At 42.9% G+C, this 1,152,876-nt stretch overlaps 1 protein-coding gene and 2 long non-coding RNA genes across 4 annotated transcripts; 2 read left to right on the top strand and 1 right to left on the bottom strand.

The window, feature by feature from the left end:
* Positions 1-197,859: 197,859 nt before the first annotated feature.
* Positions 197,860-1,093,614, bottom strand: PLCB1 (phospholipase C beta 1). Of its 2 annotated transcripts, XM_040429862.1 has the most exons (32): positions 1,093,441-1,093,614; positions 1,039,406-1,039,483; positions 837,503-837,571; positions 637,244-637,384; positions 604,886-604,965; positions 563,509-563,562; positions 558,053-558,128; positions 539,965-540,065; positions 537,445-537,611; positions 510,483-510,629; positions 496,259-496,416; positions 486,813-486,895; positions 469,259-469,343; positions 465,168-465,345; positions 415,534-415,607; positions 390,399-390,495; positions 382,421-382,505; positions 376,784-376,908; positions 374,128-374,282; positions 373,283-373,447; positions 372,726-372,825; positions 370,355-370,459; positions 366,656-366,765; positions 358,028-358,160; positions 347,506-347,568; positions 334,713-334,932; positions 330,776-330,956; positions 325,385-325,461; positions 325,204-325,293; positions 322,941-322,998; positions 303,016-303,102; positions 197,860-199,440 (listed from the first exon to the last, which is right to left on the bottom strand). In XM_040429862.1, exons 1-32 carry the CDS (start codon positions 1,093,537-1,093,539, stop codon positions 199,204-199,206), a joined length of 3,678 nt encoding a protein of 1,225 aa, XP_040285796.1. In that variant the 5' UTR covers positions 1,093,540-1,093,614; the 3' UTR covers positions 197,860-199,203. The 2 variants fall into 2 exon arrangements, with proteins under 2 accessions (XP_040285796.1, XP_040285797.1); XM_040429863.1 differs by lacking the exons at positions 197,860-199,440; positions 303,016-303,102; positions 322,941-322,998; positions 325,204-325,293; positions 325,385-325,461 and having other exon boundaries at positions 330,841-330,956; positions 334,709-334,932.
* On the top strand, positions 931,208-938,446 carry LOC120998988. Its single transcript, XR_005778501.1, has 3 exons — positions 931,208-931,387; positions 937,304-937,313; positions 938,435-938,446. It is a non-coding gene; the product is annotated as an uncharacterized LOC120998988 (long non-coding RNA).
* A 15,300-nt stretch (positions 1,093,615-1,108,914) lies between the features above and the next one.
* Positions 1,108,915-1,109,747, top strand: LOC120999637. Its single transcript, XR_005778578.1, has 3 exons — positions 1,108,915-1,108,999; positions 1,109,530-1,109,586; positions 1,109,672-1,109,747. It is a non-coding gene; the product is annotated as an uncharacterized LOC120999637 (long non-coding RNA).
* Positions 1,109,748-1,152,876: the final 43,129 nt, after the last annotated feature.

Here is a 1,152,876-nt window from a genome sequence, read left to right as displayed (position 1 = left end):
TATAGTGGCGGGTCCGAAATACACGGGCACCGGCCTGTGTGCACTCCTCATCATGGATGTGGACCCATTCACTTGAATGGGTCCGCAATCACGGAGATGCGGAACGGAAGCACGGATCGGAAGCCCACGGAAGCACTACAAAGTTCTATTTTTTTGCGGTGCGGACAGATCACAGACCCATTCAAGTTTAATGGGACTCGATTCATCCTGGCCGCCGCACGGATGTTGCCCGTGCATTGGGGACCGCAAATTGCGGTCCCCAATGCACGGAACGCATGCACAACGTTCGTGTGCAAGAGGCCTAAACCAGATAATCCCTCAGTTTTTAGGTTCTTAGGCTTCAAAGGGGTTTCAGAGCCTTTAATACTGATGACCTATCCTCAGGATAGGTCACCAGTATCTGATCGGTCAGTATCTGGGGGTCTGACACCCAGGACAACCACCGACCAGCTGTTCAAGAAGGCAGCGGCACTCGCAGTAATGCCGCAGCCTTCTTTAATCTTTTCCTAGGCCATTGATGACACTTCATCAGAAACTTGGCCTAGGAGCAGCTCAGCCCCATAGATGTGAATGGGGCTGAACGTGATACCAAGCACAGCCCTATACAATGTAGGTTGGTGCCTGGTGCCTTCTCAGACATCTGATTGGCAGAGGTTCCAGGTGTTGAACCCCCCACAGATCAGCTGTCTGTTCTGTCCACTAACAGAAACTTTCCGTTGCTTTGATTGATAATTATTGTTTTTACATTTTGAAAATAAATCTATTTACCTTTCCAAACTTTTGCAATCACATTGGTGAACTGTAAAGATGGCTCAGTGGTTATCATTGGTGCCCTGGGTTCAAATCTGACCAAGGACAACATCTGCATGGAGTTTGTACAGAACAGAATATCCTGCCCTCTATAGAACTTTTCTATCCTTGTCTGTAAAACGGACAAGAATCTGACATGTTCTATTTTTTTGCGGGTGCCACGGAACAGACATACGGATATGGACAGCACACAGTGTGCTGTTCACATCTTTTGCGGCCCCATTGAAGTGAATGGGTCTGCATCCAACCCTCCAAAAATGCGGGTTGGATGCAGACCAAAAATGTGTGCACGAGCCCTAAGAAACATGCCCTTGTCGGTTGAGTCTCAAAAAATGTATAAAAGTGTATAACAGTTCATAAAGTTGGTACAAAAGCACAGATGTCAGTTTTTTGGCACAAATTGTGTTAGAAGTTTGCCACATTTTGAATAGTAAATCTCCCCCATTAATTAAAAAAAATAAACAAACATAATTTTTTTTTTTTTATTACACATCAGTTAGGTCAAACGGCATGTCAGGCAGTGACACTCTGATTTATCATAATAATATCAACAATAAAATAGAGTAAACCATTATAGGTTAGAATTAGAGATGAGTGAGGTTTTTTTTTATTCGATTCAAAGCGCATTTCTTTATAAGTAGTGGGTGCAATGACAGGAAGTGGTGTCATTGTACCCCTCAGATGCTGCGTTCATACATGATTGCGGCATCTGATATACATAAAAGGAAAAAAAAAACTTGATCCATTTGCTCGTGGCGGGCTGGAGGCCACCATCTTGCTTGAGGGTCTGGCGCGGCCTGAGATGACGCCATCACTCTGGCCAGCGCGGTGATATCATACCGCGCACAGGATTTCGGCCGAGTTCATCAAGCAAGTTGTGAGCAAATGGATGAGGTACTTATTATTATTATTATTATTTACACTATTTCAGGTTAAGTGGATTTGCAACAGCAAAACATGAGGACATTTTGACTTATGGATCAATAAATAAGATGATTGGGCATCAATCAAAATGATCGACTGAGCTACTCATCCCTCTTCATACATCACAGCTAAATTAACTTCACATGGGCCATTGTATCAAATTTGTACAGTAAGTATCACATGTTCAGGATTCATTACCTATTTTGGAAGTGTACATGGTAGGTGCATTTACTTCCAAACACATTATTGCCTGGAAACAAAAAAAAGCAAATGCTTGCTGGAAAGTAATATAATATATTCTGACAGACAGCCATTTAATTTGCATGATATTTTGCAATTAGTTTTAAAATAGAAAATGGGGCTGGGGGTGGGGTGGGGATTCAGAGAATATATTTGCCATATCCTGTTTTCCAATGCTGTAACGAATGCTCGTTTACACACACAAACACACACTAGAAAATAGCAAAAAGCAAATAAATTGTAAAAAAAATGGAACTGTTTTATCAGTTCTCTGTTCACACTGGTTTCATTGTTTCAGGAACCATAGCAAGACAGTTGGATCCACTGTGTAAATGATCCTAATAGATCCTGATAGATCTCGTTATTTGGTCCGTCAGGTTGTAGTCTTGTTTCTGTACCTTACAAGAGAGAACACTAGAGCAGACTGACTACTCCGAGCATTGAAGCCTATAGCCTCTTTCAGACGGGTGTCCCGGATTTGCTCTGGATGCGTCCCAGGTGCATTGCGGAAAATCCACGCGAGTGCGCACGCAATTTCAGTCAGTTTTGACTGTGATTGCGTTGCGTTATTCAGTTTTTATCACGTGGGTGCAATGCGTTTTGTACGCGCATGATAATAAACTGAATGTGGTACCCAGACCCGAACTTCTTCACTGAAGTTTGGGTTTGGGTTTGAATGTCCATGCAAGCACCATGCGACCACAGATGTCCAAGTCTGGAATGGTGGCCCGAAAAAAGGTGAAGAGCCACAAATTAAATATCTTCATAAGAAGCTTCGGGCGTCGGCTTGACTTTGCAAAAAAGTATGAGGAGTGGACAGTGAGACGAAATGAGACGAAAGTCAATACACTGGGCTCTGATGGGTGCAAATGGGTCTGGAAGAAACAAGGGAAATGGATGCTAACATATTGAGAAATTGAAGGAACTGTCAAGTTCGGTGGAGGAAGCCTGATGATATGGGGTTGTTTCACAGCCAAAGGCGTTGGATACTTGACTAGGATTGATGGTGGTCTCGATGCTACCCTATATGTAAGTATTCTACAGGACGAGTTACTTTGTACACTCAAGTACATAGTGTTCTAGCAGGACAACGGCCCAAAACATATGTCGAGATTGGCAAATAAATGGTTCAATGAAAATGAAGTAGTGGTGCTGGATTGGGCCCCACAGTCCTCAGACCTCAGCCCAATCGAACACTTATGGGTATAGTTGAAGAAAATTCTGTATTTATACCTGAGTTAACCAGTATGCACCAATATTGGGAACGTGTAGAAGAGACCTAGGAACAGATTTCAGTCGAGACATGCTTGAATCTGATGAAGTGCATGCCCAGAAGGATTCAGGCAGTGTTGAAAGCCAAAGTTGGAGTTACAAAATAATAAACATTAAAATTTTGAATTTTAGAAGCAAAACAGTAACAAGGCAGTTACATGTCAAGAATCTGCATAACTGATCATATGCTAAACAGTTGCAAGTCCAATTTATGTATGAATGAATTAAAATTAGTGGCTTCACCTGTATTCCTCAGAATACGCTGGTGCACACCCCATAACCTACCCAAGGTCATATGAACCGTGGTAAATCTGTAAATAAATATATATCTATAGAAATAAATATATATAAGTGAGGGGCACTCAGTCTTATGGTAGTATATGGACACTGTTCAATAGTTAAAAAAGGAATTTATTTATAGTGCAATAAATAACAAATTGAAGTAAAGTGTGTAAGGTATGCGTCCTCAATAGCACTAGATAAATATATGTTGGAAAAGGACGCTAAAACAAAATAAAAAAATCTTTATTATATTGTTAAGATAAGAAAAAGGGGGTATCTACCCACACTGCAATGAGCAGCTAAATGAATCAAACGTCACTGATTTGTGGGACCTACCAAAATTGTGGAAGGGTGTACATATGTCGGTAGTATGATAGGTGAGTCCCACAAACTAAACCCACCAACACTAGGGGGTCATATGTATAAACCTAAATGGGGTATTAAAAAAATAGATAACTGGTACCATTGATAGCGCCAGATATCACATTGTTAACAGTGGATGGCAGCGCGCATAAATCCACTGCACTGAACAATATCGGGTGCGGGACTAGGCACAATAGAGAGCTGCTCAGTTTGACTGGTGTGCCAACAACGACTCATCTGCCACAGTCCAATGTGGTATGTGCTCAACGCGTTTCCGTGCACGAGGTGCACTTCATCAGGAGCAAAAAGCACCGTAACGTAAGCCCCAAGCCTCTGATATACGATTTCACTTGAGGCTAGACGGAAGGACCAATGTAGGGTGACCTGCCTGTAACCGAATTCCTCTAGTGTGAGGCACGGCATAATCACTGGAACCTACAGCCCTGCCTGAAGCCGTCCACCTCTAAATTGAGGGGCAGCGTGCTGGTGTGCAACACAATCGGCACTATGATGGCCGCAAAGCGGCTCACAAGGCGCCGAAATTAAAAGGGTGAAACCCCGCCCAACCGGACAAGCCCCCGCACTGACAGCCAATCCGGCCAGAAGGTGCGGTTAGTAATCAACCCTCAATATTAACCAACTAGGGCTATTTTTTACATCTGATATCAATTCCACATACATTTCCTTTTTGGATCTCACCATTTCACTGGATGCATTTGGTCATCTCATTACCAATGTGTTTAGGAAACCCACGGCCACTAATAACCTGTTAAAATGGGAGAGTGGGCACCCTTTGGCTCTGAAAAGAGGGATCCCGAAGGGACAATACCTAAGGGTGAGAAGGAATTGTTCTCAATTAGGTGGTTTCAAGGTGGCTGCGAAAGATATACAACAGAGATTCCGACGACGTGGTTATCCACAGTGATTCCTGAGACAGGCGTATCAACATTCGCTTAGCGCGAATAGGGATCTGTTGTTGTCCCCTAAAAGTAGGGAGGTCAGTGACAACACTGTCAGATTTATTGGTACCTACGACAGTGCACATGAGGCTGTACGTCAAGTCCTCATTGACCATTGGGACATACTTAAATCTGATCCAGATGTTGGGAATCTGATTTCATCCAGACCATCTATCGCTTATCGACGTAGTAACAACCTACGAGATATGTTGACACATAGTCTATATCAAAGTCCAAAACAACAGACCTGGTTGCGCAGTTCTTTTACAGGGACATTCCCCTGTGGATCTTGCAAGTTTTGTGGCTTTATAGACAAGACCAAAAGTTTTGCCAACAGCACATCTGACAAAACCTACTTTATTAGGTCATTTTTCAAATGCAAGTCAGTGGGTGTGATCTATTTGATGACATGTGTTTGTGGCATCAAATATGTCTGCGAAACCATCAGCGAGTTTAGGCGACGCATAGGTGAACACGTTGCAGACATTACGAAATTGAAAGATACCCCTATTGCACGCCATGTGTCTGATTGTCACAGTGGCATCTGTTAAATTTCAGGGGATCGATTTAGTTAAAATGTCATCAAGGGGCGGGGATTGTGACCGCATCCTTTTACAGAAAGAGGCGCGATGGATTTTTTCTTTAAATACCATTAAACCATTTGGCCTAAATGATGCCATCTCATTTGTGCCATTTATATGAGTATGTACCGGGCCTCATAGACATCTATTGCGTTAGTTGTTACCATCAATTGTCAGCAATTTTTTGGACACTGTTTAGCTCCCTACTGTTTTGTGTTAATATGTGTTTATCTTCATTTATCCCGCTCCACGTGTAATACTTTACAGATATCATGTTCATACAGAGCCGTCTTGAAGTTCCCTGTACACTGCGGCGCATAGCGTTTTCCCAGAGACTGATGTTGTTCCGCCCGCCTGTCAGCCATTGGTTGATTCCTAACTGCGCCTTCTGGCCGGGTTTGCTGTCAGTGCGACGGCTTGTCTTTCACCCTTTTAATTTTGGCGCCTTGCGAGCCGCTTCGCGGCCATCATAGTGCCGATCGTGTTGCACACCAGCACGCTGACCCTCAATTTAGAGGTGGACGGCTTCAGGCAGGGCTGTAGGTTCCAGTGATTACGCCGTGCCTCACACTAGAGGAATTCGGTTACAGGCAGGTCACCCTACATTGGTCCTTCCGTCTAGCCTCAAGTGAAATCGTATATCAGAGGCTTGGGGCTTAAGTTACGGTGCTTTTTTCTCCTGATGAAGTGCACCTCGTGCATGGAAATGCATTGAGCACATACCACATTGGACTGTGGCAGATGAGTCGATGTTGTTGGCACACCAGTCAGAATGAGCGGCCCTCTATTGTGCCTAGTCCCGCACCCGATATTGTTCAGTGCAGTGGATTTATGCGCGCTGCCATCCACTGTTAACAATGTGATATCTGGCGCTATCAATGGTACCAGTTATCTAGTTGTTTAATACCCATTTAGGTTTATACATATGACCTTGTGGTGGTATGCCCCCTAGTGTTGGTGGGTTTAGTTTGTGGGACTCACCTATCATACTACCGACATATGTACACCCTTCCACTAGTGGTGTCACGATTTTGGTAGGTCCCACAAATCAGTGACGTTTGATTCATTTAGCTGCTCATTGCAGTGTGGGTAGATACCCCCTTTTTCTTATCTTAACAATATAATAAAGATTTTGTTATTTTGTTTTAGCATCCTTTTCCAACATATATTTATATAGTGCAATAAAAGCTTAAAGACATAAGTGTGATGGGTGGGCGTCACCCTGTGAGAGATGTCCGTCCAACCTCACACTATTACCATATATATGTGATGTTGTCATACATATATACAAATTTTAAAACAAATGTCAAAAGAAGCGTTTAAAATGACAAAATGTAATAAAATCATAAAAACAAATACTAGTGGAAACGCCAAAAAAATGGAAAACTCCAATAAAAAATGGGAATAGTTTTTAGACCTAATGGTTGAGGTCCTTTCAGATGTAAGCGTTCCATAAGTTGTTATATAGCTGTCTAAAAGTGACGTTGTTTCCAGTATGTGGTGTTTTATGTTGTACAACCACTGGTGGTATTGGAAGGTTTTGTATACAGGTGTTGTCACCATACAGGTATTCTTACCCAAAGTTATTGAAAATGTCTTTACAGCAACAGTACTTCTAGTTTTCACTAGTATTTCCCACGGTGTAGAAATATCTATTCTGCACCACTTTAGTAAGATTTGGAATTTGTAACTATATAAAAGGAAGATCCATCATATTCCTGTTACAAATAAAAGTGTATACTGCATCTACACAGAGTGACAAACACTATTGGAACCAATAATTTCTACTGGTGTGATATACTAGTTGCCCCCCAAAAGAACTGATTGAGGCAGGGGTGTGATATACCTATAATATAATTTATATATAGTGCATTTGTATTGTGCAGCAGTTGTGTGCGGTTCTGCTGAGATACCGCAGCTATACAGAGGGACAAACGCTATTGGAACAACTAATTGCAACTGTTGTGATTAGAGATGAGCGAATCGAAGCTGACAAAGTCGAATTCGTTCCGAATTTCAGGAAAAATTCGATTATGAACTAATGTGAATTTCCTCACGCTTCGTGTTAACGAATCGCATTATTAGCAAGAGTTTAAAGTGTCCACATATAGCACATAGTGGGACACTGCATCAAGATAAATCAGGCGTGGATCAGCCAGGATTTCAACACACCAATGCCTGATGCATCAGACTAGATCAACCATGGTACCAACATTTTGACAAAAGAGACAGTTTTCTTCTGGCTACCTGCCTCAGCTACTATTCTGATGCTGTCACCCGCCTGATGCCAAGCATCTGATGCCAAGTGCTCCTTCTTTCACCCACCATCTTCAGCGAGTACTAGTATTGCCACCCACCTCCACACTCTGTCACCTTGCCACTCTGTGGCCTACTGATGCTGCCATGTCCACACTATGTCACCTTGCCACTCTGTGGCCTCCTGGTGCTGCCATGTCCACACTATGTCACAGTGCCACTCTGTTGTATCATGCTGCTGCTGCTGCCACCATGTCCACACTATGTCACCTTGCCACTCTGGCCTCCTGATGCTGCCATCTCCACACTATGTAACCTGGCCACTCGCTGGCCTCCACATGCTGCTGCCAACTACATACTCAGTGATTGCGCCACTCGGTGGCCTCCTCATACTGCTGCCACCTCCACACTGTCATTGTGCCACTCTGTGGCCTCCTGATGTTGCCACTACCTCCAGACTTTGTCATTGGGCCACTGTGTGGTCTCTTCATGCTACTTCCACCTCACCACTCTGTCATAGGGACACTCTGTGGACTTCTCATGCTGTTCACACCCTCCCCACTTCATGACTGGGCCACTATTTTGGCTTTCGGCCTGGCTGACATAATAATTTATTTGACCTTTCTTCTGATCTGTCAGAAGGAAGGAAAAATTAGATACACAACAGATCCTGTCTGTCTGAGTATCAGCTGTAAGGGCTGTATGGTCCCATCAGAATTGGCTTATGATTTGGTAAACAAAAGCAGGAATGGGTACAAAACACAGAAGACATGCAAATATTCCATTCATGTGTCAACTCTGTTTTAGATCCACTCCTGTTTTTATTGACATTAGCAATACTGAGCAAATGCTGACTGGGTGAAGGCGTATGGTCCAAAGACAGGATTTTTTGTGGGTTATTATTCTGACGGATCAGAGGAAGGGCAAATTAATCAGTGACGTCAACACAAACTTACTGCTGACAACCTCTCTACTCTGTCCGGGGGCTCTACTTGTATAAGCGTGTAATAGAACAGGTTATGTAGCCATCTATGTGGAATCAGCTGACAAGGGTATAAAAGGAGTGCACTGTTTCTTGGCGCTAACATCGACCTATATGGCAGAGTTCATACTTGAGTTATTAGGCCAGTTTTGGCAAATTTAAGTATACTTTCTTATAATTTTAATCAAGTTTTGGTTTAATAAAATCAATATTAAAATATTTAATAAATTTAATAATAAAAATGAAATGTTGTGTAAGACAGGAGAGAATCGGCCAGTCTTCTGTTTATTTAACGACGTGGTGTTGCTATGGAGAAAGCATTCCAACCAAAAAATTACTCTCCACCTGGAGTCGAATCCTGTCAAGATTGATGCAAGTGCGGTATTGGCTGCTTATCCAGCAAGAGCTCCCAAAGCAGCTCCTGGGAAGATCATGGAGCGTCCCGATCATTTGTCATCTATTCGCCCCACTTTATTTTGGCAATGTGTAGAACCCGTGTGGGACCCCCACGCTGCAGATTGATCATGGAGACACCAAATTTTATAATATATATGGAATAAATTTCATAATAAAATGTTTAATAAATTTTATAACTTTTCATTTTTTTCTTCGGAGAGAATCACCTAGGTTCAGTTTATTCAACGACGTGGAGGGTGTTGCGATGGAGAAAGCATTCCAAAAAAACTATTGCTCTACACCTGCTCATCCAGCAAGATACTTCTGGGGGAACCTGCCTGGCATGCTTAGGCCTCTACTAGTGACAGACAATGAGAAGAAGACAAAGCTTCAAGATTGCTTGGAGCCCGGAAGAGTTGCGAATTTAATCACGATTCAAATCAACCAGGGCCCAGTCTCTTCGTCAGGGGTTCCCAGTCATCATGGAATGGAAAGGAGGGCATCCTTATTATATTTAATACATTTAATAATAAAATGTTTAATACATTTTCTAATAAAAATTTAATTTTTCCTAATACAGGAGGAGGAGGACATCCTGTGGTGCACGGAGATGGAGATGGTCTTCGGATTCCCACACAGACGTCTCAGAAATGAAAGGCGGCTCCCAAAAGCAGCTCCTGGGAAGATGGAGCGTCCCGATCACTTGTTATCTATTCGCCCCACTTTATTTTGGAAGTGTGTAGAACCCGTGTGGAACCCCCACGCTGCAGATTGATCATAGAGACACCAAATTTAATAATATATTTGGAATAAATTTCATAATAAAATGTTTAATAAATTTAATAATAACATGAATTTTTTTTCTTAGGAGAGAATCGGCCAGTCTTCAGTTTATTCAACGACATGGAGGGTGTTGCGATGGAGAAAGCATTCCAAAAAAACAATTGCTCTACACCTGGAGCCGAATCCTTGATTGATGCAAGTGCGGTATTGGCTGCTCATCCAACAAGATACTTCTGGGGGAACCTGCTGCCATGCTTAGGCCTCTACTAGTGACAGACAATGAGAAGAAGACAAAGCTTGTTCTTTTCTGTACATTGAATGAATAATTTTTGGGGCCTGTACTCCACTGGCCTGCAGTAAAATTGATATTTAATGACCGTCTAATATACCTCCAGCCAAATAATCACTTGATGTTTTCTGTCCGGTGAATGCCTAATGTTTGGGGCCTGTACTCCACTGGCCTGCAGTAAAATTGATATGTAATGAACGTCTAATATACCTCCAGCCACATAATCACTTGATGTTTTCTGACCGCTGAATGTTTGGGGCCTGTATGCCCGTGGCCTAAAATAACATTTTTCTAGGCTCCAGCAGGGCACATTTTTGAGAGTTTCAATTTAAGACGCATAAATATGGCCCCTGATTAAAATACATATTTTTGTGGGAATTTTTGCCATTGATCCCCCTCTGGTATATCACTGTCCATGTTGTAGGACGATTTGTGCACTTCTTGTAAGTATTTGGTGGCTGCAAATATGAGCTGAAGGTTTTTCAGGTTCGCCTGCCATTGAAGTGAATGGGGCCCGCCGCGAACTTGCGGTTCGCGAACATTTGATCGCGTTCGCACGATTGTGTTCGCGAACCGTCCCGGACGATGTTTGTCAATCACTAGTCACGATGTTACCAATTCATAATATAGGCCAACTGCACTGCCATGTAATATAATTTAACTTCTTTATGCTTAACGCTGTAATAGCATGTCACTGAAACTGGTAGTTAATGTTCAGCAGTGAATTATTAAAGAGGAGCAGTCACCTCTCCTGACATGTCTGTTGTAGCAACTGCTTGCATTTCCCATGTAATCAGAATTCTGGGGCATGTGTTATTATGACTCTATGTTGTGCCATTCCTGTGTTATACCTGCTAGAAGTTTGCAAATAAATTTCTGGCAGTCTGCAGTAAAGGTACTGCTGGGTGTTACCAGTAGTGGGTGTGTCTGATGCTGTCCAATCAGTGCTGCTGGTGTCAAACTGTGCAGGAACACCTCCCCAACTGCTAACACCCATCTGTACCTGTACTTCAAACTGCTGACAATTCATTCATAAACTTCTACAGTAGCTGCAATATTAAAGGAATGGCACAACATTGAGTCAAAGATAGAGGCTCCAGAGTTGTTCTTACATGGGGAAAGCAAGTAGTTACTGATACAGACATATCAGGAGAGGTGACAGCTCCTCTTTAAGGCACTTGCAGGTGGCAACTGTATTTTACAGCTGGCACCCTGCATTCATCATCAGGATCAGAGATAACACAGATCCTTGCAGTTTAACCCCTTACAGTAGATACCATATTGTTAAGAGTTTGCTATTTATTATTATTGGTCAAAGACCATTAATCATCATCTTTCCATTTGCCTTTTACTCATTAAAAGGCAAATAGAAAGACGGCAATTAATGGTTTTTGACCAATAGTAATAAATGTGTACATAACACGCCACCATTTTGTCATTTTGCTAGGGCCACTTCTAAGTATAGAGAGTTTGCTATGGCCCCATGTACAGATGCCTATGGCATAATGTCAGTTTTTATAGTAACTGTTGTAATACACAGCAATATGGAAGTATTGCAGTGTACTATATGGGCGATCAGAAGATCATATGTTCAAGTACCCTGGGGAGAATAAAAGTAAAAAAAAGTGATAAAATAAAAACCTCCCAAAAGTAGCCTCTTTTTTGCATATTAAATTTTCAGATAATTTCCATAAAATAAAATAAAAAACATAATTTTTATCACAGCATAAGTAATAACTCATAGAATAAAATTATCACATTTTATATCCAGTATGGTGAACATTCCAGAATTGCAGTTTTTTTGTTCATTCCATCGCACAAAAATACATTCTGATACTGGTCCAGTCGCTGGAAAGGTCACGAAAGCCCCATTCAGCCTATCACTGGCCTTAGCAGTGACCTGCCTCAGGCATTGATTGGCTGAGTGGATGATTGGCATTTCCAGTATGTCGAGCAGGGACAGGAAGGAGAACAGTGGGGGCCAGGCCAGCGTCAGAACCACAGGGCCAGAGATCAGTGGAGGTAAGTAATCCTTTTTTTATTTTAAACATAATTTTTAATCTTACTTACTGGAAACCTCTTTGTAATGTCATCAATTCTGTTAGCTTTTATTCACATTGGTGTCATGGCTTGTTACTACATGTGCCATTGTGAATGTGACGGATACTAAAGAATAGCACAGGCACAAGTGGCTAAAACAGAAGATAATGTTTGTGTTACATATCCATAGGGTCTGTTCACATCTTTGTTGTTCATTTCCATTGTTCTACCCTGTCATGGGAGCTGAACAGCAAAAATGACGGCAGTGGTGGAATGGTCACATGACATGCACCAACTGATCCTGATAGACCGCCTTGACTATATTGGGGTCTCCCAGGTTTCCATCACAGTGTTCACCATTTTACTGAATGAAATAGCTCTGCATGCTGTGTTATTCTGTCCCCATAGCAGATGTGAACATACCCTTAGATACACTCTTGTGTTCTTTTATACAGGCTGTGTTCCAAGCAGAACTTTTTATAGTTCTCATGCATTCCCTGGCTGCCCTGCTTGATTCTGTCTCTACAAATAATTTCAGACAAGATTCTATTGAGGATTTCCTTATTTTTACTTTTTGAAAAAATGCCATGTCTGTGTCTGGCATTTCTGGTCTTTGTCCTGATTTAAAAGAAGTCCTGATTGGAACCCTCTCTGATTGTTATTTTTTTTTTATGGAAAGGAAAAGAGATATAGAGATAGATAGATAGATAGATAGAGTTGTGTTCAAAATTATTCAACCCCCACTGAAATTGAGTGTTTTGGCCAGTTTGACATTGATTTTGATCATTTCAGTCATCTTGTTTACAATTAAATCAAAGAGGCACTTGTAAGTCAGACAAATATAACATAACATTTATAATGAAATAACCACAAATGTTTTTTCTGTGCTCACATCATTATCAGTTTTATTCAACCCCCAAGTGACATTCAATCTTAGTACTTAGTACAACATCCTTTTCCAGTTATAACAGCTTTTAAACGTGAAGCATAGCTTGACACAAGTGTCTTGCAGCGATCTACGGGTATCTTCGCCCATTCTTCATGGGCAAAAGCCTCCAGTTCAGTCACATTCTTAGGCTTGCGCGCTGCAACTGCTTTCTTTAAGTCCCACCAGAGGTTCTCAATCGGATTTAAGTCTGGTGACTGCGATGGCCACTTCAAAATGTTCCAGCCTTTAATCTGCAACCATGTTCTAGTGGACTTGGAGGTATGCTTGGGATCATTGTCCTGTTGAAAGGTACAAAGTCTCCCAAGCCTCAGGTTTGTGACGGACTGCATCACATTTTCATCCAATATCTCCTGGTACTGAAGAGAATTCATGGTACCTTGCACACGCTGAAGCTTCCCTGTACCTGTAGAAGCAAAACAGCCCGAAAGCATGATTGACCCCCCGCCATGCTTCACAGTAGGCAAGGTGTTCTTTTCTTCATAGGCCTTGTTCTTCCTCCTCCAAACATAGCGTTGATCCATGGGCCCAAACAGTTCTAATTTTGTTTCATCAGTCCACAGAACACTATACCAAAACTTTTGTGGTTTGTCCACATGACTTTTGGCATACTGCAGTCGACTCTTCTTATTCTTTGGAGACATCAAGGGGGTACGCCTGGGAGTTCTGGCATGGAGGCCTTCATTAAGCAGTGTGCGCCTTATTGTCTGAGCTGAAACTTTAGTACCCACATCTGACAAATCTTTTTTCAGTTCCTCAGCAGTCACACGGGGACTTTTCTCCACTTTGCGCTTCAGGTAGCGCACAGCAGTCGAAGTCAGCATCTTCTTTCTGCCACGACCAGGTAGCGTTTCAACAGTGACCTTTGCCTTGAATTTGCGAATGAAGCTTCCTATGGTGTCTCTTTGTATGTTTAACATCTTTGCAATCTTCTTATAGCCATTTCCCTTCCTGTGAAGAGAAATCACCTCTTCTCTTGTCTTCCTGGACCATTCTCTTGACTTCACCATGTTTGTAAACACACCAGTAAATGTCTAGAAGGAGCTGAGTATCACAGTCCTTTGAAATCTGCCTAATTGGTGCTTATTATGCTTGATTGCTGCTCCTTGACATCCACAGGTGTTTTCAATACCTGATCGAAAACACTTGAATGAACCTCTGTTCTTAAGAGTGGTAGTCTTTAAGGGGTTGAATAATTGTGTCAATGAAGAAATCACAAAAAAAAAACATTTAATACTGTATTACAAAAACAATTGATGTCATTTTAGTTGCATTTGGTTCTTTAAAAAGTCCTTGTAAGATTTCATTCTGAACACAATTACAAATGTACACTAAATTCCCTAAAACCCTTTACAGCATTGGGGGTTGAATAATTTTGAACACAACTGTAGATAGGTGCACTGTATGACCACTTTATTCCTACTAACCTAGCACACATCTAGTAGCTTACAGTTGATCTTGACACATGATCCAATACGTGGGAAATTGGCAGACTGGCAGCTGCATATGAATTGGCAGAGCACATGACATCACAGCACCCCATGACATCACAGTATTTAATGACATCAAAATGAAAAGAATACCAGACAATATTGGGGCTGCTCATTCCTTTGCTGGTATGTGCAGAGACTGGGTCACAGGGGTGCTCGTAAGTGTGGGTGGCCAGGAAGGGTGCGCCAGTTCTTCCCTTCAGGGCATCCTCCAGTTCTTGGGATCCTCCTGCCTGATGGTGGTCAAGATGCCCTTGATGTTTATGGTTTTACGGTGTGAGGCAGGGTCCCTGTTGTCATGACATCAGCACCGTGCAGTGCAAAATGTAGTGCAGGAAGCAATGAGGAGACAGTCTTTCAGCAAAATGGTTTCTTTACTGAAGGATTCAAATGTAGACAATTCAGGACAGGTCTTACTTGTAATGGACTGGCTGATGTTACACAGAAATACAGCATCCAGATTTCAGAGCTGCACAGGTTATCATAGGCCAGAAAGGTGTCTCTTAGATGGTTTAAGCAATCTTCCTTACTCTGCACTTTACTAACTGACTTGTACTTTAGCTCCCAGACGTAGGGTGTAATACTTTACTTTAGGCAACCCACAGGGCGGTTCTCCCTAACTGCAGGCAAACTCTTCTGCTCCATTCTTTGAACAAGTTCCTGTACTTGCACTACACTTCTACAAAATCCACCTTGGGTTGTAGAGATTCTCACAATAGGCCAAATTGTAATATGGTCAAGCACTGGAGGCTTCTCCTGAACATGGGTGCCATAGAGTCAAATAAAAGAGAGGAATAGACTAGGGGTCTCCCAAGTGTATTACCCTTAGTATTGAGCTGACGCTGCAAAGGTAAGTATACCTTACCATATGGTGTTGTGCTTGCTAGCACAACACTAGAGAAGAGAACAGTGGAGGGGTGAAGTGCTGCTGCGCTCGTCTGCCGGTCAGACCTCCAGGGACCCCGGAATAAACCACGTGTAGAAGGTTGCTTGCAAAGCAGAAAAGAACGGCATGTCTGCACTCATAAAAGAATAAAAAAAACTGTAATTTTATCAGAGCTTCCGAGGGCAGCCACGCTGTTCTTTTCTGCCTCTCAAACAACCTTCTACACACAGAGTCAAATATGTGCTCTGTATGACATCTCACCTCTGCAGGTCTTTCTCTACACCACTCTATCATCTCGTCTGCTTTAGAGATGTTATCGCTCTATCCTGAGAGGGTCCAAGTCCAGGATGAGCTGGTCTGTTAGCTTCACAACTTTGAGCTTCCTTTGTCTCATTACACTCTCTGCACTACACTGACTGAACTAGTTTAGACCTGCTAAACTGGATTAGAATGGCCTTAGAATGTTCCTAACCCAGTGATGGGCAAACTACGGCCCGGCTGACCTTTTTATCCGGCTAGCAGAGCTGTCTGGAGGCAGCAGGAGTGGAGATGAGCGCTTCCATTGTGGAAGTGCTCATCTCCATATTCATCTGTATCGCCGTCCTCAGGACAGCGATACAGATGAATGGTGCGGAGGAGCAGGGGAGAGGCGTCTCCCTTGCCCGTTCCTCTGATAGGCTTCAGGCCTAGTGCCTGTAGCCTATCAGAGGCCGGTGCAGGAGGCGCGATGACGTCATTGCGCCACCTAAGCCGTACAGAGCGGTACACAGGCCGGAAGAGGCCTACATCACATCACTGACAGCAGCATAAGGTAAGTATATGTGTTTATTGTTTTTATTATTTATAGTATACTGTGAGAGATAGCCAAAAATGATAATACATATATAGTATAAGCTCAATCTTTATTGTTTAAAAAGAAAAATGAAATACATATTAAAGTAAAAATACGTGTAGTGGTAGCAGTGCAGGACAATACTGCGACAAGTATAGGACCACCATCCCTCTAACACCAATAACTCCTATGGTTCGTTTTGCACAGTCTAATACGAGATTATTAGCCAAAGTCTTAATACAAATATTGTGTAACAAACACATATAAAATTCTAAATAGCTCACATATCTCATACCTTGACCTCATGCCATAACATCTTCCCATATCCATAAAGTACCATTGCATGTTAACTAGACATGAATTTTCCAAAGGCATACTCCAAGTGCAACCATGTATGTGCAAACCTAGATGCAAGAGTGGCTAATGGAAGATGGTAGGCATGAACCAAGCAAATAATAACCCGGAGTGGAGAGGGGATAATGGCACCAACCCTACGCGCGTTTCGCCTCGCTTCTTTAGGGGGCGTGTCCCTCAACCTCACCTAACAGTCATATATATACCCCCCACATACACCGATCAGGTTGAATTAGTAGGGCCTTTGATGCCCTACACCTGTGTTGATTTAACATTTTCTCCTATACGTGCACAGAAACATACCAGGATGGCCGTCAGAGTCTCCCGGGATTTTTCATGTGACGCAATCGCGCCACACCTCTCTCCTGCAGCCGCCCATCAAGAAACGATGCCACGCCCTTATTCCTGCGAGATCCCATGAGGTCATGTGACTGTGTGCACTCCTCCCACTACGTATGGACACTGCGCCGTGATCAACGGCGCATGCCCCAACGAATACGCAATGGGACAGGTGACCACACACAATCGGCAGGAGGAGGGAACAGAGGGGCGCGTCATCACGGGAGGCACTCTCCAGCTCCTTCCCCCAGTTGGAGTTGTCATGTGAGCGGCCAGGAGATACCACCCACGCCATCTTAGTTATGGGCAAACCTGTCCTCTAAGCGGACACTTACAAGTAGGAGAATATCAATATGTGGCAAGGCTATCATATTACTATAACAGACCTGTAACACGGTCCAATAAGCTCATAATCAAAACAGGGACATAATTGTTATATCTTTCCAATCCAAATGATAAAGTGCATATAGTTAAAGATCAATCAATGAATTTACAACAGTACTATGCGACATCATAATAAAGTGCATGAAATCAGTTTAAAAATCTATAATTTAGGCAATTCATAATGTTGCATTCTACACATTACAATACTAAAAAGCAATACGTGTTACATCATAAAAAGTAGTTCATAATCACAGCACAAAACAAAAAGATCAATAAATAAATAAATTCTGTACAAGAATATTAGACAGAGTGAACGTTGAGGTGTAAAGTGCAAAACTGTGACATGCAGTGCAAGTGAGACATAAGATATATATGAATCAAAATATCAAAGGTCCTGTAGGAAACATTCAAGGCCCACTGGGTCTACACTGTAGCCTCTGTCTATCGATGTTTGCAACCCCTGACCCTATGTTACTATGCCCTCCATATCGACAAGAGAGATCAAAATCATTTCTCCTCTTATGGGCTGACTGATCATCATACAGGATGCATTGGTCCCTTTCCAAAGATTTCCCTTCATGGTTCCAGGGAAAGTTAGAAAGGTATAAAGTCAGATAGTCCAATATTCTAGAATAAAATCGTATAACACATGGCTGTTAGTGAAAGAGGAACATACACAAGTAAAACACCAGTTAAAATCCCATTTTATTACTCATAATAACAAAGAAAACTGTTAAAAATAATGTACATATGCCGGCTCCGAAGACACCAGGCCAGGAGGGACACTACAAAGGCCAGGGCAAGCCACATGTGCACAGAAGGAGAGTGTCTAAACTATTTCAATTTAAGAGAATGGGGGCAAAACTATTCCCCCCATTGAGTCCAAAGGGGGAAATAGTGTTCAAAGTATGGATCAACTTTGTTTCCTTTTGTCCCAGTATCCTTTTTCAGTCCACTCCCCTTGGAGAGATGATGAACCGGTCAATTCCCCTAAAGCATAAAAGGGATCCATCACAATTATGTCTTTCTTTGAAGTGTCTTGCCACAGTCTTAAGCTGTGTCAAGTCATTCTCATCCGTTCACATGGACACATTACCCAGTAAATAACCCCGATCGTGGTACATGTAATCGGATACGTGATTTTATACTCCTTATTGTGGGCAGAGTCCCAGAAATTTGTGGCTCTGTCCATGTTAGTACAGGCCACACATTTGCCGCATTCCCTATTTCCCCAAGGTATACCCTTAGTGCCAAAGAGACCCGGAATATTCTGGACATAATGGCTCTGAACCAAATGGTCCCGAATGTTCTTCGCTCTCCGGTATGTAATGCATGGATACTGTGGCACCATTGTTTGTAATTTGGGATCCACTCTCAGGATCCCCCAGTATTTGTTAAGGGCCATCTGTACCTCTTTCCATTTTTTGTGGAATCCAGTGATCAGTCGTATTTCTTCAGTCTCAGGCTTCTTCTCTCTTTTTATAGAGGAGAACAGATCTTTTTGAGGACCTTGCTCTTTGGTATGCCCGATCAATGCAGAGCACCCCATAGCCTCGCTGTTGGAACCTATGGCGCAGATCCTCTGCCTGTAATTCAAAAGACTCATCTGTAGAGCAAATCCTCATAGCATGCAAAAATTGACCAACCGGTATGCTCTTAATGAGGTTACCAGGGTGCGCCGATTGCGCACTTAGAAGGGCATTTACTGAGGTCTCTTTTCTATACAGGTCAGTCCCCATCAGTCCCTGTGAATCCACCCGAAAGATCACGTCCAGGAACTCCATATTTGTTTGACCCACCTTAAAGGTAAGTTTGATGTTCTTATTGTTTTTGTTCAATTCACGTATGAAAAGCCCAAACTCTTCCTCAGTCCCCTGCGAGATGATGAGGACGTCATCAATGTAACGTCCCCAGAATTGGAACTTACTCATCATCGGCAGGGGATCAGTCTGGAGGATCTCCTGCTCCCACAGCCCCAGGAACAAATTAGCATATGATGGCGCACAAGACGCCCCCATTGCTGTCCCCTGGAGCTGTAGGTAAAAGGATCCCCCAAACATAAAGAAGTTGTGAGTAAGAACATACTCCAATAAAGATAACACAAATGCGCATTTTGCCTTACCCCAATTGGTTGTATGTAGAAAGAATTGCACCGCTTCAAGTCCATCCAAATGTCTAATAGATGTGTAGAGTGACTCTACATCCCACGTGGCTATAATCATGTCGGACTCCAGATGGATATTCGCTACTTTTTTCAACACATCCATTGTGTCCTTCAAATATAAGGGTACCTCTTCTACTAATGGGTGCAGGAAATGTTCCACATATCTACAGATGGGATCATTCATTCCATTGGTTCCTGAGACAATCGGTCTCCCGGGCGCATTCGACAGGTCCTTGTGCACTTTGGGAAGAAAATAGAGTGTTGGAGTGACCAGGTGGGCAGACAGAAGGTGGGAACACCGTTTCTCAGATATGACACCTGACTCCACCCCTGTGCGGAGTAGACATTCTAGTTCACCTCTGAATTTAGCGAGAGGATTAAAGGTCAGTTTTTTATAACAGTCACCATTATTGAGCTGTCTATATGCCTCCTTCTCGTAAAGCCTCACTGGCCATATCACAATGTTCCCATCCTTGTCTGCTGGCTTCACCACCACATCCTTCCACTGTCTAATCTCCCCAAGTTCTAGTCTCCCACCCCTTGTACAGTTATCCCTTCCACCCCCATTGGAGATCTTCCGCAACTCTCCCTCAACCAGCTCGACAAAAAGCTCAATGTTGGGGTATAGGGATAGGGGAGGAAATTTTTGGGGATTTGGGGATCAGACTCTTTGGAAACTCACCAGATGAGTGTGTCTCCTCCTGCTCCTCCAAAAGTGCAGTAAGTGTGGCAAGGGTCTCCTGTTCGGATCGGGTGGGGAAATTTAGGTCTGCTCTATCACTAAAAAGTTTCTTAAAAACAAGCTTCCTTGCAAAAATATGGATGTCCTTTACTGTAGAGAAAAGATCAAAGTTGCATGTTGGTGAAAAAGAAAGGCCTCTCCCCAAGATCATAATTTGATCCTGGGTAAGGACATGATTCGAGAGGTTAATTACCTGCAACTGTTGGTTACCATCCGGGCGTCATTTTTCCGCTGGTTGGTGGACAATTCCCATTTTCCGTTTGGTAAACCTCTTCGGGTATCTGTGTCCACTTGGTCCTGGAGGGTTACCATCTTCACTCAAAGGCATACTCCAAGTGCAACTATGTATGTGCAAACCTAGATGCAAAAGTGGCTAATGGAAGATGGTAGGCATGAACCAAGCAAATAGTAACCCGGAGTGGAGAGGGGATAATGGTACTAACCCGACGCGCGTTTTGCCTCGCTTCTTCAGGGGGCATGTCCCTCAACCTCACCTAACAGTCATATATATACCCCCCACATACACCAATCAGGTTGAATTAGTAGGGCCTTTGATGCCCTACACCTGTGTTGATTTAACATTCTCTCCTATACGTGCACAGAAACATGTGACGCAATCGCACCACACCTCTCTCCTGCAGTCGCCCATCAAGGAGCGATGCCACGCCCTTAGTCCCACGAGATCCCGTGAGGTCATGTGACTGTAGTCATGTGACCACTCCTCCCACTACGTATGGACACTCCGCCGTGATCAACGGCGCATGCCCCAACGAATACGCAATGGGACAGGTGACCACACACAATCGGCAGGAGGAGGGAACAGAGGGGCGCGTCATCACGTGAGGCACTCTCCAGCTCCTTCCCCCAGTTGGAGTTGTCATGTGAGCGGCCAGGAGATACCACCCACGCCATCTTAGTTATGGGCAAACCTGTCCTCTAAGCGGACACTTACAAGTAGGAGAATATCAATATGTGACAAGGCTATCATATTACTATAACAGACCTGTAACACGGTCCAATAAGCTCATAATCAAAACAGGGACATAATTGTTATATCTTTCCAATCCATAATGATAAAGTGCATATAGTTAAAGATCAATTAATGAATTTACAACAGTACTATGCGACATCATAATAAAGTACATGAAATCAGTTTAAAAATCTATAATTTAGGCAATTCATAATGTTGCATTCTACACATTACAATACTAAAAAGCACTACGTGTTACGTCATAAAAAGTAGTTCATAATCACAGCACAAAACAAAAATATCAATAAATAAATAAATTCTGTACAAGAATATTAGACAGAGTGAACATTGAGGTGTAAAGTGCAAGTGCAAAACGGTGACATGCAGTGCAAGTGAGACATAAGATATATATGAATCAAAATATCAAAGGTCTGGTAGGAAACATTCAAGGCCCACTGGGTCTACACTGTGGCCTCTGTCTATCGATGTTTGCAACCCCTGACCCTATGTTACTATGCCCTCCATATCGACAAGAGAGATCAAAATAATTTCTCCTCTTATGGGCCGACTGATTATCATACAGGATGCATTGGTCCCTTCCAAAGATTTCCCTTCATGGTTCCAGGGAAAGTTAGAAAGGTAGAAAGTCAGTCCAATATTCTAGAATAAAATCGTATAACACATGGCTGTTAGTGAAAGAGGAACATACACAAGTAAAACACCAGTTAAAATCCCATCCTTCTACTGTCTAATCTCCCTAAGTGCTAGTCTCCCACCCCTTGTACAGTTATCCCTTCCACCCCCATTGGAGATCTTCCGCAACTCTCCCTCAACCAGCTGGACAAAAAGCTCAACGTTGGGGTATAGGGATAGGGGAGGAAATTTGGTAAACCTCTTCGGGTATCTGTGTCCACTTGGTCCTGGAGGGTTACCATCTTCACTCATAGATGTATTTGATGAGATAGATGTAGAACGCATCCTTGTTTGCTGTGTAATATTCCTCCAGCGATACACTTTATTGTTCTCCATGTCTTGGAGATCCCGCTGGAACTTCTTCGTTTTGACCACCTTACTCTGTCTCTCCCATGTTAGGAAAGCATCATCTAGCTCCTTCTTGAATTCTTCCAGTTCCCCTGTGGATAGTTTTTGAGCCAGATGTTACTCATTGATGCCAATTTCTGACTCCAACTGTGTTAGTGTTTTCGTATTTAATTCAACAATCAAACGCATAAGGGAAACTTAACATAAACCACAGATCACCTCCAATTTTTTTTTCAAAAATCTTCATCATCTCTCCAATATGACGGGAAAGTCTGGACCCGTAGACCCCTCGGTATCAAACATAGAAACATAGAAACATAGAATGTGTCGGCAGATAAGAACCATTTGGCCCATCTAGTCTGCCCAATATACTGAATACTATGGATAGCCCCCGGCCCTATCTTATATGAAGGATGGCCTTATGCCTATCCCATGCATGCTTAAACCCCTTCACTGTATTTGCAGCTACCACTTCTGCAGGAAGGCTATTCCATGCATCCACTACTCTCTCAGTAAAGTAATACTTCCTTATATTACTTTTAAACCTTTGCCCCTCTAATTTAAAACTGTGTCCTCTTGTGGTAGTTTTTCTTCTTTTAAATATGCTCTCTTCCTTTACCGAGTTGATTCCCTTTATGTATTTAAAAGTTTCTATCATATCCCCTCTGTCTCTTCTTTCTTCCAAGCTATACATATTAAGGTCCTTTAACCTTTCCTGGTAAGTTTTATCCTGCAATCCATGTACTAGTTTAGTAGCTCTTCTCTGAACTCTCTCTAGAGTATCTATATCCTTCTGGAGATATGGCCTCCAGTACTGCGCACAATACTCCAAGTGAGGTCTCACCAGTGTTCTGTACAACCCTTTTGTAATATATTTTTCCAATGTTGCTTTTTCCACCATAACTTCATCCTCCTGTGCAACATGTGTTTTAACTGTGCCCTAAGCTCCATAGTGCTCCTCCAGCCCGGGTCTCCTCCCGCCGCAGCACCACCTGCAAATACTGCATCAACCTGGGAAGACCAAGATATATCCCGTGAACGAAAATCCATTTGCCTTGTCAAGGACCAACCTTCTGTAAAAATACATTAAAGAAAATTAGATAACAACTGATACAAATACCAATAGTTGAATATGTGTGTCACTAAACAGATAACCAAAAATGATAATACACACATATAGTATAAGCTCAATCTTTATTGTTTAAAAGGAAAAATTAAATACATATTAAAGCAAAAATACTTATATAGTGGTATCAGTGCAGGACAATACTGCGACAAGTTTAAGACCACCATCCCTCTAACACCAATAACTCCTATGGTTCGTTTTGCACAGTCTAATGGGAGATTATTAGCCAAAGTCTTAATACAAATATTGTGTACCAAACACATATAAAAATATAAATAGCTCACATATCTCATACCTTGACCTCATGCCATAACATCTTTGCATACCCATAAAGTACCATTGCATGTTAACTAGACATGGAGTCTCCAAAGGCATACTCCAAGTGCAACCGTGTATGTACAAACCTAGATGCAAGAGTGGCTAATGGAAGATGGTAGGCATGAACCAAGCAAATACTACTAACTCGGAGTGGAGAGGGGATAATGGCACCAACCCGACGCGCGTTTCGCCTCGAATATGACACAGCAAACAAGGATGTATTCTACATCTATCTCATCAAATACATCTATGAGTGAAGATGGTAACCCTCCAGAACCAAGTGGACACAGATACCCGAAGAGGTTTACCAAACGGAAAATGGGAATTGTCCAACCAGCGGTAAAACGACGCCGGGATGGTAGCAAACAGTTAAAGGTAATTAACCTCTCGAATCATGTCCTCATCCAGGATCAAATTATGATCTTGGGGAGAGGCCTTTCTTTTTCACCAACATGCAACTTTGATCTTTTCTCTACAGTAAAGGACATCCATATTTTTGCAAGGAAGCTTGTTTTTAAGAAACTTATTAGTGGTAGAGCAGACCCAAATTTTCCCACCCGATCCGAACAGGAGGCCCTTGCCACACTTACTGAACTTTTGGAGGAGCAGGAGGAGACACACTCATCTGGTGAGTTTCCAAAGAGTCTGATCCCCAAATCCCCAAAAATTTCCTCCCCTATGCCTATACCCCAACGTTGAGCTTTTTGTCCAGCTGGTTGAGGGAGAGTTGCGGAAGATCTCCAATGGGGGTGGAAGGGATAACTGTACAAGGGGTGGGAGACTAGAACTTGGGGAGATTAGACAGTGGAAGGATGTGGTGGTGAAGCCATCATACAAGGGTGGGAACATTGTGATATGGCCAGTGAGGCTTTACGAGAAGGAGGCATATAGACAGCTCAATAATGGTGACTGTTATAAAAAACTGACCTTTAATCCTCTCGCTAAATTCAGAGGTGAACTAGAATGTCTACTCCGCATAGGGGTGCAGTCAGGTGTCATATCTGAGAAACAGTGTTCCCATCTTCTGTCTGCCCACCCGGTCACTCCAACACTCTATTTTCTTCCCAAAGTGATCGTCTCAGGAACCAATGGAATGAACGATCCCATCTGTAGATAAGTGGAACATTTCCTGCACCCATTGGCATATTTGAAGTACACAATGGATGTGTTGAAAAAAGTAGAGAACATCCATCTGGAGTCCGACATGATTATTGCCACGTGCGATGTAGAGTCACTCTACACCTCTATTTGACATCAGGATGGACTTGAGGCAGTGCAATTCTTTCTACATACAACCAATTGGGTTAAGGCAAAATGTCCATTTGTGTTATCTTTATTGGAGTATGTTCTTACTCACAACTTCTTTATGTTTGGGGGGTCCTTCTACCTACAGCTCCAGGGGACAGCAATGGGGGCGTCTTGTGCGCCCTCTTATGCTAATTTGTTCATGGGGCTGTGGGAAAAGGAGATCCTCCAGACTGATCCCCTGCCGATGATGAGTAAGGTCCAATTCTGGGGATGTCTCTTTGGCACTAAGGGTATACCTTGGGGAAATAGGGAATGTGGCAAATGTGTGGCCTGTACCAACATGGACAGAGCCATAAATTTCTGGGACTCTGCCCACAATAAGGAGTATAAAATCACGTATCCGATTACATGTACCACGATCAGGGTTATTTACTGGGCAATGTGTCCATGTGAACTGATCTACATAGGTCTAACCTTCAGAATGTTTAGGAGAAGGATTAGGGAACATATCCTCTCAATTGAAGTGGCTAGGGATGAGAATGACTTGACACAGCTTAAGACTGTGGCAAGACACTTCAAAGAAAGACATAATTGTGATGGATCCCTTTTACGCTTTAGGGGAATTGACCAGGTCATCATCTCTCCGAGGGGAGGGGACTGGAAAAGGATACTGGGACAAAAGGAAACAAAGTGGATCCATACTTTGAACACTATTGCCCCCTTTGGACTCAATGGGGGGAATAGTTTTGTCCCCTTTCTCTGAAATTGAAATAGTTTAGACACTCTCCTTCTGTGCACATGTGGCTTGCCCTGGCCTTTTTAGTGTCCCTCCTGGCCTGGTGTCTTCAGAGCCGCCATATATTCATTATTTTTAACAGTTTTCTTTGTTATTATGAGTAATAAAATGGGATTTTAACTGGTGTTTTACTTTGTGTATGTTCCCCTTTCACTAACAGCCATGTGTTATACCATTTTATTCTAGAATATTGGACTATCAGACTTTCTACCTTTCTAACTTTCCCCGGAACCATGAAGGGAAATCTTTGGAAGGGACCAATGCAGCCTGTATGATGATCAGCCAGCCCATGAGAGAAGAAATGATTTTGATCTCTCTTGTCGATATGGAGGGCATAGTAACATAGGGTCAGGGGTTGCAAACATCGATAGACAGAGGCCACAGTGTAGACCCAGTGGGCCTTGAATGTTTCCTACAGGGCCTTTGATATTTTGATTCATATATATCTTATGTCTCACTTGCACTGCATGTCACCTTTTTGCACTTGCACTTTACACCTCATCGTTCACTCTGTCTAATATTCTCGTACAGACTTTATTTATTTATTGATCTTTGGTTTGACTTTTTGTTTTGTGTTGTGATTATGAACTACTTTTTATTACGTAACACGTATTGCTTTTAAGTATTGTAATGTGTACAATGTAACATTATGAATTGCCTAAATTATGGATTTTTAAACTAATTTCATGCACTTTATAATGATGTCGCATAGTACTGTTGTAAATTCATTGATTGATCTTTCACTATATGCACTTTATCATTATGGATTGGAAAGATATAACAATTATGCCCCTGTTTTGGTTATGAGCTCATTGGACAGTGTTACAGGTCTGTTATAGTAATATGATAGAGGAATTTTATGGAGCCTTGCATATAGATATTCTCCTACTTGTAAGTGTCCACGTAGAGGACAAGTTTGCCCATAACCAAGATGGCGCGGGTGGTATCTCCTGGCCGCTCACATGACAACTCCAACTGGGGGAAGGAGCTGGAGAGTGCCTCCAGTGATTACGCGCCCCTCTGTTCCCTCCTCCTGCCGATTTTGTGTGGTCACCTGTCCCATTGCATACTCGTTGGGGCATGCGTCATTGATCACGGCGCAGTGTATATATATAGTGGGAGAAGTGGTCACATGACTACAGTCACATGACCTCATGGGATCTCGCGGGACTAAGGGCACGGCATCGCTCCTTGATGGGCAGCTGCAGTAGATAGGTGTGGCGCGATTCCGTCACATAAAAAATCCTGGGAGACTCTGACGGCCATCCTGGTATGTTTCTGTGCACGTATAGGAGAGAATGTTAAATAAACACATGTGTAGGGCATCAAAGGCCCCACTAATTTAACCTGATTGGTGGGGTATATACACTGCTCAAAAAAATAAAGGGAACACTTAAACAACACAATGTAACTCCAAGTCAATCACACTTCTGTGAAATCAAACTGTCCACTTAGGAAGCAACACTGAGTGACAATCAATTTCACATGCTGTTGTGCAAATGGGATAGACAACAGGTGGAAATTATAGGCAATTAGCAAGACACCCCCAATAAAGGAGTGGTTCTGCAGGTGGTGACCACAGACACTTCTCAGTTCCTATGCTTCCTGGCTGATGTTTTGGTCACTTTTGAATGCTGGCGGTGATTTCACTCTAGTGGTAGCATGAGACGGAGTCTACAACCCACACAAGTGGCTCAGGTAGTGCAGCTTATCCAGGATGGCACAGCAATGCAAGCTGTGGCAAGAAGGTTTGCTGTGTCTGTCAGCGTAGTGTCCAGAGCATGGAGGCGCTACCAGGAAACAGGCCAGTACATCAGGAGATGTGGAGGAGGCTGTAGGAGGGCAACAACCCAGCAGCAGGACCGCTACCTCCACCTTTGTGCAAGGAGGAACAGGAGGAGCACTGCCAGAGCCCTGCAAAATGACCTCCAGCAGGCCACAAATGTGCATGTGTCTGCTCAAACGGTCAGAAACAGATTCCATGAGGGTGATATTAGGGCCCGACGTCCACAGGTGGGGGTTGTGCTTACAGCCCAACACCGTGCAGGACGTTTGGTATTTGCCAGAGAACACCAAGATTGGCAAATTTGCCACTGGCGCCCTGTGCTCTTCAAAGATGAAAGCAGGTTCACACTGAGCACATGTGACAGACGTGACAGAGTCTGGAGACGCCGTAGAGAATGTTCTGCTGCTTGCAACATCCTCCAGCATGACCGTTTTGGCATTGGGTCAGTAATGGTGTGGGGTGGCATTTCTTTGGAGGGCCGCACAGCCCTCCATGTGCTCGCCAGAGGTAGCCTGACTGCCATTAGGTACCGAGATGAGATCCTCAGACCCCTTGTGAGACCATATGCTGGTGCGGTTGGCCCTGGGTTCCTCCTAATGCAAGACAATGCTAGACCTCATGTGGCTGAAGTGTGTCAGCAGTTCCTGCAAGACGAAGGCATTGATGCTATGGACTGGCCCGCCCGTTCCCCAGACCTGAATCCAATTGAGCACATCTGGGACATCATGTCTCGCTCTATCCACCAACGTCACGTTGCACCACAGACTGTCCAGGAGTTGGCAGATTCTTTAGTCCAGGTCTGGGAGGAGATCCCTCAGGAGACCGTCCGCCACCTCATCAGGAGCATGCACAGGCGTTGTAGGGAGGTCATACAGGCACGTGGAGGCCACACACACTACTGAGACTCATTTTGACTTGTTTTAAGGACATTACATCAAAGTTGGATCAGCCTGTAGTGTGTTTTTCCACTTTCATTTTGAGTGTGACTCCAAATCCAGACCTCCATGGGTTGAAAAATTTGATTTCCATTTTTTTATTTTTGTGTGATTTTGTTGTCAGCACATTCAACTATGTAAAGAACAAAGTATTTCAGAAGAATATTTAATTAATTCAGATCTAGGATGTGTTATTTTTGTGTTCCCTTTATTTTTTTGAGCAGTGTATATATATATATGACTGTTAGGTGAGGTTGAGGGACACGTTCCCTGAAGAAGCGAGGCGAAACGCGTGTCGGGTTGGTGCCATTATCCTCTCTCCACTCCGGGTGAGTATTTGCTTGGTTCATGCCTACCATCTTCCATTAGCCACTCTTGCATCTCGGTTTGTACATACATGGTTGCACTAGGAGTATGCCTTTGGAGACTCCATGTCTATCAATTCACAGCCTGAAGGAACGTTACTAACAAAAACAATAAATAATTTATTAGGAATAATTCAATGGGTATAGATAAAATCAGGCGTACAGGAAATCAGTAGTGTGGAGAGGGGCCTCATAATATACCATCCACCACTCTGATAGCCTGACTAGATCACCTATGTATATATGGCAAGAATCCAGTGTTGGGACACACTGATTGATGTCTAGCCTGTGTATACACGGTGTGGTATATGCAGTTTACATGTCTAGTTAACATGCAATGGTACTTTATGGGTATGGGAAGATGTTATGGCATGAGGTCAAGGTATGAGATATGTGAGCTATTTATATTTTTATATGTGTTTGGTACAGAATATTTGTATTAAGGCTAATAATCTCCTATTAGACTGTGCAAAACGAACCATAGGAGTTATTGGTGTTAGACGGATGGTGGTCTTATACTTGTCGCAGTATTGTCCTGCACTGCTACCACTATACGTATTTTTGCTTTAATATGTATTTAATTTTTCTTTTTAAACAATAAAGATTGAGCTTATACTATATGAGTGTATTATCATTTTTGGTTATCTGTTTAGTGACACACATACTGTATTCAACTATTGGTATTCGTATTGGTTGTTATCTTGTTTTATAGTATACTGTGGCAAGAAGGGGGCCCTATATACTGGCACAATATAGGGGTGTCAGGCCCCCACCGATCAGATACTGATATCAATAATAATCTTTATTTATATAGCGCCAACATATTCCGTAGCGCTTTACAATCAGGGGGTTCAAGTACAAACAGAGTCATAAGTAACATAGCAGCAAACAGGTCAACAATTAAAACAAGATGAATAAGCGAACCGAACGTTCGGGGATCCGAACCCGAACCGAACTTCGTCCCGAACCCGAACCCCATTGAAGTCAATGGGGACCCGAACTTTTGGGCACTAAAAAGGCTGTAAAACAGCCCAGGAAAGAGCTAGAGGGCTGCAAAAGGCAGCAACATGTAGGTAAATCCCCTGCAAACAAATGTGGATAGGGAAATGAATTAAAATTAAAAAAATAAAAATGAACCAATATCAATTGGACAGAGGTTCCATAGCAGAGAATCTGGCTTCACGTCAGCAGAGAATCAGTCTCTTCATGCCATAGCAAAGAATCTGGCTTCATGTCAGCAGAGAATCAGTCTATTCATGCCATAGCAGAGAATCTGGCTTCATATCAGCGCAGAATCAGTCTTCATGTCATAGCAGAGAATCAGGCTTCACGTCACCCACCACTGGAACAGGCCACTGTCACACATTTTGGCCCAGGCACCCAGGCAGAGGAGAGAGGTCCCGTTACAGAGAATCTGGCCTTATGTCAGCGCAGAATCTGTCTTCATGTCATAGCAGAGAATCAGGCTTCACGTCACCCACCACTGGAACAGGCCACTGTCACACATTTAGGCCCAGGCACCCAGGCAGAGGAGAGAGGTCCCGTAACAGAGAATCTGGCCTTATGTCAGCGCAGAATCTGTCTTCATGTCATAGCAGAGAATCAGGCTTCACGTCACCCACCACTGGAACAGGCCACTGTCACACATTTATGCCCAGGCACCCAGGCAGAGGAGAGAGGTCCCGTAACAGAGAATCTGGCCTTATGTCAGCGCAGAATCTGTCTTCATGTCATAGCAGAGAATCAGGCTTCACGTCACCCACCACTGGAACAGGCCACTGTCACACATTTAGGCCCCGGCACCCAGACAGAGGAGAGCGGTCCCGTAACAGAGAATCTGGCCTTATGTCAGCGCAGAATCTGTATTCATGTCATAGCAGAGAATCAGGCTTCACGTCACCCACCACTGGAACAGGCCACTGTCACACATTTAGGCCCAGGCACCCAGGCAGAGGAGAGAGGTCCCGTAACAGAGAATCTGGCCTTATGTCAGCGCAGAATCTGTATTCATGTCATAGCAGAGAATCAGGCTTCACGTCACCCACCACTGGAACAGGCCACTGTCACACATTTAGGTCCCGGCACCCAGACAGAGGAGAGCGGTCCCGTAACAGAGAATCTGGCCTTATGTCAGCGCAGAATCTGTCTTCATGTCATAGCAGAGAATCAGGCTTCACGTCACCCACCACTGGAACAGGCCACTGTCACACATTTAGGCCCAGGCACCCAGGCAGAGGAGAGAGGTCCCGTAACAGAGAATCTGGCCTTATGTCAGCGCAGAATCTGTATTCATGTCATAGCAGAGAATCAGGCTTCACGTCACCCACCACTGGAACAGGCCACTGTCACACATTTAGGCCCCGGCACCCAGACAGAGGAGAGCGGTCCCGTAACAGAGAATCTGGCCTTATGTCAGCGCAGAATCTGTCTTCATGTCATAGCAGAGAATCAGGCTTCACGTCACCCACCACTGGAACAGGCCACTGTCACACATTTTGGCCCAGGCACCCAGGCAGAGGAGAGAGGTCCCGTTACAGAGAATCTGGCCTTATGTCAGCGCAGAATCTGTCTTCATGTCATAGCAGAGAATCAGGCTTCACGTCACCCACCACTGGAACAGGCCACTGTCACACATTTAGGCCCAGGCACCCAGGCAGAGGAGAGAGGTCCCGTAACAGAGAATCTGGCCTTATGTCAGCGCAGAATCTGTCTTCATGTCATAGCAGAGAATCAGGCTTCACGTCACCCACCACTGGAACAGGCCACTTACACACATTTATGCCCAGGCACCCAGGCAGAGGAGAGAGGTCCCGTAACAGAGAATCTGGCCTTATGTCAGCGCAGAATCTGTCTTCATGTCATAGCAGAGAATCAGGCTTCACGTCAGCCACCACTGGAACAGGCCACTGTCACACATTTAGGCCCCGGCACCCAGACAGAGGAGAGCGGTCCCGTAACAGAGAATCTGGCCTTATGTCAGCGCAGAATCTGTATTCATGTCATAGCAGAGAATCAGGCTTCACGTCACCCACCACTGGAACAGGCCACTGTCACACATTTAGGCCCAGGCACCCAGGCAGAGGAGAGAGGTCCCGTAACAGAGAATCTGGCCTTATGTCATAGCAGAGAATCAGGCTTCACGTCACCCACCACTGGAACAGGCCACTGTCACACATTTAGGCCCAGGCACCCAGGCAGAGGAGAGAGGTCCCGTAACAGAGAATCTGGCCTTATGTCAGCGCAGAATCTGTCTTCATGTCATAGCAGAGAATCAGGCTTCACGTCACCCACCACTGGAACAGGCCACTGTCACACATTTAGGCCCAGGCACCCAGGCAGAGGAGAGAGGTCCCGTAACAGAGAATCTGGCCTTATGTCAGCGCAGAATCTGTATTCATGTCATAGCAGAGAATCAGGCTTCACGTCACCCACCACTGGAACAGGCCACTGTCACACATTTAGGCCCCAGCACCCAGACAGAGGAGAGCGGTCCCGTAACAGAGAATCTGGCCTTATGTCAGCGCAGAATCTGTCTTCATGTCATAGCAGAGAATCAGGCTTCACGTCAGCCACCACTGGAACAGGCCACTGTCACACATTTAGGCCCAGGCACCCAGGCAGAGGAGAGAGGTCCCGTAACAGAGAATCTGGCCTTATGTCAGCGCAGAATCTGTATTCATGTCATAGCAGAGAATCAGGCTTCACGTCACCCACCACTGGAACAGGCCACTGTCACACATTTAGGCCCCGGCACCCAGACAGAGGAGAGGTTCATTCAACTTTGGGTTGCCCCGCAATATAATGGTAAAATGAAATTAAAAATAGTATTGAATGAGAAAGTGCCCTGGAGTAGAATAATATATTGTTAAGGGGAGGTAGTTAATATCTAATCTGCACAAGGGATGGACAGGTCCTGTGAGATCCATGCCTGGTTCATTTTTATGAACGTCAGCTTGACCACATTGGCTGTAGACAGGCGGCTGCGTTTGTCTGTAATGACGCCCCCTGCCGTGCTGAATACACGTTCAGACAAAACGCTGGCCGCCGGGCAGGCCAGCACCTCCAAGGCATAAAAGGTTAGCTCTGGCCACGTGGACAATTTGGAGACCCAGAAGTTGAATGGGGCCGAACCATCAGTCAGTACGTGGAGGGGTGTGCACAGGTACTGTTCCACCATGTTAGTGAAATGTTGCCTCCTGCTAACACGTTCCGTATCAGGTGGTGGTGCACTTAGCTGTGGCGTGTTGACAAAACTTTTCCACATCTCTGTCATGCTAACCCTGCCCTCAGAGGAGCTGGGCGTGACACAGCTGCGTTGGCGACCTCTTGCTCCTCCTCTGCCTTCGCCTTGGGCTTCCAATTGTTCCCCTGTGACATTTGGGAATGCTCTCAGTAGCGCGTCTACCAACGTGCGCTTGTACTCGCGCATCTTCCTATCACGCTCCAGTGTAGGAAGTAAGGTGGGCACATTGTCTTTGTACCGGGGATCCAGCAGGGTGGCAACCCAGTAGTCCGCACACGTTAAAATGTGGTCCACTCTGCTGTCATTGCCAGGCACTGCAGCATGTAGTCGCTCATGTGTGCCAGGCTGCCCAGAGGTAAGGACAAGCTGTCCTCTGTGGGAGGCGTATCGTCATCGTCCTGTGCTTCCCCCCAGCCACGCACCAGTGATGGGCCCGAGCTGCTTTGGGTGCCACCCCGCTGTGAACATGCTTCATCCTCATCCTCCTCCACCTCCTCCTCATCCTCGTCCTCCTCGTCCTCCAGTAGTGGGCCCTGTCTGGCCACATTTGTACCTGGCCTCTGCTGTTGCAAAAAACCTCCCTCTGAGTCACTTCGAAGAGACTGGCCTGAAAGTGCTAAAAATGACCCCTCTTCCTCCTCTTCCTCCTCTTCCTCCTGGGCCACCTCCTCTTCCATCATCGCCCTAAGTGTTTTCTCAAGGAGACATAGAAGTGGTATTGTAACGCTGATAACGGCGTCATCGCCACTGGCCATGTTGGTGGAGTACTCGAAACAGCGCAACAGGGCACACAGGTCTCGCATGGAGGCCCAGTCATTGGTGGTGAAGTGGGTCTGATCCGCAGTGCGACTGACCCGTGCGTGCTGCAGCTGAAACTCCACTATGGCCTGCTGCTGCTCGCACAGTCTGTCCAGCATATGCAAGGTGGAGTTCCACCTGGTGGGCACGTCGCATATGAGGCGGTGAGCGGGAAGGCCGAAGTTACGCTGTAGCGCAGACAGGCGAGCAGCGGCAGGGTGTGAACGCCGGAAGCGCGAACAGACGGCCCGCACTTTATGCAGCAGCTCTGACATGTCGGGGTAGTTGCGAATGAACTTCTGCACCACCAAATTCAGCACATGCGCCAGGCAAGGGATGTGCGTCAAACCGGCTAGTCCCAGAGCTGCAACGAGATTTCGCCCATTATCGCACACCACCAGGCCGGGCTTGAGGCTCACCGGCAGCAACCACTCGTCGGTCTGTTGTTCTATACCCCGCCACAACTCCTGTGCGGTGTGGGGCCTGTCCCCCAAACATATGAGTTTCAGAATGGCCTGCTGACGTTTACCCCGTGCTGTGCTGAAGTTGGTGGTGAAGGTGTGTGGCTGACTGGATGAGCAGGTGGAAGAAGAGGAGGGGGAAGCTGAGTAGGAGGAGGAGGAGACAGGAGGCAAAGAATGTTGCCCTGCGATCCTTGGCGGCGGAAGGACGTGCGCCAAATAGCTCTCCGCCTGGGGCCCAGCCGCCACTACATTTACCCAGTGTGCAGTTAGGGAGATATAGCGTCCCTGGCCGTCCTTACTGGTCCACGTATCTGTGTTTAGGTGGACCTTGCCACAGATGGCGTTGCGCAGTGCACACTTGATTTTATCGGACACTTGTTTGTGCAGGGAAGGCACGGCTCTCTTGGAGAAGTAGTGGCGGCTGGGAACAACATACTGTGGGACAGCAAGTGACATGAGCTGTTTGAAGCTGTGTGTGTCCACCAGCCTAAATGACAGCATTTCATAGGCCAGTAGTTTAGAAATGCTGGCATTCAGGGCCAGGGATCGAGGGTGGCTAGGTGAGAATTTACGCTTTCTCTCAAATGTTTGTGAGATGGAGAGCTGAACGCTGCCGTGTGACATGGTTGAGATGCTTGGTGACGCAGGTGGTGGTGTTGGTGGTACATCCCATGTTTGCTGGGCGGCAGGTGCCAACGTTCCTCCAGAGGCGGAGGAAGAGGCCAAAGCGGCGGCAGCAGCAGAAGAGGCCGAGGCGGCAGCAGCAGAAGAGGTAGCAGGGGGAGCCTGAGTGACTTCCTTGTTTTTAAGGTGTTTACTCCACTGCAGTTCATGCTTTGCATGCAGGTGCCTGGTCATGCAGGTTGTGCTAAGGTTCAGAACGTTAATGCCTCGCTTCAGGCTCTGATGGCACAGCGTGCAAACCACTCGGGTCTTGTCGTCAGCACATTGTTTGAAGAAGTGCCATGCCAGGGAACTCCTTGAAGCTGCCTTTGGGGTGCTCGGTCCCAGATGGCGGCGGTCAGTAGCAGGCGGAGTCTCTTGGCGGCGGGTGTTCTGATTTTGCCCACTGCTCCCTCTTTTGCTACGCGGCTCGGTCTCACCACTGCCTCTTCCTCCGAACTGTGAAAGTCAGTGGCACGACCTTCATTCCATGTGGGGTCTAGGACCTCATCGTCCCCTGCATCGTCTTCCACCCAGTCTTGATCCCTGACCTCCTGTTCAGTCTGCACACTGCAGAAAGACGCAGCAGTTGGCACCTATGTTTTGTCATCATCAGAGACGTGCTGAGGTGGTATTCCCATGTCCTCATCATCAGGAAAAATAAGTGGTTGTGCGTTAGTGCATTCTATCTCTTCCACCCCTGGGGAAGGGCTAGGTGGATGCCCTTGGGAAACCCTGGCAGCAGAGTCTTCAAACAGCATAAGAGACTGCTGCATAACTTGAGGCTCAGACAGTTTCCCTGATATGCATGGGGGTGATGTGACAGACCGATGGGCTTGGTTTTCATGCGCCATCTGTGTGCTTTCTGCAGAAGACTGGGTGGGAGATAATGTGAACGTGCTGGATCCACTGTCGGCCACCCAATTGACTAATGCCTGTACCTGCTCAGGCCTTACCATCCTTAGAACGGCATTGGGCCCCACCAAATATCGCTGTAAATTCTGCTGGCTACTGGGACCTGAGGTAGTTGGTTCACTAGGACGTGTGGCTGTGGCAGAACGGCCACGTCCTCTCCCAGCACCAGAGGGTCCACTAACACCACCACGACCATGTCCACATCCGCGTCCGCGTCCCTTATTAGATGTTTTCCTCATTGTTCCCGTTCACCACAATTTTGAGAATGGCAAATTTGGGAATGCTTTTTCAACCCAGAACAAAAAGTCTGCTTTTACGGTCACTACAAATAACTTGACCAGCTAAAACTGTGCAGATTTGGTTTAATAGAGATGTGAGACCTGTTTTTTTTTTGCGCTGTGTGACAGGTATAGGTTTAATCACAGAATGACACTTCTATCAGCACGCTAGCGTGTGTCTTAGGTTTTTCTGAATGACACTATCAATACCTTCAATGTAAGATTTTCTTTTTGGGATAGATTTCAAGTAGGCCTCAAATACCACAAACTAGTTATTTTGAGAATGGCAAATTTGGGAATGCTTTTTCAACCCAGAACAAAAAGTCTGCTTTTACGGTCACTATAAATAACTTGACCAGCTAAAACTGTGCAGATTTGGTTGAATAGAGATGTGAGACCTGTTTTTTTTTGCGCTGTGTGACAGTTATAGGTTTAATCACAGAATGACACTTCTATCAGCACGCTAGCGTGTGTCTTAGGTTTTTCTGAATGACACTATCAATACCTTCAATGTAAGATTTTCTTTTTGGGATAGATTTCAAGTAGGCCTCAAATACCACAAACTAGTTATTTTGAGAATGGCAAATTTGGGAATGCTTTTTCAACCCAGAACAAAAAGTCTGCTTTTACGGTCACTACAAATAACTTGACCAGCTAAAACTGTGCAGATTTGGTTGAATAGAGATGTGAGACCTGTTTTTTTTTTGCGCTGTGTGACAGTTATAGGTTTAATCACAGAATGACACTTCTATCAGCACGCTAGCGTGTGTCTTAGGTTTTTCTGAATGACACTATCAATACCTTCAATGTAAGATTTTCTTTTTGGGATAGATTTCAAGTAGGCCTCAAATACCACAAACTAGTTATTTTGAGAATGGCAAATTTGGGAATGCATTTTCAACCCAGAACAAAAAGTCTGCTTTTACGGTCACTACAAATAACTTGACCAGCTAAAACTGTGCAGATTTGGTTGAATAGAGATGTGAGACCTGTTTTTTTTTGCGCTGTGTGACAGTTATAGGTTTAATCACAGAATGACACTTCTATCAGCACGCTAGCGTGTGTCTTAGGTTTTTCTGAATGACACTATCAATACCTTCAATGTAAGATTTTCTTTTTGGGATAGATTTCAAGTAGGCCTCAAATACCACAAACTAGTTATTTTGAGAATGGCAAATTTGGGAATGCTTTTTCAACCCAGAACAAAAAGTCTGCTTTTACGGTCACTACAAATAACTTGACCAGCTAAAACTGTGCAGATTTGGTTGAATAGAGATGTGAGACCTGTTTTTTTTTGCGCTGTGTGACAGGTATAGGTTTAATCACAGAATGACACTTCTATCAGCACGCTAGCGTGTGTCTTAGGTTTTTCTGAATGACACTATCAATACCTTCAATGTAAGATTTTCTTTTTGGGATAGATTTCAAGTAGGCCTCAAATACCACAAACTAGTTATTTTGAGAATGGCAAATTTGGGAATGCTTTTTCAACCCAGAACAAAAAGTCTGCTTTTACGGTCACTACAAATAACTTGACCAGCTAAAACTGTGCAGATTTGGTTGAATAGAGATGTGAGACCTGTTTTTTTTTGCGCTGTGTGACAGTTATAGGTTTAATCACAGAATGACACTTCTATCAGCACGCTAGCGTGTGTCTTAGGTTTTTCTGAATGACACTATCAATACCTTCAATGTAAGATTTTCTTTTTGGGATAGATTTCAAGTAGGCCTCAAATACCACAAACTAGTTATTTTCAGAATGGCAAATTTGGGAATGCTTTTTCAACCCAGAACAAAAAGTCTGCTTTTACGGTCACTACAAATAACTTGACCAGCTAAAACTGTGCAGATTTGGTTGAATAGAGATGTGAGACCTGTTTTTTTTTGCGCTGTGTGACAGTTATAGGTTTAATCACAGAATGACACTTCTATCAGCACGCTAGCGTGTGTCTTAGGTTTTTCTGAATGACACTATCAATACCTTCAATGTAAGATTTTATTTTTGGGATAGATTTCAAGTAGGCCTCAAATACCACAAACTAGTTATTTTGAGAATGGCAAAATTGGGAATGCTTTTTCAACCCAGAACAAAAAGTCTGCTTTTACTGTCACTACAAATAACTTGACCAGCTAAAACTGTGCAGATTTGGTTGAATAGAGATGTGAGACCTGTTTTTTTTTGCGCTGTGTGACAGTTATAGGTTTAATCACAGAATGACACTTCTATCAGCACGCTAGCGTGTGTCTTAGGTTTTTCTGAATGACACTATCTATACCTTCAATGTAAGATTTTCTTTTTGGGATAGATTTCAAGTAGGCCTCAAATACCACAAACTAGTTATTTTGAGAATGGCAAATTTGGGAATGCTTTTTCAACCCAGAACAAAAAGTCTGCTTTTACGGTCACTACAAATAACTTGACCAGCTAAAACTGTGCAGATTTGGTTGAATAGAAATGTCAGGTCTATTTTTTAGGCGCTGGGTGACAGGCTCAACTTGCCCCTGATGTAATATATGGCCAAAAAATAACCACACTGTTGATGGTTAAATGCACTTGGGTGACACAGGCTCAGCCTGCAGCTGATGTAGTATATGGCCAAAAAATAACCAGACTGTTGATGGTTAAATGCACTTCGGTGACACAGGCTCAGCCTGCAGCTGATGTAGGATATAGCACAAAATAACCACACTATCGATGGTTAAATACACTTGGTGATAGCTCGTGCTGGCGCACCACAAGTCACAAAATGGCCGCCGATCACCCCAGAAAAAAAGTGATCTAAAAACGCTCTGGGCAGCCTCAAAAAAGTGAGCAAGTCAATAATAGCACTTCAATGATCCACAGCTGCAGATCGATCACAGAATGAAGTCTTTTGGAGGAGTTAATCTGCCTAATCTCGCCCTAACGTCGCAGCTGCAACCTCTCCCTATACTGATCATAGCAGAGTAACGTGCGGCGCTACGTGACTCCAGCTTAAATAGAGGCTGGGTCACATGGTGCACTGGCCAATCACAGCCATGCCAATAGTAGGCATGGCTGTGATGGCCTCTTGGGCCAAGTAGTATGACGCTTGTTGATTGGCTGCTTTGCAGCCTTTCAAAAAGCGCCAAGAAAGCGCCGAACACCGAACCCGAACCCGAACCCAGACTTTTACGAAAATGTTCGGGTTCGGGTCCGTGTCACGGACACCCCAAAATTCGGTACGAACCCGAACTATACAGTTCGGGTTCGCTCATCCCTACTTACAATCTTTGAGGAGATGGGGGTGAGACAATAGTTAGAGGTGCTTGTTTGGTCCAGCCATCTTAACACAATAGGGGAGTAGATATAAGGCTACATGAGCCAGTCCCCAGCCGATAACTATAGTGCCTCTGAGTGCATGGGGTGTGATGGATGCTTATAAATCAGAGGATAGGTCATCAGTTAAAATTTCTCAGAAAACCTCTTGCAAAATCTGTTTTCCTAACATATCTGTTTGAACGTTAGTAAATATATTTATTATTTCATATATTTAGTATTCCTCAAAATATATAATTTGCCAAACCAAAAATGTATAAAGAAATTGACATCTGGGTGTTACCAATCAGTGGCTGTCCAATCAGTGCAGCCAATGGCTGACCATGTAGGGACATACCCATAAGACTAGGGAAATAGTAACACACATTTGTCAACTTGAACTTATTCATACATTTTAAGGAATTACAGAGAAACTGCTCAGCATAAATCACTAAAAACATTATACAGAATTGATATTCTATGTACAATACAAACATTACTGTGACAATCCCTACTCTAGGGTCACGTCACGGGGGTGAATTATACTAGTGAGCTCATCAATTTAACACATAAATTCCCACCCACCTATTCTAGAGGACGGAATTATGCTAACTTACTCTCCTAGATTCTAACACCCCAATATTTTCTATCGCAATCGCTGCCACCACCTATACTATAAGGCAATAGGGGCCTAAACTCATATATTCTATCAACCCAAAATTAACACCGTAACACAAGTTATCTATATGGAAACACTACCGATAACGTTATTCCCTTCGAAAGAGCAAGTTCTGTAAGACCACAAGGAAGGGACTTATTAATTTTAATTTAATACACAATAGTGCAGTGCAATCCAAAAGAAAGTGTCAGATAAAAGATAAAAACTAAATATACATACAATAACAATGCAGTGAACAGGTAAAATAAATAGGATAAAATACAGAATATTGGCTTACTGAGATGCAGCAGTTATATTCCGGCTGTGGGGACAGCTGAGGATACAGGCAGTCACTCCAAACGATGTGGATCCCCAAAATGGCTGACAATGAACTGTTCCCTACCACCCATTTTTATCGCCCCTCTGCCGACGGGTGGGTTGTGATGGAACCTCCCTCCTTTCAGTTCGCCTTTTGGGACGTCTGAGATTATTCAGGTTTTTGCCCCCACCTTCCCAAACGGCTGACCGATGTGGCAATATGAATCACAGCGATTCCTCGCCGTATCACAGGGACTGCAGGTACAGGTAAGATCCCATAATCTGAGACGCCCTGTCCCGGTCATACAGACACCAAATATGATCAGGTTATGATTTTCAGAAGGCCAGATCCTGAATACCGAGAAATGCCTCATGTCCAGTACAGGGTGTCAGGCTGAACACAATTACCAGGGTTCTGAGGATGTGGGTGTTATGAGGTCGGAGTTATGGCTTCTGATATTATTTCATCCACCTACTAAACAGCTTATACCACCTGCTGGGTTAGCAGTCACCATGCCTGGAGTTTGTTCTGCATTTTAATTTCATTAGTATGCCCATATGGCTTATAAGTCACAGGCCAGTGCTAAATGAAGTTTCCTCTGAGAATGTGGAGTGTCTTCACCTTTTGCAGACAGATTGGCACCCATAGGCACAATCTGCACAAGTCCTTAATAGAGCAAAGACATTGACATACAATCAGCTATTGATAATGCAAGTTTAGGAAAATCTAAAATCTATCTATCTACCTCAGATTTTGTTACAAATACTAAAACAGACATGTCAAGAGAGCCGAAAGGTCTCTTTAAAAAACATAAAAATCTGACTTCAGCTGCCACTATGGATAGTGTGCATAGTTTGGTTACTTTCGTCTACAGTATTCAGTAAGTTCCAAAGCTCCCTCTAGTCTAGTGGTATCTACAGTCAGCCGAAATGTAAAACGGTTGCCCACTAAGGACCCCTGCTAACTCCTGAATCGGGCCCTGAAAGAACCCTTTGCATGTGTGGCATCCTATCCATCCACATCAGGATCTCATTCTTGACGTGGAGAGCCCAGAGTTGGCCATATTAGATGCCATAAATGTCCAGATGTTCGACCCCCTTAATTGTTTGACTATATCTGTGCATGTTTTTACATCTGTTTTAGAAAAAAAAGTGAGCTCTGACTCCTTTGAGATCTCGTAAAATGGCTTTCCCTTGAAAACACCTTGGAAAATTTTATGCTAAACCAAAATTTGCAGTTATTGAAATCGACACCTGCACTCCAGTTATTACAATATCCTTATATGCTTCATTGTTGTTTTCTTGCCTTTTATTTTGACTTTTATTTTGCTTGAAATGGTGACTGTTATGTGAGAGTGTAGTTCTGCAGCTGCATCCCCTATAGTTACAGTATATCCCCAACGCTCTTTGCAGATGGTCTAATTAACAGATTTTTCTCTCTATATTGCAACAGTAAAAAAAAATTCTATTGAATTACAGTGTCTAGCTTGCTGACAGCCCTCGCTTTAATGTCAGGGAACTTCTAAAATCTTTTTTAGTTATACTCCAGTCTCTGTGTTTATTTGATTCCTTTTTATACTCAGTCGTCTCGAGCACTAAGCATCTTGTATTAATGACTGGTTTCAGTTCATTCTAGTCTTTGTGGTGACAAGAAAAATATCTCTGATAAGGATGAGAATGCATCGCAGATCAGAGATAACCTTCCAGTGACCATCCAGCAGTGTCTAGATGTTTGTGGGGGTAACATTCACATGATTAAGGGATCTTGTAGTCCATGTAATTATACTGCCCTCTGACTGTGCCTGATTCAGCCTCACTCGTTATTGATCTAACCAAGCAGCTCTATCAGAGTCCAGCACTCTGGCTTTATAATATATTTTGAAGAGCAAATTAATGACCTCTCTTCTTCTAATATAGAAGTAAAGTACTCAACACCAGCATTGTTATCTAGTTATCTTTTTCCATGGTAAAACATTAAGAGACAATTATGGAGCTACTCATAATGTTGTGACTATCTGAATGGCTTACTGTTTTTCAAAGGTCAGACTGAGCTATAAAAACTCTTGCCAACTCTTAGAATGACTCTTGCCCAAAAACTTTATACATAAATGTCTGCTTTATAGCTGCAGATATGATATGAATTGATTCAAAAATAAAGTACAATAGAACGCACTCACACACATATTACATGATAGAGATGGGAGCCACAGAAATCAATGGAACATCTTCTAGAATGAGAGGTTTTTTTGATTACTACTAGAGATGACCGAATCGAAGTTGACGAAGTGGAATTCGATCCGAATTTCAGGAAAAACTCGATTTGCAACGAAGCCAAATTTCCTCACGCTTCGTGGTAACGAATCGCATTCTTTCCTAAAATGGCTGCTACATGTGTGAGGACATGGAGCAAGGAACTCCGGGATGGCGGGATCACCCATAATGCCATGCATGCAGCCAATCAGCAGCCAGCCAGCCCTGTGATGTCACATCCCTTTAAATAGCCTCAGCTATCTTGGATTCTGCCATTTACCAGCGCACTTAGTGCAGGGAGAGACGTCTGCAGGCACTAGGGACAGTGATAGGAAAGACTTGAATGTGGTAAAAAATTATTTATAAGTGCAGGGAAAGGATAGGGAGGAATCATTCCACAGCATTTATGTAGAACAGGGTTCAGTAGGGGAGGTTACAGACTGGCTAATAGAACAATCCTATTACACCTTGCTGCCCAAATTGCCATTATACAGCTCTGTCATTCCAGCAAACCTATCTTGTTATTGGGGTGCTAGTGCTGTTTGATACAGCCATTAACAGGGTTTATTACAAGGAAATATTTTTACAGTGCGTCTTATTTTCCCTTGTGTGGTGCAGTTTTATGTTATAAAGCCCTTTTTGCCTTGTATTATTGGCAAAAGAAAAACATATTTGCCCTTGTGCGGTGTAGTTATATATTCTAAAGCCCAGTCTGCCGTATATTAGTGGCAAAATAAAAATCTATTGCACTTATATTTTGAAAAGCCTTTTGTGTAATGTAAAAGTGGAAAAAAATTAGGGCCTAATTGCCGTGCAGCAGTGCAGTTATATATTCTAAAGCCCTGTTTGCTGTGTCTTAGTGCCAAAATAAAAATATATTCGCCGTTCAGCGTTGCACTTTATGTTGAAAAGCCTTTTGTGTATTGTAAAAGTGGAAAAAAATTAGGGCCTAATTGCCGTGCAGCAGTGCAGTTATATATTCTAAAGCCCTGTTTGCTGTGTATTAGTGCCAAAATAAAAATATATTCGCCGTTCAGCGTTGCACTTTATGTTGAAAAGCCTTTTGTGTATTGTAAAAGTGGAAAAAAATTAGGGCCTAATTGCCGTTCAGCAGTGTAGTTATATATTCTAAACCCCTTTTTGCCTTGTATTAGTGGCAAAAGAAAAATATATTCGCCGTTGAGCATTTCACTTATATGTTGAAAAGCCTTGTGTAGTGCAAAAGTGGAAAAAAATGAGGGCCTAATTGCTGTTCAGCGGTGCAGTTATATATTCTAAAGCCCTTTTGCCCAGTATTAGTGGCAAAAGAAAAATATATTCGCCGTTGAGCGTTGGGCTTATATGTTGAAAAGCCTTGTGTAGTGTAAAAGTGGAAAAAAAATTAGGACCTAATTGCCGTTCAGCGGTGCAGTTATATATTCTAAAGCTCTTTTTGCCCTGTATTAGTGGCAAAAGAATTGATGGGTGATTGTAGACCTCCTTTTGCTGTATGGACCAACTTACGTAGTGGTGAAATTTTTAATGTGAAACAGGCTTTTTTTTGGGAAAATTGATGGGCAATTGTACACTTTGTTCTGCATGAACTGAATTCCATTATCCTTTCATTGGTGAGATTTTTTTATTGCAAACATGTTTTTTTCGGGAAAATTGATGGGTGATTGTAGGGACCAAATTACGTCGTCATGGGTCCTGCAGTAAACATAATGAAGACGCTGATGACAGCACACCAGCAGACTTTTGCACACAATAAGAAAACACGAGACGGCACTCACCAAGAAGGTCCAAACTTTACTTTATTTGGGTAAAAAGGCATGCGGAGCAGGCAATCAAAGTGTGGTGCTCCACACAGACACCATAAGACACCAGCATACTTTGCCTTTACCATCTATTCACAATTAAATCAAGCAGCTTAAGTAAGTTGAAAGTATTCATGTGTTTTTATCTGCTCCGTCTGCATTCGATCTCCACAGCACACAAGACATGACAGGAGAGCCTCTGCTTTGGAGTCCAAGTCCAGTTTCTTAAAGGGCTTCTGTCAGCCCACTAAACCATTTTTTTTTTGTTTAATAATAATCCCTACACTGCGATCTCTGCATACATAAGTAAAATAATAATTTTCGTTCAGTAGAATTTGATAAAACGCTATTTTTATAATATGTAAATTACCTTGCTACCAGCAAGTAGGGCGGCTACTTGCTGGTAGCAGCCGCATCCTCCGATCCTAAAGACGCCCCCTCCGCATTGTGATAGACAGGGCCAGGGAACGGAATCGTTCTCTGCTGGCCCTGCCTGTTACCATTCAATATCTGGCGCCTGCGCCGCGGCCGTACCTATCTTTAATCTGCGCAGGCGCACTGAGAGGCGGCCACTCACTCGGCCGCTCCATCCTCAATGCGCCTGCGCCGATGACGTCACATCTACACCCGGCGCAGGCGCATTGAGGAGCGAGCGGCCGAGTGAGTGGCCGCCTCTCAGTGTGCCTGCGCAGATTGAAGATAGGTACGGCCGCGGCGCAGGCGCCAGATATTGAATGAAAACAGGCAGGGCCAGCAGAGAACGATTCCGTTCCCTGGCCCTGTCAATCAAAATGCGGAGGGGGCGTCATTAGGGTCGGAGGATGCGGCTGCTACCAGCAAGTAATTTACATATTATAAAAATAGCGTTTTATCAAATTCTACTGAACGAAAATTATTATTTTACTTATGTATGCAGAGATCGCAGTGTAGGGATTATTATTAAACAAAAAAAATAAAAACGGTTTAGTGGGCTGACAGAAGCCCTTTAAGATCAGGAGCTCCATCAGAATTGAGCGTAACATTCTTGCTCCCTGTGCAAAGCCACAACGAAAGGACTCCGTAGGCATACACATCAGAGGAAGCTGAAGCTGGTTGCCGCAATTTTAATTCACAAGCAGTAAACAGCGGGAAGCAAATAGAGGTGGCTGAACTCCACTGCTATCTATCTCTTGTGAAGTCAATGTCTCCAACTATGCCCCTCTCGAGAATTACAGCAAATACATTATTTTCATGTAGAGATCCAAGAATTATGTTGGAGGCATGTAGTGTATGCAAGCCATGTGCGACCCCTCTCATCACTCTCACGCTGTTCTGCACCAGGTTTGCTTGGGCAAACGGAGTCACACAGGGGAGGAACTGCTCCGTGTCCTTCAGCAAGAAATCGAATCCTGACTTTTTCCATGGAAACTCAAAATCGGAACCATGGTGACCGACAATGGGAAGAACATGGTGTCGGCGCTGCGTCAAGGAGGGCTGAGCCATGTGCCCTGCATGGCATACGTGTTCAATCTGGTTGTCAAGTGGTTCCTTAAGTCTTCCACCCATCTGCAAGACATCCTAAAAATGGCCAGAAAACTTTGCTTGCACTTCAGCCACTCGTACACCGCAAAGCACACCCTCCTTGAGCTGTAACGGCAGAACAGCATCCCCCAACATAGGCTGATATGCGACGTTTCCACCCATTGGAATTCCACCCTCCATATGTTGGACCGACTATACGAACAGAGAAAGGCCATAAACGTAACTTCGATGTCAGCCAGTGGCAGCCTATGTGTGACACCTGCCATTTGCTCAGGCCCTTTGAGGAGGCCACGTTATTTGTCAGTTGCCAGGACTACGGGATGAAGAACGTCATTCCACTTCTTCATGTCCTGGAACAGAAAATCTGGCTGGTCAGGGGACTGGAGACGTGGCGCCTACATCTCACGGCCACATGAGCCCTGTGGGGGCTCAACTGGAGGAGGAAATGGGTCATTTTTCTACACAGGTGACAGGAGAAGAGTAGCAGGAGCAGCCGGAGGAGTTACAGTGCGATGAGAAAGACGAGGCAGAGGACCCAGATGCACCGTGGCAGTATGCAGTGGAGATGGAGGCAGGATGTCCCTCCGAGTCACTTGCATAAATGGCCTGCTGCATGCTCACCTGCTGGCGTAGTGACAGCCGAATTGTCAATATTTGGCAGAGAGATGAGTTCTTGCTCTCCACCTTGTTAGAACCTTCCAAAATGGGGACCTTTTTTACACCCACCGAGAGGGAGGACAAACTGAAATACTATAGAGACATCCTATTTAGTCAGTTGGCCGCTGCCTACCTGCACCATCGTCCATCCCCTCTGCGCTCACGTTCCACTGCCATGGTTGCTGGGGAGGGGTGGGGTGGCAGGAGCATTACCAGCTCTATCAGCAGCAGCCTAAGTCTAGAGTCACAAATAACCCGGAAACGCATCAGACCGCAGGTCTGAATTGACCTGCGGTTTGCTGCGATCGCCTACACGGGGGGGGGGGGGGGTCACAGGACCCCCACTCGCATTTAGCCAAGGTGCCTGCTCAATGATTTGAGCAGGCACCGGGTTCCGATCACCGCCCACCGAGCGGCAGTGATCGGAAAAATATAGGACGTACCGGTATGCCCTGTGTCCTTAACGATCGAGAAATCAGGGCATACCTGTCACGGCCATGGCTATGACCGTGACTCCTGAACCGCATGCGGTTGTCAGCGGTTTTCTTTGGTTTTCAATCACAGGTGAGGGCTGTGGTATTTGCCTCACCTGTGGTTGCCACTGGCAACAGTATGTATGTGGCAGCGTAGCAGTCTGAGCTGTACCATTGCAGCTTGCTATGTTGTGCATGCGGTTTTGTGTGATGTGTGTATGTGTGCACCTGCTTTTTATGTTATTGTGTGCACGTCCCCTTTAAGTGGTGTTTTCCCTTCCCTGGTGTTGGAAGGGTTAATCTCCTTCCTAGTGTGTGTGTGCACTGGGTGTGTCCGACTGTGGGGTGTGGCTTCTTGGCCTATAAAGCCTCACTGCTTTTGCAGGCCTGCAGGTTGCTTCAGCCATGCTTAGCTGAAAGCAGCCTCCTGTCTTTTCTACCTGCCAGTAAGAGCCACCCCTGTGGTCATAACCATAATGTCTCATTAAAGTTATTTCTAGTTATGTGTGATGTCCGTTTGATGATTTACATGTGATTTTGTGCAGCTATGGATCTGGGTCCCTGTGTGGGGATGCGTTTGTGATCTGCACCCTGCTTACACAGGGATCCAGTCAGCAAGGCTGTGGCAGGTAGGTGGAACTCTTTGTTCACCTGCCATATCCATAGAGCTGTTTATGTCTCCCCTTTTCCAGCAGCTTGGCCGTTGAGACTCCTGCTCCTCCGTGTCTAGGAGGAGTGGGTTGTCTTACTCAGCTCCTAGTTTAGGGCCATCTTGAGGGCTAGAAGGGACTTCTAGGTTCCGGAGCATGAGCCCTCCTACCATCAAGGTTGGCTCATGTAGCTAGGAGTCAGGGTCAGGTTAGGGATGCCTTTAGGAGGTGACCTGCTCCCTAATACTGTCTTCATGGCCAAGCAGCCATAACATCACCGGGCTCCACACGGCTGAGGATTTCCCCCATCCTCAGCCGTGACAATACCGGTACGCCCTATGTCCGGAACAGGTTAAGGGTGTGCACACTTATGCAACCATATTATTTTATTTTTATATTTTTTCTTCCCTCTACCTAAAAGATTTCAGTTTGTTTTTCAATTGAGTGGTACAGTTTATAGGTCACATTAAAGGTGGAAAAAGTTCTGAAATTATTTATCTTTGTCTCATTTTTTTACATCACAGAAACCTGACATTTTAACAGGGGTGTGTAGACTTTTTATATCCACTGTATATATATATTACTTGTTTTATGTGGGGAGGCGGGATCCAGGGGGCCCAAGTAAATTCTTGCCCAGGGTCCAATCAATATTAAAGACTGCCCTGTCTAGATGTACCATCTCCTACGGTCATCTCCTATAGTGTATTATAATGAAATATGGTGCCAACAGGCATTCGGTAGGTGAGCAAGAAGCAGGAAGCAGATGGAAGAGAGTAAGACAGCGGGATCAGACTACACAGGGTTTGTTTGTAGTCTGAAACCATGGAGACAAATAGATTTACAAAGCAGCTGAAGGCACTTTGTAAATGTTTTAATTGAAGACTGTTTAAGAGCAATTAAAATTGGTAGCTTTTAAGCCTATTTTAAATGGAGCTTAATAAACAAAAGGGACAGATGTGCACTATGTCTAAATGTCTAATGCTTTATTTGTAATACACCATACTGCGCATGTGATCCGACAATTCTGGGTCTAAGTTTCAATCCATAGCAAATGAGAGGATAAATGAAGAATTCAGTAAATCATAAATGATGACAGCATTAATAATCTCTTGTATTGTAAATCACGTTCAGACGGGCTGTTAAATGGAGACTGTAATATTGATTAGCTATCCTTAGGATGAATCTTGAATATCTTGAGAACCTGACCTAAGGTTCTCACTCTTGGAGCACCAGCTGAATAAAGAGGCCTCGGTGCTCCAGATGGTGCTGTGCCTTCGTTATTTAGCAATGCATTTGATGACAGTGTTTTTACTATTCATTTGATGATGATGATGATTTTGCCATGCATTTGATGATAAGGATGATGATTTTGCCTCATAGTGTAGTATAGTACTGTTCACTTGAATGGGTTAGCTGGTGTAAGCTGCAGTACCAGGCAAAGCCAGAGCCAAAAATATAGTGCTGTGGCTGGGTAAAAATAAAAAAAATCTGCTAGGAGAGGCTACCGTGATATGGAGCCCCACTGGTATCGATGGCCTATCCCTGTGATGGCTAACCTCCGGCACTCCAACTGTGGTAAAACTACAACTCCCAAGATGCACATTTCCTTGGCTGTTCTCAGAGCTCCATAGAAATGAATGGAGCATGCTGGGAACTGTAGTTTCATTTCAAATAGAATTCACAATATAAACAGATGCACAAATCAACCATAACATTAAAACTATTGACGGGTGAAACAAATAACATTGATTTGTTAAAATTGTGCTATTTGGAGGGTAGGACATATTAGGCAGCAAGTTGGTTGTATAAGTGGAGTTGTTGGAATCTCTGGAATCAATTGAAACATTCAATGTGTGAATGTAATAATGATATATGTAAGTTTAAAAAAAAAAAATTATAGGGTCAGTGGGGGAAGCACTTTTTAGACTACTTCCACACTAGTGTTTTTCCTGGATCCGGCAGGGCTCAGCAAAAATGCTTCCGTTACTGATAATACAACCGTCTGCATCCGTTATGAACGGATCTGGTTGTATTATCTTTAGCATACCCAAGACGGATCCGTCATGAACTCCATTGAAAGTCAATGGGGTACGGATCCGTTTTCTATTGTGTCAGATTGTGTCAGAGTTAAAAGGATCTGTCCCCATTGACTTGCATTGTCGGTCATGACAGATCCGTCTTACTCCGTATCCCGTGACGGAAAGAAAACTGCAGCTTGGTATGGGAAGTTTGGGAACGCAACCAAATGTAATGGAATGCTTTTTGGAGCACTCTGTTCTGTTCAGTTACGTTTTGTCCCCATTGACAATGAATGGGGACAAAACGGAAGCGTTTTTCTCCGGTATTGAGATCCTATGACGGATCTCAATACAGGAAAATAGAAACGCTAGTGTGAAAGTAGCCTTACTCCCTGTCTTCTGGCAAGAGTGTGTAATCTGACTACACATTTAATCACTTCCATATCTGACTGAGATATAACTGCATGCCGAGATTTGCAACAATTCAACATTTCTGTCTGCGTGCGTTATGTATTTATTTATTTTTGTCAAAGAGTATACGGTATTAATACACAGTGTGGTATATCTATCCCGTCATCTTAATCCTCTGCGGTCTACTCCCATATGTCCATTGTATCTTCTATGTAGAGAGTTTTGCATTTAAGTTCTCCAATATTTTGTTAATAGTGTGTCCCCATGAGAAGTCTTAGCTGTGTTTGAGTTATGCAATCTTCTGCCTGCAGGGCTCTGAGATGTGTCACTTCCACTTTATAGAATTATTTCTTAATCACTGAATTCACACCATCAGGCAGTTCAGCATCCCAGTGGAGAGACTGCATGAATATTGCATTCCAGGGTTGCTTTGAAACCTTACATTCATGTATGTATCTTTACACTACCAAGCATGCATGTAAGAGAAGTGAACTGATAGATGTTTCATTACTGTCGATAGGTAGAGAAACATTCATAAAGATAGATAGACAGACAGATTGATAGATAGATATTTGAGCTATATAAATATTAGATAGATAAATATATAGTTATAAGATAGATAGATAGATAGATAGATATACAGTGCTGCCCATAATTATTCATACCCCAGGCAAATTTTGACTTAAAGTCACTTTTATTCAATCAGCAAGTAATTTGTTGACGGGAAATGACATAGGTGTCTCCCAAAAGATAATAAGACGATGTACAAGAGGCATTATTGTGGGGGAAAAAAAACATTTCTCAGCTTTTATTTACATTTGAGCAATAAGTGTCCAGTCCAAAATTATTCATACCCTTCTCAATAATCAATAGAAAAGCCTTTATTGGCTATTACAGCAATCAAACGCTTCCTGCATGTCTCCAGCTTTTTGCATGTCTCCACAGGTATTTTTGCCCATTCATCTTTAGCAATGAGCTCCAAATCTTTCAGGTTGAAGGGTCTTCTTGCCATCACCCTGATCTTTAGCTCCCTCCACAGATTCTCAATTGGATTCAAGTCTGGACTCTGGCTGGGCCACTCCAAAACGTTAATGTTGTTGTCTGCTAACCATTTCTTTACCACTTTTGCTGTGTGCTTTGGGTCATTGTCATGCTGAAATGTCCACTGGTGCTCAAGGCCAAATTTCTCTGCAGACTGCCTGATGTTGTCGTTGAGAATCCTCATGTATTGCTCTTTTTTCATAGTGCCGTTTACTGTGATTAGGTTCCCTGGTCCATTGGCTGAAAAACACCCCCAAAGCATTAGGTTCCTACCACCATGTTTGACAGTGGGGATGGTGTTCTTTGGGTTGAAGTCTTCTCCTTTTTTATGCCAAATAAAGGAAACATCATTGTGACCAAACAATTCAAATTTTGTTTCATCTGACCATAACACAGAAGACCAGAAGTCTTCTTCTTTGTCCAGATGAGCTTTTGCAAAGGCCAAGTGAGCTTTTGTGTTCCTTATATGGAGAAGTGGTGTCCTCCGTGGTCTGCATTGTGCAGTGTCCGTTGGATTGTCTGCCTTGAGACATTGCCACCAGCAGAGCCCAGATTCACCAGGATTGCCTTGGTGGTGATCCTTGGATTCTTTTTCACCTCTTTAACTATCCTCCTGGCCAGCACAGGTGTCACTTTTGGCTTCCGACCACGTCCTCTGAGATTTTCCACAGTGCGGAACATCTTGTATTTTTTGCTCAAATGTAAATAAAAGCTGAGAAATGTTTTTTTTTTCCACAATAATGCCTCTTGTATATCGTCTTATTATCTTTTGGGAGACATCTATGTCATTTCCCGTCAAAAAATTACTTGCTGGTTGAATAAAAGTAACTTTAAGTCAAAATTTGCCAGGGGTATGAATAATTATGGGCAGCACTGTAGATAGATACTGTATAAGATAGATATATAGACAGATAGATAGTAGTGTTGAGCGAACCCAAACTGCAAAGTTCAGGTCCGTACCGAACTTTGTGAGTTCGGGCCCCCAGACCCGAACCCGAACTTTGCAGCAAAAGTTTGAGTTCGGTGTTCGGGCATTTAATAAAGCTTGTTGAAAGGCTGCAGGGAAGCCAATCAACAAGTTTTTAAGATGTGGGCACTTAGAAGCCATCACAGCCATGGTTAGTAATGGCATGGCTGTGATTGGCCAGTGCATCATGTGACCCAGCCTCTATACAAGCTGGATCACGTGTAGCACCGCCCATCAGCTCTGAGTAGTGCGGGGACAGGAAGCAGCAGCTGAAGTGAGGGAGAGTGTCAGGAATCTCATCTGGCTATTTATTCTGTAGGTGACCTATAGTGATTTTTTTGTGGGTGCTATACACCAGCTTTGCACCCTTGACACAGAAATATAATAATTAATCTGGCTTTTAATTCTGTGGGTGACCTATAGCAATCTTTTGTGGGTGCAATGCACCATCTTTGTACTCCTAAAGATACACTAAAATTAATCTGTCTGTTAGTTCGGTGGGTGACATATACCCATTTTTTGTGTGAGGTACACCTGCGCTGTATCCGTGACAGGGAAATTAATATAGTTAATCCGTTTGTTAGATCGGTGGGTGACATATACCCATTTTTTGTGTGAGGTACACCTGCAGTGCATCCATGACAGAGAAATTAATATAGTTAATCCGTCTGTTAGTTCGGTGGGTGAATTTATACCCATTTTTTGTGTGAGGTACACCTGCACTGCATCTGTGACAGGGAAATTAATATAGTTAATCCATTAGTTAGTTCAGTGGGGGACCTCAAAGAATGAGGAGAGCATCAAATAAGGGATATGGCCCTGGTCCTGGTGCTGCTGGTGTTGGTGGAGCTCCTGTTGCAGGGAGAGGACGTGGTCGATCTGTGCCAGCTACATACCCAAATTAAACACCTTCCTCAGGTGCACGTAGGCGACAGAATGTTCAGCGTTATTTTGTCGAATACCGGTGTATGAATGGTGAGTCCAGAGCAAGTAGAGGCGGTAGTAGATTGGGTGGCTGATAGTGCCTCAAGTTCCTTCACATTGTCTGCCACCCGGTCCCCTGCTGAAAGAGCATAATTGGCACCTGCAGCCCATGGGCATCTGTCTTTTACCTCACCCCCTTGCAAATCAGGCAAGCAGTCTGAGCCCCAAGTCATTCAGCAGTCTCTTATGCTTTTTGATCACTCTGCTGGCAAGGTTTCTGTGGGCCATTCACCTAGCCCTGCCCCAGAAGTGGAAGAGATTGAGTGCACTGATGCCCAACCACTTATGTTTCAGAATGTGGACATGGGAGGACCACCACAGCACGTCTCTGATGATGACGAAACACAGGTGCCAACTTCTGCAGCTTTCTGCATTGTGCAGACCAGCAAGGAGGGCAAGGGTGAGGAGTGGGTGGAAGATGATGTGGAGGATGATGAGGTCCTAGACCCCATATGGAATCAAGGTAATTCGAGTGACGTGTGCATTTTGGAGGAAGAGGTGGTGGTCACACAGCACCAGCTACACAGCAAAAGAGAGAGCAGGGTGCAAAAGCAGAGTGACCATCCCCTAGCCAGTACGCCTGCTACTGACCACCCTACCCAGGGACTGAGCACACCAAAGCCAGCTCCAAGGAGTTCCCTGGCGTGGCAGTTCTTCAGACAATGTGCTGACAACAAGACGCGAGCGGTTTGCACGCTGTGCATTCGGAGCCTGAAGCGAGGCATAAATGTTCTAAACTTGAGCAAATGCATGACCAGGCATCTAAATGCAAAGCACGAGCTGCAGTGGAGTACACACCTGAAAAATCACAAAAAGTCTCAGGCTCCTCTTGCTCCCTCTTCTGCTGCAGTCTCGGCTTCTTCCTCCCCCTCTGGAGTGACAGTGGCACCTGCCACCCAGCAAACAGAGGATGTGGCAGCAACACCACCACCGTCACCCAGCATGTCCACACTATCCCATGGAAGCGTTCAGCTGTCCATCCCCCAAACACTGTAGAGAAAGAGGAAGTACCCCCCTACCCATCCACGATCCCTGGCCCTCAATGGCAGCATTTCAAAATTCCTTTCCTTTGAAATGCTGTCATTCCGTCTGGTGGAGACAGAGACTTTTAAAAACCTTAAACCTTACAACCAAGTGGCGGACAAAATCAGGTGTGCACTGTGCAAAGCCATCGGTGGCAAGGTCCACATAACTACTGATACGTGGACCAGTAAGCACGGGCAGGGACGTTATATCTCCCTAACTGCACACTTGGTAAATGCAGTGGCGGCTGGGCCTGAGGCAGATAGAAGTTTGGCGCATGTCCTTCCACCACCGAGGATTGCAGGACATTTCTCGTTGCCTCCTCCTCCTACTCTGCTTCCTACTCTACCACCTCCTCATCCGGTCAGCGTAACCACCAACTTCAGCACAGCCAGGGGGAAACAACAGCAGGCTGTTTTGAAACTCATCTGTTAGGGGGAAAAAACACACACTGCGCAGGAGCTATGGACGGGCATGGAACAACAGACCGATGAGTGGTTGGTGCCGCTGAGTCTCAAGCCTGGCCTCGTGGTGGCGATAACAGGCGAAATCTCGTAGCAGTTCTGGGGCTAGCCTGTGTGACGCACATCCCTTGCCTGGCGCATGTGCTGAATTTGGTGGTGCAGAGGTTCCTGAAAAATTACCCCGATATCTCAGAGCTACTGTAGAAAGTGGGGGCCGACTGTGCACGCTTTTGGTGTTCTCACCCTGCTGCTGCTCGCCTGTCTGTGCTGCAGCGTAACTTCGGCCTTCCCGCTCACGGCCTCATATGCGACGTACCCACATGGTGGAACTCCACCTTACACATGCTGGAGAGACTGTGTGAGCAGTAGCAGGCGATAGTGGAGTGTCAGCTGTAGCATGCACGGGTGAGTCGCTCTGCGGAACAGCACCACTTCTCCACCAATGAGTGGGCCTCCATGTGGGAGGTGTATGTCGTGTTGCGCTGAGTACTCCATCAACATGGCCAGTGCCGATGACACAGTCCTCAGCATTACTATCCCACTTCTATGTCTCCTTCTATGTCTATGTCTCCTTCGGACGATGATGGAAGAGGATGTGGCACAGGAGGAAGAGGAGAAGGAAGATGGATCATTTCCACGGTTATCAGGCCAGTCATTCACAAGTGGCTCGGTAGGTGGGTTCCTGCACCAACAGAGGCCAGGTACACAACTGTCCAGCCAGGACACAGTTCTGGAGGAGGATGAGGATGAGGAACCGTGTTCACAGCAGGGTGGCACCCAAAGCAGCTCATGGGCATCAATGGAGCGTGGCTGGGGGGATACAGAGGACACAGACGATACACCTCCCACAGAGGACAGCTTGTTGTTGCCTCTGAGCAGCCTGGCACACATGAGCGACTATATGCTGCAGTGCCTGCGCAACAACCGCCGAGTTGCCCACATTCTAACTAGTGCTGATTACTGGGTGGCCACCCTGTTGGATCCCCGCTACAAGGACAATGTGCCGTCCTTAATTCTGTCACTGGAGCGTGATTGGAAGATGCGCGAGTCCAAGCGCAAGCTATTAGACGTGCTGCTGATGGCATTCCCACCTGACAGCAGCGGCTCAGTGGAAGCACAATGCGAAGGCAGAGGAGGAGGAAGAAGTCGCCAACGCAGCTGGGACACTGCCAGCACCTCAGAAGGGAGGGTTATCATGGCCAAAATGTGGAAAAGCTTTGTCAGCACGCCACAACAACCAGCACCACCAGCTGATACGGAACGTCTTAGCAGGACGCAGCATTTCAGCAACATGGTGGAACAGTACGTGTGCACACACCTACATGTACTGACTGATGGATCTGCCCCATTCAACTTCTGGGTCTCCATATTGGGCACATGGCCTGGCTTGCCCTTTACGCCTTGGAGGTGCTGTCCTGCTCTGCGGCCAGTGTATTATCCGAATGTGTGTTTAGCATGGCAGGGGGGGTTATCACAGTCTCCTGTCCACAGCCAATGTGGACAAGCTCATGTTCATTAAAATGAACCAGGCATGGATCCCACAGGACTTGTCTATACCTTGTGCTGAATAGACAAGTATACCGGCCGCACCCAGCCATTGTTATACTCCAGCGCACTTTCTCTTTGCGTTCTCTTTTCCATTTCCCAATGTTTTGGGGCCTTCCTAAATTTATAATAAATAAATAAATAAATAAAGGAAAAAAAACAAAAAAACAAAAACAGTCTTGGCTATCTCCTCCTCCACCGCCGCTTCCACCTACACTGCCACGTCTACCGCTTCCTCAACTTCCTACTCCACTTTGACCTCCACCTCCTAGTTCAAGATTATTATTTTTAATTTTTTTTTATATTCTACGTTGTTTTAAGTCATTTCCCTATCCACATTTGTTTGCAGGGAAATTGTCCTCCTCTTACCCCCATTTTGCTTCCTTTTGCAGCCCTCTAGCCCTTTTTATGACTATTTCACAGCCATTTTAGTGCACCAAAGTTCGGGTCCCCATTGACTTCAATGGGGTTCAGGTTTTGGTTCGAGTTCGGGTCACGTTCGGGTCCCGAACTCAAACTTTGACCCGAAGTTCGGCCGAACCCGGCGAACCTGAATATCCAGGGGTCCGCTCATCCCTAATAGATAGATATGAGATAGATAGATAGATAGATAGATATGAGATAGATATATAGATAGATAGATAGATAGATGTAATTTCAAATGTGTTTATGTTTTTTATATCTTACTAAAGTTTTATAAAACATATTGATAGCTCCTTCTACGGCACTGGCTGTTGCTACATTAGAACCAATACATTAGAGGGAATTTCAGCCATTAACCGTCCTATTCATCAGTTCCAATGAGATCATGTCACACATGTTCCAGTAAATTCTTCCTAATTGAATATTCTACTTCAAGGCTTCGAAAGATCACGGCCTTCTAGAGCAATCTTTCTCCCACAATGAATTGTGGTTGAAAACATTTGCTTAATTTTGTGAAGGTTTTAGAGCTATTCGGTCCATCAGCACAAAATCAGATAAAGCATCCCAACAAGGACAAAAAAAAATAATGCATCTTCTTTGAAAAACATTTGTACTTGCGTTTTTACAGGTCAAGCAGAGCACTTTGCAGGGATAATGTTCATAGGTTGATATTACCCTGAAGAGAAGCAACACTTTGCTAGGCTCTAAACCACAACTTTTTCAGCAAATTCAGCTGTACAATGTACAGCAGTCATTTGGGCAATTTTATTCAATATAAGATTCCGACTGCACAATCTGTACTGTCTACTAGAGATGAGCCAAGTTTTCAAAAATTCGATTCTGTCGCTTCACTGAATTTTCCCCCAAAAATCGCCTCAATCCAAATTAATTTGTCACAAAGTGCTTTAATTCAGGTCTATCTCCCTAAACTTTAGAGAGAATGTATCCTGGTGTACATAACTGCAGTGCAGCAACATGCATAGCTAGTCCTTTCTTGCTAGCGAAACAGTTAGGCCTCTTGCAATTGAGCATGATGGATTAGGTCTGGATGCGTTCAGGGTGCATTCAGTGATAATCACGCAATTTTGCTTGCGTGTACCATCAGTTTTGTATGCGATTGCGTTGCGTTAGGGTCCATTCAGATGAGCGTAGGTGTTTTGCGATCCGCAAAACACGGACACCGGCAATGTGCGTTCCACATTTTGCAGACCGCACATAGTCAGCACTATAATAGAAAATGCATTTTCTTGTCCGCAGTTGCGGACAAGAATAGGACATTTTCCATTTTTTTCGGACCCAAGTTGCGGACATGTCAATGGACCCTTATTGCGTTTTTCCCGCGCGGATGACATGTGGATTGCATCCATTTTTAACCCGCGTGAAAAACACATATAAATACCCCCAGCATGCATTGGCTTTTTGGACAGCTCCTTTTGTTTGGGGAGATTTGGTCGTTTGGCTGGTTTGTGTGTTTGGTTTTTGGATTTTCCTTTGCAGTATGTCCACTTTCACCGTATCATCCACTGACCATGTGTTCTTGCACTGACTGATCTTCCGCTGTTTTGGAGAGCAGCCAGAAATGATAGAGGAGGAACCGCGGAGGAAGCAGATGTGGGTGCGTCCTATCTTTTTGCAGTGGGCAAGCAAAGGGCAATTTGTTCGTTTGTACTCTGACCTCCGCACCCTGTGAAGTTCTTTAATTATTGCCGCATGTCGGTGGCTACCTTTGATCGGCTGTTGGGGGAGTTGCGGCCTGCCTTGACTTTCCAGGACACCAACATGCAGCGGAGTGTGTCACCTGAAGAACATCTCATTATTACTTTAAGGTAAGACGATATTATCAGACTCAGACATGAATGACGCACTGTTTGCTAATACATAGCAGTTTGGTCTATGGCCTGTGTACTCTGAACTTTACCTTTTCTATGTATAAGTACTTAATAGTAGTACACATGTATTGTATATTGTACATTTTCAGTAAGAAACTGTGTGTGCTTTTGCCCCGACCATTTTTTCTACAGTCATTTGGTGTACTACCAAGTCATTTATTAGTCACACCAGATTCAACTTCCGTGTTTTTTTTTCTTTATAATCCTTGCTGTAATGATGAGGATACGTCACCTGTGTGTATTTGGTAATGGTCTGGCATTTCATGTAGCTAAACGTTTTTCCATACCTTAAACTATATTTCAATTTAAATATAGAGTCCCAATCTTGTCGTATGGTTTAGTTTTATTTCAACTTGCCAGACACCTTGCCATGAAATTGTTGAAAGTAATGTTGATGATTTTTAAACATGTACGATATTTTGGGTATTAATGGTGCAAATTTTTCATTTTTTTTCATTACAGATATCTGGCAACTGGCAATTATTTTTCGTTGTTTCATTTTGAGTTTAGAATGGGGACCTCCACAATTGCTGGCGTGGTACGGGCTACATGCGCTACCTTTTGGTTGAGACTGAAAGCTTCAGTGCTGCCACATCCAACCAGGCAGCAGTGGCTTGATATAGCCCAGGGTTTCCAGGAGAGGGCTCAATTCCCAAATTGTATTGATGCCCTTGATGGTAAGCACGTACGGTTTAAGAAGCCTCAGGGTCCCTATTCTAAAATTATAAACCGTTTTACTCTGTAGTTTTGTTGACCTTGGTTGACACAAACTACAGGTTTACAATTGAAGATATTGGGTCCTATGGAAGTACTGCAGATGCTCGCATCTTCAGTGCTTCCAGAATGGGTCGGTGGCTTCAGTCCAACCAACTGTACGTACTGTACCACAGCCAGCAAACCTTCCTAGCTCCTCTGGTCCACCAGCGCCTTTTGTGGTTGTAGGGGACGACGGTTTTTCCCTTTCTACCCACCTCATGCGTCCCTTTCCTAGACGAGGTTTGGATGCAAAGAGGCGCAATTTTAATTATCATTTAAGTAGGGCCAGAAGGTGTATGGAGTGCGTCTTTGGTATTTTTTCTAGCAAATGGCAAGTTTTTCTTTTGGCCATACAGCTGGCCCCCGAAAATGTGAATGTGGTCATCAAAGCATGTGTAGTGCTGCACAACTACATACGCACCTATGAGTCGACACCTGATGAAGATGCGCAAGTATATAGTCCGCGATCTGGAAGAGACACTTTCCAACTTGGAAGATCAGGATCTGCTGGACTGAAAGTGAGCGAGTTATTTTATGATTATTTTATGTCCCCTATCGGTTCATTCCCTTTCCAGCAGTAGGACTCGACTCATGGAAGGTTGTATTTACCAGTTTGTTTGTTTTTCACAACCTGGATGTTAAATCTTTTGTTAGTTTTTGTATTTTTTAGTTAGGGACTCGCAAGATAATGAGGACCCTTGACGTGGGTTGCTAGCTTACTTATTTTGCTTACATATATTTTTTCGAACACTGTATGTTAAATATGTACTAATACCTCATTCATAGAAAGTGTAAATTTTAGCACTAAATGTATGCATGTTTCCCCATCATCATTAATAAAGTTGTCGCTGGCCTCATTCTGATTGTAATAAAACTGTATTGTGTTTACTGTCATGTGCATAATGGTCATTATATTTTTTATTACAGGTTTTGTAGATATGTATTCTAAATAAAAATATGTTGAATAAAGTGTATAAATTTGTAGATATTGTTTATAACCACATTAATATTAGTGTGTAAAAATTATTGAGAAATAAAGTTTGTATAGTAAGTGTATTTGGGCGATATTAATGTATAGTAAATGTTTACAATTATTAATGTGGTCTCTGTGTTTGTGCTACATAAATATAATTATGCACTGTATATAATAAAGAGAACAAACTAAATTTTTGAAAACAAAACTCTGTTTATTATAGCACAGAATAGTCATCTTGACTTTTTGTTGTAAAAATAATAAAATAAAAAAATCAAATAAAAAACTATTTACAAGTTAAAGAAACGCCCAGCTGGCAAAGGGAAACCCTGAAACTGGGGGCCATGGTATGTTTGTGAAGGGGGGCCAGAATGGTGAGATGAGCCAGGTTGAGAAGAGGCGGGCACCGGCTGCCCATAGGAAGTTTCCCTCTGATATTGTGGCCCATATGGCCGAATAGGTTGGCCATAATTATCCCTTGGAGGAGGAAACTGTGGGGGACCCTGTGGAACCTGGGAAATTGGCATTGGGCAGGGGCCAAACATGTGCCCATGGAGGCGCCAATTTTCCAGGGCCACAAACATCTCCGTAGGGTCGTTCGGGGGAGTGGCTGCATCCAGAACGATTCCAAGAGCCAATGTGGTTCTCAGTAATCGTTCTGGAGGCAGCCTGCGCAAATAATGGGCCAGACTATGGGCATAGAGGTCTAAATGATCCTCCTGCAGGGCTCTAGATAAATACTCCAGAACCTGAGTATTTATCAGAGATTTGGCAGGAGGCATGGCCCGTCTTCTGGCCTGGCTGGGTAGAGCCAAAGGGGGGGGAATCCCCTCTGGAAGCAGCAGGACGACCGGATGCTGTCGTGATGGGTCCTGGGGCACTGTCGGTCTGAGCTGGCCCAGAGGGAGTGTTGTCTACGCAGGCTCTTGACTGCTGCGGAGCCGACTCTACCCCTTTTTCCTCTAGGTTGTCCTCCGTTCTTCCCAAAATAAAAAATAGTACATTAATATATGAACACAATTTTGTATTATAAATATTCACGTCACATATTACTATCATCAGCAAAATACATTTAGCACATAGTACTACATGAACTAACCAATATATTACATATGGGGTCCTTTAGCAACATTGGGGAAATTAGAAGTGTCATTGCTGGCCATAGCAACAAATCCAAATCCACTTGTAATGTTGTTCACCTACTTTTGCTAATGAAGGGAGGAATCGGAATGGTTGCTATCGACAATTATGACATTTCTAATTTACCAATTGTTACAAATCACAAGTCAGTGTTTATAATTAACTTACGGACGCAGCTCCATGACCTCACGCAGGAACATGAGTTGTTCCTGGAACATATACGGCCTTTTCTTGGGGGGCCCGGAACCACTACGCCCTGGTGCTAGATCTTTTTGTGGAACTGGTCCCTGCAGCTCTGCCAACAATTCTTTACTTCATCAACTTTTAATAAAAAGACAAGAAAGGAAAATGTAGCCAAATATGCAATCCTACAAGGACAATCTATCACATGTGCTATGCTAGGGAGGATAACATATGACATGGCCTATGCTAGGGAGGATAACGTATCACATGTGCTACGGAGGAGGACAGCAAGGATCACACATATATACATTGGCTACTTGCCCAAAGTCTGGGGACTTTGCCTTTTGGTTTTCTCCCAGATGGTGGCAAACAGCTCCTGGGTTATCTCCACCCAGGCTGTGTCTTTTTTGTACCGCCCGTGGTAGTCCCCCGACCTGGTATTCCAAATGCAGGGCTTCTCCTGCACGATAACAATGAGCCCCTCAACATCCATTGCCCTTGGTGTTTTCGGCATGCTGGAAAAAGGTCCACAAGGGCTGAAAACTTCACTAGCAAACTCCTGTCTCATGTGCTGCCTGGTGCCAGACGCTGAGAAACTCAACTTCATGTCTAAAATACTTTCACTGTTGCTAAGTTACTTGCGTTAAAAACGCAATGCAATGCATTGTATCCGGATGCGATGCAATTTGCACTCAGCCCCATTCACTTTTATGGGGCCAGCGTTGTGTGAAAAACTCTGAAAATAGAACATTCTGCGATTTTCAAGCAACGCACAAGTGATGCGTGAAAAAAAACGCTCATGTACACAGATCCATTGAAATGCACCCGCACGGAAAACTCGCTTGTCTGAAAGGGGCCTTAGAGAGCGACCCAATGCCTGAATTTATGGGTCTCTGTGGGGGAAGGAATATCCTTAAAGACCTTTAGTAGTCCATGGAAAATTGGAATTATCAAATATTCCCCCTTTAAAAATCTATATGGTGCATTAGACAAAATCTAAGACTAATCTTTTCTTTCAAAAAATTGTCAAAGAGTCTTATAAAATTAGTGGTTGGATCAGCATGTAGTTTTGGATAGGTTGACTGGTTATTGATAATGGTCAGTGCTGTTTTCAGCTCCTCTAATGACAATATTAAAAAGTGACATTTAATTGTCAAAAATCAAAAGAACCTGTTGAAATCCAGTAATGTAAAGAAAATGAAAAATCAAAGCTGAGTAATCCCTTTGCCAGGATCTCAGTCTGTTCAATGAACAGATGTGAGGGAGATAATATGAGCACACTTTCAAGCAATTCCTAAAAAGACTTCACTTCTCCTGTCGATTTGGACATCTTTTTATGATTGGGATGTAAAACATCATCTCCACTTTGCATATTATTTTCATTGCATTTATGACCAGACAAGACATCTGTGTCCATGAACTCTGAATTGGAATCTGAGGTTTCGACATCAGTGGACGTGAAGCTGACTCATAAACTTCTATCACATACATTTTTGCTGTGTTGTTTCTTTTATTTATTTTCAAGAATCGATCTATGAGTTTTGTTGTATCTGTGTTGTTTCTAGGTCTACACTTTGGCATATAATTTCTTAATCTTTTCTTAAGTTTGCTGGTGGAGCCTTTTTAAATATCTATTAGTAGTTCATTTTCTTAATCTGCCTGATGGACTTTTCTAGTTTTGAAAAGTTATATTTAATTTTCCCATATGCCGAATCAAAGTGCAGTGAAAACTCCTTAAGAGAATCGTGAATGTCGGATATATATTTTTTTGATGTCCAGCAATGTTTATTCCTCATGAATAACAATAAGATTCATTAGCTTAGTTCAATAAAATAGACCGATTTTTAAGAGATCTTAAAATTAAATCGTGTTCTACATACCTTCTGAGTGTATATTACAGTAGGGTCCTGTCCCAAGAATCTATATCTCATTTACTATACAGCTGTATCCTGCTGGCCTTACCGACATTTTAAGCTGTTATTTAGGCTATGGTAAACTTTTACACCCATTTCCTTCTAACATGTGACTCTGCTAGTTTACTCCCCCTAGGACATATGGTGTATGCATATTATTAGTATACAGATGCATAACTCTACATTTGTTCAAGTTGAATCTCATTTGTTACAGATGTATCCATCTTTATATTTTCCAATTTCATTTAGGTCTATTTCTCACAAAACAAATTAAATAAATTATCGAGACATGCTAGCAATACCCTTAACAGGCTGCCGCTCTTATCACAAACATTGGGTCACAAACATTGGGTGGACACATACAGATACATAAATCATGAAAAACTCCTGAAAAAGTATTTTTTTTTAAATTTAGAAAATGGTTGCTATTCATCTCAGGATATGTCAAACGAAGATGAAAGGTAAGGAATGACACATTTGAAACTTCACTTTAAGGTTATATTTGGTTGTATGGTTTCCATGTGTGTTGCCATGTTGCTCACGTTTGTGCTCTGGCGTACTGGCTGCGGTGGTTTCCCTTGCCTAGGGCAACGTGTAGTACGTGTGTGTTTTCCTAAATGTTGATGCATCCTGCCTTCCCTGTTCGGTTCTGATGGGGTTAATAGTCTGGTCTGGGAGTGGTCACTAGGTGCTTATATTCCTGTGAGCTGTGGTTTGGGGTTCAGTCTGTCTCCAGCCTTGCTGGGTGCAGGAGCTAAGCACCTTACCTGGGGTTATTCCACCTGCCCTGTCTGTGTAGCCACCTAGTAAGATCCCAAGGTCACCTTGTCTGGTTCCTTGTCTTGTCTGTCAATCAAATGTGTCGTCCTGCATGGGGTCCAGTCTTCTGCCTGTCTATGTCTTGTGGACTTCTCGGTCTGATCTGTATTTGTTCAGTTTTTAGGTTTCTTTGTTAGCCTGGCAGTGCTTCTGATGGTCTTGTGTATGTTCTGCCTTCGGTGAGAGGGCTCCTGGGTTCTACGGAGGGAGGACATCTTGTTTGCCTGTGACTGCCAAGTGTCGTTTTGCATGGGGTCCAGGCATCTGCATTTCTGCCTGGTTGGGTAGCTCTGCCTGAGACTGCCATACATCCATTCCGCATGAGGTCCAGGCAGCTGCTTGTGTGCTGGTTCTGGTTTGTCTTGTCTATACTGTGTGTCTTGTCTATACTGTGTGTACAGTTTGTTAAGGTTCCAGTATGTGTTCCATGTGTTCCAGTCCTTGTTTGTGTAGACTGCTGGTGCTCGGCCCCTAACAGTTTGCCTGTTTTGCCTGAGCTCCGCAGTAGAGTGAGAGGGGAGGGCTGCTTTTACCATTCATATATCAGGCTCTGTAGGAGTAGGAGATATGGGCCTGGTCTTGTTTAAAGGCTGACCATCTTAGCTTTAAAACAAGCAGGTTTCAACTGCTTTCACTCCTGAACCGATTTTTAAGCTATATTTCCTGATATAGAAGCTTATGCTGCAATCTTGGTCTTGTTTTAAAGCTTAGATTGTCATCTTCCAGGCATATATCTAGCTCCTACAGACCCCAATATATGAAGGGTTAAAACAGCTATCCCCCTACAGCTGCCTATGATGTCAGCTATCCTTGGAATGCAGCCATAAAAACAGATGTTTTTATTATAATACAAACTACATATATTTGCCATCATTGTAATCGTAATGACCCACAGAATAAAGTTGTCGTACTATTTACAGTATAAGCCATAGTAAACATGGTAAAAATAACTCACACAAAATAATGTCAAAACTGCAGTTTTTTATTCTTTCTCCCCAAAAAAGACATGACACAGGTGTTACCTTAGTTTAGTTTTTCAGATCCTCCAAATTGCCAAAAAAGTAGTTTTTATAATATGCCAATGAGCATCTCAGGTGTCCAGGGGCGGAGAGTTTTCTGCAAGTACCCAGACTTATTTGCACCTAAGGCTACCCCACAGTGTTCTCCGGCCAGCCCTGTGTCTGTGTGACTTCATTTTTCCCTGTAACACCAATCCTGCGCCTTTGGGCATCACCGCCAGGCCTGTATATGCGCAGTGCTTTGCCCACTGTGGGCAGAGGCAGAGATATGCAGTGCCATTTTGTACCAGTAACCAGCACATGCGGCACATGCATGAATAAGGCAGGGGGACCTGGGCACTTGCGATGGCTCATTAGCATATTATAAAAAGTACTTTTTTGGCGATTTGGAGGTTCTGAAAAACTAAACTAAGGTAACGTCTGTGTCATGTCTTTGTGTCCCACTGAACTATGTGATTGGTTTAAAACTGGACACATTCCATGTAAAGGAAATGTGTCACCAAAATTATTTTTCTGCTAGTTAAAACCAGATACAACACATTTCCTGAACGCGATTATGGGGGCGGCCATCTTGCCTGAGCTGTTCTTAACAGCATTTAGAAAGCATTAAGAAAATTGCTCATTGACTTCTATAGGAGAGTTTTCTCTGCATGCTCTGTGACCTGTTTAGAGGTCATTGTACAAGGAAAGAATAGATAAGCTGTGACAATCACCTATTGTGAATGGTGGATCCTGTCTTATCTATACACACAGGTGATATCATTATAGGCAGGATTAGAATGACAGATAAGCTGGTATCTGCAGTAAAGGGATCTGTACAGACTAAGGCTGGGTTCACACGGGCGTTGCGGAAAAAGGTGCAGGTGCGTTGCGGGAACATGCGTGATTTTTCCACGCGCGTGAGAAAAATCGGCATGTTTGGTACCCAAACTCGAACTTCTTCACAGAAGCTCGGGTTTGGGATCGGGGTTGTGTAGATTGTATTATTTTCCCTTATAACATGGTTATAAGGGAAAATAATAGCATTCTTAATACAGAATGCATAGTACAATAGCGTTGGAGGGGTTAAAAATAAATAAATAAATAATTTAACTCACCTTAATCCACTTGCTCGCGCAGCTGGCATCTCTTCTGTCTTCTTCTTTGCTGTGTACAGGAAAAGGACCTGTGGTGACGTCACTCCGGTCATCACATGGTCCATCACATGATCCATCACCATGGTGAAAGATCATGTGATGGACCATGTGATGACCGGAGTGATGTCACCACAGGTCCTTTTTCTGTACACAGCAAAGAAGAAGACAGAAGAGATGCCGGCTGCGCGAGCAAGTGGATTAAGGTGAGAAATTTTTTTAAATTTTTTTTTTAACCCCTCCAGTTCTATTGTACTATGCATTCTGTATTAAGAATGCTATTATTTTCCCTTATAACCATGTTATAAGGGAAAATAATAATGATCGGGTCTCCATCCCGATCGTCTCCTAGCAACCGTGCGTGAAAATCGCACCGCATCCGCACTTGCTTGCGGATGCTTGCGATTTTTTCACTCAGCCCCATTCACTTCTATAGGGCCTGCGTTGCGTGATAAACGCACAATATAGAGCATGCTGCGATTTTCACGCAACGCATAAGTGATGCGTGAAAATCACAGCTCATGTGCACAGCCCCATAGAAATGAATGGGTCTGGATTCAGTGCGAGTGCAATGCGTTCACCTCCCGCATTGCACCCGTGCGGAAATCTCGCCCGTGTGAACTCAGCCTAAAAGTGGCACCTATTATTAGGATTAGTGGCCAGTGAGAAAACTGCAGGATTTTATGGTTTTTGTTTAAATACAGATAGTGACATGGAAAATTAAAAATAACACCAAAAATTCTATAAAATATGTTAAGGATAAAAATGGGATTTAAACAATAGGTCATTTTCTGATAACACATTTCCTTTAAACTGATTCCAAACTGAAATCTTGTTCTTTTTTGTGTGGTCTCACAGAGGACAGTAATATGTCATGGCTGGACAAGCCCTGTAAGTAGTCATCCCTCATGTACAGTAACTTGTCCGTATATTCTCTTTTTATAGAGTCATGATTACTGGGTCGAATACAGCCCATTTCACAAATAAGATAAATCATAAATTCATTTTGTATCGGGCTGGCTGAGACCCTGGTGAATCTATGTCAAGATCTTGCCAGATGTTATTTCTGCCTGTTTGCTGTGTGTCCCCAGACGACACAATCCTGCATTATTTTGGAGATTGTCCATGAATTTATTTAAACTCAAACCAAAGAAATCTTTTTAGTTCCTATAAACTCTTAAACCATTCCGTTCTTTGCAGCCAGAAGTAATGTCCTGGGGATTTTTGTTTCTTTTCTTAACATTTCAGTAACCCTGACATTTCAGTGGGAATCCTCGTCAAACTTCTTACTAAATGCTAGATAAGATTATATTCTATTATCTGTCAAGGTCTAGGCCGTCTTCACAACATTTTGAAAGAAAAAACTAAAATAATTTTTAGCTGATATTAGGTGAATTATTTGCATCACGCAGAGAATGAACTGCAAAAGGGAAGAAAAACTGACACGAGAAAATACAGTATATTACTGAATAGTAGGGTTGTCCCGATACCACTTTTTTAGGACCGAGTACAAGTACCGATACTTTTTTTCAAGTAGTCACCGATACCGAATACCGATACTTTTTTTAAATGTCATGTGACCGTTTTGGGGGATCTGTGGATGACGCACTGTCATGTGGGGGATCTGTGGATGGCACTGTTATGGGGGACCTGTGGATGGCACTGTTATGGGGGATCTGTGGATGGCACTGTTATGGGGATCTGTGGATGGCACTGTTATGGGGGATCTGTGGATGGCACTGTTATGGGGGGGGATCTGTGGATGACACTGCTATATGTCATCCACAGATCCCCCTCATAACAGTGTCCCCCAATACACCGGGCCCCGCCGCTCACCGAAGTATTTATAAACGTGAATCCTTATCCTGTTATTAAGTTGAACTAACGCTGCGCTCGCCCATGTTCCCCTGTATCCCCACAGCACTTACGAACAAGCTTCCATAGCAGGCAGAGCGGACGGCACCAGTAACGTCACTCACTGACGTCGCGCGCCTGCTCCGCCTGCTTCACTCATAAAGTGGGCGGAGCAGGCGCTCTACGTCAGTGAGTGACGTTACTGCTGCCGTCTGCTCTGCCTGCTATGGAAGCTTAAGTAAGTGCTGTGGAGATACAGGGGGACATGGGAGAGCGCAGCGTTAGTTCAACTTAACAACAGGATAAGGATTCACGTTTATAAATACTTCGGTGAGCGGCGGGGCCCGGTGTAAGAGTACAGTGACTGCACCGGGCCCCGCCCATAGTATTCTATTTATGTATCGGGGCGGGGTATCGGCGGCTGAGTACCGCCGAGAAAACTCGGAATCGGTCCCGATACCGATACTAGTATCGGTATCGGGACAACCCTACTGAATAGTATAGAATGGTATGATATAAAAGTATAGGGGATGACCACATCTGCTATGTAGTGTTTGTTATTTCTTATATACGATGTAAGGGTTAATTCAGACTACCGTATACTGTCCGCAAAAATGTGAATCCGTTTTTTTGCGGACATGCTAAAAATATTGTATTCTGCATTTTTGTGAAGCTATAGACTTCAATGGGGCCATGTCCTGATTTTCACTGACAAGTATAGGACATGTTTTATTTGTTTTGCGGAGCCATAAGAAGAAAAGGGCCCCATAGAAGTGAATGGGTCCGCATCTAAACCGCAAAAAAACAGATCCGCATTTTTACAGACATCATACAGCTGTCCTAAAGAGCCTTAAGTAGAAACTTTTTTTTCTTAATTCACACCAAGAGCTGCATTTAAAGGGAACCTGACAGGTATTCAATAGTGTTGAGTAAATTGAAGCCAAATCAATTGACTTCGATCTGAATTTCAGGAAAAATTCGATACGCTACGAAGCCGAATTTCCTCACGCTTCATGGTAACGAATCAATTTTTCCTGAAATGGCGGTTAAAAAAACAAACAAACATACCTCATACATTTGCTTGCAGAGAGGCCATTGCGGCCATCTTGATTGAAGATACCTTGCGAGATTTTGCGCGGTGTCTTCAATCAAGATGGCTGCGAGAGCCTCTCTGCAAGCAAATGGATGAGGTGAGTAGGTGAGTATGTAATTTGTTTAACCTGTTTAACCCCTGAAAGGCCTTAATTTGAGGGGTTCAATGACGGGTGCAGCGCGATCGATGTAATATGCTAAATTGTTACAGTGAAATGAAAAACCCCGTAGTCCGAGTAACAGAAAAAAAATGACACTCTGCAAACCAGATGGTCAGGAATATATACATTAAATAAGTGAGATCTAGCAAAAGAAAAATTTTATTTATGCACATACCTAGTACTGCTCTGGCCCCTTTGTTTACATGCAGTTGCAGAACTGTGGGGGCGTGTAACAACATTCTATGACGTTCTTCTCATGAATATTTGGGGGTGTCAGCTAAGACTGCCTTTCCCTTCCCCCTGCCCTGTCTTCTGGTTGCTCTCCTGGCCACTTACATATTGCTGCTTCTTCCATTTATATAGTCCAGTAAACCATCCCCCCACCCTGTTAGCGTTCACTGTGACTGGAATTCCTTTTCAGCTAATTGGGTTGTAAAAGCTAATGCTAAGCCATTCTGCCTCCAGTAACGTGCAGGGGGCTTGGCTTTTTGCCAACAAACTCCACCCAATTTTTGAAGCTCGGTGCTGTTGGTCCTAAGGCCCATGTACACTGGCAGCTGGCAAGGAGGTCTCTATGAAGATCCCTTCTGAAAGGACTGGACATGACTGACAGCTGTCACCTAAGGAGGGATCCAGCATGTGTGTTCCCACAGATGAGTGTGGGTTGTCCCTCCAGCAGTGACTTTCTGTGTACAGGGCAGGACTGCTCTTCCTGGTGCATGGAACTCCATCATAGCATGCTAACCAGCTGATGTCACAGGTCACAGGGGCCACTGTAGAAGAAGATAATTAGTTAAAAATCCATTAGTTTTGTTTAGATAGAAAGCTACAAAGAAATAAAGAATAACTCGGGCAACCCCTTTTAATCTGTCACATGATGTGATTATAAATACACCAGCTCTGAGTGGCCCTTCTGAGTCTGCAATACTAGTAAGTAAGTGACATGAAGACCAAGAAGCTCTCTAAACAGATCAGAGAAAAAGTTGTGGAGAATTATAGATCATGGTTGGATTATAAAAATATCCCAAACTTAGAACATGCCACACAGAACCATTAACCTCTTCCCGACACATGAAGTACTATTACGTTATGGAAGCCAGTGCATTCCCACATCATGACGTAATAGTACGTCATGGTTAACTCCGGTCACCGCGCTGCATTGTGCGGTGACCGGAATAAGATGGCTGCACTAATCGGCAAGCAGCCATCTTAGCTGAGGGCGAGGAGGAGTTTTTCCGCCCCTCTGCAGCCCAGATCGCTGCGATTGGCCGGTATGGTGCTGCAGGGGGGCTTCGCTAGAGGTGGGTGGGGCTGATGACATCAGCCCATATCACCTCCTAAGTCAGGGAGGGGACACCAGACACAGGTGTCCTTTCCCAGCACTGCGATTGGCTGGAGCAATGCTATATTACTATTAGCGAAACTGTGGTGCTGCCTGTGGCTGGGACAGAGGTGATTGCAGCTAATTACATCAGCCCATGTTACCTCCGAGGTCAGGGAGGGAGCATCAGACACTGATGTCCCCTCCCAGCGCTGCGATTGGATGGAACAATGCTTCCGCCAATGGCAGCGCTATGCAGCTGAAAGAGCAGTTGGTTCCTCTCTGCAGGCAGCCAGTCTAGCTTGGTGACTGCTTGTAGAGAGGACTTGTTCCCCACTGTGCTGCTGGTTGTCGGCTAGGACTTGTGGTACCACCACAAATCAGTGCTTTTCACTACTTTCAGAAGAAGAACAACATCTGGAACAGCTGTAGTGATCGTTGGCTCATCTGCAGCAGTTTCAGGTCCCCATATTCCCTGTCTCTGTCCTTGTCCTTCCACCCCCACTCCAGTCTGTCCTTTTTTTTGGCTTTTCCATCTCTGCACCACTTTTTCTGTGTGCGAGCTGTGATTGGCAAGTGCTGATTAGCACTTGTGTTTTTTAAGTGCCAGCTAGCTATATATATATATATATATATATATATACTATATATATATATACACTCACCTAAAGAATTATTAGGAACACCTGTTCTATTTCTCATTAATGCAATTATCTAGTCAACCAATCACATGGCAGTTGCTTCAATGCATTCAGGGGGGTGGTCCTGGTCAAGACAATCTCCTGAACTCCAAACTGAATGTCAGAATGGGAAAGAAAGGTGATTTAAGCAATTTTGAGCGTGGCATGGTTGTTGGTGCCAGACGGGCCGGTCTGAGTATTTCACAATCTGCTCAGTTACTGGGATTTTCACGCACAACCATTTCTAGGGTTTACAAAGAATGGTGTGAAAAGGGAAAAACATCCAGTATGCGGCAGTCCAGTGACCCAAACAAATTTATACGCCCAGCAGTTTATAGCTCAAAACCCGACAACCTAATATGCTAGACCTCTAGGTTGGACCCCAGTAAATGCAGCCGACATTGACATTTGCTACATATGGGCCTGGTAAACAAACCCGAAATGAGACAATATTGGAGTTCAGATGTCTTGTACAACACTCCAATTTACAATATGGCCATGTCCCGCTCAAGATTTGAATCCATTTTGAAATTTCTACATTATAATGATAACGCACAGTGTCCCCCCCAAAATGATCCACAATTTGACCGTCTATTCAAAATAAGACCCCTCCTGGAGCACCTCAACTCCAAATTTGACAGAGGTGTTCACCCCAGAAAAAGAAATTAGCATAGACGAGTTAAATTCCGCCAGTACCTGCCTAGCAAGCGGGCACGATACGGAATAAAATGTACAAGCTGTGCGAGAGTACCTCCGGGTACATCTACAGGTTCTGGGTTTATGAGGGGAAAGATTCCCGGATACAACCCCCTGAATGCCCCCCTTCGTAGGAGTTACTGGGAAGATCGTGTGGGACTTACTGCACCCACTGCCGGATAAGGGTTACCACCTCTATGTGGATAACTATTATACCAGAATACCCCTATTCATGTCCCTAAAGGTACTTGTGGCACAGAACACAAAAATCAGAGAGGCCTCCCTAGATCCCTGGTAGGGCAACTACTCCGAAAAGGCGACAGTAAGGCTCTCTGCCATGAGAACATCCTGGAGGTTAAGTAAAAGGACAAGAGGGATGTCCTTGTACTGACCACCATTCACACTCACACCAGTTCTCCTGCCTGAGTGCGAGGTACCACTACCACTGTCAACAAGCCAGACTGCATCCTTGATTACAACAGGCACATGGGAGGGAATGATCTGTCTGATCAAGTTCTGAAGCCCTACAGTGCCATGCGTAAAACTAAGGTGTTGTACAAAAAGCTGGCTGTATACATTGTACAGATGCCACTGTACAATGCGTACATTTTACATCATACTGCAGGCCACACAGGAACTTTCCTTCAGTTCCAAGAGGTGGTCATCAAGGCCCTAATTTTTCAAAGTCAGAAAGGGGAGGGCCTGAGTACTTCAGGAGGTCATGGTTCCCGTGTTGTACCAGGACAACATTTCCCTGGTGAAGTCCCACAACCAGCGAAGACAGGAAAGACTTAAAAAAGATGTCATTTTGCGGGTCCGCAACACACCAGCCCGGCAACCCCATAGAAATGCCTATTCTTGTCCGCAAACTGCGGACAAGAATAGGACATGCTCTATCTTTTTGCGGAGCTGCGGACCCAAAGATCGGGGTCGCGCACCGCAAATGCGGATGCGGACAGCACACTGTGTGCTGTCCGCATCCATTCCGTCCCCATAGAGAATGAATGGGTCCGCACCCGTTCCGCAAAATTGCGGAACGGATGCTGACCCATTTTGCGGACGTGTGAATGGAGCCTAACACCATATGGTGCTCCTTCTACTCTGAAGCTTGCCGTGCGCCCATACATAATTTTTTGAGCACATATGGGGTGATGGCGTATTCGGGGGAAAATGGGGAACAAAATGTGGAGTGCATTTTGTCCTGTTACCCCTTGTGAAAGTGAAAAATGTGGGTGTAAAGCAACTTTTTCTGGAAAAATGTTTAATTTTTAATTTTCACAGCCAAGCGTTCCCTAATTCTGTGAAATGCCTCATGGGTCAAAGTGCTCACTACACACCTTAATATATTCCTTGAGGGGTGTAATTTCCAGAATGTGGTAATTTTTTGGGGGTTTCCACTGTACGGATACCTCAGAGTCTTTACATGCGACATAGCTCCCAATTGCCATTCCAGCTAAATCCACTCTCCTAATCAAAAGTCCAATTATATTGCTGCCTCCAAACAATAATATCCCACATTACAAACTGATAATCAATTCATAAATTCTTTCAATTCAGTAGATAAAATATTTAAACATTTCCCGTTACTTCAATACATAATAAGTTTTCATTTGTTTGATTTTAATTCCTTCCATTCTTTCTCTCGAAGGGGGTTTCCCATCTTCTGAATGTTGTGGCATTTTGCATAAATATACCGTAACATTATGCTTGGTGGGGGGTCTGATCTACCGATCCCAAGATTGGTGGGACAGAGCAAGCTGGTGGATGTGACTGCCATATTTTTGAAGACTGCATTAAACTTCCCTGTACAGCAGATTGAAAGTGCAGTGCAGTGAAAGTCTGTGAACAGTGGGAGTTCCAGAAGTTAGACCTCCACCAACTAGGAAAATAAACAGCATAGTTAGAAGTTATGTGTAACGGCATACAAGGGAATGCTCCAAACTCCGAACGGAACCTCATGAATAGCTGCTAGCAGACGAATAGGAAACGCACCCAAGCAGCTTACACTCCTAGCAATCAGTCTCTAACAGCATACAGTGAATCCCCCCAAGAACGAAACAAGGCTCCGTGTTGAGGGTCAAGCAGTGGTCACCCAGAGCTGTGCGTTTATTGATCTTATATAACATTGTTACACACTAGTACCACCCCACAGTCACAATGCAGTAAAACACTCCCACACAAAATCCTCCCCTCTGCCTGTGATACAATTACCTTACACAATGGGTTGATGTAATTATCACAGGCAGGAGAATACACAATGTCTTCTGTCCTGGAGACAACCGAGGAGTAATTCAATTATCTCTCAGGACAAAAGGAAATCGCCAATACACACGTGGGGACAATAGGACAGACATCACTATCTAAATATACAATGTCCCAACCATTACAGTAACATAGACATTTAACATATCCCCAGATGGCTTGGATCTGAGAGCTCAAAATATCCAAACAGCGCTCAGATGCCACAAACACAGTGAAATCGCCATGGGGTTTTAGTTTAGCATGGGCTGATGAGAGGGCCCATAATCCTGGGGCAAGAGGCTGTCAACCAGGCCCCTCCAAAACACAGTGGCGAGGTTAGTTTCGCCACATTATGTATTACCTCAAGGTATTGACCTACAGTATTGTTGAGGAATGAAGATACTGTACTTTAAAGGAACTTTCCCACAGGAGAAAGTGATGGCGTATCTTAACTTAGTGCAATGAGCTGCATTATTCCCCTTTAAAGATGGTCAATAATTTTTTTTTCAACTGACTAATCCTAACAAATATGCATACATCCACCATCAAGAATAGAACAGCACTTCTGTCACGGGGTTCCGAAGGTGCACTCGGTCCCCCATCGCCCGCAGACTTGTTGCTTAGCTTTGGGAATGAGGATCTGTGTTTGACCTCATTCCCAGGGCGGCTTTACTAGCTGGGTGGCTCCCTGCTCCTAAGTCTGCCTTGAGCGCAGAGCTGATCACTCGGTGCTCGACTGGTTGGTCTGTTGGTCATGTGACGCTGGCCACGTCACATGACCCTCACTCCCCACTATAAATACAGGCAGCCTGCTGGCTACAGGTTGCCTGTTAATTTCTATGTTCCTGGCTATCTGTTGGACTGCTGAATACTTACCTGATCCTGTTCCTTGACCATCCTTTTGCCTGATCCTCCTGTACTGCGCATCCGTCCTGGTATTGTGACATCGGCTCCCACCTGACTACTCTCTTAGGACTCCTCTTGTACTTCTCTGCTCTCCTGGTATTTATGACCCCGGCTTCTCCTGACAATTCTCTGCTTGCTCCATTTGTACTTTGCAGCTTTCCTGGTATTAACTCGGTCCGTTCACGTCCTGTTGTTTGTCTGTCTGTCATCCCTGCACTTACTCCAAGTTAGGGATTGCCGTCCAGTTGTCCCCTGTCATTAGGACTCGCGAGGCAAGTAGGCAGGGCCAGGGGTAAGGGTGGAGCGCAGTGGTCACTTCCCTCCCCCCTGTGTGTGTGTGTACGCGACCGTTACAGATTAACAGGCCCAATAACCACTGTATTATGAATCCTCTGGTGACCCTGACTGACTATGTCTCTAATCTGACGCAGATGGTGCAGGAGTTAGGGGAAAAACTCAGCTCTTTTGAGTTAGGGCAAGGCTCTTCCACTCCTCAGGCCTCCAGTCCGCATTTTGAGCCCCAGATTAAGCTCCCAGAAACCTTTTCTGGAGACCGGAAGAAGTTTCTCTCTTTTAAGGAGAGTTACAAACTTTACTTCCGTTTGCGCCCCGTGTCCTCTGGGCCCGAGAGTCAACGCGTGGGCATTATCATTTCCCGATTACAGGGTGATCCCCAGGACTGGGCGTTCTCTTTACCTGCTGGCGCCAGTTGTTTATATTCTGTGGAGGGGTTCTTTCAGGCCCTAGGTACCCTCTATGATGAACCAGACAGGGCTCTAGTAGCCGAGACGGCTCTAAAGGCACTGGTTCAGGTCAATTTACCAGCGGAGGATTATTGCACCCAATTCAGAAGGTGGTGTGTCCCCTCAGGATGGAACGAACCAGCCCTGAAGAGTCAGTTCAGGTCAGGTCTGTCTGATAAATTAAAGGATCTTCTGGTCAGTTATCAACTTCCAGAGACCTTAGAGGAGATGATGACCCTTGTTGTCCGACTTGACCGACGGGTTAGAGAGAGACGACAGGAACAACAGTTCTCTTCCGAGATGGTGGTCCAGCCAGAGGCCTATCCCAGAGACAATGCTGAGGTCTCCACCGAGGAACCCATGCAGGTTGGCATGACCAGAGGGAATCTTCGCCGCAGACGTGGAGAATGCTTTTACTGTGGAGATTCTGACCATTGGATCAACCAGTGTCCTAAGAAGGTCCTCTCTGTCAAGTCTCCTAAGGCAAGGCAACCTAAAGACCAGGTACAACCTGAATTTTCTAAATGTAAGCTTTCGGTACCCATTACGATTTCTCTGGGAGTAGATAAATGGCCGGGTAAAGCCTTTATTGATTCTGGCTCAGCGGCTAGCTTTATTGACTCTGAGTATGCTGTTAGATTGGGTATTCCTATGTTTGCCTTACCAACTCCTATCCATGTCATGGCTATTGATGCTACTCCTCTTATTGGTGGTACGGTGAGCTTATGTACCTCGGAGATTTCTCTAACCGTGGGTGTGTGCCACTCAGAGAGATGTTCACTTCTAGTCCTGGAGAACCTACCTGCTGAGGTGGTACTAGGGTTGCCTTGGCTCCGACTACATAACCCCACTATAGATTGGTCCAATGGGGAGTTGGTCAGATGGGGGCCTAAGTGTGACTCGTGCCTGTCCGTGTTACAGGCTGGGGTCTCAGTAAAGTCTGGTACTTTACCCTCTGTTGTTAGAGAATATTCTGATGTATTCTCATCACCAACCCCGGAGGTTCTACCCCCCCATAGACCTTATGATTGTACCATAGAGCTAGTAGAGGGGGCCAAGTTTCCTAAAGGACGAATTTATAATCTTTCTATGCCCGAACGCAAGGCCATGGAGGATTATATTAAGGAGAGCCTTGGTAAAGGGCATATTAGACCTTCTGTCTCTCCTATGGGGGCGGGGTTTTTCTTCGTTAAGAAAAAAGATGGTGGTCTTAGGCCATGTATCGATTACCGGAGATTAAATAAAATCACTGTCCAGAATAGATACTCCCTCCCATTGATTCCGGATTTATTTAACCAGGTCCTGGGGGCAACCTGGTTTTCCAAAATTGACCTGAAAGGGGCATACAATCGAATCAAGGAGGGAGACGAATGCAAGACGGCGTTCAATACTCCGGTAGGACACTTTGAATATCAGGTGATGCCTTTTGGACTCAGCAATGCCCCAGCTGTGTTCCAAAACTTCATGAATGACATTCTTAGGGAGTTCTTAGGTAAATTTGTTATTGTCTATCTTGACGACATTTTGATATTCTCTCCTGACTTCGAATCCCATGTGTCTCATGTTAGACAAGTATTAGAGGTGTTGAGGGAGAATCAGTTATCCGCTAAACAAGAGAAATGTGTCTTTGGTGTGCAGGAGATTCTGTTTCTAGGGCATGTTCTGACTCCTCACGCCTTCAAGATGGATCCTGGTAAGGTACTAGCAATAAAGGAATGGGTAAGACCTTCATCTTTAAAGGCCTTACAACGGTTCTTAGGTTTCGCCAATTACTATCGTAAATTTATTATGAATTTTTCCGTAATTGCTAAACCGTTGACCGACCTTACTAAGAAAGGGGCGGATTTGGAGAATTGGTCTACTGAGGCCATTTCTTCATTTGAAAAATTAAAAAAGGCATTTAGTAGCGCTCCCATTCTGATCCAGCCTGATCAGGAGAAACCTTTTATTGTGGAGGTGGATGCGTCCGAGGACGGCGCAGGAGCAGTCCTTTCACAAGGTCCTGCTAGCCTCACTAATCTGAGACCATGTGCCTTCTTCTCCAGGAAATTCTCTCCCACGGAGAGAAACTACGACATAGGGAATAGGGAGCTGCTAGCCATTAAATGGGCATTTGAGGAGTGGAGGCATTTTCTGGAGGGGGCAAGGCATTGTGTAACTGTTGTCACTGACCATAAAAACCTTATGTTTCTCGAGTCTGCTAAGAGGTTGAATCCCCGTCAAGCCAGGTGGGCTCTGTTTTTTACTCGTTTTGATTTTTCCATCACGTTCAGGCCGGGAAGTAAAAATGTGAAGGCGGACGCATTATCTCGGAGCTTCCAGGCTTTTCAACCTACTGAGGTACCACCTGAATACATCCTACCAGCAAAAATCTTCTTAGCAGCTCTTACCCAGGATATCTCGGCTCGCATTAGGTCGGAACAACATCTGGCACCGGTATCCACCCCAACAGATAAGTTGTTTGTTCCCGTACAATTTCGTCTCCAGCTGTTGGGTGAGTGTCACGATTCTGCCTTTTGTGGACATCCGGGTGTTGAGGGCACTAAGGATCTGGTTTCTAGATCTTATTGGTGGCCCACTCTAACTAGGGATGTCAAGTCCTATGTGTCAGCCTGTGAGGTTTGTGCCAGGTCCAAGACACCTAGGACTCGCCCTGCTGGTAACCTACGACCCCTACCCATTCCCAGTAGACCCTGGTCCCATATCTCGATGGACTTTATAACTGACCTACCGCTGGCGGAGGGTAAGACTGTAGTGTGGGTAGTGGTGGATAGGTTTAGCAAGATGGTCCATTTCATTCCCCTGTCTAAACTCCCGAATGCCAAAACCCTGGTGTCTATTTTTGTGAAAGAAATTGTTCGATTACATGGTATCCCGGAAAATATTGTTTCTGACAGGGGTGTGCAGTTTGTGTCCAAATTCTGGAGGGCCTTCTGTCAAAAATGTAAAATTTCATTGTCTTTTTCCTCTGCCTACCACCCTGAGAGTAATGGGCAGACTGAACGCCTTAATCAGTCTGTCGAACAATTCTTGAGGTCGTATGTTGCTGATGACCAGCAATTATGGGTGAAATTTCATCCATTGGCTGAATTTGCTTTGAATAACCGTGTCAATTCTTCCGCTGGGGTCTCCCCTTTCTTTTGTAACCATGGTTTTCATCCCCGTTTTCATTCTGGGTCGTCCGTCTCCTCCTCTAACCCTGAAGCGGATAAACTCTCCTCCGAACTGTGCACAGTTTGGGCCCGGGTTCAATCGAACCTAGAAAAGGCTCAATGTTCTCAAAAACTCAAGGCTGATAGGAGACGTTCAAGGGGGGTAAACTTTCAGGTTGGGGATAAAGTATGGTTGTCCTCCAAGAATCTATCTCTCAAGGTAACTTCTAAAAAATTTGCTCCTCGTTTTATTGGACCATATAAGATCACGGAAGTGATTAACCTGGTATCTTTTAGGTTGGAGCTGCCCGAGTCATTCCACATTCATAATGTGTTCCATAAATCTCTGCTTAAAAAATATTTTGAACCGGTAGTACCATCAAAAGCCTCGCCTCCGCCGGTTCTTGTTAATGATGCTGTCGAGTATGTGGTGTCTAAAATAGTGGATGTCCGGAAGGTGCGTAATTCCTTGCAGTACCTGATTCACTGGAAGGGGTATGGACCTGAAGAGAGATCTTGGGTACCTGCCAGGGAGGTTCATGCTCCTAGACTTGTTCGTAAATTTCATTTAGAACACCCTGAAAAGCCATCGCCTGAAGTCTTGGGTCCGGTGGCCCCTCGTAAAAGGGGGGGTACTGTCACGGGGTTCCGAAGGTGCACTCGGTCCCCCATCGCCCGCAGACCTGTTGCTTAGCTTTGGGAATGAGGATCTGTGTTTGACCTCATTCCCAGGGCGGCTTTACTAGCTTTACTGGCTCCCTGCTCCTAAGTCTGCCTTGAGCGCAGAGCTGATCACTCGGTGCTCGACTGGTTGGTCTGTTGGTCATGTGACGCTGGCTACGTCACATGACCCTCACTCCCCACTATAAATACAGGCAGCCTGCTGGCTACAGGTTCCCTGTTAATTTCTATGTTCCTGGCTATCTGTTGGACTGCTGAATACTTACCTGATCCTGTTCCTTGACCATCCTTTTGCCTGATCCTCCTGTACTGCGCATCCGTCCTGGTATTGTGACCTCGGCTCCCACCTGACTACTCTCTTAGGACTCCTCTTGTACTTCTCTGCTCTCCTGGTATTTATGACCCCGCCTTCTCCTGACAATTCTCTGCTTGCTCCATTTGTACTTTGCAGCTTTCCTGGTATTGACTCGGTCCGTTCACGTCCTGTTGTTTGTCTGTCTGTCATCCCTGCACTTACTCCAAGTTAGGGATTGCCGTCCAATTGTCCCCTGTCATTAGGACTCGCGAGGCAAGTAGGCAGGGCCAGGGGTAAGGGTGGAGCGCAGTGGTCACTTCCCTCCCCCCTGTGTGTGTGTGTACGCGACCGTTACAACTTCTTTTGTTGGTCTGTTTCGAGTGATTTTTATGGAGGCAACCTAAATTTCCAAAAAACTGCTTGTGCACCTAATATGGGTCAATATGGACCACTTTGTCTTGCCACCCTTCATCAGGCTTCTGGTCAGTAGAAGTCAGAACTTGACAGCTGGGTTCCAATACGAGGGAGATCTTTCTTCCTGGAGTAGAGTGGCATGTGGCCACTGTTAGTTACTCTGGATGTCTTTGTGGAGGGGGAAGTTGTCACCCAACATACAACACATGCACAAGTACATGAATACTGAGAGTTGTGCTGCCTAGTCACCCTGTTACCAACATTATACAGTACATAAGAGTCCTATTAATTGTTCATCTTGACCATATTTCCATTGTACCTGCCTAATATATCAGTCAAATTCACTGATCAGTTATAATAATAAAAACACTAACAGTTAAAATGACCAATAAACCTGTCAAAAGGTGGGACAGCGAATGGAAAGTCAATGCTTGACGTTGGGTAAGCGTAAGGATCTGAGCAACATTGACAAGGGCCAAATTGTGATGACTGGGTCAAAACATCTGCGGAATCACTGGTTTTGTTGGGCATTACTAAAATGCTGTTGCTAGTACCTAAAGTACCAATTGAGGCTCACTGATGCACACGAAGAGTGACGCATGGAGAGTGGAGAGTTTGGACATGGAGAGTGAAGACTTTGTGCTGCTGTAGTTCTTGCCCAGTCCTACAGCAGCACAAATTGCTGTTAATGTTGGTTATGATAAAAAGTAGAGATGAGCGAATTTTTAAAAAATTCGACTCGCCAGTTCGCCGAATTTTTTGGGAAAAATTTGGTTTGATCCGAATATATTCACTGCGAATTACATTAAAAAAATGGCTATTTGCTGGCTGCCTTTATAGTGGTGTAGAACACTGTGCCTTGCATTAACACGCATAGGGAGTGTGCTTTGGTAGTGAAATAATACTGTGAGTCCATATGACATGCAGATGACAGGCGTCGCTCTTAGAATCACTGCACACTTCACTTATTTGGGCAGTCACGGTGCCAAAACTGACCAAATAACTCAAGTATGAACTCAGCCTTACAGGTCAATGTTAGCGCCAAGAAGAAGCGCACTCCTTTTACACCGTCGGCAGCTGATTCCACATAGATGTCAACAGAATCTGTTTTATTAAATGCTTATATAATTTGAGCCCCCCCGACAGAGTGGAGAGGGTGTCAGCAGTAAGTTTGTGTTGAAGTCATTTTGCCCTTCCTCTGAACTGTTAGAACATTAACCCACAAAAAACGGATCCTGTCTGTGGAGTATCTGCCTTTACTCGGTCAGCATTTGGTCAGTAATCCATCAGTATTGCTAATGCCCAAAAAAAACAGGAGTGGATCCAAAACAGAGATGACATGTGAACGGAATATTTGCTCAAGGAGGGTGTGCTTTGCGTTGTACAAGTGGCTGAAGTGCATGCAAAGTTTCCTGGCCATTTTTAGGATGTCTTGCAGATGGGTGGAAGACTTCAGGAACAACTTGACAACCAGATTGAGCACGTGTGCCATGCAGGACGCATGGCTCAGCCCTCCTTGATGCAGCGCCGACACCATGTTCTTCCCGTTGTCGGTCACCATGGTTCCAATTTTCAGTTGTCGCGGAGAAAGCCTGGATTCGATTTCTTGCTAAAGGACACGGAGCAGGTCCTCCCCTGTGTGATTCAGTTCGCCCAGGCAAACCAGGTGCAGAACAGCGTGAGAGTGACGAGAGGGGTCGCACATGGCTTGCATACACCAACAACATAATTCTTGGATCTCTACATGAAAATAATGTATTTGGTGTAAATCGCGCGAGGGGCATAGTTCGGGACATTGATTTCACAAGAGATACAGAGCGGCGGCGTTTGCTTTGAAATTAAAAATTTCACCACTGCGTAATTCGGCCAATACAGAAAAAGGAGGTGTACAATCACCCATCAATTTTCCCGAAAAAAGCCTGTGTCACATAAAGAATTTCACCACTAAGTAAGTCGGTCCATACCGCAAAAGGAGGTGTACAATCACCCATACATTTTCCAAAAAAAAGCCAGTGTCACATAAAGAATTTCACCACTAAGTAAGTCGGTCCATACCGCTAAAGGAGGTGTACAGCGAATCACCCATACATTTTCTGAAAAAAAGCGAGTGTCACATAAAGAATTTTACCACTAAGTAAGTTGGTCCATACCGCAAAAGGAGGTGCACAGTCAATCACCCATACATTTTACGAAAAAAAGCCAGTGTCACATAAAGAATTTCACCAATAAGTAAGCCAGCCCATACCGCAAAAGGAGGTGTACAGTGAATCACCCATACATTTTCCCCCAAAAAAGCCAGTGTCACATAAAGAATTTCCCTACTAATTAAGTCGGTCCATACCGCAAAAGGAAGTGTACAATCACCCATACATTTTCCAAAAAAAAGCCAGTGTCACCACTAAGACCCTCTTCACACGGGCTTCGCGGGTGAGGTCCGAATGCGTTCAGGGTGCATTGTGGGAAACCCGTGCGAGTAGGCACGCAATTGCTTTAAAAAGGGCTTTACCACATACAGTTGCAAGAAAAAGTATGTGAACCCTTTGGAATGATATGGATTCCTGCACAAATTGGTTATAAAATGTGATCTGATCTTAATTTAAATCACAACAATAGACAATCACAGTCTGCTTAAACTAATAACACACAAAGAATTAAATGTTACCATGTTTTTATTGAACACACCATGTAAACATTCACAGTGGAGGTGGAAAAAGTATGTGAACCCTTGGATTTAATAACTGGTTGAACCTCCTTTGGCAGCAATAACTTCAACCAAATGTTTCCTGTAGTTGCAGATCAGACGTGCACAACGGTCAGAAGTAAATCTTGAACATTCCTCTTTACAGAACTGTTTCAGTTGAGCAATATTCTTGGGATGTCTGGTGTGAATCGCTTTCTTGAGGTCATGCCACAGCATCTCAATCGGGTTGAGGTCAGGACTCTGACTGGGCCACTCCAGGAGGCGTATTTTCTTCTGTTTAAGCCATTCTGTTGTTGATTTACTTCTATACTTTGGGTCATTGTCCTTCTGTTGAGCTTCAGCTGGTGGACAGATGGCCTTAAGTTCTCCTGCAAAATGTCTTGATAAACTTGGGAATTCATTTTTCCTTCGATGATAGCAATCCGTCCAGGCCCTGACACAGCAAAGAAGCCCCAAACTTTGATGCCCCCACCACCCTACTTCACAGTTGGGATGAGGTTTTGATGTTGGTGTGCTGTGCCTCTTTTTCTCCACACATAGTGTTGTGTTTCTTCCAAACAACTCAACTTTGGTTTCATCTGTCCAGAGAATATTTTGCCAGTACTGCATTGTGCAGTGTCCGTTGGATTGTCTGCCTTGAGACATTGCCACCAGCAGAGCCCAGGTTCACCAGGATGGCATTGGTGGGGATCCTTGGATTCTTTTTCACCTCTCTAACTATCTTTCTGGCCAGCACAGGTTTCACTTTTGGCTTCTGACCACGTCCTCTGAGATTTTCCACAGTGCGGAACATCTTGTATTTTTTGCTCAAATGTAAATAAAAGCTGAGAAATGTTTTTTTTTTCACAATAATGCCTCTTGTACATCGTCTTATTATCTTTTGGGAGACACCTATGTCATTTCCCCGTTGTAACGGGGTTCCGAAGGTGCACTCGGTCCCCCATTATCCACAGACCTGCTGCTTAGCTTTAGGAGTGAGGATCTGTGTTTGACCTCGTGTAGTGTCCCACTAGATAGGCGTGGGCACTACACAAGGGTCAATTGGTGTGCGTGTTACTTCTACTCACAAGGGACAGAAATGTTATATTTTATTATGCATTTAATGTATTTTCTAATGTGTTTTTATATGCAATGTTCCCCTGTGTTAATGCTTAGCAGGCCTAGTTAGGGTGTAGTTAGACATCCCAGACACTAGAGGGAGATAGGGAGCCCCTAGTATAAATGTCCAGGCCCAGACAGGGAGAAGGAGTTCATAGTCAGGAGTCTGTGCAGCCAGAAGTCAGAAGGCACCAGCCAGAGATATGCTGAGGGCCTCCTCCTGACATGCAGCTTGATAGCCCTGGCTGCTAGCTATGACCAGGAGGCTAGTGAGGAACCCTAGCCTGCCTGAAGATCAAGAGAGCCTTAGTTAGCTCAGAAGACACCCCAGTAGAAGGACAGGACCTCCTGGGAGAAACTTGCAGTCATTCACGAGACAAGTAAGGATATTTCCAGCCAAGATAAGTACATTAATAGGCAGAGGAACTATAAAGCAAAGCAAGGATTTATACGGGAGGAAGATATATATTTTACCAAGGATTTAAGGCACCATTTAGGCATCCGGGCCTTGGGATTGAAACCAGACAGGAGTTCTAAAAGAACAGTCTACACTATTTCTGAGGAAAGGTACAACCTGATTCTGAGTGTGTTGTGGATTTACCCTCTGAGTATCTTGCATGATCAATACCTGCCATCTTGTGAAATAAGCCTGCTTGTGAAGCTTGTGATCTAAAGGACTGTATAACTATCTTGCTGTACAAAGTTGGACTGTTTAAGTAAAGCAACGTTTGGTTCACTATACCACCTGTGTACCTCACTTATTCCAACTATAAATCGGTGTGCCACCGTTACAGGCACTGGCGTCACGAATCCAAAAGGGACCTTGCCCCAGGCACTCAAAATACCTGTAACATCCAGGGCACCTCATCCACCATCAGGCCTGGTCCCTACATACTGAGTGTGCCCCAGAGGAACTGTGTCTACCTCTCCTTCACTGCCGCATGCCTGCCCAGGGTTCTCCAATACAGTGAGTAACCCTCGATTGCCCATAACCGTGACCTCACTTCGCAATACCCTGCAGGTCTAGCGTGCTGCATAAATTGGCATCACGAACAGGATTACGAACATTCCTGCGCCATTGCGGATATAAAACTGTGTGCTGAAAATTGCCTTAAAGTGACCAAGCCCTAATTGTTTTATTAAAAATTACTGGGCCAAAGAACTGGAAAATTAGCGGTGTGAAGATAGTATTTTCTGGACTGTTTGCTGCTTATTTGAGCCACCGCTTGCTGTCCGTGAATAGGCAGCATTTTGCTAAAGATGGCCGCTCAGCTTGCTTGAATTTACTGCTGCGTCATCTTCATACTAAATTGGCGGTAAAAGTTGGCGCCTGTTGCTGAAAAGAGCGGGAAAGGCTATCTGTCTGCGCCACCGCCCTGTCTGGACATTTGCATGTCAGCAGTAATGAACTCCGCCTCCCCCATACTGGAGTACCTGGGGGGCGGCCTCCCAGTGCAATGGGAGGATCTGTCTGAACTTATTGGCGCCACCCTGTCGCTCTCCAGAGAAGGATCGAGCATGTTGAAGAGTGAAGACTGCTCTGCTGGGATGTCCGCGCCTGATTTGTTAAAGATGGATTGTATTGGTGTAGAGCCAGAGGACGCTCCACCGGCCTACTCTCCGGGAACGGAGAAACCCACCTGCCCGCCACCGAGGACGCAACCGGAGAATTATTATGGCTCCTGGAGAGACTTCTTCCAGCCCTCATTCAAGTGGTCAGCATTAATGGCAGAGATACGGGAGGCCGCCATAAAGAGGACGACCAAGACGAAGATATATTATGAAGAACTGGCAAAGACCGTTCATGAGCGCCACACTGACACCCAACCCCGCCTGGAAAGGAGAAAGGGGTTGGTTGTGGCCTTTGACAAGAACCGTGGCTACGGTTTCATCCAGGACTACACCACCGGCAGAGACTTATATGTAAACCGGAGGTCCGTCAAGCGGAGTTACCTCTCTGAATATATGCACAACCTCCGCGAGGGAGAAGAGGTAGAGTTCACCCCTGCCGAGGGCCTGCGAGGGCCATATGCCACTGCCGTGACCCGTCCCAAGAAAAAAAACGGAGGACTGGGAAGCAGATGAGGACTATACTGGCTGCGAGCGCGAACCAGCGCGCTCTCCAGAACCGGCCCATCATGCGTTTCAAGAGCGGGGCTCTTTCATTGGCCCGAATGTTTTCTGGCAGCCAACTGTATTGGAGAAATGGGTGAGCCCCTATCCGTCCCCTGAGCTGCCTCGCCGGGAGAAGACTATAAAGGAGATGGAGAACTTGGAAAGACTTCATGTGACCCTGGACAATATCCGGAAGGGTAAAAGACCAGATGCGCCACCTGAGCCTGCATCAGCTGCGCAGGATGCACCCTCTAGGATTCCAGTGCCGGCGGCGACATCGGAGGACAGCGATCCTGAGACCGAGAGCCTAGATGACCAGATCGTCCGTCTGGAGGAAAAGTTGCAGGAGTTGCGCCGAATTGCCACCGCCAGAATCCGGACGCCACCTAGGAAGGAAGAGGTCCGCCTTCAGCCCTCGGACGTTGCTGGGTCAGAGGTAAGGGTACCTGTCCCTACCAGCCGGCCACCTTCTGCTACTGCGGTGGCAATTCGGCTGCGTTGAGGCCCCCAAGAAGGCCCTCTCACACTGTGACTTGCTGCGCAGAGCCAGTTATTCCAGAGCCCACCGGACCGCTTGCGGCGGCGGTACCTAGGCCAGCACAGCCTACAATAATTATGCCTGGACCGGTGCGGTCCCCAACTGTAATCACCCCTAGGCCTATGGGGCCCATACCTATTAGGGGTCCATTTATGTTGCAGTTGCCCCCCAATACCGTGTTGTGGGCACATCCGCCTGTGGAAGCTTATTACAGGCCTCATCTACAAGCAGAGCCAAGGAGCACCCTTGAGATGCAAAGTGATTATAACATGCCCTGTGAATTGGCCTGCTAGGCCATTGATTTCTTTGATTTGCTTTCATCAAGGGACCTCATTGCTGAGAATTTAACCCTTTCAGGACAGGAGTCCTTTGTTTTGGTCCTTTGTTGCTGCTGCCAGTTACCCACGGCTCAGTGGTGGTGGTCAACCACTGAAATACCAATTTCAGCAAAGCCATCTTGTTTACAGGACCTCCTGCCTGCTTCTTCTAAATTGTGCCAAGTTGTGCCTGTTTCTATGTTGCACCTTTAACCCTTTAACCCCCTTTTCAGGTTGATTAAGGGTATAGCAGCACTTATTTTTATATATATATGCCAATGGAATAATGTGGGCTATTTTATTGTGCTGTCTTTTATTGTGCAACATTAAATTTCAAGGAAACGTGCCCGGAGATAGACTCAAAAGTACATGAGCCTCTGAGATTTTGCTATTTTAAAGAAATGTGCCCAGAGACGGACTCAAATGTACCTGAGCCTCTGTGATCTTCTACCTTACTTGGCTCGAGGGTAACACTTGCTCTAAATAAGAAAGAAACCTGGGTACGGACTCATATTTGTTCCTTGAGCCTCCAAGAACTTCTAATTGTTTTTATATTTTGTCTACTGTTCTATTATGGACAATTTGCACTTATGGACTATCCTGGTATCATTGATACGCTGCACCAGGTCAGCGCCCCCTGTTCCCTCACACTATCCTGAGAGAAGAGAACGACGCCCCTTTTCACCGTTACTTGTTCCTAAGCCAGCGGAACTGCCTGATTTATGCATATAATGTATTTTTGCAAATGTAGATGAAATTTTCCTGCTTTGCATTATTTTCTCTTTTTCAGGTGCAGTATCCAGCTGGGCAGGGCCCCTCCATGTTGCCCCAAGGACGGGCAACGTTATAGCGTGGTGGTATGCAGTGTCCCACTAGATAGGCGTGGGCACTACACAAGGGTCAATTGGTGTGTGTGTTACTTCTACTCACAAGGGACAGAAATGTTATATTTTAATTTGCATTTAATGTATTTTCTAATGTGTTTTTATATGCAATGTTCCCCTGTGTTAATGCTTAGCAGGCCTAGTTAGGGTGTAGTTAGACATCCCAGACACTAGAGGGAGATAGGGAGCCCCTAGTATAAATGTCCAGGCCCAGACAGGGAGAAGGAGTTCATAGTCAGGAGTCTGTGCAGCCAGAAGTCAGAAGGCACCAGCCAGAGATATGCTGAGGGCCTCCTCCTGACATGCAGCTTGATAGCCCTGGCTGCTAGCTATGACCAGGAGGCTAGTGAGGAACCCTAGCCTGCCTGAAGATCAAGAGAGCCTTAGTTAGCTCAGAAGACACCCCAGTAGAAGGACAGGACCTCCTGGGAGAAACTTGCAGCCTTTCACGAGACAAGTAAGGATATTTCCAGCCAAGATAAGTACATTAATAGGCAGAGGAACTATAAAGCAAAGCAAGGATTTATACGGGAGGAAGATATATATTTTACCAAGGATTTAAGCCACCATTTAGGCATCCGGGCCTTGGGATTGAAACCAGACAGGAGTTCTAAAAGAACAGTGTACACTATTTCTGAGGAAAGGTACAACCTGATTCTGAGTGTGTTGTGGATTTACCCTCTGAGTATCTTGCATGATCAATACCTGCCATCTTGTGAAATAAGCCTGCTTGTGAAGCTTGTGATCTAAAGGACTGTATAACTATCTTGCTGTACAAAGTTGGACTGTTTAAGTAAAGCAACGTTTGGTTCACTATACCACCTGTGTACCTCACTTATTCCAACTATAAATCGGTGTGCCACCGTTACAGGCACTGGCGTCACGAATCCAAAAGGGACCTTGCCCAAGGCACTCAAAATACCTGTAACATCCAGGGCACCTCATCCACCATCAGGCCTGGTCCCTACATACCGAGTGTGCCCCAGAGGAACTGTGTCTACCTCTCCTTCACTGCCGCATGCCTGCCCAGGGTTCTCCAATACAGTGAGTAACCCTCGATTGCCCATAACCGTGACCTCACTTCACAATACCCTGCAGGTCTGGCGTGCTGCAGGGCAGCTTTACTAGCTGGGTGGCTCCCTGCTCCTAAGTGTGCCTTGAGCGCTGAGCTGATCACTCGCTGCTCGACTGGTTGGTCTGTCGGTCATGTGACACTGGCCACGTCACATGACCCTCACTCCCCACTATAAATACTGGCAGCCTGCTGGCCACAGGTTGCCTGTTAATTTAGGTTCCACCTGTGATTTGGTCTTTCCTGGCGTACTTACCTCCTGCTGAATTCCTGACGATCCTCTGCCTGCTCCTTGTGTACTTTGCTGCTCTCCTGGTATTTGACCCCGGCCTCCTCCTGACTAGTGATGAGCGGCAGGTGCCATATTCGATTTCGACGAAATTCGCGAATATTCGATAGAATATTCGTTTAATATTCGTCGAAATCGAATATTCGTCATTATTATAATATCTCGATTTATTAAGCGATTTTAAAGAATCGCGATTGCGATTTTAACTTAAGGCTACTTTACTATTGGTTTGATATCTAGAATTAGCGAAGATGACGAATATAACGAATGTATTCGTCATATTCCTCAAAACGAAGATAACGAAATATTCTCCATCTTCGTTTTAGTTAACTATTCGTCATCTTCGCTAATTCTAGCAATCAAATAGGAAAGTTGACTATAGAGACAGCTAAATATAATTCGCTATGCGATTTTATTACTTTTTTTTTTTTTTTTAAACAAATTGAATAGTTAACTACTTCATTATTATAATGATTATATTTATAAAAAAAAAGTGATATAATCGCATAGCGAATTAAACTTAGCTGTCTCTATAGTCAACTTTCCTATTTGATTGCTAGAATTAGCGAAGTTGACGAATAGGTAGCTAAACCGAAGATGTAGAATACTTCGTTATCTTCGTTTTGAGCAATATGACGAATACATTCGTCATATTCGCTAATTCTACCATCCAACCATAGTAAACCAGGTTCTAGTTGAAATAGCAATTCGATTAGTTAAAGTTAAAATAATCGAATTTCAATTTTAATATAGCACTGCTATATTCTTTATTTGTTAATTCTAGCCTAATATGGACTATAGCAGTGCTAAGCTTAAATCACAATTCCATTATTATAATTTGAATTAATCGCATTGCTATTTCTACTTGCACATGGTTTACATTACTATGGCTAAATATTCTTCAGCTGCCTCAATTTAAGTTATAATCGTATTACGCGATAATGACAACAACGTAACTTTCGTGTAAGGCGATTTATCTTTGTATGTTCAATGCTCCCCAAAAGTTAGCTTAATAACACCATATTAAAGTTACAATCGCATTATGCGATAATGACAATTACGTAATTATCGATTAAGGCGATTTATCTTAGTATGATTTTAATGCTCTCCAAAAGTTAGCTTAACACCATCATATAGTAACAATCGTATTACGCGATAATGACATCTACGTAATTATCGTGTAAGGCGTTTTTTTTTTTTTTAATCTTCCCATATCTAGTATAGCGTGTTGAATCTTTCAATCCTAAAATTCGCTTTACATACAATTTATTAAACAGTGTTGGATATAGTTGGTAGACTACACATAATATTAAATTAGCTAAAATGTCTATAGAAAAATAAATGGCGGGACATTTACCTCAGCAGTGGCCATGAAAATCGAAATGCGATTTTCAATAAAAGCGTTAATAACGATAAAATCGTATTTTTTTTGCCCAAATGACAGAGCAGATTTGTGAACCCTCCCTTCTCCTAGCTTGAATAGCCAATGGGAATGGCCTGTCACACCTTAGCAACATCCATAGCAACCAATCGGTTAGTAGCCTGCCCCTTCACTATATAAATAAAGACACCGCCCGGTTGCCATTTTGTGGGTTTAGTTGTTGTAGTGAGAGGAGCAAGAGCATTTGTCAGTCGAAATTGTGCAGAAATCGAAATTACAGTTTAAAATTATTAGATAGATAGATAGGGTTTAGGACAGTGAATAATTATATAGTTTGTAGGGTGCAGGGTAGGTCATAAAGTTAGTTTAGGCAGTGTTAGGGCTCAGTTTATTATATAAAGTGCAGTGTAGAGTAGGGACTAGTTAGTTTGAATTGATTAAATACAGATAGGGAATTAGATAGTAATTTCAGGATAAATTAGCTTAGTTCTTAGGGTTTAGTGTAGGATCAACTTTATTATTTACAGTAATAGTTAGGGTTTAGTGTAGGATCAACTTTATTATTTCCAGTTATAGTTAGGGTTTAGGTTAACTTTTCATATAAAAGCTTAGTGTAGGGTTTTAGTTTAGTGTCCTTCTGTGTAAATTCGTAGTCTTTATTGTCTGTTCCGAGTTTGTTCATTTTGTCCTAGTCCGTCCGTCAGTCCGTCCGTCTTTGTCTTTGTGCCGTTGTAGGTAGTTAGTAGAAAAAAACAAACCTTTAGTGTTACTTGTCTTTGTTTTGTCTTAGTCCGTGTTTTTGTAGTTAGTTTAAAAAAAAAAAAAGCGAAAAAAAAAGTTTTAGTGTTACTTGTCTTCGTTTTGTATTAGTCCGTGTTTTTGTAGTTAGTTAAAAAAAAAAAGCCAAAAAAAAGTTTTACTGTTACTTGTCTTCGTTTTGTCTTAGTCCGTGTCTTTGTAGTTAGGTCACAAAAAAGCCAAAAAAAAGTTTTAGTGTTACTTGTCTTCGTTTTTTCTTAGTCTGTGTTTTTGTAGTTAGTTTAAATAAAAAGCAAAAAAAAACTTTTAGTGTTACTTGTCTTCGTTTTGTCTTAGTCTGTGTCTTTGTAGTTAGGTCACAAAAAAACCAAAAAAGCATAAAAAAAGTTTTAGTGTTACTTGTCTTCGTTTTGTCTTAGTCCGTGTTTTTGTAGTTAGGTCACAAAAAAAACTAAAAAAGCAAAAAAAAAGTTTTAGTGTTACTTGTCTTCGTTTTGTCTTAGTCCGTGTCTTTGTAGTTAGGTAAAAAAAAAAAAAAAAAAGTTTTAGTGTTACTTGTCTTAGTTTTGTCTCAGTCTGTGTCTTAGTAGTTAGTTTAATTTTAGTTATTAGTGCAAAATAATAAAAAATAAAAAAATATATATATTAATAATTAATCTTTAATTTCTTTTTGGTTTCTATAACTTTAAATTTATTTTTTTTGGTATTTTATATCATTTGGGTTTTTTTGTCACCGGCCCAATAAAGTTTATCCCCTATATTTATATATATTTTATTTTTGGTTGGTTCTTCCAAAAATGAGCCACAAAGGCGAGGCACGCAGCCAGAGCAGTAGGGGCAGGAGAAGGAACGCTGCTACGCAGCCAGCAGTCAGTGGAGCACGCCTGATCCCAGATTTTTTTGCGCGTGGCAGCCGCACAATTGGTTCAGACGAGGCGGATGCAATTGTGGAATATGTGGCACAATCCAGTGCCACAGATTCATCTGCCCAGGCTCGCAGCAGGAGCAGCAGCATCAGCAGCGGTGGGGCAACTCCTCCTCCTGCTTCACCACCCCCCAGTCCCCAATATGATACCCTGCTCCTGTTTAGCGACAGTGAGAGGGACATCTTGGGGGACTTAATGCAGGAGGGTGAACTTGAATTTAGTCCACCCGATTGTCAAGACCTTATGGAAGGGGTAGAGGAGGAGGATGGGGTACCTCCTGTGAGTACCCCAGTGATATCCCTTCCAACGGGTGCGGGTGGGGTAAGCCACACTACTCCGGCACCTAGTCAGACTCAGGTGTCAGTGAGGGGACAGCAGAGCCATGGCAGGGGCTCCCCGTTAGCTGTTCCTCTCGGTCCATCACATGGGGGCCTTGAGTCTGAGGAGGAGGGTGACACAGAGTGTGTGCCACCTCCTTCGTCACGTGACAGCAGCACTGACGAAGGTAGGCAGGCGAGGCAATTGGTGCGCCAGGTCACCAGGGAGCCCAGTGTCAGGGGCGCCACTGGTAAGAGCGGCAGGCAGCAGCAGCCAGCTCCTACTGTGCGCACCGAGCCTGAACAGGCGCGGGTATCCTCTGCCCCATCTGACCAGAGGTTTGGGCGGAAGTCGCCTGTTTGGGCCTATTTCACCCTGGCAGCAGATGATGTCACAATTGGCATCTGTCAGCTATGCCATGCCAGGGTGAGGAGAGGGAAGTGTTTGGCTCGGCTGGGTACCACTGCCCTGACCCAGCACCTTAGAGTCAATCACTGGCGGGAGTGGGAAGAGATGCGTGGTGGTCGTAGCAGCAGCGCCACCACCAGTGTGCAGGGGCCAGCACCTCCTGCCACTGTTCAGCATCAGCAGCAACCGCAGACTCAAATTGAGTCCCACTCCACCACTCCCCTCTCCTAGAGGTACTGGTACCGGCAGCCATACCTCTGCCTCCACTGCACCCTCCTCCAGGTCCTCCTCCTCTGCCGTCCGGCGCCAGCCCTCAATTGCTGAGGCTTTGATACGCACCGCGCCCTACACCCCCGGGGACAGACGCGTGCGTTCTCTCAATGGGCTCCTGGCAAGGGTTATTGCCCAACATCTGCTGCCCTTCAACCTTGTGGATAGCAATCCATTCAGGCAGATGTTGGAGCAGGCCCAACCTAGATGGCGTGTCCCCAGCCGCCATTTCTTCGCCAGGACCGGCGTCCCTGCCCTCCACCAGCATGTGGTGCAGAATGTATCCCTGTCGCTGGATCACGCTGTCAGCGACAGGGTGCATCTGACCATGGATGCCTGGACCAGCAGGCATGGGCAGGGGCGCTACATTAGTTTTACCGCCCATTGGGTTTCCCTCCGAGGCGCCGGGGAGGGAACAGCGGCATCAGAGTTTGTGGTGCCGCCACGGGGTGTCCAGGGTGGAAACACTATCCTCCCTCAAGCTACTGTCTCCACAGCTGCTGAGCCCCCCAGCAAGCGTCCCCGTAGCTATGCAAGTGTGGGGCACGTCCGCTGCCAGGCCGTGCTCCAGCTTGTTAGCTTAGGGGAACGGAGACACACTGGACCTGATGTTCTATCAGCACTACAGGATCAGGTCCAGAAGTGGCTGACACCCCGAAGGCTCCAGGCAGGTAGGGTTGTATGTGACAACGGCAGCAACCTCCTCGCCGCCCTCCATGCTGGCAGTCTGACACACGTCCCCTGCATGGCACATGTCCTCAACCTGGTTGTCCAGAAATACCTACGTACATTTCCAGGGTTGAGTGACATTGTGCAACGTGTCCGTCGGATTGCCAGCCACTTCCGACGCTCCCCAACTGCCTCCGCGTCCCTGTCCAGACTGCAGCGGGACAACAGCCTGCCCCCTCACAGGCTGATTGTCGACAGCGTGACGCGGTGGAACTCCACCCTCCACATGCTGGAGAGGTTGTGGGAGCAGAGAAGGGCGGTGAGGGAATACCTGCTTGACCTAGGCACTCCAGGGCCAACCAACACACTCCCATACATCACTAATGCGGAGTGGGGGCAGATACAGCAGGTCTGCCACGTGTTGGCCCCATTTGAGCAGGCGACCAAGATGGTCAGCGGGGAGCATGTCGGCCTCAATGACGTGCTCCCCTTAGTGTTCCTGCTGGACAGGACACTAGATCGCCTGCTCGAGGCTGGGGAGAGTGCCTTGGTGGAGCAAGATGAGGCGGCCTTGCTCCACCAGGACCAGGCCCAGGACGACGTGGAGGAGGAGGAAGACATTCATGACGTCCAGGAGTCTGCGCCTGGTCAGGAGGGAGAGACGGTGTCGGGGGCACCGTTAGTCCGGGGGTGGGGCAGCAGCAACAGGGACCATCATGAACAGCATCAAGAGGACCAGGAAGTCATGGTCCCTGGCAGCCATGAGGAGGCACAGCAGGCTGTCCTCTTCCCTATGGCTGCCCACATGCTGCGCTGCCTTAGGAGGGACCCCCGGATCAGAAACTGAAGGAGAGTGATGATTTCTGGTTGGCCACCCTTTAGACCCTAGATGCAAGGGGAAGCTGGAGCAGTTCATCCCAGCCAGCCGGAGACAGGCCGGATTGAAAAACTGCGGTCCTGTCTCATCAAACGGCTGGAGGAGGCTAACCCGCGGCCTCAGGCTCCAGTTCTCCCCGCCCATCTCACCCAGCCGACGGCTGGTCCCAGCAGCACCAGCCGACCTTGGTGACCTTATGGGTGAGATGAGGCAGTTCTACCAGTCTGCGCGACCCAGTAGCAGCAGCAGCAGCAGCAGCAGTCACCACCAGCGGCTGGCCCGCATGGTGGCTGACTACATGGGGTCAGTCGGTGCTTCCGACAGCATGAGCACCGACGACCCCATGGAGTACTGGGTTGCCAGGCTGGACACCTGCCGTGAGCTCGCTCAGTATGCGCTGGAGCTATTGTCTTGCCCCCCCTCAGCGTACTGTCTGAGCGGACTTTCAGCGCGGCAGGTGGGGTGGTCACGGACAAGAGGACCGTCTGTCCACTGACTCCGTGGACAGACTCACCTTCATCAAGATGAACGAGTCCTGGATCGGCAGTGACTTCTTGGCCCCCGCTGTCGGTTCAGGACGTTGAGACGTCCCTTGTCCATCACTCTCCTTTTCTCTCCCTCCAAAAATCCGTTGTTTTTTAATCTTTTTAACTTACTTATTGATATTTTTATTTATTTATTAACTTATTTATTTATTTATTTATATTTATGAATTTATTTATTAATTACTAGTTATGAATTTTTTGATGAATTTTGAAATTTATTTTTCTATTTATTATATATATATTTATTTATTATTTTGCATTATATTTTATCTATTTATTACTTTATTAATCATGGATTTTAAAACTTATATATATATATATGTATTTCTTAGTTTTTAAAAATGTAATATAATCATGTATGTTTGATTTCAGTAATAGTGTGTATTATTTAATATTTTTATTATTTATATATTGATTATCGATTTTATTTATTTTAATGTATTGATCATGTTTTAATAAATATTTTTATTGATTTTTGTTAATTTTTAATATATTTATAGTTATATTTACATGTATATTATATTTTTTAATTTATTTAATGTATAATATGATCATTTTTAAAATTATGAAATGTACAGTTGGGTTTTATTTATATTTATGTATTGATTAATTTCAGTATTGATCCATTTTTTAATAATCACACATTATTTTATTTTTAAGTAATTAGTGTGCATGACCACACAGCACACAATCAGACCTAAGTAGTCTGCTCCAGGTTTCCAGATCAGGCACATGGAAGATGAAGCAGAACACTGTGTTTTCGCTTACAACGACATCATGTGTTTTCTCGAAGGCAGAGTGCTGTGGAATTGTCGGTGTTTAGCAGCGGCTCTTTTGTTCCTCCTCATGTCTGTGAGGAGGAATGTGTCCCGACGCTCCACCCACCCATACACGATCAGTATCGCACACACGCTAGTCTACATCCAACTCCTACACCCATCCCTCATGTGCCTTTGTGAGCACCAAGGCAGTGATGAGCCAAGTTTCAGCGGGCGGAGTCTGGAAGCGTTCCGCCGTGATCCAACGGGGGAAACGCAATCTCCCTTAGGTGATGAAGCAGCGTTGTTCCAAAGCTGATGAAAGGGTCCACATTGGGGCTTCCACCAGTGAGCAACCTGCATGATCTCTTGACGGTCATAGGGTCTAACGATCCATTTAAAGTGGCTATTTTGAACAACCGGGGTATTGATGTCAGGCGCAAAGGGTGCATACTTGAGCATGGCACAGCGGATCGCCAACACTGTCATCCAGCATAGTGCATTTTTCAAGCTGTTTAGAGGGAAACATGTGTTCTTCAGTTACATAGAACTGACAGTAAACTGTTTGTGCTTTATTAATCACGGTTCTGTTTTTATTATGTTTTTTATATAATTATAAAAAAATTCAAATATACATTGTATATCTATGTGCAGTAATACGGTCCAATAGAATGTTGATTTCAGCCTTATTAGCAAATTTGATTGCTTCCAGGGTGAAATGGGTGAGATTGATATATTAATATTGCATTATAGACAAAATCTATATATTTACCTACCACATCAGATCTATTTAAGTGCTGTTTTTTTTTCCTTCTACATACAACTGCATTTTAGAGGAGCGTATTACTGTAAATTTATATAAATCCTCAAAGAATAAAAATTTAATAAAACTAAAAAAGAATTAAACTTCTTTCTCATGGTCAATTGAAACACACGGTAGGAATGCGTGATGTCAACGCATAGCACACGCACTGAATACTGAACCATAAATTTTTATGGGTCCGTGTACAGGAGCAAACTGCTAATCGTTATGCACAAACAGTTTACTGTCAGTTCTATGTAACTGAAGAACACATGTTTCCCTCTAAACAGCTTGAAAAATGCACTGTGCTGGATGACAGTGTTGGCGATCCGCTGTGCCATGCTCAAGTATGCACCCTTTGCGCCTGACATCAATACCCCGGTTGTTCAAAATAGCCACTTTAAATGGATCGTTAGACCCTATGACCGTCAAGAGATCATGCAGGTTGCTCACTGTGGAAGCCCCAATGTGGACCCTTTCATCAGCTTTGGAACAACGCTGCTTCATCACCTAAGGGAGATTGCGTTTCCCCCGTTGGATCACGGCGGAACGCTTCCAGACTCCGCCCGCTGAAACTTGGCTCATCACTGCCTTTGGTGCTCACAAAGGCACATGAGGGATGGGTGTAGCAGTTGGATGTAGACTAGCGTGTGTGCGATACTGATCGTGTATGGGTGGGTGGAGCGTCGGGACACATTCCTCCTCACAGACATGAGGAGGAACGAAAGAGCCGCTGCTAAACACCGACAATTCCACAGCAGATCTATATGTACATGTTAATTCCTTTATATATTTACATACATTTTATCGATATCTATAATGTATAAAATTAATATCAATATGTCTCAGTTGAGTATGGTGTTGCCCGGGTCTGGTGGGGGCCCATTCCCGGGAACACACTGCTGCTGCCCACATGTTCACATGCTGTTGCTGCTGCTGCTGTCGGAGATGTCTCAGTTGAGGTATGGTGTTGCCCGGGTCTGGTGGGGGCCCATTCCCGGGAACACACTTCTGCTGCCTACATGTCACCTGCTGTTGCTGCTGCTGCTGTCGGAGATGTCTCAGTTGATGTATGGTGTTGCCCGGGTCTGGTGGGGGCCCATTCCCGGGAACACACTGCTGCTGCCCATATGTCACCTGCTGTTGCTGCTCCTGCTGTCGGAGATGTCTCAGTTGATGTATGGTTTTGCCCGGGTCTGGTGGGGTTCCATTCCCGTGAACACACCTTTGCTGCACACACATTGGCTGCTGCTGCCTGTCCCGCGGAGTTAGGCCTAGATATTTATAGGCCTTATACTGCAATTTAAATACAAGCTTCTGATGCTGCTGCTCATGTACCTCACGTTGAATTGTCTGTATGACTTTTAAAACAACGTTGGCTAGTGAAGCCTCTCCTGCCAAGTTAGGCCGAGATATATATAGGCCTTATACTGCAATTTAAATACAAGCTGCTGATGCTGCTGCTCATGTACCTCACGTTGAATTGTCTGTATGACTTTTAAAACAACGTTGGCTAGTGAAGCCTCTACTGCCAAGTTAGGCCGAGATATATATAGGCCTTATACTGCAATTTAAATACAAGCTGCTGATGCTGCTGCTCATGTACCTCACGTTGAATTGTCTGTATGACTTTTAAAACAACGTTGGCTAGTGAAGCCTCTCCTGCCAAGTTAGGCCGAGATATATATAGGCCTTATACTGCAATTTAAATACAAGCTGCTGATGCTGCTGCTCATGTACCTCACGTTGAATTGTCTGTATGACTTTTAAAACAACGTTGGCTAGTGAAGCCTGTCCTGCCGAGTTAGGCCGAGATATATATAGGCTTTATACTGCACTTTAAATACAAGCTGCTGATGCTGCTGCTCATGTACCTCACGTTGAATTGTCTGTATGACTTTTAAAACAACGTTGGCTAGTGAAGCCTCTCCTGCCCAGTTAGGCCGAGATATATATAGGCCTTATACTGCAATTTAAATACAAGCTGCTGATGCTGCTGCTCATGTACCTCACGTTGAATTGTCTGTATGACTTTTAAAACAACGTTGGCTAGTGAAGCCTGTCCTGCCCAGTTAGGCTGAGATATATATAGGCCTTATACTGCAATTTAAATACAAGCTGCTGATGCTGCTGCTCATGTACCTCACGTTGAATTTGTCTGTATGACTTTTAAAACAACGTTGGCAGTGAAGGCCTCTCCTGCCAGAGTAGGCGAGATATATATAGGCCCTTATACTGCAATTAAATACAAGCTGCTGATGCTGGCTGCTCAATGTACCTCACGTTGAATTGTCTGTTATGACTTTTAAAACAACTTTGGGCTAGTGAAGGCCTATCCTGCCCAGTTAGGCCGAGAATATATAGGCCTTATACTGCAATTTAAATTCAAGCTGCGTGATGCCTGATGCTGCTGCTCATGTACCTCACGTTGAATTGTCTGTATGACTTTTAAAACAACCGTTGGCTAGTGAAGCCTGTCCTGCCCAGTTAGGCCGAGATATATATAGGCCTTATACTGCAAGTTTAATACAAGCTGCTGATGCTGCTGCTCTTGTACCTCACGTTGAATTGTCTGTATGACTTTTAAAACAACGTTGGCTAGTGAAGCCTGTCCTGCCCAGGTTAGGCCGAGATTATATATAGGCCGTATACTGCAATTTAAATACAAGCTGCTGATGCTGCTGCTCATGTACCCCACGTTGAATTGTCTACATGACTTTTAAAACAACGTTGGCTAGTGAAGCCTCTCCTGCCCAGTTAGGCCGAGATATTTATAGGCCTTATACTGCAATTTAAATACAAGCTGCTGATGCTGCTGCTCATGTACCTCACGTTGAATTGTCTGTATGACTTTTAAAACAACGTTGGCCAGTGAAGCCTCTCCTGCCAAGTTAGGCCGAGATATATATAGGCCTTATACTGCAATTTAAATTCAAGCTGCTGATGCTGCTGATGCTGCTGCTCATGTACCTCACGTTGAATTGTCTGTATGACTTTTAAAACAACGTTGGCTAGTGAAGCCTCTCCTGCCAAGTTAGGCCGAGATATATATAGGCCTTATACTGCAATTTAAATACAAGCTGCTGATGCTGCTGCCATGTACCTCACGTTGAATTGTCTGTATGACTTTTAAAACAACGTTGGCCAGTGAAGCCTCTCCTGCCAAGTTAGGCCGAGATATATATAGGCCTTATACTGCAATTTAAATTCAAGCTGCTGATGCTGCTGATGCTGCTGCTCATGTACCTCACGTTAAATTGTCTGTATGACTTTTAAAACAACGTTGGCTAGTGAAGCCTCTCCTGCCCTGTTAGGCCGAGATATATATAGGCCTTATACTGCAATTTAAATACAAGCTGCTGATGCTGCTGCTCATGTACCTCACGTTGAATTGTCTGTATGACTTTTAAAACAACGTTGGCTAGTGAAGCCTCTCCTGCCCAGTTAGGCCGAGATATATATAGGCCTTATACTGGCAATTTAAATACAAGCTGCTGATGCTGCTGCTCATGTACCTCACGTTGAATTGTCTGTATGACTTTTAAAACAACGTTGGCTAGTGAAGCCTGTCCTGCAGAGTTAGGCCGAGATATATATAGGCCTTATACTGCAATTTAAATTCAAGCTGCTGATTCTGCTGATGCTGCTGCTCATGTACCTCACGTTGAATTGGCTGTATGACTTTTAAAACAACGTTGGCTAGTGAAGCCTGTCCTGCCCAGTTAGGCCGAGATATATATAGGCCCTTATACTGCAAATTTAAATACAAGCTGCTGATGCTGCTGCTCATGTACCTCACGTTGAATTGTCTGTATGACTTTTAAAACAACATTGGCTAGGTGAAGCCTCTCCTGCCCAGTTAGGCCGAGATATATATAGGCCTTATACTGCAATTTAAATACAAGCTGCTGATGCTGCTGCTCATGTACCTCACGTTGAATTTGTCTGTATGACTTTTAAAACAACGTTGGCCAGTGAAGCCTCTCCTGCCAAGTTAGGCCAAGATATATATAGGCCTTATACTGCAATTTAAATTCAAGCTGCTGATGCTGCTGATGCTGATGCTAATGTACCTCACGTTGAATTGTCTGTATGACTTTTAAAACAACGTTGGCTAGTGAAGCCTCTCCTGCCCAGTTAGGCCGAGATATATATAGGCCTTATACTGCAATTTATATTCAAGCTGCTGATGCTGCTGCTGCTCATGTACCTCACGTTGAATTGTCTGTATGACTTTTAAAACAACGTTGGCTAGTGAAGCCTGTCCTGCCCAGTTAGCCGAGATATATATAGGCCTTATACTTGCAATTTAAATACAAGCTTCTGATGCTGCTGCCTCATGTACCTCACGTTGAATTGGTCTGTATGACTTTTTAAAACAAATGTTGGCTAGTGAAGCCTCTCCTGCCCAGTTAGGCCGAGATATATATAGGCCTTATACTGCAATTTAAATACAAGCTGCTGATGCTGCTGCTCATGTACCTCACGTTGAATTGTCTGTATGACTTTTAAAACAACGTTGGCTAGTGAATCCTATTCTGCAGAGTTAGGCCGAGATATATATAGGCCTTATACTGCAATGTAAATTAGAACTGATGATGCTGCTGTGTGTCTTTGTGCTGTTGACTTAGTTGTAGAACTTGAACCACTAAAGTTAATCTTCTAGTGGCATTGCTTTTATTTAGTCTGAATATTTAGTCCTATGTATGTGTACAACTTACACTATAGCGTTGACATTATTACGATTGGTTGATTATTGATCATGCCTGCGTAGTTTTATTAAAACTTTGGTAGTACTTTAAGTGAAGAGTTATCATTTATAAGCTGATGCCTGTCATGGCAGTGCTGGGTTATGCAGATCGATGGGTAGCCCTTGTTCTGTAGCTTTAGTATTTTAATTCTACTGTCTGCCATTATTCTGCTAAATTTTGATTGATCCATGTATTACATTACAACAAAAAACTTTTTTAAGCAATATTTAAAAATTGTTTTGAGGACAACCGGCATGGAAGACTATTTTTCAATACTAGTTACTCTAGTATATAGTATTTGAAGTATCAGAAATTAGTGTTCATGTTTGCTATTCTGACCTGTGATATGCTCAGAGTCATATATATAATCATTGATCAATAGAATATTATTAAAATAATTAAACTTTCATTAAAGTGTTAATAATAAACATTCACAAATTTTTTATATTTTGATTTAATTTTTTATTTTGGTTTATTATTTTGAAAAAGTTGTGTTTGGTTGAGCCTTGTTGTGGTTGTCATTGTTAAAGGTGGGGACTGCACCTGGCCTTCCATTGTCAGCAGTTGTTGTGCAGTTAAAACTGTACAGGACTGATTGATAAACACAAAAATATTGTTTTTTTTATTATTTATATTTTGTTTTATATAAGGATCGAGGTTCGAACATGGTGTCGTCAGTCATCCTGGAGGGATGGTCTGACTTCCGTGTTGGCCCTCTCTCTACATGGTTTTGTGTGACTGGCGTCATATGCAGCCGTGTGGTAATCCGGTTTTGTTGAATGTATAATTATTGGCACATTTTGATGTAGATATATACATTATTAATTTTGCTAATGAATATATGTAATGAAAATTATCACATGATTATTATAGATATCATGTCACGATTTTTGGAAAGATTAAAATAAATTCATCACAGTCTTTGTTTGTAAATGAGGATGAAATTCTCCAAGAATTAAATTTGTATAATCACTAAAATTATTTAAAATCCATGCAGGTTTTTTCTTAGAACAATCATTTATTTTTATTTTAGTAAACTTATAAATTTTTTAGTAGATAATATATGTCATTTTTAAATGAGATGAAAAAATTCAATGCTCATACAGTTTTATAGTTAATAATCTCTACACTGTATGTATTAAATTTTTTAATACTAATTTTAATATTCAAATTTTGGATATATTGATAAATTAATAATTTAGCAGAATTTTGTTCACACACATAGTAATATATATTTTTTTTATTGGACAAATATTAATATTTAACTAATTTAATTTGTACTTGGCACTATTACTTTTTTACACTACTTGACTGCTGTGTAATTTGTAACAAAATTGCTTACGGTTCATGAAAGAAAAAAAATTTAAAAGTAAATTCCTACGCTTAGGAAATGTGGTCATGAAATTTAAAAGCTGAAGGGGCTGTCATTTGAAACTTGCTATCTGGAGATAAATTGGGAGTGGATAGATAATACTGTATAGTTAACCTGCATGTAGTGAATTCAAAAACTCCCAAATAAATTTAAAAAACATGTGTAGCATAACTGAGAAATCAAAGTTTGTAATGCAACTGGTTTATTAGTCTTGATTTGATTAAAATCTGCCTGTGGTAAAGAATAAACTGACACCTGTGTGTGGATAGTGAATAATTTAAGAAATACACTGCTAATAATTTTAAACCATGACGGAGGTGTTAAAAACATCGTCCTCATCCTACTCCTCGACTTCCTCGAGTGACTATGAGTGTAATGAAGGTGGTTGGTGAGAGGGTACTGCTTCACCTCTTAACCACAACTGGTGTGCTAGAGTCAGAAATTTATCTAGATGAAGGACCATGATTGGCGCAGGTATATTTCATATCTTTTTATTAAACATGTTTCAATGGGTCATGAAATTAAATCAACAGTATGCTATTAATAGTGAACGTACAACAGGCTAATTTTCTTGAATTTAACAAAGATGGGCCATATCTTTAAGTGTGCAATAGTAATGGAAAATTCGGCGCTTGTGCTGGGTCCACCAATAATTTATGAACAATTACACGCCACATCTCGGCCTTACAGGAGACAGTCACAACATTTCTCGTGTGAGTGGGGCCCCAGCATTTTCATGTCTAGGTTCTACCTTCTATCCTCGATACAGGCTTCATTTTGTGGTGGGTCTCATACCGATACCATAATAACGTCCCAAAATTTTTTTTTTTTCAAGGGTGGCTATTGGCTAATAGACTGTCCTTACATGTCTCATTATGCTAATCCTCCCTTAACAGCTCTCTGCATTTCTGAGGTGTAAATTAACCTGGCATAAAGGTAGGGGAAATTAGCATGTGTTTAGCTTGGGTGCCTAACAATAGCACCAGTAGACCTACGGTCTAAGGTTTCCTTATGAAGCTGCATGAGGTGTGAGGTGATCTCAGCAGATGGTTATTAGGGTCTGTTGTCTTCTGAGTCTAAAGGTGCGGCCATATGACATCCTGCTTCCTGGCTTAATATTCTTAATATTCTTATTTTACATTACAAGTTAGCCTGATTATAGTCCTTTAAATTTTTATGAGTGAGATCCGGATAGGGATATGACATTGCGTAAGACCTAAATCATAGCATATCGCTGTGTGGTTGTGTCATCATCCGTCATATGACTGAATATTTCAGGAGCTGAAAAGTGGTCAAAAGTTGTGATCAGTGCTTCTTGCAACTGGGGATAGGAGCTGAAACCATTTATTAACTAATAATACAACATGTGTATGGCTATTAGGATTGTATTGGCTATCATAATGTTATTTATTTTGGTATGTATCTAGATAGTACGTCCAAGAAAAATTAGAACACAGCAAGAATTATTTCCTGTTAGCAATGGATCTGTATTCAAAGTTTCATTTAAATAAATTTTTCCTTTTTGGAGTTTTTGAGTGACATACATACATACATACATATGGTACATTTGATATATATATATATATATATATATATATATATATATCAGGGCCGGTGCAAGGATTTTTGCCGCCCTAGGCAAGATAAAAATTGACGCGCCCCCCCCCCCCCTTATCAGATGATCTGCCCACTCAGTTTTTAAATTAAAAGAACTGCTATGTTTCCCTTAGGGTTAATCCAGCTTCTTGTAGCTGTCTCTTTTTTGCGGAACGGAATTGCGGGCCCATACAACGTGCGGCCCCGATCCGGAACTGCGGACCCAGATCGCAATTCCGATCCTGAAAAAAATAGAATATGTCCTATTCTTGTCCGCAATAGTGCCGGCAATGTGCGGTCCGCAAAGTGCGGAACGCACATTGCCGCTGTCCGTGTTTTGTGGATCCGCAAAACACACACGGATGTGTGACTGGACCCTAAATATGAGGTAAATTAGTCTCCAATGTAGTATTAATAACTAAACAATTAAATAATAAACATATTGCATTGTTTACTTACCACCAGGACAATAAGATGATCTGGTCTCTGGCTGCAGTCTGGCTCTGGGGACTCCCTTGTCACTCTCTTCTCCCCCCCCCCCTCCCTCCCTTGTCACTTATTATTGCCACCCTCCCCTCCCCACTCATTATTTCCCCCCCATGTCACTCATTATTTCCACCCCCCTCCCCCCTTGTCACTCATTATTTCCCCCCTTGTCACTCATTATTCCCCCCCCCTTGTCACTCATTATTCCCCCCCCTTGTCACTCATTATTCCCCCCCCTTGTCACTCATTATTCCCCCCCCTTGTCACTCATATTCTCCCCCCCCCCTTGTCACTCATTATCCCCCCCCTTGTCACTCATTATTCCCCCCCCTTGTCACTCATATTCTCCCCCCCCCTTGTCACTCATTATTCCCCCCCTTGTCACTCATTATTCCCCCCCTTGTCACTCATATTCTCCCCCCCTTGTCACTCATATTCTCCCCCCCCCCTTGTCACTCATATTCTCCCCCCCCTTGTCAGTCATATTCTCCCCCCCCCTTGTCACTCATATTCTCCCCCCCCCCTTGTCACTCATATTCTCCCCCCCCCTTGTCACTCATATTCTCCCCCCCCTTGTCACTCATATTCTCCCCCCCCCTTGTCACTCATATTCTCCCCCCCCTGTCACTCATTATTCCCCCCCTTTGTCACTCATTATTCTCCCCCCCTTGTCACTCATTATTCTCCCCCCTCCCCCCTTGTCACTCTCTTTTCCCCCAACTCTAGTGTAGCGTGGCCGAGCTCTGTTCGATCCGCGGTACAGGAGCATTTGTTTCCTGTACCCGACCGGACTGACAGGAAGTGCACACTAAGTAAGCACTTCCTGTCAGTCCGGCCGGGTACAGGAAACAAAAGCTCCTGTACCGCGGACCGAACAGAGCTCGGCCACGCTACATTAACAGCACAGAGCAGGATTCTTTAGAGCGGCAAGCGCTCAGCCTCAGCCGCTCAGGCGGCGCCGCATGAGGGGCGCCGCCGGCCGCCCCCAACTTATATAAGCAATTTTTTTTATTTATTTTTTACCGCAACAGGCGCCGGGCGCCCCCTGCTGCATGGCGCCCTAGGCGACTGCCTAAGTCGCCTTACTGGTGGCGCCGGCCCTGATATATATATATATATATATATGTGTGTGTGTTTAAGGAATGATTTGCTACGTTTCTAACCATGTACAAAGTAAACAATTTGAGATGAATAAAAAAAATTACTTTCATAGGAGAACATGTACATTACTGAGTGTTGGTGATGTTATGTCAGCATTGTACCGGAACATTGTTTTCTCTCGTATCTACGTGATCCATTTAAATGGTCCAGCATATGGTTGTAGCAATTATTCACGATGACTATTTTATTGTGCCGGTGGTCATGTGTATGCCACAATTAAAAACGATTACTGTGGATTTTGGCGCTCATGGCAGCACGCGTGACGGGACCAGGTACAATCATAGACCTTGTACAACATGTATACATTTAATGCAAAAAATGAAAATACAAAGGTTAATTAATTTATGTGATCATGTCTCCAAAATAATCCAATTTTTTTTTATATCAATGTAAAATTTAGGATTTGAGGTTACCGTTGTAATATTGCATTCTATGGAAAATGTATGTTTGTGTTGTATGAAGAATGGTGTATTAGCCATCTGAGGAGAGGTGTACCTGTCTAGTGAATTGACGGTACTGTATGGGGTGTACGGCTGGTTCGCCTCCACGTGGTGCACCCTGGGTAACGCAAAATGAACCAGCATATACTGAAATACTGGAGGTCGATCATTACTTCTTCTAAACTGTGTATGTGTGTGTGTGATTGAGGAGGTGGGGGGTGGATTAATTGAAGGAGGTGGGTTTAAGGCGGTGAAGTGTTTAAGGGGGAAGATGGGGTTGGATGTGGGTTTTATAGCGTGGGATATACAGTGTGTATATCGTAAATTGAGGTGCTATTTGCATATGAGAGAAATTTGTCTGCTATTCAAACATACATTATACTGACATTGTAGTGTGATGTAATCGCTTTAATTTGTGCAAAAATCATTTACCACTTCAAACACAATGACGTAGCTATACTTCTTCGTCTGATGTCTGTGACCATCAGTAATACTTATGGTGGACATTTAACCCATAAGATGCAGTGGTAACTTGTTAACTGTAACAATACAAGCAATATGGAACTTTAAACAATACTGTTGGATTAGCAATGCAACCAAAATTATATCATTGCCAATCCAGCTTTGGCAAATTTGTTATAGGGGGTATTGGTAGACTTAACCTCTTCAGGACACATGACATACCGGGAACGACATGTTGTCCTGTTACTTAAGTTTATGGATTTACCTGCGGTTTTTTCGGCGGAAATCGGCGGTTGCATCGGGTCCCCATGCGGCTGTGGGGGGGACCATATGGCATTGAAGTCACTGGCAGCACGATGCCTAAGGAAGGCATTGCGCTGCCTTCCGTTGATGAGCCTGTGAGATCCAGCCCCCAGGATCTCCCAAGCCCCGGGAGCTTTATGAGTAACACACACAGTATTACTCATACAGCCAATTCATTCCAATACTAAAGTATTAGAATGCATTGTAAAGGGGATTAGACACCAAAAAGTATAATTTCAAAAAGTGGTTAAAATTTATTTTAAAAATAAAGTTTAAAAGAAAGAAATATTTTTCCACAACAAAAAAAAAATTATTGTAAAAATCTATTATTTTTTAAATAATAAATGTAAACAAAAAAGCTAAAAAGGACTGTGATAAAAATAAAATAATATTAGGTATGGAGCCAATTCTAGTGCCAATAAAACCGTCATCTCATCTGACAAAAATCATACCCTACCCAAGGTATTAGCCCCAAAGATTAGCAAATTAATTTTCTCAGACTATGTAAACACTAAAACATGTTTTTTTGGTTTGTAAAAATAACTCATTGTGTAAAAATTACAGGAATTAAAAAGTAAACCTATTAGGTATCCGTGACAACCTAGTCAATAAAAATATCACATGATATAACCTGTCAGAAGAATGTTAAAAATATTTAAAAAAATGGTACTAAAACAGGTTTTTTTTTTTTAAGCGGCCTAACGAAAAGTAAAATATAGAGCAAAAAAAAACATATTTACCCTGAACTATTGCCAACAATACTGCCACCCTATCCCGTAGTTTGTAAAATGAGTCTATTTTTTAAATTTTGTACTCTGGGGGTGCATCAGGGGGGCTTCAAATGGGACATGGTGTCAAAAAAATAAAGTCCAGGAAAAAGTGCCTTCAAAAAATCATATGAAATTAATTTCATTCTGTGCCCTGCCGTGTGTCCGTACAGCTGTTTACAACCGCATATGGCGTGTTTCTGTTAACTACAGAATCAGGGCCATAAACACTGAGGTTGGTTTGACTGTTAACCATTGCTTTGTATCTGGAAATAAATTAATAAAATGATAAATATAACAAACAAGTGAAATTTAAAGATTGTATCTCTATTTTCCATTATTTCTTGGGGGACACCAAAAGGGTTATCAATTTTTTTTAAATAATTTTCAAATACCTTGAGGGGTGTAGTTTATAAAATCGGCTCAGTTTTAGCATGGTTTGTATTATGTAAGCCTCACAAAGTGACTTCAGAACTGAATTGGTACCAAAAAATTTCTTTGGTGAAAATGAATGAAAAATTTAAATATTTGCTTCTAAACTTCTAAGCCTTGTACCAACGCTAAAAAATTATATATCATTCACAAAATAATCCAAAAATTAAGTAGTCATGTTGGGTATGTAAAGTAATAACAAAATATTAGAGGCATTAATATGTATTATAGAAGTTGAGAAATTGAAAGTTATAAAATTTGCAATTTTTTACAAGTTTTTATTGAATTTGGTGTTATTTTATAAAATATAAATCATTATTTAGAATTCATTTTAAAACTGTCATGAAATACAATATGTAATTAAAAAAACTAAATCACAATGGCCTGGATCAATTGCTATTTTAATTTACAACTATCCAGATTGAATAAGTTTTAATCGCGTTCGAATGGAACATTAGAGCTATTAGTCTGATTTACTATTGTCTGACTCAATAGAATTAAGTTTCATTCGTAAGCGAATATAACTTAGAGCAAGTTAACAATATGAAATAAGTATCATTCGTACTCGAATTAAACTTAGAGCAAGGTAACAATATGAAATAAGTATCATTCGTATGCGAATATAACTTAGAGCAAGGTACCTATATGAAATTTGCCTGCCTATACAGTATACTATGTGTGGTTTGTTTTCGCGAAAATACGTCATTAAAAAAAATCGTTTGCGTGCATCTGTGCGTGCGTGCGTCTGTACGTGCGTCCCTGGGATTGCAAGGAGAGTGGAGAGAGGTCGATTTAAGTGACGAAAATGGCAAGAAGCAATTTCGATGCTGAAGAGCTTGAATATTTGATCACTGTAAGTAATTCTAACTGGAAAAAGTATGTCACTGTGCTGTTGTCCAAGTCCAAGGTGCGGTCAGTGTTCAAAGTCACTCTTAAAGGGCCGGTCCCAGTTAAAGTCACTGTGCTGTTGTCCAAGTCCAAGGTGCGGTCAGTGTTCAAAGTCACTCTTAAAGGGCCGGTCCCAGTTAAAGTCACTGTGCTGTTGTCCAAGTCCAAGGTGCGGTCATTGTTCAAAGTCACTCTTAAAGGGCCGGTCCCAGTTAAAGTCACTGTGCTGTTGTCCAAGGTGCGGTCAGTGTTCAGAGTCACTCTTAAAGGGCCGGTCCTAGTTAAAGTCACTGTGCTGTTGTCCAAGTCCAAGGTGCGGTCAGTGTTCAATGTCACTCTTAAAGGGCCGGTCCCAGTTAAAGTCACTGTGCTGTTGTCCAAGTCCAAGGTGCGTTCAGTGTTCAATGTCACTCTTAAAGGGCCGGTCCCAGTTAAAGTCACTGTGCTGTTGTCCAAGGTGCGGTCAGTGTTCAGAGTCACTCTTAAAGGGCCGGTCCCAGTTAAAGTCACTGTGCTGTTGTCCAAGGTGCGGTCAGTGTTCAGAGTCACTCTTAAAGGGCCGGTCCTAGTTAAAGTCACTGTGCTGTTGTCCAAGTCCAAGGTGCGGTCAGTGTTCAGAGTCACTCTTAAAGGGCCGGTCCCAGTTAAAGTCACTGTGCTGTTGTCCAAGTCCGGTCAGTGTTCAGAGTCACTCTTAAAGGGCCGTTCCCAGTTAAAGTCACTGTGCTGTTGTTCAAGTCCAAGGTGCGGTCAGTGTTCAAAGTCACTCTTAAAGGGGAGGGCACTGTTATAGCCACTGTTAAAGGCGATGTCTTTCTCAAAGTCACTATTAAAAGGTGCAGACTCTGTCAAGGTCACTGTTACATGGGAGGCCATTGTTGAAAGTCACTGTTAAAGAGGCGTCCACTGTGGAATTTAATTCTTATATTTGCTTTTACTATAAATGTTTGTATTATTACATTACTTTCATATAGTTCTAAAGAGAACTATATAAAAATCTACTATTTTAATAATTTCGTATAAAATTAAAATTTTTATTGGTTTTGATGACTATAATTACTAATAATTGTATTTTAGTACTTTTGCATTACATCCTCTAATTTTTATCTGGTAGACTCTATTGAAAAAAGGTTATGACGACATAACTAGACGCGAAGAAAAGCAGGCCATTTTAAGGAGAATGGCCAGCGCATTAAGTTTCAAGAATGGAAAGAGGCATTCTAAACAGGCATATCTGAAGAAATGGTCTGACCTAAAAAGACACAATATGAAACTAGTGAAAGAGGTCAGAGATAAAAACTGTCCAGGTACGATGCTTACATTAATTTTATAACTAACACCTATTTTTATTTATGTGTTGAGTTATGCAAATAAGTATTTCTATCCCTTTACAACATTTTACTTACTTCAGTAGTGTTGAAACGATGGAACGGGTGCTAGAGGCGGCACTCAAGCACTCTCTTTGGGCCGCATACCCTTAAAAATGTCTAATGTGTACTAATCGGCTTTACACATTCCCTACCATACAGCTTCGCAGGCACACTATTAAAAGCACAGTCAGCATATTGAATGTAGGCAGCTGTTACAGCAAAATGATAATTGTGTGGAAGACAGACTATACTGGTATTCTGGTACAATGGTAAAGTCGGAAATTCGCAATAAATAATTTAGTTGGCTTGCTCTTCTGCCTAAAAGTTCTCCAGAACGGATTTAGTAAATGCTGATTAAACAGTTAAAATATATACATTCACTCACAGTGAGAAATAGATATATGATGTAAACCCCGAACCAATGTCAAAACAGTTGACTTTGTACACCTCTTTCCAATAACCATGCAACAGTACCTTGCGAACCAATACCCCCTTCTACCTCATCCGAGATATAAACGTACTCAACTGTAAAACATATGAAAAACTTCATTCATAGTTCCATCTAACACCAAATCATGTGAAATCAAACATAGGGGTAATGATTATGTCATCCAGATCCCACCATAGATTAATTTTGTGTACCGTTAAGTTTTGTTTTTTCTTTGCTTGTTTATGTTGGTATTTTTGAATAATTTGGTCATTACAGGAGTGCCTCTTCCAAAATTAAGACCGAAACGCCCTAATAAGAAGAAGGTGGTGGAAGAGGAGATGATGGAGGATGAGGAGGATGAGCAGGAAGAGGAGCAGGCAGGACCATCAGGGCATCAGGCCCATAGCCCACCTGAGGGAGAGGAGGGGACGGTACAGGAGGATGAGGAGGATGAAGAAGACGAGCTGGTGACCACCCCCCGCCAGGAGGGTAAATATATTCTGTTGATGTTTTAATTTAAAAAATGTCTCAACACACATAGAGGTGTCAGTTTAGTCTTTAATTACCACAGGCTGATTTTATTCAATCAAAAAATTATAAACAAGTTCAAGTTCAACCTCAAAATTTTATTCAGACTTCAGATATTGCATAACCTAAAGTACCACACTTTGCGTTCATTCCAAGAAGTGTAGCTAAAATATTTGTATTTCACCACTCTTCAGGGTCTGTCAGAGACCATGCTCATTTATCTGCAGGTTATTTTTTCACATCTTTTGTCCACACTTGAAAAAAAATATATATTTATTCCAAACTTTATTAAAAAGGGTTGATGGAGTACGGGAGTGACCTGTGCCACTATATCTGTCTGTGCACTCAGTCTAAAAACCCAGACACAAATTAAATCCACGTAAAACATTTTTTTTAAAGCTAGCTGATGTTACTGGTGTACTGATTTCAGTAAAGTATCTCAATGAGGCATACAATTTAATTAAGATGTAACTAGCATCCAATATATAAGAATTTAGTTAAACTAAAAAAATTTAAGTGCACAAAACAATATAAATAATTATCTACAGAATGGGGTAAAAACTATGAAACTGTGAACAAAGAACGTACAACACACAACAGTAATATAAAACATGAACAGTATAAAGTAATTAATATACAAAAAAACACAATAACTAAAATACTAAGTCCATAACCATAAATTCAAAAGAACTATTATTAATCCTAAATAAAAGAATATATAATGGATTAACATAGTAACATAGTACAGAAGGCCTAAAAAATAGATCTCTCCATCCAGTTTGGCCTGTTATCCTGCAAGTAGATCCAGACCATGGAAAAAAAATAACTGTGACTTAGAAGCCAATTTTCCTCACTTTAGGGTAATAAATTATTCCTTCCCGACTCAAATCAGCCAATCAGAATAACTCCCTGGATCAACGACCCCTCTCTAGTAGCTATAGCCTGTAATATTATTACGCTCCAGAAATACATCCAGGCCCCTCTAGAATTCCTTTATTGTACTCACCATCACCATCCCCTCAGGCAGAGAGTTCCATAGTCTCACTGCTCTTACCGTAAAGAATCCTCTTCTATGTTTGTGTACAAACCTTCTTTCCTCCAGACGCAGAGGATGTCCCCTCGTCACAGTCACAATCCTGTGGATAAATAGATGATGGGAGAGATCTCTGTACTGACCCCTGATATATGTATACATATTAGTTAGATCTCCCATCAGTCGTCTTTTTTCTGAAGTGAATAACCCTAATGCTGATAATCTTTCAGGGTCCTGTAGTTGCCACATTCCAGTTATTAATTTAGTTGTCCTCCTCTGAACCCTCTCCAGCTCTGCTATGTCAGCCTTGTTCACAGGAGCCCAGAACTGTACCCAGTACTCCATGTGTGGTCTGAAAAAAAGATTTGTAAAGTGGTAGGACTATGTTCTTATCACGGGCATCTATGCCCCTTCTCATGCAACCCATTATCTTATTGGTCTTGGCATCAGCTGCCTGACACTGGTTTTTGCAGCTTAGTTTACTGATTATTAAAATTCATAGGTCCTTTTACATGTCAGTGTTAACGAGTGTTTTAACATTTAGTATGTACGGGTGACTTGCATTATTCCTTCATATGTGCATAACTTTACATTTGTGAGTGTTAAACCTCATCTGCCAATTATCTGCCCAAGCCTGCAATCTATCCAGATCCCTCTGTAGCAGTATATTATACTCTGTAGTATATATATATATATATATATACACAGTATACTGTCCTCTTCATTGTTAATTCGTTTACACAGTTTATTTTCATCTGCAAAAATTGATATTTTACTATGCAAGCCTTCTACAAGATCATTAATAAATATATTGAAGAGAATAGGGCCCAATACTGACCCCTGAGGTAACCCACTATTGACAGTGACCCAATCTGAGTGTGTACCGTTAATAACCACCCTCTCTTTTCTATCACTGAGCCAGTTACTTACCTACATAAAGACATTTTCTCCCAGTCTGAGCTTTCTCATTTTATATACTAACCTTTTATGTTGTACAGTGTCAAATGCTTTGGAGAAGTCCAGATAAACGACATTCAGTGATTCGCCGCTGTCAAGTCTAGAACTTACCTCCTCATAGAAACTGATTAAATTAGTTTGGCATGACCGATCCCTCACGAAGCCATGCTGATATGGTGTTACTTGCTTATTTTATTTGAGATGCTATAAGATTGCATCTCTCTGAAAAAATTCAAACAGTTTAACCACAAGAGATGTTAAACTTAACGGCCTATAGTTTCCAGGCTCTGTTTTTTAACCGTTTTTGAATATTGGCACCACATTTGCCATGAGCCAATCCTGTGGGACATTCACTGTCAGAATACAGTCCACAAATATCATAAATAAGGGTCTGGCTATGACATTACTTAATTCACTTAGGATACGGGTGTGTATGCCATCTGGTCCTGGTAATTTGTCTATTTTAATATTTTTAAGTCGAAGATGTAACTGGCTCAGACAGCACTTTATCTGCTTTATACACCAAACAATGATTGTCTTTTAAAGTACATTGAAAAATTATATTTCCTTTACTTTTACAGCCATAAAAAATTTTAGTAAAGAAATGAAAATTGTGCAGCGGGAGCAGTGCGAACGCATGAGAAAGTTGAGGGCACTGCACATGAGAAGAATGAGGGAGCAGAAGCTACAACACTCCCATGAGTTGGCACAAGCAGAGGAGGTCAACCAAAAAGCCATGGATGGGCTGCTAAAAAAGCTAAAAAAAATTGAAAAATTGCCTTAATTATTTTTTTTCATTTGTTTTTTTGGGCCTTCCTTCAGTTATTGATGTTAATATTTTTCTTTATTTAAAAATTGATTTATAAAAGTTTATTATTCTATAAAATTTGTTGTGTTTTTTTTTATTGTAACCAATGGGGTTACAGTACGGACAATTTAGTCAGGGCCAATGTAATAATTCATTATCAGTACATAAAGCAGACGCCGTTACATTGAAACTGGGTAATAGACATGGCGCCGCTTATGCTCGCACCACTTATTCACTATGACTATTTTATTGTGCCGGTGGTCATGTGTGTGCCACAATTCAAACCAGAATACTGCGAACTGTGGCGCTCTTAGCAGCACGCATGACGGTACCAGGTCCAATCATAGACCTTGTACAACAGGCACACATGTAATGCAAAACTTTCAAAATAGAAGTATTAGTACTACAAGTTATTAGTACTTAATGTGATCATGTCATCAAAATTTCAAAAAAATTAGGCCTATAAATGGAAAATATTTGATTTTAGGTTACCGTTATAATATTACATTGTATTTAAATTGCATGTGTGTGGGGTATGAGTAATGGGGTATTGGCCAATGGCCATCTGGGGAGAGGTGTACCTGTCTAGTGAATTGACGGTACAGTATGGGGGGTATACAGCTGGTTCGCCTCTACGTGGTGCACCCTGGGTTATGGTAAATGAACCAGCAAATACTGAAATACTGGAGATCAAACATTACTTCTCATAAACTGTGTGTGAGTGAGGAGGTGGGGGGGAGTTGATTGAGGGGGGGTTAAGGTGGTGGAGGGTTTAAGGGGGGAGGGGGGTTTGGTGTGGGTTTTATAGCGTGGGATATACAGAGTGTAGCACGTAAATAGATGTGCTATGTGCATATGAGAGATATTTGTCTGGTATCCATACATACATGTTACAGACATTGTAGTGTGATGTAACCTCTTTTATTTTTTGACTAGAGTTGAGCGAACACCTGGATGTTTGGGTTCGAGAATTTCGGGCGAACTTCACGGAAATGTTCGGGTTCGGGATCCGAACACGACCCTAACTTCGTCCCAAACCCAAACCCCATTAAAGTGAATGTGGACCCGAACTTTTGGGCACTAAAAAGGCTGTAAAACAGCACAGGAAAGAGCTAGAGGGCTGCAAAAGGCAGCAACATGTAGGTAAATACCCTGCAACAAATGTGGATAGGGAAATGAATTAAAATAAAAATTAAAAAAATAAAAATGACCCAATATCAATTGGACAGAGGTCCCATAGCAAAGAATCTGGCTTCATGTCAGCAGAGAATCCGTCTTCATATCATAGCAGAGAATCTGGCTTCATGTCAGCAGAGAATCAGGCTTCATGTCAGCAGAGAATCAGTCTCTTCATGCCATAGCAGAGAATCTGGCTTCATGTCAGCGCAGAATCAGTCTTCAGGTCATAGCAGAGAATCAGGCTTCACGTCACCCACCACTGGAACAGGCCACTGTCACACATTTAGGCCCCGGCACCCAGACAGAGGAGAGGTTCATTCAACTTTGGGTTGCCCCGCAATATAATTGTAAAATGAAAATAAAAATAGGATTGAATGAGGAAGTGCCCTGGAGTAGAATAATATATTGTTAAGGGGAGGTAGTTAATGTCTAATCTGCACAAGGGATGGACAGGTCCTGTGGGATCCATGCCTGGTTCATTTTTATGAACGTCTGCTTGTCCACATTGGCTGTAGACAGGCGGCTGCGTTTGTCTGTAATGACGCCCCCTGCCATGCTGAATACACTTTCAGACAAAACGCTGGCCGCTGGGCAGGCCAGCACCTCCAAGGCATAAAAGGCTAGCTCTGGCCACGTGGACAATTTGGAGAGCCAGAAGTTGAATGGGGCCGAACCATCAGTCAGTACGTGGAGGGGTGTGCACAGGTACTTTTCCACCATGTTAGTGAAATGTTGCCTTCTGCTAACACGTTCCGTTTTAGGTGGTGGTGCAGTTAGCTGTGGCGTGGTGACAAAACTTTTCCACATCTCTGCCATGCTAACCCTGCCCTCAGAGGAGCTGGCCGTGACACAGCTGCGTTGGCGACCTCTTGCTCCTCCTCTGCCTTCGCCTTGGGATTCCACTGATTCCCCTGTGACATTTGGGAATGCTCTCAGTAGCGCGTCTACCAACGTGCGCTTGTACTCGCGCATCTTCCTATCACGCTTCAGTGCAGGAAGTAAGGTGGGCTTATTGTCTTTGTACCGTGGATCCAGCAGGGTGGCAACCCAGTAGTCCGCACACGTTAAAATGTGCGCAGGCACTGCAGCATGTAGTCGCTCATGTGTGCCAGGCTGCCCAGAGGTAAGGACAAGCTGTCCTCTGTGTGAGGCGTATCGTCATCGTCCTGCATTTCCCCCCAGCCACGCACCAGTAATGGGCCCGAGCTGCGTTGGGTGCCACCCCGCTGTGAACATGCTTCATCCTCATCCTCCTCCACCTCCTCCTAATCCTCGTCCTCCTCGTCCTCCAGTAGTGGGCCCTGTCTGGCCACATTTGTACCTGGCCTCTGGTGTTGCAAAAAACGTCCCTCTGAGTCACTTCGAAGAGACTGGCCTGAAAGTGCTAAAAATGACCCCTCTTCCTCCTCTTCCTCCTGGGCCACCTCCTCTTCCATCATCGCCCTAAGAGTTTTCTCAAGGAGACATAGAAGTGGTATTGTAACGCTGATAACGGCGTCATCGCCACTGGCCATGTTGGTGGAGTACTCGAAACAGCGCAACAGGGCACACAGGTCTCGCATGGAGGCCCAGTCATTGGTGGTGAAGTGGGTCTGATCCACAGTGCGACTGACCCGTGCGTGCTGCAGCTGAAACTCCACTATGGCCTGCTGCTGCTCGCACAGTCTGTCCAGCATGTGCAAGGTGGAGTTCCACCTGGTGGGCACGTCGCATATGAGGCGGGGAGAGGGAAGGCCGAAGTTACGCTGCAGCGCTGACAGGCGCGTGCAGCAGCAGGGTGTGAACGCCGGAAGCGCGAACAGACGGCCCGCACTTTATGCAGCAGCTCTGACATGTCGGGGTAGTTGTGAATGAACTTCTGCACCACCAAATTCAGCACATGCGCCAGGAAAGGGATGTGCGTCAAACCGGCTAGTCCCAGAGCTGCAACGAGATTTCGCCCATTATCACACACCACCAGGCCGGGCTTGAGGCTCACCGGCAGCAACCACTCGTCGGTCTGTTGTTCTATACCCCCCCACAACTCCTGTGCGGTGTGGGGCCTGTCCCCCAAACATATGAGTTTCAGAATGGCCTGCTGACGTTTACCCCGTGCTGTGCTGAAGTTGGTGGTGAAGGAGTGTGGCTGACTGGATGAGCAGGTGGAAGAAGAGGAGGAGGAAGCTGAGTAGGAGTAGGAGGAGACAGGAGGCAAAGAATGTTGCCCTGCGATCCTTGGCGGCGGAAGGACGTGCGCCAAACAGCTCTCCGCCTGGGGCCCAGCCGCCACTACATTTACCCAGTGTGCAGTTAGGGAGATATAGCGTCCCTGGCCGTGCTTACTGGTCCACGTATCTGTGGTTAGGTGGACCTTGCCGCTGATGGCGTTGCGCAGTGCACACTTGATTTTATCGGACACTTTGTTGTGCAGGGAAGGCACGGCTCTCCTGGAGAAGTAGTGCCAGCTGGGAACAACATACTGTGGTACAGCAAGCGACATTAGCTGTTTGAAGCTGTGTGTGTCCACTAGCCTAAATGACAGCATTTCATAGGCCAGTAGTTTAGAAATGCTGGCATTCAGGGCCAGGGATCGAGGGTGGCTAGGTGGGAATTTACGCTTTCTCTCAAATGTTTGTGAGATGGAGAGCTGAACGCTGCCGTGTGACATGGTTGAGATGCTTGGTGACGCAGGTGGTGGTGTTGGTGGTACATCCCATGTTTGCTGGGCGGCAGGTGCCAACGTTCCTCCAGAGGCGGAGGAAGAGGCCGAGGCAGCGGCAGCAGCAGAAGAGGCCGAGGCGGCAGCAGCAGAAGAGGTAGCAGGTGGAGCCTGAGTGACTTCCTTGTTTTTAAGGTGTTTACTCCACTGCAGTTCATGCTTTGCATGCAGGTGCCTGGTCATGCAGGTTGTGCTAAGGTTCAGAACGTTAATGCCTCGCTTCAGGCTCTGATGGCACAGCGTGCAAACCACTCGGGTCTTGTCGTCAGCACATTGTTTGAAGAAGTGCCATGCCAGGGAACTACTTGAAGCTGCATTTGGGGTGCTCGGTCCCAGATGGCGGCGGTCAGTAGCAGGCGGAGTCTCTTGGCGGCGGGTGTTCTGATTTTGCCCACTGCTCCCTCTTTTGCTACGCTGTTGTCTCGGTCTCACCACTGCCTCTTCCTCCGAACTGTGAAAGTCAGTGGCACGACCTTCATTCCATGTGGGGTCTAGGACCTCATCGTCCCCTGCATCGTCTTCCACCCAGTCTTGATCCCTGACCTCCTGTTCAGTCTGCACACTGCAGAAAGACGCAGCAGTTGGCACCTGTGTTTCGTCATCATCATAGACGTGCCGAGGTGGTATTCCCATGTCCTCATCATCAGGAAACATAAGTGGTTGTGCGTTAGTGCATTCTATCTCTTCCACCACTGGGGAAGGGCTAGGTGGATGCCCTTGGGAAACCCTGCCAGCAGAGTCTTCAAACAGCATAAGAGACTGCTGCATAACTTGAGGCTCAGACAGTTTCCCTGATATGCATGGGTGTGATGTGACAGAGTGATGGGCTTGGTTTTCATGCGCCATCTGTGCGCTTTCTGCAGAAGACTGGGTGGGAGATAATGTGAACGTGCTGGATGCACTGTCGGCCACCCAATTGACTAATGCCTGTACCTGCTCAGGCCTTACCATCCTTAGAACGGCATTGGGCCCCACCAAATATGGCTGAAAATTATGGCGGCTACTGGGACCTGAGGTAGTTGGTACACTAGAACGTGTGGCTGTGGCAGAACGGCCACGTCCTGTCCCAGCACCAGAGGGTCCACTAACACCACCCCGACCATGTCAGTGTCCACGTCCGCGTCCCTTACTAGATGTTTTCCTCATTGATACCGTTCACCACAATAAGAAAAATATTATTCGGGCCAATGTATTGAATTAAAATTCAGGCCTTTTTTTCCTGACACCTATCACTGTCTGGCTATGTATTTAGGTACCGTATTGCACTAATACAGGCACACCAGTAATGACAGATTTGGATGAATATAAATGTGAGGCCTATTATTTAGGCGCTGGGTGACAGGTATACGTTTAATCACAGAATTAGACTTGGACCTGCACTGTAGCGTGTGTGTTAAGTTCTTGAGAATTACCCTATCAGCACCTTTAATCTAATATACCCTTTTAGGGATAGATTTCAAGTAGGCCTGATCCAGCAGATACCACTAAATTTGTTAATTGCAAATTTGGGAATTGTTTTTCAACCCAGAACAACAACTGTGCTTTGACGGTCACTAAAAACAACTTGACCAGCTAAAACAGTACTGATTTGGATGAATATAAATGTGAGGCCTATTTTTTAGGCGCTGGGTGACAGGCTCAACTTGCCCCCGATGTAGTATATGTCCAAAAAATAACCACACTATTGATGGTTAAATGCACTTGATGAAAGCTTGACCCTGATGTAGGATATAGCAAAAAATAACCACACTATTGATGGTTAAATGCACTTGGTGGCAGCTTGTGCTGGCGCACAACAAGACACAAAATGGCCGCCGATCACTCCATAAAAAAGTGACTGAAAAACGCTCTGGGCAGCCTAAAAACACTGAGCAATTGAATAGCAGCAGTTCAATGATCCACAGCTTTAGATCGATCTCTGAATGAAGTCTTTTGGAGGAGTTAATCTGCCTAATCTCGCCCTAACGTCGCAGCAGCAACCTCTCCCTATGGTTCAATCAGCAGAGTGACGTGCAGCGCTACGTGACGCAAGCTTATATAGAGGCTGGGTCACATGCTGCACTGGCCAATCACAGCCATGCCAATAGTAGGCAAGGCTGTGATGGCCTCTTGGGGCAAGTAGTATGACGCTTGTTGATTGGCTGCTTTGCAGCCTTTCCAAAAGCGCCAAGAAAGCGCCGAACACCGAACCCGAACCCAGACTTTTAGGAAAATGTTCGTGTGATGGTCCGTGTCACGGACACCACAAAATTCGGTACGAAACCCCCAACTATACAGTTCGGGTTCGCTCATCCCTATTTGTGACATAATCATTTACCACTTCACAGCCAATGACGTAGCTATACTTCATCCTGCAGAATAATTAAACATAGATCAATCCTTATGCGGGCGCCGTGGCCACCTGCTTTGTGTGGCTGCATAAACCCTCGGCTAATGTCCGTGACCGTCAGAAAATACCGATAGTGGACATTTAACCCATAAGATGTAGTAGTCACTTGTTAACTATAAGAATACAAGCAATACGAATATTTTAGCAATAGTGTTGAATTCGAAATGCAAATAATTTTTATTGCATTGCTTGCAATTCCTGCTTAGGAAATTTTGCGATAGGTGGTATTGGTAGAATTATCTAATAAAACAAATATAGTACTGTATGTCAGAATATTGCAATATAAAAGTTGGATTAGCAATGTGGTTATTTTATTATTAATAATAATAGAAAATATTATCACATTGTGATTGAAAATTAGCAGATAGATTCAATATCAGTTAAGTTCGTTAATTCTAGACCCATCCCATTAGAGACCCATCAGCAGCCTCAAGTTGAAATCAAAGTTCGATTAATACAAGTTATAATAATCGAATTGCGATTTGAACTTTCAATATATTAAGAATATTCGAAAAGACGAAGTTAAAGCATTAGGAATATACGTAAAAAGTTGAAATCGCTATTCGATTGGTATAACCTGAATGAATCGAATTCCGATTTCAACTTATACAGTCTACCTTGTTTGATTTGTTATCGCGGAAATACGTCATAATAGTGTTTGTGCGACCGTGCGTGCGTGACTGTCTTTCTCTTTGGATCGCAAACGGAGTGGAGAGAGACAGAGAAGAGAAGTTTATTCGAAAATGGCAAGGAGCAATTTCAAGCAAGAAGAGCTGGAAGCTTTGATAACTGTAAGTGATTATACTGAAAAAAGTGTCACTGTTAAGGACGGCCACAGTTTTAGTCCCAGTTAAAGGGGCAACACCAGTTCTAATCACTGTTAAAGGGATGGGCAGAGTTCTTGTCACTCTAAGGCCTCTTTCACACTTGCGTTGTTGGGATCCGGCATGCACTTCCGTTGCCGGAGGTGCCTGCCGGATCCGGAAAAACGCAAGTGTACTGAAAGCATTTGAAGACGGAACCGTCTTCCAAATGCTTTCAGTGTTACTATGGCACCCAGGACGCTATTAAAGTCCTGGTTGCCATAGTAGGAGCGGGGAGCGGGGGAGCGGTATACTTACAGTCCGTGCGGCTCCCGGGGCGCTCCAGAATGACGTCAGAGCGCCCCATGCGCATGGATGACGTGATCACATGGATCACGTGATTCATGCGCTTGGGGCGCCCTGACGTCACTCTGGAGCGCCTGGGGAGCCGCACGGACGGTAAGTACACTGCTCCCCCGCTCCCCACTACACTTACCATGACTGTCAGGACTTTAGCGTCCCGGCAGCCATGGTAACCACTCTGAAAAAGCTAAATGTCGGCTCCGGCAATGCGCCGAAACGACGTTTAGCTTAAGGCCGGATCCGGATCAATGCCTTCCAATGGGCATTAATTCCGGATCCGGCCTTGCGGCAAGTGTTCCGGATTTTTGGCCGGAGCAAAAAGCGCAGCATGCTGCGGTATTTTCTCCGGCCAACAAACGTTCCGTACCGGAACTGAAGACATCCTGATGCATCCTGAACGGATTACTCTCCATTCAGAATGCATTAGGATAATCCTGATCAGGATTCTTCCGGCATAGAGCCCCGACGACGGAACTCTATGCCGGAAGACAATAACACAGGTGTGAAAGAGCCCTTAAAGAAACGGTCACTATTGAAGTCACTCTTAAAGGGGCAGCCAACTTTCTTGTCACTCTTAAAGGGCCGGTAACTATTCAAGTCACTCTTAAAGGGGCGGGCAAAGTTCTAGTCACTCTTAAAGGGGCGGCAACAGTTCTAGTCACTATTAAAGGGGCGGCCAAAGTTCTTGTCACTCTTAAAGGGGCGGCCACAGTTGTATTCACTTTTAAAGGGGCAGCCACAGTTCTAGTCACTGTTAAAGGGATGGTCACAGTCAGGGCCGTTTCTAGGGGCGGGCGGAACGGGCGGGCGCCCGGGGCGCTGTCAGAAGGGGGGCGCCCTCTTGTCGTTTCTCTGCCGTGGTTATATATAATTGCCGGCCGGCGGCGCCCCTCATGCTGCGCCTCCTGAGCGGCTGAGCGCTTGCCGCTCCTCTAAAGAATCTCCTGCCTGCGCCTGCTGTCTCTGCTCATGTTAGTGTAGCGTGGCCGAGCGCTGTTCGGTCCGCGGTACAGGAGCATTTGTTTCCTGTACCCGGCCGGACTGACAGGAAGTGCTCACTTAGTGTGCACTTCCTTTCAGTCCGGCCGGGTACAGGAAACAAATGCTCCTGTACCGCGGACCGAACAGAGCTCGGCCACGCTACATTAGAGGTGACAAACTGACAATAGAATGGAAATGAATGACAAGGGGGGGGGGGAGGAATGGAAATGAATGACAAGGGGGGGGGGAGGAATGGAAATGAATGACAAGGGGGGGGGGGGGGAATGGAAATGAATGACAAGGGGGGGGGAGGAATGGAAATGAATGACAAGGGGGGGGGAGGAATGGAAATGAATGACAAGGGGGGGGGGGAGGAATGGAAATGAATGACAAGGGGGGGGAGGAATGGAAATGAATGACAAGGGGGGGGGAGGAATGGAAATGAATGACAAGGGGGGGGGGAGGAATGGAAATGAATGACAAGGGGGGGGGGAGGAATGGAAATGAATGACAAGGGGGGGGGAATGGAAATGAGTGACAAGGGGGGGGGAGGAATGGAAATGAATGACAAGGGGGGGGGGGCCCGGGGGAGGAATGGAAATGAGTGACAAGGGGGGGGGGAGGAATGGAAATGAATGACAAGGGGGGGGGGGAATGGAAATGAGTGACAAGGGGGGGGGGGGGAGGAATGGAAATGAATGACAAGGGGGGGGGAATGGAAATGAGTGACAAGGGGGGGGAATGGAAATGAATGACAAGGGGGGGGGAGGAATGGAAATGAATGACAAGGGGGGGGAGGAATGGAAATGAATGACAAGGGGGGGGGAATGGAAATGAGTGACAAGGGGGGGGGAGGAATGGAAATGAATGACAAGGGGGGGGGGAATGGAAATGAGTGACAAGGGGGGGGGAATGGAAATGAATGACAAGGGGGGGGGGAGGAATGGAAATGAATGACAAGGGGGGGGGGAATGGAAATGAGTGACAAGGGGGGGGGAGGAATGGAAATGAATGACAAGGGGGGGGGGAGGAATGGAAATGAGTGACAAGGGGGGGGGGAGGAATGGAAATGAATGACAAGGGGGGGGAATGGAAATGAGTGACAAGGGGGGGGGGGAGGAATGGAAATGAATGACAAGGGGGGGGAATGGAAATGAGTGACAAGGGGGGGGAGAATGGAAATGAATGACAAGGGGGGGGGGAATGGAAATGAGTGACAAGGGGGGGGGAATGGAAATGAGTGACAAGGGGGGGGAATGGAAATGAGTGACAAGGGGGGGAATGGAAATGAGTGACAAGGGGGGGGGAGGAATGGAAATGAGTGACAAGGGGGGGGGAATGGAAATGAGTGACAAGGGGGGGGGGTGGAAATGAGTGACAAGGGGGGGATGGAAATGAGTGACAAGGGGGGGATGGAAATGAGTGACAAGGGGGGGATGGAAATGAGTGACAAGGGGGGGGGATGGAAATGAGTGACAAGGGGGGGATGGAAATGAGTGACAAGGGGGGGATGGAAATGAGTGACAAGGGGGGGATGGAAATGAGTGACAAGGGGGGGGGATGGAAATGAGTGACAAGGGGGGGATGGAAATGAGTGACAAGGGGGGGATGGAAATGAGTGACAAGGGGGGGGGATGGAAATGAGTGACAAGGGGGGGGATGGAAATGAGTGACAAGGGGGGGGAATGGAAATGAGTGACAAGGGGGGGGAATGGAAATGAGAGTGACAAGGGGGGGGGGAATGGGAGTGACAAGGGAGGGAGGGGGGGAGAGAAGAGAGTGACAAGGGAGTCCCCAGAGCCAGACCAAGAGCCAGACTGCAGCCAGAGACCAGATCATCTTATTGTCCTGGTGGTAAGTAGACAATGCAATATGTTTATTATGTAATTGTTTAGTTATTAATGCTATATTGGAAACTAATTTACCTCACATTTAGGGCCCATTCACACGTCCGTATGTGTTTTGCGGATCCACAAAACACGGACACCGGCAATGTGCGTTCCGCATTTTGCGGACCGCACATTGCCGGTAGTGATGTCGCGAACATAAAATTTTCAGTTCGCGAACAGCGAACGAGAACTTCCGCAAATGTTCGCGAACTGGCGAACCGGGCGAACCGCCATAGACTTCAATAGACAGGCGAATTTTAAAACCCACAGGGACTCTTTCTGGCCACAATAGTGATGAGAAAGTTGTTTCAAGGGGTCTAACACCTGGACTGTGGCATGCCGGAGGGGGATCTATGGCAAAACTCCCATGGAAAATTACGTAGTGGACGCAGAGTCGGGTTTTAATCCATAAAGGGCATAAATCAACTAACATTCCTAAATTGTTTGGAATAACGTGCTTTAAAACATCCAGTGTGTGTATACGATCAGGTATGATGTTGTATCGATCAGGTAGTGTAAGGGTTACGCCCACATCACAGACATTGACAGACCAAACTCCCCTTTTAATGCACCGCAAACAGTTCATTTGCACAACCGCAAACTCCCCATTTGCACAAGGTTGGATACCAAGCTAGCCACGTCCCGGTGATGTCATTGAAGGTTTCTTCCTCCACCCAGCCACGTACAACACCAAGGGTCCCCGAAAGGTCAATTGAATTGATTTTTCGAACGGGGAGATGGTTAAAAAAACGCTGGCTCCCTCCCCTTTGTTTTTATCCACGGTGACTGCGTCTGCGCCGTGCAATTTACTGTCACACCCGATATGAGTGGTATTTTCTGTAGTACTATTCTCATCAGTTTAATCCCTCTAACGTCCCCGACTCCCCAATCTGGGGGCCATTTATTAAACAGATTTTTCGGACGGGGAGATGGTTAAAAAAACGCTGGCTCCCTCCACTCTGTTTTAATCCACGGTGACTGCGTCTGCGCCGTGCAATTTACTGTCACACCCGATATGAGTGGTATTTTCTGTAGTACTATTCTCATCAGTTTAATCCCTCTAACGTCCCCAATCTGGGTGCCATTTATTGAATAGATTTTTCGAACGGGGAGATGGTATCAGTGGTTGGCACTGGCAGTGGGCACACTACAGTCAGTAGAAGCGGGCCTGACACACACTGGCAGCAGGCAAGCAACTGAAATTACACTAAAGTGTAAAAATTAAATGCCTTATTTATCGGCAAGCTACTGTGCCACCCGGTATGAGTGGTTGGCACTGGCAGTGGGCACACTACAGTCAGTGGAAGAGGGCCTGACACACTGACTGGCAGCAGGCAAGCAACTGAATTTAGACTACTGTCTAAAAATTAAATGCCTTATTTATCGGCAAGCTACTGTGCCACCCGGTATCAGTGGTTGGCACTGGCAGTGGGCACACTACAGTCAGTGGAAGCGGGCCTGACACACACTGGCAGCAGGCAAGCAACTGAATTTAGACTACTGTCTAAAAATTAAATGCCTTATTTATCGGCAAGCTACTGTGCCACCCGGTATCAGTGGTTGGCACTGGCAGTGGGCACACTACAGTCAGTTGAAGTCGGCCTGACACACACTAGCAGCAGGCAAGCAGCTGAAATTACACTAAAGTGTAAAAATTAAATGCCTTTTTTAAGCAAAGTCCTGTGCCACTCGGGATGACAGGGGTGGGCACTGGCAGTGGGCACACTACAGTCAGTTGAAGTCGGCCTGACACACACTGGCAGGCAACTAACCTTAGATTAAAGTGTAAAAATGAAGTGCCTTTTTTTTAAGCAAAGTCCTGTGCCACACGGGATGACAGGGGTGGGCACTGGCAGTGGGCACACTACAGTCAGTTGAAGTCGGCCTGACACACACTAGCAGCAGGCAAGCAGCTGAAATTACACTAAAGTGTAAAAATTAAATGCCTTTTTTATGCAAAGTCCTGTGCCAGCCGGTATGAGTGGTGGGCACTGGCAGTGGGCACACTACAGTCAGTGGAAGTCAGCCTGACACACACTGGCAGGCAACTAACCTTAGATTAAAGTGTAAAAATTAAGTGCCTTTTTTTAAGCAAAGTCCTGTGCCACACGGAATGACAGGGGTGAGCACTGGCAGTGGGCACACTACAGTCTGTGGGCCTGCAGCTCCTCACACACAGGCAGGCCAGGCAACTGCAATATGTATATAAAGGAAAAAAAAAAAGCAGACTAATGTTGCAGCCCTAAAAAGGGCTTTTTGGGGTGCTGTCAGGACGCTGTCCTTACAGCAGAGATCAGATGAGTCTTTCAGGACTGGAGTGGACACTGAATTCACTAGCCTAGCTATCGATTTCCCAATTAAATCAGCAGCAGTTACAGTCTCCCTCCTCTCACTAAGACTGCAGCTTCAGAATGAATCTAAAATGGATGCTGTGCAGGAGGTGGGAGGGTCTGGGAGGGAGGGTATGCTGCTGATTGGCTGGAATGTGTCTGCTGACTGTGAGGTACAGGGTCAAAGTTTGCTCAATGATGATGTATAGGGGGCGGACCGAACATCGCATGTGTTCGCCCGGCAGAGGCGAACGCGAACAAGCTATGTTCGCCGGGAACTGTTCGCCGTCGGATAGTTCGGGCCATCTCTAATTGCCGGCACTAAGAGAATATGCCTATTCTTGTCCGCTATTGTGGACAAGAATAGGACATGTTCTATTTTTTTCAGGATCGGAATTGCGGCCCCATAGAAATGTATGAGTCTGCAATTCCATTCTGCAAAAAGGGACAGCTACATGAAGCTAGATTAACCCTAAGGGAAACATAGCAGTTCTTTTAATTTAAAAGCTGAGAAAGGGGTGGAACATATGTGATGTCTGATAAGGGGGGGGGGGGGTGGCGGCAATTTTTATCTTGCCTAGGGCGGCAAAAATCCTCGCCGTGCAATGTGGTTCCACATTTTTTACAATGGGGAGACACTTATTTCATCGAGCAGTTTTGAGGGGGGGGGGGGGTTTTTTTGACACTCGCCCTGAGAGAAATTTTACCTAGAAACTGCACTGGTCACAGTTCTTGTCACTCTTAAAGGGACGGTCACTATTGAAGACACCCTTAAAGGGGCGGCCACAGTTCTTGTCACTCTTAAAGGGGCGGTCACTATTCAAGTCACTCTTAAAGGGGCGGACACAGTTATTGTCACTCTTAAAGGGACGGTCACTATTCAAATCACTCTTAAAGGGGCGGAAACTATTCAAGTCACTCTTAAAGGGGCGGCCACAGTTATTGTCAATATTAAAGGGGCGTCCACAGTTGTAGTCACTCTTAAAGGGGCAGCCACAATTCTAGTCACTGTTAAAGGGATGGTCACAGTTCTTGTCACTCTTAAAGGGACGGTAACTATTGAAGTCACTCTTAAAGGGGCGGCCACAGTTGTTGTCACTCTTAAAGGGGCGGTCACTATTCAAGTCATTTTTAAAGGGGCGGCCACAGTTCTAGTCACTCTTAAAGGGGCACTCACTATTCAAGTCTGTCTTAAAAGGGGAGGCCACAGTTCTTGTCAATCTTAATGGGGCGGTCACTGTGGAGTTTAGTTTTATATTTGCCTTGAATATAATTTTTTTTTTACTTTCATATAGTTTCCATAGGGAAACAGATAAATATCTACTATTTTACCGTTTCGATATTACATTATATTTTAGCTTGTTAACATGACTATAATTACTAATAATTGTATTTTAAAACTAAGGGATTACATCCTTTCACTATTATCTTGCAGACTATGTTGTCAAAGGGATATGATGATATAAAATGCCGTTTTGAGAAGCAAACAATAGTGCGGAGAGAGGCACGCCGGCTGTGGCAGCTGCATGGAAATGTGCATTCAAAAGAGGCAATATTAAAAAAATGGTCGGACATTAAACGACACAAAATGGATCTGGTGAAAAAGGTCAGAGACAAAAATTGTCCAGGTACGATGCTTACATTAATTTTATATCACCCACCTATTGTTATTTATGTGTTCAGTTATGCAAATAAGTTTTTCTATCCCTTTACAACTAATTATTTACTTCAGTGGTGTCGAACCGATGGAACGGGTGCTAGAGGCGGCACTCTCTTTGGGCCGCATACCCTTGAAAAGGTCTAAGGCGTACTAATCGGCTTTACACATTCCCTACCATACAGCTTCGCAGGCACACTATTAACAGCACAGTCAGCATATTGAATGTAGGCAGGCTGTTACAGCAAAATGATAATTGTGTGTAAGACAGACTATACTGGTATTCTGATACAATGGTAACGTTGGAAATTTGCAATAAATAATTTAGTTGGCTTTCTCTTCTGCCTAAAAGTTCTCCAGCACGAATTTGCTAAATGTTGGGACACGTAGCTTATTTTCCCTTTAAAATATATACATACACTCACAAAGAGATACAGATATATGATGTAAAACCTTATCCAATGTCAAAACAGGTGACTTGGTTCACCTCATTGGAATAACCCTGCAACAGTACCTTGCGAACCAATACCCCCCGCTACCTCATCCTAGCTATTAACGTACTCAACTGTAAACCATCTGAAAGACTTCATTCATAGTTTCATCTAACACCAAATCATGTGAAATCAAACATAGGGGTAATCATTATCCCATCCAGATCCCACCATAGATGAATTTGTGTACCGTTAGCTTTTTTTTTTTGCTTTGCTTTTTTTTTCTTGGTATTTTTTAAAAATTTGTTCATTACAGGGGTGCCTCTTCCTAAAGTTAGAGCGAAGCGCTCTAATAAGAAGAAGGTGGTGGAAGAGGAGATGATGGAGGGTGAGGAGGATGAGCAGGAAGAGGAGCAACCAGGAACATCAGGGCATCAGGCCCATAGCCCACCTGAGGCAGAGGAGGTGACGGTTCAGGAGGATGAGGAGGAGGAAGAAGAAGAGCTGGTGACCACCCCCCGCCAGGAGGGTAAATATATTCTGTTGATGTTTTAATTAAAAAAATGTCCCCACACACAAACAGGTGACAGTTTAGTCTTCACCACAGGCAGATTTGATTCAAGAAAAAAATTATAAACAAGTTCAAGTTCAACCTATAATTGTTATTCAGACTTCAGATATTACATACCCTAAAGTCCCCCACTTTGCATTCACTCCAAGCAGTGTAACAAAAAGATTAGTATATCACCACTCTTTAGGGTCTGTCAGAGACCATGCTCATTTCTCTGCAGGTTCAGTTTTCACATCTCCTGTCCACACTTGAAAAGAACAGCATTTTTAATCCTAACTTTATTTAAAAGGCTTGATGGAGTACGGGAGTGACCTGTGCCACTATATCTGTCTGGGCACTCAGTCCAAAAACCCGGACCCTAATTAATTCAACGTAAAGTTTTTTTTACAGCTAGCTGATGTTACTGGTGTACAGATTTCCGTAAAGTATCAGAATGAGGCATACTGTTTAATATTGGATGTAACGAGCATACAATATATAAAAATTTTATTAGACTAAAAAATAAAGTGCACAAAACAATATTAATATTTATCTAAAAAATGGTGTAAAAACTATGAAACTGTCAACAAAGAACGTACAACACACAACAGTAATATAAAACATGAACACTATAAAGTTATTAATATACAATAAAAAATTAACTTAACTACTAAGTCCATAAACCAAAAGTCTAAATAACTATTATTAATCCTAACTAAACCAATATATAATGGATTAACATAGTAACATACAGTCTTGTGAAAAAATTAGGACACCCTTTGAAAGCATGTGGTTTTTTGTAACATTTTTAATAAATGGTTATTTCATCTCCGTTTCAACAATACAGAGAGATTAAAGTAATCCGACTAAACAAAGAAAACTGAAGAAAAGTCTTTTCAAGATCTTCTGTAAATGTCATTCTACAAAAATGCCTATTCTAACTGAGGAAAAAGATAGGACACCCTTGCCCCTAATAGCGAGTGTTACCTCCTTTGGCTGAAATAACTGCAGTGAGACGGTTCTTGTAGCCATCTACCAGTCTTCGACATCGGTCTGAGGAAATTTTACCCCACTCCTCAATGCAGAACTTTTTCAGCTGTGAGATGTTTGAGGGGTTTCTTGCACGTACAGCCCTTTTCAAGTCACCCCACAGCATCTCAATGGGATTCAAATCTGGACTTTGACTTGGCCATTCCAGGACTCTCCATTTCTTCTTTTTCAGCCAATCTTTGGTTGATTTACTAGTATGTTTTGGGTCATTGTCATGTTGCATGGTCCAGTTCCGCTTCAGCTTTAATTTTCTAACTGATGGTCTCACATGTTCTTCAAGCACCTTCTGATACACAGTAGAATTCATCGTGGATTCTATGATGGTGAGCTGACCAGGTCCTGCTGCAGCAAAGCAGCCCCAAACCATGACACTTCCACCTCCATGCTTCACAGTTGGTATGAGGTTCTTTTCTTGGAATGCTGTGTTTGGTTTACGCCAAACATGTCCTCTGCTGTTGTGTCCAAATAATTCAATTTTGGACTCATCTGTCCAAAGAACATTATTCCAGAAGTCCTGGTCTTTGTCATCTTTATCGCTGGCAAATGTCAGTCTGGCCTCGATGTTTCTCTTGGAAAGCAAAGGTTTCCTCCTTGCACACCTCCCATGCAAGTTAAACTTGTACAGTCTCTTTCTGATTGTAGAGGCATGTACTTCTACATCAACAGTAGCCAGAGCCTGCTGTAGTTCTCGAGATGACACTTTAGGGTTTTTGGATACCTCTTTTAGCATCTTGCGGTCTGCTCTTGGGGTGAACTTGCTGGGGCGACCAGTCCTGGGCATGTTGGCAGTTGTTTTGAAAGCCCTCCACTTGTAGACTATCTTCCGGACAGTGGAATGGCTGATTTCAAAATCTTTTGAGATCTTTTTAAATCCCTTCCCAGACTCATAGGCTGCTACAATCTTTTTTCTGAAGTCCTCTGACAGCTCTTTTGCTCTCACCATGGTGCTCACTCTCACTTCAACAGTCAGGAGCACACCAAACTAAATGTCTGAGGTTTAAATAGGGCAAGCCTCATTCAACATGCAGAGTAACGATCTACTAATTATGTGCACCTGGTGTGATATACCTGTGTGAGATCTGAGCCAATTTAAGAGGGAATACATGTGAGGGTGTCCTATCTTTTTCCTCAGTTAGAATAGGCATTTTTGTAGAATGACATTTACAGAAGATCTTGAAAAGACTTTTCTTCAGTTTTCTTTGTTTAGTTGGATTACTTTAATCTCTCTGTATTGTTGAAACGGAGATGAAATAACCATTTATTAAAAATGTTACAAAAAACCACATGCTTTCAAAGGGTGTCCTAATTTTTTCACATGACTGTAGTATAAAAGGCCGGAAAAAGACATTTGTCCATCCAGTTCAGCCTGTTATCCTGCAAGTTGATCCAGAGGAAGGCAAAAAAAAAACTGTGAGGTAGAAGCCAATTTTCCTCACTTTAGGGTAATAAATTATTCCTTCCCGACTCAAATCAGCCAATCAGAATAACTCCCTGGATCAACGACCCCTCTCTAGTAGCCATAGCCTGTAATATTATTACACTCCAGAAACACATCCAGGCCCCTCTTGAATTCCTTTATTGTACTCACCATCACCACCTCCTCAGGCAGAGAGTTCCATAGTATCACTGCTCTTACCGTAAAGAATCCTCTTCTATGTTTGTGTACAAACCTTCTTTCCTCCAGACGTAGAGGATGTCCCCTCGTCACAGTCACAGTCCTGGAGATAAATAGATGATGGGATAGATCTCTATACTGACCCCTGATATATTTATACATATTACTTAGAACTCCCCTCAGTCGTCTTTTTTCAAAAGTAAATAACCCTAATTTTGATAATCTTTCAGGGTACTGAAGTTGCCCCATTCAAGTTATTACTTTAGTTGCCCTCCTCTGGACCCTCTCCAGCTCTGCTATGTTTGCCTTGTTTACAGGAGCCCAGAACTGTACACAGTACTCCATGTGTGGTCTGACTAGTGATTTGTAAAGTGGTAGGACTATGTTCTTATCACGGGCATCTATGCCCCTTTTGATGCAACCCATTATCTTATTGGCCTTGACAACAGCTGCCTGACACTGGTTTCTACAGCTTAACCAAAATTCATTGGTCCTTTTCCATGTCAGTGTTACCGAGTGTTTTACCATTTAGTATGTACGGTTGACTTGCATTATTCCTTCCCATGTGCATAACTTTACATTTGTCAGTGTTAAACCTCATCTGCCACTTCTCTGCCCAAGCCTCCAATCTATCCAGATCCCTATGCAGTAGTATACTGTCCTCTTCAGTGTTAATTACTTTACACAGTTTAGTGTCATCTGCGAAAATTGATATTTTACTTTGCAAGCCTTCTACAAGATCATTAATAAATATATTGAAGAGAATAGGGCTCAATACTGACCCCTGAGGTACCCAACTAGTGACAGTGACCCAATCTGAGTGTGTAACGTTAATAACCACCCTCTGTTTTCTATTACTCAGCCAGTTACTTACCCACATAGACGTTTTCTCCCATTCCGAGCATTCTCATTTTATATACTAACCTTTTATGTGGTACAGTGTCAAATGCTTTGGAGAAGTCCAGATATACGACATCCATTGATTTGCCGCTGTCAAGTCTAGAACTTACCTCCTCATAGAAACTGATTAAATTTGTTTGGCATGACCGATCCCTCACGAAGCCATGCTGATATGGCGTTATTTGCTTATTTCCCTTGAGATACTCTAACATAGCATCTCTCAGAAAACCTTCAAACTGTTTACCCACAACAGATGTTAAACTTACCGGCCTATAGTTTCCAGGCTCTGTTTTTGGACCCTTTTTGAAAATTGGCACTACATTTGCCATGCGCCAATCCTGTGGGACATTCCCTGTCAGTATAGAGTCCACAAATATCAGAATTAAGGGTCTGGCTATGACATTACTTAATTCCCTTAGGATACGGGGGTGTATGCCATCTGGTCCTGGAGAGTAGTCTATTTTAATCTTTTTAAGTCGCTGATGTACTTCTTCCTGGGTCAGACAGGGCTTCATCTGCTTTATACACCAAACAATGATTGTCTTTTAAAGTACATTAAAAATGTATATTTCCTTTACTTTTACAGCAATAAACAACTTATTAAAAGACATTAAAAAAGTGCAGCGGGAACAGTGCCACCAGATGAAAAGGGTGAGGGATGAGCTGACCCTAGCAGAGGAGGCCAACAAAAAGGCACTGGATGGACTACTCCAAAAGCTGGAAGCAATGAAAAAATTGCCTTAATTTTTTTTTCATTTGTTTTTTTGGGGTTATCTTGTTTATAGTCTTAATATTTTTATTTATTTAAAGATTGTTTTATAAAACTTTATTGTTCTATAAAATTTGTTGTGTTTTGTTTTATTGTAACCAATGGGGTTACAGTACGGACAATTTAATCTGGGCCTAATTTATTATACAAATATAAAAAAAAATATCAACAAAAAAAAAATAATCAAAAAGTAGTTACGCCTTTAACCCCTTCACAGATTATCAGGTAAAGGTATGTCATTGCGTGACAGGGGATGTATTGAGCGGGCCTCTGCAGTGAGCCCGCTCCATACGCACTATCTGCCGGCTATATGATACAGCCAACATCCGGCCGCACTAACAGGAAGCGACGATCGCGCCGCCCCTGCCATTCAACCCCTCAGGTACCGCGATCAAGGCTCATTGCGGCACCTGTGACATGTGCGCCTCCATCTTCCTTCCAATCGGAGCCACTGCAGTGAAATTGCGGGGCTCCGATCGGTTGCCATGGCAGCATGGACGCTGCTGAAGCTATTCAGGCCTGACATGGCTTTCTCCATACTGAGCTATGCACGAGGCATAGCGCAGAATGGAGTGTGTAAAAATCCTATTCACCGTAATAAATCTCTATTATAGTGAATAGAAGATGGGATCAATTAGCCTATGGGGGCTAATTGCTGTAAAAAAAAAAGTTAAATAAAGTTTAATAAACAACACTATATTAAAAGTTAGAATCACCACCCTTTCCCAATTTTACATAGAAAACAATTTTTTATAATACAAAACATGGTAAATTAAATGGTGTCATTAAAAAATGCATCTTGTCCCGCAAAAACAAAAAAAAAAAGACTTTATATTGAAAGTCAATGGGGGACGGATCCGTTCGAAAATTGAGTCATATTGTGTGAAATTGAAACGGATCCGCCACCATTGACTTCCATTGTAAGTCTGGACGGATCCGTTTGCCTCCAAACTGCCAGGCGGACACCAAAACGCTGCAAGCTGCGTTTGGGTGTCCGCCTGCTGAGCGGAGCGGAGGCTGAACGACGCCAGACTGATGCATCCTGAGCGGATCCGCATCCACTCAGAATTCATTGGGGCTGGACGGATGCGTTCGGGGCCGCTTGTGAGAGCCTTCAAACGGAGCTCACAAGCGGAGCCCCGAACGCAAATGTGAAAGTAGCCTTATGGTCGAGTGTTGCTAATGCTAGATATTGTTCTGACATAACAGTGAGAATAATTTCTTCTTCATCCTTTTGAAATAAAATTTTGCCCATTTTCGATCGCCGATCGATTCCACCCCGCTTCTTGCAATAATATACGTTAAAAAGTTGAAATCGCAATTCGATTATTATAACTTGAATTCATCGAATTGCGATTTCTACTTGGACCTTGGTTGAATTAGCGAATATGACGAATGTATTCGTCATACTCCACAAAACGAAGATAACGAAGTATTCTGCATCTTCGTTTTAGCTACCTATTCATCAACTTCGCTAATTCTAGCAAGCCAATCATATAGCAGTCTACTATAGAGACAGCCAAGTTTAATTCGCTATGCGATTATATGACTTTTTTCTTTTCTTTTTTAATAAATAGAATAATTATACCTGATAATTATTCTATTTATAAAAAAAAGCAAAGTAATATAATCGCATAGCGAATTAAACTTAGCTGTCTCTATAGTAAACTTTCCTATATGATTGCTAGAATTAGCGAGGTTGTTGAATAGATAACTAAAACGAAGATGCAGAATACTTCGTTATCTTCGTTTTGTGGAATATGACGAATACATTCGTCATATTCGCTAATTCTACCAAGCCAACCATAGTAAACCACTGAAACCAGGTCCAAGTTGCAGCGCTGTTAAAATCGAAAATCGATTATCAAAACTTGAAATAATCGAATTGCGATTTTACACGTAATTCTCAAATCCGACAGTACATTCTAGTATATGGAGACGTTCCCATGGTGATGGGGACGCTCCATGAGCACGGAAGTCGGCAGAAGCGGCAAAGGGCAATGACTGGAGCAGCCAGGAAGACAGGAATACAAAGGACAGGCAAGAGCAACTTTAGGAAGTAGGAAAGAAAAAAATATAACAATAAAAAAAATAAAAATAAAAAATCGAATATTCGAAATATCGAATTTATATCACCATATTCGAAATATTCGCGAACTAACGAAGTGCCGATATTCGCTAAAAAAATTCGATATTCGAATATTCGCGCCCAACACTACTCCTGACGATCCTCTGCTGACTCCTTTGGTACTTCACGTCTCTCCTGGTATTTATGACCCCGGCTTCTCCTGACAATTCTCTGCTTGCTCCATTTGTACTTTGTAGCTTTCCTGGTATTGACTCGGTTCGTTCACGTCCTGTTGTTTGTCTGTCTGTCATCCCTGGACTTATTCCAAGTTAGGGATTGCCGTCCAGTTGTCCCCTGTCATTAGGACTCGCGAGGCAAGTAGGCAGGGCCAGGGGTAAGGGTGGAGCGCAGTGGTCACTTCCCTCCCCCTGTGTGTGTATGCGACCGTTACAGATTAACAGGCCCAATAACCACTGTATAATGAATCCTCTGGTGACCCTGACTGACCATGTCTCTAATCTGACGCAGAGGGTGCAGGAGTTAGGGGAAAAACTCAGTTCTTTTGAGTTAGGGCAAGGTTCTTCCACTCCTCAGGCCTCCAGTCCGCATTTTGAGCCCCAGATTAAGCTCCCAGAACCCTTTTCTGGAGACCGGAAGAAGTTTCTCTCTTTTAAGGAGAATTGCAAACTTTACTTCCGTTTGCGCCCCGTGTCCTCTGGCCCCGAGAGTCAACGCGTGGGCATTATCATTTCCCGATTACAGGGTGATCCCCAGGACTGGGCGTTCTCTTTACCTGCTGGTGCCAGTTGTTTATCTTCTGTGGAGGGGTTCTTTCAGGCCCTGGGTACCCTCTATGATGAACCAGACAGGGCTCTAGTAGCTGAGACGGCTCTAAAGGCACTGGTTCAGGGCAATCTACCAGCAGAGGATTATTGCACCCAATTCAGAAGGTGGTGTGTCCCCTCAGGATGGAACGAACCAGCCCTGAAGAGTCAGTTCAGGTCAGGTCTGTCTGATAAAGTAAAGGATCTTCTGGTCAGTTATCAACTTCCAGAGACCTTAGAAGAGTTGATGACCCTTGTTGTCCGACTTGACCGAAGGGTTAGAGAGAGACGACAGGAACAACAGTTCTCTTCCGAGATGGTGGTCGATCCAGAGGCCTATCCCAGAGACAATGCTGAGGTCTCCACAGAGGAACCCATGCAGGTTGGCATGACCAGAGGGAATCTTCGCCGCAGACGTGGAGAATGCTTTTACTGTGGAGATCCTGACCATTGGATCAACCAGTGTCCTAAGAAGGTCCTCTCTGTCAAGTCTCCTAAGGCAAGGCAACCTAAAGACCAGGTACACCCTGAATTTTCTAAATGTAAGCTTTCGGTACCCATTACGATTTCTCTGGGAGTAGATAAATGGCCGGGTAAGGCCTTTATTGATTCTGGCTCAGCGGCTAGCTTTATTGACTCTGAGTATGCTGTAAGATTGGGTATTCCTATGTTTGCCTTACCAACTCCTATCCATGTCATGGCTATTGATGCTACTCCTCTTATTGGTGGTACGGTGAGCTTATGTACCTCAGAGATTTCTCTAATCGTGGGTGTGTGCCACTCAGAGAGATGTTCGCTTTTAGTCCTGGAGAACCTACCGGCTGAGGTGGTACTAGGGTTGCCTTGGCTCCGACTACATAACCATACTATAGATTGGTCCAAAGGGGAGTTGGTGAGATGGGGGCCTAAGTGTGATTCGTGCTTGTCTGTGGTACAGGCTGGGGTCTCAGTAAAGTCTGATACTTTACCCACTGTTGTTAAGGAATATTCTGATGTATTCTCATCACCAACCCCGGAGGTTCTACCCCCCATAGACCTTATGATTGTACCATAGAGCTAGTAGAGGGGGCCAAGTTTCCTAAGGGACGAATTTATAATCTTTCTATGCCCGAACGCAAGGCCATGGAAGATTATATTAAGGAGAGCCTTGGTAAAGGGCATATTAGACCTTCTGTCTCTCCTATGGGGCAGGGTTTTTCTTCGTTAAGAAAAAAGATGGTGGTCTTAGGCCATGTATCGATTACCGGAGATTAAATAAAATCACTGTCCAGAATAGATACTCCCTCCCATTGATTCCGGATTTATTTAACCAGGTTCTGGGGGCAACCTGCTTTTCCAAAATTGACCTGAAAGGGGCATACAATCTAATCCGAATCAAGGAGGGAGACGAATGGAAGACGGCGTTCAATACTCCGGTAGGACACTTTGAATATCAGGTGATGCCTTTTGGACTCAGCAATGCCCAAGCTGTGTTCCAAAACTTCATGAATGACATTCTTAGGGAGTTCTTAGGTAAATTTGTTATTGTCTATCTTGACGACATTTTGATATTCTCTCCTGACTTCGAATCCCATGTGTCTCAGGTTAAACAAGTATTAGAGGTGTTGAGGGAGAATCAGCTATCTGCTAAGCAAGAGAAATGTGTCTTTGGTGTACAGGAGATTATGTTTCTAGGGCATGTTCTGACTCCTCACGCCTTCAAGATGGATCCTGGTAAGGTACTAGCAATTAAGGAATGGGTAAGACCTTCATCCTTAAAGGCCTTACAACGGTTCTTAGGTTTCGCCAATTACTATCGTAAATTTATTATGAATTTTTCCGTAATTGCTAAACCGTTGACCGACCTTACTAAGAAAGGGGCGGATTTGGAGAATTGGTCTACTGAGGCCATTTCTTCATTTGAAAAATTAAAAAAGGCATTCAGTAGCGCTCCCATTCTGATCCAGCCTGATCAGGAGAAACCTTTTATTGTGGAGGTGGATGCGTCCGAGGACGGCGCAGGAACAGTCCTTTCACAAGGTCCTGCTAGCCTCACTAACCTGAGACCATGTGCCTTCTTCTCCAGGAAATTCTCTCCCATGGAGAGAAACTACGACATAGGGAATAGGGAGCTGCTGGCCGTTAAATGGGCATTTGAGGAGTGGAGGCATTTTCTGGAGGGGGCAAGGCATTGTGTAACTGTTGTCACTGACCATAAAAACCTTATGTTTCTCGAGTCTGCTAAGAGGTTGAATCCCCGTCAAGCCAGATGGGCTCTGTTTTTTACTCGTTTTGATTTTTCCATTACGTTCAGGCCGGGAAGTAAAATTGTGAAGGCGGACGCATTATCTCGGAGCTTCCAGGCTTTTCAACCTACTGAGGTACCACCTGAATCCACCCTACCAGCAAAAATCTTCTTAGCAGCTCTTATCTCGGCTCGCATTAGGTCTGAACAACATCTGGCACCGGTATCCACCCCAACAGATAAGTTGTTTGTTCCCGTACAATTTCGTCTCCAGCTGTTGGGTGAGTGTCACAATTCTGCCTTTTGTGGACATCCGGGTGTTGAGGGCACTAAGGATCTGGTTTCTAGATCTTATTGGTGGCCCACTCTAACTAGGGATGTCAAGTCCTATGTGTCAGCCTGTGAGGTTTGTGCCAGGTCCAAGACACCTAGGACTCGCCCTGCTGGTAACCTAAAACCCGTACCCATTCCCAGTAGACCCTGGTCCCATATCTCGATGGACTTTATAACTGACCTACCGCCGGCGGAGGGTAAGACTGTAGTTGGGTAGTGGTCGATAGGTTTAGCAAGATGGTCCATTTCATTCCCCTGTCTAAACTCCCGAATGCCAAAACCCTGGCGTCTATTTTTGTGAAAGAAATTGTTCGATTGCATGGTATCCCGGAAAATATTCTGGAGGGCCTTCTGTCAAGAATTTTAAATTTAATTGTCTTTTTCCTCTGTCTACCACCCTGAGAGTAATGGGCAGACTGAACGCCTTAATCAGTCTGTGGAACAATTCTTGAGGTTGTATGTTGCTTATGACCAGCAATTATGGGTGACATTTCTTCCATTGGCTGAATTTGCTTTGAATAACCGTGTCAATTCTTCTGCTGGGGTTTCACCTTTCTTTTGTAACCATGGTTTCCATCCCCGTTTTCATTCTGGGTCATCCGTCTCCTCCTCTAACCCTGAGGCGGATAGGTTCTCCTCTGAACTGTGCACAGTTTGGGCCCGGGTTCAATCGAACTTAGAAAAGGCTCAAAGTTCTCAGAAACTCAAGGCCGATAGGAGACGTTCAAGGGGGGTGAATTTTCAGGTTGGGGATAAGGTATGGTTGTCCTCCAAGAATCTCTCTCTTAAGGTAGATTCTAAAAAGTTTGCTCCTCGTTTTATTGGACCATATAAGATCACGGAGGTGATTAACCCGGTATCATTTAGGTTGGAGCTGCCCGAGTCATTCCACATTCATAATGTGTTCCATAAATCTCTACTTCAAAAATATTTTGAACTGGTAGTACCATCGAAAGCCTCACTTCCGCCGGTTCTTGTTAATGATTCTGTCGAGTATGTGGTGTCTAAAATAGTGGATGTCAGGAAGGTGCGTAATTCCTTGCAGTACCTGATTCACTGGAAGGGGTATGGACCTGAAGAGAGATCTTGGGTACCTGCCAGGGAGGTTCATGCTCCTAGACTTGTTCGAAAATTTAATTTAGAACACCCTGAAAGGCCATCGCCTGAAGTCTTGGGTCCGGTGGCCCCTCGTAAAAGGGGGGTACTGTAACGGGGTTCCGAAGGTGCACTCGGTCCCCCATTAGCCGCAGACCTGCTGCTGAGCTTTAGGAGTGAGGATCTGTGTTTGACCTCGTTCCCAGGGCAGCTTTGCTAGCTGGGTGGCTCCCTGCTCCTAAGTCTGCCTTGAGCGCTGAGCTGATCACTCGGTGCTTGACTGGTTGGTCTGTCGGTCATGTGACGCTGGCCACGTCACATGACCCTCACTCCCCACTATAAATACTGGCAGTCTGCTGGCCACAGGTTGCCTGTTAATTTAGGTTCCACCTGTGATTTGGTCTTTCCGGGCGTACTTACCTCCTGCTGAATTCCTGACGATCCTCTGCCTGCTCCTTGTGTACTTTGCTGCTCTCCTGGTATTTGACCCCGGCCTCCTCCTGACGATCCTCTGCTGACTCCTTTGGTACTTCACGTCTCTCCTGGTATTTATGACCCCGGCTTCTCCTGACAATTCTCTGCTTGCTCCATTTGTACTTTGTAGCTTTCCTGGTATTGACTCGGTCCGTTCATGTCCTGTTGTTTGTCTGTCTGTCATCCCTGCACTTATTCCAAGTTAGGGATTGCGGTCCAGTTGTCCCCTGTCATTAGGACTCGCGAGGCTAGTAGGCAGGGCCAGGGGTAAGGGTGGAGCGCAGTGGTCACTTCCCTCCCCCTTGTGTGTGTACGCGACCGTTACACCCGTCTTCTTTTGTAAGTCTTTAGCTTGCACTCTAGGATTCTTCTTCACCTCATTGAGCAGTCTGCGCTGTGTTCTTGCAGTCATCTTTACAGGACAGCCACTCCTAGGGAGAGTAGCAGCAGTGCTGAACTTTCTCCATTTATAGACAATTTGTCTTACCGTGGACTGATGAACAGCAAGGCTTTTGGAGATACTTTTATAACCCTTTTCAGCTTTATGCAAGTCAACAATTCTTAATCGTAGGTCTTCTGAGAGCTCTTTTGTGCGAGGCATCATTCACATCAGGCAAAGCTTCTTGTGAAAAGCAAACCCAGAACTGGTGTGTTTTTTTTATAGGGCAGGGCAGCTCTAACAAACACCTCCAATCTCATCTCACTGATTTGACTCCAGTTGGCTGACACCTCACTCCAATTAACTCTCTTGGAGATGTCATTAGTCTAGGGGTTCACATACTTTTTCCACCTGCACTGTGAATGTTTAATTGGGGTGTTCAATAAAAACATGGTAACATTAATTCATTGTGTGTTATTAGTTTAAGAAGACTGTGATTGTCTATTGTTGTGACTTAGATGAAGATCAGATCACATTTTATGATCAATTTGTGCAGAAATCCATATAATTCCAAAGGGTTCAAATACTTTTTTTTGCAACTGTATAACCATAAGTAGGCCCTTACAGTACATAAGGCTTTTCAACATATAAGTGCAACGCTGAACGATGAATATATTTTTCTTTAGCCTACGGAGTCCTTTTCTTATGGTCTTGTAAAAGGGAGCAAGAATGTTAAGCACAATTCTGATGGAACTCCTGATCTTAAGAAACTGGACTTGGACTCCAAAGCAGAGGCTCTCCTGTCATGTCTTGTGTGCTGTGGAGATCAAATACAGGTGGAGCAGATAAAAACACATGAACGTTTTCAACTTACTGAAGCTTCTTGATTTAATTGTGAATAAATGGTAAAGGCAAAATCTGTTGGTGTGTTGTCATCAGCATCTTCATTATGTTTACTGCAGGACCCATGATGACGTAATTCGGTCCATACAGCAAAAGGAGGTCTACAATCACCCATCAATTTTCCCCAAAAAAGCCTGTTTCACATAAAAAATTGACGTAATTCGGTCCATACCGCAAAAAGGGCTTCACCACATATAACTGCACTGCTGAACAGCAAATAGGCCCTTATTTTTTTCCACTTTTACACTACACAAGTCTTTTCAACATATAAGTGCAACACTGAATGGCGAATATATTTTTATTTTGTCACTAATACATGGCATACAGGGCTGTAGAATATATCACTGCACCGCTGAATGGCAATAAGGCACTAATTGTTTTCTACTTTTGCCCCAAACAAGGCTTTTCAACAGATAAGTGCAAAGCTGGACGGCGAATATATTTTTATTTCGCCACTAATATACGGCAAACAGGGCTGTAGAATATATCACTGCACCGCTGAATGGCAATTAGGCCCTATTTCTTTTCTACTTTTACGCAACACCAAAGGCTTTTCAACAGATAAGTGCAACGCTGAACGGCGAATATATTTTTATTTCGCCACTAATACACGGCAAACAGGGCTGTAGAATATATCACTGCACCACTGAACGGCAAATAGGCCCTAATTTTTTTCTACTTTTACACTACACAAAAGACTTTTCAACAGATAAGTGCAACGCTGAACGGCAAATATATTTTTATTTCGCCACTAATACACGGCAAACAGGGCTGTAGAATATATCAATGCACCGCTGATCAGCAATTAGGCCCTAATTTTTTTCTACTTTTACACAACACAAAAGGCTTTTCAACAAATAAGTTCAACGCAGAACGGCGAATATATTTTAATTTTGCCACTAATACACGGCAAACAGGGCTTTAGATTATATCACTGCACCGCGCAAGGCCAAATATATTTTTCTTTTGCCACTAATACATGGCAAAAAGGGCTTCACAACATATAACTGCACCGTACAAGGGCAAATTAGATGTACTGTAGAAATAATAAACCCTGTTAATTGCTGTATCAAACAGCACTTGCACCCCAATAACAAGAACGGTTTGCTAGAATGACAGAGCTGTATAATGGCAATTTGGATCCCCAGTCAGTGCACCAAGGTGTAAAAGGATTGTTCCTATTACCCAGTAGAACGATTCCTCCCTATCCTTTCCCTGCATTTATAAATCGTCTTTTCACCACAATCAAGTCTTTTCTATCACTGTGAAAAGTGCCTGCAGACGTTTCTCCCTGCACTAAGTACACTGGTAAATGGCAGAATCTAAGATGGCTGACGCTATTTATAGGGCTATGACATCACAGGGCTGGCTGGCTGCTAATTGGCTGCATTCACGGCATTATGGGTGATCCCATCTTCCCAGAGTTCCTTTCTCAATGTCCTCACATTTTTTCTGAAATTCGGATCGAATTCCACTTCGTCAGCTTCGATTCGCTCATCTCTAATAAAAAGGTATCAGAACATGCAGGGCCACACAGATTGCTGCATATGGGCCTGTGTAGCCAAAGAACAGTCTAACACATTTTGCAAATGAGCATCATGACTGGAACATGAAGCAATGGACCAAGGTGGGTGGTCTGATATTTTCTTTGACATTTTGTGGATTTAGATTTATAGAGACCCCACCTCATTACTTACAAGGCCGACTTAAAGGTGAATAGGAAATGTTTATTGGAAACAACCCTTTAATAGGATAGACTGTCCTGTTCACAAGTCGCATACACATGCCAGTGCAGAGAATGGCTACAAACAGCTTATAACCCTTTGGAAGACCCTGAAGGTTTTTACATCACACAACACATTGGTTTCAATTACTTCTGTATTCAGGGGAGCCTCTGGTGACACCTCATGCAAGGTAGCTATTTTATGAGTCAATGCTTTAAACAGACCTTGAAGCATAACTTGGGTGATAGCTAAGACAGATCCTCATCTGTAGACATATTTCGAGGTGATTGCCCCTTATTAGAGCAGATAAGAGAGGAGAGGAGAGTGAGAACTGGCTTAGCTGGATACAGATGAGGTACTGGTTTAGCTGTCATCCAAGTTAGGCCTTAAGGCCTATTTAAAAGCTAATTTGAATAATTACTGTGTAATACTTCATTTCATCTGTGATGGGGCTGCAGGCAGACTTGTTGCCGGGTTCCTCTACAGATTAAAAGTGATTGCAGCAGTGTGACATGCTGTGATCGGTTTATCTTCATGAGAGTATAAAAAAAGGAAAATCCCTTTTAAGCATTAGACTGTGGGTTTGGATCAGATGCCTGTTATCTAATAACTATGAGCTTCACTTTACATGACCCTCTGCTATAACCGCTGAACTACATCCATATAAACGTTATGTATTTTTCCACATTATAAAGCTAAAACACTCCAGGATATAAAATATTGGAGCAGAGGGACTCCTTTCTGTGGTCTGATTTAAAACCGTTGCCATCTCTATATTACAGTTTGTTTCCTGATAAAGAATAATGTATTGTGTACCGGCCAAGGTAAATGGCATTCGCAGTATTCCAGAGGTCCATGGTGTATTGCTAGGTCTAAAATAAGAACAATACAGTTCTAAAAATACGAAGATTTAACCTTTAGACACCACTTCACTTTTTTGATGCACTGATATATGGGTATCAAGCATGCATTGTTTTTTATAGGTGCACAGTTTTATGGTATCGATTTCCATAAGGCTACATGCACACGACCGTATGTGTTTTGCGGTCCGCAAAAAAAAAAACGGATGTCGTTCCGTATTGCATTTGTTTTTTTTTTTGCGGATCCATTTTTTTTGCGGATCCATTGTAGTAATGCCTATGCTTGTCCGCAAACTAGAAAAAAATAGGACATGCACTATTTTTCTTGCGGTGTGCTGTCCGCGTTTTTTGCGGACCCATTGAAAAAAACGAATCTGACACGGAAACAAAATACGGTCGTGTGCATGAGGCCTAAGACATAGAGCTTCACTGTAATATGTTAATTATAATCTTTTTTTATGAAGCAGTTTGGGTTCTCAGAATGAAGAAGGAATCTATCCTGACATGTCTTCATGAGATAACAATTAGTGTTGAGCGATTCGAAGTCAACAAATTTCAGGAAAAATTTGATTCACCATGAATCTGAATTTCCTTGCTCCTCGTGGTAACAAATCAGATTTTTTCTAAAATGACTGCTGCACATGTTACTAAAGTGAAAGTAAGAAGCCCGGGAAAGAGGGTTTACCCATAATGCTGTGCAGCCAGCCAATCAGCAGATAGCCAGCCCCTGTGATGTCACAGCCCTATAAAAAGCCTCATTCTGCCTGGTCTCCACCATTTTACAGTGAACTGAGCATAGGGACAGATGTGACAAGTGCTATAGAAAGTGTTTTACAAAGCTTTTAATAGAATAATCTGGGATAGGGACAGTGAAGGGTCAGAGTAGGGAGATCATAGGGAGAGTTTTCAGACACTGTAGGGAAGGCATAGGGACACTGCAGCACAGTGCAGGCTCTGTAAGCTGAAGGGATACATAGGATACAGTGCAGTTTGCATGAATCCTCTGTGTAGGGCACAGGGATATCTAATTGAATGGTGTCCATCTTGTTTAATAGATAAGCTATTCTACAGTATTACGCCTTTATTCTCAAATTGGGATGAATAAACAGTCTAATATGACTGTTAGTGTGTTGTTCACCTGATTTCACACATCTTGAAAAAGGAAACTGTGCATGCACTTCAGCCAGGCAGAATGGTGCTCCCCAAAATATGTGACTTTTCCATATGTTGGAACTCCACCCTCCACATGTTGGACCAACTATATGAGCAGAGGAAGGCCGTAAATGATTTCTTGATGATGCAGGTGGACAGGAGCACTGCCCTGTGTAACTTCGACGTTAGCCAGTGACAGCTCATGTGTGACAACTGCCGTTTGCTCAGGCCCTTTGAGGAGGCCACTTTACTGTATTTGTCAGTCGCCAGGAGTAAAGGGTGAATGATGTCATTCCACGCATTCATGTCCTGTAGCAGATGCTTATAAATCTGTCTGGCCAGGGGACAGGAGACGTGGTGGCTACATTTCACGGTCATCTGAGCCCTCTGGGGGCTAAACTGGCAAAGGAGGAGGACATTAACGCCCAGGAATTGTATACAGAAATAGGTGGTTTATCTTCCCAAGCAACAGGAGAGAAACAGGAGGAGCAAGCTGCAGGGTGATGAGGAAGACCAGGCAGATGACCTCAACAAACTATATGGTAGTATGGCAGTATGTGAAAATGGCCAGATGCATGCTGAGTTGCTTGCGTAGTGACAGCCGCATTATCATAATGAGAGGTGACAGGTCCTCATTAAGTATCTTTGATTATCCACCACCTAACTTGGGTCCCATTGCAGTTGTATGCTCTGCATTTATTTTACGACTGTAGTCTGTGAATGACTAGCTTTTGTTTAACTACTGTACATCTCTTACCATATCCTGAAAGCTGTGCAAAATACAGTACTTATATAATACAGAAGGAAATATTAACTGAATAAGCCCTTTCATAGAAATATGAGGATACTTGTTCTAACTTCTTGTCGGAAATTTTACTAGAAGCAAGATTCCCATTCCTAACATGATGTTTAGACTGAAAAATCAAAGAAAAAAAAACAACAACCCATGTTCATTCTATGCAATCGTGTACATTCTTCAAATATTAAGGGCTCATGTACACGACCATATGTATTTTGCGGTCAGCAAAACACGGATCCGCAAAAAATACGGATGACGAGCATTCCGTATTTTGCAGAACGGAACAGCTGGCCCCTAATAGAACAGTCCTATCCTTGTCCGTAAAGCGGACAATAACAGGACATGTTTTATTTTTTTGTGGAACGGACATACAGAAACGGAATGCAAACGGAGTAACTTCCATTTTATCTGCGGACCCATTAAAATGAATGGTTCTGCATACGGTCATAAAAAACAAAACAAAACTGACACGGAAGGAGAATATGTTCGTGTGCATGAGCCCTAAGAGACATCTATAGTGGTATACCCCTGATATTGAAAAGACCACCATAAACCTGGTGAGCCTTTTTTCCTTCCACTTCAGAAAGTATTTATTTTCCATAGGTTTCTACAGATTGTGTTTTGCTATGGTGTTTTCCATTTGTAACACAATTAAAATCTTACTTTAATCTGTTAAGATGTTTGTAATATTTTAGACACATAAGGCTACTTTCACACTGGCGTTTCTGTTTCCGCTTGTGAGATCCGTTTCAAGGCTCTCACAAGCGGCCCAAAACAGATCAGTTTAGCCCCAATGCATTCTGAATGGATAAGGATCCGTTCAGAATGTATCAGTTTGCCTCCGTTCAGCCTCCATTCCGCTCTGGAGGCTGACACCAAAACGCTGCTTGCAGCATTTTGGTGTCCGCCTGGCGATGCGGAGCCAAACGGATCCGTCCTGACTTACAATGTAAGTCAATAGGGACGGATCCGTTTTCACTGACACAATATGGTGCAATTGAAAACGGATCCGCCTCCCATTGACTTTCAGTGTAAGTCAAAACGGATCCGTTTGCATTATCATGAAAAAAAAATATATATATTATTTATTTATTTTTTTGTTCATGGTAATGCAAACGGATCCGTTCTGAACGGATACAAGCGTTTGCATTATAGGTGCGGATCCGTCTGTGCAGATACCAGACGGATCCGCACCTAACGCAGGTGTGAAAGTAGCCTAAGCGTGGGCTTGAGACATAGACTGGCAACTAGAAATAACAGTATGAAATTGTTTTCAGATGTACACAATTTGTAAAAATGGATTAAACTGATGAGAAACTCTTCAAACATACCCCAATACAATTTTCAAAACAAAGGAAACAATATATACAAACAATTCTATTCAAGGGTCTCACACAAGAATAATGTAACAACCATAAAACCTGCAAACCCTAAAAAATGGTGTGCCAAACACAAGGATATTCTCACACTCAGGTTTGTTTGCTTAGATTCAGGGAGGCAAAATATAGTCACTAATTTATTAACTTGTTTTAGAGGTTCCAAGGAGAATAAACTTAATTAAAAAATTCTGCACTTTACCACAATAAAAAAGCAGAAAACGAGCAAGCTATAGTACCGTAAATCTGTTTAGACCCAGGCAACAGGACTTAAAAATACTGCTACTAGAGATCTGGATATTGACAACCAAGACATAAAAAAATTGGGAATATTGGGAATGTGTCATCAAAAAATCACCTATTGCTTAAGTCACATTTTTATGTTTAACTTTTAGATAATGTTATATGTTTTAGATAATGTTATTTATATATATTTAAACAAAAACCATAAAATCCTGCAGTTTTCACATGAGCCACTAAGCCTAATAATAGGTCTGTACAGATCACTTTACTGCAGTTACCTGCTTATCTGTTATTCTAATCCTGCCTGTAATGATATCACCTGTGTGTATAGATAAGACAGAATCCACCATTCACAGTAGGTGATTGCCAGAGCTTATCTATTCTTTCCTTGCACAATGATCTCTGCACAGGTCACAGATCATGCTGAGAAAACGCTCCCATGTAAGTCAATGAGGTCCCATCCTGACCATTGTGTATATGGACCATGAAGCTGCCATGAAGCAATTTTCCTAATGTTTTCAAAATGCTGTTAAGAATAGCTTAGACAATATGTCCGCCCCCACAATCATGTTTAGTAATTATACATCAGCAATCAAAAAATAAAACAGATTAGAAGAAGGGATATGTGTTGATATCTTGTTTTAACTGGCAGATAACATTTTTGGTGACATATTTCCTTTAAATATTAAAGAAATGGGCCTAATCTTGGCCAATAGAGATAGTGTTTTATCCTGATACATCTCAAAAGTATTGTTGACCAAATTAAATATCCTTGGGCTCATTTTCATCATATTTCATAGCCTGTTTTGCGGTCCACAAAACACGGATACCAGTGTACATTCCGCATTTTGCTGAACACAACGTCCTATCCTTGACTGTAAAATGGACAAGAATAGGACTTGTTAAATTTTTTTGCGGCTGCCAGGGAACGAGCATACGGAAGCGGACAGCACACCGTGTGCTGTCCACATCTTTTGGGGCCCCATTGACGTGAATGGGTCCCCATCCAACCCGTAAAAAAATGCAGATTTGATGCGGAACAATACATTTGTGTGCATGAGCCCTTATTATCACATAGTATATACCAAAGTAGAAGTCTGTGTTACAGTTCTGCTTCCTTTACAATGATAATTCTATTATTTTGTCCATCGTGAGTCATGGTGACTCCATTCCTTATTTATAGGCTGTCAAGATCTCAGGAGAGATCCTTGTGTTTGTTGAGCCGTTAAAATGTTCTTGTTGCATTAATCGGTCCGTGTGCCTCTCTCTCGAGCTCTAAAACTGCTTGTTATCGTGTTAGTGTCATAGTATAATATCTGACCATTTCAAGTACGTATAAATAGGTTCTAATATCATTTTGCTTCATTCCAAGAGAGTCTTGAAGGCGCCTTTTGAGAGCAACAATCAAACATGAGGCCGGATTTAGTGAAATCTGATTGTGAACACCTGGGTTTCAATTAATCTACCTAATTACTCAAGTCTGATTAATTATTTATTTGATGGCTGAAGCATGATATTCACAGGTGAAACTCTTGTGCCTGAGAATATTTTGTACAGGATATTGGGCATTGGGGTCAAAAAAACCTTATCTAGGAGGAACCCACAGATTACAGTCACACATATAGCAATAATCACATGTCCTCTGTTTAAAAATGTATTTATTTTATCATCTTGATTAACGAAGGACTTGTTCACATCTCCGTTTGGAGATCCTGCAGGCTGTTCTGCATGCAATGGTTTTTGTTTAGCCAACATGCCGGAAATCTGCTGGATCACTGCCGTACCTCATTGCAGTCAATGGGGATCGGGCGGTGAAGTAGAAGATCCGGCAATGCCAAATCCGGGAGATGTGAACGAGGCCATACATGTTCGGCCAAACCGGGAAGTAGCAGTAGATCCACTATGTAAGCGCAGAGACACAGGTCCATTGCACAGGTGTGAGAAGACAAGGCTAAATGAGATGTCTAGCCTTGTCAATCCAGCGAAGGGGGGAGTGGCTACCACTCCTGGCCCCCCGCTGCTCGAACTATGTCGCTTGCATAATTATAGAAAAAAATCATTTTCAGACAATGGGACAACATAGAAACATAATGAAGGTATTGTCTTAATCAGCATGATCAATCCTACCAGGCAGTATGAATTGGATTGATCATGCTGTCAGAGATTTTTTTAATATTTCACGCAAGAAGAGATTTAGGGGTTTATAGTTAAAGGTTTTAGGGTTTTTAATTTGTCTTCAGGGGTGGATTGGCTATAGACCTTACAGGGAAATCTCCTGGTGGGCCGATGCCTAGGGGGCCGCCTGGGCCCTCTTCACGTCCGGCCAGTGGAAGTTTTTGGGGATGTATTTTGTGCTGTGGGCAGTATTTTGTGATGGACTGTTGTTCTGCCCATATTGTGCATAATAAATGTATCTAATGTGCTGTAAAGATTATACTGCAATGTTATGTTTGACGTTGCTGCCATCTAGTGGTCAAAGTTAGTTACTTCTTTGCCAGAACTTTACAGGAAGTGTATTTTTCAGAGGCAGTAACCTTTAACCTGGAACTGTATTTCCTGACTGTTCCTGGATCTAGCAGACTGCATGCAGAGGAGCTCTTGATCTATTCCTGGACTTATGATGGAATGTTTTATGTACTGACACATATGTTTTGTTTATGCTCATGTTGTAGTTTTACAAAGTTATTCAGAAAAAAGAATACATACAGATCTCACGTTTTTTGACTTCTGAATTATTGTTAAGCTGTCTGACTAGAGTTATACAACAGTTCAATAACGCGAAGCAGAACAGTAAAAAGACAATCCACGTGACGATCTGGAATAGCAAGTAAAAAGACAACCCACGTGGCGGTCTGGAATAAACTGAGACGTCATTACTGCAGCATGAGTCTAAGATCAGGGACAAAGTACCAGGCTGATGTCACGCTACCGCCAACACAGCAAGGCAGGGAGAACATTCCCAGTGCCCAGCAAGACGATGCATGGTCGCATGTGTCGAGATCTTCACGGGCTAGCAAGATATCCTCAGCAAGTTCTTCAACACTTAGAGCTCATGCTGAGGCAGAAGCTGCCCGCGTCCAGCTCTCGAGATCTAGGAACTCGATTTTACAAGGATTGTATGTACTTGTGAACGAGATGCCCCAATTATTTTACCTCAATGCAAATAATTGGGGCATCTCGTTCACAGGTACATAAAATCCTTGTAAAATCGAGTTCCTAGATCTCGAGATTTACACCCATGGAAATGAAATCAGGACAAGGACTTTTTTTAAGAAGGTAGATAGGATTAGTTATCTAGATTTTAAGAGTACCCATTACAGGAAATGGAAAACTAACATTCCTTTTAGTCAATTTAAGAGAATCCGGCGGAACTGCACAACCGATGAGGATTTTGTGAACCAGTGCGATGTACTCACCACCCGGTTCAGTCAGAAAGGATACCCCACAAACATTGTCTCAGGCGCTAGAAAAGAGGCTTCAGTACTCTCACAATTAGAGTGCCTAGCACCCATACGGAAAAAAGAAAAAGACACAGATAATCTTTTTCATTGTAATTTTATAACCACCTACAATTAAAATCATGATAGTGTCAAAACAATATTTGAGAAACACTGGCACATCCTGAGAAGGGATCCTATACTGAACCAAATTATCCCAAAAGTCCCCCGCCTAACCTATAAAAGCGCACGAACCTTGAAGAACATTCTTGTGCCTAGCAAATTAAGGTCAATTGATGGCCCGATTAAAAACCATAAAAATCATGACCTATCTACGTCTACGGTCAGTTATAAATGCGGTCACTCAAGATGTCTGTGCTGTAGAATGATATGTCAGAAATCAACCTTTCAGAGTCGTAGCAGTGGGGAATTTTTTCCCATTTCTAGCACCTTGAATTGCGAATCCTCTTACGTAATTTACCTACTAGAATGTCCATGTCACTTACAGTATGTTGGCCGCACCATACAAACATTACGCAATAGAGTGAACAAACACCGGTCAAATATAAAGAAAAAATATCTCAAACACAGTGTTTCAAGACATGCAGCACTTCATCATGAGGGGAGTTCGTGCGGTTTTTCAGTTACACCTATCGAGCAAATACCGGCAAACCTAAAGGAAGACACACAATACATTAGATATTTAAAATAAATAGTTTAAGCCCATACGGGCTAAATGAAGCTTTTGCGATCAATTTATAAACTATATCCGGTCTCCAATATATTTTGGTGGCCCCTTCCATCCAAAGCCACACAGAGTCTTCCCCCCTTTTATAATATTCCCACCATCCACACAAATCTATCTGCCATGATGTCCGTCCATTTGGGCTAATCGCCCCACTACTAAATTTAATGCCACTTACAGTGTCATTCTCATTTCTATTTACATCTTTTTTCATATATTCAAAATATTTATAAAATGGTTTTTTTTCAGTTTATTATTGCCATGTGAACTCTTATTGTCTTTTATTTACTTGGGGCAAAATGTCCTATTTACCTATTTAATTATCTATATTTTATTATTTTATTTTTCATTCTATTTCATCTATTGTGGTGTTTTACTATTTATTACCTGTTGTTTTATTGATCTATGAATTTTGATGATTTTATGCAGCTAGATTATGCCAGGGCTATTTTGGCATGTGACCCAGCAGTAATGAAATGAATAGGCCGGCTTATCCCCGCCCTTCCCAGTGACATAATACGTCATGTGACCCAGCATTAATAAAATGAATAGGCCGGCATATCCCCGCCCATCCCAGTGACATAACACGTCATGTGACACAGCAGTAATGAAATTAATAGGCCGGCATATCCCCGCCCTTCCCAGTGACGTAATACGTCATGTGACCCAGCAGTAATGAAATGAATAGGCCGGCATATCCCCGCCCTTCCCAGTGACTTAATACGCCATGTGATCCAGCAGGAATGAAACTAATAGGCCGGCTTATCCCCGCCCATACCAGTGACGTAATGCATCATGTGACCCAGCATTAATGAATTGAATAGGCCGGCATATCCCCGCCCCTCCCAGTGATGTAATACGTCATGTAACCCAGTAGTAATGAAATGAATAGGCCGGCATATCCCCGCCCTTCCCAGTGACGTAATACGTCATGTGACCCTACTAGCAGTCACATGACCTCTCCACTTGCTCTGTCACCATGTTAAAGCTCTCAAATTATTCATTATTATTGTCTTTATTTTTCTAAATGTCTTTTATCATATGCTAACAATTGACTTCACCATTTGTATGTGGTTTTTATGTGTCCTTTGTAAACTGGCATCAGGATGACACCTAGCACTAGGCCCTCCCATTGTGGGCGGTACATGGGTGCATTTTTTTGGTGTCTTTTGCCACTATAAATACCCACCTTTATGTATTATCACCTAACCTGATGAATGGGAACTATTAGTCCCCGAAACGCGTTGTTTACATGGCTATGCACTTTCTTTAAATAATAAAAAAAAGGAATATCCAGATCGAAGTTTCATGTCCGTTTTCACCAGTGGATTTGCGCCATTGCAGCATCTTTTCTTCTCGACAAGCACTCTCTGGAGGATTGGACCCCCTTTCCAGGAGAGATATTACCTGCGGCTGCAGCCCTGTGAAATTGGATTTTACTCCATTCATATCTACAATAGCGTTGTGCCTATCCTTAGCACAACTCAATAAGGTGAGCCTTGCTCTTTCTTTTCAATAATTCAATTTATTCGAACGTACTATCCTATTGCGCGCCCCTTTCTCTCTTTCTCCCACCACCCCACTTGTGGTTCGAGTGGAGGTTAGAGACGTCCCCTTCTACAACTACTGTGTTAACAAATGGACGCACATCCCTTCTCAGCCCCTGTCACAACAGCTTCGTTGTCAAGGAAAGCTTTGGCAGGTCAACACAACACTGTGACTCTTCTACACTATATGGTAAAGAAGAAGTCAATTCCAACATTGAGACAGACAATCTAAGGATAACAGTGTTCCAGAAAACTAAAGATGATGATAAACAGGCCCTCTCTATAGAGGATCAGATCTTATTGCAGATTATGGATAGAGAGGCTTACCAAGATGACAATCACAGTTGGGTGGCCACTCTCCCCTTTCGCACACCCAGATGTGTTTTGCCTAGTAACAGGGAGCAAGCCATGAAGCGTTTGTATTCACTCAGCAAAACACTGCAGAGAAAGCCAGAAGTGAAAAGAGATTTCACTGAATTCATTAAAGGGATGCTAGACAATGATCACGCTGAAGTTGCAGGACCACTTGAGACAGACAGGGAAATAACCATCCAAATAAACCTAACCAAATCAGAATAGTTTTTGATTTCATCGCAGAGTATAAAGGAGTCTCTTTAACCCCTTAAGGACTGGGATCATTTTCACCTTCAGGACCAGGCCATTTTTTGTAAATCTAACCAGTGTCACTGGTGATAACTTTAAAACGCTTTGACTTTCTGAAAAAAAAAAATCGTCACATATTGTACTTCATGACACTGGTAAAATGGAGTAAAAAAATTCATTTTTATTTATAAAAAAATACAAAATTTTCCAAACATTTTGAAAAATTTGCAAATTTCCAAGTTTCAATTTCTCTACTTCTATAATACATATTAATACCTACACATTTTCCCATATGTCTACTTCATGTTAGGATCATTTTGGGAATGACATTTTATTTTTGGGGGACGTTACAAAGTTTAGAAGTAAATCTTTAAATTTTTTAAAAACCAACTTTTTAAGGACCAGTTCAGGTCTGAAGTCACTTTGTAAAGCTTACATGATAGAAACCACCCAAAAATGACCCCATTCTAGAAACTACACCCCTCAAGGTATTCAAAACTGATTTTACAAACGTTGTTAACCCTTTAGGTGTTCCACAAGAATTAATGGATACAATTTCAAAATGTAACTTTTTGGGCAGATTTTCCATTTTAATATTTTTTTTCCTGTTACAAAGCAAGGGTTAACAGCCAAACAAAACTAATTATTTATGGCCCTGATTCTGTAATTTACAGAAACACCCCATATGTGGTCGTAAACTGCTGTACGGGCACACGGCAGGGCGCAGAAGGAAAGGAATGCCATACGGTTTTTGGAAGGCAGATTTTGCTAGACTGTTTTTTTGGACACCATGTCCCATTTAAAGCCCCCCTGATGCACCCCTAGAGTAGAAACTCCATAAAAGTGACCCCATCTAAGAAACTACACCCCTCAAGGTATTTAAAACAGATTTTACAAACGTTGTTAACCCTTTAGGTGTTTCACAAGAGTTATTGGCAAATAGAGATGAAATTTCAGAATTTCAATTTTTGGGAAAATTTTCCATTTTTATCCATTTTTTCCAGTAACAAAGCAAGGGTTAACAGCCAAACAAAACTCAATATTTATGGCCCTTATTCTGTAGTTTACAGAAACACCCCATATGTGGTCGTAAACTGCTGTACGGGCACACGGCAGGGCGCAGAAGGAAAGGAATGCCATACGGTTTTTGGAAGGCAGATTTTGCTAGACAGTTTTATTTTTACACCATGTCCCATTTGAAGCCCCCCTGATGCACCCCTAGAGTAGAAACTCCAAAAAAGTGCCCCAATCTAAGAAACTACACCCCTCAAGGTATTCAAAACTGATTTTACAAACGTCGTTAGCCCTTTAGGTGTTCCACAAGAATTAATGGAAAATAGAGATACAATTGAAAAATTTCACTTTTTTGGCAGATTTTCCATTTTAATTTTTTTTTTCCAGTTACAAAGCAAGGGTTAACAGCCAAACAAAACTCATTATTTATGGCCCTGATTCTGTAGTTCACAGAAACACTCCATATGTGGTCGTAAACTGCTGTACGGGCACACGGCAGGGCGCAGAAGGAAAGGAATGCGATACGGTTTTTGGAAGGCAGATTTTGCTAGACTGTTTTTTTTTACACCATGTCCCATTTGAAGCTCCCCTGATGCACCCCTAGAGTAGAAACTCCAAAAAAGTGACACCCTTTTAGAAACTACGGGATAGGGTGGAAGTTTTGTTGGCACTAGTTTAGGGTACATATGATTTTTGGTTGCTCTATATTACACTTTTTGTGAGGCAAGGTAACAAGAAATAGCTTTTTTGGAACTGTTTTATTTTTTTTTGTTATGTATAACATTCATCTGACAGGTTAGATCATGTGGTATTTTGATAGTGCAGGTTGTCACGGATGCGGTGATACCTAATATGTATACAATTTTTTTATTTATGTAAGTTTTACACAATAATTTCATTTTTGAAAAAAAAAAATCATGTTTTAGTGTCTTCATAGTCTGAGAGCCGTAGCTTTTTCAGTTTTTGGACGATTATCTTAGGTGATTGGCACTATTTTGGGGTGCATATGACTTTTTGATCGCTTGCTATTACACTTTTTGTGATGTAAGGTGAAAAAAATGGTTTATTTAGCATATATTATTTATTTTTTTACGATGTTCATCTAAGGGGTTAGGTCATGTGATATTTTTATAGAGCCGATCGATACGGACGCGGCGATACCTAATATGTATACTTTTTTTTATTTATGTAAGTTTTACACAATAATATCATTTTTGAAACAAAAAAAAAATCATGTTTTAGTGTTTCCATAGTCTAAGAGCCATAGTTTTTTCAGTTTTTGGGGGCGATTATCTTGGGTAGGCTATGATTTTTGCGGGATGAGATGATGGTTTGATTGGCGCTATTTTGGGGTGCATATGACTTTTTGATCGCTTGCTATTACACTTTTTGTGATGTAAGTTAACCAAAAATGGTTTATTTAGCACAGTTTTTATTTTTTACGATGTTCATCTAAGGGGTTAGGTCATGTGATATTTTTATAGAGTCGGTCGATACGGGCGCGGCGATACCTAATATGTATACATTTTTTTTATTTATATAAGTTTTACAGAATGATTTCATTTTTGAAACAAAAAAAATCATGTTTTACTGTTTCCATAGTCTAAGAGCCATAGTTTTTTCAGTTTTTGGGCGATTATCTTGGGTAGGCTATGATTTTTGCGGGATGAGATGATGGTTTGATTGGCGCTATTTTGGGGTGCATATGACTTTTTGATCGCTTGCTATTACACTTTTTGTGATGTAAGTTAACCAAAAATGGTTTATTTAGCACAGTTTTTATTTTTTATTTTTTACGATGTTCATCTAAGGGGTTAGGTCATGTGATATTTTTATAGAGCCGGTCGATACGGACGCGGTGATACCTAATATGTATACTTTTTTTATTTATGTAAGTTTTACACAATAACAGCTTTTTGAAAACAAAAAAAAAGATGTTTTAGTGTCTCCATATTCTGAGGCATAGTTTTTTTATTTTTTGGGCGATAGTCTTAGGTATGGGCTAATTTTTTGCGGGATGAGGTGACGGTTAGATTGGTACTATTTTGGTGGGCGTATACCTTTTTGATCGCTTGCTATGGTACTTTTTGTGATGTAAGGTGACAAAAAAATTGTTTATTTAGCACAGTTTTTATTTTTTATTTTTTACAGTGTTCATCTGAGGGGTTAGGTCATGTGATATGTTTATAGAGCTGGTCGATATGGACGCGACGATATCTAATATGTCTATATGTCTTTTCCCTATTTTTATAAACAATTTTTTTACTTTATTTTTGGAAAAGGACGCTTTTTTTTTTTTACTTGAAACTTTTAATTTTTTTAGTAAAACTTTAATTTTATAAACTTTTTTTTTTCACTTTATTTTTTGTCCCACTATGGGACAGGGTCTGATCCTTGTTTCAATACAGCACAATACATCTGTATTGTGCTATATTGAACTGTTAGTGTCTTACACTGTAAGACGCTAACAGTTGCCTAGGAGACCCAGCCTGGGCCTCTTAGGCTTCCGTTCATGACAGGTCCCAAGCCTTGGAATGGCTTGGGGCTGCCATGGCAACCATCGAGTCCCCGCCACAGCAGCGCTGGGACTCGATGCATGAGGTGAAGGAGCGCAAACCTGACCGCGGCATATGAGGGGTTAATCCACCGACATCGGCGTTATCGCCGATGCTGGTGGATGCAGCAGGGATCCGGCTGTCAGTAACCGCCGGATCTCTGCTGCTGATCGGGGGACCGCACGCAGGGGGAGGAACGACTGCAGGACGAGAGCGCTCGTCCTCGAAGCTAAGTGCCGGTGATTGAGGACAAGCATTCTCGTCCTGGGTCGTCAAGGGGTTAAATGACTTACTGTTGAGTGGCCCTGACCTAAACAATACTTTGCTAGGTGTGCTCATGCGCTTCAGAAAAGAGCTTGTTGCTTTAACAGCAAATGTGCAACAAATGTTTTATTGCTTTCTTGTCAGAGAAGACCACAGAGACTTTCTACGTTTTCTCTGGTACAAAGACAATGACATAGACAAAGAAATTGTCGAGTACAGAATGAAAGTGCACGTATTTGGCGATAGCCCCTCTCCTGCCGTTGCTATATACTGAATGCAAAAGGCTGCCCAGAAAAATGCAGAGTGCTATGGACAAGAAGCTTAACACTTTGTATTGAGACATTTCTATGTAGATGATGGACTCGCTTCTGCTAGCACATCTGAAGATGCATTTACATCCTCAGTAAAGCAAAATAAATGCTGGCGGAATCCAATCTGCGTCTTCATAAATTCGCTTCCAACAGCCAAAAAGTAATGGAAGCCTTCCCTGTAGCAGACAGAGCTAAGGACCTTAAAGATCTTTGCCTAGGTACAGACACCCTTCCCCTGCAGAAAAGCCTAGGCCTAAGTTGGGATCTAGAAACAGATAGTTTTGTTTTCAGAGTTTCCTCAGAGGTAAAGCCTTTTACGCGTAGAGGCTTTCTATCCACCGTAAATAGCCTCCATGATCCCCTAGGGTTTGTATCACCTGTGACAATAAGAGGTAAGGTCTTAGTCCAGGAACTGTCATCTGGGAAAAGTGAATGAGATGCGTTGCTTCCACAGGAGAGACTAAGTGAGTGGGTTCAATGGACAGAATCTTTGCAAGCGTTAGAGCACCTAAAGATAGACAGATGCTATGTGCCCGTATCTCTATCATCAGCTTTCAGGAAAGAACTATGCATCTTCTTAGACGCATCCACCACAGCTATTGGTGCAGTAGGTTACTTGAAAGTAATTGATGCAGAAAATGTGTGTCATGTTGGATTTGTCATGGGAAAGTCCAAATTAGGCTACTTTCACACCTGCGTTCGGGTGTCCGCTCGTGAGCTCCGTTTGAAGGGTCTCACAAGCGGCACCGAACGCAGCCGTCCAGCCCTGAAGCATTCTCAGTGGAGGCGGATCCACTGAGAATGCATCCGTCTGCCAGCGTTCAGCCTCCGCTCCGATCATGCTTGCAGCGTTCGGGTGTCCGCCTGGCCGTGCGGAGGCGAGCGGATCCGTCCAGACTTATAATGGAAGTCAATGGGGACGGATCCGCTTGAAGATGACACCATATGGCTCAATCTTCAAATGGATCCGTCCCCCATTGACTTTCAATGTAAAGTCTGGACGGATCCGTTCAGGCTACTTTCACACTTAGAAATTTTTCTAAGTTATAATGCAGACGGATCCGTTCTGAACGGATGCAAACGTCTGCATTATAGGAGCGGATCCGTCTGATGAAACATCAGACGGACCCGCTCCGAACACTAGTGTGAAAGTAGCCTTAAGCCCTAAACCAGCCCACACTATTCCTCATTTAGAGTTGTGTGCTGCCGTACTTGCAGTCAATATGTCTGAGCTAATCACAGATGAACTAGACACTGATTTTGATGCTGTGAAATTCTTCACTGATAGCAAGACTGTCCTAGGGTACATTTGCAACACCACTAGGAGGTTCTATCTGTATGTCTCCAACAGAGTGAATAGAATCAGGCAGTCTACACACCCAGATCAGTGGTTCTATGTATCTACAGAGCAAAACCCTGCAGAATATGCCACTAGGCCTACTCAAGCAGCATGCCTTCAGAACTCTATATGGTTCTTAGGCCCATCCTTTCTGTACCAACCACACTGTGAGCAAATAGACACTGCTAATGTTTATCCACTCATAGAGCCTGAAGCTGACCCTGAAATCAGATCGGAAATTACAAGCTTCAGCACCAGAGCTTCTGAAGCCACACTTCACTCACATTGTTTTGATAGATTTTCTTGCTGGAAGATATTAGTTAAGACCCTAGCCAGACTCATCCATGTCGCTAAAACCTTCCGGAGGGAAACCAGCAGCAATCAGGTCAGAAGGTGGGAAAGTTTCTATGAATAGGTCAATCTAGAAGAATTTGCTCAGGCAAAGTCCATTATAATCTCTTCTGTTCAGAACAAACCTTTCCAGAAGGAAATTGACTGCATCAAAAAACAAAAGACATTCCCAAAACAAAGCCGTCTTAGGACGCTTAGCTCCTTTTTAGACAAAAATGGGTTGTTGAGAGTAGGTGGACGTTTGTCTCCTGCAGAACTTTCAGAGGAAGAGAAACAGCCTGTCATTATACCTTATGATCACCACATTGCGACACTGCTTGTTAGGTACTATCATGAACAAGTAGTTCACCAAGGCCGACACATCACAGAGGGTGCAATTAGATCTGCAGGTTTCTGGATTCTTGGTGGCAAACGCTTGGTATCAGCTGTTATACACAAGAATGGCTGTGTATCAGTAAGGTCTGGGAATGGATGGGAAAATAATTCCTCTGACTCGAGTGGAAGGGCTATGGTGGTGGTTGTGTCTTTGGGGGTGCACACAGCAGAGAGTGAGGAGGGTGCAGATACAGGACATGAGGAGGGTGCAGAAGCGGAAGGCTGAGTGAGCCACTCAACCAACTCTGGTGCGTCCTTTGACGTAATCGCACGCACCTTCTCCAACTTCCCACTTAGGCTCCGGCCTAGTGAACCTGCCTGACCCCTACCACACCTGTGGAACGGCCTGCCTCTTCCTCTGCCTGTCATTTTCAATGCCAAAGTCCCAAGAGAGGAGCAGTATTTGTGGAAGCAAGTATATCGCAGGCCTCAATCAGTATTTGGTGGAAGCTGGTATATTGCACCCCTCAATCAGTATTTTTTGGAAGCAGGGATATAGAACCCCTTAATTAATATTTTGTAGAAACAGGTACAGTGCCTTGCAAAAGTATTCACACCCCCTTGACTTTTTTCGGATTTTGGTGCCTCACAACCTGGAATTAACATGGATTGTTTGAGGATTCGCATTATTTAATTTACAGAACATGCCCACAACTTTGAAGATGTTTTTTTATTTTATTTTTTATTGTGAAGCAAACAAAATAGGACAAATTAACAGAAAAAGTCAATGTGCATAACTATTCACCCCCCTAAAGTCAATACTTTGTAGAGCCACCTTTTGCGGCAATAAAAGCTTCAAGTCGCTTTGGATAAGTCTCTATGAGCTTGCCACTTCTTACCACTGGGATTTTTGCCCATTCCTCCTTGCAAAACTGCTCCAGCTCCTTCAAGTTGGATGGTTTGCGCTTGTGAACAGCAATCTTTAAGTCTGACCACAGATTTTCTATTGGATTGAAATCTGGGCTTTGACTAGGCCATTCCAACACATTTACATGTTTCCCCTTAAACCACTAAAGTGTTGCTTTAGCGGTGTGTTTGGGGTAATTGTCCTGCTGGAAGGTGAACCTCTGTCCTAGCCTCAAATCACGCACAGAGTGGTACAGGTTTTGCTCAAGAATATCCCTGTATTTACCACCATCCATCTTTCCCTCAACTCTGACCAGTTTCCCAGTCCTGGCTGCTGAAAAACATGCCCACAGCATGATGCTGCCACCACCATGTCTCACTGTGGGGATGGTGTTCTTTGGGTGATGTGATGTGTTGGATTTGCGCCAGATATAGCGTTTTCTTTGATGGCCGAAAAGTTCAATTTTAGTCTCATCAGACCAGGGCACCTTCCTCCATACATTTTGGGAGTCTCCCACATGCCTTTTCGCAAACTCACAACGTGCCTTTTTGTTTTTTAGCTGAAAGTAATGGCTTTCTTCTGGCCACTCTGCCATAAAGCCCAACTCTATGGAGCGTACGGCTTATTGTCGTCCTATGTACAGATACCCCAGTCTCTGCTGTGGAACTCTGCAGCTCCTCCAGGGTTACCTTAGGTCTCTGTGCTGCCTCTCGGATTAATGCCCTCCTTGCCCGGTACGTGAGTTTTGGTGGAAGGCCGCCTCTTGGCAGGTTTGCTGTTGTGCCATGTTCTTTCGATTTGGCTATGATAGATTTGGTGGTGCTCCTGAGGATCATCAAACATTTGAATATTTTTTTATAACCTAACTCTGACTTGTACTTCTCAACAACATTGTCCCTTACTTGTTTGGAGAGTTCCTTGGTCTTCATGGCAGTGTTTGGTTAGTGATGCCTCTTGCTTAGGTGTTGCAGCCTTTGGGGCCTTTCAAAAAAGGTGTGTATACAGTTAGATACATAAATATTGGGACATCGACACAATTCTAACATTTTTGGCTCTATACACCACCACAATGGATTTGAAATGAAATGAACAGGATGTGCTTTAACTGCAGACTGTCAGCTTTAATGTGAGGGTATTTACATCTAAATCAGGTGAACGGTGTAGGAATTACAACAGTTTGCATATGTGCCTCCCACTTGTTAAGGGACCAAAAGTAATGGGACATAATAATAATCATAAATCAAACTTTCACTTTTTAATACTTGGTTGCAAATCCTTTGAAGTCAATTACAGCCTGAAGTCTGGAATGCATAGACATCACCAGACGCTGGGTTTCATCCCTGGTGATGCTCTGCCAGGCCTCTACTGCAACTGTCTTCAGTTCCTGCTTGTTCTTGGGGCATTTTCCCTTCAGTTTTGTCTTCAGCAAGTGAAATGCATGCTCAATCAGAGTCAGGTCAGGTGATTGACTTGGCCATTGCATATCATTCCACTTATTTCCCTTAATAAACTCTTTGGTTGCTTTTGCAGTATGCTTTGGGTCATTGTCCATCTGCACTGTGAAACGCCGTCTAATTTCTAATTTGAGTTCTGAAGCATTTGGCTGAATATGAGCAGATATTATTGCCCGAAACACTTGAGAATTCATCCTGCTGCTTTTGTCAGCAGTCACATCATCAATAAATACAAGAGAGCCAGTTCCATTGGCAGCCATACATGCCCACTCCATGACACTACCACCACCATGCTTCACTGATGAGGTGGTATGTTTAGGATCATGAGCAGTTCCTTTCCTTCTCCATACTCTCCTCTTCCCATCACTCTGGTACAAGTTGATCTTGGTCTCATCTGTCCATAGTATATTGTTCCAGAACTGTGAAGGCTTTTTAGATGTTATTTGGCAAACTCTAATCTGGCCTTCCTGTTTTTGAGGCTCACCAATGGTTTAGATCTTGTGGTGAACCCTCTGTATTCACTCTGGTAAAGTCTTCTCTTAATTGTTGACTTTGACACACCTACCTCCTGGAGAGTGTTCTTGATCTGGCCAACTGTTGTGAAGGGTGTTTTCTTCACCAGGGAAAGAATTCTTCGGTCATCCACCACAGTTGTTTTCTGTGGTCTTCTGGGTCTTTTGGTGTTGCTGAGCTCACCGGTGCATTCCTTCTTTTTAAAAATGTTCCAAACATTTGTTTTGGCCACGCCTAATGTTTTTGCTATCTCACTGATGGGTTTGTTTTGTTTTTTCAGCCTAATGATGGCTTGCTTCACTGATAGTGACAGCTCTTTGGATCTCATCTTGACAGTTGACAGCAACAGATTCCAAATGCAAATAGCACACTTGAAATGAACTCTGGATCTTTTATCTGCTCATTTTAATTGGGATAATGAGGGGATAACACACACCTGGCCATGGAACAGTTGAGAAGCCAATTGACCCATTACTTTTGGTCCCTTAACAAGTGGAAGGCACTTATGCAAACCGTTGAAACTCCTACACCGTTCACCTGATTTGGAAGTAAATACCCTCAAATTAAAGCTGACAGTCTGCATTTAAAGCACATCTTGTTTGTTTCATTTCAAATCCATTGTGGTGGTGTATAGAGCCAAAAATGTTAGAATTGTGTCGATGTCCCAATATTTCTGGACCTGACTGTATGTAATGACATATCATATGACACTTAGATTGCACACAGGCAGTTCAATAATTATGTGACTTCTGAAGGTAATTGGTTGCACCAGAGCTTTTTATAGGCTTCCTAACAAAGGGGGTGAATACATATGCACATGCCAATTTTCTGTTTTCTATTTCTAAACAATAGTTTTATTTATATATTTTTCTCATTTCACTTCACCAATTTAGATTGTGTTCTGATCCATCACATAAAATTCAGATTAACCACCTCAGCCCCCAGTGCTTAAACACCCTGAAAGACCAGGCCACTTTTTACACTTCTGACCTCCACTACTTTCACCGTTTATTGCTCGGTCATGCAACTTACCACCCAAATGAATTTTACCTCCTTTTCTTCTCACTAATAGAGCTTTCATTTGGTGGTATTTCATTGCTGCTGACATTTTTACTTTTTTTGTTATTAATTGAAATTTAACGATTTTTTTGCAAAAAAATGACATTTTTCACTTTCAGTTGTAAAATTTTGCAAAAAAAACTACATCCATATATAAATTTTGCTCTAAATTTATTGTTCTACATGTCTTTGATAAAAAAAAAATGTTTGGGTAAAAAAAAAAAATGCTTTGGGTAAAAGTTATAGCGTTTACAAACTATGGTACAAAAATGTGAGTTCATGGAAGTTTTTATTTTTTGTCACAAGTTAGTGGAATATGAGACTTTGTATGAAAAAAAAAATAAATAAAAAATCTGCATTTTCCACTAACTTGTGACAAAAAAAAAAAAAATTCTAGGAACTCGCCATGCCCCTCACGGAATACCTTGGGGTGTCTTCTTTCCAAAATGGGGTCACTTGTGGGGTAGTTATACTGCCCTGGCATTTTCCAGGGGCCCTAATGTGTGGTAAGTAGGTAAATGACCTGTGAAATCCTAAAGGTGCTCTTTGGAATATGGGCCCCTTTGCCCACCTAGGCTGCAAAAAAGTGTCACACATGTGGTATCGCCGTATTCAGGAGAAGTTGGGGAATGTGTTTTGGGGTGTCATTTCACATATACCCATGCTGGGTGAGAGAAATATCTTGGAAAAAGACAACTTTTCCCATTTTTTTATACAAAGTTGGCATTTGACCAAGATATTTCTCTCACCCAGCATGGGTATATGTAAAATGACACCCCAAAACACATTCCCCAACTTCTCCTGAGTACGGCCATACCAGATGTGTGACACTTTTTTGCAGCCTAGATGCGCAAAGGTGCCCAAAGTCCTTTTAGGAGGACATTTTTAGACATTTGGATACCAGACTTCTTCTCACGCTTTGGGGCCCCTAGAATGCCAGGGCAGTATAAATACCCCACATGTGACCCCATTTTGGAAAGAAGACACCCCAAGGTATTCAATGAGGGGCATGGCGAGTTCATAGAATTTTTTTTTTTTTGGCACAAGTTAGCGGAAATTTATATTTTTAATTTTTTTCTCACAAAGTCTCCCGTTCCGCTAACTTGGGACAAAAATTTCAATCTTTCATGGACTCAATATGCCCCTCACGGAATACCTGGGGGTGTCTTCTTTCCGAAATGGGGTCACATGTGGGGTATTTATACTGCCCTGGCATTCTAGGGGCCCTAAAGCGTGAGAAGAAGTCTGGAATATAAATGTCTAAAAAAATTTACGCATTTGGATTCCGTGAGGGGTATGGTGAGTTCATGTGAGATTTTATTTTTTGACACAAGTTAGTGGAATATGAGACTTTGTAAGAAAAAAATAAATTAATTCCGCTGACTTGGGCCAAAAAAATGTCTGAATGGAGCCCTACAGGGGGGTGATCAATGACAGGGGGGGTGATCAATGACAGGGGGGTGATCAATGACAGGGGGGTGATCAGGGAGTCTATATGGGGTGATCACCACAGTCATTGATCACCCCCCCTGGAAGACGCCTGTATGTGTTTTGCAGATCCGATCCATCTATCAGTGGATCCGTAAAAATCATGCGGACATCTGAATGGAGCTTTACAGGGGGTTGATCAATGACAGGGGTGTAATCAATGACAGGGGGGTGATCAGGGAGTCTATATGGGGTGATAACCACAGTCATTGATCACGCCCCTGTAAGGCTTCATTCAGACGTCCGGATGCGTTTTGTGGATCCGATCCATCTATCAGTGCATCCGTAAAAATCATGCGGACATCTGAATGGAGCTTTACAGGGGGGTAATCAATGACAGTGGGGTGATCAGGGAGTCTATATGGGGTGATAACCACAGTCATTGATCATGCCCCTGTAAGGCTTCATTCAGACGTCCGGATGCGTTTTGCGGATCCGAACCATCTATCAGTGGATCCGTAAAAATCATGCGGACGTCTGAATGGAGCTTTACAGGGGGGTAATCAATGACAGGGGTGTAATCAATGACAGGGGGGTGATCAGGGAGTCTATATGGGGTGATAACCACAGTCATTGATCATGCCCCTGTAAGGTTTCATTCAGACGTCCGGATGTGTTTTGCGGATCCGATCCATCTATCAGTGCATCCGTAAAAATCATGCGGACATCTGAATGGAGCTTTACAGGGGGGTAATCAATGACAGGGGGGTGATCAGGGAGTCTATATGGGGTGATAACCACAGTCATTGATCATGCCCCTGTAAGGCTTCATTCAGACTTCCGGATGCGTTTTGCGGATCCGATCCATCTATCAGTGGATCCGTAAAAATCATGCGGACATCTGAATGGAGCTTTACAGGGGGTTGATCAATGACAGGGGTGTAATCAATGACAGGGGGGTGATCAGGTAGTCTATATGGGGTGATAACCACAGTCATTGATCATGCCCCTGTAAGGCTTCATTCAGACGTCCGGATGCGTTTTGCGGATCCGATCCATCTATCAGTGGATCCGTAAAAATCATGCGGACGTCTTATGGAGCTTTACAGGGGGTTGATCAATGACAGGGGGGTAATCAATGACAGGGGGGTGATTAGGGAGTCTATATGGGGTGATCAGGGGTGATCAGGGGCTAATAAGGGGTTAATAAGTGACGGGGGGGTGTAGTGTAGTGTAGTGGTGCTTGGTGGGACTTTACTGAGCTACCTGTGTCCTCTGGTGGTCGATCCAAACAAAGGGGACCACCAGAGGACCAGGTAGCAGGTATATTAGACGCTGTTATCAAAACAGCGTCTAATATACCTGTTAGGGGTTAAAAAAAACACATCTCCAGCCTGCCAGCGAACGATCGCCGCTGGCAGGCTGGAGATCCACTCTCTTACCTTCCGTTCCTGTGAGCGCGCGCGCCTGTGTGTGCGCGTTCACAGGAAATCTCGCGTCTCGCGAGATGACGCATATATGCGTGACTGTGCGCAGGGCTGCCACCTCCGGAACGCGATCCTGCGTTAGGCGGTCCGGAGGTGGTTAACAAAACATTAACTTTAAGGCTGAAATGTAACAAAATACGAAAAAAGTAAAGGGTGTAAATACTTTTGCAAGGCACTGTATATCGCACCCCTTAATCAGTATTTTGTGGAAATAGATATATAGAACCCCTGAATCAATATATGGTGAAAGCAGGTATATCGCACCCCTTAATCAGTATTTTGTGGAAGCAGGTATATTAAACCCCTCAATCAGTATTTTGTGGAAGCAGGTATATCGTACCCCTCAATCAGTATTTTGTGGAAGCAGGTATATCAAACCCCTCAATCAGTATTTTGTGGAAGCAGGTATATCAAACCCCTCAATCAGTATTTTGTGGAAGCAGGTATATCGTACCCCTCAATCAGTATTTTGTGGAAACAGTTATATAGAACACCTGAATCAATATTTGGTGGAAGCAGGTATATCGCACCTCTCAATCTGTATTTTATGAAAGCAGGTATATCAAACCCCTTAATCTGCATATTGTGGAAGCGGGTATATCGCACCCCTCAATCAGCATTTTGTGGAAGCAGGTATATAGAACCCGTTCATAAGTATTTTGTAGAAGCAGGTATATCGCACCCCTCAATCAATAAATTGTGGAAGCCAGTGTATCGCAGGCCTTAATCAATATTTGGTGGAAGCAGGTATATCGCACCCCTCAATCAGTATTTGGTGGAAGCAGGTATATAGAACCCCTTAATCAGTATTTTTTAGAAGCAGATATGACACACCCCTCAATCTGTATTTTGTGGAAGCAGGTATATTGCACCTCTCAATCAGTATTTTGTGGAAGCAGGTATATAGAACCCTTTAATCAGTATTTTGCAGAAGCAGGTATATGGCACCCCTCAATCTATATTTTGTGGAAGCAGGTATATAAAACCCCTTAATCAGTATTTTGTAGAAGCAGGTATATTGCACCCCTCAATCAGTATTTTGTGGAAGCAAGTATATAGAACCTCTTAATCAGTATTTTGTAGAAGCAGGTATATTGCAACCCACAATCAGTATTTTGTGGAAACAGGTATATAGAACGCCTGAAACAATATTTGTTGAAAGCAGGTATATCGCACCCCTCAATCAGTATTTTGTGGAAGGCGGTGTATCGCAGTCCTCAATCAATATTTGGTGGAAGCAGGTATATCACACCCCCCAAACAGTATTCTGTGGATGCCGGTGTATCGTAGGCCTCAATCAATATTTGGTGGAAGCAGGTATATCACACCCTTCATTCAGTATTTTTTGGATACAGGTATATAGAGCCCCATAATCATTATTTGGTGGAAGCAGGTATATCGCACCCCTCAATTAGTATTTTGTGGAAGCAGGTATATAGAACCCCTTAATCAATATTTTGTAGAAGCAGGTATATCGCACCCCTCAATCAGTGTTTTGTGGAAGCAGGTATATCGCACCACTCAATCTGTATTTTGTGGAAGTAGGTATATCAAACCCCTTAATCAGTATTTTGTGGAAGCAGGTATATAGAACACCTTAATCAGTACTTTGTAGAAGCAGGTATATCGCACCCCTCAATCAGTATTTTGTGGAAGCAGGAATATTAAACCCCTCAATCAGTATTTTGTGAAAGCAGGTATATCCACCCTTTAATCAGTATTTTGTGGAAACAGGTATGTTGAACACCTGAATCAATATTTGGTGAAAGCAGGTATATTCCACCCCTCAATCAGTATTTTGTGGAAGCAGGAATATCAACCCCCTAAATCAATATTTTGTGGAAGCAGGTATATCGCACCTCTCAATCTGTATTTTGTGGAAGCAGGTATATCAAACCCCTTAATCAATATTTTGTGGAAGCAGGTTTATAGAACCACTTAATCAGTATTTTGTAGAAGCAGGTATATCGCACCCCTCAATTAGTATTTTGTGGAAGCCGGTGTATCACAGACCTTATTCAATAATTGGTGGAAGCAGGCATATTGCACCCCTCAAACTATATTTTGTGGAAGCAGGTATATAAAACCCCTTAATCAGTATTTTGTGGAAGCAGGTATATCGCACCCTTCAATCTGTATTTTGTGGAAGCAGGTATATCAAAGCTCTTAATCAGTATTTTGTGGAAGCAGGTATATCGCACCCCTCAATTAGTATTTTGTGGAAGCAGGTATATCAAACCCCTTAATCAATATTTTGTGGAAGCAGTTATATCGCAGGCCTCAATCTATATTTTTTGGAAGCAGGTATATAGAACTCCTAAATCAGTATTTTGTGGAAGCAGGTATATCGCACCCCTCAATCTGTATTTTGTTGAGGCAGTTATATCAAACCTCTTAATCAGTATTTTGTGGAAGCCGATATATCGCATCCCTCAATCAGTATTTTGTGGAAGCAGGTATATAGAACCCCTTAATCAGTATTTTGTAGAAGCAGGTATATCCCACCCCATAATCAGCATTTTGTGGAAGCAGGTTTATCAAACCTCTTAATCAGTATTTTGTGGAAGCAGGTATATCACAACCCTCAATCAGCTTTTTTGGGGGGCAGTAGGCATATCACACCCATTGCAAATAGTTGTTCCAATAATGCTTATCCCTCTATATACCTGTGGTATCGCAGCATAACTACACACAACTGCTGCACAATACAAATGCACTATAATATACTTTCTATGTTACAAAGTATATTATAAGTATATCATACCCCTCAGTATATCACACTTATTGATAGCACACCTATCCCAGTCCTTAAAAGGAATTTTGTGGCCCTATTAGCTAGCGTTTGGTGCCCCTAACAATCTGCCCCTGCTCTACAAAGCAACCTCTCCCTACAATTGGCTTACCTATCCCACCTAATGGATGTATTATGGATCAAAGTTTGGCACAATGCAAAAGAATATGGCGCATGCGAACATAGCCATATGTTCGCATGTTTTTGGCGAATCGCGAATGAGCAAAGTACGCCGCGAATCGACATCCAGGCCATCTCTACCAGTCTGTAGCTGGTGTAGACTTCAGTTTCTGGCACACGGCAGGGTAGAGATGCACCTGATTGGTATATCACGCCAGTGCAGAGAGATCAAGAATGGCAGATGGATCTGCCAGTCTTGATGTCTTCTGTTTAATGCAGGGCATTGTTAGGCTGTTCTCTCTCAGAGATAGAAGTCATCCACTGCCCCTCCAGGCCATGCATTTGGAATTTTCCTCTAAAGATATAAAATAGGCTTAAAATAGTTCAATGTAGCATCTTAGATGGATGACCTGAAAATAAATATTTGCTTTCACACCAAACAAAAGGAAAGAACATGTTTGTCCAATTGTTTAAATGACGGGCTTTGTATAGTCACAACATACTTCCTTGAACAGCTCCTTTTAGGTTCACATAAAACGGACACATCACGTGAAGGACACTTATGCAGAAGACAGCAGCAACATAATATATTAATGGCTAATACAAATATTTTCTTTGCTTTTATGTTTGTGTTGACACATTGTCATTGTGTTTGATGTGTAGCCTTGCTGAAGTGAAGGCCTTCGAATAGTGAAAATGAAAAACGCAACAAACAGATTTGAAGTTCACAGGCTAATCTAACCTGTGTCGTACACTCATTAAGAGGGGTAGGCTAGTTTCTTATATTGATGACCTATCCCCAGGATAGGTAATCATTATCAGATCGGCAGTTGTCTGACTCTCGGCACCTCCACTGATAGGCTGTTTGAAGAGAAAGCAGTGCTTGTCTGAGCGCTACATTCTCTTCCCTTACCTGCTCACTGTCGACATTGCAGCAGTGAGCAGTAGTGATGTCGCGAACATAAAATTTTCAGTTCGCGAACAGCGAACGCGAACTTCCGCAAATGTTCGCGAACTGGCGAACCGGGCGAACCGCCATAGACTTCAATAGACAGGCGAATTTTAAAACCCACAGGGACTCTTTCTGGCCACAATAGTGATGAGAAAGTTGTTTCAAGGGGTCTAACACCTGGACTGTGGCATGCCGGAGGGGGATCTATGGCAAAACTCCCATGGAAAATTACGTAGTGGACGCAGAGTCGGGTTTTAATCCATAAAGGGCATAAATCAACTAACATTCCTAAATTGTTTGGAATAACGTGCTTTAAAACATCCAGTGTGTGTATACGATCAGGTATGATGTTGTATCGATCAGGTAGTGTAAGGGTTACGCCCGCATCACAGACATTGACAGACCAAACTCCCCTTTTAATGCACCGCAAACAGTTCATTTGCACAACCGCAAACTCCCCATTTGCACAAGGTTGGATACCAAGCTAGCCACGTCCCGGTGATGTCATTGAAGGTTTCTTCCTCCACCCAGCCACGTACAACACCAAGGGTCCCCGAAAGGTCAATTGAATTGATTTTTCGAACGGGGAGATGGTTAAAAAAACGCTGGCTCCCTCCCCTTTGTTTTTATCCACGGTGACTGCGTCTGCGCCGTGCAATTTACTGTCACACCCGATATGAGTGGTATTTTCTGTAGTACTATTCTCATCAGTTTAATCCCTCTAACGTCCCCGACTCCCCAATCTGGGGGCCATTTATTAAACAGATTTTTCGGACGGGGAGATGGTTAAAAAAACGCTGGCTCCCTCCACTCTGTTTTAATCCACGGTGACTGCGTCTGCGCCGTGCAATTTACTGTCACACCCGATATGAGTGGTATTTTCTGTAGTACTATTCTCATCAGTTTAATCCCTCTAACGTCCCCAATCTGGGTGCCATTTATTGAATAGATTTTTCGAACGGGGAGATGGTTAAAAAAACGCTGGCTCCCTCCCCTTTGTTTTTATCCACGGTGACTGCGTCTGCGCCGTGCAATTTACTGTCACACCCGATATGAGTGGTATTTTCTGTAGTACTATTCTCATCAGTTTAATCCCTCTAACGTCCCCGACTCCCCAATCTGGGGGCCATTTATTAAACAGATTTTTCGGACGGGGAGATGGTTAAAAAAACGCTGGCTCCCTCCCCTCTGTTTTAATCCACGGTGACTGCGTCTGCGCCGTGCAATTTACTGTCACACCCGATATGAGTGGTATTTTCTGTAGTACTATTCTCATCAGTTTAATCCCTCTAACGTCCCCAATCTGGGTGCCATTTATTGAATAGATTTTTCGAACGGGGAGATGGTTAAAAAAACGCTGGCTCCCTCCCCTTTGTTTTTATCCACGGTGACTGCGTCTGCGCCGTGCAATTTACTGTCACACCCGATATGAGTGGTATTTTCTGTAGTACTATTCTCATCAGTTTAATCCCTCTAACGTCCCCGACTCCCCAATCTGGGGGCCATTTATTAAACAGATTTTTCGGACGGGGAGATGGTTAAAAAAACGCTGGCTCCCTCCACTCTGTTTTAATCCACGGTGACTGCGTCTGCGCCGTGCAATTTACTGTCACACCCGATATGAGTGGTATTTTCTGTAGTACTATTCTCATCAGTTTAATCCCTCTAACGTCCCCAATCTGGGTGCCATTTATTGAATAGATTTTTCGAACGGGGAGATGGTTAAAAAAAAACTGGCTCCCTCCACTCTGTTTTAAACCACGGTGACTGCGTCTGCGCCGTGCAATTTACTGTCACACCCGATATGAGTGGTATTTTCTGTAGTACTATTCTCATCAGTTTAATCCCTCTAACGTCCCCAATCTGGGTGCCATTTATTGAATAGATTTTTCGAACGGGGAGATGGTTAAAAAAACGCTGGCTCCCTCCACTCTGTTTTAAACCACGGTGACTGCATCTGCGCCGTGCAATTTACTGTCACACCCGATATGAGTGGTATTTTCTGTAGTACTATTCTCATCAGTTTAATCCCTCTAACATCCCCAATCTGGGGGCCATTTATTAAATAGATTTTTTGAACGGGGAGATGGTTAAAAAAACGCTGGCTCCCTCCACCGATATGAGTGGTATTTTCTGTAGTATTATTCTCATCAGTTTAATCCCTGTTACGTCCCATATCAGGAATTGCCTTTTATGAAAAAAAATTTAGGCCGGGTACCTTCGACTGCCTTCACAGTGACAGACCAAACTCTCATACACTAAACTGAATTGATTTCAGGAACCGGGAGATGGAAAAAGCAGCTTGGTCGGTCCTCTTACTCCCAAATTGGGGCACTGCGCGTGCACAGAGCAATGTGCTGTGACACCCTATATGAGTGGTGTCTTAACTAGTACTATTGCTATCAGTTTAATCCCTGTTACGGACCCTATCCGGTCGAATTGATTAACCATTGTCGAATCCCCCATTGACATCCCCCTTATAAGCTGTGTAAAGCATATTTTTTAGTTTGGTTTTGAACTGCTGCATCCTTTCCGACTTTTGGTAATTTGGTAACATTTCTGCCACTTTCTGCTTATACCGGGGGTCTAGTAGCGTGGCCACCCGATCGCTTTTGGTCTGACCATAATGAAGCAACGGCCTTATCATCTGGGGTGTGGCAACATTGCCAACACACTTTTATAGAGGTGATGATGATTGCTTCATTGTGATACGCAAGCCCCTTCACCACAACAAGGTAACGATCACGAAGGGGAATTGACACTTGTATGTGCCTTTTTTTTTTGGTTTGTTTTTGCAGCCACAGTGCTGCACCATAGGACAGAAAAATTAGGCATGTACACATGCCTGAAAAATAATGGCACTGTTGCAGACGCTATTGTAGCAGCGGCCGGAAAAATTTATGTTTTCCAGGCAGAAAAGTGACTAAAACATTACGGCTTGAACCCTAGTTGGTGGTGGAGAATTCACGAAAGTCATCCGGTATGCAGACATTAAATACAGCAGCGTGGGGACCATTTTGAGGCCAAGGCATGTAATCAGGCCTTTTGTTAGTCAAACGTATCCCCCACTGTCAGTCCCTTCGGGATCCATGCCTCATTCATCTTTATGAAGGTGAGGTAATCAACACTTTTTTGACCGAGGCGACTTCTCTTGTCAGTGACAATGCCTCCTGCTGCACTGAAGCTCCTTTCTGACAGGACACTTGAAGCAGGGCAGGCCAGAAGTTCTATCGCAAACTGGGATAGCTCAGGCCACAGGTCAAGCCTGCACACCCAGTAGTGAAGGGGTTCATTGCTCCTCAGAGTGTCGATATCTGCTGTTAAGGCGAGGTAGTCTGCTACCTGTCGGTCGAGTCGTTCTCTAAGGCTGGATCCCGAAGGGCTGTGGCGATGAGTAGGACTGAAAAAGCTCCGCATGTCCTCCATCAACAACACATCTGTAAATCGTCCAGTCCTTGCCGCCGTGGTAGGAGGAGGATTACACTCACCTCTTCCCCTGTTAGATTCCCGTTGTGCTGTGACATCTCCCTTATAAGCTGTGTAAAGCATATTTTTTAGTTTGGTTTTGAACTGCTGCATCCTTTCCGACTTTCGGTAATTTGGTAACATTTCTGCCACTTTCTGCTTATACCGGGGGTCTAGTAGCGTGGTCACCCAGTACAGATCGTTCTCCTTTATCCTTTTTATACGTGGGTCCCTCAACAGACATGACAGCATGAAAGACCCCATTTGAACAAGGTTGGATGCAGAGCTTCTCATTTCCCGTTCCTCGTCCTCACTGATGTCATTGACGGTCTGTTCTTCCCCCCAGCCACGTACAACACCATGGGTCCCAGATAGGTGACAACAACGAGCACCCTGGGGTGCCTGCTGTGGTTGGTCTTCCTCCTCCTCAAAGCCGCCACATTCCTCCTCTGACTCCTCTTCCTCATACTCCTCTTCCAGCGTTGCTGCAGGTCCGGCAAGCGATGATGACAAGGCTGTTTCTGGTGGTGATGGTGACCACAACTCTTCCTCTTCCTCTTCACGCTCATCTACAGCCTGATCCAGAACTCTTCGCAGGGCACGCTCCAGGAAGAAAACAAATGGGATGAGGTCGCTGATGGTGCCTTCGGTGCGACTGACTAGGTTTGTCACCTCCTCAAAAGGACGCATAAGCCTACAGGCATTGCGCATGAGTGTCCAGTAACGTGGCAAAAAGATTCCCAGCTCCGCAGAGGCTGTCCTAGCACCCCGGTCATACAAATACTCGTTGACGGCTTTTTCTTGTTGGAGCAGGCGGTCGAACATTAGGAGTGTTGAATTCCAACGTGTCGGGCTGTCGCATATCAAGCGCCTCACTGGCATGTTGTTTCGCCGCTGAATATCGGAAAAGTGCGCCATGGCCGTGTAGGAACGCCTGAAATGGCCACACACCTTCCTGGCCTGCTTGAGGACGTCCTGTAAGCCTGGGTACTTAGACACAAAACGTTGTACGATGAGATTCAACACATGTGCCATGCACGGCACATGTGACAACTTGCCCAAATTTAATGCCGCCAACAGATTGCTTCCATTGTCACACACCACTTTGCCGATCTCCAGTTGGTGCGGGGTCAGCCACTGATCCACCTGTGCGTTCAGGGCGGACAGGAGTGCTGGTCCTGTGAGGCTCTCTGCTTTCAGGCAAGTCAACCCCAAGATAGCGTTACACTGTCGTATCCGGGATGTGGAATAGCCCCTGGGGAGCTGGGGGGAATCAGTTGATGTGCAGCCAGACGCCGCAGCAGAAGAGGACTCAGCCGAGGAGGAAATTAAAGAGGATGGAGTAGGAGTAGAGGAGGTGGCAGTAGGTCTGCCTGCAAGTCGTGGTGGTGTCACCAACTCCGCTGCAGAGCCACGCATTCCATGCTTGTCAGCCGTCAGCAGGTTGACCCAATGCGCAGTATACGTGATATACCTGCCCTGACCGTGCTTTGCAGACCAGGTATCAGTGGTCAGATGGACCCTTGCCCCAACACTGTATGCCAGAGATGCCATGACTTCCTTTTCAATGACATGGTAGAGGTTTGGGATTGCCTTTTTTGAAAAAAAATTTCGTCCGGGTACCTTCCACTGTGGTGTCCCAATAGCGACAAATTTTTTGAAGGCCTCAGACTCTACCAGCTGGTATGGTAAAAGCTGGCGGGCTAAGAGTTCCGTCAAGCCAGCTGTCAGTCGCCGGGCAAGGGGGTGACTTTGTGACATTGGCTTCTTATGCTCAAACATGTCCTTGACAGACACCTGACTGTGGGCAGATGAGCAGGAACTGCTGAAGGTGAGAGATGGAGTGGCGGGTGGTTGAGAGGGGGCAGGGAGGACAGCAGTGGTTGACGTGGCTGAAGATGCAGGACCAGGAGGAGCATGGTGGCTTTGAGTTTGTGTGCTGCTTGTACTCATGTGTTGATCCCATAGGCGTTTGTGATGTGAGATCATGTGCCTTCGCAAAGCAGTTGTACCAAGGTGGGTGTTGGACTTCCCACGACTCAGTTTCTTTTGGCACAGGTTGCAAATGGCATTGCTTTTATCAGAGGCAGACACACAAAAAAAATGCCACACTGCTGAGCTTTGCAATGACGGCATTCTAGTGGTGGCAACAGCATGCGTTGACTGGCGTGCTGTCTGGCTGACCCCAGGTGCCGATACATGCTGTCTGACTGTGCCACTAACTCCTTGCGACGACCTCCCCCTGCTTCCAACTCGTCTCCTCATTCTCTCTGTCTCCCCTTCAGAACTTTCCCCCTCTTCTTCTCTTCGAGCAGGCACCCACGTGGCATCCGTGGACACATCGTCATCATCAACCGCTTCACTTGTATCTGACACCTCAGCAAAGGAAGCAGCAGCGGGTACAACATCATCATCATCACACTGTACGTCCATGTGTGTAATCCTGCCTGACTGAGACATATCCCCGTAATCTACATCATCTGGCAATAATGGTTGCGCATCACTAATTGCATCCAACTGATGTGTAAATAACTCCTCTGACGGATCAAGTGAAGCGGCTGTGGTGGCTGTGGTGGTAGTGGCGACGGGCGGGTGCGTGGTAACTTGAGAGCAGGTGACCGAAGCTGAGTTGGAGGAGGATGGTGCGTCAAGGTTCTTAGCGGAAGCTGTTGAAGATTGGGTGTCCTGTCTAAGCCAGTCAACTACGTCCTCTGAATTTTTCGGGTTCAGGGTACGTGGCCTCTGAAAACTGGGCATTATTCCAGGGACAGTGGAAATCACAGCACCACGACCACAACGGCCCCTGCGGGGTGGCCTGCCTCTGCCTGTCATTTTTTTTTTAGATAAGTGGTACTACGCGTGCTAGGTACTGTGCCACCCGGTATGAGTGGTTGGCACTGGCAGTGGGCACACTACAGTCTGTGGAAGTGGGCCTGACACACACTGGCAGCAGGCAAGCAACTGAATTTAGACTACTGTCTAAAAATTAAATGCCTTATTTATCGGCAAGCTACTGTGCCACCCGGTATCAGTGGTTGGCACTGGCAGTGGGCACACTACAGTCAGTGGAAGAGGGCCTGACACACACTGGCAGCAGGCAAGCAACTGAAATTACACTAAAGTGTAAAAATTAAATGCCTTATTTATCGGCAAGCTACTGTGCCACCCGGTATGAATGGTTGGCACTGGCAGTGGGCACACTACAGTCAGTGGAAGAGGGCCTGACACACACTGGCAGCAGGCAAGCAACTGAATTTAGACTACTGTCTAAAAATTAAATGCCTTATTTATCGGCAAGCTACTGTGCCACCCGGTATCAGTGGTTGGCACTGGCAGTGGGCACACTACAGTCAGTGGAAGCGGGCCTGACACACACTGGCAGCAGGCAAGCAACTGAAATTACACTAAAGTGTAAAAATTAAATGCCTTATTTATCGACAAGCTACTGTGCCACCCGGTATCAGTGGTTGGCACTGGCAGTGGGCACACTACAGTCAGTGGAAGCGGGCCTGACACACACTGGCAGCAGGCAAGCAACTGAATTTAGACTACTGTCTAAAAATTAAATGCCTTATTTATCGGCAAGCTACTGTGCCACCCGGTATCAGTGGTTGGCACTGGCAGTGGGCACACTACAGTCAGTAGAAGCGGGCCTGACACACACTGGCAGCAGGCAAGCAACTGAAATTACACTAAAGTGTAAAAATTAAATGCCTTATTTATCGGCAAGCTACTGTGCCACCCGGTATGAGTGGTTGGCACTGGCAGTGGGCACACTACAGTCAGTGGAAGAGGGCCTGACACACTGACTGGCAGCAGGCAAGCAACTGAATTTAGACTACTGTCTAAAAATTAAATGCCTTATTTATCGGCAAGCTACTGTGCCACCCGGTATCAGTGGTTGGCACTGGCAGTGGGCACACTACAGTCAGTGGAAGCGGGCCTGACACACACTGGCAGCAGGCAAGCAACTGAAATTACACTAAAGTGTAAAAATTAAATGCCTTATTTATCGGCAAGCTACTGTGCCACCCGGTATCAGTGGTTGGCACTGGCAGTGGGCACACTACAGTCAGTAGAAGCGGGCCTGACACACACTGGCAGCAGGCAAGCAACTGAAATTACACTAAAGTGTAAAAATTAAATGCCTTATTTATCGACAAGCTACTGTGCCACCCGGTATCAGTGGTTGGCACTGGCAGTGGGCACACTACAGTCAGTGGAAGCGGGCCTGACACACACTGGCAGCAGGCAAGCAACTGAATTTAGACTACTGTCTAAAAATTAAATGCCTTATTTATCGGCAAGCTACTGTGCCACCCGGTATCAGTGGTTGGCACTGGCAGTGGGCACACTACAGTCAGTAGAAGCGGGCCTGACACACACTGGCAGCAGGCAAGCAACTGAAATTACACTAAAGTGTAAAAATTAAATGCCTTATTTATCGGCAAGCTACTGTGCCACCCGGTATGAGTGGTTGGCACTGGCAGTGGGCACACTACAGTCAGTGGAAGAGGGCCTGACACACTGACTGGCAGCAGGCAAGCAACTGAATTTAGACTACTGTCTAAAAATTAAATGCCTTATTTATCGGCAAGCTACTGTGCCACCCGGTATCAGTGGTTGGCACTGGCAGTGGGCACACTACAGTCAGTGGAAGCGGGCCTGACACACACTGGCAGCAGGCAAGCAACTGAAATTACACTAAAGTGTAAAAATTAAATGCCTTATTTATCGGCAAGCTACTGTGCCACCCGGTATCAGTGGTTGGCACTGGCAGTGGGCACACTACAGTCAGTAGAAGCGGGCCTGACACACACTGGCAGCAGGCAAGCAACTGAAATTACACTAAAGTGTAAAAATTAAATGCCTTATTTATCGGCAAGCTACTGTGCCACCCGGTATGAGTGGTTGGCACTGGCAGTGGGCACACTACAGTCAGTGGAAGAGGGCCTGACACACACTGGCAGCAGGCAAGCAACTGAATTTAGACTACTGTCTAAAAATTAAATGCCTTATTTATCGGCAAGCTACTGTGCCACCCGGTATCAGTGGTTGGCACTGGCAGTGGGCACACTACAGTCAGTGGAAGCGGGCCTGACACACACTGGCAGCAGGCAAGCAACTGAATTTAGACTACTGTCTAAAAATTAAATGCCTTATTTATCGGCAAGCTACTGTGCCACCCGGTATCAGTGGTTGGCACTGGCAGTGGGCACACTACAGTCAGTTGAAGTCGGCCTGACACACACTAGCAGCAGGCAAGCAGCTGAAATTACATTAAAGTGTAAAAATTAAATGCCTTTTTTAAGCAAAGTCCTGTGCCAGCCGGTATGAGTGGTGGGCACTGGCAGTGGGCACACTACAGTCAGTGGAAGTCAGCCTGACACACACTGGCAGGCAACTAACCTTAGATTAAAGTGTAAAAATTAAGTGCCTATTTTTTAAGCAAAGTCCTGTGCCACTCGGTATGACAGGGGTGGGCACTGGCAGTGGGCACACTACAGTCAGTTGAAGTCGGCCTGACACACACTAGCAGCAGGCAAGCAGCTGAAATTACACTAAAGTGTAAAAATTAAATGCCTTTTTTATGCAAAGTCCTGTGCCAGCCGGTATGAGTGGTGGGCACTGGCAGTGGGCACACTACAGTCAGTGGAAGTCAGCCTGACACACACTGGCATGCAACTAACCTTAGATTAAAGTGTAAAAATTAAGTGCCTATTTTTTAAGCAAAGTCCTGTGCCACTCGGTATGACAGGGGTGGGCACTGGCAGTGGCACACTACAGTCAGTTGAAGTCGGCCTGACACACACTAGCAGCAGGCAAGCAGCTGAAATTACATTAAAGTGTAAAAATTAAATGCCTTTTTTAAGCAAAGTCCTGTGCCAGCCGGTATGAGTGGTGGGCACTGGCAGTGGGCACACTACAGTCAGTGGAAGTCAGCCTGACACACACTGGCAGGCAACTAACCTTAGATTAAAGTGTAAAAATGAAGTGCCTATTTTTTAAGCAAAGTCCTGTGCCACTCGGTATGACAGGGGTGGGCACTGGCAGTGGGCACACTACAGTCAGTTGAAGTCGGCCTGACACACACTAGCAGCAGGCAAGCAGCTGAAATTACACTAAAGTGTAAAAATTAAATGCCTTTTTTATGCAAAGTCCTGTGCCAGCCGGTATGAGTGGTGGGCACTGGCAGTGGGCACACTACAGTCAGTGGAAGTCAGCCTGACACACACTGGCAGGCAACTAACCTTAGATTAAAGTGTAAAAATTAAGTGCCTATTTTTTAAGCAAAGTCCTGTGCCACTCGGTATGACAGGGGTGGGCACTGGCAGTGGGCACACTACAGTCAGTTGAAGTCGGCCTGACACACACTAGCAGCAGGCAAGCAGCTGAAATTACATTAAAGTGTAAAAATTAAATGCCTTTTTTAAGCAAAGTCCTGTGCCAGCCGGTATGAGTGGTGGGCACTGGCAGTGGGCACACTACAGTCAGTGGAAGTCAGCCTGACACACACTGGCAGGCAACTAACCTTAGATTAAAGTGTAAAAATTAAGTGCCTATTTTTTAAGCAAAGTCCTGTGCCACTCGGTATGACAGGGGTGGGCACTGGCAGTGGGCACACTACAGTCAGTTGAAGTCGGCCTGACACACACTAGCAGCAGGCAAGCAGCTGAAATTACACTAAAGTGTAAAAATTAAATGCCTTTTTTATGCAAAGTCCTGTGCCAGCCGGTATGAGTGGTGGGCACTGGCAGTGGGCACACTACAGTCAGTGGAAGTCAGCCTGACACACACTGGCAGGCAACTAACCTTAGATTAAAGTGTAAAAATTAAGTGCCTATTTTTTAAGCAAAGTCCTGTGCCACTCGGTATGACAGGGGTGGGCACTGGCAGTGGGCACACTACAGTCAGTTGAAGTCGGCCTGACACACACTAGCAGCAGGCAAGCAGCTGAAATTACATTAAAGTGTAAAAATTAAATGCCTTTTTTAAGCAAAGTCCTGTGCCAGCCGGTATGAGTGGTGGGCACTGGCAGTGGGCACACTACAGTCAGTGGAAGTCAGCCTGACACACACTGGCATGCAACTAACCTTAGATTAAAGTGTAAAAATTAAGTGCCTATTTTTTAAGCAAAGTCCTGTGCCACTCGGTATGACAGGGGTGGGCACTGGCAGTGGGCACACTACAGTCAGTTGAAGTCGGCCTGACACACACTAGCAGCAGGCAAGCAGCTGAAATTACACTAAAGTGTAAAAATTAAATGCCTTTTTTATGCAAAGTCCTGTGCCAGCCGGTATGAGTGGTGGGCACTGGCAGTGGGCACACTACAGTCAGTGGAAGTCAGCCTGACACACACTGGCAGGCAACTAACCTTAGATTAAAGTGTAAAAATTAAGTGCCTATTTTTTAAGCAAAGTCCTGTGCCACTCGGGATGACAGGGGTGGGCACTGGCAGTGGGCACACTACAGTCAGTTGAAGTCGGCCTGACACACACTGGCAGGCAACTAACCTTAGATTAAAGTGTAAAAATGAAGTGCCTTTTTTTTAAGCAAAGTCCTGTGCCACACGGGATGACAGGGGTGGGCACTGGCAGTGGGCACACTACAGTCAGTTGAAGTCGGCCTGACACACACTAGCAGCAGGCAAGCAGCTGAAATTACACTAAAGTGTAAAAATTAAATGCCTTTTTTATGCAAAGTCCTGTGCCAGCCGGTATGAGTGGTGGGCACTGGCAGTGGGCACACTACAGTCAGTGGAAGTCAGCCTGACACACACTGGCAGGCAACTAACCTTAGATTAAAGTGTAAAAATTAAGTGCCTTTTTTTAAGCAAAGTCCTGTGCCACACGGAATGACAGGGGTGAGCACTGGCAGTGGGCACACTACAGTCTGTGGGCCTGCAGCTCCTCACACACAGGCAGGCCAGGCAACTGCAATATGTATATAAAGGAAAAAAAAAAAGCAGACTAATGTTGCAGCCCTAAAAAGGGCTTTTTGGGGTGCTGTCAGGACGCTGTCCTTACAGCAGAGATCAGATGAGTCTTTCAGGACTGGAGTGGACACTGAATTCACTAGCCTAGCTATCGATTTCCCAATTAAATCAGCAGCAGTTACAGTCTCCCTCCTCTCACTAAGACTGCAGCTTCAGAATGAATCTAAAATGGATGCTGTGCAGGAGGTGGGAGGGTCTGGGAGGGAGGGTATGCTGCTGATTGGCTGGAATGTGTCTGCTGACTGTGAGGTACAGGGTCAAAGTTTGCTCAATGATGATGTATAGGGGGCGGACCGAACATCGCATGTGTTCGCCCGGCAGAGGCGAACGCGAACAAGCTATGTTCGCCGGGAACTGTTCGCCGTCGGATAGTTCGGGCCATCTCTAGTGAGCAGTTGTAGTTACAGCTCCTCTGTCCCCATTCACTTGAATGGGAAGGAACAGTTACACATCTGTTCCTTCCCAGTGAAGTGAATGGGGACGGTGGAGTTGCAATCACTCCTGCTCGCCACTGCGATTTTGACAGCGAGCAGGTAAACAGTGAAGATGACGCTGCACTTGTATGAGCACTGTGTTATATTCAAGCAGCTGATCAGCGATCTGATATTGAGGATAGGTCATCCATATAGGAAACTAGCTAACCCCTTTAAAGAGGCTATCCAGTTAAAAGGGAACTATATTGACCATGGACTAAACATACCATATGCACTCAATGTGCTTCCATATGGTGTCACCACAAAAATTCCTCCGTAATATGGCATGACTTGTAACTTGACATGAGTACAACATAGTACGGGTCCATAGGTATCTATTATGTAATATGATCATGTCAACCGGAATGAAATACTGATCACATACTGAAGCAATATGGATGCATCTGCATTCGGCTTTGTTCACATGGAATATTTTGAAGGCTCAAAATGACAACATGTATTTCAAGAGCAATCCATATCAGGTTTTCAATGTGTATTCCACTTTACCATTTGTATTTCAATGTGTTATAAAGAGCATTTGATGTGTATTCTGAAGTGTATTTTCCACCTCTCATTGACCTTGAGTGTAAAAAATTTAATAAACATCAAGTGACATGCCAATTCTTTCTTCTTCAGGCATGATCACTGCCTGGCCCTGTCAATCAAAGTGCAGAGGGCGTGGCAGTTGCAGAGAGCGCAGAGACTCTAGGTGTAACGGTAACGCCCCTGTTGCTCCTAGAGTCTCAATTGCCTATGTTAAAACATAATTTTTCTCAGCAATGCGGGCACATATGAACATTGGACCAACACATACAGTTGCAAGAAAAAGTAGGTGAACCCTTTGGAATGATATGGATTTCTGCACAAATAGGTCATAAAATGTGATCTGATCTTCATCTAAGTCACAACAATAGATCACAGTCTGTTTAAACTAATAACACACAAAGAATTAAATGTTACCATGTTTTTATTGAACACACCATGTAAACATTCACAGTGCAGGTGGAAAAAGTATGTGAACCCTTGGATTTAATAACTGGTTGAACCTCCTCCGTCAGGAGTAATTCTTGACCATTCCTCTTTACAGAACTGTTTTAGTTCAGCAATATTCTTGGGATGTCTGGTGTGAATCTCTTTCTTGAGGTCATGCCACAGCATCTCAATCGGCTTGAGGTCAGGACTCTGACTGGGCCACTCCAGAAGGTGTATTTTCTTCTGTTTAAGCCATTCTGTTGTTGATTTACTTCTATGCTTTGGGTCGTTGTCCTGTTGCAACACCAATCTTCTGTTGAGCTTCAGCTGATGGGCAGATGGCCTTAAGTTCTCCTGCAAAATGTCTTGATAAACTTGGGAATTCATTTTTCCTTCGATGATAGCAATCCGTCCAGGCCCTGATGCAGCAAAGCATCCCCAAACCATGATGCCCGCACCACCATACTTCACAGTTAGGATGAGGTTTTGATGTTGGTGTGCTGTGCCTCTTTTTCTCCACACATAGACTTGTGTGTTTCTTCCAAACAACTCAACTTTTGTTTCATCTGTCCACAGAATATTTTGCCAGTACTGCTGTGGAACATCCAGGTGCTCTTGTGCAAACTGTAAACGTGCAGCAATGGTTTTTTTTGGACAGCAGTGACTTCATCTGTTCTATCCTCCCATGAAATCCATTCTTGTTTAGTGTTTTAGGTATCGTATATTCGCTAATAGGGATGTTAGCATATGCCAGAGACTTTTGTAAGTCTTTAGCTGACACTCTAGGATTCTTCTTCACCTCATTGAGCAGTCTGCGCTGTGCTCTTGCAGTCATCTTTACAGGACGGCCACCCCTAGGGAGAGTAGCAGCAGTGCTGAACTTTCTCCATTTATAGACAATTTGTCTTACCGTGGACTGATGAACAGCAAGGCTTTTGGAGATACTTTTATAACCCTTTCCAGCTTTATGCAAGTCAACAATTCTTAATCTTAGGTCTTCTGAGAGCTCTTTTGAGCGAGGCATCATTCACATCAGGCAATGCTTCTCGTGAAAAGCAAACCCAGAACTGTTGTGTGTTTTTTATAGGGCAGGGCAGCTGTAACAAACACCTCCAATCTCATCTCATTGATTGGACTCCAGTTGGCCAACACCTCACTCCAATTAGCTCTTGGTGATGTCATTAGTCTAGGGGTTCACATTCTTTTTCCACCTGCACTGCGAATGTTTACATGGTGTATTCAATAAAAACATGGTAACATTTAATTCTTTGTCTGTTATTAGTTTAAGCAGACTGTGATTGTCTATTGTTGTGACTTAGATGAAGATCAGATCACATTTTATGACCAATTTGTGCAGAAATTCATATCATTCCAAAGGGTTCACATACTTTTTCTTGCATGCCTTCCGCTGCCAAGCACACTTGCAACAGGTCAGCCAGTGTCATAGGTACAAATCTGCTGACAGATGCTCTTTAAGGTAGCTATACACATTAGTATAAAGTTGATCAGAATGGACGATTTCAACCAAAAGGATCGCTCGTCGAGTGAAATTTACTAATGAACGATTGTTTTAGCTGAGCGAGTTGCTGACAGAGTTGCCTGTGTTTATTATTTTCATCCTACACTCAGACGAAAGATCTTTCGTTCAAAGAAAAATTATCTGTGGATGAAAGATTTCCATTCGAAAGAACATTCCCAGAAAGATCTTTAGTCCGTCGCCCAGTTTCATTGAACATATATGGACAGTTTGATCAACTGTAACAACCAATATGGACTAAAATGTGTATGGCCATGTCTGAGAAACGATTGTTCACATCAACCAACTTCTATCTAATGTGTATGACCAACTTTACACTGTCCATAGAACTCCATGAACAAGATGAATGAAAGTAGTGAATGCTGTGTTTTTAAAATGCCAGTGTATTTTACATGTCTATGTGAATAGATTCATTGGCTTCACAGAACTCATTGTGCATGCACCAGCTGCACAAACGGGCGCTCCACAAACATTACGTCGGCGCTGAGCAGTGAATAAATTAGCAGTGGGGCAGTGCTGGGCTCCGAAGTAATGGGAGCGGCTGGGCTCCAACTGCCGAAGGGACTTCCTCTTGGGCTCCTTATTGATGTACTTGATGTAGATTTTATAGACCAAATAAAAGACACAGGGCAGTAATACTAGTATATTTTAATGTAAATCGTGGAGACTAATGTGGTGATGTTATTAGCTCTAAGTAAAATCCAAGTGACAGTGTCCCTTTAAAAGATTTTGCAGGCGATTGTCCGCCGGAAGGAAGCTTTCCTTCACGGCAATCGTCTGCTCATTAGTGGAGGAGAGTGCTGCTAGTACATGCAACGATCTACTCCTCAGTATGGGGAGGAGTGACCGATAATGCCATTGCTCGTCCCCATAATGACTTGTTGTTTGCCGGCAGCAGTTTGTAATTAGACAGCACGATCTGCTGCAAGCAAACAATGGTTTTAAAGCCTGCTTAAAAATCTGGATTGCCCGATAAACGAGCAAACTCAATCATCAGGTAATCAGCGTTCATATTATACAGGCTCGTTTATCGGATAATCAGTGGCAGTATTATACAGGCAGATCATTGCTAACGAACATTCCTACGAACGCTTGTTAGCGATGATCTGGACGACTATCGCCCAGTGTAATACAGGCCTAAAAGGTGTATTAAACACCCCAATGCCGCAGATGATTGTCAGGAGGGAAGCGTTCCCTCCCAGCAATCGTCAGATAGCTAGAAGAGGACACTATTAGATGCAGCAATGTCCTCTGTGGTATGGGGAGGAGCGATCTCTATGCCATCGCTCATCCCCATGCAGGGCAGTGGTGTCCCGGCGTCAGATCGCTATTACACAGTGCCAATTGGGATTTAGGCATTCTTAAGAATCACAATTGCCCAAAGAGTGTTCATCGGGCATTTGTAGGCAGTATTAGACTACCAGATGATCGCTAACGAGAAAATCTGGCAGTCTAATACACCTTTAACACCACCGAAACAAGTATTGTCCAGGAATCTTAATGGTCAATCAGCCATAAAAATGTGTTGGTGTAGTAGATGTTAGTTTAGAGTAACCTAATGGTCTAGGAATCTACTGGAGTTGACATGATGGAAATAATGAAAATCAATAACGAAAATGAAAGGAGATGTCATATAAAGATCAGTGAATATCAGTGTAGACTGATAAAACCCGAACCATAGAAGATATACATAGTATTTTATTATAGTCATACTACGTCAGGGGCAGTTTTATTGAACTTTCTCATTTAAGATAGCACTATGTTAATTGTTCACAGTATTTAAATGGTGTTTTGAGATGGTTTCTTTCTTCTAAAAGAAAAGCGCCTCTCTTCTCATTTGCCTGTGCAAAATGCCCAAAAGTCTGTTAATAAAGGCCAGCATCCTTCACTTGAGCCTCTGGTCAAGAGTAAAGTTAAAGAGGACCTGTCACCTCACCTGACAAGTCATATAATAATAATACTGGAGCATCTATTCCTATGACTCTATATTGAGCCACTCATTTATTATTCCTTCTAGAAGTTTATGAATGAATTGCCAGGAGTCTGTAATAAAGGTCCAACTGGCTGTTACCAGAGATGGCATGCAGGCCATATTTGACTGGCCAAAAAAAACTCAGACTTGCTACACAAGCGCATGCTTCCCACAGTGAAAACCAGTTACGAGACTCCACTGTCTCACGTTGGCTGGCTTGCTGAGTACTGATGCTCTACAAAGAACCCATCATCAAGGCTCGCCTCTCACGCTTCCCGCCGTGCCAGCCATCTTCAGACTCCACTACCTCATGGGCTGGCTGCTGTACCACTAGTGTTCCTCGACTGCTGTTCTGCTGCCGCTGCTGACAGCATAGAGATGGGATTAATGACACAGGTGACAGGGATGGGAGTAATAGTGACACAAGTGACAGTTAAGGAGATGGGAGTAGTAGTGGCACAGGTAACAGTAGAGGGTAAGGGGTAGTAGTGGCACAGGAAACAGCAGAGGGTAAGGGGTAGTAGTGGCACAGGGGACAGCAGGGGATGATGTGCTGGGGTAGTCAGATGGAAGGTTGATAGTGAACTTGGGGAATGGGGGAAGCTTTGTGACTAAATTGGGGATGGCTTTAGGATTGTGAGCCTGCATGTGACTGCTGGGGGTTATGGGGGGACAATGTGGGGCAAGCTTCTGACACCTTTGGGCGGGTGGGAGAATAGTGAGCCTACATGTAACTTCTGGGGAAAATGGAGGGACAATGTGGAGCGAACTTCTGACAACTTTGGGGGTGTTGGAAGATGTCGAGCCTGTATGTGACAGCCAGAGGGACCTAAAGATTTCCTCATATGAACTAAAGCTGGATCGTCTTTGCAAAGAAAGTCAGGAACAAGGGTCGCATTGAGTGGTAAGTTAAAATGATTATTAGTTTTTTTGTCACATACAGTTTGTGTTATATGACTTTCCTGTATTACCCGACACGCTGAGCGCTTCAACTTAGATTTTTTTTTTCTTAAATTGTCACTCCATCAGAAAAAGGTTGCCGACCCCTGTTGTAGAAGGAATAACAAAATAATGGCTCAACAAGAGTAATAAGAACAGATGCTCCAGAACTGCTATTACATGGGGAATGCAAGTAGTTACTAAAACTGACCTGTCATGAGAAGGGACAGGCACTTTTCTCATACAACCTCTTAGAATGGGACTTGTCTGCTCTCCTGAAATACCAGTTCTAGTAAATACTTAAGCTATGGGTTGTGCTGTTCATCTACTATTCCTCCTGGAAAGGTATGAATAAACTGACAACCGGTTCTTACTATTCCTCTACTCAATAAGATGTATCCCTACACAGGCATTATTCAATCAATGCCTGCAATATCGTAGTTGACAATGGGAATGAAAATGTCCAGTTGTAATTTATTGATAGATTTCCAGCAGACAGAGGACATGAATGGCACAATGCGTCCTCCTAGGAAAAAGGGCTTCCGAATTCATATGTTATGTGGATTACAGATTGTAACTAAAACGATCATGTCAGTAGAGCGGACAGGTCCACTTTGGAGGGAATTCTTCCACTGATTTAGGTCGCCTTGGATAATCACTGCCGCTTTCCCCCCCTGTTTTAAATTCAGTTATTACATGCAATGCTAAATATACTTTTTACGTTGATAAATTAATCATCATCATTCATGCTTGTGTTAATATGTTTATTTGTCCTTTGGATCTGTGTTGAAAGCACAAAATTACAACAGGAAGAAACACCATGCCACAAAATTGCATAGAATTTTTACCCCAAAAGTAAAATAAAAATGTTGTACTATCAACCGATTGGAAATAAACCACCTAATTACAGAGGTAACTTTTATTCCTATGCCTTTGACATATAAAACACAATGTCCATTAAATCACAATATTAATACTCTGTCGAATATAACATTCATATTTCAGTTTTAGACAAGGTCCCTTTTAGTGGGTGAGCATTTGGAAACCTAAAATAAAAAAGTGAAGACCAATGAGTTCAATATGGAGGCCATTGGTTAAGGGTTTTTTGTGTGAAACCGGTTTTGACTTAGAAAACCCAAGCTAATTTCAGTAGTCTACAGATAACCAAAGTATACAATCTGGAATATTCACTGTATATATGTGTACAAGACATAAAATGTACAATTCACACATTCAACATGTAACAGGGCAAACACAGAAAGGCACAAGACTAGTACATCAGAAAGACCCTTTGTATTAGTTTAAAATCTAGTTCAAGTATTATTAAAATCTACTGACCCTTACATACAATCTAGGCGGCCATCTTGTGACGGGAATGATACCATGTATGTAATATAATGAGCTTCCCGGGAATAGACGTCTTATATACAGTACAGATGTAGTAGTACTGAGTTTGTCAATGCAGGAGAGCAGAGTTTACTGTTTGCCCCAACCCCTTGTGGTATCTCATGTGGTTTTCTATTGCATTGGAGATCATTCTATTGTACTCTTAGTCATGGGCGTTGGTAGTCTGGGGATCCATGGGGCACTGGAATCTGGAAAGGATGTAGGCGCAGTTGAATCTGGTGACCATTGGTGCCAGATGAAAAGACCTGTGGCACATGTCCTTATCACAAAAATGACAAAATCAGCACTGCTGCATTTTCACACAAACCACATATTGGCTGCCCCTGATGTTTGAAGGTGACAGGAGTTTTTGAAAATTGTTACTGTTCTCTGTTCCATGGTCATAACCGAACGAAATGCAAGATGTGTAACACATTACATTACTATTACAAAAAAGTGTCACTTCATAGATACATTATAAAAAGTTATGTACAGTATATGATTACCACCTCTGCAGTTTTAAAAGTGCAGTCAAAAACTTTTCTCATCTAATATAGTCTTTGCTTAGAAATAAAATGGCAAATGAAATTCGTGTAAGTTGAAAAACTGTTAGAAATAATTCCCAGCTTCATTACACCTGCCAAAAACATTGTAACTAAAACTGACAAGTTCCCCAATCATAGATCCCATATCGTATCGATAGATTACAGAAATGTTCCATAAGTAAAAATACAGATGTATAATAAAATCCCATTCAAAATCTGAATTAGACAGCAGGGAACTAACATCCCTGGCTGTGACGCTCTCTGATGTGATTGGACAGCGCTACAGCCGGGGAGAAGAAGACGCCCACAGAGAAAGACTGTGTCTCCTCCCCATTGCTCCGATGCTCAGTATTAGCATACTGAGCTGGGAAAATACCGGGGGGGGGGGGGGGGGCACAGCACGGCGTAGGAGCGCCATCTTAACAAAACAGGCAAGGTGGCAGCATCAGCGGGGATACCCCCCAAGTACAGGTACTTATCTCAATTAATAAAATCCGGTGAAAGGTCCTCTTTAACATACAAATCCACCTCTTACTCGGGTATTTCTTTTTTGCTAACCCCAGGGCTTGCATCAGCACCAGGCTAAGCTAGGCAAATACCATAGGCCACTGAGCCTTCTAAGGCATTCTGGATAGGCCTGCACTAGGGTTGTTAAAGAGGTTGTCCGTTTTCAGACCTGCACCTGGACACAACCTGATCTGCACTCATTCACCACGAATGAGTGGAGTATCAGAGCTTTTCGCGCTCCGATGCTCCCCCTTGACCTGCGCTAAATCGCGCAGGGCAAGGGAATTTTCTTGAGACCCTGTGACATGCCGGGATTTCCATGGGTAAGCTAGGCAGAGGCTTCAGCCTAGCAGTGAGCCCAGTGATGTCAGACGCGTATATATACCGTATATCTACAACTAATTCAGTCCATAGTCATTTGTGCGCTTTTTTGTCTACTGTCTAAGGGAGCATTTACACGACCGTGTTTTTCCTCCGCGTCCTTTCCGCAATTTTTGGGGACAATGCATGGACCCATTCATTTCTATGGGTCCGCAAAAATTGCAAAATGCTTTTGATTGTCATCCGTGTGCTGTCAGTTTCGTTTGTCCGTTCCTTTTATTTTAGGACATGTCCTATACTTGGCCGTAAATTGCGGTCCGTGGCCCCATAGAAAGTCAATAGGTCCGTAAAAAACGGATAGCACACGGAAATGCATCTGTATGTCATCCGTTTTTTGCGGACCCCTGGACTGAAAACATTCTAGGAAACCCTATTTCAGTCCCATTTCAGTTTTTTGCGGACTGTGAAAAACGGATGACACATGGAAGCACCATGTCCGTATTATACGGACTTGCGGAACGGAAACGGAAAGACATACAGAACACACGGATCCGTGATTTGCGGACCGCAAAAACCAACACGATCGTGTGAATGCTCCCTAATGTAAAGGAAAGCAATGTGGAACAGCTGATCGGCGGCATCTGCAGTATCAGATTCGTGGCGATCAGATATTGATGGCCTATCCTTGGCAGCCATTATTCCAAACCTGACAACAGGCAGCGCAGGCATATTGGTTGTCACCTTTGAATTCGTTTCTGCCATTCTGTCCACATGTTCTAGGATGATCAAAGTGCCAGCATTGCCATTAGTTGTTAAGCAGTCAGTCCACCTTTGGCTACCATCCCAACTTCTGATTCAGTAATACAGAGCCATTTTTATATTTTAAAGAGGTGTTCCCACAATTGACATTCGTCACCTATCCATAGGATCGCTGACAAGTCTCCCTTAGTTCCAAAGACTCTGAGTAGAGCAGGATACACACTCCACTCCATTCAGACTCCTCCTCACTCCGGCTGTGCAGTGAGTAGAAACGGGGGATTTTTGAGGCTTTTTGTTCTAGTGATCCGAGGACGACCTAGTGGCAGGTCCCCCAGCAACCAGACCCATTGGTGAGGAGTTTGTTGTGTAATTCATAGCGGAAATACTGGAGCTTTGCTGCAAAGGGTGGCATCTACCGCGTAAGGCCACATGCACACGACCGCATGTATTTTGCAGTCCGCAAATTGCGGAACCGCAAAAAAAACGGATGACATCCGTATGCCATCCGTTCTTTTTTTGCGGATCCATTGTAACAATGCCTAAAACAGACAAGAATAGGAGATGTTCTATTTCTTTTGCGGGGCTACGGAACGGACACACTGATGCGGACAGCCCACCGTGTGCTGTCCGCATTTTTTGCGGAACCATTGAAATGAATGGGTCCGCATCCTATCCGCAACGTTTGTGTGCATGTAGCCTTTATCTGCAACATAAATAAGCTCCGGATTTAAACTCTGCACCGCATCTCAAGTTATATGGGGATGTGTGGATGACATTTTATAAAACCTCACCCACCCACTTTGCCGGTACAGTAATAGGCTCAGGATTTTCCACATGCAAGTTCAATGGAAACTCCACTGCATACATGACATGTGAGATCAGAAATGACCTACTGTTTAAATCAGGTTTTTATGCTAAACATTTTTTTTTTTATATTTTGTAATTTTATTTTATTTTTCATTTTCCATGTCCCTATCTACCGGTATATATATTTTTTTAAATCTTAAATCAGGCAATTTTCACACTGGGCCACTAGGCGTAAAATATGTTAAGACATCCACAGACAATGGAAAAAAGTCCCCTATTTTTACGGACTGTCCAGGAATTTCTGGACGGTTGGCAGCCCTGGACCTCACTGATTTCTATGAGACATTTTTCTAGGCATGCTCTGTGCAGGATGAAGTAGATAAGCTGTGATATCACCTACTGTGAATGGTGGATCCTGTGCTATCTATACTAGAGTAGAAATCTGTCATTGTAATTCTGCCTGGGATGATAATGCGATGACTACTGTAAAGAGACCTATGCAGAACAGGAATTATTGACATATTACTAGGCCTAGTAACCAGTGAGAAAACGACACCATTTTATTTTTTTATTTTATTTTTTATATAGAATGTGACATGGAAAATGAAAGCAAAAATCACGCAAAATTCTAAAAGCAAAATAAAAAAGATGAAACTAAAAATATGTTTAACATAAAAACATGATTTAAACAATAGGTTATTTTCTGATCTCACATTCCCTTTAGGCCTCCTGCACACGAACGTGTGCTTCCCGTTGCCGTATTGCGAACCGCATTTGCGGATCCGCAATACATGGGCGCCGTTCCGTGGCCATTCCGCATCACGGATTCGGACCCATTCACTTCAATGGGTCCGCAAATCCGGAGATGCGTAATGGTGCGGAACGGAAGCACGTAATGGAACCCTACGGGAGCACTACCGAGTGCTTCCGTGGCGTTTTGTCCAGTACTTCCGTTCCGCAAAAAGATAGAACATGTCCTATCTTTTTGCGGAAAGGCCGGATCGCGGACTAATTTAAGTGAATGGGTCCGCGATCTGCTGCGGCTGCCCCACGGACGGTGTTCGTGCATTGTGGCCCGCATTTTGCAGGCCGCAGCACGACCACGGGGCGCACACATTCGTGTGCAGGAGGCCTTAAGATGAAGATAGTTTTCTGTAAAACTGTCTGAACGGCCGGGAGGAACTTCCACAATGGCAGAAAAAAAATCTGAAAATCATCATTTCACAACTAAGTAAAAAAATATGCAATATACTCCATATTAACTTGTATAGTAAAGCAATCTAGGTGACCACTTATACTGTAAAGTCTCGCTCTAAAATGGTGAAAAACACTGTTCTTGACATCTTTCATATATTTTGATGAAGTAAAAGGTTTACGTCATAATGTAGTAGAAACATAGTGATAAAATGATTGGAATCATATGTCTGCCATGCATATGGCGATGACAATATATACATTTCCTGCTCTGTTGATTCAGTTCAATGACAACGTGTTATATAGGAAAGAGGTATAAAACATGACTTGATTGTATATACAGCTGACGCCATCGCCTCAGGAAAGCGGCGTTCACGTATACACACGGTAGAAGCCTTATTTCTCAAATCGATCAAATTGGTCTCGTTGCCCATAGCAAATAAGCAGAGCTTGGAACTGGTCTGGAAAAATGATTGGTTGCTATTGGCAACAAGGCTAGCATTTCTGTTAGAACAGTGTCCTCAAAAAACGGCATGGTCGTGTGCATGAGGCCTTAAAGTGGACCTTTCATCGGTCCAAACATTGTGAACTAAGTATCATGACATATACAGCGGCGCCCGGGGAACTCACTGCACTTACTATTATCCCTGGGCGCCGCTCCGTTCTCCCGTTATGTCCTCCGGTATGTTCGGGGACTTGGTTATAGTAGGCGGAGACTTTCCTTGTTCTGCTGGGCATCTCCTTCTCCTAGGCTGTAGCGCTGGCCAATCGCAGCGCAGAGCTCACAGCCTGGGAGTTTTTTTCTCCCAGGCTGTGAGCTCTGCGATGCGATTGGCCAGCGCTACAGCCTAGGAGAAGGAGACGCCCAGCAGAACAAGGGCAGTCGGGAGACGGAGCGGCGCCCAGGGATAATAGTAAGTGCAGTGAGTTCCCCGGGCGCCGCTGTATATGTCATGATACTTAGTTCACAATGTTTGGACCGATGAAAGGTCCTCTTTAAAGCCCAGTTTTCTATAGCTCCCTCACTGAAGGCAGCTCAGCATGATCCGTCTACGTCTACGTAAATCAAAACTTTGTAATTAACATCTCAGGCCTTTACATAAATAACAATGATGTACTATAATCCTATTGGCAGTACAACCATGGCAAATCTGAGACCCCCACAGTCCCTCCGGTTATTGTCACAGCATCATCGTAACTAGCCAAAGCTTTGTGGATACCATCATCTTAGTGAAGATGATGTTGTTTATGCAATTTCCTGAATATTTTTTAAACCTCCTTTTAATCCCATTTATTATTTGTGATTTAACTTTTAAAAAGGACCCGTCAGTTCTCCTTACGTGTCTGTTTTTAGTAAATAATTGTATTTCCTACGAAATCATAATTCTGGGGCATCTTTTCTTAGAACTCTGCATTAGGGCTCATGCACGCGACCGAATGTATTATGTGTTGCGCAAAACACGGATCCGCAAAAAATATGGAACGGACACGGAAAGAAAATATCTTCGTGTGCATAAGCCCTTATGCGGTTCCTCTGTTATTCCTTCTGGAAAAGTATGGATAAATGAAAAGCTGTGTGCTACCATTCCACTTACAGTATCATGAGGGTGTGTCACTGCAAAGTCTGACACTGCTCACACTGATTGGTAACATGTACCTAAACTTTCAACTAAACTCTATTAAAACCTATTCAAAATGTGCAATTTTTTTTTTTGCAATATACTTTGTTTATTTACTTTTTTTGTTTTCCATGAAAAATAGGCACCTAAAAGTTTGGAATCCATAGAGTCGCACACCGCTGATGGTGTAGGAGTGCATGGTTTCCACTGCGGGGCTCAGTGAGCACTGTACAGGCTGGGGCAGACTGTTTCTTCTGCACAGCACATCACCAATGTGCCATGCCAGGCTTTATTGATCGGAATTGGTAAAGGCATGAGCTGCGATGTGAGCCCCTGCCCATTGCGTCGCTCACTGGGCCCAATAGCAGAACCCGTACATTTGCACACCTCTTACATCATGTAGCTCCAAAGAGCTATAGGCACCTGAACTATTTTTCATGGAAAACAATAGGATTTAATTAGGCTTATTTGAAAGTTTAAGTACACTTAAAATGCGTTGGGATACACCCCTTTAAAAAGGGGAACTGTAACATTCGGTTGTCATCTTAAAGGGGTTGTGAAGTGTCATAATATGAATGCCTAGTCCTCAGGCAGGGGTCTAACTTTTGGTACCCCACCGATCAGCTATTTGAAGGGGTGCGAGGTCTGCATCCTCTTCAATATTCTCCCTTGTAGCAGCTGTGCAATGTAATGACAACTGCTTCTCGTTGATCATCGCTCATTACTCTGCTCATAACGGACAAGAATAGGACATGTTCTATCTTTTTTGCGGGGCCGCGGAATGGACATACGGATGCTGACAGCAAAAATACATTCCTGTGAATGGGGTCTTATTCATACATTTCCATTAGAAATAACAGAGAAATGGCACAATGTAGAGCTTTATGAATCGTTATCCCATAGGGAATGCAAGTACTTGCTAAACTAGACAGCAGAGCTGACGTTTTTTTTTTTTTTTTTTTTTTTTTTTCACAATTTTACCAAGAAAAACTCTGTCGATTGAACGGACAGTGCAGTCACAACGACTAGGAACTTTATTTCCGAATACAGCACAATATGTTGAACAGACATTTCTCCACGGTTTCCTATTTGCACTGTGTACAGTTTTCAGAAAAGTTTACATAAACTATAATCGTTTAAAATCAATATTTTTTGATCCTGCAAAATATATATTTGTTTATATATCTCTCTCTATTTTTTTTTTATTTATATCCAAAGACTGATTCAACATACATTACAACACAAATTAATACCACAGAAAAACAACGCTCCTGACGCCTGTTCTGTTACCAATTTGCAGAATCTAACCAGCAAGTTAGTATTCTTTGTTCTGACATGCACACTTGACTTAATCCTTCCCCTGGGGAATCTGCATCCCATAAAAACCCACATGATCGACACCTCTGTGTTCATGTGATATGCTGTGGGTATAGCTTACATCAATAAATATTTGCTCCGATCTTCTCCGGCAAGGGACCCTATTGCCCAAATACATCATTCACTTATATTACAGATACATAAAATATCAAAACGGCAAGCAACCAGTGCTTGCAAAGGAAACTGTTTAATCTCTCAGTGCAACATAAAGCAAATATTGACTAAACAACAGGGGACACCACCGAAAACTGTCCCAGTGGTTACTGTGACCAAAGGTAGCGTCAGCCATAGAAACCAATCAGATAAGCGTTCTCATTGGAATATGCCGATGCATAAAAGATACAAGCGGATTGGTTGATATGGGTAACACGGAGTCAATTAGCCTTCCCACTGTCCTGGCCTGGGCTGTGTTAGGACCCCACACAGAATGAAGGTTCTCTACCTCCAATCTTTACAGTGTATATGGCCTGGAAGTTACTTTTTTTTTGCCTATTCAGATACACCAACAAAGAAGCATTATATGGTTATGCATGTATGTTACTTCTTCACGACAAATGCACCAAGACTCAGATTAATAATAAATACCAAAAAAAATGGACAGCTGAGTGCAATAGAAAACTGCTTCTCTTGGAAGTGTGCATTCAAAAGAGCACTGTAAGCTTCCGCCATTTGTAACACTATGCAGAGGCAGGATCAGATTGCCAAGGATAAATCACAGGCAATGTGTAAGCACCCCTCCGACAGCACAAAGACATACTGCAACCTCCGAGTCCAAGTTAAAGCGATGTATCAAATGCCTTTGCTGGAGCCTCTTCTTCACCTTCTTCTTCATGATCCAGACTTTTGTGATTTCCCGAGTTCCCCACTGGAGACTTCCCACTGTCGGGTGTTAGGAGAGAAGAGCTATGTTCTCTTTCTTCACTGAATTTTCCCTTCATGGCCTCCTGGACAAACTCTTGAATTTCCATTGGAAGTCGTTTGAATTTGTCCTGGTATTCCTGATCAAGTTCAACCTGAAACTGGAAGAAAAGAAATAAAATGTGAATATCCAGATAATTATGGGCTTAAGCTGTACATCTGGGGTAAGCAACAACCAAACATAACTGTTCGTCATGGAATGGTGCAGATACTTTGGGGGTTAAATAAGGTATTAAAGCACAGCATACAGTAATACAATGTTGGAATACCGCGACAGACCTATCTATGAAACTACTGCTGGGTCATTGCTGGACGCCCATGGTACGAGATTTTTTTTTTGGCATACTTGTAAGTGGTCTTTACTATTGTAACTATTTCCTTCTTTAAGCGGAGACCCTTTGCTTCTATATTAGTGAATCCTATTTAATGCCATTCCCTAGAATACGCAATTAGTGATGAGCAAAGTATTGGAAATTTCTATTCAGCTGCTTCGCCAAATTATACCAAATGATGAATTACTTCGTCATGAAGCACATTTCTTTATAAGTAGTGTTGACGGGCCATACCTGAAGATTGGCAGAACTACAGAGAGACTGTGGGGGTGTGGTCGCTCCAAAGTGGGGGTGGCCGACACTGAAAGACTGTTACTTGGAGGAAAGGCCAGTTAAAGGTTGGAAGGGTGAACCCGCTCCAGATTCCGTGGAGGCGGGCCATACCTGAAGATCGGCAATATTACAGAGAGACTGTGGGGGTGTGGCCACTCCAATCGGGGGTGGCCGACACCGGAAGACTTTTACTTACAAAAGATGTCAAGAAAGTTCCTGCGAGAAGGAGACGGTTTATCCTGCGGACGGAGGAGTAGGTTACGGTGAAGGGCAGGTCAGAGGAAGCTGGTTGAGGGATGTCTAGGTACCTAAAGATAGTGTGCACTACAGTTCTTCCTGAACTTCCACCAAGGATGGGGTTGAGGGGGGGCAAATATATCTCAACCCTTTTCCCCCAAGATAGTGTCGTAATTCCGACAACAGGGGGATTGTTGAGGAAGGGTTGAGACACATGCATATATATACATATATGCATGCAAACACGTGCATGCATGTATGATATATATGCATGCATTAATGGTCACTTATGGGACGATGTGCGCAGATGTGCCCAGCATCTGCCCTTAGTGGCCCACAGGGGCTCATGGTGGCCCCTGTGGGAATTATGTGGTCCCTGGTAGCTGTGTCCCCTTATAATCCCCCTTATAATATACATGCGCCCCTGATAGATAGATAGATAGATAGATAGATAGATATATTTATGTCCCTTATATTGGTGTATACATGTGTATGGACGTGCCCCATGCATCCATACACATGTATATTATACAATATCCCCCCCCCCCCCATACCAGGTGCATCAGTGTGAATGGGCCCCAAGCATCCACACTGATGCAATCTGGTTAATTGCATCAGAATGACCGGACTAAGGTCCGGTCATCCTGAGAACTACACAGGACACAGATTCAACAGAATCTGAGCCCTTTGTTGTAATTATCTCCAGTGCTGCTGGAGATAATTATGCATGATAGAAGGAAGGGAGAAGCCTCCCCTCCTTCTATTATGCGCATTCCAGCAGCGAAATTAACATCACGCTGGCCGGAATGCAGAGTGCTACAGGCGGGAGATCAAAGGCTTCTCCCGCCTGTTGGCATGTAGCGCGGCCCCGATGCGCTCGTTCAGGAGACGCACGGGCCGGCGCAGTGACGTCATCTTACTGCGCCGGCCCACGTGCCGCCCTGTGGACAGTGCGGGCCGCCGGATATAAATATCCGGCGGCCCCAGCACTAGGAGGGAGCCGACCGGACCCCCCTCCCCTGATAGGAGAGCGCGATCGGCGCTCAGGATTCGCAGCGGCAGTCTCCCCCCCCGGCAGAGAGAGGGACCCCTACGAGCCCACCCTGGAGGAGAACACGATCGGCGCTCAGGGAGACGGAGCGGTCTCCCCCCTGCTGTAGAGAATCACCCTGGACAACGAGCAGAAACATTAAGTATCGCCCCCTTATTAACCCCTATCCCACCAACGTTCCCTACACCCCTGGTATCCCCTAACCCTTCAATACCCCACTGTGCCTCACCCCTACCTACCCACAACCAGACACCCCCATTCCCTTGATTAACTACCTACCCTGTCCACACCCCCTCTCTGTACACTTGCAGGGTATTAACCCCTGCATTGCTGCAACAGCCCACACACCCCCATTGTAAACCTTTACCTACCCTGTCCCACCAAAGATACCCCCTCTCTGTACACTTGCAGGGTATTAACCCTTGCAGTGCTGTGCAGCCCTATTTTGTGTTTGTGGTCTGCTTCCCCTGTAAGACCACCGTTAACCCTCGTCGTACCCCATAGGGACAGTAAGTAGAACCAGGTGGGTGGGCTGCTAATATATATGTGTGAGTGTATTGTATAGTTAGTTTGTGGGTGGAATTTGGGAACCGTGTAGTGTAGTTTAGTACTGTGTTATAGTGCCGTATTGTTAGTATATTGCGTGCTTAAGTGTATTAGGTATTAATAAATACTGTTTTATTTAGAACTATCTGTGTAATGTGTGTTTATTAGCGATAGTTAGTTTAGTAAGGCACATGCAGCTAGCTTAGTGATTAGTGTAAAGTATAGTGAAAATATTGTATTATTAATATAAAGGTATAAATAGGCGGGGTCATCACTAGACGGCTCCTCCTATTTATGAATATTAATTATTTATATTTGCATAAATATTGGTGATTAATATCCTCCCTTTACAAGTAGTGAGTGCAACGACTGTGCAGCTCCCTGTCATTGTGCCCCTCAGATGCCGCTTTCATACATGATTGTGACATCTGATATACAGAACACGGGGTAAAATAAAGAAAATTATAAAAAAATCATACTTAACTGATACATTTTCTCATGGTGATGCCATGTGTCACCGTGTATGAGATTTCAGCTGAGATATTCAAGTAAGATGTTGATGGCCAGCCCGTCCCGAGAAAATGGAGCAGGCAAGTATGTTTTTTTTTTTTTTTGCTAAATAGACTCCGATTCGCTCAACACTATACACAATAAAAGAGCCAATAAAGGGGGGTTATCCTGGAATATATATTTATGAACTTTCCTCTGGACACCTCGGACCCCACCGATCAGTTGTTAGAAGAGGCTGGTGCTCTGTGAGCGCCACTGTCTCTTCCTAGGCCATGTAATGTCACCGTCCATCAGTCACATGGCCTACTTGTTGATAGCAACTAGTGCAACTAAATAACTTTTTAAAATGATGTCCCCTTTTTCCGTTCCAGTTGTTCTGACATAGGGGAAATGTAGTATGTATAATTTATTTTGTCTTTTTATTTTTTAATTTTACACTTTGTCGCCCCCCCCTCCCCCCATCCCCCATAAGACCATACAAAAACTTTTGGGGACATTTAAAATTTTTCGGTTTCTGACTACGTCTGTAACTGGGGCTGACAATATTAGCCCCAGTTACAGGAGGAATACAGCCTCCTGACAGGCACTGCGAGCTGATCTGGCTCTGCTAAAACCCAGCAATTCATGTGGCTGCCCAGGATCTGGTGATCATGAGATTGCTATGATCACAGCAGGAAGTGGTAACAATCAATATTATGCGAATGTGACATTTATTTACTATGCTCCCGTGAATGCTGAACTATTATTTAATGCAAAGTATCTACGCTTTTCCCTTTCATGAAATAACCACAAACCGCAACCCTGTACTCTGTAATGAATGTTTCGTCTCCCCCCCAGCTATTATAAGGCAAGAGAAGTTTGTACTATATTTAGCCTAATGAAGTATCCATAAAAGGTAACATATAAAAACTACTTCTAATATGCAAATACAGCTGGTGCCAACTGAGAAAACGCTTGTGACTGTTCTGCATGTGCGGATACAGTAGAATTAAAGTTATCGTTTAACTCTTTTGGGCTGCATCATTTCTCTGTTTTTATATAATAGAGTAGGGTTATCTGCAGTCCTATGTTATACCTCAGATAACACGTAATATCACTAGGGGTTGTGCCAACTCTGCTTCAACTGACAAACACAGCACCGCTACATTTGCTTATACAAGTAGTGAAATTTGTGATAGTGTTGATATTAGAAAAATGGGTTAATTTATGCTTCATTTTGTTTGCAGATCCTAATCCAGTAATCTAATGTCTCTAGGAGCTGCCATAGTCCTTTGATGCATTATTTTGAGGGAAAATAGCTCACAGGCCAGATTTTTCCGGTACAGTCCTATTGATTCCTCCAAGAAAATCTGCAGGGTTAGAGATGTCTGGCTGACTCACTTCTCCACAAATCTATTGAAAGAGCATGCAATTTTGGCCAAGCTGATAGCCTACTATGGCTTGCCATCTTAATAGTTCTTAGAGCACATGCTAGAGTAGCTTTTCCTATGCTTAAAATCAATCTACTGTTCCTTTTTTAACAGCCATTCAAGGCTGCGAAGAGGATCACTATAGTGCAGTATTTGTGACTTGGAGTCCAAAAAAATGTCTGCCCGCAATTATCTCCATTGCTGAGGATATCCAGGAACTCTTACATGCATGCGTGAGGGATATTACCAGCTTCTAAAAAGAGTTCAATCAAGGTGATCAAGAGAAATGGGAGGCTCCCTGAGCTTAATTTCAAATGTCATAGCAAAGGATCTGAATGAATACTCCATGTGAAATACTTCATCTCCATGAGAAATTAAACTTTTACCTAAATTAGCAAATTTAAAAAATTCTGTTTTCACTTTCTCATTATGAAGTACTGGGTGCAGATTGATGGGGAAACTTTTTTATTTTATTTTAGCTCAAGGCCGCAACATAAAATGTAAAAGAAATGAAATAAATGGTCTGAAGACTTTCCAAATGCTCTGTATATGCATAGGATGGGTCCACTCAGAGGCGGATTGGCCATAGACCTCCTCACAGCCGGTCAGTGGAAGCTTTTGGGAATGTATTTTGTGCTGCTGGCAGTATTGTGTGATGGACTGTGGTATTTGGGTCTGTTGTGGTGGTATAATGTGCCACAATATAGTATTGCTGGCCCTGCCTTCCATCAATTTGGATCTAACTACAAAACGGGGCCACTTTTTGTATTTTTTCCAGGGCCACTTTAAGTTCCCAGTCTGTCCCTGGGTCCACTAGAACAGATTCCACTCTCACAGAGCGACATCAGAGAGTTATCGAACATTATCATACATAACCTTTTATTGTACTGGAAAACAACTTATTTTATGGTGTACAAATTGTAGAAAACTAGGAGGTAATTACAGTCTTCCAATAGTGTTCAATTCTCGAGCAAATAGTGATTCAGTAAGTGATTACTAGTTCTTGTTATCCAAGACAGTTCATTGGTGGCATACACAGCATGGTCATATTTAGAGATGAGCGAATTGAAGTTGACGAAGTGGAATTCGATCTGAATTTCAGGAGAAATTCGGTTCGCACAAAATCCGAATTTCCTGACGCTTCAGGGTAACGAATCACATTTTTTCCTAAAATGGCTGTTGCACGTTTGAAGGACATGGAGCAAGGAACTCTGGGAAGGCGGGATCACCCATAATGCTGTGCATACAGCAAATCAGCAGCCAGCCAGCCTTGTGATGTCACAGCCCTATAAATAGCCTCAGCCATCTTGGATTCTGCCATTTACCAGTGTGCTTAGTGCAGGGAGAGGCGTCAGCAGGCGCTAGAGACAGTGCTAGGAAAGACTTCACTGTGCTAAAGAAAAGATTTACAAGTTCAGGGAAGGATTATTCAAGGTGTAGGGAAAGGATAAGGAGGAATCATTCCACAGCATTTATGTTGAACAGGGTTCAGTAGGGGAGGTTACAGCCTGGGTAATAGGGACAATCCTATTACACCTAACTGCACTGACTGGGTGGGCACCCAAATTGCCATTATACAGCTCTGTAGTTTCAGCAAACCATTATTGTTATTGGGGTGCAAGTGCTGTTTGATACAGGCATTAACAGGCTTCATTACAAGGAAATATTTCTATGTCTTATTTGCCCTTGTGCGGTGCAATTATATGTTCTAAAGTATTTTTTGGCTTGTATTAGTGGGGGGAAAAAGGGCTTATTAGCCATTGTGTGGTGAAGTGCGAAAATTACAGCCCTTTTTGTCGTGCATTAGTGCCAAAAGTAAAATATATTTGCCGTTCAGTGCTGCAGTTATTTGTTCTAAAGCCCTTTTTGTTGTGTATTAGTGGCAAAAGAAAAATATATTTGCCGTTCAGCGGTGCAGTTATACAGTATGTTCTAAAGCCTTCTGTGGCGTGTATAAGTGGAAAAAAATAAGGGCCTATTTACCGTTCAGAGGTGCAGTTATATGTTCTAAAGCCTTATGTGGTGTGTATAAGTGGAAAAAAAATAAGGGCATATTTGCCGTTCAGCGGTGCAGTTATATGTTCTAAAGCCCTTTTTTGAGAGTGAGAAAATTACAGACTTTTTTGGGGTGTTTTAATTTGCTTTTTATTTATTTATTTTATCTAACAGTATGTCAGACAGCGATGTGCCAGGCCCTGCACAAGGGAGCGGCAGAGGCCTAAATGTTTCTGGCGCAGGCAGAGGTCACAGCAGAGTAAGGGGGTGTAGCAGCAGGAGTCGCAGCGAGAGGCCTTAGCTCCTGATGTCATCTAGCGGTCGTATCTTGACCAGCAATCCAGCGGTTCTTTAATGGCAGGGCTCCATAGGAACAAGGTGAAATTCTCATAGACTCCTGTATAAATTTGGGGGCTGATCTGAGGTCTGTATAAATCTGGAGGATGATCTGGTGTATTTATTAATTTGGGGTCTGGTTTGGGTTTAATCTGGGGTCTGTATGAATTTGTGGACTGATCTGAGGTCTGTGGTCCTTATTAATTTTAGGATCTGGGAGTCTGTATTTATTTTGGGGTCTGCATTTAAGAAGGGGTTGTTCAGCCACATGAAATATATTTTTGAAACCTGGTTAGAATGCCACAAATAATAGTAATATCTCTCTCATTCCACTGTTCTCACCACTAAGGGAGCTCATGGAGTCATTCCCATGCATGGTTGGCTGAGGTGAAGTTCAGGGGTGGTGAGGTGACACATGTGTATTGTATTATATTTGAAATGAATGCGGTCCCATCAACTGGAAATATTTTATATGTGCGTCCCACATGTCTAGCTGAGTTTGAGATCCCTGCTCTATATATCCTGTATATTCTAACACACCTGGCAGTGATGCATTAGGCAGCTGCAGATTAGATATAGTTCAGTCACACATGTGAAAGGTTCTAGCCTGCCTGTTTGGGGTATATTTCTTATTATTCTTCCCTCTGCTGTATTATTTTAATGTACATTTTATTTTTCCATGCTTTCTGAGCTGTGCTGTGATGTCTCTGAGCAGCTGCAGTCATACAGAAATAAATAAATTCACACAAATTTCAAGTTTTCTTGAGGGATAGTTAAATAAAATTGTGCCAGAAAGGGTTAAAAAAAAAAAACAACAACATTACTCACCCTCATCAATCTAACTCTGGTGGTCTCTGCTTGTCTTCAGTTCCTGGTCCTGACCTAACCCACAATAAATGGCTTGGACTGACCACTTGCCAATTGCTGGGTGACCCCTATCCTCTAGTGATTGGCTGAGTGGGCAGTCCAAGCCATTTCCAACGTGTCAAGCCTGAGAACGGGAAGTGGGGAGCAGCACTGGAACAGCAGCTGTGAAGGAACTGGTGCGGGTGAATAATATCTCTTATACCTCACCCTCATAAACCTAACACTGGTGGTCCCTGCTTGTCTCCAGTTCCTGGTTCTGACCTAACACCCAGGAAATGGCTTGGCCTACCCACTCAGCCAATTGTTGGGTGACCCCTATCCTCTACTGATTGGCTGAATGGGCAGTCCAAGCCATTTCCGGTGTGTCAATCCTGAGAACGGGAAGTGGGGAGCAGCACTGGAACAGCAGCTGTGAAGGAACTGGTGCGGATGAGTAATACCTCATAGACCTCAACCTCATCAATCTAACACTGGTGGTCCCTGCTTGTCCCCAGTTCATGGTCCTATAAAATCAGTGATACAGTCCTAACCTCAGTATCTGAGGAAAGGGATTTAGGGGTCATTATTTCAGAAGACTTAAAGGTAGGCAGACAGTGTCATAGAGCAGCAGGAAATGCTAGCAGAATGCTTGGGTGTATAGGGAGAGGCATTACCAGTAGAAAGAGGGAGGTGCTCATGCCGCTCTACAGAGCACTAATGAGACCTCATTTGGAGTATTGTGCTCAGTACTGGAGACCATATCTCCAGAAGGATATTGATACTTTGGAGAGAGTTCAGAGAAGAGCTACTAAACTAGTACATGGATTGCAGGATAAAACTTACCAGGAAAGATTAAAGGACCTTAACATGTATAGCTTGGAAGAAAGACGAGACAGAGGGGATATGATAGAAACTTTTAAATACATAAAGGGAATCAACAAGGTAAAAGAGGAGAGAATATTTAAAAGAAGAAAAACTGCTACAAGAGGACATAGTTTTAAATTAGAGGGGCAAAGGTTTAAAAGTAATATCAGGAAGTATTACTTTACTGAGAGAGTAGTGGATGCATGGAATAGCCTTCCTGCAGAAGTGGTAGCTGCAAATACAGTGAAGGAGTTTAAGCATGCATGGGATAGGCATAAGGCCATCCTTCATATAAGATAGGGCCAAGGCTATTCATAGTATTCAGTATATTGGGCAGACTAGATGGGCCAAATGGTTCTTATCTGCCGACACATTCTATGTTTCTATGACCTAACACACAGGAAATGGCTTGGACTACCCACTCAGCCAATTGCTGGGTGCAGTGGTGACCCCTCTCCTCTAGTGATTGGCTGAGTCGGCCATTTCCGGCGTGTCAAGCCTGAGAATGGGAAGTGGGGAGCAGCAGGAACTGGAGCAGCACTGGAACGGAAGCTGTGGAGGAACTGGTGCAGGTGAGTAATACCTGTTATAGGCTTTATAGAATTATGCTGACAGCACTTTTTAAAGAAGAACCATGCCATAATATATCTCAACACATGAACCGGAAATGCAGCATTTAGTAATAACATACTCTATACGACCACTTTGTTATCATCGACATATTCATAAAAGGACAGCGTTATTGCCCTCAGGCATGTCTCCACTGTGGATTTTGCAGTTTTAATAGAGAAGGAACTCTTCTTTGCTCAGTTACTCAGAACAGGTTAATTACTCCTACTTCATTTATTGTATGCTGCCAAACTCAACAACTCTAAGACAGTCTCATCCACTTCAGAAGTCAGCAACTTGAACTCAATTAATAAATTCTCCATTCCCTGCTCTTACTAACAGCTAAGCTTTCCTGCTTTTCTGCAGGTCTTTATTAAATAGAAATCCTTTAAGTTACTCAGGATGCAGGCATGTGTCTAATTTACAGATGGTTGGTTGTCCAGGGAATGAAAGAAAACGTAGATCATTTGACAAAAAAAACTTTACTATAGTATTTTTGTCTTTTTAATACAGTATATAGAGCAGGGGTCAGCAAACGGCACTCCAGCTGTTGTGAAACTACAACTACTAGCATGCACACTTGCTTAGCTGTCCTTGTAACTCCCATAGAAGTAAATAAAGGATTCTGGGAGTTGTAGTTTCAGAGCAGCTGGCATGCCAGAGGTTGCTGATTTCTGATATAGAGAGATTGATCATTTAGGCCCCTTTCACACGGGCGAGTATTCCGCGCGGATGCGATGCGTGAGTTTAACGCATTGCACCCGCACTGAATACCGACCCATTCATTTCTATGGGGCTGTTCACATGAGTGGTGATTTTCACGCATCACTTGTGCGTTGCGTGAAAATCGCAGCATGCTCTATATTCTGCGTTTTTCACGCAACGCAGGCCCCATAGAAGTGAATGGGGTTGCGTGAAAATCGCAAGCATCCGCAAGCAAGTGCGGATGCGGTGCGATTTTCACGCACGGTTGCTAGGAGGCGATCGGGATGGAGACCCGATCATTATTATTTTCCCTTATAACATGGTTATAAGGGAAAATAATAGCATTCTGAATACAGAATGCATAGTAAAATAGCACTGAAGGGGTTAAAAAAATAAAATAAAAATTAACTCACCTTAGTCCATTTGATCGCGATGCCCGGCATCTCCTTCTGTCTCCTTTACTGAACAGGACCTGTGGTGAGCATTCATTACAGGTCAAGGACCTGTGGTGACGTCACTCCGGTCATCACATGGTACGTCACATGATCTTTTACCATGGTGATGGATCATGTGATGACCAGAGTGACGTCACCACAGGTCCTTGACCTGTAATGAATGCTCACCACAGGTCCTGTTCAGTAAAGGAGACAGAAGGAGATGCCGGGCATCGCGATCAAGTGGACTAAGGTGAGTTAAATTTATTTTTTTTTTTTAACCCCTCCAGCGCTATTTTACTATGCATTCTGTATTCAGAATGCTATTATTTTCCCTTATAACTATGTTATAAGGGGAAATAATACAATCTACAGAACACCTAACCCAAGCCCGAACTTCTGTGAAGAAGTTCGGGTACCAAATATGCGCGATTTTTCTCACGCGAGTGCAAAACGCATTACAATGTTTTGCACTCGCGCGGAAAAATTGCGGGTGTTCCCGCAACGCACCCACACATTTTCCCGCAACGCCCGTGTAAAAAGAGGCCTTAGGCCCCTTTCACATGATGTGATCGCATAGCACCCGCACTGAATCCTGACCCATTCATTTCAATAGGTCTGTGTACATGAGCGTTTTTTTTCACGCATCAGTTCTGCGTTGCGTAAAAAACGCTGCATGTTCTATATTCTGCGTTTATCACGCAGCCCTGGCCCCTTAGAAGTGAATCAGGCTTCAGTGAAAAACGCATTGCATCCGCAAGCAGGTGCGGATGCAATGTGTTTTTCACTGTTGGTTGCTAAGAGATGTTGTTTGTAAACCTTCAGTTTTTTATCACATGCGTGAAAAACGCATCAAAATGCATCGCACTCGTGCGGAAAAAACTGTACAACTGAACGCAATTGCAGACAAAACTGGCTGAGCTTGCTTGCAAAATGGTGCGAGTTTCACTGAACTGAATGCATCCGGAGCCAATCCGTCACGCTAGTGTGAAAGAGGCCTTAGGGCTCGTTCACACGAACGTGTGAAGCCCGTTGCCGTATTGCGGACCACAATACACGGGCACCGTTCCATGGCCATTCCGCATCACGGATGCAGACCCATTCATTTCAATAAGTCTGCAAATCCAGAGATGCGGAACGATGCGGAACGGAAGAACGAAACGGAACACTACGGAAGCACTACTGAGTGCTTTCTAGGATTCCGTTCCGGTGCTTCCGCACCGCAAAAAGATAGAATTTCCTCTATCTTTTTGCGGAAAGGAGGGATCGCGGACCTATTCAAGTGAATGGGTCTGTGATTCCCATGCGCCTGCCCCACGGACGGTGCCCGTGCATTGCAGACCGCAATTTGAGGTCCACAGGGCTTCACACGTTCGTGTGAACGAGCCCTTAGATTGTAAAGGTGTTTTCTTGAAAACAGCATCTCTCTTGCTCTGGAGCAGGGATGCTCAACCTGCGGCCAGCCAGCTGTTATAAAACTACAACTCCCACGATGCCCTTCCGTAGGATGATAGCTGTAGGCTGTCAGGGAATGATGGGAGTTGTAGTTTTGCAACAGCTGGAGGGCCGCAGGTTGAGTATGCCTGCACTGGAGGACTTAGTACTTCCACTGATTTCAATGTGCTTCATTTCAGCTGTGGGGGCAGTGTAGGAATACTGAACACTTAATGTCAGCACCCTTAAAGAATATATCAGTCTTTTTTATATACAAACATGTATTACCTTAAGGCCTCATGCACACAACCATTTTTTTTCACGGTCCGCAAAACGGGGTTCCGTTGGTCCGTGATCCATGACCGTTTTTTCGTCCGTGGGTCTTCCTTGATTTTAGGAGGATCCACGGACATGAAAAAAATTTCGTTTTGGTGTCCGCCTGGCCGTGCGGAGCCATATTGTGTCAACGTCCGTTTGACGTTGACACAATATGGTGCAATTGCAAACGGATCCGTCCCCCATTGACTTTCAATGTAAAGTCAGGAGTTAATATACCATAGGATCGGAGTTTTCTCCAATCCGATGGTATATTTTAACTTGAAGCGTCCCCATCACCATGGGAACGCCTCTATGTTAGAATATACCATTGGATTTGAGTTAGATCGTGAAACTCAGATCCGACAGTATATTCTAACACAGAGGCGTTCCCATGGTGATGGGGACGCTTCAAGTTAGAATATACTTTGAACTGTGTACATGACTGCCCCCTGCTGCCTGGCAGCACCCGATCTCTTACAGGGGGCTGTGATCCGCACAATTAACCCCTCAGGTGCCACACCTGAAGGGGTTAATTGTGCGTATCATAGCCCCCTGTAAGAGATCAGGGGCTGCCAGGCAGCAGGGGGCACACCCCCCTCCCTCCCCAGTTTGAATATCATTGGTGGCCAGTGTGAGGCCCCCCCGCCCCCCCTCCCTCCCTCGATCGGTAACCATGGCAACCAGGACGCTACTGCAGTCCTGGTTGCCATGGTTACTTAGCAATATTAGAAGCATCATACTTACCTGCTGCGCTGTCTGTGACTGGCCGGGAGCTCCTCCTACTGGTAAGTGACAGATCATTAAGCAATGCGCCGCACAGACCTGTCACTTACCAGTAGGAGGAGCTCCCGGCCGGTCACAGACAGCGCAGCACGTAAGTATGATGCTTCTAATATTGCTAAGTAGCCATAGCAACCAGGACTGCAGTAGCATCCTGGTTGCCATGGTTACCGATCGGAGCCCCAGCGATTAAACTGGGACTCCGATCGGAACTCTCCGCTGCCACCAATGATCGGGGGGGGGGGGGGAGGCCGCACACTGGCCACGAATGATATTAATACAATAGAGGGGGGGCCGGGGGGGGCCGCACACTGGCCACCAATGATAATACAATAGAGGGAGGGAGGGGGGGTCGGGGGGCCGCACACTGGCTACCAATGATAATACAATAAAGGGAGGGAGGGGGCGCACTGGCCACCAATGATATTAATACAATAGAGGGAGGGGGGGCCGGGGGGGGCCGCACTGGCGACCAATGAAATTAAAACTGGGGAGGGAGGGGGGTGTGCCCCCTGCTGCCTGGCAGCCCCTGATATCTTACAGGGGGCTATGATATGCACAATTAACCCCTTCAGGTGCGGCACCAGAGGGGTTAATTGTGCGGATCACAGCCCCCTGTAAGAGATCGGGTGCTGCCAGGCAGCAGGGGGCAGTCATGTACACAATTCGTAGTATATTCTAACTAGAAGCGTCTCCATCACTATGGGAACGCCTCTGTGTTAGAATATACTGTCGGATTTGAGTTTTCACGAAGTGAAAACTCAGCTCTGAAAAAGCTTTTATGCAGACGGATCTTCGGATCCGTCTGTATGAAAGTAGCCTACGGACACGGATCACGGACACGGATGCCAATCTTGTGTGCATCCGTGTTTTTTCATGGATTTATTGACTTGAATGGGTCCGTGAACCGTTGTCCGTCAAAAAAATAGGACAGCTCCTATTTTTTTGACGGACAGGATACACGGATCACGGAGGCGGATGACAAACGGTGCATTTTCCGAGTTTTCAACGGACCCATTGAAAGTCAATGGGTCCACAGAAAATCACGGAAAACGGAACAAAGGCCACGGGTGCACACAACGGTCGTGTGCATGAGGCCTAAGGCCTGTCCCTGAGGATATACTAGTTTGAATGATATTTGCAGTTTCCCTAGATATAATGCACAAAAGCTGACTCACCAATTGAACACATAGATCCATGTGCGTAAGTGACAGTGGTTGAAAGTGTAAGTTGTCCTGAGACCTGTAAATCCAGTTTTATGTGTAGAGAAAAGATAAAAGCTGAAAGCATGCACTCCCTGTCTGTAAACAACCACAGCGCAACATATGATTCATTGAATCTACAGTACAGTAAAAGAAGGCTTCCTATTATGCATGTATCAGGGGAGTGTGAAAGTCTATTCCCCGTCTCTGGTGTTGTCACAGAATTAACGTTTATTTGCTGTATCATTCTGCAATAAGTGCATAACTAAAGATGGCTTTATAGGGTACAATAGCTTCATATGTAGCAAGTCACAAAAGGTTTCATAGTCTTAAAGAGGCACTCCATTTTATATACATAAAACTTAAATGTGAACTTGTCACCATGAAAATGCAGCGCAATCTTCAGGCAGGATGTTATAGAGCAAGAGAACTTATTGTATTATAGCTATATGTTAGGTCGTTTACTCGTTAATATGTATTTTGGTGATATCTGGATGTCTCTCCATTGTGCTTTTCCACATTTTAATTTTGTGTTAGTGATTGCTGTCACCTCTTGCAATGTACTTAAAGGGAGTCTGTCACCTGTTTTTCACCAATATAACTAAGAGCACTGCCCCATAGAAGATTGCAGACACATCCCAAACATACCTGTGTGTACTATGTGTCTGTATTCCATGTCCAGGAAAAGCACTTTTATTCTGCTGGAAAACAGCTCCTACAGTGCTGCCCATAATTACTCATACCCCAGGCAAATTTTGACTTAAAGTTACATTTATTCAACCAGCAAGTACCGTATTTTTTGCCCCATAAGACGCACCTTTTCTCCCCCCAAAATGGGGGGAAAATGCCCCTGCGTCTTATAGGGCGAATGCTGACCGTTTTACATCGCAGGCTGAGATGTACGAGCAAGCGGGGAGGGACTGGGAGGAGGAGCTGGGGGCCGGCAATAGCGGCGGGGCGGTGCAGTCACTGTACTATAGCCCCGCCGCTCCAGTGCTGCAATATTCAAATATAAAATGTCTTATTCAATTAAAAGTGATTACACATGCCTCCCTACCCCTAATAGTACCGTAGATCCTAACAGCTTCTGTAGAATGCAGGCAGGCCGGGCGGGCGGCAGCGTAACTCCCTGATGTCACGTGTTTGCGCCGCCGACTTTATGAATGAAGCAGGCGGCGCAGGCAAGTGACGTCAGTCAGTGACCTGCCCGCCCGACCTGCCTGCCTGGGTTGTACAGAAGCTGTTAGGATGTACGGTGCTATTAGGAGTGAGGGGGCATGTGTAATCACTTTTAATTGAATAAGACATTTTATATTTGTATACTGGAGCGGCGGGGGGATCTGTGGATGACAGTTTTATAGGGAACATCCGTGGATGGCACAGTTAAGGGGTGGGGGGTCTGTGGATGGCACTGTTATGGGCTGGGGGGGTCTGTGGATGGCACTGTTATGGGGTGGGGGGTCTGTGGGTGGCACATACAGTACAGACCAAAAGTTTGGACACACCTTCTCATTCAAAGAGTTTTCTTTATTTTCATGACTATGAAAATTGTAGATCCACACTGAAGGCATCAAAACTATGAATTAACACATGTGGAATTATATACATAACAAACAAATGTGAAACAACTGAAAATATGTCATATTCTAGGTTCTTCAAAGTAGCCACCTTTTGCTTTGATTACTGCTTTGCACACTCTTGGCATTCTCTTGATGAGCTTCAAGAGGTAGTCCCCTGAAATGGTTTTCACTTCACAGGTGTGCCCTGTCAGGTTTAATAAGTGGGATTTATTGCCTTATAAATGGGGTTGGGACCATCAGTTGCGTTGAGGAGAAGTCAGGTGGATGCACAGCTGATAGTCCTACTGAATAGACTGTTAGAATTTGTATTATGGCAAGAAAAAAGCAGCTAAGTAAAGAAAAACGAGTGGCCATCATTACTTTAAGAAGTGAAGGTCAGTCAGTCAGCCGAAAAATTGGGAAAACTTTGAAAGTAAGGGCTATTTGACCATGAAGGAGAGTGATGGGGTGCTGCGCCAGATGATCTGGCCTCCACAGTCACCGGACCTGAACCCAATCGAGATGGTTTGGGGTGAGCTGGACCGCAGAGTGAAGGCAAAAGGGCCAACAAGTGCTAAGCATCTCTGGGAACTCCTTCAAGACTGTTGGAAGACCATTTCAGGGGACTACCTCTTGAAGCTCATCAAGAGAATGCCAAAAGTGTGCAAAGCAGTAATCAAAGCAAAAGGTGGCTACTTTGAAGAACCTAGAATATGACATATTTTCAGTTGTTTCACACTTGTTTGTTATGTATATAATTCCACATGTGTTAATTCATAGTTTTGATGCTTTCATAGTCATGAAAATAAAGAAAACTCTTTGAATGAGAAGGTGTGTCCAAACTTTTGGTCTGTACTGTATATAACAGTGCCACCCACAGATCCCCCATAACAGTGCCACCCACAGATCCCCCCTCTAACAGTGCCATCCACAGATCCCCCCTCTAACAGTGCCAGCCACAGATCCCCCTGTAACAGTGCAAGCCACAGATCCCCCCGTAACAGTGTCCGTCACAGATCCCCATAACAGTGTCCGTCATCCACAGATCCCCCATATCAGTGTCCGTCATCCACAGATCCCCGCATAACAGTGTCCGTCATCCACAGATCCCCCCATAACAGTGTCCGTCATCCACAGATCCCCCCATAACAGTGTCCGTCATCCACAGATACCCCCATAACAGTGTCCGTCATCCACAGATACCCCCATAACAGTGACCGTCATCCACAGATCCCCCATAACAGTGTCCGTCATCCACAGATACCCCCATAACAGTGACCGTCATCCACAGATCCCCCATAACAGTGTCCGTCATCCACAGATACCCCCATAACAGTGTCCGTCATCCACAGATCCCCCCATAACAGTGTCCGTCATCCACAGATCCACCCATAACAGTGTCCATCATCCACAGATCCCCCCATAACAGTGTCCTTCATCCACAGATCCCCCATAACAGTGTCCGTCATCCACAGATCCCCCCATAACAGTGTCCGTCATCCACAGATCCCCCATAACAGTGTCCATCATCCACAGATCCACCCATAACAGTGTCCGTCATCCACATATCCCCCATAACAGTGTCTGTCATCCACAGATACCCCCATAACAGTGTCCGTCATCCACAGATCCCACCATAACAGTGCGTCATCCACAGATCCCCCCATAACAGTGCGTTATCCACAGATCCCCCCATAACAGTGTCCTTCACAGATCCCCAGTAATAGTGCCATCCACAGACCACCATTAGTTCCAAACCCACCAAAAGCACACCTTTTGTTTAAAAATATTTTTTTTCTTATTTTCCTCCCCAAAAACCTAGGTGCGTCTTATAGGGCGAAAAATACGGTAATTTTTTGACGGAAAATGACATAGGTATCTCCCAAAAGATAATAAGACAATGTACAAGAGGCAATGTACAAGAGGCATCATTGTGGGGGAAAAAAAAAAATTTTACTTTTTTTTACATTTGAGCAAAAAGTGTCCAGTCCAAAATTATTCATACCCTTCTCAATAATCAATAGAAAAACCTTTATTGGCTATTACAGCAAACGCTTCCTATAATTGCAGACCAGCTTTTTGAATGTCTCCACAGGTATTTTTGCCCATTCATCTTTAGCAATGAGCTCCAAATCTTTCAGGTTGGAGGGTCTTCTTGCTATCACCCTGATCTTTAGCTCCCTCCACAGATTCTCAATTGGATTCAAGTCTGGACTCTGGCTGGGCCACTCCAAAACGTTAATATTGTTGTTAACCATTTCTTCACCACTTTTGCTGTGTGTTTTGGGTCATTGTCATGCTGAAATGTCCACTGGTGCCCAAGGCCAAGTTTCTCTGCAGACTGCCTGATGTTGTCGTTGAGAATCCTCATGTATTGCTCCTTTTTCATGGTGCCGTTTACTGTGATTAGGCACTGTAACGGACCGTTTCAGCAGACAAGGGGTTAAAATCAGTTTAGGCGATAAGCCCCTTTCTGAGAGACAGGCACAGCTACTGCAGGATACACCAAACTCCCGAACTTGATACAAAGTAGCACTCCAAACTGGAACCTCACGAATAGCTGCTAGCAGACGAACAGGAATCAGCTTACACTTCTGGCAATCGGTCTTCTAACAGCATACAGCGAATCCCCCCAATAACGAGACAAGGCTCCGTGTTGAGGGTCAAGCAGTGGTCTGACTGTACTTCACGTACAGCCTCTTTTATTCATAAACCACAAACATAGTACTGCCCACAGGGGTTTGAAATACAACCAATCAGTAATTTACAACACATACAATGTAACTACAGCAACCAATCGTTCACACCCCCAGAGGACCAGATACAACATATCCCCACAATGCATCATGGTCTCCTCCTCTCTGTCCCGGAGACAACCTGAGGAGCAATCCAATTATCTCTGAGGACAAATGGAGATCGCCAATACACATGTGAGAACAACAGGACAGACATCACCATTTAAACACACAATGGGACAATGGCACAATAGAAACACACCCAGCATTTTCCTCCCAAGCTGACAAGTTACACTTATTATAAATTGTTACAACTTTGTGAGTTTACATTGGCTATACATATAACTTACATCAATTTAAACAGTATAACTTGGGGACAAACCTATCCAAAATTCACTTGAATAGGTTCAGGGGTTTAAAAGTTAGTATATGGCCCATAATCCAGGGGCAAGAGGCCAGCAGCCAGTCCTCTCCAAAACCCAGTGGCGAGGTTGGTTTTGCCACAGGCACCATGACAGGTGTATGAATAATTATGGGCAGCACTGTAAGTGCTCCAAGTGCCCAAAGCAAACCCGACTGAAGAGGGGAGGGCTGTTTAGTTAATGTTTGAAAGCAGGCATTCCAACCTTTCAAACGATACCAGAATCACAGCATTATATCCACTATATCAGAAGATATAGCTGTTAGAAATCAAGTCAGTAAAAGTTGTTTTTACTTTCACTCCAGTGACTTTTAAGAATAAGCTGCCATATGTATACATGAGGAGTATAACTACATCTGACCATTATGACTTGTATTCTGTATTTTCCACCAGTTTTCTCCTCCGCAGCCTCTATCTCTGTCAATGTTTCTTGAGCTTGGCTCCAGAGGGGTTAAAGACTAGCTGCTAATGTCTCCCATACACAGCACACAAAGAATAGGTGATCTTGCTCCCCTATTTTTGCAGCACACCTTTAAAAGCAGCAGCAGCATGGAGGACATTGTACAGCAGTACTGAGTAGTGTAGCTGTAAATCCAGCACTGAAGTGAGACATTAAACACCTACTAGTTAGCAGCATCTCTATCTGTGTCTCTCTCACAGAATCAGCTCCCTCTTCCTCCTCTTCCCCTACCCTTCCTCCATACATTTCTATGGGCAAGCTATATATCAATCTGCTCAGTTCTTCTTGCTATATAACATGCTACTTAAACATCGGACCACATGTTGAATGTGACAGGTTCTTAAATCACTGTATCACTTAGAGTTCTTTAAAGGGCATCTGTCAGCAGATTTGTACCTATGAAAATGGCTGACATGTTACATGTGCGTTTGGCAGCTGCAGGCATCTGTGTTGGTCCCATGTTCATATGTGCCTGTGTTGCTGAGAAAAATGAAGTTTTAATATATACAAATGAGCCTCTAGGAACAAAAGGGTTGTTGCCTTTACACTTAGAGGCTCTACTCTCTCTGCAACTGTTGTGCCCTCTGCACTATGATTGACGGGACCAGGCAGTGTAAACATCACGACACCTGGCCCAGAGGGTGCAGAAGTTGTAGAGAGAGCTGAGCTTCTAGGTGTAATTGCTCATTTGCATATATTAAAACACATTTTTCATCTCTAGTTTGCATTATTGTGATGGTGTATGCAATACTGATCAGTTTCTCTTCTTTTAAATTGAGATCTTTAAAGACCTTGATATCTCATTATAGAATAATATGAGCCTATGTAATGGCAGATTATTGGGAACAAACAATTGTGTGAACGCTCACCCAATAAAATAAAAAATGCTTGATCATCAGGTGAAAACATTGTTGATGCAACACCTACAATCATTCCTGATGGTCCTATGTAAACAAGCATCTGCTACCCAGACCCAATCAATCTGTATGGTAATGAGCGATCGCTGTAGATAGTTGCTGCATATGCCGCTATCTCCTCTGCTCATGATCAGGTAATTATCAGGAACATTTGGTTTGTTCCCAATAATTGCCTGTGCATTGGCCCATGTAAAGGGGCCTTACCGTGATGAAGCTGCCAAGTCATCTCATTATAGTGCGAAGTCTTATACATATGACCGTCACTCAGTTCCTAAGTTTTAAAATCCAGACATTTTATTCATACAAAACGTGCATGAATCTTATATTACAACAGGATATGTATCTTATGGCATTTTAGACTTGGCTCTTCATCCAGTGTTTTTAATTGAAAAATCACAATACAATTGTCATAACCAATGGACTCATTCCCCATGAGGCTCTACAAGGGTACATACATAGTGTACACAGTACTCAAAGTTAATTCTCAGAACATAAAAGGCAAACTATGTTCCCAGAGGAGAATGATTTCCGAATCCACAGCTACCCTTTCCCATGGCTATACATAATACATTGCACGGTGCAATATAAGTCCATATGACTTTTATTAAACACAATGATTTATCATTTCATTTCTCACGGCTAAAAACAAAATAACACATACAGTCAGGTCCATAAATATTGGGACATCGACACAATCCTAACGTTTTTGGCTCTATACACCACCACAATGGATTTGAAATGAAACGAACAAGATGTGATTTAACTGCAGACTGTCAGCTTTAATTTGAGGGTATCTACATCCGAATCAGGTGAACGGTGTAGGAATTACAACAGTTTGCTTATGTGCCTCCCACTTGTTAAGGGACCAAAAGTAATGGGACAGAATAATAATTATAAATCAAACTTTCACTTTTTAATACTTGGTTGCAAATCCTTTGCAGTCAATTACAGCCTGAAGTCTGGAACGCATAGACATCACCAGACGCTGGGTTTCATCCCAGGTGATGCTCTGCCAGGCCTCTACTGCAACTGTCTTCAGTTCCTGCTTGTTCTTGGGGCATTTTCCCTTCAGTTTTGTCTTCAGCAAGTGAAATGCATGCTCAATCGGATTCAGGTCCGGTGATTGACTTGGCCATTGCATAACATTCCACTTCTTTCCCTTAAAAAACTCTTTGGTTGCTTTTGCAGTATGCTTTGGGTCATTGTCCATCTGCACTGTGAAGCGCCTTCCAATGAGTTCTGAAGCATTTGGCTGAAAATGAGCAGATAATAATGCCCGAAACACTTGAGAATTCATCCTTCTGCTTTTGTCAGCAGTCACATCATCAATAAATACAAGAGAAACAGTTCCATTGGCAGCCATACATGCCCACGCGATGACACTACCACCACCATGCTTCACTGATGAGGTGGTATGCTTAGGATCATGAGCAGTTCCTTTCCTTCTCCATACTCTTCTCTTCCCATCACTCTGGTACAAGTTGATCTTGGTCTCATCTGTCCATAGGATGTTGTTCCAGAACTGTGAAGGCTTTTTTAGATGTCATTTGGCAAACTCTAATCTGGCCTTCCTGTTTTAGAGGCTCACCAATGGTTTACATCTTGTGGTAAACCCTCTGTATTCACTCTGGTGAAGTCTTCTCTTGATTGTTGACTTTGACACACATACACCTACCTCCCGGAGAGTGTTCTTGATCTGGCCAACTGTTGTGAAGGGTGTTTTCTTCACCAGGGAAAGAATTATTCGGTCATCCACCACAGTTGTTTTCCGTGGTCTTCCTGGTCTTTTGGTGTTGCTGAGCTCACCGATGCGTTCCTTCTTTTTAAGAATGTTCCAAACAGTTGTCTTGGCCACGCCTAATGTTTTTGCTATCTCTCTAATGGGTTTGTTTTGTTTTTTCAGCCTAATGATGTCTTGCTTCACTGATAGTGACAGCTCTTTGGATCTCATCTTGAGAGTTGACAGCAACAGATTCCAAATGCAAATAGCACACTTGAAATGAACTCTGGACCTTTTATCTGCTCATTGTAATTGGGATAATGAGGGAATAACACACACCTGGCCATGGAACAGCTGAGAAACCAATTGTCCCATTACTTTTGGCCCCTTAACAAGTGGGAGGCACATATGCAAACTGTTGTAATTCCTACACCGTTCACGCGATTCTGATGTAAATACCCTCAAATTAAAGCTGATAGTCTGCAGTTAAAGCACATCTTGTTTGTTTCATTTCAAATCCATTGTGGTGGTGTACAGAGCCAAAAATGTTAGAATTGTGCCGATGTCCCACTATTTATGGACCTGACTGTATCTTGATACGTGCTGTCTATCAAATACGCTATCAATAATTATCTTTATTTTTCCTACCAGAAAGACTATTTGTTCTTTGGCAATCCTGTAAATGATCATTAAGGTAAACCATGACCATTTCTTAATCACTACAGGGGCCCATACTGTATGTCATCCTGATGGGTCAAGGTTTTTGGCAATATCAAGAAAGTAGCTTCAGTGCTGTAGAGGCAAACCATGCCTCTGTTATGAGGCCCATGGAGAGAAGTGGGAAGTTGTTATTGGTCCTATGTCTTTGGTACTCTGTAGCAAAGAACCTTCATGGAGGAACTCCATTGTTAGCAAACAAGACAATGGGAAATGTGCCCAAAAGCCGTAAAGCAAAGGTGTTTCCACCTCTTACTTCAGATCATTCAGAAATGATGAACTTGATGGATACGTTTTTTTTTTTTGGCAGAGAAAACCATGTTACTTGCTATATGTTTCTTAGAATTACTTCTTAAAACAACCGGGCTTCTCATCACTATGGTAAGCCGAGACTTCTCCCCAGCACTGAGCCCGATGACGTCACTGGCACACATAGGTGTTCTCTACTGCTACAGAAGGCATACAGAAGGTATTATGCCAAGTAGCCTCGGGAAGCACAAGAGAACACCCATCAGTGCCGATGACATCACCAAGCTCAGTCTCGGCTTACCATAGTGATGAGAAGTCCGGTGCGTCACTGAAACAATAAAAAAAAAATGCAGTACGATTGCAGGGTGACAAGGAGGAGCATCAGCGCAAGAAAATGGTCGTAGGCTGCACTCATATGTAGGCTCGAAAAAAGAGAAGCATATTACCAAGATCGGCCCTGGACTGGAAAACCCCTTCAACAGAATTGCTCCCTTTGCATGTAAGATGAAAAGGTTACAAATAAATAAAAGTTCCTGCGTCTGTCAGTAGACAATGACAGGTGTATGGAGGTCTGCTGCTATGTGTCTGCTGCTATGGACCCTATAATGGCTAAAATCAGAGATTGTCCTTCTGCATCTGTTACTTGTAACATCATCTGTTACTAACCACTCGGCCCAACCGTGGCTGTATTAATTTGTTGGTCAATTGAGGTATTACATAAAAAATGGTGTGACCATGGTCAGCCAGTAGCTGGTGGTGTTTTGGAAGCAACCAGCAGCCACATAGCATCCTCTACCTGGGAACCCAGCCTTAAAATGTGATTCACTATTTTTTGGTTTTCTATATAGGAAATATTCTGGATGATAACCTCTAATTTTACCATTGCAGGGTCCATAATGGTTTTTGCACTGTGGTCACTAAGTGGAAACCTTAGCCTTCACACAAGGACTTTCATCAGTGATGACATTAATACCACCTGCCAAATATTGTGTACTACATGGCTTTGTAGCCCTATATGCAGGGGCGGATTGGCCATAGACCTTAGAGGGAAATTTCCCAGTGGGCTGATGCCGCCTGGGTCCTCCTCACGGCCGGCCATTGGAAGTTTTTGGGGATGTATTTTGTGCTGCTGGCGGCAGTACTTTGTGATGGACTGTGGTATATGGCTCTGTTGGGATGGTATAATGTGGCAAAATATGGTATTGCTGGCCCTGCCTTCCATCAATTTGGACCCGACTACAAAACAGGGCCACTTTTAGTGTTTTTTGCCGGGGCTACTTTATGTTCCCAGTCTGCCCCTGCCTATATGGCTGGGCAACGTGGTGGCTCAGTGGTTAGCACTGGTGCCTTGCAGTGCTGGCTTCCTAGGTTTGTGTCTAACCAAGGACAAAATCTTTATGGAGTTTGTATGTTTATGTGTTACTCTGGTTTCATCCCACACTCCAAAGTAGTGTCGTCGCTAGGGGGGGGGCGAGGGGGGGCAATCGCCCCCCCTATGTTGTCCTTTGCCCCCCCGGTTGCCCCCCCGCTGATTCCCCCAGGTGAATACTAATGAGCGCTTCCATTATGGAAGCGCTCATTAGAACCGAGAGACCAGGAAGTGGTGAACGCTCTGTACTCACCACTTCCTGGTCCTCGGCTGTCGGCTGTGCAGGGCTGCGCACAGCGTGAGGGCGCTCTGTGACCTCACGCTGTGCGCGCCAGTTCAGAGCACAGAGTCGACTGAGGAGAGGCAGACGGCGTCCAGGAGCAGGAGAGGTAAGTGATTTTTTATTTTATAAAAAAATGTGGCTGCTGGGGGCATAAGGGGGCTAATGATATGGGGGCTAATGGAGAGGCATATGGGGGCTAATGATGAGGCATATGGGGGCTAATGGAGAGGCATATGGGGGCTAATGATGAGGCATATGGGGGCTAATGGAGAGGCATATGGGGGCTAATGGAGAGGCATATGGGGGCTAATGGAGAGGCATATGGGGGCTAATGGAGAGGCATATGGGGGCTAATGATGAGGCATATGGGGGCTAATGATGAGGCATATGGGGGCTAATGATGAGGCATATGGGGGCTAATGATGAGGCATATGGGGGCTAATGATGAGGCATATGGGGGCAAATCATGAGGCATATGGGGGCTAATGATGAGGCATATGGGGGCTAATGATGAGGCACATGGGGGCTAATGATGAGGCATATGGGGGCTAATGATGAGGCATATAGGGGCTAATGATGAGGCATATGGGGGCTAATGATGAGAGGCATATGTGGGCTAATGATGAGAGGCATATGTGGGCTAATGATGAGGCATATGGGGGCTAATGATGAGGCATATGGGGGCTAATGATGAGGCATATGGGGGCTAATGATGAGGCATATGGGGGCTAATGAGAGGCATAATAACAGTGTCATCCACAGATGCCCCCATAACAGTGCGCCTGCGCACTGACGAGAGACAGAAAGAAGGGGAAAGAATCCGCGGAAGCAAGCAGAGGACGGCTCAGCAGACGACTGAACAGCTTCTTTTGTAAGTAAATAGTTTTATTATAAATGTATCCCTGCATACCGCAATTCTCTCATATTTTGTAATCTTATTTATATATACTTATTTTGTTTTTGCCCCCCCATTTTTGACTGTGGTATCTTTGTGCCCCCCCTATATATTATTCCTAGAGTCGCCACTGCTCCAAAGACATACTGATAAGGAACTTAGATTGTGAGCCCCACTGAGGACAGCTTTATGCTAATGTCTGTAAAGCGCTTCAGAAAAGAGCAGCATTATATACGTATGTAAAACAAAAAAAATGCAGCAAACTGCAATACCCTCTGTGTTCTGACATCTTTCTATCACAACAGGCAATTACTTTTTCAGCCATTTTTTTTGCCACAAGGGGACTGGACCACTGTGGGATTGGGCCTGATAAATTCTGTTGTCTGTTCACCGGTTGTCCTTACTGGAACCACTTTTGGTAGGTACCAACCACTCCATACTTGAAAGAACCCACACGACTTGGGGATGTTCTGACCCAGTCATCTCAATTTGACCCTTACACTTGCCCATGTTTCCTGTCTCCAACACAACCGCTTCTAAAGCTGACTGTTCACCTGAAGCCTCATATATCCCACCCATTGACAGGCGCCATTGTATTGACAGGCGCCATTGTCATAACATAATATTAATCCCGTCACCTATCAATGGTTTTATGTTATAGCTGATCAACATATATTAGACCTAACTTCTAACCAGTGTCGGACTGGGGTTCCTTGAGCCCACCAGTGGAAATTATTCTGGGCCCACTATGGTATCAGGGTCCACTGGAGGATCCTCTGGTATGCTGGTGGGTCAGTCTGAGGCGGTTTCTAACGTATATTTATATTTAACTTTTTATTTATTTATTTTGTGGAGGAAGGTGTTTACAAATAATGACAATGACTATGTTTCTATAGCAAACCCTTATTCTGTAAGAGTACTTTCACACTAGTGGCAAGGAACTCTGGCAGGCTGTTCCGGCGGGTGAACAGCCTGTCGGATCCATGCTGCCGCTAGTGCACGCGTGCCCCCGGACTACCGCTCCGGCCCATTGACTATAATAGGGACGTGCCGGAGTTTCGGTGGCAGCACAGCAAACATGCCGAGAGGCGGTCGGAATAAAAGTATGACATGTTTGCTGTGCTGCCGCCGTAACTCCGGCCCGCCCCCATTATAGTCCATGGGGCCGGAGCGGTAGTTCGGGAGCACGCGTGCACTAGCGGCAGCACGGATCTGACAGGCTGTTCACCCGCCGGAAGAGCCTGCTGGAATTCCTTGCCGCTAGTGTGAAACTAGCCTAACACATCAAAAACATTCTCTGTACATTGCAGGAGCAGCAGATAGTATAAAGCTTACCATATGATGACTGTTCATTACAAACTTCTCGCAACAGGATTCTCTTGTACCATATGTAAAACAAAAAACAAGAACACAAGCATTATAATTTTCGGTTTGGTTTTACTTCTCTATTACATTTGACAAGAGTGAGTCACAAGAACCACCCTATAAATGCACATCCAGTAATAAACAGATAATACAATGTATAAACTTTATTAGACACCAACAAACACACATTTAAATTGTATACAAAATAGACAACGTGTTGGTATACAAATAAATATATGCAACTGACACATACAGAGTCCACTGAACGTCCACTAGGTGCGGACATACAATATAAACCAGCTATATATAATATATACCTGTATGAAGAAAATGTCAAAAACGGTAAGGCCACTAATGAATAAAAACAGACCAAAATGAAGTCAAATAGCAAGAGCCAAAAACTACATGAACAGCTGGTACAGTGGACCTGAAAACATGAGAAACGCCCAATGCGTATCGCCGGCGCAGTTCGGCTTCCTTAAGGGTAATGAGCTACATATTAGGGTGTCATATATATACAAGGTATACAGAGTAATAAAATGTAATAATATTCACCTGTGTAGTGGGGGTAGTGCGGCAGCATGTCAAACCAAGCAGTGTACCGAGAGCCGGAAACAGGAAGGTCACATGACCGTCAGTGAGAGACAGATGGAACGCAAGATGCGCTCCACCAGCCCAATCACTACTATTAAATGCAGACAAACATGGTAAATGAGTAAATAAATGAATCCAGAGGGCACACATCGCTTCACTATTATCACCATATTCAGTTTTCATAATTTTTCTTTATTCTCACTATTATTATATAATTCTAATAACTTTTATTATTATTCTTTTTTTCACATATCATGTACTATGTATTATATTTTTGCATCAATTTATTATTCTATATATATTTTTTTTTACATATTTCTTATGAATTCATATTGATCAATTTATGTTTTTGTCATTCAGTGGTATATTTATGTATATATAGTCATTGTAACTTAATTAATTAATTATTTAGCTAATCTTTATTGGCCCCTGCCATATATCTTTATATATCAGATGCCTACATATGGTACACATTGGTCCCCGGAATGTATAATGACCCTCATAAATCCTTCCCCATCTTTAAATTGCAGCTTGCGATTCATGGCGATCTGTTCCGCTTGTGGAACGCATCATGCGTTCCACTCTCGTCTGTGGAGCGCATCTTGCGTTCCACTGCGGCTCCCCATTTGCGGTAACGTGCTTTCTGCACATCCGGTTTACGATAACTATGGAGGCGTCCTCGTCCTCCTTCATACATTGGATTTTGTGGTCCGAGATATTTTCTTAATTGGCGCATGTGATTTTATAACCATGGGTGCCCTCTGGATTCATTTATTTACTCATTTACCTTGTTTGTCTGCATTTAATAGTAGTGATTGGGCTGGTGGAGCGCATCTTGCGTTCCATCTGTCTCTCACTGCCGGTCATGTGACCTTCCTGTTTCCGGCTCTCGGTACACTGCTTGGTTTGACATGCTGCCGCACTACCCCCACTACACAGGTGAATATTATTACATTTTATTAATTACTCTGTATACCTTGTATATATATGACACCCTAAGGCCTCTTTAAGACGGGCGTTGCGGGAAAAGGTGCGGGTACGTTGCGGGAACATGCACGATTTTTCCGCGCGAGTGCAAAACATTGTAATGCGTTTTGCATGTGCGTGAGAAAAATCGTGCATGTTTGGCACCCAAACCCGAACTTCTTCACAGAAGTTCGGGCTTGGGATCGGTGTTCTGTAGATTGTATTATTTTCCCTTATAACATGGTTATAAGGGAAAATAATAGCATTCTGAATACAGACTGCATAGTAAAATAGCGCTGGAGGGGTTAAAAAAAAATTCAAAATTTTTTAACTTTAACCTTAATCCACTTGATCGCGCAGCCGGCATTGCTTCTGTCTTCTTTCTTTGCTGTGTGCAGGAACAGGACCTGTGGTGACGTCACTCCGGTCATCACATGGTCCATCACATGATCCTTCACCATGGTAAAAGGTCATGTGATGGATCATGTGATGACCGGAGTGACGTCACCACAGGTCCTGTTCCTGCACACAGCAAAGAAAGAAGACAGAAGCGATGCCGGCTGCGCGATCAAGTGGATTAAGGTGAGTTAAATTATTTTTTATTTTTTTTAACCCCTCCAGCGCTATTTTACTATGCATTCTGTATTCAGAATGCTATTATTTTCCCTTATAACAATGTTATAAGGGAAAATAATAATGATCGGGTCTCCATCCCGATCGTCTCCTAGCAACCGTGCGTGAAAATCGCACCGCATCCGCACTTGCTTGCGGATGCTTGCGATTTTCACGCAACCCCATTAATTTCTATGGGGCCCTCGTTACGTAAAAAACGCACAAATTAGAGCATGCTGCGATTTTCATGCAACGCACAAGTGATGCGTGAAAATCACTGCTCATGTGAACAGCCCCATAGAAATGAAAGGGTCAACTCACGCATTGCATCCGCGCGGAATACTCGCCCGTGTGAAAGGGGCCTAACATGTAGCTCATTATCCTTGAGGAAGCCGGACTGCGCCGGCGATACGCGTTGGGCGTTTCTCATGTTTTCAGGTCCACTGTACCAGCTGTTCATGTAGGTTTTGGCTCTTGCTATTTGACTTCATTTTGGTCTGTTTTTATTTATTAGTGGCCTTACCTTATTTGACATTTTCTTCATGCTGTTTACAGGTATATATTATATATAGCTGGTTTATATTGTATGTTCCCACTTAGTGGACGTTCAGTGGACTCTGTATGTGTCGGTTGCATATATTTATTTGTATACCAACACGTTGTCTATTTTGTATACAATTTTAAATATGTGTTTGTTGGTGTCTAATAAAGTTTATACATTTTATTATCTGTTTATTACTGGATGTGCATTTATAGGGTGGTTCTTGTGACTCTCTCTTGGGTCAGGCGTTTCTTGTACCATTTTTTCACCACCTTTTGCACTCTAAGGCCTAGTTCACACGAACGTTTTTTTTGCGAGTGTACGGGCCGTTTTTTTGTGTTCCGTATACGGTCCGTATACGGATCCATTCATTTAAATGGTTCCGCAAAAAAAAATGGAATGTGTTCCATATGCATTCCGTTTCCGTATTTCAGTTTTTCCTTTCCGTTGAAAGATAGAGCTTGTCCTATATTTGGCCGTAAATCACGGGTCGTGGCTCCATTCAAGTCAATGGGTCCGCAAAAAAACCGGAACACATACGGAAATGCATCCGTATGTCTTCCGTTTCCGTTCCGTTTCCGTTCCGTTTTTTCTGAACCATCTATTGAAAATGTTATGGCCAGCCCAATTTTTTCTATGTAATTACTGTATACTGTACATGGCATACGGAAAAACGGAACGGAAAAACGGAAAGGAAACGGAAACACAACGGAACTCAAAAACGGAACAACGGATCCGTGAAAAACGGACCGCAAAAAACTATAAAAGCCATACGTTCGTGTGAACTAGGCCTAAGGATCATTGGTGTGCCCCCTGTCCCTTTAAATTGTTACATTTGACAAGAGTGTTATAAACTATTTCCAAGCCATAATATCCAAGGTACATTTAACCATATATACACTACTTCTATAGATTTAGAAAATAATGTTGCATTTTAACAGCAGATCAATGTACCATTAATGTAGGTAATTATTATTATTATTATTATTATTAATAATATTATGTCCTGTTGGCTAGACTGAGATGAGTGGCACTAGATAACCAGCTTTCAAATAAAAATAAAAATCTTTCGTGTTACTCACAGTGCCCAACAAGGTAATTTAACACACACATACCCTCCCCCGCCCCCAAGTGAGCTTTGTAGCAGTGATATCCTCAGTTCTACAACATATATTCAATCACAGGAATCTATGTACAACCATTATCATTAACTGCCAACCAGGGTTCCCCAAAAGTCTAGTGTTCCATAGATTTCTGCAGACAATGCCAAACCAGTCACTTATACAGAGTGGATGAAAAATTTAAGTGTATTTCAACCTAAAACATTTATTATCTATCCACTGGATGTGATAAATGCTAAATCCCCACCAATCCAGAATACAGGAGCCTAATCCCAATCCTGAAAAGGTAATGGAAGGTTCCTGGAAGACTGTAGCTAGTAGGAGATTTAAGGGAGCAGTGGTCGAGCATGCACAGCCGAGCACAAGGGCTATGATAACCGCTTCAGGCTGGAGTACCACTTTAAAGATAAAAAATGAATCTAATGACTAGTAGTAATATGTTAGACCATAAGGTGAAGACCATACTTGCTTTTCACTGCACATAAAGATTGTACCAGTTTCTCTAAGAAAAAACATCCTGACATTTTCTCGCTGGCCACTAAGCCTAATAAGAGGCTGATGGTTATTGGTCACTACATATCAGTTTTCAGCAATCAGCAGTCATCTCATTATCATGATGACAGACAGGATTACATTCATGGATAACACCTATATGTAGGCAATACAGAATCCACCATTCACAATAGGTACATAACAGAGTAATATGGTTTGTGAGGGTGAAAAAAGACACCTGTCCATCTAGTTCAGCCTGTTATCCCAGAGGAAGGCAAAAAATCCCCTGTGAGGTAGAAGGCAATTCTACTCTTTTTAGGGGGAAGGGGGGGGGAATTCCTTCCCGACTCCAATCAGACAATCAGAATAACTTTCACACTGGGATCTCACAAGCGGTTCAAAACGGATCAGTTTTGCCCTTAATGCATTCTGAATGAATAAGGATCTGCTCAGAATGCATCAGTTTGGCTCCGTTCTGTCTCCATTCCGCTTTGGAGGCAGACACCAAAATGCTGCTTGCAGCGTTTTGGTGTCCGTCTGACGAAACTGAGCCAAACGGATCCCTCCTGGCACACAATGTAAGTCAATGGGGACGGATTAGTTTTCACTGACACAATCTGGCACATTAGAAATGGATCCGTCCCCCATTGACTTTCAATGGTGTTCAAGACGGATCTGTTTTGGCTATGTTAAAGATGTTCTGAACAGATGTATGCGGTTGTATTATCTGAACGGATGCGTTTGTGCAGATCCATGATGGATCCGCACCAAACGAGAGTGTGAAAGAAGCCTAACTCCCTGGATCAACGACCCCTCTCTAGTAGCTAAAACCTGTATTATTATTACACTCCAGAAATACATCCAGGCCCCTCTTGAATTCCTTTATTGTACTCACCATCACCACCTCCTCAGGCAGAGAGTTCCATAGTCTCACTGCTCTTACCGTAAAGAATCCTCTTCTATGTTTGTGTACAAACCTTCTTTCCTCCAGACGCAGAGGATGTCCCCTCGTCACAGTCCTGGGGATAAATAGATGATGGGATAGATCTCTGTACTGACCCCTGATATATTTATACACAGTAATTAGATCTCCCCTCAGTCGTCTTTTTTGTAAAGTGAATAACCCTAATGTTGATAATCTTTCAGGGTACTGTAGTTGCCCCATTCCAGTTATTACTTTAGTTGCCCTCCTCTGGACCCTCTCCAGCTCTGCTATGTCTGCCTTGTTTACAGGAGCCCAGAACTGTACACAGTACTCCATGTGTGATCTGACTAGTGATTTGTAAAGTGGTAGGACTATGTTCTCATCACGGGCATCTATGCCCCTTGTGATGCAACCCATTATCTTATTGGCCTTGGCAGCAGCTGCCTGACACTGGTTTCTACAATTTAGTTTGCTGTAGAATAAGAAATGCTACAGGTGATGGCCGTTTTGTGCAAACAGCACTTCCTCTGGCGGTGAATAGCTGTCGCCTGCTACATTCATTTCTTATGTACCCATTTTTGACAATAAAGGATAGTTTTGTACCGTAGGGTAAGTGCCATATTTTCTGCAATTGTTGTTCAACTTTGGACGTAAAGCACCATGAGGCTTTGGGTGGATGATCCTCCTATTTGCAGATGTGTGGAGGAGTTCATGGATGTTGTGGAGGAAGTTGTGGGAGTGCCATTCTGATCTATTCTGTACAATAGGTCAGTGTTTCCCAACCAATGTGCCTCCAGCTGTTGCAAAACTGCAATTCCCAGCATGCCCGGACAGCCTTCGGCAGTGCGGGCATGCTGGGAGTTGTAGTTTTGCAATAGCTGGAGGCACACTGGTTGGGAAACACTGCAATAGGTGATAGACACAACTTATCTACTCCCCCTCCCTGTACAGTGACTTTTGCACACAACATGTCTAGAAAACTGTATTAGAAGTGAATTCACTCCAGTCTATTGTGTCTATGGCACATGTGGCTACTGTAAAGCGTGTGTTTAAATACTGTTAATAGCAGCTCAGGCAAGATGACCACCACAATATCACAGAAAAAAAAAAAAACATAAAAAAAAAAAAAACAGGTCACCATCTGGTTTTAATTGGCAGAAAAAAAATGAACTGATGCATCCCCTTTAATAGAAAAAGCAAAAAAAAATAAAATTATACTGTACGATTATCAAAAGGTAGAAGAGTAGGATCACACATGAGATCAGATTACGAGGAGTGCACTTTGAAGATATGTGTAGGTACACATTGTATTTTCTGGTTTTTACAGAACTATCTCACATACTGTCATGTTGCCATTAGTTTAATTACATGGCAGACAGCATACAGGTTTGCTGGTGATAAGGCATTAGTTAAGAGATAATGGAAGGTTAATTAGACCACGGGATGAGTTACTAATGTGTACAGTCGTCTGTAATCCATCAAATGTAATGGAGCCGGCTAATTGTCTATAGCCATTGTTGTTTTTCCACTGCAATTATGTTCTTCTGCATTAGTGTTGTAAGTTAGAAGACAATTTATGTACAGTGTATTGTACATTGCAGTCTACCTATAACCTATATAGGGCAGGCTTTTCATAGACAAGGCTGAATAATCAGCTTGGTCTGTGTTACTAGGTGCGCTCCTATAAAAAACAATCTTGTGTTAGATGTCCATCTAGACAGGCTCACTCAACATGATTTATTGCCACACTGAATAGAACACCTATCCCAAACCCTAGTCATAGGAACCGATAAGCTGCCCTCACACACAACAAATATCGGACTATGTTCCATATAGAATTACCAATGACAAATGCTTTTGCTGCCCAACGCTTAAATGGACAATTATGACCACTTTGTCCCGTTCTAGATAGAGTCCTTAGCTGTCCAAAGGAAAAGGGATGATGGAAGGCGGATTGGATTTAGTTCGTTGTCTAAGACAATTGACTATCCTTGAGTGAATGCCATAAACACTAAACCAAAAAAGAAAACATGGCGGACGGCTTACAATTTTTTTTCCAATTTCACCCAACAAATAATTTTTCCCATTTTTCAGTACAAGCTATAGTAAAATAAATAATGCCTTTAAAAAATACAACGTGTACCACATAAAATATGACTAGGATATTAAAAAAGTATTGGCGCTTGGAAGGTGGAGAGAAAAAAAACAAAAACGCAAAAATGAAAATTGTAAGACGTCCATCTATCTGTGTAGCGCCACCTGCTGTTTGCTCTTTTTCAAAATTCTTTGTCCAGCTCACTGAAATGGAAGCACATGCTCAGTGCCATCCTTCAACTTCCACCAGCTGCAGAAGAAAGAACACACCCCCTGAGAAAGGACATGCCCCCTGAGCTGCCAACTTTTAAATAAATCTAGCAGAGCAATTGGAGCAAAGAATGGCGAGATCTCTGGATCAATGTGAGGTACAGGGCTGGTTATAAGTTTGCTAGAAAGAGATTGTGATGTACTATATAATGTCTAATTTTAATATTTGATGTTTTTCATAGGATAACCCCTTTCAGGGGTTAAAGGGCATCTGACAGCAGATTTGTACCTATAAAACTGGCTTACCTGCTACATGTGCGCTTGGCAGCTGAAGGCATCTGTGTTGGTCCCATGATCATATGTGCCCGCATTGCTGAAAACAATGATGTTTTAATATATGCAAATGAGCCTCTAGGAGCAATGGGGGCGTTGCCGTTACACCTAGAGGCTCTGCTATCTCTGCAACTGCTGTTCACTCTGCACTTTGACAGGGCCAGGCCGTGAAAAATGTGATGGGCAGCATGGTGGCTCAGTGGTGTCGCGATCAGTGTGGGGCAAAAACTCCGCACTGAACACAGGAGGGAAGGGGAAATGTAACTGGGCCTGGAAACTAGGGATGAAACAGGTCACCTCCTAACCAACCCTAATCCGGGCTCTAACTATCTATCAATATGATTAGACCCTGAAGGTAGGAATATTCATATGCAGGATACCTAGGCCTTTATATCCCTATAAGGCCCTGGAAAAAGGTTAGGACCAGAGACAACCCATTCCTCCCCAGATGGACGAATGGAAGTCTCTGTCTCAGGCACAGATACAAACAACAAGGAATAATACAAAACACAAACAAACGCGACACTTAACTACTTTAGAGACGGATGAGCAGGAATACCAGAGACAAACTTACTGTCACGGATGGTGTACAGGAAACAAGACAATACCATATAAACAATGTCTCTCTGGATCCACAACTAAGGAACAAAGGGAGACCCCTGCAATAGACCTGCCGCTCTCCCTCACTGCTCAGCCTATGCGAACACCCCAAAGGTGGATGGCCGCATATCCACGTTCCTCGGCTATCTATTAGCTGAAGACCCTACAATAGTGAAGGGACACGACCACCGGCTCCCTACACTGACACGGAGGGAGTCAGGGTCACCTGGATCCAGAAAAGACAAAATCATAAATACATAAACAGCACTTATCTTGCAGACGACTGACGACTGGGAACTGGGAACTGGGAACTGGGAACAGCATGCACACACACTCCAGGAAGTTGTATCAGCCGCACACTACTGCATTATGGGGAGGAACTTAAAGGGTAGCAATCAGTCCAACTGCATGACAGCTGAGATAGACTAACGAGATGAGAAACTAAACCAAAACAAAGAAATTCAAGGAGGAGGATCTGAGAAGCTCCTGCGAGCGCTTCTCAGCTGTCTGGCTGTGACACTTACACCAGCTCAGCCAAACCCAAATGAAGCTATCTACCGCATAGTCAGAAGGGTGGGGTCAGACTATAAAAGGTAGAAGTGATGACCACTGAGCAACAGCTGAGAAAAGGGAAGTGGTATTTAACCCTATCAACACTGAATCAACATAAATCAAGGAGGCTGTTAGATTCCTCCATGCTCAGCCAACCTCCTTGATTTCCTGAAATCAATCATCTAAGGGACTGTGACAGGTGCCTTGCAGCGCTGGGGTCCTAGGTTCACATCCGACCAAGGACAACATCTGCATGGAGTTTGTATGTTCTCCCTGTGTTTGCATGGAATTCCTCTGGGTACTCTTGTTTCCCCCCACACTCCAAAGACATACTGATAGGGAACTTAGATTGTGAGCCCCACTGGGGACAGTTGGATGCTAATGTCTGTAAAGCGCTGCGGAATATAGTAGCGCTATATCATTGCAGAAAATAAATAATAACAAATCAAGCCTGTCAATCAAAGTGCAGAGGGCGCAGCAGTTGCAGAGAGAGCAGAGCCTCTAGGAGTAATTGTAACATCCTCATTGCTCCTAGAGGCTCATTTGCATATATTAAAACATAATTTTTGTAAGCAATGCGGGCCCATATGAACATGGGACCAACACAGATGCCTCCAAGCGCACGTGTAACAGGTCAGACAGTTTCATAGGTACAAATCTGCTGTCAGATGCCCTTTTAAAGGAGGATTTTTGGGGCATTTTGACATTTTTAATTTAGATTTTTTTGGGCATTTTCTATGTTTAGTGTTCCTTTAAATAATAATAATAATAATAATTATTATTATTATTATTACAATAACATGAAATGGATTCTCCCAACTGGAAAACTTCCTTTTTATATGCCCTATTAGTGCATATGGATGGAACATGGGGTGCCCAACTCAGGACTCCCTTCCATGAGCCAGAGTAGGAGCAGACTCAACGCATCCATGTACTGTATTATATAGTTGTACATTAATTCAAATGGGTCCCATGTATTACCACATTTCACCTACAGCGGCCACCACAGTGGATATGAACGGCTGCATTGAGCTTAGAGAAGCTGGCTTTATTATTAATAATTATAAAAAGGAAAATAAATGTAAAAAAAAATATTCACTGGCAAACATTTTATTCAGAAAGGCATACATTTGTATCTCCTTTTGATTTTACTTAAAGATCTAAAGACTTAAACAGAGGGTTATAGAAAAAGGGGAAATACTTATTACTTGGGGTCTTTCTTGCTTTTTCGTCTTTTATCTGTTTGATTTTGTTTCCGTATAGTTAGGCTTTAATCTGCACCAATTACTATATTACGTTATGTCAAACTATGCTCTGTCAACTTCCACCCTGAGGTCAGCAGTCAAGTAAAATAATTGCCACAATGATTATTAATAGGCAACATGTTTTATAAATGTTCAAACACACACATCAAATTCCACCACCGATCATAAAGCATAAAAGTCTCTTTCTTCATGCAGGTTTTCTATGCTGGAGCCATCTGAATGAGCACAATGTGCTACCTAGGAATTTACTGACATGGCTGTACATTTGCCATCTCCATGTCAGACAGGTGCTTAAAGCTTTTGTATATATTTTTTGTAATCCTGAGCGGCAGCTGCTGTGGATGCCACAATACACCGGGGAGGTGATAAACGGACCTCTCATTAGCACAGGCTTGCTCCTACCGCCTGTATCTGACATAACCATGGTCAACTTTCCATACTTTATTTGAGTTAATCCGATGTTACTTGTGTTGCCAGATGGCACAAGGATAAAGCACATTCAGCCTATACAATATGTGACCTACTTTAAAGACCAACAATCTGCCGCTACCATAGAGCAGTGAGTAAATGCAGTTTTTGATTGGACTTATGCAGCCGCGGCTCTAATTTCTATGTCTGACATATTACTTATCGCAAAACACAAAAATTATATAACTGTGCCAGAAATATTTCATTATCAGCCTCACAAGCAATGCAAAATTGCAATAGTAAAAGAAAAAATGTTTGCACTATATATATATATACACTGCTCAAAAAAATAAAGGGAACACAAAAATAACACATCCTAGATCTGAATTAATTAAATATTCTTCTGAAATACTTTGTTCTTTACATAGTTGAATGTGCTGACAACAAAATCACACAAAAATTTAAAAATGGAAATCAAATTTTTCAACCCATGGAGGTCTGGATTAGGAGTCACACTCAAAATTAAAGTGGAAAAACACACTACAGGCTGATCCAACTTTGATGTAATGTCCTTAAAACAAGTCAAAATGAGGCTCAGTAGTGTGTGTGGCCTCCACGTGCCTGTATGACCTCCCTACAACGCCTGTGCATGCTCCTGATGAGGTGGCGGACGGTCTCCTGAGGGATCTCCTCCCAGACCTGGACTAAAGCATCTGCCAACTCCTGGACAGTCTGTGGTGCAATAGAGCGTGACATGATGTCCCAGATGTGCTCAATTGGATTCAGGTCTGGGGAACGGGCGGGCCAGTCCATAGCATCAATGCCTTCGTCTTGCAGGAACTGCTGACACACTCCAGCCACATGAGGTCTAGCATTGTCTTGCATTAGGAGGAACTCAGGGCCAACCGCACCACCATATGGTCTCACAAGGGGTCTGAGGATCTCATCTCGGTACCTAATGGCAGTCAGGCTACCTCTGGCGAGCACATGGAGGGCTGTGCAGCCCTCCAAAGAAATGCCACCCCACACCATTACTGACCCAATGCCAAACCGGTCATGCTGGAGGATGTTGCAGGCAGCAGAAAGTTCTCCACGGCGTCTCCAGACTCTGTCACGTCTGTCACATGTGCTCAGTGTGAACCTGCTTTCATCTGTGAAGAGCAAAGGGCGCCAGTGGCGAATTTGCCAATCTTGGTGTTCTCTGGCAAATGCCAAACGTCCTGCACGGTGTTGGGCTGTAAGCACAACCCCCACCTGTGGACGTCGGGCCCTCATATCATGGTCTGGGGTCACCACCTGCAGAACCACTCCTTTATTGGGGGTGTCTTGCTAATTGCCTATAATTTCCACCTGTTGTCTATCCCATTTGCACAACAGCATGTGAAATTGATTGTCACTCAGTGTTGCTTCCTAAGTGGACAGTTTGATTTCACAGAAGTGTGATTGACTTGGAGTTACATTGTGTTGTTTAAGTGTTCCCTTTATTTTTTTGAGCAGTGTATATATATATATACAAAAAAATAAACAGCAGCACTAGTCCAATTAACCTCGGGTGCAAATCCTCAAAACCGCAGGCTCAGCAGTCAGTATAAGGCAATACGTATCCAAAAACGAGACAGCACTCCAAAAATAAACTGAAGATGGTGGACCCTTTATTGACCCCTCTGCAACGTTTCAACCGCTCAATGCAGTCTTTATCAAGCATGATAAAGACTGCATTGAGCGGTTGAAACGTTGCAGAGGAGTCAATAAAGTGTCCACCATCCTCACTTTATTCTTGGAGTACTGCCTCGTTTTTGGATACACACATATATATATATATATATATATATATATATACACAGGTGAAACTCAAAAAATTTGAATATCGTGCAAAAGTCCATTTATTTCAGTAATGCAAATGAAAAGGAATTGCATTAATGCAGCTTAAAATTAGAATTTTGTTAAAAAAGTTCAATATTCTAGGCTCAAAGTGTCACACTCTAGTCAGCTAATTAATCCATACCCCCTGAGCAAAGGGTACCTCAAAATTGTGACTTTGGGGTTTCATAAGCTATAAGCCATAATCATCCAAATTATAGCAAATAAAGGCTTGAAATATCTCGCTTTGCATGTAATGAGTCAATCTCATATCTTTTAAGTTGCATTACTGAAATAAATGAACTTTGCACGATATTCTAATTTTTTCGAGTTTCACCTGTATATACAGTATTATATATATTGCAAAACATTTACGCTGGTGTGGAAAATTGTTGCAAAGTAAGAATGCTTTAAAAAATAGAAGTTTTCTATTTTATTTTTCTGAATTAACAAAATGCCTGTTATAGGTTTACTCTGTTGCTGTGCTCCCAGTTCCATTCTGTCCGTATTGGATTGCTATTTGTTTTGATATTGGCTTGCCTTTGACCACTTTCTGACTCATGATTTGGTACTGTGACTGCCGCCTGGTTCTGACTTTGACCTGGCTATTCTGACTACGCTCTGTCTTCTGATATGGTACTGTATTGACCGCCCGGTTCTGACCCATTCATGTATGTGTTTTCTCATCTGTATGTTTGTGTTGTCTTGCACTTAGCAGAACAGGGAACGTCGATCAGTTGAGGACATGCTGCTTAGGGCTTGCGCTGCAAGTTGGCAGGGAAAACAGGCGGGGTTCCAGTCAGAGCTCACTGTGTGTTTTCTGCCTACTGTGCTGACAACTTTGCATCATTTTTTCTACACCTGCCTAAAATGTTTGCACAGTACTGTATCAATTTAGAAAATCGGTACAAACTTGGCTTAGCATATGTCCCAATGGATGACTAGGATGTGACAGTCTCAAATTATCAATTATACACTGACCAAAAATATAAACTCAACACTTTCGGTTTTGCTCCCATTTTGCATGAGCTGAACTCAAAGATCTGAAACATTTTCTACATACACAAAAGACCCATTACTCTAAAATATTGTTCACAAATCTGTCTAAATCTGTGTTAGTCAGCACTTCTCCTTTGCCGAGATAATCCATCCCACCTCACAGGTGTGGCATATCAAGGTGCTGATTAGACAGCATGAATATTGCACAGGTGTGCCTTAGACTTCCCACAATAAAAGGACACTCTGAAATGTGCAATTTGATCACACAGCACAATGCCACAGATGTCACAACATTTGTGTCTACCAGAGCTGTTGCCCGTGAAATGAATGTTCATTTCTCTACCATAAGCCGTTTCCAAAGGTATTTCAGAGAATTTGGCAGTACATCCAACCTGCCTCACAACCGCAGACCACGTGTAACCACACCAGCCCAGGACCTTCACATCCAGCATGTTCACCTCCATGATCGTCTGAGACCAGCCACCCGGACAGCTGCAGCAACAATAGGTTTGCATAACCAAAGAATTTCAGCACAAACTGTCAGAAACCGTCTCAGGGAAGCTCAGGGAAGCTCATCTGCATGCTCGTCGTTCTCATCGGGGTCTGGACCTGACTGCAGTTTGTCGTCGTAACCGACTTGAGTAGGAAAATGCTCACATTTGATGGCGTTTGGCACGTTGGAAAGGCATTCTGTTCACGGATGAGTCCCGGTTTTCACTGTTCAGGGCAGATGGCAGACAGCGTGTGTGGCGTCGTGTGGGTGAGCGGTTTGCTGACATCAACGTTGTGGATCGAGTGGCCCATGGTGGCGGTGAGGTTATGGTATGGGCAGGCGTATGTTATGGACAACAAACACAGGTGCATTTTATTGATGGCATTTTGAATGCACAGAGATACCGTGACGAGATCCTGATGCCCATTGTTGTGCCATTCATCCACGACCATCACCTCATGTTGCAGCATGATAATGCACGACCTCATATTGCAAGGATCTGTACACAATTCCTGGAAGCTGAAAACATCTCAGTTCTTGCATGGCCAGCATACTCACCGGACATGTCACCCATTAAGCATGTTTGGGATGCTCCGGATCGGCGTATACGACAGTGTGTTCCAGTTCCTGCCAATATTCTGCAACTTCGCACAGCTATTGAAGAGGAGTGGACCAACATTCCACAGGCCACAATCAACAACCTGATCAACTCTATGCGACGGAGATGTGTTGCACTGCGTGAGGCAAATGGTGGCCACACCAGATACTGACTGCCACCTAGCCCCCCCCCCCCCCCCCCCAGTGAGGCAAAACTGCACATTTTAGAGTGGCCTTTTATTGTGGGAAGTCTAAGGTGGGATGGATTATCTCGGCAAAGGAGAAGTGCTCACTAATCCGGATATAGACAGATTTGTGAACAATGGGATAGCAATGGGATTTGAGAGCAATGGGTCTTTTGTGTATGTAGAAAATGTTTCAGATCTTTGAGTTCAGCTCATGAAAAATGGGAGCAAACTCGAAAGTGTTGCGTTTATATTTTTGGTCAGTGTAGTATTATCAGTGAAATGCAGGTTGGCTATAGAATGCTAAAAAGCTGAAGGCAATGTATAGAACAGATTAAAGGGGCTCCCTGGGTACAGATATGGATGACCTATACTCGGCATAGATCATCAGATCAGTGGGGGTCCGACACCCAGCACTCATCTATTTCGGTGAGGCGGGGCGGACAGCTCTATACAGTGAATGGAGCTGAAGGCAGTAGTGGTGTAGTGGCCGTGCCAAGGTACTGTTGATTATCTCCTATTCAAGTGAATTGGAGACGACACACTGCACTGAACCTCCTGCTCTGCTCACGGTCAGCTCCCAGCACCGCGGCAGTCAGAAACTGCTGATTGGTAGGGGTACCGGGAGTTGGACCCTCACCGATCTAATATTGATGACCTATCTTCGGGATAAGTCATAAATATCTGTTGCCCAGAAAACTCTATTATCTGCACACATTTCCTAACCCTTATACATAAAAGATTAAAATGGTACAGTGTTAGGTTCAGACAGCAGTTTGTTAATAACATTTTCTCATATCTATTCTATTTTTAATTATTTCATGGATTACAATTCATTAAAAAAAGGGTCCCCTCCAAAACCGTAGCAAGGATTCCCATCACCTGGGGCAAAGGTTTTGTTTGCAGCCCTAGTCCTGTACCCTGGGAAAGGCAAAGTGGCTTGTTAGGGCACATGCTCTGGATGCCTTCCCCCGAGCTTGTCTACTATTTCTTACTTGGTAAAAGACATTCAATAAGATACATGTAGTTCACACATTGCATTTTGCTAATGAGATCTATGTGCCAATACAGCTGGTATTAATTGCCCATCTAAGAACATACATGTAAACATAGAGGGGCACATTTTTTAAGACCGGCATTTTAGATGAAGGTCTTGATAAAGCCCTAAACGGGCAGTGGATCTGCTGAAGTTATGTAGAGGTGTTGGCTTCTCCATAACTTCGGCACATCCAGCGCCAGTTCTAAAAGTAAGGTATGTGGTATTGCAGCTCAGACCCATTATTAAAAGGAACCTGTCACATTGAACTGAAGGCAGTATGTTATAGAGCAGTAGGAGCTGAGCAGATCAATATAGTTTTATTCAGTAAAACTTTTATTTCATTCATGTAACTTTCTGCTCATTCTGGGCTCTGAGGTTCAGGAGACGGTCCTAACAGTGATTGACAGCCTTCTCTCTATGACTGTATATACGGATAGCTGTTAAAAAAACTTTTAAATCCACCAAGGCTATTGGTGGTGTTCTATACGGGTTTAGCTAGGGGTGGCTGGCAGCAGGCTTGGGCTGCCCCACAGGGGAACAGGTGAATCCCCCGGGGGACCCTAGACCCCATTCCCTGCGCAAGTGACACATGGCACAATAAACTGACTGCACTACATATGCTGTAGATATGCAGCATACAGCCTCCCAAACCGGGTAGATTATGTAACAAATTACCCAGTTTAGTATTATAAATGCATCAGGTGGTTGAAATGACTTGCAGGTAAACAGGCCAGTCAGTATGATCTTTCTTTAGAGGCCTGCCCTCTTGAAGTCCTTGCAGGGACCCCCATAATCATTTGGTATCGTTTTGCTGCTGTCTGCCATAATGTGATCCAACAGTAATTTGCATGTGGTTATACAGTGGGCCCCGAGAATGAGTTTAACTGGTGGGCCCTAGGCACCCCAGTCCTACACTGTCTGGCAGGGCATATCCCAACTAGTCAATCTGCCTTGGCCAGGGTGTGTCGATAAAATATTAGGCTTTTAAGCTGAATATTTGCCCTGGGTGAAAGGAACCCTAACTACAACTCTGGTTTACTATTTTCCCTCTTCTCCTATCTCCTATTCTTTTCTGTAATCTCCATATTCTCTATTTTAATCTATTGTCTTCTCCGTCTATAAGGGCTCATGCACACGGCCGTTGCCTGGACGTGCCCGTATTGCGGCCCACAAACAGCGGGTCCGCAATATGTGAGCACCGGCCGCGTGCAACCCGCATCACGGATGCAGACGCATTCATTTAAATGGGTCCGCAATCTGGAAGGTCCGGTGCGGAACGGAGGCACGGAACCCCATGGAAGCACTACGGGTGCCTCCGTGCGGACGGATCACGGACCCATTCAAGTTGAATGGATCTGTCTGCGGAATCCGCAAGGATGTTGCCTGTGCATTGGGGACCTCAAATTGCGGTCCCCAATGCAAGGAACGGCAGACCAACGGCCGTGTGCATGAGCTCTAATGCATATTCCTTTATATAACCGCATAATAATATTCTTTGTAACATATATTCCTCAGTGTTATTGTGTTTGTTTAATGCCTGGTATATGGAATAAAAAGAAAAAAATCCTTAATAAAAAGTGAATGAAGAAAGAAAGAAAGAAAATAAAAAAATGCTAATTTCCTGCAATATGCTGATCTTCAGAATGTATTTACCATCCAAGCCTTATCAATAAAAAGCAGCGCTCCTGTAAATGCCTATTCATAAGCGAAACAATAGTTGGGTAATCTGCTTGTATTCAATTGCTAAAATACCTTCTTTCACATTAGGAATATATTTTTCCAGTCTAGTCGAGTGCCTTTTAGAATAAGTAGAAAGCTTTAAAAAGTAGGTCACACAGCACTTTCATTTCCCTCCTTCCATAAAGTGACTGGTTTTCCTAAAAATCATTAGAAATATATTCCGATGCAAAATGCTTTTTAGTTTAGTAAGAAATTGAAGAGCTTCTCATAAGCAATAAGAGCAACTCAATAAATTCTGCTCATCAAATAAGAGGATTATTTTTAGAGATGAGCGAATTTCTCAAAAATTCTATTCGGCCGGTTCGCCGAATTTTTCGAAAAAATTTGTTTCGATACGAATTTATTTGCGGCGAATCGTGTGACAAAAACAGCTATTTCCTGGCTGCAGAGAGCCTTTATAGTGGTGTAGAACATTGTGCCTTGCGGTAACACGCATAGGGACATGCAGATGACAGTCGTCGCTCTTAGAATCACTGCACACTTCACTTATTTGGCCAAAACTGACCAAATAACCATGAACTCAGCCTTACAGGTCGATGTTAGCGCCAAGAAGAAGCGCACTCCTTTTACACCGTCGTCAGCTGATTCCACATAGATGTCTACAGCAGGGCCGGGCCGACACAGAGGCTGGGGAGGCTCCAGCCTCAGGGCGCAGCTTGGGGTGGGCAGAAAAACAACCCTTTTTTTTTAAAATCACTTACTTGCCAGCAGCGCAGCGCTGCCGGGCGCCCTCCCCAGTCAGTGCTCACTCTAAGCTGCGCTTGTGTTAAGCCACAGATAGGAGCAGGAGGCTGCTGATTGGCCAGTATCAGCTAGCTGCCCTGCCATTGGTCCATCATTTCACACCCCCTTCTCTCTGGAGCTGAACACAGCAGGAGGCAGGCGTTCTCACAGTGGATCATGTGACCATGAAGGAGCATGTGACCAGTGACGTCACAGACCTCCTTCTAACAAATCCATTCTAGCATCCACCCAGCATGTATGGCAGGACTCTGCTGAGCAAAGAGCATGTGCCCAGGTGAGGTGACCACGGAAGTGCCCTGGCATCTGTCGGCTGCTGGAAGCTCAATGTGGAGCTTTATGAATGTAAAAACTAATACCCAAGAGGCTAAACAAAGCCCTGCTTGTCTGCTTCTGACCCTAATCTTAACACATAACGTTCATTTGATTGCAATTTACTTTAACACCTAAAGGGATTTTTTTAAAGCCTGCTGTTTCTCTAGATGACCTTATGTTGATAGTAGTGTTAATAGAGTCTCAAAGCCTTTGAGTCAAAGGTCTGTAAAAATAGGGTAACTGCTTTTATAGACCCTTGAGACTCTATTAACACTACTATAAATATAAGGTCACCTAGAGAAAGAGCAAGTTTAAAAAAAAAAAAAAAATTCCCTTTAGGTGTTAAAACATAACTTATTTGATTGCTTGAACACCTAAAGGAAAACAAATTAAAAACCTGCTGTTTCTCAAGATGACCTTATGTCGATAGCAGTCGTAATAGAGTCTGAAAGGTCTATAGAAGCAGTTACCCTATTTTTACAGACCTTTGAGGCTCTATTAACACTACTGTCAACATAAGGTCATCTAGAGACATAGCAGGTTTTTAAAATGATTTTTCCTTTAGGTGTTACAGCAATCAAATGAAAGTTATGTTTTAACACCTAAAGGAAAAACACAATTAAAAAAAACTGCTGTTTCTCTAAATGACCTGATGTTGATAGTAGTGTTAATAGAGTCTCAAAGGTTTGTAAAAATTGTGTACCTGCTTCTATAGACCTTTGAGACTCTATTACCACGACTTTCAGCATAAGATCATCTGGAGAAAAATCTTTTTTTTTTTTAATTATTATTTTTTCTTTAGGTGTTAGAGCAATCAAATGGAGGGGGGGAAATGTGACATGCGTGAGGATGGGGTTACATGATGGGCCGGAGACAATGTCTGTAGTCTGTCTGTGCCATGGACGGGGAGAAATATGACATGGAGGGCTGATGGCTGACATGGGGGTCTGATCTGAGGCATTGGGGCTGTGCCTGTGAGCTGAGGTCTAATTAACATTGGGGGTCTGATGGCTGGTCTGACCTGAGGTGGAATGAAAAATATTGTTTCCTATTATCCTCCTCTAAAACCTAGGTGCGTCTTGGGGTGGGTTGGGGTGGGAGATGATTAATAACAAACATGCATATCTAAATGGCGTGGGGGGGGGCTTGACTTGAGTCATCTACTGATCAGTGATCATCAGAGCATTAGAGCTGCAGGAATAAATAACATCTAAATGTCTGGTGGGGTAGATGGGGGGGGGGCACACTTGGGTAGCTCAGCCTCTGTTGGTGGTGGACCTTGTCCCAGCCCTGGTCTACAGAACCTGTTGTATTAAAAGCTTATACAAGTAGAGCCCCCCCGACAGAGTGGAGTGGGTGTCAGCAGTAAGTTTGTGTTGACATCACTGATTATTTTGACCTTCCTCTGATCCGTCAGAACAATAACCACAAAAAACGGATCCTGTCTGTTGAGCATCCGCCTTCACTCGGTCAGCATTTGATCAGTAATCTATCAGTATTGCTAATGCCCAAAAAAACTGGAGTGGATCCAAAGCAGAAATGACCGAGTTAAACATTCTAGATCCGCTGGGTTGCTGGTCAAGACATGACCGCTAGATGACACCGGGAGCTCAGGCCTCTCGCTGCGCTCCTGCTGCCACGCCCCCTTACTCTGCTGCAACCTATGACTGCGCCAGAAACATTTAGGCCTCTGCCGCTCCCCTGTGCAGGGCCTTGCACTTCTCTGCCTGACATACTGTTAGATCAAATAAATAAATAAATAGGAAATTAAAACACCCCATAAAAGTCAGTAATTTTCTCACTTCACCACACAACGGAAAAAACTTTTTTTGTGCCACTAATACACGCAAAAAAGGGGCTTTAGAACATATAACTGCACTGCTGAACGACAAATATATTTTTCTTTTGCCACGAATACATGCAAAAAAGGGCTGTAATTTTCACACTTCACCACACAATGGCTAATAAGCCCTTTTTTTCCCACTAATACAAGCCAAAAAATGCTTTAGAACACATAACTGCACCAGACAAGGGCAAATAAGATGTAGAAATATTTCACTGTAATAACCCCTGTTAATGGCTGTATCAAACAGCACTTGCACCCCAATAACAAGAATGGTTTGCTGGAATTACACAGCTGTATAATGGAAATTTGGGTCCCCAGTCAGTGCAGCAAGGTGTAATAGGATTGTCCCTATTACCCAATCTGTAACCTCCCCTACTGAACCCTGTTCTACACAAATGCTGTTGAATGATTCCTCCCAATCCTTTCCCTAAACCTTAAAAAATCTTTCCCTGAACTTGTAAATCATTTTTTAGCACAATTAAGTCTTTACTCGCACTGTCCCTAACACCTGCTGACGTCTCTCCCTGCACTAAGTGCACTGGAAAATGGCAGAATCCAAGATGGCTGAGGCTATTTATAGGGCTATGACTAGGGCTGAGCGAACACCTGGAAGTTCGGGTTCGCCGGGTTTGGACGAACTTTGCAGCAAATTTCGGGTTCGGGACCCGAACATGACCCTGAACCCGAACCCCATTGAAGTCAACTTTGGGGCACTAAAATGGCTCTAAAAAAGTCATAGAAAGGGCTAGCAAAGGAAGCAAAATAGAGTAAGAGCAGGACAATCACCCTGCAAACAAATGTGGATAGGGGAATGAATTAAAATAACATAAAAAAGTTACAAATAATGATCTTGAACTAGGAGGCGGAGGTCAAAGTGGAGTAGGAGTTGGTGTACGTGGAGGTGGAAGCGGTGGTGGAGGAGGAGGAGGTAGCCAACACTATTTTTGTAGTTTTTTTATTTTTTTTATTAATTTGGGAAGACCCCAAAACATTGGGAAATATAAAAAACAAAACAAAGAGAAAGTGCGCTGGAGTATAACAATGGCTGGGTGTGGCTAGTATACTGGTTCATTTTAATGAACGTGAGCTTGTCCACATTGACTGTGGACAGGCGGCTACACTTTTCTGTGATCACCCCCTCTGCCATGCTGAACACACGTTCGGACAATACACTGGCCGCAGTGCAGGCCAGCACCTCCAAGGCGTAAAGGGCAAGCTCAGGCCATGTCCCCAATTTGGAGACCCAGAAGTTGAATGGGGCACCATGTTGCTGAAATGCTGCCTCCTGCTAAGACGTTCCATATAAGCTGGTGGTGCTGGTTGTTGTGATGTGCTGACAAAGATTTTCCACATTTCGGCCATGCTAACCCTCCCTTCTGACGTGCTGGCATTGCCCCACCTGCGTTGGTGACTTTTTCCTCATCCTCTGCCTTGTGCTTCCACTGAGCCCCCGGTGTCAGGTGGGAATGCCATCAGCACCGCGTCTACCAGCGTGCGCTTGTACTCACGCATCTTCCGATCACACTTCAGTGATGGAATTTAGGATGGCACGTTGTCCTTGTAGCGGGGATCCAGCAGCGTGGCCACCCAGTAATCAGCACTGATTAGAATGTGGGCAAATCGGCGGTCATTGCACAGGCACTGCAGCATGTAGTCGTTCATGTGTGCCAGGCTGCCCAGAGGCAACGACAAGCTGTTCTCTGTGGGAGGTGTATCGTCTGTGTTCTCTGTATCCCCCCAGCCACGCTCTAGTGATGCCCATGAGCTGCTTCAGGTGCCACCCACGGTTACTCCTTCTCATCATCCTCCTTCTCATCATCCTCCTCCTCCTCATCCTCCAGAAATGTGCCGTGGCTGGACAATTGTGTACCTGGCCTCTGTTGGTGCAGGAACCCACCCTCCAAGCCACTTATGAATGATAACCGTGAAAATGATGCCTCTTCCTCCTCCTCTTCCTCCTGTGCCACATCCTCTTCCATCATAGCATGAAGCGTTTTTTCAAGGAGACATAGAAGTGGGATAGTAACACTGAGGACTGCATCATCGGCACTGGCCATGTTGGTGGAGCACTCGAAACAGCGCAACATGGCACACACGTCTCGCATGGAGGCCCACTCGTTGGTGGTGAAGTGGTGCTGTTCCGCAGAGCAACTCACCCGTGCGTGCTGCAGCTGAAACTCCACTATCGCCTGCTGCTGCTCGCATAGTCTGGCCAGCATGTGCAAGGTGGAGTTCCACCTTGTGGGTACGTCGCATATGAGGCGATGAGCGGGAAGGCCGAAGTTACGCTGCAGCGCAGACAGGCGAGCAGCAGCAGGGTGAGAACACCGAAAGCACGCACAGACGGACAGCACTTTCTGCAGCAGCTCTGGCATATTGGGGAAATTTTTCAGGAACCTCTGCACCACCAAATTCAGCACAAGTGCCAGGCAAGGGATGTGCGTCAAACCGGCTAGGTCCAGAGCTGCTAAGAGATTTCGCCCATTATCGCACACCACAAAGACAGGCTTGAGTGGCACCAACCACTCATTGGTCTGTTGTTCCATGCCTGTCCACAGCTCCTGCGCAGTGTGGTTTTTCCCCCAAACAGATGTGTTTCAAAAGAGCCTGCTGTCGTTTCCCACTGGCTGTGCTGAAGTTGGTGGTGAAGGTGTTACGCTGACCAGATGAGGAGGTGGTAGAGGAGGAAGCGCAGTAGGAGGAGGAGGCAATGAGAAACGTCCTGCAGTCCTCGGTGGCGGAAGGAAAACTGCTATCTGCCTCAGGCCCAGGCCCCATTGCATTTACCAAGTGTGCAGTTAGGGAGATAAAACGTCCCTGCCCGTGCTTACTGGTCCACGTATCAGTGGTTAAGTGGACCTTGCCACAGATGGCGTTGCGCAGTGCAAACCTAATTTTGTTTCCCACTTAGTTGTGCAGGGCGGGGATGGCTTGCCTTGAAAAGTAGTGGCAGCTGGGAACCACGCACTGTGGGACAGCCACCGACATAAGTTTTTTAAAAGTCTCCATCTCCACCAGACAGAATTACAGCATTTCAAAGGCCAGGAATTTTGAAATGCTGGCATTCAGGGCCAGGAATCGCGGGTGGGTAGGGGGTACTTCCTCTTTCTCTCCAGTGTTTAGGAGATAGACAGCTGAACGCTTCCATGGGACATTGTGGAGATGCTTGGTGACGGACGTGGTTGCGTCCTCTGTTTGTGGGGTCGCAGGTGCCACTGTCACTTCAGAAGGGGAGGAAGAGGCCGAGACTGCAGCAGAAAAGGGACCAGGAGGAGCCTGAGATCTTTCGTGGTTTTTCAGGCGTTTACTCCACTGCAGCTCGCCAGTGGCGTCGCCAGGGGGGGCCAGAGGGGGCCACGGCCCCCCCTACATCACGCTGTGCCCCCCCATGTGCCCCCCCCCCCAACTAAAATGCCCCCCCAAGTGATCCGCCGCAGTCGGGCACAGGGAGATGAGCGCTTCCATTGCGCTCATCTCCATAGTCATCTGCCTCAATATCAGATCGGTGGGGAGGCCAGCTGTTTGAAGAGAATGCAACACGTGCAGCAGTTTTTGTCCAGCTGAATTTTCGTCATATTTGCTAGGTTGCGGCTGGATGTTCACCAATTAGAGTTACAGGCCAACTGTCATATTTTCATCAAAAAATAAATTTTAGCATATGTTACTGCTGCAGCAGCATTATGCATAAGCAATCTTTCGTTTCTTCACTTACCACTGTTTACCTTGAGTTTTCCCCCGTTACAGCTGTTTTGAATCCTACATTATGAAGATCTTCTCAAGATGGCTCCTCTGCCAGTTCTCTGAGGCCAAAACTGCATTCCCTCAAGTCACATACAAACTTGCTGTAGCCAGCAGCTTCCTGCCAGCCAATCAGATTGGATTACTGAGAGACACGCCTCCTCACTCTGAAGCCTAATGCAGGCATGCAGTGTGAAGGACAGCCCCTCTGTCTTCCTAGCTGGAGACAGATGAGCCATAGCAACGGTCTTTTATGGGAGCAGTGGAAAGGGACAGGAGACATTAATGAAAGCTTTTATTATAAGGTAATTACAGATCTTTTAACAATCATTCACAGACTAACTCAGGTATATACATGGCTAGCTCTAATAAACTAGCAAATAAAATAAAAAATATGACCGTTATCCTTTAAAGGGGTTCTCCAGGAGTCATCGCGCCGCCTGAGGCCTGCATTGCATCGCTGACATGGAGGTAAGTATAAGTGTTTTTTGTTTTTTTTTACAATAGTTTTACAGGCACATTAGGGGGACTCTAGTTACTGGCACATTGGGGGGGCTTATTACTGGCACATTGGGGGGGCTTATTACTGGCACATGATGGGGGGCTTATTACTGGCACATGATGGGGGCTTATTACAATACTGGCACACGATGGGGGGCCTTATTACTGGCACATGATGGGGGGCTTATTACTGGCACATGTTGGGGGGCTTATTACTGGCAGATGTTGGGGGGCTTATTACTGGCACATGATGGGGGGCATATTACTGGCACATGATGGGGGCTTATTACTGGCACGTGATGGGGGCTTATTACTGACACGTGATGGGGGGCTTATTACTGGCACGTGATGGGGGGCTTATTACTGGCACGTGATGGGGGCTTATTACTGGCACGTGATGGGGGCGATGGGGGCTTATTACTGGCACGTGATGGGGGGCTTAATACTGGCACGTGATGGGGGGCTTAATACTGGCACGTTATAGGGGGCTTATTACTGGCACATGATGGGGGGGCTTATTACTGGCACATGATGGGGGGGCTTATTACTGGCACACGATGGGGGGGCTTATTACTGGCACATGATGGGGGGGCTTATTACTGGCACATGATGGGGGGCTTATTACTGGCACATGATGGGGGGCTCTTGTTACTGGAACATTGGGGGGGCTCTTATTACTGGCACGTGATGGGGGCTGGGCTCTTATTACTGGCACATTGGGGGGCTCTTGTTACTGGCACGTGATGGGGGCTCTTGTTACTGGCACGTGATGGGGGCACTTATTACTGGAACGTTATTGGGGGCACTTATTACTGGCACGTTATTAAGGAGCACTTATTACTGGCACGTTATTGAGGGCACTTATTACTGGCACATTATTGGTGGGCACTATAGGGGCATCTACTGAGGCCACAAAGAAGGGGTATTTTATATGGGGGGGGCTCTGTACAGTAGCATTTTATACTGGGCCACATTATGGTGGGTACTGTGGGGAAGGGGGGAGAGGAGTACTATGGAGTCATCTACGGGGGGCACTAAGAAGGAGTATTTTATACTTGCAAATTATGGGGGACACTGAGGGCATCTACTGGGGCACGATATATGGGGCATTTTATACTGGTACATTTTGGGAAGCACTAGGAGGAAGGGGGAGAGGAGCACTATGGGGGCATTTACTGGGGGCACTATATAGGGGTATTTTATACTGGCACATTATGGGGGACATTAGCTCAACTGGGGGCATTACAAGGGGGTATTTTTTGCATTGTCACATTATTGTCACGGAACCATGAACCAGACGTACAACAAGAGATAAGTGAAAATAAGAAGGCTTTATTGAAAATAAAGCTGTAAAGCAAAAGTCCAAACGGATGGTGAAACCGAGCAGAGTCTTTGCGAAGCCAGAGGTCAGGAACCAGAAGGGTAGTCAGACGAAGCCAGGATCAGGAACCAGCAGGGTAGTCAGACGAAGCCAGGATCAGGAACCAGCAGGGTAGTCAGACGAAGCCAGGATCAGGAACCAGCAGGGTAGTCAGACGAAGCCAGGATCAGGAACCAGCAGGGTAGTCAGACGAAGCCAGGATCAGGAACCAGAAGCAGCAGCAGTCTAGAAGCATGTGAACACAGGAGGACCAAGCAAGGAACTGAAGCCACAGACCTCCTATATATATGAGCTAGGCATCCAGCTCCTCCCAGGGGAAGGAGGAGCCGCAGGGTGGAAGGCTACAAGAAACCCAGAACCCAAGATGGCCGCCAGCACATGTCAAACGAAGGAGAGCAGCAAGCAGGTAAGACCATGACAGTACCTCCCCCTCAAGGGCCCCTCCTCCGCGGAGCACAAAACGGTTTCTGAGGGAAGCGTGCGTGGAAGGCTCGGAGCAAGGCAGGAGCATGGACATCTGCGGAGGGAACCCAGGAACGCTCCTCTGGACCATAACCACGCCAATGGACCAAAAACTGCAACCGACCGCGGACCAGGCGTGAGTCCAGGATATTGCTCACCTCATATTCCTCACGATTGCCCACTTGGACCGGACGAGGCCGAGGAACCGAGGAAGTGAAACGATTACACACCAGTGGCTTCAACAGGGAGACATGAAACACGTTGGAGATCCGCATGCCAGGAGGAAGCGCAAGGGCATAGGCTACCGGGTTTACCCTGCGAAGCACTCGGAAGGGACCAACAAAGCGAGGCGCCAGCTTGGGAGTGGGCACTCGAAGGTTGAGGTTGCGGGTGGACAACCATACACGGTCTCCGACCTGGTAGGAAGGAGCAGGCGCTCGTCTGCGATCAGCCTGGAGTCTATGGCGCTGCGCAGAGACCTCAAGGGATTTCTGGATCTGTACCCAAGAAGCACGTAGGACGGAAAGGTGATCCTCCACAGACGGAATATCCTGGGGAGAGAATACCTCCGGTAACACGGCAGGTTGGAACCCATAATTGGCCATGAAGGGAGACGTCCCAGAGGAAGAGTTCACCGCCGTGTTCCTGGCAAACTCAGCCCAAGGCAGGAGGTCAACCCAATTGTCTTGGTGATCGGAGACATAGCAACGAAGGAATTGCTCCAAGGCCTGATTGGATCGTTCTGCGGCCCCATTGGACTGAGGGTGGTAGGCCGAGGAGAAGGAGAGATGAATCCCCAACTGGGAGCAAAAGGCGCGCCAGAACCTGGACACAAACTGACACCCCCGATCCGACACAATCTCCTTAGGCAAACCGTGCAACCGGAAGACCTCCCTGGCAAAAATCGTGGCCAACTCTTGTGCAGAGGGTAACTTCTTGAGAGGAACACAGTGGCACATTTTGGAAAACCGATCCACAATCATGAGAATGACCGTATGGCCTCGGGATGCAGGGAGGTCCACAATGAAATCCATCCCCAGGTGTGACCATGGGCGCTCCCCGGTGGCTATGGGTTGCAGAAGGCCCAACGGAAGGTGCCGAGGGGACTTACTCTGGGCACAAACGGAGCATGCCGCTACATATGCGGCGATGTCGGAACGTAGGGAAGGCCACCAGAACAGACGTGAAACAGCCCAGGACAGCTGATTCTTTCCAGGATGCCCCGCGGTCTTGGAGTTATGGTAGGTTCGCAACAACCGAGTGCGCAACTCCTCAGGCACAAAACATCTGCCGTTGGGTCTCCCAGAGGGAGCACCAGATTGAGCCGCCAAAATCTGCTCACCCAGGGGAGAGGTCAGGCTGGTGCGAATGGCGGCCAGGATCTGATTCGGAGGTATGACCGAAGTCGGAATCGACTCCTCCCTGGACAGCTCGGAGTACTGCCGTGATAAGGCATCCGCCCTGATGTTCTTGGAACCGGGTAGGTAGGAGACCACGTAATTAAAACGTGACAAGAACAGAGCCCATCTGGCCTGACGTGGTGTCAATCTCTTGGCCTCAGAAAGGTAGGTCAGATTCTTGTGGTCCGTCAGGATGAGAACCGGAACCACCGAACCCTCGAGCAAGTGCCTCCATTCTTTAAGGGCCTGCACGATGGCCAATAACTCCCTGTCACCAATCTGATAGTTGCACTCCGCGGAAGACAGTTTCCGGGAGTAAAACCCACAAGGAAGCAGAGGACCCTCTGGTGTTCTACGCTGAGACAGAAGGGCGCCTACTCCCGTCTCAGACGCGTCCACCTCGAGGACAAAGGGCAACCCAGGGTTGGGATGCGACAGAATCGGAGCCGACACAAAGGCGGACTTTAGGGCCTCAAAAGCTCGGATGGCCTCGAGCGGCCAGACCTGGGAATTACTGCCCTTCCTGGTCAGATCCGTGAGAGGCTTGGCCAGCATGGAAAAGTCCCTGATGAACTTCCGATAATAATTGGCGAAGCCCAAAAAGCGCTGCAGGGAACGAAGACCACTGGGCTGGGGCCACTGTAAGACAGCCGAAACCTTCTCAGGATCCATGGAGAACCCCTCAGCGGAAATGATGTAACCTAAGAAGGTTACCTGGGATCGGTGAAATTCGCATTTCTCAAGCTTACCGAACAGCTTGTTCTCTCGTAACCGTTGCAACACTCGTCTGACATCCAGAATGTGGGCCTCCATGGATTCAGAATATACCAAGATGTCATCCAAATAGACTACCACACACTGCTGCAACAGGTCACGGAAAACATCGTTGATGAATTCCTGAAAGACTGCGGGCGCATTGCACAACCCAAAGGGCATAACCAAGGATTCGTAATGACCGGTCCTGGTGTTAAACGCGGTCTTCCACTCATCGCCCGCCTTGATCCTTACCAGGTTATATGCCGCCCTCAGGTCGAGTTTGGTAAAGACCGTGGCCCCTTTAAGGCGATCGAACAGCTCGGAAATCAAGGGTATCGGGTAAGCGTTCTTGATCGTGATGCGATTGAGACCCCTGTAATCGATGCAAGGCCTCAACTCACCGCCCTTCTTTTTCACAAAGAAAAATCCAGCCCCTGCCGGGGACGAAGACTTGCGAATGTGTCCGCGTGAAAGCGCCTCCCTCACGTACTCCTCCATGGCCTCATTCTCCGCTACCGACAGTGGATAGACTTTGCCACGAGGAGGAACGGCACCAGATTGTAACTCTATGGCACAATCGTATGGGCGGTGCGGAGGTAGGGCAACCGCGCGCACCTTATCGAATACATCCCGGTACTCCTCGTATTCAGGAGGCAACAGAGAGTCCGAGGAAGTACACAGCAACTTGACAGACCCATGGATGCAACTAGCCCCACACTGCGGTGACCACGAGAGGATCTCGACCGATCTCCAATCGAAAGTCGGATTATGCTTCTGGAGCCAGGGGTACCCCAAGACCACCGAGTAGTGTGGAGACGAAATAACCTGGAGACAGACCGACTCTCTGTGAACGGCACCAATGGCTATCCCCACTGGAAGGGTCTCATGAGTCACGTGTGGCGGCAGAAGGGGTCTGCCGTCTATCGCCTCAAGAGCCAGTGGGGAACCTCGAGCCTGCAGAGGAATGGAATTGGCGGCAGCGAACACACTATCAATGAACAAACCACCAGCACCAGAGTCCACCAACGCCTGGGTCGTCACCGAGCCCCCGACCCAGGAGAGGACAACAGTGATCAGTGGTTTGTCAACACGGGAAACCGGGGACGAGGAGACTCCACCCAAGATCTGCCCCCGACAGGATCTCAGGGTACGAGCGTTCCCCGGACGGTTCGGACATGCCAACCGAGACCACAGTACATGCATCGGCCCTCGCGTCTCCGGAGTGCCCTCTCCCCCTCGGACAGGCGAGCAAACCCCAGCTGCATGGGTTCACCCCCAGACAAGTCATCCCCAGGAGGCGTGGGAGGAGAGGGAGGCACGGGTGGGACAGCAAACGTAGGCACCAATCTGTTAGAAGACCTCCGCAGGTTCTCCTTAAAGGAAGGTCTCTCCCTGAGTCTGGTGTCAATCAAAATCAGGAAAGAAATAAGAGACTCGAGCTCAACTGGTAGGTCCTTAGCTGCAACCTCATCCTTCAAGGCATCCGAGAGACCATGAGAGAAAGCAGCGACCAGAGCCTCATTATTCCAGCCCACCTCTGCTCAATGGCGTATTCAGCTACGGATCGTGAACCCTGTCTGATGGACATAAGGAGCTTCGCAGCAGAGGCAGCACGAGCCGGCACATCGAATACCTTCCGAAGAGAAGCAACAAAACCGGAAAACTCGGCAACCACCGGATTGTTGTTCTCCCATAAAGGGCTGGCTCAGGCCAAGGCCTTGTCCGAGAGCAGCGAGATCAAGAAGCCCACCTTTGATCTCTCAGTAGGAAAGGCATGTGGCAGCAACTCAAAATAAATGCCCACCTGGTTAAGGAAACCTCGGCACTGAGTTGGATCTCCCCCAAAGCGCTGTGGAAGAGGGGCAGAACCGGTCATACCCCGAAACACCGCAGGCGCAACAACAGGTGTCGGGGTAGACTCTGGCGCAACAACCGAAGCGGCAGTAGGAGCGAGCCCAGGAGCGACAACCGACCCATCGGCAACGGGAGCGAAATAAGCCGTGCGTTCAAGCAGGGTTTGCAACGCCACAGCGAACCGACCCAACAGGTGATCCTGCTGATCAAGTCTGGCAACCAGCGTGGGTAGCGAGGATGGCCCTGTACCGTCAGAACTCATGGCTTGGTCCTAATGTCACGGAACCATGAACCAGACGTACAACAAGAGATAAGTGAAAATAAGAAGGCTTTATTGAAAATAAAGCTGTAAAGCAAAAGTCCAAACGGATGGTGAAACCGAGCAGAGTCTTTGCGAAGCCAGAGGTCAGGAACCAGAAGTGTAGTCAGACGAAGCCAGGATCAGGAACCAGCAGGGTAGTCAGACGAAGCCAGGATCAGGAACCAGCAGGGTAGTCAGACGAAGCCAGGATCAGGAACCAGCAGGGTAGTCAGACGAAGCCAGGATCAGGAACCAGCAGGGTACTCAGACGAAGCCAGGATCAGGAACCAGAAGCAGCAGCAGTCTAGAAGCATGTGAACACAGGAGGACCAAGCAAGGAACTGAAGCCACAGACCTCCTATATATATGAGCTAGGCATCCAGCTCCTCCCAGGGGAAGGAGGAGCCGCAGGGTGGAAGGCTACAAGAAACCCAGAACCCAAGATGGCCGCCAGCACATGTCAAACGAAGGAGAGCAGCAAGCAGGTAAGACCATGACAATTATAAGGAGAATTATTTCTACTGGGGGGGGGGGGGGGGGGGGGGGCATTATGGTGGGCTTTATTACTCCCCCATGGTATGACCCCCTAGAACCAGCACCAACCTCTCCCTGCTCTGTGACCCCTTTGCCCCTTCTCCAAATCCTTATTATGAAATCTTTCTCATGAGGATAAAACACAACATCAGCTCCACGAGCCCCCGTCCAAAGTGTTGAAGTGGTGTCCGAGATCCCCAAGGGCCAAGCCAAGTAATTGTAAGTTTTCATGTGAAATATGTTTATGTTATACACATATAGCATACACTGTGTCACACAATATACAGTATACCTCTACACTGTGCCACACAATGTACATTATACCTCTACATTGTGCCACACAATGTACAGTATACCTCTACACTGTGCCACACAATGTACAGTATACCTCTACACTGTGTAGTCTGTTCTATAAGCACCCTTGTTCTGTGGCGGCGGACAGAAAATAATCTGGAAATGCCCCTCCCGAGACCAGGCTCTGGATCCGCCACTGGTCTGGACCGCTCACAGGAGTGTACATTTCTTCTAAACTGTAATACGTATGCTCTGACCTGCAGAAATCAGCACTCGCTTGGTAACAACTAACAGGCAGTACCTGTAGGCTGTAGCCTGGCCCTGTTACCGAAGCTAGCCGAGTGTGTAAGGTTAAGGTACTAGTAGAGATGAGCGGCCGCTTAATCCTGATTTAAAGTAAAAGTTACTGCAGGATATGGATTACAGTTTAGAAATGTCAAATGTACACTCCTTTGAGTGGCGGGGAGGGGGATCTGTGGATGACACTGTTATAGGTAGGGGGATCTGTGGATGACACTGCAGGATAAAACTTACCAGGAAAGATTAAAGGACCTTAACATGTATAGCTTGGAAGAAAGACGAGACAGAGGGGATATGATAGAAACTTTTAAATACATAAAGGGAATCAACAAGGTAAAAGAGGAGAGAATATTTAAAAGAAGAAAAACTGCTACAAGAGGACATAGTTTTAAATTAGAGGTGCAAAGGTTTAAAAGTAATATCAGGAAGTATTACTTTACTGAGAGAGTAGTGGATGCATGGAATAGCCTTCCTGCAGAAGTGGTAGCTGCAAATACAGTGAAGGAGTTTAAGCATGCATGGGATAGGCATAAGGCCATCCTTCATATAAGATAGGGCCAGGGGCTATCCATAGTACTCAGTATATTGGGCAGACTAGATGGGCCAAATGGTTCTTATCTGCCGACACATTCTATGTTTCTATGTTTCTATAAGGAGGAGGATCTGTGGATGACACTGTTATGGTGGGGGAAATGGGGATGACACTGTCATGGGGTGGATCTGTGGATGACACCATCATGGGGTGGATCTGTGGATGACACATATAGCATAAGATGCTATATACGGTATGTGTCATCCACAGATCCCCCCCCCCCCATAGCAGTGTCATCCACAGATCCCCCTCCCTATAAAAGTGTCATCTACAGGCAATTAGGACATGTTGAAATCTGAGTAATTATATACAGTACAGACCAAAAGTTTGGACACACCTTCTCATTCAAAGAGTTTTCTTTATTTTCATGACTATGAAGGCATCAAAATTATGAATTAACACATGTGAAATTATATACATAACAAACAAGTGTGAAACAACTGAAAATATGTCATATTCTAGGTTCTTCAAAGTAGCCACCTTTTGCTTTGATTACTGCTTTGCACACTCTTGGCATTCTCTTGATGAGCTTCAAGAGGTAGTCCCCTGAAATGGTCTTCCAACAGTTTTGAAGAAGTTCCCAGAGATGCTTAGCACTTGTTGGCCCTTTTGCCTTCACTCTGCGGTCCAGCTCACCCCAAACCATCTCGATTGGGTTCAGGTCCGGTGACTGTGGAGGCCAGGTCATCTGGAGCAGCACCCATCACTCTCCTTCATGGTCAAATAGCCCTTACTTTCAAAGTTTTCCCAATTTTTTGGCTGACTGACTGACCTTCATTTCTTAAAGCAATGATGGCCACTCGTTTTTCTTTACTTACAGTAGCTGCTTTTTTCTTGCCATAATACAAATTCTAACAGTCTATTCAGTAGGACTATCAGCTGTGTATCCACCTGACTTCTCCTCAACGCAACTGATGGTCCCACCCCCATTTATACGGCAAGAAATCCCACTTATTAAACCTGACATGGCACACCTGTGAAGTGAAAACCATTTCAGGGGACTACCTCTTGAAGCTCATCAAGAGAATGCCAAGAGTGTGCAAAGCAGTAATCAAAGCAAAAGGTGGCTACTTTGAAGAACCTAGAATATGACATATTTTCAGTTGTTTCACACTTGTTTGTTATGTATATAATTCCACATGTGTTAATTCATAGTTTTGATGCCTTCAGTGTGAATCTACAATTTTCATAGTCATGAAAATAAAGAAAACTCTTTGAATGAGAAGGTGTGTCCAAACTTTTGGTCTGTACTGTATATTGTTTTAAACCACAGACAGCAGGGTTTTTCTTCCCTGTTGCGGTTTTAGGTATTGGGTAAAGTATCGCAGCATTTCTAAGCGTACTTGTGTAAATGTATCGTTGTTATAGCTTCCCCCCCCCCTACTTTTGTCCTGGCCCCCAGTGTGCCCCCCCAAAATTTGAAAGCTAGAGACGCCACTGCAGCTCGTGCTTTGCATTTAGATGCCTGGTCATGCAGGTGGTACTCAGGTTTAGAACATTTATGCCTTGCTTCAGGATCTGATTGCACAGCGTGCAAACCACTCGCGTTTTGTCGTCAGCACACTTTCTGAAGATCTGCCACACCAGGCAACTCCTTGGAGCTGGCTTTGGTGTGCTCAGTCCCTGGGTGCGGTGGGCAGTAGCAGGCGTACTGGCTAAAGGATGGCCACTCTGCTTTTGCACATTGCTCCCTCTTTTACTGTGCGGCTGGCGCTGTGTGACCACCACCTCTTCCTTCGAACTGCACACGTCACTCGCATGACCTTGATTCCATGTGGGGTTAAGGACCTCATCATCCTCCACATCATCTTCCACCCACTCTTCACCCCTACCCTCCTTGCCGGTCTGCACACTGCAGAAAGACGCAGCAGTTGGCACCTGTGTTTTGTCATCATCAGAGAAGTACTTCGGTGGTCCTCCCATGTACTCATCCTGAAACACATATGGTTAGGCATCGGTGCCTTCCACTTCTGGGGCAGGGCTATGTGGATGGCCCTCGGAAACCCTGCCAGAGGAGTCATCAAAAAGCATAAGAGACTGCTGCATGACTTGGGGCTCAGACTGCTTGGCTGATTTGCAAGGGGGTGAGGTGAAAGACAGATGCCCATGGGCTGCAGGTGCCAATTCTGTGCTTTCAGCAGGGGACCGGGTGGGAGACAATGTGAAGGAACTGGAGGCACTGTCAGCCACCCAATATTCTACCGCCTCTACTTGTTCTGGCCTCACCATTCGTACACCAGTATTCGGGCCTACAAAATAACACTGAATGTTCTGTCGCCTACGTGCACCTGAGGAAGGTGTTTCATTTGGGCGTGTAGCTGGCACAGATCAACCACGTCCTCTCCCTGCAACAGGAGCTTCACCAACCCCAGCAGCACCACGACCAGGCCACGTCCCTTATGTGATGCTCTCCTCATTCTTTGAGGTCACCCACTGAACTAACAGACGTATTAACTATATAAATTTCCCTGTCACATATGCAGTGCTGGTGTGCTTCACACAATAAATGGCTATATGACGTGCACCTAACTAACAGAAGGATTAACTATAATATTTGTGTGTCAGGGGTACAAAGTACAATGTTGCATTGCACCCACCAAAAAAAAAATAGCTGTAGGTCACCCACAGAATTAACAGCCAGATATATGATTAGCTTTCTGTGTCAGGGGTGCAAAGATGGTGCATTGCACCCACAAAAAAAGCGCTGTAGGTCACCCACAGAATTAACGGCCAGATTTATGATTAGCTTTCTGTGTCAGGGGTGCAAAGATGGTGTATTGCACCCACAAAAAATCGCACTAACACTGTCCCTCACTTCAGCTGCCTGCTTTCTGTCCATTCACTACTAAGAGCTGATGGGCGGTGCTACACGTAATACAGCTTATATAGAGGCTGGGTCACATGATGCACCGGCCAATCACAGCCATACCATTAGTAGGCATGGCTGTGATGGCTTCTAAGGGCACACAGTTCAAAAGCTTGTTGATGGGCTACCCTGCAGCCTTTCAACAAGCTTTATTAAATGCCCGAACACCGAACTCGAACTCAGGTCTGGGTACCAAAAATCGTAAAGTTCGGTACAGACCCCAACTTTACAGTTCGGGTTCGCTCAACACTAGCTGTGACATCACAGGGCTGGCTGCTGATTGGCTGAATGCGTGGTATTATGGGTTATCCCGCCTTCCCAGAGTTCCTTGCTCCATGTCCTCACACGTGCAGCAGACATTTTAGGAAAAAATGTGATTCGTTACCACAAAGCATGAGGAAATTCGGATTCGGAGCGAATCAAATTTTTCCAGAAATTCGGATTGAATTCCACCTCCGTACCCACAGAAGGATGCGTTGGGTCCAGAGGGAAAGATGTTCAGAGAATACAACCGTGTCCTCCCACCAGCCCAGGAGCAGATTAGCGTAAGTTGGTGCACATGGGCTACCCATCGCGGTGCCACTGAGCTGGTGGAAGAAGCGGGATTCAAAAGAAAAATAATTATGCGTAAGTCTGCCTTGGTCCGGCTACAGAACAGGAGAATCGGCACCTTGCGGTAGATGTAAAGCATGCTCCTACATAAGGGTGGGGAATACCTTTACTAACAGCTCAGAGAATAAAACCTTTACTTGTCGAAGTTTTGCCAACTGCAATACTAGAGGTGTAATATATTCGGCCCAGTGTCAATGCAGACTCAAATATGTAGGTAAAACCTGCAGAGAGTTTAAAAAGAGGAATTTGGAACATATTGGGGATATCCGCAATAGACGTGATAAACCAGTGGCTAGACACCTGTGGGCATACCATCCAGGAGATACTAAGATGATCCACTTTTCTGTGATTGAGGTTATCTCCATTTCCATTAGAGGAGGGGACATGGATAAACTACTTAAACAAAAAGAGTCACGGTGGATCTATTCACTTAAAACCGTGACCCCCTCAGTTAAATGAAAATATTGAGTTTGCTTGTTTTATCTAAGAAACCAGCTATGTTGCCATTGGGGGTGTCTCCTATTTATACATCATTCTGTTGAACCGACTCTTAATTAGGGTGTACTTCCCCCCCCCCTCCCCCCCGAACTATACCATTGCCAATTTCTTTTATATTAGATGTTTTCAAGGACTAAAGTATACTTATCATATCTCCAGATAAATATATCATTGTTTGAGTAACAGCATGATAATCATAATGAAACCTCCAACACATTTTATTGGATAGGTTAATACACCCCATTTAATGTTAGTATCTACATCACATGATGTATACATGGACTGCGTACCATTGTACAGCAATGTTCTGAGACGATCTGCAGGATGTGTGAGACTGGGAGTTTTCGATCACGTGGAACGCAGGTGGATCCGATCACGTGGAACGCATAACGCCTTTGGAGTTGGTGGAGCACATGACGCCTCCGGCGCCATGTGGTGGAACGCATGACGTCACTAGTTAGAGCCATTGGCTCTTTAAGAGCGGGAGGTTCAGCCATTAGGCCTGACCAGATCGACAAAGATTACATCTACCACACGGGTATTGGGCGCGGCCTCACTAAGATCCAGATGCGGGGTACAGCTTTATACAGTGGCCACGCAATACCATAACGACCTGGATATCTTTCCTTATTATAAGGCTTTATCAATGGGCTAAATACACATAAGTATTACTAATGACAGGGGATGTACTTTTCAATACCGACATTGGCCTTATGTTTATCTTTATGCCATGCGTCTGGAGGTAGTATTATTTATTTAACTGAACTCCATCCTTATTGAATATAATTTAGGTGATATACTTATATGTGTTGTGCAAGGTATCCATTTAGTCTGATAGTACCCTTTGAGCCATAGGAAATAATGTGAAATGCGTTGAGACTTCTACACTATATGAGGTTGCCATTTTACATACTGTGCAACCAGTAGGGACGGTTACATTCCTTATTGGATTAGCATTTATTGGATCCAATTTTATTATTTCTGTATCACCGACTGTACTATACTGTATAGAATATTGGCAATCTATGGGACTATGTCCCGTTTTTTTATTTTTTGATATATCGTATTCACTTATGTTCATGGTGGTGGCTATCTATCCTGTTGTCAGGGCCATCCTAGGGATTTTAGGAGGTTCCCGACACAGGATCGACACTATCGGGGCGGCCATTCCATTCTAGGCGTGGAATTACTAGAATAGGGAAAGATCAGGGTCCAGTTATTTCTTCCCCTTTCTTTCTGACCGCCCATACCTTGCATTTTAGAGTGCACTTTTGGTCATTTACATTAATAAAGGGTAAGTCTTAATGGTGGTGGTCTGTTATTTAATATATCCTTTTTCACCATTATTATTATCAAGACCCTCTGACGGGTATTTGTCAGAACTGTGATTTCTATAAATTCAATATAGTTAAATATATCTCCTCCCATTTTATAGGGAATGCATAACCTTTTTTAACTATTTAAAGGGAGTCTGTCAACAGTTTGGACCATGCTGAACTGTTGACAGCACTCGGTAGGGGAGCGGAGTACTAACATATCTTTTGTGGAGCTTTTCAAATCAGGAGTAGTGAGAACATGAACTTTTATTCTGCCAGAAGTGAAATGGAGGAAAAGCTTCTCTGTGAAGTGCTCTCTGCATTGAGTAGCTTCCCAGTCCCTTCCCTCTGCTGAGTGACAGCTGTAGCATCCAACCAGGAGATGTCTTCAGCTGTCTCTCAAAGCAGAGGGCAGGGGCTGTGAAAAAACATATTGCAGACAGCACTTCGTAGAGAATCTCTACCTCCATTTCTCTTAAGGAGCAGTACAGTATGTAGCAATGTACAAGTTCACATTCTCCACAAAATGTACTCTCAACCAGAGTGTGGCAACCAGGTGGAACAAGGGTCTGGAGACCATAGTTCTGGAGATAGGTGCATTAGTGGGTCCTGCATCTGTAAGATATTTATGGATTCATATTGATTTATATATTCAGTGGATATGTCATAAGTGTCTATTGGTGGCAATGACTCTTTAAGAGCTTTGGACTTTTACCTTAACTACATAAAACAAAACTACATTTAACAAAATTAAACCAGTGCACACAATGGCTATTCTTTAAAATCCGGAGAAAAAAAACATTCAAGGTATGTTCTTATACATTACATTAGGCACTAAAGCTATTTTTCTGAGACAACAATGACATGATCATAGCAATGTCCTTGGGTACTAAATAACATTGTTCATGCACAAAAACTGCAAAAACTTATATTCTATAAAACACCATTAGATTTGATAGCTAAAATATGACCTTTCTGTTGCTGGTAGAAAAGATTCAAAAATTCCAACCTAATTATTATTAGTCCAAAGTCCATTTCTTCATTATCTTGCTAAATCATGGGCACGTCGACTATACTTGACAGAACAACTACTAGTAACCACACAATTCTGTCTACTACTTGTAGAAGTAGAAGTGAGATGAATCAGTGGCCATGCATGCACACTACTGCTCCATTCACACAGTGGCCTCAGAGACTCCCATTCCTGTGATGGGTGGGGAGCCACCAGCGAACAAACATTTCTTTCTTATCCAGTGAATAGGTGATAAACATTGTCTGTGGACCAACCACTTTGATTTCTTGTAAGCTTTGTCAACTACTAAATAAACATGTACTATAGCTGCCTGAATACCACATATGATAAGGCCCTGTTCACATCTCCTGTATGGCAGCAGATCCAGCAGGGTGTTCCAGCAGAGAACAACCTGCCGTATTTCGCTGGATTTGGCTTGCTGGATTCTACAATTCACGACCGGACCTTTATTGACTTAATGAGTCTGGCTGCTTTCTAGCATAAATGTCAGGTTTTGGCCAGACAAAAAAATCATGCATACAGAGGACAACAATAGGCATTTGTGCCGCAACAGTCAGCCAGATCAGCTTGCTGTAGATGTGAACATGACCTTAGTGATAAAACAAAAAAAGCATGTTTTATATAGCCAACATAATAATGTAAATGGAAGAAAACATATTATAGAGTTTGGGAAAAGTCATCTTTAAACTGAAGCCAAACTGCTTGATAAAGAAGAGATTTATTAATTTTCTCGAAGAACATGTGTAGTGTGGAAATAATGAAAAGCCAGAAACTATTCAAATACCAAGCAGGGACAGGGTGGAGGATCAAGATGTGAAATCTTTAAAAATAATAGCGCTTACACTTGGGAGCTAAGTGATGAAGTAATGACAAGGCAAAGGGGAACTTTTTGTTTATGTTCTGCTCCGTTTCCTTTCCTTTACGAAGTTATTATAACTCTACCTTCAATGGTGGGAAGTTTCCCTGCTCACTTAATCTCTGCTCTGCCTCAGCCTTGGCAACACAAAAGGAAAATGCCCATAGAAAAACTAACAGCAGAAGCTAACTAGAAAATTAACAAATTAAGTTGGGTTCATTTCAACAATTTCTTTTTTTTTTTTGTGAGGGGGGGCCATTTCCAAGTGCCAAGATATGACTTTCCTTTTGATTAAAAAAAAGTCATACTTTTTCAGCGAAAAAAATTCCAAATCTGTAACATTAAAATTCGGTGCATTTAACAACTAGTCTTCACACCCCCTTATTGTAATTTTTTTTAGAACTTGCATAGGACTGCGATACCAGATAAAGTCCATATGTTACGCAAAATTGAAATAAAGTTTTCAAAGATTTATTTAGAAATAGATCACAGGAGTAAAAGGAGTCCTATTCGAGCCTTTGGCATGGTATACTATAGAAAGAGTCTCATTAGAGGATCTGCTTATCTTCTGTTCTCTCCTTAACACCTAGACTTGTATTTGCAGCAGCCATGATTTCATTAGGTCTAGAAGCTTGCTCATTCCCAAAGCCATGACTCCTGCATTTAGTGCACTGGTCACTTTGCTTATGGGCTCATCCAAGGTTCAAAATGATTCTGCTTTATGTACAGGAAGCAAGCCTTGCCATCAATTAGCGATTAACTGGTGGCGTTTGGTGGATCTCCTACCTATTAATCAACATCCAGACTAATACCATTTTCTTGTAGATAATAGTGATATTAACATTCCATATGTTAACAAAAATAACACAAGCTCCATAAAACAAAGGCAAAATCAGATGTTTGCGGGGGTGATAGGACCAGAACTACCATCTGAAAGGGGTTGTCTATAGTTAGACAATTTCTTTAAACAAAAGGTATCACCAATATTTTACCAATAAAACACTGATTACTATTCTTTTTTCTAACCTTTTATTTTTCCATTTTTTCTATTTTCTGTACATGATTATAGGGACATCTATCTTGCATGAGCTGCCATTAACAGAACTTCAAGAAATGTTTAACAGCAGCTGCAAGTACCATGGGAAACTTTAGTCTAGAGGTGACTAATTGATTTGTATGGGACAGTTTTTAGACATGCTCTGCGACCCATGCAGCAGTCACTGCACAGGGAGGGGGAGTAGATAAGCTGTAACATTGGCTATTGAGAACTGTGGATCCTGGATTATCTATATATAGGCATTTAAATGTCATTGTAATCCTGCTTGTGATGATAAGGAGACTACTGAGAACTGCCCTCTAGAGAACAGGAGGTATCAGCCTTTTATGATTGTCAGTGGTCAGTGTAAAAACTGCTATATTTTTTAATACAGATAATGACATGGAAAATTGAAAACAACCACCTCAAATTTAGGTAATTGTATGTTTTTAAAGCCTGTATTGTCAATCTTGTTCTGCTAAAGTTTATGTGAAAAAAGGACTTCCCTTTAGACCTCATGCACACATCCGTATTTTTTGTGGACATGTGTGACGGTTCCGTAAATTATAGAACATGTCCTATTTTGGTTCGTATTGTGGATGAAAATAGTCATTTCTATTAAAGGGAGTGAGAAAAATGTAGAATGCACATGGAAGGTATGCATATTTTGTGGAACCATGGTTTGCCGACTAAAATACCGACACCGTCATGTGCATGAAGCCTTGAAGTTAAGGTATGCACCCTTTCATAGATATGTCTTCGGCTTCAGCCTAAATCAGATATTTATTGATATTTATTCCCAACTGAGTTTTACCAGACACAGTCTCAGATCCATCTTTATACTATGTATCTCAGTCCCATAGTAGGGAACAGCCAATTCCCTTTTTATCACACATGAATCACTGTAAAGGCTACAGGATTAGTTAAGTGGGTATCTCTTTCAGATACTGCTATATAGCATGGCTATTTCCTGCAGAATATGTAAAATAATCCACCATACAGAATATGGGTGTTACTAGTAGTAATATTTCTAATTTTGGAACAAAGTAACATAGTTTAATTAATCATAATTTCCAGACTCATAAAATTGTGTAACCAAATGAAATTGTAATTCTAGAAAAGTATCATTTCAGAAAATTAAATTAAGGTCAGTGTCTGATGTCTTCCTTCTTGTCCTAGTGATCAGAAACAAATTAAATTGCAGAGCTAAATTACATGTATATCGATTGGTTTGTTAGGTTAGAGAGAGATGAATATACCAAGGAGGCAGATTGCGATTGGAAGAGGGGGATCATTAACAGCCTACATTAATGCAGTACTGGATATTTATAACTGGTAGTCCAAGAGGACCATCAGGTTACTGAAATATTATAAGAAACATTCATGGCATATCTACAGGTGGGACCCACACCTATCTCCAGAAGGCAACCAGCAGTTTCCGTAAATGCTATACAAATATATTGAGAGAACTCTGCGCATGTATGGTCATGTCTCAAATCATTCCCTTAATTTGGGATGGATGGGATTTGGGAATAGCTGAGACCCACAGACATTCATGGAATATTTTGTCCTTAAATGACCCTTTAAATCTACAATGCCTTGAAAAAGTATTTATATCCCTTCAACTTTTCCACATTTGTTCACATTACAGCCACAAACTTAAATGTATTTTATTGGGATTTTATGTGACTGACTAACACAAAGTAGCAGGTATGTGTAAAGTGAAAATAAAATGGTTTTTAAAATGTTTAATAAATAAACATCTGGAAACTGTGGTGCACATTTGTATTCAGCCCTCTGAGTCAATACTTTGTAGGACCACCTTTCACTGCAATTACAGCTGCAAGTTTTTTGGGGTATGTCTCTCCCAGCTTTACACATCTAGATGCTGACATTTTTGTCCATTCTTCTTTGCAAAATAGCTGAAGCTCAGTCAGATTGGATGGAGAGCGTCTGTAAACAGCGATTTTCCAGTCTTGCCCCAGATTCTCAATGGGATTTAGGTCTGGACTTTGACTGGGCCATTCTAACACATGGATATGCTTTGATCTAAACCATTCCACTGTAGCTCTGGTGTTAAGTGAAGTAATGTAGAAAAGTTCAAGGGGTATGAATACCTTTGCAAGACACTGTATCTGCCCAAAACACAATTCTAGGTATAGTAAGGGTCTGAATATAAAATAATAATGTCATTAGTATATCTATGAAATCCAATGCACTATCCAATCTGGTACATGTACACAAGCTATGTTCCAATAGAGACTACACTGTACTTTCTAAGCCTTGTTTCAATGCAGTATTATAAACCATCCATACTACTGCAAGGTGATGGTGACTTCATACCTTTATTCAATAAGAGCACATATGGTAGTCAATCCCCCATTACTGGTGCTGCAATTATATCAAGTAAGGCATGGTCTATAGGATGGCATCCAGAGAGGCAAACAAGGAGAAGTTCCTGGCTTGGGCTAGTTTCACACTAGCAGCAAGGAACTCCGGCATGCTGTTCCGGCGGGTGAACAGCCTGTCGGATCGGTGCTGCAGCTAGTGCACGCGTGTCCCCGGACTACCGCTCCGGCCCCATTGACTGTAATGGGGGCGGGCCGTAGTTCCGGCAGCAGCGCGGCAAACATGCCGAGAGGCGGCTGGAATAAAACTACGACATGCCGGAGTTCCTTGCCGCTAGTGTGAAAGTAGCCTTAGGTGGATGGAGGGAGCTGCAGCATGCGCCAGCATTTTTCTTTCTATGGAGCCCCCCTCTTCCTTTTTATCAGCTTTGTATGTCACTACACAGTTAAAAATGTGTCCTATTTTCTTGTACAATAGTTTTTCGTACAGTAATACCTGTAAACAAGCCTCAAAATGGATTTATCTAAAGCTTAGTATGAGACTATCTACACTGCAATGCTAGTTCTTCCCATATACTTTAACAGACTCCCGGCCTTGACTGCCGAATGCAGGGACACAGAAAATGTTATTTACAAGCTTCCATTTTCTATCACTCTAAGTATAATCTGCCTCGATAGTAACAAAATGACAGCCATACACAGAAATACCTAGATAGGAATCCTATAAAAAGGACATTTTCTATAATTTTCACAACTAAGCCCAATTCAAGTGATTCAATTTTCATTTCCATGAAATAACACTTTTGGAATCTTTGTTTCTAACATTGTCCTCTGTTCACTTGTGTTTTCTGAAATTCAGAAACATGGCCAATTAGCCATATGCTGCACATATATACAGGTTTTATATGTCTAATGTGCCACAATGATCACAGGCATGGTTGTAAATTTTGTATTTTGAGATGGCAAGAATCAAAGTGTTGGGAAATTTCAAAAATATGACTTTTTCTTCAGCATATAGAAATGTAGTTTTAGGTGTCAAAGATACAGCCAAACATGCTGTACACATCATATTTGAACTCTCTGTTTGAACCAGAGATAAGCAAATTTCCTAAAATTCGATTTGGACTGATTCGGCCAAATTGGACAATGAATTTGATTCGGTTACGGTTCTACCTGTAAGTGCTTTAAATGCCTGAAAAATCTTTCTAAAAAAATCCATTGAGATCAGTTTTGGACTGTCAAGCACTCTCTTATTAATTTAGAGTACAAATATTAGGGCCGAACTAATCATATACTTGTGGCATAATAAATAAAAAAAATTACATATGGCATAGCAAGAAGTGTTAAATGGTACCCGTGCTAGTATTGGCACGCTATTCTTAAACATTCATTGATCATAAAGTTAGGCCTCATGCACACAAACGTATTTTCTTCCGACCCTACAAGACAGGAAGCAGGACTGAGTTTCTTTCCCCTATAACTGTATGCAACAGCAAGTACATTTCTCTAACTTTATGATCAATAAATGTTTTAGAATAGCATGCCAATACCAGCGCGGGTACCATTTAACACTTCTTGTGATACAAGTGCATTTGTTTGACCAGTACAGGCAGTTTACCCACATATAGGTTGCCCAGCAGCGGCTCTCTCTTTCCGGTGGTTTGAGAAAGTGGCACAAGCTATTTAAGCGGTAGCGCAGGTGGACCATTATTTTATTCTACATATGGCATTGACTTTAAGTCAATGGAAAGATCAGGTGTTGATATTTAACAAAACCTACTCTCCTTTCTTCCAACATCATCTGTCAGTTGAGAGTGAGGAAGCCTCCATACAGTTAAGATACTGGTCCAGTCCTACCAACATTTTGCATTAAGCTACATGGTGCTTTCAAAGAAGGAGTTGTACCTCATGAGAGAATCTCAAAATGGTGATGTTGAGGAGGCAACATATCTGCAAGTACACTGGCGGCATGGACATTGGTAATCTATGTCATAATTTGTGCACTTAACAGGTAACTACAGTTATTCAGAAGTATGAGGTAGAAGGAACTCTGCACTCCAAGGAAGCATAAAGTGAGGCAACCAAATTTGTGATCTTTTAGTAGTTAAATAAAGGACCTTCCTAAGACACAAACTGCCAGGAATGGTTCTTAGACTAGCCAGCGCCACTTCTACAGTGACTGAGGTCACCCATCCTGCAGGGCTTGTATCTATACAATCCTACTATCCTACAATCTACTATCCTATACTATCCACCCATGGCAATCTATCCAAGAAAGTTCTGTTATTTACGGATTGAACCATTACACTAAGGCTACTTTCACACTTGCGTTCGGAGCGGATCCATCTGGTGTCTGTACAGACGGATCCGCTCCTATAATGCAAACGCTTGCATCCGTTCAGAATGGATCCGTCTGCATAACTGTTTTTTTCAGATCTGATTTTTCACTTTGTGAAAACTCAGATCCGACAGTATATTCTAACACAGAGGCGTTCCCATGGTGATGGGGACGCTTCAAGTTAGAATATACTAAAAGAACTGTGTACATGACTTCTCTGTTAGAATATACTGTCGGATCTGAGCTTCACGATCTAACTCAAATCCGATGGTATATTCTAACACAGAGGCGTTCCCATGGTGATGGGGACGCTTCAAGTTAAAATATACCATCGGATTGGAGAAAACTCCGATCTGATGGTATATTAATAGGGACTCCTGACTTTGCATTGAAAGTCAATGGGGGACGGATCCGTTTGCAATTGCACCATATTGCGTCAACGTCAAACGGATCCGTCCCCATTGACTTGCATTGTAAGTCTGGACGGATCCGTTTGGCTCCGCACAGCCAGGCGGACACCAAAACGCTGCAAGCTGCGTTCGGGTGTCCGCCTGCTAAGCGGAACGGAGGCCAAACGGTGCCAAAATGATGCATTCTGAGCGGATCCGCATCCACTCAGAATGCATTGGGGCTGTACGGATCCGTTCGGGGCCGCTTGTGAGAGCCTTCAAACGGTACTCACAAGCGTAACCCCGAACGCAAGTGTGAAAGTAGCCTTAATTCGGTTGTAAATCACTTGTAAAAAAAATGGCATACTCCCTTACAGTGCAGAGTTCATTCTACTTATTATTCCCTCTACTTATTCAAAACATCCAGTAGGATTCTAACCCTATGCTGTCCTCATTATAAATCCCTTGAGGTCAGTATAGGATAGACACACCCTCATAATGCAACCATGAAGAAGATCAAAGATAACCTGACTAACCCAAACATTGTAAAATCTGTAAGGTGCAACAGGATACATTGACTTTCATTCGACTCTTTTTCATTTCGCAATATCCTTCACTCGACATGCAGCTGTTAAAAATGGTCATATGCCAAAGCCACAGGTTATGTCCTGCAAGGGTTTCTGAAAGAATCTATAACCTAATGACATTACAAATACAAAATTTGATTAAGGGCTATAAAGTAGGAAAAGTAGGAAATTAGCTTGAGAGAGCTTTCAGATAGGAAGTAAAGTCTGGAGGTACTATGGCGTTTTGGTGCCTAGAAAACATCTATTAAGATTAGTAAAATGTATATTTAAATTATTCTGGAACATTAAAACAATTTTTGTAATATAGGCTGTATCTATTGCACAGAAAATATTTGCTGCTATTTCCATGTAATCCAATATTAGTATAATATCAACAAACTATGACATATTATACTGAATTATGAGATATCAGAAGATAATATCTATAGATGAACATAAAATTAACCCCATTTTTTAAATCCAGACAAAAAGCAGGCTGGTTTGAGATCTGCATTTATACAAGCAGGGTGTTGCACAGGGTGTTGCACAGGTGAGTAATTAGGGTGTGGCTATCCAATTAGGAGAAATTAAAAAGCTAGTCTTGAGGGCAGCTCAGTCCTGTGAATCCAAAGGGGGAAAAAAGCAGGCTGGTTTGAGAGCTGCATTTATACAAGCAGGCAAATAACGCGAGTTTGTGAGCGTTCGCGTGTTTGAGTTCAAGTGTGTGTTTTTATTAAGTGTGTGACTTTAGATTATGTGACTTTAGATTCAGGGACATTAGGAGGGGACTACAGGAAGTTTGATTCTTATCACTACACTGTATTGTATTTTCTCTTTTCTTGTGTAATCCCCATTTAGTATGTGTTCCATTATTGACAGCGCAGTCCAGTGCACATCTTGTCTAATGTATGCAGTCCTGGAATAGCCATTTGAGGATGCATATCTTTGTTCAACATGTTAGCAAATTACCCGTTTGGAACCGCACATCGAGTATCTAACCGGGCGAATTTCAACACTGAGAAGCGTTGACAATTTGGAAAAGAGTTTGCTGCTTCCTGAGAAAGCACTCTATGAGGTAGATGTGGGGGAGGTAGCTGGGTAACAGATAAAAAGCGGGGTAGAGGGAATAGTGCCAGGGAGGTTAGCCCTGATCTGACACACCCCAACAAGTTTACACAGTTGGCAGATGAGGAGGATTTCAGTTCAGGGAAAGCACTGCTGCAGCCAGACACTTCCTCTGCCAGTCAGGGGAATGTCAGCGCCAGTATGCAGGGGACCAGGGCAGCAGGGCAGGCCAGACAGGTGCTGGTAGTGGGAGACTCAATTATTTGGGGTACAGATAGGGCAATCTGTCACAAAGACAAGGATCGTCGAAAGGTGTGCTGTCTTCTTGGCGCTCGAGTTCGAAACATCGTGGATCGGGTTGACAGATTACTGGGAAGGGCTGGAGAAGATCCAGCGGTCATGGTCCATAATCGGAACAAATGACAAAGTTAGAGGCAGGTGGAGCGTCCTTAAAAATGATTTTAGGGATTTAGGTCAAAAGCTTAGGGCAAGTACCTCAAAGGTAGTATTTTCCGAAATACTACCGGTACCACGAGTCACACAAGAAAGGCAGTGGGAGATTAGAGAGGTTAACAAGTGGCTCAAGAACTGGTGTAGGGAGGAGGGGTTTGGGTTCCTGGAAAACTGGGCCGACATATTTTTGGCTACAGGTTTATCATAAGGATGGACTGCACCTCAATGGTAAAAGGGCAGCTGTGTTGGGGAAGAAGATGGCTAGAAGGTTGGAGGAGTGTTTAAACTAGGGAGTGGGGGGGAGTAATAACTTTATAGGATGGGAAGATAGGGCAGATAGAGACTGGGGGCAAGGTAATGGGACTGGAGGAGGAATGGATGGAGGGACTAGAACAGTTCAGAAGGAAAGATGTAGGGTAACAAATATACATAAAAATCTTAAATATATGTATACTAATGCCAGAAGCCTGACTAATAAAACTGGGGAACTGGAATTAGTGATGTTTGAGGAGGACTATGACAAAGTGGGAATAACTGAGACATGGCTGGATGATAGCTATGACTGGGCAGTTAATGTACAGGGTTACAGTCTGTTTAGAAAGGATTGCCAAAACTGGAGAGGGGGAGGGGTCTGCTTTTATGTAAAGTCCTGTCTAAAGCCACAGTCTGAGAAGATATAAGTGAGGGACATGAACATGTGGAGTTACTGTGAGTAGAAATACATGGAGGCAAAAACAATAATAAATTACTAATAGGAATTTATTATAAACCACCTAATATACCAGAGTCCACAGAAAATCTACTACTAAATAAGATAGACGAGGCGGAAAATCATAATGAGGTGGTTATTATGGAGGACTTCAACTACCCAGATATAGACTGGGAAACTGAAACTTGTATATCTCATAAAGGAAACAGGTTCTTGGCAATACCCAAAGACAATTACCTTTTCCAACTGGTTCAGGACCCGACTAGAGGGATGGCCATACTGGACTTAGTGTCAAAGAAACAATAAAAAACCAATTTGGATAAATAGAACTGTAAAGAAAGCAATAAATGACAAAAAAAAGCATATAAATCACTAAAACAAGAGGGTAGCGAGGAAACACTGAAAAACTATAAGGAAAAACATAGAATATGTAAAAAACTAATAAAAGGAGCCAAACTAGAGACCGAGAGGTTAATTGCCAAAGAGAGAAAAACTAACCCTAAAATATTCTTCAATTATATAAATGGTAAAAAGTATACATTTTGAAGGTGTCGGCCTTTTACAGAGTAATGAGGGGGGAGTTGCAGAGAGCGATGAGGAGAAAGCAAAGGTATTAAATATTTTTTTTCTCCACTGTATTCGCTGAGGAAAATAAGACACAAAGAGGATTTCTGTGTGATATCAGGAAGAGGTGAAGCAACAGTCCCAGAAATTGGAGTAAGTCCCTTCTCCAGAAAAACAGCCAAAGTACATATGTATGGGTCCGCGCTAGATTTCCACAGGCAGGCGTTTCCCTCACAGGAAGATTCTATGGAGATTCCACGATGTAACAGGCACATTTCCAATAACAATCCCGATACCGACCAGCAAAGTTTTTTTTTTCTCTCCTTCAGGAGAAACAGAACATAGTGCAATACCCAGGGTGTTTAATATTCAGTAAGATTTATTGTACTTACAAACATCGATTGGTAAAAAGCATGTGTAGATCCCCGACCCGGGTTTCGCCTTTGCTTCGTCTGGGGCGTTACAAGCTAATCAGGCAAAGCTGTGATCTTATACCTCCCAACTCTTATGTCAGATCCAGTTTCCCAAATCCCGATTCACATATAATCGTATACATTCGATAAACATTCGATTATTTAAATCGTATACATTCGATAAACATTAGATTATTTAAATCATATACATTCGATAAACATTAGATTATTTAAATCATATACATTCGATAAACATTCGATTATTTTAAAATCGCATTGTAAAATTGTCAACTTTTAAAACATACAATAAAATCGTATGAAAATTTTATTTTTATTTATTTATATATTTATTTTTTTCACACATAAAATCGCCAACGCACTGCTACATTATTAAAAAGATGCATGACTTCAACGAACACATTAAAGTCAGCTCCAGTGTGCGCGCTCTGAGTTGAACATGAGCCACACATATGATTTGGGTATCATACTTCATTATCTTTTCTACACATTTCATACAATAAAAGGGATTATGTTAACCCCAATACCTACTTGTATATAAAAAACACACCTATGGCATTGAAACTATTGATAAACTAGGGACTACCTAATAAATACCCCACGCTAAATCCTCTATTAGCCCACCCTGTACCTGAACCACCTATTTTCCTACATATACTAGATAAGGAGCAGCTGCTGGACACTTAAAGATATCTAAACTGGTGATCATGTTCAATACATGCTAACTGCCTTCATGTCCCATTCTATGTTAAGACCTTTGGGTTGCAGGGTATTCAGTTCGTATATCCATTTTGCCTCGATTTTATTAATCTGTTGTACCGCATCCCCACCTCTCCAATTTTTCTGCACATGTTTGACTCCAACAAATCTTAATCCGGCAGGATTCTTTTGGTAGACTCTTTTAAAGTGTGCAGATACACTATGTGACTCAAGACCTCGTTTTATATTGCCTATATGTTCGCCAATCCTAGTTTTTAATTTTCTTAAGGTTCTGCCCATATATTGTAGCCTGCAGGGGCACTCTAATACATAGAAAAAACTGAAAAAATATGTTAAAGTGAATGAAGATTATAATAACAATAAGGTTTACAAATGGCGGGATAAAAAAGTAGAAGGGGGAGAACACAAACAGGAGGATATATCAGATACCTCTGCCAATATTGGAAAAACTAGCAAACAGGTGTATGACAACAGGAGAACATAACGGGATATACCAGATCATATAACAGTGGAGCCAATGCCACCCCATTATGACACAGGGAGAGGCAGGTTCAGACATCAATATTATGGATCTAGACCCCCGTATGCACCTAAATATGGATACAACTACCATCAATATTATCCGCAACGTAATGCATATGCCCAACAATTCGATCACGGTTATGGAAACTATAGGGGACCACAGGAATATGGAGGAGGGGGTAGAGGAGGGAGGAGATATGGGAGAGGGCAATATAGAGAGACCAGAGAGGGACCATTTAAGATGAATACTGAACAAAAGGTTCCACTATTGAAAAATGAGCAGATTGGCAATATTGTAGGACCTGAACAACTTAGGGAAAAGGGGGAGAGCAGATTGGAGGAGGAGAGTTGGAAAAATACTCCGGGGAAGAAAAAAAGACCTATAGAGGAAAAAGAGGAGGAAAAAGAAAATGCAAGTCCACAGGCCAAGAAAGGGAGAGAGAGCAAATAGGGATATACAATCTAAACTCTGATGAGTTAAAAGAAGAAGAGAAAAAAGGTCTCAATAAAGGTCTCAAATTTGCCCCCACATATAAGGGTAATAAATTTGAAGTGTATTTGGACATACACAGATACATAAAGAAACTTATATCTTCAAATATATGATGTCAAAACCAATAATAGAAGCTGTGGTGACAACCACATACCTCCCTAAAAAATTCATCAAAATTCTACCCGAATAATAAGGACAATGAATGCATCGAGGCCTTCAAGAAAGGAGTAATAAAAGGAGTAGAAGGGATTAAAAACAGTAAAAATATAAAAAACCACCTTAGTCGGAAAGAGAAAGAAGCTTTAAGGGATTTAGAGAATAACTCTAATATAATAATAAAACCTGCGGATAAGGGGGGAGTGATAGTGGTTCTTAATAAGGAGTGTTATGAAAAAGAAATGGCACGAATTCTAGGTGACAAGGTAACTTACAAATGGTTAAAAAAGGACCCAATCAACGAATATAAAAAAGAACTAAAAATATTACTCGATAGAGGCCTAAAAAAAGGAGTCTTGAATAAAAAAGAATTTGATTATCTCCATAATATTCATCCAATCACACCCTTTATTTATTATTTGCCGAAAGTCCACAAGGATCCAGTCAATCCACCAGGGAGACCCATTGTCTCTGGGATCGGATCTATCACCAGCAGGATCTCAGAATATGTGGACATATTTCTTCAGAAGTATGTGCCCACTACACCATCCTACCTCAAATATACAGGTCATGTTCTGCAGATCTTGAATGAGGTTGACATGGTGACAGAGGATGTACATCTGATGACAGCAGATGTTTCATCACTCTACACCATAATTCCCAACGATAAAGGTTTGGAGGCAGTACGATATTTCATGGACAATGACCAATGCATGACAATCGAACAAAAAGAATTTATTTTAAACTGCATCGAATATTGTTTAACCCATAATTACTTCTGGTACAGTGACTCATTTTACTTACAGACGTCTGGAGTGGCGATGGGTACGAAATTCGCACCCAGTTTCGCCAATCTTTTCTTGTCCTATTGGGAAAATATTTTCATTACCCCAATCATACAGAAAATAGGAGCAGGAGGGATGTTGATTCTTTGGAGAAGATACATCGATGATTGCCTGTGTATCTGGAAGGGTGATGAGTTCTCTCTAATGGCGTTTATTCAGTACATCAACAACAATCAATGGAACATTAAATTTACGGAGGAGAGTAGTAAAGTTAGGGTTAATTTCCTTGATTTGGAAATATCTATCATCAATCAACGACTTACAACTAAAACCTTCTTCAAGCCTACAGATAGGAATGGCTATATTGATCCCACTAGTTGTCATTATAACCCATGGCTACAGGGGGTCCCCAAAAGTCAGTTCCAACGCATAAAAAGAAATTGCTCCCATCAGGCAGACTATGAGACACAGAGTGATATCATTTTAAATAGGTTTAAAGAAAAGGGTTACAATGAGGAGGTACTACAAGAGCAAAGAAGGGAAATTGGTGAAAACCAAGGTGGAACAAAAACAGTCAGAGAGAAAAACACTGATAGATTCAAGTGGGCATTTAAAACTGTGTATTCAGCCTCATGTCCTGAGATCAAGCAGGCAATCAGGAAGAACTGGAGAATATTGAAGAATAACGAGGTCATTGGTCCTCTGATCCCAAACAAACCACCTTTTATTTTTAAGAGGGCACCCACTGTACGGAATAAAATAGTACGAGGATGCTTAAAAGCAAAAACTAAAAAGTCCACCAAAAATAACTTTGTGTGGTGTGGTTCCTGTTTGGGTTGTAAAAATAGATCCATGATGGATAAAAAATTTAGTACTCAAAACACTATATCCTCCTGCTCCAATCAAAATGAATTGCGCATGAGAGGACAACTATTTTGTGAGTCCGCAGGGGTAATCTATGTATTAGAGTGCCCCTGCAGGCTACAATATGTGGGCAGAACCCTAAGAAAATTAAAAACTAGGATTGGCGAACATATAGGCAATATAAAACGAGGTCTTGAGTCACATAGTGTATCTGCACACTTTAAAAGAGTCCACCAAAAGAATTCTGCCGGATTAAGATTTGTTGGAGTCGAACATGTGCAGAAAAATTGGAGAGCTGGGGATGCGGTACAACAGATTAATAAAATCGAGGCAAAATGGATATACGAACTGAATACCCTGCAACCCAAAGGTCTTAACATAGAATGGGACATGACGGCAGTTAGCATGTATTGAACGTGATCACCAGTTTAGATATCTTTAAGTGTCCATCAGCTGCTCCTTATCTAGTATATGTAGAAAAATAGGTGGTTCAGGTACAGGGTGGGCTAATAGAGGATTTAGCGTGGGGTATTTTTAAGGTAGTCCCTAGTTTATCAATAGTTTCCATGCCATAGGTGTGTTTTTTATATACAAGTAGGTATTGGGGTTAACATAATCCCTTTTATTGTATGAAATGTGTAGAAAAGATAATGAAGTATGATACCCAAATCATATGTGTGGCTCATGTTCAACTCAGAGCGCGCACACTGGCGCTGGCTCTAATGTGTTAGTTGAAGTCATGCATCTTTTTAATAATGTAGCAATGCGATTTTATGTGTGAAAAAATAAATAAATAAATAAAAATAAAAATAAAATTTTCATATGATTTTATTGTATGTTTTAAAAGTTGACGATTTTACAATGCGATTTTAAAATAATCGAATGTTTATCGAATGTATATGATTTAAATAATCGAATGTTTATCGAATGTATACGATTTAAGTAATCGAATGTTTATCGAATGTATACGATTATACACTCACCTAAAGAATTATTAGGAACACCTGTTCTATTTCTCATTAATGCAATTATCTAGTCAACCAATCACATGGCAGTTACTTCAATGCATGTAGGGTTGTGGTCCTGGTCAAGACAATCTCCTGAACTCCAAACTGAATGTCAGAATGGGAAAGAAAGGTGATTTAAGCAATTTTGAATAAAAAAACTTTGCTGGTCGGTATTGGGATTGTTATTGGAGATGTGCCTGTTACATCGTGGAATCTCCATAGAATCTTCCTGTGAGGGAAACGCCTGCCTGTGGAAATCTAGCGCGGACCCATACATATGTACTTTGACTGAGGAAAATAAACTGTCAGATGAAATGCAGAATGTAAAAGTTAATTGCCCATTAAAAGTGCCCTGTCTGACCCAGGAAGAAGTACAGCGGCGTCTTAAAAAGATTAAAATAGACAAATTGCCAGGACCGGATGGCATACACCCCTGTATCCTAAGAGAATTAATTAATGTCATAGCCAGACCCTTATTTATGATATTTAAGGACTCTATACTGACAGGGAGTGTTCCACAGGATTGGTGCATAGCAAATGTAGTGCCAATATTCAAAAAGGGTCCAAAAACAGAGCCCGGAAACTATAGTCCGGTAAGTTTAACATCTGTTGTGGGTAAACTGTTTAAAGGTTTTCTAAGAGATTCTATCTTGGAGCACCTCAATGAAAATAAGCAAATAGCGAGATATCTATCAGCATGGCTTCATGAGGGATCTGTCATCTCAAACTAATTTAATCAGTTTCTATGAGGAGGCAAGTTCTAGACTTGACAGCGGCGAATCAATGGATGTCGTATATATGGACTTCTCCAAAGCATTTGACACTGTACCGCATAAGAGGTTAATATATAAAATGAGAATGCTTGGACTGGGAGAAAATGTCTGCATGTGGGCAAGTACCGTATTTTTCGCCCTATAAGACGCACTCCCCCCCCCCCCAAAAGTGGGAAGAAATGGCAGTGCGTCTTATGGGGCGAATGCTGCCGTTTACACTGATACACCGCCGACCGCATGCTGCACAGCGCGTTTGGCTGTGCATCAGCGAGGAGGGAGGAGGGGCTGGGGGCCGGCATCTAGTTTTGTAATGGCAGCGGGGCCCGATGCAGTCACTGTATTCTATTGCACCGGGCCCCGCTCACTGTACTAATAATATCTAACTGCAGGCAATGTTTAACTATAGAATATGTTCAATTTTTCAGTCTGTACTTACATCCGTAGCAGGCAGTAGGCTGGGCGGGCGGGCAGGCACTGGCAGCGTAACTTTCTACGTCATGTGCCTGCTCCGTCCACTTTATGAATGAAGCAGGCAGCGTGGGCACGTGACGTAGTGAGTTACGCTGCCAGTGCCCGCCCAGCCTCCTGCCTGCTATGGTCGTAAGTACAGGCTGTTGGATTGAACATATTCTATAGTTAAACATTGCCTGCAGTTAGATACGATTAGTACAGTGAGCGGAGATCAGTCCAATAGAATACAGTGACTGCACTGGGCCCCGCTGCCATTTCAAAACTAGTGTAGATGCCAGCCCCCACCCCCTGTATTGGGGGTCATTCACAGTGGATGACACTGTTATGGGGGGGGGGGGGACATAAGATGCTATTTATCTGTCATCCGCAGATCCCCCCATAGCAGTGTCATGCCATCCACAGATGCCCCCATAACAGTGCCATCCACAGATGCCCCATAACAGTGTCATCCACAGACCCCCAGTGTCAGCCACAGACCCCCATAACAGCGTCAGCCACAGGACCCCATAACAGTGCCATACACAGACCCCCATAACAGTGCCATCCACAGACCCCCATAACAGTGCCATCCACAGACCCCCATAACAGTGCCATCCACAGACGCTCATAACAGTGTCAGCCACAGACCCCTATAACAGTGCCATCCACAGATCCCCCATAACAGTGCGTCATCCCCAGATCCCCCATAATAGTGTCATTCACAGGCTACCATTAGTTCAAAGCCAACCAAAAGCACACCTTTTGGTTCAAATTTTTCTTTTCTTATTTTCCTCCTAAAAAATCTAGGTGCATCTTATGGGCCAGTGCGTCTTATAGGGTGAAAAATACGGTAACTGGCTCAGTGATAGAAAACAGAGGGTGTTTATTAATGGTACGCACTCAGACTGGGTCACTGTCACTAGTGGAGTACCTCAGGGGTCAGTATTGGCCCTTTCTCTTCAATATATTTATTAATGATCTTGTAGAAGGCTTGCACAGTAAAGTATCAATTTTTTCAGATGACACTAAACTGTGTAAAGTAATTAACACGGAAGAGGACAGTATGCTGCAACAGAAGGATCTGGATAGATTAGAGGCTTGGGCAGATAAGTGGCAGATGAGGTTTAACACTGACAAATGTAAGGTTATGCACATGGAATGGAATAATGCAAGTCACCTGTACATACTAAATGGTAAAACACTGGGCTACACTGACATGGAAAAGGACCTAGAAATTTTAGTGAACAGCAAACTTGTCACGGAACCATGAACCAGACGTACAACAAGAGATAAGTGAAAATAAGAAGGCTTTATTGAAAATAAAGCTGTAAAGCAAAAGTCCAAACGGATGGTGAAACCGAGCAGAGTCTTTGCGAAGCCAGAGGTCAGGAACCAGAAGGGTAGTCAGACGAAGCCAGGATCAGGAACCAGCAGGGTAGTCAGACGAAGCCAGGATCAGGAACCAGCAGGGTAGTCAGACGAAGCCAGGATCAGGAACCAGCAGGGTAGTCAGACGAAGCCAGGATCAGGAACCAGAAGCAGCAGCAGTCTTAGAAGCATGTGAACACAAGAGGACCAAGCAAGGAACTGAAGCCACAGACCTCCTATATATATGAGCTAGGCATCCAGCTCCTCCCAGGGGAAGGAGGAGCCGCAGGGTGGAAGGCTACAAGACACCCAGAAACCAAGATGGCCGCCAGCACATGTCAAACGAAGGAGAGCAGCAAGCAGGTAAGACCATGACAGTACCTCCCCCTCAAGGGCCCCTCCTCCGCGGAGCACAAAACGGTTTCTGAGGGAAGAGTGCGTGGAAGGCTCGGAGCAAGGCAGGAGCATGGACATCTGCGGAGGGAACCCAGGAACGCTCCTCTGGACCATAACCACGCCAATGGACCAAAAACTGCAACCGACCGCGGACCAGGCGTGAGTCCAGGATATTGCTCACCTCATATTCCTCACGATTGCCCACTTGGACCGGACGAGGCCGAGGAACCGAGGAAGTGAAACGATTACACACCAGTGGCTTCAACAGGGAGACATGAAACACGTTGGAGATCCGCATGCCAGGAGGAAGCGCAAGGGCATAGGCTACCGGGTTTACCCTGCGAAGCACTCGGAAGGGACCAACAAAGCGAGGCGCCAGCTTGGGAGTGGGCACTCGAAGGTTGAGGTTGCGGGTGGACAACCATACACGGTCTCCGACCTGGTAGGAAGGAGCAGGCGCTCGTCTGCGATCAGCCTGGAGTCTCTGGCGCTGCGCAGAGACCTCAAGGGACTTCTGGATCTGTACCCAAGAAGCACGTAGGACGGAAAGGTGATCCTCCACAGCCGGAATATCCTGGGGAGAGAATACCTCCGGTAACACGGCAGGTTGGAACCCATAATTGGCCATGAAGGGAGACGTCCCAGAGGAAGAGTTCACCGCCGTGTTCCTGGCAAACTCAGCCCAAGGCAGGAGGTCAACCCAATTGTCTTGGTGATCGGAGACATAGCAACGAAGGAATTGCTCCAAGGCCTGATTGGATCGTTCTGCGGCCCCATTGGACTGAGGGTGGTAGGCCGAGGAGAAGGAGAGATGAATCCCCAACTGGGAGCAAAAGGCGCGCCAGAACCTGGACACAAACTGACTCCCCCGATCCGACACAATCTCCTTAGGCAAACCGTGCAACCGGAAGACCTCCCTGGCAAAAATCGTGGCCAACTCTTGTGCAGAGGGTAACTTCTTGAGAGGAACACAGTGGCACATTTTGTAAAACCGATCCACAATCATGAGAATGACCGTATGGCCTCGGGATGCAGGGAGGTCCACAATGAAATCCATCCCCAGGTGTGACCATGGGCGCTCCCCGGTGGCTATGGGTTGCAGAAGGCCCAACGGAAGGTGCCGAGGGGACTTACTCTGGGCACAAACGGAGCATGCCGCTACATATGCGGCGATGTCGGAACGTAGGGAAGGCCACCAGAACAGACGTGAAACAGCCCAGGACAGCTGATTCTTTCCAGGATGCCCCGCGGTCTTGGAGTTATGGTAGGTTCGCAACAACCGAGTGCGCAACTCCTCAGGCACAAAACATCTGCCGTTGGGTCTCCCAGAGGGAGCACCAGATTGAGCCGCCAAAATCTGCTCACCCAGGGGAGAGGTCAGGCTGGTGCGAATGGCGGCCAGGATCTGATTCGGAGGTATGACCGAAGTCGGAATCGACTCCTCCCTGGACAGCTCGGAGTACTGCCGTGATAAGGCATCCGCCCTGATGTTCTTGGAACCGGGTAGGTAGGAGACCACGTAATTAAAACGAGACAAGAACAGAGCCCATCTGGCCTGACGTGGTGTCAATCTCTTGGCCTCAGAAAGGTAGGTCAGATTCTTGTGGTCCGTCAGGATGAGAACCGGAACCACCGAACCCTCGAGCAAGTGCCTCCATTCTTTAAGGGCCTGCACGATGGCCAATAACTCCCTGTCACCAATCTGATAGTTGCACTCCGCGGAAGACAGTTTCCGGGAGTAAAACCCACAAGGAAGCAGAGGACCCTCTGGTGTTCTACGCTGAGACAGAAGGGCGCCTACTCCCGTCTCAGACGCGTCCACCTCGAGGACAAAGGGCAACCCAGGGTTGGGATGCGACAGAATCGGAGCCGACACAAAGGCAGACTTTAGGGCCTCAAAAGCTCGGATGGCCTCGAGCGGCCAGACCTGGGAATTACTGCCCTTCCTGGTCAGATCCGTGAGAGGCTTGGCCAGCATGGAAAAGTCCCTGATGAACTTCCGATAATAATTGGAACGAAGACCACTGGGCTGGGGCCACTGTAAGACAGCCGAAATCTTCTCAGGATCCATGGAGAACCCCTCAGCGGAAATGATGTAACCTAAGAAGGTTACCTGGGATCAGTGAAATTCGCATTTCTCAAGCTTACCGAACAGCTTGTTCTCTCGTAACCGTTGCAACACTCGTCTGACATCCAGAATGTGGGCCTCCATGGATTCAGAATATACCAAGATGTCATCCAAATAGACTACCACACACTGCTGCAACAGGTCACGGAAAACATCGTTGATGAATTCCTGAAAGACTGCGGGCGCATTGCACAACCCAAAGGGCATAACCAAGGATTCGTAATGACCGGTCCTGGTGTTAAACGCGGTCTTCCACTCATCGCCCGCCTTGATCCTTACCAGGTTATATGCCGCCCTCAGGTCGAGTTTGGTAAAGACCGTGGCCCCTTTAAGGCGATCGAACAGCTCGGAAATCAAGGGTATCGGGTAAGCGTTCTTGATCGTGATGCGATTGAGACCCCTGTAATCGATGCAAGGCCTCAACTCACCGCCCTTCTTTTTCACAAAGAAAAATCCAGCCCCTGCCGGGGACGAAGATTTGCGAATGTGTCCGCGTGAAAGCGCCTCCCTCACGTACTCCTCCATGGCCTCATTCTCCGCTACCGACAGTGGATAGACTTTGCCACGAGGAGGAACGGCACCAGATTGTAACTCTATGGCACAATCGTATGGGCGGTGCAGAGGTAGGGCAACCGCGCGCACCTTATCGAATACATCCCGGTACTCCTCGTATTCAGGAGGCAACAGAGAGTCCGAGGAAGTACACAGCAACTTGACAGACCCATGGATGCAACTAGCCCCACACTGCGGTGACCACGAGAGGATCTCGACCGATCTCCAATCGAAAGTCGGATTATGCTTCTGGAGCCAGGGGTACCCCAAGACCACCGAGTAGTGTGGAGACGAAATAACCTGGAGGCAGACCGACTCTCTGTGAACGGCACCAATGGCTATCCCCACTGGAAGGGTCTCATGAGTCACGTGTGGCGGCAGAAGGGGTCTGCCGTCTATCGCCTCAAGAGCCAGTGGGGAACCTCGAGCCTGCAGAGGAATGGAATTGGCGGCAGCGAACACACTATCAATGAACAAACCACCAGCACCAGAGTCCACCAACGCCTGGGTCGTCACCGAGCCCCCGACCCAGGAGAGGACAACAGTGATCAGTGGTTTGTCAACACGGGAAACCGGGGACGAGGAGACTCCACCCAAGATCTGCCCCCGACAGGATCTCAGGGTACGAGCGTTTCCCGGACGGTTCGGACATGCCAACCGAAAATGCCCACCGAGACCACAGTACATGCATCGGCCCTCGCGTCTCCGGAGTGCCCTCTCCCCCTCGGACAGGCGAGCAAACCCCAGCTGCATGGGTTCACCCCCAGACAAGTCATCCCCAGGAGGCGTGGGAGGAGAGGGAGGCACGGGTGGGACAGCAAACGTAGGCACCAATCTGTTAGAAGACCTCCGCAGGTTCTCCTTAAAGGAAGGTCTCTCCCTGAGTCTGGTGTCAATCAAAATCAGGAAAGAAATAAGAGACTCGAGCTCAACTGGTAGGTCCTTAGCTGCAACCTCATCCTTCAAGGCATCCGAGAGACCATGAGAGAAAGCAGCAACCAGAGCCTCATTATTCCAGCCCACCTCTGCTGCCAGGGTACGAAACTCAATGGCGTATTCAGCTACGGATCGTGAACCCTGTCTGATGGACATAAGGAGCTTCGCAGCAGAGGCAGCACGAGCCGGCACATCGAATACCTTCCGAAGAGAAGCAACAAAACCGGAAAACTCGGCAACCACCGGATTGTTGTTCTCCCATAAAGGGCTGGCCCAGGCCAAGGCCTTGTCCGAGAGCAGCGAGATCAAGAAGCCCACCTTTGATCTCTCAGTAGGAAAGGCATGTGGCAGCAACTCGAAATAAATGCCCACCTGGTTAAGGAAACCTCGGCACTGAGTTGGCTCTCCCCCAAAGCACTGTGGAAGAGGGGCAGAACCGGTCATACCCCGAAACACCGCAGGCGCAACAACAGGTGTCGGGGTAGACTCTGGCGCAACAACCGGAGCGGCAGTAGGAGCGAGCCCAGGAGCGACAACCGACCCATCGGCAACGGAAGCGAAATGAGCCGTGCGTTCAAGCAGGGTTTGCAACGCCACAGCGAACCGACCCAACAGGTGATCCTGCTGATCAAGTCTGGCAACCAGCGTGGGTAGCGAGGATGGCCCTGTACCGTCAGAATTCATGGCTTGGTCCTAATGTCACGGAACCATGAACCAGACGTACAACAAGAGATAAGTGAAAATAAGAAGGCTTTATTGAAAATAAAGCTGTAAAGCAAAAGTCCAAACGGATGGTGAAACCGAGCAGAGTTTTTGCGAAGCCAGAGGTCAGGAACCAGAAGGGTAGTCAGACGAAGCCAGGATCAGGAACCAGCAGGGTAGTCAGACGAAGCCAGGATCAGGAACCAGCAGGGTAGTCAGACGAAGCCAGGATCAGGAACCAGCAGGGTAGTCAGACGAAGCCAGGATCAGGAACCAGAAGTAGCAGCAGTCTTAGAAGCATGTGAACACAAGAGGACCAAGCAAGGAACTGAAGCCACAGACCTCCTATATATATGAGCTAGGCATCCAGCTCCTCCCAGGGGAAGGAGGAGCCGCAGGGTGGAAGGCTACAAGACACCCAGAAACCAAGATGGCCGCCAGCACATGTCAAACGAAGGAGAGCAGCAAGCAGGTAAGACCATGACAAAACTAAGCACTTTTAATGGGGAATTTAGTTTTACATTCTGCATTTCATCTGACAGTTTATTTTCTTCAGTGAATACAGTGGAGAAAGAAATATTTAATGGCTTTGCTTTCTCCTCATCGCTCTCTGCAACTTCCCCCTCATCACTCTGTAAAGGGCCGACACCTTCAGATTTATACTTTTTACTATTTATATAATTGAAGAACATTTTAGAGTTAGTTTTGCTCTCTTTGGCAATTAATCTCTCTGTCTCTAGTTTGGCCGCTTTTATTTGTCTTTTCTATATAGTTTTTAACTGCTTTCTCACTACCCTTCTGTTTTAGTGATTTAAATGCTTTCTTTTTGTCATTTATTGCTTTCTTTACAGTTCTATTTATCCACATTGGTTTCTTCTTGTTCCTTAACCTTTTATTCCCATAAGCTATGTACCTCTCACAATTAGATTTTAGGATACTTTTAAAAATATCCCATTTTGTGGCTGTATTTTTATTTTTGAGGACTTTTTCCCAGTTAGTTAGGCCTATGGCTATTACTTTATGGTCACTATTTCCAAGGTGTCCCCCAACCTGCACATCTGTTGTTCTGTCAGATCTATTGGTTAATACTAAGTCTAGTATGGCCGTCCCTCTAGTTGGGTCCTGTACCAGTTGGGAAAGGTAATTGTCTTTGGTTATTGTCAAGAACCTGTTTCCTTTATGAGATGTACAGGTTTCAGTTTCCCAGTCTATATCTGGGTAGTTGAAGTCCCCCATAATAACCAGTGACGAGGGGCAGGGGCAATATTTGAATTCGCGATATTCCGCGAATTATTGGGTGAATATTCGTCATATATTCGCAAATTCGAGATTTTTTGATCTCGTCATTATTTTCTTGATTGCGAAAAATCAGCAATCAGAAAATTAGCGATACGAAAATTCGCAATCAACACTACCCCTAAAGTCAAAGATATTGCAGCCTTCTCATTGGCCCAAACGCAATAAGCAGTGAGGGATCATGGGTTCAGATGAAAAATATTTCGAATATTCGCGAATACGAATATATAGCACTATATTCTAGATATTTTCAAATTCTCAAAGTGCCAATATTTGCGATAAAAACTTGCGATTAGAATATTCGTGATCAACACTAATAATAACGACCTCATTATGATTTGCCGCCTCGTCTATCTCGTTTAGTAGTAGATTTTCTGTGATATATTAGGCGGTTTATAATAAATATTAGTAATTTATTATTGTTTTTGCCTCCATGTATTTCTACCCTCAGTGACTCCACATGTTCATGTCCCTCACTTACATCTTCTCAGACTGTGGGCTTTAGACAGGACTTTACTTAAAGGCAGACCTTTCCCCCTCCGGTTTTGGCGATCCTTTCTAAACAGACTGAAACCCTGTACATTAACTGCACAGTCATAACTATCATCCAGCCATGTCTCAGTTATTCCCACTATGTCATAGTCCTCCTCACACATCACTAATTCCAGTTCCCCAGTTTTATTAGTCAGGCTTCTGGCATTAGTATACATACATTTAAGAGGTTTATGTATATTTTTTACCCTACACCTTTTCTTCTGAACTGTTCTAGTCCCTCCTTATATTCCTCCCCAGTTCCATTACCTACCTCCAGGTCTCTATCTGCACTATCTTCCCCTCCTATAACATAATTAACCTCCCGCCAGTCCCTAGTTTAAACACTCCCCAAACCTTCTAGCCATCTTCTCCCCCAACACAGCTGCCCCTTCCCCATTGAGGTGCAGCCCATCCCTACGATAGAGCCTGTAGCCAACAGAGAAGTTGGCCCAGTTCTCCAGGAACCCAAACCCCTCCTTCCTACACCAGTTCTTGAGCCACTTGTTAACCTCCCTAATCTACCGTTGCCATTCTTGTGTGGCTCGTGGTACAGGAAGTATTTCAGAAAATACTACCTTTGAGGTCCTTGCTCTAAGCTTTTGACCTAAATCCCTAAAATCTTTTTTAAGGACACTCCACCTACCTAAAACTTTGTTATTGGTTCCGATATGGACCATGACCGCTGGATCTTCTGCAGCCTCTCCCAGTAATCTGTCAACCCGATCCGCGATGTGTCGAACTGGAGCACCAGAAAGACAACACACCGTTCAACGATCCCAGTCTTTGTGACAGATTGCCCTATCTATACCCCTAATAATTGAGTCTCCCACTGCCAGCACCTGTCTGGCTTGCCCTGCTCTACTATTCCCCTGCTTACTGGAGCCAACATTCCCCTGACTGGCAGAGGAAGTGTCTGGCTGCAGCAGTGCTCTCTCTGAACTGACATCCCCCTCATCTGCCAACCTTGCAAACTTGTTGGGGTTTGTCAGATCAGGGCTATCCTCACTGGCACTCTTCCCTCTACCCCGCTTTCTAACTGTTATCCAGCTAGCTAAACTCACTTTCCCAGTCTATATCTGGGTAGTTGAAGTCCCCCATAATAACCAGTGACGAGGGGCAGGGGCAATATTTGAATTCGCGATATTCCGCGAATATTTGGGCAAATATTCGTCATATATTCGCAAATTCGAGATTTTTTGATCTCGTCATTATTTTCTTGATTGAAAAGTCAGCAATCGGAAAATTTGCGATACGGAAATTCGCGATCAACACTACCCCTAAAGTCAAAGATATTGCAGCCTTCTCATTGGCCCACAAGCAATAAGCAGTGAGGGATCATGGGTTTTAGATGAAAAAATATTTAGAATATTCGCGAATACGAATATATAGCACTATATAGTGCCAATATTTGCGATAAAAACTTACGATTAGAATATTCGTGATCAACACTAATAATAACGACCTCATTATGATTTGCCGCCTCGTCTATCTCGTTTAGTAGTAGTTTTTCTGTGGTATATCAGCAGTGCTCTCTCTGAACTGACATCCCCCTCATCTGCCAACCTTGCAAACTTGTTGGGGTTTGTCAGATCAGGGCTATCCTCACTGGCACTCTTCCCTCTACCCCGCTTTCTAACTGTTATCCAGCTAGCTAAACTCACTTTCCTCAGCCTCCTTGCTAACACCCTCCCCCACATCTACTCCAAAGAGTGCTTGCTCAGTGAGCAGCAAACTCTTTTCTAAATTGTCAACGCCTCATTAGGTATCAGACATAAGAAAAGAATAATTGGTCTCCCCTTCTGGATCCTCAGAATTTAAAGCAATTTAAAGCATTTTATTTCTATCTTAAAATCTTGCGGGGATCTATAAATGTGGTAGTTGCGTAGCATGTGGGTCATACCATATCAGATCCTTCATAAATTGTAGATCTACGGGTCTGGTCTATTTGATTACATGTGTATGTGGGCTCCAATACATGGGTAAAACTGTGAGAGAGTTTAGGAGGCGTATTGGGGAACACCTCAACGACATAAAAAAGGAGGCTTATACCCCTGTGGCACGACATGTGACTGAGTACCACGCGAGTAATCCTGGGGTTACCCCTACCAAGGGGGGGGGGTGATTTCGATAGACGTGTACTACAGAAGGAGGCACAATGAACCTTCCGATTGAATACTGTAAGACCAAAGGGTCTCAATGATCATATATCATACACGTGTTTTCTATAAGTCTGCTAAATGATTCTAGTATGTCACCTTCCCCTTATCAGTAGCAGGATGACATAATTTTGATGTCGATTAATATTGCTGCAAAATTACAGCATGGGGCTGCGTTTGGCATATTGAAATGTGGGATAAATTTATTTATATCTAAAGAGCTGTGCCGGATATATTACACCTCCAGATGCCAGCTCCATTGTCTAGCACTGTGAACCTGACCTCAGGTTTGACATTTCATAAGACTGTTTGGCATTTTTCCTGTCAAGTATTACTCTCTTGCTACTTGGTGGTATTTGTCATTATGTATCTAACATGCCCCTGGTATTGCTTTGGCATATTATTGATGTTTTCTGGACAATTCTACTTGATGACTTTATATATTTATCTTTTGCAACAAACCCTAATGCATTCCTTTCTATCATGTTCCCTGTGGACTGCATCTGGAAGTAAATTCTACCTCAAGGTGTACAATCACTTCCCACTGCCCATGAATATGATCCGCCTTGGGTCCCTGCTTTACTTTTGGAGCGCTGTCTCCTAGCGGACCGCCTCCTCCTCTTTGACCGCCCCCTCCACTCCGACACTGACTTGGGTGACTGGGAGGGCGGTCCTGTACCGATACAAGGGTAGGTGGAGTTACACCGCTGAAATAGCCGGTGTTTCGGCAGCCGCTTTACGGCCATTCTAGCGCCGGAGTGCTGCTCCTATGTGAGAGAGGTTGTGCATTTCTACTGCTCCTTTATTTAATAGGTCTGCTCTAAGCATTGGGTTACATTGTACAGGTAGGCTCCTGATGAGGCAACATAGTTTGCAGAAACGTGTTGAGCCTGATATGCTTTGGATGTGTAGCAACGTTTTTAGTTAGGAACTTCGTCGGCTGCTTCCCAGCTGTATAAACCACAGCGAGGGTGGTGAATCAGCCTATATCACCAAATATTATATATTATATACACCAAATATTTTTGAGAGGTGTGTGTATACTCTTTGATAGTAGCAGCAGTTTAAGACATACTTAATTCAGGCAGAAATTTTGGATGTTAGGGGTTCAAAATCCCTATCCTTATCGTCGTCCATTCTTGTCTACCAGAATCACTGCACCATTTCTTCTTTTTTCCACTCTTTAGTCTAGGGATAGGCCTTAATATCCCCTCAGGCCAGATATGTTGAATCCCTAGAATTGATTTATTGTATCAATATTTATTTAGTGCAAGATTAACCGGTTCTTTTCACCTTCTCTTATTGTCCAATAAAGTTTTTTTGTTTTGTTCTTTTAGCATCCCCTCCTTTTGCAATTATTAGTTAATGAATCAAGGAGTTGTGTACCTGCATTGTTTAGATTCAACACGTGAGCTTTCTTAAAATCCCACAGATTAAAATAGAATAAATAATTAGATGATTCCAGGAAAATCTGGGTCAATGACCAATTATCTGGTGAAAAGAAAACATTATGTTCAGTTACAAGAACATCATAAGTGATATGATATGTTTTGCCTTCTTTTTCATATATATTCTTTTTTGTGAACGAAATTCTATATTTTAGTAATATCTCAAACTGGAATCTACATTGAAACCTCTTTCAGGCGAACATTGAAATTGTATTATAAAGCTATTCTCTAGGGGTTGGTCTTCTCAAAGAACAGTATATGAAGGAACTCAATCCGTCCCAGGAAATTCAGTCTGGATAAGGCCTCATGCACACGACCATTGTTTCGGCTCAGATGCGGACCCATTCACTTCAATAAGGGCTGCAAAAGATGCGGACAGCACTCCGTGTGCTGTTTGCATCCGTGGCTCCGTTCCGCGGACCCGCTTAAAAAAATATAACATGTCCTATTCTTGTCCGCGCTTTGCGTACAAGAATAGGCGTTTATATTGCCGGCACCCGTTCTGTTCCACAAATTGCGGAAGGCAACACGGACGGCTTCCGTTTTTTGCGGATCCGCGGTTTGCGGACCGCAAAAAATGGCACGGTCGTGTGCATGAGGCCTAAGGGAGTATTCTTCTCAAATAGGTGGTGTTTTAGAGAAGGTTCAGTGTATGTGTTACCTAGGCTACTCAAAATAAAATATATTGTCCCGACACTTAGGAACCGTTTTCCGTTTCTTTCTGCCTTTTCTTCTTCCACAGGACAAAACATAGTTAGCAGGTCTGTATGCATAGTGTGACTTGTGGTGGCATATGTACAGTATTTGATGAGAGAATGGCTTTGATACATAGTAACATAGTAGCATGAAAGTAAGACTGAAAAAGACATCTGTAGATCCAGTTGAGCCTGTTATTCTGCAAGTTGATCCAGAGAAAGGCAAACAACCCCATGAGTAGTGTTGAGTGCGAATATTCGAAAAGCGAATTTTTATTGCGAATATCGGCACTTCGAGAATTCGCAAATTTTTTTAATATAGTGCTATATATTCGTAATGACGAATATTCATATTTTTTTTTTACACAGTACACATCAGGTGATCATCTCTCCCTTCTTCTAGCGTGTGGGCCAATGAGAAGGCTTTGTCACAGCTTAGCAACATCCCTAGCAACGAATAGAAAAGTTGCCTACGCCGATTTTCGCAATCAAAAATATAATCTCGAATTCACGAATATATTTCAAATATTCTACAAAATATTCGCAAAATATAGAGAATTCCAATATTGCCCCTGCCGCTCATCACTACCAATGAGGTGGAAGCCAATTTTCCTTATATTAGGGGAAAAAATTACTTCACAACTCTAATCAGGTAATCAGAATAACTCCCTGGATCAACGACCCCTCTCTAGTAACTATAACCTGTAATATTATTACACTCCAGAAATACTTTCAGGCCCCTCATAAACCCCATCTGACACTTCCATGCTCAAGCCACCGATCTATCGAGATCGATCTGTAGCAGTATACTGTCATCTTTTGTGTTAATTACTTTCCAAACTTTAGTGTCATCTGCAAAAATGTATATTTTACTGTGCAAGCCTTCTACAAGGTCATTAATAATATATTGAAGAGAAAATGGCCCAATACTGACCCCTGTGGTACCCAATCTGAGTGTGTACAGTTAATAACCACCATCTGCTTTGTATCACTAAGCCAGTTATTTACGGTACTTACCCTCTTGTGAGCAGGGTCTTCACTCTTAGTGTTTCACTTATATATTAGCCTGTAATTCTGTGATGTCTATTTTGATTTTTACATGTGCCTTCTGAATAGTAAAGCATTGAGGAATATGGAAACCCATTGTTTACTGACCCAGTATTAGGGCCTAAGGGCATCTTAGAGGGGGTGGCCTGCCCAGGTCCCTGTATGAACAGCTTTTATTCTTAAGCTGTCATATTAATTTCTAGTGCAGCAGTCAACACATAGGAAATGTATAGTTGCATGTTATTTTCTTTGGCAAAACCAGTTGCTTGCAGGCATTACCAATTCATGTCTGTCTTTCTTGGTCTTCTGGTTTCTCTTTGCACGTAATCCTTCCTCCTCTACCCACCCCTTTTCACAGACGTCTATGGGATGATGTAATATAATCCTTCAGTGAGCAGGCAGACCGTCTTGGTCTCAAAAGACAGATTTCTCACAAATTTAAAAGAGAAAGTTAGTTAAGGATAAAGAGGAGGAAGAAAGCTGATAAGAGAATAAGGCATTTTTCTTTGATAATGTATTTAAAAAAAATTCTTATATACACCTGTGTTATAAATTTATGAAAAGTTGTGTAAAAGTACAGTGAGCATTTAACAAATCTGACAGTCCTGGAAGTTTGCTGCAATGTATTAGTGTACATAAAATATAACAGCCTGGAGCTCAAGCTGCATCATTCATATAGTAGACTGGTTATATTTGTAGAAAATGAACGGCTGTGACAAGTATTATGTCTCTAGATGTAAACATGAATGTCCCAATTTTAGTAACAGGTGACAGATATTGTGAAAATGTTCAATTACAGGCATTATCCGGGCTTCCTGAGGCATCAAGTGGATTAATAAGTGAATTAGAAAAAAAAACTATGTTTCTTTGAAAATGCTGAAACACAGTTCTAAAAAAATAAGAAAAAAGAAAAATTTAAGGGAGTTTTTTTACCCCAAATATCAGGTCTCTGCTTTGTTTTGAACTCGACTATTGACATTGACTTTCATTGAACTATACTGTTTCTTTAAGACATAATTTATCACCCAAGTGCAGAGTGACCACCTGGAGCACGATATAACCCCAAGTAAGTGCTTATTTATTTTTTATCTATATTGTGTCCTATTTGCCAGAAGTATAGTACATTTTTTTGCTATAACATATATATACTATGCTATAGAGAGACAATACCTTACCAGTATCACGTATCGCAGGTGCGGTAGCTAATAATGAATAACAGGCGGATCCAAATTCCCGACCCAGGAGTGTGTCAACAAAGAAAGCAAAAAATGGAAATGGATCCAGTGTCTTAAAATCCTTGATTCTTTATTCAGTATTTGTAATAACAAATAGGCATTGAGTGCATAATCATAAAAAGTCAATAAAGTATTGCTAAAGTAGTTATTACTAATACTGAATAAAGAATCAAGGATTTTAAGACATTTGGATCCATTTTCATTTTTTGCTTTCGCTATAGAATTGCTTTATCATATGCCCCATTAGGCCACCTGCACATAGTGCTAAGTAGAAGAAACTTTCCAAATCTCATCTACACTGTGCAGAATTTTCCATGTGAGCGGATTTTTTAATTCACAGCATGTCAATTTATATTGAGGTATCGGAGCAGATTTCATGCAGAAAATCCCCATTGACTTTAACAGTGAGATTATTTTTTCCACGGAAACCCCATGAATAATAGCTAAAGTGCGTTCATTGTCCTCTGCTCACTGTCATTTCATATTGGATTCACAGTGGAGAGTTCCTTAATCTAAGTTTTGGCTGAGGGAAGAGTTCATTATTTTATACCACACTAGAGTAGCTGTGACAATAGATCACATCAACAGATACAATATAGTCTGTGACTTAGCAGTTATATATCAGGACTCGAGTTAAATGAATTTAGTGAGTGAATCCAACAGGCTCTGCTGGCTCAAATAGCTAGTGCTAAAATGTTCCAAGAGTTCATCACAGAGCAGAAAAGAAGTTCAGCATTCACTGTGAACTGATCCCATCTAAACCCATCATGTGCTGGAAGAGGGGTCTTTGGAGTACAAATGTACAGTTTACCAGTTTCTGGGCTTCTTTAAAACAGGCCATACTTTCCAAGCATTCAAACTACTGTAAGTTTGTGAGTAAGAGATTACTTAGCCCATGTTCTATCTATATCAAAAGTCTTCTTAAATTCATACTTATTCAGCTTTTTAGCCACAATCCTAAGAAGTTGTATGTAGTGTATTTGTTCTATAAGGAACACTAACAGAAAAGTAAAAAAATAAATAAAAAGAATTTGCACTTCCTCCCTTAATACCCTTGCCGGCATTCTGTCTTGTATTGCAATCAAAACTGCAAGCAGTAAATAAAGAATTCTTCTATATGTTTCCTAGTAGATCAGTAATTTATTCCTGTGTCTGACTGTAAAATAACTGGCTGCAGAAGGAACCTCCTCCACTGCTCTGACTGCAATAGGAGAACAGGAAGACTAAGCCCTACTGCTCTTAGCTAAGCCATTACCCTTAAAGGGAATCTGTCACCTAAAAAAAATGCCTCCCAAACCACCAGCATTACCTTAAAGTAGCCAGCAGTATGTTCCTAAAGCCAGATGCACCAAAATCTTGAAAAACAAACTTTAATCCCCTGCACGTGCTATGTAACAGCCGAGTTTGAAGTCCAGGGGGCAGCGGCCTCCTCGCTTAAAGTCAAGCTAAGCTCGCCCCTTACCCGTCCTCCCTTCACTGTGATTGACATCCTGCTGTGAGGCTTGGATCATGCAAGTCTCGCGCATGCGCGGTGCGCTCCTTGTCCCTGCGCGATCCCGTCTCCTGCTCCCGCACTCAGCTGCCGCTTTTCTCCCTCTGCACATGCACCGGGCACAGGCGCACGATGGAAAGGCCCGGCGCATGTGCAGAGAGAGGAAAGTGGCCGGCTGAGTGCGGGAGCCGGAGACGGGATCGCGCAGTGAAAAGGAGCGCACCGCGCATGCGCGAGACTTGCACGATCCCAGCCTCACAAGGGCCTGCTGCTGAGCTGACCATCTAAAACATTATGGGCGGGGGCCTGCTGCTGAGCTGACCATCTAAAACATTATGATAGAGGGCCTGCTGCCAAGCTGACCATCTAAAACATTATGGGCGAGGGCCTGCTGCCGAGCCGACCATCTAAAACATTATGGGCGAGGGCCTGCTGCTGAGCTGACCATCTAAAACATTATGGGCGAGGGCCTGGTGCGGAGCTGACCATTTAAAACATTATGGGCAAGGGCCTGCTGCTGAGCTGACCATCCAAAACATTATGGGCGAGGGCCTGCTGCCGAGCTGACCATCTAAAACATTATGGGCGAGGGTCTGTTGCTGAGCTGACCATCTAAAACATTATGGGCGAGGGCCTGCTGCCGAGCTGACCATCTAAAACATTATGGCCGAGGGCCTGCTGCTGAGCTGACCATCTAAAACATTAGGGGTGAGGGTCTGCTGCTGAGCTGACTCTCTAAAACATTAGGAGCGAGTGCCTGCTGCTGATCTGAACATGGAAAAAATTATGGGCGAGGGCCTGCTGCTGAGCTGACCATCGAAAAAATTATAGTTGAGGGTCTGCTGCTGAGCGGACCATCGAAAAAATTATGGTTGAGGGCCTGCTACTGAGCTGACCCTCTAAAACATTAGCCTAATAAGCATGTTGATATGATGGAGGAGGAGGAGGAGGAGGAGGAAAAGAAAGATTGAACCATATACCCTTTTTTGTGGTGGAAGGGGTGCATGGGAATACAGTGTATTCAATACACCATAAAAGCCACATTTAACGTGCCTTTATGTTCAGCCGCTTTCCTCTGGTGGAGTAGAGAAATCAGGGGCAATCCAGGCCTTGTTCATTTTAATAAGAGTCCACCGGTCAACATTTTCAGTTGACAGGTGGATGCGCTTATTAGTTATTATGCCCCCAGCAGCACTAAATACCTGCTCTGACAAAACACTGGTGGCAGGGCAGGCCAGCACCTCCAAGTCGTAGAGCGCCAGTTCGTGCCACGTGTCCAGCTTGGACACCCAATAGTTGTAATGCACAGAGGGATCATTGAGGACACAGATACGGTCTGCTATGTACTCTACCATCTTTCAAAATTTTTCCCTCCTTGTGACAGTAGGAGGCGCTTCAGGGTGAGGGTGCTGGTGGAGTGTCATGAAACTGTCCCAGGCATTGGAGAGTGTTGCCTTGCCTCTGTTGGAACTGCTGTGTGTTCCCCTCGTCTCCCCTCCTTGGTTGCTCAAGGAACTACGTACTCTGCTGCCAGCGTGGTCAGCTGGAAATTTTTGGAGCACTTTTTTCCACAAGGACCTTCTGGTATTGCACCATTTTGCTAGTCCTCTCCACCACAGGAATGAGAGATGAGAAGTTCTCTTTGTAGCAGGGGTTGAGAAGGGTGAACAACCAGTAATCAGTGTTGGCCAAAATGCATATAACGCGAGGGTCACGGGAAAGGCAGCATAACATAAAGTCAGAATCCCAACAGACAAGACTTTGCTGTCCTCATCAGGAGGATGACTCTCAATCTTCTCATCCTCTTCCTCCTCTTCGGCCCATCAATGCTGAACAGATGGAATAAACCTGCTATGGGTAATACCCTCTGTAGCGAAGGCAACTGTCTCCGGCTCCTCCTCCTCATCATCATCCAATTCACGCTGAGAAGACAAACTGAGGGTGGTCTGGCTATCACCCTGTGTACTGTCTTCCCCCATTTCCACCTCTTCCACATGCAAAGTGTTCGCCTTCATTGTGAGCGGCGAGCGTTTCGGTAGACACAGAAGTGGGAAGGCTATGCTGATAATAGCGGCATCGCCGCTCACCATCTGTGTTGATTCCTCAAAGTTGCATAAAACCTCACAGAGGTCAGACATCCATGCCCACTCATCGCTTATGAAGAGCGGAAGCTGAGTGGAAAGGCGACTACCATGTTGCATCTGGTATTCCACTACTGCCCTCTGCTGCTCACAAAGCCTGGCCAACATGTAGAACGTAGAGTTTCAGGCCATGCTCACGTCACACAACAGTCGTGAGCTGGCATATGCAAGCGCTGCAGCAGCGCTGCCAGACCGGTGGAAGCTGTAGATGACTTTCGGAAATGGGCACACACACGGCGCACCTTCACCAGTAGCTCAGGCAAATTGGGGTAGGTTTTGAGAAACTGCTGAACCACTAAGTTTAACACGTGGGCTATGCATAGTATGTGTGTGAGCTTGCCGAGCTCCAAAGCCGCTACCAAGTTACGGCCATTATCAGACACAACCATGCCTGGTTGTAGGTTGAGTGGCGAGAGCCACAGCTCAGTCTGGTCCCTTATACCCTGCCACAGCTCTACGGCAGTGTGCTGTTTGTCACCTAAGCAAATAAGTTTCAGCGCGGCCTGTTGCCGCTTCCCCACTGCTTCCAGCTACTGACTGGCTGGTGCTGCAAGATGACAATTCAGAGGTAGAAGTGGAGGAGGAGGTGGAGGATGAGAAGGGGGGGTTGCAGCCACTAATGTAGGTGGTGGCGGAAATCCTGATGGAAGTAGGGCCCGCAATCCTTGGCTTCAGTAGCACCTGTGCCATGCCAGGGTACGACTCGCTCCCGGCCTCCACAACGTTCACCCAGTGTGCCGTCAGGGAAATGTAGCGTTCTTGGCCACAAGCACTTGTCCATGTGTCAGTCGTTAAGTGGACCTTCTCAATAACTGCGTTGGTCAGGGCATGGGTGATGTTACGGGACACATGCTGGTGTAAGGTGGGGTACACACACCGGGCAAAATAGTGGCGGCTGGGGCCTGAGTAACAAGGGACGGCCGCCGCTTTATAGCACCCGATGACGCGTTCCGGACAGCCAATCACTGTAATGCCAGTAACCAACATGGCTACAGCATTTCAGTGAGTAGCAGTGCTTACCTACACGTTTATTGGCTGAGTAGCAGCCAACAAACGTGCAGAGAGAAGACTCGAACATCACGCTCGAGCACATACGGCATGCTCGCTCAACACTACTAAATAGGCATGTATTTCAAATTTTGCACAATCTTAACTACGGTATGTTCTCTGTGAGATTTCTTGCAGACTGACAAACAATGTGTACAAGTTTATCTCTGGTTTATGTTTAACCTTCATTTTTAGTTAAGTGTTTCTTGAAAGGGTTCTCCGTGAATGATTTAAAATGGCCACCAGCAAACTGTCCTAGAATGTGAGCAGGACTGGTTGCCTCCACGTGCAGAGCTGCCTAAGAGGGTGATGGGGTGGGGCTTCACTACACTGCTCTACAATAGATGGTCATTATGCGAGTCTGTCTATGATATGCCATAATGGCTGAGCAGCCTGACAGGAATACTCACCAATGTGAAGTATATGCAAGTGCCACAGCGTAGTGTGTAGTGAGGCCCTTGACCTCTCACCCTCATAGGCAGCTCTGCAAATGACAGCAACCAGTCCTCCTCACATTCTAGGACAGGTTGTTGGTGGATCTTTTAAATAATTCCCGGAAACCCCCTTAAGGAATCATAGCTTGCCAAATGTGTGAACTAGAAATACATGCAAGTGCATGCATGTAATAAAGTATTTCCTCAAGTGCTACATGTGTATATTTTATAACAGCTTGTGTTGTGACTCTAAAAACTGTGTGTGTAATTGTTTGTGCAATCAAAAGACCATCAAGTTATAAAATAGAAATACTATCAGCACATAAAAGATGAGTCAACTGAAAATGAGACAGCAATAGTTACATGTTATTACTAAGAAAAACACAAATGTTTTTTTTACTGGGGGAGGGGGTGCATTTAGAAATCCCTATACTGCAGAATTCTGCATTCAAAAAGCAGCAAAATAGGACATTACAGCTTTCTGGGCATATCTGCGAAAAAATTGTGACATTAACCATTTTCACACCACTCTCTCCAGTTTTGAAAAAAAGGTGGAGAAGAAGCCATGGTTGGATGGCATAGAAAGTGGTGTGACATCTCAAGACAGAAGTGTTAGGCTTAAAGATGATGCAAATTTAACAAACATTGTACGACTTCTAATAAATATGGAGCTAATTAGGGCAATGCAAACTTCTGGAAAACTAAATGTGAACATTCCCCTCTTGATAACTCTCCCCCAATATGTTCATTGTATTTTATTTTTTATCATTAACAAAGGTGTGTAGCAGTTTAATTGGGAGGAACGAAGTCTGATGAAAACACAAGCATGTTCAAGCAGATCTGTTAAATATACAATGCTGCACTAACTAATCGCACAATAGCAGGCAAATAGAGCCAAAAAAAGAGTACCTTGGAGTCTAACTAATCATAGAATATAATATGTCCATGTCCAATGGATTGCAAGGAACAACACAAAAATGCTGCACTATTTATCAAATAACCCCCTCATTCTAAGGGCCAATTATTAGGAACAAACATACATACAAATACTTAATCTCGAGTAAAGATGTTGCCGATTACTTGACAAACAACCAAACAAAGTGGCACCAGAAATCCTCATCTGCACTGACAATGCAGCTCATTAGGCACTGATCGGAAGGATGACAGCTCATTTGTAGCTCTTATCTCTGATCTCCTGACCTCATAAACATGTATTTAAGCCATATTGTTATCACTTACATAAGAATTGAGCTATAATAAGTGTTTATGAGGTCAGAAGATCAGAGATAAGAGCTACACAGATGACAGGATTGAAAGAAAACAGATCGTGATAGCTTGCAAATAGAGTTTTAACCCTTGTATCTTGGAAACGTCTAAACATTTTTAATAAAGGCCAAATGAAAAAATATTTAGTCCAAAATGAGTAAAATACAATCATAAAAAGTTGTCATGAAGATGTCCAATGCCTTTAAGGACTTCATTAAACAAACTGAATATAGTATATAAGAGAATATTGAGATATGCTGGCAAAATCATTGACAAGCTGTAATTCACATCACAACTGCACACAGATATACCACCGATAACAGAAGATTACAAAATCATGTTTTGTTTTTTGTTTTTCAAAGCTGGTTATTTAGCGCCACACATTTCAGGATATGTTGATCCAAGAAGAAAAGGTATGTAAGGGCATATCTGTAAAGCTTTGTTCATTTATAAAAAAAAACTTGAAGAAACAAATAAAATTAAAACAGTTATTTAAGTCTTCATGTGGGATCTATCTCAGGTATCCATCTCACTACAACCTTACTAGATAATCCTCTACAGTAAGGACTAGTGTGACCAAGCTCTAAGCAACAATACCATTTGTTATTTTAGTTGTCAAAAGCACACATTTTAAATGTATAAAATATAATTAGTTCAGAAATATAATCTTTCTAAACTGTATTTTTTTTTTACAATGTAAAAATATTGTTTTAGTTTAGATACAGAAAACGTTACCTTTGGCTTTTCGTCCAATATTTGCTGTCGAATCTCCTTGTGTTTCTCTATAAGTTTTTCCTGCCTTTTGGTTTGAGCATCTTCTAACTGTAAAATGTGAGTTTAAATGAATATAATTAAAAAGTCAAACACGTTTCAGTAACAATTTTCATTATAAAAAATCTAGAGCAGATTCCAGTTTAAAAGAATTATAAAAACCAGACACCATTCAACGATATACACCCATGAAGAGGCTCATTGATGTGACCACTTTTGGTAGGTAACACCCCTCAAAATCAGACATTTTGGACATGCTTTGATCCAGCTCGCACAATTTGGCCCTTGTCAAAGTCTTAGCGCCTTAAAGTATAACTGTTATTTCAGTGTATTTTAAATATAGTGCAAAGAAAAGAGACATTAAATATTTTTGTGATATACTTTATTAGCAAAAGAAGTTTTTTTTGCACTAGAAAACAGAGTAAAGGAGTCTTCTTATCAAACCTCTAACTAAGGGTGAGTTCACATCACCGTTATGGATTCCGTTATTGTTTTTCGTTATAACAAAGTTATAATGAAAAATAACGCAATCCATAAGACGGACGTCAAAACAGAAGCCTTTAAGAGGCATTCCTTTTTGATCCTTCATAATACAAGTCTATGGGCAGCATAACGGATCCGTCCTGGTTTCCATTATTCAGGAGTCCAGTCCTACATAACGGAAACCAGGACGGATCTATTATGCTGCCCATAGACTTGTATTATGACGGAATGCTAAATAGAAGCTTTTAAAAGGCATTTCCGTCATAATAGAAGTCTATGGGCAAGCATAACGGATCCGTCTCGTTTCCATTATGCAGAATAGAAAAAAAGTCCTGTCAATAGGACTTTGTTTTCCGTGTTGCATAACGGGAACCAGACGGATCCGTTATGATTCCCATGGACTTCGTTTATGACGGCTCAAAATGGAATGCCTCTTAAAGGCTTCCATTTTGACTTCCATTTTATGGATTCCGTTATAACCATGTGATAATGAAAATCAATAACGGAATCCATAATGGTGATGTGAACTCACCCTAAGCGTTGCTAAAAAGTCTCTGGCTTCAGTCTTCAGCTTTCTACTGAGCACTGAAGATACCTGTGTGTAACAAGTCAGATAAAGAGGGTGATGGCAGTGAAAGTTAGGACATATGTATATAGTCAGTGATGGGATAGTAACAAGAGGCAGGCTGGAGCCTTTTTATGTTACACACTGGCATCTTTACAGTATCCCAGTTATTTAATGTTCTAATTTATTGTACTGCCCCGTATGGGTTTCTATAGACGTCAGGGTTAATAATCCTGACTTTGCCTCTGTAAGAAGCTAGGTGAGGGACTTCGGTCCGCCCCTAGTTGAGTAGTGAATAGTGTGTTAGCTGAGGAAGTGAGACAAGCTCCAGAGAGGAAATGGAAGAACCAAGAAGGTCCAGATTCTACAAGGTTGAGCACTGGAGACAGCCAGTAAGGTATTTGCTGTTTAAGGCTGATAAAGACTTTACTGCAGTGAGAGAGACATTGCTAAGACACCCTCCACATGGCCCTGGCCAGCTGTATCTTAATCCTGTATCCCACAGCTGGGAATTGCAGACAATATAACAAGGACCTTATTGCCAGCCTTAGATTCTGCAGAGAGAAAGAGACTTTGAAAAAATAGAGAGGAGGAGTACTACAACTCCCAATCTTGCTTACACCAATATTCGCAGGCCACAGCATCTACATCTCGTGCCCTGCAGCTGGACAACACTCATAACACCCTGGGCACCACCACTACCATCAGGGAGGAGCCCCAACATCAAGGTGTGCCCCAAGGGAGGAAAGGGTGCACCCTCCTACCACTGCATGGACCTGGGATATAATCGCTGTGAGGATTTTCACTGTGAATAACTTTTGCAGCCAGAGCCACTACCACTCCAATCCTCCACTCTTGCTGGGCTAGCTACATCTTCAGTGCTCAGTGGAATTGAAGAATGAAGACAGACTCTCCTTAGTAACGCTCTGTTAAAGCTTGTCTAAGAAAACTCTTTACACCCTATTTGTCTAGTACAAAGAAACATCTTTCCCTAATAAAGTATATTATAAAAATGTTTAACATCCCTGTCCCTACACTAAATACAATTAACTGAAACAACAGATACACTTTAAGCTTGGCCATTTTCCTGCTTCCAACATGAACATTGAGAACTGTCTCTTCTTCACCACCTCTTGATGTTGTGCCATTGTAACATGACCAGTGGAATCTGGAATTCTTTTTATCTCAATCATTTCCAGAGCGCACAGTTTGTAGGAAACAGTGCAACAAGAGGCTCTCAACTTGAAAAAACTTTCAATGGAGTAAAGTAGATTTCTGGTCTTAGGAGAATGCAAAAATGTACAGTCTAATTCCTTTTCTAGGACAGTATATCATGTCAAGTCTGGTCTTGATGCTGTTTAACCAAGCCTGGCTACATCTATGAGCTCCTCAGTTAGACATTTCCTATTAAAATGTCCATAGTTACTGATGCCTCCTGTATTTCATTTATTTCTTTTTTACTAGTTTAAGGACGTGGAATACGGCAGCTGAATAATGGTAGTGTCAGTATAATCTAGTTCTGTCCTTTGGCTGAACAGAAGATTCCACCAGAAAATCAATGCATTTGATTAATATAATACAATCTTTGTTGTCATCTATCTTGTATAACACAGCCTGTTCCAGCCGTTAGTACAGCCCATGCCCCGCAGCAACCAGTAAAGGTTTCCATTCTAACCACTTCTAAAGGGACTGTAACAGACCCGTATAATCCAGATGTAAAACATATTTCAAATGAACTCTGTTTTACGGAGGTTTGGAAATAGTTTTTTTTTTTTGCAATATATTTGCAAATTTTGCTGTGGAATTCACAAACATAAACTGGTAGGTGCTGGAATGGCATCCACAATGTGGAGGGAAGTACTTGAGTGAGAAGTTGGTATCCAAGGTAAATAGTGTCTCACAGTTACAGACTCTAAAGCCTCATGGACACAGCAAAGCTGTGTGAATGAAGCCTGTGTGCCATCATGTGATACCACCTTATGGCAGAGTATTACCTTTACTGGTGAATTCCTCTATAATACAATATTGGATGGTTTATGCCACAAACTATATGCCTCCAAATGAAGTTATAAGCATGAGGGGGTCCAGTATAGTAACCATCAAAACACTTCTTTATGAGCTATACTAAGCCTCCATAAAACTAGGGGCCTATATGGAACAATAACGCAATTGTGTGCATGAATCTTAAAACAAAAGGGTCATGCACACAACCCACAGGGTAAGAGAAATAAAAGACACCGTAAACCCTCTGCTAATGAAGACCTTTACCTGGTGCCCTGTATCCCCAGGTAAAACACTACTGTATCTATGTCTACAAGATCCAGATACAGTTGAACATTATGGTGGAGCCATCAGCTCCCTGCTGTACCATTGACTGTCACTGGCCTATGGTAGGGTTCTATAGCAGTGTCTTGTTGATTGCTGCCATATAATCTTCCATGGGACCTGAGCCCAGGCCATGGTGCTAAAGTCATCATGACGTCTGCCCTGAGCCGCCGACTGCACAGGCTGGAAGAGGCCCATATACTGTTAAGATCCATTTATTGTGGGAAGTGGGCTAGGAGAGTATAAGTGCTATTTTTTGAGCGATACTTGAACTGCTGTAAAAGAAGATAAACATGAGGGGCTGTTGGCCCCTCTCCATGCCGGCCTTTCAGGAAAGTGGCAGAGGCAGAAAAATACCACTTGCACAAAAAAGAAGAATTGTGCAAATAACATTTAAAAAGTCACAAACAAAATGTTTGCAACTTTTTTATGCCATAAAAGTGGCGTGGGGGAAATAATAAATCCCTTCCCCCATCTAGATGTTTACCTGGCCTAACTCGTACTACATCTAAGCCAGTATCTGTGCGGCAAACTCTACAAAGACAAGTAGTTACCAGAAGAAGTTGTCATGTCAGTCTGGGCAAATTAGAGAAGAATGGGCAAGTGAATGAGGGAAGGGAATCAGGGAAGAGATTGTCTGTGAGTAACTGTATTTAACTGTATTTTACAGTATGATAATACTCTGCAAAGTGCCAGTATAGAAGTGGTATCTCACCACTATACTGTCACTGTATGGAGATATTATTGGCCTTTACAGTTGTTATATATTATGGTGTTGAGGTCTTATTTAGTGACTGAATTATATATACATATATTTATTATAACTGTACATGAGGTGTAAAATTATTTGGAGACAGGGCTGATGCATTTATGTATGTATGTACAGTACAGACCAAAGGTTTGGACACACCTTCTCATTCAAAGAGTTTTCTTTATTTTCATGACTATGAAGGCATCTAAACTATGAATTAACACATGTGGAATTATATACATAACAAACAAGTGTGAAATAACTGAAAATATGTCATATTCTAGGTTCTTCAAAGTAGCCCTCTTTTGCTTTGATTACTGCTTTGCACACTCTTGGCATTCTCTTAAAGAGCTTCAAGAGGTAGTCCCCTGAAATGGTCTTCCAACAGTCTTGAAGGAGTTCCCAGAGATGCTTAGCACTTGTTGGCCCTTTTGCCTTCACTCTGCGGTCCAGCTCACCTCAAACCATCTCGATTGGGTTCAGGTCCGGTGACTGTGGAGGCCAGGTCATCTGGCGCAGCACCCCATCACTCTCCTTCATGGTCAAATAGCCCTTACTTTCAAAGTTTTCCCAATTTTTTGGCTGACTGACTGACCTTCATTTCTTAAAGTAATGATGGCCACTCGTTTTTCTTTACTTAGCTGCTTTTTTCTTGCCATAATACAAATTCTAACAGTCTATTCAGTAGGACTATCAGCTGTGTATCCACCTGACTTCTCCTCAACGCAACTGATGGTCCCAACCCCATTTATAAGGCAAGAAATCCCACTTATTAAACCTGACAGGGCACACCTGTGACGTGAAAACCATTTCAGGGGACTACCTCTTGAAGCTCATCAAGAGAATGCCAAGAGTGTGCAAAGCAGTAATCAAAGCAAAAGGTGGCTACTTTGAAGAACCTAGAATATGACATATTTTCAGTTGTTTCACACTTGTTTGTTATGTATATAATTCCACATGTGTTAATTCATAGTTTTGATGCCTTCCGTGTGAATCTACAATTTTCAAACTCTTTGAATGAGAAGGTGTGTCCAAACTTTTGGTCTGTACTGTATCTACTGGTTGTAGGCCCCACATAATTTTCATTAAGAAGTAATATGTAGAGACAGTATACTCATGAGACGGTGTAGCTAAGCCCATCATGTTGGGGAGTGGCAGAGGCCAAAATGTTTCTGGCACAGGCAGAGGTCGCAGCAGAGTAAGGGGCTGTGGCAGCAGGGGTCACTTCGAGAGCCCTGAGTTCCCAGTCTCAGATAGCGGTTGTGTCATGACGAGCAACCCAGCAGTTTTTGAGTGGTTGACTCGATCTTCGACTTCGTCGTAAGTGACATCAGACATCCCCAGCCAAGAGTCAGTGGGTTCGTCAGACACAACCCTTAGTTGTCATGGCCCTGGAGCAGGCCCTGCGCCCTCACCTGTCCTCCACCTGCCTCTGTCCTTTTCTGTTCACAGAGCCACAGAAATATTGTATGCTGTGGGCTCAGCTCCACTAGACAGTGAGGACGAGGTACTAGAGGACAGTCAGCAGCTACTATCCAGCCAAGATCTGGAGGAGACATCCGTCGCTTCCTCCGCTAGGCGGGCAAGTAGTGATGAGGAGAGTGGCATGGGAGCTGGTGTTGCGAGCTGTCAGGTTCCTGACCCAGAGACTGTTGAGGAGGACATCAGTGACATGCAGACAGTACTCGATGATGATGATGTAGCTGATCGCACTTGGGAGTCGGGTGATGAAGGGGCTTCATTATCATCATCAGAGGGTGGCAGCTTGCCCGTGAGCCAGCAAATTGCTAGCGTGGGCGGGAGTCAGCAGGGTGGCAGCAGTGGGAGGTCGGGAGCCAAATGTGCCTGGGGTAGACCACCCTCTTTGCGGGAGCCTACCTGCCCGGGAAGTAGCGGTGCAGGGGTTCACGGAGGCAGCAGTGGTGAACGTGGCCATATGTAGAATCAGTGGGCAGAAGGTGAAGAGTGGCCAGGGTGCCAATGTTGGCACTACAGCCTTGCATCAACATATGCAGTGTCGCCATACAGTGGCCTGGGAGAACTGTGGCTCTGATGTGATGGTCCAGCCTACTGCAGCAACCGCTGCATCACCTAGTGGCATGCACCCGGTTTCAGGCAGTCAAGGTTCCACCACCTCAGCCGAAGGGTGCTGTCTGTCATTCCCATCATCTGCTGGTTCCGATGCTCCTGCTCCTCCTCCTCGTCACTCATTCCGTCAGTAATCGATCACCGAAGTGATTGCCAAGAGACAACAGTGTGCGTGCACTCATCCAACGGCGCAGAAGCTGAATGTCCTCCTGTCCAAGTTGCTGGTGCTGCAGTCCCTCCCTTTCCAACTAGTGGACTATACATCTTTCAGAGAACCGATGGCTTGTGCCGAGCTGAAGTGGAGAGTGCCAAGCCGTCATTTCTTTGCCAAAAAAGCTGTGCTAGCCCTACAAAAATATGTAGAACAGAAGGTGGGCCAGTCCTTGAGCCTGTCGGTGTCTGCCAAAGTGCACGGTAGCGCTGACATGTGAAGCTGTAACTACGGTCAGGGACAGTACATGTCCTTTACGACTCACTGGGTGAATGTGGTTCCTGCACAGCCACACCAGCAACTTTGCCAGGTGAAGCCGGTTCCGCCTCCACGTTGCCACGCCGTTGGTACAGCGACAATGTCAGCCTCTGCCTCCTCATCCTCCACCGTGTCCTCAGCCTCCACTGCAGGGACAATTCACAGTGCCCCTCCAGCATACCACATGTGCAGGGCACGGCAGCGTCACACTGTTCTGCACCTCGTTTGCCTTGACAAACGGAGTCACACGGGGGAGGAACTGCTCTGTGTCATTCAGCAAGAAATCGAATCCTGGCTCTCTCCGCGACAACTGAAAATCGGAACCATGGTGACTGACAACGGGAAAAACATTGTGTCGGTGCTGCGTCAAGGAGGGCTGAGCCATGCGCCCTGCATGGCACACGTGTTCAATCTGGTTGTCAAGCGTTTCCTGAACAGATCCAAGAGGACAGGAGTACTCCCCTGTGTAACTTCGATGGCAGCCAGCTCATGCGTGACACCTGTCGTTGGCTCAGGCCCTTTGAGGATGCCACGTTATTTGTCAATCACCAGGACTACGGGATGAACAACGTCATTCCACTGCTTCATGTCCTGGAACAGATGCTGATAGATATGGCTTGTCAGGGGACTGGAGATGTGGCGCCTAGATCTCACAGCCACATGAGCTCTGTGGGGGCTGAACTGGAGGAGGAGGAGGAGGACATTGGAGCTCAAGCAATGTGTAGCGAAATGGGTGGTTTTTCTACACAGATGACAGGAGAGGAGGAGAGGGAGATAAGTAAGATGAGGCAGATGACCCAGGCACACCATGGCAGTATGCAGTGGAGACGGAGGCAGGGAGTCAGTTGCACAAATGGCCCGCTGCATGCTCACTTGCTTGGGTAATGACAGCCGAGTTGTCACCATTCGGCAGAGGGATGACTTCTGGCTCGCCACCTTGTTGGACTCTCGCTACCGGTCCAAAATGGGGCCCTTTTTTTACACCCGCTGAGAGGTAGGACAAACTGAACTACTATAGAGACTTCCTTTGTAGTCAGTTGGCCGCTGCCTATCTGCACCATTGTCCATCCTCTCGTAGGTCTGACTGGGGGGGGGGGGGGGGTCTGTGCTCACATTCCAGTGCCATAGCTGCTGGGGAGGGAAGGGGTGAGGTGGCAGGAGCTCCATCAGCAGCAGCCTGAGTCGAGAGTCGCTGATGAGCAGCTTCCTTCACCCGCATAGTGAAGAAACTACTCACCAGCAGCTAGACATAGAGCAGGACCTGAACCATTAGGCGGTGGCATACTTGGACAGCACCCTGCCACCCCACATTGAAGATCCACTGGACTAATTGGTAGCCAAACTGGATTTGTGGACGCAACTATCAGAGTTTGCCCTGGAAAAGCTGTCCTGCCCAGCCAGTAGTGTGACATCAGAGCGGGTGTTTAGTGCGGCGGGGGCCATAGTTACCCCAAGGAGAACTCGCCTGTCCACCCAAAATGTGGAGAGACTGACCTTTGTCAAAATTCATCAGGCGTGGATCAGCCAGGATTTCCACCCACCAATGCCTGATGCATCAGACTTGATCATCCATGGTGCCACACCAACACTTTGACAAAAGAGACCAGTTTCTTCTGGCTACCTGCCTAAGCTACTATTCTGATGCTGCCACCCACCTGATGCAACACATCTGATGCCAAGTGCTCCTTCTTTCACCCACCATCTTCATCGGGTACTGGTATTGACACCCACCTCCACACTATGTCACCGTGCCACTCTGTGGCCTCCTGATGCTGCCACCACCTACACACTGTTATTGTGCCACTCTGTGGCCTCCTCCTGATGCTGCTGCTGTTGCCACCTCCAGACTCTGTCATTGGGCCACTCTGTGGCCTCCTGATGCTGCTGCCACCTCCAGACTCTGTCATTGTGCCACTCTGTGGCCTCTTGATGCTGCCACCACCACCACACTCTGTCATTGTGCCACTCTGTGGCCTCCTGATACTGCCACCACCTACAGACTCTGTCATTGGGCCACTCTGTGGTCTCCTCATGCTTCTTCCACCTCACCACTATGTCAAAGGGCCACTCTATGTACTTCTTATGCTGTTACCACCCTCCCCACTTCATGAATGGGCCACTATTTAGCCTTTTTGCTTGGCTGACATCATCATTTATTTGACCCTTCTTCTGATCTGTCAGAAGGAAGGTAAAATGAGACGCACAACGGATCCTGTCTGTGTAGCAGCTCTAAGGCCTATATGGTCCCATCAGAATTGGCTTATGATTTGGTAGCCAAAAGCAGGAGTGGGTACAAAACACAGAAGACATGCAAATATTCTGTTCACGTGTCATCTCTGTTTTGGATCCACTCCTGTTTGTTTTGGCATTGGCAATACTGATGGATTACTGACCAAATGCTGACCAAGTGAAGGAGGAAGCTCCACAGACAGGATCCGTTTTTTGTGGGTTATTGTTCTGACTGATCAGAGGAAGGGCAAAATAATCATTAAAGTCGACACAAACTTACTGCTGACACCCTCTCCACTCTGTCGGGGGGCTCTACTTGTATAAGCGTTTAATAGAATAGGGTCTGTAGACATCTATGTGGAATCAGGTGGCGACAGTGTAAAAGGAGTGCGCTTCTTCTTGGCGCTAACATTGACCTGTAAGTTATACATGAGTTATTTAGTCCGTTTTGGCCCCGTAACTGCCCAAATAACTGAAGTGTGCAGTGATTCTTAGTGCGACTCCCTATGCGTGTAACTGCAAGGCACAGTGTTCTACACCACTATAAAGGCTCTCTGCAGCAAGGAAATAGCCGTTTATTAATGAAATTCGCCGCAAATTTATTCGGATAGAACAAAATTTTCCCCAAAAAATTTGGCGAACCGGCAATTCGAATTTCTTAAAAATTTGCTCATCTCTAGTGTTAATATTGGTTGCTACTGCTTTTCAGGGGTTTATGCAGCAGACAGGTAGTATTAAATAGGACAATTCTGCTTGCTGATCCACTGTTTTTCAACAGAATCTATGCACCTATGAACCCCAAAAATGCCCCCCCCCCAAATGCACGGGCTCCTTAAACAGATTGTACATACCTCACTCCTCAGCGCCCGCTTCACTTCTGATGCCTGCACGGCCGCCGCTGCATCTCCCTATCGCGCAGATCAAAACATCTGAGGTGGGTTGGGGGGGGGGGGTGTTTCAGCCAATAGCAGGCCATAACAGAATGAGCCTCCCTAACATCGCGGGTGACACTAGAGAGGCTCATTCCGATCGCGACCTGCTACTGGCATGCCCCCCCCCTCCTTTTCCCGTCACCGGATGTTTTGATCCGCGTGACGGGAAGATGCAGCGGAGGCCGTGCGTGCATCAGAAGCGACGCGGGTGCTGTGGAGCGAGTACAATCTATGTAAGGGGCCCGGGCATTGGGGGGGGGGGCATTAAAGGGTCCCCTTTAAGGGAAAACACTTTTCCCAATGAAGCAAAACAATATTACACCACCCTGGTCAACTGTACACATAGCAAGGCACAGGCTAGTACTGCTGAAGAATACTGTATGTTGACTGGTAGAATATTTATAAAATCACAGCAATGTACAGTACTATCAACAACTTTGTTAACATTTTATTATAGGGTACTGTTATCTATTAGGTGACCATGCACAATAGTAGTAGAAGTAGTAGAAGTAGGAAAAGTAGGGTGATGGTGAACAGTAGTTGAACAATCGTTTCACAGATGCAGCAATACACATTTTTGTCTATATTGGCCATTACAGTTGTTCAAATTGGCCATAAATGTTCGATGAATCTGAGCAATGGACGTGGTATCTTTCTAGGAACATTTTCTCAAAGAAAGATATGTTGTCCATAAACAATCTTTTTTTGACACTGGACAAAAATTACAAACATGAACGACTTCTTTTCAGACAATGCTCGTTTGTCATCGGTTGGCTAAAATAATCACTTTGGTTAAAATTGTCCGCTTTTAACCACAACTAATGTGTATGGCCACCTGTTGTCCATATATTGCATCAATGACCAAGGTGTTACACAACCCCCTCTCCGATATTACTTATTCCCACTTATATATACCATTTAGGCATGGCTTATGGTGTGCGTCAAACCCCCTTCCTGTATCATCACTGGCCCTACATTTCGACAATTCAACGTTCCCCTCATAGACTTTAGTTTGAAACCAGCTTATTTGCATGCCTCCCTGGATCTACTTGGTGATATGTTTTAAATTATAGCCAAGATCTTAAGAAACATTTCCTGGCGGGCTATGCAAATATGCATTCGAATTATTTGGGGTAATTAAAATGCTAAGAAATGAAAATTGGCTTCAAGTATGTTATCCGCTTATCAAATTTCATAATTATAGAATGTTAATTTCCCTGGAACAAAATACCACACATAATAACAATTCGGGTCTTTGCAGTATGAGATATTAGCTGTATACTCTTCTCAGTATATTTTTGTAACACATATAATTCAAGCTCCAGCATCTTTATGCCAGTATATGATATTCATACTTTAACAAATATTCGGCTATGGAGAAATTAATTGTTGCTACACAATGCTCATAATGCTGATAAATCTATATTATTTAGTCTTGAGAAGAGACGTTTAAGGGGGGACATGATTAACCTATACAAATATATAAATGGGCCGTACAAAAAATACGGTGAAAAACTGTTCCATGTAAAATGCCCTCAAAAGACAAGGAGGCACTGCCTCCGACTGGAGAACAAAAAGTTCATTCTCCAGAAGCGTCAAAGCTTCTTTACTGTAAGAACTGTGAATCTGTGGAATAGACTTCCTCAGGACGTGGTTACAGCAGTGGACAGTTTTAAAAAGGGTTAGATGAATTCTTAAAAGTAAATGACATTAATGCTTAAGAAAATGTGTAGAGTCTCACTTCTTTCTGGGATTCGCGTCCCCACCCATCCCTTGGTTGAACTTGATGGACTTATGTCTTTTTTCAACCGTATTAATTATATGACTATATTCTACCGGCAAAGCTTTCCTCACTGCTCACTGACTAGATTGTATATTCAGCACGGTTGAAAGAAGCCTACAGAATGAGGATGTACTAACTGTAGCAGTTCATGGTAAAAGCAAGCCATGCAATATGGATATACTGTATTACTACATAGGATAATCACAATAATAATAAGAGTAGTACTAATCATTCAAACTACAGAGAGCTTGTTAGTAGGCTAAAGTATCCTGACCATTTATCTGATGAAACCTAAGTAGATGAGAAATATGAGATCCAACGTCATGATGCACTTGGCTGGGAGGTCATGATATGAGATTCATGATATATAATTCTCTTAAATGGTTTCAAATGACACATACTACTGCCAAATGTCATAATACACCGCTATAAACCAAGTCAAATCTCTTTTTTATCAACTTTTCCCTATAATTCGTGCCCTGACTAAAAGTGTGGATCTTTTACAATTATCATTACAGCTAGGGCCACCATTGGCGCTGTATGTTAATAAAGCAGTGTATGCTGCCCACTCAAATCAATGGAGTTATTGATGACATAGTTGTAAAGACTGAAGCAGTGTTACATTCTGTAGAAAAATATTTTTCTGGTAGGGATAAAACTAAACAGTATAGGTCCACCAGTGGTCATTGAGTACTTTTAATTTATGTCTGACGTCTGCCCAAGTAGATGGAACATGTCCTATTGTTGTCTGTTTTGCAGACGGTAATAGGCATTATGACATTGGGGCCCCGATAAATTGCGGAATTCACACCGACCCCATCCATAGTTTGTGGCTCTGTGACTTGCCCAGGAAAAGTGTGGGGCTCACACTGACTGCATCCGTATTTTGCCAAGCTGCGATTGGTGTACCGCAAAAAGATATGGTTGTGAGAATAGCCCCTGGTAATAAGGTATTTTCCTGAACTTGGCTTTGAAGGGAGTAATGAAGCTTCACCAAATTTTTATATTGGGTTCCATGATTATTAAATAGGAGGAGGGGCCCCGTGATTATTTGATGTATACATATTAAATAGTAATCAGTACATGCAAATATAAACATAGGGAGTAACATTAAATGTTTCTAGCTTAGGCTAAATTCACTTGGTTCATCTTTGGAATTGTTGGCAAAGGTCCCCTCAAACATATAGCTTGACATAAGCAATTCTATGCCTATGTGTTACTGAATTCAAAATAACAAGATGTCCTTAGCAGTCCTCACTTCTTCTTCTTACGTCTAGACCAGGGGTAGGCAACCTCCGGCTCCCAGCTGTTGTGAAACTACAACTCCCAGTATGCATACTTGCTCTGCTCTTCTAAGAACTCTCATAGAAATGAATGGAGCATGCTGGGAATTGTAGTTTCACAACAGCTGGGAGCCGGAGGTTGCCTACCCCTGGCCTAGACTCTGCAAAGGGAAGCTTACTTTCCTGCTTCCTGGCGCTGGCTCCCCGCTACTTCTCCTTCCGGCCTGCGAAGCTTCACTGGGCTCCCTGACTGAAAACATATGATTTGATGTGCCCGCCGCCAATCATTGGCCGTGGTGCTGACTGGATCCCTTTGCGTCATGTGAACAATAAGGGCACGAGAGATTGACTGGAGGCACATCAAACTGGATGTTTTCAGTGAGGGAGCCCAGTAGAGCATCGCAAGCTGGCATGAGAAGTAGCGGGGAACCAGGGCCAGGAAGCAGATAAGTAAGCTTCCTTTTACAGGTCCGACCAATTGGGCGGTTTGCAAACCCACTCCCGTTCTTGGGTAACCCCTTTAAACGGGTTGTGTGGCTAGTTGATATTTTTGTTCAGAATGGCTTAAAAAAAGAATAGAAGTCGCTCTTACCTCGCCAATCCTCCCCCCACTCTCATTCTGACACCCCTCTGGTCTCTACTGACCACTCATACAATCAGTGGCTGGTCATTTCTTGTGTGGCAAGAAGAACAGGAAGCAGAGAACCAGGAAGTATCAGAGATTGATGAGGTGAATATAACACTTTTTTAAGCCAATCCAAGACTTTATTATTTTTTTATGTAACCAACCTAGAAAGCTCCTTTAATGCAGTTTTATTTTCTACAAATTCCATTGCTTAAATGAGCATTTTCATTAATTTCTAATGTTAAATAGTTCAAGTACAGCATGAGATATTTGATTTGTTTCGTACCATTGCTTGGCTGGGAAACAATGGCACATACATGTCTGCCCTTTTACCAATAATTCAAATGTATTTTAGGGAATTCTAAGGTCATAACAGAACATGATGTTCCTTGCCTTCATATCCATCTATAATGTGGTTTTTTGTTCCTAGAGCATGTACAGTATTCGCCTTCACATATTGCATTCTGGCCCTCACATACTTTTGTCTTTGACTACTTTGTTCATCCCACACAACTAAAAATATGCAATGAACTTAACAACGTTTGCATAAACTTTGCCTAGAGATACCGAACTGTTGAGTTTGCCAAGAAGCAAACCGCTGCAGATCGTATTGTACGTACACGACAATCCAGTTTTCTAAAAGTAACTGCATTAATTATCTAAATGGATTTCCCTTTCAATTAAATTCTTAGGGATTCAGTTTGAACATATACGTTTTTTTTATACTGTATGTTTAGTCTTAAGAATGGTAAATATACAGCACATATTAGACTTCTCATGTTGCCCGTATACATAATGTAATGAATTACTTTGACGACAATTAGCATTAATGGTCTACTGAAGTGTTGCGATTGCCCTTTCGCTTTACGGATGCGGAGAGCACAGAGTGTGCTGTCCGTTTTTTTTGCAGCCCTATTGAAATGAATACGTAGGTCTTTTTTGATTCCAGAGGGGAAGCAAACCAGGCTGGTGTAGTGAGCTGCATTTATATTAATATAAGCAGATATATAACGCGAGTTTGACCGCGACGCTTGGTTGATTAAGTGTGGTTGCGTAAGTGTGTGACTTAAGATTAAGTGACTTTAGATTCAGGGACTTCGGAGGGGGACTGCAATTAGCCTGTATATTATTACTATATTGTATTGTATTTTTTTCTTTTGTGGTGTAATCCCCATTTAGTATGTGTTGCACAATTGACAACGCAGTCCAGTGCACATCTTGCATGATGTATGCAGTCCTGGAACAGCCGTTCCAGGGTGAATTTCTTTGTTCAAGATGTGAGCAAATTACCCGTTTGGAATCGCTAATCGAGTCTCTAAATGGGCAAGTTGCAACACTGAGAGGCATTGACAATTTGCAAAAAAGTTTGCTTCTCACCGAGCAAGCACTCTTTGGGGTAGATGAGGGAGAGGGTGACAGAGAGGAGGCTGAGGAAAGTGAGGTAGCTAGCTGGGTAACATTTAGAAAGCGGGGTAGAGGGAAGAGTGCCAGGGAGGCTAGCCCTGATCTGACACACCCCAACAAGTTTGCACGTTTGGCAGATGAGGGGGATGTCAGTCCAGGGACGGCACTGCCGCAGCCGGACACTTCCTCTGCCAGTCAGGGGAATGTCAGCTCCGGTAAGCAGGGGACCAGGAGAGTAGGGCAGGCCAGACAGGTGCTGGTAGTGGGAGACTCAATTATTAGGGGAACAGATAGGGAAATCTGTCACAAAGACCGTGATCGCCGAACAGTGTGCTGTCTTCCTGGCGCTAGAGTTCGACATATCGCGGATCGGGTTGACAGATTACTGGGAGGGGCTGGAGAAGATCCAGCAGTCATGGTCCATATCGGAACCAATGACAAAGTTAGGGGTAGGTGGAGAGTCCTTAAAAATGATTTCAGGGATTTAGGGCAAAAGCTTAGGGGAAGGACCTCAAAGGTAGTATTTTCCGAAATACTACCGGTACCACGGGCCACACAAGAAAGGCAGCGGGAGATTAGGGAAATTAACAAGTGGCTCAAGAACTGGTGTAGGATGGAGGGGTTTGGGTTCCTGGAGAACTGGGCCGACTTCGCTGTCGGCTACAGCCTCTATCGTAGGGACGGGCTGCACCTCAATGGGGAAGGAGCAGCTGTGTTGGGGAAGAAGATGGCTAGAAGGTTGGAGGAGTGTTTAAACTAGGGACTGGGGGGGAGGGTAATTACACTATAGAAGGGGAAGATAGTGCAGATAGAGACCGGGGGCAAGGTAGTGGGACTGGGGGAGAAATGGAAGGAGGGACAAGAACAGTTCAGAAGGAAAGGTGTAGGGTAAAAAATATACATAAACCTCTCATATGTATGTATACTAATGCCAGAAGCCTGACTAATAAAACTGGTGAACTGGAATTAGTGATGTGTGAGGAGGACTATGACATAGTGGGAATAACTGAGACATGGCTGGATGATAGCTATGACTGGGCAGTTAATGTACAAGGTTACAGTCTGTTCAGAAAGGATCGTCAAAACCGGAGAGGTGGAGGGGTCTGCCTTTATGTAAAATCTTGTCTAAAGCCCACACTCCGTGAAGATATAAGTGAGGGACATGAACATGTGGAGTCACTGTGGGTAGAGATACATGGAGCTAAAAACAACAATAAATTACTAATAGGAGTCTACTATAAACCACCTAATATACCAGAGTCCACAGAAAATCTACTACTAAACGAGATAGACAAGGCGGCAAATCATAATGAGGTGGTTATTATGGGGGACTTCAACTACCCAGATATAGACTGGGAAACTGAAACTTGTATATCTCATAAAGGAAACAGATTCTTGGCAATAACCAAAGACCATTATCTCTCCCAACTGGTTCAGGACCCGACTAGAGGGACGGCCATACTGGACTTAATATTAACCAATAGACCTGACAGAACAACAGACGTGCAGGTTGGGGGACACCTGGGAAATAGTGACCATAAAGTAATAACCTTCCAATTATCATTCAAAAGAGCGTTTCTACAGGGAGAAACAAAAATACCAAACTTCAAAAAAGCTAAATTTAGCCAACTAAGAGAGGCCATAGGCCTAACTAACTGGGACAAAGTCCTCAAAAATAAAAATACAGCCAAAAAATGGGATATCTTTAAAAACATCCTAAAATCTCATTGTGAGAGGTACATACCGTATGGGAATAAAAGGTTAAGGAACAAAAAGAAACCAATGTGGATAAACAGAACTGTAAAGAAAGCAATAAATGACAAAAAGAAAGCATATAAAACCCTAAAACAGGAGGGTAGCACGGAAGCACTGAAAAACTATAAGGAAAAAAACAGAACATGTAAAAAACAAATAAAAGCGGCCAAATTAGAGACCGAGAGATTAATTGCCAAACAGAGTAAAACTAACCCTAAAATGTTCTTCAATTATATAAATGTTAAAAAGTATAAATCTGAAGGTGTCGGCCCTTTAAAGAGTAATGAGGGGGGAGTCGCAGAGAGCGACGAGGAGAAAGCAAAGCTGTTAAATATTTTTTTCTCCAATGTATTCACTGAGGAAAATAAACTGTCAGATGAAATGCTGAATGCTGAAATAAATTCGCCATTAAAAGTGTCCTGTCTGACCCAGGAAGAAGTACAACAGCGACTTAAAAAAATCAAAATAGACAAATCGCCAGGACCGGATGGCATACACCCCCGTATCCTAAGGGAATTAAGTAATGTCATAGCCAGACCCTTATTTCTGATATTTGCGGACTCTGTACTGACAGGGAATGTCCCACAGGATTGGCGCATGGCAAATGTGGTGCCAATATTCAAAAAGGGTCCAAAAACAGAGCCTGGAAACTATAGGCCGGTAAGTTTAACATCTGTTGTGGGTAAACTGTTTGAAGGTTTTCTGAGAGATGCTATGTTAGAGCATCTTATGGGAAATAAGCAAATAACGCCATATCAGCATGGCTTCGTGAGGGATCGGTCATGTCAAACTAATTTAATCAGTTTCTATGAGGAGGTAAGTACTAGACTTGACAGCGGCGAATCAATGGATGTCGTGTATCTGGACTTCTCCAAAGCATTTGACACTGTACCTCATAAAAGGTTAGTATATAAAATGAGAATGCTCGGACTCGGAGAAAACGTCTGTAAGTGGGTAAGTAACTGGCTCAATGATAGAAAACAGAGGGTGGTTATTAACGGTACATACTCAGATTGGGTCACTGTCACTAGTGGAGTACCTCAGGGGTCAGTATTGGGCCCTATTCTCTTCAATATATTTATTAATGATCTTGTAGAAGGCTTGCATAGTAAAATATCAATTTTCGCAGATGACACTAAACTGTGTAAAGTAATTAACACTGAAGAGGACAGTATACTACTACAGAGGGATCTGGATAGATTGGAGGCTTGGGCAGAGAAGTGGCAGATGAGGTTTAACACTGAGAAATGTAAAGTTATGCACATGGGAAGGAATAATGCAAGTTACCCGTACATACTAAATGGTAAAACACTCGGTAACACTGACATGGAAAAGGATCTAGGAATTTTAATAAACAGCAAACTAAGCTGCAAAAAACAGTGTCAGGCAACTGCTGCCAAGGCCAATAAGATAATGGGTTGCATCAAAAGGGGCATAGATGCCCGTGATGAGAACATATTCCTACTACTTTACAAATCACTGGTCAGACCACACATGGAGTACTGTGTACAGTTCTGGGCTCCTGTAAACAAGGCAGACATAGCAGAGCTGGAGAGGGTCCAGAGGAGGGCAACTAAAGTAATAACTGGAATGGGGCAACTACAGTATCCTGAAAGATTATCAAAATTAGGGTTATTCACGTTAGAAAAAAGACGACTGAGGGGAGATCTAATTACTATGTATAAATATATCAGGGGGCAGTACAGAGATCTATCCCATCATCTATTTATCCCCAGGACTGTGACTGTGACGAGGGGACATCCTCTGCGTTTGGAGGAAAGAAGGTTTGTACACAAACATAGAAAAGGGTTCTTTACGGTAAGAGCAGTGAGACTATGGAACTCTCTGCCTGAGGAGGTGGTGATGGTGAGTACAATAAAGGAATTCAAGAGGGGCCTGGATGTATTTCTGGAGTGTAATAATATTACCGGCTATAGCTACTAGAGAGGGGTCGTTGATCCAGGGAGTTATTCTGATTGCCTGATTGGAGTCGGGAAGGAATTTTTTATTCCCCTAAAGTGAGGAAAATTGGCTTCTACCTCACAGGGTTTTTTTGCCTTCCTCTGGATCAACTTGTAGGATGACAGGCCGAACTGGATGGACAAATGTCTTTTTTCGGCCTTATGTACTATGTTACTATGTTACTATGTAGGTCTATGTGCAAGCCACAAAAATATGGATCTGACGGGGACCAAAAATAATAAATAGCCCACTATGGTCATTGCATTCAATGTGTCCTTTGCTCATTTTCTTGGTCTCTTAGTAAAAAGATAGATAGATAGATAGATATATATAAGATATATATGAGATACAGTAGATCAGTGGTGGCAAACCTATGGCACGGGTGCCAGAGGCGGCACTCAGAGCCCTCTCTGTGGGCACCCGCACCCTGGAAAAAGTCTATGGTGTACCAATATGCCTTAGAGTTTTCCTGCTATTCTTCAGCCCAAGACGCACTACGAACAGCACAGGCAGCGCATTGAATGTAGGCAGGATATTATAGCTAAATGATATCGAAGATATACTATATTGGTATTCAGGTTAAATTGCTGTGTTGGCACTTTGCGATAAAAAAGTGGGTTTTGGGTTGCAGTTTGGGCACTCAGTCTGTAAAAGGTTCGCCATCACTGCAGTAGATAGATAGATAGATAGATAGATAGACAGTATAGATAGATATGGGATAGATAGATAGACAGGATAGATAGATAGATAGATAGATAGATAGATAGATAGATAGATAGATAGATAGATAGATAGATAGATAGATAGATAGATATGAGATATATGTGAGATACAGTAGATAGATATGAGATACCGTAGATAAATAGATAGATAGATTTTCTAGCTTTCCCTTTGCAAAGGTATAAATGAACAACAAATGAAATGGAAGCCACCACCAACATTATCTGTATATCTTAATATTCCACAACAAACACAATCGTTTATCCTTATGTTTCCCCAGACACATTTCCTGCTTATTGTCTTATATTAAATTTTTAATCCATTATTTTTCTCCTGTGACCTCTATTACTTTGCCACTACCTAACATATTCAAGTCATTATCCTGCTGAAATGTAGCTGCTGTAATAAAAAAAGAAAAACAGAATATCTGACTGAATTGAATCGGTAACCACATATTTATCACTGAGAGGAACATGGATATTCTATATAAATGCAATAAAGTTGAACATGCGTACCCTTTTAAGGCACTGCACCACTTCCTGGATATAGGATCTGATCATTTCTGTCTTCTCCCTGTGGAAAAACATAAACTTGATTGTAGAGATTAGATTTTACATTATTACTACAGACTGGACGTTGCTCATATGTTATAGAATTTAGAGAATTTTTTTTATTTATTTAATTTAGCAGGTCAACAATCTTAGTATAAGTATAGACAATATAGCAGTAATCTCCATGGCAAATTCTCAATAAATCCACTGCAACACGTGCATAATTCATCCTCGGCAATGCATAAAAACTTTTTAAAGGGTGTCTGTTAATAGTTTTGGGGTTCTGTAGATAGGTAAGTTTTGGAATAGATAGGTGCAGTGTAAAAATGTTTGATTATACCTAAGTGGGTACTTGGGTATGCTTCCTTCATGACCAAAGTGGAGAAGTTTTAATGACCCTGGCATCATGATTGCAAGGCTCCTCACCTCCTCCCCTGACAGCTCTAGCGGTCTCCCAGTTGGATACTAGAGTGGAGCAGTTGGGAAGCCTTCAGTGCAGAGAGCCAGGACAGCGCACAGGAAAAGGACTGCCACAGGACACTTTCAATGGCAGCTCTGGAGACATTAAAACTTCTCCTCTTTAGTCATTAAAGAAGCATAAGCACCTATGGAGATATGTTTAAAATTTAACCATTTTCTATCATGGTCAACAGTTTTGAGGGGTCAAAACGGCTGACTGCCTTTAAAAACCCATCCACACGTTCTATACTGTAAATTGTACTGAAAGAGATCCTATACTTTTTTACTATACTTTTAAACACATGGCTCATGCAGTCTGGCACCACGTGGCACTTACAAACAGAAATGTACAGTATTGTGGAGATACTTTCTCCTAGAAGCAATGCTATGGAGCATACCTGTGTAATACTATGGAGTTGCCACAGTGGCCCCAAAGACAATCATGGGTGCTGTGTTGTATGGCTCCGAACGTGTACATGAAGGTGACAAATTAGATTTTTTTTGTGGACCTAGACTCGGGTTTGGAGGTTGGCCTAGTACATTCACAGATCATTTGTCTATAAATATACCTGCATTAAAGGGATTCTGTCACCTCTTTTTACCCTATAGAGATGCGGACATGCACGGCTAGATCGCCGCTAGCATGTCCGCAATATATCTGTCCCATATCTCTGAGTGGCTTTATTGAGTGTAAAAAATTATTTTATATATATGTAAATCAGCCTGGTAAGGAGCCCAAGGGGCTGCACTAACCTCTCTGGAGCCCAGCCACGCCCCCCTGTGAAGGATCCCAGCACCGCCAGTATCCACGAATCTCCTCCTTGCTCACGAAGTCAGATCGCCGTAATCTCGCGATGCGCGAGCTTGCGCATGTGCAGTGCTGGCATAGTGTTCCTTCCCTGTGCTGGTATCAGCTTAAGGGAAGGAACTGCACATGCGCGAGCTCATGCACCGCGAGATTACGGCGATCTGACTTTGTGAGCAAGGAGGAGATTCGTGGATACAGGCGGTGCTGGGATCCTTCACAGTGGGGCGTGGCTGGGCTCCAGAGAGGTTAGTGCAGCCCCTTGGGCTCCTTACCAGGCTGATTTACATATATATAAAATAATTTTTTACACTCAATAAAGCCACTCAGAGATATGGGACAGATATATTGCGGACATGCTAGCGGCGATCTAGCCGCTCATGTCCGCATCTCTATAGGGTAAAAAGAGGTGACAGAATTTCTTTAATATCTAGTTAATGCTACAATGATTTCTCTAATGAATAAAACTTCTAAATATAGGAAGAAAGATTTCTAAGAGATGATTTTCAAGTGTAATAAGTTTTTGAGTTGATTATAAGAGCAAGAACAGACGGTCCGGCTGCCACGTGTAGCCAAAATCCTGTCCACATGAGGTGGCCAGTAGCCCAGATCTGGGTGGGGTTTTGGCCATGTCCTACAGCCTGACTGTTTCTTCTTAAGGGCTTATCCACACAAATGTATTTTCTTTCTGTGTCTGTTCCGTTTATTTGCGAACCGTATGCGGAACGATTCATTTCAGCAGGTCCGCAAAAACCACATGTATTCCGTTTCCGTATGCCCGCATGTCCGATCTGCAAAAAAATTGAACATGTCCCTGCATGATTCCTAACCCTTAGGATTAATCTGCAGGTGGAAGAATCCAGATTTTTTGTATTCCTGGCCATGACTGGTGAGACCACTGGATGCACAGTGTGATAAGTTCAGGGCACATTAAGACAGCTTAGTGCACCATACTGTACTTACTCCTCCATTTGATTCTTATCTTTTGATTTGGTTTCTGTGACTTTTTCTTGCCGTTTCTTGTCCATCTTCTTTTTTAACTCTTTCTTTTCTCTACAGGAGTATCAAAAAATAAGATATAGATAAAAAAGCAAACTACATTACAATCAATAAATATTTTATAGACGATAAGATATTGTTATACTTTTCACATGTTTCCTTGAGCTTTTTCAGCTGGTTGTTCTGGCACTCCTCGGCCACATCTGTCAGCTTCTGGATGAGCTGCAACGGAAAGGCATTCATGTCAATCAGGGAGACGATGAGGAAAATCGGAGAATCAGCCACCAGTTAAGGCATTGTGTCTTCTAGTAGCCGACAACCCCTATGGTCCTAATGTGTAAAAAAAATCCCTAATCTGTCCACGCTCCCACCTTTTTTGTGCCTCTACCCCGCTCCTGGTCACTTCCAGTTGCCGGATAACCAGGATGTGGCTTGGTCCTGTTACTGCTGTGGCCAATTAAAGGCTTCAGAAATCACATCTGCTTGAATAGTCCATCACCTGGCCCGAATCCTAACATCTCTGGTTTAGGAAATACTTGAATTGCCCATGAAAAAATATGGAACATCTTTTCTTATAACTGTGTGTTGTGCTATTTCTCTGTTGTTCCTTATAGAAATGTATGAAAACATTCCTCTAGTCAAAGAAGTGTGTCCCTACACAGTCTGACATTGGCAGCACTGATTAGATAGAGTGAGATTGTGCACACACAACCTAACTTGTAACACCCATCCATGCAGTACACGGCTAGCCCACTGACAACAGTAGGCACCACGTAATGCTTAATTTTTCTTGCAGCAGCATGGTAGTGGGACTGAAAAGTTCCTTTTAGATTCCTTTATTTCAGGTGGCCACTGGGGGTCCATGCAGAAGGCCAACTAGTTATCAGCTTATTTTGTAGGTAAACATCCCTTCTAAGGACTCATGCACACGGCCGTTCCGTTGCCGGGCCCATATTGCGGCCCGCAGATAGCGGGTCCACAAAATACAGGCCTTGGACGTCTGTGCACCGCATCACGGACGTGGACCCATTCACTTAAATGGGTCCGCAGTCCAGAAGGTGCGGTGCGTAATGAAGGCATGGAACCTCCGCATCACAAAAAAATATACCATGTTCTATTTTTTTGTGGTGCGGATGTATCATGGACCCATTCAAGTTGAATGGATCTGGATCCATCTGTGGAATCTGTAAGGATTTTGTCTGTGCATTGGGGACTGCAAATTGCGGTCCCCAATGCACGGAACAGCCAATCAATGGCCATGTGCATAAGCCCTAACAAAGATGAATTGCAAAAAGTGAATGACTTTTTAAATTTGGAATGTGTAGTTCACCATCATGGAGATTCTATTCACTATCCTAAAAAGAAATATAATGCCCTTGTGTGCTGGAAATGCTGAAATTATAGTATAAATACAATGGACCAGATTTACTATTCATATAAATGACATACACTTAGCCTGTCTAGGCTTGCACTAGATTTAACACAAAATTCCACCAATTTTTTGACATATTTTAGGCAGACACAGTTAATATGGTCCAGTCTGTTTTAAAAATGTTTGGCAGACTAAAGTATTTTATTTCAGCTCATCCTACATTTTTCACCTTAGGTTTTGTATAGTTTGATCTTGCAGTCATATTGCCTTCAATTTATTTGCTACTTTTTGCTTACCTCCCAAATGTATAGTATGTAAGTAAGACTAAGACCTGTGACTCAAAGATCAGGGTATGTTCACACGGCTAAAATCCACAGTAGAATAATCTTTAGCAGATCAGTAGCAGAATCAGTAGCTGAAAACAGGACATTTTTTGGCAGACCTGTAATTTGGTGGCATTTTTAGTGGAGTTTTTACACGTGTTTTAAAAGAGTTTTTGATTGAGGGTTTTCTGCTTCCCCATTGACTTCTATGGAATCTGCAATCAAATCTACTTCTAAGAAGTGATAATTTGAATATTGTGTAATTTGAATATTGTGCAAAAGTCCATTTATTTCAGTAATGCAAATTAAAAAGAATTGCATTAATGCAGCTTAAAATTAGAATTTTGTGAAAAGGTTCAATATTCTAGGCTCAAAGTGTCACACTCTAGTCAGCTAATTAATCCATATTCCCTGAGTAAAGGGGACCTATAAATTGTGACTTTGGGGTTTCATAAGCTATAAGCCATATTCATCCAAATTATAACAACTAAAGGCTTGAAATATCTCGCTTTGCATGTAATGAGTCTATCCCATATGTTAGTTTCACCTTTTAAGTTGCATTACTGAAATAAATGAACTTTGGATAATATTCTAATTTTTCGAGTTTCACCTGTATGTCACTTTTCAAGCATTTTTTGAAGTCAAGTAGAAACTGCTGATGGAGTTTTGAATGTGGATTTAGCAGGAGAAAACACACGTTTTCTGCTGCTGAATCAATGGCAGATTTTAGCCATGAAAACATACCTTCAGACTACACAGGGTTTGTTTGCTGTCTGTTACCATAGAAACATATGAGACTGTATACAATCTGTAAACAATGATTTTCTTTTCAATGCACTGGAGGAATAAGAAATTGGAGGTATCCTTAAAGTAGAAGCAACACCATTATTTTGATGCAGTACATGGTACTAGTGGTTCACTTTTGCTGCAATCCTGGAGCACAAATGCATAATATATTTTACAATGAAGCAAAATATGCCATAATCTAGTGATTTGCCCTCTGCTGTGCCTCGTAAAGAACTCCCAAAGACTTAAAGCTCAGGAAGTGGAGCCTAGAACATTGCATAAATTGACAACATTCTTTGACGCATCCACTGTAGTGAAAATTCCAGTTACTGTAGGTGGCATGGACTTCCACATTCTTTATCTATGGAACATTCAAAACCATGCAAGAAAATTTGGAATGAGGCAATAATGAGCCCAAAGCTTAAAAGCATGGAAACCAGAATTGCTGTATTGTTATTTGTAAGAGAAAAACCTCTCCAGCCTCAAACAATGAACAATTCATCAATGAAATACTTATTACAGGAACAGTTGGCTCATTCATGTGTGAAGTAGGTTTTTCTGAACAAATATTAATTTAAATGGAGCCCTGGGGGATACTTTAATTGTACCTTATCCCAAGTACATTGCAAGTACATTGTAGAAACGCAGAGGATAATTAAGCAATCAAGGAATGTAAATAGCCTTAAAATGGTTGAAAATTATTTGCAAAAAGTGTGAATTGCTTTTTTTAGGTAAGAAATACATACTAACTAACATATGGAATTTAAGCCTTTTATTCTTTTTCCATGTAAATTTTTCATTTAGTTGGTCACAAAGGATTAAAAATGAATAATATAAAATATATTCACCCTGACTGATCCCGTTCTGACACTGCTCTGGTCCCAGCTGATCTTCAGTTCCTGGTCTCTACTTGACATGCCGGAAATGCCAGGAAACTCCCCATCAGCAAATCAATAGCCGTAGCAGTGACCCACATGTTATCAGTGAGGGTAAAAAAAAATTCTATTGTTTTTTCTATTTTTAACCCATTGTGGACCAATAAAAAATCCCTGGAAAACCCCCACTGATCCCTTGCTGCTGCCATTCTGATGATGCTCCAGTCTCTGCTACTCTCCACTTCCTGGTCCCAGCTCCACACATAGGAAATGGCTGGAAATGGCCTCACACCCAATCCCTGGTTGAGGAGGGTTACTACTGCAGGAGATCGGGAAGTAATTAATAATTTTAACCAAAGTGATCCTTTTTTTAAAGGGAGTCTGTCTGCTACCTCATTTTTACATAGTAAACTATTCCTCATATACAGCATGAGAAACATACCTCTGTTATGTTAATGAGGGCTCAAGAGCCTAGGGGGGCATTTCCAGTGCTCAAAGTACCAATTCTACCTCCTATCCTTGCTCTTGAATGTTGTCTCCTTCTCCTCCTCATTTCACTCTGCTCGACACTTCAAAACCTTGGGCGGTCACATGCTACTATCTGCCGATGCAGGTTCCCCTCCTTTGGCAGTCCTGTAGTGTGAAGCTCAGCAGTGCATACTCATTATATACCTTGATTCTGATGCCCACAGTAGGTATTGTAATGTGCATGTGGGCTGGAAGATAGTCTGCACCTGGGCAAAATTTTTAAGTGTCAGGCAGAGAGTCAGAAAATATTCAAGCAAGGATCGGTTATAAGCAGGGCTTGTGCATTTTGATCCCTGAATTTGCCCCCTGGTTATTTCGGGCTTCATATTGATTCAAACTTCTTTTTATCGGGAATGAAAATACCACAAAGGGTACCAAAAGTATGTCTTTTATTCTGCAAATGTGAACTGCAGTCTTATGGCAATAGTTTACTATGAGAGAATGAGGTAACACACTCCCTTTATTATGATTCAGTATTCTGGCATACAAAAATTTGAACTTTTTGCACAAGTAGCATTTTGTGACTTTTTGCAGCTTTAAAAAAAAATGTTTTTTAAAAGTAAGCGGGGCTGCCTGACACATTTATCATTATTTATACCAGAAAACAGTCATAAAATGAACCTGAAATGTACTCCAGACCAGATCACAATTTGAGCACATGGACAGCCAAAAGATACAATGGGGGGAATTTATCCAGCCCTTCACTCAGAATTGTGTCTTCAAAAAGTCACAAAATAGGACTTTTGGAACTTTTTGAGGTCACTCGTGCATAATGTTTGCAACTTTTTTTGCATTTTTACACCACTTAATGTGTTTCTCTCCAGATTTATGACTGGGTCTTTGTTAAAAAGTCACAAAAAAAGTCCCAAAGCTACTCCTGTGGTGGGGCAGAAAACTGAAGTAACTGTTCTGGACAAAAGTGTTGGGTTTAAAGATGAGCCAAATTTTAAAAAAACAACCTGTGCCATTTGATCAATTTGCCAATATAGATTCAAGGAAAACTGACTTTAAATATTACCCCGCTTCTAGTTACCTGTATGGTACGTATGTCAAGGGACAGCAATGGAGGGGTTTTTGGCTCACTACATTTGTGTTAAAACAGTACTGTCTTGATACCTTAGCTGCAAATCCCAACTAAAGGTTCAATCAGAAAGCTCTAGATAGGAAAGCCCAAAGACATTCCATATAGCTCAGGCTACTTTCACATTGGCGGCGCAGCAGCAGGTCTCCAGATTCAGCATTGCCATGATGTTACCAGAGTGCCCACTGGCCCCACTGATTATAATGGGTCTGGCGGAGATCTGTCCACTACCCGGCAAATATGCCAGGATTCGGCCAGACAAAAAACGCTGCACGCACTGCCTGACGGAGAGCTGTGCCACCAATGTGAAAGTAGCCTAAGTTATCATGAACGTGTCACTTTAAAACCAACATAGTTTTGGCATATGGCAATCTCCAAGTACCGTAATTACTCAAAGAGGCAAGACAATATGCATAGTTACCACTAATGCCATCTTCCAACATGTAAATTATGACGGTTAATGGAATGTCAGAAAATATGTTAAAGTGGAAGTGCACAAAACCAACCATAATAGTGCAGAAGACTTCAGTGCACAGTAAAGCCTATGCAGAAAGCTCTTAGTCCCACCAACCTGTTTGATATGCTCTCTTTTCTGATATTTCTCGCTGTAATACTGTTCTTGTCGGAGATTGAGAAGCTGCTGTTGCTGCTGTTCTTTCAGCTCTACTAATTTCTGTGCCATTTCTGCATCTAATGCGGCTAAATCTTGTTCTACAGTAGAGGAATTATGATCCGGACTCCCAGATTCGCCCCTGCAAGATGGAAAGTAAGATAGGATGAAACACAAGTCCTGCTAAGTAATTTACTACTTCATTTCCCTGCACTCAAGTCCTAAATCAAAATGATCTTGCATTGGCAAATGGTATCATAATATGTCTGAACATTACATCAGATATTACACCAGAGATGAGACATGGGGGAGTCTTCAACCCAGGCTAATATGAGATGAAGATGTCTTATGTGTCACCTTCTGTGTTCAGAGCAGTAACATCTCATCTCCTGGAGGTTATCATATCTGCTGTGTTGCAGACCACACAGTCAGATTCTCAAAGGGTTCTCCTGGACTATCATTAGGATTGACCATCAATGTGTATCATGGGGGGTCCCCTGTCAATCAGCATATTGATAAGGCCACATCACTCCTCTGAGTACCTCAAACATCGATAGCCTATGCCAGGGATGGGCAAACTGCGGTTCTCCAGCTGTTGTAAAACTACAAATCCCATCATGCCCTGCTGTAGGCTGATAGCTGTAGGCAGACTGGGCATGATGGGATTTGTAGTTTTACAACAGCTGGAGAGCCACAGTTTGCATATCCCTAGCCTATGCCAATACAAGCCGTCAATGTTTTAGTTCTGGCTGCTGTTGAATACACAGCATATATGTATAAGAGCCTTAGCATCAGAAGAGAACACAAGTATAACAACAAACACATGCATCCTAAGCCAGGCGTGCAGAAACTTTTTCTGGTCTGAGCGCCATATTGTAACACTGTTCTAGTTCAAAGGGACTCCCCCCCAAAAAAGTTCCTTAATTGCCAGATCGTCAGTGGAGAGTGCATTTACCTGCAGCAATCACCAAGAAATCGCTGCCGTACAGAATCTGCTGTACAGAAAGTATTTTTGATGCCAGCAGAAAAACAATATCACCCAATGAACGAGCGTTTGCTCATTCATTAGGTAATCGCTGCCACCGTTTACACAGGCCAATTATAAGGAATGAGCGTTTCTACAAGTACTAATCGCTAATAATTGGACGGATTTACAGGGAAAGAACTGCAGCAGAAAAGACACGCCTCCTGAGAAAGGACACACCCCTGAGCTGCCAGCTTTAGGTTATTCTAGAAGGGTAACTGTAGCAATGATTGGCGGGGGGATTGTCATGTATAGTATGATGTCTGATTTTCATTTTTAAATCAAACATGGCAATGCTCCCCTACAATCATGTAGCATGTTCCCTCATCTATAGCTAGCAATGGGTTAGATCATTACTCATTCGACTGTTGGCCAGCTTCTGTTCCAATGTGTTGTACGATATCATCAGTCCTGACCAAGGAATAAGGAGAAAATAAATGCTGCTTCCATCCATGTCATCCTCCTTCCCTCCACTACTCTAAGTGCTAGGTACCCCCTTATATTTCCATTTAAAGATTAGGATTACAATGCACACAGGCAGAACATTATTATTGATATTATTATTACAGTACACACTTTATAGTTGTATGTCTGTTTGTCTTGCATTATTTTTCCCCATAGACTTCCATGCAACATCTAGAGCTGGCTTTTTTGCCTAAAAAACAACAGCCACCAAAAACTGCAGTTTCCTTAAAACGCCCAAAAAACAACCTACAGTATGTGTGACACCAACCTTCTCTGGGCTCTGTGTAGTGGTTTTATTTTAACCAAGTTCTACATTAGACACTCTGGGGGTCATTTACTATGCTAAAATACGTCTAAATTAGGCAGGGTCTACTTCATTTACCATTTTCTACTCCTGTTTTAGGCGTAGAAAAAGGTCTAAATGTAAGACCGCAAGGAAGTTGTCTTACATTTAGAACTGGTGCTGGATGCGCCAGAGTTCTGGAGAGGCCTGCGCCTCTTCATAACTTCAGCTGAACCATGGCCAGTGCAGGGGTTTATTAAGACCCGCGTATAAAACGCCAGTCTTAATAAATGTGCCTCTCTGTGTCAGTGTTATTTGGGCATTGTATGATGATGTTACTTGACCACAGTATAATGATATTATTTATGCATCGTGGCACAGTTTTTTGGGCACACTGTGATGCTGTAACTTGTGACGCTAATATTTAAACACTACATGGTAAGAGGAGAAAGTCATTTGGGACACTTTGTGGTATAACTGTTGGAAAATTGTGGTCCAGATTTACTAATATGTCTGTGGCAAAACTCTGTCTCAAAAGTGTCACAAAATGGCACAATTTGGGGCATGTAGGGTTCTACACTTGTTTCCATGCTCGACAATTCTAGAGTACAAATTTGTCTCAAAGTAAGCCAACCAATGGCTGGTATAGAATCAAAGAAAACCGTCTGTCCCTGCACCAGGTCTATCATGCAGCCTGAGCCCCTATCTGCCTACCTGATAAATCTGGTGCAAGTCTAGACAGCCTGGCTAAGCTTATGCCATCTACAGGGTGAGTAAATCTGGGCCTATATTATTTGAGCTCTGTATAGTGGTACCTTTTCAGCAATATATAATATTATTTGAGCACCATCTTCCATATTGGACACTCTATCACAGTAGCATTTGGCCACTCCATGATGATGTTACTTTAGCAGTGTCTGATGGCGTTATTTATGTGGTTTCTGATGGCATTATTTAAGAAAGGTATGGTATAAAATGATTTAGCACTTTGTGGCAGTATTGATTGAACACTGTATTATTTGGGCTCTGTGTCAGTACTATTTGAGCCATATAGGATGGTATTATTTGAGAACCAGGTTCTGATGCACCTACGGGCACTTCATTGGTAGCTTTCATCACCCAGAATGTTGGCTCAGTGCACCTCACCAGGTTCATTACCTCCTAATAAAAGCTACAACCACTGCATTTTTAGAGATCTATATATTGGAATCTGTGAAAGAGAAAAATTGCCATGTTTTCATTACTAGCCTTATAAGTTATCATTTTCACTGTCAGCATATTTTTTTCTCTTTTCTGAACGGTGGCAATATCACCACTAGACACAGTAATATACCTTCATTCACCGCGAAATCCGGCAAAATGCTGATTGTCACATTGTGGCTCATCTTATTTTCTGCTACAAGAATCATTATTAAAATCCATTGATAACCATGTGCCGTACTTTGTATGCAGCCGCTAAAGAAAGATCTATCCAGCCATAAATTGCTTTTCCACTATAACGTGAGAATCAACCCAGTCTCACTTTTAAACTTTACCACTGGTTTTCTGCACATTCAGTGTCTTGAAGCTTAATGTAAGAATGTGCATTACTTTATTGAAAGATGCTTTATAACGGCTGTGAGCCTATACGTTTATTATTTTTCGATGGGATTTATGGCATAGATCAATAAAAAAATATATATTATCGCCATAGCAATGATGTTGTAAGTCAATCAAGTCTTAAAGGGGTTGTCCCATGATTATTATAAAAAATTTATGTCAGACATCATATAGTACATAACCCCTGGAAACGAGCAGTGTATAATGTGATGGAAAAATGAATTCAGCCAGCAAAGGAGGCAATATGGACAATCACAATACATTAGTAAGTGGCTTGTATCAACTTTCTCTACATGATACATGCCATTTGCTGAAGTGAGACGACTCCTTCAATCAAACTACAAAATACGTATTATATGTTTTTTGCTGGACCTAAAGACAAATCAAGCATCCGGTTCCTGGTCTGCTTACTTATTATATGACATCATAACTGAAATGAATTACCCCAACTTTGCCACCATAGTATCTTCTAACACAATCTCCACAGATTCCTTGTCAGATTATTGGTCACTGCCGGCTTTACTTACTTTTTTTTGCTGTCTCTTCTGGCTGTCTTCTCCAGGATTGCCCGCCTCCTTAAGTAATCGTTTTGAATTTCATTATACTTTGTGGTGTGCTCCTTGATAAGGTCAGTGGTTTTCTTATGGTGCTTTTTTACAAGATCCTTCATTTCCTTGTAATGTTTCTTCTGCAATTTAACAAAGGACTTTTGCTGTTTCAGTTCGTCGATGGTCTGAGCTTCCACTTCTACAAGAGAAAAAGATACTTAAGAGTTCTTACTATACGAATGCTTTCGGAAGATCTAGCTGGTGTAAGGAGACTTTCAGGCAATGCTCCCTGGGAAAAATATACAAATGAGCTGTCCTCCAGAATGAAGAAACTGGCTTTCGAGTGCATACATAAGTAGATACCCATTAAGGAGCCTCTCTCTGGTTTGGCTGTTATCCCTGTTATCCCTAGTTTCAAAACTCATCAATGGGTCCGACATAGACTTACAGGGTAGCTACCTATAGGTGGCACCAGAGGGATGTTTTTCTTTACTCTGGAGGAGAACTACAGATTGAGTAAGCACCAACATCAGAGGGTTAACGCATTAGGGGGAATCTACACAACGATATCCATTTTGTGGTCCATAAATCGTGGATGTGGTCTATGTGCACCCTATATTTTTTGCTGCGGGCTCATTGAAAAAATATATAATAATGGGCAGGTGCTCAAAACAAACATGTGCAGATGTGTTTTTAACCACCTCAGCCCCCAGTGCTTAAACACCCTGAAAGACCAGGCCACTTTTTACACTTCTGACCTACACTACTTTCACCGTTTATTGCTCGGTCATGCAACTTACCACCCAAATGAATTTTACCTCCTTTTCTTCTCACTAATAGAGCTTTCATTTGGTGGTATTTCATTGCTGCTGACATTTTTACTTTTTTTGTTATTAATCGAAATTTAACGATTTTTTTTGCAAAAAAATGACATTTTTCACTTTCAGTTGTAAAATTTTGCAAAAAAAACGACATCCATATAGAAATTTTGCTCTAAATTTATAGTTCTACATGTCTTTGATAAAAAAAAAATGTTTGGGTAGAAAAAAAATGGTTTGGGTAAAAGTTATAGCGTTTACAAACTATGGTACAAAAATGTGAATTTCCGCTTTTTGAAGCAGCTCTGACTTTCTGAGCACCTGTCATGTTTCCTGAGGTTCTACAATGCCCAGACAGTACAAACACCCCACAAATGACCCCATTTCTGAAAGTACACACCCTAAGGTATTCGCTGATGGGCATAGTGAGTTCATAGAACTTTTTATTTTTTGTCACAAGTTAGCGGAAAATGATGATTTTTTTTTTTTTTTTTTTTTTTCTTACAAAGTCTCATATTCCACTAACTTGTGACAAAAAATAAAAAGTTCTATGAACTCACTATGCCCATCACGAAATACCTTGGGGTCTCTTCTTTCCAAAATGGGGTCACTTGTGGGGTAGTTATACTGCCCTGGCATTCTAGGGGCCCAAATGTGTGGTAAGGAGTTTGAAATCAAATTCAGTAAAAAATGACCTGTGAAATCCGAAAGGTGCTCTTTGGAATATGGGCCCCTTTGCCCACCTAGGCTGCAAAAAAGTGTCACACATCTGGTATTGCCGTACTCAGGAGAAGTTGAGGAATGTGTTTTGGGGTGTCTTTTTACATATACCCATGCTGGGTGAGATAAATATCTTGGTCAAATGACAACTTTGTATAAAAAAATGGGAAAAGTTGTCTTTTGCCAAGATATTTCTCTCACCCAGCATGGGTATATATAAAATGACACCCCAAAACACATTCCCCACCTTCTCCTGAGTACGGAGATACCAGATGTGTGACACTTTTTTGCAGCCTAGGTGGGCAAAGGGGCCCATATTCCAAAGAGCACCTTTCGGATTTCACTCGTCATTTTTTACTGAATTTGATTTCAAACTCCTTACCACACATTTGGGCCCCTAGAATGCCAGGGCAGTATAACTACCCCACAAGTGACCCCATTTTGGAAAGAAGACACCCCAAGGTATTCCGTAAGGGGCATGGCGAGTTCCTAGAATTTTTTATTTTTTGTCACAAGTTAGTGGAAAATGATGATTTTTTTTTTTTTTTTTTTTTTCATACAAAGTCTCATATTCCACTAACTTGTGACAAAAAATAAAAACTTCCATGAACTCACTATGCCCATCAGCGAATACCTTGGGGTCTCTTCTTTCCAAAATGGGGTCACTTGTGGGGTAGTTATACTGCCCTGGCATTCTAGGGGCCCAAATGTGTGGTAAGGAGTTTGAAATCAAATTCTGTAAAAATTGACCTGTGAAATCCGAAAGGTGCTCTTTGGAATATGGGCCCCTTTGCCCACCTAGGCTGCAAAAAAGTGTCACACATCTGGTATCTCCGTATTCAGTAGAAGTTGGGGAATGTGTTTTGGGGTGTCTTTTTACATATACCCATGCTGGGTGAGAGAAATATCTTGGTCAAATGCCAACTTTGTATAAAAAAATGGGAAAAGTTGTCTTTTGCCAAGATATTTCTCTCACCCAGCAGGGGTATATGTAAAATGACACCCCAAAACACATTCCCCACCTTCTCCTGAGTACGGAGATACCAGATGTGTGACACTTTTTTGCAGCCTAGGTGGGCAAAGGGGCCCATATTCCAAAGAGCACCTTTCGGATTTCACAGGTCATTTATTACAGAATTTGATTTCAAACTCCTTACCACACATTTGGGCCACTAGAATGCCAGGGCAGTATAACTACCCCACAAGTGACCCCATTTTGGAAAGAAGACACCCCAAGGTATTCGCTGATGGACATAGTGAGTTCATGGAAGTTTTTATTTTTTGTCACAAGTTAGTGGAATATGAGACTTTGTATAAAAAAAAAAAAAAAAAAAAAAAAATCAGCATTTTCCACTAACTTGTGACAAAAAATAAAAAATTCTAGGAACTCGCCATGCCCCTCACGGAATACCTTGGGGTGTCTTCTTTCCAAAATGGGGTCACTTGTGGGGTAGTTATACTGCCCTGGCATTTTCCAGGGGCCCTAATGTGTGGTAAGTAGGTAAATGACCTGTGAAATCCTAAAGGTGCTCTTTGGAATATGGGCCCCTTTGCCCACCTAGGCTGCAAAAAAGTGTCACACATGTGGTATCGCCGTATTCAGGAGAAGTTGGGGAATGTGTTTTGGGGTGTCATTTTACATATACCCTTGCTGGGTGAGAGAAATATCTTGGCAAAAGACAACTTTTCCCATTTTTTTATACAAAGTTGGCATTTGACCAAGATATTTCTCTCACCCAGCATGGGTATATGTAAAATGACACCCCAAAACACATTCCCCAACTTCTCCTGAGTACGGCGATACCAGATGTGTGACACTTTTTTGCAGCCTAGATGCGCAAAGGTGCCCAAATTCCTTTTAGGAGGGCATTTTTAGACATTTGGATACCAGACTTCTTCTCACGCTTTGGGGCCCCTAGAATGCCAGGGCAGTATAAATACCCCACATGTGACCCCATTTTGGAAAGAAGACACCCCAAGGTATTCAATGAGGGGCATGGCGAGTTCATAGAAAAAAAAAATTTTTGGCACAAGTTAGCGGAAATTGATATTTTTAATTTTTTTCTCACAAAGTCTCCCGTTCCGCTAACTTGGGACAAAAATTTCAATCTTTCATGGACTCAATATGCCCCTCACGGAATACCTGGGGGTGTCTTCTTTCCGAAATGGGGTCACATGTGGGGTATTTATACTGCCCTGGCATTCTAGGGGCCCTAAAGCGTGAGAAGAAGTCTGGAATATAAATGTCTAAAAAATTTTACGCATTTGGATTCCGTGAGGGGTATGATGAGTTCATGTGAGATTTTATTTTTTGACACAAGTTAGTGGAATATGAGACTTTGTAAGAAAAAAAAAAAATAATTCCGCTAACTTGGGCCAAAAAAATGTCTGAATGGAGCCTTACAGAGGGGTGATCAATGACAGGGGGGTGATCAATGACAGGGGGGGTGATCAATGACAGGGGGGGTGATCAATGACAGGGGGGGTGATCAATGACAGGGGGGGTGATCAATGACAGGGGGGGTGATCAATGACAGGGGGGTGATCAATGACAGGGGGGGTGATCAATGACAGGGGGGGTGATCAATGACAGGGGGGGTGATCAATGACAGGGGGGGTGATCAATGACAGGGGGGGTGATCAATGACAGGGGGGTGATCAGGGAGTCTATATGGGGTGATCACCACAGTCATTGATCATGCCCCTGTAAGGCTTCATTCAGACGTCCGGATGCGTTTTGCGGATCCGATCCATCTATCAGTGGATCCGTAAAAATCATGCGGACGTCTGAATGGAGCTTTACAGGGGTGTAATCAATGACAGGGGGGTGATCAGGGAGTCTATATGGGGTGATCACCACAGTCATTGATCACGCCCCTGTAAGGCTTCATTCAGACGTCCGGATGCGTTTTGCGGATCGGATCCATCTATTAGTGCATCCGTAAAAATCATGCGGACATCTGAATGGAGCTTTACAGGGGGGTGATCAGGGAGTCTATATGGGGTGATCACCACAGTCATTGATCATGCCCCTGTAAGGCTTCATTCAGACGTCCGGATGCGTTTTGCGGATCGGATCCATCTATCAGTGCATCCGTAAAAATCATGCGGACATCTGAATGGAGCTTTACAGGGGGGTGATCAGGGAGTCTATATGGGGTGATCACCACAGTCATTGATCATGCCCCTGTAAGGCTTCATTCAGACGTCCGGATGCGTTTTGCGGATCCGATCCATCTATCAGTGCATCCGTAAAAATCATGCGGACGTCTGAATGGAGCTTTACAGGGGGGTGATCAATGACAGGGGTGTGATCAATGACAGGGGGGTGATCAGGGAGTCTATATGGGGTGATAACCACAGTCATTGATCACGCCCCTGTAAGGCTTCATTCAGACGTCCGGATGCGTTTTGCGGATCCGATCCATCTATCAGTGGATCCGTAAAAATCATGCGGACGTCTGAATGGAGCTTTACAGGGGGGAAATCAATGACAGGGGTGTAATCAATGACAGGGGGGTGATCAGGGAGTCTATATGGGGTGATAACCACAGTCATTGATCACGCCCCTGTAAGGCTTCATTCAGACGTCCGGATGCGTTTTGCGGATCCGATCCATCTATCAGTGGATCCGTAAAAATCATGCGGACGTCTGAATGGAGCTTTACAGGGGGTTGATCAATGACAGGGGGGTAATCAATGACAGGGGGGTGATCAGGGAGTCTATATGGGGTGATCAGGTGCTAATAAGGGGTTAATAAGTGACGGGGGGGGGGTGTAGTGTAGTGTAGTGGTGCTTGGTGCTACTTTACTGAGCTACCTGTGTCCTCTGGTGGTCGATCCAAACAAAGGGGACCACCAGAGGACCAGGTAGCAGGTATATTAGACGCTGTTATCAAAACAGCGTCTAATATACCTGTTAGGGGTTAAAAAAATCACATCTCCAGCCTGCCAGCGAACGATCGCCGCTGGCAGGCTGGAGATCAACTCTCTTACCTTCCGTTCCTGTGAGCGCGCGCGCCTGTGTGCGCGCGTTCACAGGAAATCTCGCGTCTCGCGAGATGACGCACGGATGCGTCCAGGAGGAATGAATCAACCACCTTCCGGACGCATCCGTGCGTTAGGCGGTCGGGAGGTGGTTAATATAGAAATAAATAAAAAAAAGCTAATAAATAAATATTATTTAAATGGATGCGTAGATACATTAAAAATAGGTGTAATCTCATATTGGGGGCTTACCAGTTCGTCTATCAAACTGCGGGTCCTGCAGTTACGCATTTATGAGATTACACCTATTGTGTTTTTATGTATCTAGGCATCCATTTAAATAATATTTTGTTATTTGCTTATTTTTTTATTTCTATTTTAACCCTTTCTACCCCAGGCCAGTTTTCACCTTCCTGCCCAGGCCAATTTTTTCAAATCTGACATGTGTCACTATATGTAGTAATAACTTTGGAACGCTTTTACTTATTCAAGCCATTCTGAGATTGTTTTCTTGTGACACATTGTACTTAATGACAGTCATAAATTTTTGTCAATATATTTCACCTTTATTTATAAAAAAAAAAGACAAATTTACCAACAATTATGAAAAATTCACAATTTTCTAAATTTCTATTTCTCTGCTTTCAAAACAGAAAGTGATACCTCATAAATATTTATTACTTAACATTCCCCATATGTCTACTTTATGTTGGCATCATTTTGTAAAAGGACGTTAGAAGGCTTAGAATTTTAGAAGCAATTCTTAAAATTTTTAAGAAAATTTCCAAAACCCACTTTTTAAGGACCAGTTCAGGTCTGAAGTCACTTTGTGGGGCTTACATAGTGACCCCCCCCCCCACCATTGTAGAAACTAAACCCCTCAAGCTACTCAAAAAACTGATTTTACAAACTTTGTTAACCCTTTAGGTGTTCCACAAGAATTAAAGGAAAATAGAGATGAAATTTCAAAATTTCACTTTGTTGGCAGATTTTCCATTTTATTCAATTTTTTTCTTTAACACATCGAGGGTTAACAGCCAAACAAAACTCAATATTTATTACCCTGATTCTGTGGTTTACAGAAACACCCCACATGTGGTCGTAAACTGATGTAAGGGCGCACTGCAGGGCGCAGAATAAAAGGAACGCCATATGGTTTTTGGAAGGCAGATTTTGCTGGACTAGTTTTTAGATGCCATGTCCCATTTTAAGCCTCCCTGACGCACCCTTACAGTAGAAACTCCAAAAAAAGTGACCCCATTTTGGAAACTAAGGGATAAGGTGCCAGTTTTATTGGTACTATTTTGGGGCACATGATTTTTAATTGCTCTATATTAAATTTTTTGTGAGCCAAGGTAACTAAAAAGTGGCTGTTTTGGCACAGTTTTTATTTTTTATTTTTTAAAACATTCATCTGACGGGGTAGATCATGTGCTATTTTTATAGAGCAGGTTGTTACGGACGCAATGATATCAAAAATGTCTGCTTTCTTTGTTTGTTTGTTTCAGTTTTACATAATAAAGCATTTTTGAAAAATAAATATGTTTTTGTGTCTCCATTTTCTGAAAGCCATATTTTTTTTATTTTTCTGCTGATTGTCTTCTGCAGGGGCTTGCTTTTTTGCAGGAAGAGTTGACGTTTTTATTGGTACCATTTTTGGGTACATATAATTTTTTGATCATTCATTAATACACTTTATGGGGCAAGGTGACCGAAAAATTGGTAATTTTGGCACAGTTTTTATTTATTTATTTTTCCAGCGGTCATCTGATATTTTTATAAAGCAGATCGTTACAGACGTGGCAATACCTAATATGTATACTTTTTCTTCTTTATTTATTTAAACCAAAAAAATTATGTTTTAGTGTATCCATATAAAACAGTTTGTTTGTCCAGCTCACCTCTTCGGCATATCCTATCCCGTGTGCTCGGAATCCAACCAGCAAGTCCTTAGATAATTCAATGATAAAAATAAAAAAGGCGCCTGCACTGCAATTTTTTCTCGTAACGACTAAGGAGAAGGTCTCCGAAATGCGTAAACATTTGCTTGTTTTTTAACTTGTCTGCACTTGATATTGTTACGGAAATAAAAATTGCAGTGCGAGAACCTTTTTTCTTTTTATTACTGTATCCATAGTCTGAGAGCCATAGCTTTTTTATTTTTTGACCGATTGTCTTAGGTAGGGTCTCCTTTTATGCGGGATGAGGTGGCGGTTTGATTGGTACTATTTTGGGGGCATACTCCTTTTAATCGCTTGGTGTTGCAATTTTTGTGATGTAAGGTGACAAAAAATGGCTTTTCGGCACTGTTTTTCACCTGAGGGGTTAGGTCATGTGGTATTTTTATAGAGCAGGTTGTTACCAATGCGGCAATACCTAATTTGTATACTCTTTCTATTTATTTCACTTTTAACACAATAATAGCATATTTGACACAAAAAAATGATGTTTTAGTGCAGGGATGGCCAACCTGTGGCTCTCCAGCTATTGTAAAACAACAACTCCCACCATGCCCTGCTGCAGGCTGATAGCTGTAAGCAGTCTGGGCATGCTGGGAGTTGTAGTTTTGCAACAGCTGGAGAGCCTCAGGTTGGCCATCCCTGTTTTAGTGTCTCATATTCTGAGTGCTATTGTTTTTTTTATTTTTTGAGCGATTTTATTATGTAGGGGCTCATTTTTTGCGGGATGAGGTGACGGCATAATTTTGTGGGACATACACCTTTTCGATCGCTTGGTGTTGCACTTATTGTGATGTAAGGTGACAAAAATGGCCTTTTTGACACAGTTTTTATTTTTTATGGTGTTTATCGGACGGGGTGAATCATGTGATATATTTATAGAGCCAATCGTTATGGACGCGGCGATACCTAATATATGTGTTTTTCTTTTTTTTTTCAATTTTTTATTATAAAACTTTTTTTAATTAAAAACACAGTTTTTTACTTTTTTAAAAATTTATTTCTGACTTAAACTTTTGCGGGTCTGATCCCCTCTGCAATGCATTACAATACATCTGTATTGTAATGCATTGCCTGTTAGTGTATTACACAGAGTATTACACTAACAGGGTGCCTATGATACCCAGCCTGAGGCTGGATCTCCTGGGCACCCGTAGAAGGCAGGTCCCGATGTCGTGCAAGGCATTGGGCAGCCTCTGCACAAAATCAGCTGCCTTCTCACCCATCAGGTCCCCCCACAGCAGCGCGGGGACCCGATGGGCTCCCTCACCCGCAGCAAACCCCTTCTATGTCGCCGTCTGCGCTGACTGCGGTATAGAAGGGGTTAATGCACCAGCATCAGTGTTTTTACTGATGCCGGCGCATACAGCAGGGGTCCGGCTAACGGGAACAGCCGCTCCCCTGCAGCTAATAGGGCGGGAGCAGCTCTTCCGTAATAGTACTGCGCTGGGCGGCAAGTCACGTCCCGCTGTACCGTACTATTACGGCACTGGTCGGGAAGGGGTTAAAAACACATCTGCACATGTTTGTTTAGATTACATGCCCATTATTATATATAATATTTTCTCTGTATCTGTAGGCACCAGATAGGTGCAGGAGCTCAATGATACTGTGCTGATATATTTTGCGAGTGCATATAAAAAGTTTTTAGTTTTTTTATATATATTCTCATTTTTTTATTTAGGTGAGCTATCAATTTTTTGTCATTGAAAAAATGCCTGTTCTCGTCTTTAAAACAGACAAGAATAGGATATGTTCTATAATCTAGGGAAAAAAGAGAATAGTGGCTCAAACAGTCTGATAAGTACCGATGTGGTGCTCACCCCTCGACACACCCAAAGTCGCAGAAATAAAGATAATAGTAGAAGTAGGGGGGCACTCTACTACCTGGAACCAGCTTGACAAAAGTATTTATATACAGTACTGCACACTTCACTTATTTGGGCAGTCACAGGGCCTAAATTTTATTAAATAACATACATATAAATAATATGGTATCACTAAGTTGACCCAGTATTCTAATAATAAAATTATTAAATAAATGAGAATTTTTTTAAATAAAAATAAAAATGGAAAAAAAGTATAAAATTAGCGAAAGTAAAAACTGTTAAGTGTATATGAGGTAGCAATATGTGCTACCTCATATACACTTAGCTGTTTTTACTTTCGCAGATTTTTTTTCTTTTTTTCTTTTTTATTACATTTTTTTCTCATTTATTTAATACTTTTATTATTAGAATACTGGGTCGAGCTAGTGATACTATATTATTTATATGTATGTTATTTAATACAATTTTTATAAATTTTATATTTATATAAATACTTTTGTCCAACTGGTTCAGGTAGTAGAGTGCCCCCCTACTTCTATTATGTTCTATAATCTGCAGCTCGGCCTCACTGATGTGGACAGCACAAGGATTGCGACCACATAGAAATGAATGTGCAATCCGCAAAAAATTTGGATTGGACACGGACTGAAAATATGGTTGACAGTGTAACTCAGTCAACCCAACAGTGTAACAAGCTTTGCTCATTATTAAACTGAGCCAACGCAATAAACTTGTGTGTTAATGTGCCAGGAATTACCTTAAATTCTGCTAAATCTATAATCTCTAAATTGAAGCACCAGTACATTCCACCAATCCTTCTACTGCATGTGACTGACAACTTTGGATCTCCACAAGGGCTTGAAAATCTAGCGTTGTCACTTATCTACTAAGCAAAGCTGCTAATATATTCAGGCCAACAGTGAATGCAGTTGGAAGGTTACAATGCTAGATTTTATAGGTCTTCTGTGGAGATCTAGTATTGTCAGTCATATTCAAAAGGATCCATGGCATGTACAGATCTGTACTTTTAGCACTGCATTAAAGGGGTTGTCCCATTAATACAACTTTCCCCTATCCACAGGGTAGAAGATAAGTGTCTGATCTGGGGGATTCTGACCTCTGAGGCCCACATTGATCATGAGAACGAGGGGCCCAGGAATGGAGCAGCAGTCCCATAGAGTTGAATGAAGTGGCAGAACTGCATGAGTGTTTGCCGCTCCATTCAAACGGTGAACATATGGCCAAGGAATAAGTACCAGTAAGCTTAATGGGACAACCCCTTTAATACAGCGCACAGCACACATTGATTTAGTGTGGCACTTCTAATGCAAATTGTATGAAAATGTTGATCTGGCAGCTGCTACATCTGTACTCTACAAACATACTGATATATTAATTGGCTTCCTATGAAGTCGTCCTTAGTGTTCATTTGTCTAGACTGTGAGCCCCAACGGGGACAGGGACAGATGTCAGTGGTGAAATTTCTTCTAGGAAGGCTCTTCGTGTGGATCTCACTTTTTCATTAGTTATGTATCCATGCTTTCTTTCCTTCCTTTTTCTGGCATTAATAGATTCCTGTTACTCAAACACAGGAACGTATGAGCCAACCCCAATTTTGAATACATGCACGGCAGACTACCGTCCAAAGTGAGGTAAGTGGGGTTAAAAGCATCACTCCCATCTTGTAAAGTGATGGCACATTGCTAACATATTCCATCCCTTCACGATTGGTGAGTGTCCAACATCTGTGTCCTCCTCAACCATAAAATGATGAGGATGTAGAACTGGTTTAGTTCTGTGTGGCATTCACTGTTTTCCCCCTGCACAGTGGTGCCCAGGACACCCATTATGGACCTGCAGCACCGAATGCAGAAGTTGTACCCTCATTGATTATAGAGTGATGGCATATCCTAGAGATTTGCCATCGCTTTACAAGATAGCAAACATCTTGTTGGATGCAGCAAAGTGTATATGCAAAACTACAACAGACAAGTCAAGCAAGATGACATATCCTCTAAATGCTATAGATATAAATGCAAGTCAGCCTGTAATATAGATGACCATTCAGTAGTTAAAGGGCATCTGTCAGCAGATTTGTACCTATGAAACTGGTTGACCTGTTACATGTGCGCTTGGTTTTGGTCCCATGTTCGTATGTAGATAAACCAACACTGTTTCCTTATTTCAAAAAAGTAGGTGATCCATAATCACTCATTACAAAACCAATAAAAGATATATGGATCTATAGGTACCAAATCACAACTTAAGCAAAGAAATTTTATACAAAATCACAGATGTTTTTATTGGTACAAAATAAAGTTGTGACCGCTGGCCACACAGACATTTAAGAACACTTAAAATGCCATACAGACCGCAGATATGTGGTAGTTACAATGATTATACGTAAAGTGCAAGTGCTAAGTTACTTTACAGCAAAAGAGATTGGTCAGTGCCTAACACAGAGTTTAAGTCCTGTCTATACTATATTAGAAAAGGTCAACACTGGACCGTAGACTAAAGGACCTGATACTCACATCAATTACTCTAAACAAATAATAACATAACATAAATGAGAAAGCATACTGACCAAAACCTCTACCACAGCACTGACAGTCTGTGCTGTGGTAGAGGTTTTGGTCAGTATGCTTTCTCATTTATGTTATGTTATTATTTGTTTAGAGCAATTGATGTGAGTATCAGGTCCTTTAGTCTACGGTCCAGTGTTGACCTTTTCTAATATAGTATAGACAGGACTTAAACTCTGTGTTAGGCACTGACCAATCTCTTTTGCTGTAAAGTAACTTAGCACTTCCACTTTACGTATAATCATTGTAACTACCACATATCTGCGGTCTGTATGGCATTTTAAGTGTTCTTAAATGTCTGTGTGGCCAGCGGTCACAACTTTATTTTGTACCAATAAAAACATCTGTGATTTTGTATAAAATTTCTTTGCTTAAGTTGTGATTTGGTACCTATAGATCCATGTTCGTATGTGACCGCACTGCTGAGATTTTTTTAATTTATTTATGCAAATGAGCCTCTAGGAGCAATGGGGGCGTTACCATTACACCTAGAGGTTCTGCTCTCTCTGCAACTGCTGCACCCTCTCCACTTTGATTGACAGGGCCAGGTAGTGAAAACCTCATCACTTCGTGGTCCTGTCAATCAAATCTGAGAGGGTGCGGTAGTGTGGTAGAGCAGAGCCTCTAGGTGTAACGGCAACACCCCTGTTGCTCCTAGGGGCTCATTTGCATATATTAAAACTTCAATTTTTTCAGCAATGCAGGCACATATGAACATGGGACTAACACAGATGCCTTCAGCAGCCAAGCGCACGTGTAACAGGTCAGAGAGTTACATAGGTACAAATCTGCTGACAGATGTCCTTTAACATGTACCCTTGGGGATGAATTCAAATCATGCATTTTTTTTTTTTTACCATATGAGCTTAATTTACCTGTTAAAACACTCATTATGAGGTCCTCAGCAGGTGCAGTTTTAGCAGGAACTTTTACAGAACCTAGAAGAAAAAGATAACTTTCTCATATATGTTCAATCAGGATCAATGCCCCCCATAGTAAATTAATACATCATTCCAAAGTTTGAAATCATCTGGCAAAAATTAGCACATATATTGATAATAGAGATGAACAAAATGCGGCCGGTTTGCCGAATTTTTCGGAAAAATCTCTTCGATCCGAATTTATTTGCGGCGAATCACCTTAAAAAACAGCTATTTCCTGGCTGCAGAGGTGTAGAACACTGTGCCTTGCAGTAACACGCATAGGGAGTCTGCTGTGGTAGTGAAATAATACTGTGAGTCAGTATGACACGCAGATGACAGGTGTCGCTCTTAGAATCACTGGACACTTCACTTATTTCGGCAGTTACGGGGCCAAAATTAACCAAATAACTCAAGTGTGAACTCAGCCCTACAGGTCAATGTCAGTACCAAGAAGAAGCGCACTCTTTTTACACCGTCGTCAGCTGATTCCACATAGATGTCTACAGAACCTGTTCTATTAAATGCTTATACAAGTAGAGCCCACCTACAGAGTGGAGAGGGTGTCAGCAGTAAGTTTGTGTTGACGTCACTGATTAATTTGCCCTTCCTCTGATCCGTCACAACAAAAAACGGATCCTGTCTGTTGAGCATTTGCCTTCACTAGGTCAGCATTTGGTCAGTAATCCATCAGTATTGCCAATGTAAAAAAAACAGGAGTGGATCTAAAACAGAGATGACATGTGAACCGAATATTTGCATGTCTTCTGTGTTTTCTAACCACTCCTGCTTTTGGCTAACAAATCATAAGCCAATTCTGATGGGACCATACAGGCCTTAAAGGATAACTGTCACATTTAGACCCTAATTAAGAATTAATTGAGAATCAGTTACTATTAGACCGACTTACCCCATATTTAATAAGATTTAGCCCTTAGCAACCAGTCTGCATAAAACTGCAATTTCACTATTCAGTTAAGATGGCTGCCACTGCCCTCACCCTGAGGCTAATCCCGCCTGCCCTCATTACCTACAATGCATTGAGCTCCTCACATGCACTAGCCAGTAACAATAGCCCCCCAAAAGTGTCAGATGGCAGATCTCCCTTCCCTGGTCTGCGCTGCTTCAACTCTGCATTCTCCTGCTCTGCTGAGTGAAGGAGCGTCTGCCAAGCGCAGGGACAGGGAGAAGTGCATACAGCCCAGGCACTGTTATCAGCTGCTGGGGAGGACCTGGCTTTAATCATTTACTTACAGTCCCTGGCTGTCAGTAATGTGACCCTGCACGCTGCGTGCTTCTGCGTGCTCCGTCTATCAACAGATAGATGGACCAATCCTAGCAACCCTATTTTAAGCACAGGTAAAAATCGGCAGTACGGGAAACAAAAATGTGGAATTAAGGGGTAATTGAATACACAGTGAAAAGTTGAAATAGGGCCACCAAGGTGATATTAATCACCACAATCCAATACTCCAAAAAAATATACGACAGTTATCCTTTAAAGCTGCTACACAGACAGGATCCGTTGTGCGTCTCATTTTTCCTTCCTTCTGACAGATCAGAAGAAGTTTCAAATAAATGATAATGTCATCCAGGCCGAAAGCCAAAATCGTGGACCAGTCATGAAGTGGGGAAGGGTGGGAACAGCATGATAAGTCCACAGAGTGGATCTATTACATAGTGGTGAGGTGGAAGCAGCATGGTGGGACCACAGAGTGGCCCAATGACAGAGTCTGGAGGTGGCAGCAGCATGAGTAGGCCACAGAATGGTACAATGACAGAGTCTGGAGGTGGCAGCAGCAGCATCAGGAGGAGGCCAAAGAGTGGCACAATTACAGAGTCTGGAGGTGGAAGCAGCATGTGGAAGCCACAGAATGGCACAACGACAGAGTATGGAGGTGGCCGCAGCATGAGTAGGCCACAGAGTGGCACAATGACAGAGTCTGGAGTTGGCAGCAGCAGCAGCATGAGTAGGCCACAGAGTGGCACAATGACAAAGTATGGCGGTGGCAGCATTCATGAGTAGGCCACAGAGTGGCATAATGACAGTCTGGAGGTGGCAGCAGCATGAGTAGGCCACAGAGTTACATAATGACCGAGTCTGTAGGTGGCAGCAGCATGAGTAAGCCACACAGTGGAACAATGACAGTCTTGAGGTGGCAGCAGCATGTGGAAGTTACAGAATGGCACAATGACAGAGTATGGAGGTTGCAGCAGCATGAGTAGGCCACAGAGTGGCACAACAACAGAGTCTGGAGGTGGCAGCATCAGGAGGAGGCCACAGAATGGCAAAATTACAGAGTCTGGAGGTGGTGGCAGCAGCATCAGGAGGAGACCACAGAGCGGCACATTGACAGAGTCTGGAGGTGGCAGTAGAATCAGGAGGCCAGAGAGTGACACAATGACACAGTGTCGATCGACCAAGATACTTCTGGGGGAACCTGCCTCGCATGAACAGGCCTCTAGTAGCTACAGACTTTGAGAAGACAAAGCGTCAAGATAGCTTTGAGCCTGATAGAGTCGCGAAGTTCATCAAGATACGTCACTAAAGATTTTACCGCATATAACCGCAGCGCTGACTAGAGAATAAATTTAGTTTTTCGACCAACATTCTTTGATAAAGACTTTACCACATATTACTACAGCGCTGAACGCTGAATAAAATTTATTTTTGAACCGAAATAAGTCACAGAAGATTTTGCAGCATATAACTGCAGTGCTGAACACTGAATACAATTAGTTTTTCCACCGGAATAAGTCACAAAAGATTTTACCGCATATATAACTGCAGCGCTGAAAACTGAATAAAATTTGTTTTTCCACCGAAATATGTCAATAAAGAATTTACCGCATATAACTACAGCGCTGAACACTGAATATAATTAGTTTTTCCACCGAAATACATCACAAAATATTTTACTGCATATAACTGCAGCGCTGAACGCTGAATACAATTAGTTTTTCCACCAAAATACGTCAATAAAGAATTTACCACATATAACTACAGCGCTGAACACTGAATATTATTTGTTTTTCCACCGAAATACATCACAAAAGATTTTACCACATATAACTGCAGCGCTGAACGCTGAATACAATTTGTTTTCCCACCGAAATACGTCAATAAAGAATTTACTGCATATAACTACAGTGCTGAACATAATTTATTTTTCCACCAAAACACGTCACAAAAGATTTTACCGCATATAACGGAGCACAGAGATTGAGAGGGTCTTCGGATTCCACCCGCATTATACGGACGTCTCAGAAATGAACCGATGCTCCCGACAGCAGCTCCTGGGAAGGTCATGGAGCATCCCGATCATCCGGCATCTATTCGCTCTGCTGAAGGATTATTTTTGAAAGTGTGCAGAAGCCACACAGGGCCCCCACGCTGCAGATTTATCATGGAGACATCATGGAGATTTTACCGCATATAACTACAGCGCTGAACGCTGATTACAATTAGTTTTTCCACCGAAATACATTACAAAAGACTTTACCGCATATTAGTACAGTGCTGAACACTGAATAAGATTTGTTTTTCCACCGAAATACGTTACAAAAGATTTTACCGCATATAACTGCAGCTAAATAAATTTAGTTTTTCGACCAAAATACTTCAATAAAGATTTTACCACATATAACCGCCACACTGACTGACTGCTACCACCGCTACTTATGTGAACCCCTTCACCACTTCCAGGGTAGGTAGGCTGCTAAGAAGCAGGTGCTCTACCCCGAGCACGTTTGGCTCCCGACCTCCCACTGCTGCCACCCTGCTGACTCTGCCGAAGTGAACTGAGAATATATTTTTCTTTTTGTACTGAAATAGGCCACTAAACTCTTTCAATACATAAAACCGCCGCCAACGTGAATTGAGAATGTATTTTTCTTTTTGTACTGAAATAGGCCACTAAACGCTTTGAACACATAAAACCGCCGCCAACGTGAACTGAGAATGTACTTTTTTGTTTGTACTGAAATGGTCCACTAAACGCTTTCAACACATATAACGGCCGCCGACGTGAACTGAGAATGTATTTTTCTGTTTGTACTGAAATAGGCCACTAAATGCTTTCAACACATATAACCGCTGCTGACGTGAACTGAGAATGTATTTTTCTTTTTGTACTGAAATAACACATATAACCGTGGCACTGACTGACTGCTACAGCCGCTACTTCCGTGAACCCCTGCACCACTACTTCCATTGTAGGTAGGCTGCTGCGAAGCAGCTGCTCTACCCGAGGCATGTTTGGCTCCCAACCTCCCACTGCTGCCACCCTGCTGACTCCCAGCCATGCTTTCAACACATATAACCGCGACGTGAACTGAGAATATATTTTTCTTTCTGTACTGAAATAGGCCACTAAACGCTTTTGCCACAAATAAGTGCACCATTGAAATGCGTATATTTTTTCTTTCTATAATAAAATAGGCCACTAAACCCTTTTGCCACAAATAACTGAACCAGTGAAGTGCGTATATTTTTTTCTTTCTATAATAAAATAGGCCACTGAATGCTTTTGCCACAAATAAGTGCATCAGTGAAGTGCGTATATTTTTTTCTTTCTGTACTAAAATATGCCACTAAAACCTTTTGCCACAAATAACTGCACCAGTGAAGTGCGTATATTTTTTTCTTTCTATAATAAAATAAGCCACCCCAGGTCGTCTTCTCCGGTCAGCTAACCAGAATCTCCTCCACATGCCAAAGACCCGCTACAAATCAAAAGGCGAACGAAGGTTTTCAGTCCTAGGACCCCGGCTATGGAACACTTTACCCGCAGAGATCCGCTCAGAGTAAAACCATCTGGCCTTCAGGAAGAAGCTCAAGACCCACCTTTTCTGAAGGCACAGGCGGTCAATGGCTGCAAAAAAAGTTCCTTGAGGCGATTTAGTTCGCAATTGTAGCGCTATACAAGTCATTCATTCATTCAACGCTTTTGCCACAAATAAGTGCACCAGTGAAGTACTTATATATTTTTCTTTTTTTACTGTAATATGCCCCTATATGCTTTGAACAGAAATAACTGCAGAAGTGAACTAAGAATATATATACGCTTTCACCAGAATTAACTATAGAAATGCATTGAGAATATATTTTTCTTGTTGTACTGGAATAAGACCCTATATGCTTTGACTAGAAAAAACTTAAAGAGTGAAGTGCGTATATATTTTTCTTGTAGTACTGAAATATGCCCCTATACGCTTTCACCAGAAATAACTGCAACAGTGCAGTGCGTATATATATATATATATATTTTGTTTACTGTAATTAATACGCCCCTATACGCTTTCAACAGAAATAACTGCAGAAGTGAACTGAGAATATATTTTTCTTGTTGGACTAAAATAGGCCACTATACGCTTTGACCAGAAAAAAACTTAAAGAGTGAAGTGCGTATATATTTTTCTTGTAGTACTGAAATATGCCCCTTTATGCTTTCACCAGAAATAACTGCAACAGTGCAGTGCTTATATATTTTTCTTTTTTAACTGAAATTTGCCCCTATATGCTTTCACCAGAAATAACTGCAAAATGACAGTGCGTATAAAATTTTTCTTTTTTTACTGTAATACGCCCCTATACACTTTCAACAGAAATAACTGCAGAAGTGAACTGAGAATATATTTTTCTTGTTGGACTGGAATAGGCCACTATAAGTTTTCACCAGAAAAAACTTAAAAGAGTGAAGTGCGTATATATTTTTCTTGTACTACTGAAATACGCCCCTATACGCTTTCACCAGAAATAACTGCAACAGTGCAGTGCGTATATATATATATATATTTTTTTTTTTTACTGTAATACGCCCCTATACGCTTTCAACAGAAATAACTGCAGAAGTGAACTGAGAATATATTTTTCTTGTTTGACTGAAATAGGACATTATACTCTTTCACCAGAATTAACTATAGAAATGAACTGAGAATATATTTTTCTTTTTGTACTGGAATACGACCCTATACGCTTTGACCAGAAAAAACTTAAAAAGTGAATTGCGCATATATTTTTCTTGTAGTACTGAAATACACCCCTATCTGCTTTAACCAGAAATAACTGCAACAGTGCAGTGCGTATATATTTTTCTTTTTTTACTGTAATACACCCCTATACGCTTTTAACAGAAATAACTGCAGAAGTGAAATAAGAATATATATATTCTTGTTGGACTGGAATAGGCCACTATACGCTTTCAGCAGAAAAAAACGTAAAGAGTGAAGTGCGTATATATTTTTCTTGTAGTACTGAAATATGCCCCTATACTCTTTCACCAGAAAAAACTGCAACAGTGCAGTGCGTATATTTCTTTTTCTTTACTGAAATACGCCCCTATATGCTGTGAGAGGTAGCTTTCTTTCAGGGGATCATCCTCACAAATACCTTTGCAGACAACAGGTTTTAAGGTCCTTTTTTTAAACAGTGCATTAATTGTGGCACACTAACAAAAGCAAAACAAACAAAACAATAAACACTCGCCCGTCCAGGCTCTAACTAAACACAGTATTCCTGACTCACCTAAGTCACCGTTCACACCCTGTGATCACATACGGCTTTTTTCAGCCAGTAGTCCAGCTCACTTCCAGGCTGTAACAAAGTCAGTCAAGGCTAACTCCCAGCCTCGTGGTCGCTCAGCCCTGCCCTGCTGAGACTACACTAACAGAGCCTCACCAGGCCTCTGTTCATGGGTAACACACTCCCCTAACAGCCATGAGGCCTGTTACTGCCTCACACCCCCCCTTTTGTTAAAACCCGTGAGGGTGAACACGTGTACAAACACGGGAGGCTGGTGAGAGGGCATTTTTACTAAGCACAGTCTTCCCCTGGTTCATCCACATGCCAGCAGAGCCCAGTTTATCACAAACGCCAAGCTCACCGTCTTGCCACTCATGTCGTCACATACCACAGACGTCTATTTGCCCTTAGCAACCACCTTCATTTCACCGGACTTAGATGTGGCAAGCTCACTCTCTGAGTTGCCTTCAGTCACAGCACATGTTTCATGTATACTCCTCGTGTCATCATTAATCCTGATCTTTAGGGACACCGATGAGTCAATCCCCACCTGGGATATTTCCTTATTAACCATAGAAACCTGTGGATACTGCACATCCATGTCTATTACACTTTCTCCTGTGGGTTCACCCAGCTGTATACTCTCATCAGTTAACAATGCTCTTACATCAACCAACATTATTTCATCATACACCTTTTTACCACCACTTTTACTTTTACCACTGTTTTCCTTTAAAGGGACAGGTACAGGTTCTGCAGACAGGTTTCTATTTCCCCACAGTACCCATGCCAATAGGAAAAAACTGCCCCACTTCACCTCATGAACAAGCACTTTACCAGCCATAAGTCCCAGTTCTCACTGCAGTCTCACGCTCAGCGAGAACCACCGGATAGTTCTTAGTAAGCGCATAATTATCCAGCACAACTATCGATTTATCACTTACCGGCCCAGCAGGTAGCAGCTGCCGCCGGCTCACTGTCACTTTACTTGCCACACATGCAAAATTTGGAACAATCTAACCCATTGTTGTCACGGGTTCGGCAGTCCAGGGAGATGAGGACGCTCCAGGATCCTCCATCCCACGATCACCTGCAGACTCCTTACTGCAGTGGTTACCACGAAAAACGCTGTGACTCCATCCCCCTTCCAGACGGGGAGTCACACTCTCTGGAGACCTTTCCTTGGAATCTCAAGCCGCAGAATATGAAACACTTTCTCCGCTCCATAACTGCTAGACAGCTGCACGCTGTTGTGGTTGGTTGCCCCTAGCAACGACCTCATGGATCCTCCGCACATCCTCTCTAGGACTCTGCTCACACAGCCCGGAAACATAGGAATTCCCGAGAGCCACACCGCTCTCCAGCTCCTTTTCTTCCCGACGGTTGCCCTTGGCAACGGCACATATCACCATCATCTTTTCCTACGGCACTCGACTCTCAGCCAGGTTCAGAGCAGCCTCTCCCAGTGCAGCATTTGGCTTCCTCAACAAGCCATTTTTTTTCTGCACCAGCTGCTTCATTACTTTCTTTGTGGCCTTGGTTTTCCGCCAAACCGGACCCCTTCTCACAGAGGACATCACCGGTATGATCACTTTCCGCCACACCGGACCATCTTTCACCTAGGTCGCCATTTTGACCAATTTCTTTTCCACCGATCAGTCTCTTTCACTTGGGCATCTGGCCCTTTAACCTCCCTGACGGTATTTCCGAGCGTGACAGGGTTAATTTTCGCTGCCAGGAGCGGTAACCCTGAGTCACGCTCGGGGTAACATTGCAGAATCCCTTCACCTTCTGCCGGCGATGTCCTCCGCTTGTGTTCTGCCAGATCTCTATACTTTGTGAAAAGTCTATACCGCAAGTGACGCGGCCGCACAGGAATCAGCTGGAGGAGGGTGTGCACGGCGCTGTGCAAGCGCACATCCACTGGCTTAGGAAAGAATCGTTGCAGCGCCGAGATAGAAGTACTTTGTGCACCACGCGTGCGCACTTAGGGGTATCGAGATTTTGCAGCGCACAATGTTGCATCAGATCTCCCTACCCCTGAGTGCGCACAAATCATCAGTTGCAGTTCATCCTGATTTGATCTGATAATTTGTGCGCGCGTGCGCACTCAGGGGTAGGGGGATCTGATGCAACATTTTGCGCTGCAAAATCTCGATACCCCTAAGTGCGCACGCGCGGTGCACAAAGTACTTCTATCGCTACGCTGCAACGATTCTTTCCTAAGCCAGTGGATGTGCGCTTGTGCAGCGCCGCGCACACCCTCCTCCAGCTTATTCCTGTGCGGCCGCGTCACTTGCGGTATAGACTTTTTTCGCAAGGTATACAGATCTGGCAGAACACCGGCCGGCATTTGACTTCCTGGTTCCGTTCCCTGCGAGCAGCAGCTGCGCATGAGAACGGAACTGGGCGGGAAATTCAAATAAATATAAACATAACAAGTGACAAACACACATAAAAGAGGTTATACATTGTAATCTGAGAGGATTACACTGTATAAACTCAGATCTGACATTTGATGACTGTACAGTGCCCCTTGCCTGCCATTTTACTGTCATTTGTGCCCATAAAATATTTATGCAAAACATTTACCACTTTTGGTACAAAATTCCTGACATAATCATACCGCCAGGGAGGTTAAACCACCGCACAGCAGTTTTCAGCAGCACCTGCTCTTTCTGCCTTGTCGTTGCTCCCAGCAACACCTTGCCTTTTCATTACTCCTAGCAACCTGTTGTCTTGCCCACATCCGACACCAATTGTGAGAGGTAGCTTTCTTTCAGGGGATCATCCTCACAAATACCTTCGCAGACAACAGGTTTTGCAAAAGCAAAACAAACAAAACAATAACCACTCGCCCGTCCAGGCTCTAACTAAACACAGTATTTCTGACTCACCTGAGTCACCGTTCGCACCCTGTGATCACATGCGGCTTTCTCAGCCAGTAGTCCAGCTCACTTCCAGGCTGTAACAAAGTCAGTCCAGGCTATCTACCAGCCTCGTGGTCCCTCAGCCCTGCCGAGACCACACTTACAGAGCCTCACCAGGCCTCTGTTCACGAGTAACACACTCCCCTAACAGCCATGAGGCCTGTCACTGCCTCACAACGCTTTCACCAGAAATAACTGCAGAAGTGAAATGCGTATATATTTTTCTTGTAGTACTGATATACAGTAAGATACTAACGATACTAAGATATAAGCCACTAAAGGCTTTTCAACATAGCACTTGCAACCCAATAACAAATAGCTGGAATGACTGAGCTGTCTAATGACTATTTGGATCCCCAAATAAAAGTTCCCTGCACTTGTAAATCACTTTCCTATCAATGTCCCTAGTGCCTTCTGATGTCTCTCCCTGCACTAAGATGCTGTGAAATGATTCCTCCCTATCCTTTCCCTGCACTTATAAATCGTTTTTCCTGTCTTTTTTTTTCCACAATCAGGTTTTTCCAATTGCGGCCCCTAGCGCCTTCTCACGTCTGTCCCTACACTCTGAACGCTGGAAAATGTCTGACTGTAAGATGGCTGCCGTATTTATAGGGCTGTGACATCACAGGTCTGGCTGACTGCTGATTGGCTGCATGCATGCATGTCAATCTGGGTGATCCCGCCTTCCCAGAGTTCCGTGCCCGATCTCCTCAGTCCTCACATTAGGAAAATTGCGATTCGTTAACACAAAGCATGAGGAAATTCACATTCGTTGCGAATCAAATTTTTCCTGAAATTCGGATCGAATTCCACTTCGTCAGCTTCGATTCGCTCATCTCTGATATATTTCAGCTATCTCACACAGAAGCTTTTTATTGCAATTCCTTTGGCTGTGACTGGATGCAGCATAAAGAGTTGTACAACTAGAAATTATTCAATTTGTAAAATCTGGCAATTTGCCCATTTCATACATTCTGCTGGAGGTTTCGGAGTATAGAGCACATGAATACCAGAGCTTTCCTACCTGGAGCTGGCTGACTGTGAACAGACTGGGATGCTGGCTTCGGTGTTAGTGTAGAAGCATGGTTCAGGCCATTTTCTGCTGGTGCCGGCCTTGGTTCACTGTTAGTTTCTGATGGAGCATCACCGGCTTCTGCCTACAAAAAAATACCAAAGCATACTGTCAATGCGTGCTAGATGACGCAGCATAACGAACTGATGGCATGCTTTCTTCTCTTGACATAGTTCTTGACTACAACATGATTTATTACTATTACAGATTATTTTCTAAGGTCTGTATTGTCTGGCCAAGTCTGCAGGGTGATGCCCAGCATAAAAGATGAAAGAAAGGACACAATGCAACCTTCTTGAGATTTGACAAATCATCTGAATTCTTGAAGAACATTATCCATAATGGTCCTTGAAAAATTGCAGAAGCAGTAACTGTACCTCCACCTTTATGTACATCCTTATAGACTATAACAAAGTGTGAATTTGAATACCCCTCTAGAGGCTGTCCAGTATTAGAAAAACATGGCTGCTAGCTCCCAAAAATGGCACTAATAAATTGTGGCATTGCAGCTGATCCCCATTTACTTCAATGGGGCTAAGCGACAACATCAGAGATAACCCATATACTGTATAGGTATGGCACCATTTATGGAAAAAGTAGCCATGTTTTCCTTATAATGGGCAACCCCTTTAACCCCTTCAAGACCCTGCAATTTTTTACTTTAAGGACCAGGCAATTTTTAGTAAATCTGACATGTGTCACTTTATGTGGTGATAACTTTAAAAAACTTTTACTTATCCAGGCCATTTTGAGAATGTTTTCTCGTCACATATTGTACTTCATGACAGTCATACATTTGAGTCAAAATATTTCATTGAAAAATTTCCAAATTTCAATTTCTCTACTTTTAGATTAGATAGTAATACCTCCAAAAATAGTTATTACTTTACATTCCCTATATGTCTACTTCATGTTTGGATCATTTTCAAAATGACATTTTATTTTTTTGGGACGTTAGAAGTTTAGAAGCAAATCTTAAAATTAAGAAAAGTTCCAAAACCCATTTTTTTTTAACAACAAGTTCAGTTATGAAGTCACTTTGTGGGGCTTACATATTACAAACCACCCATAAATCACACAATTTTAGAAACTACACCCCTCAAGCTATTCAAAACTGTTTTACTAACTTTTTTCACCCTTTAGGTGTCCCATGAGAATTAAAGGAAAATGGGAATTACATTTCTAAATTTCACTTTTTGTTTGTAGATTTTAAATTTGAATTTATTTTTTCTGCAACACATCAAGGGTTAACAGCCAAACAAAACAAAAAATCTATTACCCTGAATCTGGACTTTACAGAAACACCCAATATGTGCTCAAAAACTGATGTATGGGCGCACAGCAGGCTTCAGAGTGGAAGGAGCACCATATGGCTTTTAGAGAGCGGATTTAGCTGGAATGGTAATTGGGAGCTATGTCGCATATGAAGAAACCCTGAGGTGGCCCTACAGTGGAAACCCCCAAAAAGTGACCCTTTTTTGGAAACTACACCCCTCAAGGAATCTTTAAAGGTGTGTAGTAAGCACTTTGACCTCAAAGGTGTTTCCTAGAATTAGGAAACACTTGGCAGTGAAAATGAAAAATTGCATTTTTTCACAAAAAAAGTTGCTTTACACCCAAATTTTTCACTTTCCCAAAGGGTAACAGGACAAAATGCACCCACATTTTGTTCCCCATTTCCCACGAATACGGCAACACCCCATATGTGCTCAAAAAATTATGCATGGGCGCACAGTAGGCTTCAGAGTGGAAAGTGCAACATATGGCTTTAGGAGAGCGGATTTAGCTGGAATGGTAATTGGTAGCTATGTCACATATGAAGACACCCTGAGGTGGCCCTACAGTGGAAACCCCCAAAAAGTGACCCCATTTTAGAAACTACACCCCTCAAGGAATTTTTGAAGGTGTGTAGTGAGCACTTTGATCTCAAAGGTGTTTCCTAGAATTAGGAGTAACTTGGCAGTGAAAATGAAAAATTGCATATTTTTTCACAAAAAAGCTGCTTTACACCCACATTTTTCACTTTCCCAAAGAGTACCAGGACAAAATGAACCCCACATTTTTCCGCATTTCCACCCGAATACAGCAACACCCCATATGTGCTAAAAAAATTATGTATAGGCGCACAGCAGGCTTTGGAGTGTAAGGAGCACGATATCGCTTTAGGAGAGCGGATGTAGCTGGAATGGTAATTGGGAGCTATGTCACATATGAAGACACCCTGAGGTGGCCCTACAGTGTAAACCCCCAAAAAGTGACCGCATTTTGGAAACTACACCCCTCAAGGAATCTTTGAAGGTGTGTAGTGAGCACTTTAACCTCAAAGGTGTTTCCTAGAATTAGGAAAAACTTGGCAGTGAAAATGAAAAATTGCATATTTTTTCACAAAAAGTTTTTTTACACCAACATTTTTCACTTTCCCAAATGGTAACAAGACAAAATGCACCCCACATTTTTTTCCCCATTTCGTCCCGCCAAATATGGCAACACCACATATGTGCTCAAAAACTGATGTATGGGCGCACAGCAGGCTTCAGTGTGTAAGGAGCACCATATGGCTTTAGGAGAGTGGATTTAGCTGGAATGGCAATTTGGAGCTATATAACATATGAAGGCACCCTGAGTTGGCCCTACAGTTGAAACCCCCAAAAAGTTACGCCATTTTGTAAACTACATCCCTCAAGGAATCTTTCAAGGTGTGTAGTGAGCACTTTAACCTCAAAGGTGTTTCCTAGAATTAGGAAACACTTGGCAGTGAAAAAGAAGAAAGTTGCTTTACACCCACATTTTTCACTTTCCCAAATGGTAACAGGACAAAATGCACCCCACATTTTGTTCCCCATTTTCCCCCGAATACGGCAACAGTCCATATGTGCTCAAAAATGATGCATGAATGCACAGCAGGGCTCTAGAGTCAAACAGAAAAATATGAATTTTGCTGACCTGAATTGGCAGACATTGATTTCACAAGGGGTTAAAGGAGAAAATGTACCCCAGTATGTGTTCCCCATTTTCTCCCTATTCAGGAAACACCCCATATATGCTTGTAGCCTGCTGTACGGGCACACAGCAAGCAAACAGCAAAATATGGATTTTGTTGGCAGGCTTGAATTGGCAGATATGGATTTTAGGTGCCATGTCGCATTTAAAAAATACCTGAGGTCCCCAGAAATTAAAAACTATAAGAATTGACCGAATTTTGTAAAGAGCACCCCTGTACGAACATTTTAAGTGGTGGAAAGGGTACTTTTTTAGCAAACAGGTGTCTCACAGAAGGCAAAAACACTTGTTAAAGGATTTCAAAGCACACATTTGTGAAAAGGAAAGATTTCAAGTAGACCCCAATTTTTCACTTTCACAAGCAGTTAAAGGATAAAATGCACCCCAGTTTATGTTCCCCATTTTCTCCCCATTCAGGAAACACCCCATATGTGCTTGTAGCCTGCTGTATGGGCGCACAGCAGACAAACAGCAAAATATGGATTGGAAGATAAGGATTTTAGGTGCCATGTCGCATGTTAAAAAATTCCTGAGGTCCCCAGAAACGAAAAAGCTCAAGAAGTGACCCCATTTTGGACAAAGAGAACCCCCGTATGAACATTTTTAGTGGTGAAAAGGGTACTTTTCAGCAAACAGGTGTCTCACAGAAGGCAGAAACACTTGTTAAAGGATTTCAAAGCACATATTTGTGAAAATGAAAAATTACTAGCAAATGCGAGAAAAAATAATTCACTTTCACAAGAGGTTAAAGGAGAAAATGTACCCCAGTTTATGTTCCCCATTTTCTCCCCATTTAGGAAACACTCCATATGTGCTTGTAGCCTGCTGTATGGGCGCACAGCAGGGCTCAAGAGGCAAAGTGCAAAATATGTTTTTTGCAGGCTTGAATAAACAGACATGCCATGTCGCATTAAAAAAATTCCTGAGGTCCCCAGAGGTGCCTGTAGCGAAGTTTAACCCTTTCCTGTGCTGCTATAGTGCTGCCATTGGCTGGAGCGTTGTTCCAGCCAATCGCAGCGCTGGTAGGGGATGCCAAACACTGGAGTCCCCTGCCTGACCTCGGAGGAGACCGATGCTGACCAGTCACCTCCCCATGACCACCCCCACGCTCAGCCCAGCAGCTTCCTTCTGCTTCCGGCGCTGAGATGTGCCGGTCTTTATTGACCGGCCGAACGCAGCGCTTGGAGCTGCAGGGGGGCGGAAAGACACCATGCTGCCCTTACCCGGCATGGATGCCTGCCAGTAAGAGCAGCCATGGTGCCCCCATTTCCCCGCAATCCTGCCCCAGCACCCGGCGGACCTTGTGCCGTACATGTACGGTGCTGGTCCTTAAATCACGTCCAGCTGCGCCGTACATGTACGGAGCAGGTCCTTAAGGGGTAAAGGCTAGTTTCACATCTGCATTTTTAAATCCAGCAGGCAGAAGAACAGCCTCTTGGATTTCACAGTATCTGGCATAGCCGGACGCTGCCGTTCACCACCAGAGCAAACTGATTATAATGGGATCTGGCAGGGAACCAGACAGTTTCCAGCATGAGTGCGGGGCTTCGACCATGCAAAAATGGGTGCATGCACCCGTTTATGTCTGTCCGAAACCTGGCACTCATGCCTGAAACCAGCTGGATTCTCGTTGGATCTTATTGTAGTCAAGGGGGATCTGGCGGTGTATTGACCTATCTGGCAATGCCAGATAATGTGAAATGTGGCAGGCTGTTCCTCTGCCAGAACAGCCTGATGGATTTAAAAATGCAGATGTGAAACTAACCTAACAATCTTGATGAGAAGCCACATTGAAAAAGTTGTTTTACCCTTAGTGTGGCTTATAAGCTTTTTTTAAGCTGATGAAGAGGATCACTCTCCAAAACGTGTTATCCCTATAAGACTATCCCTCACTCCTGAGGCTGTGCAGATTGAGCTTCCATTCAAGAAATGACAGAAACACAAAAAAATTCAATTTTTCTTATCTTATCTCTTCCAGATAGTGTGGTTTATTAGCACAAAATTGCAGAAGAAATATTCAATACAATAAAATATAAAAAAAATATAATCTGAAGGGAATATTGTGTCCATTAAAGGTGTTGTCTGGTAGCAGAAGGAAACTGCACAAAACCATTAAGGGGAAAATAAATTTTTAATAATATGATGTTGTTAATGCTCTGACTGATACAGTATATAACTTATGTAAAGTGTGTAATGTATGACATTGGAGAAGCTTTTTGTCTGAAAAAAAAAAAGTTATGTAATATAATCAGGGTTGTGAGCTTGTTCTTTATATAACGTGTCAATATGAAACATGAGATAAACGTTATTGCCATCTAGTGGTTGTAATACATGTTTACAACTGTACCAAGATAAATCTGCCTCGCTTTGTCTCTTTCGCCATACATATACTGATGGGTGGAGAATTATTAGTTATCCTGGATTACTGGAGGCTAACAGAAATCTAAAATTTTACCTTTGAAGGGCATCTGACAGCAGATTTGTACCCATGAAACTGTCTGACCTTTTACGTGTGCACTTGGCAGCTGAAGACATCTGTGTTGGACCCATGTTCATATGTGCCCGCATTGTTGGAAAAATGATGTCTTAATATATGTAAATGAGCCTCTAGGAGCAACAGGGGCGTTGCCGTTACACCTAGAGGCACTGCTCTCAAGACAACTGCCGTGCCCTCTGCCAGGCAGTGAAAACATTATCACGCCCTGGCTCTGTCACATGAGACGTGGTCTTCACAGAGTGTGCTCTGGCCTGTATCACTGCTCCTTTTACTCACGTTTTGGAAAGAGATGCTTTTCTTCATCAGAGATACACTCATGTGCTCTTGGTCTGAGTACTTTCTCTGCCAGGGCAGGGGGAAACAAAGACTGGTATAAAACACTGGTCTTTGTAAATGAGCCCCAATATATCTGACTGCGAATTGGTAGTGTCCAAACTCTTTAGAGATGGATTTGTAACCTTTTTCAGCCTGATGAGCATGAACAACTCTTCTTCTAAGGTCCTTTGTTCATGGCATGATACACTTCCACAAATGTGCTGTGAAGATCAGACTTTGATAAATCCCTTTTCTTTAACAGGTCACCCACTCACACCTGTCATCATATCCCAAAAAAACTGATTCTAAATTCACCTTTGAAGTATCTGCTTATCCTAAATGTTCACATACTTTCCCCACTTACAGACGTGATATTGGACCATTTTTTTCAATAAATAAATGACCAAGGACAATATTTTTTACTCATTTGTTTGGTTTGGTTATCGTTATCTATTTTTAGGACTTACAGTATGTTAAAACTGATGCCATTTTAGGTCAAATTTATGCAGAAATATTGAAAATGCTGAAGGGTTTACAAACTTTTAAACTTCAATGTACATGATCCTTGTTTGTAGGGTCTGTGAGCCATTAAAAAAAATAATGCAACCAGGCCCGGGCCACCCATCTCTCCTGGAGCAGGGCAGATACATGGTCCTCCTCTATTGAATATGCTACCTTGATAAAATGTAGTATGCTGCAAATACACTAGTCAGACCCCCACCAACCACAATATGCAACAGATTATTGGCTGCCGGTTTATAGGAATTTTACTATATCAGATACAAGGTCCACGTTGATCATTGTTAATGGAAGTACTGTAGTAAGGGCACATCATGCTCCATATTCACTTGAGCAGGTTCTCACGTTTTTAACAGAGAAAGGTCAGAGATGAACAATGTTCTCCTAAAATAGCATCTCCAGTCACACACGTCCTAGATAGGGCACTCTTAGGAGACCGGTATTAGTCACGTTAAGACTAATGCCCTCATTCACACTACTGTCCCTTGTAGAAGGGTGGAAGCATGGAATTTCTTGGAACAGAACGTCCCCATCGTGTGGATGACATCAGTACTCTAAATGTAGGTCAAACTCAACAAGTCATTTATATTTTAAAGGACAGTTTCGGTGTATATTTATCCTTACAATTAGGAGTTAATTCAGTTCAGCTATTAAACCTCTTCTTAAAAGCAAATCTCCATCTTCAGTGGTGTTGGGCAGACTGGACACTCACAGTGCATTACTTACCATGTTCACTGTAGCATGCATTCTGCAGTAGTTCAAAAGCCTGGTGTACTATATACCACTAGCTGGTGGTTAGCATGGCAGGTACTGTGTTATATGTAGTACCCCAGACTTGGGGATGCTACTATAGTGCCTGTAGTTGCTGTGTTTTATACATAATGTTATGTATTTTACATGAAGTGGCCATGTATTCCAGCAGGGGAGGTAAGGTTTGGCAATAGTTTGCAGGAACAGGGCTAACCACCCTTTTTCCTTCCCTCTTGGTAGGAGTGGGCTGGTCTGACTTCCTGCCAGGAGGGGAAGTTCCAGTCTACTTAGTCAGTGCTAGGAGGAGAAGGGACAGGAGAGGTCCTGTTCTGATAATGGGGGAGCTAGGAAGCAACTTGGAGAGCACCCACTCCCATTAATCGTAACTTTTCCCCTGAGAGGGAAATTCAGGAACCATATACCCTTCTTCTGCAAAAAATAACTGCTAGAGACAGCCACAGGTGAAGCCTTGAGATTCCAGACACCAGAGTGATCAGTGGGCTACAGCTCTACAGACACTGCTGCAAGGTGAGGGACAACAGCTCAGGCACCATCACCTATACAACAAACACTAGGCCAGTATCACCAAGAGCAGAATTGTAGCCACCCAACCAGCCACCATACCTCCTCATCTGGTGCCAGAGACTGTACTTTGTAATTATTGCTGCTGGACGTGCCACAAGTTAAGTTTTGCACTAAGTATAGAGAAACTGTTATGCTCTTACTTCTGGCCTGATTCTTTAATCTACCTCCTCACTGCACTGACCCCAGGAAGTGAAGTTCTGAAAGAGTACACATGACACAACTCTTCATTGGGGCCACTACCATGTCTGTCCTGTACACTGGCTCCCACAGGAGCTCACTTCATGTATACTGCTGGTAGGTCGTTAGCATGGCAGGTACTGTGTTATATACTGCTGGTAGGTGGTTAGAATATCAGGTACTCTGTTATATACTGCTGGTTGGTGGTTACCATGGCAGATACTGTGTTATATTCCGCTAATTGGTGGTTAGCATGGCAGGTACTGTGTTATACACTGCTGGTTGGTGGTTACTAATGCAGGTACTGTGTCATATACTGCCAATAGGTGGTTAGCATGGCAGATATTGTACCATGCTAATGCATCAATTACTGCTGGTAGATGACTACTATAGTAGGCTAGTATACCATATGCTGTACTGCAGGTAGGTGACTATCATGGCATCTGCAGATTCCTGAAGAGGCTGTATGACTAGAGTCTCCAGGTGATTTGCACTAATACCACGGCATTGCTATGATTCGCAGGCAACTCCCTTACACTAAATAAAGTTGCAGGTGACCATGTAAATATTGCATTTGACTTGGGCGTATTACAGGCCTCCGGATATACCATACACCTACTGTACATCTGGGGTCTGATACCATACAGGTGTTGTCCTGATGTACAGTGAGCAGCTGGTGGTGATGTGCTCATGTCTGCTGCTATAATCAAAGATGATGGAAGCTTCTGTGGAATTACCTCTTTCTTCACTTCTTCTTCGTCTTCCAGCGTGAGTGCAGCCAGCTGTCTGGATCTTTGTTCCATCAAATTGACATATTTAATTGGATTTGACAAAGCTTCAATCACATCTGCGGGAACAGAAAATTGATAAAAGTCTCCTTAAATGGAATATCTCAGGGATCGGTATTAACCTGACAATGATAAAAATTGGGGTTAATATGCAGCCTGATAAATCTTTAAAGGGGTTCTGCACTTTCATTTAACTGATGATCTATCCTCTGGATAGATCATCAGCATCTGATCGGCGGGGGTCCGACACCCGGGACCCCCGCCGATCAGCTGTTTGAGAAGGCAGCAGCACTACAGGAGCACCCCGGCCTTCTTACTGTTTACCGCCGGCCCACTGACGTCACGACTAGTATCAACTAGAGTGGGCGGGGCTAAGCTCTGTTCACTTGAACAGAACCCCTTTAAAGAAACATAGAGTGGCGCTAAGCTGCTGCTATATGGCAACATATGCATTGCATCAGTGGGTCAGTTGAAATAATGCAGTATATGTACAGGTAGACGTGGTGTAGAGGATTTCCTAATGTCGGCAATAAATGTAAGAAGAAGACTTACGGTATATGTGCAACGGGCACCTTCCCCTCGGGCCCTCTATATAAATCCCTTTTCTTTAACAGGTCACCCACTCACACCTGTCATCATATCCCAAAAAACCTGATTCTAAATTCACTTTCTAATTATCTGGGTGTGTAGGAATGCCGAGTGGTATAGTGCGGCCTATCTGTCTTTTTATGTGTGTCACGGTGCTCCTACCTGGATACCGCTGGACCCCAGGCTTTGGCTCCTAAGCAATAAATAGGGGGAATAATTGAGGGATTTGAAAGAAAGATTGAGTCCAGACCTTGTATGTAGGTGAACAGCAGCTTTACTTGAGTAAATGTTTCTCCAAAACGGTTTACAGGCTTTGTCTTGGTCCCAGCAGGCGTTAGCATACAACTGGCAGGCAAACTCAATTCTGCTCTCTTTCTCTCACTCTGCTGTACTGTACTGACAAGCTTAAACAGTGTCCTTGCTTTCTTCTTGGTACTGCACTTTCTCTCTGTAGTCTGTCTTATGGTTATGCCAGGGAACTTTCCTCCTGGCTCCTGAGGCTTTAAGCTTTGGCCTCATGGCCAGCAGAGCTTAAGGTGCTCTGGCTGGCGTGGGCACGTCCAGTAAAGACGTGCCCCTGCACACCTGTCCCCTAAAGGGGGTAAGCTATACTGACTAGAACTTGTCCCCACCCTTCCTGCAGGAAATGGTACTAGCCCACTTCTCCACAGAGGGGGGTTAGAATGGAATGGAAGGTTCCATTCTATTTACATACAGCTCTGCCGTATTTGCTGCCACCTGCTGGTGAACCAGGCACATTACATGAACAGTTACATAACATTATTACAAATGCACAGTGTTGAGGGACCTGGAAATAAATATATAGGTGACATAGACGTTAGACCATAAAAAATAGTAGCAAGGTGCAGAAGTGGTAACACCACTCTGGGGTGTTACATATGTTGCAGATTCTGGGACATGATAATTACACCAAATGTGTCTAACAAACAACTGCAGATACATGTACCATATATAACATACAGCGTGGCCCATAAAAAATAGCCCGCCTCCAATATCACAATCACTATCTGCAGCATCACAAGCAGTATCAGCCAACATAATCCGACACAAAGATACATAGACGTGAACGGGGTCCCCTTTCAGCATCTTTTGTGACTTGTGGGAAATAAAAAATAAAAAAAAACAATACTTTTTTGTGGGCCACTCTGTATATGATATAGGAGTTCTGCTGACCTGCTGGTGCCACCTTGTGGTCATTGTGAGAAGTTACTGAAAGAGGATGTTTTACGAAAGTTCTAAGCACAACATTGGAGTGTACGCACCCCTGAGATGAAGGCTAATTGCTGGTAGCCTCAGAAACAGACCCAATCCCCCCCGTGATCTGCTGATTGCCAAGGAGTGTATTTTAGGAAGAGGGTTGTACTCACTGGAGACAGCACAGACAATGTCATCCGGTATAGGCTGAAAATATTATATTTGGGGTGTTAATAAAATATAGGCCCCGTCACAGAGTTAGTCAAAAATAGAAAAGTATGCAAGACTTTTTTTCTCCAGTGAAAAAAATGTTCTCCCGAACAGATCCTATTATCATCAATAGGATCTGTTAGTTTGTGTCAATTACGTGCTGAATTCGGCACTTCCGCTATTTCCGTTCTTCTGCTCCTATAATGGAGTAGAAGAACGGAAAACTATAGCGCTGATGTGAACGTAGCCCTACTTGGAATCAACATACTTTTTTCTTACATAAATGCAATCAAAGATCCGGCTCACCCCCACATAAAAAGGACTTTCCTCAGTGAATGAGTGGCCTGGAGAAGCTTGCCAATACGTAGAACAAAAAATCCCAGCACAACGATGAGACCCAAAAAAATGCCCACTTTATTGTCCAAAATTTGAAAAATTACAGCATGGATCACAATATGACTAGCAGATATTTATTTTGGAATACTCATTCCTTCATCAAGGCTTATTTTATAAGTTGTGATGAAGGATTGAATAATCCAAAATCCATAGCTGCTAGTCATGATGTGATTCATACTGGAATTTTTTAAATTTTCAACGATAAAGTGGATATTTTATTGGATCTCATTGTTGTGCTGAGATTTGTTGTTCTATACTCTTTTCCTTAATTCTAAAGATGGGAACATGATGCTACGCGGCAAGGAAGTTCCTCACCCAGCATTGCTGCCAACCGTCTCGAAATTTCTGAACAGCTCATAAACATCGGCAACTTTTTTCCTTTGTCCATGGAAAAAAGGCTGTTCGTACTTCACTAGATTATTTTGGTGGTTATTATCATCTTTTTACAGCTCACAATAAATGCTGGTAATGAGTTCTTATCAGTATATTGAGCTATAGACATGCAGGGATGGACTGGGAACTTAAAGCGGCCCTGGAAAAAATACTAAAAGTGGCCCCGTTTTGTAGTTGGGTCCAAATTGATGGAAGGCAGGGCCAGTAATACCATATTGTGGCACATTATGCCACACCAACAAAGCCAAATTTCACAATCCATCACAAAATACTGCCCACAGCACAAAATACATCCACAAAAATCTCCACTGGCCAGCCGTGGTCATCGTCTAACCGGGAAATTTTCCAGTAAGTTCTATGGCCAATCCACCCCTGGGATTACTTACAATCTTTATCATTCATTATGGTTTTTACAATTTGTCCGTACAAAATGTTGGCTGTTCAGGATTTTGGGATAAGTTGTCCAGAAAAAATGAAAAATTCTGGTTGATAACCCTGTCAACCAGGCAAGACGAATTCTGTTCAGCTCCATCCTTCTACATAGAACGAGTTTGAACACTACCCTTTCTTTGGATTCTCAAGATCAGCACTAAACTTTGCATTTCAACGGGCACCCTGTAATGATTCAATTCCCTGCACAGTGTCTTGGCTGACCGCAGAAGACCCCAGTGCTGACACCATGATTATCTGTAGACTTTGGGACCTGCCACATGTGCAGAGGTTGGACAACCTCTATTTTGTCACCCTCTATTTCAGATTATAATTGATCCTTTTTTTAATTGGCTGTAATGACTGCATTATTTCAATTTTTTCAACTTCAACACAAAAACACGAGAGGAACCGTACCTGCGAATGTGTCGGGGACGTAATCCTTCACTTCTATGCAGACAAAGATTGCTGGTAGAGTGAGTGGCACATTTTTCTCATTTCTCAGGCAGATATAGTGATAACCTGAGAAGGAAAATGATAGATGTTTCATAAAGCTTGAGGAAAGGGCAGAGGTACGGTGAGAGATTTTTCTTTCTGCATGAAAAATAGCAGCCGGGTCGCTTGGCGCTTTCAGATCTACATAATAGAATTTGCGAGACATCAATCAAAAATAAATCCAGAGACCAATATTTTGTGGTTTCTTAAAGGGGCACAGGCCGATACAGTCCTAAAAGAGCTCCAATTGACCCTATAAAAAGTTAATAGGTGCTCATTTAAAGGGTCTTTAAAGTAGAGTTTGTACCCCATACAGTTTGCATATTGTTGGCAGCACATCCCCTGTTTATATGGGGTGATGAGCTGTTGACACTCTAAGATTTTTATGGCTGAATAAAAAGATCTGATCACTGGACAAACCCGATGATTAGTGGGTGTTCAGATGGGTAATAATCACCTGAATGAATATTCCTACAAAAAGTCTTTCTTACCATCCTCTTAGCTGTAGCACTTATATACAATTTATTGTTCTGTTATCTTCCATCTCAGGCTTGGGAAACTCTGACTGTAGTGTCTTTAATGAGATGACTGACAGACAGTCTACAAGAATAATTGACCTTGATACTTCAGTTCTGAGACCCTCCACAAACATTTAAGTAGATCTGTATGAATAGTATTAGCAGATTTACTTTAGACAAGGGATCGTCTGACACTCCAGCTGTTCTCAAACTACATTCCCAGAATGTTATGGTCACTTCTATGGGAGTTACAAGAACAGATGAACAAGTGGGCATGCTGGGAGTTGTAGTTTCACAACAGCTGGAGTGCTGAAGGTTGCTGACCCCTGTTCTAGACGGAATGATCCTTTAAAGTGGTCCTCCCATTTTACACATAAATGCATATGCACTAGAGATAAGCAACCCTTTGAGATTCAATTTGTTTCAGGACAGAGAGAGGAGAGAGAGAAGGACACAGAGAGCAAGAGAGACTAGCATGCTAGTCTGGGTCAAGGTAACATATGCATTGTCTGGGGGTACTCTCCCCTTTGTGTTTCATCATTTCAATTTTCCCCTTTTTTTCCCCACTAAGTTTTCAATGGTAGCCTCAAACTGTTCAATCAGTGCTTTTTCATAATCAGATTTTCTCCTGGTTGTAGTCTCAAACTGTTCAATCAGTGCTTTTTCACAATAAGGTTTTTTGTCTATTGATGTACTTGCATCTCTATATAATGCTTCTCTGAAAAAGAGACATGCAAGAAAGGCTACTTTCACACCTGCGCTTTCCCATGATGGAAGCGTTTTTGCTGATCCATGACGGATTCAGCGAAAAAGCTGATGTCCCCATGACGGATTCAGCGAAAAAGCTAATGTGAAAGTAGCCTTAGGCGCCTTTTCAAAAGAAAATGAAAACTGTCTCATATCAGGAACCCAGCTTGTTCTGAGTAACCACCCTTTAACAGAGCTAAACAAGGAAACTGCTTGGCTGCCTGAGAGGCCTCGGTTGGGGTGCTATTTCTTATTATCGCCGAGTGTGCATGAGGAGTATCGTCAGCTAGTCAATGTTCCTCTGGGTTTCGGGGAAAAATATATGAAAATGAGCACATCTTACATTTCCTGGCATCAGATAGGCTTAGGAAAGCTAATCTGAATATCTTTCACATAAACCCAAAGGGGCATTGCCTAGCCTACAATACTCCACACATATGCTATGCATACTGGGCACTCTCCATAAGGAGAAAGTGTAATACCAGAAAATGCATATACAGTATATTTCCAAGCAACCTAGAGAAACGTACTTGTCTTTCTTTCTCTCATTTCCTCTCCTCTCTTTCTCTGGAAACAACAAATTTGGGAAATTCTAGATGGATCAGGTTTGTTCAGAATCGATTGATTCATCCTTAATATGCCATAAGTGATAATGATCAGGTGACCCATGATCCATATTTAAAATTCTCTTTAGATGCTTTTTACATAGAATTTTAATGGGAGTTACAGAAAGAGATGAACGAGCAGCACTTGGCTCTTTCTGTATCTCTATAGACTTCAATGGGAATGGCCTGGCGTAAGCATGGCTACCTCTCCAGTTCACATACTGCAGAGATCCTATGGATATACCATAAAAGTGTAAGATGGGAATACTCCTTTGGGGAGGCAATCTGAACAGATCCTGGGTTTTCCAATAATGGACTGCTCAGGCAAGGCTCATGACAACCCATATCTCAGGATGTAGTAAATGTGTTTTTCTTGTTCCATTATTTGATCGGATTGAACATTTTTATGTATAATGTTCTTACCTGGACGGATTGCATAAACAGGTAATATCCGGTGACCTATGAATTTCCCTCCTTCTTCATATGCCGATATTCTTAGACATGCAAGGGACGGAAGCACAACCTAACAGGAACATAACAAAAATCTGATTTATGGTACACAGGCATCACATTACTGTTTATGTATATAGACTAAAGGGGTTGTTCACCCTGTGGGTCCTCACAAGTATGATGTTGTTAGGGTCAGTCCCTACTATGATATCTATTACATTCCACATGGTGCTCCTTACAGCTCCACATACAGAAATATTGTCCCCTGGAAGCAATGGTTCTAGTGGAGAGCCATAATGAGACATATGAGGGAACATGCCACAATACTTTCTGTCTACTTCATACTGAATCCAATGGAATAAAGCATATTGTACTGTAATATGGCTCAGATTCGGAGGTTGTATGGTGATACAATACAGTCATGTGTGTCAGGTCCAAATTGAATATGAAAATGCTGCACGATTTCATATCCTAGGGGGAAAAAAACAGACCGGTGTATTATAGAGAAAATAAAAAATCGAATTATGAACCTTTTTAAAAACAATAGGCTCCTCCTCCCATACGGGATTCACCGCATTGCCTTGTGATGTCTTTGTTTTGAACGCTTTTCTTCTGGTATCAACTGGCAACCCGAACATATCCACTTCTACATAGGTGCCAACCTTCTTATCCGACAAAAACTGTCCTGAAATGATCTGAAAAGCAAAGAACATCAGCAGGAAGGTTTAGACAGGTAGGTAGATACAATAATAGTTAGATATGAGATAGATAGATGTTAGATAGATAGATATAGGATAGATAGATAGATAGATAGATAGATAGATAGATAGATAGATCATAGATAGATAGATAGATAGATAGATAGATAGATCATAGATAGATAGATAGATAGATACATACATACATACATAGATACAGTACATAAATAGATAGATATAGGATAGATAATAGATAGATAGATAGATAGATAGATAGATAGATAGATAGATAGATAGCAGAGTTGATAATATAAGCAGCACTGCAGGTCCAAAGTAAAATAGGGTGCCAGCAGATGTTGGAGCGATCCAATCTCCCAAAAATTGTAGAAAAACGAAAATATTTCACGGCACTCCAGAAGAAGTAAAATGAATGTCACTTTAATTCACCAACGCAACGTTTCGGTCCGCACACTGGAACCAGGTCACTGCTTGAGGAAGGTTCCAGTGTGCGGACTGAAACGTTGCGTTGGTGAATTAAAGTCACATTCATTTTACTTCTTCTGGAGTGCCGTGAAATATTTTCGTTTTTCTAGATAGCTAGATAGATAGACAGATAGATAGATATTAGATATATAATAGATAGATAGATAGATAGATAATAGATAGATAGAATTTACCTTTACAGACACTGTGTTTGCAACTATCCCATCTACTGTTGTCTCAGTAAAAGGATCAAAATGTTTATCTGGCCTTCTCATAAACTCAGGCTTCAGTCTGTATCCACATTTAGCATTATATTCATACATCCCCATATTAAGTTGCATAGGAAAATCTGTAAATGAGAAGAAAAACGTCAGCATGTACCAGGACTCTATACTGTATATCATTTTCCATTCTTCATTTTATACCACGTCATATGACATTTACCCATCGCCAGGGAAACAAATATTGTACCTGCTAAATAAACGTACTATATGTGAGTGTAAAGAAAAAGCGGCATGCCATTGTACACGTTGGAGATGTGATCAATGCTCTGATGCCAGATGTCATGGGTACTCATGCAAACAATGGCGAAAACCTCCTGAGCGAAAATCTCCCGTTTATTACAGTATTTGGGCAGATTATTAATTTGTCTCATCCCTTTAGAATTAAACATAGCTACAGAACATTCATGGCAGTCTGATGGTGAGACTGCACAGAAAGCACGGATTATCAGAAATCTCCCATAACAATTTAGGTTTCTTATATAATATTAGTCCACTCACCAGACATGTCATGCATATTAGAAGTACACATTAGTGATGTCTGTGATCTTGCACCATCACAATATTTCAACATGAAAGGGATTTAGGAGGGGTGGGGCGCTAAAAGCACAACATGGTACTGAAACTCACTCATTTATTTAGACTGCCATCGAAACGTGCGGACAGCTGCCGCTTCTCTGGGTTGCCAACTGTCCAGAAATTTCTAACCAGTCCATATAAATGGGCGACTTTCCTTTGTCAGTGAAAAATAAAAATAGATGTGTCCATAATTTTTTGGGGAGCTGGTGGTACTGATGATTTTGGTGGTAATTATCATCACTTTACAGCTCACAGTAAATTCTGGTAATGAGTTCTTATCGGTATATTGAGCTGTAGATGTATTACTTATAATCTTTATCATTCATTAGTGTGATTCCCATTTGTCCGTAAAAAATGTTGTTCATGATTTTTTAATAAGTTGTCCAGAAAAAAGAAAAATTCTAGTTGGCAAGCCTACAGCTTCTCCATGGATTTGTTCTGATTTTGAGGTGCTGGTGGTCAGCAGATGGCTGGTGGGTCCACATTCAGAGAAGTTAACCTGATTAGGCAATTATTTTAATGTGAAAGCAAAGAACAACCACTGTCCCTCTAATTTTGTCTTCAGATCTCTTCCCATTTACAGTAAAACTGGCCATACACTTTCAATAGTAGTCCTAACATACAGTATAGCAAATGAATGCCAGACACAGGGGTGCACCGCCAATGAGGTGAGGTGAGGCGATTGCCTCAGGCAGTACCAGGTAAGAACAAGAGGGGGGCATTGGAAGAGCCATGGGTAATGAGTAGCGTTGAGCGAACTTGCGATTTGCAAGTTCAGCGTTCGGGTTATCTAAGAATTCCATAATGGATTTCGTTACTAAGGACCATAACGGAATTCTATGACGGCATGCACCATGGAAGCCTATAAGAGGCGTTCCATATTGAGGTTCCTCATAAGAGAAGTCTATGGCCAGTATAGACTTCTATTATGATGGAATGCAATATGGAACGCCTCTTATAGGCTTCCATGGTACATGCCGTCATAGAATTCCGTTATGGTCCATGGTAACGAAATCCATTACGGAATTCATAGATAATTATTGAAGGGGAACTATCTGTGTGGTAATAGTATTTTCAGGGGGATTATCTGTTTTTGCAGTATATTATTGGTGAGCATAGTGGGCACAGTATTGGGGATGGCAGGATGGGGTGTTAAGAAGGTGGGGAGTAGCATAGGAAAGTAGGAAACTAAGATGTCTTTTTGTCAAACTCTGCAGGGACAAGAGATGGCTGAAAGAAATCATCATGGTGGTCTGGTCAGAATGGAGAAGATAAAGAAAGACCCTGTATGTTTGTAGCGCTGTATTTAATGTTTTACATGTATGTCTTTAACAATAGGGCTGGAGGAAGGGGTTAGATTAAGAAATTGGCATGGGGGAGTATGCCGTTTCTGTTTTCACCTCAGGCAGCAGGAAGGCTAGATGCACCCCTAGTCAGACAAGCATTTCATAGATATTAGATGGTTGATCAGTTCCACCAAAATCTGTGGGTTTAGCTGATTTAAATCATATGTGTATAGCCACCTTTACTGATGGATGTTGTGGTAATGGTTCTGTTCACATACATTTAGAGCCTCAGACACAAATTGCATCAAATATTAGGGGAAGAATAATGCTGCATGCAATGATCTTTTTCCCATAAAAACAACATGTTGGAAGTCATTGAGGTAGATTCAGAGCCAGTGTTATGTGCCATGGTACAGGTCCAACAAAGTGGTGTGTTTTGTGCAATAAACTGAACCCAACAGAGGTGTGAACAGAGCCTTTGAAATCTGTCATGGATGATAGAGGAGATGCCTAGGAAGAAATGATGGGTCTCTTATCTTCCATTATATTGGGAAACAGTTGGTTATTGTTAGCACATAAAATACTGTACATTGTCTATATCATTCTTCTCCATGTTTCTATATCGTACCTTTTGTAAAAGGCACCCTTTAGCCCACCGATACACCGAGCTACAACTGTTCATAGACTAAAGCCATTCCCCTTACCTATTGTTTGGAAGTTAAGAGCTACCATTTGACATCCCGCATTCCAAAAGACCTGAGGCATGTAGTTGGATGAATCTACTCGGGTTCCTTTTGGATAAATTCTACTAAGCTGCATTTTGTTATATCTGTAAGTTTCAAGTTAAGAATTGTGAAGAATCAACACAGGTAAAAAGGAGATCCTCATCAATGGTGTCAACATGTTGATTACTAGGGTTGAACATGCCAGATTCCCAGTAGACTCCATTGAATTGTCACGGCTGAGGATTGGGAAAAGCCTCAGCCGTGCGATACCAGAAGATGTAAGTGGCTGCTCGGCCAGGACGACAGAATTAGGGAGCAGGTCACCTCCTATCGCGTCCCTAATCTGACCCTGACTCCTAACCATATGAGCCAACCCTGATGGTGGGAGGGCTCATACACCGGAACCTAATAATCCCTGCTAGCCCTCAGGATTGCCCTGGAACAAGGAGCAGGGTAAGACGACCTGTTCCTCCTAGGCACGGAGAAACAGGAGTCTCACTGGCCAAGCTGCAAGGAAAAGGGGTACCAAAAACAGACCTAGGGATATGGCAGGTGAACTGCAGTAGTTCCACCTACCTGCCACAGCCTTGCTGACTGGATCCCTGTGCTGACACGCTGATGTCCACACCATACTTAAATGGACACAGCCAACACACAAACACAAACACACACACAGGAACCCAGATCCATAGCTGCATTAAATAACAAAAGGAATACAACATCAACTTAACGTATAAACATCTATGACCACAAGGGTGGCCCTCACTGGCAAATGGTATAAAGTAGGAGGACGACTCCAGCAGACCATGGCTGAAGTACCCCTCTGACTACTGCTCTCAGCAGAGGCTATATAGGCCCAAGTAGCCACACCCACACGGATACACCCAGTGTTCACACACACAGGAGGGAGTTAACCCTTCCTACACCAGGCAAGGGAAAACAGCCACATACAGGGAAGGTGTACAAACACTTATCACACTGCAGCTGTTACCGCAGGCAATGACATGCGTGGCAACCGTGTCCTGGGAGTCAGCCAGAAGGCCGAGACACTGCCACCACATGTACACAATACAACACGTTGCCTCGGGCAGCCACAAGTGAAGGGAAAATGTCACAGTGCACACACCCAAACCTCGTGCACACCAAACATATAAAAAGGCACACCTACAAAGACAGGTTGCCAGGTGCAACGGCATGCAGATTGCAGCAAGCTGCCTAACAACAGCTCAGGCTGCTATACTGCCAAGTACAAACATGTTGCCAGCGGCAACCACATGTGAGGCAACAATCCAGCCGCCCTCACAATGTGATTGACAAAAACCAAACCGCAGGCAACTGCATGCGGATCAGGAGTCACGACCATGACAATGGTCGTGACATGAATATATTTATTAATCAAATTTTCAATTGGTCTTTATAAAAAAAAAATGTTCAGTAATTTCTGAGATACAGAGGTTAAAAAGCAGTCTATTTGCAAGCTGTCACTTTCTGTTTTCTTTGAATCCCATCATCTGAAGCTCATGTGTAGCCCTTATCTCTGATCTCCTGACCTCATGAATTTTTATTTAAGCCATATTCTTATCAGTTTGAAAAACAATTGAGCTAAAATGAGTGTTTGAGGTCAGTACATCTACAGCAGTAGAGCTACAACTGAGCCATCAGATGATGAAATTCAAAGAAAATAGAAAGTGACAGCTTACAATTAGACAGATTTTTGACTACTGTATATCAGAAATGAAAATAAAAAAACATTGCAAATTCTTAGAAATGATGTTTAACATAAAAACATGATTTAAATAATAGGTCATTTTCAAATGTCACATTCCCTTTAAAGAGAAAAACCATCTGAGAAAATGAATTAACTCCTACCACTCCAGAACATGGCCAACATTGTAACAGTGCTCTTTTAAGTTCTAGCCCAGGGATGCTCAACCTGCGGCCCTCTAGCTGTTGGAAAACTACAACTCCCACCATGCCCTTCTATAGTCTGATAGCTGTAGGCTGTCCGGGAATTACACTATGGGAGTTGTAGTTTTCCAACAGCTGGAGGGTCGCAGGTTGAGCATGCCTGTTCTAGCCATACCAATCCTGACTTGCGATTTAGAAGAAAATAACCCTGTTTCTGTCCACCTTTTTCAATGTAGAAAAAGTATATGTAGGCATATGGTAACGACAACATGCAACAACCTGCAAAATAATCACATAGGGATGTCTGGCCAGATTATTATAGTTTTAATATCATTCCAAATGGTTGGCAGAATGCTGGAGAGTGACAGATGTACTAGTGCATCTCAATAAATTAGAGTATCATCAAAAAGTTAATTTATTTCAGTAATTCAATTCAAAAAGTGGAACTTATATAGCTTCATGACACACAGAGTGATCTATTTCAAGCATTTATTTCTTTTAATGTTGATGATTATGGCTAACCGCTAATGAAAACCCAAAATTATAATATTGCGAAAAAGTTTAAAATTGTAGACTCATGGTGTCACACTCTAATCAACACAAAACACCTGCAAAGGTTTCCTCAGCCTTTAAATGGTTCCTCAGTCTGGTTCAGTAGGCTACACAATCATGGGGAAGACAGCTGACTTGACATTTGTCCAGAAGACAGGACAAGGAGGGTAAGCCACAAAAGAGCATTGTTAAAGAATCTGGCTGTATCCAGGCATATTAAAGAAAAAGTGTGGTAGAAAAAGGTGCACAAGCAACAAGCATAACTGCAGCCCTGAAAGGATTGTCAAGAAAAGACCATTTAAGAATTTGGGGGAGATTCACAAGGAGTGGACAGCAGTCGCAGTCAGTGCTTCAAGAGCCACCACATACAGGCGTATTCAGGATATGGGCTACAACTATTGAATTACTTGTGTCAAGCCACTTATGACCCAGAGACAATGTCAGAAGCGTCTTACCGGGCCTGTGATGAAAGCACCTTCGTCACTGGGAGTTGGAGAGGCCTGCTTGCCAGCCTCTTGCCCTGTGACTATGACCCTGGGACACTATTTGGGCATATTGGATTTCAAAGGCTCTGTTTCTGCCCCGTGGACTTTTTACTGGAACTATTTGGGGCATGGGACCATGTGCACGTTGTGGCAAAAATAAGACTTCCAGGAAATTCCTGAACCCCTGAACCAATCTGAGTGATTTTTGGATAGGTTGTTCACCCAGATCGAGGCTATCAGGGGACGTAACGTTTATGAGGATATGTGGTGTTTTGGGGTGTTTTCTGTGATTGGGAAAAATGTGTATTTTATGCCTGTGAGTAATTAAGTCCATTGTGTTTGTTAAAAATATCACAGTCAGAGTCCATTGTGTTTGTTAAATATGTCACAGGCAATGCCATTGTGTTGTTAATTGCGTCACAAACAATGCCTATTCTGTTATTGATTGTGTCACAGGCAATGCCATTGTGTTTGTTAATTGCGTCACAGACGATGCCATTGTGTTTGTTGAATGTATAGTTTTTGTGTTTAAACTGTAAAACTGTAAAGGAATGGCTGCTATGTTATGTCCTCAAACAGGTCCAGACTCCACAGGGGTGGTACCCTTGTTGGAAAATGTGTAATAAAAGGCAATGCTTGTGTGGTCAATAAAGAGTTCCTGTTTTACATTCAACATAGAGCCTCGTCTCATGTGTGTGGGGATTGCTATACGCTGTATACTCCCCTGGCTATAACCCCTAGCTCTTGTAAGAGCTGTTCCTTGTTCCTGTGGTGGTTACGGTGTCGAGCGGAGTGCTTGGAGTCCTTGGGAAGCACTAGGAGCAGTCGGGGTGCCAGGAGATCCGTTACAGGGGCTCAGGAGAAAAAGAACTGGACTGTTGCTAAGTGGTCCAAAGTCCTGTTTTCAGATGAAAGTAAATTTTGCATTTCATTTGGAAATCAAGGTCCCAGAGTCTGGAGGAAGAGGCACACAATCCAAGTTGCGTAAGGTCCAGTGTGAAATCTCCCCAGTCAGTGATGGTTTGGGGAACCATGTCATATGCTGGTGTCGGTCCACTGTGTTATATCAAGTCCAAAGTCAACGCAGCCATCTAGCAAAAAATTTTAAGCACTTTATGCTTCCCTCTGCTGACAAGCTCTATGGAGGTGCTGATTTCATTTTCCAATAGGACTTGGTACCTGCCCACACTGCCAAAAGTACCAATACCTTGTTTAATAACCATGCTATCACTGTGCTTGATTGGCCAGCAAACTCACCTGACCTAAACTCATAGAGAATAGGGAATCTATGGGGTATTGTCAAGAGGAGGATGAGAGACACCAGACCCAACAATGGAGACGAGCTGAAGGCCGCAATCAAAACAACCTGGGCTTCCATAACACCTCAGCAGCGCCACAGGTTGATCGCTTTCATGTCACACTTCATTGATGCAGTAATTCATGCAAAAGGAGACACCACTAAGTATTAGGTATGTATATATTGTACATACTTTTCAGTAGGCCAACATTTCTGTATTGAATATCATTTTAATAGATCTTTTATAATTGTTTAATTTTCTGAGATACTAAAATATAATCCTCAACATTAAAATAAATAAACTCTTCAATTAATATATATAATATATGAGTTTCACTTTTTAAATTGAATTACTGAAATTAACTTTTTGATGATATTCTAATTTATTAACATGCACTATTAGGTCTAAAGCACAGGAAGGGCTGCAGACTGTGCACTATACAGCAGTATGCATGTCACAAGCAGTAGATGAACTCTAGCCCTCTGAAGGAAGAAGCACAGTGGAATATACAGAAACAAGCAGGCAATAATATGAAGTCAACAATACGCAGGTTTTCCTCCCAGTATTATTGGTTTGCTGCTATATAATGGTTCAGGCATATTTTGGCAAATAATCTACAGGTATAATTTAGAAACCTGTTAGCCAGAATCCATAAAGTGCTAGCAATGGCACTTTACATGATTACAGGTGAGAATTGAAGAATATCCATCTATTGTACTATTGGTCCAAAGGGCACAAAAATGTTGCACTATTTAGCTTTAGGACTTAATAAAAGAAATACAGACCCATACGGGGACTACCGCCTTCCACCTCCGCCAACAGTATATGATAGCTGCCTTGTAAACATGCACATACTGTACATGGCAGCCCGTAACTCACTGGTCAGAGGGGTTGTAGGCATTTCATTCATGAACACAGCAGATTACAAGTCCAGTTTCATTACTAGGCTCCATTAGCCAAACGGCACAACATTTTTTGGTGGTGTTTGGGCTAATAGTTCAGTGGACTCACCTCCAGAGTATGTGGACCTTACATAGTATATACCATGTGATGTCAGATTAAGTTTAAGCATTATTTAATAGTTTCTTTCTCCATTCTGTAGACCCAAAATTCATAGACCTAGTGGAAGCCACAGCTAAAACATTGAAATATTGTGAAGAGTTAAGCGAACAGAAAAATGCAGGTTCTCCACATGGTGAACCTTAGATCCACTATGGGTGTACAGTTCTTTCTATTTTATATTTTTAGCCATTTTTCTTCAAATAGATCTGGATTGGCAATTTGGCAGCTCACGCCTTTACCAGAAGAGCCACTGTTCCTCAAAATGTATCAGTTATCATGTAAAATTCATAAACCAGTTATTGAAAGGATACTCGACAAACTCTACGGGAGATTTTGTCAGCTGCTCAAGCCCCTTGGTTTCCACAAAGGAGGACATTTCATAGCTCTTGTTTCTCTCTGCAAAGAAAACATAAGAACAGATATAATATTCATGTAGTAGTTCTAAATAGACAAATTCTCAAAATTCTCGAAAAGTTATGGTCCTTCTGTCAGTACAGTAGACTAGTAAATGATCATGTACTGTAAGTAGTTATCACAGTAATCATGAGACCTACTACTATACAAAATATGATCTACGGTGCCTGTCATCCAAACTACTGGTGCCATGAATTTGTCAGAGTTAAAGGTGTACTCCAAGATTTTAATATTGATGGCTTATCCTCAGGACAGAGAGATGTGACTACTTGGTCACAGCTGATAGTTAAGGGTGTGGGGTGTCGGAAGCCTGATGATCAGATATGGGTGGCCTATACTGAGGATAGGCCATCAATATTAAAATTCTGGACAACCCCTTTAAGGAAAGTTCATTCTTTCAGTGCATAAAAAGACTTTAATTCCATTAGACGCAACATAAACTTCTATTTTTCCTTCATATAGGTGCAAACCTGATTTTGACTTAAAAGGGCTGTTTGAGAAAATTAACAAAATGGTTTAAAATTTTAAAAAATTAAAAAATAAAATGAAGGGATACTTACCTCTTTCTCCAGTGCCATTCTTTGGTTTGCTGGTCCAGTCTTCCTGACTCTGCTTGTTTTGCAACATGCACTGGTGACATGCAGGCATACATCTTGTAATCACTGCAGCCAATCATTGCCCTCAGTGGTATAACCCTTTAAGTTACAAGGGTGCTCCAACCACAATTTTACATCATCAATCACCTTCATTATTCATTACTTGACCCACTGTAGCTCAAAAAGTACAGTACTGTAAGTAAATTCTCCTATACAATATACAGTACAGACCAAAAGTTTGGACACACCTTCTCATTCAAAGAGTTTTCTTTATTTTCATGACTATAAAGGCATCAAAACTATGAATTAAAACATGTGGAATTATATACATAACAAACAAGTGTGAAACAACTGAAAATATGTCATATTCTAGGTTCTTCAAAGTAGCTACCTTTTGCTTTGATTACTGCTTTGCACACTCTTGGCATTCTCTTGATAAGCTTTAAGAGGTAGTCCCCTGAAATGGTCTTCCAACAGTCTTGAAGGAGTTCCCAGAGATGCTTAGCACTTGTTGGCCCTTTTGCCTTCACTCTGCGGTCCAGCTCACCCCAAACCATCTCGATTGTGTTCAGGTCCGGTGACTGTGGAGGCCAGGTCATCTGGCGCAGCACCCCATCACTCTCCTTCACGGTCAAATAGCCCTTACTTTCAAAGTTTTCCCAATTTTTCAGCTGACTGACTGACCTTCATTTCTTAAAGTAATGATGGCCACTCGTTTTTCTTTACTTAGCTGCTTTTTTCTTGCCATAATACAAATACTAACAGTCTATTCAGTAGGACTATCAGCTGTGTATCCACCTGACTTCTCCTCAACGCAACTGATGGTCCCAACCCCATTTAAAGGCAAGAAATCCCACTTATTAAACCTGACAGGGCACACCTGTAAAGTGAAAACCATTTCAGGGGACTACCTCTTAAAGCTCATCAAGAGAATGCCAAGAGAGTGCAAAGCAGTAATCAAAGCAAAAGGTGGCTACTTTGAAGAACCTAGAATATGACATATTTTCAGTTGTTTCACACTTGTTTGTTATGTATATATTTCCACATGTGTTAATTCATAGTTTTGATGCCTTCATAGTCATGAAAATAAAGAAAACTCTTTGAATGAGAAGGTGTGTCCAAACTTTTGGTATGTACTGTACATGCTGAGACTACAATCACTGCATATTAAGGATCTTATTAAACAAAAAGTAAAAATCAGACAAAAGTCACCCCAATAACCACACTATTTTTATCTTTAAAGGGGTTATCCCATGATTAATGTACAAAAATTTTTTCCATAATCTACAACCTCTATCTAATAAAGCGAGAACTAGCCCGGTACCTCACATGGATCTCCCCACTCATTGCTCCAATTGATCTGCTGTATTTATTTCAAGCCAGCAGCTTAGGAGGAGACGTGTTCTTTTACAGAGGGCATTTCCCTTTTACTGGTGCTGGTGGAAGTTGAAGGATGAAACTGAGCATGTGTTTCTATTTCAGTGAGCAGGACAGAGAAATTAGAAAAAGAGCAAACAGAAGGTGGCGCTATACAGATTTTGGTGAATAACTCAGTGGCTATACTAAATTTTTAATAACATGAAATTACAAAAGTATTCAGATCCAGGTGCTGGTTTGAAAACTGTAGAATATTATTTTGGGGACAACCCCTGTAGGCAGAGACAGCCACATATCCATCATGCAAGAATAGTATCTGTCCTCTGGTCTCTAACAGCTCTTTAAAGAGCATTTATTTGTCTATAGATCTCTAGTAAATTTCTCTACACAAAAAAATTATTCATCAACTACCCTGCTTATTATTGCTGGGACTCTCACTGATCACTAGGGGTCCTGAGCTGCTCGTTCCTCCTCTCTGCATGACAGCAGTGAGGAGGAGTTAAAATGGACTGGTGGTCACACATGCAACCCCACCTCTCCGTTTAATGTCCTTGGGTTTGGTAGAAACAGCTGAGCTGCCCTTACACTACGTCAAATGACTGTGAAGACTCCACAGACTGATAATATTGGTAGGAGAACCCCTTTACATAAATCTATGCTGCCGACTTTTAATACTCTGCTCTTAATATAAATCATGGCTTTTGGTCGTTAATGGAAACATCTCTAGGTTGACATTAGTATTCACACAATAGATCACCCTAGGATTATCACATTGTCATGTAAAAGTACAATTCTGCATTATGCTGTCATGGGAGGACATCTCTGGCCAAGAGCAGACATCTCAGCAGATTAATCTTACAGAATACACTTACATGTACTGCTATATTAGTATCACCCAGCACATTGTTTGTGTTACCCGCTGACAGCTTCTAGGCTTAGCTCCTTCACTACTTACTGTCTCTGCAAAGTCATAGTAACCTAGACAAGGAACAGATGTAGCGTGGATGGATCTTAAATGTTAGTATTCATAAACGTGGAAAAGTCCTTCTTTTTCCAGAGCAATACAAGACAATACATTATAACAGGCGGTACTGCTGAAATGCTGAAAGTAGAACATGCTGGGAGCGCAGTCATCAGTAAGAACTTGTGTCGATATCTGGTTCAGCTATGTCTAAGTACACTACGCACACAGCATTTTACAGATTTGGCAAAATAGTGGATGTGATTCTGTTTTACTACGTATTAATTTAATTTAATAGAGAATGGTGTCAATAGTAAATTTCTAAATCACTTAATTAAAAAAATTTGCCAGCATCCACCTGAAAAAAGCTGCAAAGTCATGGCCACTGTTATCTCGTGCTCTCACCTCGGCTCATTTCCTGACCTGCTTTTGTCTCTCGTTTTGGTACTGCACAGCCCATCTGGTTCTGACCCATTTTGTAGGACTCTGCCTTTGTGTTTGTCTGTATTGTGTGTTGTCCTGCACTGATTTATTGTAGGGGCTGTTGTCTAGTTGTGGTTCTGCCATTTAAGGCTTATATTGCTAGTAGGTAGGGAAAGCAGGCTGGGTACTAGTTTAAGGGCTCACTATCCTTGTCTGTCCCTAACTACAGTCATTACAGCTTGTGAGAGAAATGTATATAGTTGTGCAGCTGAAACAGGGAATAATATGGCCGAGAAAGACATCAGGAAAGCTAAAAAAAAAAACTGCTTCTACAATGTAGCCCAGCCATTATGCAAACTTTTTTTTAAAGCTCAGGTACGCTTTAATTTGTTTTGTCCAAGATTTTAATACTGATGACCTATCCTCAGATTAGGTCATCAGTATCTGATCGGTAGGGGTTTCACACCTGGGACACCTGCCAATCAGCTGCTTGAGAAGGCACTGGCGCTCCTGTGCCATGACCTTCTCACAGCTTTCCCTAGGCTAATTGACATCATGTTCATCGGTCATATAGCCTAGCAGCAGCTCAGCCCCATAGAAGTGAATGGGGCTGAGCTGCAATACCAAGCACAACCGCTTTACAATGTATGGCACTCTGTTGGTGAGCCTAGAGAAAGCAGCGGTGCTCACAGGAGCATTGCTGCCTTCTCAAAATCAGGCGTCGGACCCCCACAGATCAGATACTGGTGACCTATCCTCAGGATAGTTCATCAGCATCCAAATCCTAGAAAACCTTTTTAAGGCTATAGCTACATGGTGATCTTGATCGCGACACCCAATAAGTGACCAATGATCGTTGTGTAGAAGTGCAGCCAAAGCCACTGAACTGAATGGAGTCACAATGCAACTTGCAAGCTGTCATGACTGTGGAGCCAGAATTGCAAAAAAAGACAACACTGTTAGATTTTTTGTGATTCTGGGGTGTCAGAAACTTCCAAATCATGCTGAAACCCCATTCATTTCAATGGCTGCACACAGTAATCTTTCGTTGTGCAATGGGTGTCATGGTCAAGATCACCATGTAGCCAGTGGCGTAACTACCGGGGAAGCAGCTGCTTCGGGGCCCGGCGTCCCGGCAGCGTGTGTGACAGTTTATTTACAAGTTCGTTAAATATCGATGTCTTACTGTTCAGGGCCCCTTCACAGCAACTGACCAGGCCCCCTCGCTAATGTGATCTAATCTTACTGTCTCCTAAAGTCTTCTGATGTGTCTGGGATTCGAACCCACAACCTCCAAAGTCTGCATTTACCCTCACAACCATAAAGGCTGCATTACAACTGAGTGAAAAAAAAAAGAGACTTCTACTGTTATAGCTGGCTAAGTGTACATCTATACACATGACAGCTGCCCCAACACACCCAGCACTGCTATATCTCTATATGACAGCTGTCCCAGCACACTCAGCTCTGCTATATCTCTATAGCTGTCATGTGTATAGATGTACACTTAGCCAGCTATAACAGTTGAAGTCTCATTTTTTTTCAATCAGCAGCAAGGCATCTCTTATGGTCTAGAGCAGGGGTAGGCAACCTCCGGCACTCCAGGTGTTGTGAAACTACAACTCCCAGCATGCATACTTGCTCTGCTCTTCTCAGAACTCTCATAGAAATGAATGGAGCATGCTGGGAATTGTAGTTTCACAACAGCTGGAGCGCTGGAGGTTGCTGATCCCTGGTCTAGAGGTTAGGTGCTTTGCCTCTGATACAGAAGGTCGTGGATTCGAATCCCAGCAGAAACCTTTTCTGAAATACAAGCACTGACTCCATATATGGACATACAGGGCGGGACACAGGAAGAGGCTGCATCGCATCGCTGACATGGAGGTAAGTAGAAGTGTTTATTTTTTTTTTTTTAATACCCGACTGTTACTGCCATGGGGGGAGCGGGGGGCACTTGATACTGGCACATAGGGGGGAGAGGCACCTGATACTGGCACATGGGGGGGAGAGGGGTTGGCACCTGATACTGGCACCTGGGGGGGAGGGGGGGTTGGCACCTGATACTGGCACATGGGGGGGGAGAGGGGTTGGCACCTGATACTGGTACCTTGGGGAGGGGGAGAGGGGGGAGAGGGTTTGGCACCTGATACTGGCACCTGGGGGGGGGGGGTTGGCACCTGATACTGGCACATGGGGGGGGGAGAGGCACCTGATACTGGCACATGGGGGAGGCACCTGATACTGGCACCTGGGGGGGGGGAGAGGCACCTGATACTGGCACATGGGGGGGAGAGGGGTTGGCACCTGATACTGGCACCTGGGGGGGGGAGGGGGGTTGGCACCTGATACTGGCACATGGGGGGGAGAGGCACCTGATACTGGCACATGGGGGGGAGAGGGGTTGGCACCTGATACTGGCACCTGGGGGGGGGGGAGAGGCACCTGATACTGGCACATGGGGGGAGAGGGGTTGGCACCTGATACTGGCACCTGGTGGGGGGAGGGGGGTTGGCACCTGATACTGGCACATGGGGGGGAGAGGCACCTGATACTGGCACATGGGGGGAGAGGGGTTGGCACCTGATACTGGCACCTGGGGGGGAGGGGGGGAGGCACCTGATACTGGCACCTGGGGGGGAGGGGGGTTGGCACCTGATACTGGCACATGGGGGGGAGAGAGGCACCTGATACTGGCACATGGGGGGGAGAGGGGTTGGCACCTGATACTGGCACATGGGGGGGGAGAGGCACCTGATACTGGCACATGGGGGGGAGGGGGGGGGGTTGGCACCTGATACTGGCACATGAGGGGGGGGGAGAGGCACTTGATACTGGCACATGGGGGGGAGGGGGGGGGGTTGGCACCTGATACTGGCACATGAGGGGGGGGGAGAGGCACTTGATACTGGCACTTTTTTTGTGGGGGGGGAGATGGCACTATGATACTGGGACATGTGGGGGGGGGGGAGAGAGGCACTTGATACTGGCACATGATGGGGGGGCATTATGGGGGACACTAGGCCGGCAGCCTATCAGAGGCCGGACACTGAGGGGCATCTACTGGGGCACTATATATGGGGCATTTAATACTGGTACATTATGGGGGGCACTAGCAGGAAGGGGGGAGAGGAGCACTATGGAGGCATTTACTGGGGGCACTATATAGGGGAATTTTATACTGGGACATTATGGGGGCACTATGGGGACATTAGCTCAACTGGGGGCATTACAATGGGGTATTTTTGCACTGTCACATTATAAGGAGAATTATTACTACTGGGGGGGGGGGGCATTATGATGGGCTTTATTACTCCCCCATGGTATGACCCCCTAGTAGCAGCACCAGCCTCTCCCTGCTCTGCGACCCCACTGCCCCTTCTCCAAATCCTTATTATGAAATCTTTCTCATTAGGATAAAGCACAACATCAGCTCCGCCGAGCCCCCGGCCAAAGTGTTGAAGTGGAATCCGAGATCCCCAAGGGTCAAGTAACTAAGTTTTCATGTGAAATATGTTTATGTTATACACATATAGCATCCACTGTGCCCCACAATATACAGTATACCGCTACACTGTGCCCCACAATATACAGTATACCGCTACACTGTGCCAAAGGAGTGGGGTTTACACAGGAGGAGGGAGGTGCGAAGCGCGCTGGGGGGGGGCCCTTACAAATATTTGCTGTGGGGCCCAGTCACTTCTAGTTACGCCCCTGCATGTAGCCCCAGCCTTAGGCCTCATGCACACAGCGGATCCACAAAATACGGATATAGGCTGTGTGCATGCCCTACATTCCTCGGCCCCTCAAAACATACAAGAATAGGACATGTTCTATAATTTACGGAATGGCCACATGGATGCAGACAGGACGTGACTGACATCTGTGTGCTTTCTGCATTTTTTGCAGCCCCATAGAAATTAATAGGTAGGAATGCGATTTGCAAAAAATGTAGATTGGACGAAGACCAGAAATACGGTTGTGTGCATGAGGCTTAAAGAGTTATTGTAACTAGAAAACTTCTAAATCACTTAATTTAGAAATTATGCCTGCATACACCTGAAAAAAAGCTGTAAATTCATGGCCACTTGGGTGGTACCTTGGAACCGAACTCGAGTTTGGGAAATGTTTTTTTACAGTACAAATTAATTTATGAAGTTATTGCGCGAAGTCCGCGAGACTTCGTGAAGCAATAACTTCGGCTCATCCGAGCCAATACATTCTAATACTGTACGGAGCTCCTGCTCCGTATACTATTAGAACAAAGTTTTATGCAAATCGACTTCAGATGTTTCCTCCGAAGTCGATTCGCTCATCCCTACTACACATAATTAGTTTGACATTAATTTAAAACATTCCCCTTTATTATATACAAATGATGTGTTCCAGAATTGACACTGGGTTTGTACTAGATGCGATTCCTGCATAACAGATGTATACTACTGCCATTTGTAAGAAATCCACCTCAGTCCCTGCATGTCCTGTCCTCAGAATTGATTGTCACCTGAATGTGTCACTTACTTTTAGAAGTCTCAAAAGACTCAAACTTCACCGGCTGAATATAGTTCACCAGGTTGGACATCTCCTCTGTGGCACTGGCTTCATTTCCAGCGGTGCCCTACAATCAAAAGGAACAAATCGAGATATCTTAAAAAAAATAAAAATAGCATGAAGCTAATGAAATTAATGAAAATGTGTATTTGACATCTAATTATCTAAAAAGAAGTGAAGAAATGTGATAAAGGGGGGAACAGAAGGAAGAAAAAAAGAAGAAGGGGCAAGGAGGAAGGGAGGGCGGAAAGGAAGGAGAGATGAAAGGAAGGAAGGAAGATAAGAAAAGGGAAGTAATGGGGGATGATAAAGGAAGGAGAAAGGAAGAAAGTAGGATGGAAGCAAAGAAGGAAGAAGGGGCGAAGGAAGGAAATAAAGGAAGATACAAGGAAAAGGGAAGGAAGCAGGGAAGTAAAAAAAAAAAAGAAGGACATTAGGAGGAAGGGAGGGCATAAAGGAAGGAAAGAAAGGAAAATAGGAAAAGGGGGGTGATAAAGGGAGGGAGAAAGTAGGAGGACATTAAAGAAGGAAGAAAGGGCGAAGGGAGGAAAGAAAGGAAGGAAAAAAGGAAGTAAAAATGGAGGAAGTAAGTACCAAGGGAAGTAGGGAGGGTAGATGGAAGGGAAGGAAGGACAGACGTATGGAAGGAAGCAAGGAGGAGAATAATTATGGAAGTACAGAGGTAGGGAAGGAAGGGAGGGGGGTTGAGAAAGGAAAGACAGAAGGAGGGAAGTCAACCAATGACTGTCACTCTAATATGGACCAGGATAAAGAAAACAATCCAGCACACTGTGTTATTGTACAGGGTGGGCCCTTTATATGGATACACCTTAATAAAATGGGAATGGTTAGTGATATTAACTTCCTGTTTGTGGCACATTAGTATATGTGAGGGGGGAAACTTTTCAAGATGGGTGGTGACCATGGCGGCCATTTTGAAGTCGGACATTTTGAATCCAACTTTTGTTTTTTCAATAGGAAGAGGGTCATGTGACACATCAAACTTATTGGGAATCTCACAAGAAAAATAATGGTGTGCTTGGTTTTAACGTAACTTTATTCTTTCATGAGTTATTTACAAGTTTCTGACCACTTATAAAATGTGTTCAATGTGCTGCCCATTGTGTTGGATTGTCAATGCAACCTCTCAGGCTTCCAGTATCCGTAGTTTCAGGTGCTGCACATCTCGTATCTTCACAGCATAGACGATTGCCTTCAGATGATACGAGATGTGCAGCACCTGAAACTACGGATACTGGAAGCCTGTGCTAGGATTTCTCCTGCGGTGTTGCTATCAGTGTGTGAAGAGTGGGAGAAAAGGGTTGCATTGACAATCCAACACAATGGGCAGCACATTGAACACATTTTGTAAGTGGTCAGAAACTTGTAAATAACTCATGAAAGAATAAAGTTACATTAAATCCAAGCACACCATTGTTTTTCTTGTGAAATTCCCAATAAGTTTGATGTGTCAAATGACCCTCTTCCTATTGAAAAAACAAAAGTTGGATTCAAAATGGCCGACTTCAAAATGGCCGCCATGGTCACCACCCATCTTGAAAAGTTTCCCCCCTCACATATACTAATGTGCCACAAACAGGAAGTTAATATCACCAACCATTCCCATTTTATTAAGGTGTATCCATATAAATGGCCCACCCTGTACTATGCATTTGGTGCATATTTTATGTGTTGTGTTTGCACTAATACTGTAAATGGAGGGAAAGAAAATCAAATAACCTACTGTGTGCGCAGTCTGTATTACCAAAATACTAAAGTAATTTAGTCATTCACATTCTTTGCTTACTACATACAGGATCTAGTCACCTGCAGTTGCTTTGGGGCCAATGAGGAGGGGGATAATTGTGACCCGCCTTTAATTTAATAACAACCAAATTCTTTATTTCATAAAACAAAAAGACTAGACTAGAACACTAGACAATGGCATACCAATATTCTCCATGAATAAGCAGTGTCCTAATATTTACTGTGTGTGAGAGGGACACACTACCTCCAGAATGGATGCGCTATGGTCTTTAATAGGTGTTATGCAGCAAGACATACTGTATGTGCACCATATAGGAAGGGTTTTTAATTGATGTCCTAGTTTATAAAGGAATTTACTGTGACGTTCCCCTGTATTTTCAGATAATACAACACGTGATGCCTCTATATTATATCATGTTCAAAACCCATAAATGTTGTTTTAAACAAATGCCAAGAAACTTTACAATATAAATTATGTTTTCTGAATATATAATGGAAACATTGGGGGAGATTTATTAAAAGAGGCTGTCCCAACTGGACATTTATGGCATATCGATAAAACATGTCATAAATATCTGACAGATCTGGGAGCTGCTCCTACCTCAAGAATGGGACCCTACCATGAATGGAAAGAATGTTGTGCATCCATAGCTTTCTCTATTCACCGCTATGGAATTTTTGAAAATAGTGGGGAGCTATTTTTGGCAGTCCCATAGTGGTGAATAGAGGAGTCCCTACACGTGTGTGCAGTGCCCCACTGAAGAACAGTGCTCCACTGCAAAAGGGTTTAGATGTGTATTTCCTGTATTCAGGCTGCTAAAGACCAAAACTGTTATTTACTACATATTTTTGACTTGAGCTAACATGCTGTATCAACCGACCACTAGGTGGAGCCAGTTAGAGCCAGTCTAGTCTAGTCCAGTGTGAGTCAGCAAGAACAGTCTAGACACTGATGGGAGCAGACTCAGCTGCTCCATGCTCTGGGTTGAATCAGCAGGAAGCAAAGCAAAGTTACAGAATAAGCAGAGAGAAACAGAGAAAAGGAGATATACTGTAGGAGCATGCCAGATGGAAAGAGGAGGTGTAGAGTAGAAGCTCATTGGAGAATTGCTGTCTGACAAAGACTGCTGAATCTCCATTGCCACATGTCTGGGAGAATAAGTCTTATGGTGCTTGGACACCCTTGAAGGGCAGATTGGCCATATACATGAGAAATATCCAAATCCAACAGTGGATTTCGTAGAGGTGCACTATAAGTACAGCAACCTGTTCAAAAAAGGTGTAGAGCATAGTCTGACATTAGGGAACCACCCTGTGGTAGCACTGCATAGAAAAACAGAAGTATTACACGCCATGCCTGGATGCTTGTAGAAATGTCAGCTAGATAAGTTCAGTATAAGGAAAAATGCTCCAGAGAGACAAACTTGCCTGTTAACTCAGATTGCAGCCATGAGAACTATAAAATCTGTGAAAATTGCACTTGAGCAACATCACCAGTCCAATGCATATGAAATGAATGTGCCTGAACTTGAATCTTCAGTAAGGGACTGTCCTGTGCTGCTACAGTGCATCGGCATCTACAGCTGCATTAAGGGACATTGCCTTGCACCTGAAAACCCTTAACACAAATGACACCTCAAACGTCATCAGGCAGGAGGACCCCAGAATTGGAGTGTGCCCTGAAGGGAAGAAAGGTGCGCCCTTCCACATCACTGCACGGGTGCAGGGAGCATCACAACCATAAGTACTACTACTACTACTCCTATCAAGCCACCCACACTTACGCAGGCCCCTGTGGCACGCTGCATGTGTGGTCCTTTCCAATAAATGCTGTGGGACTTCTAAATATAGCTAAACGAGCATGCCTGGCTACTTTTGTAAGTCCCATTATAGCGAAAAGATAGGGCGCTGTGCATCCCAATGGGAAAATGGTCCAGAGAGTCAGGGTTTGCAGAAAACCAGTATGCTTCTTTACTGGAGGAACTCAAGGGCAAAACAATACAGGTAAGGCACTGAGCTGGCTTCATCAGTCTTTGCTCTGGTAGCAGAAGGTTCTGTGCTGAGGAAAGGCCTGAGCTAGCTGCCTCCCTCTTTCTTAGAACTCTGGTACCCTGGCCAAGGATTGGTGACCCAGGGTCTGGTGCAGGGTATCCCCATCTCAGTGTCTTCTTTTAGTCACTAGTGCAGTCTGGCAGAGTCTGCCCTACTAAACACTGGTCCCTATCTGCAGACAACTAACGGCTCTGACTGTTTTACTTTTACATAGTTTCTAACTGATCTAGAACCTTATAGTGGGAGGGGTAAAGCTGGAGAATCACAGCCTAACAGAAACAATGCTGCAGTTCAAGAATAACATAGACTTGTATTGGGTCTCAATACAAGTCAATGGGAATGACTAAACAGTTTTCAGTTGTAAACAATAGCCTGACAGAGCTAAAGTAGACAGTGAAAAGTTCATTGCGTCAGTTTTTTCCCTCCAAAACTCAGCTCTGCATAGTCCCTTATGACAGCAGTGGAAAATTCTAGCTTCTCAGTGCACAGCATGGAAATTCCCAAAGTCTCTTAATGTGAACTAGCTGCAGATCAACCCTTTCCACAATAGTGTGAAAAACACTAGTGTGAAAGTAACCCTTCAAAGCGCACTAAAGTAGTGAGTTGATGGCTTTGCATAGTAGTAATAGGGGAAAAAGTCCACAAATGTCCAGACTTCAAAGTACCCTTGCTCCAGGGCACTACAAATGCATCATGGCTCAGCCATTAACAGAGCAATCCTAACCTATTATCTGGATGAAGAATAGTGCAGAAACTTTAAGTTAAGTAGTTGTGTGGGATAAAGGACAACTATAATTAGCTTTAAACATAAATGAGATTTTGTTCCTCAAAATGAAAAATAAAAAGGTAGGTAGTCGTAGATTGCTCGCAGTGTCCTATGATATAACGGGACTTGTACTGAGGGCAATACTAGAATGTCCGCAAGGGCAAGAAGTGAAATGACTGATGTATTCCAAACATGATGTTTCCAGGTCTAGACAATTAGAGTGGTACACATCAGTATTCAAGCCACAGGTGGTCGGGTTTGGCACATATAGGCGCCAATATCCGACACATCAAGGTGGACATATAACAAATATTAAACAACAAAAAATCTATATGCACAACGACAGACACAACACAAAAATGACATGGATGTATATATATCCGTGTTACATATTGTACACTAATGCATCCACAGCATATAGGTGCACGGCGGCACCGCTTAAAAGAAAGACACACCACCAGGTGTCCTACCGTACAGGTTTGATGTACTCCAGGCACCTGTGTTCTTGAGTCTTTATCAGGCAGGGTGGTCCTTTTCCGGCAGTTGGAGGATATTTAAAGGGAATAGAAACGATGATTTTTCCCTTCTATCCCTAATTGGCCCTCACAGCCCTACAATAAGCCTCCAAAAACTAGCCACGGGGTGTCCCACTATTTGGGCCCCCGTCCGGAACCTAGCTTGCGGCACCAACCTGTGCACTACAAGAGGACAAGGGGTGCTTTTATCTGTCCCCCTTCTCTATCTTCACTGCGGCTGTGCACCTATCTGTGCGCTCCGCTTTAGTGACAAAAGGGAGGGAACTTTATTCTATCTGTCCCCTCTCTTTCATTCCCGTTGCCGGTCGCACATCCACCTGTGCGCCTTATTCTATAGGAGAGCCACCATTTCTGGTGACCCTCTTTCTGTATTTTCCGGCCCTTAGAAATTATATCCCCTGATGAAGGGAGGGGTTCTTCCCCCTACCCCAGAAACGTGCATGTAGGGATCCTTGTAGGGCCTTTTTAGGGACTACAATTCCAGGGCTAGGTTCCGGACGGGGGCCCAAATAGTGGGACACCCCGTGGCTAGTTTTTGGAGGCTTATTGTAGGGCTGTGAGGGCCAATTAGGGATAGAAAGGAAAAATCATCGTTTCTATTCCCTTTAAATATCCTCCAACTGCCGGAAAAGGACCACCCTGCCTGATAAAGACTCAAGAACACAGGTGCCTGGAGTACATCAAACCTGTACGGTAGGACACCTGGTGGTGTGTCTTTCTTTTAAGCGGTGCCGCCGTGCACCTATATGCTGTGGATGCATTAGTGTACAATATGTAACACGGATATATATACATCCATGTCATTTTTGTGTTGTGTCTGTCGTTGTGCATATAGATTTTTTGTTGTTTAATATTTGTTATATGTCCACCTTGATGTGTCGGATATTGGCGCCTATATGTGCCAAACCCGACCACCTGTGGCTTGAATACTGATGTGTACCACTCTAATTGTCTAGACCTGGAAACATCATGTTTGGAATACATCAGTCATTTCACTTCTTGCCCTTGCGGACATTCTAGTATTGCCCTCAGTACAAGTCCCGTTATATCATAGGACACTGCGAGCAATCTACGACTACCTACCTTTTTATTTTTCATTTTGAGGAACAAAATCTCATTTATCTTATAAGAGCTATAATAAAAGCTAAGTTTTAACTTATCCAGATCACTAAAATACGATTTCAAAGATTCATGTGAGTGATTATATGTGAATAATCCATATTTAAGTTTATTTAGCTTTAAACATAACAGAAATGTCTCTCATTTGTCAAGCATCAATGAGATTTACTAGTTTACTGTTCCCATGAAATATGTATACACTGCTCAAATAAATAAAGGGAACAGTTAAACAACACAATGTAACTCCAAGTCAATCACACTTCTGTGAAATCAAACTGTCCACTTAGGAAGCAACACTGAGTGACAATCAATTTCACATGCTGTTGTGCAAATGGGATAGACAACAGGTGGAAATTATAGGCAATTAGCAAGACACCCCCAATAAAGGAGTGGTTCTGCAGGTGGTGACCACAGACCACTTCTCAGTTCCTATGCTTCCTGGCTGATGTTTTGGTCACTTTTGAATGCTGGCGATGCTTTCACTCTAGTGGTAGCATGAGACGGAGTCTACAACCCACACAAGTGGCTCAGCTAGTGCAGCTTACCCAGGATGGCACATCAATGCGAGCTGTGGCAATAAGGTTTGCTGTGTCTGTCAGCGTAGTGTCTAGAGCATGGAGGCGCTACCAGGAGATAGGCCAGTACATCAGGAGACGTGGAGGAGGCCGTAGGAGGGCAACAACACAGCAGCAGGACCGCTACCTCCGCCTTTGTGCAAGGAAGAACAGGAGAAGCACTGCCACAGGCCTGCAAAATGACCTCCAGCAGGCCACAAATGTGCATGTGTCTGCTCAAACGGTCAGAAACAGACTCCATGAAGGTGATATGAGGGCCCGACGTCCACAGGTGGGGGTTGTGCTTACAGTCCAACACCGTGCAGGACGTTTGGCATTTGCCAGAGAACACCAAGATTGGCAAATTCGCCACTGGAGCCCTGTGCTCTTCACAGATGAAAGCAGGTTCACACTGAGCACATGTGACAGACGTGACAGAGTCTGGAGACGCCGTGGAGAACGTTCTGCTGCCTGCAACATCCTCCAGCATGACCGGTTTGGCATTGGGTCAGTAATGGTGTAGGGTGGCATTTCTTTGGAGGGCCGCACAGCCCTCCATGTGCTCGCCAGAGGTAGCCTGACTGCCATTAGGTACCGAGATGAGATCCTCAGACCCCTTGTGAGACCATATGCTGGTGTGGTTGGCCCTGGGTTCCTCCTAATGCAAGACAATGCTAGACCTCATGTGGCTGGAGTGTGTCAGCAGTTCCTGCAAGACGAAGGCATTGATGCTATGGACTGGCCCACCCGTACCCCAGACCTGAATCCAATTGAGCACATCTGGGACATCATGTCTCGCTCTATCCACCAACGTCACGTTGCACTACAGACTGTCCAGGAGTTGGCAGATGCTTTAGTCCAGGTCTGGGAGGAGATCCCTCAGGAGACTGTCCGCCACCTCATCAGGAGCATGCACAGGCGTTGTAGGGAGGTCATACAGGCACGTGGAGGCCACACACACACTACTGAGCCTCATTTTGACTTGTTTTAAGGACATTACATCAAAGTTGGATCAGCCTGCAGTGTGTTTTTCCACTTTAATTTTGAGTGTGACTCCAAATCCAGATCTCCATGGGTTGAAAAATTTAATTTCCATTTTTTAATTTTGGTGTGATTTTGTTGTCAGCACATTCAACTATGTAAAGAACAAAGTATTTCAGAAGAATATTTAATTAATTCAGATCTAGGATGTGTTATTTTTGTGTTCCCTTTATTTTTTTTGAGCAGTGTATGTTAGAGATGAGCGAAGCTTTGCCGAACTTTACAAAATAATTTGCTTTGTGATTAATTACTATCACTAGTCAGACCACACATGGAGTACTGTGTACAGTTCTGGGCTCCTGTGAACAAGGCAGACATAGCAGAGCTGGAGAGGGTTCAGAGGAGGGCAACTAAAGTAATAACTGGAATGGGGGGGGACTACAGTACCCTGAAAGATTATCAAAATTAGGGTTATTCACTTTAGAAAAAAGACAACTGAGGGGAGATCTAATAACTATGTATAAATATATCAGGGGTCAGTACAGAAATCTGTCCCATCATCTATTTATCCCCAGGACTGTGACGAGGGGACATCCTCTGCGTCTGGAGGAAAGAAGGTTTCTACACAAACACAGAAGAGGATTCTTTACGGTAAGAGCAGTGAGACTATGGAAGTCTCTGCCTGAGGAGGTGGTGATGGTGAGTTCACTAAAAGAGTTCAAGAGGGGCCTGGATGTATTTCTGGAGTGTAATAATTTTACAGGCTATAGTTACTAGAGAGGGGTCGTTGATCAAGGGAGTTTTTCTGATTGCCTGATTAGAGTCGGGAAGGAATTTCTTTCCCATTATAGGGAACCTGTCATCAACTTTATGCTAACCTCAATGAGGGCAGCAGAAAATAGTGACAGATATGCCGATTTCAGCGGTGTGTCACTCATGAGCTAAAAGTAAGTGGTTGCTCCGAACCAACATCATAATCATTGCAGCACAGACCTTGAGAAGAGTTAAATCTACCTGAGAAGAGTCACGATTATTCATATTATCCTGCTCTCTCACCCATCTGCTGATGATTGGCAGTTCTCTCCTAGAGAGAAAGGGAGAAGACTAGGTAGAAGACTGTCAATCATCAGCAGGTGGGCAGGAGAGCAGGACTCTTCTCAGGTGTCCGTGACTCTTTTCCAGGCCCAGTCTGCAATGATTGTGATGTTGGTTCTCGGCAACCACTTACTTTTAACTTTTAAATGACAGACCGCTGAAATCAACTCACCTGTCTCTACTTTATGCTGCCGTTAGTATGGGCAGCATAAAGTTGATGACAAGTTCCCTTTAAGTGGGGAAAATTGGCTTCTACCTCGCAGGACTTTTTTTTTGCCTTCCTCTGGATCAACTTGCAGGATAACAGGATGGACAGATGTCTTTTTTAGGCCTTATAAACTATGTTACTATGTTACTATGTTAAATAGCGGGTGCAATGACAGGGAATGGCGATTGCGCTGCCCCCTTCAGTAAACCCCTCAGATGCCGCCTTCATCGATCTATATTAAAGCATTTTGGTGTTTGCCAATTTAAAAAATATATATTATATTTACCTTATCCACTTGATGGCGAAGAGGCGGCCGTGGCCATCTTGCAAGAACATCCAGCGCGAAATCGCATGTGATCACATCATACATCAAAGCGCACAAGATTTCACGCAGGATCTTCAAGCAAGGTGGCTGTGGTGGTCTCTTCGCGCTCAAATGGATGGCATAAGTATGAATTTTTTTATTTTTAACTCCATTGCAGGGAAAATTTCCACGAAGCATGAGGAAATTCGGCTTCTCAGCAAATCAAATTTTTCCTGAAATTCGGATCGAAGTCCACTTCATGAACTTTGATTCGGTCAACACTTATATATAGCATTCTAATGGAAACACATTTTTTATATTTTATATAGGATATAATTTGCATTCATAATCAAGCAAATAAAATAAAAAAGGTAGCAGTAACAGCTACCAGGTAAGCGGGGGCCCAGTTACAGATTTTTCTTTGTGGCCACTAAGTTCTAAGTTGCACCTCTGAACACCTCTGCGTAACTGAAGGAAAACGTTTTCACGTCTTAAACACTAGATGGCAGTATAACACTGCTTTTCTATTCATCAGTACTACATAGATTTATATAGCCCTGTGAGCTGATAGGTGTTAGATAATGTTCTTTCTATAAAATAATATATATTGAATCTGTATTATTCTAGCTATTTATACAGATGAAGCGGAGGCAGAGCTAAATGTGTCCAATGTGACAGACATGAATTTGTCATTTATTACACTCAGTTGCTATAGAACTGTGTGTTACATATTTCAAATGCATCTAAGGCTATGTTCACATCTGCGTTGGAGGTTCTGTTAGGAGCCTCCGTCACAAAGTTCGACAAAAATAGTGGAGGACGTAGTGCATGCAGTACTTTTTTCTTTGCTAAAAAAAAATGTTCTCCCGAACAGAAACCGAATAGATCCCATTATAGAGACTGGCATCTGTTAGTTTCCGCTCGCATCAATTATGTGCCGAATTCTGTACTTCCGTTATTTCTGTTCTGCTTCTATAACGGAACAGAAGAATGGAAAATGATAGCGCTGATGTGAACATAGCCTTATCTCAAATAAGCTGTCAAATGACAATTTCAACACTGCTACATCTGTAATAAGATACTGACATCCACTCTCCCTATTATAACAAGATGGTACTGTGCTAACAAATTGTCGTAATCATCACATATACAATACAGTTAAAAACCTTCTATTTTCCATTATACACAGTTAAAGGGATCATCAGAAATAAAGGCATTGATAAACACATAAGACCAGCTATTACATGCCGGTACTCTCTCAGGCCATTGCTCCCTTGGGATCAGTGCAGTGGAAAGGTGTTTTGAAGAGCCAGGCCAATAGTAAATGTATAACAGTCTCTCTTTACATAGTGCAAAATATAAGTTTTAGTAAATCCAGAAATAGACAGTACAAAGTGCTGTTTAAGGTATGGTGGCTGGATATGTGGCAATTAATTGGCACTTGTGGATATAGGTGTCCACTGCTTGATATAGGTCTTAAACTAGACTGGCCTAGGAGTGGTCCAGGTAATGGGTGTCTGCTCTGTAGTCCCTAGCCTACAGCAGGGTCACTTTTGCTGGTCACTCTGCTGACTAAGACATTGTAGCCTCTATGATGGAAGCAGTCTTGGTTCTAGGAATCTCTCTGGAGTTAAGATCTCACAGGAGAACTCGACTCGAATTCCCTCTCCAGGCAGGAAGTAGGACCAGCCCACTCCTACCAAGGGGAGGAACAGGGTGGTTAAACTTGTTCCTGCCAACCATACCTCTCATATTGGTGCACTGGGCATACATATAACATACACATAATATAAAATTATATAGGACGCAAATGCAGGTACTGCACATGCCTCCTAACAATTGTGCTGCATGTGTGCTGCTCCTTGTTCCAGAACTGAAATCTATACCAACAGATAAGCTGGTGTAGATGTTAGGTGTCGTCTATGCTAGTTTCCTGGTGTAGATTATAATAAATATGCCGGGTGAACCCACTCCACCCTCTTTTTGAAACAGTTGCAAGCGCAGAAGAAAACTCCCAAAAAGGAGTAAAATTTTGCAGGACATGCGCCCAATTTTCAACTTTTTGACTGTATTTTTCTGGCATACAGAGGATAATAAATGTCCTGCATTGTCTACATGTAACTGGAGCTCTTTCCATGGGATAGAATCTTTAAAAAAAAACTTGTGTTCAAACAAACTTGTATATTTGCCCCCCAATTAACTAATTCTGTGCAGAATACATTTATATACAAATCAGAAATAGGAGAGGGGATTATACATTTATAAGTAAATCAATGGTTCTCAGAGAAAGCCACAATATATCAGAAACATATAATCGTTCACATAAGATGCAGCCAAGCACTTTCTAGCTGACACATTACCCGGAGTAAGTGAGTACCTGCGGTACATCACCATCATCAACATGGCAAGCAGAGACTGTGGTCGATATAATGATAGGGTTTGTTATAAAGCAAGATACGTGTATTCATAATTAAAATGGTTTTCTGCTGATGGCAGGCCAATCAGACATGCTATAAGTGTCTTTGAAGATGTAGCCGTGTCACCTTCTGCACTCTCACTGGAATTGACAGGAGTTTCAGCTTTAAGACTCCATCAATATGGTGTAATAGGCAATAACAATTTTAGGAGAAATGATAAGAAAGCACTATATGAACCGCTAAGGCTACTTTCACACTAGCGGCAGGCTGTTCCGTCGGGTGAACAGCCTGTCTGATCCGTCCTGCCGCTAGTGAACGTGTTCCCCCGGACTACCGCTCTGGCCCCATTGACTATAATGGGGGCGGGGCGGAGTTACGGCGGAGGCACAGCTAGAGGCCGCAGGAATAAAACTACGACATGTCCGACATTTATTCCGGCAGCCTCTCGCCGTGCGCTGCCGGAACTCCGCCCCGCCCCCATGATAGTCAATAGCGCCGGAGCGGTATTCCGCGGGCACACGTTCACTAGTGGCAGGACGGATCCGACAGGCTGTTCATCCGACGGAGGTCCGTGCCGCTAGTGTGAAAGTAGCCTAAACAGGGCCAATCCTCTTCACCGTATAACCAACAGTCAATAATAAGACCAGAGTTACTGAAATTCACTATAAGATGCCAATACTGGCACACAGCTGTAAAATAATACTACCATACAGTGTCCAAATAACAGTGCCATACAGTGCATAAATGATAGCACCATTATAATTGATCCAGGCAACCATAGAGATCAGGATATCCGTCAGCAGCTCATCTTGGCAGGTAAATGGAAAGTGCCCTGTTGTAGTTGGGTATGCATGGTGGTGGTGGGTTGAAAGAGAAAATAAACTATTATTATGCCCCTGCTTTAAAGGGGTATATTCTACAGGTTTCAAACCAGCACCTGGATCTGAATACTTTTGTAATTGCATGTAATAAAAAAATTTGCATAGCCACTAAGTTATTTAATAAAATGCATCTGTATAGCGCCTCCTGCTGTTTGTTTTTTCTCTTATTTCTTTGTCCTGCTCACTGAGATGGCCGCACATGCTCAGTGTCATCCTTCAGCTGCCTCCTGAGCTGTGATAGGGAGAGCTGAGACACGCCCCCTGAGCTGTGATAGGGAGAGCTGAGACACGCCTCCTGAGCTACAGCAGAAAAGACACTCCCCTTGAGCGGTCAGCTTGATATAAATCTAGCAGAGTAATGAATGGGGAGATCTCTGGATCCATGTGAGGTACAGGACTGGTTCTAGCTTTGTTAGAAAGAGATTGTCATGTTCTATATGATGCCTTTATGTTCACAGTAGTCAAGGGATAACCCCTTTAGAGAGAATCTGTGAGAAGATTTAAACCTATGAAACCGGGCATACTACCTGGTACGGTTGATCCTGCTGATTAAAATGATATCTGTCTTATCAGTAATTGAGGACTTCAGTGCACTGAGGGCCCTAGCCCCTAGGTGCACCTCAGCTCTTCCGCTAGGGTCCACCCCTCTGTGCTTGAAGCTCTCATTTGCATATGGAGTAAAAGGTGTAATTTGAATCAGCAGTATCAGCCCTACCAGGCTGTATGCCTGGTTTAATAGGGTTAACCCTGCTGACTGATGCTCTTTTATCTAAGCCCTGCAGATAAGTAACGATGATTAGAGTACCCTTGGTGAGCCATGGGCATAGTCCCTCTCTCATGCCATTTAAAGTGAATATTACAGTGTCTTAATCTACTGTGCAAAGTTCATAAATTCTAAAGAGGTTTTCACCGCAATGCATCTGCCGGATAATCCAGTAACAAATGGACGGTTAGGGAAACTGATGCTTAGCTGAACATAACGGAGAAATTGTGCGGCTGGAAAATAAAGGGATTTGCTGTTATAAATATTATCAAAATGTATTATATATTTTTGGTAAAATAAATAAAGCTTATTAGATGTTGTCACAAAAAGTACAACTTGTGGCACACACATTATTACATATTATCGATTGATCTCAGTATATAAATACTGCACTCATGATTATATTATACTCTTTTCTCGTATGGAAGTCATCTGTGCTCAGTGCACCCTGCCCTGTAACTAACCACACATAACGCATGAAATGGACAGATGGGCACCTGTTCCCTGTCTCCTCCATACCGGCAGCGTGACAGCTACCTGCTCTATTTTCTTTATCTCCCCCAGCACTGTAGCAGTGACCGATGCAATGGCTGCTGAGCACAGACACCAGTGGATCGAGGTAAGGTAAGTAACACCACCTCATAGTCACCACTGGTCTATTGCTGTCCTTTGTACAGGGATGACCCTTTGCCTGACGATTTGGACCTTGACGTTACTTTCTGATATCGACCCCTGTCTTGGAATTGTTTCTGATTATTGTTCTCAGATTTTGTCTTGTCCGTCTGTCTGTCCTGGTATTGACTTTGGCATGGTTTAGTTACTGATTTGTGTCTCCTGATTCCGTACATTTTTGCCACTCCTGGTTTGACCCGGCTTGTCTATTTCAGCTTTGACTCTACTTGGTTTTGGCAAATCTGTCACTAGTTTATTATTTCGTCCCCTTGGTACTTTTCTGTATAGACCTCAGCACTTAATTAAAGAGGGACTATCGACCAGCTGTGGGCCGTCAACTAGGACGAATCGTGCAAATAGGTAGGGACAGTGGTTGGGGTAGAACAGCGTCTCACTTGTTCCCACCATGACAAATAATTGTTGATGTCACCATACTATTGATGTGACAGGTCATAGGGTTTACTGTGGTTTCAGAAATAAATAATGAAATGTAGGCACAGTGCCTTGTAATATAAGACACCTTGCATGCCAAAAAGGTGTACATGCTATTTGGTACTAAGTAGTAACCTGTTTTAAATTCCCCCACAATTACAGTACTTATTACCACTGTAGAACATACATATATCCACTGAGTATTTCTGTATCACTGTGAGGAGCAAAGATTAAAGGGTATTTCTGGTTGAACTCAATTGGAGAAGGGCTGCAATAACCAACTCCGTCCTCTCCAAAATGGACAGAGCTATGTAGTTCCAGCTCTAACTTCCAGCACTGGAGCTACAAAAGAGCTTATTGGCAGGGGTGCAGAGTGTCGGGCACCCAGTGATCACAACATATTGAAGGCCTATCCTGAGGATAGGCCATCAATATAAAAGTATAAAAGAAAAAAGGACAACTCTTATTTTATGTTAGCTTCGTAAATTAGAAAGAGATAATGCATTTGTTTTTATGTTGTTTTTTGTTTGTTTGTTTTATCCCATGTAATAGTAAAGTGATCATTACTCAGTCAAAGAACTATGCTGGAACAGCTTGCCAGCTAGTGTGAAGCTAGCCTAAAGGTCCACCCTCCTGGGTCTGTGGCCAGGTTAAGACTGGAGATGAATACCAACAGTAAAGATGTAATCTTGAAAATTTGTAAACTTTGTAGAATTATTCACATCAAGATGTATTATTATTTGTTAGCAGGACAACCAGACCACTGAATGAATTAAGCCCCTGAGCTCTCATACTACTTCAGACCCCAGATCTGAACCTAACTTCAAAAATACCCCAAACCATAACTCTAAACTTCTTCAGACCCCAGATCTCACCCTAACATCAAACATACAGCAAACCAGACCTCTAAACTCCTTCAGACTTCACACTAGACCCCTAAAATTAAGTCAGACCCCAAGCTAGACTCCTGAAATTAATTCAGACTCCAAACCAGACCACTAAGATTAATTAGACCTTAGATCAAGGGGAAAAAAAGAAGGATATGGTATATACTGAAAAGCTCTGCTACTGGCTAGCATCAGGACATTGTGGCAGTTCCACTCCTGACTGAGCACCTACATGCATTGGAGAACACATTGCCTTCCTCAAATGCATCTACAGGCAGGTCTGCTAGCTGGGCATCCCGAGTCTGGATTAAGATTGAGGACCACTGGTGTATAATGTTTCTACCATGTCATATCAAGGCCTCAGACCGTATAATAGAGATGTCATTCCATCCTTTTCCCTCTGGTGACCCTGCCTTAGTCTTCACATCAGAGCTAACAATTGAACTACAGAAAACTGAAATTGTCAGTCTACTGTGCTATTCGCCAGCGTGAAGATTTTAAATTTTTTCATATGGATAGCTGCATTAAAAAATGCTTGGAATAAAATTTAATGATACATTTCCTTTAAGAAGAACAAAGTTTCTGGGGGAACGTGAGGACAGTCAATAGCAATTATGGAATTTAAAACCTTACAAATGATGCACCCAGCCAAAGGCCTATCTTAACATATAAACTGATATATGGCATTGTCCAATTTCATTACTCTAAAGTTAGAAGCTAGAGATGCCTGTGTTTGCATAATTGAAAGGATCATGTCTTTGGCACGCTTTAGCTTTTTTTTGGCTCAGGCTGCAGTAGGTGACACATAGACACAGTACTTGAGTTTATTGATAATAATTCTTGACGTACTTCAGTCCGTTAGATGTCTGGAAAGCGGCTGGCTAAAATAGAAATCTGTGGATTCCACTTGTGCTACAGCAAAACGAAAAATGCTTCTAGACTGTAAACTATCAAAGATACTTACGGTATAATATATGTTATACACAGCAATGATTCTGTGCAATGTAACTGCTTCATTACCGGAGGGTTTACCTCCTTCTTTACCAGGCCAATTTTTCAGTTTTACCAATGGCGGTATCCAACTGCAAATAGCAGATTCATTTCTAAGCCCACCTACATGAATTTGACATTATTTTTCACAGGATATCTCAGAAATTTATTTTGTACCATTAGATATCAAGATAATAATATGAAAAAATATTTATGGAAAAGCTGTGAAAATTATGATTTTATTTTTTTCATGAATAAAAAGGGGGAGGGGAGAATGTATGTGTATCCATAGTCTGCTACACTGTTACTAAAACTAGCAACTATAGCTGTAACTTTTTAAAAAATATATTATTTTCTTTATTTCACTTTTTTTATTCTTTTCATTGATTTTTCACATTAAGAAACACAGGGTCCAGCAGCTGCCATCCCATAAAAGTCTACATCATATAGAAATCACATATGTGTATTCCACAAAATGACATCCATATTCAAAACCCATCCCTTCCACATTTATTTAACTTTTTATAAAATGTTCATTATTTTTTATATAGTTCTTTATTTAAAAAAAAAAAAATGAAGGGCAGGAGGGTGTTAATTCACAGACTGCAGGCTCACTGTTAATTTTACAGCCAGCAAGGGGCGCTCTCACATTAAAAAGATCGCTCCCCTGACAGCTTTTACACTTTACAATGAGACCACTTTGCCAGGTCTCAGGGATCCTTACTGTGACCGCAGCTGCCACAGGGCGTCAGCAGATCGCAATGTAACCCGACGCTTCTATACGTCAGGTTATGGTTAAGAGCCTATCGCCACAACGTACTGGTTGAGTTCAAGAACGAATGAGTACCAGAACATCCATGAATGCCCAATATCTTTCATGGTCACCAATGTGTGCCATTTTGGCTGATCTTCCGCCTTTAAATTTTTATTTTTTTTTAACTCCTCAACCTTTCATACATTTCACGTCCCACATGTCCATGAAGAGCTGGGCTCCAATTCCTGCCTCCCATGTGTTACATTCAGTACTGATGACATGGGCTCCCCCGCCCTGCTCCATACATTTATAGTGCTTTATGTTAATGGAGTAGCCGCTATCGGCATAAATGTATGGTGTCAGGGCACGCTGGGGTTTTTAGTTTAGCAACAGCATGGAATCCAAAGGTTAGGAACTCCTGACTAGGGTTGAGTGAACCCGAACTGTAAAGTTCGGGTTCGTACCGAACTTTAGGATTTTTGGACCCCGGACCCGAACCCGAACTTTTCAGTAAAAGTTCAGGTTCGGTTTTTAGTGTTCGGCGAGTTAATGGCGCTTTTTGAAAGGCTGCAGAGCAGCCAATCAACAAGCGTTTAACTTGTGTGTCCTTAGAAGCCATAACAGCCATGCCTACTAATGGCATGGCTGTGATTGGCCAGTGCAGCATGTGACCCAGCCTCTATATAAGCTGGAGTCACATAGCGCTGCACATCACTCTGCTCTGATTAGTGTAGGGATAGGATGCTGCTGCTGTGAGGGAGAGAATAGGATAGAATCTTTAATCTGAAGTGCTTGTTAACTCAGAGATCTAACTAGATCTTTTTACCCTGCCCTGAGCCCAGTGACTCAGAAAAAAAACTTTTATCCGTCTGTTAATTAGGTGGGCGGCGGCGGCCATTTTATGTAAGTTCTGTGCACCAGCACAACATATGTGCATTTGTGACAGTCAAATAGAAACTTGAAATACTGCAATTATATTCTGGGTTTTAAAAAACACCCATTTTTGGCAATACCCTCCATCTGGGGCCTATGCCGCATTTGTCTGTGTGCAATTTAAACTTGAAATACTTCAATAATCTTCTGGGTTTTAAAAAACAACCTTTTTGGCCAAAATACTAAATTTTACAGACCTTGCTGCATCTGTCAGTGTGAAATACAAGAGTTATATACTACAGTCATATTCTGTTATTAAAAAAACGCCCATTTTGGGAAAAATACTAAATTTGCAGCCTTGGCTGCATCTGTCAGTGTGAGATACAAGCTTGAAATACTTCAATAATTTTCTGGGTCTAAAAAAACACCCATTTTGGGCAATACCCTCCATCTGGTGCCTTTGCAGCATTTGTCAGCGTGAAAGACAAGCTTGAAATACTTCAATAATTTTCTGGGTTTAAAAAAACACCCAATTTTGGCAATATCCTACATCTGGGGCCTATGTTGGATTTGTTAGTGTGGCATACAAGCTAGAAATACTGCAATAATATTCTGGGTTTAAAAAAATAACCTTTTTGGTCAAAATACAAAATTTGCAGCCTTTACTGCATCTGTCAGTGTGAAATACACACGTTAGATACTGGTATTCTATTCTGTTATAAAAAAACACCCATTTTGGGGCAAATACTAAATTTGGGGCCTTGGCTGCATCTGTCAGTGTCAGATACAAGCTTGAAATACTTCAATAATTTTCTGGGTTTAAAAAAAACACAAATTTTTGGCAATATCCTACATCTGGGGCCTATGCTGCATTTGTTAGTGTGACATACAAGCTAGAAATACTGCAATAATATTCTGGGTTTAAAAAAACACCTATTTTGGGTAAAATACTAAATTTGCAGCCTTGGTTGCACCTGTCAGTGTGAGATACAAGCTTGAAATACTTCAATAATTTTCTGGGTTTAAAAAACACCCATTTTGGGCAATATCTTACATCTGGTGCCTTTGCAGCATTTGTTAGTGTGACATACAAGTTAGAAATACTGCAATAATATTCTGGGTTTAAAAAACACCCATTTTGGGCAAAATACTAAATTTGCAGCCTTTGCTGCATCTGTCAGTGTGAAATACACACGTTAGATACTGGTGTTCTATTCTGTTCTAAAAAAAACACCCATTTTGGGCCAAATACTAAATTTGCGGCCTTGGCTGCATCTGTCAGTGTGAAATATATGCGTTAGATAATGGTGTTCTTTTTTGTTATTAAAAAAACACCCATTTTGGGCAAAATACTAAATTTGCAGCCTTTGCTGCATCTGTAAATGTGAATACACACGTTAGATACTGGTATTCCATTCTGTTATTAAAAAAACACCCATTTTGGGCCAAATACTAAATTTGCAGCCTTGGCTGCATCTGTCAGTGTGAGATACTAGCTTGAAATACTGCAATAATATTCTGGGTTTAAAAAAAACAAAATTTCCAGCCTTGGCTGCATCTGTCAGTGTGAAATACACGCGTTAGATAATGGTGTTCTATTCTGTTATTAAAAAAACACCCATTTTGGGCAAGATCCAAAATTTGCGGAGAATGAGTAGAGCGTCGAATAAGGGACATGGCCCCGGTCGTGGTGCTGCTGTTGGAGCTCCTGTTGCAGGGAGAGAACGTGGTCGATCTGTGCCAGCTACACGCACAAGTGAAACAGTTTCATCAGGTGCAAGTAGGCGACAGAACCTTCAGCGTTATTTGGTCGGGCCTAATGCGGCTCTACAAATGGTGAGGCCAGAACAAGTACAAGCGATAGTAGATTGGGTTGCTGATAGTGCCTCCAGTTCCTTCACAGTCTCCCACCCAGTCTTCTTCTGAAAGATCAGAGTTAGCACCTGCAGCCGATGTCCATCAGTCTTTCACCTCACCCCCTTGCAAATCAGCCAAGCAGTCTGAGCCCCAAGTCATGCATCAGTCTCTTCTGCTTTTTGGTGAATCTGCTAGCAGGGTTTCCCAGGGCCATCCGCATAGCCGTGCCCCAGAAGTGGAAGAGATTGAGTGCACCGATGCCCAACCACTTATGTTTCAAGATGAGTACATGAGAGGACCACCGCAGCACGGATGATGACGAAACACAACTGCTGTGGCTTTCAAAAGTGTTCAGACCGACAAGGAGGGCAGGGGTGAAGACTAGGTGGAAGATGATGTGGAGGACGATGGAATCAAGGTCATGCGAGTGACCTGTGTAGTTCGGAGGAAGAGGCGGTGGTCGCACAGAGCCACCAGCACAGCAGAAGAGGGAGCAGGGTGCAAAAGCGGAGCGGCCGTCCCCTAGACAGTACGCCTGCTACTTCCCACCGCAGCAAGGGACCGAGCACACCAAAGCCAGCTCCAAGGAGTTCCCTGGCGTGGCAGTTCTTCAGACAATGTGCTGACGACAAGACACGAGTGGTTTGCAAGCTGTGCAATCAGAGCCTGAAGCGAGGCATAAACATTTTCAACCTGAGCACAACCTGCATGACCAGGCATGTAAGTGCAAAGCACGAGCTGCAGTGGAGTAGACACCTCAAAAACCAAGAAAGGGCTCTGGCTCCTGCTTCCTCTTCTGCTGCAGTCTCGGCCTCTTCATCCACCTCTGGAGTGACAGTGGCACCTGCCACCCCGCAAACAGAGGATCTGCCAGCAACACCTGGGTCACCAAGCATCTCCACAATGTCCCACGGAAGCGTTCAGCTCTCCATCTTCCAAACACTGAAGCAGATAAGGAAGTACCCCCTACCCACCCGTGTTCCCTCGCCCTGAATGCCAGCATTTCAAAATTCCTGGCCATTGAAATGCTGTCATTCCATCTGGTGGAGACGCAGAGCTTTAAAAGCCTTATGGCGGTGGCTGTCCCACAGTACATCATGCCCAGCCGCCACTACTTTTCCAGACGAGCCATCCCTTCCCTGCACAACCAAGTGGGGGACAAAATAAGGTGTGAACTGTGCAACACCATCTGTGGCAAGGTCCACCTAACTATGGATACGTAGACCAGTAAGCACGGTCAGGGACGTTATATCTCCCTAACATCACACTGGATAAATGCAGTGGCGGCTGGGCCTGAGGTGGATAGCAGTTTGGCCTTCCACCACCGAGGATTGCAGGGCACTTCAGTTTGCCTCCTGTTGCTTCCTCCTCCTACTCCGCTTCTTCATCCTCTACTGCCTCCTCATCCGGTCAGCGTAACACCTCCACCACCAACTGCAGCACAGCCAGGGGTAAACGACAGCAGGCAGTTTTAAAACTTATCTGTTTGGGGGACAAACCCCACACCGCGCAGGAGCTGTGGACGGGCCTTCAACAACAGACCGATGAGTGGTTGGTGCCAGTGAACCTCAAGCCCGGCCTGGTGGTGTGCGATAATGGGCGAAATCTCGAAGCAGCTCTGGGACTAGCCGGTTTGACGCACATCCCTGGCCTGGAGCATGTGCTGAATTTGGTGGTGCAGAGGTTCCTTAAAAATTACCCCGATATGTCAGAGCTGCTGCATAAAATGCGAGCCGTCTGTGTGCACTTTTGGCGTTCTCACCCTGCTGCTGTTCGCCTGTCAGCGCTGCAGCGTAACTTCGGCCTTCCCGCTCACCACCTCATATGCAACGTGCCCACAAGGTGGAACTCCACCTTGCACATGCTGGCCAGACTGTGTGAGCAGCAGCAGGCGATAGTGGAGTTTCAGCTGCAGCATGCACGGGTGAGTTGCTCTGCGGAACAGAGCCTCTTTACCACCAATGACTGGGCCTCCATGCGAGACCTGTGTTCCTTGTTGCGCTGTTTCGAGTACTCCACCAACATGGCCAGTGCCGATAGCACCGTTCTCAGCGTTACTATCCCACTACTATGCCTCCTTGAAAAAACGCTTCTGGTGATGATGGAAGAGGATGTGGCACAGGAGGAGGAGGAGGAAGAGGGATCATTTCGTAAGAGTTTCAGGCCAGTCATTCACAAGTGGCTCCGAGGGTGGGTTCCTGCACCCACAAACGCCAGGTACACAATTGTCCAGCCAGGGCACAGTTCTGGAGGATGAGGAGGTGGAGGATGAGGAGGAGGAGATGGAGGAGGAGGAACCGTGTTCACAGCAGGGTGGCACCCAAACCAGCTCATGGCCATCACTGGTGCGTGGCTGGGGGGATACAGAGGACACAGACGATACACCTCCCACAGAGGACAGCTTGTTGTTGCCTCTGGGCCGCCTGGCACACATGAGCGACTACATGCTGCAGTGTCTCCGCAACGACCGCCGAGTTGCCCACATTCTAACTTGTGCTGATTACTGGATGGCCATGCTGCTGGATCCCCGTTACAAGGACAACGTACCGTCCTTAATTCCGTCACTGGAGCGTGATCGTAGGATGCACGAGTACAAGCGCACGCTGGTAGACACGCTGCTGGTGGCATTCCCACCTGACAGCGGGGGCACAGTGGAAACACAAGGCAAAGGCAGAGGAGGAGGAAGAGATCACTAACGCAGCTGGGGCACCTCAGAAGGCAGGGTTAGCATGGCCGAAATGTGGAAAAGCTTTGTCAGCACATCACAACAACCAGCACCACCAACTGATATGGAAGGTCTTAGCAGGAGGCAGCATTTCAGCAACATGGTGGAGCAGTATGTGTGCACATGCCTACACATACTGAATGATGGGTCTGCCCCCTTCAACTTCTGGGTCTCCAAATTGGGCACATGGACTGAGCTTGCCCTTTACGCCTTGGAGGTGCTGGCCTGCCCTGCAGCCAGTGTATTGTCTGAACGTGTGTTTAGCACGGCAGGGGGCGTTATCACAGACAAGCGCAGCCGCCTGTCCACAGCCAATGTGGACAAGCTCACGTTCATTAAAATGAACCAGGCATGGATCGCACAGGACTTGTCCGTACCTTGTGCAGAATAGACATGTATACCGGCCTTACCCAGCCATTGTTATACTACAGCGCAATTGCTCATTGTTGTATTTTTGATATTTCGCACTCTTTTGGGGTGTACTCTAATAAAAAAATAAAATAAATTTTTTTATCAAAAAACAGTGTTGACTACCTCGTCCTCCTCCACCGCCGCTTTCACCTACACCGCTACGTCCACCGCCTCCTTAAACTTCTACTCCATATGGACCTCCACCTCATACATCAAGATAATTTTTTTTGTACGTATGTTATTATATTTTATGTCATTTCACAAATTTGTCTGTTGCATTTTTGGGTGAAATTCACCAATTTTTGGCTGTGATATACCCCTGCTCTACCTAGAAGACAGGTAAACAAATTTCACTACTTTGTCTGTTACATTTTCGGAAGAAATTCACCAATTTTTGGCTGTTATATACCCCTGCTCTACATAGTAGACAGGTAAACAAATTTCACAAATTTGTCTGTTACATTTTCGGGTGACATTCACCAATTTTTGGCTGTTATATACCTCTGCTCTACATCGTAGACAGGTAAACAAATTTCACTAATTTGTCTGTTACATTTTTGGGTGACATTCACCAATTTTTGAATGTGATATAGCCCTTCTCTACCTAGTAGACAGGTAAACAAATGTCACAAATTTGTCTGTTGCATTTTTCGGGTGACATTCACCAATTTTTGGCTGTGATATACCCCTGCTCTACCTAGTTGACAGCTTAATACATTTCACTAATTTTTCTGTTACATTGTCAGGTGACATTCACCAGTTTGTGGCTGTGATATACCCCTGCTTTACCTAGTTGACAGCTTAATAAATTTCACTAATTTGTCTGTTACATTTTTGGGTGACATTCACCCATGTTTGGCTGTGATATACCCCTGCTCTACCTAGTTGACAGCTTAATAAATTTCACTAATTTTTCTGTTATATTGTCGGGTGACATTCACCAATTTTTTTCTGTGTAACCCATTTCTGGCGATGAAAAACCCCTGCTCTGCATAGGTGACAGGGACTTAAATTTCAAAAATTCGTCTTTAATTGGCCCTTTCATTCGATCCTTCTGCTAAAAATAACTTGTCCTACATTTCCACTCGATCACATTGCAGCCATTGACCTCCCTTGGATGTGGTCTCCCTTTCTCACGCTCCCTCTCCCGCGTGGATCCCTGATTCGCCGCTAAGCGTGATCAACATGGTAGGTGCAGAAAAGAACATTGAAAGTTGATAGAGCAGATATCCAATTGGATGGTGGACATCACGGGGACGTGCGACATGGTGGAGCAGTATGTGTGCACACGCCTACACGTACTGACTGATGGGTCTGCCCCCTTCAACTTCTGGGTCTACAAATTGGGCATATGGCCTGAGCTTGCCCTTTACGCCTTGAAGGTGCTGGCCTGCCCTGCAGCGAGTGTATTGTCTGAACGTTTGTTTAGCATGGCTGGAGGGGGTTATAACAGGTTATATTTCCCAATGTTTTGGGGTGTACCCTAATTTTAAAAAAATTAAAATAAAACCAAAGAGCAATGTAGGCTACCTCCTCATCCTCCACCGCCGCTTCCACCTACACCGCCACATCCACCGCTTCCTCAACCTCCTACTCCATATGGACCTCGTCCTCCAAGATCAAGATTATTTTTTTTATTTTTATTTTTACGTATTTTATGTTATTTGAAGGAATTTCCCTATCCACATTTGTTTGCAGAGCACTTGCCATGCTCTTAACCACATTTTGCTGCCATTTGCAGCCCTCTAGCCCTTTCCATGACTGTTTTACAGCCATTTTAGTGCTCAAAAGTTCGGGTCCCCATTGACTTCAATGGGGTTAGGGTTCGCGTTCAAGTTCGGGTCCCAAACTCGAACTTTATTGTTAAGTTCGGCCGAACCCGAACATCCAGGTGTCCACTCAACTCTACTCCTGACCTAATCTGTGAAGAGTAAACTAGGACTTTGTGAGTTTCAAATCTGATCCTTAAGATGTACTCTTGAGTGCAATACATGAGAAGCATCCATCATCTGACGTCCAGGATATGTGCTGAAGAAGTAAAAACTATACAAGGAGTCTTACTTCTTCCATGGAAGATTTCTTACAGTCATCCTCATCATCATCATCATCTTCCTCACTCTCAATGTCGGCTTCACCTGTAACAAATATGAAAAATAATTTCAATATCAAATTAAAAATTTCCTTCTTGTTCTATTGTTTACTATTTTTACTCTAAAAAAATTCAAAATTTAGCCTTGACCTAAAGTCTTCATTCTCAGCTCTAGACACATGTATTTACATAAGAAATCCATAATGAAACGTTCTCTAGTTGAAAAATGATGTCTTCCACGTTTTTTTTTTCAATTTATATCTTAATGTATATGATGGACGTTTATACTGTACCTAAATAATATGTTCTTATGGCTGACATTTTTTGAACGCATACTGTATGACTCAACCCCCCTCCCCCCAAGCTCCCACAGAGAGCAAAGACAAATTGATTGATACTAGAAAGCTGCACTCTGATATTATAAAATAATTGTATATAATTACCGTATGTTAGAAAGTCAGTTGAGTTCTGCTGCAGAACATAGATGGAGAAAGGATTGCTCAGAACAATGATGGTGTATGAGCTGGATAGCTCCACGCCAGCCCATAAATGTAAATAGTGATAGAGTAATCCTTGCCCTAGATACTGGTCACACTTTTCCGATATGTCTGGTTCATGTGGATACCTTTACTAACATAATTGTCAGTAAGTAAACCTAGGTAGAACCTCTGGGTTTCACTGTCTAAATCACAATTTCATTTTTTTTAAATTAATACATACAGTATAGGCTACTTTCACACTCGCGTTTTGGCTTTCAGTTTGTGAGATCCGTTCAGGGCTCTCACAACAAGCGGTCCAAAATAGATCAGTTTTGCCCTCATGCATTCTGAATGGAAAAGGATCCGCTCAGAATGCATCCGTTTGCCTCCGATCAGTCTCCATTCCGCTCTGGAGGCGGACACCAAAACGCTGCCTGCACAGTTTTGCTGTCCGCTTGACGAAACTGAGCCAAACGGATCCATCCTGGCACACAATGTAAGTCAATGGGGACAGATCAGTTTTCTCTGACACAATCTGGCACAATAGAAAACTGATCCGTCTCTCATTGACTTTCAGGGGAGTTCAAGACGGATCGGTCTTGGCTATGTGACAGATAATACAAACGGATCCGTTCATGACGGATGTGCAGCGTCCCACTACATGTGTGTGGGCTCTGCTTAAAAGCACTTTTCACCCTAAAAATTGTATTATGCTATGTTATGTGACTTTGTACTAATTTATCTGCAAAATCCCTGTTACCAGGCAGATTAGGTGTAATTTATACATCCCACCACTAGATGTGGATAAAACTTAGACTATATATAAACCTTAGCCAGGCCTAGTGTGTGTGGATTATGATTCAAATTAAAAACAGAGATGAGAATGCAGAGTGAAGACTTCACACCACAGATTAGTGAGTGGAGCCAACTTCGCTATGTGGTAGTACCAAGGTGTGAGGCGCAGAAGAGTGTTTTCCTTCTGTGGCCGGACTATATACTTGCATCCCTGACCAGTAGGAGAGAGTTTGCCTCCCTGGAATAGAAACAAGCTTTAGAAAGATTAGTCAGTGATAAGAGCCGATATTTAGGGCCACGGACACCTTTGCGCATGGTGGAGGACTTATAGCTTCTGGCAGCCACACCATAATTCTGGGAAACAGATTAGCTACCTGTCCCAGCTTGGAGGGAAAGGACAAGGTATAGGACTGAGCACATCAACAGGAATAAGGTACTCAATAACCACAGCCTGAGAAAGCCTAGAAACAGTGGATTTACAGATTAACTCTAATACCAACAAGAGACTGTATTCTGTACTGCTGCAGCCAAAGTCAACATCAGTAAAAGTTGTGAGTTGCATCTTACCACTGTCTACCTCATTATTACTACCTATGGTTGTACCACCATTAACGGTACTGGCGTCACGACAAATACCATCAAGGGACTCAGCCGCAACAAGCACCCTAAGCACCCCTAACATCAAGGGCACCTCAACCACCATCTTGGCTGATGCTTCCTACCACAGAGCGTGCCCCGGAGGATTTCGTGCTGTCGACCTCAACACTGTGCTGCCAGCCCAGGGAAGCTATCTGCTAACCGTGAGTAAACTGATGAACTGTGTGTTATACTATTTGGCCCCTCATCGGTCCACCGTGCACCTCACGTGTTGCCCCTGCGCTACTGGCTGGCTGCAGATGCATGCAGTTGTATTATTGTAACAGATCCGTTTTTGCAGATCCATGACGTTCCACCCAAAATGCGAGTGTTAAAGTAGCCATAGCGGCATAACTTAAAGTGACTAGGTCTCACAGCAAATTTTTGAATGAACCGTCCCAGCAACCCCCTCCTCCCTTGCAACCCTCACTCCTGCGAGTAGTCAAGATTATTCTCTCAGACCAGGCCGGGCAGCGACTCTGTCAGTTTCCAATGCATATTGTAGGAAGGCGCAAGGGTCCGTCATTGACGGAAGGTATGTGTCACCGAGATTCCTGGCCTCGGTGAGGCAAGAGACGGTAATTTTAAGTGTCAGAGGCAGTTAGTGCTGACTGACACTATTTGTTATTTAGTATGGCTGTAGAGCTGATCTTAGGCTACTTTCACACTAGCGTTCGGGGCTCCGCTTGTGAGCTCCGTTTGAAGGGGCTCACAAGCGGCCCCGAACGCATCCGTACTGCCCTAATGCATTCTGAGTGGATGCGGATCCGCTCAGAATGCATCAGTCTGGCAGCGTTGCAGCGTTTCGGGTGTCCGCCTGGCCGTGCGGAGGCAAACGGATCCGTCCAGACTTACAATGTAAGTCAATGGGGACGGATCCGTTTGAAGTTGACACAATATTTGCAATTTTCAAACGGATCCGTCCCCCATTGACTTTCAATGTAAAGTCTAAACGGATCCGTTCAGGCTACTTTCACACTTAGAATTTTTTTTAAACTATAATGCAGACGGATCCGTTCTGAACGGATCCAAACGTCTGCATTATAGGAGCGGATCCGTCTGTGCACACACCAGACGGACCTGCTCTGAACGGTAGTGTGAAAGTAGCCTTACTAGGAGTAGCCAAAGTGCAGGGTGCAGTGGCGTAACTATCAGGGAAGCAGCTGCTTCGGGGCCTGAGCTCAGAAGGGGCCCAGGAGCAGTCACTGTACTTCGTCACCCCGGGCCCCTGTCAGAGCAGCTGACTTCTCCTGCACTTGCACCTCTGACCTGACATCAGGGACATCGCTCCGCCTCTCCCCCTCCTCAGTTCTTATGATGGACACTGACCAGCAACAGGACTGCCTGATGTGGGCGGAGCTACAATAGCCCCGCCCCCTTTTCTACCCGTGATTCCGGCAGCTTGAACCTTCCATGCCCGGCAAGCTGAACATCAGTTGCATTGCCACAACTGCACCAGTGATGTGAGTGGCAGGGGAACTGGGGTTATATTCAGCTTTCCCAGATTGTGCACTTGTGACATGCAGTACAGTAGGAAAGCTGGGTGAATTATATCATAAAATGTCATCCAGCTTCCCTGCTATCCTGCATGGCACAAGTGCAGAGGCATTAGAGTATGGGGGAGAGGTACAGCAGGAAAGCTGGGTGTCTATATATGTGTATTGTATATGTGTGCGTCCATGTATGTGGTGACTGTGTGTATGAGTGCGCCCCTGTATGTGAAGAGTATGTGTATGAGTGCATCCATGTATGTGGAGAGTGTGTGTATGAGTGCGTCCATGTATGTGGTGAGTGTGTGTATGAGTGAGTCCATGTATGTGGAGAGTGTGTGTATGAGTGCGTCCATGTATGTGGAGAGTGTGTGTATGACTGCGTCTATGTATGTGGAGAGTGTGTATGAATGCATCCATGTATGTGGAGAGTGCGTGTATGACTGCGTCCATGTATGTGGAGAGTGCATGTATGACTGCGTCCATGTATGTGGAGAGTGCGTGTATGACTGTGTCCATGTATGTGGAGAGTGCGTGTATGACTGCGTCCATGTATGTGGAGAGTGCGTGTATGACTGTGTCCATGTATGTGGAGAGTGCGTGTATGACTGTGTCCATGTATGTGGAGAGTGCGTGTATGACTGTGTCCATGTATGTGGAGAGTGCGTGTATGACTGTGTCCATGTATGTGGAGAGTGCGTGTATGACTGTGTCCATGTATGTGGAGAGTGCGTGTATGACTGTGTCCATGTATGTGGAGAGTGCGTGTATGACTGCGTCCATGTATGTGGAGAGTGCGTGTATGACTGCATCCATATATGTGGAGAGTGCGTGTATGACTGCGTCCATGTATGAGGAGAGTGCATATATGACTGCGTCCATGTATGTGGAGACTGCATATATGACTGCGTCCATGTATGTGGAGAGTGCATGTATGACTGCGTCCATGTATGTGGAGAGTGCATGTATGACTGCGTCCATGTATGTGGAGAGTGCATGTATGACTGCGTCCATGTATGTAGAGAGTGCATGTATGACTGCGTCCATGGCTGCAGTATGAAAGGTACAGAGGCTAAAATACTTGTGGATATGTAGAGGTAAATCAGACATGTCTATTACAATTGCAGCACAGGTTCTAAAGGGGTTGAGTTGAATATAAACTCCGTCAGCAACTGTAAATGTTAAAATTCAAAGTCGTGCTAAAAATGACAGTAAATACAGTAAATAAAAAGTCACAAAATAGCCATATAAGAGGGGTTTGCACAGGAGGAGGTGGTTTGTGAAGAAGCGTTTGTGGGGGGCCCCGTACAAAAATTTGCTGTGGGGCCCAGTCAGTTCTAGTTACGCCTCTGGCAGGGTGGGTGGCTTCTCCCCCCGTTCCAGGCCGGGTTTTGGTTAGGGATATAAAAACCCAGCCAGCAGTCTCAGCTGTGTGGATTATGCTCCATTTCACAGTGAAGCTGTGGAGACTCTGTGGTTTTGGGATCTGCATGAGGTGTGCCGTGCTAAAGGGCTGAGAGCCGCATTGCTGGAAAACAGGCCCCCTAAAGTCTGCAGTGGATGGCTGATGAAAAACTGCTAACAAGGTGAACATTTGTGTTCTGTGGACTTTCCATGGTGTGAACATACACCAACACTGTGAACTGTTATTTTGTTTTGCCTTCTGTGTTAATAAACACTGAACTATTTAAGTTAAAGACTTTGTGATTGCCTCTATACTGCATCCGCTAAGCTGCCTACCAGAGCGAATCCCCACAGTATATACTGTATGTCATGTCACTGTATAATACTGTTGAGGGGGCCCTGACAACAAAATCTGTCAGTCCTTCTCCCAGGGGTGCCTCTTCTGAGTTCGGGCCCTGTAGCAGCCACTTCCACTGCTTCAACTATAGCTACGCCCCTGATACAGGACAACAAAGATATCTCCGTATAGTGCTAGAGATGTCTCTTACTGTGCTAGAGATGATCCTGTACAGTGCTAGAAATGATCCTTGCGATGCTAGAGAAGATCCTTATGATGTTAGAGATGATTCTGTACAGGGTTGCGGCCTGGGTATACCTAAGTTATAGCGATTCTGAAGGAATTAATTCATCACTAACCGGTATAAATCAGGTATACCCAGGCCACTCAATCTTAGGGTATGGCCACACGGAGCGGCTGTGCAGCAGGCGGGTTGCGGCTATGCAGCGGTGAACAACCATGTGGCCAATTAGCCTTCAGCTGCCTTTCATTTAATAATGAAGACCACATTTTATAGTCTGTCTTCATTGTTAATGGCTGTGCGGCACCTTTAATGCACCTTCAAACAGGGGCTGTTGCTGGTATGGGGTTTGGCTGGTTAAGTAGGGGCACAAAATGCATATTATTTCTGTTCTGAAAGCAAAAACCAATTAAAACATAACTTTTAATATACAGTACAGACCAAAAGTTTGGACACACCTTCTCATTCAAAGAGTTTTCTTTATTTTCATGACTATGAAGGCATCAAAACTATGAATTAACACATGTGGAATTATATACATAACAAACAAGTGTGAAACAACTGAAAATATGTCATATTCTAGGTTCTTCAAAGTAGCCACCTTTTGCTTTGATTAATGCTTTGCACACTCTTGGCATTCTCTTGATGAGCTTCAAGAGGTAGTCCCCTGAAATGGTCTTCCAACAGTCTTGAAGGAGTTCCCAGAGATGCTTAGCACTTGTTGGCCCTTTTGCCTTCACTCTGCAGTCCAGCTCACCCCAAACCATCTCGATTGGGTTCAGGTCCGGTGACTGTGGAGGCCAGGTCATCTGGCGCAGCACCCCATCACTCTCCTTCATGGTCAAATAGTCCTTACTTTCAAAGTTTTCCCAATTTTTTCGGCTGACTGACTTACCTTCATTTCTTAAAGTAATGATGGCCACTCGTTTTTCTTTACTTAGCTGCTTTTTTCTTGCCATAATACAAATTCTAACAGTCTATTCAGTAGGACTATCAGCTGTGTATCCACCTGACTTCTCCTCAACGCAACTGATGGTCCCAACCCCATTTATAAGGCAAGAAATCCCACTTATTAAACCTGACAGGGCACACCTGTGAAGTGAAAACCATTTCAGGGGACTACCTCTTGAAGCTCATCAAGAGAATGCCAAGAGTGTGCAAAGCAGTAATCAAAGCAAAAGGTGGCTACTTTGAAGAACCTAGAATATGACATATTTTCAGTTGTTTCACACTTGTTTGTTATGTATATAATTCCACATGTGTTAATTCATAGTTTTGATGCCTTCAGTGTGAATCTACAATTTTCATAGTCATGAAAATAAAGAAAACTCTTTGAATGAGAAGGTGTGTCCAAACTTTTGGTCTGTACTGTATATTATATAAAAAGAGCCCAATTAGGGCTATCAATGTATATCCCAACGTAGCACTGCTATACTGATAATCAGCGATAAACTTGGCACTAGGGGCAAATAAGGGCTACATAGCGGAAAATATGACCCTGTCGGAACCCTAGATAGTGGCTCAGCCCAGAGGAACACCCTGATGGTGGATGCCCTCTGTCCTTGTACCTAAGTCTAATATGCCCCTAGAAGCCCTAGCAAAATTGTGAAAAAAATATTAACCTAAATCCTGACGCGTTTCCCCAAGTAGATTGATCAGGTTCATCAGGGGACAAAGAGGGCAATACAACATAAACAATTGATAAGTTAATCATCTGCTATTGGAGACCTTACAGTGCAATACCTGAGCATAAAAAATATGGAGCAACGACAAGATGCAAAAAGATACGTGTGGGCTCCAAATATTACCAATGTAGTCTATTTACAGTCAGCGCTGTGTTGAACCAATAACAAGGCAATACAATATAGCAAGGTCCATGTGGACCACTCACGTGCGGCAACTTGGGATATACGTAGATAGCCCTAACTGGGCTCTTTTTATATAATATATGTTAAAAGTTATGTTTTAATTGGTTTTTGCTTTTTGTGATAATACTTTGATTTTTGCATGACCGACAAATTTTTTGTATTGCTGTTCTGACCTGCAATCTCCTACAGGTTATTCGACAGTAAACACAGAATATTATTCAGCTCTGGCATACCCATTTCTCCAACCCCAGCGCCCTCCTGCTCTACAGATGAGAGCCCTTCTTCTGCCATCTGCTTTTCCTCCTTTTCCACATCATCTAATATCAATGAGAATATGTCATCAGGAACATCCAGCTCCTCCTCCCTTTGCATCTTGCTGACTTTTCTAGGATATGGAGACTTTAAAGGATGATTTGGAAGAAGTGAAGCTAGCAAAAGATGAGGATGGTCATTATTAAGGCCCTTCTAAGGGGTGATGACTGGATAGTATTGGTTGGCACGCTGGCACTGGGATAATAACTGGCTGCAAAGCCTTATGGGTGATCTCGCGTTCCTTGGCTTCTTACTTTAATTAAAGCGCAAGGAAATTCGGATTCATGGTGAATCCAAGTTTTCCTAAACTTCAGAACGAATTCCGCTTTGAATGCTTCGCTTCACTCTACTTCTCGATGTTAGAGATGACCCTGTACAAATCTAGATATGATCCCTTACAGTCCTAGAGATGATCCTTTAGAGTACGTCCACAAAAGTCCGTATGGAATTTTTACACGATTTCTGAGACAGATCTATGGCAAAATCTGTATGTTTTACATCTGATTTTATTGTGGATTTGCTACCCACTGCCTTGCCAAGGGTGAAATCCACTGCGAAAATTAACAGAAAGAATTGACGTTATGGGAATTTAAAATCCCTATCACAGTTCAATTTACACTTGGATATTTTTCAGCATTTCTTAAAATCTCATTGACTTTGCTGCTACTGCAATACATTACTGATTTTCTGGGACAAACCCAGATGAAAAATCCACTTTGTGTAGATGTAAGCTTTAGGTATGTTCCCACTTGGCAAGGGATCTGGGCCAAAACTGTGTATGATGGAGTAGTGAACTGACACACACACACACACACACACACACACCATAGCTCTATTGAGAGAGGGGACGCGGGGACCTCTTGTTCTAAGGATCAAAGGACGTCACAACAGATCTGTTACTTATCACTTATCCTTGGGATAGGTTACAAATCATTTTTTGGTATAGCCCCTTTAAACATTGATGCCTTATCCTCAGGATAGGTGGACCCAACACCCTGCAACCCTTTAGTAGTGAAATGAAAGAGATGTAATGTGTCAGCAAGTGATATGTCTCCTTAACACATACATTGATATGGTCAACCATGACTTGTGATCTAAGGTTCAGTTTCAGTGCCACAATTAGCTGATTGGAAGGCTCTGAGTTGCAAGAACCCCTGTGATCAGGTTTTGGATGAAAACGTCTCAGTACAAGATGGGTTTCTCCCAATTATCCCTTTAAGAAGAACAGACATGCACAGATTATATAGGATATTACATGAAGGATATAAAAGTATCGCCGAAAGGTATCTGAAATTCTTGAAACTAACCGAACATATATAACTAAGTCACAGTATGAAGCTAAAGAACTGAAGGACAGCAGAAGACACAGTAATATAGATGGCCTGCAGCACAGAGGAGGTTTAGACAAGGAACGTAACTGACAAAGTACATTGCTTTTTGCTGAACCGAGCTGCAGAATAAAGGAAGTGTAAAATCATGTGAGGTTCTGCTGCTGAGCATTTCATTCCCCAAAAAGAATATGCCAGGACAATGATCTCTTTCTTGGTACTAACATTCATTACATCAAACTTCCTGTCTGTAAAATAATGTAGAATGTATAATATAAGAAAAATAAGAAGAGACGATAAATTTGCACAATTATTTCAGTTATGAAGTCAAAGTTTTAGGAAAAACATTGGCGAAAAAAAGACTATTGCACTATGGAGACTAAAATACATTTGTCTTATTGACGAGACTGACAAGAGTTAGAGGGGAACTCCAGTGATTCATGGTAATTGGTGGGGAAACCTGACAGTAAGTACATATTTAGTTTTCCTGTAGTGCCACCACAGGTGAAATGAAGCATTACACAATGTCCAGGGAAAAGGCAGGATAAGACAGGCCCTCCAAAGCAAGAGACACCATTTGTGACCACTCTTCACTTCGCCAAGGGGGTAAGGATCCTAAACAGAGGACTCCGTCTAATAATTATGATTACCTAACTCTATGGTATTAACTACATATTGTCTTCTGCAGTTTTTGGCCAAGCACAAGATTATATCTGAGAATACAGTGTTTGGATATATTGCATCATGATGTAGAGTTGGATAGTGGCTTATACATTACTTTTTAGAGGAAGAGTGGCCCTACAGATCATTGGTTGAGAGTGCTTCTTAAATTGATTCCCCACCTTTTATCATTATTTAATATTTGGACACAAAATCCTCAGTGCTGATAGCGTTTCGAGATCTGTTTTTCTGAGCCAGAGGATTTTATAGGGTTTTCAGGAAGTAACATATTGATAACTTATCCTCAGAATAGGTCATCAATATCTGATCAGTGGGGGGGGGGGGAAGGGTCTGACTCCCATCACCCCACTGATTAGCTATTTTAAGAGACCTTAGCTCACTGGTGAGAGCTGCGGCCTCTTCCTAGGCCAGTGACATAATTTTAATCAGACATATAAGTGAATGGGCTTGGGATAAAAAACCAATAGAAGCCGCTACTGCCACAATGAATGGCGCTGTGAATGGTATGCTTTGAGGAGGCCACAGTGCTCACTAGAGCTTCAAAAAGCTGATCGTTGGGGATGCCAGGAGTTGGACCCCCACCAATCCTGAGGATATGTCATGAATATCTTACCAATAGAAGCCGCTATCGCCACAATGAATAGTGCTGTGATTGCTATGCTTTGAAGAGGTCACAGTGCTCCCCGGAGCTTCAAACAGCTGATCGACATGGATGTCGGGAGTTGGCCCCCCACTGATCCTGACTGATAGGTCATGAATATATTACTCCCAGAAAACCACTTTAAAAGATGACATGCAAGCTACCTGCCACTGAAAACCTAGGAAGATTACTGCATACTGTCTTATTTATCACAGATTACCATAAGGTTCTAAGCTCCCTCTAGTGGCAGATGCAAATAGCCAGTGGGGTATGTTTTAACTATAGGTCTATGCAGGGTATTTGGAGCTCTTCATCAGGATACAAGTGTAACATTAACGGAATTGTCCCACCGGGCAAATTGTTTTTCAAAATCTCCCACATTCTTGTTCAGATGCCTACTGAATTCCTGCTGGTCTCTTCTTCCTGGTCTGGTTTTGACGCACAGGAAATGCCAGGAGAGGACCGCCAATCACTGGTTGATGTGGGTCACCGCTGAGGCCATTGAGTGGCTCCGGTCATCTCCTGCTATTTCCTGTGCGTCAAGCTGAGTCCAGGTCGTGTAGAACAGTATCTCCTGGTAAGCACTGGAACAGGCACACCAGAAGATCGATAAGGATGAGTATTGATTCTTTCATATTTTTAAACTGTTCTCAGTAGATTACTAAAAATGTTTGCTTCATTGGAAAACCCCTTTAACCACTTCAGCCCCCAGTGCTTAAACACCCTGAAAGACCAGGCCACTTTTTACACTTCTGACCTACACTACTTTCACCATTTATTGCTCGGTCATGCAACTTACCACCCAAATGAATTTTACCTCCTTTTCTTCTCACTAATAGAGCTTTCATTTGGTGGTATTTCATTGCTGCTGACATTTTTACTTTTTTTGTTATTAATCGAAATTTAACGATTTTTTTGCAAAAAAATGACATTTTTCACTTTCAGTTGTAAAATTTTGCAAAAAAAACTACATCCATATATAAATTTTGCTCTAAATTTATTGTTCTACATGTCTTTGATAAAAAAAAAATATGTTTGGGTAAAAAAAAAAAATGGTTTGGGTAAAAGTTATAGCGTTTACAAACTATGGTACAAAAATGTGAATTTCCGCTTTTTGAAGCAGCTCTGACTTTCTGAGCACCTGTCATGTTTCCTGAGGTTCTACAATGCCCAGACAGTACAAATACCCCACAAATGACCCCATTTCGGAAAGTACACACCCTAAGGTATTCGCTGATGGGCATAGTGAGTTCATAGAACTTTTTATTTTTTGTCACAAGTTAGCGGAAAATGATGATTTTTTTTTTTTCTTACAAAGTCTCATATTCCACTAACTTGTGACAAAAAATAAAAAGTTCTATGAACTCACTATGCCCATCAGTGAATACCTTGGGGTCTCTTCTTTCCAAAATGGGGTCACTTGTGGGGTAGTTATACTGCCCTGGAATTCTAGGGGCCCAAATGTGTGGTAAGGAGTTTGAAATCAAATTCTGTAAAAAATGACGAGTGAAATCCGAAAGGTGCTCTTTGGAATATGGGCCCCTTTGCCCACCTAGGCTGCAAAAAAGTGTCACACATCTGGTATCTCTGTATTCAGGAGAAGTTGAGGAATGTGTTTTGGGGTGTCTTTTTACATATACCCATGCTGGGTGAGATAAATATCTTGGTCAAATGCCAACTTTGTATAAAAAAAATGGGAAAAGTTGTCTTTTGCCAAGATATTTCTCTCACCCAGCATGGGTATATGTAAAATGACACCCCAAAACACATTCCCCAACTTCTCCTGAGTACGGAGATACCAGATGTGTGACACTTTTTTGCAGCCTAGGTGGGCAAAGGGGCCCATATTCCAAAGAGCACCTTTCGGATTTCACAGGTCATTTTTTACAGAATTTGATTTCAAACTCCTTACCACACATTTGGGCCCCTAGAATGCCAGGGCAGTATAACTACCCCACAAGTGACCCCATTTTGGAAAGAAGACACCCCAAGGTATTCCGTGAGGGGCATGGCAAGTTCCTAGAATTTTTTATTTTTTGTCACAAGTTAGTGGAAAATGATGATTTTTTTTTTTTTTTCATACAAAGTCTCATATTCCACTAACTTGTGACAAAAAATAAAAACTTCCATGAACTCACTATGCCCATCAGCGAATACCTTGGGGTCTCTTCTTTCCAAAATTGGGTCACTTGTGGGGTAGTTATACTGCCCTGGCATTCTAGGGGCCCAAATGTGTGGTAAGGAGTTTGAAATCAAATTCTGTAAAAAAATGACCTGTGAAATCCGAAAGGTGCTCTTTGGAATATGGGCCCCTTTGCCCACCTAGGCTGCAAAAAAGTGTCACACATCTGGTATCTCTGTATTCAGGAGAAGTTGAGGAATGTGTTTTGGGGTGTCTTTTTACATATACCCATGCTGGGTGAGATAAATATCTTGGTCAAATGCCAACTTTGTATAAAAAAATGGGAAAAGTTGTCTTTTGCCAAGATATTTCTCTCACCCAGCATGGGTATATCTAAAATGACACCCCAAAACACATTCCCCAACTTCTCCTGAGTACGGAGATACCAGATGTGTGACACTTTTTTGCAGCCTAGGTGGGCAAAGGGGCCCATATTCCAAAGAGCACCTTTCGGATTTCACAGGTCATTTTTTACAGAATTTGATTTCAAACTCCTTACCACACATTTGGGCCCCTAGAATGCCAGGGCAGTATAACTACCCCACAAGTGACCCCATTTTGGAAAGAAGAGACCCCAAGGTATTCGCTGATGGGCATAGTGAGTTCATGGAAGTTTTTATTTTTTGTCACAAGTTAGTGGAATATGAGACTTTGTATGAAAAAAAATAAAAATAAAAAATCTGCATTTTCCACTAACTTGTGACAAAAAATAAAAAATTCTAGGAACTCGCCATGCCCCTCACGGAATACCTTGGGGTGTCTTCTTTCCAAAATGGGGTCACTTGTGGGGTAGTTATACTGCCCTGGCATTTTCCAGGGGCCCTAATGTGTGGTAAGTAGGTAAATGACCTGTGAAATCCTAAAGGTGCTCTTTGGAATATGGGCCCCTTTGCCCACCTAGGCTGCAAAAAAGTGTCACACATGTGGTATCGCCGTATTCAGGAGAAGTTGGGGAATGTGTTTTGGGGTGTCATTTTACATATACCCTTGCTGGGTGAGAGAAATATCTTGGCAAAAGACAACTTTTCCCATTATTTTATACAAAGTTGGCATTTGACCAAGATATTTATCTCACCCAGCATGGGTATATGTAAAATGACACCCCAAAACACATTCCCCAACTTCTCCTGAGTACGGCGATACCAGATGTGTGACACTTTTTTGCAGCCTAGATGCGCAAAGGTGCCCAAATTCCTTTTAGGAGGTCATTTTTAGACATTTGGATACCAGACTTCTTCTCACGCTTTGGGGCCCCTAGAATGCCAGGGCAGTATAAATACCCCACATGTGACCCCATTTTGGAAAGAAGACACCCCAAGGTATTCAATGAGGGGCATGGCGAGTTCATAGAAATTATTTTTTTTTGGCACAAGTTAGCGGAAATTGATATTTTTTATTTTTTTCTCACAAAGTCTCCCGTTCCGCTAACTTGGGACAAAAATTTAAATCTTTCATGGACTCAATATGCCCCTCACGGAATACCTGGGGGTGTCTTCTTTCCGAAATGGGGTCACATGTGGGGTATTTATACTGCCCTGGCATTCTAGGGGCCCTAAAGCGTGAGAAGAAGTCTGGAATATAAATGTCTAAAAATTTTTACGCATTTGGATTCCGTGAGGGGTATGGTGAGTTCATGTGAGATTTTATTTTTTGACACAAGTTAGTGGAATATGAGACTTTGTAAGAAAAAAAAATAATAATTCCGCTAACTTGGGCCAAAAAAAGGTCTGAATGGAGCCTTACAGAGGGTGATCAATGACAGGGGGGGTGATCAATGACAGGGGGGTGATCAATGACAGGGGGGTGATCAGGGAGTCTATATAAGGTGATAACCACAGTCATTGATCACGCCCGTGTAAGGCTTCATTCAGACGTCCGTATGCGTTTTGCGGATCCGATCCATCTATCAGTGCATCCGTAAAAATCATGCGGACATCTGAATGGAGCTTTACAGGGGGGTAATCAATGACAGGGGGGTGATCAGGGAGTCTATATGGGGTGATAACCACAGTCATTGATCATGCCCCTGTAAGGCTTCATTCAGACGTCCGTATGCGTTTTGCGGATCCGATCCATCTATCAGTGCATCCGTAAAAATCATGCGGACATCTGAATGGAGCTTTACAGGGGGGTAATCAATGACAGGGGGGGTGATCAATGACAGGGGGGTGATCAGGGAGTCTATATGGGGTGATAACCACAGTCATTGATCACGCCCCTGTAAGGCTTCATTCAGACGTCCGGATGCGTTTTGCGGATCCGATCCATCTATCAGTGCATCCGTAAAAATCATGCGGACATCTGAATGGAGCTTTACAGGGGGGTAATCAATGACAGGGGGGTGATCAGGGAGTCTATATGGGGTGATAACCACAGTCTTTGATCATGCCCCTGTAAGGCTTCATTCAGACGTCCGGATGCGTTTTGCGGATCCGATCCATCTATCAGTGCATCCGTAAAAATCATGCGGACATCTGAATGGAGCTTTACAGGGGGTTGATCAATGACAGGGGTGTAATCAATGACAGGGGGGTGATCAGGGAGTCTATATGGGGTGATAACCACAGTCATTGATCATGCCCCTGTAAGGCTTCATTCAGACGTCCGGATGCGTTTTGCGGATCCTATCCATCTATCAGTGCATCCGTAAAAATCATGCGGACATCTGAATGGAGCTTTACAGGGGGGTAATCAATGACAGGGGGGTGATCAGGGAGTCTATATGGGGTGATCACCACAGTCATTGATCACGCCCGTGTAAGGCTTCATTCAGACGTCCGGATGCGTTTTGCGGATCCGATCCATCTATCAGTGGATCCGTAAAAATCATGCGGACGTCTGAATGGAGCTTTACAGGGGGGTAATCAATGACAGGGGGGTAATCAATGACAGGGGGGTGATCAGGGAGTCTATATGGGGTGATCACCACAGTCATTGATCACGCCCGTGTAAGGCTTCATTCAGACGTCCGGATGCGTTTTGCGGATCCGATCCATCTATCAGTGGATCCGTAAAAATCATGCGGACGTCTGAATGGAGCTTTACAGGGGGTTGATCAATGACAGGGGGGTAATCAATGACAGGGGGGTGATCAGGGAGTCTATATAGGGTGATCAGGGGTGATCAGGGGCTAATAAGGGGTTAATAAGTGACGGGGGGTGTAGTGTAGTGTAGTGGTGCTTGGTGCTACTTTACTGAGCTACCTGTGTCCTCTGGTGGTCGATCCAAACAAAGGGGACCACCAGAGGACCAGGTAGCAGGTATATTAGACGCTGTTATCAAAACAGCGTCTAATATACCTGTTAGGGGTTAAAAAAAACACATCTCCAGCCTGCCAGCGAACGATCGCCGCTGGCAGGCTGGAGATCAACTCTCTTACCTTCCGTTCCTGTGAGCGCGCGCGCCTGTGTGCGCGCGTTCACAGGAAATCTCGCGTCTCGCGAGATGACGCATATATGCGTGACTCTGCGCAGGGCTGCCACCTCCGGAACGCGATCCTGCGTTAGGCGGTCCGGAGGTGGTTAAAGGCTATGCACACCTTTGGGAGCAATAGTTTCCTTTAATTATTGCATTGTACTCATTTTGACCTAAATATTCTTTCAAGTGGTCTTCATTAAAAATGTTGAGCCCTTTTCTGTGTACAGCCTTGAGATTCTCCAGATTCTCTATGATTTTACTGTGTTCAGTCAGGAAGCTCGGCTGATAGTTCCTTATCTCTGATCTATGACATTATAAACACTCATTATATCTCAATTCTTATCTGACTGATAAGAATGTGGCTTAAATAAGGGTTTATGACCTTTAGTAATTTAGAGATAAGGTTGATTAAATGACCAGCACAAAGTGAAAGTAAAAGTACATTTCACACAGCTAGACAAATAGTTAATCCTTTGTGACAGAATGGCTGAATATTTTTTAATAAAGATCAACTGAAAAAATTATTTTAGCCCAAAATGAGTAAAATGCAGTCATAAAAAATTGGCCCCCGGTCTACATAACCTTTGAAACATTGCACCACTGTAGCTAAATAATTAGGCAAATCTTTCTACACTGCAAATCTCATCCAATAACATTCTCCATTAATTCAGATGATTCACACTGAGGAGAGAAGATAGAAGGGTGAACATAACTGCAATATTCCAAATTGCTAAATATAACAGATTTAATTTCCCCATTGCACAAAATATTGGAATAGGTGGGAAATATATTTATTGTAAACATTAGAAAATATTATCAGCTTTTGCTATCTGTGATTTGTACTGAATATCTGGTTTAATATTCATTTTCGCTTTTCATGAATTAAATGTTTATGAATGCTATTAAACATTTCCACCACCGGGTGGCGACCTCAGCTTGCTATTGAAATGACTCCAGATTAAAGCCTTCTTTACAGATTGAAAGTGTTCTTTGCCTTTTTACTGAGGAAATAATTGAGAAATAAATGGGTTTCTACGTCAGCATGTGATGTTACACTTCCAGCTCACTCGGATCTCACAGAAAAACCTAAAACTTCATGGTGCAAAAATGGATCTGCTCACAGAGGAACAACAGTCAGTGGTCAGGGATTCGGGGCAGTTGTTCTATTTACTTTGATTGTGGTAATATAAAGAAAAAACAATGCTCCATTCTCTTCTGCAACCTGTAGGTTACAGCAATTGCAAAAAGATTAGGTTGCTTTCAGGTGCTGTTAGACACCAGCACACTCAACAGGAGGTCCTTATCATGACTCTTCCTCTTCTGATAATATTATAGAGCCTGTGGAAACTACTGGTGTGTTTACGCGGCTCTTCGAATGCTCGGTCCAGTTGTTGGGAGGGAAAGCTTCTTTCCCAATAATCAGTTGCTCTTCTGGCCATGTAACCCACCATAGATCCCTATGCAGATTCTGACCAGCCTTTAAGGCCTCATTCACATGATCTGACGGCTGTTTTTGTAAAGGCCGTCTTCAGAACAATGGAAATTTATGGGCACATTCAAATTGCTGTTTTGTAATGGCCAGTGAATAATGGCCGTCCAAAAATAGGACATGTCTTTTTTTTGGCCGTTTTCACAGAGAGAGGACCCCATACAATTGAAGTGTTTCTTTTAATCGCTGTGTTTCCAAATGCACCCTTTAAAAATGGGCCGTTTTGCTTTTTTTTTTAGAAAATACAACAAGCCCAGTTGCTCTGACTTATTACTACGGATGTACCATGATCTGGATGAATAAGAACTTTCACAGACATAAAGAAGACATATTCGATTTTACATTTATTACCTATAGGATAATTAAAGGTTGAGCGTTCATTTACATTTTTGACCCACAGATCATAGAAAATGTATGCTGCCACTGCCTCTTTCCAGCAGAGAACCTAAACCTTTACTCAACAACCCAGTTGAGCAGTAGGGTATGGCTACATGGCTTGGCACTGAACCGTGGGGATATGCAAGCCATGGGCAGTATTCAATTAACTCATTAGAAACTGATTGTCTATTCATCATTCATTCTAAATCTTCAAGCGGTAATGCACAAGATTGTGCAGCCATTAACAATGAACGCTGAATGACCAGTTTGTAATGAGTTAAATGAATACCAGCGCAGCTTTTTGACTGTGCAGTTCTTGGTGATCAGATATCTACCATGCTGAGTGAAAAGATCTTCTTGGTTCTTTTTCCCCCCAAAAAATCATTCAACTACCCTCTTAATATTGTCATCACACTTTTCACACTAGCCCATTTGCCTAGATAATCCAGGCCTGCAATGTCTGGGCAGTAAAATATCACTGCAATATGCTAACCTGTTCATGGCTAAACTGGAGGGGAAGTTTTTATTAACATGGTGACTAAACCTCAAGCATACTTCCGGTACATTGATGACTTGCTTATAATCTAGACAAGTTCTGAAGAGGACCTGCTGGTTTCCCACAAAAACTTCAACACTCTCAGCTACTCAAAATCCCAGATATACTTCCAACTATACATATCAAAAACAACACCATATGCAGCGAACTGCCCCCCATGGGTGATCGGGTCGCAGTGTTTAGTAATGCTGAGTGGTATGTTGCGGCCCTAATAGTTTGTGTCACGGTGCTCCTACATGGATACTGTCGCACCCTAGGGTTAGGCTCCATAGCAACAAAGAAGTTGTAGTTGGTGGAGTAAGTACAGTCCAGATTTGGTAAAGTTCAACGGTATTTACTTGAATAAATTTGCAACAAACTTGCGTCATCCAAACAATATGTGATCTTTCTCCTAGCTCCAGCAGTCTAAGGGTAAACAGGCAGGTAAACTTGAATACTTTGCATTCCCTCTCTGGTGCTGTGCTAATCTCTGGCTTTAGTCTGGTTCATATCAGCTTCAGTTACTGTTTCTTATGACAGTGAGGTATCCTGTGACCTGTTTTGCTGAATAGGGGTCTTTGGCACCGTTTTACCTCTCATAGGTACTAAGTCCTTTTATATATCAGGAGTGTGCTTCTCTCTGAGCTACTTTCCCAAAGTTCATGCAGCAGTGAGGGGAAAAAACGCTCCCTCACCACACCATGTTGCTGAGGCATTGAATGAGGCATTGGTGTACATTTTGGCCAAAGCGCAATAAGCCACTCACCACGTCAAGGTCGCCTCTATGAGTGGTCCCTAACACTAGTTCCTACCGGTTTATGGGCCATGATAGCCACACAAAGTCCAGGGAGCGCAGGCACAGCATGCACGCCAGGCACACTCTGCTTTTAACCCCATCCGGTGCCGTGACAGCTTTCATCGGATCCAGGGATGCAAGTACCAACATGCATGCTGAGCCCACTATATACTTCTCCTGGAGCCAAATGGCTACTGGTAGGCGCTGTAAAAGTAGACTCAGTTTTATACTGACTTTAAAACCAGCCTCCAGGGCAGACTAACTGGTCAGGTGTGCATGACATTTTTTCTTTGTAGTATATATTGGAGGCGTGGCGATCTCCATGCAGTCATCCACACCTGACCAGTTAGTCTGCCCTGGAGGCTGGTTTTAAAGTCAGTATAAAACTGAGTCTACTTTTACAGCGCCTACCAGTAGCCATTTGGCTCCAGGAGAAGTATATAGTGGGCTCAGCATGCATGTTGGTACTAAAAATGTATCCCTGGATCTGATGAAAGCTGTCACGGCACCGGATGGGGTTAAAAGCAGAGTGTGCCTGGCGTGCATGCTGTACCTGCGCTTCCTGGACTTTGTGTGGCTATCATGGCCCATAACAGGTAGGTACTAGTGTTAGGGACCACTCATAGAGGCGACCTTGACGTGGTGAGTGGCTTATTACGCTTTGGCCAAAATGTACACCAATGCCTCATTCAACATCCAGCATAGAGGCAGGGCGGAGTGCTGGTTGCAGAGTGCTATTGCATTTGTGCTTTTGCGTTTGTACATACAAACATCAGTTTACCATAAACCTACAGGCCATCCAGCATAACTTAGATGGGACAGCTTCTATACAGAACACACAAAGTCCATCATTTACAACCAAGCTCTGCGATATATCCGGATCTGCTCTGACATTGAAGACAGAAAACAACATCTGCTGACACAGAGGAATACATTTTTACAAGGATACTACTATCCTCAGATTATAGATGAACAAACCAACAGAGCTACAAAGATTCCAAGAAGGAGCCTCTTGATTTACAAACAAAAAGCGAAAAACAGCAGGGTGCTCCTTGCGGTAACCTACAACCCCAGAATAAACATTGAGGAGAAATGCTGCCAATCTCCAACCAATATTTCACAAAGATAACAGGCTAAAACATTTTTTTCAATATCAACCTCTCCTCTCCTTGAAACAACCACCAAACTTAAGGAATCTCCTGGTCAGAAGCATCCTGTCAGCAACATCATAGATGGGCACATTCAAAACCTGTAGCCACATCTTATCAACGGACACCGTCCACATAGCCAACACACAACGGGACCAAAAAATCCCTGGCACTTTCTCATGTGCATCCTCCAATGTGGTATACATGACACAATGGACAAAGTGCCCCAATTATGGCATCCATATTGGAGAAACCATGCAGAATCTCCATTCGAGGATGAATGTACATTGGCACACAATAAAGGAATATTTGGAAACACCTGTGGTGGGGAAACACATCTCTAGACCAGACCACTGTATCATGGTCTTAAAGGTCTTAAAGGGATTCTGTCAGCTAGGTTTAGCCTATAGAGCTTAGGACATGTGCTGCTAGATCGCCACTAGCACGTTCACAATATACATTTCCCATAGCTCCGAGTGCTTTTATTTAGTCAAAAAAATGATTTTATACATATGCAAATGAGGCTAGTAAGGAGCCCAAGAGGCTGTTACCAACGTTTCAGGAGCCCAGCCACACCCACTGTGAAGGAGCCCAGCACCCGCCCACACCCTCCGAATCTCCTCCTTGCTCCCCCGACATCACACAGTTAGAGCACTGTAATCTCGCGCATGCCAGCTACCACATGCGCAGTTTGTTACCTAAATCTGATGCCAGCACAGGGAAGGAACACTATGCCCTCACTGACATGCTGCGTACTCGTGCATGCGCAAGATTAGGGCGCTCTAACTGTGTGACGCCGGGGGAGCAGGGTTGTGACTGGGCTCCTGAAATGTTGGTAACAGCCCTTGGGCTCCTTACTAGCCTCATTTGCATATGTATAAAATCGTTTTTTGACTCAATAAAAGCAGTCGGAGCTATGGGAAATGTATATTGTGGACGTGCTAGTGGCGATCTAGCAGCACATGTCCTCAGCTCTATAGGCTAAACCTAGTTGACAGAATCCCTTTGATACTGAAAGACATTTTTTAGACAAGTAGGAGACAAAAATCAGGGAATTCAAACTGATAACAACATTCAAACCATTAAAAAGAGGACTCAGTCTGACACCTGGGTTTATGACCACCACATGGAGACCCTGACCCCCCCCCCCCCCATCAGACTGAGTCCAGATCTCCTTAATTCTTAAAGGCGGATTTAAATTGCACAGAAGAGAAGACGATTGTCGGGCAGAAAGCATTCCTTCGAGACAATTGCCTAATCATTAGTGAAGGTGACTGCTGCATTTACATGCAGCGATCACCTCCACAGTATGAGGACGACCTATTCCTCATCCTCATACAGCTGCATTGTTTGTGAGCAGCAGAATGCTGTATAGGCACTGTGACAAACTGCCATTTGCCACTGGGCATTGTAGAAAACTTATGGCTAGCCTCCTGCCCTACGACTATGGCCCCGGGACATATTACCCTTCAAGAACTGTGCAACAGAACTATGCCGCATGTCTGGACTGTTAATAGGACCGAACGCGGTCAGCGGTGTATACTAACGATTCTGTGGAACTAAAATCGGATGCGCAAATACACGAACACCGCTGACCCTTACCTTCTTCCATACTGAACTTTCAGCTCCAGAGACTAAGTCCCGTTCGAAGATGGGACTTAGTCGTTTTTCTGCATGAAATTGACCGACCGCACAGCCCAAATCTATGGAAATGTTTTGGGCAGGACATTGTGCTTGCGGTCGGTCATAAAGGACTTCCACTTTTTATGGAGATGGAATGTATGGTTTTAAAGTTACAGTGTATGTTTAAAAACTGTATTCTTACTGTCTGTGATAGTTATGTTAATCCATAATTATATCACAGACAGAAGGGAGGATTTTGTGTATTTGGGTGGTGATTCCTGTCCTGTTGTTCCCACATGTGTATTGGTGATTTCCCTTTGTCCTGAGAGATAATTGAATTGCTCTTCGGGTGTCTCCAGGGCAGAGAGGAGGAAACCATGATGCATTGTGGGGATGTGTTGTATCCTGAGTGCTACGTGTCTGTCCTGTATCACGGTCCTCCTTCTGGTCCCCTAGGGGCGTGTACACCAGATGGAGACCTGCATAAATACGGGCGGGTAGCCCTCAATAAAGTGTCGAGTTCATGTTTTTCTAACCCTTCAAACGCAGCCTTGTCTCGTTATTGGAGGGAATTGCTGTATCACGCTGGGGATTGCTATGCTCTGCATATTCCCTGGAGGAGAGATCTTTCCCACACGGTCCTGAATGCTGGAGGTTCATTCAGGGTGGAAGGAAGACGGCGCGGCTCCAGTTAGGCTACGGAGGTTGTGGAGTCTGGGGTGGTTGTGGTGTCCAGTGCGGTGCTTGTGGTCCTCGGTGCAAGCTAGGAAGCATCCATTAACGGAAGGAGATCCGTTACAGGCACAACGATCTGCTGCCCAGAAACGATAACTTGGGTGTTTGCACCTTAGATCATTTCAACCGATGAACAAGCATTTTGCTCATTCATCTGCTGCACCTTTAGATGGGCACATTTTTGTAATGAGAGTTCGTAGGAAGGTTTGTTCCCAATAATCAGCCCAAACATTGGGTCATGGAAATCCAGCTTAAAGAGGTTATGCCATGATTGATGCAAAAAATTTAAAGCGAACCTGTCACCATGATTTTGCGCATAGAGCTGGGGACATGGGCTGCTAGATGGCCGCTAGCTCATCTGCAGTACCCAGGTCCCATAGCTCTCTGCGCTTTTATTGTGTTAAAAAACAGTTTTGAGTGATATGCAAATTACCTGATATGAGTCCTGTAGCCGGAGATGAGTCAAGCGTCAAGGAGCCCAGCACCGCCCCGCGTCCTCCAAATCTCCTCCTTGCCGGCTGACGTCACAGAGCTGGAGCGCCGAAATCTCGCGATGCGCGAGCTAGCGCATGCGCAGTGTCGGCATCATGTTCATTCCCTGTGCTGGCATCAGCACAGGGAACGAACTACGCATTCGCTAGCTCGCGCATCGCGAGATTTCGGCGCTCCAGCTCTGTGACGTCAGCCGGCAAGGAGGAGATTCGGAGGACGCGGGGCGGTGCTGGGCTCCTTGACGCTTGACTCATCTCCGGACACAGGACTCATATCAGGTAATTTGCATATCACTCAAAACTGTTTTTTAACACAATAAAAGCGCAGAGAGCTATGGGACCTGGGTATTGCAGATGTGCTAGTGGCCATCTAGCAGCCCATGTCCCCAGCTCTATGCGCAAAATCATGGTGACAGGTTTGCTTTAAATAAGACAACATATAATACATGACAATACCTTTCTAACAAAACTAGAAACAGCCCTGTACCTCACATTGGTCCAGAGATCTCTACATTCACTGCTACAATTGCTCTGTTAGACTATATTTATCCTGGCATCTCAGGGGGCATAACTCTTCTGCTGCAGCGCTCTCCCTGTAACTGCAACAGCTCCTAACAGAACATATGGCTGGTGGCAGTTGACGATGTAAACTGAGCGCGTTCGACCAGCTCAGTGAGACGGACAAAAAATAAGGAAAAGAACAAACTGCAGGTGGCGCTATACAGATACATTTTATTGAATAACTTATTGGCTATACAAAAATTTTAATTGTATGCAATTACAAAAGTATTCAGATCATGATCAGATGGTTCGTGACGCAGCCCCTCTCTTATCTTGATGATGCATCATGTCTGTTGAGCCTTTCTCGCAGTCATTAATTTGTATACTGCCTGATGGAGGAGTCTCTGTGCTCTTGATAATTTTTCTGGTTAGCCAATAAAGGTATCACTGATAGAATGTTTTTATCTTTTTTTAAGGCAAAAGTATTTAACATCACATATATACCTCGGTTTACGGTATTACTACTTATCCTTTTCATGCCAAGTCACATACGGCTGGATATTTATGGAGGAACTAATAGGTGAAGGTCTTTACACCCTATGACTTGTGGCCACCCTCCGGTGGAGCATGTTTCCAGTGTGCAGCTGCCATATGCAAATAGAATTTCCTTCACTTGAATAAATTAGCAGCTTCTGAGCGCCGCCGTCCCAGGGTTTGTTCTCATGTGAAGGGAGTTGCCTGCATTTCCAAGTACAAGCAGTTCCTAACATCTTTAAGTACAGCTTGGCATGCACATCTGCGCCTATTGGCTGACATTCTCATCATGTTAGTAACACGGAAACTGCCTGCCCTTTAATACACTGAGAATGGATCTAGTATGGTGGTATCCGGCTGTCTGGCATCCCGTGTCCTGAATAGTATCCTGAATACCATGAATCCTGCTTTTAGGGCACCAGCCAGGGTCTGGATTTACAGGGTATGAATGATCATACACATCCTGTACATACACATCCTTCTGCAAGGTCTATGCGAGCATTCACCAAACCATCAAGTGCTGTTATATGGATTAACCTCTTCTATCCATGTTATATTCATTGCATATTTAGCGCCGTCTATAGTTGCTATGGTATTCTCAGCTTGTGCATTCAAACCTGTGCGCTACCTGCTTCCACTGTACTATTTGAACTATTTGAACTATCATTTTACTGTATTTATAGATTGGAGAAGACTGCAATCTCTACACCTTCTATGGCAAAACTGAAGTGGATACAGGAACCAGAAGGACTCATAGAGCCCCATAGCAAAGGCCACAGTCAGTGCAGTTTCTAGCTAAAATTTCTCTCAGGGCGAGTGTCAAAAAAACTCCCCCCCCCCCCCCCGCCCCTCAAAACTGCTCGATGAAATAAGTGTCTCCCCATTGTAAAAAATGTGTCACCACATTGCACGGACGCACCCAGTGACCCACTGTCCCACAGACTCAGGATCTCACTCACAGCAGGCTTCTTTCTCAGCACTGCTCCGGGCGGGCGGTAACAGGCAGGCAGTGCGGGCGGCGGCGCTCACCTCACTACTGTACGTCACGCAGCGCGTGACGTACAGTGAGTGAGCGCCGCCGCCCGCAGAGCCTGCCTGTGGGGGGACATCATTTTTAACCACCTCCGGACCGCTGTACGCACAGACGCGTCCTGGAGGTGGTTGATTCATTCCTCCTGGACGCATATACGCGTCCTCTCGCGAGACGCGAGATTTCCTGTGAACGCGCGCACACAGGCGCGCGCGCTCACAGGAACGGAAGGTAAGAGAGTTGATCTCCAGCCTGCCAGCGGCGATCGTTCGCTGGCAGGCTGGAGATGTGTTTTTTTTAACCCCTAACAGGTATATTAGACGCTGTTTTGATAACAGCGTCTAATATACCTGCTACCTGGTCCTCTGGTGGTCCCATTTGTTTGGATCGACCACCAGAGGACACAGGTAGCTCAGTAAAGTCCCACCAAGCACCACTACACTACACTACACCCCCCCCCCCCGTCACTTATTAACCCCTTATTAGCCCCTGATCACCCCTGATCACCCCATATAGACTCCCTGATCACCCCCCTGTCATTGATTACCCCCCTGTCATTGATCAACCCCCTGTAAAGCTCCATTCAGATGTCCGCATGATTTTTACGGATCCACTGATAGATGGATCGGATCCGCAAAACGCATCCGGACGTCTGAATGAAGCCTTACAGGGGCATGATCAATGACTGTGGTTATCACCCCATATAGACTCCCTGATCACCCCCCTGTCATTGATCACCCCCCTGTCATTGATTACCCCCCTGTAAAGCTCCATTCAGACGTCCGCATGATTTTTACGGATCCACTGATAGATGGATCGGATCCGCAAAACGCATCCGGACGTCTGAATGAAGCCTTACAGGGGCATGATCAATGACTGTGGTGATCACCCCATATAGACTCCCTGATCACCCCCCTGTAAAGCTCCATTCAGATGTCCGCATGATTTTTACGGATCCACTGATAGATGGATCGGATCCGCAAAACGCATCCGGACGTCTGAATGAAGCCTTACAGGGGCATGATCAATGACTGTGGTTATCACCCCATATAGACTCCCTGATCACCCCCCTGTCATTGATCACCCCCCTGTCATTGATTACCCCCCTGTAAAGCTCCATTCAGACGTCCGCATGATTTTTACGGATCCACTGATAGATGGATCGGATCCGCAAAACGCATCCGGACGTCTGAATGAAGCCTTACAGGGGCATGATCAATGACTGTGGTGATCACCCCATATAGACTCCCTGATCACCCCCCTGTCATTGATTACCCCCCTGTCATTGATCACCCCACTGTAAAGCTCCATTCAGATGTCCGCATGATTTTTACGGATCCACTGATAGATGGATCGGATCCGCAAAACGCATCCGGACGTCTGAATGAAGCCTTACAGGGGCATGATCAATGACTGTGGTGATCACCCCATATAGACTCCCTGATCACCCCCCTGTCATTGATTACCCCCCTGTCATTGATCACCCCCCTGTAAAGCTCCATTCAGATGTCCGCATGATTTTTACGGATCCACTGATAGATGGATCGGATCCGCAAAACGCATCCGGACGTCTGAATGAAGCCTTACAGGGGCATGATCAATGACTGTGGTGATCACCCCATATAGACTCCCTGATCACCCCCCTGTCATTGATTACCCCCCTGTCATTGATCACCCCCCTGTAAAGCTCCATTCAGACGTCCGCATGATTTTTACGGATCCACTGATAGATGGATCGGATCCGCAAAACGCATCCGGACGTCTGAATGAAGCCTTACACGGGCGTGATCAATGACTGTGGTTATCACCCCATATAGACTCCCTGATCACCCCCCTGTCATTGATCACCACCCCTGTCATTGATCACCCCCCCTGTCATTGATCACCCCCCCTGTCATTGATCACCCCCCCTGTCATTGATCACCCCCCCTGTCATTGATCACCCCCCTGTCATTGATCACCCCCCTGTAAGGCTCCATTCAGACATTTTTTTGGCCCAAGTTAGCGGAATTATTATTTTTTTTTCTTACAAAGTCTCATATTCCACTAACTTGTGACAAAAAATAAAATTTGACATGAACTCACCATACCCCTCACGGAATCCAAATGCGTAAAATTTTTTAGACATTTATATTCCAGACTTCTTCTCACGCTTTAGGGCCCCTAGAATGCCAGGGCAGTATAAATACCCCACATGTGACCCCATTTCGGAAAGAAGACACCCCCAGGTATTCAGTGAGGGGCATATTGAGTCCATGAAAGATTGAAATTTTTGTCCCAAGTTAGCGGAACGGGAGACTTTGTGAGAAAAAAATAAAAAATATCAATTTCCGCTAACTTGTGCCAAAAAAAAAAAATTTCTATGAACTCGCCATGCCCCTCATTGAATACCTTGGGGTGTCTTCTTTCCAAAATGGGGTCACATGTGGGGTATTTATACTGCCCTGGCATTCTAGGGGCCCCAAAGCGTGAGAAGAAGTCTGGTATCCAAATGTCTAAAAATGCCCTCCTAAAAGGAATTTGGGCCCCTTTGCGCATCTAGGCTGCAAAAAAGTGTCACACATCTGGTATCGCCGTACTCAGGAGAAGTTGGGGAATGTGTTTTGGGGTGTCATTTTACATATACCCATGCTGGGTGAGATAAATATCTTGGTCAAATGCCAACTTTGTATAAAAAAATGGGAAAAGTTGTCTTTTGCCAAGATATTTCTCTCACCCAGCATGGGTATATGTAAAAAGACACCCCAAAACACATTCCCCAACTTCTCCCGAGTACGGAGATACCAGATGTGTGACACTTTTTTGCAGCCTAGGTGGGCAAAGGGGCCCATATTCCAAAGAGCACCTTTCTGATTTCACTGGTCATTTACCTACTTACCACACATTAGGGCCCCTGGAAAATGCCAGGGCAGTATAACTACCCCACAAGTGACCCCATTTTGGAAAGAAGACACCCCAAGGTATTCCGTGAGGGGCATGGCGAGTTCCTAGAATTTTTTATTTTTTGTCACAAGTTAGTGGAAAATGATGATTTTTTTTTTTTTTTTTTTTTCATACAAAGTCTCATATTCCACTAACTTGTGACAAAAAATAAAAACTTCCATGAACTCACTATGCCCATCAGCGAATACCTTGGGGTCTATTCTTTCCAAAATGGGGTCACTTGTGGGGTAGGTATAATGCCCTGGTATTTTAGGGGCCCAAATGTGTGGTAAGGAGTTTGAAATCAAATTCTGTAAAAAATGACGAGTGAAATCCGAAAGGTGCTCTTTGGAATATGGGCCCCTTTGCCCACCTAGGCTGCAAAAAAGTGTCACACATCTGGTATCTCCGTACTCAGGAGAAGGTGGGGAATGTGTTTTGGGGTGTCATTTTACATATACCCATGCTGGGTGAGAGAAATATCTTGGTCAAATGCCAACTTTGTATAAAAAAATGGGAAAAGTTGTCTTTTGCCAAGATATTTCTCTCACCCAGCATGGGTATATGTAAAAAGACACCCCAAAACACATTCCCCAACTTCTCCCGAGTACGGAGATACCAGATGTGTGACACTTTTTTGCAGCCTAGGTGGGCAAAGGGGCCCATATTCCAAAGAGCACCTTTCGGATTTCACTGGTCATTTACCTACTTACCACACATTAGGGCCCCTGGAAAATGCCAGGGCAGTATAACTACCCCACAAGTGACCCCATTTTGGAAAGAAGACACCCCAAGGTATTCCGTGAGGGGCATGGCGAGTTCCTAGAATTTTTTATTTTTTGTCACAAGTTAGTGGAAAATGATGATTTTTTTTTTTTTTTTTTTTTTTCATACAAAGTCTCATATTCCACTAACTTGTGACAAAAAATAAAAACTTCCATGAACTCACTATGCCCATCAGCGAATACCTTGGGGTCTCTTCTTTCCAAAATGGGGTCACTTGTGGGGTAGTTATACTGCCCTGGCATTCTAGGGGCCCAAATGTGTGGTAAGGAGTTTGAAATCAAATTCTGTAAAAAATGACCTGTGAAATCCGAAAGGTGCTCTTTGGAATATGGGCCCCTTTGCCCACCTAGGCTGCAAAAAAGTGTCACACATCTGGTATCTCCGTACTCAGGAGAAGGTGGGGAATGTGTTTTGGGGTGTCATTTTATATATACCCATGCTGGGTGAGAGAAATATCTTGGCAAAAGACAACTTTTCCCATTTTTTTATACAAAGTTGTCATTTGACCAAGATATTTATCTCACCCAGCATGGGTATATGTAAAATGACACCCCAAAACACATTCCCCAACTTCTACTGAATACGGAGATACCAGATGTGTGACACTTTTTTGCAGCCTAGGTGGGCAAAGGGGCCCACATTCCAAAGAGCACCTTTCGGATTTCACTGGTCAGTTTTTACAGAATTTGATTTCAAACTCCTTACCACACATTTGGGCCCCTAGAATGCCAGGGCAGTATAACTACCCCACAAGTGACCCCATTTTGGAAAGAAGAGACCCCAAGGTATTTCGTGATGGGCATAGTGAGTTCATGGAAGTTTTTATTTTTTGTCACAAGTTAGTGGAATATGAGACTTTGTAAGAAAAAAAAAATAAAAATAAAAAATCATCATTTTCCGCTAACTTGTGACAAAAAATAAAAAGTTCTATGAACTCACTATGCCCATCAGCGAATACCTTAGGGTGTCTACTTTCCGAAATGGGGTCATTTGTGGGGTGTTTGTACTGTCTGGCCATTGTAGAACCTCAGGAAACATGACAGGTGCTCAGAAAGTCAGAGCTGCTTCAAAAAGCGGAAATTCACATTTTTGTACCATAGTTTGTAAACGCTATAACTTTTACCCAAACCATTTTTTTTTTACCCAAACATTTTTTTTTTATCAAAGACATGTAGAACAATAAATTTAGAGCAAAATTTATATATGGATGTCATTTTTTTTGCAAAATTTTACAACTGAAAGTGAAAAATGTCATTTTTTTGCAAAAAAATCGTTAAATTTCGATTAATAACAAAAAAAGTAAAAATGTCAGCAGCAATGAAATACCACCAAATGAAAGCTCTATTAGTGAGAAGAAAAGGAGGTAAAATTCATTTGGGTGGTAAGTTGCATGACCGAGCAATAAATGGTGAAAGTAGTGTAGGTCAGAAGTGTAAAAAGTGGCCTGGTCTTTCAGGGTGTTTAAGCACTGGGGGCTGAGGTGGTTAATAAGGAATCACTATGGACATTATTTAGAATGCAGGCTGCTGTGGGTGTCATTATAACTGTATAATGTCTGATAGGCCTAGTCCTGAATATTACCCTGCCTTGTATAATAATGTACCCTGATACCCCTTAGTTATATTACCCCAGCCGGGTAATATAACTAAGGGGTATCAGGGATGGGTACATTATTATACAGGGCAGGGTAATATAACTCAGCTCAGGACTAGGCCTATCAGACATTATACAGTTATAATGAGTAATGACACCCACAGCAGCCTCCATTCTAAATAATGTCCATAGTGATCCTTATTAAACGTAATGTCCCCCACAGTGACAGTGGCCCCCACTTTCATGTCTCCCACAGTGGCCCCCCCATTGTAATTAATGCTTTGTACTGGACATCACTATGGCCTACAAGTTACCAGACGCTGGGGATACTCTCCATAGGCTGCAACTAAAATAAAACTAGGAACATTCATCCTGGAGCCAACATGGTGTTTAATAGGGGTTCTCCAGGAATTAAAAGAAAATACTTACATGCACATACTGCACATCACACATGTTATTACATACAGGCACATACTACACATCACATATGTTACTACATACAGGCACATAGTACACATCACACATGTTATTACATACAGGCACCTAGTACACATCACACATGTTATTACATACAGACACATAGTACACATCACACATGTTATTACATACATACACATAGTACACATCACACATGTCATTACATACAGACACATACTGCACATCACACATGTTATTACATACAGGCACCTAGTACACATCACACATGTTATTACATACAGACACATACTGCACATCACACATGTTATTACATACAGACACATAGTACACATCACACATGTTATTACATACAGGCACATAGTACACATCACACATGTTATTACATACAGGCACATAGTACACATCACACATGTTATTACATACAGGCACATAGTACACATCACACATGTTATTACATACAGACACATAGTACACATCACACATGTTATTACATACAGACACATAGTACACATCACACATGTTATTACATACAGGCACATAGTACACATCACACATGTTATTACATACAGACACATAGTACACATCACACATGTTATTACATACAGGCACATAGTACACATCACACATGTTATTACATACAGGCACATAGTACACATCACACATGTTATTACATACAGGCACCTAGTACACATCACACATGTTACTACATACAGGCACATAGTACACATCACATGTGCACTCACTTTTATGCAGGATTCCTGGGGCTCCATCATGCAGTGGAAGGGCAGTCCTGCAGCTAGTAACACTGCCTTTCCTGACAACCCTCCCCCTCCGACCCCGGTCCAGACTACATAGCTGCATTATTTACACCAGCAGCTGTGTAAATAAGAGGGTAAGGGTTAACAGGGCACCAGCTAGCCGTGGGGGAGGGGGGCAGTGACCAGCAGTTCTTACTGCAATGTCGGCTCCTCTGATCAGGAGCAGCTGGGAGGAGGAGTCTTCTTATGATGTCTTCAGGCTGCTGACCGCAGGGCTGGCAGCAGGATTAGACGTCACCACCAGCACTGCTGCTCATTGGCTACCTGCTACAGAAGTCGGGAGAGTAAAGAGATCGCTGTGCCCGGGTCTGAGAAAGTCTTGAACCCGGCACAGGATTACAAACCCGGACTGTTCGGGTCAATCCCGTACGGGTGGCAACCCGAGGCAAGATGTCAGAGGGAGGGAGCCAGGGCGCACGGCAGAGAAACGACAAGAGGGCGCCCCTGCTGGCGCCCCCCTTCTGACAGCGCCCCGGGCGGCCGCCTGTCCCGCCCGCCCCTAGAAACGGCCCTGGCCACAGTACACCCAATTATTAACGGTACATACTCAGATTGGGTCACTGTCACTAGTGGAGTACCTCAGGGGTCAGTATTAGGCCCTATTCTCTTCAATATATTTATTAATGTTCTTGTAGAAGGCTTGCATAGTAAAGTATCAATTTTTGCAGATGACACTAAACTGTGTAAAGTAATTAACACTGAAGAGGACAGTATACTACTACAGAGGGATCTGGATAGATTGGAGGCTTGGGCAGATAAGTGGCAGATGAGGTTTAACACTGATAAATGTAAAGTTATGCACATGGGAAGGAATAATGCAAGTCACCCGTACATACTAAATGGTAAAACACTCGGTAACACTGACATGGAAAAGGATCTAGGAATTTTAATAAACAGCAAACTAAGCAGCAAAAACCAGTGTCAGGCAGCTGCTGCCAAGGCCAATAAGATAATGGGTTGCATCAGAAGGGGCATAGATGCCCGTGATAAGAACATAGTCCTACCACTTTACAAATCACTAGTCCGACCACACATGGAGTACTGTGTACAGTTCTGGGCTCCTGTAAACAAGGCAGACATAGCAGAGCTGGAGAGGGTCCAGAGGAGGGCAACTAAAGTAATAACTGGAATGGGGCAACTACAGTACCCTGAAAGATTATCAAAATTAGGGTTATTCACTTTAGAAAAAAGACGACTGAGGGGAGATCTAATTAATATGTATAAATATATCAGGGGTCAGTACAGAGATCTATCCCATCATCTATTTATCCCCAGGACTGTGACTGTGACGAGGGGACATCCTCTGCGTCTGGAGGAAAGAAGGTTTGTACACAAACATAGAAGAGGATTCTTTACGGTAAGAGCAGTGAGACTATGGAACTCTCTGCCTGAGGAGGTGGTGATGGTGAGTACAATAAAGGAATTCAAGAGGGGCCTGGATGTATTTCTGGAGCGTAATAATATTACAGGCTATAGCTACTAGAGAGGGGTCGTTGATCCAGGGAGTTATTCTGATTGCCTGATTGGAGTCGGGAAGGAATTTTTTATTCCCCTAAAGTGGGGAAAATTGGCTTCTACCTCACAGTTTTTTTTTTGCCCTCCTCTGAATCAACTTGCAGGATAACAGGCCGAGCTGGATGGACAAATGTCTTTTTTCGGCCTTATGTACTATGTTATATGTTACAATATACGTATATTTATATCTGGGATTAGATATATGATATTTATATTTTTAACACTCCAGCATTATTTTTTTAGGATCATTTGGCGATTTTAGATAGATACGTTTTATGCTTATATACATTGTCAAATACTACTGTTTTCATTTACTAATAAACTATATGGTCCCATTTAGAGCGAGAGTGCCCAGTATTTTTATTTCCTATATTCTTACCCCTACTAACACTTACCGTTCCATTTTAGGGCCAAAATTGTGCAGCAATTACATTCATTTATTTGTATAGGTGATCTTTCTCTGACTGTAATGCTCTGATTTTGAAGAACTCATCCCCTTCCCTCTATCGTCTAACGGAAAAAGTTTAGGGGAATGCATCATCAAAAAACTGACCTTTTGTTTAAATCACATTTTTATGTTAACCACCTTTTTTTTAAATAATTTTTGGTTATTTTATTTTACATTTTACATGTCACTTTCTATACATATACAGTCAGGTCCATAAATATTGGGACATCGACACAATTCTAACATTTTTGGCTTTATACACCACCACAATGGATTTGAAATGAAACGAACAAGATGTGCTTTAACTGCAGACTGTCAGCTTTAATTTGAGGGTATTTACATCCAAATCAGGTGAACGGTGTAGGAATTACAACATTTTGCATATGTGCCTCCCACTTGTTAAGGAACCAAAAGTAATGGGACAATTGGCTTCTCAGCTGTTCCATGGCCCAGGTGTGTGTTATTCCCTCATTATCCCAATTATAATGAGCAGATAAAAGGTCCAGAGTTCATTTCAAGTGTGCTATTTGCATTTGGAATCTGTTGCTGTCAACTCTCAAGATGAGATCCAAAGAGCTGTCACTATCAGTGAAGCAAGCCATCATTAGGCTGAAAAAACACAACAAACCCATCAGAGATATAGCAAAAACATTAGGCGTGGCCAAAACAACTGTTTGGAACATTCTTAAAAAGAAGGAACGCACCGGTGAGCTCAGCAACACCAAAAGACCCGGAAGACCACGGAAAACAACTGTGGTGGATGACTGAAGAATTCATTTCCTGGTGAAGAAAACACCCTTCACAACAGTTGGTCAGATCAAGAACACTCTCCAGGAGGTAGGTGTATGTGTGTCAAAGTCAACAATCAAGAGAAGACTTCACCAGAGTGAATACAGAGGATTCACCACAAGATGTAAACCATTGGTGAGCCTCAAAAACAGGAAGGCCAGATTAGAGTTTGCCAAACGACATCTAAAACAGCCTTCACAGTTCTGAAACAACATCCTATGGACAGATGAGACCAAGATCAACTTTTTACCAGAGTGATGGGAAGAGAAGAGTATGGAGAAGGAAAGGAACTGCTCATGATCCTAAGCATACCACCTCATCAGTGAAGCATGGTGGTGGTAGTGTCATGGCGTGGGCATGTATGGCTGCCAAAGGAACTGGTTCTCTTGTATTTATTGATGATGTGACTGCTGACAAAAGCAGCAGGATGAATTCTGAAGTGTTTTGGGCAATATTATCTGCTCATATTCAGCCAAATGCTCCAGAACTCATTGGACGGCGCTTCACAGTGCAGATGGACAATGACCCAAGGCATACTGCAAAAGCAACCAAAGAGTTTTTTAAGGAAAAGAAGTGGAATGTTATGGAATGGCCAAGTCAATCACCTGACCTGAATCCGATTGAGCATGCATTTCACTTGCTGAAGACACAAATGAAGGGAAAATGTCCCAAGAACAAGCAGAAACTAAAGACAGTTGCAGTAGAGGCCTGGCAGAGCATCATCAGGGATGAAACCCAGCTTCTGGCGATGTCTATGTGTTCCAGACTTCAGGCTGTAATTGACTGCAAAGGATTTGCAACCAAGTATTAAAAAGTGAAAGTTGGATTTATGATTATTATGATGGTCCCTTAACAAGTGGGAGGCACATATGCAAACTGTTGTAATTCCTACACCGTTCACCTGATTTGGATGTAAATACTCTGAAATTAAAGCTGACAGTCTGCAGTTAAAGCACATCTTGTTTGTTTCATTTAAAATCCATTATGGTGGTGTATAGAGTCAAAAATGTTAGAATTGTGTCGATGTCCCAATATTTATGGACCTGACTGTATATATAATTTTTTTATTTTTTTATTTATTTTTACTTATTTATTTTATGTACTTTGTGGGGGATTAGCTCTTTTCTAGGGTCATTCTCACAGATACTTTGCCAGACAACAGATTCTTGTGTTCAAACAGTGTATTTATTTTAACACCAGCACACACAAAACAATACAAATGAACACCTGCCCGTCTAGACTCTCACTAAACATAAATAATTTCCCTACCACAGCTAAAGCACCGTTCACACCCTGTTAACCAACATGCGGCTTTTTCAGCCTCTCAGGTAGTATCAAGTCCAGCAACTTTGGGGGTAGGGGTCTAGCAGACCTAGTGACCCTACTTTCCCAGGCATCACTGTGTCCCCCAAAGTCCAGGCTATCACCTAGCCTCGTGGCCCCTCAGCCTCCCCGGCTGAGACCACTCCAAACCTCTGCAGGTCTCTGGTCTCGGATAACACACTGGGAGGTGCTTTATCGCAGCCTGATTAGAGCAGGCCTCACCTGCGATCTCCTCAGGTAAAAGGGAATACCCGTGACGGAAGGGTGTGAACTGGCAGCTCCCTCTACCAAGCCTAACTGTCAGTCCAAGTAAAATCCAGTCGAGAAAATGTTTACAAAACTGTCTTAGCAAACTATGCTTTTGCTGAGACCACTGCCACTCTCTGGATTTTATCTCACCCATCTGAGGTACCCAAGTGGGACAACACGCCTTCCAGCACTGTACACCTTACCACAACTTATATAGTGCTACTATATTCCGCAGCGCTTTACAGACATTAGCATCAAGCTATCCTCAATGAGGCTCACAATCTAAGTATATATATTTATAGACACAATGGACAGGAGGAGACCCCATGGACCTATGTTCTCTCTTCATGCTCTTTGACCTGTGCAGAGGTCCAGAGGGAGTAGATAAGCTGGGATATCACTTATTGTGAATGGTGGATTCTGTGTTATCTATATAGAGAACATTGTAATCCTGCCTGTGGTGATAATGATAGTAGCTATTAAAAGTTACCTGTACAGAGCAGGAAATCCTAACTTAGTATTAGACCTAGTGGCCAGTGTTAAAACTGCACAATTATATACCATATTTTTCGCCCTATAAGATGCGCTATAAGACGCACCTTGGTTTTAGAGGAGGACAATAAGAAAAAAATATTTTTCATTACACCTCAGGTCAGACCAGCAATTAAACCCCCAATGTTAATCAGACCTCAGCTTACAGCCCCAATCAGACCCCAATGTCAATCAGACCTCAGATCAGACCTCTAACCAGCCATCTATCAGCCCCCCATGTCAGCCATCAGCCCTCATGTCAGCCATCAGCCCTTATGTCAGCCATCAGCCCTTATGTCAGCCATCAGCCCTCATGTCAGCCCCCAGCCATATGTCAGCCCCCAGCCATCAGCACAAATAAAATAAAACTTTTTTTTAAACTTCCTTTTGTTTGATTGTTTGATATATATATATATTACAAATCAGTCAACTTCTTCTCAAAGGCGCCTGTGTTGTAGTGTAATAAATGGCGGGTACTTTACATTCCACCGTCAATAGTACCTTTTCTCCATCTTCAAGTGCTTTTCATATACAGAATGACGCTTTCATAAGACTTTCTTCCCAGAATTATAATGCATTTTATTGTACAGTACATATATTTAGTACATTTAAAAGCACTCATGGAAAGCTAGATAATTTTCTGGTTCACCAGTCCTCTCCACCAGTATGTGACACCCACCATGGTGCCAAGGCTTTGACTCGCTTAATAGCTATTTGATGTATGTGCAGTGCAGTACTCAAGCTGCCTTCTCTAATCTGGTCATATTTCCAGGCTTTTAAAGGCAAAAAAAAAAAAAAACATTAGACAAACTGAATTGGAAATCTAGGAGGAATAAATTGTGGAATGATTATTGTAATTTATTTATGACGTGTAGGAGAGTGTAGATGGTGAATAATGAATGTATTGCTATCGTGTTCTTGTATGCAGTGACGGGGACAGCAGGCATTATTATATATCGCCCATGGTATCCTTATTGATAATAATCTTTAATTATACAGAGCCCACATATTCTGCAGCTCTTTACAATCAGCTGATCACCAATTCAAGCAGTAGATGTGAGGGCCCTTCTCACAAGAGCTTACCATCTATGAGAAAGTAGGGATGACACAAGAAGCAAAAAGCACTCGTTTTGTACAATGCTTCAGCCGTCATAACTAAATAGGGGAGTAGATAAAAAGCTGCACGAGCCAGTCAATAGCCAGTATATGAAGAGCATCTGAGTGCATGGAGGGTGGGAGATAAGGATGAAACGGATGAAAGGATCAGTCTTTATGGAAATGATGGGGTGAATGGAGAATGTAGTAGGCCACTGGACCAGTTATGTAAAAATAACCATAGTGTGCGGTACAATTTATTCTATAGGAATGAAAATTGTGAAATAGGATAATTTGTAATAAAGGACCAGAGGAAGGAGGGAAAGGGGGGAAATGGATGGACAGAGGAACGGAGGGAGAAAGGAAGGAAGGAAAGAAGGAAGGAGGGAAGGGAGGAGGAAAAAATTAGAAAAGTTCTTGAACTGTTGCCAATGGATATAAAAAATCTTCTTATATTGATCCAAAATTATAAAATAAGTCCAACAGGAAACACAGCAAGGACAGGTGGCAATAATATGTATAGGGACAAGGAGAAAGGCAGGGAAGGAGGAAAGGATAGAGGGAAAGATGAAAGGAGGGAGGGAGTAAGGATGGAGGGTGGAAGTAAGGAAATACAGAAGGATGAAAGTAGGAAGGAAGAGAGAGAAGGAGGAATGAATGAATGAATGTACAGTTGCAAGAAAAAGTATGTGAACCCTTTGGAATAATATGGATTTCTGCACAAATTGGTCATAAAATATGATCTGATCTTCATCTCAACATCAAGTCACAACAATAGACAATCACAGTCTGCTTAAACTAATAACACACAAAGAATTAAATGTTACCATGTTTTTATTGAACACACCATGTAAACATTCACAGTGCAGATGGAAAAAGAATGTGAACCCCTAGACTAATGACATCTCCAAGAGCTAATTGGAGTGAGGTGTCAGCCAACTGGAGTCCCATCAATGATATGAGATTGGAGGTGTTGGTTACAGCTGCCCTGTCCTATAAAAAACACACACCAGTTCAGGGTTTGCTTTTCACAAGAAGCATTGCCTGATGTGAATGATGCCTCACACAAAAGAGCTCTCAGAAGACCTACGATTAAGAATTGTTGACTTGCATAAAGCTGGAAAGGGTTATAAAAGTATCTCCAAAAGCCTTGCTGTTCATCAGTCCACAGTAAGACAAATTGTCTATAAATGGAGAAAGTTCAGCATTGCTGCTACTCTCCCTAGGAGTGGCCATCCTGTAAAGATGACTGCAAGAGCACAGCGCAGACTGCTCAATGAGGTAAAGAAGAATCCTAGAATGTCAGCTAAAGACTTACAAAAGTCTCTGGCATATGCTAACATCCCTGTTAGCCAATCTACGATACGTAAAACACTAAACAAGAATGGATTTCATGGGAGGAAGCCACTGCTGTCCAAAAAAAACATTGCTGCATGTTTACAGTTTGCACAAGAGCACCTGGATGTTCCACAGCAGTACTGGCAAAATATTCTGTGGACAGATGAAACCAAAGTTGAGTTGTTTGGAAGAAACACACAACACTATGTGTGGAGAAAAAGAGGCACAGCACACCAACATCAAAACCTCATCCCAACTGTGAAGTATGGTGGTGGGGGCATCATGGTTTGGGGCTGCTTTGCTGCGTCAGAGCCTGGACAGATTGCTATCATCGAAGGAAAAATGAATTCCTAAGTTTATCAAGACATTTTGCTGGAGAACTTAAGGCCATCTGTCCACCAGCTGAAGCTCAACAGAAGATGGGTGTTGCAACAGGACAACGACCCAAAGCATAGAAGTAAATCAACAACAGAATGGCTTAAACAGAAGAAAATATGCCTTCTAGAGTGGCCCAGTCAGAGTCCTGACCTCAACCCGATTGAGATGCTGTGGCATGACCTCAAGAAAGCGATTCACACCAGACATCCCAAGAATATTGCTCAACTGAAACAGTTCTGTAAAGAGGAATGGTCAAGAATTACTCCTGACCGTTGTGCACGTCTGATCTGCAACTACAGGAAACGTTTGGTTGAAGTTATTGCTGCCAATGGAGGTTCAACCAGTTATTAAATCCAAGGGTTCACATACTTTTTCCACCTGCACTGTGAATGTTTACATGGTGTTCAATAAAAACATGGTAACATTTAATTCTTTGTGTTTTATTAGTTTAAGCAGACTGTGATTGTCTATTGTTATGAATTAGATGAAGATCAGATCACATTTTATGACCAATTTGTGCAGAAATCCATATCATTCCAAAGGGTTCACATACTTTTTATTGCAACTGTATGAATGAATGAATAATTAAGGAAGGAAGGAGGAAAATAAGGAAAGAAGGAATGAAAATAGATGCATTGAAAAAAAGGGGCACAGATGGGGAGGTGACATTCAGGGCTTATGCCCTCGGTGCTGCTTGCCAGAGGGGTGCCAACAAGTCACTTAGCCTTGACTAGAGTTGTTAGACAGATAGTTAAGGCGCATTCACACACGCCGAGGAGAAGCCAATTGTCGAGAAGGAAGCATTCCTTCCCAATAGTCAGCTGCTCGTTCAGTGGAGGTGACCGCTGCATGTACATGCTATTGCTGTCGCTCGTCTTCATACATTTGCATTGATTCTGATGAACAAGCTTTTTGCTCGTTCATTGGGTGATCTGCTGCACCTTCAGAAGGGCAGATTGTCGGGATTGAGCATTCCTGATAATATGCCCATGTAAATCCACCTTTAGACAGACAGACAGGTAGATAGATAGATAGATAGATAGATAGATAAATAAATAAATAAATAGAGATGCAAGAGTTATTATGTGTTATATTAATTTGCATGGTCCACAGTTTTCAGCACTCTCTAAAAACACCTCCTCTACAACCCTCTAATTGTACGCTGCAGAATATGTTGGCTCTATATAAAGGTTATTATTATAGATATGTAATACCCCAGAGTGGCATCACCACTTCTGCACCCTGCTACTATCTCTAATGGACTAATATCATGTCATCATGTGTATTTATTTCAGGTCCAAACGCTGTGCATTCCTATAATGTAACTGGTTATGTTCAAGTGCAATGTACCTGGTTCACCAGTAGGTGGCAGCAAGCATGGCAGAGCTACAGTTAGAGAGAATAGAACCCTTCTTTCCATTCGAACTCTCCCTCTAAGGAGGGGAGGAGACTAGTTAGTTAGAGTTAGTTCCAGCTTACCCCCTGCTAAGGGAGGTTGTGCAGGAGCACGTCCCTGCTGGACATGCCCCGTCTAAGCCAGCTAGAGCACCCTAAGCTCAGCTGGACATGGAGGCCAAAGCTTAGAGTCTTAGAAGCCAGGAAGAAAGTTCCCTGGTACTACATAAGAGACAGACTACCGAGAGAATTTGCAGCATACAGCAGCCGAGTCATACAGTCAGCCTGTCAGTACAGCAGAGCCAGAGAGCAACAGATGTAGCAGAAAGGAGTTTGCCTGCCACAGTTTTAATGCTGAGGCCTGCTGGAACCAAGACAAAGTCTGTAAATAGTTTAGAGAAACGATTATTGAAAATAAAGCTGCTTTTCAACTTCATCACAAGGTCTGGACTCAATTTATTCTTCATCCCACTATTCAGCTACCTTACAATCCGATAGACCCCATTGTAAGGCAATGCAACCCCACCACAATATAAGCTTTAAAGGGGTAATCTTATCTCATAAAATTATGGTTTATAGCTAGGATATTCCATCCCTCTATGACCATCGAGGGTCTGACCTCTGGGACTCCCACCAATTCTAAAAATCAAGGGGCCACAGCACTGTTACACATTTTTTTGACTTGAGCTGTGTTGCCTTACCCCTGGGCAGCCAGGCCAGAGCACCATTGTGTAGAGAAAGACTGTGACGGGGCCACAGCTCTGAATCTGTGCCACTGACCCTTCACTCTGAGTTAATGGGGATCCCAGAGGTTTCATTTTTACTATTGTTGGCAACTAGGGATGAGCGAACCCGAACTATTTTCGTAAAAGTCTGTGTTCGGGTTCGGTGTTCGGCGCTTTCTTGGCGCTTTTTGAAAGGCTGCAAAGCAGCCAATCAACAAGCGTCATACTACTTGCCCCAAGAGGCCATCACAGCCTTGCCTACTATTGGCATGGCTGTGATTGGCCAGTGCAGCATGTGACCCAGCCTCTATATAAGCTTGGGTCACGTAGCGCTGCACGTCACTCTGCTGATACAAGTGTAGGGAGAGGTTGCTGCTGCGACGTTAGGGCGAGATTAGGCAGATTAACTCCTCCAAAAGACTTCATTCTGTGATCGATCTGCAGCTGTGGATCATTGAAGTGCTAATATCGACTTGCTCACTTTTTTGAGGCTGCCCAGAGCGTTTTTAGATCACTTTTTTCTGGGGTGATCGGCGGCCATTTTGTGACTTGTGGTGCGCCAGCACAAGCTATCACCAAGTGTATTTAACCATCAATAGTGTGGTTATTTTTTGCTATATCCTACATCAGCTGCAGGCTGAGCCTGTGTCACCGAAGTGCATTTAACCATCAACAGTCTGGTTATTTTTTGGCCATATACTACATCAGCTGCAGGCTGAGCCTGTGTCACCGAAGTGCATTTAACCATCAACAGTCTGGTTATTTTTTGGCCATATACTACATCAGCTGCAGGCTGAGCCTGTGTCACCGAAGTGCATTTAACCATCAACAGTCTGGTTATTTTTTGGCCATATACTACATCAGCTGCCGGCTGAGCCTGTGTCACCGAAGTGCATTTAACCATCAACAGTCTGGTTATTTTTTGGCCATATACTACATCAGCTGCAGGCTGAGCCTGTGTCACCGAAGTGCATTTAACCATCAACAGTCTGGTTATTTTTTGGCCATATACTACATCTGGTGCAGGCTGAGCCTGTGTTACCCAAGTGCATTTAACCATCAATAGTGTGCTTATTTTTTGGCCATATACTACATCAGGGGCAAGTTGAGCCTGTCACCCAGCGCCTAAAAAATAGACCTGACATTTCTATTCAACCAAATTTGTACTGTTTTAGCTGGTCAAGTTATTTGTAGTGACCGTAAAAGCACACTTTTTGTTCTGGGTTGAAAAACTATTCCCAAATTTGCCATTCTCAAAATAACTAGTTTCTGCTATATGAGGCCTACTTGAAATCTATCCCAAAAAGGATATCTTACATTCAAGGTGCTGAGTGTCATTCAGAAAAACTTAACACACACGCTACCATGCAGATACAAGTCTAATTCTGTGATTAAACCTATACCTGTCACACAGCGCAAAAAAAAACAGGCCTCACATTTCTATTCAACCAAATCTGTACTGTTTTAGCTGGTCAAGTTATTTGTAGTGACCGTAAAAGCACACTTTTTGTTCTGGGTTGAAAAACTATTCCCAAATTTGCCATTCTCAAAATAACTAGTTTCTGCTATATGAGGCCTACTTGAAATCTATCCCAAAAAGGATATCTTACATTGAAGGTGCTGATAGTGTCATTCAGAAAAACTTAACACACACGCTACCGTGCAGATACAAGTCTAATTCTGTGATAAAACCTATACCTGTTACGCAGCGCAAAAAAAAACAGGCCTCACATTTCTATTCAACCAAATCTGTACTGTTTTAGCTGGTCAAGTTATTTGTAGTGACCGTAAAAGCACACTTTTTGTTCTGGGTTGAAAAACTATTCCCAAATTTGCCATTCTCAAAACTGTGGTGAACTATGAGGAAAACATCTAATAAGGGACGCGGACGTGGACATGGTCGTGGTGGTGTTAGTGGACCCTCTGGTGCTGGGAGAGGACGTGGCCGTTCTGCCATAGCCACACGTCCTAGTGAACCAACTACCTCAGGTCCCAGTAGCCAGCAGAATTTACAGCGATATTTGGTGGGGCCCAATGCCGTTCTAAGGATGGTAAGGCCTGAGCAGGTACAGGCATTAGTCAATTGGGTGGCCGACAGTGGATCCAGCACGTTCACATTATCTCCCACCCAGTCTTCTGCAGAAAGCGCACAGATGGCGCATGAAAACCAAGCCCATCGGTCTGTCACATCACCCCCATGCGTATCAGTGAAACTGTCTGAGCCTCAAGTTATGCAGCAGTCTCTTATGCTGTTTGAAGACTCTGCTGCCAGGGTTTCCCAAGGGCATCCACCTAGCCCTTCCCCAGGGGTGGAAGAGATAGAATGCACTAACGCACAACCACTTATTTTTCCTGATGATGAGGACATGGGAATACCACCTCAGCACGTGGCGAAACACAGGTGCCAACTGCTGCATCTTTCTGCAGTGTGCAGACTGAACAGGAGGTCAGGGATCAAGACTGGGTGGAAGACGATGCAGGGGACGATGAGGTCCTAGACCCCACATGGAATGAAGGTCGTGCCACTGACTTTCAGAGTTCGGAGGAAGAGGCAGTGGTGAGACCGAGCCAACAGCGTAGCAAAAGAGGGAGCAGTGGGCAAAATCAGAACACCCGCCGCCAAGAGACTCCGCCTGCTACTGACCGCCGCCATCTGGGACCGAGCACCCCAAAGGCAGCTTCAAGGAGTTCCCTGGCATGGCACTTCTTCAAACAATGTGCTGACGACAAGACCTGAGTGGTTTGCACGCTGTGCCATCAGAGCCTGAAGCGAGGCATTAACGTTCTGAACCTTAGCACAACCTGCATGACCAGGCACCTGCATGCAAAGCATGAACTGCAGTGGAGTAAACACCTTAAAAACAAGGAACTCACTCAGGCTCCCCCTGCTACCTCTTCTGCTGCTTCCGCCGCCTCGGCCTCTTCTGCTGCTGCCGCCGCCTCGGCCTCTTCCTCCGCCTCTGGAGGAACGTTGGCACCTGCCGCCCAGCAAACATGGGATGTACCACCAACACCACCACCTGCGTCACCAAGCATCTCAACCATGTCACACGGCAGCGTTCAGCTCTCCATCTCACAAACATTTGAGAGAAAGCGTAAATTCCCACCTAGCCACCCTCGATCCCTGGCCCTGAATGCCAGCATTTCTAAACTACTGGCCTATGAAATGCTGTCATTTAGGCTGGTGGACACACACAGCTTCAAACAGCTCATGTCGCTTGCTGTCCCACAGTATGTTGTTCCCAGCCGCCACTACTTCTCCAAGAGAGCTGTGCCTTCCCTGCACAACCAAGTGTCCGATAAAATCAAGTGTGCACTGCGCAACGCCATCTGTGGCAAGGTCCACCTAACCACAGATACGTGGACCAGTAAGCACGGCCAGGGACGCTATATCTCCCTAACTGCACACTGGGTAAATGTAGTGGCGGCTGGGCCCCAGGCGGAGAGCTATTTGGCGCACGTCCTTCCGCCGCCAAGGATCGCAGGGCAACATTCTTTGCCTCCTGTCTCCTCCTCCTCCTACTCAGCTTCCTCCTCCTCTTCTTCCACCTGCTCATCCAGTCAGCCCCACAACTTCACCACCAACTTCAGCACAGCCCGGGGTAAACGTCAGCAGGCCGTTCTGAAACTCATATGTTTGGGGGACAGGCCCCACACCGCACAGGAGTTGTGGCGGGGTATAGAACAACAGACCGACGAGTGGTTGCTGCCGGTGAGCCTCAAGCCCGGCCTGGTGGTGTGCGATAATGGGCGACATCTCGTTGCAGCTCTGGGACTAGCCGTTTTGACGCACATCCCTTGCCTGGCGCATGTGCTGAATTTGGTGGTGCAGAAGTTCATTCGCAACTACCCCGACATGTCAGAGCTGCTGCATAAAGTGCAGGCCGTCTGTTCGCGCTTCCGGCGTTCACACCCTGCCGCTGCTCGCCTGTCTGCGCTACAGCGTAACTTCGGCCTTCCCGCTCACCGCCTCATATGCGAGACGTGCCCACCAGGTGGAACTCCACCTTGCATATGCTGGACAGACTGTGCGAGCAGCAGCAGGCCATAGTGGAGTTTCAGCTGCAGCACGCACGGGTCAGTCGCACTGCGGATCAGACCCACTTCACCACCAATGACTGGGCCTCCATGCGAGACCTGTGTGCCCTGTTGCGCTGTTTCGAGTACTCCACCAACATGGCCAGTGGCGATGACGCCGTTATCAGCGTTACAATACCACTTCTATGTCTCCTTGAGAAAACACTTAGGGCGATGATGGAAGAGGAGGTGGCCCAGGAGGAAGAGGAGGAAGAGGGGTCATTTTTAGCACTTTCAGGCCAGTCTCTTCGAAGTGACTCAGAGGGAGGTTTTTTGCAACACCAGAGGCCAGGTACAAATGTGGCCAGACAGGGCCCACTACTGGAGGACGAGGAGGACGAGGATGAGGAGGAGGTGGAGGAGGATGAGGATGAAGCATGTTCACAGCGGGGTGGCACCCAAAGCAGCTCGGGCCCATCACTGGTGCGTGGCTGGGGGGAAACACAGGACGATGACGATACGCCTCCCACAGAGGACAGCTTGTCCTTACCTCTGGGCAGCCTGGCACACATGAGCGACTACATGCTGCAGTGCCTGCGCAACGACAGCAGAGTTGCCCACATTTTAACGTGTGCGGACTACTGGGTTGCCACCCTGCTGGATCCCCGGTACAAAGACAATGTGCCCACCTTACTTCCTACACTGGAGCGTGATAGGAAGATGCGCGAGTACAAGCGCACGCTGGTAGACGCGCTACTGAGAGCATTCCCAAATGTCACAGGGGAACCAGTGGAAGCCCAAGGCGAAGGCAGGGGAGGAGCAAGAGGTCGCCAACGCAGCTGTGTCACGGCCAGCTCCTCTGAGGGCAGGGTTAGCATGGCAGAGATGTGGAAAAGTTTTGTCACCACAGCTAACTGCACCACCACCTGATACGGAACATGTTAGCAGGAGGCAACATTTCACTAACATGGTGGAACAGTACCTGTGCTCACCCCTCCACGTACTGACTGATGGTTCGGCCCCATTCAACTTCTGGGTCTCCAAATTGTCCACGTGGCCAGAGCTAGCCTTTTATGCCTTGGAGGTGCTGGCCTGCCCGGCAGCCAGCGTTTTGTCTGAACGTGTATTCAGCACAGCAGGGGGCGTCATTACAGACAAACGCAGCCGCCTGTCTACAGCCAATGTGGACAAGCTGACGTTCATAAAAATGAACCAGGCATGGATCCCACAGGACCTGTCCATCCCTTGTGCAGATTAGATATTAACTACCTCCCCTTAACAATATATTATTCTACTCCAGGGCACTTCCTCATTCAATACTATTTTTATTTTCATTTTACCATTATATTGCGGGGCAACCCAAAGTTGAATGAACCTCTCCTCTGCCTGGGTGCCGGGGCCTAAATGTGTGACAGTGGCCTGTTCCAGTGGTGGGTGACGTGAAGCCTGATTCTCTGCTATGACATGAAGACAGATTCTGTGCTGACATAAGGCCAGATTCTCTGTTACGGGACCTCTCTCCTCTGCCTGGGTGCCTGGGCCTAAATATGGTACAGTGGCCTGTTCCAGTGGTGGGTGACGTGAAGCCTGATTCTCTGCTATGACATGAAGACAGATTCTGTGCTGACATAAGGCCAGATTCTCTGTTACGGGACCTCTCTCCTCTGTCTGGGTGCCGGGGCCTAAATGTGTGACAGTGGCCTGTTCCAGTGGGTGGGTGACGTGAAGCCTGATTCTCTGCTATGACATGAAGACAGATTCTGTGCTGACATAAGGCCAGATTCTCTGTTACGGGACCTCTCTCCTCTGTCTGGGTGCCTGGGCCTAAATATGTGACAGTGGCCTGTTCCAGTGGGTGGGTGACGTGAAGCCTGATTCTCTGCTATGACATGAAGACTGATTCTGCGCTGACATAAGGCCAGATTCTCTGTTACGGGACCTCTCTCCTCTGTCTGGGTGCTGGGGCCTAAATATGTGACAGTGGCCTGTTCCAGTGGTGGGTGACGTGAAGCCTGATTCTCTGCTATGACATGAAGACAGATTCTGTGCTGACATAAGGCCAGATTCTCTGTTACGGGACCTCTCTCCTCTGTCTGGGTGCCGGGGCCTAAATATGTGACAGTGGCCTGTTCCAGTGGTGGGTGACGTGAAGCCTGATTCTCTGCTATGACATGAAGACAGATTCTGCGCTGACATAAGGCCAGATTCTCTGTTACGGGACCTCTCTCCTCTGTCTGGGTGCCGGGGCCTAAATATGTGACAGTGGCCTGTTCCAGTGGTGGGTGACGTGAAGCCTGATTCTCTGCTATGACATGAAGACAGATTCTGCGCTGACATAAGGCCAGATTCTCTGTTACGGGACCTCTCTCCTCTGTCTGGGTGCCTGGGCCTAAATATGTGACAGTGGCCTGTTCCAGTGGTGGGTGACGTGAAGCCTGATTCTCTGCTATGACATGAAGACAGATTCTGTGCTGACATAAGGCCAGATTCTCTGTTACGGGACCTCTCTCCTCTGTCTGGGTGCCGGGGCCTAAATATGTGACAGTGGCCTGTTCCAGTGGGTGGGTGACGTGAAGCCTGATTCTCTGCTATGACATGAAGACTGATTCTGCGCTGACATAAGGCCAGATTCTCTGTTACGGGACCTCTCTCCTCTGTCTGGGTGCTGGGGCCTAAATATGTGACAGTGGCCTGTTCCAGTGGTGGGTGACGTGAAGCCTGATTCTCTGCTATGACATGAAGACAGATTCTGTGCTGACATAAGGCCAGATTCTCTGTTACGGGACCTCTCTCCTCTGTCTGGGTGCCTGGGCCTAAATATGTGACAGTGGCCTGTTCCAGTGGGTGGGTGACGTGAAGCCTGATTCTCTGCTATGACATGAAGACTGATTCTGCGCTGACATAAGGCCAGATTCTCTGTTACGGGACCTCTCTCCTCTGTCTGGGTGCCGGGGCCTAAATATGTTACAGTGGCCTGTTCCAGTGGTGGGTGACGTGAAGCCTGATTCTCTGCTATGACATGAAGACAGATTCTGCGCTGACATAAGGCCAGATTCTCTGTTACGGGACCTCTCGCCTCTGTCTGGGTGCCGGGGCCTAAATATGTGACAGTGGCCTGTTCCAGTGGTGGGTGACGTGAAGCCTGATTCTCTGCTATGACATGAAGACTGATTCTGCGCTGACATAAGGCCAGATTCTCTGTTACGGGACCTCTCTCCTCTGTCTGGGTGTCGGGGCCTAAATATATGACAGTGGCCTGTTCCAGTGGTGGGTGACGTGAAGCCTGATTCTCTGCTATGACATGAAGACAGATTCTGTGCTGACATAAGGCCAGATTCTCTGTTACGGGACCTCTCTCCTCTGTCTGGGTGCCGGGGCCTAAATATGTGACAGTGGCCTGTTCCAGTGGTGGGTGACGTGAAGCCTGATTCTCTGCTATGACATGAAGACTGATTCTGCGCTGACATGAAGACTGATTCTGCGCTGACATGAAGCCAGATTCTCTGCTATGGCATGAAGAGACTGATTCTCTGCTGACATGAAGCCAGATTCTTTGCTATGGCATGAAGAGACTGATTCTCTGCTGACGTGAAGCCAGATTCTCTGCTATGGGACCTCTGTCCAATTGATATTGGTTAATTATTATTTTTATTTTTTTTATTTTAGATCATTTCCCTATCCATATTTGTTTGCAGGGGATTTACCTACATGTTTGCAGCCCTCTAGCTCTTTCCTGGGCTGTTTTACAGCCTTTTTAGTGCCCAAAAGTTCGGGTCCCCATTGACTTCAATGGGGTTCGGGTTCGGGACGAAGTTCGGGTCGGGTTCGGATCCCGAACCCGAACATTTCCGGGAAGTTCGGCCGAACTTCTCGAACCCGAACATCCAGGTGTTCGCTCAACTCTATTGGCAACATAAAAGACAATGTACATGAGGTTTTACAGCAGTCATGAAAAATTAAAAAGCCCTAAAAACTGAGCAGTTCCCAACCACAACGCATGAATGCGATCAGATAGCATTTTATTCATTGACATGTAAGATCTGTCTGCAGGAGTAAAAAGTGCTCCAGGTGCTGGTTACTGATAGCTAGTGGTGGAAGTAGTCAGTAGTCAGCAGCAGCTACTGAAATGTACGTAAAACTTTGTGGCATATGCAGCCTACCCCTCTCCCAGCTTACCTGCGCCAGGCGATGATGGCTCAAATACACTAGAAGAGTCGCTGCAAGCATTGGACGCTTGTTCTAAGAGTTTCTTCTTTCCACTTCCATCAGCTGATTTGTGCGATTTCTTTTTATTTTTCACAAGAATTTTATACTTCAGTTCCATAGGACTAGGAAGAGGGACCCCTGGTTCAAGCTATGGAAATGAGTAAATCCCATTGTTAACTCCTCAACATTAAAATAAAGAAATTAAAATAAATATGGTAGATACTGTAGTAACATGTGTGGCCAATAGATGGGGACAAAGGGCCAATTCCTTCTCCCGTACACTTCTATCAGATCTAGGCGGGCTTCTGTGCTGCAGGCTTTGAAATCATCATAGGCACAGCAAGCTCCACAGAAGCCTTTGAGAACCTCATTATGGTTCTGTACACCACTGAGGCTGTATGGAGCCGTCATAGAGTCATGAGCCTGAACCCTAAGGCCTATTTTCCACGTCAGTGAATCACAGACGTGTGCTGTCCATGTTCTCCAAGGACAACACACGTACCCATTGATGTTAATGTGTATATTCACACATCAGTGTTTTTCCAAGGACTGTGGGTATGTGATGACACTACAAAAGCATCCCTCACAAACTTTATAATCTATGAGTCCATGAAAACCATGGACACAACAAGGATGCCATCTGACTTTGGTCCTTGGTTTACATTTTCAGCCTAGCTGTGTACTTGGAATACGGATGACACAAGAAGGTAAAAAATGAACATGAGGACCAAACATGGGTCCTTTATGGAAATTTTCACGGATGAACCACTAACAATTTTGTCATGGGTGTCAACATGGACGTGTGAGTGAGGCCTAAAGTTGGAGCTACATGTCAGCAAATATAATGTCAGAACCTACCAACATTACATCTCATAGCTTGATATTAAAAGGGTTGTCCCATTAAGACAACTTATCCACTATCCACAGGATAGGAAATAATTGTCTCATCGGTGGAGCTCCAACCACTGGGGCCACTGCCAATCACAAGTATGGGGCCAATGCTCCCCATTTGAAAGGATTGGCAAACGGGCATGCATGTCCATGGCTCCATTTAACTCTACAGGCTTGCCCTAGATAGCTGAGAACAAGCGCTTGTCTATCGCCGACAACCCCATAGAGCATGCATGGCCAGTGCGCCATTCAAATGGAGGAAAACAGGCTCCCGTTCCAGCAGTCAGACTCACTCCGATTAGGCACTCAAACCCAATCCTGTGGATAGGGGATAAGTTGTTTTCCTGGGATAGCCTCTTTAAGTCCCCATCTTCAGACTGATTTTGCTGTTTAGCCCCGAGTAAAACCACACATTGCTTATGCCAGTAAAAACATACAGGTAGTGACATATACAGTATGAAGTGACAGAACGGAACTGTATAGATCTGTGGATATCATTTATTGAAGTTTAAGTAACTTTTCCTATTGGAAAATATTATTTGCAGACATACAATGTACCATTTCCAGGAAAGAAACACAGGAAAGTCCCTGATAAGAAAATTCTGTGGCGGTCAGACAAGGGCATCTGAATGACACCATTATACAGTCCTGATCAAAAGTTTAAGACCACTTGAAAAATGGCAAAAAATCATATTTAGCATGGCTGGATCTTAACAAGATTCCAAGTAGAGCTTCAACATGCAACAAGAAGAAATGGGAGTGAGACAAAACATTTTTTGAGCATTCAATTTAATGAAAACAACAAATAAACTGAAACAGGCTGTTTTTCAGCTGATCAAAAGTTTAGGACCACACCTCCCAAAAAAAACTAAACCCCCCAAAACAGAAATCCAACTTCCAAACATGAACTCAGTAATGCGTAGCTCTGCCGTTATTGTTTATCACTTCAAAAATTCATTTCGGCATGCTTGATGCAAGCGTTTCCATGAGGTGAGTGGGAACATTTCTCCAAGTGGTGAAGACGGCCGCACGAAGGCCATCTACTGTCTGGAACTGTTGTCCATTTTTTACTAAACTTCCCTTGCCATCCATCCCCAAAGATTCTCAATTGGATTTAGATCAGGGGAACACGCAGGATGGGCCAAAAGAGTGATGTTATTCTCCTGGAAGAAGTCCCTTGTCCTGCGGGCATTGTGTACTGTAGCGTTGTCCTGTTGAAAAACCCAGTCGTTACCACACAGACGAGGGCCCTCAGTCATGAGGAATGCTCTCTGCAACATTTGGACATAGCCAGCGGCCGTTTGACGCCCCTGCACTTCCTGAAGCTCCATTGTTCACTGAAGGAAAAAGCACCCCAGACCATTATGGCGCCCCCTCCACTGTGGCGTGTAGAAAACATCTCAGGTGGGATCTGCTTGTCATGCCAGTAACATTGGAAACCATCAGGACCATCAAGGTTAAATTTTTTCTCATCGGAGAATAAAACTTTCTTCCACCTTTGAATGTCTCATGTTTGGTAATCTCGAGCAGTTCTGTGGCGTTCAAGGAGACGAGGTCTTTGAAGACGTTTTTTGTTTTTGAAGCCCTTCAGTCTCAGATGCCGTCTGATGGTTATGGGGCTGCAGTCAGCACCAGTAAGGGCCTTAATTTGGGTCGAGGATCGTCCAGTGTCTTGACGGACAGCCAATTGGATCCTCTGGCTCAGTGCTGATGAAATTTTTTTGGGTCTTCCACTTGACTTTTTTGTTCCAAAACCCTCAGAATCATTTAAGAAATTCCAAATGACTGTCTTACTGCGTCCCACCTCAGCAGCGATGGCGCGCTGTGAGAGACCCTGCTTATGCAGTTCAACAACCCGACCACGTTCAAGGGAGAGTTTTTTTGCCTTTGCCATCACAACGTGTGACTACCTGACAGAAAATGACAATGAATCCACATCTTTGCACAGATTTGGCCTTTTAAAGGCATGTCCTAAAATTTGGATCAGCTGAAAAACAGCCTGTTTCAGTTTAATCATTATTTTCAATGAATTGAATGCTCAAAAAATGTTTTGTCTCACTCTCATTTCTTCTTGTTGCATGTTGAAGCTCTACTTGGAACCTTGTTAAGATCCAACAATGTAAAATAAGATTTTTTGGCATTTTTCAAGTGGTCTTAAACTTTTGATCAGGACTGTACAACAATATGGCAGCATTTATTTCCAGATTACTACTACTACACTGAGACATGTGTTGCACGACAGGAAAGTTGCACAACATTTCATTTAATGTTTGTCAGTGATGTCACAAAGGACAAGTGCAATGCCGCAACAGCGCAAAAAATCCAGACATGTCGGATTTTGTGTCGCACATCACAGGTTTACTACAGCCATTGACAAAGCCCAGAGATGGAGACCCAGGTAAATTTTGCTGTACAGCAGGGGTAAGTTATGATGTGACACACAGATGTACGCCACACAAAAAATAGATTAGGAACTAGTGGAAAATATTTTCAGAAATTGGCCAACCCCTTTAAGAGGTGAATCCTATAGAAATAGAAGCACTCTTGTCGCCAGCTTATAGATGGGGGGGGGGGGGGATGTTGAATGGGGGACCTCCACTAATAAGTCTTAGGGTACTTTCACACTTGCGTTGTTTGATTCACACTGCCTGCCTGATCAGAAAAACTGTATGCATGTCATTTGCAGACTAATCTGGATCCTGATAAGTCTGACAAATGCATTGCAATAACGGATCCGGTATTTATTATATTTCACATTTTTAAAGGTCTGTGCATGCGCAGACTTGGAAACCAGATCCGTTTTACCGGAACACTTGATTCCGGATCTGGCATTAATGCATTTCAATGGAAATTAGTGCCGGATCCGGCATTCAGGCAAGTGTTCCTGGAATTTTGGCCAGGGAAAATAATGCAGCATGCTGCAGTATTTTCTCCGTACAAAATCCGTACAGTGACTGAACTGAAGACCTCCTGATGCATACTGAACGGATTGTTCTCCATTCAGAATGCATTAGGATAAAACTGATCAGTTTTTTTCCAGTATTGAGCCCCTAGGATGGAACTCAGTGCCGCAAAAGTTTAATGCAAGTGTGAAAGTACCCTTAAACTTCTCACTTTACATACTGGAGAAATACAGAAAAGTACTCCAGGTATATACAATATTGCCTTACTTGAAACTTCTCCAATGGTTCTGTTAAAAGTCCATCCCCAAAAATTTGCTTGCAGTATTCAGCCATCTTGGCCTGTTGTTTTGGCCTGTAAAACAATGGGACATGATCACTGTCAGAATAAAGGCCATATTTGTTCTGGATGACGCACTATGTATTAATATCATTTTGTTTCAATTAGCTTTGACCACTGTACTTCAGTCCTGCTTGAGTTTTAGTCTGGACAGAGTGAGGACTGTTCACAGACAATGGGCCAGATTTATCATTAGCTCAAGTCAAAATAATGGAGTGAAAAAGTCAAAAAATTTTGCGCAATCGCTAAAACTGCGCAAAATTAGCGACTTTTATTGGCTCTGCGCTATGCTCGCCAGTTTTCTTAAAGTGGGCGTGTTTTCTTATGTAAATGAATCTCTAGACAGATTTACTATTGCGACTATTTAAAAAGTCACAAAAAATTGCTCAAGTTCACTCCAGTGAGGACAATGCTTATCTTATACGACTTTTTAATAGAACATGCGACTTTTTCGTAAAGACGTGCGACTTCTGTAAAGCTGCTTACTGAAGGATAAACTGCTACCGTCAAACCACATTTATCACAGTATTAGGCCTTATGCACACAACAGTGTTTTTTCACTGTCAGTGATTTGGCTTCAGTGGTCCATGTCCGATTTTGCTTCAGTTGTGTTTCCTTGTGTCTTCCTGTTTTTTTGTCAGGGGAAAAAAAAGGAAGGTTAATGAAAAGTGTAATTTTATTGCACCAAGGTCTTGTAGAAAAAAATGGACACGGACACGGATGACTTACCAGTTGTGCATCCGTTTTTTTTGACAGACCCATTGACTTGAATGGGTCCGTCCTCCGTTTTCCACTGACAAGAATAGGACAGGACAGGTTATATTTTTTTTGATGGACTGGAATCACGTATCACGGGCGCGAAGAAAAAACGGAGGACTATCAGTTTTTTTTCACAGCTTCATAGAAATAAATGGGACCTCCACTACACTGTGAAAAATTACGGAACGGACACGGATGCACACAACGGTCGTGTGCATGAGGCCTTAAAGAGGACCTTTCATCAGCATCAAGTATGTAAACTGAATATACATACATGGAGAGCGGCGCCCAGGGATCCCCCTGCACTTACTATTATCCCCGGGCGCCGCTCCGTTCTCCTGTTACAGGCTCCGGTAAAGTCATAGTTAGGCTCCACCCATTTGAGCCTGCCGCGGTCTCCTTCTCCTATGCTGTAGCGCTGGCCAATCGCAGCGCTCAGCTCTTAGCCATGCTATGAGCTGAGCGCTGCGATTGGCCAGCGCTACAACATAGGAGAAAGAGACGCCGGCAGGCTCAAATGGGTGGAGCCTAACTATGACTTTACCGGAGCCTGTAACCGGAGAACGGAGCGGCGCCCGGGGATAATAGTAAGTGCAGGGGGATCCCTGGGCGCCGCTCTCCATGTATGTATATTCAGTTTACATACTTGATGCTGATGAAAGGTCCTCTTTAAAGGACCATTAATAAATCTGACTTAGCCAAAAGTGACTTTGGACATATGTAAAAGTGGAGTAAGATGTAAGTGTAATGGTAAATCTGGCCCAATGTGTTCTGGCCAGATCTTTTCTGGGCTTTCTGAATCGGTCACACTATATAACGGGGTGCAATAATACTTCCTCTCGGGGATGATTGTAATTGCATCACCATCAAATAAATCCCAAGAGAAAGGAGGCAATTCAATTCCTTTAACTTGTACTTCTCTTGATGGTTACATGTCAGAGAGAAGAGGCACACAGACATAATGGTGACACTTCTGTTCCAGAGGCTCCATACTTCAGGTCAGGAACAAGTGCTTTACACCACAGATGGTGTTTTTTTCTGTTACCCGATCTGAGTAATGCCTCATTCACACGTCCGAGTTGAAATGGTCAGTGAATTATCCTTGAAGATGTCTGTGAAGGATCCGTTTTTGGTCCATGTGTCTTTTTTTTTGCTCTCTGTTTGTCATCTGTGCTTCATGGACACTGAACAGCTGAAAATCATGTTACATAGCATCTCCTCCTAATGGTCTGTAAAACACGGATGAAACACGGATGTTGCATCCCTGTTTTTTACGGATGCATAGACTATAATGGGTGTAATGGATCTATGAACACAGACAAAATAGAGAATGCTTCCGTGCTAAAACCACAGACGCATAGACCGTGCTAAAACACGGATGTGTCAATAAACACATTCTCTGTGGAGAACATATCCAGCACATATCCGTGAATCACTGATGTGTGAATGAGGCATTAGTATTTTAGGATATGCAGTCTGTTCTCCTTGTCTGTGAATTAATGTGTCTTGCCACTCCTCACCTCTGACTTCCCCTCCAGCAGCCCAAATTTGATGCCATCTGCTGCACCATCTCTCCTCACTCAGCTAGGTCTTTTACTTGCATGACCTCTCAACTTCTCACTTTCACGTCATTGCAACTGCCTGTCTGATCCAGGGCAACCTCTCATACATAAGATACAGCCATTCACACCAATCTGGCTGTGCTTGACCTCACCCAATGTACAGAGCCATAGTACCCAAAATACATTATAGCACAGGGCTGCTTTTCCTTTAATCCCAATTTAGGCTGCCTTCACACGGGCGAGATTTCCACCCAGGTGCAATGCGGTAGGTGAACGTATTGCACCCGCACTGAATCCCGACCCATTCATTTCAATGGGGCTGTTCAGATGAGCGGTGATTTTCACGCATCACTTGTGCGTTGCGTGAAAATCGCAGCATGCTCTATATTCTGCGTTTTTCACGCAACGCAGGCCCCATAGAAGTGAATGGGGTTGCGTGAAAATCGCAAGCATCCGCAAGCAAGTGCTGATGCGGTGCGATTTTCACACACGGTTGCTAGGAGACGATCGGGATGGAGACCCGATCATTATTATTTTCCCTTATAACATGGTTATAAGGGAAAATAATAGCATTCTGAATACAGAATGCATAGTAAAACAGCGCTGGAGGGGTTAAAAAAAAAATTAAAAAAATTTAACTCGCCTTAGTCCACTTGATCGCGCAGACCGGCATCTCCTTCTGTTTTCTTTGCTGAACAGGACCTGTGGTGAGCATTCATTACATGAACAGGACCTTTGGTGACGTCACTCTGGTCATCACATGATCCATCACATGATCTTTTACCATGGTGATGGATCATGTGATGACCGGAGTGACGTCACCAAAGGTCCTGTTCATGTAATGAATGCTCACCACAGGTCCTGTTCAGCAAAGGAGACAGAAGGAGATGCCGGTCTGCGCGACCAAGTGGACTAAGGTGAGTTAAATTATATATATTTTTTTTAATTTAACCCCTCCAGCGCTGTTTTACTATGCATTCTGTATTCAGAATGCTATTATTTTCCCTTATAACCATGTTATAAGGGAAAATAATACAATCTACAGAACACTGATCCCAAACCCGAACTTCTGTGAAGAAGTTCGGGCTTGGGTACTAAACATGCGCGATTTTTCTCACGCGAGTGCAAAACGCATTACAATGTTTTGCACTCGCGCGGAAAAATCGCGGGTGTTCCCGTAACGCACCCGCACATTTTCCAGCAACGCCCGTGTGAACCCAGCCTTAATCTTCTTGGTCATCTCCTGCACAGCTAGGTCTTTCACTGGGATGACTACTTCTCACTTTCACTCCATTATAAGTGCCTATCTAATTCAAGGCCCCCCTAATATATAACATACAGCCTTTCAAGCCAGTCTGGCTGCACGTGATCCTACCCAATTAAAAGGGCCATACCCAAAATATAAGATAAGATAAGATGCTTTTATTGTCACTGTACAAAACAATGAACTGTTGTTTGGAGCAATCCTAGATGCCATGGACAGAGGAACAAAGAACTGACATTTTAAATTAAAGTATTACAATAGAAAAAAAGAAACACATTGGACCAGAAAGCATTACTGTTCACAGTTCACAGCATATACACTCAACTAAAGAATTATTAGGAACACCTGTTCTATTTCTCATTAATGCAATTATCTAGACAACCAATCACATGGCAGTTGCTTCAATGCATTTAGGGGTGTGGTCCTGGTCAAGACAATCTCCTGAACTCCAAACTGAATGTCAGAATGGGAAAGAAAGGTGATTTAAGCAATTTTGAGCGTGGCATAGTTGTTGGTGTCAGACGGGCCGGTCTGAGTATTTCACAATCTGCTCAGTTACTGGGATTTTCACGCACAACCATTTCTAGGGTTTACAAAGAATGGTGTGAAAAGGGAAAAACATCCAGTATGCGGCAGTCCTGTGGGCAAAAATGCCTTGTGGATGCTAGAGGTCAGAGGAGAATGGGCCGACTGATTCAAGCTGATAGAAGAGCAACGTTGACTGAAATAACCACTCGTTACAACCGAGGTATGCAGCAAAGCATTTGTGAAGCCACAACATGCACAACCTTGAGGCGGATGGGCTACAATGGCAGAAGACCCCACCGGGTACCACTCATCTCCACTACAAATAGAAAAAAGAGGCTAAAATTTTCACGAGCTCACCAAAATTGGACTGTTGAAGACTGGAAAAATGTTGCCTGGTCTGATGAGTCTCGATTTCTGTTGAGACATTCAAATGGTAGAGTCCGAATTTGGCGTAAACAGAATGAGAACATGTATCCATCCTCTGATGGCTACTTCCAGCAGGATAATGCACCATGTCACAAAGCTTGAATCCTTTCAAATTGGTTTCTTGAACATGACAATGAGTTCACTGTACTAAAATGGCCCCCACAGTCACCAGATCTCAACCCAATAGAGCATCTTTGGGATGTGGTGGAACGGGAGCTTCGTGCCCTGGATGTGCATCCCTCAAATCTCCATCAACTGCAAGATGCTATCCTATCAATATGGGCCAACATTTCTAAAGAATGCTATCAGCACCTTGTTGAATCAATGCCACGTAAAATTAAGGCAGTTCTGAAGGCAAAAGGGGGTCCAACACCGTATTAGTATGGTGTTCCTAATAATTCTTTAGGTGAGTGTATATAGCAAGAGCAAAGTAGAAAGTGCTTTTGAATATATATACAAACTATCCTAGGCATCCAGATCACTCCTAACCCCAAGGATTACTTACATCTAAACGTGCTTCCTAAAATACAGGAGATAAAGAAAAAAGTAGAAGTGTGGAAAAAATTACAGGTTTCAATGGCAGGCCGTATCTCATTGGTGAAAATGTCTATCGTACCTTCCTTGAATTATATTATGTGGAATGCGCCGATAATAATCCCTAAGAGAATTATTAAAAGGATAGTATCCCTATTGACGGATTTGATATGGGGCGGCAAAAAAACTAGAATTAGAGCGCAAATACTGTACATCCAAGAGAAAGAAGGTGGACTATCGGTCCCGGACTTGGAACTTTATTTTTTCTCTGGCCATATTAGAAATATGATAAACTGGAGCAATTCACAAAGATATAAAGCTATGTTAGAAGGGATTAATAAAAACTTAGATAAATACAGTATTTTTCAATTAGTGGAAGCTAACACCTTGTCGCATCAGCAAACCAACAAAGTACCACTCTTTGGGTTGTGGACCAAAATTTGGAAGGAGAAAAGGGATATGTGGTCCCAGACTGGAATGCATGTGGGCACTCTACTGTGGGACAACACTTATCTTAGAGAACTAAAACCAATTGAACAGGAAGTGTGGTGGAAAAATGGTATCTATAAACTGGGACGAATATTCAGAACTTATAAGCGCCTGCGATATTGGAAATAGAGATTTGTCTTTCTACTATTTACAATTGAAACAAGCCCTGCAAGCGTCGGTAGGGAAGGGATCATATAAATCTACCCTCCCACAACCTATAGCAAATATATCTAAGCTAACAGCCGGTAAGAAGCTGATATCAAGGATATATCGAGATCTATTATATCAGAAGACAAAAAAAAAGAGCAGCAAACTATCTAGGGTATGAATGGAAGAAGCTTTTTCCCCAACAGATAGAGTTTTGCGAGAAGGTGATACACGCAAAAAACGGGGTTGCACATAACTTCTCCCATAGTGTTACACAATTTAATATATTATATCGACTATACTACTCCCCTAAAGATTTGATGAAGTTTTACAAGCCCAGTGAATTTAGCTGCAAAAAATGTGGACAGATAGGTGTGGATGACGTCCATATACTCTGGACATGCAGAGAGATCCGAGACTTTTGGTGTAAGGTAAATGAGAGAATAGAGACATACCATGGGTTTAGTGTCCCGGTAGAGTTTGAAACATGCATATTTGGAGTGATGGACGGGATAGACAATTTAAATCAGCGAGAAATAGCAGCTAAACTTTTGTTTCAGGCTAGGAGATGTATTATTGGACATTGGTGTAGTAGTGTGTTACCTACGGCCAAGGAATGGGAGAGTCTTGCTAGAATTTCTATAATTAGAGAAGAAGTCCATTTAGTATCGACAAAGAAAAAACTTAGATTCTTTAGATTGTGGCAGAAGTAGTTGAATGGCCGACAGGATTAAGAATGGTGGTCCGCCGGGGGGGGTGTTGGAGGGTAGGGGGAGAGGCGGTGGGTTACGGAGGTGAGAGGATTTTTTATATATATTTTTTCCCTTGGGGAGTAACAGGCATTGGGGTAACGGGAGGGTAATTTATGAATGGTATTTACATTGTTTTTATAATGTAAAATTATTAATATTGACGATGATTGTAATACATTTTTGAAATACCAATAAAGATTATAAAAAAAATAATAATAATTATATATATACACAAACTAATTCAGACACCACTGCAGACAAGAGATCATCATGGGGTCACGAATGCAGCAGTCACTTTCCGTCTGTGGTAGTTTCTATCCTAGGAAGGGGCAATAGTCTCTGAGCATTTAGGAGACTGATTGTTTTGGTGTAAAAGCTGTTTTTCAGCCTAATGGTGCGGGCGTGTAGGGCTCTAAGACGCCTACCAGAGGGTAGGGGAATGAAAAGGCTGTGGCCGGGGTGAGTTGGTTCCCCGCAGATAATCTTTGCCCTGTTGCTGCAACGAGCAGTGAAGATGTCATCCAGTGATGGTAACTGAGTACCAGTGATTCTGCCAGCCATTCTGATGATGCGCTTGAGGGTCTTTTTGTCCTCATAAGAGCAGCCAGAGTACCACACTGTAATGCAGTATGTGATAACAGATTCTATGGTGCACCTGTAAAAATTGACTAGCAGCTGTTTTGGGAGTTGTGCTTTCTTCAGACTCCTCAGAAAATGAAGCCTCTGAAGGCCTTTTTTGTTAATTTCTGTTGTGTTTTTTATCCATGACAGGTCCTGACTAATATGAACTCCCAAGAATCTGAAACTTTGAACTATCTCCACGTTTCCACCATTTATGCTAAGGAAATGGTGTCCCTTTCGTTTCTTCTTCCTAAAATCCAGAATTAGCTCCTTTGTTTTCTTGGTATTGAGTATGAGGTTGTTGTTCTTACTCCATCTCTCTAGGTTCTCAACCTCTTTCCTATAGGCTGTTTCATCATTGTTGGAGATCAGGCCTATCACGGTCGTGTCATCTGCAAATTTTATAATGGTATTGGTATTGTGAATAGGTTTGCAGTCATTTGTGAAGAGGGAGTAAAGGAGAGGGCTCAACACACAGCCTTGCGGTACGCCAGTGTTTAGTGTTAAGGATGAAGAGAAGTGCTTGCCCATGCGTACGACTTGTGGTCTTTTTGTAAGAAAATCCAGTATCCAGTTGCACAGGTGTGAGCTGAGACCCAAGTTGTTCAGTTTCGTTGCCAACTTGTTGGGAGGGATGGTGTTAAAGGCCGAGCTGTAGTCAATGAACAGCATCCTCACATAGCTGTCTCTCTGCTCCAGGTGTGACAGTGCAGAGTGAAGGGCAAGTGAGACAGCATCCTCAGTTGACCTATGTGCTCTGTAAGCAAACTGGTATTGGTCCATGGAGGTGCAGATCTTGCTCTTTATGTGCCTGAGGACAAGTTGTTCAAAGCACTTCATAGCAATAGGAGTGAGAGCCACCGGGCGATAATCACTTATAGATAGAGAACCACCATTCTGAGCAAAACAATGCAATGTAATGTATAATACAAATAAATATCCATAACCTGGTGACTTCCACAAAAATGTAAAGTTATACTGAATCTTCCCCCCCCCAAAAAAAAAGATATCAATCTTCTCAGCTTTTCCTATATTTTGCCTGCCAGGTTGCCTTTAAAGAAAAAGTGCATTTACTGAGGTTTTACATGCCTACTCGATTTTATAGGCACCTACATATCTAGGGTCATGGTCTCAGGATGTTGCAAAACTACAACTCTCAGCATGTCCTGATGGGCTGAACAAAACATTCACGATAAAAAGTATAGTTTACTTAGACATTTTCAATGATCCTTTGACATTTGAAAATGTTTCTAAATATATCTATTTATTAAACCAGATCAAAATCAAAATCATTCTGTCAGGCACAAAAAAGGCGAATTACAAGTTCACCCTGCACCCCGAGGCTCCAACATCTCTAGTCCAGCACATTGTGAGCGCTATGTAAAACTGACACTTTTTGGCTTGAGGGACAAGGAATCATGTGTCTCACTGCTGAGCTCTCTCTACTGACCACACAGGACTGTACACAAGCAGCTGTGCAAAGTCACTCTCAACAATTTCTCTAGGGGGGTCTGACTATCCATGGAGCTTAAATGAACTTCCTGAGACTGTAGACCTTAGCAGTTGTTTAGCTACAGTATATTCCATGTAAGACCAAAAGTCTTCTCCAGTTGTCTTTCTTTTGGAAGAAGAACTGAAATGAAACGAGCTCAGATTTAAGAGCAATAACATAACCTAGTTTTCATTCTCGGTCATATGCAACTAAAACTCATGAACAGAAGGGTTGTCCCAACAGAGAAGTAGCTACCAGATGGGTGCATATTGGATTATCGTATAAAAAAATGTGTGTATACAAAATATTCAAAGGGAACCTGTCACAGGGATTTTGGGTATAGAGCTGAGGACATGGGTTGCTAGATAGCCGCTAGCACATCCGCAATATCCAGTCCCCATAGCTCTGTGTGCCTTTATTGTGTAAAAAAAATGATTTGATACATATGCAAATTAACCTGCGATGAGTTCTGTACGTGAGATGAGTCCAGCGTGAAGGAGCCCAGCACCACCCCGCATCCTCAGAATCTCCTCCTTGCTCCCCGACGTCAGAAAGCTAGAGCGCCGTAATCTCACCGTGCGCGAGCTAGCGCATGCGCAGTTCCTTCCCTGAGGCTGATGCCAGCACAGGGAAAGAACACTATGACGACACTGCGCATGTGCTAGCTCGCGCATCGGGAGATTTCGGCGCTCTGGCTTTCTGACGTCGGGGAGCAAGGAGGAGATTCTGAGGATGCAGGGCGGTGCTGGGCTCATCAAATTTTTTTTTTTCCACAATAAAAGCACACAGAGCTATGGGGACTGGGTATTTCGGATGTGCTAGCGGCCATCTAGCAACCCATGTCCTCAGCTCTATACACAAAATCCTGGTGACAGGTTCTCTTTAACTACTTGTGTTGTCTGTACTACAGGTCTAATTATTGGGGAAAATTTAAGAGTGGCGTGTGTTATGCTGGTCTTGATATCCCATGCGCCAATGGAGGATGTACTTCATTTATGGGAAGGAGCACGTCTCATCATAGCTGGCATAGATTTCAGTCATCATTTATCCTAGAAGCTGATAAATGTGGCAGGGCTAAACAACTCGCAAATGCTCAACCCTCCCCATTGTAAAAATGCCAACTTTGCAGCATCCTCTGGCAAAGATGGCATAATACATGCCCCCATTATCTACAATTTGTAACAAGTCGCAGCCAATCGGTTTTCAACTTTAAACCTAACTTGTCACATTGAAAATGCAGTGCAATTTGGACTTATGTTATAGCGTAAGAGGAGCTAAGCAGAGTGATACAAAAATGCTGTTTGGCAAAAAAAATCGGTATTACTTGTAATCTATTTATTTGTGTGTCTGTTCATTGTGAACTTATAAGGGTTCTCCGGGAATTAAGAAAATGAAAATACTTAAATATTACTTCATTATAAATATATTCCCAAATACCTTTCATTAGTTATAATGGCTCGTTTTGTCTGGGGAGCAATTATTAAAAGAAATAAAATGGCCGCCATCCTACTAGTCCACACAAAACCTGTCCTAATTACACAGGAGGACAAGTTAAAGAGCTGCACCATCTTCCTCTCTTAGTCCTAGTTCACACGACCATATGGCTTTTATTGTTTTTTGCGGTCCGTTTTTCACGGATCCGTTGTTCCGTTTTTGAGTTCCATTGTGTTTCCGTTTCCTTTCCGTTTTTCCGTTCCGTTTTTCCGTATGGCATATACAGTATACAGTAATTACACAGAAAAAATTGGGCTGGCCATAATATTTTCAATAGATGGTTCAGAAAAAACACAATTTCCGTATGTGTTCCTTTTTTTTTGCGGACCCATTGACTTGTATGGAGCCACGACCCGTGATTTACGGCCAAATATAGGACAAGCTCTATATTTCAACGGAACGGAAAAACGGAAATACGGAAACGGAATGCATACGGAACACATTCCGTTTTTTTTGCGGAACCATTGAAATGAATGGTTCCGTATACGGACCGTATACGGAACACAAAAAAACGGCCCGTACACCCGCAAAAAAAAACGTTTGTGTGAACTAGGCCTAACTTGTCAGGGATTATGATCCTGAATACAGTTTAATACCATCTTCAGATGAATCTCTGTAGGAATGGAGTTCATTAGGAGACATGAAGTACAGAGAGGAGATGGGGTGTAGATAATGAGTAGCAGCACTTGTATGCAGTCTCCATTACCACAGTCTGTCCTGTCCTTACTCTCTGTACTTCATGTCTCCTCATGAACTCCATTCCTACAGAGATTCAGCTGAAGAACTTATCATCTGTATTCAGGATCATAATCCCTGACAAGTATGAGAGGAGGATGAGGCAGCTCTTTACCTCAGTGTTGTAAAGTAAGGCTACTTTCACACCTGCATTCGGTGCGGATTCGTCTTGTATCTGCACAAACGGATCCGCACCGATAATACAAATGCTTGTATCCATTCAGAACGGATCCGTTTGCATTATTCTTTCAAAAAAAAGTCTAAGTCAAAATGGATCCGTCCTGACTTACATTGAAAGTCAATGGAGGACGAATCCGTTTTCAAGTCAGGATGGAACCGTTTGGCTCCGCATCGTCAGGCGGACACCAAAACGCTGCAAGCAGCGTTTTGGTGTCCGCCTCAAAAGCGGAACAGAGACCAAACGCAGCCAAACTGATGCATTCTGAAAGGATCCTTATCCATTTAGAATGCATTGGAGCTGAACTGATCCGTTTTGGGCCGCTTGTGAGAGCCCTGAAACGGATCTCACAAGTAGACTCAGAAACGCCAGTGTGAAAGTAGCCTAACTTGTCCTGCTGTGGTTTTGTGTGTGTTACTAGGATGGCGGCCATTTTATTTCTCCTAATGATTGCTCCCCAAACAAAATGAACCATTATAGCTAATGAAAGGTATTTAGGAATATATTTATAATAAAGGAATATTTCAGTATTTTCATTTTGCTAATTGCAGGAGAACCCCTTTAAGAGTCCAGTGGGCGGTCCTGCCCAGAGATTGACAACATTCCTTGTATCGCTAGGCATACTGAGATAGCTGTCAATCACTGAAAAGACCGCCCACTGGACGCCAAAGCTCAAAATAAGATATATTCCTAGAACACTATACATCAATCTGCTCGACGTCTCCTGCTCTATAACATGCTGCCTGTAGACTGGACTGAGTTTTCATGATGACAGATTAACTTAAAAATGTATAAATTGCTCTGGAAAAATGACACATTGAGTGCTCTGGGTAACAAAGTAAGTCAGGGTTAAGTTTAGGGTGCATATAAGGTCTTCCAAATAGTAATTTAGGTTAATGGCACAGTTCAATAGATGGAAGAACTGAAGTATTTTTGTTTTTATAAAAAAAAAAAAATTGTAATCACTTAGAAATATAATTTTTCAAACTGATGTAAAGTAGAACTGGCTAAGTTGCCCATAGCAACCAATCAGATTCCATCTTTTATTTTTCACAGCTCCTTTGGAAAATTAAAGATGGAAACTGATTAGTTGCTATGGGCAACTAAGCCAGTTCTATTTTACACCAGTTTGATAAATCTCCCGATGTGTTTTAGTTAAAGGCTATCTACAATGTTTCTGCTACTCATTTAAGCCAAGCCCATCTCTGAGCTGAGAGGTGGGTTCAGTTGTGTTCAGTCTAAGCAATCCTAAGCAAACCTCTGAGTCTCTCAACCAAGGATTGGGGTTCACACTGCTAACTTTAATGGAAAGCCATACAAAGAAGAGTAGGGCCCTACAGGACAGATCAAACTTGACCTCCAAAATAGAAGGGATTGGAGATGTTTTTTCCCTCCATGCCTTTTTCATGACCCTTGGACCAACACCTCACCCAATTAGTTGCTATTTTGGAGAGGGGTGTGCTATGCAGCTTGCCACTACTCAACATCAAAAAGGGCTATGGCTGGGCCCTTTCTTTCTAAAACTTCCATGGAATGGCACTTCTCTGAAAATGAATGAATACATTATTCATTTCACTTTATTCATTGTGTCATGTGCCTAGGAGAGTGGAGATGATGGAAGTAGTTGTACTAACTGTGGCTGTCCTCACCATGTCGCTCCCTGGGCCATGCAATGATAGCAAGGCCACACCTTTACTTCCCTTTGGGACATACCCCGATTTTGGGACGGCTGCTTGATGTTAGGTGAGTTGCCCTTGAAGTAGTTGAGTTTTAAGGTGCAATGGAGGATCCCTGAATGATGTGAGAGCAATGTAGATATTTATTTTTTTGTTTGTTTTCTGAAAGCCCGAAGAGCATGCTTTCTTCACCCGTGCAACAAAATCGTGCAGCGTGCCACACAAAAAACGTTCACTGAGTTGCGGTCTATTGCAGGCCCTCTCCAACAGGAGAAGGGATCCCCACAAACCATTCCCTATCCCTCCGGGCCTATGGCTCTTGCAAGGGACTGGGACAAGTGGTAACCCTCAGCCGAAACCGAGGGTACGCCCATCTGTGCTCCCGGCTTTCGCCTCAGCTGCCAGCCAGGGCGTCAGCCAGGAGCTTCAACAAGGTCTAAACCAGGGGTGCACAACCTGCGGCCCGGGGGCCACATGCGGCCCTTGATACCATTCAGTGCGGCCCCCAACCATCTGGTAACAGACATGTATGCCTATGTCTTGTGGCTGCGCACATGTATTTTTCATGTATTTCTCCCATTAGATGGGAGTCCTGGAAGTGTAACTAGACATTATTGGTATATAATGTGTGTTCAATATGCCATAAGTACAATATTTCTGTTGTTAATACACCTTTAAATTAGAATTTTGGTCCTCGTCATTGGTTCAGTCTGGCAATGTGGCCCCCAACCAGGAAACGTTGTGCACCCCTGGTCTAAACTAAGGGGATTTGCAGGGGGGTGAGGAACCAATATGGGCACCACCCTCTCCAGAACTCAAGGTGGGTTGCCGATGAGGGTGCGGAAACTCGAAAATCCAGTGACAAACAAATGTGTAAAGTGCACACAGTGAAAACACGAAAAAATGTGAATGTGTGCCGGTTATGGCCCGGACATTCGTATGGAATTATAAAAATTCCTCATCTTGTCAATGCCGAAACAGAGCAAAGAGAGGTGTGTGCGAAAATTGTGAAGAAAAAGAAGTGCTGTGCAAGTGTGCCATACTCAGTGGGCCCGGGCACCCTGTGAGTTTAGGCACCCCAGGGTCACCACTCCTGGGGCACTATGCGCTTCGGGCTTTCAACACAACTCAGCCTCCTGGCTTCGATCCAGCAGACCCCAGGCTGTCTCGAACAGGGCCTCGCCATACCCTGCGCTGTACACCTGGGGTTACTGTTTAGTAGTTGTCCATTCCGCTCGACATCCATGGTTCCCCATGAATGGAGTACAGTCCCAGGAGCTAGCTCGACTGGGTCTGAAGAACAGATACTACACTTGATCTTAGCCAAAAGGCCTGTAGATATTGGTGCACACAATGAAGAGGCTGAATTTAGTGCAACAAGTCTACTACACTTTTCTAATACACTTAAATAGATGGTTCACACAGGCACTGTAGACATTAAGTGCAGTCTTTACAGTTGGCTGTCTCATCAGTGCAGAGCAGAGAGTACTGGCTTAACTGGGTCAAAGGCATAAATCAGGGTTTGGGGAATACTATCTCTCCTTGGGGAGAGTGCCTTAGTCGGCGTGAGGAGACTTATAGGTCATACATGCTCCTCTGGAATTCTGTCCTCTGGTCTAAGGCCTCTCACCCAGTTAAGCCAGTACTCTCTGTTCTGCTGAAACATGTGTCTGCAGATGAGGTGCTGAATTATTAATTATCCAAGCCATGTCTCAAGGCTTATTTAGAGGGTTGAACATTGACTTGATAGGATAGCTGCGTTACATCTGGTGGCATTTGAGGCAGAGCATATTAAGAGATCATTTGCATCCCTTTCCTCCTAGAATTCCAGAAGAGCATGTATTGCCTATAAGTCTCCTCACTCCGACTAAGGCGCTCTCTCCCCAAGGAGAGATAATACCCATCCCCCAAAATGCTGCTTCAATCTCTGTTGCTTTCTATTTCCAGCTCAAAACACAGGAAATGACTTATAATTCCCACGCACCCAATCACTGGCTGCAGTGGTGGCTCTGATGAATTTTTTATTTTTAACCCTTTCAAATAATTTAATCAAATATTTCATCTTCTGGAAAAGCCCTATCATTTCATTTAATGTAAGGCAGTCCAAGCGACCTGTATCTTGGGTCACTAAATTGACATTCCCGTGATCTTACTGTCTATGTGGCTGACCTTCTTTGATCGTATAGGGTTTTGTCAGTCTGTGCTATGCATCTGACAGTCTCCGCTTCATACCTATTTTCCAAAGTTGCTTTATATGCACGAGATGGAGGCAATGGACATGGATTGTTTCATATGGCTGGTGCCTCCAAAATAAAACATCAAAATAGTCTGATGTACTTCTTTTTCATTTATTTTTACATTGTCTTTCCATTCGCTGCCATAAATAGAGTGTATGACAATTACAGGGGGGGGGGGGGGGGGCAATGTGCACAGATAGCTGATGATATGATGGTTGCAACAATTGTATCAAAGAAATTTTGGCTGGACAGCATCACATTTTTTTATGGGAGGTTTCTGGTATCACAGTTCAATCCTATAAACTAAAATGAGGATGAGACACAATGTCAGATACAGGCCATGGGCCATGAGTAGATGGGCTGTTTATAGAAAATATACCAATTCTGAATAGTCCCCCTTTAAAATGTCTTTCTAACATGTCACAGTGATATGTCAGAAGATGAAACAAGTGTAATTGCAGTTTCTGTGCCTGTCTACTACCAATTTCAAGAGTGAAGATTCTGTTATTCTGTAAGGAACGAGATACAGCATCCCATCCAAATTTCAATGTATTAGATTGTTAGATTGTATAAGTTAGATTGTTTTAGATATTCTGAACTTATAAGTCTAGATTGTTTTGTAGTCTTAACTTAGAAATAGTGTTGGGTTTGAATATTCGAATAGCGAATATTATTTGCAAATATCGGCACTAACTTTTTTTTTTTTTACAAATGGGGTTGTACACTGCGTGCAGAATTATTAGGCAAATGAGTATTTTGACCACATCATCCTCTTTATGCATGTTGTCTTACTCCAAGCTGTATAGGCTCGAAAGCCTACTACCAATTAAGCATATTAGGTGAAGTGCATCTCTGTAATGAGAAGGGGTGTGGTCTAATGACATCAACACCCTATATTAGGTGTGCATAATTATTAGGCAACTTCCTTTCCTTTGGCAAAATGGGTCAAAAGAAGGACTTGACAGGCTCAGAAAAGTCAAAAATAGTGAGATATCTTGCAGAGGGATGCAGCACTCTTAAAATTGCAAAGCTTCTGAAGCGTGATCATCGAACAATCAAGCGTTTCATTCAAAATAGTCAACAGGGTCGCAAGAAGCGTGTGGAAAAACCAAGGCGCAAAATAACTGCCCATGAACTGAGAAAAGTCAAGCGTGCAGCTGCCAAGATGCCACTTGCCACCAGTTTGGCCATATTTCAGAGCTGCAACATCACTGGAGTGCCCAAAAGCACAAGGTGTGCAATACTCAGAGACATGGCCAAGGTAAGAAAGGCTGAAAGACGACCACCACTGAACAAGACACACAAGCTGAAACGTCAAGACTGGGCCAAGAAATATCTCAAGACTGATTTTTCTAAGGTTTTATGGACTGATGAAATGAGAGTGAGTCTTGATGGGCCAGATGGATGGGCCCGTGGCTGGATTGGTAAAGGGCAGTGAGCTCCAGTCCGACTCAGACGCCAGCAAGGTGGAGGTGGAGTACTGGTTTGGGCTGGTAACATCAAAGATGAGCTTGTGGGGCCTTTTCGGGTTGAGGATGGAGTCAAGCTCAACTCCCAGTCCTACTGCCAGTTTCTGGAAGACACCTTCTTCAAGCAGTGGTACAGGAAGAAGTCTGCATCCTTCAAGAAAAACATGATTTTCATGCAGGACAATGCTCCATCACACGCATCCAAGTACTCCACAGCGTGGCTGGCAAGAAAGGGTATAAAAGAAGAAAATCTAATGACATGGCCTCCTTGTTCACCTGATCTGAACCCCATTGAGAACCTGTGGTCCATCATCAAATGTGAGATTTACAAGGAGGGAAAACAGTACACCTCTCTGAACAGTGTCTGGGAGGCTGTGGTTGCTGCTGCACGCAATGTTGATGGTGAACAGATCAAAACACTGACAGAATCCATGGATGGCAGGCTTTTGAGTGTCCTTGCAAAGAAAGGTGGCTATATTGGTCACTGATTTGTTTTTGTTTTGTTTTTGAATGTCAGAAATGTATATTTGTGAATGTTGAGATGTTATATTGGTTTCACTGGTAAAAATAAATAATTGAAATGGGTATATATTTGTTTTTTGTTAAGTTGCCTAAAAATTATGCACAGTAATAGTCACCTGCACACACAGATATCCCCCTAAAATAGCTAAAACTAAAAACAAACTAAAAACTACTTCCAACAATATTCAGCTTTGATATTAATGAGTTTTTTGGGTTCATTGAGAACATGGTTGTTGTTCAATAATAAAATTAATCCTCAAAAATACAACTTGCCTAATAATTCTGCTCTCCCTGTATAATAAATAATTATAATAAAGAAATATAAATAATACATTATAATAAAGACATATGAAAATATACTAAATTGTTTTAATAAAGTAAAATTATTACATTTATATTTTTTGTCTTTTGTTCAGAATGTAAAATTTACCCTTTGTAAGTGCACACTACCCCTTTCTAATTTAGGGACATATGTAACATTGAACTGTAGGACAGGCACATTCCCACAGTGCTACCACGTGTACTGTATGTAACACAGAAACACGCACATTCTATAGGAAATAGTTCACTATATAATTAATGAAAACTGCGCTACTTACGAGTCCACGTGATTTTCAAAGGACAGGAGGATCGGGTACGGTGAGGTCTTAAATGCACATTCAGCAATTGCTTCTATTACTTCCTAAAATTAAAATACATGTTTAAAACATTCAGCCCTCAAGCGTAAAATGTTAATTCAGTCAATTCTGTCTGTGCTGCAAACATTAAGGCAATGGCAAAAATAGAAATTAAATGAAATCCAGGTACATGCACTGTAGATAAACAGAGAAAAGGGCATGGTCACTGACTTTTCAAGGACTAAGCCAGAGGCGTCTACTCTTAGTTTATTCAAAGCTTGTTTTCTTGGGCATATGGTAGTTATATGTGGTAGTCACTGACAGGAGCCTGGAAAGAGAGTGACTATAGACATAGGACTTTTAGGGTTAATCAAGGAATACAGAAGACAAGTAAAGAAAGGATAAATGTGTGTGGTGTGGATATATATATATATATATATATATATATATATATCATATCACCAAATACATCAATATCTGCAGCCTTCCTTGTATTAATAGTAGATAATGGCCAATGGGATAGAGAAGGCGCTCATAGGGTAAGTAAATTCAACAAAACAAATTTCTAATAAAGGAAATGGTTTGCTCACCTATTGCGGTTGCATCAATTGGATGCAACTGCAATGGAGATCGAGTATAGATAAGAGATGGTTGGTGCAGCCAAGATTCGTCCTAACACCTTGGGCAGGAGCCACCCTGCCACTAGGGTAGTAAAATTGAAGAGAGTACGCTGAACCTTAAGTGGAGCGTGTGGACTGCTGGGGGCGCACAAAATAACCGATCAAGGACAGTATTTTAGTTTCAGTAATGTTCCATTTATTCGTAAGACAACGCGTTTCGGGGTGCTAAAGTCCCCTTTATCAAGTCTGAGCCAGGAGACTAGGAGAGTGTCACTGCTCGTTTGGAGAGGCGCGTGTTAGACGCTGACCAGCCTCTCCAGACGAGCAGTGACACTCTCCTAGTCTCCTGGCTCAGACTTGATAAAGGGGACTTTAGCACCCCGAAACGCGTTGTCTTACGAATAAATGGAACATTACTGAAACTAAAATACTGTCCTTGATCGGTTGTTTCGTGCGCCCCCAGCAGTCCACACGCTCCACTTAAGGTTCAGCGTACTCTTGTATTAATAGTGGCAGTTATGCATATATACGTGGGGACATTGATGTGTGGGATCCACTCCAGGTTCTCCTAACAAAAAACCTCAACTTTTAGCACGGTTAGTAAGGCATACAACGTACATTTTTTCTTGGATACCGTTAAAAGTTATAATTTACACAATAGTTTTAAAAAAATGATCTCAATATAGGAATTTTCAAGATCAAAATAAAAATTCTTGAGCACCAAATCATGACATAATATACAGTGTTTGCCCTAATAAACAGATAACGGCAGCCATTTTCTGGATCAATGTAGTAAGTATAATAACACAAATCTATCTCTTAAAGGGGTTGTCTGAGTTATGTAAAAAAATTAAATGCAGCATTGTAAATCTGATGGTCAGCAAAATATATATATAATCTAAACAAGTTTTAAGCAAAAAAATATATATTTACTGAGGTACCTAGTTCTGTTTTGGCCCTTTGTTGACATGCAGTTGCAGAGCTGTGGGGGCGTGTAACAACAACCTATGAGGTTTACTTCATGAACATTTTGGGTGTCAACAAAGACTGCCTTTCCCCTCCCCTTCTCTGTAAAGGGAATGGTTAAAATTGCTGCCCTGCCTGCATTCTAACTGTTGGGATACTCAGCAGCTTGTTGCATATGAAGGACTACAGCTGTACAGTACAGTGACATTGCGCATACACACAGGATCTTCCCCATACCTATTCTAGTGCAATGCTCTGCCGACACTTCCTCATAGCCAGCAGAAGAGTGCAGAGGAGAGGACTCCTCCAGTCTTTGTCAGCTCTGTGTCTGCAGGATGAGGAGGGAGGGAAGATCCTGTGCACAGCCTGTCTCTTTAGTACCTGGAGAAGACGAAATTCTGCAGCTCCGCAGTACCTGGGGCAGAGCCTCCAACCCTGAGTCAGTGCTGCTCATGGTAGAAGGGGTTAAACGGTGCTGAAAAATCCAGTGGGAGGATAGATACAGGGCAGACAGCTCAGCCAGATCAGGCAGTGCTGGGGGTTGCTCCAACCAGCACAGCCTTCACAGTGATGTTCTGTGCACAGAGATAGACCTGCATCTCCTCCTCCCTCAGGCTTGTGCACAGAACATCATCAGAGCAGGGAGAGAAGCTGAAATCACAGGTCATGTTACGCTCAGCTAAATAGGAGAACAGGGCCACTGTAGATGAAGTAATTGAATTGAAAACCCCTTACATTTGCTTAATTACAAAAAAAATAATAATACTTGGACAACGCCTTTAAGGTAAAAAATTGGGACATTCAAGAATATTAGGCTTTAGACAACCAACACACCATGCAGCTTCCAGACTTCTGACACTGAATCAGCATTTCAGCCTGTATTTATACCCACAGTAATGGCCCCAACATCTACCTGGGATTACTTCAGGCTAAGAGAAAATGTTGTAATTGAGTGGGGAGGGAATAGCACGTCCCACTACCAACACCTATATACATGCCATTCCATAAAAATCCAGCCAATATAAAACTTTAAAGAAAAATGCCCCAGCAAACTAATCTTTGCTGAAACCATCCACCGGAGCATTCTGGGTGACATACACATCCCCTGTAGTACTTTACCAGCCCTCATGTTACAGGAGGTATGCTTAGAGGAAATGTGTCATCAAACATTTTATCTGTCAATTAGAACAAGATAGTAACACATTTCCCTTTTTTCTAATCTGTTTTCATTTTCTGACTGCATATTTATTTATTCTATTTCCTGAACTTGATGATGGGGGCGGCCATCCTGCCTGAGCTGTTCTTAACAGCATTTAGAAAGCATTAAGAAAATTATTTTATAGCAACCACATAGGAACAATGGTCAGGAGGGGACCTCACTGACTTCTATTGGAGAGTTTTCTAGGCATGCTCTGTGACCTGCGCAGAGATCATTCTACAAGAAAAGAATAGATAAGCTCTGACAATCACCCATTGTGAATGGTGGATCCTGTTCTATCTATACACAGAGGTGATATCATTACAGGCAGGATTAGAAGGAAGATAAGCAGATAACTGTAGTACAGACCAGGAAGTGGCGCCTACTATTAGGGTTAGTGGCCACTGTGAAAACTGCAGGATTTTATGGTTTTTGTTTATATATAGATATTGACATGGAAAATGAAAAATAACATCAAAAATTCTTTACAAATATGTTAAACATAAAAGCGCGATTTACACAATAGGTCATTTTCTGATGACACATTCCATTTAAGGTGTATCTATCATTTCAGTTTATTTTTAACATAGTGTAGGAAAGATGTTTATTTTTACTTGAAAACAGGGTGTAAGGACAGCCTATCTTCAGTCTTCATCATTTGTGCTGAAAACGCCTATGTGTAACATACAAAGGCCTCCAGCCTGCCTCTGGTCACTACTCCAGTCCCTGACTATGTAGATGTGCCCTCAGTATCACTGCCCATCACCCTGCCTATCTGACTTACACACAGGCATCTTCAGTATTCAGTAAAATGACTGAAGATAGACTTTCCTTAGCAATGATGAGTTAGCTTTGCTTAGTAACAACAGCTACACTTTAACAACACTCCATCAGGTAGAAATCAGAAGAAGACATCAGAATCTCTTAGTTTTGTAGCATCCAAATTTGGGCCTGTAACTCCAAGCAGCCACAGCGCTGTATCCATAGCTCATCAATTACAGATAAGAGGGGAGGAGAGACGGGGTAGAGTTTCCTGATTAATACAGCAGACTCCTAACTACAAGTGAGTTGTAGTCCTTGATAACTCCTAGTAGTCAGTAGGAGGACCTCTGCCTGCAACATGCTGACCTTTCATAGTGTTGTATAGTCAGGTGGCAGAACAGGTGCATTAAAGGACCTCTTTTTGAATTAATTATGATTTTTTTATTCAGTCCTCCTCATTTTTATGAGCCATATCTGGGTGCTTTTTCAATCAGAATTTGGGTGACTGACAACCAATATATTACAGAGGTGCTGTCACAGTAGCGGACACCAAAGATTTGCATACAACGAGGCTGGAGGACATGTGCTGATACAAATAGTAAAACTAGTATGTTGAATATGTCTCTAGTGCAGGATATATCTAAATATCCTGACCAAGGCAAAGTAGCTTGTTGGCAACCCGACAACCCAGCACCTGGGGCATAAGCCCGTTTCCCTAGGTGAGGGAAACGGGCTTATGCCCCAGGTGCTGGGTTGTCGGGGTGCCAACAAGCTACTTTGCCTTGGTCAGGATATTTAGATATATGAATAAAATTGAAATTAATATTTGCCACAGGTGAAGGAAATCCAACTATGTCTCTGCTCTAATGGTTCAGTATGCAATAAGTGCCTCTTAACTTATGAAAATGTTTTTCCTAATATAAATACTAAGCAAAGCTATGAATTGATTACAGATTCATGTAATAAAATCTATATAAATCAGTTGATGAATTACACAAGCATTTCATAAGAATCTACAGAGTCAGGGATGACATTACTCCTATTGCCCCTGCAAGGATCGAAACACAAAGCTCGGAAGCACAGAGCAGTGCATGACAAATTGGTTTAATCTTTTAGCTGTTTCTTAAAGGTTCAATTATGTTTGAACTTTAAAACAACTACCGTATATCATGGTTTTTTTCAATTCAGAATATATTGTTTTGTATTAGCTATTGATGTGTTCTACATGGTTTAAGGCAATATTCAGCCTTCTACATGTCTTCTGAAATTAAAATGTTTCACTTCATGCAATTTCAGCAAAACGCTGTGCTGACTGAACAGGTGGAAATGTGTTTCGTTTTTTTTAAACCTGTTAAGATAATTTTAATTTGGGGTGCTGGATATGCCACTTCACTCATTCTAGTTATACCTGCTGTATGAGTGTTTTTTGCAGTTTTTTTGTGTTTTTAGACTTACTGTACCATGACTATTCTACCAGCATTATTTACATTTAGATTACTTGATTTGCATGTAATAATTAATCTAAAATGAGTTTGCTGGGAAAAATAATCCATCAAGGTTGTGGCCTCCTTCAATAAACTATTTAAAACTTTTCTACCAACATTGTTGAACTATGAGAAAACATGGTATTCATGGAAAATTCCTTGAAAGTTAAAGGTGTTGGCCCATCTCAAACATTGATGGTATATCGCTAGGATATGACATCAATGTCAGATAGGTGCTGGTACCAACTCCGGGACACATTCCTCTAACCAGAACAGGAACCCCAAAGTGAAGTAGATGAGTCAAGGCCACCGTTTCTTTAACTGCTATGGGACTGCGGGAAATAGCTGGGCCACCACACCAGCTTGTGCAGTGTGCTCTCTTTCACTTTGGGGAAACTGTTCTGGAAGTTGGAATGGGTTCCAGAGGTTCTAGAAGTATTACCCCCACTTATCTCACATTGACATATGCCATCAATGTCTGAGATGGGAATATCCCTTTAATGTAAAGGTTTGGTTCAAAAATGTATTGCCCAGTTAATAATAGATGAACCTAGAGGGGTTGCCCAGGATTAGAAAAAAAATAATTAAAAGGACCTGTCTGGAGCTTCATGCCCAAACCAAGGGCAGCATGAAATACCATATGTTTTACTCTAAAATGCTTTTCAGAGAAGAAAGTTTAAAAATGAGCAGGGAATGAGGAGAAGATCCACATGGGCTCGCCCCACCAGCTTCTCCCTGCCTGGTTTAGATTAATTGTCAGATACCTGTGTATAGGGAGAAACCTATTAATCAAGCCAAACAAGGTGGGAAGAAGCCAGAAGGGTACTGTTCCATGACCCTTCTCTGCTTCCCCCTCTCTGTTTTCTATGAATCACTACAGTGCTTGCTTGTAACCAGGGAAATTTTTCATACTTCATCATGAAGATCGTTTGGACAGCATGAAACTCCACAGGTTAAAGGGAGTCTTTCACCTAAAATCACCATCATAGAACACTAACACCAGGATCTCCATTACATTCCCCATATTAGAATGCTACCTTCCATATTGCTGTCCATCGCTGATTTTTTCAGAAAAACACTTTTATTTAATATGTTAATTCGCTTCTGAAGGTGCTCAGGGGCGGCATTCATGTGGCCGTTGCCCAGGTTCCTCGGCGCTTTTCATACAAAACCCCTTCTCTTTCACCCCTCTGGCCAGCCCTAGGTTCTTCTGATTACGTCCGCCTCTTAGGGATAAATCCAGCGCCAGCGCCGTTCAACAGATTCGCCGCGTCTATTAAAAAATATGTTAAATGATGATTTCAGCTCCACCATTTCAATTCACTTTAATGGAATGGTCATGGCTTCATCCTGTTCACTTGAATAGGAAGGAGCTGTCCCATTGAAGTGAATGGGATGATGGAGTTGTAATTACACCTGCTTACTGCTTACTGCCTGCGCACTTCACTCCCCATTATGGGCAGAGGCATTGTGCCTCTGCCCATAATTTAGTTTCAAGTAAAAAAAAAAGGGTCCTTTTCCCAAAATAAAGTGTAAAAAAATTGTAACAATTAGAAAAAAAAAGGAAAAATAGACATATTAGGTATCGCCGCGTCCGTATCAACTGGCTCTATAAAAATATCACATGATCTAACCCCTCAGATGAACACCGTCAAAAAATAAAATAAAATAAAAAGTGTGCTGAAAAAAACATTTTTTTGTCACCTTACATCACTAAAAGTTCAACACCAAGCGATCAAAAAGGTGTATGCCCCCCAAAATAGTACCAATCTAACCGTCACCTCATCCCGTAAAAAATGAGCCTCTACCTAAGACAATCGCCCAAAAAATTAAAATAAATATGGCTCTCAGACTATGGAGACACTAAAACATGATTTTTTTTGTTTCAAAAATTATATCATCATGTAAAACCTACATAAATGGCATTTATGTCCATTTTAGGCATTGTTACATTGGATCCGCAAAAAAAAACAACGGATGGCATACGGATATCATTCGTTCTTTTTTGCGGATCTGCAATTTGCAGACCGCAAAACACATACGGTCGTGTGCATGTAGGAGATCAGTTTCTGCACAGTATTGGAATGTATACAGACGGATCTCCGTACAGTATAAGGCTACATGCACACGAACGTTGTTTGTTTACGTGTCCATTCCATTTCTTTTGCGGACAGGATGCGGGCTTATTCATTTCAATGGGTAAGCAAAAAACACGGACAGCACACCGTGTGCTGTCTGCATCAGTATGTCCGTTCCGTTGCTCCGCAAAACAAATAGTGCATGTCCTATTTTTTCCTAGTTTGCGGACAAGGATAGGCATTATTACAATGGATCCACAAAAAAAACGGATGCCATACGAAACGTCAATCGTTTTTTTTTGCGGATCCGCAATTTGCGGACCGCAAAACACATAAGGTTGTGTGCATGTAGCCTTATTCCAAATTTCTGAACGAATCGACTTCGGATGAAGCATCTAAAGCTTGCTTCACTCAACACTAGTTATAAGGTGAAAGGCCTATTGCACACGACTGTATGGCTTTTTCAGTGTTTTGCGGTCCGTTTTTCACGCATCAGTTGTTCAGTTTTTTGTTTCCGTTTTGTTTCCGTTTCTGTTCCGTTTTTCCGCTCCATTTTTCCATATGGCATATACAGTATACAGTAATTGCATAAAAAAAATTGGGCTGGGCATAAAATTTTCAATAGATGGTTCCGCAAAAACGGAACGGATAAGGAAGACATACGGATGCATTTTCGTATGTGTTCCGTTTCTTTTGCGGACCCATTGACTTGAATGGAGCCACGGAATGGGATTTGCGGGCAATAATAGGACATGTTCTATCTTTCCACGGAACGGAAAAACGGAAATACGGAAACGGAATACATACGGAGTACATTCCGTTTTTATTGCGCACCCATTGAAATGAATTCGTAAAGAGGGTTGTTGAGGCTCACCTAGTCTTGTGTTGGAGGAAGACACGGACATACGCCAGGAACTAAGCGATATCACAATATCTAATAAAGAGGAGAAATCCAGCTTCCAAACAACGTGTTCAAGCTTTAATAAATAGGTGCTTTAAAATCCAACATGTACATCCAAGTCTACGCGTTTCAGATCATTCCACACAGATCCTTACTCCTCTTTATTTGACATTGAAATGAATGGTTCCGTATACGGACCGTATACGGAACGCAAAAAGAGTATGTATCCGTTTCTAGTTACACAATAAATTTCCCTCCATGTATTCTTTCCCAGAAACAGCACCACTCTTGTCCATGGGCTGTGTTTGGTATTGCAGCTTAGTCCCATTAAAGTGAATAGGGTGAGATGCAATACTAGCTACGGCCCAAATACGACTGGGCTTCAAGAACAACCCCCATTATGAACCATAGAGAGCTGCTCTATATTATTTTTAGGTTGAATGGTCCGTGGTATCCCGGCCTGGATTCCTAATGACAGCAGGAGCGCACACCGTCATTGGTTGCTATGACGCCGTGCGCTTAATGCCGCCGCTGCACTACAGTAATACACTCGTATGATCTATACGAGTGTATTACTGTAATGCAGCGGCGGCATGAAGCGCACGGCGTCATAGCAACCAATGACGGTGTGCGCTCCTGCTGTCAGCAGGAATCCAGGCCGGGATACCACGGACCGTTCACGGCCACGGAACACGGCCGTGTGCATTCGGCCTTATTATTATTATTATTATATGAACGGCTCTTGTTCTACAGACTCAATTACATGGATGATCATTCATCTTGTTGTTCAACATGTAACATTACTAAGGCTGCAGTAGAGAAAATTAGCGATCAGCCACGACTTTTCTTAGCAAAATCATCTGTTTACCTGGGGCACTGAGAGCAGAACCGATTGCCCCAAGGGCCGCAGTTTTACAGGGTTTCTCTCTGATGAGACAACCCCTTTTAAATATGTGTTTGCACTAGAAAATGCTGTAAGTCTGAATCGAAGACCATTACCCAGATGTTATTTCTACATCTTCGTACAATTGTATTAAAACATGTTGAAGGTTATGTTACTATTTCTCACCATTCTTGAATCATCCTGGTCACTGTGGTGGCATCTTAATTAAAAGTTATTGGTTTTGTAGAGACTTGTGCTAGGGAATGTCAATACCTTTTCAGCAGAGTTCTCTCGGACAATTAAGAGCTAAGCAATAGAGGTGGCTTTCTCACCATGACATACAAAGAAACCAGCAGTGACTTTTAATTACTTTCATGTGAAGCAAGCAGTACAGTTCTAACATGCATGCCATATAACAGAATCTTATCTTTATACACTTCTGTAATAATGTTCTGCTTTGTAAAGGGCATAATCATAATGACATTTATGACCAGAGAAATATAATTACTATATCTAATTCGAAAGAAGGCTTGTACCTTAAAAGATATTTCAGTGGTCATGGTAAACCCATGTGTGATCACCGGCTCTTCCTCTGCGGTACGCCCCTTCCAGCAATCCAATTCTACACAACGGCATCCAGCTAACAGCACTTGACGATACATCTCAACCGAGGAGTTACCTGCCAGCTGCCCAGCTAAAATATAATAAAAATGAAAGAGCAATTATAAAATATATGTATTATCAGATATTTTGTTTTGAAGGTATAATAAAGGGATATTAGTAATAAGAAAAGGAAGGCAGTCCAGCTCACCGAGTCTGTGGCTCCAATGTATCTGACCACACATATAGGACATTGCATAGGAGGCCGCTTCGGCTACGGATACAGTGTACCAAACAGAGAAAATCCAGTGGCATGTCCATAAAATCTTCTACTTCATGATATCATAATAAAAGCATAGCATTCAAGTAGCATATCATGGCCAACGCATTTCGGGGAAAAAAAAATGCTAACACTAAGGATAGCATGTGTCTGTCGGAAATGTGTAGGCCATGAAGTACTACTTGGATGTTATTCTTTTAAGGTGATCTAATAAAGGCAAATATTTTATGGACCTGCTGCTATGTTTTCTCTGTTTTGTATATAAAGGGCTATCAAGCTCATTAAGACTTAGGCATCAAATGCGTCAGTAAAGTCTGCCATACACATTCAATACCTGTTGGGCAAACTTCTGACTTCCCTATACACATACACCTTTGGTTTGGTATGGTATGTGTATTCATTGGGGAGAAGGAGGAAAGCCACTGTCAGACACTTCTGGAAGCAGCTTATCTCCTGGGACAAAAAAAGGATCATGTAAAAATATTTACTTGGCCCGATCCTTCTCTCCCCAACATCATCTGTCGGGAGGGAGTTAGGAACTCTGCATATACATTAGACTGTTGGCCAAACCTGCAGTTGTCAGTTGGTTCAGCCGATAATACACTTATGTGCATGGGGAGGGGTGTATATTTTGCATTTAATACAGATTGTGTACTATGTTTCAGAGCTTATTGTAAGACAAAACCCTACCAATGAGATAAGTATCCTAGCCAAGAAGTCCAATATTGCAACATATTCCAACAATAGGACTACACCTAATGTACATGCATATGAGTGAGATGCAAATAACGCTGTTGCTACATTACCCCACAGTGCCTCCACAAGGGTCCATTTAGTGCTTAGGAAATACAGTGCTTTGAAAAAGTATTCATACCTCTTGAATTTTTCCACATTTTTTCACATTACATTCACAAGCTTAAATACATTTTATTGGGATTGTATGTGATAGACCAACAGTAGTAAGGCTACTTTCACACTAGCGTTCGGAGCGGATCCGTCTGATGTTTCATCAGACGGATCCGCTCCGATAATGCAGACGTTCGCATCCGTTCAGAACGGATCCGTCTGCATTAAAACTTAGAAAATTTTCTAAGTGTGAAAGTAGCCTGAGCGGATCCGTTCAGACTTTACATTGAAAGTCAATGGGGAACGGATCCGCTTGAAGATTGAGCCACATTGTGTCATCTTCAAGCGGATCCGTCCCCATTGACTTACATTGTAAGTGTGGACGGATCCGCTCGCCTCCGCACGGCCAGGCGGACACCCGAACGCTGCAAGCAGCGTTCAGCTGTCCGCCTGGCCGTGCGGAGGCGAGCGGAGCGGAGGCTGAACGCCGCCAGACTGATGCAGTCTGAGCGGATCCGCATCCATTCAGACTGCATCAGGGCTGGACGGAAGCGTTCTGCTCCGCTCGTGAGCCCCTTCAAACGGAGCTCACGAGCGGACAGCAGAACGCTAGTGTGAAAGTAGCCTAAGTATATGTGAAGTGAAAGGAAATGATACATGGTTTTCAAAATGTTTGATAAATACAAATCTAAAAACTGTGGTGTGTATTTGTATTCAGCCCCCTGGACTCTGATACCCCTAAAAAAAAATCCAGTGTGACCAGTTGCCTTCAGAAGTAGCCTAATTAGTAAATAGAGTCTAGCTGTGTGTAATTTATTCTCAGTATAACTACAGCTGTTCTGTGAAGGCCTCAGAGGTTTGTTAGAGAACATTTGATCAAACAGCATCATGAAAACCAAGGAACACAACAGACAGGTCAGGGATAAAGTTTGTTTGGGAAACAATGTGTGACACCTACATGGTGCTGTTAACAGTTTAATGGCTGAAAGGGAGGTGACAGGCTCCTTTTAATCATGCCTTGCGTAAGCCTATATCCAGCGTAAGATAAACATAAAAAAAAAAATTAAAAGGGGAAACTAGATGAGCTATCTGGTCTTTTTCTGCAATCCTTCTTCTATGTAACTATGTATCAGTGACAACCAGTTACTCAATCTGTCTTACAAATAATAACCTAATTATGCAGAAAGCTGATCAGAGAAATAATGTGAAGTTCTTGGATCCAGATGGAAAATATCTATTCCTTCCTCTCAACCTGTTTGATTGCCAATGGCATTACACTTCTATCTAACGATCTATTTATCTATCTATACAATAAAAGTGAAACATTTATTTAATTAAAGGGGTTTTGTCACTTCAGCAAATAGCATTTATTAGGTAAATACATTTAATACAAGGCACTTACTAATGTATTGTTATTATCCATATTGCTTCCTTTGCTGGCTGGATTAATTTTTCCATTACATTATACACTGCTCGTTTCCACGGTTACGGCCACCCTGCAATAGTAGTGGCCGTGCTTGCCTATGTGAGCTCCCACAGTCCCGGCCATCAGACAGGCCAGCACTTTTCCCAATAGTTTGCCTGCACGGCCCCGCTAATGGATTGGAGGGTGGTCGTAACTATGGAAACGAGAAGTGTATAATGTGATGAAAAAAATAATGCAGCCAGCAAAGGAAGCAATATAGACAATAACAATACATTAGTAAGTGGCTTCTATTAACTTTTTGTACATGATAAATGCCACTTGCTGAAGAGACACAACCCCTTTAAAGAGATTTATCTATTAAGAGTTTAATAAATACTTACCAGTGACCCTCACTATTTATTTCCCATATAGTAATGGGCCCTTTGAGTCCACTTAGGCAAAGGAATCAGAGTGTGCTCCCTCTGTACTCCCTATAACTTTCTGTTGTAGCTAATCAAAACCTTCACAACACAGGATACTAGAAAAGAGTGCCCAACTGGAATATTTTTGACCATTTCACATTGGTATACCTTTTTGTCAACTGTATTGAAAACTGTAGTTGACTATGCTTTAAAACAACTGGATGCAACAAAAAAAAGCTGTAGCTCAGTAATGATCAAGGGTTGGGCTCCAGTTGTAGTCATCTGAGATCAGAAACGCTGCTGAAGCATGGAGCTTTAGAGACAGAGAGGACTCATGTTTGCGTGGTGCCAATGGGTTACCATGGCAAACTGGGGTCTAAAATATGTCCTTAAGTCTGTCACAGGCACTTGCCTATTTGGCTATGCCAGAAGCATGAACAAATGGAGGCTGAAGGGGGTTGTAATGGTAATAAAGTTAAAGTGTGCATCCTAAAATGTTGGCAATAAAACCTACACAACCTGACACACACTGGCAATAATGATTTGGAATCCTAGCAGGACAAAAAAAATTCAATTAAAAAAGTAAATCTTGGTTAAATAAGGTTTAATTAACCCCCATCCCCCAAAATATTCCCCTTTTGTTTTCACAACCATCAATAACAACATATTGGTTAGAGTTAAAATAAAAAAATAATATATGAAACTACACAGTTCATGGGGTAAAAAAAATTATGGATTTGTTGTTTTTCCATTAAACCCCCACAAAATTATTTGAAAAAGACAATATATAACTGTATTTTTCAGACTATAAGATGCACCTAGGATTTGGAGGAGGAAAAAAAAAGAAAAAAAATACATTCCCCATCAGACCTCAGAGCAGACCTCCAAATTAGATCCCATTCTTGATCAGACCAGAGATCAGACCCTCATCAGACCCAAAATCCTCATCAGACCCCCAAATCAGACTCTCATTCTTCATCATACCTCAGGTTATACCCCCCTCAGATAAACCTCCCATCAGACACAACAACCTCCATCAGCCTCAGAACAGACCCCCCCAGCCTTCATTAGCCTCATATCAGCCCTGCATCAGATCCATCAGCTCTTATCAGACACATATAAGATCCTCAATCAGACCCTATCAGCTTCAGATCAGACCCCACATCCCCAATCAGCCCCCATCAGCCTCAGATCAGCCCCCAATCAGACACCCCAGCCCCCATCAGACTTAGATCAGACCCCCAATCAGATCCTATCAGCCACAGATCAGACCCCCCAGCCCCAGTCAGCCTCATATTGGACCCCACAGCTACCATCAGACCTCAGATCAGATGTTTAATATATATATAAATAAATAAGCTTACCTCACTTGCTCCAGATGGTGCTGCAGATCCAGGACACACTGCTCCATTGTTTCTTCCTGGTCCCGTTGTGTACTGTGACCTGACAGTGCACAGTGTCATGTCATAGTGCACGCCTATGTGCACTACATCCTGATGTTGTGTGCGGTCAGGACACAGTGCACAGTAGGACCTGGAAGAAGACCAGGTAAGGTGAGTACAACCAGTGCTGCGCTGCCCTCACCTCCCTGTGCCTCCGTCATGCTAATGAACACTTCTATAATGGAAACGGTCAACCGCATTCAGACTTTAAGATGCACTGACACTTTTGGCCAATTTTTTTGGGGGAAAAGTGTGTCTTATAGTACAAACAATCCGGTATATGTGCTCCAAAAATATACCAGTAAAATCTACAATTCCTCCGACAAGCTGTCGATGAAAATTTTTTTTATGGGTCTTGGAATGAATATGATGATACAAAATTGCATATTTTTCATAAAAATATTTCTATCATGAAAAAAGTAGTAAAACTCCTAAATAACAAAATTATGCATATTTGGTATTACCATATTTCTACTAACCCGAATAACAGTTAACTTTTACACCGCATGATAAACAGAGCAAAAAAAACAAAAACTGTACATAGAATTCCTGTATTTTTTATAGAGGTTGAAGTTAAGTAACGTTTCTACTTAATTGCCAACTTATCCCATAATAATAATAAAAAAAGCTTCTTGAATGTGACAATGAAAAAAAGAAAATGAAATGGAATTATACAAGCTGAAAGGTCTGAATGCACACATTTAAAAAGAAAAGCCAAGACCCAATTGACAACTCCCAGCTACGATTTTATTTTATTACTATGATTCTCATGACATGGAGGAGCAAAGTCTATTTCTGACAATATTAAAATGCATGTTTCTCACCTATTAATTTCCTCCAATTACATACCAGCTGTCTTGTATTTGCTGGCTACATGTATAGCATGCTCTGTAAATAATTTGGCAAATGTTTTGCCCAAAATTATATGCTCTACACAGGGTAAAACGTGAATATAAGAGTGTCAGCTGAAAAGAGAACAGATTAATGTATACCCCGATGATTTAGGCAGCTTGCTACAAACAAAATGAAACATCTTCTCGTTTAGAGATCTGGATGGTAATTATTCCACGGAGACAAATCTTCAACCCCAAGCCCCAATGGAAGAGTATGTTATAATGGATGTCACAGCCCTGATTATTGGTCTGTGACTTACAGGACAGATTGCCTATAGCCCATTGAGTTAATATGCCAATTGTGGTGATGTGTACAGTATAAGTGCTGGGAGGCGTGTATATCCCACCCAGATACCTCAGCTGGGTGAGATAACTGAAATCCAGATAGCTGCAGTGGTTTCAGCAAAGTGTAGTTTGCTGAGATAGTTTTGTCTAGATGTTGTTCTGGGCTGGATTTCATGTGGACGGATGGATAGGTTTGGTAGTGGGATCTGCCAATCCACACCCTTCCACTACATGTATTGTCTTTTGCCGGAGGTGATCCCAGATGAGGCCTGCTGCTGTGATCAAGGAGGGATAAAACAACCCTCTGTGTATGACTTGGGGGGAGAAAGGCTGAGGAAGCCTGAGAGGCTCTGTGTGGTCTCAGCCAGGAGGGCTGAGGGGCCACGAGGCTTTGTAAAGCCTGAAGTTTGGGGGGCCCAGCAACGCCTACGGAAAGAGGGTCACACAGTCAGAGTCGGGAGGTGAGGTAGAGACAACACGTGTATTAGGTAGAGCCCAGGCGGGCAGGTGTTTATTTTCAATGTTTATTTTCAATGTTTATGTGTGTAATGGTGCTGAAGTGCCAAAATAAAGCACCTTTAGGACCTGAACCCCGTTGTCAGAGGAGAAGTCTGTGATTGCGACCCCCTGAGAGAGCTATCCCTTACACAATATACAATTATGTGCATAAAAAAATGGTATATACTATATACCGATCATTCATAACATTAAAACCACTGACAGGTGAAGTGAATAACACTGATTACCTCATAACAATGGCGCCCATCAATGAGTGGGATAGATTGGGAAGCAAGTGACTAGTCAGTTCTTGAAGCAGATGTGTTGTAGGCAGGAAAAATGAGCAAGTGTAAGGATCTGAGCCAAATTGTGATGTGACTGAGTCAAGCAACTCTAAATTTGTGGGTCTTGTGGGATCTTATCAGTATGCAGTGGTTAGTACCTAATAAAGGTTAACTAAGGAAGGACCATCAGTTCACAGGTGACAGGTCATAAGCATACAAAAAACCATGGAGCAAAGAATAAAGGTGGTCTGGTGTGATGAATCACGTTTTCTTTTACATCATTTGGATGGCCATGTGGGTGAACCACTTACCTGGGAGAAGACATGGCACCAGAATGCATTGTGTGATGAAGGCAATCTGACAAAGATAGTGTGATGCCCTGGCAGAATGTTTTGCTGGGAAACTTTGAGTTCTGATATTGATGTGGATGTTACTTTGTCATGTACCACCTGTGAGGGATGAGAATCCATTTCGTATAAACATGTCCTCCATCTAATGCATATGTGGAAAAATGAATGAGCCAGCTGTGAAGACATGGCAGCTTCTGTGTATACAGTCGTGGCCAAAAGTTTTGAGAATGACACAAATATTAGTTTTCACAAAGTTTGCTGCTAAACTGCTTTTAGATCTTTGTTTCAGTTGTTTCTATGATGTAGTGAAATATAATTACACGCACTTCATACGTTTCAAAGGCTTTTATCGACAATTACAGGACATTTATGCAAAGAGTCAGTATTTGCAGTGTTGGCCCTTCTTTTTCATGACCTCTGCAATTCGACTGGGCATGCTCTCAATCAACTTCTGGGCTAATTCCTGACTGATAGCAACCCATTCTTTCATAATCACTTCTTGGAGTTTGTCAGAATTAGTGGGTTTTTGTTTGTCCACCCGCCTCTTGAGGATTGACCACAGGTTCTCAATGGGATTAAGATCTGGGCGGTTTCTAGGCCATGGACCCAAAATGTCAACGTTTTGGTCCCCGAGTTATCACTTTTGCCTTATGGCACGGTGCTCCATCGTGCTGGAAAATGCATTGTTCTTCACCAAACTGTTGTTGGATTGTTGAAAGAAGTTGCTGTTGGAGGGTGTTTTGGTACCATTCTTTATTCATGGCTGTGTTTTTGGGTAAAATTGTGAGTGAGCCCACTCCGTTGGATGAGAAGCAACCCCACACATGAATGGTCTCAGGATGCCTTACTGTTGGCATGACACAGGACTGATGGTAGCGCTCACCTTTTCTTCTCCGGACAAGCCTTTTTCCAGATGCCCCAAACAATCGGAAAGAGGCTTCATCGGAGAATATGACTTTGCCCCAGTCCTCAGCAGTCCATTCACCATACTTTCTGCAGAAGATCAATCTGTCCCTGATGTTTTTTTTGGAGAGAAGTGGCTTCTTTGCTGCCCTTCTTGACACCAGGCCATCTTCCAAAAGTCTTCGCCTCACTGTGCGTGCAGATGCGCTCACACTTGCCTGCTGCCATTCCTGAGCAAGCTCTGCACTGGTGGCACTCCGATCCCGCTGCTGAATCCTCTTTAGGAGACGATCCTGGCGCTTGCTGGACATTCTTGGACGCCCTGAAGCCTTCTTAACAAGAATTGAACCTCTTTCCTTGAAGTTCTTGATGATCCTATAAATTGTTGATTGAGGTGCAATCTTAGTAGCCACAATATCCTTGACTGTGAAGCCATTTTTATGCAACACAATGATGGCTGCACGCGTTTCTTTGCAAGTCACCATGGTTAACAATGGAAGAACAATGATTTCAAGCATCACCCTCCTTTTAACATGTCAAGTCTGCCATTTTAACCCAATCAGCCTGACATAATGATCTCCAGCCTTGTGCTCGTCAACATTCTCACCTGAGTTAACAAGACGATTACTGAAATGATCTCAGCAGGTCCTTTAATGACAGCAATGAAATGCAGTGGAAAGTTTTTTTTGGAATTAAGTTAATTTTCATGGCAAAGAAGGACTATGCAATTCATCTGATCACTCTTCATAACATTCTGGAGTATATGTAAATTGCTATTCTAAAAACTTAAGCAGCAACTTTTCCAATTTCCAATATTTATGTAATTCTCAAAACTTTTGGCCACGACTGCAGATAGCTACAAGGCCAAGGTAAGCAGCTCCCTTGTTTTCGTATCAGAGTTTGACATACAAGAGAGATTTACAGTGAGGAACAGAAGTATTTGAACACCCTGCGATTTTGCAAGTTCTCCCACTTAGAAATCATGGAGGGGTCTGAAATTCACATTGTAGGTGCATTCCCAGAATTAAAAAAAAAAAATAAATCTGTAAATCACATTGTATGATTTTTAAAGAATGTATTTGTCTTGCACTGCTCAACATAAGTATTTGAACACCTAATATTTGGTACAGAAGCCTTTGTTTGCAATTACAGAGGTCAAACGTTTCCTGTAGTTCTTGACCAGGTTTGCACACACTGCAACAGGGATTTTGGCCCACTCCTCCCCACAGATCTCCTCTAGATCTGTAAGGTTTCGGGGCTGTCGCTGAGCAACACAGAGTTTCAGCTCCCTCCAAAGTTATTCTATTGGATTTAGGTCTGGAGACTGGCTAGGCCACTCCAGAACCTTGATATGCTTCTTACAGAGCCACTCCTTGGTTATCCTGGCTGTGTGCTTCGGGTCGTTGTCATGTTGGAAGACCCAGCCACGACCCATCTTCAATGCTCTGACTGAGAGAAGGAGGTTGTTGCTCAAAATCTCACAATAAATGGCCCCATGCATCCTTTCCTTAATACAGTGCAGTCGTCCTGTCCCTTTTGCAAAAAAAGCACCCCCAAAGCATGATGTTACCACCCCCATGCTTAACAGTAGGGATGGTGTTCTTGGGATGCAACTCATCCTTCTTTTTCCCCCAAACACGACGAGTGAAGTTTAGACCAAAAAGTTCTACTTTTGTCTCATCTGACCACATTACTTTCTCCCATGCCTCCTCTGGATCATCCATATGGTCATTGGCAAACTTCAGACGGGCCTGGAAATGTGATGCCTTGAGCAGGGGAACCTTCCGTGCAATGCATGATTTGAAACCATGACGGTGTAGTGTTCTACCGACAGTGACCTTTGAAACTGTGGTCCCAGCTCTTTTCATGTCATTGATCATCTCCTCCCTTGTAGTTCTAGGCTGATTCCTCACCTTTCTTATCATCAGTGATACCCCACGAGGTGAGATCTTGCATGGAGCCCCTGTCCATGGGAGACTGACAGTCATCTTTAGCCTCTTCTATTTTCTTGTAAATTCTTTTATTTTGAAAAGCCTCTTCTATTTTCACCAAGCTGCTTGGCAATTGCCCCGTAGCCCTTTTCAGCCTCCATGATTTCTAAGTGGGAGAACTTGCAAAATCGCAGGATGTTCAAATACTTATGTTCCTCACTGTATTGATAGCTACAAGGCCAAGGTAAGCAGCTCCCTCGTTTTCTTATCAGAGTTTGACATACAAGAGAGAGTTATGTTCCTTCTGAGTTCAGGATGTACTGCTGAAGAATGTCAACTTTGATATAAGATGCTCCAGAAACATTTTAATTATTAGAATTCTGATAGTATGGTGTGGAAGTATTGCCTTTTATGAATAACCAATCAAATCATTAGTTTCGCTTTCCACCCCTTTGGTGGTGTGCCAGATTTGTCTGTGATTATCTGTAGTGTTATAAAAATGTATGCTTTTGTGGAATAAATTGGAGAGAATTTGATTCAGCAAGTGTGTCTGTGTCGGATCTCTGAGCGCTCATAAAGAAAACTTCAATTAGGACCCCGACAATCACAGAGGTGGGGGTTTTGCCCCAACACCACCTAACTAAACATTGCTGAAGAGTAAATGTAGTACACCCCTTTAAGGCAGTGGTAATTCCTTCAGCAGGAAATTGCGTCCTGAGACACTGCAAAAAGTGTTCAGGAATGGTTTGATGAACATGAAAAGTTAATAGTGTTGACTTGTCCTCCAACTTCTCCACATCACAATTCAACTGACAATCTGTGGGATGTACCGAAAAAAAAAACAAGTGGGTCACAGCTAATGTCTTTATGCCAGGGACCATAGGACACCTTCATTGGTGTTGAGGAGTCCAAGCCTCCATAGGTCAAAACTATTTTGTTGGCACAAGGAGAACCTAGACAATATTAATGTGAGACAGTAACAGGAAAAGTGATTGGGGATTGTTATATTTCCCCAAGATTCCTATCATATGTGTACTAGGCTTCAGGAAGTATATATCTCTTCCAGGGAAAGCTGGATGAGATGTAAGTGATACAGGAAAGCTGAGCATCCCTAGCAAAAAGTCATTTGCTAATGGCTATTTTCAGGCCTGGATTTTATTATGGAATTTTGGTTAGGTTGCTAGTGGGGCCTATCATTCCCTTCCTGAGCAGTTAAAAAAAAAATTGTAATGCAGTCCAGCTCATCACTGGGCTACTTAGGTGCAAGGTGTGCACTAGAGAGCGAGGGAGAGCCAACTGAGGAGACAAAACCTGTCTGAAGTGACTGTTACTCTGGTTGCTAGCCTCAAAGAGGACATGTGCTCTTGTTGTGAGGTGAAACACTTTAATATAATTTTGTTTGAGTGGTTGGTAGTAAGACACTTGTATATTTATTTTTAGTTAGCACTGGTTGATTTGTGTTTTAATGTAAAGGCTACACGTTTATTTTGTGTAACAAAAATAAAGAACAGGCAAAAACCTGTATGAAATTTTGAAATGGACTTCTGTATCACGGTCTATGACTGCATTTGATCCCATTATGCCTACTTACTACTGCGCTAATTCCCACTATGTATATACAGTATATATATCAGATCTGAATGTGTTCTCTTTGTGCATCATTATAACACCTAGACACTGTACAAACACTTACTGTAGTCCTATAGATACAGTAACCTAAAGCTATTAAAATTAGTTATGCCTAATGACACCAGTTCTGCTTCACCTGAATATCACAACATCTTACTAAATGTTGCTAAAATGATGAATATCCTGGTTAATGCCAGTGCATTGCCTAGATGGACGTTCCAGCATTTCTGCCATTTATTAGGACAGTTGCATTTAGGAGTTGATGTTTTCTTACAAAGAAATTTCTGACATGTGGTTTGCATTTCTTTATTTGACATTTTATAACATACTTTTATAAACTGCTGTTGCTTTTGTCATCTCTTCATAAAGATACTGCTTATAGGCAACCTGAGAAATAAGTGATCTCTGCAGAAGCCCAGTATCGCCAACTTTCTATAGTTTGAGGTTATAAATAAGATCAGGTAGTCTGACTTTCTATTTGCTCTGTGTCATATTTTTAAAACAGAAAGGAATGGCTCAGTTTACATTATTTACCGTACCTTGTTACCATAGGTTCCCAGATTTGTGTCTTTGATAAAGCGATATTTTATATACAGTAAGCGCACCCATTTGTTAAAACATTTGTGTGCACGGGCCCTTATTCTTCTCCCTGCATGTACTACTGTATTTGTTGCCCTGTAAGACACACTTTTTTCCCCCCAAAGGGGGGGAAGTGTCAGTGCGTCTTATGGGGCGAATACTAATGAGTGCTTCCATTATGAAAGCGCTCATTAGTACGGTAGGACCGGGAAGCGGTGAATGCAGTGCTCCCCTGGATCTGTACTCACTTCCTGGTCCTTGGCTGCTCACTATGCTGTGACTGCGCACATGAGGATGTCGGGTACAGCAGGCTCAACTAGAAGAATGTACATGTGAGGAGCAGCGGCTAAGTTAATTGTTAATTGTTTTTGTCTGCTCTGTGGTCTGCTTGGAGGTCATTCACATTGGCAGTAATCTAAAGTCTGCTTGGGGGGGTCATTCACATTGGAGGTCTGATCTGAGGTCTGCTTGGGGGTCATATTCACATTGGGGGTCTGATCTAAGGTCTGCTTGGGGGTCATTTACATTGGGGGTCTGAATGGCGGGTTCCTATTCACATTGGGGTTGTCATCTGAGGTCTGATTGAGGTCTTATGAACATTGGGGGTCTGAGCTGAAGTCTGATAACATTGAGGGTCTGATTGTGGCTCTGAGGTGAGGTCTAATTAACATTGAGGGATTGATCTGAGGTCTGATTTGGGGTCTTATTAACATTGGGGGACTGTGCAAAGATCTGATTAACATTGAGGGTCTGATTGGGGCTCTAAGCTGAGGTCTGATTAACATTGAGGGTCTGATTGTGGCTCTGAGGTGAGATCTGATTAACATTGGGGGATTGATCTGATGTCTGATTGGGGGTCTTATTAACATTGGGTGTCTGGTCTAAGGTCTGATTAACATTGGGGGTCTGATTGGGGGTCTTATTAACATTGGGGGTCTGTTCTAAGGTCTGATTAACATTGGGGGTCTGATTGGGGCTCTAAGCTGAGGTCTAATTAGCATTGAGGGTCTGATTGGGGCTCTGAGCTGAGATCTGATGAAAAATATTTTTTTCTTATTTTCCTCCTCTTAAACCTAGTTGTGTCTTATGGGCAGGTGCATCTTATAGAGTGAAATATGGTATTCTCTTGTATAAGGCCACAGAAAAACTGATATGGAAAAATGGACAGCTTCCATGTGCATGCTGTTTTTTCTCACTCCCATCAATAAGGACTATTCTCATCCACAAAACTAGAAAAGAATAGAACCTGCAGTGAAAATCTGGTATTCAGCACAAAAAATTGTGAAAAAAACCATGCATAGTCCTGTTGACTTGACTTTGGGTTAATGTGCTACGCATTTTAAAAACCAAAACACTGAAGAAAAACATGGTACATGAGGCCTAAGTTTTGTCTTGTCTTCCTTTGTTCTTCTTTCTACTGTTACTGTTTCACATACACCGTAATTTATAATTGTCTTTTTTCCTTTTTCTCTGCCTAGATATTAGACATGCTGATGTTATGTTGCAAGGCTCTTCCTATGTAGGCCATTTACAAATAGGGTTATTTGAGATATCAGTGACATATGCCATATGTCAGAACATATGTTTACTTGGTTTTATGTGCTGTTCATGTCATGATTACATCAACTTCTTATCTGAAATGTTTTCATTTTAAAGCTGTGCCAGATTTAGAAAACCATTTTACTACCTTTTCAGAGATACTACCTTTTCAGAGAATTCTAACAATACAGGGAGTCTCAAGTTTAGGACCACAAGGATTATAACCCTAGTGATGCCACAATGCAAAAACAATAAAGCTGATGACCACATTTAGGAGCCAAGGAATTATAGTAAAAGTATATCACAATGCATTAATTATACACAAAATGATGTCACAAAATGAAATAATTATGTCACAGTACATGAAAAGTAAACTGAACACAGGGTTACAAAGGGTTACTGCATACAGTGATGTCACATTACTGTAATAATACACACAGTGATGTCACAGACCAGTGATAATGTAACAGAACAGGAACAATAAATATAGTGATGTCACAGCTCACACCAAAGAACCACAGTGATATCACAGCACAGGAATAACACAGAAATAATGAATACTCTGAGGTTACAGTACAGAAATTAAGCATGGGTATTTTCATGATACCAGAGTGTCCTCTTGTCTTGATGCCCAGTTGCAACTGTAATATCCCCCCCCCCCTCCCTCACACCGTTTATTGCACTTGTTTTCAGAAGACTTATCTAAGGTATTTTTGTTGGATAAGACTTTTTATACAAATAGGTTCTTAAAATTACAAAACAATATACCACTGGGGAAAAAAAATAAGTGCTCATATAATTAGGCAAAATAAAACATATTTAAATAAGTTGCATAATGAAAAAAAAGATCATAAGGAGTATAAAAAAATCTCACCTGTGAGGTAAGTGTTGTGTGAGGAATTAATAAAATAATGAGAGAGGGGTTGAGACATATCTTCATTTAAATCCAGTTTCTCAGGTGGAACAACTCCATTTTCTTCTCCATTGAGATATCGTATGAATCCTTCAACTGAAAGCTGACCTGGATGAAAAAATATATATATTATCCAGTATCCAGGCATTCCACCACCTTTGCAACCATTTTTGTATTTTTCTATCACATCTGAAGAGAAACTGAAGGCAACTTTGCAAATGGACTCTACCATTTTATGTCTACAGCTCTTATGTACACAAACACATCTCCATGGTAACAGACTGCAAACAACTTCTTGTAGTCTGATCTAGCAGTCATACTTCCTTCCATCTGTTGGATAGAAAGAAGTAAAGGACAGAGTAAGGGAGTAAGACTGCTGGATCTGCATGAATGCACAGGGCTTGGTTTAATGTGTTACCTTCGAGACCGATAGATCTGTACATGAGCTGTAGACACAAACAGATGGGGCATTTTAATATAGACTATTTGCACAGTACAGTTTTGACTTTAGATACATTGGGAAAAAAGGCTTACAAAAATGGACAGATGGTTCCGCAGCTGACCAGTTCATTATCAAGATAGCTTTAATGGTTATTTCCAACTAAAATCTTCAGTAAAAGCTTTTCTTTTTAAGTTATTTCTGTTTCCTCCCTCTATTTGTGGTCACAACCATTACCTGCCAGTCTAATGGTTCCATCAGCTTGTTTGAAGGAAAGGCCTATCTAGTTAAGTAGCAATAAGGAAGGGAGGATAATGTTAATGGCATAACAAGGCGCATTTTAAGCTCCATTCTCTGGAAACGCCAGATGAAAAGCCCTGAGCTGTAATGGCAGCTATATTATTAATTATTCATGTGGCAAGTGGCAAAAAAGTAGGCATAGTTAATTAAGAGGAGATGAGGACAGACATTTCAGATAGATTTATCATCATATGATTTAGTAAAGTCAGAAAAAGTCACACATTGCAGTGAAAATCTATATCTGTTCATAACAGATGTAGATGTTATTTTCTGTTTTTAGAATAGTCCAAGATGTGCTCGTCTGGAGATGTGCACAACTTAATACACTTGGTACATTTCATTCCAATGAACTTCAGTTTAAGACTGGTATACAGTATGAAACACCAGTCGTCATAAATCATCCCCTATGAGTGTATTTAATAGAACCCCTGTTATTAGTGAGGCCACCATTGTTGTTTTTTCCTTTCTTTTATCATCCATGAATTTGACCTTCAAAGAATGATTTCTATAAAGATCTTTGATGTTGTGAGAGCTTAGAGCACATCAAAGTGTAACTAAACAGCTTCTTCTATCCCAAATTTCAAGCTAATAATGTTATTACAGTAGATCACAAAGACGTTAACCTATATCTTTTCCATCATTTTTAGAGAAATGATTCACTTTCTTAGATTTATCTCTTAAATATCTCTTGAAACATGACATTTTGCGATAACTATAATGTAAAAGATTTTATCTTCAACCATGTAGTGTAGCACCAATGCAGAAAACATTTTGTAGAATTACTGCATTATCAGGGGAATGTATCAAAACCTTCACTCCAGAATCCTGCCAGAAATCAACACCATGCACTCCAGTTTTGGAAAATGGGTGGTAAAGTGAATATGGCTAACTATGCTAATGCGTTTCACTCCAGATTTATCACTGAGACATTTAAAAAAGTCACAAAAAAAGTTGCAGACTCGCTCCAGTACAAAGGTGGAGTAAGAAAACTCGAGTAACATTTCTAGAGAAAAATGTTTAAAGATGCACCAAATTCAACAAACACTTCGGTCCAATGCAGACTCAAGAAAAACTGACTTGTCAACTGTATTTAACATTCTCATGTTAATGGAATATTATATTTTTTGTTTCAATTTTTATTTAAAGGGAATTTGTCACCAGGAAATCCACTGTTAAACTGAGCACATCATCTTGTAGGACTAGTCGGCTGAATATAATGATAGTTTTCACTTAAGGATCTATTGCCTCATTCTGGAGAAAACGTACTTGTAAAACATATGCAGATGAGCAGATAAGTTCACGAAGGGCGGACTCATGCCACTCTGTGCACCCTTGCTCCCCCTACTTCTTTTGTCATCCCCTCCCTGCCCTTCTTGATTGACAGGGCCAGGTTATTTAATGATCATCCTGACCAGCCCAGTCAGTCAAGAATGCCATGGAGATGCATCTAGTAGGGGGAGTCTTACAGACAAGGCTCCTTGAGAAAAGTATACAAATTAGCTCTCCTCCAGAGAGAAGAAAATTGTCTCTCCAGTGATATGGAGCTAAAACTCTGAAACAGTGCTGTCTACAGATGGGTGTCTCTGATTTGGCTGATATTCCCTGTCATGTTTTTATGGCTATTTAATGGGTTGGATACTGACTTACAGGATAGCTACCTAATAGGTGGCACTAGAGTTTACTTTCTTCAGGAGGAGAGCTCATTTGCATATGTTTTATTTCAAAATCACCAAAAATGGTAATCCAAAATATAGCTGAAAATATTTTATTCAGACAGCATCTAAAACTTATATTTCTTCTAAATTCAGCAGTACTGTACGCAATCAATTCTCAAAAACAACCATTACCATGTGTCCCAAGTGTCCTACATTTCAATGATTGTCCTGCTTTCCAGAGGGTCCAAAACCATCCTTCCAATGAGTCTTAATATAAGGTGGCGGGAACTAACATTTCTCTATAGTAAACCTGCTATTTCATCTAGTCAGTCACACTCTGAGAGTACGGTATGACTATGTGGGCAGAATAATCTACTCCGTACACTGGATGGCTTATGTGGGCCCCGGATGTGGGCACAGTAAGGCACTTTTGGGACTCTGTATGGCTGTATTTTGGGCAACGTACAGTATGGCGGTAATTAGGTACTGCATGTACTATCTATGCACTGTTTCTAGGAAATAAATCTCTCTTGTAGTGCTATGATATGTGATATACTAGGAAAAAACTGCAAAAATATTAAATAGCATAATGAATACATTAGGTATAAAATGTGTAAATGTGTGGAGGCTATCCTGAATAGTTTTATAGATGGTTACCATGGAAAAAAAGAAATTAGTTTAAAAAAGGAAGCATAAAGAGAGTTGTTTCACAGTATAAAAGAAGAAGGAGAGAAAACCTATATTAAAAATGCCCGAAACACAAAAAATGCACCCATGCAACAAAAACAATGTACAAATCACACTCTTTATAGTGTGTTTCTTAAGTCCCTACAGAAAGTAGACATTTGGGCACAGTGGAACAGATTTACTAATGTGTCTGTCAGATGCTCTATTTTGCGCCAAAAATGCATGCTAATTCTGGGGACAAATTCTCCAAGTAATTCTTACTCAAAGTAAAATTTGGTAGTTAGACAAAACTGTCTGGGTCAATATGTGTGCATGGGGCCACTTTTTTTCATGAAAAGACAATGCCATAATTAAAAACCGCTCTAGAATATCAACAAAGGTAGTTAATACATCTATGGAATATGCTGTTACCTAACTACCCTAATACCAATGCAGTTATAATAATAATTGCTCAAGATGACCTATAAGGAGTTTACAGTAGTCCAACTATTAGTGGGCAAAATGAATGGTGGTGGCCCAGGGCAATAGCCCCTTTTGCACATGCTAAAATCCAATATGCATAAAAATAGAGCTTGACTCATGTGATACATTGACTCTTACTTCATTAACATTTTAGAATCTCTAACATTTCAGCATACACTAATGAACCGGTATATTTTTCTCACATTTTATTAAGATAAATTACACAAATATCTGGGAAATTATCCCAAAATCGTTTCTCATCTGGAGACATGGTGATATTTAAAAATATACGTTTTTGCTGCCAAAACCTGCAGGAAAAGAAAAGCATATTTTTTATTCTGCTGACTTTCTTGCACTTTTTAATGTTGGCTTGCATTATGTTGAAATTTTTGACATTTATTCTAGTTTTATTTTTTCTTAAATAAGGATTTTAAGATTTATGACCAGAATTAATAATCCTGTCAATAAGTTATAAAATGTAAATGTGTGTTCTATAATAGTGCACACATTAGCATACATATACATATAGATAAAATCAGTATGGTAACTAGTGAAAGAAAATGGGAAAGGATATTAGAAAAGAAATAATGAGGTGTAATATAAATGCCAACCAGTCTTTATTTTGTCCTTGGGTTACAGTGTATGTCTACTCAATGAACAATTTTACCGTTTGCATTCTCAGGCACCGACACATGAACCTTTGTTTCTCTACTTCACAAATCCCACTTTTATCATCCTAATTGAAGATTTGTAAATCTCCTTCTTTCTCCTTCTCGACACCAGCACCTGCAACACTGCCCTCATTTAGGGCTAACCTAATTTTTCAAACTAACCTCCTTTAGTTACCAGAAACCTTCCTCCTTACCCTCTTTGCTAAAAACCAGAGGAAAACTCAGACTTTTCAAGCGATTGTTGATTGATGCTCACTTTTGATTCTGCAATACTGGTTATCTACCAAACTACAGACCACTGGACACGGAAAGTGGACCAACTACAGTAAACACATTTGAAGAAATCTCTCACTGGGAACCTCACACTGGACATTGATGCATGTAGCCTTGGTGCAGTTGTTTTTCATATTGTGTCCCACTCCAAATTAACCCTTTCACACTTTTACTTTCTACATTCTTGAATCTGGTTATGATGAAATTGCAAAATACAAGACTACAATTTTACAGTTCGATTCACGTGCTTCTCACTCACATCACAATAGTATTCAAATCTTCTCTTAAATACTTAGTAACTACCAATATTCCTTTTTACTGTGGTTACTAAGGGGCCTCAGGCTAGGCCACTGCTTTATTCGGGTGGCCTAATCTAAGTGTTGCATGGGTCTCCAGTGTTGGGAAGAGCAGAAGATCTGCTGGATTATAACAGCCACGTTCCTGCTCTAATGGCCTAGACTAGCAGTGGTCAATAGTAACTGCAGCTTCTAAATGGTTTCAAAGGAATGGGGCTCCCTCTGTCACCCACCAGCAACTATGTGAATGCAATCATGGGATGCAGATACTTTTAAAAGGCAGCCTGGAGTCTAATGAAGGCCCGCAGATCTGCCCCCTGTGCATGCCTAATAGGCGGTGACACAGGCACAGACTAAAGCCTCATTCACACGTCCGTGCTCAAATCCGTGAGCAGGTAGTCAGTGATGCATCCGTGAAACTGTCCATGAAGGATGCGTGTTGGGTCCGTGTGTCCGTCTTTTGCTGTCCGTGTTGCATCCGTGTTTCACTGACACTGAACAGCTGAAATTTATTTTTCAATGAATCTCTTTTTAATGATCCGTGAAACACGGATGCAACACGGATGGCATCCGTGGTTTTCCTGGACCCATAGAATTTAATGGGCGTAATGGATCCGTGAACACGGACAAAATAGAGCATGCATCCATGCTAAAAAAACGGACCCACAGACCGTGCTAAAACACTGATGTGTGAATACACAAATTAAAATGAATAGGGACGTGTGCTGTCCGTGGAGAACACGTACAGCACATGTCTGTGAAACACTGACGTGTGAATGAGGCTTAATACATTGACTGTCAGTTTTCCACTGACAGCATGATACACTGCATTACATAGGTAGTACAGTGCATTATGTGAGCGATCCAAATCTCATGTCAAAGTCCCATTGTGGGACTAAAAGATACTGTAAATAAAAATTCAATAAAATGTTATTAAAAATTCCCCAAGTTAAAATAAAAAACACCTTTTCCGTGAAAAAATGTTTGTTTTTAATCGAAAATAAATAAATAAAACCCCCTTCACATAATTAGTAATCTCAAATGACCCTAACTGTGCAATTATCATGTTAATTACTGTATCCTACCTGGTTAAAAAAATAAACAAATAAAGCAATACCAGAATTACTGTTTTTTGTTTATCCACCACTCAAAAACTGAAAAGAAAAATTGGTGATATTATCTTAAGCACAACATAATGGTGAATGAAAACTACACATTTTTCCACAGAAATTCAGTGCTCACACTTCTCTGCCAAAATAAAAAAAATAAAAAGTATGGGATGCGGCAATGCAAAAACTTGAAAAAAAAATATCCAAAGTTAGGTTTCTATGGTGCGGGAGGGTGATTTTCCATTATGGGCACTGGTCCTTTGACAGGACCGCATGGCATTATAATAATTTATAATGCTGTGTATCTCTCGGATCTATTGCATTGTACTGATTGCATTATACTGCCATGTGGTCCTGTCAAAGGACCAGTGTCTATAATGGAAAATCACCCTCCCATATGGAGTGTTTCCAGCAGTGGACACGCACGTCTGAAATAAGCCTTAGGCTACTTTCCCATATCTGTTTTGTATTCCGGATTTGAAATCCAGCAGAGGATCTCAAGACCTGGGCAAATGCTTCTCTTTTGCCCCATTCATTGTCAATGGTGACAAAACAGAACAAACCAGATCAGGATGCATCAGGATGCTTTCTCTTCCAGTTTGTTCAGTTTTTGGACCAGACACAAAACCGCTGCAAGCTGCGGTTTTGTGTCCAGTCTGTGAAGCTGAACAAACCGGATCCGGCACTAAAAACAATGTAAGTCAATGGTGCCGGATCCGTTTTTTTTTCCAGATCACGAAACCCATTGACTTACAATGTTTTTAGTGCTGGATCTGTTTTGATTCAATACAACCGCATCTAAATGGAATGGATGCATCTGGTTGTATAAAATCGAACTGAATTATTTTGCTCTAGTTTTGAGATCCTCTGCTGAATTTCAAAACCGGAATGCAAAACACATATGTGAAAGTAGCCTTAAACAGCACTGTAGCCCAGGGATGGCCAACCTGAGGCTCTCCAGCTGTTGCAAAACTACAACTCCCAGCATGCCCAGACTGCCTACAGCTAGTAGCCTACAGCAGGGCATGGTGGGAGTTGTAGTTTTACAACAGCTGGAGAGCCGCAGGTTGGCCATGCCTGCTGTAGCCTCTTCAAACAACTGATTGGTTGGGGGGTGTTGCCAATTTAATATTGATGACCTAGGGTGAGGATAGGTCATCAATATACTAGCGCTGCATGATCCCTTTAATAAGGGCACTGTAATATGTACTTATTACAGGCAGAAGTAATAGAGTATCTGCAGCATTAACAGCCTTTGCATCACAAGTGATGTATCAAAATTAGGAATGTGAAAGGCAAACAGCATCGAGAAGAAGATCAATCACCAAAAAATGGCTGTTTATGGGACTGTCCCTGATGTCCAAGACATGGCATGGACTTTAGTCGCTGACATTTACTACCAGAGGAAGCTGATGACAGATAGCACTATGAAATCTCACTTGTAATTATTTCAATGATGGGGGTGCAGAGTTGGCAATTATTTATTTCACTTGTCACTAATTTAAGCTGGCAACGGGTTCCTCCGATTCTGCAAATCTGGCCACTACGGGGAATAACAACAGGTTGAGATCATTTGCATCTCAAACCTCCAGCTCTCTAACTAATCCCGAGGAGTTTCATAAAACCTGCAGATGGAGGTTAAGCACATTACAACTCTTGCGACAAACAGTGACAGAATAACAAGGAGACGTTACATTACACGGGTGAGATTTACGTTACAATACCCAAAATGTCAGACTAAACGGAGCAGAGGCAATTGGCTAAACAGACTGTGACATATCCCTATCCCTAGATGTGAACACAGTCAGAAGCCTTCTTGTTAGGATTTAAACATAATGATGATGCATTTCCTGCTGACCGCGCCATTACGGAGGCAGGCGGTGTGTTTACCAAGATTTATGACAAAAGAAATAACCTGTGACAAAAGCCACATTCTACAAGATGGAAAAAATTCTCCTCATTGGTGTAACATCTGCTACATGTACTAGGTGTTTCTCTGCCGGAGAGACCGTCCCTACGTTTGACCCAAATACCTCTGACACTCACTGCTACTTGCAAAAATATCCCTATTTTATAAATGATTAACAGATCAGCATTAACATGTGCACTGAGTTCCTCTAGGAAGTATGTGCATAGATCCTATGTATGTATTATACCCAATATGCAGTTGATTTTAAGATTTGATGCAGGATAGGTTATCAATATCAGATCGGTGGGGGTCCAACTCAGGGGGGGGATTCAAATTTTTAACAACATGTTCCCTACTCAACAGAGGACACGCGGTGTCATGACACATGTTAACATATACACAGGCTCGGACTGGCCCACCGGGGAGGCGGGAATTCCTTGGTAGGCCCCCAGTCTCCTGCGCCTGGAGATAAAACGAAGGAGTAATTATTTCTCTTGCTTCTCAGGAGAGATAATTATTGCAGCCACTAGTCGGCAGTATCGCACAGTGATGCAGCCTCCTACTGGTGTAAATTGTACAGGAGGCCCCACAGTATCTTTTAGACTTATGGGGCTGCTGGCAGTGAAGGAGGATAGAACATGTCTGGCCATCCTCCTGCCCTCCCTGCTGTCAGGAAACTGTAGTTGCTGAAGAGAAGGACTCCTCTGCGGTGCTAGACTGATCTCTCAGGTGTGTGTCAGTAGTGAGCTGTAGGAGACTGTAAGGGGGAAATAGAGGATTTGTTTATAGTAGACTCAGATCTGTGTATAGAGTTCAGAGTGGCATTGGGGGATTCTGCCTTAGGTCCCCCCAATGCCTCTGCTTTAGGTGCACCCCCATTAGTGCCACAGCTCCAGATGCCCCAATGCCCCCACTCTAAATGCACCCCTAATATCGCCTTTTCTCCAGTTGCTCCCCTAATACCACTATTACCCTGCCTCAGGCGACACTAATGCCTCTGCTTTAGGTGCACCCCCATAAGTGCCCCAGCTCCAGATGCCCCCATTCTAAATGCACCGCTAATATTGCCTCTTCTCCAGTTACCCCTGCTCCAGGATCCCCACTATTACCCTGCCTCAGGTGACCCTAATGCCTCTGTCTCAGTTATGACCCTCTGTTTGTGCCCTTTGCTCACGTTGCTCCTCTTGCACCTTTGCTTGGGCTTTGTAAAAGGTTGTGACCTGCAAAGGGGGTTGGAATTAGGACTGAAAAATTCTGCACAGTGCGTCACATTCTCCAGTATTGATACGTATGGTTTACATGGCGGTAGTGATGATATTCCGTATTTACAGGCATTACTGCTGCCATGTAAAAATATGCTGATGGTGGAGGATTTAAAGAGGCCATTGATTCATTTTTGTGGAGCCAACAGGTAACAAAATGATGCTTTCCTAGCTTTGGTGCCCCCTCATTTTAGCAATAGATAGCAGTCGTACTAGTCGAGTTCCGCGGGCCACATACCGATGGCATTTACAAGTGATTTGCCACCAAGCTTTATCAAGAGACAACCCCTTTAAGTCTACAGCCACAGCTGGATCATAGAGATACTTGGCTGGAAGATGTGGTCAGATGCACTGGTCAAATTTCAACAGCAACATGGGGTATTTAACTATTTAAGTGTATGGAATAGGAAAGAAAGAGAGTTCCAGGCAAATGTTGGAGCATTTTAGATTCAGGTCAAAGTTATTCAGACCTAAATCGAATTGGACAGTCAATTTATCCAAATCAGTATAAGTACTTGATTATTTGAATAACTGATGGACTTCAGAATGATATCCACTGTTTCAGAACTTAACCCTAGTTAATAACTTATTAGCCTGGGTTAAGTTTGGAAATAAATTCTCACTTCACTCCCAGAATCAGTTTCTAAAGAAATTAGACTATGTACAGTATGCTCATAAATGGCCTGTGACTATGTGCCGGCCTCTCTAGACTTGATTTATTGAACAGTCTTCTCATACAGAGACTGATTGACTTCAGCTATTACAAAGCATGCACTGATTATTCTCTTAGCAGTACTTGATTAAGAGAAGATCAAGCAGAATTTACTTTGATATCCAAATATTCAGAGCAAATACATTGTAAACCAGACAAGTGAGTTGAAAGTCACACGCTGCCTTAACTAAACACTGCAAGAGGTACAGTTGATAAATTATATCATATTCCTGGATCACTTCCCAGGATCTGGACGCTCTCTTTGGTGGATTTTTTTTTACCTTCTGTATATAGTTAAATTATTGCTTGTTTGGTGTTTGTGAAGTGCATTGTTGGAGTATTAGGACAATGGCTGATTGTTATGAACAGATGAGCATTGTACTGCGTATTTCAAGGAAAGGGATTAAAGTGAACCCTACAGTAAACTTTCATTTCTTGTAGATTGCTAGTTTCATATGGAGTTGTCCATCAGGATAGTGAATGAAAACATTTTGGATTTCTATGATTTTTCTACTTTTTCACCCCCATAAATTTCACCCCCATAAATTACAGGATTAATTGTAGCATGATGTCCTACTTCCACAAACTAATGAAGGCTTCACAACGTTTAAATGATCCGTGATCATAGTCTCAGAATAAATCAGACAGAAAGAAATGCCCATAGAAAACATTTACATCCATGGTGCCAGTAAGTACAAAAATTATAGAGCCTCAGTACTCAGAACAGTACTCAAGCATAGTTTCATAAAGTGTCCACAGAATACCATTGTCTATCTAGGAGTGCCTTATTGTACCTAAATAATATGGCACACAATGCCCTATCAATGGGCTTACACATCAGAATCCTGTAGGCATCATATGCCTTGTGTCTTAGGCACCAGCCAATAATTTTTTTTGGGCTAAAACATTGATAACCTAACTTACTGTGGTCTGGGCCCTGATGATCATTAGAATGAAGGTGCTTTATTCCAAGGTGTCAACCACATCCATCAAAGATAGGCCATCAATGTTTAGTCCTCAGAAAACCCCTTCAAGAAAGTAACACCAAAAGTCATGCTTTATATTATAGCAACTCCACCTGGACTGGATTTCACCAACTCCACCAGGACTGGATTTTCCTAACTGTGCCTTTTAGTACTCAGATAGCTCCAGAACTGAGGATGAGATACACAATAACTGGACAGTCACCAGTACAACTTACAGCATAATAAGCATATATCAACACTAGCAAAAGAAAACAAAGTACAAAAATAAACTCACCGATAGATGACAGGAACCAAATGATGAGAATGGATGAATGAAGCAGATGATCCAGGCAGCAATGAAGTGGATAGCAGATGTATGGCAAACAGGAAGATAGTGGATGATACACAGTGAACTGAAATAAAGCAACACTGAACTGACCCTTTCTGAATTTAACACAGAAAATAAGCCAGAACAAAAACCAGCACATCAAAAATTTAATCCCAAAACACAGCAAAGAAATACCATGGAACTACAGATTTCATAATAAACAAAAAGCATACTAGACTTGAACAAGATACAAAAAAAACACCCGAAAGGAAATTCACAGAGCAAACACTATTCCCAGCAACTAGAATAGAGTAAAGCTTGGATATACAAAGTCTCAGCAATCAGCAACTCCACCCCAATTACCAAGGCCAAGCTAGGTGATGATAATCCAAACCCAGATTAAGATGCAAGGCAGTTGCACAGAAACTGCACAAAAATAGTAACTAGGTAAACATGAAGCAACAGGGAAATCCTTGTTGTTTTACCACAATTTTACTTCACTACCTGTATAGTTATCGTTAGAGATGAGCGAATCGAAGCTGACGAAGTGGAATTCGATCCGAATTTCAGGAATTATTCGATTCCCACCAAATGTGAATTTCCTCACGCTTCGTGGTAACGAATAACGCTTTTTCCTAAAATGGGTGCTGCACATGTTAGGACGGACATGGAGCAAGGAACTCTGGGAATGAGGGATCACCCACAATGCCATGCATGCAGCCAATCAGCAGCCAGCCCTATGATGTCACAGTCCTATAAATAGCCTCAGCCATCTTGGATTCAGCCATTTTCCAGTGTGCCTAGTGCAGGGAGAGACGTCAGCAGGCGCTAGGGACAGTGCTAGGAAAGACTTAAATATATTTTGCTCAATAGAAGTTCCGGGGAAGAGCATTAGAAGTGTAAGCAAAGGATAGGAAGGAATAATTCCACAGTATTGAAGCAGAACAGGGTTCAATAGGGATGTTTACAGCCTGGGTAATAGGAACAATCCTATTACACCTTGCTGCACTGACTGCGGATCCAAATTCCCATTATACTGCAGCTCATTTCAGGTTTGCAATACCTCTGTAATTCCAGCAAACCGTTATTGATATTGAGGTCTTATTAGCCCTTGTGCGGTGCAGTTATATATATATTCTAAAGCCTTTTTTTTGCGTGTATTATTGGGGGAAAAGAAAGAGGGCTTATTAGCTATTGTGTGGTGAAGTGGGAAAATTACAGCCCTTTTTGGCGTGTATTAGAGGCAAAAAAAAGTATTATTTGCAGTTCACGGCCGCAATTATATGTTCTAAAGCCTTTTTTTGGCGTGTATTAGTTGGGAAAAAGGGCTTATTAGCCGTTGTGAGGTGAAGAGAGAAAATTAAAGCCTTTTTTGGCGTGTATTAGAGGCAAAATATATATATTATTTGCCGTTCAGTGGTTAAGTTCCATTGTACTACAGCTATTTACAGGGTGCATTAATAGGATAGATACGTACATACGTCCTATTAGCCATTCTGCTGTGAATTGTGATTGTTATATTTATTTTTTGGGGGTGTATTAATAGGAAAAAGAATATGTCTTATTAGCCTGTCCGCAGTGAACCGAGATTGTTATACGGCTATTGTTGGGGAGTATTAATGGGAAAAATCAGTACTTCTTATTAGCTGTTCTGCAGTGAATTTACATTGTCCTTCAGTGGTGAATTTTTTTTGTGATACAGCCTTTTTTGGGAAAATTGGTCGGTGAATGTAGACTTTCTTCCGTAAGGACTAACAATTCGTCGATTAGCCATTCAGTGGTGAAATTTGTTTGTGATACAGCCTTTTTTTGGGAAAATTGGTTGGTAGCTGTAACTATGGTCAAGGACAATATATGTCCTTTACAGCCCACTGGGTAAATGTGGTTCCTGCCCAGCCACACCAGCAACTTGGCCAGGTAACGCCCACTTCCGCCTCAAAAATCTCACGCCGTTGGTCCTGCGACAATGTTCACCTCTGCCTCCTCATCCTTCATCCTTTCCTCAGCCTCCACTGCAGGGACAATTCACAGTGCTCCTCCAGCATACCACATGTGCAGGGCACGACAGTGTCCTGCTGTTCTACACCTCGTTTGCCTGGGTGAACGGAGTCACACATGGGAGGAACTGCTCCATGTCCTTCATCAAGAAATAAAATCTTTCTCCACGACAACTCAAAATCAGAACCATGGTGACCGATTAAAAGTTGTTTGAAAAATTTGCATGTACAATCATTGGCTATGGCTGAATGCAGAATTCCGGAAAATCTTGATTATTGTCACCCGAAACCACATGTGTATGGCACAATCAGCTAAATGCAGGAGATCATTTGACATTTTGCTCAAGACTCAGGGAGTCCGTTTTTATAGTCTGGCATGTTGCTGATGGGATGGTAATGTAATAAGTGATCCCATGGACAACAGATTGGCCACATCATTATCTCACGTGTATGGTCAACTTTTAGTTTCCACCTGATTGCAGCTATAAGTGTTCAGGCCCAGAGCTGGCCGACATAAGAAGAAAATATGGCACATACTGAGACAAAGTACATTTATCTCTAATAAAAAAAATGCTTTTATTTCATTTGGACAAAATCTGTTTAGTCAAATGCATATGCTTTGTTTATACAGTTACAAGAAAAAGTATGTGAACCCTTTGGAATGATATGGAGTTCTGCACAAATTGGTCATAAAATGTGATCTGATCTTCATCTAAGTCACAACAATAGACAATCACCGTCTGCTTAAACTAATAACACACAAAGAATTAAATGTTACCATGTTTTTATTGAACACACCATGTAAATATTCACAGTGCAGGTGGAAAAAGTATGTGAACCCTTGGATTTAATAACTGGTTGAACCTCCTTTGGCAGCAATAACTTCAACCAAACGTTTCCTGTAGTTGCAGATCAGACGTGCACAACGGTCAGGAAAAATTCTTGACCATTCCTCTTTACAGAACTGTTTCAGTTCAGCAATATTCTTGGGATGTCTGGTGTGAATCGCTTTCTTGAGTTCATGCCGCAGCATCTCAATCGGGTTGAGGTCAGGACTCTGACTGGGCCACTCCAGAAGGCGTATTTTCTTCTGTTTAAGCCATTCTGTTGTTGATTTACTTCTATGCTTTGGGTTGTTGTCCTGTTGCAACACCCATCTTCTGTATGATAGCAAACCGTCCAGGCCCTGACGCAGCAAAGCAGCCCCAAACCATGAGGCCCCCACCACCATACTTCACAGTTGGGATAAGGTTTTGATGTTGGTGTGCTGTGCCTCTTTTTCTCCACACATAGTGTTGTGTGTTTCTTCCAAACAACTCAACTTTGGTTTCATCTGTCCACAGAATATTTTGCCAGTACTGCTGTGGAACATCCAGGTGCTCTTGTGCAAACTGTAATCATGCAGCAATGTTTTTTTTGGACAGCAGTGGCTTCCTCTGTGGTATCCTCCCATGAAATCCATTCTTGTTTAGTGTTTTACGCATATGCCAGAGACTTTTGTAAGTCTTTAGCTGACACTCTAGGATTCTTCTTCACCTCATTGAGCAGTCTGCGCTGTGCTCTTGCAGTCATCTTTACAGGACGGCCACTCCTAGGGAGAGTAGCAGCAGTGCTGAACTTTATCCATTTATATACAATTTGTCTTACCGTGGACTGATGAACAGCAAGGCTTTTGGAGATACTTTTATAACCCTTTCCAGATTTATGCAAGTCAACAATTTTTAATCGTAGGTCTTCTGAGAGCTCTTTTGTGCAAGGCATCATTCACCACAGGCAATGCTTCTTGTGAAAAGCAAAACCAGAACTGGTGTGTGTTTTTTATAGTGCAGGGCAGCTGTAACCAACACCTCCAATCTCATCTCATTGATTGGACTCCAGTTGGCTGACACCTCACTCCATTTAGCTCTTGGAGATGTCATTAGTCTAGGTGTTCACATACTTTTTCCACCTGCACTGTGAATGTTTACATGGTGTGTTCAATAAAAACATGGTAACATTTAATTATTTGTGTGTTATTAGTTTAAGCAGACTGTGATTGTCTATTTTTGCGACTTAGATAAAGATCAGATCACATTTTATGACCAATTTGTGCAGAACTCCATATCATTCCAAAGGGTTCACATACTTTTTCTTGCAACTGTATATCACTAAATAAAAAGGCTAATTTCTCAATGCTACCATCGGTAACTGGTAAAAGTAGCAACTATTTTTTACTCCCAAATGGGTTGTCCTTAAGTTTTTTCAGATTGTAGAATATCAAATGTGTTTAGCTGTATGAATATTGGAAGTTGGCTTGACTGCAATTGTTGAGTTGATTGTAGATAGTAAGAGGCGCAGTACACGACCAGATGTAGGTATCAAGTAAAATCTGTTGTTATTTTCAAGACTACGCATTTTGGGGTACGTAGGACCCCTTTATCAAGTCTGCAGCATTAAAGTTAACCCTTTCAATGTCACTAGCTGAATGGTTATGTTGTGCGCCACCTGTGCGTACCCCAAAACGAGTTGTCTGTTCGTGTACTGCACCTCTTACTATCTGCAATCATCTCAACAATTCCAGTCATGCCAACTTTCAATATTATACCTCACCGCACCGGTGGCTTGGCTCCTGCCCCAAGGGTTTTCGATAGTTCCGGCTGCACCGACCAGCTACTTTTCCTTTTTTCCCTCTCACTAGCGTTGTGCCCAGAACAGCACAACGTAGACAGTTGACCAGACTACATCCTCCTTTGAGGAGCATATTCTAACTTATTTACCCTATGAATGGCAGAATAACTTGCAAGATTTCATGTTGGAAAGCTGGGTGATAACCAACATGGGGCTCTGTATACCTATATACCTACAGTATATAGCTAGATTTTTCAATATTCTAAGAAAGAGAGCAGACGATACCAGTGGTGTTTTTTTTAAACTCTTGTAGCTATTTTTTTAAAATATTTTCCAGGGCTAATGTTGGAGAGGTACACTTCCCTTGTATTGCCTGATTAAACAGTGCGGTAGAGTCCATCTGTGGAGAACCGGGGCCAGGGAGAAATTGAATAAGTCCTTCAGCACATTAGGCAAAAAGGTTTTGTTATCTTGAAGCTGACAATATGGTAACCTGCCCATGTAAGAACCTGTAAATTCATCATATTAAACACGGTGGATATGCAGAAAAAAATGACAGAAGCTGTCCTAATTAGAATATCCTTTTTTTACTGATAATGGTGTAGAAGGGAAGTAAATGTACAGATTTTTAGAAAGAATTAGAAGGACAGCAGCTATAAGAGTTAGACATCAGCAATGAATGTTCCTGGTGTTATTTACAAGTGTTTTTGGTGGTGAACAAGATCACAAAAAAAAACACTGTGTATGTAGACTTTCTAATATTTTACTATAGACTTTAAAGAAACATCAAACCACAGTATAACAAAAAATAAAAAATACAATGGCTCACATTTACTATTTGGCAGCACCTGAATTCTACTGTAATTTGCCCCAAAATTTCTGAGCATTTTTGGTGTAATTTGGCACATTTTAGACATATTTATGAATCAAGTAAGATTAATCCATTGCACTTTGACCTCTGGGAAGTCGTGGCTTAGCAGAAAAAGGGTGTGGCTTAAAATACAACTCTTTGTGCTTTAATTTTGCCCCAAAATTATATCTCAAATAAAGTCAACCGATAAGTGGGGTAAGGTTTATCATCTAGCCTGAGGCACTGAAATAAACCTGGCAGATGCTTAGACTGCTGTCTATATTGTAGACTGTATTAGTAAATATGCCCCTTCTATGTAAAAATGGAAATGAAAAATGCTCCAAAAAGTGTGTTAATGTGTATTGTAAGGTGGCAGCAGGTAAAGTGTTAAATGGCGTATATATTCCACCTAGGTTTCTCACCTATACATAGTGAGGGGCTCTTTTCCTAGCCCTGGAACAATTTACTCTGCAGCCACTTGATTAATGCAGCTGGGCTGAGGCCTACTTAAAAGACCCAGGCTGCATTATGTGGGGGAGAGCCAAACAGGGTCGCTGCTCTGCGTGAGCAGAAGGTACAGGTTGCTATTACTCTGTTTTATTTGGGACAGTCAGGTACGTTACTGTCTAGTTAGTGCTCGGACGAGCAGCAGTTTCTTTATGTTATGTTTTCTTTTTGAACCGTGCATCCTGTACATGTGCTGCCTGTTTACGCTGACAATAAATGCCAGAAAGGACCGCGCTTTGAAACCTTAAAGCCTGTCTGGGTCTCTATAGCATTGGACTTGCACAGACCAGTGAGCTAAATAGAAAAGTCCACAGTATGAACATGTCAATGTGTATTAATCCACACTTATAGCAGGATATTTTGTGTTAAAGGGGTCTAATGTTAAAATAAAATAAAAAAATCAGACCTCATATAGTACATGAAAATCTGTTTCTAACAAAGCTAGAACCAGCCCTGTACCTCACATGGATCCAGAGATCTCCCCATTTATTGCTCTGCTACATTTACAGTATATCAAGCTGGCAGCTCAAGGGGAGTGTCTTTTCTTCTGCAGCTAAGAGGGCGTGTCCATGCTCTGCCTATCACAACTTAGGAGGCAGCTGAAGGATGCAACTGAGCATGTGCGGCCTTCTCAGTGAGCAGGACAAAGAAATAAGAAAAACAAACAGCAGGTGGCGCTATACAGATACATTTTTATTGAATAACTCAGTGGCTATGCAAATTCTTTTATTACATGCAATTACAAAAGTATTCAAATCCAGGTCCTGGCTTAAAACCTGTAGAATATATTTCTGGGGGCAACCCCTTTAACATTTTATTCTGAGTTTCCTTTTTTGCTATTTTTCTAACTGTAGAATTCAGTATTTTCTACGATCAAATAGTAACAAACATCCAGCTCACAGATCCTGATTTTTGTCACTTAAACACAGGCTTGTTGGCCTATCAGCATCTACGATGAAAAATGGATGTCTAGTCCAACACTTCAGTAAAACAATATAGAATTCACATAGTTGGGAAACACAAATCAAATAATCAATTGACATAGGCGGTAATGTTTGGTCTGTGTTTCCTAAGTATGTAGATTTTTAAATAGATTGCAATAATTCTGGAAAATCATTTTTTATGGAAGTGCTGGACTGGACATTGATTTTTTTTTATGATTAACTGATTATTCAGAATCTTTGGTGCCAGATATAAGGAATCAAAGTACGGTTCTATTCATTTTTGACCCATATGCGCAGAGACACAGACATCGTTATTTCAGCAGCTAGTACAGCATCTTGTTATTGAAGTCTCCCTGTCTTTCCTACCCATTCTGTAGTCACATTACAGCTGAATTTGTGCTTGAACCGGACAAGAGTGCCATCAGTATGTACGGTGACGACGTGGAGAGTGGAATTTATATTCATCATGCTATTTTCTAGTTAGAAATAAATAAGGCTCAGTGGTCATGTACCTTTCCTGCACACACCTTTCCTGAGGCCATTGATTAGCCAACAGCGGTGACGGTGACGTGCATATAGAGGGCATGTCACGCTTCTGGTCCATTGGGGACTGAGGGCAGAGGAGAGGGGAGCCACAGTGATGGAAATGAGTTCAAGTGAAAGGTACTTTTTTATTTTGAGGCCATGCTTGGTCACCTATAATTTCTTTAGGTTCAGGACAACCCCTTTAAGGCCACACTCAAGCTGCATTTAGTGTTTACATTTGGCAGAAGTGTTTGAAGTGGTGCCAGTAAATTATGCCCAGTCATCAAGTCACTATGCAAGATTTCGCACAGTTTCTTCAGTGAAGATGGCCGCGATCAAATAGACTTTCACACTTGCGTTTTTGCCTGATCCGGCAGGGCTCAGCAAAAACGCTTCCGTTACTGATAATACAACCATCAGCATCCGTTATGAACGGATCTGTTTGTATTATCTTTAACATTGCCAAGATGGATCCGTCACGAACTCCACTGAAAGTCAATGGGGGACGGATCAGTTTTCTATTGTTTCTATTTCTATTGTGTCAGAAAAAACAGATCCGTCCCCATTGACTTGCATTGTGGGTCGTGCTGGATCCGTTTTGCTCTGCATCCCATGACGGAAAGAAAAGTGCAGCATGCTGCGGTTTGTTCTCCGGTATGGGAACACAACCGAAACGGAATGGAATGCATTCTGGAGCACTCCATTCTGTTCAGTTTAGTTTTGTCCCCATTGACAATGAATGGGGACAAGACGGAAGCGTTTTTCTCTGGTATTGAGATCCTATGACTGATCTCAATACCAGAAAAGAGAAAAGCTAGTGTGAAAGTAGCCTAAGTTATGTATTTTTTTTACCCTGAGTAACCCCTAAAAGGCTAAATTTTAATTTCAGATGCTGCAGTCAGCAATGAATGCGGCATCTGAGGGGGTTCAATGACAATGTCATACAATGGAATGTGATTTGTGACAAAGTAATTTGTAACTAATTGAATTTCTTTGTAAAATAGGGTAAAGCAGCTGAATTGAATTTTCGATAACTTTGCTCATTTCTAGTCCTTAAACATGAATTTGGCACTGCCCTTTTTTTTCAGTAAAAATGTTAAAAAAGCCACCTGTGTTTTTAGACGTTTTTTTTTTTTTTTTAGCTGTTTTTGGAAACTTTACTCACTGGCATTGATTTTTTTTCATGAAGTTTTTCCCCTATGGAGAAGGTGATTTCCAAAAATGGTACGTTTTTGAAAGGAAGCCAGAAAGACAAAAAAGACACCAAATTAACAAAAACACCGATAGCAAAAAATTGCTTGGGCGTCCTGGGTTTCATATTTCTGTTGTTTTTACATAACCGTACAAATGACCCGTGACTTTCTAATAATTCAGATTTTTGGATAATCTGGTCCTATTGATAATATAAAGAAATGAGAAATGCATAAAAAAAAAACATGGCAAAGACCTACAATATATTAACTTTAGCAAACTTTTTAAACTGAACTGAAAAAGCCCTCCCTCTTTTGTAGTCACCCATTTAGTATGTATAGGTAATTTGAAATCCCCATAACAAAAAATAATGAACAAGTAAAATAAATGTGCTTTTTCTTTGTAGCACATGTACCACCTGCATTATTCATGCTTGCATTCATGAAATGGTTGCTCTGATAAATAAAATTAAAACTATTTCATCCACTGTGTGAATATTATTTTAGGAGATCGCGCTGAAGTAGTAGCAGGAGAAACTCTTACAGCTATACTGGCATTCAGCCCAGAAGAGCAAAAGTATTGAAAATAATACACTAATCAAGCAAGCAAAAAGTATAACTACATTACATCTTCTACATAGAGATAAATCACTGCTCAACAGTGCTGCTATTATTACTTCTACAGGCAATCATTTCACTTTACTTTTATAATGTGGTGCATCCATCAGTACATATTATTACAGTATGCTATAACTTTGTGACCAGAACCTCTAAAATTGACTTTTTTCTTTTGGTTGCATATTAAAGGGTTTGTCCTGTGAAAAATATTCTATGGTTTTCAAACCAGGACCTGGATCTGAATACTTTTATAATTGCATGTAGTTAAAAATGTAGCATAGCCACTAAGTTATTCAATAAAATGTATCTCTATCTCAACAAAAAGTATCACCCCCCCCTTAGCTGCAGCAGAAAAGACACGCCCCCTGAGCTGTGATAGGGAGAGCTGAGACACGCCCCCTTAGCTGCAGCAGAAAAGACACTCCCCTGAGCTGTCAGCTTGATATAAATTTAGCAGAGCAATGAATGGGGAGATCTCTGGATCCATGTGAGGTACAGGGCTGGTTCTAGCTTTGTTAGAAAGAGATTGTCATGTACTATATGATGTCTGATTTTTTTCATTAGTCATAGGATAACCCCTTTAAGATATAACACTAAAAATTGGGGACTCAAAAGCAATGACACCTACCACGACATATTCAAGTATTTTAACGTGGCCATTCACAGAGTCATGTAGTATTCTTTGTTAAAAATTCAAATGTACAGTCGAGGAAAAATCCTCCGTAATGAATAGTCTTTGTTGAACCGGGATTCCTTGGGCCCACCAGGGAACATATAGAACCTATTCTCTGGGCTACGGATATTGATGACATCCTCAGGGTATGGTCATCCATATGAGATCGGTGGGAGTCTGACACCCGGCATCCCCTGCTGTTTCAGGCTGCCACTGCGCTGGAGACTACACAGCGGAAGCCGAGGGCTCCATACACTGTGTAATTCCCAGTGGCGGTATACTGAAACTGTGTTCCCATTCACTTGAATGGGAGCTGAGCTGCAGTATCAGGGCATGGCCAATAAACAGTTAACAGAGCTGTCTGCCTCCAGCTCCATACAGTGTATAGTTTCCGGTGCAGTGGCAGTCCAAAACAGCAGGGGATGCCGGGTGTCAGGCTCCCACCCTGAGGATAGGTCTTCAATATTTGTAGTCTGGAGAACCCCTTTAAATTTCCATATCCTGTACCACCACCTTAGGCCCTGAGATAGGCATAGCACTATGTATCAGACTGTCCCCGGGTGTTACTTCAAAATCAGTTCTATTTAGGTCAAAACTAAGAACATTTGACCAATTACACAAGAATCCTTTAGGTTAAAGAAAAGGATTACTATGATATGTGATTCTTTTTTGCAAAGTACAATGAGCTATACACTGTTCTCTGATCTTTTGTACAAGTGTAAGCTTGGCTAAAAAGGCATTACGTAAAGCTCCTAGTCCCCAATGCAAACTTTGTAACAATTTGTAACATACGGTATACAAAGTATCTCCTAAACAAAAAGAACCATCTTGCTAGCGCCACCTTGTGGAAGTGGCTCCCTATGAGTCCAAATCCAAATATTATAATGGGATAATGCCATGCCAGATATCCATCCATAGACAGCTGTATCGGTTGCTTGCCCTTCATCAGTACAAGTAGGATTCTGGATAGATGGCAGTATGACTGACAGGGGCACTCCATACAGGTATTGCCTTTTGTTTGTATTAGTGTAAGTACCTACTTTCATTTCTCTGTGCAAGAGGTCGGGACTCAGGATATGTCATTACAACCCAGCCGCTTCTACAGCGAATATCATGATTTCACATATTTGATCCTAAAATGCTGTTTTTCATCCACCTCTTAGAACTTTACATGAAAGAAGATGACATTTACCAGTTTGAAGAGCTTTAAAAGTCAGTCGGGTGTCATGTAACATGTATAGAACTTGTACTTTTATTCTAACCATCAGCAGGCTTATTCTTTATTCTCAAATACAGCTTTTGTTTTCCTCTGCACAACATTTTACATTGAACATTCAGGCCAGCTCTTGCTAAACTCCCTAGGCACTGGCTTTATGTTCACAATCCTTTCTCAGAACAGTTCATTGTATCTTGACAGTGCAATCCAATGGGAAATAGGCTGAATCAGAAGTAGAATTGGGAATACTGACAAACATCACAGATCTATGTGAGATGTCAAACCTTGTCTAATGGTGCTTTTCATCAGTCTGTCTCCCCTGGGTTACACAACTCACACTCAGTGTGGTGCTCTTCATGCTTTAAAGTTCGCAGAATAACATGCAGAGCATCAGAGTGTAGATATTGGCTATCAGAAAATGGAAATTGGAATTAAAAATAATTCATATGAAACAATCTGTTTTACATGGCAGAGAAGGAACCTTTGCAAATTCCAGTATGATACTTTTAAAATGAACCTCCATAAATGAATGGTACAGGTGACTATATGAAACTTTCTAATATTTCTTGTTAAAGAAAAATGCTTCTGTCTACTATTATCAGTCTGCTTTGTTCTTTACTGCTTTTAACATTGATGTCTGTGGAGAGAGGAGGGGGAGGAGGAGGCTGCTAGATGAGAGACACGCAAACTGCAGTTTCTTATTTTTGACTCTACTATAACTGGTAAGATAAGACTCTGGCACTGTTCATAGTGAGGTAATAAATCTCTTACTAGCTGGCAGCAGCCTCCTCATCACACCTCCTCTCTCCACAGACTAGTGTGTGTGAGTCTGGAGAGGGGAGCTACCAGAAAGTGAAGAGAAAGAGGAAGAAAGCAGCCTGAGAAGCCCAGGAGGAGGTATCATTCTTTAATAAGATATATTACAAACTTTCTTACATTCATTTGTACTATTCATTTCTGAAAACTTGTTTATATCTGTTGTAAGAAAGGTACAAAGAAGACAGCAGGAAATTAGGAGTTAAGGCTGTTTCACACTGCGTATATGCCATGCGTGACATCCGCTGCATGAATGAGAGCCAAGACCCGCTGCGGACAGAAGAAGCACGGAGCATTAACATGATTGATAATGCTCCGTGCCTCTCTGTGATCTCTTTACTACAAAATCACAGTGACAACTTTATCTCACTGTGATTTTGTAGTAAAAATGTCACAGAGAGGCAAAGAGCATTATCAGTCATGTTACTGCTCCGTGTCCCTGCTGTCTAGTGCGGGGCTTGGCTGTCATTCACGCAGCGGATGTCACGCACGGCATCCTCTCGTGTGAAACAGCCCTTAGGGTTTGTTGCATGGCTCATTAAAACTTCAGTATGACAAACTCTCCGTCAGTCATTGCATCTCCTACTGCTGTCCTCTTTTCACCTAACAAAAACTGTGACTCAATATGAAGACAATTTGATGATTAGTGATGTAGGGGCAGAGAAGAAGTACATTGAGGCAACACAATGGAGACACTAGATTATATGGCCGTGTGCCTAAAACATGATCTCCACATGATGTCACAATAAGCAACACATTGCCCAGGTTTAGGTGCTTGAGCAGAGAAGAAATGTTCTTTCCAGTTGCACAAAGGTTACATAAGCTACAGTATGCTACTAGCAGTTATGCCCAGATGTCCCTGAGATGCCTTTAGGTTGGCAAACTTTGGTGCCACAATGCTGGCATTCAGCATTCTTAATTTTTTGTTTGGTTACCTCAATTAAAGATGTGGGGCGAGATTTATCAAAACTGGTGTAGAGGAAAACCAGCTTAATTGCCCATAGCAACCAATCAGAATCCACCTTTCATTTTTCAGAGCTCCATTGGAAAATTAAAGGTGGAATCTGATTGGTTGCTATAGGCATCTAAGCTAGTTTTCCTTTACAAAAGTCTTGATAAATCTCACCCAATGTATCATCAGAAAATGACACTGTTTCCACGGTGGCGCAGTGGTTAGGACTGGTGACTTGTAGTCCTGGGGTCCTAGATTTGAATTTGACAAAGGACATCATCTGCATGGAGTTTGTATGTTATCCCCGTGTTTGCATGGGTTTTCTCCGGGTACTCCACTTTCCTCCCACACTCCAAAGACATACTGATAGGGGATTTAGATTGTGAGCTCCACTGGGGACAGCAAGACATGATAATGTGTATAAAGCACTACATAAGTGAATAAAATAAATAAATCAAGTTTTTATGTTAAACATATTTTTAAAGAATTTTTGGTGATGTTGATTTTAAGTTTCCATGTCTCCATCTATATTTAAAAAAAATCCTAAAATCTTGCAATTTTACACTGGACACTAAGCCTCATAATAGGCGACACGTCTTGGTCTGTACAGATTGATTTTCAGTTGTCATCTCCGTATCATTAGGGGCAGGATTAGAATGACAGATATCACCTTTATACATAGCTAACACAAGATCCATCATTCACAATAGGTGAAATCACAGCGTGACCTCTGCACAGGTCACAGACCATGCCTAGAAAACTCTCCCATAGAAGTCAATGAGGTCCCTACTGACCATTGTGTCTATGGCCCAAGAAGGCTGCTGTAAAGCATATCTCTAAATACGTTTAACGACAGCTCAAACAGGAACTTATAATCATGTTTAGGAGATAGCATAAAAAATCTTCAATCAGAAAATAAAAACAAATTAGAAAAAGGGATATAGACTTTGCAGAATACAGTACCGGTTGCTCAGGGGCCAGACTACATTTTTTACTACATTCAAGAGGTATAGTATTCCATTCACTTTTTATGCAATATGGGTCCCTGCTATAAACACTAATAGATGTGTATTTTATTGTATTGTAAAATTCAGTATGCTATCGTAGACATCTTAATTTTGTATGGGAGTTATTCAATAATATAAATTTAGTTTAGGTTGCTATAGTATACCTATTGCATAAGGAGTTGCTCTGTAGTGGCTTTATTTAAAACAGTAGCCAAGGAAGCCAAGAATTGTATTCCTGTAGGCACCTGAGATGTAAATCCAGGGCTGAACAAACATGTTCCCAAAAAACAAGAAAAGACACACACTTAAAAACAGAAGGAAGATATCATTTTAATCAGCATAATCAATCCTACCAGGCAGTATGGGTTTATTAGGGTTGATCATGCTGACAGGTGATGTTTAAGTTGAAGAACATCCAACTTTTTGTTGTAAAAAAAATGTCCTTGTTTTCACTATCACAATTGAGACCGCTAATTACACTAGGTTATTGTTGGCCAAACTGCCATTTTCAGCAGGACCGGCCACTGGCCTAATGTGTATGGGAGGCATGCAAGGCACCCATGTCTCCCCTGACAGATTATGTTGGAGAAAGAAAGATTGGGCATGTTTATTTTCAATGCCTAATCCTTTTTGTCCTCCCCATCACATGACACATGGGGGACACTTCACCACTGCAGCCAATCATTGGCTACTGCGGCCATGTGGCCCATGTAAAACCCGCCTGGGGATCTTCAGCTGGGGAGCGAAGGAGAAGGAAACCAGTGACGAGGATCAGGTACTGTAAGTATGATTCCTTACACCGTTCCAGTCATGCTAGGGAGGTTGCCCAAAATGCTCCTGGTGTGAATAACTTCTTTTGGTAAATGTGTTGATGAAACCTATGTTAGAGCTAAAAATATACGAATTATACTTGTATGTAGTAAAATCTGGTGATAGAACAAAAACATTCATTCTACTACAAGAAATTGTAAAAAATTATACTGTCGGATTTAAGAAAGTAAAAGTCTTGACTCTGGTCAGTGGTGTAGGGGCTTCAAAACTAAGGACACATAGGTGTATATGTACAGAGGCTACGATATGGCTTTTTTCTGTTTCCATTCCGTTTTTTTACAGGTCCTTATGCGGAACCATTCACTTTAATGGGGCTTGAAAAAATGGAAATGACTCAGTTTGCATTTCGTGTCCGTATGTCCGTTCTATTCTACTCCATTTTGCGGACAAGGACAGGCATTGTTAGGGCTCATGCACACGGCCGTTGCCTGGTCGTTCCATGCATTGGGGACAGCAAATTGCTGTCGCCAATGCACGGGCAACATACGTGCTGTTTACACAGACAGATGCAGACCTATTCAAATTGAATGAGTCTGTGATCCGCCCACACCGCAAAAAAATAGAATGTGTTCTCCATAGTCTTTCCATGGGGTTCCGTGCATCCCGTCTGCAACGCACCTTCCGGATTGCGGACCCATTCAAGTGTTTGTGGGCCGCAATATGGGCCCTGCTGGCACACATTCGTGTGCATGAGCCCTTAGACTGGATCTACGCAAAAAACGGATGCAACATGGACGTCACACGGATGTCGTCCGTTTTTTTTCTTTTGTAGATCCGTGTTTTGCGGACCATAAAATACATGTGGTCGTGTGCATGAGCCCTAAGGATTATGAAAAGAAGAGGAAGCAAAAAGCATTACATCCTCCTTACCCAGGTGGTTAAAGGTATGGTCAAGTCAACATGCACCAGGAGGGGGTGTCCTTTTAATCTTTACCATGGGGACCTCTTTCTTGTTTGAATGTCTCTGAACAGAGCCATCATATACAAATCCACAATAATAATAATAATAAGTGATCAGTGATTGTTAGGATGATGGATGTATTTTCTAATGTAATGCCACTACAGTATGTATAATAATAAATACGGGTCAGCGTGCTGTCTGTTGACATGTAATTGTCTCACCTTTTGATGCCAAGCTGCTGCTAGGCTCATATTTCTCAATTAGCAGCTGGACTTGTTCCTGCTTCAGAGGTGGATACAGAATTTCATTTAGCCTTGGATCCCGCTGCTTGGAGTTAATGAATTCTGTCATCTGGTCAACAGTGAGGTATGGTTTACTTTTTGTGCCGCTGAAAAACAGCAACAGGACTGTATATAACTGACAATATAATATAGTAAGATAGGATAATAATTGTCATAATAGACACTAATGAGGGCAGAGACTAAACACTATAAAAGAGAAGGCGCAACACAATAGCTCAACTTCCAATTATACAAGTGTGATATGTGAAGTTCCTTGGAGAAATTCAAAAAATATTATGCTATAATTATAACAATATAATAAAATCATAATTCAATTAAGTAAACTAAATTGTCATTTTAGGGTCCTGGCCAAATGTCCTTAAAGAGAAATCAGTGAATTTTCAGAAGTTATGCAACTTTCTAAAATATATCATGATTCTGTTCCGTAAAAAAACGGTTTTCCAAGACTTTAATACTGATGACCTCTCCTCAGGATAGGTCATCAGTAGAGATGAGCGAATTTCTCCAAAATTTGATTCGGCCTGTTCACCAAATTTTCAGAAAAAATTTGCTTAGATCCGAATCGCGATAAAAAACGGCTATTTCCTGGCTGCATATAGCCTTTATATGGGTGTAGAACACTGTGCCTTGCAGTAACACACATAGGGAGTCTGCTGTGGGAGTGAAATAATACTGTGAGTCACTATGACATGCAGATGACAGGCGTCGCTCTTAGAATCACAGCACACTTCACTTATTTGGGCAGACACGGGGCCAATAACTCAAGTGTGAACTCAGCCTTACAGGTCCATGTTTGTGTCAAGAAGAAGCGCTGCAAGCGCACTCCTTTTACACCGTCGTCAGCTGATTCCACATAGATGTTCTATTAAACGCTGATACAAGTAGAGCCCCCCGACAGTGGAGAGGGTGTCAGCTGTAAGTTTGTGTTGACGTCACTGATTGAGTTGCCCTTCCTCTGATCCGCAGAACAATAACCCACAAGAAACGGATCCTGTCTGGGGAGCATCCGCCTTCACTCGGTCAGCATTTGCTCAGTAATCCATCAGTATTGCTAATGTCAAAAAAACTGGAGTGGATCTAAAACAGAGATGACATGTAAATGGAATATTTCCATGTCTTCTGTGTTTTGTACCCACTCCTGCTTTTGGCTACCAAATCATAAGCCAATTCTGATGGGACCATACAGGCCTTACAGCTGCTACATAGACAGGATCCGTTGTGCGTCTCATTTTACCTTCCTTCTGATCGATCAGAAGAAAGGTCAAATAAATGGTGATTTCAAGAAGGCCAAACAAGGACAATAGCGACCCCGTCATAGAGTGGGGAGGATGGTAACATGGGACTAATGGAGCTCTGATTTATGTCTCCCAGCAACAAAAAGCAACTTCTGTCTCATATGTTTTTGTGATGTAACTTTAATGGGAAAAGTAGCTGTGTAACAAATCACAGAAAAGTCCTCTGCACACATGGCTCTGAATGGATGGAGGCCAGGTGGACCCATGATTTCTGTGTAAATTACTTTCTTCTGAATCTACATGATGGGACATTTACAATTAATAAAATGATTTTTTAAACCTTTTATGCCATACTTCAAATAGGTTCTGTCTTTCTAAAAGTGGCTATACATTTAGAGGTAAATTTTATTGTATTGCAAAATTCAGTGGGCCATACAAAACTATACATTTAGAGTGTCGCTGACCAATCCTGCTGACCAGCCAACCATCCAAAGTGTATGGGGGCCTACCTTGTCTCCTACCGACAGAAGATGTCTGGCAAGTAAGATTAACATACAACATACCCCATCCTTTGTTCTCAGGTGGGATAAGCTGCTGGCAGACATAGAATGAACATTCGTCAACAGATACTGGAAGCATAAGGCTAGGTTAAAGAGGTTTTCGAGTACCTAAATATTGATGGCCTATTCTCAAGATCCACAGGTGTGTCCACCCATCAGCTATTTTACAAAGCCACCAGAAAGTATACAGTGGATGGAAGGCTCCATCCACTATGTTGTTTCCGGTCCTGGCATACTGCAGCTCAGCTCCTATTCACTCGAATGGGAGCTGAGCTGCAGTGCCCTGGTATGGCCACTACCCCGTGGACAGAACCTTGTGCTTCCAGCTCCATCCTCTGTACACGTTCCTAAACCGAATGTTGATCAGCGGGGTGTCGGGCCCCCACAGATCTGATATTGATCATCTATCTTAAAGGGGTTGTCTCACTTCAGTAAATAGCATTTATTAGGTTAAGGAAGTTAATACAAGCCACTTACTAATGTATTGTGATTGTCCATATTGCTTGCTTTGCTGGCTGGATAGTAAGTGCCGTGTATTAACTGACACAACCCCTTTAAGGATAGGCCATCAATATCTGAGTACTGGGAAACACCTTTAAGACATCCTCACATACAAATGCTACACAAAGAAAAGAGTTACTTACATCTCTGAGAAAATGTTGTCTATCTCAGGTCGGGGACACAGGTTATTTAAGAAGACTCTGTACAATTCTGGTGTGAAGTCATCTTGAGGGATGGAATCACTCTGTGGAATAAAAAACAGATTTAGGATAAGAATATATGCTTTGCTCACAATCCACAATAACATAATTGAAATACAAATGACAAATGCAATGACATAAAAATGTAATAAGAACTTGGCGTAAAATAAACAAAAAAAAATTATGCTATAATTATAACAATATAGTGAAATTGTAATTGTTATTTTAGTGTCCTGGCCAAATGTCCTTATTACAAAGGTTCTAAATAAAGAGAAATCAGTGAATTTTGAGAAGTTATGCAACTTTCTAAAATATATCATGGATCCGTTCCTTAAAAAGGTTTTCCAAGACTTTAATACTGATGACCTATTCTCAGGATAGGTCATCAGTATCTGATCGGTGAGGGTCCGACAGCTAGGGCCCCCTGCCCAACAGCTGTTTAAGAAGGCAGCGGCACTCCTGTGAGGGTCCCAGCAAGGGGACGCGTTGTGATCATATTATTATTAAGGGAACCTTGTCTAAAGCAGAAAACTCCTTTAAGAAGGAAGATATACACTGTATAGAAACTCCATGTTGTACATGGCAGAGCTTTCAGATGATGAAAATGTTAATATTAATAGTTATTGTTTGTGTTATCATTTTTTTAATGTTCGTAAAGAAACCGCCTGGGATCCAGCATCTGCCGCTAGTACTGCATGAAGAAGCAACCAAGCAGATAACCTAAACTATGTCTGATCTCTGGTGGCTTTCCCTGTACACTGCACTGTGTAGGGGAGCAAAAGTTGAACTGAATAAATTACATTATACTGTTTTTTAATGTTATAAACATTCACTGGGATTATCATTTCCAATCTGTTGTCTTTTATGATCTGTAATAACACAAAATGTTATCATTTCCACAGTTAACAGGGAATCTATCGCCATGATCGTAGACTATTATCTGCAGTAATACATGAGTAGCACTGCAAATATGGAGTCCAGATCGCTATTCTTTAGTTTCCTTCTGCCCCCCGTTCCCCAGTTGTCAGCTCTCAAAGCTGCAGTGAAATACACAGTCCGGACTGCTGTGCTGCTCTAACATAATGGAGAGGGCTCCTGTACGCATGCACAGTAGTCCTGACAATGTATTTATACTTATCTCTGAGTGCTGACAGCGGGGGAACGAGGGGCAGTAGGAAAATCAAAAATAGCGATCTGGACTCCTTATCTGCAGTACTACTCATGTGTTACTGTAGATAATAGTCCAAACTCAGGTTGACAGATTCCCTTTAAAAGGGTATTTCATTCCCACTTGGAATATTTGTCACGTAAAAGGGCTAGCTAGTCACGGCAAGCTGTAATGATATGACTGTAGTTTAACAGTCCGTGAGGGCCAACCTGCTCACATGACACCTGAACAAATGTGACATAAGACACGAACAGGAGTAGTGAAGGGATAGTACAGCATTTTAACAGTAAGCATTAGAGATGAGCGAAGTTTTGGAAAATTTGATTCGGCAGCTTTTTTACATAAAAATTAACTTTGTGGCGAATTAAAGCGCATTTTTTTGTAAGTAGTGGGTGCAATGACAGGGAGCAGCTCCCCATCATTTTACCCTTCAGAATGCCCCGTTCATACATGATCGGGCATCTGAGAGTAATACCGTAATATGGTGGTAAAATTACCAGATTTTTTTTAAAATCATACTTACTGCCTCCATTTGCTCGCGATGGGCCAGCCACCACCATCTTGCTTGAAGATCTTCACCACGCATGGGATTTTGGCCGAGATCTTCAATCAAGATGGCGGCAGCCGTCCCGTCGCAAGCAAATAGAGGAGGAAAGTATGATTTTTTTTTTGTTTTCTACACTCAGGTTAAATCGATTCGCTACCACGCAGCACAAGGAAATTTGGCTTTGCAGCAAATCTTAGTTGGATTCGATTCACTCATCTCTAGTAAGCATATTAAGAATTTTATCATTTCAGCATTGCCTCAAGAAATGTTTTTAAATATCTTTTGGCTATGTTTTCTATAATTAAGGTGTCATCCCATCTTGGACATTTATAACATATTCTGTAGAAAAGATGCTGGTCTCACCTCTAGGATCCTCTCCTATCTCAAGAATGTTGGCCCCATTGCACTCACACTGAAACAGCTATTTTCTGAAGTGCTATTGAAGTTACTGGAGAAAGCTGCGTATGTGCAGTCACCTCTCCATTCCTGACAATGGGACTCTGTTCTTGAGACAGAAGTGGGATCTAGAAGTGGAACTCGCACTTATCAGGCATTTATTTAATATCTTGTGGATATGCATAATGTCTCTGAAGGGTTACTCACTTTAAGTAATGCAAAATTCATTTCTGAGAAATATTAAAGTGGTTTTCTGAGAGTTTTTTTAAATGATGACCTATCCTCTGGATAGGTCATCGGTATCTGATTGGTGAGGGTCCAACACCCGGGACCCCCATTGATCAGCTGTTTGAGAAGGCCATTACACTGCTCCCTGCTCAAACAGCTGATCAATGGGGGTCCCGTGTGTCAGACCCCCATCGATCAGATATGACCTATCCTCTGGATAGGTCATCAGTAAAAAACTCTTGAAAAACCCCTTTAAGTTATGTCCCAAAAACACTAAATATATTTTACCATAACATTTGATACGAAACTCTAGTCTCTGCTTTACTTTTCAGTTCTCAAAAAATAAGATGGTAACAATTAAAAATTAATTACATAGATGCTGCGTGCCATATGTAATCCCATATGGTAATGTCAATTCACTACGTGAGAAAAAAAAGAACAAGCTGGTATTTTTTCTGTTCATACATTTTAAATATAACCACTTAAAGAGAAAAGCTAAGGTAGATGTATGAGATCAAAAGAGAGATAAGACAGTTCTTCACATTCATAAGACAATATTGCAATGAGCATTAACTTACTCTACAAAAGCACCTGTCGATTCAGGTGACTCTGCAGGATATGATGTTATGTGTGTACATTAGGAATAACACTATATCTGGCCAGGATATGACTAATTGTCAGCTGCTATGATGTCTCCCAAAGACTGCGCAAAAAAATAGAGGATATCCTACTCCCCTCTCTCTCTGTGGCACACCCTCTTTAGCAGCAGCAGCAGCACTAAGGATACCATACAGCAGTACTAAGCAATGTGTCTCTCTGCCTCTGTCTCCCTATAGCAGCTCCCTCTTCTTCCTCCACATTCCATTCTCCATAGGCTTATATCCATAAGATAGATTACAAAGTTTTGTATCTTTCCTTGTACTTTATATTTCTATAAACAAAAACATGAAACATTCACTCTATAGTGTATCTATTGTTTCACAAATAGGTCCAAAAGTTTGTGTTGATTTATCTTAAAACACATTTTTGTATGCTCCATTTTTATGTTAAAATCTTTATTTACATAGAGTTAAAAGGTTTGGATTAGAAAAACATGATTTGTTTCTCTTCCAAAAACAGTACCCCACCTCCTAAAAGGTTGTAAGTGATAATTAGAGATGAGCGAATCGAATCCCACGAAGTGGAATTCGATCCGAATTTCAGAATAAATTTGATTTGCCGAAAAGCCAAATTTCCTCGTGCTTCGTGTCAGCGAATCGATTTTACCTGAAATAGTATAAAAAACAAAAAAAATTCAAACTTACCTCCTCCATTTGTTCGCGACGGGCCGCCAGCCATCTTCCTTGAAGATCTCGGCCGAAATCCTGTGATGTGCAATATTACATCATCATGTTGGCCGGTGTGATGACATCATACGTCACACCATACGAGATCTTCAAGCAAGATGGCGGCAGCCGGCCCGTCGCGAGCAAATGGGAGGCGTAAGTTTGATTTAATTTTTTATTGTTAATTTTACACTCAGATTCCGCGATCATGTATGAACGCGGCATCAGAGGGGTACAATGATGGGGGCAGATCCCTGTCATTGTACCCGCTACATTAAAAAAATGCGCTTTGTGACAAACAAAATTGTGAAATTCGGCGATTCAGTGGAATTGAACTTTTAAGAGATTCGCTCATCTCTAGTGATAATGGAGGTTCACTCAAAGTGTTGCTGAGTGGCACCACCCCACACAACCTGTTGACAGGTGTAACACTGTTTCTGGAAAATATAGGCAAGTTTTTCTAGCGCAAGCCTTAGAGATGACCGAAGTTCTCAAAAGGACAATTTGGCTGCTTCGCCGAATTTCACAAAGAAATTCACCTTGTGATGAAGCTCATTTCTTTGCGAGTAGCGGGCGCAACGATTGTGCCACCCCCGCAATTGAACCCTTCAGATGCCGCGTTCATTGCTGATCGCGGCATTTGAGATGACTATTGAGGGCTGTCAGGGCCTAATCTGTTAAAAAAAAAAATATTAAAATACTCATCTTATCCATTTGATCGTGACGAGTCCGCTGCAGCCACCTTGATTGAAGATCCAGCGCAAAATCTCATGCGGTGCATGATGACGTCATCGTGATGAGCGGCGTGGTGATGTCATGCACTGCACACGAGATTTCACACAGGACTTTGCACACGCCAATGGATGAGGTGAGTATGAATTTTCTTTTAACGCCATATTAGAGAAAATTGATGTGTTACCACAAAAGCACAAGGAAATTCTGCTGCGCGGGGAATCAAATTTTCCCTGAAAACACTACCAAGCTTTTAACTGTAAGGAAAGCAGGAAATTTTAAAGAATAATGGAGCTCAGGCTCATATGAATTCTGTATAACCCCTTAAAAGGCAATTCTGTCTGCTTACAGCCACCACTAGGGAGCTTGCCGAAGACAACTTTCAAGGCTCTCAGTATTACTTCTTTTGTAGTAAAGTTCCCATCTTGGCGACTGCAAAGAGACAGAATTTTAGCATTGAATTTTGTGGCTCTGTATATTAAGCAGAGGATCTGGAGCTGTGTTAAAAAAAAGCTCTCACCCATATACTGATATAGCAATAATTAGCATAGAAATGGTTGAGATCTGTAATGTAATATTATATGGAAAGCCATAATGTAGTTCAGGGTTTGGACAACACTCTGCTAAGCGTGGTGCATGTGGATAAGGCGTTGGACCATAATATGGTAATGAAAAAGGGATCAGATAACTCCAAATGCAAGTGCTGGGATTCCTTTTTCATATGCATATGGACAGATATACACATAAAAATGTAATTTGCATTGGAAATTACATAATGTCATGCTATGAAATATTAACTCTAAAGTCATCACCTGTTTTTATATACCCATTATAAATCCAAAGTGAAAAAAAAGGCTTAAAATTCTAAAAACTGAAAAACTTCACCCAAAACAAATGTAATCTTTCAATGTGGACCTGAAACTTTCCAAAGGATCTGAGTTATTAAATTCAAATAACTAGTAGTGAAATATTATAGCTTTAGAAGGTCAAAAGCTCTCAGTAAGAATACTTTATTAAAATTCTAAGTGGAGTCACTAAGTAACAGATGGATGGCGGGTTCAGATCTACATTACTATGGTAATGAAACAGCTGTGCTAGGCTTCACATTATAAAAATAAGAATAGGTGGGAAAAAAGTAAAAAAGACAAAAAAATATTCTCTAAATTCTTAGATTACTATAATCTACCATACTCTACAGCTAAAAGGACTGCACATGGCTCTTCACCTGATGTCACCCTCAAGACAGTTTTTTTTTACGTTTCTGAACTTCGCACAAGTGGTTTTGGGACCACAAGAAGCCTGGAGAAGACAAGTTAGAGTAAGAACAGCCCTGAACCGATGGTTTTCTATATATAATTATTTAACTCTACTTCCTGTCTCCAGCCTCGCTTGATTTTCTCAGTCAGACCATTCCCTTCAACTAGAGAAGGAAGGAGAATAAGTGACTCAATTATAGCATCACACATTACACTGCTCTTCTGTGGGCATCTTTATCTAGGCTTATCAAGAGAACTATAGAGATGTCATACTATGACCCAATTCTACAATGTAGTATTATACTAGGTGTAGGGCGAGCAGTCAACACTTGGACCAGTGTTGGGTCCAGTTTGGGTCAATGTTGCCAGTGGGTTTGAATGCCGAACTGGAAATCTTCGGGTTCTTATAGACTGGGTGCCCCCGTCCCGACTCTTGCGACTCAGTCAGGCCGTTTATCGACACTGAGTCGTGGACTCGGACGTGGGCCCCCAGTCATATACACTATTAGCCAAATTCAGAGAGTACACTCCATGAAGTCTCTTTCAAATATCTGCACGTCTCGTATCTAACCAGAATGCACACTTTCATGTTGTCTTCTCGACCATCCCATTTTTAGCATTTTATGCATCTACATTCTTATAATTTTAAGTTTTTATGTATTTTAATCTATATATTTGCTTATATCTATCTATTTTCTTGTCATAGGTACAGACTAGTACCACCTTAGTATATATATAGCGTTACTGCTGTATAGTCTAATAGTTAGATCTTATTTATATATAATTATGTATTGTATGGTAAGCTATATACCAATAGATATCTGAACTGCAGTTATATTTGCATCATTACATTTGTGTCACTCCACTTTGTAGCTGCAAAATTGACACTATATCAGGATGTGATGCTATTTTTTTCAGAAATATGCCAATAACTCACACATCCAATGTATAATCAAAATTGGATTTCTATATGATATACAGATTAGTGTAAGGAATCCATAGTACATAAAAACGCATGTGGAAAAATAACCGCATCAAAACCGCATATAATAAACGCATGCGATTTTCTGATGTTGAAAGTGAATCCAGTGATCCAGGATTTGGCACAAGCTGATAATATAAAAAGCGGAGTAGCACAGGTGTTACCGTACCACTGACGAAGGGAAAGAGTTCCCGAAACGCGTCTGGGCCGCACACCTGTGAAAGGGATATCTCCGCACCTTATGCATGGCCATGCAGAGAAGCTTATAACCGAAGAAATCTGATATCCAGGACAGAGAGCTGAGAATTTATCAACTACCGCTCTTCACTGTCCGGAGACAGACTACGTCCGAAATCCCGCGAGATTTGAGATCAGCAATTCACAGGAGCCAGGAACAAGACGCCGACAGCGTCCCACGCCGCTCACACCTCTGCCCACTTCTCCCGCTCACCTCCCGCTCACGTCTGGCAGAGGCAACCGACGAGCCACACCAACGGAGTAGGATAATTCCAATTGTGAATCCTATGAGACCGGGTATGTCATTTGACTGAGCAAGGTGACTGTATACTATTCATTACCTGTAATCAAGGGCATTGGGATACGCCTACTCAAGAGTAGGAGCTGCAGGGTCCAGCTGTTCTAATACTGGACACTATTAACATCGGATTTGCACCTATAACCCGCAGCACTACATATCTCCGAGCGTACTCTGGACTTTGAAGTGCATAATCCAGATACATGCGATTTTTTATGTTGTCTACATAAGGGACTGACACTATCATCATCCTGAACTGTGGTCATTTATCAAGTATTTTTATTGCATCACTATTGGCAGCTTTTAATTTTTGTTTTTATAATGTCAATTGTAGATTTAAGGTATATGTGTCCACGTGCTATACTATTGTGATTTAATTAAATTTATCAATCGCTATCTGTTTGGTCCAAGTGTTGAGTGCTCGCCTACACCTTGATCTTTTTGCTTTATACTACTAGAGGAGGGGTGTTCCTCTATACTGGGCTAGCAGCACCTTTATCCAGAGCCCCGTTTGGAGTGAGCCACCTTTTTTGAGCATCTAGTATTATACTAGCAGATAACATATTTCTCTCACAGCAGCAGTAAACTGACAATGGGATACCTACACGTATTTAGTACAGTGACCTTTCGACCATCAAGACAAATGAGACATTCCACAGAAAACACAGAGATTGCCTTGCAATGTGCTAGTGTTGATCGAGCATGCATGTGCTCGAGCGCAATTGTTTGCGCATACACTTGGAAGAAGCGCACTTTTCAAAACATATGTCGGGCTTTCGGCTCTCCCCAAACTGGTTGGTATTTATTATTACAGGTATTTTGCCTCTTGTATTTATGCTCAGGGTGTGGTTGGTTGTTGGCTGTGTTGGGTGTCGGCCATGCCACCACATATACCCTGCTATACCCAGTTTTTTACACAGTTAAATTGCTGTTCATATTGAGCTGCAGAGGAAACTTTTCCTCAGATAAGGGATGATCTATTTATGGGGTAGATGATTATGTTTCATTGTCACCCTACTATCAATACCTGGTATCCCCACGCTACTGCTACTGTATTTTACCTCATTGATCAGTACTTTCTGTGTTGGATTAACTGGTGATACAATATGTCTCAATTTATGGTTATATACCTATAAAATATGTATTACACATATTACCTCTGCTTTGGGGGGCTTGCCTGTTTTTTCCACTTTTCAACAGTCCCGCATTTTTTACCCAGTGTTGTATTGATTAATAAAGATGTTATTTTTGTATTTATCTATGTGTGGCTTTGATTACTTTTAGGTTCTCTCATACACTTCCAAATCCTACACTACTGTACGTGTAATATACTTTCAAGCATATATAACATTTAATATTAAGAAGGCGAGCAGTAAGGGACGGGGAAGTGGCCGTGATGCTGATGGTGCACGCAGAGGCCATGGCCCTTGGCGCGTTGAAACTGTGCCTGCTGCCAGAGCACAAGAAAAACAATCATCCACGATACCTAGTTTCATGTCCCAGTTTGCAAAGTTGGCGCAGGACACCACTTTTGAAGTCAGACCAGTGCGACCAGGTGGTTGGTTGGATTGCAGCAGATAATGCTTCCAGTCGGTTAAGCACGACCCTGTCTTCCACCAAGTCCAGTCTCAGTAGCCAAGAGTCTGCTCAACACAATCCTCACCCTGATCCTCCTTCCTCCCACATAGAGAGTCTGGGCAAACAAGTGATCCGACACTCGGATTTTCCCAGGAGCTCTTTTCCGCGCCAGTCCTTGATTTGGCCCTCTCGCCAAGCATGCTTGAAGAGGGACAGATCTTGTGCCCTGATTCCCAAACATTTGAGCATCGACAGTCACAAGAAGATGACGGTGGAGAACGGCAATTACCGTTTAATAAGGTGGATGATGATGAGACACAGTTTCCAATAACTCAATGGCAATTAATGTCTCAAGAGGTTGATGAAGAGGATGAGACACAGTTGTCAATCACGGAGGTAGTGGTTAGGTCAACAAGTCAGGAGGATGAGCAGAGTGAGGAAATGGAAGAGGAGGTGGTGGATGATAAAGTCACTGATCCAACCTGGGAAGGTGGAAAGCCGAGCGAGGAAAGCAGTACAGAGGGGGGATCTGCAGCACCGCAATAGGCTGGAAGAGGCAGTGGGGTGGAAAAAGGGAGAAGGCGGGCCACACCAAACAGGAACGCAACTGGGGTAGGTGTTCCGCAGTATGGCGCTTTTTTGAGGAAAGTGCGGACGACAAAAGAATAGTAGTTTGCAACCTGTGCTGTACCAAAATGAGCCGGGGGCGTGAACACTACCAACCTCACCATCACCAGCATGATCCGCCACATGGCATCCAAGCACCATAATAAGTAAGATGAACGCCTGGGTCCACAATCTGTGTCTGCGGGTCACACCACTGACTCCTCTTCCCCTGTGTTACGTGCTGGCCAATGCCCTGTAGAAGGCGCAGGCCCGGATGCCTCCCGACCAGCACCTGGACCTTCATAAGCACTATCAGCGATCACATCCACTTCCGTGTTCCAGTGTAGTGTCCAAATGTCCTTACCCCAGGCCTTTGAACGCAAGCGCAAATACCCAGCAACGCACCAACAGGCAATAGCACTAAATGTGCAGCTTTCCAAATTGCTGGCCCTGGATATGTTGCCATTTAGGCTTGTGGACACTGAGGACTTCCGCAGCCTAATGTCGGCGGCCGTCCCACGTTACGCAGTCCCCAGCCACCACTATTTTTCAAGGTGTGCCGTGCCCGCCTTACACCAACATGTGTCCCGTAACATCACACGTGCCCTGACCAAGGCAGTTACTGGTAAGGTCCACTTAACCACGGACACACGGACAAGAGCTTTCGGCCAGGGACGCTACATTTCCCTGACGGGACACTGGGTGAATGTTGTGTAGGCCGGGAGCGAGTCATACCCTGGGATGGCACAGGTGCTACCGACACCAAGGATTGCGGGCCCTACGTCGATCAGGGTTTCGGCCAGCACTTACGTTAGAGGCCCCAACCCCCACTTCTCTTCCTCCATTTCCTCCTCCACTTCCACCTCCAAAGTATCCGTGTGCAGCACCATTCAGCCATCAGTCGGTAGCTGGAAGCAGTGTAGCACTGCAGTGGGGAAGCGGCAACAGGCCACGCTGAAGCTGATATGCTTAGGGAACAAACAACACACCACCGCAGAGCTGTGGCAGAGGATAAGAGACTAGACTGAGCTGTGGCTCTCGCCACTCAACCTAGAACTAGGCATGGTTGTGTCTGATAATAGCCATAACTTGGTGGCAGCTTTGGAGCTCGGCAAGCTCACGCACATACCATGCCTAGCCCACGTCTTAAACTTAGTGGTTCATCGGTTTCTCAAAACCTACCCCAATTTTCCTGAGCTACTGGTAAAGGTGCGCTGCGTGTGTGCACATTTCCACAAGTCATCGACAGCTTTAGCCGGTCTGTCAACACTGCAGCAACGCTTGAAATTGCCAGGTCACCGGCTCTCGACGTTCCACATGTTGAACAGGCTTTGTGAGCAGCAGAGGGCAGTAGTGGAATACCAGCTGTAAAATGGTCGTCGACTTTCCAGTCAGCTTCCGCTATTGGCAAGCGAGGAGTGGGCATGGATGTCTGACCACTGTGAGGTTTTAAGAACCTTTGAAGAATCAACACAGATGGTGAGCAGCGATAACGCAATTATCAGTGTAACCATCCCACTTCTGTGTCTACTCAAACGCTCGCTGCTCACAACTAAGGACGACGCTTTGCATGTGGAAGAGGTGGAAATGGGGGAAGACAGTACACAAGGTGATAGCCAGACCACCCTCAGTCCGTCTTCTCAGCGCGAATTGGACGATGAAGAGGAGGAGGAGGAGCAGGAGACGGTTGCCTCCGCTACAGAGGGTAGTACCCATGGAATTTTAATTCCATCTGTTCTGCGTGGGTGGGCAGAAGAGGATGAGGAGATTGAGAGTCATCCTCCTGATGATGACAGTGAAGTCTTGCCTGTTGGTACTCTGGCACACATGGTTGACTTTATGTTAGGCTGCCTTTCCTGCGACCTACGCGCTATACGCCTTTTAGACAACATGGATTACTGGTTGTTCACCCTTCTCAACCCCTACCACAAAGAGAACTTCTCATCTCTAATTTTTCTGGTGGAGAGGACGAGCAAAACTGTGCAATACCAGAAGGTCCTTGTTAAAAAATTGCTCCAAAAATTTCCATCTGACAGCGCTGTTGGCAGAGTCCGTAGCTCCTTGGGCAACCAAGGAGGGGAGACAAGGGGAACACACAGCAGTTCCAACAGAGGCAGGGAAACACTCTCCAAAGCCTGGGACAGTTTCATGACACCCCGCCAGCACCCTCACCCTGATGCGCGGCCTACTGTCACAAGGAGGGAAACATTTTGGAAGATGGTGAAGGAGTACATAGCAGACCGTGTCAGCGTCCTCAATGATCCCTACTGGGTGTCCAAGCTATACAAGTGGCACGAACTGGCGCTCTACGCCTTGGAGGTGCTGGCCTGCCCTGCCTCCAGAATTTTGTCTGAGCGGGTATTTAGTGTTGCTGGTGGCATTATAACAGATAAGTGTATTCGCCTGTCAACTGAAAATGCTAACAGGTTGACTATTATAAAAATTAACAAGGCCTGGATTGACCCTGACTTCGTGACTCCACCACAGGAAAGCTGATGAATATAAAGCCACTTTAAATGTGTTGTTTATAATGTACTGAATACACTGTATTCCAATGCACCCCTTCCACCACAAAAAAGGGAATATGGTTGAATCTTCCTTATGGTTGAATCTTCCTTTTCTAATCCTCCTCCTCCTATTCCATCATACCAACATGCTTATTCGTTGCATATAATGCCCTCGCATATATGCAGTCGCATATAATGTTTTACAGGGTCAGCTCACCAGCAGGCCCTCGCATATAATATTTTACAGGGTCAGCTCACCTGCAGGCCCTCACCTACAATCTTTTAAAGGGTCAGCTCACCTGCAGGCCCTCGCATATAATATTTTACAGGGTCAGCTCACCTGTAGGTCCTCGCATATAATGTTTTGCAGGGTCAGCTCACCTGCAGGCCCTCACCTACAATCTTTTACAGGGTCAGCTCACCTGTAGGCCCTCGCATATAATGTTTTACAGGGTCAGCTCACCTGCAGGCCCTCAACCATAATTTTTTCGATGGTCAGCTCAGCAGCAGACCCTCACCCCTAATGTTTTAGAGGGTCAGCTCAGCAGCAGGCACTCATCCCTAACGTTTTACATGGTCAGATCAGCAGGCCCTTGCTCCAAATGTTTTGGAGGGTCACTAGCAGGCCATAAATCATATTTTTTAAAGGGTGTGTAAGATGCCTTTCTTTATGTGTAACAAAGCATGTATTGTAGTGCCGGTCTGTGTAATTTTTGGCAGCCCTTTCACTTAGTGCATAGGCTTTATGAGTGTAGGAGTCCCACTACTTGAACAATTGTACCACAATGTGAATGAGGCCCTCTTTTATGTGATATACAGGTTGTATTCGAGTGACTCTTGCTTGTAAATTTTGGCAGCACTTGCACTTTATATACAGTACAGACCAAAAGTTTGGACACACCTTCTCATTCAAAGAGTTTTCTTTATTTTCATGACTATGAAAATTGTAGATTCACACTGAAGGCATCAAAACTATGAATTAACACATGTGGAATTATATACATAACAAACAAGTGTGAAACAACTGAAAATATGTCATATTCTAGGTTCTTCAAAGTAGCCACCTTTTGCTTTAATTACTGCTTTGCACACTCTTGGCATTCTCTTGATGAGCTTCAAGAGGTAGTCCCCTGAAATGGTTTTCACTTCACAGGTGTGCCCTGTCAGGTTTAATAAGTGGGATTTCTTGCCTTATAAATGGGGTTGGGACCATCAGTTGCGTTGAGGAGAAGTCAGGTGGATACACAGCTGATAGTCCTACTTAATAGACTGTTAGAATTTGTATTATGACAAGAAAAAAGCAGCCAAGTAAAGAAAAACGAGTGGCCATCATTACTTTAAGAAATGAAGGTCAGTCAGTCAGCCGAAAAATTGGGAAAACTTTGAAAGTAAGGGCTATTTGACCATGAAGGAGAGTGACGGCGTGCTGCGCCAGATGACCTGGCCTCCACAGTCACCGGACCTGAACCCAATCGAGATGGTTTGGGGTGAGCTGGACCGCAGAGTGAAGGCAAAAGGGCCAACAAGTGCTAAGCATCTCTGGGAACTCATTCAAGACTGTTGGAAGACCATTTCAGGGGACTACCTCTTGAAGCTCATCAAGAGAATGCCAAGAGTGTGCAAAGCAGTAATCAAAGCAAAAGGTGGCTACTTTGAAGAGCCTAGAATATGACATATTTTCAGTTGTTTCACACTTGTTTGTTATGTATATAATTCCACATGTGTTAATTAATAGTTTTGATGCCTTCATAGTCATGAAAATAAAGAAAACTCTTTGAATGAGAAGGTGTGTCCAAACTTTTGGTCTGTACTGTACAAGTAAATATACAGGAAAGAATGTTTCCTAATAATTTTTTCGCAAAAATCAATTTTATCTTCGGTTTTGGGCGTATTATTGTCAGTCTGTAAAAGTGGCATACTACTCGGACAACATCGTCCCAGCAGCAATCTGGGAGTCCAAGTTGCATACAGACATCCTCCCCATTTCGGTGTTGTTTCCATTAATTTCTGACCTTTTCCTATGAACCAGACACCCTCCCCTCTTCAGAGCAGGGGGTGCCTGGTTTAATGCTCGTGTTCTCCAATTGACATCCTGAGGTGTTTAGCCCGAGCACCCGAGCACTTTGGTGCTCGATCAACACTAATAGATACCTAAAAACTTCGTATCTGACTGAAAAATTCTAATAAAAACCTGCAAAAGAATCATGTTTTATCTCTCCTTCCCAAAGATGCTGATTCTCCTTGTTGAAAATCAGTTAGTAGGGAATCTTTAAAGGATAACTGTCATATTTTCATTAAAAAATGTATTTTAGCATATGTTACTGCTGCAGCAGCATTATGCATAAAGCAATCTTAAATTTCTTCACTTACCACTGTTTTCCTTGAGTTTTCCCTTTAGTTACGGCTGTTTTGAATCCTACATTATGAGGATCATTTCAAGATGGCTTCTCTGCCCATTCTCTGAGGCCAAAACTGCATTCCCTCAGGTCACATACAAACTTGCTGTAGCCAGCAGCTTTCTGCCAGCGAATCAGATTGGATTACTGAGAGATACGCCTCCTCACTCTGAAACCTAATGCAGGCATGTAGCGTGAAGGACAGCCCCTCTGTCTTCCTAGCCGGAGACAGAAGAGCCATAGCAACGTTTTTTTAAGGGAGCAGTGGAAAGGGACAGGAGACATTAATGAAAGCTGTTATTATAGGGTAATTACAGATCTTTTGGCAATCATTGACCGACTAACTCAGGTATACATGCCTAGCTCTGATAAACTAGCAAATAAAAAAAAATATATGACAGTTATCCTTTAAAGGAATAAAACGTTAAACATTAGTCCGGCTCAGAAGTCTAACAAACCTTCATTAATCGAAGGCCAGTACCCATAAAATATAGACGCTCATGTATTAAACCACATGAAAGGGTACACATAAATATGTCAATAAAAAAAAATATATATATTATAAACACTACTGCTCAATTGCAAGAAATAATATATTTATTGAATAGAAAAAATATATTAAAAGCACTGTTGGAACAGCCCCACAAATACAAATAGCACACGGAACATTTAGAAACATAGCACCAATAATAAGCGGTGGGGGGATGCAGCAGGAAAAAACTAATGTTCCATATTTGAGCCAAAGTAGACAAAGGACTAACAAGTATAGGTAACAAGTGTATGTGTCAATGGTATTTAAATCGGGATGAGTGCATATCACAGCATAGTACAGTGAGGAGATAGTTTAGCAACACTTGTCATAGGCAGCTCGCCCCTTTAACAGTGAGCTTCACAGCACCCCACTCCCTTGACAGTGACCTCCTCAGGGGTCCGCCCCATTAGCAGTGACCTTCACAGTACCCCGCTGCCTTAACAGTGACCTCACAGTACCCTCCTGCCTTAACAGTGACCTCCAAAGCAGTTGCCCCTTTAATAGTGGCCCCTGCCTCCTTAACAGTGACCTCCACAGTTTCCGGCCCTTTAACAGTGACCTCCACAGTGCCCGCCTCTTTAACAGTGACCTTCACAGCGCCCTGCCTCTTTAATGCTAGGGCTACACGATGTGTCGCGCGACATTTTGTCTCAACAATTTTTATAATGATAGGCTATGGTGTCCCACTGCGACATGTGACATGCTGCGACTGCGACACGACGGTTGCAAAAAAATGCATCTTGGTGCGACATCAATGTTGCACAACACATGTAGCAGTGTAGTTGTGCCCTATGTGTCGTGTGACTTATTGTCGCGCGACGCATGTCGTTGTGTAGCCCTAGCCTAAAGCTGACCTACAGTGAAGAAAAATGGCTGGGTTGTTATGGAAACCTTGAGTAAAACTGTGTGTATGTGGAGACTAAGGGCCTGCGAGCTTCTATTGGCTGATAAGGGACAAGTGACTGTGTGTATGACAGTTGGGATATGAAGAGAAAGACTCGCCGGCTTGTATTGGCTAATGCAAGTAATATTTTGGGAATATCTCAGGAATGATACATCCTAGAGAGCTGAGACCCACAAGATTTCTTTCCAGGTAGCAAGGGATGTGTATACCAAGTGGACAAAGCAATGATAAGCACCACATCAAAGCAAATACATGGACTCAATCCTTTCTCATACTTAAAGAATGAATATTTAAATGATATATACCGACCTGAATTGTCTATATATCTACATATATATGTTTCAGAAGTGTGGCGGATGTGAGAAGCAATTAACTCACACCACAGGCAGTAAAGTCTAAAGTCGTATGAGTGAATCACCTTTACTGACTCAGTCCAAGCATGGCCTCATGACCTTCAACCATCTGTAGTAATTCCATGCTTCGTTCTCTCAGAGATAATTTCCAGCAAAGTTGCTTTTCCTGGAGCAGGATTCTGTCTTGGCCTACTTGGCATTAGCACACACTAGACACGTCCTCTCCCTTGCTTGTTCAGCAGCAGACTGTCCACTTACCAGGGGAAATGGGTCCAGCCAATAACCTGGCAACTAATGCTAAGAAAACTGGCTTCTATCTCGTGGGTTTTTTGTCTTCCTATCTAATTATGCAACTGTTTCGTACCTATGCATATCCTTTTTCAGTTATGTAGCAGTATTATAGATCATAGTCAATATCACAGTGAACAATTTAACCACTAATGATCCATAACATTCATCCTTTAGCAATGAACCCTAGCATTAAAGGGGTTATCCAGTCATTAATATTGATGAGCTATCCTTAGGATCTGACACTGTCAACTCCCGTCAATCATCTGGGCCTCTTCTTGGGCCATGTGACATCACCGTACATTGATCACATGGCCTAGTGGCAGTTTAGCCCCATTGAAGTGAATGGGGCTGAGCTGCAATACCAAGCACATAGCTGTACAATGTACGATGCTGTGCTTGGAGAGCTGCTGGGAGCGGACTGCACTCACCGGAGCTTTGGAGAGTGTCACAGCTCCATGTAACAGCTGATCGGCGAGGGTGCCAGGACTCACTCCCTTGCTATTGTGGCCTACAGTATTTGAGGATAGGTCATCTTTATCCTTTCCTGGATAACCACTTTAACCCTTTAGCAGGAAACCAGCGGGTAACAGCATTTATTTTTTCAATAATCTCTAGGTTAAGCGTTAATGCTCCCTGGGTAAAAATATGCAAAATATTCTCCACCCATCCTTTCAGTGCCACCTATTTGTATCTACACTTTAGACCTATTGCTGTCCTTTCCTTCATTATGTCGTTTTTTTGGCTCTTCTTGCAATTTAATTGTTCATGTCATACAAAGAAAACCCTTGCTTTTTTATCATTTCCAAATGCTTTATTTAACTAGATCCACTCTATTAAACCAGGCATACACCCTGGTGGGGCTGATCCTTCTGATTAAAATGATACCTTTCTTGTGAAAGTCGGTTGTAGCCTTCTTAAGACAAAATACTTTTATACTTTATGCAAATTAGGGTTTCAATGTGCTGAGGGGCATGGTCAACACTGGAAAGCTAAGGAACTGGGGTGCACCAAGGGGTTAGGCCCACCCCTTGGTGCACTTAAGTCCTCATTTCCATAAAGAATAAAAGTGTTCTTTCTCAGGAAAGCCACAGCCAATCTTTACAAGGCAGGTATTATTTTACTTGACAGGACAGAAGGGCTCCTGGTTTAATAGGTTTGAGGCTGCTGACAGGTGTTCTTTAAATGTTTCTGGAATTTCTAACTACAGGAGATATATTAGATGGGGTGGGGTATACTGTCAGTTTTTCTCCTGCCTGAAGTGGCTGAAAACAAGGAAAAGAAGTTTGCAAATGTAGATAAGGCAGACGTTTGGTTCAGTTTCCCTTTAAACATACACTATCAGGCATAGTAACAATGATTTTGGGAATTATCTCATTATATGGTTTATATCATCTTATGCAGACAAACTCACTTGAAAGCTATTATTGGCACAGCTGAATCTGAAGACTTTACTGTTCTAGCAATTTCCATTCCCAGACAGAACCTCATAGTAGCGATGGGAGCCCGGTAATACGTTATATTGTTTACACATTCATAAGTAAGGGGCTGCATTAACACCGGGAACATTCATGCAATTATCAAAGCAGAAATCATTAAGAATGTTTTATCTTTACATTTCGCTTTATTCTTCTACTAACTTCCTTCTCACCAATGAACACATATATCGCGTCCGGCGCCTGCCGCTCGGATACTTACTCTGCCAGATGGAAGATTGCAAGACTCTAATGCAGTTTCCACTCGTTTTCTGTCTGCGGAGAATATACGGTATATGCTAGAAAGAATAAAGGAAAAGGAAAAGTAATGAAGTCTTTATGTATTGCTTCATTTGAACGAAAATCCATCTGAAAATGAATTAGTTTTATCCCGCCCTAATACGATTCCACAGTTTTGTAGGTTTTAAACTAGAACAGAATCAACAATGCATTTCTAGGATACATTAGCAGAGTGTGATCTGAATAATACCCTAAAATGAGAGCTCTCTCTCTCTCTTTCTCTCTCTGATAGTCTCTCGGTCGATATTCCTACATTATCATTATAATTTCATTTGACCTACTAAAAATCCGAAGCTTGCCATGATCTGATTTGCCTGAGACAATTTTCACTTTTCCTTTCATCTTTGTTCTTTGCCTGTTAAGCATATCCTTTGCTGGTAAATTCCCAAATGATATAAAAAAATAGATCTACATAATTAATTATTTTAATTTTGGAGCTCTTTGGACTGTTCAAGCAGTTAGTTCTATTTTTGATGTTTTTATTTAAAATATATTTCAATTTTAAAGCAGTTTAAGTGGTGCTCTACCAGTAAAAATGTGTCTGCATTTGAATAAGTAGCTTAATAAAAAAAATATGCTTCTTCTGAAAAAAATCATATTCACCCACTCCTTGACAATATAGTCCTGCGTCCTGTCACCATTTTGCAATCTTCCGATCCCCCGTCTGTTTACTTCCAGCTGGGGTACAGACACGATCATGTGCACTACTGCAGTCAATGACTGGCCTCAGCGGTGATAGGTCCCCAAGCAGTGCAGTGACCAAAACCCAACCTTGTGGCACATGACAGCCTTATGCATGTCTGGTCACCTCTCTGCAGCAAACAGGAGATACAGGAACCCAGTTTTTTCTGTAAAACTGATGGGTCTGCGCTTTGTTAGTGAATCTTCTCAACATTGAATGGTTTTAGGTCAAATTCTAGTTGTCTCTCTGCAACATGGTCCATCCATGTAACATCCATAGATTTGTTATTGCGGGGCTCTTAAACAGGACCTGTCACCAGATATCTTTTTTACTAAATAATTAAATTCGCAATGCAATACCGATATTGGACATTTTGTTACCAACGCCATCCCGATATCCGGGGCAGGCACATACCTAGCTTCTGCCTGGGGCTGGCCACCAGACTCCTCTGTCCCATGCTGCAGCCTCACTGCTAGGTCTCTTTTTGTGCAATGTCTATTCAGTGAGCCTCTCTCTGCAGCACTGCAAGGCTTAGTTTCTCTTTTTGCTCTGTGTTCAGCTGTTTGACTAATGAGCTCATCACCCCTCCTCTATATATTGGGCTGTTTGTCCCACCCGTTGTCTGAGCAATAGGTTTAAAAGTAATATAAGGAAGTATTACTTTACTGAGAGAGTAGTGGATGCATGGAATAGCCTTCCTGCAGAAGTGGTAGCTGCAAATACAGTGAAGGGGTTTAAGCATGCATGGGATAGGCATAAGGCCATCCTTCATATAAGATAGGGCCGGGGGCTATCCATAGTATTCAGTATATTGGGCAGACTAGATGGGCCAAATGGTTCTTATCTGCCGACACATTCTATGTTTCAATAGATTTCTTTTGGTTTGACTTTCTTGCAAGACCTGAAAAGGAGCTATTATCCATTTGTCTGTCTGTCTACCAACCACCTATTTCCTGCATCCTGACTCTCTGCCACATGAGCTGACCTGTACCTGTTCACTGAACTGAAACTGAGCCACCTAACCATACCTCTGCCTGTTACCTGACTAGATGTGTTTGACTTCTCAGTGCTTGGCAACTGTGTTTTTGACCCCGGTGGGTCTGCAGTTAATCGTACCGGGACAATACCAGGAAGTCACAGCCTGGTAGCTCCTGTAGTGAAGGCCAGATTCCTGAAATAAGGGTTTTAAGGGGACAGTCAAAACGGTGCACTTGGGACTAGCCTTGAGTCAAACTGGTTGGTTGGCACAGTGGGTCCACACTCACTGCCCATAACATGGAACTTATTTTCACATAAAACAATGTTGTTCCATTCACCAGTTATTGCTACTAGAAGTTTATTCATGAATATGCATGCACAGTCTGACACCCCCACCCCCACCCTCAGAGGTAACATGCATGCTGATTCATTAATAAACTTCTAGCAGCAATAACTGATGAATGAAACAACAAAGGGTTATATAAAAAGATGCTCCGTCCAGAATCATTATTACATAGCGATGCAAGCAGTTAGTAAAACAGACATGTCAGGAGAGGTCCTCTTCAACTTGATGGCACATAGTTTCCAAGCGGTAGAATTTAAATAAATGAGTTATTGTCTCCATGCTATTATGTGTTCTGCTAAAACTGCCAGACAGATTACTGCAGCATGCTGCTCTATTTTGTCTAGTAAAATGTCAGGTCCCATGATGGAAACCCAATGGACCCCATTACAACCAACTGGGTCAATCGGGTGCCGTCCGTGTCCATCTAGTAATGGATTTGGCTCTTCCAAGCAGAACAACAGAAACAACAATGCAAATATGAATGAAGCCTTAATGAGAACCATTTTGTATCAAGCATTTACCCTGATTAATTCTGTTTGCTCCAGCTTGCACTTTCCAATAGGAGAGGTCATCATCTACTGTTCTTTCTATTTATGTCTATGCTCCTGATGAAGGGGACCCTTTAAGAGGCCCCGAAACGCGTTGAGCTGCTCCTTCCCCCAACCCTGGCTCTTGGAATAAAAAGAATAAAAGAAAGAACAAGGACTCGAGAGTGGTCTCTGTCCATTTCTAAGACTCTACTGGCGATCCAGGCGCAGGAGGTGTAGTGTGGGTGTCTTGAGCTTTATCCCACATTACCCTCCTGGGTGAAGTGAGTCACTTAAATTTTGATTTTATATTTCAATTTTATACTTGTCAATTTATAATTGTCCTAACCATATGTTTTTATCTTAATCAGCGACATAATACTTTCATCTCAATTAGCGACATAATAAGTGCTATCTTTTATGGGTTATATACCCCCACAAATTTAGATATTAGGGATTTTGGCGCCGCTCCCGTGGTCCTTTTTTAGCGTCTCCACGCTACCCCACTCCCAATCTTCAAATCACCCACCGAGAGTCCTTTAGGTGGGTTGAGACCATTTGGCTGCCTGCCCTTATCTGCCCCACCACTTTTACCGTACACGGAAATTAAAAGATACTCATTCTGTCCTACCTTTGGCGCCCTGCGCAGTTAACCCTGGACCATCGTTTTGAAGGCCCAGTGACTAACCCTCTCTTTTTTCCTTATCCTGTCTCTGACTTTCTATTTATACCATTACTTGACAAGTTTTTCTGTATTTTATCAGCTCTGCAGATGTTTAGATTAACTTGCAGTAATCACATTACAGTAAAATTAAAAACCGTGAATTAATTTTGCAGGCGTAGATAAAAAGACAGCTTAATCAGTAAAGACTGATATAAACCTTTAAATGCTTTTACCGTGTCCGAACAATAAGTCCTCCCTATTAAACAGTTAAAGAAATGTAAAAGCTTAGCGCAGATTTCTCAGTGTCCATGTCACCTGAGCTATAGTCCAGGTTTCACCAAAATGTGTTTGGCAGTTTAAGGGTCAAAAAGCACTATGTTGTCTCTCTGACTAGATCTTCAAGCCATTGGGCAATGAGATTTTTTTTTTCTTTTAAATTCCTGAATGCTTCATTCGTACCTACTGTAGATACCTAATGTATAAATATCACTATGGTATGACTTTAAAGGGGTTCTCCGGGAATTAAGAAAATTAAAATACTTAATATTACTTTATTATAAATATATTCCCACCTGCCTTTCATTTCTTAGACTGTCCCGTTTTGTCTAGGCATCAATCATTAGGAGAAATAAAATGGCCACCATCCTATTAGTACACACAAAACCTGTCCTAATCGCACAGAAGGACAAGTTACTTCACAAAACTGAGATAAAGAGCTGCCTCATCCTACTCTCTGCTCTGCTTGTCAGGGATTATGATACTGACTACAGATGATAAGATCTTTAGCTAAATCTCTATAAGAATGGAGTTCATGAAGATACATGAAGTACAGAGAGGATGGACCGGGCAGACTTTGGTAATGGAGGCTGCAGACAAGAGCTGCTGCTCATCAGCCACATTCTCACCCTCCTCTCTGTACTTAAAGGGGTATTCCCATCTTAGACAATGGGGGCATATCGCTAGGATATACCGCCATTGTCTGATAGGTGAGGGTCCCACCGCTATATCGAGAACGGAGCGGGGAGCGCTGTGGCTGGAGGACCCCAGATTTCCCAGGGTTCGTCAACCACCAATTGCTAATCCCTGCCTCTCCCATAGAAGCGCATGCGCGGCCCATGCTCCCATTCATTTCTATGGGGCAGACGGCAATAGCCGAGCCAGTGCTCGGCTATTTTCGGCGGCCCCATAGAAATGAATGGAGGGCGGCTGCGCAGTGCGCCTGCCTTCACTTTCGGGGGTTCCATTCTCTATATAGGTGCTGGTCCCAGCGGTGGGACCCGCACCTATAAGACAATGGGGGCATATCCTAGCGATATGCCCCCATTGTCTGAGATGAGAAAACCCCTTTAATGTCTCCTCATGTACTCCATTCATACAGAGATTCAGAAGATCATATTAAACTGTATTCAGGATTATAATTCCTGACAAGTAAATCAGAGAGGAGGATGAGGCGGCTCTTTAGCTCAGTGTTGTGAAGCAACTTGTCCTGGTGTGTGATTTGGACAGGTTTTGTGTGTAGTAATAGGACGGCGGCCTTTTTATTTACTCTGATGATTGCTCTCTATACAAAACAAGCCATTATAACTAATGAAAGGCATTTGGGAATATATTTATAATAAAGTAATGTTTAGGTATTTTCAGTCATTTTATTTTTTTAATTCTCGGAGAACCCCTTTAAGGAGGAAACAAACAATTGGTATCTGCTCTTTTCTTACAGTGATGTTCACATCAGTAAAGAATAAATTCAGTGTTCAGAAAAGATTGACTTTTTCTGCATTTGCATACTGTAAGTCTACACAATTGAAACCAGACTTTAAAAATATTAGTACAGGCAGAGTCCGATTCGCATACCATAGGCCAAAAGGATTTTTGAGAAAGATCGGCCTCTGACATCATAGTAAGACCTAGCCACAATGAGAATGTGCTATATAAGTGAGGAAAATATTACTTTGGGGACTGAGGAGGTTAGTTAATATTTACATAGAGTCAGAGAGCATAAGCTGATAGAACCACATGCATGGGAGACATGTCACCAGTGCAGCCAGAACCCAGCAGCAAGGATCAGGTAAGTATGATTGGGGGCTGCAGGGTCTGCCTGAGAGGCCACCAGGGGTGGACAGCCCTATTAAGGCATAGTACTGATTTATAGAAAAAATACATCATAAAAGAAGAAACAACTTACTTTTTAACAGGAATTTTCCCTTCTTGATTGGCTTGAAGCTTCAGCTTGGTGTATCTGTAAAGAATGAAAAAGATATTTCCATTATTTTTGCTGTGATAAAGGTATTGAACTCGCTTTTTGATATAAAAAGTAAGTCATAAATCGTAAAAGTAAATCACAAATTCTCTTGCAATGTTTTCGACTTCAGTATGTTGAATGGTAGATGGATAGGTAGGGCCGAGACATACTGAAAAGAAAAGCTGAAACATACCTGTAATACTCAATGTAATCTTATAACTTCAGAGCTCAACTGCATTGATTTGCAGAAAGCATACAAGAAATGTAAATGTCACACTCGGCTCTCTTACAATTATATGGCCCCTTCCTGATGTCTTTATTACATAGTTTTCACACTGGATGGTTTCTGGGCCAGATTTAGCAGCAGCTTCCTATAATTTAATACCATCTTTCACAACACTGGATAAGATTTTAGCGCATTCTGTTTTACTTCAGACAATGGTAGATTTCTGTGTATGAACTGCTTATTCCAGGCCCTTCTGCAAAATCTCGATAAGTTATGATTATAAGTAGGCCAGTCCCAAACTTCCAATTTCTTATTTTATTCTTTAAGATATAGACTTATGGTTAAATGTGTTTGATCATTGTCTTGCTCCATAGCACAATTACTGTGTAGCTGAGCTTCAGCTTCACCTTATGGATGGATGACTGGTATGCTATTTGTGTAGAATTCATGGGTTCTTTAGTAATGACAAACCCACATCCTAAGGGCTCATGCACATGGTACAGCCCCAATGCGAAGTCTGCAGCCTCTATCAGGCTCCATATGTAGCCTCTATCAGGCTCCATATTTTCTACAGGAGAATACCTTGGCACCAGAAGCATAACTACCATAGTGGCCGACCATGCAACTGCTATGAGGCCCAGGGCAAGAGGGGGCTCAGTTGGGATCATCCCCTCTTCTAACTTGGTCAGGACTCTACCCTCTAAAAGGAACAACTTTTAGCAAATGAGGCAGTGGAAAAAATGGCCCAAGGGCCATTAAAAGGTGTTTAGGCAGAAACCCTTCTTTTCTGACTGGGGGGCATGGTTTGATTCTTGCTATGGGGCCCTTCTCGATGTAAGCCACTGCTGGCACATACAAGTCTGATCGAGTATGCCACATTTTTTAATGTACATACTGTATCTAAAGTGAACAGCAATAATGGGTCCAAAACACAGCTATGTACATGAGCAATTACTGAACAAGCAAACTATCCAGATCATTAGTAGCACATTATAGAAAAAGCAAGGTACTGTAGACAGCGACCCAGGGAATGAGAAGTGGGTTTGTGCCTCCTGGGAGGTTTGGTCCAATTGACCTGTAAAAACACAGTTCTTGAAAACGCTGCTGAAATGTTGCTGCTGGATTTAACTTTATTAATAACCAATGAACCACTGGAGAGCTGCCGCCATCTTTCTATACCTGGGATCATTGGCACACTATCAGCACCATGTTTGAAGACTGTCGAATGATATATTTGCTTAATGGTGGTTTAGAAATGAAGCAGGTGCTTTTGCAAACATACAGCAAGCAGTAATCTTCCTATCACCTTCTTTTCTTGCCATGTTTCCTGTTGTAATTCGACTCAGACAATTCGCCAAAGTTCTTCAAGAACTTCATAGGTTATCCGTTCTGTAGGTACTGTGCAATCAGTATTACAGACAGTTGTAATTTATCGCCGTCTACATCACTGTGCAGGGGACACTAAGATTGATAGCTAATCCCTTCTGTTATCTGTTAGCTGTGGAATTACTGTTTGTCAATAAAAGCGTAAGGTCTAATTTAGTGATGAGCGGCATAGGCAATATTCATTTTCGCAATATTTCACGAATTTTTCGCATAATATTCACAATAAATTTGCGAATTCTAGAATTTGCGATCTCCAGTCATTATTTTCGTGATTGCGCAAATCGCCACTAATGATGCACATATTTTTATGCGCAATAAATGCAACCTCACATTTTATCAGGTCTGAGTAGATAGGTGCACCAAGTATTGTTGTGACATCACAGCACTATGTCTGTAGCATGTATGTATGGACAGCAGAGAAACAGTAATTCCTATCATACTACCTAACACCATGCACTGGAACCTATCAGCTACACTATATCACTATCTAACCTACACTGACTATCTCCCACTAACTATATGTATTATACACTGCTCAAAAAAATAAAGGGAACACAAAAATAACACATCCTAGATCTGAGTTAATTAAATATTCTTCTGAAATACTTTGTTCTTTACATAGTTGAATGTGCTGACAACAAAATCACACAATAATTAAAAAATGAAAATCAAATTTTTCAACCCATGGAGGTCTGGATTTGGAGTCACACTCAAAATTAAAGTGGAAAAACACACTACAGGCTGATCCAACTTTGATGTAATGTCCTTAAAACAAGTCAAAATGAGGCTCAGTAGTGTGTGTGGCCTCCACGTGCCTGTATGACCTCCCTACAACACCTGTGCATGCTCCTGATGAGGTGGCAGACGGTCTCCTGAGGGATCTCCTCCCAGACCTGGACTAAAGCATCTGCCAACTCCTGGACAGTCTGTGGTGCAACGTGACGTTGGTGGATACAGCAAGACATGATGTCCCAGATATGCTCAATTGGATTCAGGTCTGGGGAACGGGCGGGCCAGTCCATAGCATCAATGCCTTGTCTTGCAGGAACTGCTGACACACTCCAGCCACATGAGGTCTAGCATTGTCTTGCATTAGGAGGAACCCAGGGCCAACTGCACCAGCATATGGTCTCACAAGGGGTCTGAGGATCTCATCTCGGTACCTAATGACAGTCAGGCTACCTTTGGCGAGCACATGGAGGGCTGTGCGGCCCTCCAAAGAAATGCCACCCCACACCATTACTGACCCAATGCCAAACCGGTCATGCTGGAAGATGTTGCAGGCAGCAGAACATTCTCTACGGCGTCTCCAGACTCTGTCACGTCTGTCACATGTGCTCAGTGTGAACCTGCTTCCATCTGTGAAGAGCACAGGGCGCCAGTGGCGAATTTGCCAATCTTGGTGTTCTCTGGCAAATGCCAAACGTCCTGCACGGTGTTGGGCTGTAAGCACAACCCCCACCTGTTGACATCGGGCCCTCATATCACCCTCATGGAGTCTGTTTCTGACCGTTTGAGCAGACACATGCACATTTGTGGCCTGCTGGAGGTCATTTTGCAGGGCTCTGGCAGTGCTCCTCCTGTTCCTCCTTGCACAAAGGCGGAGGTAGCGGTCCTGCTGCTGGGTTGTTGCCCTCCTACGGCCTCCTCCACGTCTCCTGATGTACTGGCCTGTCTCCTGGTAGCGCCTCCATGCTCTGGACACTACGCTGACAGACACAGCAAACCTTCTTGCCACAGCTCGCATTGATGTGCCATCCTGGATAAGCTGCACTACCTGACCTACTTGTGTGGGTTGTAGACTCCGTTTCATGCTACCACTAGAGTGAAAGCACCGCCAGCATTCAAAAGTGACCAAAACATCAGCCAGGAAGCATAGGAACTGAGAAGTGGTCTGTGGTCACCACCTGCAGAACCACTTCTTTATTGGGGGTGTCTTGCTAATTGCCTATAATTTCCACCTGTTGTCTATCCCATTTGCACAACAGCATGTGAAATTGATTGTCACTCAGTGTTGCTTCCTAAGTGGACAGTTTGATTTCACAGAAGTGTGATTGACTTGGAGTTACATTGTGTTGTTTAAGTGTTCCCTTCATTTTTTTGAGCAGTGTATATATATGAGCTAACTAACTATCTAATGTAATTGGATAAGGAATAGGATCCAGATGAAAGCACAGAGCACAGCAATGTCAATCCTCTCTCTCTCAGAACTGCAAAAAAAAAACAGAAAATGGCTGCTGGGGAGTTTTTTATATAGTAAAGGGGTAGGAAACTTTCCTATTGGTTGCTAGGGATGTTGCTAGGCTCTGACAAAGATATTGCAGCCTTCTCATTGGCCCACAAGCAAGAAGGGAGGCTACTGATGAATATAGCACTATATTCTACATCTTCGCAAATTCTTGAAGTGCAGATATTCGCGATAAAATTCGCGATTAGAATATTCGCGATCAACACTAGTCTAATTTATCGCCATGGACTTAACAATGCAGTGCCCCAAAATTTAAGTAGTGGCCCCATAACAGAGTGGGGACGGTGGTGGCAGCTGTCGTAGTGGCCCCATGACAGATTGGGGAGGGGGAGCCACAGAAGTGGCAGTGAGGCTGTGTTAACATCACTGCTTATGTTTCCATTCTTCTGATCCATCAGAAAAACATAAAAAAAATAAAAATCCTGTATTTTGAGCATCTATAAAGCCTCTTTCAGATGGTCAGTATTTTGTCAGTGTTTTGCATCCTTTTTTGATCAGTAATTGTAAGCTAAAAACAGGAGTGGGTCCAAAACAGAGATAAAATGTAATGGAATTATTTGCATCTCCTCTGTGTTTTAGACCCACTTCTGCTTTTGGCTTACACATTCTGATCAGACACTGATGCAAAACACTGACCAAACACTGACTAAAAGTACGTATTAGCTACGATGAATTTAGGTCGAGTTGGTGGAGTGATTTGTGTGGTTCATTCCAATAACTGACACTCCTCCCATATGGCAATAATCCAGCTGCCATGTTTGATCCATCCTGCAAGTTTGGCCCATCTGGTTTTAACCCAAATACATATTGAAAGCCAAATACCATTAGGTTCATAGTATGGAGGGATTCCGGACCTTATGGAGGGATCCACATGGGCTAAAATTTTGTTGCACTGCACAATGATGCAGAATTTGCTTAAAATTTGTCATGGCTGTCAGAGTGATGCAGAATAAAATTTTCCATTACAGAACTTGGTAGTTAAGAATGATGAATTTGGGTCCAGTTGGTGGAGCAATTTGTCTGGTAATACCACCGTAGTTACGATCATAAACAATTGCAATAACAACGTAGACAAATTTTTTCTCTAAAAGTATGTATTAGCTACAATAAATTTGGGTCGAATTAGTGAAGCAATTTGTCTGGTGCATTCCGATAACCAACGACACTCCTCCCTTATGGCAATAATTTTGCTGCCATATTTGATCTATCCAGCAAGTTTCACCGATCTGGTTTTAACCCTAATACAAGTTAAAAAGCAAAATACCATTAAGTATGGAGGGATCCTGGACTGGCTGAAATTTCATTGCACTGCACAGTGATGTAGAATTTGTTTAAAATTAGTTGTGACTGTCAGAGTGATGTAGAATACAATTTTCCATTACAGAATGTGGTAGTTAAGAATGATGAATTTGGGTCCAGTTAGTGGAGCGATTTGCCTGGTAATAATGTTGTAGTTCAGACCATAAACGATTACAATAAACATGCAGACGAATTTTTTTGGCAATAAGAACGTATTAGCTACAATGAATTTGGGTAGAGTTTGGGGAGTGATATGTGTGGTTCATTCTGATAACCGATAATGACATATGGCAATAATCTAGATGCCGGGTTTGATCCATCCAGCAAGTTCAGCTCATCTGGTTTTAAGACTAATTCAAGGAGTTATTTGACCTAAGGTGTTCCTCGTCCAACCTCTTGGAGGTCCAAGTGGCGTTCAGCACTAACAGTTTTGTAATGCCTTTACATGTCTGGGACTGCACATGCACTGCACTGGGATCGTAGTGTGTCTTCTTTTTGCCAACAGGTGCCGGTTACCCGCTTAACATCATTTGTCATAGGGATCGGGGATTGTAATACTGGAGCAGTAAAAAGCTAATTTATTCTCTAAAAGACTAATGTTTTCACTAAAACGATAATTTTTCAGACAAAAAAACTATGATCAACTTGTGGGCAATTCTGCTGTGCAAAGAATCAATTTACTTGCACTGACCACAGGGTGTTAAGTAAGACCGTTTGTAATACTAAATGACAGTAACTGGGTAACAAAAGCGGTTAAATATCAATGTCGACATGCCACAAACAGTAGAATGAGACAGACGTATCACCCCACTTTGTGAATCAGGGCTTAATAGAATTGCTTATCTATTAATCAATGTGTCTATCTATAAGAGAACAAATTAAGTATTAATTGCACAGCAAGTTGAACTAGATAAACGCGCCTATATATTAGACTGCCTGTTGACGCACAGTAATTCTATCTATATCAGAACAGATTAACTATGAATGACGCAGAAGATAAACTAAATAAACCAAACTATATATTAGACTGTCTGTTGACAATCACTCTGATAAACAGTAAGTCTATGTGTAACAGAACAGATTAATTATAAATGGCGCAGCAGATAAACTAGATAAACACACCTGTATATTAGACCGCCTGCTGACAATGAGTCTGATGTAAAGTAATTCTACATATAACAGAACAAATTAAGAAGGAATGGGGAAGCAGGTGAACAAGATGTACAGGGCGATTACACTAAGCCTGCACTGTCCCTGCAGTCTCCCTATGCTCTTCCTACAGTGTCTAACAACTCTCCCTACAATTTCCTTACACTGTTCCTGCACTGTCCCTATCCAATATTCTACAATTAAAAACTTGCTAAAACACTGTCCCTATCACTTGCCATGTCTTTCCCTATGATCAGTTAACAGTGAAATGGTGATGACCGCTCGGGATAAGTCTTTTATAGGACAGTGACATCACAGGGGATGGCTATCTGCTGATTGGCTGGCTGGCATTGATTAGCATTAAGGGTCATATCACATTCCTGAGCTTCTTACTTACAATTTTTTTATGTGTATAGCCGCCATGTTAGGAAATAAATGATTCGTTACCACGAAGCATGAGGAAATTCGGATTCATTGCAAATCAAATTTTTCCTGAAACTCGGATCTAAGTCAATTAGTTTCACTTTGATTCGCTCAACACTAGTAGTAATGAATAGTGATGAGCGGCAGAGGCCATATTCGGATTTGCGATATTTCGCAAAAATTTTGTAGAATATTCGTCAAATATTCGCAAATTCGAATATTCGTTATATTCTACAAATTTTTTACTTGAAAAATCGGCAAGGTAATGTGCGAATATTATGCGATCAATACAGGTGTGGGTCAAAAACAAATATATAGCACTATAGAATTTAGTGCTATATATTTGTTTTTTAGAATATTCGTCTTTTTTTTCCATCTGAAGTCATGATTCCTCCCTGCTTAAGTAACTTAAGCAGGGAAGAATCATGACTTTAGATGGAAAAAAAAGACGAATATTCTAAAAAACTAATATATTCGATACAGTGCTATATATTCGTTTTTTAGAATACTCGTAATATTTTAAAACAAGACAAGAATATATAGCAATATATAGAATATATAGCAATATAGCGAATATTCGAAAAAAAAACTAATGTAGAGCAATTTAGCTAATATAGTGCTATAATCTTTTTTTTTATAGTTGTAATTTTTTTCCAATCTGATCTTCAGATGAGAAAAAAATTACAACTATTAGACAAAGACGCTTTATAGCACATATTAGCTAAATTGCTCTATATTAGTTTTTTTTAGAATATTCGCTATATTGCTATATATTCTTGTTTTAGAATATTACGAATATTTTAAAAAATTAATATATTAGTTTTTTTCGAATATTTGTAATATTCTAAAACAAGAATATATTAGCAATATAGAGAATATTCGGTGGGAAAAATCTGAATATAGAGCAATTTAGCTAATATGCACTAAATTGCTCATAATCTTTTTTTTTTTATAGTTGTAATTTTTTTTCCAATCTGAACTTCAGATGAGAAAAATATTACAACTATTAGACAAAGAAGATTATAGCACTATATTAGCTAAATTGGCTCTATATTCGTTTTTTTCGAATATTCGCTAAATATATTCGATATAGTGCTATATAATAGTTTTTAGAATATTCAGCATTTTTTCCCATCTAAGGGCTCCATTCACACGTCCGTGGTGTGTTGCGGACCCGCAAATTGCGGATCCGCAACACACCCGCCCGGCACCCCCTATAGAAATGGCTATGCTTGTCCGCAAGCTACGACAAGAATAGGACATGTTCTATCTTTTGCAGAGCTGAGGACCTGAAGATCGGGGCCGCGCTCCGCAAATGCGGAGTGCTGACAGCACACTGTGTGCTGTCCGCATCCATTCCGTCCCATAGAAAATGAATGGGTCCGCACCCGTTCTGCAAAAATTGCGGAACGGATGCGGACCCATTTGCGGCACGTGTGAAGGAGCCTAAAGTCATGATTCCTCCCTGCTTAAGTTGCTTGTGGCCAATGACTCATTGCCCACAAGCAAGAAGCAGGGAGGAATCATGTTTTTAGTAGTGATGAGCGGCAGGGGCAATATTCGAATTTGTGATATTCGCGAATATTTGGTGAATATTCGCCATATATTCGCGAATTCGAGAATTCGTTATCTCCAGTCATTATATTGCGGAAATCGGCAATTGAAAAATTTGCATTACGAAAATTTGCATTACGAAAATTCGCAATCAACACTACTCCTAAAGTCAAAGATATTGCAGCCTTCTCATTGGCCCACAAGCTAGAAGCAGGGAGGGATCATGTGCACTGATTAAAAAAAAATATCGAATATTCAAAATTACGAATATATATCACTATATTCTAAATATTCGCAAATTCTCTATATTTGCAATAAAAATCGCAATTTGAATATTCGTGATTAATACTAGTAATGGAACACTGGCTTTAGTTGGACTAAGGAGGCCTTCAGTTTTGTGAAGTTCCTCTGAGAATTTTTGTAAATTCCTAGATAAGTTATTACCAAGCCATTACACTAATAAACACGGCAATCCACTCCTATGCAAAATTATATTGCATACCTTTCTCTCTCATTGTGGATGATGCTTTTATGTACACCTCTCATGATAGGGTTCACTGTATAATAAGGCTTAGATCCAACAACTTACATTACATATGAAATTATGGGACAGTAAATGAAGTTCTAGATCAAAAATGATTTTATTTGTTCTCTAAGATTCCTTTTAAGGTAATTTTTTTTAGAGATTAGTCACCATTGCTGGACATCTAAAAATGAGCAATCGTTTTTCATAGCATTACATATAATCTGTTCAAATAACTTTACTTTTGAAAGTAAAAAAAAAAGTACACTCCGCCATGTAATGAAGAACCCTGTTGACAACCAGTGCAGTTACCATTACAGCTCTCACAAGTCCAACTTTCCTAGAGTTCTGAATGGAAAAAATGCCCAATTATAAAGTGTTGCCACCCGATTCCACACAGCCTTATCAGATAGGTCTAAACTGAACAGTTGAGTATATTTAATGTGGAATTAATGAGTAGCTCCACACTCTACTTCATACATTATAAGATCTAGTTATGTAGTTAAATTGGAAGAGTCTGTTGTATTAACTCAGACCTGGGGGTACTACAATTTTGTATATGGCTATTGTATTATAGTATTCTGTATTTTATTGTTTGCTTCTGAACATGGTTACCGGCAAGGAATGGATGCTATGGTTGGCAAGGAAGAGGGCTAACCACCCTGTTCCTCCCCTGTTGGTTGGAGTGGCCCAGACCTGCTTTCTGCCAGGAGACAGAAGGGAGAGGAAGCACATTGCAGAGCTCCTGTTCCTGTTCTATTCTCCAGGGAGATCATTTATTCTTCAGCCTCAAGTGAATCTTAGGACGCTGGACAGCAGAGTGAACTGTTACAACCACCATTAAAACACTGCTGAAAGGTGTACGATTACAGCAAAGACACCCATCATCCAAAATGTTATCAGGCCAGTACCATCTAAGTACTGGCTGAATTGCCACCACCCAACCTGTTTCTATAATCCTTACTGGTGCCAGAGAAGAACTGTACTTAAAAGTCTGCTGCTACTGTATGTATTTCAAGTTGTATGTTCAGTGTCGGACTGGAATACCTAAGGCCCACCAGTAAAATTTATTTGGGGGCCCACCGTACAGATACATTCAAATATGATAAATATTTTAACAAGTTTTTTTATATGAACATAGGCTGGTTGAGGTGCTCTGCATTGAATAAATGTATGTAGAGCAGTAAATCTACTGTGTTATGTGCCACTTGTGCAGGGAGTGGGAGACTAGGGGCCCACCTTGCTCAGGGGCCCACTGGGGGATTCCCCTGTACCCCTGTGGGCCAGTCCGAGCCTGTGTATGTTGCACATAGTAAAAAAAAATGACTTTGTTGTGTTTAATTCTGGTCTCCTTCTTCAATACTACATTTCCACTGCACTGAGACACACTACTTCATCAAGGCCACTACCACTCCAATTCACTGCACCGGCTCCTCAGTAACAAACAAAAGGCAAAAATCCAACACTTAGCTCACTAGACGCTAGGAACGAATGGTCAGATCAATTAGAGAACTGCAGCTTGTGCTGCGGCCAGTGACTCCCTACACACAAACCAGCAGGGGCTGTCAATTACTTACCTTCAAACCAGCTTCATGTCCAAAAACAATCCTCTAGAATAGGTAATAATGAACTACAAAGATATATTCTTAGCTTATTAATGAGGGCTTGTCAGCAGGTTCTTTGCTATATTATAATCATTGTATATGGTGCATTATGGATTTTATAGGTTCTCTTTTTCAAAAAGAAACAAAAAGAAAACGGTGTACGTATTGATCAACTACTTCTAACACACAGGCATGGAAGTAAGCTGTGGTCCAGGGTCAAGTACAACTGCACTTTTCCCATCAAAACCTATCTCAGGTCAAGTGATCGGCTAAATACTGACTACAATTCCACTCAAGTCCAGGCAGCTGCTTCAAAGCGTCACTTTTTGTACCCAGAAGAGTCTTTCTTTCTAGCAAATACCATTTTGCATCCTCTACACAGTCCTGCTAGACAATATATTTTGGCTGCTAGAGGAAGCCATTATCTAGCAGTGTCAGTCATGTGCTTTATAAGTAAAAATGTTTATAGACAAGGAGATTGGCCCTTTACATGTTTCTTCTCCAGAGTCTTGGGTTCTGACAATCCACAAATTGCACATAATGAGGGCTGTATACCCAGGAGTGCCAGGCTCAGGCAGATGACTGCGTATGTAATTACAGTAGGCATCTCCATTGTAGATTTCTCTGGTTGTAATGGGACGGCCTCTCCATTCTTGTTTAATCTCTTCTTGATATATTGTTTGTGAGTTGAGAATCCCCATCTCCTCCTAAAGCATCTGTAAGCTGAAAGAGTCTGGCAGCAGTTCAGCTAAGACTGTCACTGCACGCTGAAGTTTAAAGCAAGATAACGCTCTATATAATGCAAATATTGAGATATGTTTGTGTACAATATGGAGGGCATAGACAGGTTTATGCAAATGTATGCAAATTAATAACAATAACATATTTTTTAATACTGTATATTCTTATATCTACTTTCTCTTTTGGTTAATTTTCTTTGCAGCTATTAAGTCAGTCATTGACTTGTAAAACTTAAAAGCCACGTACCCCCAGCAGCCCCATATTGCCTCAGATCCTCCCCCAGCAGCCCCATATTGCCTCAGATTATCCCCTAGCAGCCCCATATTGCCTCAGATCATCCCCCAGCAGCCCCATATTGCCTCAGATCATCCCCTAGCAGCCCCATATTGCCTCAGATCATCCCCCAGCAGCCCCATATTGCCTCAGATTATCCCCCAGCAGCCCCATATTGCCTCAGATCCTCCCCCAGCAGCCCCATATTGCCTCAGATCATCCCCTAGCAGCCCCATATTGCCTCAGATCATCCCCTAGCAGCCCCATATTGCCTCAGATCATCCCCCAGCAGCCCCATATTGCCTCAGATCCTCCCCCAGCAGCCCCATATTGCCTCAGATTATCCCCTAGCAGCCCCATATTGCCTCAGATTATCCCCTAGCAGCCCCATATTGCCTCAGATCATCCCCCAGCAGCCCCATATTGCCTCAGATCCTCCACAGCAGCCCCATATTGCCTCAGATTATCCCCCAGCAGCCCCATATTGCCTCAGATTATCCCCCAGCAGCCCCATATTGCCTCAGATCATCCCCCAGCAGCCCCATATTGCCTCAGATCATCCCCCAGCAGCCCCATATTGCCTCAGATCCTCCCCCAGCAGCCCCATATTGCCTCAGATTATCCTCCAGCAGCCCCATATTGCCTCAGATTATCCCCCAGCAGCCCCATATTGCCTCAGATCATTCCCCAGCAGCCCCATATTGCCTCAGATCATCCCCCAGCAGCCCCATATTGCCTCAGATTATCCCCCAGCAGCCCCATATTGCCTCAGATCATCCCCCAGCAGCCCCATATTTCCTCAGATCAGCCCCCAGCAGCCCCATATTGCCTCAGATTATCCCCCAGCAGCCCCATATTGCCTCAGATCATCCCCAGCAGCCCCATATTGCCTCAGATCAGCCCCCAGCAGCCCCATATTGCCTCAGATTATCCCCCAGCAGCCCCATATTGCCTCAGATCGTCCCCCAGCAGCCCCATATTGCCTCAGATCAGCCCCCAGCAGCCCCATATTGCCTCAGATCAGCCCCCAGCAGCCCCATATTGCCTCAGATTATCCCCAGCAGCCCCATATTGCCTCAGATTATCCCCCAGCAGCCCCATATTGCCTCAGATCATCCCCCAGCAGCCCCATATTGCCTCAGATCAGCCCCCAGCAGCCCCATATTGCCTCAGATTATCCCCCAGCAGCCCCATATTGCCTCAGATTATCCCCAGCAGCCCCATATTGCCTCAGATTATCCCCCAGCAGCCCCATATTGCCTCAGATTATCCCCCAGCAGCCCCATATTGCCTCAGATCATCCCCCAGCAGCCCCATATTGCCTCAGATCATCCCCCAGCAGCCCCATATTGCCTCAGATCATCCCCCAGCAGCCCCATATTGCCTCAGATTATCCCCAGCAGCCCCATATTGCCTCAGATTATCCCCCAGCAGCCCCATATTGCCTCAGATTATCCCCCAGCAGCCCCATATTGCCTCAGATTATCCCCCAGCAGCCCCATATTGCCTCAGATTATCCCCCAGCAGCCCCATATTGCCTCATGTTTAATAAACAAACAAAAAAAACGTACTTCTCCTGCTCCAAATGCCGCTCCTCTGCTCCATCGCTCTTCTTCCTCCTCCTCCATTGGGTGTGCTGTGAGGGCACTCTGCGCAGCCACTGCACAGCCGAGGACCAGGAAGCGGTGAATACAGAGCCTTTACCGCTTCCCAGTCCTCCGGTACTAATGAGCGCTTCTATAATGGAATGGAAGGACTTTTTCCCCTAAAATGAGGAAAAATTTGATTCTACCTCATGAGGGTTTTTTGCCTTCCTCTGGATCAACTTTTCAGGAACTGTACAGGATAACAAGCTGAACTGGATGGATGGATGTCTTTTGTCAGTCTTACAAACTAAGTTACTATGTTACTACATATGTATACCTTTTTGACTTATACCGCTAGCCTCTGAAGTCCTTATGTGAACAGAACGTTACTACAATTCTACTGATACCATATAGATCTTTCCTGACAGACAGAATAACATGGTAGACTACTTTATTCTGTTTGGTACATGGATGAATACCAGGTGTTCCAACATATACCTCAATGACCCCAATGGAAAGAACAGCAGAGGGTAAAATGCAGTCTGAACCCAGCCTAATAATACATCTAATGGACTATGACACATTAATACAGAATCCATCAGAAATAATCCTGTATGCGTCCATATATGAAATAGCATGCATATCAAGGTATAGTATAGACCCATAGACTTCTATAAGTGTCATGTGCACCTGCTTCCCTTGTGTCACTTGACCATTTGACATGACGCAAGAGGGGCAGGTCACTGCTGCAGCCAGCGATTGGCTGAAGCGGCACAAAAATGGAAGTTTACATTTTGGGAGTGCTGTGGAGCAGCCACAGGCCGGGAGAGAAGGAGCATGGAGCCAGGGCCGGGAAGAAGGTACTGTTAGTATGCTTCGGCTTCTCTTCGCAGGTCTGCCCAAGGGTTAAGGCCAGGATTTGCAAAAAACATCCCAAGTTGGACATTCGCTTTAAACTATAAGGCTTCATCCGCATTTACTGTTACAAGCAGTGAGAGTTACATGGAGAGAGCTGCTGAACAAAGGACACGTCCCCCGAGCTGCCAGCCTGTAGAGTATCTAATAGAGCATTGAACGGGAGGAAGCTCTGGACACATGTGAGGTACAGGCATAGTACTGATTTGCAATTTTCTAAAACAATCATGGCATAACCTCTTTAATCACACTGTATGTAATACGTAATGCTGAGTGCAGTGGCGTAGCTAGAAATTACTGGGCCCCATAGCAAATTTTTGAATGGGGTAATTTTTTCGCAACCCCTTGCTTTTATGCCACCCCCATTCCTGTGACTAGTAAAGATCGCTCTCTCAGACCAGGCCGGGTCACTGTTCCATCCGTTTCCTACACTGTCTATACTGTCACTGTATATAATTTCAATGTGTAAGACTGTTGAGGGGGCCCTGACAAAATATTTTAGTCCTTCTCCTCCTCCTGGATTGGCCCCTTCTGGGTTAGAGCCCCAAAGCAGCCGCTTCCTCTGCTTACCCTATAGCTACGCCCCTGGCTGAGTGTATATATTTATAGATACTGTACAAACAATAACCAACATTGCTGATACACAGAAGAGATGAGCAAACGTCTTAAAATTCACTTTGAGTCAGATTTGTCAAATTTGTACAAAAATTTGAATTTTTACAAAAATGGCTGTATTGATTTTACACAAATCAAACATGCTCTAATTAGCCTGAAAATTTGTATATGACACTGTGAGGTCTTCAAGGACTCAGCTTTTTTTTTTATATATCTCGTTGTTCTATTTTTTTTCCTTTACAAATTTTTGCTCTTTATCTTTCTCTATCTCTTTATCTATCCCCCCCCCCCTTTTATGCTGTTGAATGACTGCAATGAAATCAATAGCGAATAATGTCACAGTGACACTGATACATATAGCTATGGGTCAATGCATGATTGACTGTGTTAAACAGCCTGTTGCACATGTTATGTTTCCAAAAATTGTCCCTTATTGGGTGCAGATAGTGTTTGGACACACACGGTGTTATGGAAAAAAACTGTTGCTTGTTGGGACCATGTTTATACACACATGTCAGAAGAAACAGTGGCTTGTTCTGCACAAACGTTCAAAAATTCTTCATTACAGAGGGAAGAAGGCCTATATTTATTTATACACACACAAGTGATAATTGTGATGAGAAACAGTGTCTTGTTCTGAAGCTGAACAAGCTTGGAAAAATTATTTTATTTGGCACCAGAAGCAGTACAGTGTGGATATGGAAAGGGTGATGTGTGTAGGGGTAACAGTGCCAGCAATAATAGTGCCAACAGTAGCAGCAAAGCATGAAACAGACAAGCCATTAGATATTTGTGGCTGTTTACTAGCAGTAGCGCAATTATGGGGGTAATGGTAGTGGCAGTGGGGGTAATGGAAGTGGCAGCAGGGGAATTAGAGAGAGCAAACTGGGCCAGTTCTGGATAGTGTTCCAATCTGCCTGCACAGTCTATGGGGTCAGGGAATATGGTATGCACCAGAGAAAGGTCACAGTCCAGGTAAGACTGTACTGGTTGTTCAGGCGCTATGTTTGCATTTGCTGAACTTAGTTGCCAGCAAACTGTATGAACTATGTAACAACACACAACTTACAGTGACCAGTCCCTTCCTCAACTGCTAACTAAGCTTTCCTTCATAAAACCATAAAATCTACCCAATTATATCTCCCAATGCTCTCCTTATACACTCCCTCTACTGCCAGTGAACCACATCAAACCAGATGTTGACTGGGGGAGACCTGGGACCTGCAGAGCAAGCAGGGCAGTGATGGAGCTGAAATAGGGATCGGGTAAATATGATTACCACTAAGGGTCTGACCCACGCTGGGGGTATCTGTAGAAAATGTCCCCAGGGGTGAACCAACTCTTTAAAGGGGTTCTCCGGGAATTAGGAAAGTGAAAATACTTAAATATTACTTTATTATAATTATATTCCCAAATACTTTTAATTAGATATAATGTCTCGTTTTGTCTGGGGAGCAATCAGCAGAAGAAATAAAATGGCCACTGTCCTATAGTACACACAGAACCTGTCCTAATCACACAGGAGGATAAGTTACTTCAGAAGTGAGCTAAAGAACTGCCTCATCCTCATCTCTGCTTGCCAGGGATTATGATCCTGAATACAGATGATAAGATCATCAGCTGCATCTCTGTAGGAATGAAGTTCAAGAGGAGACATAAAGTACAGAAAGGACAAACAGGACAGACTGTGGTAATGGAGACTGCATACAAGTGCTGCTACTCATTAGCCACACCACCATCCTCCTCTCTGTACTTCATATCTCCTCATGAACTGCAATCCTACAGATTCAGCTGAAAATCATATTAAACTGTAATCAGGATCATAATCCTTGACAAGCAGAGCAGAGAGGAGGATGAGGCAGCTCTTTACCTCAGTGTTGTGAAGTAACTTGTCCTGCTATGTGATTAGGACAGGTTTTGTATGTACTAATAGGACAGTGGCCATGTTATTTTTCCTGATGACTGCTCCCTAGACAAAGTGAGCCATTATAACTATAGAAAGATATTTAGGAAAAAAGTATTTTCAGTATGTCCTACTATGTCCTACTAATAGGACAGTGGCCATGTTATTTTTCCTGATGACTGCTCCCTAGACAAAGTGAGCCATTATAACTAAAGTATTTTCAATATGTCCTAGTATGTCCTACTAATAGGACAGTGGCCATGTTATTTTTCCTGATGACTGCTCCCTAGACAAAGTGAGCCATTATAACTAAAGAAAGATATTTATGAAAAAAGTATTTTCAATTTTATTTTCTTAATTCCCAGAGAACCCTTTTAACCTCTTCAGGACACAGGGCGTACCAGTACGCCCTTATGTCCTGGTACTTAAGGACACAGGGCGTACCGGTACCGATGTCGGCGATCGCAGAAAACCGCAGGTCAATTCAGACCTGCGGTTTTCTGCGTTTCCGGGTTATTCAGGTCTTTGATGATCTGATAACCCGGAAAGTACGGTGATCGGTGGTGTGATTATACACCACCAATCACCGTCCTGCGATCCTGTGAGGTGGCGATCACGTCACGATTGGTCCCGATGCAGCATGTGGGCGGAGCGCGGCAAGTTTGAATCTCCGCCGCTGCTCTCCTCCCTCATTCCGGTCCGTGGAGCGGGGAGAGCAGCAGGAGATCGCGCTGCCACCAACCTGTGAGTTTTTGGTGCCATTAGGCACCTTAGGAGGCAGGGACAGGCAGGTAGTGGGAGGTGTAGGCAGGGGTAGTTAGGGCAAGTTTAGGGTTAGATTAGGTAGGTCTGTGGGCCCTCTGATCGGGTGTATGGGGTCCACAGCAGTTAGCTGTGTGACCCTAGACCCCCCCCCCCCAGGGGTGCTGCAGCTTGCCCCCCCCCCCCCCACACACACACACTTTTTGGGGGTACAAAGTTCTTTTTTTTTTTTATTTGCATGCGCTATCTGTGGCCGGCACTCTTTGCGTCCGGCCACTGTTAGCGCATCGCCCACCCCGCCCCACAGCGCATTTGTATTTTTTTTTATCTTTTTTACACTTTTTTAAAAAAAAATTAGTTAGGGATCTTTTTTTTTTTTATATAGCTATAGGGTAAGTGCGTGAACACCCGTGCCCCACACACACGCACACCTAATAAAGATTTACACACACGCACATACACACGCAGACACACAGTCCCCTATGGCCCGACCGACGTTCTCGGCCGAGGTGGCATATGCCCTCCTTGCCTCCGAGTCCGAGAGCCCCAGTGATGATGAGCCCCCAAGGCGGCGGAGACGCCGCCAGGCGGATCGAGGGGACCCCCATGCTAGGGACCCTGTGGCCCAGCCTAGTACGAGCAGCTCTGGGGCTCGTACTATTTTTCCGGCCTACCAGGTCAGTCCACCTGAGCCCCCTGCAGGTGGACTTGTCTGGTGTATCCCAGAGAACTTTGAGCCCGCAATTCCTGATTTTGTTGGTGAATCAGGAATCCAGATTTACACAGTGGGCTTCACTGAATACGACTTTTTCAGTCTTTTTTTCAGTGAGGAACTGGTAAATCTGATGGTGGAGCAGACGAACCTGTAGGCCCAACAGTTCGTCGCTCAACACCCGGGCTCGTTTTTGGCTAGGCCCGGTGGCTGGACCCCGGTCAGTGCAGCTGAGATGAGGACATTTTGGGGCCTCGTTCTGCATATGGGCCTAGTCAAAAAGCCCAGTGTCAGGCTGTACTGAAGTGGGGACGTCCTCTACCAGACCCCACTCTACAGTATGGCCATGACACGTCCCCGATTTGAGGCCATCCAGAAATGCCTGCATTATGCAGATAATGCAGCATGTCCCCCCCAAGGTGATCCTGCCTATGACCGTCTGTATAAGATACGGCCGGTCATCGATCACTTTGGGGCCAAATTCATGGAGGCCTATGTACCTGGAAGGGAGGTCGCGGTTGATGAGTCTCTCATTGCGTTCAAGGGGAGGTATGGTTTGAAGCTGTACAAACTTTGTGAGAGTACATCAGGGTACACTTACAAGTTTTGTGTGTACGAGGGGCGAGATTCCCGTATTCAACCCCCAGAATATCCCCCCACTCTGGGTGTTAGTGGGAAACTTGTGTGGGACCTTATGCACCCACTGCTAGATAAGGGTTACCACCTATACGTGGATAACTTTTATACTAGTATCCCCTTGTTCCAGTCCCTCGCCGCCAGATCCACGTTCGCTTGTGAGACCGTGCGGAAAAATCAGCGCGGCCTCCCTGCCTACCCCTTCCAGGTACCTATCCCCAGGGGTGAGACCCGTGCCCTTACCAGTGGAAACCTGCTGCTGTTCAGATATAAGGACAAGAGGGATGTCCTTGTACTGTCCACAATTCACGGTAACGGCATCACCCCTGTCCCTGTGTGAGGAACCGTGGCAACGGTACTCAAGCCCGATTGTATCGTCGACTACAATCGGTATATGGGAGGAGTTGATCTCTCTGATCAAGTCCTCAAGCCATATAACGCCATGCGCAAAACCAAGGCATGATACAAAAAAGTTGCTACTTGGTGCAGGTTGCCATGTACAACTCTTTTGTACTGTTCCAGAGCGCTGGCAACACAGGGACATTCCTCCAGTTCTATGAGGCAGTCCTCAAGACCCTGATCTTTTCTGATCAGTAAAGAGCAGGTGGGAGTACCTCAGGAATTAGAGGCGCCCGGATCGTCCCTGGCCAACACTTTCCAGGTGTGGTCCCCCCAAAATGCAGAGTGTGTTGCAGGAGGGGGATACGGAAGGACACCACTACTCAATGTGACATGTGCCCCGATCATCCGGGCCTCTGCGTTATTGGTTGCTTCAGGGAGTACCACACTTCCATGGAGTTCTAAATTTATAATCCCCTTCACCAACTTAGCCACTGACTATTCAAAAAAACTATGGTTCTCAGACTTGAGACACCCAAAAAAATTTTTTTGTAGAACCGTTCCTTCATCCCGCAAAAAATTTGCTCCTACCTAATACAATCGGCTAAAAAATAATGACGCAGACTATAGAGATACAAAAATTTTTTTTATTTTGTATCCAAAAAGAAAATATAGTAATTCAGTCTAAAACCTAAATAATTGTAAAAAAATAGACTTATTAGGTATCGCCGCATCCGTAATAATCTCCTCTGTAAAAATACCCCATGACCCAACCCACCAGATTAACATGGTAAAAAAAGAAAGGTGCAAAAAAAGATTTTTTTTTGTCACCTTACATAACAAAAAGTGTAATAGCAAGCGATCAAAAAGTCATATAGCCCCCAAAATAGTGCCAATAAAACCGTCCCCTCATCCCGCAAAAAATGAGCCCCTACCTAAATAATTGTAAAAAAATAGACTTATTACGTAACGCCGCGTCCGTAATAATCTCATCTGTAAAAATACCCCATGACCCAACCCCCCAGATTAACACGGTCCAAAAAAATTAAAATAATGTTGCCAAAACAGCTATTTTTGGCACTTTTCCATTTCAATCCGTCGTTTCCGGTAAAAACCAAGGGTTAACAGCCAAACAAAACTTAATATTTATTACCCTGATACTGCAGTTTACAGAAACGCCACATTTGTGGTTGTAAACTGCTGTATCAGTAAAAGGAAGGCGCAAAAGGAAAGGACCGACATGGTTTCTGGAAGGCCGATTTTGATGGCCTTTTTTATTGACACCATGTCCGATTAGAAGCCCCCCTGATGCTCCCCTAGAGTAGAAACTCCCTAAAAGTGACCCCATCTAAGAAACTACACCCCTTAAGGTATTCAAAACTGATTTTACAAACTTTATTAACCCTTTAGGTGTTCCTCGACAGTTTATGGCAAATGGAGATGGAATTTCAGAATTTCAATTTTTGGTAACCTTACCTCACAAAAATTTAATATAGAGCAACCAAAAAACATATGTACCCTAAAAATAGTCCCAAAAAAACTGCCACCTTATCCTGTAGTTTCCATAATGGGGTCACTTTTAGGGAGTTTCTACTGTAGGGGTGCATCAGGGGGGCTTGAAATAGGACACAGTGTAAATAAACCGGTCCATAAAAAGCAGCCCCCCAAAACCCACACGGCGCTCCTTTCCCTCTACACCCCGGCAGAGTCAGGGCAATAGTCTTGTTTGACTGTTAACCCTTGATTTGTTAGTGGAAAAAATGGGTTAAAATAAAAAAATTGGCAAAAAAAAAAGAAAGTCCAGCAAAATCTGCCTTCCAAAAACCATATGGCGCACCTTTCCCTCTACGCTCTACTGTGTGCCCGTACAGTAGTGTACGACCACATATGGGTGTTTCTCTAAACGACAGAGTTAGGGCAATAAAGATATAGTCTTGTTTGACTGTTAACCCTTGATTTGTTAGTGGAAAAAATGGGTTAAAATTGAAAAATTGGCAAAAAAAGGAAATTCTCAAATTTCATCCCCATTTGCCAATAACTCTTGTGGAGCACCAAAAGGGTTAACATAGTTTGTGAGATCAGTTTTGAATACCTTGAGGGGTGTAGTTTCTAACATGGGGTCATTTTTGGGTGGTTTCTATTATGTAAGCCTCAAAAAAGTGACTTCAAACCTGAACTGGTCCCTAAAAAAATGGTTTTTTGAAAATTTCAGAAAATTTCCAAGATTCGCTTCTAAACTTCTAAGCCTTGTAACGTCCCCAAAAAATAAAATAGCATTCCCCAAATGATCCAAACATGAAGTAGACATATAGGGTATGCAAATTAATAACTTTTTTTGGAGTTATTACTATGTATTGTAGAAGTAGAGAAATTGAAAGTTAGAAATTTGCAAATTTTTCAAAAATTTGGGTAATATTGGTATTTTTTCATAAATAATTTTTTTTTTACTCCATTTTACCAGTGTCGTGAAGTACAATATGTGACGAAAAAACAATCTCAGAATGGCCTGGCTAAGTAAAAGCGTTTTAAAGTTATCACCACATAAAATGACACTAGTCAGATTTGCAAAAAATGGCCTGGTCCTTAAGGTAAAATAAGGCTGTGTCTTGAAGGGGTTAAGGGCATTGTCCATTTAGCTTGCATAACCTACTGACTGTGCCATCTTTATCCTGTTCTTTATAACTGACTTTTAATCATTTACTGAAAGTAGGGCAAGATATGTATTACAAAGACGTGCGTAACTTCATTGTGGCAGAGAAATAGTTGAGTCATACTTAGAATATCACGGAAGCACAAAGCTGTCAGTGCTGAGTGCCAGTGACTATTTCACATTCATGTCATCCTTGAATTCAAGGTTTACTTGAAACAATATTGCTATGTAACTATTATGCTCCCCTAAAAGCCTGCAACTATTTATAACAGTTTTATGTTAATGTACAATAGTTATTTCCATAATATTCTAGTATTAAGCTTCTGTTAATAAACATAAAAAAAGAAAAACACATTTATAAACCTGTCAACTTTCCCACAACAGCACTGATATAATAGAAAAGCAACCATAAAAAACATCTCTAATAACGTTGCGAAAATAAGCAAGGTACTTTGTCACTTGCTAATAATCCTTCAGAGTATATTTCCATGCAACACATTTGTTGCAGAAATTTCTATGCCTGAACATGGTGCTGTCAATGACAATTAGGGGGCAGTACAGAGATCTCTCCCATCATCTATTTATCCCCAGGACTGTGACGAGGGGACATCCTCTGCGTCTGGAGGAAAGAAGGTTTGTACACAAACATAGAAAAGGATTCTTTACGGTAAGAGCAATGAGACTATGGAACTCTCTGCCTGAGGAGGTGGTGATGGTGAGTACAATAAAGGAATTCAAGAGGGGCCTGGATGTATTTCTGGAGTGTAATAATATTACAGGCTATAGATACTAGAGAGGGGTCGTTAATCCAGGGAGTTATTCTGATTGCCTGATTGGAGTCGGGAAGGAATTTTTTCCCCTAAAGTGAGGAAAATTGGCTTCTACCTCACATGATTTTTTTTGCCTTCCTCTGGATCAACTTGAAGAATAACAGACTGAACTGGATGGACAGATGTCTTTTTTCAGCCTTATTAACTATTATTGTTACTATGTTACTAAACACATGAGTTTATGCAAGGCCCTTTTCAGATGAATGGAACAGTTGCAGAAATGTGTGCAATCAATCTTCCATGTGTGATCATACTCTTATGGTCAACATCTGGGTTGATGATGCAACTAATGGCATAAGTCAAAAAGACTTGTCGTATGCCACATCTAACTGTTCCTTTTTCCTAGAAAGATTTTATATCTAGTGTCCGTAGATCTTCAGCTACAGTGTAATCATTGAGAACAATGATGCCGCACAGTACACTATTGGGAGCTGTTAAAGTTCGGGCATAAAGGGGCAAAATGTAATTTCTAAGATGGAAACGTTGATTACAATTTTTCCAGTTCAGATAAAAGGCTCCTTCACACAGTGTTATATTCTGGTATATTAAAATGACTGAAAAAAATGTATTTTATAATGTCAGTATTGTTTTTTTTAAAATGTAATAAGGATTTTTCATAGGGTTCCCTTGGTGGTGTATGGTCTTCTGGTGGTGTACAGACTGTTAGAAACCACTATAATACATGAGGTTAGACTTTAGTCTAAAAAATCATAGGTTTTCTGTGCAACAAATGTGCTGCAACATTTTTTTAATTTGTCTAAAAAATACCCCATGAAAGACCCTCCAAAATAACACATTACTCCCTTAGCCAGACTGTCTACATCTGCACCAGATTTATTACAGGGGCTAACGCTGGATGATAAAAATAGTGCAGAAATAGATATTTTTTTCAAAGTCTATAACTTGGACCCACACCAGATACTTATCCCCAGCAGATAAAGTTCAGTCTGCAGAATGTTATGCTTGTTCCCAAAGCAAAGACTTCTTGGGGTTAATTTCCTAGAGGACAGCTTATGCATGGACAGGGCTTACTGTTCTTTCTCTCCTATTGCAGGCAGGCCAGAAGGGTGAGGGTCCTGCTGCAGCCAGTTCCCTTACAGGTAGACACAGAACTGAGTGGAGGAGGAAGGAGAACATGGCCGACCTCATAAGACATATATAAACTAATTCTTTATGTATTTCTCAGATTTGATAGCCATATAAGACAGCATAGAGTGGAAGGAAAGGAGGAGATTAAGGAAAGCATTGCAGGAAATGTTTTAGTTTTTTTACCAAAAGGTATCAGTCTGCCTATCTCAGCATGTTTACCGTAGCTTTGTCTTGCGTGTGCCACTGTCCAAGTGAAGGCTCCTGCCCCTATTCTGCCTATAGACTCACATAGAAACGGAAGCAATCTAACCTCCATACTGCATCCTTAAGGTATGGTCACACAGTCAGGTTTCCTTATGCAGTTTTGAACACCAAAACCAGGAGTGAATTCAGAATAGAGGAAATGTCATATATGTTATACATTCTCTCCTCTTATGATCCACTTCTGATTTTGGCTTCCAAAACTGCATGCAGAAACCTGACCATGTGGCCATATCAGAGTTGTTCTCACTCTATAAAAGGATATTAGAAATTATAAGGATATTAATATTTCTAAGTGCTGTGGCTCTCCATAGAAAGTTAGCTTTTACTCCTGAAGAAAGGAAATAGGTTTCCCGAAAATGTGTTGAGGTTGCAATAAAGATTCATCCAGCAAGTGGTATCCTATTTTTCATCTTGGGTTTCCATCTTTTGGCATTACTTCAGATATGTGAACCTGGCTCAAGAGGAGTGAAACACAAGTACATGTGCTAATCTTGGTGACCATCCCTCTCCCCCACCAAGCAAAGGGAGTACTTTACCCAAAGTTTATGTAACGGTTTTACTCTGCTAGTATTGAGCGCTTAACCCACAAGAACAATTGTGATGGTAAGAGAGCCTCTAGTGATTTACTTTTGTATCTCCATAGAGCTGCAAGGGGATATCATGACTCACAAAGGGGTCCATTAGTTGACAAATTCATCCCAGCTGCATCAGTAAGCTGTAGATACTGTGCACATTAAAATGCTACTCCAACATACATCAAACATTGTATGGAATATACTAGACAAGTGCAACAAAATGTGCAGTACTAAAACACGTCACTGATTGAGTTAGGGCTAGATAAGGTGACTAATCTGTTTTTCTGAGAATAGCACTCATATTATTTCCCAATGAGATTTTCCACTTCCTCTGGCAGAAAATTCCAAAAGACCTTTTAGCCTTTTCCAATTTTACTTAAGAACCTGTAGGCTTTTATGTACACAAACAGCTGAAATGTCCTTAGTTACTTGGCAAATTCAAATCCAGAGCAGGATCTTCTCTCCCACAAAATGAGAACTTGACATTACCCAAATTTCATTTTGTGTCATTTTGTGAAGACTTAGGAGATTGCTGATTATTTATTATAAAACGTGCGGGTTATACACCATGAATATCGGAAGGATTTCTTTCTGGAAAAATAATACGTCTTCCCTGCTTTGTAGTGTATCTCTATGAGTTAAAGAGTTTACAATGAAGCCTTTTCTGAAAAGACCTGTAATAGAAATTGAGGCCTTTGCTCTGCTGTTACAGAAGAAGTGATAAAAGAAGTCTATTAAAGGGGTCAAATATTGTCTATTATATTTCCGAAGTTACATCAGTTTTAGGGTATATGTAATGTAAGGGGTTCGCTTTACTTCAGGGGGTCGCGCTCACAGACATCTTCACCAGACACCAAATTTAAGGTCTAAACTTGTGATTTATTCAGGACCCTTCAGCCAATACAGGTAATGAAGTCGCAGCTTCACCTAAACACGTGTGACATCCACACAAAACAATAAACACTTGCCCGGCTTGGCTTTAACTAATACATATAAAGCGTCTCCCTGACTCGCCTACATAACACAGTTCACTAGTGATAGCCTTGCAGTCCGCCAGGCGGTCGGTTCGCGGTGAACTTTGCTCGTTCGCGATTCGCCAAACATGCGAACATATGACGATAATCACGCCCGCCATATTCTTTTACATTGTGCAGAACTTTGACCCATGACACATCCATCAAGTGGTACAGGACAGCCAATTGAAAAGTTTCGGCACATGGACACACCCCCTACCTTATAAATAAACCCGATCTGGCCGCCATTTTACATTCAGTCTTTTTGTTAGTGTAGGGAGAGGTTGCTGTGTGGAGCAGGGACAGACTGTTAGGGACAAAATCGCTATCAAATAGGTCCACAAAAGTCAGTTTAAGGACTAGTATAGGTGTACTATTGATAGGTGTGCAGTACAGAGGGGTGTAATACACTTAGAATATATCCTCCTTCTGATCCTCAGGTGTGTCATGTGACCAACACTCTGACTTTCCAAATAACACAGCATCTTATGTGTGAACAGGAAGCCAGTTTCTCTATTCCTATGGGAGCCTTAATGTCAGTCTCATAGGAATGAATAGAGAAGTAACTGACTTCCTGTCCTGTGTCAGTTGGAGATCAGAGTGCTAGTCATGTGACAGCTGAGGATCAGAAGGGAGGTTATAACTCAAAAGAACAGTCACTGGTAAGAAAATCACCTGTACTACAGTTTACATAATGTACCTTTCGAACAGGTTAGAGAACAAAAATGTTATATTATTTTTTTTTTTAAACAAATCTTTATTTTCGTTATTGGAAATCTTATAGCAGTCAAGAAAATGCAACATAACATTTACAAAAGGGTGGCAACAATGTCAAATGGTCATGTGAGCATTATAGACATTTTAAATAATAATAGTTTCCATGTTGCAACAGATGGCAAGAGACAGAAAACTCAGTATTGTGAAAGCCTACAATAAAGGAACGCAAACCAAGCATGGAAAAGAAGCAGAATAATGTATGGGGGAAGTGATGAATGTTGATGCATTACCCGGTTGTTGGAGTTGAGGTAAACCTCTTACTCTATAATAACATTTGCAAAGACAGGTGCACTCTGCGGTCTTACTAAACCCTCATACTGATGTTAAAATTGAGAGATTAGCCAACATATCCTACTGTGGAGGACATGTCTGAGCCCGAGCACCTGTATAACATTACCCATCCTAAATATCTGTGCTATTTAGTCTAATTTATTTGCATATACACTTACAAAACATGTGCTACTGTACGTGTGACATACTTGCAAGCATATATACCATTTAATATGCTAAAGGCGAGCAGTAAGGGACGGAAAATGAGCCGTGCTGCTGATAATTGCAGTAGATAATGCTTTCAGTCGGTTGAGCACCAGCCTGTCTTCCACAAAGTCCAGTCTCAGTAGCCAAGAATCTGGTCAACAGAATCCTCACCCTGATCCTCCTTCCTCCCACCATGGAGAGTCTTGGTAAACAAGTGATCTCTTTTCATCGCCATTCCTTGATTTGGCCCTCTTGCCAAGCCCGCTTGAAGAGGGACATGAGGAGATCTTGTGCCTTGATTCCCAAACTCTTGAGCATCCACAGTCAGAAAAAGATGACGGTGAGGAACAGCAATTAGTGTTTCACTAGGTAGATGGTGATGATGAGACACAGTTGCCAATAAGTCAATTGTTCATGATGAGGATGAGATACAGTTATCAATAAGTGAGGTTCTTGTTAGGTCAACAAGTCAGGAGGATGACCAGAGTGAGGTAGTGGAAGAGGAGGTGATGGATGAGGAAATCACGGACCCAACCTGGGAAGGTGGCAAGCCAAGCGCGGACAGCAGTACAGACGGGGAGGGATCCACAGCACAGGCTGAAAGAGGCAGTGGGGTGGCAAAAGGGAGAAGGCGGGCCACCCCAAACAGGCCCACAACTGTTCCCCGGAGCACCGCCTTGCAGCAATCTCCCTTGCCAAGGGGTAGGTGTTCCGCAGTATGGCACTTTTTTGAGGAAAGTGCGGACGATAAAAGAATTTGCAACCTATGCCGTACCAAAATAAGCAGGGGCGTGAACACTAGCAACCTTACCACCAACAGCATGATCCGCCACATGGCATCAAAGCGCCCTAATAGGTGGGCCGAATGCCTGGGTCCACAATCAGTGTCTGCAGGTCACACCACTGCCTCCTCTTCCCCTGTGTTACATGCTGGCCAATCCCCTGTCCAAGACGCAGGCCTGGATGCCTCCCGCCCTGCACCTGGACTTTCGCAAGCACCATCAGCTACCACATCCACTTCCGTGTCCCAGCGCAGCGTACAGATGTCCATACCCCAGGCCTTTGAACGAAAGTGCAAAACCCAGCACCTACCCACAGGCCATAGCACTAAATGCGTACCTTTCCAAATTGCTTGCCCTGGAAATGTTGCCATTTAGGCTTGTTGGCACCGAGGCTTTTCGCAGCCTGATTGCGATGGCCGTCACTCGTTACTCAGTCCCCAGCTGCCACTATTTTTCCCGGTGTGCCATCCCCGCCTTACACTAGCATGTGTGCCGTAACATCACCCATGCCCTGACCAACACAGTTATTGGGAAGATCCACTTAACAAATGACACATGGACAAGTGCTTGTGGCCAGGGACACTACATTTCCCTGACGACACACTGGGAGAACGTTATGAAGGCCGAGAGCGAGTCGTACCCTGGGATGGCACAGGTGCTACCGACGCCAAGGATTGCAGGCCCTACTTCCATCAGGATTTTCGCCACCACCTACATTAGTGGCTGCAACTACCATTCTCCTCCTCCACCTCCTCCAACACTTCTACCTCTGCAGCACCAGTCAGCCATCAGTCAGTAGCTGGAAGCAGTGTAGCACTGCAGTGGGAAAGCGGCAACAGGCCGAGCTGAAACTTATTTGCTTAGGTGACAAACAGCACACCGCCACAGAGCTGTGGCAGGATATAAGAGACCAGACTGAGCTGTGGCTCTCGCCACTCAACCTACAAACAGGCATGGTTGTGTTTGATAATGGCCGTAACTTGGTGGCAGCTTTGGAGCTCGGCAAGCTCACACACATACCATGTCTAGCACACGTGTTCAACTTAGTGGTTCAGCGGTTTCTCAAAACCTACCCCAATTTGCCTGAGCTACTGGTGAAGGTGCACCACATGTGTTCCCACTTTCGAAAGTCATCTACAGCTGCCGCTGGTCTGGCAACGCTGCAGCAGCGCTTGCAATTGCCAGTCCACTGACTGTTGTGCGACTTGAGCACGCACTGGAACGCCACGTTCCACATGTTGGCCACGCTTTGTGAGCAGCAGAGGGCAGTAGTGGAATACCAGCTGCAATAAGGTCGTCGCCTTTCCAGCCAGCTTCTGCTCTTCACAAGCGACGAGTGGGCATAGATGTCTGACCTCTGTGAGGTTTTATGCAACTTCGAGGAATCAACACAGATGGTAAGCGGTGATGCCGCTATTATCAGCGTAACCATACCACTTCTGTGTCTACTGAAACAATTGCTGCTCACAATGAAGGCGGACGCTTTGCATGTGGAAGAGGTGGAAATGGGAGAAGACAGTACACAGGGTGATAGCCAGACCACCCTCCGTCCGTCTTCTCAGCGCGTAATTGGCCAACACCGATTACTGGTTGTTCACCCTTCTCGACCCCCGCTACAAAGAGAACTTCTCATGTCTCATTCCTATGATGGAGAGGACTAGCAAAATGGTGCAATACCAGAAGGTCCTTGTGGAAAAATTGCTCCAAAAATTTCCAGCTGACAACGCTGGCGGCAGAGTACATAGTTCCTTGGGCAACCAAGGAGGGGAGGGGAGGGAACACACAGCAGTGCCAACAGAGGCAGGGTAACACTCTCCAAGGCCTCGAACAGTTTCATGACACCCCGCCAGCACCCTCACCCTGATGGGCGGCCTAGTGTCACAAGGAGAGAAAAGTTTTGAAAGATGGTGAAGGAGTACATAGCAGACCGTGTCTGATCTCTCTGCGACTTACAACTATTGGTTGTCCAAGCTGGACATGTGGCACAAACCGGTGCTCTACTCCTTGGAGGTGTTGGCCTGCCCTGCCACCAGCGTTTTGTTAGAGCAGGTATTTAGTGCTGCTGGGGGCATAATAACTGATAGGCGCATCCGACTGTCAACTGAAATGCTGAGAGGTTGGCTGAAAATGAACAAGGCCTGGATTGCCACTGACTTCTCTACTCCACCAGAGGAAAGCAGCTGAACATAAAGGCACTTTAAATGTGACTTTTATGGTGTATTGAATACATTGTATTCCCATGCACCCCTTCCACCACTAAAAAGGGTATATGGTTCAATCTCCCTTTTCTCGTCCTCCTCCTCCTCCATCATATCAACATGCTTATTAGTCTGCCCTCCCTCCTAATGTTTTTGAGGGTCAGCTCAGCAGCAGACTCTCACCCCTAATGTTTTAGAGGGTCATCAGCAGGCCCTCGCCCATAATGTTTTAGATGGTCAACTCAGCAGCAGACCCTCACCACTAATTTTTAGATGGTCAGATCAGCAGCAGGCCCTCGCCCCTAATATTTTAGATGGTAAGCTCAGCGACCTGGAAGTCCAAGATGCATCCAAACATCCTCCCCATGCTGTTCCCGAACCATTTCAGTGATGTTTCCATCTATTATTGACCTTTTTCTATGAACCAGACACCCTACCCTCTTCAGAGCAGGGGGTGCCTGGTTTAATGCTCTGGTTCTCCCATTGAGCACCCGAGCATCCCAAAGTGTTCTACTCGAGCACCTGAGCACATTGGTGCTCAATCAACACTAATCACGAGGCCTGGATGATTTGAGGGAGGAAACACGCCACATGTTGGCATTATCGTTAGGAGAGAGAATCTTACTGGCAATGTGGCAACCTAACATAGTGGTGTGGGGGTTTATAAGTTCTGAGTGGAGTCTCAATTGGATAGCCTTATATGTTGTGACATCCGGGAGCCCAAAACCTCCCCGATGTTTGGGCAATACTAATGTAGTGTATGCTAAACAGGGTTTGGTATGCTTCCAAAAAAAGGTGGAAAAAAGCCTACGGACCGACAAAAGGTATGAGACCGACAGGTATATTGGAAGGTACTGCATTAAGTAAAGCAGTTTGGGGAGAATATACGTTTTCAATAGATTCTTCCTGCCCATTCAATTCATGAAAAGGACATTTAAGTCTTTCAGTTGTTGCTTAATATTAGACAGGAGTGTGGGATAATTTACTTGGTAAAGCATATTAGGGTCTTTGAGGATATTTACTCCTAAATAGTTAATATGGGAGTTATCCCATTGGAAGAGGTAATCCCTTGATAAATCGAATATGACCTTGTCGGGGACATTGATTCCCATGGCCGTACATTTAGAAAGGTTTATCTTGAAATGAGACAGTTGGCCAAATTCAGTAAGGTAAGGGTATATTCAAATCCAGCCGGCACTCCACCACGGCGTTTACGCTGCAAGGAGCGAACCCCACATAAAATATTTAAAGAAATCCCGGCAGCCGTGTCTTGCTTCCAAGTGTATTCCTTTATTTTATTGTCATAATTCATCCAATATGACGTGTTTCGGCACAAAGCCTTTATCAATCAGAATACATAATCAAGACAAGCACATACTTATATAACAAAATCAATTGAAACACAAGTGACGTCAGACACCCAGCTACAGGCGGTATCCGGATCAGCACGAATCAACATCAAGGTTTCAGTTTATACAAAACATAAACAGGTAAGTAAAGGATACTATGCTATCCATTGAGAAGATCAGAGGGACGATGAAGTCTATGAAAAATATATATAATAACAGATCAGTGATCTGGAATATCAACAAAATACTCCCTACAAAAGTGCAATCTCATAATCACGATTTAAACCTCTGGGATGCATCGTGTTCAAGGTGTGAATACAATATGCCTCTCTGTGTAACAACAGCTTCTTATATCTCCCTCTCTTCTTGGTCTCTTTATTTGGTCAAGCACCTGAAATCTCAGCTGTGAGACTGTATGTCTACATTAATCAAAATGATAGGGCAGCGGTAGCAGTATGTTTTTTGTTCTTATAGTGGATTTATTTTCCCCTATTCTATCTCTTACAGCTTGTATTGATTCCCCTATGTACGCCAGACCACAGGGACATTTTTTCATATAGATAACATTTGTGGATTCACACGTATAAAACCCCTTCACCTTAAAGGCTTGTCCCGTGTGGGGATGGTGAAATTCTGAACATTTATAATGTGAGAGCATTGGAAACAATGGAGGCACGGAAAGGTGCCTTTTCTCACTGTTCCAAATGTGCTTTGTCTCATTGTTTCCCTCGGGCTATGTAGATATGCATGTATCAATTTATCCCTAAAACTAGGGTTCTTTTTTATTGCAGATCAAGGGGAGGTTTCTAAATTCTTCCACACTATGATATGCCTTGGTTAATATATGCCAACGTTTCTTAATCATTATGTGATAAAAAGAAAAAGAAAACAAAACGAGCGGCACTCACCGTTGATAGGCAGGTTACTTTATTCCATGGCAGGAGGGGGGTGCAAGGGTTGCAGATACAGCAGCAAATAAGCAACAGCCGTTTCGCGCGTGTATGCGCTTCTTCTGGCTTTCCAACACTGAAGAGGTCACGGCACCTACTTATAGTGCACAGGAAGCCGCATCATCACAGTAATATGCTTAATTACTAAGTAATCAACACCTGGCCTCTCAAGAGGGAGGGCAGGGATTACAGTCAGGCGGGACCTCTTCAATGATGTAAGGTGCATATGTGAACATACATAAACCAATAAGAACAAATCAAAATACGAAAATACAATAAGCAAGAGTGGTTCATTACAAAAATACGCTCATATCTATTTTTTCATTTAGTCCCAGCGGACCCAATGCATCCGTGCGTAGGATCCATATAGTTTCTCTTCTCAGAAGCTCCCTTTCTCTGTCACCACCTCTTTCAGTGCGGTTAACTACTTCAAGGCCAGCAAAAGTCAGCACATTGGGATTTCCACTATGTGCCTTATTCACATGATCTATTAACCGCGGAACACCCTTTCCTGTTTTTAAGGAGTTTAGGTGTTCGCGGAATCTTTCAAATAAGCAGCGGATAGTTTTTCCGATGTAGAAGCGTCCGCATCTACATAAAATTATATAAACCACAAATTTGCTGCGGCAGGTAATAAGTGGAAAAACCCTATGTTCTATCCCTGCAAAAGAGATCACTTGTAGTTGGGAATTGAAGCTGCAGAAGGAACAGTTTCTGCAACTCCTATTCCCTTTTGGTCTCTGTTCAGACAGCCATGTGAGACGTTTTTTCCTGAAATGGCTAGTTACCACTTGATCGCGTATAGTATGGCATCTTCTAAACGCTATCACTGGTTTCATATCTTTCAATTGTTTTAGGGAATCGTCCCTCACTAGGATACTCCAATTTTTCTTTATGACCTGTTTTATCTTATCGGCCATAGGACTGAATTTAAAGGAAAAGGCGAAGGGTGGGGGCCCCACTGTGAGGCACCACTCCTCGGCAGTCGCATCCTGACAATTTTAGGTTTGGTGTAGTGCCACTGGTTATCTGCTCTACATTTTACATGAGTTTCTTAATCATTACATCAAAACCTGAATTATATGGATGAAATTTATGTATAAATGTTATTCTTTGTTGTTTCCCTTTTGTAATGGGGGGAGATTGTAAATCTGATTTTGCCTCATCCAGAATTGATCTGGGGTATCCCCTCTCAACAAACCTGTCGGTCATCTCTTCTAACCTGTGGTCCTGTTGCCCTGGGTCAGATACTAAATGATACCCCAGATCAATATTGATGTTGATTTATGCTGATCCGGATACCGCCTGTAGCTGGGCGTCTGACGTCACTTGTGTTTCAATTGAATTGGTTATAGAAGTATGTGCTTGTCTTGATTATGTATTCTGATTGATAAAGGCTTTATGCCAAAACGTGTCATATTGGATGAATTATGACAATAAAATAAAGGAATACACTTGGAAGCAAGTAAGGTAAGGGTGGCTGGGAACGCCTCTATGGGGTCAGACAAGAACATAAGCATGTCATCTGCAAAGGCAGCTACAGTGTGGGTCACTGGCCCTACCACTAGGCTTTGTATGTTGGAGGTCCTGTCTGATGGCCTGTATAAGCGTCTCCATGCAGAGAATAAAAAGAGAGAGTGATAATGGGCATCCTTGCCGCGTTCCATTCGAAATTGGGAAGAAAGGGGAGAGCACCCCATTCACTCTGACTCTTGCATGAGGAGAGGAGTACAGAGACAAAACTGCCGATGTGAACTGAGAGGGAAAACCAAATCTTTGAAGAGTGGCTTCCAAAAATCTCCAGTCCACCCTGTCAAATGCTTTCTCAGCATCAGTACTAAGGAATGTAAGTTGGGTGTTGGTAGTTATAGCAAATTCCAGTGCCCGCTGAACTCTAAAGGTGCTGTCTCTGCACTCTCTACCTCCCACAAAGCCCGACTGTTCGGGGAAGATCAAGTTCTGGAGGAAGGGGGCAATCCTATGGGCCAAGACATTTGTCCATAACTTTACATCAGTGTTTAAAAGAGAAATGGGCCTGTAACTTGAAGGGATTTCCGGGTCTTTGCCGGGTTTGGGAAGGACCGCAATATGAGCCTCAAGTGCTTATCTAGAAGGGAGAGACCCAGAAAGCAGTGCGTTGAAGTAAGACACCAATTGAGGTCCCAAAACCGGCAAAAACTTTTTGTAATAGGAGGTTGTTTTGAGGACCTTCTGGATCTCTGCCAAAGTAATAGGGGCTATCAATGTGTCACAATCCTCATTGGACAGTGTGGTTAAGTTGAGGGTAGATACAAACTGTCTCATACGGTCTAATCTAGTGACGAGGGTGTCAGGTGTTTCCTGTGGGCTAAGATTGTAAAGTGATTGGTAATAAGAGGTAAAAGCATTTGCCATTTCCGATATAGAGCTCAGAGTCTTTCCATCCGGAGCTCTCATCTGTCTAATATGAAATTGTTCAGTAATTGTTCTTTAATAAGTGCTGTCATAATCTTGTTGCCCTTATCTCCATGTGCATAATGTTTTTTTTTTTACTTTGAGATAAGCTCGAGCTGCCCTTGTATTTAATAGTGCTTTAAGCTCCACCCTTAGCGCCATCAAAGCCTTGTGATCATTTACAGCCAGAGATCTCTTGTAAGTGTGTTCTAAGACCACTATTTGCGACAATGTTAGGTGTGCCATACGCTGTTTTTTAACATGGGATCCTAATGCTATGAGCTCTTTGCGGATAACAGCCTTATGGGCTTCCGAGACAGAGGCGGGCAAGGACTCCGATGGTGTATTGATTGCAAAGTAGTCTTGGAGCTTTTTAGATAAAGAACTAATGTGGGAAGATGTATCTAACAATGTAGGATTTAGCCGCCATGTCCATTCCCTCCCAGGCACTTCAGGAATACTCAGAGAAAGAAACCAGTGCATGATCGGATATGATGATGCAGTGGATATCTGCACTATTGACTTGGGGTAGGTATCTATCAGGTATAAAAAAGTAATCAAGCCTTTGGTAAGACCTATGGTGGTTAGAATAAAATGTGTAATCCTTCCTGTCTGCATGCATAGATCTCCAGACATCGCTCAGGCAGAGTTCTCGCAGTTTCCCATGAATACCTCTAAGCGCCTTATATTAGATGGCAGATTTCTGAATGAAGTAATCCAAGAGAGGATTAAGGACAATGTTGAGGCCGCCCCAATAACTAGCAAGACTGAAGCAAACACGGAGGTAGTATGAAGTATCTCCTGCAACCAATGAACCAGTGGCGTTGCGAGGGGGGTGCGGGCCGCACCGGGTGACACCAGTCTGATGGGGTGAGTCACTCGCCAGACCCAGTGGCAGATTATAATAGGGGCGTTCGGGTCGGTAGCCCCGGGCCCGACATTCCTGGGGGGCCCAACGCCAACCCAAACGCCTACATACTGCAGCGGGGCACGTGAGCGAATAGTTCCCTGCCCCGCCGCTGATTACTTCCATAGGCTTCAGGCCTAGTAGGTCTAAGGCCTATGCGGTAGTGAAATCCCGGCGCAGGCATGCGTGATGACGTCATTGCGCGACTGTGCCGGGAGGGACGCAGGACAATGAAGAATGCGCGCCTGCCTCACCATGCCGGACACAGGTAAGTATTAGCTTTTAATTGTTTTTTTATTTTTATTTTCTGTGTGTGCCAAATTTGGGGGGGGGGCAGAGGAGGACATGGGGCAGTGTGGTAGCAAATCAGTTCAGGGGGAGGGCAGATTATTAAATGGGGCAAATCACTTAATGTGGGGCAGTGTGGGGGCAGATTATTACTTGGGGGAAAATTACTTCATGGGGGCAGTGTGGGGGCAAATCACTTCAGGGGGTGCAGTGTGGGGGCAAATTCTTCATGGTGGGCAGTGTGGGGGCAAATTCTTCATGGTGGGCAGTGTGGGGCCAAATTACTTAAGGGGGTGCAGTGTGGGGGCAAATTACTTCATGGGGCAGTGTGGGGGTAAATTACTTCAGGGGGTGCAGTGTGGGGGCAAATTACTTCATGGGGGTGCAGTGTGGCGGCAAATTACTTCATGGGGCAGTGTGGGTGCAAATTACTTCAGGGGGTGCAGTGTGGGGGCAAAATAGTTCATGGGGGCAGTGTGGGGGCAAATTATTTCATGGGAGTGCAGTGTGGGGGCAAATTACTTCATGGGGCAGTGCAGGGGAAATTACTGTATGGGGCAGTGTGGGGGAAATTACTGTATGGGGCAGTGTGGGGGAAATTACTATATGGGGCAGTGTGGTGGAAATTATTATCTGGGGCAGTGTGGGGGAAATTACTATATGGGGCGGTGTGGGGGAAATTACTATATGGGGCGGTGTGGGGGAAATTACTATATGGGGCAGTGTGGGGGAAATTATTATATGGGGCAGTGTGGGGGAAATTACTATATGGGGACAGTGTGGGGAAAATTAGTATTAGGGGACATTATTTTTGGGGACACTATACAGGCATTATTACCTGGAGCACAATATAGGGTGTTATTATTTCTGGGGGCACTCTAGGGGACATTATAACTGCTGTAGACCCCAGTACCTTTGGGGTAATTTATTAAACAGGTGTAAATTAGAACTGGTTAAGTAGCCCATAGCAACCAATCAGATTCCACTTTTCATTTTTGACAGCCTCTTTGGAAAATGAAAGGTGGAATCTGATTGGTTGCTGTGGGCACCTAAGCCAGTTCTACTTTACACCAGTTTGATAAATGACCCCAATTATGAAAAATCTAACGTGTCTGTGTAACAAACTCTGCAGAGACGAGATGCGGCTGAAAGAATTTGTCATGGTGGTCTGGGTCAAACGAAGGAGAAGAGGAAAGAGAAGGTCTACATGACAGGAGATGTCACTGGAAGAAGTAAGAGGTATGTGGTGCTGTATACTCCTATATGTAGAGCGGGCTAAGATTTTAATTTGTAGATGTCACCTGCAGTCCTATGTAACAGCCCAGATAACAGTGCTAACTTTCTGTGTGCAGATAATGTAGATGTTCCCTGCAGTCCTATGTAACACCCCACATAATACAATAATTCACTGTGTTATGTGGGGTGCTACATAGGACTGCAGGTAAAATCTATGACATCTGTACACAGAGAGTTAGGAGATTGGTGGGGGTCTGACTCCTGGCACCCCCAACAATCAGCTGTTTAAGGAGACTGCAATGTTCCAGTGAGTGCTGCAGCATCTTTGCTCCTTACCAAGCACAGCGCTGTCCATTTGATAGCACTGCGCTTGGTATTGCAGCTCAGCCACAATCACTCAGATGGGATTGAGCTGCACCTAGACCACATGAACGATTAATATGATGTCATATGGCCTAAGAAGAGACTGTGACACTCACGAAGCACCGTAGCCTCTTCATACAGAAAAAATGAAACTAAAATGGAGGGAAGGGCCCGTATGGGGTAGACAGCCCCAGCCCTCACATGCACTTAATTCGCCGCCCCTGGCCGGACCCAACACCACTAGCACCCCACCCCACCCTCCGGTAAGCGATTTATCCAAACCCCTTTCCCGTTACCGCTTGGGTCAGTCGGCAGGCTCAGTGAAGGACATGAAGGGACATCAGTGGCGCCGTGGCGGCGGGGTGGAGCTTGATGGTCGTCCCCTACGTGACTTGTTCGCACAGGTCAGAACACGATGACCACACGAAGAAGCGGTCACCAGAAGAAATTGAACAGCATTTGGTGTCTCGGTCAGCCAGCCAGCAAAAGTGTGGTGCACCTGACCTAGGTGAGCTGCTGCCAGGGGAGAAAGGGGGTGCTGGAGCTCTAAGCTTTGGGGGAGGGGAGCTTAGGGGGGTGACACCATTTTCTACAGCACTGGGTGACACCAGCCCTAGCAACGCCACTGCAATGAACCGTCCCTCTATTGGGGGTGTACAGATTGCACAGTGTGACCTCAACATTTCCGAAATAGATATGTCCCCTCAGGATCCGCCACCTCAGATAGTATGGAGAAAGGAACATTTCTATGAATCCCAATACTGACCCCTCTTAACGAAGAGCAGTCATAGCAGGAATGGTACCAAGACTGATAAAAAGAGTGTGACAGTTTCGGTATATGCCCACACCTGAAGTGCGTTTCCTGGAGCATAACAACATCTGCCTCTGTTTTTTTTTCAATATTTGAAAAATGAGGCTACTTTTAACTGGGTTATTGCAGCCGTGTACATTAAAGGAAGCTAAATTGATTTTCAAGGCAGCCATCTTTGAGGTATGAAAATTTCAAGAGATGGATTTTCTATATGCTCCAGGACCATGACCCAACACTGAAACAGTGAAACAAATTCAAAGAAAACATACAAGGAAAGTACAATTAGAATAGCAGCATAACAGGAAGCTCCATAAGGATCTAAAAGGAGGGAGGTAGACACAAACTTCTGTGTAACCTGATGTGCCCAAGCCACCATTAGGTAAGCCTGATGGGCCAAGAAAAAGGGCAAAGGAAACTATCCCATTAAGTAACACATAGTATAGTTTAATAGGTGTAGGCAACATCTTCCTTCTCTGAGTCAGAGCGGACAAGAGAAGGGAATAGGTGACAATATTACCCCACATAAAAAGATCAACTTTAAGATGTCCTTAAATGAGAGATATATTCTTATGGAGTCCCAGCAATTAGCTGTTAGAGTCCTTGTGAGAGGCGGGATCAGTAATAGAGGTAGCTCCTCATCCTGGGGCAAAGGCATCCATGAAGAAACTTAGAACAGTGACAGGTTCAGGGCATCCCACAGCTGTTGCAAATTCTCTGGAGTGCAGACAGTAATGCGTCAATTGCCAGAGGTGATAAGGAGGCCAAAGGGGAAGAATCACTGGTAAGGGATCTTTGACGTGCGCAATTGATCCATGAGAGGTTTCAGGGTCCTTCTTTTCTGAAGCGTCGAGGAGGCAAGATCTTAAAAACACTTGTATTTTGGCACCTTCCAGTAATACTTCACCTAGCTCTCTAGATTTATGTAAAATGGCCTCAGTGTCATGGAAGCTAAGTAATCCGCATATTATGTCCCTGGGGTTTTCTGAAGGGGACGGCTTGGGGAGCAGCGCCCTATGTACCCTTTCCACAATTATGGTCTCCGCCCGGTCTGGGACCAGTAAGGTGTTAAACAAGGCCTTCATGATGGCAAATAAGTCCTCTTTTTCTGCAGCTTCAGCTAGACCACGTATTCTAATGTTTCTCCTACGACTTCTATTCTCCTGATCCTCCAGCGACATCAGGAAATTGTTTATGGCGTTGCGGTGAATCCCCAGGATGCTGATAACTGTGGAGTTAAAAGTAATCAGCGTTTCTTTCGTCTGTTCCAGGGCCTCTACCCTATCGCCTATGTGGCAGATGTCTGCCTTGATGACCGAAAGGTCGGTAGCAATAGGGGCTAGTGTTCTTTGAAGGGCCAGGTCTAGGTAATCTCAGGTGAGGGCTGAAGACTCACTCGCCCCTTGTAGCATGGAGTTAGCCTCTGTATCTACATCAGAGTCCTCGCTGGGCCCTTCTGCGCAGGATCTATTTCCGGGCGCCTTGGCGCCATCTTAGAGGCGCGTGGAGCACACTGGGCCGGAGACTTATGAAGGTATTTCTCCATGTCGGAGCAAGATTTCGGAGCTATATGTGAGCCAGATGTCTCTCTGGGGCAATCCTTCGGCTGGATCTTCACCATGCCAGTGGGATAGTGCGCAAGAACAGGCTTAATAGTAGCTTGGTAGCGGGAGCGCTTCTTTCAAGCGGCCGCCATCGAGCAAGGTCAGGCTCCACCCCCATGGGAGTCCTTCTTTAATGAGAGCAATAAGCAGCATGATTGCCCAGTATCTTAATTGGGATGGTATCGAGAGAGATAGCTGTTGGTCAAACAGTTCGTCCGATAGCTATTGAATGTGTATGGCTGCCCTTATATTTGGCTCATTCAATAATTTTCTTAAATGAGGCACAATGTGTATGATATGAACAATAGTGGTAAAGGCAGTTCTCACCTCTTCCTCTGCTAGACGAGAAAGGATGCCGCACCAGGTTGCAGTTGAACAAATATTGGGAGAAAAATCCAGCTCCACGTCTAAGCAGGAAATACTTTTTATTGATGCGGTTAAAATCTTCATACAGGATAGTTTCGTCAACGCGTTTCAGACCATATGACAATTTTGGTCCTTCCTCATGATATGAGGACACTGTTCAGAGAGGTGTACTGTTTTCCCTCCTTGTAAATCTCCCATTTGATGATGGACCACAGGTTCTGAATGGGGTTCAGATCAGGTGAACAAGGAGGCCATGTCATTAGATTTTCTTCTTTTATACCCTTTCTTGCCAGCCACGCTGTGGAGTACTTGGACACGTGTGATGGAGCATTGTCCTGCATGAAAATCATGTTTTTCTTGAAGGATGCAGACTTCTTCCTGTACCACTGCTTGAAGAAGGTGTCTTCCAGAAACTGGCAGTAGGACTGGGAGTTGAGCTTGAGCCCCACAAGCTCATCTTTGATGATACCAGCCCAAACCAGTACTCCACCTCCACCTTGCTGGCGTCTGAGTCGGACTGGAGCTCTCTGCCCTTTACCAACCCAGCCACGGGCCCATCCATCTGGCCCATCAAGACTCACTCTCATTTCATCAGTCCATAAAACCTTAGAAAAATCAGTCTTGAGATATTTCTTGGCCCAGTCTTGACGTTTCAGCTTGTGTGTCTTGTTCAGTGGTGGTCGTCTTTCAGCCTTTCTTACCTTGGCCATGTCTCTGAGTATTGCACACCTTGTGCTTTTGGGCACTCCAGTGATGTTGCAGCTCTGAAATATGGCCAAACTGGTGGCAAGTGGCATCTTGGCAGCTGCACGCTTGACTTTTCTCAGTTCATGGGCAGTTATTTTGCGCCTTGGTTTTTCCACACGCTTCTTGCGACCCTGTTGACTATTTTGAATGAAACGCTTGATTGTTCGATGATCACGCTTCAGAAGCTTTGCAATTTTAAGAGTGCTGCATCCCTCTGCAAGATATCTCACTATTTTTGACTTTTCTGAGCCTGTCAAGTCCTTCTTTTGACCCATTTTGCCAAAGGAAAGGAAGTTGCCTAATAATTATGCACACCTAATATAGGGTGTTGATGTCATTAGACCACACCCCTTCTCATTACAGAGATGCACATCACCTAATATGCTTAATTGGTAGTAGGCTTTCGAGCCTATACAGCTTGGAGTAAGACAACATGCAGAAAGAGGATGATGTGGTCAAAATACTAATTTGCCTAATAATTCTGCACGCAGTGTACATCCAACTCTTTAAAAAAGCTAACTTTTTCAGACTACATTGCCGTCTCCCTGCCTCTGTGAAATTTCTCATACTCTTAGATACTTCCAGGAGGAAAAGTGATGTTTATAAAAGTGACATCTTATTTAAGGATAAACAATAGAGTTTAAAATGTCTTACATAAGAACAAGGAAATTAGCTCGGAAAGTAGCAGCACTGTTTGCAATAAATATTGAAGCTACTTACGCTTTTTCCAGAAATGCATCCCGGGACATGTTCTGTGCCAACAAATTTGTTGCCAGACTGAAAATCTCATCTGTCCATTCCTAAGTAGAAATAAAATAAACATGCTTTAGCTAAAGTACAAAAGCCATAAGATGTTTAGTTTGATCTGTTCTAGTAGGAAACCAAATATTTTTTATGTTGCATAGGAAGAAGAAAACGATGATGTAAACATAATGTCGGGATGTCCCTCTTACCTGTGAGACAACACAAATATCCATGAGAAAGAACCTGTCTTAAAGGGGTTGTCTAGTATGTGTGGTAAAGCTCATACTCACCTGCCCCCCGCCCCCATTCCATTCTAGCTCCTTGCCTTTCTTCACTGGACTTCCAGTCCCTATGTCAACTTTCATACGGACAAGATCATGTGTGCCGCTGTGGCCAATGACTGGTCTCAGCATTGACTTGTCCCCAAGTGGCACATAACCCACCAGGGACATACAGTTTGAGGACAGGTCACCACTGTGGCTAGTCATTAATTGCAGTGGTACATGCGACTCGGGATTTAAAGAAGTTGACAAGAAGTTCAGTGAGGAAAGCCCAGGAGCCGTGAAGCCCGAATGAAGCAAAAAATAAAATAAAATGTCACCTGTCCATGGCCTTGTTGCACCAGCACTGCTGCCCCATTCCTGTCTGCTTCGGGTCCATGCAGTACCAGGAAGCGGCTTTGGCCCATGATTGCTACAGGCAATTACAGGTTGCAGTGGTTACATCTAATGGAATGATACGTCAAGGCAGTGAGTGACTTAAAAAAAAAAAATGGGGCACAGGTAAGGATCATTGGGGTTGTCGAATGACAGTGAGGCTAATCTATGTGCGGATTCGCAGCAGTTCAAACTGTAGAGGTCTGAGAGCCAGCTCCAATTTCTGGTGCAAACATTATGGGTCAGATAGAACACATTTTAAAGGTCAATTGCAAAATACTCTGACTGAGATTCAATCAAATAAACCCATTGATAAACTTCCTCGATGTAATACCATAATGTTCAGAGGGAACAATACATTGTCCGGACCCCCACCCTGTCCTTAAAGGGGTTGTACCACTTCAGCAAATGGCATTTATTATGTAGAGAAAGTTAATACAAGGCACTCACTAATGTATTGTGATTGTCCATATCGCTTAATTTGCTGGCTGGATTCATTTTTCCATCACATTATACACTGCTGGTATCCAGTGGTTGTGACCAACCTGCTAGAGTGACACAAGGGTGCTGCGCACCCTTTCGGGCCGGCGGACTTGGAGGGTGGGCAAAGGAAGAGGCTGGGGAGGAGTAAAGTGAAAAGAAGGCAGGGCAGCCTGGGCACCTACACACTGAACGCCGCCCCACGGCACTTGCGAGTGCTCATTTGCATATGGATTAAACAGCGTTTTTCCTGCTTCTGCAAGTCTAAAGAAAATAACAAAAGTAGCTGTGCTTCAGAGCCATTATAAGGTCATATAGTGGTGACAGACTCCCTTTATGGAGGAATTTCTTCCTGCTAAAAAGTGAATCTTATCGTCCAAAAGGCTAACAGTCTGCTGTATTTGTAAATATTCTATATCATTTTAAAAAAAATAAAAAACAAAACAGGCGGATGGTTTTCTGGATTTTTGAAGTCACTCCATGTATTCTTCCTCCTCTCCTGGATCTATAACTTCCTCTTTGGACTTTTAGAATAACAGCTTCTCTAGACCTTCTCAGTCAGACCATTCACTGTGTTCAGAGGAGTTGAACGACTCTATTATTGCATGACTTGTTACACTAAGTGCAATACTCTTCTGTCGACATCTTTATCTAGGCCTATCAAGAGAACAATAGAACTGTCATACTGTTATCCCAATTCTACGCCTACTATCATAATCAGAAATACCCTTCAGATAACATCTTCCCCGCACAGCAGCAGTAAACTGATATCTATATCGGGGGTTTATGATTTCTGTTGACTGCTACAGAAGGATAATATTTTGTATTTAATTTTCAATGGCATAGTAAAGCTGAAATTAAAAAGAAAACCTCCCAAAAATTCTAAAATAAATTGTTCTCTATAAATATTGTTTAAATAAAAAGAATAAGCCCTTTCTGTGTCACTTTAAATTAGAGGGTTATTCCAGCAAGAACAAATTGTCTCCTATCCACTGTATACAGAGTAACTGTTAAATAGGTAGGAGTCTGACTGCTGAGACCCCCACCGATCACAACAATGAAGGTCCTGTGTCCCACATATGAATGAAGAGCATCTGCATGGCTACGCTATTCAAACTCTATGGGACTGTCTGAGCTAGCAAAGTACGTGCTCAGTTATTTCTGGCAGGAGGAATAGGGTACATGCTCAACGTGTGCTCCATTCATATGGGAGACACAGGACCCTCATTCTTGCGATTGTTGGGTGGTTCAGCAGTCGGATTCCCACCAATCTAACAGTTGTACCCTCTCTAGTGGATAGGGGACAACTTGTTTTTACTGGAATACCCCTTTAATGTAAGACGTTCATCCCATCAAACATAAATAGGAAATGTCATCACTTTGTAATCAGTTGGAATCCAATTGCTGGCTGCCCATGGACCTGGAGGGCTGCAGTTCTGAAAGTTTTCAATGCCTAGGGGGCAGCCCTGGCATCTCTGCCATTCAGCAAGCTGCATCTGTATGTAATTATAAACTGTAGTAAAACATTCTTTACAATGTGAGCTGGGAAATCTGGAGACGTAATGCACTGGAACAGTTTCAGATTTGGGACTGAGCAGGATCTACCCTTTTTTTTTTTACTCTGGAAGTAATTGCATGTGATACATTGTTGATAAGCTAATTTAGTGCCGCCGTCATGCACCGCACTGTTGTGTACACAAGCTAATCTCAAATGAAAGGGAAAGGATTTATTATACCAAAGTGTAGCTCCCATTTCCAACAGGAATATTTTTCACCCTCTTTATTAGACGTTCCATCTTCCAGCTTGAAAATGCAATTCCAAAAAAAAAAGAGTCGTTTTAATAATGAGAAAGCCACAAATGATGTCTCTGTTTTCTTCTAACTGGTTGAGTAATTCGAATTTATGTCCTCCTCAATACCGACTCTCGTAAAGACTGCAGACAGCCAGAGCCCTAATAACAAGAGCCGTGAGAAGACCGTCAGGTACAGCAGAACAGAAGCCGGTCTGTTATGCAGGAAGACATTAATCATCACAAAAAAAATAAAAATAAGAGCATGAGAGTTTCAATTTTCATATACGGGTAATTTAGAAACTAAATAGCGAACGTTTACCATAACAAATATGAGAAATTCTCAATGTAAACAGGGATAATGAATTGAATAATCAGCTGAAAACTTGGCACAGTGACTGAGTCTTCGTAAATGATTGTTGGCATACAGGGAAGTTATTTAACAGCCCTTTTCAGAGAAGTTAATCTTGTGTTATCGAGCTTAAAATATACATTTAAAGGGGTGTTCTGAGATTTTTTTAGTTGATGGCCTATGCCAGGGATCAGCAACCTCCGGCACTGCAGCTGTTCTAAAACTACAACTCCTAGAATCCTCCTTTCACTTCTCTGGGAGTTACAAATGCAGACGAGTAAGTGTGCATGCTGGGAGTTGTAGTTTCAGAGCAGCTGGAGTGCCGAAGTTTGCTGATCCCTGACCTGTCCTCTATCCCCCATACATCACCTGGGATCCCCGCCGATAAGCTGTTTGAGAACGCACCGGAACGCTCTGTCTGCTCACCAAGCACAGCGCTGTACATCATATAACGGCTGTGCTTGGTATAGCAGCTCATCCCCATTCACTTCAATAGGGCTCAACTGCACCTAGGCCATGTGGCTGATGAACGTGACCTCACATGGCCTAGGCAAAGCTGTGAGAAGGCTGTGGCGCTACTTTAAGCACCGGTGCCTCCTGGTGGCCACCAGACAATTTAGGTAGGGTGGGCAGGGACTGGTGGTCCGCTCCTCCTCCCCTACCTTTGTTATGGGTTACCGCTGGCCCCTGTTTAACGGAAGCAGGTCTAGGGTTAATAAGGGGTTAATTCTAGGATCCGGATCAGGGGGGGAGGAGGCGGGGGTCTAGCAGGATATATAAGGCCCTGTCCCGCCTCTTCTCTCCCTCTTTAAGCGGAAGCGCTGTGTCCCTCCCTCCCTCCCTTGAAGTTGGCAGTTATGTTTATACTTTTCAATTTTCGGGGCTTCATATGTGGTTTCGGTTGGAATCTTTTATGTGGGCAAGGTACATGCCTGGTTGAATTTGTAAGTCACAGCTGGCGGCAGGTTAATACAACGGAGAGGTGCTGGAGGCAAATAAGCGAAAACTGCCCGATGGGAGACCAGCGGCTGGCAGATCGCACGGTTCTAGTGTTTATGGTTTTTGCCGTTTAAATAATTAGCTGAGGCCGAATACCACCCAACAACAATAAAGTGGTTAAAAGAAGAGCAGTGTCAGTGTCCTTATTTGAAGGGGTTTCTTGGTATTGGTAAGGGGCCAGAAGGAGAATGGAGTTCACCCCCCCCCCCTTTTCCTTGTTATACCGACAATCTCAGACAGCTGATCTGCGGGGGTCCCAGGTGTCAGACCCCGCCGATCAGATACTGGTGACCTATCCAATGGATAGGTAATCAGTTAAAAACCCCTTTAAAGGGACACTCAACTAAGAATCTAATAAGGAAAAGGAAGGAACCACAGGAAACAAGGCTCCATTCCTTCCTGCATGTCTCTACATTTGGCTAAAGAGTGGATACAAAATGTGGGGCTTAGCTAAAGCGGTTGTGCACGGCTTGCCTGGTCTTTATTGCAGACTGAACACTTGATTCCAGATCAGCATGGTGGCTCAGTGGTTAGCACTGGTGCCTTGCAGCGCTGGGGTGGAGTTTGTATGTTCTCCCCGTGTTCGCCTGAGTTTCCTCTGGGTTCTCCGGTTTTCTCCCACACTCCAAAGACATACTGATAGGGAACTTAGATTGTGAGCCCCACTGAGGACAGTGTGATGCTAATCTGTAGCAGAATATGTCAGCGGCTCAGCGCTATATAAGTGCGTAACATAAATAAATAAAAAAAGACCCTTTTACATAGGCTAAAGATGGGTGCAATTACTGGGGATAAGTGTTCGTACAAACACTAGTTCCCAAGAGGTGACCAAGTCTTTTATGCAGCACATCAGGCTTTGTAAACAGGAATCCTGGCAAAGAATGAATCTTTATTGGGACGAGCCCAAAATGATCATTATACATAAAATGAAACTATCACCTCTGCTCACAATTGTGCAACTATTAGGAATGTTTGGTAGGGGAGAATTTTTTTGAGAGAGGGTTGACTGAGGCATTTCAGTTTATAACAAACTTAAATACAGTATTATCAGATTCAAAAGATCTCATATGACCTTTATAACCTGAAACTGAAGGATACTGATTTGGTGATATTTACCTAACTCTGCATTGAAAAGGTTTTAGATGATGCTGTAGATTATCAACAGTTGAAGGCAGGCTCCAGTGGGGTACTAGGTGGGCATGGAGGGCGGTCTTCCCCAGGTGTCGGCTCTCAGGGGGGTGCCAGAAGCAATGAGCGCTTCCATCAATATAGATAGAATAGCTCATTGCTGGAGCGCAGGGAGCTGGGTCCTGTCATTTACCGCTCAGCTCCCAGCGCTCCTCCCCTCCTTCAGGCCGGCGGCGCTCTGAATGGTGAAGAAGGAAGACTTCTCCCTGCTCCACCATTCAGCCTGCAGACACAGATCGCGCTGCCAGCCTGTGTGGGCGGAGCCTGCAGCCCAGAAATCATCATAAGTTCCGCCCAAACAGTGCTGCAGAGTGAACTGTGCCTGCAGGGAAAAGATGTATGTGAGCTTCAGGAACGGGACAATGTGAGTAGTTACATTTTTTATTTATTTTTATTTTTAATACAGAGGGCTTTATTACTATGGAAGGTGCACAGAGGACTTTATTACTATGGAGGGGGTACAGAGGGCATTACTAATGTGAAGGGGGCACAATGGGCATTTCTACTATGGAGGGGAGAAAAGAGCCAGAGGGCATTACTACAATGAAGGGGGTACAGAGGGAATTATTACTGTGAAGGGAGCACAGTGGGCATTATTACTGTAAAGGGGGCACAGTGGGCATTATTACTGTGAAGGGGGCACAGTGGGCATTATTACTGTGAATGGGGCATAATGGGGATTTCTACTATGGAGGGGGCACAGAGGGCATTACTAGCACAGTGGGCATTACTACTATTAAGGGGGCACAATGGGCATTATTACTGTGAAGAGGCACACTGGCCTTATTACTATAAAGGGGGCACAGTGGGGATTATTACTGTGAAGGGGGCACAATGGGGATTATTACTGTGAAGGGTGCACAAAGAGGGCATTACAACTATGAAAGGGGCACAGAGATAGCATAATTACTATGAGGGGGTACAATGTGGGCATAACTACTGTGAGGGGGCACACATTTGTACAAAACTACTGTGAAGGTTGTACAATGAGTGCAATACTACTGTGAGGGGGATAATTTTTTTAAAGCATTGACGGGGGGTGACAGAGAAATGACCCGCCCTGGGTGCCAAACACCCTAGGCACGCCACTGGCAGGCTCGAGCTAAGAGGTAGCTAAGTAGATGACAATTTAGAGCACCATTAGAAATAGATATGCCAATAATTTGTAGTTGTTGATATAGTAAATCAGTGCATTGGGGAATAAATGGTGCCTGTAAATTGAATTTCACTGTGTGACAGTCACCCACTGATCCTGTGGCTTCCCTGTCTAAAGAAGTGGTAGATTGCAGAGAGCGTTGGGCAGGGGCATAGCTAAAGGATTATCTGCCCTGGTACAAGAGTTCAGCTTCGGCCCCCCCCCTTCTCTCAGTGCTTTATGGCCAGGGGCAGGGAAGCACATAGCCTTCGTGCTGTCTGAGGCAAAAATTTAAACAGCACCCACCCCTCCATGCCAAATTCTTGACCTAACCCCTTCCCTCCAGTCAGAGGTATAACTTGACCTGCATGCACTTTCTATAATAACAGTGTCTCCTTATGTGGCACAAGGGTCTTTGGGACCCCCTCAGGCTCCTGGGCCTGGTAGCAACTGCTACCTTCGCACCCCCTATAGCTACGCCCCTGGCCTTGGGTGGCAGTGTTGAAGAGAGATAGGTGAGGATTCCAGATGGATGAGAGCTGCAGGAGCCAGTCAGCCTTACGTTAAGAACTGTGAATGCGTGGAGGGGTGGCAGGATGTATAAAGGCACTAGGGATTGGTTGGAAAATGGAGGGGCAACAGTGCAATTAAATGAATTAATGGGAGTTATCATGCAAAACTTCAGGGGAGTATGCACATTCTTAAACCCTGGGGATCACGAGAGCTTGTCCGGCCCCAGTTAGAGGGAGTGTACTGATGCAAGAGTATGTACAGTATTCAAAACGCTCAAATATTATATAACCTGAAAGTCTTAAAACTGGCATATACTGAAATAAAAAAAGCTACAAAAATATTTTACATGGGCCCAAGAATTTGTGTAATTATTGGAAGGAACATTCCTAGGAACGTCCGCTCCTGATAATTCCCCTGTGTAAAATGTGCCACCAATCAGCTCATGAACGAGAAAACTTGTGATTGACTCTTTAATGAGGCACCAAAAACCATCATTGCTTGTCAGAAAGAGATCGCCCTGTGTAAACAGGGATCCACTGTCCGCAAATAATGAATCTGTATGGAGACGAATGATTGCAGGGGTGGTAGTTCGTCTCAATACAGAATGGTTCGTTCCCGATAATTACCTTGTCAGTCGGCCAGTGTAAAAGGGCCTATTCTCTACCACATTTATTATATAAGGCCATTACAGGAAAATGCAGGGGAATGTTAAAAAATCACATAGAAAATATCCAGCACTACCTACATCTACTATAAATTTACTGAGTCAAGTGCATCTTTTTTTCTGCAATTTCCCAGAGAAAAATCGCTGACTATAATTTCAAGTCATACTTATCCATTACTCTTACATTTCAAATCCTTAAGGGATGATCATAGGAGACAGTTCTGTCTATTCAACAACCTTACAGGAATTTGATGAGCAACTGGAATGTTACCTCCTAATGTCAGACATTGATCTTGATCATTTCTGATGGCACATGTCACAGTGGCAGACGTCGGGTTCAACAATGTGACATACTGATGTTTAGTGCTGTAGACTATCGAGCTGAACTCCACACTTCTTGAAATTTATTGATAATTAAACATTTATTACAATTAATTGTAATATAAACTTAGCTTATATTATAATAAACATAAACTTATATTTTCGTCTAAAAAATGATAGCGTTAAAATGTTATATGGAACGTTGTTATTATTATTATTCGACCCTATGCGCACTTTTGCAACTGTTTTTCACTATTGTTTTGATGCAGCTATAAAAATAATTAGCAACTTTGCAAACAGATTTCCTTAAAATATCCTGCTGTTTTATGTATACGTCTCCTATGCAGAACTATTTGTCTCCATGGTTACAGTCCACAAACAAACCCTGTGTGTAGTCTGATCCTGCTGTCATGTTGCACCATCTGCCTCCTCTTTCTACTATGTGTAGGATAACAGGAAGGCAGGGCAGAGGGAACGAAATGAAATAAGACAGCAGCATCGGAAAGAGGAATAAATACATAAAGATTTCCTTAACATATAGATTGAAATGATATGGAAGCTGTGGATGTAAAATGCTCCTGTCCTAAGGCAGTTCTAATGTAACAAGGGACATCTATAAGACACCCACGAAGGGTTACAATATTAACCATAATAACAGTGGTTGCTCACAAGACCACAGAACTGGACTTCACTTATAGTAGTTGCCTTTAACAAATTCAAACAGTGTCTCTTGGCGTTCAGATACCCCCAACACTTACAGTAGGGCTGAACTGCACAAAAAAATGAAATGGTCGTTAAAAAACCTATAAATGAAGCATATATCAGTACTGGCAGAAAACAAGACAAAGAGTCCCCAAAGAATGACCCAAATGCTGAGAGAAGATGAAGATGATCCATCAATGGAATGAATAGTGGATGTTCGGTATACAAGTAAATAGCAAAAGACAAATTACAAAACACAGCAAGGACAAGGAGTAGGACTACAGATTCTAGGACACACAGATAACTCACCAAACTAGAATAAGATACAAAGAATCTGGAAAGAAATTCACTTAGGAATTCACATATTCCCAGCAACCAAAACAGAGATAACCGTAGATCCATCAAGTCTCAGCAATAAGCAACTCCACCCTAATTAACCATGCCCAGCTAGGCGATAACCAAACCCAGGTTCAGAGGCATAGCAAGCACCCAAACAGAGTTGGTAACTAGGTGAATATGAAGAAACAGGGAAAGCCCTATAGCTTGTAGCGTTGGTTCCCTACATACAGCACCTTGCAATCACGCTCATTTCATTCCATGCATTTATAATATATTCTATATTGGCTCTCTGAACTGATATAGGGGATCATTTCTGGGGAAGAGGAGCACTGCTTCTTTCACTTAGGCCTCATGCACATGGCCGTTGTTTTGGTCCGCATCCGAGCCGCAGTTTTGGTGGCTCGGATGCGGACCCATTCACTTCAATGGGGCCGCAAAAGATGCGGACAGCACTCCGTGTGCTGTCCGCATGCGTTGCTCCGTTCCGTGGTCCGCAAAAAAATAAATAAAACCTGTCCTATTCTTGGAGGCGTTTTGCGGACAAGAATAGGCAGCTATATTAAAGGCTGTCCGTGCCGTTCCGGAACGCACACGGATGCCATCCGTGTTTTGTGGATCAGCGATTTGCGGACTGAAAAGCACACAACGGTCGTGTGCATGTAGCTTTAAGCCTCATTCACACATCAGTGATTGTGAGCCAAAACCAGGAGTGTAGGCTACGCAGACATAAGGTATAAGGGAAAGCTCTGCACCTGTTCAGAGGAGGCTCCAATCCTGGTTTTGGCTCACAATCACTGATGGAAATCACTGAACAAAACACTGACGTGTGAATGAGGCTTTATGGTGTAGCTATAGGGAATGTTAAAGTTTTAGCCCCTCCTGGACCTTCTATAATTTTGTATCAAAGTCCTGAAGCATCAAGTTGCTCCTCTATACAATGGATCACTATTATGGACTTAATCTTTGTTATGGGCAAAGTGAACGTGTTCACGAGGTAAGGATGAAGCATGCTTACTTGGAGGTGGGTTCCACCTAGATCTACCATAGAAGTCCCAGATACATATTTCAGTGCTGAATATTCAGAGTACAGTAGTAATTTAGCTGAACATGTTTGCTGTGCCACTGAGGCCAGTGACTGACTGCAAAGGTGACATGGGGTATATGACATGTCATTGCTGCAGACAGATTTCGGAGAGAAGGACCACACCGGCAAATTTATGTGCAATGGGGACAACCCCTTTAAAGAGGTTCTCCAGGAACTATGATTTTATTTTTATTTTTTTGCAAGTTTCCCAGCCTGCCTCTGTGAATAGAAGATTCGTTCTTACCTGCTCTCTGCTGCTCCCATCCTCTGCTCTGCCTCCCACATGTCTATATTCCGTTTCCCTTGCAAAAAAAATCATTATTCCTGGAGAACCCCTTTAAAGGGGTCCGCCTGCTTCTCATAAATAACATTAATAGAAACAATCACTTTATGTTCTCAGACTAGATGATATCCTGGACATATGTTGTACAATAACCAAGAGGAGACCTCTGGGAAAATGAACCAGGTTTCTACTTCCATATTTCAGCTTTATTATACTGTTTTCCCGGTTAACACCACAGCAATATACTGCATATAATGATCTGCACAAAATTGTGTACAATGTAAACATTGGAGCGAGCGTCTGCTCCGTTCTTCACAACCATGTACTGCAGATTCCCACAAGCCTGTTATTCCCTGACAGACCTAATTACTATAAATCTGCATGTCACCATGGGGAAAAAGCCATCAAGAAAGACATAAATGTCAGAAGAAGTCACTCAGGATTATAACTTAATTAATAAATCAGACATCATACCGTAAGACAAACAGTGGCTACCTCAAAGGTGTTCATACCCCAGGACATACATCATTATTTTTAAAAAACAATTTTGTCATAAATGTTATTATTCCTAATTTTTAAAAATTATCTTCATCTGTGAAATACAGCTAAATCAATCTAAGAGGACAACTCAATTTGCATTGAAAATAGGTCTTCTATGGGAATGGTCTTCTCAAAGAACATGGCCAGTACGAAAAATATATGGTGGAACTGAAAATCTGGAACCTGGTCTGGTTAAAGGAGTGGTCTAACTTTTTGGACATTTTTCAATCTATTGATAGCAGCATGCTCTACCTGTTGAAAAAAATCTTACTCACCTGCCCCTGCCACTCCACTCTAGGTCTCTGGCTCTCTTCATTAATCTTTCAGTCCTCATCCTGCAAACTTCTGGACGGATCTGGTCACGTGCCAATGCGGTGACATGTCCCCAAGTGGCACGTCACTGCTGGGCCATGTGCCGCTAGGGGACAAGTCATCTCTGAGACCAGTCATTGGCTGCAGTGCCACACATGACCCTGTCCGTCCATATATTGACAGAAGGGGAACCAGAAGACCGCTGATGGGAGCCAAGGACATAGGGAGCCTGAATAGAGCAGCAGAGAGCAGATGGGTATGAGTTCTACCGCAGGTAGGGCATGTAGGGTGTGCAATGGCAGGTGTATGGTGTAGGAGTCAGTAAACAGGCCAGATTTAACTAAATAAATTTCTCTTTTTACTGTAGGGCAAAATGGAGGTTGTAGTACTTCCAACTGTCTCAGAACACAGTTCCAACAATGTACAGGCAAATCTTCCCCAGATGGTTTTGTATGAGTATAGGCCAGGATTAGATTCAATGTGCTCCTTCACTCTTTCTCTGCAGAATTTGAGGCTGACTATAGTACTTTTGGTAAGATAGCTGTAATACAACACTTATAAGAGTACAGATTCAGGGAAAAGACTGACCAGGTTGTGTCTACGTGTGGATGGTGTCTTAGCAGTATTCCACTAACACCAGTAATGTCTAAGCCGTTACAGATTCTGGAATTTCCTTTCTCTCTCTCTCCAAGAGTATTTCAGTGTAAAGATGGTTCTTTCTTGGTAGATCATACAGAGATTATTAGTCTCTGTAGCTGGAGGCCTAGTGCTGAGGAATGAAGCACATGGAATGTTCCCTCTCTCTCCTACCCTGTGTAGCTCCCCAGACCTGGAGGTACTACAAATTGTATACTGTTGTGCATTATATATTTTATTGTTTGCTTCTCGACACAGTTACCAGCAAGGAATGGCTGGCAACGATTGGCAAGGAACAAGGCTAACCACCCTGTTTCTCTCCTCTTGGTAGGAGTGGGTGGGACCTGCTGCCTGCTAAGAGGGGGAGTTCCTGTCCAGAGACAGAGGAGATTAGGAAGCACACTGCCTGAGTTCCTGCTCCTGTTACAAATTGTCCAGAAAGCACTACTCCAATTGTCCTCAAATAAAGGCTTGAGGTTCCGCACAGCAGCGTGACCTGCTACCTACAGCATTGAAGACACTGCTGTGAGGTATGGGATTACAGCCAAGCCACCCATCACCAAACAACCACTAGGCCAGTATTAGTGATCAGCCGCATAGGCAATATTCGAATTTGCGATATTTCACGAATTTTTGGCCGAATATTCGCCATAAATTAGCAAATTCGAGAATTCGTGATCTCCAGTCATTGTTCACTTGATTGCAAAAATTGGCAATGTAATAAATTCGCAATAAATTCGAGATTAGAACATTCAACACTATTCGCGATTGCAAATATATAGCACTATATTCTAAATATTCGCGAATTCTCAAAGTGGCAATATTCGCAATTAAAATTTGCGATTCGAATATTCGCGCTCAACACTAGCCAGTATCACCTAAGTGTGGAATTGCCACCAACCAACCTGCCTCCATATCCCTACTGGTGCAAGAGAAGATTTGCACTTGAAGCCTGCTGCTACTGTGTGTATTAAAAGTTCTATGTTGCACTTAGGTCCCTTGCAGACGAGCGTTGGTCACGCTGCGAGTCCGCAGCGCAGCTTCCGTCCTGAACTCCCAGCGCTGCAGGGGGTCACATAGCATTATATTGATTTATGATGCTATGTAACCCTTAGGCTGGTTTCACACGGGCGTTGCGGGAAAAGGTGCGGGTGCATTGCGAGAACATGCGCGATTTCAGCGCGAGTGCAAAACATTGTAATGCGTTTTGCACGCGCGTGAGAAAAATCGTCATGTTTGGTGCCCAGACCCAAACCCGGACTTCTTCACAGAAGTTCGGGTTTGGGTTAGGTATTCTGTAGATTGTATTATTTTCCCTTATAACACGGTTATAAGGGAAAATAATAGCATTCTGAATACAGAATGTATAGTACAATAGGGCTGGAGGGGTTAAAAAAAAATAATTCTAATTTAACTCACCTTAATCCACTTGATCGCGCAGCCGGCATCTCTTCTGTCTTCTTCTTTGCTGTGCACAGGAATAGGACCTTTGATTATGTCACTGTGCTCATCACATGGTCCAATCACATGGTTCATCACCATGGTGAGGGACCCTGTGATTGGTTAATGTGATGTGACATCACCAACAGGTCCTTAGCCGGCAGCTCAACATTACAGAAGAAGACAGAGATCCGCAACTACGCGATCAAGTGGACTCGGTGAGTTAATTATTTTTATTTTTAACCCCTCCATCACTATTTTACTTTGCATTCTGTATTCAGAATGCTATTATTTTCCCTTATAACCATGTTATAAGGGAAAATAATACAGATCGGGTCCCCAGCCCGATCGTCACCTAGCAACCATGCATGAAAATCGCACAGCATCCGCACTTGCTTGCGTGAAAAACGCAGAATATAGAACATGCTGCGATTTTCACGCAACCCACAAGTGATGCGTGAAAATCACCGCTCATGTGCACAGCCCCATAGAAATGAATGGGTCCGGATTCAGTGCGGGTGCAATGCGTTCAACTCACGCATTGCAACCGCGCGGAAAACTCATCCGTGTGAAAGGGGCCTTACAGTTCTGGAATGTATTGGATAACACTGGCAGCATTACGTTTAACTCTAGAAAAATAACTGAAATAAAGTAGCCAAAATGGGAGGAAATTCTCAAAAACCCCAAACACTGTGGCGTGTTTATAACCGGGGGAGCAATTCCTCCGCATGTGATCCGTTGCTGGGGATTGCCGTTAGCAACGGTTCACATGCGGAGGAATTGCTCCCCCGGTTATAAACACGCCACAGTGTTTGGGGTTTTTGAGCATTTCCTCCCATGTAGGCCACTTTATTTCAGTTATTTGTCTTGATATGTTTAGAATGTGCCATTGCACCTGTTGCACCTGATAGCCTGTGTCACGTGGCCTGTTATAGGTGGGGCTTACAGCCTTATCATCACTCCCACTGCCTGAGTGATCTCACTATAGAGGTATGTGAAAGCTTGGCTGTAAGTTGTATCTTAGCACCTCTCAGACCGTGTTCACACTCCGTAGGTAGTTTAGTGGTAGGAACCCATGCCATGCTGAGATACCTTGACGGTGGTGCACCTTTCGCAGTGATTTATGTACGTTTAACTCTAGCCTTCTTCTTCAGTTCTATATTTCCACTGCACCGATCCCCAGGGAGCAATGGCCTGAGGGAGTACACCATGACACAACACTTCATCAGGATCACTACCACTCCTATCCTCTGCACTGGCTCCTCACTGCCCCTGCTAACATTAGACTCCTCTACTAGACTGAGCTAGAGGTGGAGCTAACAGTCCACACCTCAATTTCCCTAGGGGTCGTGCCAGAGTTGGTTAACTCCGTCACTCCCATACATTACCATACTGGGGATACAAAGCATACAATGATAACATTAATGAACACGACAATTTGCAAGTACCCACTGCTCTTGGGGTACTTGGGGTATTCTCTAAGAGGTGGTCTTTTGGACAGGTTTCACTGTAAGTTTGGCCGGACTAGGGCGCAGCTAAGGGTAGGCCAGCATGATTAGGTTTGGTTGTAGGGTCTTGGTGGTTAAGGGATTTAAATTGAATGGTGGGGTGGGGGCGTTGCTCTAGTGGTGAGGAGTTTGGGGGGCTATTTATGGGGGTGTACTTAGGCGAGGGGTGCCATTTTGGGAAAAAGAGAAAACTCCCACCCACCCTCCCATATATTTGGAAGTAGTGGAGGGGGTGAGATAAGGGAGTGAATCGGGCCAGGTTTGTGGATGGTAAAAGGAGTTTTGGTTTGATAACGGGGATATTAATGTTAATGGATATAAGGCAATAAGAGGCGGTTATGGGGGTTGTTTTTTGTGGTGTGGGAAAAGTATGTCATGGCAGTCGAGGCGGTAGGAGGTACTGGAAGCTGGGACTACGGATCGGGATTTGAGGTTGAGAGGGCCCCTTATGGTGGGCGCTGGACTCTCATGGTGGGGCTTACCTGTTCGGTTTGGCGAGGCGTCCACCACCAGGTGTCTCCGAGCTTGTATACTGCAGCTGGAGGCAAGGTGGATTTGCTGTGTGGTTTGTAAGTGGACAATTTGGGGCTTCCAGGACCTCCTTCGTCTGCGGTTATGTTATTTATGTTATATATGTTATGTATTTATATTAATAATAAATGGCTGCTGTGGCCAATTAAATCCATTTGATGAGTGGTGTGGTTATTTTGGGGGGATAATGGTGGGTAGACGGGTATGGGAATGGTGGGGCTAAGGTGATGGTTGAGACCCGGAGTATCAACCAATAACTTAATCATGTGTTAAACCTTAATTGCGTACATTACAAACCTTTTTTGGTCAATTAAAATTTAGACCTCCCAAGGCCCAATGCAAAGCTACACCTAAGCAGGGCGCCAGTGACAACCAATGCCACTGTATACAGCGTTATCAAAAATGTCTTGATGGGTATACATTATTAAAATTAATGTATACCAAAATTATTATAGAAAATGTATTTTGGGCAACTGGAATAAATAGGTCATTATGCCTCTACCAGCATCATTACACCCTGTAGGACTAGTTGCAATCTCACCCTTGGCAAGAACTAGTGGTCCCTTTACATGGGCCAATGCACAGGATAATTCCCCTATTGTAAGTGGAGGAAACTGCATTTACATCCTGTGTATGGGGAAGAATGATAGCTACAGCAATCGATCTTCCCCATACAGATTAATTGTAGGTACTAATTACAGTACGTGAACAGAGTGATATGCTGCAGTCATATCAGATGCGTTCACCCGATGAACGAGCATTTGCTCATTCACCAGTGGCATATGTACACTGTGCAACTAATGGGAGCATGAGCACTCATTCCCGATAATTGCCCCAATCCTTAACCTGTGTAAAAAAAACTTAAAGGGGTTCTCTGGGAATGAAGAAAATGAAAATACTTAAATATTACTTTATTATAAATATATTCCCAAATACATTTCATTAGATACAATGGCTTGTTTTGTCTATGGAGCAAACATTAGGAGAAATAAAATGGCCGCCGTCCTAGTACAAACAAACCCTGTCCTAATCACACAGCAGGACAAGCTACTTCACAACACTGAGCTAAAGAGCTGCCTCATTGTCTGCCTTATTGTCCTGAATACAGCTAATAAAATTAATCTCTAGGAATGGAGTTCATGAGGAGACATGAAGTACAGAGCGGAGGGAGGGAGGAATGAGCAGCAGCACTTGTCTGCAGTCTCCAATACAGTCTGTCCTTTCCGTCCTCTCTGTACTTCATGTCTCCTCATGAACTCCATTCCCACAGAGATTCAGCAAAATATCTTATCAGCTGTATTCAGGACCATAATCCCTGACAAGTAGAGCAGAGAGGAAGATCAGGCAGCTCTTTAGCTCAGTGTTGTGAAGTAACTTGTGCTCGGATCGGCTCATGCTGAGAGGGTCCCCTACCTACGCCTATACTCCACCCCCCCAACCTAGAAGCAGCAGAGTTATGCCGGAACTGCTTATCGAAGGGTAGCCTAAAGGGGGCTACCCCAATAATGAGACCTGAAAGAAGGGAGGGCTCCTGGGTGGGTTGAAATCGTTCGAACCGACAAGTGGGGGAGGAGGGCCAGGTTTAAATAGTGAACGCCCCGCCTCCCCTCACACAAATACGGCACTCTTAATTGCCTACCACTTGTGCTCGGATCGGCTCATGCTGAGAGGGTCCCCTACCTACGCCTATACTCCACCCCCCCAACCTAGAAGCAGCAGAGTTATGCCGGAACTGCTTATCGAAGGGTAGCCTAAAGGGGCTAAAAGAACCATGCATAGGAGTTAGAAAACTTGATAACAGAAACTACAGACCAAAACTCGAAAGCCAATGATATTTCGTATAAGGATCCGGGATATTACGTATGGAACACACGGAACTGCGACGACCCAACCGTTTGATGACATGTACTGGCACCTTATGCATGTACGCCGCCGCGCCCATGCGGAAGGAATGTCCTGTGATCCAGCGAGGACCGACTCCTGGACCTGTCAACTAACCTGAAAGTACGTAAGAAAGGCCGCGGTGGTTAGCCGGGCATTGCCTAGTTCGAGTACGGGAGAACATGCCGCTTGGACTAAATACTACGCAGCCAAGCCTCCAAGGCCTGCACCGGACACCATCTGCTGTCCGTGGGAAAGTATCTGACCACCACTGGTTGCCCCGGCCGTGACGTCTTGGACGAGGCCAAGGTGAGGACATAGATGGACCCGCGCCGGATGAGCTGACCTTTCCGCAGGCACCCAGCCAGCGTATTGGTGCCCATGAGCTCGCCTGACCTGAGGAATCCATGGAAAGCCAGGTACAAGGCTGTTTCTACCAGAGCGCTAACCTGCGGCCCGAACGGTTTGCCCCTGCAGTTTGCCTGTCACGGCCTGAACAAGCTACCGGTAAATGGCTGACGCCCATGTCGTTTCACAACAGACATCTTGCGCAAACCCTTCAACGCCGCTTTGATCGGGTGGGCGGAGAAGAGTGACGGTAGGTCCGGATGTAGCCTGCACCAATGGTGCTGAATACCTGCCATGTATAGTTAACAATGCTATAGGACAGGTTTAATTGAGAGTGGCAAAAACCCCGACAAAGCCCAATAGGTGAGTGATAGGTCCCCGGCCAGCGGCCGGGTAGGTGTTCTCATATCTCTGAAACAGGTGCCAAGCTGTCTTGTAAGCCCTCAGAGTATTACTGGCCAAGGAATTGGCCATCAGTCTCTTAGCTATGGTGAGATGGGAGACTAGTCCCAGCGCAGCTGGGCCTGGTGAGGAATTTTTTTTTTTTTTTTTTTAATCTCCATGCGTGAGAGACTCTAATGGCGGAGTCATATGTGTAAAACTAAAACGGAGAAGCCATGCGTGAGAGACTCTAATGGCGGAGTCATATGTGTAAACCTAAAACGGAGAAGCCATGCGTGAGAGACTCTAATGGCGGAGTCATATGTGTAAACCTAAAACGGAGAAGCCATGCGTGAGAGACTCTAATGGCGGAGTCATATGTGTAAAACTAAAACGGAGAAGCTCTGCGTGAGGGACTCTAATGGCGGAGTCATATGTGTAAAACTAAAACGGAGAAGCCATGCGTGAGAGACTCAGATGGCGGAGTCATATGTGTAACCTAAAACGGAGAAACCATACGTGAGAGGCTCTAATGGCGGAGTCATATGTGTAACCTAAAACGGAGAAGCCATGCGTGCGAGACTCTAATGGCAGAGTCATATGTGTAACCTAAAACGGAGAAGCCATGCGTGAGAGACTCTAATGGCGGAGTCATATGTGTAACCTAAAACGGAGAAGCCATGCGTGAGAGACTCTAATGGCGGAGTCCTATGTGTAAACCTAAAACGGAGAAGCCATGCGTGAGAGACTCTAATGGCGGAGTCCTATGTGTAAACCTAAAACGGGGAAGCCATGTGTGAGAGACTCTAATGGCGGAGACATATGTGTGAACCTAAACGGAGAAGCCATGCGTGAGAGACTCTAATGGCGGAGTCATATGTGTAACCTAAAACGGAGCAGCCATGCGTGAGACTCTAATGGCAGAGACATATGTGTGAACCTAAACGGAGAAGTCATGCATGAGAGACTCAGATGGCGGAGTCAAATGTGTAACCTAAAACGGAGAAGCCATGCGTGAGAGACTCTAATGGCGGAGTCATATGTGTAAACCTAAAACGGAGCAGCCATGCGTGAGAGACTCTAATGGCGGAGTCCTATGTGTAAACCTAAAACGGAGAAGCCATGCGTGAGAGACTCTAATGGCGGAGTCATATGTGTAACCTAAAACGGAGCAGCCATGCGTGAGACTCTAATGGCGGAGACATATGTGTGAACCTAAACGGAGAAGTCATGCATGAGAGACTCAGATGGCGGAGTCAAATGTGTAACCTAAAACGGAGAAGCCATGCGTGAGAGACTCTAATGGCGGAGTCATATGTGTAAACCTAAAACGGAGCAGCCATGCGTGAGAGACTAATGGCGGAGTCATATGTGTAAACCTAAAACGGAGCAGCCATGCGTGAGAGACTAATGGTGGAGTCATATGTGTAAACCTAAAACGGAGAAGCCATGCGTGAGAGACTAATGGCGGAGTCATATGTGTAAACCTAAAACGGAGAAGCCATGCGTGAGAGACTAATGGCGGAGTCATATGTGTAAAACTCACACGGAGAAGCCATGCGTGAGAGACTCTAATGGCAGATCTGTATGTGTAAAACTAACACGGAGAAGCCATGCGTGAGAGACTCAAAAATGTATATATTATTATTTTTTTTTTTTTTTATATATATACACATACTTTTTTTTTTTTTTTTTCACTATCAACCACTTAAGCAGCTCCCGTATGGGCACAGCTCTGAGTACGAGCATGAAGAGCATGGTATAACGCAGATCACCTGCACGGACTAACTAACATCTTGTGCCTAAATAACCCCCTTGGAACCTAATGTACGGCCGGCAGCAGGAAGCCAGCCACCGCCTATGATCTGCTCCCCCTGACCGAGCCTAGTACTCCTTCCCCTGATCCCTGCCTACCTAACGGCACGGCGGCCCATGCCAGACTTTATTAAAGATGAGGAGCCTTACCCCCCAGCCGCGTGGGGAGCTCACGCTGCTCTCTGGCAGAATGCACCAGTGCGGGAGGGCCAACCCACCGCCGGCTGGACACTCGTACCGCGTGGGGAGCAGCGCCACTCCCTGGCAATGTGCACCGGATCAGAGGGAGCCCTTCCTTTACCGTGGGCCCCGGCCCCCGCTGGTTTGAACCGTGTGCCGCGTGAGGAGCCGCACAGCTCCCTGGCATTGTGCGCCGGTGCGGGAGTGCCCCCCCTCACCTAGGGGCTGGTTATTGTGACTGGAACCCGCTGGGAGACTGAAGCCTAACTGGACCTACCTGTGACCGTGAAGGCTGACCTCCCAGGCCGTGGCTGACCCACGTGCGTAGTCGTGACGCAACTACCCGTAGATGCCCACCCAGTGCCTGTAGTTAACGGGAGTGCGACCGAGTCTGTGGATGTGACCGACTAGCCCCTATAGTCGTGAGGGGACCCTACATCGAGAGTAGCGGTAACGGACCATCGCCTGTAGACGTGGTAGTATTACCTCATGAGTCTGTTGACATGAGACTAATGCCTGCAGTCGTGGCCGGTCTTAATAATGAGTCTGCAGTCGTAACGGATTTGTGCCTGCAGTCGTGGCAGGGCTTTAGAGCGGGTCTGTAGTCGTGACAGACTGATGCCTGCAGTCGTGGCAGGACTTTATAACGAGTCTGTAGTCGTGACAGACTGATGCCTGCAGTCGTGGCAGGGCTTTATAACGGGTCTGTAGTCGTGACAGACTGATGCCTGCAGTCGTGGCAGGACTTTATAACGAGTCTGTAGTCGTGACAGACTGATGCCTGCAGTCGTGGCAGGGCTTTATAACGGGTCTGTAGTCGTGACAGACTGTTGCCTGCAGTCGTGGCAGGGCTTTAGAGCGGGTCTGTAGTCGTGACAGACTGATGCCTGCAGTCGTGGCAGGGCTTTATAAGGAGTCTGTAGTCGTGACAGACCTGGCAAAGCAACATTCCTATCTATACCATTATTATAATTTTTTCTTTTTTTTTTTTTTTTCTTTTCCCCCCCACCAAAGGCCACGACTGTAGGCGCCACCCTGTAAGAGATGCGCCAGAGGCCTGGACATAATAGACCACCATCCCCTGTCCCCCAAGCCTATGCAGGAGAAAAGAGGGGGTTGGCCCCCGCATGCACCACCCCTGACTCACCTGGCGGCCATGACAGCCACGAACCCCACAGTATCGTAAGTTAGCCCACCACCTGTGAACCTGAATAACCAAGGACAGACGTGTGAGTGAGCGCACGCCAGCTGGGCGACACTTCACTCATGCCACCGCTCCCTAGCTAACCACCGGATTATTGTGACTGCGCCCGAACCAACCCCCTGACTGACCGTATGGGCTTACGGGCGGCCCGGCTGCGTGCGCAAAGTGACTTGGCCAGCCCCCCTCCTTGAAGCCCTCTTTATATTTGATCCTTGAACATATTCCAGATTTTTTTTTTTTTTAATATATATATATATTTTATTTTTTTTTACTCCTGCCTTAGTACCTAGCCACTGTGCCTGAGCAGAGGAGCCCTGCACCAAGACTGCAGTACCAGTATGGGCCTGTAGGTGTCGACCATCCCCCGCCCTCTCTCAAGCCAGGACCTGCTGGAGCGCAGCAAGCCAGTGATTCCCTTCTAGGTTAGAATTAACCATTGAAATCATAACTTGTTATACAGTGCACATGTCTGAGTATCTGCTTATCTCGTCTTGCCTGAGTTTGGCGCAGTAAAGAAGACGAGTTTATTCTGCAGCGGATTCCTAGACATGAATAAGCATGTCCACCTTCACAGCCTCGCTAATTGTAATTACCAGGAGAACGTGCATCAGGATCGGCTGCGAGGGATTTGCGCTCCGCCATGTGGAACATTGCATCCCGTGCCCACCGCTATCGACTATTTGTACAGGGAAAGCCGCGGCGTATTAATCGCCTATAGGTTTCGGCTTCCGTCCCCTGATCCTGCAGCTGGACCTCCGCTTACTGATTGCAGCTAATGAATAGACCCCTGTGTAAGCGGACGGCGTTTTCCTCTACGGCGGAACGTTCTGATACGGGAGTGAGTGATATATAACGCTGCGTCGTGGAGCCGACGGCCGGCGTGACCGATGCTCAGGGTATGCGAGCGGACGTCGTGACCCGTCGCTGCTGAGCCACAGGTGAGGGGTGCCTGCCTGGGGGACGCTGCATGTGGGAGCGGGGGTGCTTAGCGCAGGGCCTGGAGCGGATCGGGGTGCCTGTCTCGGGGTGCCGGAAGCGATCGGGAGTGCGGGCAGTCTCCAGCGCAGCTGGGGACCGGCGGCACGCTCGGCAGCCCCACATGTTATACATAGCGAGACGGGTGTGCAAGCCACCCTGCCTACCTAATCACCGTAGCGACGAGCTCGACGCAGCCGATCCCCCGATCCTCCAGTGACGCATGCCCTTCTCTGGCACCAACCCACAAGCCGATTTGAAATCGTTCGAACCGACAAGTGGGGGGAGGAGGGCCAGGTTTAAATAGTGAACGCCCCGCCTCCCCTCACACAAATACGGCACTCTTAATTGCCTACCACTTGTCCTCCTGTGTGATTAGGACAGGTTCTGTGTGTACTAATAGGACGGCGGCCATTTTATTACCCCTAATGATTGACAAAACTAGCCATTATAACTAATGAGAGGTATTTAGAAATATATTTATAATAAAGTAATATTTAAGTATTAAAATTTTCATAATTCCCGGAGAACCCCTTTAAGCAATGCACAAAACTCCCTTACTAATTTATCCATATATCTATTTTCTTCACAAACCTCCCTCAGACATCAGATAGCACATAACTTACTGCCTCTTCTCTTATCATAGATTTTTGTGAACCCAGCAGTTAAGTGATTGCTCATCGTTTACACTGAATGTGCCACCTATCATTTCTTTTCTGCCAGTTAAAACCAGTTAGTTATTTTCTGATTGAAAATTAGTTTTATTCTATTTCCTGAACATGACTTTGGGGGCGGCCATGTTTCCTGAGCTGTTCTTAAAGGGGTTGTCTCACTTGGAACAATGGTAGATATGTTCAATAAAACCCCATAATAAAGAACTTACTAATATACAGGGAGTGCAGAATTATTAGGCAAGTTGTATTATTGAGGATTAATTTTATTATTGAACAACAACCATGTTCTCAATGAACCCAAAAAACTCATTAATATCAAAGCTGAATATTTTTGGAAGTAGTTTTTAGTTTGTTTTTAGTTTTAGCTATTTTAGGGGGATATCTGTGTGTGCAGGTGACTATTACTGTGCATAATTATTAGGCAACAACTTAACAAAAAACAAATATATACCCATTTCAATTATTTATTTTTACCAGTGAAACCAATATAACATCTCAACATTCACAAATATACATTTCTGACATTCAAAAACAAAACAAAAACAAATCAGTGACCAATATAGCCACCTTTCTTTGCAAGGACACTCAAAAGCCTGCCATCCATGGATTCTGTCAGTGTTTTGATCTGTTCACCATCAACATTGCGTGCAGCAGCAACCACAGCCTCCCAGACACTGTTCAGAGAGGTGTACTGTTTTCCCTCCTTGTAAATCTCACATTTGATGATGGACCACAGGTTCTCAATGGGGTTCAGATCAGGTGAACAAGGAGGCCATGTCATTAGATTTTCTTCTTTTATACCCTTTCTTGCCAGCCACGCTGTGGAGTACTTGGACGCGTGTGATGGAGCATTGTCCTGCATGAAAATCATGTTTTTCTTGAAGGATGCAGACTTCTTCCTGTACCACTGCTTGAAGAAGGTGTCTTCCAGAAACTGGCAGTAGGACTGGGAGTTGAGCTTGACTCCTCAACCTGAAAAGGCCCCACAAGCTCATCTTTGATGATACCAGCCCAAACCAGTACTCCACCTCCACCTTGCTGGCGTCTGAGTCGGACTGGAGCTCTCTGCCCTTTACCAATCCAGCCACGGGCCCATCAAGACTCACTCTCATTTTATCAGTCCATAAAACCTTAGAAAAATCAGTCTTGAGATATTTCTTGGCCCAGTCTTGACGTTTCAGCTTGTGTGTCTTGTTCAGTGGTGGTCGTCTTTCAGCCTTTCTTACCTTGGCCATGTCTCTGAGTATTGCACACCTTGTGCTTTTGGGCACTCCAGTGATGTTGCAGCTCTGAAATATGGCCAAACTGGTGGCAAGTGGCATCTTGGCAGCTGCACGCTTGACTTTTCTCAGTTCATGGGCAGTTATTTTGCGCCTTGGTTTTTCCACACGCTTCTTGCGACCCTGTTGACTATTTTGAATGAAACGCTTGATTGTTCGATGATCACGCTTCAGAAGCTTTGCAATTTTAAGAGTGCTGCATCCCTCTGCAGGATATCTCACTATTTTTGACTTTTCTGAGCCTGTCAAGTCCTTCTTTTGACCCATTTTGCCAAAGGAAAGGAAGTTGCCTAATAATTATGCACACCTAATATAGGGTGTTGATGTCATTAGACCACACCCCTTCTCATTACAGAGATGCACATCACCTAATATGCTTAATTGGTAGTAGGCTTTCGAGCCTATACAGCTTGGAGTAAGACAACATGCATAAAGAGGATGATGTGGTCAAAATACTCATTTGCCTAATAATTCTGCACGCAGTGTACTTCATGCTTCAAAACTGCCTCCTCTCCTAGATAATCCTCATCTTGTAGCCCTTTAGAGCATGCCCGTTGTCAGGGGTTACGACCACCACTGCAATCTGCTCATTGTGAAGTACAGCGCTGGCTTGTATGGTGGCCGGGATCACGGGAGCGAGCTCTCAAAGCTGCTCATGCGCACTAGCTCCCTTCTGTCCCGGCCACCTCCTATGTACTGTGTTAAACAGCTCCCAGCAATTTCAGAAGCCTGGGAGCTGTTCAGCGCAAGAAAAAGCAGCTCCAGGCATGGGGGTGAACTACTACATGTTCGGAATCTAGGCTGTCATCGTGATAGATGTTCAGCCGGCTTTTAGCTTTGTAATATAGTGTGCCCTTACACTCTCAGCCAGCGGAGCCAGCACGGCACAGGCAAGCTGTGGGCGTGATTACCGCGCTCCCTGTGCCATCAATCATATGAAGTGTGACGGCCCCCAGAATGAACTGAAAGTGCAGAGCTAAGGCTACTTTCACACTAGCGTTTTTCTTTTCCGGCATAGAGTTCCATCCTAGGGGCTCTATACCGGAAAAGAACTGATCAGTTTTTTCCCCATGCATTCTGAATGGAGAGTAATCCGTTCAGGATGCATCAGGATGTCTTCAGTTCAGTCGTTTTGACTGATCAGGACAGAGATAAGGGCTCTTTCACACCTGCGTTATTGTCTTCCGGCATAGAGTTCCGTCGTCGGGGCTCTATGCCGGAAGAATCCTGATCAGGATTATCCTAATGCATTCTGAATGGAGAGTAATCCGTTCAGGATGCATCAGGATGTCTTCAGTTCCGGTACGGAACGTTTGTTGGCCGGAGAAAATACCGCAGCATGCTGCGCTTTTTGCTCCGGCCAAAAATCCGGAACACTTGCCGCAAGGCCGGATCCGGAATTAATGCCCATTGAAAGGCATTGATCCGGATCCGGCCTTAAGCTAAACGTCGTTTCGGCGCATTGCCGGAGCCGACATTTAGCTTTTTCAGAGTGGTTACCATGGCTGCCGGGACGCTAAAGTCCTGACAGCCATGGTAAGTGTAGTGGGGAGCGGGGGAGCAGTGTACTCACCGTCCGTGCGGCTCCCCGGGCGCTCCAGAGTGACGTCAGGGCGCCCCAAGCGCATGGATCACGTGATCCATGTGATCACGTCATCCATGCGCATGGGGCGCTCTGACGTCATTCTGGAGCGCCCCGGGAGCCGCACGGACTGTAAGTATACCGCTCCCCCGCTCCCCGCTCCTACTATGGCAACCAGGACTTTAATAGCGTCCTGGGTGCCATAGTAACACTGAAAGCATTTGGAAGACGGTTCCGTCTTCAAATGCTTTCAGTACACTTGCGTTTTTCCGGATCCGGCAGGCACCTCCGGCAACGGAAGTGCATGCCGGATCCCAACAACGCAAGTGTGAAAGAGGCCTAAAACCGCAGCATGCTAAGGTTTTATCTCCGGCCAAAAAAACTGAAGACTTGCCTGAAAGTGTAGGCCGGACCTAGGGTTGCAAGCCTGGGGGGGGGGGGGGCCTGGCATGACAGTGACTTGGAGGGATTGAGCTGTTCGGGATTTATGGGGTTAATTGGCAGAGTTGGTGGGGGCCGTTGCATCAGGGGAGGGGTATAGGGTTTAAAAAGGGTAGCAAGAGCGGGAAAAGGGGCCATTTTGTTGGGACAGCAGATCTGAAGCAGCCTTTGCCTGAGCTGCTGCGTACATCTTAAGTGGCTGTTGTTACCCATCATGTGATCCATTGAAGTGCTGCTGGCGCAGCTCCGGGCAGCAACGGAGAGCAGGGGACCGGAGTGGCTGCAGACTTCAGTGACAGGCCTGCTGCCAGGGTCGGGGGACTTGGCCTCGATGGCTTCCCACATTTGCTGGCCGCGGAGGACTAGGCCTCCGGCGCGCCTTATTCCGGAGGTGACCCAGAGGGTCCGGCGCCGGGTTAAGAGCCCCTCCGCAGGTAAGAGCTTGGGTAACAGGCGGTTGCGTGCCGGGAGGAATCCAGTAGGAAGGCAGGACCCTGGGTGGGGGAGGAGCACTGCTCCCTCATCTGATGCAGTCGTCGGGGATGCCGGTGGGTTAGCACGGACTTACCTTGCCCGGCATGGGAGAGATGTCTAGGCTTCATCCGTTTTCTGCCTCTGAGCTGGCGTTTATCGGCTAGAGGTGATTTAATTTACGGGGCTCCAAGGACCATCCCCGTGTTTATGTTTTTCTGGGGCGGGCTTTCAGGTGGGAAGGCCTTTGGGGTAGGTTATTTATGTTATTTATTATATGTTTGTTATTTAATAAAATAGCTGCTGTGGCCAATAAAATCCACCTGCGGAGTTGTGTCTTTATTTGGGTTGGGAATAGGGACATTGGAGGAAATAACTCGACAATACACTTGTCATGCTGGCATTTTTTTCCATCGTTCCGGATCCGTCGTTGCGGTCTGCGTTTGCGCAGACCAGTAAAAATGTGGAAAAAAACTGCCTGCCGGATCCGGCAAAACGCATGCAAACTGATTGCATTTTAAGATCCGTCTTAGAAATGCATGGCAAGAACGGATCCGTTTGTCCGTATGACAAACGAACAGACGGATCCGTTCTTGCCATGCATTTTTAAGACGGATCTTAAAATGCAATCAGTTTGCATGCGTTTTGCCGGATCTGGCAGGCAGTTCCGGCGACGGAACTGCTTGCCGGATCACTCTGCCACAAGAGTGAAAGTAGCCTAAAGATCCAGGCTGTGCTCAAATTGCAAGGTGAGACAACCCCTTTCACAGCACCGGGAGCTCCTCCTACTGGTAAGTGACCGGTCTGTGCTATAAGCAATGCACCGCACAGACCTTTCACTTACCAGTAGGAGGAGCTCCCGGCCGGTCACAGACATCGCAGCTCGCAGGTAAGTATAATGCTTCTAAAAATTGCTAAGTAACCATGGCAACCAGGACTGCAGTAGCGTCCTGGTTGCCATGGTTACCGATCGGAGCCCCAGCGATTAAACTGGGACTCCGATCGGTACTCTCCGCTGCCACCAATGATAGGGGGGGAGATTTTAATTAGGAGGGGGAGGGAGGGGGGGCCCACTGGCCACCAATGAATCTACAGTACTACAGGGGAGGGAGGGGGGGCCGGCCGCACTGGCCACCAATGTGTTAACTACAGGGGAGGGAGGGGGGGCCGGCCGCACTGGCCACCAATGTGTTAACTACAGGGGAGGGAGGGGGGGCGGCCGCACTGGCCACCAATGTGTTAACTACAGGGGAGGGAGGGGGGGCCGGCCGCACTGGCCACCAATGTGTTAAATACAAGGGAGGGAGGGGGGGCCCACTGGCCACAAATGAATTTAAAACTGGGGAGGGAGGGGGGTGTGCCCCCTCCTGTCTGGCAGCACATGATCTCTTACAGGGGGCTGTGATCCGCACAATTAACCCCTCAGGTGCAGCAACTGAGGGGTTAATTGTGTGTATCATAGCCCCCTGTAAGAGATCGGATGCTGCCAGGCAGCAGGGGGCAGTCATGTACACAGTTCAAAGTATATTCTAACTAGAAGCGTCCCCATCACTATGGGAACGCATCTGTGTTAGAATATACTGTCGGATCTGAGTTTTCACGAAGTGAAAACTCAGCTCTGAAAAAGCTTTTATGCAGAGGGATCTGCGGATCTGTCTGTGTGAAAGTAGCCTACAGCCACGGACCACGGACGCGGATGCCAATCTTGTGTGCATCCGTGTTTTTTCACGGACCCATTGACTTGAATGGGTCCGTGAACCGTTGTCCGTCAAAAAAATAGGACAGGTCATATTTTTTTGATGGACAGGAAACACGGATCACGGATGCGGCTGCAAAATGGTGCATTTTCCATTGAAAGTCAATGAGTCCGTGAAAAAAAACAGAAAACGGCACAACGGCCACGGATGCACACAACGGTCGTGTGCATGAGGCCATATACATCAGCCACCATAGGCCATAGACACAATAATCTGGATGGGACGCATTGATTTCTATGGGAGAATTTTCTGTGACCTGTGCAGAGGTCAGGAGGGAGCAGATAAGCTGTGATATTAAATGATGTTTATTGCAAATGATCCTGTGCTATCTGTACAGAGGTGATATCTGTCATTGTAATCCTGCCTGTGAGGATAAGCATATCTGTAAGGCTACATTCACATCTGTGTTGTGAATATCTGTTCTGTGTTGGGAACAGAATGACGGAGTTCACTGTATCCGCCATATCCGGATACCACCATATACCACCCAATCCCTATTCACTATAATGGGATCCGGACGCTTTCTGGTTTTATGCCGGCTTTCAGCCAGACAAAAAAAATGCTGCATGTAGTTTTGTCCGGCTGAGAGCTGGCGTATACAGTGACCGGAATAGAGCGCCTTAGTTCACAAAGCAGATGTACAACCAGAGAGACAGGCTGGTAATTTCATTAAATGTATGTCATGAGACGAAAGTAAATGGATTTACCACCTAAACTGTGTGGCACCTACAGGATTAAACCACGAAACTGAATTGGTCGCTTTTTGAATACCTAAATTAAGGCTCTGTTCAGATGGTGTGTTTTATGTACACAATGTGGAGGTATTTTACATGTGCATTTTGTTTTTTGGAAGTCAGTCAGGTTTGAATGAGTTAAATTTTAGGCTACTTTCACACTCGCATTTTGTGCGGATTCGTCATGGAGGAATCCGTTCAGATAATGCAACCGTCTGCATCCGTTCAGAACGGATCCGTTTGTATTATCTTTAACATAGCCAAGACGGATCCGTCTTGAACACCATTGAAAGTCAACGGAGGACTGATCCGTTTTCTATTGTGCCAGATTGTGTCCGTTTGGCTCAGTTTCATCAGACGAACGCAAGCGGCGTTTTGGTGTCTGTCTCCAGAGCGGAATGGAGACTGAACGGAGGCAAACTGATGCATTTTGAGCGAATCCTTATCCATTCAGAATGTATTAGAACGCAAACTGATCCGTTTTGGACCGCTTGTGAGAGCTCTGAACGGATCTCACAAACGGAAAGCCAAAACGCCAGTGTGAAGGTAGCCTTAGTGGGATAGATGCTAGGAATAATTGAAATGTATTGTGGAGGGAATATCCTTGATTAAAGTGAAGGCCAACCCAAGAATATGGAACCTATTTAAACAGAGGCTGTGTCGACGATGGAATCCATGCATTTTGAAACGGCGATGGAGAGGTTTTTGGTCCACAGAGGCTTCCGTATCGACGGTGTGACGTTACACAGAAGTTTCTTGAGGAATACACGTGGGTAGCTATGGTGCCATCGTGGTGAGCCGAAGAGGATGGACCTGTCACTGACTCTCAGGAGGAAATGAGACTGAATAGATTGATCGGTCCACGCAGGTAGTCAGCTCTAAGCTTTGAACACACAGTGACTGTTTAATCCAGGGTTATAGCCACATTAGCAAGTAGCCAATCAGTTGGGGTCATTTATCAAACTGGTGTAAAGTAGAACTGGCTTAGTTGCCCATAGCAACCAACCAGATTCCACCTTTCATTTTCCAAATGAGCTGAAAGGTGGAATGAATCTGATTGGTTGCTATCGGGAACTAAGCCCGTTCTACTTTACACCAGTTTGATAAATGACCCTAGTGGGTTTTTTTTTAGATGTGCTAGCGCAGATACCATTAATGAAGTAGGATGTGAACCTGGCCTGAAGTGATCTGTACAGACGTGGCACATATTATTAGGCTTATAGACCAGTGAGAAAACTGCGGAATTATAATTATGAATAGTGACATGGAAAATGAAATAAAACATCACAAACACATCATTTCAAAATCAGTTTAACATAAAAACTGGTCATTTGATGGCACATTCCCTTTAAAGGGTTTCTACCACCAGAAATACTGTTATGTAGCTGACTGATATAGCGATGCGCTAATGTCAGCACTACATAACAGTATGTTTCTAACATTAGTCCCTGCAGCCGTTTTTGTAAAAAAAAAAAGCACTTTTATTATATGCTAATGAGCCTCTAGGTGCTATGTGGGCGTAAAATCAGCACCTAGAGGCTCCGTCCACTCACGCTTTATCCCGCCCAGGTCCCCTGTTCTGCCCGCCCAGCTCCTCTTGATTGATGCCACGGTCCACCGCATCTTTGACGAAATCCCGCGCCTGCGCCGTTCACTTCTGTCTTCGGTGCAGGCGCAGTGAGTGAAGGCAGCTCTCCTGATTCCGGTTTCCTCACTGTGACGTAGTCGGCGCAGGCGCAGTGAGGAATCCGACACCAGGAGCGCATCATTCACTCACTGCGCCTGCTCCGAAGACAGAAGTGAACGGCGCGGGATTTCGTCAATGATGCGGTGGACCGTGGCATCAATCAAGAGGAGCGGGGCGGGCAGTACAGGGGACCTGGGCGGGATAATGGGTGAGTGGACGGAGCCTCTAGGTGCTGATTTTACGCCCACATAGCACCTAGAGGCTCATTAGCAGATAATAAAAGTGAATTTTTTACAAAAACGGCTGCAGGGACTAATGTTAGAAACATACTGTTATGTAGTGCTGACATTAGCGCATCGCTAATGTCAGTCAGCTACATAACAGTATTTCTGGTGGTAGAAACCCTTTAACTGCTTGTTTGGGGCCTATGCAGTTTTTACCTGATGGAGGGGAGATAACTCCCTGATAACTCTCTCTGCTTAATAAACTACTGACAACCTACATCAATCCGGATCCTTCCAGCTGGTTCCTTGCGCCGAGGGATGTTTTCCTGAACGTGTTTACTTCCAAATCTTCTTGGGGAACCAGGCATCCCCGATACGAAGAGGAACATCCATGGCTGTAGACCACTCTCTCTTGGGATCCACCCTCTACCACTCAGACAAGCTTCCTCGAGAGTTGTGCCTAAGGTTTGCACAACTCCTTAGGGTGAGCCTCCTATTTGGAGCCCAATACTTCCCTTTCCTATACGTTATTAGCCTGTGCTGCGCCTGGTACTATTCATCTAGTAAGTAGCATGACCCTTGTGATTTCCCTATTACTATAATCACTCTTTTTATTGTTTCTGAAACCTATTTATAGTGTTCATATTCCACATTATATACCCTAATTAAGGTCCATTGTGCCCGTAATGTTCCAACAGAATGTCCTTTGATAAACCCTTTTTTTTAACTTTTCTTTAATTAAATTGATGACGTTGCATATTGTAGCCTATACAAGACAGGTAAAAGGATCTGTCACCAGTGACCTCCCCATTGAACTGTTTGCATAGACACATCGCTGTGCTTCACCTCATTAAAACACTGTTATTCTTTGATCTGCGGCTCCGTTCCCGAGTTATGATACTTTTTCTTAATACGCAAATTAATTGTTTGGTGCAAAGAGGGAGTCACCGTTGCACTCCTCCCTTGCTGCTTGGACACCGCCTGACCCTGTCAATCAAAGCAGGGAGGGTCTGGTTACAGAAATGAATGGCGCTTGAGTGAAACAAGAGCAACGGTGATGCCCTCATTGCACCAAACAACTTCGTATTTAGAAAAATGTCAGCCTCGGCTCAACAAATGAAAAACTGAGTTTTTATCAGGTGAACCACAGCAATGTTTCTATACAAACAGTTGGATAGCGGTCGATGGTGACAGATTCCCCTTAAAGCAATAGTGAATATAACCTACCTTTGCAATTTCTTCTTGAAATGCTACTAAATTCAGATATGAAATGTTAACCAGATCTGGGCCATACACAATGGTAAACATCCGATATTCTAATCGACCTCCAAAGTTTCCGACTTCCAACTGCTCTTTCAGCTTTGGGTCCTGCAAGCACAAAAAGTAAAAAATTGTTTAAAAATATGTTTAACATAAAAACTTGATTTCGACAACAGGTCATTTTCTGATGACACATTCCCTTTAAAGCATATAGCACATCAAACATTAAAGGGGTTGTCTCATGATGAAGACTAATGAGAATAAAGAGCTGCTATCTAAGAGTGGCTGTCCATGCCCATTCATAGAGTGGAAGCCATTTACCTGATGTAATATGGCCAGATCCATATACCTGGCAACAGTGGCAGCTGCCTAGAGAAGCTGGACTCATTAGAAGATCGGTGGACCACTTTCCACACAAAATATCAAATATCTCTTAAACCCCAACCCTTCACACACCATTGTGGAACTGAGAATCGGAGATCCTTGGACAACCAGCACCTGCACCAGAAAGTATAGGATAGTCCCATTTTGATGATGGATTCCCCATTCCTCACATTACAGTTCTGACAAGTTAAAGGGGTTGTTTGGTTTCAGCAAGAAACCAGACTATGCTCAAGAACGCCAAAAAGAAAGTTCAGTACGGCACCACACTACAGCAGGAAAAACGGAGCGCTCCTCTGTTGGAGTTGAGTCCGTATCAGCTGCAAACCAAAAATCCAAAACATGAATGTGACCACTGCAGCCAGTCACTGGTCTCAGCAGTGATTTCCGAAACCAGACAACCCCTTTAATAGGTACGGTAAATGCGCCTTTTTAAGAAAAGCTTGTTTTTTTTTATCTCAGAGTCAGGCGAGCTATAGACGAGCAGCCATAATTACCATTATTTTATGTCTTTTTTGTTTTGCTGTTTGGGATTATCGTATTACTGTCAAATTGCATCTTGTTACCCGCAGAATGAGACAAAACATACGGCCTGACAGAAGACATCAAATTATATCAGGAACGGTGCAGCCGCACAGTCGAATCAGCGCAGATAGGCAATTATCAATCTGATTCTATTTCAGTCTTTACTAACTAGAATAGCATTACCGCCATATAGTCACTATGCAGCGCATACCGCAAAGAGATTACAAAGGGTATAGGCGCCGCTATTTTTACTTATAGCATTCCGTCATGATCAGGCGTTAAAGAAGTGTGTACGATTCCACCAAATTATATTTTAACGTGAATCAGCCAGGTGACGTGGGAATATCACACTTTACAAAAACGGATTTCTTTTTTTTTTTTTACATCATTTCACTTTATCAGCGATTCCTGCCCATTGGCTACATGACCCGATCATAACACTATAACACAGATAATCTATCACAATGACATTATAATTCATCACCGTGGAAAATAATGTGACCTTTTGTGACGCAGGATGACAGACCAATCTTATGTGAAGACACGGTTCACTGCCCCAAAATAGGTTCACCATGGCGTAATCCATTTAGATAGTATACCAATATAGAAGGTTAGGCATATACGTTATACCTGTTTACTGGCTAAATGTAGACCAGATTTCTAAAACCTCTCATAAAAGCCGAAATATTCCACTTTTTGTGACCTCTTTCTTGCTATATTACCTAGCCATACAATATAAATTGACTATATTTGATTTATGGCATAGTTAAATGGAAAGTACTGATTCCAACATGAAATTAAATGATTTCGAGCAAAAATAAATTCTATTTTTTGGATGGCAGCCTGGCAGACTGTTTTAGTAAATAATTGCGTTGCCAATAAAATAAAAATTTTAGAGAAACATTGTGCTGTTCCTCTGTTACTCCTCCTGTATATAATAAATATATTGACAACTGGATATTATCATTTCCAGTGTGAACAATCAGCGATGACAGTATCACTATGCTCTCAAATTGTCTTGGCTTATCGTATAGGTTTTGCACCTCATGTAATACAATCACAGAATTGATGGGTGTGACATCCTCATCACTGCCCTCAACCTGGACTACCTTCTCTTTGTAAATAGCTCAGTTACATAACATTTTAAGTTATGCCACTTTATATGCAATGCATTCGGAAAGTTAACGTTTTTCATATTTTGTATACATGTTGCAGCCTTTGCTAATTTATTAAAATGGAAAAACTATAATCTTGCTTTGACATCCGATCTTAGCTTTATCAGACCAGAGAACCTCATTTCTCACAGTCTGAGAGACCGTTAGGTGCTTTTTTTTTGCAAACTTCAGGCGGGCTTTCATGTGTATTTTACTAAGGAGAGGCTTCTTTTTGTCCATTTTGTCATAAAGTCCAGATTGGTGGAGTGCTGTAGTGATGGCCTTCTGCAGAGTTGACCTTCTGAAACCTTTCTTCCATCCACACAAAGGATCTTAGGTGCTTAACCAGGGTGACCATTGGGTTCTTGGTCACCTCTCTTACCAAGGCTCTTCTCCTACGCTTCTTAGCCCTGGTTCTTCCAAACTTCCTGCATTTAAGAATTGTGGAGGCCACTATGCTCTTGCAACAGAAATTTTTTGTATCCTTCTTCAAATCTGTGCCTCCATACAAAAATGTCTCTGAGCTCTTCAGGCAGTTTTTTCTTCCTCACAACTTGGTGTTTGCTCTGATATTGTATGCATTGTCAGCTATGAGACCTTCTATAGACCGGGGTTTGTCATTCCAAATCATGTCCTATCAACTGAATTTACCACCGATGGACTCCAATCAAGGTGTAGAAACGTCTCAAAGATGGTCAAGAGAAATAGGAGACCTCTAGAGCTAAATTTCAAGTGTCAAAGCAGAGGGTCTGCATACAGGTCCTGTCCATGCAACATTTTTTTTTTTTTGTCTTTTATTAAATTAGCAAACATTTCTAAAATTCTGTTTTTACTTTCTTGTAATGTGGTATTGAGTGCAGATTGATGCGGAAAACAATTTTTTTTTCAAAACTTTAGCTCAAGACCGCAACATGACAAAATGTGAAAAAGTCTTTCCGAATGCACTGTGTCTATGTAAAATTATAAGAAACTTTGCAAACCTTCAGTTCCAACTTGAATTGTATCCCAGAGCGGCCTTCATAATTCTGCTCATTGCTATAGGAAACTGCCGACAAACTTACATCAGGCACTTCCAAATCAGTTTACAGTAGCTGAGCCATTTATTGTGCATGGTCAAACGAAAAAGACGGAATTCCAGATTTCATCTCTGAAGCCTAAAGAATTGTGAATGAACCTCTGGAGTATAACACATGCATTATTTATGTTTTGAGAAGATTTCTTTCAAACTTTTCTAGAATAATTCCCTAAATAATTACTAAAAGAAATCTGAATATAACTTTTCTTATTCTATTCAATAATACATCAGAGGTTGAAATATCCTTTTCTAAATGTTGCACGTGTTATAACGATATTTTAAGGCTTATCATCAACCAGTATTTACTCCTTAGCTTCTCTCCATACCAGTCTTACAAGTTACTTTCTGCTGTAAATGACAATAAAAATCAACCTAAAGCAACAACTCCGTTCCCTAGGCCCAAAACATCAACGCATCAGAGATCTCCAGACGTCACTACATCTGATTTAGGAACAAACCAGTTCTTACTTGAAGTAAAACTAACTTCACCGCTGGTAATAAAAATGATTGAGAGGAAACGGAGCCACAAAGAACAGTTGTGCCTGTAACATTCCTTTGATTTACACATGGAAAATAGGATGTCTCATGTAACAATGCTATGTACAGTAAAATGGCAGGGCAAATAATCCTTCATTGGAAACATATGCTTGGGATTTAGTCCAGATGCTAACACTCAGATGTGCTCTTTCTAAATGTCTTTAATATTACAGGAGAGTCAAGCAATTTTGTTACTTCATTCAGTATATCTAATACACTATGCAACCGCCAGAGTACCAGCAAGGGCTCATGCATGCAAACGTTGTTTGGTTCCGCATTCACTTCAATGGGCCACAAAAGATGCATCCGTTGCTCCGTTCCGTGGGGCCGGAAAAAAAAAAAAAATAGAACGTCCTATTGTCCATTTTGCAGACAAGAATAGGCATTTTGATTATGGGTAACCCATTCTGCAAATTGCGGAACGCACACGGGCAGCATCTGTGTTTTGCGAATCCTCAATTTTTGGACCGCAAAACAAAACACGGTCGTGTGCATGAGCCCTAAGAGTCAGTCAGGGGTTACAGTACAAGGCAGGAATTATGACTGTCAGGAATAAGGACCGCCTTATTCCTAGTTATAATGTTTGCTGTGATATTATATGTTTCATGGGTATATGTCGTAACATAGTCCAGTGTGATTCACATTCATATACAGTATGAATTTATGTATTTGTATTGCCAGGTCAGCAGCCATTGATGAATTGGTTGAAGGCTGCATATAGTGCCGAGATGTCTGCCTCATACCTGTGAATTCAGCAGACTGCTCCCCGGGACGTTAGTTAGCACAGAGATGCTAACCAGGATGGTCTCGTTTGCTGGTCACACTCAGGACAGGGGACAGCAGACTCTCCGGCGCCGTGTGCCAGCATTGGGGCTTCTTACCAGAGAATGAACAATAAGTTGTAATCCTTCATAACTTGTTCAGGATGGGGCTGATGTCTCCAAAACCCAGCTCATCATATCTGGTATGATGGGGGCATCGCATGAACACCAGACATGGCGTATCAACTCGCTTTCATCTTCTTAAAATAAGGATCTCATCTTCCGAGCGTCCTGGATGTGTCTCGTTTGATATGCTAGGACTCGGAGAGATGAGATATGAATTATGAAGAAGGTCTTGGGTCTTTAGTTTCCCAGTTGCCCTGGTGAAGATATCTTTTTGATATTTTCATACCTGTTCCTTAAATGGCCAGTGGGCCGGCTGCATGGGTAATGAAGCTTGGCCAGAGTGGCTGAGTCAGAGGTGGGAGGGAAAATCCCCCTCAGGCCTGCCCCTGGAGGAAAGTCATAAACATGCAATCCCTGGATATTTGGGTGTCACAAAGTGGGAGATCCAATCGAAATTGGTTTGTGCACCATTACTCGGCCCAAATATCCTGGGAGGAAAGGACTTTTACCACGCGACATTTACAATTGTTTGCCATTTATGTATGTCTCTTGTTAAAAAAAATTTGTAACCAAGTGCTGTCTATTTTTAATACATTAAACCTAAAAGTTTGATGGTTTGTCTTGTAACCTTAAGAGCTTGTTAGCTCCATGAAGAGTGTGTGTGCAGTCTGAGGCTGTATGTTGTTTTTCGGTGAGGCTTGCTATCGTGTGTGTGTGTGTCTGCTTGCGAGTGGAACACTCAGGGGTGTCCTGTCGACCTTATAACTGACAGGTGGTGGCAGTGAAAGTTTCGTGTTAGTGAGTGGGTGTGCTTGTAGGCTTCAGGTGCCGATTTATGCTCGAGTTATGGCCCGGCGTAGGGCGTAACAGCATGTGAGGCCGTGAGGTGAATCGGCCTGAAGAGCTTGGGCAACCCTAGTCACGTGACGCTGTGGGCTGGGCTGGTCCCCGGTACATGACAATGACTATGTGCCACCATGCTGCTTTTACATGACTCCACACACCGGCAATATTCAGATACAATTTTAGTTTTTGTATAATCTGTACATTTTTAGAAATGTAATATTGTGTTAATTTTCGATTCAGCTAGAAAATAGATTATGTTTAGTAATTACTGCTGACAGTGCCTATAGTGCTGAGACATGGAATTTATCCTATTTCTCTATTGCAATGCAGTTTTAAAGGGACCCTGGACCCTGTAATTTAATCCCAAATTAACAAACTACGGTATATATAACTATTAGTGATGTTATGAAGTTATGAAAAATTCGATTCAGATGCTTTGTTGAATTTTACAAAGAAATTCGATTCATGATGAATTACTTCATCACAAAGCACATTCCTTTGTATGTCACTGATGATGTCACTGTGCCCAGTCAGCGCAGTGATGTGGTGATGTCAGATGTCACAATGCCCACGATTTTGCACAGTATATTTAATCAAGATGGTCTCGACAGCCTCTCCACAAGAAAATTGATTAGGGGAGTTTTTTTTATTTTTGTTGCCAAAATATCAGGAAAAATAGTCTCTGTACCACGAAGCGCAATTTTTTTTCTGAAATTCAGATCAAAGTCAATTTGTTTGACTTCAATTTGCTTAACACTAATAACTATTCTATTATTATTATTATTTTTATTCTACTTCCTGTCCTGGCTCTTTAACTTTCTTTTTGGTTGGATTTTTAGCACATCATAACCTCACTTGTCAGAGACGAAGGGGAGTAAAAGACTGAATTCTATGTGAGTATCTTTTGTCTACAAGAAATATATGCACACCCTAGATAGTGGGTGCTCGTAGAGGACAGACGTCAGTAGATTCACTTGAGAAATCCACGGCACACCAAATGCATTTCATCAATTAATCATTTTTAATTCATAGTAGTTTTACATCAATTCGTTGTTCCATCCAGAGCAATTATTTGAGCAATATATTTTAGTTAAGCAGTACAACCCCTAAAGAATACATAGTAAAATAATAAGTATTATTGACGGAACAATGATGCAGCACTAGAGATTATGAATAAACTAAACAATACATATCGTTGAAAAATGTCTTGTCTTATAGTTTAAGAATTTAAGTCTTAGTCTACAAACAGCTTTTGCTCAGGGGTCCAGGGCGGGAGGGAAAAATAAGGGAAATGAAAACGCAAGACCAGAGTAAAAGAACTGAAAATAGCAAATATATACAACTTATACATTGCTAGGATGTGAAACACTGTTAGTACCTTGATGCATAGATAAATACTCAAAATTATTGCATTTAAATAATAAATATTAGTAATGGCTATAAGATGCATATATACGGAGTAAGGGACCATATTAGGAGGAGGGGAGCACTAATGGGTAGGGGGGGTTGATAAGCATGAAGAATAGATAGGCTAAATTATCGAGGGATACAATGACATGGCACCCAGAGGAGTAGACACAGAGACAGTATAAAGAAAGTATAAAGTGTTCCTAGAGCAAGGCTAAATATATACACTGCGGTCATGAAAGTTTGCAGAGGTTTTGCCGAGATGCTAATATAACAGGGATCTGTCATGCGGGCCTTACCCGTGGCTTGAATATGCAGGGTCTGCTCTGGAGGTGTGCGTCCGTACGCTGATGCAGCCCTTATATGCCGGTGTAGAATGTAACGTCTCACATGTGGTGGCGCCTACGTCTGACGTCAGCAGACGGCGCGCGCATGCGTATTATGTTAAATGCGATTAGGGGTTGTACTGCTTAACTAAAATATATTGTTCAAATAATTGCTCTGGATGGAACAACGAATTAATGTAAAACTACTATGAATTAAAAATGATTAATTGATGAAATGTATTTGGTGTGCCGTGGATTTCTCAAGAGTATCTTTTGTCTAGACCTTACAAGCAAACAAAAGAGCTGTCATACTATCATCCAGATTCTATGCCTACTATTATCATGAGGCCTATCCTGCAGGTAACATCTTCCCCTCACAATAGCAGTAAACTGACAATTGGTTACCTATCTATATAGGAGGTCTCCTTATTTTTCAATGGTACAGTAGTACCGAAATCAAAATGGTAATTTTTCCTATGAATTTCCATTATAATAAATATGTGTATTGAAACTGCTAAATAAATGTTTGCTGCGATGGACTATCAGTCTGTTTATTTCTATGTCAAATGTTATATCTTTTGTAAATTGCATTGTACGTAAGTGTCAAAGAGTAGCTTAACGGTATTAGCTGAAGGTCTACTGTGCTTTCAATTTTCTCAGATCCTAATATGAGAGACTGCTTGAAATATCCTACCTGTCACATATCATCAGCCAGCATAAGGCTGTAGGTTTACAATGAAAAGACTGCAAAACCCATCTTTCCAAGAAATCAATATATTCTGTTTCTCTTTGCCTTTCTAACAATGGAAAACCGAGCTGAGCTTTATTTGTTTGTAATCCCGTTTTTATAGACTGAAAAAAAAAAAAAGTACTGATGCGTTCAATCACCTCCAGAGGTGGATAAAAGGATTTTATGTCTGTTTTGTTAATGTAGGATGATTTGTAGCAAAGAGATTAACTCAAAAATATTCCCCAGCATTGTAGAAATGTTATATTCTCCTAGTGATAAAATAAATAAATAAAAAAAAAATCATACAGACAGATGTATAAGAACATAAAGTAATTTTCATCTACTGCTTTTAAAGGGGTTATCCGGTTTGGATAGTCATTGTCATTAGAAGGACTCTCAAAAAGGCTTTTATAGAGGAGACTTTACTGCCAAGATCCCCTGTAATCAGCTGTACTTAAGAAGGGGAACACAGCAACACTACAGGGGAAATCTAAGAGGAGCTGTCCCCAATCCTGACATGTCTGTTGTAGCAGGTACGTACTTTCAATTCCCTTGTAATAACAATTTTTGAGAATCATTCGTATGACTCTTGCACACGACCGTTGTCACGGGGCGCCAAAGGCGCACTCAGTCTCCCATCAGCCGCAGACCCTCTGCTTAGCTTCGGGAGCGAGGATCTGTGTTTGGCCTCGTTCCCAGGACGGCTTTGCTAGCTGGGAGGCTCCCTGCTCCTAGGTCTGCCTTGAGCGCCTAGCTGATCACTCGGTGCTCGATTTGTCTGTCTGTCGGTCATGTGACGCTGACCACGTCACATGACCCTCACTCCCCACTATAAATACAGGCAGCCTGCTGGCCACAGGTTGCCTGTTAATTTTAGGTATCTGGTGATTGTTTTGTTCCTGCATACTTACCTGATCCTGTGTTCCATGATGATTCTCTGCCTGCTCCTCCTGTACTGCGCATCTCTCCTGGTATCCTGACCCCGGCTTCCACCTGACGATTCTTTGCGGACTCCTGTTGTACTTCGTTTCTCTCCTGGTATTTGACTTCGGCTTTTATTGACTATTCTCTGCTCATTCCTTAGTACTGCGTAGCTCTCTAGGTATTGACCCGGTCCGTTCACGTTCCGTTATTTGTCTTGGCTGTCTTCCCAGCACGTATGCTAAGTTATGGACTGCCGTCTAGTTGTCCCCTGTCATTAGGACTTGCGAGGCAAGTAGGCAGGGCCAGGGGTGAGGGTGAAGCGCAGTGGTCACTATCCTCCCCCATGTGTGTAGTGTACGTTACCGTCACAGATTAACAGGCCGTAACCTAACCACTGTATCATGAATCCTCTGGTGACCCTGACTGACCATGTCTCTAACCTGACGCAGATGGTGCAGGAGCTAGGGGAGAAACTCTGTTCTTTTGAGCTAGGACAAGGTACTTCCATCCCTCAGGCCTCCAGTCCACATTTAGAGCCCCAGAGTAAGTTTCTTTCCTTTAAAGAAAATTGTAAACTTTTTTCCGTTTGCGCCCCGTATGCTCTGGCCCCGAGAGGCATTGTCATTTCCCAGTTACAGGATGATCCCCAGGACTAGGCATTTTCTTTACCTGCTGACACCAGTTGTTTAACATCAGTGGAGGTTTTTTTCAGGCCCTGGGTACCCTGTATGATGAACCAGACAGGACACTGGTAGCCGAGGCTGCTCTAAAGGTTCTGGTTCAGGGTGATCTACCTGCGGAGGAGTATTGCACCCAATTCAGAAGGTGGTGTGTTCCCTCAGGATGGAATGAACCAGCACTTAAGAGTCAGTTCAGGTCAGGTATGTCTGATAACTTAAAGGATCTTCTAGTGAGTTATCAGCTTCCAGAGACTCTAGAGGAGATGATGACCCTTGTAGTCCGACTTGACTGACGGGTTAGAGAGAGACGACAGGAACGGCAGTTCTCTTCTCAGATGGTGGTCCAGCCTGAGGTCTATCCCATAAACAACGCTGAGGTCTCTACCGAAGAACCCATGCAGGTCGGCATGACTCAAGGGAATCTGCGCCGCAGACGTGGAGTGTGTTTTTACTGTGGAAATCCGGACCATTGGATCAACCAGTGTCCTAAGAAGGCCCTCTCCGTTAAGTCTCCCAAGGCAAGGCAACCTAAAGACCAGGTACACCCTGATATTTTACGAAATGTAAGCTTTTGGTACCTATAACAATATCTCTGGGGGTTAATAAATGGCCGGGTAAGGCCTTTATTGACTCTGGTTCACCGACCAGCTTTATTGAATCTGAGTACGCCATTAGACTGGGTATTCCAATTTTTTCTCTTCCTACACCTATCCATGTCATGGCTATTGACGCCACTCCCCTGGTAGGTGGTATGGTGAGGTCATGTACCTCAGAGATTTCTTTAACCGTGGGGATGTACCACTCTGAGAAATGTTCCCTCTTAGTCCTGGAGAACTTACCGGTCGACGTGGTACTAGGGTTACCTTGGCTCCGACTACACAACCCCACTATTGATTGCTCCAGGGGGGAGTTGGTGAAATGGGGACCTAAGTGTGACTCATGCTTGTCTGTGGTACAAGCTGGGGTCTCAGTAGAATCTGATATATTACCCACGGTCATTAGGGAATATTCTGATGTGTTCTCATCACCTACCCCGGAGGTTCTACCACCCCATAGACCTTATGATTGCGCCATAGAGTTAGTAGAAGGTGCCAGGTTTCCTAATTCCATATTTATAATCTCTCTAAGCCCGAACGCAAGGCCATGGAGGATTATATTAAGGAAAGCCTCGGTAAGGGGCACATTAGACCTTCTGTCTCTCCTATGGGAGCGGGGTTTTTCTTCGTTAAGAAGAAGGATGGTGATCTTAGGCCTTGTATCGATTACCGGAAATTGAATAAAATCACTATCCAGAATAGATACACTCTCCCATTGATTCCGGATTTATTTAACCAGGCTCTGGGGGCAACCTGGTTTTCTAAGATTGACCTGAAAGGGGCATATAATCTAATCCGAATCAAGGAGGGAGACGAATGGAAGACGGCGTTCTATACTCTGGCAGGGCACTTTGAATATCAGGTTATGCCTTTTGGACTCAGCAATGCCCCAGCTGTGTTCCAAAACTTTATGAATGATATTATTAGGTAAATTTGTCATTGTCTATCTTGACGACATTTTGATATTTTCTCCTGATTTTCAAATCTCATGTGTCTCATGTTAGACAAGTATTAGAGGTGTTGAGGGAGAGTCAGTTGTCCGCTAAACAAGAGAAATGTGTCTTTGGTCTACAGGAGATACTGTTTCTAGGGCATGTCCTGACCCCTTACGCCTTCAAGATGGATCCTGGTAAGGTACTAGCTATTAAGGAATGGGTAAGGCCTTCATCCTTAAAGGCCTTACAACGGTTCTTAGGTTTTGCCAATTACTACCGTAAATTTATTAAGAATTTTTCAGTAATTGCTAAACCGTTGACCAACCTTACTAAGAAAGGGGCGGATTTGGAGAACTGGTCTACTGAGGCCATTACTTTGTTTCAAACACTAAAAAAGGCATTCAGTAGCGCTCCCATTCTGATCCAGCCAGATCAGGAGAGACCTTTTATTGTGGAGGTGGATGCATCTGAGGACGGCACAGGAGCAGTCCTTTCACAAGGTCCTGCCAGTCTAACTAACCTGAGACCGTGTGCATTCTTTTCCAGAAAATTCTCTTCCACCGAGAGAAACTACGACATAGGGAATCGGGAGTTGCTGGCCATTAAGTGGGTATTTGAGGAGTGGAGGCATTAACTGGAGGGAGCAAGGCATTGTGTAACTGTTGTCACTGACCATAAGAACCTTATGTTTCTCGAGTCTGCTAAGACTAGATGGGCACTGTTTTTTACTCGTTTTGAATTCTCCATTACTTTCAGGCCTGGAAGTAAAAACATGAAGGCTGATGCATTATCTCGGAGCTTCCATGCTTTTCAGCCTACAGAGGCACCGCCTGAATCCATCCTACCAGCAAATATCTTCGTAGCAGCCTTAACCCAAGATATCTCGGCTCTCATTAAAGCTGAACAACATCTGGCACCAGCAACCACCCCAACAGATAAGTTGTTTGTTCCCATACAATTTCGTCTCCAGCTGTTGGGTGAGTGTCATGATTCTGCCTTTTGTGGACATCCTGGTTTTGAGGGCACTAGAGAGCTGGTTTCTAGATCCTATTGGTGGGCATACGGTCGTGTGCAAGAGGCCTATGTTATGCAATTCCTTTATTATTACTGCTATAAGTTATACATTAAAAGGGTTTTCCAAGATTTTCATACTGATGACCTATCCTATGTCGATAGTGAATCGATTTTCCATGAAATAGTGTAAAAAAAAGTCTGGTGTAAAAAGGTCATCTGGATTGAAGGTCACGCACAAAATCCTGCGCTCGGTGACATATGACCTCATCACGGGCTGTGCGAGATTTCGTGCCAGATCTTTTCAGGCCTGTCGCGAGCAAATGGATGAGGTAAGTATAATTTCATTTTAATTTTTTTTTATTTTACACCCCATTATTGCTATCAGATGCCGCGATCATGTATGAATGTGGCATCTGAGCGGTAAAATGATGTGGAGCGGCACAATTGTCACGTTGCGAAGTAACCAAATCGAATTTTTGAATACTTCGCTCATCTCTACTCTTTTTGAATGATATTGAAGAGAATTTAGGCTCAGATAAAAAAAAAAAATCCCATGAGATATCGCCATATTAATCACATTACCCCATTACCATATCTACTGTATATTGTGTTCTGAAAGGAACTTTTTGACAATGAAAAGAAAGATGCACTTACATACTACCTTAAATGATCTTGTATGGAAAAAAATTGTTTTCAGGAAAATGTGAACTAAAACTTTTCAGCCCTATTAGTGAAATGTATGTGGTGGATTCAATGTGATCCCAGACACTGCTTGTCATTTCTTTTTATTTCAGAATGCTTCTTATAACCGAGCTTCAAAGATTTCATAGTTCAGAGAAGGTGCTTCATGTGCAAGTGAACTCAGCAAAGACATGGTTCCTCAGCAACAGCTTCTACATTCTGTCTCCCAGCTTTGAATTAAAATGTACACTTTGTTATCAACACAGTAAATAATATGCCCAAATTATGGCCACTCACTTTAAAAAACATATGGACTAAACAAAAAGTTGTGTACCAAGACAATTAATTGTATCATTTTCAATGGCTAAGCTGGAAACTCTATTTGAAATACTGCTATTTACTTATAGATATACTGGTATATAGAAGGGCCTCCCCATGACAATGTGCCTTGTTGCGGGACCCCCAGCGATAAGCTGTAGTCCATGGTGAAACTTGGGGAATTCGACACATGCAACAGTTCTTATTGAAATCAATGGGCTTGTCATGACTCTCAACTCCAGCTAATAGAGGATCCATTGCAGATCCATTGTAACAATGACTAAAAAGGACAAGAATAGGACATGTTCTATTTTTTTTGCGGGGCTACCGAACGGACATACTGATGCGGACAGCACACGGTGTGCTGTGCGTATTTTTTGCAGACCCATTGAAATGAATGGGTCTGCATCCTATCCGCAAAAAAAAAAATGAACTGACTCTGAAACAAACAACGTTCATGTGCATGTAGCCTAAGATGGGAAATTAATACTATTAACCCCCTATCTAAATTGGGTTGAGTGGAGTGCAACTAAAGTAATACCTGGAATGGGGGGACTACAATACCCTGAAAGATTATCAAAATCAGGGTTTTTTACTTTAGAAAAAAGACAACTCAGGGGAGATCTAAAAACTATGTATAAATATATCAGGGGACAGTACAGCGATCTCTCCCATCATCTATTTATCCCCAGGACTGTGACGAGGGGACATCCTCTGCGTCTGGAGGAAAGAAGGTTTGTACACAAACATAGAGGAGGATTCTTTATGGTAAGAGCAGTGAGACTATGGAACTCTCTGCCTGAGGAGGTGGTGATGGTGAGTTCACTAAAAGAGTCCAAGAGGGGCCTGGATGTATTTCTGGAGTGTAATAATATTACAGGTTATGGCTACTAGAGAGGGGTCTTTGATCCAGGGAGTTATTCTGATTGCCTGATTGGAGTCGGGAAGGAATTTCTTTCCCCTAAAGTGAGGAAAATTGGCTTCTACCTCACAGTTTTTTTTTTGCCTTCCTCTGGATCAACTTGCAGGATAACAGGCCGAACTGGATGGACAAATGTATTTTTTCAGCCTTATAAACTATGTTACCTCAAAGGGCTTTTTTGGGGGGGATTTTAACCCTTTAAGAATCAAACCATTTATGGCATTAAAGGGGTTTTGCCTTCACAGACAATGGGGGCATATTGATAGGATATGCCCCGATTGTCTGATAGATGCGGGTGATTAAGTAAAAAAAAAGTGTCTCATTATAATATTTCATTTTTAAACATTTTTTATAGTACTTGGAGACTTTTCACAGTTTTTTTGGAGGGTGGAAATGATTCACAGCCATTCTACAGCAGGTGATCATGAGGCCACCATCATGGAATTGTACATAGGGATGCTAGAAAGGTACTCTTCCCTTGACATTTGTGTATGCAATTATGCATTTGTAATTCAACTGGATGAAGAACCATGGTCTTCCCTGGGGCAAATCAGTCCGAGCTGCGCAGCAGGCACTGCTACAACTGTACATATGGTGCTTTTCCAGGAGGCACTTTTAAAGGAGTTGTCCCATGATTTTTCAAACCAGCACCTGGATTTGAGTACTTTTTGAAATGCATGTAATTCTAAATTTAGCATAGCCACTGAGTTATTTAATAAAATGTATCTGTATAGCGCCACCTGCTGTTTGTTTTTTCTTATTTCTTTGACCTGCTCACTGAGATGGCCGCACATGCTCAGTTTCATCCTTCAGCTGCCTCCTGAGCTGTGATAGGGAGAGCTGAGACACGCCTCCTGAGCTGCGGCAGAAAAGACACTCCCCCTGAGCTGTCAGCGTGATATGAATCTAGCAGAGCAATGAATGGGCAGATCTCTGGATCCATGTGAGGTACAGGGCTGGTTCTAGTTTTGTTAGATAGAGATTGCCATGTACTATATGATGTCTGATTTAAAAAATTTTGACATTAGTCATGGGATAACCCCTTTAATTATACAGTGGAACGGCAAACATGACACCTCATCCCAGCTGTAGAAAGTATATATAAATATTAAAAAGATACTGGCATTTTTTGGCACAGAAACAAAAAGTTATTTGGCAAATAAATGTCCTCATTATTTAGTATAAAGTGTCACCATTTTCCTATAGACTTTGTGTATGAATTTCCTACTCATTTTATTACCTCTACCTGCAGTAAGTGAATATGTCTCGAATAGATCATATAATGATGGTGATGCAGGTGCACACATAACCAGGGCAGATTTACATCCTCTGGAAGTAAATACATTCCCCGACAGCAATAAGAAATCATGAAAACCAAAATGTGGTATATTACAAAACTGTATAACATTTCAATAAAGTACAGTGGAATGCGAAAGTTTGGGCAACCTTGTTAATCGTCATGATTTTCCTGTATAAATCGTTGGTTGTTACTATAAAAAATGTCAGTTAAATATATCATATAGGAGACACACACAGTGATATTTGAGAAGTGAAATGAAGTTTATTGGATTTACAGAAAGTGTGCTATAATTGTTTAAACAAAATTATGCAGGTGCATAAATTTGGGCACCACAAAAAAGAAATGAAATCAATATTTAGTAGATCCTCCTTTTGCAGAAATTACAGCCTCTAAACGCTTCCTGTAGGTTCCAATGAGAGTCTGGATTCTGGTTGAAGGTATTTTGGACTGTTCCTCTTTACAAAATGTCTTTAGTTCATTCAGGTTTGATGGCTTCCGAGCATGGACAGCTCTCTTTAAGTCACACCACAGATTTTCAATTATATTCAGGTCTGGGGACTGAGATGGCCATTCCAGAACGTTGTACTTGTTCCTCTGCATAAATGCCTTAGTGGATTTTGAGCAGTGTTTAGGGTCGTTGTCTTGTTGAAAGATCCAGCCCCGGCGCAGCTTCAGCTTTGTCACTGATTCCTGGACAGTGGAATCCATGCGTCCCTCAACTTTGACAAGATTCCCAGTGCCTGCACTGGCCACACAGCCCCACAGCATGATGGAACCACCACCATATTTTACTGTAGGTAGCAGGTGTTTTTCTTGGAATGCTGTGTTCTTTTTCCTCCATGCATAACGCCCCTTGTTATGGCCAAATAACTCAATTTTAGTTTCATCAGTCCTCAGCACCTTATTCCAAAATGAAGCTGGCTTGTCCAAATCTGCTTTAGCCCACCTCAAGCGGCACTTTTTGTGCTGTGGGCGGAGAAAAGGCTTCCCCTGCATCACTCTCGCATACAGCATCTCCTTGTGTAAAGTGCGCCGAATGGTTGAACGATGCACAGTGACTCCATCTGCAGCAAGATGATGTTGTAGGTCTTTGGTGCTGGTCTGTGGGTTGACTCTGACTGTTCTCACCATTCGTCGCTTCTGTCTATCCGAGATTTTTCTTGGTCTGCCACTTTGAGCCTTAACTTGAACTGAGCCTGTGGTCTTCCATTTCCTCAATATGTTCCTAACTGTGGAAACAGACAACTGAAATCTCTGAGACAGCTTTCTGTATCCTTCCCCTAAACCATAATGGTGAACAATCTTTGTCTTCAGGTCATTTGGGAGTTGTTTTGAGACCCCCATGTTGCTACTCTTCAGAAAAAATTAAAAGAGGAGGGAAACGTACAATTGACCCCCTTAAATACTCTTTCTCATAATTGGATTCACCTGTGTATGTAGGTCAGGGGTCACTGAGCTTACCAAGCTAATTTGAGTTCCAATAATTAGTTCTAAAGGTTTTGGAGTCAATAAAATGACAACAGTGCCCAAATTTATGCACCTGTCTAATTTTGTTTAAACAATTATAGCACACTTTCTGTTAATCCAATAAACTTCATTTCACTTCTCAAATATCACTGTGTGTGTCTCCTATATGATATATTTAACTGACATTTTTTATCGTAACAACCAACAATTTATACAGGAAAATCATGACGATTAACAAGGTTGCCCAAACTTTCGCATCCCACTGTATATTTGCTTTAAACAGAATACCTCTCAGATGAAGGGTTCTGTCAAGCAAATAATGCTTATATTGGACCTTGAGTAGGTTTATTTCCACTCATCTACAGAATTATTCTGAAGGAAATACAGATAGTTGTATTTGTTTCATACGTGCCAACTCTCCAGGAGGCTCCTGTACTCGTGGAAGAGCTTGCCGATCTACTGGATCCCATGAGTTCTATCTGCATCTGGTGCCGGGTTGATGCATCATTAGCCACAGCTCCGGTGCCCATACCTGGTCTCAGGTGATGTGAAGTGGCACTTAAAGGAATGTGCATCATAAAAGGGGCAGCGCTTACCAGGAAAGGAGGGGTGGTTGCAAAAGAGAAGTGTCCTGAAAAAACTTGGAGGTGCACAGCACCCATTCCTCTCCTGGAAGCCAACTTCTGAATGCTGATAAGCATGACTAATGATATTAATGTATCTCACGAAGATAACTCCTGTCCATATGCTCTTTTAGAACATGTGGACATCATAAACGGAAGTGTCCCCAAATCAAGACCCCTTTCTATGAGTTTGATTAGAGAGACAATCTGTCATGTCCATTCTCTAGCGGCGAATCCAGCCACTCCAGGGTTGTGCCATTGATGTGGCAACCAGCCCCTCTAATGGGGTGGGCTGGCCTATCAGGGAGCAGGGATGTCAGGCCAATATGGCTCGGTGCTGGTGTCATATGCTTGGAGATTTAAACAGACAGCTGCTAACAACAGGTGCCTGTGATTGGTCGTCATTGCCACACTAGTGTTTTTACATTTTTGAACTCCTAGATCTTGATTTCTGCTTTGACTTTGGCCATGCCTCTGACTGCCGAGTATATTTCTTTACCTCCTGGTATTGACCGTGCCTGGTATTTGGCTCTGTTTTGGATGATGTTTTACCTTCTGGTTCTGTCTTTGTCTGCTGGTATTTGTACCACATTTTGTTTAGGCCCCTGCACTTAGTTAAGGTAGGGACCGTCAACTAGTTGGAGGCCATCATTTAGGAAAGAGTGTCCAAGTAGGTGGGGATAGTGGTTTGGGATCTGTATTATTCTCTACCTAACATGACACAATCCACACAAGCATCTGCTATTATGGTAGATTCAAGCTGTCCTTCTATAACATGGATGGCCATTAATCTCAGTGGCTGCCATGTAATACCACATACAATGTAATCATCTGATCTGCACTGGCTTTATTTTAAAAGGAGCTGTCTGCCATGAGACAACCCCTTTAATGAATAGTGTTAATGATATATAGGTGTGCTGGAAAATCTGAGAACACATTGTACAAGAGAGGCAGCACAAATATGACACCAATCCTCTAAAAAGATACTTTATGACATTTATAATCAGCTTATGTGCATCTTTCTTATGCTTTATATCTCCAATGTGTCTTGCAGCCCTCATCACTAGCTGACAGATGTGCTCCGGAGCTGCGCTCCTCTCCCTTCTCCTCGCCCGCCATTCCATTGCCCTTAAAGAACTCATACATCACTCAAACCCAACAAAGATATGAATCAGATATGATGGCAGAAGTAAATTGATTCTAATTAAGCTCCCCACATTGAGTAGGTGTGATGTATACATTTTATTAGCACGCTGTGCTATAGTCTGGTGTCTGCGAAATAAAAGTGCCACCTGTCCAAGATCAAAAAGAATGACAATCCAGTTAAGCTTTATTGTATCCATGGAAACAATAGCAACAGATGTGAAGAATGAAGAATGGGAAAGCGAGATTTGTTAAGGTTCCAATCACAATTTTTTTTTTTTCCCACTCCGCTGTGCAACTGGGGAAATCTGGACACATTCATTTTTAACAAGGCCTTTAATTGCTTGCATTCCATGTTCGGAAATTATGTTATCCACAAGTGAGCTGTATGAGGCTGTAATTACTAAGAAAGCCCTGATGAAGCACTGAAAAGTTATATCAACCATGAAAAGTATGTTTACATCTAAATGCACTGGGTTTTCATTAGGAGTTTTAAGACCACCATATTCCATGTGGGCTACACAAGAGGAAAAGTTTTTTAATGAGAGTTAAACAGAAGCTTGCTCGCTGCTGAATTACTTACTGACACTGGCCTTGTGGCCGAGCGGTCGCAATGTCACACCGTGGAATCAAATGATAGTTAATGTAGTGGCGGCACAAGCAGCCGATTACTGCAACCGCAACGCAACAGCCAGAAGGAACTCAAAGCTGCTGCATTTCAGCGTGACCACATTCACTAACATTAATTGCAATTTTAGCCTTACAGCATTATGTTTGCCGCAAGTCAGCATGTAAGCCTAGCCTTAAAGGCTAGGGTCACCAATCTAGGCATTTTTTAAAATTATTACTGCATTCTACTTATCTTGGGCTAAAAATATTTTTTTCAACTGGTCTTACTCTTTATTTCAAATTTTCATCATTTTCAACTGTTTGTCCTCTACAGACCTCACTTTCGCTGCATCTGCAGACTCGTTAAAAATGCCACAGAATGGGGAGAACTCATTGTTTATTTCCTGGATACAAGAAAAGTGATTATATTGTAGGGGGTGATCAGTACTGTAGATCTGCCATGAGATTATTGGAACAGGGATGTTGCTAGACATGTAGATCAGAGGCCTGGGCCCGGATTGCAAGCATATTGCCCTGAATCTCTAGCAGGCGCCTTCATCGTTTCATTGTTCTGCAGCGGTGCGGGGCTGATGGGCACTCCAAATAAATGACCACCTTAAACCTAGAAGAAGCGGCTCCCTGGTGTGCCTGCTGAAGTATAGTGAAACCAGCCAGCAGCCCGGCGCTGGTGGCTCAGTATGAGAGAGCAGGAAGCAGGTCTTAAGCTTAGCCCTGGCCCTCAGTCAGGCTTAGCAGTGGATGATCACATATCAGACAGAATAAGCAGATTCAAAAAGCCACTGCTTCTGTCTCGCTTACCAGTACAGAAGTGTGAAAGGCCTTGTGCACATGGCCTCTGCCAGCCCAGCAACAGCCAGCGCAAGTCCATGGACTAGAGAGAAGTACTCACAATGAAGAGGAGCTTCATGTGAGTCATCCATGTATGTTTATAGGATCTGTCTGTGTGTATATGGTGAGAGAGTAGATGCGTACATACTGTAAGTAGCGGAGATGTATATATACTTTAAGTGGAGATGTGTATATGCTGTGAGTGGAGGAGATGTGTATATACTGTGAGTAGAGGAGCTGTGTATATACTGTGAGTAGAGGAGCTGTGTATATACTATGAGTGGAGGCGCCATCTATATACTGGTGGTGGATTACATGGAGAACTGTACTATTCACAATATGATTGCACTTACAGGGGCAATGTGGCTGGCAATCATGAGGGCAATCTGGCTGATATGCATAGGGTATATGTGGCTGTCACTACTTTGATGTACTTTGTGCTCCATTGTGGCATGTGGTACTGTTGGGGTATCTTTTGCAATGATGAGGTCTTGGTATATATTGTGACACAGTGAGAGGTTTGGTCTGGGAAAACGGGTATTTTTCTCCCAGCATGTGCTGCTGGGCTGATTTACAGCCAGGTGAGGTCAAATACCGGACCGGATTTTGGCTGTCCTTAACCCCTTAAGGACACAGCCTTTTTACACCTTAGGACCAACGCTTTGACTTATCCAGGCCGTTCTGAGATTGTTTTTTCGTCACATATTGTACTTCATGACACTGGTAAAATGGAGTCAAAAAAATTATTTTTTTTGCACCAAAAAATACCTAATTTAACAAAAATTTGGAAAAATTTGCAAATTTCAAAGTTTCAGTTTCTCTACTTCTGTACTACATAGTAATACCCCCAAAAATTGTGATGACTTTACATTCCCCATATGTCTACTTCATGTTTGAATTGTTTTGGGAATGATATTTTATTTTTTGGATGTTATAAGGCTTAGAAGTTTAGAAGCAAATCTTGAAATTTTTCAGAAATTTACAAAAACTCAATTTTTAGGGACCAGTTCAGGTCTCAAGTCACTTTGCGAGGCTTACATTATAGAAACCACCCAAAAATGACCCCATCTAAGAAACTACACCCCTCAAGGTATTCAAAACTGATTTTGCATATGTTGTTAACCCTTTAGGTGTTGCACAAGAGTTATTGGCAAATGGGGAGGAAATTTGAGAATTTCATTTTTTTGTCAAATTTTTCATTTTAACCCATTTTTTCCACTAACAAACCAAGGGTTAACAGCCAAACAAGACAGTGTCTTTATTGCCCTGACTCTGCTGTTTACAGAAACACCCCATATGTGGCCGTAAACTACTGTACGGCCACACAGCGGGGTGTAGAGTGAAAGGTGTGCCGTTTGGTTTTTGGAAGGCTGATTTTTATGGACTGGTTTATTTACACCATGTCCCATTTGAAGCCCCCTGATGCACCCCTAGAGGAGAAACTCCCTAAAAGTGACCCCATCTAAGAAACTACACCCCTCAAGGTATTCAAAACTGATTTTACATACGTCGTTAACTCTTTAGGTGTTGCACAAGAGTTATTGGCAAATGGCGATGAAATTTGAGAATTTCATTTTTTTGCCTAATTTTCCATTTTAACCCATTTTTTCCACTAACAAAGCAAGGGTTAACAGCCAAACAAGACTGTATCTTTATTGCCCTGACTCTGCTGTTTACAGAAACACCCCATATGTGGCCGTAAACTACTGTACGGGCACACAGCGGGGTGTAGAGTGAAAGGTACGCCGTTTGGTTTTTGGAGGGCTGATTTTGCTGGACTGTTTTTTTGGCACCATGTCTCATTTGAAGCCCCCCTGATGCACCCCTAGATTATAAACTCCATAAAAGTGACCCCATCTAAGAAACTACACCTCTCAAGGTATTCAAAACTGATTTTACAAACTTTGTTAACCCTTTAGGTGTTGCACAAGATTTAATGGAAAATAGAGATACAATTTCAAAATTTCACTTTTTTGGCAGATTTTCCATTTTAATATTTTTTTTCCAGTTACAAAGCAAAGGTTAACAGCCAAACAAAACTCATTATTTATGGCCCTAATTCTGTAGTTTACAGAAACACCCCATATGTGGCCGTAAACTACTGTACGGGCACACGGTAGGGCGCAGAAGGAAATGAATGCCATACGGTTTTTGGAAGGCAGGTTTTGCTGGACAGTTTTTTTTTACACCATGTCCCATTTAAAGCCCCCCTGATGCACCCCTAGAGTAGAAACTCCAAAAAAGTGACCCCATTTTAGAAACTACGGGATAGGTTGGCAGTTTTGTCGGTACTAGTTTAGGGTACATATGATTTTTGGTTGCTCTATATTACACTTTTTGTGCGGCAAGGTAACAAGAAATAGCTTTTTTGGCACCGTTTTTTTTTTTGTTATTTACAACACTCATCTGACAGGTTAGATCATGTGGTAATTTTATAGAGCAGGTTGTCACGGACGAGGCGATACCTAATATGTATACAATTTTTTTTATTTATGTAAGTTTTACACAATGATTTCATTTTTAAAACAAAAAAAATGTTTTAGTGTCTCCATAGTCTAAGAGCCATAGTTTTTTCAGTTTTTGGGCGATTATCTTAAGTAGGGTCTCATTTTTTGCGGGATGAGATGACGGTTTGATTTGCACCTATTTTGGGGTGCATATGACTTTTTGATTGCTTGCTATTACACTTTTTGTGACGTAAGATGACAAAAAATGGCTTTTTTTACACCGTTTTTATTTTTATTTTTTTACGGTGGTCATCTGAGGGGTTAGATCATGTGATATTTTTATAGAGCCGGGCGATACGGACGCGGAAATACCTAATATGTATACTTTTTTTTTATTTATGTAAGTTTTACACAATGATTTCATTTTTGAAACAAAAAAAATCATGTTTTAGTGTTTCCATAGTCTAAGAGCCATAGTTTTTTCAGTTTTTGGGCGATTATCTTGGGTAGGGTATGATTTTTGCGGGATGAGATGACGGTTTGATTTTTACAATTTTGGCGTACATGCGACTTTTTTGATCACTTTTATTACCTTTTTTGGTAAGTAAGGTGGGCAAAATTTAAATTTCATCATAGTTTTTTATTTTTATGGTGTTCACCGTTCGGGTAAAGTAACATGACCGTTTTATAGATCAGGTCGTTACGGTCGCGGCGATACCAAACATGTGCAGGGAATTTTATTTTTTTCATTTTTTATCAGTGATAAATGTGTTTTTTGATTTTTACTTTTTTTTCACTTTTATTCACTTTTTTTTGACCCAGACCCACTTGGTTCTTGAAGATCCAGTGGGTCTGATGTCTGTATAATACAGTACAGTACAATATATATTGTACTGCACTGTATTTTACTTACACTGAACAGATCTATGCCTTTTAGCACAGATCTGTTCAGCACCATGGACAGCAGGACGCCTGAGAGGCGTCCTGTTGCCATGGGAACCTTCCCCGTCTGCTCAGTTCTGGTCAGAACTTCGCAGACGGGGAAGGGTAAGGAGGGGATCTCTCGGGGGGCTGTCTGGGGGCTCTCTCCCTCTCCATCGGGGGGCTGCAAAGGCACAGCAGCCCCCCGATGGGAGAGGGAGGGAGCTCCCTGCGCTGTTAACCTTTTCCATACAGCGGTCCGTACGGACCGCTGTATGGAAAGGGTTAAACGGCTGACATCGCATCGCAGATGTCAGCCGTTTATACCAGGGTGCCAGCAATGTGCTGGCACCCTGGTATACCCACTAGAAACCAACGATTATACAAGGGGATACAAGGGGATAGAGTCTTGTCTGCCGCACCGCCCGCCTCCCGCACCGCCCGCAACCCTCCCCCTGCACCTCCATCCACCATAAAATCATTCGGGGGTGCAGGGGGGGGTGAATAAAACGTTTTTTTAGGCATATAAAGTTTCTGATCCCCGCGGTCAGGGACCGCGGGGACCAGAAACTGCAGAAATCGCAGCAAACCGCAGGTCTGAATTGACCTGCGGTTTGCCGCGATCGCCGACATGGGGGGGTCACGGGACCCCCCCGCGCATTTAGCCTAGGTGCCTGCTCAATGATTTGAGCAGGCACCGGGTTCCGATCACTGCCAGCCGCACGGCAGTGATCGAAAATACACAGGGCGTACATGTACGCCCTGTGTCCTTAAGTACCAGGGCACAAGGGCGTACCTGTACGCCCTATGTCCTTAAGAGGTTAAATAGGCAGATGGGCTCAGAAACCAGATCTCTGTGTTGGGATCTGGGAGCCTTGTGTCTGGATAAAGGTTCGCTACCTATTTGGCATAAAAACAGGTTGGTGCTGCTATTGTTTTGTGACTTGCCTAAAGTGTGAATAAAACACTGAACTGTTTGATCCAAAGAACTTTTTGTTGCCTCTATACTGCGTCCGCTAATCCTGTCTACCAATGCGAAACCCCACAATATATATATATTTCCAATGGAACATCTCATCATATACATGTGATAGCGACCAGCTTTCAGACCTCTGTAAATGTGATATGGAGAAGTCACCGGAGCTAATTAATTGTAAGCTCTTTCATCTCCAGTAAGATGCAATCTAAGTATATCATCCTCCTGCTTTACAGATTAAATGTTTCAGTAATAAATACTGTAAAGACAAGTATCTGCCAGAAGCTGAATGTCTGGTCAGTAGGATAAAAAGACTGGTGTTATGGTAACAGACCTGACACTATTCAGGTGTTTTGAACCCAATTCTTGAAAGAGACGCTAACAATTTCAATTTTTTTTTTACAAGATTTGCCTCTAATAGGGGCAGATCATTAATTTAAATAGAAACCTGATATCTATATTCTATTCTGTCTATACATCTCGTTATCCATATTTTTTGTTCATAGTGTTTTTTGTTTTTTTAAATGCAGCATGCACAGTCTGTGGTATTTTTTTCTAGCATTTCCCATTGACTGAAATTTTTTTATATAAAACATGACTAAAAATGTCTAGGATAGAAGTGGGCATGACCTATTACCTGAATTCCCTTAGTGCTTTAACCCCTTAGTGACAAGCCTGTTTGGGCCTTAACCCCTTACGGACACATGACGTACCGGTACGGCATGGTTCCCGAGTCCTTAAGGACACATGACGGACCGGTACGTCATGTGTTGTTCCGATCACCGCCGCCCGGCGGGCGGTGATCGGAACAAGGTGCCTGCTCAAATCATTGAGCAGGCACCTCGGCTAAATGCGCGGGGGGGTACCGTGACCCCCCCGAGTCGGCGATCGCCGCAAACCGCAGGTCAATTCAGACCTGCGGTTTGCGGCTTTTACCTGGTGCGGCGGTGGTGCCATTGTGTCCCCAATGGGCTGTTGGGGGGACCTGATGGCATGGAAGGCAGCGCGATGCCTTCCTGAGGCATCTGCGCTGCCTTCTGGTGAAGAGCCTGTGAGATCCAGCCCCCTGGATCTCACAGGCCCGGGAAGCTGTATGAGTAATACACACAGTATTACTCATACAGCCAATGCATTCCAATACAGAAGTATTGGAATGCATTGTAAAGGAATATACCCCAAAAAGTCCCAAAGTGGGACAAAAAATAAAGTGAAAAAAAAGTTAAAAAAATAAAGTTTTCCCCCCAAAAAATTAAAAGTTTCATGTAAAAATAAACAAAAACGTAATTTTCCCCAAATAAAGTTAAAAAAAATTGGTAAAAAATAGGGAAAAAAAAAAGTATACATATTAGGTATCGCCGCGTCCGTATCGACCGGCTCTATAAACATATCACATGACCTAACCCCTCAGATGAACACCATAAAAAATAAAAACTGTGCTAAATAAACCATTTTTTTGTCACCTTACATCACAAAAAGTACAACAGCAAGCGATCAAAAAGGCGTTTGTGTAAAACTTACATAAATAAATAAAAAGTATACATATTTGGTATCGCCGCTTTTGTATATACCGGCTCTATAAAAATATCATATGACCTAACCTCTCAGATGAACACCGTAAAAAATAAAAACTGTGCTAAATAAACCATTTTTTGTCACCTTACATCACAAAAAGTGTAATAGCAAGCGATCAAAAAGTCACACGCACACCAAAATAGTACCAATAAAACAGTCATCTCATCCCGCAAAAATAATACCCTACCCAAGGTAATCGCTTCAAAAATAAAATCATTGTGTAAAACTTACATAAATAAAAAAAAAGTATACATATTAGGTATCGCCGCATCCGTGACAACCTGGTCTATAAAAATATCACATGATCTAACCTGTCAGATGAATGTTGCAAATAACAAAAAATAAAAACGGTGCCAAAACAGCTATTTCTTGTTATCCTGCCTCACAAAAAGTGTAATATAGAGCAACCAAAAATCATATGTAAACTAGTACCAACAATACTGCCACCCTATCCCGTAGTTTCTAAAATGGGGCCACTTTTTTGGAGTTTCTACTCTAGGGGTGCATCAGGGGGGCTTCAAATGGGACATGGTGTAAAAAAAAACAGTCCAGCAAAAACCGTATGGCATTCCTTTCCTTCTGAGCCCTGCCATGTGCCCGTACAGCTGTTTATGACCACATATGGGGTGTTTCCGTAAACTACAGAATCAGGGCCATAAATATTGAGTTTTGTTACTGGGAAAAATGGATTAAAATGGATAATTTGCCCAAAAATTTTAAATCTGAAATTTCATCTCCATTTGCCAATAACTCTTGTGGAACACCTAAAGGGTTAACGACATTTGTAAAATCTGTTTTGAATACCTTGAGGGGTGTAGTTTCTTAGATGGGGTCACTTTTATGGAGTTTCTACTCTAGGGGTGCATCAGGGGGCTTCAAATGGGACATGGTGTCAAAAAAAAAGTCCAGCAAAACCTGCCTTCCAAAAGCCGTATGGCATTCCTTTCCTTCTGCGCCCTGCCGTGTGCCCGTACAGCGGTTTACGACCACATATGGGGTGTTTCTGTAAACTACAGAATCAGGGCCATAAATATTGAGTTTGGTTTGGCTGTTAACCCTTGCTTTGTAACCGGAAAAAAATTATTACAATGGAAAATCTGCCCAAAAAGTTTTGAATACCTTGAGGGGTATAGTTTATAGAATGGGGTCATTTTGGGGTGGTTTCTATTATGTAAGCCTCGCAAAGTGACTTCAAACCTGAACTGGTCCCTAAAAATTGGGTTTTTGAAAATTTCGGAAAAATTTCAACATTTGCTTCTAAACTTCTAAGCCTTGTAACATCCCCAAAAAATAAAATATCATTCCCAAAATGATCCAAACATGAAGTAGACATATGGGGAATGTAAAGTAATAACTATTTTTGGAGGTATTACCATGTATTATAGAAGTAGAGAAATTGAAACTTGGAAATTTGAATTTTTTTTAACAATTTTTGGTAAATTTGGTATTTTTTTATAAATAAAAATGAAATTTTGTTTTTACTTCATTTTACCAGTGTCATGAAGTACAATATGTGGCGAAAAAATCTCAGCGTTTTAAAGTTATCAGCACTTAAAGTGACACTGGTCAGATTTGCAAAAAATGGCCTTAAGGGGTTAATGACCAAGCCAAATTTTGGAAATCTGACATGTCATTTTAGCTTAGAATAACTTTGTAATGGTTTTGCACATCAAAGTAATTCTGACATTGTTTTCTCGTCACATATTGTACTTTACTTAGGTGGTAAAATTCTACCAATAAAATATGCGTATCTTTATTAAAAAAGTGAAAATTTATGAAAATGTGTAAAAATTGGCACATTTTCCTATTTTCAACTGCAATATTTCACATACTGTACATACATAAATACTATTCAATATTTTTATCAAAAATATATTTCCACATTTTTATTTTGGCTGCACTTACAAATTTTTTATTTAGATGTGGGGGGGTGGGCACCCTAATAACTTTATTTAACACATCTGGGGGCCATATTGCCCCAATCTGGGTGCTGGGAGACCCGATCTGTTCATAATTTGAACTTCTCTCTCCTTACTGAGAGCAGCGGTGAGTGGCGGCGGCCATCTTTCTTGAGGGTAAGGGGGGGTGGGGGTGAGGATCGGGACCCAGCTTAGGGCCAGAAGTGCTGGGGGACCCGATCGCAGCACCGGAGACTTTCTCCCTCCTCTCTTACATGAGAGGAGGGAGAAAGTTTAGTGCGGGCAACTCCGCTGCCGGCATTTTCTGTGATCTCCGTGATAAAGTGTATCACGGCGATCACGTGATCAGAGACCGCTTGTCACGGTCTCTGATTACCGCCCTGAGCCCTCAGCTACCTCCGGTAGCAGCGGGCACGGAGCTACAGTGCTTGATTTTATCGCTAACTTGGGCTGAAGTGCTGCCGTAAAAAGGCGGCGCTCCAGCCCAAGGCCCCTTAGTGACAGCCGTAAAAACACGTATGGGTGGTCACTAAGGGGTTAAGGACTTGTCCCACCTCAGACATGTCTGATAGGTGCGGGTCCCACCTCTGTGACTTGCACCTATATTTAGAAGGGAGCCCGCAAAGTAAAGGAGGACGCACTGTCCCATTCATTCCTATGGAAACGCTGAAAATAGCCAAGAGGCGCCTTTGGCTGTTTTCAGGAGTCCTATTGAAATTAATGGAAAGTGCATCCTGCAATTCACTTCTATGGGACTAAAATAGCCGTGCCAGCACTCAGCTATATTCGGTGCTCCCATAGAAATGAATTGAGGGCAGCTGCGCATCACTTTGCGGGCTCCGTTCTAAAGATAGGTGGGGGTCCCAGAGGTGCGAGATGCTAGAATATGCCCCCCAATGCCTGAAATGAGACAACCCCTTTAAAGTAAGCAGGTTAGGAAATGGCGAGAATTCTAATCTATACTCCATTCAGTATTTTCTCACACGTCATGCAAATCAGTGGCCTTTTTTTTTTTGATGAATTTCTCTACGGACAAGATTCTATTTTAATGACTTTATTCTTCCCAGCAGATCGAATGTGGCCCTTGAGTGATCAAAGGCAACATACGATAACATTGAGAAATGATCACTTGCAACATATGGTACTCGGAATGCAAACACTGTTCCAACATGTACACAAACTTGCCAAACTTTCTAAATGTTCCTCTGGGACCAGTAATTATCGTTATGTATTCAGCTTTGATTCATCTATATATGTAAATGCTATTTTGAATAAAACATCTAAAAGCATTACTAATCAAAATGCGCTTTTATCAAAACGTGCTTTCATGTGCAAAATGTTGGCCCTGGTGTATGGGGGTTTGAGCAAAAAAAAACAAAAAACAAAAAAACAAGAAAGGCACAAAGCGCAGATAAACATGCAAGATGCTGCAAGGCAATATCAGTTTCCAGATATGTCATCTGATTCATCTCAGGTCAATTTCTAGCTTTCTAGGACGATGGCTTCTTTTCATTTATTTATTTCATTTTACAAGTGCCTGAGGCTTTATAACAGTTTGGAAGAAAGCAAAAATATCCATATGTTTTGGACATGAAAGCCCTGAAGCTTAATGGTGTCTCTCCATGTCAAAACCATACCTCAACCCACACTGTGAGAAATGCAACCCAACTGATCATTGTATCCAGCTATTTATGCATTTGCTATGGAGCTCTTAGATGAGTTTAAAAAAAAAAAGACTTCCCACATAAAATGGACACACCATAGGCAGGCTAAAAAACAAAAACAAGAAAAAAAAATGGCAGTATTACTGTAGTACTACTATGAGCAACTACAAAGCCCCAATTTAATTGTGGAAATATTGACTCACCCTACAATGGAAGATCTATTCATGTAGAATAAATATCTAGATCATGGTGGATAGGATGTATCGATTCAGTAACATGGTTGCCCTTACCTCAGTTATCATCTTATTTTATGTCCCTACCTTCCCCTTGAAGTCTTGATTTTTCCAAAGTGGTCACCAATAATTACACCTTGTCAAAGTAAGAGGACTGTACCTAACATACCTAAGCTTCTAAGATATCATAATCTTGCCGAAATTGCTATGGCAAACTTAATGGATGGCTAGTTTTTGTGACTAAACAATAAAACTGGCTGCACCTTACACATACCTGTACAGTATGTGGCTTTTCAGAGAATATATGCCCCAAAGCACCAGAAAGAAAAATAAGCTGGTCCCACCTGCACTCACTTGACTGTGAATTTGAAGATGCTGCCAATGAACTATTATCGCATAGAAAAAAAAAAAATTCTAAACACAAGTTTCCAATTTTATAGCTTTGAAACACTTGGTTAATTTCACCTCTAAGTATAAAAAAAAAAAAAAAACAATGGCAGTGTCATGGTGGCAGTGTCCACCGCCACCCAGCAGCAGACACAGGCGCTACATCACATCACTCATCTCTCCCAAAGGCCGGTCCCTGATAGCTCTCCTCTGCCTTCTTGTAGTGAGGACGGCTGGTGTACTCCTGTGTGCCACGTTGGAGGCTGCAGCCAGCACCAGGCTTCAAGGGCTTTTCCTGTCTTTTTAAGGGCACACGCATCACCCATCTCTTAAACGGCCAGTGTCCAACTGTTTCAAATCTGTGCAAGCCAATGGATGGTCACCTTTTGGGTCTTTAAGGAAACTTCCCCTAGGGGATGGTGCCTGAACTTTTAGGTTTCTAGCCTGTGAGTTTCCAGTCAAGGTGTGCTTTTCTGTTAGACTGCTGAGTAGTGAACTCTGCCTGTTTATCGACTCTATCTGCTGCCTGCCCTGACTTTCTGCCTGGTTATCATATTGATTCTCTGCTGCCTGCTTCAGGTTGTTTTACGTATACTCATGAACTATGCCTGCCTTGACATCAGACTGTTTTATGGATACACATGCACGCAAACTCTGCCTGCCTTGACCTCAACCTGTTCCTGACTACAAGTATTGCCTGATTTCTTGGTGCTTTGCAGTGGTGTCTCAGGACCCCATGGGTCAGTTGCTTACTACACTTGAAATATTCCAAGATGTAGAGGACTGGTTACTCCCCTGCAGCAAAGGCCAGATCCCTGTATAGGGGATAAAAGGGTGAAAACCAATAGATTGCGAAGACAACACCCTTAGAGATATCTGGTTTGTTGGCACAGTGGGTCCACTCCCACTATCTGTGACAGGCAGTCACAGAAAACATTTCAGTCATTAGTTTGGGAGAACTACAGAATACTACAACATTTCACTTGATATTATACTTAATAACATGTGGGCTATGCAAATTAACTCATAACAGCCAAACCTGAGGCACTCATCTGCAGACAGCCCTGTTTAGGAGTCCTTGCTCTTCATCAGTACAGCACAGGGTACTGGATGGCTGTACAAGATGCCTTAGACACAGCTCAGGAGGTACTGTTTCTCACTGAAGGACACAGTGATGCATGGATGTAATGTTCATTGGGAAAATTATGCAAATGCACTGGTTCAGCCATGCTGTGTGAGATACACTTACATTTTAAACAATATTCAAGAGACAGAATATCATTTGGCAATTTGACCGTGCTTTGTCTGACATCATGACATTCAGAAAAGGACTGTGATATTTAGTGAACATGAAAGAAAAAATAAAACACTTTTCTTCACAATGAAAAATTCTAATTATAATTGATCACTTTATTGGGGTTTGAGAGTTTGGGCTTCTACATACCAATATTCATAAGTCTGGCACAGAATGTAGTAGATCATTTCTGTATATAAGGCCATGCATGGCCCCTTAAAGGGGTTGTCTGAGTGTTTAATACTGATGATCTATCCTCAGTATAGGTCATCAGTATATGATCAGTGGGTGTCCATATCCTAGCACCCCCATCAATCAGCTGTTTGAGGAGGCTGTGGTGCTCAGTGATCGCCTTGGCTTCTTTGCAGATTATCAAGCAAAGCAATGTCAATATGCAGGTAACTGTGCTTGGTATTGCTGCTCAGCCTCATTCACTTGAATGGAACTGAGCTGCACCTAGACCATGATAGTGACATCACTGGCCTAGGAAGAAGATAAAGCGTTCCTCGGAGCACCACAGTTTATTCAAACAGCTGATTGATAGGGGTGGCGGGAGTCAGATCCACCGATCACACACTGATGACCTATTCTGAGGATAGGACATCAGTATTAAATACTTGGACAACCCCTTTAATCAAAACCCATTCATTGTTAATATTAACGTCTAGCTCTTAGAGATCCTATCATTGGAATCACCCTTTATATTGTGTTCTTCCTTACTATTGTTAGCTCTCCGGCTGTAGAATAATATGTGAGACTCTTTGATGTGTGTGAACTATTTTTCCTCATACAAATAATAGAGAAATGGCAGAAGTTACACTCCACTAATCTTACTTTTACATAAGGTCAGACAGGAGTGCAGAACAAATCTAACAATAGCATAAAACAAAGTACCTGGGCTCCAGAGAATGGGTCTCCATTCCACTAATGTTTCAAAAGTATTAATGACTTCAACAGTAAAGAGACAGGGAACGTATTCCAGGTTCATAGCGGTGTTAGCTAACAACTGTCTAGAGTAAGAGGGGAAAAAAAGGAAAAAATACAGACTGTGGCAGATGTTTAGAGTAAGTTCAGGCTAAGATATGATTACCAGAAAAGTGAATCTTAGCCATGCCACCCAAGAAATGTATCATCAAAGGGGTTCTCCCTGACTGAAAGACGGATGTCTCTCCCTAGAATAGGCAATCAGTGTTTGATGGATGGAACCCCCATTACCGATCAGGACAGATGAGAACACTGAAGGGCAGGGTCGGCCTGGCCATAAACCCTACAGGGACATTTTCCGGTGGGCCAATGCCCAAGGAGCCACCTGAGTCCTCTTCACGGCTGCAGGCTGGGTATAGCTGATCCTCTCAGCATTAATTAATGCTAGGAGCGTCAGGCACTTTTGCATTGGCTGGCAGCCACAGGTGCCCTCCTGAAAGCAACTTTACTGCTGTTCTTGGGAAGGTGATACAGTTGGATACTGCAGTGGGGGCGGCAGTATTTTGTGCTGCACTGTGATATTTGGTTCTGCCAGGGCGGTATTTTGTGATGGACTAAGGTATTGCTTTCCCTGCCTTCTTGTGTTGTCCTGCCTTCTGTCAATTTGGACCCGCCTACAACATAGGAGCCACTTTTATTTTTTTATTTTTTTTAAACATTTTTATTTAGGAAAAACCAAAAGTAAAACAAATACATTTTTCCCTATCTCTTTCCCAACCCACTCAACTCAAACCCATCCACCCTCTCTTGAAATGCGTCTTTTTTTTTCTTTTTTCTTTAATAAGCGAACAATCAAAACACAGAAAGTGGGGAGGGGGGGGGGGCATAAAAAATAACAACCACCTCCAACCTCCCCATATCTTGGACCATTTATCCTCAGTATTTTTTTGTTTATATAAGACCTTTTCATATCTCTTAACTTTATTGACCAAATGCAACCATTTATTAATTAATTGTGAGATCAATTAACAATCTGGCTAAAAACATAATTCTAGTCAAAAGAATATTTTTATCCTTATGGCAATTTACCCTGGTTAAGTCATTCAATATCAGGTACAAATGGGATTACTAACCTTAGTTTTTGGGTGAATTGAATCCCAATAAACTTTAAGATCCGGACATAACCAATCCATGGCCACTTTAAGTTCCCAGTCTGCCACTGCTGAAGGGGCCATTGTTATGGATAACTGTGCCTGGTACTAAAGCACATCCTATTTAGTCTCCATCAAGTGAATCAGACCAGCTGCCATACCAGGCACAGCTGACCACTTGGAGTCTGTGCCTAAAATGATGGGACCCCTTCATTGTGCTCATTGTTGGATGGATTCCCAACAATCCAACATTGATGGCCTATTCAAAAGATTAGGTATCAATGTTAAAAGGGTTTATGCCATGAATGTTGGATCAGATAATCAAATAATATATGAAAATATTTTTGTAACAAAGCTAGAACTAGTCCTGTACCTCACATGGATCCAGAGATTTTCCCATTTCATTGCTCCAGTTGCTCTACTACACTTTCTTCAGGCTGGCAGCTCAGGGGGTCTGTCCTTTATTCCGCAGTTCTCTCCATGTAACAGTAGATATAGCTAGTGGCAGTTAGATGGAACTGAACATGCTTGACCATGCTCATCCAGCTCAACTGGTGGATGTGCACATTACTATGCAGATTGAAGACCAGGGGTCACCATTATAATGCAGTAACGGGAGTATCTTACAACTGGATCTTATAAATGGTACCATTTTTCATTTTGAATTATATTAAAATAACATTGAAGTCCATGCTTCTTCTGGTCCCCGGCCTGTAAATGGGGTCACATCCACCACTACAGCCATTTACTCAGCGGTGACATGTTCCCAAGAGTCATGAGACCGAGCAGTCACAGCTTAGGCCAGTGATTGGACAGGAACTGTTCGGTAGTTTACAGGTTGGGGATTTAAAGGAGCGTAGATTGGGCCCTCGGCTCTGGAATGGAGCAGTGGTGACCATGTGAGTATTTTTTTTTTTGTACTGTTTTGTTTTGTTGCAGAGCAGAACTGGCCAAATTTAAAAGGGATTATAAAAATAGACAATCCCTTTAACTCTTTCGCTACCAGCGCCGTACATGTACGGCACTGGCAGCGCTGTGCAAGTATGACGCCTGCTTGTGCGTGCAGCGGGCATCATGGCCGGCAAGTCTCTGCTGTTTCAAACAGCAGAGACCTGCGGCTAATTACCACAACTGGCAATAATGCTGATCGCGGTAATTAAATGCTCTAGAAGCCGTGATCAAGTGAGATCACGGCACCTGAATGCGCAAAAGAAACCCCGTGTGGCCAATCAGGACTTCAGTACATGCGCTGAATGCGCTGAGTCTCTATGAAGAAATTCAGAGCATTAATGCTGCAATTCTTATTTTCAAAGGGTCAAAATGGCCGATTTGCCATTTTTTCATTGCTTCTCTTACCCCAATTTTTTTTTATAACATGTGATCCAAAAGTCATGCACACTCCACAATGGTATCAATAAAAACTAGGAATTGTCCTGCAAAAAATGAGCCCCTAAATAGCTCAGTAGACATAAGTATAAAACAGTTATGGGGGTCAGAATATGGTGGTGTAAAAAAAAAAAAAAATTCTCAAAGTTTAAATTTATTTTTACACTATTTACACATAAAAAACCTATACATATGGGGTATCGTTGTAATCGTACTGACCCAGAGAATGAAGGGCATGGGTCAGTTGTGCCGTAAACTAAACGCTGTGGGCACAAAACCCGTAAAACGGTGGAGGGATTGCGTTTTTTTCCCAATTCCACCCCATTTGGAATATTTTTTTTCCGCTTCCCACTACATTTTATGCCTTAATTAATGGTGGCATTAGAAAGTACAACTTCTCCCGCAAAAAATTAGCCCATATACAGCTATGTGACCGGAAATATAAAAAAAGTTATGGCTCACGGAAGATAGAGAAGAAAAACGAAAATTAAAAAAATCTTCGGTAGCCAAAGGGTTAAGCCCCAAAGACCTCCTTAACTACTCCACACCTACACCACTGAATACACTGCTTATTTGTCTTTCAGGAAACCTAAGAAAGTTGGGTGATAACCCAAATGCATACTTCCCAACATTTAAGTAGCCATAATCGGGGCATTTAAGCCCCAACCCAAGAACACTCAGGAACATCCCTGAAATGGTCTGGACACTGCATAAACCCTCTCCATTTGTGGTCCAGTCACAGGATTATCCAGGCAAAATCAGGACTGTTGGCCAATTTTCAAGTTAGTGTCGTAACAGTGGCCATAATGACTGTCCCCAGCTTTTCCAGAAACAGATATTTCAAAGAAACAGCCTCAGCACATTACACTTTGCAACTACGGAGCCATCTTTTATTGTTAATTAGGAGCTGTTTTGATTCTCTTTGTAATTCTATGAGAAAGGTACAAGACTAGTGAACTCATATTGTGACAGAACAATAGTGAAGCATTACCTCTTCAGTCTCTGACATTGTGATTACATGGCTGACTTTCCTTCTGACAGCCCAAATTTATCACTTGACATCTTCAGATTTTACCTACAGATAGCTTGCAGAGCAGAAGCAGGCTGCATGAAGATTCCAAGCACATTAGGGCTATGCAGAAAAAAATCATCAACTGTCTACTAATCCGCTGGTAATACACTATGAACAGTGGCGTCACATGCAGCGAGAATGAGAAAACGGCCCTGATAAGTTTTAGTTTACAGTAAGAAAAGCTCTGCAGTGTTCTTCACTACATATTGGCAGCACTTCGGTTTTACCTTACCCCACACTTGGCGTCAGGTCACATTTATAGTGGACAACCTGGCCATGTTACTAAAAATCAAGCAGCTTTCTAAAGTGTTTTTATTCTAGTTTCTTGATGTCATTTATGCATTTTTCTTTACATTAGCTTATATAGCACCAACATATTCTGCCTCAGTCACTACATTTACAAAATACACATTAAGGTCAATTTCATAGGAAGCTGATTACCTTATCAGTATGGGGGTTCTGGGAGGAAACCCATACAGCCATGAGGTCATACACAGCAACTGTGCCCAAAATTTAACCTAGGACCCAGGTGCTCCAAGGCAGCAGATGTATCCTCAGAGTCACTGTACTGCACAAGCAATCCAATCACCTTTCTGGCAACTTATGGCCACATGGCAACATTAAAACGGTTGTCCAAGAATGGGGCGGAAGTTGGCAAACCCCTCCACTTGGCCGGACCTGTAAAGGGAAGCTTACTCACCTGCTTCCTTGTGCTAGCTCCCCACTTCCTCTCTACCAGGCCTGGGCTGCTCTGCTGGGCTTCCTCTCTGAAAATGTCCGGTTTGACATTGCCGTAGCTTGCTGCGGTGGAGACCGGATCGCCTTGCATCATGACATAAGAGGAGCCAATTACTGTCATGGCCAATGATTGGTAGTGTTGATCGCAAATTTTTATCACTAATATTGCCACTTTTTTGAGAATTCGTGAATATATAGAATATAGTGATATATCTTCGTAATCGCAAATATTCTAGATTTTTTTTCATCCGTACCCATGATCCCTCACTGCGTCTAGCTTGTGGGCGAATGAGAAGGCTGCACTATCTTTGACTTTAGGAGTAGTGTTGATCACGAATTTTCCGATTGCCGATTTTTGCAATCAAGAAAATAATAACTGGAGATCACAAATTCTCAAATATGTGATGAATATTCGCCAAAATATTTGCGAAATATCGAGAATTCGAATCACTGATGATTGGCTGCAGGCCATGTCAAACTGGATCTTTCCAGTGAGGGAGCCCAGCAGGGCATTGCAGGCCAGAAGATGTAGTGGGGAACCAGTGCCGGAAAGCAGGCAACTCAACTTCCCTTTACAGGTCTGGCCAAGTGGGTGCTTTTGCTAAAACACCCTTATTCTTGCACAACCCCTTTAGAGCCACCCTCCAGTCCAAACCTAAAATTTGACTATACATGACACATGTATAATCAACAAATCTGGTGTTATCCATGCCTTCCATGCTGCCACTGCTCTCCCATCAAATTCCTTTCAAGATTTTTTATCTCTGATTTCCCCATACAGAGTGTTCTAAGAAAGTGCAAGCCACGTTCACCAATCCACTGACTTCAGACAGACACAGTGTCTATGTCTTTGGCATTGGTGCATTCAAGGGCAGTGGACCTAGGTGGGGGGCATGTCTACATTTTTCCTACAACACTCTGCATGGGGGAGTCTGAGATGATGGCAAGCATCTTGAAAGCAATCCAATGGGGGAACAGAATGGAGGAATGTAGGCAGTATGGAAGGAGTGGAGGACACAAGAATGTTGACTATACATGTGTCATCTATAGTAAGACTTTAGGTCTGAACTAGAAGGTTACTTTAAAGTTACTGTAGAGGCCTGTACAAAGGTGTCTTGTAATAGTAGTAATTTTAGCTTTGTACAAAAGCAGAAAGAGATGTACTGGATGAAGCAGCCACGTGACATATGGTAAGATAAGCCTACATATGATCTTAGCTAAGGCTGCAGTACTTACATTTGGCCACTCCCTCAAGATAAATAGTGTTTATTGGTAAGCCACTCACAAGAATGATATGGTCAAGCGGACTGTTAATTACATTTTTGGGTGTAATGATTGCCAAAAATTTAAAGGCTATGTACACCTTTGGGGGCATTTTTTGATTATTGCATTGTACTCATGTTGAGCTAACAATAATTTTGTCTTTAATAAAAATATGGCCTCCTTTTTTCTGTACAGAGCTGATATGCCCTAGAAGCAATCTTTTAGATTTTCTGTCTTTAACGTCAGACTAGGAGCTGATGGACTCCTTATCTCTGCTCTCTGACATTATAAACACTTATCATAGCTCCATTCTTATGTTCTTGATAAGAATGTGGCTTAGGGCTTGTTCACACGACCGTGCCATTTTTTGCGGTCCGCAAATTGAGAATCCGCAAAAAACGGATGCCGCCCGTGTGCCTTCCGAAATTTGCGGAACGGAACAGGAGGCCCATTATAGAAATGCATATTCTTGTTCGCAAAACGGACAAGAATAGGACAGAACTCATATTTTGGCGGGGCCACGGGACAGAGCAACGGATGCGGACAGCACACAGAGTGCTGTCCGCATCTTTTGCGGAACCATTGAAATGAATGGTTCCGTATACGGACCGTATGCGGAACGCAGAAAACGGCCCGTAAACGGAACGCAAAATACGTTCGTGTGAACGAGCCCTTAAATAAGTGTTTGTAACCTCTCATTAGTTTAGAGATAAGGTTTATTAGATGACTGGCACAAAGTGAAAGTGAAAGTACCAGACACACATCTAGAAAAACAGTTAACCCTTTGTAACAGAACGGCTCAATACTTTTATTAAAGGCCAATTAAAAAAATGATATTAAGACAAAAATAAAAAACATGCAAGCATAAAAAAAAATTGCCTCTACAGGTGTACATAGCCTTTAACTTTCTAAGGTATTGTATGTCTTGGCCTACCTATACAAATTAGAAGTCCCCATATAACTAAGGTTGGATGAACATACCGTACATCAGTTGTGTCCAGAGGGGGGGTCGTATTCAACTTATATACGTATATGTGCACTTAGGGTACTTTCACACTTGCAGCAGAGGAACGCAAAAGGATGGCATTTGTCAGGCGGATACGTCTGACAAATGCATTGCAATACTGGATCAATCTCTCCGGTGTCATCTGGAAAAATGGATCCGGTATATATTTTTTTGCATTTTTAAAGGTCCGGCAAGTGATCAGTATTTATACACCAACGCTAAGACTTTCTGACATTTCTCATCTTTGTCACTTGCAGAAAATCATGACTTTTTGAAAACAAAAATGTCCTCAGGTTTATAGGAAAAAAAAAACACTTAAAAATGAAAATGTACTTCTAGGTTTTTGAATAGTTTGAATAATCTGCACAGAGCCAGATGATAGCTATGAAAGCTTTTAAATTTTTTTTTCCGTCTCTGCTTAAAAGGGGTGTCTAGGAATACTGACGTTCTAACAGGTGCCAACAGCTTGCCTCCCCTACTGAAAGGATCATACTTTCTGCTGCTTCGGTCTTCCATGTGGGCTCCTGTGTTTCTATCTTTCAGTCTGGGGCTTGTTTTTTTCCTCCTGCATGGGCATGGTCACCTGGTACGCAGGAGCCAGCACAGAGGACCGGAACAGTAAAGTATGATTCTTTCAGTAGGGGTGACAACTCCAGCACCTGTTAGAAATGATGTATTCCTGGATGATCTGTTTAAATTAAGTATCTATAAATATTAATAACTGTGTTTCTGCAATATTGTTGTGTACTTCAAAGCTGAGAGATAGGCGAGACTGACATGCTCTACAGGCCCTAGTTCTGCTGTCCAAAATAAAGTGGGAAGATAGGGATGAGCAAACACTAGACTGTCCTGTAATATAGTAGAAAGGATGTTCTGCTGTAGGATGAACCAATGCCAATAGCAGGGAAGTAATTTTTTATTTAATTCTTTTTTTTTACTAGAATGGAATGGCCTACCAAGATATCAGAAGATTCTCTGGTGGGTCAGGGCTTTGACACAATAATGGGCCCCAAAGAACCAGCAGAAGGCAACTTTTATTAGTAAGTGACTTTCAAGACACTTTCCTCTAGGATCTATCTCTTATGGGATGGTAACAAATAAATTGATGACATGTTTTAAGAGTGATAACAACAAAATTCACAATCCTGTTAGAAGTGGATGTGCACAGGTTCGATGTTGATTAAAGGTGGAACCTAAGAATCATTTTATCTGCTAGGGCCGAGAACCCCAAGTCCAATACTATGACCCGTCTCCTCTGTATCTGCCCCTGATCGCCTTATGCTGTGGTCGCAATTGGTTGCTATAATGTCATACTAAGAGAAGTACTAAGGAGGAAAGGCTAAAAATCCATAAATACCCCAAATAGGTTCACCTACAGATTTATCTCTTGACTTCCATACATACAATGTTTACCCATATTCATACACTTCAAGTCATTCTTGTATATCATTGATCATTATCTACGTTAGTTCTTTCCATTTTCTGGCAGGGACAGTGGATCAAGACTCAATATCACAATGTTCTTTGTGACTTTCTGCCGTTTTCCCTGTACATTTGTGAGGCAGATGGCTGACAATCTGTGCTTACCCGAAAGCAGAAAACTGAGAATGTCACACGTATTTTCCTTAGAGCTTCAATAATGGCGGGGAGAATAAAGACCAAGCCTGTAAAGGAAGGTCATACGTCCAGGTCAGATGTGAAATCCGCAGCTTCTCTGCATTCATATGACCCATTACCAAATTACCAAACTTATCTTTTTATCAAAGGTTATTTGGCTTAGGATTATAGCTTTGTAAAACCTCAACCATGCCAGTTATCACGTGGCCGGCAAAGTCTTGCCAGAATACCATGAGGACCACATATGGCCTGATGATAGAGAAAAATATAGCAATTGCCCATAGCAACCAATCTAATTTTAAGCTTTTCAGTTTCAGGGGCCTCATGTAAAATTAAAATAATACACTTTAATGATAACTAAAGGCAAATCGTAAAGTTTTAGCTTTATTTTTAATTAATATCTAAAAAAAATATATATTTTTTCCAAATTGTAATATTAAAACACATCTAAATCCAGTTTCAAGAACCCATAGTCCCATTCTATGTCTATTTGCAGATGCCACAGTATCCATATCTATAAAAAGAAATTCTTATAATTTCAGGAAAGATATGTGGTTATATTTATAGACACATTACTAGGATAAGTCTTCATTGCAATCACTTATAAGATAATGTCATTTTTTTCACCTTTTAATAAAAGGTAATTTTAATTACTTTTAAATTAAGGCTAATCCAGGGTATAATAAACCAATGATTTAGCATGCAAACTCCTGGCAGGTTTACAGAATACAGACATAGGCAGTGCAGGCATTACAGTGGTGCCAATGTGGTGTTGCCTAATAATACTGAAATAACAGTTTACAAGTCGTGTTCACACTAGAGGCAGGGGAGTCCGGCAGGCTGTTCCGGCGGATGAACAGCCTGTTGGATCCGTCCTGCCGCTAATTCACGTGTGCCCCTGGACTGCCGCTCCGTCCCCATTGACTATAATGGGGCGGGGGTGGACTTCCAGAGGCAGCATGGCAGCGCACGGCGAAAGACAGCCGGACTAAAAGTACTGCATGTCATACTTTTAGTCTGGCTGCCTCTCGCCATGCGCTGCCGTGCTGCCGCCGGAACTCTGCCCACGTCCCCATTATAGTCATTGGGGACGGAGCGGCAATCCGGGGGCAAACGTGAACTAGCGGCAGGACGGATCCAACAGGCAGTTCACCCGCCGGAACAGCCTGCCGAAGTCCCCTGCCGCTAATGTGAAAGTACCCTTAGGGTTCAACACACTAAATGGGCTATCTGGGATTAGAAAGATTTTCAAAAACACCACCTTATTTACCATGGGCTGTGCCTTTAACTGCTGTTAAACTCTATCCACATGAATGGGAATGAACTGCAATACCAGATATACAGTACCATTTTAAATTCTGGATGATCATTTCTGGAGAGAAATAGCTAGGCTTACTTTCACCATGGTCATCCGTTCAGTTTGCTGCCGTAGCCATTTTTCTTTTTGGTGACACCCTTTCCTTAAGCACTCAGCATCCAGAGCATATTCGGGCCTTCTATGATAACATACACTAGGTTTAAGTTGTATTGTACTGTAGATAAAATGAGCAGAATCACTTAAATGTAGATCACGACTACATATATCAAATAGGATACAAGCAGTAAAGTGCATGTAAATGATTGCATGTCAAACATCCGGTCTGGCAGGGAAGGCACTGGGGACCTGGAATCAGGGGCGGAGTGGGAACTTAAAGTGGCCCTGGAAAAAATACAAAAAGTGGCCCCGTTTTGTAGTTGGGTCCAAATTGATGGAAGGCAGGCGCAGCAATACTATATTGTGGCACATTATACCACCCCAAGAGAGCCAAATATCACAGTCCATCACAAAATACTGCCAGCAGCACAAGATACATCCCCAAAAACTTCAATTGGCCAGCTGTAAGGAGGGCCCAGGCGGCCCCCTGGGCATCTACATCCTGTATGCTAGCACTTCCTGGTGCTGTCTCCAACCAAACCCATGATGCACTTCTCCGTTCTCTTTCACAGCTCCAGCCATGCCCCTAACAACCCCCAGCTAATTTATAGCTCCTCCCCCAGCAATTTACATAGACACTCCCCTATCACTGCCCCTAACACCCAGCTAGTTTAAAGATCCTCCTACCCAGCTAGTTACATAGACACTGCTTTATCACTGCCCCTGTTGCTGCTCTGACATGCCCATGGACATAACATCACAGGAAATAAGAAAGAGTAGCATGGACATGGTCATGTCACCCCAGCCCAGAAAGGGAGATAGGAGCAATAAATGTAAAAGAAATACATTACAAAATTACAGAGACCTTCATCAATGATTATTTTAAAGGGATATTTCTACAAACCGGAAAACCTCTTTAAGGATGGCTCATGACTGTGTTGCTATTAGGTGGTCACCCAACGAACACTGGGTAGGCAAGGATTTTTATTGACAAGTGGCTTTCTAGTTACATGCAGTGCACACTGTACAAACATGTATGGTCCATTTAGACCCTCTCATTGGCACATCAGAGCCCCAATGAAAAACCATGGTGGTGTCTTATGTGGCAGAGAAACTTTTTGGGCACCAAAACCCAGATGTAACTCCTACCTATATACTGTAATTCCTATGTCTATGACCCTGGGGTCCATTTAGTGTATAATTGCACCTGCTAGTTCACTGCTATCAGGGCATTTTACAGAAACTCTGAGCTAAACGATTCTGTCCTGTTCTTTCTTATTCAACAGATCATAAGTGATGGGAAACGAACTGATAAATACAAAAATTCTGACTTACACCATTTACGATAGAAGATAAAGCGCAGCAATTAGCAAAATATCCTTTAATGGTTACTTACTGCCCAGTGCAACATGAAGTATTATTCCAGAAAGTGCACAGGAAATACATGTATACAAGCCTTAATCCCTTAAAACGCGTAGTCATGTCTCATTGAGGCTTTGTATAATGTGCTTTGTTTCTGCATAACTTCTAATTGCTTTTCTGGTAATTTAAAACCCAAACTGCTTTACGTCTGATTGTTTCACCTTCACACAAATATATTTGGAGCCAACAGAAAATCAACTCTGGCACCTTCACAGGAAACATTTTCACGGAGAAACAATTAATGGAGGGACATGTACTCTGACTGTACTCTAGTCCACGTGCTGGAGATTCTGCTAACACAAGATAACTCAGATCGTGAAGGTTTCAGCATTCCAGGTCTTGGCGGTTTAAACTAGCAAGAGAACAGAATGCTTAACATTTATGGACTCACAGAAGATGATCTTCTCAGCTTCCAACTTCTATCAACACGTTCTCCACATGGCACAAACACAGAGCATTGAGAAGGATCATCACACTACGACAGCATAATATTCAAACAACTCCATAGCTGTCATAAAAAGAGAACTAAATGTCGTGGAATTGATGTCCGCTTTCCATAAACCCTTTTTTGGCAGTTAATCATTGCAAGACAGAGGCTACATATGGTTCTCAAGGGCCTCAATCTGTTGTTTGTATTCTGGAGGATTGTTAATGTATGTCTACACTTTTAATCACAAGACCACAGTATGAGAGACTGTAAAATAACCCTGTAACTACCCACTCTGTAACATATACTAAAGAAAAAAGGTGAGTATGAATATTGCCAGATGCTTTGTCCAGCAATGAAGTCTGATGGATAAGTTCTAACTGTCCAGATGCTGTATCGGAGCATGTTAAGCTGATCTTGACATCCCCTACCACAGCATCTGATCAGGTGAACTCCCAGCGGCCCAACTACCTCGCAGTGTAACCTAAAATACAATATAAAAGGTTTAAAGAGGTTGTCTTCACATGACAACCCCTTTCTATATTGAAATTGGCCTGCTGATGTACATGAATCCAACTACAGAAGCTCCAACAATCACAGGTTAATGCTAAGGACGCTTTGGCAGGTCCTACATTGCCGCAAATGTAGCATTATATTTCATTGTCTTGGTAAATGGAGGGCATACTAAGAGTCTGTTAAGAGATAGATCAATTAAAGGGATCATCTCATGAAGGCAAACACTTTTTGAAAAATGGCATGCAGGTGATAGTCACAGGTCCAGCTTCAGAAACCCCTTTCCCTCAGCTGGAAGTAAAAAAAATAATGCAATAATTGGCAGTTAATCCCCTGCTGTTTCCATTGGCACAGCTCCCCGTGTTTACATGGCTGCAGTAGTGACATATCCATGCAAACCATGTTACCACTGGAACCAATCACTGGTATAGAGCATGAGAGGGCATAGGCTGGTGATTGGCTGCAGTGGTCACATGGGGTATATTGCACATTACAGCAGCAGTGATATAACACAAGGAATGGCCAGAGATGCCATGCTGGAAAGGCCGGGAAATTACCTGGCTTCATTTTTTATTTCATTTCATTTGGTGGTCCTATTCTGGTTTTTAAATCATTTTTATTCAGATAAACAGCCTACCACATTGGTGGCTAACCTCCGGCACTCCAGCTGTTGTGAAACTACAACTCCCAGCATGCCTTGTTGCTCTGCTCTTCTCAGAACGCTCATTAAAATGCATGGAGCATGCTGGGAACTGTAGTTTCACAACAGCTGGAGTGCCGGAGGTTAGCCACCACAAACCTACCGCATAGTACATGGTCGAGCCAGTTCCACCAGAGCGGGAGCCACTCTTTGTGATCAGCTCTCTACTATGGCTAATAGGCAGAGGACCCCAAAGAGGGACCCCTCTATAATATCTATAACTCCTCTATAATGTCTACATGCCCTAGCATGGCACAAAGGCATCGCCATCATGAGAGATAGATATATTTCACACTAGCTGAAGGACCCGGCTTTGCTCGGGTATATTTAATCTATTTCATTCAATGTTTGTGTGTGTCGTTAAAAGATATCAACACTATCCACTATACCAGTGACATCTACAGCACCAAGCCCCCAAAACAGTGACCTAAACAGCCTCCCACCCCTTAACACTGACCCCCCCCCCACACACACAGTGCCCCATCCCTTAAAATTGGACCTCCACAGCAGCCCACCCCCTTAACTTTGACCTTTACAGCAGCCTTCCCCTTTAACAGTGACTTTCACAGCATACCACCCCTTAACAGTGGCCTTTACTGGATCGGGGGTGTGTCCTTTTGAACAGCTCAGCTAGCTTATCGGGACCTATAAGTTGATTTTAAACTTCATTTTTTCAATCTCAGTCGGCTGAGGAGTGGGAGGGGGCGTTTCCTAACTGTATGGGGGTGTGTGTCCTTTTGAACAGCTCACTCTAAGACAGCAGCACTGTACTGACTGAGTTTGAGCTGCACGGAGAAAGTCACCCTCTCTCCCACCCCTGTAGCTGACAGAAGTTGATTTTTACCTTCATGTTTTCAATCCTAGTTGGCTCAGGAGTGGGAGGGGCGTGGCCTAATCAGATCAGGGCGTGGCTTAGCAGGACCTGATGGCGGGTTTGAAGTCTTTTGTGGGTGGACACATTGTGGCAGGGGGCGTGTCTGGGCTCCTTCCTGCAAGAGTGACGCCCCCCTGGGCACCTTACTGGCTCATTTGCATACCAAATAAACTGTATTTTCAGAGAATAAAAACATCTATTGCTGGAACAAAGGCACATCTTGAAATAAGGTACTAAGTGCTATTAGGCCATGGCTTCACTTCAATAGCGATTATCCTGGTGACAGATTACCTTTAAAGCTCTCCTACAGCAGTAAAAATAAATGGCTGGGTTGTTATGGAAACCTGGAGTAAAACTGTGTATGTGAAGGCTAATGGCCTGCGAGCTTCTATTGACTGATAATGGTCATGTGACCAAGCTTCTATTGGCTAATGCATTTTTTGGGAATATCTCAGGAACGGTACGTCCTAGACAGCTGAGACCTGGTCTAAAACCTTTCCGGACACCTGATGTACCTGTGTGCCAAATTTCGTGATTGTAAATGCGACGGTGTGGATTCCTTTAGCGGACATACATACACACACACACACACTCAGCTTTATATATTAGATTGATTCATGCAGTTGTGATCTGATCATTCTAACACATCTAAAACTGACACCAAATTGCATAACATCCTTAGTCAGTGAAAAACTGATGATAAAAATAGAGTGATACTTTGTATTTCTGGCATGTCTGGTGACATTTGTAGGTACTGTATCTAAGTAAAACAGAAGGACAGAAAAGGGTCAGAGAAAGTTATGTTGAGCTTACAGTAAACAGTCATGTGCTGGGACAATTTACAATGCTAAACACTTTATGTGTAGAAACATTCCCCCCCGCACACATTTGTAAGGGTGGATGCACATATATCATTTGTGACAGCTTTTTTTTTTTTTTTATGGAGCAGGACACAATTGATATATGTGTATGTCCATTTAGTCCACAGGTCCAACACCTATAGACTCATAGCAAAATCACAAATGATGTGCCGGATGTATATGAATGATCCTATAGATGGGATCAGTTCCAGCTGTTCCATGCTGAAAGGAAACTGAGCCAGGTCGGTGGACATATTTGAAGGAGCCCTAAATTTCTAGTTACTTTCTGCAGAATATAGAATTATTTTACTAGTAATAAATAGGCCTGACATTACTGGAGAAGATTTACATAATCATAGTACAGTAAGTTGAAAATGGATACCGATTCATTTTGCAACTTGATTCACTGAAAGTTAAGTATTTAAAGGCTCTTTCACACCTGCGTTGTTGTCTTCCGGCATAGAGTTCCGTCGTCGGGGCTCTATGCCGGAAGAATCCTGATCAGGATTATCCTAATGCATTCTGAATGGAGAGAAATCCGTTCAGGATGCATCAGGATGTCTTCAGTTCCGGAACGGAACGTTTTTTGGCCGGAGAAAATACCGCAGCATGCTGCGCTTTTTGCTCCGGCCAAAAATCCGGAACACTTGCCGCAAGGCCGGATCCGGAATTAATGCCCATTGAAAGGCATTGATCCGGATCCGGCCTTAAGCTAAACGTCGTTTCGGCGCATTGCCGCATCCGACATTTAGCTTTTTCAGAGTGGTTACCATGGCTGCCGGGACGCTAAAGTCCTGGCAGCCATGGTAAAGTGTAGTGGGGAGCGGGGAGCAGTGTATTTACCGTCCGTGCGGCTCCCCGGGCGCTCCAGAGTGACGTCAGGGCGCCCCAAGCTCATGGATCATGTGATCACATGGATCACGTCATCCATGCGCATGGGGCGCTCTGACGTCATTCTGGAGCGCCCGGGGAGCCGCACGGACTGTAAGTATACTGCTCCCCCGCTCCCCACTACTACTATGGCAACCAGGACTTTAATAGCGTCCTGGGTGCCATAGTAACACTGAACGCATTTGGAAGACGGTTCCGTCTTCAAATGCTTTCAGTACACTTGCGTTTTTCCGGATCCGGAGTGTAATTCCGGCAAGTGGAGTACACGCCGGATCCGGACAACGCAAGTGTGAAAGAGGCCTAAGATGCATTTTTCCCCCCGAAGTGAGCACATCTATTATGGTGACTGTAGCGCTGTACTCACTGCTCCCTGGTCTTCCTCCTGGCGCAACTGCTGTATGCAGTCAGGTCACAGTGCAATGCAAGCCCAGAGAAGACCAGGAAGCAGTGAGTGCAGGTGAGACTGCCGACTCTGGAGAGATACATTGTGGCCATCAGAAATTTTAGGACTGCATGTAACGGAAACTATGTAAAAAAGGAGGAGACTACTGTGGTACTCAGCAGAAGTGGCCCAAATCATTAAAAATAAAAAGCTAGCATTTTGTAATTATAAAAAAACCCAGAGCAATCAAGATAAGGAAATCTACAAGATTAGGCAGAGAGAGGCCAAGCAAGTTATAAGAACTTCTAAAGCGCAGGCAGAAGAAAAACTAGCTCAGTCTATGAAAAAAGGGGATAAGACATTCTTCAGATATATATATGAAAAAAGGAAAATAAAACAAGGAATAACTAAATTAAAAACAAAGGAGGGAAGGTATGTAGAAGAGAATAAAGGGCTAGCCGACTGCCTTAATGAATACTTCTGTTTAGTTTTTACAAAAGAAAAAGGAGAAGGACCTCCACTAGAAAGAATGACTAATAAATCGTTGGATGCATGTATCTTTACAGAGGAAGATGTTCTAAGTTTGCTGTCTAAGGTGAAGACAAATAAGTCACAGGGGCCTGATGAGATACACCCAAAATTATTAAAAGAGCTTAGTGGTGAGCTGGCAAAACCAATAACAGATTTATTTAACCAATCATTAGTAACAGGAGTCGTCCCGGAAGATTGGAAATTGGCAAATGTCGTGCCCATTCACAAGAAAGGTAGTAGGGAGGAATCGAGCAACTATAGACCAGTGAGTCTGACATCAATAGTAGGCAAATTAATGGAAACCCTATTAAAGGATAGGATTGTGGAACATCTAAAATCCCATGGATTGCAAGATGAAAAACAACATGGGTTTACTTCAGGGAGATCATGTTAAACAAATCTTATAGATTTTTTTGACTGGGTGAATAAAATAATAGACGGTGGAGGTGCAGTAGACATCGCATATCTAGATTTTAGTAAGGCTTTTGACACTGTCCCACATAGAAGACTTATCAATAAACTGCAGTCATTGAGCATGGACTCCCATATTGTTGAGTGGATTAGGCAGTGGCTGAGTGACAGACAACAGAGGGTTGTAGTCAATGGAGAACATTCAAAACAAGGTCATGTTACCAGTGGGGATCCACAGGGATCTGTACTGGGACCGATTTTGTTTAATATCTTCATAAGTGATATTGCAAAAGGCCTCGATGGTAAGGTTTGTCTTTTTGCTCATGACACAAAGATATGTAATAGGGTTGATGTTCCTGGAGGGAAACGCCAAATGGAAAAGGATTTAGGAAAACTAGAAGAATGGTCAGATCTCTGGAAACTGAAATTTAATGTGGATAAGTGCAAGATAATGCACCTGGGGCGTAAAAACCCAAGGGCAGAATATAGAATATTTGACACAGTCCTGACCTCAGTATCTGAGGAAAGGGATTTAGGAGTAATTATTTCAGAAGACTTAAAGGTGGGAAGACAATGTAATAGAGCAGCACGAAATGCCAGCAGAATGCTTGGATGTATAGGGAGAGGTATAAGCAGTAGAAAGAGTGAAGTGCTTATGCCGCTGTACAGAACACTGGTGAGACCTCACTTGGAGTATTGTGCGCAGTACTGGAGGCCATATCTCCAGAAGGATATAGATACTCTAGAGAGAGTTGAGTGAAGAGCTACTAAACTAGTACATGGATTGCAGGATAAAACTTACCAGGAAAGGTTAAAGGACCTTAATATGTATAGCTTGGAAGAAAGAAGAGACAGAGGGGATATGATAGAAACTTTTAAATACATAAAGGGAATCAACTCGGTAAAGGAGGAGAGCATATTTAAAAGAAGAAAAACTAACACAAGAGGACACAGTTTTAAATTAGAGGGGCAAAGGTTTAAAAGTAATATAAGGAAGTATTACTTTACTGAGAGAGTAGTGGATGCATGGAATAGCCTTCCTGCAGAAGTGGTAGCTGCAAATACTGTGAAGAGGTTTAAGCATGCATGGGATAGGCATAAGGCCACCCTTCATATAAGATAAGGGCCGGGGGCTATCCATAGTATTCAGTATATTGGGCAGACTAGATGGGCCAAATGGTTCTTATCTGCCGACACATTCTATGTTTCTATGTTTCTATGTAGGAAAACAGACCATGTCATATGTCAGTAGCGATGTTCCCCATCTGCTTAACTTTTTCCATTTTTGGCTACCTAAAGACACCACTAGGGGGAGCTCACTGTACATCGATTTATATAGTTCCCATTGTATTGAATAGGAAGTGTCTTACTCCATATGCCATGAGTTCCCCCTAGTGGTGTCATCAGACAGGATTTTATGTTTGCCCCTCTGGCTGTGTGGCTGCTTCTCCTGATGGTGAGCTAGCAGATGGGCCCCCAATTAGGCTAGGCCTAGTCCTGCTAAGCAGGGCCGGCGTCATAACCCGGGATCCCCGGGCAAGTGCCGTGGCCCAATTCTCCTGGGGGGCCCACTGAGCTGCTATGAGCACTTTCTTCAATACAGATGGAAGTGCTCACTGCTGTCATTTCACTTACGCAGTACCCCTTTGGTGGGCCCTCTGAGTCACATGGTTCCGGCTGCTGCAGAGACTCAGACACGCCCCTTCTACACAGGACATGCTGCCTGAGGAGAGAGACCGGCAGGGCTGGAGCAGAGCAGTGTGAAGACAGTCTGTGAGTAAGTCTGCACTGTGACCAGGGGCGTAGCTATAGGGGGTGCAGAGGTAGCAGTGGTGCATAAGAAGACACCAGTATTATAGAAAGTCCCTGCTGGTCAAGTTACACCTCTGGCTCAAGGGAAGTGGGTTAAATCAAGAATTTGGCATGGGGGCATGGGTGCCGTTTCAATTTTAGCCTCGGGCAGCACGAAGGCTATGCGCTTCCTGCCCTTGGCCGCAAAGCACTGAGGGAAGGGGGCCCAAGCTGAACTCTTGCACCAGGGCCCATGAGCCATTAGCTACGCCCCTGACTGTGACTGTCTCTTCTCTGTGGGACAGAAGGGGGGGGGGGACTCTTCGATCTGCTGCTGGATGCTGCTTCATTCTATCTGGTTGTTTTACTGTTTCATTAAGCAGTTTGTCTCCATGACACCTGCCCCCCCATACTATCTCATCCTCACTGAGCCCCTGCTGTCTCCTTTCCTCCCTCATGTATGCTGTTCCACCCTCCTATATCCTATTGCTGCCCTGCACAGACCTCCTGCCATTACTTGTTGTATGAATCCCCCTCAGAGCCCCTTCCACCTACTTGCTGTGTCCACCCCTCCTGTCCATCCAGGGCCCCTGTCTCACTCCTCTGCCTCTCATTATGGTGGCATCTGAACCGCATTCACCATACGGACCTTCTAACGTCACAGGGTCACGTGACTGTGCCCCCCACCCTGTACTGTGCCCCCACCCCGTTCTGTGCCCCTTTATACCCTGCATTGTGCCCTCTTACCACACCCTGTGCAGTACCCCTAGTCATTCCCTGTACTGTGCCCTCTTATACCCTTTTATCCGGTCACTGTATAGTGGTTTTATCATTGTATGGCGGTGTTATCACTATATGGCGGTGGTATCCAATAACTTCATGGCCTGTATCCCCTTACCTGCCCACACCACTTTTTTTAGACCTGGCATGAGCGGGAAAAGATACAGATTGCGGTGCTAAGGACCTTTGCTCCACAATCGGTGTCAGAAATATGCCTAATATAGACGTATTTTTATATAATAAATGACCCCCTAATTGTATTATTATTCGGGGGTAGGGCTAATATCTTTATATTATATAGATTCTAGTGTATTATACTGTGCCCTGTATTTCCCAGTAGAAAATGATCCTTGGGAAACACAGTCCTCATCCCTGACCACCAGGACCAGGTAGCGCTCTGTCAGTACATGGCGGCCTCCCCTCTCCACCACGCTGCTCCGCTGTGTACTGGTGCTTATTCTGACACTAGGGCTGGGTTCACATCACATTTTTGCCATCAGTTTAATGTATACCAAATATGTATGCGTTAACAGATGCCTCAGACTGATGCCGTACAGTGGCGTCCGTTCACAATACAGTTCCAAAAAACATATACGTTAACATAAGCATTTTTTACTTGACTCTGCAGGATACAAAAACATGGAGTGCTGCACATTTGTATACATCAAACCGATAGGAAAAACGTGATGTGAACCCACTGGGGAGGGGGGCGCGTACTAAAATTTGCTGTGGGGCCCAGTCAGTTCTAGCTACATCACTGCACATCTCCTTCTCTCCTCCAGGCCTGGCCCACTGCTGCAGCGGGCCAGAGGAGAGAAGGAGCGCAGGGAGCTGCGGTTAGTGAATGACAGGACCGCCGGCTCCCCTGCGCTCCAGCAATGATAGGTATGTGAGGGGGCCACTGGGGGGGTCATTACACTGTGAGGGCTCCTTACACAGTATAATGACCCCCAGTGCCCCCCATTTAGTATAACGATCCCCATTGACCCTTCATTTAGTATAATGACCACCAGAGCCCCCTCCATACAGTATAACCCCCAGTGTGGGGGCGACTGGGGGTCATTATTCTCAATGGAGGGCCACTGTGGGGTCATTACACTGTGAGGGCCCTTTACATAGTATAATGACCCCCAGTGTCCCCCATTTAGTATAATGATCCCCAATGACCCTCCATTATGTATAATGACCCCCAGAGCCCCCTCCATACAGTATTCCCCCAGTGTGGGGGCTACTGGGGGTCATTATTCTGAATGGGGGCGACTGGGGGTTATTATTCTGAATGGAGGGCCACTGGGGGTCATTATACAGTGGGGGGGGAGGAATTGGGGGTTCATTATACTGTGTGAAGGGCCACTAGTGGTCATTATACTGTATAGGGGCCACTGGGGGTCATTATACCGTGTGGGAGCCACAGGGAGACATGTAAATCTAAAAAAATGCCTCATGGGGGCCCACTGGGATTTATCGCCCAAGGGCCCACATGAACCTGGAGCCGGCCCTGCTGCTAAGGGTCATATAGGTCTTATAGCAGTGACAGAAGAAAGTGTGAAGCAGACCCATAGGTCTATCCAAGAAGCATGTGATATCCACACAGTCTAATTTGTATTTAAGGGTTGAATTCTGATGACAACATCCTCCACAAACCAGGGTATTATAAATAGGGAAGCTAAAAATCAACGATAATTTTATGGACACAAATGAATACAAAGCCCAAATCAATGAGAAGGCAATTATAAAACATACTCTGAGGACTCGTACTATGAGGTGAGATGTCATAGCAGACGTAACTCATGCAATACGGAGGATAGATCTGCTTTCTGCTGGCTAAATTCCATGTAATAAAATGAAATACATATTATTAAACACATTTCACCAGACCAGATATTCTAGTCTGTAAAAGGCAAAGAAGCAAAGGTCAATGTGTAGAGAATCATTCTCACCATGTTTACAGCGATATCAATGAGATAATGTTCCTATACGACCTTTCCTTGTAAAGCATAAGGCGAAGTAACCTAAATGTCAATGCCTTCATTTTCTAACCCACACAAATTCTGCATTCACTGAGGATCTATAATCACTGTCAATCAAAACATTCATAACTCACATGTCAGCATTGAGGATGACCTACACTTACCGATCCCCCGACCCCCTTCCTTTTAGCTCCCATTTCAATAAATAAAAAGAAAACAATACTTGTACACCTGTTATTCTCTTCTATTTCTATGTTAGAAACCCGGACATCTTCTCACCATCAGTTGGTGGTACATGAAGTTAAACGGGTTGTCCCATTAGGAAAACTACAGAATAGGGAATAAATGTCTGATCGGTGGGGGTCCCACCTCTTGTCACAAGAATGGTGGCCTCTGCATCGCAGTTTGAATGGAGTGGTAGTCATGCATGTGTGCTGCCGATCCATTCATCTCTATAGGTTTGACAGAGATGGCCAAGAGCTTGTTCTGTCTCCAGCAGTCCCACCGAGTTGAATGGACTGGAACGTGCGTCTCCCATTCCATTGAAACAGGAAGCAGAGCCCCCTCCCCATTCTCATTGTCCTAACGGGACAAACCCTTTAAAGTCTGACATACACATGATATGGGCTAATGATAGCTGTCTCTTCCAACTTCACCTTAAAGTGAATCTGTCATCTGAATATGCCACCTTATGAAAGGGCAGCTCAGTATAGACACAGGTCTGCTCTCCTATTAGCCAAAATAGTACAAAGTCTATTAGGGTCTGTTCACACAGCGGAATTGACGTGGTGTCTGCCTCCTGCGGTATAAAGCGGTGACATGGCGATGTGTGAGAACAGCTTCAGCTTGAAGCCGCAGTGGCTGTATGCTCATACCTTCGCTCCATTCAACAGTGGCAGAAACTGCAATGGTTTCTGCTGCGACATATGAGGTGGGTTTTGACTCTGTGATCTATTTGGCTAATGGGAGCAGTCACAGAATACAGCAGATTCATAGCTATCCATTGTATTCATAAGGGAATTGACAAGTGATTTTATAAAACATAAAGGTGTTGCCTGAAAAAGGAAAATCATTTATAAAGCTGAAATACGCCTATATTAGGTGAATTTCAGGCACAGATTGCGGCGCAACTTTTCCCCGTTCACACCAAGTCTAAAATATTGGACATGGCGTGGGCAGGCCTGTCTCCTTTATCATTGTCTCCTTCATCAAGGTCTAAATGTAATACAGCAAGGAAGCTTTCTTACATTTATAAGTGGCGGTGGATCCGCCGAAGTTATGAAGAGGCTGGTAACTCTACATAACTGTGGCGAATCCATCACCAGCGCAGGGGCTTATTAAGACCGGCGTGCAAAACGCCGGTCTTAATAAATGTGCCCCTTTGTGTTTTTGTTTTCCCAGAAACAGTTCCACTTTTCTCCATCAACTGTGTGTGGGAACACAGCTCTGCCCCGTTAACTTAAATTGTACAATACCATGGTACAGGGATGCTCAACCTGCGGCCCTCCAGCTGTTGCAAAACTACAACTCCCAGCATGCCCTATTAGCTGTAGGCTTTCCAGGCATGCTGGGAGTTTTCGTTTTGCAACAGCTGGAGGGCCGCAAGTTGGGCATCCATGCCATAGTAGGATAGACATGAAGAGTCAACAGCTATGTAATGTAGAACAGTAGGGACCATGTGCCTCCCTCCAGGCTCCATGCACACAACTCTGCCTATATATAGAGATGAGTAAATTTTTTTAAATTTTATTCTGGTCCAGTGCAACTCTGTCTCTTTCTTTTTTTCTCTCACATCGAGTCACACAAAATTCAGGGTTGTTGAAATCAAAACTTTTTGGAAAATTCCAGTTAACTTTCTGAATTTTAGAATTTTGATTAGCTGTTCTGTTACTTCTCTACATTATGTCAGCCCCCAATGACTATTTTAACAATAAAAAGATTTTCTTCAAGGGAATGTCTCATGTATTTTCATTCTATAAATTAAATTTAACATCTACTCTCTTTCCCTACAGCAGAGCTGTCAATAAACCTCCCTCTGCTATCTGCCCCAGTCTACACAGTAAAGCAGACAAGTGAGCTGCAGAAAACAGAAAGTATCAGACTACTGTGTGTGGTCTAGTGGACAGTGTAAAAACAACAATATTTACCAAAATTATGTAATATATATACCGATATATATATATATATATATATGTATATATCTTTTTTTTTTCCCTGGTCCAAAGAGAAAAGTGTCTCTGCCTTATCGAGATAATGAGAAGATCCATTAAAGTTGACCTCTCTGTACTCTTTGAGGTCTTACGTTTCTAGGAGTTACAGATTTAATTTAGATTGTCGACTAAGTGCACACTTGATAATTTGAAACAAGCAAAAATAGTTGAAAGGGCTGATCAGTTTAAAATGACAGGATGAGAAAGCCGCTGTTATCTAAACTAGATATGTGCTGAGAGCAGGAAGGTTAAGAGAAGGTGATAGTGCCCAAGGGGACTTGGATGGAGGAAGACAAACGGATACCGCACAACATGATGCCCAGGATGGTTGGCGCAGCAGTTTTGATTCATCCTCCTTCCACATGGCACTAGTCATGCAGATGACACATGCTACGGCACATTTACAGTTAACATGACAGATAAAATGAATATCACATCTCAGCAGCCCGTGACGATGATTGAGCAGTTACATTATTAATGTTTTATCTGTGACACTTAAAAGGCTTTACTCTTTGAAAAGTATTGATCGTTCTGATGACAGGCTGTTCAAGGATCTCAGAGTCATTTTCTGCATCATTGTATGATATAATATGGATGGTGCATCGAATTTTTTTAAATTATTGGCTTAACAAACATACACCCTAATGTCCTTGAATTGTCTTCTTCTGTAAATACTGCTAAAAATGGTATTTCAACTTACTGACCACCATTATGGCTTCCACAAAGGTTGTCATCCAGTTTAAATGTGTTTAAATACATCTGCCAAATTATATTTTCAGCGTAAAATGTGGAGAGTATTATTACACAAATAAAGGGATTGTCCAGGGTTAGAATAGCATGTCTGATTTCTTCCAAAAACAGCACTGCTCCTGTCCACAAGATGTGTGGTAGCGCAGCTCATCTCTATTTATGTAAAGGGGACTGAGGTGCAGTACCTCACACAACCTGTGTACAATTGTGGTGCTGTCTTAGAGTAAAGCCGAAATGTATTTCTAATCCTGCTCAACCCCTTTACGGTTCTCCAGGAGACAAAAAAAAAAATTAAAAAAATCCTGATGGCCTATCATTAGCATTTCAGTAGGATCGTATTGGTAGGCATCCCACTCTTTGCACACCACCTATCGCTGAATAAAGGGGTATTCCCATCTGACCCATTGATGGGATGTTGCCAAGATATACCATCAATATCAGATAGGTGTGCGTCCCACCTCTCCAGAAATAGCAGAGCATGTTCGCTTGGCTATTTTTGGAAGCCCCATAACAGTGAATAGAGAGCAAGCAGAGCATGTGTGGTGTGCTCTCCTTAACTTAAAGGATCCCATTCTGGACATGGGAGCAGGTCCAAGAGGTGGAACCCACACCTATCTGACATTCATGGAATACCCTAGCATTACATCATCAATGTCTCAGATGGAAATGCCCCTTTAAAAGTGACTCAGTGCTACATTGTACTTTTAGTAGTGGCTGTGCCTGGCCTTACAATTACAAGTCAGAGCAGCTCAATCCCGTTGATTTGAACTAAAGGCACAAAGCCATGCCTGGTAAAGAATGAAGGCGTTGTGATACTTGCTGGAGTGCTGTAGTCCCTTCAATTAGCTCTTTGGCGGGGGTTCCATTAGTCAATCTCCCACCAATTTCACATTGATGGTCTATTGTAAAGACAATATCTCAGTTCTAGGAAAGTTGGATGAAAACATATTGTATGTTTCGCCCTATTAGATGCACTTTTTCCCCCTTGTTTTATGGGACGAATACTAATGAGTGCTTCAGTTCTATTATGGAAGTGTTCATTAGTACAGGAGGACCAGAAAGGGGGTCTAATTAGGACTCTGAGCTGAGGTCTGATTAAAAATACTTTTTTCTTATTCTCCTCCTCTAAAATCTAGGTGAGTCTTTTGGGCAGGTGCATCTTATAGAGCAAAAAATATGGTATGCAAATATAAAATATTTAATGTTAAATGTAGCCAGAAGTGGCGTGCCAGCGATCAAGACCCCAATCATCCAATCAGCACTCCAAGATGAGTTAAATACATTTGGGGATATTTATCAAGACTAGAGTTTAATATGCCAGTTTGATCTTCTTTGTGCTGGAATGAGATGTGCCTAATTTATTAATTTAATCCCTAAGGATGAAGCCTATTTTAGCCTTAAATATGCCGCCACATTTTTCAAGTCTGACATGTCACTTTATGTGATAATGACTTTCAAACATTTCAACATATCCAAGCAATTCTAATACTTTTTTTTCATGACATATTGTACTTTATGTTAGTGGTAAATGTGAATTGAATATTTTTAGTTTTGTTTGTCTAAAACAAAAATCTGAAATGTTACCAAAATTTAGAAAAATTAGCAAGTTTCACATTTTGAAAATGTATGCTTTTAAGAAAGATATTCATACCACACAACAAACTTAGGCCTCTTTCACACTTGCGTTGTTGGGATCCGGCGTGCACTTCCGTTGCCGGAGGTGCCCGCCGGATCCGGAAAAACGCAAGTGTACTGAAAGTATTTGAAGACGGAACCGTCTTCCAAATGCTTTCAGTGTTACTATGGCACCCAGGACGCTATTAAAGTCCTGGTTGCCATAGTAGGAGCGGGGAGCGGGGGAGCAGTATACTTACCGTCCGTGCGGCTCCCGGGGCGCTCCAGAATGACGTCAGAGCACCCCATGCGCATGGATGACGTGATCCATGCGATCACATGATCCATGCGCGTGGGGCGCCCTGACGTCACTCTGAAGAGCCCCGGGAGCCGCACGGACGGTAAGTATACTGCTCTTCCGCTCCCCGCTACACTTTACCATGGCTGCCAGGACTTTAGCGTCCCGGCAGCCATGGTAACCATTCAGAGAAAGCTAAATGTCGGCTCCGGCAATGCGCCGAAACGACGTTTAGCTTAAGGCCGGATCCGGATCAATGCCTTCCAATGGGCATTAATTCCGGATCCGGCCTTGCGGCAAGTGTTCCGGATTTTTGGCCGGAGCAAAAAGCGCAGCATGCTGCGGTATTTTCTCCGGCCAAAAAACGTTCCGTTCCGGAACTGAAGACATCCTGATGCATCCTGAACGGATTTCTCTCCATTCAGAATGCATTAGGATAATCCTGATCAGGATTCTTCCGGCATAGAGCCCCGACGACGGAACTCTATGCCGGAAAAAAAGAACGCAAGTGTGAAAGAGCCCTTAGGGGGTCATTTATTATCCAGAAATAAGCTTATACTAGATGTACAGAGAGCTTTTTAGAGAAGAAACACATGGGCGCCATTTTTTATTAGGTGAAGGACCCTGCGACAAGACTGCTTCTACCCCTACCTCGGATGCGTCAACTTCCACAATAAAAGGCTGTGACACATCAGGTTGCACCAGTATAGGAGCAGAAGCAAAACATTCCTTCACAGCTGAAAAGGCTTGCAAAGCCTCATCCGACCAGACAGATATCCGAACCTTTCCTAGTCATGTCTGTTAACGGTTTATTTTTTTTAAATTTTTTTTATTTTTTTTGTGTTAACTTTCTTTATTAAGGTTCCAATAATAACAGACAATTTATTTTTTAAACAGATATATATATATATATATATATATAACCTTAATGACTATCCGTTAACAGTTTAACAACAGTCGAGTAGTTCAAAATAAATTTGCGGTAGTAGTTGGTGAACCCCAAAAATCACATAAGAGCTTTCAGATTTTTGGGTCGATCCCAGTCCAACACAGCACAGACTTTTTCAGGATCCATACGAAAACCTGAAGATGAGAGTAGGTAACCCAGGAATTGCACTTCTGGAACCGCAAAAAATACACACTTCTCCATCTTAGCATACAGTTTATTCTCTCTTAGGATCTGTAACACTTGTCTCACGTGATCCTGATGCGTCTCCATGTCAGGAGAATAAATTAGAATATCATCCAGATACACCACAACAAACCTGCCCACCAGATGATAAAAAGATGTCATTGATGAAATGTTGAAAAACCGCAGGAGCATTGGTCATTTGGTCAACCCAAAAAGCATGACCAAATTCTCAAAATGACCTTCAGGGGTTTAAAAGGCCATCTTCTATTTGTCCCCCTCCTTGATCCTTACCATATTATATGCCCCCCTCAAATCCAACTTAGAGAACACATTGGCAACGACAATCTGATTGAACAAATCCAGGATCAAAGGAAGGGGATAAGGATCACGGACAGTGATGCGATTAAGCTCACGAAAGTCCAAACATGGCCTAAGAGTTTCGTCCTTTTTCTTAACAAAGAAGAATCCTGCAGCCACTGGGGATTTGGATGGTCTAATATGACCTTTAGCCAAACTCTCGGTGATATACTCTCGCATGGCTACTCTTTCGGGTTCAGAAAGATTATACAACCGAGACTTGGGCAACCTAGCTCTGGAAATAAGGTTGACGGGGAAATCATACTCCCGATGTGGAGGTAATTCCTGGTCTCCACTTTCAGAGAATACATCAGAAAAATCTGAAATAAACGAAGGTACAACTTTAGTGGTTACAACAGAAAGTGACGTGCTAAGACGGTAGGATTATGTTTGCTTAACCATGGTAAATCTAGCACCAAGGGAGCAGGCAGACCCTCCAGCACAAAAATGGATTCTTGATGAAAATCACCCACCTTTAAACGAATGTCCTGCACCATTTGTGACAAACATTTCTGAGTGGAGCAGAATCAATTGCAAACACCGAAATATTTTTGTCTAAAGCACTTGTTGTCAACCCACGCATACAAACGAACTGACCATCAACTAGGTTAACGCCTGCACCACTGTCAATAAATACTTCAATTCCCACAGTTTTGGAGTCTAGCACCACCTTGGCAGGCAGGAGAAATCGGGTACTACGGCAAACGACAAAAGTAACTTCTCAGATTCCCCACCCACAACACCAAGAGTGAGATTTGGACTAAACAATTTTTTTTTCTTTTTCACCTTGACGCTTAACATATGGACATACATTAACAAAATGTCCCGCTTGTTCCACAGAAAAAGCAGAGTCTCTTCTTAAAGGATAACTGTTGTTTTTTTTTTTTTGGAGTATTGGATTGTGGTGATTAATATCACCTTGGTGGCCCTATTTCATCTTTTCACTGTGTATTCAATTACCCCATAATTCCACATTTTTGTTCCCTGTACTGCTTACTTTTACCTGTGCTTAAAATAGGGTTGCTAGGCATGGTCCTTCTATCTGTTGATAGACGGAGCACGCAGCCGTGCAAGGTCACATTACTGACAGCCAGGGACTGTAAGTAAATGATTAAAGCCAGGTCCTCCCCAGCAGCTGATAACAGTGCCTGGGCTGTGTGCACTTCTCCCTGTCCCTGCGCTTGGCAGACGCTCCCTCACTCAGCAGAGCAGGAGAATGCAGGTGGAAGCAGTGCAGACCAGGGAAGGGAGATCTGCCGTCTGCTCAGTGTATAAATGAAAGTAACATGTGGTAAGAGGACCTCTTTGTGCTGCAGGGGATTAACCCTTTAGGGGGGAGGGCTCTGGCTACTGACACTTTTGGGGGGCTATTGTTACTGGCTAGTGAGGGCAGGTGGGATTAGCCTCAGGGTGAGGGCAGTGGCGGCCATCTTAACAGAATATGGGGTAAGTCAGTCTAATAGCAATTGATTCTGGAATATCATGTTATTAGTAACTACATATATGAAAATTGAAATTAGGGTCTAAATGTGACAGTTATCCTTTAAGCCTAAAGTTCTTATCACCTGGTCCAGGGGTAGCTCCCCCAAACTGCATTGGCTCATTACCAGACACGTGCTTAAGTGTCTCTCTCCCCAAAGTGTCGGAGGAGGCCGCTACCCCATATGATAGTACGTCCTGAGTGAGAGCAACCTTAGATCTCTCCCTCAGGCGTCTATCAATATGTACAGCAAGAGACATGGCCACCTCCAATGACTCAGGATATTCGTGAAACGACAACGCATCCTTCAGGCTCTCAGATAACCTTTGACAGAATGAACTACGGAGAGCTGGGTCATTCCACTCTGTATCCATAGCTTATCTCCTAAATTCAGAGCAATAGTTTTCCGCAGAACGCTCTCCCTGCCGTAGACCACACAACTTAGTCTCGGCCAGAAAGATCTGATCTGGGTCATCGTAGATAAGACCTAGAGATCTGAAAAATTCATCTACCGACCGGAGGGACTGTGATCCGGTCGGCAACAAAAACTGAGCATCACCTTTAAGTAACGAAATGATTATACCCACTCTTTGACTCTCGTCCCCAGAAGAGTTAGGACGTAGTTTAAAATATAATTTGCACGACTCCCTGAACCGAATAAAGTTGTCACTTCCCCCAGAAAGTCTATCCGGGAGAGCAACCTTAGGTTCAGGACAGGCCTGGTTCCCGCTGCCAGAACCCGCCACCCGTGGTCTCTGGATCTGTGAGACGGTCGTGCGGAGGTCAGCTACCTCCAAAGACAGTCCCTGCAGTTGTCCGACCAGTGCAGAAATAGTATCCATCGCTGCACTGACACTAACAAAATGACGGCTGATAATGTCACAATGTGGGGGGAGGGGATAAACACCAGAGTGACAACAGAAGGTGTTTGCTTAGATTAGATAACACAACTCAGAAATCTCAGAAAACAGGAGTGTTAACTCTACTCCATCCGTATGCCTCAAGGCTAAGGAAAGGGAACGAGAGACCACCTAGGAAACCCTAGACCTAGCCCTGACTCCTATCAGTATGAATAGATACTGAAGGTGGGAATATTCATACACCGGAAAGCGAGGCCCTAGTAAACAACGAGCAATAGAGAACAACAAAATACAAGCGAAGTACACTTATCTTAAATAGAAAATGTATGAGCAGGAACTCAGATGAGAACAACACACCAGCTCTTCCAACTCCAAGCAGATAATATCAACCGCATGGTAAGAAGTGTGAGTCCAGACTAAATAGAGAGCAGTAATGACCACAAGCTGCACCTGGGATAAGAGGTGTGGTCATTGCAACATGTGAAAACAGAGAGAATGTCAGATAACCTCACGTGCCACCAGTCTCTCAGATGTTCTAACCTCTGTCATGGGATTGACCGTGACACTATAACTGCATAAAGCCACCTTTTCCCCTACAACTGAACTTATTTTATATCCACCTAGGACCAGTCAGGCCCACTGAATATAGCAAGTAGTATTGAGCGAATCAAAGTATTCGAAGTGGACTTAGATGTGAATTTCAGGAAAAATTTTATTCTTCACTAAACCGAATTTCCTCACGCTTCATGGGAATGAATAACTTTTTCCTGAAATGATGGTAAAAAAACAAAAAATTACATGCCATATCCATTAGTGACTGCATCACTGCGCCTGGCCAGCATGATGATGTGGTGACGCAGGCGAGATTTGGCACATTTTCTTTAATCAAGATGGCCGTGACGGCCTCTCTGTGAGCAAATGGATGAGGTGAGGATGTATTTTATTTTTGTTTTTTAACCCCTGAAAGGCCTCAATGTGACTGTCAGATGCTGCGATCAATGTTGAATGCGACATCTGAGGGGTGATCGCCGTTCCCCATCACTGCACCTACTACATACAATGGAATGCGATTCATGACAAAGAAATTCAGAATGAATTTAACTTTGGCGAAGCAGCCGAATCGTATTTCTCATACCTTCGCTTATCTCTAATAGCAAGTGATAAATGCATCAGATGCCTTTTAACTTATTTTTATAAGCCTACAGAAGAAATGCTGGAAAGGGAGAAACCGTTCTCATTACTTTATCTGTATATTACTGACAACTAATAAAAAGCATAAATATCCAGCAGAAAACTTCAGATGGGTGAGGACATTCACAGATGCTTTCATGTGCGTGACTAATCCTTTTAGTAATTAGTCTGGGACCTGAACATTTCTCTCTATCGTTTAGCTTCTCATTTTTGAAAGCAATTAAAAAACTTCTGCACATTTCTCCTCCACCAAACCACAGTTATAATGAATACTTCTTACTGTAAGTACAACCTACATTATACATTACCGTACAACACAGACTTAATATAATGGATTTGACCATTCTTCACAACAACATACTTAGGATAGGTCACCAAGGTTTGATAATGGTTAATACATGGCCCCTTCATTATGTATAGTGATGAGCAAAATATAAAAAAAATTTGATTCAGCTGCTTCGCTGAATCTTACAAAAAAATCAGCTTTGTGATTAATTACTTTGTCACGCAGCGTATTTCTTTGAAAATAGTGGGTGCAATGACAGGGAGCGGCGATTGTGCCTCCCCCCATCATTGTACCCCTCAGATGCCGCATTCATACATGATTGCAACATCTAATATTAATAACACAGTGTAAAATTTTATTTAAAAAAACAATACTTACCTGATCTATTTGCTTGCGATGGGCTGTTCACCGCTATCTTGCTTGAAAGTCTGGGGCGAAATATTGAGCGGCCCGAGATGACGTCATCCGTCACCTTGCACGATGTTCAAGCAAGATATAGGCGACCGCCCCATCGCAAGCAAATGAATCAGGTAATGATTATTTTTTGGGTTTTTATCCTGAAATTCGGATCAAAGTCCGCTTGGTGGCCTAAGATTCGCTCATTACTAATTATGTACGTAGACTCAGGTCCCTCTAATCTCTTGATGTTACTATGATTTTACTACAGTAACTGTAAATGGGTTATTATGAATTATATATGAGCTGTTTACGTTGTCGTAGCTAAAGTCGGATTGTGGAAAAATACAGGAATCGGGGACTTGGCTTACCAACTCCACAGCTCTGGCCACCCTTTCCAACATTTTTGACAGTAAGAATATTACATTTTTCTACATTATCCTTTTTATCAAAAATACCAGAACTTCAACATGCCCCTTAAAAGTCAATGGGATCTGTTACGGACAGTATGGATTAACTGGATTGGTCACAGGGACCTGGTTTTCATTAAAAACTGAAACTATGATGCTTGTGCGAATAAAGGATTAAATGAGTTAAGCCATCAAAAATATTTTATAGTTTTGAAACCAGCACCTGCATCTAAATGCTTTTGTAAATGAAAATAATTAAACATTTTGCATAGCCACTGAGCTATTCAATTAAATGTATCTGTATAGCGCCACCTGTTGTTTGGTCTTTTTCTTATTTCTCATCCACCTCAAAGAGGTGGTCACACATGCTCAGTTTAAATCTTCAACTGTTACCAGCCATATCTTTTGTAGCAGATACAGGGAAAAGAGCGTCAGCAGAAAGGACACACCATATGAGAAAGGGCACTCTCCCTGAGCTGCCAACCTGAAATACATCAGAACAATTGGAAGAATAAATGTGGAGCTCTCTGGTTCCATGTAAGGTACAGGGCTGGTTCTTGCTTTATTAGAAAGCGATTGTCATGTACTATATCATGTTTAATTTTCTTTTTTTTTGCATCAATCATGACATAACCCCCTTTAAAGGTTTTGGTCGCATTGTACCTAAATTACAGTAATGACATACACTAGTGTGTAATGGCATAGGAACCTGATAAATTTCTTCCCCCAGTGTCTAGAGGAAGCAATGTAAATATAGTGCCCTGAAGCAGGAGTACTGTGAAGTTTGGACATTTATGGATATTTGCCCCTGTTTCCTTTTTGCAAAGTTATAAACTTCTTACTTTATTTCACTTTAAAGGGTTAACTTGCACTGTTTAATACTGTTTAACTGCATTTTATATGTATGTTGTGATATATATCCTGTTCATTTGCACTGTATTTGCAAGGCTGTGTGGAAGGGGTTGATGAATACTGAGAGACTTTTGGGACTTTGAATGAGAAGCTGGTAATTTTCCAGAGCTGCCATAGGGTTTAAAGAAGAGCATGTTTTGGAGGGAAAAAAACAGACCAAAACCCCAGACTGACCGTTTGAATGTCTGTTTTAGCTCTGTTATGTCTGGAAACTTGTTTTTGTCTAGAAAAACTGCTGTGTCATTGCCATTCAGTATCATTGAAGCTCTAATGTAAGTCTATGTGTTACAATGTATCTGTTTGAGCTGAGTTTCTCCACTCCACACCTCCCACTAGAAGGTTCCAGTCTAGCTAGAAACTGTATATAAGGAGAGCAGTCAGAGCCCCTAGTGTGCTGCAGTTAGGGAGCAGTGCTTAGAGGGAAAGACTCATTTCTCGCCTGTATTGTTTTGCAATTGAATTCCTCCAGTAAGGAGGAAACTGGTTAACTGCAGATCCTGACTCTCTGGACTTATTTCCCATTGGGGTGCACCACGTCTTACCATCCGTTCCGGAGAGCAGCAACACATGGTGACACCCAACAGTGTCCGGGGGACCCAACGTATCATTGGGGCCACCCTAAACCCGGCCACTGCATAAACAAGCGATGGTGTCCACAAGCGATGTTCTGTCTTCTACTGCTCTGCGCTGATGGATTTTGGTACTTGATGACATCTCAACCCAGGGGATCGGGGGAAGGGGGGAAACTGCATGTAGACTAAGGTAAGTCCAGAGGCAAGTTAGCAAGTTTTTATGCCATTGCACAATAGTGTATAGCATTACTGAAATTTAGATATGACCACCCCTCCCCAAACATCCAATATGAGACCCCAATATAGGGATTTTGCTCTTATTTTAATTTTTTTTACATTAAACTCATGAGTTCCAGAATTTCTAAACTTTATAGAATTATAATGCAGCACTCAAGTGGCAAGATCATCTAAGGCAACATTAAGCCTTCACCCTTTCCTGCCATTTTCTATTAAAAGGATTAAGACAGTAATAACCTAACTGTGGCTTCATTCAATATCTATGAGGCTAAATGCCCATAGTGTTCCGATATTTATTACCTGTCCTATGGTGATAAATGTCCATAATGGCACAACTCCCTGCTTTGAACTGTGTGAGGGACAAACAAATCAATAAAAATTTTAACAATTTAGTAAAAAAAAAAAAAAACGGAATATCTCAAAAATGTATTATCCACTGAGACACTGCACTACTTCTCCCATCGCAATCAGAAAAAAACTCCTTCTACCTATTGTTTGTAGAATGAGCCCAAAGCAGGTTAAATAGAAATTACATTCATTTTATTACATTCAAACATGGCTTAGTTATAATTATAATTATGCAAAAACACTGAATTACTGACTCACATTACCATCATGGAATGAATTCATTATTTTTCATGGTACAAATGCACAAGGTTAAGAATGAAAATTATACACACTGAAACAAAATTCATCTTGGTTGGCAATCCCCTTGATGCGCTCAATCACGGAAGGCTAATTATAAAATCCAATTTCGAGTTATGAACGTATGCTTACCATAAAATATGGAGAATAGAGTTTTTGAATAAGCAAGAACAATGATCGATAACAATATAAGATGGGACTGTTCAACATAGACCGGCTATGGTAATACATGACCTGGGTCACTCACATTATCTAGTGAAATATGCCCCACATAATAAGAGGTGAACAGAACGTCACCTCTATCAATGTCGTGGTAAACCAATGACAATGCGAATTCACAGACCAGAAATGTAGTCTGTTTTATCTGGCTAAGGCATGGTATTGAATCTCCTTAGAGCCCATTCACATGACCATATATTTCTGTCCGTAACATTTGCACATTTTAGCAGATGGGATGTGGACCTATTAATTTCAATGGGGGCCGCAAAAGATGCGGATAGCACACTGTGTACTTCCATTCCACTTCCCCGCAGAAAAAGATAGAGCATGTCCTATGTTACTCCATGTTGCGGACAAGAATAGGCATTTCTGTCATAGGGTTGGCTGTTCCATTCTGCGAAAAACAGAACGCACACGGATGGTATGATTGTCTGAATGAGCCCTTAAAGAGACCAGTTCTGTATGAAAACTTACTAGAAGCACTCCATGGTATGGAAACCTATTAGCAATGCTCCAAACAAATATGCAAAGAGGTATCTCCCAAGAAAGGGAATCATCTCACCAGCGCCACCTATTGGAAGTGGCTCTCTATGAGGCATAATCCGACTTTCCAACAAGTCTTGGGATTTGAGAAGTCCATGTCAAATCCCAAGGCTTGTTTAAAAGTCGGATTTGGGCTCATAGGGAGCCACCTCCAATAGGTGTTGTTGGTGAAAGGATTCTCTTTCTTGGGAGATACCTCTTTGAACTTTATCTTCCTTCCATGCAGGGGCGTAACTACCATAGCGACAGATCATGCGACTGCTATGGGGCCCAAGGTAAGAGGGGGCCCAGTCTTAGTTGGGATTATCTCCTCTTCTACTGGAGGTAAAAACAACTTTTAGCAAATGAGGCAGTGGAAAAATGGCCCAAGGGTCATTGAAAAGGGTTTAGGCAGAAATCCTTCTGTACTGTTGGTGGGGAAGGGGGGGTGGGGGGGGCTGGTTTGATCCTTACTATGGGGCCCTTACTTCTCTATGTACGCCACTGATTCCATGTTATATATAATCAGTGCTAGTTGGATGTTGAATTTTGTCCATTAGAATTTTGCCCATTTTAGTGGGCAAACATAAATATATCATGTACATAATTAAGATAACATGTAAGGGCTATTTCACATCTAAGCATAGTTAAGGTGTCCATACACCATAGATTGTTGTGAGACGAACAATTGTTTAGTTATCAGCTAGTCCACTGAACCCCCTTATACAGAAGAATATTTTCCTAAGCTTACATGTATTCTTGATGGGGAAATTGGAATAAGCTGCTACCAGACATCTCTGGCGGTGGATAATCTCCCCTAAGAACGAAGGGTCGAGCGTGCTGAAATCCAACATGTCTGACCCTTCTTTTACCAGACATTTCCCATCAAATTGGGACATCGCCATGCACCTTATATGGTTGGATGGTCCGTTCAAAATTGGAGGGTTCAGACAACATTCATCTAATGTGTACGGACACCTTTACAATCAGTTACCTTCACCTATTGGTAGAAATAAATTAACTGAACTCCGCAACTAAACAGAAATAATTTTGAACCAATAAGTATTTTTTATGATGAACATCTTATTTTTTTGGCTTAAAATGTCAGTGGTAGTTTCTCTGTCTATACGGGGCTATGACCATTGACATCAATGAGAAACCATCTGGGAAAGATCCTGCCAAATAGGAGAGTCTGTAATTCCCATTTCGATTTTGAAAAGTGACCACCTGGATGACATCTGGATTTTCAAGACCCTAAGGCTAAATGCACACGTGCGGATTTTGTCGCGCGGATTTGCATGCAGAAAATCCGCACTGTAGGTCATGTACTTTGTATTCTATGAGAATTAGAAATTCTCAATGTACACGATGCAGATTTTTTTCGCGTGAATTTTGACCTGTGGTGCGGATTTTAAAATCTGCAGCATGTCAATTTATTTTATTTTTCCTGACCGGATTTTCTTCATTCACTTAGTAAAATCCGCATGCGAAAAAATCCGCACCGAATTCGCACGCAAATCCACATGCAAATCCGCACCAATTAATGCGGATTGACCGCACAGATTTGCCTGCGAACACCTGCGGATTTCAGTGCGGATTCTTCGCACATGAATCCTGAACGTGTGCATGTACCCTAACTCCCAAAATTATACTTACTTGGTCTCTACTAATTTGATGATCCATGAAAGTCATCTTGAAGACAGCTTGCTACTATCAGGTCCCTGGTAAGAGTTGATACGACCCACCTGGGAACCTCTACAGAAGATAATTCTGAATGGGATCTAAAACTAGTCATGACAACCACTGTCTAAGACCTGAGCATGCCAACAGGCTTGGAGAGTGAACTCTTTGTGTGACGGAGTCTTTTTCCTGTACATTTCTATTTTGAATAAAGATTTGAATGGTATTCAGTCATAAATGATGTAAATTATGCAAAAAGGCATATTAAATAAGAGACCATATAGATAATCTATAACCTATCTGTGGTTTGTTATTTGGTATACCTTTTTGCATACTGTATCTTTTTATTTGCAATTCTACTTACTTACTAATAGGATGTTCACATCACAGACATTTTCTAGCGGTTATTTAGCAGGCCACATAATGCAACCAAAACCTGACATACATCTTTGCTATTGACTTCTCTGATACCTCGTCATTTGCTAACAGATGTCTGGCAGGTTGATATAGTTTAAATTTGATGTACAGTTGCAAGAAAAAGTATGTGAACCCTTTGGAATGATATGGATTTGGTCATATTGGTCATAAAATGTGATCTGATCTTCATCCAAGTCACAACAATAGACAATCACAGTCTGCTTAAACTAATAACACACAAAGAATTAAATGTTACCATGTTTTTATTGAACACACAATGTAAACATTCACAGTGCAGGTGGACAAAGTATGTAAACCCTTGGATTTAACAACTGGTTGAACCTCCTTTGGCAGCAATAACTTCAACCAAACGTTTCCTGTAGTTGCAGATCAGACGTGCACAACGGTCAGGAGTAATTCTTGACCATTCCTCTTTACAGAACTGTTTCAGTTCAGCAATATTCTTGGGATGTCTGGTGTGAATCGCTTTCTTGAGGTCATGCCACAGCATCTCAATCGGGTTGAGGTCAGGAGTCAGGACTCTGACTTGGCCACTCCAGAAGGCGTATTTTCTTCTGTTTAATCCATTCTGTTGTTGATTTACTTCTATGCTTTGGGTCGTTGTCCTGTTGCAACACCCACCTTCTGTTGAGCTTCAGCTGGTGGACAGATGGCCTTAAGTTCTCCTGCAAAATGTCTTGATAGACTTGGGAATTCATTTTTCCTTCGATGATAGCAATCCGTGCAGGCCCTGATGCAGCAAAGCAGCCCCAAACCATGATGCCCCCACCACCATACTTCACAGTTGGGATGAGGTTTTGATGTTGGTGTGCTGTTCCTCTTTTTCTCCACACATAGTGTTGTGTAAATATAATAAAGAATAGAAGTGGGGCACTCTCTACAAGTAAAGGGATCTTTTATTATACATAACAATATTAAACAGTAAACAATATACAACAGTATGTTATATCTGTTTAATATTGTTATGTATAATAAAAGATCCCTTTACTTGTAGAGAGTGCCCCACTTCTATTCTTTATTATATTTATCCTCATCAGACTGGGTGTTGTCTGTTAGTGGGTGCACCTCTGTTGGATCTCCATCTCATTTTAGTGCGACATTACCTTTATTTATTACATAGTGTTGTGTGTTTCTTCCAAACAATTCAACTTTGGTTTTATCTGTCCACAGAATATTTTGCCAGTATTGCTGTGGAACATCCAGGTGCTCTTGTGCAAACTGTAAACGTGCAGCAATGTTTTTTTTGGACAGCAGTGGCTTCCTCTGTGGTATCTTCCGATGAAATCCATTCTTGTTTAGTGTTTTACGTATCGTAGATTCGCTAACAGGGATGTTAGTATATGCCAGAGACTTTTGTAAGTCTTTAGCTGACACCCTAGGATTCTTCTTCACCTCATTGAGCAGTCTGCGCTGTGCTCTTGCAGTCATCTTTACAGGATGGCCACTCCTAGGGAGAGTAGCAGCAGTGCGGAACTTTCTCCATTTATAGACAATTTGTCTTACCGTGGACTTATGAACAGCAAGGCTTTTGGAGATACTTTTATAACCCTTTCCAGCTTTATGCAAGTCAACAATTCTTAATTGTAGGTCTTCTGAGAGCTCATTTATGCGAGGCATCATTCACATCAGGCAATGCTTCTTGTGAAAAGCAAACCCAGAACTGGTGTGTATTTTTTTATAGGGCAGGGCAGCTGTAACCAACACCTCCAATCTCATCTCATTGATTGGACTCCAGTTGGCTGACACCTCACTCCAATTAGCTCTTGAAGATGTCATTAGTCTAGGGGTTCACATACTTTTTCCACCTGCACTGTGAATGTTTACATGTGTGTTCAATGAAAACATGGTAACATTTAATTCTTTGTGTGTTATTAGTTTAAGCAGACTGTGATTGTCTATTGGTGTGACTTAGATAAAGATCAGATCACATTTTATGACCAATTTGTACAGAAATCCATATCATTCCAAAGGGTTCACATACTTTTTCTTGCAACTGTATATTATTATTTTGCTGTTTTATGTGCTACCTACAGTACATATCTACGTGTACAAAGCACCAAACTGAAGTATTTTGTGCCAATTGATTGCCAGTAGCTATTATTCAGGGATGTTTCATTCGCTTCCAGCAAACAGAGTTCTTCAAGAGGTTTACAGATTGACAAAGGGGCAAATAATGTACAGTCAGGTCCATAAATATTGGGACATCGACACAATTCTAACATTTTTGGCTCTATACACCACCACAATGGATTTGAAATGAAACGAACAAGATGTCCTTTAACTGCAGACTTTCAGCTTTAATTTCAGGGTATTTACATCCAAATCAGGTGAACGGTGTAGGAATTACAACAGTTTTCATATGTGCCTCCCACTTGTTAAGGAACCAAAAGTAATGGGACAATTGGCTTCTCAGCTGTTCCATGGCCAGGTGTGTGTTATTCCCTCATTATCCCAATTACAATGAGCAGATAAAAGGTCCAGAGTTCATTTCAAGTGTGCTATTTGCATTTGGAATCTGTTGCTGTCAACTCTCAAGATGAGATCCAAAGAGCTGTCACTTTCAGTGAAGCAAGCCATCATTAGGCTGAAAAAAACAAAACAAACTCATCAGAGAGATAGCAAAAACATTAGGCGTGGCCAAAACAACTGTTTGGAACATTCTTAAAAAGAAGAACGCACCGGTGAGCTTAGCAACACCAAAAGACCCGGAAGACCATGGAAAACAACTGTAGTGGATGAATGAAGAATTCTTTCCCTGGTGAAGAAAACACCCTTCACAACAGTTGGCCAGATCAAGAACACTCTCCTGGAGGTAGGTGTATGTGTGTCAACGTCAACAATCAAGAGAAAACTTCACCAGAATGAATACAGAGGGTTCACCACAAGATGTAAACCATTGGTGAGCCTCAAAAACAGGAAGGCCAGATTACAGTTTGCCAAACGACATCTAAAAAAGCCTTCACAGTTCTGGAACAACATCCTATGGACAGATGAGACCAAGATCAACTTGTACTAGAGTGATGGGAAGAGAAGAGTATGGAGAAGGAAAGGAACTGCTCATGATCCTAAGCATACCACCTCATCAGTGAAGCATGGTGGTTGTAGTGTCATGGTGTGGGCATGTATGACTGCCAATGGAACTGGTTCTCTTGTATGTATTGATGATGTGACTGCTGACAAAAGCAGCAGGATGAATTCTGAAGTGTTTCGGGCAATATAATCTGCTCATATTCAGCCAAATGCTTCAGAACTCATTGGACGGCGCTTTACAGTGCAGATGGACAATGACCCAAAGCATACTGCAAAAGCAAACAAAGAGTTTTTTAAGGGAAAGAAGTGGAAAGTTATGCAATGGCCAAGTCAATCACCTGACCTGAATCCGATTGAGCATGCACTTCACTTACTGAAGACAAAATTGAATGGAAAATGCCCCAAGAACAAGCAGGAACTGAAGACAGTTGCAGTAGAGGCCTGGCAGAGCATCACCAGGGAGTCTTATCCCTGGTGATGCTCTGCCAGGCCTCTACTGCAACCGTCTGGTGATGTCTATGTGTTCCAGACTTCAGGCTGTAATTGACTGCAAAGGATTTGCAACCAAGTATTAAAAAGTGAAAGTTTGATTTATGATTATTATTCTGTCCCATTACTTTTGGTTCCTTAACAAGTGGGAGGCACATATGCAAACTGTTGTAATTCCTACACCGTTCACCTGATTTGGATGTAAATACCCTCAAATTAAAGCTGACAGTCTGCAGTTAAAGCACATCTTGTTTGTTTCATTTCAAATCCATTGTGGTGGTGTATAGAGCCAAAAATCTTATCATTGTGTCGATGTCCCAATATTTATGGACCTGACTGTATAATGACTGTTGTTTCTTATGGCAATCCTAATAACAAAGCCCTGTGGTGGGCAATGCATTGGAAGTATTGATTAGCAGTAATTCTGGTACAGAAAATGAAATCTACGCCATCAAGGTAGTTGGTTTCAATTTCATTTATAATATGCACTGTTTTTCTGGCACACATACTGGTAAATATGCTGGGACAGCGTGACATTTTTTTTGTCATAGTGGTGGTTAAAAGGGTTGTTTCAGCTCAGATATCGGGAGCCTATCACTAATATATGCCCTATTGGCTGATAGGTGCAGGACCCACACCTATCTTTAGAACAAAGCCCGCAAAGTGAAGGAGGCCACACCTCGCATGCGCGGCCGCCCTCGATTTATTCCTATGGGAACGCCTAAAATGGCTGAGCCCTGATTCGGCTATATCCATCAGCCCCTTAGAAGTGAATGGAGTGGTGGCCGCGCTTGTGCAGTGCCCTTCCCTTTCAATGGGACTGCCGAAAATAGCCGAGTGTGCTGCTTGGCTGTTTTTGGCACTCCCATAGAAATGAAAGGTGGGACTTGCATATCCTAGTGATATACCCCCAATGTGAGACAACCCCTTTAAGTGCAATAAGTTGAAAACTTGTACTAAATGTTAGGAATGTCAGAAAACTATTGCACAAGAATGATACATTCCCTCAGAGTATTCTAGAAAGTTGCAAAACTTTTCATTGTATAAAAAATGTATTTATTAATTGATTCTAATGAATTGATTTGTCTCATTAGCCAGACTTGTTCACCTGTGGAGCGCAGTCCTGCTGTTAGATTGATGGGGCCAGACAATCAGTTACTTCGCCTGTGCCACTACCCTTCTGGGTAGCTGAGCATGCGCAGTAGTTGTTCCAAAGCTGAATTTCAGCTTTAGCAGTGGTGCAGGCAGGAGACTGAATTGATTCACTCACCTCTCATTTACTATATATGTTAGATATAGTGCTGAGGGAAGCAAAGCATTTGAAGCAGAAGGAAGTTTAGGAAAACTTTGATTCGCAACAAATCCAAACTTCTTTGTGCTTTGTGGTAACAAATCAGTTTTTCCTAAAATGGCAGCCACACGTCTTACAAAGTGAAAGTAAGAAGCCCGGGAATGTCTGATCACCCATTATGACGTGCAACCAGCCAATCTGCAGATGTCCATCCACTGTAATGTCCCAACCCTATAGAATCCTCATCCCGTGCATTCTCCGCCATTGTCCTGTGAATTGAGCATAGGGAGAGACAGGGCAAGTGATCATGTGCTAGAGACAGTGTTTCTGAAAATGATTAATAGAAGAACATTGGAGAGGGAGAGTGCAGGGAGAGTGCAGGGAGAGTCCAGGGATAGTGAAGGGAGAGTGCAGGGAGACTTATTCTGCATTAGTTTTATTTATTTATTTATTTCTGCATTTACTTATTCCTACATCATCCGTAAATGTAATTCAATAGAAATAAGAATGAAACCTTTATTATTTCGGTGCCAACCAATACTATTCAGTCTGCACCCCTTGGGGGGGCCAGGTCTTAATGATGACCATCCTCATCTTTTGCTGGATTTCTTTCTTTCAAATCATCCTTCAAAGTCTCCATGTCCTAGAAAAGTCAGCAAGATGCAGAGAGAGGAGGAGCTGGATGTTCCTGATGACATATTCTCATTGATATTAGATGATGTGGAAAAGAAGGAAAAGCAGATGGCAGAAGAAGGGCTCCCACCTGTAGAGCAGGAGGGCGCTGGGGTTGGAGTAGTGGGTATGCCAGAGCTGATTAATATTCTGTGTTTACTGTCAAATAACCTGCAGGATATTGCAGGCCAGAACAGCAATAATATGCATATTGTGCCCCCACCTAACCAGCCAAAGCTCATACCAGCAACAGCCCCTGTTTAAGGGTGCCATTAACAATGAAGAAGGACTATACAGTGCGGTTTTCATTATAAAGACGTGGATCTTCACGCAGCATGGCCGCAACCTGCCCGCATCACGGCCGCTCCATGTGGCCGTACCCTAAAGCAGAGTGGCCTAGCAATTTGTATTTTGGTAGCGATTTGTGATTAATTAATTTGTAACAAATTGAATTTCTTGGCGAACTATGGCGAAGTTGCAGAATCAAATTTTTCAAAACTCCACTCATCTCTAGTTAGATATATTAATGACATAATTCAAATATTGTGCTGCAAGAAAATTGACTAGCACTTTCAAAAGTCACAGGTGCACATCCATAAAGCTAGCATGCAGACAGCTGTATGCATGGCAGCAAACCATTACACATACAAACAATAGAACTAGGGGTTAGCGATTATTCTGGATTAAAGTGGTACTATACCTACTATACTTTTAAAAATAGAAGCTCTTTGCGCACATTTTTGATCAAACGTGTGTCGGGCCGATCTACCGCCTTCAATTTGGACACATACATTCACTTTGTGAAAGCTTGTTTAATCATCTGCATCTAGAAATGTTATCATACTCCTGTCTTCCTCGTATACAACACAGCATCAGCCTCGTAACTCAGAGAATCTTTCAATAAACACTGCTGATTAAGATGATCTTTCTCTCTGGAGGAAACACTTTGAATAAAGATGTCTTCACATAAAGTGTCAATATTTGGAAACCCTCCAAATGTCAAAATGTTCTTTGCTAGAAAACACTTCAACCTCAGATGTTGTCTTGTCTGATGTCTTCAAGTCCACTTGAAATGTTCTAGTCTTCATTTTTACAGCATTGACACAATGGAATAGGAGCAGGGAAGAGAATGTCGAGTGTACATACATACAGTGTCAGACTGGGGTGCCTAGGGCCCACCAGTAAAATTTATTCTGGGGGCTCAATATGCACCTACATGCAAATACTACCTGCTCACTTAGCGGCAGCAGTAGTAAGATGCTCAAGATAATTGATTAGGAGGGTCCCTGCTACAACTTCAAGAAGGCAGGTTTCTGGGGAAAGAGGATATGAGTTGGCCTGCCTCTATTTCTAGAAGTCGTCTCAGTCACCAGATGCAATATAATAATAAACTCAGTAGTTTTTAACCCATTAAGGACTCAGCCCTATTTCACCTTAAGGACTTGGCCATTTTTTGCAAATCTGACCAGTGTCACTTTAAGTGCTGATAACTTTAAAACGCTTTGACTTACCCAGGCCATTCTGAGATTGTTTTTTCGTCACATATTGTACTTCATGACACTGGTAAAATGTAGTCAAAAAAATTCATTTTTATTTATAAAAAAATACCACATTTACCCAAAATTTATAAAAAATTGCAAATGTCCAAGTTTCAATTTCTCTATTTCTATAATACATAGTAATACCTCCAAAAATAGTTATTACTTTACATTCCCCATATGTCTACTTCATGTTTGGATCATTTTGGGAATGATATTTTATTTTTTGGGGATGTTACAAGGCTTAAAAGTTTAGAAGCAAATCTTGAAATTTTTCAGAAACTTTCAAAAACCCAATTTTTAGGGACCAGTTCAGGTCTGAAGTCACTCTGCGAGGCTTACATAATAGTAACCACCCAAAAATGACCCCATTCTATAAACTACACCCCTCAAGGTATTCAAAACTGATTTTACAAACTTTGTTAACCCTTTAGGTGTTCCACAAGAATTAATGGAAAATAGAGATACAATTTAAAAATTTCACATTTTTGGGAGATTTTCCATTTTAATAATTTTTTTCCAGTTACAAAGCAAGGGTTAACAGCCAAACAAAACTCAATATTTATGGCCCTGATTCTGTCGTTTACAGAAACACCCCATATGTGGTCGTAAACGACTGTACGGGCACACGGCAGGGCGCAGAAGGAAAGGAATGCCATACGGTTTTTGGAAGGCAGGTTTTGCTGGACTGTTTTTTTTGACACCATGTCCCATTTGAAGCCCCACTGATGCACCCCTAGAGTAGAAACTACATAAAAGTGACCCCATCTAAGAAACTACACCCCTCAAGGTATTCAAAACAGATTTTACAAACGTCGTTAACCCTTTAGGTGTTCCACAAGAGTTATTGGCAAATGGAGATGAAATTTCTGAATTTCATTTTTATGGCAAATTTTCCATTTTAATCCATTTTTCCCAGTAACAAAGCAAGGGTTAACACCCAAAAAAAACTCAATATTTATGGCCCTGATTCTGTAGTTTACAGAAACACCCCATATGTGGTCGTAAACTGCTGTACGGGCACACGGCAGGGCGCAGAAGGAAAGGAATGCCATACGGTTTTTGGAAGGCAGATTTTGCTGGACTGTTTTTTTTTGACACCTTGTCCCATTTGAAGCCCCCCTGATGCACCCCTAGAGTAGAAACTCCAAAAAAGTGACCCCATTTTCGAAACTACAGGATAGGGTGGCAGTTTTGTTGGTACTAGTTTAGGGTACATATGATTTTTGGTTGCTCTATATTACACTTTTTGTGAGGCAAGGTAACAAGAAATAGCTGTTTTGGCACCGTTTTAATTTTTTGTTATTTACAAAATTCATCTGACAGGTTAGATCATGTGATATTTTTATAGACCAGGTTGTCACGGATGCGGTGATACCTAATATGTATACTTTTTTTTATTTATGTAAGTTTTACACAATGATTTCTTCTTTGAAACACAAAAAATCATGTTTTAGTGTTTCCATTGTCTGAGAGCCATAATTTTTTCAGTTTTTGGGCGATTACCTTGGGTAGGGTATGATTTTTGCAGGATGAGATGACGGTTTTATTGGTACTATTTTGGGGTGCGTGTGACTTTTTGATCGCTTGCTGTTACACTTTTTGTGATGTAAGGTGACAAAAAATTGTTTATTTAGCACAGTTTTTATTTTGTATTTTTTACGGTGTTCACCTGAGGGGTTAGGTCATGTGATATTTTTATAGAGCCGGTCAATACAAACGCGGCGATACCAAATATGTATACTTTTTATTTATTTATGTAAGTTTTACACAATAACAGCTTTTTTAAAACAAAAAAAATGATGTCTCCATATTCTGAGCCATAGTTTTTTTATTTTTTGGGCGACTACCTCAGGTAGGGGCTCATTTTTTTCAGGATGAGGTGACGGTTAGATTGGTACTATTTTGGTGGGCAAACGCCTTTTTGATCGCTTGCTGTTGTACTTTTTGTGATGTAAGGTGACAAAAAAATGGTTTATTTAGCACAGTTTTTATTTTTTATTTTTTACGGTGTTCATCTGAGGGGTTATGTGATATGTTTATAGAGCCGGTCGATACGGACGCGGCGATACCTAATATGTATACTTTTTTTTTCTTTATTTCGGGAAAATTACGTTTTTGTTTATTTTTACTTGAAACTTTCTTTTTCCAACTTTATTTTTCACTTTATTTTTTGTCCCACTTTGGGACTTGAACTTTTGGGATCTAATCCTTTACAATGCATTCCAATACTTCCATACAGCTTCCGGCCTGTGAGATCCAGGGGGCTGGATCTCACAGGCTCGTTACCGGAAGGCAGCGCGATGCCTTCCTTAGACATCGCGCTGCCTTCCATGCCATCGGGTCCCATGGGGACCCGATGGCACCACCGCCGCCGCAACTTAGAAAAGCCGCAAACCGCAGGTCTGAATTGACCTGCGGTTTGCGGCGATCGCCGGCACGGGGGGTCACTGGACCCCCCGCGCATTTAGCCGAGGTGCCTGCTCATGGGTCCTTAAGGACTCGGGAACCATGCCGTACCGATATGTCATGGGTCCCTAAGGGGTTAAATAATCTATCTAGTTTTTACATGAATATAGGCTGGTTAAGATGCTGTGCTGCGACGCTGGGGGCCCAACTTTGTCAGGGGCCTATCGGGGGATTCACCTATTCCCCTATGGGCCAGTCCGAGCCTGCATACATATACACAAGCAGCTGAGTAGGAAAACAAAGCAAAATTCTTCTCTAAGGGTACGTCCCCACAGGACATATTTTGGAATGGAAAAGCCGCGGTATATTTTGCGGTGGATATGAAGCAAAATCTGAAATGAATCTGTGGCAAACTACGCATGAGTTATCTGCAGATTTAGTTGTGAATTTACTCCAAATTTTACCCCTTGCATTGCTAAGTGTGAGATGCATGCTGTGGGCTTAAAATCTTCACCACAGGTCAATTTACTCTGTGGATTTTAATTTTTTTATTTATTTTTGGCAGTGTTTGGAAGGGATTAAAAAAATAGTCTCATCCACTTTGCTGCTACTTTAAAGCTCTGCGGATTTGCCACATACACATCCACGGCAGCAAATGCACAGAGTATCCGTCCTGTGTGTATGTACCACAGCAATTCAAAATAGCAAAGGTAGATGACAATATTTGAACAAAAAGGTACTTACTACATTAAAAAATCTCAAGCTTTTATTTATAAGGTCCAAATTGATGTGATGGTTAATTACTTAATACAGCTTATAGTGGTTAGAGATCTGTTTTTCTGTTATACAGTTCCAAATATGCTGGCACCAGAATGCTTCATGATAACATTCTGGATACCTAAACTCTCCACTAGAGGGAGCTAATTGTACACTATTTTTATACAAGTTACAAGCTCTTGGCTGTTTCAACGCATGTCCGTGACTGCTTTTCCATTCAAAAAGGGGAATACAGGGCACCTGTTCTTGGGAACATTGGGGGCCTCAGTGGTCAGACCTATGCCAATGAGACATTAATGTCCCATTCTGTGGATACAGGATAAGCTTTTGTAATGGGACAAGCACTTTAATGTCTATACATGGAGAATGGAGCAATGGATTATATGAACCCAACTAAAATATGGCTCTGGCCTATAAGGATATATTCACATATGGCAGATTTGTCTCAGAAATGTATGCATCTATCACTGAAATCCATGTGCTTGTTCACATACCAACCTCATTCAAATGAATGGAAGTGACTTCAGAAGCAGAAACCTCTATGTGATATATGCAGTGTGTGAATATTATCCACTGGCTTGTTATAGGGGTCTATAACAATCACCACCATCAATACAAATATAATTATAATAATAATAATATAAACTGTTCAATTGTATGTAGTTCATTTTAAGGAGGGGAGGGGAGATTATTAATATATCGGAGGTAGATAGAAAAGCATGCGGTTAAAATCTTCATCATTATGTACATCCTGTTATCTTGATAGCCAAAACACATTTTCTTGTATGTGAGCTACAGTATAGGCAAGTGTTGTGTACCATCAAAATCTTCTCACAGGGATTGAATTTTAACATCATTCGTGTCAGCTACTGTGAGCCTTGCGTGTTTTCTATCATTTGAGCCCTGCTGACGTCATAGTATTCCTTTAAGTGACAGCTATTTATTTCTTGTCCTTTGCGCAAACTTGTCAATCAAACTGAGTTATATTAAAATTTACTGACATTCAAACTCAGAATCATCCATTGGGGCCTTGGTTAATCTCCTTTTATTTGAGATGCTTAGAGTGTTGGTATGCAGGTGGACGATTGGTCCTGTTCATCAACAAAGACATATATCTTAGAAATTATCTAGAATGTGTGACAAGAGTATGGTTTTGGAGAACCTATATCTGCCGTTGGAACGGTTAAACTGTGTGTGGTAAGCCTTGGGTGTGTCTCTGGGAACCGAAAGGTTAACCCAGACACAGGATAAGCAGGGTTGATAGCCTGGCTAACATAGACAGATCTGTAAAATAAGTACTGGGACCTGCTTATACTGGAGTGAGTGAGGTTTGCAGTGGGTTGCTCACTCCACCCGAGCTTCGGTCCTGGGCTTCCATAGCCCACAGCTGCGGGTCACATGGGTCATTAGGACCTAATTTAAAGCTTAGTGTAGAGCTGAGCAGGGTGGCCATACCTGGAGAGCTGACTGCTCAACTACAGAAGGTATTGCATGTGCCACCCAATATTTGCCATTTGTACCCGTGGGCCAGCTAGTCAAGGATTGTCTTTTGTATTAGGTACTTGATCAGCCGAGCAGGGTTTGTTTGTTTAAGCCTTAAGGCTATGTTTATGTTTAAATACTGTATATAAGTGTGAAATAAAAAGACTTAAATCAGACTTTATCCTGTCTTCGTCCCTGCCTACTGCACAGCTACCAAGTGTCTACCAGAGTGATCCCCCACAAATGATACTTCTACATGGAGTACATTCCTAAGCATGATTCCATAGAACTGCAGGAAGTTATGGTATGGCGGGTTGTCAGCTACCGCATGACAAATAGTAGTCATCCAATGGGACATGTACAATGGACCTATTATTAATGTGCAAAAACAGGGCTTATTTATTTTGATGTAAAACTGCACAAACCCCAATTACTCCTCGAGTTTCTCATTCTACAGGAAGCCACCAAATATGTAACTCACAGATCCATCGAAAAAAGGGAATGGCATCCACCAAAAGTAAATAATGGGGTTCAAGACGGAGAAAGAGAAATGCATATAGGAGCCCAAAGATCCCTAAGAATCTTCTTACACAGGCCGATCCCGGCAACACATGAGCGCCATACTCAATATACTGTACAAGTCGATCGGTGCCCATTTGAAGGCTCTTTAAAATGATCCAGTACAAAACGAAAGTGGGCCAAAAGATCGTTATTATGATTGGCTTGTCCTCCATTGACTCTGCATTTTGTTGGTAGAACATCCCCTGTTTACACAGGGCAATGTGCTGTCGACCGATAAAGATTTTAGGTGTCGCGTAAAGTATTGCATCAAGCGACAAACGAGAGCTTTGCCCGTTAATCAGTGCTTCATTTACACAGGAGGATTAATGGGAGCAAGTATTAATAGAAATGTTTATTTCCGATAATTAGCCTGATCCTTGGCCAATGTAAATAGGCCCTAAGCCTTTCTTAAAATGGGGCCCACATCCTTGTTATGTAGCTGGACAAGGAAGTCACAGGAGCACATCCAGTCAAAACATCAGCGGAAGACCCTGCAGTTGGTCAGGTGCTCACGTAAGCCTGGTCCAGACTGCAGAATCGGTAGCACAACGGAATAATAAATAATGGTGAAACAATCTTCCTTCCACAGGTTGTCTGAAAGCTGGAATTTAGTCAAAGCCCCAGAGCACCCCTTTACTGGTACAAATATCTGTCCCTCTTTTAAGGAATCAGGTCCTCTGTGATGTTACCTTTTGGATAGCTAAAAGTAGAAAGCCCCCTTTAAGTGATATCACAAGTGGGTGGAGCCTGCCATAGCACATATTTCACAGGTAACTTATAATAGCTGATGAAGCACTGTTACGCCTCAGATGAAGAACCTACCTGCAGCTTTGCCTAAAATGATTACGTATATTTGACAGAGATGTGAACATTGTAGGAATTATTTCGGGTCACTGGATGTCCTATATTCCCCTTATTCTTGTAACCTGATTACAGAAAGGTACAGAGGATATTCTGTTATAAGACAAATCTGTCTTCTAAATTATATAATAGTATAAATCAGTGCTGCAGTGTTTCCTCATTTCCATATGAAGAAAGTGTTTTCCACATTATGAGTATGCAGCAAATTTCTGAGCAGATAATTAGATTAGCTCTCATGTATTAGTCATTATGCTTGTGGCCATGCCATGGATTTTTTTTATGTGAGCATGCATATTGATATTGTTAATGAATTAATTATATCTCCCCCGTTAACCAACAAATATTGAATATCTTTTTTTATACTCACTAAATGTAGTTTATATGAAATATAATAGCAAAATATAGAAGGTAATGGCATAAAAACTGTCAAAAAGAAGAATTTAAAGTCAATGTGGAATTAAAAGTCACTAGTCTTAATTTCTAATTTGCATACAATTTTATACAAAACTATTCTTTATCCCCTTAAATGCTATGGACACCATTGGGGGCATTTTTTATTAATGCATTGTACTTATTTTGAGCTAAAAACATGTTTTTTTCAATTGGTCTTTATTAAAAATATGGAATCCTTTTTTGTGTACATAGCTGAGATGCTCTAGTAGCAGAAGCCTGTGGATTTTCTGTCTTTTCCGTCATTTAGGGAGCTGACAGACTCCTTATCTCTGCTCTGTGACATTATAAACAGTTATCTTACTGATAAGAATGTGGCTTACATAAGTGTTTATCACCTCTCAGTAGTTTATAGATAAGGGTTATTAGATGTCTAGCACAAAGTGAAAGTACCAGTCGCACAGTTAGAAAGACAGTTAACCCTTTGTGACCGAATGGCTGAATATTTTTTATAAAGGACAATTAGACATATAATGTTTAGCTAAAAATGAGTAAAATGCAATCATAAACAAAAATTGCCTCCGAAGGTGTACATAGCCTTTAAGGTGGCCATACACTGTAGATAGAAGTGATGGTTGAACAACAGTCGAAAAAACATCTGGTGATCTTTCGCAGACACGACTATACATATTTAGTCCATATTGGTCGGCACAACTGTTCAAACTGCCTATATATACACAATGAAACTGGGCGATGGACAAAAGATCTTTCTGGGAACCTTCTTTCAACGAAATATCTTTCATCCGACTATCAACAATTGTTTGCCATCGGACTGCTAAAAAGACTGTTCGTTGTTAAATTTCAACCAACAAATATTTGTTTTGGTTGAAATCATCTGTTTTTATGAACTTTAGACTAATGTTAATGGCCATCTTTAAGTCTTGTTGACACAGTGCAGTTCAGGTGCAGTTTTTGAAGCGGTCGTCATAAGTGAGAAGTCAAAATACATTCATGACTTTAGCTGTAAGATAATAGTGAACCAAAACATGGCTTAATGACATCCATGCTAGAAGAGGGAAGTCCCTCTTTCGACCCACAAATGGCAGATATAAAGAGAAACTCTTCCTGGAGGACCTGACACGTTCATGCATTAAATTTATAGCTCAGCAAATTCAATGAGTGGTATACAATGTCATTTCCCCCCTGGAGGTGTTGCAGGGATATAGAATACCTGACATATTACAGCTGATCACCAGGTTTCATTTGATGAGACCCTCCTAATAAAAAGTCATTATCCAAAGTGAACAACCCCTTTACGGACAAATAGTTATTTTTACTAACAATGAAGGTCCAAATTGGTGTTACTAGTTGAGGGTGTGTCCCTGCACAGTCTAACACTGACAGCACTAATTGGATAGTGTCATACTGTGCAGGGACACAACCCCAACTGGTAAAACCCATTAGGACCTTAACTTTTAGCAGGAATAATAAAGGAATGGCACAACATAGAGTCATAAAAATAGATGCTCCAGAATTGTTATCACACAGGGAATAAAAGTAGTAACTAAAACAGACATGTCAGGAGAGGTGGCAGCTCCTCTTTAATTGACTGGAGATTGCTTCCATGCCTTAAAGGGGATATCCAAGTTCTCAAGCAGCCCCCCCATATGCCGGGCCCCTCACAGGTAATACACTTACCGCGCTCCCCGCGCCCCTCCTGGTCCCGGCACCGCCACTGCTGCTTCTCCCTGTACATGGATGAAAACATCCGGTATCGGTGGGAGAGCAGCCAATGGCAGGCGGGGACAAACCTCCTTAGCATCGCGGGTGAGCTGCCCGAGGAGCGGGGTAAGTATATTACCTGTGAGGGGCCTGGCACATGGGGGGGGGGGGCTGTTTGAGAACTTGGATAAGGAAAGCATTTCATAAATTAATATTACATGATAAAATGGCTTATTAGGTAACAGTTCCGTCAAAGTAGCTCCAATAGTAGAGATTTTCTTTAGGCTTTGTATACAATGCGCTCAAAGACAAGGCTTATTCTTACGTTCCGATACTGCACTAAACGTTGACCTACAGAATACAGAATTAGAAGGCAGAGGGACCTAGGTCGCTCCTGTCACCCAAGTGACAGGGCGGATATAATTACTTTGGAAAATATCTACACTAAATCAATTATTTTACACTCAGAGACATAACTAATTAGTTTATAGTTACAGGTCAAGGATACGATTGCATAAAATGTCATATTCCTCCAGCGTAGAGACCGAGCAAAAATAAGAACTGATTGGGTTCACTTTGGGATAAAAGGCATTTTATTATAATGAAGCACTTTCTTTGGGATATTTCGAGTTAATTGTAATGGCATTTGTCTACTAAGAACGTGAAGATTTCCCAAGTTAAAACCTAACTATACCCCCTTGATTGTTAGCATAATAAGCCATCAAAGAGACAAATTAACACTACATTGTACCGACATTTGTTTATAAATGTAGTTAAGAGCCTTTCCAAAGCCTCCGCTAAGAACATGCCATTAATTATAGAGGACAAAGGAACATCACAGAACAGAAGACCTGAAATAACGACACAATGGGGGAGATTTATCAAACTGGTGTAAAGTAGAACTGCCTTAGTTGCCCATAGCAACCAATCAGATTCCACCTTTCATTTTCCAATGAAGCTGTGAAAAATGAAAGGTGGAATCTGATTGGTTGCTATGGGCAACTAAGCCGGTTATACTTTTACCAGTTTGATAAATCTCCCCCAATGTGTCCTAAAAAAAAGCACATCAGTCACAAGATCACAGGGGTTGAGAAGGAACCTTACAATAGACCTCCACTGATATCTATCTTCTGATATTTAGTACAGACATGTTTAAATATATAAAAATTATGGCTAGCTCACAATAAATTTGTATATAACATCTTTACTCAAGACAATGTATTAATAAAACAACATTCAACTACAAACAAATGAAAATATATATATTCGGTCCTTCAATATGTTATTAAACATGCGGAGCTCACGCATAAAAATGTGGAGAAATAATAAAAAGTATGGCTTTGTCATTCCATAGTTAAATGCAGTGCTTTGGTAAGGTCTAGATGGAATCCAATTTATTAGCGTTATCGCGCTTATGCTGGGAGTTCCGTTATCTCATATAAGTCAATAGTGACCCTGCTGGGTCTCAATATAATTGGTAATGTTCCAATATTCACTATATGACATGCAATGCCACTGTGTCCCCAATATTTAGTGTCAGACACTTGTATTTTTCTCAGTAATAGATGCCCGGTAAATCACTCCTTACTTGAATGTTCATTACAGTTCTAGAGGTTATAACTCACGGCTACTGTTACGGTGCAGTCTTCCTTCTATGGCTGTATCCGCCATCTGCTCCGTTCAATGCCGGCTTAGATGATTTTTTCCGCCCATGAGCCGTTGGAGTCCAGAGACGCCGAGACCGGCGTGGATGGAATTGGTTAGCCGACCTCTATCGCAGACCTTCAACCTCTATGTCTGAGAAGCCGTACCCATCAGACGTGTTTCGGAACGTCCTGTTCCTTCCTCAGTGGTAAAAAAATTGGAAATGGCTGTAGGGACCTGCTCGCTAGATATTTAACCAATTTGAGGTTGTTGATAAAACGTTGACCGGAATATTATCAGTGGTTATGACTTTCATTCATTTAGTTAAGTGCACACCTTACGTTATTTGCACCACTATACTAATCATATGGTTAAAACTTACAGCAATTTAATATATCACTCAGTTGGTTATATGTAGCAACATAAAATAGAATAAAATGGCAATCAAAATATATGAAAGATAAAAATAAAAATGAGATTGTCACAATCACCAATGGGCTAAGCTCCCATATGCTGGTTGAGCTTCTCTAATATTGAATTAAGTTTGTTTCCATTAACTATAATGGCAGTGACATACACTCACCTAAAGAATTATTAGGAACACCTGTTCTATTTCTCATTAATGCAATTATCTAGTCAACCAATCACATGGCAGTTGCTTCAATGCATTTAGGGGGGTGGTCCTGGTCAAGACAATCTCCTGAACTCCAAACTGAATGTCAGAATGGGAAAGAAAGGTGATTTAAGCAATTTTGAGCGTGGCATGGTTGTTGGTGCCAGACGGGCCGGTCTGAGTATTTCACAATCTGCTCAGTTACTGGGATTTTCACGCACAACCATTTCTAGGGTTTACAAAGAATGGTGTGAAAAGGGAAAAACATCCAGTATGCGGCAGTCCTGTGGGCAAAAATGCCTTGTGGATGCTAGAGGTCAGAGGAGAATGGGCCGACTGATTCAAGCTGATAGAAGAGCAAGGTTGACTGAAATAACCACTCGTTACAACCGAGGTATGCAGCAAAGCATTTGTGAAGCCACAACACGCACAACCTTGAGGCGGATGGGCTACAACAGCAGAAGACCCCACTAGGTACCACTCATCTCCACTACAAATAGGAAAAAGAGGCTACAATTTGCACAAGCTCACCAAAATTGGACTGTTGAAGACTGGAAAAATGTTGCCTGGTCTGATGAGTCTCGATTTCTGTTGAGACATTCAAATGGTAGAGTCCGAATTTGGCGTAAACAGAATGAGAACATGTATCCATCCTCTGATGGCTACTTCCAGCAGGATAATGCACCATGTCACAAAGCTCGAATCATTTCAAATTGGTTTCTTGAACATGACAATGAGTTCACTGTACTAAAATAGCCCCCACAGTCACCAGATCTCAACCCAATAGAGCATCTTTGGGATGTGGTGGAACGGGAGCTTCGTGCCCTGGATGTGCATCCCTCAAATCTCCATCAACTGCAAGATGCTATCCTATTAAGGCAGGTCTGAAGGCAAAAGGGGGTCCAACACCGTATTAGTATGGTGTTCCTAATAATTCTTTAGGTGAGTGTATATGGAACCTCCTTTACCATAGCTCAGAGGTATGGAAATATCCAAGATTGAAGCTGAATATGTGCCACCAGACCCTTATTCAACCAATTGTTGGATGTCTCATCTCAAGAATCTTTGCACACATGTCATAAGATGGATGAAAGTGAAGCAATACATTTCATTTTTATAAGCAAATGACGTTTTTATTCACTAGGAACAAAAAGTTTTTACAAATAGTGACCAGTTCTGACCCCCATGAATGAGGCCATTGGCAAAAGTGGTATGACTGGTGTTTATTTTAACAATTGTTTTAATCCTACCACCAATTCTTAGTTATAAACGATCTGCCCATGTCTTCTGGTGGTGCGAACCATTAAATGCACGCATGTTCTGTTACTCTCAGCCATTCTTCACATGCAGTTTTTTTTTATGCATTTTCGTTTTTGGCTTAGAACACTATGCAATTTATGTGTGTTTTACAAGCATTTTTGGGTGGCGTTTTTTAGATCCACACATTTTTACATGCATTTTTCCAGTTCTATAGATGAGCATAGAAGCAAGGAAAATGCATAAAAAAATTTACCCTATGCCTTTGTGATGCACAGGGACTATTGATCGCAATATGGAATAAAATTATTTAAATGGTCCCTGTGCAACCATTATGATGCACAGGGACTATTGGTCGCAAATAAATTTGTGGTGGTCACACCGCGTTAACGGCAAGAGAACCCCACAAAAATATGAACTCAAAAAATGAAAATGAATAAAAAAAGAAAAATCATATATTGAATATATTCCTCCTAAATAATTTTTTTTTTAATTTCAACTAGAGTATATATAAAGTGTAAATGGGAAGATCACACATGAGCAATTGAATCAGAGAGTATAAAACTTTTTTTTTTTAAATCACACAACAGAAATATCATGGTCAGAAGGTACTGAATAAAGTTCCCCAGAGAACATGGATCTATGCTGGCTATATCAGTTACAAGTCCTCCCAATCGTCATATAAAAACTAAAACAAGAGCAAAAATAAAGTAAATAAATAGAGCAACAGAGCACAAAAAATGAGGCAAAATGACAGAAATCCTGCATAACCATCAAGTGACAATAGAAGGTCTAAAGTCCACATTGAGTCCTCAACGTATAAAGTGTTGTGTTCCAATATAATTCCCGCTTCTTTAACATAAGATTTCTATTCCCACCCCTACGTGGAATGGGAATATGGTCAATTAGCATGCATTTAAGATCACTTAGATCCACAAAATGTTTGGATGCTGGCAGATCCATAATTTTTTTTCCGAATAGTGCATCGGTGTTGGTTACACCGCATTTTGAAATCCAGAGAAATTTCCCCCACATATAATTTGTTAAATGGACACCAAAGAACATATATCACAAAGGAAGAATCACATGTTAAAAAATGTTTGATATAGTATTCCTTAGCAGTAATGGGATGGATAAAACTGCCACCTTTTTGTATGTATCGGCAATTGATGCAATTAAGACTTGAGTACGTAAAAATGTCTGTCCCTTCTTTTTCTGTGGGCCTATGTCAGTAAGATGACAAGGGGGGGACTTTTTATATATATATATATATATATATATATATACACATATATACACACACACACACACACACTATATACACACATATATAAAATATATAATATACACATACGATACATATACGTACACATATACATACACTAATAGATACTGTCACACAATGATAAACACACTGTATTACACAGATACACACATAGGCACGTATAAATATACAGTATACACAGAAGATTTATGCACATATTTACAAATATACACACACTGTACACACACATAGACACATAGATACATAGAAATATATAGCATACACAGATACACTCACAGAAATACATACACTTAAATATACACTCACACACTCTGTATTACACGCATTCACACTTATATACAATATACACAGACGATACATACTCTCACATACACAAATGTACACTCACACACCTATTACACATATACAAGCACAGGTACATGCATATACATTCACACATACAATGATGCACACACACTGTATTATACACATTCACACCTTAGGTACATATAGGCCTACAGTATACATATACACACATACACAAATATACACACACTGTACACACACATACACGAGTAGATACATATAAATATATAGTATACAAAGAAGATACACTCACACATAATGAGGCACGCACTGTACAGTATTACACACATTCACACACATACAGTATAAGAATACAGTATACATAGAAGATACATACACATATCCACAAATATACACACACAAGCGTTTTACACGCATATACGCATAGGTACAGTACATGTACAGTATACACAGTGGATACATATACTTAAACATATGCGTACACACACAAATATACTGTACATTCACACCCATACTGTACATCTACATATATATCCACACAGTTGTGGTAAGGAAGGATTTGACCCATATGCATCATGTATTACATATCACTGCTGCTCAGCTCACATTCAGCACACACATCGCTGTGCTAGATCTGTAAAGAATTGTTAACATAAATACATTAGACGGAAATGGAAATTCACATTTTGGGCTGAATGAGTCACAAAAGATTTCCTATGGCAAAGTGTCTTATACATTCCACAGATCTCCAGATCTTTTTTTTTTTATATATATTGGAGAGCAAAAAGAATTCTTATAACTCAAAGAACACCTAAGTATTGATCAAACCGAATAATTCTACTATTTGCACATCAGACATTTCTTTAGAGCAAGTTTTGCAAAATTTAAAGGGGAAGTTAAAAAAACATTGATGATATTAATATATTTCAAAGCAAAAGACCAGTAGGAAAAAAAAATAAAGCTCATAGAATAATAGAAGACTTATCAATAAACTGCAGTCATTGAGCATGGACTCCCATATTGTTGAGTGGATTAGGCAGTGGCTGAGTGACAGACAGCAGAGGGTTGTAGTCAATGGAGAACATTCAAAACAAGGTCATGTTACCAGTGGGGTTCCACAGGGATCTGTACTGGGACCGATTTTGTTTAATATCTTCATAAGTGATATTGCAAAAGGCCTCGATGGTAAGGTTTGACCTCAGTATCTGAGGAAAGGGATTTAGGAGTAATAATTTCAGAAGACTTAAAGGTGGAAGACAATGTAATAGAGCAGCACGAAATGCCAGCAGAATGCTTGGATGTATAGGGAGAGGTATAAGCAGTAGAAAGAGTGAAGTGCTTATGCCGCTGTACAGAACACTGGTGAGACCTCACTTGGAGTATTGTGCGCAGTACTGGAGGCCATATCTCCAGAAGGATATAGATACTCTAGAGAGAGTTCAGAGAAGAGCTACTAAACTAGTACATGGATTGCAGGATAAAACTTACCAGGAAAGGTTAAAGGACCTTAATATGTATAGCTTGGAAGAAAGAAGAGACAGAGGGGATATGATAGAAACTTTTAAATACATAAAGGGAATCAACTCGGTAAAGGAGGAGAGCATATTGAAAAGAAGAAAAACTACCACAAGAGGACACAGTTTTAAATTAGAGGGGCAAAGGTTTAAAAGTAATATAAGGAAGTATTACTTTACTGAGAGAGTAGTGGATGCATGGAATAGCCTTCCTGCAGAAGTGGTAGCTGCAAATACTGTGAAGAGGTTTAAGCATGCATGGGATAGGCATAAGGCCATCCTTCATATAAGATAAGGGCCGGGGGCTATCCATAGTATTCAGTATATTGGGCAGACTAGATGGGCCAAATGGTTCTTATCTGCCGACACATTCTATGTTTCTATGTTAATAAGTGGATATGGCGAATTCTTTACATCATTCGCTGGTACTAAAATGATAAAGTCAAATATTAGACTTACAGCTGACCATAATAGTTAATTAAAAGGGCAGACCCCTAATATTACCATGATAATTCTTCAGTGGCATAGGGGAGATTACCAGATGTCATTGTCCACGCATTGATCAAACTAATGAGTAAGTAAAGGGTTAAAAATTAATCCCTAAGATTTGGAAGACTGTTGCTACAAGAGGAATTATTAATGGGCGTACATAACATATACCACCAGATCTCTGTGGATCAGATAAATGGGCTCTGCATGTGCATGCGCTGTGAATGGTTATCCACAGAGCAGCCCTCACTAACAAACCAAGACCGATTTTTTTTTTTTTTTTTTTTAAATGGGTCCAAATTAAGTTTGTGCTGATTAATTTCCTCTTATATATTTATAGGGGCTGGAGCTCCGATTTTCTACAGAGTTAAAAATACCATATATAGACATAGAGTTGAGGGTTATTCCGGTTTATAGACATTATCCCCTAGCCACATAGCTTATTTTATGAGACAAGATGTATGTTTTAATGCCACCATGTAATTCATAACTTGCATTTAAAATGGGAAAGAAATTTTTTTGTGGGGTAAATCTGAAACAAATGCAATATTTTTTTTTTTTTTGGGGGGGGGGGGGGGAGAAGGATTGTTGTTTTCACACCATTCAGCATTTACTAAAAATAACATGACAATCTAATTACAATTGTACAATTATGTAAATAACACATTTCTATCCAGTATTTTATGCCCTATAACAGTGATGGTGAACCTTTTACAGACCGAGTGCCCAAACTGCAACCCAAAACCCACATATTTATCGCAAAGTATCAACAAGGTAATTTAACCTGAATACTACAGTCCAGTATAGTATATCTTCCATGTACTTTGTCATTTAGCTATTAAAGCCTGCCTACATTCAATGAGCTGCCTGTGCTGTTCATAGTGCGCCCTGCGCTGATGAATGGCAGGTAAAGTCTAAGGCGTATTGGTACACCATGGACTTTTCCCAGGGTGCAGAGGGCTCTGAGTGCCGTCTCTGGCACACGTGCCATAGGTTTGCCATCACTGCCCTATAAGATACACTTTTTCCCCCCAAAAGTGTGGGGGGGGGGGGGGAATGTCAATGCGTCTTATGAAGCCAATACTATTGAGAGTTTCCATTAGGGTCCATTCACTTGTCCGTAGTGTATTGCAGATCCGCAATACACCCGGCCGGCACCCCCATAGAACTACCTATTCTTGTCTGCAATTGTGGACAAGAGAAGAACGTTCTACTTTTTTCAGGAGCCGCAGACCGGAAGATCGGGGGCGCGCTCCGGAAATGCGGATGCGGACAGCACACTGAGTGCTGTCCGCATCTCTTCCGGCCCATAGAGAATGAATGGGTATGGATCAATTCCGCAACGTTGCGGAATGGATCCGGACCCATTTTACAGACGTGTGAATGGACCCTTATGGAAGCGTTTATTAGTACAGCAGGATCTGGGAGAGGGTAATACAGCACTCCCTGTGCTGGCTCTGTACTCCTGCAGGCACTGCACACAGCATGAAGACATTAGCAGGCACTGTGACCTTGCACTGTCTCACAGCACAGTAGGAAGAGGTGTGGATCTCAGGAATGGCGGTGGTGGCCCGACCAGGAGACGTGTGTTGATTTATTTTTTTGTCTGATCTGAGGTCTGATCAACATTGGGGGTCTGATCTGAGGTCCATTGGAGGGGATTGATCTGAGGTCTATTTGAGGGTCTGAGCTGCAGTCTAATTAACATTGAGGGCCTGATCTGATGTCTGATTGGAGGTCTGAGCTGGGGTCTGATTAACAGTGGGGGTCTGATTTGAGGTCTGATTAACATTGGGTGTCTGAGCTGAGGTCTGACTAACATTGGGGGTCTGAGCTAGGGATAGATTTACATTGGGGGTCTGGGGTCTGATTGGGGGTATGATCTGAGGTATGATGAAAAATAGTTTTTAGTCTTTTTTTCCTCATCTAAAATCTAGGTTTGTCTTATGGGCAGATGCATCTTATAGGGTGAAAAATATGGTAGTTTTTTATTATGTTTTCTTACATAAAATTTATAAAACCTTGAAAAAGTAATTTTTTTATACTTGTGGCGACTTATTTTTGGTGAGTTGAGCTTTATATTTTATTAGTACCATTTTGGGGTACAGATGATTTTTTTCATCACTTTTGATTTTCCCCATTCGGGACTCACTGTGCAGAATAAATACTTTTATATTTTAAGAGATTAGACATTTTAGCAATACAATTTTTTTTTATTATTATTATTTTTTTATGTAAAATTGGGAAACGAGGTGATTTAAATTCTTAATACTTTGGATTTTAAAAAAAATATTTTCTTAACTTTGTTTTATTCTTATTTTGAGCCCCCCTCGGGACTTGAATATGAAGTTGTTTGCTTATACCATAGACTTCAATCGTTTACTATTACAGTCTATGGGAAGTTTCCAAACTTCCTATTAAGCCTTGCCACAGGCAGGGCTTAACAGGCAGTTTACAATGGCAGGCCTGGGAGAATTTACAAGGACCCAGGCTACCATCATAATCAATCAGCCCCCTGTGATTCTGCCACAAAGTGGGGCTGATCGGAGGTCCTTTCCTCTAACTAACCTCTCATATACCACTATTAACTGTGGCATCCGAGAGGTTAAGTGACAAGGATCAGAGTTATCTCCGATAGCAGTAACTGCGTGCTGGTGTATTCTGTATTACACAGCTCACACCTGTCGTATATGGAGTTGAGTCTGCTACACATACTGCTCACAGTAGGGGCCTAGCTATTGGGGGTGCAGAGGTAGCAGTTGCTACCAGGCTCAGGAGCCTGAGGGGGCCCAAAGACCCTTGGGCCGCATAAGAAGACACCAGTATTATAGATATTACACCTCTGGCTGGAGGTAAGGGGTTAGGTCAAGAATTTGACATTGGGGGGTGCTGTTTCAATTTTTGCCGCAGGCAGCAGGAAGGCAATGTGCTTCCCTGCCCCTGGCCACAAAGCACTGAGAGAAGGGGGCCCAAGCTGAACTCTTGCACCAGGGCACATGAGCTTTTAGCTACACCCCGGCTCACAGTTATGTCCAAGGGTCCAAAGAAGATAATAAACTATGATAATATGAAAACTGCTACATATTAACAAGTGACACACCACTAGAATCAGTTGTCTGTCACTACTTTATGCTGCCTTTAGATATGGCAATATAAAACGGATATGAGGTTCCCTTTAAGAAATTTCAGCAATAGTTGACTGGACTAGACCTATGCCAATTTAGCCTCTTGTATAATAAAAAAACTGAAAAATATAAGAGACATAAATAATCAAAGAACTAAACCGTGTGGAAATAACACTGACACCTAGATGCTGTCTGAAATGAAAGGCTGCCATGAAAATCTATTCCTGCTAATTAGTGGACCTGACAACCAGCAGTATTTTTATCCCACTATTGCTGATCTGCACCGTTACTTCATTCATAATAAGCGAGCCTTTGTCTTCTGCAAAATCTAATGATTTGATAAAATATATAACCATAACCTTCCTCTCAAAACGCAATGCAGATCAGTTAGCTTTAATCTACGCTCTTCCCTAGCTTTTAGCAATTTTAGAGCGGTACACAAAGCATACTGACAGCTCTATAACTGCGGGGCAAATGATTCTTAATGGAAATCATATAGGCCATCTGTTGCTAAATTAACTTGTGCATTATAGGCAAGGAAAAACGTAGGTTGCACCTTCTGCACAGCGTCTGAACATTTTCACTGTCTGCAGTCCTGAAGCCTTCTCATTTTTTATTGCTCATTTTTGACACTGATGGTTTCCTTGTATGCCTCTCCCAACACTGAATGGGCACCAGTCACTAGAACATATATTTTAGGACATGTGTGAAATGCCCTAAACATGTCGAAATAGTGGGTGTAACTGCACCCACTAAACTCATCTCATAGATATAGCCATGGGAAGATGGTGGCGTGTCCTTATTTCACCAGGGACATGTGATGTATTAGGCATCCCAGACATTAAAAAGCTGTTGATGAAATTAGTTTTGAGCGAATCGAAGTCCACAAAGTGAACTTCGGTCTGAACTTTAAGGAAAATTAGATTCGCCATGAAGCCGAATTTCCATGTGCTTCGTGGTAGCGAATAGATTTTCCCTGAAATAGTTAAAAAAAAAAAAATCATTATACTTACTCCATGCACCACCATCATGATTGAAGATCTCGCACAAAATCCCATGCGCAGTGACATATGACGTCACAACGCCGGCATATGTGAGGATCATCACGGGCCGCGCTAGATTTCGCGCTAGATCTGCAATCATACTTACCTCGTCATGATCAAATGGACGAGGTAAGTATGATTTTTTATTTTACATTTTACACTCTGTTATTGCTATCAGATGCTGCGATTAGCTACCGGTATGTATGTGGCATCTGAGGGGTACAATGATGGGTGGGGGCACAATCACCGCTCCCTGTCATTGCACTCACTACTAACTGAGAAATGTGCTTTGTGAAAAAGTAATTTGTCACTAAGCAAATTTTTTTGTCAAATTCGGCGAAGCAGCCAAATCGAATTTTGCAATATTTTGCTCATCTCTAGATGTAATGTATGGACACATCAGGTCTTCTACAGTGATAGCTTCTCTGACAGAACAGGGAAGAAGATATGAGGTCACTTGAAAAAGGGGTTGTCAAGAGAGAGAGAGAGAGGGACCCTTTTAATTCCTAATTTCCAATATCTGCAATGCCAATATTCATTCTGCAAGTTTGCCCATCTCGCACATTGGTGGCATATCGCTAGGATATGCTACCAATGTCAGATAGGTGTGGGTCCCACCTTTAGTATGGGGCCCGCAAAGCGGAGAGGGCACCACACATGTGCAGCGTGCTCTCTATTCACTTTTCCAAAAATAGCTGAGTGAGCACACTCAACAATTTCCACAACTCTGATAGAGGTGAACTAAAAGCACACTATGGAAGCCTGTACACCTCTCTATTCACCTCCATGGGAGTTAATGAAATAGCCGAACTGGTGCTCGGCTTTATTCGTCACTCGATCCACCTAGCATAGTTCAATACTTTTAGTAGTCGTTGTGCCTGGCATTGCAGCTCACAGCTGCTCTGTCCCATTCAAGTTGTAATACCCGGCACAGCCACTACATGGTGTCTGGAGCTGTATCTGGTTATCAAACAGACCACTTCAATTACATGATAGTGGGGGTGACGGGAGATGTACCCCCACCAATATGAGAATAGTAGACTGTCCATAGGCCTTCAATATCAAGTTTAGGGAAAAACTCTTTGGTATGAAAAAAAGTCAGCCCTATCAGTTTGAAAGGACTGCAATCCAAAATATTGCCAAAAAACAGCCCAAAAAAAAACCTGACGCATTTTTCTAATCCTGGATGACCTGTAAAACCATCACGATACTTATATATTTCTTTGTTTGGAAAAGCACTTCTTTATCAACATTTTTTTCCTTCAAAAAACACAAAGTAACACATAAACCTCACCAAAAAGAAGCAGAAAATTAAACTGAATTTGCATATCTGAAAAGAACAGAGTTCACATTCTTGTTGACTCATTCAAAATATAAGGAAAACACTGAATAGGTAAGAACATTAATAATAAAATAGGAATAATAACATATTCACAGATGAATGAATGAAGTAACCAAAGTCTTTCAAAATCAACAAACAACATGGTCATTAGAAAAAAACAAAAACTTCCTTTAAAGAACATAAAAAAGTTCTCGTTCTTTGTACTCGGAAGGAGCAGCTATAGCTGTGCACAGAATAATAAAGACTCCTGTGGAACACAGAATAAGAGCACAAAAAAGTATATTTCCACAGAGAAAACTGGTTGGATATTGCACTTCATCCAAAAGCTTTGTTCTCATTTTTGAAAAGAGCATGTAGAATTTAAAGCTATATTCTGTCCAGAGATACAGAAGTAGTCCAAATCAATCCAGCGTAATGGACTATTTATCGTTGCCATGGAACCAGAGAAACCCCACATAACTATGCTTGGATAGGAAGCCGGAACCAAGAGTTCTCCACAAGTCAGTGCCAGTCCCATCAATGCCTAGAAGAAGCCAACAATGTTGTGGATGGAAGCCGGTAGAGGGGCACTAATCATGGCCTGTCAGTGGACTTGGCATACAGACTGATGACAGTAATAAAACCAGCGCAATTTATAACCCTCTTCACGGCTCATACTGATGAGATTATTCTAGGGCATTGGGCTGTATCACGGAGCGATCTCGCACCCCTCTATTGTCCTCATCATAATTTAGCATACAGCATAAAAATAAAGCTAATATGTTGATCTGACATCCACCAAGGGTTATTTATGAAGCCATAAAAATCAGCCTTGCGCAGCCTCGATGCCATAAACTCACACTGCCAGAAATGTCTCCATTTGTAATCAGGTATCAGTGCATCCAGATGGAGGAGGGGTACAAAGGGTTAGACCTTCCGATAATAGGAGGCAGGAGAATGAAGGTTTCTTCAAAATGTACTCATTTATGGGTAATAGGAAATGGTTGCAGGACTTTGAATATCATTTTTATATTTTCCTAGTTTTAGTTTTTAGAACTAGCTTTTAGTTCTTTTTAGTTTTCATTTTGCATTACTACTATGTCTACAATACATAAAAGCTGTCTGCATTACACAACCCTGTGTTAAATGCCTCATCTCACAAGGACCATCTCAGAAGGCTCCAGAACCATTTAACAATAAGGTTTCCGGGCTTTTATTAATGATGACCTATCCTCAGCTGTATGAGGAGACAGTGCATGTGCTGTCTCCCTTCTCTATTCCTGCTCACCGCTGCTGTCTATGGTAAACCAGCAGTGAGCAGGAAGAGAGACGAGAGACCAGCTGATCGGTGGGGTTGCCGCATGATGCACTACCATGGCAAACTGTGCTTCCTAATGACATCATTCAGGAGGACAATTAAAAGTGGCCCTCCAGATCAAGAAAAAAAAAATCACATGAACTGGATGAAGAGAAGAGAACACTTAAAACAGAACACTAAGGGCCAGTTCACATGACTGATTTTAAAAACTACGCTTAAAAAATCTGCGCGGAATCAGCTTTTTTTTCAGCTTAAAAAATTGAGAGTTTGCTTCACGTTGCGAAAAAATGTGTGGAAAATGCACAAAAATGCTTGAACTTACCTGGAGCTGCTTTTAATGCTTTCTAATCATTTCAAAGTTAGATGATTCTGCCCCAAGGTAGGGCCTGCTGCTTCTTTTTCCACGCTTCTTTTTTTACATGTGTGCAAAAAAAGCAAGTGTTGCTTGCCAATAAAATGAATGTGAGGCTATTTTAAAGCTTTTTTTTTTAGCTGAAATGCACCAAAATCGGTACAAAAAAAATCAGTGTGAACTGGCCCTTAGTGAACTTCTTCTTAATTTTTCCACCAATTCCCAGGCTCCTCTTCTGCTATCCAAGATGGCTGCATCACTTCTCAGGCTACCTAATGCCCAGGTGCGACATTCTGCAACACCGGAATTCCTGTGGTCCTCTTTTGCCACAGACCACTTCTCAGGCTACCTCATGCAGAACCCCAGATCTCAGCATTCTGGATCATTTTTGAGCATGGCTTGCAGTAGGAGCTTGGGGATGTCTGCAGTCAATCTTAACCATCAAGACTTCAGTGAAGATAGGTTTAAACAGCTCATCTCCAATGTTTGTTCAAAGCAGTTTAATTCCTCACATCCATATGTTTCTCTAAGAAATAAACAGGTTCAGAATGTTCTGAAGACAACCTATTAATTATTTATGAATACATTAAAAATTAAAGGATACTAATTTAGCACAGTGCTAAACAGATGTTTGCCTATGATTTTAATTACCATAGCATCCAATCAAATAATTGTTATGCTGTTATTTGTGAGAATTGCAAAGTAGATTAAAGTCTAAGACACTGCATGAAAAATTCAATATGTTGATCGTTTTAAAAGTGAGTTTTCCAGGTCCACCAAACAAATGTTTAAATAATTCATGCTTCATTTGTAATAACTGCACTGTTACTGGATCTCTTCCAGCTGTCCGACAGTTCCATATACGAGTACCGGTACTTTGTCTAACACCTTATTCACACAGACAGTATTCAGTCAGTGATTTTAAGCCAAAACCACATGTATACCTTATTTCTGTGTAGACTCCAATCCTGGTTTTGGCTCACAATCACTGATGGAAATCACTAACCAAAACACTGACGTGTGAATGAGGCTTAAAGGGGTTATCCAAAGTTTAAAACATGCCCCCCAATGCCTGGGCCCCTCATATACTTTTATATTGTTAAGCTCCCAGGCACCCACGTCGCTCCTGATCCCTGCACAGCCGCCGCTGCATCTCCCCATTGCGCAGATCAAAACATCCAACGACGGGGGGAGCAGCCAATAGCAGGCCACCACGAGAACAAGCCTCCCTAGTGTCACCCACAATGCTAGGGAGGCTTGTCCCTGTCATGGCCAGCTACTGGCTGCTCCCCTCATCGCCGGGATGCAGAACATGTAGAACATGCCGTGAAAACTCTCCCATAGAAGCCATTTAGTCAGCTCTTCCTCCCTACCCAACTGTTTGCAAAGACACATAGCTGTGTTTCACTTGATTAAATATCTGTTTTTCTTTTGTTGATCAGAGGCTATGTCCTCGAGATACTTTTTCCTGATATACAAAAAAAAAGGCTAGATGCTTATCTAATAGCAAATGTCATTGAGGGTTATAATTAATCTAACAATTAATGTTAGATTGGAAAAGTTGAACTTGATGGACCTGTGTCTCTTTTAACCTATGCAACTATGTAAAAATGAATATCAAGCTAGTCAGCACCTCCTGCTCTATAACATGTTACAGCAGTGGGTGTGGAACCACTGTGCCAACCAATAGGTTTCCCTTAGGGTTAAATCTATGGGCAATTGGGCATTATCTGGCAGTTCCCTGGTTTTCATCCTTTATCCCCATACAGGCATCTGGACTTTGCTGCAAGGCACGCAGCAGGCCATTACCTTCTGGAGTTGTCTCTGTGTAGTTGACTGCTGACCCACGGGGGTCAAAAGACAGATGCGCGGCACTGAAAGAACAGGAAAAACTCGTACTCAGTAACAGGCTGAGGTCAAGGCAGGCAGAGTATGTGAGAATCATAAAAACAGTCCTAAAGTTAGAGCAGGAAGCTTAGGGTCAAAACAGTAATCAGGCACAGGTCAGGCAGCAGAGGGTCAAAGTCCAGGAATCAGGCAGTGGTCAGTACACGGGCAGACAAGCAGAAACAGCACATCTTTGCAGGATCTACTAAGCTTGCAAACCTATTGCATAGGCACAGCTATAGGCTGTGAAAGAATTTGGGTGTGTGTTGGCCCTTTAAGATCCAGAAGGAGTGCATCCTAGAGAAAGGTTGGAGAGGCCTATGCTGGCAAGAAGCAGGCTGCAGCCTACTAGGAAGAGGAACACGGGACTCCTGTGGCTGAACACGCTACTGGAAGGCTGCAGAGGATCAGCAGGCCCAGACAGCTAGAACGACAGCAGCCTCCCATGCCGCCTGGAACAGCTGAATGGCCATGGCCATGGGCCACTGACATAACACTATACTGCCTGAAGACTGGACTGCATTTTCCATGTGAAAGGTTCCGTTTAAGTATCAATTCTATAGAAACAATAATCTACACTATGCAACTATTGTAAGAGGCAGCCTGCACTCTGCTGGCAGATTTACTTGTCCCAGCAGCTAGCTTCACATTTGTCATTTTTGCTACCAATAACTTATTTACTTTACTCACTTATGACATATTTCGCAGCACTTTAGAGACATTATAATGTCTTGCTGTCTCCAGTGGAGCCCACAATCTAAATTCCCTATCAGTATGTCTTTTGAGTACCCGGAGGAAACGCACACAAACACAAGGAGAACATACAAACTTCATGCAGATGCTGTCCCTGGTCAGAATCGAAACTAGGACCCCAGAACTGCAAGGCACCACCACGATGCTGCCAATAATACACTATTTTTTCTATTTACGGATTTCGCCTTTTCTTTAATATATACATAGATTTAAAGGTTTGTACTCCGCATGTGAATAAGAAATAACTTTAATATCTATTCATTTTAATACAAATAGACAAAAAATACAACTGTTATGTAATTTGGCACTATAGGTAATACTAACGTGTGCTAGTATGTCATCTGCGACAACCTGTGCTCTCTGCAATGTGATTAAGGTAATTGCAGCTGTTATTGCGAGAACACCATTCACAGTGTACAGGCTTCCATCATCATCACCTGCAGAGCGGCATGATTAAATATGCCTTCCTTGCCACTGCTCTGCTCAATGAAGCATTACCTATAATGGCATTATTTTAGAAACATGTTAAACACCTCCAGACAACATGGAACACAAAGTGCAATGTTCCAGATTATTGACTTAAATTTTGTTAAGAGAAGGAAATGTAAAAACAAATGCAATAAAAAAGTTGGCCTCTACCTCTCTGGCTTTATCCAACTTTATAGGCACTTCATAAACATGGTGCTCAATCTGAGCATTACATTTAAAGCAGACAACTGACATTGATACATTTTTCCATATAGCTCTATGTCTGCAGTGCAGTTTCCCTCATACCATATTATAAAACTGTCTGCCTGAAGCCACCACTAGGGGGAGCTAAATACAAGGAAATGTATATAGTTATAATTGACTGCAATGGAAGCTGTAAAAAAAATCTCTTTGCCCTGAACTACCCCAAGTGGAGGCTGCAGAGTCTTCATATAAGGAACAACGCAGGGAGTTCAGCTGACTCCCCCTCTGGGCTCCATAGCAGTCACATGTTCTGCCTCCATAGCAGGTACGCTATTGGAAATAGCTAAGCACAAACACTAACAGAAAAAAATCCCAACAGACAATGCTCTATGTCAATATCCTGTTATATAACAAAGTTTTTTTCATTTCTTTTTCTGTGATTAGCTTCCCACACTTTTTTAGCTATTGACCTCTATTATTTCGTTACAAAAGCTGCTGCTTTTTCGTAGCTAGGTTGAGCTGCCTCAGTGCTTTCATGGCATCTTACGTAGCCCATTATGATGCCAACTTGACTCTTCCAGCATTTAAAATAGTGACTCACGTCAAGAGACTTGGTGGCACAAATCTCCAAAAAAAAAGAGAAAAAGAACTGCACAGCATTTGAAGTAATATCCCTGCAAGCTTGTTACAAAGGCAGGAAAGATACGGTCCATTTGTGTGAAATGTCATTGGACTTGGGATGTTTATCAGTGTAATCTATCTTTTGTCGTAGGAGATAATAAAGGTTCATTTTCTAATGAAGTTCTTTCCAAAAATACTTCAGTTTACTAAAAATCATCCGGCTGGAGAGGAACCGAATTGTTACGACACAGTGTCCCATTGTGTGGCTGTGAATGGTTCGCTGGCAGCCTCCCTGCACTTTGGGATATAAAACAGGCCCTTTTCTTACATGTTCTCAAAAAGTTGGTGCAGGAAACATGAGTCATTAGAAGTACAGATGCTTAGATTTAAATGAGAGGGACGGGGACGTACTGTATAAGAATGACATACGGTAAATCATTTCCTCGCAGCAATTACTCAATGAATAGCCTCATAAATACCAGATGATATTAGAGCTGCAGATCCTAAAGATGAAACTTCAGTTTAAAGCTATAAAGTCATGGAAATGTAAAGGATGAGGGGTCCAAATGAAATGTCAAAATTAATTGGAAATGTCATACAAATGACATTCAGTATAACTTAAATAAAATTTTAATCAGACCACTAGCAATGCTGTGGCATCATGTATGGGTTGGAATAACTTTGGTACAGCAACTGACAAAGACCTAATACAGTTTCAAAATGAGTTACTATTTACACCTCAATCTAATCCAAAATGTGAAAAATTTCAATAGGAAAAACTGTTTTTTCCCCCCAAAATCAAAACTTATCACGTATCTACAGGACCTCCCAGAGTGGCCGACCCCTAGGGGTGACCATACTTACCTGGTCTCCACCATTGGGTTCGGTCTCAGTCCCTCCCAGGCCAGCTCTTACCCTCTCGGCATCGATGAAATCAATATACCCTTGCGTCACGACAGCTGGTCACATGACGCAAAGGAAGCAGGTCACCGTTGCGTCCTGTTATTGGCCACGTGTGTCACAGATGTGGTGTGGGTGGGAAACTGCACACCGAGCACAGGAGGAAAGGGGACAGGAACTAGGCCTGGAAACTAGGGTAGAGGAGAAGGTCACCTCCTAGAACAACCTTAATCCAAGCCCTGACTACCTAACTGATGGTAGGAAAGGTCATACACAGTAACCTAGAGCCCTAACACACCCTGAAGGGCCCTGGTATAGTGACAGGACTTGAGACAACCTTTTACTCCTACAGAAGGATGAACAGGAGTCTCCCTCAGGCCTAGATACAAAAGACTGGGAAATACAACAAACAAAATACAAATAGGGAAGATGACACTTATCTTCACGTGGAGCAAAGGCAGCACCAGGCGCTCAACCGAGATCCAACAACCAGCAGGCCAGAGTGCAGAAACTGAAGTTATAAACCACACCCCCAAAGGGGTAAGCAGTATAAAATAGGGGAAGTTAAATGACCAAACCAAGAACACCTGCCAGAGGTGTGGTCATACAAAAAAAACACAGACACAAATGATCCACAAGGAACCATTCAGATTAACCCATGTGTTGCCAGTCTGTCTGATCTCCTGGCACCTGGCACGGGAGTGTCCGTGAAAATGTGTCCCCTCATCAACAGATGTTGATTTCAGCAATATAGGGAGAAGAAGAGCCAGCCCAGGGGCATTAGAGACCGAACCCAGCATTGGGGACCAGGTAAGTATGGTCACCACTGGGGGTCGGCTAGTACTGGATAACCCCATTTAAAGGCTCAAACTTTAAGATTATGTACACTTTGAAGCCTTAGACTTGCTGTATAGACATTGGTTCATATAAGGACCTCCATACTAGATCTTAGTTTGTGGTCAAATTGCAGCAAAACCGTCATGGCTCTATTACGAACAGATGATGTGATGTTAATGTGAACACAGCCTTATAGTATTATTAATCTTCTCTTTATATTTTAAATTGCATTTAAATCTAAATAAAGTATTTGTCTTTCAGGGTACCTAGAAAATACCTTTATATAATACATAGAGTGATGCTGTCCCGCAGGCTTCAGCTATGTTCTTATCATCTTTACAATTAAAGTAATCTGCTTTTTAATTTAGGCTAATTCAACCATTTCTTAAAGAGGTTTTCTGGGTCCCACAATCCTACCTTCACATGCCTGTAGTAGAAAGTTTGAAATACACCGTTCAGAAATTGCATGGATCAGCCTCTCAAGAACCTGCCCATGTGATGCTCCTCTTTGGAAAATCCTGCTTCTGCCAATATCACGTCCTAGTACCAGATTTCTGGCCCTGGCGATGAAGTGGATGTCACTTCTGTTTCAATGGGGCCAGAACTACTCACCTCCCTGGCTCATGTGCACATTAGGCGGATACAGGAATTTGCAAATGTACCAGGGAGAGGAATAGTTCTGGCCCCTATCATTGCAGAAAAGAGGTCCCATTCATAGCCCAGACCAAAAACCTCATAAAGGATGGGACATTAGTGGAAGCGGGATGTTCATAAGAGGAGTATCACATTGCCGGGTTCCTGAGAGATCAATCCACGTAACCAGAACAGTAAGTCCATTTGAAATTTTCTCCTACAGGCATGTATAATTAAGGTGGGTTTGCAGGAGCAACTGGGTTCTTGAAACCCCTTTAATGTAGTTATTCTCAGATTTTGTTTTTATTTTTTCATTTAAAAGTAAAACATGGGGAAATAAGTCTAGAAAAATGGCATTTCAAGCAATCTAGCCTTCCCCAACCGTAGATCTGGTGATCGGTAAACTTGTGACACCACTGGCTACTGTACAGTAATTTGAGTGGATTGCCTGGTTTGCTGTAAATAACCTGTGTCCATAATATCCCCTAATATTGCTGACAAAGAGGAGCCCAACATGGTAATCTCCATTCCTATCTACAGACAAGACGGGTGTTCAGTCCGGTCCTCAATTCAGGAGGACCAAGAATGCTCAAGTCCATTCAATCAACTGATATGCAATCCTTTAATTCCTTTACATTGTTGTTCCCATGTTGATAACTCATGACTGGAGGCAGGTTGGCTTGTTTCTGAAGAACCTGCAATTTTTAGGAAATTAGTTTTGGGTAAAACAAAACAATTCGGTGAACAAACATGCATGTGACTATGATAGCAGCTACAGTAAAGATATCTACAAAAAAATCTAATGTTAATAATGTAATATTTTTTCTATGAAATCTGTTCAGCACTTCATCCAGAGTCGGATTGGCCACAGACCCTACAGGGAAATTTCCCAGTGGGCCGATGTCCAGGGGGCCACTCAAGCCCTCTTGATGGCCGCAGGCCAGGTACAGTAGGTGAACCCGATTTTGTGTCAATCTCGCTGTATTTCTCGGCGAGATTGAGCACATACGAGCCCCATCGCGGGAGCCAGCGCCGAGCTGGCTTGCCGCTATGGAGAGCAAGCGCGTCATAGAAGCGACGGGAGATCCGACTTGGATTCCCGCCAATTCTACACGTGTGCGGCGTTTGTTATGAATCCTGAGGGGGAAGTCCCCGCCGGATTTAAATAAAAATCCGACCTGGGTCCCGCCCTCAGGAGCATACCGGGCCCTTAGGTCTGTTATGGGTTGTAAGGAGAGCCCCCCCTACGCCGAAAAAAACGGCGTAGGGGGTCCCCCTACAATCCATACCAGACCCGTATCCAAAGCACGCTACCCGGCCAGCCAGGAAGGGAGTGGGGACGAGCGAGCGCCCACCCCCCTCCTGAGCCGTACCAGGCTGCATGCCCTCAACATGGGGGGTTTGGTGCTCTGGGGCAGGGGGCGCACTGCGGCCCCCCCACCTCAGAGCACCCTGTCCCCATGTTGATGAGGACAGGGCCCCTTCCCGACAACCCTGGCCGTTGGTTGTCGGGGTATGCGGGCAGGAGGCTTATCGGAATCTGGGAGCCCCCTTTAATAAGGGGGCCCCCAGATACCGGCCCCCCACCCTAAGTGAATGAGTATGGGGTACATCGTACCCCTACCCATTCACCTGCAAGAAAAGTGGTAAAAACACAAATAAACCACACAGTGTATTAAAATATTTTATTTTTCTGCTCCGGAGGCCGCCCCCTGTCTTCTTTATTAGCTCTTTTACCAGGGGGGGCTCTTCTTCTTCCGATATCCCGACGGGTCTTCTCCGCTATCCGGGGGGGTCTTCTCGACTCTCCGGGGTTCTCCTTCTGTCTTCTCCTTCTGTCTTGTTGTCTCCTTCTGTCTTCTGTCTCCGGGGGGGGCTCTTCTTCTTCCGATATCCCGACGGGTCTTCTCCGCTATCCGGGGGGGTCTTCTCGACTCTCCGGGGTTCTCCTTCTGTCTTCTCCTTTTGTCTTGTTGTCTCCTATTGTCTTCTGTCTCCGGGGGGGGCTCTTCTTCTTCCGATATCCCGACGGGTCTTCTCCGCTATCCGGGGGGGTCTTCTCAACTCTCCGGGGTTCTCCTTCTGTCTTCTCCTTCTGTCTTCTCCTTCTGTCTTGTTGTCTCGGCGCACCCCGATTCTTCGTCTTCTCTTCTTGTTTTCGCCTCTCTCTGTTGTTGACTCGGCGCACCCCGGTTCTTCGTCTCGCGAGACTCGGCGCACCCCGATTCTTCGTCTCGCGAGACTCGGCGCACCCCGATTCTTCGTCTCGCGAGACGAAGAACCGGGGTGCGCCGAGTCAACAACAGAGAGAGGCGAAAACAAGAAGAGAAGACGAAGAATCGGGGTGCGCCGAGACAACAAGACAGAAGGAGAAGACAGAAGGAGAACCCCGGAGAGTTGAGAAGACCCCCCCGGATAGCGGAGAAGACCCGTCGGGATATCGGAAGAAGAAGAGCCCCCCCCGGAGACAGAAGACAGAAGGAGACAACAAGACAGAAGGAGAAGACAGAAGGAGAACCCCGGAGAGTCGAGAAGACCCCCCCGGATAGCGGAGAAGACCCGTCGGGATATCGGAAGAAGAAGAGCCCCCCCCGGAGACAGAAGACAGAAGGAGACAACAAGACAGAAGGAGAAGACAGAAGGAGAACCCCGGAGAGTCGAGAAGACCCCCCCGGATAGCGGAGAAGACCCGTCGGGATATCGGAAGAAGAAGAGCCCCCCTGGTAAAAGAGCTAATAAAGAAGACAGGGGGCGGCCTCCGGAGCAGAAAAATAAAATATTTTAATACACTGTGTGGTTTATTTGTGTTTTTACCACTTTTCTTGCAGGTGAATGGGTAGGGGTACGATGTACCCCATACTCATTCACTTAGGGTGGGGGGCCGGTATCTGGGGGCCCCCTTATTAAAGGGGGCTCCCAGATTCCGATAAGCCTCCTGCCCGCATACCCCGACAACCAACGGCCAGGGTTGTCGGGAAGGGGCCCTGTCCTCATCAACATGGGGACAGGGTGCTCTGAGGTGGGGGGGGCCGCAGTGCGCCCCCTGCCCCAGAGCACCCAACCCCCCATGTTGAGGGCATGCAGCCTGGTACGGCTCAGGAGGGGGGTGGGCGCTCGCTCGTCCCCACTCCCTTCCTGGCTGGCCGGGTAGCGTGCTTTGGATACGGGTCTGGTATGGATTGTAGGGGGACCCCCTACGCCGTTTTTTTCGGCGTAGGGGGGGCTCTCCTTACAACCCATAACAGACCTAAGGGCCCGGTATGCTCCTGAGGGCGGGACCCAGGCCGGATTTTTATTTAAATCCGGCGGGGACTTCCCCCTCAGGATTCATAACAAACGCCGCACACGTGTAGAATTGGCGGGAATCCAAGTCGGATCTCCCGTCGCTTCTATGACGCGCTTGCTGGGATGTGCTGTCGCTATCCCAGTGAGTGCGAGATCTCGGCACCACGTCGCCGAGTATCAGCGGGACGCTGTCGTGCTGAAAACACAATGTCAGAAACACCTACTGTACCTAATGATCTGATGCTCAAGTGCCACAGGTGCCCTCCTGAACGCAACTGTGCTATGGGTAACTAAGCCAGTTTTCCTTTACACCAGTTTTGATTAATCTCTTTAGTCCATAATGAATTGAGGATGTCCAGAGAAGATAATGTCACAGCCAGACAGCTGAGAAGCGCTCACAGGAGCTTCTCAGATCCTCCTCCTTGAATTTCTTTGTTTTGGTTTAGTTTCTCATCTCGTTAGTCTATCTCAGCTGTCATGCAGTTAGACTGATCGCTACCCTTTAAGTTCCTCCCCATAATGCAGTAGTGTGCGGTTGATACAACTTCCTGGAGTGTGTGTGCATGCTGTTCCCAGTTCCCAGTTCCCTGTTCCCAGTCGTCAGTCGTCATTCGTCTGCAAGATAAGTGCTGTTTATGTATTTATGATTTTGTCTTTTCTGGATCCAGGTGACCCTGACTCCCTCCGTGTCAGTGTAGGGAGCCGGTGGTCGCGTCCCTTCACTATTGTAGGGTCTTCAGGTAATAGATAGCCGAGGAACGTGGATATGCGGCCATCCACCTTTGGGGTGTTTGCATAGGCTGAGCAGTGAGGGAGAGCGGCAGGTCTATTGCAGGGGTCTCCCTTTGTTCCTTAGTTGTGGATCCAGAGAGACATTGTTTATATGGTATTGTCTTGTTTCCTGTACACCATCCGTGACATTATCAGCCGCCAAAACCGTCTCAAGCATGGATCCGGTTTTACTTTTGGCTGAACGCTTTCAGGGTCTTTCTTTGGAGGTAGCTGATCTCCGTAAGACTTTTTCTCCGTTTCAAGTGACCGGTTCAGCTTGCGTTCATGGGGTTTGTGCTGAGCCTAAGATCTCGCTCCCGGATACGTTCTCCGGGGGTAGTGAGAATTTTGTGCGTTTTAGAGAGGCTTGCAAACTCCATTTTCGCCTTCTTCCCCATTCTTCTGGTGATGAAGAACGGAGGGTGGGGATCATTATATCGCTGCTCAGGGGTAACGCTCAGTCCTAGGCCTTTTCGCTGCCGGAAGGGGCACGGCCCCTTCGTTCAGTGGATGAATTCTTTTTAGCCCTGGGTCAGATATATGATGATCCGGATCGTATTGCTCTGGCTGAGTCTAGACTACGTCTGTTATGCCAGGGTAAACAATCCGCAGAGATATACTGTTCAGAATTTCGGAGATGGGCAGCAGATACGGGTTGGAATGATGCTGCACTCCGAAGTCAATTTTGCTATGGTCTTTCAGAGGGATTGAAAGATGCATTTGCCTTTCATGAAAGACCTACCTCCTTGGATTCTGCTATGTCTCAGGCCGTTCGTATTGACAGGCGTCTTAGAGAGAGAGGTGAGATCTCTCCTTCCTGTCATACTCAGTCCCGGGACAGTGCAGCGGTCTCTTTCTGTGCACAGGGGTCTCAGTCGCTGTCAGCCCCTTCTGAGCAGGAGTCCATGCAGCTGGGGTTGATTGCCTCTGACAATAGAAGATTCAGCCCGCAGGAGAGGGTTTGTTTTTGTTGTGGAGGTATAAATCATCTGGCAAATGTTTGTCCCTCTAGGAGATTCAGGCAGTTTTCTGGGAGTAATAAAGAGACAAAAAGGAAAAAATCTTTTAAAAATGTTCCGTCTGTTACTATTGGCAGGGTTGAGGCGGAAATTGAAGGTTTTCCATTTGCTTGTAGTTCCCGTTTTGTCCTGCCTGCTAGGGTGGCGCTAGAGAGCAAGAGCATTTTTTGTGAGATTTTTGTGGATAGTGGAGCAGCTGTCAACCTCATTGATAATCAATTTGCAATAACTCATGGTTTCCAGGTATGCACTTTGGGAAAGGATATTCCTGTTTTTGCTATTGATTCAGCTCCACTTTCTCAGAAATCATTAAAGGGCATAGTTCACAATATCCGTTTAATTGTGAGTGATGCTCATGTTGAGGATGTGTCATGTTTCGTCCTTAGCGGTTTGCCTACTCCTCTAGTGTTGGGGCTACCCTGGCTCACTAAACATAACCCCACCATTGATTGGCAAGCGAGGCAAATAAATGGTTGGAGTAACTTTTGCAGAGAGAATTGCCTCATAACATCTGTTTCTGAGGTTTCTACTAAGACTGTACCACCTTTCCTCTCTGAATTTTTGGATGTCTTCTCTGAGAGTGGAGTTCAGGGTTTGCCTCCGCACAGGGAGTATGATTGCCCTATTAATCTCATCCCAGGCGCCAAGCTGTCTAAATCTCGTTTATACAATCTCTCCCAACCTGAGAGGGTCGCTATGCGGGCTTATATCTCTGAGAGTCTGAGAAAAGGACACATACGACCCTCGAAGTCACCTGTTGCCGCTGGTTTTTTCTTTGTTAAGAAAAAAGATGGTTCTTTAAGACCTTGTCTGGATTTCAGGGAGCTGAACAGTATCACTATTCGTGATCCTTATCCGCTTCCTCTGATCCCGGACCTGTTTAACCAGGTTGTTGGGGCTAAAGTCTTTTCCAAATTAGACCTAAGAGGGGCATACAACCTGGTTAGGGTCAGAAAAGGAGACGAATGGTAGACGGCTTTCAATACCCCTGAGGGCCATTTTGAGAATTTGGTTATGCCTTTTGGTTTGATGAATGCCCCAGCCGTTTTTCAGCATTTCGTCAACAGCATTTTTTATCATTTAATGGGAAAATTTGTATTAGTGTATTTGGATGACATTTTGATTTTTTCTCCTGATTTCAAGACTCATAAGGAACACTTACGTCAGGTCTTGCTCATCCTGCGGGAGAATAAATTATACGCGAAACTGGAAAAATGTGTGTTTGCGGTTCCAGAAATCCAATTTCTGGGGTTTCTTGTCTCCGCTTCTGGTTTTCGCATGGACCCCGAGAAGGTCCGCGCTGTGCTTGAGTGGGAGCTTCCTGAGAATCAGAAGGCGCTGATGCGTTTTTTGGGCTTTGCCAATTATTACAGGAAATTTATTTTGAATTATTCCTCTGTTGTTAAAACACTCACTGATATGACCAGAAAGGGGGTAGATTTTTCTTCCTGGTCGGTAGAGGCACGTAAGGCCTTTTCTAATATCAAGGAGAGTTTTGCTTCCGCTCCCATCCTAGTACAACCTGATATTTCGTTACCCTTCATAGTTGAGGTTGATGCTTCTGAGGTAGGGGTGGGTGCGGTCTTGTCTCAGGGTTCCTCTCCTGCCAAATGGCAACCGTGTGCCTTTTTCTCAAAGAAACTCTCCTCCGCAGAGAGAAATTATGATGTGGGAGATAGGGAATTGTTGGCCATCAAGTTGGCTTTTGAGGAATGGCGCCATTGGCTAGAGGGAGCCAGACACCCTATTACCGTGTTTACTGACCATAAAAATCTGGCCTACTTGGAGTCAGCCAAGCGTCTGAACCCGAGACAGGCCAGATGGTCTTTGTTCTTTTCAAGGTTTAATTTTGTTGTTACGTTCCGCCCTGGGGTTAAGAATGTGAAGGCAGATGCCCTGTCACGTTGTTTTCCGGGAGGTGGGAATTTTGAAGACCCGGGTCCCATTTTGGCTGAAGGTGTGGTGGTCTCTGCTCTTTTTCCTGAATTGGAGGCAGAGGTGCAGGCAGCCCAGTCAGAAGCTCCTGATCTTTGTCCTCCTGGGTGGTTGTTTGTGCCTCTCGCTTTGAGACACAAGATTTTTAAAGAACACCACGACGCGGTCCTTGCTGGGCACCCGGGGGCAAGAGCCACACTGGATCTCATCGCTCGGAGATTCTGGTGGCCTGCGCTTCGTAAGTCGGTTGAGGGTTTTGTGGCAGCTTGCGAGACTTGCGCTCGTGCCAAGGTCCCTCATTCACGGCCATCAGGTCCTCTCCTTCCTTTGCCCATTCCTTCCCGTCCTTGGACACATCTGTCCATGGACTTCATAACGGACTTGCCTCGTTCCTCGGGGAAGTCTGTGATTCTGTTGGTGGTGGACCGTTTTAGCAAAATGGTGCATTTTATCCCTTTTCCTGGTTTGCCCAATGCTAAGACGCTGGCGCAGGCATTTATTGACCACATTGTCAAATTGCATGGGATTCCTTCAGACATAGTCTCTGATAGGGGCACGCAGTTTGTTTCCAGATTCTGGAAGGCTTTCTGTTCTCGCTTGGGGGTTCGGTTGTCATTCTCTTCTGCTTTCCATCCGCAGTCGAATGGCCAGACAGAGCGCGTCAATCAGAATCTGGAGACATATCTGCGCTGTTTTGTGGCGGAGAATCAGGAGGATTGGTGTTCTTTTTTGTCCCTTGCTGAGTTTGCTTTAAATAACCGTCGTCAGGAGTCCTCTGATAAGTCACCATTTTTTGGTGCATATGGGTTCCATCCGCAGTTTGGGACTTTCTCGGGAGAGGGCTCTTCTGGTTTGCCTGATGAGGACAGATTCTCCTCGTCTTTGTCATCTATTTGGCAAAAGATTCAGGATAATCTAAAGAGCATGAGTGAGAGATATAAGCGTGTGGCGGATAAGAGATGTGTGCCTGGTCCGGACCTGAATGTTGGTGATCTGGTGTGGTTGTCTACCAAGAATATCAAATTGAAGGTTCCCTCCTGGAAGTTGGGTCCTAGGTTTATTGGGCCTTACAAGATCCTGTCTGTCATCAATCCTGTTGCCTACCGTCTTGATCTTCCTCAGACTTGGAAGATCCATAATGTTTTTCATAAGTCCTTATTGAAACCTTATGTTCAACCTATTGTACCCTCGCCTTTGCCTCCTCCTCCGATTATGGTTGATGGAAATCTTGAATTTCAGGTCTCTAGGATTGTGGATTCTCGTCTTGTCCGCGGTTCCCTCCAGTACCTCGTTCATTGGGAGGGTTATGGTCCTGAGGAGAGGATGTGGGTCCCAGTGACGGACATTAAGGCCTCTCGTCTCATCAGGGCTTCCCATAGGTCCCATCCTGAGAAGGTGGGCCCTGAGTGTCCGGAGTCCACTCCTAGAGGGAGGGGTACTGTCACAGCCAGACAGCTGAGAAGCGCTCACAGGAGCTTCTCAGATCCTCCTCCTTGAATTTCTTTGTTTTGGTTTAGTTTCTCATCTCGTTAGTCTATCTCAGCTGTCATGCAGTTAGACTGATCGCTACCCTTTAAGTTCCTCCCCATAATGCAGTAGTGTGCGGCTGATACAACTTCCTGGAGTGTGTGTGCATGCTGTTCCCAGTTCCCAGTTCCCTGTTCCCAGTCGTCAGTCGTCATTCGTCTGCAAGATAAGTGCTGTTTATGTATTTATGATTTTGTCTTTTCTGGATCCAGGTGACCCTGACTCTCTCCGTGTCAGTGTAGGGAGCCGGTGGTCGTGTCCCTTCACTATTGTAGGGTCTTCAGGTAATAGATAGCCGAGGAACGTGGATATGCGGCCATCCACCTTTGGGGTGTTCGCATAGGCTGAGCAGTGAGGGAGAGCGGCAGGTCTATTGCAGGGGTCTCCCTTTGTTCCTTAGTTGTGGATCCAGAGAGACATTGTTTATATGGTATTGTCTTGTTTCCTGTACACCATCCGTGACAGATAAGCATTGACTGGTTACAAATCTCAGGTCGATGAGTTATTTACATGAAAAATAGTCCGCCATGGACCTGCTTATAAGACTGCCCTTTGGAAGCTTGCTTTTCACTTCTTGACATTGCAATGGTCCAAAGCCTGCGTTATTTAGATGGAACCAGTTTAGAGGCACACAGTGTCCCTGTAGTCCTGTATTATTTTGATGATGACAACACTGTGGAGCGCATGGGTTGCAGCAGCAGTTGTCAAAACCCCACCCTGTTTTAATGGAAGCAATTGACAGCTGTTGGGTAAAGCTGCAGATAAGCATGTCACCTCAGCCCAGTTACAGATGTGTCTTTCCTCATTTTTGTCTTCGGCGCAACATATCCCAGTTATGTATCATGAGATGACCAGCTATTCTAAAACATGATTTCATGGTCCTGTGTCATAAGATGCCTATCCTAGATATGATCAAGGCCACCCACTGGCTGTGTTGTGCATTGCAGCCAGTCTGAGGTTTTGTTAGCATGGCAGTGATATTGTTTTGAAATGTATTCCATGAGAAATTGAAATCCTTAACCAAATTCTAGTTTCTAGTGAACTGTAAATATAGAGGGTCTTTTACACTAAAGATCAAATGGCATTCCTCTTCCTTACCAATGTTCCTATCAGTCTACAGCCCCTTTAGGCTAACATTTCATTGGTTCCATATTTTATCCTTTTCTACCCATTCTTTTACTAACAAATAAGTTGAAGAATGTTGAACAAAAAATTCATCCACAAATTCAAATATGCATTAAAGGAGCATTTCACCAAGAACCTATGTAGGGACCATGTGTCAAAGGCTACAGTACAGGATTCAGATGTGGTTCCTGTCACAATACATCATTTACAATACAACACTTAATGCATTTGTGATGTTATCATGAATAAAACATAGGACTACATGCTGGACTACATCTGCATCTGTACCATTAGTAAACTAGTGTCTGGCCTCCAGGAAAATAAAAAGAATTATTTTTTTGAAAAAAATAAATAAAAAATCTAATGAAACCAGCAGCTATACAGCTGTTTTAGGATGACAGAAACCAGCATGCCAGAATAATATATTTGAAGCGATGCACGGTCACCAGCGGTCAGGCTCCTTCCCGCTCCAAACTGTAGAAAATAAAGTAATTATGACCAGCATCTTCTCTTTTTACAAGTTTATTTCGATCAACACTTCAGACAAGGCAACGTTTCGGCTTATATCAAGCCTTTCTTAAGCTTGAGAAAGGCTTAGTATAAGCCGAAAAGTTGCCTTGTCTGTTGTGTTGATTGAAATAAACTTGCAAAAAGAGAAGACACTGGTCACAATTGCATTATTTTCTACAGATACCAGCATGCCGTGACAAATTATATAACAAAAACTTTATTCTTATGTCAACTAAAATAATAACTAGAATGTGTGGACTACAGTACCCAGAAAAATTGGCAAAAGTTGGGTAAGTTTCGAAAAATACATCTGAGGGGAGATAAAATAACTATGTATAAATATATCAGGGGTCAGTACAGAGGACTCTCCCATCATCTATTTATCCCCAGGACTGTGACGAGGGGACATCCTCTGTGTCTGCAGGAAAGAAGGCTTTGTACACAAACATAGAAGAGGATTCTTTACATAAGAGCAGTGAGACTATGGAACTCTCTGCCTGAGGAGGTGGTGATGGTAAGTTCACTAACAGAGTTCAAGAGGGGCCTGGATTACAATATTACAAGTTATAGTTACTAGATTACAGGAGAAAGGCCATAGGGGGACAGTTATTAAAGGAGTTGTCCGAGTTACAGTATGAAAAAAAATAAATATATAGCACTGTAGATCTGATGAGCAGCACTATATAACTAAGCTAAGCAAGTTTTAGGCAAAAAAATATATATTTCCTCATTTCCCTGGTTCTCTTCTGGCCCTTTAAATGCAATAACTACAATCTCTGAAGTTTCCTCATAAATATTTGTGCCCCTCCTCCTGCTCTGCAAAGGGAGTGAATACAAGTGCTGCCCTGAGTGACATGTCTGCCTGCTAGGATACTCAGCAGCATGTTGTATGTGTAGGACTACACGTCCCCGCTGTACAATGACACTGCTGATACACACAGGATCTTCCCCCTACCTGTTCTTGTGCAATGCTCTGCAGAACTCCTCTAGTCTGTCAGCTCCTGTACCCAGCATATGTCTACTCACTGCCTGCAGCTACTCAATAAAGCCTTCAGCCCTGAGTCTGTGCTTCTGAAGTGGTTAAAGTTTTCCTGAAGAATCCAGGGAGAGAGCAGACAACAGTGCAGGGAGGCGTGGCCAGCACAGTGACGTCTCGTGTACAGAAACATATCTGCTCTCTCAGGCTTGTGCACGAAACATCATCAGAGCAGGGAGAGAAGCTGACATCACAGGTCATGTGACCCTCAGTGAATTCTGAGAAAGCAGCAACTGTAGATAAAGTAAGTGCAGGTAAAGCTTTTACATTTGATTTGAAACATACAAAGAACAAAAAAAATAACTCGGACAACCCCTTTAAGCTATTTACCCAACTATCGCGGGGTAAAAATATATTGTCATATTTGCTCCATAATTTGGTCCAATGTTTTGACCTTCTAGCCACTTTTTCAAAGAGGAAACAAAAAGGGCTGTGGCTTAGCAAGAGGGGCAGGGAATCATGTGGCCTGCCAAAAGTACCACAAGTAGCAAGGCTGAAGATCAGCCTGTGTTTGTGGGAGGGGCGAAGGAGACCTATATAGCGCCGCCTCGCTCTCCCATCATGGACGCCGCGCTCTACCGTGACGTCTCTGCACTTCCGGTTTCAGTGCCGACGCTGCCGCTTACCGCTGCTGCTCGTTCCTGTTCCTGCTTGTGCTCGTTCCTGCTCGTTCCTGCCTCCGGTCGGAAGTTCTCAACCTTCCCGAACCGCGCTCCCCTGGTAAGCGAAGCGGCGCCTTGAGCTGCTCCCTTTCCTGGGAGCCTCGGCGCCGCGCTCTTCAAACGATTTCACTTGTCTGCCTGCTGGCCCCACCTCCCGCACTGGTCTCCAGGCAACACCGACGCTTCCACATGTCTGCCTGCTGGCCTCACCCCCCGCACTGGTCTCCAGGCAACGCCGACGCTTCCACACGTCTGCCTGCTGGCCCCACCTCCCAAATCCAATTAGTTTAGAATCAATTCCCTCATCTGTAAGTGGAGATAGGTTCCTGAAGAACTCTCTTTGGTGCTGCACCACAGTAATGAATGCCGTCCTGTATAGGACCACACATAGCAGGCAGTCCAGCTCTCATGCTTCCTTCCAAAAGTCAAACTCAGCTCTGCTATATCATTACATTATAATGGTACGATCGCAGCGATCTTCACCAGCATGTATCTGCTTATCTGTACATAGATCATATAGCATTGTCCTGCAACTTCTCTTATCCTCTGCTGCTATCAAGCTTTGCTAATTGTTCATATTTCCATGGTAGCTCGTCAATTATGCAGTTCTCCACCATTCTTAAGATCTCTACTAAAACGTCAGTGTCTGCCACACGGCAGATTCAGGTCAAATTGTCCGCCACGCTATTGTCTGCCACGCAGCAGCTTCATGTCAATTTTGTCTGTTTCATTCACGCTATTTTCTGCCACGCAGCAGATTCATGTCAAATTTTGTCTTTTCCTTAGATTCATCCACGTTATTGTCTGCCACGCAGCAGATTCATGTCAATTTGTCTTTTCCTTAGATTAATTCACGCTATTGTCTGCCACGCAGCAGTTTCATTTCAATTTTTCCTCAGGTTCATCCACGCTATTGTCCGCCACGCAGCAGATTCATGTCAATTTGGTCTGTGTCATTCACGCTATTTTCTGCCACGCAGCAGATTCATGTCAATTTTGTCTTTTCCTTAGATTCATTCACGCTATTGTCTGCCACGTGGCAGTTTCATGTCAATTTTTCCTCAGGTTCATCCACGCTATTGTCTGCCACGCAGCAGATTCATGTCAATTTTGTCTTTTCCTTAGATTCATTTACGCTATTGTCTGCCACGCAGCAGATTCATGTCAATTTTTCCTTAGGTTCATCCACGCTATTGCCTGCCACGCAGCAGATTCATGTCAAAAAGTTATCTTTTCCTTGGATTCATTTACGCTATTGTCTGCCACGCAGCAGATTCATGTCAATTTTTTGTCTTGCTTTAGGTTCATGCACGCTATTGTCTGCCACGCAGCAGATTCATGTCAATTTTCCGGTTTCGCTTTCAGGTTTTCATGCACGCTATTGTCTGCCACGCAGCAGATTCATGTCAATTTTATGTCTTGCTTTAGGTTCATGCACGCTATTGTCTGCCACGCAGCAGATTCATGTCAATTTTCTGTCTTACTTTAGGTTCATTCACGCAATTGTCTGACACGCAGCAGATTCATGTCAATTTTCCGGTTTCGCTTTCAGGTTTTCATGCACGCTATTGTCTGCCACGCAGCAGATTCATGTCAATTTTCTGTCTTGCTTTAGGTTCATGCACGCTATTGTCTGCCACGCAGCAGTTTCATGTCAATTTAATTTCTTGCTTTAGGTTCATTCACGCAATTGTCTGCCACGCAGCAGATTCATGTCAATTTTCTATCTCATTTAATGTTTCATCCACGTAATCGTCTGCCACGCAGCAGATGCCCTTTCCGGTCTCGTTTCTTTCCCTGACACGCATCAGGTTCTCAGTTTTGGTCTGCCACGCAGCAGTCCATGTTAGTTTTCCTGACACGCATCAGGTTCATCCACCGCCCTGTCACGCATCAGGGTCTGGTTCTCACGTCTCGTTTGCACTTCCTGACACGCATCAGGTGCTGTCGTGGTCCTGCCACGCAGCAGGTGCATCGGCCGCCCTACTCGGCCCGTTCTAACCTGGTCGGACCCTGATGCGCCTCAGGGGCTTCGCCTCTAGCCACGCAGCTAGTTCACGGGTTCCGGCCGCCCGCAAGGCATCAGGTCATTCAAGGGCGCCTCACATGTATCGGGCACGGTCAAGCTTGACCCTCAGCTTCCGCTCCTTGATTCATGTCAGGTTCTACCTTTCTTCTGCATCTCTCAAACCTCACCCTATGTTTTTAGGGTCACCCCGGAGGTTCGTCTAGGTTCAAAAATTCGCTAGGCGAAGTCCTCAAGGTACCAATCCTAGGCCCCCCTTTTTCATCCAGGTCACTTCCGTTCAAAAAAAAAAAAAAAAAAAGATGGGTCCGGTCGTCTGTCCGCCGCGCGGCAGATTCGCGTCATTAATTTACTGAGACGCTTGGGTTTGTTCTGTCGTTTGTCTGCCGCGCGGCGGATTCATGTGATTTTATTTTCCAGAGACGCATCGATCTTATCCGGTCATTTGTCTGCCACGCAGCAGATTCATGTCATTTTATTTTTCCTGACACGCATCAGGTTCATTCGATCTTTTGTCTGCCACGCAGCAGTTCGTGTTTTATTTTCCTGACATGCATCAGGTTCATTCGCTTTATATCTGCCACGCAGCAGTTCATGTTCTATTTTCCTGACACGCATCAGGTTCATTCGATATTTGGTCTGCCACGCAGCAGTTCGTGTTTTATTTTCCTGACACGCATCAGGTTCATTCGCTTTATATCTGCCACGCAGCAGTTCATGTTCTATTTTCCTGACACGCATCAGGTTCATTCGATATTTGGTCTGCCACGCAGCAGTTCGTGTTTTATTTTCCTGACACGCATCAGGTTCATTCGCTTTATATCTGCCACGCAGCAGTTCATGTTTTATTTTCCTGACACGCATGAGGTTCATTTACCGCCCTGACACGCATCAGGGACAGGGTTTTCTTTCATGTCATATTTCATATTCCTGACTCGCATCATGTGCTTCTCCACGGTCCTGCCACGCAGCAGGTACGTCAGTCGTCTGACACGCTTCAGGCCGTTTCAGCCCGGTTGGACCCTGGTGCGCCTCAGGGGCACTTGCCACTAGCCACACAGCTAGTTCACGAGCTCGACCACCTGACACGGATCAGGTCTTTCGTTTCGCTCTCTGGCCTCGCATGTATCAGGCACGGTTAAGTTAATTGACAACGCGCGCTCCCGCTCCCTGATCCACGTCAGGTTCTACTTTATCTCCAGCATCTCTCAAGCCTCATCCCATGTTTTTCCAGGGTCATCCCAGAGGTCTATTTTGTTCAAATTTCGCTTAGGTGATTTCATCCAGGTACCAGTCTCAGGTCCCTTTCCATCCAGGTCGTTCCTGTTCCACGGTTTCGTACGCCAAGTCCAGGTAATCTAGGTCAGCTCATCAGGTAATGCCAGATTCAAAAGAACAGCAGCAAGCCAGAGTCCCGCAGGAAACCAGTCACCGGGGCAATGTTCAGGGCCTTTTCCACCTCCCTAGACAATGATCCTTTCGGGCCATATAAAAGCATAGTGTCTTTACGGGTTCTTACGGCCCGGGGAATTCAGCAGCTCTCCAGGACACGCAGGCCCCACTTTAGATCAACTAGCCTGGCAGCAGACGCATTGCACCCTATCACTCCACTTCACCAAAACTTCTCAAGTGGGACCGCCAGTCAAAATTCGCTACTACCAGACCTTCAATGACTGGTGCCCGGTTGCCGTGTTCAAAAGCTATTCGCCACTGCAAAAGATCCCGCGCCGGGCAGCCCTCTTTTCCCTTTCAACTCTAAACATCTCACGGCGTCACAGTTCGTTCACCACATCAGAATCTTAGCTTCGGACTAGGGTTCGATGCCAAGGCCATTTCGGGACATTCATTCCGCATAGGGGCGGCATCCGCAGCGTCAAGTCATGGGGTCCCAGCGCACGTCATCCAGAAAATGGGCAGATGGCAATCTTCCCGTTTCACGCACTACGTTCCGAACCCGCAGGTTGAGGTTGCCGGAGCCTTCACCAGCTTAGCTTTACGAGTTCCGCATTAATCTTTCCTACCCGATTGATTTTTGCCCCTCATTTAGCTCGCACACGGCCATGGCTTCCGGCACACCTCAGCCATTGATAGTTGACAATCGTCACCCCTCCCCAACTCAGTTCGTCCACTCTGCTCCCACCGTAGCCAGGACCACAAGTAGCAAGGCTGAAGATCAGCCTGTGTTTGTGGGAGGGGCGAAGGAGACCTATATAGCGCCGCCTCGCTCTCCCATCATGGACGCCGCGCTCTACCCCTCCCACCCTTCCCCTTTCTTCACCTCTCTCACCATCAGGCTTCCCCCTCATTTAGCTCGCACACGGCCATGGCTTCCGGCACACCTCAGCCATTGATAGTTGACAATCGTCACCCCTCCCCAACTCAGTTCGTCCACTCTGCTCCCACCGTAGCCAGGACCACAACTTACTTTAGAAACTGGCATTGGTTATAGGAGGGCCAGAGATGTGATTCAATTTATTAAGAGGCAATTATTAAGAGGCATTTGCCAATGCAGGAGGGTCAAGACTGGCGTATGAGACACCAGACTTTATAAATCTTCTCCATTGTTCCAGGTTGTTTTCTGATAGGAGATAGGAAATTCTTTCCTTCTCAAGATGAGCAGAGGAAAATTGGCTTCTAACTCATGAGTGTATGGATCAACCTTGCAGGATAACAGGCTGAACTGAATGGGCAGATGTCTTTTTTCAGACTTGTACACTATGTTACTATGGCATGAAGCAAAGAACTAAAGTGTGTGGATCATGTGAAAGAGGGCATTACAAATGCTCTAATAAATAAAAAAAATATGACAGTTATCCTTGAAGATGAGAATCCACAATAGAAATCTGAGGCTGACATTCAGATTTCTGCTGCGGATGCCCAGTGGACGTATTAGCAGGTCTGCACAAGGATTTTCCGTATCCAGGGAGGTTAAACCGTGTTATAATGTGGAATAATCAGCAGCTTTTCCATGCTGAGTCTACGAGAAGAAAGAAAATGCTCCATCTTCTTATGGACCTTTTTTTTATTTTTTATTTTTTCATGGTGCAAATAAAAATTTGAGCAGATTATTTCTGGAGCATGTTTATGATATGTAACCTACCCCATTCTCACTACATCAAGATAAGTAGAATATTAGCAGATTTGATGTGGATTTCAATGTAGAATGTGCACCAAAATCTCATTAAATCCAAAACATATGAATAGGTGGAGGAGGGGTTGCTTCCACCTAGGCAGTGGAAGGGTTGAGGCCTCTCTACACACTGCACTGCTCTGCAGTAGATGGTAATGATGTAATCCTGCATATGATATGCCATCATGGCTGAGCAGCTTGACAGGAACGCTCACCAACATTTAGTATATGCAAGTGATGGAACATAATGTGTAGTGAGGTCCTGGCCCCTCCACTTCATAGGTAGCTCTGCAAGTGGTGGCCACCAGTCCTGCTGATATTCTAGGATAGGTTGCTGGTATCCTTTTTAAATCATTCCCTTTCATATAACATGCACTCTGCAAGATTTTCATTGCATGAAGATGTCTCTTTTTTCCCCCTCACTGATATCTAATCATAGGTAGAGGCTTGTCTCAATAGTCACATTGTTATATAGAATTCCACCAATTGCAGACAACATACAGAGGAGAATCTAGAATATTGTCAAGTAAAACACACTAATGCAGCAACAAAACAAGGCACACATGTGTTGTTCATGCCCCCATGTCCCAAGACCTAGTGAGGTAACCCCTTACTTTTTTTAACCCAAAAAGAATACCCTGAAATCTATTCTGCTGCAGAGCCCTAGAGGCCAATCCTGGACTATCAAGCCTGGCGGTTGAAATTGCTTTTCTTGCTTCTCTTTTGATGTATTAGGGACTGAATAAACAGCAAATATGACAATTACCCAAGTCCTAATACTTATCCTACTCATCATCAAGCTGAAATGTTTCCTTCTCCGTCATGCAGCCATCAGTTTCTGTGGAGCCTTAGCCTAGAATGAATCAATGTTCTCCATATGTTTGCCCTAGTTTCAGATCTACTGTACTACATTTTATTACAGGGATGCACTTGATGATTGAATTCTTCAATATAAATGTATGGTATAACACAAGAGCTGACTGTGTGCAAACTACGTTATACTAACCCAGAACAGTGACCCTATTCATCCTTCCCTGATAATAGACTGAAATGGTGCCATCAGCACAAGAATCTAAAAAATTCCTACAAATTGAAGTTTTGACACATACCGTAGCAATCTTCTCTGCATATTTGTCTAGAGGATAACTAGGTGTTGTGCGGACAGGTGTAATATTTGGTGCTTGGTGTGGGTGACGATAGACAATTAGCTGTCAAGCCTCCTGTTGGGTGTGATATGTGTCCTACAGAGGAGACAGTATTGAAGTTATTTATATAAAAAATATATATACTGTATATCTATTGAACAGTTTATTTCACCACAGATTTTTTTTTACTGGAATAGTGTCATGTTCTAGGAGGATGGCTCAATGGGTTTATGTCACCTGCACAGTGCTGATCAATGATTTCAGCTAGGCCTATTCTAGATTGGGAATGTGGTTCATATTGCAGGTACACTTGCTGTAACGGAGATATGGACAATAAAACTGCGCTGATCGGGGAACACTGTGTGTGAGGGGCATATATAGTATAAGGGAAAAACTACATACTGTAGCAAAAGCAAAAAAATATATATATATTATACATGTCCTGAAATAAGAGAGAGCTTAAGCAAAAGACCTTGGTGGAAGACTGCAGGCAACCAGAATATGCTTACTTATTTTAGCTGATTAGATGGTGCCAACGTGTTCTGCAGTGCTGTACAAGGACTGCCATAACTAAGAGGCAGTCAATCGGAGGGGGTCACAAATAATAAAAAAAAAAAAGGTAAATACACACAGGAGGAAATTCATCACACCCTGTACTCCAAAATTCTGTCCTGAAAAAGTCACCAAATATGGCTTTTGCATTTTTACACCACTCACTCCAGTTCTGAAAAGTGGATGGATGTGTTTAGCTAAGGGCTCTTTCACACTTGCGTTGTTCTGTTCCAGCATAGAGTTCTGTCGTCAGGGCTCTATGCCGGAAGAATCCTGATCAGGATTATCCCCATGCATTCTGAATAGAGAGAAATCCGTTCAGGATGCATCAGGATGTCTTCAGTTCCGGAATGGAACGTTTTTTGGCCGGAGAAAATACCGCAGCATGCAGTCAAAAGTCCTGAACACTTGCCGCAAGGCCGGATCCGGAATTAATGCCCATTGAAAGGCATTAATCCGGATCCGGCCTTAAGCTAAACGTCGTTTTGGCGCATTACCGGATCCGACATTTAGCTTTTTCTGAATGGTTACCATGGCTGCCAGGGCACTAAATTTGCAATGGTAAAGTGTAGTGAGGAGCGGGGGAGCAGTATACTTACCATCCGTGCGGCTCCCGGGGCGCTTCAGAGTGACGTCAGGGCGCCCCGCGCGCATGGATGACGTGATCGCATGGATCACGTCATCCATGCGCATGGGGCGCTCTGACATCATTCTGGAGCGCCCCGGGAGACGCACGGATGGTAAGTATACTGCTCCCCCGCTCCCCACTACTACTATGGCAACCAGGACTTTAATAGCGTCCTGGCTGCATAGTAACACTGAACGCATTTTGAAGTCTTCAAATGCTTTCAGTTCACTTGCGGTGTTACGGATCCGGCGGGCACTTCCGGCAAATGGAGTACACGACGGATCCGGACAACACAAGTGTGAAAGAGGCCTAAGTTAATGAGCTTCATTTCAGATTTATCACTGGGACTACTTTAAAAAGTTGCAAAAAAAAGTCTCAAAATCACTCAAGTAGGAGAGTAATGTAGAAAACTGGATTAGCATTTCTAAACAACAGTGTTAAGTTTAGTGATACACCAAATTTAACAAATAACGTCTGATATTTGATAAATTTTGCTCAAAATACCCCAACCTAGACTCAAGCAAAACCGATTAGAAATGGTACCCTTGTGGTATCAGGCAAATATAACACAGGCCCTTTAAAAGGCTACATCGCATGCTTGTGGGGCACCCAGCTCCCTGGGCATTGGCACTCTGGGGGAGATTTATCAAAACCAGTGTAAGGCCTCATGCACACGACCGTTGTTGTGTTCCGTTCCGCAAAATGGGGTTCCGTTGTTCCGTGATCCGTTTCCGTTTCCGTGTGTCTTCCTTTATTTTTGGAGGACCACCAGACATAAAGGAAAGTAAAAAAAAATCTAAGACAGGTTTGCCATGCAAATGATAGGAAAAAAACGGACGCGGACACGGATGACAATGTTGTGTGCCTCCGTGTTTTTTAGCGGTCCCATTGACTTGAATGGGTCCGCGAACCGTTTTCCGCGAAAATAATAGGACAGGTTATATTTTTTTGACGGACTGGAACCACGGATCACGGACGCGGATGACAAACGGTGCATTAGCCGAGTTTTCAACGGACCCATTGAAAGTCAATGGGTCCGCAGAAAATCACGAAAAATGGAACAACGGACACGGAATAAAACAACGATCGTGTGCATGAGGCCTAAAGGAAAACTGGAAAGGATAACCATAGTAACCAATCAGATTCCACCTTTCATTTTTCAAAGGAGCTCCGACTGGTTGCTAAGGGGAACTAAGCCAGGTTTCCTTTACACCAGTTTTGATAAATCTCCCTTCTGACTTTAGTCTCCTAAGAGTTGCAGCAATGAAGATGGTTTTACCGGTAGTTATCAGCATGGCTTTCTCTCCATGTGGCGTAGTACGGCACAATCTGCACATTGCCAATCAGTTGCGGCATGCCCTTCCTCAGTATCCAGCATAGTATCCATCAGTCCAGGGAGGAGGGGTTATCAGTGACTGATAGCATTGTGTATATAAGTGTACATAAGAGATAGCTGTCAGTCACTGATAGTTCCTCCTCCCTTTACCAATAGCTGTATGTACCGTTCCTGAGATGTTCCCCAAAAAAATCAAATATGGCACATCACATGGCCTACATTAGCCAATAGAAGCCTTCAGGTCTTTCTCTTCATATCCCAACTGCCATACACACGGTTACATGACCCTTATCAGCCAATAGAAGCTCGCAGGCCCTTAGTCTCCACCTACACACAGTTTTACACCAGGTTTCCATAACAACCCAGCCATTTTTCTTTATTGCTGTAGGCCAGCTTTAAAAGGGGCAGGCCGCTGTGGAGGTCACTGTTAAGGGAGGAAGGGACTGTGGAGGCCACTATTAAAGTATCAGCGGGGTACTGTGAGGTCACTGTTAAGAGAGGAAGGGACTGTGGAGGCCACTATTAAAGTATCAGCGGGGTACTGTGAGGTCACTGTTAAGGCAGCGGGGTACTGTGAGGTCACTGTTAATGGAGCAGGGTACAGTGGAGGTTACTGTTAAGGGAGCGGGGTACTGTGGCAGTCACTGTTAAAGGGGCAGTCGCTGTGGAGGTCTCTGCTAATGGGGCGGGGAATGGTGGAGGTCAGTTAAGGGGACTGTAACCTATGGTCAGTATTAGGGGCGGGTGCTGTAGAGGTCAATGTTAAGTGGGCAGGCCCCTGTGGAGGTCACTGTCAAGAGGGTGGGTGTAACATCTGTGACAGGTCTCAGAAGGTCTGAAAGATTATCTACGCATTAGTGATCTGACAGCCTCTTTTGGTTTCACTTTGTCTGTGTGTTGCTGGTATGTCCACTCCTCCTCAGGAGTGGATCATGTGACCTTTACCTCGCCCTATTTAGCTTGACTTTTCCCATCACTCCTTGCTTGGGATAGCTTCATTTGGTCTTGGAAGAGCTGGAGTGTGGTTCGTGTTGAAGTCCTGTTCATCCATCATCCTCTGAAGTTAAGTGTTCCGCTTGTTGTGTTTTGTATTCCCCCCCCCCCCCCCCCGGTTGTTTACTAGGCCTCAGTGAGACACTAGTTCCTTCACCAGGGAAGGAACAGGTGGTCTCTGCCCTGTCATTATCTTTAGGGCATCTAAGGGTCACCAGGGTTTTCTAGGTTCCTGTGTATAGGTATCTCTACCATCGAGAGGTGCCCATACGGATAGGAGTTAGGGCCAGGAGCAGGGTTTTATAGGTGGTGACCCTTTTCCTTCTTCCCTAGCGGTGAGGCCTAGTGTCTTTCCCCTTCCTTCTTGTTGTCTTTTGGTGTTCTCGCCTACTACATCTGTGACAGTGGGGTGCTGTGGAACTCACTGTTAAAGGGCAGGCTGCTGTAAAGGTCAAAGTTAAGGGGGTGGGCTGCTGTGCATGTCCCATTTTAAGCAGATGGGGCACTGTGGGGGGTCAGCGTTAAGGGGTGGGGGGCTGTGGAGGTTACTGTTAAGGGGGCAGGGTACTGTAGAAGTCACTGTTATAGTGGATACTGTCAATATATTTTAACGACACACACAAACAATAAATTAAATAGATTAAATATACCCATGCGAAGCCTGGTCCTTCTGCTAGTAAATGTATAAATTACAGGTTTTACTGAATATTTTCTCACAAAAATATATATCAGTCTGCTCGGCTTCTCCTGCTTTTTAACATGGTACTTTCAGATCGCATTGCATTTTGTGGTGACAGGTCCTCTTTAACGAGAGGCAGTTGCTGCATTTCAGAGAACCCCTTTAAGTAGGCAAGTATTGTAAGTATTCTTGAAATAACAAATACTGCAACTTCTTTGTAAGCAGCATATTTCATATATCATGAAAAACACATGATTAAGTCCCTGTAGTAGTTTTAAAAAACGTGACTTATGTATATTTTTCACAGCCATTTAACCTTTACAGATCTTTGGGTAGATTATCGGTGTTTACTGATTTTCTCCAGCTTTTTCAGCTCTGGGAATATAACATTTCTATATAATGATCCCTCACTTTCAGTACATGATGGCATTCGTATTAAGTTACTGTTGCCAAGCAACACCATCAACTCTTCGGCATCCCAGTGAGTTGGCACGGCCCTCGGTAGGATGCCTTCAGTACTGTTTTGTTGCCGGTGTGTCGCTGGTAATACTAGAGCTGGAACTTCAAAGGATCAAGACAGTAAGGTGCAAGAATTCATCTATTAATCTTTCCTGTTGACAAGACGCTGGTGCCAAACACAATCTGTCGTCCTCTTGTCAACAGAAAAATGACATAAGTCTGCTCATTACAAGTATAATGACTGAAAACCTCTCTATTTCAAGGCAATGGACACCTTTATGGGGGGTTTTATGGCCTTTTTCACACTGTCGGCAGTAGTCCCCAAATCCCAAATACTTTTGGGTGCCAAATCCCGGCTGAATCCCAGCATATTTGCAGTGTAGCGGCCAGATCTCCGACAGACCCAATTAGGCATTCCATCAATATCCGGCAATGCTGGATCCAGAGAGCTCCGACAGGCTGGAACAGCCTGCCAGAACTGCTGCCGGCAGTGAGAAACAGTCCTTATTCCATTGCACCATTGTTATCCATTTGAAACCCAAAATAATGCAGTAATAAAAAATACATTCAAAGGTGTCCATGACCTTTAAAAGGGTTGTACCCAATATGATATTCTGCCACAGATGTACGTTGGAGAAGTCTCTGACTGGTTGTGAGTGGTAATCTCTGTACAAGCAGATGGCTGAACTCACTAATATCCCTAGGTTGTGGTACCATGTGAAAATCCAGTAAGGAGAATAAAATGAAGATGCTTTGGTAATTTATTGAGTTTACCTTGAGCAAAGCACATAGAGGAAATTATAGGATACTAGAGGACATTAAAGGTCAAAACAAATGCTCTCACCAGCTCTGAGTCTGCTGCAGGAAAGAAAGACACAGGAACAGAGTACAGTTTGTGATGTCACAGAAAGGGAGGAGTAGAACAGAGAGCAAAGGCAATGGAGTTTACAAAATACATTTCAGGAAACCTATAACAAGAGTGACCACAGGGTGGCAGCATTACATAACATGGTAATGATATAACACATTTATCTAAATGGAAGAAATAAATGCTGGGACCCCACAAAAGTTATCCCTTAGGCCTCATGCACTCGACCGTTGTGTGTTTTGCGGTCCACAAATTGCGGATCCGCAAAACACGTATGGCGTCCGTGTGCGTTCCGCAATTTACGGAATGGCACAGACATCCATTGATATAACTGCTGTAGGAGAGTACCTGGGGTGGTGGTAGACGGGAGGTACGTGCCACCGGGGGTCCCGGCCCCGGTGGAGTAAGAAACCCGGAAAAGTGCATTTTGCAGCGGTTATGCTGTTAACACAGCGGATCCGAGCCGGCTCTTACTGGGAGCAGGCAGTGATGCAGGTGGGTGCCTGTCTCCCCACGGTCCAGGCCAGGTTTTGCAGGGAAGGTTTAAAACCCGACCAGCAACAAGGGTGTGGTGTGCAATGTGGAGGTTTTTGTTCTCTGGCTGTGAGAGTAAGAAGTGGACGTGAGCTGGGCTGTGTGCTGAGGCCTGTAAAGGACTGTGCGGGAAGCTGAAGCCAGTCGGTAATGCAGACAGTTTCTTAATATAAGTAAATGTCATCAAATCAGCATCATTGTCATTATTATAGCTTGTAGTGTTAGGCCTCATCCACACCACCATTCTATTCTTCTACAGGTCATACTTACCAACAATTTTGTTGGTACATGTTAGGGCATATGAGCCCCATCCCTGTAAACACCCTCTAACATGCCAGGAATGCCCACTTATGGGAAGGGCCATAAATTTAGGGGTGAGGCTTTCATAAGCCCTTCCTATTTTCAGCCCACCAGTCTGAATTTGCAGGGGCTGTCTCTGAAAATAAGAGTAAATCCCTGCTAACTCAGGACTGTTGGCAAATCTGACAGAACCTAATATGGTGCCCTAATGTACCATGTACTGTATATATGGCATAGGAATTGTGGCATGTTCTATCAAAATGGTATTAAAGAAGTAATAAAGAATATTCAGAAAGTATTTTATGCTAATAATCTTTCTTTAAATATCCTCAGGATAGGTCATCAATATCAGACCAGGGAGGAGACCCCACTGATCAGCTGTATGAAGAGGCTGCAGGGCTCCTTGAGTGCTTGGTATACTTAGTATAGTCAGTATACCTCCATACAGTAGTACTGAGTGTCACGTGCCAGGGGTCCCACAGGGGAACCCCCGGGACGACATACGTGATGTACAAGGCAAAACAGGGACCACAGAACACATAACCATACAAAGGAACCAAGACACGTGAAAATGACAATAATAGAAGATCTCAATGTTCTGAACCAGATCAGTGGGTGAGAACCCACTGCGCCACTGACTAGCAAAACTCTGGAGGGGCGTAACTAAGCAACACCAGGTTTTCACTAGTGCGTCTGGTGGTGAGGATAGACTTGAGCCATGATATTTACCAGGGGCTACTCCAGAGCGTAAACCAAGTCAGTGGCAGCAGGAGCCATAAGACTGACCTTAACACTTCACACTCAAAGGCAGAAATAGCAGACTAACGAGCGCACCTGAAAGGACACACCCAGGAACTGAACCGGGGAGGTTAACCCCAGCAGAGCCAAAACAGGGAGGCACCAAATTAGTCCAGAGGTAACCAAAAACCGCAGTCTACCTAGCTGCCATACAGGACATTGCCCCTAGCAGCCAGCATGCACGGAACACTGCAGCCAGTACGCATGAGTGCAACAGACCTGAATACCCACAGGGAGACAATACAGCCAAAGGGAGGTACACGCACACACACGGGCAGGAACACCGCAGATACCGCAGCCAGCATGCAGCCAAAAGCAACCAGCCTGCACGGAACACCGCAGCCAATATGCAAAAGGAGTGCAGCCAGTCTGCACGGAAATCCACGTCACGGTAAACCGCACCGCGACACTGAGCCACAACTACTCAGTATACCTCCATACAGTAGTACTGAGCTTCAAACTACTCAGTATACCTCAGTACAGTAGTACTCAGCCACAACTACTCAGTATACCTCCATACAGTAGCGCTGAGCCACAACTACTCAGTATACCTCCATACATTAGTACTGAGCCACAACTACTCAGTATACCTCCATACATTAGTACTGAGCCACAACTACTCAGTATACCTCCATACATTAGTACTGAGCCACAACTACTCCTACTCAGTATACCTCCGTAGAGTGGTAATAAGACACAACTACTCAGTATACCTTCATACATTAGTACTGAGCCATAACTACTCAGTATACCTCCATAAAATAGTAATGAGCCACAACTACTCAGTATACTGTACCTCCATAAAGTATTACTAAGCCACAACTACTCAGTATACCTCCATACAGTATTGCTTAGCCACATCTACTCAGTATACCTCCTTACCTCCTGTAAGGGATCGGTCTATCTGAGGGTCACAATCACAGACTTCTTCTTCTCTGACAATAGGGTTCAATTCCAAAAGGTGCTTTATTTTGGCACTTTAACTTCTTCTTCTCTGACAATAGGGTTCAATTCCAAAAGGTGCTTTATTTTGGCACTTTAACACCAACACACACATAAACATCGAAAATAAACACCTGCCTATCTGGGATCTACCTAATACACGTGTTGTCTCTACCTCACCTATAGAGCGCCGATTACACACTGGATTAGATCCGGCTTCCTTAGCCATATACGGTCCAGCAGCCCTGAAGGCTGTGACCACACCAGCACCCTTGGGGGGAGATGGTCCAGAAGTCCTCCCGACTCTGACCGTGCGACCCTCTTTCCGTAGGCGTCGCTGGGCCCCCCAAACTTCAGGCATTACAAAGCCTCGTGGCCCCTCAGCTCTCCTGGCTGAGACCAGCTTTTCTTCCTCCAAGTCATACATAGAGGGTTGTTTTATCCCTCCTTGATTACAGCAGCAGGCCTCACCTGCGATCACCTCCGGCAAAAGATAATACATGTAGTGGAAGGATATGGACTGGCAGATCCCACTACCAAACCTATCCCCCAGTCCACATGAAATCCAGCCCAGAACAACATCTAGACAAAACTGTCTCAGCAAACTACACTTTGCTGAAACCACTTATATTGTACACATCACCACACTCCAAACAGTATTACTGAGCCACTACTCAGAATACTCTCATAAAGTAGTACTGAGCCACAACTACTTAGTATACCTCCATACAGTAGAACTGAGCTTCAAATACTCAGTATACCTCAATACAGTAGTACTCAGCCACAACTACTCACTATACCTCAATAAAGTTGTATTGAGCCACTACTACTCAGTATATATCCATACAATAGTAATGAGCCACAGCTACTCAGTATACCTCCATACAATAGTAATGAGCCACAACTATTCAGTATACCTCTGTACAGTAGTACTGAGCCACAACTACTCATTATAACTCCATACAAAAGTACTAAGCCACAACCACTCATTATACCTCCATACAGTAGTAATGAGCCACAATTACTCAGTATACCTCCATACATTAGTACTGAGCCACAACTACTCTGTATACCTCCATACAGTAGTAATGAGCCACAACTACTCTATATACCTCCATACATTAGTACTGAGCCACAACTACTCAGTATACCTCCATACATTAGTACTGAGCCACAACTACTCTGTATACCTCCATACAGTAGTAATGAGCCACAACTACTAAGTATACCTCCGTACATTAGTACTGAGCCCCAACTACTTAGTATACCTTTGTACAGGAGTATTGAGCCACAACTGCTCAATATACCTCTGTACCGTAGTACTGAGCCACAACTATTTAGTATACCTCTGTGCAGGAGTACTGAGCCACAACTACTCAATATACCTCCGTACCGTAGTACTGTGCCACAATAACTCAGTATATCTCCCTACAGTAGTACTGAGCCATAGTGTTAATCACAAATATTCAAATCGCAAATATTAATCGCGAATATCGGCACTTCAAGTATTAGCGAATATTTAGAATATAGTGATATATTCGTAATTTCGAATATTCTAGATTTTTTTTTCATCAGTAACCTCCCTTCTTGCTTGTGGGCCAATGAGAAGGCTGCAATGTGTTTGTCTGAGCTTAGCAACATCCCTAGCAACCAATAGGAAAATTGCCTACCTCTTACTATATAAGAACCTCCACAGCAGCCATTTTCTACAGTTTTTTAATGTTCTGAGAGAGACAGCAGTGTCATTGCTGTGCTCTGTGCTTTCCACACTACATTAGATAGATAGTTAGATAGCTTATATATATATCATACAGATAGTTAGTGGGAGATAGTCAGTGTAGGTTAGATAGTGATATAGTGTAGCTGTTGCAGTGCAGTGTGTTAGGTAGTGTGATAGGTTATGCTGTCCATACATATATGCAGACCTGCTAAAATGTGACGTTTCACGCATTGCGCCAAAATATTTGCATCGTTAGTGACGATTTGCACAATCGCAAATATATTGGAGCACTCTAACTGCATATGAAGCCATTTTTAATGTTTTGCTGTGCCAACCATTTTTATTCAGTCTCAAGAGACTTCTAGCAGCTTGGAAGATGTAGCAAAAGTGGACCACGCCTGTATTTCGCGCGCAAATATTACATTGCCGATTTTTCGCGATCAAGAAAATAATTGCAAATTCGCGAATATATGAAAAATAATCGCCCAAATATTCAGCGAATATTGTGAATTCGAATATAGCCCGTGCCGCTCATCACTACTGAGCCACAACAACTCAGTATACCTCCATACATTAGTACTGAGCCACAACTACTCAGTATACCTCCATACATTAATACTGAGCCACAACTACTCAGTATACCTCCATACATTAGTACTGAGCCACAACTACTCAGTATACCTCCATACATTAGTACTGAGCCACAACTACTCAGTATACCTCCGTACATTAGTATTGAGCCACAACTACTCAGTATACCTCCATACATTAGTATTGAGCCACAACTACTCAGTATACCTCCATACATTAGTATTGAGCCACAACTACTCAGTATACCTCCATACATTAATACTGAGCCACAACTACTCAGTATACCTCCATACATTAGTACTGAGCCACAACTACTCAGTATACCTCCGTACATTAGTATTGAGCCACAACTACTCAGTATACCTCCATACATTAGTATTGAGCCACAACTACTCAGTATACCTCCATACATTAGTATTGAGCCACAACTACTCAGTATACCTCCATACATTAGTACTGAGCCACAACTACTCAGTATACCTCCGTACATTAGTATTGAGCCACAACTACTCAGTATACCTCCGTACATTAGTATTGAGCCACAACTACTCAGTATACCTCCATACATTAGTACTGAGCCACAACTACTCAGTATACCTCCGTACATTAGTATTGAGCCACAACTACTCAGTATACCTCCATACATTAGTATTGAGCCACAACTACTCAGTATACCTCCGTACATTAGTACTGAGCCACAACTACTCAGTATACCTCCATACATTAGTACTGAGCCACAGCTACTCAGTATACCTCCATACATTAGTACTGAGCCACAACTACTCAGTATACCTCCATACATTAGTACTGAGCCACAACTACTCAGTATACCTCCATACATTAGTACTGAGCCACAGCTACTCAGTATACCTCCATACATTAGTACTGAGCCACAGCTACTCAGTATATTTCCATACATTAGTACTGAGCCACAACTACTCAGTATACCTCCATACATTAGTACTGAGCCACAACTACTCAGTATACCTCCATACATTAGTACTGAGCCACAACTACTCAGTATACCTCCATACATTAGTATTGAGCCACAACTACTCAGTATACTGTACCTCCATACATTAGTACTGAGCCACAACTACTCAGTATACCTCCATACATTAGTATTGAGCCACAACTACTCAGTATACCTCCGTACATTAGTATTGAGCCACAACTACTCAGTATACCTCCATACATTAGTACTGAGCCACAACTACTCAGTATACCTCCGTACATTAGTACTGAGCCACAACTACTCAGTATACCTCCGTACATTAGTATTGAGCCACAACTACTCAGTATACCTCCATACATTAGTATTGAGCCAAATCTACTCAGTATACCTCCGTACATTAGTACTGAGCCACAACTACTCAGTATACCTCCATACATTAGTACTGAGCCACAGCTACTCAGTATACCTCCATACATTAGTACTGAGCCACAACTACTCAGTATACCTCCATACATTAGTACTGAGCCACAACTACTCAGTATACCTCCATACATTAGTACTGAGCCACAGCTACTCAGTATACCTCCATACATTAGTACTGAGCCACAGCTACTCAGTATATTTCCATACATTAGTACTGAGCCACAACTACTCAGTATACCTCCATACATTAGTACTGAGCCACAACTACTCAGTATACCTCCATACATTAGTACTGAGCCACAGCTACTCAGTATACCTCCATACATTAGTACTGAGCCACAGCTACTCAGTATGCCTCCGTACATTAGTATTGAGCCACAACTACTCAGTATACCTCCATACATTAGTACTGAGCCACAGCTACTCAGTATACTGTACCTCCATACAGAACTACTGAGCCATAACTACTCAGTATACCAATTACCGTAGTATTAGTAGTCAATATGTTCCATTGACTAAAGAAACACGGGAATATGGGTACAGTATTATTTTTTCTTTTGCATTTTCCCTTCGCAATTATAACTTTTTTTTTTACAGGATTAAAGGTTGTTGTTTTTTTATCTTGTATAGCGATGGTGTAACACCAATATATGTCATGACTTTATAATCGTCGGGTGTCCACCTTCTGGGACCCCCACTAATCCTGAGAATAATGGGGCTACGGCTCTAATTTAGTGCTGTGTCTCCTCCGGTTTACCCGCACAGCGGCTCCCCGGCCACCTGGTTGTAAAGGGAACTGCAATGCAGCCTCATTTTAAGCTTATAGGGGTGGCTGCAGTTGCCTGCACAGCCGGCTGCCTACGAGTACCGCTGTGCAAGGTACAGACAGCACTGATGTAGCACATAGTGGAATCCCAGAAGTCGGACCACCACTGATCATAAAGTAATGGCATATCCCCAGGGGCGCACCACCAATGAGACCAGGTGAGGCGATCGCCTCAGGCAGCACCAGGTAGGGGCAAGAGAGGGGCAGCCGAAGGGCAATGGGCTGAAGGGAAGGAGTTAGGTTAAGAAATATGCCATCACTTCACAAGATTGGAATACCCCTTTAACCCCCTAATGACCAGCCATAAAAAGACTCTATGAGGAGATACTTTTTTGGGCATGTCGTGATTTAACAGTGCTAACTTTTTTATTTGTTGCAACCACCAAAATAAGTTATTAACATGGGTTCCCTAATTTGTTACAGTCGTTTTGATATCTATTATGTATAGTCTTATGTGAATGGGGTGCCTATGGTGGTGCTTTGGATGGATGTGGGTGTTTTTTCCTTTTATTCTTTTCATTTATTTCTATTGTTTTATTTTGTTTTATTTACTTCTGTGTGTGTGTGTATTTTTGGTACTTTATATACTTTATATGGTACTGTACATTGAAAGAGTAGATCTGCATCTGCTAATACCCAGTCAGCTACTGTATGCCCAGAAAACCCCTGGCAACCACTACCTACCTGGCAGCACAGACACACTTCTACTCATTACATGTAACCTGGAAAAGAGAAGGCAGGAGCAGCCATACACCACTTCTGTCATCTCCTCTCGGTCCCTGGCTGTCTCTGACATCCAGAGCAGGAGCGTTACTGCAGTAACATCAAGGGACTGAGGACATACTTAAAGGAGTTGTCCTATGAAAAAATATTCTACATTTGTTAAACCACCGCCTAGATCTGAATACTTTTGTAATTGCATGTATTTAAAAATATAGTACAGTCACTGTGTTATTCACTGAAATCTATCTGTATAGCGCCACCTGCTGTTTGCTTTTTTTTCTAATTTCTCTGTCCTGCTCACTGAGACGGAAGACGGTGCTCAGTTCCATCCTTCAACTGTCACCACCAGGACATGCCCCCTGAGAAAGTGCATGCCCCCTAAACTGCCAGCTTGAAATAAATCTAGTAGAACAATTTGATGAATGAATGGGGAGATCTCTGGATCCACGTGAGGTACAGGGCTGGTTCTCAGCTTGTTAGAAAGAGACTATTATGTACTATATCAGTGGTCCCCAACCTTTTTTGCACCAAGGACCGGTTTCATGCAAGACAATTTTCCCAGGGACCTGGTGGGGGGGGGGGGAAGGGGGCGGGGGTTCTGGGGGGGGGGCTTAGAGGGTGGGCGGGGCTGACTGATTCACGCGCATAACAAAACACAAGGTGCATATTAAAATATATAACACTATATAATGACTATATAAACTGACTATGGTCTCTGCTGCACTGGTCTCTGCTGCACTGGTCTCTGCTGCACTGTACTGTATTTTTCGCCCTATAAGATGCACCTAGTTTTAGAGGAGAACAATAATAAAAAAATATTTTTCATTACACCTCAGGTCAGACCAGCAATCAGACCCCCAATGTTAATCAGACCTCAGATCAGACCGCCAATGGCTCAGATCAACCCCCAAACCGTTAGCCATCTATCAGCCCCCAATGTCAGCCATAAACCCCCCCAATGTCAGCCATAAACACCCCCAATGTCAGCCATAACCCCCCCCAATGTCAGCCATAAACCCCCCCAATGTCACCCATAAGCCCCCCAATGTCAGCCATAAGCCCCCCAATGTCAGCCATAAGCCCCCCATTAGCCCCTCATGTCAGCCATAAGCCCCCCATTAGCCCCTCATGTCAGCCATAAGCCCCCCATTAGCCCCTCATGTCAGCCATAAGCCCCCATTAGCCCCTCATATCAGCCATAAGCCCCCCATTAGCCCTTCATGTCAGCCATAAGCCCCCCATTAGCCCCTCATGTCAGCCATAAGCCCCCCATTAGCCCCTCATGTCAGCCATAAGCCCCCATTAGCCCCTCATGTCAGCCATAAGCCCCCCATTAGCCCCCCATGTCAGCCATAAGCCCCCATTAGCCCCTCATGTCAGCCATAAGCCCCCATTAGCCCCTCATGTCAGCCATAAGCCCCCCATTAGCCCCTCATGTCAGCCATAAGCCCCCCATTAGCCCCTCATGTCAGCCATAAGCCCCCCATTAGCCCCTCATGTCAGCCCTAAGCCCCCATTAGCCCCTCATATCAGCCATAAGCCCCCCATTAGCCCTTCATGTCAGCCATAAGCCCCCCATTAGCCCCTCATGTCAGCCATAAGCCCCCCATTAGCCCCTCATGTCAGCCATAAGCCCCCATTAGCCCCTCATGTCAGCCATAAGCCCCCCATTAGCCCCCCATGTCAGCCATAAGCCCCCATTAGCCCCTCATGTCAGCCATAAGCCCCCATTAGCCCCTCATGTCAGCCATAAGCCCCCCATTAGCCCCTCATGTCAGCCATAAGCCCCCCATTAGCCCCTCATGTCAGCCATAAGCCCCCCATTAGCCCCTCATGTCAACCATAAGCCCCCCATTAGCCCTTCATGTCAGCCATAAGCCCCCCATTAGCCCCTCATGTCAGCCATAAGCCCCCCATTAGCCCCTCATGTCAGCCATTAGCCCCTCATGTCAGCCATAAGCCCCTCATTAGCCCCTCATGTCAGCCATAAGCCCCCCATTAGCCCCTCATGTCAGCCATAAGCCCCCCATTAGCCCCTCATGTCAGCCATGATTAGCCCCTCATGTCAGCCGTTAGCCCCTCATTAGCCCCTCATGTCAGCCATAAGCCCCCCATTAGCCCCTTTATGTCAGCCCCATGTCCCTCATGTTAGCCCCATGTCCCCCAGGTCAGCCATCAGCCCCCAGTGCAAATAAAATAAAAAAAACACTTACCTCTCCTGCTCCTGGTCACCATTGCGATCCTCTTCATTCTGCTGTCGACTGGCTGTGTATAGCGGCGCACAGCGTGAGGTCACAGAGAGACCTCACGCTGTGCGCAGCCATGCACAGCCGATAGCCGAGCCGAGGACCAGGAAGCGGTGAGTACAGATCCTTCACCGCTCCCTGGTCCTTCTGTACTAATGAAGCGCTTCCATAATGGAAGTGCTTCATTAGTACAGAGTTAAAGACTGCCCTGATCGCAGCGGCCCGGCTAACAATCCTCCACGGCCCGGTCCTGGGCCGCGGCCCGGCGGTTGGGGACCGCATATGATATTGGATTTACATTTTTTACGTTAATCACAGGATAACCCCTTTAAGTCTAAATACAGTCTCTTCTAGGTAACAAACCAAATATAATATAGACAATATGATAGTCATTAAGAAAGGCACCTCTTGAAAGGTGTTCTATTTCCACTTTTCTTTATTTCTCCAAACGCAATGTAACATTAAAGTGAGGTAATCAATTATGTTTAATCTCCGTAAAAGCTTCTTAGCCATTACCAGCACATGGGCAATGATTGCATTTAATTTCTAAGTTTATCACCTGCTGTCTTCTAATAGGAGCATGCTAATATATCATAGGAAAATTCTGCCTCAATATTCTTCAGCACATATGGTGCAATCTACTTGACTTTATATTACGGCCTAAATATCTCCCGCGAGATCTGAAACAATACTTCCATTTTCTGTTGGTATTACAACAGTAGATGTCTAAAAGGTATCTCTTATTAGAAGGAGCATGCTGACTGCTGAGTAATGATATGTTGCACTCGCTAATCATTCCTTATGGCTGCTTTTCAGATTATTTTAAGGGCTCATCAACTTTGATTACATGGATTACATAAAAACTGCACATATAAAAGCACACATCAATGACCAGGGGTGTAGTCAAAAAAGTGAAGTCATATCTGTCCTTTATATTTTCTATCCTTTTATTATCCCATCCTGATTCTGTGTCTAAATGTGTTGTATCCAAAATTCAAGACACCCTGCCAGACCAGTCATGCAATAGATACTAATCGTACCCAACCAGTCTTATTGACTTGTGTGGCACTGGCATCCTGTGCCTGCTGCTGCCCGTCTCTGCCTTGAAGACACAGGCGCCACACCATCCTTCTGCTGGCAGTCCAGTACCAGCCAGTGGCCCTCCAAGCCACTGGCGCTTAATCTTCTGCAGGCCAACCCAGATTTTCCGCTGCCTGCACTTACCTTAGCCAGTTTTTTTTTTATTGACCCATTGTCGCCTGTCCTGACCTCCGTCTTGTTTCTCAGATACGTTTGTACACAGCCTGCCCTGACCTCAGGTTTGTCTCCTGAGTGTGACTTTTGCCTGACCCGTTGGTGTTTTGCATAGAGGTTAAAGGGTGAAAACCAGGGGACTACCAGGATAATGCCCTTAGAGCTAACCGAAAGTCAAACCGGTTAGTTAGTACAGTGAGTCCACATCCACTGCCCGTTACAACTTGGTTTGGCTTAAGTTCCTTCATAATGTCCATTGACTTTGTTGGTGAGAATATTGCTGAATGTCAAATGTGACAGAACTGCTGAAAAAAGGTTCCCAACTGAGCTACTGGTGGCAATGTGAACACAGCTTTAACTGAAAAGAAATTCTTTTTTACTGGCTTACATATATGGATAATAACATGTAGAATAGTTTAGACTCCAGTGGAACTTAGAAAGCAATAGCAAGAATGCCACCCAGGAGATGATACTTTTGGCCAGGAGGTCCCACCCAAATTTTTTATATATTTTTTCGAAATGACTGGTATACTCTGCTTGTTTATTCTGCATGCGTACATGCCTTTTTGACAACATCCTAAAACTATAAGTCAAAGGTCTTCCTATAAAATTGGTCCTAGTATATATGTAATAATCTCAGATAAGGACAGTATAAGAAGCCCACTGGGAACATGGACCATTGTAAGTGGACATAACCTACGTACCGCAGAATACAGTTCTGTAGCAGTGGATGTAGTGCAGACTTTCAGTGAATGAAAAAAGGGAAAATAATGAATCTCTGCTCAGATCATCTCACAAATACCTATGGCCCGAAGGATTAGGAGTCCAGACGGTGTGCAGAAAAAGCAGTTCCGGCTACATGCACTTTTTTGGATTTGTTTTGTGATCAATAAAGAATATCTGTTTTATTGGACCCTGTGCTAGATTTCATCTTCAAGATTTCCAGTTCACAGCCCTCACTGAAAATCCTCAAGAAAGTACACAATAATGTCAATTAATAGGTTTTTAGAAAACATAGACAGTACAAATAAATCGACATAGATTTTAGGGCATGCTGTGAATTTTGAAATCTGTATAATTTCTTCTGGGTTGGAGCTGCAAATTTTAACCTTGAGTGATAATTACAGCAAATATGCTACAAGCATGCATCCATTTCTGAACATCTAAACAGATATTACAGCAAATCCAAAATGTAACCTACATAGTAGTCTGCTCTCCTATAAGTCAAGATACAGTAGCACGGGTACGGCCTAAACAGCATTACATTACTACAATAAACTGTACTGTATTTACTTGATTTATCTCAAAATAGAGAGGTAGAAAAAGGAAGAATCGGACACACTGTGGCTCTTTTCTAGATGCAATTGATCATTTACAAGGGGTTGTCCATGGGGTATATCTGGTATCTTTTAGACACAGGCTACAGACAAGAGACCCTTTGTTCCAAATCGATCTTCCAATAACAGTAGCCCAGAAAAGGGTTGCTGCAAAAGGGTAATTGCTATGATAATATAATGTTCTGATTAGTTGTATTTGTATGCCTTATAGCATTGTATGGACAGTTTATGGTCAACTGCCATGGCTCATCCTCCTAGTTCGCCAGGAGATGGACTTGGGGCTGTCACCTGGTTAGTCAGAAGAGAGTCTAAGTGAGCTACAGTAATGTAAGTCTAAGTGAGCTACAGTAAAGCTCTTCTGTCTTCTGTCTCCGGGGGGGGCTCTTCTTCTTCCGATATCCCGACGGGTCTTCTCCGCTATCCGGGGGGGTCTTCTCAACTCTCCGGGGTTCTCCTTCTGTCTTCTCCTTCTGTCTTGTTGTCTCGGCGCACCCCGATTCTTCGTCTTCTCTTCTTGTTTTCGCCTCTCTCTGTTGTTGACTCGGCGCACCCCGATTCTTCGTCTCGCGAGACTCGGCGCACCCCGATTCTTCGTCTCGCGAGACGAAGAACCGGGGTGCGCCGAGTCAACAACAGAGAGAGGCGAAAACAAGAAGAGAAGACGAAGAATCGGGGTGCGCCGAGACAACAAGACAGAAGGAGAAGACAGAAGGAGAACCCCGGAGAGTTGAGAAGACCCCCCCGGATAGCGGAGAAGACCCGTCGGGATATCGGAAGAAGAAGAGCCCCCCCTGGTAAAAGAGCTAATAAAGAAGACAGGGGGCGGCCTCCGGAGCAGAAAAATAAAATATTTTAATACACTGTGTGGTTTATTTGTGTTTTTACCACTTTTCTTGCAGGTGAATGGGTAGGGGTACGATGTACCCCATACTCATTCACTTAGGGTGGGGGGCCGGTATCTGGGGGCCCCCTTATTAAAGGGGGCTCCCAGATTCCGATAAGCCTCCCGCCCGCATACCCCGACAACCAACGGCCAGGGTTGTCGGGAAGGGGCCCTGTCCTCATCAACATGGGGACAGGGTGCTCTGAGGTGGGGGGGCCGCAGTGCGCCCCCTGCCCCAGAGCACCCAACCCCCCATGTTGAGGGCATGCAGCCTGGTACGGCTCAGGAGGGGGGCGGGGGGGGCGCTCGCTCGTCCCCACTCCCTTCCTGGCTGGCCGGGTAGCGTGCTTTGGATACGGGTCTGGTATGGATTGTAGGGGGACCCCTACGCCGTTTTTTTCGGCGTAGGGGGGGCTCTCCTTACAACCCATAACAGACCTAAGGGCCCGGTATGCTCCTGAGGGCGGGACCCAGGCCGGATTTTTATTTAAAATCCGGCGGGGACTTCCCCCTCAGGATTCATAACAAACGCCGCACACGTGTAGAATTGGCGGGAATCCAAGTCGGATCTCCCGTCGCTTCTATGACGCGCTTGCTGGGATGTGCTGTCGCTATCCCAGTGAGTGCGAGATCTCGGCACCACATCGCCGAGTATCAGCGCGACGCTGTCGTGCTGAAAACACAATCTCACAAACACCTACTGTATGTGTGCAAGCTCCTCAGAGCTAGACCTGAGCACAGATAACCATAATCTCTGAGACTTCCACAGCCAAGGTAGCTAGTTTATCATCACAAGTGCTCCAGAGGGAATGAAGATCAGAAGGAACAGAATCTACAAAGCTATGGGTCAGTCAGCAATGTATTGTGCATGTTTAGGGCAAAAAGAACCTTACTTCTGTAAGAGGGAACATTGCCAACGCACCCTTCTATGCCTTGAGACAGTTTGTTCAATTGTATCTTAAATCTGCACCCCTCAGTCCAGGAATCTACAGAAGCATTTAACAAATACCTCATTGAATGCCTAAGGTTCTTCTGAAAGACTTTATAGAGACACAGAGAGAAAAAGTACTACAGCCTCCATGATTGCTGTTGTCCATACTTTGCTATCAGGAGGAACTGCACTGCGATCTACTTGGAACTGTTGGATGTGCTACTACTTCAATTCTGTATTTTAGTAAAAAAAAAAAAAAAAGATTTATCTACACCAACTGGTCGGGTTACTGACTCCACTATTCGCCACTCCAGCTGCTCTCCAGCATTGCACCCAGACCAACATCTAACACCAAGAGCACCCCAACTACCACCAAGCAGGAGCCCCAATAGGAGTGCGTGTGTCCTGATGGCCCTAGGGATTGCCACTATGAACTATGAGTGCTACTATCATTCCCCGGAGTTGTAAAGTGCTCCCCTGTAAAGCGCTGCAGAATACGTTGGCGCTATATAAATAAATATTATTATCCTGAAGGCCACAACTACCATTCGCATCCTCCTCACCTCCCTTTCCAGGCTTGCTACACAATATATTATTAGATATAGTAACATTATCTATCTATCTGGCTCAGGCACTAGATATACGACTATAAAATATTGATGTCAAGCTGCAGTAGAGTGGTAGGTATCTTTCTCCTCCGACTCTCTGGCTGTTTGGCATGAGAACAATCACACAATGCCTGTGGGTTTCGACAGCAGGCATGCCACACGGTGTTAAAAGGAAAACTGTAAGTCTTAGAGACTGCAATACATTCTTGTACCCTGTTAATAAGTGACTGGTGATCTGATGTTAATTGTGAGGGATTTACAGCATAACCTCGCATTTTTGCCATCTGTCTGTTGAAATAATGCCATTTACTGTAATTGTATGCAGTCTAAAGGAACTTTGAAAATCTGTTGCCATACATAATTCCAGCTAATTCTGCCACATTTCTTGTAGGCCTGTGCCTCTGGGTGCTATATACTATATATGTAACACTAGGGAAAAATGAAAAGATAAGCACCTGGAAACAAAAGAAATATCATCAGAAAGTGACCTATTGTTTAAAATCAACTTGTTATGTTAACAGTTTTAAACAATTTTTTTAGTGGTTATTTTTAATTTTCCATGACGATATCAACTTTTAAAAAATCCTGTAGTTTTCGCACTGGCCACTAAGACTAATAATAGGCTCCACTTCTTGGTCTGTATAGATTACTTTATGCTAGTTATCTGCTCATGATTACAGGCAGAATTGTGAGTGACAGATGTCATCTATATATAGATAACACAGGATCCACCATTTACAATAGGTGATATCACAGCTTATCTGCTCCCTCCTGACTTCTGAACATGTCACAGAGCATGACTGGAAAACCTTTCCATAGAAGTCAAAGAGGTCCTCCCCAGACTATTGTGTCTGTGACCCATGGTGGCTGCAGTAAAGCATATCTCTAAATGCTGTTAAAAACAACTCAGACAAGATGGTCGCCCCCTCATAATCATGTTCAGGAAATGGAATTTGAAAAATCTACAATCACATAATAATAGAGTAGAAAAAAGGGTATGTGTCCGGTTTAACTGGCAAGAAATTTTTTTTGTGAAACATTCCCTTTAATGCGAATGAGCTGAGATTGACAGTATATAAACTGATAGTGGTGCTGGGGCAATGATCACACAACCAAGGTAGTGCTCCCTTTATTTTGGGTTCTGCAGCAGGGTATATGTTCAAGCAGGATCAGTAATATTGGGTGGTATCTCCCCTTGCTGCCATACAGGTTGCTACTCTGGCATGGAAACGGCTATACAGATGCCAGATATTCTCCTGTTGTATGATATTACAAGGTCTTTCAACTTAAACACATAGATCAGCCAAGGAGGTTGGTGGCTGCTGTGCATGGGAGATCCGTTGCCCCATCCAGTCCCAGACATTATCGATGAGAGAGATTGAATCGAGCTTGCCAGGAGAACTCCTGGATATCCTGTTGTGTATGTAGCGTGGACAGTGTGTGGGCTAGTGTTATCTTGTTGGAACACCTAACCAAGTTAAAAAAGGCAACAGGACTGGTTCTGCCATGTCATAATCATGCGAAAGGCTGGTCAATGTTCTCTCAACGAATACTAGATGGCAGTGGCCATGGTAGCTAATGTTGCCAGCTGGTGTTAGCCCTGTGTCTCCACACCATTCATGATGGCATTAAGTGTTCTCCAGACCTCCTACAAACTCAAATATTCTTTCCTGTAGCTCTTTTTAGCCAGGGCATGTATCAATGTTCTTTTTAAAGAATTTTTTAGCATTCCAACTCCATTGCATGAATTCTTTCCTATGTACTCTTGTCTGACAGACATGGAGAAAGGGTCATCATATACACTCACCTAAAGAATTATTAGGGACACCTGTTCTATTTCTTATTAATGCAATTATCTAGTCAACCAATCACATGGCAGTTGCTTCAATGAATTTAGGGGTGTGGTCCTGGTCAAGACAATCTCCTGAACTCCAAACTGAATGTCAGAATGGGAAAGAAAGGTGATTTAAGCAATTTTGAGCGTGGCATGGTTGTTGGTGCCAGACGGGCCGGTCTGAGTATTTCACAATCTGCTCAGATTTTCACGCACAACCAATTCTAGGGTTTACAAAGAATGGTGTGAAAAGGGAAAAACATCCAGTATGCGGCAGTCCTGTGGGCAAAAATGCCTTGTGGATGCTAGAGGTCAGAGGAGAATGGGCCGACTGATTTAAGCTGATAGAAGAGCAACGTTGACTGAAATAACCACTCGTTACAACCGAGGTATGCAGCAAAGCATTTGTGAAGCCACAACATGCACAACCTTGAGGTGGATGGGCTACAACAGCAGAAGACCCCACCGGGTACCACTCATCTCCACTACAAATAGGAAAAAGAGGCTACAATTTGCACGAGCTAACCAAAATTGGACTGTTGAAGACTGGAAAAATGTTCCCTGGTCTGATGAGTCTCGATTTCTGTTGAGACATTCAAATGGTAGAGTCCGAATTTGGCGTAAACAGAATGAGAACATGTATCCATCCTCTGATGGCTACTTCCAGCAGGATAATGCACCGTGTCACAAAGCTCGAATCATTTCAAATTGGTTTCTTGAACATGACAATGAGTTCACTGTACTAAAATGGCCCCCAATGTCACCAGATCTCAACCCAATAGAGCATCTTTGGGATGTGGTGGAACGGGAGCTTCGTGCCCTGGATGTGCATCCCTCAAATCTCCATCAACTGCAAGATGCTATCCTATCAATATGGGCCAACATTTCTAAAGAATGCTATCAGCACCTTGTTGAATCAATGCCACGTAGAATTAAGGCAGTTCTGAAGGCAAAAGGGGGTCCAACACCTTATTAGTATGGTGTTCCTAATAATTCTTTAGGTGAGTGTATATACTGTATATATATATATATATATATATATATGAATACTACAATTATACATCCGTCTATATACACAATTCTGAATAATCAATTATCCTATTATGTCCAAACCTCAGAGGACCTGCCAGTGTAGAATGCCATGATGTCCCCGTTCACAGAATCTTGTTTTTCTGCAGATGGAGAGTGTGATTGTTCTTGGGTATAGTTGCTTGCAAAAATCAATTATGTTAGTTGTCTGTATTGTTTTTATTTTTTTTCATGTTGCCGGAGAATATCGGACCAGCTAAATCCAGTGGCCGGCGTGCTGTTAATGTTCTATATTTTAATAAGAGTCATTTTTTAATACACTTGTTTCTATGGAGCTTTTCTTATCTCAGTATACAGCAATGTCTAGGGAATTGCCAAGGATTGCTTGTTAACAATAAAACATTAGGGCATGAAAGCATCAGCCGTTTTATTCAGCTTCTGTAAAATGTATTATCATTTTTGAAATATTAAATCTGATTAAGAAAAGTTGGTTTTAACCAAACCAGAATACCATATATCAGACCTGGGGATTCAATAACTGGTTTTCTTTCAATTATCAAGTATATTTTATAATTGTATATTTATTGACAGTGATTTTATATTTTACATAACTAAACACACCTCAAGGCTCCTGGTGTTTATTAAGTGGACTATTTCTAGAAACAAATTTTTCTATCCGACAAGGAAGGAAATGTGAAACTTCACTGTTGTAGAAACAATGCTAGTTTATGACATATTATTGTTATTATATATTACTATTACATAGTTATTACATTATATCCCTCTGTAAACATTATGTAAAGCATATTCAATGTGCTATTTATTTCAAACTCTCTCCATAGTATCTTCACCCACATAAGCACAGCATTAAAATGTCAATTTCACTACGTCTCAGCTAATTATTGTGTGAAATATGTTGGAGTGTTGATAAGAGCTGGAGCTTTTTTAATTCCTTACTTCTGAACACCCTCCAGCTTTGACACACAGGCATTCAAAAGATATGTAAGAAGGCTGCAAAGACCAGATTTCTGGAAAGACCAAATAGGCTTGGCTTGGAGCAATGGAGTAGCTTTATGTAAACTGTATTTATATACTTATATTTTGATTTTATTTCTATTTTTGATGATTTCCAGCATAAAGTTAAGTATGCTCATTTGTGCTTCCAGGCAGAAGAAAGCTGTCCTTTATCAAACTGGTGTAAAGTAGAACTGGCTTAGTTGCCCACAGCAACCAATCATATTCCACTTTTCATTTTTCAAAGGAGCTGTGGAAAATAAAAGGTGGACTCTGATTAGTTGCTATGGGCCAGTTCTACTTTACACTTGATAAATAACCCCCTAAATGTTTATAACAGTATATTAGGCTACTTTCACACTAGCGTTCGGGGCTCCGCTTGTGAGTTCCGTTTGAAGGGGCTCACAAGCGGCCCCGAACGGATCCGTACAGCCCCAATGCATTCTGAATGGATGCGGATCCGCTCAGAATGCATCAGTCTGGCTCCGTTTGTCCTCCGCTCCGCTCAGCAGGCGAACACCTGAACGCAGCTTGCAGCGTTCGGGTGTCCGCCTGGCCGTGCGGAGGCAAACGGATCCGTCCAGACTTACAATGTAAGTCAATGGGGACGGATCCGTTTGAAGTTGACACAGTATGGCTCAATTTTCAAACGGATCCGTCTCCCATTGACTTTCAATGTAAAGTCAAAACGGATCTGTTTGCATTATCATGGTAATGCAAACGGATCCGTTCTGAACGGATCTAAACGTTTGCATTATAGGTGCGGATCCGTCTGGGCAGATACCAGACGGATCCGACCTAAACGCAGGTGTGAAAGTAGCCTTAAAGGGGTTGCCTGTGATATAAAAAAAATAGGTCCTCCCAGACAAAGATGGTAATAAAATGATAAAGTAACATATACTCACGTATTTCATCCCCAACACTTCCAGTGCTGCCGCTCTGATCCTCCTCACCGGGTTTTGCCTTTTTGTCTGCAGTGATGTCATGCCCATATGCTCGATGTGCTGCTGCAGCCGATCCCTGACTTAAGCAGTCATGTGTTATGCTGAGTCCAGTGGTTGTGTCACGGAAGTACCGAGACATACGGATGTCCCCGTGACAGTGAGTGGCAGGAGATCTTTGAGACTGGCAACACGTGGTTTGATTTGACATGTTTACCTTGCGGATCAATAGGCGTCTGTGTTGTTTCTGATACTGGCCACACCCTTTACTTCCAGGTGTTGCTATTGTGGTCATTTACAGTGCTGCCCATAATTATTCATACCCCTGGCAAATTTTGACTTAAAGTTACTTTTATTCAACCAGCAAGTAATTTTTTGACGGGAAATGACATAGGTGGAGAAAAAAAACATTTCTCAGCTTTTATTTACATTTGAGCAAAAAGTGTCCAGTCCAAAATTATTCATACCCTTCTCAATAATCAATAGAAAAGCCTTTATTGGCTATTACAGCAATCAAACGCTTCCTATAAATGCAGACCAGCTTTTTGCATGTCTCCACAGGTATTTTTGCCCATTCATCTTTAGCAATGACCTCAAAATTTTTCAGGTTGGAGGGCCTTCTTGCCATCACCCTGATCTTTAGCTCCCTCCACAGATTCTCAATTGGATTCAAGTCTGGACTCTGGCTGGGCCAGTCCAAAACGTTAATGTTGTTGTCTGCTAACCATTTCTTTACCACTTTTGCTGTGTGTTTTGGGTCATTATCATGCTGAAATGTCCACTGGTGCCCAAGGCCAAGTTTCTCTGCAGACTGCCTAATGTTGTCGTTGAGAATCCTCATGTATTGCTCTTTTTTCATGGTGCCGTTTACTGTGATTAGGTTCCCTGGTCCATTGGCTGAAAAACACCCCCAAAGCATTAGGTTCCCACCACCATGTTTGACAGTGGGGATAGTGTGCTTTGGGTTGAAGGCTTCTCCTTTTTTACGCCAAATGAAGGAAACATCATTGTGACCAAACAATTCAATTTTTGTTTCATCTGACCATAACACAGAAGACCAGAAGTCTTCTTCTTTGTCCAGGTGAGCTTTTGCAAAGGCCAAGCTCCTTGGTCTGCATCCGTGGAACCCCAGTGTGCAGTGTCCGTTGGATTGTCTGCCTTGAGACATTGCCACCAGCAGAGCCCAGAATCGCCAGGATGGCCTTGGTGGTGATCCTTGGATTCTTTTTCACCTCTTTAACTATCCTCCTGGCCAGCACAGGTGTCACTTTTGGCTTCCGACCTTGTCCTCTGAGATTTTCCACAGTGCGGAACATATTGTATTTTTTAAATAATACTTTGCACTGTAGCCACTGGAACTTGAAAACATTTAGAAATGGCCTTGTAGTCCTTTCCTAACTTGTGAGCAGCCACAATGCGCAGCCGCAGGCCCTCACTGAGCTCCTTTGTCTTAGCCATGACTGTCCACAAACAAACTGCAGAGAGCTGCTGTTTTTCACCTGTTGAGTTGATTAAAACAGTTGTTCCCAATTAATTAGGGTAATTAGGATGCTTTAGAACAGCTTAGACTATTTGGAATGGTATTGAACTTTTGATTTTCCCACAGACTGTGACAGTTTGTGAAGGGTATGAATATTTTTGGACTGGACACTTTTTCCTCAAATGTAAATAAAAGCTGAGAAATGTTTTTTTCCACAATAATGCCTTTTGTACATCGTCTTATTATCTTTTGGGAGACACCTATGTCATTTCCAGTCAAAAAATTACTTGCTGGTTGAATAAAAGTAACTTTAAGTCAAAATTTGCCAGGGGTATGAATAATTATGGGCAGAACTGTAACTTTCCTATTTATAGTTGTTTTTCCCACAATGCTGTCCGGTTTATAGCTTCAGATTGACCTGTGCATAGCTGGTGTTTGGATGTCGGCTGAGTTCCTGGTGCTGCCATAGCTTCTTGGAAGTTAAGTGTTACCTTTCCCTTTTGTATTTATTTTGTCGTTTCTGTGTGTTGCATTTCCTTGTTCTTTTTTATAAGGCCTCAGGGAGACTCCCGTTCATCCTTCCTTTTGGAGGAACAGGTTTTCTAATTCCTGTCATTAGTACCAGGGTCATTTAGGGTTAGAAAGGACTTTAGGTATTCCTGTGTATAAACTCACCTACCTTTGGGGTCTGTTCACACTGGTAGTCAGGGCTTTGGTTAGGGTTTTCACTAAGAGGTGTCCATCTTCCTTCCCTAGTTTTCAGGCCTTATTTCCTTTCCCCTTTCCGTCCTACGTTCGGTGTGGAGTTTCCCTCCCACATTAGATCATGACAGGTTGGCCAAGAAGAAGCCATCATGAGATCGGCAGCACTAGAAGTTGTGGTGGATGTGATAGGTGAGTATACATTATTTTAATGTAAAGCTAAAGTAACAAAAATAGGCCATAGATGTAAATATAGCAAATGAGGTGGAGGGGCACCGACAGTGTTGTTTTTTCCCTTAAGGTAAATTTTGTCTACCTATCACTAGTGTGTGTTCTCTTATACAGTGATATATGACACTATCATCCGTCCTTTGCTTACTGCTCAAAGAAACTTAGGGAAGGGGAAGATCTGGTCAATTAGCATGTAGACAAGTTCATAGGAACACTCCCAATAATTGGCCCAAGTGGGACCAATGGCTGGACATACAAGCAAACATTCATTTGTCGGATAATTTGATAGTTTATATGGCACAAAACATACTTTCATTTTTGCAGCAGACTGTCCCATGTAAACACTGGTGTGCTGCCCAAAAACTATGAATGTGTATGGAGACGAGCAATCATTCACCATACAACAGTGATGATTGATGCATTTAGGCAGATAGGCATCAAACGTGTGAGCCAAGAACTTCCTTATTCTGTATCCCTGTCCTCTACACCGGCCCGAGGAAATGGCCCCTCCATTAGGCTGCTATTTGCTTCACTATAATGCAGGTAGGGCCCTTCTCTGACTTTGCTATGGAGCTTTTAGGCAACTTCACTTTTGGCCAGTACTATTCTGTACCTAAACAAAGAAATCCATTCACCTGCTCTGGGAGGTTCCTCTCAGAGATGCTTCCAGTCCCAGGCCTGTACACATCCAGACACGGTCATGTGGGCCACTCCGCCTAACCACTGGCCACAGAAATGATGTGTCCCCTTCATGTGCCGCTTGGGGACACGTTAACCGTTGAAGCCTATCAGGCGTTGTAAGCGACCCCATAAGGATGTATACAAACCTGGGACGAAACCTATGTGCTGGAACCAGGCAGCGGGAGCAGGTAAGTGGAATTGCATGTTTAGGAACAGAGCGATACTCGCCAAATATAAAATGTTGCCTAAAGCTGGAATACTCCTTTAAGATGTCTACTTCCTCCCCAGAGAAGTGTTATACTGGGTTAATAATACTACCAGTCCTCAATTGGTATTGCACGCTTTTGTCACGGAACCATGAACCAGACGTACAACAAGGGATAAGTGAAAATAAGAAGGCTTTATTGAAAATAAAGCTGTAAAGCAAAAGTCCAAACGGATGGCGAAACCGAAGCAGAGTCTTTGCGAAGCCAGAGGTCAGGAACCAGAAGGGTAGTCAGACGAAGCCAGGATCAGGAACCAGCAGGGTAGTCAGACGAAGCCAGGATCAGGAACCAGCAGGGTAGTCGGACGAAACCAGGATCAGGAACCAGCAGGGTAGTCGGACGAAACCAGGATCAGGAACCAGAAGCAGCAGCAGTCTAGAAACATGTGAACACAGGAGGACCAAGCAAGGAACTGAAGCCACAGACCTCCTATATATATGAGCTAGGCATCCAGCTCCTCCCAGTGGGAAGGAGGAGCCGCAGGGTGGGAGGCTACAAGAAACCCAGAAACCAAGATGGCCGCCAGCACATGTCAAACGAAGGAGAACAGCAAGAAGGTAAGACCATGACAGCTTTGAACTACAGTGAGTCTGTATTTCTGGCATATATTATGTATCATCACAAACGCTGTGTTTTATTTCATTGGTTAATATTCCTCTTTTCTTCTGCAGATCTCTGTGGATTGACAATAATGCGGTACACCATTGAGTCGAGGTGAGAACTTTGTGTCAGGCCATATAGTCTTACTGACAGCAGAGACAAAGTGCTTTGCTGTCATTCTGGCCGCTGCATATTTTACCATCCTTCTCTTGTTATTTTTCTGGCAGGAATTACAATTTTTACAGTCAGTGACTGCCGGAGAGCAGGAGAACGCATCCAAACACTATACAGTTCTTCTCCTATCTATGTGAGGAGCGAGGGTCAGGTGGAATAAAAGAGGTGCAGAGAAGAAGCTTGTAAAGGATTTATTTTACTCTGAAGTAATGATTGCTAGTCTGAGACCTAATCATAGACCTACACATTCTAGATAGAAATCAGTGGCCCCATAGCGGTGTCATCGATATATCCTAATAAATATGGCAGTTATCTATGTGTTCCCAAACTTATGCCATGATTAAGATCTTTTTAATCATTTTTCCAATAAAGAATCAAGATTTGATTTTCCTGTGCTGAACATTTACCTTTGTTTCTTGGGCTCCCAAACTAGTACCAGGCAGCAACGTAACCACAAACACAGATCAGTTACATTCCCTGTGCCGTATGCGCTCACGCCAGTGCGCACCTGCCACATGCCACAACAGCGCTAAGAAAGCACTTCACCAACGGTACTTCTTCCATTGTGGCTTCCTCTATGCCATTGCACTTATATATATGCATCTTGTATGGGGCTGCAGACAGCAGGTCACTGCTGTTTATGTCCACTTACAGGGGTTGTTTCTGCCAAAAACTTTAGCAGTCCCTATAGATATAATAAAATACCAAAAGAAGCAATATTTACCACTTTTTACCCCTGCTGCTTCCAGCACTACCCTCAAAATGTTCTTCAATGCTGACATCCGCTTCCAGGCTAGACTGGTGACGTACCATGCACATAGGTCAACGTGCAGACATGCAGTATACAGGACATCACTTCTGAGGCCAATGGTTGGCTGCAGCGGTGACATAGTGTGAACAGAATGTCACTGCTGCCGCCAAGCGGTGGGAAGCACCGGAGCACTACACTTGAAGCGGCAGGAGAGAAAAGGGGTGAGCAACGTTTTATTTGTGATATTTTATCACAGTTATCATTTAACTCAGACAACCCTTTAATTAAGGCACTATGATCCTGTTCAGTAGAGCAGTGCCAGCATGATTTGAGGGCATGTGACCTAGGAATAGGTGACACAGACTCTGGAAGTCTGTCACTGTCCATGTTCATTAAGAGATTTGTTACCGCCGCAGTTCATCCACTTGGTTATGAAGAAAGATTAAAAGAATTAAATTTATTTAGTCTTGAGAAGAGACGTCTAAGAGGGGACATGATTAACCTATACAAATATATAAATGGGCCATACAAAAATACGGTGAAAAACTGTTCCATGTAAAATGCCCTCAAAAGACAAGGGGGCACTGCCTCCGACTGGAGAAGAAAAAGTTCCGTCTCCAGAAGCGTCAAAGCTTCTTTACTGTAAGAACTGTGAATCTGTGGAATTGACAATCTGGACGTGGTCAAAGCAGGAACAGTGGACAGTTTTAAAGAGGGTTTAGATGATTTCTTAAAAGTAAACAACATTAATGCTTATGAAAACGTGTAGAAATCTGAGTCTCACTTCCTTCTGGGATTCGCGTCCCCACCTATTCTTACTGTTAAGAACACACAGATTCATAATTTGAAGAACCTAAAAAATTGCAGAAGTTGAAGCAAAAGTCAGGTGTGCTATCCACCAGGGCCGGGTGTTTTCTAATCAAGTCCTCAAGGAACCCCGACAGATTATGTATTACCGCTTTTCCTTAATATTTCACAAGGGACTTAATTAGTTCACTAAATCGATATGCCCATCTTTTATTTTTCTCTGTGGGACATCCTTAAGATCTGGCCTGTAGGGGCTCCTCGAGGACAAGCTTGGAAAACTCTGTGCTAGATACATTTTTCCCAGCAGTGTTAATATATGTATTTCATGCAGACAGAACCATATTTATGAATTTCTTCCAATTTATGACTCCATGAAAGGTATTTATAAATCCTGTTTGTTTTTCTTTTTTTCCTTTTGGCCGCCACTGAAAATCTAAAAATAGTTTTTTTTTCATTGGAAGCATTTTTCATTGGAAAACTATTTTTCAGAATGTTATAGAGCCCTGCGCCTCGCACTACAGAATAGATGAAACACAACATTAGATTTATCAATCAATAAACCCCGTTAGCCCCTAGATTGAAAACCACTAAGGGAAAGGGATTTCTACTCTGCTCTGTTTTTTTTTTTTTTTTTTACTGTGACAATTGATTTATTATACTGTAAGGTAAAAAACTACAGTAGAAATTGCTCTAGTCTATGACTTTTAAAAATAAATGTATCGTAAGTAACAAAACTTGCAGTTTAGCTTGTTGTTTGATACATATACGCTCATTATTTCCCATGGTTTTCCAAAAATGACAAAATAAATTATAAAAAATATGAAAAAAATTAAACATTTGAGATCTACTCTCTGGGACATGAAAAATGTATTTGGATATTGCATTATGGTGGAAATAAATGGCATATAGCAAAGCATTGTGACTACAGTAACCAGAATGTCTATGGCATTAAATGGTTTTTACAATGGCCCATGATGTCCAAGCTATACTCTTGAGTGATGGTCATGATGCATTCTGTGTGCTGTGTGTTGCTTACTGCTACAGACTATAACAATGGCTTTTAATTATAACACATAATACAGATTATAACATATGGATTTTCTAGGAGAACAATATTGATGTCCATTATTTAGGATAGGTCATCAATATCAGATCTCTGGGGATCCAACTTTTGGCAACCCCATGATCACCTCTCTGAAAGGAACAGCGCTTGGACAAGTGCTGTGGCCTCCTCACGCCATACTAAGCACATCGCCATACGTTGTATAGTGGCTTTGCTTGGTATTGCAGCCCAGGCCCAGAATGGAACTGAGCTGAACACACATGTGACCGATGAATGTAAAGTCACTAGCCTAGAAGGTCGGATGCTCCGCCTTTTCTAACAGCTCATCAGTCTCCAACCAATCTGCTGTTGATGACTTATCCTTTAGAGTGCTTGGTTAGGGTCAAGCCCTAGTCACAGGCTCCATACAAATGTGGCAAAACTGAGTCTGTTAACATACAGTCTAAGTGCAAAGTTAGTCATTTGTCAGAGCTTATTGTGATTTCTTATGGTATCACCTGTTCCATAAAGCTGCTGGTAAAGCCTACTGGGCCTACTGGATACTTGGACATCATAGCTTTCCTTTTAGTAGATTGTTAAAGGAAATATTAATTATTAATATTTTGGCTTAATATAAAAAAAAATATATTAATAAATAGGCGTAATCATCTATTGCTGACTCCGCCTATTTCCTTTTTTTCCCTGTTGCTCTGCCTTTTTTCTGAGCTACGTGGGCTAAATTACGGCGGCAACAAAAAACGATATACTTTATTTTAATTATTAAATATTTATTAAACCAATACAAAGTCTACTGTCAATTAATTTCTGATATATATATTGATATAAAATGCTATAGAAATATATATACATATAGACACATACGGTAATACAATAACAGCACGATAATAAACCTAACTACACTAACACTATACAATCCCCACTATAATTCCACCCCAAAATCTAGCTAAACATACACTTACACACACACGCAACTGCAGCACCCTCCCAAACAAGAGAATGCCAAGAGCGTGCAAAGCAGTAATCAAAGCAAAAGGTGGCTACTTTGAAGAACCTAGAATATGACATATTTTCAGTTGTTTCACACTTGTTTGTTATGTATATAATTCCACATGTGTTAATTCATAGTTTTGATGCCTTCATAGTCATGAAAATAAAGAAAACTCTTTGAATGAGAAGGTGTGTCCAAACATTTGGTCTGTACTGTATATATAGATACAAAAAAAAAAAAAGCAACAGCAGCACAGTGAAAAAAAGGTAGTTAGGGTGCAAATCCTCTGAAAGGGTAGCCAACCTTTCCTCCAATATAGTATATCCAAAGAAGAGGCAGCACTCCAAATGTGATAAAAGGTGATGATCCGTTTATTCCCAGGCAACGTTTCAGCCCACTCAATGGGGCCTTTGTCAAGCAATACAATGGTGTCACACATGGGTATATATACCCGAATTAAGTCATGTGATAAAGGTGAACAATTTAACCATTCAGTGCATCAAGTAGTCACAACATATAGTTATAGAATCAAACTTATTAGAATAATACAGTGAATACATGATTAACTATAAATAGACAAAATGTCTCCATGATTAAAGTCGTGATAGAATGTAAATACAAAATATCCATGTGTATATACATATATAAAAATAAAGTGCCAGTGCATCGATCAAGTGAAGGGTTAAAAAAGAGGTAAGGCTAAGCTGATCTTTCACAGCTGACCTATAATAAGTGTAAGTAAATATCAAAAACAGCGTACCATTGGTGGTTCAGTGTGTCCGCATTTAATCGGCGTTCCCCTGTGATCACGAAGCAAGCACGAAGTCAGACAAACCGCCCATCATCCACGGACGTCAGTGGTGTTCCTCCCAAGCGACGCCCACGTGACCTAGGGCGCACTGACGAGGACACTACCGCCCATACCAGAGGAAGAAAAAGGCGGATTATGTGACCAAGCTTCGGCCAATCCACAAAAGGGGCGTGTATGTCACCTAGGTAACTACATAGTTTATAGCAGCCAAAAAATAAATACAATAATACTTAAATGGGCTGCATCAGTGGAGTCATTTATGAAGTAACATTGAGTATGGGGTGGATGTAGGCAGGACTTACATGTGGTGTCCCAGAGACGCCGCGGGGCATTCAATGAAGGGACCCCGCAACACCCAATCGTGAAGTGTCGCCCCCCCACGTGAATGTAAGGCGGCACATCACAGCATGGGGCAGCACATGTGCCCTCCTCACCACCTACAAGTGTATCGTATGCAGGACCAAACGACTTGAGAGAGACTGGGTAATAGAATAGCGTAGGTGTAGCATAAGGCAGACAGCCCTGTCTAGGACCATCTCATGCTGATGTGTCTACAGGTGACAGGGCACACTAATGTCCCATCCCTGCTGGCAAACATCAAACCACCCCCATAGACACATACCAGTCACAGAATCACAAGTCACCTAGGATCCTATAAATACATTATAGAGACATCAAAACAAAGCAAAAACAAATGAAGCCACTGATGTTCCTTCAGTCAACAAAGAAGAAAAAATATAGTGCAGCCAGGCCATGCGGACATCAAGAACCTCTTCTGGTACGCTGAGTAAATATGGCAAAGGACATCAATCTAGATATAAGATAAAAGACAAAAAACATATTACATGTCCATATATGAATCAGAGCAAACAATGACACTATTGCAAAGTCATATAAACAGACAGGACAAAAAAACATCAGTCCAGAGCAGAGCGAGAACAACACCGAACTATCATATAACCCCCATTTGAACTCAGTGTTTAACCCATATGGTTTCAGAGTATGTAAACGATATATCCATACCAATTCTCTACGTTTCAATGCTTCCTCCCTATTTCCACCTCTGATAAGAGGGGGAATATGGTCAATGAACCTAAATTTAAGATCTTTCTCTCCATGACCAGCTTCAGCTAAATGTTTGGATACAGGTAAATCTTTCTTTTTTTGTCGGATAGTGTACCTATGCTGATTAAAACGTGTCTTTACATCAATAGTGGTCTCTCCTACATACAGTAAGTCACAAGGACACTGGAGCAAATAAATTACAAAGGAGCTGTCACATGTTAAGTAGTAACGAATATCATGTTGTGTATGACGGGCCGGGTGAGTGAACCTATCACCTTTAAGCATAAATCTGCAGTTCACACAATTCAAGCATGGGAAACAACCTTTCCTTTTTGTACCTATATAGGATTGACTTAAACCCTTAGATGTCATTTCCGTTTTAACAAGCTTGTCTCGCAAATTGGAGGATCTCTTATACGACATTAAGGGGGGGGGAGCCTGAAATTCCTTCACATAATGTAAGTTGCTACGCAGAATGGGTCAATGTTTTTTAATAGCCGCAGCTATGAGATGGCTACGCCCCGTATATGTAGAAATAAAAGGTACACGTGCCAATGCCTTCTTATTGTTTTCCGATGGAATATCTGATTCTAATTTGTCAAGATGTGCCTGGACCAACCGTCTGGGATTCCCTCTATGTATAAATTTATTAGCCATACCTATTAGTCTCTGAACTCGCGTTTCAGGGTCCTTAACGATCCGCTGTACGCGTAAGAATTGACTCCTAGGGAGGGACTTAATCATTTCACGCGGGTGACAACTATCAAAACGCAAAAATGTATTGCAATCCGTCGGTTTGATAAAAAGATCCGTGATAAAAGATCCTCCCTGAACACTGACCATCGTGTCCAGAAACTGGACCTGTTGTGTGGAATGCATGAGGGTAAACTTAATCTCAGGGTCAATAGTATTGAGGAAGCAATGGAAATCCAAAAGATCGTCCTCACTGCCATCCCAGACCACAAACACATTATCTATGTATCTCCACCACCCCAGCACATGGCTGAAGTGGTGGGACACATAGACATGGTCTGCCTCAAGGTACGACATGAAGATGTTGGCGTACGTAGGCGCCATATTTGAACCCATTGTGGTTCCTCGCAATTGAAGGTAGTAGCCATCTTGAAACGCAAAATAATTGTATCTCAATACAATGTTGAATAATTCAATAATGAATTCCTTACATTCGGTATACTGTGTATGGATTTAGCCTCTCTGAATAGCCTCAACACCCTTATCATGGTTGATAGAGGTGTAGAGGCTAGTCACATCAAAAGATGCTAAAATCTATAGATAACCCCCCTGGTAGGCCAATAGTATCAGGTAGGGATTCGTTGTTCTCTAACATTGCCATCTTTTTGGATAAGCTGTAACTCTGTTTTGCTGTCGCTGCTCGTTCATTTATACGTGATACGGGAGATTTTCTGGACAAAATCTCTGGTATTGCAGTGACTCCAATGACCATTTTAGCATCTTTTGATGTGACTAGCCTCTACACCTCTATCAACCATGATAGGGGTGTTGAGGCTATTCAGAGATAGGTTCACTCACCCGGCCCGTCATACACAACATGATATTCGTTACTACTTAACATGTGACAGCTCCTTTGTAATTTATTTGCTCCAGTGTCCTTGTGACTTACTGTATGTAGGAGAGACCACTCTTGATGTAAAGACACGTTTGAATCAGCATAGGTACACTATCCGACAAAAAAAGAAAGATTTACCTGTATCCAAACATTTAGCTGAAGCTAGTCATAGAGAGAAAGATCTTAAATTTAGGATCATTGACCATATTCCCCCTCTTATCAGAGGTAGAAATAGGGAGGAAGCATTGAAACGTAGAGAATTGGTATGGATATATTGTTTACATACTCTGAAACCATATGGGTTAAACACTGAGTTCAAATGGGGGTTATATGATAGTTCGGTGTTGTTCTCGCTCTGCTCTGGACTGATGTTTTTTTGTCCTGTCTGTTTATATGATTATGCAATAGTGTCATTGTTTGCTCTGATTCATATATGGACATGTAATATGTTTACTTTTTTGTCTTTTATCTTATATCTAGATTGATGTCCTTTGCCATATTTACTCAGCGTACCAGAAGAGGTTCTTGATGTCCGCATGGCCTGGCTGCACTATATTTTTTCTTCTTTGTTGACTGAAGGAACATCAGTGGCTTCATTTGTTTTTGCTTTGTTTTGATGTCTCTATAATGTATTTATAGGATCCTAGGTGACTTGTGATTCTGTGACTGGTATGCATGTATGGGGGTGGTTTGATGTTTGCCAGCAGGGATGGGACATTAGTGTGCCCTGTCACCTGTAGACACATCAGCATGAGATAGATGGTCCTAGACCGGCTGTCTGCCTTATGCTACACCTACGCTATTCTATTACCCAGTCTCTCTCAAGTCGTTTGGTCCTGCATACGATGCACTTGTAGGTGGTGGGGAGGGCACATGTGCTGCCCCATGCTGTGATGTGCCGCCTTACATTTACGTGGGGGGAGACACTTTGCGATTGGGTGTTGTGGGGTCCCTTCATTGGATGCCCCGCGTAAGTCCTGCCTACATCCACCCCATACTCAATGTTACTTCATAAATGACTCCACTGATGCAGCCCGTTTAAATATTATTGTATTTATTTTTTGGATGCTATAAACTATGTAGTTACCTAGGTGACATACACGTCCCTTTTGTGGATTGGCCGAGACTTGGTCACATGATCCGCTTTTTTCTTCCTCTGGTATGGGCAGTAGTGTCCTCGTCAGTGCGCCCTAGGTCACGTGGGCGTTGCTTGGGAGGAACACCGCTGACCTCCGTGGATGATGGGCGGTTTTTCTGACTTCGCGCTTGCGCGGTGATCACAGGGGAATGCCGATTACATGCGGACACACTGAACCACCAATGGTACGCTGTTTTTGATATTTACTGTGGCTGTGTTGGGGAGAAAGATGGCCAGAAGGTTGGAGGAGTGTTTAAACTAGAAACTGGGGGGGAGGGAAATTACATTATAGGAGGGGAAGATAGTGCAGATAGAGACCGGGGGCAAGGTAGTGGGACTTGGGGAGGAATGGAAGGAGGGACTAGAACAGTTCAGAAGGAAAGATGTAGGGTAAAATATATACATAAACCTTTTAATTGTATGTATACTAATGCCAGAAGCCTGACTAATAAAACTGGGGAACTGGAATTAGCGATGTGTGAGGAGGACTATCACATAGTGGGAATAACTGAGACATGGCTGGATGATAGCTATGACTGGGCAGTTAATGTACAAGGTTACTGTCTGCTTAGAAAGTATCGTCAAAACCGGAGAGGGGGAGGGGTCTGCCTTTATGTAAAGTCCTGTCTAAAGCCCACACTCCGGGAATATATAAGTGAGGGACATGAACATGTGGAGTCACTGTGGGTAGAAATACATGGAGCTAAAAACAATAATAAATTACTAATAGGAGTTTACTATAAACCCCCTAATATACCAGAGTCCACAGAAAATCTACTACTAAACGAGATAGACAAGGCGGCAAATCATAATGAGGTGGTTATTATGGGAGACTTCAACTAGCCAGATATAGACTGGGAAACTGAAACTTGTATATCTCATAAAGGAAACAGGTTCTTGGCAATAACAAAAGACAATTACCTTTCCCAACTGGTTCAGGACCCGACTAGAGGGACGGCCATACTGGACTTAGTATTAACCAATAGGCCTGACAGAACAGACGCGCAGGTTGGGGGACACCTGGGAAATAGTGACCATAAAGTAATAACCTTTCAATTATCATTCAAAAGAGCGTTTCTACAGGGAGGAACAAAAATACCAAACTTTAAAAAAGCTAAATTTAGCCAACTAAGAGAGGCCATAGGCATAACTAACTGGGACAAAGTCCTCAAAAATGGGATATCTTTAAAAGCATCCTAAAATCTCATTGTGAGAGGTACATACCGTATGGGAATAAAAGGTTAAGGAACAAAAAGAAACCAGTGTGGATAAATAGAACTGTAAAGAAAGCAATAAATGACAAAAAGAAAGCATATAAATCACTAAAACAGGAGGGTAGCACAGAAGCAAGGAAAAAAATAAAACATGTAAAAAACAAATAAAAGCGGCCAAACTAGAGACCGAGAGATTAATTGCCAAAGAGAGTAAAACTAACCCTAAAATGTTCTTCAATTATATAAATGTTAAAAAGTTTAAATCTGAAGGTGTCGGACCTTTAAAGAGTAATGAGGGAGGAGTCGCAGACAGCGATGAGAAGAAAGAAAAGCTGTTAAATATTTTTTTCTCCAATGTATTCACTGAGGAAAATAAACTGTCAGATGACATGCAGAATGTAAAAATAAATTCCCCATTAAAAGTGTCCTGTCTGACCCAGAAAGAAGTACAACAGCGACTTAAAAAGATTAAAATAGACAAATCGCCAGGACCGGATGACATACACCCCGTATCCTAAGGGAATTAAGTAATGTCATAGCCAGACCCTTATTTCTGATATTTGCGGACTCTATACTGACAGGGAATGTCCCACAGGATTGGCGCATAGCAAATGTGGTGCCAATATTCAAAAAAGGGTCCAAAAACAGAGCCTGGAAACTATAGGCCGGTAAGTTTAACATCTGTTGTGGGTAAACTGTTTGAAGGTTTTCTAAGAGATGCTATCTTAGAGCATCTCAACGGAAATAAGCAAATAACGCCATATCAGCATGGCTTCGTGAGGGATCGTTCATGTCAAACTAATTTAATCAGTTTCTATGAGGAGGTAAGTTCTAGACTTGACAGCGGTGAATCAATGGATGTCGTATATCTGGACTTCTCCAAAGACACTGTACCACATAAAAGGTTAGTATATAAAATGAGAATTCTCGGACTGGGAGAAAATGTCTGTATGTGAGTAAGTAACTGGCTCAATGATAGAAAACAGAGGGTGGTTATTAATGGTACACACTCAGATTGGGTCACTGTCACTAGTGGGGTACCTCAGGGGTCAGTATTGGGCCCTATTCTCTTTATTTATTAATGATCTTGTAGAAGGCTTGCACAGTAAAGTATCAATTTTCGCAGAAGACACTAAACTGTGTAAAGTAATTAACACTGAAGAGGACAGTATACTACTGCAGAAGTTCCACAGGATAGGAGAAGATAATAGGCGGCACTCACCCAGCAGTACGTACAAAATTCCTTTATTTCATCCGGGATACAGGTAAGATGCCTGTCAGGGCATACAGGGGCGGACGGTCATCAAGCATGCACAGAAGCAAAGGCCGTTTCACGCAAGGCTGCGCTTCTTCAGGCCGCTGACGTAGGAGCATGAAACCATGCTCTCTTTTAAACTAACACAGGGGGGAGTTGCCATGACATCACATGATGCTCCACCCCCTATTGCAGGTGAGATTCCTTAAAGAAAAAGAACGTCTACAATTAAAAGCAAACATAATACAGACAGCAAGGACCTCATAAGAAAACACTAAGATCATTGCGATCATTTAATCCTAGTTCACCTAGGGCATTCGTACGCAGGATCCATCTAGCCTCCTTTTGTAATAAGAACTTGTGTCTGTTCCCTCCCGCAGGTGGGTTGGGCACTATTTCAATACCAGCCAATTCTAATGTTTTACAATTCCCATTGTGTGTTTCCCTTACATGTTTTATAAGCCAAGGGCAGCCTTTACCTGATTTTATGGAATTCATGTGCTCTCTTATCCTTTCAAAAAGGCATCTGATAGTCTTGCCTATATAGAAGTTTCTGCAGCCACATGAGATCACGTACACAACAAAGGTGCTTCTGCAGGTAATGAAATCTGTCACCCTATGCTGTACACCACAGAAAGAGCAGTTACTGCATCTATTAATACCCTTAGGCCGTCTCTCATATAACCAACTGCGGTTTTTCTCCATAGTGAAGCGACTCCTCACCAACCTGTCTCTAATGGTGTGACTCTTTCTGAAGGTTATCAATGGTCTGTCTACATATTCTGCGAGTGCCTCATCCCTTCTGACAACCTCCCAATGCTTGTATATCGTTTTTCTTATAGCCTCCGCCATCGCGCTGAACTTAAAGGAGAACACAAACCTCTTCTTCTTAGTCTTGGCTGAACTTCCCGGTTCATTTGCCTCTATCTTCTCCTATCCTGTGGAATTTGTGGCTATTTGCTTTTCTGGCTTTGCACCACCTGTTTGGCAGCTCTATTTGACTACGTTTGGACCTCCGCACCTGTGTTGCTCATGCTGCGGAGATCGACCAGGGGATTCAGGTTGTGCCGCCCAGCCCCTCCTTACCTTGCATACTACTACAGAGGGATCTGGATAGATTGGAAGCTTGGGCAGATAAGTGGCAGATAAGGTTTAACACTGACAAATGTAAAGTTATGCACATGGGAAGGAATAATGCAAGTCACCCGTCCATACTAAATGATAAAACACTGGGTAACACTGACATGGAAAAGGATCTAGGAATTTTAAAAAACGGTGTCAGGCAGCTGCTGCCAAGGCCAATAAGATAATGGGTTGCATCAAAAGGGGCATAGATGCCCGTGATGAGAACATAGTCCTACCACTTTACAAATCGCTAGTCAGACCACACATGGAGTACTGTGTGCAGTTCTGGGCTCCTGTGAACAAGGCAGACATAGCAGAGCTGGAGAGGGTTCAGAGGAGGGCAACTAAAGTAATAACTGGAATGGGGCAACTACAGTACCCTGAAAGATTATCAAAATTAGGGTTATTCCCTTTAGAAAAAAGACGACTGAGGGGAGATCTAATTACTATGTATAAATATATCAGGGGTCAGTACAGATATCTATCCCATCATCTATTTATCCCCAGGACTGTGACTGTGACGAGGGGACATCCTCTGCGTCTGGAGGAAAGAAGGTTTGTACACAAACATAGAAGAGGATTCTTTACGGTAAGAGCAGTGAGACTATGGAACTCTCTGCCTGAGGAGGTGGTGATGGGGAGTACAATAAAGGAATTCAAGAGGGGCCTGGATGTATTTCTGGAGTGTAATAATATTATATATTCTGGAGTGTAATAATATTATATATTCCCTAAAGTGGGGAAAATTGGCTTCTACCTTGTTTTTTTTTTCTTTCCTCTGGATCAAATTGAAGTATGACAGGCCAAACTGGATGGACAAATGTCTTTTTTCGGCCTTATGTACTATGTTACTTTGTTACTATGTTACTTACACTTATTATAGGTCAGCTGTGAAAGCTTCGCCTTACCTCTTTTTTAACCCTTCACTTGATCGATGCACTGGCACTTTATTTTTATATATGTATATACAGATGGATATTTAGTATTTACATTTTATCATGACTTTAATCATGGAGACATTTTGTCTATTTATATGTAATCATGTATTCACTGTATTATTCTGATAAGTTTGATTCTATAACTATATGTTGTGACTACTTGATGCACTGAATGGTTAAATTGTTCACCTTTATCACATGACTTGATTCGGGTATATATACCCATGTGTGACACCATTGTATTGCTTGACAAAGGCCCCATCGAGTGGGCTGAAACGTTGCCTGGGAATAAATGGGTCATCACCTTTTATCACATTTGGAGTGCTGCCTATTCTTTGGATATACTATATATAGATACATATACAGTATACATACGCATATTTAAATATACAATATATACATACATATACACATACACCAATTCTGGCACTACCCTCTTCATAGATTTAAAGGCCACTTATGCAGGCTGATGATCAGAGCAATAGATCACATTTTTGAATGCTGTTGCCATTTATCGCACTATGTAAATATGCCCAGAGATCAGCTGACAAACAAGCGTGTCTTTTATGCAGACATAAAAAGCAACAGTTGTCAGCTGCTGATTGCCTCGTGTAAACAGAGATACAGTATGCTGACAATAATATAGCTGTATATGAATTAATAATCCTACTAATGATACTGGTTGTCAGACCCCCACAGATCAAATACTGATGACCTATACAGAGGATGTAAAACTCCCGGAAAACCCCTTTAACTGTCTGGAAGTCTGTAGTCAGTCCTATTCTTTCAGACTGAGCAATCAAATAGCTTTATGGATAAGGGTACATTCACATGAACGCAAGCCGTCCGTTCCCGTGCTGCGGACCGCAAATTGCCTTCCGCAATGCACAGGCCATATGAATCCCATATTGTGGCCCAGATCCATTCACTTGAATGGGTCAGCCATCTGCAATATACGCCAAAAGATAGGACATGTCCTATCTTTTGCGGTGCAGACCAAAAAGCCCATGGAATCGCTTCCAAGTGCTTCCGTGGGCTTCTGATCCGTGCCCCTGCTCTGCCCCACACCGTATCTGGAGGATTGCAGACCCATTTAAATCAATGGGTCCACATCCTTGAAACAGGATTATATGGCTGGTGCCCATATATTGCAGAACTGCCGTATGTGGGCAGCAATAAGGGCACGGATGGTGGTGCTGTCATGCCCCACTCTGACGATGTGCGGAGGTCGGCCAGGATAGCAGCACGAGTTTAGTGTTTGTTTTGGAGCCGTGCTGGATCCGCTTCTCATCAGGTGCACTGGGTGGGGTCATTAGTTTAAATAGCACACCATCCCAGTGCTCTGAGCGGATTATAGGAATCACTTTGGTCTTGGAAGCTAGAAAGGAAGGTTGTCTGTTCCAGCTCAGAAAGATAAGTGTGGTTTCAAGTTTGGTAGTTTTGTGTCATCTCTCCCATCCAGGTTCTGTGCGAGCAGGCTGCTCCTATTTCCCCTCTTCACCATCTCAGGGAATTTAGGGTGTTTCAGCCCAGGCACGGGGACACATCATACCTACCACCAAGGTCTGCATGTGGGCTGAGCAGTGCAGGGAAAGAGATCAGGGATTAGCTAGGAGATGACCCTTCCCCTGTCTCTTGCCCAGAGCCTGGTTGGTGGTTTATCTGTGAGTCTGAATGCACGTCCGCCGTGACAGGTGTGAATGGACCCTAAGGGCACACCCTGCAAGCCTCATGAGGAGTAGAGCAGAGGATGGTAGTGGCTCGGGCTGCAATAATTATTCACAGTATCCTCACACCAATGCTTCCTAGGGCCAGGGCAGTTATAGGAGGGTGCATACTTTCTTCCCACGAGGCACACCCTGATATTGGGACTCCTGCCTGATCAGCCATAAACAGCAAATTCCTTGCTTACACGCTGTCATGCCCCACTCTGACGATGTGTGGAGGTCAGCCAGGATTGCAGCACGAGTTCAGTTTTTGTTTTGATGCCGTGCTGGATCCGCCTCGCATCAGGTGCACTGGGTGGAGTCATTAGTTTAAATGGTCTCCAGCTAAGTGCTCTGAGCGGATTATACTGTTCATTTTGGTCTGGGAAGTTTGGAAGGAAGGTTGGCTGTCAGTTCCTGCTCTCAGAAGATAAGTGTCATTTCTTGTTTGGTTGTTTATGTCATCTATCCCATCCAGGTTCTGTGCGAGCAGGCTGCTCCTTTCTCCCCACTTCACCATCTCAGGGAGTTCAGGGTTCTGTCAGTACAGGCTGGAGGACACAGCAAACCTACCTTCAAGGTCTGTCTGTGGGCTGAGCAGTGCAGGGAAAGAGGTCAGGGATAAACTAGGAGGTGACCCTTCCCCTGTCTCTCGTCCAGAGCCTGGTTGGTGTGTTATCTGTTATACTGTGCACGTCCGCCGTGACATTATAATCAGCCATACTGTGACTGCCATTGCTCAGAATTTATGTGATGGCGTCAATTGATGCACTGGTTGACCGCATGCAGGGTTTGTCCCTGGAGGTTGCGGATCTGCGTAGTACGGTCCCACAGTGTCAGAGGGTGTTGGCTTCAGGTACAGGTCAAATTGTTGGGGAGCCTAAAGTCGCTCTTCCTGAGAAATTTGCAGGGGGTACTGATGATTTTTTCAGTTTCAAAGAGTCATGTAATTTGTACTTTCGATTGTGCCCATTTTCATCAGGTAATGAGGATCAGAGGGTGGGTATCATCATGTCTTTGCTGAAAGGGGACGCGCAATCCTGGACTTTTTCCCTGCCGCCCAGTTCTCTGGCTCTCCGGTCGGTGGAGGAATTTTTTAAAGCCCTGGGATTGATTTACGATGACCCAGATCGAGTTTCGATGGCAAAATTACGTAACTTACTACAGGGTAAACATACTGCTGAGATTTACTGCACAGAGTTTAGGAGGTGGGCTACTGAGTCGGGGTGGAACGACCCCGCGTTACGTAGCCAGTTTTGTCAGGGGTTATCTGAAAGGTTGAAAGATGCTCTGGCTTTTCATGAATACCCAGATACAGTGGAAAACGGCCTTCAATACGCACGAGGGTCATTTTGAGAACCTGGTAATGCCTTTTGGGTTGACGAATGCGCCAGCGGTATTTCAGCGATTCGTCAATGATATTTTTTATCATTTGGTGGGGAGGTTCGTAGTAGTCTACCTAGATGACATTTTAATTTATTCTCCTGATCTGAAGACCGATCAGGTTCATGTGAGACAGGTTTTGACGATCCTTCAGGAGAATAAGTTATACGCCAAATTGGAGAAATGTTTGTTTGCGGTGCAAGAGCTTCCATTCTTGGGATACATGCTTTCTGATTCTGGTTTTCGTATGGACCCCGAAAAGGTCCGGGCGGTTCTGGAGTGGGACCGACCGGAGAATCAGAAAGCTTTGATGCGATTTTTGGGGTTTACAAATTATTATAGAAAATTTATTTTGAATTATTCCACGCTAGTCAAACCTCTTACTGATATGACCAAGAAGGGCGCTGATGTCTCTGTCTGGTCGGATGAGGCATTGAAGGCCTTTTCGGCTATTAAGGAGCGTTTTGCGTCTGCTCCCATTCTGGTGCAGCCGGATGTATCTCGCCATTCGTGGTCAAGGTTGATGCATCAGAGTTGGGGGTTGGGGCGGTGCTTTCGCAGGGTCCTTCTCCTGGCAAGTGGGTCCCGTGTGCCTTCTTCTCCAGGAAGCTCTCGGTCGCCGAGAGGAATTATGATGTTGGAGATAGGGAGTTGTTGGCGATCAAGTTGGCCTTTAAAGAATGGCGTCACTGGTTAGAGGGGGCTTCTCACCCCGTTACTGTGTATACAGAACCATAAGAATTTGGCTTACCTGCAATCTGCCAAGCGTCTGAACCCTAGACAGGCCAGATGGTAATTGTTTTTTACCAGGTTCAATTTCGTGGTTACCTTTCGCCCAGGGGTCAAGAACGTCAAGGCAGATGCCTTGTCTCGCAGCTTTCCTGGGGGAGGTGATTCAGAAGATCCAGCGCCGATTTTGGAGGATGGAGTGGTGGTCTCCGCTCTGTACCCTGAATTGGAGATGGAGGTTTTGGGAGCTCAGGAGGGGGCTCCTGGTTCGTGTCCCCCAGGGAGGTTGTTTGTTCCTGAGGGCCTACGATACAAGGTGTTCAAGGAACATCACGATACTGTTCTCGCTGGACATCCTGGTGGTAAGTCCACCTGTGATCTGGTGTCCCGGAGGTTCTGGTGGCCAGGGTTGCGTAAGAGTATTGAGAATTACGTGACAGCGTGTGAAACCTGCGCTCGGTCTAAGGTTGCTCATACTCGACCGCCTGGTTCACTTCTTCTATTGTCTATTCCATCTCGTCCTTGGACGCATTTTTCCATGGACTTTATTACGGACCTACCGAGTTCCTCCGGGAGAACAGTGATTTTGGTGGTAGTCGATCGTTTCAGTAAAATGGCTCACTTTATACCACTAACAAGTCTGCCTAACGCTAAGATTTTTGTAGATAATATTGTGAAATTGCACGGTATTCCTTCGGATGTGGTCTCTGATAGAGGCACGCAGTTTGTCTCCAGGTTTTGGAGGGCGTTCTGCTCTCGACTTGGCATTCAACTTTCTTTCTCGTCGGCTTTTCATCCACAGTCGAATGGTCAGACGGAGCGTACCAATCAAAACCTGGAGACCTACTTGAGGTGCTTTGTGGCTGAGAATCAGGAGGACTGGTCCTCATTCTTGTCCTTAGCAGAATTCGCATTGAATAACCGTAGGCAGGAGTCCACGGGTAAGTCGCCATTTTTTGGCGCATACGGTTTCCATCCTCAGTTTGGTACCTTTTCTGGGTCTGGTTCCTCCGGGATGCCAGAGGAGGAGAGATTCTCTTCTGCCTTATCCTCTATCTGGCGGAGGATTCAAGGGAATTTGGAGAGGATGGGTGAGAGGTATAAATGAATGGCTGACAGGAGACGTGTGACTGGTCCGGACCTGTGTGTGTTTGATCTGGTGTGGTTGTCCACTAGGAATATCAAGTTGGGAGTGCCATCTTGGAAACTGGGTCCTAGATTTGTTGGTCCGTATAAAATTTCTGGAGGATCCATGATGTCTTCCACAAGTCTTTACTAAAAAAATATGTTAAACCGGTGGTACCATCGCCATTGCCTCCTCCTCCTGTTCTAGTCGAGGGAAACTTGGAGTTCGATGTCTCCAGGATTCTCGACTCGAGAGTTCTGCGGGGTTCCCTCCAGTACCTGGTGCACTGGAGGGGATACGGTCCTGAGGAGAGCATGTGGGTTCCGGCGTCAGATGTCAATGCCAGCCGACTGGTGAGGGCATTTCATAGGTCCCATCGGGATAAGGTTGGTCCAGGGTGTCCGGAGGTTACCCGTAGAAGGGGGGGTACTGTCATGCCCCACTCTGACGATGTGCGGAGGTCAGCCAGGATTGCAGCACGAGTTTAGTTTTTGTTTTGATGCCGTGCTGGATCCGCCTCGCATCAGGTGCACTGGGTGGAGTCATTAGTTTAAATGGTCTCCAGCTAAGTGCTCTGAGCGGATTATACTGTTCATTTTGGTCTGGGAAGTTTGGAGGGAAGGTTGGCTGTCAGTTCCTGCTCTCAGAAGATAAGTGTCATTTCTTGTTTGGTTGTTTATGTCATCTATCCCATCTAGGTTCTGTGCGAGCAGGCTGCTCCTTTCTCCCCACTTCACTATCTCAGGGAGTTCAGGGTTCTGTCAGTACAGGCTGGAGGACACAGCAAACCTACCTTCAAGGTCTGTCTGTGGGCTGAGCAGTGCAGGGAAAGAGGTCAGGGATAAACTAGGAGGTGACCCTTCCCCTGTCTCTTGTCCAGAGCCTGGTTGGTGTGTTATCTGTTATAATGTGCACGTCCGCCGTGACACACGCATGGCCTTGTGATCCTGGACAGTCTGTGAATATCTTCTCCAGCTTTCCCTCAGAGATTGTACACTTAACAGGAATGATGCTTCTCCTGGAGCTGAACTGGCATCTGCACTGGCGGGCAGATCTAAAACTTGAAGTGACTGATGCAATACTAACTAGAAAGCTCCTCCATCAGTGGGGAAGCTAATTCCTTCTGCTGAGTCAGGGCATAATTAGCTAAACAGTGAGCAGACAGCTTTTGGGAATAAAAAGCATAAACAGTTTAAATATCAAATCAACAACAATTTGCAAGTACCCTGTTCCAGGGTACTGCACACATACATGTCCTCCACTCAAGATCAAGGATACTTTCTGAACCACATATCGTGGATGTCCAGCTCCCAAGAGAATAGTTAGTAGATCCTAAGGTGTGTCCATGGAGAAACTTGGAAGAAAATCCTATATATTCCATGCCTGTATTTTATTCATTTATGTCTATGAGTAAGACCATTGTTACGGTCGAAATGCGTCAGCCCAGACCGTGATGTGCGTCTTTTAATGTGAACAGTTGTCAATAAAGAAGATATGATTTTACTCGCTGGATCCACCTCCTCCTTCTGTTACCACCATGCTTCTGAGGCTCAGCTGCCCAATTTGCTGAGTGTCCAGAATTAATTTGAACCGAAAAAGAATGGTGACATCATTAGTCCCGGCTCAAGGGGTTGAATGAGGTTTCTGTCCACCCTTGTTGACGTGTTTAGAGAACATTGAGTATTCCATCTTATAAGCCCAAATGTTGGCTATTGTTCTTGTGCCTCCCCACAAATACCTAAATAAAATTCATCACATCACAGAGGAAAATTTAATTTGGAAAATATACTTACCAGAGTCATCAATTTGACTCCACATTACTCTACAGATAATATTGATTACCTTTGATATTAAATCTTCAAGAAGGAGCAAAGCACTTAGTAGTAAATTAGGCAATGTTTAGACAGGCAAGTAGAACAAGTTCTATGTCATCTGCCAGGCAGTAATGAATTTCTAAACCCAAGGGCTTGCTGTACAGAGGTAAAAGCATAGGAACACGAAGAACATTTTTACGAATGAATTGACAAATGAAATACATAGTTTTTAAATATATATTTATTTTTTACAAATAGGAATACCATAACAAAGACCATCTAATGATCTAACCTAAGCTGATTATACATATTACATATCTGTCAGGAGGTCCCACTGATCTCAATAACCAAGCCAATAAATTCTGTCTCTCTTTTTAAGAAAATAGTGAGTGCTAAGTAAGATTTCCCAAAAATGAGCAAAACCAGACATGCCTTCTTTGAAGTAGTTTTTAAGACAATTTGAGTCTATACAGGGTGGTCCATTCTTCAGGACTTTCATTTATAGAGTGTTTTGTGGCCACAAAGAGTTTCTCTCACTGTGGACGACCCAAGAGGTCCATGCACTACAGCATATGTATGGTCTATTCATTTCTGTCACCTCTGTTTTACTTTGCTTATTTCTCCTGCTGCAGGATGATGCTGTATCCACACAGTATGGGGTCAAATAGCTCTTTTTTTTTTTTACTTCAACAGAGTTTTACTGCCACAATTACCATAAAACCACCAGAAAATTCCACAGCTTTGTCACAATTTTACAATAACTACGAGCTGGCCATGCTTGCACACTATAGGAAAATGTGCTGGCCTGTCTGGTGGCTGGGACCGCAGGAGTACACATAGGCCGGCACTTTTTCCTACAGTGTGCTGGATTACAGGGTGGTCATAACTATGGATGAACGAATTGACTTCAGATGAAACATCACAAGTTGATTCACATAAAACTTCGTTCCAATACTGTATCGAGCAGGAGCTCCTAGTCATAACCCCTGGAAAGGAACAGTGTATAATGTGATGAAAAAATGAATCCGGCCAGCAAAGGATGCAATATGGACAATCACAACACATGAATAGGTGCCTTACTATGCCTATCTATCTAAATAGAAAAAAATTCTTGAGCACTCCCAAATGTATTTTTGGAGCTGGAATTTTTTTTTATTTTGTTCGTTTTGGATTGCAAATCATATCCACAGCTGCTGGCACACCATTTTCCTCTAAGTGTTTGTGCTGCTTGGATTTAGATTTTTTTTTAATCTATCTATCTATCTATCTATCTATCTATCCATCCATCTATCCTATCTATCTCCTATATATTATCTGTCCACAGTATACACGAATATACATATATACACTACTATCTATCTATTATCTATCTATCTATTATCTATCCACAGTGTGTATGTATATATACTGTATATTATATATACACACACAAACACTACTGAACATTATTTATCTATCTATCTATCTATCTATCTACAAATGTAGTCAAGCTAAAATAGACTTTGATAACAAATTTCACAGTGTTATCTTGATTATCTTGTGACAAAAGCCATTGAAAATGTAGTTAATGTTTTTTCCCATTCTTTACTTAACGCGCTAACCATCAAGTTTAGCTTGGCTGCATATCTATCTATCTATATCTGTATATTTCCTATGTATATCCACAGTATACATAAATATACATATATACACTACTGTACATTTCTTGTAACTTTGCCTATCACATACTTATCACATATTTTCCAATACTGCCGACCTTAATCTGTCTTCTTAGTATAACACATTTTGCTTTGAATAATTATTGTGTTTTTCACTATGAATTGTTCCCTTATCTGTCTGTAACACAGTTTTACACTTTTATATTATTCCCTAGTTCCAGGCCCTATTTTGTCTGTTCCCGTTGTGTAAATCTAATTGTGTCACCATGATCTACAATCACCATTGTGGCTTTAGCTGTTATAGGTCTGGAGTGTTATGGCCAATTCAAGAATCAATAACTTCCAATCTTTTTAACTAATTGCCGCCTGAGGCTCAGTTACCATCCAGTTACCCTGGCTATGTTAGCGAGTTGTCCCTGAAGAAATGCTGCAAGCATCATGTGCAGATACTAGGGTCTTCTGCTTCTGACTGCACCACTGGGAGAGACCAAGCTTCGGGTAACTGTTATCATCTACCTTAAGACTATAGTCTATATATGAAAACAATACTGTGAGACATTTTTCACCTGTGGGGATGAATCAGGCTCATGCATCTCATACCTGCCCATATGTGCAGAGGTAAGCATGCGATTTAACCTTATAGGCAGTGGAGTGGTGGCTGCACACAATGATGGCGATGCTTGTAGGATTTTCTTCACAGGGCCTAATCTCCTGCTGATATGTTCCATTTTTATCTGGGAAATGGCTAAGGAGTAGGGTAAGCTAAGGGGGCTGGACTTAACAATGTTTTTTGTGTTCTACTGCAGACAAGACAGAGGGGTAGGCTGCTGCTGCAGCCAGTTGTCTTACAACCAGATGCAGGATATTGATGAGAAGGGAGTATATGGCTGATCTCCTGGGATGCATAGAAAGTATTCTATTATACACTCACCTAAAGAATTATTAGGAACACCATACTAATACGGTGTTGGACCCCCTTTTGCCTTCAGAACTGCCTTAATTCTACGTGGCATTGATTCAACAAGGTGCTGATAGCCTTCTTTAGAAATGTTGGCCCATATTGATCGGATAGCATCTTGCAGTTGATGGAGATTTGAGGGATGCACATCCAGGGCACGAAGCTCCCGTTCCACCACATCCCAAAGATGCTCTATTGGGTTGAGATCTGGTGACTGTGGGGGCCATTTTAGTACAGTGAACTCATTGTCATGTTCAAGAAACCAATTTGAAATGATTCGAGCTTTGTGACATGGTGCATTATCCTGCTGGAAGTAGCCATCAGAGGATGGGTACATGGTGGTCATGAAGGGATGGACATGGTCAGAAACAATGATCAGGTAGCCTGTGGCATTTAAACAATGCCCAATTGGCACTAAGGGGCCTAAAGTGTGCCCAGAAAACATCCCCCACACCATTACACCACCACCGCCAGCCTGCACAGTGGTAACAAGGCATGATGGATACATGTTCTCATTCTGTTTACGCCAAATTCGGACTCTACCATTTGAATGTCTCAACAGAAATCGAGACTCATCAGACCAGGCAACATTTTTCCAGTCTTCAACAGTCCAATTTTGGTTAGCTCATGCAAATTGTAGCCTCTTTTTCCTATTTGTAGTGGAGATGAGTGGTACCCGGTGGGGTATTCTGCTGTTGTAGCCCATCCGCCTCAAGGTTCACAAATGCTTTGCTGCATACCTTGGTTGTAACGAGTGGTTATTTCAGTCAACGTTGCTCTTCTATCAGCTTGAATCAGTCGGCCCATTCTCCTCTGACCTCTAGCATCCACAAGGCATTTTTGCCCACAGGACTGCCGCATACTGGATGTTTTTCCCTTTTCTCACCATTCTTTGTAAACCCTAAAAATGGTTGTGCGTGAAAATCCCAGTAACTGAGCAGATTGTGAAATACTCAGACCGGCCCGTCTGGCACCAACAACCATGCCACGCTCAAAATTGCTTAAATCACCTTTCTTTCCCATTCTGACATTCAGTTTGGAGTTCAGGAGATTGTCTTGACCAGGACCACACCCCTAAATGCATTGAAGCAACTGCCATGTGATTGGTTGACTAGATAATTGCATTAATGAGAAATAGAACAGGTGTTCCTAATAATTCTTTAGGTGAGTGTATATTTCTCAGTATTAATTGCTATATGAGATAAAACAGAATCAAAATAAAAGAGGAGGATTTTTTAAATTCTTTTTTGTGTGTGTTTTTTGCTTAGTGCTCCATTAAAGAGCATTTGTCATCAGAATTGTAACTATGAAACTGGCAGACCTGTTGAATGTGCACTTGGTAGCTGAAGGCATCTGTGTTGGTCCCATGTTCATATGTGCCTGCGTTGCTGAGAAAAATGAGGTTTGAATATATGTAAATGAACCTCTAGGAGCCACAGGGGCGTTACCGTTACTCCTAGAGGCTCTGCTCTCTCTGCAACTGCCGCACCCACTGAACTTTGACAGGGCCAGACAGTGAAAATGTCATCATGCCTGCCCCTGTCAATCAAAGTGCAGGGGTTGCAGAGAGAGCAGAGCCTCTGGGTGTAACGGCCCTTTTTAAATATTCCAGTATTGAAATGCTCAGAAATGTACCATCCAATCTATATAGTGTGCTCCACTCGATAATGACATGATCACAACCTTGAGCCATTAACTAGCTGACTCAGCAAGTGATAGTGCACTGGTGGTAATTAAAAGCCAAATTAATTTAACCCAATACATTTATGTCATGTCACATCTTGATCCTGTGAAGCTCTTATCCTGTTCTGCACACGTCATCCTTCCTACTTGCCTTGAATTCTCTTCCAACCCTGACAGCATTTCAGCTTCGCTGCCAGCTTCTTAGTAAAATCTGCTGTGGTCCTGATTGCACACAGTGCGAAATGTAAATCATTTTGGAAGCAGACTACTGTAACATAATGCCACTCAGCGTTCTGGCTTTCTACAATAGTATATAAGACAATACCAATAATTATTATTATCGGGGGTATACAATCATATTATAATACAAGTCAGAGAGAGAGATACATCTGCATGCTAAAATAATTTGTAATTTAGCTTTTTTTCCAAAAGGATTTTAAAAAGCTGAGTGTTTCAGAACTACAGCATATACTTCCAGTCATTACTCAGCCTTTTAAAGTTACTCAGTAAAGCTAGGGAAATAGCTAAGCCAGATTCACATCTGCAACAAGCTCTTTCAGGACAAAAGTCCTTTATTAGAGCAGATAGAGAAGATAGATTAAGCTTTTCTAGTTGAGAGGCCTTGGGAGACCTCTGGGTGAGTACTATTTCTATTCTGGAAACCAGTTAATGTACATGATGACTACTGTAGGCTACGTAACATTCTCTCTCATCACAAAAATTCAGTTTCTATTTGGGAACGTTTTCCAAACCGGTAGAATCAATTTGCTCATCTTTAGTCAGAATCTATGATTATACAATGCAATGTAGGTTAACTGGTTAACTCACATGTATTGCTTCCCCTCTCTTTAAAAATAGGTTCAGCAGCAGCAGCTGCGGTGTGTATTATACAACACAGTATGTATTCTTGCTGCAGCAAAACCACTTAAAGGGGTATTCCGGTGGTATAAAGTTATCCCCTATCCACAGGATGAGAGAAAACTATCAGATTAATGGAGGTCCTAATGCATACACGTTCATGTGTATGGCCCATGTATTTTTGTAAGGTCCTTGCTGCCCCTCAAACACTGCTCGTCGCAGTCAGCTTGGGGAGGCAGGAGGCAGGCACACTCACATATGACTCTTTGGCAGAGCTGTATTTGTGGTCGACTTTTTCTCGATAAATTTAATTTTGTTAAAACATGTTTGGATTTACCAGAGGAATAAAAACCATTCAGAACATGTTTTCCAACCTCTTTTCTTACGTTTAGCAAGATACACGTTGAGGGAGACAAATCACATTCACTTTAAAAGTCTACACAAAGGTACACCAACATAAAGATGACACCAGTTTTAGAGATGGATAGAACCACAGGGCCACATAACAGAGGAGAAAGAAAAGGAGCTCTTGTGCTCTTCATGGTTGGGCAGGGCTACGAGTGTACAGCAGGGCTCATGTCTGATCATCATCTTGGGGAAAGCATCTAATCCTTTATGAGTCTGCACACATCATTTGGTGGTCAGGTTGCCAGTTGTCAGAAGATCTATTTGTAGCCACACTATGCTCCAGCTCATAAAAGAGATGAACACGGGAGTGCATCCCTATTCCTAAAAGGACATTCAAAATTGTACATTTTCTAAACCTTAAAACCCTATGCAACTCAACGAAATTAAAGGGGCTATCTCATGATTAATAAAATAAATGAAAATCAGACAGTACTTAGTACTTGACAATCTCGTTATAACAAAGCTAGAACCAGCCCTGTACCTCACATGGATTCAGAGATCTCCACATTCATTGCTCTGCTAGATTCTCGTCATGATGGCAGCTCAAGGGGAGTGTCCTTTCTCAGGGGGAAGGGGTTTCCTTTCTCAGTTGGTGTGTTTTTTTTCAGGGGGCATGCCATTCTGCTGCAGCTCTCTCCCTATGGCCTCTTGCACATGAACTTTTTTTTTTTGTTTCCTTCCATTTTTTGGTGTTCCATTGGCAGTCCATATGCAGAACCATCCACTTCAATGGGTCCACAAAAACAACGGAATGTACTCCGTATGCATTCCGTTTCTGTATTTCTGTTTCGTTCAAAGATAGAACATGTCCTATTACTGCCCGCAAATCACGTTCCGTTGCTCCATTCAAGTCAATGGTTCCGCCAAAAAAACGGAATGCATACGGAGTGCATTCGTATGTCTTCCGTATCCGTTCCGTTTATTGAAAATGTTATGCCCAGCCCAATTTTTTTATGTACTTACTGTTTAAACGTTATTGTATGCTTCCGTTTCCGTTTGCAATCCGCAAAAAATGGATCACAAACGGAAAAACGGAATGTCAAAGCGGAACAGAAGCAGAACGGAAACACTACTAAAATTAAAAAAAACGGATCCGTTTAAAACGGAACGCAAAACCATACGGTCGTCTGCAAGAGGCCTATAACTGTAGATATGGCTGGAGGCAGTTAAAGAATTGAACTATGGAGCATGTGCGACCACTTCAGTGATGTTACTGAGGTGGACAGAGAAATAAGCAAAAAACCAAAACAAACAAGTCATGCTATACAGAAAGATTTTATTGAATTACAAAAGTATTTAGCATGTCCTGGTTTGGAAAATGTCAAATATTTTTTCCTGGGACAACCCCTTTAATAGGGATCCTCCATCTAGAGGGTTTATCCAGACAACACATATAGGGTTATTGATTAAGACCGGTGTTTTAGATGCCAGTCTTAAAAACCCATGCACCCAGGCGCCGGCCTCTACATAACTTAGGTCCTGGCTATGCGACAAGCTTAAATCTAGATTTAAGTCATTTTCTACGGCAAAAAATGGTGTAGAAAATGGTAAATGAGACGGGGTGGCTGGCCCACCTTCTTGCCACACACACAACCATGGAAAATTAGGTGAGTAGGGAAAAGTCGCAGATTCGGCCTCAAATCCTCTTTGCGTCTGAATCTGCGACAAAAGTACGCCAAAAAGTGTTGTACTTATCATCATAAATGACCCCCATAATGTTTTTTTAAGTTAGTCTGCATCAGGAGAATGATCTGTTCCGTACATTGTAAAATCACACTGACCACTTATTTTTGCACAGTACCAATAATGTGTTAAAATCAACAATTATCAACATTTCATCGAACAGCAACCTGAAATGTAGCAGAAACTGAGCTTTCATTCTAAGCTTCAAAGGTGACAGCTCAAAATTTCCGATTATTGTCACAAGGGATTTTCGACCAAAGTCCCCACAGTGTATTTATTCTATCCTCTTACAATAAAGAAAACCGTTCTGTGACATCACAATGTCAAAAAAAACTAATATCGACAAGATGCACTAAGAGACCTGATCTTAAATCTCAGGCCCATGGTGTCATTATCCGACACTGCCAGTCTTTGTAGCTTTGTATGAATGTCATCCTACATCTCCCAGAATACTTCGACTTAAAGATAACACAATCCAAGACACAAAAGGATAATCTTAAAAAAAACACACAAGAAAACAAATGCTCGTAATTATTTAATGTGTCTTCACGGTAACCTGATTTTTTTTTTATCTGTTTAAGACTTTTAATATAAATATTTAATGCACAATTCTGTTTCTGAAGACATAAAGAATTCATTCTGCAACCAGAATTTTTTTTTTTTTTTTTTTTTACTATCCTATGTAACCTAAGGGGCCTTTCACACATAATTTTTTTCAGCTGAATTTGGTGCCAACTCCGAGGCAAAAAACACTCGGCGATAGCACGGAAAGCACCAGCCATGTCCTTACTCCTTACCTGGCACAGTGACGGCAATAAACCATGAATGGAAGTGCAGCCTCCCACTAAAACCATGTTTCCAAGCTGCCAGCTGGTATTATTTTGGCACAAAATCCAGTGTGAACAGCCCCTAAAGGGGTCATCCAGAATAAAATAAAATAAACTGTCTAGGAGCAGTACTTGTTCAATCTGCCACTGTTCTGGCATTCTCTGTTGGTTTCTGACTATTTGTCCTACAGTGATGATGTGGTGTACTTGCATATAGCTGCTGAAGCCAACCACTGGTTTCAGTGGCCTCATTACATACAGTACATGCAAGCCTCACCACTGAGACCAGTGACTGGCTGAGGTGACCACCGGAGTGGAGATGCTGAAGGGTGGAGGATTGAACAGAGAAGTATATTTTTTTTTCACATGTCCTGCTGTCAGGGGTGCACCTAGCCTTTCTGCTGCCTGAGGTGAAAACTGAAACGGCACCCCGCCCTCATGTCAATTTTTTAACCTAACCTCTTTGCCACAATGAAAGCGCTCATTGCCCATGGCCCTTCCGCTGCCCCCCTCTTGCCCCTACCTGGTGCTGCCTGAGGCGATTGCCTCACCTGACCTCATTGGTGGTGCACCCCTGCCTGCTGTTTTTAGCCCAATGTAATGAAATCCTGGACAACCTCATTCAATGTCCAATCAGTGTACCCCAATACTCAGTGAATATGTCTCAAGTGACAAGCTGATTCCTGGGCTCCTCTTCTGTCATCCAAGATGGCTGCACCACTTTTCAGACTACCTGATGCACACTGTGGATTTGATAGTCCAAAACACTTCCGACTGCTCTCAGATTGACCAGTACTGCGCATGTGAACAGTGTTGGCCAATCCAAGAGCAGGGCTTGACAATTGAGAAGTGTCTTGAACTACCAAATCCAAAGTGTGCATCGGGTAGTCTGAAAAGTGGTGCTGCCATCCTGGATGACAGAAGAGGAGCGGGTGGATCTGCAACTGAACAGATAACATGTAAGTGTTCTGTCCATTCCCCAGTTACTATGATATGTTGTTTTTTCTTGAACTGGAGGGTCACTTTAAGTATTGACAGCTATCTCTATATGCGCAGTCATATGAGGAAGACTATCGGTCATTGGGTAGGCATTTCCATCAACAAGTTAGACACAATCATTTCCCAGAACACTATACAGTCATGTGAAAAAATTAGGACACCCTTTGAAAGCATGTGGTTTTTTGTAACATTTTTAATAAATGGTTATTTCATCTCCGTTTCAACAATACAGAGAGATTAAAGTAATCCGACTAAACAAAGAAAACTGAAGAAAAGTCTTTTCAAGATCTTCTGTAAATGTCATTCTACAAAAATGCCTATTCTAACTGAGGAAAAAGATAGGACACCCTTGCCCCTAATAGCGAGTGTTACCTCCTTTGGCTGAAATAACTGCAGTGAGACGGTTCTTGTAGCCATCTACCAGTCTTCGACATCGGTCTGAGGAAATTTTACCCCACTCCTCAATGCAGAACTTTTTCAGCTGTGAGATGTTTGAGGGGTTTCTTGCACGTACAGCCCTTTTCAAGTCACCCCACAGCATCTCAATGGGATTCAAATCTGGACTTTGACTTGGCCATTCCAGGACTCTCCATTTCTTCTTTTTCAGCCAATCTTTGGTTGATTTACTAGTATGTTTTGGGTCATTGTCATGTTGCATGGTCCAGTTCCGCTTCAGCTTTAATTTTCTAACTGATGGTCTCACATGTTCTTCAAGCACCTTCTGATACACAGTAGAATTCATCGTGGATTCTATGATGGTGAGCTGACCAGGTCCTGCTGCAGCAAAGCAGCCCCAAACCATGACACTTCCACCTCCATGCTTCACAGTTGGTATGAGGTTCTTTTCTTGGAATGCTGTGTTTGGTTTACGCCAAACATGTCCTCTGCTGTTGTGTCCAAATAATTCATTTTTGGACTCATCTGTCCAAAGAACATTATTCCAGAAGTCCTGGTCTTTGTCAACTTTATCTCTGGCAAATGTCAGTCTGGCCTCGATGTTTCTCTTGGAAAGCAAAGGTTTCCTCCTTGCACACCTCCCATGCAAGTTAAACTTGTACAGTCTCTTTCTGATTGTAGAGGCATGTACTTCTACATCAACAGTAGCCAGAGCCTGCTGTAGTTCTCGAGATGACACTTTAGGGTTTTTGGAGACCTCTTTTAGCATCTTGCGGTCTGCTCTTGGGGTGAACTTGCTGGGGCGACCAGTCCTGGGCATGTTGGCAGTTGTTTTGAAAGCCCTCCACTTGTAGACTATCTTCCGGACAGTGGAATGGCTGATTTCAAAATCTTTTGAGATCTTTTTAAATCCCTTCCCAGACTCATAGGCTGCTACAATCTTTTTTCTGAAGTCCTCTGACAGCTCTTTTGCTCTCACCATGGTGCTCACTCTCACTTCAACAGTCAGGAGCACACCAAACTAAATGTCTGAGGTTTAAATAGGGCAAGCCTCATTCAACATGCAGAGTAACGATCTACTAATTATGTGCACCTGGTGTGATATACCTGTGTGAGATCTGAGCCAATTTAAGAGGGAATACATGTGAGGGTGTCCTATCTTTTTCCTCAGTTAGAATAGGCATTTTTGTAGAATGACATTTACAGAAGATCTTGAAAAGACTTTTCTTTAGTTTTCTTTGTTTAGTCGGATTACTTTAATCTCTCTGTATTGTTGAAACGGAGATGAAATAACCATTTATTAAAAATGTTACAAAAAACCACATGCTTTCAAAGGGTGTCCTAATTTTTTCACATGACTGTATATTAACTCAGCTACTCTTTCTCTATAACATACTGCTAGTAGATTGGATAGCTTTTTCTGGAGACTGGATCCCTTTAAGAGGTCACAGACGTTTTTTATTCCACATTTAAAAAAAAACAGGTTAAGGGCTCAAGCACACGACCATTTGTATTCACAGATCTGCAAAAAAAAAAAAAAAGGATGACGATCCATTGTAGCAATGCCTGTCCTTGTCCACTAAACGGACAAGAATAGAACATGTTCTTTTTGAGGAACGAACATGCGGACATACGGACACGGAATGCTCATGGAGTCATTTCTGTTTTTTTGTGGCCCCATTGAAATTAATAGTTCTGTATACGGGCCACAAAAAAAATGGAACGGATATGGACAAAAAATATGTTCGTGTGCATGAGCCCTAAAAGACAGAAAGCCTTTTGGTTTAATCTGACGATCCAATGTATATGCCAGATCACTAGTCTTCAGGTGTAAGCTCTGTTCTACCAAGGTAATGTCTCTACTCTCCAAACATGACATAATTGAAATGCAAAAAAAAATTATAATAAAAGTAATTTTTCATTCAAAAGGGAACAACATTTATTTCAAAAGTGCTGAGACATTTCAAAATGAAAATTGCATTTCTACAGTTATAATTAAATCCACATTTAATGGTACATTTCAAGCACTCTTTAATCATCCCTTACAATTGCCTGTAGCACTGGACGGAACAGAGGAAGAGTAATGTTGGAAATTTTGGTTCCAGCTATAAAGGAAAATTAGGAACAGATATGTGTACATTTAAAGCTCGTTTTATTTAAAGCTTCAGATGTTTTAGATGAAAGTTTCAAAAATAGAATTCTTTCGATTACAGAAACGTTGACAGAACAGAATGCAGTCACGAAAACAGATCTTTCCTTTAAATAAAGTTTTAAGCGAATGTTTCATATTTGTTTCCTATATCATACATGCAAATGAAATAATATCCTTGATTGTCGGAGGATTCAGGACTACATTAAGTAAATTACTGTTTTTGTCTGGATTAAACTTGAGGAAATAAAATTATATTTAACGTTATGGAACATCATTATGGAATTAGATGACATCCTCACGATTTACGCATCATGGGTTTTAGGTGGCCCGCCATCTGGAAATTAATGAGAACGGTTGATACTCTTACTGTTAGACAAGCAGTCCCCACAATTTACGTGTAATGGGCTCTAGGTGTCCCACCATCTTAAGATTTATAAAAACAAGTTAGACAAGCAGTACCCATAATTTACATATAATAGGCTCTAGGTGTCCTACCACCTTGAGATTTATTAGAACAGTTGATCCTCTTATTGTTAGACAAGCAGTGCCCACAATTTAAGTACAATGGGGTCTAGATGTCCCACCATCTGGAGATTTATGAAAATGGGTGACCCCCGTATTGTTAGACAAGCAGTACCCACAATTTACGTATAATGGGCTCCATGTGCCCCACCATCTGGAGATTGATGAGAACAGGTGACCCTCTTATTGTTAAACATGCGGCACTAGGAATTCTACCCACATTTGCATCTCTACTGTGAGATCACAACCAATAATCTTCCCAAAATCAATATACCCTAAAAAGTACATCATTTTCTGCTGGTATGTACATGCAACAGATGTCATGCTAAGATTTTTTAATATCCCAAACCAATTTCTTAAAATTTTAACACTGCGTTTTTACTATCTGATAGCAGATGCCGCAATCATGTATGATCATGTATGGGTATATTGCAGGGTATATGGAAACTTTTTTTTTGTATTTTTTTGCTTTCTGACTTTCTTTAGAAAATTCTTGGGGTCCTATTAGAGAGAGATATTATTGCTTGAATTCTCGTATAGTTGTTTGAATTTCAGAAATTATTGTCACGTGTAATAGTGGGCAATGATCAAATGACGAGGGATAAATTTGATTGTTTGTTGCCACCAAATACCCTCAACTAATCAAAAATCTGCCAGTCATTAGCAATGTAAATGCTCCAGAGGTGAACGAGCAGCAATTTCATTAATGAGCAGACAGTGAAAAATATTTACTGAGTGTTTTCTGAAACTGAGCGTCTTCTGAATGCAAACTACTTGCTAAATTGTGGACCATTAATGAAAAAATATCTTCCCAATGAAGATTATAGAGGATGTGAAGCAAGTTATGCAAGGACATCATGACCGCTGCCTCCATGATATGTAACCAGGATATAAGGTATTATGTTCAGATTTGATGCATAATAGATGAGATGCAGCTAAAGTTGGAAACAAGATGTAAAGACGTAAAAGTATCTTTAGGAACGTCTTCGTTTTAACTATAAAAATTGCCATAAAGCAGCAGGTCAATGGGTTAGGGAATATAAATCAATCGGCATTGATGTGTAATACAGCAAAGCCTAAAGGCAATTTCTTAGCAGTTGAGACTTCTGAAGTTTGGAAGAACTACGAATCCTAGACAGTTCTTAAATGGGTATTCCCATCTGGACATCCAGAGTATATGGCATAAATGTCTGAAACAAGTGGATCCAGGGGCAGATTGTCCCTGGAAAAAAACGGAAACAGGCCCAATGTTGTAGGTGGGTTCAAACTGACAGAAGACGGGCCAAAAAAGTAGGCAGGGACAAACATAGTAGGAGGAGCCTGCAATACTATAGTGCAGAACCAAATACCACAGGACAGCACAAAATACTGCCGTCCTCACCATAGTATTCAACTATATCACCATAATCAGGACAAAAATACTGTTGAGTTCAGTTGGGCACCTGTGGCCGTTGAGCATCAGATCATTATGTACCTGGCCTGCAGCCATCAAGAGGGCTTGAGCGGCCCCCTGGGCATCGGCCCACCAGGAAATTTCCCTGTAGGGTCTATGGCCAATCTGCCCCTGAGTGGGTCGCACCTCTGGGACCATCACTAATCTCAAGAACAGGACCCCACCGTACACTGCAGTGAATTGAGAGGTGGCCTCGCATGTGCGGTTCTTTCCATTCCCTGCTATGAAACTTAAAAAAATAGCTGAGAGGACTTGCTCGGCTATTTTCAGATTCTGGAGCTGGATAATACATGACAATAGCTGTTGGGGTCAGCTCAGCTCCTCCTTCCCATCCCGAACAGTAACTACAGCTGATGCCACAGAGCATGCCCACAATTTATTAGTTTTTTACATGTTTCTGCTTTGCAGTTGATTACTGCTCTGAGTTTGTAATTTTGAATTAAATACATTGAGAATATCTTTAGTTCAGTAAAGGAGTAATCCGATCCCTGAAATGCCCCCCATATGCTTGGGCCCCTCACACACAATGTACAGTACTTACCTCGCTCCCCGGCTGTCACGGATGGAGTTGCAGAAAACTGGAAGTTATAAATAAACATCCGACTGATTTGATCCCAAACTAAGAAACATATGGGTGAGCCCTATAAAACCCCTAGAGCTCTCCCTGACTGCTCTGCCCATGCAAAGATCTTTATGATAGATAATTGCATGCCCTCGTACCTAGACTGTGTGACACCTGAAAACCCTATAATAGTGAGGGGACACGATCACCGGCTCCCTGCACTTAATACGGAGGGAGTCAGGGTCACCTAGAATCAAGCCATCACGGAAACACAAATAAAGGAAAAGACATATCTGAAGAACCAGCAGTTGCAGCATCTAGCAGTGAACACAATCCAGGAAGTAGTATAAACCACAAAGTGAGGCAGTATGGGAGGGAATATAAAGGGAGGCAATCAGTGTAAATAGATGACAGCTGGGAGAAGGAAAAGAGATGACAAAGTGAAACCAAAACAAAGAACATCATGCAAGAGGTACAGAAGAACGTCTGCCAGAGCTTCTCAGAGAGCTGGCGGTGACACTGGCACCCGCATCGCTTTTGAAGCCCGCAAGGCCGCCGCTGCTTCTCCAAGTGCGTGGATGAAAACAACTGGGCATTTCAGGGGTCAAATAACTCCTTTAACATCTGTGTAACTATAGTGTAGGTATACAGTGAGGAACAGAAGTATTTGAACACCCTGCGATTTTGCAAGTTCTCCTACTTAGAGATAATGGAGGGGTCTGAAATTCACATTGTAGGTGCATTACTTATTCTGAGAGACAGAATAAATAAAAAAAATCAGGAAATCACATTGTATGATTTTTAGAGAACGTATTTGTCTTGCACTGCTGAACATAAGTATTTGAACACCTGAGAAACAGCAAGAATTTTGGCTCTCAAAGACCTGTTACTGTGCCTTTAAAAAGTCCACCTGTCACGGCTGAGGATGGGGGAAATCCTCAGCCGTGCGATGATGGAAGATGTCCAGTCGCTACTCGCCAGGAACACAGAATCAGGGAGCAGGTCACCTCCTGTTGCGTCCCTAACGCTGACCCTGTCTCCTACCTGCATGGGCCGACCTTGATGGTAGGAGGACCCATGCGCAGGAACCTCGGATCCCTGACTTACCCTCCGTCCGGTCCCTGGGCTAAGGAGCAGGGTAAGACAACCTACTCCTCCTAGGCACGGAGGAGCAGGAGTCTCACTGGCCAAGCAGCATGAAGAAGGGGGTACATAAACAGGACTATGGATAAGACAGGTGAACCAAACAGTTCCACACAAACCTGTCTCAGCCTTGCTGACTGGAACCCGTGCCAAGGAAAGGCTGTCCACACAGACAAAGGTAAACAGCACACACATGAAGACACACAGGGACCAGGACATCCATAGCTGCACAAAAACCAAAGACACAAGACATCAACAACACATCACGGAATTATAACTTATGACCGGAAGGGTGGCCCTTACAAGAAGATGGAAATCACAGGAGGCTGCTACAGCAAAGCATGACTGAAGCAACCTACTGAGCCATTACAAAGTGAGAGACTTTATAGGCCTAAGAGGCCACACCCAACGGACAGACACACCCAGTGACATCACACACACTGGGAAGGGAGTTAACCCTTCCAGCACCACAGGAAAGGGAAAACACCAACTTAAAGGGAAAGTGTCCAACACAACAAACACACTGTGGTTGTTGCTGCAGGCAACGACATGGGTGGCAACCGTGTCCTGGGAGTCAGCCCCAAGGCCGGGACACTGCCACCACATGTACACAACGACAAACGTTGCCACGGGCAACCACAGTGCAGGAAAGGTGTCCGTGCACACCACACACTACACAGAGTGCACACAGACAAACGACAGTGCATACATACACGCACACAAACTCCAAAGGGACCGCACACATACCTGTTGTCCGCGGCAACCGCACTTGAGGCAAACAACATCAAGCCTCAAGCTGCGGTTGAAACAACAACCCAAACCGCGGGCAACTGTATGCGGCTCCCAAGGAGTCACGGCCAAAACCGTGGTCGTGACACCACCTCTACTCCACTTATTAATCTAACTTAGTAGCACCTGTCTGAGCTCTTTAAAGACACCTGTCCAGCCCACAGTCAGACGCCAACTACTACCATGGGCAAGCACAAAGAGCTGTCAAAAGACTCCAGAGACAAAATTGTGGACCTCCACAAGGCTGGAAGTGGCTACGGGGCAATTGCCAAGCAGCTTGGTGAAAATAGATCAACTGTTGGAGCAATTGTTAGAAAATGGAAGAGGCTAAAGACGACTGTCATTCTCCCTCGGACAGGGGCTCCATGCAGGATCTCACCTTGAACTACAAGGGAGGAGCTGGCCAATGACATGAAGAGAGCTGGGACCACAGTTTCAAAGGTCACTGTCGGTAAAACACTACGCCGTCATGGTTTCAAATCATGCATTGCACGGAAGGTACTCCTGCTCAAGTCATCACATGTCCAGGCCCGTCTGAAGTTTGATAATTACCATCTGGATGATCCAGAGGAGGTATGGATGAAAGTCATGTGGTCGATGAGACCAAAGTAGACCTTTTTGGTCTAAACTTCACTCGTTGTGGAAAAAGAAGAATGAGTTGCATCCCAAGAACACCATCCCTACTGTGAAGTATGGGGGTGGTAACACCATGCTTTGGGGGTGCTTTTCTACAAAGGGGACAGGATGACTGCACTGTATTAAGGAGATGATGAATGGGGCCATTTATTGTGAGATTTTGAGCAACAACCTCCTTCCCTCAGTCAGAGCATTGAAGATGGGTCGTGGCTGGGTCTTCCAACATGACAACAACCCAACACAGCCAGGATAACCAAGGAGTTGCTCCGTAAGAAGCATATCAAGGTTCTGGAGTGGCCTAATCCAATAGAACATCTTTGGAGGGAGCTGAGACTCTGTGTTGCTCAGTGACAGCCCCAAAACCTGACAGATCTAGAGGAGATCTGTGTGGAGGAGTGGGCCAAAATCCCTGTTGCAGTGTGTGCAAACCTGGTCAAGAACTACAGAAAACGTTTGACCTCTGTAATTGCAAACAAAGGCTTCTGTACCAAATATTAACACTGATTTTCTCAGGTGTTCAAATACTTATGTTCAGCAGTGCAAGGAAAATACATTCTTTAAAAATCATACAATGTGATTTCCTGGATTTTTTTTTTTTTTATTCTGCCTCTCAGAGTGGGAATGCACCTACAATGTGAATTTCAGAGGGTCTTAGTAGTGGGAACTCCAGTGTTTAAAAAGTGGCAGTCCATATACGAAACATTATGGGGGACATTTATTAATCTATTTACCCACTTTTGTGGCATAATTAGGTCACAAATTTTGTCACGCGGCATTTGTGCGGTAAAATTTCAGACATTTCGAGTCCCGAGAAAAGGGGGCATGCTGGGTGTAGGGAAGCCGACAGGCCCGTCTCATTTACTATTTTCCACTCCAGTTTATGGCGTGGAAAATGGATTAAATCTATTTCAGCAAGGGAGCCAGCATAGCGTTAAGGCTGCTGCATGGCCTGCTGGACAAAGCGCCAAACTTATGTAGATAAGCTTCCTCTGGCAGTGCAGAGACTTGATACCGTCATGAAAAATGCCAGTCTTAATAAATATACCCCTATTTATTGATTTTACTCACCTATAAAGCAATGACATATTACACAGCGCCGTTCTGTGCTGTGGTCACATGACCATGTCCATGCAGCTCTTTCCTATTTCCTGTGATGTTATGTCCATGGGGGAGTGTCAAAGCTGCAACGGGGCAGTGAGAGAAGAGTTTCTACGTAACTAGCTGAGTGGGAGGGGCTATAAACTGGCTGGGTGTTGCTAGGAGCAGTGATAGTGGAGTGTCTATGTAACTAGCTGGTGGGAGGAGCTATAAACTAGCTGGGTGTTGTTAGGGGCAGTGATAGGGGAGTGTCTGCGTAACTATCTGGGTGGGAGTGGCTATAAACTAGCTGGGTTTTGTTAGGGCAGTGATATGGGAGTGTCTATGTAACTAGCTAGGTGGGAGGAGCTATAAACTAGCTGGGAGGTGTTAGAGGCAGTAATAGGGAGTATCTATGTAGTTGGGTGGGAAGAGCTATAAACTAGCTGGGTGTTGTTAGGGGCAGTGATAGGGGAGTGTCTATATAGCTGGGTAGGAGGAGCTATAAACTAGCTGGGTGTTGTTAGCGGCAGTGATATGGGAGTGTCTATGTAGCTGGGTAGGAGGAGCTATAAACTAGCTGGGTGTTAGTGGCAGTGATATGGGAGTGTCTATGTAGCTGGGTAGGAGGAGCTATAAACTAGCTGGGTGTTGTTAGTGGCAGTGATAGGGGAGTGTCTATGTAACTTGGTAGGAGGAGCTATAAACTAGCTGGGTGTTGTTAGTGGCAGTGATAGGGGAGTGTCTATGTAACTTGGTAGGAGGAGCTATAAACTAGCTGGGTGTTGTTAGCGGCAGTGATAGGGGAGTGTCTATGTAACTTGGTGTTTGTTAGGGATGATGATGGAGCAGTGGCTGGGAAAGGGGAAGTGCATTATGGGTTTGGTTGAATACAGGGACAGCAGATACATCATACAGGATGGAAAGAAACCAGAGGTATTTATTTACATGGTGAAAATGGGTCAGGAGAGTCAAATTGAAAAAGAAAAGCATGGGTAAGATATATATGAGGTAAGCAACTGCACAAGTATATCTGTTAAAAACCATAGGAATCCCAGAAAACCGGTTAATCTGATGATCAGAAGCTCTGTGGCGACTGCGGAAAACTACACAACCCCTGCAATACTGCAGATATCAAGGAGTAGGGTCCTAAGCTTTATGCATCAGGAGGGGGTATATAATTTAGAATTTGCTTCAGGCAGCATGTTAGTTATTGGATTTATTAGTTTACTAGAAAAACAGCAAAAATGAACTCAGTTCAAGACTAATGACCCAGTTTCCAGGCTACTTTGATATAAGGTAATTAGAGGAAGTATACTGGATTTGTACATTCCTAATACAATAATAATTCCTCCCAATTGCTACGTTACATCAGATGCTATTGGTTCAGTCCCCTGTGTCTTGAGCTTCATTGTTAAACTAGAGAATAGCACTTATCACTAAAGCCATATTCACACTTCAGTATTTGGTCAGTTATTTCCATCAGTTATTGTGAGTCAAAACCAGGTGCGGGTCAAAAACACAGAACAGGAGGAAATCTTCCATTATACATTATCCATTATCCCTGTGTAGGCTTCATTGATGGAAATAACTGCCCAAATAACTAAAAGTGTGAACTCGGCCTTAGTCTAGTGCTCAGGTATATTAGAGTAAAACCTTTTTTGCGCATGTCTGATCACTTAGCCGAAAGCACTTAATGCAGTTTTTCATGGATTATGGATTCTTTGCTCAAACTCTAGCAGGAGTTTTCTGGTATCATTTTCTGTATATATTTTATTCACAATGTAGGAACGCCGAAGCATCCCTCCTCGGCCAACAACTATTGCTATATATTCCTCTCTATAAGATATTTTCTCCTTTATAGATTTATGAATTCTCAGATCTCCCTTTTCCTGTGAAGGAGAGGTGAAAACTACCAAACAGATCTGGCAGTGATATAGGCTGCGGACTGTAGAGCTTAGCATCCTGAGGTGAAGATGACAAACCACCTAGTGGAAATCATCACTCTCGGGACTGACTGTACCCAGTTTGCTTTCAGCTCCTTGTTCTTTTTGACTTAAAATATCAGATGGTTTGATAACATCCAGTGAATGCAATTGCTTTTTCAAAAAATAACTTTCTTCATTCCTGACCATATAATATATTACTATTATTAAGTGTATTTTATGTTTTGTGGACTGTTATGAGAACATGCAACTTTTTTTATGATATTAATACATGTTGGATCTTATAGAAAAATAATATATTGCATAAAGAGAGATATCCAAATGCTATCACAAAGCAAATCTCGGAGCTCTATAATCACCGTTATGGCGTGCGTTCCAATGGCCGGAAGTGATGTTTTCCAAGAATCGGCCACATGGTTATCCTTATAAAAAATAACTTTCTCACATTACCGGAGGTGACGCTACATGTGGCGCGATTTTCATATTATTTAGAGCAGCGCCTGAAGATATTCAGTGCGCCTAGAATCATCAGGATGCCATTATCTACATCTTTCATCATACTTTGGTCCCCTGAAGAACCAACATTAACAGAAAATTGGGGAAAAGCGTCGGGTTTATGTGAAGTGCTTATTTCAGGGCCTTACAGGTGACAGCACAGGGTTTAGCCATAAAAAAGTGGGATCGCCCCTTTCGGGGAGGGTGTTCTGCTTGCAGGCAGGTGTAACTGATAGAGCAATTAAGGGATAGATCCTTCTCCTGGTCCCGAACCCTGGTACAACTTAACCATGAGTAAGAAGTATAACCATTACAGGCTTATGATATGTACAAATACGCACCAGATATAATCTTGCTATTCACGCTATCATAGCTACCAAAACGCACCGGTGTTGATAAGGCTACTGAATATGTTATTATTTTTTTATTTATCAATTAATCAACTTTGTTGGGGTGGTGTTTAGTATATTTTACATGATTTAATTATTAAAAGTTAAGTTTTAGGGTACTTTCACACTAGCGCTTTTCTTTTCCGGCATAGAGTTCCGTCACAGGGGCTCTATACTGGAAAAGAACTGATCAGTTTTATCCCTATGCATTCTGAATAGAGAGTTATCCGTTCAGGATGCATCAGGATGTCGTCAGTTCAGTCATTTTGACTGATCAGGCAAAAGAGAAAACCGTAGCATTCTACGGTTTCATCTCCGGCGAAAAAAACTGAAGACTTGCCTGAATGCCGGATCCAGCATTTTTCCCCATAGGAATGTATAAGTGCCGGATCCGGCATTCAAAATACCGGAATGCCGGATCCGTCCTTCCGGCCTGCGCATGAGCAGACCGGTAAAAATGTGAAAAAAAAATACAAGACGGATCCGTCTGTCAGCATGACAAGCGGAGAGACGGATCCGTTCTTGCAATGCATTTGTGAGACGGATCCGCATCCGGATCCGTCTCACAAATGCTTTCAGTCACATCCAACGACGGAACTGCCCGCCGGATCACACTGCCGCAAGTGTGAAAGTAGCCTTAGAGCGTTTTTCTGCTGCAGTGATAGCATATTGCATCTTAGGTCCCATTCACTATTTTTGTTCTACATCCGATCCGCATTTTTTGATCAGATGGGGCCGCAAAAAATGCGGACAGCACACTATGTGCTGTCCGCATCCGTATGTCCCTTCCGCAGCCTCACAAACCCCCAGCCCCGTTTTTAGGACAAGAATAGGCATTGTTACAATGCATCCGCAAAATACGGATGCAACAAGGACGACACATGGATGTCATCTGTATTTTTTACAGATACGCATTTTGCAGACCGCAGAATAAAATGCACCTTTATATTGAGGTAAAAGTATGCTAAAAAGAGCCAGCATCTTAAGTTGCCCATTAGAGATGAGCGGATTTCTAAAATTTTTATTCGGGTACAACTCAACCAAAATAGTCCGGTCAATTAGATTCGGATCTATATAAATTCGACACAAATCAAAAATGTCCCAATTCCCTGAAAAAGTTCTCTCTCAGTTTTCCCTAACTGAGGTTTTTTTTGGAAGATTTAGGTCGAATTATAAACCTTAGAATCGATTTGCACATCTCTTGTGCTCATACATCTTCAATAACTGTCGACCTAATGATTTTTCACTTTTTCTATAGTTAGGAAGGAGCAAGCTGCCGCCATACTCCTTTGGCAGTAGCTTATCTTTCGTAGGGAAAAGAAAAACTAATTTTGTAGATCCTTCTGTCTTACGACTGTTGGAAAAGACTCAGGAGCTCCCCATATACATGAGATTGTCACCGGGTCTCGAAAAGAAAAAAGTTCAAAATCATAGTGTCAATAGTAGTGACAGTAGGATAATAAGGATGGATCTGTTGTCTGACTTTCCATTGTCTCTTTGTCATCTGGAGAGTCAAGTGTGAAAGTGTGCCAAAAACATCAGGGCAAATTAATTAATTGCGTCTAATATGTAGAGAGTTGAGGGTTGACAATCGGGGCAATTATTGGGAAGAAGACTTCCTATAAATGCTTGCTCCTGATAACTGCACCAAGTAAAGGTGCCTCTCATGCAGATATAAAATATAATAAAATAAAAATCTCAGACAACCACTTTAATTCTAAAATATATTTTATCCTTAAGGAGTTAAATTGTAACCAACTTTAGCACATAGTATATCACAACCAAAATTTTACAATGCGGCATTGTTACCAGTTTAGGTTTCCTAAATATGCACTTTTCCCCCATGGAATATAATTACGCTTCTGTTTTCCTATTGAACTGTCTTGATCACATAGGAGATACGGAGGAGAAACAATGCTGTTCGATGTACTGTTATTATTTTGCCAAAAAAAGGCACTAAAACCTGACATAATTGGCTTTACTAGTTGAGCAGTCATTGTTTCTGAGAGCATGTGGTGACAATTTAGTCTGTAGCTTGTGACATGAAAATTTGTGTTATCATGGTTTATAAATTGACAAGAATGAATTGAAGAAAGTCCTAAAAAACGTAGGTTTATAGATATCTGCAGCATGGAAGAGGCTTATACAAAAGATCAGCTTTCTATATGTTGAAGGTGGAAGACAACAAAGCTTATTTGGAAGAGGATTATAACAGAGAATACACATGGGATATAAATATGCTGCTTAAAATACCATCTGGAGAGAGCTAAAAAGGAATTTGGGCCTCAGGGGTTGCATTTCCTAAGAAATACTATAAGTACAAAAGGATGTCTTGGTAATTGCACAAACAGATGCAAGAATATATGTTACATCAAAATGAACAAGCCACCTATAAACTGAGGATGCAGATATATTTTTCATTATACCAACATTCCAAAACCATCTACTGATTACATAGCCAGTCTTACTATGTGGCTATTTCAACCACTCTGGGATGTGGTGTATCCAAGGGTTTACAGGACTCCAGATATTTATGACCTATGATGACTCAGGTGTTGGACCCTCAATCAGATGTTGATGACGTAGGTCATCAATATCAGGATCCCAGAAAGCACCTTTAAACACCAAACAATATGACTTCTATTGAACCCTTAAAGAGAGGGGAGAACCCCAGATTAGTTGCAACCATTTTGCTACTCAATGGCAAAAACTCGTGCAAAACTCCTCTCTTTAGGGGAACTTGATTCTTAGGAAGTAACAAGGTGAGGAACTAGCTCAAAGGTGATGGAAAGTGAGTGAAGGGAGAAACAAACATCAGGACCATTTGTAGTGGGTGGAAAACACCAGCACCATAATGGGGGGCAGCATTTTGATTCTTAGCTACTGGGCCCTCTTTCTTCTATGTATGCCATCAGTTGTCACTGAGTAATAATGGCAATAGTAATGGTGAGTAGATTTAGGTTTGTCCCAATCGGCTGCTTAAGTACTAAGGTGCCAATGCCAAAATGTCAACCCCTTTGATGCTTAGAAGATAGTATATTATTAGGGTTGAGACAATTGGTGGTAAAACAACCATTAATCTACCAATTTTCAGTTTCAGGCAAAAAGAATGAAAAATGTAGTGTCTTCCCTCAATAATCAGTACTCATCCCCTTCAATTATTTTTATTTTTATACAGTATCTTGGCCACATCCATCATCAGGTCAAAGCAAATTTGACAGTGGCTATGGCTTAAGGAGGCATAACACAATTTTTTAATTTAACTTTTTATCGTATTAATGAGAATGTCTTCCTATAAATTCTACTAAAAGACTATCAAAATGGTTCTCCCAGTGTGAAGTCACAATGTTATAAATATTACATGCTTTAAAGCACTTCTCCGAAGTCTTATCCATGTGTGAGAAATCCTCCAGGACATCTAAAAGCCCTTTTGTTCAGAACCTTGTAATAATTGGTTACCTTCCTTTGTAAGTAAAATGAGAAAATGTAATGTTTCATAAACTTGTGGGTACACGGTGACATGTTACTTCTTAAATCTACTGCTCTGGGATATTTACTGGTAATTAGAAGGACATGTTGAATGGAAAAAAAGAACAGAATCTGTGGCAGCATTAGAGTGTATTGTATAATATTATTAATAATAATATTAGCATAATGCATTTGGAAAGTTTTCAGACCCTTTCACAATATAAAACAACCAGGAAACTTCCTAGCGTTGGCCACCCCTCCAAACTAAGTAATTAGGGGAGAAAGGCCTTGGTAAGAGAGGTGACCAAGAACCTAATGGTCAATTTGGCTGAGCCTCAAAGACCCTGTGTGCAGATGAGAGATCAGAAAGTCAACCACCACTGCAGCATTTCACCAATCTGGGCTTTATGGCCAGAAAAAAGCATGTCATTAAAATCCAAATGAAAGTTTGCAAAAATCACTTAAAGGATCTAAGACACAAGATTATCTGGTCTGAGGATACCAAGATTTAACTTTTTGGCCTCAATTCTAAGTGTCATATTTGGAGGAAAACAGGCACTGTTCATTGCCTGCCCAATACCACTCCTATAGTGAAGCATAATGTGGCAGCATCATGCTGTGGGGGTATTTTTCAGCAGCTGGGACATGGAGAGTGGTCAGGGTTGAGGGAAAGCTGAATGGCGATAAGTGTGGAGATATTTTTAATAAAAATCTGATCCAGAGTGCTCTGGACCTGAGACTGGATTGAAGATTTACTTTCCAAAAAGACAATGACTCTAAGCACACAGCCAAGACAATACAGGAGTGGCTTAGGGACAAATCTGTGAATGAATTTAAGTGGCCAGCCAGAACATTGACTTGAACCTAATTAAGCATCTCTGGAGAGACCTCAAAATGGCTGTCCACCAACAGTCCCCATCCAACCAGACAGAGGTTGAGGGGATCTGCAGAGAAGAAGGGCAGGAAATTCCCAAATGAAAATGTGCAAACCTTGTGATATCACACCCAAGAAGACTGGAGGCTGTAATTGCTGCAAAAGGTGCTTTAAAGGGAACCTGTCACCAGTTTTATGGTGTCCTAACTAAGGGCAACATAAATAAGTGACACATTCTCTTAGCACAATGCTGGGTCACTTTCTTTAATTGACCCAGTCAATCTGCCAACATCTTGTATTGAAAAGCTCCAGCTCATAATGATGAGTCCTGAATATTCATGAGCTCCTGACTCTCCCCGCCTACCTGCTGCTGAATGACAGTTTGTTTCCATATGAATCAGCAGCAGGTGGGCAGGGGAGTGGCTATAGCTCTGAATTAAATATACGCTGGACTCAATGACATCACGCTGGACTCCAATCAGCTCATTAGCATGCGGCATGTGGCATCTTTGTGTGTATATTCTGAGATAACCATCTGTCACACCAGTAAGTGAATACATCTAAGGTACTTTTTAGTAGTTAATGATTGTATATAATTAGTTAGATTATAATCAAATATCCACATGACAGGTTCCCTTTAACTAAGTCCCAAGTAAAGGGTCTGAATACTAATGTCAATGCAAGATTTTCGTTTTTCCTTTTCAATAAATTAGTAAAGATTTTTAACATTTTATTCTCACTTTCTCTTAGATTTTTTTTTCATTCTAGCACAAGGTCAACATAACAAAATGTGACTAAAGTGAAAGGGTCTGAAGACTTTCCGAACTGACTGTAGTATGTATTACATAGACCATTTGTATATTCTAGGTATTTGTAATGATACATCTTTTGACTATTGTTGCTATGGCTTATTCATTGGGAGCTGCAGCTATTGGAAGAACTATGGGACCCTGGTTGTTCCAAGCAAGGCAGCCACAAAGGTAGAAGGATAATTCAGGTGGCACATGTATACTGATTTCACCGTAACAGATAAAGAGAATGAAAGAACAGTTGAGCCACTGAGTTCGTCTGTGTATACATTTTATCTAGCAAAAAAACTGGATAATCTTTAATGTTGTGCAAACTTTTCATGGAGGCATACCACATGAGAGCTCTGGGACCCATTGTGGAAAAGGACCTGCTAAGAAACAGCTTTTGCGGCTTGGATGCGGACCCATTCACGTCAATGGTGCCGCAAAAGATGCGGACAGCACTCCGTGTGCTGTCTGCATCCATTGCTGTGTTCCGTGGCCCCGCAAAAAATATATAACATGTCCTATTCTTGTCCGTTTTGCAGACAAGAATAGGCATTTCTACAATGGGCCGCCTGTTCCGTTCCACAAATTGCGGAAGGCACACGGGCGGCTTCCGTGTTTTGCAGATCCTCATTTTGCGGACCGCAAAAAATGGAACAGTCGTGTGCATGAGGCCATAGTCAAATAATTTTTTTGCAGCTACTAGTAGAGGGTGCTCTCCTCATAATAATTTATCCAGCTTCTATGTAGTTCTATTGTAGCTATATAAATTCATATGTACTTAGCTCCCTCTAGTGGTGGATGCAAGCATGTAGAGTTTCATCATTTACAATGGGAAGGAAAGCAGAATATTTGGAGCTCAGTGGGCACAGATTAATCACTGCATTTATGTCAGCTTCATGGCATAGACAGACTGCAAAATATTACATTTGGACTGAGTGCTATACTTTTTTTGCCATGCCAACTGAGTGACATGGAGTGTTAGAAGCCTCCGTCAGTATAATAGCGGTTTAATGAATATATTGAAGAAAAAGGCATATTCTTCGTGTTTTTTCAGTCTTTTTTTTTTTAAACAGCTGCGGCCAGATGTCAGCTTAAAACCAAAAGGAAAATATAAAATGCACTACAAACAGTGTTTTTTTGGGGGTCAGGAGTACATTTCTTTTTTCCAAAATGCAGCATGCTCTCGCTAGGTGTGGTGTTTTTTTTACTGGACTGAAAAGATGCATGAATGAAATGGATGTAAAAAATGAGTGAATAAAAAAGACACAAAAATAAAAAAAAATAGGTCAGTAAACCACTTTATCCCAATAAAATACTATGTCGGAAGGAAGTGACAGAAAACGATTTAGACATAGACACGATTTTACATATTGCTACAGGTCCTGAGATTACGGAATATGTCCTTGTTTCAACATAATAAGGGCTCATAAACACAACTGTGGTTTGGTTCCGCATCCCAGCCGCATTTTCTGTGGCTCGGGTGTGGACCCATTCACTTCAATGGGGCCGCAAAAGATGCGACAAGCACTCCGTGTGCTGTCCGCATCCGTTGATCCGTTCCGTGGCCCCGCAAAAATTTAGCGTTTTGCGGACAAGAATAGGCATTTCTATAAAGGACCGTCCTTTTCCATTCCGCAAATTGCGGAAGGCACACGGGCGGCATCCGTGTTTTGCGCATCCGCAATTTGCGGACCGCAAAATATGGCACGTTCGTGTGAACAAGCCCTAAGCCAGAGTAAAGCTCACAACATATTTTTAGCCATGTGATTATCCTTACCTTTGGAGTTCGTGCATGCTTTCCCCATCTGGCATCTTTAACCAAACTTATATCCAAAAGTTCAGTCTCCTAAAGAAAGAGAAAACATGGATATCATTAAAAGCTGGCCACAATTACTACAATGGCTTTGTGTTGAGAATTTTAAAGACCCCCAATAGTACATTATTTTTTTTACAAAAATTATAAAATCATTTGCTCCATATGAGTATATTGTGAAAAGAGGGATATGTTTTCCCTATTCATTTATCATTTCAACTGAATTAGATCACGTACACGTAATAAAAAAAAAAAAAGTAAAATCACAGTAAGGCTACATTCACACGTCAGTATTTTTCTATATCCCGATTTTCGGACAGTTTTTTGCGGATCCGTTGTTCCTGAAAATGTTTCCGTATGTCATCCGTATGTCACCCGTTTTTTGCGGATCCGCAAAAAACGGAAACATGTATGAATTTCAATAAGCAAATAAAGTTGTTTGGATTTCTTTGAAAAAAAATTGAAAAAAAAAAGTGAATAAAAGTTTATAAAATAAAAATTTAATTTCCAGGAACGGAATCCGCATAAAACGGATGACATACGTAATGACATACGAATGTCTTCCGTTTTTTGCAGATTTATTGACTTTATATTGTACCAGGATCCGATTTTTGCGGAAAAGAATAGGACAAGTTTTATATTTTTTTCGGACATGCGGAACGGAACAACGGAAACGGACAGCACACGATTTTTTCCAGGACCCATTGAAAATGAATGGGTACAGAACTGGTCCAGATCTGTTCCGCATAAAACGGAACAGATCAGGAAAGAAAAAACGGACGTGTGAATGGACCCTTAGACTGGTGCTAAACGCTGATCTTGGTCATGACACCCGTCTTTTGACTAAGGCCGGGTTCACATCACCATTATGGATTCCGTTATAACGGAAAAAAATAGAATCCATAATACAGAAATCAAAGCGGAAGCCTTTAAGAGGTATTCCATTTTAATTCATCATAATAGAAGTCTATGGGCAAGCATAACAGATCTGTCTGGTTTCCGTTATGCAGAACGGAAAACAAAGTCCTGTCGACCATGTTATAACGGAAAACAATAACAGAATGCATAATGGTGACGTGAACTCAGCATAAGTAATGCTGCATAGCATTGCAGCCATAGAAATGAAAGGGGTCACAGCACCACTCACAAGCTGCCATGATCGGGACCCCGGAATCACAAAAAAATCCAACCCTACTTAATTTTTTTGCGATTTAGGATCGTGGTGGCGGAAACTCATGGTGGTGAGTTATGCTGGGATATTGCAATCCTTGGTCCTGCAATGGGTCATGGCCTAGATCACCATGTAGCCCCAACCTAAAAGTCATAAATATGTATGAAAAAAATCAAAAAGTAAAAAAAAGATATTTCATATACAATTTTTACCTTCCTTTTCAAATGCCAAAATTTCACGATGTCATTCAAAAATATGACTTCTACATAACCAAAATCTAACAAAAAATTCTAAAGCTAGAAAGAGAAATCAGCAATTGACATTTATTTGTTTTAACAAAATAATCAATTATTATTATGGACAAAAGAAAAATTACAAATTGCAAAAGAATTTCCTTAAGGAGAATAGCAGAACTATAAATGCACAAATTGAGGTCAAATAGCAGCAATTAACATCTTTTTGCCATACATTTCTCGCTGTAGAGTTTTTCATATACTGGATGATACCTTATTTATAGCTAAATAATAAATTACCGGCCCGTCAAAAATATAAATGTAAGCTCTGATACATATAGGTTAGTGCTTATGTAAATTGCTTTAACATTCTTTTTCTTCTATCTGACAATTCTAGATGATTTTTCTCCCGTGAAAAACAAAATAGATGCAAACTGTGCTCAGAAAATATAAATTTTCTAATCTTTCTGAATTGTGAGGTTTTTGACGTACTATTTTTTTTAAATATATTTAATAAGGTATGAAATACTAAATACTTTTATTAAAAAAGAACAGTAAACTGATATGATATTATAATTCAGTCATTTCTAGTGATGCCACTGAAACTAGCAAATTTCTAAATCCCTTCATTTAAAAAATATGCCTGTACGCAACTAAAAAATAGTGTAAACTAATAGTCACTAGGGGTCAGGCAAGATCCGTCCCTAGTAACAGGGACACAGAAGATGGCTCACAGGAAATGGGAGCATGTCAGAGCTACAGTATCTGAGATCCTGAGCCTGATAAAAGAACTGCTTGTACACAGCTTTTGAAGAGCAGAGAAGCTCTGTTATGTAAGTGTGATTTTCCCCTACTTATCTGTTCTATGAGCTCCAGAGCTGAAAACAAACATAGTGGGAAGTAAGGGAATGGACGTCACAGCAGTACAGTGCTGGCAGACTTCCCAGAAGGGATATGCCCCCTGCTTCTGAGTGAAATGCACCTTCAGTAGCGGTGCAGCTGGCCGGCGTGATGACGTCATCTCGGGCCGCGCAAGATTTTGCGCCACATCTTCAAGCAAGATGGCGGCGGCCGGCCCATCGTGAGCAAATGGAGGCGGTAAGTTTGACTTAACTTTTTTTTTTATGTTAATCTTACACAGTTTTTACACTCAGATGTATGAACGCGGGATCTGAGGGGTACAATAATGGGGAGCGACGCTATTGCAGCTCCCCATCATTGCACCCGCTACTTACAAACAAATGCACTTTGTGATTAAGTAATTTGCCACAAAGCTAATTTTTTTGTAAAATTCAGCAGAGCAGCCAAATGGAATTTTCTAAAACTTCGCTCATTTCTAGTCATAATAAAGCAGCAAAACAAAGAAATAAAGAAAAATCAGCATGATCCAAAGAATGTGTTCCTGATAAGTGTATTATAAGTGTATAATTATTGCTTTTAAATGAGACTAAACCTTCTATATTTTTGCTAAATTACTTCTTTCTGCTAACAGTCAGAAAAATTATGGGAACGCTTTATCTTATTTTATTACTACTCTTATTAGTATGACATAAAAATAGCTTCATACCCATTGAATAGTTACATTTGGAAAAAGTCTATAAATTAAGCTAATATTCACAGAAATGCTTAGATTTATTTCTCCTTCAGAGAGTTCTCCTTCCAGAATCTTGATCTGGAAGCAATTATATATTTTTTTTATTAAAATGAACTTTTAATCAGCAACCAGATCACAGCATGAAAGAGCACATTAAATTCTAATTTATAAAATCATACGCCATGCTAAACATTCACTGTCACAAAAGGGCAGAACAGAACTTATGCTAAAATAATAAAAAAAATACCCATAGGAAACAATGAACTAAATGTTCTCAGTGTATCAAAGCATCTGCTAATTCTTATAATATATTCTCCCAATATATTCAGAAATCACAATCATTTGTTTGTTTTCATTATTTTACAGTTCATAAAATAAGTGTTCAGTATATGCATTTTATATATTACATTTTGTATTTATTGTACAGGTTGTGGTGATTAACCCGTAGAGGACCCACGCTGTACATGTACGGCGCAAATGTCCGTGACTTAGGGACCAGTGCCGTACATGTGATCAGGAGGGTGCAGTCACTGATAGCCGGACCCCTGCTGCATGCGCCGGCATTGGTAAAATAACCGATGCAGGCACATTAACCCTTGATGTGCCGTGGTCAGCGCTGACCGCGGCACCTACGATGTCCTTGCGGGTATCAGAGCTTCCATCGGGTCCCTGTGCTGCTGTGACAGGGACCCGATGGCATGGAAGGCAGCACGATGCCTTCCTTAGGCCATCATGGCTGCCTTCCGGGAGAGCCTGTGAGATCCAGCCCCCTGGATCTCACAAGCAAGCAGGCTGTAAGTGTATTACATTCAGTAATACACTTACAGCCAATGCATCACAGAAGTATTGTGATGCATTGTAAATGGGGTCAGACCCCCAAAAGTTTAAGTCCCAGAGTGGGACAAAAAATAAAGTGTAAAACAAAGTAAAAAAATAAAATTTTACAAAAAAATTAAAAGTTTCAAGTAAAAATAAAAAAAGTATCCTTTTCCGAAAATAAAGTAAAAAAATTTGTATAAAATAGGGGAAAAAAAAAAGAGTATACATATTAGGCATTGCCGCGGCCGTATCAACCGGCTCTATAAAAATATCACATGACCTAACCCCTCAAATGAAAACCGTCAAAAAAAGAACTAAAAAACTGTGGCAAAAAAATATATATTTTTGTCACCTTACATCACTAAAAGTGCAACACCAAGCGATCAAAAAGGCGCATGCACCCCAAAATAGTACCAATCTAACCGTCACCTCATCCCGCAAAAAATTATATCCTACCTAAGACAATCGCCCAAAAAATATAAAAAAATATGGCTTTCAGACTATGGTTTAAAAAATGCTGTTATTGTGTAAAACTTAAGTATATAAAAAAAAAAGATACATATTAGGTATCGGCGCATCCGTAACAACCTGCTCCATAAAAATACCACATGATCTAACCCCTCAGGTGAACACCGTAAAAAAATAAAAACGGTGTCAAAAAGCCATTTACTATCACCTTACATCACAAAAAGTGTTATAGCAAGCTATCAAAAAGTCATATGCAGCCTAAAATAGTGCCAATCTAAAAAATTATACCCTACCTAAGACAATCGCCCAAAAAATAAAAAAATTATGGCTCTCAGAATATGTGGACACTAAAACATGATTTTTTTTTGTTTCAAAAATAATATTATTGTGTAAAACTTAGATAAATAAAAAAAAGTATACATATTAGGCTACTTTCACACTCGCGTTTCGGGTGGATCCATAATGGATCTGCAAAAACGGATCATTTACAATAATACAACCGCATGCATCCGTCTTGAACGGATCAGTTTGTATTATCTGTAACATAGCCAAGACGAATTCGTCATGAAATCCATTGAAAGTAAATGGGAGACGAATCCGTTTTCTATTGTGCCAGATTGTGTCAGAGAAAACAGATCCGTCCCCATTGACTTACATTGTGTACCAGGACGTATCCGTTTGGCTCAGTTTCATCAAGCGGACAGCAAAACGCTGCAGGCAGCGTTTTGTGTCCGCCTCCAGAGCGGAATGGAGACTGATCGGAGGCAAACTGATGCATTCTGAGTGAATCCTTTTCCATTCAGAATGCATTAGGGCAAAACTGATCCGTTTTGGACCGCTTGTGAAAGCACATGACAGATCTCACAAACGGAAAGCCAAAACGCCAGCGTGAAAGTAGCCTTAGGTATTGCCACGTCCGTAACGACTGGCTCTATAAAAATATCACATGACCTAACCCCTCAGGTGAATACCATTTAAAAAATAATAATAATTGTGTCAAAAGCCATTTTTTGTCACCTAACATCACAAAAAGTGTAATAGCAAACAATCAAAAAGTCATATGCACCCCAAAATAGTGCCAATCAAACCGTCATCTCATCCTGCAAAAATTATACCCTACCTAAGACAATCGCCCAAAAACTGAAAAAACTATGGCTCTCAGAATATGGAGACACAAAAACATGATTTTTTTTTGTTTCAAAAATGATATTATTGTGTAAAACTTACATAAATAAAAAAAGTTGACATATTAGGTATCTGTCACGGTGGGGAGTGGTGCGTAGTCAAAGGGTAAAAGGGGTGCGGTGTCAAAGGGTAAAAGGGGATCAGCCTGGCCAAAAGGAGTGATAAGAGAGCAGGTCACCTCCTACAGCGTCCCTAATCCTTTCCCTGACTCCTCACCGTATGAGCGGACCCTGATGGTAGGACGACTCATACTCTGTATTCCTAGAGACCCTGAGTCGCCCTGGTAATCCCTCACCAAGGAGCCGGGAAGAGAAGACCTGTTCATCCCAGTCATGGAGGAACAGGAGTCTCTTTTTAAGGCCAGGCTGCAAGGAGGGGAACACATACAGCATATGGAGTTGGCAGGTAAGCGAAACCCATAACACACTTACCTGCCACAGACACACTGAGTGGAACCCGTGCACAAGTGCTGCTGTCCACAACAACATTAAAGGACACAGCACACACCACAACCACACAGGAACCCAGGACACCCATAGCTGCAATAAACGTGAGACAGGGGAATGTCTAGCAAACATGCTGGACACCAAACATCACCAGCCATGTAACACAACACAACACCCTGAACATAACCCACGCAAACAAAAGATAAGAAGGGAAAGAGACACCATAATAACATCAATGACCACAAGAGTGGCCCTCACTGGACAGATGATAAAAGCCAGGAACAGTGAACCACCAGCATACACCAAGGCTGGAGGAACCCTGAGCTTCAGGCATCCAGCAGAGGCTAAATAGCCCAAGCAGCCACACCCACACACACATAAACCCAGTGTTCACAAAACACTAGGAAGGGAGTTAACTCTTCCAACACCAGACAGAGAAAGGAAGCCACTTAAAGGGGAAGTGCACACACAAGCATACCAAACCACATGTTACCACCGGCAACAGCATGCGTGGCAACCATGTCATGGCAATCACCCAGAAGGCTGAGACACTGCCACCGCATGCTCTCACAGCAACACGTGCCGTGGGCAACTGCAAGTGTGGCAACAGTGTCACAGCGCAAACCAAAAGCCGTGACAGTATCGCTGCATCCGAAAGAACCTGCTGTATCAAAATATCACATAACCTAACCCCTCAGATGAACAACGTAAAAAAAATATATATAAACGGTGTCAAAAAAGTCATTTTTTGTCACCTTACATCACAAAAAGTGTAATAGCAAGCGATCAAAAAGTCATATGCACCCCAAAATAGTGCCAATCAAACCGTCATCTCATCCGGCAAAAATTATACCCTACCTAAGACAATTTCCCAAAAACTGAAAAAACTATGGCTCTCAGACTATGGAGACACTAAAACATGATTTTTTTTTTTTGCTTCACACTTACAGAAATAAAAAAAAGTAGACATATTAGGTAGCCATTTTTTGTCACCTTACATCACAAAAAGTGTAATAGCAAGCAATCAAAAAGTCATATACACCCTAAAATAGTACCAATCAAACCGTCATCTCATCCCGAAAAAAAATTAGCCCCTACACAAGACAGTTGTCCAGACAGTTGTTCAGAATGTGGAGACACTAAAAAATCTTTTTCAAAAATGCTTTATTATGTAAAACTGAAACAAACAACCAAAAAAGTAGTCATATTTGGTATTGTCGCGTCCGTAACAACCTGCTCTATAAAAATACCACATGATCTAACCTGTCAGATGAACGTTGTAAATAACAAAAAATAAAAACAGTGCCAAAACAGCTATTTTTTGTTACCTTGAGTCACAAAAATTGTAATATAGAGCAACCAAAAATCATGTGTACCCTAAAATAGTACCAACAAAACTGCCACCTTATCCCGTAGTTTCCAAAATGGGGTCACTTTTTTTTGGAGTTTCTACTCTAGGGGTGCATCAGGGGGGCTTCAAATGGGACTTAGTGTCAAAAAACCAGTCCAGCAAAATCTGCCTTCCAAAAACCATATGGCATTCCTTTCCTTCTGCGCAATACTGTGGGCCCGTACAGCAGTTTACGACCACATACGGGGTGTTTCTGTAAACTACAGAATCAGGGCCATAAATAATGAGTTTTGTTTGGCTGTTAACCCTTGCTTTGTAACTGGAAAAAAATTATTAAAATGGAAAATCTGCCATAAAAATGAAATTTTGAAATTTTGAAATTGTATCTCTATTTTCCATTAAATCTTGTGCAACACCTAAAGGGTTAACAAAGTTTGTAAAATCAGTTTTGAATACCTTGAGGGGTGTAGTTTCTTAGATGGGGTCACTTTTATGGAGTTTCTACTCTAGGGGTGCATCAGGGGGGCTTCAAATGGGACATGGTGTCAAAAAACCAGTCCAGCAAAATCTGGCTTCCAAAAACCATACGGCGCACCTTTCCCTCTACGTCCTACTGTGTGCCCGTACAGTAGTTTACGGCCACATATGGGGTGTTTCTGCAAACGGCAGAGTCAGGGCAATAAAGATACAGTCTTGTTTGGCTGTTAACCCTTACTTTGTTAGTGGAAAAAATGGGTTAAAATGGAAAATTAGGCAAAAAAATGAAATTCTCAAATTTCATCCCCATTTGCCAATAACTCTTGTGCAACACCTAAAGGGTTAACGAAGTTTGTAAAATCAGTTTTGAATACCTTGAGGGGTGTAGTTTATAGAATGGGGTCATTTTTGGGCGGTTTCTATTATGTAAGCCTCGCAAAGGGACTTCAGACCTGTAGTGGTCCCTAAAAATTGGGTTTTTGTAAATTTGTAAAGATTTGCTTCTAAACTTCTAAGCCTTGTAACATCCCCAAAAAATAAAATATCATTCCCAAAATACTACAAACATGAAGTAGACATATGGGGAATGTAAAGTCATCACAATTTTTGGGGGTATTACTATGTATTACAGAAGTAGAGAAACTGAAACTTTGAAATGTGCAAATTTTTCAAAATTTTTGGTAAATATGGTATTTTTTTATGCAAAAAAATTTACTTTTTTGACCCAATTTTAGCAGTGTCATGAAGTACAATATGTGACGAAAAAACAATCTCAGAACGGCTTGGGTAAGTCAAAGCGTTTTAAAGTTATCAGCACTTAAAGTGACACTGGTCAGATTTGCAAAAAATGGCCAAGTCCTTAAGGTGAAATAGGGCTGAGTCCTTAAGGGGTTAAGGTGAAAAATTGCAGGGTCCTGAAGGGGTTAAGGTGATATGTCACTAGTATAGACTTTTTATGTTTTATAACTTTAATTAAAAGTGTTTCATTAGAAATAATGCATTATTATAATGGTGTGCATGGTAATTAATCAATTTATTTTTTTCCACTCTCGGGGACTTTCGCTTATGGTAAATGTTATTTAATTATTAATGCATTACATGTCTGTGTTTTTCAATGCAGTACTGTTGATAGGGCAGACTTCAGGAATGACATAAGAGGAACACACAAGTGACAGCCCATGAGGCTTTTGTTGGGCTCATAGTTATGCCTTAAAAGTGATAGATTACACCAGGGCTGATGATCAGAAAATGAAGGAAGCCTCCTTCCCTTGCAATGCCACGATTGCTATTGAACGCAGCTTAACAAAGTTTAAAAGACTGAGGTTAAAATCTCTTCCAAGACCAACCTTTTTCAATCAGAGATCATGCGGGGACATACATCTAGGGGGGCTAAATACATTCAATTCCAGTGCAATTCAGAAAAGGTTTAAACTTCTTGTATAAGATTAGGATAACATGGGGACTTTTTTCAGAAACAACCCTACTATTGTCTAGTGGAGAGCTGCAATGCCAGATACAGTGCATGCAGAACGGTGGTCCTAGTGCTATATGACGAAGTCACCATAGGGCATCACACCATAACACAGATCCTGTAAACAGGTCAATGTAAAAAGTATGACCATCTGCATGGGACCTTAAATGGGTTGTTCAGACCCAAAAACAATTTTAGCTATTGTCCTGAAATTGTGCAAATGACAGACAGGCCACTTCAGCACAGAGGCTCTCATACCCATTCCTTCAGGTCCCTGCTGTACTGAAAGTGTGACATCCTATCCATGGTCAAGTGCACAACTGCAGCCATTCACTGGTCTCAGCAATGACATATCTCCAAGTGGCATGTGACCACAGAGGCTCAGGGGTCAGTGAGCAGCTGAAACAGTGCATGCGACCATAGGTGGGACATCACACATACAGTTCTCTAGGGACTGGAAGTAGTGGGGAGGGGAGCTTAGGCGATAGATTGGAGTGGCAGTGAATTGGTGTTTTTTTTCTTTTTCTTTTAATTATTATTAATATTTATTATTAAAGCGCCATTCATTCCATAGCGCTGTACATATGAAAAGGGGTATACATACATAATACAGACAATTTCACTAATCATAAACAAGACGAGTTACAAACTGGTACAGAAGGAGAGAGGGCCCTGCCCGTGATCTACATGGTATAGGAGAAGGTGCGGGTGAAGTTGGTCATGGCGGTATAGAGGCAGCAGGGTCACTGGTTGCAGGCTTGTCTGAAGAGGTGGGTTTTTCAGGTTTCTTTTGAAGGATTCCACTGTAGGTGAGAGTCTGATATGTTGGGGTAGCGAGTTCCAGAGTATGGGGGATGCACGGGAGAAATCTTGGAGGCGATTGTGGGAAGAGGTGATAAGAGGAGAGCAGAGAAGGAGGTTGTGTGAGGATCGGAGATTGTGTTTGGGGATGTATCGGGAAAGTAGCTCAGAGATGTAGGGAGGGGACAGGTTATGGACGGCCTTTCAATGACTTTCACACTTCCATAACTAAAATTACTTTTGAGGCAGGACAAACCTTTCAGGCCAACAACTATCTGTCCCATCTCCCCCATGCACTTTCATGGTCAGTCAAACATGTATGCGTTTTCAATGGGGAGAGAGGAGAAAGGCACTGCCAGACACCTCTGTTATGGAAAAACTAAAGGATTGAGTGTTAAAATTAAACACGCCTCATCTTTCTCTCCACCGATAACATCTGTCAGGGGAGAGTTGGGAGCTCCCCATACACATCAGCCAGTCCAGCCTAGTTTATTGTGCAGGGGGCCTTTAGTCTTTGAACAGACAAGTCTACAAATTGGTCAAGCTTAATAAATTAAAAGAAAACGTGTGATAATAATCTATAGGTTGGTAAACCTACATGCATCATTGCAAAATCAATTGCTGTTTTTGAATAGACCTTGTTAATATTGACCAGAAATGCTTCAATTACCATAAGGATATTAGTTATAATCTATTACCTCACCACAGTTACATGAGCAGCAGAGCTAATCATAGCAAGCTGTATTGTTTGCTTCAGTTTGGTAAGTACAGTGTGATTACAACCTGACATGCTAATGCAAGTGATTAATAGTGTTTTTTTTAATTATGACTGAGACTTTCTGCTGTTCTTTAATTGTTCATGTACATTGCTCTAATAAAGCACATTACTCTTCACTGCAACATGAAATATATCCAATAGTTGGTTAAAGTGACTCGTGACTTTATGATCTGATTATAGAAAGCTAATGTCACGGCTGTATGTGAGCAACAAGAGTAACACAGTAAAAAGAGCTACTGACCGGACCCAAACTAGGGAGGATAAAGGGTGACCCCTGTCAGACCCTCAAAGCTCTCCCTATGCTGCTAAAGCACATGCCCGGATCCAAATGGCGGAACGAGGCATGCCCACGTACCTAAGACTGATGACCACTGTAACCCCTACAATAGTGGAAGGGGCACGGCCACCGGTGCCCTGCTCAGTATATGGAGGGAACCGTGGCCACCTCAGATCCAGTCAGAAAATAACCAGGTACACAACAATGTCTGCACACTTAGCTGAAGGTGCTGCAGCCGCAGAGAAGATGGATCCAAGGACAGCTTAAAATATCCGGAGTGCTTGCTGCAGCAGAACACAGGTCCAGTGAACTGATAGCTACAAGTGAAGATACTCAAGCCAGAGCTACAACTGAAATGAGAAATATAATCCACGCCCTACAATAGCAGGAGGGGTGATTTAAAGACAGGGAAATCAACTGCAGAAGGAACAGCTGGGAGGAAGGAAACAGAGAGTAAAGACTTCATCTGTCACGGCTGTATGTGAGCAACAATAGTATACACCGTAAAAGAGCTACTGACCGGACCCAAACTAGGGAGGATAAAGGGTGACCCCTGTCCGACCCCCAAAGCTCTCCCTATTCTGCTAAAGCACATGCCCGGATCCAAATGGCGGAATGAGGCATGCCCACGTGCCTAAGACTGATGACCACTGTAACCCCTACAATAGTGGAAGGGGCACGGCCACCGGTGCCCTACTCAGTATATGGAGGGAACCGTGGCCACCTCAGATCCAGTCAGAAAATAATCAGGTACACAACAATGTCTGTACACTTAGCTGAAGGTGTTGCAGCCGCAGAGAAGACGGATCCAAGGACAGCTGGCAATATCTGGAGTGCTTGCTGCAGCAGAACACAGGTCCAGTAAACTGATAGCTACAAGTGAAGATACTAAAGCAAGAGCTACAACTGAAATGAGAACTATAATCCACGCCCTACAATAGGAGGAGGGGTGATATAAAGAGAGGGAAATCAAATGCATGAGGAACAGCTGGGAGGAACGAAACCAAAAGTAAACAGAGCAGTGAGAACTCCTCCCAGCTCTAGTAGTGAAATCATCACAGGGGTGGAGAAACAGAGCTGTGAGAACGTCCCAAAGCTCTGGTAGTGACAGTACCCCCCCTCTACGGGTGGACTCCGGACACCCAGGACCCACCTTCTCAGGATGAGCCCTATGAAATGCCCTGATGAGGCGAGTGGCTTTAATGTCCGACACCGGATCCCACATCCTCTCCTCAGGACCATAACCCTTCCAATGAACGAGGTACTGAAGATAACCGCGGACAATGCGAGAGTCCACAATTCTGGAAACCTCAAACTCCAGATTGCCATCAACCAAAATCGGAGGAGGAGGCAAAGAGGAGGGTACCGTGGGCTGGACATATGGTTTTAAGAGAGATCTGTGAAATACATTATGTATCTTCCAAACCCGTGGAAGATCAAGACGGAAGGCAACAGGATTGATGACTGACAAGATTTTATAAGGCCCAATAAACTTGGGACCCAATTTCCAGGAGGGAACCTTCAGTTTAATATTTCTTGTAGACAACCACACCAGATCACCCACATTCAGGTCCGGACCAGGCACACGTCTCTTATCAGCCACACGCCTATACCTCTCACTCATCTTTTTAAGATTACTCTGAATCTTTTGCCAAATGGTAGACAAAGACGAGGAAAATCTCTCCTCCTCAGGTAAACCAGAAAGAGCCCCTCCTGAGAATGTCCCAAACTGCGGATGGAACCCATATGCACCAAAGAATGGTGAATTATCAGAAGATTCCTGACGACGGTTGTTCAGAGCAAACTCAGCAAGAGGGAGAAATGAACACCAATCCTCCTGGTTCTCTGCCACAAAACAGCGCAAATATGTCTCCAGATTCTGATTGAGGCGCTCAGTCTGACCATTCGACTGCGGGTGAAAAGCAGAAGAGAAGGACAGCCGAACCCCCAGGCGAGAACAGAAAGCCTTCCAGAACCTGGACACAAACTGCGTGCCTCTATCGGAAACAATATCAGAGGAATGCCGTGCAATTTAACAATATGGTCGACAAAAGCTTGCGCCAACGTTTTAGCATTGGTAAACCAGGGAAAGGTACGAAAATGAGCCATCTTGCTAAAACGGTCCACCACCACCAGGATCACCGACTTCCCCGAGGAACGAGGAAGATCCGTGATAAAGTCCATGGACAGGTGTGTCCAAGGACGGGAAGGTATGGGTAACGGGAGAAGGGAACCTGAAGGCCGTGAACGAGGGACCTTAGCGCGAGCGCACGTCTCACAAGCAGCCACAAAACCTCCACCGACTTACGAAGAGCCGGCCACCAAAATCTCCGAGCAATGAGATCTACCGTGGCTCTACTCCCGGGGTGACCAGCAAGAACCGTATCATGATGCTCCTTAAAGAGTTTGTGACGTAGCTCAGGAGGCACGAACAACTTCCCAGAAGGACAACGGGCAGGTGCCTCAGTCTGGGCAGCCTGGACCTCGGCCTCCAAATCGGAATATAGAGCAGAAACAACTACCCCCTCCGCCAAAATGGGACCCGGGTCCTCGGAGTTTCCTCCTCCCGGAAAACAGCGAGAGAGAGCATCAGCCTTCACATTTTTTATCCCAGGTCGGAATGTAACAACAAAATTGAATCTGGAGAAGAACAGAGACCATCTGGCCTGTCTCGGATTCATACGCCTGGCCGACTCCAAGTATGCCAGATTCTTATGGTCGGTAAAAACGGTGATAGGGTGCCTGGCCCCCTCCAACCAATGGGGCCATTCCTCGAAAGCCAACTTGATGGCCAACAACTCCCTATCTCCCACATCATAGTTTCTCTCTGCCGGGGAGAGTTTTTTAGAGAAAAAGGCACAGGGTCGCCATTTGGCAGGAGAAGGGCCCTGGGACAAAACCGCACCCACACCCACCTCGGAAGCATCCACCTCAACAATAAAAGGTAAGGAAATATCGGGATGCACCAAGACGGGAGCAGACGCAAAACTCTCTTTAATCTTAGAAAAGGCTGCAAGCGCCTCCTCCGACCAAGAGGAAAAATCCGCCCCCTTTTTTGTCATGTCAGTGAGGGGTTTGACAACAGAGGAATAATTGAAAATGAACTTTCTGTAATAGTTCGCAAAACCCAGAAAGCGCATCAATGCCTTCTGATTCTCACTAGGCTCCCACTCAAGTACAGCACGGACCTTCTCCGGATCCATGCGAAAACCAGAAGCAGAGAGGAGAAAACCCAGAAATTGCATCTCCGATACCATAAAAAGACATTTCTCCAGCTTGGCGTACTATTTATTTTCCCGCAGAATCTGCAGAACCTGAAAAAGATGATCCTGATGGGTCTGAACATCAGGGGAAAAAATCAAAATATCATCAAGATACACCAATACAAATTTCCCCATTAAATGGTAGAAAATACTATTAACAAAATGCTGAAAGACGGCCGGAGCATTCATCAGGCCGAAAGGCATAACGAGATTCTCGAAATGCCCGTTAGGGGTATTAAAGGCCGTTTTCCATTCATCCCCCTCTCTGACCCTGACCAGGTTGTACGCGCCTCTCAAATCCAATTTGGAAAACACCTTGGCCCCAACAATTTGGTTGAAGAGGTCCGGGATCAGAGGAAGGGGATAGGGATCGCGAATCGTGATACGGTTCAGCTCCCTAAAATCTAGGCAAGGTCTCAGAGAGCCATCTTTTTTTTTAACAAAAAAAAAAACCCGCGGCCACAGGTGACTTTGAGGGACGAATATGCCCCTTCTCGAGACTCTCGGAGATATAAGTTCGCATTGCGATTCTTTCCGGTTGTGAGAGATTGTAGAGGCGTGCTTTTGGCAGCTTGGCGCCGGGAATGAGGTTAATGGGACAGTCAACCCCCCGTTGAGGAGGTAGCTCCTGAACACCGCTCTCGGAAAACACGTCCGAGAAATCAGAGAGAAATGATGGCACAGTTTTAGTAGACACCTCTGCAAAAGTCGCTGTGAGACAATTCTCTCTACAAAAGCCACTCCACTCATTTATTTGCCTTCCTTGCCAATCAATAGTGGGGTTATGTCTAGTGAGCCAGGGTAACCCCAAAACTAGAGGAGAAGGCAATCCGTTAAGGACAAAACAAGATATATCCTCCACATGAGTGTCACCTACAGCTAGCCGGATATTGTGAACAATGCCCTTCAGAGATCTCTGTGAGAGTGGAGCAGAGTCAATAGCAAAAACAGGTATATCCTTTTCTAATGTGCAAACCTGAAAACCATGCATGGCTACAAATTGAGTGTCAATAAGATTGACGGCCGCTCCACTATCGACAAAAATCTCACAAGAAATGACTTTGCTCTCTAGCGCCACCCTGGCAGACAGGAGAAAACGGGAACTGCAGGTCAGAGGAAAAGCATCAATTCCTACATCAACTTTGCCCAAAGTAGCAGATGAAGCAGAACTTGATGATTTACCTTTTGAGGTTTTTCTCTTATTATCGCTCTTAGTACAGTTCAAGAATCTCCTAGACGGACAAACATTTGCCAAATGACCTATGCCCCCACAACAAAAACACACCATACTCTGAGGACTAAATCCTCTTTTATCAGGGGCAAGTCGACCTAGCTGCATGGGCTCCTCCTCAGAGGGGAGCGAGACAGGATGAGGCCCCTGCACACTGAATGAGTCCGCACCACTGCCCCTAGACTGACAATGGCTGGACAGAGAGGTCTCGTTTCTTTCTCTTAGACGTCTGTCAAGGCGTACCGCCAATGACATGGCAGACTCTAAGGACGTTGGTCTCTCATGGAAAGCAAACGCATCTTTCAATCTCTCTGAGAGACCATGACAGAACTGACTCCGGAGTGCAGCATCATTCCAACCCGAATCAGCTGCCCATCTCCGAAATTCAGAACAATAAAGCTCCGCAGACAGTTTGTTCTGGCATAAAACACGTAAGTTAGATTCGGCCAGAGCAACACGATCCGGGTCATCATATATCTGCCCCAGGGCCACAAAAAATCTTTCCACGGATCGAAGGGAGGGATCCCCTGATGGCAGCGAAAAAGCCCAAGTCTGAGCATTACCCCTGAGCAGGGAGATGACAATCCTCACCCTCTGCTCTTTATTACCAGAGGAATGGGGACACAAGCAAAAATGGAGTTTGCATGCCTCTCTGAAGCGAACAAAATTCTCACTGCCCCCGGAGAACGTCTCCGGAAGTGAGACCTTTGGCTCGCAACAGACTCCATGAGCCGGAGCAGAGCCCAATGCTTGAAGCTGAGTCATAGATTGACGGAGATCCGCTACTTCCAAAGAAAGACCCTGCATGCAGTCAACCAGGCCAGAAAGCGGATCCATGTAAAAAAAGGACGGTTTTGGTGGATTATAATGTCACGGCTGTATGTGAGCAACAAGAGTAACACAGTAAAAAGAGCTACTGACCGGACCCAAACTAGAAAGGATAAAGGGTGACCCCTGTCAGACCCTCAAAGCTCTCCCTATGCTGCTAAAGCACATGCCCGGATCCAAATGGCGGAACGAGGCATGCCCACGTACCTAAGACTGATGACCACTGTAACCCCTACAATAGTGGAAGGGGCACGGCCACCGGTGCCCTGCTCAGTATATGGAGGGAACCGTGGCCACCTCAGATCCAGTCAGAAAATAACCAGGTACACAACAATGTCTGCACACTTAGCTGAAGGTGCTGCAGCCGCAGAGAAGACAGATCCAAGGACAGCTGGAAATATCCGGAGTGCTTGCTGCAGCAGAACACAGGTCCAGTGAACTGATAGCTACAAGTGAAGATACTCAAGCAAGAGCTACAACTGAAATGAGAAATATAATCCACGCCCTACAATAGGAGGAGGGGTGATTTAAAGACAGGGAAATCAACTGCAGAAGGAACAGCTGGGAGGAAGGAAACAGAGAGTAAAGACTTCATCACAGGGGCGGAGAAACAGAGCAGTGAGAACTCCTCCTTACTCTAGTAGTGACATCATTACAGGGGTGGAGAAACAGAGCTGTGAGAACGTCTCAAAGCTCTGGTAGTGACAGCTAATTGGGCAGCCTATGTAAGATGGGGTTGGAATGCAGAAAACCATAAGGAGCCTACAATTCTGAACCATAAAATGTCTAAATATTGGACATAAATGACATTTGGCTTATTCAATCTGAAGTATCTAATGTATCATATTACTAAATAATCCCCAAAATGGGCATTTCCCACCATGTATGACTTATTCATTAGATATTTGATAGGGGAAGGTCTAACCCCTAGGGACCCACCAATTCTTAGAAGAAAGGCACATCCTACAAGAAATAGCTTGAATATCTGTACTGTAACTTTTATCAGTCCTGTACCTGCATGTCCATCACAACCAAATCACTGTCAGTAGACAGTGAAGGGACACAGGATCTTTTAGAAATGGCTAAAAATGCTTTACCATACTGAACCAGTATCATTCAGTTGGATATCAAATTTAAATGAAATCGGAAAACATGCTGAATAACCAGCTCAGTGAAGGATGCATTGGTTAAATTAAATGCCACATACACCATGAAGAATTTTAGCGGTTCATGAGCTACAAAAATATAGAAAACTATCTATATGTCAGCTGAATGCTCAGCAACCCAGATCTTGCCCAGTTCTGTGCTGCACTTTTGTTTTGATGTAGCTAGGGCTTGCTGTAAGCAGAATAACTAAATAAAGGACTACAGTTCCCATGATTTCTCTCCTGTATGTAAACCATGTTCAATCATAAACCCCTTAAGGATTCAGCTACACAGAAACATGTCTTGTGCAACTTCAAGTTGTAGAAAAGAAGCGTGACACAAAAATATGCGCGACTTGTCTACAACTTGCTGTCAGGCGGCAATTTTAGAACTGTGACAGCCAAATTGCAGGCAAGTCACGTGTAGCGCGCAACTTCCATTAAAGTCAATGGAGGAAAAGTTGTGTGTGACTTGCAACACAAAATGCAATAAGTGACTGTCGTGTTGCAGTTGTAGAATGTTGAGTGCCGTATTGCATCACCATTGACATATATTAAATGAAATGCCATTGTGTAGCCGAACCCTTAAAAGGCTTGTCCGGGCTTTTTAATATTGATGACCAATGCTCAGAATAAGTCATCAATATCAGATCAGCAGGGGTCCAACACTCGACACCCTCGCCGATCAGCTGTACGGGGAGATGGTGCGTACAGTGCACACGTGCTGTCTCACGTCTCTCTTCCTGCTCGCTGCTGTATGTCTATGGGACAGTAGCAGTGGACAGAAAGAGAGAAGGGAGATGGCATGTGCGCACTGTGAGAGAAGGGAGATGGCATAGACCCCCGCCGATCTGATATTGATGACCTATCTTGAGGAGAGCTCATCAATATTAAAAAGCCTGGACAACCTCTGTAATAAGCTAATGTCTTTTATGCCAATTTGCTTCACATCTGTCATTTAAGCCACTGAGGGAACTATTTGTAAAACTTTAAAGAGTTACCTTCTTGAGACTGAGCCACCACATATAGGTATAATGATAGACAAGTCCAATATAAGATTAAAAACCTGGTCAATTTTAAGGTCTATACATGCATAGAGATGAAGTGCCATTTCTTTTACAGAGATCCAAAAGAAGCTTTTAAGAGCTTCACTTAGGAAAAGAGACACAAGATTACTGGCAAGAAACACCTGGTTTTCCCTTTTCAAAGTAAACATGAATATAAAATATTTAGGCCACGCTGCTTTTAGAGTCCTCCAGCCAGTACTTGTTTCCTTCATAAACCCTTCCAGAAGCTCAGAAACTAATATTTTAATATTTATTGCAAATGAGGTATAGCATGAATTAAGCATTAAACATCTAATATATATTTTATTCTGCAAATAAATAAAATAGTGGAGAATGAAAGCCCGATTAAAAGCCAAAAACTTCTTAAACTGAATTAGTGATTCCCTATTTTACCATATTATGTATTCTGAAAGTACAGCCACGAAGGGCTTGAAAAGAAAAGAAAAGTTGGAGAATATGAACCATACAGTCTGTAAAGTATGTAGGATATTTTGTCATTATGTACTGTACATTACCAAAATAATCTACTTTATTACGTTTTTTTAAGTAAGTCTATTTAAGTGATCTATTTAAATTTAGTGTCAGATGGGATCATATTCGGCTCAACCTTATGGGCTCCAGTAAGACCCTGTTATCATATAAAAAACTATTGTGTTAAGGCATTTCCCTGTGGACCAGTGTGATGCTGCCACCAACTAAAATGTTAACTAGAACTAGGCTTTTACACCTAAAGCACCAGTATTGTTGACATCCAGTCAGTTCTGATTGACCTTGGTCCTCTGGAGCATCATACGCAGATGGTATTGATGATGTTCCTGGTCATCTACACCAAAATATTTCCTCTGTTGGATACCACTGGGTCCAGTAGTAGATGTATACTATAAATGTACTACAGATGACCCAGTAGTACACACCACCACTCAGCTCCAAAGAAGACACGCCAGGGCACTTCAAAAGCACACCAACTCTAATCCCTACAAATTTTTCACAGAACTGGAACAGTTTTTTATGCAAATTGCGAGGAGAAGATTAAGACATGTTCCCTTTCTGTCAATCGGATAGGCATAGCGGATAGGTAAAGTCTTCAAGTCTACTTTGTCACCATTTTGCTTAAAAATGCTAAAAATGTAGACAGCAATTTGAGTGACATGAAGTAAGAAAAACATGATTTGTGCAAATTAGGTTGGAAAAAAATATCCTTCAAAACTTAAAGAGTCTCATTAGCATTTAGCACTATACATTTTGATGACTGAATTGAGATAATCCGATTTTGTCAGATGGATTACCTTAGCCCAGAGTTATACAATCATGCAGCCCCAAAGAGTTAAATGACAGCCCTGCTACATCTGTATAACGACTCCGCTGCGTGCAGCTAACAGGTGCACAATAACCCACTTTTTTTTATTATGTGAAAATCTATACACAAGAAATCTGTGCTAAATTACTAAGCAGGCCTGTTTAATTAGATATTGTCCATAAATATGACAACATATTTCGAAATCAGCCTTGTTCTTGAACGGACTTAAAGAATAATTTGAGAAGACTCCACGGGCAATTATTCTTATCTTATTATAGAAGCTAAAAACGTTTCAAGTTATCCAAAGAAGACGCTATTGCGGAGATGACGTGATGACGTAGACACGTACGTCGCGCTCTCCACCGCTCCCCAGGGCTCGGCTACCTCGCTATTCTGATCCTCCTGGCGTCCCTGCAGTCTCGGCGGTGTTTCACGCCCCCATGCTCCTTATGGTCGCGGGGAATGCACTCCTGATCTAGCCGCTGACTAACCGCTGACTAACCGCTGACTAACTGCTGACTCCTAACTGCTGACTCCTAACCTCCCGCCTGCTCCTGCCTTCTCCGGTCTCCTCCTCCCCCCCCCTTGTGTTGCCGGGACGAGTTCTGTGCCGAGGCGACTAACCTTGCTGCAATTGTGAATGCTGTCTGATCCCCTTCCGCATGTGCGGCTCTCTCCTCGTGTCTCCAGCTTTTCCGGACCTTCTCCTCCCCTGTGCCGCGGCGGCCACGGTGCTGTGTCCGCTCTGACTGACAGCTGTTGGACGGACTGTTGGGTTCCATCGGGGGACCCTGCTTCCCTTCTGTTTTGTGGATCGGCGGCTTTGCTGCCATCCTGGTCGGCAACACTGCACTTCAGGCGGACGGACGTACATCCAAGCTGGTGAGATTGTTCCTTTTTTTTTTCTCTGGCTTAGTGTGTATCCATATGCCCTCTGTTTCCAACGCTAACTACTGACTAAAACTGCCTTAGCACCTTGTGATATTTTCAATCCAGATGCTCTGAAGCTTACTGCTAGTACCCTCACTGTTGAGGTGGTCAAAGAGCAAAAGAGGGCGAGGGGGAAAGAGAAAAAAGGAAGAGAAAAAGAGAAGAAGCGAATTATAGATACAAATATAAAGGGAATGAGCCATAAAAGCTATAAAAGCTATAAAGGCACAAAGTGAATATAAAGTGAGGGGAGAAGAGAAGGAAACAAAAAAATAAAAAGAGGATAAATAAAGAAGAAAAAAAAAAAAAGAAAAAAAAGAGAAAAGAAAGGGGGAGAGAGAAGGAAAAAAAAAAAAAAAAAAAGGGGGAGAGAAGAGAGAAGAAAAAAGAGGAGAGAGAAAGAAAAAAAAAAAAAGAAAAAAAAAAAAAACAAAGGGGAAGGAAAGAAGAAGGGAAGAAAAGGAGGAAAGAAAAAAAGAGAGAGAAGAGGAGAAAAAAAAAAAAAAACAAAAAAAAAACAGGAGGCATGGCTCCAAAAGCCAATAGGCGCTCGGCCGACCTCGCTAGTCAGAAACAGGGCACCAAAACTTTTGAAACAACAAGAATAGATCAGTTCCTGAGGTCTCCAAGGGTTAATACGAGGGGCGGACAAAAGGAGCTCGCCTCCAAAAAAAATGATGACCCGGAGGCGACTGAGATAGAATTACAAAAAGCCTCTAGACAACTTGAAGAACAAGAGGGTATAATGGGAGAAGTTATGCCCAATGACAATTCCTCTCCGCTAGAAGAAATACTCCTAGCAGTCAAACAAAACGGGGACTTAATACAGGCTGTTACAACCCAACTTGGATTCATCCAGGTTGATGTGGGTTTGATAAGAGATGATTTGTCTAAAATCCGAGACAGAGTTGATAATCTTGAGAGTTCTACTGCCTTGATACAGAAAGAATCCCAAAAAACAAACTCTGAAGTCTCCACATTGAAACTAGAGTGTAATCTCCTAAAGAAAAAGGTGGCGGACCTTGAGGATAGGTCGCGAAGATACAACGTGAGAATAATAGGGATCCCAGAGGGCGCTGAAGAGAAGAATTCTACTCAATTTATACAGAAGTTAATTTTCGAGAATTTCGGAAAAGACTCCTTCTCCCCACTGTTTATGATAGAAAGAGCCCATCGGGTCCCAGGGGGTAAATCGATCCCAGGGAGACAACCTCGGACATTTCTTGTTAAGTTATTGGCTACAGGGGATAGGGATATGCTATTGAGAAGGGCGAGGGAATGTTCACCGGTTATATATAATGATAATAGACTGGCTTTTTTTCCGGATTTTTCAAAAGACATACAAGAAAGGAGACGCACATTTACGACGATAAAGGAGAAGTTAAGAGAAAGGGACATTAAATATTCCCTCATGTTCCCAGCAAAATTGCGGATTATTTTTAAAGATAAAACTCTATTTTTTGATACTCCAGAAAAAGCCGCGGACTGGCTCGAACAAAATGATCAGTGACTTAATAGTTGCAGAATTTGGTGGGAACAATAACCGCTACGGGGGGTCTATACCCCCAATTGCCCCCTTTTTCTTTTTCTTCTGCTTTCTAATGGGGAGGGCCGAGTGTGGGGAGTGCGGGAGGGATGGTCATAGGAGAGAAATCTACTACAATACGTGGTGGATTACCTATATGGGGGGATGGGGTGTGGGGTTCGGGGTGGGAGATGGGCTGTGGTGCGTCAAGTTTATCTACTTTTTTTTTTATTTTATTTTTTATTTTTTTTTTATTTTTTTTTATTTTTCTCTAACCGCTTTTGATAATGACAACTAGAATCCTTGCCTGGAATATACGTGGATTGGGGGATAGAGGAAAAAGACAAGCGATCTTTGATTTGATACAGGTTCACCTACCAGCAATAGTATGTTTGTTAGAAACTCATCTTACTGAAGAGACCTCTAGGGTGGTCGGCAGGGGATGGGCTGCGCACACGTATCATTCTACCTTTTCCAGCCACTCTAGAGGTGTGACTGTCTTGATACATAGACAGATTGATTTCGTCTGCGAGGCATCCTCTGTCGACCGTCAGGGGAGATTTATCTTTTTGTACTGTAAATTAAGGGGGAAGACATGTATCTTGGCTTTTGTCTATATCCCGCCGCCATTTTCCTTTTTGGTTCTTAATTCTTTGTTATTGTTTATGGATAAATGGCCAGAGTGTCCAACAACGATTATTGGCGACTTCAACTGTGTCATTGATCCTCTGCGTGACAGGGTCTCTACAAGTGTCAGGAGAGATAGCCCGATTCAGGGATCTCCCCTGGCACGGTTTTGTTCTGAGGCGGACTTTGAAGATGTGTGGGGACATCTAGGACAGGGGAAAAGGGCCTTTTCATGCTTCAGTAAAGCAGGTAAATCTATGTCTAGAATAGATCTAGCATTGATAAATAGTAAATATGTGAAATTCGCAAAACGAATGAAATATGAAACAAGGTCAATTTCGGACCATTCACCGCTACTCCTTGAACTCTGTTTAACTCAGGAAAGACACACACAAAAACCCCCTTTTAGATTAAACCCTTACTGGTTAACAGTAATTAAGACACACGAAACAATTCAGAAGGAAATTTGTCGATTTTGGGATAACAACTATGGCTCAGTAAAAATCCAAGTGGTATGGGATACATTTAAGGCATATATGAGGGGAATAATGGTCAGTAATATTGCGAACCTTAGAAAGGAGTATGGGAAAAAACAGAAAAATCTGGAAGAACTCGCATCAATGGCGACACAATCCTTTTATATGAATAAGACGGAGGAGAACAGAGAAAGTATGCAAATGGCCACACAAGCATACTCCAACTTTTTATTGGACAAGGCCCAACAGAGCCTTTTCTTTAAAGGGCAAAAATATTTTGTGGAATCTGGGCGACCTGGTAAACTTTTGGCCAGAGTAATCTCAAGCCAACAATCCAAAAAATATATAGATAATATTAGATTGGTCAATGGTAAGATGGTCAGCGGGCAGGGCCCTGTAGAGAAGGCTTTTGTGGACTATTTTTTGGATTTGTATAAAGCTGATCTAAATATCACAGATGATAAGATGGATGCCTATCTTGATGACATTTCTTTTCCAACTATCTCGGAAGCGCAAAAGAAAGCACTGGAATTGGATGTCTCAATACAGGAACTTGAGGGAGCGATTAAACTATGTTCGGCCAATTCCACCCCTGGCCCAGACGGACTCCCATTTGAATTTTACAATAAATATGGGGACCTTATTTTCCCCAGACTGCTGGAGGTCCTTTCTGATTCAGTGGAGGACGGGAAGCTACCAGATTCAATGTTGGAAGCCGTAATAACATTAATTCCAAAAAAAGGTAAAGACCCCGTAGATCTAGAATCATATAGACCAATCTCACTGCTCAACGCAGATGTAAAGCTCTTTGCGAGGATTTTTGCCACAAGGCTTTCTGGGGTTATCTCCTCCATTGTCCATCCGGATCAGAATGGCTTTATTCCAAATAAGGGCACACACCACAATCTCCATCGGCTCTTTGCTAATATCCAGGCCCCTGGAGGGACCGCTCGCTCCATCCTGTCACTGGATGCCTCTAAGGCCTTTGACCGGGTGGAGTGGCGATTCCTCTGGAAGATTCTGGTAAGGATGGGCTTTGGGGAAAGATTCATAGGCATTCTGAAATTGCTGTACAGATCCCCCAGCGCAAAATTGAGTCTTAATGGAATCCTGACAACTAGCTTTGATTTAAACAGAGGGACGCGTCAGGGCTGCCCACTATCCCCATTGCTATTTGATATTTATATTGAACCTCTTGCGCTGGCCATTAGGCAGGATTATCAAGTCAAGGGATTTGGTACGCTAGGAGCGCAGGACCGTATTTCCTTATACGCGGATGATGTTCTTTTTTTTATAGACCATACGGAAACAACTCTCCCCAGAATTATTCAAATGGTTAAGTCATTCGGTGAGGTGTCCGGTTTTCTTATAAACTGGTCTAAGACCAGTTTGATGCCAATAGACCCCCTGCCACAGAAAGAGGTTCATGTGACGCAGCTGGATATCGTTGATTCTTTTCAGTATCTGGGTTTGATTATCTCATCCAGGGTTCAAAATTTTCTACAACTTAATCTGATCCCCATGGTGACAAAGATTAGAGCTAAAATAGGGATCTGGTTGAGACTTCCCCTGTCTAGAGCTGACCGAGTTTCATTGGTCAAAATGGTGATACTACCACAACTTCTTTATGTGCTTAGGAATACACCCATTTGGATACAGGATAAATATTTTAAACTTATGGAAAGAATAATTAATGATTTAATATGGGGAAGAAAACGAGTGCGAATAAAGTTAGAACATTTGTATAAATCATTGGAGTGCGGGGGTTTAAATCTCCCTTACTTTAAAGGCTATTTCATTGCTACCCAGCTATTGATGTGCTATGAATCAGAAAGTAGTGCATGTCTAGGGAAAATAGTGGGTAGCCACGTTCATGGTAATATATTCACTCTTCTGGAATCTGGGCTATTGAGGAGCCATGAGCAGGGCTATAGCGAGACTATAAAATTACTCCTGAAAGTGTGGGCTACTACTAGGACATGGTTGAAGGTAAAGGGTTCACTTACATTTACGCCTCTTTGGCATAATCTGCACCTCCAAAGGTTAGATGATATTGCAGTTGACACATTTTGGCAAAAAAATAAAATTCTGTATATTTCACAGGTAATTAAGGATAGAGAGATTAAGTCATTTACAGAGATATCACATAATATAGAAAATGTTTCATGGTTTAGATATCTTCAACTGCGTTCAGCATTATCCAGTTTGGATGATAAATCTGTGTTGGATATAGATAGTTCATCTTTTTTGAATGATTGGGTAGGGGGGACACCGCATAGAATGAAGATTTCAAATATATATAAACTATTACTTAAGGCACGATTTAGTGATACACAATCACCAGGACAAAGAGCGTGGGAGATGGACTGTCCGAATATACAAATAGAAGGGTGGGAGAATATTTTTGGGAATCTAGGTTCACTATCCCAGAACTTTAACCATGTGCTAGTACATTTTAATATTTGTCACAGACTATATGTTACCCCTTTATGGATGAATAAATGTGGATTAAGAGACACGTCTAACTGCCCTAAATGTGACACCTTAGGTGCGGATTATTTTCATATGATCTGGACGTGCCCAGAACTTATAAAATACTGGAACAGTATTCACAACTTCATCCGCTACAAATTAAAAATACGAATTCCTCTTGAACCACAAGTGTTTGTGCTTAACGATCTTTCCAAAATAAATAACCATAAGTACCAAAAGATTTTCCTAGGCAGAATACTGATGTTGGCCAGAGTTTTGGTCAGTCGGACCTGGTTTGCTCGATATACTCCAGAGATAAATACATGGATAAACCTAACTAACAAGGTAAAAAACTATGAGAAAATTATGTACAAACAGAGGGAAGCTGAGGAGAAGTGGATCAAGATATGGGGCGGTTGGAGGACTTGATTAGTTTGGATAATCCCTTTTTTTTTTTTTTTTTTGACGCACCACAGGTATGGGGAGGGGGGTGGTTACGGGGGCAAGGGGAAAGGAAAAAAGGAAAAAATACTTTTGTACTGTAATTCTCTGTTCTTTTATATACTTCAAGTAATAAAGATAAATTTTAAAAAAAAAACAAAGAAGACGCTATTAAATATTGATGAAACAGACTTAAAGATACACAGAAATGCAAAAAAAATTTAGCAGCCTACAGCAAGTGCCTGCCGAAAAACATACTCAACAAATTTGAGCTCATAGTGGTAAACAATTGACTTGCCATGTTTTTCTGTCTCGCCAGCTGTCCATATATTAGGTGTTCACTATACCTTTGTTACTAATACATAGTAAACATGAAGGCCTCCTCATAAATTAACTTACTTCTCCGGCAGGTCTGTATGCTAGACTGAATTCCGAAATTATTTATACCATTTCCTGGCATAAACAATTATAAATGTGCTAGGGCTGCGGCCCCACCCACATCTCGCCCTTGCCATGCCTCCTTTGCAGAAACTGGCAACAGCATGAAAAAAATTTGCAGCTAAATCCAGTCTTAGTCTTAGTCGCAAAACAGGGATTTCAATGCCAAGTCCATCGCAAAAGGAGAAGATAAATCTCCCCCTAAAGGTGCATCACAGCAAACTAAACAGATCCAGTAATTTTAGGGGAAAAAATGATGAAACCTGAAGCAACTAGATACATATTGATACAATATTTTTCCAGATCTTTTGAATGGATCCGGTAAAATAAGTCACCAGTAACATTCTGTTTCATCCTGTTTTCTTACATGATCTGGTTTTAAAATAAAGAATCCTTATCTAGCCTCTGCTGGGTTCTTAACTTTCTGTTACTGACATCTCCTGAATTTCTTTTGGTCTTGCATTTGTCAGTTACTTTATTTGACCTTTGATTACTAACTTGATTTGAGCTTCTAAAATAGCTTTTGACTTATGATTGTTAATACTCTCCTTTAACAGTTTACAGTGACCCCAAGCTGAAGCTTCCTCTGATACTACCTACTAGTCTCCAAGCTCTCATAGCCATAAGGCACAAGTTCATGACTACGGTCAGAGGTCTACGTGTTCCTGTAGCTGTAATAAACATGTCAATAAGGGCTTCTGCTGAGTTCCTGTCAGTGATATATGTGATAATATGCCCAGAGGTCTCCATGATCCAGCTGTTATGACTCAGATGCTCATATGTGCTCCTTCAAAGTTCTCCTCACTGTTGTCCAACATAATCTGTTCAGAAGTCCCCAAGGTCCTGCAGCTACAATACACTAGTCTGTGAGTACTATTCTAGTGTATCAGATGCCATTGTCCAATGTCTTAGCTCTTTCAACTCCAGTCCTTATTTGGATGTGTTGGTGTCAGTCACTCTCTAATATCAGCCACAGGTAATTTGCTACTAGGACATTGCAATAGGTGTTTTCTATCTTACATTCATGCATACTCATATCACATTATTTCACAGTAGAGTGATTTGCCAGATCTGGGTTCGTTCTAGAAAGTCTTGCGTGATTACCACGGCAGCTGCTCTTCTTTGAAATGTATCTGCTATCTTCTTGAAGTTTTGATAGAACGCTGTCTGCATCAAAGAGTGCATCTTCTACATAGGACAGCTTCCAATAAGTATTATTATTGAGAAGGGACTGGGTTAGCAATTTGTGTTTGCAAGCATTTACCCTTCTTTAATGCATTTTGGTATCTTTGCATCTCCTATCCCGATAAGTTTTTATATTACGATATGATATCAACTGTAATATTTATGTACAGTATATCAGCCATGAGTTCATCTACAAGTGTCTTTTTAGAGATGAGTGAATTAATTCGTAAGAATCAATATGTCTCTTAAGCAGACTTTTACACCTAGGATGGGTTGTCCTTGAAGCTGAGGATGCCCACCTGCCACTCCATTGACAGAGCTTGACATTTCGGCCAGCCCTGACAGTCTTACACCTGCGCTGCTGCCTCAAGTAGTGTAGCAACCTCAGGGGCTTTGCTTCCACCACTGGAGCAGCAACTGGACACTTCCGGGTAGTGGCAAATGAACTATCACGGTCGGCGTGGCTATCACATACGTGACACAGAGGGAGGGAACGAGGAAGGCCCTGCCCAAGTGAGAGGGAAGATGGTGACCCCTGACTCACCTGGCGGCTGGCACCTGGCTGCCCTGACGTCCCTAGACGGGTTCCTCACCCGTACGCCGACCACGTGCCTAAAGCCCTGGCTTTCCCTGAGCTGAGCCCTAGGTAGTGAACAGGGCGATGGGAACACTAGTCCGCACCACTAACTCTAAGGGAAAACACCAAGGGGAGGACAGACAACACAGACTCAACATATATTCCCAGGTGGGCGACAACAGGAGACAACAATAAGCCAAACAGGGATCCGGAGGGTAGCACACAGGAACAACAACCAGGATTAACCACTCCAGGAAGCTCTATAACTGGCAACTAGAGAAGTGTGAGGGGAGAATATAAGGAGGTAGGGAGTGGCAGACACGAAACAGCTGAGGAGGAGAAGCTACGGATCCCTGAGAGAGACAAAAAGGATAGCAAGGCAAACACAGAAAACAATAACTAAGAAACACCATGATCTTTAGATATAGAGCGCGCAGCCACCCGCTGCGACTTCCTGACCCCGGGTATAACGGAGTCAGACGTGGCTCTTGATACCCTCGTGACACGAACAGTAGCTGCACCTATAGCTGAAGCAGAGCCTCTGCACTTGCACCAATACTTGGAGCAGTGGCGCAGGTATGAGGTTGTCAGGGCCATCCAAGATGTTTGGCCCTGTAAATCAAGCAGCGGGGGGAGCATACTCAGTTTTGGGGACACCCCATCGCAGGGGCAGAACTCTGCTAGATGAGATGAATCGATTATTATGAATTGATTTGCTCATCTCTACTTTTCATGTTAGATGTTTTATGTGTGAGATCACCCATGTTATTGGGTTAAAAGCTTCTTTAAATGCAGTGTGCAGAGTGGAAAGTAGAGAACATTGGTCAATACAGTATAAGTACGTAATTTAACAAATATTATACAATTGACTTTTCCATCTTCAAATGACATATACTCTACTCATATGCTAGTTTTCCTATGTGTCCACCCTTATGTTTTTTAAGGACTCAAAATTCTTCTGAAACAAATTCAGTACTATATTGCAACAAAAAAACAATGGATGGCCACACGCATATTATTATTATTATTTATTATTAAAGCGCTATTCATTCCATGACACAATACAGGAGTGTACACACATAATACAAAACAATTGCAATAAGCATGAACAAGACAAGTTACAATTACAAACTGGTACAGAAGAAGAGAGGACACTGCATTACAATGTACAAGGGTTGGGGGAAGGATACTGTAGGTGCGGGTAAAGCTGGTCATACGGCGGTATGGCAGCAGGGATACTGTAAGTTGTAGGATTGTCTGAAGAGGTGGGTTTTCAGGTTTCTTTTGAAGGATGCCACTGTAGATGAAAGACTGATATGTTGGGGTAGAGAGTTCCAGAGTATGGGGGATGCACGGGAGAAAACTTGGAGGCAACTGTGGAAAGAGGTGATAAGAGGAGAGTAGAGAAGGAGGTCTTGTGAGGTTCAGAGATTACGTGTGGAGATGTACTGGAACAGCAGGTCAGAGATGTACAGAGAGGACAGATTGTGGACGGCCTTATATATGTTTGTTAGTATTTTAGCCTAAACTTGCATGGCAATGGAGAGCCAGTGAAGTGATTTGCAGAGGGGAGAGGCAGGGGAGTAACGGGGTGAGAGGTGGATAAGTTGGGCAGCCGGCATGATGACGTAATCTTGCACTGCACAGAATTTCGGCCGAGTTCTTCAAGCAAGATGGCGGTGGCCAGCCCGTCACAAGCAAATTGTTAATTATTGTTAATTTTACACTCAGATGACGCGATCATGTATCATGCACTTAGTGACGATTTTTGTGATATTCGGCGAATCAGCCGAATCGAACTTTTAAGAAATTCGCTCATCTCTAGTAGTATGCTTGAAACGGGGGTGGGGTGGGGAAGACACCAGTGGTTATTGATAGGTTGAAGAGATAGTTAGGGCAGAGGTACACACTGGTAAGGTTGGGGATGAGGTGGTATGGGATCAAGTCAAGCGTACGGGTGGGGAGATGTGATCTAGAGAAAAGGGTGGAAAGTTTTTCCTCTGTAATGGTGGAGAAGCAGGTTTTGGGGGAAGAGGACAGAGCAGTTGTACAGAGGGGTTGCGGGGACTGTAGGATGAAGCTTTCTTTGATGTCAATCTTTTATTTGAAGTATTTGGCAAAGTCCTCGGTTGAGATGAGAAGTGAGGGAGGGGGTGAGGGAGTTATAAGTATTAAATAGTAGTTTAGGGTTGTGGCATAACACAGTGGAAAAAGCAGATTGTGGGGAGTTTGTCTTAGGCCACTGTTGTGCGTGATTCCTTCAATTGCCCGAAGCTGTAAGAAGCTGCTGTTTCCTACTACAGGTGTATTTCCACATGCTTTGGGGGGAGTTGTGCCTGCAGCAAAACACCTTCTAGTAAGCTGTTCTCATAACCAGGGGTCGGCTTCAAGTATCCAGTATAGGTAAGGAAGGACACATCTGCATAATCCATCATTGCTTTTTGTTTTATATAGTAATATCATCTTGCTATATTGGTTCTTTCTATGGTGTTTCGGTTAGCTGTTCAAAAGTTACATATTGATTATAATGTCCTGGACAACATTAGAAAAGCAATTTTGTTGTCTGGCTAAGGAATCTTAAAAGCTACAACTAGTATTCAGAGTGTATTTCATTGTGTTTTTGCATAAATTCTGGAATTTTTATATTTTAATTTTTAACTTTTCTTTTTCTAAGCTGCACAAGCAGCAGCTGATATTACAAAGTCCCTAGGTGAAGATAAAAGCAGGATTTCCTTTTTAGGAAGGAAAAATAAACAAGGTCGCAGAATTTTCTTTATGCTCTGGAGGAGGCAGTAAAAAAGCAAAAGAACGAACGTCTGGACACATCAGCAAAGATCATACTTGCTTGAACTTTCTTTCCTGACTGCATTGTGCATATATTGTACCCACTTTGTTTCCAACTTCTTTTATCACTGTTCACCCATCAACAGTGACAACTTCTGGCCATGTTTTTTAACCATTTACATGCATGCAGTTTTGGAAGCCAAAATCAGGAGTGGATTATAAAAGGATAGAAAATATTAAGGCCAGATATGACTTCTCTTTTTTAAATTCACTTCTTGTTTTGGCTTCCAAAACTGCTTGCAGAAACCTGACTGTGTGGCCGTACCCTTAGGCCCCTTTCACACGGGCGAGTATTCTGCGCGGATGCGATGCGTGAGTTGAATGCATTGCACCCGCACTGAATACCGACCCATTCATTTCTATGGGGCTGTGCACACGAGCGGTGATTTTCACGCATCACTTGTGCGTTGCGTGAAAATCGCAGCATGCTCCTCTTTGTGCGTTTTTCACGTAACGCAGGCCCCATAGAAATGAATGGGGTTGCGTGATAATCACAAGCATCCGCAAGCAAGTGCGGATGCGGTGCGATTTTCACGCACGGTTGCTAGGAGACGATCGGGATGGGGACCCGATCATTACTATTTTCCCTTATAACATGGTTATAAGGGAAAATAATAGCATTCTGAATACAGAATGCTTAGTACAATAGGGCTGGAGGGGTTAAAAAAAATTAAAAAAAAATTAAACTCACCTTAGTCCACTTGATCACGCAGCCCGGCTTCTCTTCTGTCTCCTTCTTTGCTGATTGCAGGAAAAGGACCTGTGGTGACGTCACTCCGGTCATCACATGATCCATCACATGATCTTTTACCATAGTGATGGATCATGTGATGGACCATGTGATGACCGGAGTAACGTCACCACAGGTCCTTTTCCTGCAATCAGCAAAGAAGGAGACAGAAGAGAAGCCGGGCTGCGTGATCAAGTGGACTAAGGTGAGTTAAATTTTTTTTTAATTTTTTTTAACCCCTCCAGCCCTATTGTACTAAGCATTCTGTATTCAGAATGCTATTATTTTCCCTTATAACCATGTTATAAGGGAAAATAATACAATCTACAGAACACCGATCCCAAGCCGGAACTTCTGTGATGAAGTTCGGGTTTGGGTACCAAACATGCGTGATTTTTCTCACGCGAGTGCAAAACGCATTACAATGTTTTGCACTCGCGCGGAAAAATCGTGCATGTTCCCGCAACGCACCCGCACCTTTTCCCGCAACGCCCATGTGAAAGAGGCCTTAGGCTACCTGCAAATGTTGCAGATTGCACACGGTTTTTCCACACAGTCTTTCATGCAAAAAAAACACAGCATTAGGCCTTGTTCACACGTCAGTTATTTGATCAGTTATTTCCATCAGTTATTGTGAGCCAAAACCAGATGCGGATCAAAAACACAGAACAGTTGCAGATCTTTTCATTTTACAATTTCTCTGTGTAACCTCCACTCCTGGTTTTGGCTCTCAATAACTGATAGAAATAACTGATCAAATAACTGAAGTGTGAACTCAGCCTAAGGCTACATTCACATGAACGTATTTCTGTTTTTTTGCGGAAAGGATGCAGACCCATTCATTTCAATGGGTCCGCATAAAATGAGGACAGCACACAGTGTGCTATCCGCATCCGTACTGTATGTCCGCTCCGTGGCCCCTCCAAAAAAATAGAACGTGTTCTATTCTTGTCCGTTTTGCGGACAAAGATAGGCATTGTTACAATGGATCCGTTTTTTTTGCGGATCTGCAATTTGTGGACCGCAAAACACATGCGGTAGTGTGAATCCTGTACAGTACCAGCAAAATGTATGAGATTAGAAATCTTTAAATTTCAATTACGTTTGTGTGCGGATTTCACTCTTTTAATGGAGGGGTGGGATCTGCGGCAGAAAGACATCAAATATGTACCAAAAATTGCAAGTAACACATGCGGATTTAGGTGCAGATTTAATTTTTTTTTTTTTTTTTGCAGAAATGCCCAAAAATCTGCATGGAAATTTGTGTGGACCTTCTGCATGTTTACTCACATCCGTGTGAAGATAGCTTCAGATCCAGCAGAATTCCAGTGACCTTGTAGTGTAGATCACTTTTACAGTATTTTAAAGGGATACCACTGCTTGAGAAGGGTCCCAGCAAGTTAACTGAAACATCACTGTCTGGTGAATAAAGCATCTACTTGGATTTTATGCCTTGGATGTGCCGTGGAATTTTTTCTTTATTTGGATAATTTTTTGTGGGTGGATCGTCCTCACAGCCGCTGGCACTCTATATATACAAGTGATACTGCGGTGCTGCCCAGTCTTTATTTTTTGGATAGATAGATAGATAGATAGATAGATAGATAGATAGATAGATATTAGATAGCTAGATAGATGGGCAGCACAGTGGTTAGCACTGGATGCTCGTAGCGCTAGGGGCCAAGGATCAAACCTGACCAAGGACAACATCTCCATGGAGTTTGTATGTTCTCCCTGTGCTTGTGTGGGTTCCTTCCATACTTTATTGAATCAGTTTTAAAGAAACTGGGCTCATGATAATGATTTTAAGGTATCCATCCTATTTGTTATGGATCCTATCAAAAAATAGCAACCATGGCACCAGAGTAAACAGGATGTTATCATATAAGTGGATTACTTAAATGGCAGCTTCTCAAACAAGGGCAAAAGATAATGGGGCAGATTTACTAAAAGTGCAAACTAAATTTTGGCGCATATTAAGCCACACCCCATTCATTAAGCCACACCCCTAAGTCATAAAAAAGTGCCTGTGACAATAAATGTGCCACGCGGTCTCTGTGCCAGGATTCTTGTGCATTATCAATACTAAATCTAATCCAATGGCATTCTAACAGATATGCATCCCAGGTTCCATTTGGAGCTTCCATTGCAAATTCCAACATGGCACTCCAAGCAACTCTATTTTTTCCCATCCCAATGACAGACTTCTTGTCAGAACCTGACTGACCACATTGTAAGTCAACTGGGCTCCATCGGGTGCTGCTGGCATTTGCCATGCAATGGATTCAGTAGAGTGCTGTGGCTTCTGTTATAAATGGTACACAGGGTCGGACTGGCCCAGTAGAGGATCCTCCGGTGGGCCAAAGCTCTGACAATAATGGACCATTAATAAAGCAGGGCCCTTAAGGTCCTATATACACAGAGGGTGGGCCCTCAGAATCCTTTTCTCTGGTGGACCCAAGGGACTTCAGTACGATGCTGACAGTACATGTAGTAACAACTCCTCAATGTGTTCCTGACAAAGGTATATTTTGCCAGAAAAAAATCTATGTTGTGTATTTAAATATATTTACCATTAGTTATAGATCCACTTCTAAATACTCTGTGCTTAAGTGGTCGATATATATATAGGGTTGTGCTAGGCATTAATCAATTCTTCCTTATGTGTTTCCTTCAGTCTTTGTGTTGCCTCTATTTATAGTCACTGTAGTTACTTATAAATGGAAAAAAGCCAAGGTTATCCTTTAGTGGAGCTATTTTCATACCTCCGGCATCTCACGGGCCTTGACTACTACCTTCCTCTTCCACTTTCTGGCAGGCAGAACTGCAGTTCCCACCGAGCAGTCTCCTCACTTCTATCCGTGCACATTGCCATGAATTTATGCACTGCTTTCCACAAATGATTAACTATTTCCATCTCTCTCAGGACCGTAAATCTTTACTTCAAAACCTCTTAAACACACAAAGCTATCTTTGCACAGATTTTCCTCTTCTCTCTCTTTAACATTTCATGTTACTAAAGTGTTTCACGAATATTTTGCATCCTTGCCCTAAAAAAAAGTAACCATTAAATGATTTGTACCCTAAAGTTGAAAAGTACTAATCATCTCACAAACGCCAACCTGTCAGAAAGCTACATCAATGGAAAAATAAAAAAATTATGGCTCTTGAAATGTGACAAAAAAAAGATCGCTTGGCCTTTAACAAGGGTTAATGCCTCCTTCACACATCTTTTTTTTGTGTGTGTAAAAATATCATGAATTTCAAAGTTTTTTGGGTTGTTTTTTTTGGAAGGTGTTTCTTAATTTGTAAGATACGATTTTCTGATGTTTTTAGTGTTCTATAAAGAAGTCAATTGGAAAAAGCCTAGAAAAAAAAATATATAGAAAAATAATAATAATATAAAGAGCATGTTGTGTTGTAAAAAAAATGCAGCTGAAAAAAAGGCAATGAAATGCCACCAAAACAGCACAAAGAAAAACACACTTGCCCCCCCATTTACTATCATGGCTATATCTGAATTCTGCCATAATTTGGTGCTCCTTTGCACAATTTGACACATCTCATTATAGACATATTTATTTAAGAAAGTAAAACAAAGAATAATCCACTAGGCCTCGTTTACACTTTGCCAGGTACGGCACAACTTCACCCATTGGACATCGAAAATGTGACACAAAATTCTGTTGCAAAGCAAGCCAACTAATATTTGGTATAAACTAACACTAGACAGTCTAAATGTATTTCTCTATAGATTTAAATATATCATCTGACCACACACACAAAAAAAAAAATCTGTTAAAAATATCCTGAAAAACACAACTGAAAAATACCACCATAAGCATGGGGCAGATTTACTAATGTAAATGGCAGACATTTAGACAGGTTGTCAAGACATGCACTAGATTTGTCACACTGGCTCAGGCTTTTGGCACACAATAAATTTAGTCTAAGGCCTCATGCACATGACCGTATATATTTTTCAGTCTACAAAACACGGATCGGCAAAAAATACAGATGACGTCCATGTGCATTCCGTATTTTGCGGAACGGAACAGCTGGCCCCTAATAGAACAGTCCTATCCTTGTCCGTAATGCGGACAATATAATAGGACGTGTTCTATTTTTTTTGTGGAACGGACATACAGAAACGGAATGCACCCGGAGTAGCATCTGTTTTCTTTTTGCGGACCCATTGAAATGAATGGTTCTGCATACGATCCACAAAAAAGATGGAAATGACACGGAAAGAAAATATGTTTGTGTGCATGAGCCCAAACTTCACACCACCTATTGGCTTTATTACTTTGCAACAGGATTCTGTGCCAGAGCATCATAGTCCACACTCCATGCCATGTAGAGCAGCACCTCTATCCCAGTAAGTCGAATTTAAGTAGAATCTGATTCATTAAGGGTAAGGCTGCATGGCGGTTTTGGGCGTGACACATGTTGCACTCTTGTGTCGCACCAAAGTATCGCAGTGTAGGAAAGCTGCCATAGGAATGAGTAGGGTTGAAGTACGACTTGCATAAATGCATAAGTTGCAAAAAAATCTGCAGATTAGAGTGTTGCGGTCGCAGCAAACGTCCGAGTCATGCTGCGGCCCAATTCATTCCTATGGCAGCCCTGCTAACACTGCAATTTTTGGTCGTGAAACAGTTGTCACGCCCTGTAGCCAAAACCTTACAATTGATTTGCTCATCTCTACTTCCCCAGCAAAACTATAGCACACAAAATAAACTATGGAATACCTAGCCAGTTCAGAGGAAACATTGCTTAAAATAAAATAAATCAAATAGTAAAAATATTGGATTGGTTGTCACAACCCTCACCCCTTTGACATCTTCATACTTCATATATCTGCTCATGCAATTTTGCTGGAGAATAATACCAGTTAAGGGTACATTCACACTTGCGGCAGAGGATTCCGGCAGGCAGTTCAGTCGTCGGCAATCCGTACGCAAACTGATGGCATTTGTCAGATGGATCCAGATGCGGATCCGTCAGACAAATGCATTGAAATACCGGATCCGTCTCTCCGGTATCATCCTGAAAAATGGATCCGGTATGAATTTTTTTTTGCATTTTTAAAGGTCTGCACACTAATACACTTCAATGGAAATTAATGCTGGATCTGGCATTCCGGCAAGTGTTCGGTATTTTTGGCCGGAGATAAAACTGCAGCATTCTGCGGTAATTTCTCAGTCCAAAAAAACGTAAGAGGGACTGAACTGATGCGTCCTGAACGGAATGCTCTCCATTCAGACTGCAATAGGATAAAACTGATCAGTTCTTTTCCGGTATTGAGCTCCTGTGACGGAACTCAAAACCGGAAAACAAAAACACTAGTGGGAAAGTACCCTAATCAGTATGTCATCCGCATTCAGGGGTCTAGTTTAAGATCCGTAAAATGCTGAAAGGGTCCTGGACATTTGGAAAGCACAGGAAACACATTCACTGATTTTGAAATGGAAACACAAAGCCGGTATGACAAAGATGTAAAAGTAAAACGTAAAACCCAATAGGAAAAAAAAAAAAATGTAGCGATTTGAAACACATAATTAATGAAACGTAATCCAGGTTCCATTTTGTGCCGGCTACGACTGTTCCTGCTACAATGTAACACGAGGGGAGCGCTGAGTCATACGCTATGTGTAACAAGCAATCTCCGCAAAACAGCTCCCAAGAGTGGGATAAGAAAATATATTTAGAAAGACTGAAGAGAGAAAACGCAAAGCTTTGCCACACAAATAAATACGGCGTAATTATCATTTAAAGGAGAATTTCACTTTGGAGGAAATAGGAGTAAAACAGAGCTAAAAGTGCCTGTCGTCCTATTACTGGACTGAGTGAAGATCACTCAGTGGGCAGATACATAAAACCACAAATGACAAAGTCATTTCTGCTGCATCTAAAAGTCACAAGAATTCCATATCTAAAATAAAAGCCTTCCACCATTGCTTCTGCTGGCAGGGATACTATGTATATTACATTAGAGGGAGAGGTGGCCTGTAAAATTCAGCAGTATACTGTACATCTCCTTTAAATGTAGTATTATACATGTCATATTAAAAAATTGGTGCATTGCAACTCCCCATTGCTTTATTAGTTTGTTCATTTTATTACACTCTTGGGCAGATATTTTAAGTTTTTATCAGGTGCTCATGGGATCGCAGCATCTGCTGCAGCTACAGATATCCCTGGTGAAAACATCCGTGTTTTATGAAGATAAGTCACAGAACCCTGTTTAATGTATTAAATGCTAACAATAAATGTCAGGTATGGCTTCTATCGTCGACTGCATCCACATGCTAAGCCAGAGCCGTAATAAGGTTTTATCACCCAGGGCAATGATGCAGAGTTACACTAAACAGAAGTGTTATAATGTGTTCCCATTGACAGAGACAGGGCTACAGTTACCATTTAGATTTACAATATTACACAGTGTGCCGTTTAATACACATAAATAGTATCAATATACAGCATATGGACATAGTGCTGCGATACAACACACAGAGCTACATCAGTGCTATATATACTCATTATATCCATAAAGGCACATTACACACACATATACAATATACACTCACCTAAAGAATTATTAGGAACACCATACTAATACGGTGTTGGACCCCATTTTGCCTTCAGAACTGCCTTAATTCTAAGTGGCATTGATTCAACAAGGTGCTGATAGCATTCTTTAGAAATGTTGGCCCATATTGATAGGATAGCATCTTGCAGTTGATGGAGATTTGAGGGATGCACATCCAGAGCACGAAGCTCCCGTTCCACCACATCCCAAATATGCTCTATTGGGTTGAGATCTGGTGACTGTGGGGGCCATTTTAGTACAGTGAACTCATTGTCATGTTCAAGAAACCAATTTGAAATGATTCGAGCTTTGTGACATGGTGCATTATCCTGCTGGAAGTAGCCATCAGAGGATGGGTACATGGTGGTCATGAAGGGATGGACATGGTCAGAAACAATGCTCAGGTAGCCCGTGGCATTTAAACAATGCCCAATTGGCACTAAGGGGCCTAAAGTGTGCCCAGAAAACATCCCCCACACCATAACACCACCACCACCACCAGCCTGCACAGTGGTAACAAGGCATGATGGATACATGTTCTCATTCTGTTTACGCCAAATTCGGACTCTACCATTTGAATGTCTCAACAGAAATCGAGACTCATCAAACCAGGCAACATTTTTCCAGTTTTCAACAGTCCAATTTTGGTGAGCTCGTGCAAATTGTAGCCTCTTTTTCCTAAGGTTGTGCGTGTTGTGGCTTCACAAATGCTTTGCTGCATACCTCGGTTGTAACGAGTGGTTATTTCAGTCAACGTTGCTCTTCTATCAGCTTGAATCAGTCGGCCCATTCTCCTATGACCTCTAGCATCCACAAGGCATTTTCGCCCACAGGACTGCCGCATACTGGATGTTTTTCCCTTTTCACACCATTCTTTGTAAACCCTAGAAATGGTTGTGCGTGAAAATCCCAGTAACTGAGCAGATTGTGAAATACTCAGACCGGCCCGTCTGGCACCAACAACCATGCCACGCTCAAAATTGCTTAAATCATCTTTCTTTCCCATTCTGACATTTAGTTTGGAGTTCAGGAGATTGTCTTGACTAGGACCACAACCCTAAATGCATTGAAGCAACTGCCATGTCATTGGTTGACTAGATAATTGCATTAATGAGAAATAGAACAGGTGTTCCTAATAATTCTTTAGGTGAGTGTATATACAATGCACACACATACATAGTGACATCAGTGCCATATATACTGATTATATTCATAAAGGCACATTACACACACATATACAGTATATATATATATATACAATGCACACACATACATAGTGACATCAGTGCTATATATACTCATTATATCCATAAAGGCACATTACACACACATATACAGTGTGTATATATATATATATATATATATATATATACAATGCACACACATACATAGTGACATCAGTGCCATATATACTGATTATATTCATAAAGGCACATTACACACACATATACAGTATATATATATATATATATATATATACAATGCACACACATACATAGTGACATCAGTGCTATATATACTCATTATATCCATAAAGGCACATTACACACACATATACAGTGTGTATATATATATATATATATATATATATATATATACAATGCACACACATACATAGTGACATCAGTGCCATATACCGTATACTCATTATATTCATAAAGGCACAATACACACACACATACATATATATATGTATATATATATATATATATATATATACAATGCACACACATACATAGTGACATCAATGCCATATACCGTATACTCATTATATTCATAAAGGCACAATACACACACACATACATATATATATATATATATATATATATATATATATATATACACAATGCACACACACACATACGCACACATTACACACATAGATACTGTATAAACAATACACACTTATAGTAGAATTTACAGGTGTACCTAAAGGGCATCTGTCAGCAGATTTGTACCTATGACACTGGCTGACCTGTTACATGTGCAATGGGCAGCTGAAGGCACCTGTGCAAATGAGCCTCTAGGAGCAATGGGCTCAGCTCTCTCTGCAATGCCAACGCAAACATTGCTCCTAGAGGCTCATTTGCATATATTAAAACTTATATTTGAACATAGGCAACAAAGATGCCTTCAGCTGCCAAGGTGCAAATCTGCTGACTGAAGCCTTTTAGGGGAGGGCATAAGAACGTTATAAAATAAGCAGCATGCATGCTGCATTATCCTCATGCTGTTGGAAAAATGCAATAGAAAAAAGCCAAAACTATGGCAGAATAAAAGGGGTTGCCTTGGTGAAACATCTGTAAAGTGGTTGTCTCACCTCGAACATTGGTGGCATATCACTAGGATATGCCACCAATGTCAGATAGGTGGGGGTCCCACCTCTGGGACCCGCACCTATGTCTAGAACGCAGAGCCCAAAGTTCAGGACAGCACACCGCGCATGCACAGCCTCCCTACATTCATTTCTATAGGAGTTCTGAAAATAGCCAAGCAGGGTGTTCAGTCATTAATGGGGAGCGCTCCGCACAAGAACAGCCGCAGTTCCGTTCATTTCTATGCAACTGCCTGAATTAGCTGAGCCAGGGCTCTCCCAAAGAAATGAATGGAGGAGGGCCACACATCTAGAGATAGGTGCAGGTCTCACAGGTGGGACCGGCACCTATCTGACATTGGTGGCATATCCTAGAGATATGCTACCAATGTTCGAGGTGAGACAAACCTTGTAAGAAAAAAGTACCATATAATAAACTAAAGAAGATAATAAGTCAGATACAGCCGCAGGACAGCTCGGTGACTCCAAGTAGTCTTATAATGTATAGGAGCCGTTATATTATTCCTTCTAAAGTCCACTCAATGATTAATATTTTCACCATGAGGAAAGCTATCAAAGATGAATTACAATGACCATAAACGCTCTGCAGTGCATTTTCCCCCAAATTTTTTTTGTATGAATTGAGAGATTTCACGTAATGACAAAAAACAGCAAGCATGTCACTTGCAGGAAGTAAAAGCCATTCATTTCCAGAATATGTTTGTGTTCCTTCCAAGCCCCACAAACAATAAAACAGCAGAAGGTGAACCACAGGAGGTGCCTGCAAGATATTTCCTGCCTAATGCAGTAAAGGGACAAGAATAAACTTTACTGGTGCATGGAAATAGAGGTCAAGATAAAGACACATAAACGAGAAACGAAAAGGAAATGTCCCTGTTACTGACTTCGAAACAATAGTAAAATATAGAACAGATATAGAAAGGGCAAGATAGAGAACGTACCCTGTATGTGCCGTACAGTTATATAAATTGCAAATACAAGCACAGGTACTACGATAATAATGGAATCATAAGGGCAATAGCAACTTCATTTCAAAACCCCAGCAGTAGGAGTTAAGCCTCCCGAAACATAAGGCGTAATGATGTCACTACATTGTGCTGCCTACACCAACTGTTGATGGCACAGGAAAGGATGAAAAGCTACAGTGCTTTTCTTGGGAAGGGGTTAGGTGAGAATACATTTTTATTATTTTTGAAAACACAAAAAAGGGACATTATCACTGTAGAGGGAAATGATAGGGGCACAAAAGGCGTAATATTACTGCTGTGAAGACCAGTTTTACACAGTAAGGGGTTAACAAGTGGGCACTTGCACTCTGTGGAGCATTATGTAAGCGCTATTACCATGTGGTGCACCATTTGGGCACTATTATCCTGTGGGGCACTGTTACAGTTTAGAGAACTCTCTGTTTAGAGTTATTTGTGGCACAAAGTATTTTCTGACACTATTATTTGGAAGTAACCGGGTAGCAACAGGCACAGTACTGAGTGTAAGGGTGGAGGGGATAGAAAAGCAAGGAAACAAATATTTCTGGGCAGGTAAGGGCATGTTCACATCTGCATTGGAGGCTTTGTTCGGGACCTCACAGAGTTAATAAAAAATAGCGGAAAGAAAAGTCCCAAAGGGACACCAAACTGACCCCATCATAGTCAATGGGATCTGTTCTGCTCCATTCTAGTCAGGTATGTACCTACAGTAATCTGGCATTTCCATTATGTTATACTCCTATAACAGAGCAGAGCAATGCAAAAAATAAAGTTGTGGTGGACGTGCCCTAATTCTACAGAGACAAGTCATGGATGGAAAAAGTTGTCATGATGGTCTGGGCTGGATAGAGAAGGAAAGTGAAAGTGTAATCAGAAAACATCTCGCATGTTTGTCAGAACTTTCCTACAACTGGTCAGAATTGTTTTACAGTATAATGTTTAACTGAATGTGAAGATATAAGAAGATAATGTACAATATCCCTCACTCATTAAACTTTTGCACTGGGCCTACTAATATGTTAAAATGGCCCTAATGCTAAACAACTGGATCTTCCAATTCCATGACAATACAGTACCATTCAACATTCCCCTAATCAAGTACATTACTCGATCTTGAAACAGTTACCAAACTTGAGAACAGGCAGTGGTTACCCAAAAAGGGCAGTATTTTGGACAGATCAACTGGATACAACGTACCTGAGGAGAGGTTGGCCCATCTCACACATTTGTGGCCTATCGCTAGGATATGCACCTAGTGTATCCCTAGAACGGGGCGTCCAAAGTGAATGAGGGCACACCAGGCAAGCAAGGTCACCCTCCATTCATTTCCATGAGAGTGCCCTTAGAGTGCCCAAAGAGTCTCCCATAGAGGTGAACGGAGAGGTGGCCAAGCTTGCACAGTGAGCTCTCTATTCATTAATATGGGAGTTCCGGGGATATCCTAGCACGCTTGATAAAAGATAAGATGTTTAAAGCTTGTGCATGCAGCATTGCAATGAACAGTTGAACTGACTACTTTAATCTGAAAAAGACCCTGTACAGACTTGACCGGAAAAATAGCGAAACGGCGGCTACCACAATGGAACCTGACAGACACCACTGTAAGTTCATGAGGTCTGCCCAGTGCTGTGTTAGGCACTACACAATGGATTTAGCCCTGCATAGTGGTTCCTGGTATTAATTGGCTGTGGATCTAATTGTAGAAATTCTACACATGCACACATACCTATCCCATCATAGTGATGTGCCGTTGCACAGTGACCAATTTGATGAATATTCAGACGATTCGTTTGATGTCTCCTTTGTAGACAGAACACCTTGAAGTTCTCCTGTCTGATGCCTTACATTCTCATTACTCTATGCATCTTCCTGTCATACACAAATGCCAAATGTAATTTGTTTGCTAAAAACCTGCTAAGCGTCCTGTTTCAATTATGATGTTCTGTAACTTTCAGAGGAATCACTAGAGTTTAACACCAATTAGCAGACCATTATTAGCATGGTTAGAGTTTCCATTTTCATTTAAAAAAAAGTGGCAGTATCGCCTCTGAACGGTAGGAAATCGCGGCATGCCTCATGAAAGAGATTGTTCAGGGTTCACAATGGTACATTGCAGTAAAATCCAAAACTGAACAGAAGTTGTCCTCTGATTAACCTCGTGGAAAGTTCAGACTAGAAACATACTACTGTCAGGAAAGAGTAGGGGCATCAGCATGGTTGTCAGCTCTTAAAGGGAATCTGTCTCCCTGATCTTGGACTATTATGCTGCTATAATACATAAGGAGTCCAGATGACTCTCTTATCTTCCCACTAACCTCCATTTACCTGCTGTCAGCGTTTAAAGCCATACTGCAATATATTGTCAGGACTACTGTGCATGCACACAAAGGTCCTCTCCACTAGGTTAGAACAGCAGTCCAGACTGTGTATTTCAGTGCACCTTTAAGAGCAGACAGTGGGGGGAGCAGGGGGCAGTAACATAATAAAAAATGGCAATCTGGACTTCATATGTGCAGCTCTACTCATGTGTAACTGCAGATCATAGTCCAGAATTGAGGTGACAGATCCCCTTGAAGATTTTCTGTCACGCTTCGGTGTGGGAGGGAAACACCACACCGAGCATAGGAGGGAAGGGGGAAACAGGGAATCAGGCCTGAAAACTAGGGAAGGAAAATGGACACCTCCTAGTGAAAACCCTAACCAAAATCCTGACTGACTACCAGTATGAACAGACCCCAAAGGTAGGTGAGTTCATACGCAGGAACACCTAGAGTCCTATCAAGCCCTATAGGACCCTGATACTAATGGCAGGGACAAGACTACCTGTTTCTCCAAAAGGAAGGACAAACAGGAGTCTCCTTCAGGCCTAATACAAATAATAGGGAAATGCAACACACGGAACCCAAACAAAATACAAAAGGGAAAGGAAAGACTTAACTTCAAAGGAGCAATGGAAGCACCAGGAACTAAGCCGAGATCCAACCACAATCTATCCAAAGCCCCCTACCCTGTTGCTGGACCTCAGGAGGGAAGCATCCTGGTTCCTTCACCCTCCTCTGCTGCTGCAGCACTCAGGTCCCTCATTGTCAACATCCAGTTTAACACTGCTGCAGCCAATGACTGGCTACAGTGGGGACCTTCCCCTCTTGCATCATCTCAGTTAGTCCATGACACTAGGAGGCAGGTCACCGCTGCCATACAGGCATTGTCTGCAGTGGTGTCAAACCAGATGTTATCAGTAGGGGTTCCGAGTCTTGCAGGGAAGCAGCCAGTACCCAGCAATGGGGAGCAGGTAAGTATGCTTCTCTTCACATGTCCGCCCATGAAGCGGGTCTGCCAAAAGACCTCCAGAAGATGAACGGGGGGGCGGCACATTTCCTCATTGCTTATTTAATCCTTGCTTATAAAGCCACAACATATTCTGCAGCTCTGTACTGATTGTCATCATTTACACCCGCCCCTGGCCCTATCTCAGGCATACACACTAGGGCCAATTTAATAGGAACCTATCATTGTGAATTTGGAGTTTGTAGGGTAACTGCAGAAACCCATAAATCACAGTAAGAATATGCAAACTCCATGCAGACGTTGTACTTGGATTCAAGCACAAGACCCAACAGTGCTAACTGCTGAGCCATTATACTACTCATGTACTTATTGTACTGCAGTGTAGAGTACTGTATGTTGGTGCTATATACACAAGGAACAAGTAATATAAAATAATGAATTATCACTGTCCTCATTTTCAGGCAGTGTTGTACAGTTACTGACCATGGGTTTTATTACTAGCCACATACTAAAAGTAGGTGCTGCCGAGTACTGTATCTCCCATTCATTTCAACCAATATCATTTGCTCTTAACCTAATGGGGATTCTAAGTTAATAAAGTAGGGGTCCATTGCTATATATTACAATGCCTTCATGTAATCTTTACCATAAAATCATCATTGCTGCTTACTGATCACTGAGGGCCCAGCAGTGGGACACACCAGGATCAGCTCGTCTGAGGACCCTTCTACAAATAGAAGACTGAATGTCCAACACTTTATACTGTATAATGGGGCATGTGCGACTTTTACCCATTATGATTTTGCAGGTACTGTAGAAAAATTTCAAAAGGCCTATAATCATGTGCAATGGTTAAATCCATTGGATTTTAATATAATTGTCTCGTTTTATAAAAGACATTGTATGTATTAGATGTTTCAGCTTTGGGAGCTATTTTCTACAATGCTTCTAATGAAAGGATTCAGTTTTGAGAGTGAATGCTGTTATTTGGTTTCCTTCTGCTCTTCAGGTCCTTGAGCGGGAATGTATATTTTCTTTTCTACTTTACCGAAAAAATTGATTTCTGTTTCTGACTACTTGAATGTCAGGCAATTTTATGAATTGTGTATTTCAATGGATTATCCAAGCTTTAGTATTTGCTCATAAATCCATATACTGGTGCCTCAAAAGTATATAATATCAACCGCAGAAATCTCAATATGATTTTTTCATCTTTTTGGTAAATTGAGAAATTATTATCAGTCTAAATATTAGGAATCATTCTTTTATTGCCATTATTATAAGCACTCTTCTTTCCCGCTATGACTGTTGTATTCACAGTGTGGGGAGAATGGTGTTTTGTGGGAGCCAGCGACCTGTCCATTACATAAATATTTTGAGTCCAAGGTTCTAAGATCTCTACTACTGTTTATAATGCACATTCATTAGAACTTATGTACAGCGGCATGCAAAATTTGGGCACCCCTGATCAAAATGAAATGATTTCTCAAAAGTCATCATTTTAAAGCTGAACGTTTTACCATAGCCCTCACAATCCCCTGATCTGAACATCAATGAAAATCTGTGAATAGACCTTAAAAGAGCAATGCATTCAAGACTGCCGAGAAATCCCACAGAATTGGAACACTTTTGCAAGGAAGAATGGATGAAAATCCTTCAAACAAGAATTGAAAGACTCTTGGCTGGCTACAAAAAGTGTTTACAAACTGTGATACTTGCCATAGAGGGTACAACTAGGTACTAACCAAGAAGGGTGCCCAAAGTTCAGCTTCGGGCCATTTTACTTTTTTGTTATTTTGTAAATGAAAAAAAGGGGACAAAAGGAACGTGTCATCTTTAACTTTATGCCTTTTGGAGATCATATAATGTTTAACTTGCTTAACTGTTCACAGTAACAGTAATTTTGACCAAGGGCATCCAAGCTTTTGCATGCCACTGTGGCTGTTTTAATGCCTGTCTGTGTTCTGTGTCTGTGTTCTGTTTCTGTGCTCACTAAACCTTCCCCAGCCAATGGTTGAGTATCTCTGGGTATTTAAGGCAACCTCTCGAGGCAGAGGGTGCCTGAGCTTTAAGAATTCCTGGGACCAGCAAAGGTGTTTGGAAGAGTTAGTGTTTCAGCATTTTTCTTGTGATTTACCAGTGTTAGCCAGTCTGTGTATGAGCAAACCTTTTAAGAGAGAGACTAATATGGTACTCTAGGCTTCTTGGTAATATAAATGCGTTGTCTGGGGGGTACTCTTTCTCATTAAGCAGGCACCTAGTATTCGTGGTACATATGTGGAGTATTGTAGGTCAGGAAATGTCACTTTGGGTTTCTGGGAAAGATATTCCAATTAGCTTCCCTAAGTCTATCTGATGACAGCACATGTAAGATGTGCTAATTTATATATACATTTCCCATAAACCCAGAGGAACATTGCCTAGCCTACAATAGTCATTATTAGAGTGGCATGATACCAAAATTTTTATTAGATTTCGATACCATAAAAAAGTATTGCGATGCAATTCGATACCACGTGAAAAAAATAAAACACCAAAAAAGCCACATGCATTCCGCATTTTATGGAATGTCTGGCCCATAATCGAACAGTCCTATACTATTTTTTGGGGGGACAAGGTGAATAAAAAATGGCGAATCGTGCAGTTTTTTTATTTTTATTTTTTCTGTTACGGCGTTCACCGCATAGGAGATATTTTTTACTATTTTAATAGTTTGGACTTTTCGGACATCGCAATATGTAATGTGTTTATTTATTTATTGTTTATATATTTTATATGTAAAATTGGGAAAGGAGGTGATTTATACTTTTATTTGGGTGTTTTTATATATATATATTAAACTTACTTAATAGTGCCTATTACTGGAAATGTTATAAGTTTAGTTATGACTTTTGACAATCTCATGGAGTGGGTCTGGAGCAGGAAACAGTAAGTGTTTGATAGTTTGAAGTCTTGAGCATTTTAAATGTAAAATACAGTACACCCACCATTTGTCTGACTATGGCTGCATTGCTGACCATGAAAGAAGCATTCTGCTAGCCACTGTGCTACAATACATTATTATGCCAGTAGTTGCATAATTTATACTATATGTTTATTTTATGAAATTGTTAACTGTGCTTTTTAGGTAACATTTTATGAAGTAGTGACACAAAAGAGCCTTTATACTTAAAAATGCTGAGTATATTTTACAGCGTAGAATTCTAAAAAACTGCTAGGCCTTCGAAGCATGACAGACTACTAAGCAAGAGAAAAGAAAATCTCCAGTCACAGCTGAAAATACATCAGTGCTCCACTAAGCTCTACAGCTATACTTTTTATTTACCATGAAGAAGGTGGTTTATTTCGTACTCACTGTCTCTCCCTACTGAGTAGTGCCATTTAATCCATCTATCAAGAAGAATGTAGGAAGGGGGTATATGACGCTATAGCGGAGGTATAGATGCTACTCTTTAGCCCCAAACATAAGTCGTGCAAACTATAAGGAAATTCTTAGCTTCGTCAATAATAATTATCATAATAGTTCATCCTATGGACCAAAATATAGTTCTGAAGGTTGGTGACAATTTACCTTTGGTAGTGACATTCCACCTTGAAGGCAGATTAAAGGGATTTTCCACTTTCTGGATACTGATGACCTATCCTCTGGATAAGTCATCAATATCTAATATGGGGGGGACCTGTACCTAAGATCCCAACCAATCAGCTGTTCTCAGCAGACATCGGCGCTGGAAATAGGACAGTGGACACAGTTCAAAGCAGAAGGCTCCATTCACCGTGTAGTGGTTGTGCCAGCGACTGAAAATGGCTGATTGATTGGGTGTCGGATGTCAGAACCCTGATAAGGCCAGTGATTAGCTGCAGCACACGTGATCCTGCCCGTACAGCAGAGGCCCAGAAGATCACTGAACAGAAAGGTACCAACTGCTCCAGGTAATAGGTAAAAACGGCCATAATTCTGGAAAGTCCCTTTAATGTATACTGTTTCATTATTGGGTTCAGCGGAGGTCAGCATTCAGGAAGTTGCTGACCCCCACCCACCTAGCATGTGCATGCATGAGATTTCACATTCAGCATTATACAAAAAGAGCTTCTACATATATAAACATATATTAAGAAATTAATCAACACATAATATTAGTCCTAAGAACAACACGGTTTTGTATAATTCACTTTAAATTTATATATGATATAAATAATTTAAAGGAGTTGTCCGGGCACATAATTCCCCCAAAAAATAAAAAATACCCAAGTTGTATTCACCTTACCGAACCCCTGTTGCTCTTATGCCAACACATCCCAGGTCCCAGGCTGGTCTCTGTTCTTGTTGGTCCCTCTTCACATGGATATGTGATGCTGCAACAAGAGCATTGACCCAATACAACCAGTGATTGTTTGCCACTAATCCATGTCGAGAAGGATCAGGAAGCGCAGAGACCAGCAGGGAGAACCTGGGAGACAGCTAGGGGTAGCTGGGAACTAGTAAGGTATTACTCTTGTAATATTCTGCAACATACTGGGCTGTTCTTACACATCTTAAAGAGGTTTTCTGGGAGTAAAATATTGATGACCTTTCCCCAGGATAGGTCATCAATATCTGATCATGGGTCCGACTTTCAACAAGCTCAACCATCAACTGTTTGAAGAGGCAACGGCACTTCCGTGCACCTTTTCATAGACCGGTGACGCCACGTTCATCGGTCACATGGCCTAGGTGCAGGTCAGTCCCATTCAAGTGAATGGGTCTGAACTGCAGTACCATGCATGGCCACTATATAATGTATGGCACTGTGGTCAGTTTCTGTGAGGAAGCCATAGCGCTCACCAAAGTGCCGCAGCCCTTTTCAAACAGCTGATTGGTGGTGGTGACAGATAACCTCCACTAATCAGATCCTAAAGATAGGCCATCAATATTGAAGTCCAGGAAAACCCATTTAACCACCTCCAGACCACCTAACGCAGGGATGCGTCCTGCGGGCGGCCGGGTTATTCCTCCTCGACGCATCTACGCGTCATCTTGCGAGACGCGAGATTTCCTGTGAACGCGCGCTCACAGGAGCGCGCGTTCACAGGATCGCAAGGTAAACGAGTTGATCTACAGCCTGCCAGCGGCGATCATTTGCTGGCAGGCTGTAGATGCGATTTTTTTTAACATCAGAAAGGTATATTAGACGCTGTTTTGTTAACAGCGTCTGATATACCTGCTACCTGGTCCTCTGGTGGTCCCTTTTGCTTGGATCGACCACCAGAGGACACAGGCAGCTCTGTAAGTAGCACCAAACACCACACTACACTACACCCCCCCTGTCACTTATTAACCCCTTATTAACCCCTGATCACCCCATATAGACTCCCTGATCACCCCCCTGTCATTGATCACACCCCTGTAAGGCTCCATTCAGACGTCCGTATGTGTTTTGCGGATCCGCGGATCCGCAAAACACAGACACCGGCAATGTGCTTTCCGCATTTTGCGGATCTGCACATTGCCAGAACTATATAGAAAATGCCTTTTCTTGTCCGCAATTGTAGGGCAATGTGTTTTGGGGTGTATTTTTACATATACCCATACTGTGTGTGAGAAATATCTCTGTAAATGACAACTTTTCAAAAATTTTTATACAAAGTTGTCAATTTACAGAGATATTTCTCTCACCCAGCATGGGTATAGGTAAAAATACACCACAAAACACATTGCCCTACTTCTCGTGAGTACGGCGATACCACATGTGTGACACTTTTTTTCAGCCTAGGTGCGTAAAGGGGCCGAAAGTCCAACGAGTACCTTTAGGCTTTACAGGGTTGCTCACAATTTAGCCCCGCCCAAAATGCCAGAACAGTAAACACACCCCACAAATTACCCCATTTCGGAAAGTAGACACCCCAAGGTATTCACTGAGGGGCATAGTGAGTCTGTGGGAGATTTATTTATTTTTTGCCAGAAGTTAGCAGTAATGGAAACTTTATTTTTAATTTTTTTTCTCAGAAAGTGTCATTTTCCGCCAACTTGTGAATTTTTTTTTAATCATACATGAACTCACCATGCCCCTCCGCGAATACTTTGGGGTGTCTTCTTTCGAAAATTGGGTCATTTGGGGGGTATTTATACTATCCTGGCATTGTAGAACCTCAAGAAACATGACAGGTGCTCAGAAAGTCAGAGCTGCTTCAAAATGCGGAAATTCACATTTTTGTACCATAGTTTGTAAACGCTATAACTTTTGCGCAAACCAATAAATATACACTTATTGGATTTTTTTTTTATCAAAGACATGTAGCACAATAAATTCTGACACAAACTTGTATAGAAATGTAATTATATTTGAACAATTTAACCAGAGAAAGTTAAAAATACACTTTTTTTGAGAAAATTGCGGCCTATTTTGATTAATATCGGAAAAACGAAAAATCTTAGCAGCAATCAAATACCACCAAAAGAAAGCTGTATTTGTGAGGAGAAAAGGAGGTAAAATTCATTTGGGTGGTAAGTTGTATGACCGAGCAATAAACCGTGAAAGTAGTGTAGTGCAGAATTGTAAAAAGTGGCCTGGTCATTAAGGGGGTTTAAGCTAGGGGGGCTGAGGTGGTTAAAGGGGTTATGTCATGAATCATGTAAAAAAGTGAAAATCAGACATTATATAGTACATGACAATATCTGTCTAACAAAACTAAAACCAGCTCTGTACCACAAATGGATCCAGAGATCTCCACATTCATTGCTCGCATTGTTCTGCTAGATTATCTTCAGCCTTACAGCTCAGGGGAGTGTGTCCTTTCTGCTGCAGCTCTCTTCCTGTAACTGTCACATCTTCTACCAGAACATATAGCTGGCAACAGTTAAAGATTTAAACTGAGCACGTCCGACCAGCTCAGTGAGACGGACAGAAAAATTAGGAAAAGAACTAACAGCAGGTGGCGCTATACAGATACATTTTATTGAATAGCTCACTGGCTATACTAAATCTTACATGCAATTACAAAAGTATTCAGATCCAGGTGCTAGTGTAAAAAATGTAGACTATGCTTCATGACACAATCCCTTTAAGGCCGAATGCACACGGCCGTGTGCATTTGGCCTAAGTGGCCATCCTTTAATAACCATTATGTGGGATGTGTGTCGGTATGGAAAATCTGCAGCATTTTACAGTACCAGCAAAATGAGATTTTAAAAATCGCATCCCTACCCTGCGTAAAAGCTCTGCAACAAATGTGCATCTGACTGGGCACGGAACATCGAGTTTAAATCCGTAGCCTGTCAATTTACGCTGTCGATTTCTACCATAGATTTCACCTTTAGCAATGCAGAAGGTGAAATCTGCAGCAAATCGCAGTCAAATCGACTCTTGTGGATCGTGGACCAGATTCGCTGTGGATTTCCACTACGAAATACATCCTGTGTGGGTGTCCTCTTAGGATGGATCACGACATAACAGGCCACGTGGTAGGATAAAGCAGGAGAGTCACATTGTAGGACTGCAAATGTTGGGGGATGAGGTTAGGACAGATGAGGTGTTTGGTTTTTTCGATAACATTGCATGGCTGAGGTCATGCAAGTTCAATGACCTATAATAAAAATGACGCATTTAAAAACTGTGTGCACGCCTAATTTAAACACATTGACATTTAGCTTTAAGTCGTAGCATTAGACAGAAGAGCTGATAAAGTGGTTTGCCGGAATCTGCTTCCGTCGGTGCTAAATCTCTCCACATGCTGCTGAGGAATATTAAAACTAGTCATTACCAGGCAGAATATCATCTACATGATTATAATTCTTATCAGGTAGTAATATCTCTGGGAGCATATGTTTCAGTAACAGGTGGCCAGACATTGGAGTGACTAATGGGGTAGAATTAAATCGGGTCTGCTTATATGATGAGATTTGGGGTTATTAAAAAGCTACGTGAAGGTATAGCAGATATGTATTCTTCAAGGAACATTAGTCACCTAGAAGTGGAAAGAATAAGACGTCTAGCGCTGTGCATTCATTATACATGAAATTGTTTATGTCAATAATAACTTACCGTACTGTAAGTCCTAGCGGCTCATATTTGTCAGCGCTCCAATATTTAAGCTTCTGCCTAGTTGAGATAAAGCTGAACTTCACCTACTCATCATTCGCCATGGTGCAAATGACTTTTATCAGTTAATGAGGTGGAACTTCAATCAACGACTTATTTACGTCAAAGTCTTTTACATCGTTCGTGCGTTTTGGTCTACGAAAAGTGGAGCAATATACAGTATCTTTGTAGAAGTTTTAGTGTTGCCAGTAACTACAGTCGATATTTAGGCTTATTATCCCATGAGCCATACGGATTGTGTCAGGATCTGTTCAGGGAAAAAGCGGATGGTTTTGCACACAAGTTCAATTGTTTTTGATTTTTTTAATTCTGCGATTGCATTCAGTGTTTCAGCTTTTTCCGAGCATTTGCAGTCTTTGATGTGTTTTTGACAAATGTCAAGAAAAACTGAAGAAGAACACTCAGCATCTCCTAGCAACCATCAGTGAAAAACGCATTGTATCTGGATGCCTTCAGTTTTTCACAAAATCCCCATTCAGAGCGGCATGAAAAAACGGACAATATAATATTGAACCTGCTGCGAATTTTCCTGAATGCAAAAGTGGTCAGTGAAAAACAAAGCTCATGTACACACACCCATTGAAATGAATGGGTCAGGATTCAGTTCAGATGCTATCTGTTCACAACATGCATCGCATACGGACAGGAAACTCACTTGTGTGAGAGAAGCCTTAGGTACAAGATTAATACACTATTTACAAAACACCTAATAGTCTTCCAATTAGACAAGATATGGAACAATCATCACTTTTACGGTAGTGCGTTATGGATTGTGTTAACCAACAGATTTGGCTTTGGAGTAATCCTAAGGGTGTTATCCTGGTGGTCCCCTGGCATTCACCCTTTAACTCCTATACAGGGATCTGGACTTTGCTGCAGGGGAGCCACTAGGCCGATACTTCCTGGAATAGTCTCTGTGTGGTTAACAGGTGACCCATGGGGGAAGATAATGGCCACTGAGGGGTCAGGCAAAATTCTAGTCAAGAACAGGCCAAGTTCAGGTCTGGTGGAGTGCGTGCAATATGGGAACAAGTCCAAGGTCAGAGCAGGCAGCGTAAGGTCAGAGTACAGAAAACAGGCAGAGATTGATCCACTGCCAGAAAACAGGAAACACCAGCTCAGGCACCCTCCCATAGGGAAAGGTACCTGAAATACCCCAGGGTGAAGATTAGGGTGCACGCGTGCTGGTTCTTTAAGAGCCGGAGCGAGTGCCCTATGGACAGCAGCAGAGAAGCCTTGTGGAGAGAGTCAGAGCAGACCAGTCTCTGAGTCTGCTGGGAAAAAGGCAGCGAGAGGGGTCCGGGCCATTGGAGGGATAAGTGGAGCAGCGAAGGTTAGCAGAGACCACTGTAACAATGACTGATGAATTATGGCACTCAGTGACCCTTCTGCCTTAGGTTACTGTTCTAAGCAAACGATTATAGGACATAATTGTATAGAACCCAAGTTTTGAAGAAAGGTAGACAGGCTAAGGAACGCATCACAATCTAAACCAAAAAGGAATATTCATATGTAAAACAAGTGTACACGACTATGATATCACCAAAGATCCATCAAAATCCACCATACATAATAGTGCCATAGAAAAATGAAAATATGGAATTTGATCTATAGGGTCCGTCAGCTAAGGAGGCTATCTTCATTCACAGATGATTGCAGTTCATGATCACTGGGAAAGGGAAGAGTTAGGCCTCTTGCAGACGAACGTTGGCCACACTGCGAATCTACAGAGCAGCTCCCGGCCTGACCTCCCAGCACTGACCGGGTCACATAGCATTATATTGATTTCTGATGCTATGTAACCCTTACAGTTCTGGAATGTATTGGATAACACTGGCAGCATTATGTCAGTGTTATCCAATACATTCCAGAACTGTAATGGTTACATAGCATCATAAATCAATATAATGCTATGTGACCCCCAGCAGTGCTGGGAGTTCAGGCCGGAAGCTGCGCTGCAGGCTCGCAGCGTGACAAACGTTTATCTGCAAGGGGCCTTAAAGTGGCAAAGGAAAATTGGAAGCAGATCATGAGGAGACAAAGGGTAGAAAAGAAAAAAGGGGCTTAAGTTTCTAGGATCTGAAGCAATTTTGCTATGAGACCTTGAGGTTCCTTGTTACACCTGTAATTGCACTCATCCTAGTAGGTACTGTACGTTGCTCTTAGCATGATCAACATTTGATTCTACGGGAGTGCTCCTTTTAGAGTGGGGTCAACATGTACCAATTAAATCATCTGTCTGCCTCATCATTGACTATCCCTATAAACCCCCAAATCCTGATCTCATGTGGTCTCCTGAGAAGCTCTGTTTAGAAAGCATGACAAGGACTTGTATTCCCATCACATGGGAATACAGAGGATTCCAACGAAAACCACCTCTAATACTAAGAGTTCATCAATCAAGCACATCCAACGTACCAACCAATGTTCTGTTACAAATCACCCTTTTACGTAGCCACATGTCCCTGACAGATTGACAGTCATAATATGTATTTACTTAGTAAAGTGAGCAATCCTTCTGTATTCCAGAAGACAAGCCTGCAGACGATATTCCAGATCCCCCAGGCCGCAGTCATTAGCAGCTCCTCAGCGCAGATACTTCATTAACGTTCACTTGGCCTTGTTCCCAGGTGACTCATAACTCGTCTCACCTGTGAAATCCTCATATGTGCTGACGTTTCAGACTTCAGGTCCTTTCCAGCATGGATCAGGATACTTTATCTTCCTGAAGTATGATTAGAAGGACGTGTATACTCCGATGTTATTAAACTGGAGCATGTGCAATATATAGCATCTATTTGTAGGAGTCTATACAGATGTATTGGGGGTGTAGCCATAGGGGGTGCAGAGCTAGCAGGCCTAGGAGCCTAAAGGGCCCCAAAGACCCCTCGGCCACATAAGAAGACATCAGGATTTTACAAAGCACATGCTAGGTGTGAGGTCCAGTCAGGCTCGAACTGGCCCACAGGGGTACAGGGGAAACCCCCGGTGGGCCCCTGAGCAAGGTGGGCCCCTAGTCTCCCACCCCCTGCACAAGTGGCACATAACACAGTAGACTTACTGCACTACATACATATATTCAATATACAGCACCTCAACCAGCCGGTGTTTATATAAAAAACTTGTTAAATTATATTCGAATGTATCCATACGGTGGGTGCCCAAAATAAATTTTACTGGTGGGCCCTACACTGGGTCCAGTTACATTACATGATCTTCAAGTTATGCCTCTGGATGTATCAGAGTTTGCATTTTTGCCCTTGCCTTCAGGAGCCTAGACATTTCCATCAAAAAGGCACCCGGGTAGGTGTGTATTAACCTCTTACCAACCAGAGAGTTTCAGTCCTAAATGAGCAGATTCTCTTTAGCGCACTTGGTGGTTTGACAACATTATTTTTTTATTTTTGAGCTACAACAATTTGATATAAACTTTTTGCTATGAGGACAGTTTTTTTTTTATGCCTATGTGATTTTTTCTTTTCTAGTTTTATTAGGAGTAAAGTGTACAAAAATGCATAGTTCTTAATTCTTTAAATTTACAAACTGAGACCTCAGTACAATGAATTCCCTATTTTTCTTTGTCCGTTTTGATATGTAACATATAGTCTCGGGCGAACAGGGTGTTTGTGGTAACGGTTTGGTGTGGTTATGTTTTATTTGTATTTTGTTATATATTTTATTTCCTCTAGTTACAGGGGGAAACAGCTCCAGGTTATGACATTACTCAATGGCAGAGCTGACCTAGGTCCGCTAAGACCCAGCAGCAGTGCCATAATGGGTGGGAACCTGGCAATGTGATTGAGATGTAAGCAGGGAAGACAGGAGCGATTATAAACTGCTCCTGTCTTCTCCTCATTGGCCCGGCTGTTTCTGACCTGACCCTGTTAGATTGCATTAGCAGGATATTTACAGGGGTTGCCCCCCTTTTATAAATGATGGTCTATTACTAGATGATCTGACACCCCACATCCCTGCCGATAAAGCTGTTTGGCATTAGCTCCAGCGGCGGGCGCAGACAGCTCAGTCTAGTGCATTGAGCTCATCACTGCAGTGCTGCTCCCATTGAGTGGCGCCAATTTGTACCATTCTGTAGTCAGATTCTAGGCACAGACGCATTAGTAAATCTGGGCCGTGGCAGTTTGGGTTTTTGCCATTTTTGTTTTTGGGGTCAGTATAGTTTTTTCAGCATGCTTCAGGTATGGTGTATTTTTTTATGTTTTTCCATGTGCTAAAAAATGGCAGAAAACAAATATATACAGGTGAAACTCGAAAAATTTGAATATCGTGCAAAGTTAATTTATTTCAGTAAAGCAACTTAACATATGGGATAGACTCATTACATGCAAAGCGAGATATTTCTCGCCTTTATTTGTTATAACTTGGATGATTATGGCTTACAGCTTATAAAACCCCAAAGTCACAATTTTGAGGTCCCCTTTGCTCAGGGGGTATGGATTATTAGCTGACTAAAGTGTGACACTTTGAGCCTAGAATATTGAACCTTTTCACAAAATTCTAATTCTAAGCTGCATTAATGCAATTCATTTTAATTTGCATTACTGAAATAAATGGACTTTTGCACGATATTCTAATTTTTGGAGTTTCACCTGTATATATACAAAATGTTACAAAATAAAAAATGCTGCCAAAATACTTGTAAAAACAATTGAAAGTAATGGCTTTTTGACAAGTGTTTTAAAATACTAGAAAAAGTGTGTGTGTTTGTGTGTGTATGGTACAATTATCCCCAAAGACATACAAGTGTGCAGGAGCACAGGGCTGGAGGCGAAATTGCCATCTCCTGCAGTACTAGCAAAATGCCGTCTGAGGCAAGACATTCAATTTGCCTCATGAATGGTGTGCCCGTGTGCGTGCAGCGCACTCACAAAGATTCTACTATGTGCAGGTGTGGAACTCATTAAATAATTTATGCCAAGTTTTAAATGGCGTTTATGATGTCATAACGGAAGGTGTTAGTGACATCATAGTCAACAGTGATACATTAAGTATAGTACATCATTGCATTGAGCATTTTGGCTTCTAGAAGAAACCTTGCTTCCTAGACAAGATGCAAAAAAGCAAAAATAGTTTTTTTTTTAATACTTGCACTTCTGGGGGGGGGGGGGGGAGATGGATGAGGGAACAGCATTTACCGTATATAGCAGTGGTGAAGTGTTTGGAACATCTATAAAATGTCAGCAACTTTCCTCATACAATGATTTCCCAATCAAGAATCTTCATATACAATTCAGCCATATATCACTTAGAGCCTACTTTGATAGATGAGGAGAGTATTACTCACACTTCTGAAGAACCATCGGTACTTTCATAACTTTATTCTTCAAAATTAAAAATGTTGCATGGCTCACATTCAAGCGTGCTACAACTTGGCGTTCTCTGAATATATGGGCCTGCGAGCCATGCAACATTTTTAATTTTGAAGAATAAAGTTATGAAAGTACCGATGGTTCTTCAGAAGTGTGAGTAATACTCTCCTCATCTATCAAAGTAGGCTCTAAGTGATATATGGCTGAATTGTATATGAAGATTGTGAACGCTGAGTCAAAGTGAGACTCGGAGTCAGCCTAAGATTGAAAACGGACGGAGGTACACTAATTGATTATAGTGATTGTTCCCAATCAAGAAAACAGACTTAAAAGTAAAAGTGTTCAGTAATTCTGATCACCAAAACATCAAGATCAACAGGAGCAAACTTAAAAAGGACCCAGCAGCTCTCCTGACAGGTTTTGCAGTTCACTTACAAAACCAATCCTGTAAAATCTTTTCTTAAAAATTGTGCTGTACCTTTGTTATTCCTCCTGGAAATGTTTAAATAAATAGAGTCCCTGTACACTCTGATAAAGTCCACTCAGCACTAACAGTGTCAGACTGTGAATGAACACACCTCATTGACAAGGGGTCAACATATTCATATTGTCACGGCTATGTCACGGTCGTGTTGTTGTTCGCCGTGACACGATTGCAGTGCATGCTGGTTGCCTGGGGCAACGTGTTGTTTGCAGCATGTGTGTACTCTTCCCCTTTATGGTTGGTTTTACTTCCCTGTCTGGTGTGTGTGGGGTTAACTACCTGGCTGGGTGTGGTCACTTGGTGCTTATATTGCCTGTGGGTAGTAGCAGGAGTTTAGTTGTACTAAGGGCCACCTAGTTTGACACCAATGTCTCTCCAATGTCTTCCCATTGTTGTTATGTCCTCTACCCTTCCTTACATGTCTCTTTGTATGGTTTGGGTTTTGTTTGGGGTTATGTTGTATGTCTAGTTGTTGTTACATGTCAGGTCTGATGGTGTTTGTAGTCCAGCATGTTTTCTAGACATTTCCCCTGTCTGTCTGTGGCTTCAGTGAGAGGGCTCCTGGGTTCCCCGGAGGGGGGAGCACAAGTCAGTGAGCAGCTTTGCCTGGTGCCGTCATGCATCCTGTCCGCATGGGGGTCCAGGTAGTTATTGGTGTCGGTGTTCCATCCTGTTGCTACGGCAGGTAAGTGCTAGTTGTTCTGATATGTTGTTGTATCACTGGGTTTTTACCTGCTGATCCAGTTGCTGTTCACTGTCTTCTTCTCTCCTTGCTGCTAGGCCAGTAGAGACTCCTGTTCATCATTGTTGTGGACGAACAGGGTGTCTCAGTCCTGACTTTATTCCAGGGATATTCAGGGTCAGCTAGGGCCCAGGTTCCTGTGTATGAGCCCTCCTACCATCTGGGTCCACTCATACGGATAGGAGTCAAGGCAAGGATTAGGGATGATTTAGGAGGTTACCTACTCCCTTATCCCGGCATCCAAGCCTAGTTACTGTTCAGTTTTCCTTTCGGTGTACGGTGTGGAGTTTCCCCCCACTCCACATCGTGACAGTATGTCAAACTAGGTGGCCCTCCAATCCTGCCTGTCATGCAATCAATGCAAGGTTTCAATTACATACACCATTAGTGCTGTTTGTCTTTTCTCGAGTGATGAAGGAGCAGTGGTTAATGGAATATAAATAATGAGATATTTGAATGCATCGCTCAGACATTCTGTCTGCATGTGTATCATTAGAAATGTCACTCCTTGTATGCAGCTCCTATGTACAGAAATGTAAAGCATAATAACTTTATGACAGATTATACCTCCACGCAGTGTACACAGGCCCGATTTATTACCGCCATATATATCACAATATTTAACATACACGGTGACTTTTCCACCTTTGACCCATCCAGAGAAGGATCGCAACATGATCATTTTTGATGTTTTGACCCAGAAAACAGACATTGTCCGATTTTTTTGTAAGTGTGTACAGTATGTCACCCCAAACATAAATGTTTTTTTTCACTACTTCTACCATGGCCTTATTGGCTTTCACACTACTAAAAAAATCTCTATACTTGGATGATAAATATCCTAGAAGAGAAGAGGCGTCTAAAGTTAAAGGGGTTGCACCACGAAAAATATAATTGCATGTAATTTAAACCTTAGTTATAGCCACTAAGTTATTCAATAACTTATATCTGTATAGCGCCACCTGCTGATTCTTCTTTTTCCTATTTCTTGTCCTCCTCACTGAGGTGGTCACACATGCTCAGTTTAAATCTTCAACTGCCACTAGCTGTATATACTGTTGGAAGCTTAGGCTGTTGCAGGGAAAGAGCTACAGAAAAAAAGGACACGCCCCTGATCTGGCAGCCTGAAACAGAACAATTGGAGTAATCCGTGGGGGGGATCTCTGGATCCATGTGGGGTACAGGTCCTGTTCTATCCTAACTGCCAACAGTCCTGAATTTGCAGGGACTGTCTATAATTTTAATACGCAGACTGTCCTGGGCTCATACACAGGTGGGGTTTGTGTAAGCCCCACCCAGAAGTAGGCAGTCCCAGATTTTGTGTACTGGGGTAGGTCTTATATGTTCTGAATCTACCTATACTAATGTTGGTAAGTATGAAATAGCGTTCCTGCACTTGTGACAACAGCGATTTTACAGGTTACACAATGCCATCTGCCAGTGATATTCATGGGAGAATTAGAGGATTTATTTGTGGGGCGAATATTAACCACTGAATAAACTACTTTAAGAGAGAATGTTAAAAAAAATGAGGAACCTTTCACCTGTTTCTGACCAATGTTAATAAGAAAGCCTTACAGTATGTGTCTTGTAAAAAGTTAAAACGTTGAGGTTAGGCTAAGGCTGGGTTCGCATTATGTTATATTAGCTATCCATCATTAGGATTCCCGACGTATACTTATGATGGGAAGCTGTATATCCCACAACATGATGATGCTGATATGTCCCGTCCTACCTAGCAGGAGGCTCACAGCGCAGGGGACACTGAGCAGAGAGGAGTCACATGACCATCCTTATCATGACCCCTCCCCCTGCTTTGTCAGTTCACAAGCTGCCGAACTGCAGTTTCCCCTCCTATCAGCTCCGCCCCCCAGCGGGACATGAGGATTTCTATTTGCTCTGTCCTCCTGCAGTGATCTGTACCAGACGCTTAGGTCGCAGAGGTAGGACACAGGAGATATAAATCCTCCTCAGACTCCTGCACAGCCCCCTGCCTGCAGGAGAATAGCAGACGGCTCCTCTCCTTGCCGGCAGGGCTGTATGGCGCTCGCTCTTCTCTCTGCCTCGGGGAGATCCTCTGACAACTGTCCATATGTGGGCAGTGACATCACAGGATCTCACTGAGGCCTCCGTTTAACGGAGGCCAGTGATAGATGCCATACAGAGGCATCTGCCACCCATAGGCTATTATGGACTCTGTGTGCATTACGTATTTTGCGGAACGGAACAGCTGGCCCCTAGTAGAGCAGTACTAACCTTGTCCGTAACGCGGAGAATAATAGGACATGTTCTATATTTTTTTGCGGAATGGAAATACGGACATACGGAAATGGAATGCACAGAAAGTAACTTCCGTTTTTTTTTGTGGACTCATGGCAATGAATGGTTCCGCATACGGTCCAAAAAAAAAATATGGAACAGACACGGAAAGAAAATACGTTTGTGTGCATGAGCCCTAAACATGAAAAATGTGATGTAAACCCACCCTAAATAAAGAACAAAAAAAATCTTTAGATTCACACTGTTTTGCAGCTTTTTGTGCAGCTTTTATTTTTAGGTCAGCAGCGCTGCAGCCTGTAACTTTAAAGCCTATAGTGAAATATTAACCTATATACACTGCGTGCAGAATTATTATGCAAATTAGTATTTTGACCACATCATCCTCTTTATGCATGTTGTCTTACTCCAAGCTGTATAGGCTCGAAAGCCTACTACCAATTAAGCATATTAGGTGATGTGCATCTCTGTAATGAGAAGGGGTGTGGTCTAATGACATCAACACCCTATATTAGGTGTGCATAATTATTAGGCAACTTCCTTTCCTTTGGCAAAATGGGTCAAAAGAAGGACTTGACAGGCTCAGAAAAGTCAAAAATAGTGAGATATCTTGCAGAGGGATGCAGCACTCTTAAAATTGCAAAGCTTCTGAAGCGTGATCATCGAACAATCAAGCGTTTCATTCAAAATAGTCAACAGGGTCGCAAGAAGCGTGTGGAAAAACCAAGGCGCAAAATAACTGCCCATGAACTGAGAAAAGTCAAGCGTGCAGCTGCCAAGATGCCACTTGCCACCAGTTTGGCCATATTTCAGAGCTGCAACATCACTGGAGTGCCCAAAAGCACAAGGTGTGCAATACTCAGAGACATGGCCAAGGTAAGAAAGGCTGAAAGATGACCACCACTGAACAAGACACACAAGCTTGAAACGTCAAGACTGGGCCAAGAAATATCTCAAGACTGATTTTTCTAAGGTTTTATGGACTGATGAAATGAGAGTGAGTCTTGATGGGCCAGATGGATGGGCCCGTGGCTGGATTGGTAAAGGGCAGAGAGCTCCAGTCCGACTCAGACGCCAGCAAGGTGGAGGTGGAGTACTGGTTTGGGCTGGTATCATCAAAGATGAGCTTGTGGGGCCTTTTCGGGTTGAGGATGGAGTCAAGCTCAACTCCCAGTCCTACTGCCAGTTTCTGGAAGACACCTTCTTCAAGCAGTGGTACAGGAAGAAGTCTGCATCCTTCAAGAAAAACATGATTTTCATGCAGGACAATGCTCCATCACACGCGTCCAAGTACTCCACAGCGTGGCTGGCAAGAAAGGGTATAAAAGAAGAAAATCTAATGACATGGCCTCCTTGTTCACCTGATCTGAACCCCATTGAGAACCTGTGGTCCATCATCAAATGTGAGATTTACAAGGAGGGAAAACAGTACACCTCTCTGAACAGTGTCTGGGAGGCTGTGGTTGCTGCTGCACGCAATGTTGATGGTGAACAGATCAAAACACTGACAGAATCCATGGATGGCAGGCTTTTGAGTGTCCTTGCAAAGAAAGGTGGCTATATTGGTCACTGATTTGTTTTTGTTTTGTTTTTGAATGTCAGAAATGTATATTTGTGAATGTTGAGATGTTATATTGGTTTCACTGGTAAAAATAAATAATTGAAATGGGTATATATTTGTTTTTTGTTAAGTTGCCTAATAATTATGCACAGTAATAGTCACCTGCACACACAGATATCCCCCTAAAATAGCTAAAACTAAAAACAAACTAAAAACTACTTCCAAAAATATTCAGCTTTGATATTAATGAGTTTTTTGGGTTCATTGAGAACATGGTTGTTGTTCAATAATAAAATTAATCCTCAAAAATACAACTTGCCTAATAATTCTGCACTCCCTGTATAGTGCATTTGGTTTGTAGTATAAACGGTGTTATTTTCAAAAGGCGGCATGTTCTGTGTATAGCATTTTGTTCTGCTGCTTTTTCCTATAGGGTACAGAACTTGAAAACTGCCATAAAAGATGCATGTTTCAAGTGTCAAAAAATTACCACCGAAAATCGCCACAAAAAAAAGCATGGAGCACATTTTTTATATATTTTTTTAAACTTTTTAAAAATGAAGCAAAAATATAAAAAAAAGGGTTAAATTCTGCACTGGGTATTAAAGGGGTACATACCTGCAGCTAGTAATAAGGGTCATTAAACCATCAGCACCAATTACCGATATTTATATACAGTGGGGAAAATTAGTATTTGATACACTGGCGATTTTGCAAGTTTTCTCACCTACAAAGAATGGAGAGGTCTGTAATTTTTATCGTAGGTACACTTCAACTGTGAGAGACAGAATCTAAAAAAAATCCAGAAAATCACATTGTATGATTTGTAAATAATTAATTTGCATTTTATAGCATGAAATAAGTATTTGATCACCTACCAACCAGCAAGAATTCTGTCTCTCACAGACCTGTTAGTATTTATTTAAGAAGCCCTCCTACTCTGCACTCATTACCTGTATTAATTGCACCTGTTTGAACTCGTTACCTGTATAAAAGACACCTGTCCACACACTCAATCAATTACACTCCAACCTCTCCACCATGGCCAAGACCAAAGAGCTGTCTAAGAACACCAGGGACAAATTTGTAGACCTGCACAAGGCTGGGATGGGCTACAGGACGATAGGGAAGCAGCTTGGTGAGAAGGCAACAACTGTTGGCGCAATTATTAGAAAATGGAAGAAGCACAAGATGACTGTCAATCTTCCTCGGTCTGGGGCTCCATGCAAGATCTCGCCTCGTGGGGTAAGCATGATTCTGAGAAAGGTCAGAAATCAGCCCTGAACTACATGGGAAAACCTGGTCAATGACCTGAAGAGAGCTGGGATCACAGTCTCAAAGATTACCATTAGTAACACACTACGCCGTCATGGATTAAAATCCTGCAGGGCACTAAAGGTCCCCCTGCTCATGCCAGCACATGTCCAGGCCCATTTAATGTTCCCCAATGACCATCTGGATGATCCATAGGAGCCATGGGATAAGGTTATGTGGTCAGTTGAGACCAAAATAGAACTTTTTGGAATCAACTCCTCTCGCGGTGTTTGGAGGAAAAAGAAGGGCAAGTACAAACCCAAGAACACCATCCCAACCGTGAAGCATGGGGGTAGAAACATCATAATTTGGGAGTGCTTTTCTGCAAAGGGGACAGGACGACTGCAAGGTATTGAAGGGAGGATGGATGGGGCCATGTATTGCGAGATTTTGGCCAACAACCTCCTTCCCTCAGTAAGAGCATTGAAGATGTGTCGTGGCTGGGTCATCCAACATGACAATGACCGAAACACACAGCCAGGGCATTTAAGGAGTGGCTCTGTAAGAAGCATTTCAAGGTCCTGGAGTGGCCTAGCCAGTCTCCAGACCTGAACCCAATCAAAAATATTTGGAGGGAGCTGAAACTCAATGTAGCCCAGCGACAGCCCCGAAACCTGAAAGATCTGGAGAAGATCTGTGTGGAGGAGTGGGCCAAAATCCCTGCTGCAGTGTGTGCAAACTTGGTCAAGAACTACAGGAAACATCTGACCTCTGTAATTGCAAACAAAGGCTTCTGTACCAAATATTAAGTTCTCTTTTTCTATTGTATCAAATACTTATTTCATGCAATAAAATGCTAGTTAATTATTTACAAACCATGCAATGTGATTTTCTGGATTTTTTTTGTTTTAGATTTTGTCTCTCACAGTTAAAAAAATTACAGACCTCTCCATTCTTTGTAGGTGAGAAAACTTGCAAAATCGCCAGTGTATCAAATACTTATTTTCCCCACTGTTTATAGATAGAGATATGTTAGATAGATAATAAATAGATAGATAATAGATAGATAGATAAAAAAAAAAAAAGTCTGGGCAGCACCGCAATCCCACTTGTGTGTGTAGAGGGCCAGCGGCTGTGGGGACGATCCACCCCCAAAATAATCCAAAAAATGAAGAAATTCCACAGCACATCCAGGGCGTAAAATTCAAATGTAGGCTTTATTCACCTGGTGAATAAAGCCTACATTTGAATTTTACGCCCTGGATGTGCCGTGGAATTTCTTCATTTTTTAGATAGATAGATAATAGATCGATAGATAGATAATGTAGAGATAGATAGATAATGTATAAATAGATAGATATCAGATAGATAGATAGATAGATAGATAGATAGATAGATAGATAGATAGATAGATAGATAGATAATGTATAGATAGATAATAGATATCAGATAGATAGATAATGTATAGATAATAGATAATGGATAGATAGATAGATAGATAATGTATAGATAGATAGATAGATAGATAGATAGATAGATAATGTATAGATAGATAGATAATGTATAGATAGATAATGTATAGATAGATAGATAGATAGATAATGTATAGATTGATATCAGATAGATATACAATTGCAGATACAGCAGCAGCACAGTCAGATGGTGTGGACTGGGTGCAATTCCTCTAGGAATGCAGGCTTCTCCTGCACTAGGCCTCATTGAGTAGGCCGAAACGTTGCTTGAGGATTAAAGTTTGGGGTCTTCACCCTTTCATGCTACTCTGGAGTGCTGCCTTGCTCTTTGGACGTATAGATAGATAGATAATAGATAGATAGATAATGTATAGATAGATAGATAGACTTATTTTTATTAGCAGGTCCTCTCACCTGTTAGCTGGCGCTGCGGTCTGAAGATTGGGCACTTATAGAGGGTCATGTGACCAGTCCTGTACATCTGCGACCTCCCTTTACTTGCACAGTGGGCAGACAGGGGAACTAGCGCCTCAGCAGTCAGTATACAGTGGAAGTTAATGGAAACTACTAATGTATGGGATTGGTCACATGACGGTCAATCAGTGACCATTTTGGGTCTGCAGAGCCGGCAAGCAGATAAGAACAAGAAATAAGAAGTATATTAAACCATCATACTCCTAATATAATAACCATAATATATAGTGGCCTAAAACGCATCTAGTCATGAAAGGGTCTTATTTATATATTAAAGAGACACTAAACATTTGACTGCAACAGACTTTCCATGAGAATCCTGCTTCTGATGAAACAACAATTAACACGTCAATGCGCTGACACCCCGGAGCTGGTTGAGTCGCTGGTGATCTCCATGGTAACAAATGTGGAAACTCTTGTTTAAGGCCAATCAGTAGATAACAGATGAGTTAAAGTCAGGTCTGAAGAACCCGTCCAGCAGATTCCTCACACAATCGGCTGCGATTAGGATCTTTATTGCTCTTGCCATTATCGCTTCAAGAAGCTGGCTGCTGCGGCTTTCATTTGGCTGTAAGGGAAATTGAATGGCCATGGATGTGAGAACACTGGAAGCTGAAATGTGATGCTGCTGCTTAGCTCTGCTTACACGGAGCCGCATTTTTCTTGAAAACTCAATAGGAGTCATTTAGTAAAGAGCACCTCCAGCTAAAAACGATAATGTGACTGAGCTGCTGAATCCTAATGTGCAATGGCTAAAGACCGGCCAGAGATCGAACCAAACTACCAGGCTGCATCACTCCCCAAACACTTGGACAGAGTTAACAGAATTTAGATAAAAGCTGGTACTTGTAGTTTCATAATACTAAAGACTACTAAATACTGCAAATATGCCTAGACTCGGCTGTACAAATACCGCTGCCCAGACTCGGACTGGACCACAGGGAAACAGGGGGATCTCTCGGTGGGCCCCTGAGAAAGGTGGGCCCCCAGTCCACCAGCACAGCATCTCAAATAACCTACATGAATATAAAAAACTGGGTAGACTATCCAGTTTATTATTATAGATGCATCGGAAGGTAAAGATGGCCTCTATAGAGGCAGGCCAAACAGTATCTTCTCTTCCCTGGGACCCTCCTTTTGAAGTTGTTGCAGGGACCCCCATAATCAATCATTTTGTAGCGTCTTGTTGCTGTCTGCCTCCGTGTGGGCAGGTAATATTTGCATGTCGCTGTACAGTGAGCCCCAAGAATGAGTTTTATTGGTGGGCCCTAGGCATCCCAGTCCGACACTGCCTCTGCGTGCCTTTTTTGCCGGGTAGCGGACGTATCTCTCCCGGATCCCATTATAGTCAATGTGGCTGGTGGACATTCTGGTAACGTCTGGCAATGCTGGAACAGCCTGTCAGAACTCCAGATGCTAATGTGAAACAGGTCACAATTTTGGCAGCGATTACAGTCTCCAGTCTTCTTGGCTATGATGCCACAAGCTTTGCACACTGGGATTTGGGGATTTTTAGCCAATTATCTCTGCAGCTCTTCTTAAAGCGAACCTTTCACCTCATTTTCACTTTATAAACTAGCAACAGTACCTTATAGATTATCTTCAGTGTGTTCTTATACATGTTAGTGCCGCTTTCCTGCGCTGTTTATTCTTGAAAAAATGGTCTTATAAAGTTCACATTTCCTGCTCCAACAGTCACGAAACAAGTCAAGGGGGTATCCCTTCCCTCACCTCTGGCTGTACCTCCCCTGCCCTAACCCCGCCTCTATGTCCTGTAATTGACAGCCGGCTCAGTCGCCGGGACTGCGCTTGTGAATCCTGCGCATGCGCCGTCCTCCTCATTCATTCTCCCCGTCTTTCTTGCGGACACAAGCGCGATCCTGTAACAGAATCGCGCATGCGCCGTACGCGATGCCTGCTTGTCTGCTTTTCTGTCTGCTCTCCCTCCCGTGCGAGGGCTCCCCTATCTTCAGGCTCCAAGTGCCCCACGTGATCACTGTAGACTTGCCGCAGATGGTAAATGAGGAGGACGGCGCATGCGCAGGATTCACAAGCGCGGTCCCAGCGACTGAGCCGGCTGTCAATTACAGAGCATAGAGGCAGGGTTAGGGCAGGGGAGGTACAGCCAGAGGTGAGGAAAGGGATACCCCCTTGACTTGTTGCGTGACTGTTGGAGCAGGAAATGTGAACTTTATAAGACGATTTTTTCAAGAATAAACAGCGCAGGAAAGCGGCACTAACATGTATAAGAACACACTGAAGATAATCTATAAGGTACTGTTGCTAGTTTATAAAGTGAAAATGAGGTGAAAGGTTTGCTTTAAGTTCTGGATCTGCAGAGCCTTCAGCCCAAGTCTGAGGTCCAGAGAACTCTGGATCAGGTTTTCATGAAGAATATTTTTGTACTTAGCTCCTTTCACCTTTCTTTTAACTCTGACCAGTCTACCGTTCCCAGCCGCTGAAAGACACCCCCACAGAATGATGCTACCACCACCATACTTCAATGTAGGTATGGTATTGGGCAGTGCCTGGTTTCCACCAAACAAGTACCTACCTGTAATTCAGCCCAAAAAGTTCAATCTTGGCTTCTTCAGACCAGAGAATCTTGATTTTCACAGTCTGAGAGTCCTTTAGGTGCTTTATTTTGCAAATTCCAAGCAGGCTTTTGTGTTGTTTGGTTAATGGAGTGCTGCAGTGATGGTTGACCTTCTAGATGTTTCTCCTATCTGCACACAGGATCTTTGGAACTCTGCCACAGTGATCATTGGGTTCTTGGTCACCTCTCTTACCAAGGCCCTTCTCCCCCAATTACTTACTTTGATGGGGCAACAGCTCTAGGAAGAGTCTTGGTTGTTCCAAACATCTTATATTTAAGAAAACTCCCACTGTGCTCTTAGGAGTTTTCAGTGCAGCAGAATTTTTTTTACCCTTCTCCACTCAATCTTGTCTCTGAGCTCTACATGAAGTTCTTTCCACTCATGGCTAGGATTTTGCTCTGATATGAATTTACCACAGGTGGATTCCAATCAAGGATTAGAACATCTCAAAGGTGATCAAGAGAAATGGGAGGCCTCTAAAGCTGAATTTCAAGTTTCATAGAAAAGGGTGAATCCATGCACAATTTTTGTTTTTCTTTTTTAATAATTTAGAAACATTTCTAAAATTCCTATTATGGTGTATTGAGTAGAAATTTAAGTGGGGAAGGAGACATATTTTATTTTTTTATTTTTATTTTAGCACAAGGCCACAACATAACAAAATGTGATAAAAGTGAAAGGGTCTAAAGACTTCCCGAATGCACTGTATAATAATACATGATACTAACATATTCAATGCCTACATTCACAGTTTTTAAAATTGTTTAGCTTAACCAAGGCAGAGTTTTCCAGCAGTGATGTGCCACTTCGGGACACGTCACCAAAGTGAACAGTCACTGGCTGCTGCAGCGCATGTCACCCAATCTGTGCGGAAGTTGACAAATAGGAAAAGGAACACCAGTGAAGAAAGACGGGGAGCTAGAAAGGAGCAGCGCACAGCAGGTGAATATGGATCTCTACACAGGCAATCCAGGCTGGGGTGTAAAGTTAAAAAAAAGGATCCTGGACAACCCCTTTAAGGTCCTTCAGTCAGCTAGTGCCAGAATCCAGAGTTTTAATAGAAATTATTAGACACATATAAGGCTCCCATCTAGTGCTATAATATAATTCGGATCCTAGAATGTGCATACCCTACTTACTGTATATCCATATCATACTGTACATTGTAAACATAAAGGGACACATAATACTCGCTATTTACAACGGATAATGTACAAAACAGTCAGATGTGAACCTTTTATTATACTCTGTATTCCTAGTTGAACAGGTTTTGTATTAAACACGTCATTGCATTTGAAGGTAGCATTCAGTATTGTACTACAAGAAAGACATGAATAGTACAAGTGCTGCAATCTATAAACTCTCTATGGTGCTATAAAATACTGTCAATCAGAACAATGAGTAGAGAATGAGGGTTACACCCACACCTTCCATGCAATATGGCCAATACAGTGTCCTATTTTGATAATGATTGGCTCTATGGCATCAAATGATCACTCAGTTTATTTCGAATATTATAACATTGTCATTTTTAATCATTTCTGTATATTTGCTATATGTATGTGGTGAGTGGTTAAAAGTGCCGCTATATGTAGAGCCAATGGGATTCCTCATTGGCGGTGGATTTTTAGGTGCGTACAAAGCTGTTTGTTTGATTACTAGGCTATTGTGCCTAGGGAATGCCCCTCTGCCAGAATTACAACTGGCACATACTAGATAGCTGACCGAGGGACTTTAAACTGACACTTCTATCAAAAATGTTAGCATGTATTGACAACCTACACTGTGTGCTGACCATATCATCATTTTTAGCGTCCATTCACACGTCCGCAAATAGTTCCGCATCCGTTCCGCAATATCGGGAATGGGTGCGGACCCATTCATTCTCAATGGGGCAGAACGGGATGCGGAGAGCACACTATGTGATCTCCGCATCCTCATTTCCGGAGTGCGGCCCCGAACTTCCGGGACGCGGCTCCGCAAAAAAATAGAACATGTTCTATTCTTGTCCGCAATTGTGGACAAGAATAGGCAGTTCTATCGGGGGTGCCGGCCGGGTGTATTGCGGATCTGCAATACACCACGGACGTGTGAATAAACCCTTAGGCATATTTTCCAAGCTGTATAAACCTGAATGTATATTGTATTGAAGTATATCAGGTGATGTATATTTAGTAATGAGGGAGGGTGTGGCCTAAGGAGATCAAGACCCTATAGAATTAACTGACTCTGAAAAATCAAAAGCGGTTAAAAGTCTTTCATGTAACCTTCCTGAAATTGCTAAGATATTGGGGCGTGATCACAGAAACATCAAACGTTTTGTAGCAAATAGTCAACAGGGTCGCAAGAAACGTGTTCAGAAAAAGAGACACAAATTGATGCCAAAGATTTGAGAAGCATCAAACGTGAAACGACCAGGAAGCCATTATCCTCCAGTGCGGTCATATTCCCGAACGGCAACCTCCCTGGAGTGCCCAGAAGTACAAGGTGCTCAGTGCCCAGAGACATGGCCAAGGTAAGGAAGCCTGAAACCGACCACCACTGACACAGAAGTAGAAAAATCAAGACCGGGCCAAGACATATCTGAAGAAAGATTTTTCAAAGGTTTTATGGAGTGATGAGATGAGAGTGACCCTTGACGGACCAGATGGGTGGTCCCGTGGCTGGATCAGTAACAGGCACCGAGATCCACTCCGACTCAGACACCGAGATCCACTCCGACTCAGGTGGGGTACTGCTATGGAGAACCTCTTACTGCATGTGTCTTGCTGATGAAGAGTTCACAGAAAAAAATATTTTTAAATATTATTCTCCACAAATTTCCGTGAACCTGGTGAATCAATTCTATCATCTCAGATAAAAAGGTAACTATATGCACGACAAGAATGGTAATAAAGGAGATGATCTTAAAATTAATAAACCAACGAAACTATGATTAATGAAAATGCCAAAGGTTCAAGGATCATGGGGACTGCAGCAGAAAGGATGAGAAACAATATAGGATCATTGCAGGTGCCAATATTTGGTATTTAAAAATGCATTAAAAATGGTCAGTTCATAGTAAAATACTCGTTCCAGATTTTCAGTAACAGAGTGTGTCTGGCACTGGCTGATTTACCAATCAGCATTTAGCAATGTAGGCGCTCTGTTGAGTGGCTAGCCTCGCAGTGCACCTAGCAAGGCAATGTGTGCTGGCACAGGACTGCCACTGGCTAGCCCTGCTGTGAACTGACCTGACTGCTGTGGTCAGCATAATCTTCCAGGCTCCAGACAAATGTCATGTAATCTGCAGTGTGTGTGAAGATTGGCCCTGTCTGCCTCTCTGTGACCAGCAAGCCACAGAGCACACAGGAAGTCAGCAGCCCTGTGCACTGCTGTTTCTTTAAAAAGTTCATGAGTTGGTCCCAGGAGCACTGTTTATCCAAACTATAAGCAGCAGCGGGCACAGCAGGGCAGACAGTGCAAGGTATACTTCATAAGAGGGCTAGGGTGGCACTGGCATTGTTCATAAGGGGGGCTATGGTGGAACTGGTACTGTTCTTATGGGGGTCTATGGTGGCAGTGGTACTGTTCTTAAGGAGGGCTATGGTGGCACTGGCATTGTTCATAAGAAGAGCTCTGGTGCCACTGGTACTGTTCTTAAGGAGGACAATGGTAGTTCTAGGATTTTTGTTCTTAGGGAGGGCTATGGTGGTACTGGTATTGTTCATAAGAGGAGCTCTGGTGGCACTGGTACTGTTCTTAAGGAGGGCTATGGTTGCACTGGCATTGATCATAAGAGCGCTATGGTGGCACTGGCATTGTTCATAAGGGGGGCTATGGTGGCACTCGTACTGTTCTTATGGGGGTCTATGGTGGCAGTGGTACTGTTATTAAGTAGGGCTATGGTGGCACTGGTATTGTTCATAAGGGGAGCCCTATTGGCACTAGTACTGTTCTTAAGGAGGGCTATGGTGGCACTGGTATTGTTCATAAGGGGGCTATGGTGGCAGGTGTACTGTTCTTAAGAAGAGCTATGGTGGCACTGTTATTGTTCATAAGGGGGCTATGGTGGCACTGGGACAGTTCACAAAGGGGGCATATGGTGGCATTGATTCATAAGTGTGCTATGGTGGCACCGGTACAGTTCAAAAGTGGGGCTATGGTGGCACTGGTATAGTTTGGGCAATGGTGGCACTGGTACGGTTCATAAGACGGTTTATGGTGGCAATGGTACAGTTCAAAAGGGGGCTATGGTGGCACAAGTGTAGTTAATAAGGGTTACTGTAGTGGAACTATTTTTAAGGGGGGCTATGGTGGCACTGGTACAGTTTATAAGAGGGGTGAGCTATGGGGGCACACACAGCAGCAGAGCAAACAACAGGCATAGTTCATAAAGGTGACTGCCAGCTTAAAGTGTACCTAACCATTAAAATGTACCTGCTAAAGCCCGGCATACATGGGCACAGGCAGGAGGGCAATGTCTCATGTGAGCTGCTGCCCTGCACTAATAGCTGGCATTCAATGACACTACATGTATTTTATTTTTTATCCCTGTTTGATTAGGTTATTTATAGTACATTTTATTTCTTTGTTTGTGGGTGAAAAGGGGTTTTGGCCAGGGAGCAGCTAATGTAAGTAGTGGGAGGAGCCATGTGTGGGTAGTGGGAGGGACCAGGTGTGGGTAGTGGGAGGGGCTAAGAACAGGGCATTGGGGCCCAATTCAGATTTTTGCTATGGGGCCCAATGATTTCTATGTACGCCCCTGCTCAGAGTGGTAGATTCCTGTACAGGAACATTCTGATACAAGCCACATACAAGTGATAGGTAAGTCTGGAAATTGATCCTGTTAAATTAGCCCATCTGTCACCTTCCAGTTCAAGGAATTAGAGCAGTCTTCAATATTTCACCTTTTAATTAAACTTTAGATAATGTCAGCTTAAAACTGAAATCAGACAGCACAATCCATAACCTTCACCCAACTTGAAACTTCTTGCCACAGTGATTAGTTATGCTAATAGCAGGGCTTAATGCCAATCCACATGGCTTTGTCATGCATGAAAGGGCAAGGTCATCATTTCAACTAGAAGTGGCATTACGACACTTTGTGACATAGCTCCAGGAATATTTACACCTGGGTTAAGAAATAACAACATAAATTACTAGCATACTTTACTAAAGTGGAAAAAAATAAAAATAAATAGCACTAAAGCTATTTTCAGGTTTTAGGATCCATACAGCAAAGCCCTGCTCACCAAACCTCTACATCTTCAAATGTAATATGGATACTTAGAGATTTCTTAGGCCAACATATAAAGCATCAATGAAGCAACTGTTACATCTGCAGTAGATCTATTCTTCTGGGTAGGCATGGGCACGACTCCACTCATTCTCCTATTCCTGCTCCAGGGGCTCAGACCCACTGATCTTCATCTGCTTCCTTGTGGTGGGCCTGGCTTCCAAAGTTGTCTTCCTCATGTCCCCATGCAGACCGCAGCCTGCTTCTTTCTGGAAAGCCTCTACCCTCTGCCTGTAGGGCATGCATGTGCACCCTAATTCACACGCGCCTATGGCTGGCCACCCTTGGGTACTTAAGGGACCTTCCTCTATGGGAGGGTGCCTGAGCAATAGGCTGTCTAGCTTGCTTATTCCTTGCAAAAGTGTAATGTATTTGTTTGTCTGCCCATGTACTGACTTCTGCTCTTTTCTCAGATTCCTACCCTCCACTGTCTGACCTGTGTCTGATCTCTGTACTGACCCTTCACTGCCTATCCAGACCTTAGACTTTTTATTGCATTGCTCATACTCGGCCTGCCCTGACATTGGCCTGTCCTTGTCTATCGTCTTGCCTGATATTTCCGTGACCTGTACCATTGTCTTTGACTTCTGTGGGTCAGCTGTCAATCACATAGAGACTATTCCAGGAGGTAGTGGCCTGGTGGTTCCCCTACAATGAACTCCAGATCCCTATAATTGGGTTAAAGGGTGAATACCAGGGTACTGCCAGGAAAATGCCGATAGGATCAGTCCAAAGCCAAATCTGTTGTCTCACACAGTGGTTCCACACCCACTACAGTACATATTCTCTAATAGAACTAATACTTGTGTAATACAATCATATGTTTGAGATCTTATTAACCCCTTCAGGACACAGCCATTTTTCGCCTTCAGGACGCAGCCTAATTTAGCAAATCGGACATGTGTCACTTTATGTGGTAATAACTTTAAAACGCTTTTACTTATCCAGGCCATTCTGAGACTGTTTTCTCGTCACATATTGTACTTTATGACAGTGGCAAAATTGAGTCAAAATATTTCATTTTTATTTATAAAAAAAATACAAATTTTACCAAAAAAGTTTAGAAGCAAATTCGGAAAAAAATTCGGAAATTTCCAAAACCCAACTTTTTCAGGACCAGTTCAGTTATGAAGTCACTTTCCGGGGGCTTACATATTAAAAACCATCCATAAAATCACCCCATTTTAGAGACTACACCCCTCAAGCTATTCAAAACTGATTTTAGAAACGTTGTTAACCCTTTAGGTGCCCCACGAGAATTAAAGGATAATGGGAATGAAATTTGAAAATTTCACTTTTTTTTAGCAGATTTTTAATTGTTATCTATTTTTTTCTGCAAAACATCAAGGGTTAACAGCCAAACAAAACTAAAAATCTATTACCCTGAATCCTAAGTTTACAGAAACACCCCATATGTGCTCAAAAACTGATGTATGGGCGCACAGCAGGCTTCAGAGTGGAAGGAGCACCATATGGCTTTTGGAGAGCGGTAATGGTAATTGGGAGCTATGTCGCATATGAACAGACCCTGAGGTGGCCCTACAGTGAAAGCCCCCAAAAATTTACCACATTCCGTAAACTACACCCATCAAGGAATATTTCAAGGTGTGTAGTGAGCACTTTGACCCATCAGGCGTTTCACAGAATTAGGTAATATTTGGCTGTGAAAAGGAAAAATTAAAAAATTTTCCAAAACAAAGTTGCTTTACACCCACATTTTTCACTTTCGCAAGGGGCAATAGGACAAAATGCACCACACATTTTGTCCCCCATTTCCCCCCGAATATGGCAACACCCCATATGTGCTCAAAAAATGATGTATGGGTGCATAGCAGGCTTCAGAGTGGAAGGAGCACCATATGGCTTTTGAAAAGCGGATTTAGCTGGAATACTAATTGAGAGCTATGTCGCATATCAAGATACGCAGAGGTGGCCATACAGTGGAAACCCCCAAAAGTGACCCCATTCCAGAAACTACACCCCTCAAGGAATATTTCGAGGTGTGTACTGAGCACTTTGACCCATCAGGTGTTTCACAGAATTAGGAAACACTTGGCTGTGAATAGGAAAAATTCAAAAAATTTCCAGAAAAAGTTTCTTTGCACCCACATTTTTCCCTTTCCCAAAGGGTAACGGGACAAAATGCACTCCACATTTTGTTCGCCATTTCCCCCCGAATACGGCAACACCCCATATGTGCTCAAAAAATAATGTATGGGTGCACAGCAGGGCTCTAGAGTCAAACAGCAAAATATGGATTTTGCTGACCTGAAATGGCAGACATTGATTTTAGGTGCCATGTCGCATAAAAAAAATTCCTGGGGTCCCCAGAAATTTAAAACTCCAAGAAGTGACCCTATTTTGGAAAGAGCACCCCCGTACGAACATTTTAAGTGGTGGAAAGGGTACTTTTCAGCAAACAGGTGTCTCACAGAAGGCAGGAACTCTTGTTAAAGGATTTCAAAGCACACATTTCTGAAAATGAAAAATTACTAGCAGACCCCAATTTTTCCCTTTCACAAGGGGTTAAAGGAGAAAATGCACACTAGTATATGTTCCTCATTTTCTCCCCATTCAGGAAACACCCCATATGTGCTTGTAGCCTGCTGTATGGGCGCACAGCAGGGCTCAGAATGGGAGGAACACTGTGTGACTTTTGGAGGGCAGATTTTTCTGGAATAATTATTGGCACCATGTCACATTTGAAGACACCCTGAGGCACCCTGACAGTGAAAACCGCAAAAACGAGGCTCTAGGGGTGCCAGAACATAAAAGGAAATTGAAGAAATGCCCCATTTAATAAAATGACACCCTTCAATGTATTCATCTAGGGGTATAATGGGAATTTTTAAGTTGGGGGGGGGGGGGGGGGTAAGCTATTATTGGATTGCCAAATGGAAAAATGCTAAACTGAAAATGTCTTTCCATGGATTAATTAAGAAATGAATAAAATAAACTTAATGGATATCAGTGGAGGTGTGATAAACCTTTAACCGAGCAAACTCTACATCTTTTTTAGGGTTGCCATTTTTTTCTGTGGGGGGAAGTACTCCAGGGAAATGCTGCCCATGTATTATTCTTGAGACCCCAGAAGCACTGCTGAATGAAATACTACCCTCTCCTTCCTGAATGCCAAAAATATTATTACCCGTATTTTCCGGCGTATAAGACGACTGGGTGTATAAGACGACCCCCAACTTTTCCAGTTAAAATATATGGTTTGGGGTATACTCGCAGTATAAGACTACCCATCCAACGCTATTTACTTTGGCATTAAGATCTGCAGGTAATTGTTGTGCAATTTTCGTCTTTTGCCTCAGTACCATATTATGCCTTTCCAAGAATCTAGTACACCAGGATACAGTGGCCTTAAATCTGTTGCTGTAATCTGGGTTATTTTTTGGCCCACTGAAGTGCAAACAAACTTATTTTATTTTGTGTCACTACATAACCGTTTTGGCGATGCTCATTCAACATGTCTGCTACATGTTTTTCGAGTTCTGGCCAATGTGGGGTGCCTCTTCTTAATGCACACTTACCCCTTGGCATACTCTTTAATGCTTTTTCATTTGCTTTCCAGTCCCGAACCATCTTTTCTGTTACTCCATATTGTCTTGCAGCAGCGCAGTTATTATGTTCCCTGGTATAGTTTACAACTTTAAGTTTGAAACTGGCTTCATATTTCTTTCTTCTTGCTGGTAGAGCCATGATGGGGTCTTGACTGTTAGCCATTTGTATACTGTACTGTGTGTACTGGTGCTGTACTGTATGAACCAGTAGAGATACTGGTGCTGTACTGTATGTACAGATACTGGTGCTGTACTGTATGCACAGATACTGGTGCTCTACTGTATTTACCACCAGATGTATCTGCTCCCCAGATAGACTCAGTTTTTTCACCACAGATAAGATGCAAACCAAACTTCATTAGAGATCCACCGTTCCAACATTAGAATTGGCTGAAGTGCAGATGCTCCTGCTTCCCCCTGCCTTCCCTCAGAATTGCCAATCCAACCCAGTATACAACAATCAGCCAATCACGGCAAGCGATGTACCGGTATTTTCTGTGCACACTGCATACAAAGCCTGCTTGGATTGGGTGGGTCAGCTCTCCCTGTCTTCAAGACGATCTGAGCGGTAGTATGCAATGTGATACTGTCGGCACGAGAAAACTACTGAGAGCAGGGAGAGGGGGCTGCTTCAGGAGCGGCTGGCCGGGATGCAGCGCACGGTGGCTCAGCTAGAGGGTGCCTGTCCCTGAAGCTGGAGAAGGACAGCTTCTCCAGTCCAGCTGGGAAGTAAGTTTCAGCATGCCGTATACCGACATATAAGACAACACCCGGCGTATAAGACGACCCCCGACTTTTAAAGAGATTTTCATGTGTTAAAAAGTAGTCTTATACGCAGGAAAATACAGTATTTCTCCCCCCCTGAATTCCAAGAAGGTCCCCCCATGACCAGCTGTTCTGTGGATGACAAAGGCATTATATAGTGACACTTGGGTTAGGTACACAGCTAATTTTTTGTACCACACCTTGGATTTTCTTAAGGCACTGTAGGGTTGTTGTACCTGGTCTTAAAGATCCACTCCGCCCATTAACTGGTTGTAATCCTGGATACACACAAGCTTGGTGTTCTGCTCTGTGGTTAGATGGTATCTAAAACAGGGGGTGGACTAAATCCCATACTATCTTCCCACTTATACCCAGAACTGGGGGACAATCGGGTGACTAAATTTTTTAATCTTTTCCCTCATAAATACGAAAGCGCATTCCTTTGCCTTGGCATTTTATTGTCTTGGGTCTCTGAGGCCGTGCTTATTTAAAAAAAATAAAAAACACTTTCCACAGAGCACTACATGCCACTGGTTTTGTCCCCCTTAAATTTTTTTATTTTTTTATCTGTTGAGTTTTATATTTTAATTGTAAAGTAAAAATATGACTGTAGGTACAATGAACACAGAAGGACAGTGAATAAAATAATATAGCAAAAGGTATAAAAAAAATGTACTTTACAATCAGAAGTGTAAAATACAACTTTGGGACTATGAGTGATTTAACCCTTTCTCAACCTATTCTATATGGGGAGAAGCGATGGCATTAGTGTTTGCTCCTCCCAATAGTATGAAGGAGATCGCTGCATGTAATAGCAGCGGTCTCCTTTAATAACGAGCAATGCAACGATTCCCAAGTAATAATATCACCATAGTGCCCTCAGTATTTATAATGCCGCCCCTACAGGTCCCCATGTAGTTCTAATGCCCTCTGCAGTTATAACTCCCCTGTACTGTGCCCTGTATTATAATGCCCCCTGAAGTGTCTGTCAATATATATATATATATATTTAATGGCTCCAGTGTTTAATGCTCCTCTGTTTCCACCAGTAGTGCCAGTATATAATCCTCCTCCGACCTCCCTCCTCATATTGCGTGCTTTGCCACTAAATATATATTGCCCACCCTGTATTGCCAATGGAGAATTCCCCCTGCAAAGCATACAGGAATAGGACAGGTTCTATATACAATTAGATGCAGGCAGCACATGGTGTTGTCCACATCTTTTTTGCCCCTATTAAAATGAATGGGTCCTCAAAAAATGTGGATCAGATGCAGACCAAAAATATGGTCATGTGAATGCACTAAGTTTTTTGGATGAGGATTTGAAGCAGGCCTGCCTACAGAAATGGATTGGAAAGGAATTAGAAATATACAGTAAAGGAAGGATTTATACTTCTGGCTTTGGCTGAAAATCGGCTGTGTTTAGCCCTGGTATGTCAGCATTCAGCATTACAGCTTCTCACAAATTTCCCATCATCTAAGTGTCCAGGCCTCATATTTACTGCTTATGTCAAGGTTCCAGTCTCCAGGCCCTGTCTCTTTATTACCTGTTTGTTTGCTCTGACTATTTGCTCTTGTGTCCAGCTGTTCTTTGATTAGTCCCTGATTAAGTTAAATCCAGCCCCTCCTCTATTGTTCACACCTAGAAGTGTAAATGTAAGGCTTTAGTTCTTCTGAGACATTGGTCTTCATCCAAAAAGCAAACTTACTAAGTGCACAAAATCAAATTATACCAGAATTGTAACTAATGAAATATTCACTGCAAACAATGTTTTTGCTTCCCACAACTATCAACCCTATTTTCCTGCACTGCCGAAAACCCCTGCACCCAGCAAGGCACTTCTTATCTCTCCCTCCATCTGACCTCCTGCTCATATCTGTTCCTTAACATAAAACCTTCCTCTCTAGAGGGAATTGTAAGAATGATAGAGAAAGAAAAACCTGGGAATGTAAAACGAGCCACTGTATCACACATAATAGGATTAGATACGCAGCTCAGGAGGCAGTATCACACATGATAGGATTAGATACACAACTCAGCAGAAAGTATCACACATGACAGAATTAGATACACAGCTCAGCAGACAGTATCACACGTGATAGGATTAGATACACAACTCATCAGAAATTATCACACACGACAGGATTAGATACACATCTAAGCAAAACGTATCACACATGATAGGATTAGATACGCAGCTCAGCAGAAAGTATCACACATGATAGGATTAGATACAAAGCTTAGAAGACAGTATCACACATGATTGGATTAGATACACAGCTCAGCAGAAAATATCACGCATGATACGTTTAGATACACAGCTCAGCAGAAAGTATCACACATGATGAGCAAGATACACAGCTCAGCAGGCAGTATCACACACAATAGGCTTAGATACACAACTCTGCAGACAGTATTACACATGATAGGATTAGATACACAGCTCAGCAGGCAGTATCACACATGATATTTGGATTCTGGATTTAATCTTCCTTTATTCTCATGTGTTTGACTTTCACACATTTAATATTCTATTGTAATATATTACAAAATTTCTCATATTCACTTGCAGTATTCATTTATGAAAAAAATTAAAAAAAGATATACTGATTAGTATCAGTAAAAGTTGGTATTTAGCTAAGAGGGGGAAAATATCCATTGATGCCAGTGACATTGGAATTCTTATACTGACCTCTATGTGTTCTTTGAATTTTACAGCAAACATTTGCATGGTTACAAGCCCAAGGCATTGAAATCTGCATATGTTTTCTGACATTTAATGAATAACCCCAATTTATCGTGTAACTGTTGTTTTACATATTTATAAGTAGTCCCATCAGCTACAAATGAAATAAATTTAAATAATGTACATGTTCTTCATTAACAACGGCCACAAGAACACACTGGGTGTTTTATATCTTTATAGCATCATTCAACAAATGTTTCATTTGACTCAATTCCTGTTTTAAAGTTATTAATGTGTGACATAAAACATACAGCACTGAACTGCTTCTCCTAATTCTGACATACTGTAGATTCAATGTATTTTCCATCCCGTCACTAGGGAGAGCTCAGTGCATAGAGATTATACAGCTTTTATTGGTTTCAATAGTAACTATATAAATTCCTATGCGCTGAGCTCCCCCTAGTGGTGGTTGCAGGCAGCCAGCTTTATAATACAATACATTGTGTGAAGGGAAGCAGAAGATTTACTAATGTATTTATATCAGTTTTCTACATTGTAAAATGTTCCACTTTTTCTGACATAAAAGTCTGATTAATTGGGTGAAGAAGAGTGTAACTTTTTATTTAATTTTTAATAAAAAAAAATTCCTCTTAAAAAAAATGGGGGAGAAAAAGTCAGAAAAAGGGGGAGCTGTGATTTACTTTCCATGTTGTCTGGGAGTCTTTGACACATATATACTGGGAAACTGGATAGTGGGGGCATACTATGTTTGGCTATGGGGCCCTATGAGATCTGTCAATGCCACTGGCAGGACCAGACAGGTATAATGATGTTTACAGTACCACAGCATTTTATACATGTATACAACATACAGTTGGCACAGAAATATTGGTTGATTTGAAGAAAGATAAGGGGTGCTCTATGATAAGCTACTGAAAAGCATGGTACATTGTTTTTTTGTGCAGAGGCTCTGTAATGTCTGTGTCTTCCTTTGTATATGGACTTTAAGTTATGTCTGTAACACACTGTGGACAGAGCCTTAGATTGTCATTTGATTCCACCAAAATCCACAGGTTCCAACTTATATCCAACATTTCACTTACATGTAGCTGATAGCATAGAAGTTTTCAGCCATGACCACAACATCACAGACATTAATGTCTTGATATTAAAAAGGGAATTTCAAATCTCAGTAGGACAGGATAGTCTGGGAATACAAGCTAATGACCACCTTTTACACACTCAGAACCGGAATGAATTTGTCTCATGGATTTATGTCCTACATCTCAATTTTTTTTAAAAATCTGACATAAAAGTAGTCACAGGAAGTTACATTACAGCGAAAGATGTGTGAATTGATTCTACTTAATCAAAATTTGTCCTGAATTTCTGAAAAATTGGATGTTAGAATTTAGAATATTTTTGAGATTTGATTCGGGAGACTGAGAAGGAGAGCCCCATAGCCTAACATGGGGGAAGTCTTTATGTTGCGGCATGACTCTGAAAATTGTCAATTTCTGCGATGTGTTCTGCCATAGGATTAACATTCCGCAGGGTAAATTATGGTTTGTTGTGGATTTTCTGAAGCTAAATGTCTCCATTCAATTTAACGGGAGTTGTAGTCCGCACAGATATCCACCCTTAGCTTTCTTCTCCTTTAGAAAGGGAAGCTAATTTGCATATCCTTTCCTAGGAAACCCAAGGCCTCTCACCTAGCTAAGCCAATTCTCTCTGCTCTGCACTGATGAGGGGTAATCTAAGTTATGCTTCAAAGTCTGTTTAAAATGCTAAGTATTGACTTATTGAAGTCATACCTAACACCTAGTGGCATCAGAGACTTTCTATTCCTTCCAGAAGGAAAGCTAATTTGTATTCTAAGCAGAGGATTACCTTGGCTTTTTTTGCCAATTTTTGTGCCCCGTATGCGGAACCATTCATTTCAATGGGGCCGCGAAAAATGAAATTGACTTCTTGTGCATTCCGTGTCCGTATGTCCGGAAGTCCGTTTCACCAAAAAATAGAACATGGCCTATTCTTCTCCGTTTTGCCGACAAGGACAGGCATTAGTACAATGGCTCTGCTAAAAAATGCAACACGCACGTCACACAGTCATCCTTTTTTTTGCGGATCCATGTTTTGCCGACCGCAAAATACATATGGTCATATTCATGCACCATTAGTTACAACTAAAGTTTTTTTTATGTGTCTGTCATTTAGACAGTAGGAAAATTTTGCATAGCTTGTGGGGTACAAAAAGATGCGGAAATGAGAAATCTCCTTTTTTGAAGGAGGAGATTATCGGCTTTAATAAATAATGACTGGCGAGATTGTTCTTCTTACTGAGCAACAGGTACAGCAAGGATGCAAGAGAAATGCTGCCATAATAATAATTTATGATGAACTAACAATGAAATCGCTGTGGTACCTGTAAAGTAGGGCACCGGGCAATGGTTTAGTAAGAAAGGGAGGAAAAGCATTTAGAAGAGACAGGCTGCCTGGTGGGCTCCATATTGACCATTAAGAACATGTATTGCTGTGTCATGTTTTATAGATAATCAAAGGTGATAATCAAAGAGTGGAAAATATCATCCGTCTCACAGCTATCAGAGGATTTTATCTTGTGAACGTCTCACAGGAAAATCAGGAGATGGTTTAAAACTAATCTTGTAAAACGAAGTGAAAGTTTTGTAGATTTTTCTAGCTTTCTTAAACGTATATATCATTGGAGATAATTTACTGCCACTGCTACTGATGAGCAAATTTATTATAATTCAGTTCAGATTCAATTAATAAAATCATTCTGGCAATTTTATTTGGGTGTTAATACATTTGACCCGAATCTAAACTGCTCCAATTGCCCTGTTGTGCATGGCATTTTGAGGTCTTCTAGGACTGCATGCAACTTTCAAGCTCTTTAATGCCAAGCCAGCATGAGTAATCTTAAAGTGACATAGACGGGTATGGCTTTTGGTAAACGTATGGCTGCTGGTGGTAACATGCCTACTATACATTAAAAATGGAAGCTTTGGCCAGGTTATTTAGATACAAAGCTAGGACAGCAAACTAAATCTTTGCTCCAAGATAAAGAAGGGATAACTGTAGGTCACTAGTTCCTAGAGATTTCAGTGGCACAACATATGTCTACAATCCCCGAAATTCTACTTACTATGTCACATCAGACTACCATATCAGGAACTCAGAGCAGACTCCCATATCAGGACCTCAGATCAGACCCTCATCAGACCTCAGATCAGATCCCCATCAGACTTCCATGTCAGACCCCCATCAGACCTTCATGTCAGACCCCCACCAGACCTTCATGCCAGACCCCATCAGACTTCTATGCCAGACCCCTACCAGACCTCCATGTCAGACCCCCATCAGACATCAGATCAGACTTCCATGCCAGACCCCCCATAAGACCTTAAAATAAATAACTTAATTTACATCTCCTGCCCCACCACTCCTTTCCAGCTCCGGTGGTCCCTTCAGCAGTCACACTCCCTTTTTTTCTCTGGTTTGCACTGCACTGTCATCTGATTACATGCAGGGTGACATCATAGTCCATGCACTACGTACTGACGCTGTATGTGGTCAGGACCTGCAGTGTATCACAGCCCGGGGAAGAAGACAAGGGAAGGTGAGTACAAGAAGCTCTCACATCGCTTCTTTCCCCGCTCCCCGCACCTACTACATACTAGTGAGCACTTCCATAATGGAAGCCTGCTTGAAGCCCTGCTGGAAAATCCCCGCCCTTAGACACAGTATGCACCGGGATGTAACCACAGGGTGCAGGAAACAGATTGCAATTCTGCTGGAGGAGTCAAAATGAACTTTATCACTTGATTTATATAATGCAGTAAAGTTAAATGATGATTTTTTTTTTTTGTGTAACCAGAAAACCACTTTAAGAGGTTAAAAATAAATAAAAGCAGCAAGCAAACAGGTCATATTATTTTTATTATATGTAGTCCAGGTATGTCTGTGCCGACATTCAATAAGTGGTCAATAGGTGAGGTTCTGGTTATAAAAGTACAAATTTTGAAAAGCTGAATCTATTGAAAACTATCTAAACCTTTCCTATCTAACCCTTTGCAAAAAGTTGCACGTGACCTTGGCTCTACAGAAAAATCTCCAACATAGTATAAAATTCTACAATAATCTCAAGGGCACTTACAGCTCACATCCCCATATGGACGTAAAGTCACAATAAAGTTTTCAATAGGATACACGCAAAACTTGATAAGCAGGTCGACATGTACGTACTGTGCAATCAGACTTCTCCTTTCTTTAGGATTCAATGATAGTTCCTCTCTAGGAACCCCTCTGTAAAAAAAGTACCCTGAAACACAGTGCAATAGTGAAAAAAACACTGGCACTTGTAGACTTAAAGGGAACCTGTCACCAGTTTTATGGTGTCCTAACTAAGGGCAACATAAATAAGTGACCGATTCTCTTAGCAAAATGCTGGGTCACTTTCTTTAATTGACCCAGTCAATCTGCCAACATCTTGTATTGAAAAGCTCCAGCTGATAATGATGAGTCCTGAATATTCATGAGCTCCTGACTCTCCCCGCCCACTTGCTGCTGAATGACAGTTTGTTTCCATATAAAGCAGCAGGTGGGCAGGGGAGTGGCTATAGCTCTGAATTAAATATACGCTGGACTCAATGACATCACACTGGACTCAAATCAGCTCATTAGCATGCGGCATCTTTGTGTGTATATTATGAGGTAACCATCAGTCACACCAGTAAGTGAGTACATCTAAGGTACTTTTTAGTAGTTAATGATTGTATATAATTAGTTAGATTATAATCAAATATCCACATGACAGGTTCCCTTTAAGGGAGTTGTCCATTCAGACCCCTTTTATTGGACACAGGGAAATGCCTGCTCTGGAGGACTTAGTGTGACTATACAGTAATATATTAATTGAAATGGGAGCAATGTAGTACTACACTTCCCCTGAAGTGGTCTCTGTAGAAAAATATGCAGCTGTCCACAGCTTTTCCCTACAAAGAACAATTCACTGTCAGAGGTTTCAGCTGCCAGAGTCACAGCGATCTGAAATGAGAATCTAAAAATAAAGAAAAAAAAATGAAGACGTGAAAATACCCTCTAAACCCATAACATGCTTTGTAATTGTGTATAAACAAGCAAGTCAAGTCTAGTAAGCTTACCTGTGTGTTGAGAATAAAAGACATTCTAGAAATTCATTTGACCTTGTCTTAAAGGACAACTACATGGGGCAAAGGACTAAACTCTGTAAACAATGTAATCTCTCACAGCCCACATGACAACAGTGAAAGTGAACGTGTTTCTTGTGAGAAGGCTTCATGGAATTGGAAGATATGTGGAATGCTTAAAGGGTTCTCCAGTCTACAGATATTGATGACCTACCCAACTGGGGGTCTGACTCCTGGCACCTCCACCAATCTGCTGTTTTGGGCTACCAATGTGCCAGAAACTATATAATTTATGGAGTTGGACAGAAGACAGCTCCGTACATTCTGTTGCAGACGTGTTGGAGGAACTTCAGCCCAGCTCCCATTCTAGTAAATAGGCGCTGAGCTGAAGTTTGCCAGCTCCGTAAACTAGACATTGCCTTCTGCTCAACACACTGGTGGTGCGGCTACCTGAAACAGTTGACTAGGAGAAGACACGGTGTTCAACCCCCACCAATCTGATAATGATGACCATCAATATTTGTAGTGTGGACAACCTCTTAAACCTCCTCTTTCATCTCTAGAACAGAAACGTCACATGGATTCAAAAGTCCCTGTGGTGTGCCTAATATTAAACCAGCGTATTAGTTACTCCTTGTGAAATTCATTTTATAAACTGTCCAAGTATACTGCCAGAAACATGCCACATTATATTTCATGTGATGACCATGCTTGGCACTCTACAGAGGAGTCAATAGGGTTGGGTTATGGCTGCTATTCAATGCTCTATATATGGTAGACTGGTTCATAAGGATAATATGAAAGCACATGCAGAAACTTGTGTTACATCTGGGCAATCGTAATGTAGGGGACACACTTTGAATCAATAGCAACCACCAACAGAACCTGTGATAGTGTTTTGTTACTAACTCACTGTATCCTAGTTGTTGACCTCTGATTTGTGACCTGACATATTTCCTGACCATTGTCCAGCTAATGGATATTACCTAATAATAACCCTGTACTGGCAAGCACTGCATGACCTTTAACATCTCCATTTTACTGTCTGAACACCACACTGACCTCGTTCCTGTCCTGAGAACACCCCTTGTCCTGATTAATTACTTACTACTTCTTTGTTTTCTGTGGTAAAGGGGTTTTTGGGTCATTTATACTGTTTTACACTGATGACCTATCCTCAAGATAGGTCATCAGTATCTGACCCAGTGAGCGCCGTGGCCTCCTTGCAACTTATCGGTCACGTGGCCTAGGCACAGCTCAGTCTCATTCAAGTAAATAGGGGCTGAGCTGCAATACCAAGTATGGCTGCGGCCTCCTCAAACAGCTGATTAGCAGTAGTGCTGTGAGTTGGATTCCCACTGAAACTGGGCTTATCGGTATAAAACACTTAGTTTACTTGAGGACATGTGCCTTTCACCCCTTTAAGCCGCAACCATATCTCGGCCTTTCCAGAGCGTGTCCGGATTAGTTCCGGATGCATCCCGGGGTGCTGCGGCAAACCCGCGCGAGTAGGAATGCAATTGCAGTCAGTTTTGCCTGCGATTGCGTTCCGATGTTCAGTTTTTATCGCGCGTGTGCAATGTGTTTTGCACGCGCGTGATAAAAAACCGAATGTGGTACCCAGACCCGAACTTCTTCACTGAAGTTCAGGTTTGGGTTCGGTGTTGTGTAGATGTTATTATTTTCCCTTATAACATGGTTATAAGGGAAAATAATAGCATTCTGAATACAGAATGCATAGTAGGTGATCAATTGAGGGTTAAAAAATAAAAACAATTAACTCACCTTGTCCTCTTGTTCGCGTAGTTCTCCTGGTCTTTAGTTCTTTAGAAAGATGAACTATGGGCTAAAGGACCTTTGGTGACGTCAGATCACATGCTCCAATCACATGGTACATCACCTGCATTGCGTGAAAAACGCAGAATCTAGAGCATGCTGCGATTTTCACGCAACGCATAAGTGATGCGTGAAAATCATCGCTCATCTGAACAGCCCCATTGAAATGAATGGGTCCAGATTCAGTGCGGGTGCAATGCGTTCACCTACCGCATTGCACCCGCGCGGAAATCTCGCCCGTGTGAACGCAGCCTAACTCTTTTATTTTTCTGTCGACATTTGTATTTTTAATGGTTCTTTCACTATACCATATAACGTATGGAGAAACTTTTTCAAAGCTATGGTATTTGTGTTAAAAACACATCATAACTTTATTCTGTGGATCAGTATGATTACAGAAATATAAAAAGTTGCATAGGGTTGTAAAGATTTACAAATTAAAAAATATATTTTAGTAGAAAAAAATAAAAACTTTTTGTTGCCATATTCCTACTCCTATAACTTTTTTTTATATTTCATTCAATGGAGCTGCAAGGGGGCTTGTTTTTTCTGGGGAGAGCTGTCGTTTTTGACTGGCTTCATTGTGCAGTACATACACCTTTTTCATTTTTATTTTTTTATTAAAGTGGCAGGGTGTTATAGAAGCAATAATATGGCAAACCTGGATGTCTTCACTGGGCCTCTAGCTGCCATGATAACTTCTCAGTAGCCCACAATTGCATTCATCTCATGGGGAAGAAGTTTTGGGTCAGAGGGAGCCCCCTTCCTCTATCTCATGGTCGCCACTGACCGCAGCATCTGATGGGATAAAGTTATCTCTTATGCCAGCCATTGCAGGTGGGTGGCAGCTGCAAAGAATGTCTCTCATCCTAGCTGACCCAGCATCCCTGTGCATTATACAGACAGACCTCTGATTTCAATGAGAACTGTGTAATGCTTTATTTCTACTGTGGTGGCGCTGCAAGAATAATAGAATACTTGCTGTCAGGTTACCCCATTATAGCGGATTGCTCTGCTATTCACCATCAGGACACTCTGTCAGCATCTAGAATCTGTCGAAAATGTGGCACAATTTGGCGCAACTAAGTTTTCTACAACTTTTTCCTACTTGCTTGAAATTGGACTGGAGCTTATCAGAAAGAGGGCAATACTTCATAAGAAAGAGCGTGGCCCAAGATGCAACAATTTGTGCCAAAACTGTGCCACAATTCAGGCGAAAAATTCTGACTCAAAATAAGCCAACCAATAGTTGGCATAGAGTCACAGAAAAATGTTTGTCTCTGCACCACATTTATCATCCAGCCGGAGTACCTGTGATAAATCTGGTGCCGGTCTAGACAACCTGTTTAAGTTTACGTCATCTATAGGTTATGTAAATCTGCCCCTCTGTGATCAGCTTTTCATAAGGAGTACGCTTCTAAAATATTTACTGGACCATTTTCCTGAGCACCTAGTGGCGCCCAAAGAGCATTGCTTATAGTACGGCTCTCTACCACAAGTTTAGGCTTAGAAAAGAAAAGATACTTTCCTTTTTTTGAAAAAAAAATATCAGCCTTTTACCACTAGTGTCAGCTTATCTTGTTACTACTTTAAAATCATAACTGTGTTTCACAGTACAACTAATTTTAGCTCATTTATTCTGCATATATAAGCACAATTCAGCGCATCCTCAACACACCGGCACATATTCTATTTTAGAATTCTCTCTTCTTGGTGTTGATATGACTCATCTCGGGATTGCAGAAGAGAGTAGGCATGGAGGAGGAGAAGAAAAAGAATCGTTACAAAATGATTTCACGGTCAGAGGAAGAAATTGAAAGAAAATCAAATATGGTCATATTTCACAGACGGTCTCAGATAGTCGTTTTCCATTCAAATTGAATACTGAATAGAAAACATCTCTGTAAAGAGTAGGAACATGTACAAAAGTCTATTATTACCATTAACACGGCCGGATAACACCTACTCACAATTACTAACTACCATTAGCATAAAAGGCAACTGTATGCTAAAGTACAGATGTAGTATACTTTAAATTGACACTTAAAGGGGTTGTTCAATCTCAACATTTATGGTCTATCACTAGGATATGCCAAAATGGGACCCATTCTTATCTCCAGAACAGGGCTCCTGAAGTGAAGGTGAGCACACTGCGCATACACTGCGTCATCTTGAGTCACCTCTGTGGGACTTAAAAAAATAGCTGAGCGAGTATGCTTAGCTATTTTTGGAAATTCCATGTCAGTAAATGGAGAGCATGCCGTGCAAGAGCAGCCACCTCTCCGTTCACCTGTATGGGACTGCTGGAAATAGCTATGCCAGCAGTAAATGGAAGGAGGCCAAACATACGCAGCTGCTCTCTATTTACTTCGGGGGCATTGTTCCTGAGATAGGAGCCGGTACCAGGGGTGGGACCCGCATCTGACATTTTTGGCATATCCTAGTGGTATGCCATAAATGTTGAGATGGGACAACCCCTGTAACAAAAGAAATTGAAACTCAAGTTAAAATTTCCTGTAATTGTGAGAATCAAGCTAACATTTATGTAATCAAAGGCTGTCTATCGTTAACCACTTCACATCTGGGCCATTTGCCCCCTTCCTGACCAGGCCTAATTTTGCAAAACTGACATATCTCACTTTATGTGGTAATAACTTTGGAACACTTTTACTTATCCAAGCCATTCAGAGATTGTTTTCTCGTGACATATTGTACTTCATGACAGTCAGAAATTTGAGTAAATATTTTTCACCTTTATTTATGAAAAAATCCCAAATTTACCCAACATTTTAAAAACTTTTCCAATTTTTAAAATTTCTTTTTCTCTGCTTTTAAAACCTCATTAAATATTTATTACTTAACATTCCCCATATGTCTACTTTATGTTGGCATCATTTTGGAAATGTAATTTTATTTTTTTAGGCTTAGAAGTTTAGAAGCAATTCTTAAAATTTTCAAGAAAATTGCCAAAACACACTTTTTAAGGACCAGTTCAGGTCTGAAGTCACTGTGTGGGACCTACATAGTTGATATCCCATAAATGACCCCATTGTAGAAACTACACCCCTCAAGTTAGTTAAAACCGATTTTACAAACTTTGTTAACCCTTTAGGCGTTCCACAAGAATTAAAGGAAAATGGAGATCAAATTTTTGAATTTCTCTTTTTTTGCAGATTTTCCATTTTAATCCAATTTTTTTCTTTAACACATCAATGGTTAACAGCCAAACAAAACTCAATATTTATTACCCAGATTCTGCGGCTTACAGAAACACCCCACATGTGGTCATAAACTACTGTATAGGCACACTGCAGGGCACAGAAGAAAAGGAGCGCCACATGGTTTTTAGATGCCATGTCCCATTTGAAGTCCCCCTGATGCACCCTTACAGTAGAATCTCCCAAGAAGTGACCCCATTTTGGAAACTAGGGGATAAGGTGCCAGTTTTATTGGTACTATTTTTGGGTACATATGATTTTTTGATCATTCATTATAACACTTTATGGAGCAAGGTGACCAAAAAATTGGTTGTTTTAGCACAGTTTTTATTTATTTATTATTTCAGCGTTTACCTGAGGCGTTTGGTCAAGTGACATTTTTATAGAGCAGATCAATACGAACGTGGCGATACCTAATATGTATACTTTTTCTTATTTATTTAAGTTTTACACTATAACAGCATTTTTGAAACAAAAAAAATATGTTTTAATGTGTCCATGTTCTGAGAGCTATAGTTTTTTTTATTTTTTCAGAGATTTTCTTATGTAGGGGCTCATTTTTTGCGGGATGAGGTGACGGTTTTATGGGACATACGCCTTTTTGATCACTTGGTGTTGCACTTTTTGTAATGTAAGGTGACAAAAATGGCTTTTTTTTGACACATTTTTTTATTTTTATGGTGTTTATTGGACTGGGTCGATCATGTGATTTATTTATAGAGGCGGCAATATCAAATATGTCTATTTTATTTTATTTTTTCTATTTTTTCTATTTTTTTTTATTCATGTGAAACCTTTTATTTTTTAATTTTTTTATTAGCACTTTATTTTTTATTATGTACAGCCTCAGAGGAGGGCTGATCGAGGTCTCTGAGAGAACTCACAGCTCCTGCACTCTCCGGCCCCGGCGATCACATGACCGCCGGGCCGGAACAGGAAGCGCTGTGTATACAGCGATCTAGAAGGCAGGGACACCTGGGCACTGTCCCTGCCTTCTCTAAGGGTTGCCCTGCTCACTGACAGCGGGCAACCCGATTTGCAGCTGCACGATTAGCGTGCAGCTGCAGTTTCTGAATGGACGTTCAGGAACGTCCATTCAGAAATAGAGAACCACCTCCCGGAGCTTTATAGTCTATGGGCGGACGAGAGGTGGTTAAGGTGGCCATACCCATTAGACAGAAGTTGGTTGATGGTTGAACAAACATCTGGATTGATTGTTTCGCAGACTGGCCATGGAACTTGGCAATGGATGAAAGATCTTTATGGAAATACCCCTTCAAAGAAAGATCTTTCATCCATGAAGGATTTGGTAAGGTCTCAACTAGGGCTGAAACGATTACTCAATTGAATCGAGTAATTCGGCACAAAAAAATCCTTGATGCTAATTTTTTAAGGGGCAGCTGATGGCACTTAGGGGGCAGCTGAAGGCACTGGGGTGGGGGAGAGATGAAGGCACTGGGGAACGGAGCTTATGGCACTGGGGGGAACTGATGCACTTGAGCTGATCGCACAGGGGGGAACGAAGGGTGTTGGGGAATGATGGAAGGGGGTCTGATGAGTTTTTATAAAGTAAAACAGTCTATTAATTCATTTTTTCTTATTAGAGTACTCGACTAATCATAAAAATAATCAGTACAATACTCGATTGCTAAAAAAATCGTTTACTGCAGCCCTAGTCTCAACAACATACTGTTCTTCTAGTTAGCTCTCCTCTATATGGCTCCTGCATTCTCATAGGTCAAAATTCAAGGTACATTCCTAAATATAAAAGGTGGCCCAATTTATTTCTTGTTGGGGGCCCACAAATTCTATGGACAGCTTTGTCTGCAAGCGTTTTAAATTCAAACAGGGTCCTAGTAGAGTGTTCTATTAGAAATGTCCATGGACACGGAAAGGGCAGTTTTAAGGTGGAATAACTGAAGACGTGAACATAGATATTCCAAAATGAGTTAGAATTCGTCTGCTGTAGCAGTTTTATCAAGACAGAATAATGTAAGATGTCTTGGAAGAAAGAACATTGCAGCATACGCTTACTGAGCATGAAAGGCGTGAGGAAAGCAATGAACTGCTCCATGGTTCACCGGCGAGGGATATGCACTGCTACCGGCAAGCACAATTTATTTTCCCCATTGACAGTTATCTATAGCATTGCTGCTGATTCCTTCGAAAGATACTGTACAATATTTCAGAATGCACCATAAAATATTAAAATCTTGAAGCTTTGAGATCTGTTTTGTATTGCCTGTGCAGTAATTTATGTATGCTTTTAGACACTCACATTTAACTATTTTTTATAAAAAATATTTTTAGAGTTAGTTTGAGATGAGCTTGTCATTTGACATAACACATCATAAATTCACACTTTGTTACTTGTCAATTTACATGCAGATAAACCTGCTCCATCGTCTTGAAGGGATTGGCCAGTATTTTGATAGTAATGGCCTATTCTCATGATAGGTCATTAAATATCAGATTGTCGGGGGTCCAACACCCCTCACCCATGCTGATCAGCTGCTTCTTTTTAGCTCTGGCGCCAGAAGTCGTCACTAGAACTACATGGTTTCATCCAATGTGTACTGGACAGAGCTTGCTACTGCAGCACTGCTCCCATTGAAGTGAATGAGAACAGCACTACAGTTACCAGCTTTATCCATTACACAATAGGTGGTACTGTGTAGTTCTGGAGCCAACCTTGGGCACCAGAACTAAAAAGAAGAAGCTGATCGATCAGCATTTCATGTGATTATAGGCCATTAATATCAATGTCCCGGACAACCCCTTTAAAGGGGTTATTCGATACTTAAAATATCCCCCCAATGTCCGGGCCTCTTGTATGGATTATACTTACCTGGTCCCCGGCACCTGTGTTGCTCTGGATCCCGGCACAGCCACCACTGCATCTCCCTGTTGCTCAGAAAATCTGGAGACGTATAGAGCAGCCAATAGCAGGCTGTGACGGGGACGAGCCCCCTTGAGGCTGGTCACTGTCGCAGCCTGCTTTTGGCTGAACCCCCTTCACCGGATGTTTTGATCCAAGTGACGGGGAGATGCAACAGCGGTCGTGCAGGGATCTGGAGTGACGAGGATGCCGGGGATCAGGTAAGTATAATCCATACAAGGGGTCCGGGCATTGCTATTTTAGATATCAGATAACCCCTTTAAAGGCTAGGGACACCTTTGAATACATTCCTTTTATTATAGCATACTGCTTATTTTGGTCTACATAAAAACATTTTCCTAATTGGACTTGATAAAAAAAAAAATTCAACCTTTTGTTCTCTGTAGCCTGCATCTTTCTGCAGACTGCTCTGTTGTCTTCTCAGTGAAATCTCAGAAAAAGTCTCTGATGGCTCGGTCTTTGCAAAGATAAGGTTTTCAGATTAAACTACAGATCATGCAGTCTGGCACTATACAGTCCGTTCCGCCAGTGTCCGACTGCACAGGGACACACCACAAACTGGTAACACCCATCTGGACTTTCGTTTCAGACTCCTGGCAATTCATTCATAAACTTCGAGGAGAAAAAATAGAGGAATGGCACATCATAGAGTCTTTAAAACAGATGATCTAAAATTGCCATTACGTGGCGAATGCAAGTACGGATGGATGTAGTAGAGTTAACACTCATGCTCTATGAGATGTGTTATCTAAACTAAATGCGTTAAGCAAACACCTTCAATTGCTTTTCCATGGGTTTTGTCTCAAGATAACACAATGAGTTAAGAAATTTGAGTTAAGAGCTTGAGTGCTAACGCTGCTACATCTTGTAGTTACTAAAACAGACATGGCAGGAGAGGTGATGGGTCCTCTTTAATTATAGCAGAACTCAAATGATCAGACATTGTACATTTCACCACAATCGTACATTAGAGAGAAATCAGAAAACCCCATTTACAGAATTGCTGGATAACAATTCCACCCGAAAGAAAACATTACAAGGATTTCGAAGTACGGAATAAACTAATTGCCACAGGAAAATGGCCATTTATCTGCTAAATATCTGCAATGAAACAACGCAGCTCTTAAAATAGCATAAGCACTAAAAAGTAAAAAATAGCCCTAGTAAAATCATATAACAGCTTAGTGCGGGCCAGCGACTAAATATTTACATTAAACAAAATGCCAGCGAGGAGACGACAGTTACTTTATAAGGAGAATTAAGAAACGCTTCATTTTTGCAACAAGACATAAATCGTCTTATCTCAAGCGTGTTTACTAACTACATCTCTGTCCACCACGGGATGCCATGTACGGCTGTCCATACCCATGGTTAGTGGTCAAAATGAGTACCTCTCCTGATTTTCCTCATTGTTAGCCTTGTCTGGGATTTCGTTCATTTGATTTTGCCCTCTTAGGGTCACGTTATATGGTCAGATTTCTGGACTGGAAAGAGTCCATTTATCTCCATTTATTTACTGGATGTGCTAAATGATTATTAAGGCGATCAATCAAACACTTCCAGTTCCATTATTGTCAGCAGTACATCCCTGTCTACATGGGGTCATGTGCAGCTGACAAATGAGGGTTTTTAATTCCATATGGATGATGCGATCACCTGACAAATGGGCTAATGATTAGTGTTGATCGCGAATATTCTAATTGCAAATTTTTATCGCGAATATTGACACTTTGAGAATTTGCGAATATTTAGAATATAGTGCTATATCTTCGTAATCGCGAATATTCTAGATTTTTTTTCATCATGGGTACCGATGAAAAAAAATCTCACTGCTTCTAGTTCGTGGGCCAATGAGAAGGCTGCAATATCTTTGACTTTAGGAGTAGCGTTGATTGGGAATTATCGTATTGCGAATCAAGAAAATAATGACTGGAGATCACAAATTCTCAAATATATGATGAAAATTCGCCCAAATATTCACGAAATATTGTGAATTCCAATATTGCCCAGTCACTCATCACTGCTAATGATCTGCGACCGAAAGTTCATTTACGATCATCAGCCCGTGTAAAAGGGCCATTATTCTTGACTTTGCAATAAAATGTTTTTTGTAAAAAAATAATTCCATATACAGTAGCACCCACTGAACGCAACGCTGAAGCATGTCAATAAGTCCGTACATGGGCCTTCCCTCACTGTCTGGGCAATGTACAGTACACATGCATGTTCCTAAACAGTGGTGTAACTGGAACCTCTAGGGCTCCAGAACAAAATCTGTAGAAAGGCTCTATCTACGACTACCGCATACTATTTATTATATTGATGTTTTCCTACAGAGGAATGGGACTCTTTGGAGCTCCTTGGGCTCCAGGGGGCTAGTGTGACTGCTACCTCTGCAACCCCTATAGTAATGCTCATGTTGCAAAGACTTTGCTATGGCAGAGGCTCTCCCTGCTGCAGTCATGTCACATATATTAGACAAACCTCTCTGTGGAATGTACAGGTGTTCCATGTCAGCTGCCCATTCTGGAAAGGAGAGGGTTAACATACCAAAGAGCAATAAAGGGGTTTTCCAAGATTTTAACATTGATAGCCTATCCTCAGGATCTGGCTCCCTGAGAGTTGGATCAGCTCTGGTGAGCGTTGTGGCCTCTTCTTATGGCAGTGACGTCATCTTCATCAGTCACATGGCCTAAGCGCAGCCAAGTGAATGGGGCTGGGCTACAATACCAAGCATAACCGCTATCAAATGGATGGAACTGTACTTGGTAAGCTGTGAGGAGGCCGTGACGCTCACTGGAGCTCCGTGGCCTCCTGAAACAGCTGATTCACTAGGGTGCTGAGAGTCGGACCCCTGCCATCAATATTAAATGCCCAGAAAACCCCTTTAGGGAGCTTTGTCAAGGTTGTTGCAAACCGTGAATTACAACATTACTTAATTCACCCTTAACTATATTGAATACTGAAAGTGTGATCTTCAATGTCGTAGCCAAGATCGCCATGTAGCCTTAGCCTTAGTGATAGGTAGTCAGTTGACTACAGCTGCCCAATCAGTGGCGTACATACCAGGGTCGCAGGGGTCGCAGTTGCGACCGGGTCCGGCACTCCAGGGGGCCCGGCCGCCTGTGAACCCCCCCCCCCCAGGCTGCTGTCAGGGGTCCCCGCTGTACTCACATGTAATGGAGCGCTCTGATGGGGCCCGGCATGAAGTACAGTGGCAATTTCGGGCCCCATCAGAGCGCTCCATGCCTCCATTACATGTATAATATGGGGGTGGTGGGGGGGCCGGAGGGTCAAGGAAGAGGGGGGGGAGCCCACTCACTCACACACACCCGGCCAGGCAGTTCCGTTTCCATAGTGAAGCAGGGAAACCTCTCTGCTCCCTGCTTCACTGATCTTCAGAGCTCAGGAGCTCCCCCTGCTGGCCCCAGATCGCGCTGCTTGCTGTGGGAGGAGAGCTGAAAGCCCGGCAATCTGCCTCCTCTCATCAGGGAAGAAGGTAAGTATGTGTATTTTTTTTTCTAACGCTGCAGACTGGGGGCAGGGGGGCAGGGGGGGTTTGATGGGCACAACTAGAGTGAGGGGGCACAAAAGTTGGCATCTCTACTGAGGGGCACCTAATCTGCCATAACTAATTTGAGGGGGCACCTAATGTGGCATAACTATTGTGAGGGGGGCACATATAAAGGCATAACTATGAGGGGGCATATATGAAGGCATAACTACTGTTACGGGGCATGTAATCTTGCATAACCAATGTGAGGGGCACATATGTGGGCATATCTAATGTGAGGGGCACATAATCTGGCATAACCACTCTGAGGGGACACATAACCAGGCATATTTACTTTGATTGGGCACATAACCGGGCATAAATACTGTGAAGGAGCACATAATCTGGCATTACTACTGTGAGGGGACACATAATCTGGCATAACCACTCTAAGGGGACACATATCTGGGCATATTTACTTTGAGGGGGCACATAACCGGGCATAAATACTGTGAAGGGGCACATAATCTGGAATTACTACTGTGAGGGGACACATAATCTGGCATAACCACTCTGAGGGGGCACATATCTGGGCATATCTACTTTGAGGGGGCACATAACTGGGCATAAATACTGTGAAGGGGCACATAATCTGCCATAACTACTGTGAGGGGCACATAATCTGGCATTACTACTGTGAGGGGCACATAATCTGGCGTTACTAGGTGAGGGGCACATAGTCTGGCATTACTACTGTGAGGGGGCACATAATCTGGCATTACTACTGTGAGGGGACACATAATCTGGCATTACTACTGTGAGGGGACACATAATCTGGCATAACCACTTTGAGGGGGCACATATCTGGGCATAACTACTGTAAGGGGACACATATTTGGCATAACTACTATGAGGGGGCACATATCTGGGCATAATTACTGTGACAGGAACAAAGGTGGGCATAACTACTGTGAGGGGCCACAAGGTTGGCATTAGTACTGTGTGGTTGCACTTAGGGGACATGTCCTAGATTACCCTGCTATACATTGGCTTGGCTCAGTCTTACAGGCCAGCTGGTGATTTCACAGGGGCAGTCACCATCCCTTCCTTATGTGATTATTCTTTTTTCTCACCACAGGGACCTTGTTCTGGATCCAGCGGACATCACGCCGATACCAGCGACACCCTGGATGAGGTAGGAACAGATTTTATTAGGACTGGGTGAGTGTAGCCATGCATTGGGCTTAGGGCTCTTTAACACGAGCGGATCCCGTGCGGGTAATCCACTGCGTGAAAGAGAGCCAAGCCCCGTTCTGGACAGCAGAGACACGGAGCATTAACATGATTGATAATGCTCTGTGCCTCTCTGTGATCTTTTTACTACAAAATCACAGAGACATAAAGTTGTCACCGTGATTTTGTAGTAAAAAGATCACAGTCAATTATGTTACTGCTCCGTGTCTCTGCTGTCCAGAATGGGGCTTGGCACGGATTAGTCGCACGGAAAGAGCCCTTAGTAAGAAAATCTGCCGGTTCTTTGTAAAAATGTTTGCACTGTGGCCCATTACACTATAGTTACAACACTAGTAGGGGAGGTAGTGGGGGGGGGGGTGGGCTTGGAGGCAGGTTGGGGGGGCGACGGGGAGGGGGCCCCATAGATCAGTTTAGCACCGGGGCCCCATGGATTGTGTGTACGCCACTGTGCCCAATACCTGTACAACTGGCATACAGACAGCTATTAAGTAAGGTACTGCACCGGTAACTCGTAAACCTCTCATTCTCCAAAGAGAAGAACAAGTTTTTCAAGCAAATCTGCTTCATGAGTCACTCACACAGTAAACACTGAAAGAGAAAATCATGATTAATAGGAGTTGGCATCGAAGAAACTTGGCTCAGGTTTTCCTTAAAGTCTGCCACAATATAATGCATCCTAGAAGGATCCTGACAGATATGAACATCTCACAATCACTGCTGTTTCCTTTAAGCTCTAAACTTCATGGGATCTGCATTAATAGTGAGGGGGCCCGTAAAAAAGATTAAAACTAAGCCATCTTCTATTTTTGGTTAACAGCACGGCACCCCTAACCACCTGGCACAGGAGGACTTGGTACAGTTTGAGCAATCTCCTTTCCAAGGTCCCTAGGCTAGCTTATAGAGGGAGAACCCTGTGCAAATGCTTACGATCAGGAACATAGCAAAAGCAGCCCATGTGAGCTGTGGCCCCTCTCTCCAGGGACCCCAAAACAGCTTTCTGGACAATTTATTACAAATTTTTCTGAAGCTTTGTGTGACTTTGTGATCGAATCACAGTCAGCATCTGCGCTGCTCTAGTAACAGCAGGAGAAGAGCCTCTGCTTTGTGCACCTCAAGAAGTTTGATGGACAAATCAATTTGTATAAATGCTCATCTCTAGTCTCCATGCTTCTTAATAGATTCAACAAAAACAGCCAGCAGCACTACATACCCTCCCATGGGGCAAACTTCCACTTCTTTCGGTACCAAAATCAGTGGTCCAAATGTGGTGCTCGCAGATTGGGGTCCAGGCCAAGGGTCCCTTGATGCAATAGTAGTTTAGAGAGATCCACAGCACTCTACCATTATCAAAATCCTTTTCTTTATTTGGCAAGCAGCATACAATTAAAACGACGTTTCGACTTAAGCAAGTCTTGATAAAGATCTCTCTAAACTCTTAATAGATTCATTCACACTATAATATTGCCCTATAATATTTATTATTACTATTAGCATGTTTCAGAATTTCCATTAAATTGCAGATTTAAAAAATGACTGCATTTGACTCGGAATGAACCTCCATTAACAGCTCATTGAAGGACCTTTTGTGTGACAAGTGGACAACCCTGTGGGGGAATTTTCAATGTTCTTCATTGACTACTGTGTACTTTTGAAGAATCAATAAGCTAATAAAAAAGACACCAGGGCAAAATTTGTAAGAAGAGAATTCTTCCAAAGTGGCAGAAGAGTTGGTCAAGGTTGTAGACTAACATCATAATTAGTGTTGAGCGAAGCAACGCATCTAAAATGGAATTTAATCCGAAGTTTAGGAAAAATTCCATTCGCAACGAATCCGAATTTCCTCGCACTTCATGGCACTTCAGCTACACATGTTACAAGGTAAAAGTTAGAAGCTCAGGAACGCGAGATCACCTGTAATGCTGTGCAGACTGCCAATCAGCAGCTAACCAGCCCCTGGGATTACTGGGATAAGCAATTCTATGAGGCCTTGATTCTCAAATTGGGGTGCATAAGCCGTCCAATTTTACTGGTATTGGGGTGTCCATCTTGTTAAACAGATAAGCATTCTATTAATTCCCAAATTAGGGTGAATATCCCTTTAATTGTAAAATTTCTAGATTCAATGATTATCTGTGTCAACAGCAGAGAATTTAGAGCCCCATTTTGTTCTCAATATGAACAGGATCTATTGTGGTTGCCTTTTATTCTTTCTTTGACAGATTGCATATTGTTTTCTTATGAGTAAGAATTTTATAGAAAGTGCACTCTCTGTTTGATAAGAAGGAATTGAGAGCCCTTCAAACAATAGATGTTCCTGTGAGCACACATAATTGTATCAACTCAACAGAAGCCTGTTGGAAATTTCACAGCTCAAATGCTAAAAAGGAATCAGCATTTCAGTAGAGAACTGTCACAGCAATGTTATGTGATCATGACCAAATCGCTATATATAGTGCATGCAAACCCATAATTAAAGAAGTGCATCAGCGTAAATTGTGTCATGCAAATCTGATGTGATTTAAGCTCAAAGCCAATTTTAATGTGTAAAAAAAAAAAATAGAACTTATTGATAAATGGAATGGATACAGCACAACAAATTCATTTATAGTTGTATTTTATCTTATTCCCATTTATGTCGAGTTTCAATGTCAACAGTGGTTAGTAGAGATGGGTCAGATTCTGATCAATCAAAAAATATGTTTCAGGTCCAATCAAAAGTGCTGGAAACTTGCCTGAAAATTGGTATTTGTCTCCCATGATTCATATTTTATTCTCTTTTTTTTTTTTAAGACCCCCCCCCCCCTCACTCCATTGCCTTTTTAAGTTCTTTAACATAATGACAGCAATGGTAAATAATGTCAGAGTGACACTATATAGTTATGGGTAAACACATGGTTGACGGTGTTAACAAACAGCATCTTTAAAAACACACTGCGTTGTTGGAACTGTCATGCATTTTAAACAAGCTGTTCTCATAAGATTTGGTAAATTTAGCAAAAACAGGTTATGTAAGTGAGCATAGTACTTGCTGTTAGGGGTGGGCGATATAGACAATATGCAATATAAACTATATAAATTTGGCCAACGATAGAGATTTCGTTTATATCGCCATATCGCCATATTGCAGTAGAACATGCAATATAAGCTATATAAATTTGAACAACGATAGAGATTTCGTTTATATCACCATATCGCCATATTGCAGTAGAACATGGCATGCGCCACTCTCGACACGCACCATGTTCTCCTGAGCTGGCACAGTGGAGAAGGAGGGAGTCCCTCCCTCCCCACTGTGTGCGGCTGCCGCTGACCACCAATGAGAACAGACTAGGAGGAGGAGGGGAGGGACTGTGGCCACTGTGCCACCAATGAGAACAGAGAGGAGGAGGAGGGGAGGGACTGTGGCCACTGCGCCACCAATGAATATAGTTAATATGCCTGAATACAAACGTAGCCTGCATGTGCCGGCCATATCCCATACCTGGCCTCTATTACTGCGTGCCATGATTCTCCGCAATTAACCCCTCAGGTTCTGAGGGGTTCATTGCGGCTGATCACGGCGCGCAGTAATAGAGGCCAGGTATGGGATATGACCGGCACTTGCAGGCTACATTTGTATTCAGGCATATTAACTATATTCATTGGTGGCGCAGTGGCCACAGCCCCTCCCTTCTACTCCCCCCTCTTCTAAGTATTATATTAATTGCGGCCCCCCCCCCTCCATATGATTAAATCATTGGTGGCAGTGGCCCCAGGGTGGCAGCTTCTGATCAGAGCCCCTGTAATCGCAGGGGCTCCGATCGGTTACCATGGCAGCCAGGACGCTACTCAAGCCCTGGCTGCCATAGTCAGCTCCCTGCTGCTGAGTGCACTATGCACAGGGCAGCAAGGAGAGTGTGAAGTTCTATTCACCCTAATAGAGCTCTATCAGGGTGAATAGGACAAGGGTTCTAGCCCCTAAGGGGGCTAATAGTTAGTAAATAAAAAGTAAAAAAAAAAGTTTAACCCCCCCGAAATATAGAATATATTGCGATATATATCGCATATCGCACATGCTTAAAATTATATCGCAATATAGATTTTAGGCCATATCGTTCACCCCTACTTGCTGTACTCGCTTACATAGCCTGTTCTGGCAAAATTTGCCAAATCTCAGGAGAACAGCTCACAGCCAGGGAGAAGGATATGCCCACTAAGAAGAATAGAGGTCTCCTCCTTTCTGTACCGATGCTAGTGATTAACATAAGAGGCGCCAAAACGGGGGTCAGAGCAGTGCATGGAGGACTGGATCTTGAAAAAAGCATCTCCTGAACCTGGACTACAATATAAGGTATTGTTTTTATATAAAAAAAAAAAAATGGCGACAGGTCCTCTTTAAACAATTAAAAAAAAAATATTATAATAAACAGAGGTGCAAATAAACGTCCCCTGCTATTAACACACTGTGCACTGGTATTTATGCAATAAAATGCATTGCATTGTGTAAATTTGCAACTTTTTTGGGGTTAATTAACACAGGCACAATTAAACATACCCTGCTACAAACACACTGCACACGGACACACTAAAATGTGCTGAATTGTGCACTTATAAAGGGTGGCAAAATTTCAACCGTTTTTTTTTTATAAACACAGGCACAATTACATGTACTCGGCTATGAAGACGGTGTATCCTGGTACTGACACACTGAAATGTGCTGAATTGCATACTTATGATAGTAAACATGCAACTGTTTTTTTTTCTGTAATAAACACTAGTGAAATTAAACATGTCTTGCTATGAACACACTGCACACTGATATTGACACACGTAAATGCCTTGAACTGTGCAATTATAAACTGTAGCTAAATAGCAACTGTTTTTTGGAAAGAATAAAATACTTATGAACTGTACATGCTTTGTAACAGGTTGTGGAAAAAGAAAAAAAGGTTGGCTCATGCACAAAAAAGTTATCTTTGTTCAGGCAATGCAAGACATGAACAGCTCCAGCAGCTGTCCTCACTATAAGATACCCAGTCCCAGTACACTAATTGCCCCTATGCCCTCTCTAGTGGTAAAACCTTTGTAGCTACCATTAACTAAATATATCCATGCACTAAGATGGCTGGCTTGTGTCTGTAATTGGTGTCTGTCAGAGATATGGAAGACATGACCTCTCACATAACTGGCTGAGCTCACAATGGCATCTGTGCATCACTGCTAGCCCAAAATCTAATAGATAAGCCAATATCCTGTGTCTGGATTGGCTCTCAGACAGCCTGCAAAGCATTGTGGGCAAGCCTGCCTGCAGGGGCCCCTCCCAGGGTCATGTGATCCTCCATCTTTATCATCCCTGCCCTGTTTCCCTCGCAAGTGTGACTAGTAAATGACAGGTGCTGTCTTGCCTGATTCAGCCAAAGCGAATCGCCTAAACTTCAGATTCATTTGGCAGAAGAATTTTTGATTTCATAATCGATTTGCTCATCTCTACTGGTTAGCAATAAAACAATGATCTAACCAAGGCAATATAAGAAGAGGTCAAACCAAAGGAAGAAGATGCAATGTGTATACAAATGGAGCAGATCTGAATGTGCCATTAAAGGGTTCAGCTTATTGAAAAACTTGGATTTACTTTTAATTTCACTATACTATTACTAAAATAGTACACATGGGCAAAATACATCAGACATGGAATCTGCATCAGCAATCTGAGGGTGACACTTGGATTTCTGCTGCGGATATGTAGTTGGTCATGCTGCTGACAAATGTGGCTGCCCAGTTTCTGCATGGATTTTGTTTGGATTCTGAATCAAGAAGAGACACGGCAACACTCTTCATCAATCATATGTAACACGTGTTTGTGGCCAGCTTAAAGGGAGTGTATCACCTATATTTTTACTAATAAAAAGCAAGATAGGGAAACATATACCTCTTTGAATTGTAAATTTTCACAGATATATTTTAGAGCAGCTACATAGACTATAGAAATCTATAGCCTGGAGAAGACTCATTGACTTCTATGGTGAACGTTGTGGGCATGCTCGGTGATCTGTGCAGATCACGGTGCATGTGTAGGGAGGAGGTCATGTCTATTACTGATTGTGAATGGTTGATCCTGTTTCATATATTTATATATATATATATATATATATATATATATACATTGTAATCCTGCCTGTCATGATAATGAGATGACTGCTGACAAGTGATCTCTGCAGAATAGTAGAGACCCAAAATAGTGGGTGTTCAATAGTCATAGTAAGTACTCAGAGATTTCAGGACTTAAAAAAAAAAAATAACGATGTTGAAAAAAACAAAAAAGGCAAGGTGGAACTGGGGCTGCATGGCAGAAGCATGGATGTAGCAAAATTGGGGATGTGGAAGTTCTAGAGAGGTACTTTGGAGAAGCTGCTGATCTGGAGTTGGAGCTGTACAGCAATGAAGCAGGGTTGAAACGCAATTGGAGTGGCAAAGCTGTAGTAGTACTGTACGGTGCTGAGCTGTGGACATGCAGTATTGAAGCATGAGTGACACACACTTGGACTAGCAAGGATGTAGTAGTGCTGTACAATGCAGGGCTGTGAACATGCAGTAATAAAGACACCTGGAGTAGCAGAGCTTTAGTAGTGCTGTACAATGCTGAGCTGTGGACATGCAGCAATGAGGCAAAGGTGACACACATTTGGAGCAGCAGAGCTGTAGCAGTGCTGTACAATTGCTGTGACAATTCCAATGTGAAAGAATAGCAAGAGTAGAAAGTCCAAGCAGGAAAACGATGGACAGCAGGGAAGCTGAACCGCCTGAATAATCAGGTGGGGTCCATTGTCAGAGACAGGTTTAACCCTTTTGCTGCGAAGGGTGTTTGGACATTTTGCACCTCTAGTAGCCAGGACAATTTTCACAGTTTTGACATGTACAAATAAAACCTAAATTACAAAATAAAAGAATCATACTAACCCCCATATCCATATATTTTTTGAAAATAGACATCAGGCACACTGTCAAAATGCCACTCAGTTTTTTTTATACACACAGACACCTTCATACTTTGCATCAAAGTGTAACTTTTCATAAAAATTGCACAAAGAATTTACATGAACCAGAAATAGAAAGACCCATTTTTTTTTAAAAGTAGCAACCTATAAAATACTGGGATTACAACCATTGAAAAGTAAGTGAACCCCAAAAACCTATATACTTCCTGAAAGCAGACAACCTGATGACTGCAGTTGCCTTTATGGACTGTTGACAATCATATCCACCTTCAGATAACTTTGTGTTATTTAAAAAAAAAATCCATCAAAACAAACATTGGGACCTAAAACGCACATCCAAGAGGAGGTTTACACATAAAAACAATTTTATATTAATATATTGATGTGTGCAACTCTAATATTCACCACAACCATATACTGTACATCAAAAAGAGGTTGTGTTCTGGCACAGAGACCATGTAATGTATGGTCATCATAGACACATGTTAAAAATGTATACTGTACACCGCATACATATTACTTATTTTGTGGTCTCTACTTTGAAGAGAGAAATTTAATGTGTCAAAATATAAATAAACTCATAATTTACACAGATTCCCAAAATCTAAATTTTCTGAGAGAGCAAAACATACCATGTATAAATCTATAACCTACTTATTAATACACACAGCCACCTTCATGCAATTTTGCAGCAAAATTGTAAGATGTGAAGAGTTCATACATGCCACACGTGTCTACACTCAATGCTGCATGTGTTAAAGAAAGGCAAAAAACACAGGAATGTACCAACAACTTTTTTTGCATGCAAGTATTGGGAATTATGTACTATATAATTTCCCATTCCTCTATACAAACTATGGGTGACTTATTACTCCTGTTCCTGCACTAAGGACACAATACCTAAACCTGATGAGTCTGATGAACTGCGGGAGGTCTGGGTGTTGCACCCATTATATGGGCATGAAAAAAGACTCACCTGTCTAAAAAACTTTGAATACTGTTTAACAAAATAAATTAAAAAAAATGCAGTAATTTGAAAACTATTATGGCGATAGTCAGTGAGAAGTCCATGCTATTCTTCCCCTTGGGACATACACAGCTACACAGGAGAGAGAAGTCGCTGTGTCTCTCTCCCTGCTGCACTTCCTCCACTGCCCTCCCCACCCCTCTTTGCCTCTATGCTGGTTAACATCTCAGTTGGGGCTGCTTGCTGCTGGCAGATCTCAGGCTGCGTAACAGCTAGAGATTCATGCCAGGTCTTGTTTTAAAACTGGCAATCTAAGCTTTAAAGGGTCACTAACTTTTCAAAAAACTTTTGATATGTCATAGAGATATCAAAAGTTTAGATCATTGGCGTTCTGAGCATTGAGACCCCTAAAGATTCCTAGAACGAGGTGATGGAAGCACATTCATAGAGTGCTCTCTCGCCCTGCTGCACGAGACAGGCTCCATAGAAGTCTAGGAACATTCTTGATTACATCCTCAGTAGCGCGGAGAGAGAGCATGTTACGCACGCACTTCTCTCCCCTCATTCTAGGGATCAGTGGAAGCCTCAGCGCCCAGACGCTCACCAATCTAAACTTTTTAAATCTCTCTATGACATATAAAAAGTTTCTTAAACTCTAATGACCCTTAAAAACAAGACCTATATGTATATCGCAAGTTAGAGCACTTAGAAATTGGGCAGGGAAAGAAAGCTGCAGGTATAGGATCCGTTTTCTAAAGGCTCTGACTTGGGATATACCGCAACTAGAGCCTCACATTTGGTCTTGTTTTAAAGACAAAAGTTATTTCCTTGGTTACTGAATTGCCACCCTGCCAGGACATATGAGATATGTCCTTGGCAGGGTAAGAGTTAAATAACCCGCCATCTTGACAACACTGCTAGGCACTGGGTCTCCAGAACGAGAAGGGGAACATGGCAGCATGTAGCACTGGATCTGGAACGGGACTAACAACTTCATATTAAATTGGCCCATGTGTGTCTGAGATAGGAAAATTATATTGCAAGACCTATAGTACTGGGGACAGGGACTGATGTGAACGGTGACAATCTTTGTACAGCATGGCTGTTCTCACTACATAAATCAGAAATAATACATAAAATAAACTGCTGTTCCATACACGTCCTCCTCACTATGGATGTGCTAGTGAGGTGGGATAGGGGACTGGTTAATAGTATATAGTACTAGAGGCCCAAAAAATTGGCATAAATGTTAGTGGAATAATCCCTTTCACTTTTGCCATATTTCGGCTATTAGACTTTGTTCATACATTATGCAAAAAACTATGAGAAATATTAACAATGTCTTTATATTTCTCCTCAGTTTAGGACCTACCCCTGGTTTGTACATGAAAAAAAATTACAAATTTATGGGAATTAAAAGCAGCACCTTTACATCCTCAGAGGAAAGACACAATCATTATCTGACTCAGCAAGAAAAATTAATTGGTATCATTAAATTGAAAGGAATCTGGCTCACCATCTTGTCCAATTCCCTGTTTTCTAAATGATCTGTAGTACAGGGCATAGTGATTTTTATCGTCCTTTATGGCTTCATTTAAAATCAAACTTTTTCTCATTATAGGTTTATTGTCATGGCTCAGGTGTAGAAGCTTCCTCTGATGTGCACAGCAAATTATTACGATGCTTCTAAATTGAAGATATTTCAGCATTAATGATGTCCAGTATTCAGCCCAATGAAAAGGAAAAGTGATTGGGCAAAAAATGTCAATAAGTCAGTTTATAAAGTAGTACATATTGGGTTGGAGAAAGAATCGTGGCATATGTATAGGATCATGGAGTGAAACTAATATATTGAGCCTCCCGAAAATGGCATTGAAAAATGGTCTTCTAGAGAGGCAATCATCTCAAAGGAGATGGTCAGTATGCATAGTATATGATGCAACTGAAAACCTCTTCGGGTATAGTGTAAAGATAAATCGACTATTGGAAACTGGATAATGTAGAACTTATTTACGACTCCAAAGTCACCACAATAACAAGAAGGAACATTACGGACATTGTCCTTTTTGCAAGCTGAGATGAGGATAAGAGCTGGGACCTTACTTGATGTGATTATGACCTGTGATAGTGGGCATCGAAGGGATCTGCACAACCCATGCCAACACCCCTGAAGAGAGAGTGCTGCTGTTGAACAAAATCTTCAAAAAAAAATTAATAATAATACATCTAAAAAAAAAAAATTGTACTTTTTGAAAAAATATTACCCAATTGTTATCTATTTCCATCCTCAGGAGTTTCTATGTTTCCAGGGCAGTACTTGTACAATCCTCATTTTAATGTGCAGTACAGGATTTGATCATAGCCTTGGAGGCACATTCATTGTCACTTATTTAAAGGATAGTTGGCTTAGAAACATCCCTTACCAGTTTATAGGGTGGTCCTGCATTTACAGGAAGGTCAAATTAATAATCTGTCGCAGGAAGCCTAGTCTAGATTGGTGTTGGTCTTCTCAATATTTAGTATAGGAGGAACTGGGCTTGAATGCAGTCATCTGCTCCTTTATGACATCTCCAGAAAACCCCTTAACAATAGTATACAAGGTGCCTATTATGTGTTCTGTGACTGAGAACAAAACCAACAAGTAATTACATTTGTTAGCAATATATCGGATATATCCTGAAATAGTTTCAGGATCGTGCCACTTGACGTCCATTACACATGATATGATTATAGCCTACACTCACTACTGTCTGTAGACATTACCCACTAGAGGCATTCTCTGCAATAACAATACGGTATTGCCATTGCTTTGTTTGGATTGTTCACCGAGGTGTAAAGATTACAAAAACTTGTTTGTAATTGAATCCTATGTACAAATTAGTAGTGAAGCATAATGCTAGAGGAACATCATTACCATTCTAACATTTGCTGTAATTCATTCTTAGTCACATAAATGAAGGGAAGACTTTGATAACGATGATATGATTTACTATGCACAGAGAAGCATAAAAAAATAACAAGCTATTGAACAATTCTAATTTTCTCAAGTGTCGTATGATGCCAAGGTTGATCTTTGGCTCTCTAACATAATCCATAAGGGAGCTAACCTGTAAAACACTCACCATCAGATACCATACATATTAATTTCCCTGAATTTCACATAAATCATATGCAGTGGTGAACATAAAAAAGGGGTCCCACTTAAAAGCTTAAAATGGGCCTCCCATTAAGATGTTTGGTTTGGCTATTCAAGATAAAAGGAGACAGCGTTTGTTCCCCACCCTGACACACATCCTTTCTATGACCCTACGTCCAATTGTTCACTAGTTCCAGAAATCATCTGGAAAGGAATCCTTGCACAGGTTTTTACCACCAGTAATAAAAGAGATGGGAACCAGGGATAGGTCCCTTTTTCCAAGTGTGACACAATAACTACATGGTCTGCTATAATGATATGATATATGTTAATAAAGTATATCAGTTGGGCAACTGGTGATAAACAAGCCAACAATCTCCAAATTTACAGAGAAGGCACCACTAAACAAGACATAATTAAAACTTAAGTTCTAACTTAAGGCCCCTTTACACTGTCGGAAAATTGGCCAAATAATCACTAACAAGTGTTTGTAGGAATGCTTGTTAGCGATTATCTGCCGGTATAAAGGTGCCACCGATTACTCGATGAATAAGCAATCTAAACGTGCCATCCAAACAAGCTCTTCTGCTGGCAAGTGCAGCAGTCTCCTCCACTAATAAGCAGGTGCTTCCTGGAAGGAATGCTTTTTTCCTGACAATTGCCTGCTAAATTGTTCAGTGTAATGGGGCCTATAACCACATAAAATTAGCTACTCAATGCATTATCAAATTTTTCTTATCCACTGGGTAAGCATATTCACCCTGCATAATCAGGGCAACCCCTTTGTCTTAATCCTGCTTGTACCCTAGTAAGGCCTTATTTCTAACCATGTAGGTCAAAGAAAATGGGAGAAGAAGATCATTACAGAAAAGATAAATCCATCAGGGGTCCATTGCAGAAGAATGGCCCATACTTGTAGCCAAGGAAAAAAGAACAACGTTAATAATCTTTGCCGAAAAAGAGCTTCAAAAGGCCACTATATCCCTTGTGCAGGGCCTAAGGGCCAATATATATGACACAGGGATTCGAGGAACACCACTGCACTGGACACAGAGTCGTCCATATGAAGATAGATTAGTGTGGGTTGACAGTCCAGCAATGAATTTAATTACATGCACATTTGTGTCTACTGACATCACTGGAGGTCACAAGAACCTGAGACACATTAATTGTAGACATGCATAGCCAGCTGTCCATTGAAAGAGTTTAGAAACTTGGAGGCCTTTTTCATCATCTTTTGCTGTATCTCCGTTACCTTATAGCCCTAGGACTCAAAGCTAACCTTATTGGCATGTGTGATTAAGATGTCATTAAAAAGTTAATTAGATGAAGAAACCTCTTAAACACAGTACTTGGTGGTTATTGTACAGTGAATAAGTTTCATTTCAGAGACCACCTTTTGGTGGCAAGCATACACATAAAATTGTTCAGGAGTTAATCAGTAACAGGTATTGAAAACAATGATACAATATATCCTGCCATGGACTGCAAAACAATCCACCTCGTTGCCACCACACTATATGTCATAGATAATGATTACACTTCATAAGTGGTTTGGATTGTGGTGGATTCTTCTTGCTTGTTTTGTACAAAAGCTACAGCATGAGGGGTTCATACTTCCTATAATTTAGAAGAGGAGATGATTGATATTTTTTTTTATATAATATCAATAGTGTTGAGCAAATCGAGCTTCAGATCCAAGATCATAAGTCGATTCACTCAAAACTTCATTTTAATAATGCCCGGAGATTCATCTCCGTACAGCATTTAAATGTATGGGCTCCGGTGAGGAAAATTAGTTATCCCTGAAGTCTTGCGGGATTTCGGTGAATAATTTCGGGATTTGATTTTTCAACTTTAAAACCATTTTTAAACAGGGAACTGAAGTCGGCTTTGGTAATGAGGTACCAGCTGGCACCAAAGCCAACTTCAGATTCCTGTTTTCAAATGGTTTTAGAGTTTAAAAATCGAATGCCGACGTTATTCACTGAAGTCTTGCGAGACTTTGGTGATAATTATTTTCAACCCGCCAGAGCCCATACATTTTAATGCTGTACAGAGACAAATCTCCGTACAGCATTAAAACAAAGTTTTGAGTGAATCGACTTCAGATCTTGGATCCAAAGCTCGATTTGCTCAACACAAGAAACCAAAGATGGGATTTATGGCACTGATTCTATTTTTGCAGATGACACTAAGCTATGTAGTACTGTGCAGTCTATTTTAAATGTACATAAACTACAAGCTTGGACACTGAGTGTTTGGGCAATAACTTGGCAAATGAGGTTCAATGTGGATACATATAAAGTGATGCATCTGGGTATTAATAATGTACAAGCAACATATGTCCTAGGGGAAGTAACACTGGAAAAGTCATAGAGAAGGATTTGGGTGTCCTTGTGAATCATAGATAAAATAACAGCATACAATGTCAATCAGCTGCTTCCAAGGTTTCCAAGATATTGTCATGTGCTAAATGAGGCAGGGACTCGCGGGTTAAGGATGTAATATTACCACAAAGCTTTGGTGCTGCCTCATATGGAATATGTGTAACACCCCAGAGTTGTGTTACTACACGCCTCTACCCCGCTACTATCTTCTAAGAGCCTTTACCTTGTCATCTGATGTGATTTTGCTCATGTCTTCACAACTGTGCATCTAAACACTGTATTAAATACAATTATTGTTGTGGTTTTCCAGGTTGACCAGCAGGTGGCAGCAATGCGTTTGTAAGGAGCTAGTTACAGTTTAGTACATCTAGGCTGGAATGGTTCATTCCAGCTTAGCTCCCCCTTCGTGGAGGTGTGGGCTGTTCCCACATCCTGCACCTTGGGTGGAGAAGGAAGTTAGGTTCAGTGTAGCCCACCCCCTGCTATGGGTAGGGTGTGTGTGCAAGGAGTCCCCCTGTATAGGGAAGAAAGCCAGGATCTTGTCTAGGCTGAGACATTGATCATAATACCCAGTCTGAGCCCTGCAGCCTCAGCTGGATGACAAGAAAGCAGACAACCTCCAGAGTTCCAGGACGAAAGCATTCCCTGAGAATATATCTGTGAGTAAAGTCCAGAGACCTAGGAGAAGCCATATTCCTCCTCAGCTAGTCGGTCCCCACCAAGCAGAAGATAAAGAGAAGCGCAGAAGATAAATTCCTGCCACAGTTACCTAGCTACTAAGCAGAGGTCTTATCCTGCAAGCTCCAGATTTATAGTGCAGAAGATTTATTCCTGCCAATGATTGCCAAAACCTGCTGGGACCAAGAGACCAAAGCTGTATAGAACAAAATAGTAGATAGAGTGCAGCTCACCTGCTTAAGGCATTCTGTCACAATGAACTCCTGGTGCGCGGAAAAGGTAAGACCTTGGAAAACCTGGCTAATAGAAAAGATCCAGCACCAAGGAAATGTAAAGCTGTGCGTTCCTTTATTACAGTGGTAAAATTCATGCAGCAAATCAACCACATCCAGTGACATACATCTGTTAAGTCAACGCGTTTCAAACGAAACTGTTCTTAGTCATGATTAAGAACAGTTTTGTTTGAAACGCGTTGACTTAACAGATGTATGTCACTGGATGTGGTTGATTTGCTGCATGAATTTTACCACTGTAATAAAGGAACGCACAGCTTTACATTTCCTTGGTGCTGGATCTTTTCTATTAACTAAAGCTGTATACTGCTTGAATGAAAGTCACCTTCAGTAAAGAAACGTTTTAAATTCATATAAAGGTCTGGACATCAATTAATCTGCCAAGTCTTTCTATTACTCCTACTATCACTACACTCAATTTATTGCAAGTGAGCCAGGAGTCCAGCCGTATCCAGGTAGGAGACACCGTTGACACAATTATCACCACCTGGGATGTGCGTTATAACACCTTGGGAGGGCCCTGTGATAGTACACTGCGCACGCTGCAATTGGCGTCATGAACAAAACATAGACTATCATCAACACCTGACCAGACCCAGTCATGGCATAATTTGGCGTCAGCGTTTACCCGTATCCTGCTCATTGCATATGCAGTTCAGTTCTGGGCACCAGGCCATAGAAAGGATGCCCTGGAGCTAAAAAAAAAAAAAAGTACAGAGGAGAGCGACTGATAAACTGATAAGGGGAATGGAGGGTCCTAGTAATGAAGAAAGTTTAAAAAAATTAAATTTATTTAGTCTAAGGGGGAGGAGGCATGATTAACCAATACAAATGTATAAATGGGCTGCACAAATAATATGGTGAAAAGCTTTTCCATGTAAAATGCCCTCAAAGGACAAGGGGGCAATGCCTCCAACTGGAGAAGAAAAAGTTCAGTCTCCAGAAGCGTCAAAGCTTCTTTACTGTAAGAACTGTGAATCTGTGGAATATACTTAATTAGTTTCAGTATAAAGCTGTGGCCTGCTCTCACTATATTCATTGGAAGCTGTCTGGCACAAGGAAAGGTATAGAGTGGGCTCGGCATGCATGTTGGCACCTGCATCCCTTGTAATGGAGGCCATTATGGCACCAAAAATGGTAAAAAGCAGAGTGGATCCAGCATGCATGTGGATCCAACACTCCCTGAACATTATGGCGGCCATTATGGCGCATAACAGGTAGTATTTAGTGTTAGGACCCGTCTAACAGAGATCGCCTTGACGTACGGCAGACGGGCTCAGATGGTTTTGTACAAAATGCATTGGCCAAGCATCTCACTTTATGAATAAGCGTAGCATTAGCTCTATAATTTTTGGCATTATTGTACTTTATCTGATTTGCAGGGTGCTGCTGCATTGTCTCTTTTTTTCCTCTAGGTCTTTGCGATGGCGGCGTACACCTGCGCACTGGGAGGTGCTGACTAACCCCCTTTTTTTGCAAATATACCTCCTCAGGACGGGGTCACATCAGGTATAGTGGACAGTTTTAAAAAGGGCTTAATTTAATTCTTAAAGGTAAATAACATTAATTCTTAGAAAAATGTCTAAAACTATGGATCTAAATCCCTTTTTCTAAAATTCACATCCCATATATCCCTTGGTTGAACTGGATGGATTTATGTATTTTTTCAACCGTATTAACTAAGCAACTATGATGTAGGAAGTTGGAAATATTAGGAGAGACTGGCAAATTAATACTGTCAATGATTTTTATTATTTATGTATTATTTATTATTTTTATAAAATAATTTGTTTCCAGAAGGTGTAACAAATATGGATATGTCGAACAAAAACATTTCAAAAACTGAAGAGAACGAAAATATCTTGCAGAGCTTGGGAGGCATGCTAAGCAATTTACAAGAGAATGTGCTAAATACAATGGTATTAAAAGCAGAAATTCATTTATACACTGTGTGCCACCAACTGGTGGAGAGAAAAAGGCCAGTAAAACTGGCAGGGCTGAAACCATTTGAAAAACACATTTCTGGCATACATTGCTTGTAAAGAAAACACAATTATGTTCAGGAACATTTCCTTTCTTTCCAAATCCAGCTCTAACAGTTTAGAAGAAACAAACAAGAAATTACAGCACAAGACCAATAAATGAATGCACCCGAGAGCAATAAATGGCGAGGCCCTTATAGGTCCTATTGAAGCTAAATAGAATCCTTTTCTAAATACACAAGGAACATTATATGCATATGTGCAATTAGACAAGCGTGTGATCAAAGAAAAGCACAAAGTAGAAATATGTTTCATTCTTCAGAGTCTGATGCAAGTTGTCCAATCTCATAACACTTGTCAGAGACTTCTACACAGTGCAATAAACCAACAGTTTCCGCCCTAGTAACTCCATTACATCTTTTATAAACTCATTTAAAAAAAAAAAAAAAATGTAATTTTGTGCTCCAGAGCTGCTCTTCCCTATGTTATCAGTGTTTTGGAGACCCAGTAATCTACATAAAAAGTATACACAGACTCATTCTTCTCATTTACCATTCACATTCTATCTGCCAGTCAGTCTGGTCTAGGTTTCACATTCCTGTTATTTCTGTGCCTACTGGTATAGTGCACAAGGATAAAATATTCCTTAAAGGGGTTATGCCATGATTAATGTAAAAATGAAACTCAAACATCATAAAGTACATGACAAACTCTTACTAACAAAGCTAGAACCAGCCGTGTACCTCACATGGATCCAGAGATCTCCCCATTCATTGCTTCAAGAGCTCTGATACATTTATTTCAAGCTTTAAAAAAAAAAAAAAAATTTCATTACATTTAATTAAAAAAGGGTTCAAATCCAGGTGCTGGTTTGATGGGACAAGCCCTTTAACCACCTGCCATCTGGGCCATTTGCCCCCTTCCTGACCAGGCCAAATTTTGCAAAACTGACATATCTCACTTTATGTGGTAATAACTTTGGAACGCCTTTATTTATCCAAGTCATTCAGAGATTGTTTTCTCGTGACACATTGTACTTCATGATAGTCATAAATTTGAGTCAAAATATTTCACCTTTATTTATGAAAAAATCCCAAATTTACCCAAAAATTTGAAAAATTCACAATTTTCTAAATTTCAATTTCTCTGCTTTTAAAACAGAAAGTGATACCTCATAAAATAACTATTATTTAACATTCCCCATATGTCTACTTTATGTTGGCATCATTTTGGAAATGTCATTTTATTTTTTTAGGACGTTAGAAGGCTTAGAACTTTAGAAGCAATTCTTCAAATTTTTAAGGAAAATTGCCAAAACCCACTTTTTAAGGACCAGTTCAGGTCTGAAGTCACTTTGTGGGGCCTACATAGTGGATACCCCCATAAATGACCCCATTGTAGAAACTACACCCCTCAAGGTATTCAAAACCGATTTTACTAACTTTGTTAACCCTTTAGGCGTTCCACAAGAATTAAAGGAAAATGGAGATCAAATTTTTAAATTTCACTTTTTTGGCAGATTTTCCATTTTAATCAATTTTTTTCTTTAACACATCGATGGTTAACAGCCAAACAAAACTCAATATTTATTACCCAGATTCTGCGGTTTACAGAAACACCCCACATGTGGTCATAAACTGCTGTATGGGCACACGGCAGGGCGCAGAAGAAAAGGAACTCCACATGGTTTTTAGATGCCATGTCCCATTTGAAGCCCCCTGATGCACCCTTACAGTAGAAACTCCCAAGAAGTGACCCCATTTTGGAAACTAGGGGATAAGGTGCCAGTTTTATTAGTACTATTTTTGGGTACATATGATTTTTTGATCATTCATTATAACACTTTATGGGGCAAGGTGACCAAAAAATTGGTTGTTTTAGCACAGTTTCTATTTATTTATTTTTACAGCGTTCACCTGAGGGGTTCAGTCAAGTGACATTTTTATAGAGCAGATTGTTATGGACGTGGCGATACCTAATATGTATACTTTTTCTCATTTATTAAAGTTTTACACAATAATAGCATTTTTGAAACAAAAAAATTATGTTTTAATGTGTCCATGTTCTGAGAGCTATAGTTTTTTTTATTTTTTGAGATTTTCTTATGTAGGGGCTCATTTTTTGCGGGATGAGGTGACGGTTTTATTGGTACTATTTTGTGGGACATACGTGTTTTTGATCACTTGGTGTTGCACCTTTTGTGATGCAAGGTGAAAAAAATTGCTTGTTTTTTAATTTTTTTTTACGGTGTTCACCCGAGGGGTTAGGTCATGTGATTTTTTTATAGAGCTGGTTTTTACGGACGCGGCAATACCTAATATGTATACTTTTTTTTATTTGTTTCACTTTAACACAATAATAGCATTTTTGAAACCAAAAAAATGATGTTTTAGTGTCTCCATGTTCTAAGAGCTATAGTTTTTTTATTTTTGAGAGATTTTCTTATGTAGGGGCTCATTTTTTGCGGGATGAGGTGACGGTTTTATTGGTACTATCTTGTGGGACATACGCGTTTTTGATCACTTGGTGTTGCACCTTTTGTGATGCAAGGTGACAAAAATTTCTTGTTTTGACACAGTTTTTTATTTTATTTTTTTACGGTGTTCACCCGAGGGGTTAGGTCATGTGATATTTTTATAGAGCTGGTTTTTACGGACGTGGCAATACCTAATATGTATACTTTTTTTTATTTTTTCTATTTTTAACTTTTTTTTTTTCATTCCTTACTTGGGGACTTTTTTTTTTTACATGTGAAACTTTTTTTAATTTTTTTATTTTCAACCTTTTATTTTTATTTTTTTTATTTTACACTTTTCGTCCCCCATAAGGTCATACAAGACCTCTGGGGGACATTTACTTCACTTTTTTTTTTTTTTTTCACTGTTGATTTCTCCTGTAACTGGGGCTGACATAGTAGCCCCAGTTACAGGACAAATACACCCCTAGAGAGGCTGTACAGCAGCAATCCAGCGCTGTACAGCCTCAGAGCAGGGCTGATCGAGGTCTCTGAGAGACCTCACACAGCTCCTGCACGCTCCGGTCCCGGCGGTCACATGACCGCCGGGCCGGAACAGGAAGCGCACAGCGCTTCCTTCTCTGCAGTTGTGTCTGCAGCGATCCGGAAGGCAGGGACACCTGGGCACTGTCCCTGCCTTGTCTTAGGGTTGCCCTGCTGTCACTGACAGCGGGCAACCCGATCAGCAGCTGCACGATTAGCGTGCAGCTGCACTTTCTGAACGGACGTTCTGGAACGTCCGTTTAGAAATAGACGTCCACCCATAGGACGTTTATATCCTATGGGCGGACGTAAAGCGGTTAAGGATATAGTCCAAGAATTTTTTTAATTTTTCTAAAAGCAAGGAATGTGATAAAATAAAAATTCACCATTACTTACCAGTCAAATCTTCTACTGCTCCAGAACTGTCATTCTTGTGGTCCCTGACAGTTCCTATTTACTTGCTGGGGTGCTAGTAATATTGACTGTATATCCATTCCAGTACTGCAGCTAAACACTGGTCTCATGTTTGACATGAGACCCCTGAGGCCCGTGACTGACTGCATCAGTCACATGAATGTACATGATGTAGTCAATGTAGGACAAGTAAACAAAGACTAACAAGGACCACCTTAGCAGCAGAGGTTTTAACAGATGTATATTGGTTAATTTTATCACATACCCTGATACTTTCTAAAAGTCCAACCCCTTTAACTGTATTAGGAACATCACAGGGAATGATAACCCACATATTAGAAATACAAAAATGCTTTAACAAAGCACCATGAGGTGGATCTCTGCCCAACACTCTAAACAGAAAGATGGAAACACATTAGGATTCTTTAATTGAATTAATGGCGTTGTCTCTCTCGGGCACATTGGCATCATAGAAGTGTCCCTCCTCCTCAGGATCCCCTTCTGTTAGCGAGAGAAGACCCTGTCTCTCCATATAGAGTATTACATGGTCATTCTCTTGAATGCTCAGGATTGGAGCTGAGTGAATTGATTCCAAATGAATCAAATTTGACCAGAATTTTTTGGTTAAATATGAACCTAAAATTATGATAATTCAATTCGGGCAAATTTCTCAAAATAGCATCGCCCATTTTTCAGATGAAAAAATGGAAAGACACACACCGGCTGGCATTTGCAATCAAAAAGAAAAAACATTTTTGGACCATTTAAAAAAAAGAAACATTCAAAATCTTACAATGCAATTTGTTTTTAAAGAGGCTGTTTCTTACCACCAGTAGCCCTGAGTTTACCCATATACAGTATGTCAATATCACTTTAAAGGGGTTATCCCATGATTATTGTAAAAAACAAAAACATCAGACATCATATAGTACGGGAAAATCTCTTTCTAACAAAGCTAGAACCAGTCCTGTACCTCACATGGATCCAGAGATCTCTCCATTCATTGTTCTGCTAGATCTATATCAAGCTGACAGCTCAAGGGGAGTGTCTTTTCTGCTGCAGCTAAGGGGGCGTATCTCAGCTCTCCCTATCACAGCTCAGGAGGCAGTTGAAGGATGAAACTGAGCATGTGCGGCCTTCTCAGTGAGCAGGAAAAAGAAATAAGAAAAATAACCAACAGCAGACGGCGCTATACAGATAAATTTTATTGAATAACTCAGTGGCTATGCAAAATTTTTAATTACATGCAATTACAAACTAATTTAGATCCAAGTGCTGGTTTGAAAACTGTGAAATATTTTCCATGGGACAACCCCTTTAAGACAACTACTGTGGCTTGAAGCTGAAGAGCTTAAAATAAGTTGCAGGCAGTCCTAGGAGACACTAGAATGTCATCCACTTTTCAGGGCAATTGGAGCGCTTTTAATTCAGGTCAAATTTATTCTGACCCAAATTGAATCTGAATAGAATTTGAAGAACTTTGCTCCTTACTAGTCAGGATGCAGTCCTATACTGTATGTTCCTTGCAGCATTCATAGGGATCACAGTTTTGTGCTGTGTTTATCAGCTCAGACATTCCCTTTAACAAGTACATCTATTGGAACAGATTTTTCTTGCACTACATATTCTACAGTGTAGGAAAACTAGAAGTCAGACAGATACAGTAAGTGGCGTTTTACAAAGAAAATACAGCACAAATCGAAAGATTCTTGTAACAGAAAACTTGGATAATCTTGCTCAAATCTTAAAAATGCATAAAATGTTTAAACAATCTTACATTTACAGCATGACATAAGATCAATAACGTCACCTATGCCTAAAACATAACATCACGTCTGTTTAAAATAGTTAAGAACCAGAGGTAGATAAACAGTGAAATGTCATCAAGAACAGATTTTGGGGAAGTCCTTGACAAGGCTACCAGGCTGAAGGCAGTGAGATTACATATCTGATAAAGGAGAGAGGATGAAAAGAACTGCAACATAAATTAGACATGACGGGGTATTGGTTATTCCCCGCTCGCCCCTCATGAACAGTCACATACTAACCCTTGACTCACTTACCACAAGCCCTGACCTTCTAAACTGGCCCTGTCAGAAACCCCAATAAGACACGGACACCAAGTTGGATTATATCGGCCACAGCAGCCGTTTATTGTAAACATATACATAAATAATTAACCTTTTATTTTCCACAAAACATCCCCATAAGATATAACCAACTTAATTCACCTGAGTAACACGGGGGAGGTCCTGGAAGCCCCAAACCTCGGAATTTTCCCAGTATCCTCTTTGAGCCGACTTGCCCCCAGCCGTTAAGCACCAGCTCGGGGGCACCACTGACGGCTCGCCCAAATTCCGCCACAACCGACCACCAGCCATAGGAGTCCAGCCCCAACCGTGGAGCCCTCCCATCCTCGTCACCTGAATCTCTCCAACTTCAAGGACCTCCCACCGCCACAGCCGCCGTGACAAAATAATTAATATTTTATTTTACTCATTCATTTAAACAATCCCCCCACTCCGTCCCCTTCCCATCCCCCGCCATCCGGCCCAAGCTCTGGAACCTGAGCCAAAAGGGGTGGGTGGGTGGGAGCTCGGTTCTCTCCACAAAATGGCCTCCTTCTTCCCAGGCCCTCACCTTTTTAACCCCTCGCTCCGCCGCCCCCCTAACTCAAACTGACCAATCCCTCCCCAGGGGCTCCCTCAAACCAGCCCCCCGTCATGGTCGCCTCCCCCCAAGGCTGCGCCCCCAGTCCGGCTCTGTCTTGACGGGGTATTGGTTATTCCCCGCTCGCCCCTCATGAACAGTCACATACTAACCCTTGACTCACTTACCACAAGCCCTGACCTTCTAAACTGGCCCTGTCAGAAACCCCAATAAGACACGGACACCAAGTTGGATTATATCGGCCACAGCAGCCGTTTATTGTAAACATATACATAAATAATTAACCTTTTATTTTCCACAAAACATCCCCATAAGATATAACCAACTTAATTCACCTGAGTAACACGGGGGAGGTCCTGGAAGCCCCAAACCTCGGAATTTTCCCAGTATCCTCTTTGAGCCGACTTGCCCCCAGCCGTTAAGCACCAGCTCGGGGGCACCACTGACGGCTCGCCCAAATTCCGCCACAACCGACCACCAGCCATAGGAGTCCAGCCCCAACCGTGGAGCCCTCCCATCCTCGTCACCTGAATCTCTCCAACTTCAAGGACCTCCCACCGCCACGAACGCACATGCTTGACACCTTAAGCCTGTGCGTCCCTCCACATCCACAAAGCTGTCTCAATGCCCTCCTGTATTGCCAGACACCACATGTCAATACCCACTGCGTTCAAGTGAACGCCGTCAGACCGCCAAAAAGCTCCGACCCCTTTTTCCAGTTCAGTATGCCGTACTACCACTGCACCATTCCTTGCCATAAACCGCCCTATGGCCCGGTTAGCTTTTATCCTAGCCTTATTTAACCCCTCCACCGACCTCGCCCCCCTCCACACTTTGCGGGGAACAATGTCCGACCAAACGGAAATAAGACCCGGGAACAGCGCCCACAACCGGAGTAGATCGAATTTAACGTCCTTCACCAATTCCCGCAACGGCCGCGCCCCCAAATCGTTGCCCCCCACGTGCAACACCAACACATCCGGCACCCTATCCAACCTAACAAACTTGTGGACCTCAGGTAACACGCCCCCCCACACCATTCCCCTACGCCCCAACCATCTTACCACCGCTACCGACCGGTCAATCCCCAACTGTTGTCCATCCGGCCGAACCGCTGCCCGGATGGCTCCCCAGAAAACATAGGAGTGACCCATTATCCAGATAAGCGCTGGGTCCGAACCTGCAACGAAATAACAAAACAAAAGCATACCGTGCGTGATGAGACAGCATACAATACAATATCACAACCGATCTAGACGAATATATGATCTAAAGCGAATCGATTCCCACCTTCCTATCCGCATGATCACGTCCTGTCCCAGCCCGCGTCTGGCCGCTTCCGTCGCTGCCCCGATTCTAAAAGAATGGCTAGAGTAACCCCCAAGCGCTAGGCCCAACTGCCCTAGACACCGCTTAAAGACCGCCGTGAACTGGAAACGGGAAAGGAAAGACCCGTCCGCATGCACTAAGAGAGGGGAATTCGCCCTCCCCACCGCAACCCCGTACTCCCTCAAGCAACACACCGGACACATTGCGCAACCCGGGACCGCGAACAAAACAACCCTCCGCCCTCTCCCTTCCACATCAGTTTTTGACCGCCTAATACGAAACTCCACCCTGTCCTGAAAAAGGTCTACATCGTCCCTAAACAAACCGCCCTGTCTCTTAACCGACGGAGAAACCAACTCGCCCAAACGCAAGGCCCCAAAAAATGCCAGCGAAAAAGCCAACCGGAACAAACGTAACTCCCACGACGAGGCACAAACGTCGACTAGTTTATCCCCCAACCTCAACAGCAAAGCAAAAGACACCGGCCTACGGTCATCCTGCCCCGACTGAGAACGCCGCCAACCCTTTAAAGCCCTCACCACCAGAAAAGACTTGGTGACGTCCGGCAGGTTCCTAAGACGAAAACCGAAAGCCAAACCTGAAACACAACTATTAATCCTAGAGACAGACCACCCCTCCTCTCTACAATGCCCTATGAACAATAGCAATGGAATCTCAAAGTCCTCTGACACAACAGCCAACCTGGTCTTCCACTCCTCCCAGCATTGCCATGCCCTATCATATGTCTCCCACGTACCGGGTGCAAGTGAAGCCCGTATGAGACCCGCTACGGTGTCTCCAGAAGTTCCCACAGGCCACTCGGGCAGTCCAGCCCTCGCTCCTCTGCCCCCGGAGCCAGCTGGCGGAAACGTTCCCACTGTGAACGAGATAGAGCATCAGCAATACAGTTATCAACCCCTGGTACATGCACTGCTACCACCCAAGCATTGAGTGACAAGCACTCCAGCACCAGCCTCTGCAATAGACGCACGACCAACGGTGAAGAAGCCGACAACCCGTTAATCGCTTGCACCACCCCCAAGTTGTCACAATAGAAACGCACCTTCTTGTTCCTAAACTCCTCCCCCCATAACATTACTGCCACCACAATGGGGAACAATTCCAGCAGCGCTAAATTCTTGACCCAGCCTCTCTCCACCCAGGTATCAGGCCAACCCCCCGCACACCACTGCCCCCCGCAATAGACCCCGAAACCGCCTCCCCCCGCCGCGTCAGAGAAAAGGTCAAAATCAAAGGAGTCTACCGCCTCACCCATAAACAGACCTCTGCCATTATAACACTCCAGAAACGATGCCCAAACTTGCAAATCCGCCCTAAGCTCTTTCCCCAGTCTAATAAAATGGTGCGGCGCTGCCACCCCTGCCGTTGCTGCCGCCAAACGCCTACTAAATACCCTACCCATGGGGATAATCCTACAGGCGAAATTCAGCTTTCCCAGGAGTGACTGTAGGCTCCGCAATTGGATTTTTTGCAGTCGCCTCGCCCTATCAACCTCCATTTTCAAATCCTCAACCTTGTCCAAGGGCAGCCTACATTCCATCCTCACTGAGTCAATCACTATGCCCAGGAAGCTCAATTCCGTGGTCGGCCCCACCGTTTTCCCTGCCGCCAAGGGAACCCCGAAGGAATCAAACAACGCCTCCATGGTGTGCAACAGTAAAGAGCACACCCTGGATCCCGGGGGGCCAATACATAAGAAATCGTCCAGATAGTGAATAAGTGATTCACATCCGGAGGAATCCACCACCGCCCATTCTAGAAAAGAGCTGAACTTCTCAAAATACGCGCAGGACAACGAACACCCCATTGGCAAACAACGATCAACAAAAAACTTACCCTCCCAAAAACATCCCAACAAATGCAGGCTCTCTGGGTGCACTGGCAACAACCTAAATGCTGACTCAATATCTGTTTTCGCCATCAATGCCCCCCTCCCAAACTTCCTAACCCACTTCACTGCCGCATCAAACGAGGTATAGACTACCGAGCACAGCGTCGGGTCAATGCCATCGTTGACCGACGATCCCTTAGGAAAGGATAGATGTTGAATCAGGCGAAACGTATTCGCCTCCTTCTTTGGGACCACCCCCAGAGGCGACACACGCAAGTTCTGCAAAGGTGGTTCCAAAAACGGGCCTGCCATCCTTCCCAGTCTAACTTCCTTCTCTAACTTAGTAGTCACCACCTCAGGGTGCTCCCTCGCCGACTGCAAATTCTTCTTAAGCAACACGGGCCCCGATGGAACAAACGGAATTTTAAACCCCCCTGAAAAACCTTCCCGCAACAATTGCGCAGCCCCCCTATCTGGATATCTAGCGAGAAACCGGTCCATCTCTTCCAGACGCGCCGGCGTCTCCCCCTTTTCCAGAACTCTCGCCCCCCTTCTGTCTTGCCCCTCTAAAGCAGCGCGTGGCTCCGTGAGACCCGCCACAGGTGGAACATTCGTGCTTAAATTTGCACTTGGCTCCAAATTTACACCCCCCTTCATTGAATAAAAAACACAACCCCTTCGCAGATGCTGCCGCGAAACCGGATTGTCCCCCCGCCCCTGACTCGCTCCGAAAGGGCTGACCTGACCGAACCGGCGCCGTCACTTTGAGCCACAAAGCGATATCCTTGTGGTCCCATTTTATGCTAGGGCGTACCGCCTTCCGCTGCCTAAACTGTTCGTCGTAACGCAGCCAGGCCATACCCCCATACACCCGGTAAGCTTCCCCAATAGCATCCAGGTAACAAAAAAGCGCGGAGCAGCACTCCGGCGCCTTCTCCCCTATCACACTGGCCAATATCGCGAACGCCTGCAACCAGTTAGGGAACGTCCGCGGTATCAGTCGGTGCCTACGCTTCTCCTCGTCCTCCCTCTTACCCTCATCCTTTCGCGCCCTATCCAAATTGAACCTTTCCAAAGGGAGTAAGGAAAATATATCCACATACTCCCCTTTCCAAATGCGCTCCCTAACCTCCTGCTTCAAATGTGCCCCCAACGGGCCCTCGAAACAAACATAAACTTCGCCCTTAGCCCTATCGTCCAACCGCATTACATCCTCCTGATCAGACCCACCTACCTGCGTCTGGACAGACGCCGAAGTACCACATGAAACCACCGTAGGTGTACTGGAAGCTGGCGGCCCCCCGGCGGCCGCCCCCACGCCCCACGCCGGCAACGGCCCTGACGCCACCGACCCGCCGACCCCACCCCCCAGGCCCCCCAACGGTAACACGGGATTCCCTGCCGCCCCCAAATTTGCTAACAACCCCACTAAACCCCCCAAGAGCTGGCCCAGCCCCTTACTCAAATCCGACTGAGACCCCCCAACCCCCCCAGACACTAACTGACATAAAGGTCCCCAAGGTGCCTCACCTGGCTGCCTGGGTGCTGTGACCCCATCAGCCGAAGGTCCTGACTCCCGACGCTCGGTCCTCTGAGACGGTCCTGGCACAGCGAGCTCCCACGGATGTCCCCTGGCCGGGCTGGGGCCAGGGACGTGATCTTCCGGATCCTCCCTGGAACCGACTTGCGCGACGACACCATCCTCTTCAACTTGCCTGGCCGACGAGGGCCTGCTGCCAAGGTCCGCAGCAGCCCCGTGCCCTCTGGAACACTGCTCTGGCTGAGGGGCCTCATCCACATCAGGATCCTGGAGAGAGCCCGCCGTTCCTGGTCCCGACCACAAGGTGGCGCTGCTGCGCTGCTGATGAGGCCTGCTGAGGCCTGACCGAGGGCTCCGCCTACTAGCTGGATTCCTTCCACGCCTGGGCGCCCGGGAAGGAGCTGCAGCCGGCGCCTGCAGGCGTGAAGGGTCCTGAAAAGCAGGGCTCCGTCTGCGGCGCTGAGCCCTAGGGGAGGCCATATCTGGGCTGAGGCGCGCCGGCGGCCGGGCCCGCCGCGGCCGGGATGCCCGTGGCTGAGGCAAAGCGGGAGCCTCAGCCGCCCCTCTGAGCAGCTGCTGGACCTGTTCCTGGAGCCAGCCTGGTCCCCGAGCAGCTGCCGCCGACCTGAGATCCGCCAGGAGTGAATCGACGTCCATGACGAAAGTAAGTGAGCGCAATGAGTCGTTGTGTGCAGCTCGGTTCTCTCCACAAAATGGCCTCCTTCTTCCCAGGCCCTCACCTTTTTAACCCCTCGCTCCGCCGCCCCCCTAACTCAAACTGACCAATCCCTCCCCAGGGGCTCCCTCAAACCAGCCCCCCGTCATGGTCGCCTCCCCCCAAGGCTGCGCCCCCAGTCCGGCTCTGTCTGTCATAAAAGAAAGCAAGGCAACCTATCACCAGACACTAATCTTCAGAGTTGCTTGACTGATTACTTTACCCTTTGTCATAATACTGTACATAGTCGTTAATTAATTTTCTGTTATAGTCTTTGATTAAATAATTGATTCTCTTAGTATTGTTTGCTACGTCTTGTCTGTCATATTACTTGGTCAATCACTTTGCAATAAATAAGCATTTAAATGGTCACCATTGTTTCAACAAACTTTGCATAAATCAAAGGCGTGTGTGAATATAGGAACCTGAGGGAACAGGTTACATGGTGTTCTCCTTGGAGGAGAGAAGGGGGTGGGAAGCAGCTGCAGAGTGAGAGTAAGGCAGACAAACACACACACACACGCACACACACACACAGAGACTGCTGAAGGCACTGGTAAGTTTTCTATCTCACCCCAGTGCTGGATTTACAGATATACGACTTTGTACTGCTGTATAATGTCTTTTATGTTGCTGCTTCTGTTTATTTGAGAGACATAGAGAGGAAAGCAGAATCTCCTCTTCTCTATGTGTGCTGTGTATGGGAGACATCATATCAGCTAATTCCCCCTTCCTGGAGCTGAGCTCAGGGAAAACTGACAATTAGGGCTCATGAACACAATCGTATGTATTTTGCGGTCCACAAAAAACGGATCCGCAAAAAATACAGATGACGTCCGTGTGCATTCCGTATTTTGCGGAACGGAACAGCTGGCCCCAAATAGAACAGTACTATCCTTGTTTGTAATGCGGACAATAATAGGACATGTTCTATCTGTTTGCGGAACGGACATACAGAAATGGAAAGCACACGGAGTAACTTCCATATTTTTTTTTTGAAGATCCATGCATCGTTCCGCAAAAAAAAACGGAACGGACACGGAAAGAAAATAAGTTTGTGTGCATGAGCCCTTAGAGACAGAGCATGCAGGGGGTAATTGTCACCGCCGGCCCTGGGAGAGATATTAGAAGTTCAAATAGACGGAAGACTCAGGAGTCTATCTGACAGATCTCTCTTGTTTTCATTGTTGCTGACAGGTTTCCACCCCTTCGCAGATGCTGCTCATTATCAGTCAGGTGGCTCTTTATATGTTCTGCTCTCACTTGTTTCCCTGAGGCTGATAGCACTTCTGTGGAGTGCTCTGCTTGTGTGGTGGTTCTCCTGTTCCAGTTACATCTCAAGCTAAGTCCTTTCCCTTTTCTTGGTGTGTCTGTTCTGACTAGGCCTCAGGGAGACACTAGCTCCTTCAGTTTGGAAGGAGCCGGTTGCCTCTTTCCCTGTTCCCTAAGCTGAGGGTTTGGTGCAGTGTTTCAGCAGTCTCAGCTTCCTGTTCATGTGCATTTCTACCATTGAGATTTGCACATGTTGTTAGCAGCTTAGGGAGAGTATCAGGGAATGCTAGGAGGTGACCTCTTTATTCCCTAGGTTTGGGGCCTAGACTGTTGTTTAGTTGTGGTTCCCTTTGGTTGTCTTTCCTTCCCCGTACTTCCCGTGACAGTAATCTCCTGAAAAATACTATATGCAAGTTATGCAACTGCAAAAATAGTACTACTTCTACACATGCCATTTTATTCTAAAATGACACCTGAAATAAAAGATAAGCTTTAACAGTAGAATGCAACTGATCAGAAATGAATTGAAGCTTCACCTAAGATTAACATGTTTTACATGTTCTACATATTATTTAGTGCTTTTGGACGGTTAAGCGCTCTCACACTGCTGCTACCTTTCGATCCCAGAGTGTTAGCGCCAGTACATTCATACCTACGTTTTTTTATGTACTATATGATGTTTGATTTTTTATTTTTTTTACATTAATCATGGGATAAATCTTTTAAGCAGAAATATTAGCTTGGCCTAAACAATTACACTGATCAAAAACCCACTATAGATGAATAATGAGCATAATATATTATGCTATTACAGTAGAAGAACTCGGATTTCATTACAAATTGTAACTATAAAAACATCATGTATTTGGGATTGCGTTATGGGTTTTACTTTATTTTTTGACAATGGATCTAGGTTAACAAGCACATATTTTAGCACCCACAGCTAAAGGGTGCATTCCCAGGACCATATTTATTTTTCGGTCCGCAAAACACGAATCCCACATCCGTATGATATCCGTGTTGCATCTGTTTTTTTTTTTTGTGGAACCATTGTAACAATACCTATTCTTGTCCTCAAAATGGAGAATAGGACAAGTTTTATCTTCTTTGCAGGGCTGTGGAAGTGCTATCCGCATTTTTGGCGGCCCCGTTGAAATGAATGGGTCCACATTTAACCAGAAAAAAATGTGGATCAGACATGGAGCAAAAATATTGTCGTGTGAATGGGGCCAGAGATTGTCATTAGAATAATACCTCAGAAAGGGAACAGCATGAGGGCCCATGCACACGACCATATGTGTTTTGCGGTCCGTGTGCATTCCGTATTTTGCGGAACGGAACAGCTGGCCCCTAATAGAACAGTACTATCCTTGTCCGTAATGCGGACAATAATAGGACATGTTCTTTTTTTTGCGTAACGGACATACGGAAGCGGAATGCACAAGGAGTAACTTCAGTTTTTTTTGGCGGACCCATTGAAGTGAATGGTTCCGCATACGGTCTGCAAAAAAAACTGAACGGATACGGAAAGAAAATACGTTCATGTGCATGAGCCCTAAAGGAAATTGAATCTAAAGCATGAAAGCACTAATCTAAAGCACATTAGTTGTGAAGGAAAAGTAAACTATTCCAATAGTCACATTTGTTGCAGAGTATTCTACATGTATTTCAGATCATCTAAAAAATAATTACTTTTCTTTAAGGTGTTCCTAGATGGAAGTCTCTCTTCCCTGCATGAGACAGTATGTACTGTTTGCTGTAGAATTAAACATTCTAGAGTTTAATATGAAACTTTAAAGTTTTAGTTTTGTTTTTTTACAAGAAAGAACATAAAAGGGTCACTTTTTGATGATAATGTCCATTAATCTTTTATCTTGTATACATTGAAAAGTCAGTTATCATTTTCTTGCCATTCTTTATTTAACTTGTTAACCATCAAGTTTAGCTTGGCTGCATCTGTAAGTGGGCCCTGTAGTGTTTTTATACACTGCTGTGAAAAAGTATTTGCCCCCTTACAGATTGCTTTTGTTTTTGCACATTTGTCACACTTAAATGTTTTAGATTATCAAACAAATTTGAATATCAGACAACTCTAACCCGAGTGAATACAAAAATGCTGTTTTTAAATGATGATTTCATTTATTAAGGGAAAAAAAGCTATCCAAACCAACCTGACCCTATGTGGAAAGTAATTTTTCCCTAAAACTGGTTGTGCCAACCTTGGCGGCAACAATTGCAATCAAGCGTTTGCGATAACTGGCAATGAGTCTTGCACATCTCTGTGGAGGAATTGTGGCCCAATCTAGAGGTAAATGCAAGTGGGAGGTGTAGAGAAGACTGCACAGTTGTACAGCTGCACAGTTCTCTCTATGATTGCTATGATTGGGCAGAGCAATTGAGGAGCACTCTGCCTGATCATTAAGGTGAAAGCTCAGGGGTCTTGTGCTGCAGAAAAATTTCCCTTATTAGGGGAGCAGAGCTGTGCAGCTTAAAGGGAACAGTGCTTACTGGAATTTGTGTATAAATGTGAGGACTACAGTGAAGATCTATCAAGACATGACATAAAATAATGTCACACATGAGGGTCACACTCAAGGTATTTTTATTATCTATATACTTTTTAGTTTCCTGCAATGAAAAACTGCATGTCAATGAAACTCTAAAGTTTAGATATCACAAAAAAATATATAATGCAATCTCAGAATGTATCAAAGCAATAATACTATATGCCATATTTTTCAAACTGTAAGACACATCGGACCATAAGACGCACCTAGGATTTGGAGGAGGAAAATCAGACCCCCGAATCAGACCCTCATTCTTCATTAGACCTCAGGTCAGACCCCAAAATCAGATCCCTAAGCTCCATCAGCCTCAGATAAGACCCCCAACCTCCTTCAGCCTCAGATCAGACCCCTTCAACCTCCATCAGCCTCCCATCAGATCCCCTAGTCTCCATCAGCCTCAGATCATACCCTCAGCCTCCATTAGTCTCAGATCTGACCCCCATCAGACCCCCAGCCTCCATCAGGTTCAGATCAGCTCCCCATCATTGCCCCAGGCCCCATCAGCCTCAGATTGGACCCCCATCATACCTGAAATCAGACGTTAAAAAAAATAAAAATAAACTTAGCTTGCCTGCGGGTCCCACTTTGCACAGTGACCTGACATCGCACAGCGTCAGGTCATAGTCCACGCCTACATGCACTACGTCCTGACGCTGTGCGCAGTCACAGCACAGTGCACAGCAGGACCTGGAAGAAGACCAAGGAGGGTGACTACAGCCAGCGCCTCCCATGCTGATGACTGCTTCTACTTTTGTCTTATAGTCCAAAAAATACCATACACTGGAAATAAAGAGATGTCTGTGTGATTCTAATGCCTTATCTATATGTACACATTGATTCGGACAGTAGGAGTTTCAAGTTACATTTTTATTTTTGCACTATAGCTGTTCTGTTTTAAGACCTTTGCTATTTTTGTACCTAGAAGACATCTGGAAGTCAACAAATCCAGTAATTCATTCTCTGACGAAGTTGGGTAAAAGAAAAGACTAAATTAGCTAGTATCTATCTATTTATCTCTAATTCCATCTATCTATCTATCTATCTATCTATCTATCTATCTATCTATCAGTTTCAAATAGCTTTCTAACAAAGTGAGAACCAGCCCTGTACCACACATGGATCCAGAGATCTCTATATTAATTGTACTAATTGCTCTGCTACATTATCTACAGTCTGACAGTTTGGGGGGGTCCTTTCTATTGCAGCTCTCTCCCTATCACAGCTCAGGGGGGATTTCCTTTCTACTGCAGCTCTCTCCCTACCACAGCTCAGGAAGCATGTCCTTTCTGCTGCAGCTCTCTCCCTTTAACTGCCACAGCTTCTAACAGAATATATGGATGGTGGCTGTGGAGGTTTTAAACTGAGCATGTGCAACCACTTAGTGACACAGACCAAAAATAAGGAAAAAAATCAAACAGCAGGTGGCGCTATACAGATACATTTTATTGACTAGTTCACTGGCTATACAAAATTTTTAATTACTTGCAGTTAAAAAAGTATTCAGATCCAGATGCTGATTTGAAAAATGTAGAATATATTTTGTGACAGGGACTCTTTAATCAACCAGGGACATGTCTGGATGGAGTTCTCTCAAAGTTCTCTCTGTTCTTGCATGGGGTACTCCTCTCTGTTCCTCCAATACTTCTAAAATATGATTTTACATCCTATGAAACTGATTGAAAAGCTTTGGATTCTTTAAATGGGGTAATTAGATGTACAGCCCATTGTTCAATATTGGTGCATTCTACAAAAATACTAAATATTCTGCCACTCAATAAATGAATAAAAATACACCATGATAACAATAATAATATGCTTCCTTGGTTTTCCTGGAATTGTATTTCACATAAAATATTTTAAAATATAACAAGTTTCAAGACATAAAATGAGATAAAATGATGTGGCTTTAACATCTATTTCAAGTAACTTAATTTTATTGCAGCAATTATTCCTCAAAAAATCTCTGAAATAAAGATAAGAAGAATATAGAACAGATTAAAAAATGGACTAAAATGATTGAGGCAGTTTCATGGGTACACTGATTATAATCTGTAGCTGCAAGCTACTGCCGGATAATGTAGACAGGTCAGGGTCCTCTTCTCTAGATGTATAGCTACTAATCTACAATGACGCAGAATCCTTCACGATGATAATTGTGGCAGAGAGGAGAAAAATAAGGGAAAGTAAAGTAAATTGATAGCTTATAATTAATTACTGAGTTCAAGAAAAGAGTGCACACTGAATCAATTGCCTCTTTGGGTAGTGTCTATCTTTTTACATATTAAGGGGGATAGGAAGGAAAATAGAAGGATGAAAGGAAGGAGAAAAGGGAGGAGGAAGGATGTAAAGAACGAAGGAAAGGGGAAGAGGGAGGAAGGAACAATCAGAAAATAGATTTGGGCAAGAAAGGAAGAAAGACGTGGGAATGAAAGGGGAAGGAAGAGGACATTGAAAATATTTCAATATGTAGTATGTATCTATATTAGTATTAATTATTATTGTTAGTATTAATGTAACATTATGATGACAGATTTGCACATTTATGAAACTGCACAAAAGCAAATTATTTATTGTGCTAGTTTCTTTCAGTTTGGGTAAAGAGCTTGGTTAAATATATGGATAGGTAAGAGGGGTAAGAGGAGGGTGGGGAAGAAGGGATAAGGGAGACTGAAGGGAATGAATATATATAAGGAGAGTGGAGGGAGAAAAGGATCAAGGAGGGAAAGAGATAAAGAGAGAAAGAAAGAAAGAAAGAAAGAAAGAAAGAAAGAAAGAAAGAAAGAAAGAAAGAAAGAAAGAAAGAAAGAGTCTGATTTCAAGCCCCATCATGACATTCATGCTTTCACAGTTTGTGCCATTGTGACAAAACCCTTTAAAGTGTTATCAGAAAATGACCTATTTTTTTAAATCATATTCTTGTGTTAAACATTTTTTAGATGTTTTAGTGTTTTGGTCTTTTTTTTGTTTTTTTGTTTTTCCTTTCACTGTTTATAACAGTGATGGTGAACCTTTTACAGACCGAGTGCCCAAAATGCAACCTAAAACCCACTTATTTATCGCAAAGTGCCAACACAGCAATTTAACCTGACTACTACCTGAATACTACAGTCCGGTATAGTATATCTTCCATGTACTTTATAATTTAGCTATAATAGCCTGCCTACATTCAGTGTGCTGCCTGTGCTGTTCATAGTGAGCCCTGCACTGATGAATGGCAGGAATAGTCTAAGGCATATTGGTACACCATAGACTTTTTCCAGGGAGCGGGTGCCCACAGAGAGGGCTCTGAATGCCGCCTCTGGCACCCGTGCCATAGGTTCACCACCACTGTTCTATAAGTTTAAAACATGTACACCTTATAACCCTGCAGTTTTCACACTGTCCACTAGGTCTAATAACAGGTCATGATTTCCTGTTCTGTCCAGGCAACTTTTCAGTAGCCATTATCATCACAGGCAGGATTACAGTGACAAGTAAGGCTACTTTCACACTAGCGTTTTGTCTTTCCGTTTGTGAGATCTGTTCAGGGCTCTCAGAAGCGGTTCAAAATGGATCAGTTTTGCCCTAATGCATTCTGAATGGAAAAGGATCCGCTCAGAATGCATCAGTTTGCCATCTGTTCAGTCACCATTCCGCTCTGGACGCGGACACCAAAACGCTGCTTGCAGGTTTTTTTTGTCCGCCATGTGGTGCGGAGAAAGACGGATCCGTCCTGGCACACAATGTAAGTCAATGGGGACAGATCCGTTTTCTCTGATACAATAGAAAATGAATCCGTCCCCCATTGACTTTCAATGGTGTTCAAGACGGATCTGTCATGGCTATAGAAGACATAATACAACCGTATCCGTTCATGACGGATGCATGCGGTTGTATTATTGTAATGCAATCCAAGACGGATCCGCAAAAAACGCTAATGTGAAAGTAGCCTAACACCTCTATATAGATAACACAGGATCTACAATTCACAATAGGTGATATCACAGCTTATCTCATCCCTCCTGACCTCTGCACAGGTCACAAAACATGCCTAGAAAACTCTCCCTTAGAAGTCAATGAAGTCCTCCGTTATCTGTGTCTATGTGCTGCTCTCAAAAGATAGGAAGTCTTTAAAATATTTTAGGCCTAGTGGCCAGTGTGAAAACTACAGGATTTTAGATTTTTTTTGAATAGTGACATGTAAAAAAATAAATGAAAATCACCCAAAATTCTTAAAAAATTAGTTTAACATAAAAGCATGATGTAAACAATAGGTCATTTTCTGATGATATTGTCACGGTCCCTCAGGTGACTGATGTCAGGAGATCAAGGAGACTGGCTGAGCGTGGAGGAATCTAAAAGCCACCTTGATTTCTCTTGATTCAGTGTTGATAGGGTTAATGACCACTTCCCTTGTCTCAGCTGTTGCTCAGTGGTCATCACTTCTACCCTTTATAGTCTGACCCCACCCTTCTGACTATGCAGTAGATTGCTTAATTTGGTTTTGGAAAGAGTTGGAGTGTGGTTCTCCCTGAGTTCCTGTTCATCCTTCTACAACAGAAGCTAAGTGTCTCGCTTTGTTTGTATTTTGTCTTTTCCCCTTGGTTGTGGTTACTAGGCCTCAGGGTGACGCTTGTTCCTTCATCTTGGCAGGAACGGGTTGTCGCAGCCCTGCCAATATCTTTAGGACTCCTCAGGGTCTCCAGGGCTTCCATGTTCCTGTGTATGGGCATTTCTACCTTCAAGGTGCCCATACGGTTAGGAGTCAGGGCCAGGAGTAGGGTTCTTTAGGTGGTGACCCTTTCCCTTCCCTAGCGTTGAGGCCTAGTGGCTTTTCCCTTCCCCACTGGTTGTCGGTGTGGTGTTTACTCCTTTACCTCATCCGTGACAGATACATTCCCTTTAAATGTTAAATGACATTGTATTATTATAACTAGAGATGTACGAAGTATGCATGTAGATTTGAATGACATTTCTGCTACTGAATGAGTCCATAATAAACAGCACTTCAATTAATTACTTTACAGCAGAACTGACTTGTCTTCCAATATGTCCAAAAATGTGCTTTCTCATCGAAATGTACTTTGAGCACGTCTGTCTTGATTATGTGGTCTGGCACAATCTCTTCGGGTAATTAGCTTCATAACATAATTATCTCTGCAAGCTTAAAGGGGAATATGTCCACCTACAAGGCACAAACTGATTTTTCAAGCAACCGCTTCCTCCGCATCTTGCAGAACTTTGTGGACACTAAGCCAGGAAATTCTGGAACACTCACCCAGCCCGAGGACCATTTGTACTCAAGATGTCACAATGATAACATATACAATCAGGCATTACCCTATATATGGCAGCAAATATGTCATCACTGCTCACCACTGATGAAGGAATTTGAGACTTGAAACGCATTTGGTGTTTTTCCGAGAGCAGTGAATGGGATAATGCAATACATTTATTGAGATCCCCATTATCATCTCACAAGTTTGTCTCCAACTCATATGATTGACTGCATGAGACAAAAGTGAACTACTGCTCCTGCGCTGATTCCGCATAGAGGATTTGAATCAACACGCGCACTGACCCGGCGACATTACAAAGTTGTAGCCACCCGATCACGTGGGACGCTACCTGAACCTGCCGGCAGTCACGGCGGTGAAGAGGATCGCACTACAGCCCGGACGCCAAGAGTGGTAACGTCGCGATTGTGACTATTCCAATAAGGAGTAAAGTACTTATACATGCATACTATTGATATACTTCTGCCTGTACCTGCCACCTCGGGATACATATTACAAACAGAGGATTTGTCAATCTACACAGAGACACTCCTCCAAACAGGAGGTTGGGATATCAATATTCCTACAATAACTACAGAGAGACAATTCCTCCAAATAGGAGACTGAATAATCAATACCTCTATAGCAGGTTCACAATAGTATTGCATTGGATACGGACACCTTGATACAACATCCAATGTATCGCTCTATCATTACAGTGCCAACTATGTGTTGCAATTGATACTAGAGAACAACTAATACATTCGTCTATGTCTTTGAATGTGTCTTGTCATCAGCATTTTTTAATTCATTTTAACCCTCATAAAGTTTGTAAGTGGGATATTATCTCATAGACTGTAAGCTCTTGCGAGCAGGGCCCTCATTCCTCTTGTTGTAATAATCGACTTGTCTGATGCTATGTTTCTACATGAACCCCTGAATTGTAAGGCGCTGCGGAATATGTTGGCGCTATATAAATAAAGATTATTAATATTATAGCAGGGCAAGCATCTGCCACCCACTTTGCAGTTGATATAATACGGCTGCCTATTCACCCTCATTATTCCAACCTATTGGGAGACAAGCACATTTATATCTATTATAATAGACCTTATAGCTCCCATTTGCCATTATATCATTGTATCTATTATATTTTAGATGTGTGTCGCATGTAAATGAATGTTTATATGATTTGATTTATTTGCATTAGATATTGAGTGCCCTCCAATATATCACTAATTTGTTTTACTTTTTCTGACATTGGGTATGTCTTTGGAGTGAGCACCTACAGTATTCCATTACATTAGTCGAGTTGAGCCACTGGTCACACCTATTTCATATACTATATTATATGGAACTGATCATATGGATGTATCACTAGGAGCTGGCCAGAATTGGTTAATGAGGAGCAGAAATTAACAAAACCAACTTAGTTGATGAATATGGATGAAATGACCTTCGCTTGTATCCACACAGTCCACTTTAACTAATGTATTCAAAGAGCCTGGAAAGGAAGAGCAAATAGTATAAGTCAATGAGACATTTGCACATAACCTTGACATAATTGCAGTACTTGGTTTTTGTAACCTTGGCCAGTCACTTGATCTTTCGTTGGTTAAAGCCTCAGATGTAGACTGAAGGATCGGTGCCTGAAAATGCTCATATGCATGTTCTGTACAAGTGCAGTGCTGCATGGAAGGGTTTGATAATACAAATTTAGTGACTGAATGTCTGAAAATCACATGAATAGCACAAAATAATCTGGAGAGAAAACTAAGCTAATTTATTAGTGCAGTTAGGCCAGTTTTTGGTGTAAATGCAATTGAAAGAATAGCATTCAGGCCTCTACCGCTTTTTTTTCTGCATGGAAAATTGGGTTGAGGTACACTAGAGTACAGTACCACTCAGAGGTACACCAAAAAAATATCCTAGTGGGTCAAATGTATAATTAATAACATTTTGTCCTTTAAAATGGCACATACTATACCAGACGTGCCCCAAATGTAATTTCTAATAAGGACTCTATAAGCACAAAAAGAACTCTAAGTAACACTATAACCAATATCACCTAAAATGCCAGTTGCCAAATTTCAGGCATACTAATTGACAACAGATACACAATATCCAACATACAACCATGTCATCTCCACAGGCAAACATTACCAGCAGAAGGAGACCGCTAAACTGCAAAGTGCCTAACATGTACAATATCTGTCTTCAGAATGTCAAAACACTAATGACCAGTTCCACCAAACCCCTAGGGGCAATGCCATCAAGTCAATTATTTATCAAGAGCTTCATTGATTATGTCTGTTCATCGATAGAGACTCAACAGACCTTAAATCCCATTGGGACTATAGTACATTGTGGAAATCACGTTTCACCATCTCACAGTCTGACAGATGGATATACTTTAGGTTTAGTAGATGCCAGGAGAATTTTTCATGCTGAATGCTTACGGACATACACACTAGGCAGCAGTAGGTTGATGGTTGAATAACCATTGGATCAACAATTATCTGGTGCATGATCATATCTATACACATTTTAGTCCATATTGGCCATTTCGGTTGTTTAAACTGGCCAAACATGTTCATAGACACTGACGAAGGATGAAAAATCTTTCTGGGAACGTTCTTAAAAAAAATATATCTTTCAAACATTTAAACACAGCCAATTTTCTTTCAGACAATGAGGGTCTGCCATCAGATGGCAAAGAAAATTGTTGCCAAATTTCACCCAATCAATGATTATTTTGGTTAAAATCATCCATTTTGTCAAAACAGTTGAGAACATTATCAATAGTACCTACTGTGATTGGGCGAGCAACACAGTGAAACTTCTCTAGAAGACACCATCGTGTCTCACTTCAGTAAGTGGCATTTATCATGTAGAGAAAGTTAATACAAGGCACTTAGTAATGTATTGTGATTGTCCATATCGCTTCCTTTGCTGGCTGGATTCATTTTTCTATCACATTATACACTGCTCATTTCCATGGTTACAGACCACCCTGTGATCCATCAGTGGTGGTCGTGCTTGCACAATATAGGAAAAAGCATCAGCCTCTCTGGTGGCCGGGACCATGGGAGCGCACGTAGGCTGGTGCTTTTATCTATATTGTTTAAGCACGACCACCACTGATGGATTGCAGGGTGGTCTGAACCCATGGAAACGAGCAGTGTATAAGGTGATAGAAAAATGAATCCAGCCAGCAAAGGAACAATATGGACAATCACAATATATTAGTAAGTGCCTTGTATTAACTTTGTCTATATGATAAATAGCGAGACAACCCCTTTAATCTAGACCCCATTTGTTTGTGAGGGATTTTCAGTTCCCTTATATGCTATGTATATTGGGCTTCTTCTGTGAGCAGAACAGCAATCTAGAAGACCAAGAGATTTCACTGTATATTAAAGAGCTCAATCACAGCTGTGTCTATTCTATTGTAATAGAAAGAACAACCATTCAAGGGAATAATATTAATCACCTACGGTATCTATTGGATAGAAGATAAATGCTGGGTGTTCTGTGCAGGACCCCATAGAAACAGGGACCCTTGTCCCCGTTCCTTCACATGTGCTCACGTTACTGAGAAACGTTGGAAGGACGGCCACCCTAGCGCCGATGCCGCCGCCTTTCAGACACGAGGCGGACGGCGTTTTGTGTGTTTGTCCTGCTTGCATCCAATGCTCCTGATGAGCCATAGGCGAAACGCGTCGAGCAGTAGATAGGGCAGGGATGCTATTACAAACAATACTATAATGTACACTAGGGCAACCAGCCGACCTAATACCAGGTAATACCCACTGGTGTGAACCTTCGCCAGGGGTAAATAAAGTAAGGAGTAGAGCACTCACACCCTCTTTAGGTCTGTGGTGTTGTGATTGTGCTCCTATCCTTTAATCAGCCTGATTACTTGTCAGCCACTTCTGATACAATATAGAGAAAGCAGCCGGTTGCTATGGGACCTCATGATACAGCGCTGTGAATTTCATACGCTGTAGAAGTAGGGGGGGTCTATGTGAATTGAATGGATCTCTAGTGCGGCGTCATCATCTTACTCGCCGTTATAGAATGGTGAGTGCTGGACTCTCACAGTGCATCTAAATCAGTCACCATTCACTTATTCATAAAGTCCCATGTACACGTATTTAAGTACGTTTTCTAAGTTTTATTTGTGATATGGAGGTCCTTCCTCTTTTGATGTATATCTAATAAAAGTTTGAAGTTTTACTTCCTTCCTTCCAACGTTTCACAGTACCGTGAGCACATTTGATATTGAAACGTAATACCTTAGTATCTTTCAGTGAATTCCCGTTCCTCCACACCATCACCTGAGTGGTGAGCTGTGAACCCATGCAACGCTATGGGAGGTATGGGGACTGCAGAGCAGTCTCACCGGACTGTTTAGTACCTCCTAAATAGTCATATGGATTGACAGAGTGCATGCTCAACCAACACTCCTTACAAATCTGCAGGAGAAGTCATACAGGTGGCAAGAAACCACCTTCTAGATATCATTTGTGGTCCCAGCAGCTGGACCTTCATTAATCTAACATTCCTCCCCCTGCCAGTGGATAGATCAGTAATACTTTTGCTTCTAATACTCATTAAAATGATTGTATACTGTGAAACTGGCCAGCAATATTCAATAATTTTACATACTTTAGCACCCAGTATGATGTCAGTGACGTCTATCTATGCAGCTGCTTGTTGTAAGAACGCCGCCCGGGCATTTGTAAGATTTCGCATTCTTCAAGTCCAATAGCTTTCTGAAGATTATTTCGACACAAGGAGAGGCACTAACTTTCTGTCTATGGAGAATGCAATCACATCTATTATTCTATTGACATTTCTGCAGCTCATGCAGATTTAAAGAGCAATTATGAGAGGAATTGCTCCTTGAAGGAAACCAATAAGGGTAGTCTGGGAAAAAGTCACCTACATAGCTGTCCCCTTACTCTACATACTGTATACTACATCTATACATGCTGAAGTGAAATAATCTCATTATATACCATGTTCTACAAATATAAATGGCTGTGAAGCATTTTCTTTCCATCAATGCCAAAAATACTCAGAGTCTTAGACAACTGACATTTAAATGCAGAAACCGAGCTTACAAAATATGTGAGCTATAAAAAAAAGAAAGAAAAGAATCCCAAATATAACTCTAAACACAGCAAGACACTTTTAGTGTGACGGCCTGGGTGACATTTCTTTGAGCCGCACATTTCTCATAGTGTCATACTGTAGTCCATAGGGGACATTATTCTCAATAGACAAAAATAAGAAATTCTACCAGTTCAGACCTTTAAATGAGAAAAAATATTCTTTCCATTTTCTTACATTTATTTCTACTATGTGTCTGGTAGAAGTGGTTAACACCCCTAACTATGGCCGAATTTACGACCAATGATTGAGTGGGAATAGTGTTCCAAAAGGGATACATAATAAGCAAGTCCCAATTCTTAGAAACACTGTTGATTACCTACAAAGGATATGGCCACACGGTCAGGTTCCCGCATGCAGAGAGTAAAAAAAAAAGTTGTATCTGTCCTTTATACTTTCCTGATTTTGGCTTCCAATACTGCATCAGAAAACCTGACCGTGTGGCCATACTCAAAGGCCAGTTTTACACAAGTTTAGAGTTCTGGCAGAAAACAGCTTACCGGTGCTCTCTGGATCCGGCATTGCCGGATGTTCCTGAAATGCCCATCGGGCCAATTTACCATAATGGGGTCCAGTGGAGATCGGGCCGCTACCCGGCAAATATGCTGGGATTCAGCCAGACAAAAAAAAAACACGCAGCACTGATTGAATAGTGTCAGACACAACACCTCTGGTAACATGCATCTGGACCTTCAGTGCAAACTTACAGGACTAATCAAGGAATGGCACAAAACAGAGTCATAAGTAGAGATGAGCGAAGTTTTAGAAAATTAGATTCGGCTGCTTTGCCGAATTATACAAAAAAAATTGAAGTCACAAAGCACATTTTTTTGTAAGTAGCAGGTGCAATGACAGAGAGTTGCAATAGCGCCGCTCCCCATCATTGTATCCCTCAGATGCTGCGTTCATACATGATCGCGAGATCCAAGTGAAAACCGGTGGAAAATGAACATAAAAAAAAAATGTCATCAAACTTACCGCCTCCATTTGCTCGCGACGGGTCGGCAGCCGCCATCTTGCTTGAAGGTCTCATGTGAAATCTCACGCTTCCGAGACCAGGCATGGGATTTCGGCCGAGATCTTCAATCAAGATGGCGGAGGTCGGCCCGTCGTGAGCAAATGGAGGAGGTTTGACTTTTTTTTTCACTATTTCAGGTTAAATTGATTCTCTACCACGAAGCACGAGGAAATTCAGCTTTGCGGCGAATCGAATTCATCCTGAAATTCTAATCAAATTCTGTGGATTCGCTTCGCTCATCTCTAGTCATAAGAACAGATGCTCCTGAATTGCTGACATGGGGAATGCAAGTAGTTACTAAAACAGACACGTTAGGAGAGGTATCTTTACAAGGGGAAGTAGTGAAAGGAATCAGAATTGCAGGCATTTGGTGTAGGGATGAGCAAATTGATTCATTCATCCGAACGATTCTCTAATGTGCCAGCAGATTAACATGGCAGTACATCTAGCGCAGCAGTGATAATCTTGCGAATGTGCTGTTACTGTGCGCTGTGGTGTCTCACAGGGTGAAGTAATTGAGGGTATATATGTGTCTCCCAGGTTCTTAGCATATGCTGAAGAAAGTTATTTAGGAAAGGGTTAAAAAACCTAAGCCTGGGTCCTGATGAGCTGCACCTGGGGAGTTGCTAGAAAACTGGGCTGTCAACACACTTGCTCAGAACTTCCTGGGAGTGAGAGAAGCCACCTCTCACTGAGGGACCCTGAAGGTCCGGAGCCTGCAAACTGCAAGTATCACAGGTTGCTGTTCAGACAGCGTGCTTATTTTGGGTGGACTGAGGATAGCTCATCCACGTCCTAGAGAGGGACCTATTGTTTAGTTAGAGCCTGGACAAGGCTAGGTGTTTTGTTTACGTTTTTGTGTTTTATCGCAACCTGTGAAATAAAAGCTGGCAGGACGCCAGTTGAAATGCACTTCTGTCTCCTGAGGTCTCCTTCTGCGAAATAATCTGACTAATCCCCCTACCTTTTCACCTCTGGAAAGGTGAGCTAAATAACGGACTGCCACAATTGGTGTCGGATGCGGGCAACGACACCTCAGAAAAGCTGAATGCTGCAGTGCTGTGTGGGAACTTAAAGGGCCTGAAGCCCGTTTGCTCAGTGGAACAGGTGCTGCTGAATACTTAAAAAAAAAAAAAAAAAACTGTGTGGAGTTAAAGGGGGCTTGCTGCTGGAAATTTTTCTGGTCCTTGAACAGCTGGTTGCTAAGGGTAACGCCTGAATACAATTTTTTTCTGGACTTGGGAACAGGTATATGTCCTGGGTAAAACCTGCTACATTGCTGCAGAGAAAGACTCCTGACATGGAGGATATGTTAAAGGCTTTGCTGCAAGCCACCGCAGCCCAGCAACATGCAAACAAAGTGCAGCAAGAAGCTAATCGGCAGACAGAGGATCTGGCGCGGTCTATGGCAATGCAACTTACCACTCTAACCGAGATGCAAAACAAAAATCGTGTTGCTTTGACTGAGGTGGTGCAGCGCTTTGCAGACCAGACCCCTTGGTCGACTGAAATTGGTCCCATGGGGAAGAAGGACATATGTGCTGGGAAATACCTACAAAAGATGGCTGCCACGGATGATGTGGAGGCTTATTTGATGACCTTTAAGCGCACCGCTGAGCGTGAAAGATGGCCACTAGATCAGTGGGCGGGGTTGATAGCCCCCTTTCTGAGTGGAGAGGCTCAGAAGTCTTATTATGACTTGGATCCTGCCGACACTCAGGATTACTGTAAGCTGAAAGCGGAGATTTTGGCCCGTCTGGGAGTTACTTTGTCGGTTCGGGCCCAAAGAGTGCACCATTGGGTTTTTCAGGCAGACAAACCAGCTCGCTCCCAAATGTACGACCTGGTACACTTAACCAAGAAGTGGTTACAACCAGATGTTCTATCAGCTCCAGAGGTTGTCCAACGTGTGGTAATGGACAGATATCTTAGAGCCCTTCCACCTGAAATATGCAAGTGGGTTACCCACGGTGACCCTAACAGCGCAGATGAGTTGGTCTCTCTGGTGGAAAGATATGCTGCGGCAAAGGACCTGTTACAAAAGCCCCGCCTAACCCAGGAAAGTACCCGGCAGGGGGGTACTCCTGCGAGGGGTGGGGCCCCTAACAGGGACACAAGGTCCAAAGCTGAACTCTGGCCAGGCCAGAACGCTCCGAAAGGTCCAAGTCTGACTTTCTGAGACCAGAACCTATCAAATGCTTCCGTTGTAGGGGACCAGGACATATTGCTGCTAACTGTCCGTTAAACTCAGAGCCCATGCAGTGTGATATGAGTGCTATGGCAAATACGAAATCGATGTTTGCCCAAGGGGTTTGTTCTATTGGGACCCCTGAAAAGGTCGATAAACATCTGTGTCCTGTTTCAGTAGAGGGGAGAGAGGTGCAGGCTCTCCTGGATACTGGCAGTATGATCACGTTAGTCAAAGCCAGTTTGGTAAACTCCGATAGCTTACAGACCCAGTCAGTAGGGGTCACCTGTATTCATGGGGAAACTCGCGAGTATAATACGGCACGTGTTACCATAGGAACTGTGCTCAACCAGGTAACCTGTCAGGTAGCGATAATACCCACTCTCATGTATGACGTAATACTGGGGAGGGATTTTCCTTTTTTCTGGGAATTGTGGGGAAAAAGGGTTAAAGAGCCAACAGTGGTTACGATCTCTGGAGAAAGGGCAACAGGAGTCACAGAACCTGAGCTTCTTCATGAGGTTCTGTCATCTCCTGATAAGGCCGTGTTTCCTTTTGATGTAATGTCAGGGGACACCGAAACCACTGATGTAAGTGGGGAGCCAGAGGAGAGGGTTGAAAATGTCTTAGCGGATATAAAGGTTTCACGCGACAATTTTGCCACAGCGCAGCTGAATGACCCTACTTTGGTTCGGGCCCGGGAAAATGTAAAAATAATAAATGGTGTTCTGGTTTACCCAGATGTCACGCTTGCTTATCCCCATATCGCGATGCAAAATAACTTACTGTATCAGGTAGACAAGCAAGGTGAAGACATCGTAGAACAACTGATAGTTCCCAAGCCATTTAGGAAGATGGTCTTGGATCTAGCACATGGTAATTTGTTGGGGGGACATCTGGGGATGGAAAAGACAAAAGAACGAATTTTAATGCGTTTCTTTTGGCCAGGGCTAGTAGCAGAGGTACGAGATTATTGTGCATCTTGTCCCGAGTGCCAATATACATCTCCGTCCCCTAACTTTAGAAGCCCATTGGTACCCTTACCCATTGTGGAAGTGCCATTCGAACGAATAGCTATGGATCTGGTAGGCCCTATAGTGAAATCAGCTCGCGGACATCAGTACATACTGGTGATCCTAGACTACGCCACCAGATATCCAGAAGCTATTCCATTAAGAAATATGACGGCAAAGACCATAGCCAAGGAGTTGGTCCTGGTGTTCAGTAGGGTTGGGATCCCTAAAGAGATCTTAACGGATCAGGGCACCCCATTTATGTCCAGGGTGACCAAAGAATTATGTCGGCTATTCAGGGTGAAGCATATCCGAACCTCAGTCTACCATCCGCAAACGGATGGATTGGTAGAAAGATTCAATAAAACCCTGAAAAACATGTTAAGAAAGGTGATTGCCAAGGATGGTAGGGATTGGGATTGCCTACTTCCCTATTTACTGTTTGCCATACGAGAAGTACCGCAATCGTCTACGGGGTTTTCACCCTTTGAACTTCTGTATGGCAGGCAGCCCCGAGGGCTACTCGACATAGCTAAAGAGACGTGGGAGCACGAATCTACCCCGTACCGCAGTATAATTGAGCATGTGTCACAGATGCAGGACCGGATCAAGGCAGTCATGCCCTTGGTTCGAGAACATATGCAGCAAGCCCAACAGGCCCAAAGTAGAATATATAACCGGGGTGCGAAACTGCGTCATTTTAGTCCAGGGGACCGGGTGCTTGTATTAATACCCACAGTAGAGGGCAAATTCTTAGCAAAATGGCAAGGGCCCTTCACAATTGTTAAAAAGATAAGCGAGGTGAACTATCTAGTTCATCAGCCCGGGAAGAGAAAACCCGAACAGAACTATCATATTAACTTGATAAAGCCCCGGAAAGATAGTGAAACTCTGGTGGTAAACTCAGTACCACGAAGCTACACCGTACCTGAGGTTAGAATTGCTGAGTCCCTGTTTCCCCATCAGAAACAGGAATCACAGGAATTCGTTATGAGAAATAACGATTTCTTCTCAGAACTCCCAGGCCTCACTCATGTGATAAAACACGATATTGTCACAGAACCCAGTGTTAAGGTGAAGATTAAGCCCTACCGGATCCCCGAAGAGATTAACAAGATGTTAGACCTAGGGGTAATAGAAGAGTCCGTAAGTGAGTGGTCTAGTCCCATCGTTTTAATTCCCAAACCTGATGGGTCCATAAGGTTCTGTAATGACTATCGCCAGTTAAACTTGGTCTCAAAGTTTGACGCCTACCCAATGGCGAGAGTAGACGAACTAATAGACAAGCTGGCTAGTGCTCGGTACTTAACAACATTGGACTTAACTAAAGGGTACTGGCAAATTCCGCTAACTGAAAGGGCCAAGGAAAAGACAGCTTTTTCTGCACCCAGTGGTCATTTCCAATACACTAGGTTGCCATTTGGCCTCCATGGGGCCCCGGTGACTTTTCAGCGTATGATGGATAGGATCCTAAGGCCACATATTGGTTATACATCAGCATATCTGGATGATGTAATAATTTACAGTAGCGACTGGGAGTCTCACCTACAAAAAGTGCAGGTGGTCGTGGATTCACTAAGACAGGCGGGTCTCACCGCAAACCCTAAAAAGTGTGCCATCGGCTTGGAAGAAGCCAAGTATTTGGGATACACCATTGGGCGAGGTCTGATCAAACCCCAGCTAAACAAAATAGACTCCATACAAAACTGGCCTAGACCCCTAAACAAGAAGCAAGTGAGGTCGTTTTTGGGAATTGCAGGGTATTACAGAAGGTTTATCCCTAATTTTGCATCTATGGCGGTTCCCTTAACCGATCTTACAAAAGGAAAAAATTCGGTGATGATAAAATGGACCCCAGAGGCCGAGAGGGCGTTCCAATCCTTGAAACAAGCCCTGTGCTCCCAGCCGGTACTGGTATGTCCGGATTTTCATAAACCCTTCTCACTGCAAACCGATGCTTCGGAGGCTGGGTTAGGAGCAGTGTTTGCACAAATAATTGATGGGGAAGAACACCCTGTCTTATACATAAGTCGGAAGCTGAATGACCATGAAAAGAGGTAAGCCACTGTAGAGAAAGAGGCTTTGGCCATTAAATGGGCCCTGGACGCTCTCAAATACTACCTACTGGGCAGAGAATTCACCCTCATCACAGACCATGCACCCCTAAAGTGGATGCAGAATAACAAGGAAAAAAATAGTAGGGTTACCAGGTGGTTTCTGTCCCTCCAGCCTTTTAGGTTCACAGTACAGCACCGAGCAGGCAGCCTCCAGGGAAATGTAGATGGTTTGTCTCGTACTTACTGTTTGTCAAGCCAGGGTGCCCCAACCCATAGGTTAGTGCAAAAGGGGGGGAAATGTGGTGTCTCACAGGGTGAAGTAATTGAGGGTATATATGTGTCTCCCAGGTTCTTAGCATATGCTGAAGAAAGTTATTTAGGAAAGGGTTAAAAAACCTAAGCCTGGGTCCTGATGAGCTGCACCTGGGGAGTTGCTAGAAAACTGGGCTGTCAACACACTTGCTCAGAACTTCCTGGGAGTGAGAGAAGCCACATCTCACTGAGGGACCCTGAAGGTCCAGAGCCTGCAAACTGCAAGTATCACAGGTTGCTGTTCAGACAGCGGGCTTATTTTGGGTGGACTGAGGATAGCTCATCCACGTCCTAGAGAGGGACCTATTGTTTAGTTAGAGCCTGGACAAGGCTAGGTGTTCCGTTTATGTTTTTGTGTTTTAATGCAACCTGTGAAATAAAGCTGGCAGGACGCCAGTTGAAATGCACTTCTGTCTCCTGAGGTCTCCTTCTGCGAAATAATCTGACTAATCCCCCTACCTTTTCACCTCTGGAAAGGTGAGCTAAATAACGGACTGCCACAGCGCATTGGGGTTTGCAAAATGATCTGCCTGGTAAGCCAAATCAGCAATTGCGCGCACTGCTAAAATTTGCTTACCGACGCATGCCAATTTGTTGATGCGTATTCTCCTTGATATCATCACGCGTGCGCCAATACTAGCAGTCATGATGCATGAGTGAGATTACCAAGGCCATGCAAGAACTTAGATTGTGAACCCCATTGGGAACAGCTTGATGCTAATATCTGTAAAGCGATGCGGAATGTAGCAATATTATATAAATGCGTAAAATGAAATAAATAAATGTGTGGCTATGTTAATCTTCCGGCAGAGGGAGCATCCAGAGCTTTGGGGATGCTCACTCAAAAGTGTAAACTCGTAAAGATGAACAAATCGATTCATATAAATCCATTCGCTCATCCCGTGATGTCTCTTGGCCAATTAATTGCTGTCACAGAACGATTTTGGTACAGTGTTCAGATAAGTCCTTTAGTGGTTGCAGTACCACCTGTGGCATTACTTTCAGGGGCGCATTAGGAACTTAAAGTGGCCCTGGAAAAAAAAACTAAAAGTGGCGCTATGTTGTAGGTGGGTTCAAACTGACAGGATAAAACAAGTAGCCGGGAACAACCGAAGTAGGCAGGGCCTTCAGTACTGTAGTGCAGCCCAGACTACCACCCCAGCAGAACCAAATATCACAGGACAGCCCAAAATACTGCCGCCCTCATCACAGTATTTAACTGTATCACCATCATCAGGACAGCAATACAGTTGAGTTCAGGAGGGCACCTGTGGCCGTTGAGCATCAGATCATTATGTACCTGGCCTGCAGGTATCAAGAGGGCTTGAGTGGCCCCCTGGGCATCGGCCCACCGGGAAATTTCCCTGTAAGGTCTATGGCCAATCCACCCCTGATTACGTTATAGGCGCTCTTTTTAATGGGATCTATCTCTGGACAGATTCCCTTCAGTAATTTTCTTTAGTTACATGGGCAACTGTGTAAGCAGATATCGGCCACTACGGAAAGGCCCTAAAAGCTTATACGTGTTGTATATCGGAGAAATAACTGATCAAAGAGACAAGGCAGATCTGGATAATAAATACAGGGATGACGTGAATCTTCTACATTAGTGTAAAATAATGGATCTTACAAGCTATGGCACCAGACTATTGAGGCTTCTGAATAAAACAGCATCAGCCTGATGAAGACATCCAATAAGGATGAATCCATAATATATTTATTAGAACGCAGTGAGCAAATATGAAATAGCATTGCACAAACAAAGGGTGTGCTGAAATGGGATGTAGGGAACCACATATCTGTTTACATGGCATACAGGGGAATATGTTTGTACTGGAAACAAGAACAATTAACTCAATTTAAGAAGCTCGATAGAAATAGGACTGCAGTGAGGGGCCCGACTCACGGGGTCACAACAACAGGCAGCGCCATTTCATTTCATCAAGGTTCATGCATCTCAAGAAACTGGTCCTGGAGTACACAGCATAATACAGAATACACTCCATGGATTTCTCAAAATATGGAACTGGCATAGCAGATGGGACTTGGTCATTTTTATTTTTGGCAGGACTATAGTGGAAACAGGGGATGCGGCTGCAATACGGCCTGAACTCAGAAGAGGCCCATCCAGGAGAACTGAAAGATTTAATTGTCAGGGTCCACTCGACAGTATTATACAACGACATTATATGCAGTAACATGACATACACTATACAAGTGTAAGAAACAGACAGAGCGGCTTGCGGGCCTGGTCTAAGAGAGTTATCTTGACTAGCCGCAGGGGTGTGGGTTTCACAGGAGGAGGGGGTTCCAAGAAAGTTGCTAAGGGAGAGTGTGGCCCGTTAAAAAATTTGCTGTGGGGCCTAGTCATTTCTAGTTACACCAGTATGGCCTGTGAGGCTCCTGAATAAATGCACAATGCATATGGTGTGCACCCAGCCTGTGTGTGAAAGAGGATGCATGGCGTTATAGTACAGAGCTCTCCAACTACTAAGTGCTGTTATAAAGACTCTCTAAGGTCTCATATTTGTACAATGGATGAATAGAGAGAGACACGGCACTCACCAAAAGTCGTTGCTGGTTGCTTTATTGCAAGTCGAGCGGCATGCTGCGCAGGCAGGGGAGCGGAATGGCCACAATGTGCGTCGGCGGCGACGGCCGTTTCCGCCGACGCACATTGTGGCCATTCCGCTCCCCTGCCTGCGCAGCATGCCGCTCGACTTGCAATAAAGCAACCAGCAACGACTTTTGGTGAGTGCCGTGTCTCTCTCTATTCATCCATTGCCTATACTACTTACCACGCTGAGCACCACCATACACAAGGTCTCCTACAGACGGCTGCTGTCTCCGGACTTGACACGGACGTGCATCCCAGGTGTATCCACGTAGTGCTGCTGAATCTTTTCCTTTCCCTGTCTCCCCGTGCTCATATTTGTACAGCCAGGGGCGTAACTACCATAGAGGCAGACCAGGTGACTGCTATGGGGCCCAGGGCAAAATGGGGTCCAGTCTTAGTTGGGACTATCTCCTCTTCTACTGAAAATGAAAACTTGGTCAGGACTCTACCCACTAAAGGATCAACTTTTAGCAAATGAGGCAGTGGAAAAATGGCCCAAGGGTCACTGAAAGGGGTTTAGGCAGAAACCCTTCTGTCCTGTGTGGGGGGCCTGGTTTGATACTTGCTATGGGGCCCTTACTTCTCTATGTACACCACTGTGTACAGCCATTTTCCCTAGATGAAATGTCATATTTTTTTCCAGATTTATATAAGTAATTTATGGGAGCCCTATTACGCAACGGAGATGTAATATGGCATGGAGCATAGGGCAACTTTTTCCTCTGTGGTCCAGCTGAACCAACATAGATCACCTTAAAGGGAACCTGTCACCAGTTTTATGGTGTCCTAACTAAGGGCAACATAAATAAGTGACTGATTCTCTTAGCACAATGCTAGGTCACTTTCTTTAATTGACCCAGTCAATCTGCCAACATCTTGTATTGAAAAGCTCCAGCTGATAAGGATGAGTCATGAATATTTATGAGTTCCTGACTTTCCCCGCCCACCTGCTGCTGAATGACAGTTTTTTTCCATATGAATCAGCAGCAGGTGGGCAGGGGAGTGGCTATAGCTCTGAATTAAAAAACGCTGGACTCAATGACATCACGCTGGACTCAAATCAGCTCATTAGCATGCGGCATGCGGCATCTTTATGTGTATATTATGAGGTAACCATCTGTCACACCAGTAAGTAAATACATATAAGGTACTTTTTAGTAGTTAATGATTGTATATAATTAGTTAGATTATAATCAAATATCCACATGACAGGTTCCCTTTAAAGGGACACTGACAGGCCTTCTGAGCATAATTAGCTCTTTATATGCCCCCCTAGGTCTTATAATAAGTTCCCAATTCATATAAGTATTATCCCTGTGCGCATTATAAAACGTTAAAATTAATCTTTATAATCACCTCTCCTTTCTGCCCAAGGGGCGTTCTTTGTGGCGCATTTGTGCCCAGCCGTATCCCAACTGCCGGATCCTTAGACACGCCCATCTAATTAGTATTCAATTGCCGCAATGTGATCCCGGCGAGCGAGGGTGCAGGGCGCATGCGCATGATCTCCGAATGTCGGGGACTGGAAAATACCGCCCAGCGAAGTGAATACTAATGAGATGGGCGTGTCTAAGGATCTGGCAGTTGGGACGCGGCTGGGCACAAATGCGGCACAAAGAACGCCCTTTGGGCAGAAAGGAGAGGTGATTATAAAGATTATTTTTAACGTTTTATAATGCGCACAGGGATAATACTTATATGAATTGGGAACTTATTATAAGACCTAGGGGGGCATATAAAGAGCTAATTATGCTCAGAAGGCCTGTCAGTGTCCCTTTAAGGTCCAAGGGATGCAGATTGCTGTAATACAGTTATGTATAACTGGCCTAAATAATAGAGTACCCTATAAAACCAGCAGCATTATAAATAAAAGGTCATAATGTTCTACAGTATCTTGATAGGTTGTGCAAAATGACAACCTCAGCTTTGTAATCTATATACTGTGCTACTGTACAGTATATGCATTTTTACATATGGGGATTGACTGTTATCGGGAGGTCCAGATAGGTCATCAATATCAGATGGGTGAGGGAACCCCTGACACCCCTGTCGATGAGCTGTTCTTGGCAGCTGCCTCACCTGGAAACCACACAGTGGATGGAGCTGGAAGCAGAAGGCTCCGTCCAATGTGTAGCTGCCATGTCGGGGTACTGCAGCTCAGCTCCCAGTGACTGTATGGGAATATTTAAAGCTTTTGTATAGCACTGTTTCTCCCATCAAAAATAACTGAAACCTGACGGATATGTGCAAGATAATGCACCTGGTGCGTAAAAACCCAAGGGCAGAATATAGAATATTTGACACAGTCCTGACCTCAGTATCTGAGGAAAGGGATTTAGGAGTAATTATTTCAGAAGACTTAAAGGTGGGAAGACAATGTAATAGAGCAGCACGAAATGCCAGCAAAATGCTTGGATGTATAGGGAGAGGTATAAGCAGTAGAAAGAGTGAAGTGCTTATGCCGCTGTACAGAACACTGGTGAGACCTCACTTGGAGTATTGTGCGCAGTACTGGAGGCCATATCTCCAGAAGGATATAGATACTCTAGAGAGAGTTCAGAGAAGAGCTACTAAACTAGTACATGGATTGCAGGATAAAACTTACCAGGAAAGGTTAAAGGACCTTAACATGTATAGCTTGGAAGAAAGAAGAGACAGAGGGGATATGATAGAAACTTTTAAATACATAAAGGGAATCAACTCGGTAAAGGAGGAGAGCATATTGAAAAGAAGAAAAACTACCACAAGAGGACACAGTTTTAAATTAGAGGGGCAAAGGTTTAAAAGTAATATAAGGAAGTATTACTTTACTGAGAGAGTAGTGGATACATGGAATAGCCTTCCTGCAGAAGTGGTAGCTGCAAATACAGTGAAGGGGTTTAAGCATGCATGGGATAGGCATAAGGCTATCCTTCATATAAGATAGGGCCAGGGACTATTCATAGTATTCAGATATATTGGGCAGACTAGATGGGCCAAATGGTTCTTATCTGCCGACACATTCTATGTTTCTATGTTTCTATGTCACAAACAGATCAAAACTGTTGCTCAAAATATACCATTCAAACGAATACAGAACAAAAATCCCCAAAACACAACGCTGATGTGAACAATCCCTTATACCTACTCAGTGGCGTAACTACCGGGGAAGCAGGGAAAGCAGCTGCTTCGGGGCCCGGGCTGCCAAGGGGGCCCGGTGCCCCGGCAGCGTGTGTGACAGTTTATTTTCAAGTTAGTTAAATATCGATTCTCAGGGCCCTTTCACAGCAGCAGCGGCTGACCAGGCCCCCTCGCTAATGTGATCTAATATTATTGTCTCCTGATGTGTCTGGGATTTAAACCCACAACCTCCAATGTATCAGTGGCAAAGCATATACCCACACAGCCATAAAGGCTGCATTGCAACTGATTGAAAAAATATGAGACTTCTACTGTTATAGCTGGCTAAGTGTACATCTATACACATGACAGCTGCCCCAACACACCCAGGACTGCTATATCTCTATATTACAGCTGTCCCAGCACACTCAGCTCTGCTATATCTCTATATATGAGCAGCTGTCATGTGTATAGATGTACACTTAGCCTGCCATAACAGTAGAAGTCTCATATTTTTTCTGTCAGCAGCAAGGCAGCTTTTATGGTCTTGTGGTTAAGTGCTTTGCCTCTGATACAGAAAGTCATGGGTTCGAATCCCAGCAGAAATTTTTCTGAAATACAAGCACTGAATCCATATATGGACATACAAAGCGGGACACAGGAAGAGGCTGCATCGCATCGCTGACATGGAGGTAAGTAGAAGTGTTTATTTTATTTTTTTAATACCCGACTGTTACTGCCATGGGGGGAGCGGGAGGCACTTGATACTGGCACATGGACAGGGGGGTTGGCACCTGATACTGGCACATGGGGGGGGAGAGGCACCTGATACTGGCACATGGGGGGGAGAGGGGTTGGCACCTGTACTGGCACCTGGGGGGGGGAGAGAGGCACCTGATACTGGCACATGGGGGGGAGGGAGAGAGGCAGAGAGGCACTTGATACTGGCACTTTTTTGTGGGGGGGGGGAGATGGCACTATGATACTGGGACATGTGGGGGGGGGAGAGAGGCACTTGATACTGGCACATGATGGGGGGGCATCTATGGGGACACTTACTGGCACATTATTGGGGGGCATTATGGGGGACACTAGGCCGGCAGCCTATCAGAGGCCGGACACTGAGGGGCATCTACTGGGGCACTATATATGGGGCATTTTATACTGGTACATCTGTACCTACTAGAAATGTATAAATAAATTGACACCTGGGTATTACAAGTTCTGCAAATTCTGCAATCAGTACTGACAGTGCCAGACAATGTGACATTGTCACTCACATAGAGATGAGGTGATGGAGCCGTGTACACATTGCCTCTAGGGTGTCCAGTCCCAACCAGACCGGTTCCTGCCTCCATCACATAATAGCCTTTATTATACCACAGGATACTCTGCATGTAGGATTGTAGGAAAACACTTGCATGTCTGACAGAACACAGAACCACTCTGGAGGAGGTCCTCCCGCTATGGTGGACCTGGTCTGTCCATGAAATATATGGTTGACCATGCAGTAGCTGCAGCTGGGGAAATGTATGTTTGGAGCAGTAATCCTAGGCAGGGGTTGGAGGATCTAGACCCAGTTGTCAGGGCCCATATAAGACATCAGCGTCTTGACATATATACAGTCAGGTCCATAAATATTGGGACATCAACACAATTGTAACATTTTTTGCTCTATACACCACCACAATGGATTTGAAATGAAACAAACAAGATGTTCTTTAAATGCAGACTGTCAGCTTTAATTTCAGAGTATTTACATCCAAATCAGGTGAATGGTGTAGGAATTACAACAGTTTACAAGTTTACATATGTGCCTCCCACTTGTTAAGGGACCAAAAGTAATGGGACTGAATAATAATCATAAATCAAACTTTCACTTTTTAATACTTGGTTGCAAATCCTTTGCAGTCAATTACTGCCTGAAGTCTGGAACGCATAGACATCACCAGAGGCTGGGTTTCTTCCCTGGTGATGCTCTGTAGGCCTCTACTGCAACTGTCTTCAGTTCCTGCTTGTTCTTGGGGCATTTTCCCTTCAGTTTTGTATTCAGCAAGTGAAATGCATGCTCAGTCGGATTCAGGTCAGGTGATTGACTTGGCCATTGCATAACATTCCACTTCTTTCCCTTAAAAAACTCTTTGGTTGCTTTTGCAATATGCTTTGGGTCATTGTCCATCTGCACTGTGAAGCGCCGTCCAATGAGTTCTGAAGCATTTGGCTGAATGTGAGCAGATAATATTGCCCGAAACACTTCAGAATTCATCCTGCTGCTTTTGTCAGCAGTCACATCATCAATAAATACAAGAGAACCAGTTCAATTGGCAGCCATACATGCCAACGCCATGACACTACCGCCGCCATGCTTCACTGATGAGGTGGTATTCTTAGGATCATGAGCAGTTCCTTTCCTTCTCCATACTATTCTCTTCCCATCACTATGGTACAAGTTGATCTTGGTCTCATCTGTCCATAGGATGTTGTTCCAGAACTGTGAAGGCTTTTTTAGATGTCGTTTGGCAAACTCTAATCTGGCCTTCCTGTTTTTGAGGCTTACCAATGGTTTACATTTTGTGGTGAACCCTCTGTATTCACTCTAGTGATGTCTTCTCTTGATTGTCGACTTTAACACACATATACCTACCTCCTGGAGAGTGTTCTGGATCTGACCAACTGTTGTGAAGGGTGTTTTCTTCACCAGGGAAAGAATTCTTCAGTTATCCACCACAGTTGTTTTCCGTGGTCTTCCGGGTATTTTGGTGTTGCTGAGTTCCTTCTTTTTAAGAATTTTCCAAACTGTTGTTTTGGCCGCGCCAAATGTTTTTGCTATCTCTCTGATGGGTTTGTTTTGTTTTTTCAGCCTAATGATGGCTTGCTTCACTGATAGTGACAGCTCTTTGGATCTCATCTTGAGAGTTGACAGCAACAGATTTGAAATTAACTCTGGACCTTTTATCTGCTCATTGTAATTGGGATAATGAGGGAATAACACACACCTGGGCATGGAACATCTGAGAAGCCAATTGTCCCATTACTTTTGGTCCCTTAACAAGTGGAAGGCACATATGCAAACTGTTGTTATTCCTACACCGTTCGCCTGATTTGGGTGTAAATACCCTCAAATTAAAGCTGACAGTCTGCAGTTAAAGCACATCTTGTTTATTTCATTTCAAATCCATTGTGGTGGTGTATAGAGCCAAAAATGTTAGAATTGTGTTGATGTCCCAATATTTATGGACCTGACTGTATTACAGGGTACATATACAGTAATTACATTGCAGCACATGATCTCTTGAAAGAGGACTTGTAACCTTTCCCAACATGTCTGTTTCAGTAACTTCTGTACTCACATTTCCCATGTAATAACAAATCTGGAGCATTTTTTGATATAACTCTATGTTGTGCTGTTCCGGTATTATTCCTAATAAAGGTTTATGAATGAATTACCAGCAGTCTGCAATAAAGGTCCAACTGGGTGTTACCTGTTGGTGGGGGGGGGGGGGTGTCCCTGCACAGCCTGATACTATCCAATCAGTGCTGCCAGGGTCAGACTGGGATACACCCCCAACTGGTAACACTCAGCTGGACCTTTATTCCAGACGGCTGGCAATTAATTCATAAACTTCTACTAGGAATAATAGAGGAATGGAACAAAATAGAGTCATAAGAATAGATGCTCAAGAATTGTCATTACATGGGGAAGAGTTACTAAATCAGACAAATCAGAAGAGGTGAAACTCGAAAGAAAGACTTAAGTACAATAACAAAAAAAATTGGACAATGAGTAATCATTGTATCAAATATGTATTATATGTTATTTAGAAGTAAGCAACATATTAATGTATACACTCATGGTCCGTGTCCACACTGAGGTTACAATACAACCTAATTTTCTCATCCGTTTGCCTGTACATTGGAATCACATGGCATTTGGTACATGGTTTTACTAAAAATCTTCTCCTTGTAAATATAATATTTTGTTATTCTTCGGCACAGTAGTAATTGGTGGGAGCTGTGATCTTCTGAATTAGATTCTCCGTATGTTTTACCAATAAGCAGTGTGACGGCTAATAAGATGACTCTGGATACTGACAGCAGATCATTAAAGGGGTGGTCCTGGCTCAGAGCTATACCCAGACATATCCCTATCTTCACCCCTCCGGCCCCCCTGACATGAGCATCGGAGCATTTCATGCTGCCATGCTGGATCGCGCAGGGCAAGAGCTTTTTTATTTACAATAGCACATTGCTAGGCAGAGGCTCCCGCCCAGCAGTGTTCCCGGTGATGTCACTGGCTCTGATCGGCGGGCTTTACCGTTTTACAGGCTAGGGCAGCGCTAAAGCCCGTCCATCAGTGCCAGTGACGTCACCAGACTCACTGCTAGCGTACCCAATGGAGAGCCCAATACATCACAGGATCTCCCAAAAATGCCTTTGTCCTGTGCGATTCAGCGCAGGCAAAGGAGAGCATTGGAGCATAAAATGCTCCGATGCTCCTATTAGAGGGGCTGTCTGGGTGAAAACGGGGGTATGACCCGGTTCAGGTCTGAAGCTGGACAACCCCTTTAAGGAGTGACAGATGTCCTACATACATGGAAGTCTATAAACATGAAAACAGACTGAATGGATGCACGTGTAAGTGAATGTAACAAATCTATATAATATAGACCTCGAGATCTTGGCAGGGTATGATCCCTGGTGGCCAGCCAATGGTCATACTGTCTTGGCCAGGTTAATTTAATATAGGGCTATAGTGGCAAACTGGGTAAAGGAACGCCCAGCTGAAACTCAGGCCAGAGAATCTCTGTGTAATCTTGGTGGACTAGAGCTTAGACCGGCAGAATTTCACAGAGATGGATTTACACACTTACAGGCCATAAAGCTCCATGGGCATAAACAGTCACATTTTATAGGATTCGGATATCTTGATATGAGCCTTCTTTGTAAACTTGTGTAATTTGTGAAGACAAGATGAAGTCTATAAAGACAGATGAGCACATATCTCCATAAACAATGTGACAGAGATGTATAATTGATTGAGTCTGAAATCAATGCTTCTTAGCATTCCATAATTAAGTGTGTGTATGGATGACGTGATTCTGCCAAACAGTCACAGCGTGTCTCCTAACTGGAGGGGATCACTAATACTCAAATTCCTAATCAGTCACGTATAAGGAGGAATCTGCTCCAAACGGTAAGGGCCAGTTCACACGACTGATTTTGAAACAGACGCATTAAAAAAATCAATGCAGGATACATGTGCCTACAAGTTCACTTCGAATCAGCGCGAAGAAAAGTGTTCACTTCAATACAAAGCTAAATTTTCAGCTTGAGGTTTTTGAAGCAGATTTGAAGCAGATCTGCGCAAAAAATGTGTGGGAAAACGCACAAAAACTGCATGAACTTTCACGGGGCTGTTTTTTTCTGATTCCTATTCATTTCAATGGGAGATTCAGCGCTAAATCTGCCTCAAGATAGGGCATGCTGTTTCTCTTTTACATGCTTATTTTTTAGGCTACTTTCACACTAGCGTTTTTTGCGGATCCGTCATAGATCTTCAAAAACGCTTCCGTTACAATAATGGAAGGATCCGGTTGTATAATGTCTTCTATAGCCATGACGGATCCGTCTTGAACACCATTGGAAGAGGTGTTCAATGGAGGACGGATCCGTTTTCTATTGTGCCCGATTGTGTCAGAGAAAACTGATCCGTTTGGCTCCGCTTCGAAAGGCGGACAGCAAAACGCTGCAGGCAGTGTTTTGGTGTCCGCCTCCAGAGCGGAATGGAGACTGATCGGAGGCAAACTGATGCATTCTGAGCGGATCCTTTTCCATCCAGAATGCATTAGGGCAAAACTGATCCGTTTTGGACCGCTTGTGAGAGCCCTGAACGGATCTCACAAACGGAAAGCCAAAACGCGAGTGTAAAAATAGCCTTACAGGTGTAAAAAAGAAGCAAGTGCTGCTTCCTATTGAAATGAATGGGCGGCTGTTTTGAGGCATTTTAGGAGCTGATTTGATGCCCATTTTGAGGCAGAAACACTCCTCTGTGTAAACTGGCCCTAACAGCCGGTTCAGACCTGAGCGTACTGACCTGAGCGCTCTGTATGCGCGATTCTCCGGGAGTCTCCATACGCGGCTCCGGAAGTATGCGAACGCCCATTGTCGTGCGTTCCCAGAAGTCTATGTACGGGAACGCGCGACACTACGCCCCAAAGAAGCTCCTGTACTTCTTGGGGCGTAGGGCGTTTTACGCGCTGTAAAACGCTCAGGTGAGAACCATGCCCATAGGGAAGCATTGTTTCTTGCCTGCTGAGCGTTTTACAGCGCGTAAGAACGCGCTGTAAAACGCTCAGGTGTGAACCCAGCCTAAGTGTTCCTGAATCAAGAACAAATAATACTAACATCAAATATTGTCTATGCCCTTTGTAAGGTATTTTCAAAAATGTAGTGCAAAAACTTTAAGAAGCACTCCTAAAAATGTGTTTATTCTCTGACCTGTTAGAAAGGTACATGCTGTAAAATGTAGTGAAGGTAATCTTACCAGTGACTGCATTTGTGAGTTATCCCCTCCCTTCTGATGCTCAGCTGTGTCATGTGACCAACACTCAGACTTTCCAAATAACACAACATCTTATGTGTGGAAGTCTGTTTTTCTATGTATTCCTAGGGCAGCCTCAATGTCAGTCTCATAGGAATGAATAGATAAGTAGATGACTTTCTATCCTGTGTCAGTTGGAGAGCAGAGAGTTGGTACCCCACAAACGGTGTAGTTTCCAGCTTTGTCATACTACAGCTCAGCTCCCCTTCACTTAAGGTACTGTACCCTGGCATGACCACTACATAGTTGATAGCAGCTCCACACACTGTATACTCTAGTTTCCATTGCTGTGGCTGCATGAACATTTTCTGCAGGTCCGATGCGGACCCATTCACTTCACATCCTGCATCCAGCAAAAAAATAGAACCTTTCCTATTCGTGTGTATACGGACAAGGATAGGAGTGTTCTATAGAGGGTAGGCCATTCCGTTCTGCATAATGCGGCATGCACATGGCCGGTATCTGTGTTTTGCGCACCGCAAAAATTGCAACGGCCATGTGCAAGAGCCCTTAAGGGGATAATTCTGCTGTAATTTCCGTTTTTAAACAATTCTCTTGCAACCGAGGGCAATCCTTGACTTTAATTATACTTTTTAATTGAGATTGCAACATTTTCAAAGTATTTTCTTTTTAATATTTTTTTTTTTTTGTTACTAGAACATAACTTGCGGTATAATTAATATCCAGTGGACTGTCCAATAGTCTAGGGAACATCTAATTAAATACAGAGTGTCATATAGTGGTGCTGCTTGTAACAAGTAATTCCCATGCAGCCCATTGTCTAGCTGTTTTTTTATTGCTTTATGTAACAGGCCAGTCTAGAAGTTTGGTTTCTGTAAACTGAGAGCAGTAATAACTGTTCACAAGTGTTAGCAGAATGTGAATATTGATATAATCTATTTCTATTACTACAGCGAGGGCATGCATTGCTGCCTCCGATTCCATACTAACCATATTTCATCTTGTCATGTCAGTTGCTATAGTTACAGACATTAAACAATGCAGAAAACCTAAATATAGCAAGAAGGTAAGAAGACAATTTCCAGCAAGAATAAGACGCCTACAAAGTAGAATGTGAAAAGTTTAAGAAACAATTTAAACAAACAGATACAAGGCATTTGGAAACATAGGGGGTCATTTATTATTCTGAAATATGCCTAAATTAGCTGCTGCGCCGCAATCCGCGACTTTTCCCTGCTACCGCCAGGTCTAAATAAGTGAGCGTGGCATGGTCATGGAAGGGGACGGGCAGGCAGGCCAGTCTGATTTACCATTTTCTACGCCTGTTTCAGGGGTAGAAAAATGTCTAAATGGAAGTAGAAAGCTGTCTTAGATTTAGAACTGGAGGAGGATCCAACAAAGTTATGAAGAGGCTGGCTCCTCTTCATAACTTTGGCCGAAAAACCATCTTAGAGGATTATTAAGACCGGCGTCTAAAATGCTGTTCTTAATAAATGTGCCCCATAATGTTAATAGTATGTATGTCAACTTAATGAGGTCCACCCAACTGATTATATACGAATAGGTTATAACATCACTTCATTATTGGAAAGGGGCTCCAGCGAACCTGAAGGGGAGAGCATTCTTTTTTTTGCTATGTCTCCTTCTACATGTTCTGCTGCCTTCCCTTGATCCTCAAGGTATCCCAAAGGTCGGACCGACAGTTATCATAATGTGAAGAAATATCCAAGTGAACTGCCATTACTTTATTAGATGCTAATACACTTTTAGGCTACATTCACACAATCAAATTTTGGGTCTGTGTTCGATCTGCATTTTTTGCGAATTGCACATATACCCATTCATTGTTAAGGGGGAGAGGAAAATGTGACCAGCACAGGGATGTCATTGATTTACTGTCCGCATTCGTGAAGCAAGTCCACAAATTATAGAACAAATCCTATTCTGTCTATTTTGTGGACAAGAATAGGTATTTCTATGGTTGGGATTGAGAAAAGGGTGGATGCACACGGCCAGTATCCATATTTTGCAGATCCGCGGACCACAAAATACATACAGTCATGTGAATGGAGCCTTAATGAAGATGTCCCATCTGGACAACACTCTACTCTGTATGAACCTGACCTGGCAGTCAACTGATTGCCAATGTCTATTAAAAAGAGTACGCGACCATGCAATACAGGGTTATGTTAAGTCAGTCATAGAAAAAGCTGCTGCTCTATGCAGCTGTTCTCTGCTCTAGGTCATGGAGGGGGTCCAAAGTAAGGATTTTGACTCCCTCTATGATGTCCATAGGACATATAGAAAATAGTTGTCGACTTGCCCAACCCCTTTTGCAGCATCTCAAACTAATGGGAACCTAGAAGTTGTTTCCATGCTAAATTCATAGAACTGGAAACAACTGAGGACCATCCATTCAGAAGTTGTGGGATTGGTACACCAAAGGACCAGAGATTCAGACACAGCAATATAGTCCAGGAAAACAGCTTCCGAAGCTGGCTCAAAGGCGTAGCTATAGGGGAAGCAAAGGAAGCAGCTGCTTTGGGGCCTGAACTCAGAAGGGGCCACCCAAGAGGAGAACTAAAATATTTTATTGCCTGGGCCCCCTCGACAGTATCATAAAATTACATTATACACAGAGACACTGTAGAAAACGGACAGAGGCCTTGCCTGAGAGAGCAATTTTGACTAGCCACAGGAGTGAGGGTTGCACAGGAGGAGGGGGGTGTGAAGAAGTTGCTAGGGGGCCCTATTCATAAATGTGCTGTGGGGCCTAGTCATTTATAGTTACACCACTGAGCTGTCTCAATGGGGCCTGTTGTCACAGAATTGTCAGATATATAGATTGGGACCATGATTATTTTACTGTCACACTCAGAGCAGCAGTTCTCATTTAGTTTACCTCCTTTCCTGATGTTACCTGAGGGGACTATAACTGCAATAGGAATCTAAAGTCCAGTTATAACTAATACTACACGATCATATTGCAGGATTTTAAACCCTGAACCACGCACCAAATATAAATTGAACTGATGGGAAAATATTTTTTCAATTATTTTTAGGTCAATCATTATAACAAACTGCTTTCCAGAGAGAAGCGTAGAAAGTAAGATGACACCATTTTCACATCTGAGACCCATTGAGCCTCAACATTATTAAAACTCTGCGTGTTAGACCCAGAGCCATTATTATTTCATGTAATGAGAAAGTGCAAACCACTAATATAACAAAAATTAGATTTGGCTTTGCAGTGCAAATCCTTAACTTTCTTCTTCAAAATGACTGTTCGAATTACATCAATTATGAATTATAATGACTCTATATACACGTATAAGCATAACCTAACAAAACATATAATATATGGCTTCTACCATGGTGCCCACTGACACACAGTATATATCTAGTCTGAATATTGTCCCAAAAAGGTGTTTTCCAGGAGTACAATGGTAAAGGGGTTGTCTCACTTCAGAAAATGGCATTTATCATGTAGATAAAGTTAATACAAAGCACTTACTAATGAATTGCAATTGTCCATATTGCTTCCTTTGCTGGCTAGTTTTATTTTTCCATCACATTATACACTGCTCCTTTCCAGGGGTTAGGACCACCCTGTAATCCAGCAGAAGTGGTCATGCTTGCACACTAAGAAAAGGATACGACCTCACTGGTAGCCAGAACCATGGGAGCACGTATAGGCTCATCAACTCCCATCCCGGCCACCTCATATCTCCGTTGCTGCGGTAGTCATAACTAGAGATTTAAAATTTTCAAAAAATTTGATTCGCCGGTTCGCCCCATTTCTCGGGAAATATTTGCGGCGAATTACATTAAAAAATTGCTATTTCCAGGCTGTTGAGAGCCTTTATAGTGGTGTAGAACACTGTGCCTTGCAGTAACATGCATAGGGAGTCTGCTTTGGTAGTCAAATAATACTGTGAGTCCACATGACATGCAGATGACAGGCGTCGCTCTTAGAATAAATACACACTCCACTTATTAGGGCAGTCACGGGGCCAAAGCTGACCAAATAACTCAAGTATGAACTCAACCTTACAGGTCGATGTCAGCACCAAGAAAAAGCGCACTCCTTTTACACCATCGTCAGCTGATTCTACATAGATGTCTACAGAACCTGTTCTATTAAACGCTTATACAAGTAGGGCCCCCCCCCGACAGAGTGGAGAGGGTGTCAGCAGTAAGTTTGTGTTGACGTCACTGATTAATTTGCCCTTCCTCTGATCCGTCAGAACAATAACCCACAAAAAACGGATCCTGTCTGTGGAGCATACGCCTTCACTCGATCAGCATTTGGTAAGTAATCCATTAGTATTGCTAATGCCAAAAAACAGGAGTGGATACAAAACAGAGATGACACGTGAGATGAGAGATTGTGGGGGTGGCAGCAGCATGAGGGGGACAAAGAGTGGCACGACGAGGAGAGATTGTGGAGGTGGAAGCAGCATGAGGAGGCCAGAGAGTGGCACGACAACGAGAGATTGCGGAGGTGGCAGCAGCATGAGGGGCCAGAGAGTGGCATGACGAGGAGAGATTGTGGAGGTGGCCGCAGCATGAGGAGGCCACAGAGTGGCACAATGACGAGAGATTGCGGAGGTGGCAGCAGCATGAGGAGGCCAGAGAGTGGCAAGACGAGGAGAGATTGTGGAGGTGGCAGCAGCATGAGGAGGCCACAGAGTGGCCGCTTCGTCTATTCATTTATAGGGAATATGGAACAGAACAAAAGGTTAAAATTTCTCAACTTTATAAAGTGTTACTTAAAACACGATTTATTAATGCACGTTCTCCGGCATAAAAGGCTTGTCAAATTGATTGTCTGTGAATTTCCCTCAAAGATTTGGATAATATATTGTAGAATTTAAGTTTACTTTCTTATAATTTTAATCAAGTTTTGGTTCAATTTAATATTGAATATTTAATAAATGTAATAATAATAATTAAGTGTTGCCTAAGACAGGAGAGAATCCGCCAGTCTTCTGTTTATTCAAAGACGTGATTATGATGGAGAAAGCAACCTGGAGACTAATCCTGTCAAGATTGATGCAAGTGCGGTATCGGCTGCTCATCGACCCAGATACTTCTGGGGGAACCTGCCTGGCATGAACATGAACAGGCCTCTAGCAGCTACAGACAATGAGAAGACAAAGCATCAAGATAGCTTTGAGCCCAGAAGAGTCGCGAAGTTCAAGATACTTCAATAAAGATTTTACCGCACAGTTTTGCCTACCTGGGGGTGGGGGAGGGTGCAGAAAACCAGTCAGTATCTGGTGTGGCCATCATTTGCCTTACGCAGTGCAACACATCTCCGTCGCATAGAGTTGATCAGTTTGTTGATTGTGGCCTGTGGAATGTTGGCCTGTGGAAAGTTGCAGAATATTGGCAGGAACTGGAACGCGCTGTTGTATACGCCAATCCAGAGCATCCCAAACATGCTCAATGGGTGACATGTCCGGTGAGTATGCTGGCCATGTAAGAACTGGGATGTTTTCAGCTTCCAGGAATTGTGCACAGATCCTTGAAATATGGGGCAGTGCATTATCATGCTGCAACATGAGGTGATGGTCGTGGATGAATTGCACAAAATTGGCCCTCAGGATCTCGTCACGGTGTCTCTGTGCATTCAAAATGCCATCAATAAAATGCACCTGTGTTCGTTGTCCATAACATACGCCTGCTCATACCATAACCCCACCGCCACCATGGGCCACTCAATCCACAACGTTGATGTCAGCAAACCACTCACCCACACGACGCCACACACGCTGTCTGCTATCTGCCCTGAACAGTGAAAAACGGGACTCATCCGTGAACAGAACGCCTCTCCAACGTGCCAGACGCCATCGAATGTGAGGATTTGCCCACTCAAGTCGGTTACGACGGCGAACTGCCGTCAGGTCCAGACCCCGATGAGGACGACGAGCATGCAGATGAGAGACAGTTTCTGACAGTTTGTGCAGAAATTCTTTGGTTATGCAAACCGATTGTTGCTGCAGTTGTCCGGATGGCTGGTCTCAGACGATCATGGAGGTGAACATGCTGGATGTGGAGGTCCTGGGCTGGTGTGGTTACACGTGGTCTGCGGTTGTGAGGCCGGTTGGATGTACTGCCAAATTATCTGAAACGCCTTTGGAGACAGCTTATGGAAGATACATGAACATTCATTGCATGGGCAACAGCTCTGGTAGACATTCCTGCAGTCAGCATGCCAATTGCATGCTCCCTCAAACGTTGCGACATCTGTGGCATTGTGCTGTGTGATCAAACTGCACATTTCAGAGTGTCCTTTTATTGTGGAAAGTCTAAGGCACACTTGTGCAATATTCATGCTATCTAATCAGCACCTTGATATGCCACACCTGTGAGATGGGATGGATTATCTCGGCAAAGGAGAAGTGCTCGCTAACACAGATTTAGACAGATTTGTGAACAATATTTAAGAGTAATGGGTCTTTTGTGTATGTAGAAAATGTTTCTTTGAGTTCAGCTCATGCAAAATGGGAGCAAAACCAAAAGTGCTGCGTTTATATTTTTGCTCAGTGTAATAACTGCAGAAGTGAAATGCGTATATATATATTTTCTATAATGAAATAGGCCACTAAACGTTTTGCCACAAATAAGTGCACCAGTGAAGTGAATATATATTTTTTCTTTCCATAATGAAATAGGCCACTAAATGCTTTTGCCACAAATAAGTGCACCAGTGAAGTGCGTATGTTTTTCTTTCTCTATTGTAATAGAACAGTAAACGTTTTCAACACATACTGTATAACTGCAGAAGTGAACTGAGAATATATTTTTCTTTTTGTACTGAAATAGGCCAGTAAACGCTGTTAGCAGAAATAAATGCACCAGTGAAGTGCGTATATGTTTTTCTTTCTGTACTGAAATAGGACACTGAACCCTTTCACTACATATAACTGTAGAAGTTAAATGCGTATATATTTTTCCTTTTTTGTACTGAAATAGGACACTAAACTCATTCACCAATAAATGCAACAGTGAAGTGCGTATATGTTTTTCTTTCTGTACTGAAATAGGACACTGAACCCTTTCACCACATATAACTGCAGAAGTAAAATGCGCATATATTTTTCCTTTTTGTACTGAAATAGGCCACTAAACTCTTTCACAAATAAATGCAACAGTGAAGTGCGTATATCACACGTGTAGCCGCCATTTTTGGAAAAATTGTGATTCGTTACCATGAAGCGCAAGGAAATTCGCATTCATTGTGAATCAAATTTTTCTTGAAATTCAGATCGGAGGCTAATAAGCAGCAGCAAGAGACCAACCAGTTGCTGCTACAACATGTAATGGCTTTGCAGACAGCAGGAGCAACCCGTCCGGAAAGCAGTCCGTGCAGCGATCCCTAAGATGACACCCGCAGACAACATCGAAACCTACCTGTCAATGTACGAGAAAGTGGCCACCAGGGAAAAGCTGCCCCGAGACCAGTGGGCTGAGGTCGTCACTCCTTTCCTGGCATCAGAGTCACAGAGGGTGTATTTTGACTTGCTGGACGATCAAGCGGCCGACTACCCGAAGGTAAAGGGTGAAATTTTAGCAAGACTGGGGGTGTATGTGTTGTCTGGGCCCAGCAGGTACATCAGTGGGGGTTTAAGTCGGCTGAGCCCGCGAGACCCCAGTATTATGACTTACTCCACCTTTTGCAAAAGTGGCTCCAGCCTGATGTGCTGAGTCCCACAGCTATGCTGGATAGACTATTGGCTGACATATTCTGGAGGGCACTGCCACCCCCCTCCCCAGCACTGGATTGGCCAGGTATCTCCTGTAAATGCCCTGGAAATGGTGGACCTGGTGGAACGCTATGAGGCCACCAAGAATCTCAAGGGGGGTTCTTTTGGGAGGAGTGCAGGCAAACTCCAGAACTCCCCGCCCCAGGCCAGTTAATCTGCTGGCGGTGTCAGGAACCTGGCCACACCAGGGCTGAGTGTCCTCATCGGGTTGAGGCCATGGGCACTAATTGTGGTAACCAACAATCGCTATATGCTAAGAAACTGTGTGCCACAGGTACCCCAGAGGCTCTAGACCACTTGTGCCAGGTGGAAGTGGGAGACACTCAAGCGGAGGCGCTGCTGGACTAAGGGAGCTTGGTGACCCTGGTAAGGGCTACCCTGGTGCTGTCCGCTGAGTACACTGGCCGGAAAGTTGGGGTGATGTGCATTCATGGAGACTACCCCACTGCGCTGGTGTCTCTAACCACGTTGGCCGTCAGGTGGACCCACAAAGTGGCAGTCACCACAAATCTCAACTATGAACTCGTAGACCGCGCGTGTTTCAGGTAACCACTCCAGAATCAGAGTATCCACTTCTGCACGTATGGGTAAATCATTAATCTTCACAGGAATCCCTTTTCCTCCACTGACTCCTATGGAATACCAAAATCACACTGACAGTGAAGTACTGCTACTGTCGATTGCAAGCACACCTGATATTATACGCACAAACTTAAGGTCCTTTCCCAACACCTTAATTTCTGATTCAGTGAGAACGATGTCTAAATACCCCGGTTATTTATCATTTGCCAAAAATTCACAAGAGTCAGACAGACCCCCCAGGGAGACCTATAGTCTCAGGCATTAACTCATTAACCAGCAAACTCACAGAATATACAGACTTTTTTCTACAGAAATATGTCACCAAAACTCCTTCCTTCCTAAAAGACTCAGGAAGCGTTATCTCCCTAGTGAAAGATTTAGGTCCCCATAATGAGAACATGTGGCTAGCAACTGTTGATGTAACCTCACTTTCTACCATCATCCCGAAAGAACTAGGTATGGAAGCTATCAAGAGACATCTAGATAGAGATCCTGCGATGTCTGAAAAACAAGGTTCATTCATCTTAGAATGTGTTGCATATTGTCTGAACCATAACTACTTTTGGTTTGGAAATGACTATTACCTACAGAAGGTTGGGACGGCGATGGGGGCGAAATTCGCCCCCAGTTTCGCTAACCTGTACATGGCATTCTGTGAGGAAGAGACGATTAACCCATGTCTGGCAAAAATCACACCATTAGGTACACTTATCGCATGGCGGCGGTACATTGATGACTGTTTACTCATGTGGGAAGGGGAAAGACAGGGTCTCAAAGAATTTATTGGAGACCTAAATAGGAATAATTGGAATTAAAATTTCACCAGCTGCATCAGCAATGAAGCGGTTAACTTTTTGGATCTCACGGTCTTCTTTGAGGGAGGAATAGTGAAAACAAAAACCTTCTTCAATGAGATAGATGTGAACGGATATATTGACATTCATAGTTGTCACTATAGCCCATGGTTGAGGAACATCCCGAAGGGACAAATGAAAAGGATCCACCGCAATTGCACAGATCTTGAAACATAGTGGATTTATGACCTTGATACGATCCAGCCCCGTGGGTTAAATGTGGAATTTGACTTGAAACCGTGTCTGACCGGCTAGAAGAGTGTGTCCCTATATTGAAAATAGAACATACTATTCCTATTGTTTATGTTCGGCCAATTAAGGCTGTGTGAGGCTGGTGCAAAACCATGTGGCCAACTACGTGTTTACATGATGAAACGGATTTATGAATGAGTCTAGGGTAGTAGCATGGAATATGTGTGAACTGTGAACATATGATACACATTAAGTTTGGAAGAAGGATATGTGAGTTTACCTTGAGGTCTGAATCCCCTGGATGATACTTTAGCTATATAGAAAAAAGGTAAAGAGTTTGAGACATATCGATTGTTTTGTATTATCATTGGTGGAGAAATAGTCATGTGATACGTCGTGTGGTTGAGTGATTTATGAATGAAGTTACGTTTGATGCAGATGAAAATGAGAAAATAACAGTGAGAGTGAAAAACATTCACATTATAGGTTAAGTTTTTTAAGTTTTTGGATTAATTTGATTGTTTTTAATGGATTTGAGCAGCATTGTGACCAAGTGTAATCAAGGAGGAGTTTAAGGGTGGATATTTAAACACAAGTGTTGATGATTGAGGTCAATGCCCCTGACGAAGCCTAAGGCGAAACCCGAGTCGGGCGTGCAAAAGGCTGCTGCTTTTTATCTGAGAAATGCTTATACTTTTTATGGAATTTGTGAGTATAATAAATACTTGTTCTATACAAATTGGAGAGGGTATTTCACTATTGTAGCAAACTCCTCATAGGATTACCATCGGGAAGGAGGACCTTGATGGACTCGCTTCTATAGCGTCTGTTTGAAGTGTCTGCATACTACTGTGCGCTTGTGAGTATAATATCAGGTGTGCTTGCAATCGACAGTAGCAGTACTTCACTATCAGGGTGATTTTGGTATTCCATAGGAGTCAGTGGAGGAAAAGTGATTCCTGTGGAGATTAATGATTTACCCATACGTGCAGAAGTGGATACTCTGATTCTGGAGTGGTTACCTAAACACGCGCGGTCTACCAAAACACATTGAACTGAGTGTGAATTGTACCCACATCACCTTTGACCTGCTGCGGCTATTCATCCAGGCAACGTAACAGAATAATTTGTTTTCTGCCATCATAATAGGGAGAGACTTTCCAGGTTTCCCTGCCCTATGGCCGGTTGTGAGAGTTAAGGATACCCCTGAGACAGGAATAAGCCCAGGAGATTGACCTTGTTCAAAGGGGATGGCCAGAACCCTGGGAACCTGAGGCCGAAGGGCCAGCAGTAGGGGTGACCGCCACTTTGGTGGAAGAGGGGGAGACAACTCCGCGTAGGGTAATGGTGGGAGACGGGGAGGAGTTCCCACTGGGTCCTGGGTTGGAAGACCTCAACGTCTCCGGGGAGAATTTCGGTACAGCCCAACGCCGAGACCCAATCCTATCCCGGGCCTGGGAGAATGTTGTAATACTTGATGGTGTACCTCAACAACCTGGGGCTGAGTCGATGTTTCCCCGTTTTGTGGTCCACCAGAATATGCTATATCGGGTAAACAAGCTGCGGGGTGAACCTGTTGAACAGTTGGTGGTGCCCGGGGCCTATCGAAAATTCGTGTTAGAGTTAGCCCACCAACATGTTCTCAGGGGTCATCTGGGACTGCAGAAGACACAGGACCGGATACTACAATGGTTTTACTGGCCCAGTGTCTATAGAGAGGTGGAAGATTTTTGTAAGTCTTGCCCGACCTGCCAAACCCCCCAGCACCTGTTCCGCAGTCCCTTAGTGCCCCTCGCAATTATCAACGCACCATTTGAGAGAATTGCTATGGCTCTCGTAGGCCCAGTACCAAAGTCAGCTAGGGGGCACCAACACATCACGGTCGTCCTGGACTACGCCACTCGGTACCCGGAGGCGGTGCCTCTGCGACATACATCGGCCAAACTCATAGCAAAAGAGTTAATGGAGATGTTTTCCTGAGTGGGGATACACAAAGAGGTTCTAACTGACCAGGGGACTCCTTTTATGCCCAAGGTCATGCGGGAGCTCTGTAAGTTACTGAATATCAAATAGATACAGACATCCGTCTATCACCCGCAAACTGACGGCCTAGTAGAAAGGTTTAATAAAACGTTAAAAACTATGTTAAAACGAGTAGTAGCTAAGGATGGAAAGGACTGGGACCTCCTTCTGCCCTATCTTATGTTCACAGTGCGAGAAGTGCCCCAGGCCTCCACTGGGTTCTCGCCCTTCGAACTACTATATGGCAGACATCCACGTGGTCTGTTGGACATAGCCAAAGAGGTGTGGGAGCAACAACCTACACATATATAAAAGTGTTGTTGAATACGTCACACAGATGCAGGAACGTATGGAAACCGTGTTGCCGCTGGAAAAGGAACATATGGAGGCAGCTCAGTGAGCTCAAAGTCAGTTGTATAATCGGCAGGCTTGGGTCCGGATCTTTAACCTGGGAGATCGAGTTTTGGTTCTGGTACCAACAGTGGACAGTAAGTTACTGGCTAGGTGGCAGGGACCCTACGAGGTACTTGAAAAGGTTGGAGAAGTAAACTACAAGGTACACTAGCTAGGGCGGAGGAAGCCGGAGCAGGTGTACCATGTGTATTTACTCAAACCGTGGACGGATAGGGAGACCAGTACTGACGATAGCCCGCGGCCGAGTTTTCTAGGGGGAGAGGTTCTAGCCCCTAAGTCTGATGTAAGGGAAGCGGTTGCCACAGTGAAGATTGCTGACAGCCTCTCCTCTAAACAGACTCAGGAGGCCAGGGAGTTCGTCAGCAGGACATCCCGATACACATTAGATAGTAGGACGGTCACTCTGAAAATGGTGGCTACAGTCAATATTCGTAAAAAATGTACAGCCAGCTTATAATACTTCCGAAAAGGTTCTACTGAAGAAGAGAGCAGTAATTTATAATTGCTAAATCTACTAACATGATAAGAGGTAAAGCACTGGCGAGATGGTATAAGGTTAATCTTTATTACATGATGACTTCCTTGCTTAGGATGATGACATACCATCTGCTACTGGGCATCTGCCCTGTGATGTTTGCTTAGGAGTGATATGAGTCAATGAACAAGCAAACAATCAGCATTCATTCCTGATCAGGTATAGATAGGATATGATATTTGCTAAGCACACATTAGATGAATTGTAATATGCCACTATAATAAAGTAGAAACCTACATTGGATTACAGAGAACACAGGGTCCTATACATTTCTCTTACACTTTTCTTTGTGCATAATCTAGCAGTTTATCAATAGTACGAGATCAATAGGGTAATAAAAAATAAATGGAATTCGTGGCATCAATCAATCGACACGAAATATTCAGAGATTAAGGGGGATATTTATCAAAATTGGGGCAAAACTGGCTCAGTTGCCCATAGCGACAAATCAGATTGATCATTTCATTTTCTAAAGGAGCTCTGAAAAATGAAAGGTTGATTCTGATTGGTTGCTGTGAGCAACTAAGCCTGTTTTCGTTTGCACCTCTAAATTGTCAACCCATCCTCTGACTCCTTCAAAGAATAGGCTATGCTACATGATACTCATTGCTTTTGATAATACATGATGTAATATGTAGCATGTATATTATGCTTAACTTATTGTTTAATGCATATGATATATCAAAACACAATTATATATGGTCCAATGGTCCAAAATCAAATGCAAACACCCATAAAAAAAACTACCAGACCACATGATATAGGTATTATATTTTATTACACATATAAAATAAATAACAATAGAAGCAGGGAAAAGGCGACATCACAGAGGGAGGGCACAATCGTGTTATGTTAACTCATACTGCTCATACTATACAAAAATATATAAAGTGCAAGTGCTATGAGACCCAGTATTAAGATTACCAAGCAGAGTCAATTATTATGATTATGGGTAAGAGTCAATTACCCATAATGCGTCTCCTACGAGATGGTGCCAACCCCGACGCGTGTTTCGGTGAACCTTCGTCTGGGGGTGGCATCATCACCACAGGACTCACAATAAATATTCCTATCATCCAATCAAAATGTGCATTACACACTAATGCCGATTGTACACACCTGGACAATGAGATATGCTGATAGCTATAACGCGGGCCGCGTATGTGTGAAGTGACGAGTCACGTGATACATGAGTCACGTGATCCATCATCCGGTCACATGATAGCGCCGGCAAGTCCCGCAATTGTCCATGGCATCTATTAATGATGGCGCATGAGCAGGCCTGGCATATAACACACAGAATGAATAAGCAACCTACAATACCATATTATGATTTATATATATAAGTATGAAATGCATGCTTATATAGAAATGAGTAAAAAGTGCACAGGTTATGTAAACAACCATATCATAGTGAATTATGCAATGTATTGATAGTGTGAACGATGAACATGATTAATAATAAGTGAGCTATAAATAAATGATTATGTGAAAGACACAAATTTCATTGTAAATTACAATGATGAATTAGTGATGATCAATGACCGTGATTAGTGATACAAAATGCCTGGAATGCAAAAATGTGGAAAATAAAAATAATAAATAATATTAATTAAAAATGAAAATATAATGAAAAATAAAATGAAAAACAATAATGATACATGTCATATACAAGGGTATTGTTAGGTTATCTTTTACGTCCAGGAGTATATTACAATCTAACCTAGGAAATGTGAAAAGTGATCAATCACATACATCCAGAGACAACACTAAATATAAATAATTATAAATATAAAAAATCATAATAAATAAACAATTTAAAATATATATTAAAAACAATGGCACATGCTGACGCTGGAAGTACCTATAGAAAGCACGAAACGCCAGAGGACTCATTGAGTCCATTAGGACGCAAGGTATTAAATTTCCAGATCCATTTACATTCCAATTGAGCAAGTTTCTTTGAGACATTTCCACCCCGGACATTTTTTGGTACACAATCTATTCGGCAGACTCTCAAACCCCTGGAATCACAGGCATGATACATCTTAAAATGTCTGGCAACAGGCTTCAAATTGGTCACATCACCATAGTGCTCAGGTGCTTAGGTGTTCGGGCCGAACACCTCGGGATGCTCGGAAGTCAATGGAAGAAGCCGAGTATTAAACCAGGCATCCCCTGCTCTGAAGAGGGGAGGGTGTCATACGAAAAGTTCCGAAATTGATGGAAACACCACTGAAATGGTTCGGGAACAGCATGGGGTGGATTTCTGGATGCATCTTGGACTCCCAGGTCGCTGCTGGGAACGATGTTGTCCGAGTAATACGCCACTTTTACAGACTAACAATAATACGCACCAAACCGAAGATAAAATCAATTTTAGACGGAGGAAAAAGTGTTAGGAAACATTATTTCCTATATATTTACTTGTATATAAAGTGCAAGTGCTGCCAAAAATTACAAGCAAGAGGCACTCCGATACAACCTGTATATTGCATGAAGGAGGGCCTCATTCACATTGTGGTACAATTGTTCAGGTAGTGGGACTCCTACACTCATAAAACCTATGCACTAAGTGAAAGGGCTGCCAAAATTTACAAGAAACCGGCGCTCCAATACACCCTTTATTACACATAAAGGAGGGCATCATACGCCCTTGAAAAATTATGATTGATGGCCTGCTGGTGAGCTGACCCTCTAAAAAATTATATGTGAGGGCCTGCAGGTGACCTGACCCTGTAAAAGATTTTAGGTGCGGGCCTGCAGGTGAGCTGACCCTGTAGAAAACTGTAGGTGAAGGCCTGCTGGTGAGCTGACCCTCAAAAAAATTATATGCAAGGGCCTGCAGGTGAGCTGACCCTGTAAAAGATTTTAGGTGTGGGCCTGCTAGTGAGCTGACCCTGTAAAAGATTGTAGGTGAAGGCCTGCTGGTGAGCTGACCCTCTAAAAATTATATGCAAGGGCCTGCAGGTGAGCTGACCCTGTAAAAGATTTTAAGTGCGGGCCTGCAGGTAAGCTGACCCTGTAGAAGATTGTAGGTGAAGGCCTGCTGGTGAGCTGACCCTCTAAAAATTATATGCAAGGGCCTGCAGGTGAACTAACCCTGTAAAAGATTTTAGGTGTGGGCCTGCTGGTGAGCTGACCCTATAAAACATTATATGCGAGGGCCTGTAAGTAAGCTGACCGTGTAAAAGATTGTAGGTGAGGGCCTGCTAGTGAGCTGACCCTCTAAAAAAATATATGTGAGGGCCTGCAGCTGAGCTGACCCTGTAAAAAGATTGTAGGTGAAAGCCTGCTGGTGAGCTGACCCTGAAAACGCGGCCCACATTCATCAGTAGCTCAGGCAAATTGGGGTAGGTTTTGAGAAACCGCTGAACCACTAAGTTTAAGATGTGGGCTAGGCATTGGATGTGTGTGAGCTTGCCAAGCTCCAAAGCCGCCACCAAGTTACAGCCATTATCACACACAACCATGCATGGTTCTATGTTAAGTTGCGAGGGACACAGCTTAGTCTGGTCTCTTATCCTCTGCCACAGCTCTGCAGCAGTGTGCTGTTTGTCACCTAAGTGGATCAGCTTCAGTGCGGCCTGTTGCCGCTTCCCCACTGAGTGCTACACTGCTTCCAGCTATTGACTGATGGCTGACTGTTGCTGCAAGAGGATAATTCTGAGGTGGAAGTGGAGGAGGAGGCGGAGGAGGAGAAGTGGGGGTTGGAGCCACCAACGTAGGTGGTGGCGGAAACCCTGACGGAATTAGGCCCCGCAATCCTTGGCGTCGGTAGCACCTGTACCATCCCAGGGTACGACTCGCTCCCACCCTCCACAATGTTCACCCAGTGTGCGGTCAGGGAAATGTAGAGTCCCTGGCTGAATGCACTTGTCCATGTGTCTGTAGTTAAGTTTACCTTCCCAGTAACTGCGTTGGTCAGGGCATGTGTGATGTTATGGGACACATGTTGGTGTAAGGCGGGCATGGCACACCTTGAAAAATAGTGACGGCTAGGGACTGCGTAACACGGGATGGCCGCCGACATCAGGCTGCGAAAGGCCTCACTGTCCACAAGCCTGAATGGCAACATTTCCAGGGCCAGTAATTTGGAAAGTTGCGCATTTAGTGCTATGGCCTGTGGGTGGGTGACTGAGCATTTGCACTTGCATTCAAATGCCTGGGGTAAGGATATTTGTACACTGCGCTGGGATACGGAAGTGGATGTGGTCTTTGATGGTGCTTACGAAGGTCCAGGTGCAGGGGGAGGAGGTATCCGGGCCTGCACCTTCGACAGGGGATTGGCCAGCGGGGAAGAGGAGGCAGTGGTGTGACCCGCAGACACAGATTGTGGACCCAGGTGTTCGGCCCACTTATTACAGTGCTTGGATGCCATGTGGCGGATCATGCTGGTGGTGGTGAGGTTGCTAGTGTTCACGCCCCGGCTCATTTTGGTACAGTACAGGTTGCAAACTGCTATTCTTTTGTCGTCCGCACTTTCCTCAAAAGAGCGCCTTACTGCGGAACACCTACCCCTTGGCAAGGGAGATTTTCGCAAGGGGGTGCTCCGTGGAACAGTTGCGGGCCTGTTTGATGTGGCCCGCCTTCTCCCTTTTGCCACCCCACTGACTCTTCCAGCCTGTTGCAGTGCAGCGGATCCCTCCCCCTCTGTACTGCTGTCCTCGCTCGGCTTTCCACCTTCCCAGGTTAGGTCAGTGACTTCATCGTCCACCACCTCCTCTTCCACTTCCTCACTCTGCTTATCCTACTGACTTGTTGACCTAACCACAACCTCAGTGATTGACAACTGTGTCTCATCCTCTTCATCAACCTCTTGAGACAGTAATTGCCATTCTCCACCATCATCTTCTTTTGACTGGGGACGCTCAAGATTTTGGGAATCAGGGCATAAGATCTGTCCTTCTTCAAGCGTGCTTGGCGAGAGGGCCAAATCAAAGAATAGCGCTGAAAAGAGCTCCTTGGAATATCCGAGTGTGGGATCACTTGTTTGCCCAGAATCTCCATGATGGGAGGAAGGAGGATCAGGGTGAGGATTGTGTTGAGCAGACTCTTGGCTACCGAGACTGGACTTGGTGGAAGACAGGGTGGTGCATAAGCGACTGGAAGCATTATCTGCTGCAATCCAACTGACCACCTGGTCGCACTGGTCTGACTTCAAGAGTGGTGTCCTGCGCCGTCCTGCAAACTGGAACATGAAGCTAGGTATCGTGGATGATTGTTTTCCTTGTGCTCTAGCAGCAGGCACAGTTTCAACGCGCCCAGGGCCATGGCCTCTGCTTGAACCATCAGAATCATGGTCACTGCCCCATTCCTTACTGCTCGCCTTCTTCGTATTAAATATATTTTATTTTATATATGATTGAAAGTCTGTCACATGTACAGTAGCGCAGGATTTGGAAGTGGATGCGCAAAAAAATGTAAAATGGTATTTGGGATGTGGAAACGTCAGAAAGGAGATATCCCGCAGATAATATCAATGCTGTCACCAGCGGCTAATAAAAAATTACAGAGAATGTCACAGGTATTTGGGATGAGGAAAAGTTATACAGGAGAGGTACTACCGGTAATGTCACTGTCCAAAGCGTCTAGGTAAAAACTACACTGTATACATTGTGTTACACTGGAGATGTGGCACTGGTAATGTCACTGTCAGAAGCGGACACCGTCTATTGAAAAAGTACACTGGATGTCACAGATATTTGTTGGATGCGCACACTTTACACTGGAGATCTGGCGCAGCTACTGTCACTGTCAGAAGCGGACACCGCCTATTGAAAAAGTACACTGGATGTCACAGATATTTTTGGGATGCGCAGACTTTACACTAGAGATGTGGCACAGCTAATGTCAATGTCTGCAGCAGACACCGTCTAATGAAAAAGTACACTGGATGTCACAGATATTTTTTGGATGCGCACACTTTACACTGGAGATGTGGCGCAGCTAATGTCACTGTCAGAAGCGGATACCGTCTATTGAAAAAGTACACTGGAAGTCACAGATATTTTTTGGATGCGCACACTTTACAGTGGAGATGTGGCACTGATAATGTCACTGTCTGCAGCGGACACCGTCTATGGAAAAAGTACACTGCATGTCACAGATATTTTTTGGATGCGGACACTTTACAGTGGAGATGTGGCGCAGCTAATGTCACTGTCTGCAGCGGACACCGTCTACGGAAAAAGTACACTGGATGTCAGATATCTCACTTGATTATCCCTAGATTTCTTTTTTTTTCTTCTCAAAGTAGAGAAGATTGTGCAAAACATAATTCTGTATCATCTGTCAAAATTTCATGGGATTGAGGGAGGGGCAGGTAAAAATGGATTGGACATCCCCCATAGTTATTATTGGCCACTGACACTGCAACCTTTATCACTCACAAGAGGAGGGCCTGGTTCTTGTTTGCTCCACACATCCTTCTTTCAGCAAATTTGTACCTATAAAACTGGCTGACCTGTTGGCAGATTGGCAGTTGAACCATCGGTATTGGTCTCATGTTCATATGCACATTGATGACAAAAATTAGATTTTGACATATGCAAATGAGCCTCTAGGAGCAACGGGGGCTCTGCTCTATGTAACTGTCGCACCCTTTGCACTATGATTGACAGGGCCAGTGTAAACATCACCCGGCACCGGCGCAGTACTTGAATGAGGCTCACCAGCAGTACTCTTCTGTACTGTCAAACTCTTTCCTGTATTGTACTGCCTGGCCCAATTAATCAAAGTGGAGAGGATGCGGCAGTTGCCGAGAGAGCACAGCCTCTAGGTTTAACGGCAATGCCCCCGTTGCTCCAATCGACTCATAAATAAAAATAAAAAATTTGCAGCAATGTGGGCACATATGCCCATGGGACCAACACAGATGCCTTCAGCTGCCAAGCACAAATGCAACAGGTCAGCCAGCCTCATAGGTTCAAATCTGCTGACAGATGCTCTTTAAGAGCAAAGGGCCAAATCTCTGTGTATTTTGCTAAAGCAACGCCTATGTAGAGGGGAGTGGCGCACTAGTGGTCACCATTCAACACAGAAGGGAATAGGACCCACCTGTGCTGAGCTCTATCCAGGGGCCCTATAGGCTGTCTCTACAGTACATACATTTTCACCACCTGAAACTGTCAAATTGAAGGACATTTAAAACCTTGTTCCCTAAATTGACTAGAAATGCCCCATTTTTTGACAACATAAGCTTTACCCCTCTGTTGACCCATTTGCAGATTATTCCTACTAAAAAGTGTAACATTGGGAGTAACATACCGGTAGTGATCTTTTCATATGACCCTATGTATACACATAGTAAGAAAGGTACTGAAAAACTCGGTATACTGAGCAATCCTAAAATGTGATTAGGTACCGTGTTCTTCTTAGGGTCCGTTCATATCTGCACTGGAGTATCCATTTACAATGAAAACCTCAACGCTATGAAGGATCCGCAGCACCAAGGATACCAACGGACCCCACCGCCTTATAATAGTGTCTGCTGGGTTTCATTATCCATCGTTTTGATGGAGAAAAAGAGTACTTCATGACACAGATGTGAAGAAAGCCTAACAGAGAAGGGGAAATAAAATAAGTTCTACAGAGAGAAAAACCATAAGAAATCTTATGAGTAGCTGACAAACCGCTGATTTCTTATTTGCCAAGTGAAGACATGTGTATTAATGCTTTTGGCTCAGCATGCTATCTCAAAATCTGCAGTCCCACATGCAGAACATTTTACGATCCAGAGGATGACATATGACTCAACCAAACTAGCCGTAGATTATCTTTCACAAAGGAAGTGTTAAAAGCAAATCTATGAGAAGATGCATTAACCTATAAATGCAGGCTATTCAAAACCCTTTATACTGTATATTATATTATGCACTGCTTCCTTCACTCATTGTGCTAAAAGGATTACATGTTATAGGACACATCTTCCTTGGGAACCAGAAATAGCTTAACAACCGGAGTCACTGCTACTCTTTACTGGAAGAATATCTGCAGCTTTTTAGGGCTCCATACCACATCATATTTTTTTCTTAAAATAAATGTATTAGCTTGTTTATTATATATATATATATATATATATATATATATATACATATACAGTGCCTTGCAAAAGTATCCACCCCCTTGACTTTTTTCGTATTTTGGTGCCTCACAACCTGGAATTAACATGGATTGTTTGAGGATGTTTTTTATATTTTTTTATTGTGAAGCAAACAAAATAGGACAAAATAACAGAAAAAGTCAATGTGCATAACTATTCACCGCCCTAAAGTCAATACTTTGTAGAGCCACCTTTTGCAGCAATCACAGCTCCAAGTCGCTTTGGATAAGTCTCTATGAGCTTGCCACATCTTACCACTGGGATTTTTGCCCATTCCTCCTTGCAAAACTGCTCCAGCTCCTTCAAGTTGGATGGGTTGAGCTTGTGAACAGCAATCTTAAAGTCTGACCACAGATTTTCTATTGGATGACTAGGCCATTCCAACACATTTACATGCAGGCTCGGACTGGCCCACAGGGGTACAGGGCAATCCCCCGGTGGGCCCGTGAGCTAGGTGGGCCCCTAGTCTCCCACCCCCTGCACAAGTAGCACATAACACAGTAGACTTACTGTACTGCATACATACAGTACAGACCAAAAGTTTGGACACACCTTCTCATTCAAAGAGTTTTCTTTATTTTCATGACTATGAAGGCATCAAAACTATGAATTAACACATGTGGAATTATATACATAACAAACAAGTGTGAAACAACTGAAAATATGTCATATTCTAGGTTCTTCAAAGTAGCCACCTTTTGCTTTGATTACTGCTTTGCACACTCTTGGCATTCTCTGGATGAGCTTCAAGAGGTAGTCACCTGAAATGGTCTTCCAACAGTCTTGAAGGAGTTCCCAGAGATGCTTAGCACTTGTTAGCCCTTTTGCCTTCATTCTGCGGTCCAGCTCACCCCAAACCATCTCGATTGGGTTCAGGTCCGGTGACTGTGGAGGCCAGGTCATCTGGCGCAGCACCCCATCACTCTCCTTCATGGTCAAATGGTCCTTACTTTCAAAGTTTTCCCAATTTTTCGGCTGACTGACTGACCTTCATTTCTTAAAGTAATGATGGCCACTCATTTTTCTTTAATTAGCTGCTTTTTTCTTGCCATAATACAAATTCTAACAGTCTATTCAGTAGGACTATCAGCTGTGTATCCACCTGACTTCTCAACACAACTGATGGTCCCAACCCCATTTATAAGGCAAGAAATCCCACTTATTAAACCTGACACGGCACACCTGTGAAGTGAAAACCATTTCAGGGGACTACCTCTTGAAGCTCATCAAGAGAATGCCAAGAGTGTGCAAAGCAGTAATCAAAGCAAAAGGTGGCTACTTTGAAGAACCTAGAATATAACATATTTTCAGTTGTTTCACACTTGTTTGATATGTAGATAATTCCACATGTGTTAATTCATAGTTTTGATGCCTTCAGTGTGAATCTACAATTTTCATAGTCATGAAAATAAAGAAAACTCTTTGAATGAGGTGTGTCCAAACTTTTGGTCTGTACTGTATATTCAATGTACAGCTCCTCAACCCGCTTATATTCATATAAAAAACTTGTTAAATGATTTATTATATTTGGATGTATCTGTATGGTGGGCCCCCAAAATAAATTTTACTGGTGGGCCCTATGTACCCCAGTCCGACACTGTTTACATGTTTCCCCTTAAACCACTCAAGTGTTGCTTTAGCGGTGTGTTTGGGGTCATTGTCCTGCTGGAAGGTGAACCTCCGTCCTAGCCTCAAATCACGCACAGAGTGGTACAGGTTTTGCGGAAGAATTTCCCTGTATTTAGCACCATCCATCTTTCCCTCAACTGTGACCAGTTTCCCAGTCCCGGCTGCTGAAAAACATCCCCACAGCAAGATGCTGCCACCACCATGTCTCACTGTGGGGATGGTGTTCTTTGGGTGATGTGATTTGCTTGGTTTGCGCCAGATATAGCGTTTTCTTTGATGGCCGAAAAGTTAAATTTTAGTCTCATCAGGCCAGAGCACCTTCCTCCATACATTTTGGGAGTCTCCCACATGCCCTTTTGCAAACTCACAACGTGCCTTTTTGTTTTTAGCTGAAAGTAATGGCTTTCTTCTGGCCACTCTGCCATAAAGCCCAACTCTATGGAGCGTACGGCTTATTGTCGTCCTATGTACAGATCCTCCAGTCTATGCTGTGGAACTCTGCAGCTCCTCCAGGGTTACTTAGGTCTTTGTGCTGTTTCTCTTATTAATGCCCTCCTTGCCCAGTCCATGAGTTTTGGTGGGCGGCCGTCTCTTGGCAGGTGCTATATAAGTGAGTATAATTTGGAGAAAAATGCCTGAAAAAACACCATACATAGAGTATACCAAGTTATTTTAAAATCATAACCCCAAAAACACCTCAAATTAAAATGCTGTTTAGGTAGAAATGTTCTTTTCTACCATCTGGCCATAGCATTTCAACTAGCCCCCAAGCCCACACACACACAATTTTTAAAAACTACTTGAAAAATGCAGTTCTAATGTAAAACAGTATCAATACAACAATAGAATGAATGGAAAAAAACAATGTGTACTTGCTTCTTTAAATATGTACAGATGTCTATATACTGTAGTCTTCAATGTAGTCACGTCAGGGCCGGTGCTATAATAAGGCAGACCATGCGGCTGCCTTAGGGCGCAGAGACAGGGGGGGGTGGTGAAACTTTTTTTTTTAAATACCCTGTATTTTTCGCCCCTGGGTCTTATGGGGCGAATACTAATGAAGCGCTTCTATTTTGGAAGCGCTTCATTACTATCGGTGGACTGGGAAGCGGTGAAGGATCTGTAGTCACCGCTTCCTGGTCCTCCGCTTGGCTGTCTGCTGTAAAGGGCAGCGCACCATGTGACAGCTGACAGCCGAGAACCAGGAAGAAGAGAGAGAGTGCTGGTGGTGAGGAGCGGCGGCGTCCAGGAGCAGGAGAGGTACGGTTTTTTTTGTTTGTTTTTTTGCGCTGATGGCTGACATGGGGGGCATGACAGCTGACATGGGGGGCTGATCTGAGGCATTGGGGGCTGATCTGAGGTTTTATTAACATTGGGAGTCTGATTGCTGGTCTGACCTGAGGTGCAATGGAAAATATTTTTTTCTTATTATCCTCCTCTAAAACCTAGGTGCGTCTTATGGGCCGGTGCGTCTTAGAGGGCTAAAAATACGGTCCTCAAACCAGCGATTGTCTGAAGCAAAGAGAAGATACCAGGACCACACAGAGGAGAAGCCAGCTGCTGCAGACGGGACCAGGGCCAGGTGAGCTGCGAGGGGGGAGGGCGCCAAAATGTAGCTTCGCTTGTGTTGGCAAAAGTCCTTGCACCGGCCCTGAGTCACGTGATCCATCTGATGTGATATCTGACATGTGTAGACAAACATGTGACCTCTACACATATATCCTATAGATGTCAGCTCAGAGGTGTGAGTTTTCAACTCTATATTGCTTCATCTCAGATTCTAGCTGTCATTCTTTCAGCCCACATTATAAGAGGCAATCTTCTATATATTGGGTTGGATATACTAGCATGCACAATATCTTTCATAAATGGATTATAAATCTGTGCAATGTTCATCAATATTATGAGTGAAGTTATGACATATTAGTTCATATGTGTACAATTAGCAGATGTCGAGGTGAAAATCAGGGCACATGTAAATGCTTGCAAGTAATTAAGGCCACCAAGGGTTCTGTTCTTTATGTAATTGCAAATGAACCACAGTGACAGCATTACATGCTGTCTTTTACATTCCAATTTTCTAAATTATATATTTTTTTTAAGCACTAGTTAGGATCTCTGTGCAGATCCATTTTATTTCAAGATTACTCCAGTTGTAATTTTCTAGGTCAGGTCTAAAATGACTTTGCATGCCCCTATAGGGGCTTTAAAAATATTAATGGTTCACATTTTGGTTAGTGCTTCGTATGAATGTTACCAAAGGGTACAAAAATAGGTTCATTTCTATGTAAGGTGTTTCATATAAAATATATCTAGAACAGGATGTGTATAAACAGTTCACTTATCTAAGTCCTACTTTCACAAGTCAGAGTATAATAGTTTATCCACTGAGATCGCTAATGGCATACTGTAATATGTATGTTTTTAAAGCGATAAAGTGATCCACTTAGGAACCTCTCTGAATATGCACCTGAAGGTGTAAACAGAGGTTTCTAATAAAAAACTAAAAAACTAAAAACTAAACTTTTGAATAAATTTTTGTTAACATGTCCCTAATGCCCTTATAACTGTTTTTGTAATATAATTTATTAATGTATTTTGTATTTTTAATAGACTTTCCCCTCGATAAAGTGCACCTTTCCCTGTGCACTTACAATTTTTGACTTTTCTGTACACCACTGACTTCTCAGCGGAAGTACAGAGTTGACACTTTATCAATGGTGCCGCAGCACAGGGAGTTCAGGCAGGAGCACACATTGCTGCTCCTGCCCGTGTCCCCCGGAGGTTTACTACATCCTGACATAGCACACGGTTACCCTGTAACCACATGCTATGCCAGGATTAGCTGAGCGGAGAGGGCTCCTGCTTCTCTATGCGTAAAGTCCTGCATATCAGCTCTTAGCTGCTCTGCTAATCCTGGCATAGTACATGGTTACGGGGGACGGGCAGGAGCAGCAATGTGTGCTCCTGCCGTATTCACTGCGCTGCAGACCCATTGCTAAAGTGTCAACTCTGTACTCTGTACACCGTACACCACTGAGAAGTCAGCAGTGTACAGAAATATGGGCTGGGCATAGCATTTCTACAGTATGGATCCGCAAAATACGGATGTGTTCCGCATTTTTGGCGGACCCATTAACTTGAATGGGGCCTCGGACCGTGATTTGTGGTCAATAATAGGACATGAACTACTTTTTTTGCAGAACGGCCATGCGGACAAACGGAAACGGATGCACATGGAGTAACTTCTGCATTTTCTACAGCCCCATTGAAGTGAATGATTTCGCATACGGTCCGCAAAAAACCCGGAACGGAAGCGGAAAGAAAATACGTTTGTGTGCATGAGCCCTAAGGGAGAGAAAGAAAGACACAATATGACTCTGTTTCTGACAATGTCTCATGGTAGTTAATAAAGCCCTGTGATCCCAGCAGATTTAGGCCTCATGCACACGACCGTATGTATTTTGCGGTCCGCAAAAAACGGATCCTCAAAAAATATGGATGACATCCGTGTGCATTCCGTATTTTGCGGAACGGAACAGCTGGCCCCTAATTGAACAGTACTATCCTTGTCCGGAATGCGGACAATAATAGGACATGTTCTATTTTTTTGCAGAACGGAAATACAGACATACCGAAACGGAATGCACATGGAGTAACTTCTGTTTTTTTTAAATGAACTGTTCCGTATATGGTCCGCAAAAAAAACGAAAAGGACACGGAAAAAAAATACGTTTGTGTGCATAAGCCCTTAAGAAAATATTTTTTTCTGCTGTATTTGAGGAGTTATGGGAAAGATGGTCAAATTAATGTGAACTAACAGCTTTGCCTACAGACCCTGACTGCAACTCCACTCTTTAACATGGCAGACAATAATTTCTAGTGTGTCAGGAAGGAGAGGTCTGCAGTAAAAAACTATTATACATTAGGATCTAAGAGCTATGGAATTTTTGTTTTCATTGGAGGTACTGTGTGCTTTAATATATAGTGTACAGTTAATTCAATAGTGTACAGTTTATTCAATAAAGAAGCCTTTGGATTACCACAACCATAAGCTGGACAAAACCTCTTTTTCTCTATACTTCCGTATTTCTCCTGATTCGGGTGAAGGAGTTGTTCCGTGCTACAACAGTGGAATCCCTGGCAGGTGAGAGCTGCTCAAAATCTCTGTTTTCTTTAAAATAGTGTACAGTTAAGTCTACTATTGTGAGCAAAAAATAAGTATTCATGTCTTCTACATTGAGTTACTGGGTCAGAGAGCTGCCTAATAGTTGGTATTCTGTTAGGATTTGATGTCTTTTGTCAGAGGGACATGTCCTTTCTCCTGCAACTCTCTCCCTATAACGGCCACAGCTTCTAACAGTAGATAGAGCTGGTGGCAGTTGAAGGATGGAACTGAGCATGTGCATCCACCTCAGGAAAGTTAGACAGAGGTAGAAAGAGAAATAACTTAGGAAATAAAAAAAATACCAGGTGGCACTATACAGATAGATTTTATTGAATATCTCAGTGACTATATTTTTATTAGATGCAATTAGAAAAGTATTCAGATGTAAGTGTTGTTAATGAAGCAGACCACTGAAATGATCTGACTTGGGGCAACACCTAATGGCTTGGTCCTGATAGCCCCCTGGACTTCACCCTTTGCCTCCTATACATTTCTATACATTCTACATCGGGACTCCGCTGCAGAGGTACCACCAGGACAAAACATCTTTGAGTAGTCTCTGTTCAGTGACTGCTGATCCGTGGGGGTCAAGAGACACCAGTACAAAGCACCAAGGGATCAGGCGAAACCATAGTCAAGGACAAGCTGATTCGGGGCAGCCAAAGTGTGTGGAATCTTGATATAGGCCAAAAGTCAAGCCAGCACAGGTTCAAATCTGAGAATCAAGCAGAAGTCATGTCAGGCAGCAGAGGGTTAATATCCAGTAGTCAGGCCAAGGTCAAACATGAAAAGTGAGACAGAATACAGAACACCAAGGGAAGGTGCCTTAAATACTCAAAGCTGGCCAAACCATAGGCTGGGGAATAGTAAGACAGTTTAAGAGCCAGAGGGAACATACATACCCTACGAGAAGTAGGGCATAGCAGGCAAGAAGCAGGCCTCAGTCTCATGCTGGAAACCTGCTTCTAGTACCAATGGAGAAGGAAACCCACCATATCAAATGACTTGCCTGCACTTTTAGAAGAACCTTCTGTTTGTATTCTAACTATGTACCAGGAAACTGCCATTCCCCATATAGTATGTTCTTTATAGAAACCAAAGCTACATTATTAAAGACGTTATGTTAGATTTTTTCATTTTTTTATCAAAGCCTTACCACTCCTGTTTATGGGATGTGTCAGGTACTGCAGCTTAGCCCCGTTGTCTTGAATTGAGGGGTTGCCATGTGTTTGCATATAAAAGCCTATTCTAAAAGCAAATAAACCAAAAAATAAACTGAAATTGTACAAAAATGAAAAAAATAATCAATCATACACAATCCATTCCATCTGTAACCAGGTAAGAAAATTATTAAGCTTTTTAATATTACTGCATATTATTAATTCATTGTTCTCCAGGGATGTTTTAGTTTTGGATGGATTTCTACAAGCATACAATGATGGAGAAAATATTTGGATGAATGTCAACCATATGCCACTGGGTATTATTATTTTTGGGATTACTCTCAAGGCCATATGCCACGAGGTATTATATTTTGGCAATAATATGGAACCATATTGTACTCCAGTGTTTTCAAGCTGGGGTCTTATCAAATATGCCTTAAAATTGTCCTGGGGATGTACAGGAAATATTAACAGCTCTAGTGAGTAGGTCAACGGGACTGCAATAATAAATAACAACATTACTACCAATACATTTTTGTTACACCATACTGTGAAAACATTCATTGTATATTTTACAAATCTGTAACAGGTTGTGCCATACAAACATAATCAGACATAATTAGACATAATCCGTCAGACCTGTCACGAATAATAGATGTGTCATGAATAATAGTGGGTTTTTTTTGTACAGTATATCTTATAAGCAGTTGTGAGAGAGCAATTATAAATTAGCTCTGCGGCAAATTTGGAGAAACACATTTAGCACTGATTTGTCAACTGGCAAATTCCAATAACATGAAGCCTGAAGGTCATTCTCATTATTCCTTTTATCTCCCTATCTCCCTAATTTCCTCAGTGCAATGACATTAAAGGGGTTTTCAGGACGTTTAATATTGATGATGTAACCTTGGCCTCCTCGCAGCTTAACAGGCATAGCGCCGTCCACTGGATAGTGGCTGTGCTTGGTATTGCAGCTCAGCCCCATTCACTTAAATGGGACTGAGCTTCGCCTAGGCCATGTGACTAATATACGTGACATTTCTGGCCTAGGAACAGGCTGCGGCGCTCACCAGTGAACCGCAGCCTCTTCAAACAGCTGCTTGGCAGGCGTGCTGGGAGTCAGTTCCCCTTCAATCTGATATTAAAGACCTATCCTGAAGATAGACCATCGATATCAAAATCTCTGATAACCCCTTTTAAACAAAGGGCACGGCTTGCTTTAAGAATCAAGACTCTCTCCTGTGAGGAGCGGTGCACCTCTGCGTCCATCAGATGATCTGGACACATTTTTATCCGCTGGAAGTAAACTATAGGGATTCCTATTGAATGACCGTAAGTAATTAAGAAATTGATACAAAAAATATATTCAGCAATAAGTAAAAAAGACCAATCCAATGTTCTCAGCCAGTGACAGCAGTGAAATTTGGGATCACTAATGGTGACCTGAATTCCACTCAGTCAAGCCAGGCGATGAGAATTACTGCTCACCATTTCTTTTCTAGCAAATGATATCTGTTATTATAAAGTAATATACTGTATATGATATGAACATATTAGCAGTGTTTACTGTGGACTGTACAAATTATGAATATTATAACAATAATAACCTTTAATGACTTCTCCAGCTTCAAAAATCACAGATGCTTATACTTTTTATCGTAGGCCCTGGATGAAAGTACGCTATTTTATTGTAATATTTTATTGTAGTATACAAGATTTTACAAATGAAAGAGAACCTGTCACCTCTCCTGACATGTCTGTTTTAGTTACTACTACTTAAATTCCCCATGTAATAACAATTTTGGAGCATCCACTCTTGGAGGCCACACACACTACTGAGCCTCATTTTGACTTGTTTTAAGGACATTACATCAAAGTTGGATCAGCCTGTAGTGTGTTTTTCCACTTTAATTTTGAGGGTGACTCCAAATCCAGACCTCCATGGGTTGAAAAATTTGATTTCCATTTTTTTATTTTTGTGTGATTTTGTTGTCAGCACATTCAACTATGTAAAGAACAAAGTATTTCAGAAGAATATTTAATTAATTCAGATCTAGGATGTGTTATTTTTGTGTTCCCTTTATTTTTTTTGAGCAGTGTATAAATATCCATATACAAACATAAAATGTTGTACTATGTTGTTTCTACTAATGTTACACTTGTGGTAGTAGGACTTCAATTTTATTTTCTTTAGTAGGGTACATTCCCATGGAAAATATCACTGAAAATGGCGGTGCTAAAATAAAAAAATAATAAATCTTTAATATCAATTATATTTTAAAATAGAAGCAAACAAAAACAGAGAAGGAATGGAGGGGGGATACATAATGTTAAAATCTACTGCCGAACAGTGGACCTGAGCAATATAGTATTGTTAATCCCCTTGGTAAGGAGTGGGCTCAGGTAACCAACACTTTCAGGTGGACTGTCGGAGCAGAGTATAAGGGTCAATACAAAGTGTCCTGTATATGTCCAGAAATTACTGGGTATAAGGGGAAAGGAGTAGGAGGAGGAGGAGACCGTACTGAATTTTACCACACTACTACATTAACAGCAGTGTGGGTTACCGATCACCCCTAAAGTTAGTTCTAAAAATACCCTAAACCTAGATAACTATTTGTGGCTGCATTAGACTGAATACGCTATCTAGTTTTCCCTAAGGCTCGACGCATTTCTAATCTCATCAGGAGCTTCGCGTGCCTAGGATAGCATAAGTATATTGGTGTGCAGAGTTCGCAGCAGAGCGCACGCCACCTCTCATGTGGCTAACTAACTAACGGTGCAAGCCTCCTTTGATAGCTCTCCATTAGCTACATTCCCATGGAACATATTTCTCAGTGGAAAAAATCTGTGACAAATCTGCAGCAAAACCTACATGAGCTACTTGCAGATTATTTGGAGATTTCACCATATGCAAATCCACGACATTCTGTGGATTTAAAATCTGCCCCATCATGTGGGTAAATGACCTAAAAGGAATCTGTAACGAGAATTCACTTCCCAACTGCTCACATCCCTACATGGGTGATAAGGAAACAAGTTTAACCCCTTCCCGACATCCGCCTTATATGTACAGAGGATGTTGGGTCTTTAAACATGGCATCCACTCCAGAGTGGAGCGACGGGCACCATAACCGCCAGGTTTCTGCTGTTTCACACAGCAGACACCCAGGGCTAATGTTAACGCCAATCGCAGACATTTAACTCCTGAGATGCCGTGGTGATCATTTCTTGTGATCATCTTAATCCCTCTGAAGGATCCAAAACTGCTAAAGTTCCCTTAACGAGACATAAAATATGTATAAACAAAAAAGTTTAAAAAAATATAAAACAATAAATATCAAAACATTTCGAACCACCCCACTTTCCTTATAATAAAAGTAAATGGACAATAATAAAGATCATTTGCACCACTGCATCCCAAACGTCAGTGCTATTAAAATATTAATGCATTTATCCTGTACGGTGAACGCCAAAATGGAAAAGAAAAATCAAAATGATTTGCCATTTTTTCCTCACTTCACCTTCTCAAAACTATTGAATGAAAAGTGATAAAAAAAAGGCATATATACTCTAAAATGGTATAATTGAAAACTACAGATCACCCTATAAAAAATGAGCTCCAAAACACAGCTCCGTGGACGTAAATAAAAAAAAAAGTTATGGCGGTCAGTATATAGCAATGCAAAGAAAAAAATTATTTTTCCCAAAGTTTTATTTGTTTTTCAGTATTAAAACACAAGAAAAACTATATAAACGTGGTAATGTTGTAATCATATTGACTAAAAGAATGAAGGGAACAGGTCAGTTTTACTGCATAAGGAACACTGTAAAAACAAAACCCATAAAACTATGGTGGAATTGCAGGTTTTGTTTTTCTAATTACACCCCATTTGGAAAAAAAATTCCAGCTTCCCACTATATCATATGCAATATAAAATGATGCCATTAAAAAGTACAACTGGTCCCACAAAAAAACAGCCCACATATGGCTATGTGTGCAAAAAAATTAATAAAAAAAAGTTATAGGTCCGTGAAGGCAGGGAGTGAAGAAAAACAATGCAAAAATGAAAAATTGACGTGCCGGGAAGGGGTTACACATCACCAGGCTGGCAATCACACGGGGTCAACACTGCTGACAGATTCCATTAAATTTAGTGCCATGCAAAGATATACACTACACAGTAAAAATCTGAAAAATGCATCAGTGCTGGTACTGGGATTTCACAATGCTGCATTAGCTTGCAATGATGCAATAATGTCATATGCAGATATATACGAAACAACAATTAGTACAGAATAAGATAATGGAGCAGAAGGAGGATTGTGAGTAGTTAAAGGCTGCGTTCATACTTGACAGCACAGTGGAGGTAGTTGTCCTAATAGGTAGCGCTGCGAATTAGGATATAGCTTTTGAACAGTTTCCTTGGTAACCGAAGTAAGAAAATGCTAAAAGATCAGAAAGAAAAATGACTAAAATAGCGGCCATTTAAGTTTTCAGTTCATATGACTCCTACCACAAAAGAAAACTCAGGATGCCAATAAGAGAGGCTGTGTATTTCAAAAACCATCTGCACAAATGTACCTCTAGTTGAACAATATACTAATGTTTACAAAGCTCCATTTTATACATAATGAGGCGCTGAAGAAAACTAGTGTCATACACATAAACATAGCAAATATATTGGGTTGGATGACTTTCATAAAAATGTAAAGTATAACTCCAATAAATATATTTTTTCTTTTTATGTTAATATCCCTTGGGGGGAGAGAATACCATTTCTCATTGAAGAGACAAAGCAGTGTAAGGAGACTTATTTATCAGGCAATACTTCATGGGAAAAACGTATGCGAATGAATTCATACCAGGGACATCTATCTGTAGACAGCACTGCTTTGGGATTCTTGTCCCTTGTCAATATAGAGTGGGTACTGGTTGGCTAGATAAGATGCCTTAGACACAACTCAGGTAAGGGTACGAAAATCCAAAACGGTGCTATCTACAAACGAGTCTCTGTTTTGCTGGTAACAGCTACTTTTAATACTTGTTTTTCTCATGGTGCATCATCTGAAAAATAAGCCTCCATACAGCCCTGTGTCTCTTCATTGAAAAAATGAACCCCTAATTCATCTAAGGCATTTTATCCAGACAACGAGTACCCTGCTCTGTACCTGACGAAATATGTCACACCGACTTTGAAACGAGTTAAAAACTTTTTAATAAACCTTTTAAGATGCTTTTCCTGATGTTGGTGACATCCGAATAGACCTGCATATACCTGGACTGTACTGATGGGGAACAAAAAACCTGAAACAGCACCGCTTTGGCTGCTATGAGCTGCTTATCAATTACCATAATAAAATGTTGCCTTCTTTGCATTATTTAACTATATAATAGGACACTGGTAAGGGGCTAGTCCTAAGAAGCAATTCATGTGACTACAAGGTGACCTCCCCCATTTCTATCATTCAAGGTTCAAGACATTATATGGTATAACAGATACTTCATATATGTTGGTTGCGGGAAAACATCTTTAGTACATACAGTCCTGATCAAAAGTTCAAGACCACTTGAAAAATGGCAAGAAAAATCATATTTCGCATGGCTGGATCTTAACAAGGTTCCAAGTAGAGCTTCAACATCCAACAAGAAGAAATGGGAGTGAGACAAAACATTTTTTGAGCATTCAATTTAATGAAAACAAGGAATAAACTGAAACAGGCTGTTTTTCAGCTGATCAAAAGTTTAGGACCACACCTCCAAAAAAAAACTAAACCCCCCCAAAACAGAAATCCAACTTCCAAACATGAACTCAGTAATGAGTAGCTCCGCCGTTATTGTTTATCACTTCCAAAATTCGTTTCGGCATGCTTGATGCAAGCGTTTCCATGAGGTGAGTGGGAACATTTCTCCAAGTGGTGAAAACGGCCGCATGAAAGCCATCTACTGTCTGGAACTGTTGTCCATTTTTGTAAACTTCCCTTGCCATCCATCCCCAAAGGTTCTCAATTGGATTTAGATCAGGGGAACACGCAGGATGGGCCAAAAGAGTGATGTTATTCTCCTGGAAGAAGTCCCTTGTCCTGCGGGCATTGTGTACTGTAGCGTTGTCCTGTTAAAAAAAAACAGTCGTTACCACACAGACGAGGGCCCTCAGTCATGAGGAATGCTCTGTGCAACATTTGGACATAGCCAGCGGCCATTTGATGCCCTGCACTTCCTGAAGCTCCATTGTTCCACTGAAGGAAAAAGCACCCCAGACCATTATGCGCCCCCTCCACTGTGGCACGTAGAAAACATCTCAGGTGGGATTTGCTTGTCATGCCAGTAACGTTGGAAACCATCAGGACCATCAAGGTAAAAAAAATTCTCATCAGAGAATAAAACTTTATTCCACCTTTGAATGTCCCATGTTTGGTGCTCTCTTGCAAAGTCCAAACGAGCAGTTCTGTGGCGTTCAAGGAGACGAGGTCTTTGAAGACGTTTTTTGTTTTTGAAGCCCTTCAGTCTCAGATGCCGTCTGATGGTTATGGGGCTGCAGTCAGCACCAGTAAGGGCCTTAATATGGGTCGAGGATCGTCCAGTGTCTTGACGGACAGCCAATTGGATCCTCCGGCTCAGTGCTGATGAAATTTTTTTGGGTCTTCCACTTCACTTTTTTGTTCCATAACCCTCAGGATCATTTAAGAAATTCCAAATGACTGTCTTACTGCGTCCCACCTCAGCAGCGATGGCGCGCTGTGAGAGACCCTGCTTATGCAGTTCAACAACCCGACCACGTTCAAAAAGGGAGAGTTTTTTTGCCTTTGCCATTACAACGTGTGACTACCTGACAGAAAATGACAATGAATCCACATCTTTGCACAGATTTGGCCTTTTAAAGGCATGTGGTCCTAAAATATGGATCAGCTGAAAAACAGCCTGTTTCAGTTTAATCGTTATTTTCAATTAATTGAATGTTCAAAAAATGTTTTGTCTCACTCTCATTTCTTCTTGTTGCATGTTGAAGCTCTACTTGGAACCTTGTTAAGATCCAACAATGTAAAATATGATTTTTTTGCCATTTTTCAAGTGGTCTTAAACTTTAGACTGTATTGAAATTGGAGCAAAGTAACTAGGTTGGTGTCACAGGGGTCAATATTGGCCTTCATTTCAATATGTTTATTACTGACTTGGTAGATGGCTCTCCAAAGCAGGAGGAATCAGTCCTAAGAGAGCATACAGCTCTCCAAACATTAGCAACGAGGGCGAGCAGCAGAAGGTCAGGATCTCCAGAGCTTTGGAGCTAGAGCCAATTGCTACAGAACACTAAGTGTGATGGGAATTGGCAACTTCTGCTGTACTCCCTGGACCAGGCATCAGCTTTTTCTGTGCAGACATCTACTTTTATGAGAGAAAACCAGAGGACAAAATAGAATAAGTCGAGTAAGATATCACCACCAGTAGTCCTAATGGTTCATTTTATATAAAAATTTATTTACGCTGTTTCATTTACTGTAGCAGCCGGCGTGAGACAGCTGCTGTCAAGGCAAATAAAATCATGAGGGGAATCAAAAGGGACATATTTGTACATATTGAGAACGTAGTTTTACTTGTACACAATTCAAACCACACATAGAATACTCTGTAAAAATAGGGCATTTTTATCATAAGACACAGCTGATCTGGATGACAAAAAAAAAAATTTAAGGGACTTTCTAGTGTCTAGATATTGATAACCTATTCTCAAGATAGGTCTTCAATATCAAATTACGTCTGACACCCGAACACTCCATTAGTCACTTGTACAATCAAAGTGGACAGAACCGGAAGCAGAAAGCTCCTTCCTCAGCAGCTGTTCCCTTTCAAGGGCAGAAGCTCAGTTTGAGGGCTTATGGTGCATATACCCTAGCAGGTGGATGCCAGGGGTGCAACAAACCACTCTCCCTTAAACAGCTGACAACTATCTCTCCAGACCTCCCAACACACATATGCCTTAGGTTGCAAGCTGCTGCCAGACAACTCTGGTGGTTGCTTATCTCCAGAGAAAACAAAAAGATCAGGTCCTAGAATTCAAAGCTCCTGATCCTCCTCTACACTGACATCATCTGTGGAAAAGAGTTGGTAGCTCCTCATTCACATTCGATTATCAGATGGTCCCGCCAAATATGCTGGGTTCAGCCAACAATAGTATAATATGTATGGGGACCTTTAATCTGGTGGGAAAAAACGTACCTACCACTTTGGCAACGCTAGCTCCAAAGATGTATCTGATCATATCTATCAGCTAGGGAAACTGCTGAAATTGACTTCATTTGAAAACATAGTTCGGGTTTTTCTTTTTAATATTTATTGTTATTTGGTCTTTTTACCATCAATCCATTTATCTGAAGAAATACAATATAATGAAGGAGGGAGAGGTGAAGAGAATGCAAAAAGGATCTAGAGCACAATCTACAGTCTCTAATATAAGCCAAATGTTCTTAAAAGCTTTGAGTAGTAAATGCTGGAAATGGGTAACGATAATAAACAACAATCAGCGGTGGACGGGAATTATATCACTGGATGTTAGGTCACAGGAGTCAGCCAAGGAGAAACCTGTTGTCTGCCTGGAGTCACTGCGGATGTTTCTTTTTCCTGTCTAAGTCTCCTGGCAAATTCCTACATTTTTGTCTTGCCTTCCTGAAAGGTTATGATTACACAACCTTCACCTCTAGCTATTAATGAACAACAAATCCCAGACTGTAGATCAGATATTGCCTGCTCCTGGACATGGAGGTCTATATAACCCATTAGGTATATATATATATATATATATATATATATATATATGTATAATATAAAAAAAAAAATATATATATATATTTATATATATATATATATGTTCCACTACTGTTCACTTTTAATCAATATACAGAAACATTGTAGCTCCCTGTTTACATCACTCCTATTCACTTGTATGGAGGCTAAGGAACCAATGTAGCACAGTGTGCTTAGCTGTTTCCATAGTCCCGACCACGGCATCCAGACTGGAGGTGGTCAGGCCCGGTCCAAGATGATTAGGACAATTAATAGAAAAACTGTTTATATTTATTCTTTTCACACTATGTATGGAGCGGAGTGACGTCACCTGAGCATAGCTACGAGAGCTAAAATTGGAAAAAATCCAACGCGTTTCAAGAAGTATCGCTTCTCTTCCTCAGGGAACCCATGCCGGAGCACGAGCATCAAACAGGAGGCGTGCTGCCGGCCGGGGCATACTTCCATCTAAAAGAAAGAACTAAACTGCCTCTAAAGGACTCTGGGATTGAGCCAAGCCATTGGAGCTTTTACCACAGCTGGAATATCGAAAGAGAAACGACGGTAGGAGTGATTTATATCACGGACCAACTGCACTAATCTTATAGGGGAATAATGGATGTGGCGGAATCTCAACAGGAGCCAATTAAGAGACGGTTTATATTTTATAGTTTGCAAAGAAACAATATTGCTTTTTTATATAAGTGCAATATTAGCTTGAAATGAATAGGATAGCCTTAACACTACAGTTTAGGTGCATTTAATAGTGATCTGTAAAGCGGTTTTACTAAAAACTAACAAGAAAAATTAATAAGAATAACCAAATATGTCAGAAGATAGTAGACCATCATCTCTGCCTCATAGAATGGATAGGAATCTAGATCTGTACTTACACCACAGTAATTAATCACCATAAACACACAAAGCATGAAGCTCATAGAAGGAAAGGGAGACATACTGAATAAACTAAATGATTTCAAATACCAGTGGAAGAGCAAACAGAATTAATATGATGAAAAACCTAGATACAGTAAGTAAAGAAAATAAATTAAATGTCACATTTGATAAACCAAACAGAAAACACAGATCACACAAGTCATTTGGTGGCACCTAGGATAGAAAAAAATAATAATTGCAGAACAGCGTTTTATGTAAATCACAGAAGGTTTCTCAGATTCTTTTATGGTATATATTTATACTAAATGGGACTTAGTAAGGAAACTAAGATCAGATGGTACAAACAATGCTGAGGGAGTGACTGAGCCAATGTTCTATTTCAGCAGGGCATCTGCTGATGTCAATTTTACTGATACTAAAGGACTATAAAACATAGCAATTCACTTAAAACCTCCTCGCTATGCACCTCAGAATCTGAAATTAAGTTTCTAATTTACAAATGCAAAAAAATAAGTGGTACAGTATATGCTTTTTATTGTCTTCGTTCTTGCAGACTGTATACATTCTTCACTTCAATATAAAATAGCGTTAGATAAGACTTCAATTACTGCAGCACTTTACTTCCTCCCTGCTGCAAGGGATCTGTAGCTAAAAATAAAAATTGAATATCTGACCCAAGCACTTGCTAGTTACTTTTCTAGTTACATTTATCACTGATGTATATTGCTTCAGGGGTTATGTCAAATTTAGTTACAAGAAATTGTGCCCCTATTTTAAAATTTAACCTTTAATGATACTATTAAAACCACATGAACATAACTACACAAATATATATAAAAAGTACATATCTGGCATCAATATAGGTTCTTTTAGGGTAAATTGATAACCAGTGAAGCTTCAATGCTTTATCAAGCCCGTCTTTACTTACAGTCGTACACCATGATTGAAGTAAGGAGACAAGTAAGAAAGGAGGTTTTCTCAATTCAGCATGATTTCTGAAGAAAAGTGGGGTTCATTTGTGAAGACAGCTCAGCTGTCCCTCATTTCTCCCTTGCACTACCCCTGCCTACAACCAGAGCACTCGCCCCGAAAGGGGCGACCCCACTTCTCAGTGGCTAAGCCCTCATAATACTTTTACAAATAAAAAATGGTGCAATTCAATGGAAAATACAATTGACAATATATGGCTAAACCCTCACACTGATATTAAAATGAGACTTTCGCCAATATATTCTTATATAAAGAACATACCAGAGACCGCGCACCCCATCAAGGATTTGTGCAGGATTTGCTCCCCCGATTATATATGCGCAACAGCATATGGGGTTTTGAGCATCTTTCTGCCTTTTATGACCACGTTATTTTGTCTGTATATGCATGCCTGGAGATGTGGCAACTCCAGGTTTGAATGTGCCTTGATTTTGATTTAATGGTAACATTCAGGTGCACCTAGCCTGCGTCACATGAGCCGGTGATAGGTGGGACTCACAGCCTCCTCCCTCCTCCCATTGTATGTGTGATTTTACGCTGGAGGCAACTGGGAGTGGTTGGCTGTGTGTCGGACTCTATGCCCCTATCCGTTATTACTCATATGGCATAGATAGGTTAGCGTTAGGTCCTGTGCCACTTTGAGAGACCTTGACGGGTGTGTGGGCTCCAGTATGTTCTTGATATCTAATATATAAAGCTGAGTATATGTATGTGTGTGTATGTCCGCTAAAGGAATCTGCACCGTCGCATTTACAATCATGAAATTTGGCACACAGGTACATCAGGTGTACGGGAAGGTTTTAGAGCAGCTCTCTAGGATGTACCATTCCCGAGATATTCCCCAAAAATGCATTAGCCAATAGAAGCTTGGTCACATGACCCTTATCAGCCAATAGAAGCTCTCAGGTCCCTCAGCCTCCACATACAGTTTTACTTCAAGTTTCCATAACAACCCAGCCATTTATTTTCACTGCTGTAGGAGAGCTTTAAAGGAAATCTGTCACAAGGATAATCGCTATTGCAGTAAAGCCATGGCCTAAAAGCACTTAAAGAGAATAATTGGGTCCGCACCTGTTCCGCATAATTGCAGAATGAATGCCGACCCATTCTACGGACGTGTGAATGGACCCTTAGAGTGAGCTGTTCAAAAGAACACACCCCCGATCCGGTTAGGCCATGCCCCCTCCCACTCCTCAGCCGACTGAGATTGAAAAAATGAAGTTAAAAATCAACTTCTAGGCCCCACCAAGCCACGCCCAGATCTGTTTAGCCCACGCCCTCCATCCTTAGCCGACAGGGATTTAAAAAATGAAGGTAAAAATCAACATCTGTCAGCTGCAGGGGTGGGAGGGAGGGTGAATTTCTCCCTGCAGATCACACTCAGACAGCACAGTGCTGCTGTCTTAGAGTGAGCTGTTCAAAAGGATACGCCCCCAATACAGTAAAGGCCACTGTTAAGGGGCGGGCCCCTGTGGAGGTCACTGTCAAGGGGGTGGTATGTTGTGAAAGTCACTGTTAAAGGGGAAGGCTGCTGTAAAGGTCAAAGTTAAGGGGGTGGGCTGCTGTGGAGACCCAATTTTAAGGGACGGGGCACTGTTGGGGGGTCAGTGTTAAGGGGTGGGGGGCTGTGGAGGTCACTGTTATAGTGGATAGTGTTGATATCTTTTAACAACACTCACAAACATTAAATGAAATAGATTAAATATATCCGAGCAAAGCCGCGTCCTTCAGCTAGTAAGAATATATTGGCGAAAGTCTCATTTTAATATCAGTGTGAGGGTTTAGACATATATTGTCAATTGCATTTTCCATTGTAGTGCACCATTTTTTCTTTGTAAATGTTTGCTTTATATAGCCAATTACATCCACACATTTGGTTCCCCCGTGTAGGATGTGGTACATGTGGTCCGCTGCCGGCATCCTCCATTGTATGGGGATTGCTGTTAGCAACAGATCATATGTGCAGGATTTGCTCCCCCGGTTATATATGCGCAACATCATATGGAGTTTTGAGCATCTTTCTGCCTTTTATGACCACGTTATTCTGTAAGCCCTCCGAATACCCTTAAATTACCCTATATATGCCAGGTTTTACTTTTCCGGATCCCGTTTCTCCAATGCCTATAGGTGCACCTATTACTACATCAAAGGAGGCCACTCATCACCAATGTAGCATTACTAGAGAAAGCTACTGGATTCTAATGCAGTATTGTCTGCTTGAGCCTATTTAATCTAAGGTCCCCTAATGAACCAATACATCATAGGCAATGGAGAAATGTGTTGGAAACGACTTGGAGTCAGGAAAAGTAGAAGCCTGGCATATATAGGGTAATTGGAGGGTATTCTGAGGGCTTAGCCACTGAGAAGTGGGGTCGCCCCTTTTGGGGCGAGTGCTCTGGCTGTAGGCAGGGGTAGTGCAAGGGAGAAATGAGGGACAGCTGAGCTGGCTTCACAAATGAACCACAATTTTCTTCAGATATCAATTGTCCAATTACTTTTGGTCCCTCTAAAAACAGGGTGCCACACGTAAAGGAGCTAAAACTCCTAAACTCTTCATCCTCTTTTAATGTGGATACCCTCAAATGAAAGCTAAAAGTCTGGACTTTATGTCTATGTTCTTAATATAACTCTAACTAGAATATGTTTTAGTAAACAGGTAAAAAAAAAAAACTAAATTTGTGTCAGTGTCCAAATATATATGGACCTGAATGTAGACTTAATTTAGATAACACAACTTAAATTGCTAATGTCCTAAATCCAGTAAAATTTATCAGCAAGTTACATCATAAGTATAAAAACACTGGACTTGTGGTTTGAGATCCAGATACTCCATATAACTTTTAGAACATTACCAATACAAAGAAAAATTAAAATGAGCTGAAATACCTTGTTCTGATCCACCCAGTGCAGGAAAAATCCATTAGGATCCATTTTGAGAACAACAGGATACACAAGATTCGAGTCCTAGAATTCACATAAAAAATTGGTGTCACACAGGCTGAAATTATAAACAGGAAAATCAGGTACAGTATTTATGCATCCAGCACATTTCCAGAGAACACAAGGTAGATATACAGTCTCACATAGGTACATAGTTAATATGGTTGAAAAAAGACATAAGTCCATCAAGTTCAACCAAGGGATAGGTGGGGACGCGAATCCCAGAAGGAAATGAGACTTGTTTTCATAAGCATTAATGTCATTTACTTTTAAGAATTTGTCTAAACCCTTTTTAAAACTGTCCACTGTTTCTCCTGTGACCACGTCCTGAGGAAGTCTATTCCACAGATTCACAGTTCTTACAGCAGCTTTGACACTTCTGGAGACTGAACTTTTTCTTCCCCAGCCAGAGGCAGTGCCCCCCCAGTTTGTTAAATTCATTCAGCCTTCAGATAAATTACTGTTCCATCTGCTAATTCAGGGATAGCGCAGTTTTTATTGAAAAACAGCCGTGTATTTTGTAATCCTGAAAAAAACTTTCAATTTAAAAATTACATAAAAAAACATGAAATAAGTTTTCCGGGGACAAAAAATTAAATATTGTCAAAACGGGTCAGCATGTTGGAAATAAAGAAAAAAAAAAGCCATGCTCACCTCACTGATAACCTGCCTACCCCATTCCGAGGCTGCCCAGACCCTTGCCGTTCTCTGCTCATACTGTAGCGGTAAGGTCCTGACACAGGCTGGTCATGAATGGAGAATGACGAGAGTCCAGCAGCCTCATAATGGAGCAGTGGGGGATCAGACTTTTTTTTCCCTTGGACAATCCCTTGAAGCCCAAAAAACCCTTGAAATACCGTAACAAAAGAACTTTGCTATAGTTTTCTGGTTTGTGCTGTTGATATCATTGGTTCCTGGGATAAAGTTGAGCATGAATGAGAAAATTTGCCCTTGATCTAATTCCAATATTCAGATTTTTTTTGCTGCTAAAATGCTAGTCATTAAAGGGGGTATACACTCCAAGAAACCAGCAAAGGAAATCTTGTGTAGCAAATATCAGTCTGCATTAAAAATTAATTTGCAGGTTTCTACTTTAGTTGCCATCTTTGATTCCAATTTTTCCTCTTGAAGGACATTTCATAGATATTTTGTATTTTATACTGTTGCTAAACAATCCCATGGTGAAACTGTAGACTTATATATACCATAACTGCTTATATAGCATGCAGCCAATGTGACCGCCATGTCTATTTTCCATTCACACCATGATAGGCTGCACACATATTGGAAGTTCCACATCAAGCCCCCGTGCATCACTTTCAGAGTGCGACAAGTATGATTTACCGAATGATTAAATGTACATGACATACATTTCAAGTGACAACAGGGTAAATCAGCTCAGAGCTACGAAGCTACGAAGAGAGTAACGTGATTTATGGATAAACTGCGCAGTGCTTCCCTCCCTAAGGAGGATTCAATTGTGCAAAATAACTGCAATGTCAGATACCTGTCCTCACACTTCATAAATAAAAATGGACACTTATCAGCATCACTTGCTAAGCTGCATATCGCAAGCACTTTCAGTCAAGAGATATAAAGCATTAGAGCCAAGCAAAACCTGCTCTGAGTGTTTATACATAAATGAGGTCTATAGTTTCCCATCATAGATGTTTATGACATATATAAAAAAGTGACCCATAGCAAACATGCACAATGCCCTCCATGAAGGTACAGTGTTTTACCACTCGCTCCTTGGTCTTTGAAGAAGGAAATGCTAAGCTTCTCATCACCCAGTAGAAAAGGGGATGTACTGTTCCTCTCCGAGATCCCCATAGCAGTGGCATGGTCTGCCTCTAGGGCATTACTATACTATACCTTTAAATTATGTTACTGCTTGACAGAGTCCTCAAACTATATTAGTCTAGTTTCACTTATATGGTAAAGCACTCTGGATGGCTGTTCCAACATGAAATGTCAGCCTATTTGTCGGGTTGCGGCCTGATCTCTGCCGGACCCCATTATAGTTAATGGGGCCAGCGGGCATTCCGGTAACATCCGGAAATGCCGGATCCAGAGGACTCCAGCAGGTTGTTCTCTGTCGTAGACTGTCAATGTAGGTATGTTGCCCAGTATAGATGCATTATGAAACACGGTGTTCAAAATGTTTATGAAACACCTTTTTCACTTTGTTCGACACAGATGTCAGAGAAAGTGGATAAAATGGATGGCAACTTTTATTTTTTATAACTTTTTTTTATTACAATCTCTTACACTTAATAAAAAAATTAAGGAGGTCATTTATTAAGATTGGCATTTTAGCCTTCAGTCTTAATAACCCCTATAGCTAGCGGTGGATCAGCCGAAGTCATGAAGAGGAGCAGACCACTACATAACTTTGGCGTATCCTGTGCCAGTCTAAATGTAAGCCAGCTCCTTTGCTGGCTTGCATTTAGACCATTTTCTACGCCTACAACAGGCCTGCCGGCCCATCCCATTTCCCGCTCACTTATTTAGATCTGTCGTTAGCAGGGAAAAGTCGCGGATTGCGGTCCAAATTATCTTTGCGTCGCAATCTGCACCAGAAATACACCTAATATAGGCATATTTCAGTATAGTAAATGACCCCCTAAATTTGTAAATTTAGTGAGAAATCTGGGTCATCGAGCTTTGCGTTCTGCATGGTCAGGGAGTGTTTGTTGCATGCATGCTGAGAAACTGGGTGGGGCAGGGTGAACTCATACTAAATTTTGCTATGGGGACCTATTACACTTTTGTAAGTCCCTTGCTACAGCCATCAAGATTTTAGTCTATATTGGCTGTTACATTCATTTGAAGTGGTCATAAATGTTCAATAACTCTTGGCGAAGGATGAATGATAGTTCTGGGAATGTTCTTTCCCAAATGATCTTTCATCCATGAATGATCTTTTTTTCAACTTTCATCTGACTATCAAATGAAAACTTCACATACGGCCCACCTCATCAGTTAGCTAAAAGAAAGAATTGCTAAATTTCACCCCATGAATGACTGTTCTGCTTCAAATTGTCTGTTTCAATCAACTTTAGACCACATGGGTACCTTTATTCTGATGGGTGCCATATTAGCTTGAAGGTTGTATTCGGAGGTTGCGTTCAGCTGTAGGACAATTGTGTGCACGAAACCTAAAAATAATGGCTGAAATTTTGGAGGTTTAATTTGTTGGTGTGTTTCCATGAAAGTAATGCACAGGAAGAATCTCAGGAACACTCAATGGAGGTTTTTTTTTGGCTAATCCTCCCCCCCTTTACCGGACCTGTAAAGGAAAGATGACTTACTGTACCTGCCTCCTGGAGCCGGCTCCACGCGCATCCTACCCCAGGCCTGCGATGCTCCACTGGGCTCCCTTGATGTCAACATCCAGTTTGACATCACCCTAGTCAATCAGTGGCCATGGCAGAGAATGGATCCCCTTGCATCATATGGCCATTTATCATGACATAAGGGGAGCTGGTTACCGCTGTGGGAAGTGATTGATTGCGGCTGGATGTTTACATAGAGGGAGCCCAGCGACGCATTGCAGCCCTGGAGGAGAAGGAGCAGGGAGTCAGTGCCAGGAAGCAGGTAAGTAATCTTCCCTTTACAGGTCCAGTAAAGTGGAGGGGTTTGACAACCACGCCCCCCCCCCCCCCCATTCTTGCACAACCCCTTTAATGATAAAGACCATGGGAAAAAATTGAGGAATTATAATTTTTGGGTGGTTATCTTTTCATTCACAAGCTCCCATTGTTATATTTGAAGAGCTGTAGTTTAAATATTACTTGCTGATTCACAGAGACATCTGCAGACTTCTAAAATTTGAAAAGGGAAGCTCAGCATCATATTATTAATGAAAATGTTGATATTTCTACATAAAATATTGTTACAAAGAGATAACGCATTAAGGGGCAGACAAGTGAATCTAATGCAGCTCCAGTTCTCCGCTTTACCAGCAAAACAGAGAACAATTAGAGGAAATCATATAATAAGATTCAGTGGGATTATGCAAGTATTGTCTTGTAAAAGGCAATCAGGCTTTACCGTACACCATATAAAAAAAATTGCTTACAGTATAAATATATCACCAGCAAACAGATGCAGACTTTATAGCTCTGCAGTTTCCAAGGCAACAGTAAATAATATTTGACACATACTTAGATTAAAGCACAATTTAACTGAAATTAAATGCAGTAATAAAATGTCTACATAGAAATGACATTTATGAATGGGATTCCATCTCTGCAATATTTCACTAATAAAGCCACAGAAGACAGAGGTGGTGGAATGTGCTTAGCTCGAAAGATAGGTCTGAGCACAGATGTTGAAGCATACTGATAGGAAGGATGGTAGAAACCAAAACTCATGTGCTCTACGTATAATAGTCATTTTGTGGTATTTCAGTCTGGTTAGCTTTCAATCTATCCACCTATACATTCATTCAATGCTATAGCGTATCTTCAGAAATAGCTAGCCTTAAACCTTAATTTAGGATTAGGTGTTTATTGGAATGTAGTCCTATATGTTATCCAACTGATGATCTTAAAAAGTAATTTTTCCAGCAGAAATTTCTGAGTCCAGGTGATAAATTCTCTTGGCCAAATGCGCTTTCATGGATTTAAGAATAATGTGAGGGAGGCATTGACAAAACTTAGATGCATGGCAATTTAGATGATAAGAATAGGTAGTCACGAGGTGGCAGAAATCATATTGGTGACATTATGTCTTAGTGGTGTCAGATGAAGGACACATTGCAAATAAAAATAACACGTTAAAGTCATGGACCGGTCTACAAGCTAATTAAAATGTACATTATTTGGTAAAGTTCTTCTACTGCAAACCCTTAAATCGAATCTACCTTAAAGGGGTTGTTCACCTCTGAGGACCTATTCTGCCAGATGCCCCAGCGTAGCCAGACCCTCAGACGCTGAAGATCTCAATCTCGCAACATCCAATTTGACGTGGGTCATGTGGTTGCTGCAGCCAGTGACTGGCCACAGCAGTCACATGTCACGCATGCATCATATGATCCGGTGACATGATGCACAGGTCAAATGTCACCGATATGGCTTAATATTGGCGGCAGCAGCTACATGACCTGTGTTGAGATTCGAAGGGGATCGATGGAGCCAGAACCCATAATTCCCACTGTGAGTCCGGACACACCTGGGGAGTCACATAAAAGGTCGCCAGGAGTGAAGAACCCCTTTAAAAATGTAATCAGTTATAATTAGTTCACCGCTTAATAAACAATCAAACATCTGATGAGGGTTTTTTAGAAGTATCATTAGTAAAATTACTTTAACACACAATGTCAGGCAGGTGCTGCAAAGGCAAATAAAATGATCAGAAACATCAATCAAAATAAGCCAGAGCACATGATGAGAACATACAGTAAGGAACCAGGGACAGCGAGCGCTCTCCTCCTCCGGCTGGCCCTGTCAGCATTTCAAATCCCGTGCCTGTCTTCATTCGGCGCAGGCGCTCTGAGAGAAGGACGCTCGCTTCCTCAGCACTCCCTCAGTGCGCCTGCGCCGATGACGTCACCGAAAGAGAAGACGTCATCGGCGCACTGAGGGAGTGCTGAGGAGGCGAGCGTCCTTCTCTCAGAGCGCCTGCGCCGAATGAAGACAGGCGCGGGATTTGAAATGCTGACAGGGCCAGCCGGAGGAGGAGAGCGCTCGCTGGCCCTGTCAATCAACAGGAGGAGGGGGCGTTTTTTTAAAAGGAGGATGCGGCGGCTACTAGCAAGTAGACGCCCTACTTGCTGGTAGTGAAGTCATTTGCATATTTTAAAAGATCGATTTTTAATGAAACGAAGCCACAGACCAAGGTAATAGCCCAATATAGGGAATAGTCGTTCAATAAGGATTTTAACAAGCCCAAAAATGAAAAATGTGTTTTGGGGGTGACAGAAGCCCTTTAATACAGTGCAGTCATCCTGTCCCCTTCGCAGAAAAGCACCCCCAAAGCATGATGTTACCACCCCCATGCTTCACAGTAGGGATGGTGTTCTTGGGATGCAACACATCCATCTTTTTCCTCCAGTTTGTTTGTGAAGTTTAGACCGAAAAGTTCTACTTTGGTGTCATCTGACCACATGACTTTCTCCCATGCATCCTATGGATCATGCAGATAGTCATTGGCAAACTTCAGACGGGCCTGGACATGTGATGACTTGAGCAGGGGAACCTTCCGTGCAATGCATTGAATTTTAAACCATGATGGCGTAGTGTTTTACCGACAGTGACCTTTGAAACTGTGGTCCCAGCTCTCTTCATGTCATTGACCAGCTCCTCCCTTGTAGTTCTGGGCTGATTCCTCACCTTTCTTATCATCAGTGATACCCCACGAGGTGAGATCTTGCATGGAGCCCCATTGCTCCAACAGTGAATCTATTTTCACCAAGCTGCATGGTAATTGCCCCGTAGCCCTTTTCAGCCTTATAAAGGTCCACAATTTTGTCTCTGGTGTCTTTTGACAGCTCTTTGGTCTTGCCTATGGTAGTAGTTGGCGTCTGACTGATTGTGGGGTGGACAGGTGTCTTCAAAGAGCTCAGACAGGTGCTACTAAGTTAGATTAATGAATGGAGTAGATGTGGACTTTTTAAAAGCACAGTAACAGGTCTTTAAGAGCAAGAATTCTTGCTGTTTCTCAGGTGTTCAAATTTATGTTCAGCAATGCAAGACAAAAAAATTCTTTAAGAATCATACAATGTTATTTCCTGATTTTGTTTATTTTTTATTCTGTCTACAATGTGCACCTACAATGTGAATTTCAGACCCCTCCATGATTTCTAAGTGGGAAAACTTGCAAAATCGCAGGGTGTTCAAATACTTCTGTTCCTCACTGTAGCTCACCCATAAACAAATCGGATGTCTGACAACATATGGAATATAGTGTTAGTTACCCCTATAACAGAAAGACATGAGCTGAAGCAGATGGCACAAGATCAAAGAGAATTGATGGATTGCAGTGCCATGACAGACTTAAAGGGCTTCTGTCACCCCCAAAACACATTATTTTTTTTTGGGCTTGTTAAAATCCTTATTGAACGACTATTCCCTATATAGGGCTCTTACCTTTGTCTGTGGCTTCTTTTCCTTAAAAATCAATCTTTTAAAATATGCAAATAACTTCACTACCAGCAAGTAGGGCGTCTACTTGCTGGTAGCCGCCGCAAAAAAACGCCCCCTCCTCCAGTTGATTGACAGGGCCAGGGAGCGCTCTCCTCCTCCGGCTGGCCCTGTCAGCATTTCAAATCCCGCGCCTGTCTTCCTTCTGGGCAGGCGCACTGTGAGGAGGACTCTCACCTCCTCAGCACTCCTTCAGTGCGCCTGCGCCGATGACGTCTTCTCTTTCGGTGACGTCATCGGCGCAGGCGCACTGAAGGAGTGCTGAGGAGGCGAGCGTCCTCCTCTCAGTGCGCCTGCGCCGAATGAAGACAGGCGCAGGATTTTTTTAAGGAAAAGAAGCCACAGACAAATGTAAGAGCCCTATATAGGGAATAGTCGTTAAATAAGGATTTTAACAAGCCCAAAAAAAAATATGTGTTTTGGGGGTGACAGAAGCCTTTTAAGCTGACTGTCGTATTGGGCAATTTGCAAGCGTCTTATAGGAGTAATTTTGCCCTCCTTTAGATGAACACTACATTAAAATAGATTGAACTGAATTAACCTGTATCTTTTTCAATCTTAGAAGCTATTATATGACTATGTATAAGTAAAAGAAATAAAACAAATGATACTTTAAGTAAATATGTCACCAATTTTTTTTCCTGCCTGTTAAAACCAGATAGTAGCACTTCTCCTTTTTTTTAATTAGTTTTTATTTTCGGATCACATTTCTTAAACATGATTATGGGGTCCTTCTATCTTCATTCAGCAGGACCTGCGGTGACGTTACCGCAGGTCCTTTTGCAGGCCCTGAAGAAAAAAAGATACCGGCTGCATGATCAAGTGGATGAGGTGAGTGTTTTTTTTTTATAACCCCTCAGTAGACATTTTATTTAGCATTCTGTTTTAAGAATGGTATTATTTTCCGTTATAGCCATGTTATAACGGAAAATAATAAAATCACCCGAACACCGAGCCCGAACTTCAGTGAAAAAGTCTGGGTTCCGGTCCGGGTACCCGAACTCGCAAAGTTCGGTACGAACACGAACTTTGCAGTTCGGGTTCGTTAAACTCTACTAATAAGGTGTCTGGGACCAGATTCTGCAGATCGTGTTAAAAGACTGAGAACAGTACATGTTGATCACCCAGATGCAGGTCTTGTTTCTGCATGGGCAAGACTTGAGCAAGCCTATGGTAGCTCTGAAGCCATAAAAAGCTCTCTATTCAAGAGACTGAAAAACTTCCCAAAAATAGGGAACAAAGACTATCACAAGCTCCAAGATCTAAGTGACCTCCTCATGGAGCTAGAGTTGGCAAAGACAGACTCGCGTCTACCTGGACTAAGCTTCCTGGACACTGCTCATGGTGTCAACCCAGTGGTGTCTAAACTGCCATACGGCCTGCAAGAGAAATGCGCACAACAGGGCTCAAGGTACAAAAGAGACTATAATGTATCCTTTCCTCCATTCTCATACTTTTTCAGGTTCATTAGTGATCAAGCCTGGACTAGAAACAATCCCAGCTTCAGCTTTAGTGAACCTAACTTGCCTGATTCATCCTCATCATTATCAAAGTATGATAACACAGCAGCTAAACGTTGTGGGATGACAGAGTTAAAGACCCTAATCGTCAGTGTCCTTTTCACAAGAAGCCTCACCCTCTTAAGAAATGTTGTGGGCTTAGGGCAAAGACTTTACAAGACCGCAGGGAGATTCTCCAGAAACCTGTAATATGCAACAAGTGCTGTGCTTCTTATAGCCATTTTGCTAAAGACTGTAAAGTTGTCATCAAGTGCACAGAATGCAGTAGTGACAGACATGTTACTGCTATGCATCCTACTCCACTTCCAGACAACCCACAGCAGCTACCTACCTCCACCTCTGTCTCAAATCATGGCGGGAAGCAACAAAGTCATGCCCCAGCTAAAGATAATGTTTCTGTCACGGCTGTATGTGGGCAACAATAGTAATACACAGTACAGAGCTACTGACTGGACCCAGAACTAGGGAGGATAACGGGTGACCCCTGTCCGACCCTCAACGCTCTCCCTATTCTGCTAAAGCACATGCCCGGATCCAAATGGCGGAAAGAGGCATGCCCACGTGCCTAAGACTAATGACCACTGTAACCCCTACAATAGTGGAAGGGGCACGGCCACCAGTGCCCTACTCAGTATATGGAGGGAACCGTGGCCACCTCAGATCCAGTCAGAAAATAAACAGGAACACAACAATGTCTGCACACTTAGCTGACGGTGTTGCAGCCGCAGAGAAGACGGATCCAAGGACAGGCTGGCAATATCCGGAGTGCTAGCTGCAGCAGAACACAGGTCCAGTGAACTGATAGCTACAAGTGAAGAAACTAAAGCCAGAGCTACAACTGAAGTGAGAACTATAATCCACATCCTATCATAGGAGGAGGGGTGATATAAAGAGAGGAAAATCAAACACATGAAGGACAGCTGTGGTGAAAGAAACCAAAAGTAAACAGAGTAGTGAGAACTCCTCCCAGCTCTAGTAGTGACATCATCACAGGGGTGGAGAAACAGAGCTGTGAGAACGTCCCAAAGCTCTGGTAGTGACAGTACCCCCCCCTCTACGGGTGGACTCCGGACACCCAGGACCCACCTTCTCAGGATGAGCCCTATGAAATGCCCTGATGAGGCGAGTGGCTTTAATGTCCGACACCGGAACCCACATCCTCTCCTCAGGACCATAACCCTTCCAATGAACGAGGTACTGAAGAGAACCGCGGACCATGCGAGAGTCCACAATTCTGGAAACCTCAAACTCCAGATTGCCATCAACCAAAATCGGAGGAGGAGGCAAAGAGGAGGGTACCGTGGGCTGGACATATGGTTTTAAGAGAGATCTGTGAAATACATTATGTATCTTCCAAACCCGTGGAAGATCAAGACGGAAGGCAACAGGATTGATGACTGACAAGATTTTATAAGGCCCAATAAACTTGGGACCCAATTTCCAGGAGGGAACCTTCAACTTAATGTTTCTAGTAGACAACCACACCAGATCACCCACATTCAGGTCCGGACCAGGCACACGTCTCTTATCAGCCACACGCTTATACCTCTCACTCATCTTTTTAAGATTACCCTGAATCTTTTGCCAAATGGTAGACAAAGACGAGGAAAATCTCTCCTCCTCAGGTAAACCAGAAAGAGCCCCTCCCGAGAATGTCCCAAACTGTGGATGGAACCCATATGCACCAAAGAATGGTGACTTATCAGAAGATTCCTGACGACGGTTGTTCAGAGCAAACTCAGCAAGAGGGAGAAATGAACACCAATCCTCCTGGTTCTCTGAAACAAAACAGCGCAAATATGTCTCCAGATTCTGATTGAGGCGCTCAGTCTGACCATTCGACTGCGGATGAAAAGCAGAAGAGAAGGACAGCCGAACCCCCAGGCGAGAACAGAAAGCCTTCCAGAACCTGGACACAAACTGCGTGCCTCTATCGGAAACAATATCAGAGGGAATGCCGTGCAATTTAACAATATGGTCGACAAAAGCTTGCGCCAACGTTTTAGCATTAGGTAAACCAGGGAAAGGTACGAAATGAGCCATCTTGCTAAAACGGTCCACCACCACCAGGATCACCGACTTCCCCGAGGAACGAGGAAGATCCGTGATAAAGTCCATGGACAGGTGTGTCCAAGGACGGGAAGGAATGGGTAACGGGAGAAGGGAACCTGAAGGCCGTGAACGAGGGACCTTAGCGCGAGCGCACGTCTCACAAGCAGCCACAAAACCCTCCACCGACTTACGAAGAGCCGGCCACCAAAATCTCCGAGCAATGAGATCCACCGTGGCTCTACTCCCGGGGTGACCAGCAAGAACAGTATCATGATGCTCCTTAAAGAGTTTGTGACGTAGCTCAGGAGGCACGAACAACTTCCCAGAAGGACAACGGGCAGGTGTCTCAGTCTGGGCAGCCTGGACCTCGGCCTCCAAATCGGAATATAGAGCAGAAACAACTACCCCCTCCGCCAAAATGGGACCCGGGTCCTCAGAGTTTCCTCCTCCCGGAAAACAGCGAGAGAGAGCATCAGCCTTCACATTTTTTATCCCAGGTCGGAATGTAACAACAAAATTGAATCTGGAGAAGAACAGAGACCATCTGGCCTGTCTCGGATTCATACGCCTGGCCGACTCCAAGTATGCCAGATTCTTATGGTCGGTAAAAACGGTGATAGGGTGCCTGGCCCCCTCCAACCAATGGCGCCATTCCTCGAAAGCCAACTTGATGGCCAACAACTCCCTATCGCCCACATCATAGTTTCTCTCTGCCGGGGAGAGTTTTTTAGAGAAAAAGGCACAGGGTCGCCACTTGGCAGGGGAAGGGCCCTGGGACAAAACCGCACCCACACCCACCTCGGAAGCATCCACCTCAACAATAAAAGGTAAGGAAACATCGGGATGCACCAAGACGGGAGCAGACGCAAAATTCTCTTTAATCTTAGAAAAGGCTGCAAGCGCCTCCTCCGACCAAGAGGAAAAATCCGCCCCCTTTTTTGTCATGTCAGTGAGGGGTTTGACAACAGAGGAATAATTCAAAATGAACTTTCTGTAATAGTTCGCAAAACCCAGAAAGCGCATCAATGCCTTCTGATTCTCAGGAAGCTCCCACTCAAGTACAGCACGGACCTTCTCGGGATCCATGCGAAAACCAGAAGCAGAGAGGAGAAAACCCAGAAATTGAATCTCCGATACCATAAAAAGACATTTCTCCAGCTTGGCGTACAATTTATTTTCCCGCAGAATCTGCAGAACCTGAAAAAGATGATCCTGATGGGTCTGAACATCAGGGGAAAAAATCAAAATATCATCAAGATACACCAATACAAATTTCCCCATTAAATGATAGAAAATACTATTAACAAAATGCTGAAAGACGGCCGGAGCATTCATCAGGCCGAAAGGCATAACGAGATTCTCGAAATGCCCGTCAGGGGTATTAAAGGCCGTTTTCCATTCATCCCCCTCTCTGACCCTGACCAGGTTGTACGCGCCTCTCAAATCCAATTTGGAAAACACCTTGGCCCCAACAATTTGATTGAAGAGGTCCGGGATCAGAGGAAGGGGATAGGGATCGCGAATCGTGATACGGTTCAGCTCCCTAAAATCTAGGCAAGGTCTCAGAGAGCCATCTTTCTTTTTAACAAAAAAAAAACCCGCGGCCACAGGTGACTTTGAGGGACGAATATGCCCCTTTTCGAGACTCTCGGAGATGTAAGTTCGCATAGCGATTCTTTCCGGTTGTGAGAGATTGTAGAGGCGTGCTTTTGGCAGCTTGGCGCCGGGAATGAGGTTAATGGGACAGTCAAACTCCCGGTGAGGAGGTAGCTCCTGAACACCGCTCTCGGAAAACACGTCCGAGAAATCAGAGAGAAATGATGGCACCGTTTTAGTAGACACCTCTGCAAAAGTCGCTGTGAGACAATTCTCTCTACAAAAGTCACTCCACTCAATTATTTGCCTTCCTTGCCAATCAATAGTGGGGTTATGTCTAGTGAGCCAGGGTAACCCCAAAACTAGAGGAGACGGCAATCCGTTAAGGACAAAACAAGATATATCCTCCACATGAGTGTCACCTACAGCTAGCCGGATATTGTGAACAATGCCTTTCAGAGATCTCTGTGAGAGTGGAGCAGAGTCAATAGCAAAAACAGGTATATCTTTATCTAATGTGCAAACCTGAAAACCATGCATGGCTACAAATTGAGTGTCAATAAGATTGACGGCCGCTCCACTATCGACAAAAATCTCACAAGAAATGACTTTGCTCTCTAGCGCCACCCTGGCAGACAGGAGAAAACGGGAACTGCAGGTCAGAGGAAAAGCATCAAATCCTACATCAACTTTGCCCAAAGTAGCAGATGAAGCAGAACTTGATGATTTACCTTTTGAGATTTTTCTCTTATTATCGCTCTTAGTACGGTTCAAGAATCTCCTAGATGGACAAACATTTGCCAAATGACCTATGCCCCCACAACAAAAACAGACCATACTCTGAGGACTAAATCCTCTTTTATCAGGGGCAAGTCGAGCTAGCTGCATGGGCTCCTCCTCAGAGGGGAGCGAGACAGGATGAGGCCCCTGCACACTGAATGAGTCCGCACCACTTCCCCTAGACTGACAATGGCTGGACAGAGAGGTCTCGTTTCTTTCTCTTAGACGCCTGTCAAGGCGTACCGCCAATGACATGGCAGACTCTAAGGACGTTGGTCTCTCATGGAAAGCAAACGCATCTTTTAATCTCTCCGAGAGACCATGACAGAACTGACTCCGGAGTGCAGCATCATTCCAACCCGAATCAGCTGACCATCTCCGAAATTCAGAACAATAAAGCTCCGCAGACCGTTTGTTCTGGCATAAAACACGTAGGTTAGATTCGGCCAGAGCAACACGATCCGGGTCATCATAAATCTGCCCCAGGGCCACAAAAAATCCCTCCACGGATCGAAGGGAGGGATCCCCTGATGGCAGCGAAAAAGCCCAAGTCTGAGCATTACCCCTGAGCAGGGAGATGACAATCCTCACCCTCTGCTCTTGATTACCAGAAGAGTGAGGACACAAGCAAAAATGGAGTTTGCATGCCTCTCTGAAACGAACAAAATTCTCACTGCCCCCGGAGAACGTCTCCGGAAGTGAGACCTTTGGCTCGCAACAGACTCCATGAGCCGGAGCAGGGCCCAATGCTTGAAGCTGAGTCATAGATTGACGGAGATCCGCTACTTCCAAAGAAAGACCCTGCATGCGGTCAACCAGGCCAGAAAGCGGATCCATGTCAAAAAAGGACGGTTTTGGTGGATTATAATGTCACGGCTGTATGTGGGCAACAATAGTAATACACAGTACAGAGCTACTGACTGGACCCAGAACTAGGGAGGATAACGGGTGACCCCTGTCCGACCCTCAACGCTCTCCCTATTCTGCTAAAGCACATGCCCGGATCCAAATGGCGGAAAGAGGCATGCCCACGTGCCTAAGACTAATGACCACTGTAACCCCTACAATAGTGGAAGGGGCACGGCCACCAGTGCCCTACTCAGTATATGGAGGGAACCGTGGCCACCTCAGATCCAGTCAGAAAATAAACAGGAACACAACAATGTCTGCACACTTAGCTGACGGTGTTGCAGCCGCAGAGAAGACGGATCCAAGGACAGGCTGGCAATATCCGGAGTGCTAGCTGCAGCAGAACACAGGTCCAGTGAACTGATAGCTACAAGTGAAGAAACTAAAGCCAGAGCTACAACTGAAGTGAGAACTATAATCCACATCCTATCATAGGAGGAGGGGTGATATAAAGAGAGGAAAATCAAACACATGAAGGACAGCTGTGGTGAAAGAAACCAAAAGTAAACAGAGTAGTGAGAACTCCTCCCAGCTCTAGTAGTGACATCATCACAGGGGTGGAGAAACAGAGCTGTGAGAACGTCCCAAAGCTCTGGTAGTGACAGTTTCTTCTTCATGCACAGAAGTCTATGGAGAAGGCATGGATCACAAATGCTGTGCCAAGATATGCCTAGTCAAAATATACCCAAAGGGTCATCCTGAGAAAGCTGCTAGGATGTATGCCATAATAGATGAACAGAGCAACAGATCCCTGGTTAAGCCTAAATTCTTTGAGATATTTGGCATAGATGGTCACGCCACACCGTATACTCTCAGAACCTGGTCGTGTAGAGACCTTCGGCAGAAGGGTTGATGGGTTCATGGTCTCTCATATCAACGAGAGAGAGGGCATACCCCTACCAACATTAGTTGAGTGTGACCAGATTCCAGACAAAAGGGAAGAGATTCCCACACCAGAAGTTGCATATCACCATTCTCACTTAAGGCACCTTGTTGATGAGATTCCTACAATGGACATGGGTGCTGAAATCTTAGTCCTGCTAGGAAGGGACATTCTCAGAGTACATAAAAGTACGCGATCAGTGTGATGGACCTGACGATGCCTATTATGCACAAAGACTTGACCTAGGCTGGGTAATAGTGGGCGATGTATGCTTGGCCAGGATGCGTACATCTCCTGAGATCTTCTCCTTTAAAACTTACATGTTGGGGAATGGATGTGCATCTCACTTCAAACAGTGCCCTTACCATAATGAAGTAAAGGAGAAGCCTCTTGACATCATCTAAGTACATGATGTTACTCCTGTCCTTTGTGATGATAACCTAGGTACCACAGTGTTTTGTACTACAAGTGATGACAAAATAGCCTTGTCAAAAATAGCCATCAAAATAATGGACAAAGATTTTTTTCAGGATGAGTCTAACAGCTGGGTTGCACCATTACCTCTTCGTGCTGCAAGGGCCAAACTCCCAACCAATTGTGAACAGGCTCTATCCAGATTCAACTCACTTCAACGAATACTAAAGAACAGACCTGAAATGAAGGACCATTTCATCTCCTTTATGAAAAGGATCTTTGATAATGATCACGCCGAACCAGCGCCACCACTTCAAAGACACGATGAGTGCTGATACCTGCCTTTCTTCGAGTGTATCATCCACGTAAGCCAAAACAAATCAGGATAGTATTTGACTCCAGTGCCAAGCATCAAGGTGTATCCCTAAATGAGGTTCTTCTAACTCGCCCGAATCTAACCAACCTTGTAGGTGTGCTTATGAGGTTTAGAAGAGAACCAGTTGACATAACTGCGGATATTGAGCAAATGTTTCATTGCTTCATTGTACACGAAGACCATAGAAACTTCCTAAGGTTTCTGTGGCACGTAACAACAACATGGACAATGAGATTATTGAATACTGCATGAAGGTACATGTTTTCGTAAATAGTCCCTCACCCGCTGTTGCAATATACAGTTTACGAAGGACTGCCTTTGATGGAGAAAAGGAGTATGGCGCGGATGCTCGACACTTCGTTGAGAGAGACTTTTATGTTGACGATGGACTTAAGTCTTTGCCTACAGACGAAGAAGCCATAGATCGGCTCCAAAGGACACAAGGTATGCTTTCTGAGGCTAACCACAAGATTGCCTCAAATAGTGTTGCTGTTATGAAAGCCTTTCAGCAAGGTGATCATGCCACACGGTTTAAAGACTTAAATCTGGGAATGAACATGCCACCTGTTCAGAGAAGTCTGGGCCTATGGTGGGACTTAATAAAAGAGACCTTCGGCTTTCAAGTCATCTCTGCAGACAAGCTATTTACCAAGCGTGGTGTTCTGTCACTGGTGAACAGCCTATATGATCCAGTGGGATTTGCGGCACCCATCATCATACAAGGTAAAGCCTTACTTAGACAGTTCTCAGAGTCTATTAAAGAATGGGACGCTCCACTACCATCAGACAAGCTTTCAAAGTGGGAGTGCTGGAAACAATCTCTACATGCCTTAGATGGAATCTGTATACCTCACTGCTACACATCAGCTTTCCTTGCTACAAGTCAGAGAAAAGAGCTCCACATCTTCTCAGATGTATCTACTGAGGCCATAGCGGCTGTTGCCTACCTCAAGGTGAGAGACTCCTCTAATCAAACCTACATAGGGTTTCTGTTTGGGAAAGCTAAGTTAGCACCTAAGCCTGAGCACATAATTCCTAGGCTTGAACTTTGAGGGACTGTGCTAGCTGTAGAAATTGCAGATTTCATACTGCGTGAGCTAGACATTCAGATAGATGACACCAAATTCTATACAGACAGCAAAGTTGTTCTGGGCTACACATATAACCAGACTAAACGTTTCTAATTGTATGTCAGCAACCGTGTAGAAATAATCAGGAAATCATCTAAACCTGAACAATGGCATTATGTCCCATCTGAAATTAATCCTGCAGATCATGCCACCAGACCAGTGTCTGCAAGTGTCTTTGCAAATTCTTCTTGGTAATAGGTCCTGAATTCCTGCTGGATCTTCCAGAAGAAACCACAGCTGATGTCTTCAGTCTTCTAGAACCTGCCAAATATCCAGAGATCCCAACTATCCTTACCCCAGCTACCCTGCTTACCCAGAAGCTTGGGTCCGTTCCTGTTCCACCTGGAAACTTTAAAGCCGGAACCAGTGGAAGCGAGTACAACACCTCGAGTACAACCTCCTGGAATCGTTGGAAGATGGAGTATCTTTCTACCCTGCAAGGACGCAGGAAATGGCAATGCAATTTACATACAAGTTGGAGATCTCCAGCAAGCCGAAAGAATTGAGTGGCCTATGGAACTATTCGTAAAGAGCATTTATAGTGATGACGGTAAGGTACGCAAGGTGGAGGTGAAAGTTGCAAGACAAGGGACTGTAAAGACTTTCATCAGACCTATCACAGAACTTATTCTGCTCTTGCCCTTTGGAGAATAACTTGCTTTCGTATGCTGCTGGATCCTACCTGTGACTTCAAGAAGGAAGTGTCTTGAACTTTAATTGATACAACTTGAAGCCTTACATTATAGTCGTTGCATTATATGCATGTTCTCTTTTATGTCTTTCAGGTCTTCTGACATCATAGCAAATTGCTTTGCATTTGTATAACTACCGTTATGGTGTAATAGTGACATTTACAATGTCAGACAGGGAGTATGCTGTTACACAGTTAATATTTACATTAATGTAGATGGGAATTTATATAGTTTATTCTTTGAACCATATATGTTGCCATCTAGTGGCCTTTTTTTTGGTAATGCACTTGTTTTTTCCATGTTCCCTTCCTTGAGATCTGACTCATTTCTTTTGCATGCAATGCTCCACCCTTCTTCTGGAGTACAGCAGTTACTGTATCATGGATGCAGCTAACAGGCCACATGTAACAGGGACACATATCTTCTTCATGGTACGCAAAAGAAAGTATCATCTTTTGACTGCATAATACTGAGATCCATTAATTCTGTTGTATCCTGTTGTCTGATGTACAGAATAAAGCAACTTTGTGAATGAACATGGTATTGGTGAGTTCAGCTATATGATGAGGATTGTCCACAGTGATTATATCTGCTTATACAGGCCAGGCATAGAGGTCTTACAAGGGATAGATCGCTATCACAACAATCGGAGTCAGAATACAGACCAAGAAGTGGCACAAATTATTAGACCTAGTGGCCAGTGCAAAAACTGCAGGATTTTAAGTTTTTTGTTTAAATATAGATAGTGACAAGGGAAATAAAAAAAATAACATTATCAAAAATTCTTTAAAAATTTGTTAAACATAAAAACAATTTATACAGTAGGTCATTTTCCAATGACACATTTCCTTTAAAGGGAATATGTCCGGATCTTCAAGCTGCCAGTACCACAGACAGCATGAAATCCTGAAAGGCTCCCCGATTATAGACCACTAGATTTTACTCTGTAGATATTTTACTTTGGGTAGCTTTTCCCCACCTAGTCTGGCTCAGTTGTCAGGTTTCTTATTGAGCCCCTTTTCTTAGCTCATTGTTCAACTATGTTTTATCTAAAATGCTACTTTATTTCACAGTAAAGTACAGTTGTCTGTCACTAGGGAGCCTGTTGGGACTTCATGCCACCTGTGGTGAAGGTCTTGAAGGGTTCTTTTTAACAGGGCAAACTGTAAAGAATGTAAAAATCCATCCAATGCTGCCATTCCTGATGTTTGGATCTCTTACATTTTCGTGGAAAAAATTTAAAGGGGGTGTCCATGATATTAATATTGATGGCTAACCTCTGGATATTGGCAGGAGACTAAAACCATGCACGGACGTCAGCACCAGAACTACAAAGCTCTGTCCATCGAAGTGAATGGGAATGGCGATGCAGTTACAAGCTCTGCCCACTGCACAATAAATGGAGCCATGCAGTTCCAGCGCTGGTACACCTCTGAAACAACTGATAGGTGGGGGTGCATCCAGAGGACAGCTCGTCAATATTAAAAACCTGGTATATCCCTTTAACTTAAAATTTCTACATTAAAGCACTTAACTGGATGGGAAATTTCATGGGTTTTTCTGGTTTAGACCTGTGAAGGCATTTCAATGCATTACATAAACAATGCAAAAGTGGCCTAGTGCTACAAAATAAGAGCATAATTCAATAAAATAATTGGCTTGAAAAAAAAAAATTAAGGTAAAAAAATATTAAATAAATTACACATATTAGGAACCTTCTTAATTTATGGAGTCTTGACAGAATTTTTCTCAAGGCCACAGTTACCCATCATTAAGGGGTAAATTCTTAATACTTTACAACCACATAAGATGTGTATACATGAATAAGACTGATGCTATAGATTAAACTGTCAGTGCCTATTTCAGCTTTGAGGTTTGTCATTCGTTTTATTGCTGATTGCGAATATTCTAATCGCAAATTTTTATCGTGAATTTTCTGACTGCCGATTTTTACAATCAAGAAAATAATGACTGGAGATCACGAAGTCTCGAATTCGGGAATATATGACGAATATTCGCCCAAATATTCACAACATATCGCAAATTCGAATATTGCCCCTGCCGCTCATCACTGACTCGTTTGCAGGGAGTTTTGCAGAAACTAAATTAATAATGATTTTTTTCCCAAGCATGGTGCAGTCTTATCACAAGATTTACAACTATTGCATTTAAAGTAAGGAAGGGCAGACTACATTTTTTGCTACAGCATCTTATTGACCAGTATTATTCCCTTTGAGTAAACTGTTGTTGTACAAACACAAGGTCGAATGTCTGATCATTAATCACTGCCATGAGGCAGCCACTGAATGATAAGAGAGTGCCCTACTTTTCACACACTCTGCACTGCTGACAGCATTAACCTGGGCTTACATACAATGTGATTTTTCGGCTGATATGTCAGTCACTCAAAGCTTGTTTCCATGCACGTGCAACCAAGGATTACTGTTAAGGCTTTCATTCGCTTTGCAGGTGCAGAGTCACAATGGCCGATAAGAAGTAGACTTTTTTCCTCCTTTTTTGATTCTTGGTTCTTCTCTACATGGTCCTTCAATTATTTCAGTAATGGTCACTTCACACACAATTTTTTAGTCTAGGTCAGTGATGGTGAACCTTTTAGATACCGAGTGCCCAAACTGCAACCCAAAACCCACTTATTTATCACAAAGTGCCAACAAGGCAATTTAACCAGAATACTACAGTCCAGTATAGTATATCTTCCATGTACTTTACCATTTAGCTATAATAGCCTGCCTACATACACAAAGTTTAAGGCATATTGGTACACCATAGACTTTTTCCAGGGAGTAGGTGCCCACAGAGAGGGCTCTGAGTGTCGCCTCTGGCACCCGTGCAACAGATTCACACCACAATCAGATATCCAGTGCGGTGCGCACAATATTGAAAAGCGTAATCAACCATGTCTCCCAAAAGCTAGAGTAAACTGATATATACAGGCCAAAGAAAACTCTATTGTAATATATTTAGTCTTTGGGCAAGTATACATTGGGAGAATTTCCCAAACGAACACAGGGCTCATCGCAGTGTCTACATAACTTTACAACAATACATACTGCATATCGTACACACTCACTACATTAAGGACATAAGGATTTTTTTTACACATCTAACCTATTAAAAACAGAAAAAAAAAAAAATCTCTTGTAGTAATAACACTGGGGCTGCGTACTTATTTTGCACGACTCAAGCAGCACTGATTGACAAATTGTTTTTCAGATCATTAACCTTAACGGTGTTGTCAACTCCTTTACTATTCATGGCCTCAATATCTGATTGGCGAGTGTCCAACAGCCTGCACCCCTGCCGATTAGCTGTTTCAGAGTAGCTCCGGCTTTTAACTTTATTGAGTAGTGGACAGTTACTACTGCACTGCTACTATTGGAATGAATGGTGGCAGCGCCGAAGTTATGGATGGAACTGTCTACTTCAGGCCCCTACTTCTGTGCCAGAACTGCTCTGATTGGTAGAGGTGCGGGATGTCAGACCCCCACTGATCGGACATTGACTGTCTATCCTGAGGACAGGCCAACAGTAGCTAAGGAGTTGAAAACCTCTTTTAAGGACTAGGATTTGTTTTTGGAAAATAAAAATAAAAAAACTGGCTAAATGATTTTTGGTATATAATGCTAACTCACCAGCAATATTATAGTAGTGAAATTTGTTTCATCCCAGCTGAGTTGTAGCCCGATATTTTTAAGCCATTGTTAAGGGCAGCTGTGTTATGTGATCCCCGTCTGACCATCACTACAGAGCTTGGTCTCCTGTGTAGAAGAGGTCAGTCTCCACTGTGTGCCTGTGAACTACAGATTACATCAGCATGTATAAAAATCCCTCCTTTCAGCATTCATGCCCCTCCCCACCAAGTTCTGCACTCCTTGTCTGTATATAGTGCTGCTCAAGATATCATCTCTGGCTTATCTAAAGGAGAGCAGCAGTACAGTAGGTGAGTCCATGCAATGTTTAGCTGCAGTGATATAAAACTCCCCTAACCCATAACAACTATCTATACTACCTGTGAGTACTGTGAGATCTGTGTGCATAATCTCCAGTGTATCCTATGAGATACAGATTCACACTGGTCTCCTCCGCCTCCTGTGTATCTGACAGGGAGAAACCCATCACAACTAGGAGGCAGGAGACTCTGAGACTCTGAAGTGAGAGTTAGGGGACAAATGTTGTATGTCACTGACCTACCACTTGCAATCCTTAAATTTGACTAAGAGCAGAGTACAGTACAGTGTAGTATGGTGCAATGAGACGCCACACTTTCTCTCTCTGCAAGTCCAGAGGCATGATGGGAAACATAGGCTCCATTAGGAGAACCATATCAATGGGCATATTAACATGGCAGAAACCCATCAATGACATAATTGTTACAAAAAGCATACACAAGACATGTACAATATTCTACATTATTCTTGAATAATAGCCTATGTCTTACTATATAGGGGCTAAAAATGCAGGAGTACTTCTTTAAGAAAACAACGAGCCAATAACTTTGACAAATTGTTATTTTATCCTCCAATATATAGTACAGTATTTACTCTAAAGTCTAGATTAAGCAAGGTTGTTTTCTTTCGGGAGAAACCCAGGTTTAACTACATCTTCCTTCTTTCTCCACATATCTCATGCCTTATTTATGATTCTGCCTAGCTCTAAAGCCCCCTCAAGTAAATCTAATGACCCCTAAAGATTAGGAATACAATTGTAAATATTTCTACAAGCTGTATGGTGCAGAATTGTCATTCTCATTGCTTCCTGTATGCAAATCTTTTCCAATATCGTATGTGTCCATTTGTATCATATGTGTCACCACTTTATATGGCTTGAAGGCATTGCAGCCTTGCTCCATAATTATACTACTAACACGTACATCTATGGTAACTACGCAACTGATTCTCACTCTGAGGTTTATTGACATGCTCATTGCAGCTTATATCAGTAAATGCGGAAAAACTGCTGAGGAGATGTCTCGCTGGGTGAACGGTAGAACTACAACCCATATTATTGGCAAAATACTATGGCGTAGGAGTTGAGAATGCTCCTGGTGCCTATGTCAAAAGTATTCATATGCCACCTAGGCTAGATACTACAGTATTCACTTCAATAGAAGCACTGCCACAGTAACCAGCTCAGTCGACTACACAATTGACAGATCCGTCTCCTTCCACCATCTATTCCCGTCTCTGGAGCTACTCCCGAACAGTTGATCTGTGGGGGTGCAGGGCGCTGGACGTTCGCCGATCTGATATTGAGGGCCTAACCTAGGGATCATTAATTGTTAAATCCTGAACAACTGTTGTAAGATTACAAAAAAATGATGCATACAGTTACAGTGGAAAATAATTCAATAACTCTATCTTATCTAAAAGAGTAGGCAAGGCTTCCAATAAGGGAGCCAGCTGTCAGGTGCAACCGGCAGTAACCATTTTGGCAGAGCATAAATCAATTAGTGGAGTGCAAACATTTACCTTAATGCTATTTGCTTTCACTGAACTCAGTGGCAAATCTAATAATGCATACAACTTACAATATTTAATCTTTAAGGTTCACATAACTGGATTGTGACCACAACAATAAGACCAGATGTTTAGGTGGACATCCTACAGCCTTTCACACAATGAGAGGTCATCGTCACATACAGTAGCTGACATTCTACTTACCTCTTTGAGAAATATATTGCCTATGCATATGTGCAGCTATTCTTATTTAGACGTATAATATTAAATCTATTTTCTCACAGTTCTCACATTGCAACGTATGGTATCAGCTCTCCTCTCATATTTGACCCAGGTGTTTCTAATTAGTAGGAGACTGCATAAGGATTAATAAGCTCCTCCCGGTCTCCATCTGGTTTCTGAGGCCACTAGGAGAGGTGAGCTTTTGAAATCTGTTCACACTGTGCGATGCTGCATGGTGGCTGTTGTAACTGTGGCGTCGTGCCTCTGAGTTGGTGTGGCCCAGTGCCACGTGGGCTTATCCTGATTCCAGGGTGTTGTGGGGCTGCAGGGTCTCACCAATTTCAGCTGTGTTGCAGCACTGGTCCCTGAGCCAAAATAGCGTGGGGACCTGGTGAGTGGGCATATTTGTTTTAATCAAAACGTATACTAAATGACTCAATGGAGATGTTGATATATTATGCTGAGAAGATTTAGATCAATGCATGGCACGTAGATGTGTGATCAATGTCTCTTTTCTACAGATTGGCAATGTATGGAAGCCCTACATGCAGAACTTTGCGCTTCTACCTGCATGGGGGTTAACCTCTGTACTCCTGTGCTGCTTCTGTCCCATTCACTTGTACAGGGGATCTGGAAACAGTATAACACAGGCTGCTCAGTTGTTTCCATAGTTCCAACTCCCCCTGGTCATGGCATCCACACAGAATGAGTTTGAGATGGGGACCCATCCCAGAGATGTGACCCACGTCTATCAGACATTTATGGTATATTTTATGGAGATGGGAATACCCCAGCTGATCCACCATCCCAATTTCCTGCATTTTCGAGTTCTCCTACCTCATGGCAGCTGGCGTGCCTTTGATTTTTGGTGAGCAGCAGAATGCAAGGCAGGAGCACAGGGATTGGGACCTGAGATAGGGTACAGAGTCCAATAACCAGGTCATCTTGTTTATAGTAAAATATAGTCTCTTCTTTACTGAATAGCGGATGGGAGTTATAATACAAATGCATGCTTTGAGCACAGTTCTCAAGTACTTCACATAGTCGGCTTTTTACAAAGGCTGTGTAAAGGAGGTGGCTATGATGGTGGTCCTCCGTGAGTCTCTCCTTATAGGTACTAACAGTCTTCACAATTAACCAAAACATGCAAACACTCTCAATATTTCTCTGCAGTGTCCATCTGCGTGGTGCAGTCCTAGATCGGATGGCCAGTCCATCTGAGAAGTGTGGTGGTTGCCAGAAGCAATATAATCCAAACCATGGCAGTAAAGTTTACAGTTGTGTGCGAGCATAACTCTTGCTGACTTAGTTCAAGCATGACGTTAAATTGGTCCTCAACCTTCTGTAATAACTCAATTTTAGTCAAGTGTTAGTTCCTAGCAAAGTTGTTTTTCTGGCAGCTTTCACTTACAGGAAGGGTGTCTACCTGGAGAAGGATTCTTCCTTGGCCTACTTTGCAGCAGCACACACACACCAAAAACAGGTTTTCACTCTGGCTTGCTCACTAGCAGACTCCACTATGCAATCAGTTGTTTGAAGAAGTCATGGTGTACTGTTGAGTGCCTCGGCCTCTTCTAATGCCAGTCATGACACATTCATTGGTCTCATGGCTTATGTGCAGCTCAATCCCATGGGCTTGGACTGCAATACCAAGCACAGCCACTATAAAATGTATGGTGCTGTGCTTGGTATGCTGCAAGTGCTGTGGTCTCTTTAAACAGCTGATCAGTGGGGTGTTGGGAGTCAGACCTCCACCGATCAGATATTGATGAGCTATCCTTAGGCTAGGTCATCAATACAGTACTCCCAGAAAACCCTTTTAATGGTAGACAAAGATTAACAGAAATAAAAAGTAAATTTGACAGTATCGCTATACAATAACCAAGGACATTTCTTAGAAAGCTAAATTATTACAAAAGGAAAGCTTACACTGACAAAAGAAAAAAAATTACACTGGTAGAAGATAATACACAGCTAATAAAGTTACACCAGATGCCATAACATTGGCCTCTATGGATCGGACTTGAATTTAAAGAATATACCACAGATGTTCGATCAGTCTGAGATCTGGTGAATATGGAGAACAAGTTATCACCTTGAACTCTTTCTCATGTTCCTTGAGTGGCGTGGGCACATCATGCCCCTGAAAGTGGCCACTGCCATTTGAGAAGATCTTTTTTCATGAAATGAAGTATTTCCCCTTTACAATGTTTAGGTGATATGGGCCAAAGTAATTTAACAATAGATGAATGGCAAAAAACGGCAACACTGCTGCACTTAAAACCGTTGCAAAACCACGCCAGAACATTTTTATTTGTTTTCACTGTGGTTTTGCTATGTTTATTTCTTAAAGTGTAACTAAACTTTAATTGAAACCTATTGAAAATGTGATGAAAATAATTTTTGTAATATACTGTATTTTATTTATTACTTTTCCTTTCAAATAGGACCTAAAATTCAGTTGACTATTTCACAAGGAAAAGTTTAACAAATAAATATATAACAAAAAATTTTTTCATCAGATTTAGAATAGGTTTTAATAAGGTTTATTTGAAAGTAAAAGTACACATTTAAGAAGTCATTCTAAAAAATGTTAAGGGACCTGCCTCATTGTAAAGCTGAATAGCCATGTTGTTTTAACAGAGTCCACTAGATGCTGGTAGGTATGTGTTATTCAGAGTTCTCTGTAAACCATAATTTTCTCAATCATTGAATAATCTATACTTTTTGATTGCTGTTTTGTTAAAAGCTTCATGCCAGTGAGAAAAATCCCAGGCAGAGACACACGATGAAAGCATACTCATACGTAAAAAGAGATGTAAATGAATAAAGGTGCCCAAAATACATATACAATAATTACAGTATAATTGCAATCCACACATGCCAGAACAGGACCCCATTGCCTGTTTTTTTTTTTTTTTTTTTAAAGAAGATATAAATAAGCATATTAAAGAGATTTTGTTTTGTACTGGAAAACCCCCTTAAAGGGCATCTGTCATCAGATTTGTACCTATGAAACTGGCTGACCTGTTCCATGTGCGCTTGGCAGCTGAAGACATCTGTGTTGGTCCCATGTTCATATGTGCCTGCATTGCTGAGAAAAATGATGTCATCATATATGCAAATGAGGCTGTAGGAGCAACGCAGGTGTTGCCGTTGCACCTAGAAGCTCGGCTGTCTCTGCAACTCTTGCCACTTTGATTGACTTTAGGAGAAGTCAGGGCCAGGTATGATCACATTTACACTGTCTGGCTCTGTCAATCAAAGAGGAGAGGGCACAGCAGTTGTAGAGAGAGCAGATTCTCTAGGTGTAACTCTCCTATAGTCTCATTTGAAGATATTAAAATTTCATTTTTCTCAGCAATGCGGCACATATGAACATTGGACTAATCATTCACATGTCAGTGTTTTGGTCAGTGATTTCCATCAGTGATTGTGAGCCAAAACCAGGATTGGAGCCTCCACAGACATAAGGTATAAGGGAAAGATCTGCACCTGTTTTGTGTTTAGAGTCACACCTGGTTTTGGCACAGAATCACTGATAGAAATCACTGACCAAAACACTGATGTGTGAATGAGGCATAACACTGATGCCTTTAGCTGCCAGGCGCATATGCAACAGGTCAGCCAGTTTCATAGGTACAAATCTGATGACAGATGCCCTTTAATCAATAAATCACTGAATAAAGCCCTCAAGAAACATATTCCTAAATCACAACCATATGTTACAATAAGTTATAAACAATACTTACAATCAAGCTACAGTGGTATGCTAAAGTTTGGGCACCCCTGGCCAAAATTACTTTTACTGTGAACAGTTAAGTAAGTTGAAGATGAAATGATTTCCAAATGGCACAAGGTTAAAGATTACACTTTGCCTTTGTATTTTAATCAAAAACAATTTTTTTTTTTAATATTTTATAATTTTTAAAATAACAGAAACGGATAAGAGCCTGAAACAAAACTTTGGGCACGCTGCATGGTTAGTACCTAGTAGCACCCCCTTTGACAAGTATCACAACTTGTAAATGCTTTTTGTAGCCACCCAAGTCTTTCAATTATTGTCTGAGGGATTTTCATCCATTCTTCCTTGCAAAAGTCTTCAAGTTCAGTGAGATTCTTGGGCCGCCTTGCATGCACTGCTCTTTTGAGGTCTATCTACAGATTTTCAATGATATTCAGGGGACTATGAGCTCCATGGTAAAACCTTCAGCTTGCGCCTTTTGAGGTAGCCTATTGTGGATTTTAAAGTCTGTTTAGGATCATTATCCATTTGTAGAAGCCATCCTCTTTTCAACATCAGTATTTTTACAGTTGGTGTTATATTTGCTTCCAGAATACCTTTCTGACCAAAGAGTTCTAACTTAACCTCATTGATTCACAGGACTTGTTTCCAAAATTCATCAAGCTAGTGTAGATGTTCTTTTGCAAACTTCTAATGCTGCATTTTTTGGTGAGGATAAAGGAGAGTTTATTTTCTGGTGATTCTTCCATGAAGGCCATAGTTGTGCAGGTGTCACTGAACAGTAGAACAATGTATCACAACTCCAGATTCTGCTAAATCTTCCTGAAGGCCTTTTGCAGTCAAGCAGGGGTTCTGATTTGCTTTTCTACCAATCCTATGAGCAGCTATCGCTGAAATTATTATTGGTCTTCCAGACCTTTTCTTGACCTCCACTGTTCCTGGTAAGTGCCATTTATTAATCACGTTTCAAACTGAGAAAATGGCAACCTGAAAACGCTTTGCTATCTTCTTAAAGATTTCTCCTGTAGGCCTCAACCATTTTCAGAGTGTTAAGCAGCTGCTTAGAAGAACCCATGGCTGCTGTTTTTTTGGGACAAGGTTAGAGGAGTCTAGATATTAATAAAGCTTTGAAATGTGCATCACCTGGCCTTTTTTAACAATGATTGTGAACAAGCCTTAACCCTAACAGACTATTTAAGGTCTGAGACCTTGGTCAAAGTTATCTGAGTGCTCAAATCTCTTTGGGTTCCCATACTTTTGCAAGATACTCCTTTTCTTTTTTCACTCTAAAATTGTACAAAACCAAAATATTACACTGATAATGTTCAAAATGTTGAAAATTGTGTTTCATTTTTAACTTCATGCCTTTTGGAGATCATTTCATCTTCAACTTGCTTAACTGTTCACATTAAAAGTGATTTTAAGTAGGGGATCCCAAACTTTTGCATGCCACTGTATAAGTAAGAACATCTGTTGACAACCTTCTCCAACCAGCTGCACAAAAATAAAATCAATATCACTGCCATAAATAACAGGAGAAGTCCCTGGGCCCACAAAATACACCTACAATATCTGGTTGAATCTGCCAACAACAAATTTGACCCCGAGCCATATACCCAAATCACCAAGACCACCTGGAGATGCCATATTAAAACCAACAGCAACACAGGAACACCTTCGTAAGGTGTTATTCGCACATCTGTGACAAGATGGTCAGGCCTCCTCCACACGCCAGTAAATCACGGACATGGCCAGTCTCTCTTCTCAGGGACAGCATACAGCCAGGTCCAGAAATATTGGGACATCGGCACAATGCTAACATTTTTGGCTCTATACAACACCACCACAATGGATTTGAAATGAAACGAACAAGATGTGCTTTAACTGCAGACTGTTTAATTTGAGGGTATTTACATCCAAATCAGGTAAACAGTGTAGGAATTTCAACAGTTTGCCTATGTGCCTCCCACTTGTTAAGGGACCAAAAGTAATGGGACAATTGGCTTCTCAGCTGTTCCATGGCCCAGGTGTGTGTTATTCCCTCATTATCCCAATTACAATGAGCAGATACAAGGTCCAGAGTTCATTTCAAGTGTGCTATTTGCATTTGGAATCTGTTGCTGTCAACTCTCAAGATGAGATCCAAAGAGCTGTCACTATCAGTGAAGCAAGCCATCATTAGGCTGAAAAAAACAAAACAAACCCATCAGAGATATAGCAAAAACATTAGGCGTGGCCAAAATAACTGTTTGGAACATTCATAAAAAGAAGGAACGCATCGGTGAGCTCAGAAACACCAAAAGACCCGGAAGACCACGGAAAACAACTGTGGTGGATGACCGAAGAATTCTTTACCTGGTGAAGAAAACACCCTTCACAACAGTTGGCCAGATCAAGAACACTCTCCAAGAGGTAGGTGTATGTGTGTAAAAGTCAACAATCAAGAGAAGTCTTCACCAGAGTGAATACAGAGGGTTCACCACAAGATGTAAACCATTGGTGAGCCTCAAAACAGGAAGGCCAGATTAGAGTTTGCCAAACGACATCTAAAAAAGCCTTCACAGTTCTGGAACAACATCCTATGGACAGATGAGACCAAGATCAACTTGGACCAGAGTGATGGGAAGAGAAGAGTATGGAGAAGGAAAGGAACTGCCCATGATCCTAAGCATAAAACCTCATGAGTGAAGAATGGTGGTGGTAGTGTCATGGCGTGGGCATGTACGGCTGCCAATGGAACTGGTTCTCTTGTATTTATTGATGATATGACTGCTGACAAAGGCGGCAGGATGAATTCTGAAGTGTTTCGGGCAATATTATCTGCTCATATTCAGCCAAATGCTTCAGAACTCATTGGACGGCGCTTCACAGTGCAGATGGACAATGACCCAAAGCATACTGCAAAAGCAACCAAAGAGTTTTTTAAGGGAAAGAAGTGGAATGTTATACAATGGCCAAGTCAATCACCTGACCTGAATCCGATTGAGCATGCATTTCACTTGCTTAAGACAAAACTGAAGGGAAAATGCCCCAAGAACAAGCAGGAACTGAAGACAGTTGCAGTAGAGGCCTGGCAGAGCATCACCAGGGATGAAACCCAGCATCTGGTGATGTCTATGCGTTCCAGACTTCAGGCTGTAATTGACTGCAAAGGATTTTCAACCAAGTATTAAAAAGTGAAAGTTTGATTTATGATTATTATTCTGTCCCATTTCTATTGGTCCCTTAACAAGTGGGAGGCACATATGCAAACTGTTGTAATTCCTACACCGTTCACCTGATTTGGATGTAAATACCCTCAAATTAAAGCTGACAGTCTGCAGTTAAAGCAAATCTTGTTTGTTTCATTTCAAATCCATTGTGGTGGTGTATAAAGCCAAAATATTTAGAATTGTGTCGATGTCCAAATATTTATGGGCATGGCTGTATGTATGCATTGATTTTGTTACTTGTTGTTCTACATCTCTGTGTGCATTATTAAGTTGGTTAAGTAAGTTGTATTTATCTTATTTCTATGCTGTGACATCATTGTATTCCTTAGCTTTTAGCTGTGACATCACTATGTACATAATAATAATATTACTGGTGTGTGCCATTACGCCTATTATGTTACATCATGTGTTTATTATTACCGTACTGACATCACTGTTTTTATGCCAGTACTGTGACATCACTGTGTTTATTATGTCTATACTGTGACATCACTGTGTTTATTATCTCTATACTGTGACATCACTGTGTTTATTATCTCTGTACTGTGACATCACTGTCTTTATTATCTCTGTACTGTGACATCACTGTGTTTATTATCTCTATACTGTGACATCACTGTGTTTATTATCTCTGTACTGTGACATCACAGTGTTTATTATCTCTGTACTGTGACATCACTGTCTTTATTGCTGGGAAATAAAAAAAAAAATATTTAGATTTCAGAGTACTCCTTGAGTTGCCAAACTTAATACAAAATAAAGTGCACAAGTGCTATGTGTTTTGACAGTGGACTACAGTGACCCCATTATAGATTTTCAGTATATATATTTTGCAAGCGTTGGCTATTAAATAAAGTCAGCTACAGGATTGTTGATGGGTAACCTTTCCCATGAGCCGATCATCCACTCTTTCCACAAAGAGTAGTTGAATGACTAAATATCAGAGCAGCATGTCTCAGGGATGACATGTAAGGTAACACCTGCCAAAGTCAAAGTGTGTCTGAAATCTGTATTCTAATTTTGCCAAATATAAACAGTGACTACAGAGCCAAGTCTTCTGGAGAAATCACTCACCCATCTAGATTACACTAGATAAGAAATGCATTGTACTTGCTGTGACTAAAATAGTTTCCCTAGAAAATCGTGCAAGGTGGTAAACAAGATAATAAAGCTGTCTGCATATTTGGTAACAGGACGGTTCACGTAACATAATAGTATAAGAACATAAAAGGTGCTGTACAACTTAAGATGCCTTTATTTCTAAGCCAGCTGCGTGCAGCGGGTGCCATAGCCGCCGGGTGCCTGCTGTTTTAAACTTTTAACCCTTTAGATGCTGTGGTCAAATATGACTATGGCATCTGGAGGCGCAAAAATCCGGGAGCCAGAGTGTCCGTGCAGCAACCTCTGTCCTCCTGTGTAACAGGAGGCTGCTGCACATTAGCTCCCATGGAGCCCCTGCCTATGGCAGGGCTCTATAGGAACATACTGCACTGTAATTCCTTGGACTGTATTGGACTGTATGAGAAAAACAATCTAATGATTGCTTGCCATAGTTCCCTAGGGTAACTATAAAAAAAAGTGTAATATATATATACAGTATATTCTAATTATCTCCCTTTCCCCAAAATTAAAATAAAAGTACATAAACAATTTAAAAAATAAGCATCATGGGTAGCTCCATGTGCGAAAACACCCCTACTATTAAAATGGAAACAACAAAATGGAAAAAAGTCAAATTGGCCAATTCGCCATTCTTTGGTAGCTTCAGCTCCAAAAAAAAATTTGAATATAAAGTGATCAAAAAAGTCATACACACCCAAAATGGAAAGTACAGATCACCCCGCAAAAAATTAGCCCTCACACAGCTCTGTACACATAAAAATGTAAAAAGTTATGAGGGTAGGAATATGGTGATGTAAAGAAATAAATTGTTCTTTCCAAAGTTTTAATTTTTTTCAGTATTAGAATAAAATAAAAACTATATATGTGGGGTATTATTGTAATCGTACTGACCCAGAAAATGAAAGTAACAAGTCAGTTTTATAACATAGGAAATGCTATAAAAACAAAACCCATAAAACTGTGGCGGAATTTTTTTTTTTTATAATTCCACCCCATGTGGAATTTTTTCTTGCGTCCCACTACATTGTATGCAACCGTAAATCGTGCCATTAGAAAGTACAACTTGTCCCACAAAAACAAGCCCTCATTTGGCTATGTGAATGGAAAAATAAAAAAGTTATGGCATTGGGAAGGCTGGGAGTAAAAAAAACGAAAATGAAAAAATGGAAAATTTCCCGGTCATTATGGAGTTAAAGAATTATCAACTATTTTGTGACAACTGATACATTTTATGCAAATTATGGCAACTCAGACTCCTGCAAAACTGATTTTATAAATTCCCTTCCTGATAAATCTCCCCCTTGCGAATGTTCACGAGACAAATTTTTTACAGCTGTTCCATTCATGTAAATGGGGCTTGCAGTAATCTATGTGCTTCACACCAAGACCACCCCATTCAGATGAAAAGAACTGATTTTCAGTTGCAGACAAGTTGCAGAAAAGTGCACTGAAACTGTAAATTCCAGCCTAAAAACTATCTTCTTTTTTTCTTCTTTTTTTTTGCCTTTCACTTAATTGAATTCAAGCATACAAAGTGAAAATGTTTGCAGACATATGCCACACACGCAGATCCATCTGTTTAATGAATTCTATTGTACAGAATATGAAAACATAGGGTGAAATTTATCACAGATCGATGTTTTACGCCGGTCTATGATATCCCTTGCTCTGCCTGAGACTGCTCCTAATTTATAACGAGATGCATGCCTCGTCATAAATATGGGGCATCCTGCGGTAGTCCGTGAAATGAACGGCAACTCGGAGCTTGTGTTTGCAACTTTTTTACACCTGAAAACTTGCATGGAGGTCATGATAAAATCCTCACATAGTGTATATGTTTTTTTCATTATATATATACAGTACAGACCAAAAGTTTGGACACACCTTCTCATTCAAAGAGTTTTCTTTATTTTCATGACTATGAAGGCATCAAAACTATGAATTAACACATGTGGAATTATATACATAACAAACAAGTGTGAAACAACTAAAAAATATCTCGTATTCTAGGTTCTTCAAAGTAGCCACCTTTTGCTTTGATCACTGCTTTGCACACTCTTGGCATTCTCTTGATGAGCTTCAAGAGGTAGTCCCCTGAAATGGTCTTCCAACAGTCTTGAAGGAGTTCCCAGAGATGCTTAGCACTTGTTGGCCCTTTTGCCTTCACTCTGCGGTCCAGCTCACCCCAAACCATCTCGATTGGGTTCAGGTCCGGTGCCTGTGGAGGCCAGGTCATCTGGCGCAGCACCCCATCACTCTCCTTCATGGTCAAATAGCCCTTACTTTCAAAGTTTTCCCAATTTTCGGCTGACTGACTGACCTTCGTTTCTTAAAGTAATGATGGCCACTCGTTTTTCTTTACTTAGCTGCTTTTTTCTTGCCATAATACAAATTCTAACAGTCTATTCAGTAGGACTATCAGCTGTGTATCCACCTGACTTCTCCTCAACGCCACTGATGGTCCCAACCCCATTTATAAGGCAAGAAATCCCACTTATTAAACCTGACAGGGCACACCTGTGAAGTGAAAACCATTTCAGGGGACTACCTCTTGAAGCTTATCAAGAGAATGCCAAGAGTGTGCAAAGCAGTAATCAAAGCAAAAGGTGGCTACTTTGAAGAACCTAGAATATGACATATTTTCAGTTGTTTCACACTTGTTTGTTATGTATATAATTCCACATGTGTTAATTCATAATTTTGATGCTTTCAGTGTGAATCTACAATTTTTATAGTCATGAAAATAAAGAAAACTCTTTGAATGAGAAGGTGTGTCCAAACTTTTGGTCTGTACTGTATATATATATATATATATATATATATATATATATACACTGCTCAAAAAAATAAAGGGAACACAAAAATAACACATCCTAGATCTGAATTAATTAAATATTCTTCTGTAATACTTTGTTCTTTACATAGTTGAATGTGCTGACAACAAAATCACACAAAAAAAATAAATGGAAATCAAATTTTTTAACCCATGAAGGTCTGGATTTGGAGTCACACTCAAAATTAAAGTGGAAAAACACACTACAGGCTGATCCAACTTTGATGTAATGTCCTTAAAACAAGTCAAAATGAGGCTCAGTAGTGTGTGTGGCCTCCACGTGCCTGTATGACCTCCCTACAATGCCTGTGCATGCTCCTGATGAGGTGGCGGACGGTCTCCTGAGGGATCTCCTCCCAGACCTGGACTAAAGCATCTGCCAACTCCTGGACAGTCTGTGGTGCAACGTGACGTTGGTGGATAGAGCGAGACGTGATATCCCAGATGTGCTCAATTGGATTCAGGTCTGGGGAACGGGCGGGCCAGTCCATAGCATCAATGCCTTCGTCTTGCAGCAACTGCTGACACACTCCAGCCACATGAGGTCTAGCATTGTCTTTGCATTAGGAGGAACCCAGGGCCAACCGCACCAGCATATGGTCTCACAAGGGGTCTGAGGATCTCATCTCGGTACCTAATGGCAGTCAGGCTACCTCTGGCGAGCACATGGAGGGCTGTGCGGCCCTCCAAAGAAATGCCATCCCACACCATTACTGACCTAATGCCAAACCGGTCATGCTGGAGGATGCAGAACGTTCTCCACGGCGTCTCCAGACTCTGTCACGTCTGTCACATGTGCTCAGTGTGAACCTGCTTTCATCTGTGAAGAGCACAGGGCGCCAGTGGCGAATTTGCCAATCTTGGTGTTTTCTGGCAAATGCCAAACGTCCTGCACGGTGTTGGGCTGTAAGCACAACCCCCACCTGTGGACGTCGGGCCCTCATATCACCCTCATGGAGTCTGTTTCTGACCGTTTGAGCAGACACATGCACATTTGTGGCCTGCTGGAGGTCATTTTGCAGGGCTCTGGCAGTGCTCCTCCTGTTCCTCCTTGCACAAAGGCGGAGGTAGCGGTCCTGCTGCTGGGTTGTTGCCCTCCTACGGCTTCCTCCACGTCTCCTGATGTACTGGCCTGTCTCCTGGTAGCACCTCCATGCTCTGGACACTACGCTGACAGACACAGCAAACCTTCTTGCCACAGCTCGCATTGATGTGCCATCCTGGATAAGCTGCACTACCTGAGCCACTTGTGTGGGTTGTAGACTCCGTCTCATGCTACCACTAGAGTGAAAGCAGCATTCAAAAGTGACCAAAACATCAGCCAGGAAGCATAGGAACTGAGAAGTGGTCAGGTCACCACCTGCAGAACCACTCCTTTATTGGGGGTGTCTTGCTAATTGCCTATAATTTCCACCTGTTGTCTATCCCATTTGCACAACAGCATGTGAAATTGATTGTCACTCAGTGTTGCTTCCTAAGTGGACAGTTTGATTTCACAGAAGTGTGATTGACTTGGAGTTACATTGTGTTGTTTAAGTGTTCCCTTTATTTTTTTGAGCAGTGTATATAATATTTATTAGGCAGCAGGTAATACTATTAAGTACTTAAAAAATAAACACTATGCATATATAAAACAGTGAAATGTGGGGCAGTAGGACACTCTTTATATATATGGGAACCTTACAGTACAATATAATACAGGTGTATGCTCCAAATGTGATAACAGCAGAGCCTACAATTCACAGGAGCTATTCCATTACTATGCAGAATAGCCTGGAGAAGACAAGAAAACAACTATGTATGAATACTACAGATTTGTGAGTGAAAAGAAAATCTACTAATACTTCAAATAAATGGCGGAAGAACAAATAAATGACCAAAAGCTACATTTACATGGATTAAAAGCAAAAACTGACAGATCTTTTTTAATTCTGCAGTTTAGAGGACCTGACAGGTACCGGATTACCAAATAATCTGGATAAAATCTGAAATTTACAGTAAATCGAAGATACTTTCATCATGTATATCCTGTATATGTGAAGGAACTAACGATAACTAATACCAATAAATGAAGGTAGCGCATATACATGGATGACTGCTACAAATACAAATGGAAAGCACATGGATAAGGACTACCAATACATTAAAGGGGTTCTGCACTTTGTTTAAACTGATGATCTATCCTCTGGATAGATCATCAGCATCTGATCGGCAGAGGTCCGACACCGATCAGCTGTTTGAGAAGGCAGTGGCGCTCCAGCAGTGCCGCTGCCTTCTCACTGTTTACAGCAGCCCCAGTGACATCACGACTAGTATCAACTGGCCTGGGCGCGGCTAAGCTCCGTTCCCTTGAATGGAGCTTAGCCCCGCCCACGCTAGTTGATACGAGTCGAGATGTCACTCGGGCTGCGGTAAACAGTGAGAAGGCCGCGGTGCTGCTGGAGCGCCGCTGCCTTCTCAAACAGCTGATCGGCGGGGGTCCTCGGTGTTGGACCCCCGCCGATCAGATGGATAGATCATCAGTTTAAACAAAGTGCAGAACCCCTTTAAGAAGGATCACATACAGATCATCAGTTTAAACAAAGTGCAGAACCCCTTTAAGAAGGATCACATACATGGACAACTGGTAGAAAACATGGATAAAAAGAGCATGCATGGATGAGGAATACCACTACATAGAGGAAGATCACAAACAAGCAGGGACGTAGCTAAAGGCTCACAGGCCCTGGTGTAAGAGTTCAGCTTTGTGGCCAGGGGCAGGGGTGCACGTAGCCTTCGTGCTGACGGAGACAAAAATTTTAATAGCACCCCCACATGCTAAATTCTTGACCTAACCCTTCCCTTCAGCCAGAGGTGTATCTTAACCAGCATGCACTTTCTATAATACTGGTGTCTTCTTCTGAAACACAAGGGTCTTTGGGCCCCCTCAGGCTCCTGGGCCCCTGCATACAAGGATAACTGATAAAAATGCATGGATGAAAAGCATACACTTGGATGAAGACTAATGATTGGGAATGAGTAATATTTTATCTTTTATCATTGATTAGTTTTCTCATTTACACAGGGTAGTCATTCTTTCCTATCCACTTGCATCTGATCTGAATGATAATTGCTTTGAGTACACTAGTCTAATTTGTTCAGTTCTTCATTGTGATTAGTCCACTACTATGCCCTTGTAATAATGCATTTGGAAAAATAGAAATCTACACTACAGCTCTTCATAATATTTCATTTTGTACTTTTTTTTAACTAAAATACTATTCCCATATAAAGCCTATATGGAATATAAACAGGATATGCCAAAAATGCCTTTTAGATGAGGGTCTCATTTGTATCAGCATCACTGGAGAGATGGCCACAGAAGCAGTGCTCAGCTCTTTCCAGATGTTAGTGGAGAATGTGCTCACCTCTCCTTTGAAGCAGGGGCAGCTGGCTTTGCAGCAGCAAATGAAGGCTAGGGATCCTCGTTTCTTGGGTATGTTGAGGTCCCATAGGCAAGACCCTAACCTGTCAGGCATTTATGGCATATGTTTTAGATTTTTTTTGTCATGAATACTTCAGAAGGGAAAATGTTTTTAACAAAGCTGGATTACGGTTGATGGAGACCCCCCATCCAACCCCTATGGCAGCCACATACAGATGCTTCCTCTCTTACCTGATCTCCAAACTGGAAGTGGTGTCAATTTTGTCCTGACTGCAAAACAACATCATATCGCGAGACTGTAACTAAACTCTACAAAGCTGCAATACACATCACAACCACTGGGCAGTGAGTGCTCCACATTTAGCTCATTGCTTAAGCTGCAGAGAAGCTAGCCTCAAATATGAGATATTTCGAGGCAGACCTAGCTAGATTTGGTGAGATCTATTGAGAATATTAAATGTGAGAAAGTCAAACACATGAGAATAAAGGAACACTAAATCCAGAATCCGAATATCATGTGTGATACTGCCTGCTTAGCTGTGTATCTAATCATATCATGTGCGATACTGTCTGCTGAGCTGTGTATCTAATCCTATCATATGTGAGACTGTCTGCAGAATCATGGATCTAAGCCTATTGTGTGTGTTACTGCCTGCTGAGTTGTGTATCTAATCATATCATGTGTGATACTGTCTGGGGAGCCGTGTACCTTTTGTAATTCTACTTTGTGCGATACTGTCTGCTCTGCTGTGTATCTAATCCTAGCATGTGTGATACTGTCTGCAGAGTTGTGTATCTAAACTTATCATGTGTGATACTGTCTGCAGAGTCATGTATCTAATCCTATTGTGTGTGATACTGCCTGCTGAGCTGTGTATCTAATCCTACCATGTGTGATACTGTCTGCTGAGTTGTGTATCTAATTCTATCATGTGTGATAATGTCTGCAGAGTCGTGTATCAAAGCCTATTGTGTGTGATACTGTCTGCTGAGTTGTGTATCTAATCCTATCATGTGTGATACTGCCTGCTGAGCTGCGTATCTAATCCTGTTATGTGTGATACAGTGGCTCGTTTTAAATTCCCAGGTTTTTCTGTCTCTATCATTCTTACAATTCCCTCTAGAGAGGAAGGTTTTATGTTAAGGAACAGATATGAGCAGGAGGTCAGATGGAGGGAGAGATAAGAAGTGCCTTGCTGGATGCAGGGGTTTTCGGCAGTGCAGGAACATAGGGGTAATAGTTGTGGAAAGCAGAAACATTGTTTGCAGTGAATATTTCATTAGTTACAATTCTGGTATAATTAGATTTTGTGCACTTAGTAAGTTTGCTTTTTGGATGAAGACCAATGTCTCAGAAGAACTAAAGCCTTACATTTACACTTCTAGGTGTGAACAATAGAGGAGGGGCTGGATTTAACTTAATCAGGGACTAATCAAAGAACAGCTGGACACAAGAGCAAATAGTCAGAGCAAACAAACAGGTAATAAAGAGACAGGGCCTGGAGACTGGAACCTTGACATAAGCAGTAAATATGAGGCCTGGACACTTAGATGATGGGAAATTTGTGAGAAGCTGTAATGCTGAATATTGACATACCAGGGCTAAACACAGCCGATTTTCAGCCAAAGCCAGAAGTATAAATCCTTCCTTTACTGTATATTTCTAATTCCTTTCCAATCCATTTCTGTAAGCAGGTCTGCTTCAAATCCTCATCCAAAATACTTTCTATTTAGCCTTAGTGCATTGACATGACCATATTTCCACATTTTTTGAGGACCCATTCATTTCAATGGGGACAAAAAAGATGTGGACAACACCATGTGCTGCCTGCCTGCATCTGAATTTCTGTTCCGTGGACCCCCAAGAATATAGAACCTGTCCTATTCCTGTATGTTTTGCAGGGGGAATTCTCCATTGGCAATATAGGTTGGGCAATATATATTTATTGGCAAAGCACGCAATATGAGGAGGGAGGTCGAAAGAGGATTATAAACTGGCACTACTGGTGGAAACGGAGGAGCTTTATACACTGGAGCCATTAAATATATACATATATATATATACACTCACCTAAAGAATTATTAGGAACACCATACTAATACGGTGTTGGACCCCCTTTTGCCTTCAGAACTGCCTTAATTCTACGTGGCATTGATTCAACAAGGTGCTGATAGCATTCTTTAGAAATGTTGGCCCATATTGATAGGATAGCATCTTGAAGTTTATGGAGATTTTAGGGATGCACATCCCGGGCTTGAAGCTCCCGTTCCACCACATCCCAAAGAGGCTCTATTGAGTTGAGATCTGGTGACTGTGGGGGCCATTTTAGTACAGTGAACTCATTGTCATGTTCAAAAAAACCAATTTGAAATGATTCGAGCTTTGTGACATGGTGCATTATCCTGCTGGAAGTAGCCATCAGAGGATGGATACATGTTCTCATTCTGTTTACGCCAAATTCAGACTCTACCATTTGAATGTCTCAACAGAAATCGAGACTCATCAGACCAGGCAACATTTTTCCAGTCTTCAACAGTCCAATTTTGGTGAGCTCGTGCAAATTGTAGCCTCTTTTTCCTATTTGTAGTGGAGATGAGTGGTACCCGGTGGGGTCTTCTGCTGTTGTAGCCCATCCGCCTCAAGGTTGTGCGTGTTGTGGCTTCACAAATGCTTTGCTGCATACCTCGGTTGTAACGAGTGGTTATTTCAGTCAACGTTGCTCTTCTATCAGCTTCAATCAGTCGGCCCATTCTCCTCTGACCTCTAGCATCCACAAGGCATTTTTGCCCACAGGACTGCCGCATACTGGATGTTTTTCCCTTTTCACACCATTCTTTGTAAACCCTAGAAATGGTTGTGCGTGAAAATCCCAGTAACTGAGCAGATTGTGAAATACTCAGACCGGCCCGTCTGGCACCAACAACCATGCCACGCTCAAAATTGCTTAAATCACCTTTCTTTCCCATTCTGACATTCAGTTTGGAGTTCAGGAGATTGTCTTGACCAGGACCACCCCCTAAATGCATTGAAGCAACTGCCATGTGATTGGTTGACTAGATAATTGCATTAATGAGAGATAGAACAGGTGTTCCTAATAATTCTTTAGGTGAGTGTATATGTGTATATATATATATATATATATATATATATATACAGACACTTCAGGGGGCATTATAATACAGGGCACAGTACAGGGGACTGCAGAGGGCATTAGAACTACTTGGGGACCTGCAGGGGCAGCATTATAAATACTGAGGGCACTATGGTGGTATTATTACTTGGGAATTGTTACGTTGCTCGTTATTTAAGAAGACCGCTGCTATTACATCTAGCAATCTCCTTCATACTATTGGGAGGCAGGCAGTATCACACATGATAGGATTAGATACACAGCTCAGCAGACAGTATCAAACACAATAGGCTTAGACACACGACTCTGCAGATAGTATCACACATGGTAGGATTAGATACACAGCTCAGCAGATAGTATCACACAGAATAGGATTAGATACACAACTCTGCAAACAATATAACACATAATAGAATTAGATCCACAGCTGAGCAGAGAGTATTACACATGATAGGATTAGATAAACAGCTGAGCAGACAGTACCACACATGATATGATTAGATACACAACTCAGCAGACAGTATCACACAGAATAGGATTAGATACATAACTCTGCAAACAACATCACACATGATAGGATTAGATACATAGCTAAGCAAACAGTATCACACATGATAGGATTAGATACACAGCTAAGCAGACAGTATCAATCACACATGATAGGATTAGATACACAACTCAGCAGACAGTATCAAAAACAATAGGCTTAGACACACGACTCTGCAGACAGTATCACACATGATAGGATTAGATACACAGCTCTTTGAACAGTATCACACATGATAGGATTAGATACACAACTCAGCAGACAGTATCAAACACAATAGGCTTAGACACACGAATCTGCAGATAGTATCACACATGGTAGGATTAGATACACAGCTCAGCAGACAGTATCACACATGATAGGATTATATACACAGCTCCGCAGACAATCAATAATCAATAAGTAATTTAAATGTCATGCAAAAATTGCGGTATATACTGACACCCAATGTGTCTGAATTGTATTATGTACATTTCTAACATGTAATGGGACTGTTAAAAGTATATAATAATCTCTGCATAATACTGTGGTTGGTGTGTGTTATTTTGAATATAATAAATATAATACTAGACTAGCACTGTATACTGACACCAAGTGTATCTAAATCATAGTATACAAAAAAAAAAAGAGGGTTAAGCAGCACTCCAGGTCCCGATATAGGGACAGTTGCCAATAGAAACCTAGATAGGTCGGTGCTCGCGGATGGGGATCCTGGCTGGGGGTCCCATAGGTGTACAGATAAAGAAGAAAATCCACAGCACTCCTTAGTTCTGGTGAACAAGCTGGTTACTTTATTGGTAACAGCAGCATAGGGATAGCAACGTTTCAACCATCTCTGGTCTTTATCAAGCTTGATAAAGACCAGAGATGGTTGAAACGTTGCTATCCCTATGCTGCTGTTACCAATAAAGTAACCAGCTTGTTCACCAGAACTAAGGAGTGCTGTGGATTTTCTTCTTTATCTAAATCATAGTATACGGCATATAGAATTGTAGTGAACAATGGCACAGGTCAAAATATATGGTAATATTTGCACAGTAAAAAAAAAAGAGCATCCTTTGGAGGGATTTGTTTAATGTATACAATATACACTGCTCAAAAAAATAAAGGGAACACTTAAACAACACAATGTAACCCCAAGTCAATCACACTTTTGTGAAATCAAACTGTCCACTTAGGAAGCAACACTGAGTGACAATCAATTTCACATGCTGTTGTGCAAATGGGATAGACAACAGGTAGAAATTATAGGCAATTAGCAAGACATCCCCAATAAAGGAGTGGTTCTGCAGGTGGTGACCTGACCACTTCTCAGTTCCTATACTTACTGGCTGATGTTTCGGTCACTTTTGAATGCTGGCGGTGCTTTCACTCTAGTGGTAGCATGAGACGGAGTCTACAACCCACACAAGTGGCTCAGGTAGTGCAGCTTATCCAGGATGGCACATCAATGCGAGCTGTGGAAAGAAGGTTTGCTGTGTCTGTCAGCGTAGTGTCCAGAGCATGGAGGCGCTACCAGGAGACAGGCCAGTACATTAGGAGACGTGGAGGAGGCCGTAGGAGGGCAACAACCCAGCAGCAGGACCGCTACCTCCGCCTTTGTGCAAGGAGGAACAGGAGGAGCACTGCCAGAGCCCTGCAAAATGACCTCCAGCAGGCCACAAATGTGCATGTGTCTGCTCAAACGGTCAGAAACAGACTCCATGAGGGTGATATGAGGGCCCGACGTCCACAGGTGGGGGTTGTGCTTACAGCCCAACACCGTGCAGGACGTTTGGCATTTGCCAGAAAACACCAAGATTGGCAAATTCGCCACTGGCGCCCTGTGCTCTTCACAGATGAAAGCAGGTTCACACTGAGCACATGTGACAGATGTGACAGAGTCTTGAGACGCCGTGGAGAACGTTCTGCTGCCTGCAACATCCTCCAGCATGACCGGTTTGGCATTGGGTCAGTAATGGTGTGGGGTGGCATTTCTTTGGAGGGCCGCACAGCCCTCCATGTGCTCGCCAGAGGTAGGCTGACTGCCATTAGGTACCGAGATGAGATCCTCAGACCCCTTGTGAGACCATATGCTGGTGCGGTTGGCCCTGGGTTCCTCCTAATGCAAGACAATGCTAGACCTCATGTGGCTGGAGTGTGTCAGCAGTTCCTGCAAGACGAAGGCATTGATGCTATGGACTGGCCCGCCCGTTCCCCAGACCTGAATCCAATTGAGCACATCTGGGACATCACGTCTCGCTCTATCCACCAACGTCACGTTGCACCACAGACTGTCCAGGAGTTGGCAGATGCTTTAGTCCAGGTCTGGGAGGAGATCCCTCAGGAGACCGTCCGCCACCTCATCAGGAGCATGCACAGGTGTTGTAGGGAGGTCATACAGGCACGTGGAGGCCACACACACTACTGAGCCTCATTTTGACTTGTTTTAAGGACATTACATCAAAGTTGGATCAGCCTGTAGTGTGTTTTTCCACTTTAATTCTGAGGGTGACTCCAAATCCAGACCTCCATGGGTTAAAAAATGTGATTTCCATTTTTTTTTTTTGTGTGATTTTGTTGTCAGCACATTCAACTATGTAAAGAGCAAAGTATTTCAGAAGAATATTTAATTAATTCAGATCTAGGATGTGTTATTTTTGTGTTCCCTTTATTTTTTTGAGCAGTGTATTTTTTATATATGTTAAATGTAAGACAAAGAACTGATGTGAACCCGGCCAAATTTCACAATTGTAATTCCATTACCAGGTCTTTACCTTAAGTTCAGGTATTTAGCTAGTAACACAATGTGCCAACTGCTGTCTGAACGTTGTATAGCTAGTAACACAAAGCGCCACCTGCTGTCTGAATGTTGTATTGCAATTTATTAAATTTAGATATAACGTCATTTTGTGACACACATCTCAGGACATGTTGAGATAAGTGATCAGTTAAGTGTGGACACATCTGTATAGTTATGATAAAAATGGCTATGAATAGAAAAAAGGAAAACCATAAGGAGAACCATGGTTTCCCGAGAGGTGAGGGCACAGAGGTGAGCAGAGTATTCAGTACCCAAATAAATAATGACTACCCTGCCCTTTCATTCCAGAGGAAAAAATGCAGGCTGGTTTGAGAGCTGCATTTATACAAGCAGGCAAATAATGCGAGTTTGTGAGCGTGAGCGTGTTTGAGTTCAAGTGTGTGATTCTATTAAGTGTGTGACTTTACAATATGTTACTTTAGATTCAGGGACTTTAGGAGGGGGCTATAGTAAGTTAGATTCTTATCACTGCATTATATTGTATTTTTCTCTTTTCTTGCATAATTCCCATTTAGTATGTGTTCCATTATTGACATCGCAGTCCAGTGCACATCTTGTCTAATATATGTAGTCCTGGAACAGCCATTTGAGGGTGCATATCTTTGTTCAAAATGTGAGCAAATTGCCCGTTTGAAATCGCACATCGAGTATCTAAACGGGCGAATTTCAACACTGAGAAGCGTTGACAATTTGGAAAAGAGTTTGCTGCTCACTGAACAAGCACTCTATGGGGTAGAAGTGGTGGAGGGTGGTAGCGAGGAGGCTCAGGAAAGTGAGGTAGCTAGCTGGGTAACAGTTAGAAAGCGGGGTAGAGGGAAGAGTGCCAGGGAGGCTAGCCCTGATCTGACACATCCCAACAAGTTTGCACGGTTGGCAGATGAGGATGTCAGTTCAGGGAGAGCACTGCTGCAGCCAGACTCTTCCTCTGCCAGTCGGGGGAATGTCAGCTCCAGTAAGCAGGGAACCAGGAGAGCAGGGCAGGCCAGACAGGCCAGTGGAAGACACATCGCGGATTGGGTTGACAGATTACTGGGAGGGGCTGGAGAAGATCCAGCGGTCATGGTCCTTTTTGGAACCTATGACAAAGTTAGAGGTAGGTGGAGCGTCGTGGAAAATGATTTTAGGGATTTAGGTCAAAAGCTTAGGGAAAGGACCTCAAAGGTAGTATTTTCCAAAATACTACCGGTACCACGAGCCACACAAGAAAAGAGATTAGGGAGGTTATCAAGTGGCTCAAGAACTGGTTGGTATAGGAAAGAGGGGTTTGAGTTCCTGGAGAACTGGGCCGACTTCTCTGTTGGCTAAAGGCACTATCGTAGGGAAGGGCTGCACCTCAATAGGGAAGGGGCAGCTGTGTTGGGGGAGAAGATGGCTAGAAGGTTGGAGGAGTGTTTAAACTAGGGACTGGGGGAAAGGTAATTACGGTATAGGATGGGAAGATAGTGCAGATAGAGACCGGGGGTAAGGTAATGGGACTGGGGAAGGAATGAAAGGAGGGACTAGAACAGCTCAGAAGGAAAAGTGTAGGGTACAAAATATACATAAACCTCTTAAATGTATGTATACTAATGCCAGAAGCCTGACTAATAAAACTGGGGAACTGGAATTAGTGATGTGTGAGGAGGACTATGACATAGTGGGAATAACTGAGACATGGTTGGATGATAGCTATGACTGGGTGGTTAATGTACAGGGTTACAGTCTGTTTAGAAAGGATCACCAAAACTGGAGAGGGGGAGAGGTCTGCCTTTATGCAAAGTCCTGTCTAAAGCCCACAGTCTGAGAAGATATAAGTGAGGGACATGAACGTGTGGAGTCATTGTGGGTAGAAACACAAGGAGGCAAAAACAATAATAAAGTACTAATAGGAGTTAATTATAAACCACCTAATATACCAGAGTCCACAGAAAATCTTCTACTAAATGAGATAGACGAGGCGGCAGATCATAATGAGGTCGTTATTATGGAGGACTTCAACTACCCATATATAGATGGGGAACTGAAACATGTATATCTCATAAAGGAAAAAGGTTCTTTGCAATAACCAAAGACAATTACCTTTCCCAACTGGTTCAGGACCCGACTAGAGGGACGGCCATACTGGACTCAGTATTAACCAATAAACCTGACAGAACAACAGATGTGCATGTTGGGGGACACCTGGGAAATAGTGACCATAAAGTAATAACCTTCCAATTATCATTCAAAAGAGTGTTTCTTCAGGGAGGAACAAAAATCCCAAACTTCAAAAAGCTAAATTTAGCCAACTAAGAGAGGCCATAGGCCTAACTAATTGGGACAAAGTTCTAAAAAATAAAAATAAAGCTACAAAATGGGATATTTTTAAAAGCATCCTAAAATCTAATTGTGAGAGGTACATACCTTATGGGAATTAAAGGTTAAGGAACTAGAAAAACAATGTGGATGAATAGAACTGTAAAGAAAGCAATAAATGACAAAAAGAAAGCATTTAAATCACTAAAACAGGAGGGTTGCGAGGAAGCACTGAAAAACTATAAGGAAAAAAATAGAATATGTAAAAAGCAAATAAAAGCAGCCAAACTAGAGACCGAGAGACTAATTGCCAAAGAGAGCAAAACTAACCCTAAAATGTTTTTCAATTATATAAATGGTAAAAAGTATAAATCTGAATGTGTCGGCCCTCTACAGAGTAATGAGGGGAAGTTGCAGAGAGCGATGAGGAGAAAGCAAAGCTATAAAATATTTTTTTCTCCACTGTATTCACTGAAGAAAATAGATGTCAGATGACATGCAGAATGTTAAAATAAATTCCCCATTAAAAGTGCCCTGTCTGACCCAGGAAGAAGTACAGCGGCATCTTAAAAAGATAAAAATAGACAAATCGCCAGGACCAGATGGCATACACCCCGTATCCTATGAGAATTAATTATTGTCATAGCCAGACCCTTATTTCTGATATTTAAGGACTCTATACTGACAGGGAGTGTTCCACAGCATTGCACATAGCAAATGTAGTGCCAATATTCAAAAAGGGGTAAGAAAACAGAGCCCGGAAACCATAGGCTGGTAAGTTTAACATCTGTCATGGGTAAACTGTTTGAAGGTTTTCTAGCAGATGCTATCTTAGAGTACCTCAAGGAAAATAAGCAAATAACGCCATATCAGCATAGCTTTATGAGGGATTGGTCATGTCAAACTAATTTAATCAGTTTCTATGAGGAGGTAAGTTCTAGACTTGACAGCGGCGAATCAATGGATGTCATATATCTGGACTTCTCCAAAGCATTTGACACTGTACCGCATAAGAGGTTAGTATATAAAGTGAGAATGCTTGGACTGGGAGAAAATGTATGTATGTGGGTAAGTAACTGGCTCAGTGATAGAAAACACAGGGTGTTTATTAACAGTACACACTCAGATTGGGTCACTGTCACTAGTGGAGTACCTCAGGGGTCAGTATTGGGCCCTATTCTCTTCAATATATTTATTAATGATCTTGTAGAAGGCTTGCGCAGTAAAATTTTATTTTTTGCAGATGACACTAAACTGTGTAAAGAAATTGACACAGAAGTGGACAGTACACTGCTACAGATGGATCTGGATAGATTGGAGGCTTGGGCAAATAAGTGGCAGATGAAGTTTAACACGGACAAATGTAAGGTTATGCACATGGGAAGGAATAATGCAAGTCACCCGTACATACTAAATGGTAAATCTGGGTAACACTGACATGGAAAAGGACCTAGGAATTTTAGTGAACAGCAAACTAAGCTGTAAAAAACAGTCTCAGACAGCTGCTGCCAAGGCCAATAGGATAATTGGTTGCATCAAAAGGGGCATAGATGCCCGTGATGAGAACATAGTCCTACCACTTTACAAATCACTAGTCAAACCACACATGGAGTACTGTGTACAGTTCTGGGCTCCTGTAAACAAGGCAGACATAGCAGAGCTGGAGAACAGGGCAACTAAAGTAATAACTGGAATGGGGCAACTTCAGTACCTTGAAAGATTATCAACATTAGGGTTATTCACTTTAGAAAAAAGACGACTGAGGGGAGATCTAATTACTATGTATAAATATATCAGGGGACAGTACAGAGATCTCTCCCATCATCTATTTATCCCCAGGACTGTGACGAGGGGACATCCTCTGCGTTTGGAGGAAAGAAGGTTTGTACACAAACATAGAAGAGGATTCTTTACGGTAAGAGCAGTGAGACTATGGAACTCTCTGCCTGAGTAGGCGGTCATGGTGAGTTCACTAAAAGAGTTCAAGAGGGGTCTGGATGTATTTCTGGAGTGTAATAATATTACAGGCTATAGCTACTAGAGAGGGGTCGTTGATCCAGGGAGTTATTCTGATTGCCTGATTCGGGAAGGAATTTTTTTCCCCTTAAGTGGGGAAAATTGGCTTCTACCTCACAGTTTTTTTTTTGCCTTCCTCTGGATCAACTTGCAGGATAACAGGTCGAACTGGATGGACAGATGTCTTTTTTTGGCCTTATATACTATGTTACTATGTTACCAGGGCTTATAAAATAAAGAACTAACTTGAGTAGGGAAGGGGGATGAGCAGGGGTGGGATTCAAATTTTTAACAACAGGTTCCCTACTCAACGGTGGACAAGCGGTGTCATGACACATGTTTACATATACATACACCATAAATATGCAACACACATAAATACACCATATACATGGCACACATACATAAATACACCAGATATACACTACACACATACCACTCAACTTTTAAAAAGCCTAAGGAGCTTTACTATGGAATGGAAGGGCTCATCTCCAGCTGCCGCTGCAAAGTTTGATAATCTGGAGAACCTGAGGGAACTGGCTGAATCCCATGCCTGGGGATGAGTGATGGAGGCCCCTAGATCCTGAAGGTTGCAGATGTCCCATAGCATGTGTCCCTTTTGCCATATCCCACAGTGCTGTTTGTGACTGCACTCACACTTTCCTGGCCACAATGGGACATAATCTAATTTCCATATCTCAGTCCCACACTACAGCCTAATAACAAGATCGCGAAAATATATTGTTAATACATTTCAATGGAGCCTTGCATTCATCAAATAAGACTGGGTTCTTTTCTAGAAGTACTTATAGTTTTCCAGAGAAACCCTGGCCTGTGATACTAAATCTCACCCAACATTATGGTGCATAATTCAGTTCCATATCATGCACATCCACGACCCCGATGCCAAAGACTGAGCCACCTGGAGTACCATTACAGCTACAACCATTGGGTTGCACGACTTGTAAACACAACAACTATGCAAGAAACACTATTCAGCTATTTTATGTAACATAACTTGAAGGATCAGACCTCCAACATTTCAGGATTCCCAGTAGACCTCTGCCATCTGTGTGCAACTAGCAACTCGCCTGAAAACAATGTGATTCAAAGCGAAGGCAAATAAACAGTAAAAATTAAAAACACATTGGAGTTGCTATTGTACTATTTTAGGCTTGAGTCGATGAAATATAAGCATTATGAAACAGAATGCTTGACTAGAGAAAGCATTCAGAACTAGAGAAATACATATGGACTGTCAGTGAGATGGACTGTAATAGTACTGTATGTAGTGTCAGTGGGATGGACTGTAGTGGTACTGTATGAAGTATCAGTGGTATGGGTTGTAGTGGTATTGTACGAAGTGTCAGCGGTATGGGTCATAGTGGTATTGTACGAAGTGTCAGTGGTATGGGTCGTAGTGGTATTGTACGAAGTGTCAGCCGGATGGACTGTAGTGATACTACATGAACCGTCAGTCTTGATGGCTGTCGTTATACAGGCTGTCAGTGGTAGGGAATGGAGTGGTATAGACTGTCAGTTGTATGGGCTGTCGGTGGAATGGACTGCCAGTAGTACGGGCTCTTAATGGTATGAAATGCAGTGGTGATAGCTGTAAATATTAAAGGGGTTGTCTGAGTTAGATAAAAACTCCAGCAACCCCTGTACATGTGGTACAATAAAAAAAGAATCAATACTCACCCCCTCTCTCGCCTGCTTCTTCCAGCACTTGGGCTTTGGTCCTGCACTGCTGACGTCATGTTCCTGGTTGCAGTGGTGACATACACACAGGTCACCATGCAACCAATCACTAACCTCAGCAGTAAATGGGATTTATAATGGGATGAACTATAGGACAACCTCTTTAAAGGTAATGTGTCATAAGAAAATGACCAATTTTTTTTGTTAATCACATTTTTGTGTTAAACATTGTATTTATTTATTTTGGTGAGTTTTTTAAATACATTTTTCCATGTAACTGTCTATATAACTGAAAATTGTATATATTGTGAATGGTGGATCATGTGTTATCTACATACAGAGGTGTTACTTGTCATTGTAATTCTGCTTGCTGTGATAATGATAATAGCTACTGAAAAGCTACCTGTACAGAGCAGGAAATCATGATCTATCATTAGACCTAGGGGCCAGTGTGAAAATTGCAGGATTATATACATATAGTTTAAAATATAGATGGACTGTAGTGATATATATATATATAAAATAAAATAAAACACCAAAACTTCTAAAAAAAATGTTTAACATAAAACATTAGGTAATTTTCTGATTTCCTTTAAGGCTTCCAATGTATCTTTTTAGGAATTGTCCAGTGATACCGCCATTTGCAGTCCTGTACAAATTAGACGTTTAGAAGATAACCCCCTATATGTTCACCAATATAGTGACATTTTTGTAACTACATGTCTGTATTCACTGGTTTGATTATTACAATGAAATAAGGTCAGGAAAACAATACTGCATAGGAAAAAGAATGACCTGGACAAGCTTCTTATTCTGTACCGTGCGAGGATTGTGAACGGGAATGACCAGGGAATGGAGGCGAATGAGCTACAGTACTGCTTCCTTGTGTTTGCTGAGTTGTAGTCTATTATTTGCTTTCTTGATAAAGGTGGCTGCCTACCACTATCCACCTAGCCCCGCTCATATGACTCTGCACTGTGAAAGTCATCGCTCTAGTACAGAACACTAGGAATCAGCGCCATACAATACTATAGGGAACGATACAGCAAGTGTTATTTTTAAAAATGACCAATATTCGCTTATTTATCGCACTTGTGTCCACATCATTTAACATGGGGCTAAGAAGTGTGTATATATTTTAAAGCATGTCAGGTGGATTTAAAATAAAAATGCCAAATAACACTTTTCGCTTGATGTACCCCTCTAAACTGCCCACAGTCCCATGTAAACAACGTGGGGGTGCTCTGTCCACTGGTATGTCCTATGGCAGCTTTAACCCTCACCAGTATCTGACCACATTGAGGAGATACAGTGGAGACCAACCATCCTCATTTTGGCTGACAGCACAATTTTGCCCATGGTAGTGCCGCAAACATGCCAGCGGATTTGTACCTTTATCCAGTTGCAATTTACAAGAAGAATGGCCATGCTCATTCTACTAGCATAGGCAATATTCGAATTCGCGATATTTTGCGAATTTATGGCTGAATATTTGCCATGAATTTGCAAATTCGATAATTCGTGATCTCCAGTCATTGTTTACTTGATTGCGAAAATCGCCAATGTCACATATTCTCGATAAATTCGCGATTATAATATTCATAACTATTTGAGAATTCGAATATATAGCAGTATAGCCTAAATATTCGCGAATTCTCGAAGTGGCGATATTCGCGATTCGAATATTCGCGCTCAACACTAATCAGGATGTAAGCGGATGTGGTAAGGATTTAGATACACAATGAAAGATTGTCACGTCGCAGTGCGACACCATGGACTATCATTATAAAAATTGGTCGCACGACACATGTTGCTGTGTAGTTGTGCCCTATGTGTCGCACGACTTATTGTCACATGTCGTCGTGTAGCCCTAGCCTTATAGAGAAACGGCACAACAATAGTTATTAGTACAGATGCTCCAGAATTGTTAGTACATGGGGAATGCACGTGTCCGGAGAGGTGCCCGCTCTCTCTATACATGGATACATGCTGTTACATTGTGTGGCTGCCCTGTCCTCACAGCTCTATACTACTGAGTGCAACAGCAGTCATTGAACGGACGCCCAAACAGCCGCCAGATGTGCGCCGCCAGCTCACGGACCGTTCTCAATAGCTGCTATAGTATACTGTGATTACGCTGTCTTATATGTCTGTGTGAGAGCAGATCCTCCCAAAACTCAGGGCCATGTTTTTACACCTCAAATGACCCACGTCCTATCAGCACTCCCTATTGTTATCCTGACTGAGCACTCACGTCTATGGGATTCGGCGACAATGTTTTACTACTCTTTCCTCCTAGTTCTATGGAGGGATCAGCTGCTTATGGTGGGGGGTGTTTTATCATCAGCAGGGCAGGGGATGGCTGTCACTTGTTCTGGTGCATGAAGAAGAAGAGACAACGTTCAATAAGCAGGTAATAATATGGGAGACTGGCAGGAATGAATGAATATCAATCATTGGAAGTAACAAATTAAATTGTGCAAAGCAAATTTGGAGTTAATTTATTTAGTGGAATTTATGCAATCATTCAGGCAAATATTGTAGCTAGAAGATGTAAAGTTGTCGACATCCCAATTTCCGCCTATCCCTCTAGTATAATTAGTAATTCTGTACATTTACAAGAGCAATGGTTTATTAGAGTGGGCGCAGATAGGTATATACAGTAGTAGATAGATATATAGTATATATAGTATAGAGAGCATGCCGGACTCCATGGGAAAATAGAATGACACGTGACAGGGCCACCTGCTTTATCAAACGTTACATGTTCCTAGATAGATAGATAGATAGATAGATAGATGATAGATAGATAGATAGATAGATAGATAGATAGATAGATAGATAGATAATTAATAGATAGATAGATATAGAAAAATAGATGATAGATAGATAGATAGATAGATAGATAGATAGATAGATAGATAGATATGAGATAGATAGATAGATAGATAGATAGATAGATAGATAGATAGATAGATAGATATAGAAAAATAGATGATAGATAGATAGATAGATAGATAGATAGATAGATAGATAGATAGATAGATAGATAGATAGATAGATATGAGATAGATAGATAGATAGATAGATAGATAGATAGATAGATAGATAGATAGATAATATAGAGCATGCTGGACTCTATGGGAAAATAGAATGACACGTGAAAGGGCCACCTGCTTTATCAAACGTTACATGTTCCTAGATAGATAGATAGATAGATAGTATAGATATGGGATAGATAGATAGATAGATAGATAGATAGATAGATAGATAGATAGATAATAGATAGATAGATAATAGATAGAATGATTGATAGACAGATGATAGACAGACAGAGTATATAAAGAGACAGGAAAGGGCCACCTGCTTTATCTAATGTATATATATATATATATATATAGTGCACGGTATATGTCCCGCTATCACACTGTATAACAACCACCTGTTTGGCGACCACGTCAAGCAAAGACCAAGTGCAATGTGAGACCCCCGGGGTTCTGCTGGCATCTCTGTAATGACTGCAGCACAATAGCAGTGTGTGAAGTGACAGCTGTCAGTGTCTATGGTGGAGGTGACAGACCAGCCCTTCCTGGGGTCTCTTACTCTTCCCAGTCCCCCCAGTGCCTGCATGTTCCTGCACCCACATCCACTTGTCATCGCTTCCATGTGACAAGATGCCTTCTTCAGTGTGGGCTGGAGGAACCGAACACTCTCTGGAGTCAGATTTAGATCCTCCTTGAGTCATCTTGTTGGAACAAAACAAAAGGGATCCTGTCTGACAGTCCATCGTCCCCGTTTAACCCCTGGTGCCCCAGCGCTGACCCCTTCTTCCAGGGACTCATTCATTTCCTCCCTTTAACTCCAGCAGAAGTGCCCAGGTGCAGGGTGACATGTGGTCACTGCCTGGCACAGGTGGGGTGCCACACACACGGGGAGGCTGGCTGGTACCACACACATGCAGGGGGGGTACTTACATCATCCCATTTAATGCACTTGGATCCTCTTTTCAGGGTGTCAGAGACGCAGACACGTTTGAGCTGCAGAGCATGTACCCCTGGCTGTGCCCCTGCCATATCCACACATTTATGCTTCCAAGGCAACGGAATAAGAGCCAATTCCCGGGCAGGCTGCGGATGGGAAGAAGAAAGCAGGCACAGCTGACACTAGACAGCCCGAGAGAGCCGGCGGCGGCGGCAGCACAGTGCTCGCAGTTCTGCCCACTCCTCCAGCTGCCTCCTCCTACTCCTCCAGCCAGAACCATTCAGCACTTCGCCCCCCTTTGCCATGGAGCAAGAAAGCATACACATGCAGATATGCATACGCCTTGCGTCCTTCCCTGCAATCACAGCAAGCCAACTTTATCATCAGGCTGGCATGACTGACGGAGCAGCGCCACCTGCAGGCGCCGCGCGGCAATGCGCTCTAGTACTGAGCTCTCTCCCAGGACTACAGATCCCAGCAGGACTTCATCTCTCTCACTGGAAAACAGCAATTCATGAATAAATGACTGAACTATAAAGGACAGCCTCCAGCAGCTGCAAAACTACAACTCCCAGCATGCCCTGAAAGCTTGCAGTAGTCAAGGCATGCTGGGATTCATAGTTTTGCAACAGCTGGATGTGCAGATAACCATGCAAATCCTGTGTGTTGTCCATATGGTTAAAGCCTCATTCACACGTCCTTGCTCAAATCCGTGAAAAGGCCTCCATGAAGGATCCGTGTTTGGTCCGTGTGCCCAATTTTTGCAGTCCATGTCATCCGTGTTTCACGGATACGGTGTGGCTGAATTTTTTTTTTCAAAGCACCTCTTCCTAATGATCTGTGAAACCCGGGTGGCGTCCATGTTTTTCATGGACCCATAGACTATAATGGGCGCGATGGATCCGTGAACACAGACAAAATAGGGCATGCTCCTGTGATAAAACACATACAGCACATGTGCGAGAAACACTGACGTGTGAATGAAGCTTAAGGCAACGATGCACCCAAGGGTGTATTTGCACCTTAAGGCGCTGTTTTTTGCGTTCCGTATACAGAACCATTCATTTCAATGGTTCCGCAAAAAAAACGGAATGTACTCTGTATGCATTCCGTTTCCGTATTTCCGTTTTTCCATTCCGTTGAAAGCTAGAACATGTCCTATTATTGCCCGCAAATCACGTTCCGTGGCTCCATTCAAGTCAATGGGTCCGCAAAAAAAAACAGAACACTTACGGAAATGCATCCGTATGTCTTTCGTATCCGTTCCGTTTTTTGCGGAACCATCTATTGAAAATGTTATGCCCAGCCCAATTTTTTCTATGTAATTACTGTATACTGTATATGCCATACGAAAAAAACGGAAACACAACGGAAACAAAAAACGGAACAACGGATCCGGAAAAAACGGCCTGAACACTGAAAAAGCCATATGATCGTGTGAAAGAGGCCTAAGGCTACATGCACACGACACAATGTTTTTCTCTGCGTCCGTTCCGTTTTTTTTGGCTGATCGTAACCATGCATTTCCCTGTCCGTGTTTCCCATCCGCAAAAAAAGTATTGCATGTCCTTTTCTTGTCCGCAATAAACGTTTTGCGGACCCATTGAAGTCAATGGGTTTGCAAAAAAATGCGGATGATCAACGGAAGCCATCCGTATGTCATCCGCATCCGTTTTTTTTTTGCAGATGGTTGCTGGGAAACCTGTATATATTAAATTTCAAGAATTACAGCCGTCAGGTTTTTTTTTGCGGACCGCAAAAAAAAACCTGAAGACACACGGAAACAAACCTACAAAATTCGCGGACAAGCGGAACGGATGTGGATGTAAAAAAAACAGGAACACGGATTCGCTATTTGCAGACCGCAAAAAACAACGTGTGCATGTAGCCTAAAAAAGAAAATGTTCCAGGCTCCCCTTAACTATGGCTTGTTCCCTCAGCATATGTGCTGCCATTATAATCGCCGTTTTCTCAGTGACAGATTTCTGTACTTTATAAATGGGGAAGATTTATCAAAAACGGTGTAGAGGAAAACTGGCTTAGTTGCCCATAGCAACCAATCAGATTTCACCTTTCATTTTCAGAGCTCCTTTCCAAAATGAAAGGTGGAATCTGATTGGTTGCTATGGCCAACGAGGCCGGTTTTCCTCTACACGAGGTTTGATAAATCTCCCCCAATGGCTTCTACGTGATGAGCTTCTCCTTATACTAGGGTGGCCACGCCCCAACCCCGCTAAGCCACACCCTCTCCCAGTAACAGTACCGTTAAAAGAAAAAAATAGAGACAGGAAGACCTTCAGGTGTGCTGGGGCCGGAGTGCTTTCTCTCCCATTTCCGCCGGCTCTAATGACTGACTGGGGGTGAGAGAAAGTTTGTGGCTGTAGCCCACGCTCAGACAGTGTAATGTTACTGTCTGAGTGTGGAGCCACAGTAAAGGGCACCTCAGAGTCCGTCCAAGCCTTGCACCGGAAGACATGGAGCCAGGAAACCAGACCGTCTGGCCACCCTAGCTTATACACAGGAGTAGTCTGAGTTGGAGAAGCAGTAAGTGATGATGATGATGATGATAACAAGGATACGGTATTGCGCGTGGTCTGGGCCTAACTGCTGAAAAGGAAACCCAGAGAAGGCGGACACTTTAGCACTAGCTGGCGCCCATCGGGTGCATGTGCGGCAGTAGAGCCGTGGAGACTACGTTTGTGTTTTTAACGCTCGCGGCTTATTCTAGTTCTGTGATTCTGTGTCCCGACACTGTGGAGAAAAACTGCCAGACAGAAGATACACAACCCGCACAAAGCTAGCAGCAGGCGAGTTGGCTTTGGTCTGGCACATTTTGAGCCTGCGCCAACAGTATCAGCGGCATCACCAGATACCAGTGCCATAATGGAAGCAGATCTGGTCCTGTTGGTTTTTTGGGAGGTGAGGTACTGGCTGTATGTTTACTCTTTTCTGCTGCTGCCACCACATTCATCCTCTGATGTTACCTCTTCTTCAGCACCCTGATCCGGCTCCCAGGTCCTATCTAACACACATTCATCATCATAGTCCTCACCCACCCCGCCACTTTATCAGACTGTGTTATGTTATCATGGGCTCCTTGGCCCCTCTCCCAATTCCCTGCTCTGTATTTTCTCCAAATGCCACTGTAGCTACCACTTCCCCTACCATCACCACTGTGGCTACAAGTGCCACTACTACCACCAACAATAACACAGCTATGCATGGGGTCTACCGCCTCCCACTGAACGTCCTCCTCATGGCAGTCCAAATGCTGACTGTTCTCACTCAACTCATGAACAGAGAGACTCTTTTGAGTATCTTCTATAGTGTGTGGTGGGGTTTTGTTGCCTCACGAAGGTTCCCCATGAAGATGGGGCAGTGAAGACAGAGCAACTGAAACTGAAAGGCTTCTCTGGGAATGCAAAAAGGAGGAGCAGGACGAATGCTGTGACCCCTGGCTCCAAGGCATGATGTCAGTCTTAGAGGTGACCGCCACATCATCCTGCTGTAACTGAGGAGCAGAATGAGCCATCCAGTCCACCATCTCATCCTCTTTGTTTTCAATAATAATAATGTTGCCCCTTTCAGAAGCAAGGGAGAACTGCTGCCTACTACTAATAGCCGGATGGTTGGTGCTGTTACCCACATTCTGACTCTGGGAGGATGAGGTATGGGTCTTTTGCTTTGCACTCTTCCATTTTCCAGACATTTTATTTTGAAGCCTGTAAATAAAAACTTGCGGGTTTCTTATAAAATGAAAATTCATGGGTTTCCTAAATGGAAAGTCAAATGTTTTGTAAGCACAGATTATTGAACGGTAGTAACAAAAGTGTGTAGATTATTGAACGGTAGTAACAAAAGTGTGTTTTCTGTAATTTAAAGACAGAAGCATATACCCTTCTACAAATACCCTGCACACTGCTATTGACAAGTTACTTTGGGAATAATGTGGTACAATTTATATGTACTATGTAATTTGAATTTATTAACACTGGTTCAAAAAGGAAATTTCTGCACTATTAAACACATGCTGCAATGCAATAATGTGTCTGCCTGCCACCAATATAACGATGCAGTGTTGTTGGTTAAAGTTCTATGTATTGTGTAATTTGCGTTTAGCTAATCCAACACTTTAGTGCACCTGGACGTGCAGAGGTGTGTAGTCGCACTCCCAAATATAAATCAAATTTCTATGTTGACCGAGTATGTTATTACTTAAAATATAACTTTTACTAGATATGCCATAAAATAAATAAAGAGTTAAAAAACACCAAACAGTGAGCACATAGACTGAACCACTACCGGCACATCCAACTTGGTTATATACCGTCTAATTGCCCAAGGATAGAACAAAGGTAATATACATTCCTACCGCCTCCAGACGCGTAGATTGCAGATGGATGTACGGTGTGTAGTAGAAAGTTATCCTTCAATGCAGTGGCCAAGGATATTGAGGACGGGTGCTTGGTTGCACATATAGTAGGCAGCAACAACTAGTGACCCTGATCAATTTCCCTCACAGTTAGGCCTCTTTCACACTACCGTATGGCTATTTCAGTGTTTTGTGGTCAGTTTTTCACGGATCCGTTGTTCAGTTTTTTTGTTTCCGTTGTGTTTTCGTTCCGTTTTTTCCATTCCGTTTTTCCGTATGGCATATACAGTATACAGTAATTACATAGAAAAAATTGGGCTGGGCATAACATTTTCAATAGATGGTTCCGCAAAAACGGAACGGATACGGAAGACATACGGATGCATCTCCATATGTGTTCAGTTTTTTTTTGCGGACCCATTGACTTGAATGGAGTCACGTAACGTGATTTGTGGGCAATAATAGGACATGTTCTATCTTTCAATGGAACGGAAAAACTGAAATACGGAAACGGAATGCATATGGAGTACCTGTCCCTGGTTAGGGGCCTATTCCCTATGCTTGCCCTCACTAAATCCCTACTTGCCATGTTTCGTCCTCATCATAGGACTCATCAGGGGAATATAGTAGTGAAATTAAATGGTGAAGTATCACATCAACTCCTAACTCATAGGAGGCACAGTCTGACAGTGGTCCCGCTGTGTTCAGATGCAGAGAAGTGTCTCATGCATCCTGCCGCCTCACCGTTGGTGTAGCCGAGTGGCAACACCAACGGTGAGGCAGCAGGATGCATTAGACACTTTTCTGCATCTGAACACAGCGGGACAGTGCCAAAGACCCATCCACCCTCATCAGCAATATGGCGTTTGCTTGTTCCTGCCAGGCATCTCCCTGCTTGTTGCAACCCCAACTTGGCTGATGAGGCTGTGTGTCAACTTCTAAACCAGGGATGCACAACCTTTTCTGGCTGGGGGCCACATTGTCAACCTGAACCAATTCCAAGGGCCAAAAATAAACTTTAAAGGGGTATTACCAAGTGAAATACTACACTGCTCAAAAAAATAAAGGGAACACAAAAATGACACATCCTAGATCTGAGTTAATTAAATATTATTTTGAAATACTTTGTTCTTTACATAGTTGAATGTGCTGACAACACAATCACACAAAAATTAAAAAATGGAAATCAAAATTTTCAACCCATGAAGGTCTGGATTTGGAGTCACACTCAAAATTAAAGTGGAAAAACACACTACAGGCTGATCCAACTTTGATGTAATGTCCTTAAAACAAGTCAAAATGAGGCTCAGTAGTGTGTGTGGCCTCCACGTGCCTGTATTACCTCCCTACAACGCCTGTGCATGCTCCTGATGAGGTGGCGGACGGTCTCCTGAGGGATCTCCTCCCAGACCTGGACTAAAGCATCTGCCAACTCCTGGACAGTCTGTGGTGCAACATGACGTTGGTGGATAGAGCGAGACATGATGTCCCAGATGTTCTCAATTGGATTCAGGTCTGGGGAACGGGCGGGCCAGTCCATAGCATCAATGCCTTCGTCTTGCAGGAACTGCTGACACACTTCAGCCACATGAGGTCTAGCATCGTCTTGCATTAGGAGGAACCCAGGGCCAACCGCACCAGCATATGGTCTCACAAGGGGTCTGAGGATCTCATCTTGGTACCTAATGGCAGTCAGGCTACCTCTGGCGAGCAAATGGAGGGCTGTGCGGCCCTCCAAAGAAATGCCACCCCACACCATTACTGACCCAATGCCAAACCGGTCATGCTGGAGGATGTTGGCAGGCAGCAGAACGTCTGTCACATGTGCTCAGTGTGAACCTGCTTTCATCAGTGAAGAGCACAGGGCGCCAGTGGCGAATTTGCCAATCTTGGTGTTCTCTGGCAAATGCCAAACGTCCTGCACGGTATTGGGCTGTAAGCTCAACCCCCACCTGTGGATGTCGGGCCCTCATATCACCCTCATGGAGTCTGTTTATGACCGTTTGAGCAGACACATGCACATTTGTGGCCTGCTGGAGGTCATTTTGCAGGGCTCTGGCAGTGCTCTTCCTGTTTCTCCTTGCACAAAGGCGGAGGTAGCGGTCCTGCTGCTGAGTTGTTGCCCTCCTACGGCCTCCGCCACGTCTCCTGATGTACTGGCCTGTCTCCTGGTAGCGCCTCCATGCTCTGGACACTACGCTGACAGACACAGCAAACCTTCTTGCCACAGCTCGCATTGATGTGCCATCCTGGATAAGCTGCACTACCTGAGCCACTTGTGTGGGTTGTAGACTCCGTCTCATGCTACCACTAGAGTGAAAGCACCGCCAGCATTCAAAAGTGACCAAAACATCAGCCAGGAAGCATAGGAACTGAGAAGTGGTCTGTGGTCACCACCTGCAGAACCACTCCTTTATTGGGGGTGTCTTGCTAATTGCCTATAATTTCCACCTGTTGTCTATCCCATTTGCACAACAGCATGTGAAATTGATTGTCACTCAGTGTTGCTTCCTAAGTGGACAGTTTGATTTCACAGAAGTGTGATTGATTTGGAGTTACATTGTGTTGTTTAAGTGTTCCCTTTATTTTTTTGAGCAGTGTATATTTATGGCATATTGAACATACAGTATATATCATAAATGTCTAGTTACACTTCTAGTACTCCCATGTAATGGGACAATACATGTAAGATTCATGTGAGCAGCCACAAGACATAGACATACATGTCTACTACCAGATGTTTGGGGGTCGCATAGAATGGTATTGAGGGCTGCATGTGGCCCCCGGGCCGCAGGTTGTGCACCCCCGCTCTAAATCAATCAGGACAAGCTCCCCCTCCACGTTCTCTCAGTGTCATGTGACCATTTTTCTTCTTCCTCCCTTGTGGTTTTCCCAGCTAATTTTCACAGTAAAATGGCGCTGGGTGCCGTTTTTACGAGATTCGTCCAAAGCTACTCAAAAATCTTAGGCTTAATTTTGTCCATGAATTTTGGGCAAATTTATAACGAATCCCATTTGTTTAGAATCAATTCACTCATCTGCTACACCGCTCATAACATGCTATATCTCTGTATTGTAACATAGTTTGAATTACACCCATATTGTGACATCACCATGTCTTTACCTGAGCTGTGATGTCACCATGTACATGAAGACATTTTTGTGTGTTATTTTTGAGCTTTGATATCATCCCAAGGGCCGATACAGTATACCATATCTCATACAGCTGTACAGGGCCCAATAGATAAGAAGGCCCACTGCCACCCTAAAAGCAGCTTCCTACTATTAGATTCAATATAAAGAACTGAACTAATAGTTTCATGGCTCACAGTAACTAGTGTTACGGAATCATGAATTATTTGTGATGTGCTATTGGAAAGAAAAGGGGTCAAAATATTGTTCTTCCACAGGGGCCTTCTGCTATCTGTGTGCACCCCTGCAACTTCATATACCTTTTCCTGTACTACTATATCACGGTAGCCCAGATTTAACCCCTTATTAACCACTAATACGCCTTTTTGTGGCAGTCACTAAGGGATCTTAGGCTGGGTCGCTGCTTTTTTACAGCGCTGCATGGGTCTCCCGTGCAATGTAGACTAAAGGCTCAGCTCTCACATGAGAGCCCCACTCCTGCTCTCATAGCCCCGACTGGCAGAAGCGCCGATCCCGATATCGGGCAATAGCACCCTTGGCATGTAAGTGGTTGCAGAGGGACCATCGACAACCCATGAATGAGACCGCGGGTTGCTGTTGTCTGTGTACGTAGGATGGGGACCAAGGCCTACCTCCAGCATGTCTCAGCAGCTTCTCTGGCTGGTGGATGTATAGCACTGACAGTAAAATACATTGCACTGAAAGAACAGTGCCATTTTTTGTAGAAGCGATCAAAAGATAACCTATTATAATCCCCCTGTGGGACTATTAAATGGTTAAAAAGAAGTAAAAAAAAGTTTTATTAAATAAAAAAGTAAAATAAAATAAAACTTTTTTCCATTCAATGGTAAAAATTGCAATTTTTTCATATTTGGTATCACCGTATCCATAATGACCTGCACTACACAGTGTCATGTCATTTATCCCATATGGTGAATGCTGTAATAATAAAAAAAAACAGAATTGCTGCTTTTTGCTTATTTGCTACCAAAAAAGGCAATCAAAAAGAGCTATGTACCCCAAAATTATACTAGTATTAAGGCTGGTTACAGCCTGTATTTGTGGGCGGGGCTGCTGGCTATATCTTTCCACGCGACCTCACCCTGAGGACGGTCACTTCATGCTGCTCTTTCTTGGCCCGGTCCGTCACTTCCGGTTCACGGCCACGTCACTTCCGGGTAAGTCTCAGCCTCTAGGCTTCCTCAGCTGGGGGCTGCGTTCGTCCGCCGCCCGGCCGGGCCCGGCCAGTCTTCCTCTCCCCTCCAGCTCCGGGGGAGCCTCCTCGCTACCAGGAAGTGAATTGTCTCTGCAGCCAGCCGGGTGGGCTCGGCGCGGCCGTGTCAGCCTATTTCCTGAACGCAACCGTTGCGATCCCCCTAAGGCTCGGCAGCTATTTGCTTAGTACATGTACCTCCTCTCCAGATCTGAGCGGAGTGTGACAGCCTCTCCTGTGCTCTGCATAACAACGACACCCGGCCCCGCAGCCGCCGACGTTCGCTTCCTCCTCCTTTTGGGGTCATTTGCTGCATGTCACATGTATGTCTAAGACGCTGTAATGGAAGAAACTTTTATATAGTCCCTGTGATTTAGGGCCCATTCACACGACTGTATCCGAATTATGGACCGTATTTTGCGGACAAGTATAGGACATGCTGTAACTTTTTGCAGACGGAAAGAAACGGACATACGGGGGGCTTTTCTTGCCCCAGTGAAGTGAATGGGTCCACGTCCGACCCGCATAAATTGTGGAAATAAAAATAGTCGTGTGAATGGGCGTTTATAGAGCGGCAGTATACTGTCATCACTCACATCGGCCCCTGACCCCAGTAGGGGCCACAGTCTAAGCTGTGGAAATCAATGTGAAGAGGGGGAAGATACCCTTTTTATAATTGAAAAAAAAACAAAAAAAAACGATGTTATCATCTCATGTTGGTGCAGGAAGGCCTTGTCGCCCTGCGCTCAGCTGAAGTACAGTCTGGCCCATACACGGAGCTGCAGTATCTTGCAATAATACCAGTCTGCTTGAATGAATGGATGTATTTGTTTAGGGAAGTGTTTTCTGTGGAGCATTAAGCGCTCTGATTGCCTTCTGTCTATCTACGTTCTCTTTTTTCTTCCTCTTCTTCCAATTTTAAATTTGTGATTAAGTCCTATTTAAAAAGAGTAATATAATCTTTAATATGCTACAGAATAGGTATTAAAAGATTCACCTTTTATCAGCTTCATTCTGTGTTTTTATTTTTTTTATGCGAAGCCGCAGGTGGCGTTGTACAACCCTATAACAGCGTCTGATTAACCAAAAAGGTTCATATCTCTCTTGTAAAAATTGCCTTTGATACACAATGTGGGTAGAGGCTGCAGTCCTATCACGTCAGCCGGAGATACTGATGCCGCTTCTGCCAGCGTTCTCTTAACAAGCCGTCTCGCCTAGAACAATTCAGCAGTGATGGCTTCAGGTATGGTTTTATGGTACACTGCATGTGGGCAGCCACAGACATGGAGCTGTATGGCGAGATTTATCAGTGTGTGAATGCCAGTTGTACATTGTGAAGTATGATGTTCAGAATGATGTTCACTCCGGTGGGCGCTGCGGCCTCCTCCAAACTTAGAAGCACCGCCCGCTTCATTATTGCAGCTCAGCTCCATTCACTTGAGTGAGACTGAGCTGCGCTTTGGCCACGTGACCAATGAATGTAATGTCAGAGGTAGAGGCCTAAGTACCCACCGGGGTGACACAGCCTCTTTAAACAGCTGTTTGGTGTGGGTACAGGCTATGCACATGCCTGTGACACCTGTTTTGCCGCCCTCCTGTGCACATATACATCACACCGCAGGTCATTCCACCCTCCTGAGCACTTGGTTATAGCGCAGTGGTGTGATGCCGCGCTCCTGTGCACACGTGTGCGGCACCCCTATCTTGTGCCACCCTTCTGGGCACATTACACGGCTTAGCGGTGTTGTGCCACCCTCCATGCTCGGGTACCTGGCACAACTGTCTCGTGCCGCCCTCCTGTGCACATGCGTGTGGCACTGCCATGTTTTGCCGCCCTGCCGCGTGTATGAGGGAGGGCGCGATAACCCTTAAACGGGCCCTTCCTTTCTCAGGTGCAGCGGCTGTTTCCCGGTTGTCTTATGTGCCATTTCGGGCTCAGGGCTGTCTTCATGAGCTTGTTGTCTTTATCTAGGTGCTGATAAATTTTTCCAAAATGAACAGGGCTGCAGTGCCATCTGATATCCAGCTTCCCGAATTTCTTCAGGTATCACGCACACGTCATTTTGTCCGTTTTCCATGCTTCTTGTCTCACTCTCACACTTCATCTGTAGTCTCCCTGGATCACCCAGGCTCGTTCCGTCTCTGTCATCCTGGATCTCCCAGGTACACGCTGTCTCTGGTACACGTTGTCTCTGTCGTCCTGGATCGCCCAGGCCCACGTTGCCTCTCTCATCCTGGATCGCCCAGGCCCACGTTGCCTCTCATCCTGGATCGCCCAGGCCCACGTTGCCTCTCTCATCCTGGATCACCCAAGCTTGCTCTTCCGCTGTCATCCTGGACCGTCACTTTACTAACTACCCAGTGCCTTCCCGACTCGCTCAGGTCATTTAACAGCCCAGCTCGTGCCTGAATCACTCAGGCCCTTGTTACCTCCCGTGTCGGTCGATTCAATTAACTATTTCCCTCCTACAGCGTGGGTAGTCTTTTTGCCCTCTTATTCAGGCCTACCCCGCACTGGCTCCGGGCACAGTTCAGCCAGATGGATAATGGAGGGTGATAGGCTTCCCTCCCGACTCCACGCCAATGTACACCTCAGCCCCTGCCACAAGTATTAAGGCTGGTTACAGCCTGTATTTGTGGGCGGGGCTGCTGGCTATATCTTTCCACGCGACCTCACCCTGAGGACGGTCGCTTCATGCCCCACCCACCCGACCCTTCTTTCTTTCATTCCTCTCTTTTGGGTGGCCCACTTATTCAGGCCTACCCCACACTGGCTCCGGGCACAGTTCAGCCAGATGGATAATGGAGGGTGATAGGCTTCCCTCCCGACTCCACGCCAATGTACACCTCAGCCCCTGCCACAAATGAAAACTACAAGTCATCCTGCAACAACAGCAAATGTCTGGGTTATGGGTCTTAGGATGTGGCGATGCAAACACATTTTCTTTTTTTTTTAAAAAAAGGGTTTTTATTGTGCAAAAATAGTAATACGGGAAAAAAAACAAAAAACTATATGTGTTTGGTATCACTGTAATCTGAATGACCCAGAGAATAAAGATATTATGTTATTGATGCTGAAAAATGAATGCCGCAAAATTTATAACATAAAAACTCAGTGACATATTGTAGTTTTTCCTCTCCCTCTCCCAGAAAGAGTTAATAAAAATGAATCAGTAAGTTATGTGTACCCCAAAATGGCACCATTAAAAATTACAACTTGTCCCAAAAAAAAACCAAGAGCACTAAAACGACTACACTGATGGAAAAATAAAAAACTGAGGCCCCTTGCAGACGACCGCCTCTGGATTATGTCCGGATGCGTTGCGGATGCGTTCAGTGAAAACTGCGCGATTTCGCATACAAAGTGATTCAATTTTGTTTGCGATCGCTTTTAGTTGTTCAGTTTCTATTGCGCGGGTGCAATGCGATTTACTGCGTTTTGCACGCGCGTAATAAAAAAACGGAATGTTTAGAAACAACATCTCTTAGCAACCATCCGTGAAAATCGCATTGCATCCGCACTTGCGATTTTCACGCAGCCCCATTCACTTCTATGGGGCCAGCGTTGTGTGAAAATGGCAGAATATAGAACATGCTGTGATTTTCACGCAACGCAAAAGTGATTGCGTGAAAACCACCGCTCATGTACACAGACCCATTTGAATGAATGGGTCCGGATTCCGTGCGGGTGCTATGCGTTCACGTCACGCATTGCACCCGCGCGGAAAACTCGCTCGCGTGAAAGGGGCCTTAGAGCTCTTGGAAGTCGAAGATGAAAAAATGAAAAAGACGCTTGGTCATTAAGGCCCAAAAGAGGCTGGTCACTAAGGGGTTGATAATGTGTCTGCACCAAAAATCTACCTAAAATGTGGCGCACATTGGTGCAGTTTGGTGCACCTAGTGTTCTTGCACCTTTTCCTGATTTGCTCAGCAAGAAGGGGGGCCGGCTTAGTGGACAGGGGGTGGAGCGTTGCTGGAAAGGACTGCATTTTGTACCAAAATTGCGCCAGAATTCTGGTGTAAAAATCTAAAAGGAAGCCAACCAATAGCTGGTATATAGCTAGAAAAAGTGTCTATCCCTGCACCACATTTATCATCCAGCCTGAGCCATTGTGATAAATCTGGTGCAGGTCTAGACAGCCTGGCTAAGCTTACACCATCTATAGGATTAGTAAGGCCTCTTGCACATGAACATTGTGTGCCTGTGGCCGTATTGCGGCCCGCATATGGCAGGTCCGCAATACACGGGCACCGTCCTGTGGGGACTCCGCATCACAGATGCGGACACATTAAAATTGCGGTCCGCAATGCACGGAACAGATGCTCAACCTTCGTGTGCAAGAGGCCTAAATCCGAGCCAGCGCATACTATTTGTGTGCCGCAGCACCTAGTGCATTATTGCTATATAGTGACTTTGCTGTTCGTATAATTCCTCTTTTGTGACCTCGCTGTAAATTATCCCTGTATTATGACATCACTATCTGCATGATTACAGTCATGTAGCTTCGAGTGTATTATCCCTTTATTGTGACATCATTGTGTAAACTGTCTGTATGCCATGACATCACCGTTTGCATGATCCCTATGCTGTAAATTAGTAGATTATCCTTGTGCTACCAATATAGCAGATCAGCAATAAAGCCGATCGTAGAAATGCCACTGGTGAGGTTAATGTGCAGGTGAACCAAAAACCCTACTGACCACCAAATTTAAAGACCAACAACCAAGGGGGCGGGAAAATCTAATAAAACATAACTTTTAATAAAAACCGTTAAAAGATGATAATAATAATAATAATAAAAAACATAGTACATGTATGCTCCTATACACTTGTTCCAACAGAAAAAGACCTTGAAAGGAAGGAACATTGGTGGAGAATTATCAAAACTGGTGTAAAGTAGAACTGGCTTAGTTCCCCATAGCAACCAATCAGATTCCACCTTTCATTTTTCAGAGCTCCTTTGGAAAATGAAGGGTGAAATCTGATTGGTTGCTATGGGCAACTAAACCAGTTTTCTTTTACACCAGTTTTGATAAATCTCTCCCATAGGCTCCAAGGATGTATTAGAAACCAATCATCCTACCATATGTTAAATACTACAACCGTGGTTCCGAGCCTGGAGCTCTGAGGTTGTTGGTAGTTCTTCAAAGCTTCTGTATAGGGAAAATAAAAATGGAAAAAAATGTTTCCCGACACGTTGAGATGAAATGCCTTGGGAAACAATTTTTTATGAGCCTATTTGTCCAAAATTATTGGGACATTATTTTCTGTAGTAGGGATGACCAGGACTGTGATAACAGGGACAAGTTCCGTATGGTGCCGCCCTTGTCAGGGCAATGACTCAGTATTAGTTAGGGCTCGTGCACACAACCGTATGTATTTGTACAGATCCGCAAATAAAAACAGATAAGATACGTGTGATGTCCGCGTTGCATCCATTTTTTTATTTTCTTTTGCAGATCCATTGTAACAATGCCTGTTCTTGTCGGCAAAATGGACAAGAATAGGACATGTTCTATCCTTTTTTGCGGAACCGACGTGCTGACATACGGACACAGAGTCATTTCCGTTTTTTTTCAAGCCCCATTGAAGTGAAGGGTGTAATGGCTCTGACCGGGTGCACTAAGGTGAGATTGGTCCCATAACATCTTTATTTTCCTAACTCAGAAACCTTGAAGAACAACCTCAGTGCTCCAGGCCGCAATCCCGCTTTATCAGCAGTACAATTGTCGTATTTACCATATGAATAAATCATCTCTTCTATACTGATAGGACAAATGGGTTTCATCTTAATACGACCTTTGAGTCTATAGGGGGGATTTATTATCTCCCTTGCACCTTAAAAGTAGCGTTAAAAAGTCACAAACTATGTGTTAAAAAATTGTCGCTTCTCTATTTTTCCCCCCACTCATGCCACTTTTCTAAAAGAGGGGTAGCAAAGGAGAGAATGAGGAGTGGCCAGCAGTCTCAATGAATTTATCGTCATTTACGCCAGTTTTCTGCTGCAAATGAAGCCAGAAAACTATGGAAGCTCAGATTTCTGTTTAGGCGCACGGACAGCCAGAGGATGAGCCTCATCATAAATTAGGTGCCTCCTCTGGCATTGCAGGGGATATCAAGACCGGCGCAGAATGCACCGGTCTTGATAAATCTCCCCCAATGTGCTTTCCTTTTAAGATTATTCTTGTGCTGCAACATAATCTTGTATATTGAGTAGTGATAAAAAGAACATCACCAAAATTCTTTACAAATATTTTTAACATAGAAACTTGATTCAATGTGTAATTTTTGATGACACATTCCCTTTAAGGCTGAGTTCACATCAGCGTTCAGCCTTTCCGTTCCTTTTGTCTGTCCGGAAGTAGAAAAAAATATATATTAAAACGTATCCGTTATCACGCCCATAGACCATAGTTGATGTATGTATGCATTCGTTTGTGTCCGTTATTTGCCAATCCGTTCTGAATCCGCTTTGTAGGACGGAAAAAAAAGTCCTGTCTGTAGGATTTTTTTCTACATCCAAAAAAGCGGATTAATGACGGAGTGTCCCTTCCCGTTCAGTGTAGTCAATGACAGACTGATATTAACGTAATTGAAAAATATTGCTTTTACATTCATTAGGTTTATATTGTCCGTTTTTTCGGTATGATCATGCGCAGAAACAACCAGAAACTTTCAGCAGAAGACGGGAAGAGACAAAATAAAAAACCTGGGAGAATCATGTTATCGTTGCCGGTCGCCATTTTGGGATGCATAGAAGAACATGTGGATTGAGCTATCAGTAGTCAAGCTTGTGAAAGCCATCAGAAAAGGGTAGGTAGTTATCCAAATGAAAAGTTTTATTGTCCTCTGTACATATGTACCACTGAACACGTGTTCTAATCCGAAAAACATTCTGAGAGTGTGACTGTACATGTTTCCAGGCTGACATAAATGAGCATAGCAGTGGGGCATTGTGATACTCCCCTTGCCTTTCTCTGCATTGTGCATTGTCCGGCTCTGGTTCTGTCCAGTGAGGTACCGTGTTTTACAACATTACACTAGGTAGAGGCTTCTGAGTAGCAGTTAGGTCGGTGACATCGGCTAAATCTGCTGTCAAGCGCTGCGCTTGGATGTTTTATAGGCGGATACTATATAGACTACCAACTATATTCACTGCTACTGGGAAGCCTCTGCCTAGCCTAATGTTTTAAAACATGGTACCTCACTGAACAGAACCAAAAGGTGATGATGCGCAATGCATCGCAAGGCAAGGGTGAGCGTCCAAATGCTCCAATGCAATGCACATACAGTATGTCACATGAAGAGCTTGTATTAAAATGGTTCTTTGCTATTTTTTCAAGATGTCTTCGCCTTCTCCTTTGGTTGGCAGTCGAAGTACACCATTATTTCAGATTCCGGTAAGTAATCATTTTGAAAATAATCTTTAATAATTATGATAAACATATCTATATTTTATATACAATACATTTTTCTATATTTCAGGGAGATTCTCCAACAGAAACCTCTAAAGTAGATCTAGACTATAGGAATTGAGGTTTTCTCCAGAGCCAATGGAGGCAGTAAGTAGGACATCATTTTTTTTATTTATTTTTTACGAATGTTTAGCTTTGCAAGGGTCCTGCACTGAAGGATGCAGACTCCAAAATGAATGGTTCAAAGATCGGCCTGCACCACCCAATACAAACGATAATGAAATGGAACCACTCTGTAGCGAATGACTATGCATAAAAGAGTGTACATGGGTGATGCCCTTATGTTGCAGAACGGCAGGCACACGGCCATGGGAGTGAGTCCTAATTGTGTGTTTTTTGCAGACACAGGAGGGTACACATTCAGGCAACTCCAGTCGCGGTGAAACTCGATCAAGTACTCTTCCTCCAATACAGGATGTGAGTTGAAATTCTTATGTTATGTAAAATATGCAATGGTCTGTTGTCTAAAACTATAACATTTTTTAATAGGAAGAAACAAACAGGCAAATTGACTCTCAAACAACTGTTGGAGCCAATATTCCAAGGCGTAGTGGTCGTGGACAGCGTGGGCGTTCCGGTTGTCGAGGCCGTGGAGGCCGTGTGAGTAGGCACATGGGCTGTGTTGTGAGATGCCCACACTATTTGTATTTGGTATCAATGTAATTGTACTGACCCAGAGAATAAAGATATTATGTTATTTATACCGAAAAATGAACCCCGTAAAATTTATAACGGAAAAACGCAGTGGCAGTATTGCTGTTTTTCCCATCTCCCTCCCAGAAAGAGTTAATAAAAGTTAATCAGAAGGTTATGTGTACCCCCAAATGGCGCCATTAAAAAATACAACTTGTTCTGCAAAAATCAAGCCCTCAAAAAGCTATATAGATAGAAAAATAAAAAAGTTATAGTTCTTGGAATGCGTCTTATGATGTGGGCAGTGCCGGCAGAATCACAATGACGTGGACGAGGAAGAAAGCCTATTTGTCCCAAACATAAACTGTGAGCTGCTAATACAGCTAGTAGAAGCAAGGACAGCTTTAGGGGACCAATCAGACCCCCAACACTCGGACCATAACACCACTCGTCGGCTATGGGAAGAGGTTTATGCCAGTATGGTACCCACATGGAACGATTTGAGCCATCAGGCTCAAATGCAATGTGGTACATGTCTTTCCTTCAAGTATTTTTCTTTTAGTTCCATTGTTAGGATAGTGAAATAGGAATGTACATTTATGTTTTACGTGTGAAGAACATTGAAATGCCAATCAATATTCTCGGAGGACATGGTGCTTTCAAAAGTAGATATTGCTACTGCACCATCATGTACCAGGCCCAAAACAAACGAAAAGACTATGATATATGGCCTATTTCAGGATTAGTGAAGATTTTCTACAGGCAGAGGCAGCACTATCTGTGCCATCCTATTTAACCAGCGCTGTTGAAAGAAGACCATATCTACAGCAGTATTCCATAGTTCTGTTACAGTTTTAAAATATAATTTTTTTTTATTTCTCATAATTATTTTTTTTGCTGAAATTATATCAACACACTGGAGGTCAATACGTGATCGCTTTATGCGTGACCTCAATCATGATCTAATAACGCCAAGTGGTTCTGGAGCTTCAAGGAGAACACCTTATCAATATGGACCCTATCTCCAATTCCTTCGATGTTCATTCGAGCTGCGCACGTGAGTGACAGGTCCTCTGTTATGCCTACTGAGATTATAGAGATGTTTTTTTAATTTTATTTACAGTACTCATTCAATCACCCTACCTCCAGAAGGAGAGCCTGTTGAACATCATTTGGAAACAGAACAAGTCTCTAGACCGTCTTCTGATCTAGCTTCTGGACCCTCTACTTCACATGATTCTGCTCTGGAGTCACAAAGTCGCCAACCACAAACATGTCCTGTGATTGATGATACTCGCCAGTTCATTACTTCTTCCTTTAGAGAGTATCAAGTAGGCCGAGACCAGTTCGGAGACAATATAGAGTCTGGGATAATCTTGCACAAACCTTCGAGATTGTTTAATAAAATTAGAGGAACAGCAGACTCGGTATAAGCAAGAGTTAACAACCATTGTCCGGCAGATGGGGGATGTCGGCCGTCCAGAACCCCTTAACCATAAGCAGCAGTTTCTATTAACGTTAAGTCATTGGATGGACGACATGACTCCAGATCAGAATTGTGACTGTAGAGTGACATTGATTCAAACAGTCTGGAATATTCAACATCCACCCCCTTCCCAGTCATGTCCTCCACCCCACTCGTACCCCCCAACCACCTCCTTTCCAACAACCATGATGTCACCACCTGCTCGCTCTTACTTTGTGGCACACAACTTTTCCCCATCCCACACCTTTCCTCCATCCCACACCTTTCCCCCGTCCCACACCTTTCCCCATCCCACACCCATCCCTTGTCCCACACTCATCCCCCCTCCCACACCCATCCCCTGTCCCACACCCATCCCCTGTCCCACACCCATCCCCTGTCCCACACCTTTCCCCTGTCCCACACCTTTCCCCTGTCCCACACCTTTCCCCAGTCCCACACCCATCCCCTGTCCCACACCCATCCCCGTCCCACACCTTTCCCCCGTTCCACACCCTTCCCCGTCCCACACCCTTTCTCCGTCCCACACCCATCCCCCATCCCAAACCCTTCCACCATCTCAAACATATCCCCCATCCCACACCTATCAACCACCATCTACCTTTTGACTGCCCCAGTCGGTTAGCCATTCCCTATCTCATTCACCTTCCTTTGTCTCTTTTCCATCACAATCCCAATCCAGTGCCAGTTCTCAAACACGACCAGCTCCCTTCTCTCAGCCACATGGTTCTGTATTGACTTCTACATCTACTACGTCTACAATCCGCCAGCCAAATACTATTTCTCCCTCCATTTTTCCAACTCCCACCTCTTTTCCTACCCCTTCCTCCAACCAATCCCTTCCATACCATTCAGGTTCTGACTCCGATCCCCTTCATACTCCACAACACCATACACAGGGTGAATATCACAGACCTCAAGAGTCATTTATGCGTTCCCTCCTTGACCAGAGTGATGAAGATCTTAGGTCCACTACTGATGCGCCAGGAGTGGGGCAATCCACCCAACAACTACAATAGGGTGAAACCAAATTTAGTGTTGATAACAGTTATCACTGACTACCTCACCAGGTCCATAAGAAAAACAGCCAACTCAGTGTAAACTATTCTCCATCATTTGGAATGTATTACATACCATTGATCGAGTCACACACCAAAGTACGATTTCACACGCTGTAACCAATACGGGCCCAGTCCTTAAAGGCGTTGGCAACTTTCTGGGTCAACCCATGTTTTTACATGATTATATGACACTAATATAGTCTGTGTGGACAATCACCACAATTTTCTACATTTAATAAGTTATGATCCCCTATTTACAATGCCTTTGTGCTGTCCACATAGAGCTGCAGGCCATAAAATGGCTGTCGATGTAGGGTCATGTACCCTCCATGTGATGTCATTGCAATTCAAATGCACTGCACCTGAACTAAACTTCAAACAGAACTAGTGTAGATGGCAGGTACAGTGTATTTGATTGGAAGAGACATGACACAGAGGTGATTTGCCCGATCTCGGGACCTTTTAACACCAGTATGGACAGGACCGCTGTGTGGATGGCACAAAAGACTTGTCAAACCAGGGGGCATAACATTGAAAATATAGAAAATTCAGCTGAATTTCTACAAAGACTATATAAGTGACATGTAATCATATTGGAAAGATATTGGTCACCAATACCAAAAAAATGTACAAGCAATTTAAAGTTTTTGTATGTAGTCAACGTTGGCTGAGTAGTCCCATATTCCGTAAGGACCTGTTGATGACTGAGGATCTTTTTGCACTTTTAAGCACTTTTCTTGAACCATTGGCTATGTTGCTCTTGACCAAACTGTTGGACTTTTATTTCTATAGTAACTTTTATAGAAGCTTTTACTATGTTGGTATTTAAACTGTCTGTAATGATCTGGTCGTAATCATTGATATATAGCTGTACCCGAAGTCAAGTAGTAGTTCAGGTTCTATTTACTATCACTGATATGTACAAGGTCCTTGGAGTTGGTATGGGACTGTTCAGTCCCATATCGTACAAGGAAATGAGCCTTAAAGAGGACCTTTCACCACTCTTGACAGGTCTATTAATAGCGTCATACATTTCCCATGTACTAAAAATTCTGGAGCATCTATTCTTGAGTCTCTAAGTTGTGCCATTCCACTATTATTTCTACTAGAATAATGTAGGGAAGGATGGGACCACGTGGAGATCCACACCCTCTGTGGAGACACTTTGTCGGGGCAACTAAACGACCAGACGGATAAGGATTTTAACTTCTGTTTATTCAAGGATGACAACGCGTTACGGAGCATACAAAGCTCCTTTTTCAAGTCTTAGATGCCGGTAACCGGAGGTTAAGGATGAAGGAACGCTTCCTATGATGCTCGGTCCGAGCAAGGGTACAGAGGGGAGCGTGATCCACCATTGTACATTTGCTGGATAGCATAGCATTATCATGACTACGAATGATATGTACCTCTGCTTGACCTTTTACATAATAATGCTGACATGAAGCTGTCGGTATGATGACGCAAGCACATAGTAGTATCAATCATGATAATGGTATGCGCTCATGTCGTCTAGAGAGGAGGAGCACAGACAGAGCCAGATTCTCACAATGGACTGGCTTGTGTGAAAGAACCCTATCTGTTCCATCATTTTATGGGATATAGCCAACTTTTTGTCTACTATAGATCAGGTCTAGAACAAAAGTAGGATTTCTGTTGTGTTTCACTCTCTATCTCCCATATGTGATAACTAGCCCCATATTCCATATTTGTTCACTTTTCTTGACATGCGCTTTTAAATAACCTTTTATAATTGATTTCATGTTCAATATTTTTGTACAACAATGTAAAAGTTGGATATTTTTTTGGAAAAAGTATTCATAAATAAATACTTTTGGTTTTGGACTGATATACTCTCTTTGTTATTTCTTTTTAATTAGCAAACTTTTTTGTCCTAACATTTGTGTGTGGTATAGTATGTTGGCAGTTAAACCAAATATAAAGACAATCAATCCTCAAAAAGTGGACAATAATAGAAGACATGCTGGTTGGAGACGCGTTGCAACCCTAATGAAGATTGTTCATAACACCACAGTCAATCAATGGTGGTTGACCACTGCATACTGATCGACTCTCCCATCCATTATGAACTAGACAGCCGTTGAGGGCGGGGGGGCTGGATTTGTGGCGGGGATTATATTAATACTTTGTGCATTTGATGTTTCAATGTCTGGCCTATTTTCTTTTTTTGTTTTCTTTTTTTATTGTACATATATGAAGACATTAAAATGATTGTATATTTGCATCTTTTTGGAGAAAATAATAAAGAATTAAAAAAATAAAATTCTGAACTAGGCTCCTATATAACAACATCATTCGAATAAATGAGACTATGTAAATTAAGATGATATGCTGTCTATGGAATCATTAACCGCAAGAAAATATACAATTTATATAACAGTTTACTGTATTTTTTTTGGAACAATACTTAACAAAACTGAGAATTAAATTGAATCAAAAATCAAATCCAAAACATAAAAATGCACAGCATGAACGTTTTTGAAAAATTCAAATATGCTCATCTTGCCAAGGCACAGATCCAGCCGAAGAGATAAAATATTCGGAAAATTGATCTCGCATGCGATTCACAGCAGTTGTTGATCTTGGGCCAGTTTGAATTGTATCTCCAGGTGTAGAAACTGACATGGGGTCTATAAGCAAAGGCTCTGTGGTCATGACATAATTGTGCAACACAACACATGCTTTTATAACGTCATCCACTGCCTCTATTTGTAATTGTATTGGCCTTGTGAATATTCGCCATTTTGCAACCAAAATGCCAAAAGCACACTCTACCATTCTTCTAGCGCGAGTCAGGTGGTAATTAAAAACTCTTTTAGGATAGGTTAAACCACGGCTAGAATACGGTTTCAGTGAATTTCCATATATTTGGAAAGCTTCATCTCCTACAAGAACAAATGGTAGAGCGGGGTTTGAAGTACCAGGTAAAGGCCTAGGCTCAGGAATTTCAAAGTTTCCAGAGTATATCCCATGCAAGAATTTTTAAATAGACGAGAATCATTGGTTTGTCCGAAAGTTCCAATGTTGACCGCCACAAATTTGTACTGGGCATCCGCCATAGCCATTAATATGACAGAGAAATACTTTTTATAGTTAAAAAAGGAGGATCCACTACGTGGGGGCTTCATAATTCTCACATGCTTTCCGTCCACAGCCCCAATACAATTTGGAAACTGGGTCATCAAAGCTTGAGGCACTTACACGGAGATAGTCCAAAAAAAATTCTGGGTGTTTTAGAAGTTCTTTATAAAGTGTAGAAAACACACCGAGTGTCATTTGGGCCGATGTAATAGGATGCACCCAATATCACCGTCTTTGACGTATACAAGCCATTCTCATGTGTCTGAGTCTCCAAATCATATAGTCCACTGAAAAAAGGACATGAGCAGACAGCCCAGTTCCACTTACCACAAAGAGATGCAAAATCACATAATGTATCACCTCAGTGAAAATTTAAAGCATGGAAATGTGGGAGGGACAAAATAAAAAAACAAACAAAAAACAGATCCGTTAATAGATTGAACGGACATTTTTATATATATCTGTTTGTAATGGATCCGTTACTGTAATCCGTCTTGAAAACGCACAAAAAAGGATTTGTTGTGTCCCGGTATGAATAAATCCGATTTTTAATCCGAACGGAGAGCAGAACGGAAATAACAAACGCCTAACTCAGCCTAAATACGGTATGTAAACCACACCATGGACACAAGAAGGAAAATAAATTTGAAACATAGAAACATTTAAAGGGGTAAAAATATTCTACATTTTTCAAACCAGCACCTGGATCTGAATACTTTTGTAATTGCATGTAATTAAACATGTAGTATACGGAATTATTCAATAAAATGTATCTGTATAGCGCCACTTGCTGTTTGTTTTTTCTCTTTTTTCTTTGTCCTGCTCACTGAGATGGCCGCACATGCTCAGTTTCATCCTTTAAATGCCTCCTAAGTTGTGATAGGGAGAAAGAGGACACGCCCCCTTAGCTACAGCAGAAAAGACACTCCCCTTGAGCTTTCAGCTTGATATAAATCTAGCAGTGCAATGAGGAGATCTCTGGATCCATGTGAGGTACAGGGCTGGTTCTAGCTTTGTTAGAAAGAGATTGCCATGTACTATATGATATCTGATTTTCATTTTTTACATCAATCATGGTATAATCCCTTTAATTATATGGTCAAGGACAGACAACCGCTTTTCAGTCAGAGACAAGTGTATGTTTTCACTATACGAGCACCAACATAGTCAACATTATTGCCATATAGTGACCATTTAGCGATCAGAGACCAGGGTGGAAATTTATCATTTGCAGTGGTTTTGGTGTCAGTCTTAGGCCTAATGCACACGACCGTATGTATTTTGCAGTCCGCAATAAAACAGATCCGCAAAAAATACGAATGACATCTGTGTGCATTCCGTATTTTGCAGAACGGAACAGCTGGCCCCTAATAGAACAGTATTATCCTTGTCCGTAATGCGGACAATAATAGGACATGTTCTATTTTTTTGCAGAACGGAAATACGGACATACAGACATGGAATGCACATGGAGTACTTCAGTTATTTTTTTTGCGGACCCATTGAAATGAATGGTTCTGTATACGGGCCGCAAAAAAAAAAAAACGGACAAGGAAAGAAAATACGTTTGTGTGCATGTGGCCTTATGTCTTTGCTTTGTGAGGTTGCGCCAAATTTATGAAATGGCGCACAGTAAAAGTATATTTAGTTCAAGTGCAATGTGGTGTATGCCTATGTCTGTGAAAGTACACTAGGGGTTGTCTGGCATGGGAATGCACCTTTGTAAAAAGTCACACTACATAAATCTGAAATCCTGACCTACTTTTTACTCCACTTCTAAATGTGGCGAGGCTCAGCAAAAGTCGCAAAATTTTACCAAATGTTGCAGAAATATGCACTTTTTTACACCACAAAACTGGCATAGCATATTTGATAAATGATCATTCCCCCCGATCTTTACAGGCGCAATGCAGAGCATTATCACACCCAAGACCACTGCTACACTGAGGTCAAAGCCATCAACATGGCATATGCAGGTCATACTCTAAGATCATTTCAGTGAATTTACTGCAGAAATGTAGTGTGCCGTGAAGAACTTTTCTAAAAGATATCTGTAACAAATATTGGGGGTCATTTAAACTTTTCGGCGCATATCTGTCGCAGATTGCATCACAAAGGTTATTTGCGGCCCAATCTGCGACTTTTCACCGCTCATGGCAGGTTTAAAAAAGGGAGCATGGCGTGGGCAGAGAAGGGGGCGAGCCGGCAGGCTTGTTTCATTTATCATTTTCTACGTCTGTTTTAGGCGCCTCTGCATAAATTCGGCGCATCCACTGTCATCTAAAGGCGTATTAAGATCAGCGTCTGAAACGCCGATCTTAAAAAATGAACCCCATTGTATTGTAACTGAACTGATGTTCTATGAGATGTTGCATTGTCTAAAAGGGGTGGTTCATGATTTCTTTAAAAAAAATAGGCAGAGAGCAGAAAATATGATACAATAACCATTAATTCACCTATCCATTCCTCTGCCAGTCCAGCACCGCTGCTCCGGCAGTGTATAATTTCCCCAAAGTGGTGAGGCCTGTATATGATCTGTCAGAAGAGCAGAAAAAAGAAACAAAAGAAAACGGATCCTGTATTTAAGGCTACTTTTGCATCTGTGTTTATGCTGGATCCGTCATGGATCAGCAAAAACGCTTCCGTCATGACAATGCAAGCGGCTCCATCCGCTATGAACGGATCCGGTTGTATTATCTCTAAAATGGCCAAGAAGGATCTGTCTCGAAAACCATTGTTTTCTTTTGTGTCATAGAAAACGGATCCATCACCACTGACTTACCTTGTGAGTCATGATGGATCAGTCTTGATCAGTTTCCCAGGACACACTCAGAAATGCTGCTTGCAGCGCTTTTGTGTGCGTCATGGGAACGCAATGAAACGTAATGGAATGCATTCTGATGCTCTCCGTTCCCTTTCAGTTTTATCCCAACTGACAATGAATGGTGACAAAACTGAAGCGTTTTACCCCGCTATAGAGATCCTATGACGGATCTCAATAGCGGAAAGGGAAAGCGCATATGTGAAAGTAGCCTTAGGCATCCCTTATACACATTTTGTATCCGTTTTAGCCATTTCCATCTGAAATCTGGTATTTTAGATGGAAAAAAAAAAGTCCTGCATGCCTAAGCAGGACAAGGCTGCTTGGACTCGTTTTTGCCTGAAGCAGTCGAGATACCAGAAGCAGCAGAACGGAGTGGCCCATGAATAGGTGAGAGTTTATTTTTTCTTTATGCTAATCACATTCAGGGCCATAATTAAAATAGCCTTGGTGGTTGGACAACCCCTTTAAATCTATGCATAGTAACACTGCATATTGATTTGCCGTTTTTCTGCTGGCTATGTTATTTTGTGTCATTTTCTAAAATTCCTTTTACACAGCTGCATTTAAAATTTGGCCGATTGTCCTTGAAAAGGGGCTGCGGTTCCACTCTGTTGTCTGACGTCCAAGGTGACAGCTTAGCTCTAACTGCATCATTGTTATATGAGCTCCCACAATTCCTTGCTCTTTGGAGACATGAAAATTAAGGCAATGTAGCCTTCATGTGCGTGATCCAGCTATCATTTCAATGTCTTGTGTGGATGTCTATGGGGCCTAGAGGCACTCCTGGCCATGTACCGGATGACAAAATTCTAGAATTCTTATGTAGAAAAAGTTAAAGGTTTATTCTTTATAACAGAGAGTATTTTAACCAAGCATTCTAAAAAAAAACTGTATTTTTGTAAATGTGCACTGAAAAACAGTAAGGTAAGGTAGTATGCACAACTATATGTTTTTTTACCTAGGTGCTTTGCCTTATTGAAGCTGAGTGGGAACCCATTTCTGATTCTGCGTCTGCCAAGGCTGCTGCTGCCCAAGCATCCTCTCAAGCTCAAAACACTTGTTTTGGTTTCCCAGAAGGGGGAGCCTGGTGGCAGCGGTTAAAGGGTTTCTGTCACCCCATTAAACCGTTTTTTTTTTTTTTCTTTAATAATAATCCCTATAGTGCGATCTCATGATACATAATCAAATTAATAATTTTGGTTCAGTAGATTTTGCTAAAAAACGATTTTTAAAATATGCTAATTACCTTGCTACCAGCAAGTAGGGCGGCTACTTGCTGGTAGCAGCCGCATCCTCCGATGGTAATGACGCCCCCTCGGCATGCTGATTGACAGGGCCAGGGAAGGTAATCCTTCTCTGCTGGCGCTGTTAGAATTTGAAATCTCGCGCCTGCGCCGTACCTGGCTTCAATCGGCGCAGGCGCACTGAGAGGCGGCCGCTCTGCTCGACCGCTCCATCCTCAATGCGCCTGCGTCGATGACGTCATCGCATACACCCGGAACCACCACCAGAGCAGGGGCTTTATTAAGATCGGCATCTAAAATGCAGGTTTAATAAATGTGACCCATTACTTCTATAATTTATTACTTCAATAAATAATGAATTTATGACTGATTAAAGAAGATCTCTAGGAATTAAAAAAATGAATGAAAATACTTAAATATTATTTTATTATACATATATATTCCCAAATACCTTTCATTAGTTATAATGGCTTGTTTTGTCCAGGGAGCAATCATTAGGGGAAATAAAATGGCCACTGTCCTATTAGTCCACACAAAACCTGTCCTAATCACACAGGAAGACAAGTTACTTCACAACACTGAGCTAAAGAGCTGCCTCAGCCTCCTGTCTGCTCTGCTTGTCAGGGATTATGATCCTGAATACAGTTGATAAGATCTTCATCTGAATCTCTGTAGGAATACAGTTCATGAGGAGATATGAAGTACAGAGAGGAGGTGGGGATGTGGCTGAGGAACTGCAGAAGTTGTATGCAGTCTCCATTGCCACAGCCCCACATTACCACAGTTTGTCCTGTCCATCCTCTCTGGACTTCATGTCTCCGCATGAACTCCATTCAGAGATTCATCTTATCATCTGTATTCAGGATCATTATCCCTGACAAGCAGAGCAGAGAGGAGGATGAGGCAGCTCTTTATCTCAGTGTTGTAAAGTGACTTGCCCTCCTGTATGATTCGGACAGGTTTTGTGTATACTAATTGGACTGTGGCCATTTTATTCCCCTGATGATTGCTCCCCACACAAAAACAGCCATTATAAGTAATGAAAGGTATTTGGGAATATAGATATAATAAAGTAATATTTAAGTATTTTCATTTTCTTACTTTCTGGGGGGGGGGGGCACAAATTAATGCAAGTGATTCACACTTCTCCTGTTTTGCAGTGAAAATGAAGTTGTCAGTTTAGCCATTGTTCTCTTTCCTATATCATCACCACTAACAATAGTAAGAGGCATATTATTCATCAGCAAAGCAAAAACAGGCAGACAGTCCTTCAGCACATACATTGTGGTTTTCTTCCGTTTGCTTCATGCTTGCACTCTGTCTTCATTGATTTATTACTCCACTTAATAAACACAGTCTACTTCTGATGAAAATATAATATTAACATCCGCTTCTCTGTGCTTGATGCTGCTTGATGAGACCTAAGCAAGGAGTGCAATGACAGAAGAACTCGACGACTTTCTGAAGATTCTAATTCCCTTGATGTTTGTACAACAAGAAATCAAATGGAAAGCTATTTCAAAAACTACTGGAGCATTTCAACATTCAATATGATTCACGAAAAATGAGTTATGGGACAAGCATACAAATGTATGTATTTGTTATTAAATTCTGCTTCTAAGACACTATTCAGTTCCTTTTTTTATTGTAATATGACTTCATCTTCAAATGTCCCCATTTGTTAGATTCTCATTAAAGGGGTTGTCCAAATGATCCTAAAATGTGCCCCATGCCACTAAAAGCCTTAATGGGGTTTTCAAAAATTCTGATATTGATGACCTATCCTCTGGGTGTCGGCGGGAGTCTGACACCCAATCAGCTGTTTCACGAGGCTGTGGCGCTCCAGCGAGCTCCATGGCCTCATCCTAGGCCATGTGACATCATGTTCATTGGCCCCATAACCTTGGCACAGCTCAGTCCCATTCAAGTGAATAGGCCTGAGCTTCAATTTCCAGCATGGTCGCTATGTAGTGGATGGTGTTGTGCTTCATAAACTTAGAGGAGAGACCCTCCCCCCTTCAATCTGATATTGATGACCAATACCAGAATCTGAAAAAAAAAATTTTTTTTTAAATTATCCTTTACTCACCTGTTTCTCTCTTGCTGTTCTCTGCACTTCAGCTCCGGCGCTTCTTCTGCTACAAAAGTGATATGAGGTATATGACCACTGCAACCAATCACTGTCCTTAGTGGTACGGTATATGGCACAAGACTGCTGAGGATACTGACTGGCTCCTGTGGTCATGTGCTGTATACCTCTATGTCACCACTGCAACCTTGTAAACAAACAGGGGGAGGAGGACTGGAGCTGTTGTGCAGGGAAAGGCAGGGAGAAACTGGTGAGAATATGATTTTTTTATTTTTTTATTTTAAGGTATTTAGTGGTATGGGGCACACTGATAAGGAATAAACATGTCTACAATATAATTGTACTTGACTTTATGAACTTTGCACAGTACATTAAAATAACTGCAGTCATTCCTTAAAGGGATTGTCATGGGCACCCCCCTTTTTAATTTTTATAACTTGTCAATCAGGTTAGTTAGGTGGAGGTCCAAGCTCTGGCATGTACCCACTATTGCTCGAAATGGCAGAGAGAAGGCTGAAGATCTACCGTTTCTCTCCATAGGGGCTGCTTGTTTCTGACAGTCTCAGTCACAGTTAATGGGAGGAAAGGGAATTTTGCAGTGAGCACACTGAGCAATGTTTGTGCTCCTGTTTGCCTCTACGTAGAGCTACAGTGGCCAAGAATAGGGGGCTCTTGGCTATGGCACAGAGCCCAGAGGTTAGACCCTTACCTTCCTGACTTTTATAAATTGTCTGATTGTCGAGCTATAAAAGAGCATGGTTTTGGGACAACCCTTTTACAGGAAATCTCCATAAAAATGTATATATCACATCTCTCTAGCTATTTCTGCTCTTTATACAATATTGTTGTAGCAGGATACAATAGCTTTTACATTGTAGCAGGCCAAGGCTGTTACCTCCATGAAACATTTTAGCCATATCACCAAATGTTATTTGGCAAGTACCCACAGTCATGTGACAGGCAAACATCAGTCCACCATCGAGAAGATTAGACATTTATTAGAATATTAGAAATGATGCTTCAAGGGACCTAACTAAAATAAAAATATAGGATTTATACATTTTCGGCATATTCTATAAATGTTATAACCACACCTATCCACTGGTTTTGTATTGAAAGCAAAACGGCCCAGCATTAGGTCATGGATCAATCTGCCTAGGGAGAACTTCAATCACATTTTTGTATGAAAAATCCCATCAGCGCTTGTCTTCTTCAATAGTATTTTATTCCATGAAATTACAAACAGGACGCATTTCGGCCCATACTGAACTTTTACAACTGATCAGTTTTACACAGCAGACAACTGGTGGCAAAGACTGTGATCGGCCATAATACCAATTGCTGACCTTAAACCCCTGAAATGTCTTGGTCAACTGCAACCAGAGCATCTGAGTGTCCTTCTCCCAGGAGCGCTGTGGTCCTGGAGAGCGGACGCCTCCGCTGCGCTGAGATCGCAGTAAACTAGCTATGGCAGCCTTGGGCTTTCTGAAGGATCTGAGGCCTGTCATAGCAAAGTTCCTATCAAGCCCTGCCATAAGAATGTAGTAATTCTCCCATACACTGCTATGGTAAATCAGAAGCAATCAGACGATCACATGTTAAAGTCCTCTATGTGCACTTAAAATCTGCCAAAAAAAAAGTTAATTAAAGTTTTTAAAAATATAAAAAATGAAGAGATATAAAACTTCATATCACCCCTTGTCTTTATTTATCAGGTATGATAAATGGCAAAACAGAAAAAATTTAAATGGCCGATTCGCTGGTTTTCCAGTTGACCGCCCCAATAAATAAATAAAAATTATAAAAAGTCATACACACCCCACAATAATATCAATAAAAACTACAGACCGACCTGAAAAAAAATTGCCCCCACATAGCTCCATAGACATATTATGAAAGAGAATAGTTATGGGGGTCAGAATATGGAGATGCAAAGATAAAATCTTTTTCAAAGTTTTTTATTTTTTTTAAATATTAAAAGGAAACAAAAATTATAAAAATGTGGTTTTACTGTAATCATACTGATCCCAAGAATGAGGTTAACTGGTCAGTTGTACTGCATAGGGAGAAAATAAAACCCATAATACTGTGGCAAAATTGCATTTTTTTTTTCCAGTTTCACGCCATTTGGAATTTTTCTCCAGCTTCCTACTACTTCGTATGCAATATTAAACGGTGCCATTAAAAAGTGCAAGCTGTCTTGCAAGAAACAAGTCATCATATAGCTATGTGAATGGAAAAAGAAAAATGTTGAGGCTCCGGGAAAGCAGGGAGTAAAAAAACAAAAATAAAAAAAAGTACCGGTATACAGTCAGGTCTATAAATATTGGGACATCAACACAATTCTAACATTTTTGGCTCTATACACCACCACAATGGATTTGAAATGAAACGAACAAGATGTACTTTAACTGCAGACTGTCAGCTTTAATTGGAGGGTATTTACATCCAAATCAGATGAAAGGTGTAGGAATTACAACAGTTTGCATATGTGCCTCCCACTAGTTAAGGGACCAAAAGTAATGGGACAATTGGTTTCTCACCTGTTCCATGGCCAGGTGTGTGTTATTCCCTCATTATCCCAATTTCAATCAGCAGATAAAAGGTCCAGAGTTCATTTCAAGTGTGCTATTTGCTTTTGCAATCTGTTGCTGTGAACTCTCAAGATTAGATCCAAAGAGCTGTCACTATCAGTGAAGCAAGCCATCATTAGGCTGAAAAAAAACAAAAAACATCAGAGAGATAGCAAAAACATTAGGCGTGGCCAAAACAACTGTTTGGCACATTCTTAAAAAGAAGGAACGCATCGGTGAGCTTAGCAACACCAGACGACCCAGACGACCACGGAAAACAACTGTGGTGGATGACCGAAGAATTCATTCCCTGGTGAAAAAAACACCCTTCACAACAGTTGGCCAGATCAAGAACACTCTCCAGGAGGTAGGTGTATGTGTGTCAAAGTCAACAATCAAGAGAAGACTTCACCAGAGTGAATACAGAGGGTTCACCACAAGATGTAAACCATTGGTGAGCCTCAAAAACAGGAAGGCCAGATTAGAGTTTGCCAAACGACATCTAAAAAAAGCCTTCACAGTTCTGGAACAACATCCTATGGACAGATGAGACCAAGATCAACTTGTATCAGAGTGATGGGAAGAGAAAAGTATGGAGAAGGAAAGGAACTGCTCATGATCCTAAGCATACCACCTCATCAGTGAAGCATGGTGGTGGTAGTGTCATGGAGTGGGCATGTATGGCTGCCAATGGAAGTGGTTCTCTTGTATTTATTGATGATGTGACTGCTGACAAAAGCAGCAGGATGAATTCTGAAGTGTTTGGGGCAATATTATCTGCTCATATTCAGCCAAATGCTTCAGAACTCATTAGACGGTGCTTCACAGTGCAGATGGACAATGACCCAAAGCATACTGCAAAAGCAACCAAAGAGTTTTTTAACCTCTTCAGGACACATGACATACCGGTACAGCATGTTGTCCTGGTACTTAGGGACACATGACGTACCGGTACGTCATGTGTATTTCCGATCACCGCCGCCCGGCGGGCAGGGATCGGAACAAGATGCCTGCTAAAATCATTGAGCAGGCACCTTTGCTCAATGCCCAGGGGGGTCCTTTCAGACCTGCGGTTTGCGCTTTTACATGCGGTTGCGGTCGGCGGTGCCATCGGGTCCCCGTGGGGCTGTAGGGGGGACCCGATCGAATGGAAGGCAGCGCGATGCCTAAGGAAGGCATTGCGCTGCCTTCCAGTGATGAGACTGTGAGATCCAGCCCCCTGGATCTCACAGGCCGTAAGCTGTATGAGTAATACACACAGTATTACTCATACAGCCAATGCATTCCAATACAGAAGTATTGGAATGCATTGTATAGGATTAGACCCCCAAAAGTTGAAGTCCCAAAGTGGAAAAAAAATAAAGTGAAAAATAAAGTTGAAAAAATAAAGTTTTCCCCCAAAAAAATTAAAAGTTTCAAATAAAAATAAACAAAAACGTAATTTTCCCCCAAAAAAGTTAAAAAAAATTGGTAAAAAATAGAAAAAAAATAAAAAGTAGACATATTAGGTATCGCCGCGTCCGTATCGACCGGCTCTATAAACATATCACATGACCTAACCCCTCAGATGAACACCGTAAAAAATAAAAACTGTGCTAAATAAACAATTTTTTTGTCACCTTATATCACAAAAAGTACAACAGTAAGCGATCAAAAAGGCGTATGCCCACCAAAATAGTACCAATCTAACTGTCACCTCATCCCGCAAAAAATGAGCCCCTACCTGAGACAATTGCCCAAAAAATAAAGAAACTATGGCTCAGAATATTAAGACACTAAATGAAAAAATGAAATCATTGTGTAAAACTTACATAAATAAAAAAATAAGTATACATATTAGGTATCGCCGCGTCCGTGATAACCTGGTCTACAAAACTACCACATGATCTAACCTGTCAGATTAATGTTGTAAATAACAAAAAAAAACGGTGCCAAAACAGCTATTTCTTGTTACCTTGCCTCACAAAAAGTGTAATATAGAGCAACCAAAAATCAACCATATGTACCCTAAACTAGTACCAACAAAACTTCCACCCTTTCCCGTAGTTTCTAAAATGGGGTCACTTTTTTGGAGTTTCTACTCTAGGGGTGCATCAGGGGGGCTTCAAATGGGACATGGTGTAAAAAAAACAGTCCAGCAAAATCTGCCTTCCAAAAACCGTATGGCATTCCTTTCCTTCTGTGCCCTGCCATGTGCCTGTACAGCAGTTTACGACCACATATGGGGTGTTTCTGTAAACTACAGAATCAGGGCCATAAATATTGAGTTTTGTTTGGCTGTTAACCCTTGCTTTGTAACTGGAAAAAATGGATTTAAATGGAAAATTTGCCAAAAAATTGAAATTCTGAAATTTCATCTCTATTTGCCAATAACTCTTGTGGAACACCTAAAGCAGGGATGGCCAACCTGAGGCTCTCCAGCTGTTGCAAAACTACAACTCCCATCATGTCCGGACAGTCTACAGCTATCAGCCTACAGCAGGGCATGGTGGGAGTTGTAGTTTTACAACAGCTGGAGAGCCACAGGTTGGCCATGCCTGACCTAAAGGGTTAACAAAGTTAGTAAAAATCTGTTTTGAATACCTTGAGGGGTGTCGTTGCTTAGATGGGTCACTTTTATGGAGTTTCTACTCTAGTGGTGCATCAGGGGGGCTTCAAATGGGACATGGTGTCAAAAAACCAGTCCAGCAAAATCTGCCTTCCAAAAACCCAGCGTCTGGTGATGTCTATGCGTTTCCGACTTCAGGCTCTAATTGACTGCAAATTATTTGCAACCAAGTATTAAAAAGTGTAAGTTGGATGGAACCGGCACTCAGACAATAGGAATTCACGTGGAACTTGAATCTTATTAATATTAAAATATTTATTAAACAACAAGTATATATCCTATGTGCACTAGGTTAAAATTTTAAAACATCTAAAAAGCATATACAATCATATGTGTCTATCAAATGTCCATAACTGGAACACAAATATCCGTATACTGCGACACAGAGGGGTGCATCCGTGTTTCCCAGATGATGTTGGCTATTTGGATCGCAGCCGTCTGTGGCGGAGCAGAGCAGAGTATAGTAAACGTGAGTCCCAGATATAGACAAATATGTAGTTGCTATCCCGGTTATACAAACTTATACATAGTAATACATTATATCAATAAATTAATATCTTTATGCCACCTATATGGGATATAGAATAAAAAATGAAAGATAAAAAAAAAATATATATGGCTTTCAGAGTAAGTCTGTAGTTCACACCACTTGTGGATAGTCTATTTGTTAAGGACGTCTCAGGGTCTGAGTACGCCTATGTATAAGAAATCGATTGTCCAGAAAGTAAGTAGCTCCCGTACTTATACCACCTGTTGTTCCGTGGTTTAGTACAGCTTCACTTAGAATAGTCTCTTTACTCACTGTGACTCCAGTCGGCTCACTGAATGGATCCCGCGGAAGGGTTACTTCTCGTGGCGTTTGCACGCTTCAGCCTATCTCCGCTTGATTGGTATCCGGTCAGGTCCTAGTTAGAATCCCGTCTCTATTCTCGCGGGAGACCTGTATCAGGTATTTCACTTTCGTGAATCCTGCAGTCTGCCTTGGTCTTACGTGAGCTCAAAGTGGGTAAATCTGTTCGTTCTTTAGTACATGGCCATGCACCGCTGGGATAGTTGCTTCACAGGTGATACGCCCAGACGCGTTTCGAGATGTCTTATCTCTTCCTCAGTGGGTAACCTGTGAATTCTGATCTCTCGTCTTTTGTAGTCTTAACTTAATTTGCTGATTAATTTCACCTGTTCCAGAAATTCTGGAGTAGGGTGGAACCTTTAGTTTACTTTATTCATTTCTTTTCCATATAATCGGTAGCTTTCTTCAGTAATGCATTCATGATAGTATCTTCTCTTATATATATATACACATCAGTTATATACGCCAATATAAATATTTAAAAGTATTAAGAAAATAAAATGTAATATACTATAAAAACAAAAAATATATCTTAGGGAAATGTCTTTGGATTCTTATAGAGTGTTCGCTATCTAACAATCTAGTGAGACTTTTCTATTCATCACCTCCTTATATCAGTATTATCTGATTCTATTTTATTTTATTTTGTTTGATTTTATTCAGATTGAATAGTATAAATTTCTAATCTGAAATTTCCTTTTGCTATTTACTATTGCACTGATTTTTTATTGCGGTTTTTTGTGTGTTGCGGTTTTTTTACGCAATTTTTATGTTGCGGTTTTTTATGTTGCGGTTTTTTTCTGCGGTTTTTTTAAAAATGAATTTTTATTATTTTTTATTTATATTTGCAAATATATATAAGTAGAATGGACTTAACTGCCTATTGTTTAGTAGAAATTTTTTACATCTAATTATTTCATCAGAGACTTTATATTTCCCATTTTTGTATATAGATCAGTATTTAATAACAAATGTCTATTTATTTGTATATCCTGCTCTGAAAGAATTCATAGTTATAGCCATAGTTGATTTTTCTATAATCTATGTTTTTGTTTTCTATGTTTCAAATAAAACCAAAAATTTCCAGATCTGAGTTTAGCCCTGCGGGAAGAAGGCTACCAAAGTCAAAAATTCTTCTGGATTCTGCCCGTGACATTCTCATAATATGATTGCCTCCTCTCCAGTGCAAATCCACCTTCTCCAGGGCCATGAAGGAGAATCCCCGCGGATCACTATTATGGAACATTTTAAAATGTTTGGATAGAGAATGATTCTCATATCCTTTTCTAATATTGTTTAAATGTTCCGTGATTCTCACTCTCAGGGGTCTTTTGGTTCTGCCAATGTACTGTTTCTGGCAGGGGCACTGGAAAAGGTAGATTACACTGGAGGAATCACATGTCAGGCAGCCTTTAATGTCCAAAGCAAATTGATTTTGAGTAGATTGGACCCTGCTTATCTTTTTGGGGAAAGTTGAATTTTTGCATCCCGAGCATCTTCCGCATCTGTAAAACCCATTCATATTCAGCCATTTTTGAAGTGTGGGTGTTTCTTTCTTTTTGTGATTAATTATTGAAGGTGCTACTTTTAAACCTAAATTTGGTGCCTTTGTGAAAGTAATTAAAGGGGAAGTGTGTAACATGGGTCCAATGACCCTATCTCTCAATAAAAAGTGCCAGTGTTGATTAATAATGTGTCTTATCTGTTTAGATCGTGAGCTGTACGGTAAAATTAATCTAAGTTCACATTCCTTATTGGTGTCTTTGTGAATATTTGGCTGAAAGAAGGACTTTCTCTCTGTTCTTCTTATTTTTTCCAGAGCGTCTGTCAGGACTTTCTCGGGATATCCTTTACATTCAAATTGCTGTTTCATTTTAAGGGCCTCAATCTCAAAATCCACTTCATCTGTACAGTTTCGCTTTATACGGCGAAACTGACCTGAAGGAATATTTAACAGCCACTGAGGTAAGTGACAGCTCGTGAATGGTATAAAGCTGTTTTTCGCTGTTGGCTTATAGTGGGTATTGCATCTATATTTATTATCACACATTGTGATCTGGATGTCCAAAAATTCCAAAGATGCTTCTCTTATATTAGCCAAGAAAATCAGGTTTCTATCATTTTTATTCAGGGCCTCTAGAAATTGTTCTAGCTGATATCTATCTAGAACAATTTCTAGAGGCCCTGAATAAAAATGATAGAAACCTGATTTTCTTGGCTAATATAAGAGAAGCATCTTTGGAATTTTTGGACATCCAGATCACAATGTGTGATAATAAATATAGATGCAATACCCACTATAAGCCAACAGCGAAAAACAGCTTTATACCATTCACGAGCTGTCACTTACCTCAGTGGCTGTTAAATATTCCTTCAGGTCAGTTTCGCCGTATAAAGCGAAACTGTACAGATGAAGTGGATTTTGAGATTGAGGCCCTTAAAATGAAACAGCAATTTGAATGTAAAGGATATCCCGAGAAAGTCCTGACAGACGCTCTGGAAAAAATAAGAAGAACAGAGAGAAAGTCCTTCTTTCAGCCAAATATTCACAAAGACACCAATAAGGAATGTGAACTTAGATTAATTTTACCGTACAGCTCACGATCTAAACAGATAAGACACATTATTAATCAACACTGGCACTTTTTATTGAGAGATAGGGTCATTGGACCCATGTTACACACTTCCCCTTTAATTACTTTCACAAAGGCACCAAATTTAGGTTTAAAAGTAGCACCTTCAATAATTAATCACAAAAAGAAAGAAACACCCACACTTCAAAAATGGCTGAATATGAATGGGTTTTACAGATGCGGAAGATGCTCGGGATGCAAAAATTCAACTTTCCCCAAAAAGATAAGCAGGGTCCAATCTACTCAAAATCAATTTGCTTTGGACATTAAAGGCTGCCTGACATGTGATTCCTCCAGTGTAATCTACCTTTTCCAGTGCCCCTGCCAGAAACAGTACATTGGCAGAACCAAAAGACCCCTGAGAGTGAGAATCACGGAACATTTAAACAATATTAGAAAAGGATATGAGAATCATTCTCTATCCAAACATTTTAAAATGTTCCATAATAGTGATCCGCGGGGATTCTCCTTCATGGCCCTGGAGAAGGTGGATTTGCACTGGAGAGGAGGCAATCATATTATGAGAATGTCACGGGCAGAATCCAGAAGAATTTTTGACTTTGGTAGCCTTCTTCCCGCAGGGCTAAACTCAGATCTGGAAATTTTTGGTTTTATTTGAAACATAGAAAACAAAAACATAGATTATAGAAAAATCAACTATGGCTATAACTATGAATTCTTTCAGAGCAGGATATACAAATAAATAGACATTTGTTATTAAATACTGATCTATATACAAAAATGGGAAATATAAAGTCTCTGATGAAATAATTAGATGTAAAAAATTTCTACTAAACAATAGGCAGTTAAGTCCATTCTACTTATATATATTTGCAAATATAAATAAAAAATAATAAAAATTCATTTTTAAAAAAACCGCAGAAAAAAACCGCAACATAAAAAACCGCAACATAAAAATTGCGTAAAAAAACCGCAACACACAAAAAACCGCAATAAAAAATCAGTGCAATAGTAAATAGCAAAAGGAAATTTCAGATTAGAAATTTATACTATTCAATCTGAATAAAATCAAACAAAATAAAATAAAATAGAATCAGATAATACTGATATAAGGAGGTGATGAATAGAAAAGTCTCACTAGATTGTTAGATAGCGAACACTCTATAAGAATCCAAAGACATTTCCCTAAGATATATTTTTTGTTTTTATAGTATATTACATTTTATTTTCTTAATACTTTTAAATATTTATATTGGCGTATATAACTGATGTGTATATATATATAAGAGAAGATACTATCATGAATGCATTACTGAAGAAAGCTACCGATTATATGGAAAAGAAATGAATAAAGTAAACTAAAGGTTCCACCCTACTCCAGAATTTCTGGAACAGGTGAAATTAATCAGCAAATTAAGTTAAGACTACAAAAGACGAGAGATCAGAATTCACAGGTTACCCACTGAGGAAGAGATAAGACATCTCGAAACGCGTCTGGGCGTATCACCTGTGAAGCAACTATCCCAGCGGTGCATGGCCATGTACTAAAGAACGAACAGATTTACCCACTTTGAGCTCACGTAAGACCAAGGCAGACTGCAGGATTCACGAAAGTGAAATACCTGATACAGGTCTCCCGCGAGAATAGAGACGGGATTCTAACTAGGACCTGACCGGATACCAATCAAGCGGAGATAGGCTGAAGCGTGCAAACGCCACGAGAAGTAACCCTTCCGCGGGATCCATTCAGTGAGCCGACTGGAGTCACAGTGAGTAAAGAGACTATTCTAAGTGAAGCTGTACTAAACCACGGAACAACAGGTGGTATAAGTACGGGAGCTACTTACTTTCTGGACAATCGATTTCTTATACATAGGCGTACTCAGACCCTGAGACGTCCTTAACAAATAGACTATCCACAAGTGGTGTGAACTACAGACTTACTCTGAAAGCCATATATATTTTTTTTTTTTTTTATCTTTCATTTTTTATTCTATATCCCATATAGGTGGCATAAAGATATTAATTTATTGATATAATGTATTACTATGTATAAGTTTGTATAACCGGGATAGCAACTACATATTTGTCTATATCTGGGACTCACGTTTACTATACTCTGCTCTGCTCCGCCACAGACGGCTGCGATCCAAATAGCCAACATCATCTGGGAAACACGGATGCACCCCTCTGTGTCGCAGTATACGGATATTTGTGTTCCAGTTATGGACATTTGATAGACACATATGATTGTATATGCTTTTTAGATGTTTTAAAATTTTAACCTAGTGCACATAGGATATATACTTGTTGTTTAATAAATATTTTAATATTAATAAGATTCAAGTTCCACGTGAATTCCTATTGTCTGAGTGCCGGTTCCATCCAACTTACATTTACGCTAATCAGAATCAGGGGGTGTTTCTTTGAACTAGTGCACCTGTCGTGATAAATCAGAGTGAGCCATCTGCTTAATACTTTTTTGTAAAGTATTAAAAAGTGAAAGTTTGGTTTATGATTATTATTCTGTCCCATTACTTTTGGTCCCTTAACAAGTGGGAGGCACATATGCAAACTGTTGTAATTCCTACACCGTTCACCTGATTTGGATATAAATACCCTCAAATTAAAGCTGACAGTCTGCAGTTAAAGCACATCTTGTTTGTTTCATTTCAAATTCATTGTGGTGGTGTATAGAGCCAAACATTTTAGAATTGTGTCGATGTCCCAATATTTATGGACCTGACTGTATCTCTGCATCAGAAGGGGTTAAGTATTGAAGAAGTAGTTTTTATGAGGGTTTTTCCTATTATATATGAGGACCCATAGTTTTTCCTCACCACAAGATAACATAACTTATTCCAAACCTTAGAAGATCCGAAGATTAACACTGCCTGTGTAGTAATGTACATTTACACTGCTGTGGGAAAATACATTTTAACAGAATGAAAGGCATGAAACATTCATAGGTGCTGCATGCAATCAAACAAGTGATTACGCCTTGGCTAAGCTTAGCATTCTGGAAGCGGCAGCAGACTGTATAAGAAATGGTAGTATTCGTCATATGGTAATGAGATGCTATTTTGAGTGTTTCCCCTGGACAATGTGACCAACAAAGGAAGTGTTTCTGTAACTCTCCATAGACTATATTGGAGAGAGTTCTAAGGAACAATGGGGGACTAAGGACCCCTATTCTCCCAATCATAGGATGTCTCACCTAACACTTTCATGGCATTTCATATGGATACGGATACCATGGATACGCCATAAATGTCTCTCTTCGGAATAACCATTTAAACCCTGTTTGATGAACCTTGGCTGCTATGTTTGAAAATATACAATATCCTAGAACATTCCAATGTGCCAAATATCTGGATTTATAAACAAGAAAAATTTGGTCATATCTGTAGTATGTTGATCAAGACAGAAGAAGAGTTTATCACGATGGTCATAAAACATCCCAATACAGGTACTATACCTGTACCAGAACTGCTCTATTCTATAACCTAAATAACTCTAACATATCAAAGAAGTGACTTGGATGTCTTATGATAAGGAGGATTTAAGGCCCTTATGCGCATTAGAAAACAACGGGTATGGCCAACAGTCTAGTGTGCATGGGGCGCTCTTGACTCTCCCCCAATAGATGATGTTGGGGGAGAGAAGGATACGATGAAGTGCATATTTTTGCCTGATTCTTTTGTTCACCCTAGAGATAAGCCACTGGCAGAAGTATTTGGCAGCACCTTTCTCCCCTTTCTCCAATTGAATACATATAAATGTTCTGCCAAACCGAACGTGTATGTGTATGTGTATGGGGGAGTTGGGAAGGAGTCAGGAGAGGTACTGTAGCAGACAGCTACACATATTGAATGTGTAAGGTCTCCTCTAGTTAGGGTCCTTTCTTGGTCCTTACTTCTGATACCAGGGATGTTTATAAGGCTTCAGGCTTGTCAGTCACAGAGACTAGCCCAAGTTTAACAAGAGATGGGGATACATTAAAGGGGTTGTCCGCTTTTTTATATTGACGACTTATCCTCCGGATAGGTCATCAATATCTTATTGGTGGGAAGCGACTGCTTCGGGCCCGGGCTGACAAGGGGCCCAGCGCCTGGCAGCGCATCCTGTCTATCCCTGCAGAGCTGACAGGCTGAGACACACACTCTGAGCTACGAGACCCTTGTATTTAAATCTCATTTAGCTTGTCTTTCATAAAAGCTTCTCCTGGGATTCAAACTCTCGACCTTTTACATCAGAGGCAAGGCATTTACCCACACAGCTATGACAGCTGTATTACCAGTTACTTAAAAAAATAAAAATAAGACTTCTACTGTAGGTAACTTTGATACCTAGTGTACATACACATGACAGCTGCCCCAGCACACTGTGTATGGATGTAGCAGAGCTGGGTGTGTTGGGGCACCTGTCATGTGTATGGTTGTACACTAGGTATCAAAATTATCTACAGTAGAAGTCTTATATGTTTTTTATATTTAAGTAACTAGCTGTCATAGCTGTGTGGTTAGGTGCTTTGCCTCTGATACAGAAGGTCATGGGTTCGAATCCCATCTTAAACTTTTCTGAAAGACAGGCTAAATAGGAACACGAGCACCAAATCTTCAACACTAGAGGCTACTGGGAACACAGGAAGAAGAAGAGGCCTGCATCGCATCGCTGACATGGAGGTAAGTAGAAAAGTTTTTTTGTTTTTTTTTAAATACCAGACTGTTACTTTACTGCCACGGGGAGGGGGGGGGGCGCCAAAATGTAGATTCGCTACCGGCCCTGGATAGGTGTATAGTGTGAATCCAGCACAGTAGTGTGTGTGGTGTATGTAGCAGAGCTGTATGCAACACAGGGATGTATAATGTGCTGTGTATGTAAAATGTGTAACACAGTGATATATAATGTGCCACTCAGAGCTGTGTGTGTAGCAGAGCTGTGTATGTAAAATGTGTAACACAGTGATATATAATGTGCCACTCAGAGCTGTGTGTGTAGAAGAGCTGTGTATGCAAAATGTGCAACACAGTGATATATAATGTGCCACTCAGAGCTATGTGTGTAGCAGAGCTGTGTATGTAAAATGTGCAACACAGTGATATATAATGTGCCACTCAGAGCTGTGTGTGTAGCAGAGCTGTGTATGTAAAATGTGTAACACAGTGATATATAATGTGCCACTCAGAGCTGTGTGTGTAGCAGAGCTGTGTATGTAAAATGTGTAACACAGTGATATATAATGTGCCACTCAGAGCTGTGTGTGTAGCAGAGCTGTGTATGTAAAATGTGCAAAAACCCTGATGCTCTCAAAAAGAGCAAGCAATGTAAAACATTGTAGTTTGATACCTTTTACCCCTTAAAGACCGGCCCCATTTTCATTTTTACATTAACCATAACCTTTTTATTTTTCCATTCACATAGTCATATGAGGGCTTTTTTTGTGTGGGACAAGATGCATTTTTTAAATGTCGCCACTTAATTTACCATGTCTTGTATCAGAAAGCAGGGAAAAAATAAATTCTTTGGGGGTTAAAAAAAATAAAAAACACACACAATTCCGCCAAGGTTTTTGAGGTTTTGACATCACGGCGTTCACTAAAAATGACGTCTTTATTCTGCGGCTCAATACGATACCAGTGCTGTGTTCTGTTCGCTGTTAATTTGCTCGCGGTCGACAATGCATCAGCGAGCAGTGTAATTACAACTCCGCCATCCTATTTACTTTAATGGGAAGAAGCAGTTACAATCCGCCTCTTTAAACAGCTGATAGGTGGGGTTTGCCAGCAGTCAGCCCTGGCCAATCTGATATTGATGACCTATCGTGATGATAGGTCATTAATAGAGTTGAGCGAACACCTGGATGTTCGGGTTCGAGAAGTTCGGCCGAACTTCCCGGAAATGTTCGGGTTCGGGATCCGAACCCGAACCAAACTTCGTCCCGAACCCGAACCGAACTTCGTCCCGAACCCGAACCCCATTGAAGTCAATGGGGGCCCGAACTTTTGGGCACTAAAAAGGCTGTAAAACAGCCCAGGAAAGAGCTAGAGGGCTGCAAAAGGCAGCAACATGTAGGTAAATCCCCTGCAAACAAAAGTGGATAGAGAAATGAATTAAAATAAAAATAAAAAAAATAAAAATGACCCAATATTAATTGGACAGAGGTCCCATAGCAGAGAATCTGGCTTCACGTCAGCAGAGAATCAGTCTCTTCATGCCATAGCAAAGAATCTGGCCTCATGTCAGCAGAGAATCAGTCTCTTCATGCCATAGCAGAGAATCTGGCTTCATGTCACCCACCACTGGAACAGGCCACTGTCACACATTTAGGCCCAGGCACCCAGGCAGAGGAGAGAGGTCCCGTAACAGAGAATCTGGCCTTATGTCAGCGCAGAATCAGTCTTCATGTCATAGCAGAGAATCAGGCTTCACGTCATCCACCACTGGAACAGGCCACTGTCACACATTTAGGCCCAGGCACCCAGGCAGAGGAGAGAGGTCCCGTAATAGAGAATCTGGCCTTATGTCAGCGCAGAATCAGTCTTCATGTCATAGCAGAGAATCAGGCTTCACGTCACCCACCACTGGAACAGGCCACTGTCACACATTTAGGCCCAGGCACCCAGGCAGAGGAGAGAGGTCCCGTAACAGAGAATCTGGCCTTATGTCAGCGCAGAATCTGTCTTCATGTCATAGCAGAGAATCAGGCTTCACGTCACCCACCACTGGAACAGGCCACTGTCACACATTTAGGCCCAGGCACCCAGGCAGAGGAGAGAGGTCCCGTAACAGAGAATCTGGCCTTATGTCAGCACAGAATCTGTCTTCATGTCATAGCAGAGAATCAGGCTTCACGTCACCCACCACTGGAACAGGCCACTGTCACATATTTAGGCTCAGGCACCCAGGAAGAGGAGAGAGGTCCCATAACAGAGAATCTGGCCTTATGTCAGCACAGAATCTGTCTTCATGTCATAGCAGAGAATCAGGCTTCACGTCACCCACCACTGGAACAGGCCACTGTCACATATTTAGGCCCAGGCACCCAGGCAGAGGAGAGAGGTCGCGTAACAGAGAATCTGGCTTCATGTCAGCACAGAATAAGTCTTCATGTCATAGCAGAGAATCAGGCTTCACGTCACCCACCACTGGAACAGGCCACTGTCACACATTTAGGCCCCGGCACCCAGACAGAGGAGAGGTTCATTCAACTTTGGGTTGCCCCGCAATATAATGGTAAAATGAAATTAAAAATAGTATTGAATGAGGAAGTGCCCTGGAGTAGAATAATATATTGTTAAGGGGAGGTAGTTAATATCTAATCTGCACAAGGGATGGACAGGTCCTGTGGGATCCATGCCTGGTTCATTTTTATGAACGTCAGCTTGTCCACATTGGCTGTAGACAGGCGGCTGCGTTTGTCTGTAATGATGCCCCCTGCCGTGCTGAATACACGTTCAGACAAAACGCTGGCCGCCGGGCAGGCCAGCACCTCCAAGGCATAAAAGGCTAGCTCTGGCCACAATTTGGAGACCCAGAATGGGTCCGAACCATCAGTCAGTACGTGGAGGGGTGTGCACAGGTACTGTTCCACCATGTTAGTGAAATGTTGCCTCCTGCTAACACGTTCCGTATCAGGTGGTGGTGCAGTTAGCTGTGGCGTGTTGACAAAACTTTTCCACATCTCTGCCATGCTAACCCTGCCCTCAGAGGAGCTGACCGTGACACAGCTGCGTTGGCGACCTCTTGCTCCTCCTCTGCCTTCGCCTTGGGCTTCCACTGGTTCCCCTGTGACATTTGGGAATGCTCTCAGTAGCGCGTCTACCAACGTGCGCTTGTACTCGCGCATCTTCCTATCACGCTCCAGTGTAGGAAGTAAGGTGGGCACATTGTCTTTGTACCGGGGATCCAGCAGGGTGGCAACCCAGTAGTCCGCACACGTTAAAATGTGGGCAACTCTGCTGTCGTTGCGCAGGCACTGCAGCATGTAGTCGCTCATGTGTGCCAGGCTGCCCAGAGGTAAGGACAAGCTGTCCTCTGTGGGAGGCGTATCGTCATCGTCCTGTGTTTCCCCCCAGCCACGCACCAGTGATGGGCCCGAGCTGCTTTGGGTGCCACCCCGCTGTGAACATGCTTCATCCTTATCCTCCTCCACCTCCTCCTCATCCTCGTCCTCCTCGTCCTCCAGTAGTGGGCCCTGTCTGGCCACATTTTTACCTGGCCTCTGGTGTTGCAAAAAACCTTCCTCTGAGTCACTTCGAAGAGACTGGCCTGAAAGTGCTAAAAATGACCCCTCTTCCTCCTCTTCCTCCTGGGCCACCTCCTCTTCCATTATTGCCCTAAGTGTTTTCTCAAGGAGACATAGAAGTGGTATTGTAACGCTGATAACGGCGTCATCGCCACTGGCCATGTTGGTGGAGTACTCGAAACAACGCAACAGGGCACACAGGTCTCGCATGGAGGCCCAGTCATTGGTGTTGAAGTGTGTCTGATCCGCAGTGCGACTGACCCGTGCGTGCTGCAGCTGAAACTCCACTATGGCCTGCTGCTGCTCGCACAGTCTGTCCAGCATATGCAAGGTGGAGTTCCACCTGGTGGGTACATCGCATATGAGGCGGTTAGCGGGAAGGCCGAAGTTACGCTGTAGCGCAGACAGGCGAGCAGCGGCAGGGTGTGAACGCCGGAAGCGTGAACAGACGGCCCGCACTTTATGCAGCAGCTCTGACATGTCGGGGTAGTTGCGAATGAACTTCTGCACCATCAAATTCAGCACATGCGCCAGGCAAGGGATGTGCGTCAAACCGGCTAGTCCCAGAGCTGCAACGAGATTTCGCCCATTATCGCACACCACCAGGCCGGGCTTGAGGCTCACCGGCAGCAACCACTCGTCGGTCTGTTGTTCTATACCCCCCCACAACTCCTGTGCGGTGTGGGGCCTGTCCCCCAAACATATGAGTTTCAGAATGGCCTGCTGACGTTTACCCCGGGCTGTGCTGAAGTTGGTGGTGAAGGTGTGTGGCTGACTGGATGAGCAGGTGGAAGAAGAGGAGGAGGAAGCTGAGTAGGAGAAGGAGGAGACAGGAGGCAAAGAATGTTGCCCTACGATCCTTGGCGGCGGAAGGACGTGCGTCAAACAGCTCTCCGCCTGGGGCCCAGCCACCACTACATTTACCCAGTGTGCAGTTAGGGAGATATAGCGTCCCTGGCCGTGCTTACTGGTCCACGTATCTGTGGTTAGGTGGACCTTGCCACAGGTGGCGTTGCGCAGTGCACACTTGATTTTATCGGACACTTGTTTGTGCAGGGAAGGCACGGCTCTCTTGGAGAAGTAGTGGCGGCTGGGAACAACATACTGTGGGACAGCAAGTGACATGAGCTGTTTGAAGCTGTGTGTGTCCACCAGCCTAAATGACAGCATTTCATAGGCCAGTAGTTTAGAAATGCTGGCATTCAGGGCCAGGGATCGAGGGTGGCTAGGTGGGAATTTACGCTTTCTCTCAAATGTTTGTGAGATGGAGAGCTGAATGCTGCCGTGTGACATGGTTGAGATGCTTGGTGACGCAGGTGGTGGTGTTGGTGGTACATCCCATGTTTGCTGGGCGGCAGGTGCCAACGTTCCTCCAGAGGCAGAGGAAGAGGCCGAGGCGGCGGCAGCAGCAGCAGAAGAGGCCGATGCGGCGGCAGCAGCAGAAGAGGCCGAGGCGGCAGCAGCAGAAGAGGTAGCAGGGGGAGCCTGAGTGACTTCCTTGTTTTTATGGTGTTTACTCCACTGCAGTTCATGCTTTGCATGCAGGTTGTGCTAAGGTTCAGAACGTTAATGCCTCGCTTCAGGCTCTGATGGTACAGCGTGCAAACCACTAGGGTCTTGTCGTCAGCACATTGTTTGAAGAAGTGCCATGCCAGGGAACTCCTTGAAGCTGCCTTTGGGGTGCTCGGTCCCAGATGGCGGCGGTCAGTAGCAGGCGGAGTCTCTTGGCGGCGGGTGTTCTGATTTTGCCCACTGCTCCCACTTTTGCTACGCTGTTGGCTCGGTCTGACCACTGCCTCTTCCTCCGAACTGTGAAAGTCAGTGGCACGACCTTCATTCCATGTGGGGTCTAGGACCTCATCGTCCCCTGCATCGTCTTCCACCCAGTCTTAATCCCTGACCTCCTGTTCAGTCTGCACACTGCAGAAAGACGCAGCAGTTGGCACCTGTGTTTCGTCATCATCAGAGACGTGCTAAGGTGGTATTCCCATGTCCTCATCATCAGGAAAAATAAGTGGTTGTGCGTTAGTGCATTCTATCTCTTCCACCCCTGGGGAAGGGCTAGGTGGATGCCTTTGGGAAACCCTGGCAGCAGAGTCTTCAAACAGCATAAGAGACTGCTGCATAACTTGAGGCTCAGACAGTTTCCCTGATATGCATGGGGGTGATGTGACAGACCGATGGGCTTGGTTTTCATGCGCCATCTGTGCGCTTTCTGCAGAAGACTGGGTGGGAGATAATGTGAACGTGCTGGATCCACTGTCGGCCACCCAATTGACTAATGCCTGTACCTGCTCAGGCCTTACCATCCTTAGAACGGCATTGGGCCCCACCAAATATCGCTGTAAATTCTGCTGGCTACTGGGACCTGAGGTAGTTGGTTCACTAGGACGTGTGGCTGTGGCAGAACGGCCACGTCCTCTCCCAGCACCAGAGGGTCCACTAACACCACCACGACCATGTCCACGTCCGCGTCCCTTATTAGATGTTTTCGTCATTGTTCCCGTTCACCACAATTTTGAGAATGGCAAATTTGTGAATAGTTTTTCAACCCAGAACAAAAAGTGTGCTTTTACGGTGACTACAAATAACTTGACCAGCTAAAACAGTACAGATTTGGTTGAATAGAAATGTCAGGCCTGTTTTTTTTTTGCGCTGTGTGACAGATATAGGTTTAATCACAGAATCAGACTTCTATCTGCACGGTAGCGCGTGTCTTAGGTTTTTTTGAATGACACTATCAGCACCTTCAATGTAAGATATCCTTTTTGGGATAGATTTCAAATAGGCCTCATATACCAGAAACTAGTTATTTTGGGAATGGCAAATTTGGGAATAGTTTTTCAACCCAGAACAAAAAGTGTGCTTTTACGGTCACTACAAATAACTTGACCAGCTAAAACAGTACAGATTTGGTTGAATAGAAATGTCAGGCCTGTTTTTTTTTTGCGCTCTGTGACAGGTATAGGTTTAATCACAGAATCAGACTTCTATCTGCACGGTAGCGTGTGTCTTAGGTTTTTCTGAATGAAACTATCAGCACCTTCAATGTAAGATATCCTTTTTGGGATAGATTTCAAGTAGGCCTCATATACCAGAAACTAGTTATTTTGAGAATGGCAAATTGGGAATAGTTTTTCAACCCAGAACAAAAAGTGTGCTTTTACGGTGACTACAAATAACTTGACCAGCTAAAACAGTACAGATTTGGTTGAATAGAAATGTCAGGCCTGTTTTTTTTTTTGCGCTGTGTGACAGGTATAGGTTTAATCACAGAATCAGACTTCTATCTGCACGGTAGCGTGTGTCTTAGGTTTTTCTGAATGACACTATCAGCACCTTCAATGTAAGATATCCTTTTTGGGATAGATTTCAAGTAGGCCTCATATACCAGAAACTAGTTATTTTGAGAATAGCAAATTTGGGAATAGTTTTTCAACCCAGAACAAAAAGTGTGCTTTTACGGTCACTACAAATAACTTGACCAGCTAAAACAGTACAGATTTGGTTGAATAGAAATGTCAGGCCTGGTTTTTTTTTTGCGCTGTGTGACAGGTATAAGTTTAATCACAGAATCAGACTTCTATCTGCACGGTAGCGTGTGTCTTAGGTTTTTCTGAATGACACTATCAGCACCTTCAATGTAAGATATCCTTCTTGGGATAAATTTCAAGTAGGCCTCATATACCAGAAACTAGTTATTTTGAGAATGGCAAATTTGGGAATAGTTTTTCAACCCAGAACAAAAAGTGTGCTTTTACGGTCACTACAAATAACTTGACCAGCTAAAACAGTACAGATTTGGTTGAATAGAAATGTCAGGCCTGTTTTTTTTTTTGCGCTATGTGACAGGTATAGGTTTAATCACAGAATTAGACTTCTATCTGCACAGTAGCGTGTGTCTTAGGTTTTTCTGAATGACACTATCAGCACCTTCAATGTAAGATATCCTTTTTGGGATAGATTTCAAGTAGGCCTCATATACCAGAAACTAGTTATTTTGAGAATGGCAAATTTGGGAATAGTTTTTCAACCCTGAACAAAAAGTGTGCTTTTACGGTCACTACAAATAACTTGACCAGCTAAAACAGTGCAGATTTGGTTGACTAGAAATGTCAGGCCTGTTTTTTTTTTGCGCTGTGTGACAGGTATAGGTTTAATCACAGAATCAGACTTCTATCTGCACGGTAGCGTGTGTCTTAGGTTTTTCTGAATGACACTATCAGCACCTTCAATGTAAGATATCCTTTTTGGGATAGATTTCAAGTAGGCCTCATATACCAGAAACTAGTTATTTTGAGAATGGCAAATTTGGGAATAGTTTTTCAACCCAGAACAAAAAGTGTGCTTTTACGGTCACTACAAATAACTTGACCAGCTAAAACAGTACAGATTTGGTTGACTAGAAATGTCAGGCCTGTTTTTTTTTTGTGCTGTGTGACAGGTATAGGTTTAATCACAGAATCAGACTTCTATCTGCACGGTAGCGTGTGTCTTAGGTTTTTCTGAATGACACTATCAGCACCTTCAATGTAAGATATCCTTTTTGGGATAGATTTCAAGTAGGCCTCATATACCAGAAACTAGTTATTTTGAGAATGGCAAATTTGGGAATAGTTTTTCAACCCAGAACAAAAAGTGTGCTTTTACGGTCACTACAAATAACTTGACCAGCTAAAACAGTACAGATTTGGTTGAATAGAAATGTCAGGCCTGTTTTTTTTTTGCGCTGTGTGACAGTTATAGGTTTAATCACAGAATCAGACTTCTATCTGCACGGTAGCGTGTGTCTTAGGTTTTTCTGAATGACACTATCAGCACCTTCAATGTAAGATATCCTTTTTGGGATAGATTTCAAGTAGGCCTCATATACCAGAAACTAGTTATTTTGAGAATGGCAAATTTGGGAATAGTTTTTCAACCCAGAACAAAAAGTGTGCTTTTACAGTCACTACAAATAACTTGACCAGCTAAAACAGTACAGATTTGGTTGAATAGAAATGTCAGGCCTGTTTTTTTTTTGCGCTGTGTGACAGGTATAGGTTTAATCACAGAATCAGACTTCTATCTGCACGGTAGCGTGTGTCTTAGGTTTTTCTGAATGACACTATCAGCACCTTCAATGTAAGATATCCTTTTTGGGATAGATTTCAAGTAGGCCTCATATACCAGAAACTAGTTATTTTGAGAATGGCAAATTTGGGAATAGTTTTTCAACCCAGAACAAAAAGTGTGCTTTTACGGTCACTACAAATAACTTGACCAGCTAAAACAGTACAGATTTGGTTGAATAGAAATGTCAGGCCTGTTTTTTTTTTTGCGCTATGTGACAGGTATAGGTTTAATCACAGAATTAGACTTCTATCTGCACGGTAGCGTGTGTCTTAGGTTTTTCTGAATGACACTATCAGCACCTTCAATGTAAGATATCCTTTTTGGGATAGATTTCAAGTAGGCCTCATATACCAGAAACTAGTTATTTTGAGAATGGCAAATTTGGGAATAGTTTTTCAACCCAGAACTAAAAGTGTGCTTTTACGGTCACTAAAAATAACTTGACCAGCTAAAACAGTACAGATTTGGTTGAATAGAAATGTCAGGCCTGTTTTTTTTTTGCGCTGTGTGACAGGTATAGGTTTAATCACAGAATCAGACTTCTATCTGCACGGTAGCGTGTGTCTTAGGTTTTTCTGAATGACACTATCAGCACCTTCAATGTAAGATATCCTTTTTGGGATAGATTTCAAGTAGGCCTCATATACCAGAAACTAGTTATTTTGAGAATGGCAAATTTGGGAATAGTTTTTCAACCCAGAACAAAAAGTGTGCTTTTACGGTCACTACAAATAACTTGACCAGCTAAAACAGTACAGATTTGGTTGAATAGAAATGTCAGGTCTATTTTTTAGGCGCTGGGTGACAGGCTCAGCCTGCACCAGATGTAGTATATGGCCAAAAAATAACCAGACTGTTGATGGTTAAATGCACTTCGGTGACACAGGCTTAGCCTGCAGCTGATGTAGTATATGGCCAAAAAATAACCAGACTGTTGATGGTTAAATGCACTTCGGTGACACAGGCTTAGCCTGCAGCTGATGTAGGATATAGCAAAAAATAACCACACTATTGATGGTTAAATGCACTTGGGTGACACAGGCTCAGCCTGCAGCTGATGTAGGATATAGCACAAAATAACCACACTATTGATGGTTAAATACACTTGGTGATAGCTTGTGCTGGCGCACCACAAGCCACAAAATGGCCGCCGATCACCCCAGAAAAAAGTGATCTAAAAACGCTCTGGGCAGCCTCAAAAAAGTGAGCAAGTCGATATTAGCACTTCAATGATCCACAGCTGCAGATCGATCACAGAATGAAGTCTTTTGGAGGAGTTAATCTGCCTAATCTCGCCCTAACGTCGCAGCTGCAACTTCTCCCTATGCTTGAATCAGCAGAGTGACGTGCAGCGCTACGTGACCCAAGCTTATATAGAGGCTGGGTCACATGCTGCACTGGCCAATCACAGCCATGCCAATAGTAGGCAAGGCTGTGATGGCCTCTTGGGGCAAGTAGTATGACGCTTGTTGATTGGCTGCTTTGCAGCCTTTCAAAAAGCGCCAAGAAAGCGCCGAACACCGAACCCGAACCCGGACTTTTACGAAAATGTTCGGGTTTACCCCAAAATTCGGTACGAACCCGAACTATACAGTTCGGGTTCGCTCATCCCTAGTCATTAATATAAAAAAGCGGACATCCTCTTAAAAAAATTATGATGGGTAGAGATTTTTGAGATTTCATATTTGAAATCCCATTGAGGAACCCATTGTAAATGTCAGCCCTGCCTAAAATAGCTGATAACAGCGTGTAGCTGTATTGTATTGTATTTGCATAGGAAATGGAGATATGATAGACTTTAGGGTTCTCGGTTCTTTGTAATATCTATACAATATTCATTTGGTAACAACAAATTTTTCCAAAGTTACAGTGTTATACCGTCACAGTGCTATGGTTGTAGAAGAAAAGGCATTGTTTCCAAACAGAAGACTCGCAGACTATTTCAGGTAAATGGAGTGCTATGTTTACTTATTATTTGAGACAAGGCAGAGCATAATGACAATGTCAGACCGCTCTGGATAAAAATGCAATAAAATAAAATGCATGGCACGTATTCATTATTTGAGGGATGCGTCGTCCTAGGCGTACAATAATTAAACCTTCATACATTCAGTTTATTTTGTGCTAAACTTTACTAGCTTATTGAAAGAATTGCATGCACGGAGTGCCGTACTCTCGATGATGAAGAACCAGATATTAGAGAAATGCTTTCCACCATCCGTAAAGATATCTTTGTAATGTAGCAGAATAAGTATATTGAAGAAATGTCAGTCTAGGTGAGTCTAGCATCATTTCTCTTTTTATCTATAACATGGGGATATAACGTAGGGATTTACGATAATACAGGGTGGCCCATGAGATTTCGATGAATAACTTTGGCCTTCGATTCTACAACTTCTAAAAGATTTTAAAACAGGAATCTGAAGTCGACTTCGGTACCGGCTGGAACCTCAGTACCAAAGCCAACTTCGGATTCCTGTTTAAAATGTTTTTAAAGTTGTAGAATCGAAGGCCTAAGTTATTCACTAAAGTCTTGTGTGAATTTTGCCTCCGCACAGCCCATACATTTTAATGTTGGACAGGAGACAAGTTGGGGAACAAATCGACTTCGGATCTTCGATCTGAAGCGCAATTCACTCACCCCTAGTCAAGACATGTCCCTTCTTGACATGGTTTGAAAATCAACACAGAAAAAATTTACGCTATATGAACGGCAGTGTGCTTTCCCATCGAAAATAATGGGAGGCGGATTACATGTGGATTTCGTGTCATGTACAAAATCCATTTAACCTATTGCTGTATGCAGTGTCAGACTGAGATGCCTAGGGGCCACCAATAAAATTTATTCCAGCGCCCACTGTAAAGCTATATGCCTATTTTACCAGCTCAAACAGCAGCAAGATAATACAAGACGATTATGGGGGCCCCCGCAGCAAAAAAGATCCTGATATATCTGTAATAATAAACCATGTACTTTGTTAAATAATCTACCATTTTTTTATATGAACACAGGCTGGTTGAGATGCTGTACATTGCTTATCTATATGTACTATAGTGCAGTTAGAGCCATGGGCCATTTGAGTAGATGGTGGGAAACTAGGGGCCCACCTTGCTCAGGGGCCCACCGGGGAATTCACCTGTTTCCCTGAGGGCCAGTCCAAGCCTGGCTGTATGTCCTGTTTTCGCAATAATAGCACCAAAGTACAGTGCAATTAAAATAAGTTGACATGTGTTCAAATTGCATGGAATATAGGCCCTCAGAAAGTTATACGCTGGTGGACCCAAGAAACTCTTGTCCAATGTGGATTGGTAACAAGGGCTTTCCCATGTTTGTCTGCATGTCTCTTTGGGATATACGGGCTATATCCATATCAATAATTAATAATTTTAATGTGTATCTATGACAACAAAAGCAACACATCTCTCCATGACAACAGGTATTCATAGAAACATGCCTCTTTTATAGCAGGAATTCTTAAAAAAGTTGTGTCTTTATGGCAACATAGCTCCATGTTAACATGTCTCTATGGCAATATGTGTCCTTATGATTACTGCTAATCACAGCGTTATTGGCACTGAATCTCCATGGCAACATGCCACAGCAGCAATGGGCATTCATGCCGATAGATGTGGAAGTGAGAGGAGGGCAGAAGCAAAGAACAAAAATTCTCTTGGTAGATGGACTTACGTAAAGTCTTATAGAGATGTTTCCCACTTTGCAAGGGCCTAATGTAATTAATAAAGTGCTTCTAAACCTAAGCTACCATACACTTTAAAGGGTATTCTACTTTTGAGTAAATAAAAGTTATTTTCTATGAAAAAGTTGCACATAAGTATATTACAATTCTAAGAAAGGACTCACTCACTGTCTATTTGCAGGTTCTATCCAAAAATACAGCATTTTTATACCCTCCCAGTTTCCTACTCTCCAACTAAAGAGATGCTTTTTTTTGTAGTTGGGAAGGAATTTAAAATGGAACATAATATTCTTTTTGTGTATTTAATGAGATACTTTATGTCTGTGTACAGTATATGATATATGTATCAAATTTCTATTTTGGAATTCTGTGTTCATATTGTGTCCTACCAGTATTTAATGCGAGTGACTGGGTTATGTGATGATATGCATAATGTACCGTTCTGTATTAGGTCAATATATTGATGTGAGACATGGTGCAACCAGTTATCACATTTAAAGGGTTATAGTTGAAGGGGTTGGCCCATCTAGCACTTTGGGGGCATATCGCTAGAATATATCACCAATAGTGTTCAGTGAATCAAGTTAAACAAATTGACTTCGTGGTAAGGAATAAATTTTTCCTGAAATGGTGGTAAAATATATATATATATATATATATATATATATATATACACTGCTCAAAAAAATAAAGGGAACACTTAAACAACACAATGTAACTCCAAGTCAATCACACTTCTGTGAAATCAAACTGTCCACTTAGGAAGCAACACTGAGTGCCAATCAATTTCACATGCTGTTGTGCAAATGGGATAGACAACAGGTGGAAATTACAGGCAATTAGCAAGACACCCCCAATAAAGGAGTGGTTCTTCAGGTGGTAACCACAGACCACTTCTCAGTTCCTATGCTTCCTGGCTGATGTTTTGGTCACTTTTGAATGCTGGCGGTGCTTTCACTCTAGTGGTAGCATGAGACGGAGTCTACAACCCACACAAGTGGCTCAGGTAGTGCAGCTTATCCAGGATGGCACATCACTGCGAGCTGTGGCAAGAAGGTTTGCTGTGTCTGTCAGCGTAGTGTCCAGAGCATGGAGGCGCTACCAGGAGACAGGCCAGTACATCAGGAGACGTGGAGGAGGCCGTAGGAGGGCAACAACCCAGCAGCAGGACCGCTACCTCCGCCTTTGTGCAAGGAGCACTGCCAGAGCCCTGCAAAATGACCTCCAGCAGGCCACAAATATGCATGTGTCTGCTCAAACGGTCAGAAACAGACTCCATGAGGGTGATATGAGGGCCCGACGTCTACAGGTGGGGGTTGTGCTTACAGCCCAACACCGTGCAGGACGTTTGGCATTTGCCAGAGAACACCAAGACTGGCAAATTCGCCACTGGTGCCCTGTGCTCTACACAGATGAAAGCAGGTTCACACTGAGCACATGTGACAGATGTGACAGAGTCTCGAGACGCCGTAGAGAACGTTCAGCTGCCTGCAACATCCTCCAGCATGACCGGTGTGGGGTGGCATTTCTTTGGAGGGTCGGACAGCCCTCCATGTGCTCGCCAGAGGTAGCCTGACTGCCATTAGGTACCGAGATGAGATCCTCAGACCCCTTGTGAGACCATATGCTGGTGCGGTTGACCCTGGGTTCCTCCTAATGCAAGACAATGCTAGACCTCATGTGGCTGGAGTGTGTCAGCAGTTCCTGCAAGACGAAGGCATTGATGCTATTGACCGGCCCGCCCGTTCCCCAGACCTGAATCCAATTGAGCACATCTGGGACATCATGTCTCGCTCTATCCACCAATGTAACGTTGCACCACAGACTGTCCAGGAGTGCGCAGATGCTTTAGTCCAGGTCTGGGAGGAGATCCCTCAGGAGACCGTCCGCCACCTCATCAGGAGCATGCACAGGCGTTGTAGGGAGGTCATACAGGCACGTGGAGGCCACACACACTACTGAGCCTCATTTTGACTTGTTTTAAGGACATTACATCAAAATTGGATCAGCCTGTAGTGTGTTTTTCCACTTTAATTTTGAGTGTGACTCCAAATCCAGACCTCCATGGGTTGAAAAATTTGATTTCCTTTATTTTTTATTTTTGTGTGATTTTGTTGTCAGCACATTCAACTATGTAAAGAACAAGTATTTCAGAAGAATATTTAATTATTTCAGATCTAGGATGTGTTATTTTTGTGTTCCCTTTATTTTTTTGAGCAGTGTAGTTTTAACAATGGTATAGTGGAATTTGTGTGTAAAATATACAAACACAACGTTTTTCCTTTTTGCTCTATATGTTTACTATTGCGGGGGGGTTCTATGTAAAATATACACATTCTATGTAAATGTTAACTTTTTTTATGTTATTTATAACAAAAAAAATACAAAAAAAACAAACACTTAAAATGTCCAAATTTCCTCATGGGGGACAACATAAAAAAGTCACTTTGACTGGGCTTGTGATATTTTAGCACAGTACACCATCTGTACTGGCAGTAGAGTGCCATAGAACCGGCAGTAGAAAAATTATCTTTATTGCAGTCAGGAAACATGACAAGGTATTTATTCATTACATCAACGTAATAAAATTGTCAAAAGTAATAATGTGTATTACAGATACATCCTGACCCTTTTATCCATTTTTAACGTTTCCCCCCCTACCCTTTCCAACCATCCTCCCTCCCATCTTTTTAACTCCACCCAACTCAAACTTATCCTCCACGTTCCATGTTGAAGGGTCTTTTTTTTCCCCCCCAGTGCCTGTCTTCTTAAGCTAACAGTTTTCCTAGTTTTCCCTCCAATTTGGGCTTCTGGATACCATCTGGCTTGTTTAAAGGGAAGTAAGAGAAAGTGACCGAACAAGTCAAAGAGGTTACACCCCTATCAGAAGCGCCAAAACCCAAAAGTGTTTCAGAGAAAAAAAAACAACAAAGTGGTCAAGAGATTATTAGCTAATATATAATGAAGGTTGGGTGTCCACCCTAATACAAGGTGACTCAAGAAGAAGGGGGAGTCAGTGAACAATAAACTTACTACTAGAGCACACCTATAATAACAGTTGGTGAAATTAATCACATATATTAACCATATATAAGTATATTGAAATAACCAAAGGTAGTAATCAACTCACTTCACGGGGGGTGGCCAGCTGGATAAACTCAAGACACCAGCACGGACCAACAACCCCCCAGCCAGGAGCGCATGTAGAGTCTTCAAAACTGATAGTTGCCCAGAATGGAAAAAAGGCTTCACCTCAGTAGTATTGTTGAAGGCTTTGGCTTCTTTAATGTAGACAAATAGCTCACAAAACAGCTCAACGCGTTTCGGGGTATGCATATAGTAACAATAGTCTTTTCCTGGTGGCCCTTAATATAGGGCTGTAAAACCGCCATTTAGAAATTTAGGGAGGCGTCTTTTGGGGCCCAGGGTGAACACACGAATTTCTCTAAACAATACAGTTGAATCATTATACAACCAAAAAGAACTAGTAGGAAGTACATTTGAGAATGAAACTAGATCCAATATTCATAAAAAGTATTGTACACATAAAATACATAAATATACATAAACACTGCAACATCTCATAAAACTATAAAAGGTATATATGTAAATATGTCCCCATATATGCATACATATACATGCCCAAACAGGCATGCATATGCATGCATCCGCATGATGGTATCAAAATTAATAAATATATATATATATATATATATATATATATGCATAAATATAGAGCATTAAGAATGATAAAAAAGGGGGGGAAATATATATATAAAAAAAAAAAATGAATCTCTGTTGGCCCAAATATTATTATTAGTAATATTGGCACTATTAAATGGTATTTACTCATCATGTGTAAAATGAGATAAGACTATATAAAAATACCACAGAATATTAAAAAATTATATTATTACTGTAGTCACCTGATAATAATTAAAAGATACCTAAAAAAATACCTAAAAAAACTCTCCATCAGTAATTAACATATTCAAGTGACTTATTTAGGCCGAAAGGCGTTAGTGTATTAAGGTAATATATCCAAAACATCTCTTTAAGACTAAGTTGCTGACAGGAGGAAAATACATGTTCCAGAGGAATGATTTTTAGGGTAGCCGAATTGCCCTCATGTTCTAGAGCGAAATGGCGTGATACACTATGGGTTGTAATTTTTCTATTAATGTTGGAGCGATGCTCATTCATGCGCTCCCTTAGGGTTTGGTTGGTACGGCCCACATAATAAAAACCACAGGGGCACAAGGGTAAATATACAACGTTCGTTGTACCACAGTTCATGTGGTGTTTGAAGATGATTTTGTTGTTAGATGCTGGTAGTTGGAATTCACCTGTTGCACATTGTAGCATTACGCAACACTTACATCTTCGTACTCCACATTTAAATGCACCTTTGATATTTTCTAGCTTTTGGTCATGGCATATCGGAGTGGCCTTCTCACGAGCTTTCCCAGGACAGGAGGGGGCTACTATAGTGTTTTGGCTCTACGATAAATCGATGTCTTTACCTAAAATAGGGACTTTTTGTAAAATCGGCCAGTACTTATCGAGAATCTGTCTTATGGTTTTATGTTTAGAATTATATCTTGTAATGAGACTCGGTTTGTGCACATAGGGGTTAATCTGGTTTTTAGTTTTTGGTTGAAGACCAGCACTTTATGTCTCCTCTAGAACTCTTTTTTTTAATTCTTCAATAAGCTGTAATGGATAACCCTTAGTGATAAATCTATCGCCCACAAGGTCTATTTGTTCCCTCATTACCCTATTATCCGTACAGTTTCGCCTAATACGTCTCATCTGGCTAAAAGGTATGTTACGCTTCCATTTATGATGGTGACAGCTTTTAAAGTCTAAGTAACTGTTTGTATCTACATTTTTAAAATGAGTTTTTGTCAGGATTCTGTTATTGACACTATTTAGATGTAAATCGAGAAAAACGGCTTCCCTCGGGTGGCATTCTAATGTGAGATTGAGATTCCAGTCGTCTGCATTAACAATTTTTATAAAAGACTTCAGATCCTCAACATCACCATTCCAGATTAAAATAATATCATCAATATATCGTTTATAAAATA

The sequence above is a fragment of the Bufo bufo genome, chromosome 4 (genome assembly GCF_905171765.1).
Source record: "Bufo bufo chromosome 4, aBufBuf1.1, whole genome shotgun sequence".
In the NCBI taxonomy this organism is placed as follows: Eukaryota; Metazoa; Chordata; class Amphibia; order Anura; family Bufonidae; genus Bufo; species Bufo bufo.
This window is presented reverse-complemented; position numbering and strand designations above follow the sequence as displayed.

Coding starts and splice junctions, on each gene's coding strand:
- PLCB1 (XM_040429862.1), bottom strand. CDS start 1,093,539: ATGGCAGGGGCACAGCCAGGGGTACATGCTCTGCAGCTCAAACGTGTC. Junction 558,129..563,508: donor GGGAAAATTCCTGTTAAAAA/GTAAGTTGTTTC, acceptor TATTCTTTCTAG/CATATACCGTATATTCTCCG. Junction 510,630..537,444: donor CAGCAGCTTGGCATCAAAAG/GTGAGACAATTA, acceptor TTTTTCATCCAG/GTCAGCTTTCAGTTGAAGGA.